The 852,916-nt window shown below is 43.5% G+C and overlaps 3 protein-coding genes across 17 annotated transcripts in view; 1 reads left to right on the top strand and 2 right to left on the bottom strand.

Moving 5' to 3' along the window:
• The window catches only part of DPF3 (double PHD fingers 3), a 245,264-nt gene extending 97,932 nt beyond the window's left edge, over positions 1-147,332 (top strand). The window contains exons 2-11 of one of the 4 annotated variants that reach the window (XR_004299571.1): positions 2,877-3,037; positions 21,302-21,409; positions 38,706-38,833; positions 46,252-46,347; positions 54,632-54,710; positions 74,329-74,466; positions 91,290-91,418; positions 94,362-95,775; positions 103,276-103,926; positions 136,234-136,275. Coding sequence is in view for 2 of the 4 variants with exons in the window: in XM_032405498.1 (XP_032261389.1) it covers positions 2,877-3,037; positions 21,302-21,409; positions 38,706-38,833; positions 46,252-46,347; positions 54,632-54,710; positions 74,329-74,466; positions 91,290-91,418; positions 136,234-136,346; positions 146,297-146,608 (1,264 nt within the window). In the remaining 2 variants the exon portion in view is untranslated. Of the gene's footprint in view, positions 1-2,876; positions 3,038-21,301; positions 21,410-38,705; positions 38,834-46,251; positions 46,348-54,631; positions 54,711-74,328; positions 74,467-91,289; positions 91,419-94,361; positions 95,776-103,275; positions 105,463-136,233; positions 136,347-146,296; positions 146,758-146,918 lie in introns of those variants that run through there. The other 3 variants (XM_032405499.1, XR_004299570.1, XM_032405498.1) reach the window with 3 other exon arrangements.
• Positions 147,333-197,415: 50,083 nt separating this feature from the next.
• Positions 197,416-743,509, bottom strand: RGS6 (regulator of G protein signaling 6). Of its 12 annotated transcripts, none has more exons than XM_032405486.1 (19): positions 743,305-743,509; positions 718,579-718,682; positions 371,286-371,385; positions 295,818-295,868; positions 292,794-292,900; positions 291,541-291,592; positions 285,923-285,987; positions 282,573-282,649; positions 280,112-280,193; positions 278,111-278,185; positions 276,362-276,460; positions 275,211-275,272; positions 258,789-258,899; positions 248,075-248,200; positions 240,234-240,420; positions 226,595-226,684; positions 222,782-222,835; positions 210,226-210,292; positions 197,416-201,572 (listed from the first exon to the last, which is right to left on the bottom strand). In XM_032405486.1, the coding sequence occupies exons 2-19, from the start codon at positions 718,660-718,662 to the stop codon at positions 201,406-201,408; spliced, it is 1,656 nt and encodes a 551-aa protein (XP_032261377.1). In that variant the 5' UTR covers positions 718,663-718,682; positions 743,305-743,509; the 3' UTR covers positions 197,416-201,405. The 12 variants fall into 12 exon arrangements, with proteins under 12 accessions (XP_032261377.1, XP_032261376.1, XP_032261379.1 ...); XM_032405485.1 differs by lacking the exon at positions 743,305-743,509 and adding an exon at positions 742,609-743,140; XM_032405488.1 differs by lacking the exon at positions 743,305-743,509 and adding an exon at positions 742,286-742,570.
• Positions 585,646-660,312, bottom strand: LOC116632564 (60S ribosomal protein L34-like). Its single transcript, XM_032404523.1, has 4 exons — positions 660,287-660,312; positions 660,009-660,109; positions 656,910-657,028; positions 585,646-586,817 (listed from the first exon to the last, which is right to left on the bottom strand). The coding sequence occupies exons 1-4, from the start codon at positions 660,310-660,312 to the stop codon at positions 586,455-586,457; spliced, it is 609 nt and encodes a 202-aa protein (XP_032260414.1). The 3' UTR covers positions 585,646-586,454.
• Positions 743,510-852,916: the final 109,407 nt, after the last annotated feature.

Here is an 852,916-nt window from a genome sequence, read left to right as displayed (position 1 = left end):
CCCCCCCCCCCCCCCCCCCCCCGCAACTTGAATGCAGATGTCACCCCTGGGATCCTATCATTGTGGGATCTTTTTTTTAAGAAATCCCATATTAAAAAGGACATTTGTCCTCTCTCCTGTTTAAATTGCTTTCCACGGGTTAGGGAGACCTGGCCATCGATTTTCTTCTCGAGAGCAGAACAAGCCCCGTGAAGATTTTGGCTAATTAACTTTCGGAGAGGTTCTGCTTGAATTTATCAAAAAGGCTGAAGTCTCTTTTCTCCTCCTGTATCGAAAAAGGCTTTAAATTTTGTTTCCGAGTCGCTGCCAACGCCTGGTCTGTTTAAAAGTGACTTCCCTGGAGACAGGGGCAGGGAGGGTGTTGGATGTCACATTTTTGCAGGTTCAATCTTTAATACAGTTGTTCCAGTCTGGAGAAGGGTTTCTCTGTTTACATAAGAGAGGTATCGTTCACACAAAGATTACATTTAAAAATACACATCCCCCCCCCCCCCCCCAGCATGCCTGTTACTAATAACATCGCATGTTACGGAAAGTGGAAAGTATTTAAGATGAAATTAATTTTCGCCCAGCGCACCACTTTGTTTGACTTTCTCGTTCCATTCGGTGTGGGGCATGGACTTGGCCAAACTCACTTTTCATTTTCAGCAACTTCCCTTTCTTGTCCCTCTCTTTGGGATGTTGGAAGCAAGTTAGGAGCGTATCAGGATAAGTCTAATTTGAGATCCTGCTGTCGTTTTCTTTTATCCTGGCTTCCCGAATTTGTTTTGAAGATGGAAACCTTCTCTCCAGTCTAGAGTTCTAGTGTGCCATTTGCTTGGTTTATGGATTCTCTTTCAGCAGAATTTCTGGGGTTGGAAGAGTTAACATCTACTTTGGCCATCTGCCAAAAGATCGTGGGAAACCAGATGACTGTTTCTCACATCGGACACTTCTCTGTTACCTGTTCTTGTCAGTTCTCATCAACGTGGTGCGGCTGGTCGCTGTTTCATGAAGGAGCTGGAGCATCCAGGATGCCCTGGATGGGGCTCTGTGTCATCTTGGCTGCACGGAGCTGTCTGGGAAAGTTCTGTCACCCTGAGCTTTAGCAGTGGAGGCATTGAATTCGGTGGGACACAGATGTGAACGCTTTGTAGGAAATGGTTCTTTATTTTTGATCAATCTCATGATCCTTGTTACCATCTTTGATTACATCAGCTCATGTTCTGTTTTATAGCATTTTAATAGGCTTCCATCCCCCCAATTCATTTCCAGCTGTGTGGCTATTATAATTTGATTACAGTTTGGTTTTGCAACTGCTAGGACACTTTCTGAGCACGTTATGCCTTCCTTGTGAGGCTGAAGATGTTTAGAGGGGGAAAAGGAGCAAAGGGGCTTTTTTTTTTTTTTTTAAGTGGTACGTCAATAAGTAATTTCCAAAAGATGCGTCAGAAGCTTCAATGGTTGTATCGTCCCAGAATAAGAAATTTGCTTTAAATTCTTTGGTAGACTCTGACCTGCTGATTTTTTTCTTTTTTAAAGAGTATAGAAAAATCCCTCTAAGATTTTGCTTTCTTTAGTTCTCTAAATATTTTGGTTAAGAAATATATTATTTTTAACTCCGAGACTTTCTCACCCTGATTTTGACTTCTTCAAATCTACATAGAACCAAAACAAAGGGACATTCATAATGTCGCTTCAAAATGAGCTACTTGATTCTCCCTTCTGGCCCAACAATCCCTGTGGCTCCTCCCTTCTGCCTTTCCCCACAGCTCCCCACAAAGAAGTACAATTCTACCTGGCAGAGGCTAGGTTATGACATTTGTATTTCCTTGAGACATTTATTAACCTCCAACATGTGCCTGTCTTTTATTTGTTAGGTATTTGATCTCACTGATTTTTTTTTCTTTACATTTGATCAGTTTTACCAATGTTATATTTTTGGTCTTTGAAAAGGATACTATCTTAAAATTAGTAGTATCACCACATGTCCAAGGATACCAAAGATTCAGGAACATAAAATTTACTGTGCTTAATCAGATCACCACTCCAACAAACCAGAAAGGTCTTTCTATTTGTGTTTTAGATCCCAGGGATTAAATTATCTTGAATTCAAAATTCAACTCTTATTACAAATGCTTCCTTTGTTTTCGGTTAGAATGTTATTTTTCTTTAAGTGTGTGGTTTTAAAAAATTGGTGCATCGTATTGAATGGAGCACTGGGTGTTATATGCAAATAATGACTAATGATGTAATGTATGGTGATTAACATAACATACTAAAATAAAATGAAAAAAAGAAAAAAAAAAGATTGGTGCATGCCTCTCTTCACCTCCTTTCACCACAATAGCTCTACTTTTAGGGGATATTTCCTCTGTTCTTCTAGTCTGTGTTTATATGGGTGTTTCTCTTCTGTTGTATTGGAAAGCCATGCATCGATGCTGGTGTTTTGGGTTCATTCTAGAGTGCCTTTGCTGGCAATTACTGAGAACAAAGTCTGGCTAACGGAGGATGTTAATGAGGGGACTCTAGAAGCCTGAGCTCCTGGTAGAACCCAGGTAGAAGACTGTTTCAGAGCCACCTCTATCCTGGAGCAGGGCCTCATGCTTCCTGAAACAGACACTTGTCACTTTTACTGGTGGTTTATCTAGGGGCCCTAGGCTCTTTGTTAAAGGGGATTCTGAATTCCCTGGTGGATTTGGTATGGGAAATATAACCTGATTGAGACCTGACACCAAGTTGGATTCCGCCCCTTGGCAAGGCTCTTGGTCCTCATCGCCTGGGTCTTCATAACTCCATCATTTCCCCAGGGAGGGAGGTGGGTAACATCAGTTTCCCTCTGTGTGCGCTTCCATTTTTCCCTGGCCTCACTCCTCCTCTCTTCCTCTCCCGGGCAGGCTTGGGGACCAGTTCTACAAGGAAGCCATTGAGCACTGCCGCAGCTATAACTCGCGGCTCTGCGCAGAGCGCAGTGTGCGGCTCCCCTTCCTGGACTCGCAGACCGGGGTGGCCCAGAACAACTGCTATATCTGGATGGAGAAGAGGCACCGCGGCCCAGGTGAGCCACGCCCCCTCGGCACGTGCGCACGTTCTGGCTTCTTGTCTGGATGGAGGAGGACTAGACAGCACTCGGGAATCTCCGCAGGGTGGCTGGGGAAGGGCAGGCTGTTCCGCAGGCCTGGGAGACTCTCAAGAACCTCAACCACTTTCCTAGCTCTTGGCGCATGTTCCAAGGGTGGTGTGGGGCAGAGAAGCCACACTGGGGAGGAGGCAGCGGCAGAGTGGAAGAACTCAGGCTTTAGCCCCAAAAAAGGGAAGACTGAGGACGTGACAGCCATCTTCATCTTTTGCCCTTTTGTAGCTTAGTGGTTGTAAGCTGGAAATCCGCAGTCAGATCTGGGTTTGAGGCTTGGCTCCTTCATCACACCTCTCTCCCTCAGGTTCCTCACCTGTAAAATGGGAATAATAATAGTATTTACTTTAGGATTTTGTCAGGATTAAATGGAAATATTCATAAAAGGCTTATGAGTTAGCTCATAGTAAGTATGTGCTCCAAAAATGCTGGCTATTATTGTTGGTATTACTATTATTATTACTATGACACTAGTCTTCTAGGCACCAGAGAACAGAATAAAGACCAGTGGGTAGAGATTAGAGAGGCAACCAAAGTAATGCAGTTTTCTGGCTCTATATGGGTATATTTAAAAAACTTTTTATTATGAAAAATTTCAAATCCATACAAAAGTGGAGAGAATAGTAAAATGAGTGTGCATGTATTAATTGCCCAGCGTCAACAATGATCAACTCATGGCTAATCTTGTTTCATTTATACTCACTGCCCACTTCCCTCATTGACCCTTGGTTATTTTGAGGTAAATCCAAGGCAACATATTATTTTGTCTGTAAATTTTTCAGTATGTATCTGTAAATGGTCATGACATAAACAAATCCACAATAGCTATCAAAGCTCCAACTTAACAATAAGACATTAATAGAATCAAATATTTGTTCAACATTTATTTCCCCCTGTAGTTGAAATCAGAATCCAAAGAGGATCCCTACATTGTAATTGGCTGATGTGTTTCTTCAATCATTTTAAATCTGTAGGTCTTGGGGTTTGTGTGTGTATGTGTGTGTGTGTGTGTGTGTGTGTGTATCTGTCTCTCTCCCCCTTGCATGTTATTTGTGGAAGAAACTGGGTTGTTTGCACTGTAGGGTTTCCCAGAGTCTGGATTTTCTGATTGCATCCCCATGGTGTTATTCCTGTGAATTGGTAGTTAGGACTAGAGACTTGAGCAGATTCAAGTTCAGTTTTTTTGGGCAAGAACAACTCCTAAGTGGCGGTGTGTACTTCCATCACGAGGCTCATGTTGCCTGGTTATCTCTCTTTTACTGATGTTAGCAGCCTTCCATGGTAGTTGCCTAGGTCCTTTATTCAATTAAGGGCTGCAAAAAGGTAACATTCAATTCAAGGGCTGTCACTATTTTTTCATTTCTGAGCTGTATAACTTCTATAAAGAGAGACATCTCCTCATTAAAATTTTGGTTATTGTGAGGTATAGTTCACCTATGAAAGGTGGGATAATTTTGCCCCTTTATTTACCAGTTTATTTTATTTTATTTTTCATCATGATAAGTGTACTCTTTAATCCCCATCCCCTATTTCATCCCCCCCCCCCACCTCCTTTCTGCTAACCAACAGTTTGTTCTCTGTAGTTAAGAGTCTGTTTCTTGGTTTATCTCTCTCTTTCTCTTTTTTTTTCTTTGCTTGTTTGTTTTGTTTCTTAAATCCCACATATGAGTGAGATCATCATTTGTCTTTCTCTGATGGACTTATTTTAACTTAGCATTGTACTCTCTAGCTCCATCCATGTTTTTACAAATGGCAAGATTTCATTCTTTTTATAAGTGCATAATATTCCATTGTGTATATATACCACTTCTTCTGTATCCATTCATCTATCGGTGGATATTTGGGCTGCTTCTGTAATTTGGCTATTGTAAATAATGTATTTACCAGTTTTCAAAACAATGAGTTGGTTCCCTATTATTTACCAAAGGTGATCAATAAAGTTATTATTTTGTTGACTACCATCATGGATTCACAGATTTAAATGCACTGGGTACATTTTAATCCATTGTAGCTATTATTCTTTTTGTTGCTTCTATTGTCCCATCTTTGGCCAGTAGGGGTTTGGGCCAGTGTTGGTGTTTTGAAAGAATCCCAGTAGTTTCAGATAACTACCTTGCTATCCTAGTATTAAGACAGATGTTTTAGGCTCATCTTCCTGCCCAGACCTGGAATCAGATATTTCTCTAAGAAATCCTGTTGCCTTTTTGTAGGAAATGTTATTTAAAGACCATAATCTGGTGGTGCTCATTGTTGCTGGGTTGGTTGCTGTTTCTAGGACTTTTTAGTGAGTAGATCTAAGAAATAGGATTTCTTCTCTGAAAAGAGAAAATACACCTATATTTCCCATTCAATTCAGTTTTATACAGTTTTTACTTAACTATCCTAATTGTGTGTCTCCTTTCTCCCACACCAAAAAAATCCTGGCTCTTAATGATGCTGACATAATTACTTATTTGCTTTATCCCACAACATACACACCAGAGTATCAGAATAAAATGAGACTTCCAACAATGAAATTACTGAAATGGTTTCTTCTTCTTCTTCTCCTCCTCCTCCTTCTTTTTGTAATTCTTTTTGTCCTTAAGGTATTGCCCATTAAGGATGTAGAGTCCAATTACTGTGTTTTAAGGTCCCTTGAAAGAGTTCCTGAGTGGTTGTGCCACGAACTGAATACACAGTTGGATTTGTTTCATTTTGCTTTCACTTATTAGGTATTCCTTTTTTTTTTGAATTTCATACAATTTCTTTGTCTTTTTAAAATTGGTTTTTATTTTGAAATAATTGTAGATCCACAGGAAGCTGCAAACATAGTACAGAGAGATCCCCCATATCCTCCACCCAATTTCCCCCAATGGATACATCTTATATAATCATAGCACAATGTAGAAACCAGAGACTTTGATATTGGTAAAATGTGTGTGCACAGTTCAATGCCATTTTATCACACATACAGATTTGTGGAACCACTCTATAATCAAGATACAAAACTATTCCATCACCACAAAGATCTCCCTCATCTCTACCCCTTTATAATCATACTCACCTGCCCCTCTCATCATTTCAATACCTTTACAGTGTCTTAAACATTTCCTCTACACACACTGAAAACCACAGCAGAACTGTTAACTTAGAAAACTTAAGAAAGTGTCTATTGTATTTACTCATATTTTTACTCTTTCATTGTTCTTTCTTCCTTCCTGATGTTCCAAGATGCCTTCTTTCATAATTCCTTTCTGATTAAGTACTTTCTTTAGCCATTCTTTTAAAGTAGATCTACTGGTAACAACTTATCTTAAGTTTTCTTTCTTCTAAGAATGTCTTGATTTTTTTCCCTTCATTCCTGAAGGATATTTTTGCTGGATATAAAATTCTGGGTTGCTAGTCCTTTTATTTTAGCATTTGAAAAATGTTTTGCATTTCCTTTTGGCGTGTGATGAGGTTTGTGATGAGACATTTGTTGTTATTCAAATTCTTATCCTTTATAAGTGAGGTGTCGGGGCACCTGGGTGGCTCAGTTGTTAAGTGTCTGCTTTTGGCTCAGGTCATGGGTCCTGGGATTGAGCCTGCATCGGGCTCCCTGCTCAGCGGGAGGCCTGCTTCTCCCTCTCCCACTCCCCCTGCTTGTGTTCCCTCTCTCGCTGTGTCTCTGTTGAATAAATAAATGAAATCTTTAAAACAAATAAGTGAGGTGTTCATTTCTCTGTCACTGATTTCAAGATTTTGTCTTTAGTTCTCACAAATTTGATTTTGATATGTTTTGGTGTGGATTTGTTTGGAATTCACTCAGCCTCTGGAATCTGTAGATTTGTATCTTTTGCCAAATTTAGGAAAATTTCAGGGTGCCTGGGTGGCTCAGTTGTTAAGCATCTGCCTTTGGCTCAGGTCATGATCCCAGGGTCCTGGGATCAAGCTCCACATTGGGCTCCCTGCTCGGTGGGAAGCCTGCTTCTCCCTCTCCCACTCCCCCTGCTGTGTTCCTGCTCTTGCTATCTCTCTGTCAAATAAATAAATAAAATCTTTAAAAAAATTTTAGGAAAATTTCAGCTATTATTTTTTTGAATATATGTTTAGCCCCACTCTCTTTCCCTTATCCTTCTGGGACTCTACTAACACAATTTTTAGATTTCTTGTTATACCCCACAAACCCCCCAGGCTCTGTTTTTTGTTTTTTTTGTTGTTGTTGCTGTTTTTGTTGTTTGTTTTGTTTTTAGTCTGTTTTTTCTCTGTTGCTCGGGGTTATTTTTATTTTTCTCTCTTCAATTTCACTGCTTCTTTCTTCTATTTTCTACATTTGTTATTGTTGTTTTATTGTGTTTTTCAGTTTTATAATTTCCACTTGGTTCTTCTTTATATCTCCATTTCTTTGCAGAGACTTTAAATGTTTTCATTTGTTTCAAGTGTTCACGATTATTTGTTGAAACGTGTTTATGATGCCTCCTTCGAAATCTTAATTCAGATAATTAGGATTCAGGATTGATATTTCTAATAATTCTATCAGAATATTGTCAGATTAGAATTATCTGGCAATTCTAATATTGGTGTTGATATGTTATCTTTTATCTCATTCAAGTTGAGAGTTTCCTGGTTCTTCACATGAGTGATTTTGATTGAATCCTGGACATTTTAACCATGATGTTATAAGACTCTATATGTTCTTTGGTAAAGTGTGCACATCTTTTATCCATTTAAAAATTGGAGTTTTAAAAAAATTGAAATTTATTTGACATACAACATTGTGTCTTATTAAGGTGTACAACATGTTAAATTTATACATTTATAAATTATAATATGATTGCCATTGTAGTGATAATTATCAGCTGTATCACATTACATAATAATTCTTTTTTTAGTGGTTGGAATAATTGAGTTCTAATATCTTAGCCAGTTTGGTGATTATAATATAATATTGTTATCTATATTCTCTATACTCTGTATTAGATATCTAGGGGGAATTGTTTGTTTTCTTATTATTAAATTTTGATAGTCCTTTATATATTCTAGATTCAAGACCTTTATCTGATATATGCTTTGCAAATATTTTTTCCCAGTCTATGGCTTATATTTTCATTATCTTAACAGTATCTTTCAAAGAGCAGATATTTTAAATTTTGATTAAGTACAAATTTATCAATTTGTTATTTTATGAATTGAGATTTTGTTGTTGTATGTAAGAAATTATTGCTTAATCCAAGGTCAAGCAATATTTGTTTGTTTTTTTCCTAGAAGTTTTATGATTGTGGGTTTTATACTTAAGTCTGTGATCCATTTTGAATTAATTTTAAAATATAATTTGAGATACAGATCCAAGTTTATCTTTTTGCAGATAGAAATTTAATTGTTCCATCATAATTTGTTGAAAAGACTAGCCTTTCTCAACTGAATTGCCTTTGTACCTTTGTCAAAAATTAAATGTTCATATGTATGTGGGTCTATTTCTGGACATTCAGTTTTGTTTCATTGGTCTATTTGTCTTTCCTCACACTAATATCATACTGTCTTGATTATTGTATTTTTGTAATGCTTTTTGAAATCAGGTAGTGTTAGCCCTCTAAATTTGTTTTTCTTTTTCTAAGTTATTTTGGCTATTCCAATGTCCTTTGCATTGCTACATGAATTTTACAGTCAGTTTGTCCATTTTTACAAAAACTCTGCTGGGATTTTGATTGGGATTATGTGGAATCTGTAGATCAGTTTTGGGTAAAATGAACAATTCTCAATACTGAGTTTTACAATCCCTGAATATAACATCTCTCTCCATTTGTTGTCTTCTTTAATTTAATTTTTCCCACTGATGATTTTTAGTTTCTCGTGTAGAGATATTTCACATTTTTGTCAGATTCATCTGACAGTAAGTCTTAGACAGTAAGTATTTAGACAGTAAGTCTAAGTACTTAATATTTTTGATACTATTGTAACTGGATTTTTAAAAAATTTCAATTTCTGATTATTCTTTGTTAGTTTACAGAAATACAGTGGATTTTGTATATTCATTCTGTATCCTGCAACCTGGCTATATTTATTTATTCTAACATCTTTCTGTAGATTCCACAGCATTTTCTACATAGTTGATTGTTGTTAGTGAAAGAGAAAACTTTCCTTTTCAATATGGATGACTTTTATTTATCTTACTTGTCAGTTGCACTGGCTAGAATGTCTAGTATAATATTAAAAAAAAGTGTTTAGAGTGGACATCCTTATGTTGTTCCTGATCTTAAGGGAAAAACATTCATTTTTTTCATTATTAAATATGTTGCTAGCTGTGGGCATTTTGTAGTTGCTTTTTATTAGACTGAGGATGTGCTTATTTCTAGTTTGAGAATTTTAAATCAGGAACTGATGTTGGATTTTATTAACTGATTTTTCTGAGTCTGTTGAGATGATCATGTGATTTTTCTTTTGTGGTTTGTTAACATGATGAGTGACATTGATTGATATTTGAATGTTAAACTAACATCGCCTTCCTAGATAAACCCCACTTTGTCATGATGTATTATCTGTTTTATATATCATCAGATTCACTTTGCTAAAGTTTTATTAGAGGTTTTGCATCTATGTTTATGAGAGGCACTTATCTATAGTTTTCTTTACTTGTTGTGTCTGTATCTGGTTTGGGTATCAGGATGATGTTAGCCTCATTTAATGAGTTGGGAAATATTTCTTCCTTTTCAGTTTTCTGGAAGAGTTTATGTAGAATTTGTATTTTTTCCTTAAAATGTTTTATAGCATTTACCAGTGAATTCATCTGGGCCTGGCAATTTCTTTGTAGGAATGTTTTTAAAACTACAAATTTAATGTCTTTAATAGATATTTAGGTTATTCATTTTATATTGAGTGAGTTTTGGCAGTTTGTGACTTTAAGGAATTTGTCCATTTCATCTAAGTTGTCAAAATTGGTTGTACAATGCTGTTCTTACCATTAGTATATTATTCTTTTAATATCTGTAAAACCTTGTGATATATTCTCTCTTATTCCTTATGTTGGTAATTTGAATTTTCTTTTTCATCTAATCAGTCTAGCTGGAGGTTTATCAATTTTATTAATCTCAAAGAAATAGCTTTTGATGTAATAGATTTTTTCCATTTTTTTTCTGTTTTCTGTTCTGATATTTGTTTTTTCCTTTCTTTTCCTTACTTGGATTTAATTTACTCTTCTATTTCTTCTATTATTTCTTCAGGTAGAAACTGAGGTCATTGGTTTGAGACTGTTCTTCTTTTCTACTATAGGTGGTTTCTAACATAGTTTACCCCAAATATAAATACTGCTTTAGCCTCATTTCACAAATGTTGATACTGTATTTTCATTGTCATTCAATTAAAAATGTTTTCTAATTTGTCTCTCGAGTTCTTATTTTACCTATGGATTATTTAGAAGTGTGTTATTTAGTTTCTAAACATTTGGGGGATTTTCCAAATATATGCCTGTTACTTATTCCTAATTTAATTCCATATGGTCAGAGGATACTTTGTATGACTTGACTCCTTTAAAATTTACTGAGACTTGTTTTATGGTTCAGAATATGGCCTATCTTGGATAAATTTTCTCTTTGGTCTGGAAAAGAATGTGTATTTTCTTGTTGGTGGTTGGAATGTTCTATAAATATCAATTAAATCAAGTTGGTTGATATTATTGTTCAACTCTACATCCTTACTGATTTTTCTGTTGATTTGTTCTATGAATTATCAAGAGAGAGTACTGAAATTTCTGACTATAGTTGTGAGTTTGTCTATTTATCCTTACAATTTTATCAGTTTTTGCTTCATATGTTTTGAAGCTCTGTTATTAAGGGAATACACATTTAGGGTTATTTCCTCTTGATAAATTGGTCCATTATCATTATGTAAGGACCTTCTTTATCTCTACTAATATTCTTTACTATGAAATCTGCTTCCTGTGATATTAATATAGCCACTCCAGCTTTCTTTTGGTTAATGTTACCATGGTGTATATTTTTTCATTCCTTCACTTTTAATATATTTGGATCTTTATATTAAACGTAGATTTTTTTTGTAGGCACATATAGTTGTGTCTTGCTTTTTTTTTTTATTAACATATAATGTATTATTTGTTTCAGGGGTACAGGTCTGTGATTCATCAGTCTTACATAATTCACAGCATTCACCATAGCACATACCCTCCCCAATGTCCATCACCCAGCCACCCCATCCCACCCACCCCCCTCCACTCCAGCAACCCTCAGTTTGTTTCCTGAGATTAAGAGTCTCTTATGGTTTATCTCCCTCTCTGGTTTTGTCTTGTTTCATTTTTTCCTCTCTTCCCCTATGATCCTCTGCCTTGTTTCTCAAATTCCACATATCAGTGAGATCATATGATAGTTGTCTTTCTCTGATTCACTTATTTCGCTTAACATAATACCTTCTAGTTCCATCCACGTTGTTGCAAATGGCAAGATTTCATTTTCTGATGGCTGCATAATATTCCATTGTATATGTCTTGCTTTTTACTTTTTTTTTTTTTAGATTTTATTTATTTATTTGACAGAGAGGCACACTGAGAGAGGGAACACAAACAGGGGGAGTGGGAGAGGGAGAAGCAGGCTTCCCGCTGAGCAGGGAGCCCGATGCGGGGCTCAATCCCAGGACCCCGGGATCATGACCTGAGCTGAAGGCAGACGCTTAACGACTGAGCCACCCAGGTGCCCCTATGTCTTGCTTTTTAAATGCAATCTGACAGGGGGCACCTTAAGTGTCTGACTCTTGATTTTGGCTCAGGTCATGATCTCAGGGTTGTGGGGTCGAGCCCCTCTTTGGGCCCCATGCTGGGCATGGAGCCTGCTGAAGATTCTCTCTCTCCCTCTCCCTCTTCCCCTCATCCCTCACTTGTGTACGCACACACATGCACTCTCTCTTTCTAGGAAAAAAATAAATAAATGCAAACTGACAATCTGTGTTTTTAAAATTGGGATATTTAGACTATTTACATCTAATGTGATTATTGCTATAGTTTGGTTTAAAGCCATCAGTTTGCTATTTGTTTCCTATTTATCTATCTGTTTGTTCCCTTTTCCCTCATTTTCTTCCTTTCTGGGGATTAATTAAGTTTTTTATGACTCCATTTTATTTCCTTTGTTGGCTTGTTAACTCTTTTTGTTATTTTAATGATTACTTAATGTTTGTAGTCTCCATCTTTAATTACAGTTTGCCTTCAGGTGATACTTTACTACTTCATGAATAGTATAAAAACTCTACAATAGTATTCCAGTAAACAGAATAATACTATCCACAAAGACGTCCACATCTGGAACTCACGGAAATGCTGCCTGACATGGCAAAAGAAACTTTGCTCTTTTGATTAAGTTAAGGACCTTAGATGGGGAGATTATTATTATTATCCAGATGGCCTCAATGTAATCATAAGGGTCTTTATAAGGGGGAGGCAGCGGGTCAGAGTCAGAGCAGGAGATGTGACAACAGATGCAGAGGTTGAATTGAGGCCACTGAAGAAGAGGCCACAAGCCAAAGGATGTGGGTGGCCTCTAGAAGCCAGAGAAAGCAAGGAAGCAGATTCTGATCCAGAGTTTCCAAAAAGAATGAAACCCTGCTGAAACCTTGGTTTTAGCTCATTGAGACTGATTTTAGACTTCTGACTGCCAGAATTGTGAGACAACAAATTCATGTGTTAAGCCTCTGAGTTTGTGGCACTCATTATGGCAGCAGCAGGAAACTAATACAAGTGTACTTTTAACTTTTCCCTACTGACCTTTGCAATTGTTGCCATATATTTTAGTTTTACATATGATATAAACCTTTTTACTACACTGTCATTATCTTTGTTTAATCATCTTTTAAAGAATTTTAAAAAAATAAGAGAAAAACACATAATTATTCATGTACTAAACCATTCCTGATGCTTTTCATTTCATTGTGTACATCCATATTTAGATCTGGTATCACCTTCTTTCTGCTTAAATGACTTCCTTTAATATTTCTTGTAGTGTGGGTCTGCTGATGATTAATTTTTTAAACTTCTGTATGTCTTGAAATATCTTTAGTTTGCTTTAGTTTTTTGAGAGATATTTTTTTGGAGCATAGAATTTAAGTTGACAAGTTTTTTTCCCCCTTTCAATACTGTAATGATGTTGAACCACTGTTTTCTTGCTTGCATCATTTCTAATGAGAAATCACCCTTATCTTTGAGCCTCTCTGTATAATATGGCTCCTTTCTCTGGCTGCTTTTAATATTTTCTCCTTATCACTTTTTTGGGTTGTTTGTTGTTTTTTTTTTTTTTGGCTGAGTGGCTGCAAAGACTTTATCAAATTATTTAGAGTGTTGGCATTTAAGTATTCACATATGTACATTAAATAGCTATATAGACTATCAATATTTTTGAGCAATTTTGATTATGATGTGCCTTGTTATAGTTTTCTTCATGTTTCTTGTGCTTAGTTTTATTGAGGTTCTTGGATCTGCATGCTTGTAGTTTTCATCAAATTTTGAAAATTTCTAGCCATTATTTCTACAAATATTTTTTCTTCCCTTTTTCCTCTTTGGGGACTCGAATTACACATATATTAGGCTTTTTGAAGTTGTCCCACAGCTCACTAGGCTGTTCTTCTAGAAAAATTCTCTTTTTCCCATAGTTTTCATTTTGGATAGTTTCTGTTGTTGCACTTTCAAGTGCACCAATTTTTTTCTTCTGCAATGTCGATTTAATCTGACATTAATCCCATTCAGTATTTTTTTTATTATTATTTTTTATTGTTATGTTAATCCCCATACATTACATCATTAGTTTTAGATGTAGTGTTCCATGATTCATTGTTTGTGCATAACACCCAGTGCTCCATGCAGAACGTGCCCTCCTCAATACCCATCACCAGGCTAACCCATCCTCCCACCCCCCTCCCCTCTAGAACCCTCAGTTTGTTTTTCAGAGTCCATCATCTCTCATGGTTCGTCTACCCCTCCGATTTCCCCCCCTTCGTTCTTTGATCTTTAGGTGATACTGGAGCAGTGCTTAGTCTAGGGCTAAATATTCCCTGTCAGAGAGGTAAGACTCTTCTCTGACTCTACCCAGTACTCCATGAATTATGAGGCCTTTCTAACATGCTGGTGGGAACAGACTGTTTCCAGCCCCTTTGCACACCAGGCACTCTTATTTCTATTCTTACTGGGTGGTTCTTTCTTCAACATTGAGTAGCTTCCTCACAAGCATGCACTGATTAGTACTGAATTGAATACTCAAAGGGGACTCTCTCTGATCTCCAAAGTTCTTTCTCTGTGCAGCTCTCTTCTGTTTCCTATTCTGTTTCTTGAATTCTAGTCACCTTGGTCTCCCCAGACTCTCAGCTGTTTCTTTTCACTCAGACTCAGAGAGTCTCTTGGTTTCCACCTGTGTTCCTCTTCCCTGTGCTGCAATCTGGAAGCTCTCTTGAGGTAGTAAACTGGGGCAATTATAGGGCTTATCTTGTTCATTTCCAGTGTTTCAGGCATCACTGTCCTTCATTTCCTGATGGTCTTTTCCATGGTCTTGAGAATTTTGTTTCGTATTTTCTTTCTCTTTTGGTTTCATGTAGGAGAGTAAATATGATCCTTGATACTCCCTTCTAGCCAGAAACAGATGTTTGCTTTTTTAATTTAACTGTATAAAATATTCACATGGTTCTAAAGTCATATCGATAAAGCATGGTATAATCAGAGAAAGTCTTGTTCTGTCTCTGTCGTTTTACTCTGTCCCTTTCTTGTTTCTATAGACAACTTCGTCTTCTCCTTGTTACTATTATTTTGTTTTTGTTCTTTCTCTAAGTAAATTTTTTCTAAGCTTTTGGTTTTTAAAAAACTATGTGAACGTATGACATATGTATTTATGTACATATATATGTGTGTGTATCCCCATTTGTTAGATAAATGATAGTATGTTATATACACTATTCTCCACCTTGCTTTTTTCACTTCATTGCAGGATATAGTTCCCTCCCTCTATGTCTCAATAGCTTCATAATAGTCCATTGTGTGTATATCCTATTGTTTATTCAGCCAGTTCCCTATAGATGGACATTGGATTATTTCCAGTCTTTTTCTAGTATTAAAAATGATACAATGAATACATATTTTTGTGTTTCTGCATTTTTGCATATGAATCTGTGATATAGATTCCTGGAAGTGGAAATGCAGGGTCAAAGGGCAAATACATATGCAGTTTTGCTAGATATGCTAAATTTCCCTTCATAGGGTTTTGCCACTTTGCATTCTTACCAGTGGTGGATCAGATTGGTACGCATATTTCTAACACAATATTTCAGTAGCACAGTGGACTGCTCCATGAAAGGGTGAGGACTAGAATTATTGAAATGAAGGCCAGGGTGGAGGCTCTTGTCAGGGATGTTGGAGAGGTGATTCTTGTATCGGGTAAGAGTCAGACCCAATAATGTTTAAGCTCCCTCCTCACATTATAATGCTATTATTCTTAAAATTTCTTTTTCTGATGAATTTAGAAGGTATGTAGTGGTTGTTCTACTGATTCCCCACACATTTTATGTGCCTCTCAACAATGCTTTTATATTATCAGGATGCATTTCTCCATGAGCAATTTTAGTTGGTGATGTGGAAGGAAAGGAAAAGTAAATTCCACAAGAAATGGCTTGATGGGGGTGAGTGGGAGGGCTGGGGGATATTTTCCTGATAGTTTTGGTGTAAGGAGCTGCTTTCCCAAGGGAAGGACTCAGAGGTTCAAGCATGCTGTGTGTGGACCAGTAATGGGATGGCTTGGTGGGGAGTTAGGTTAGTGGAGAGGTTTTGAGTGTGGGCTGTGGACTAGATTACCCTTTGAATTGTATGACCCTGTGCCAGGTACTTAATCATTGTTAGCCTTACTGTCCTTGTCCTTTAAATGTCTCATAGGATTGTTGTCGTGGTGAGATAACAGTGAGTGTGAGGTACTAGCCTAGGACAGAGTAAGAGCTCAGTAAATGTTAGCTATTGTTACTGTGTCAGTTTTTGAGCATGATGGGGCCAGTGAGGGGCTTGGGAAGCTCTGGGCCAGAAGGGGCAGGAGGCATACTGGATTTGAGGCCTACCTTACCAGGATAGTCTTGGTACATGGGACATTAGAATTGAATGTTAGAGAGAGAAGCTAGCTTATGGAGAAGAATGGGAAGGGTGGTTGGAGGGGATGGTTGGTGAGCCAGATAGAGAGCTGTGCTGAGGGCTGGGGTGTTGTGCCTAGTGCCCAGGACTTCAGGCTTTCAGGGAAAAGAAAACACACTGAGACCTGGGATGCTTGAAGGGGGCTTCACTGAATAGGTGGTCCACAAAGTCAGGACAACTTCTATTTTTTTATTTTATTTTATTTTTTTTAGGACAACTTTTAAATAAGCCAAGAGAAGAGGGGAGGGCAGAGAACCAGGAAATATCATGGGTGTAAGTGCTTGTGAAATACGTCTTGCCCACTCCTCAAGCCCTACCTCTGGACTTATCGCTCATCCCTCCAGCTCTGTAGAGTTGGTCCAAATTGGTGTTTTCAACCACAAACATTAATGGAGCACCTATTATGTCCTGGGCCCTGGGAATATAAATATGAGTAAGAGTTGATCTAGTAGCCTCCTTATGTAGGAGTTTTTCAAACAACAATTGCCTTGGTTATCTCTGATGTTCTGGTTTAGTAGGATTGGGCTGGAGTCCAGGCATCTCTGCCCTTTTCAATAACTACTTATGCAGTTCTGATGCCCAGTCTTGGGGAAGAACCCCTGGCTTTTGTCATTATCTGTTTATAAATATGGGGGCTGTTGGTGACCCATTGTGGAGGCACGTGGTAGGAACAACATGCAGAGGAGCTCTTTAATGGCAGTGATGGTCTGAAGAGCAGCCTGCTGTTCCATCCCTTTCCTGTCCAGTAGGGGGTGGGCAAGGGGGAGATGATGAAAGGGAAGCAGTGTTTGGATTCTTAATTTGGAAACTTGAATCCTGTTACCCTGTTCTGAGCAGGTGTGGTCACTGCCTCTTTCCTGTAACTCCCATCCCGTCCAGTTCCTCAGCCTCTCGTTGGCTGTCCTTCAAACCCAAGTGGGTGGATGGGACGGATGGTTGGGATACAGGTGACACCTGTCCACCCTGGGGACCGAGAGTGGACAGATTGGCATAAGTTACAGGAAGGTAGATTTTGATTCAAAATAAGGGTGAAGCGAAACTGTTTATCACAATAAGAGTTGACCAACCACAGGCAGTCTGTCCTGTGAAGTAGTGAGGTTTCTATCGCGGGGCGCGTTCGGCGGCAGCTGCCGGCCCACCTCTCTGAGAGGCGGCATGGTGGGCTTGAGCTGCCACCGCTCAACTCTGGCTGGGGGAAGAGGAAGTTACTTCAGTTCTTTTCTTCTTTTCAAACCCTGTTCCTATCCCCTATCATCCTTCCTTCTCTTTTCTATCCCACTTCTTCTGAATTCTTTTTTTTTTTTTTTAAGTTTTATTTATTTATTCCTGAGAGTCAGAGAGAGAGAGAGAGAGAGAGAGAGGCTCCCGCTGAGCAGGGAGCCCGATGCGGGACTCGATCCCAGGACCCTGGGATCCTGACCTGAGCCGAAGACAGGTGCTTAACCATCTGAGCCATCCGGGCGCCCCTTCTTCTGAATTCTTAATAGCTTATGCTGTGTCTGTCAGAAATAATCCTGACACTTAGGATCCACCTGGTGATTTGGTCAATGCTGGTAACAAGCAACTTGTCTGGAGTCTGCTGACCATCCAGGCATCAAAGCCCATCCTGCTGTTTTTTTCTGTGGAGACAGCTCTCCCTCCAGCCAGTGTGAGTCCGTGTGTGTGTGTGTGTGTGTGTGTGTGTGTGTGTGTGTGTGTGTGATGCTGTGCTGGCGCCTGAGTGCGGGTGGTACAGCCGGAGTTGCAGCTCAAAGGGACAGAAAAGCAGTTTGCTTAGTGGGGTATGTGCATGGAGGGGTAGCTGTGGCCTTGGTTACCAGGGAAGATTAGTTCCCCCGCACCCCCAGTCTTTGTCCTGCCTCCTTTCCCCCCTCCTCCACAGTCCCCCTAGCCCCAGGCTCACTCCTTCAGGTTAATTTCCCTGGCTGCAGCTGTGGGTCCCCCCCCTTCCCTCCCTCCTCCATCTACCACACACACAGGCTTTGAGTTATGTGCCTCCTGTTCTAATGAGATAAACAACATAACTCTCACGGGGCTCTGCTCGTCCCTCTATAAGTGGAACTCCAGGGCTGAATGCGTTGGCCCTATAAAGGCACCCTGGTGCTTGTCAGCCTAGGGAGGAGGGCAAGGAAGGGGGGCTGGAGCCCCGAGAGAGTTCTTGGGGCCATTTGCTTGTTGAGATGAGGTGGAGTCAAGGCAGACATCAAAGAGAGGCCTGTTTCTACCCTCATGGCCAAAGGAGCAAAGAGCAGCATGGGCATGCAGGGTGGCGGCCTTGTCACGCCACATGGCTGTCGAGTCCAGACTCATCTAAGTCAGCCAACTCACGATAATTAATAACTGACATTTGCACAAGGCTTCATGGTTATAAAGAGCTTCTTCTTGAATATAAGCTAATCCCCGCAACAGCCTCTGTAAGGTAGGTATTGTTAACATTCTTATCTTCTGGGTAAGGAGACAGGCTCAGAAATGTGTGGTGATATTTCCAAGGTTATAGGAGTGGTGGTATGAGGACTCATGTGCTCTTCCTCTGCACCGCGGGCCTTCTGTAATCCATCAGAGCAAGTTAAAGAATGATATAAAAACAGTCCCCTCTTCCGGCCATTCGAACTACCTACTACCAAGTGGGTGGGTGAGTGGGTCTGCAGCTATAAACTGAACAGCCCAAGGCTGCATTGAGGCTGCTGACCAGCAAGTGCTGGTCAGCAAGACCAGGTCTCAGGGAGGGCAGAGGCCCTGGGCGAGTGTTGACAGTTTTGACCTCTTGTCATTTAGATCTTTTGAGTGCTGTCTGGACCAGTCCTTTCTTACTCACCTGCTCTTGGTCAGGTTGGAAATACTATGAAGCAGTCTGTGGGGCAAGAAGGAGCCTAAGGCACAGAGACTGCCATCTTGGGGTGGATTCTGTACTCACCTCCTGGCCCCACCTCTGGGGTCCCTCTTGGCTGGTTTGGATGTGGGTGGATGAGTATCCTGGAACCAGGAATAGCAGGTCATTCGCTTCCTGCATTTCTGAATCTGATTCAGTTCTGGTTGAATTCATTTGGTAAGTACTTCTTGATATGCCTACCAGGCACTGTGCCAAGTATTAGGGATACTAGAGATGGACATAGTTCCTGTCATCCTGGGTCTTATAATGAGCAAGAAATTAATGACAACATGTTGGGGGAAACACTGGAACCTTGAGATGCTTTTGGGAAGGCCATGAAACTAATCTTGATACATTAGAGAGAATATCCAGGCAGTAACTAGATGATGCTTAGACATCCAGGGGTTCTTGGCCAGACATTGGAACAATCTATAAGGTTCTTTAAAAAATAGTTGGCCTAATTCCTCCACCCATTACATTCAGATTGGGTAGTTTGGGCATGAATTTTTGGCCTTGATGTTATTAAGAAGTTCTCCAGGTTCAGTCTGGATTTTTGGGTTCAGTCTGGATTAAGAATCACTAACCCAAGATGAGTGGGGATTTGTGGGGCCAGTTCTGGGTTGTAGAGTACTGGGTCTGCCCTTATACTTGGCCTCTGTTGGGATCCTGGGGCATACCAGCTTCAGAGGTGGCTCAAGGGACCAGAATCAATGCAGCCATTCAGGAATTCTAGGGTCAGAGATGACATGGTCCTGGAGTGAATCACACCAGAAACATCAAACTCTTCCCAGTGTTGCCTTCCCTCAAAGAGAGGTCAAAACTGGACCTTCCATGGAAGGGAGAGCAATATTACTTTGATTCATTTGGTCTTCTCCAAATCAACCACAAGGCTGGTCCTTAGAGCACAGGGAGCTCAGAACTTTGGGATCCTCCTACTGTGCAGAAGCTATGAAGCTATCAACAAAATTAAGTATTAGGATGACTCTTGGACATGAAAAGCCCTTAGCTCATGACATCAGAGATTTTTCTGGAGCCCCTAGGCTCCATGATCCTTAATGGTTTCTGAGAACCCGAATAGGGGAGGGGTGGGGACCTCCAACTTCTTCATAGCCTTGCGACCTATGGGAGCAGCTATGTGATTAAAAATGAAACTTAGCACTTAAAGAGAATTTGACAATTTTGCTTCCTTTAGTACTGGAATAGTTGCCTCTGCTTTGAACCCAAACCAATAAATGGGTAGAGATGACTAGTAAAAATAAAAAATGGAGAAATGGATATATAGCAGTGAAACTTTGGTAGATTGTCTCTGCAAAAGGTCCCCAAATGGCAGACAGCTGATGGAAATAGGGTCCTGATATTTTCTATCCCTGTGGTCCTAGGTCTAGGAAGTGACCTTCCCACATGGGTCTAATGGTTGTCACATGCCCCATTTATCTATCTGTGGTTGTTATGACAGATGGCGCTCGTGTAGAACTTTGGTGCCAAAGGCCAAATCTAAATGGAGACTCTTGAGAGACAGTGTGGTTGGCATATAAGCCCAGCCACTGGACTCTTGCCCATTCCTTTCTGTAAGGCCCAGGCAAGTGGGCAGGGATGTAGAAGTATGCTGGCTCTGCAGGCCGAGGAGCCTGGTCACCAGAGTAGGCTTATATTCTGTTGGAGGTTCGTGGGGCTTGCATTGGCTTCAGCGAGATGCCATAGCTAACGGTGGGTGGAGAAAGTCAGTGGGTAGGAGATCTGGATCCTTGATCCTGTTTCCTTGAAACGCTTCCCAGTCCAGACCATCTATAGGTAGGCAGACTGACTTCTGCTGCTTTGCCTGGAAGAGAACCTGCTTTACCTGGACCTGTATAGAGGGGCAGTTGATGGGTAGTAGCTGGAGGTCTACTGCCTTGGAAACACTGTAGTGAGGTTGAATCTGAAGAGGTCCCTCTGATCTCCCCAGAGCAGGAGAGCAGAACTGTCTTGGTCATGGTGATGATGGTCCTGGGCTTACGGAGACAGCATGGTGGAGCAGACAGGGCAAGGGTCCTGGGGTCACATGACCTAGATACTGTCTCTGCTCTACCATCAACCAGCTGTGTGACCTTGAAAAGTCACGCTACCTTTCTGGTCTTCAGTTTCCTCTCACTGTGAGTGAGAAGCTTGGACAGGGAGGTTTCCAAGGCCCCTTCTAGCCTGGAGCCTTTAACCTTTATGCTGTCTCTGTCCACAGGCCTCGCCCCGGGCCAGCTATATACATACCCAGCCCGCTGCTGGCGTAAGAAGAGACGATTGCACCCACCTGAGGATCCTAAGCTTCGGCTGCTGGAAATAAAACCTGGTCAGTGCCCTCTGGAGCTGGTGGGAGCGGTGGGGAGGGCTGGGCTGGCCCAGGACAAGGTTGCTTTGCTCCTTTGTCTATAGAGCTGAGTTTTGTGGGAGAGTGAACCTGGCCCATGGTGCCCAAAGGTGTGCCTCTGTGCCTATTCTCCTGTGTAAACATGTCCACGTATTCACCTGAGCATCCTTTCCTCTCGTCTCCCTCTTGCCACCCTGTGGAGTAAAGCAAGCAGGCAAGGGTGGGAGCAGGCCCAGGAGGAATGCCTTTTCCAACAGGGCCCCAGGAGGTGTAAAAAATAGAACCCATCTTGGGCATGGCAATGGGAGAGTCTGAGTTCAAAATTTGCCTCCAGGTGATGCTGAGTGCTTTGTGGCCATGCAGAAGGAACTGGTTAGTTTTCTCGACTACTGACCTGTTAGAACACTTCTGACTCGATGGCTACCTTCAGACCTGTGTCTGGGTTGCAGTGAGGCCAAGTGATTGTCCTGGGTCTTCAGCTTTCAGAGAGTCTCTGGTTTTAGGGGTGCTACTAGGGCTGGGAGGTGACTCAGGGTGGTGGGGACAGTGCTGACAAGTGGAACAAAGGCAGGGCTGACATGTCCGCTCCCACTGTCACCAAACAACGCAGACCTGACTAAGGAAGGCTGCCTGGCAAGGTTACCTCATGCCTTTCCATGTTGATTTCTTAGCCTGCATTTTCTCTGCAAAATCTCTATTCACAATTGTTTGGGATGCTTTCACTCATGGTTCTATGGTTAAGCCTGTTTCGATTGTTTATTTTAACCTAGATTTCACTCGTCGGAGAAGTTTTATTTGTTAGAGATGGGTGGAGGCTAGATTTTTTCAATGAGCTCTATCCACGTTCTTGATGGCCCTGCAGAATTTACAGACCCTTGCGAACACTTCCGGGTGGTGACTGAGATTGTTCCAAACTCTCAAGACGGAGGTTGTAGGAGAGCCAAGCCTCCCTGAGCAGTATAATCCAGTAGAAATATAATGCCAGCCACATGTGTCATTTTATACTTTCTGGTAGCCACATTAAACAAAGGAAAAAAAAACAGGCGAAATTAATTTTAATTATAGATTCTATTTAACCTAACACAGCAGTAATATTATCATCTTAGCATGTAACGAATATAGAAATGATGAGTGAGATATTGTACATTCTTTTTTTGTATTGTTTTTTAATTCCAGTGTATATTTTACACTTTTAACATATCTCATTGCAGACTGGCCACATTGCAGGTGCACACATGGCTAGGGGTGCCCATGTTGGTTGGAGTTGTTCTAGAACTACACTCAAAGTGTGGTCTTGACCGGTCTTGACCGGCAGCATAGGCAGCCCCAGGGAGCTTGGTAGAAATGCAGAATCTTGGGTCTCACCCCAGACCTGCTAAGTCAGAGTGTGCATTTTACCATATCCCGAGGACTGCATTCCCCACGATGCACACTCAAGTTTGGAAACACTGGTTTTAAAGACTTACAGGTGGTCAGATCAGAAGTCTGCATGGTGTGACTCCACATCACCTATGTTTCTTTATTAAACATGAGCAATTACCGATATGAACAGTTTATTTTGGAGGTGGGGACTTCCTCCTTCTTTGTTCCGGAATCATTGATCCTGTTCTTTTGGAAGTGCCATGGATGAGTGAGGAGGTAACCCCTGGCTCGATCCTTACCTGGACCAATTTCATTCTACCCCATCCAGGGCTTTGCAGGAGGGGCTGTAGCGGGAGGCTGACTACATGCTGTGTCGTCTGTGTGGACTTTGAAGGGAGGGTATTAGTGAGGTGTCTGCCACTAGCTGGATGTGTCTCCATGGTGGAGTATGTGAACCCTCTGGGTATATTTCCCCATCTATACATAGGCACAGTGGTACTTGGGGATTCCTAGTTGGGGTTCAGTTTTACCATGAGGATCACCTAAGTCATATGTAATAGTATTTGCCCTTTTTTACCGCTTTTCCCCCCTTTCTTACTCTTTTAATTAAAATTAAAAAAAAATTTGAGTAAGCAACACAGTCACGTGTTTTGACATTCCAAGGATAAAAAGCATATATAGTATGCATAGTGAAAAATAAGACCTAGTCTCCAAAGAGGCCATCAGGTCATCAGTGGCACCAGTTTCTTGAGATTCTTCAAGAGATTGTCTATGCACACACCAAGAATTACATCCATATGACCTTTTCCTCGTCTTTTGACATAGCACGGCCACCATGTGTTTTGCCCGTTCCATTGAAAAATGTGCCCCAGGCATCGGCCCTATCAATATATAAAGAATTTCCTCATTCCTTTTTTACAGTTACACAATATTCCATTGTATGAATGTACTGCAACTATTTTAACCAGGTTGTTCCCATTTTTTATCTCTAATCTTCCCAGTTTAACTGGAGATGCAACGAGTATTTTCACATGCATGTATGAATTCATATTAAATTTCAAATGGGAAGACATCTCATACGCAACTTATCAGTTTGAAAGATTTTTTTTGTAAGTGCTTGATGCTAATTTTAAATTGTTAGTCTTTATTCTTAACGTTTATATAGAAAGTCTTTTTTTTTTTAAGATTTATTTATTTATTTTAGAGAGAGAGAGCAGGAATAGGAGGGGCAGAGAGAGAGGGAGAGAGACTCTCAAGCAGACCCCATGCTGAGCTCAGAGTCTGACATGGGGCTTGCTCCCATGATCCCATGATCCTGAGATCATGACCTGAGCCGAAAGCAAGAGTCAGATGCTTAACCGACTGTGCCATCCAGGTGCCCCTAGAAAGTCTTTCTTAAGAACACTTCGTATTAGACTAATTGGATTGTCTTTTATGGAACTGAAGACATTTCATGCTGTAAAATACCTTAGACATCATTAGCTCCAATTCCTTATTGTATGAGGTTCAGGCAGGTTAGGAGACTTACTCAAAGTCACACAGCAATTCCTGTGGGAACAAGCAGAGAATCCACGTTGCTCAATTTCTCTATTCAGTGCTTTTTCTGCTTCTTTGCGCTGCTCATAGGTATGTTAACTTAAAAAAAAGAAAAAAAAACTTTAGCAAAGCGTTTCCCTTAAAAACTTTATTTTGCGATTAAAAAACTAATACATAAATGATTAATATGCACCCAAGAGATAGTTGGAATTCTTTTAGTTACAAATGTCAGACACACACTCCAACTAGCCTAAGGAAAAAAGAAGGGAAGTTGGTTCATGTAATGTTAGAGCTCAGCGTTGCCCTGGTTTCAGGCATAGCTGCATCCAGGGGTTCAAACATTGTAGTGAGGGCTCTGAGCCTCTTTCCACCTCTCTCTTCTCCATGTGGGGCAGGCAAGGTGGCCATCTGCAGTCCCAGACTCTGCACTCCTTAGACTCAGCAGAAAGCAGCAGTCCCCTTTGATAGCTGTGGCAGAGAAGTCCTGGGAAGGACTGATTAGCTGGCTTGAGTTTACGTCTGCCCTATCAATCACTGCCACCCAGGGGTTGGGGAGCTCTGATTGAATCATCATCGTCATCATCATAACCAGTGTCTGAACAGCACACTGTCATTTACAAAGCCCTTTACAAAGCATTTTCATTTATAGCATTTCCTTGGGTCCTTACCATAGCCCTGGGAGGTAGAGCAGGAAGGAGGGCATCAAAGTGGAATAAGCCCACTTTATATATTAGGGAAATCTGGCTGCGGACAGCGCCAAGCCACGCAAGGTTTACTGTGCTGCTCACATATCTGGGAACTGACAGTCTCGTTGTTGGTGAGACTGAGGAAGAATTTGTTTTATGAGTGTCTGGCCCTTTTGTCTACAGACATGTCATGACCTGTGGGCGGTGGGAAAGGGAAGAGCCCCGGGGCTGGGGGTTCGCTGACGCCAAGTGCCCACCAGCACATCATGTCTCTATCTGCAATCCTTTAAAAGTTTGCCTTGGCCTCTGCCCTCGTGCTTGGGGCAGAGGCTGAGATGGTCTCGGCCCAGCCCCCCGAGATGTGGCGGTCCTGTGGGAGGATGCTCTCTGGGAAAAGTGAGTGCCAGCTTGTTAAGAATGGGCCCTCAGAGGCGTAGCCATGTCCCAACGTGGCAAAAGATCCCAAGTTTGTTGGGCTCTCCCCTCCATGCCAGCATCCAGGCACTGAGAAACAATAAACAGCCAGTCCTGGAATAAATAACTGAGCTCTCTCTCAGGCGAACTTGTTCCCCCAATTTGGGGGATCAGATGTACAGCTACGCCTATTAAAAACAAAACCCCCCAAGCCGTAGGCCAAATGCGTGTCATTTCCATATACCGTTCTGAGTCTGCCCTACGGGGGCCGCACGCTCAGGCTGCCCCTTGCACCAGCGGGCCACTGCAGGCTGTGAATGAAACGGCCGGGGGAGTGCCTGAAAGTCGGTGATAAGGAACCTGAGCCTTGGACCTCGGAGCATCAGGGATCATCTAGAGAACGCGAAGCTGCACGGATCACTGTCTTCCTAGAGGCGCCACACGGTTGAAGTTGAATTTTTCACATAAGCCAAAATGTCAGAAAAGGGCCTTCATCCAGGGCCTCAGCTAGCCAGAATGGCAGCTTTGTGCAAGAGTAGAAGATGCCCTCTCTGGCTGCACGTTTGCAAAATGATGTCCCTTCTGCTGGTGAGTAGAGCCCAAGCTGGCTCTCAGCCCTCTCTGTCCCCTTGGCAGGTCCCCACCTTCCAGTGGCTCTGCCCACTTCTGAGTGTGACTCAGGCTAGAGTCATGGCGAGAGTCCCTGGAGCATTTGCTATAAATTCCTAGGAGGTGGGGACAGTCAGTTGGGTGAACGAAGGCTGCCTTCCCAGGGCTAGAGGAGCAGCAGAAGGAAACAGGGACGAGGGGAGAGGCGAGGGATCTCCTCTCTCTTTAACACACTGCCGTGGAATTGGGTATAACCTTTTGGAAGGTCGATGCTTAGTACCTATCAGTATTTAAAAGGCACATGACCTTTGACCTAGAAATTCTGCTGCTAGGAATTTATCCTACAGATAAATATATACTCCCAATGTGTAAGGTCATCCATTGTGACATTGTTCGTAACAACAATAACAACAAAGAATGGGAAGAACCAGGAGGTCCATTGGTAGGGGACTAGTTAAATATATAGTACATTCATAAAATAGAATACTATTTTGTCTTTTAAAGAAATGAGTGGGGAAAAAAATGGAAAGATGTCTAAGATATATTGTTAAGTGGAAAAAGAAAAGCAAATTGCACAACATTATGTATAATCCTTTTTGGGCAAACCTTGCTGAAAATCGATAATCAATTTGTCTAACCTGAGCTGAATCGCTTTAAATTTATGGAAACTAGAAGACTAAGTTTATGTTGAAAGAAAACCAATGAATGAACCAATCAATCCTTGGCACCCCTCCACCACCCAGCGCCTAGGATACCATCCTGTCTTCTCTCTTTCCTCCCAGCCTCCCGCTGCGAGTCTCCTGAGGTCCCCTTGACAAGCTCCAGGAGTGTAGTTATGTCTGTGATGCTCAGAGTCTCCCCTGGGCTCCACCGTCAGCACCCTCATTTCTTCAGGGGGAGAGGGAGAGGGGTTCCCCTGATTTGTGAGAGCCGGGGGCACTGGCCCGGAACAGAATTGTCTCAAGGCATGAGTTTTCTTCCATGTCAGGCCCCTCTGTGGACAATGAGGAGATGCCACAAGCAATTTATCATGCCAACACCCAGTTGTACCTCTTGTCTTCCTTTGTGTCCCTGCCTGAAGCCTGCCAGTGATGGGTAGCTTTCAGCAACAGAGGCCGTCAGGTAAGAGTTGTCCTTGACCTCAGGTCTGCAGAGCTCTGTCAGGAAACCAGGTCAAGGCAAGGGCAGGGAGTGTAGATTAAGGAATCTCGAGGGACCTTGGGGAAGGTCTGAGGACAGGGCTGCGGAACCGTCTACGTCTGGTTCAGCCCCTGAAAGGCAGAGAGCTCGTCTGGGCTAAGGACACATCTCAGGGCGGGGAGAGGGGAGGCGGATCATGGCTGCCATTCAGTCATCGTTCAGAGCTGGATCACACACCGGTGGATTACCCCCCGTCTTGCTATCCTCATCCCATCTTCCTCACTGTGACTATGACATCCTGCCTGTGTTTCTTTACTACTCGCTAAAAATAAAAATGTGTCTGTGTGTGGGTGGGATGGGGCTGAGAGCTGCGGAGAGCTCTTTGGGACCTGAAAACATTCTGTGTCCCTGGACCTATGTGTTTCTCACGCCTAACATCACCCCTCCAATCTGTCTTGAATAAATATCTTGCAACCTCCTACTTGCCTGGGCGTCTGAAGGACAACACATACAACATTATTTCTCTCCGCTGACTGACAATGGAGTTCAGTGTTCTCTGCTGCTTGCACTTGGCTGCAGAGGCGAATGCAAGGTGTTTCACGGCGCAGCTATCACAATTCATGCAACATGAAGACTGGGGCAGAGGCCTGGTGCCAGAGAGGGGCCTCCCCTGGACCATTTCCCCAAGAATGGAGCTCTGTCCTTGCGAAGGGGGAGCTGAGCTGGCAGGAGAGAAAGGTGGATAGTAAATATCCACCAGAAGGCCCTGAAGCAGGGCAGATGTTGGGCAAAAGCCAGCTGATTAAAAAAGAGGCCTTTAACTTCACTTTGTGTGTGTGTGTGCGTGTGCGTGTGCGTGTGCGCGCATGTGTGTTTGGATGAAGAGAAGAAAAAGGCTGGGAACAAACTTTTACTTGTGTCTCTTCGGATTAAATGCTTGGATGGTCTGCTTAGATCAATTTAGTAGCTTCCAACCCCAGACCCTTTGGTACCCCTGGTCTAAGGTAGATTTTATCTTCGTTTTAGAGGTTGGGGAACTGTGGCACTGAATTAGGAAGTTAATTTCCCAGGGGAGATCAGCGGTGAGGCCAAGGAGAGAACCCTCAGGGAGAGCCTGTTGGAACTGGCGCCATGTTGCTCCAGGACCCAACACACACGTTCATGGTGGTGCTCTCAGACCAATAGGGCCTTTACAACAGATGTTCTTTCTGCTCCTGGAATGTACCTGAGGCCTTGTAAATCCCTTCTGCTCCAGGATACTTGGGGAGCAACACGGCTCTTTGCCACCCTTGCCAAATTCCAAGGGTGATGGGAGGGAAGGCAGCCAGGAATAATAGGGTTCTGGTTCTTTCTCTAGGGTTTTTTTTTTTTTTTCCTTTGGCAGCCACTCAGTGACTGGGGATGAATGATCAGGATGGTCACCACCCACCACACGTCATTGGGGGAACATAAGCCGAAGGGCAGGACCCCTGAGGAGATGGTAGCCTAGGGTGCCTCAAAGCAGAGGGTGCCCCAGCAGACCGACAAGCAAGTCACGGGGACCCTCCGAAGGGCGCCCCCCACAAGGGGGCGGTCCAGGCAGAGAAGCTTGAGGCCTGCCTGCTTGGGCAGGGGTGGAGAGGCCTGTGTCGCCGGCCTAGGGTGCTGTCCCCACCACACTGCACCGGCAGAACCCCACAGATGGGAGCAGGCTGCGGCCAACTTCCCCAGCTTTTGCAAATCCTGCATCTTAATTAGTTCCCTACTGCTTTTGTACATGGCCCACATTTTAATAGTCTCCAGGCTTCTTCCACCATTTGCTCTCTGATGTTCGGCGTGATTTCTCTTCTCCTCCAGACAGTCCCCCTGACTCCTCCAGCACCCTCCCAGTCCGGGAACAACTTAAGGAACGCCGATGTGCCAAGCATGTAGCCCGAGATTGATGAGCCTGTCAGCTGGCTCCCTCTGCCCCTGGCCCTCCCCCTCTCCCGGGTGCTCCTCGCAGGGATGAGCCTGGCGGGGGGTGGGGGGAGCGGTGGGCGAGGTGGGAGGTGAAGGAAGGGACCCGTGGAGCCCCCAGCCAGGTGTGAGCCAGTGGACACCATGACCTTCTCCCGGCCTGCAGAGGAGTCTGGCTGTGTCCTTCTGAGGGGGAAGGACACTCCGGCTCCCACCTGCATCTGTCAGTGCTTATCTGGCTCTGTGCGGGGGGCTGCCTGAGCTTGGTACAGCTGGGAGAATGGATGCCTTCAAGTGCATCAGGGGGAAATGACCAGTCATTTATCTCCTTCCTGCAGTGTCAGAGCCCGCAGCCATCCATCCTGGAGGCTTGAAACAGCAGCTTCTTCGGCTCTTGTTGGCCTCCGGAGCAGGAGAGCTGGGGAGAGGTGGGCAGGCCCCTCCAGCCCCCCTGCTTCATGCTGTGACTCTTCGTGCTCCCTCTGCCTTCCTGGCAGGCTGGGGGACTGAGGCGGGGCTGTCTCAGCCCTGCTTGCAGCCCGCGGGGCTCCGGGAGCTGGGGCCGGCGGAGGACACGGGTGGCAGCCGGGAGTGGGCAGGGCAGTGTGCCCAGCGGGGGCCGAGTGTCCATGGTCACGTGTGCCTTCCCACCCGGCGGCACCACGGTTAGAGCATGGGTCATCCGCCGCGCTGCCTGTTCGCTCCTGTCTCTCCCCACTGGGAGGTACAGTACACACTTTGAGGGCAGGGACCCACCGGTTTCTTCATCTGGCTCCCCAGCACCCAGCAATAGGCTTGGCACATTGCAGGCAGACAGTAAAGATTTATGAAAGGGATGGAGGAGAGAAAGGTGCCCAGTGTTTGGTCTCAGCCTCGGAGAACATGGGTATCTCTCAGCATGCCCGTTTGCCCGTTTCACAGATGAGGGAGACTGAGCTGACCCTGGCAGCTGGCCTGGGCTTCCTGTCCGGTGCCCAGCCTGGCCTGTGGGGCCTGTCCCAGGTTTGCCACCTTGCCCCTCTTCGATTTTAGGTCATAGGGGCCTTTGCTGTGCCCTACAGCTGTGCTCTGCAGGAGAAAAGGCACCAAAGGATCCCAAGGCCTGGGTTCAAGTCCAGACCCTTCCACCCACTGGCTGTGTGATTTGGGGCAGCTACGTAACAACTCTGGCCTTGGCTCTTCGTCAGTGAAAGGCGGACCCTGGCAGCTGCTTTGCTCACATCATAGGGCTGTTCTGAGAGTCCCAACGGAGGGTGGATCTGGAGGGCTTCCACAGTGACGCCGTCTCTGCACTGTGCTGCTGGGTGGGCTGCGGGGGTCTCGGCTAATGCCACGTCTGTCCTCTGCCCAGTGACGTGCCCTTTGCTTGAGGAGCGTGTGCTGTCTGGCCTGGAATGGCACCACATTCTGCCTTTGAGTCTTTTAAAAGCCCCAAGTCTGGAACCTTTTATACCGAGGAGAGAAGACCTGGCACCTGGCTGTGGGATCCACCTCTACCAGACCCACAGCTTGCAAAAGTCACCCCTTGTGTCCCAGAACTCTAGCATCCGTTGTCCAGGGCACAGAAGTCAACTTGGAAGGGTTCCTCCCCACTTTTACTGACACCTATCATCCCATAGTGGGCTAGGCCAGGCCTGTCTGACTGGCTCTTTTCTCCTGCCCATGGCCTAGGCTGCTCCACCTTCTTCTGGAAAGCCCTTCCTCTGTGGACTTGCTCTGGTGTCCATACCTCTGCCCCTCAGCTCTGGGCACCCGACCTCCGTACCCGTCCTCTCTCCTGGTTCACTGTGTGTGGATGCCCCCTGCTCAGGGGCCAGGGGACTGCTCCCTGGATGTATCTGGAAACCAGAGTGCAAGTGCCATGAAGACAGGGCTCATGTGGGTCATGCACAGCCCTGTCCTAAGGCCTGGGCTCATTGGTGGGGCCCCACGCATGTTCCAGTAACTCCCGACTGCTCTGCGCACTCTGCCTTTCCTCCTTCAGTTATTTTCAGAGTGATCCTCTTAAAATACAGGCAGCATCATGACACTCTGCTCGAAACTTCCAGTGGCTTCTGATCACACAGTGGCAGCCGACCTCCTCTCAGTGGCCTGCATGGCCCTTCAAGGCCCCTGTAACTCTGGACTCGTCTCCTGCTCTCCCCCCAGGCTCACTGTGCTCTAGGCTCACTGTGCCCCGGCTTTGGGCCATTGTACTGATGGCTCCCTGGCCTGGAGCGTCCTTTCCTAGATATCAGCGTGCCCCCTTTCCCCTCCTCAGGTTTGTGTTTTCCTGGCCACATTTCAAAGTGTAACCACCCTCCCACTTCCCCCGATACCTCGCGTCCCCTCCTCTGCTCTGCTTCCCTGCCAAAGCACTGATTATCATCTGTTGTGCTCTAGGTCTCACTCATTTATATTAGGTATTGTCTCCCTGCCCCCCAACTAGAATACAGTTTCTGTGAGGGCAGAACTTCTCCTCTCTTGTTCACAGCTGTGTCCTCAGCACCTAGAAGAGAACCTGGTACATAATACGTGCTCAGTAATGATTTGTCCAATGAATGAATAGGGCAAGGAAGGCATTTTCCACGTGGTTCTGCCGTGACTTCCAAATCTGCAGGTGCCTACCCTGGACCTGAAGCAGGGCTGGACTCTGGCCTTCAAGCTAGGTCTCACCCTTGGTCCCCTCTGTCCTCAGCACAGCTCTGGACTCGGCCTCTTCGCTGCCACACTCCCTGGGCTGGTGCCCCGGCTGGGGGAAGCCGGGCCACACTGGTTCCGCTGGTTGAGAGGATCCGAGGGTGAGGAGCTTGCTGGCAAGTGCCACCACTTTGGAGGCGGAAGGGAGGGCGCTCACAACTGAGCATCACGCCTCTTGTGCAGGCACTCTGTGTCCCTTGTCTCGGCCCCACAGCAACCCTGGGAAGTGGGCTTTGATCCCTTACTTTTATACTTAGGGAGATCAAGGCCCCGTGTGTGGTGTCGGGAACTAGAGCGGAGCTTCCACTCCAGAGAGGCTCCTGCACTTTCTGGTTATCTGTATTCCCTTGAACACAAGGGAGATATCACCCCTCCATGCGCCACCATCCTTCCCTTCCCGCACTGTCCTGCTAAGCTGCATCCACCTGGTCTGCCAGCCAGCCCAGTGGTGAGCTTCCTTTGGCCGTGTAGGTGTTTTTCTGGGTCTCAGGGGTGGGGAGATGCTTATCTGAGGGGCTCACCCCTGGGTGCTGTGCACGAGGGCCAATCCTTGCATGTTGGCTTGGATGTGAGAGGATAGGCACACCAGGGAGTGGGGGGCAGGGGCCATATGGGGAAACAATCAGCCCTCCCGTTGTGTGGATATCATGGGATTCTAAAACAGGTGGTAACAAGGGCCTGCAGGGTGCAGCCTGGGTGATGGGTCCTCAACGTGAACCTCATCTATTTTGAGCTTTATGAATCACAAAACAGGGAGTCAAATGCAGCCAAGAAAATGGCACCCCTGAGGAATGAGCAGATGGATTTCTGGGCCTGCCACCATCTCAGGAAATCAGGGCTTTGGTCTGTCCCCCACCCCAATCTCTTCCCCCGTGGGGTGAGAGATAACAATATCCATCCCCCATTCTTTCTCCCCATGAGTCTGAGAGTCTGATGGGGATAAATGAATTAATGATTCTTAAGCTCCTTGCTTCTTGGTGTAAGTTGATGTATAAATCCAAGGAAAGAGGATGAGCTTAACTCCTTACAATAATAAGCACTCAGAAGCAAAAACTGCACATTTGTATTTTTAAAGAAAAACTAGAGGCAGGTAAAAAAAAAAAAATCTGAGCACTCCCGATGTAGCAGGAGGATTGTCTGCCATTGTCTGTGGGGTCTCTCCCTCCCTTTTGCACCATTGCTCTGTCTCCAGGCCCCTGCGTCACGGAGAGCCCGTGATGGATGGATGGATGGATGTGCCTTGTCGGGGTGTTTCACCACTATTTCCCTTGGGGCAGACTGTCTGTTCGCAGAGCACAGCCTCCCGAAAGATGGTATCTCTTGCAAACTCGACAGCTAACAGACAGCTCCTCTCTTTGTATATTTCCCCAAAGAAGAACTGTCTTAATCTGTTTTCTATATGGCATATTTTATTATAATCCATACATGACTTGCAGGTTCCCAGTCCTCCACCCTGAGCCAAAAAATGCATGAGGAGTCAGAGGCTCTGTGAGCCTGTGACATCCAGGCGTTTGCATTTTTAAATGGCCTGGGATTTAATTACTCACTGTGCTCCCATGTTGCACTTTCGGGCTCAGCTCGCCTGCATCCTGTTAATGAGCTCAGTGGCTCCAACAGCCCAGTGGAAGCTTTGCTTTCAGTGTGTTGGGTGGCAGGCTTGGGGCACCTGTGGCAAAAGCCTGTGGCTTTGATTTCCATCCAGGAGGATGCTGCCCTGTCCACAGCCCTAAGAGAAGCGACTGCTCTTCTCTGGCAATTTTTTTTTTTTTCGCTTTAATTCATGCATTTCTTTCTTTCCTTCTTCTTCTTCTTCTTCTTCTTTTTTTTAGAAGACTTTCTATGCTTCAATCCTTGTTTGTCTAAGAGGTTTTTTCTTATTTGGAAACCGATTTGCTTCGGTTTGCACAGAAGCTGTCTCTAGTGTGATGGATCGTGCTGGAAGTCACCCAAGGAGTATCTCTGTTCCCAATTAGAAGTGGAGGTAGAGCTCCTTACGGGGGCCCAGGGAGGCGGCTGGCTTGGGTGGCGGCTGCTGCCACTCTGGAGAGAGTAACGATCCGTGGGTTTATATCCTTGTGTATAAAATCAGGCTAATTTAAAGATGAATTATGTGTGGGTTTTGGACCATTTTTTTTTAATGTTAAATGTCTGATGGCTCTTGTCAGGTGATGTGGTCCCCAAATTTGTGCGACGGTCAGAATGAGAACACTTATAAAGAATGACTAAATCCTATGTCTAGATGGAATGTATTAGAATAAAACAATCAATGAAATCCCTGAGGGCTCAATAGGGAGCGTGCCTAGGATGTATGTTGTGCAAGAGCTTGGACCTGTTACCTTGTTTTTCCCTTCACTCTGGGACCTCCTGTGGTCAGGGGCCAGGGAATGTACCCTCAGCTGGTTTGTTGGGAGGGCACTGGTTAGCCTGTCATTCTGACCTTGCAAGCCTTACCCAGAGGGCTTTGAAACCAGGGTTTGCCAGTGGTCAGCTAGAACGCTGTGCTGGAAGGGTGCTCAGCCGGGTATGAAGAAGGCAACATTAAGAACCATATCCTTCCGGGCGCCTGGGTGGCTCAGTTGGTTAAACAACTGCCTTCGGCTCAGGTCATGATCCTGGAGTCCCAGGATCGAGTCCCGCATCGGGTTCTCTGCTCGGCAGGGAGTCTGCTTCTCCCTCTGACCCTCCTCCTCTCATGCTCTCTCTCTCTCTCATTCTCTCTCTCAAATAAATAAATAAAATCTTTAAAAAAAAAAAAAAAAGAACCATATCCTTCCATTTTTGGGAAACAAAATCATAGTACATGTTACTTTTTAAGGGTAGAAACCTGCACTAATATGGTAGCCACTAGCCCCATGTGGCTATGGAACACTTGAAATATGGCCTATCTGAACGGAGATGTGCTGTAAGTATAAAAATAAACACCAGATTTTGAAGACTCAATGCAAATCAAAGAATGCAAAATGTCGAATTAATTTTTTTATATTCGTTACATGTTGAAATGATAATGTTTTGGACAGAGTGGGTTAGAAAAAAATATATTAAAATTAATTGCACCTGTTGCTCTTTTTAAAATGTGGCTGCTGGAAAGCTTAAAATTGTGTAAGTGGCTTGCATGATATTTCTATTGGAGAGTGCTGCTGTACCATTAAAATTAGGATTATTCTAACTTGGACACTAATAAATTGTAGCATTTATAGGACACTTGGACCATCCCAGGCTCTTTACATATACGATCTAATTTTGAATTATAAGTTTTGAAGAGAAAAACCAAAACCCAAACAAAAATTGATATGCTTCATTTTCCACTCCATTTCCATGCTTCCGTGCTGTCTTTTTGTGGATCTTTCAGAGTATCTTTATGCAGCATATCACCTTGTTTCATTTTCGCATCAACACTGTGAAATATTCTGATCATTCTCACTTAACATGTAAGGGAACAGAGACTCAAAGGTCTAAGGAACTAGCCCATAGTCCTTTAACTAATACATGGCCGGGCTAGAGCTTGACTCCAGGGCCATCTGGAAGCAGCACTTCTATGAGCCCATCAGATATTCTGGTCATTAGACAAGGATAATGCCACGGAGTTTCTCCGTGACCCTGGGAAAGGCTCCTTATTGTGCTATGCTATACTTTCCTCCCTGAGGAATTGTACTCTAGATGCTACTGGAAGTCCCTTCTGGCTTTTTGCATGTAGAGAGACCATCTCACTGTTCCCAATTTGGTTCTTTTGTCTCTCTTGGGGCTTCTACTGTGCCCATCTGGTAAATGACCAGAGGACCAAGAGAGTAGACTGAATTATGGGAAAACAGGATGGAGGAATATTTACCAGGGGAGGAAGAAGGAGTAGTAGTAGGAGGAGGAAGTTCACAGTGGTTTGAAAGTTCCGTGTGGGGTCAATACTGTTGCAGAAGGGGTGAACACCACATGGGGATGTTCATATACAGCAGAGCCCAGAACCACGACACAGACCTGCCCTCAGCCTCAGCAGAGAGCTGTCTTTTATCTTGAAATATGACAATTATGAAGAGAGTTTAGGGATGCAACAGAAATGCACAAAGGTTTGGAAAAGGACTTTTTAAGGAAGAACCAAAGAGAGACAAAGCAATGTCTGTACAAACTAGAGAGTATGTGAATGGGTTGTGGGGACAGATTGGGGTCAAGGCTGGGCTTTGCCCCCAAACAGCTGTGTGATATTAAACAAGTTCTACACCTCCCTAAGCTGCAGCATCCTCATCTGTGAAATGGGACAGTAACTGTGCTCGCCTCTTGGGTGGTAGTGGGGATTAAGCAACACACAGCAATAACAGCCACCGCATTTTGAACGTTTCGTGTGTGCCGAGCACTCTGCATGTACACAAACATATCAGTGCCCATTGGGGCTGAGCCTGGGCCTGCAAACTGCTAGTAAGGATGCATCAAGTGGGGCCTCATCCTGATCTTAATGGCATCTAAGAAAGATCACTGGGCTGCGTTCTTGTTGTGTGTGGCTTTCTGTGAAGTTACTGAACTTCTCTGAGCCTCAGGTCCCTCATTTATAAAATGACATGATTAGAGCAGATGATCTGTAAGGCTTTTTTCAGCTCTAAAATGCTGTGCGATTCTGGAAATCGGATTTATTTAGTGTTGGGAGGCTAAGGGGAATACTAAGATATGAACTTCAAATATATATGTATATGATTATTGTAAGTTTAAAGGATGGTGACCAGCTGTTCTCTTTTGACTGAGGACAGGACATGAGGCAACATGCTTTAATTGTTTTATATTAGATGTTTGCAAGCTTTTTTTTGACTTGGGAGAAAGAGTAATATGTCATCAGAGCAGGCTCTGGAGTTGCACGCTCTGAATGCATTAAAGCAGACAGTGGACTATTTTCCTGACACTCAACTTCAATGCAACTTCATCAAATAGTCCTTCCCTGACCTCCGATCTAAAGCAAACCCCCCACTGTATTCTCCCTTCACATTGCACTCTGTTTTCCTCCGTCACCCTTATGACAATTTGTCATTACGTATTAATTTTTTATGCAGTTTTAATGTTTGTCTCTTTAGATTGTAAACCACCTTAAGGCCAGGACTGTCTTTATCTGGTACACCTCCTGGGTGCCTAGTTGCAGCACAGTGGTTCTTTGTAAACATTTGTTGAATGAATAGGTGTATGGATGAGTTTCAGGGGTGGTTGATTTGGTGGTAGTGTTTCTTGGTGGAGATGGATCCTCTGCTTGCCAAAGACCTTGTTGTCTCTCAAGGGACTTCAGATACAGTTTCTCCTTCCCACCATCTTCTTCTGGGGGCTGGTCACTTGTAGGTGTGGATTTCTTCAGTTTTAATGAGATACCCTAGTGCCTCTTTCTTGTGGACTGGCCAGCCTGCATCTGGTTCTGAGGAGACGGAAGGGGTTGGTAGAGTTCCACTTGAGTTAGAATGAAGCCCAGCAGAGCAAGGCTTGATTGTGCTGGTTTTTTCCATTTCTGCCCTGTCCCCCCGTCCCCCCCACCCCATCCACTCTTTATCCTGGGGTCCCTGATCTGGGCCCCAGGAAGCTGGCTTTGGTGTGCTCCGTCAGTAAGGCCCCCTTGCCCTTCTAGTTGAGGTTGGCCAATGGGAGGGCAGAGCAGGAAGACAAGGATGGAAAGAGAGAGGTTAGGCCATGCGTCTCTTTACCTTGGTTCTCTTTTTCATGAGCTCACTGAGGCTGCAAGCCACAGATCTCTCCAGGCTCTTGCAAACGCTCTCCCTCTGTCCCTCCAGGAACAGCAGTGGTAATGGCTCCCCACTGTTAACTCCCCAGGGGTGCTTCACCTTTCCCTGTAGTTCCCTTATTCCTGCCCACACCTCTGTAAATAGTCCCTACACTCAACTCTCAATTCCCTCATACACATGGGCCATTCCCCTCCCCTGGCTGTTTTCTAGGGCACTAATCCCTCATATTCTTGTATTCATCTTACCTGGTAACAGAATAGGGGCCATGCATCTGATTGCTGGGGGGTATGAGGTACAGGATCAGAGGAGAGATCGGAGGAATGTTTCATAGCAAATCAAAATAGGCTCACCTGTACCTGAGGTTTCTGTTTTTAATTTAAGAAAAACCAAAACAATCTTCCTTTGGGTTGAGAGTTTGGGGGGGCATCTTGAGAAAGGAGTTCAGCTTCTTTCTCTGATCTCTTTCAGACAGGGCTGACTCTGGCTGCCACTACTCAGCTGGCCCCATGACCTCAAGCCCCAGGTAGCCGAGCAAACTCTGACATTTCCAGAAAAAGTGCCCTGCTGTGCAGGCGCTGCAGCTCCCAGCCACTGAGCTGGGGTCTGTTAGGCAACTGTGCTCCCTCCTCTCTTCCCTTGGCTTTAGTGGTCTTTGTATCCCTTGATGAGAACAGCCTCTCTGGGGTCGAAATAGCTTCCCATGGAGCAACCCGGAGCTGGGCAGCCAGCATGGCGGAGGGCAGGTCATGGAGTTGCCAGATGAGACTTGGGGTAGAGGGAGAGAATAGTAAGATTTGAGGTGAACATTGGTGTATTGCTGTAGAGTTTTCAAAGTACTTTCATGTAAAGGGACATGTTTATACCCCACAAAACAGCCCTGTGGGGGTACTGAGCATTGTTATCCTCACTCTGTAGATGCAGAAGAGGGCTCTGGGATCGCTGAGCACCTCGCTCACAGTCACTGTCTGTCTGGTGCCCTCCTGCTCTGCCTCTGCTGTCTGTGAGGGTATGGGCAGGGCTGGGATCTGTCTCCGGGGCTGGGAACAGGAGACGGAAAAGCCGGACCCAGCTCCGGGGTTCCTGTTCCACCCAGAGGAGAGAGCGCAGGCCGCCTCTAGCCCTACCCAGAGCTCCAGTTCCTGAGTGTCTCTCTCGGTCCTCCTGTCCCCCCTGCTTCTAATGGCCTGACCCTGCTTCTCTGTCCTTACTTTGCAGAAGTGGAGCTGCCCCTGAAGAAGGATGGCTTCACCTCAGAAAGCACCACCCTGGAAGCCTTGCTCCGGGGTGAGGGTGTGGAGAAGAAGGTGGATGCCAGAGAGGAGGAAAGCATGCAGGAAATACAGGTATTTCTGCGCCCGCCGTGGGGGATGTGTCCCGAGCGTCCGCGCTGTGCTTCCGGGAGTCGGCGCTGGGCTTCCGGGAGTCGGCGCTGGGCTTCCGGGAGTCGGCGCTGGGCTTCCGGGAGTCGGCGCTGTGCTTCCGGGAGTCAGCGCTGTGCTTCCGGGAGGCCCGCACCGGCTCCTCCTCCCAGGCCATCGCGTGCAGGGCTGATGGGGGACTCGCACTTGCCTTCCTACTGTGACTTGTCCTCCAGAACAAGCCCTCACTGCTCTCTTGGTGTCCCCATGTAGCCATTCAAAAAATATTTTTTCCAGCCTGCTGTGTCCCAGGGGCCGGGCTAGGGCCTGGGGACACGATGGTGAGCAAAACGGAGTCCTCACCCCCGCGGAGCGGGCAGGCCGTAGTTCGGGCTTGAAACCTCGGGGTCGTCTACACCGGCTTGACCCCAGTGAGCCCCTGCCTTTCTCACACCCCATCCTCACACCCCGTCCTCAGCTCTAGTTCACAGCACCGCCCTCTCCTCTTCAAGGCCCCGTGGAGGAGTCACCCTCCAGGCGGGGCTGGTGGCTCCTGTCGCTGCTGGTTTCCCGCCCTCTGTTCCCAGCACTACCGAGGCTCTGGCTACCCAAGATCATAGTGGTGCGCTCTGACCGCTTCTGATATATTCGTCTTGAATCTCTGTTGTCGAATACAATGGTTGGCATGGAGTATTGTAGTAATAGTAATTAATATAAATATTAAACAATAGTATTAAAAATTAAATACAATTCAATTATTAAAATCAAATTACATTGATATTAAATGTATATTTTATTTTACTTTATATTTTATGTGATACCTATCATGTATTATATATTTATTAATTGCATATCTAACGTAATGTTTAGTATTTGCATATTCATTTATTGACGTGATAATTAAAGTAATAACAGGTACATTTCTGGTTTGCTTCATGAGTGCCACCAGTCAGTGAATTTCGTTGAGTCAGGGACCATGTGGTCGTGCTCACCTTTGTCCCCTTGGGGCCTTGCACGTGCACAGCAGAGCCGAGTCTCAATAAAGATGTAGGATGAAGCCGTGGATTGGCCTCCTCCTCTGCCATCCCTGTGTGCAGATGAGTGCTCAGGTCTCTCCATATCACAGCATGGCTTATATGGTTGCCTCCGCTCCTCAGAGCTACGGCCCTCGTGAAGGTCCTTAATCGCTGTAACCTCCATGTGCCTAATGCACCTTGGAGTCGTCGGCCACTCCCGCCTTAACATGGCACCCAGCATCTGGTTCATCAGAAATCCCGTGAGCTGTGCCTGCAATCCAGATCCAGAGCGCAGGCTCCTCTTAACCATGTCCCCCCGCCACTGCCCTGGTCCCGGCCACTGTCATCTGTCTGAACGGATGCACTGCAACTGCTTTCTAAACGGTGCCCCTGCTGATGGCTGAGAGGGAGCCCTTTAAACCTAAGTCAGATCCTGGGCCCCAAATCTGGCACAGGCTCCTGTTCCCCCAGAATAAAAGTCAAGGCCCTCTTACCTCTCTGACTCGGTTTCTGGGCCTTTCCCTTGCTCATTCTGCTGCTGGCACACTGACCTCATTTTGCTCCTTCTAGAACACACTCTGTTGCCTCGGGGTTTTGCTCGGCCTGTTTCCTCTGCCTGCAGGGTCCTCACTCCAGACATCAGCTGGGCCCTCACCCTCACCTTCTTCAATTTGTGTCTCTTCCTCTCTATGAAGTTGACCCTGACCCTGTGTGTACTACCGAATCCTGTGCCCTCCCCACCCTCCACATCTCCTGATTCCCTTACTCTGCTTTCCTTTGCTTTTTCTTTTTTCCCATAGCTTTGATCACTATCTACCATACTTTGTACTTTGCTGATTTATTATGTTATTGGGTATTTTCTGTTTTCTTCCAATGGAATGTAAACTCAAAGGTGGGATGCTTTGTTTTGTTCACTAATATATCTGAAGCATGCAAACAGTGCCTAGCACATAGTAGGTGCACAGTAAGCATCCGTTGAAGGGATGTACGAGTGAACAGATTCCTGGGGGTCGCCCTGTAGGGCAGTCTGTCCCTTCTTCGACATGTCCCGCTTTGCTAGCTGATCTTTCATCCTGAAAGAAAGTTCTGCTTGTGCCAGTCCCTTCTTTAAAAAACTTAGCTGAAACGCTTGTATCCTACCAGGTAAATCCAAAATGATGAGTGTGATCTTCTTGGGCCTCCTCACTCTTTCTCCTAACCTAGTTTTCGGGCTTATTTTCTCCTACATCTGTGCCCACCCCCCGCCCCATTCTTCAGTCTTCTCTCCTCTGTGCCTGTGGTCATGCCGTGTCCTTTACCTGGGGAATCTTTTCTTCTACTCTATGTGCACAAATTCCACCCATCAGTCAGGCTCAGCCCCAGTGCCACCTTCCCCAGAAAGCCTTTCTTGATGGTCCCACAGCCAGAGGGATTCTTCTTGTCACTGGCATTTAGGGTGCCTTGTCCTTTCTTCTTTGGTTTTTTCCTTATTCATGTTCCCCCCCAACTTTCCGCCAGTTTTTGGACTTTTCAGGTCTTTGAAGTTAAGGTGTGTCCCATCTGTATTGTGTAGTTAGTGTAATTTCACTGAATCAGTGGATGGGACAGAACCATTGCCCCGAAGCTCTGACTCTCTAGGGACAGCTTACTCTTTCAAGCTGGTGGTGGGTTCAAGTTCCTCTCAGGCAGTGTTGGGCCAGTATATAAGCCATCACTATGAAATCATCACCATCACCATCATCCCCGACATAAACAGAACGTCTACTACGTTCAGAGCATGGGTCTACCATCTTCCGTGCTAGAAGCTGAAAACAGGACCATAAGCCAAATGAGTTTACGTGTCCTTATCGGCTTTGGTTATTAGAATAAAGTATACGTGTAGTAAATGGATTATATTTGTTCATTTTTTCATTCATTCATTCAACCAAAGTTTACTGAGTGTCTCCTCTGAGCAGGCACTGTGCTAGGTTCTGGGGAGACAGAGAAACCAATAGCGAGCAGTCCCATCTGTTCATATTTATATTCTAGTATGACATACAGACAGAAAACAAGTACACAAAGGAAATAATTGCATTTCAGGATAAATGACCATGAAAAGAACAGAGTATGAAGATTAAGGAAAGAGGAGGGACAGATTCTAGGTAGTGTCCTAAGGGAGATAAAGGGATTTAACCTCAGTCCTAAGAGATGAGAAAGAGCAAGTGAAGTGAGGATGTGGGGAGGAACTTTCTGAGCGGAGGAACAGTGTGCCTGAAGGCCTTGAGATAGGTCTGAGCTTATAGTTTTGAAAGAACAGACAGAAGATGCAGAACTCCTACAACTCAAAAACAAAAATCCAAACAAGTCGATTACAAAATGGGCAGAGGACCCGAGCAGACATTTTTCCAAAGAAGACATGCAGATGGCTAACAGGCACATGAAAAGATGCTCAACATCACTCATCATCAAGGAGATGCAAATCAAACCACAGTGAGATCACCCCACACCTGTCAGGATGGCTATTATCAAAAGACAAAAAAAAAATAACAAGTGTTGGTGAGCATGTGGAGGAAAGGAAACCCTCATGCACTGGTGGTGGGAATGTAAATTGGTGCAGCAACTATGGAAAATATATGGAGGTTCCTCAAAATATTAAAAATAAAACCATCCTATGACCTACAAATCCACTTCCAGGTATCTCTCTGAAGAAAATGAAAACACTAGTTCAAAAAGACATATGCACCCTTATGTTCGCTGCAGCATTATTTATAATACCTAAGACATGGAAACAATCTAAATGTCCATTGATGGATGGATGGATAAAGAAAATGTGGTACATATATGCAATGGAATACTACTTAGCCATTCAGAAGAATGAAGTCTTCCCATTTGCGACAGCATGGATGGCCCTTGAGGACATTATGTTAAGTGAAATAAATCAAAGAAAGACAAAAACCGTATGATTTCCCTTATATATAGAATCTAAAAAACAAAACAAAACCCAGAATTATGGATATAGAGAACAGATTGGTGGTTGCCAAAGGGGAGGGGGGTTGGGAGGGTATGAAGTAGGTGAAGGGGATTAAGAAGTACAAACTTCCGGTTATAAAATAAGTCACAGGGATGTAATGCACAGCATGTGGAATGTAGTCAATAACATTATATTAATTTTGTAGGGTAACAGATGGTACCCAGACTCACTGTGGTGACCATTTTGCAGTGCCTACAAATGTCAAATCACTGTGTTATTCACCTGAAACTAATGTAATATTGCATGTCAATTATACCTCAATAAATAAAAAGAAAAAGAAAAAAAGGAAAAAAAAGAAAGAAGGCTGGTGTGGCTAGAGCAGAGTGCTAGGGAGAGATGGGCCTAGGATGGAGCGGGAGTGTTGGGCCACGTCCGACCACTCCAGCCTCTCAGCACACGGAAGAGGCACTTGATTTCATGGAAATGAAGAAGGAAGCCATTTTAACAAGGGCAGTGAATTCATGTTTCCTCAAGATCCCTCTGTCTGCTGCCTGCAAAAGAGACTGGACGCAGGGCCGACGGAAGAAGGAGGGAAATCAGTTAGGAGGTTTTTGCAGCGTTCCAGGCTAGAGATAATGGAGTCTTTTAAAGGCATTCCTTCTTCTTTTTTAAACACAACCACAAACAATTGTTATCGTCACTGTAAAGACTGTTTAGAGTAACGGGAGAAAAGTTATTTTAAAATGTGTTTATTTTCCAGATAATGTCCTTGGACAGGGAATGCAAGTATGTTAGTGGGGGATCAGCTGCATCTTAGTTGGACCCCCGCCCTTGACTCCTCTGCACAGGGCGCCCCCTCTGCTTCCTGAGCCCTGAAGGCGCGCTTTGTTTGTTAGGGACTCCTGGCTCCCTGGTTATGTAGAGAGGCTTCTGGGTATCAGGGCCACGTTGTCGCAGGAAATGCAAACACACTGGGGTGGCTGCTATCACATTGGAGGCCGGGGGCACAGACTAGGGGTTCTCAAGACGCAGGGAGACCAATGGGAAAGGGAGGGAGAAGTCCCTTTACTTCTGAACCTTGAGGCCATGCGGTGGGCACTGCTGGAGACTAGCTCAGTCACCTTCACCAGGTTTTCACTTCCCACCCGGGGTCCGTATTGCAGGTCACAAATACTTGCATGATAAAAAATGAGAGTGGAGTCAGGTTGTACGGCAGGCCAGAGGCCATGACCTTTAAATTCGAGGCCCTTGGAACTCACCATGATTAAATGACTTCAAGACCCAGAAGTGGGCGAGATAGCTGTTTGAACGGCACCAACAGTCATAACAACAACACCTCATATTTATACAGCATCTTTTCACTGAAGTCTGCAGAGTGTTCGACTTGTCATCATCTTGCCTGACTTTCACTTGTGTTCCCACCTATGGTTCAGGAAGCCAAGGTGCAGAGAGCCTAGGAGGCTCGATGGGGAGGTGGGCCAGCGTTTCCTGGCTATGGGCCAGAGGGCGTGTCTAGCAGATCGCACTACTCTGTTAGATGGCTGTGGTCCGCCCAGAAACCCCTGCGTGCTGTCAGCTGATGGCTTCCCAAGTAAGCCAAGTAGAGAAGCTGGAGGGGAATTTATAAGACCTGTTTTGAGTTCCGTGTGAGGATTTGTAATCAGCAATGTCCTGACTCCCGTGATTGGGAAAGAACTCTGACAAGAAAGCAGTGGGAGAAGGTCCCTGGAAACTCACTCCTGGGCTTCCTGCTTGGAGGACAGGCCAGGGGCATTGTCTGGGAGGCCACTTGAACAGTGATGATGATGCCACATGTCGGTACAGAGTGTGCTGCTTCTAAGCCTTTTCATAGCTTGTGTCATTGTCACGCCATCACAAGCATGGGTGGATGCTAATGCGCGCTGTTATCCAGTATAATATGGTGCCTGCCCTCCTTTCTAGCCTCTTCTTATTCCAATCTCTCCCTGAGTCACTGAGCTCTAGTCACCCTGGCCTCTTTCTGCAATGTGGACAAGCCATGTCCTTTCACTGCCTGTGGGAGCTTGCTCATGCTGTTCCCTCTGCCTAGAACACTTTTCCTCCCTCCTTGCCCTTGGTCCCCATTCCCAAGGCTAGACTTTGCTCATCCTTTACATCTCAACTCACTTGGGTTACTTCATCAGGTAAGCCTTTCCTGACCCTCAGATTAGGTAAAATTCCCTCTAATAGCCTCTCGTAGCAGCTTGCACTTGCCTGTCACTGTGTTTATGGCAGTTGTAACTATATGGTTGTGGATGTTACTTGAATCTGTCCTCCCTTCATTATACTGTAGAGTCCTTTTAGGGCAAGGACTGTAGTCATTCTGTGGCTTGTCTAGCACAGTGCCTGCCATATAGTCAGCACTAAACAAATGTTTGTTGATTGAATGAATAAATGAATTCCTATTTTATAATTGGGGAAACTGAGGCATGAAGAGATAATGACTCACCCAGGGTTGCACAGTGAGTCCATAAAGGGCTCCTGACATGGAGTCTGGTGAATTCCATGCCCCCCTTCTCCTTATCCCACTTTTAGTCTGGGGAGCTGGGTCCTCTGCCACAATCTTTTATTTCGCCCTTAAACCTAGAGGTACACACCTTACCTGCCCTCCCCTCCCTGCAAAGGGAGTGAAGTGTTCAGGTCCCTACAGGAAGGGTCTACTATCTTCTTCTACTTCTATCTTCAGACACATGGCTGAGAAATGACCAGGAAACTCTGAGCTGATGAACCTGACTTGGCTTTGGCCATGGATTCACTGTATGACCTTGGGCGATTACAATTGTTTTTAGCCTCAGTTTATTCACCTGTAAAATGGAAACTGGATTCTCTGCTGCTGTGTGAATCACAGATCTGTTGGAGAGAGATAATTAAATTCATGATCTTTAAGCTTCATTACAAGTAATGTGCTGTAATGAAAATCCATTTTTCTTAAAAAAAAAAAAACAACAATGGATGATTAAGAACCAACACATTAATGTCAAATTCTGGTCAGATGAACAGGAAGTTACTTGTTTTCATTAAACAGGGCAGGGTTCCAGAATGGCAGAGAAAAGAAGAACGCATTTTCATATTTAGGAACAGAAGGAAAATTACATTAAAAATGTAGGTTTTGAAAAACATCTTGGGTCCACGTAGAAAAGCACCCCTACCAGAGTAGTCTCTTCTTAGAAAATGTTTTTTTGGGTAAAAAGAGTTGAAAAAAGTCAGTGTTCTGGGAGGATCAGGCTGGACGGGACCCAGGGGTTTGAGAGGCTTGTTACCGCCAAGAGCTTGGACTCTGGGCAGACTTTTGGAGGCTCTGCTTCCCCAGCAATGGTCTTCACTTTGTTAAAACACAACAACAAAACAGACCTCCCGCCCCTCCCTCAAATTACCTTCTGACGGCTTCCTCCTTTGCATTTTATTTCTCAACCCCTCTGTTTATTTTCTTGTCATTTCAGAGGGTTTTGGAAAATGATGAAAATGTAGAAGAAGGAAATGAAGAAGAAGATTTAGAAGAAGATATCCCCAAGCGCAAGAATAGGACCAGAGGACGGGTAAGCCGGGGATGCCATGAGGGAGGGAAGAGTTAAAGGAGGCTGAGGCTGGGAGAACAATTGGGCCCCAGACCCCAAGTCCCACCACATGACCTCTCATATCCATGGTCTCCCTTGAAGAATACTCAGAAAGGAAGAACTCCAGAAGAGCTCTGGTCCCAGGTGATAGCCTGTAAGAGTTTAGAGCTGGCCAGAGGGAGAAGAAGAGGGAAAGGGTGCCCTGAGGGGACAGTGAGGGTCCTGGGAGGGTTGCGGTGGGGGTCCAGGGAGGGTGGGGGAGGAGGAGAATGTGACTGTTGTACCCATTACTTGGTCTTGAAAGAAGCCTGCATTTTCCTGTCCCTGGGGCTGCCCCAGAAAGACCTGCTTTGGGGTGTGCTTCACTAGGCAGAGAGTAGGATCACTCTGGGAGAGTGTGGGGGGCCACAGCTAGTGGTTTCCAAGTGGGTAGGGCATGGGCTTTTGGTGTGGGCTCCGGATGTGGCAAGAGGAGGCCAGAAGCCTGGGGTGTGGCAAGGGGAAATCCATGGTGGAAGTTATACAACTTATGGGAGCGGGCCTTGAGGGGAGGGACCCAAGCCTGAGCAGTGCTCTGAGGCATGCGGGTTGCTCCTCCAGAGTCCTCATGTCCAAGCCCAGGGGGCTTTTGGTGGTCACCCTCAGGGGTCTGCAAGGGCATCTGACAATAATAATGAGGTGGAGAGGGACCTCCAGGGGTACGCTTGCTTGGCGTCTAGAGAATTAGGTTTGGGCCTTCTGGCTCCTTCAGGCTCTAGGCAGGACCTTTACCCCTCTTCTCCATGGGTGCTTGCAGGTAGTTTGGGTCCAGGGCTAATTGTGACCCGCCTCTCTATTCCTGTGCTGCTTGTACTTAAGTATCCATCAGAATCACCAGGAGAGCTTGTCGAAATGCAGATTCCCAGGACCCACTCCCAGAAGTTCTGATTTAGGAGGTCTAGGGTAGGGTCTAGAAAGCTGTATTATAAGCAAATAACCAGGTGACTGGTGTAAGTGGTGCAGTGCTGCCCACATTGAGCTCGGATGCTCTGACTTGTTGGCAGGGGCTGGCATTTCTCAGGCTGGGCAGGGCAGTCCTCTGACGCTTCATGCCTCTTATAGTGGCCAGCCAGCTTCAGCGATGAGCTTGTCTTATTTGTTCTTTACTCCCACTTTTTGTTGGTTTGTATATTCAGTTCTTGGGAGAATATCTGAAGGGAAGTCCTAGACATTTTATCATTTAACCTGCACATACCTCAATCTCTAACAAATAGCATTATTACAACCAATAAAAACAACAGCTCTTTTAATATCTACTCTCCAGTCCCTGATGATTTCCCTGGATTTTCTCAAAAATGCCTTTTTACAGTTGGCTTGTTTGAAACTTAAGCCTCTTTTATTCTAGGGCATACCTCTTCCCTGCTCTACCCCACCATGCACACACATGTTTTTTTCCCCATGCTATTTATCTGTTGAAGAACTTGGGTGGTTTGTCTTGCAGAATTCCCCACATTCTAGATTTGGTGGATGGGTGGTATTTAATGTATCCTCTTTATTTTCTGGAAACTGGTGGTTTGATTAGAGACTTGATTAGACTCAGGCTATTTGTTCATGTGTGTAATATTTTTTAGGGGAGGCAAGGACCTTTTCTGTGCCTCTTACTGCATCACATCAGAAGGTACATGTTGTCCAGCTGTTCTGCTCTCGGGGTGGGGTGGGGGCAATGGGTCAGTGGATTCAGGTGTTGTTAGCCTGATCTCTCCTTAAAAGGTTCCCCATCAAGTTTTCATCTAGCTGTTTCAGCAGCCGTCGATAATGCCTAGACTCATGACTTCATTGGGGCCCACAAAATAATGAATATCTAATTCCATCATTGGAGGAGGTTTTAGAATTTCTGGGCCTTTTGTGAACTCAAGAGCAGTGTGCCTCCAGGCCTGCTTCCATCCCGTCCCTCAGCGCAAACCAAAGTTACTCAGGTAGATTTCGGAGAATGGTCCTCTACATCTTCTCCACTCCCAACCTAAATCTAGATGATTGAACTCGGCAGTGCATGGTTGTGAGCTAGGTGTCTCCTCTGTAAGAACACAGCAGTGGTACTCACTGTGTACTGACTGGACACCAGGCCACGTGCTGGGGCTCTTTACAACAAGAGCTACACGTCAAGGGTGACGACTATGTACTTTGTCCTGCACTCTCGATTTCTGCCTGTTCCTTTGGCAGCCACTAGCCACATGTGGTGACCAAGCACTAAAAATTTTGCCAGGTCAAATTACAATGTGCTGTAAAGGTAAAATACACACCAGATTTCCAAGACTTAGTATGAAAAGAATGCAAAGCATCTCATTAATATTTTTTATATTGATTATGTACTGAAATGATAATAGTTTGAATACACTGGGTTGAATAAACTATATTATTAACATTCATTGTACCTGTTTCTCTTTTTACTCTTTTTGAAAAATGTGGTTACTAGAAAATTTAAAATGATGTGTGTGGCTCGCATTATGTTTCTGTGGCCAGCACTTCTTGTTTCATTCCCATATGTTGGTATTATTACTCCCAGAGAGATTACATAACTTGCTCAAGGTCATCTAACCTAGTAAAGAAGTCAGGATTCGAACGCAGGTCTGTGCTTTTGTCATGGAGTCATGCCTGGCCCAGTGCCTATCATGGGCTAAAGACCAGCTTGTTGAATGAATGACTGTGTTGGGAAATAAAGAAAAGCTATATTTCAACTTTGTGGGAGTTGAGAGAAGGTCTGAACACAGTGAGGGAGCTGGATGGAGCTTAGACTAGCTCAGGGCCTACCTGATGCTGGCCAAGGGCCAGCTGAATGGCTCTATGTTGGGTAGTGACATTGTGGACATGTCACCCATGGTGGGAGCCATGGGATGCTCTAGAAGGGCGTGAGTGGGCCTGCCTGTGCTGGAATACAGGCGTGAAGCTGCTTTACCCACAGCCTCAATTAAGCCACCCTTATAAGTGGTGTGTTCAGGCTGCTTCTGGTTCCTGGAGAGCATTTCTGTTGTCAGGACTGACAGGCAGCACCTCAATGTGTGGTCCCTGGACCGCAGCCTCGGGATCACCCAGGAGCTTGTCAGACACACAGGGCCCTGGACTCCACCCTAGACGGACCAAATTACCAAATTAGAGTCTGCACTTTGACAAGACCCCCAGGTGCTTTGTGCACTCATTGAGGAAGCCAGGGGTAAGGCAGTAATTCTAAGAACAAACAGCCTCTGCCCTGTTTGAACCATGAGTTCAAATCCAAGCTCCACTATTTACTAGACTTTGGGGGAATTATGTAACTGCATCATCTTGATCAAATTAAAGCAATATTCTGGGCCTCAGTTTTTCATCATGAAAATGGGAGTAATAATACCCAGCCAATTCTGAGTGTTTAGTAAAGGCTAAACATCGTTGAGAGGTTGCAAAGGGAACAGCTCTTGGAGTTTTTTTTTTTTTTTTTTAAAGATTTTATTTATTTATTTGAAAGAGAGAGCACGAGAGGGAAGAGGGTCAGAGGGAGAAGCAGACTCCCTGCTGAGCAGGGAGCCCGATGTGGGACTTGATCCTGGGACTCCAGGATCATGACCTGAGCCGAAGGCAGTCGCTTAACCAACTGAGCCACCCAGGTGCCCACAGCTCTTGGAGTTTTGACAGTGGCCATATCCTGAGGGGTGAGGGCAATTCAGACCCAACAATTAATAATTGTGTGTATGCTAACTTTAGCCCAAGGAATCCAAGCTCTTTAAAATTCATGAAATTCCTGGAAGTCATCCATGTGAGCATTATCAATCAGTCAATCAATCAATCAGGAACTATTTATTGATGCACTCTGGTGCAGTCCAGTGCTTCTCAAAGTGTAATGTGCATGTGAAGCACATGGTGATTTTGTTAAAGTGCAAATTCTAATGCAGTGGGTCTGGGGGTTGGGGGGAGGACTGAGAGTTTGTCTGGTTAACAAGCTCCCAGGTGATTCCAGCACTGCTGGTCTGAGGGCCACATTCTAAATAGCAAGGATGGGGAGCTATGGCTCTCAGGGGTTTTCTTTTTGGTCTCAGGAATTCTTTACTTAAAAATTACTGAGAGAGGCCCCCCAAAAAAGCTATTGTTCTGGTGGATTATAACTAGTGACACTTACCATATTAGAAATTAAAGCAGAAAAAAATGTTAATCTTCAGAATACACCAGCACACAGAGTGATGACATCATCATGTCAGGTAGCCTCTGGAAAACTCCACCGTGTACTTGTGAGAGAATGAAAGTGTAAAGTTTCGAGTAACATTCTATTACTATTTAGTACTGTGATGCAGACCCCCTGAAAGGGTCTCAAGGATCCCTGGGGATCCCTGGGCCATTACTTGAGAACAACTCTTATACAGGAACTAGCTCTCTGAGCCTGTCCGAGTCAAGGGTCTTTTAATTGCAAGAAACTCAACACTTCAGCAAAAATGGGGAGTATTTGAAAAGCTGCTGGGTCATTGCCCCAATTCGGTACAATCTTTGAAGTTTCAACCCTCAGGAAGGGCAAGAAAACGGCAGGCAGGGACTTAGGACTGGGATAGAATAAGGAACCTCGGCGGCTTGTGGCCTCTACTTCTTCCTTCTTTACTTTTTATCAGAAGACTGTATGGCCTGCTTCTCTGTGCCCTTGGCTCCATAGTTCCTGTATTGATGGGTTCCCAGCTCAAGTGCCCGTACTCACTGGAGTCATTGCCCCAAGTCCAAGTGCTTTGGAGGTAGAATCTGATTGGCCCAGCCTAGGTCATGTGACCACTTTTGAGCCAGCCAATCAACTGTGGCCAGTGGGGCCAGGCTACGTGGTATATAATCAAGGGTGTCTTGGCTTACCAGTGTCTGAATAGGTGAGGTGGGGTGGGGTGGGAGGAGTGAGGTGGGGTGGGGTGGGAGGAGTGGGGTGGGGTGGACAATTCTCAGAGAGGGAGGACTGGTTTCTTTTGGACAGTCAGCTTCAAAGTTTTACAGAATAGAGTCTGGAAACTTAGGTCCTGCTCCTTCTACTGACTCTGTGACTGTGGATAAGTCAGAAACCTCCTTAGAGCCTGTCTCATCAAGGGCCAAATGGGAATACTATTACTTTCTGTAACTCACGGTGTATGGTAGGAATGAGCTGAACTAATACATGTGAGAGAGCTTGGGATGCTGTGTGCCCAACATAGATCTAAGTGTTGGGCGTTCATAATAAAGTATGAAATGCCATCTTTGCTCTTAAGGACCTTGGGATTAAATTGAGGAGAAAATGCGAATGGCCATGATACAATTAGAAAACAGCAGGCTTCTGCCTGTGCACTAACTGAATGCAATAAAAGTTCAGAGGAGAGAGAAGAGATCAGCTTGGGCAAGAAGGGGAAGTAATTTATCGAGCACTTCCTGTGGATGTGGCGCTGTCCCCTGTGGTTTCACACACTGAGCGCGAACCCTCTCAGCAACTCTGCACTAACGGTGTTGCTGTGCCCATTTTACAGTTGAGAAAATGAAAACTTAAGAGAAGTAACTTGTCTACAGACACGTGGCTGGTGTTTAAACCTGTCTGAATTTAAAGCTGTGCTCTTTTTACTCCTCAGTACGGCAAGGGGAAAGCTCTTAGAGGAGTGGGATTTTAGTGGGGGGTTAAAGCATGCACCAGCGTGGGTGGCAGAGGAGAGGCTGGTCCATGACAGGGATCATAGCATGAGCATGAGGGGAACCTGATGGGACAGGCACTAGGTTGCTGTTGGATGTGTCAGTGGGTTTTAGATGGCAATAAATGAATGAGTGACCGACCATGGGCTCTGTCCTTCACTCCCTTGGTCTAATTGATCTGGGAGTCATGCAGGGTGGATTGGGAAGGGCAGTGCAGAGGTAGAACCCCAGCTGGTGGGTTCTTCAAGCAACTCAGGGTCAATGGATTAAAATGTGGAACAGAAGGAAAATGCAAAGCCTCAGATGGGCTTTGAAGGAAGAAACAACAGCGCTTGGCTGTAAAGAATGAAGGAGAAGAACCAAAGATGATGGACTCGCCGGCCGACCGATGGACCAATTGATTCAGCCAAAGTTTACTAAGTGTGTCTTAAGTGGCAGGCCCCGTACCAGGTTCTGAATATAGTGTGGCTCAAGTAGACGTTTTCCACCCCTTGTTGGGGAGACAGAAGATCAACAAGTACACCAACAACATGTATGATATAATGTCAGACCATGCTAAGTGCTGGGACCAAACACAAAGCCGGGCAAGGGAAAGAGAACGATGGAGAGGGTATGAGTGGATCTAGGTTGGTCAGGGAGGGCTTCTCTGAGGAGGTGATGTCTGAGCAAACTAGCGGGATTCTGAGTTTCCAAGTTTGAGCGATTCCGGGAGACTAGAGGAGTGCCACTGCTGCAGGAAGAGTCCCTTGCGTGTGCCCATTTTGCAATTGAGGAAACCAAGGTGCAGGGAGAGTGTGGAAGTGACTGGGCTGGTCAGCCCTGCAGAGTGCAATCCAACCCTGGCTCTCAGCCGGGCCCTCCCCCTCCCGCTGGCGGCTCCCCCAGGAGTGCGTGCTTCCAGGGCTTCTCCTCTTATCCCAGGCGGTATTTTTAGTCTCTCAGAGCCCCTTCCCCGCGTCTGCTGTTGGCTCGTCATTCTGCTTGACTTGCTTTCACCTGCTGCAGGCGGCTGTGACACGGCTGCGGGCTGCACACGTCAAGCTGTCCCTGGCTTCACCACGGGGGCGTGGGGGGGGGAGGGCAGCTGAGGGTGACTACCCTCCCCGTCCGTCGTCGTAGTCGTCGTGGGCAGGCGGGGAGGCCTGTCAGTGCCCGCTGGGGGACCGCAGCGTCTCACGGCTCCCCCTTCGGGTCAACTCGGAGCAGCGGGGGCGGGGCCGGGGGCGGGGCTGCTGGCTGTGGCGGGCTCGGCTGGGGGTGGGGAGGCAGAGAGGCTAAGCGGTGGGAGGGAGGTGGAATTTTGTAAATTGTTTTGGAGAGAGACAAGCTGAGGAGGTGGTGGAGGTGGTAGCTTGGCAGGTGGTGTTGATTGTGAAGAGTGCGTGTTTGGTGAGAGCGTGTGAACATCGCGGGCCTGGTGTACAGGCCTTTCCGCTGTGAAATCCCCAGTGAGTGTGTGTGCGTGCTTGTGCGTGCGTGCGTGTGTGTGTGTGTGTGTGTCAGCATCACAGGCCTTTTGGCCCTGAAGTCTCCAGGGCCACTTGTCCAGGCCCAGCCCCTGGGACTGCCCCATTCCCCCTGCACCCCAGGCGGCCGCCATGTTTTAGTTCTCACCTCTGTGACTCCTTCTCTGTCCCCAAAGACCTCAGCAGGCCCTTTCCCTGGTTGGGAGTTTACTGCTACTCATTACCAGAGAATGACCTGGAGGAGGCCAGGGTGCTACACACGTGACCACGTGGGACTTACAAAGGTTTAAAAATAAACCTTGCCCAGTTCTTGTAGTCACTGTCCCGGGCCTGCAGAGCTGCCAGCACCCTCTCTGGCTGTCCTCCTCTATCCTGGGAGGTGGAACTCCTCCCACCCCCACCCCAGGTTATGCTGGCTCTTTCTGGAGATGCACGCAGGGTGGTGGGATCAGGAGTCAGGCCCCTCGAGACTGTGAGGTGTCAAGGCCTTTGTCACTGGCGGGAGGCCTCAGCTGAAGCTCACCTCCAGGAGGAGCAGGGGAGAGGGGTGGGGGGTGCTCCCTGCCGTGCCCGGGCTCGTGCCCTAGACCGGATGCCAGGCCTGGCTGGCCCTTGAGAGACTTGAAGGGGACAGTGTGAGCCTGGGGCGAGAGCCCGGGGTGATGGTTGCTCCAGTCTGCCATCATCCGGTCAGCTGAGGGGAGCAGGGTGAGCTTCTCCATGTGGGGTCAGTGAAGCTAGGTGGCTAAGCAGCTGGAGGAGGAGGTCCGTGTGATAACCATAGAGTACAGAGATTGGGTAGATGTAGGCTTTGCAGTCAGACTGTTGTGAGTTTACGTCCTGGCTCCGCACTTAGTAGCGGAGTGACCCTGGGCAAGACTGCTGTTGCCTCAGTCTCCTGATCTGTAAAATGGAAATAACAGTAATACCTCTCTTGGAGTTGTGAACATTTAATGAGATGATGTGGGTGAGTAGCTGAGTGCTCTGGAGCAAGTTACCTGACCTCTCTGGGCCTGTTTCCAGGCCTGTAAAATGGGGTTGGTTATTGGTTCAAAGGCTGTGAGGAAGGCCGGATGAAGAGATGTAGGTGAAGTGCTCGGGGCCTCACAGAGTACGTGCTCAGGAGCCGCAGTGGCCCTCACCATAACAAGCATCGTGCTTCCTTGTCTCCCCAGGCCCGTGGCTCGGCAGGTGGCAGGAGGAGGCACGACGCGGCCTCTCAGGAAGACCATGACAAACCTTACGTCTGTGACAGTAAGTACGGCAGGTGCCGCCTTCCTGCCCCTGCCTCTGCCCCCAGCACCCCCTTCCCTGTGCTTCCCTGGCTGTTGCGCCCCCAGCCTCAGGCTCACTGGCTCCTCCTCTTGGGCCTGCGCCCCAGCTCGCACGCCTGCCGCCTCAGCGAAGGAACCACCTCCTGTTGCTGCCTCCGCCGCCCCTCGCCCACCCAGGTGTTTGTGCATGGGGGGGGCAGCCAGGGAGGCCTTCTGCCTTTGGTGCCAGCCTCCTGTCTCCGGCAGCTCCTCCTCGGTGGCTTTCTCCTGGCTCTCTCTCTCTCTCTGTCTCTGTCTCCTGAAGATTCATCCTCTATTTCTTTCTCTGTTTCAGAGAGTTACAAACAAAAGCATAACTCAAAATCCTCCGACAAAGGTACTTGGCTCCTCTGGCTTTTCATGTTTCCCTTTCATTTCCCTCTCTCTCTCCTGTCCTAGGTAGGGCAAGTTAGGAATCTTTCTCTGACTTAGCTTAATAAATGGCCCTCGATCCATCTCCAGCCTTTCTTGCTTGCTTCAGAGGTATCTCTTGGACAAGGACTGCCTGGCTCCTGGGTCTAGGTGGTGTGGACAGAGCTGGGGAGGGAGGAGCTGGAGAGTGGGGCGGGTAGCAGGGCCAGTGGGTGTAGCTCCAGAACCTTCAGCTTTCGGAGGGATTGCTATCAGCTCAGATGCTGTTGTCTTTCTCACCTACCAGAGCGTTGGGTGGTGGGTTGAAAATCCTTGCCCTAATTATCTCTCACTGTATGGGGCGCCATCTGCTCATTCCACAGCAGGGACCGCCCTAGAAACCACCTCCCTGACCATCTTCCCCTCGTGTCTTCTCCCCTCCGAGGACGCAGAGCTGGGCCATGGGAGAAGGGCAGCGAGGGGGCTCAGGCAGGGCCCTGGCACCGAGGTTCCTTCTGCCGGCATCTGGCAATGTGTGCGGTCTCTGTGGAAGCAGAGGGCGAGTGGGGGAGATGGGGCTCAGGGAGCACATTGGGAGTGGTGCCCTTTTCCTCCCTCTTCACTGGCCTCTTTTGATTTCAAAAAGTTATTCTGTGCCCGGTGGGGTGACAGCTGGTTGGAGAACATTTTGCTAGAAGAACTCAAACTCCATGACCCCCATTTGGCTGCTTAATACACCGTGCAGATGGCATTCCTGAGACAACTCTTGCAGGTAACATCTCCATCCCACAGCGGTTCTGTTTCAGGATGAGGAGGGAGCAGGGCATGGGGTCTGGTGTCTCTTGGTGATGTCAGGAGGTGCCTGCTTTGGCCTGGGTCTTGCCCTCCCGGAAGGGCCTCTGTTTTGTTCGGATGCACAGAAGCCCTAGCTGTGTGAGCCCTCTGGGGACTGGTTCTGGGCTGGGAAGGGTCCTTCTGACCCCCTCGGAGCAGGCTTTCCACCTGTGTATGGCTGGAGAAGCCCAGCCCTCAAGAAAGCCAACAGCTGCTTTGGGACCGGGGCATTGCCATTCGATTCCTCTTTTAAAAAGCTTTATTTTTGTGATGTGATTTTCTGCTCCCATAGCTAGTGGGATTACTTTTTGCTCCATCTCTTCAATTTTCATGGGATTTGCAGCCAATAGTCCTATATATTCCCAGACATAACCCCACGTGCCCTTCTTCACCCACCTCTCAGTTCCTCTCTTCACTCCTTTGTCTGCCGTCTGCCTCCTCACCTGTCACCTCCACGGAGCACCCTCTGTGGGTGTCCCTCTCTTGCCTGGCTCCCCTCTTGCTGCGCCAAGTGCTTGCATCACGCCCTCCCCCGCAGTTCCTGTGGCTGTGATTAGGGGCTCTTAGGACCATTGGCTCTTTTCCTGTCCCTGTCCCCACGGTCTCTTCCTCCTTCTGTTTACCCTGTGATGCTCAGGAGGCCTACACGAAGGCCTGATGTTGGCTTTCTGGAAGTCTCAGCAGCTGATTCCTTGGCTCTGCCCACACAGCCGCTGCCTCTGTTCTCCTCCCTCAGGGGACCAGGGTCCACCGTAGATTGCCCTTGTCTCTTCTGGCTCTTGTAGGAAATTGTGTGGCAGCTTGGTGATTAATAGACTTTATTTTTATCTGGTGCCCTTCAGACATGTGATCCTTTGGGATAGGGATGACCTTTGGAGAGGTCATGAGGCCCACCCTCCACCCCTGAACTGAGCAAGGAATGCTTTTAATAATCTCTAATGCATCCTAAGTAGAGAGGTGTCTGGTCACCTCCTTGAGTGTCCCCAGGGATGGTGTTACCATAAGCTACCCTTTCTTCCATGATTCCAACTGTGCTCTGAAGGATTGTTTTTCCTTAATAGGAGCTACATTTTTTTTTTCTCCTACAGGCCTCCTTATCTTTTGCGCATCTTTTCCCAACAAATGGGCACACTGAGCATTTTGTCTATTTTGGAGACGCTTTTCACGTCCCCTTGTATTCTTGGTTTATCTAGGGCCACATCCCATAACCTCTGTGATGGCCTGCTCTAAATTCCCTTCCAGGTTTACATTTAAGCTCAGCACTCCCACTGGAAGTAACACCAAGGCCAAGTAGCTCCAAGAGTAACAGACACATTTCCTTGTTTATTTTATACATCGGCTCTTAATAACAGCCCGTATCTGTAGAGAACAGAAGTACTTGGCCCACCCCTTGCCCTGTGCACCATGCCCATGACTTCCCATGCAGGGCCTGTCCTGACCCCATGCCTCGCCAGGTGCGTGCTCCTTTCTACTTAATGCATTTGATTATTCCTTCTTCCATAAATCACTCCGCATTTAGCCCTATTGAGTCTCAATAAAGAGATACAATAATATGTGACTTCAATATACAAGATTCAATAAAGGCAAATTTAAAGACATTGCCCTGTAGTTGAATTTCATCCTCTGCAGATTTGCAATCCCTGCCATTGTTGTGTTGTCTATGGTTTGATTTGCATAATCCCCACTCCATCTTTCAAGTTATTTATGAAAATATTAGGCCACCTTGTACCCCACCACCTCTTCTGGGTTTATATGTGGAGTAGTAATAGCTATCTTTCAGATGTGATTATGTTTAACCCTTCCTGGTTTATATTCCTAAATGTAGTTGTCCTATTATGTTCTTGGTCCAAGCATCCCTTTCAAGATGGGTGGTTGAAATATTATCTTAGCTGCTAACTTCAGGTGATAGATAGTTTGCCTGTTGCCTTTCATGGAGCCATCGAATTTATTCCATCTCAGAGAAATACTAAATCATCTGAACATAATTTATTTTTTACCCAATCTGTGGTGTGTGTGTACATGAATACTTCATTTTCCAGCACGTAACCAATCCCTATTAATTATCCTGAATGTTTACCAAGCTTAAGGATAAAAGTTTTGTTTCTTCTGTTTCAATGTCTTGCCAAAGAAAAGTGTTCATTATCCACAGAGCAACTGAATATGACTTTATGGGGAAGGCCGTCAGTGTTTGTCAAAGTGTGGACCTGTGCCATTTGCACAGAGAGAACCGAGATGCTTATTAAAATGTGATTCCCGGGCCTCATACCAGACCTCCTGCATCAGAACCACGGGGAGCAGACCCAGGAACCTGCATTTTTTTTGAGAGCTCCTCAGGGGAATTACTTCTGAATACTGACTTTTGAGAGTGACTGGTCTACTTCATTCAAATTTGAAGGCTTCTGGCCTCTAACTGTTCAGCCTTTTTATTATTCCCTGCTTTTGGCATCTGGAAGTTCTAGAGTCTTCAGGAGTTCTCCACGCCAACTGCCATAGGCTTGCTTCACTGTTTCAGTTGGTCTCTTTAGCATCTTTCCTTTCTCGTTTTTTTTTTTTTCCCCAGCATTGATCTCAAACTCAGCAGTCCCATATAAAACTCAGCAATCCAGCACTTGGCCTTAATTTACTTAATAGCTTTAAATCCTAACAGTGTCATTAGCCCCCTTTTAGAGGTGGGATGATAACTGGAGACAGATGTATGAAAGCAGTCCTTGGGTCGGGCTACTGGGATGTTTTAAAAATCATTCTAAATGTTTATCTCTTCTCTCTCCAACTGCTCCCAACCCTGAATTTTCTATTAGCATCACTGGGACTGACTCTGGATGAGACCCACTTTGCCATTGTCTTTGTGCAGGAAGCATCACAGGGGAGAAGATGGGGGTGGTGGGGTGATATTCAGCGGGGGGAGAGAGGGAGAACATGGTGTCTCTAAGCAGCAGCCATTTAGGGGGAAGCCAAGCCCCCCTTTACCCCTTTGCTGGGCACAATGGAAGTGAAGTTTTTTTTTTTTTCCCCTTCCCATTTTTCTTTTTTCTTCTGTTTTTTTTTTTTTTTAAAGATTTTAAAAATTTAATTGAGAGAGTGAGAGAGGGGACACACAGGGGGGGGGGGGGGGGCAGAGGGAGAGGGAGAAGCAGGCTCCCTGCTGAGCGGGGCTCCATCCAGGGACCTGGGGATCATGACCTGAGCCAAAGGCAGACACTTACCCGTCCGAGCCACCCAGGCGCCCATTCCCAGTTTTTTCTTTAAAAATTTTTTTTAAAAATTAAGTTTATTTTACTGTGGAAAGAATACTTAACCATCTACCTTCTTAATACATTTTTTTAGTGTACAATATCTATTGCTAACATAGGCACAATGCCGTGCAGCCGATCTGTAGGGTTTATTCATCCTGCTCCACTGAAACGTTATGCCCATTGGTTAGTGATTTCGTAACTCCCCTTCTCCACCAGCCTCCAGCAACCACCATTCCCCTCTCTGATGCCCCGAGGCTGACTATTTGGGCTACCTCACGTAAGTGGAATCAGGCAGCATTTGTTTGGCTGGGACTGGCTTATTTCACTCAGCATAACATCCTCGAGATTCATTCATGTTGTTGCATATTGAAGGATTCCTTCTTTTTAAAAGCTGAAGGATATTCCATTGTATGTTTCTACCAAATTTTCGTTATCAGTTCATCTGTTAACAGACAGTTAGGTTGTTTGCACATCTTGGCTATTGCGAATAGTGCTGCAATGAACATGGGAGTGCTATTATTTCTTTGAGATCCCGATTTCAATTCTTTTGGACAAATACCCAGAAGTGGGATTGCTGGATCCTATGGCAATCCTATTTTTAGTTTTTTGAGGAAGCTTCATACTATTTTCCAGAGCAGCCGCACCATTTTGCATTCCCACCAGCAGTGTACAAGTGTTCCAGTTTCTCCACAGCCTTGCCAACCCTTGTCTTTTGTTCCCAGCTTTTTCTGATCACGGTGATAACGCCTGCTCATGGTGCTTACAGTGTGCAGAGCACAGTGCCGAGCACATTACGTACGTTGTCTCTGTAAATCCTCACAATAACCTTGAGAGGCGGGGACAATTGACCTCACTTTAGTATGAAGAAACCGAGGTGCAGAGAGGTGAGGGGACTTGTCCACACATCCTGCGGGTGAAATATGGCCTCCTACCCTGGAGTGTGGCTGTCCTGAGAGTTGAGGAAAAAACATGTTTTAAAAGTGAATTAGGGGCACCTGGGTGGCACAGTCAGTTAAGCGTCTGACTCTTGGTTTTGGCTCACGTCATGATCTCAGGATTGTGAGATGGAGCCCCGCGTTGGGCTCTGCACTCAGCCTGGAGTCTGCTTAAGAGTCTTTCTCTCGGGGCACCTGGGTGGCTCAGTCGTTAAGCGTCTGCCTTCGGCTCAGGTCATGATCCCAGGGTCCTGGGATCGAGCCCCGCATTGGGCTCCCTGCTCCGCGGGAAGCCTGCTTCTCTCTCCCACTCCCCCTGCTTGTGTTCCCTCTTTCGCTGTGTCTCTCTCTGTCAAAAAAAAAAAAAAAAAAAAAAAGAGTCTCTCTCTCTCCTTCTGCCCCTCCCCACCTCAAATAAATAAGTCTTTAAAGGTGAATTAATGGGGTGCCTGAGTGGCTCAGTCGGTTGAGTGTCTGACTCTTGATTTTGGCTCAGGTCATGATTTCAGGATTGTGAGATTGAGCCCCGAGTCGGCTCCTCACAGGGCATGGAGCCTGTTTAGGATTCTCTCCCTCCTCTCCCTCCACCCACCCTCTCTCCCTGTCTCTAAAAAAAACCAGAAGTGAATTAATGATCGCATACATCTCATTTATGAGGTGAAGCCATGTCCACTGTTAACAGATGGCTTCTAGGCGTCAGGCTGGCAAGCTGGAGTCAGTGGAATGGAATAGATTATATACTTTTAAACCTTTTACATTTAAATCTATTAAAATCACCCCCCCAAACTGGGGCATTAGGGTGGATTAGTGACAAAAGGCAAATAGACATGATCAAAGCCCTCCCGGGAGCATGACTCACCTCTGAGTCATGTCGGGTATTCACACATCAGGAGTGGGTGCTCTCAACTCAGCCTCCATATCAGTAAAAACTTTGTTCTCCACCACCCTCACCCCACAGGCATGTATTTTTGATTGTGTGGTCCGTGACTGAAAACACGGCCACTTCACAGTATTACCTCCCTTTTAGAAATTCAGTGGGGGTGTAACTATGTCCAAATGGGGCAGTGTCAGAATAGGGTTTGGGGTTCCTTCCTGCTCTTCTTGATGGTGGAATCCTGGAGGGAGAAGGGTATGGGATGAAAAGCAAAGAGTCTGGGGGTCTGGTCCTGGCTCTACCCTTCAGGAGCTATGACGTCACTTTCCTGATTTGTCAATGAGGGGGCTCCTTTCTTGAGTGTCTAGACCTCCCCCATCAGCACCCCTTCCCCACACCATGGGCTCCTTTCTTCTCAGGCAGTGGCTTAACAATGAGGCTCTTCTCCCTGGAGATAAGATGTCGGGCCCCCATGTTACAGGCTGAGAGGGCCTGTGGGCTGGACGGACTGGTGTATGGGGCAGACGCAGCTTGTACCCAAGGTAGTCTCACAAAATCTGCTTGATCTCAACTTCCTAAAATTACTCAGGATTCCCCCATACCTCAGTGTACAGGAGAATCAGATGACTATTGCAGTCTTATTAAAAAAAAAAATGGTTTTTTTGAGGGCATTAAGGCCCCACATTCTCTAAGACTCATGTGCTTTTAGCTTCGAGCTGCAGTGGAAAAGCCAATAATGCGGCCTTCAGGCTGGCTGCCCTTGTCACTGAAGGGAAGCCGGGCTCATCACTCAGTTGTCCGTGCTATTATCTTGCAGGTCCTTGCATGGGGTGCGGCGGGGGAGGGTGGGAATGGCTCTGTGCCCCAGAAACTTGATTTGTGGAGCAGGGCCTGTGGCATGGGATTGATCCCTGGAGATGGAGTGCATTTGTGACAGCGAAGCTGGGTCTGTTTAAATATTTAAATGCCATCCTGTTGTGGACACCGGAAGCACCCAGCAGGGCTGGCCGCAGGCAGGGCTGAAGAGAAGCTGCAGTCTGTCCCTGCTCCCCGCACACGTGCATCTCTCCCCTTTGCTCCTGCTGCCTGCCCTCCCCTCCCTGGCCTACACCTCTGGCTCTCAAGCACTTGGTTTGCCTTTTCTGAGCTGTAACCCACGGCCTCCTGAATTATTTTGTCCTCCAGTCAGAGCTGGTTCTCAGCTAGCTGTTCCTGAATGCAAACTTTGTGGCAAGTAATTCCTACCAAGATGTAGAGGACCGATAACAGGGTAGATATGAACATGTGTAGCAGTTTGCTTTTTTAAATAATTTTTTTCTATGGAAATGGTATATATTCATTGCAGAAAAATCAGAAATTACAGATATGCATAAAGGAAAAATAAAAATCACCCATAATCTTACTCCTGAGAGATAGCTTCCATTTTGGTTTTGTATACCATTTGAGGATTCTGTCCGTCTCTGTCTCTTTCTACACACACACACATACACACACACACACACGCACGTATGCACACCATGGTACAGACCATTTTAACCCATGCCCTCACTCAACAGTACATGGGAAGCATCACTCCAGGTCGGTAAAAACATGTTTATGACATTTGAGAGCCATACGGTGTTCTATCACGTGGGCACGCCCCAGTTTGCTCAAGCTGTGTTCCAGTTGTTGGACATTTAGACGGTTTAAAGTTTGTTCACTATTGCAAACAATATTGCGGCTGTATCTTCGCATAATGCTTTCGTGATTTCCTAGGGGTGGAATTGTGAGGTCAAAGGGCCTGGTACACAGCCTTTGATGTCTCTTACTTCAAGTCGCGGTGGGGGGTAAGGGAAGTAGGCAGCAAGGTCCGTGCTGCCCAGGTGAGAGAGAAAGCTCGGTGAAGAGGGACATGCACTGACTTCGGAGTGAGAAAAAGCTGAGGTCAAATTGTGGTTCTGTCACTTGTTAGCTGGTTATCTGGGGCATTTTTGAAAAAAATCATTTTGCTGCTGGGAGGCTCCATGTCCTCAGGTGTGGAGTGGGGATGGTGCATGGTTGGGAAAGGCACGTGTGATAATGTATATAAAAATGTTTGCACCTGGGTTGTGCTTAATGACTGTTTCTTCCTCCTTCACCTGTTCCTTATTTCCTCTATCTCCAATAGAGTTGGAAAGATAAGGCCGATATCACAGAGATAACACCCCGCCAAGCATATTTCATTGAGTAGATAGCACTGTCGGGATTCAGGGGAGGGAGTGGTTGGGGGGCAGGAGCCGGTGTGTCAGAGGTGCTTCCCTAGGAGGCCAAGCAGATCTCCAGTGAATTAGTATTGAATTGACTTTATTCTCCAGGGATGGAGGGGTATGTGTGGGAGTTGGTGGTGGTGGGCCGGTGAGGTAGTAATAGTAATAGCATAAGTTCGTTGTCTTATATTATGGACCTAGAATGTTCTATGGGTTTTATCTATATTAATTCTTTAACCCTCACAGAAGTGCCATGAGACCAATGGTACGATCATCTCCAACCTACAGATAAGGAGACTGGGGAGGAGAGGCGTTAATTAACTTTCTTGAGGTCACACAGCAAAAAATGGCAGAGACAGGATTTGATCCCAGTCAGCAATGCCTCCCTCCCTCCCCTGCAGTGTCTCCCACCTCTCCTGTCACTCACCTTTTCCTGGAATCTGCCTTACCTTGTATATACCTTTGTGTAGGCCACCTCCTGTCACATTGGATGATAGCAGTCTGTCTGTTCTTCAGGTTGGACTGTCAGCCTTTGGAAGGCAGGAAGTACACTACATTCATCCTGCATCCTAGCCCCAGCACTGTGGTTGCTCCCAAAATGTGGAGGAGTGTGGGATACACATAGCACGACAGGAGAGAGACCGCTTGGTCAGAGCAGAGCTTTGGGGTAGGAGGATTGGGGGGTACAGAGTTGGACAAGGGTACTGGGAATGCCAGGTTGATTTTCTTAGATGTTGGCCTGAATCGTCAGTGGTGAACATGATGATCCCAGACACATCTCTGGAAAGGTGTGTTCAGGGCAGAGAGCCTTAAGCCCAATGGCTGAGACGGAGATAGGAGAAGACATGAAGTCTGGATGGTGATGACAGCAGGGACAAAGTAGACAGGAACAACAGGAGAGACTTTATGAGTGAAAACCCTGCAGAACAGGATGTGGAGTCCAAGCGAGAGGGAGGAGCAACGATGGCTCTTGAAGTGTTGAGCTTGGGTCGTGGAGACACGAGGGAGGCTTAACTAGAATATTCTAGAGGAGGAGGTAATTTTGGAGAATGATGAAATTTTCACATAGGAGTGTGTGGAACTAGCAGGACATCCAGGCAGGAATATTTACCACATGCTACTGGACATTTGGTTCCCCAAAGGAAGTGAGGCACTTACAGGGATGCTGCAGGTGGATGGGGGTGTACCTCAGGGAAAGGCCAGCGAGACATACCAGATAGGTCGGGACTCACAAATAAAGCCCCATCTGCATCTGAGGCAGGGTTTATGGCAGATATTCACCCGGAGATCCTGAGGGAGAGCACACTAGCCACATTTCCAGATCTGGGGGCTGCCATACTTTATGGTCATAGGTCTAATTTTTTTAAATCTTTCTTTGTTTATTTTCTCCAGAAATGTTGACATTTATATTTATTATTTAAGTAATTTTAAATGTAGGATTAAAAAAAGGATTATATTTTGCCCTTTAAGTAAATTAAGGACACGCTAGTGTAGGACACACCAGAATAAGAAATGAAGATACCATCTCTGCAAAGGGGACGCCAGAAGATGGTTCTCAAGTCAGAAGTCCAGGATTTGCATCTTTGCTACGTCACTTCCTGGCTGTGACCTTGGACAAATCCCGAAACCTCTCTGAGCATTGCTTTCTTTTTGTGTCAAGTGAGGACAGTAAGATTAACCTTAGAGGGTTTCCAAGAGGGTTAAATGAGACCACGTGCAAAAACAATTAGCTCCCTGTCTGGTTCATAGTTGCGCTCAATAAATATTTATTTTCTTTATGCCAAGTCAGGAAAGTCCATATTTCGCACCTACCTTGGGTCCCCAGTTCTGTTCTGTGCACTGGCTGCCGGAGGTGTCAGGAGCCAGAGAAGCTGGCCAGCCCAGCTGATGGTGAGTGTTTGCTGTGTACCAGCCACTGTGCTGAGCACTTTACAAGGATGAGCTCATTCAGTTCTCATAACACCCATGTGAGATGGGAACTATTATCAGCTCCATTTTCCAGACCAGGAAACCCAGGTTTGGAGAGAGTAAGTAACTTGCCCAAGGTCACACAGCCAATTAGCGGACACAAGAAGGCAGATCCCAGAGTTTAACAGAGTTCTGCTACCCTGCTTCTCAGCAGGGCAGGAAAGAGTCCCACTAACACATTTAATGCTTTGGTTTTGGGAGTTTCTGCATTCTCTGCTGGGGATCCGAAATCAGGTTATATAGTATTTAGAAATGAAAAGCTTGTTGCTTATCTCCATTCTTCCTGTTTTTTAAAAACTGGAGTCACATTCATATACAGCAAATTCCTAAAATAAGCAGAATGCCCTCCCTCAATGAAGATACAGGATTTGTGGATCCCTGGCATTTGATAGATCCTGTCTCTGGACTCATTCCTCGTACATGGGTCAGTGCCAGGCCCCAAGGAATGTGGCTTTGAAAAATCAGGATGTTACATCCCACCCTTATTCCAGCCCCTGTGCTTCTATCCGGAAGAATTCAGTTTAAAATAAGCACCAAGTGTGGCCTGGAAGAAGAAACGAAGCCACAGGAAGGCAGCTGCTGACCTGGCTTGGTGAGGGGGAGGGGAGAGGGATGTAGGCAGCCCTGGGTGGATCCTAAGGCCGGGAGCTTACATTGGTTTTCTATCAGAGTCCAGGGACTAATTCATTCAGGAGGCATACAGGCCTCAGAGAGCCCAGAGAAAACAGAGAATGATGAAGTGCTAGAATCAAAGGACTTCAAGATTATTTGATTCAATTGTCCTATTTTACAGATGGGGAAACCAAGGCCCAGAGAAGTATGGGGTTTGTCCAAGGGTGCATAGCTGGTTAGTAGGAGAGCCACGGCCAGACACCAGGTCTCCCAAAGGCCACCCACGCGTCTGGCCTCTGGACTTCCAGGCCAGGAGGAGAAGCCCATGGGGCCTTGCCCAAGAGGAGCTTCTTGGTGCCTAGACACTGCAGGACCTGGGCTACTCTCATCATTTGAGCTCAGTGGAGCCATGGTTGGCTCTTTGGGTAAGGCCTAGGCATTTAAAATAGTCATAGGGATTAATACTCCACCATGAGTATGCAAGTCTGACCTGGGGGATTTTTGAAGTATCCCCTGAGTTTTATCCCAAACTGAGTCATGCAGGGCTTTTCTCACTTGGGGCTTCTCTGGGGGACTGGTTGTAGGCATTCCTCCATCCTCCACATGGTTCTGCAGAGAGAAGTCAGGAAGGTGTGGGGAGCCCCAAACGTCTATGACCCAGTCTGGTAGGGTATGATCCTTTTGTCAAAATGGCCTCCTTTTGTATCTGTCCTGGGCCCACTGGGACATAGGATTCTACTCAGAAGGGCTGAAGGGAAGAGAATTAGATGACAAAATGATTAAGGAGGTGTGGGCAGGATAGAAATGGCGAAAGGGAGAGGGGGAGCCCTTCCATCTTGAGTGCCAAGGGGCAGGGGGAGGACACATGGTGCCCAGGACGGGGGGGGGGGAGTACCTGTACCAGCATGCTGCCCAAGCAGGGAGGGCAGGGCACAAATCCCCATCTTCCCCTTCTCACCCCCCATTCTCCTGTCCCTGCCTCCCACTGGCCAAACGTCACCAGAGGCAGAGAGCAAGGGGCCATAGACACGTCAGCCCCGGGCACTGGGAGGAGTGTCCGGATGGAGAATAACGCATCTTTCAGTCACGTGCTTCAAAGTCAGACAGACCTGAGTTCAAATCCTGGCCCTGCCACTGAGGGAGTTGCTTCAGTGCCCTCAGACTCAGTTTCCTCATCTGTACAGTGGGGATGACCATCCTTATCTTGTGAGCTACTGTGAAATTCAGCGTAGGACCGTGTGCCTGCCTCACAGCCCGTAAGTGTGATGCTCTGGGGGCATCGGCAGCTGACAGGCACGGCTGGGTCGATTTTACAGATGAGGAAGTGGAGCTGCAGAGAGAGGGAAGTAGCCTCCTCGGGTTGGATGCAAGTGCCACGGGGCACAACTGGGAATGAGATGCAGCCCGGTGACTCCCGAGGCCCAGGCTTTGTCGTTGGACGCTCATCCCGTAATTGCTTTCAGTCTCTGGGAAACCACTGGCTCAGATACCCACTGTGTGCTCCAAGTTGGACTGATGAAAATGTGCCAGAGTCATTAAGTTATCAGTGGGGAAGGCGGCTGTCTCTCCCCTGCAGGAAGGATGCTGCTGTCTGCGGCAGCCGGCTTTGTTCATACAAACTGCCCCTGATTCTCCGCCCGCCACCCTGCCTCCTCCCCCTACCCTGCTCCCCCAGACAAGGAGTGAGTGGGGTAGGGTTGGAGCGGGGAGAGGGCTGCTGTAAATATTCTGGGGCAACACTGAAGGTATTCATAACTCCAGACAGGAGGTGCTACCTGGAGAATCCAGCTCTGGATGGGGAAGTGGGCGAGCACGATTTCTGCACCTTGACAGATGGATCCGCCCCAGGGGAAGGAGAGAGAGGAAGGCAAGCTGGACCTTCCTTACTGTCACAGCCGGTCCCCTCCGAGCGCCGTGCCAGGAACACAAATCCAGGTGCATACTTGCCAAGGGAAAAACAAGGGCCAAGGGCTGTGCCCAGGCCGGGCTGACCGGTCCCTGGGATGATGGCTTCAGAGGGCCAGGACACAAAAGAGCAGGCCCCGGGGATGGAGACCGGGGTGGGAGGATGGGGCGCAGCCCTCTCTGAATGCTTCAGCAGTCTTGGGGCTCGGTCTGATTCTGCACGACAGATCATTCCAGAGTGAGGTTGCTGACGTGATAAAGGGATAGCAGATGGTTCTAAGACTTTATTTTCAGAGTGTACTTTCCCCACCTTCTTTTTCTTGTGACTCCATCACCCCTGACCACAGAGGAGAAATGCTTAGCTACCCCCCTCCCCTTTTGGGTTTATTCCCTTTGCTTTGATGGCCATGGTGCTGATAAGAGCTGACAATGGCTGCCCCTCAGGACGAGCCAGGCACTGTTTTAAATGTGTTTCTTTCACAGACTCTCACGACGACGTGAGGCAGATGTGCTGTTGTGATCATCCCCATTTGCCACAGAGGATGCGGAGGCACAGAGAGGTTTAGCAATTCAGCCCAGATCACACAGGCAGTCAGTAGCAGACTAGGCAGGGCTTTGAGTCCAGGCGATTCCGATCCAGCCTACCCGCTTAGTCACCACCAAGAAACTGGTTCTCTGAAGGGTGGCGCTGAAATGCCCTGGCCAGACTTCCAAGGTTACTGCAGAGGGGCATTTTACTCCCAGCTCAGGGCTGCTTGGGTCCTGTGTTCCATGTGGCAGCTCCCATATATTGGGGCTGTGAGGTTGTTTGTTTCGAGTAACTTAGTCCCTGATCTCTGACCCCAGCCCTAACAGGTTTCCAGGACCAGATACACAATGTACGGGACCCGGTGCAAAATGAAAACGAGGGGCCCTTTGTTCAATATGTATTAAGAATTTCAAGATGGTGGTAGCAAAGCGTTAAGCCAAGTGTGGGGCCCTTCTGAGCATGGACGCTGTCTAAATGCATGGGTCCCACGCCCATGAAGCTGGTCTGTACGTATTTGGTGTGGCAGGGAGATATCATAAATAATGCTGGGTTTTTAAATAGTGCTGGGTTTTCCTTTTCTTCCAATCCAGTCAAAGTAGGATTTCCAAGGCATTTCTTTCCATCAAAATGTAGCAGTCTGATCCAGATACAGTTCCACCAAGATAAATCTTAGAAATCTTTTGTCCCTAGGATGAAGTCATTCAAAGGCCCAGTACTTGGCTTAGAAGCTTCATTTTGGGGTCAGGCATCATGCTGTATTATCTCCAATTTCTCCTAACCCTGCCTTTTAAACTCCCCTCCCTCTCACCTCCTTCCCTTTGCCTGTGAGCCTGCTCCGGGATGTGCCCTGTTAAAGAATGAGCCCCACTCAGCCTCCCTGACCCCCGCTCCCACCATCCTCCCCGCCTCCCCAGCCTCACTGGTGGAAGGAGTGGTCTGTTAGCCCCGTCACCACTTCCTCATTTCCAGGAGCATTCTAAGCCTCTCAAGTCTTGTCTCATCCTCCATGAGGTCGTGGATTCCCTTCTCACGAAGGTAGCCTCCTGGTTGTCAAATCCAGTGCTCTCTTTCTAGTCCCCATCTTTCTCAACCCTTCTTGGGCATCTGACATTCTCCTGGTTCTGCCAGCTTCTCATCTGTGAAATGGGGACTTGGGTTGCAGTGAGCAAACTGACCTGGATCATGAGAACAGGCCTGGCGCTCGGTACACACTCAGTAGCTGTTCTCAGTGACCGTGACTGGTGGTATCCTTGGTCCTGTCATCTGGAAACCCTACCTCTTTTTAAAAAAAAATTTATAAAAATTCCAGTATGATTTACATCCCAGTATAATTTACATACCTTTAATATTAGTTTCAGGTATACAATGTAGTGATTCAACAGTTCTATATATTATGCGGTGCTCATAATGTTAAGTGTACTCTTGATCTCCATTCCCCACCCCCCACCTCCCCTCTGGTAACCATCAGTTTGTTCTCTATATTTGAGTCGGGTTTTTTTTTTTTTTTGGTCTCTTTTTAAATTTGTTCTTTCTGTTTTGTTTCTTAAATTCCACATATCAGTGAAATTGTCTGATATTTGTCTTTCTCTGACTGGCTTATTTAATTTATTATACCCTCTAAATCCATCCATGTTGTTGCAAATGATAAGATTTCATTCTTTTTTTATGGTGGAGTGATATTCTGTTGTCTATATATGCCACATCTTCTTTATCCATTCATCTAGTGATGGACACTTGGAAACCCTACCTCTTTGGCTTATGTTGCTCATTCCTGGATGAGTCTTTCTTGATAAACTTAAAAAAACCAAACCAGTTTCTCTTTTTTCACCAGATTCTTGAGACTTGAGATACTGGTGTTTTCTGAGTTCTATCCTCTGTCCACCTTTTTTCTCTCTCTCCGTAATCTCTCCTTCTCTCCATATCCCTAACTCCCCCTGCCGCCCTGCCAACCTCCACATCCACATCTCTTTCCTAAGCTCAGGGTGTGCAGGGCAACCCTAGACTGAACATTCTCTTCTTTCTTTAAATCTGGTTTTCCTCCTCATCCTTTGACCTATTGCCCCATAGGAACGTGGGTGTTTTCGTTGCTTCCCATAACTGACATTGAGGGCCGGCCGTGATCTGCCCCGCGCTGGTGACTGGGGATGCAGCAGCGTGCAAACACACAGTGCCTGCCATGCTTGCTGCCGGTGGGGGCACACGTAGTGATCCATGATTTGTCCTAGGAAGGTAACAAACTGGGGTCCTAATTTTGACTGGAAAGACTCCCCTGGGGAAGGACATTTGAACTGACATCTGAAGAATGATGAAGCATTCATTAGGCAAACTGTTGCTGGGGACCATTGTAGGCCAAGGGAAGAGCTTGTGTAAAGGCTTTGTGGTAGAAAGAAAGATGTTTACAGAGTGAAAAGGCAATGGGCAGAAGGGCAGAGAAGGTGGTGGATGTGGTGTTGGGTGAGGCTAGGGGGCTAGACAGGGCCTGGATGGTGCATGGCCAGGAAGGCCAAGTTACTGTCATTCTAGGCTTCTCCTTGCTGCTTATACCCACCCTTTTCCACCAGATTCCTTCTCTTTAACCCCTCTCCCATCCTGAAATCCTCATTGTTCACACATGGAAAATTAAAATAGCCTCTTGCCACTTTCAAATCCCATCCTCTGCGCTGTAGTCTTAAATGGGATTTCTAAAATGTAAATCTGAGTAAGTTGGTCCTCAGGCTACAGTCCTCCCCTGGCTCCCCATTTCCAGGACAAAGTCCTGCCTGGCTTCCTTGCTTGTTAGCTCCATCACACCCCACCCCCGCCCGCAGGTCCCCAAAGTTGGGCAGAATGTGCTTTGCTGCCTGAAAGCCTTTGCCTCCTTTGTCTGTCTGGTAATGTTCTGCTACCTTGCAAGCCACAGCTCACCCACCTCCTCCAGGAAGCCCTCCCTCCACACTCAAGCAGGTGTGCCGGCCCCTCCTCTTTCCTGGGTGCATGTGCACACTGGTGCATTTGTCTCATCTCCCTCTTTGCTTGTTGACTTGTATGTCTTCTCTGCCAGAATGGGAGCTCCTGGAGGGAGGGCACTAGGGCTCTCCTTTATGTTTGTCCTTCTGATACCACAGGGTTGGGCACTTATGAGGTGCTTATTATGAAGACCTGGTGATGAAGAATAACATGGTATAAACAGGTGGTGAAAAGGGCAGCTCCATCAGGAAAGCTCTGTAGGTCTGTGTATAGGGATGATGGGTAAGAGGTCTGGTTTCCATGACCTCCATGTACTGTCTGGTTCTGGTTCCTCTAATGACAGAGCACAAGTCTCACTGCCCCCACCTGCCACTTCCATCCATCCCAAAGGGCAGGTGCACCAGGGTGGACAGAGTCAAGCCTAAATCTATTCATTCTTCTAGTAGAGTGGTTCTTAGACTGTAGTGTGCAGCAGAATCACCTGGAGGGCTTGTTAAAAGAGAGATTTCTGGCCCCACCCCCAGAGTTTCTGATTGAGTAGATCTGAGGGGAACCCAAGAATATGCATCTCTAACAACTTCCCAGGTGATGCTGATGGTGCTGGTCTGGGGACTACTCTTCCAGAATCTCTTTTTTAGCAAAAGGATTTACTCTAAAAATAATTACTCTCTATGGTGTTGGGGAAGGAGATACGGGAAGCTTTTTGCTTGGGTTTGGTTTTGTAGGTTTAAAGACCTATTAGTATGAGATTAATGTGGATAGATGGATCAGATTTTACACGCTTTCCTCATCCCCTATCTCCTGGCTTTCCCACAAAGTGTTTCTGTGTTCATTCATCAGCTATTCAATGAATATATTTTGAAGGTGTAGTATGTCACGGCAACAGAGGGGGTGGAGTTGTTATTATTAAGACGAAATTGGTATGAAACTGTCCTTGAGAGAAGTCCTCCAGTGCAGATGTAACTATGGTTCAAGGACATCAAAGAAGAAATGCTTGCTCGGATGGGTCGTGATTCCCTGATCTGTGGAATTGTCCTAGGCATCTAGCATTAGTGAGAATAAAACAATTTGATAAGTGAGACCACATGACTATTAAGATCCTTAAATTCTGTATTAAGGAAGACAGTGATAATTGACACAACAAAATGGCACCAATGGAATGCTGTGGAGTTTGCAGTAGGGAGGTCTCCAGAGTCAGCTGAGGCATCCTCATGGAAATACTATTATTGTCCTTATTCTTAATAAACATTTATTCCTCACCAACAGTACGCTTGGTTACTAAGTGGATTTATAGCCGATGACCCCACAATTTGCTGTTTATTGACCTCAGATCATTGCAAAGGTTAAATAGAAGAAGCCACAAGCAGGCCCAGAGTGCGCCTCAGGGGCCTCTTTAGGTCCCATTTCCCGAGTCAAATGGAATTGAGATGTCTAGTACCGTTTTATTTTTTTGAAATATTTACAACAGAGAGAGAGAGTGTAAGTAGCCAATTGTAGGACTTGAATTTATAGTCATTAGGTCACCAACTTGAATTTCAGACTCTCACCTATTGCTAAATTCCATTGTTTGAGGCCAGGTTCAAAGTCCTTTCAGGAGGGCCCAGCACTTAAGATGTGGCAGGCTAAGCTGAAGCCCCTCGCCCCTCGCCACCATTTACTGAGCATCTGTTATGTGCTGGGTACTGAGTGAGATACTTTACAAATATTATCTAGAACACTTCAAGGCAAGTAGTACTATCATCATTTCTAGATACGAGAAAAGGCACGGAGAGGCTATGTATCTTGTCCAGTTTCACACAGCAAATCACCTCAATTCATTTTTGGAAGTCAGCATAACCATAAAATTGAAACACGGTAAAAGGTAGGTCAAAAATTCTAGATCTATCTCAAGTCTGAGTATAGATCCAAAATGCAAGATTAGAAAATAGAAAGCAGCAGTTTATCAAGTGGATAATGCACTCTTGCCAAATGGCGAGCGTTCTAGGAATATAAGAATGGCTCAATAAGAAGAAACATTAGGAAATCAACATAATTCACCGTATCAACAAACTGACGGAGAGTCATATACCAGTAGATGCTGAAAGACTGATCAGATTTTCCTGTAATAAAACTCTAACACAAGGATAAGAGGAAATACTTAAATTTGATAAAGACTAAAAATTAGCCACATGTATCATTCTAAACAGTGAACCACTAAATCCAACTTCATTGAAAGTGAGGGTGGTCTAGTCTTAAGCCATTTAGCTGGGCTTCTGCTTCTGAGGTACTGGGCAGTCAACCAATGGAACTGCCCCTTTCTTCTGTGCCCAGTGAAGCCATATTTATGTTGCTGCGTGTCCTTATCTCACACTGTCCGTGTGAGAGGTCGAGCTTGTGAGGACACATTCCTAGATTTTGGGTATCGGAGGCTTCCTGGGGCATCAAGGGCACAAGCTCTTGGTTGCCACATCTACCAACGATGGCTTGGCTTCATGGCTTTCATGGCAGAAGTGGGATGTGTTTTTCTGGCACAAAATCACCGTGTACTTTATACAGAGTTAACCACTGTATGGTGGAAGGAGCACTGCATGGGAATCCAGGAGACCTGGGTGCTAGTGGCTCTGCCTCAACTGGCTGCGTGTTCCCAGGCAAATCACTTAGGCTTGCTGGCCTCACTTGCCTCATCAGTGCCATGGCGTGTTGGACTGGATGGACCACCAGTGCTCTTTGGCCTCAAAGTTATAATAATCGTCACCCTTCCCACGTGCCCAGCACTGTTATAAGTGTTTTGCATAGAGATCATCTTATCCCAACAACTCTATGAGTTAAGTCCTATCATTATTCCTATTTTCCCTCTGAAGAAACTGAGGCCCAGAGAGGGTAAGTGACTTGCCCAGGGTCTCACAGATAAGAAATGATGGAGCTCTTTTACAGTTCAACTTCCACCCTTTACTTTTCTGGTTTTTTTTTTTTTTTTTACCTGGGCCCATGTTGTTACAGTAGTGTCAGTTCTGTCTAGCGGGGCAAAGGTTGTTGAGGGTGGGAGACACTTCTTAAGGGAAACCCAGCTCTGGGGTAAATGGATGGGAGGCACTGCCTGGGAGAATGATGGCAGTGACTGCAGAGGTTGCTAATCTTTGCCTTTTCCCCTCTTCTCTTCCTGTCTAGTCTGCGGCAAGCGCTACAAGAACCGGCCAGGACTTAGCTACCACTACGCTCACACTCACCTGGCCAGCGAGGAGGGAGATGAGGCTCAAGACCAGGAGACCCGGTCCCCGCCTAACCACAGAAATGAGAACCACAGACGTGAGTTCCCAGTTGTTGGGTTGGGGCAGTGATGAAGTGGGTGGGCAGGGCGATAGAGTGTTCTTTTCACCTCTGGCATCTTTAGTGGCACCCATTGATTGGTTTCAACGTCCTGTGGTGACTTGGCTCTTTTAACGCAGCCCCAGCTGCCCTGTGGGTCACCTGAGCCCCAGGCTTAGAGTGAGTGGGCCAGGTGGCATCCCCAGTTCTGTTCCCAGAGGAAGGGATGTGAGTGTTAAGGCAGAAGGGAAACATCCTTACCTGGCTGTTGTCAAATGCCAGACCTGTTCCTCTTCTCCCTCAGCTCTAGAACTTCCATTCACAGGTACTAACCTGACGTGGGCATAGCCCTTGGGCATGTCAATTCAGATGGACATTTCAAATGTCGCCTTGACCACCAAGAGATGTAGAATATTCTTGATCTATTGCCTTGGCTATTATAGGGGTCACGATTTTGGTTCAGGGCTCTCCTGCCTTAGAAATACTGCCCTTGAGCTTCCATGCATTTCACTTGAGTACTCCATCAGCAAGCATGATCTGGGTGCACTTGTCAAAAACTCAAAATGGGGTGGCATGATGGAGTCTTTAGAGCCTGTTTCAAGATGTGGGTCATTCTAAGATCATTAGGTGAAGAATAATTGTGGACAGGCCATGTATTTTTTATTTTGTTCACGAGATTTTGTGGTAGGTGTTCTTAAGGTGAGCAATGCAATGTAATTAGAGGGATCAGACCTTTAAAAATATCCAGACTCTAGGATCTGAGGGTGACTCCTGTGCATTTTAGTCCATCAACTTAGTCAACAGATGTCCATCGGCTACTCATCAAATATTGGAAATAATTAACATACTTTGGCCAAGACCTTTCTTGGGATTAGGGTCAGTGTTGCCTAACCCCACCCTCCTTTCTCCTTGTAACATTGCCTTCTGTATTCATGTGCTCAGGCCGCCCTAACAAAATACCACAGACTGGGTGGCTTAAAGAACAGAAATTACTTTTCTCGCTCTTCTGGAGGCTGCAAGTCCCAGACCAGTGTGTCATCGGGGTCGGTTCCCTCAGAGGCCTCTGTCGTTGACCTGCAGGTGTCCGCCCTCTCACTGCCTCTTTGCATGGTGTTCCCTCTGTGATCACATACCCCCGCTGTCTCTCTGTGTGTGTAAGTTTCCTCTTAGAAGGATACCAGTCAGATCGAATTAGGACCCACTGTAACTTAATCACCTCTTTAAAGGCCCTATCTCAGAAGAGTCATGTTCTGAGGCTCGGGGTTGGGGCTTCAACATACACATTTTTGGGGGGACCCAGCTCAGCCCATATACCTTCTTTAATTCCTACTCACTTGCAGGGTTCAAGCCTTTCATGTGACAGACCCTTATTTCCTTACCTGCTCTTGTCATTGGGAGAGAACCTGGGAAGCAGGGCAGGAGGGTCTGACAGAGCTAGCCCACCTCCGCTTGCCAGCTACTGAGGCATGCCGAGCTCTCTCTCTCTCTCCTCCCTGGGGAGAGGTTCCCTTGGTCCAGTCTTTCAGAAAGGAAAATGTACGGGGCAGCCGGCATTTGCATCTCTCTGTTTCTCCTCTTATCCCTTCTCTGATCTCAGTGGCCTAGGCGTACCTATTGTCTCTTGCGGCAAAGGAGGCCGAGAATGATCTCTTTTGATTTGGATTGCGATCTGGAAAGTATTTATTAGCCACGGTTGCTCTCTCTGAAGTATTTGTTAACTTGGTATTATTTCCCACTCCCCCCAGCGCTGGCTTATCTTCTTTACATCTCTTCTCAAATGTCAAGCCACTTGGTCCCTGTGTTGCGGTGCTTTACTCACGCAATAGGGTTTGGAATGCTTCTCTTTTGTCTGTGTGTCTTTTGTGTGTGCACACAGTGATGGCCACGGCAGAGGAAGGTTCCTCGTGGTCCCCAAGGTACGCTGCAGGCCCGAAGCAGATCAAGGAAGTCTCTTCCTTAGGCATCCACCCCGGCTCCCCCATGCCTGCACCTGCTGGCTCTTGACTTTCGGGGTGCGCCCCGGCCTATTTCCCTCTGTCTACCAGGATCTCCTCATGTATTCTTGTGACTCAGCGTCTTCTGTCTCCTCATGTCTTCACCGTGAGGCCAGATGGCCTTGCTTAGTCAGGAAGCGGTGTCTCTCCACCTCCTGGATGGAGGTGTGTCCCCACTGTGGCTGCGAGTCCTCTCCCCTCCCCCCTTCCCTGCTGATGACAAACTGAGTTCTTCAAAAACCCAAGGGTTTTAAGCTGCATAGAAAAGAATAGCTGTCCCTGGGTTCATCAGGGGTCTCCTTACATGAGGAAAGTTCCAGAACCTTCACAAACACCTTTTTAAAAAACATCTGCTCACGATGCCTCTGAGAACTCTGTAGTTAACTCCAATTTTGCTAGCAAGGAGGGTGTGGCAAGAAGGCCCCAGAGGCCACAGAAGCCATTCCTTCCCTCTTCCCCAATTTCTCGGAACAGATCTAAGAGACAGCAGCTCTTCCCAGGTTCTCTGCGTCACGCATGCCACCAATCTGTCTGCTGCTCTGAATGTCTGCTCTGTTCCCTCCCACATTCCCCTGGTGAGCAGCCCCCCAACCATTTTCTTGTGAGCGCTAATTGCTGGCATCATTAATACCCAGTCATTAGCTGCTCCCACTGCTTGGGGTGGGGGTGGGCTCCCATCCATCCTGCCCCTAAATGCCACTGGGGCTGTGTGGTGAATTGAATGCGACAGCTCTGTGGCATCGAAGGTCCCAGCTTTGTGATCCTTCCTTGGCAAGGCTTTTGGACTGGGGGAGGGGGGGCAGGAGAGCTTCATCCAAGAGGCTAATCTGCAGATCCCGCAGGAAAAGTTCTGGACGCCAGCAAAGTGGGAACGCTGACTTTTCCCTCTTTAGCTGAGCTGCAGGGTGGCCCAGCTGCTTGTGAGCACACGCAGGCCTAGGGGAAAAACAGCCCTATAGGCTCCGGAGTTTTCCGTGGCATGGGCATCTGCGCTCGCGCCACCGGCAGCAGTAGAAACCTTTTGACTTTGGTGCACCTGCTGTCCCTCGCCGCACCCCCCGACTGTGTCTCCTGCCAAGCCGATGCTCATGCCTGCTTTCAGGCAGAGCGGAGTGCCAGAGCCAGCACTGACCTCCCCTCGCCCCCCAGTCCCAGGCTGCCCCGGGCCGCCAGCTCAGCAATCCACCGTTTTCTCTCGCCTTTGTTTCTCTTCTCGCCGCGCATTTTCTCCTGAGTATACACTTCTTGTCTCTTCTGTAGCTTCGTCCCCTTTCCTTCATGCCCTTGCCTCTCTGCATCAACTATAGGCAGTGCTGGGATGCTTGGAGCTCCGACATTCACCTTGGGGGATAGGACTTCTCTGATGGGGTCTTCCCTACCTAAGCTGTCACCCTTCCCGTCCCTCCCTGCATGAGGCTGGATTCTTCTTCCGTCTTGCATTTCTCTGACCACCTCTGTTTGCTTTCTACAAATGAAATCACCGTGTGTATGTATGTATGTGTGTGTGCAGGTGTGTACGTGTACATACAGGTACACACACACATAGACTACATGTATATGAATAAAAGGAGGGAGGACTGGGGGCAGGTTAGGACTCTGTGTGGTGCCGCTCAGAAGCATTCTCTCTCTCTCTTTTGGTAAAGATTTATTTATTTATTTTTAAAAGATTTTATTTATCTGAGAGAGAGAGCGAGCGAGCATGAGTGGGGGGAGGGGCAGAGGAAGAGGGAGAAGCAGACTCCCGGCTGAGCAGGGAGCCCTTGGGACTTGATCCCAGCACCCTGGGATCATGACCTGAGCCTAAGGCAGACGCTTAACCGACTGAGCCATGCAGGCGCCCCTATTTGTTTATTTTAGAGAGAGAGTGCCAGTGAGCGGGGGAGGGGCAGAGGGCGAGGGAGAGAATCTCAAGCAGACTCCCCACTGAGCACGGAGCCTGATGTGGGGCTCAATCGCATGACCCTGAGATCATGACTTGAGCCGAAATCAGGAGTCAGCTGCTTAACCGACTGAACCACCCAGGCACCCCACTCAGAAGCATTCTCTTGTGACTTCTGAAATGCCACCTTGGTAAACAGTCCCAGTGGGGCCAGGGTAGCAGAGAGAACTGGATTAGAATTCAGAACTCTTTGACCCATGCTCACCATGCCAAAACTCTTCTTAAATTTCCTTTTATCTTCTATGCACAGTGGGAATCTACTACAGATGATGTTTTCAAAGTACTTTTCTGGGAGGTGGAGTGGGTGTGAGCATTGCTGATGTCCTAGACCTGAATGGAAAAGCTGTGTAAATAAATTCAGTCTACTACATTCATCTGTCCACCCATCCTTCTATCCATCCGTCCATTGGTTTAGTACCCGTGTGCTAGATACTGTCTTACTCCCTGTCATGAGAAGGAGTGTGTAATGGAGTATGTATAAATTAGTGAAGGGCTCAAGGGCACAGTACACTTTCTACCCCTTAGGGCAGCCGTACCCTCGTGGGGCGTCAGAATCACCTGGGAACTTGTTTGAAATGCAGATTCTTAACTCCACCAGTCTCTGAAACAGAGACTCTGAGGGTGGGGATGGCAATCTGTATTTTACAGGGCATTCTGGTACATGCAAAAGCTTGAGAACCACTGCACCATTGCAAAGATTTCGCTGAGGACATTCAAGTTAGCTCTGGAAAAATGAAGAGGAATTTCCCAGGTAGAGGCAAAGGCAGGGAGGTGTGAAATAGCACAATGCCCCAGACAAGGGATTGTAGTTGGGTCCGACGGTAGCATTGGAAGAATGGTGGGAAAGTAAGCGGGAGCCACCATTGGAAGCATTTTCTATGCTAGGCTGTGTAGCTGGCATCCTGTATGAAAGCGAGAGCCACAGTAGCAATTACTAGAAGGCAAGGACATATGATTTATAGAGAAAGTTGTTTGACATATTATTAATTGTCACATGGTGTATCTCTTTTACCTGGTAGCATAAATGAGTGTAAAATGTTCTAACATACTTGGAGCTCCTAAGAGGGAAGTGCTTTTTAAAATATGGAGCTATAAAGTTTATTTCAAGCCTGTTTCTCAGGCCCATGGAATGGAAGTTGGGTTGTCCTGGGTCCTGGGAGGTCTCCGTCCTCTGCATAATGACAGGGTGCCTGGCACATAGCTAGGCTTTCGGTATCTGCCGAGAGAAGAGAAGGCCCCACCCTAGTGCGCTTTTGGAGGGCACGTTGTACTCTGCAGGACTGGAAGAGGAGAGCTGAGTTGATTAAGGGTAATGTCGGCTGATTAGATAATCTGAAAATTAGTCTGATAATGTGCAAATTACCTAAAAGAAGCATATGATGTCATTGCTACACTGATGGGAAAGATCTAACAGATATTAGTCTCCTGACATCCCTGTCCTCTAGCATATGGCCCGGGGGCAACGAGTAGAGCTTTAGGAGAGAGAGTGAAAATTGCCTTTGACACAAGCTTAAGGATTTTGGATCACTCTAAAGGTGCCTAAAAAACCATAAAGCGCACACAATCCACCACTTACCAACCTTGACGCAGGAAATTCAGGCTTTGTTCCAGGGGAGAGAGAGGAAAATTCAGATACAAGGCTCTGTCTGGAAAAGTGAGCTGCTTCTCTCTTCCTGAAGAGCAAATTTGGGAACTAACAACAGGTGTTCTTCAGGTGAATTATTATTTAACTAAACAGTTTACAGATTATGAAGCAAGCGAAGAGAAACCTGAGGGGTCCCTCTGGCCCTGAGGATAGATTTGGAGTTAATTTTTCAGACCTTTTGTCTGGGAGAATGGCAATGGAATTGGCCAGGCCAGAGTGTGAGTCATGACCTTGTCACTCTGCCATCTTGTGCCTGTGTGAACGTGGATCAGTCACTGACACTTCCTTGCTCCTTTGTTGCCTCATCTGTAAGATGGAGAGAGTAACCGTACTGACCTCATGGGGTTGCTTCCAGTCTTCAGCGAGATGGTGTGGGTGTTCGGCACCATGCCTGCCCGTTGCAAATGCTGATAGCCCATCTCTGTGCCCTTCGGACCAACAGAGCATGTCTATGACCACAGATGGCTAGTCTGAGTCAGGGCCTGTCTGTGGCTGTGTGATCCCGGGAAACTAACTGCCTGTGGGGGTCTCACTGGCATCAGGCGAAGCTATCAGAGCCTGGCCTGGCCCTGGCGCATCCTTTGCTAAAGCTTAGATGGTTTAGGTACAGAAGGACAGCAATCCTTCTGTACAGGCTAAACATGAGTACTTATTGAGCACTTACTGCGCATGTGCCCACTTGTGGGACTAGGTATAATTGGGCCTCTAAAAAAGCAGAACATGTGGTCTTAGCCCTAGGACAATTTCAGGTTTAATTGGGGAAATACGATGGATGCAGGAAACCTAGCAGGAGGAGGCTGTGGAGTAGAGTCCAACCCGTGTAGCATCCCTGTATTACCGTCCCATTTCCCCAGGATGGGGCATCCAGCCACCACTTGCCTTTCTGTGAGCCTCTTTCATTTCTCTTTCTCTCATGTTTTGGGCCTAATTACCTAGAAGATTCTGGATTGAAGAGTTCCACATCCTGAGTAATGACAATGACAGTAATACTTGCTGACATTCCTTGAATGTGTCAGACAGACACTGCGCTAGGCAGCCCACGTCTCTCTAATTCACTCCTCGCAGCAACCCTGTAAGTAAGGTAGATGCTGTGTCCCCTAGAGGACACCAAGGCACACAGACCCTGACCGATGTACTCATGGATATGGAGCGTGAATGTGAATTCTCCCATCATGTGTAACTTCTTGGGAAGCTTATTTAGGCCTTTGATTCCCCGCCCCCCCCGCCTTTATCAGAAATAAAATTATTTTACATAGGAGAAGAAAGAGGGGGAGAAATGACAGAAGGCCTCCTAGGTGCCAAGCACTTTGCACACACAGGTACACGCTGGGACTCTCATTTTGTAGAGGAGGAGACAGAGTCTCAGAAAGGTTGTGTCACTTGCCCCAAGTCACATGGTTATCAACATTGGGAAGCTGAGATGTGAATGTGCTTGAGTTGGACACCATTCAATTAAGTCAGGACATTGGAACCCCAAGTGATGGATCCTAATCTCAAAGATGGGATCTTTGTCCTAGTAGTGTCTCTTAATTTTTACATGTAGGACAATTGTGAAGTGCATCATAGTACACAGTGGCTTTTCAAAAGAAACGAATGTATTAACAGGCACTTATCTTGGACTGCCTAACAAAATACCATAGACTAGTGGCTTAAACAATAGCGATTTATTTCTCACAGTCTTGGAGACTGGAAGTCCAATATAAAAGTGCGGCTGTGTCCATGTTTGATGAGGACTCTCCTCTTGGGTTGGAGATGGCCATCTTCTTGCTCTGTCCTTGCATGGCTTTTCCTTGATACATGATGGTAGAGAGAAGCAAGCTCTTGGCGTCTTTTCATATAAGGGCACTATTCCTGCCATCCTCATGACCTCATCTAAACCTAATCACCTCCCAGAGACCCCACCTCCAAATACCATCACATTGAGGGGTAGGGTTTCAACATACACATTTTGTGGGATATGCAGTCTAATCCATAGTAGACACATTTAATCTTCAAAACTAACTTTAGCTGTTTGTGGTATTATGTGTTCCCCCCATTACAAATTCTGCCTGAGATTTTAATTCATAAATGAGTCTTACTTTAGAAAAAAAATTACACATCTCTTAGTTCAATAATTTTCCTGCATCTTTCTCTCATTTGTGTCTCGCTGTCTTTCCTATCCTAGCTCTTACATATATCTCTTTCTGACCTTGTCCTTTAAAAACAATAATGCTGTGCCAAAAGTGAAAATCCTAGGATTCATCCTTGACTTTGTTTTCCTTCATCACCTGTACCAGCTTCCTCTCCAAAATATACTCCAAATCTGTCTTCCTTTCTTCATCTCCTGGCCTCCACCAGCTCCTGCCTGGAATCACTGCAACTTCTTTATTGGTCTGTCAGCCTGTTTTTACTCCATGGAGTAGCCAAAGTTGTCTTTTTATTTATTTTTATTTAAACATACATTTTTTAAAGTAGGCTCCACACCCAGTGCAGAGCCCAATGTAGGGCTTGAACTCACAACCGTGAGATCGAGACCTGAGCCGAGATCAAGAGTTGGACATTCAACCGACTGAGCCACCCAGGTGCCCCAGTTCTTTTTAAAATATAAAATAGATTATGCCATATTCCACTCTCAGAACTTATATCACACTTGAATATGATCCAAACTTCTCACCTTGAGGGTCTGCATTTTTTCTTCTCAAAGTGTGATCAGCGGCTTCAACATCAGCTGGGACCCAGGAGACCAACTCATCCAGGTTTGCCCAGGACATTCCTGTTGTAGACTGAAAGTCCTGTGCCCTGGGAACCCCTCAGCGCCAGGCAAACCTAGACGGTTGGCTACCCAGTAGGGGAGCTTGTAAGAAATGTGGAATCTTAGGCTCTAAGCCAGACCTGTGAATCCTAATCTGAATTTTAGCGAGAGGCCTCCATGGTTTGTTTGCACAGCACTCACATTTGAGAAGCCCTGGGGCCTGCTGTCCACTCTGACTTGACTTCCCTCAGGTGTGTGGCTTCCGTGCCCAGGGTAGGGTGGTAGCTGGTGGGTGTGAGAGCCAGTGTAGCCGCTTACTGACATATGACCCGAGACAGCTACCTAGCCTCCTTGTGCTGCAAGTATCATCTGTATAAAATCAGAACATTAATGCATCTATCTCTTAGGGTTATGTGAAGATTCCATAAGTCAATTCATATAAAACGCAGCATTAACGGAAAATGTGCGTTACACACGTGTCGCTCTAGACCAGTGATTCTCAAGCTTGAGCACATCAGAATTGCCTGTTCCTTAAGACAGAACCTGCTGGATCCTCCCTCAGAAGTTTGGACCTACCAAATTCTAGGGGCCTAGAATTTGCATTTTTAACAAGTTCCCAGGTGAACCACTACCTTAGAGAAATCCACTTTTTGGAAACAGATGTTCAGTTTGTTTTCTTTTTTCTTTTGGGTTTACCGAATTAAGATGACTGGCCAGGAACCAAGTTGCACTGTTGAGTCCAGGGGATAGACTTAGGCTCTGTCCTACTATGGCAGACGTGTCTGTGTCCCCCTCTGGGCCCGCATCCCTGGGCTGGGCTGCCCTTCTGCTCTGTGTCTCTTGACTCTGTCCTAATCCTCAGGTCTGATGCTAGAGGCACATCCTTTTCCTTTTCTTGAGTACTGTTTTTCAGTCTGAAGGATCTAGAAAATGCTGGTGCATTGTGGGCTGCTGGGGTTGACATAGCCAAGTACCCCGGAGGTGGTGGTGAGGAGGAGTGGAGAGAGGCAAGGCTGAATAAGAGACGAAGGGAGCTTGCTGAATTCTAATATCACGATAATAATATCCTGACAATTTAAATGGACGAGGCTTATCCTGCTCTAAGGCGCAGAGATGTCCTGCAATTCTCTAAGGGGAATGACACCACTTCATTCAGAGTCCTGTTGACATAGTTACTCTCAGATTAACTGTTTTCCCCTTCCACTGACTCATTTGGTGGCAATAACAAGTTGCTACGCCAGGGCATGAACTGACCCACATGACCTTCCACTGGAAAATTGAAATACCTTCTTGTGCTTTCCCTAATCAGCACTGCGAGAAGTCCTCAGCTTTGCTTGGTCTTTTCCTCGCTTTTCCGAAGCATCGGTGACAGACCCGAAGTTGCCAGCCTGAGGCTGGAACACAAAGGACATTGCTAATGGGTCACGTGACCACCGAGCCCCAGAATTGGGGATGTGCTATCCAAACTCCTGGCAAATCGCAAGTCTAACCAAATACGTCCGTCAGGACGGAGACATCAATGTGAGCAGACGTGTCTTCTGTTTTTACGGCACAGTGTTTAGGAGTAAATATTCTCAAGCTGTGGTCTAACGGTGTGAGTTTTGTACTCCCCAAAGATGAGGGAAAGGAAGTAGAAGCAAGGATGGGTGGGGTGACTGACCCCACATTTAAAACTTTTATAAAAATTCTGCAGCCACTCAAATAGTAAGACAGGCTGTTTTCTCTCCAGCGGCTGTGGGGACCCTGGCGAGAGGCCCTCAAACATGGGGTTCAACGGGCTTTGGAGCCAACTGAGTCTGGGAGTTCTTAACTCCTTCCATCCTGGTTTTCCAAGAAATGCCTCGGGGAGAGGGTTCCTGAGGGAGGGAAGGCCCATTGGCTTTCTCCACCACAGCTTTATTCTCTCCGCTGGGTCCCCAGTTACTTCTTCTGCTCCCTCTGTCTGTCCTCGCTATGAACAGGCTGATGCTCAGTGCCTTAGAATGGTCACTCGGTACTCGGGTGACACTTGACAGCCGCTCAACTCCTAGTCTTTGACTTCCCTTTGCCTGAGTTTTTTCTTTGTCCAAAAAGCCTCTGTGAAGATTGTTCCTCCTTTCATGAAGTATTCATGGCCAGCACTGAGTCAGCCACAGTGCCGGGTGCTGGGGATTCCACCATTAAAGACACTGCTCCTGCCCTCAGGGAGCTCTCGGCGGCCAGGGGGAGAGATGCCGCCGTGCACACAACTCAGTGATGAGAGGCTGAGCTCCTCTGGGTTTGGGAGTCCTCCCTTTTCTGATTCTACCTTCACCCTATTATAATTATCAAATCATAGGCCGGAAAGGGACCTTCCGACCTATGGGACCTAGCATATTCTCTTGCCGCTAACTAGGCATGCACTCCACCCCGGGGCCCGAGGCCTCTTCAGAGAAGCCCACTCCTCCTACCGTGCCTTTGTTTGACTGACTCTGCTCCCCGCTTTCCTGCAAGCACGCTCTGCCATTTCAGCTCATTCTTTCTCGTGTTGTCCTGAACACCACGGACTGTGGTGAATTTAGGCCCATCCATAAACTTGAAGACTTATGAATCAGCCCTTGGCCTTCGTCTCTGCCGGCGGACTAATCTCAGGGCCTGGAATCACTCTGCATTAGCAGCCCCGCCTCCTTCATCCTCACCTACATTCACGTTGTCCCCGGTGCTAGGTGGCACGATGGCCGGTGAGGGAGAGTGAGTTCTCTGCCCATGAGCACTCGGGCGACCCAACGGGTGGGTGGGGAGTGGCCCCCGGTGTCCGTTTTCCTGCTGGGCTCTGCAGTCCCCTTGCCTTTTCACATGCGGGGGATAGGCCTCATTGGTCTTCCTTCTGGAGCCCTGGGATGGGGCCTGAACTGCTGTTAGTGGCCAAGAAGAACGGGCCTGAATGGAATCACAACGTTTTTATTCCTTGGATCTGTAGGATTTATTTTTTCATCAGTTCTAGGGAAGCAGTGAAAAAAGGTGTCAGGCCTTGGGGATAATTTATATGAGTAAACACGTAAGGAGTAGGGTGAGCAAGAGCATGAGAATTAAGGCCATTTATCCAGGCTTTGAGGCTCTGTTTGCCCTCTGGTCCAGCCTTCCCCACAGTCTTTATCTTGCTCCTTTAACCCTCTCCTTGCCCTGCTCCGTGTGGGCCCACGCAGAGCTCTGTGTTGCTGCCCCAGCACCCTCCCGCTCCCCGCGCCTCCCACAGCCCTCATTAAAGGCTGGGTACAAGGGAGCGGGATGTGGTGGTGGCCTCCAGCTGAGGCCTGCTCGCTGATTCTGAAGGGAAGGCACGTTGGCTTCCACCCTCCCTCCTTGCCTTCCCTTCCTTCTCTCGCCCAGCCCGTGTGTGTGTGTGTGTGTGTGTGTGTGTGTGTGTGTGTGTGTCCTGTGTGGCCAGCCTGGGGCTGCCTTTCTGTGTGTGTGTGTGTGTCCCGTGTGGCCAGCCTGGGGCTGCCTTTCTGCGTTCCCTCTTTCCTCTCCCCTTTTCTTTCCTCCATCCTCTGAAGATGCGCTCTGCACAGCCAAGTGGCACCGGCTAGGATGCTTTACACTTGAGAGATGAAGTAATAACAGGTGGCAAGACCAGAGGCTGCCAGAGCCCAGGATTCCGGTTGCCATGGAAACAGGTCAGCCCTGTGGAGGGATGGGAACTGTCAGCCGTGGAGGGTGGTGGGGGAGCCAGTGAGAGGGGGCGAGGAGAGGCACAGCTTCTCCTGGAGGGCTCTTCTCACTGCCCCCCTGCTCCCCAAGGGCCACACACCCCAACTTGCAGGCCCTGGAAGAAAGAGCTGCTGGGCGGCACGGCTGGGTGGTGGGCACGGAGCATGGTCGCGTGCTTGTGCGCACCAGGCCCTGGCAGGCGGTCTGAGCGTCTGCTCAGGATGTGAAGTCATGCTTTTGTGGATGTGCCATTGGGGGGCGGGTGGCTAAACTTCTGGCTTGCTTCCGATTTCCCTAGGACACTTGGGACGCAGCTTCGGTCTTGGCAGAACCAGATGAGGGGTTGTTGCTGGTGGCCAGACTGTCCTTGCCACTCCTTCTTTTCTTGAGTGGCAGGCGTATCGCCGCAGAGATCAGACTGAAAGGGGGAAAGACAGTCCTGTCTAGGTGGTAGTTTTATGGAAGATTTGGGGCCTTGTTTGCCAGAGACATGTGGCCTGATTAAATGGTACACTAATACCTTTCCAGAATGACTGCTCACCCTTTACTGAGTGTGGTGGTGGGACTGTTTGGGGCTTGGCTTTTCCTTTCTCTTGGTTTGATTTGAATGCTCCCTCCCATCTTCTGTTTATTTATTTGTGTGCGTGTGTGTGTGTGTGCGTGTGTGTGTGTGTGTGTTTCTTCATGAACTTTGTTCTTGATTTCCATTTCCCCCCACCTTTGAACTTTGTAGAGTTATCTCCCCCGGGTAAATTCCTAAACTCTTAAGGCTCACTTTATTTTCTTGGCAGCTTCCTTGTATCTCTTATATGATCTCAGCCCATGAACATTAATCAACAGAAAACCAAATCCATCATTATGGACGCTGCCATCGAGATACCACTCAGGTCTTTGCCCTCCTGTTGTCTTATTCTATAAAGTGGGGCTCCATTTCCCTCTCTATTTAAATCCCTCTTGCAAGGTCTGTGTGAGCTTCCTATTTATAGTAAAATCCTTTTTATAATGATCTCATACATGGTATCAGGAAATTGCTCATGGCTGGGTCAGGCATAGGCCAGTATAGCGGTGGTGTAAGCTTTACTTAAAAAATAGATTCCTTCCAGAGCCTCTGGAATTCTCTGGAGAAGTGTTTTCACAGAGTATGTGACAATAAACAGGATCACCTAGTATGGATTACTGTGGTAGGGACATGAAATTTAAGTTCAAAGGGAATTTCTGTTTTTATCAGGCCAATCTCAATCATCTTTATCCCTTTGGGCTTCCTAAATGACATATTGGGTGAATCAAGCTGACTCTAAAGAGATTTATGAAATATTTTATATGCAAGGTATGACCAGGAAGTGTTTGCCTCTGGACTTTCCAGGAGGCAGATAGTCTATGGGGACATAGAAAACCCAAAGGTGAAGCCAGCCCCATAATCTCTTTGGGTTTCAGTTACGTCATCTTCAAATAATCCCCACTTCACAATGTTTTTGTGAGAATCAGTGAAACAACATATGTAAAGCATCCAGTGGAAGGTCTGTCACAGTTTTGTAGTGTAATAAATGTCTGCTGCTTTTTCTTTTCAAGAAACTGTTGAATAAGAGGGAGGCTGTATGGGTAGGAGCAACCTGGACAATCAGTTGTAGTCTTATTCTTTCTTATATATTTGTGTACAAGATGATGTTTGCCCTACTGTAGTAGGGGTGCAGCGTTATTTTTCCAGCAGCCCAGTGCCCTCAGCCACCCACTCTTGTTTACTCTGGGAGCTAGACGTGACACCAGGCCGGATGACTGACCAATCCATTTGGACATGGACCAGCACTTCTCTCTGAGGACTTGGGAAATAAACCATGTAGTGAATGATATTCAGAGTGACTCTACCACAAGGAAAGCAAACACAGTGTTCTGTCCCCACTAGGAGGGATGTCCCACGGGTGTCACTGGGCTATCTACTCACATCTCTGCCATCCTTTCTAAGCCATTCATCCTCTGCATTGTGGTTAACCATTTCCTGCATGCAGGGCATTCAGGTATTCCAGTGATGAGTTAGACATGGTGCCCAACCTGAAGGAGGAGATCACTTAGTACAGGGAGCTGAGGCAGGCATACACGGGTATAAACAAGAGAAGGGTCATAAAAGTGATGTCAACAGAGTGCCCTCCCCAAGGCCTGACTGGTCTTTCTGGCTGGGGAATTGGGAGAGCTCTATGGGAAAACTCTCACCCTGAAACCAATCCTAAATGCCAAAAAGTATAAGAGAACCAGATGCAGAAACTTCTGATTAGTCTATCCCACACCATTTGACCAAGATGAAAGGAAGCTCTGAGTTCACTATTAGGAGAAGAGTGTAGGATTTTGCCAAAAATGAAGCATAACTCTTCACTGTCACTTTCTCTGCTGGGTCATTGCTAGACTAAAATGATACCCCTCCCCTCTCCCCAGCAATGACATGTCACAGCTCCCCACAGCAGGGCCTACAACTGGGGTCTTAGCACCTTCTTCACCCCCTTGGCCAGGCCCTTTGTATGGCTAGCAACCAATACAAATATATGTGGGGATCCTGCTCTGATTCCGTCTTCTCAGAAACTTCTCTTCGTTAGATGAATTAGGTTCTGTTCCTTTGGTCTTTTTACACAGGACCAATTTCTCTATCACTACCTGCTTTGCCCTACTAGATCATTTCTGAATTTTTAACTTCTTGCAGTATTGGAGTCTCTGATTCAATGAGGGCATTCTACCAATGATCTCTTGGTGGGAAAGACTGTAAAGAATTACCCGGGAGTTCTTATACTCTATTCTACTTCATCCTCATAAATCACAAGGCATACACTGTGTTGGAGAAAACCAGATTCTTTGGTTGCTTAAAGATTTTGTGAAAGGAGAGAAAATCTGACATAATAGGAAGTCTCTAAAAGAACAGGGGAGACAGATGGTGAGGCTGGGGCTCCTGAGACTTTTAGTGGGATGATACACGTGGACGTCTTTGATCGCTTTTCATGTGGGAAGCTACTTGAGTTGTGATTGGCATCTCCATATTTTCTTTCTAGTTCCTATCGCTTTGGTTTACACTCAGCCCCGAAATTTCACATACCCCACTTCTTCCTATTCACTTTTTGATTGATTTCTAGGATAGTCTCTAAATAAGAAAACCCTGAGTTTATTTGCTTCATAGACATGCTTTGATTTTCTTAAGAGAGTTCTAGAAATGTTGAAGATGGCAAGTGAGAGAGAAGGATGAAAGGAGCTTTCCACTGGATTTGGGCAACTAAAATTTTAGAGAATAATTTTTGCAGGCGTACTGATTTTGGAGATTATTTGCAAAACCGTTCTTTATGACCTTTAATGTCTTTGAGATGCAGTGAGTGATGAAGAAAAAACCCACACTCAAGAGGCCACAGGGTGTGGTCAGCTCCTCCATCTGCCCCCAACAGCCAACACCTTTTTTGCAGGGAATTGTCTGCCTCCCTGAAGATGAAAATCAATGACTTAGAAACTGATTAAACAATCCAAATAGCAACTGATAAATGGATTAACTCTCTATAATGTAATTCTGTGAGCTTTTGTCTTCTGCCTTCCCCAGGTAAGTTTTTCTATTCCTGGAGGCAAAGCAGAGGCATGGAGGAAGTGAAGGCCAGAGGGAATCATATTAAAGTGGGTGAATCCGTTTATCACTTACTGTCTGGATGGTATTTCTGCTCACATATCTGCTTCCTTTTACAGATTTGTACCCTACGGGACCCTGATTAATGCTAGCCAGTAAATAATGAAAGATAGCAGCAGACATTGGGTATAGCGAGGAGGAAGATACCCCCGTGGTTTGGGCTGATCCCATAAACAGACAGACTTTTCTTCTTAGTTGCAAACAGGGAGTATTCACGTGACAAAGAAATCTCCACAATAGGGATCGAAAAGCAAGAGAATGGAGGCATTTCTCCCCATGCAAAGAAACCTGTCCGAGCTTTTTCAGCCCGCCCCTAGGAACTGAGAATGATTTCAGTGCTTGAGAATATGTGCCGTTCTCACAAACTTTGTTTTTAAGATCATGTCCCAAGATTTTTCTTTGCCTTTGGGTAAGGACCTTTGGCAGGGGTGGCTTCCACAGGTCTTAAGCCTTAAGGCACACTCACAAACTCACCATTCAACTTATCTTTGGCATGAGGCTGAGCTGAGTGCTCAGGTCTGATTCTAGGCCCTTGAGGTCTGCTGATTAACTAGTCCTGGATTCTCTCCATACATGCGAGTCTGACTTTAGGGAGATGAAGCTGAACAAGAGTGGACACTTGTGTACCTACCAAGATGTTCATCAGAGTCCCCAGAAGCATCTTCAGTGTCCTTCCTGGGAATGACTATTATCAGTGCTTCTTTGTTTTCATTTTCAGGGACAGAAGGAATATCTCCCAAACAAGAGCATCTTTCCCAGGGGAAAGGCCTAGGCTTTGCCCATTCTCTCTCCCTCTCATCCCACCACTGGTTATGGTTACTACCTGCTGTTTGAAGCCTAAGCTCCAAGAGCTGGTTGTTCAGGGATGAGAGAAGTTTACTTGACTAGTAGGCCTTCTGGATGCTTTGCTCATCCATGGAATGCAATCCAAGGAGCAAGGTAGTTTCTGTAAAAACACCGAGATGGGTTTTGCCGAAATTAAACTAAACTCTGGATGGCTTGCAAGAGATTAGAACTATTGAGCTGAAGAGGATCAAAAAGAAAACTTAGCCCAATTTAACAACTTGGTTGTAATGAAACCTCACATTCTAGACTTGATATTCTTTCTAAAACAGATTCTGCCACTCTGTGGGAGATAAAGGGCCAGTAGAAACTCATGTCAGCCTAAAATCAGATTTTTTTTTTTTTTAATGTTTCTATAGCCCAGAAAGGACCGGATGGGACAGTCATTCCCAACAACTACTGTGACTTCTGCCTGGGGGGCTCTAATATGAACAAGAAGAGTGGGCGGCCTGAAGAGCTGGTATCCTGTGCAGACTGTGGACGATCTGGTGAGTGTGGCCCCTTCTTGCATCTGTGCCCATAGACCAGGAGCTGTTCCACTTGCATCCCTCCGCCATCTTGTGTGGGGGCTGGAGGATGGAGTGGAGAAAACATGGTGGTGATTTTGGGTGGAGAGGAGTTTTCAGGTCATTTTGATATTTTTCTTCTTTGAGTCTTAAGAACGAAAAGTTGTGCCCTGGGCTGTAGGAAGAGGGGAAAGGAGCTTCTGGCTTATGTCTGGCCTCTCCACGAGGTGGATATTTCTTTGTGTGTATTGTGGTGGACAACAGTGAGCTAGTATCTAAGAAACACCTGGAGACACAAGCAACATGCTTCCTTGTATCAGATGGTGCGCACCTAGCAAAGAGATGTGTGTGTTCTCTGCAAGTGCCCAGGGCATCCTGGAAGAGTATGGAAACATGAGTGTAGGCAGAACAGCCACATCTTGAGCTGTGGGAGTCTGAGGCCCCCGGGGCTCATGGGCACCTGCATAAAGACCACCTCCACTGGCCACTCATCCCATTTTCCCATATAAAACAGACAAAAAAGACCCTGATAGATCAAGGGGGCCAAAAGGCAGGTGTTCTCAGGGCTGATCTGGAGTCGACTTGGCGTGTTTTAAAATTTTCATCTTTGACCTCTCCAAAGACTAAAATGACAAAAACAGATTTGGGTCTTGTTCTTTCATTCTTAAACTGAGTTCAGGCCTTCAAGTTTTGTTCAAGATGTTTCATTTTGCAATTCTAACCAAGCCATTATCTTTGGCTAGTCGTGGTTGGTTGGTGAGACCTATTTTTCATATTGTTTGATGTGCTAGTGAAGCCAAAGCACAAGGCAGGGAGGAGAAATGATCTCAGCTTCATCTTCAGTCTGGCCCAGTGCTGACTAGTGGGTGAGATGCTGTTCAGCTGGGTGGTTGCTGTAGCAGTGAGAAGCCATTGCTCCTTCCCATATTTCTCCCCACGGTCTTTTCTGCTCTGAGGCCCAGGAGACAGGCTGAGGTGACCACACCTGAGTTTACTGTAACAACTCAGTTCTTCCCTTGCTTTGCTTGCAAACCTGAACTTCAGTCTTTTTATATTTGTTTTTGGGCTTGTTTAGGGTTCCAGACTGACTTGAGTAGCAAATCAGTAATTGGAAAAGGACTGTGGTCTCTAGTGCACATACCCTCAGCAGTGAGCTCTTAAGGACCTGACTGGGTGGCCCATCCATGTTCATTTGTTTTCCAAACAGGATACCTAATGTTGAACTCTTTACTCTGCTGGTGCTAGCTTAGAGGAGAGGGCTCACGTGACAGTGCACTCTGGGTTTTAAATACTTAAAAGAAAATGAATAGTTTTAGAAATAATTAAACAAAATGAAACAAGTGAAATTCAACTCAGTGTTTTTTAAAAGCAAACGATCAGACAAAATCTCTATCGCCAGAAGCAAAGTCACCTGGCGGAGTGATGTTCCAGGCAGAATGTGATGGACTGTTATGGGTTTGGGGTGCATTAGAGAGGGCAGCTTCAGAATGCTCACTGCAAGCTGCTTGACTCTTCTCCTTTTCTTCCCTACAAACGATGGGGTACTTGGATCTGATCCACGGGGGACCAGACATGGGCACTTTGTATTGTCTATCCAAAGCCTCTCTCCTCCCAGCCTTTATTCAGCATTCCTCCCCACCCCCCCACCCCAGGATCTGTCTGCTATGTGACTCAGGGGCTATTTGATACCAGCCTAGGTGTTCTCATTGCATTTGCCAATTTTGGTGGATGATTTAGTCAAGGTCTGACTCTGATGCTCCTGAAATAGTCACTACCTTGGGAATAAACAGGTGGCATTAGCCCATGAGACATGCTTGTGAAGGCAGGTGGGCGAATACTTCTCTAGGGCCTCCTTGGAGTCCTTCCAAGGAAGAGTGTGAAGCTCAGAAAAACTGTCTTTCCCTTCCCATCTTCCCCTCTACCTCTGTTTCCTGGGGGAGAAAATGAGATTCCTGAAATTGACACCATAAGTGAAACATTGTGACCTCATTTGGGGGCGGTCCTGGGGCCCATTTACAGTGTGAATAAGTTTAAACCTGAGTTTTCTGGATTTCAGGATACTGTATTTTATTAGGCTTTGAAACCCCTATTTCCTGCTTTTTTAGTGCTCTGAGTTAGTTTGACAACTCTGGACTTTCTGGAGTAACTAAGACCGGGGCGTGTTTAGCGGCTGGAGTGTGTGTGTGTGTGTGTGTGTGTGTGCACGTGTGCACACACACAGGTGCGTATGTGCACGCGCATGTATGCGGGTGCAGATCATCGAAATTTCCTCCAGTCGTTAAAGAAAACAAAAGACTCTTTTGTTGCCTACCGCTTATCAGACTTTCCAACTTCTCGCTTTCAGTGCAAATGAACTACGTGGTGTAAGGGCAGAATTGAAAGGGTGCCATAAGAATGGGATTAGAAATGGGTAAAAATAAAAATAAAATGGATGGAGGCTTAACCACCTTGAATGGGTTATCTGACAGTAATACCTTTGTAAAGCTGACTGTCAAAGTGAAGGACAAACAGTGTTCAAAGAAACACCAACCGAAAACACCAAAGAAATACCAACCAGGCTTAAAAACCACCAAGGCAACTCGTTGTCTGGGGCGGGGTTGAGCAGGTGTGCATGCGTATGCGTGCAGACGGAAGACGGGAAAGAAAGACCACGGTTGAATCTGTCGCTGTCAGAGCTGTGGACGTATGCATTATGGTAGAGATGATGCCTTTCTGGGGAGGGAGGAATCCTTTTCCCTGGAAATGTTGGCTTTGTCCCATTACCCTGAATCCCTGTCACCAGGTGATGCACCCAGCTAATCCCTTTTGGTGTGAAATGGTTTTTGGTCTTGCTATTAAGAGTAACATTGTAAGAATGTAATAAGAATATTAATAGTGCTGTCTGTTGCTTAACCCATGTGCTGATATATTCATCATACATGTCAGCTCATTTGGGAGGAGAAGGCAGGAAGGAGGAGGCAGCGGCCGCAGCACGCACCACGGAGGACTTATTCGGTTCCACGTCAGAAAGTGACACGTCAACTTTCCACGGCTTTGATGAGGACGATTTGGAAGAGCCTCGCTCCTGCCGAGGACGCCGCAGTGGCCGGGGTTCGCCCACAGCAGATAAAAAGGGCAGTTGCTAAACCCACGGAACAGACTCTCTGGGCGACTAACCGTCACCCTCTGACTTTGGTCATTATTCTGGGTCTGATATATATTTTTTTTAAATGAAAGTCAACTTTAGGTTTTCCCTTCATCCTTGCTTTTTCCTCTCTCCTTCCACACGCATCCTCCCCCCCGCCCCCCATTTTGGGTATGTACAACAGAAGCACAAACTACTGAAACAAAGCAGAACAAAAGAGCAGGATAACAGTCCTTCAGAGAGATGGCATTGTGACGTACTGTTTATTTTCCGTAGAAATGGGAAGTTAGGTGGATTGTCTCTCTTTGGGGGGGGGTGGTGGGGATCTTTTTGACATGAGCAGAGTCGATTTCCTCAGTTTTCCTATTTGTTGGCAAAATGAAGAGAGGAGGAACATTGGGTTTGGAAACAACGAATAACATTAAAAATGATTATTTATGTATTCTAGCTATTATTAGAAATGGACCTTTTTTTTTTTTTTTTTTTTTTGAGAGAGAGAGAGAGAGAAGGCAAATCAAAGCAATTGAAGTGATATCCTGCTTGGGAGAGAGCCGCTGGGGGAGGGATTGATTCAAGGACACCTAGTCGGGAGGATTTCCTCACTGGGAGATGATGGTGCTTTCTGTACCCCACGGAGTGTGTGGCTCCCTACGGCAGACCCCCTCCCCATTTCTGCTCCCTGACCTTTCCGTCTTCCTCCCTGCTTGCGAGAAAATGTCAGCAGCTCCTGGGAAGTCTGGGCCTCCGCGTGTGGCCTCTCTCCAGCACCTGGGCCCTGACTCCAGCACCTCCCGGGCTCCTCCCCTCCACCAGCATAGCTGCTGTGGTGTAGTCGCTGGGCTTCTCCTCACTTTCCTCCTGGCGAAGAGCAATTTCCGAATGCAGGAATGGAATATAAACAGAAAGTCATGGACTCAGCAGTGACAAAGCAAGCCGAGGCCGCGCTCATGGAAGGAAGAATGATACCTCACAGTATATGTCCCTCTCCCCTGGCCCCTGTTGACAAACATAAATTCCCGTTGGATGATCAAGTCTCCCGTGTTTCTTCTTCTATTTTTTTTTATAGTGCCCTCCAGGCACTTTGTTTTATGTTTCCAATAGCACCTCCTGAAATAAACCAAAGCAACACTTGCTCAAGGTCCCTGGGCGATGGAGAAGACCATCCACCTTGTTGGCAGTCCCAAGAATGAACAGCTGTGCAGTCCTAGTCAAAAGGTATGTGTTGGCTGGCCTGTCTTACAGGGAGGGCAAAACCATCATAGTTGTTTTTTTTTTTTGGTTGTTGTTTTTTGTTTGTTTGTTTGTTTTTTCTTTCTTTCTTTCTTTCCTGTTCCTCCCCTGGCTTGTCTTTTGTTTTCCTGGGTTCACACCACCTTATTAGTGTGGGCCTGGCTACCGGCGTGGAGTGTCTTCCCTCCAGCCCTCTGCTTTCTGCGTGTGCATGCTTACCCACGTGGGCCTGGGCCTAGTGTGGCAACCGAGGCTTGCTTGGACTATGGGAGGGACCCTGTGCGGAGAATGGTGGGCTTCTGGCTTCTGGCTTCAACCATAAGAGAAAATGGCTGGGGCAGTGCTTGGCTCACTCTGCCTCCCTTGGCTGCATCTGGTGGGTGGAGTCCAGGGGTCTGAGGTCGGAGCTGGCTACTGTACTTGGGTGGAAGGAGAGAGTTCAGCCACACGGGGTCTGCATGTCTAGGGTGGTATTCCTTGCTCCACGGACCAACTTAATAGCCAAGGGGATGAGTCCAAATTAAAGAGGATCTCTGATTAGGAAAACACTCAACTGCACTGATCTGAAGATTCTAAACTTCCACTAAGTGTGGTCAGGGTCTCCGGCCGCCATGAGAGCACAGGTCCAGAGACATGGGCGCTGCCATTTGGCTCGGGTTGGGAGAACCAAGTAGCCACCCAGGCAACAGGCCGCTTGTAAGTGTCTGGGAAGATCTACTTTGACAATCCTGGCTTTGCAAATCTCCATGAATGAGACCTCTCATTAAAATAACAAACCCACCGAACAAAAGCAAAGACTAAGCAAAGAAACCCACAAATGGACTCTTTGTGCTTCCCTGGTAGCCTGAGACAGAAAGAACTTCTACTTTTCTCCTGCTTGAAATGTATAAGTGCTGGCCTGGGCATTTGCTGTCAGTTGTGAGAGAATGAAAGGAACAACCTCACCCACTTTGGGGATGTTCTGCCTAATCTGTATGTGGCCCTGCTCCTAGCAAATATGGAATAAACCTCCCATGTTGTATATTCCTGCATGCTCACCTGTGTGAAAAAGCCCATATGGTCAGCTGCAGTTGATTTCTGCTAAGGGGGTATGACCTGCTCTTGCTGTCGTTCTCCTTATCATCTGTTCTGTTGCTTTGACTTAGATGTTGGATTCCTAGCATTGCGACTTGCTCTCACTGATGAAGTGTGAGCTTCTATGTTAATAAAAATATGTCTAACCAATCTATACGATCTTTCAAAATCTGTGTAGTTGTTTGTAGTCCTAACATTTTCAATGACAGCTTGCCTTTGAACTTGAAATTAAAAAAAAAAAATCTACTTAATTTGAATTATAAAAAGCCACCTAATTTCAGAGTCTAGCTTGGGATTCTGAAGGAGAACCAAAATGAAGACCTGTCTAAACAAGGCAATCTCCCATGGAAAGATTTATCCGAGGGTGGCTAAATGCTTCTCTATTTTAATTTTACGAGCAGAGCTGGATCTTCAGTTTCCCCTTTTGGGGGTAGTAGATGTCCTCATCTTTCTCAGTTGGTGTAGCCAGCCGAGCATAGTAATGTATCCTAGCATGGCCTGAGCACCTTGCCTCACCTTGCTTATAGCATCTGTCAGATGTTACATCCTTTAAAAAAACAAAAAGGAACTGGAGGGGACTTCGAAGATGATCAAGTTCAAATTTTCCACTTTTCTGTTGAGAAAGATCAATCCAGAGAGGTTGAGTGATGTTTGAGGGAGTGGAATGAACGTAGCTTTGAAGACAAATGTCTTAAGGTGAAGGAAGGAAACTCAGAGGAGGCGCAGGAGAGGAAGCTGGCTGTCTTGGGTTTCCAGATGCCTGCATGGTTGATGTTATACCTCTATCCCCCTTTCTCCATATAACAACTGCCAACATTTATGTGCCAGGCATTGTTCTGAGTGCTTCCCCTAGGACAGTTCATTTAATGTACCTAAGGCCTCACAGTTAATAAGGAGCCAGCTTTTGATCCCTGGCAACCTGACTCCAGGACTTGTATTCCTTTATTATTGTTCTGTGCTGCCACTTGCCTGGTCCTGTATATGGAATATAGGAATATATTAAATACATATATATTAAAAAATTTTTATTTATAATTTTTAAAAGTTTGGATATCATTAGTTTATTATAAAAGAGAGACATGGAAATTCTTTACATGATGTAAGCTTTCAGAACTTCAGTGGAATGGGCAGCTTCCTGTGATGCCATTTCAGTAGTGATTTTTTTCAATCTACGTACTTCCCGACAATGTCACCCATCGTCTCTAAATAAAAAGTAATCCTTGTCATCTAGAACTACTTTGGCGCCTCTGTATTCTGGGAGAAGAACTTTATTTCCAACTTTCATGCTAACTGGTTGAATCTCTCCACCCTTTCCTTTAGAGCCCAATCCAACAAGCTAATACAGTTGCTTGCAATACTTTTCCTTGAGATTTTCCTGGAATCATAATGCCTCTTTTGGTTATGGTTTCGGCTGCACTTCTTTCAACTAATACTCCTTTTCCAACTAATACTCCTTTTCCAACTAATACTTGGTCAAAGAGGGGAAGATATAGATAGGTAGGTAGGTAGATAGATATCCCTCGCTTTTTCTCAGGTCCAATCAAAGAAAGGGGTATTGTAATGAATATAGCTTTAAAAGATAACCTTATTAAAAGCAAATTTAAAACTGAAGAGTAAACAACTAGATCCCCAAAAAGACAATTCCGATTAAAATTCTGTGCAGAATATTGCAGAGAGCTCATCTTCTAAACCATCATTTCTAGACATTCCCTACTGACCGACACCTATTAGGAATGAAGTCTTTTTTGTGTGTGTGTGTGTGACCTCAGGAGTTGCAAGAGCTGCGCCTGCAGTCAACACATCTATCATTTTGTTGCTGCTCTTGTTAAATAAGTATCACTACTCAAATTCAATATAAAAGAAATTAGAGTCATCATCAATGATCTGACTAGTATCCTTTGTCCTCAGCTCAGGAAAGCACCACCCAAAATGCTTTAGACATGTCACCAAATTTTCTGAGTCTTAGCCCAAAGATAGGAGAACTGAAGATACAGAACTTTCTAAATTTGTTACAAACTTCCAATCCCCTGGGGAGAACTGTTGATGTAAAAGTGATGACTGTTGTTGTCTATCTGATGTTTTTTTTCCCACCTAGAACAATGTAATCCTTTATTTCTGTTATTGAGACTGTGTAGAGATCAGGTCCTGTAATCTGTAACACTGGGAGTGAGAAATACGCATTTAATTTTTTAAAGGTACTTTAAAGTCAGTAATGCAATTTGCTACTAGTATTTTAGAGAGAAAGATTTAATAAAAATATGATGTTCACATCAATTGTACCCCTTTAAACCTTCCTGCTTACTTTGTATCTCTTTATGCACCTAATGGGCTGCAGCCTGATATTGCCTTTAGATAGCACTTGAGGGAACACAAGATCATTACTCGGGGAGAGAACTAAAAGCTGTTTGGAGGTACTCACTTCATGGTGGAATAAAATTAATTAATATTATCCCAATATGCCTCCTGTTACATCTGATGAATATGATCTTCAACTTGTACTTACAGTTTGAGCAGCCTCACCAGGCTCAGTAAGTGGTATTTGGGTCTTCTAATAATCTTTCCCCAGTCTATACGGACTTCTCCATAGATCATATTTTGAGATTTACTGAGTAAAATGAGTAAAGCTTTTGAGGTCTTTCATTCAAGACCTCATTGGATTGAGAGGAGGTATTTGATGCTATAAAACAAAATAAAACAAAACAAATTCACATTAGATTCCTGCTGAGAAATAGCAATGTTGAAGTTCTTGTGAACTTTCCCAAGGAACTAAGGTTGAGCTTCTTACATGGGCAATGTTTTGGTGGTGATATTGGGGTGGGGGTGAGGGTGGGAGGGGTGAGGTGGCAGAGAGTGAACACTTCACATGCCCAAGTGCTTCTAACACTGAAGAATTGAATTATATGATACTGTTTTGCTCAATAAAAGTGATTTCTGACCATTTTCTCAAAATAACAGTACCGGAAAAACCATTCTGCTTGATTGATTTACAAAATAGCTGAGAATGATGGAAGAACACTGTCAGAACTGAATTATTAGCTAAAAAGCATTGGCAGTTAGGTTTTCAAAGTATCTCCACACTGGCCCTCAACCAATGACTAAGGCTTAAAAATTGTTAATTTTGAAATAATTTCAGATTTACAAGAAACTCACACAAATAATACAAAGAATTCCTATGTACTCTTTACTTAGATTCTTCAAATAATCTCAATAAAATGATCACGATCAGGAAATTAATATTGATGCAATACTTCCCAGTCTATAGACCTTATTCATATTGTGCCAGGAGTCTCACTAATTATGTCCTTTTTCTGGTCCAGGATTCATCTAGGATCACATGTTGTATTTAGTTGTCATGTCCTCTTAAAGCCTTTTAATCTGGAGTAGTTAGGTCCATAGTCTGTCTTTGTCTTTCATACCTTGATGCTAGTCAATTCCTAGGAAGCCCTTCTCTTTGGGTTTGTGTACTGTTTCCTAAGGGCTACAGTCAGGTTATGAATTTGGGTAAGAGTACCATAGAAATGATGTTGCACCCTTCCTCAGGGCCTCATATCTGGGGGCACATGATTGATTTATCCCATGATTGGTGACTCAGACATTTGTCCTTTTAGCTTAGGTTCAGGCTAGTATGTTTATACACATTGTCATTCATATATGCCTTTATTTATTTGGTGACTAGAGGCTGAATAACAGCGGTATGCTTATGACTGCTCAGCTCTGTGAAGAATAGGATGAAGTTAAAGATGGGACCAATGGATTTGGTGTCCACTGGATTTTTGGCAATCTAGTTGGGCAGACCAGATATTCACAAGTAGTTAAAAATGTGTGAGAGCATCATGGGGTAGTATGTGATTATTTTTGCTGGGCATCACAGTAGTCAGGGAGAGTTGCTTGGAGGAAGCCATCCAGATCAACTAAGAGCTCTAGATGGGCTATTGCTATTTAATCTGTAGGCAAGAATGTCTGTTGTCAGAGAGGATGGAGATGGGCTAACAAAAGGCAGAGCTGGAGATCACAACCTGAACCATGTAAAATGGCAAAATCACAAGTGAAAAACATGCTAAAGTATTGTGCTGTCGTGTTTTGTTCATGCCACTAGTTTGGTGCTTAACATAACATGACTGTAGTCTTTCTCATCCAGCAGATGGTGTGTTCCTTGAGGGCAAAGATGATGTCATTCATGTCCCTTGGACAGTGCCTGACACCATTGTGCCATAATTATTTGTTGAAAAAAACTGAGAACTGAGCAATGTTTCTGAGCTAATTAGTGGAAGGATTTAGTGTCTCATTCCATACATGGTGGATGCTCAATAAATACTGTGGACCGAGAGGTTTGAGAGGACATATCTGGACACAGCATCCATTGGTCAAATCAGAGGGGGGCTGGTTCTCCAGGAGCCAGTGAGGTAGTGATGGGGGGTCAGGAGGGAGAATGAGGGTGTGAGGAGAGGGGTAAGGGGAAAGTTGAAGATGTGTGGAGGGATGGAAAGGTAGCCTCCTTGAAGGGGACTGAAAGCAGAAGACTGAGAGGCAGTGGGACATTTTCAATAGCCTGCCTTTGGCCCAACCAGAGGAAATGAAGGAGGAAATGGATGTTAGGAGCACAAGTTTGGGAACCAATCAGCTATTTTCTAGGTGGCTTAAGTGGGGCAAAAGAAGAATGTGTATGTGTGTGTGTGTGTGTGTGTATTGGGGGGGGTCAAGGAGGGAAATTTGAAGAGATTGAAAGGGCATCAGGGTATGGTTATGAGAGATTCACTAAGAGTAGTAGATGATATCTGACTGGAGGGGTCGGGGGCACTGGGAGAGGCACAGAAAGACTCCCGGAAGGGAGTGAAAATTTGGGTGCCCGATAAGGGAACACTTGGCAAGCACCTGTGGGAGGTCTGAATGCCAACTAGTTTTATCAGTAGAGTGAAGGGGCTGGAAGCAGGAGGCACAGTGAAGAGATGAGCGCTAGGGAAAAGGACCAGAGTCTGGGAAGGGGCACCAGGAAAGCAGATCTGAGAGGTGAGACTGGGAGGGGGTAGGATGGGAGGGAGGGGAAGGAAATAGGAGCAGATGGAGGGGGAGGGCTTGGTGGTGGGTAGAGGTGAGGCTCTTCTCAGCCTCCCTTTGAAAACATTAAGTAGACAGAGTCTCAGTTTTGGAAGCATCTATACCAGTCTTGTACCCCTGAACAGTGAGTAATGCCTTGGGTATTAGAAAGAAAGATGGACGATGGGGGGGTTCAACTGAGCCACTCATTTGGTTTTGAACTTTGGTCCCTGCTGCCTTGGCCATTTTCAAGTTGGGCCCCTCCTTTCTTTCCTCCCTCCCTCACCACCCAGCCCAACATGACCTGGGCACTGTTTAGGGGTACCCAGCTCTGCGCTCTGCTTCTGGGGTGAAATGTGATAGTACTTGGTTGTATTGCTTTCTCCTTTGTGCGGAATACTCCATTCCTTCTTTTTTTTTTTTTTTTTAAAGATTTTATTTATTTATTCATGAGAGACAGAGAGAGAGAGATGCAGAGGGAGAAGCAGGCTCCCAAGGAGCAGAGAGCCCGATGCGGGACTCGATCCCAGGACCCTGGGATCATGACCTGAGCCGAAGGCAGACGCTTAACCATCTGAGCCACCCAGGCGCCCCGGAATACTCCATTCCAAAGACTGAAATAACTTAGCAGATTTCATTTCAGCTAGAAGTAAAATCCACTCCTGGTTGGTACTTATCCTGGCTAAAAGACCTGTGAGGATTGAACTGCCACCAGGTTCCAAGGCTGACAGTTGGGATCACTGGGCTAGTTCAGGACTCGAATGAATCTTTGGGCTTGGTTCTCTCCCTCAGTAATTCTGACAGCCTGAAATCACTTGGGGTTGGGGGGCGAGGGTGTGTGCATGAAGCCTCAGGCCGCAATGGGGCATCCGTTGGGGTTTTTGTAATTGCCACTGGTCCTACAACCTAGAACTACGCATTTCCACTTAGGTGACAGGCAGACAGATTGCATCGTAATGGTCCTTCTGGGGTATTTTAACAGCGGAAAGATGCAGCTTCCAAGTAGAGGAGAAAGAACAATAGATTTTGCCAGCACCCAGTGTTGCCTACTCCACCACCTAGGGACTGAAACTGCAGCCGTGTCCTCGCTGTTTCTTGTGTCACCTGGTTGCCCAGGCGCAGCTGACCTTCCCGATCGCTGGCTGATCTCGTGCTGCTGGTGCTCACGGCACAGGAGACACTGGCCTGGCTCTCCTTGCACATGGCCGTGGTCTCATTAGCATGGCCATAGGTAGTACGTTCTCTTCCTTCCTTCCTTTGTTTTTCTTTTCAATTCATTTCATTTCCACCACCCCCTTAATTTTAATCTTTCCTTTTTTAGGTAGTTGTCCTGTACTGTTGTTTTTGTTTTATCTTTCGTTGCCTTTCCCTCTGCAGTCAACTCTATGACCTGGGGACTCCGGCATCCTCCAAGCAAGCCATTTCCGAAGAAGGTGACAAGAAGCCACGTTGATTTGCGCCTCCTCCTCCTTCTCCTCTTCCTCTTCCCTTGCCTGGCCCCCTCCTGCACGTGTGTTTCAGCCAACACAGGAGCCTGGATTGTGGAAAAGCCTCTAGCACGACTCAGCTCAGCTCAGAGAAGTCTCGGGAATGGCCTAAGTTTGTGCAATAAGAAGATTTTTTTTTTTTCCTTTTTTAAAATTCTTCATTACATTTTCTTTAAGTGTCTGTGAGAAAGTACCCAGGTCAGACTGGAATTGCTCTACAATAGAAATAACTAAACACGAACAAACTGACGGAAAAAAAGAGTTAACTATTTTATTTATTTCAATATTTAAAAGAAAAAAGTGCTGACGTGGCACAGTATTTTTGTTTAAAGTACCTTCTACTTCGAAAGTTAAAAGCAATTTTGTGAAGACACGAAATCAAAAGAGTACTTAATGTAAAATAAAGACTGCATATTAACTCTAAGGAAAAATACCCCACATTTTTAATAAGAAAATAAAGATCAACTCTGCTCTCTCAGGCTTTTAAAAAAGCCATTCATGTATGTGCTTTAGGTATTTTTATTTCTGCGAGTTGGATGTGGTAAGTGAGGAGTGATTGGTTTTTTTTTTTTCTTCTTCAAAATTCTATTGAAAGTGTTGGTGATGTTATATGGTTATGTGTTAAGATGTGACCGAAATAAATGAGCCACAAAGGCTATCAGCAGTCTCTCCATCCCTGCCCCCCGCCAAAAAAACTCCTTTCCCCACCCCCTCCCTGTAGGCAATCCCCATTTATCTGGATGTCAAGAAGCAGCTCGCCTTCTGGTCGTCATGCTGATGAGGCCTAGTTCAGAAAGGAATTCCGTCTAGTGATTAACCATATCTCTGCGAGGGCAACATTTTCAAATACAGCTTTGTTTAAAATAATGCAGTGAAGAAAGAGCAAAAAAAAAAAAAAAAAGGATGACAAAATATGCATCAGCTGAGATGATGTTCATTTGGTCACCTAACAACTTCCAGAGGAGACTTGCAGAGGGATCCTTCTGCTGAGCTGGCTTTAGGGGGCCTAAAGTTCTAGAGTTATCTCCAAGGACAAGGAAGCCCAACCTGAGTGACAGAAGCCTCAAATTCAGTTGCTCATGGGGGTAAAGGAGAAAGGCTCGTTTTCTAACATGTTCCCTTGTGGCCATGTGGGTGGCAGTGAACATGATGGCCTAAGAAATGTTAATTCAGCTCTGTGTCTGTGGCCTAGGGATGGAGCTGGGCTGACTGGCCGGGCTACTCCGTTCTATTCCACATCTTCTGCATTTCCATGCTCTTGACCTTCCCTCACTTGCAAGCAGAGTCATCATCATGAACATGCAGCCTAACGCCAGATATTCCCGTCAGCGAGTCCTTGAGTGTCAGTGTTACTGAAATGGGTCTGAGCTTGAGAATCTCTCTTGCCTTTGAAAGGGGAGATTGGGTGGCACAGAATTCCTGCTAGCCCCTTCAGCTTTCTCATTCAAGGCCAGTCCCGGGAGGAGCTCACCGAGGGTGTCTTTGTATCCTGTAGCCCTTTTCGGTGACATTTTCTGATAGAAAAGGTCCCTTTTCAAAATGCTAATAATTATAATAATAACCCACTCTCCAACCAACTCCCGCAAGATATAATGTGTAGAATTGTGATAAAGCTTTGCATAATGTAGGGTTTGTATCAAATTTGTGTAAGTTTCTGTTAAATAAAAGCCTGTTTCCAATGCTCCTATAGCATCTCTGTAAATTTTGCTTTACCGACCTCATCCTACTTGAGTTTGACTTTCATACCATCTTGAAAGGATTCTGCCCACTTGCATGCCCAAGCTGTGTTGAACCTCATTGTTTCATTGAGAAGCGCGGTGCAGAACAGCGGTTGCCGCTGGCTCGGCTGGCGGGTGGTTGGCTTGGGAAGTGATTGGTGCCCAGAGTCGGTGCCAGTGCTTGCTCTCTGAGTCCAGAGTTGCTGCCATCCACCCATCATCACCACAGCCGTTGTCCCCCTCTCCGTGGAGAGCCTCTTTATGTGTCCAGACTTGATACACCTGTCGAATGTTGCCGTTATATCCGTGCCAAGAATAGTTTGGCATAAGAGCGCAAGATTTAGTGTGTGCTTGGAAAAACCTGGGAGGTTAATGTTTCCATTGCCTGAGAGGTGCTCTTGGTAGAGTGTCCCCAGGCTGCCAGTTGGTACAGCTGTCAACCCTATGATCGGTTTCTTCTTGTGCGTGGAAGTGAACACTCTTCTAGGATGGGCGCTGAGGGCAGGTGGAACCAGACCAGCCTTTCAGGCCACGTCTTGCCCTCTGAGCATTGTCACATTGTGACATTTATTATGGGCTTATAAGTTTACCTAGCAGTAAAAAGCTCCCCCCACCCGTATACCCTCCTTAGGCTTTTGTTTTCTTTTTATTGTCATAAAATACGCATTACATAAAATTTACCATATTAATGTTCAGTGGCATTAAGTACATTCACACTGTTGTACAACTATCACCTCCATCCACCTCCAGAACTTTTTCTTCTTCTCCAGTTGAAACTCTGTGCCTATTAAACAGAACCCCTCATTCTCTCCTCTCCTTAGCCCCTGGCTAGCACTATTCCACTTTCTGTCTCTGTGAATTAGGCTACTCTAGGTATCTCATATAAGTGGAATCCTACAGTATTTGTCCTTTTGTGACTGCCTTATTTCTCTTAGCATAATGTCTTCAAGGTTTGCCTCTCGTAGCAGGTGTCAGAATTTCCTTCCTTAAGGCTGAGTGATAGTCCATTGTATGCATGTACCACATTTTATTTATCCATTCATCTGTTGATAGATCCTTGGTGTAAATAGAAGGTTTTGCACATTTATTACATATCACCCACTTCCTATAGTGACTTAAATTTGAGACACTAGACCCCATTCAGAGGTCATCAATGGGATTAAATATCTTCTTAGGAGGGAAGTGATTGCACCTGAAGTCTTCCTTCTAATTTACGCCCTAGAAAAGGGTACTTTGATTCTAATGGGCAAACATTCTGTATGTAAAGTGTATCTTACCTCATGACTAAGGCTTTCTTTGTAGGTATTGTCTTTGGGCTGCTTTTAGGGATAAGAGGTCTAGCATGCAGCTGTAGTGTCAGTATAAATAACTAAGGATTAGAGGGGACCCAGCAGAATCAGTTGTCTTTAATGATGGCCCATGAGGGTAGGGAGGGCCTTTTTCAAATGATAGTGAGTTGCTGGCAAAGCGTGCATGTGCTCTATGTCTGTAGATGGTCACTAATCAAGAGGGAGGGGAAAAGTATACACGTGAGCCAAAGAATGACAAAGAGAAAAATCACTCCAAATATATTTGGAAATATATTAGCTCACGTCAAATGTTAGTTCTGGGGTAAAATTCAGATGCCTACAGAGCAGGTATCTTCAGTGAGTGAAGCAGGACAGGCATGAGAAAATTAACAGTGCCAGGGAGAGGGGGCAGCCCTTGATACTCAGCCTTAGGACATGGGTAGACCCTAGGCAGTGGTAGGGAGTGTATGGAGCCAGACAGCACCCATGCTTTGAATGGGATAGCTGCTACCAGCTCAAGGGATCCTACCTGCAGGCATGGGGACTTAGGGTTCTCAGGTCCCAGGTTTCTCAAGAGGGACCAAAAATTCAGAAATTTTGGTGAGATCTCCCCAAAATGTTGGTAGTAAATTGAAAACACTGAAAATCAGTTTTGTGTGGACTAAACCAAATGTGAGTGTGTACCAGACACCCTTTGATGACTTTGGGACAGCCTTCCCCAAGGGCTCCAGTCTAGGTAAGGTTGAAGTTGAGGGTGGAATGCCTTGACCAAACTCCTTCACTTTACCTACGGATGTGTCTAATGGTAACCTGACTTAGAATTGTTATGTGCTGGGAATGGGCCCCTGGGTTGGTCTCTGGATGGAGCTAGGTCATTATTAAGCACATTAGGGATTCAGAATGAAATTCTAGTAGAAGATATTACCCTATCCAGTCCCCCTCTCTCTGCATATAAATGAAAGAGTTTCTCTTTGAAACCCTGGGTATGGCTATACAGTTTAAAGATATATATATATATATATATATATATATATATATTTATTTATTTCAGAGAGAGAGAGCATGCAAGCATGGGGGGGGGCAGAGGGAGAAGTAGAACCCCACTGAGCAGGGAGCCCGATGTGGGGCTCGATCCCAGGGTCCTGGGATCATGACCTGAGCTGAAGGCAGATACTTAACTGACTGAGCCACCCAGGTGCCCCAAAGATATGCTTTTTATTCTTTATCTTTATTTCACTTTATTCTTATTGCTGACCAGTCATCTGTTATATTACATTCCTTTTACCCTTCTTTTCTAAGATTTCCAAATTACTCCATGTGACCAGAACTCAATTCAAGTTTTATGTATCCCCCAAAGAGCAAATTTAGAACTTGTTTTGATTAAGAAATATATATATATATATTTTAAAGTACATTTAAAAAGTATATATATAAAAGTATATATATTTTTACATATATATTAAAAAAGTATATGTGTGTGTGTATGTGTGTGTGTATATATATATATATATATATATATTTATTTATTTATTTTTTGGAGAGAGAGAGTGGGGAGGGACAGAGGGAGAGGGAGAGAGAGAATCTTAAGCAGGCTACATGCCCAGTGCATAGCTTGACACGGGACTTGATCTTATGACCCTGAGATCATGACCTTGAGGCAAAATCAAGAGTCGGACACTTAACGGACTGAGCCACTCAGGCGCCCCTAAAGAAATATATATTTTACAAAGTGTTCTCTGAAATGAGATGCATAGAAGATATAAAATACTGAAAAGAAATTTAAATAAAAATTCAGGAGGGATATACATATTTTTATGATATATTTTTATATAAATATATATATTTTAAAGATTTTATTTATTTATTTGAGAGAGAGAGAGAGCATGGGGAGGGGCAGAGGGGGAGGGAGAGGGACAAGCAGACTCTGCACAGGATGCAGAGCCCAACGTGGGGCTTGACCCCAGGGGTGACCCTGAGATCATGAGCTGAGCCGAAACCAAGAGTTGGATGCCCAACCAACTGAGCCGCCCAGGTGCCCCTATGTAAATTCATATTTTATATAAAAATATATATGTCACTCCAGAATTTTTGTTACTTAAATTTGTCTTAAGTATTTCACATCTTATATGCATCTTATTTCAGAAGACACTACAACGGAGAACAGATTTCATGCAAAGTAGTATATGCAAAAACTAGTCACTTGGGTCAGGGTTGTTTTCTTGCTTTATTTTCTTTGGTCCAGAAGAGAAGGAGAAGGCTATTCTGAATAAGCAGTTTGTTTTCCTCATGCTTTATAACAGGGGCTCTGTAGACTTTTCCGTAAAGGGCCAGATAGTAAATATTTCAGGCTTTGCAGGCCAGATGTCTGTTGCTACTCCTCAGCGCTGGGGCTGTAGCATGAAAGCCACCACAGACAATATATAAATGAATGGGCACAGCCGTGTTCCTATAAAACTTTATCTACAGAAATAGGCAGCTAGGGGCGCCTGGGTGGCTCAGTTGGTTAAGCGGCTGCCTTCGGCTCAGGTCATGATCCCAGGGTCCTGGGATCGAGCCCCGCATCAGGCTCCCTGCTCGGCGGGAAGCCTGCTTCTCCCTCTCCCACTCCCCCTACTTGTGTTCCCTCTCTCCTGTCTCTCTCTCTCTCTCTGTCAGATAAATAAATAAAATCCTAAAAAAAAAAAAAAAAGAAATAGGCAGCTAGCTGGTCAGATTTGGCCCATGGGCCATAGTTTGCTGATCCTGACTCAGAAATAGAGAGTATTATACTATTAAATTGGCAGGTGGTGGTGGTTGATATTTAAGGCCTTTTCAAAGCATCAGGACTAAGAGAAGAATTTCACATCACCGGGTCAAGGGCAAGAGGTGCATTTCATGATCAGTAATGTAAGCTGTGCGAGGCCTATACCCAAAAATGTTTTTGAGCCAAAAATTCCATCACAAGATGTTAGAAAGCCATTATTAGATTTTCTAGTTTTGGTGCCGAGTCCAAACTACAATAGTACAGGGCTTACCAAAAGTACCTATAAATAATCCAGCCAGTCGACATGCTAGCCATACATAATGGTGACTCTTGGAGGCATAATGACTAACATCATTCATCTCTACCAACTTAAGCATGAAAAAAGGCCAAATGTAAAAGAGCTGAATTCAGGCAAATGGCTCCTAGAAGCTAAGTGAACATAGACCGTGGTTTGTGTATGAGGTAAATGATAAAGCAAATTTAGTAGAGCCCAGCTTGGGAGGTGTGGGGTTGTTGCAGTTAAAGAAATGGCCTCTTTCTGGTTCTCCAATGGCTGTGGCTTCCTGAAATTGTTAGTGATGAGGTGCTGAGGATGTTGCCGAGGTGCATTTCTTCCTGAGCACTCTGATGCTTGTGGTCATATTCAGAAACAGAACACTTCTCCCACTCAGTACCTCACATTCCAAAAGAACCAACGAGTAATTGTCTTCCCTAGATGGTAAGGAAGATTCCTGATACCAGATCTACTACAGAATTCAAACCTTCTTCCAAGTTAGTGTGGGATGAGCCTGACGGGCGGCCTATGAGCTAGTCATGCCAGGTGGCAGCTGCCTTGCCAAATCTATCAAAGAGATGCTCTTTAGCCATTGTGAGAGGATACTTCATTGTTTGGAGAGAATGAGCAACTTTTCAGATTTCAGGGTGTGTGTTAGGGGTGCTTATTGCTAAGTCCCCTGAGTTACTTCCAAGTTTTCTTAATAGGGTTCAGGTTTGGGATCAGTATGTTGTATGTCTGCTCCATTTGCGCCAAGCTCCACCCCGTGATCATACCTGGGGTCATCCAGATGTTCGCTTTTAGGCACTGACTAGAAGGAGGAAGATTCTAGTTAGAAAACAGTATGTCTTGTATTTTACATAAATATGGTGTCAGTAGCACAGTCCCATGGTTACCTGATCTTTCCTTCCACCAGAATAGGAACTACTTCGGTGTGAGGTGATCACAGTGGGTATCAGTGGTTTAGTACCCACTTGACTGATGTGATCATGGGGACTGTGTGGTTAGGGATCACCTGGCAGGACACCGTCATCACTGAGATGGACCTGGAAGTTCTAGCGGAACTAGCTGAAGGGGCAGCGTGCTATTTATTGTTGAGTTAGCCTGATGCCAGGCTGTGTTATGTGGGGCATAATGTGCAAGGGCTGGCAAGTATTTCTCCACTTCTACTCAATATTTGACACCACTGTGTTTGAATTAGCTGAAAATAACTGGGAAAACAAAAAAGTACAGAGAAGAATATTAGAAATAATTAAAGGGATGAACAATAAAGCCCTTTAAGAAAAGGGGAAAGGATTTGGGGTTAACTTGGGGGAGAGGATTGTGGTCACTTAATAACTATTCTTATGTGCATCATTGAGAAAAAAGACGCTGATCTTTTTGGTCTCTAGAGAGGACAAGAGAAGTAGGGGCTTAGAACACACTGACAAACAGTTCCTTTGACATCAAGAATTTTTGACTATTGAGGCTGATATGACCTCACTGATAGCCAAACACTTCTGCATAGGAGTGAGGGGTGTGGGCTAGATGACCTCTCAGGTTCTTGTCAAGTTTGGCAATGCTTTGAATTGTAGCTGGGGAACCTGCAAGAGTTAGTGTCCGACTCACCACCCAGGAGTGGGGAGGCCCGGGGAGAATTGGTCTTATGAATGTGTATTGTGATCATTAACCAAAATTACATTTCTAGGCTGGTTCCTATTCATACCGAAGCAATGTCCCAAGGCTTATGGGGACTTCCATTGTTTGGGTAATGTGAGACACCAGCTGGAAAGTGAATACAGTGGCAAGAGACATTTTCCTCCAGAGAAATGTTAAATATGTAAAAAACAAAGAGCGAGAAGCAACTGGAAAGGACAGTAAGGCCAAAAGGCCACAAGGGAAAATAGTTCTTCTGACAACTCCTTCTGAGTTCTGAGTCCCAAACCAGTTCTCATCTCATTGGGCTCCACCGTGTCCAGCATCATCCTCGGGCCACGGAGTTCATCCTTGCTCATAGGACCCGGATATGATTCTCAGCTTGATTTTGGTTGAACAACTTCACTAATATTCATGGTTGTCTACTCCCCTCTCCCCAACTTAGTAGGTAGGGGAAGAAAGATCTTATTAAAAGATAAAGTTAATTTTATATTTATATGTATAAAACAAAAATTCTGCTTGGGAAATCTGTGGTCAGGGTTCTTTCTACATTAACTTAGAAAAGAACTCCTATCGTTTTGCTCTGTGTTTGATTTGAAGAAGTAGGAGGGATTGTACTGTATTTTTTGGTGTGTGAAGTCAACCTTCTGAGGACCCGAAATATAAAAGAGGTTGGGGTCGGGGAGAGCTTGTGTAAGAAGGGGTGAAGGAGGGGCGTGATGAGTTGCTGGCATGAACACTTATGCTGAAATTTCTCCCTGGCTGAGTTATGGGCTCAAAGAGACTGGCAGTTTCTAATCCTGAAAAGTTCTTTAGTTAAAATAGATTGTTTTTCCTCTGTAGACATCAACCTTTTGTCCGTAATTGAAAAATAGATCAATACGTTTTGACTGCATACTGTTACTTTGTATAATGACCCTCCAGTTATTGGTTTGCTTTATGCTCCTGATCAATTAATCAAACATTTATTGAATGTCTTCTATGTTGCAATACTGTGCTCAGTTTTACAGGGCATAAAAGAGTCGAAACAAATTTCCGGGGGTACTTTCTATGTGCTAGTCACCAATAGGCTTCTTATAGATGTTAGCTTGTTAAAGCTGTCTATCAGTCTTTTCAGGTTCAGATTACTATTCCTATTTCACAGATATGGAAGTTGAGACTCAGGGAGATTGAGTTGACAATGGTAGTAGTCACGGCTGTAAATGTCTGATTTTTCCAATCGAGGATTTTCTGGCTCTGACTCTCTCCACTGTGTGAGTCGTCTTTTCTGTTCACAAAGAGAGGAGACAGGTGGTTAGCATATTATTCAAGACAAGACCATTTATAATTAAGTGCCAAGTTGGTACAAAATGTGAGTGCCACGCGGGCTGAGCAAAGGGAGTTTCCAGCGCAAGCGGAAGTAGCGAGGGAGGTCTTCGCGGGACGATGAGTGCAGTTGGGGTGAGCAAAGAGAAGACAGGCCACTGAAAGTGGAAAGTACCTGAGCCAAAGCGCAGAGGTGTGAGCAGCATGGGGGTGTTGCAGCCAGCGTGAGATGAGCCTGAATGGAGTGGAGGAAGGTCCTGGGCTGTGGAGAGAAGTCAGAGGAATGTACATAGCATCCTGGCATGGTGGGGCCTGATCCATAATGCGGGAAACAGGAAGGGAGGAAGTCAGTGTGTCCTGGGTTCTTGAGCAGGATGAATGTGATGTTTGGGACGGCTGAATGAGGACAGCCAAACTACACGTCAAGAAGTTTGGGTTCATATACTCTTCCCTACCAGACTGCCTCTGACCCTGTCGTGACTGGGGGATCCTAGCCCTTGGGGGGGAAAGAAGTGGTTAGGACTCCTTCTAAATGACTCGTGACAGAACCCCAGTGTATCCTGTCTTCTGTATGATGCTTGGCCAATTGATGAAATGTTCATCTTGCTGGGTATCAAATAATTCTGTGGGCTTTTTCTACCAAGTGTTATCCTGAAACCATCTTCTAGTATCTCCTGGTTTGTAACACATTTGAAGAGGAGTATGGGATATCCTGAGAGGCTGGTTGGCCCCAGAGAGCTTTGTATCTAAGAGATTGAAATTTGGGATCAAATCGATCTTGTCCTTTTTGTCAAGCTGGAGAGAGTTTCTTTGAAAAAGTGACCTTCAGACCTACTGGTCACTGAATGTAGTTGAGGAAAATCAAGGAAAGGAGGCTCAGATTCTGGCCCTTGCCTTGGTTTGGGTGTGCAAGCTCCTGGGACCATTGCCTGTTTGCCCTTAGCCGCTTCCCATGTGGAGGAATCAAGAAGTCCCGAGATTACGGTTCCTGAGTCCTCACTTCCATTTCTACCTCCCGTGCTCATGTCTCCCCACTTCATCTCGTCGGTGGGTTCTTTGCTGGCCCCCAGGGCTGAAAGAGGTGTCGCCATGTGGGGGGAACATGCATCATGAGTCCAAAGAGTAGGGCCATCTTCTCTACTTGGCCAAGAACGGTTGGCACTTCCACCATGCTCTCAAGGTTAGTTCCCTGGCAGCCTGGTCGGGTTACTGTCCCACTTAGCAGATGCATGGGCCAAAACTCAGCAGGGTTATGTGACATGGTCAGAGCCAGGGGGAAGGGCGGGGCCCGGGCTAGACTCTAGATCTCTAGTGCATTTGCCTTTGCTTATTATTTGCCTGTAACGTTCAGTGGCACTTATGTTGGTGTGGGCATGCCCTGAAGTGGCAGAGCCGTGGACTGAAAAGGTCACCTCCCAGCACAGAATTGAAACCCGCAATGGAGGAATATCCATCTTCCCTCTGAGAAAAGCAAAAAAATCGGAAGCCAGCTTCTGGATCCCCTCCGCTTCCCCCCTGCCATCTCCGCAGTCCGCCCCCGCTGACGTTTATGCAGCACCTGGACCTCCTACGGCACCGTCTCACCAAACCCTGTCAAATTCTCTCTTTCCTTCATCTGCCTTTGACTGCATCGATGCTGCAGATCGGGTTCGGCCAGCGCGCTGGGGCCAAGTGTTAACTGCATCCAGTGCAGTGTTCTGTGTCTGTTTCATGCCTCCACCTACATCACCTACATACTGGCTTGAAATTTCACTGTGTGCCCTGCAGAAAACACCCCAGGCCTGTCTCTAATGGCGCATTAGATCTATCACAGGCAGCTCTCAGAGTTGATTTTGCCCTACAGAGGATGCGAAGGTTGGCTTTAAAAAAGAAGTCCCTGCCTGGTGATTGGCGCAGAGAGAGATCTTCCGAGACAGCAACTTGCCCTTCCTGCTCCCTCTCCATTAATTCCAGGAAACTCTGCAGCTTGCCCTCCCCTGCCCCCATCCTCTGGTCTCTGTGCTGTGCTAATCACAGCTCATTTCTGCTGCACGCCTCATTTGGGGGAAGAGCACTCCAGGGCTCCCAAAATGTGAAGAGGGAAATTAAGGACTGTTGGCCAAATGAGTCAGCCCGCCACCACTGGGACAGCCCTCCTCCTCCCCGGGAAGGCCCCTGTGCCTTGTTCCAGGGTTTACTGGGAGAGGGTTTCCCCTGGGGCTTTTCCTCTGGACCAGATGGGGTTTTGTATTGTGTCAGGCTCCCTGAGCAGCCACACGCCATCACACGTTCTCTAGTCTCGTCATCTCCTCTAACAACCCTGGGATGTTGGGCCTATTTTACAGCTGAGGGAAAGAGGAGAAATGGCAGGTACTGATCTGCTTTGACTTCAAAAGCTGGTGCTCTTTCCTTCCTTTCTAACCATCGGCCAGGGAGGGGGACCCTTCGGCATTCTCCCCGCTCAGTTCTTAAACCAAGAGCTCTGGGCTTCTGTTCATTCTTGTTTCCTCTCCCCCAACCTCCTCTGTGAAACTTTACTTTTTTTTTAGTAACAAGAGTCATGCTGGCTCCTGGGAGAATCCATCCTGGCTGGGAGTCCTGTTACCCACTGGCCGGTCAGCGTTGTGGGTTTAGCCAGTATGCTAATGAATCTATGTTTCCCAGCAAGGGCTGACTGGGTCATTGCAAAGAGCCAGCTGCCCTGGCCACGCTCCCCAGTGCCAGGCAGCTCTGTGGGACCACTTTAGGTGTCTATGCATCTGTCGGGAGGGGAGCAAAGAGCTTCCTCTCAATCCCAGATGCGGTACTTTTCCTCTCCTGGGACTTCTTTGCTTCTCATTACCTCACTTTAAGGCTCCAGGCATCATTTGGTTGATCTGCTTCAAAAGAAATTCATTCTCCATCTGTGTAAATAAGGAATCCAACCTGGTATATTAGTCAGATGAACTCCAAAGTTCCACGATACCTTTTTGGTGAGAATGTGACATTAACCAAACAAACAAACCTACCTTTTTCTTCCATCGCCCTGTTTGCTTGCCTTATTCCCATTGTCCAGAGGAATGTTTCTTAGAAGGGTCTTTTTTCTGTGAAAGCCTTTAGAGTTATCCCCTTCTGGACACTTCTCTTACCCAGGAGGCCATGGAAAAGGGAGCTGGGTGCAGAATGGACAGTACCCAGGAATAGTTTGGCCCCAGGGTTTTGATGTGCATTCATCCTTCCGGAAGGCAGGGTCAGGGAGGAGTTAGCTGGTGAGGCCCCAGGGGCTCTCTTTTGCTGTGGTGGCTGAACCGAAGCAGAGGCGGCCCCAGGAGCAGGATGCCACGATTCCAGACCACCTGAGTTACACTCCCAGGAGCCAGTCCACACTGTAGAAAGACCTAGGAGACCGGGGTTAACCTTCCAGCCTCGCCGCTACCTTGCCCTGTGGCTCTGGGCTGGTCACTTCACCTTTTGGGGGCTCAGTGTCCTCAGGTGTCGAGAGAAGGGGTTGGACTGGGTGGTCCCAGCCTCACTGTGGTGCCGACAGTCAGAGGCTCTGAGGAGACTGAGTGAGGAACCCATGAGGGAGCGAACTGGTCTGACAAACTGCTTTGCATTTTAACTGCGGCTTTTTGGAAGTCAAGTTTTTCAGCCACAGGGGTCAGTTCGCTGGTGGAAGTTCCAGGCACCGTTCCAGGGGTTTGGGAAAGAGAGATGGCAGTTTGTATCTTACCCTGCCCCCCATTCCTGGTTACGCTGTGGGAGCGGAGGCCTGCTCTGTCCTCTCTGTCCACCCATCCCTGTGAATCCCCGCCCGCCCAGATCCATCCATCTCTTCCCCTGGAGAGGTAGTTGGAGAACTGACTGGGTTGGGTTAGACCGGGCATCTTCCATGTGGCTCCCCGGGCCCCTGTGGGGTGCGCACCTGCGGAGAAACATTGATGTCGTCCAGCTCTGGCCTTCCAGAGGTCAGGCTCCATTGTCCCACAGACTGGGCCCATTTCACATGAAACCACATTAGCCCCGACTGCCACTCTGTCCGAGGCTGTTGGGAGCAGAGAGGAGGCCTCAGAGCAGACCCAACAGAGGAGGAAACAGAGTCAATGCCAAGATTTCAGAGCTCCCTCAGGGCCATGTAGGCCTGAGGCTCTGGACTCCCCCTTGAGTGCTCTCTTCCTTGGGCCTCCTCCTCCAGCTATCCCCTCTATCCAGTCTCTGTTCCTCCCCTTTTGGTTTTAGGGAACTAATTAGCTTCTTTGCCTCGAAGCTCTTCCAGTTCCTCACCTTTAACTCTGCGAGGGTCAGGTTTGGAGGTGGCCTTGACCTGATTTTGCCCTGGGGTAATTCAGGAGCACCTTTAATTCAGGATCCTGGATTAGCTGTGGGGGCTGGGATGACAAGTTCCCCCAAATCCTTACACCACCCTGCAGACTCCTCAGACTCGCCTCACACTCCCCAGCCTGGAGGGTGAACAGGGGAGAGGGGTTGTGGAGAGGAAAGCAGGACCTTAGCGCAGGAGGGCAGCCCTCTGACTGGGGAAGCCACCGGATACTCAGAAGGCCCAGTGCTCCCTGGAGGGTGGCCCATTGGCACCTCAGCCTCCTTGTGTCAGGAGAAGGGTCTCTCCATGGTCTGTCTCCTGTGGCTCAGTGGTATGGTAGTTGCCTGCATGGATGTTGGGATAAGATGTGGCTGTGCATCGTGCTGCTGCCAACCCTTTGCCAGGATGTCTTGAGTAGATTCTTCCCTACTCTGAGCTTCAGCTTCTATAAAATGGGGACAGTAACACCTGGTTCACAGGTTGTTTCAAGCGTTAAATGAGGACGTGTGTTCAAAGTGTCTAGCACTCAGGAAGCACCTCGATAAATGGGAACTGTTCGTAGTAATAGTGCTGAATACTCTTCTAGGGAGGACTCAGAGAATTGAGTTTCTACATCTTTTTAAGAATTCAGCCAGAATTCTGGTTGTGTCTCCTGAATACGTAAGAACCCAAATCTCTTTTCTGGGTTCTTACTTTCATTCTCTTACCCATTCCTTCCAGCTTCCTTCTTTGTCTCCCGTCTCCCTCCCCACCCCATGTCCTTCCCCCAGATTTACTAATTCTTCCTCTTCTCACTTCATCTCTCCTCTCTGTTCTCACGATTTCTGGAACCTGTGATCACCTCTTTACTTATTCATGATCCCAGATGCATCCTGGGAGTTCTGAAAGCTGGTGCTATCAGCTTTTCTGCTTGCTATGAGTTCTACCTCCCAGCTCCATGAAGATAATATAGCCCCCAGCTGCAGGCTCCCCTCCTGGCTTCAGGGTCCCCTGAGATGGGGATTTTCCCACAGTGATCCTTCGCCATCTTGGATCTTTCTTACTTTTAGTCCTTGGGTTCCCAACCACCATGGCAAGTGGTTATATGAGTCTGGAACTCAGGGCACAGGTCCGTGCTGGAGAGATCAATTTGGGAGTTAGAAGTATGTGGATGATACTGGGGGAAGTGAGTTTAACTAGATAAAAAGAAGGGTCTAGAGTTAGAGAGAAGAGGGGATTCCAGCAAAGGAGATTGATAGGGGGCAGCTGGGGAGGTGGAAGGAGGACAAGAGAGTGCGGACAAGAGAGTGCAGAAAGGGGATGGAGGGCGCTGGCCCTTTCGAGGAGTCGGGCTGAAAAGAGGAGCAGAAATTGGGTCCTTGATGGAGGGGATGCTCAGTCAGGAAGGTCTCTTTGAAAGATGGGAGCTCTTACAATGTGTTTGTATGCCAGCAGAAGAGAAATTGATGCCAAAGGAAAGAACAGCAGGAAGAGAATTCTCAGGGAGGTGTGAGAGGTTGGGATCCAGGCACAATTGGGGGATTAGCCTTGGGTTGGAGCTGGGAGAGTTTGTTTCTGGTAATAGGAGGGGCACAGGTGCAGGGGGCTGGGGGGATGTGCACGGAGAAGAAGAGATCGTTTTATTCTGATCACGAATATATTTTTTCAACAAAATAAGGAGAGTGTGAGGAAGTGATGCAAGCTATGGGAGACTGGAGAAAATGGAGAGGTGTGGGAGAGTGGTTTGCCCAGGGAGAAATGGGGGGTACCGCCAAGATTCGTGGTTGCCATTTCAACGGAGGCTGGTCAGCACCGTGGCTGGGGTACAGGCACAGAGCAGGCAAGGGTTGGGCTGAACTGGGGTTGGGGGAAGCAGGAAAGAGAGAGGGGGTCTGTAGATATATGCAGAGGTGTGACTTCGAGGATGGGCGTGGAGTCTCTGGATACGGGCGTGCGAGAAGCAGTGCAGGGAGGGTGGTGCGTGGTAAGGAGTAGCGGTCGGAGCTTCTGCTGAGGGGAAGGAGTACCAGCTCACTCAGTGAGTAAGGGCCACCCGGCTCTGACGAGTTGTCCCCTTCTGATGTGGGCTCCCGTGTTCTCCTCTTAAGATGGTTAAATCGACACTAAAATAGAAAATGGTGGAAAGCAATGCTTGTTCTGGGGCTAATTCATTCATCATTGCAAGAGTGCAATTTAATTAGGCTGCAAAGATATTCAGTGGTTCGTAACAACACAATGGAAATGCCGCCTTAACTCTTTCCTAACACTGGGGTGGGCACTTGGGTTTGTTCTTACACAAAGGAAATATTCTGAGTGCTTTGTTGTCTAAAGGGCCTTATCTTGGGGAGAGAGTGTATGTTGGCCTGAGGCCCCCGAGAGGAAGTGAGGGCCTCCTGTTTATGCATGGGACCCATGGGTCTCTGGCACACAGAACTGCTATCAGGAAGATGTAGATTATGTCTGGACACTGGCCAGTATGAATTGATGTCTTTTGCATCCAACAATCACAGGACTGTCTGAAGCACTTAGGAGTATGTCAACAGTAGGCTATGAGGTTGAGAGAAATACAGAATTTCTGGGAATGAGAATAGGGGCTGTTGGTTGGTGCCAAAACAAAGCAGAAGAGTGGTAAAACCTTGCTTTTTTTAAAGCGTGTTCCAGTTTAACAAAGCAGTAGCACACACTGTATTGCTGCGATCCTCACAATAGAAGGATGAGGTGGGCAGGAAAGATTCTGGAGCCTCATTTGACCAAGGCGGACTCAGGATCAGAGTAGTTGGTGGACTTGCCCGTGGTCCCATATACCAGCATCGTGGCACAGTTTGCTGATATGAGGAGAGTCTGGGAGGCGGTGGGGGGGAGGTCGCCGAGTGTGGCCCCAGGACTCCCGCCCCTGTCAGGATCTGCATCTCCCGTGGTGTTTCTTCTGGGCTCTAAGGTGGGAAACCTACAGGATCACCACAATGACATCGCTTTGGCGTGGGGAAATGGGGAGACCAGCGACTGATATTTCCTCTGAGGGCCTTGTGCTCCAGAGGAAAAGGAGAACTTCCCCCTCGAGGCAAGGAAGTGGGGCTGCTTGGGAAGGGGTTGGGGGATGGGGTAGCATACACGGCAGTGGATAGGAACCCGAATAAGGGAAGCTGATTTGCTCCGCCTGGGGCCTTGGCCACAAAGCAACGTTAGACTTGCCGTACCTGCTCCGGCCTTGGAGCTCGGCCTCTGACCATGGCTGCAAGGGCCTTCTGCGGGAGATCCTGGGCGTCCTTCCTGACGTCACTCAAAGGTGGCACGGTGTGGGTGCCGAGAATACGCACTGGCTGTGTTCCAGGAGTGCCCCCAGCCTCTTGGCACTTGGGTTTCCTCGTCTGCATTGGTCTTTATAGAAGTGGGGCTGGCCTTGAAGGATGAATAGAAGTTCCAAGGATAGGCAAAAGGTGGAAGTGGTTATTTCATTGATTCTTTTATTCATATATGAATTGACAGTTTCCCTCATTCAGTGAGAGTTGTTTTGGTGGAGAGGTGGGGAGGGAAGTCAGATTAGAGAGAATGAAGACTGAGTGGGGATCCCAGAAAGAGGAGTGGATTTAGGGCAATGCATCTCAAAATTCACTGTGCACACAAGTCATCTGGGGATCTCCTTAAAATGCAGATTTAGGTTCAGAGGTCAGGAGTGGGTGTTTCTAACAAGCTCCCAGGTGATGCTCAGGCTGCTGGTTCATGGACCCCACTTTATGTAGCTGGAGTGTAGACCATCTGCTTGACAGGTTTGGCTGTGAATGGGAGCTGAGGGATAGGACAGAGAGACCTCTGTGTGCAAAAGTGTGAAGTGCAAAAAGAGCAGGTTTTGGGGGGGTTGGGGTGGGGAGAGGGAGGAATTCGGCAAATGCTTTTCTGTGTGGCTGTTGCATGGGGTGTAGTGGTAGTTGGGTCAGGGTCATGAAAGAAGATGAATCTGAAAAAGGCAGTTGTGACCAGACAGCAAAGAAGCTTGTAATGCTAAGAGCTTACTTCTCGCCCCAGGCAATGAGAGACAGCGGAATTACTTAAGGAGGGGTGAGTTGATACCTCATAACTGCTGAAGTAGTTTTAAAAACTATTAACCACTATTTAAAAAAAAAATCTCTTTAGAAAGCGTCTTTCAGATCATTTTCTGTGAAAACAGGAGTATGTGACTGTGGGAATACCGCCTGTTCGTCCAGCCACAAAACAAGGCCACCATTGGGTTAGTGGTCCTAGTTGTTTAGATAGGGTCTCTGACTCACAGAAAGGGAAACAGGAGTTAAATATTTGACTGGTGAACTTCTTAAGGCTTGCATCCTTAATTCTCACAGGAGGCTTTTAACCTATTAAGCTTACCAGCTTCCAGCTCAGAGGTAGCAACTCTTTTCTTTTTATATGAAAACTCAGACTGGTCATGGTTGCTTGGAGTGCTGGGCTAAGAAGGATCCGAAGGTCTCAGCCATGAGCACTGGAAGAGAATGTTGAATTGATTAGTGATGTCTGCCATGAGTATGGGATGGAAAAGTGGTATATGTGCCACATACTTAGCTATGTCTGAAGGGAGGTTAGGTTTCTGGTGATGTATTCCTAATTCTCTCATTCCTATCCTTCAGGTGAACCAGGGCCATTTCAGAGATACTCATTTCATTTCCCTGTTGTGTGATGGAGTTGACCACCACTTACCCAGAAGGGCTTTGTGGGTCTTCCAACAGTTGTGAGGCTCTGGTCCACATTTACAAACTACCAGGAAAAGCCCTCCTTTAGCGGTACTCTAACATTGATGGGTATTATTGTACTGAATCAACTACTTGTCTTAGAGCATCGTTTCTATGAAATCTGAAGACAGATGCTGGTAACTGGAAATAGCCATTGATTTGCTTTCTCTTGTACTATCTCAACTCCCTAATTTATCTGGAGGAAAAAATAAAGCCCATGTAAAATCAACTCTTCCAGCTTTCTAAGTAAACAGCAAGATCAATCTTATACATGAATTTGTTGGATAAATGTTTGTTTGATTATAAGGAAAGGCAGATTAATCTTGAATGAGAATTTGTGGTGGAAAATGATCTACGAGCTGGACCGAGTGACCAAAGATGCAGGAAGAGTGCAGAGCTGGTGGTGCCTTTGTGCTGGAGGTTGGAAGCAAATGCGGAGTTAATACAAGGCCAGACTGTGCTGGGTTTTAATGTAATCCCATGGAGCCCAAGGATATTTCTCTTTTGAGCAGCGTTGGTTCAGTGCGATTTTTGTTTCCTTCTTGCCTAGAGTGTTGAAGGACATCAGGGATCTTGGGTGTTCAAGGGGCTTGGGTAGGAGGCTTCAGGGGAGGCTGGCTGTCACCATCACCATCTTCACTTTCCATTCTCCTGCCATCTCAATTTGGAAAGTGAACTAGTGACTCAGGAAATTGGGGGATGAAGAGGGAGGAGAATTGGGAGGAGTCAGCGAGTCTCTTTTGGGGTTTCAGGGTGGAGGATAAGTGTTATAGGCGTCGTGACTGCAATACAGTCTGGTGAATGCAAGAAGCGGGGCCCTTTCTGTCTGCTCTTTTGTTCCTCTCCTAAATAAAGTGAAAAAGGAACACTCCTGTCCTTTCTTGACTTGACAGTGTAATGGAGGTGTCTGGGCCTGTTGTGAAATTGGCTCTGGTTGCCAGATGTCTTTTTGTGCTTCTCTCAGAGGCTCCACCTGGAGAGCTGATGATGGGCAGTCCACTCAGGGTAGCTCTAGGGAGGACTTGGACAACCGGCTCCATGCAGGAATAAACGGCCAGCAGGACTGAGAGGGATGGTGAGGAGGGAAGAGGGGAATGATTCCTTCCCTCTCTAACCTCTGCCAGAGGAGCTGTAGCCAGTGAGGTCAGGGACCTCTGTTGAGATTCTTAGGAGCCAAAGCCCAGTAATCCCACCAGAGGCTGCTGGCCTACTTCTGGCGGCCTCCAGGGCCCCTTTGTATGGGCCGGACTGGCTTACTCCTGGGCCATTCTTCCCCAGGGATTTCCGGGATTTGTCACTGCGAGATGGTAAGGACTTGACACCTTGCCTAATGTGAGGAAGCCTGGCTTTCTGAGAGATTTTGCTCGAGGTATGGAACACTGAGGCCCAAAAAGGCCTTAGGGGAGAACTAGTCCACCTTTGGGTGGTACAAGCTGAGGAAACCAAGGTACAGAGAAATTCAGTGACCGACATTACTGTGCCTTAGCAAACTTCTTGTGAATAAGAGGGGAAAATGCTGTTATATTTAACAGCTCAAAGTAAGAAGCGGAAATGAAGTTGGGCAGCTGCATTTGGGTCAGCCATGTTGGAACGCCATGTAGTGAGAAACCGCAGGGTGAAGTAAAGGGTCCAGAGGACTAGTGTGTGGAGACATGGATGCTAGCCTAGCCCTGTGTCCACTGGTTGCTCCCTGCCTGAGCCATTCTGAGCTGCAGTTTCCTCACCTATAAATCAGAAATATTTATATCTGTCCTGTCTACCTCACAGGGTTGCTGTCCCCACAACAATGAAATCAATAATTTCATCAAATGAAACCATGACTTGAAAACATTAGGAGTCGTGATCATTTAGCTATGCAAACACTGCTTTCTTTAGGCCAAAATACTGGCTGTAGGCTGTTGCTCTGCTCATATCAGTTTGTTGAACTCCCAGGAAGTCCCTGACTTTCTAAAATGGAGGACTTTTTCCAGGGAACCTGAGCAGAAAGGTTGTTGGAGGTGAGAGGTAGACTCCGGAAAGTGGAAGGAGGGCGGAGCAGGGTGACACTGAGACAAGGGTGTGGAGAACAAGATGAGAGGCCAGAGGCAGCAGCTTGTACAGTGGAGAAGGGCTCTCTGGCCCGCACTGTGCCAACAGGTTGGGCCCAGGAAGCTGTGGATGTGCTCCCGTTGCGTTCTGAGTCTTCACATCTATTCACTTCTTTTTTTATTCATCCCTACATCATCCTTTAAATTATCTTCATTCCCGCTCTTAGCTCTTTTAAAGAAGATTTATTTAAAAAATAACAGCCCTCCATGCAAGAGAGGAAATGAGATAAAATCCCAAACCCCACTTCTGCCTTCATTATTCAGCGCTGGGCCTCACTGTGGCTGGGATCCTGCCTAGGCAGTAGTCCTATCAAATGTCTGGCTTTTCTAGAGCCTTCCCACCCGACCCGTTACTGTTCCTCATTTGCTAGTATATTAGTTATCTCTTGCTGTGTAACAAATTACTCCCAAACTCAGCAGCTTAGAGCAATAAACATTAGCTCATAGTTTCTCAGGGTCGGGAATCTGGGAATGGCTGAGCTGGGTGGTTTTGGCACATGTTCTTTCATGATGTGGTAGTCAAGATGTTGGATGGGGCTGCAGTCATTTCGAGGCTTGACTGGGGCTGAAGGGGTCACTTCTAGGCTTGCTCACATGTTGTTGATAGGCCTCCATTCACCTCCATTCATCTCAGGCTGTTAGATTGAGGGCCTCAGTTCTCTGCTGGTTGTTGGCCAGAGGCCAATCTCAGTTCCTTGCCATATGGACCTTCCCATTGGGCACCTTGTAATGCAGCCGCTGACTTTATCCAGAGTAAGATGGGGGGGAGAGGGAGGCAGGGAGGGTTGGGGAGAGGGGGGGAGAGACCAAAATGGAAACCTGAGTTGTCTTTTTATAACTCAGAATTTGCATAGTGTTACTTCCTCTTTTACTGTTATTTGTTAAAGCAAGTCAAGTCCAGCCCACATTCAATGGTTGGGGAAACCTCTTGAAAAGAGGAGGATCAAAGAATTTGTGGGCATTTTAGAAAAGCACCACAGTCACCAACATTGCTGCCTGGTGATCGTTTCCATCCTCCCCTGTCCTCACCATTCTGTCTGACTCAGTGCTGCTCTCCTGCCTGTGCCACCAATCTCCCTCCTGGATCTGGGCATTTCTAGAGAATATGAAGGTGCCCTTGACCAGACTCAGGGCTGTGAGAGAACCTGGACCTGCCCCAGCCTTACAGGCAGGGCTCTGAAACCAGGGACTGAAGAGCTTCAATCCAGGGTCAGAGAGAAAGAACTGGCTTCCAGAGACTTGATGCATCTCCTGGGACAAAGATGGAAACTGATCCTGGCAGGGCCTAGCTTTGGCCATGGAACCTCCATCAAAAAACGACCCCTGCTATCAGTGAATGGAATTAGACATCCCTGAGACGATTTCATATGGCGTTTCCAAGCTTGAGAGTGAAGGACAAAGCCTGTGGAAGGAGAAGCATGTTGTGAGAGAACCTTCTAGTGACTTCTTCCCTCTATAATGCTGAAACCATCCAGTCATCCAGAGAGGCCCAGGGCGCACTATTCCCAGAGACCACTTTATCCAGTTTCAACGACCAATGGCTTGCTTGGGGTAACATGTTCTCTTCAGTTCTTATATTACTTCATCTCTCACTCGATGCTGTGACCCTCCCTTCCCTTTTCTTGGATGACATGAAGGGCTCTCTCCAGGCTCTCCTGGCCCTTTTGTGACCACATTGTCTCTGTCTTTCTCACCGAGTTCTCTTCTTCATGCCCTGGGATGCCTTCAGTTCCAATGGTTACCCTCCCGCCTCCTCCCAAGGAGATCCTTTTTACTTTTTCTCTGTGGTCTCTCCCCAAGTATCTCATCAAGTACCAAGGTTCCATTTACCACCCACATCTGATGATTTCTAAATTGACATCTCCAAGCTGTCTTCTCTCCTGAACATTGACCCGTATTTTCTCACTGACACCTGGACATCTTCACCAAACAACAGATGCCATGTGTTGAAACTGACTCTGTGTTACTCTCTGCAAGCCCACCATCCCCATCTCAGCTAATGGTGTGGCCCACCCACTCTGTGGCCCAATCTGGGAATCTTGGTGTCATCTTTGACTCCTCCCTCTTGCTCACGCCTGTGTCTAGCTGGCATCATGTCCCGTTGACCAATTCTACCTCTCAAATGTTTCCCACATTTATCCCCACAGTTATAAGACTGGTTCTGGACTAGTGTCCCCACTCTGGAAGCTAAGCTCCACATTAGTAGGAGCTTTTGTCTGTGTAACTCTTTGCTTAGCACTTCCCACAGTGCCTGGTACATCATAAGTGCTCAATAGAAGTTTGTAGAATAAATGGATACTGTAACTGGTCATCTGCCCTAGCCATCTCTACTACATCTGTCCTCTGCCCTACCACCAGTCATTTCTCCAAAGCGTGTGTACAAGCAAATCGGGTCCTTGTTTAAAAATCTCTGAGGATTCGGGGTGCCTGGGTGGCTCAGTCATTGAGCGTCTGCCTTCAGCTCAGGTCATGATCCCAGGGTCCTGGGATCGAGCCCCACATCAGGCTCCCTGCTCAGCGGGGAGCCTGCTTCTCCCTCTCCCACTCCCCCTGCTTGTGTTCCTTCTCTCGCTGTCTCTCTCTCCATGTCAAATAAATAAATAAAATCTTAAAAAAAGAATCTCTGACGATTCCTCAGTGCCTGTAGAAGCAAATTCAGATCTTCATGCCTGCATAAGGGACCTTTGACAGTCTTTCTCCTTACCTTTTTAGCACCATGTTTTGCCACTTGCCTTTTCTCCTGCTCTCCTTGAGCCACTCTGTTTTGCTTAAGTGGACCATGCACCTTAAATTTCCTGGTATTTCTTCTCCCTATAATGCTCTTTTCTCTCTTTTTTTCCACTTAGAAAATTCCTCTTCATCCTCCAAGGCCCAGATCAAATGTTACCTCCTCTCCCTGGCCTCCCAAGTCCCCCATTATTTATTCCTTCTCCGTCTGTAAGCACTTTATTTGTTCCCCTATTATAGCACTTAGTATATTATATTATAGTCATTTTTTAAAAAAAATATGACCTATAATAGTTATTTGTTGCTGTATAACAAATTACCCCAAAACCTAACAGCTTAAAACAATAAACATTTATTATCTCATAGTTTCTGTGGACAGGAATCTATGTGGTTTAGCTGAGTGCCTCTGGATCAAGGTCTCCCATGAAGTGGCAGTCAGCTTGTCATTTAGGGCCATAGTCTCATTTAAAGGCTCGATGGGAGAGGATCCAATTTCAAGCTCACTCACATGGTTGTGGCAGGATTCATGTCCTCCCAGGCTATTGGACTGAGGCCTCCGTTTATTTGTCGCGATATGGACCTCTCCAGAGAGCATCTCACAACACAGCAGCTGGCTTCCCTTAGAGCACTTTGTGAGAAAACATAAGAGAGGGTGCCAATGATGCAAGTCACAGTCTTTTTATTACTCAGTGTTAGGAGGGAATACCATCACTTCTCATATTCTACTTGATTACAGGTGAGTCAGTAAGTCCAGCCCACGCTCAAGGGGAGAGAATTATACAAGCTTATAAATACCAGGAGAGGGGGGACTTTTGGTGGCCATCTTATAGGCTGCCTATCACACCTCCTAAACTTGAGCTCCTCAAGGCAGAATCTGTGTCTCAGCTGTCTTTGAAACTTCATCATTTATACAGTTCCTAGCACTTAGTAGGTGCTCAGTGAATTTGGTCAAATTAAATATGATTATTTTTCTGTAAGAACCTGATCACAATCAAGTAAACTGCAGCCAGAAGAACCCTCAAAAATAGACTAAAAATGATTTAAAAAATAAAATGTAAAACAAAAGTGTCTAAGTGTCACAGGCATACTGTCAGTCCTCTGCTTCTAGGCGCTTCTATGATTGCTTCCCAGTTTCGCATAGAGAAAGACAAAAAAGCAAGAAAGTATCTTTTTCCTTTTGGCTTGGTACAACTCTGAAATATTTTTGAAAGAAATAAATTAATACCATCTCAAAGGTCCTCAGAGAACTCAAGAACTTAGACTACTCATGAATCCATCTTCCAATTCATGGAAGATCGGCAGCTGGAGGATACAGGTAATCACGTGTTGATGAATCACCACTCTTTTCCACCAGCTATCCATCACTTACACCACAAAACCCTCAAGAAGGAAGCACAGGGATTACAGGGTCTCCAATCTGAGCAACAGTTTCTTCTTCAGGCTCACTTTTCCAAGGAAAACCCAAAGCCTTTAGCCAAGGCCAATGGCTGGATGCTCCTGATGTCCAAAGAGGCCTGAAATGCACAGCCTATGTCAGAGACTCATACCTAATACTGATATTGGGCTCTGGACAGTGATTCAGTCTGGCCTCCACACACGTGTGGAGCAAGCATCACCTGCAGATGGTTGCCTACAATCTATAATTCCAGCTAAAGATTTGAAAGGCGAGTCAACCTGAGTTGCTTCATTCCAATGGTTACCCTTCCCCCTCCTCCCAACGAGGTCCTTTTTATTTTTTACTCTGGGTTTTTCCCTGAGTATCTTGGCACCAAGTGCCAAGGCTTCATCTACCACCCGCACCTGATGATTTCTAAATCTACATCTCTAGCCTCTCCTGTCTCCTGAATATATGTTGGTGACCCTCTTCTTCCACTGGCTGCCAGGCAATACCAGCCCCCTGTCCCATGACCAGCTTAACCCAGATCTAATATTCTTCACAGATGAAAACTTTCCCAAGGCCTCTGCCTGCAGATTCATTGACAACACATCTGAATAGGCCCACCTTATTGCATGGGTGTAAGTAGTGAGGTTGATGAGAAGTGCTTTAGGTTTCTAGATTTCTTTTGCCTTCTTTCATGGTATTGGACTAGTACTGGGCTAGCCCAGTGGAAAAGTTGACATGAATTCTAGCAATACTAACTGCTTATTTTAATTTCCTTCTTAGTTTTTTTTTTTTTTCACTTTGAATTTTAGCTGGCAAACTTTAGAAGACTTATTTATCCCACCAACCAGATGGGCAATTTGGGATTAATCGTATCTCTAAAAATACTGTTTATGAATGCATAGGCAGGGCCACAGCTTTGTGGATAGTGGATTTTTATCCTTTCATTTAATATATTGAAAAACTAATGTTCAGAGAGGCAAAATGACTTGTCCAAGGGACTCAGATGCTGCAGTAGATCTCAAATTGTGGTACTTACCCCATGTGGATAGGGTTTGGTTTTTCTCACTATTGGATCCCCAATGCCCAGAAAAGTGCCTACCACATTTATCTATTCAACAAATACTATTAAGGGAATGAGTAAATCGATAAAATTATCGTTGGTCCTCAGCTGTGGTGATGAATTAGGGATGCTGGTATCATTACTGTGGTTCTTGACATCTTTATAGTGCTGTGCCTTGGCCCTAACCTGGGCCAGTCAGGTAAGTTATATAAATCCAGGTCAAGTCTGCCTCATTCCATTATTTCACTTTAAGAGGATCAACCACGTGCCTTCAGGTTTATAGATGAGACTCTATCTTGGACCATTCTTGACCATGAAAACTTTGGGGGATGGGGAGAGGAATTTCTAGGGCCGTTTGAGAATGGTTCCATGAGCCCTTAGCTATTTAGCCCATTAAATGTGTCCCTAATGCTTTTGCACAAATGTGCTTTCTATAGTTATTGATAATAATGACCAGTGCAACAGTCTCTGTGGTTTGCCTCCCACATAGTACTTGGGTGCCCTAGAGTTTGGCAGCTTTGAGGGAGGATAAGCAGACCTCTAAGACTAGTTGAATTTGCTGCACAGTGATGTGTTTGCTCAAGCAAAAGGCAGCTAGGGCTCACACCATCATTTATTTTTAATGCATTTTTGTTTGTTTGGTCTTTACCCTTTCTACTCTCTTTCTCTTCTTTGTCCTCTTTGAAGTACATTGAAAATGATAAGAAAAAAAAGGAGCCATGCAGGTGCCTCTGGAATGCTATTGTGATCATTGATTTGCGGATGTCTTAGCATTAGAAGTAATGCTGGGGCAGATGAGAGTTGAATCTGCAGACCATGGAAGAAGGTTTACAAAGCAGGGCTTGGGAAAGAATCTGTGTGAAGAAGCAGTGCCTGGTTAACATATGTCATAATATCTGTGTGCAGAGGTTGAATTCTTGATTGCTCAGAATTGGTTCACCCTTTTACAGATGAAGTATAATGACTCAGAGCCTCATTCCCTCCACCTGACAACCTGGGTCTCAAAGTGGAGGATGATGGAAAGAAGGAGCGAGGGAGAGAAATAGAGGGAGGGAGAGACAGAGACAGAGAGAGACAGAGAGGAGTGAGGGAGAGAGAGAATAAATGAGAATGAACGGATCTAATTGAATGAGAGGCTTCCCAAAGTGAGCTACTAATATTTTTTTCTCCTCAAATTACTCTTTAGCATGGATGATTCCAATTTGACTGCACTTTGCATAATTCTTCAGCTAAAGCTTCTTATATAGTTTTGCAATATGTAAATATTAGAAATTTTATGTGTGTATGAATATAGAGAACTGTTAGAAATTTGAACCAAATTATTTTTTAATGAATGCCCACGGAGACTTGTTTTTGGTGCTGTTTCAGACTGGAATTGATCCTACGTATTTTATATAATGTAATTTCTTTTTTTAAAAAGATTATTTATTTATTTATTTGACAGAGAGAGAGACCCAGCGAGAGATGGAACACAAGCAGGGGGAGTGGGAGAGGGAGAAGCAGGCTTCCCGCTGAGCAGGGAGCCCGATGCGGGGCTCGATCCCAGGACCCTGGGATCATGACCTGAGCAGAAGGCAGACGCTTAACGACTGAGCCACCCAGGTGCCCCTTATATAATGTAATTTCTATAAACTAAGCATCATAAGGAGCACAATTTGAGGTTTGCACTTATTTGCCTGGGAATCATGGGTATTTAGGCTTTTCTTTCCTGAGAAATTAGTTTTTAAGAGATCAACATTGATAAATAAGGTAATAAAACATAATTAGGTGTTTATAATTTCACAATGAATAAATAATAGACTATACTAGTCCGCAGTTATTTGTATCTGTTTTATTTATATTTTCAGCACATACCTAGCAAGATAATGTTGTGTCTGTGTGTGTGTGTGTTTTTTTTTTTTCCTGGAGCTGTAATTTAATCAGCAATGTGGCTTAGCCTAGTCCAAATTAAATATTGGTGATGATGAAATAACAAACTCTTTTAATAAGGACCATAATATAAGAGACGCATGTCACAGCCCCGTGTCCAGTTTTGCCCAGGGTTTGTTGACAATGAACTGCGTTTTTCTCACTGTGCTGAATATCTATAGAGTGACATTGACTGGTTAATGACTTCTGTTAACTTCTAAGTCACAATTGTAATGTGAGCTTAATCAACAAGGCCTGTTTAGATATTTTTGTCCTTGAAAGGTTGGAAATATCCAACTGTGTGTGGGCAGTTGTACATGAGCATGTGTAGGAATAGGCAGCTCTGAGTGTGAAACTGGTTTTGGCCTGGATATTTATCCATGTGCCTTCTAAGTCAAATACCACGAAATCCCGTTTGCTGTCCCTGGCACTTCTCCATCTCTGGTCCAGGGGTTCTGAAAAGACATGAGTTGTGTTCTTTGGGTGGTGAGGGAGCAGTCGCTGCTTTCAGATGCTGGCCTTCTCTCTTTCATTGAGCTCAGCAGACTCTAGTGTCAGTCACCCCAGCCTCATGGATGGGCTTCTTTCTCAGAAGCTTCTTACACCCTGCTGGTTTCCTCTTTCTTCCCGTCTTCTGAAATAGCACCCTGAAGCCAAATTCCTATTGTCGGTGAAAGCCTTGTTCAGAAGTTACATTTCCTGCACATGGTGGCCATGTGTTAAATTTTTTCCCAATGTTTACGGAGGATTGAGGTCAATTTTGCAAAAGGTTAACGTTGGATTAGGAATGCATCTTCACACCAAGTCACTATAGGACCAACTAAACAAGCAGGCAGAAGATTTACTGAACCCTCCTGATAGTACGAATTTGGCGGAACACTCAGGAAGGACTTGGTTTCTGATGATCTGGCTGGGATGAATCATGCACAGTGCACCGCTTTCTAAATTCATTTTGGGTAATTGGAATTTTATAAATGTCCTGTTGAATCATTTTGCCCCAGGGGACCTGGGAAGGGTTGTTTCCCCTTCACTCCACTGGGCTAGTTGAATAGCAATACAGGTATTCCTTGCTTTAAGAAAACTGGAGATAAGAAAAAAATCTATATTTCCAAGCAAATGTCTTAGACACTGACAGTTAACTTTACAAAAGAGTTAAGCTAGGAATCTTTAAATAGTGAGTGACTATAAGTAAATTGTTTTACAGCAGTCTGTCTCTTTTTTTCTACCCTTGCATTAGGAAGACTCTATCTACTGTCTTACTTCCAAGGATTTTAGGAAGTAGTTCTGGGCAAAAATAAGGAGTTCTAGCAGTCAAACTTAGAAATGGGCTACCAGCACTTTCCTTAGAAACTTTTCCCTTTGTCCTTTGTCCCAGTGTGCATTATTTCAGTCATTTCCATGGTAGATAAGAATTTGTGTTCTTACAGTTTTATTTGGCAAATGACTTTTGCAGTTATTGGAGATGGGCAGTAGACAGCCAACCTGTTATGGTAACACAGAGGATTTAGTTCTGGACATAATTTTTGCACCTGCTAATGGCTGCTTGGGTGACTACTTCTTGTGCCTCATCCTCCCCAGCTAAGAAGTTGCATCCCCAGCTTTCCTCTTGAACTTCAGTGATGTCTGAGTTCTGAGCTGATCTGAGCTGAGCTCTACAGCCAGCACTGAGGCTGGTCTTATTTCTACATTTTACTGGAGGTGCTGGGAGTTGGGAGGAGGCTGTGTGAACTTTGTTCCCTTCCTTTGGGTTGGAAGGTCTTTCCTGGAGGCTGATGACTTTCTCAAGACAGGAACACAGAAAAAGCCCATGGGATTTTTTTCAGAGACTTCCAACAGGAGTTTCCAAAACCCATTTGCTACTGTTCACTGGTCTGAAGCTATCCCAGAAAATGTCTCCAGAGCTTGGCCCAGTGGTCTAAGAGAACTTGAACATGGAATTAGCTCTTAATAAATATTTGTGGAATGTTGTTGGCACAAAACACACATACCACCCTCCATCCCTACCCACAGAGGCAGCTCCACATGCACATTTGACTACTGAATTCCATGTCATGCTCTGGAATGTGCTGACCTTCCTTCCTAGGGAAGATGACACTACTGGAGTGTTATTATTAGTAGGGCAGCTTTTGCTCTGATCTGTCAACACTCCCTCACTCCGGGTCTTTATTAAGCAATGACAAACTCAAGAACCTGTGGCAGTCAACACAACTGACCACCCTCTCCTTGAAATCTCTTCTTTTGGCTGCTCTCACCCCATGTTTTCAGTTTGTGTCTACCTCTTTGGCCATCCTTCCCAGTTTCCTCTCGGTTCTTTCTTTTCATTGTAGTTGAGTCTAGGACTCCTCTACATGCAGTCCTACACCTTTTTCTCTCTCTTCTCTTCTCTCCTCATCCTTTCTCTTCTTTTCCCTTTTCTTAGATAACTTCATTAGTTCTCATGGTTTTGATGACCACCTATTTAGCAATGGCTCCTAAATTTATATGTCCAACCCACATTTCTCTTTTGGGTTAGAAATCCATATATTTGACTCTCCACTTGGCATTTCCACCAGTGGTCTCCCAAACTTGGCAAGTAACCAATATGCCCCAAACAGAGTGGCCCCCCCCCCCCATCACATGTGATTCCTCTATGCTTTCTATACTCTTTCTCATCTGAGGAAGTTTCTCTGTAACCCACCCAGTTTCTTAGGTCAGAAACTTGAGACTATGTCTCATTATCCCCACACTCTCAACCTTCTAACAGTGGTCGAATCCTATCAATTATTTCTTTACCATCCTGAAATTTCCACCCTGGCTTAACGATCCTTGTCTCTCCCCTGGTAGATGCATCAGCCTTCTAACTGGCTTCCTGGCAGCAATTCCTGCATCTGTCCTTTCCCCAGCCCCCCACAATTTCTTTTCTTAGACAGAAGCTTCTTCCTTCCTACCTTCCTTTTTGATGATTTAAATCTTTATTTGTGCTTTCCTTATTTAAAAATATCTTTTCAACTTTCTATTTTGAAATGATGATAGCTTCATAGAAAGTTACAAAAATATATTATAGAGAGGTCCCATGTGCCCTTCACTCAGTTTCCCCCAATGGTAACAGCTTACGTAACTACAGTACACTCTCAAAACCAGGCAATTGACATTGATGCAATTATTCGTATTTTACCGGTTTTACATATAACACGCGTGCATGGTGCTTATGTGTGTATACGTATGGCTCTGTGCAATCTTACCACATATGTAACCACCACCACCACCACCAAGGTACAGACTGCTTCATCACCCCAAAGATCTCTCATGCTAAAGAATGCTCCTTTAAGGCACAACGTGATCCAGTCACTGCCTTGCTTAAAACCCTTTAATGAGGGGCGCCTGGGTGGCTCAGGTCATGGAGCCCCACATCGGGCTCCCTGCTCAGCGGGGAGCCTGCTTCTCCCTCTCCCTCTGCTGTTCCTCCTGCTTGTGCTCTCGCTCTTGCTCTCTCTCTCTCTCAAATAAATAAATAAAATCTTTTTTTTAAAAAAACCTCTTAATGATTTTAAAGCCCTAAATCCTTAAAAAAGTGCTATAGGTGCCTGTGTAATCTGGCTCCAGCTACCTCTCCAGCTGCCTCTCGCCTCCCCCCACCCACCCCCACCCGCCACCGCAGTGAAGTCCTCTTCATCTGTCAGGTATCAGCTTTAAACATCTTTCTCAGAAGTTTTCCTTGATATCTCTGACTAGGTGAGGTTCTCCTGTGGTTTGTTTTCATTATGATTTTCCTTCATGGAACCTATCACATGTTTGTAAGTAAATAGATACACATGTGGCTTATTAACTTGAGTTCTCTTTGGCTGGACTGGAAGGGCTTGTGTCTTTTCTGTCTACTGCAATGGCTGGGCTAGCAGGTGCTCAGTGAATGCCTGTTAAGTTCATGAACAATTATCACAAGTCAGCTGGCCATGGCTGGGATGTGGCCTGAGGCCATAGAACTGGATAAAGTCGACTTGCATATATGGGTATCAGTTCTGTGGACTCATCTTCAACCTTCCCAAGGGTGCTGTGTCTGAAACCTGGGCATCATGGCCCACAACACTCAGAACCTCAAGCTGGTGTTTATTACTCCCACCCCAGTATTGTCTCTGAGAGATTGGAATAGAGAACAACCCTGGCCAGTGTTCTTCTTAGACAGATCTTTGTGATGATTTCAAGAATATCAGCTGGATAGTCATCTAGGCTTGTTTCTCTTTGAGATCATTGCCATGGTGTCACTTTGAGAGGGTTATTAGTTCAGAGCTGTGGGAGCTCCTAAGTTGGATGGCACCTGGTGAGTACTTGAAAGGCTTTTAGATCTGCTTTCTCCTGATGCTTCCATGTGTTCCTTGCTAAGTGTCCCCCATGCTCCCCACTGATGAGTCATGTCCATCCCACTCTTACTCTCTCAGAGACAAGTCAGTGGGGTTTGCATTTGTGGAGCCTCATTGTTGAAGGATCCTTACTTTGACTGAATAGACAGTATGTTCCCAAATGACCACAATGTAACCAGCTGTCTGAATATTTGGAAGGGAGGAAATGGGGGCCTCTTGCTGGGATGTGGCTTTACCAAGCGGTGGTGGTACCATATGGGGTCCTGAACCTCTGTGGAGGGTACTAGGTGGGTGGGACTAACTAACTGGTGCCCCCTCTCTGTAGTATCCTTTAGAAGCACGTCTCCTTATGTGCAAGGAGCAATGCAATGCGCTATGTGGTTGGTTTGGCAGAGTTGGGAGCTCTGGAGATGCGTGGCCCCCAGCAGTAGGCAAAGCTTTCAGTTCTTTTGTGACAGACTCAGTTATGGGCTTTGCCCTGGGTGCTCTGGGCAGATTCCTGCAAAACCTGGGAACGTCATCCAAGTTTCTCTTCCCTGCCAAATAGAAAGTCAAGGGTCTTCACATTCTGTGCCTCATAGTTGTCCTCTGAGTGCTGACATCTCTCTTTTGGGTGGGCTGTGGCTGTGAACAGAGTCCAGCCCTTCAAGCCAACCCTCAGGTGATGGGCCACTGGCGTTGTGTGCTCTAAGGTCACAGCTTAATGTCCTCCCCCGATTTGCTGTTGGTTCGGCTACGATGATACTCGGGATGCAGAAGAGTAAGGACCAGTGGGTAGACCTGGTCCTTGCAGTGCTCTGGTGCTGCACTTCTTTGCTGTGCCTACCAGGCCACTCTCCCTGTGGTCTCTGTTGCCGGGCAAGGCGTGGACTTCTGCTGGTCTCCTGGGCACGGGCATGGATTCTTTAGATAGCAGCACAGTGCCTCCCAGTGCCCTTGAGCTCTGCCCTGGGAAACCTCACATGCTCCCTCTGACCTCCTCCCCTGTGCCCAGAGGCAGTGTGAACACCCGTGCAGGTGGGAAGGCCCAGCCAGGTCCAAACAGCTCTGATGGGTTGCTCCTGCCACGGTTGATGCTGGGGCTTGGGAAGAAATTTTGGTGCCATTCACAGTGCTCCCTTGTGCAGTGCACGCCACAGTTTCCTTCACCACTTCCTGTCCTCATCAACTGGCTACACCTTCAGGGGGGCACATTTCTAAGTGTTAATGCCATTTCTCTCTTGGGCCTCGATCTGATGTAACTGCAGGTGGTTGGGGGGTGTGGGTAGGGCCCCTGTTTTTTTCCCAGCTTGTGCTACCCTGCCCTCCCTCCAAGGGGGGGGCATCAGTGTGTTTTTGGGTAAAGCGATGTCAAGGGGTGACAGGTCAGATCCTCTGACCCTAATGCTGCCATTTCTGCTTTTTGCAGGTCACCCAACCTGCCTGCAGTTCACCCTGAACATGACCGAGGCCGTCAAGACCTACAAGTGGCAGTGCATAGAGTGCAAATCCTGCATCCTCTGTGGAACCTCGGAGAATGACGTGAGTTTGGGACTTCCCTTGCAGGATCTGGGAGTCCCTAGAGGGCTGGAGAAGAGGGTGGGACTCTTGTCACTGGGTTCCTAGGGAAATGTTAGCCCCCTGCCCCTTGCCTCCAGGACCTTTGGGATCCTTGCCCAACAAGGACCCTGGGTACTCTTTGTGCCTGTGAGGAGAGGTGCAGAGGTGATGGCCAGAGGCTGCATCACTGGCCATTTGCCCTCGAGGGTTCGGTGATAGACAGTGTCCTGCTGCTTCTGGTTGGGATGTGCTGGACCATTTACACCACGTTCCAGAGTACGTGATCTCATTGGGTCTAAATGTTAACTATAATCAATGCAGAATTAAAAAAAAAACAACACTTTCTGTTATAGACAATTTCAAACTTATGCCAAGGTACAGAAATAACGAAACTGATGTAGCCTATCACCAGCTTCAGCTCTGATCAATACATGTCCAATCTTGTTTTATAAATACTCCTACCTCCTCCCACATAATTCTAGTCATAATATCACTTTACCTGCCAATATTTCATAGGTTTATCAAAAAGAAAAGGACTTACTTTTTAACAAAAATGATAAAAATGTTAACGCAGCTAAAAAAAATCAATAATTTCTTAATATAGTCAAACATCCAGTTAACATCCTAATTGCTGCAATTGTTTTAAATGTTGCCTTGTCTTAAATATTTTTTATTATAGCTTATTTATTTTAATCGGGATCCACATAAGACCCATACATTGTGACTAGTTGATATTTCTTTTTGGGGGGGGGGAAGGAGGGGCAGAGAGACCATCTTAAGCTGGCTCCACGCCCAGCACGGAGCCTGACCCCGGGCTCCGTCTCACAACCCTGAGCTCATGACCTGAGCCAAAATCAAGAGTCAGATGCTTAACCGACTGAGCCACCCAGGCGCCTCTATTTTTATTTATTTATTTTTAGATTTTATTTGTTTATTTGAGAGAGAGTGAGAGAGAGAGAGTGTGTGAGGTGGGGGCAGGGTCAGAGGGAGAAGCAGACTCCTGGCTGAGCGGGGAACGTGATGTGGGGCTCAATCCTGGGACTCCAGGATCATGAGCTGAGCAGAAGGCAGATGCTTAACTGACTGAGCCATGCAGGTACCCCTATTTTTAAAGTTTCTTTTAATATGTAGGTTTTCCCTCCATTTTTCTCTCTTTTTTCCCTTTGAATTTTTGTTGAAGAAATCAGTTAGGGACGCCTGGGTGGCTCAGTCGTTAAGCGCCTGCCTTCAGCTCAGGTCATGATCCCAGGGTCCTGAGATCGAGCCCTGCATCGGGCTCCCTGCTCAAGTGGGGAGTCTGCTTCTCCCTCTCCCTCTGCTGCTCTCTCTCTCAAATAAAAAAGTAAAATCTTAAAAAAAATAAGTTAATTTGTTCAACAGAGTTTCCCAGGACTGTGTTTGTACTGACTGCATCCCTGTCGTGGTGTTTGACATTTCCCTCTGTCTCTTATGTTTTTTGTACATTGGTGTTTATAACTAGAATCCTGATCAAATTCAGCTTCTTTCTCTCTCTCTGTCTATAATATAAAAAATATATTATATTATATATGGGCCTTGATTTGATTTTATATATATATACTTACATATATCAAGACTACTTCATAAATAGTGGTGTATTTTTCTTCATCAGAAAGTATATAATGCCTGGTATATCTCTTTTTTGTGAAGGTAGCAGCTATTGATGACCTTCAGTGAGGTTGACTATTTCATTAGAGGTTGCAAAATAGTGATATTCTTATTTTATAAAATCTTCTTTGTTTACTAGCTGGAGTAATTCTGCAAACAGAAACTTTTCCAACCTCATATTTGGTTACTCTCAGGTTTAGATTATATAGAAAAGATAGGATAAATGCTTGCTTCTTTCCCTTTATCAGTTTTCAAAATCACAAGGTAGTTTCAACACCTATTCATGAAAAAAACAACAACAAACCACTCAGTAACATTGGAATTGTGGGATACTTTCTTAATATGATAAACTTTTTATACCTTAGAACTAAAGCCATTATTTTATTTAATGAGGAAACACTAGAGGCATTTCTACTAAGTTCAGGAACCAAGTAAGGATGCCCACTATTTTCATTATTATTTATCATTATTATAGAGATATTAGCTAATGTGATTAGAAAAGAGAAATCAACTGGAGGTATAAGAATAGTAACAAAGTAGCAAAACTCTATTTCACAAACGATAACAGTGTATCTGGGAAACCCTAGAGACTCAATGATAAAGCTAACTCAAACATTAAAGGTAGCAGGATATAAAATTATCATATAAAAATTAATAGCCTTCATATGCACAAATAACAACCAGTTAGAGGATATAATAGTAGAGAAATCCTACTCATAATAGCAACAAAAAAGAAATACTTAGAAATAAGCTTAACAATAATGTGTAAAACCTATATGAAGAAACAAAATTTTGACGAAAATTTTAAAGCACTTGAAAAAAAACACAGAGGTAGACCTGAGCAAATGGAAAGATATTGTGTGATCTTGGATAGAATGATTCAACACTATAAAGATGTCAGTTCTTCCTGAGTTAATTTACAAATTTAATTCAAACCCAATAAAAACACCAAACAATTAGACAAATTGATAGTAAAGTTCATATGGAAAAATAAACATGAAAGAATAGTCAAGAAAACACTGAAAACAACAAATTATGAGGAGAGACTAGGCCTACCAGATATTAAAACATACTATAAAGCCTCTAATTAAAACAGTATAGACAAATAGACCAATGGAATAGAAAAGAAACCCATAAATGGACCCAGCTACATATGGATCTTTAGCATTAGGATAAAGGTTGCCTCTAAAATTACATTTTCATGAATGGTGCTGAGATAATAGGGTAACCATTTGGGAAAAGATAAAATTAGGTCCATATCTCACATAATGCATAAGAATAGTCTCCAAATGAACTGGGGATTTAAATATAAAAAATAAAACCGTATTAGTGTTAGAAGAAAACATGGGTGAATTCTTCTTTAAATGTAAGGAAAGACTGGGGCGCCTGGGTGATGCAGTTAGTTAAATGTCCGACTCTTGGTTCCAGCTCAGATCGGGATCTCAGGGTCATGGGATTGAGCCCTGCGTCAGGCTCTGCACTCAGTGTGGAGTCTGCTTGAGATTCTCTCTCCCTCTCTCTCTGCCCCTCCTGTTCATGTGCGCGCTCTATCTCTCTCAAAATAAATAAATAAATAAATAAATCTTTAAAAAATATATATAAGGAAAGATTTTCTGTGACTCAGAATTCAGAAGCAATAAAAGAAAATACTGACAAATTTGGCCACATAAAAATTTGCATAGTAAAAAACAGATAAAGTAAAAAGACAACTAACAAACTGGGAGAAAGTGTTTACAGCATATACCACAGATAAAGAGCTAATATCCCTAATACTTAAAGAACTCTTAAAATTTGAGGGACAAGGGACCAGAAACCTGATAGAAAATGGGAAAAAGACGTGAAAGACAATTCACAAAAGATATAAAAATAGCCCTTAAACGTTTGAAAAAAAATAGTTTGAACACACTCATAATTAAAGATTTCAAATTGAAACAAAACTGGGATACTATTTTCTTACCCATAAAACTGGGGAAAAAAGTATGATAATACATTCTGTTGATGAAGCTGTGGGAAAATTGGCATCCTCATACATTGTCAGTGGGAATACAAAGTGGTACCACGCTTCTGTAGGGACATTTAGCAATACCCAACACAACTACTATGCATTTACCTTTTGACTTAGCAATCTCATCTATAAGAATCTACCATAAAGATATAACACTATGAAAATATATGTGCATAAGGTTATTCATGGATGCAACTGTTTATAATTATAAAGTATTGGAAATGACCTAAATGTTATGCAGAGGAATGGTTGAATAAATGATGGCACAGCCACACGATGGAATACTTGCCGCTATAAAAAAAATGAGGCAGATTCCATACATTGATATGGAATAATTTCCAGTGTATTTCTAAGTTTAATATTGGTAAATGAAGAAAGCTAAGTAAAGGCAATATCTATATAGTATGCTGCCATTCTTGTAAGCAAAGTGTAAGAAAATATACATGTATCTGTTCCTTGTGTTAAAGAAATACAGGAAGGATAAACAAGAAACTAAAGAGACTGATTACCTACAGTAGTGGGTGGGAATGGGGTAGAAAGAATGGGGAAACAGGTGTGGGAGAGTAGGGATAAGGGGAGATGGCACTTCTCTGAGAATACATTTTTGTACAGCTCTGACGCTTAGGACCAAGGTATTTTTGCACATATCCTTCATTACATATTACAGGTAACTACCCAAATCAACCATGATGTAGGTGGCGGGGACTGAAACTGGAATATGAACAGTAGCAAATGAACCTAACTATAATGTAAATAGATAGAGCAACCATACTGAGGGGTGGGGAAGGAAAGAACCAACTTTCACAACTTTGGAAAGCAGTATATGACTGTGTATTCTAAGGCTAAAGGCAGAAATGACTACATAAATATTATACTTTAGTTAGTAAATGCGTTTCTTACAGGCATGTAGTAAGTTAGTCATTCTGCAACTAGTTTATGTGTGTCCGGGTCTGAACTAATAACTATACATTGTGGTAATGAGAGCCAGGTTTCTCAATGTCAGAGAAAGAATAATCAAATAGAGGGAAGGCTAGACTGAATCCTATGGTGTTGGGTGGAATAGGGGGTATCGGGATTTTTTGACATAACATATTGTGTATATATATGCTTATATATATCTATAGCTATATACATATATGCACACATATGGGTAGACACAAAAATAAATATAGGTGTATGTATGTGTACTACACATACATTTACTTCCTAATTCTGTCGGCTGGGAGGGCCTAGAAACAATGACAACCCCGAGGCAATGAGGATCCATGGTACCCAGACACTGGTTTCTAAATACCATTCTCCAGTAAAAGGAACTAGGAACCCTTGGATAAATGGCTGATGCTAGGGCTGGAAAATACAAGAGGAGCCTGGAGCATCCTGTGGTACCAGAAAGTCAGGAAATGCTCAAAAATCGATAAGGCATGTCTAAAGGACACAGGAACCAACTTGAAGGAACTCCTAATGGCAAGTCTGGGACAAGTTGAACAACAAAGTAAATAATGATATTATTGAGTTATAACTCAAAGAACAAAATGCATACTGATATTTTAAAAATTTGAATAAATAAATAGGGACGAATTAAACTCTTCCTCAGAGCAGAATTATAATTAATAAATGTAGAGGGAAGAAGGAAATCACCAATAGGCAAGCATCACCATTCTGGTTGTTGTAAACAAGAACAATCAATTGATGCCCAAATTAGTGGGCAAAAAGTATGGTCAGAAACAGAATATTTGCATAATCTCAAAGTATCTCCCTCACCAGTTTACTTATTAATACATTACAAAGGGAAAAATTATAACATTACAGTGGAAAGACTGACAGACACTACCTTAACTATATGATCAGAGTAACATTACTAGTAACAAGACATATTGGTATTAATATGCCCCCATATCATGCACTGAGAAGGGCACATCTCTTTTGTAGTATTCTTGCCAAAAGTACATAGACTCAATCTTCTCATGATAAAAGATCAGACAAACTCAAATTGAGTGACATTCTACAAAATCACTGGCCTAGTTTCTTCAAAAGCATTAAGGTCGTGAAAGATAAAGAAACTGAGAAACTGTCATAGATTCAAGGACACTAAGAAAACATGATGACTAAATGCAAGGTGAGATCCTGGATTGGATGCTGGGAAAAGAGACAGAAGTGGGAAAATTGGTGAATTTCAAATGAGATCTGCAGATTAGTCAATAGTATAATGTTAATATAATATCCTGCTTTTCATGATTGTACTATTGTAATGTAAGATGGTAACATTAAGGGAAGCTGAGTAAAGTGTGTACAGAAACTCTCTGTACCATTTTGCAACTTTCTCTGAGATGAAAATTATATCAAGATAATAAATCAAAAAATAATGGGATGTTTTCCTAGCATCTTCCAAAGTGGACTTTTTTTTTTAAATAGTATCTTTATGAACTCAAGGATTTAAACATATTTGATTTGTTTCAATCCATTACAGTTAAAATTGTCCTATATTTGGCCAGTGAGAATGTAATCAGGTTGGATCTTGAGTCCTTTTGACATGACCCCAATAGTATTTGATGGTTTCCTTGTTTTCCAATATATGAAAATATTTATACATTTCATGCCCTGGACCTGGAACCAGCCATTTCTTCAAGGACTCCTGGTTCCTTTTAGTGGGCAATGATCTTTAGAGAACAGAATAGGAGTGCTAGGGGTGCTAAATTTTACTGCAGTAGTCATTATTTTGGGGCATTTTAAATGGACAGAACTAGAAAATATGTTTTGTTTGTTTTAAAGATAAAATGCTGAATTTGTATGGATACTTGAATTTATAGTGATACTTCTAATTCATACCCAGGACTAACTGTAGGGTTTTTACTTAAACTTCATCAATCTTACATCTGTATTTTCTATCAAGTATGTCAAAATTCTTTTCAGTAACAACATAATCACTCATTTGATACATAAAGTTCTCAGAATATTAATTCCATTATTACCACCAACAATATGGTTGCTGGAAAGACACACACACACACACACACACACACACACACACACACACACACTTATTTTTGTTCTTAAGGTATATTTGACTCAGGATGTATAGTCAAATACTTGTTTTAAAGTCACTTGGAATAGTTACTTTCTGTGTGGTTATGCCATCAACTAATACATAATTAGATTCACTTGTTTCATTTTTTTTTTTTAAGGACAAGAACAGTGTGAATTTTGTTTTATGACTATGCAAAGTATTTACTGGTTCCAGAATCAAGTCTATTAAAATAAACAGGAAATTCAAAGAAATCTAGCTTCTATCCCTACTCTTTCACACTATTCCCTCACTCTGCTCATAGGTGACCATTTAAAAAAAAATATGGCTTATTTTTTCATTCTATTTAAATATAACATATTACATGTATATGTGTATGAATCCAAAAGAATTCATGTGTATGAATTAAAAAAAAAAGAATGCGTTTTCTTATACAATAGTAACAGACACACCTGTTTTCCTCACCTTGCTTTTTCACTGGATATCCTTGAGATTACTCACTCTGCCACAATATATAGACATAATCTTAATTTCTTCCTACAGCTGCATAGTTCTTCATTAGTTTATTTAACTAGTCTCTTATTGATAGACATTTGGGTTGGTTCTGGTCTTTGGCTTTACAAGTAGTGTAATACAGAGGCTTCTCATTGAGTTGGCAGAGCTGTAGGGGAGGAATCAAGGGGTGAGGCTGCTTGGGCAGTAGGGTTCCTCTCACATAGTCAGAGATTTACCCTGCGCATCCCATAATGGGGCTCCCATTCTACTGGAACTTGTTCTTGGGTACTTGGGAGTAAGAGGTACTTAAATTATATTTTTCACTGGGGTTAGCATGAGCTGGCTGATCTGGGTGGTTTTGACGGGCAGCTATCCTGAAAAGCACATGAGAAAGAAGAGAATGTAGTGCTAGACAACAATCAGCCCATGAAAAATGTATTTAAATTCACAGGCGCCTGGTTTCCCTTTGGGAAAGTCTAACCCAGGGCATTCTGCCTTCTTGTGTTTCTTGGGTCAGCAGTATAGCAGGTGTTAGGTGTCTTTAAGGCTTTAGTAATACACTTTCTGAAAAGTCTCTCCCTACTTTCTGTTCCCTAACTTGTTCCTAACTTGTTCCTCCTTGTATTATTTCTAAATCATATTGTAATTCGCTTACTTCAGCTCCAAGACAATGGTGTGACTTTTTTTGGAGTTAACCACACTGTCCGGGTTTTCATCCTACCTCTCTGACTGTATGTCTTAGTCCCTTTTTTCTCTGCCTGTACCTTAAATTTGGTGTTCCCAAGGGTCTGTTTTTGGTCTTTATCTCAGTAACGTTTTTTGAGTCCTTGATTTTTCAGAAAATTCAATGAAAACTATGGACTTACTCTCTTCTCAGAAAAATGTACATTTGTACCTATACACAAAGTTGTGCATATATTTTCAAGAAGTTCATGGACATCCCTCTATGAGCTCAAGTTCAAGGACATCTGTGATATACTCTGGGCTTCCTCTCTTAGGCCCTCCACTATCATCTAAGCACCAATGACTCCTAAATCCATAACTCATGATCAGGCATCTCTCCTGATGTCCAGCTGCCTTCAGGGCATCTCCACTGCCTGATCTGTAGATGTGTAGGACATGTCTTTAGCTGAGGCTGCCTTCTGGCTCCCATGGATCTACTCTTCTGCCCATGTCTCAATGGGTAGCTGTATCATCTGGCTTGCTGACCAAGCCACAACCTAGGAGACATTCTTGATTTCTTCACTGTCATTTTCCACATCTAATCATTAACTTTTAAATGGAAACAAGACCATTGTCTTTCCCCCATGCCACAACCCTAGTTCAGGCCACTATCACCTCTCACCTGGATGGTGGCAGTAACATCCTAAGTGGTCTTCCAGCCTCTAGGACCAACCTTCCTCCACCCAGGTATCTATTCTTACACAGCAGCTAGGGAGATCTTTCTAATTTCCATGTGTGACCAGTCACTCCTGTCGCTAACTCTTCAAAAGCTTCCCATTGCCCTGTTGAAAGGTGTTAGTGTGATAAAAAAGTCTTTCATGATATCTCCTGCCTTTATTGCTCGCTTGCTGGGTTTTCCAACTTCAATATCTACTTTTCCCAGGATCTCTGTGCTGAGGGGAGCCAGGGTGAGATTTGATGCAAAACTTAGTTTTGCAAACGTCTTACAAGCCATCCAAGCAGGTCCAAAGAATAGAGCAGAGCTGAACCTGAATAATGGGGAGCAGATCACAAATGTGTAGCTCCTGGGTGCAAGTTCTGAAGGAGATGTGGAGATAAAGAGTTAAGACAAGGTTCTGCCCCAAGGGCCTTACAATCTGTAAAGGAGTAGACAAAGGAGGCATAATCCAAAGGAACTATTCAAGAAAACAATTGTGTGTAGATGTCTACCACATGCCAGGCTTTGCAGCATGAAGGAAAATGCAATTAACTGTCATAAGAAAGAGAGAGGACTATGGGGATGCAAGAGGTGAGAGAACTTCCCTTTGAGCTAGATTAGTGACATCTCTATAGGATGGAAGAGCTGGAAGACTTGAAGGGTGGGTAGGGAATGGTCTAGAAGAGCAGGGGTCAGGGACTGGGAGAGCATCCGGCCAGAGGGAGCTGCAGGAGCAAAGGTGCAGACTGCGTTCTTTGAAGTTAACGCCACGCCAGAGGGTTCTGTTCTCACCTGGGCTCCAGCCCCCATCCCTGAGGAGGCTTTGGGGATCTGAAAAGTGACATTGCATCGCATGCATTTCTCTATATTCGCGTAATGAAACCCTGGAAAGGTTCTGAGGTGTCATAGATGTTACCATCAGATATGGCCGTTGCCCTTTTCACAGATGGAAAGGGTGAGGTTGAGAGGAATTCAGTTAAAATTTGCAAACATTTAAAGTACTTTCTATGCACTAGGGAACACAGAAATGCGTAAAAGTGGTTCTCCTCCCTTATGGAAACAGAGTTACTGGCTACAAGAGTTCAGAAGAATAAGGAATCTCTTTAAACTTGAATGTGAGGTGGTAGTCAAGGAAGGCTTCTTGGAGGAGGTATGGTTTAAGCAGAGCCCTTAAGTGGGGGTAGGGTTGGCATAGTTGGGGAGGCAGAGGGGGACTTTCCAAGTGTGGGCAAAGCACCAAGCATATTCAGGGGATAGTGAAGACTTCAAATGGGGGCCTGGAAAGGGGCATTCAGGGAGGTGGGTCTGCACAGAATAGGCTGGAGGAGTAGGTGGGGCTGGACACTGGCCCTAAACAATTCACTGTCTCTCTCCTCCTCTCTACCTACTCTGTCTTCCACCAGGACCAGCTACTCTTCTGTGATGACTGTGACCGTGGCTATCACATGTACTGTTTAAATCCCCCAGTGGCTGAGCCCCCAGAAGGTAATGATGATGAGGTCGACAGTAGCAACAGCAGCTACTCCTACCACTTAGGGAGCCCTCACTATGGTGCAGGCCTTGTGCTAAGTCCTTTCCATGTCTTGTCTCATTCAATCATCACAATCCTACAAGGTAGGTACGACCGCTACCATTTTACAGATGAGGAAACAGAGGCACGGTTCCACCCCCTGAAACTTCAGCTTGGGGGCCGAGGAGATGTCTCCCAGACGTGAGGCTGAGGTGGTAGGGAGGTGTAAGCTTCCAGGGGAACCGGCCCAGGCCTGGTGCAGCCGCTGGTGGCACCGTCCAGGAATGAGGGTCTTTACAACAGTTCAGCTGATGGCCTCGGAGCGCTTAACTGTTTCCTGAGCAGCACCTACCCTCTGCCGAGTTACAGACTCCAGCCCGTGTTCGGCACCGGGCCTCGGTCTCTGAACTGGGAAAGTCAGAAGAGCAACGGGGCTTGCTGGAGTTAGGGCCGAGGGGCGGGGCCTGAGGGGGGGAGAGGGGCGGCTGGTCAGCAGGGCATCTTGTTTCTTGTAGGAAGCTGGAGCTGCCACCTGTGCTGGGAACTGCTCAAAGAAAAAGCCTCCGCCTTTGGCTGCCAAGCCTAGGGCCCCGGGTCACAGAACGTGACCTCCTGCTGGAGAGGCTGAGGCGGAGCCCACTTCAAACCAGATCACGCCCCCACTCCCAAATATCTAGACAGACCCACTGTAAGGAAAACCCGCGGTCACAGAGGGCTTGGACGTGTGGAACCGAGAGGGTGAGGTGTCTGCTCACCTCCTACGCACAGGTTCCAGTATTTCAGCCAGCCCCTCCTCATTTCCCCCAGAAGGATCTTGCACTTTTGAAGAACACCCCGAGCCCCGGCCCTGTGGAACCCCCTCACATTTACCCTGGCCCTGCGGCCCTCTCACTGGTTCCCATTTTAAGGGAAGCTCTTTTGTGACCACCGATCAGTCACTCACATTGTAGTTTGGTGTTTTCTATCTATTGTGTTCCAAGAAATCTTCACACAGCCTCTCGCCTCCTGCTTTGGCTCTTTATCCTGAACTCAGCAGAGGAACAAAAGGCTGTGGAGAAGTTGTTATTTATTACAAGCCTCCCTGGAAACTTCTAGACTCGGAGTCGGGAGGCCATCTTGATGATGAAAATCCCTTTGTTCCTTGGTCTCTGTGAAGAAGAAAAGTGGTTTTCGGCGCCCCCCCCCCCCCACAGATACCTAGTGCTGTCTGCAGCCAGGGTGGTCTCTTGATGGGGCTGGAGAGAGAAGGAGAAGTGCTGAGGGGTGGGCGGAAGTGTTGGGAAGAAAATTCGGAGGCCACAGCCAATCGGTATTTGTTATCCATCGGGAGTGGCTTTGCGAGGGATCAGGCGTTGCGGTTCCTTGTTGACCTTCAGAGCTGGGGTGTCCTTGAGGTGAGACGAGCCACAGCCTATGGCCGGGGAACGATGCTAAGGCTCTGCCTTCCCACCAGCCTGGGTCTGGAGCTTTCCCTGGTGGGACTCAAGAACCAGCAAAGCAGGTGAAGGCTGCCCAGTCCAGAATACAAGTACAAAGGACTGCAGCTTTGCGAAGCCCATCAGTATTGATGTGGTACCACAGGTTCCTTTCCCCAAGTAATTTCTTCCTTCTACACACCGTGTGTTTGCCACTCTCTGCCGACACCTGACTCTGGAGGTTTTAGGGTGGGGAAGAGATGACTGTCACCTAAACAAATAAGCGGGGTGAGTGGATTATTTATGATCATAGTGGCAACGATGCAGAATCCTCAGCTTGAGGGCTTCCCTTGCTCCCTAAGCTCCCCAATACATGCTGGACTCTTGTTTTCAAAAAAAAAAAAAAAAAGATGTTTTGAGAAGAAAAGGTGGGAGGCTGAGCTTCCGAGAAGTCTCTGTTGGAAGTCAGCCCCGAGGGCAGGAGCGGCTCGGGCTGTCTTTGAGTCTCGGTGGCGGTGGCCACAGCAGCAGCACACAATAACTGACACATTTCTGGAAAAATCGTTTGCCCAAAGGGCAGGACTCGGTGAGCGGGACCCCCGCGCATGCTCGGCTGCCCTGAAATCAGCTCCATCTCTGTGGTCCGGCTGCTCACAACAAAGGCCGAGGTTATTTTTAGTCCTTCAGCTCCTGAAGAAGCCCCTGGAGACTCGGGCTAGTTGGGCCACTTCTGCCGGGCTGCAGTGTTCCACGACTTGGCAAGAGCCTCCCTCCCGGGCTCACTGCTCTTGGCCAGGGGACCCAGGGCAGCCTGGCACGGAGCCGAGCGGTGCCGGTCTCTCCCCGGGCCTCGCAGAGTGACCTGTGGCAAGAGACGGGGGTCACTCTCCTGTAGGGGCCCGTGGCCTCCCAGTGAACTGTGTGCATACATAACGATTTGGTTTAAAGGGCCCTGTCCAGATGGGAGTTTCATCTTCCTCATACGATACGTCCTTCCCCCTGCTGGTTGGGGAACCTGTTTTGGATTCTGGAGGTCCAGGGAGGGTTTGGGGAGCTGCTGTGCCGTCTTGTCATCTGTTCCCCAGAAGTGTCACATCAGATGAGCAGACTTCCTCTCCCAACTGCTCTGGCTCTCTGTCCTCCCACAAAACCCAAAGTGGGGTGTCCTCAAAGGCTGATTGTTGGTTTTGAAAATCACTTTGACTTAATTTTATAGAAAAAGTTACCAAAATGTTCCCACATGCCACAGTGGCTTAAAGGTTAAAAAACGAAGTCTGAAACCCCAAACCGTGGCCCTCCTACAAATCCTCTTTGGAGTGTGTGCAAATTCATTCCCCACCTCAGCGCAGATGATGGGGTGGCCCTGATCTGCCTCCATCACACCTGCTGCCCGCGGAAGCTGTGAGGAGGGATTGAGTCTTGCAAGGGAGGGTGCTGTAGCCCCACAGTGGAAGTGGGGAGGGGTGCTCAAGGCCCTAAAATGGGTGTTAAGAGGGTCCAGAGTTCCCTTCCCAGTTTCATTTCCTGTAGGATGGGTCCAACCTCTTCCTCTTTGGAGATCTCAGTTTCCCCATCGGGAAAGTGGGATAGCAAAGCCAGCTTATGGGACGGCACTTTCAGGGTACTGCAAGCAGACGAAATCTCTAGAGCCACATTTATCACTTTCTGTATTGAAACAAAGAAAGTGATGATAAACTTCAAATTGGTCTTTCTCTGAGCCCCAGAGAACGAGCTAGCATCATGGGGTGCATATGGATGATCCGGGTTTTGATTTTGCCTTTGCTATTCAGTAGCTGTGTGACCTTCGGCAAGTCACTTAACGTCTCTGAACCTCAGTTTGCCCACCTATGAAACAGAGATAACAATACTTGCCCTGCCTGTTCCACAGTGACATTGGGAGACCGAAAAACCATAATGTTATATAGATAACCACTGGAAAGCAGGGCTTTCCAGGGAGGGATCCCCAGTGCTTTCTATGCCCCCTTCTTGTGTGAATTAGCCAAGGTTAGATGGCCTTCTCAGAATCTCCCTTTTGATCAAAATGGGTTTATGTTTTAGGGGCTGGGCTGCCTGTGATCAGAGCCAGTAGGCCAAAGCTGTGACAAGGACCCATGCATGGGTTTCCTGTTGGTGGGAGGTGAGGGATTTTCCCTGGGGTTGGGGATTTCAGAATGAAGATACTTGGGATACTCCCTTTTACAAGATCATCGCCGCCTGGACTGGGAGCCAACTTCTGGAGAGGGCTATAATTCAGTTCAGTGTAACATTCACTTAGAAACTTTGGTGTAAAACCCAGCTCTGCTACTTTCTAGCTGGTTGACCTTGGGCAAATGACTTAACCCCTCTGGGGCTCATTTTCCACATCTGTGAGGCAGGGAGAGGTGGCCTCTCCAGTTGGTGCAGGGCTGAGCACGAGTGCTGGTGAAGGTCCCGGCACGGGGCCTGGCCTGACGGAGGCCCCCACACTGGCGTATCTCTTGTCACTGGGTATAGAGGCCACCAAGTGGAGATAATGATGCCCTCGCCTGCCAGCTCGAATCCCTAGAGCAGCCAGAGTGACTTTGTTCCACTGCACCCCGATATTGTGGCTCCAACCTGGCCAGAGAGGGGGCGAGGCCGTGGGATCCACGCCGGGAGTGGAAACCCTCTGTTTTTGAAACACGGCTTTTTGCACCTGCTTGGAGATTGGCATTCTGATTTCCTTCTCAACCCCCCACTGACGCATAGCACCTAGAGCAGGACCCGTGGGTCCCGCGGCGTCCCTGCTCCTGTCATGGCCCCAGGGCCGGGTGGGAAGTCCAGGCAGGCCGCGAGGAGCAGCTGCTCCCCGGGGCCCCGCTCAGACATGAGACCGGAACTAGGGTGGTGAGCCGTGGGTGGGTGGGAGGGAGGCCAGATTCTTCCAGAGCTGGAGAAGATAACAGGTTTTAAGGTTGGGGGAGGGTTTGGATTTCACAGTGATGGTGTCATGATACCCCAGAGAGTTCCATTCGTGGCGCATTTTAGGCTTTGTACTTTGAACACAGCACGATGATTCCTTTCGGCCCTCCCCTTGAAGAGTTCAGATAGTTTAAGGAAGGAAAATGAGATGATTATTATTACTTTTCCCACTGGGGTAAGTTTAGGAGACAGACCTGTGCTCTTGAAGAAAGATTGCTGGCAACCTCAGGCTTTAGAGTTAGAGAAGAGGGGCCCCTGTTCTCCCCATTGAGTCTGTGGTTGGGGGGGGAGGGCCGGGAGCCCCAAGGACCACCTTCCCTGTCCCGAGGCTGGTTCTCAGCCTGCTACAAATGGGGAACAGCAGCCTCCCTTCCTCTCTCACTCCCTGACCCGCCCCAGTGCAGGCCCATCCTCAGGACGTGCCTCTGTCACACCCCAAGGAAATGCTGGCTCCCTGGGCCCGAGCCATGCTCTTGTTCCCAGCAGAGACACCCAGCAGGCCACAGCTGGTTCCTTTTTGGAGCTGTGCATGGTGTCACCTGTACTGGGCTCATTATTTTGCAGGAGGGAGGGAGGAAGGGGGGCCCAGAGGAAGGAGATGGGGAGGGTCAAAGATCTTTCACGTCAGGCAAAGCAAGATGAAGAGAAGGGAGGGGAGGGCACTTGAGGAGGGCCCAGAAACCTGATTTGCACTTGGAAGTCCTAGAGCTAAATAAGTAGAGGGTGTGGGGTGGGGAGGCAGAGCGCGGCCAACTGCTCGGGTGCCTTGAATGTGGGAGGATGAACAGAGCCTCCAGACAGACGGACTGGGGGCTTCCTTTGAGCATCTCAGCAGCTGCTCCTAGGAAGGCCTGGCTGTGTGGCCCCCTCTCCATGCTTCCAGCCCAGGCTGCTGGGAAGAGAGGCCCAAAGGAAGCATCTCCAGGAAATGGGGGTGGGGAGGGGTCTGGGCCTTGCCGGGTCCTCCTCCAGTTGGTTTCTTAGAATGAACAGGGGGCTCCCTGTGCGAGGGGAAAGATCTAGAAGTGGGTGGATTCCCAGGGAAGGCTCTGTCTGGGCTCTGAGTGAGGCTTGGCTGTGTCCCTGCAGATGGCTGAGACCTGAGGTGACTCCCCAGGATCCTATGCGGCTGTGGGGAGGGGGTGTGGATAACAGGAGTCAGAGGGTACAGGAATGCCCCTTGGTCAGTCTCTTTGTTCCCATCTCCCTTCCTTTCTTTGCTCCAGTGCCTTGAAAGAGGGTCACTCCAGGGTTTCCCCCTCTTTGGCCCCACCAAGAGAAGGAAGCATTTGTGCTGATGGTGACATTTCCCAGGGCAGGCCAGAGGAAGGCAGGAACCGGGACTGGCGGGCAGCCAGAGCCCTCTTCGACAGAGATATAAATACTAATCATGACCTCTAGCCCGGGCAGCGAGCAAAGTGGCCATTCAGGACGGCACCGACCCAGCCTGGCACATACATGTGCCGTGGTGGGAAAGGCAGGGAGGGGAAGCGGTCCCTGCAGGACTTGGGGAGGCCCCTGAGCCCCTGTTTTTCCCCTCAGCAACCTCTCCAGGTTATATTTACACCCAGTGCATCCTGTTTGCCTGCCTCTTTGCCTATTATTTCTATCAATGTTATCAATATTGATGATGAAACAGGGACACACACACACACCCCTCGCTTAACAAACTAAAGTGAACCTTCTGTGTTGCTCCAGGACGAGAGGGAGAACCTGCTTGTCACAGGGGGTCTTTCCCTGAGGTCCAGCCAGGCCCACCCCAGGTTCCAGCCCCTGCACACCTCGGGCACTTGTACGGGGAGCCTTATGCTTGGAGGACCACTGGCACACGGACTCCTTCCCCTCTTCCCTCACTTCTGCTTCTTTGGGGGAACGTGTTTGGCAATTGTTGTGGACTTGGAAGCAAAAGTCTCAATCCTGCTGTCAAAGGGACATGCAGATTTTATGGCTGGAACTGGGAATGTGGTTCTTATTGACTTTGCCCTTTTGTGTTTACTCCCCACCCGAGGCCTTGGTTCTCCTCTTGCTTGGCCCACCTCCTTTCTTGCACCCGCCCCTCCCTTCCCTCCTGCCACGCCAGATGCCGAAGGGTGGGGTGCTGGCAGGAACACGCAGTGGCACAAAAGGAAGAGAAAATATACCCCCTGCACATTTTCAACATGTAGTTAAAGAGGTCTAAATTAGGTACTAGAAAAAAAGGAAGGAAGCATTGCTAGATAATATGTGAGCGAGAGAACGAAACTATAGAATGGTTATCTCAGAGCAGAGGAGGTGGGAGCAGGTGGCTGGGAGGGGGCTAGGGAGGCAGAGAGCCCTAGCTTCCAGATGCATCTGGTCTCTGTGGCATTTGGGAAAGCAGAGGAGTCACGCTGTGGCAGGAAACGGTCAGATGCTTAGGGAGCATTTGTGCCTTTGGCTGGGAAAACGAGAGACGTCCATCTGAGTTGCTCACTGTTTATCTGCCGTGTTTGCCCACGGGGCATTTTTGCTCTGAAGGAAAATGAGCACATTTCTTGCCCGCCAGGAGGGGTTGCTGGGCAGGCTGGTACTGGCTAAAACACTTGGCAGGGCAACACACTAGGTCCTCTGGGGGCTGGAAAAAGAAACCACATCCTGGCCCAGCCTTCAACCTGCTTTTCAGTTCCAAAATCACACTGTCCCATGGCATTCTGACCACATGTCTGGTAACATACCATCAGGGAAGGTGTATGTGTAATCTAGGTCTCTCCTTTTGTGTTCATTCATGCATGCTCATGGATAGAAGAGGAGCAGGCTCAAGTATCTGGTCGTTTCCACCCTCTGGAGAGGCTGGGGGGAAGAACACCGTTGACCTCAGCCTAGTTGCTTGCATCCATCTGCCCAAGCACTGGCTGCCCTTGGAAGGTGACCGTCTTTACCATGAATTTCAGCGATGATGAAGGCACCTGGGTTGGGGTGCGCCGAGCGGCCGAAGGGAGCTGGGGCCGTGCCTCCAAAAGCTGGTTTGGACTCCTGGGGTGGTGGGCGGGGAGGGGCAATTGGCAGGGCCTGACCAGAGCTGGAAAGTGACTCATCTGACAGTCTTGTCCTGTCCCCACTCGAAAGAGCAGAGGGGAATGGTGGGACGGGGGCCTCATGCTCAGCCTGGGGGGTGGACTCCCTTGGAGACCCCCAGCAGCCTGTCTCGGCCTGCTGTGCAGTTCTGGCAATGGCAGCGGGAGGAGGGCACGGGGGAGAGCCGTAACGTTGGAGGCGTTTCCAGTAACCCTCCTATGCCCACCTTTGGCCAGGTGCTCATCGGATCCCGACTTCATGCTTCAGTAGACTCCCTATTGTCTGAATTGACGGCATCAGGAAGAAGCCATTTGTTCTCTCTTGTCTCTGCACATGTGACAGCCAGATTTCAGCTTCTCGCTGCTCCCTGAAGCAGCCACACTGAGCTTGCTTTCAGGCTGGATGCCGGGGCTCGGGGGAGGGCGCGGATCTGCTCGGGTGGGGGTGTTAGTGCCGAGTCGGCCGAAAGCCGCCTTGGTGTCTCTGCTGGGAAGGCCCCGGGAAGGCTCTTTGGGGTCCCTGGACAGCACGTGGCTCCGAGCGAGGCAGAATTTTGGTGATCTCGGTGAGAGAGTCAGGGACATAAGGCTTTCGTAATGCTTGGCTGTTTTTCAAGTGATTGAGAACCTGAAATGCATTCTGGGCTTTGACCACTGCCCATATGAAAGCCTTCGGTTCTTTTGAACTGAGCCTCCTTTGAATGACCCCGATTCACCTGGTCTGTTGTGCTGGTGGCAGGGCAGAGGGGAGAGTCATCTGACTTGGATCCCGTCCAGGCCAGACTGGCAGCTCCACTCCCAGGCAGCCGGCTTCAGACTCTGAGCCCACTGGCCCCCTCAGCTCCATGAGGGATGGACCTGGGAGCGGGACAGCTCAGAGCCCTGAGACGGTCTCCCCTCCTGCCTCCACCTGAGTAGACTCTCAGGCTGAGAACACAGCCTGCTCAGACCCCCTCCCAGCCTGATGCTGACCCACTGGACCAATTAGGAAATCGACACCGGAAGGAAAGGCTGGCCTGTTCACGTGACACAGTGGATTGGGGCAAAAGCCAGTCCTCAGGTAGGTCTGCTCCCCAGCCCCCATGCATTGAGGCTGAGGGCGATTTTAAAGCCTGGTTTTGAGAACATTCCCTTTTGAGAGCCAAGAAATGGAGCATCTCTGCCCAGAAGCCAAAAGAAATTGCTTTTCTTCTTCTAGTTGCCTGATGTCCCACTGTGTTTCTCCCCAGGAGAAAGGAGGCTGGTTCTGGGGGCTTTGGTGAGGGCTGCCACCACATATGAAGCCTGGAGTTGCGGGTGGGCTGGGGTAGAAAGGGTGAAGAGGTCCTTTAGAAGGAGCTTCCTACCCAGGTACCGCATGAGGAAGCCCATGCCTGTGTAGGTTCTGGGAAGGGCATGGAAGCCCTTGGTTGGGCTCAGACCTGGAGAAGTCTGGGAAGGGCTTAGTCTCCACTGCTCTGTCTCAACTGGTGAATAGACCCTGGGTGCCTTGCAGCCTCAGAAATTTACTGCCCCCAGATGGCTTTGGCCATATTTGGAAAGGGTAGCCCTGGAAATGTCCCAGTGATCTCCTATTGCTAGGTCTCCATTGTATCTCTAGACCTGCAGACACGATGCAAACTCGGGGTCGCTTTCTTCTGGGTGTGGGCACAAGAGAGGGAAGCCCTTTCAACAGGAACACCCCCATCTTTCCAAAGTGCTTTCTTGTCTCTTGTACTCTCTCGCCCCACCCCCACCCCACCCCAGCTCTTTCTGAAACTCTTAGTCATAAAAGAATGGCCGAGAGAGCTGGCCTTGGCGATAGACATGCCCGCGACTGAGGGTCTTACTTTTATGCTCCCTTGGACTCCCTCCCCATCGGACCTTGGGTTCCAACACCACAGTACCTCCTGCTGACTGGACAGCTTAGGGTTTTTGCCTTGAGCTGCTCGGGGACTTTGGGAGGCTGGCACAGGTTTCAGGAGACTAGAGAGAAGGGCTCCAGGCTTAGGAAGTTGTATGTAATGGTCTGAAGAAGAGATCCCCATTGGCTCCTCTAAAAAGCGACCACCGCAACAGGCAAACAGAGGCCCCCCAGCCCCGCCCCCTGACTCTTTCAGGTGTGATGTGATGTAGTCTCAGTGTGTAGGTGTGTGCACCGCTCTGCTCCCGTCTTCTGGGGTGCTCCTTTCTCTTGCGTCAAGTCTCCCCTCTCTTGTGGCTCCCGAAGTGGGCAGCACTGTGCTGTTTCCGCCCTCTCGAAGGGATGTACCACGAGCTCTCGTGTTTCAGTATTGGAGGTGAGGTGGTGCCGCATCTCCCGCTGTCCGAAGGGGCCACGTGGGTTCTGTGACTTCCCAGACAGCTGGTGTGCTCTGAAAGGCTCCAGGAGGATCTCCAGGTTGGAAACAGCTCACATCCTGATTTTTAGGCTCACCCAGAGGCCGAGGCAACTGCTTTGTTTGGGAAGGCTGCCTGGAGGGGCTGCCCAGGACCCAGGACCCCTCCCTCTCTCCCTGCCTTTGGTCCTGTCCTGACCGGGTTCCGGGAGGAGGGCCTTGGAGAGGTCAAGACCTGGAGCCAACATGACGTGGGCATCAAGCAGTCTTTATCTTAGGGACCCCTGGACATCCCAGCCCCTCTGCGGAGCCCTTGCACGCTCACAAAGACTGAGTCACAGGCCCCGTCCCTTCTTTGCTGTGGTTAGTATCTTGTTCTGTGGTTGGTTAGCAGTGTTGATGACCTATGTAGCAAATCTTTTTTGTCTGCAATTTAGAGAATGTGTAAACAAATAAAAGGCTTTAAAACACTTGGAGACTTTTGGTTATTTCCCCCGCCTTGCGCCACCTCCCCCCCGCCCCCGCCCCAGGACCGAAGTCTTCAAAAAACCAACTGGAAACATACAGATCCTGTGGGAGTAGGGCCCTTTCACGTTGGGGTATACAGTGGGACTCCATGTGTGCGTGTGGTGTGCTCATGCTTGTGTGCACAGCGTGCGTGATGTGTGTCAGGCTCCAGAGAAACCTGGTGCTTGCATGTTTGCAAGGAGACGCCCGGTCCGGGTGTCAGTTGTTGCTGGTGATGGACTTCCGACCCCCACAAGCTCCGGGGAAGCCCCAGTCCCCGCAGCTTTCGTGGGCATGGCAGGGAGCACCACCTAGAGCTTCACCGAGGAGGAGACCCCCGTGAGAGGCCAGGGCGTTCGAAGAGAGCCCCCTGGAACTTCTGGGGGAGGGGAGGTGGATGGTTCAGAGATGACTCACGGCTGAGGTGGGGGAGAGACAGACCTCAGGCTCAGGATCCATCTAGAAGCCAGCTGAGTCATTGCTTCTCCCCTGTCAGGTCAGAAACCGCCTTCCATAAAAGGCAGTGAGATGGCTGCCCCAAGCAAGGAGCAGGAGGCTTTGCAGAAGACACATGTGCCCTGAGAGTCTCCCGAGCCTGCTTAGCAACCGCCTTAAAGGAACAGGGGGACTCCGGGACCACGCAGCCAGGGGGGTCCTGAGGCCTCGAGCTAGGAGTCAGTCTTCCAAAAACACATTTAAGATAAATCAGCAAATAGAGCCTCTCCCATGTCCCCCCAGGCCCTGGGGGTCCAGCAGGGAAGGCAAGGCCCTACCCCTCACAGGGCTTACAAGCCAGGCAGGTAATAACACAACACATGACGACCGGGGTCCAGTGGGAAATGGGGGAGCTAGAACCCGGGCAGGAACTCCTGTCTCAGTCCATCAGTGGGCCTTTAGTTGGAGTTGGCTTGGACTGTCCAGGAAGACACGGGTGGACATGGCAGCGGGGAATAGCAGGTCTCTCTTAGTCCCTCTGCTGGGGGAGGGCTCTCCTGCTCTTCAAGACTGTGTGCCTTCAGCCTTTCCTTTCCAGGCTGAATCTGGGCTGGTTCTTTCTAGCCCAGGAGCCACTGCTCTTGCTGTAAACATGTGCCATCCAGCAGGTTGCTGAGCCATCTCTACAGAGGGAGTGACGGCCCCACGCAAGGGACGGAGCAGAAAGGCAGGGTCTCCACCCAGAGAGATCTCGGGAGCCACTGATGCCGGCCGTGGGGGCCAATGGGCTCAGGACAAAGTCCGGGCCAGCGAGAGATGGCCCAGACACCCAGGCACAGGCCTTCTGTCTGCACAGACGGTGGTGAGGTTTCCACTCGGACCCCAGGGAACCCAGCTTCGCATCCCAGGCTCATTCCACCTGTTGCTGAGAGATGCACGTGGTCAGCTGGGCTTGGGAAAGTTCTCTAGCACAGCCCAGACACCGATGTTGCTCTCGGGAGTCACAGGGATGGTGGAGGGAGGGGGGAACATGGAGGGACCTGCATTATTGTTCGAGCAAAGTCAGAGCAGAATGGATCTCCTTCGTTCTTTCCTTGGAGAGAGGGAAAAGCACGGGATAGGGGTGGGGCAGGGCAGAGGACTAAGAAGAAAGGGCCAAGGGGATAGCACCCCGTGTTAGAGAGAGCCCAAGGCTGTGGACTTGTGACAGAGATACAGGGGGGTTCCCTGTCTTGGAGCAGAAGGGACACTGGGAGAGGAGTCAGAAGCTCTAGGTCCTGTGTTATCTAGCTGGGTGATGTTTGACTTTTGCAGACACGGGCACAAACTTCTATCAACTCTATCAACTCAGCAGGTTTGGAGAAGGAGCTAGCAGACCAGGGGAATATGCACACGAGCACCCATATCCACCCTGCAGCCCCGAAGCCCAGGTTCCCCAACCTGTGTCACAGGCCCCCTGGGGTGGCTGATGTGGCCTGTCCCCCACGCAGCCCCTCGGAAGGGCAGGGTGAAGGCCAGACACAATGAAGCCAGAGGTTTAGCTTGTTCTACAACACTGGTCTTCCCAGTGAATTCTGCAGAGGCCTGCCTGGGTCAAGCCACTGACCAGCACCACTAGGATGTCATCTACTTCCTATGTGCCTGGTTCTGCTGCTTAACAAAACCCACAACTTGAAAGCATCTTTGGGACTACACGGTAGGGACCCAAGGGGTGTCCCCTGAGGCTGCAGAAGGCAATGTGATGACGGGAGGCCATCATGGGCCCGTGACCCTTTGCCAAGTACAAATAGATGTGGTCTCTCCTCCCAGCTTTCTCCAACGGGGGCCTGACTCCCACCGGGGGCTTCTCCCTTGGGTTCCTCTTAAGCAGAGCAGAGGAACGTGGGTGTCATGACTCGGAGGCTTCACTTCCTCCTCTCTCGGGGGTCCCTGCAGCCCGCAGCACTCACTACCCTCCCTCCCCCACTGCACTTCCCACCCTGCTCTGGTCTCACTGGTGCTCTGCAGTCTGCTGTCACCTCCTCGTCCGGAGCCCCAGCCCACCAGTGCTCTCGCAGGGCCAGAACAACAGTGTGCTCCCAAGGCGGGTGGGTTGAGAATGTTCGGGCTAAACTTGAGGTAATTAGCATTGTTCATGCTCGTTCTGTGATATCACAGCTGTGAGCCTCATTAAAGTGCTCTCCAGGGGGAGGCAAGCCGAGATTCAGGTGTCAGCTCTGCTCTTTGCGCAGTGCCCGCCTGCCATCTCCAAGCTCTGTTCAGAGGCCTGGTTCATTCCCGGCCCTCCTGGGCCCTGCTCCCTGTCTGCTGGCATCTGGGCCCCCGCCTCTCTCAGCTGGGCCTGGCTCCTCCCGGCCCTCTCCGGCAGGAAGCTCTCTCCCTTCCACCCGGGGAGAAACGCGAGGGAGCGGCAGGGTGGCTGCCGACCTTGCAGCCCCCACTCGGCTTTGAGAGAAAGGGTTCTCGCCCTGGTGGGGAACCCAGCCTGTCCTCCGAGCCCTGGGGCTTTTTATCCAGGGCTGTTCCCTCCTTCTCTTCCCGCCCCCTCCGCAGAGAAAAGCCAGGGCCTGGTGCCCCCCCCCCCCCACCTCCTGGCTGGATCTCCCCGCTCGACTCGCATCTGCTGCCGAGGCCTGTCCTCAGAAAGAAACCAGAGTCCCTCTGGTTTTAATTTCTGGGATTCCTGATGTCTGGGAAGGGAGGGAGGGGACAGACTATTTGCCAAACAGAGAAATATGAAACGCTCTTCAACCCCCTTGAAACCTTGAGGAAAATAATGCCGGGCCCACTAGGGACTACACACAGGCTCAACCCCAAACAGAGGCAAAACACAATCCAGAGAGCCTCCCTGGGGTCTGGGGTGCTGAGGAGGGCCCCGTGGTCTCCCCTTTCTGCTCCCCTTACAGCTCTGGGTCCTCCGTGTCCACAGAGATGCTCAGAAGGGTCATCTAAGACATTTGTCATGAGCATAACTTGACCATCTTCTATGAGCTATAGACTTGGAGGACACCGAGCTCAGTCTCAACATGAGAAACTCTCAGTGGGAACAAAGGGTCAACCGAGGGGACTAACAAGTACACAAGTGACTTGAATTCAGGATGAGATGACAGAGGTATGGTCCTGAATGGACACAGCGGGGGAGAACATACTCAGAAGGGCTAGGCAACTTGGAGCCAAATGCTGAGGGATGGTGTGGGACTTCCATAGCAGTGATTTGGAATTTGGGAGTGGGCTTTCTAAGTGAAGATGGAAATGAGAGCAAAGGCCTCCTTTTACCGATGGATAGTGGGCTAGTCTTAGGCCCTGGGACCCAGGCTGCCTCCCAGATCTGGGGGAAACTCTTCCATGGAAGAGCAGCTCCCTAGTTGCCAACAGGACTGCACAGAGGGCCTCTTCTGAAGCTGAAAGCTGGTTCTGGAGGCTCTCAGAGCCCTTAACCTATGGGAGATGAGCAACTCTCCTGCCATTTTGTTTGATGTGTGGGCTTGGATCCTTGCAACCCTTACTCCCTCTCCCTGCCCTCTGCACATCCTCTCCAAGGATAGCCCCTTAAGCTATTCTCAGTTCTTGAACCTTCATCTGGATCCTTTTTAGGTGGGTTTTCACAATCCTCATTTCCCACAACTACTCAGAACTTCTCCAACCTTCCATTCTGTCTTTCGTCAATGTGTCTGAGTTGTGTTCTGTCTAGAAGGCCACCATCCATGCTCCAGGCTCCCACCATCTTGTACTTCTACTTTCTCCACCTACAAATACCTTTAAGGCTCAACTCAGCCCTCTCTCCTCATGGAGCCTTTTCTGACTTGCTCAGGGAGGAGCAGCTCCTTCTATGGAGCTCCCATTATGTTGAGCACATACCTCTTTTATAGCACCTAGCACTCCCTGGTCCATTTGTCAGCTTTCTGGCTGGTGGTCCCCCATCAGACTGAGCTTTCTGGGGGCACAGACTATGTCTTGTTCACTGCTGAATCCCAGCTTCTCTGGTACATGTTCAATAAATGGAGGGAGGGATGGATGGATGGATAGATGGCTGGCTGGCTGGATTCATGAGTGAGTGAGTAAATGAGCGAGCAAATCAGAGGAAATGGGGTGGGGCCTGGAGCACAGTCTGCCTTACAGACACGGGTCTTTTCCCCTCTGGGGCAAGGCCCTGGCAAAGCCAGCAGAGGTCCTGCACCATGGGCCCCGGCCCCTGTGGGGGAGATGGCTCTGTTAGGTGGGAAGGACTGGGTGGCCAGGCCTTTGCCCAACGGTCTCTGCTGGGTTACTGTGGCCCACTTAAAACCTGAATCCTTCAAGTCCCACTGCATTATTAACAGGATCTATATTTAGTGGTCTACCCTGTGTTCTTCTTAAAGGAAATCCACTCGGCACTTAAAGAAATAATAAATTATGAAAATGATTTCTATGCCTCTCTGGGGGCAAAAAAGACCAGCGTTCTCCTTAAAGAGCTCAGAAAATACATTATTAGATTAGTCCCTAAACCGACAACCAGAGGCTAAAGCCATTTGTAAAGAGCACCTAAGAGTACAGGGTTTAAAACTGGTGGTTTATAACTATCTTTCGATTTTAAAGGACTAGGTAAGAATCATGGCCCATCTTCCTCCAGCCAGGATCTAACTATGGAGGGGGTGAAATGCAGCCTCTGGGACCATCTCTTAGTGGTGCTTTTGTTGTGCCATAAAATCATTAGCTTTCCTCTAGCTGCACCATTTACAGAATATACACTGTACTCCTGTAGGCTTTTAATTCTGTCTTGAGGCCAAAATAATTGCCCCTGGGAATACAGTTCCAATCATGGAAGGCAGCAAAAAAATACATTTCAATTACAAAAGTCAGTGGACTCTCACACTTGGGGACCTATTTGTTGACCGGAAGGAGGTGCCAGGAAAGCTCATCCCTGCCTCAATGCACACCGAGAAGCAGCCGGTTTGCAGGGGCTTGGGGGCCCGAGAAGGCTCGGAGGGAAGGTCAGGGCTGCTCCTTGTGGTGACTGCTGGTGAGCATTGCCACTTGCCCTCCAGGAGCCTTAGCAGCTTCATCTGTAACATGGGATAAGGACACCTATTTTGTAGAGGAACCGTAAAGATTAAAGACAGTCACACGTGCATAGTGCCTGGTGCATATTGTTCTCCCTTGCTCTTCTCCTTCCACCTCTCTCCCACCATTTAATGACAGATATGGCAACAGCTTTGATCTAGAAGAAAAGGTGAATAAGATCCTGCCCTCAAGACGGGAGGAGTTCCCTCAAGAAATTTAGGCACAAAAGGGCCAAGGAAAGTACATGAGTTGGGAATCAGAGAGAGGTGGCTTTGCCTCTTTGTCTCGTAATAGAGAGAGTTGCATCTACCTTATATCTTGCATTCGTAGGAAGATGAAATGGGCCAACTCCGGTAAAGCTCTTGGCCCTGTACCTGGCACATGAGAGGTGCCCACTAAATAGTTGTATGGTCTTAGATTGTGGAGTTTATCCTCAGAAATGAGGGGAACATGGCAAAGGTCACAACAGCTGTCAGATAATGAGAGTTCAGCCGGGAGAGGACTTCCAACTAGAGAGAAAGCTAGGAAGGCTTCAGAGAGGAGGTGGCATTTTAGGTAATTTGGACATTAGGTGATGGGAGGAGCAGAGAGAGCGAGCGAGTACTCCAGGCATGTGTGTGGAGGCAAGGAAATGTGGCTAGTAGTTCAGGCTGGTCAGTGTGGACAGAGTTTCAGGAGCCAAGGCAGGAATGCCTGAGGCTGGGGTCTGACCTGGAAAGTCTTCAGCAAGGGAATGGAGTTGGGAGCTTCCAATGGAGAGCTGCTAAATGTTCCTGAGTAGGGGAGGTGTGGTGTGCTGTGCTGAGCAGGCTGGATTTGAGGACCAGGGCCCTGTCATACAGAGCCTGCTGATGATTGCAGGCAGACAGACTGGCTGGGTCAAGGCCAGGTGCCAAATGGGGGCAGGTGCGCTGCAGACTATAATTCCCAGGCCAGGGTTTTGGAGGCTGAGAAGGAGGGACCAGAGGCTGCAGCCCCTTTGCTCTCTGCCCTCTCCACTGAGGGGCCCACTCCTCTCTCCACTTCTTTCCCAGGGGTGTGCTAAAGATGGGAGGGGGCCCCACCCTCCTGTGAGTCCTCTGGCATTTCCAGGCCAGCTAGCACGGTGTGGAGGAGCTGGGCCCAGGGTCCCAGACTCAGAACTCGAGCACAGACAAGACCCCTGGATAGCCTTTCTCTAGTTCGGGGATGGGCTTCCAACTCATTTGTAAAATTTTATGTGGGGTGTGTGTGTGTGTGTGTGTGTGTGTGCGTGCCTGGTTTTCCTCAGATTCTCAGAGGGATCTGTGACATCCCCAAAGTTGAAACACCCCTTGTCAATGTAATCCCTTCTTTTTCCAAATGAAGAGACTAAGGCCCAGAGAGGAAGAGTGACTCCCTGAGTCTCACAACTAGTTAACCGCCATCAAGGGCAAACTACCTTTTCTTCTGAAAAGGATGTCTGTCAGGAGAGCAGGGGTGCTGGGAGCTGGACTAGGAGTGGAAACAGAGAGGAGAGAGGGACTGGGGGAGGAGGAGAGAGGAACGCCCAGAATTGCCCAGGGATTAACCATCTGTGTGTTTTGTAGGGGCCGGTCCCCCCAGGATACCTGATCTCCTTCTCCGGGTATTGTTCAAATACTTTCCCAGGGATGGACTGGGCTGGGCTGGCAAGTGGGGGTGGGGCAGAAGGGGGAGGGGAGAGGGAGAGATTGAAGGTGGTAACAAGCTGGTGGGGGGCGGGGAGAGAGAGAGAGAGAGAGAGAGAGAGGAAGTGAGCGCATGCTTGAGGACTTAGAAAGTAGGCAAGCCCTCCTCAGCTGCCCTCAGAGGGGAGTTCACTGGACTCAGGCCGTCCTCCCCAAGGCCTTGGGGCCAGGATGGTTGTGGAGGGAGGCTGAGCCTCCACCAGGATTTTCCGGAGGGCAGTTCCACAAATACGAACGTAAGGGCTGAGTGTGTATCAACCCACAGGTTTGCTGGCTGCGCTTGAGTCTTGCCATTAGTTTAAAATCCTTTTTCATTCCCCCTCAGCCCCATCTTATGCACTTCTCAGGCCACCATTACTAGCTTTGAAATCACAGACTCCGGCAGCGGGAAGTGACCTCAGGGACCAGCAAGCCCAGTGCTTTTCACAATGTTCTCTGATGGGCCTCAGGGGCTCCATGAGCTGAACAGGTGGGGGAGAGGCTGACTGACCTCTTCCTCCCAGAGCTGTGGCAGCCACGCAGCACAGTTCTACTGATCAGCGGCCCCTCAAAGATTGTGTTGGGGGAAGGAGTTCCTTGGCTAAAAACATGATTCTAAGCTTCCTGCCCCGCCCTCAAATTTATAGAAGGGGAAACTGAGGCTAAGACTTGCTGGGGGCGATAGGGAATCTGGTGGCTGAGCTGGGTTTCAAGTCAAGTCTCCCCACGCTCAGGCCAATTGCCTGGTCTCTTCTTTCTCCCTGGGCTCAGCAAGGGAAGGGAAGGCCTTGCAGAGAGGGATGGGGCTGGGTGGGGTTGAGGCCAGGGAAAGGGGATGTGTGAACCCCAGAAAGGTGCCGCTCTCCTGCCACTGAGGCGTGGGGAAGTCCTCCCCACAGCGCCCTGGCTAGAATCCTGGATCTTGGGCCTGGCCTTCTGTTCCTGGCCAGCAGGGAAGCAGCTGCAGGGTGGAGGTGATGGGTGAGTCGTGGGAGGGGGAGGGAGACCCCAATTTCATACACCAGAGGTTTAAACTCTTTGCACCCCCAGTGCGGGGGTGTCGGGATGACTCTGTGTCTCTGTGAGCTTGATGGAAAGCTCTGGCAAGCCCGTCGTCTCTTTCTTCTAAGGCTGAGCAGACAGATGAAAGCAGGCCCCAGCCGCTGAGCGGGGAGGGGGGGGGGGGCTCCAAGCAGAGGTGGCTTCTGGACAGCTGTGGAATGCCTTGTTTGCATATATGCAAATGAGCGCCTGGCTCCTTTCTTTCCCAGCCTCTTCCAGGCAGACCCAGGTGCTGTTGGAAGAGTCCCAGATCCTACATCAAAATTAGCCTCTTAAATGGGTTTTTGGTCTCCCAATGTGAAATTTCCTTTGAACTCCTTCCCAAACTCTGGGAACCTTCCCAGTCCCCAACTCTGCCTCCCTTCCAGTCATGTTAGCTCCTCAAACCCTAGGAATTACAGCTGAAGAAAAAGATTTGGAGACAGCCAGGGACAAAGGGCAGAGCAGTCAGGAGGTTCTAGATGCTGGTCCTGGCTCTGCCACTTTTCAGCGTTACCTGGGGTAAACCACCTAACCTCTCTGTACCGCAATGTCCCCAATGGGTAAACAAAGAGAGGGGCTGAAGGTCCCTTCCAGCTCCAACAGTCTGCAAATATTTGCGAACACCTGTGCATTAAAGCTCTGTGGTGGGAAATAACAGATACCAATTCAAGGCTACTAAATTGAAACAGAGGGAGCAGGACACAGGGTATCTCAAGAGGGACAATGGGGTGGGTTCAGAAGGGGAGGGTGGAAAGCTGTCTGGCCCCTCCATCTCTTCTCTCAGCTCCTTTCTTGGCAACTACTTTAATCCCCCCCTTTCTTTCTAGAGAGAGAAAGAGAGAGAGAGAGAGTGAGCAGGGGAGGGGCAGAGGGAGAGGGAGAGAGAGAATCCTAAGCAGGCTCCACGCCAGCACGGAGCCCCACACAGGGCTCAATCTCACAACCCTGAGATCAGGACCTGAGCCGAAATCAAGAGTCCAAACCAATTCAACCAAGCCACCCAAGTGCCCCCAATCCCCTTCCTCTCTTAAGACTGACATTTCTCTGTTCTTCAGTGCACATGGTGAAAAATGAATGTCCTCCAAAACCAGGTCCAGGGAAAGTGACCCCCAGAGACTGAGTCAAATGTCTGGTGGGGGTCTGATTTCAGATTCCCTGTAGAGAACACCTATTGGCTCGGCTTGAGTCAGGTGATCACCACTGGACCAATCAGCTGTGGCCAGAGGGTCAGGGACACAGAGGAGAAACAGGACTGCCTGAGGCCCATAGCCAGATGTTGGGAGAAGGTTTCCAGGTGCTGGGCAGACACCCAGGGAGTGTCTACTACATCTTAAGTAGTGTAAGGTGCTGAATTACAGTATGAGGTACTGAGCCTTTACAATGAGACAGACACTGGGCTAACCATATTTCATACCAGATTCAACAAACCAATGAATGAGATGCTACTATTATCACATTTAATCCTTATCACTATCCCTTGAGGTGGGTTACTCTACCCACTTTATAGATGGAGAACCTGAGGACTAATGAGGTGAAGTTACTTGCTTAAGGTCAAGTATCTTACACCAGGCAGAGCTGGGATCCTTATCTGAGTCTCTCAAATTTATCTTCTCTAAAATAGTAACTTCTATTTAGTAGGACTTTTGTAAGGAATAAGTGATGTAAAGCATGATAAGGGTTTAGCAGAGTGCTTGGCATGTAGGAAGCACTTATTTAGGATGAAGTGGCTCCTTGGCCCATACTTCAAGCCCTGTAGGAACTGGGAATTCAGTGGAAAACAGTTCTACTTCTAGGCACTTCTGACTGTTGAAAAGGTCTTTGTTTCCTGAACTTTTAGACTGGACCGAAATTGGACTCTCAGTGACTTCTATCTACTGATCCTAACCCTACCAGTTAGGGGCTGCAGTAGGCAGAACCATGGCACCTCAAAGATGTCCATGTCTTTGTCCTCAGAATATGTTACATTGCACAACAAGGGGGCATTAAGGCTGTAGATGGAATCAGGGTTGCTCATCAGCTGACCTTAAAATAGGGAGATTCATCTGGATTATATAGATGGGTCCAACATAAAAGGGTCTTTTAAAGATAGAGGAAGGAGACAGAAGAATCATCTTCGGAGTCAGGCGGTATGAGAAGGACTAGACCCACCATTGCTGGCTTTCAGGATGGAGGAAGGGGCCTTGAGTCAAGGCATGTGGGAGGCCTCTAGAAACTGGAAAAGGTGAGACAGGGGATACTCCCCTAGAGCCTCCAGAAAGAATCCAGCCTTGCTGACACCTTGATTTTAGGACCTCTGAACCTCAGAACCAAAAGATAATAAATTTGTGTTATTTTAAGGCACTATGTTTCTGATAGCAATGATAAAACAAAAACAAAAACAAAAACAGAAAACAAAACTAATACAGGGGCATTCCAAGCAAACCAGAGCTTTCAAACCAGTATCCTCTTCATTTGAATGTCTTCTCCTCCAGACTGTAAACCCTGGTCCTTCGAGTGTTCCTCACATGCATGTTTCAAAGAGGGCCAACCATATCAGAACCAAGAAGAGCGCCTTACGTTTAGCAGTTATTGGCTCACTGGTGACTTTGCATAGAGGCGAGCCCAGGTGGCACAGAATGGGTGGAGTGTAGGCCGTCAGGGTTTGTGGTGATGGCCGTGGTGATGGAGAAGAGTAAATGCAGGCATAATTTATCATGTCTCGGCCCCTCTCAACACCCTGCTAAATATCAGAGTAACCTTTAAAGAAGGAGAGACCATCAATTAAATAAACAGATGCCTTGATGGAGAATAGAAGTGTAAACACAGTCACCATTTCATAATTTACTGATGGTAAATCAGCCTTGTTCGCTCGGTGGGCTGTCCTCCACCCACACGAAAGAAAAAGGAGGAAATCCATCAGAACAGGGCAAGGACCTTCATGAGACCCGCTAACCAACAAAACAGATTACAGAGAAAGCTTTGACATCTTCTTCCTGGGGTTAAGATTTTTTAAACAAGGGGTTGCATATGAGTTTTTCTGGAACGAGTCAGGCGATGCCTTTGGAGATGCAGGAGGGTGGTTGAGATGACTTTTGGATGGTTCATACCGCCTTTTAATTCCAGTATCCAAAGGTTGTGATTTGCGCCTGCACATTCACACTCATGATTAAACCATATACACAGGTTACTTAATATAGCTAGAAAAACACACCGAACCATAGTTCCGGTGACCTGAGGATGTGTATGACATATTCAGCAAAATTGGGCCAGGGATTAATATTGCTAAGGTCAGTGTGGTCATTTTGGGCACACAGCGGATAATCTTTCATGAGGGTTCACCACTCTTCAGTATCTTAGTTCATCTGTAATGGACTGGCAGAGAGAGATGGTTATTAGAAGATAAAATGCACTTAGAATCCCCCCATGAATCATTTATGGAAGATACCATGCTTCCATAGACCATGAAAATATGGCTGTTAAGGGCAACTCAGTCACTATTTCTGGATGGCTTTCAAGTGTGACTACAGACCAGACAAATGGGCCTGGATACACTGGAAAGATCTAAGCCTTCAGGTGGAAAGGAAGATGTATAGACAGAGGTGAGCTCAAGGGGGCAGCCTTCACAAGCCACCACATGGTGATACCCATCCTGTGAGGGGTCCCTCGCAGGAGAAAGTGCCCCTGGCCTTACTCTCCTTCCCGTTCCCACTGTAGGCCGGAGGAGGAGAGGTCAGCTGAAGAGGCAATTAATTCAACAGGACTGAGGTTTGGGCAATTAACTTTTAAATATGCAAGCAGTTCAGGAGAGGGAGGAAGTGGTTTCCTCCTAGCACGGCTGGTGAAAGATGGTGCGATGTTATCAAGGCTTTTGGGTAACCAGCAGAAGTGTTTTAATCCCCACTCTGCCCACACTCAGAATCTCAGAGCCCTGATAGCCTAACGATGGGGGCCTCAGGAGCCAAAGAAGGAAAGAATCAGCGTTCTGTGGGTCAACTATAAATAGAACTTAAGATCTTTCTAGAAGGCTGGGGGAAGCAATCAGCTAACTAAAGAACTGTGCAGGAGTTTGCCCAAGGGTGCAGTTTGACCTAGGCTTTTTGTTTCCTTTACAGTCGATAAGGTAGGGGAAATGTCTTTGCTTCTTGCAGGTGTGTCTGAATCACAGCGGACCTCCTGCTGGAAAGGAAGTGGAGGCCGCACGTGGGGGCAGGAGGACCTTGCTTTGAATCTTGGCTCTACCGTGTTTGAGTTGTTGGATCCTCAATAAGTCACTGTACCTGCTCTGGGCTCCTCTGTAAAGCAAGGGTCAAAACACTCACCTTACAAAATCCTACCCTGTTATGAGGATGAATAGATGGTTAATAAGCATGCACTGCTTTCTAGGGCTGCAGGGAGACAAACTACTGGCCCAGGCTGTTAGATTTTGATTCTTCTAACCTCCACCACCAGCCCATTCCCTTATCAGAGAATAAGAGGTCACACCAGGTGCCTCTGTAATCTCTGGGTGACTCAGCTTCCCTGGCCCCTCTCCTGGAAGTTCTGGTTCAGAAGTGGTAGGTTGGGCCTAGGAATTTGTTTCTTAGCACCAGAGATGTTTGAGAAACCTGGATTGGATTATTTTCTTCTGTGAACATCTCAGATCATAAGGGTTATAGGGTAGAGGTAAAAATGCAGACTTCCAGCACCTCTAGCAAGGAAGGCTAGAAAGTTGCATTTTCATTTTTTAAAATATTTTATTTATTTATTTATTTGAGAGATAGAGAGAGAGAGAGCGCAAGAGCGAGCATGAGGAGGAGAGGAGGAGCGGGGGCGAGGGGGAAAGAATCCCCTGTAGACTCCCCACTGAGCGTGGGGCCAGATGCGGGGCTTGATCTCATGACCCCAAGATCATGACCAGAGCCGAAACCGAGATGGACAGCCCACTGACTGAGCCACCCAGGCACCCTTGGAAAGCTGCATTTTTTAAAAAGATTTATTTATTTATTTTAGAGAGAGAGAGAGAGAGAGAGAGAGAAAGAGCACAGTGAGCTGGGGGAGGGGCAGAAGGAGAGAGAGAGAATGCTGAAGCAGACTTTGTGCTAAGCATGGAGCCCAAGCAGGGCTTGATCCCAGGACCCTGAGATCATGACCTGAGCAGAAACCAAGAGCCGGCCACTTAACTGACCGCACCACCAACGTGCCCCAGAAAGTTGCCATTTTTAACTAGCATATCAGGTGACTCATATGAACAAGAATATTTGGCAAAGCTAATCGAAATGATCTTTAGGGTCGAAGTCTATGACCGTTCGCTCTGAGCTGATGGTCCGCTAAGGTACATAGGTCTGGCCATATTGTGTGTCAAAGCAGGCAGCTCTTCCCTCCAGTTGGTAAATGGCTGCTGCCCCCACCTCTCTGTAGTGTCCTGACCCAGGACCCTTTTCTCTGAGGACCCTCTCCCACCTCTGCACAACCCAGCCACTAAAGGGTAAACACCCGACACAGCGTGGGTCTCATTGCTGTGGGCCAGCATCTCTTCTGACTGATGGGTACCTGGGCTACAACACCTGTAAAATATCTCAGTGTTACTCCTGCCTACCCTCCTTAAAGCCGTCATCAATCCCAGGCTGCCAAACGTTGTGGGAGGAGGCAGAACCAAGAGCAACTCATGGATTTCCTAACTTTTCCCAGCTTTGATTTGGCTTTCATAGCTAGCTCTTTTTTTGATGGTGGTGCATCTTCTCCCTCCTGGGAATGTCTGTGTTAGACTCTTGATTGCAAGGATCAGCCCACCTCAGTTCATCTCAATATGGCAGAAGATCATTTATTGGCGGTGAGATTCCTACCAGTGATCACAGCCTCTGAGAAAGTCCCCAGGACTACCGACTGCCCTCGGTTCAGCTCTGCCCACATCTTGGGGACTGGAGGGTCAGCAAGTCACCCACTGCAGTCACGGCCTGGAGATCCAGCACATCATGTGCACGCCACCCCACCGCAAAAGCTTCTTGGATGTTACTCTGGGTAAAAATGTTAACACAAATCCTTTTAGAACTATCTTAAAAAAAAAAAAAGTCTCAGGCATAAAAATGCTTGTATTGTAACCAGGTGTTGATTGTGAAGGTACACGGAGTACGTTGTGGCAGGATGGCCCCAGAGCTTCAGAAGTTAAAGAACAGACTCCAAAGTCAGATTGCTGGGTTTGAATTCTCCTTTAGCACTTACGACCTGGAGCAAATTGTCCCTTAGCCTTTCTAAGCGTCTGTTCCTCATCTGTAAAATTTGAGTAATGAGAGGACTGGATTAATCTCACAGGGGCTTTGTGAGAGCTAAGTGAGATTTTGCAAGCAAAGCATTGAGAGCAGTGTCCGGCATATAGAGAGAACTCAATAATAAACGTTATCTGAAGGCAATCTTGTCCTATAAAGAGCCAGACAATAAATATTCCAGGCTTTATGGGTTATGTGGTCTCTGTCACAACTATTCAACGTTGTCTCTGTGACGTGAAAGCAGCCCTAGATAATATTGTAAGGAATGGGAGTGGCTGTGTTGCAATAAAACTTTATTTACAATAACAAATGGCAGGCTAGATGGGCCCACGGGCCATACTTTGTTGATGCTTGTGTTAAAGGAAGATAGGTATCTTGTGGGAAGGCAAGAACAGCTAAATCACCAGGCCTCCTGGACATTAGAATAGAGTTCATGAATGGGGAGTCTCTCCAGTTCCTGTGAGTCCCTTCATAATTGTGTGAGCCAATTTCTTAAATAAATCTCTCTCTCTCTCTCCATACATATATATATAATCTCCTATGGGTTCTGTCTCTCTGGGGGAACTCTGACTGATACAAGATTCCTTCTTGAGTCTGTGGCCATATACAGGCTGGAGGCTTGGATCAGTCAGCACAGTGGTTGGGATGAGGCGCTGGGTGTCTAGGATCTGCTTCTCTTAGCAAAGGGCTATGGGAGGGAGTCCCTTGGAAGGGCCTGAATTCTGGGGCGTGGCCCACCTAGCACACTGTCTTCCTGTACTGGTTTTTTGGCGTCACTCATAGAGCTATCAGCCAAGCTTCCCAAAGCTCTTGGCACTACATCGGCCCGTAGAGTCCCAATCTAAATATGTACAGTATAGAGAGGCAGCCTGGTGCAGTGGAAGGTGGATGGGCTCTACAGACAATGACCAAGAGCAATTCACTTAACTTCTGTAAGTCCTAGTGTCTCCTCTGCAAAATGGGGATGATGCTGTTTCCTTGCATGACAGTGGCAAAAATTAAATGAGATGACATGTGTAAAAATTACTGGCACATGTGAAGTGCTCACCAAGACATTAATTTCTTTCTTTCCTTCTCCTCCCAACCCCTGCCCTGAATCATAATTCTATCCATGGTGTTTCCTTCTGGTGCTGCTGGTAGAGCTGGTAGAACTTTCTGGACCCCCTGTTTTGGTGCTGCAGAATATCCAGGTCCCGAGAACAGTAATGGTGGATTGAGCAGCTTTACCCCTTCCTTTGTAGGGTTTCCTGCATTCACGATGCTCCTCGCTTTCCTTAGGAACGCCTCTTCCATCCTTTTGAATATTTTCATTAGCCAACCTATAGCTTTATCTAAAGGACTGGGACTGAGTTCAGCTGTGGGGAGAGAGTGCTCTTTGGTTTTGGAGAGAAGTGGATTCCATGGCAGAGGGAACGATGTGGACTTTGAGCAATCAGAACCCTTGAGAGGTAAGTATAAAGCAATGCTATTTTCTTTTCTTTCTTTTTTTTTTTTAAGATTTATTTATTTATTTGAGAGAGAGAGAGAGAGAGAGTGCATACACACACACACACACACACACACACACACACACACACACACGTGAGTAGGCGGGAGGGGCAGAGGGAGAAAATCTTTAAGCAGACTCCCTGCTCAGCCTGGAGCCTACTGTGGGGCTCATCTCACCACCCAGGAGATCATGACCTGAGCCAAAACCAAGAGTTGGATGCTCAACTGACTGAGTCAGCCAGGTGCCCCAGCAATGCTATTTTCATTTCCATTGTCTTTTTCAAATATATTCATGGAGGAAAGTTCTTCCTTCTCATTGGATGGAAACTCATGCCATTTCATTCCTTTTCAGCTCCCTCTTAGATAATAAAAGTCCTGCCGTCATGCTAAGTTTCAAACACTGTCTCAACCCAGAAATCAGAATGCCCAGGCCCATGCAATACCAGCTCTACAACTCATCAGTATGGCTACTTGCAGGCAGGAAGCCTGTGGTTGGTGAAGGGGTGGGGACAGTAGGTTTCTTTTTTCCCTCTCAGTTCCTCCTCCTGGGCAGTCATTCTCCTCTAGTTCATTACAACCCTTCCCACACTCATAGGAACTGGAGATCATTTCAGCTTCTCCTTACAGGATGGTTAACCCCTCATGGAGGCCCTTCTTGGACAGTGCCCAACCTGACCACAACTCTCGTATCATTGGCTCAAATTCCATTCAGGGGAAACACCCAGGTGTCCCTGCCCAGGCATACACTGGGATTTATAGGTCAGTCTCCAGGCTGCAGAAATAGCTCCTCCCATTCATGATGGGAGAAGCCAGCCAGCCCACCTCTTCCTGCCTTTTAGATTTCCAGCCTGGAATCCATCATGGGTCCACTGTGTCCCTCCAGTTCCAGGGGACATGTACCAAGCTTTCTGAAGTCCCTTTCATGAGATTTGAGAAGAGAAATAGGCACCTCCCATCCTCCCTCTTGGAAGGGTTGAGGCTTACAGCACATCATTATGTTTTTTCCAAATAAATCTTCTCTACAGATCCTCTCCCTCAATCTCTAAAAGCCAGATCATTTCATGCCCTCAGTGTGAGTGTCAGTGCGAAGTTTGAGTTTGGTAACAAATTTTTGGATCTTACCTTGAAAATTTGCATCTTCTTCTGGCACCACATTAGAATGTTATGTCTATCATGATGCCTTGGGCAAAACTTTCAATTTAACATCTTGTTATATATACTTTGGCCTTGATGCAATTGCAGGTGAAGATGGGGCAGCCAAGGAACTTCTGATGATCGAAATAGAGATCACTGGGCACCCATGCCCATGTCATGCATTTCTTGTTGTCTTGTTGACAGTCTCTCGGGAACCAGCAGATTTGGCTGGGATCACCAGAGAGTCTTGTGGATGCACTTGGCCAGAGAACACACTGGATACTTCACAGTCTTCCTTTGGAGAGCATTTTCAGAGAGAGCTCAGTGTACTCTTCATTATTTTTTTCTTATTATTGGCTTTTTCGCTTCTCCATAGGAGGACTGATTAAGCCTAGCTCCCCTGGAGTCAAGTGTGGTTGGGTGGTAAAGAATCCCAGGTGTTTGTTGCTTTCCATTCTTGTCTCAGACATTTGGAGGACTCTTATCTCCTGGGGCTGGGGAGGAGGAGGGGAACTGGCTTCCCAGGGCCTCTGTTGGTTTTAGGTGGCAGAAGGGAAAGCAGGCATCGAGAAGAGAAGCAGGAAAGGAGAGGAGAGGTTGCCATTGAGGATTCCACCACCAACGATATCCAAGGTGGGGTGGGGCTGGCCTAGGAAAGATACCCACCCCTTCAGCCTAGATGTACCCATTCACTGTAGCTATGGGCAAATTTTCCATCTGTTTTCCATGTGGGTGTTTCTTCTCTTCTGCAGACTGGCCTGCCACATGGTAAGATCAGAGTCAGCCAGTGCCCTCCATGTCCTGAACCCACACAGCCTCTCCCGCAGGTCACTGGGCACAGTAGGCACCAGGTGAATGTTGAGTTGCTGAGGCCCTACTGGCTTAGTTTGAAGCAGAAACCAGAGAACTTCATTTACATTTAGTTCCGTTAATGCCACAAGTGCTCATCCAAGGCCTTCTACGTGTCAGCACCACACAGAGGCATTACATAATTATTTTGGTCTGAAGCCAATGGGAAGATGAAATTTAGTTCTCCAGCCAAACCTGGTTTAATATGCTTATTACAAAAAATATATATTGGGGGAAAAAAGGAAAGATACGATGAGAAAAATCACCCATAACGCTACCACCAAGATCATTACTGTCAATATTTTTTTTTTTTTAAAGATTTTTTATTTATTTATTTGAGAGAGAGAGAATGAGAGACAGAGAGCACGAGAGGGAAGAGGGTCAGAGGGAGAAGCAGACTCCCTGCTGAGCAGGGAGCCCGATGTGGGACTCGATCCCGGGACTCCAGGATCACGACCTGAGCTAAAGGCAGTCGCTTAACCAACTGAGCCACCCAGGCGCCCTACTGTCAATATTTTCTTAAGTCTCTCTACTTTCATGCATATTGTTTTAAATAATTGAATTCATTTTTATATTCAATTTTGTTTCCTTCATTTCCAGTATCATGTAAAACTGGTTCCTAAACATTGTTTTGATTTTTATATAACATTTTTTCCTGTTTCTAAAAATAATGGATACTCATTACAGGAAATTTGGGAAAATGAAGAATAGAAAGAAGAAGCTAAATAGCATAACACAACTTCCACTCAGACACAGCTACTATATTTCTTTCAAGTCTTTTTTCTATGATTTTATTTGTGCATGTTTTAGAATATTGGCAACTGCATGCTGCTTACAGTTCTTTTAAGTGTTTTTTTTTTAATTAGTGAAGTAATATGTACACATGATTAAATAAAAATGGCAAGTATAGGAGAATTTAGGATGAAGAGCAGTCCCAATGTTGACCTCCTCCTATCCCTAGTCCTGATCCTCAGAGACAGCTGCTTTGAGCCCTTCTGGTATTTTCTTCTGGTGATTTTGTCAGCCTGTGTCTCCAGTTGACGTGGGTCTACCACTATTTCCTGCTTATCAGTGTTAGACATTATCCCCTAGACTTCCTGCTCTCATGATGTGGCTTCTCTGCCCCTGTCTCGTCCCCGTCTCCTCCACGGTGATAATTCCCCTACTGGTTACTTTTCACTACAAGCAACAGACCCAAATCTTTTTAATCTTGTTCTATCAACTCTACAGTTATTTTGGCCCTTCATGTTCTATAGGGAGGATAGTAACACTCCCCAGCAGCCCGCCCTTTCTCAGGTCCCCTTCCCAGATTCCACGGATCAACTGCCTGATCTGCAGTACTTTAGCTTCTTCATAGTGTTCCACATGCAGCCATTAAGTTTTCCATCTTTCCTAGAGGTTGTTCTGGAAAGCTAAGAATCGGTAAACAGTGTTTATGTCATTGTGGCTGTCACTATGGCTCCCGCAGAGCCGAGCGGTACCCCAATGGCGCATTTGCTGTTTGAACGGCTCTGTTTTTGCCTAGGTTTTCCTTGTCCCTTTGCTTTATCTTTATTACATTTTCTATTTTACCCCAACTTTTTCATCCAACCAGGTAAACCAGTAAGTATGTTGCTTTCCAGAGGCTCGGCTCCCGGAGTCTCTGTCTTGCTCTTACCTACACTGCCTATAGATCAATATCTTCTAGGTTTCTGTTTGGTTGCAGTCCATGAAGTAACTTCCAGAAACTTGGTGTGAAGGAGGTAAATTTTTTGAGCCCTTAAATATTCCACTGTAACACTTGACTGGTGCTTTTGTCAGGTCTGGGATTCTAGATTCAGGGCAATTCACTCTCAGAACATTGAAATTATCACCCTCATTGCTTATGAGAAACCTAAGGCCAGCCTGATTCTGATTCCCTTGCAGATGACTTCTTTCTTACACCCTGAACTTTCAGGATTTTGTCTTCATCCCTAGGATTCTGAAATTTTCAATCATGTACCAAGTACAGGTGGTTTTCCAGTCATTGTGTTAGGCATTTGACGGTCCTTTTATTCTGGAGGCTCATGTCCTTCAGCTCTGGAAAGTTTTGTTGTATTATTTCTTTGATAATTTCTTCTCTGTTCTCCCTTGGAACCCTACTATTTGAATATGGAGTTTCTGGATTGAGTCTTGATTTCCTTATTTTTTCTGTCCTCTATAATTTTGATTTACTTTCTTGGAGGGTTCCTATAATCTGGGTCTCCTATATCGATACATCTGTGTGTATGTGTGTGTGCGTGTGTGTGTGTGTACGTGTTTAAGAGTGGAACACACTGGTGTCTTATCACAGGTGGCGTAGGGGGCACTTGACTGCTTTCTGTGTCATAGCACATCATGGTATGGGAACAGACTGTCCCATCTACAGATATTCAATGAATCCTTCTGCAGTCACTTCCTGGTCTCACTCCTGCCCTGATTCACACGGACATTCTGAGTGCCCAGGCTTCTTTCTTTGGCTGAATCATCCAGTGAATGTGCTCTAGGCTGAGGGACTCATCACTCCACTGGGTCACTTACCACCTGTCCATCCAATTTCCAACCTGGCCATGCCTTTTGAAGTTGAGACCCCTACTTGTCCTTTTTTTCCTTTACTATCATTTAGTGGGGTCTCAAAGAGAGATGCATGTAGTTAATGTGCTATTTTTTACTGGAAGTCTCTATAACATATTTTTAAAGAAAAAGAACTTTATTGAGATAAAATAAAGTGTACCCCTTTTAGGTGTATAGTTCACGGAGTTTGAACAAACACATTACAGTCAAGATGTAGTACATTTCTATCTTCAAAATGTTCCTTTGTTCCCCTCCTGTCAATCCTTACATCCCCTTTGTCACCCAGCCCCAAGGAACTGCTAGTTTTGCCTGTTCTAGGATTTTATATACGTGGAACACACAGTATATATACTTTGTGTCTGGCTTCTTTTTCCTGGAATAATGTTTTTTGAGATTCTTCCAGATTGTTGTAGAAATCACCAGTTTGTTCTTTTTATTGCTGAGTAATATTCAGTTATTTATAGGAGCCATGGTTTGCTTATTCATTCATCTGTCGGTGAGCATTTGGGTTGTTGCCCATTTTGATAAAGTAATGGTGAGTGTTCATATTCAAATATTTTTTGTGGACATACACTTTTATTTTTCTTGGTTAAATACCTAGGATTGGGGTTGCTGGTTTATGTGGTAAGAGTATGTTTAACTTTATGAGAACCTGCCAAACCATTCTCTAAAGTTGTTGAACTATTTTCAGCTCTCACCAGCAGTAAACAAGAGTTCCATTTGCTCCAAGTCTTTGCAATACTTGGTATTTATTCTCCCTTTTGATTGTAGACATTCTGGTGAGTGTGCAGTGCTAGCTCATTGGTTTCCTTTGGATTTCTCTGATGACTACTGATGTGGATCATCTTTTCATGTGCTTTGTTCATTTGCATGCTTTTTTTTTTTTTTTTTTTTTTTTTGGTGAAGTGTCTTTAAGTCTTTAGCTCACTCTTTAACTGGGTTATCATCTTATTTTGTTGGAAAGTTGTTTTATATTTTGGAGTCAGGTCTTCGGTCAGGTAGTCCCTATATGTCTTTAAACCCTGTGCTTCCCCCACTTATTATTGTATTATAAGTAGTTCTTCATGTAATTACTTTGTTTGAAAATATGATATTTAAGATTTCTTAATATTCTGCCATGCACATGTACCATTATTTATTTAATAGTTTTTGCTGTTGAACATTTTTGTTTCTACTTTTGTTTTGTGATTGCTCTAATAACAGTACAGTGCATGTCCTCTTGCAGAAATCTGGTTTGTTCCTTAAGATAGATTCCTAGAAGCAGAGTAACAAGGGCAAAGGGTCGAACGTATTAAGGGCTTTTGCTATGTACTGCCAGACGGCTTCCCAAAAAGTTTGTACCAATTTAAAATGTCACCAGTAGAAGATAAAACCCCCACTTCACACCACTGTTGCCAGCTCTGGGTATCCTTATTTGAAAAAAAAAAAAATCTGCTAATTTAATGGGTGGAAATGGGAGCTGGTTTTAAGCAGAATTTCTTAAATTATTAGTGTGGTTGGACACCTTTCCAAGTGTTCAGTAGTCATTTGTTTTTCCTCCTCTGTGAACTGTTTATTCATATCTTTTATTCTCAGATGAGTTTCTGAGGCACGTTTCCCAGCTCTGCAAAGAAGTTGCAGTGGGCGGAAGTGTTCAGCGTTGGAGGTAGGGGAGGAGAGAATCGGCTGGCAGCTGACTAGGAAGCAGGGTGCTGGCTCGGTGGGGCACCCCGCGACGCCCGGGGACCCTGCACCCTCTTTTCTTCACACAGGACAACTGGTTCCTGAAAGCTCCCGTTCCTTTCTGTGACTAGCAAGAGGGCAACACTGAGGGGGTCCCACAGAAGGAGGGACAAAAGCTTGCCTTCTGGGAGTTAAATTGCAACTTTGTTGTCTAATGGAGCACAGCAGTGATATGCAAGGTCACCAGACAGGGTCAAAATGGCTCCCAGGCCCGCAAGTTTTGATAGTGACCTCAACAAAAGAATTGCCAGACCTAAATAATAAGTTTGTCTCTCAGGAGGGGGGATGGGGTGTAATGCTCAGCAACCAAAATGAATGTGAAAATGCCCCCAGGCCTGCGGGGAAAAAGAACATCACATGCGTTGTAATCCTTAAATTTCACTGGATTTTGCCTCAATCTGGTCACGCAGAATGCCCCCCCAGAATATTTGGAGCCTAAGAGTGCCTCATTCATTCTCCCAATAAGTACTCCAGTATAGAGGTGGGTGTCCTCTGAGGTGTCTCTCATGCGTTCATCAACCATAGTCCTTGCCTTGTCCTTCTGGGAGTCTAAGGACATGTCCCCCACGTGTTCCTGATGACATTTATGGGGGTCTCTGAGAAGCCCCATACATAAGCCCAGGAACAAGTCTTCCCCACATATCTCTGGGAACTCCCAGGGGCTCACAGCTGAGGGTTCCCCCAGTATTGTCGGGGTCCCCAGATAGTGTCTCATACCTGCACCTCAACATGTTCCTCTGCCCAGATATTCTGGGAGAACTCAGGGAGAGTCGCACCAGAGTTCACAAAGAAGGCCTCCCCTTTCTATCATAACCATTGCTCCAGCTGGGGGCTCCCCTGGTTCTAGTGCCTCCCACTCATCCGACCAGGCACTGCTAGCTCTTGGTGGTGATGATGTCCCCCTCTCATTGAAGCCTTTGGGATGTGATAGCTGCAGAATAATTTGAAGCCAAGTGGGGCAGAATCCATCTTCTTGCTCTGTTAGAGAGGGAGTGGCCAAGCAGGGCTGGCTGTGACTCGGTGTTGTACATAGTGTCAGTCGACAGTTCTTTGTATTTTTACTGACAGTTCTCCTGTTCTTAATGGGATTCCAATAGGAGTCTTTGTGGGCTGGGCCAGGAGATGCATGTGAATGACAGAATTATCCTTCTGATGACAGAGGCTCTGCTGCTGGGTTAAGTTCCTCACATCTGGCTGCTTCTCCCTCCAGAATGAACATTTTCCAATCCACAGGCCTCCTTGTAAATGGGTGTACTATTCATATCCTAGTTTAAGGATAAATGGACTTATTATAAGGTATGGGGATGATGTTACCAAAGGTCAGGAGACCAGCCAGGAGAAACGCCTGACTGTTGGAGCAGAAGCCCACTGCTCGGCCCACCTGCGTACATTTCATTATTTCTGAGGCAGGGTCCCAGCAGTAGAATTTCTACCACAGCTTCTACCAAGAACCAAACAGCTCTGTTCTGATCTCGTGGCACATGACTACCACCTCACGTTACTCATTTCCACTTTCTGACTATCTGATGGGTGCGTCTGCTTGGTAGAAAGTAGGTCACATGAGGTCTGGAAATGGATGTGGTTTTCTGTTCTCAGTCTCTATAGTGCAGGAAGGCATGTGAGAAGGGGTTTGGCATGAGTATTTAGGTGAGTCATGGTGGGCTTCTTATGGACACGTCCACCAGCTTACCAGAAATATGTAGACATGGCTGACCCTCAGCTTATGTTAGAACCATGCTCAGGGATAAAGGGCTGTCATGGCTGCACACAGTCCTTACACTCTGTGGAGGCTGTTGCCTTGGTATGAGGATTCACTCTCTCCATTCCTGTGGCTATTACATCCCTGTTGGGTAGATGAACTCCTTAGAGTACCTCATTTTGGTATTAAATAGTTAGACAGGGGTGCCTGAGTGCCTCAGTCAGTTAAGCATCTGCCTTTGGCTCAGGTCATGATCCCAGGGTCCTGGGATCGAGCCCCGTGTTGGGCTCCCTGCTCAGCGGGGAGCCTGCTTCTCCCTCTCTTCCCTGCTCATGCTCTCTTTTGCTGTTTCTCTCTCTCTCAAATAAATAAAATCTTAAAAAAAAAAAACCCAGACAACATTACTAACTTCTCTTATTCTCATAGGTTGACTAATTGATTCATTCATCAAATATTTACTGAGTTCCTATTATGTGTCATGCACTGTGATAGTATTTGGGATATTATGAAGAATATGATATAGTCTCTTTTCTTAGGGATCTTGCTGAATCACAGGGAAGGGGGACAAGGTATCAGGTTCTTAGGAGAGAACTGTGAATGTTGGGATAGAGACAAGGCCAAGATGTCCTGGTGGGATTGGGGTAGTGGGATGGATGGTTATATTGTTTCAGGACTGAGCACTGCAATGAGTCCCAAAAGTCAGAGAGGATGGAGATTGGAAAGGCTTTCCTGGCCAAAGAGCCACATGTGCAAAGGAAAACTTAGGGAACACAGGACTCATGCAGAAAGGCCAAAGCATAGAGTCTGGGGTGGGGGTGGGAAGAGATAAGGACAGAGGCATCGACAGGGTCAGGTCATGAAGGATCTGAAATTCTGTGATCTGAAATTTAGATTTCATCCTGAAGAGAATTAAGATTTTATTCTGAAGATAGCTTCTGAAGAGTTTTAAACAGTAGAGTAGTGGGCTTAGATTTATGTCTTAGAAAAATAAGACAGCCACGTGGCAACCATGTGGAGTATAGACTGGAGGGGGCCAGGGAGACCTGGTTGAAGACTAGTCCAGATGAGAAATTTTGAGACTTGAACTAGTGCAAGATGGAAGGGGAGGACAGGATAGGTGGGAGAGATGTGTAAGAGTTAGACTGCCCACCCCCCAACACCCAGGACAGGTCTCATCTTTATAGGATGGTGGGAATGACACAAAGGGAGAAGTAGATGTTTTGAGGTGTTACCCTGAATCCCTCAGGACTGAAGGGCTTACACCCCCAACCCCTGGGAGAATTACCCTCAGCTGAAGACAGTTATCTTGTCCAAGGCCACACCATCTTCATGGACAGCCTACATTCAGTGTTGGATTGACATCAGGGTACAAAATCCACATCCCAGGCCCCTTGTCCGGCCTTGACACAACTCTGAGGGCCATCACAGATTCAGAGCCCCCTTGGGGTTGGCTGAAGCCTTAGCTGACACTTCACTGCAGCTCAACATCTTCTTTTTCCAATCCTGCTTTCCTCCCTTCCTTTCCACAGGTGGACATCCCAAGAACACTTTCTAACATATCTCCTTATGCTAATCTTCATCTAAGAGGCTGCTTCATGGGAAACCCAAACCTGCAGCGGATGATGTCCAGCCCCTTGGTTTGTGAGCAGCATGGATGGTGACATCATTCACTGATATGTAGAATACAGAAAGAGGAGGTGGTTTGGGAAGGAGACCATGAGTTCACATTGGAAAAGTTGAGCTTGAACTTCCTGAGACTTCAGGTAGTGAGACTAAATTTCAAAATCAATGTGTAGGCTGCAAGTGTAAATTTGGGAGTCATTAGTGTTCTGGGGTTAGCTGAGCATCAATCTATCTCACCTTGGGCTTTGGCTTTTGTTATTCCCTTGATGCCTGTGTGGTTAGCTGGTTCCTCCTTGTCATTCAGCCTGTAGCTTCAAATGTCAGCTTTTCCAAAAGGACCTCTTAGTCACCCAATCTAAAGTACCACCCACTTCTTTGTTATCACATCAGTCTATTTTACCTTCCTGCGTAGCACTTGGTGCTATCTGACATATTCTTATTTGTATCTCTGTCCTCCCCCAACTGGAATGTAAGTCTCTAAAATGGAGGGTCCTTATGGAAATTGCTCACCTTTCTGTCCCTAGCATCCAGAACAGTGTCTGGCACATGGTAGGTGTTCAATAAACATTGAACAATTGGCTGAATGAATCTGTTCTTTGTCTGCTGTGGACACTTATTAGATGGAATTTGTTAGACTGAGCACCCCCAGATATTGTATCAACTGGAATTAAATCTGAAGTCCCCAAACCCTTTGTCTCCAAGTTTCTGGCATTCTCTCAAGCAAAGCCTGCCTGAAATATGGCCATTTATGCTATGTGAATCCAAACCATCCCTTCCTTGGCCACCAGTCATTTCACCTCTTGGATGATGATTCTTTCTCATTTTGTTTTCCCCTACACCACTGGCTTGATTGGTGGTGATTAGCAGAGGGTAGTCCATTTATGTGAAACACCTGCTTCCCACCTGTGTCCCCCATGAGCAGTCAGCTTTGGACCTAGTGCAGGAAGTTGGTGGGTGTCCTTCATAGCTCAGTGGGCTTCCAGAATTTTCTCCAAGAGTCAGATCCAAACTGGCACCATATGGGTAACCATCTGTATGTCATTTTGCCAGCATTGCATCAAACACATCTGCCAGCTTGTGAAAGAGACCAGGGGAGGGCTGGGGCACCAAGGAGGATTGACAGAAAAACTGGCCCAAGAAGAAGGCTGAGGCAGACAGAGCAGTTTCCACTTCGTGAATCGGGTTGTAATTCAATTGGCCTCCCTTCACTTTTTCATGAAACCAGCAAACGTCAGCCCAGAAGGTCGTGTTCTTTCATTGCTCCCATCAACCCACTCTGAAGAGAGTAGATAAGTGTGTCAAAAGTTATTTTATCTAATCCAGGGTGAAAAAACACATCCCGGTGCATCAAAGTTCCCATGGTAGATGAACTAGATGATGGAGGCTGTGCTTATGCTCCTAGTCCTTGCATTATAGCCAAGTCATTCATCCAAAACCTAGTCAGGCTACGCTATGGGCCAATTACAAATGTTGTTCCTTGGGTCAGTGATAAGACTCACAGAACCACGAGTCAGCACATTTGATTGGATGGACTAGGGGGATTACACCTGTCCAAAGTGCAAGGAAATCTCTGAGGCGAAGCTGAAGGTACTCTATTTGAAAACATTCCCTAGTTCTGCATGTGTGATTTGCACCCAGGGTTCTGCTATCTCAACCCCCAGTTACTCAACAAGCTATTGTCCCATTGGGTCACTGGGGGCTTTGCAACCTCCTCCATTATGTTATTTGTTCTTTCATGAATTCAGCCATTTGATCCTTTTGAAATGCTTTTTAACTGTTATGTGCTGTAATAGGCCTAGGGGATCCAAAGTTGTCTGCAACAGCATCCTTGCCTGGAAGGAGCCCAGATGGGCAGGGGAGATAGATGTACAGGTAATATACTGCACTAAGCCCATAAAAAGGGGGCCCTTATCCCAAACGTGGGGGAAAGAGGGATCAGAGGAGGCTTCTGGAGAGCAGTGGAAACTGAGCCAAGCTCCGAAGGAGGAATGGGATTTAGTGAGGAGGGAGGAGAAGGGAGAGCATCCCAGGCAGAGGCAGTGGCCTGTGTGAAGCCTGCTGGTGAGAGAAAGCAGAGCTCCCAGCAAGCTGTGAGCGGGCTCCGTCTGGCCACCGCGCAGCGCAAGAAGCCGCGGGGCGGACGAGGCATTGGGACACCGCCCGGAAGCGCAACGAGAGCTCTGAAAGGCTTGATCGGAGGTGGCCGAGGGTCAGACCTGAAATCTGTGGCACGTGATTCCAGCTGAATTGCACACAGACGGCCCGGTTAGGCTGTGGGTTGGGCTGTGGCGGTGGGAAACAACTGGAATGGAGTGAAAGGAGGAGGGTGGCCAAAGAGATCCAAGGACAGACTTTGTCACTGAGTGGTTGTGGAGGGGCTGAAGGAAAGAACAAGACTCCTGCTTTCGGCTCGAGGGAATGGATGGCCGGGGGTGCCAGGAACAATGGCGAGGCACCTCAAGGAGGAGCAGGTGGGAACACCCTTTCCTCTTCTTCAGCCTCGGAAGGAGGCCTGGATCTGCTCAGTGGCTAAGAAGGAGCTGGGCAAGAGGCTTCATCCACAGGGACTCTGAGGACTCTTCTCTCATCAAGAAGCTGCTCTTAGAAATGAGCCTGCTGTTGAATGCCCTTGGGAAGCCTGAAGGGGATGGGATGGCCACACTGGGCACGGCCACTAGACACCACCTGCACTGGGGTGCAGAATGAGGCCACTGCCTGTGAAAGGAGGTATTTATGCTCCGGACGTGGACTGGGAGTGTGAGACGGGGACTCACGGCTCGCACTTGCTCACACAGGGCAGGTGGCATAGGTAGACGGCAGGGCTTTGGCTGGCACGCCCTGCATGCCCTGATCCCTTTCAAGGGCCGGGGGGGTGGCTAGTTCTGACTGTGGTTAGCTGGAGACCCGAGTCCTAGCCCCTTGGTCATGTAGGCAGCAGAAGAGCTACTTGAAAGAGATCACATGCATAGATTATACCAACACAGACCCTGCTTTCTCTAGAAAGCAATTTCAAAACCACTTCATTCTCCACCTGCATTTGGCTAATGGCCTGATTATAGCCACACTAATAACCTTCAAACACTCTCAGGAGCGGCCTTGGCTCTGCAAGTTACCACCTCCCTTCCTCCTTGCCCTATTTCATGCTTCTCTGGGACTGCAGTGACAACAGCTGTTTATTTCTCCCAGGGCCCGAGTTACTTGGAGGAGAGGCAGATGGCTGTGGGCTAATTCCTGAAGTGCACTTCTGGGGACCATCAGCCCCGGCTCCCAGGCTGACATCCCACACAGGGCTACAGGTCAGAACATGAACGATTGCCATGAATATGGATGCCGAGGATGGAGACTGATTGCTTCTGTCCTGCAGGACAAAACTGCCGCCCTGGGTGGGGATGACATTTTTGCTGAGATATAGGGTCAGGGGAAGGGTTGTCCCCTGAGTCCCAAGGCAAAATGTTTTAACATTTAGGATATTGGTCTCTCAGAAAGGTGTTACTGTTAGGAGAGGCAGCTCGGAGAGGGATTTGTGTCTGCCGGACAGTCTTTCTGTTCAATTCCTTTCTCCTGCCCTGACAGCACCCAGCTAGTGACGAGCCTGGATGGTTGGGGTTGCAGGAAGGTTTTTGTGATGGCTAAGAATCTGGACAGGTGAGCAGCAAGTTGTTGTTTTCCAGTTCTAAGGACCCAGGTGTCCGGGTTCGGGAGTTGCCTGACAGTGCTCCCCCAGCTTGTTCTTTGTCCCCTCTCTTAGAGTCCAGATCCCACCCAAGCTCCATGGGTCAGCTCATGCCCCACCCACCCGCTCCTTGCACCCATCTCTGATGAGCTCAGTCCACACGGAGCTTTTACTCTCTGAGGGCTGCATCCCTGTACCAGCTGCAGTTGGGCATGTCACTGCAGGGGGCTTGCTGGCTCCTTGCTCTGCATGGGTCTCATCTGGGCCCCGAGACTGTGAGCACTCTGTGGTCAGAGACAGCGCCCCTGACTGTACATTTTTGGTCTCTGGCGGCCCTCGGTTAGTGCTGAGCAACCAGCATTCTAAGGGATGAGTCTCTAGGACATTGGTGGGGCTGGTCATTGTCACTGGATATCATTATCCTGGGGCCATAGGAAAGCCTACCCAAGAGAGATGCCTCTGAAGACGGGTCCATATGCTTCCCCGTAGTGTCTCTGGGCATTGGGGCAGGACATTTCCTCCACCTCCTGCCCTTCCGTAGTCTCTTAGTAGGTCTGTAGGATGCATTCTGAATTGGGTTTGTTATTTGGATGACTGGCTTCCCACCTGGTGTAGCAGCCAGCCAGAGAGCTGCACTCTGGCCTAATTTTGATGGTCTGCTAGAGACAGACGGTACACGTGGCACACGGCAGTGATGACCAGGGGCAGTGATTACCTGTTCAGAGGCCCTGTCCACTCAGGGGCTTCTATAATCCTGTGCTTTTGCCCACATCATTTCCTTTCCTGAAAGATCCTCAGCATCCCTTTCATTAGTGTCCCCCTTGACAGATGCCTACTTACCCCTTAGCCTTAGTCCAAATATCACCAATCTTCTGTAGTTTCTCCCAACCTCTGGCCCCCAGAATTCCAAAATACTTTATAATTCCTTTCACTTTAGTGCTTTTCACATGAAGCCATATTCATTTATGCACCTATGCTCCAGGCAGACTCCTGGGAACTCTTCAAGGGCACAGACTTGGCCTCGGACACCTTTCCATCCTCCACACTAGCTTGACACATCATGAGCGTGTAATACACACCATGTGATGGGGCTGAGTGAATTCTGATGGCAACAGGGAGACACGGAGATGTTTTAAGCAGGAAATGGGTATATGTTGATAGCACTGCAGGCTTTTGACCAGAGACAGGGATGTTACTGCAAACAGTCAAGGTCAAGCTCTGCATCTCAGCTAAGGCAGAGGCAGTAAGGATGGAGCGGAGCAGAACTGACAGGATTCGATGTCCAGTGGGGCTGGAGGCTTAAGGAGCGGTAGTCAAGGTTGGCTGCAGGCTGTTGGGCAATGGGGCCGTGGAGTATCACCAAGGGAGGCAGTCATTTGGGAGGAGGGGAGGACGTGGCTGTGTCCTAGAAGCTCGTGAAGGTCTTCCCAAGCCAAAGAAAAACTTAGAGCATTTTTTTTCCCCAAATAAGTAAAATGAAGATCTCTCAAATGAGCAGAATGAAGTTGTAGTGGTTAGAGCAGGTAGATTGGCTATTTGTGTCCTGGGTTGAAGGGAGAATACACAAGCTCCAAATCAGCGTCCAGGTGTAAGGTGTAGCTAATTTCAACTGCTTGCCGTGAGGGCCAAGGCAGTGCGGAGCGCAAGGCTCCAACCCCTGGAGGGACGGGACAGGTGTTCATAAAGCCTCTGTGCCCGCCTTGAAGGTGACACACTCCAACTTCTTCCTCTATTTAAAGTGAGATGTGATTCGGGTTTTGAAAGCAATGTCTATCTGTTACCGGGGCTGATGGCCTGGGTTAGATAGCCACTAATCTGAGCTGTTCCCCTGTCCCTCAGATCTGGAGATAGCAGTTCAGTGACATGAGGAAGCGACTTTCTGCAGTGGGGGCTGTGCTGGGCTTCTTCCAAGGACACTGGGAGACGTAAGTCACCTTTCAGACTTGAGTGGGAAGTGGTGCTTCAGGTTGGCACATGTACCCAGGGCTCTAGTGTCATGGTTCAGACAGGTGTGTGGCATGGAAACACATCTCCTTGGGTGTGTTTTTATTACATTCGTGGCCAAACTAACCCAGCTTTCTTCAAATTATAATGATGTTTCCTGGTGACATTTCAATGATTACCTTGACATGATGAGAAACGGAGCTGCGCTAAATGTATGTGCTTTTCAGGGGCAGGGTCAGAAGGGGTCAATGATGGAGGTAGGAGAGGTGGGAGAGAGAGGTAAAAGGTAAGTGCTGAGAGCTGGTGAATGCTATAGGAATGTAGAACCCGGGCCATGTTTCCTCGTAGAGAACTCTGTTTCTTCTTTAAGAGATTGTGCTCAGATGTCCAGCATCTAGGCACCGTGGACCACCCTTAACAGATGACATTGCAAATTTTCAATGTATTTGTTCAGAAAAATTTCATAGAGGTATGAATTTCATATGGATATGAATATAGAATTCTGGGCAAGAGAAAATTACTCACAGCTTTGGTACCACCCCTGAGTTAGAGACAGTGTAGGGCTCTGTCGTTGGTATCAATAATGTCCTTGCCTGTTACAGCCCCCACTTTGGGACCATCAGTGCAGGTGTGCATGAAGATGACTTTAATAAACAAAATGGGGGGTTTAGCCTTGTGAGCTTGGGGGGACCCTCTGCCAGCAGCCTGACTCTTCAGATGGCACCAATAGTTCCAGAAAGAAGAGGGAAGAAGTCTCTGCAAAAGAGGGGGGTCAGTGCTGTCACAAAGCCCTTCTACTTATTTCACCTGAAAGACATACAGAAGGCAGCTCAGAGCCTTGGGCTCTCAAACCAGGCCTCAGATTTAGAATTTGTATAAATTAATATTACTAATGAAATTTGCATGATTTTAGAGCTCCTCTGAAGACCACTCATTCTTCCCAAGGGATAGTGGAGCAGGTTAGGAGCACTGAGGGCCTGGAAGAGGGCAGCCTTGGATCCATCATGCTGAGAACCCCAGATTGACAGATTCCTACTCTCCAAGGCTGCGTGCATCCTGGGACCACAGCATGGCTCTCGTGACCTCACCGTATCACAAAGCTGTGTCATTATGGATACTCATTTTGATGACATTTCTGCAAATAGTTTTGTTCCAAATGGTTAAAACCAACAAAAGGGTTTATGCTTCAAGGTGTAGAAAACATTCTATGAAATTACAGATTTGTCCCTAACCTGTCTGCTGCTTTAATGGTTCACTAAAGGAATGACCTAAATGTGTTGGAGACCTGGGTCCTTCTGCTATAAATCATCATCCTTTATTTTATTTCTGTTACAGATTCCAGGATGATGCCATTCAATGAAGACTCGGTATGCACTTTTTGGGGAAGAGAACAACAGGATCTCTCTTTGTTCTTGGGAACTCCATACGTGGCAGGCCTGCGTGTGTGGGTGCCCACCTTTATGTGGCCAAACAGAGACATATCTAAACTGGTTTTATAGGATTTGGAGGAAATGCCCTAAATAGAAAAGCTGGGAGAATAAAATCTGTGAAAAGGAAAGCAAAAAGGTGACAGGAGAGCCACAAACAAAGGAGAATCTTGCCTTAGCCGTGTTCAGTGGAGACTGGAATTTGGTAAGAACCAGTTCACCTCGAGCCCCACAGAAGGGTCTGATGACTAAAAAATTAAAGGAATACTGTCATCAGACTGCTTTCCAGAGAGGCGGTCCCACCAGATGGCCCTTGAAGACCAGGAAGGGGAGCTTCCAGCCATCCTAGACCCCTTCCTACAGAGGAACAGGGCCAATGAGAATGAGGTGTGGGAGCAGAAGTCATCCAGCCTGGGCTTCAGCTCTGTGGAGAGCACCACATGCAGCGTCGGCTTCCAAATGGGACTGGCTTTTATTTCTAGAGTGATGGAGGTGGTGAAAGAAGTTTCATCCCAGCTGTACTTCCGAGGGCAATCTGGATGAAGCTGGAGGCACGCATGCCCATCCCCCTCACTCCTGTCTTTAGGCCACTGACCAGTGAACTCTGCCCAGGAGCCCTTCTCCATCAGGAGGAACATTGGCTGGTAGTCTGTCCTATCCTTACCTTCAGTCCCCCATCTATGGACCTCCAGGTCCCCTCTCCATAGTCCCCTAGGATAAGGACTCTGTCCCCACCTCCTATGCTCTTCCTCCATTCTGCCTCCTGCTGTCATCCCAATGGCCTCCACATCTACTGGGATGACCCTCACCTCCTCCACTTTGGCCTGCCTCCTCCTCTCCAGTTCCACTACCCCCATGGCCACACCCCACATGGCTCCACCTCTGTCTGAAATGCCCTTTCAAACACCACCTCCTATCTTTTCCCCTCCCTCACTGCCTTTATTCTCAGGAAGTCTGCTCCTAGACTGCCAGCTCTGTCCTCATGCCCCTTGGACCAGGTCTTAGGTCTACTGACCCCACAGCCTTCTTCCATCCTGATTTGAGTCTTCTGAAACCTCCTTGACTCATCTCTCCCTGTCCAGCCCCCATATTCATCGAGTTACCGTTGAGCTTTATATTCTCCTCCAGCATCTCGTGAGTCTGCCCCCTCTCTCCCCCTCTTCACTGCCAGGCCCTGCCCTGGTTTGAGCCATCATGATGCCTCTCTTTGGTCTGTAGCTCTGACCTTTCTTCTTCCTTCACCCTCATTGCAGGTCTCCATATGCTGGCATGCTCCAGTTATGGGGTCCACTCACTGCTCCCTAAACAGGCCAGAAATTTCATGAAATTTCATTTTCATGCCACCCTCTTCCTATCTTCCTCCTATGTAGAATTAGTTGCATTTTATGTGAGCTGTGCCCCTCTGCCCTGTGTCCCAGTTGGTTGGTTACATGTCTGTATCTTCTACTAGAAGGTGTGGTCTTTGAGGACAAGGACCACTTTTACTCAACTGTATAAGTTTAGCAGCTAGCAGAACGCCTGTCATATGGCCAATGTCAATAAATATTTATAGACTTAAATGTCCCGGGATGTGCCTTCCATTAGAACTGGCCCCTGGGTTATTTGTCAGCTCGGTTACCAAATCCTGCCTCATTCCCATCTATCTTCTTTGGAGGGATGCACTCCTGCCTTCTGCCAGTTCCTCTTTCCTCTGTGAGGCCAACCGCTTGGTGGTCTTTCCTGTTCTGCCATAACATGAGGCTGGGTTGTAGGGGGGCTGGGAGGGGCAGCAGGGAACTGGGGAATGGCCCAGAACACTGCGTGAGTGAACTGGCATAAGTTCTGTGGGCTTGCCAGCTGGCACCATGTGGGAGAGCCAAAGGGAAAGTTGGTTTTCTCCAGCCCAAAGCTCCGACTCCAGAGTGCAGTCGCGAGCCTTAGTGCTAAAGGCTTAGGAGTGAGAAGTATCGAGGTCACCTCTGCTTTATGCCTGACCAGGGAGGAGCCTTGTGGATGTCATGTGCGTGTTCATGTGTGTGGATGTTGCCAGCCACTGAGCATGTCCAGAGAGCTAATAACATGCTTCCACAGTGGAACTAGAGGAAGAGCCGCTGATCCAATTTGTAATTTATTGTTTGGTTTGATCCCAAAGCTTTCTCTTTGTTTCTGACCTGATGGATTCATCTGCATGCTCAGTGGGTTCATGTTGGCAGAGTCTTGCATGCATAGAAGCATTTAACAATAGATTGGCTCATAGTCATGTGCGTGTGCATGCGTGTGTGTGCATGTGTGGGTGCGTGCATACATGAAGCATCCTTAAGCCCTAGGTGAGGGACCTTTCTTCCAGAAGGAGAACCCAGGATTGGTTGCTTTGTGAGGGTGACAAGCAGAGAACCAGTGGAGGGGGTTGGAATTGGTTTAAAGCAATTCTGGGTGTAGCCAGACTGCAACACATAGGCCTTTACCCTCCATCTTTGGTTGGAGAAGTAGATAGGAGTTGCATGTCTTTTCTGAACTTCAATCAAACCCTCTTCCCATACAGTTCTCAGGCTGAAAGACCCATAGGAAGCATCTAGTCCAGTGGATCACATCTGACTGTTATCAGAATTACCTAAGATTACATTTTCTTCAGTTTTATTGAGATTTTTAAAAAAAATTTTTGAGATTTAATTAACATATCACATTGTATTAGCTTTAGGTGTACAACATAATGATTTGGTACATCTATATATTGTGAAATGATCACAATAAATTTAGTTACTGTCTTAGCAAATTTCAAATATGCAGTACAGTATTATTAACTGTAGTCTCCATGCTGTACAGTAGATCCCCAGACTTTATTTTTCCTATAACTGGAAGTTTGTACTTTTTGACCACCTTCATCCATTTCCCCCATCTCGCATCCCTGCCTCTGGCAATCACCAATCTGTTCTCTGTTTCTGTGAGTTTTTTTTTTTTTTTCACATTCTACATATAAGTGAGATCATACAGTATTTGTCCTTTCTGTCGACTTATTCCACTTAGCATACTGTCCTCAAGGTCCATCCATGTTGTCTCAAATGGCAAGATTTTCTTCTTTTTTATGGCTGAATAATATTTTATATATATTTTCTTTATTATATTATTATTTATTTTACATATTCCCTTTCTTTCCACATTTTCTTCATCTGTTCATCCATTAACGGACACATAGGTTGTTTCCATGTCTTGGCTATTGTGAATAATTCTGCAATGAACATGGAGGTGCAGATGTCTCTTCAACACAATGATTTCATTTCCTTTGGATATATACCCAGAAGTGGAATTGCTGGATCATATAGGAGTTCTATTTTCAGTTTCTTGAGGTAGACCTATACTGTTTTTTGTGGTGGTTGCACCAATTTACATTCCCACCAACAGTGCACATGCGTTCCTTTTTTCTCCACCTCCTCATCAACATTTGTTATCTCTTATCTTTTTGATAATAGCCATTCTAACAGGTGTGAGCTGATATCTAATTGTGGTTTTGATTTGCATTTCCCTATGATTAGTGATGTTGAGCACCTTTTCATGTACTTCCTGGCCATTTGTATATCTTCTTTGGAAAAATGCCTGTTCAGTTCCTCTGTCCATTTTTAAATTGGATTTTTTTTTGTTATTGAGTTGTAGGAGTTCTTTATATATTTTGGATACTAACCTCTTATGGTTTGCAAATATCTTCTCCCATTCAGTAGGTTACCTTTTCATTTTGTTGATGGTTTCCTTTGCTGTGCAGATGGGATTACTTACTAAAAGTGGGGATTCCTGGGGTCCCGCTCAAACCTCCTGATTTGGAACCTCTGGAGGTGGGTCTTGGCATTCTTTATTTTCAACATTTGCCTCAGGTGGCCTGAGGTACCGTGAGCTGCCTAAGGACACACAGCTAATGGTGTCAGATCCAAGACTAGAACCAGAGTCTTGTGACTCCATCAAGGGCATTTTCTCTTACAGCTTGAATGTCCCTAGGGCTTAAAGCTTTCGGAAACAAGGCTCATATTGGATGCAGGAGAGTGTGTTGAGTGGATCTCTTATCCAACAGACCACTAACCCACCTAATTTAATTAGTTCCTTATAAGGCGGGGCTCAAGGGCTTGATTTCCTAGAGCAGGCAGAGACAGTTGAAACAGACCACTTGCTCTGGGATGTTATTTGGAACTTTTGGATTTTGAGGTCTCTAACCAAGAGAACCCCAGGTCATCTCTTCCTCGTGGCCTGGGTTTCATGGCTGTACCACTCTACCCTAGATCCCTATGTCCCTGGGGTCTGTTCTCACACTTTGCTTCTAGGTATAGCTTATCACTTCATTATTCTGTGTTAATCTATTTGGAAAAGGACTGGGAAAGTCCCAGAGTTATTGGTAGTGGTCTACAAAGCCCTATTTGCTAACTGAATAAATAAAGATTCACTCTGATATGCACCATTGCTTCCCTTTGCTTCCAAGGGAGTAGCTTCTGGTAGATGAATAATCATGCGTTCTCTTCAGTGTGCAGGTTTTGTCCTCATGTGCCGTCTCAGACAGGAGCTCATGGATTTGGGGGGCTTAAAAAGGACTGTTTCCTGAAGAAGTTGTGGCCAACGAAGCTGTGGGGTGACTGGGAATGGGGGGACCTGGACTCCAGGCCCTGCTCCTCTACCTCCTCTCTGCCTTGCCCCTCTGGGCCTGTTTCTTTATGCTTAAAAACAAAACATCAAGGAATGTTCCACTGATATATGCAACAATGGGCATTGTGCTAAGTGAGAGGAGCTAGACTCAAAAGGCCACATACTGTATGATTCCCATTATGTGGCTTTCTGAAAAAGGCAGAACTATGGGGTCAGAAAACAGATCCATGGTTGCCAGGAGCAGGTGAGTGAGGAGAGGGGATTAACTATAAAGAGCCACAAGGGAACTTTTGGGGGTGATAGAATTACTCTCTATCCTGACTTTTGATGGTGGTTAGTTACATCACTGTGTAAGTTGGTCAAAATTTATAATGCTGTATCTAAAAAGAGTGAATTTCACTGTAGGTAAATTATACTTCAATAAACACAAAAATGCAGGGCACCTGGGTGGCTCAGTCGGTTAAGCGTCTGCCTTTGGCTCAGGTGACCCTGGGATCAAGCCCCGCACTGGGCTTCCTGCTCAGTGGAGAGTCGGCTCCTTCTCCCTCTGTTCCTTCCCCGCTCCCCACTTGCACTCTCCCGTGCTGTCTCTCTCTCAAATAAATAAATAAAATCTTAAAAACAACCCCACAAAAATGTGAACCACACGCACATGTGTGCCCCCCCCAACCCCCCCACACACATTCACTATGTAACTTGAAATTCTCTAAGGTCCCTCTCAGTGCCAGGTCTCACAGGTTCTCCACCGAAGGTACACTCACGGGCAGGGCAGTCTGGGACAGGGCAGCAGGAAGAGATGCCCTGGGCCTCATCTCATTTTAAAATTTCCTTTCCCTGGGGCGCCTGGGTGGCTCAGTCATTAAGCGTCTGCTTTCGGCTCAGGTCATGATCCCAGGGTCCTGGGATCCAGCCCCACATCGGGCTCCCTGCTCTGTGGGAAGCCTGCTTCTCCCTCTCCCACTCCCCCTGCTTGTGTTCCCTCTCTCTCTGTCTCTCTCTCTCTGTCAAATGAATAAATAAAATCTTAAAAAAAAAAATTTCCTTTCTCTGATTCTTCCTATTCTTCCACAACTCAAAACAGCCTTTCTGTGATGTAATGGGCAAAGGAGGAAAAACAGGTTTCATTCGTTTGGCCATTTTGGGAACAAGGGCAGTCCCTCTACCGACATACATGTGTCCGTGTGCATGCCGAACATTCTCAGAGGACAGACCTTGCCCAGCCGCGTGTCCTAGGTCTGAGGTCTGAATCCTTGGCCTGAAATGGAATATTTCTGAACAAGATCAGAATCTAAATCCCAATGAACAGCCATGGAGGCCTGTCAGGCGGGTGGGAATCTAGACGGAGAAGGTGGGCTTCTGCTTCCATTTTCCATCCAGGGTCTGAGGGAGGAGCCCCCCAGCCCTCCACTCTGCTACTTACTGAGGCCTAACGTGGGATCGCTGAGACCATCCAAGTGACACACAGCGAGAGAAGCAGGTCCCAGCTAGGAAGCGGAGAGCAAGGGGCTGGACACGGGCAGGGCTGCACGGCTACCTGCACAGGCCGATAAGCCACAGCCTCCCCGCCGGCAGGAAGAGCCAACCGTCCGTCTGTCCATCTGTCTGGGTCCAGGCTGTGGGGAAAGCAAATGTGCTCCACCTTCACCACCTCTCAGCGCCTCTCTCAGGTGCAGCAATAGCTCATACCAGCTCCCGTTTCATGGGCATGTACTATGTGCCAGGCACATCTCATTCACGACAGCCATTAAATTGTAAAATTATTTTTTTAAAAAAGATTTTATTTGTGAGAGAGAGAGAGAGAGAGAGAGAGCACAAGCAGAGGGAGAGGGAGAAGCAGGCTCCCTGTTGTGCAAGGAGCCTGACGCGGGACTCGATCTCAGGACCCTAGGACCATGACCTGAGCTGAAGGCAGACGCTCAACCGACTGAGCCACTGAGCCATCCAGGCACCCTAAGATTTTAAAATTCTTATCCCTGTTTTACAAAAAGGGAACTAACACTTAAAGCGAGGATGTGTGGCTCAGCCTCTGCAATCAGGGGCTGTTTCTCTCTTTTGTCAGCTGAAATAAGCCCGACCTGACCAGGCTAGCTCCAGGGTCCCGGGGGGACAGAGTCCACAGTTTAAGGGAGAAGGAGCATAACAGAGAACTCTGTTCCCGATGGAGCTCGTGCCGAGCTACATGCCCCACCCTGAGCCCCTTTAGAACAAGCCAACCCCTGTGGCTTCTCCTTGGCCAGGGAGCCCTGCCCCTTGGTGGACGGGGTCAGGGACAGACCCTGTGATCCCACAGCGGGTGCTGAAGGGCTGGGTACAGGGAAGGGGGTCCAGCTGCATGCACTGGAAGTCCCAGTAAGGGAAGCCAGGAGATCAGATCACGTGGGCACTTCTGCTCAGGAAGGCAGACTGAGGGAAAGCATGCCATCAGAACTCTGTGGCCCAGTGGGGGACATGCCCCTCAGAGGGCCTCCTGGTTGCTTCTCCAAGCCACAGAGTTTGGAGGCTGCCACATCCCAGAAAAGGTCCTAGGAGATGGCTTGTTGATCCCCTGGAAGCTGGGACTAATGAGCAATTGGAAGCTGGCACCAAGGGAAGGGATAACCTCAATGCCCTTTGCATCAGAAGTCCCCAAAAGGGGGTGGGGAGGAGAGGATTGCAGGGTGGATCACAGACATTCCTAGGTGGGCACAGCTCTTTGTGTTATAACTGGCAGCCCCAATCCCCTCCTCCACCCTGGACCTGAGCAAATCAGGATACCTAGACGGTGATCACTTGTTAATGGAAGATTCTGGAAATAAGCCAGATGGCTCTGCTGGGTTTTGGGAGGAGTTCTGGGTTCCCTGGAGGTGGTGGCCTTGATCCGGGAGGACAGGGAAGCAAGGCTTTCTCGTGGTGGGCCAAGACCTGACAGCGGGATACACTACAGCCTTGACAATTCAGGCGCTGGGGCTGGTGTGGATTTGGTCTTGACTGTATGGAGCAGGAAGTCCCGCTCTGGGAGGTGGCCCAGGGGTTGGGAGACGAGTTGGTTTCCATGCAGGTGTGACTGAGGACCCATTCCCATGGCTCTAAGATCACTCCTGTTTTCAGAAGCATATTTTCTGCCACCGAAGCGAGCTGCTAGGTACCAGCCTTGTTGTTAATGGGGAGATTGCAGCAGTGTGTGGCCCCTTTTTCTCTCATTCTTGTCCTCCTCTTATCAACCTGACTTCCAGGCTCTCAGAACCCTGCTGCTTCAGTATTAGTGGGAGATGGGATTGTCGCTTAGGAAACCGAGGCTCCCTATAAGGAGCATCATCTGTATGCAGCAGCCTTCAATCTTGGGACTTTATTTAAGGGCATCAGAGTGGTGTCTGGCCACTGCTGGTGTTCATCAGGCCACTGGGTTTTGTGGCTGAGCACAAACAAGGGGGCATAGGGGCCATGCAGCCAAAGAGAACTTGGCAGAGTCTGGGGCTCTAGCCTTCCGGTGACACCATTGTCCCAACCTGCCAGGATGAGTCCCACATCCCAGAGATCTGGCTTTCCTGAGCTTTCTGCTAGGGAGAGAGGGGGAAACAGTGTGTGTGTGTGTGTGTGTGTGTGTGTGTGTGTGTGTGTGTGTGTGATTAATGGGGATGGTGGGGAGTGGGGAAGGAAGAGAGGTGGTACATTTTTTTTTCTAGCAGTAAATCCTGCCCAATAAACCCCCAAACCAAGGAGCCACACAGAGCTGGATTAGAGTGGGTTCAAGTCATTTATTTTTAGACTGTACCAGCATGTTTGGTTCTGGGGTCCCAATCCCCAAATTCCAGAAAAATAAACTAATGAGAACCACATGCACTATGAGAAGGCCATTCCGACGTGTCTGTGTTCATGCTGTGAGTGAGCATAGTATATAGACCAGGAGCCCTCCCTGGGCAGGTGACAGCAGCTGGCTCTGAGCCCTCCTTGGGACTGGGGAGAGGGCCAAGACTGGATCATTTGGACCCCGTCCCTTTAAGGCCCAAGCCCCTTATTGCTACATTTGCTACTTTGCTACTTGATGGCCCCTGGGTCGTGCCCAGGGGAGGCCTTATCACTGGGTGGTACTAACGAGGAGGCTGCTGGCATTTGTCCTTGCCATCATGACCATAGCACAGAACTCTTTTCAGAGGGTCCCGGGGTGAGTTATGCGGGATTCATTTGATCACTACTCAACTATGCCACATAGGGTCCTTGCTATATACTCAGCTTGACCAGCCCTGCTGGAGGCCGGTGGCCCATTATTTCCCCCCAACCCCAGGGCTTTCCAGCTCCTGGACCTTGCTGGAACACCTCCCTCCGACATATTCTGCAAGGTCCGAAGACCAACAGCCTGCTATCCTTTCCAGCGTGGGGCAAGGCTTCTTAGTGGTGGCTTTTGAAGCCCATGCATTTGGAGCACAATGGGAAGGGTGCGTTTTAGGAGGAACATCAACTTCCACCAATAGCCAAAAGGCCGGCTGGGTGGCAGCCTCCTGGTTCAGTGTCCTGTTGGTGAGGTAGTTTGAACACACCAGCAATCCTGCCAGGAGAAGCACGCCTGGAGCACGTCCCCACACGTCCACTGGTCTCAGCAACAACTCAGAGTGGTGAGCGGGACCCTGGGGGATTGGCCTGGACCTGACCCCTCGGCCTTGGTGGGCCAGGGGCACCGCTCACCTGACTGCCCTGGGGGACAGCCACACCTGACAGTAGAACAAAGCATCACTTTCTGGAAGGGAAGGAGCCCTCTCCCCAGCGGAATTGTTCCTGCTGCTTGGGCTGAGCCCTCTGGCTGTTGCCGAGCGCCTGCACTTGCCAGCCTCCAAGTTTTCTTCTTCCCATGAGGCAAAGGTGATCTCAGTCCGATGTCCGGTGCCTGGCGCCCGTGCATCTGACTTGCTGGCGGGGTGGTTGCTTCTGTGGCTGGCCTGAAGCTTTGGCTGTGGGGCTGCCAGCATGATCTGTGTCCTGGGAGCTCTCAACGGGAAGAGTCCCAGGTCCAGAGACTGTGCCCGGTCAGGGGAGCTAAGGAAGCTTCCGGAAGCAGGGGCACCTGCTTTGCTATGGAACTGCCTTCAAAAGTCTAATCCGGTTTGAAGTTTTGGCTGTGTAGACCAGGCCAATGGGGAACTGGCCAAGATCATATTTTCCAAGTGTGCTTGCATTCTAAGGTCTGCACAGTAGACTGACCTTGGACTGGCCAACTGGGCAGAGCAACCCCACCCCCCACCCCCTGCATTGCTTGGCTTAATCTACTGGGGAGCATGTGGTGGTCACAAGACCGAGCACGCCTGCTTGGGAGATGGGGTGACGGGGTTTATTGCTCTGGGTCTGAATGCATCCGGAGCACCCTTACCTCTACTGAGCCTGGTGGCCTGCCCTTCCCTCTGGATGTCCCCAGGGGTGTTTGGAAACCTTCAGCCTGCACCGTCTCAGGGGTACAGTCCACTTGGCTCTGGGTGGGCCTTCTGAGGACCTCCAGGGCTGGCCACGTGTCGGCCAGTATCGCTCGGGAGCAGAGGCCAGGAGGACTGGGTAAGCCAGCCCTGCCCGTCCACAGCCCATGGGGAAGGGCAGGAGGCAGCCAGGCCTTTGCCCTGGGTAGCTGAGGGCACCAAGGCACCCACTCTTCTAGAACTTCCTCTGTCCACATACCCTGCGCCTCAATGTCAACACAGCTTGTGGACCCTTGACAGAGAGGAGCTTCTTTGGGGCGATGTTGGTTGCAGAAAAGCTTGGGCTGCATTTTGGTTCTAAGAAAGGAGCCCTGTGTGAAAAGCAAGGAGATAAAAACAGGTGGGACAAGGAGAGGAGTCCAAAGACCCCATAACATGGAATAGGGCTTCCTCTCATTCACTTACTCATCAAGTAGTTACCGAGTATCTACAAGGGCCAGGACCCATGCTGAGGTTGTGTGGAACCAGGGTGTGGGAGTGCCTGACGGGAATCTGGGTCTATATTGCCACCACTGGAGACAACCTGAGGACCCAACACATGTCATCTACTAGCTACTGTACCTGGTAGAGAGAGCAACTACTGCCAGTGGGGGAAACTGAGGCATAGTGGTCAAGAACCCACAAGGGTGCCACCCTAGCCAAGTCTCCTAATGCCCACAGTGGCCCTGCTGTGAAGGATGGAAGGTTGGTGCCGTGGGGACAGGGCCCCGTGGAATCAGACATACAACGGCACCGACATGGGGCTGCAAGGATGGTCACGGAAACACCCAGGAGGCAGGGTCTGCAAACAAGCTTATGAGCCTTTGGTCACCAGCTGGTGAATTTGCCTACATGAGTAAAGAAATACCAGTGATCACTTTTTTTTTTTTTTTTTTTGCTTCTATGTTTGCTGTTTATACACTCCCCAGGGAAAATTTTCACCTATGGCCAAAAATAGATCGAAGGAGGCTAGTTCTAGCAGGTGGAGTGAGTGTCCGAATTCAAAAACATGTTGCTTAATACCACTCTGTCTGAGGGCTCACGGGCGTCACAATGGTGACAGTGACAATGAGGAGAGTAATAGCTACCATTTGCTGAGCACCTACTACGCGCCAGGCACCTGATTCAGTGCTTTACATATATTACCTTCCGGCCGATTGGCAGATAGTCATTTTGACATACACATGAAGGGAGCACAAGTGGGTTTTTTGCAGGTTTTTGCAGGTTTTGCTTTGTGTCTGCTTTTTCCCTTGGGGACCACCTCTGTTTCGCGGTGCCTTTGTTGGGCTGTCCGAGAAGCATCTGGCTCTGGCCTAGGCCCTCTGTTGCAGCTTCAGCCCCAACTCCAGACACAATTGAGACCTGGCCCAGCCAGGGGCCCGTCAGGATGCCACAGGGTGGGCCCCAGCTGCCAGCTGGATGACCCAGCCACCTCCCCCCACCCCGGGGCGGGAACTCTCCCAGCTTCCACCGGGGCTGCCGGAGGGGAGGATCCCAGGGGCCCCTGAGTTCATGGCCATGTTTATTTTGAGTAAAACACGAGGGAACAAGCCAAGGAGAAGGGGGCAAAAACAGAATGAGTTAGGAAGTAATAAATGTTTTAAAAGATGGTCAGAACCTCCACGGCTGTCAAGCTACAAGCTCTTTCAGGGGGCGCCGGTGCTTCCTCTGGTGTGGGACCCTTGAGGCATGTGACAGGACCAGAGGGCAGCCCCGCGCCCGTGGGGACCTCTTGGAAAGCCGGCCTCCGGGGGGCTGGCAGAACTGAGGCAATCCGCGCGGTTGCTCAGCACGGTTGCCACGATGGGGACGTGTGGTGCGGGGGGCCTTACACAGACTCGGGGCGAGGCAGGGGGCCGTCAGGACACAGTGGCCGTCACTACGGGGGGGGGTGGTGGGTGCCCCAGAGCCGGAGGGGGGAGGCGGGGTGTAACACTGGATGTGCTCGGGGCCAGCCGGTCCCTCTCGCGTGTGCCGGAAGGCGTGATCCCCCAGACAGAGGGAAGAGTGGCGGGAACAAGATTAGAATCTCAAGTGATAGTCACGACAGGAGCCCCACGAGGTGGTGTGCCCCGAACGAGTTAGGGCCCGGGACCTCCTCGAGGACGGGCTGTCGGCGCACAACTGTACAAGGAAGAGAGGGTTGTAAACAGGGCCGACCCCGGGCTCTGTGGACTTGTTCTCTCTGGTGTCCCCGGTCACCCACCGGGGCTCCCCTCTGCTGCCCGTCCTCGCCCTCACTCCTTCTCTTTCACAGTGACCAGGTCTCCCCGTAGGGAGACTCTGTCCGCGGAGGTGGAGCGCCGCCGCCTGCCCGTGGGATCGTCGGGCCCGGGCCCTGCGGTGGGAACCGTCAGGAGGACTGCATCAGGCCGGTGAGGCGCTTGCCCGCCAGCGACTTTCCCTGCAGAGACAGGCGACAGAGTTGGCACGCACAGGCGCGCACGCCCACGCACACCGCGCGCACGCACGCGCACGCACACCATGCACACGCACGCGCGCGCGCACACACACACAGGGACAGAGACCGAGACAGAGAGCCAGACAGGTGAATTAATTGCTGCACGAGCCCCGAAGGCCAAACGACTTAGCTAACGGACCCTGCTGATCTCTGGGTTCGGGGCCTTGACTGCAGACAGTTGGAACAACCAGGGCTCTGGGGCACGGGGTGGGGAGTGAACGTGTGTTGCTGGTCTTTTTTTGGGGTGTGGGAATTTTACTTACCCCAAAACGAGGCATTTTTCACTCTTAGGTAGAGTGTCTCTTAATGCTTGTGGGCTGCCCCTGAACTTGATTTCATTCAAGCCAGGAAGGAAAAGGTGGACTGAGGAGTAGTAAGATCAGGGAGGGTGGGTTGACCCACACAGGTGATGGTTAAGGATTTGGGTGACTAGAAGCTAATGAATGAACTAGTCTTAAGAATGCAGGAGATGTGGGAATGCAGAAGAATGCAGAAGACCTAGGATCCTGTCTGAAAGGCAGGATTGAGCCCTCCCCGGGAGAGATACACAGGCTTGGCGACCTCTTGATGACAGGTTCTGGGACTGTGGAAATATAGGGGCCTGTGCCAAGGCTGGGAGCCTGGGCTGGCGAACGGGTACCACCACAGGCTCCAGGGCAACACGCTCCTGCCGTGTCCTGTGTTCCTGGCTCCCTGTGTGTGGTACCCAGGGGCTGAGTTTGATGACTCCACATCGGGACATCTACAAGCCCTTCACTTGCCATGTAGCAGTTCTTGAAAATGAAAAAACTGAACTGGACCGTGAGGCCTGGTGCATGAGGCACTGAGATCTTGAGAGAGGCCAGCGACTCCTGTGCCTGGGAGGAGGTGGCCGAGGAGCCTCTGATGTGGGATTGGGCACCATGAGGATGGATGAGGAGGATGACTGAGTCTCCGTCGTTCTGCTTATTTCCCTTGACGCAGCCCGTGCCCATTCCCTGCTCACCCTCTAAAGAAATCCAGAACATCGGACAGGGGTCTAGAGGAGAGTGTGGCTGGACCCGAGCAGACTGATCACTGTGTCTGAGAAAATACTCAAAACCCATGCTATTATTGACAGCCGGTCAGCTAAACCATCGCCATCTGCAAAGGGGAGCACGTGGTCCTCATCAGCATGGGCTGTGGTGTTTGGTAGTGAGGGACTGCAAGGGCCAGCGGCCCCTCATGTTCATTTCCAAGTGGGGTGTGAGGGCTCATCTTGTTTACTGGGCTTGGCTGAGTGCAAGCTGGATGTAATTAAAAAAAATTGATCAGGTTTGTGAAGCCTGGTAGAGTACTCAATAAACCGGCTGATTGATGAATTGATGGATAATGGATATATCTAGTAAATGAACAAGGGCTGTGAGTTTGCTGGATGCAAGACAATGTGTCATCTGGCTTAACTCTCCATAGAGGGACGTGCCAGCTTGACTTTGAGAATTCCAGTGGCATGCACGGGAGCTTGTCCAGAAATGGAACTGCCCTTGGGAGCTGTTGGAAAGTCTGCATCGACATCCCCTTGCTCTTTTTCCCCTTTTATTTCACCCCTCATTTTCACTAGTGAGACAAAACTTCATTTTTTTCTCCCCTATTTTAAACACACATGCACGCACACACACACACACAATCTCCCCAATAGCAACCTTATCTGAATCTTCAAATACACTAAACTTAGCCTGCAGCAGGCTACATTTATACAAGGGTAAGGATTTTTTAATCAGATTTTTTTAATCCTAGAGGGTTCCAGTGCCAGTCTTTGCAAATCACTAAAAGCAGGGTGGCTATTCCCCTGTGTAGAGTGGGTTAGGTGGGACAAGAGCTCACAGCTGGCAGAGGCTGCCCTTCAAGGACTTGCTCCAGCCCTGGATTCTAAGGCACACACATGGCTGGTGCTCTCCTTGACTGCCCTTTCTTAGATGGAGCTCGAGGCATTTGTCATCCTGTTGGTTCACCTGGGACTGTGCCTTCTTGATGCAAGCCTGAAGGCAGCAAGTGTGGGGACGTGTGTGAGGTCCTCTCGGGGGAAATGTGGAGCTGATGAGTCTAGGGGCCTCCTGGTCTGAGAGTTCTAACAAACCTCCCCCAGCCCCTTCACCCATGTCCATCCCTGCTCATGTGAAAGGCACTGCGGGATTTTGCTTGCCTCCCGGTGCCCCTTATTGCTGCAGGAACCACACCCCAAATACTGGCTCCTCCCCTTCTCCTTCTGTCCCTTTTCCACCAGGGCAACAAATCACATTTGTGTCACCAAATATATATGTTTTGGCTTTGCCATACATGGTATTCGGGCTCGGATTGAGCTGGCGGATGTGGGAAAAAAAAAAAAAAATCAGTAAAGCTCCTGAATAACGGTCTATTGCTAGCGTGTATGTTAAGAGCCCAGAAACAAAGAAGGTGAGGTTTACCAGGCATCCAAACCCTCATTATGGCTTCTTCCTCATTAGTGAGGTCATTTTGGCTGGAGAGGGGGCTGTGGGTTGAGGGAGGTTGAAGATTCTATATCTGGATTATTATGGGACTATCTGTTTGAGGTGCCTTTGGCCCCGAGGTCCTCCACCCTCCACCCTTCCCTGTTCTGTAGAAGGGGCTGGGCTGGGCTTGGAGGCGCTAATTAATCTCTTCCTGCTTGAGTCCTGGAGCTCAGCCTCACAGCTCTGACTCCAAGGCCCTGTGGCCGGCTGTCAAAGCCTGCCCCTCCCCTTGCCCCCAGCTGCTTCCATTTCTCAAGACTTCAGAGGACAGCCTAGAGAACTTGCCCTGAGATTGTTCCCAGCCTCTCAGCAATCCAGGTGGTGTTCCTTGGCATTTTTGTCTCCCTCCCCCCACCCCTGCACACACACACATTTTTCAAATGCCAGTTCTGCTGCTAAAAGAGGTCGTGAGGTTTCAGGTCCGCTCAGGGGGCAGCTCAGTCCAACTGCAATCTGTCCGCTACTCAGTGACCTCCCGGGTGGGGCTGGAAGGTGGTTATTCATGCAGGACGCAGGCATGGCTAGATGCCTGGCCTCGGGCTTTGGGGAAGAAAGCCTGCAATCACACTGGCTCAGCAGCTGCCTCTCTTCTGAAGAGCTGAGGCTCCTGTAATTTTCAGGGATCAAAGTGAAATCTGACAGCAGAGGCTACCTGTGTTCAGAGATGAGCTGCCCCCAGGTCTATGCTGCTAGGGGCTTGCTGGGAGCCCCTGAGCTACCTGCTCTGTCCAGAGAGAAGAGAGCTCCTGCCCTGCACGCTCTCGGGCTCTTTTCCTCCCTCTTCTTCGCCCCCTTCCCTGCCTCAATCGGACGATCCTGTAGGAAACACTTAGGAAGGGGAGTGTGGTAATTCTATTTCCACCCGGCATCTTGCATAGTTATGGGGGAAGCCATTTTTTCGGGGTTTGAATGTGTGATGTTCCCCAGCGCAGGTCGGTTGGGAATGGATCATGGTGCCAGGAAGGGCAGCCAGCTCAGCCCGAGGCCTTGTAGCTGAGCGAAGCAGCTGAAGGTGGTTGAAAATGCTATTAGCAGGCAGCCTTTGTCCAAGTGAAAAAATACACAGTGATTAAGAACTGAACTGCAGAAGGTACATTCCAGAGACACCAAAGCTTTGCATACAGACAAAGTGCTTTTCACCTTTGAGACATTTGGCAAAGTTAACCCAAGAGGATCAGGATCCTTCAGTTTCATGGACTGGGTTCACAAACGTCCACCCTCCACCCTGACTAATCATTTCAGCTCTGTGGCCATCTTGATGGCTAGAAGCCTGGAAGAAGGTGGTCATGGAATCCTTCATTTCTAAAAGGAAATGCACAAAAGGAATGTCTCCCTTTTGTGCCGTGCTTTAAGAAAAATCAACATGCTGCTTGACATGCTGTGGCTCTGTGCATTGCACTTCCAGATATTAATCAACAAAGCATGCACGATCCAGGTTACCAAGAGCTTTTGCCTCTTACTTACCTGGGACACTGATGCTACACTCTTTGGCTGGGAGGAGGGCTGTGGCTCAGAGAGTAACCCTGGGGGTTAGGTGGCATATTGGGGACAGCAGAGCCAAGCACTAGGGACTCAGGCAGGACCCTTCTCAATGCTAAGGGAGTAAAGACATCTGAGCTGCTGATGAGACTCTCAAGCTGACTTGCCCAGATGACCAAAGACCAAAGTTACAGATCTCAGGTCCACCCAATCTAAATTCATGTTACTATGGGGCTAGGAATCAACTGTAGTTGCCTCTGGAGGAGAAAGATTGAATTGATTGGAAAGTGGCATGAGGGAACTTTCCAGGATCATGGGGCGTAGGTGACAGTGGTGCATAGATTTGTTAAATTCATTGAACCACACACTTCAGATCTGTTCATTTTGCTATCTGTAATCACCCTCAAAAGAAAAAAAATATTGGGAAACAAAATCCAGCTATCACATCTCTGCTTTGAAATTTCCCACTCCTTATTCTTTTTCAGTTGCAGGTCCCGTGACTTTGCCTTTTGGCTCAATCCGGGGCTTCCTACTCCAGTGTAGGAGAAACTCGGTTCCTCTGTGAGAAGAACTGGAACTTGCAATAGGGCCAATCTGGAACACTGTGTCTAGTGCCTTGATCCAAACTGATCACCTTGTTGTGATACAGGCATTTTTCATCCTTGCTAATGAAAATAAGGTTTTGCTGAATGGGCCTCACCAAATGACCTCAGTAGGCAGGAAATGGGAGGCTCCAGAGATGAGCTGTTCTCTCAAGGAGACTGAAGGTTACCCATGAGTAGATATGATGCTCAGGTTCATAAATGATGAGTGAGCATGTGATCGCAGGCCTGGGGGGGCCTTGCTGAGGGAAGCAGTCAGGAGCCTAAGAGCCAGGTAGGGAGGTAAGGGTTCTGGCTTGGGTTTGGCAGGAGGGGACAAGTCAAGAACTTGCCTGAGTTCATCGGGTGACTTCCCTGGAGCTTGGTGCCCCCTGGCGCCCCTTCTCCACTGAGCAAAACAAAAGGAATGATTTCAAAAGGGTGTATAAGGAATTCTGTGACATATCCTTTCTCGATGGTGTTTCAAGCTGGGGAGAGAGAGCCACTTGCTAGGGGTAGTGTAGGCGTTTTCGAAGTTGGCAGAGGACTGGGAGGAAAATCCATACTTAATACAGAAGAGTTTCAAAAAACTTCTCAACTCTCCATCTCTCATCAACTTGCCCTCTTTTGAACTTCATGGCAAGGTGGGGCAGATGAAAGGGGGAAACCTGGTCTTGGGACTAGCCAAAGATCACACAATGCTAATCCACAGCAGGGCTAGGCCAGAGCCACACAGGGGGACGAGGATGCTTCTGCCTTCCTCAGTCCTCAGTAGTAGGGGGCTGGAGCCTGTGACAAGATCCATTCCTGGGGTCTGTATTACTCCTGGCTCCTTGCAAAGCTTTCTGATCTCTCTCAGGAGCTGAAGGGCATTTTATTTGGCTTTAAAATATTCTATTTGACTTTTAAAAATAAGATACCACAAACATAAAACAACGCTCAAATAAAAAAAATCAAGAAATAGGTGAAACTTGAATTAATAATAAAAAAAAGTTCACTGGCTGAAGAATTAATATTCATTCTTGTATATTTAAACCTGTTAAAAAGTAAGGAATATGATCATAATAAAAATAACGGATTATTTTGAAACAGGTCACTATCTTAGTTAGGTACAGTGGTATAAACAACTGGATTTTGCCATGTAAATTGTGGGTCTATGGAATCTACCTGTAAGTCATATCTTCTGAAAGCAATTCCCATAAATGGTTACTGGGACTGTTAGCAGTTTCAGAAACCTTACTCTAGCCTATATTGGCAGCTACCAGTGCTTTTCTTTCCTTAAAATTTTTTTTTTTTTTTTTTTTAGATTTAGAAAAGGTAAGTCGCCAGCGCTCCTAACTGTCCTAAATGTGAAAGAACCAACCTATCCCATGATCTATCTCCTAGGGACTTTCTCTTTGAATTTCTCACCCCCGCTCAATGGGCTGGCATCAATATTCCAGGTACACTCCCTTCTCAAGGGCCTTCCTCTTCAATTAGCACAGACCGTGATGGTGAGTGGGTGGGGATGGGCCCGTTACCAGGGGTACGGGTTACTACCGAGGACTGTAACTCACAGCCACCTGTCGACTGAACATCGAACCACTCTTGTGTGTCAAACACACCAGGCATTGTACAGACACTCTTGTTAATGACCACACCCTCCTTGCCAGTTTAAAGCCTTAGGACATCTTAGGTTAAAGTCTTAGGATATATTGTGTCAGGATCGATGAAGAAACAGGCTCATCTAGAGCTCGAGCCCCTTGCCTGAGAGCATACAGCTAGTCAGTGGCAGAGCGAAGCGGGTCAGCCTTCATGAGCCACACTTTCTACTTTGTATGTGGCCATCCCTCTCAAGGAACGAGGCAGATGGAAACGCTCAGAGACTAATGACTCCTCCCTGCCCATCTCCACCAGGCAATCTCTTTGGGCAGCCCAGGGAGATTTTCTCAACCTCACTGAGAAAGAAGTTTCCACCCCTGGACATGCCTGAGACCATCTCAAGCATTTCTGCTCTGCCTGAGGTTCTTCCCCTCTTCACATTCGGTTCTCCTGAGAGAGAAGGCGCCACCTTCTGGCTGGTAAGCCTGGCCAAGTGAGACTGGCTACTGCACCGAGCCGGGGCACCCGTCACCGCTGCTTGGGGCACGCGGCTTTAAGGTGCACCCGCTGGATGGGCCAGGTGAAGCTACCACTTCTGTTTGTGCCCTCATGTTATTGGTGCTGCTGCCCCTGGGGTCGCCATAGCAACTGTCCCAGGGAGGAGAGGAGCAGGGGTACTGTTTACCTTTCTCAGGAGGGGCAGGCGGAGCTGCCTTACTCTAATTAGAAACCAATTCCAATTAGAACCAAGTGCCTAAATCAGGGTGTCCCAGCCAGGCTGGGCGGGGGGGAAGCCCTCTGTGGGTGGTGTTCCTGGCCCCCAGACTCCTGCCCTCCATCGGGCTCATCACTTTTGGGGCTCTTTGCAATGGCCAGCCTCTGCCAGCTAATTTCGGTGGGAGAGCTTCTTCCACGGTCCCCCAGCTAGGCAGGGACAAATCTGGAACCAGGCAGGCATGCAGGAGTGACAAGGGGGAGAGCAGCTGTGCCCTCTGCTGGGCGCACAATGCCCAGACACAGATTCCCCAGCTTCCTTCCTAAGCTGTGCATTTCCACCTGTGTTCTTCCTGTGCAGGGGCCATGCCCCCCCCTTTCATATCAGATCTCCATCTCTCCTTCCTCTGGTTCTGACTGCACAACCCTGGTGCTCTCTGTGTACTCAGCTTCCAGGGAAGCTCTTGGTGGATTCAGGAGTGGAGTGGAGAGGGGGGCATTTCGCCTGCGAGGCCCCTCAGAGGTGTGCCTTCCTCTGCCCCTGTTCCTCCATCTCCTCCCCAGAAGTACTCCAGGATCTTAGCTCTGGTTCACTCCAAATTAGGCAAAGGTCAAAAGACTCGAGGAAACAGGGACATGGCTGTGTTGCTACTAGCAACATCGTGATGCTTTTTTCCAAGTAGGACGTTCAAGTGACCCTTGTCCCTGGCTCCAGGGGAGAGTGTCACTGAAGTTTAGTGGAAGAGACAGCAGGAGGAATCATTTGCTTGGGAGTGTGTGACTCTCCTGCAGAACCACGGGGACTCTACCTCCGCCTCTCAAGGGCACCTCTCATCTCCTACACACGTGTTCACCCAAAACTCATCCATAGGTTGGGGTCCGTGGTTAAGCCAGCTGCCAGAGCAGAGCCTAGACGGCACAGGCAGTCAACATGAGGACTGTCCCCCACCGCCCCAAAGCATAATCTTTCCATGAATGTCCATGTCCGTTAGGACACAAATGCAAAGGAGGCCGGCTTATTTCTCTTTCTTCCCTACCACCAGGAATGCGCTGCAGCAGGCATTTATCACACATGTATTTCTAACCTAAAAAAGTGCGTCAGGGGATGGGTCAAGCAGCATTTTCAGAGATCTCTCGATAGAAACTTGGGTCAAGGGGTCTTCCCTACAGACCCTTTTTACATGTTGCTGCAATGCTTTTGGTGCCCGTGGGACAGAGGATAGGTGCTCGCCCAGCCTTCTTCTCCCCTGATGGTCTAGGACGTAGAAATGTAATATTTCCAAGTTTCCTGCAGGATTTGGCCCTGGGTCACAGGGGAAGGGTTATGGAAGCTGTAAGCCTAAGGATGCTGCTGTTGGATTTAAAAGCATCGTCAAAGGTAGTGAGCATTTCTGTCCTGTTCTGCTAGGGGCCCGGGAGAAGCGATCCGTACCTAAAGACCTTATTTGCACATTGCCTCTGGGACAAGGGACTTACATCTTAGCATCATTTCTGGACCCCTGGCTCCTTGCCTCTTAGGAAGAAAAAACTTACGGGTGCAAAAAAAAAAAAAAAAAAAAAAAATGGGCAGAAAAATGGGAACACCAAAAACTAGATGCTGCTGACTGTTCCTGGAACGAGGGTGCGGGAACGAGAGTGATAGGCAGAGACAAGGCCACGGACAAACAGATCATCTCTTCCGGATTTTGGAGCACCTTCTGTGCAGAAGGATCCCAAAAAGGGTTAGAGAGTGCGGACGCCGGGATCACTCACCCACTGCTGGAAGGAAGCCACCTCGGGGGTGAAAGGCAGCGGCCATTCTGACTCTGCGCCAGCAGCACTAGGCAATTGTGTTTTTAGGAAGGGAAGTGAAGAATAACTTATCCAGCTGAAACCAAGAATACCTGCAGCTTTCGGCGGGGCCCCTGCCCAGACATGCGCACAGCCGCAGCGGGCATGCAAAGCGTGCGCAGAGGCCCATGCAAGTCCGCAGCGTATGGGACTCATGTCCATACCCTGAACACAGAGGCCCAGGCCGGGCAGGCGGCGCATGCGCCCGTGCGGACCTCCGTGCGCACGTTCGTGTGCGTGTTTCCAGCACAGGCAGCCGCAGAAGCATCTCATGCAAGCCGCAGAGGCATCTCATGCAAGCCGCCGAAGCAGCCATGTGATTGGCTGCAGAGCTTTATATCAGGCTCCTAAAATGCCAATCTTTGACAAGCACTGGAAACTTAATGCATTTACTTTAAGATACATCTATAAACCCTGAGTTCTCCCCCCCCCCCAGAGGAAGCCATTCGTGTCAGTGGAAATGGCCTCCCCGCTTCGGTTTCTGTCAATACCACAAGCAGGAGAAGCATGTACCCCAGGGATCTGGTTTAGGAGGGATTTCAAAGCATCCCCAGCCACTTGCTTCTGACTCCTTGAACAACCCCACTGTGTAGTGTGTGGCTAAAAAAATACAAGCCTTTGTTGATCTGGCAGATGGAGAACCAGACTCAGGGAGGCTGTATTGCTCAGGGTGGCCACAGACAGCTGAGAGGTGAGGGTTTCTGGGAATGAGGCTTCTGTTGAGCAGAGCGCTACATCTGGAGGACTGCATTGCACACGCTTGTCATGGGGAGAACCACTCCTGATCTGCGTCTGGAAGCAGGAGGTGTCTCAGGGTTGTGCACCTCGGTGGGGGAGGGGGAGGCGGCAAATGCCAGATTCTGACAATGTATGCAACATTTTCTAGGTGGCTCTCCCCACTCCCAGCACCACACAGCTCTCACGGCCTCCTGGGAAGTGCTTAGGGGCCTCCAAGAAACTGACCACAGGGCAGAAGCTGGCCTGCCAGTCACCTTGGTCCCTCCACTCCCAGGGAAAGCAGAGAAACTGGCTCTGGACTTTAAAAATAAGCCAATAATAACAGCTACCATCTATCAAGCCGTTCTACGAGCTGGTCACTGTGATAATTGGATGTGCCTTGCACACATTGTCATATATGAGATACGCATGTAGCCACCCTCGACTGCAAAATAAATATAACGATACCTACCTCAGAGAATATTCTTGGAAATTAAGTAAGGTAATACGAGCTAAGCATGGGGGGCAAACAACGCAATAATGCAAATAGTAATACAAAGAGTTCCACTTGAGCACATATACTACAAACACTCTGCTAAGCATTTTTTTCCCTACTTAATCTTTTACTCTTATCTCCCCTTTACAGATGAGGAAACTGGGGCTTAGAGAAGCTGTTAAGTGGTAGAGCTGAAGTTGAACCGAAGTCCCTTGCTTGCCAAGCTCAGCAGGTGCAGACACCCGCAGTAAAGCACTGTGAGCCCCCAAGAAATGGCAGTAACTACTATTATGCCCTCATTCGGTGCCAGCATCCACCCTGTGCAGAAGGCTGGGGCTGTGTTATACCCGTCAGCCAAGCGAGCGGCTCCCCTGGGGTCTTATGCCAATCTCAGGTGGACAGACAGGAGTTAGCCCGGGCTGTCCATCTCTAACCCAGTCTGCTTCTGCGCATTCCGGGGGGGGGGGGCACCAAAGGGACATTGTTCTCAGGGCAAAGTGAGCAGGTGGTCTTTAGTAGGGGGTGAAAATGCAGTTGGAAATGTCACTGCCAAGTTTCAACAACATTTGGCTCTGGCTGGCTGGGGCTGCTCAGGCACAGCCCAGATGTGACTACCTGCTACGGCCGGGGTAAGGAGTGGTCTGGACAGCTCCGGGCAGTCAGCCAGGAGGAGCTTCTCAGAGCAGGCGGGGGCAAGGTGCACCTCCCTGTGGTTATTCATGCAGTCCTGGGGAGGGTGGAGAGGAAGAGGACCCTGACAGGAAACCTGAGCAAAGCTGCCAAAGGGCAGGTTGGGGGTTCCGGTGACCACCACCCCACCTGCACTCCTTCCTGGTGATCCTTCCCATAACATCCTATAGATCTAGAAACAATTTAGGAAAAGCTATCATTGAGAGCTAGCAAATGATGGGCTCTGGAACTGTGTCATTACCAAGGAGACCGCCATCAAGTATAGGATCGCAGCGTTGCGATCACTCACAAATGCTAATGCTTGACTCCTTTACATATTTAGAAAAATGGATGCCCTAGAACCTTCCAGTATCATCCAGGACAGAAAATCCATCAGAATTTCCTCTCTACTTTTGCTGCAGATTACAAGGTTGGATTGAGTTTTGTACTGGCTGTTCCTATCTCTATGTTCCAACTTAATCTGTTACGATGTAAAGGCCAGGCCCTCTATCCTTGCTTGATGGTCTGTCTTTTCCCATTCGGCATGGAGGTTCAGATGCACCCTGCTCTTGGGGAAAATGAGAAAGGCATGGCATGGGATGGTTCTCCAACCCTGTGAAAAAGTGTGGGTGCCTTCCAGATCCCCATACCTTTCCCTCCCCACCTCTTATATCCAGGCCCCAATGGCCTGACAGAGTTTTAAAGGACTGTCTTTAGGGACATAGTACCAATCAACTCTAACTGGGTTTTCTTTAGCTTTAAAAAATGTCTTATTAAAACTTTGCTGACTTTACGGGGATCGCCATGTTTAATGAGAGGCCTCAAAGAATCTGAAAGCAAGAGATGAGGAGAGGAAAAAAGCCATAAGCTGTAATCACCATAATTATACAATCCCATGATGAGTAGAAAGCAGCCCTGGTAAAGCCTGAGAGAAGAGGGAGTGTCATTTGCAATCGTGCTGGTCTTTAGGACAGCTGGAAAGAATGTGACACGAGAGCCCTTCCTTCCCCTGAGTTGGGCTGAAGATAAGTCCTCAAGGCAGACCCCAGGAGGAGGGGGTGCCAGAAGGGCAGTTTGTCCCCAGTCTAAGGCCTCTGGAGCGCGTTCTGCTCCCGGCCACGTGGAGACGGTGCTGGAACAGCCTGCTCCCTGAAATCGGCAACTGGCATTGGGCGAAAGGCAACTGGCTTTCTCATCTTTGCTGCTTTCAAAAAAGCGCCCTTTCTGGATGGGAAGGAGGACAGGCCAAACTTTCTCCAACTCAGAGCCAGGGTCCCCCATGCACAAGCCCACCCCGGCTGTGCTCAGCCCGACTGCACGACCGCCGCTCAGCTGCCCTGTGCCAGCAGGCGTCTGTGTCCTCTGCTCGCTGACCTCCTTTCAGGCCTTCAGGGGAGAGAGCCCTCTTGCCAGAGCTCAGCTGCAGCAGCAGCGATTGGCTTAAAACAAAACCAACACACAAAAAAAACACCCAACAAAACAAAAGGCAAGGATGACATGTGAAGGGCAGTAATTCCGCTCCTTGACAGTTTCCCTTGCTTGGCTTGTGTCATCATCTGGCTTTTTCTCCCTCAAGGCAGATGCTGATCTGACTCTTGGATCCTTCTCCTCCAATCTCAGCAAACTCCCTCCATATGATCCACTCTCCTTTTCTAAGACTTATTTATAAACCATAGACTAAAATGCAGTAGGATCCATTTAACAAATATTTAATGCATCAGAGGATTCCAGCTAAAAGAGAGGATAGAGGGGTGCCTGGGTGGCTCAGGTGGTTGAGCAGCCGACTCTTCATTTCGGCTCAGGTTGTGATGTCAGGGTCGTGAGATCGAGCCCCGCATTGGGCTCCACGCTGGGCGTGGAGGCTGCTTAAGATTCTCTCCCGGGGCGCCTGGGTGGCTCAGTCGGTTAAGCGGCTGCCTTCGGCTCAGGTCATGATCCCAGGGTCCTGGGATCGAGCCCCGCATCAGGCTCCCTGCTCAGTGGGAAGCCTGCTTCTCCCTCTCCCTCTGTCTGTTGTTCTGCCTACTTGTGCTCTCTCTCTATCTCTGTTAAATAAATAAATAAAAATCTTAAAAAAAAAAAAGATTCTCTCTCTCCCTCTCTTTCTGCTCTTCCCCCACATTTCTCCCTCTCTCTCTAAAAGAAAAAAAAAAAAGAGAGAGAGAAAATCCAATGCAGAAGGCTGCTCTATGATACCCTTGGCCATTCAGCTTCTGCACGTTTCCAGGGAGCTTGGTGATCCTCAAGGTGACATACCCCACTGTTGGGAAATTGCTACTGTTATTCTCCAGCAGGGTGGCCCTCCCTGTATCTTCTACCCAGTTCTTCTAGCTTTGTCTGAAACCACCCAGAAAGGTCCACTTACTGTGGGAGACAAACACAAATATATCTCATGACGGTTATCTCGTCTCCTGAGGGGCTAGACATCTCTATCCCACCTGACATGGCTTCCTCAGTTACTCTCTTCTGAATTTTCCCTAGATTGTTCAAGTTCCTGACAAATTGTGGGGGCTTAGAACGAAGACTCAACACAGTCTAGAACAACACGAAAGCAGTGAGACATTTTTCTCTTTTGGTCATTCCACTTTGGGTATTATAACCTAAAGTAGCTTTTCTCTTTTTTAAGGCAATTGCATCTTGCTTTTGCTTATATGAAGCTTGTAGCCGACTACAACCCCAGAATTTTTTTTTTTTTTACTTGAATTACAGCAAAGGCTATGAATGCCATCCTATAGTTATGAGGCTGAATTTTTTTTAACATAAAATTTATCTTGTTAAATTTTATATAGTTGTTTTTGACCCACCATCCCCACCTGAAGGAGATACTCTTCAAATAGAATTCCACTGTCTACCAAAGGAACAACACCTTGCAGGTGCTGATCTGTGAATATGACTGATGTGTTTTCTCTTCATCTGAGTCCTCAAAAAGGATGTCGATAGGACCGGGCCATGTGACCTACCACCAGAAACTGCCTTTCCGGTTGACACAGATCTATGAATTCACCCTCTTACCAGTCATTAAGGTGCCATGAATACACTGGCTTTACCCAGTTCTGGGAGGGGCAGGAATTGCCATTGGTTTCAACCTTACTGCGCTAACAGCAGCACATAAATAAATATTCTGTGGAGCAGGGGGATGTAGTGATGATAGTCACCCTTCTACCATCAGCCAGGCTGACAAGGGGGTTGTGGGAAGTTCCTGACAAATACTATGCCAATAAGAACCATTCCTGCTGGGGCCATGGTGCTCGGGTCAAAAGGATTCGGCCGTGATTGGGGAGAGTGGAACCGCCAGGAGGGCTGTTGCTGGGGAGGTTCTACGCTCCTAACCCTGCCTCGCCTTCCTATCTGTTGGGGAGCCACCAAAGGGTCCTTCCCTCATGGGCCTTCAGGTCACGTCGTAAAGCTGACAATACCCCCCCCCCCCCCCCGAGCCTTTCTCAGCCCCACGGCAGTGTTCCAGTTAACCTTCTGCTACATGGCAACATTTCACAGATGGTGCCTATGTAAGATTTTACATCCTGCCCTCCTTCCAGAATGCTGACATTCCCAAACTGACTCGAATCAAAGACACTCACTTGTTGCTGGACAACAGGGGAGACCCCCGAGTCATTTTCCCCGGGAGCTCATTTGGGGGGAACTCCATGGTGGTTTTACTTCTTAGCCTTCAAGGTCCTTAGAACTTGAGCTCTCTGACTTCTAACTTTCCAGTCTGGACACAGGCCGACTTGGGTCTCTTGTTCTTGCCCTTGACATTGGCAGCTTTGTCCCCTTCCTAGGTTCCTGCTATTCCAAAGCCTGGCTAACACCTGGGGGTTTCTCTCTCTGGCCCCTCTGTCCCCCTGGCAGGACAGAGGTGGATTCCATCCTTTGCAGAAGTGGGTGTTCTGTCCTGCTGAGTTCTGCACTTCCCACTGTGCATCCCACTGAGGGCCCTGCGGTCACCTTCACCCTCTGCCTTCTCACTGGACAGATGGGAACCCACGGCTGTTCCCATGTGGCTGCCTGGGGACAGGTGCCAAAAGTCTGACCAAATAAGTGACAAGGAACAGGCTGAAATCCCACAACCCCATCAGCCGCTGTTAAAATAAGAGCTCCTTCTAGAAGGACATCTTTCCTGAGTGGGGGGTGAGAGGAAGCCTCTGTTATGGCAAAGGGCTGAGGGTCACTTCCCGAAATAGATTCCCGCCTGGCACGTACAGACACAGTTTGCCCCCAGCCTGCCTTGCGGGAGACTGGCAGGGTATGCGATGTGGATCTGAATCAGTGGCTGTAAACACACAGCTGTGCCTTTCTGCCTCAGAGGAGTTAGATTTTCACTTGACTGCTTGTCACACTGGGGTCTGGGGAAGGCGAAAGAGGGCCTGGGTGGTGGGGAGGGAGGCTGGCGAGAGGAAGCGGGAGCGGCTTTGCAGAGCCTGGCTGTGTGCCCCACGTGCCCCTGTGTGGGGAGGCTGAGTCACTGCTGGGTTTTCTCCCGGGGGGGGGGGGGGCACTCCGTGGGGAGGGGATTTTGGCTGCTTTGGGTTGACAGGTTGAATCATCAGCTGCAACAGCTGGGGGTTCCTCCTTCTGAAAGCAGTGGTAGGATGTAGGGTTGAGTTTCTCCAAACTGACAATGTCTGACCCTTTGTGATACACAAAAATCTCACTCCTCCCCAGAGTTTTGGAAGACCCAAGCCCATCCCCTGCCATTGGGAATCCCTTGATCACTTTTCCTTTTCTGCATCCTGGCAGCCAAGCTGATTTGGTTGTCTTACATGTTGTGTGTGTATAAAAAATAGACTTTTACATTTGCGTTTTCCAGCTACGACACTATACTATTAAATATGCTTTGTGAAGCTTTACTTGGAGCCAAGACGGAGAGAGACAGACAGAGGAGGCTTCGCTGACCACTGCCTATAACCAGGATAGCACAGACTTTGGTAACCTCCTTTTGCCCATCTCTAAGAGAGGACAGTGGCAAGCTGGCCCAGAGTTCTCCAGAGAATCAGAAAGTGTGGTTCAGGTGAGCAGCAGAGTGATGCTGAGGTCCCCAGATGCTCATCTTGCATTCTTTCCCAAGCCCCACGAGTCACGGTGATGCCATGGCACCCACCCTGGAGCCCACCCTTCTGCCCAGCAGACCTCATCCCTACCTCCCACCACACACCCAGCTGGGCATCCACCCAGAAGGGCAGGGACTGCAGAACTGGCAGAGGTGATCAGCGTGTGTTGCTTACCCCGTTTCTGGTGCCCCCCCCCCCCCGCCCCAGTGATCACAGTGTGTGAGTGAGCCCTGGGGATCTGAGCGGGTCTATGGCTTAGGGAGCCTGTGGTACTCTTAGTTCTGCTGGGGCTTTATCCTCACAGCCTTGCCCAGGGCTTTTAAATACAGATCCAACTCAGTGCTAGCCATGGTTTCTGTCCCTGTCCCCAAGGCAGGCAGCCACTTTCCAATCAGGAAGGCAGCTCTTTGCTCATTCTGAGGGATGATTAGCACAATTCAGGAATCTTAGCCTAGAAAGCAGCACAGACCTATGGACACTCCCAGCTGGAAAAGTCTGTAGAGATTATTTAGTCCAAGCCATTGTATTTAGGAGGAAACCAGGGCTCAGAGAGGGCTAGCGATTTGCCTGAGGTTGCACAGCTAGCAAGCTGTGGCTAGAAGCAGGGGCCACTTCGCCTGGGGCTGATGACAAGTTCCACAGGGTCCCAGAAGTCCTCATTGCTCAAGAGAGGCAGGAGTCTATGCTTTCCTTCCCAAATACTACCATGGAAGTCCATCTCCATCTCTGGGCAGGCCACGGTTTCACTATTGCTGGGCCTCAGGGCTCTGAAGTGGGAGAGCCTAGAACGACAGTCCGACCCTGTGGTTCCAGAGGGGCCCCAGGTTTTGCAATCAAAACCAACCCTATGTAAAGATTTGTAGCCAAGAGTCCTCGGCTGGAAGCCCAAAAGGATTTTTTTTTTTTTGATTGAGGTCAAAGCCCTTTGGGGGCTCTGCTGAGTCTAGGTATTTGAGAACTCATTCCCTAGGGGTGGGTGGCTGTCTGCCATGACACGTTGAGGGGGAGGGGGACCAGCCTCCTGGGGGAAGGAGCCGCTCCTGCTGGGCCGCCCAATACCCCCTCTGCCCGGAGCCTCAGCCTTCCACTTCCTGTGCAGCATCTGGGCCTGGAGCTGGGGTTTCTTCCTGCAGCACTGCCTGGAAAGGCGGGGAGGTGAGCTGCTGACTTTTCCTCCCTCAGCTTTCCTTGTGGCCAGGGAGGGAGGAGAGGGAGAGGGAGGGAGGGGCGAGGGCGGGAGGGGCAAGGGCGGGTGGGTGACAGCTGGCTCCCAGAGCTTCCTGGTTCCCGCCTGACTTTCCTGCCGCATTCCTGGCCGCCTGTTGTGGAGATGCCACTGGGAATAGGCCAGGCACCCTGAGCTTCCGGCCCTGTGGTTTCAATTCCAAGGAGCACCTTGACGAAGCTCCACTGCCGAGTTCTCTTAGGTGGGTGAATATCTGGTCCTCATCTCCGTTCCCCTCTGGGGCCTCTGGTGCTTGCTCAGGCCCCAGCAACCCCATTTCCCATCTTTGGAGCCTGAGGCCCGGGCAGCTGGGGCTTCAGCCGAACCCCCAGGCCCAGGTGGAAGCCTCCAGGGAGGCTGCTGCCTGTTGCTGACCCCCCTCGAGTGCATCACCCCCTGGGGCCGCTTCCACAGAACTGTACACGAGAAGCAGACCCTCTCTAGCTTCTCCTCCCCAGGTAGCTTCGGCCACCACCCAGAAAGCGACAACCAAATGGCCGCTGCTGAGCCTTGGTGGAAGGAGCTTTGTTTCCTCTCGCCCTCCTCCTAGGCATCCCGGGGCCTCTGTGTCAGAGTCAGCCCGCGGCAGGGCCCTCCCGGCTCTCGGGAGGCCCCGAGGGAATGAGCATGCCTAAGAGAGAGCAAGGGGGCAGCAAGCCTTTCTGCTCTGGACACCCTCACATCTGCCTTGTCATCTGTCTGCAGCAGAACCAGGAGGATGGCAGAGAACGGCAGGCTGCTGGGCGCTGAGCCGTAGGGAGCAGTCTTGAGTTGGAGAAGTCCCCTGCTCCACCAGGTGGTCACACCAGGACCCCCCAGAAGGAATCAGAGGAGGAGGGGGACGGAGTTGCAAACATGAGCCACAGTGATGCACCTCATGTTTTCCCCTGGGGCTTTTGTGTTTTACAGCCATAGTGAAAGGAAGCCTCCCAGCGCACAGGACTCAGGGGAGACAGGCTGGGTTCATATAACCTGAAACCATGTGTGGGCCCCCCCGCCCTTGTGCGGCTGCTATAGGTTAGAGTTCTTGGACTGGGCCTCCTCGGACCAGGCCCCCACCATGTGCAGTGGTGTGGGTCATTCACTGCCCAAGGGCAGCTGAAGGTCAAGTAGGGGCTGAAATCTAGCCTGCACTGTGCTGGCCATCTGTGGGGCTTGGGCCCATCGGAGGAGTCCTGTCTTCTGTTTTGAATGAAGGTACAACATGGACGAGTTGCACTATGCCATAGACTTTCAGTCTTAGACCTGAGCCTTCCTGTCAAATCAGCGGGGCTTTGTGCAGCCCCGTGGCTCCAGCAGCCCCAACTACACGATGTTCGGCACAGCATATCCTCTGACAATTGCACTGTATACTCAAGTTCTGGGTGACTCAGAATCAAGTCTCCGTTGGAAGGAGAAGCTCACGCAGCATTGCCTCTACTGGGGATTGCAAGCCAAACTAGCATGGCCCCAGCAGCTTCCATGAACCACATGAAACTACTCCTTAGCATCTCCTGTAAAAGGGGCCATCTCTGGCCTTTAACAGATAATCCCTCCATATCATAACACGTCTTAAGACTTGGAAAGAATAATTTGCTTTCTCCAAAGTTTTCTCTTTTATCAAGAAAAGAAAGGACACTGGCATGGGAGAACAGCCGACTGAGCTATCCAACCACCTGGATCCAGGCCTCTTGCCACCGATTAGTCCTAAATGGCAGCTGGTTCACATCCTTGGTCTATGAACTGTGTAGCTTTACTCCTTAGTTTTTCCATTATTAGTCCCATGACATGGATGGTCTTTTGACACATCTTTCCCAGCGACAGGGGAAAGCAACTATTCAACTAGTTGAGTTTTATAGTTTGCAGGAGGTAGGAGATGACATATTCATATAGATCTCCCTTTAGAGAGGTCTAGCACTTTGATAGAAAATGGCTACCAGATTGAAAAGCATATTGGTTGGTTGGTTAATTCCATTTGATTAGAACACTGGGATGTTTTAGACCAAGTTCTTGGGTTCCAGCCTCAGGTACTCTGAAAGTTGCCACTATTCTACAGTCATAGACCATTTCCTCAGACACGGCCACATCTTGTGGGTAGGTGGTGTTGCCCCCAGAGCACAGGGAGCACGGCTGCATCGATGCAAATCCATTTCCACCACTGGAACCAAAAGATCGGAATGCACCGCCCATTAGAGTCTTCACAAAAGAACAGCAGGGAATTTATAAACTTTTTTTGAAGTTTGGACCTTTTATCATATAGATGCTAAAAATCTCAGGAGCTTGGAAGATTTTTCTCCTTCAGCTAGCCCTGAAAACATCTCTGTAATTTGTCCCACATGCACACTTGAGACACTTGGAAGGTGTCTGGTATTTTCTCGTTCTAAATGCTTTGTTAACAGACTTTGCAGAACCACTGACCCAACACTACTTCTGGGATGAAGAGACATCATTAAAAGCTCTTCACAGAGCTTCACTGAGATCATTCTTGCCTTTCCCGATACCCACTTCTTGTGAAAAGCAGCCTGGAGATGTTTGAACATCTTGTCTGGGTACCAGCCTTCCTCTCTCACACCCTCAGCCTACACGGTCTACCTGAAGGGCCTCCACAGGGCTGTGGGGGTTCTCCTCTCCTGCAGTTTGCACCCAGTGGTCCAACTGGCCTCCCAGTACACTCTGGGTTTGTCAACAAAGTCCTTAAACATCCTCTACCCACAGTGTGCACCTCAAAAGCAATAAGGAAGGGTGGGTTCCCACCACTCTCCATAGGGCCTCCAGGGTGGAGAAACTCCCGTAGGCCTTGCCTGAGAGCCTGTGGCACCTTCTTGGTGTGTGAAGCCACAGAGCCATGGCAAACCAGCCACGAAGACACACCAGGGACCAGCAGGTCTTCCATTCAGCAAGTTCTGATTTCTCATGAGGGAAGGCCAGAGAGAGAGAGGACCCAAGAAGAGAAGGGACGAGCACTCATATTTTAATCGCCCCCTACCACAGCTATTGTGATGTTTACATCTAGCAAATTCAAAATCATGTTTAAATTCCGTTAAAATGCATCTAGCTATGACAGGTTGCTTTCAACCCAGAATTCTTAGAATTTATGTTAAAAAGATGAAGTAAAGATATAGATCACAAGGGGGTAGTCAGGTTTACAAGGACCTTCAACAGAGGGGGAAGAAAAGGGCAAGTCAGCATCAGTGGGTTTCTGTCCTTTGGCAAGGGAAGTAGGGCCAGTTCCATGCATGGGAGTCCTGTTCCCTGGCTGCCATTTTGCTACTCACTGGTTTGATGTGAACAGTGCAGGCTAGGTCCCATGAACTCAGCAGCTTGTTTTTGATGAGCGAGTGAATGAGTGAGACCAAGGCCTTCCTGTACACTAAGCCCTGTGCTCGAATCTTGGAGAGAATGGCAGGAAGAGGAGAGATGGGTCTGTGCTGTTCTATAGACCACAGGACAGAGCCTCCACCAGGCGCCACGGGGAAGGCCCTACTCATTCAGTGCTCTCGCCTCTTACCACGGGGTCTCCTAGCTGCCACTGTGTTGCTCTCTACCCCCCTCGAAGCTGGATGTGCATGAGTAACAGGCCCCTCCCCTACAAGAAGAGTGAACCTATAGCCCACCTTTACTCCCTCGGTCACAGTCAAGGCCCGGGGAGCTTGATAAGGCCTTGTCCCGGGGAGCACAGGGACAGCTCGGGGACTTGCTTCTTCCTCCACCCCACGGCTACTGCCTCTCTCCCTGTCCCACTATGCGGATGAGGCTGACAGGGACTGTAAGGGACGTCGGATCTCATGCAGAGGCCACCAACACACACGCCAGCTAGACCGCATCGCCAGGACCCATGCAGCACGGCCACCTTCGGCACCCGCAAAAGCCGCTACAGAGAAGCATCAGCTCCCGACCTGCACCTGTGTGATTGCTAGAACTCACAGAGGGCAATTTGGAATTTTCTCTCTTTTTTTTTTTTTAGATGAGCTATGGTTCTGAGCCAATTTATTTCATGGTACAGTTCGATGGCCTTCTCCCTGGGCTGCCGCGGAAGATGCACACGCCGTGCAGCCCCAAGGGCAGCAGGGTCCTTCCTCCTCAAAGCCCCGAGCAGAAGATCAAATGCGAGGCCTGTGGCTGGGTGGCTGTGTGTGCACCTTCTGCAGAGGGAGCTGCTTGGGGTTTGCAAACCCGTCCCTAGAAGAGAAGCCGCAGACGCTCGCAAAAGAAAAAGGGTGTATCGAGTGGGGAAAGCACTGGACTCCCTCCCACCCCGAAGGAAACGACAACCAACAACAAAAAATTGAAGAAACAAAGAAAAACCAGAAGAAACGTTAAGGGAAGAAAACCAGCTGAACTTACCACACTGCGAGTGAACTTTTCTAAGGAAGTTCTACGACCTTGCTCACTTTCTGGCTTTAGGGGAAAAAAAAAAAAAAAAGGTAGGGAGAAAAATACAGAAAAAAAAAACTCTTCAGCTTACATGTGGTTTCCAAACAGCAGCAGCGGCAGCTAATGAACAAAAACAACAGCAAAACAGGGCGAAAAACGGGAAAAGAGAAGCAGCCAGCGCCGTAGGTGAGAGTCAGCGGGAGAGACAGCAAACGGAAGCCCGCCAGAGATGGTGCTGCGTCCGTGGCGCAGTTAGGAGACAGGGGTGTTTGCTTCTAAGGGGCCATTGGTGCTGTTGGGCTCGGAGTCGGAGCCTCTGTGCCTTTGCACGAGCCACTGTCGGCCCCTGGGAGCTGTCTGCTCCCTGCTTCCCACTGGCTATGCTCGTGGGCTGGAGCCCCCGGTTTGTGTCCCCGAGGCTGCAGGCACACACCTGGGGGTCCCAAGTGGGGACCCAGAACAGACTACTCCTGAAGGCTGGGTGTAGGCAGGGGATCCTGATGGGACACCAGGAAGTGGCCGTGGGCAAGGTGAGGTCATCAACGCCTCCGGGAGTCGGGCTTAGGACTCTCAGATTTTTCCCCACCCAGACGCAGCCAGAAAGTTCGCTCGCTGCAGTGACTTCTTACTGGGCCCCTGCTGACTTTCATTCTGTGTCCTTAGAGCAAGGAGGGTCTACCCACGTCCTCTCTGTTGACACAGGGTCTTGCGCCTCAGAAGGAGTGTTTCGGACAGAAAGTGCTCTCTCAGTCTGTAGGCAGGTGACCCCTTCCGAGGTTTACGCAGGGCCGGCTACAGGAGGCTCAGGGACCCCCGTGGAGAACTCCTAGCTAAGGAGCCCTTGCCAGGGGCAAGAAGAGGCAAAGCCCTTGAATCCTCTCTCCAGGCCTAGTCGCTCACTACCACACACTACCATAGGAGGAGAGGAGGGTGTCGTGTGCACCTGACCCTCTCCCTAAGTTTCCTGCTTTGCGAAAAGGTTTGGGAGAGAATTACATCCCAAATACTGGCTAGTTGATCCTAGAGCCCTGTTCCAGGGTCCTGAGTCTGAGACTGGGAAATTTGGAGAGTAGAGTCACTCACATGGACACACACACACACACACACACCCAGCAAAAATGGAAACCGGAGAGCTGAAGAAGCAGCCAGGTGCCTGTGGGTCTGCAGGGTGCCGAAAGCAGAGGGGTGGGCAAAGGGCAGCCATCTGTCTGTGCGGTCAAGGTCAGAGGGCTTCTTTGGTGGTGGTCCCGCCCCTATCCCTTCCCCTGGCTGCGGGGAGACAGGACGTCGCAGAAGGAAAACACAACACACACACACACACACACACACACACACACGACACACCACGGCAGAGCCAGGCTGGTCTTTCTCCTCACACAAGGAGCCGAAGGTTACCGTACCAAGTCTCAGCTCTGGGGACGGCGGGACTCAGCTTCAATCCTGTGCGCGGCCCAAGCAGCACACGCTCGGCTGGGGGCAGGCTGGTCCTGGGCCCTGCAGCTAGCACGGTGTGCTTGTCACTCTTGTCCTCTGGCTACTGGGTTGCTGCTCACAGAGGGCTGCCATCAGCCTGCCTCATTCGGGTTCCTGCCTTGCACGTCCCGGAGGAGCACTCGAAACCCAGCTCACCGGCCCCTTGAGAACCTGGTTTGCCGGAGCAGGTAACCTTATCTTTGACAATATTAGGACAGAGGATGAACTAGGGAGGAAGGTTCAGGAGGCTGTGGTTCCAGACTCCATCACGAGATGGAGAAGCAGAAAAGTGAGGTGAGATCCAGGTCCCCTCTTGTAGCTGGAGCGTGGGACCCTCACATACCTTTATGACCTGGACATTGATATCACACAGCAAGCCCATCTCTGACATCAGGGAAGGCCTACCTGAAAAATACCGAGTTACAACTCCAATCCACACCTGGAGACTCTCAGGGAGAAATGGAAGAAAAAGTAGGTTTTGTCACTGTTTTTTGGAAACAATTAACCCCTGGATATTGCAAGGGTGTTGGCATCTGCAAGAGCTTTTCTGCCAAAGGACATCCCTTCATTTGGGGGCTGGGAGGCTCGTTCTAATCAGTTTCACATGTAACATTTCACAGGCAAGCCGTGGGTCCCTTCCTCACACGAGGGATCTCCTTTGAGAAGTTCTCCCCTTATGGGAGGACCCGTGGGCACAGGTGTATCAGCTCCACTCCCCGAGCCGGAGTGTGTTTCCCCTTTGTGTTGAGACCCGTAAGAGGATGGAATGGCTTCTGGACTCTCCTGGGCATGTAGATGGCCCCAGATGAGCCAGACTGCTAGAACCTTAGAAGTTTTCCAAACTGGGATCAGTTCAGGGTCTTGAGCCACGAGAAATAGGAACATTCATTTTGACCTTCTCCCATGAGATCTGGGCTAGAGATACCAGAAGTGTCCATAGCTTTTCTTGAAAAAATGGGCATCTGATGTTCCCCTCCATCAGAGCCCCAATACCTACACCCTCCTGCAAGGGAGCTGGCAAGAGGCCAGGCTTCACATTTTCCATCAAGTAGTGACACTTGTTGGAAGGAGTGCAGGCAACCAATAAAGCTGGGTTTCTGACAGTCTGGGTGTTCCAGAAGTCCCTTTTCCTTCCTCAGACTCTCGGGGATATTCTCAGGGCTACCTAAGGGCAGGAGAACGGGATACAAATGCTTTTCTAGACTCTGGAGTTAGAGGGTACCAACCAGATGCGCAGACAGGGTCCTGGCACACGAGGGAGACAGACAGACAGTACACAAAGAGGAGGGCTGCGTGGCAGGAAGAGGCAGCCGACAGAGGGCGTGTGGGTGGACAACCGCAAGCTTCGGGACTGGGCTCCGCAGGCTGTGAGCGGGGGCGAGGGGATGCCCGTAGTCCTAAGCAGCGTGGCACGGACGTTGTGGATTTGGGTGCAAGGGGAGCCACACTTAACCACATGGGGGCCTTGGAGCCAAGCTGCAGAGCGCAGAAAGTTTGCAGGCATTCAGGAATCCCGGACCATCTCTCCTGCCTCCCCTTTCCCAGACCCCAGGCCCCTCCCGGCTCTTCCTTCCCTCCGCCCAGAAATCCAGCTGAGTTCTTCCTGCTTCAGCTGCCCCTCGTCACCTACATGCTGAGGGTCCCTGGGGCCCCCCAATCCAGACACCAAGGGCTGCAGGGAATCAAGGCTTGACTCTGAGGGGAGGAGGCATACGAAGCTAGAGTGCAGTTATTTGATGGCTGAAAGATAAGGCAAACACTGTGGGGCATCAGGGAGGGGACGATTCCACCAGTGACTTCTGGGGCTAGACTGGGGATTGGGGGGGAGGGCTTGAAACCTGTAAGGTTTTCTACCCAGTGAGGGGGTTGCCCTGATCCTTGCCTCATCCTCATCGCTGAGCTGGTGAAACTTTATCTAAAGTCTGTGGTGAAGGGGGCCGGACTTTGCAGTGAGGGGCTCTTTCTGGTTTCCTAAGGGATTCGTGGGCGTCACCGCCAGTCCTGAACTCTTGTGCTGAGCCACTGTGGCCTTAGTACTTGGTCACACCCCCTGCTGTGGGCCGAACGCGCAGGCCAAGGTAATGGGGACTTGGAAACAGGATGCCACACCCTGGACCTTGGGGGTGCGCTGGGATGGTGACGATTCTACTTGTGTGTCTTCCCTTGGAGGGGGAGCAGATAGAGAAGGGAAAGAAGAAAAGAGAAAATAAAAAACCCAAGGGATGATACTGTCATCTGACGCCAGGAGCAAGCAGCAGGGAAGGGTCAACAGTGCTAAGAAAGGCAGGCCTGCCCTTCCCAAAGATCTACCTTCTTCTTGGCCAGCAGCAGGTCCTGGTAGGCGTTTGACCGGAGGAAGCGGGCATAGCTGTCACTCTTCATCAACTTGTAGATGTGTTCCTGGGAAGGACGGAGGCGGGAAGACACAAGAGAGAACGGTCAGCTACTGCAAAGGACGGGGAGTCACAACCCAACTGGCCACTGTTTCAGGAAAGAGACAAACTGGGGTACGCTTGCATGGATCTAGAAACACTTGTGATATGTTTGCTTTGTTTTCTTTTCCCACCCAGAAACACCAAACAAAATATATTTTCTCCCTTAGAATAAAATCTCCTCGAGGATCATGTCCCAAAGGCTTTGTAATTGGGCCTTGGCGCCATGTTGAGATGCAATATTGTTTAATGATTAAAACCACAGGCACAGCAGTGAGAAGGAACAAAGTACTGGTACACCCAACCACTTGGATGGATCTCGAGGGAATTATGATGAGTGAAAGAGCCAATCCCCAGAAGGTTACACACTGGATGATTCCACTGGTATAACATTCTTAAAATGACAAAGTATAGAACTAGACAACAGATGAGTGGTTGCCAGGGGCTAAGGATGGGAGGGGGTAAGGAAGGGTGTGGTTATCAAAGACAATAGGAAGGATGCTTGGGGTGATGGTGCTGTACAGAACTAAACACACACACACATACACACGCAAGAGTACAAGTAAAATTGGGAAATCTGATACACTTGGTGGTTGTAGCAATGTCAACATCAGGGTTGTGATATCATCCTATGGTTCTGCAGATGTTACCATTATGGGAAACTGGGTAACTGGCACATTTCTGTACGTCTTACAGCTGCATGTAAATTAAAAAGCTTAATTAAAAAAAAAAGAACTCCATAGGCCACGGTGCAATTAGGTCAGTTGTGCATGTTAGGGCCACCCTCCTATCCTGGGAGTGTGCCCTTGGCAACCATTTACAGGGCACGTGAGCAAATACGCCTGGCCTAAGGCTTACATCCAGGAGGGGCAGATGCTATGGCGTGCTGCCCTCTCTTCTTCGCCCGGGCTTCTAGAGGCATTTGCATTCTGGCCTTGGTGATGAATTTCACCCTTGACTTCCAGCTAATTCCTATAGTCTGTGGGCCCTTCCTCACAGATCTGTCCTCACCAGGGGCAGGGTAAGCCTGGTACCTTAAAAAAGGGCATTTGTTGATGGGAAAAACATTATTTATCAGTTATGATGGGATAAATGTGGCTCAGTGGTCCAGAAGAGCCTGGCTGTCCCAAGAGAGGACCTGTTAAGAGGAATGGTGGGCTTTCACTAGGGAGGATGGGATTGCTGGCAGAGGCTGGCCTGGTAGAGGAAGCATCTTCTCTTATACACAAGCATTGTTCATCCCATGAAGCTGGACAAGGGCCTCAGGGCTCGGGGGAATGAAGAGCTGGTCAGTGAGGAAAGAGTGCTCAGTTGAGAGGTGAGACTGGTCATTAAGGACCTCTTCCTTGGGTACTTGCCTCTCAGGGGAGGATGGAGGAAGGGCAGCCTCCCCTCAGCTGGGGGGCACATTTTATAGATGCCTGGCCAGGCTGTTGTTGCAACCCAGAGGAACCCGGGACAATGGCGAGGGCTTGCTGGGAGCCTCTCCCTTCCCACCTCAAAAGAAAGTGAGAGCAGAAAGCAAGCAAGTCCTTGGCCACGTGTGGATCCTTCTCCAACTCATCTTCAGCTTGGGCACCAGCGTGATTCTTCCTGTGATGCCCCCATATTTACAAAAGCAGGGTGTGAGCTGGCTAACGGGATGGCCCACTGCAAGGAGCCAAGCAAAATTCAACAGTGGCTTGGATCTGAACCGACTTTGATAATCCAGACGTGGTGCATTTCATAAACTTAGTGAGAACATGCTTCACCTAGTGTTTTCCTGCAATTTTCAGACAAAAATCCAGCCCACTTTAGTGTAAGTTCCTTGAGGGTAGAAACAATATGTCTTTATCTCTTGTATGGGTACAGCGTCCAGTACAGGGTTCAATGTTAGTGACACTGTTTCCAGGTTCACTGACGTGCTTGTGTGAGTAACATCCGGCGAGTTTGCAGGCACCATACTTGTGCTTTCTGCTCACATCAGTTCCTGCCCTCTGCGTGGAAGGGGAGTGGGGCTGGCACTCAGCTTGAAGGAATCCCACATGGGAGCATCTCGGGTCATCTCTAATGGCCTCAGAGCTTAGGCTGAGGCACTGCATTGGTCTTTGTTTTCATGTGTGGGCTCTTTCAATTGTTCTACCATTTAAATCATAGGTACAAATATTAATGACTCACTGTCTCTTTCTTCTTGTCTCAGGCATCGCTTGTGTCTGGCTGACAGAGGCAGGTGGCTCCTGAGTCATCGGGAGAGACCTATAACTCATGCCTGGACCCTCTCCAAACCCCTCTCCAAGGTAACAGGTCCCTGCTTCTTATCCTGGCTTCTCAGATGAATCTAGATCCCGGTCTATCTCACAAAATACCCCCTTACTGCCTCAAGAGAAGTAAGGAGATCTCTCCTCGTCCAGCACTTCTGGCCGTGGCAACAAATTTCACCCCTGATCTAGCTAATTCCTCCAGCCTCACTATGGGATGGAAAAGCCTGGTCCATTAAAAGAAAGAACTTGTCAATTAAAAAAGAGCAGGATAAAGCACATGTCTAAATATTTAGTCACAGAGTCAGCAAATATTTAATGAGCATCTACTAGGTACGAACACTCTGTCAGGCATTGAGGTGACAGCCTGAACAAGACAGACTAAGTCCCTGCTGTCATAAAGCTTAGATGCCACGAGGCAAGATGGATGCACAAAGTGATAGACTACAACTCCCAAAGCAGTCTCAGGTCCCAGCCACTCGTGAATTTTGCATGGCTCCTTGCAGTGGGCTTACTCCCATCAGCAACTTTTGTAGACCTGGGGGTGTATTTGAGCTAAGGGCTCCAAAGACGAAGTGTGAACACAGGGTGCTGGGAATGGGTGTATATGGGATGACCCACTCTGCCAGAGTAGGGTATGTCCCCCCGCCCCCTCTGGGCCTCCCTTTCCCACAGTCTAGAGATCCATGACTCTCCCCTACCCTCCTCTGCTCTGCCAAGCCAAGAAATGGGGCCTTTGATAGACCCAGTTACGGAACTCTGTTCCTTCCTCCTTGCCAGCTTTGTCTAAGAAGCACAAAGACAGTAAACAGGGGGTGGGTGAACGGAGCGCTGAGGTTTTTCTGGGAATGAGAATTAAGATGGGACTCAGGGTCTTTGGCCAGTTCCCAAATGCAATGAGTTTATCACTGCCAGGGACAGCAAGTGTACAAAGCTCTGGGCAGTGACCTCTACTGATTTATGGGAGGTTCTGCTTTTTTTCGCCTACTCTGAAGACAACCAGTCTTAAGGGAAATGTACATCCAGAATCTGCACAGAGCCACTGGCAAAACCAGGAAGCCCTCACTGACAGAATTCCTCAGGGGCTAGAGAAAGAGAAGTTTCGTCTTCTCTTTTCTTCTTTGCCTTTTCTTGTCTTATCTTCTCTTCCCATCCTTCGCTCCTTCCCTTCCTCTTTCTTCTTTTTCTCTCCTTTCTTCCCTTCCCTCTTTTTTCATTCCTTTCCTCCCTCCCTCCTCCTTATTCCTTCTCCCCCTCAAAAAGAGATAGCTGAGTTAACTATGAATAAGCAGAACTAGCAGGGTCCACATATGCCTTCCTGACACATGGGAGGGTGGGAACGGTTCTCCATAGGCTGAGCAACTGACGCTCTAGGGCCCTAAATCCTACTGAACATCTTAGCCACAGTTCTCAGTGTGGGGAGGGAATCACGCCCCCGTAGCGGCTGACTGCTATAGCACAGGGTTGTTGCCCTGATGAGACATTCCACCTGCATCTCCCTTTTTGGGCCCAGGGTTGGGATGGGGAGTTCCACTTGCCTGGGATGTTAAGGCGGAAGCAACAACAACTGGAACCAGGAGGGTGAGAGACACATGTGGGCGCTGGAAGGAACAAGAAGTGCAAGCTGTCTCAAAACCACACCTGCTTCAAATCGATGTTTTGCTGTGATAGTCCTCATTTGGAAATCTCCTTTATTTTTAGGCAAAACACAGTGACCCTCACAAGCACTGGGGAAGGTAATCAGACAAATGCCTGGGGCCTTGGGCCCCAAACATGCTGGAGCAGCTGACTTACTTAAGAGCACCCTCATGTCTTCCTCTTTGCTGTGGGTCCCTAAAACTGCTACGATCTCATCTCCCAGCTTTTGAACATCCTCCTGGAGTAGGAAACCTTGTCAACTGGAGCATTGCACAGCTGCCAAGAGCCCTTCTTGTGATTTTTAAGTGTCCTATTTTTCTTTTTGCAGAGATATGGGCCTCATCTCTGCCCTCCACACCCAGACTTCCTGGAACAACATCCAGACTTTGGGGACTGCTGGGTCCATCACAATCCCTTGGAGGAAGATGAGGCTGTGGTGTAGAATGGGATGTTGCTGGGCAGACAGGTGGAAGCAAGACTGGTCTGGGAGCCAAAGGTCCTAGCCACTCATGAATTTTGCGTGGCTCCTTGCGGTGGGCTTACTCCCATCAGCAACTTCTGTAGACCTGGGGGTGTACAGGACCCGGCCCTGTCTATCACACAATTAAATGAGGAAATAGAAGTGAAGGCACCATAAAAACTCTATACATGTAAAGTAATAATAATAATTGGCCTTCATGTTGTGACTGTCCTTGCTAGGGATGACATGGGCGTGAGCCCAAAGACTGCAGGATCCTTGGGGTGGGAAGAAAGGTGAAGCAGAGCCATTATTTAGTTGCTGTTGTTTGCTCTAAAACATAATTTTTGTTGCTGTTGTTTGCTCTGAATCAGTGCTTAGATTTAAACAACCCCACTTTATAGATGTGGATTCTGAAACTCTAAAAAGTTAAGCGACTGGTCCAAGTACAGAGCTAGGATTTGAACCCAGAACTGTGTGACTCCAAAGCTCACACTCTTCCTGGGCAACGCGTTGCTTTTCATTGTCTTTGAGTTGGAGTGTTGAGGGGAGTCAGTGTTGCGTGACTGGGACAAAAGAGGTCCTCAATGTGTCGTTGGCAGAAACATTAGGGGGTCTCCTCTCGGGTCCTGATCTGAATCATCCTGGTAGTAGATAACCTGCCCTTTGAGAGCCATTTACTACCTCTGCCATCAGTGATGGTGATGGCTGGGTCACTCAGGGCAACGGGCTCAGGTTTCTTACCTCTCAGACTGTGTACAACTTGCCTTCCATACCAGAAGGAAGGTCCTGACCTGGCAAAGCTCTGGGGCTGACTGGGCTCTTGGGAAGCCATAAGCAGCAGGTCTATCAAAGCAAGTCACCCAGGAGATCCCTTTCAAGAGACCCTTGAATATCGTAAACCAGAGGTCTTTAGACCCTAGGCATGGTTAGCTGAGGCCTAGGGGAAATTAGCACTTGTTTCAACATGAAACTTGTGTCCTCCTGCAGGAGGACACAAGATGGGACTGCACAGTGGTGAGGACTTGATGTGAGTCCTAAATCAGTATCTGATGAATAGATGTAGGCGAGGCAACAGAAATCATGCCATGCAGTATGGACACCCACTTGCAGGAAAGGTGATAGCTTGTTGTCCTCATGGAGCAGCTTTGGATGACCCACCTAGGATCATGTGGATATTAAATGAGAAGCCCCCGTTTGGATTCTGCTAAGCAGAACACAGGACGCTTGTTTCCATGTAATGCAGCATTCAAATCACAAGAGAGTGTAAGAACGCTTTCTCATTTGCCTTTACCCTGGGAAGCATCTGTATCAACACGTTCAATTTAACTGACCAAAGGGTGCAGTCATTTGACGCTGTTCAATCCCTATTCTGTAGATAAGGGTAGCTGTGAAGACAGCTTTGCGTATTGCCTTTTGCCTACCCAAATACCATGGGCATTAACTCAGACTAGTGTTTTCCTTTTCCTCTTCAAGGTCATGGGGTTTGGTGCAGGCAAGCTATGCTCTGAAGCATCAACAAAGAAATTTTGGAATTTAGCTCTCTGGCGCCTTCTCTCTAGGAGCTACTAGTCCGTGTGGTAATAAACAGAACCATATCACAAACAACGGATCTGTTCTTTTGGAGAATGCAACCCTCCGTCTGCTGTTCATCTCCCTAAAATAAAACCACCCACAGAATAAAGTGAGTAACTCCTGGAGCAAGCGATGCAATGGCATTCTTTACTAAACTATGTCTGGCATGGGAAATCTACCAGGAAATGCCCTCCAATTGACGATTAATGTCAGGAAACTTGGTGCAGTCTTGTGATACGGGCACACGATACCACCACCTCCACCACCAGAGCAAAGGTGACCAGCCTCCAGCAGGGTGTGAAGACTTCTACTTGTGACTAATCTGGGACAAACACACATGTGTACTCCACATAAAAGCTTTTACCTCTTAAACAAAGCACATGTCAGAAATCTTGCGTTCCTTAATCAAGTTGCTTTTAAACATCTTAGATGAGATAATAATAGAGACTTTTGACTAGAGGCTTCCTGTCTGTTTAAAGGAGGTGTAGACTTGTTGGTGTATTTCTCATCTCTTTCATCACCCATCCTCATCTTGGTCTTGAGGTTGCCCTTTGATCATGCCATGCATGGATGATGGCCGAGTAGAGTTTCAGGAACTTAGATTGAGGTCTACTTAAGGGAAGGGTCCCTCCCATGTATCTGTATATTCCCAGAGCCTAGAGCACCTGACTCTTAGTGGGTATTCCAAGTTTTGCTGAATTGGCATGTTGTAGAAATTTAATTTAACTGGTATTTATTGATCACCTACTATATGTGTTCCCCAAGGTTGTTTGGCAAGATTTTTTGAAGTGGAAAGCCAAGGGACAGATTGTCCTTCTTTTTTCTAATGACAGGTGCAGCTGAGAGTATTAGGATTCTGGACTCAGTTGTCAAGGAAATCTTTTAAAAATTTGAGCTGTGGGCAGAGCATTACTTTAGTGTTGTGGGGACTTACGAAAGGTAAAGAAGACCAAATTCTCATCAAAGAACTTTGAAGTCCTGAGGTGCTGGAAGGCCCAGAGGGGCCTCAGTGGAATGTTTCAACAGCTCCTGCAGGGCAGGAAAGCAGTGGGGCTTGGACAGCTAGGAAGCCAACACAGGGTCCTGCAGGAAACGGAGCCAAAGGCTGAGTTGGTCTGCCCAGCTCAACTGTCAGTCCATTTGATGGACAGATTTCCAATCCAATCCAATCTCAATGAAGTATTTTTTCAGGCCCGTTTTGTTTTGTTTGTAAAGAATGGTGTGCTCTTAGACAAGCTCTGCCTGATGGCCAAGAGTCATCCAGGCCTCCTACTTCCTTTGCAATTTCCCTCACTATAGAACTTCACAGCTCACAGGTCAAGGTCTCCCAAATGGAATGGGAGAATGACTGGTCATGAAATGGATGGGGAGATCGATGAATGATTGAACAGGCCCAGTGACACATTCCTGGGAACATCCAAGACTTTTTAAATTGAAGCCAGGCAGCCACTGTGCCAGCCAGCTGACTTCCATCTCCCTCCTGCAGCCCACAGAGGCTCTGGAAAGAGGTGAACGCCCCAAGAGGAAGCCTGAGGTTCTCAATAATTCCTGTGGTTTCATTCTCTCCTCCAAAAACCACCAGCAAAGCTTTAGATTACATGCTCTAAGATTCAGACCTCTCTTGCTCCAGGTCACCCTGCCCACCACCCTCTGATACCCTCTCTTAGCTCAAAGCCATCCACGCTTTCCTACTATCTTCAGGGTGAGAAAGTTTGAATTCCTCAGGATGCTGCGTGAGGCCCCCAGCATTTGGCTCCTACATTCTTTTTCTGCATTTTTCTCCTAAGACCTCCTTAGATGAGCAGGCATCTTAGGAGAATTCTTATTTGGTCTAGCTTGGAATTAGAAGACCTTGGGAATACTAGAGCCATTCATTTTTGTGAATTCACACACATAAATATGTAGCACTTTTTACTTTTTTTCAGGGCCATTAGCTCATCTGGTTTCTCAAAAATTCTTAGAGGGCTATACGGAAGACATCATCCCCAGTTTCTAGATAAGAAATCTAAGGCATGAAAGGTCAAGATTCTTGCCTGGGACCACATAGCAAGTGAGTGGAAATGCAGGTCCTCTGATGCTCCATGGTTGAGAACAGAGAATTCAATCCCTAGCATAAAGAACGGAGTCCTTTAAAAAAAAAAAAAAACCAAACATGGCCCATTTTCTTTTTTTCTCCCCTTACAAAGCTAAATCTGTGAAATTGGAACAACACAGCAAACAGCTGAGGGCTATGGTCACAGCCCACAGACCTTTATGGAAGATTTGGTCTTGGCCCAAATCTTCAAAAAAGCCAAATGGATCAGTAAAACACAAGTTGCAAATGCGGGGCCCATGCTGATGGGGTGTCTTGTGAAATATTTCCACAGGAAGCAAACACAGGCAATTAACTTTGCTATAACAATGCACGTGGTCAGATAAAAAACAAAATCCTTGGAGAGAGCTGGCACCCCACCCCCAGTCCCCATTTCAAAGGAACCCATAAATCTGGCTGATTTTGGCTACTGACCCTAATAGTAGGGTACACACTCACAGCTCTATGGCATTCTGACCCCTGTCAGGGGCTTCTGAGAACCCTTGGGACCAGCTGAAGAAGCCACTCACAGCTCCTGATCCCATAGGGGAGGATTTCAAAGGGCTTGGGTATCCTTACTCCCACTTTGCAGATAGGCAAAATGAGGAAAGCAAGCTTAAGACTTAAATGTGCAATCCTAGACAAAGCAGGTGGCAGAAGCAGTATCAGAGCCTGCTTCCCGGCTGGACCCTTCTGTAGAGACAGGAGTTTCCCCAGCTCTCAACATGACAACCGAGCCCTCAACAACTAACAATCCGGGGACAGTATGATCTGAGCAGCAGATGCTTGGCCCACAAGTCAGGAGATCTGAGAGCAAGTCTAGGCTAGTCATGGGCTGCTAAGGATTTTAAGCTCTTTTCCTCACCTGGAAGCTTCTGAATCACACCTGTGTAGCTGGTGCAGGCAGCAGTGCTGACCAGGTGTGAGCATCATGGGGCTGGCTGACTTCTCCTCAGTCTGATCGGTGACATCCAACCCCCACTCGGACGCATTTGCAGATGGGGTTTGTCATGCTACTGCACCAAGACAGAGCCCCTCTGACCTCCTCTCCCAAAGAAATGGAAGATTAACCATTCCCAACCTGCTATCTTCTACCTTTTCCTGGGTTTCTTGAAGTGTTTCAGTGATTTTCATGATATACTGTTTAGCACAGGGGTCTCAAGTGACAGGCCTCCAACTCACATCTGGCCCCGAGCTAAGAATGGTTTTTACATTTTTAAATGGCTGGAAAAAATAAAAAGAATATTTCATGAAAAATTATATGAAATTGAGCCTTCAGTATCCATAAATAAAGATTTTTTGGAACATAGCCATATCCACTCCTTTATGCTGTTTACATTGTAATGTTGTTACACTGTAGCTGTTTTCGTATCACAGAACTGAGTAGTGGTGACAGACCATATGACCCAGAAAGCCTAAAATTTATACCGTCTGGCCCTTTACAGAAAAAGTTTAGTTTTTTTTTTTTTTTAATCGAACCCGGTTTAGTGTAAAAGGCAGGTTACAGAATCAACACTATTTGCATAATCACCTTGTACACATAAATTGAGGAGAAAAATACACTAAAATGGGGATTATCTCTGGATGCTAAAATTACATGCAATTATTTGAATTTTTTCACCAAACGTGTTAAACATAAAGGTATAAAAAATATTAATCACATTAGGAAAATAAAATAGTGTTTATTCTATCTTACTGTGGGCCAGACCATTTTAGTTGTTGATGTGCTTCATTTCACCTGGTCCCCTTTCTGCCCCCATGCGTAGGGACCCCTGTATCTCTGTTGTACGGATGAGGAAAGGAAGACTCAGGGAATTTAAGTAACTTGCCCAAGGTCACACTGCTAGTTAGAAGCATATTGTGTGTTCATGGTGGAAACACACTTAAGAAACAAAAGGGAACAGGTTGAAACAAGTTCGTTTAGGAAGAGTGTTTTATTTGAATTCATAGGAGACCAATCCTAACAGATAATGAGGAACTTAGAGAGGCTATGAGTATCTTCTCTAAGAGTCCACTCTGCTTCAACAATGAGGTATCCTATTTGTGGAAGTACCTGAAAAATGGCAGAGCACTGTACTAATGAAGGCTGTGTATTCAGAAACTTGTCAAGGCACAACCTGTTGACTTCCTAAGATTTCCTATCCAATCTTTCTCAAATTAGAAACAACATAAATGTCAAGAAGAGAGGACTGGTTGGCTAAACTATGGTGCTTCCATACAATGGAATACTATGCAGCAATTAAAGAACCAGGCAATAATCATCTTGTTGCTGCTAGTGTGGGCACTGGAGCTCTGAGGCTGCTCTGTGGTAAGGCAGGAGAAAGTGCATGAGTAATGACGTGAAGTACTAGGCCATCACCTCTGGCATCCTTGAGAACCAAGATTCTCAGCATAGACAAAGGAGGCACAAATATAAAAAGAAGAGGTTAAATAAAATCCCCTGTTCTTTTCAATTTGAATAGAAAGTATCAGTTTGAACTTATGATGTATTTTTAATCACCACCAACAACCACTAATTTCCTAGCTCTGTCCACTGAAAAGGTCTAGAAAGGATGACCAGCCCAGGAACAATGAGCACCTCCAAGGGCCTAGATTATGGTCTCTAAGAACCATGTCCCACTAAGAGAAACCAGGGGTCCTTGGAGAAATGGCTGATTCCAGGTCTGGGGCAAGGCCTGGAACATCTTAGCTTCCTTGCTATTTGGATGACATCAAAGACTACCAGGATCATGTAAAAAGGAGCCACTGACAGAGATGGCACAATCCAAGCCTTAATAAAAATAATAAACAAATGGACTAAAACACATCAAATATGTTTAAACCGATGAGTTTACAAAGATACTAAAAGCAAAACAGAAAACCCTAATTGGTCACCATTAGAAGATGATAGTAAACCACTCATTATTTTGAAAACTAAGAAATAAAGGGAAAGAAGCAAACACTTATCCTATCTTTCCTATATAAATTGTATTATTGGACGATCTAATAGGAAATATATTTGATTATTTGTATTTCAGCTAATAAATGAAGTAATTAACTAATGGATCTAAGCAATAAACATCAATAATTGCTAAAATCACAAAAAGAGAGAAAACTAGACCTTATGTGCCTTCTGACAAGAGAGCACAACATGATTTATGAAGCATTTTTGCCCACAGATCATCAAATGTAAATCCAATTAAATATCTAAATCAAACTACTAATTTGTAGGAAATACAGAGGGTAGAAGAACATGTTAAACAGCACCACAGGGCTGCAATAAAAAAAAAAAAAAGTCCAGGCTGTGGGAATCTCTACAGGACAAAGAATACAATTTCTTCATGAAATAAATTGCAAGGGGGCAGGGAGGGGAGTAAAGGGATATAAAAGAAACCTATAGATTAAAAGGCATGTGAAAGACATGTCAATATACAGTAATGTGTGGGCCTGATTTGGATTCTGATTTTATTTATTTTTTTAAGATTTTATTTATTTGTCAGAGAGAGAGAGAGAGAGAGCAAGAGCACAAGCAGGGGGAGCAGCAGGCTTCCCGCTGAGCAGGGAGCCTGATTTGTGACTTGATCCCAGGACCCTGGAATCATGACCTGAGCCAAAGGCAGATGCTTAACTGACTGAGCCACACAGGTGCCCCTGGATTCTGATTTTAAATTAAAGATTAAAAAATGGCATTTATACCACTGCCATAAATTTGAACTTACATGACATTTGATGATCTAAAGAGAATGTTGCTAATTTTTAAGGTGTGATAGTGGTGTTAGTAAAGCTACATACTAGGTATTCACAGATGAAATGATGTAATGTCTCAGATTTGCTTTAAAATAACCCAGTGGTAGCTGAAAAAGTAGGTGGGGACACAGACGAAATGAGATCAGTCCTGTATTGATGATTGCTCAGGCTGGATGAGGGCCTGTAAAGGTTTGTTGTTCTGCTCTTTCCACTTTGCCACATGTTTACATATTTCCATAATAAAAGATTAAAATAACTTCCTAACATCCTAACAACCTCCTTCCTAACATCAGGCTCAGAGTGATAATAGTAGATGGAGTGCATCATGGTTCTGACCAGTATCCCTGGTCTTGTAGTTTATGAATAATGGAGAGTTGACCTGTGTGTTTCAGATCATTCATCTGAGGGTCCTCTCTATCACCCAAGGAGATTCTCCATCACCCAAGGAGCTTCTTTATCACCCAAGAAGCTTCTCCATCACCCAAGGAGCTTCTCCATCACCCAAGAAACTTCTCCATCACCCATGGAATTTCTCCATCACTTTCCTCACCAGGATACATCAATATGTACTTGGCAGCATATACATAGACCCATACAAAAAAAGATTTCTCTTGACTTAAACATTTTGCTTTGAAGCTGCAAAGAGTGTGAGGATGTTGAGCTTTCATAAAGCAATAACACTGAACTCTATAGAACCAAATCTGCCTGACACCGGCATTCAGTGGTGCTCATGGCCAGAGGAAGGGAAAAACAGTTATGGTGTTGAGCTTGGGAGGTGTTTCCATTCTGAAGTTCTGAGCAAATAACCAGGCAAATCTGGATGACAAGGGACACTGGTTCTGTTCCCATGCTATTATTCGCATCAGTGCCACTGAATTTCCTAAATTGGATAATAATGTCTGTAGGGAAGCAATCTATGCAAATTCTCTATCTGGGGACCCCACAGGTAAGAGAAATGAAGACGGTTGAGGAGACAAGAGCAAACCCTTAAGCCCCATCACCAGGCGTAGGATGGGTGAGAGGGAATCATGGTTGGGGCCAGGAAGTGGACAGCTGACTGGATGCTTATCTTTAGAAATGGTACCTCCCAGCCTTCAAGGTAAAGCGTGCTGTTTAGAGTGGCTTACGTGGCTTCGGTTTCTGTTGCCAACCTCCCAAGCATCTGTGCCCAATTGTGCCATCCAGGCTTAGAAGTCCCTCCCATGGGCTTCCTTAAACCTTAAATCTGGGAGCTCACCCCAGTTCTCCCATTTTCTTGCCTTTCTCCCCAGCTAGCCCGTAACCTCTTTGAGGGCAGGGGCTCTGTCTTTCTTGGTGGTATCTCATCACATAGCACAGGGCCTGGGATATAGAGGTGCTCCCCAAATAGTAACTGCAGAGTTGGAGATCACTATGTAAGCAGTGTAGGGTGGTGGTTACGAGCGTGGGCTTCACGGTGAGATGTGACTCACAGCCCTGCCTGCTCACTATACCCACTTTGCCGATGTGGTGTTATGGTTTCCAGACCCTACTACTGACTTATTACAGGACCTCAGGTTTGGTAAGAACATTCTGAGATTCTCCTGGAAAAGATAACACATATAACTAAATGTCTATCTCTCTGTAACAATGTAACTGATCTAGGAAGCCGGGCCTAGGAAGAATTTCACTATGCACCTACCTGGAATGGTTTCTCCTGATGGACTTACAAATAATAAAACCTGAAATTCTAGCTACACACAATGCCTTGGACCTATGTGAAAGGGTGGAGTGGTGGAGTGGACAAATGAACACCTTTTGAGTAGATAAGAACCACTCGAGTAGATAAGCAAACCTGGGCATCTTCGAATGTGTATCTCCCTCCATCTTTGACGTTTTGACTGGTTATCTCGTAGCTGTGAGAGTCCAGATTGATTGCACTTGGGGCCCCTGGAGCCAGAAACTCTTGCCAGATTTCTTCTACCCTCTTGGCCACATCCTGGAGGGGTTGTTTCTTGAGGTCTTGGACAGCCAACCAGAACCTGATGTAGAAGCATAAAGAAAGTCAGTTCCAGGGGGCTCAGCCTCTGGACTCTGCTGGATGTGGTCCCAGAACTGAAATCCCACGAAACTCATTCTGCTGCATCCCCCAGCCTTCCCTGCTGCCCCTACCTAGGTAACAAAGACGGTAGGGACTGCTGGAAATCCATAGGGTGCTCCATCATTGTGGCGAACTGAAAGGAAGTGCCCATTAGAAAAATCATTGTGCTTCTGGTTACCAACCAGAGATTTCTTTCCCTTTACAACAAGGTTTCGCAACCTCAGCACTATTTCCATTTTGGGCTCAATAATTCTCTGTTGTGAGGGTTGCCCTGTGCATTGTAGGATGTTGAGCAGCAACCTTGGCCTCTACCCACCAGATGCCAGTGGCAACCCCTCCCCAAGTTGTGACAACCAAAAATGTTTCCAGATATTACCAAATGTCCCCTAGGAGGTGAAATCCCCCCTGGTTGAGAGCCAGTTCTCTCCACAGGTGCCCTGACGTGGACAATGTGAATTCCTTTGTCATATCTGGTTGGGATCAGTTTGCAGCATCAAAATTAAGGAAATCACAGAGGCAGATAGAATCTTGGGATCAGAGAGAATATCTGAGCTGGGAGGACCCAGCTATTCATGTTGCAGATGGAAAGGCAGCCAATTTGCAGGTCGGTGTCCAGCATGATGCTTAGCATATAGTAGGTGCTCAATAAATGGCTGTTGGCTTGAAGATGGGCTCATGAGGAACAAAGCTGAAGAGGCATACATGGGGAACATCTATGCCAAAAGATTCTCCAGGGAGCACTGGAGAGAAAAACCTCTTGCTCACTTCCATATGTGCCTTTCATGAATTCCTCAGCATCAGCATGGCAGCGGCTGTTGGAAGAGCTGGGTGTGAGCTCTTTTCTGCTGAGAGCCGAAGCAAATGGGGCTAAGCTTGGACAACAGCTCCCTGGTCGTGAGGATGGTTTCCGAGGCTGCCCCAGGAGGGCTTGCAGCAGGGCCCAGATCTGAGTAGCACACTTTGTGCCTTGTGAACAAGACAGGCCCATGTCCCCATCAATGAGACATGAGGACAGGCCCCAGGCTATGTAGTTCCCATAGCCTTAGTATTCACACATACTCAAGTCAATGAAAGGGCAGGGACAAGAGAAGCTGGACCACGACACGGTGGAAAGTGCATTCAATCTGTCATCGAATTGCACCCAAAGTAAGATGTACTTGTTTCCCCCCCGCCCCTTTTTTTTAAAGGTTAAGCATGTTTTTCTGTTGCTGTTCTTAGAATTGTCTTTGGAGCCAAGTGCATGGCCCAAAGGCGCCACTCAGTGGCCAATTGCGGTAATACAGCTCCATTTCTACAAGGAGAGATGTTTGCGTACAGGGGCTTCTGGACTCCCAACTCTTTCCCTGCTTTGCCATTTGGGATTCAAATACTCTCTTTAAAGGAAATCCTCATGGTTCCCTTGTTGGTCCTGAAGAGCGAGAGGCTGGGAAGGAGATTTCATGACCTCACTTGACCAGAAGACCAGGAAACACAGTTCTGTCCTCATCTTGCCTATGCCACTTCTTGGAATTATGCCTTTCTGGGCATCTCTTTCTTCATCTGTAAAATGGGTACAAAGTGGGTGGCAGGGTATGTGACATGGGTCTGAAGAAGTTCCCATCCAGGTGTAACAGAAATGCTTTCAGGTCCTGTGGGTGGGATTGGTGGAGGGGTCAAGGGGGCAGCCACAAGATTAGTACGGGCTTTCTCCCGGGGGGCTGGGCAGAAGCTGCCAGGGGCTCTTGCTCCTGCCATCTGTTGTCACCTGCCCCTCAACACCAGCTTGCTTTCTTGCTTCCGCAGGTCTGGTGCTCACGTCCTCTGGCTACCGGGGAGAGAACAGCAAGGGTTCTTTGAGCAAAGTGCAAAGGCAGGAGGTACTCTGAGCCTCAGCTGGGGAGTGGGGCTCTTCCACCTCCCAACCCCATGCCTCTGGGTCCTTAGGTCTCTCCGTCCTGCCCTCGAGGTCTGCCATGGAATGAAGGAGGTGGCTGGGACACAAAGATGAAAATGGTCATCTGGCGATGACAGCGCCTATAGGCTTTCTTTGTCAGGACAGCAGGGTTTGATGGGCAGGTGGGATTTAGGAAACCCAGCTCTAAAGAAGGAAGCCGGTGTGGGTTTTTCAAAGGACCGGAAAGAGTGCTAGTGGGCAACTCACAAAAGACTGAGTTGGTGAGTCTTTGGCAGCCATGTGCTGGGGCTGATGGGAGAAGGGCCCTCCCTCAGGGAGTCGCCTCTGGGCCGAGTCCCCCGGCTGGAAGCAGCTTCTCTGGGCCAGCATCCTTCCCAAGCCTACCAGACCCTGCAGTTTCTCACACACATGGATGGTTCCCGGGCAATTTCCTGCTCCCTCAATCAATGTCATGTGGGGGGGTCACCTTCTGTCACTTTCTGTCCCGTGTTCCAGGCTGCTCTGAGGAGGAGCTCTCAAGCTCCAGGAGGGCCCTGGAAGCTCCCAGCAGCTTCGGAGCTCTGCAGGCTCCTAGGGTTCCCGAGGCCTCAGAGTCCCTTTGGCAGAATGATTTGGGAGCCACAGTCATGCACATCACTCAGCTGGGTATAGAGAAGGTCTAAAGTGGATGTAAAGGGAGATTTCAGAATCAAATGTAACAAACTTTTACATAAAAATGAAAAAGGTTCCCTTTGTCACAAACCAAGACTTTTTAAAAATAAAAGTACGAGGAGAAACCACAGGCCGGTTAGAAGCAGAGGAGGAGATGACATTCCTTAGACAGCCGTCTGTCCTCCCTGCCCTCGCAGGGACCCTCTCAGCCTTCTGTCTGCCTCGGAGGTGATCTGCCTTATCCTTCTCAGGTAACAGCAAAAATGCTGTCACAACAGCATCCTGACATCCCATATGTGTTTACCATCACCGGCTTGAAGAACCTTTGTGTCAATTTGAAATTCAGAACAGGCTCTGGTTCGCGTTTGCCATCTGTGAGCCCACAGGCCTGAGGCGGGAGCGCTGAGCTCCGAGGCCCCCCCAGCCCGGGTGTCCCGGCCACACTCCCCTCGCCGGGGGCCCCGCGCACCTCCCTGCCACACACCCAGGGCGGGTGCTGGCCCAGGGAGGCTGGGGCAGCTTCTGCCTTATGGAAAGCCCTGAGGTACGGGCTCCTCCTGGAGGACGCCAGCGGGGAGGGCGAGGGGAGATGCCTGCTGCCAATCCGCCCATGCTGCACTAAGCCTCCGTGGCTTGCCGCAGAAGGGCTGTCGGGACTGGCAGGCCACAAGCACTTGCCGGTGTCAGGGAGACCATCTGTGCTGCTTCGCTGGAGTCCTCAGGGCGTGGGGAGGCAGCCCGTGCGCCAGCATGTGATGCGTGGGGATGGCTCGGGAACGCAGGCCGGCACTGGCCTGGGCGGGGAAGCGGCGGGGGGGCCTCTGACGCCCCAGGGCCCAGCAGCAGCCGTGTTGGGGGGACCCCGGGGGGGAGGGGGTAGTCCCGGTGGCCTCCTTTGTCCCCAGGACCGCGGTGCGGATGAGGAGTGGGATTTTCTCCTCGAGGCAGGCTGGACTCAGGAACACTGCGCAGCCCTGGGCCCTCTCCCCCTTGCCAGGGGTTCTGGGCAGCCCCGCAGTTCTTAGTTTCCCTACTTTTTTCATAAACTAAGATTTTCATGGCTGAGAAACATCTAGCTTTTAGTTCATTCCCAGAGAAAAAGCAAACTCGATCCTGAAGGAAGGCTTTCCGTGCCCTCTGCTGGTCAGCAGAGACTCAGGAAGGACAGAGGCAACTTGACTGGGTCCCCGGTCAGGTGGAAATAGTCCGGGGCCCACGGCGGCCACAAGCACCAGCCCCACGGCGGCCGCTGAGGTACGCTCCTTCCCGGGGCAGTGGCTGAAGTGCCACAGATTGTCACGGCGACGCGCGAGCCACCTCTGTTCCGATTAATCATGTGTTTGGTTAGTGGGGAGTCCCGCCGGGCCTCGTGAACCTTCCCAGGTCCTCCCAGGACCGGGGGCAACTCTCGGAGCCGGGAGCTCTCCAGGCAAACCTGGCAACTCCCCCGTGCGCTCTTTAATTGCTTCTCCCTTCAGCTGACACTGTGTGGAACTGGGATAATCAATCTGCAGGTTAGAAGAACAACCACGTTCTCTCAGGAGACGTTACAGCTCATAAAAAATGTACGGGCAAGGCTCTTTGCTGTGGGTTTTGAGTTTTAACTCGTGCCCTGCCGGGCAGCAGAGACCATCGTGCGGGGAGGGACCAAGATGGGCATAGGGGCGATGGGGAGGGGGCAAATGTGGACGAGGGACTCCTGTCACCATTCTGGGAAAACGCACAGAGAAGGGAGGACGAAGTCGGATAATGCACTTGACGCCCCTGCTTCTCGCCTTATGGATGACAGCCCGCGTGCCTTGTGCAGGCCCCCAGCAAACAGCTGTCTCAGGGGCCCCGTGCGTCTGAACGGGGTGCCCCAGCTCAGGGTGCCCCAGAGAGCGCAGGTTCTCACGTTGTGCGGGCTGCAGCAACGTGCACTCGCCACGCCCCCTCCAGGCCCTGAAGTTGACGCCCCTCCCTCCATGACCTCACCATGAAAGGGGACTTGAACTTACGTCGTATTATCATAGACATCTTTCCTTAAAGGATCCAGGGTGACGCTCTGCTGTTGTGAGAGTGATTTCTGTGTGTCTTGGGGGCTCCTCTGTGCTGCTCTCTGAAGCTCTGGTACAGGTTCAACCACTTGGCTACTTAACTGGGGCTGTGCTAAAAGGTTACGATCTAAGTACCCCTTTTGCTAGAGAGATGCGAGGGCGTATGGGAAGATGAAATGGAGATGCCCTTTGCAATGGATCCAGTTGAGTTCTGGTTGGTCTCTTTTTTCTCCCATCCCCTGATGCCAGTTGCCTGGGCTGTTGATCTGTCCTGGGGAGAAGAGATGATCCCTAGCGCGGCCAAGGCAACAGACGGGCAGGATCCCTGGGTTATGCCGCTTCTACAGCTCCAGCGGGCGCCATTCACGGGACGTGGTGGAGGCGCATCGGCAGGGCGCCCATGGCTGCCCTGCTCAGCTGAGTCCTTGGGCCCTGGGTCACGGGGGCTGCTAAGCCACTCTCTGTGGCTGGAGGAGTGAATGCAAAGGGGAGGGGAGGAACCACATGGTTATGGATGACTGATGAGTCCTAAGTAGTTGTGTGATGTCAAACCGAACTTTCCCCCTACATGTCCAATTATGCTGAATATCGTAAAAGTGGAACTTGGGCCTCCAGAGAGGATTTTATAAGCTCTTGGGCTGTACTTTTTATCTCTGGCTGTTCTAGTTTCTTTATCCTCTCTCCTGTCATGGATCAGAGGGGGTCCCTCTTCAAGTGTGGATTTATGCATTCCTGCTGGGGGTGTAGATGAGTCACTGGCCCACTCACAGGTGTTCCCCCACCCTTTCACCCAAGTGCAGCCCCCCGCCACAGGATGAAGGAGCTGGCCGAGGCACAGGAGGTAATGGCAGGATGAGGTGCTGAACCCCTGCCAGGGACATACTCCTCCCTGCCCCCCTGGCCTTAAAGGTAATGCGTGTTCGTTACGCTAGTCTGAACCGATGTGTGGCTCCGGCTGCGCCCAGACTGGGCACGGAGGTGCTGAGCCAGCGATGCTCCCGCTCAAAATGACCCTCAAAATGACCGGGGCCCTGTGGTGGTTTTTCAAAGTCACTGTAATGGTGCAGGTGGCAGAGGGTCATAAGGCCACGCATGGGCTGAGAAATAGTCAGGTAAAGGAGGCCTCTATGCCACTTTATTTTGGGGGGGCCCGCAGGGGACAGAATGAGAAGGAGAAATGGGAAAGACTCCCACGGGCGGCTCACGGGGACCGAGCTCCGTGTGGGTCCTGGGGTGAGCCCGCGCGCAGAGGGGCTGCCTGAGTGCATCCTGCCGGCCACAGAGGGCGTGGCTCACAGAGGGCGTGGCTTCCTGGTCAGGACCCGCCTCGTCCACGCACAGCCCCAGAGGCTGGTCTGAACCGCAAGCCTTCTGTTACAGATGCTTGACTCGGAATCAAAGCAAAGCTGGGAGGTGTGTTCAGAACAATGGCTCCGCCTCAGGAAAGAACTCTTGTGTCCTGACCTGGCATCAGATATGCAGCCTTATCTGTTGTACAGTAAGCTCCTGGTTGCCTGAAAAGGCATCGATACATATCGTTAACTGGCATCTACACGTCCCCCTGAGGCTGTGTGATGTGGGAGAGCCCCACTGCCACACCTTCGCTCATAGGGTCTTCTCGCTTAGAATACTCTCCCTCCTTCTCGTTTGCCTATCTGTATCCTGTGTATTCTTCAAAGACCAGCTTATGATTTGCCTGCTCTGGCTTACGTTCAAACCTCCCTTTTAAAAACATTTCCAAAACAGTTCTTAGAGTTTATACTCATTTATATTCATGTAACGATTTAATAGTTTCTTGTGTTTTTTTCCTCAAGGACCTACAAGATCATGGTAGGCAAAGATCATGCATCTTGACTTGTTTGCCTCCCTCAGCAGACTCTTGCAGGGCTTGATACAGCATAGGTGTGTGATAAATAGTGCTTGATTGATGTATGGGACTGATATGGTCTCTACTGTCAAATAAATTACATGGTCTTTGCACATTAACACCGGAGTGGACAGTCCTTTGCCCACAGTCTATGCTCTGACTTTTTAAAGTTAAAAAACACTTAGAAAATGAATAAAACCACCCTTTCTGAAAAAAATACCACTGGAAGATGGGAATTAACCCAGCATGCAAAAAAAGAACCTGGTGCCAAGAAAAAATCCTGAGCTTTACATCTGAGAAGTCACCGGTTTGCTCAGATCATTCAGGGGGCTCAGACCTATTAGGTCTCTGTGTCCGTTCTAATACAACGGAACCCTGAATAAACCACAAGTTTCCCAACTTTTCATGACAACGGACCCTCTCCCACTGAATGCTCTCCCTTTCCTCCCTCTCTCAATGGACCTCATGTTTTGAAAGTTTTGCTTTTTCCTCCTATCGAACAGTAATTATTAATACATCACTACATTTCCCCTCATCTTGATTAGCTGGAGACCAACAGCAACGGCCATGTGTTCTCATTGGCAGCAGGTGACCACAGCAACGCAGGGTTGATAGAATCCCCCCAAAAGGAAAAGCATGTTTTAATTAGCTTTTACAGATATGTCTCCAGGTATTGAAATGTATATCCTTTGGCTTTTTGAAATTCTAAAATGAGCTCAGGGATTCCTCTTTTTCTCTGGTTAGCTTGTCAAGTATTCGGGACCCCCGACTGAGAAGTTTTGAAGGAGACAGTCTCTGAGCTGCCTTTCCACTCTGCAGCTCCATGGTTCCTAGTTTCAGTTAATGCAAGGTGTCATCAGACCCATTTGATCATTTACTTATCATGGGAGACGTGTTTCCAACAACTTGAACAAATGTCATCTGGACTTACAGAACAGAAAATGCTGGTCTGGGGAAGTGCCCACATGGGGATGCCCGAGCTGCACATCAAGTTTGTCCTTCTCCACTTCTGCCTTAGCCAGATTAGTGGGGATGTGAATCTGCACCATCACGTTTTTATTGAGAAGGGGGGGGCGGAATGGGAGGTTGAATATGCACATCTCCTCATACACCCTCTGCACATGGCTGCAACCTTTGAGAGAGTTACCTGAGGTTTTCTGAGCTGAACTCGGACTCCAGGAATCTCCGGAACTGGTCCCGCCCCACCTGGTCCTTCAATACCTCGTCGAAAGAGAAGCCCCATCTCTTGACTCGCTGCTGGCTGGGTTCTTTGCTTTTGGGGGAGAAAAAGGTTTAAGAAAATGATCAATGCTAGGCAAAAACCGGTGTCCTATTCCCTCCAACAACTCAAATCTATTTTGCTGCCACACGCCGAAGGGCAATGTCTCAAATTTAAGTGATAGATTTGGTAAAACCTGCACAAACTCCACATGCAGACTCGGCACAACCTCAGCAACAGTAAAACGTCTCTTTAGAGAAGGCATTTCAAAGGGGCCACGTGTAGGTGAAGGTCACCAGGAGACCTGCCAAATGGCTGCCGTCTATAGGAAATGCAACGACCCCATTTATTTGGCTTCCCTGGACCCTGCCTGTCCGTTAATAGCCCAACTCTCAACTCTACCACTTCTCGTCTTATTTAGATCCAAGTGACATACGAGTGGTCAGAAATGCATCAGCTCATCCAGGATGAACCCTATCACTTGCTTAGAGGCAGAATGTCGTGTCCATTGAACAACCACCTAGTCAGCGTTTCCGATGCTCTGGCCATTGTTCTGAGCATCTTAACTCTGCTGACTCACTGGGTCTTCACAACTGTTCTGTAAAAAAAAAATGTACTAGTATTGGCCCCATTTTACACATAGGGAAACTGAGGCCTAGTGATCATTTGCCCAGAGACACACTAGGAAGTGATGGAGTCAAGACGAGTCCAGACAAATGCGGCTCCAGAGTGCAGCCCTTAGCCCGGCTGTGCTGTCCCACACCCACGTGACCCTCCTCAGACCAAAGCAGGGGTTGGTCTTATTCTTCCGCTGTGGGAAGATGAGACTAGTTCCTTCAGCTCTGTCTTTCCATTTGCAGTTCACTTGTGTATTTATTCACCTGACCCTTTAAGTAGCAACAGGGTCCTAGGTCATGAGCCACACTCCATAACCGTCATATGCAAGGAGTGGTCTGGGGACCAGCGGTGGACTCTTAGGCTCCACGTCAGACATGAGGAATCAGAATCCACAGCACAATGAGATCCCTGGGTGAGTTAAGTGCTCCTTAAACTTTGAGGAGCATGGGTCTGGTGATACTTACTTTCCCTCTTTTTAAAAAACTGACACATATTTCTTATCTCTAATAGGCATTAAGTGCATAAAATCATGGAGTTGATCTATTCTCAATATTTATCTTAGAAAATTACACTCAGTGAGAAGGGGGAAGAGGGTGTATGTGTTCAAAGGTTTGGAAAAACAAAGAGCTCCGGCTGAGTGTTGCCCAATAGAACTTTCTGCTATGATACGAGTATTCTGTATCTGTTCCCTCTATATGGAAGCCTCTAGACCCGTGTAGCTCTTGACCACTTGAAATATGGCTAGTGTGACTGAGGAACTGATTTTTAAATTTTATTTCATTTTAAATCATGAAAGTTGGGGCGCCTGGGTGGCTCAGTCGTAAAGCTTCTGCCTTCGGCTCCGGTCATGATCCCAGGGTCCTGGGATCGAGCCCCGCATCGGGCTCCCTGCTCAGCGGGGAGCCTGCTTCTCCCTCTCCCACTCCCCCTGCTTGTGTTCCCTCTCTCGCTGTGTCTCTCTCTGTCAAAAAACAAAAAATCTTAAAAAAAAAAAAATCACGAAAGTTGACGCTGAGGTGGCCCCATGGAGCTCTGGCTACTGTATTGGAAGGCACAGCTCTGGATTTAAGTGATTCAAACCCAACCCTTCTATTTTTGCACTGCAAGGCATAACCAGCAGCAGCAGGATCTTCTAATTCTGAGATTGTGTGCTTGGGGCTTGGGAGAATCTTGTGCACAACTCGGCACCTCTTAGCCCAGCAGGGTCACCGTGGAAGACCAAGCCCATCAGGTCAAACCTGGGGACTTCTGTGAAAGATCTCTCCCAAAGTTCCAGGCTGGGCCTTTTACAACAAGACAGAAAGACAGATCCTGGATTCTCTCAAACGCAAGCCACAGCACCCATCACACTTGATAGCTTTCCAGGGGACAGAAAGTGTTGTGTATGGAGAAGTCCTCCTGGGGTTGAGGATAGCAGCAAATGTAAGTCCCAGAGAATGGCAGGATCTTTCTGCCAGGGTCATGCTGTGGCCTGGACCTGCACCATCACCAGGTGACTGGTACAATAACTTCACTGTGGCCTAACTGAAACAAACAACTCATGGAACTCATAGCCCCTTTGTTTTCAACCATTGCATAGAAATGCTTCCATATGACTATGTTTGCTTATAGTTTGCACCATCGTTTAGCCTTCCAAGGGTATGTCACTGTCTCTCCAGCTATCTTGTCAGCTCTTTGAGGGCAGAGACCATGTCTCATGCATCTTTGTATTCACCTTAGCGTTTTCACACAGCAAGTGTTCAACACCAAGAGGAAATCAATAAGAAAATGTGTATAGTGATGGGGTGATATGTCCTTATCCTGACAGGACTTTCTAATTGCTAGCTGGATGCCTTTTCTCTACTCTAATTTGTCTTCTGTGTCCACTGATTCTTACCAAATTCCTACACCCCACTGGGCAGCCCAAACCAACAAGAGCATAGACAGGTGGCTCTCCAAGGGAGTCCATCTTTCATTCCAGCTGATCTCCCAACCTAAGAGCATGGTAGAAATCTCCCACATTGAGAATAAGAAAGAGAGATTCAGAGGAAGCAACCATCTATAAAACATTCATTTCTGCAGGGCCAGTAGAGTGGTAGGCATGGTGCCAGGGGCTTTCCTTACAGTGGTCCCTTTGAATCTCAATATAAGCCAGCAAGGTGGAAATTTGTATTCAGATGTCCAGAGCTCAAGACAGGTCAGATTGCCCAAAGCCACACAGTTGGCAAAAGGCAGTCTGGAATTGGTACCTGGGTGTGTCTGTCTCTAAAGCCTTTTCTTTTTTTCCCATGACCTTGTCTTCCACTACATTTCCCACATTTGATGCCCAAACTAAGATTTGGAGAAAGACATAATTCATCTTGAAAAGACTTTTGAGGGGCGCCTGGGTGGCTCAGTCAGTTAAGTGGCTGCCTTCGGCTCAGGTCATGATCCCGGGGTCCTGGGATCGAGCCCCGCATCGGGCTCCCTGCTCAGCAGAGAGCCTGCTTCTCCCCGCCCCCCCTGCCTGCTGCTCTGCCCACTTGTGTGTTCTCTCTATCTCTCTGTCAAAGAAATAAATAAAATCTAAAAAAAAAGAAAAGAAAAGACTTTTGAGTCATGAGAAAAATTATGAAACAAGGGACAATTCCTTAAACAGGAAATATCCAAAGATGCCATTTTAGGGTCAAGGCTATTAAAGGAACAATGGCAATTTTATTTGATGCCCCAAGAACAGCCTGAGGGTCCTGCCTACTCTGATGGGGAGAGGTCCAGGTATGTATTGCTGTGTAACAAATCATCCCCAAACTTTGGCTTAAAATGGTGATTTATTATTCTTTGTCACTGTCCCCTGGGTTGACTGGACTCAGCTGGGTGGTTCTCATGTGGGGTCTCAAGTAGTTGTAGCCAGAAGCTGGGGGTGGGATCACTGGAAAGCTCAACTGGGCTGCACACCCAAGATGGCTCCTCACATGGCAATTGATCCTGGTTGTTTGCCAGGAGCTCAGCTGGGACTGTTGATGACATGGCCTCATCAATGGCCTGGGATTTTCAAAGCATGGTCAGTGGGTTCCAAGATGGAATATTTCAGGAGCAAATGTTTTTAAATGACTGAGGTAGAAGACATAGAGCTGCTTTATGACCTGTTCTCAGAATGTTAGTTCTGCCACACTCTATTGGTCAAATTAGGTACCACAGCCAGCCCAGGTGAAAAGGTAGGGAAGTGTCCCCTCCTGATGTAAGAAGTAGCCCATGTGAACAAAGAGGGAAGGCACAGATGGGGCCATATTTGGAGACTGACCACCACAGGGAAGGAGCTTGACTAATATGCTGGACTAATAGTTCTATCAGACTTGCTGGGCATAGGCAGTCTGGGGATAGTTGCTGCCTCTCAGCAGGTCAGGCTGGCTGGTTGTGGATACCTACAGCCAAATAGGATAAACCAGGTTCCTTGCGGCTCTCGGCTCATGCACCTGATGTCCAGTGGAGAAAGAAAGCTAAACCCAAATCAGAGCAAATTATGGAGGGAGCAATTTATGAACCACAATTCTGGCAGTGCCACGTTTTTGTTAGACCCACTATCTGGTTAATGGCACGGCCAGGAATACTTCCCAGAGACCTCCCTGAGACACTCTCCTGGTGCTGTTTAGACTACACAGTTCTCTCCACCTGCAACCTGGCAACTTTTGGCTGATTTTTCCTCCACGGTAAGCCCTGGCTATCACTCTTTCCTTTAAGCTTTATTTCTCAGAATTTTCATCGGATAGACTTGAGATGTAGTTTGCCCATCCTTAAAAGGGTAGCCTTATATTGCTCTCTGAACAGATGATTTCTCATCCTTGGATTTCTAGATCTAATAGTTTATCTGAGAAGGAGAAAGGATGAAAACACAATTTTCTATTATTTATGCTATATCCCGTATCATCTTGCCAGTTATCCTGTTAAGTCCTGCTGCTGTCTTCCACTGGGCCCTCTGTAACCTCCACATGGCAGAGACAGTATGATGAACTCTGTAGAATTCAGACATTGTGTGTGAGGCCCCTGCTCTGGACATCGTCATGAGTCTGCCTGGAGCCATAGAAATCAAAGCCCATCTCAGACTAACATGAGTTCCCAAGGGGAGTCCTGCTTTCTTACCTGCTGCCTCCACTCTGCCACAAGCCTCCCACAAACCTCCACCCATCTTCACCCCAATTCTTCTTCCTATCAGGTGTTTGAGGGGTGGAAGGCTTTACTGAGATTCAAAGGTCTTGAGAAGGGGGTACATATTGCACGACCCAGCAGCAAACATTTAAAAAATCACATACTTGACATTCTTGCTTTTGCAAAGTCCTTGGACTCTGCAGTACTAGGGCTCTTCCTGGTCTCTGCTGTCACTCTGCTCTCCCTTGCCTCTCACTGCGCTTAGGTCTCCCCTCTCGGAAACAAAAAGTACGTTCTCATTTTCTCATGTCACAAGTCCTTCCCCTTGTTTGAGTCTCTGCCAGCACCCCTGCCCTCTGAGACTGATTTTTGTGCCTAAGTGACTTATCCATGTCCTTTGCCAAATGAGAAGGAATCCCGGGGCTGGGAGATAGGATAGCATGTTTTATACACCTTGCTACATTTGCATCTTGAGAGACCTTTTTTGTTTGGAATGCAGCACATAGTAAGTTCTCAATACATATTTGAAATAGTCACTCCTTCATCTAGCCTCCATCCAATCTATACTTTTTGAATGCCTACTATGTGGCAGGCATAGTCCTGTTTAAGTCCTATTTTAAGTCCTAACTAGAAAGAGAACCAGGGGGAGGATGTGATAAAGAATAGCTGGATGGATGGGGTGACCACTAGAGAGTGAGGGATCAAGCAGACCTTTCTGAGGAAGGGTCACCAATGCTGAGTGAGACTTGAAGGAGAAGGGAAACCAGCCAGGAGAGGTTCTGAGGAAGCAGGCCAGGAAGAGGCAACACGCAAGAGTCTGGAGTTCAGTAAAATAAAGTTACAAAGAAAACAAACAAATAGGTAGTATGTAGAGGCAAAGAAATTTGTTATCAGCAGATGATAAACTTTGAGGAATTTGGGGAAGGTATAAAGCAGATGGACTGAACTGGTATCAACTGATTGAGAACCACCTATGTCTCTGGGGCCATCTGAAAAGAAATTAGCTGGGTCCCCAACAGAAGCCTGGGAAAACCCCAAACTCTGAGCAGCAGGACTGGAAGTAGAGGCAGTTGGTGGGCATTGGATGGGGACATATGGAAGAAACTCAGAAATATGGACCAGATTTAAAAAAAACAAAAACAAATATGAACCAGAGGCTCCCTATGGCAGAGAGGGTCTCCTGAGCAAATGGGGGGTGTTTTCTGGCCAGCTGCTAATATGGGTAATAAAACCAGGGAGTAGTGCCTCTGTAATCTCGGGGTGAACAGCCAATAGAGAGGGGAAAAGCATCTCAGCAAAGCAGAGAAACTTCTAAAGACATTCTGGCCTTTTCCCTACTTTTCATTGGTTTCTGCAGTCTAATCAGGCTCCCTAAGACCCCTCAGCAGAAGGGAGAAGAGTGGACTTATTGGGAGCACCGTGGAGAGGAAACTGAAGAACTTCAGAAACCCCGTCAGGATCTGAGACAGAGCAGAGCACCCGGCTTAAGGGACTGTGGAGCTCTACCACCTGTCCTGCTCTGAGAGGGGACCCAGTCTTTCAGTCTGCTCTTGACTCACATGGCCAGGACCCAGAGGGACCCTGCTGACTGACCTATGGCCCCCCAAAACATTCTCAGGTGAAACCCTACAGCCATGTGGATGGCTCAGAGGAGAGCCTGCACTGGGGTGGACGGTGGGGACTCTGTGAACCACACAAGGACTTCTCAAACTGCTGTGCCGCAGAACCACCTAGAACACTTGCCAGAAATACAGACACCCAGAACCACCCTGGGGCATCTGTTTTCTTAATGAGCATCCCAGGTAATTCTGATGTACCCTGTATTTTGAAAACCACGGACCCCCCCCCCCCCCCCCCCCACCCCCCCCACCCCGCCCCGCCGACCAGTTACTGAGGGAATCCTCATCAGCTACAATCCAGTCCGTCTGGATCAGGGCTGCCCTTTAGAATCACTTGGACAGATGAAAAACAAACAAACAGACAAACAGACAAACCAATGCCCCACTGCCAAAAATTCTGATTTAATTGTCCTAGGGAGGGGACTGGGCATTGTTTTTGTTGTTGTTGTTTGTTTTTTAATAAACTCTCCAGGTGGGGGGCGCCTGGGTGGCTCAGTTGGTTAGGCGACTGCCTTCGGCTCAGGTCATGATCCTGGAGTCCCGGGATCGAGTCCCGCATCGGACTCCCTGCTCAGCAGGGAGTCTGCTTCTCCCTCTGACCCTCCCCCCTCGCATGTGCTCTCTCTCTCTCTCAAATAAATAAATAAATAAAATCTTTAAAAAAAAAAAACTCTCCAGGTGGTTCTAATGTATGGCTGGAGTTGACAGCCAAGAGCTTCACTTATGAAAACCAATAGTCCCTCAAATTGCTGGGTATATGAAAAGATGGACTGATCTGCTCTAAACGGTGATTAGTCACAGTGATTGATTCTGTGATAAATGACCCCCAATGAAACAGACTATGTCAGAAATAGAGGGAAAGTATGAAAACAAAACCAAACCAAACCTGTATCACACCCTCAGGGGGATTTAAGAGGATAAATATAAAAAAGACAGAGGAGGCTATTAAGAAAAAGGAGTCCAAGAAATGGTAAGAATTCTTGGAAATGAAAAGTACGATTGTCAACAGGTCCTCCCAAAACTCAGTAGGAAAAGAAAAACTCATGAAGTATAAAGTCACAGAATAGACATTACTGAACACCAAGCCGGAAGCTCTGAAGAGTAATTCAAGGAATTCTATCCTTGAATATAACATAAAAAGACTAAGAGATGGGAATTATAAAAGAGAAAAAGATAAAGAGGTACGGCTGCTCCATCCCAGAGGCTCAGAGTTTCTACGAGAGGATTTCCTGAGAAGAGAGGATAAAACAGAAAAAAGAGTATTATGATTAAAAAGAGAGAGAGAGAGAGAGAGAGAAATCCCTTGAGTTAAGGAAATATTGAAATTCTTGGATCAGATTAGAAGGGATGATGTAGGGCACGTCAGAACTATTAGAAAGAAGATACTCATCTACAAACTATTTTTCTTTTAATGTTGATGGAGAAATATTAAGTCCCAAAATGTTGGTTTAAAATATATCAGGTTAATATACTTATCAAGAAGAATGGGATTTGGAGGAGGCAAAGGGAAATTTCTATTTTTTATTTTACATAATTTATTATTATTTGCATGAATTGATGCCATTGATTAAAAATTAAAACAATAGTAAATATGATTAGAATAGAAACTAGAGTAAGGAAAGCTAATACAAAACTTGATTAATAAAGCAAAAATCAGGGAAGAGGAAAAGAAACAAGAAGAACGAGATCAGGAAAACAAGAAATATCAGGAAAAGATAAAATATATAATCCAAGTAAATGTAACTGTTTTCTATCCCAATGTCCAAAGCAAAATACACCACTAGAAAAGTGGGTGAAGAACACAAAACAGTCAAGTCACAAGAGAAAAATGAATATCAACCATGAGAAAAGATTTTCAAGTCTTTCAACAAAGAAGTGGAAAAAAAATGAGATTTTTACTTTAACTTATCACACATGCAAAGACGACAAAGATTGACAATGGTTGAGGATAATGCTTGAGTTGGTGAGGAATGTGGGGAAATGTACACTTTTAAGCTGTGGGCATGAAAAAAATGATATTATTTTGCTTAAGAGGAATCTGGCCATATGAACTAAAATCAAAATAAACATGCCCGTCCTAGCAATTCCACTCCTGGAAGTTTATCCTAAAATAATAATTGGACTTGTGTATAAGGATGTTCTTTGCATCATTGTTTATACTAGCAAAAAAAAAAAAAAGGATATAACCTTAATGTTTATGACCTGGGGACTGGTTAAATACATTATACTACACTCATGCAAGGGGACACTGTGTAGTTATTGAAAAAGATAAGGGGGATTTATATGTGTTCCCATGATATATTAATTAAAAAATTATGGGACAATGTATATATAATGAATCCATTTATGCAAAAGAATATGATACTGTATATCCATAAGAATCTAAACTCCTTGAGTTCATGGCACCCTTAGTGTCCCAGCAACTTTTTCATGGTGGCCCTGGGCCAAAAAAACCACGTAACAGCTTTGTTTTTTAAATAGTCAAGTCCAAAGGACTTAATAAATATCTATGTCCTAAAAACTTACTAGCTACAAAGTACCTATAAATTGAAAGAAAAAACAATGTTCACTTCATTCTTAAATAACTACAATGTGGGCCTGTTGAGCACTGTACATCTTCTCAAACTTTGGAATCAAACTGGACCCCAACACGCTCATTTTCTGTTCCATTTTGATTTTTGCACAGTACTTGTCTTTTATCATAGCAACTGCCCTGAAAACCCAGATTTGCAAAGAAAAGAATGTAATATGAAATGCTGAAAACGGTGAAGTATGTTAAGCTAGTACTTTATGCAGTATCGGACACATGTCAGACGTCATGGTGTTTCCCTCAAGGATACAGAATATCCCGGGGTGACCCTGTGAATTCCCTGCAGTGGTCCAGGGTGCCCTGGCTCAGTTTGGGAACCACGGCATTAGACTATAAACAAAGATTCTTTCTGGAAAGTGAGATTGGATGGCTGGGAGAGAGACTTTTCTTTGTTATGTACATCTGACTAGTTTGAACTTTTTATAATAAGCAAAATATAAAAGTCACAAAAGACTTTCATTACTTTTTTAAAAGATTTTTTATTTTATTTTTTTAAGATTCAATTTATTTATTTGAGAGAGAGAGCATGCAGGAGAATGAGTGGGGGAGAGGGGAGAGAGAGAATCAGGATCCCCGCAGAGCAGGGAGCCCGATGTGGGGCTCGATCCCAGGACTCTGGGACCATGACCTGAGCCGAAGGCAGACGCTTAACTGACTGAACCACCCAGGCGCCCCAGACTTTTATTACTTTTTATAAGATTTTTTTCATTTCCGGATAAGAAACCAGAAAAAGAGCAAGAGTGAAAGCGAATGAGGGAGAGATAAAGAAATGAAAAATGAAATAAAGTCTTCTAGCCGAGGGGCAGAGGGTGAAAGGCACACCACACCAGATGTGTCTGTGCGCTTCCCTCGGTGACTGTGACTCTGATCCAAGTCCCTCTGGGCTTTGGCTCCTGGGCTAGTCAATGAACGCACTACCTTCCCTCACAGGCAAAGAGCTACTTGCAGTCACTCCCCAAGAGCAGAGTGATGAAAACCATAGCTCTGGAGCCTGCTGTCTGGGTTCTGACCCTAATTCTGCTACCCACTTGCTGTGTGACCTCGAGCAAGTTCATTAACTCCTCTGTGCCTCAGTTTCCTCATCTGTTCGATGATGCCACTACTGTTTACCTGTTGTGGGGACTCCAGGCAAGACACCATGTGGCGGGTGCTGAGTCCATGCTCGCTCTTACTATTGTTCCTGCTGCTGTTATATACAAACAAATTGGCTGACAGATTTTTTTCCCTCCGGCAATCAGAACTAGGAAATTGGGGGGCACCTGGGTGGCTGTCGATTGAGCGCTCAACTCTTGGTTTCGGCTGGGGTCCTGATCTCAGGGTCGTGGGATCGAGCCCCGCATCTGTCAGGCTCTGCGCTCAGCAGGAAGTCTGATTCTCTCCCTCTGCCTCTGTACCCCCCTCACTCTTCTCTCTCAAAATAAATGAATAAAATCTTAAAAAAAAAGAACTAGGATATGTGAAGGACTGTCCCCATTATCATGATATCCAAGGGTCAGAGAGAGGTCAGAGGAAGCCACCGAGGATCCATGTACAAAGCGAAGCTATAGGGAGGTAGAACCATGTGTGGGCAGGACTTAGGAGGTAACTTGAGGGGTTTCTGTTCTAGTGATAAAAATAGTCAAATTAAAATAGGAAATAATGTAATCTCACTATCTCATGATTTTTTCCCTCACATTTCTTTCCTTCTCAAACATTAAAACTTTTTTTTTTTTACCTCATCTCTATGTCCCATAAAGTGATATCGTCGCTGATCCAGGGATTGGAGGGCTCAGCTGGCGTGACCAAAGGATCATATTCCACATACTGTTCCGTGTAAGCAATTAAGCTGCAGGAGGGAAGCAAAGAACGCCACTGATTTCCTGTAAAAACTTGTATTCTCTTTTACACAAACATTCTGTCTTTATATAATTCTAAGTTAAAGAGAAAAAACACCTTTACTCCCAATTCTGGGACAAATCCAACTGTTTCCTTCTCATGACGAATGTATCATTTTTGCATTATGCAGTCATAGTTATGTAGGCATTTTATATCTTCTCCCCACTTTACTCTTTACCTGAACCCTGGTGCATCCCTTCCTGGCTGCGCAGGCCTGACGGATACACAGGTCCAAACCTGCCTGTGTATCACCCTCTCACAGAGACTACGGATCTCAGGGCATCCAGGTCACACCAAGGACACTAGAAGCCCTCCAGGCTGCCAGCCAAGTGTTCCCACCTGGGAGACTTCCTTATTACAAAGACTAAAATCCTGATAGACCAAAAGGAGGTAATGCATTATAAGCATTATTCCACAGGGCGACTTAGTTTTTTCAGTTATAATTTAAATGGCCACATAATCTTTTTAAAACAATAAAATAGTACTAAATGATTTCACACACACAGAAACAGCAATTTTAGCAAAAAAAAAACAGAGACTTTTTTTTTCTCCTATCCCTTCTCACAGAGACTTATACTTTCTACTCTTCTGTTTCCTTTAGCACTTACCTGTATATTTCTAAATTTGGTTTTTATAGTTGTTCTTATCAATTTTAGATGAGGATTTAACTTTCCCTTCACCGGTCCCCAAATCTCCCACCCCCCCACCTCCTCCCATGATCCTCCTAAGAGACATATAATAATTTTTGTTAAATCAATATTTACTATTGTCCACATTATTAAACTAGATACAAATCGTCTCCTGCTGCACTAAGTAGCATACTACCCTCTTCAAGCGTTCTAACAAATCTGTAAAATGCCTAGCAATAATTTTTCCACATCTTAAACACATTACATAATCGTTGTTCAGTTCTTTCTCCCCGTCTCCCAGAGGTCCTCTCTTCAAAGTCTTGAGTCCTCTCGCTCCAGTCTGGATGGTTGGCTCTACACGCCTGATGTAAAATCACCCTCTTGGGACGTCCTTCACTTCTGTGTGGAGCCCTTGCTTTTCTGGACTTCACTCTGTTTACTGGTTTTACTCCCTGATTGTGTTGAAATACTCCTTGAGTCGTTTCCTAAGAAAGGATGCATAAAGGCTAACTATTTCAAGTCCTTGCAGGGCTAAACATATTTTTATTTTATCTTTATACTTGGCTGACACAGAACCCCAGGGAAAAAATTATCTTCCTTCAGGGTTCTGAGGGTGATGCTCTACTGTGCTTTTTGGCATCCAGTGTTACTGCTGATCCAGTTTGATTCTGGATCCAGTTTGATTCTTGTTCTTTTGCTTGGTGTCTTTCCTCTCTAGAGACAGAGCCTTCTCTTCATTGTTGCAGTGCTCTGAGATTTCACCCTGGCCCTTGATGGTTGTTTTTATTTACTGTGCTGGGTATAAGGTGCAAGAGATTTAAAAAATTTCCCAGAAGTAAGTATTATTTCTTTGCTAATTTCATACCCTTCATTTCCTTGGTCTTCTCTTGCTATAATTCTTTCTAGTTGAACATTGAACATTCTGGATTGGTAATCTAATTTTCTTAAATTTGCCCTGCCATTTTTCATCTTTTTGTCTTTTTGCTTGACAGTCCTTTCCATCTTGTTATTTATATATTTATTTTTTAAATTTGGGCTATCACTTTCTTAAGTTTCCAGAGTTCACTCTTGTTTATCAGAGGATCTAGTTCTTGATGTATGGATGAAATATCTTCTGATATCTGATATTAATATTTCTTCTTTTTTAAAAAAGATTTATTTATTTATTTTAGAGACAGAGAGAGAGTGAGAGTGGAGGGGGAGGAGCAGAGGGAGAGGGAGAGAGAGAATCTCAAGCAGATTTCTTGTTGAACATGAAGCTCGAGGCGGGGTTCAATCCCATGACCCTGAGATCATGACCGAGTCGAAATCAAGGGTCGGACACTGAACTGACTGAGCCACCCAGGTGATGCTGATACTAATATTTCTGAGGATATTAATTCCATATTTTTATTTTGTTTTGTTTTTTTTTTTAATAGTTTTTGGTTCCTCCAAGTCCCTTTTGCTCTTTGTTTGCATCATACTCCATCACATTGGGGTTTCCCTTGAATGTCTGGAAAATCTCTGGACATCCACTTGTGCGTAAGAGTAAAATACTAAAACCTGCTTGGAGAACTCAGTGTGTATGTGGACAGGGCTTCACCAGACTTTTCGCTAGAGCTCCAAATGAGGGATTTGGGGGCTTTCCTTGGGGGGCATTGATTTTTCTCTAGAGCAAGGTAAGTAAATGTTTTCTGCAAGACACAGTAAATATTTCAGGTTTTACAGGCCAGATGGTGTCCGTTCCAACTACTCAGCTCTTCTGTTGCAGCAAAAAGCAGTCATAAATAATTCATGAATGAATGTGTGTGACTGGGTTCCAATAAAACTTTATCTGCAAAAACAGTAGAGTGGAGTAGACTTGGCCCACAGGTTGTAGTTTCCTAGGCTCTAGCCTGTGGGCATATACATCTAGCTCCTGGAGGGCTGAGAGCTAGGCAGAGGTGGGATGGAAGATCCCACTGTTCAGTATGTTGATCTTCAATTAATTTGCTGTTTTCACCTGGCCATTTATGATGAGAGGTGCCTGAATTCTGAACTGATGTGACTCAGTTTCTCTGGAGAATAAACTGCTCATCTTCTATGGTGGTATAAACTGGGGAGAGATAGTTTTCTAGTGGGGCAGGTATCTAGGGATCCAAAGATCCAGAGACAGACTTTACCCATTCCTCTTGGTTAGCCCCATGCTTTATTCTTGCTCTCCATGGTCTCTGGTACCTTCAAGAGCCAAGACCAAATTTTTTGGGGGGCAATCTGGCTCACTTTGTTATAATACTGACACTCTTAACACGTAGGTTATAATGTTCTTCATTCTGTCCCCAGCCATCTTGGTTTTTTTTTTTTTTTAATTAAATTTTGAAATATTTCAGGAATACAGAAAGGCATAAGAATTGTAAGGACATCACCCTTGTCTTCACCACCCAATTTAAAAAAATACAACAGAGACAGGGGCCCATGGTTATACCTTAATTCCATAGACTCTCAATCTGGGAAAAATTTGTTGAAATGGTTAATCCATTAATTTGTTGCCCGTGTCATTCATATAATTTTTATTGCTTTACTTACATGTTGCTTTTGTCTTGAGTGAATTTATTATAATTAATGTAATCATTTCCTTTATAATAGACACAGATTTTAAATTTTTTTTAGTATACATAATGCTGTAGTAGAACACCGTTGTTCACATAGGTTTTTCCATCTTTTGGGGTTATTTATTTAGAATTAACACCCATAAGTGGAATTACTGGACCAAAAGGTATGAATATTTTTATGGTTATCGATCCACAATAAAACTTTTCTCTAAGCACTGCCAACTTGAGTGTCATCAATCTCTCCTGAAATGATAAATTCAGAACCACAGTTCTTACTACTGAATTAGAGGGCAAGCATGGTTAATTACTGCTGTAAGTGTGAAGAAATTAGCCAGCAGCTACATCTCATTGCCACTCAAAAATTGTGGTCCACAAATAGGCAGCTCAGTTATCACCTGAGAGCTTGTAAGAAATGCAGAATCTTAAGTCCCACCCCAGACCTAAAGAATCAGAAACTGCATTTTAACCAGATTCCCCAGGTGATTCATATGCACAGCGAAGTTTGAGAAGCACCACATCTAATTCTTTGATGTTCTGAGGAGCTCAGGGCACACGTTTTATTCATCCAATCAAAATGAAGGAGCCTAGGATACTTCCGGTTTGAAACATGACTGCAGACTTCCCATCACCTCACAGCCTCCTCGCTGTCCCAAGTGTGGGCTGTTGCCTAGTGGAGGTGTAGAAGGAGCATTGGTCCAAGTTGGAAAACCTTGGTTCTCATTCTTGGTTGAGCCATTTAAGTGATCTTTGTCAAGTTCTCCATGTTACATAATGGCCTCGTTGAGCACTCAGGACCATTTGAGAAAAAATGGAAAAGCATTTCAAAAGAATCTTCCAAATCTTCTATACACGTAAGATATGTGATTGCAGTCACCATGTGCAGTGGAGGCATGTTGTCCTTGCTGGGGTACCAGGCAGGCAGTGTGCCCAGACGAGCCTTCATCCCTGAGAGCTTTGTGGCATCTTAAGTCTCTGGGGCAGCACTGTGGCAAGAAGGGTGTTGTGACAGCTTCACAGGGAGCCCTCCCTTTGCCACTTGGGATAATTCTGTTCTTTTTGAAACAAACTGGTTGCACATTAAGGCACATAATAGTTTCCTAGGGCTGCTGTAACAAATGACCACTAACTTGGTGGCTTACAATGATAGAAGTCTACTCTCTCTTACTTCTGGAAACTAGAATTCTGAAATCAAGGTATCAGCAGGCCTATGCTCCCTCTGGGGACTTGAGGGGAAGAATCCTTCCTCGCCTCCTCCAGCTTCGGGTGGCTCCAGGCAGTCCTTGGCTTGTGGATGTGTAACTCCAATCTCTGCCTCCTCTGTCCTCACATGACTTCTCCTCTGGATCTGGGTCTTCTTCCCTTCTCTCTCTTACTTGTCACTGGATTTAGGGTCTGCCAGAATAATCCAGGATGATTTCATCTCAAGATCCTTAATTTACATTTGCAAAGACTCTTTTCCCAGATAAGGTCACATTCACAGTTCCCTCGGATTAGGACTTGCACATACCCTTTTGAGGGCCACTATTCAACCCACTGCAGGGAATGTGAAAGAATCCAGGCATGAGGCTGGAGAGGGCACACTTGACTACCTGACTCCTTTATTCAGACTGGCACAAAAACTAACCAGCAGCTGGTAACCTCAATCCTGTTTCAGGGACAATGAGCCATGTGAGATATGTCTGAGTCATGATGAGGTGTTGGGGCTTTCCTGATTATGATGTACTTGGGCATCCATGGAATTCTCAGAATTTAAGATGGTGGATGTAGTCCATGGGGCTCTCCTTAGCGGTGACACCTTTGTCTCCCAGAACATCTGCCCCTGGCCATTCCAATGACCTCAGCCTCTGGTGGCCCCAGTCGCCAATCAAAGACTTCTACTCGAGGAGCCCAAGGCAAAGGGTGTGTGTGTGTAGGGGGGGGAAAGAGTCTTCTAACTAGTTAATTTCAAGTTATGGGGGATTTTTTTTCAACCAGAAATGGATTTCCCACAAGTGATACATAGGGATGGAAAAACAAAATTTCCTCCCCTGCCTTCCTTACCCCTCCTCAGATTTCTGTGAGACAGGCTATGAGCTCTTCCACATGGCCACACCTCATCTGGCGAAGGCAGGTCTGACCAACCATGCCACCCCTAGGTTCCTGGATGGAGCCCAGCAGGAGTGCCTGGGATGGGAGGAGGCAGGGGAGGCTCATGAGAGGCTGGGTGAGAATTCTGAGTAGTTGAGCACTTGGGGGAGCCTGCCTGTTGGTGGCCTGTTATTCATTGCCAGTGAAGACAGCTGTTGTGCTGACCAGCCCAAGGCAGCAACCTTACAGGGCCAGGGAGCAGCTAGGAGGATGTAAGCTGTAGTGAAACATGGGCTCACAGCCAGGTCTCTTTTAGAGAAATTTGGGGATACCTTCAGAGGGTGGAGAGGGGTGGTGAGATTAATGGGTGATGTTGGTTCAAGAGAAGTGGTTGAGAGCCCAAGGAGCAATTTTGTAACCACTGAAGTTAAGAGGGCAAGATAGGACTGTGTAACCTGCATTCATTGTGACTAAAGTTGTTCCCATGGCTTCACCCCACGTCGTGCCTTCTCAGAACAGGGTTCAGATGGGACCCTAGATATGCGTGGAAGAACATGTGAAGAGAGGGGTAAGAACTTCCTACAGAAATGCCCGACAGTCTGTACCGAAGCAACAGAGCTCAAATCAGGATGATCACTCATCAGTTACCCAGCACCAGTGATGGGCAGCCTTGGTCAGCAGGGAAATTTGTTGTATTGGAAGAGGTACAGCTATTTTGTTAGAGTATAGCTACATAAATAAAGTTGGTAAGAGGCTTTGTAAAGAAAACAGTAAAAATTGTATGGGCATGTGCATTTTGCATGAAATATTTTATTGGTAGAAGTGGGATGTACTGACTGAATCATCAGAATTAGACAGGGTTATTCCAGGACCTTCTGATCAAGCAAGAGACTTGGAATTTTTTTTTTTAAGACAGGGAGGGAAGGGGGATGGGCAGAGGGAAAGGGAGAGAGAGAATCTCAAGCAGACTCCCCACTGAGCCAAGAGCCCAAAGTAGGGCTCGATCTCATGACACTGAGATCATGACCTGAGCCAAGATCAAGAGTTGGATATTTAGCCAACTGAGCCACCCAGATGCCCTGAGACTTGGAAAGTTTTAAAGATATTTTAGAAAGGAAGATCTTGAGATTCTAAGAGGAAGAGAGAGATTGGATGGTATATTAATTTCTAACAGCTGCTATGTAACAAACTGCTACCTACGTGGTGGCTTAAAAAGGGACAAATGTATTATCTTATAGTTCTAAGTGTCAGAAGTCTGAAATGGACATTGTGGGGCTAAAATCAAGGTGTCAGCAGGACCGTGTTCCTTCTGGAGGCTCAAGGGGAGAATCCATTTCCTTGCCTTTTCCCCCTGGTAGAGGTGTCCCATGTTCCTTGGCTCCTGGCCCCCTTCCCTCTTCAAACCCAGCAGTGCCTGGCCAAGGCTGGCTCACACTGCGTCAGTCTGACACGGACCCTTCTGCCTCCCTTGTCTACAACAAGGACTCTCCTGGTTACACTGGGCCTACCTGGATAATCCAGGGTAATCCCCCTGTGTTAGGTTAACTGATTAGTAACCTTAATTCCATCGGCAGATGTAATCTCCCTTTGTCATGTAACCTGACACTTTTACAGAGTCTGGGGATTAGGACCTGGGCACCTTTGAGGGACTATTATTCTGTCTTCCACGGGTGTAATTTGAGAGGCATTTGTGCAGAAGGTGGAGAATGAAGTCACTTAACGGAGGGTGTGGTGGTAGGTAAAAGGTTTGTACCTGGCCTGCGTGGACTTTTTGAGAATGGCAGCAACATGTTTTATTGCATTGTCATTGTTACAACCTATGCAAATAAACTCAGTTTTCATGAAGCTATGCTCACCCATGTCCTGTTTGCCATCACTTCATGGAAAAGACAGGAGATAGCCAAGTGCCTTCTCTTGGAGGTTCCTATGAGTGGCTTTGGCTCTTAGTAGTCTGTTGCCTTAACTCCTCTCCTAGCTTTTGTGGGGCTGATCCTTCTCAGAGAGAGGGGCAGAGAAGGTTAACTCCATAATCAGGGTGACAGAGGACTGAGAGAAGGTGAAAGAATACCCTACCCCAGGAAGAGATGGAAGAGGATCTCCTCTCCCCTAATCTCAACACCACGAGACTGGCCAGAAACAGCACAAGGGGTGGCGTGAAAGCAAGCACTGCCCACCTTGTCCCTGGGCTGGAGGTGTCTTACTTAGGAAGTAACACTTCCAAAGTGGGATACAGAGGAAAGGAACAAAGGGCTGGTTGCCTAGGATAAGACCTAAGCTTCACGCAGAGAGAGTACAAGGCATCTTGTGCAAGGGTCTGCATCTGGGCTGTGCAATGCCATTTTTCAGGTGTGAAAAGAGGTACAGATGGAGACAGAAATGTCATCTAGGAATATAGTGAGTGTACTGGGTTGGGTTGACCCTTGTGCTGTGTCTCTTGGGGTCTGAGTGAAGCAGCTAGGGATCCTGGGTGGTGAGAAGCCCTCCAGAATGGGTGAACTAGCCCAGAAGATGTCTCTGCGTTCTTGCTCAGTCTTACCCATCTCCTGAGAATTTCACCCCAACATGTACCCAGGGCTACTTTAGGGGCTGCCAAGTGCTTATAAGCCCTGCTCCCGGCCACAGTTGATCTGTCCAGGAACGGATACCTTACTGACCCAAGCTGGGTTGCTACGCTCTTTCTCTAGCTTCAAGTGTAGAAACTGCAGTTACAAAGTTCAGGGGCTGGAGGCAGTCCTGTTTCCTAACACCTGTCTGTGATGAAAGAGGATGAGGCCAACATGGAAAATGGAACAGGACAAGAGGTGAAGAAGGAGCCTTGGGAATGTTTGGGGCCCTGGCTCCTTTTTTTTTTTTTTTTTTTAAGTAGGCTCCACGCCCAGTGTGGAGCCCAACATGGGGCTCGAACTCGCGACTCTGAGATCAAGACCCGAGCCGAGATCAAGAGTCATTCATTCACTCAACCGACTGAGCCACCCAGGTGCGCCCCAGCTCCAGCTATTCTTGAGCCTAGGGGTATTGCTGGCCTTCCCCGAGCTCAACTCTGCAGCTCTTCCTTGTAGCCTGCGGGTGAGCACATGTTCCTCTCAGCGGAACTGGGTTCAAGCTGGGGTTCTATTGCCTGGCAACAGAGCAGTAGAATTGAAAGAAGAAGGTGATGGGAATGTGAAGGGGAGTTCATGGAGGCAGCCCTTTGTAGCATTAGCCAGAGAGCCTTCGTCTCCCCCAGAACATGCACTTCCTTGCAGGGCACAGACAAGATATCAGAGTCTCCTGGAGACACACATAGACAATGAAATGGGCCAGCAGGCAATGAGGGAGGTAGCAGTCCTGTTTGAGTCCAAAGTCAACATCAATGACTACAGGAAGACTTGAGAGAGGACAGGGAGAGCACAGAGAGAGAACAGAGAGGCATGGAAAGAGCTTTGCAGACAGTTGCTGCATAACAGCACACATGGAACGATGTCCACGGATCGTTGGGGGTGGGTGGCACCCAAGCAGAATTGCGAGGTGTTACAGACTGAATTGTGTCCCTCCCAAATTTCATGTTGAAGCTCTACAGGGTGACTGTTTTGAAGATAGGGTCTTTAAGGAGGTCATTAAGGTTAAGTGAGATCATGGGGTGGGGCCCAGATTTGATAGGACTTTGGTCGTAAAGAGAGGAAGAGACACCAGAGTGCTCTCTCCTCTGTGTGTGTGCACAGAGGAAAGGCCATGTGAGGACACAACATGCTAGCCAGGAGGAGAGGCCCCACCAGAAACCAGCCCTGCCGGCACCTCGATCGTAGACTTCCGACCTCCAGAACTGCGAGAAAATAAATGTCTGTTGTTTATGTCACCCAGTCTGTGGTATTTTGTTATGGCCACCTGAGCTGACTAATACAGAAGGAAATGGAAAAGATAAAATAAATACAGGAAATCCGGAGGAAGTCCATTAGGAGCATGGTTTCTCATTGAGCAGTTTTAACATCCTTGTCTCCTTATCTCTGCCTCCTTCTGATTAGTATATGGTGTTGTTATTATCAAAGGCCAAATTCTCACATCATTAGAAGATCCTGACACACCAACCATTGGCAAACGTGCTACCCACCATCATCAGGTGCTTTGAACTGGTTCTTGGGTGAGTATGGAGCTGGCCAATTTATCCCCATAGTCCTTTCCATTTCCTTGTAGAAAGGGGCAGAAATTCACCACCTCGCTGCCAAGGGTAGAGCCCATGGTCAGTCATTCAGTTAACATTATTCAGTACCTACTAGTGCCATGAAATAGTGAACAGCTCTCTGGATCACAGGATGATGCTCACACCGAGCTAATAGCAAAATCATGGCTTCTAACAACTGTGACCAGTAGTCATGGGTTATTTTATACACACACACACACACACACACACACACACACACACATATTTTATATATGGGGGCTCATATATATGACATATATATGTTATAGATATTATAGTTGACCCTTGAACAACATGAACAACATGCGGGTTGGGGCACTGAGCCCCCGTGAAGTTACAAATCCATCCAAATTTTGACTCCCCCAACACTTAACTGCAAATAGCCTACTGTTGACCAAAACCTTACTGATAATATAAACAATGCATATTTTGTATGTTATATGTATGATGTGTTGTATTCTTACAATAAAGTAAGCAGAGCAAAGAAAATGTTATTAAGAAAATCATAAGAGAAGATGCATTTATAGTACTGTACTATATTTATGAAACAATCTGTGTATAAGTGGAGTTCAAACTCAGGTTGTTCAAGGGTCAACTAACTGTATATATATAATAGGGGGTTATTAATATAGATTGTTAATTAGGTTCTACCTTTGATAAACCTAGAGAGGAGAGAAATAACAAAAGTGAATTTAGAAAACTTCTAGTCCAACCACTTAAAAAAATCTGAGAGAAAAGTTTTAGAATTCATCCTCTCTCCCTTAACAAAAAATAAAGACACAGTTTTGCTACAAATTGTATAGAATATGACAAAAAAAGTAAGACAGGCGAGTTGGAGGAAGAAGTGATGGGTTGAGGGGTGCCTGGAAGGGATGCCTAGAGCGATGCACACATATGGAGTGTGGTCCACAGGGCAGGTGTGGGAGAAGATGGAGACACAGAGTCTGGGGAGACGGACAGTGAGGGATGGCTCGCAGCTGTGGGACAACAAGGCATGGAGTGTAAAGCATTGTGGGACAGTGACCATCATTCCTACTTTAGAAATATAATACAAATGCGCTACAACACTTATTAGGAAATTGGGGCCTCTAAATGGGGAGGAAACCTGGAAACTGAATGTGGAAAAGGTGACTAAGAGAGTGTGTTTGCAGCCCCTTGCATTGCATGTGTGGTTTGCTAGACTCGATTCACTAAAGGGAACCAAGACAGAAAGAGGCTCTGGCTAGAGAGGGAAAGGAAAAGCAAGCAGTACTGCAGAGAAGGAAGAGGAACCTTTGGCTCCCATTCATTCATTCATTCACCCAATTTTTTTTTTCACATTGGAGAAGGTGAGGAAAAGAGAGACTATAAAAAACTCCTAAATTGTGGGTCACCAAGAGAAGATACATTCCATGGAGAAAAGTGGGACGGGTGAAGGGACATGAGGGTGAATTTAGCCCCTCAGAAAGAAGAGCATATGCCAGGCCAGGTATCTCAGCCCTTCTAGGTTTTGGTCTGGATACAATCGCCCTGGCTATCACATTGCCTCTGATCTTTCCTTCTCTGTCCCCTAAGGTGGGCTGGGAGAAAGGAGAAGCAAGGATCCCACAGTGTCTGGAATCACATAAAAGCAAAGTTGTAACGACCTCTTCGGCCCTTTTTTTCCTTCCCCGAAACTATCATTAAACATTAAGTTCATGGACTTCCATCACCCTAGCAGGTTTTTAATAACCCTTAAGGTATCCAGCTCCTTGCTGTCTTATCTCATTTCGTTAATTACATTTCATGATCGTGGAGGGTTGGGAGGCAGAGAAGGAACCAGCATCCAATTTCAGAGAGCAGCCGCGATCCCGAGATGGGCAAGCAAGATGATGTAAAAAATCAATTCAGCAGTCAGCTGTGATGCACAATGGCTCCCAGGGATAGGGTAAGGACAGCCAAGTACACAGGCAGATAGGGAATGAGACAACTCGATCCCTCTGTGTGGGGCAGTGTGATGTGGCTCTTGCAGTGAGTGGGCATAACTCAGGGCCACTGTGAGTAGGGAGAAATCTGTGCAGATACCCTGCAAAACGTAGAGACTTTTCAGACCACTTGGAACTAAAATGTGTACAGTTTTGCGTTCCCAAATTGATTTGTCAAGTGCTGTAAGGCTTGGGTGAATAAACAAGGGGCTCCATTGAGGACCCTGGCAAAGGACAGTAAGACCTCAATTATTTGGCAATCTCAACTATTGAGGGAATACAGGTGAGATAGATGACCGAAAGGGCCTCTGACTAGAGTCTACAATGACATAAACCCGATGCCTCGAGGCTCATCATCTGCATTCAGAAGAGCACACCCCTCGGAAAACACTCTTTACTCTTGCTTTAGGACCAAGGCTAAGGGACTTGGTCATTTGATTTCCTGGTATGGTAGATCAATTTAAAAACAAGTCGCCAGCCCATGAATCTGGTCTGGGCTTGTGACATGTGTTAGCCAATAAAATACAGCAGAAATGACAGAGTGTCAGTTCCAAGCCTCAGGAGGCTTTGCCTGCTTCTACTCTCTCTCCTGGAATTCTGCAATTCCCACGTGAGCAAGGTCAAACTCGCTGGAGGATGAGAGACTGTGTGAGGAAGAGCCCAGTATCCCAGCTGAGGTCATGCTAAACCAGCTGGAGCCAAGTGTGTGAGAGAGCCCAGCCAAGCTCACGGAGCTGCCTGCCCGGCCCATGGCTGCACACAGACACGAGCCCGAGCCCAGTGGAGCTGGCTGGGTGGCACGTAATCATGTGAGCAGTAGCAAATGCCCGCTGTTTGAAGCCACTAGGTTTTGAGGTCGGTTGTTACTCAGCGGGATCTAACTGAAACACCTGGTCTGCTGCAGATTGTTGACCGGGAACAAGAAAAAAAACCAACAACCAAACAACTAAAAAGCAGAAACAGAGACTCAAAGGTGGTAATGGTCTGGGGCTGTTTAGGGAAAGGGAAGCAGTTTGTGGCACTTCCTAAGACCCTGATCACTGGTGGTTTTAAAGCACAGTATAAAAGTCATCCAGGAAAATTAACTGAAATATAGTGTCCTTTCTTTAAGAAGGCAAGTTCATGGACCATACTTAAGAAAGATTCTCGTGTGGGGGCACTTGGGTGGTGCAGTCAGTTGGGCATGCAACTCTTGGTTTTGGCTCAGGTCATGATCTCAGGGTCGTGAGATCGAGCCCCGTGTCGGGCTCCGTGCTCAGTGCAGAGTCGGCTTGGAGTTTCTCTCTCCCTCTCTCTCTGCCCCTCCTCCCTTCTCTCTCTCTCTACTAAATAAATCAATCTTTAAAAAAAAAAGAAAGAAAAGAAAGAGAAAGATTCTCATTTAAAATAGTTAAGATAAAAGGCTTAAGGTGTTAAACGTTATTTATCTGGGAGATTCATTTGTGTGTGCAGGGACCATACTACCTGAAGCAAAAATCGGGTAACATCTTAGACAGGACTTTGTATTGCTTCCAGGAGCAAAAGGCAGCGTATGCTGGGAAATGGAGTTTGGTTGCCATGATATTGGCCGTTAGCCACTCATGGTGACAATGGGACGCCGTAGTCAAAACCAGGATGACCCAAGAAGATCTGGGCAGAAGAACCAAACTCTTCCCATATGGCCCTTCCTTCTTCAAAGGTGCCAGATTAGTGGTGCTGACACACAGACGTGGACTGCAGAGCCAGCCTTCATGGGCAGCCTGCAGGGCTCTCTGTGCAGCAGACTGAAGAGAGACAGGGTCGAAGAATTGCATTCACACAAAGCTGCCATCTGCAGGACCAGCTTCACTCCTGGGCTTGCCCTTTGTTGCTTCCTCTGAACACCACACACCCAGTTCATTCCATTCCATGTACCTGAAGCCTGCTCCTTTCCAAGACACCATTAAGCACCACAGGGGTAAATGATAAAATTAATGGCTCACATTCATTGCATGTGTAGTAAGTGCCAAGGACTGGATGAAGCTCATGTCATGGGCGAACTCATTAACCCCGTAAGTTAAGTGCTACTGCTCTCTCTCCTTTAAAGAAGTAGAACAGAGGCACAGAGAGATAAAACAACCTGCCCAAGGTCACACAGTTAGAAGATGGCAGAGGCAGGATCCCAGCCCTGATGGCTGGCTCCACACCCATCCCCTAAATCGTTCGTCTCTGCTGCTTCAGTAGGCAAGTGTCCTTATTACCTTCCCGGCTGGGTGTGGCCACAACCTTTGACCAAAACCCTGAGCCAACGCATCACTCATCACCGGCCCTCACGCCTCTCCCCAACATCAGCTCTCAGGGAACTGCGTGACATGCGCTTGTTCTCAGGGGGATGAGGTCCTTTGTCCGACGGCTAATTACCACCCATCACCTGCCGCAGGCCCAGGGAGAGCAGCCCTGGCACGGGGCTGTGTGCGCCCACCTGAGGCAGCTCAGCTTTCAGCTTTGGGGAGCGGAGTGGTGGCACCCCAGGCTAGCTGCCAACACCCCCTCCCTGTCCCCGCCCCCGCGGAGCCGCTAAAGGCCAAGGCTCCAGGCTGCTTTATCTCTTGCTCACACCCGTCTCCTCTCCCTCCTCCTCTCTATCTGGGAGTTTCCTTGTGGTTCTAATGAAAAACCCTCGTGTCACGTTGAAAAGTTGCCAGTTATTGCTGCCGGGAATAAAATCCAGTCTCTGCTGGGCGGAGACTCCCGAATTTTCGAGCTGGGAGTGAGGAGTGGCTGGTTGGAATCATCTTTCTGGTGCCAGCCGAGCAGTCTCTCAAGCATAAAGAGATGCCCCCAGGTGGGGCCCTCCCTGACAGCAGTAGGCAAACACACACCAGGCCTGGCCAGGCTCCCCACCCCACCTGGACGGTCTCTCGGGCCGGCCTTAGGCCCCAGCACACCTGCCAGGAGTCAGTGGGCTTCCCTCAGGCTGACTGGTTCAGGCTCTTTCCCCATCTCCCCCAGAGAGTGGACAAAGCTTGGTGCCCCTTCTCCTGTGAGCTCTCAGGTCAGTGAGGGCTACGCAGTGGCTTCCCCAAATCCTTGGAGACCTGCTCAGTCCACCTGCAGATTATTCAAAATGCGGGCTCCTCTGGATCTACCCAGAGTCCCTGAATCCAAATTCCCAGAGCTACGGTTTGGGAAACCCCATTCTGAACCCCTCCCTGCCTGGACTGTCCTGCTCAAAACCACGGGACCTAAGCCACTTGACCCAAGGAAAGATGCTTCCCGCACCGCGCTTCCCCCCACCCCCACAAACACACATACTCTCCTAGGACTGCAAAGTCTCATGTGCCCTGCGAAGGCCAGATGTGACTGGCACATGAGGACAGCCATCCCCGTCCCTCTCTGACAGAGACAGAAGCTCAGAGGCCCTCACAGGCTTGGCACCAATGCAGGCAAGGTCACCCTGCCACCTCACGCACGGGCACTCTCTGGGACAAAGGCAACCGCAGCGAGATCGGAAAAGCAATTTTAGAGCCTGGTACTTGGGAAGCCCCATGTCATGACAGTTGTGGGGAGGCGGCTCCAGGGCTCGAAGAGTCAGCTGCAGCCCCGACTCCACAGCAATCCGTGTGGAAGGGTGAGCTGAGCGCCAGCCTCCGGCCACCTTCCAGAGCACTTGCATTGGAGAAAATGGGAATCTCGGTGATTCTTACAAGGGGCAATTTTGCCTACCCCCTGGCCCTGCCCTGGGAACATTTGATGATGTCTGAAGACATTTTTGGTTGTCGTGACTGTGAGGTGGGTTTTGGCATCTAGTAGGTAGAAGTCAGGCATGCTGCTAACTATCCTGAAATGCACAGGACTGCCCAGGATGTCAATAGCGACATTACCAATGAGTTCCAGAATAGACAGAGATGCCAGCCCAAATCCACAGATGTCCTTGGCCCCCTGAACACAGGGTGTTCATTCAGGGTTTTGGGTTTGGGAGTGGGATTTTTCTTAGCCTTAATTTGTTGTTATTTATCTAGAAAGAGTATGCAGATCAACCTGGGGGCCAGCAGGGAAAGGCTCACAGGTTGAACACACAGCCAGCCCTCTGTGTGAGCGGGGCTTAAAGAACCCACTTTACGCCAATATCCAGTAAATGCTAAGACCCAGCTTAAGCCCTTGATCCCTCAGATACTGGTCATCGCTTAAGCAGTAGCATATGGACGAACAAATGTTCAGTGTGGGACTGTCTGATCAGATTTATTCCATCACAGATTCCCCAGGTGGTCTCTCCTCTTCACTGAGGATTCGAAAAACAGACCATTTAGTTGACAAAATGGAGTTTCCCTTGAGTTAACGGAGTGGGAGTGGAACCAGCTACGGGTTCAGATGGTAGCACAAATGCTCCCGAGGAAGCCAGGCTGGAGGGGCCAAATATTTTCTTTACAGTTGATTTGATGCAGTTCTGTGGTCAATGGTGTGTGGAGGTGGGACGCCTCCTGATGGCCCGGCCCCCTCCTATTTGCGCGGCCAGCACCTCAAAGGGCACACATCATTTTTTTCCCCCTATAAAGTGAATCTGGGCATTTTATAGCTGAAAAGGGAGCAATTCCATTTGAATGAATCAAGAGGCTGAAGGCAAAAGTGCATTACGTAGCTTTTACGGACATTCCTCCTGGATTGACAAGGATTGACAAGGTCCCGTGGCCACCCCCTGAAAAGCTTCAGCCACAAAACATTTCTTGACATCACTCAAGGGAGGTCTGCTGTCTTAGCTGTACTCGCATGGGGCCTGTGGTGTTTTTTCACTTATCAGTTTAAGAAATGACTATGGTCTGCCTCTTGGTGTGGTGCATCCTTGTTAGCCATGACCCTGTAACGTTTCTCCTTTGTTAAATGAGAAGAAAACAGTAATATTATGGAGGGGAAACATACCTTTCAGCCACTTTGGACATTTTTAAACAATGTCTGTCAATCTGTGCATTCAAAAATGTTATCTGGGGAAAGATAGAACAGAGGTGTTAAGACCAAACTTGATTTTTTCCCCCCTTCACCCCATGAACCCAAACCCTGTATTTCCATCAATAGCTAAACAGCTCCTCTGGCCAGCCTTTGCCAACCCTCCGGCTTTGCATTCCAACAATCATTTGCCCTTCTGGAAATTCCCACCACACTCAGCAATCACACTCTACAATTTAGCCTATGCTAATATTCTGTACTGTGTTGTAGCCTAGGTCTCGACTCCAAAAAGTGATTGCAAACTTAAAGACAGTGGTATACATCCTACAAAGCTTAGCAACACTTTACAGGCACCGTAAATATCTGGTTGGACTAATTTCCAGTGATTTCCCTCTGCACACCCTTCACACCTACATCACACCCACCATTATGCTTGGTGTACTTGACTAGATCATGAAATAGCTACTTCACATGCATCTGTTTCCTCTTCCCCACCCCAAATAAACTTGTCAAGGGCAGGCACCTTTGGGTTTCCCCCAAGAAGCCAGTAAAACATAATGCAAAGATCCTAAAGTTACTTTATTGCCAGTGAATCCTAGAAAGGAGTAATGTAATTAGCCATTGTCTGCTGACCTGGGTTGACCAGTTAGCTTCTCATCATGAAGGAAGACAACATTGAACCAAATAATGCTGAATTGGCACTGAGAGTGGGGCTTTCTTTATTTGTAAACTTGCCTTTTGAATCACAGCAATAAAGTTGGTGGTTCTGAGCTGGCTTACTCTGTAAGTGCATTACAATCTTAAGGACTCCATGATATCCGTCCCTCCCCCCTTCAGCCCCCACAGCATTCTGTGGGAACCCCACCTACAGCAGTCACCCCGAGGCATTGGGATAACTCCTCTATGTCCTTCTCTAATAACTGCTGGGGAAACTCGGTGGAGACTTTTTCCTCTCAAGCTTCCATGGGTTGTTCGCACACAGCAATCAGAGGTTCAAGTCATCCACAGCTGGGTTCCACTGTGGTTTCCCGGAACTCAAAGCTCACTCAGGCTTCAGAGGTGAACCTTCAAAGAGTTTTCAAACTGGCCACGTCTCCTCCTGGGAGTGCAGTAGTCAATTCATTCACCTGTTTCCGGATGTCCTCTTTTGTAGTTTTCCTGATTGGCTGACTGGGTATGTGCACGGGGCTTTGCGACTGGGACTCTTCAGTCACGCCATACACTGACTAGAGAAGAAGCAAGAAGATAGAATCATGCACCCTCAGAGTTGCAGGGCGCCTTAGGGGCAAGCACTGCAAGAGCTCTTTTGATGCTTCCAAACCCCTCGGTGACATCCTGACAATAAGTGATCAGCCTTTGTGCAAATTTCTACAGTGAGGAGACCTCTTCCTCTTGAGGCAGCTTGTCCCATCTTCGGGCTACCACTGTTAGAAGATCTTCCCTCTCACTAAGCTGCAACAGTCTCTTGAATATCAGCATGTCTCCAAATATGGTCCTAGACCATCTGCAAAGAATCATCTGGGGGTACTTGGTAAAGATGCACATTGCTGAGCCCCACCCCCGACCTACTGAATCAGTCTTTGTGGGTGGGGTTTGGGAACCTGCACTTTTATCAAATGGCCCAGGTGATTCTGAGGCACAAGAAAGTTCAAGAACAACTGTTGAAAGTTATGCACGAAAGATCCTCTCTAGATTTTCTCTTCCCCAGCAGATGACAATGCCCATCTGGTACAAATTTGAGATGGCAGGGTTTCAGATTCTTTCCTTTTCAGCCAAACAGCTTTCTGGCCTCAGTTTCTCCTCATGCTATGGCTGCTTATTAAGCAGTTCCCTTGTGCTGGAGACAGACAAAAGACAATCTTTGCTTTGGGAATGAAATGAAACCCCAAAGGCTATGCAATGTATAGCTGAAATCTATAAAATCAAGAGGGGCTCAGACAGAGAGGATGTGAGCACCATGAAATTCTGGAATATTAGAATTAGGGGGCCCTTAAAGATTAATTGAGGATGCTTTAAGACTAACGTCATAAAGTCTAATACCTACAAGGGCATAACTTTTTCAGTAAAGAATAAAATATGTAAGTAGATTCAAGAAGTTGATATATATATCATGTCGTGTGTGTGTGTGTGTGTGTTTGAGAAAATGAGAGCATTGGTCATTACAAGAAATAGGAATGTCTGGGGGCACATCTCTAACCTTTTGAAATTAATATTATGGGGGACAGACTTGTTCTCCCACAATATGGTCCTTGGTGTCGTGGTGAGGTTGGGATATACCAGCTGCGGGGCAGGCTGAGTGTGGCACCCTTGAGTATGTCATGGCCACCGCCCCTTCCAGGAGAGTGAAACACAAATAAATGACGGTTGGCACCTTCATAGTTGGGTACGATGGTGATGTGAATTTGGATGATCTAGCTACATAAAAGACTTTCAAAGTACTAAGCTCACCTTCGCCCGTGGGACTTGGATACTTTTTGTTCCTTTAGTTTCTTTTCCTCCCCGGAGCCAATTGCTACTTCCCCTGCACACCTCAGCACACTTGAGCCTGCTTTGGAAGCCCTCAGGAAGCCCCCCGTCTGGTGTCCCCTCCTGGCCCCCGGGTGCCATCCAGCACTTCCCTGACACAGCCCACCTGACTGCCTGGGGGTTCGCCTCCCCCCACCCCAGTTGTGGGCTTTGTGATGACTCGTCACTGTATTTCAACAGCAAGAACGGTGCCAAGTACACTCCACAAATATTTGTAGAATGAATGAATGAAATTGTTTCAAAGGACAAAACGGGGTAGAATTAACAAATAGCAAACAACGGTTTGAACAGTACCAGAAACAGAAAGGCTATTTGCGTCAAGAATTTTTAATTCAGCTAAACTAGCGAACCTTTTTAACCTTTTGTGGGTTCTTCAGACGCCGGCATTTTCTGATATCCATTTCTGTTGTGTTCACACACCCTGGCTGAGAAAAAAAAAAAAAAAATTATATAAATTACTAAGTTATACCTTCCAGTGTGACCCAAGCGACACTATCAGACCCAGTCTTTGTCTTTCCTATTACAGATATTACATGATTATCTCCACTTGGCCATTTACAATTCCTTTTACAAAGACGTTTTGTCTTCAGTATGTGTTCCTGCACAGAGTCCCCATATGAAATATCAAAGCCTACCTCCCACTATCTAGGGGTGACATGTAGAGGGTAGAGTGTATAGTTTATAAGAGTAAACTTCTTCTTTTTTTTTTTTAAAGATTTTTATTTATTTGACAGAGAGAGACACAGCGAGAGAGTGAGCACAAGTGGGAGGAGGAACCGAGGGAGGAGCAGGCTCCGCACCGAGCAAAGAGCCCTATGCGGGACTCGATCCCAGGACCCTGGGATCATGACCCGAGCCAAAGGCAGACGCTTAACCGACTGAGCCACCCAGGCGCCCCAAGAGTAAACTTCTTATTCAGAGTGGCCAGATAGTTTCAGCCACAGCCTTTGTTACTACACGTTATCTGACCATCTACCAACAATCCAATATCACAACGGGGAATTACTTTTTGGGTTTTGCTTTTAACCAGCTTTTAGGAAGGGCTGACATAGTTTCCTCATTCTAGTTCCAATTCATGAGGAGAATGCAAGATTTGTTTTAATCATAGGAAATTAAAAATACTCCTTACTTCTAACCTCATTATGCATGGATTTTGTATTTGTGAATTCACCTACGAACTAAACTTTATTCATAACCCCCAAGTCCCTATTTGTGGTGCATTTGTGATCATTTGTGGACACGGGCAAAGCAGCAAAAATCATGAGCGGCCCGATGTGGTATTCCCAGGGAGGCTGACTAAGCTGAGGCTCTGCCTTCTTGTTTCATCTCTTACTGTAAACGAATGTCCTTTTGACGGTCCGTTTAGGCCCACCTTTTCCACAGTTCTGTGCTTTTTGTTGATTTTGCTGTTTAACATGGCCCCCGAGCATAGTATGATGTGCCGTCTAGCGTTCCTATGTGCAAGAGGGCTGTGGGGTGTGTGACAGAGAACACAGGTGTGTCAGGCAGAGAACACTGGTGGCCCTGAATTCCGTATTCATAAACCAAGAACATACTTTAAATAAGATGTCTTTAAACAGAAACAGGCTTTAGACATGGTTACCTATTGATTAGTTGAAAAGATTGTGACCAGAGGCTCACAGAAACCTAACCCTATATGTCTCCCTGGATAATGGCTCAGCATTGGCTAATTCAGTGAGCATGGCTACTTTGAACGTAACTACCATGAATACTGACAGTGGGCCGCATTTGAGGAAGATTATTCTACAATTTAGAGTTGAGTGACAGTAGAAATGGAAACTGCTTATTGAAAGTGAGGGGATGGAGAAACATCCAGCATGCAAATGGATGTCAAAAGAAAGCCGGATTTAGCTATACTGATATCAGACAACTAGACTTAAAACCAAAGACAAACGAGAAGTGAAGAAGGGCTCTGTATCACAATAAAGGGGACAATCCAACAAGATGTTCTAACAACTGTAAATATTTATGCACCCAATTTGGGAACACCCAAATATATTAAAAAAAAAAACCCAGAAACTGCTTATTTTGGGGCTGTAAACTTCTGGGGCCCAGATGTCCCAGGGGGACTTCCCACAGTTCTCCTTTTCCAAGTCCATATTTTCATGGATGAATAATTCTTAAAAGCTGGAACTGACATACATTCCAGACAATCTACCGAGATTATATCGACTGAATGGCAAAACCAATATCACAAAGTTTAGCAATGCTCTTTAATTTTAAGAATGAGACACCTGGTGGCTAAAGACAGTCTTTTCTTTCAAGTGAAGGAAGAGGGAAACAAAACAAAACAAAACAAAAACATAGAGAAACAAGCAGGGTTTTCTCACCACTGGCCTGTGCACATCCCAAAAGGCCCGTTCTTGACTATCCAAAATTTTCCTTTCCGTCTTGTCCTTTTTCCGATCTATCCTGAAAAAGCAAAGAAAGGAGATCAGAGGTTCCTGTTTCTAGGAGCTTAGTGCACACAGGGCTATTGGCATCTCTGTGGTCCCTGCTCTTTGCAGAGCTGTAACATAGGGGCGGACCATTCCCTCAAGAGAACCTCAAGAAGTCCACACGTGGGAAGAGTACTTGTTTTAGGCTGGACTACAAATCATCATAGATGTGGACTGAACATTGTGGGCCTAAGGAGAGAACCAGAATCCAACTGTTCATGTGAATGATTAAGATTGATATTATTCAGAACTGAATTATCCATGGACATGCCCCCTATCAAAGTGAATACTATGTATTCAAATTATAGGAAAGAATATAACCATGGGCTTGCAGTGTTTCATCCTCAAATTTGAGAGTTTGCTTTAGATTCAGTTAATAGAAATGTCTTTAAAATACTGCAATTGCATGTTTTAAAAGTCACGTAAAGCATCTAGCTTTCTAAAAGCAGAGTAATAGCCCTAGCATGTGACAAGATCCAGAAGGCAAATATCACTGGTCTCAGCTAGGGGAGGTACAAATTGCAGGAGGTAAATTATAGGTGACTAAGACAGATTCTTTATGTTCTGATCAGTAAATAGATAAGAGTTTTTTTTTTGTTTTTTCTGTTTTTTTTTTTTTTTTAAGGCCTGTATTACTTCATATTACCTCTCTAAGTAAAAAGTAACAGATTAATTGTTGTGTAACTTCTGGTTCTTGGCTCTCTTGGGAGCACTTCAGTTTACTGGCCTGAAATAAACCATAATCACCCTCTGATTTTTGTGATAATTACTGTGTATTTCAACGGCCTACAATTATAATGTAATCACGAACTTAATCAAAAAAGTTAATCGAGAAATACCATATATGTAGAAAGTGACAATTTCCCCTCCTTTTTCAACATGCGATGCTGGGTGATCCTCAAAGTGCAAATTAGCTCTCCTCTTTGCTTCGCAGTGGCTTCTGAGTACACAGGCTCGGTTCTGCCGTCTCCTCCCCCCTCAACCCCCCTTCCACTTTCTCTTTCCTCCGGGGCCACGGCTCCTCCAGCTCAGCACAGCATCCTGTGCCCAGTGCCCACCTCCCTCCCGGCTGCCGGCAGCACCAGGTATGGTCTGCAGGCGTGTGGAATCGTGGCAGAGGGGAAAGGCAGAGACTGCAGAGGGAGGGGGAGAGCCATGGCACCATGCTGGCCACCAGACCCAAAGTCCTTGGGTCATTTCCAACTATGACTACACCTGTGATCGATGACCCAGCCCGGGGTGATGGGATACAATGCTGCCCCCAGAGTGCGGAGGGGCGCTGCTCAGGGACAAGCAGCGTTCAGAGAAAAGGTGCTCACCTTTGCCTAGCTCAGTGTCCCTTTCTCATCTCCTCCTCTGTCCCATTTCTTCTGTTAACACTCCCAGCTAAATCAGAGATCATTGTTGGAGAGGGCAAGAGAGAACCCAACCTGAGCAAGTTCAATTTCTAGAATTGAAAGGACCTGGTTGACAACTATGCTTATGGGCGGGAGGCCGTGTATTGGCCACTTCTGATGTTTCCTTAGAGAGGTAGGAATTTCCACTATAGTCCCTGGGAGGGGAAAGTATGGGGAAACACTCCAGCTAGTCTTTCATCCCCTGTACTCCGGGGGAGAAAGAGGGCCTTCACTTTGTTGGTGGATCTGAAAGAAGAAATTGAGAAAGCTCAGGTCGGTCCTTTCTGGGCCCTGTGTGGGTCAGCCTGTTCTCAGGATGCCTGTCCTCTGCATGCAGTGAACTTACAGGGGTCAACTCTGCCCTGGGGTGGGGGGTTCTGCAGATATCTAGCTCTGTTCAGCATGGGCAAGTTGAATTCCAGGGTAAAGATCTGTGGTCACAGATCCAAAGTCACGCCCTAGAACCTGGCTTTTATCAGTAATAATCTTAACACACTGGACTCCAACATCTGACTTCTGTGCCTTATTTTTGATGTGCTCAACCCCTCCCCTGGGGGGGAAGGGAGAGGAGCTGGCCTCCCTAAACTCCAACATGTTTTCCTATGAAGAGAGAATCTCCAGAAAAGTGGGTCTGATGTTTTTCAGCCCCTGAGCACAGAAGAATACTTGGAAATCTCTTTAGGAAATAGGAACATCTTCTAACCAGATCTCTACATTGGAAAGCAAGCCCATTGCCTGCTAGAACACATGCTTTTGAAGTTATTTCAGAGTGCCATTGATTTCAAAGATGAAACTTATCCATCTCGACCTTGATTTCTACTCTGCTGCTCTCATGCAAGACGACAGCATTTGACTGGCCATGGCTGGCCGGCCGTGGAAGGAAACCACTCTCACGCCACCTCCACATTCCAGAGAGTCTTTCTCTCTTTTCCAGGGTCTCTGTCAAGTTCACCTACTTCACTTGTGCTTCTGCTTGCATAAAGATGAATTCCCACTTCCTTGCAAAGGCCCTCTGGAGTCTTGCTAAGTTTTCCTAATGAGAAATGAAAATCAACAAGAAGGCATTAATCTTTGTAAGTTTGCACATCGACACCTATGCTTATTACAAGGCAGTCATCTATTTTGGTTACTCTCCATAGAATAGCAGCGCCCCACTTTAAATCCACTGGATGTGAACCCAATGTGATTTTGCACCAGACCCTGCTGTACAGAGTAGAACTATTAATATTCATTTACACACCCATTAAATCTGCAATCTCCGTGGTTCACCTGATTCCTCTTCTTTATGTGTTTTATATGAACTTGTCGTCACCGTCACTGAAGATAGGGAAAAGGGTTTGTGGCTATTCATGCAGGATTTGGGGAAGGGATGAGGGGGCTCTGTGCAGCCTATTGGACATCTCCAAGAGCAAAGGCAGGAAGGGATTTCTCAAGACTCATCTTCTAGCAAGCAGGGGCCGGGGAAGGCGGCAGGAAAGGAAAACACTGATGACCTGGCATTCATGCCTTTGAAAGTTTAGATTCAAAAGAGGGAGAAAAGGGAATGTCTATATTTGTGAGGTTCATGAAAGGAAAACCCAAAAACAGAAAGAAAGAAAAGGCATCCAGGGTTGCCTTTAGAGGAAGAGGGGAGCAGCTTTTTCTCTAAGCCTGTAGTCTTACCTGATGGCACAATAGGACAGTGGTTGGAGGGTGGGGGGCTGTTTGACAGGTCTCCTAATGATCCACCTAATTCTGATGGAATGCAAGGACAGAGCCCACATTATGCTATGTATTTTCATAGAGCTCATGCCAACACTAATTGATTACCCTCATTAGTGGGTTATTAATATAAAAGGAGCTTCAGTTGAAGATCAACACACGTAAACTAAACTCAGTTATTACCAAGGCTCAGTGTACAAATACCTAAAAAAAAAAGCTGTTCCTTTGATTCTTCCACTGTTCATAGGAAGCAAAGCTGGTGATACCTACACATCAGTCAATTCAGGAGCAGTTATATAAATTATGAAGAGTCATACCATGGAATACTAGGCAACAATCAAAATCAATAACGTAGATTATTGTTACTGACATGGAAAGATTCTCAATATACTTACAGCTAATGATTGGGGAAAGAAGCAGCTTATAGGATAATGTTCAGGGTATGATTCAAGTTTTTTTTTTTGTAAAGGAAAAAATGTATGTACAGAAGAAAGATTAGGGGAGAAGGATTATAGGTTCTTTCCCCTCCTTTCTTTGCTATTGAATTTTTGGTTTTGCAGAGAGAATATGTCATCAGAAAAAAATTAATAACATTACTGAATTTTGAAAACAAAATACTTTTTAAATTTTCTAACCCACTTTTAGGCAGAACTTCAGCCTGAAAGAACATCTTAATGCCATATTCTTTACAAATACCAAAACAGAATATTATACAGCAAGAGAGGAGAAAACTGAATAAAATATATCAGGAGTTGATGCTATCTTGTTTCTGTGTAGGACCTTTTCTATGACATGGAAAATCTGGGGAAGAGAGACACAGAGGGGCCGGACCACATGCTTCTGCAGGCTAGGTCTTTTTGATAGGTCATGTTAGGGAAGGGATGTAGCACCTCGTACTGGGTGCACAGAAGTAGGAGAGCAGATTCTGAATGAGGGGTGATGGCTGGCACAGGAGGGCTGATGGCGACAGGAACTGGGTGCCCAGGATGCTCAGATCCACAGAACAGCTATGCTAGGGTTTGCTTGGGAAGATCATAATGTTCCAACATATTTACTTGTAACGGCTCCCATTGATAAGCACACTTTGTCCAGGTCCTGAGGCCCTGGGTCAACTGAAACATGTCCTCCAGGACTGTTTCCCCACTGGCTTATGCACAGGTCCCCAAGAGCGACAAAGCCTGGTGCAGTGGCCTCACACTTATTGTGGGAAACTGAGGCAGCGTGTGAGGGACGTTTGGAAGGAAGGAGCTGGAAGTCCTGTTAGTGCTGGATTACGGGGGAAGGATTCCTCACTGCTCCAGGGCTGCCCCTCCCCCTCGCCACCAGCCCGTCAGTCATTTCATGGATCAGCAGCTGCCGTACCTTCTGGAGGGTATGTGAAAATCTGGTCCATTTCCCAGATTCTCTGTGACCCATATAAAGTTTGGTTTGGGGAAAAGGTGGTGCAGCAGGAGAACTGGGAATGTCTATACTTCATCTGACACGTATCTTATCTTCTGGATTAGATTTGGTCCTTAGATTCTACTGCCAAGAAAGGCAGAGTTGGGTTTAAAGATGCAATTAAAAATTATCATACAGTAAGTTTTAAAAATTCTCATATTACCCTCCCCGTTTTTTTCTTTTGGTGTACAGCTGTATGCATTTTAACACATGTATAGATTAGATCTGGAACGACCACCACAATCAGGATACAGAATAGTTCCATCATCCCCAAAAAGCTCCCTGTGCTATCTCCGTATAACCACATCATACCCCCACATGTAACTCCAAGCAACCAGTGATCTGTTCTCTCTCGTGATAGTTTTGTATTTACGAGAATGTCATAAAAATGGAGTCACACAGTTTGAAATCTTTTGAGACTGGCTTCTTTCATTCCACGTAATGTCTGGAATACTCATCCAAGTGGTCATGTGGATCAATAGTTTACTCCTTTTCACCACAGAGGAATATTCCCCTGAATGGACATACCAATGTTTATTTCACCATTTACCTCCTAAAGCACCTTCGGGTTGTTTTCAGCTTTTGCTTATCACAAACAGAGCTGCTATACCCAGGTTTGTGTGTGAACAGAAGTTCTGATTTCTCTGGGTATGTATGTAGGAGTGGGACTGCTTGGTTATATGGGAAGTGTATGCTTAACTTCGTAAGAAACTGCCAAACCATTTTCCAGAGTGGCTGTGCCATTCTGCATTCCCCCTTGGCATTTCCAGGACTTTTTATTTTGGCCAATCTAACAGATCTGTAGGGGCATCTCACCCTGGATTTAATCTTTATTTCCCTAATGGCTGCGGATGTTGAACATCTCTTAATGTGTTTATTTGTCCTCCCTAATGTCCTCTTTGGTGAAGTGTCTGTTCAAGTCCTTTGCCCATTTTTGAGCTGTTTGTTTTCTTATTGCTGAGTTTTAAGAGCTCCTTATATAAAGATGCAATTTTATTGGATGGTAAGAAGAGGTGAGAACAAAGGAGGGGAGATAAAAGGGACTTCCTTTCCACTGTCTGAAAGGGACTAGGGAGAGAAAAAAGGAACCATAGAAACGGAAATAGAGCTGCAGATATGGTTTTACTCTCCTCCCACACCTAAACTGAAAAATAACCATACTTACTGCTTCATAATCTGCCAATTCCAGCCTTGCTTTATTCTGCATTGTCCTCTTACAGAGATAGATGGCTGAGGGAAGAAGAGAAATTACATGTGCAAAACCTGCAGTGTGGTGGCGTTACAAATCCATCCATCCATCTGTCCGTCTGCTCATCCAGCCAGCCACCCAGCCAGCCCTCCCTGTGTGCCCGGTGCTGCGCTGTGCAGAATTTGCTTCTGTGTGGAAGCCATGACACCTAACCTCCAGGAATCTTCCTACAGCTCAGGATCAGATGAGGATTCCATCTTCCAAGTCTTGACCATTCCCTTTCATCCTCCTCACTCTGTTTCACCCCAAGCATCCCTCACCAGGGTCATCTTTTACAAATATGATCATGTTACCTCCTCCACTCCCTGTACTGCTTCCTCAGTGACCTCAGAAGAACCATCGGGCTCCTTAGGGTGGCAGGCTTGGTTCTTTAAGATCCAGTCTGCTTATCTTGTCAACCTCTTCCTTCCCTGCCTCACTTTCAGTTCCACTCTTCTGCCCATGTGTTCTCTGCTAGGAAAGGCCTTTCCACTTCCCTCTTTTTTTCCTCTCTCTGGCAACCTCCTACTAATCTTGGAAGACCCAGCTCTGTGTTCTGGATAGCATCTACCTACCCTCACCCATGAAACCTAATTCCAGTGCACGGTAATCATGGGTTTACTAGACTGTCCCGGCTCTAGGGCTCTTCAAGGGCAGAGGCTGTGTCCTACTCAGCTTGAATCCCTACACCTAGCACCAGTGCGGCCTCCCAGGTGGAGTGCATGAACAGTGAAAAAGGAGGACAATTTGGGTCTCTCTTTCCAAGCTAAGGAAGGGTTCTTGGCCCTCAGTTGCCAGAGGATTCTTTCTGAAACCTGCCTTCATCATTTCCTCTCCCTACTTCTGCTTCTTCACTATCTCCCTCCTTCTCCAGTGCCAAGTAGAATGACCCAGGGAAGACAGTAGATGAGCGGTATGAATGACATTTAGGATGACCAGAAGAGAGGGTCAGAGAGGACCTGTGGTTGACCTGTGGTTGACCTGTGGTTCGACAACTTAGTTATACTAGGAGATCTAGTCAACTAACTCCTTGCTGGATCAACCAATCTCCTCCATGCAGTTTGAAAAATGTGCTCATGGCAGCTTACAATATGCTAGAATCCTGTGGCTGGCAGCCTGCTCTGGTATGTTTATGCTTCTGCTCACGCCAGTGGAGTTGTATGTGAGATTCAGTCAGTTGTGTTTGTTCTCAAATCTGTTTATGTCAGGCATACCTGTTATTTTAATAATGTAAGTTCCCTAAATATTACATTTCACTGATGAAATTAATGTGAAAAGAGAGAGTTGTTGTTTCTATGAAGACCCAGGTGAATGGTTCAGAACAACTTGATAAAGAAGAGTTGGCTAAAACAATTGTTCATGAGTTTGGTAGAGGTGAAATAACTGAAAAAATGGGGAAAAAATAATAAAAATCTGAAAGGGGTCAACATACAGGTTGTTTCAAAAGTGTTTTTAAATTCTTGATGCACTTTAAAGATGCCCAACCTGGACAGTTTATCTTGAGTGTGTAGCTAAGAAAGACACTCATATCACTGGGGTCCATGATCGAAGAGAGTCTTTGATCCTATCTCAAAAAGCTGTCAAATGATTGTTCCTTTGTATAGCTTATGTTGATATGAAGTGATTCGGTATGAATGTATCTCCTCTTCATAATCCTCCACTTACCAGCTTTTCCAGAGAACCAGGCACCCATAGCTCTCCATAACGTCTGAAAGGGGCATATGCTCTATTACAAGGTACCTCCTTCATTCCCTTCGACCACCGTTTAGGCAGCCTGTGGAATTGGGGGCTACTAAAGAGGAAGCCTGTCCACCAGCCCCACCACGCTGGTCTCGTTGACCCAGGGGAAGAGCTGCTCAGTGGAGGTGAAAGCTGCTTTGACAATGCTGTCCCAAGCAGTGTTTTGTACTGGATAAATGTAAGACGCAGGGAAGTCCAACCCAGGTTGGGCTACGGGCTTAATTTAAGCAGAATCATCCTGAGAAATTTCTAACCCATCTGGGTCAGAATGGGCCAGCTGGGTTATAAAGTAAAATACCCTGCACGGAATGCAAAGCTGGCACCATTCCTGATGACCATGAGCTACTTGGTCACATGCTTTCCACTTGCTTTCTCTGTGGCTAATGTCACATGTTAGGCAGTCTGTTCACCACAACTAGGGAGGTAGGCTGGAGCTGTTGAGTCGACCTTTTCTTGGTATAGAACTCGGGGCTTGTCTGTGCTACCATAGTGCCTTCAACAGTGCTTTTGCTCCAACGCCTAACCCATCAGATGACCGTTGGCAATGACAGCCAGTCCTATCACAGGGCATCTGGGGGACTTGCTGTAAGCTCAGATGTGGGTTTTTCTTGGATAGTTAATCTCTCATTGTTAGATCTTTGTCTCCTCACCCTCACGCTTGGCAATCTGACCTCCTGGCATCTCACTTGGATGACCCACTGCCATCAGGGTCACCACATCTCACCGTGATACAAATAGAAACCATTCGAAATTTCATGAAGTGAATAGCTTCATATAATACACATGCAATTAAACAATAAGAAAATATTGACCTTGTCCTATTTCAATGTACTTAAGGGACTGACTCCCTTCTCAAACTTTGTCTTCATGAGTGACATCATTTACCTCAATCTCTTAAACCAGGGAACCTGTATAACATGTATTTCTCTGTGTTCCTCATACCCTCAAATTACTTTTTGGTACAATGGGATTTTAGCATCGGAAGTAACCTTGGTGACCAGCAAGCACAGGCCCCTCATTGCCAGATGGGAAAACCAAAGGCCCAGAGAGGTGAAGTGATTTACCCACAGGCCAGTGAGTGGTAGAGGTGGAATTAACTTTTCCCATAATGACATTCACTGGTCATTCATTTGTTCATTCATTCACCCACTTAAACATTTATTGAGTGCCTCTTAGGTGCATGTTGAGACATCATAACAGCCGCTACACCTGTATGAAGCTCACTGAATGTCAGGCGCCATTCTAGAGACTTCCCAAATGTTCACTTACTCAATCCCCATAATGACCCTATGAGGTGGGTTCTGTGATTATCCTCATTTTACAGATGAGGGAACCTTTTCAGGTCATTCCGCATTGCTGAGATTCCCTAAAGCTGCTGCATCCATTCTAAATGTCTCTCCTTGACCCCGATGGCTTTTGGATAAACCTGCCCCTCCCAAATGATTCAACCTTCCCCGTCATTCTTCATCAACATGAAACCTCTGAATACGCAGATCAGACTCCTCACCACCATCTTCCTCCCCATCACACTGCCTCCCCCCGGCCTGGAATACTTAGATGGTAAGACTGGGATTTATTCAAATCTGTGCCCTAGCAACTGACACAAAGTAGGTGATCAGTAAAGGTTTGTTGGATGAAAGTTTTTGGTTCTTCATCAATCCAAATCATACCTATTCTGAGTTCTTAGCTTTGCTTTCCCATCCTCTCTGCAAGAGGGCCACCACAGAACTAATACTGTCAAACTTAACAGTAATAATACTAACCACCACCATGGTTTCTACTGAATCCTTACTGTGGATCACACACCAAATCTTACAGACATTGCATTTCATTGTAACAAAACAACACTAGGAAACAAGTACTATTATTATTATTCTAATTTGCACATGAAGGTTTTGAGGCACAGAGAGGTTAAATAACTGGCCAAGATCACACAGCTAGTGGAGCCAGTTGATCTTGAGCCACTGTGCTAAATTCTCTCTTGGTAAATACTTTGATTTTCTGACTGAACTGCTTTGGAAATGCTGGTGAGTACTTTTGCATCCCGTACCTTGACTTCTCCATCTGATCTGCCGAAGTCGAGGCACAGGAATTCGAAATAATTTTGTTTTAATGAGAACCTGATATAAATTGTTATTTCTATCCTTGTTCACGTGCACATAAAATCACGATGCAGAGAAAGGGAAACCTAATGCCCCGGTGTATGCAGTGCCCGATAGCCGAAGCTTTATGGGTTCATATTCAAGTAGGTATTTTCATCTTACTAAGGTCTAGTTATCTGGTCCTGCCATCCTCCCCCCGCCCCCCGCCCCTTCACTGCCTGTAAGAATATTGGTTTTTACATTCACAAGGGCACATGGCTGCTACCTGGATCTGAGCTACAATTACTCAAATTTCCAGTTGGGCTTTCGTGAGCAGTATTTCAGCCCCAGAAGAATTTGTTTTGTGAATAGCCAAATGTAGCTCTGATTTTGAGTTGGAAGCCTTGCTTATCCACTTATCATATCACTTAGAGCACAGCCCAGTTCCAGAGGGACCCACCATGGTGCCTGCAGACAGCCACAGAGACCGTCAGAAGGCCCTTCCCCCTGCGTAAGGACCGTCCTTCAGACCTGAAAACAGAAGAACTGTAGCCTTAGCAGGCAATGACTTGTCTGCACCCCACCCTCGGCATTGCTCTCACCTGCCGGCATTGGGAGTGAGCCAGTCTACTTCATCGCCAGGTCTCCTGGACAGGCTTCCCTGAACACTACCCAGCTGCACATCTCCCTCCATTCTCTGTAGCTGCCTCTGCCTTCCTGAGCAAGCAATCCTGCAAAGAACCTAGGGAGAAGCTGTGGGTCTCACCAAGTGCCCCAGTCCCAAGGACAGCCACTGTGGACTTAGCAGCCAAGTCAGTGACAAGAACGCTGTGCAAAGGGACAGACCATGAAGGAAGCATGGGCCTGGAAGGCACTCAGATCTGAGTTCCAATCCTGATGCTTCTACTGAGAGTCTGTTAATCACATTTAATAAAGAACCAGAACTGTCAGCCACTATTTACTAACGCTTCAGCTGTGCACGGTGCACCGGGGAACACGAGAGTGAACAGGTAAGACCAGTCCCTGCCTTCCTGGAGCTAACGATTGGCTGGGCATCCAGATAAATAGAATGCAAGGGGGAAGTGTGACGATGTGGCCTCTCTGAGCCTCAGGTTCTTTATCCAGAGTAGGGGGACAATATAACTTCTTTAGAGGATTGGCACGTGGAAATATTAACCAGTCTCATGGAGAGTAATATGGCCAGAATCTAACAGATCCCTGCCTGGACAGAGCTAACTCCCTTCTTGCCAAGCTCCCAACTTCACCCACTCTTATTTTCCTCGTCCAGGGTACCTTATGTACATTCCTCCCTGGTCTGTCTCCCTTCCCCCCTAACTTCTAACTATCAAAAACACCCATGAATTATTAATAAGTCTTAACAAGGCTGTGAGAATAGAAAGAACTAGGGGGAGGTGGCCCCTAGATCCAGCCCTCCCTGAAACCCTGTCCCAGAAAGGACGGGTCAGCAGCCACTGTCTTGGCTCTTGGCTCCACAGAATGAGCACATTGGCCAGCTTGATAGAATTTTTCTTCCCTTCCCCCATTCCCTTCCAAAGGCTGCATCTTTCAGTGTGCTCTGCCTTTCTTCATTATGTGGAACAGGGAGCTTATTACATGTCAACGGTATGAAAAGGATTAAGCAGGACAACGACCCCTCCTCCCTGCGTGACCGTCACCCAGACACCAGGCATTTGTCTTCCACTCTCCCAGGAGTGACACTTCTTCACTGCTCACCGTAGTCAGTGTTTTCAGGCTCCCAGCAGTTCGAAGGCCAAAAGTACGGGGCCTGCAAAAGAGCACAGGTGTCAGGACTCAGAGGAATGCGGGCACCTGCCCTCCTCGGCCCGGAGCGAGTGTCCTCCCTCTCCAGCACCCAGTGAGGACCCCTCTCGGTGACAGGCTCTGCCCTGTCTCTTTCGTGCCGACACCACATCCCCAACTTTCTCCTGTTCTTAATGCAGCTGAGGCTGTCGACATTTTAACCTAGGTATTGAGAAATGAAATCCAAGGTGAGCAAAATAAATGCAAAAATGAGAAACTTAGTTTATAGGGCAAACATTTCTTATCCCAAGACCGGCACAGCTTACTGGGCACACAAGCTCCAAGTTCCTTTTATCCCTTTGAATTGTGTGCCCCTAAAACTGACATGCAGAAGCCTAGCCTGCAGTGTGGCTGTATTTGGAGTAAGGAAGTAATTAAGGTTAAAAGAGGTCACAAGGGTGGGGCCCTGATCCCATAGGATTAGTGTCCTTATAAGAGGAGCCGCCAGAGAGCTTGCTTTCTCTCTGTCTCTGCCATGTGAGGAGGATACAGCGAGAAGCGGCTGTCGGCAAGCCCAGGTGAGAGCCCTCACCACAAATCTAACCTGCTGGAACCTTGATCTTGGACTTCTAGCCCGTGGAACAGTGAGAAATAAATTCCTGTTGTTTAAGCCACTCAGTCTGCAGTATTTTGCTACAGTAGCCAGAGTGGACTGAGACACCCTTTGATGCTGTCTGAAAAACTCCACTCCAAACACCTTGGTGTTGACCTTGACACAGACTCTTATCCTCTGCCCCATTTCCCTCTATGACAGGATCTGTGAAAAGGAGAGGAAAATGGTGGGAGGGCTTAGGCAGAGGATAGAAACTTCACACCAGGAAGGCAGCATGACAGAGTAGAAAGATCAAGGACTTTGCCATCGGGCTGACCCACACTCAAATCAAGGCCACCTCTCAGATTTATTAATCCTCAGAGCACTTCCGTGTTCTCATCTGTCAAATGGGTGATATTTACCTCCCAAAAGTTTGTTCTTCAGAATGAATGAGGGAATATGTGGAAACCCCCCACCCCAACAACAGATGGCCCAAATAAAATCTTGTTTGGCTTCCCAGTGCTGGGGGGAGGTAAGGGTTGCTCCCTTAAATACCCTCAGTTTTGTAGGTAGTTCTAATCTGAGATCAGATGATAAGAGAAGGTTCTTCAGGGAGAGACGCTGGCAGGCCTACCTGGAAACGGTAAAAGGTGCCATCATCCTTCATGGTAAGAACGTGGTCCGAGATCGGAAAGATGTAGCCCTGGGCGGCTATAAGGCTTCCCAAGTGTATTGCTTCAACTGCACGGACAGGGCAGAAGAGAGAGAGGAGTATTTAGCAAGCTGTCAGAGTGCAGGTTTCCTTAGCTGGAATGTAAGTCAGGAGGGCAGAAAGGCAACCGGAAATCAACTGTTCTCACCCTCAGATAACTGCATGATCGATTGGCTGATTGATTGATAACCTTTGATATCAATCCACTGGGCTGGATGGGGTGGGTGTCAGTGGTTGGGAAGGGCCAACATGTGTCTGGGACTCATCTGGATCCCAGCTCTGAGAGTCTGGCTTTGGTTAACTTCCCCCCAAGACTTCCAGAGGAAAGTAGCTTCAAGGTTAAGAGCAGGGGCTCTGGCACGTGTAGACCTGTACTGAATCAAGTGGGCTGTTTCATGTAAGGGCTTAGCAGTGCCTGGTGTTCAGTAGGGGCGGGCAGCCCTGATTCACGTTGCTAGTTTCATCATTTTTATTCCCCAGCAATGAGCACATAGCCTCACTGCCCAGAGAGACTCTCGACTCCCATGGCATTCCCCGATATGACAGTCCCACCAGAGAAGAGGAGAGCATTTCCCTTCTCTTATGGACACAGAGTAAAACCTCACTTTCTTAGAAAATTGGAGGAAGGACACTGCAGTGGGGAGTGGCAAAGGGAAGCCGACCTGAAAGAAATATGTACATCTTTGCCACAATCAACCCATTGTTTTGTGACTTAGTATCAGCCATAAATAGATCCACGTAATCAATAATTTATATTTATTCTGAGCAGAGCTAAGAAAAAAAATAACAGATCTATATGGTTCTACCATGCATGATAATCTTTCACAAATATAAAAGTACTCTTCTTGGTAAAAACTAATTTTTGGATATAGAAATTATTGATATGCTTAAGGAGTCTCCAGGAATTATTAATTTCATAAGCTCTGAATTTTTTAAAGCAACTTGTTTTGTCTTTACTTGCAGACTTCTCAAGAGGTTGTATATAATCCAAGTGTTTTGCTTATTTAGAATCACCTATCCTTCGGAAATAACTGGTGGAATCAGAATGAAGCTGTATCTTATTTGCTTAGGGATGACCAGTGTGCGTTTTAAAGTCTACATGCTTCAAGAATCATGGGTCCAGCAAAAAAAAAAAAAAGAGTTTCATCACTGGCAGCTGCTCCTTCCCCAGGGAAGAGAACACAGCTTCCAGTAAGAAGGTGACTTTCATGTCACCAATGTAGGAGCTAGAACTCTCACTTCATCTTTCGTGGTTTTGCTTAGATATATGGCAGACGGGGAGGGAGGGATAGATGTTGGATGAGCCTGACTTCCAGGACTTTGATTTGCCTCATTTCCACCCTTCTATTCCCAGCTGGTGAACTGTTCTTAACTCCTCCTCATCCATTTCTCAGAAGCCCAAACAGTTCCCAATAACGTGATGTCCTCCCAAGGCCATCTGTGTATAAGAGAGCTTCATAGATATGATCCTTATTAGGTATTATTCACGACCTTTCAGGGAAGCCTCTCATATGAGGGCCGGAGGCCTCCTGAAGCCTATTCCCCTACCACCAGCTGGCTCAGGGCTCTCACAATACTGCTACTGGTACTAATGATCATAATAAAGCATGTGTCAGAAATACAAGGATTATTGTAGAAGGGCAAAGGACAGAGTGCTACCGGAAGAGAAAAGACCTCCATGGAGAAAGGTACTCCCTAGGCTTAGCATTATAACCAAAGAAACATTGATTTTAAATACATGGGACTAAACTGGTAGAAATGTATTTGGTCCAGGCTTTACAAGTGGACAATGGCAAGTCCAGGCTGCATGAGGAAAACACGTGGTGTAGTTAATTTGGGCTCTTTCCTTAAGAGGATTTGAATTCACAGTTTCCCCCTGTGGATTAAGAGCTTAACTAGATTTAAGAATTTTCACTAGTCATGGAAGTGGCCATTAATCATGATGGTGAACAAGGCTAGTGTCACTTCCATCAATGACCTGCTTTTGTGGTACTCAGATTTCTGGCAACTATATTTCCTTGAACGCCATGTAAATTATATTGGTTCTTAGTCAATAGTATATTAGGAGCATCAGATTAAAATAGAGCAATTTCTGAGCTGACATAGTGATCTCCAGCAAGGAATCACAGACACCTAGAAAGGGCATTAAAAAAAAATCTTTAGAAAGCATAGCCATTGGTAGCCATTTAATTTGGGTCAGATAGATCTAATCCCCAAGAACATAAGAATACATTAATGGATATTTATAAATATGACCTTCAGGCGTTGAGAATACTCAGTTAAAACAGGAAGTATATAATAAACTCCAAAAAGTATTAACTAACACATGGATAGTAAGCTTTACTTATCTGCAATTTTTATTTTTCTGAAACTCCTCATTTTCTAATTATGCTATGAAAATAAATTTTACTACTTATTTTCTGGTGGGAGGACAGATTTGGAAACTGTTTTATTGGCCAGAGTTTTGTTGTTGTTTTTCTGGTAAGGTTTTCCTAATTGAAATGCACAATTAAGGTCGGAAAAAAAAATCATTCTTTCACTTCTTGCAGAAGCAGAAAACAGAAGGAGTCTTAACAAATAATTAGACATCTTAATTGTGGATCAGGCAATCTAATTTTAAGAGCTGGCTCTAGAAGGCTGTTCCGTGATAGTTCTACAACTTATCTTTAATTGCTGTGGCTAACGAGAATTCATCTCATTTCACACGTTATTGTATTGGGCTCTTTGGCACTCTAAATAATTGCTCATTTCCTCAAAGGGTGATTTAGATTTAAAGATAGATATTCAGTCAAGAAAACAAATGAATTTTATTTGCAAATGGACTGATTCCACATCTTGGGATTCACATTTGTAAGTCCAGTTCTCAGGAGAACAGGAGAATCTGGTCTGGAACTTGTTTATGGGATGTTTCTCAATACCATGGAGGATAAAGTCAGGGTCAAGTACCTGGGTCCTCGATGCAAAGGTTCTTCATAAGCCACTGCACAATGTCAGTACCTGAAATGATAAAGCAAATTGAACTGAAGACGTCATGGATGAGTACCCTCTGGCAGAAGAAACATGTTTATCTAAGAAAGTCCTAATTCCAACTAGCACACGCCCAGAGAGCTGGGTAATATTGACAATTTTCCATCCTAACTAAGCACATCTAGCCATTGGGACACTTCCATAGTCACAGTCCTATTTGTTTCCAAATAAATCCACTTCCGATGACTCAGGATGATCTTGTGTCCACACTTCTAGGGAATATCTACAGGAGACTTCTTGCAAATACAGATTTTGATGACTTCCCAGAGAAAGGCTAGGTGAAGTTTTACCACACCTGGCCCCCAGGATATTTCCTGAGGTTGGAGGCCTCTTCAGCTCCCTACCCTAACTGACAAGGCCTGACCAACACAGGTGACCTTACAGGTCCCTAAAAAAAAAAACAAAAAAACAAAAAAACCCGACAAAAAAACAAAACAAAAAACCTTTAATTTTTTCTGGCATGGGCATATTTTAAATTAAAATGCCCCTGTTTCTGGGGAGAAACTTCTATGTGTTCACCAAAACTTCTTTCCTCTATTCCTTGGGTCACTAGATTATATCTCTAGACTCTTCTGCAATTGGGTATAGATTGAGTTCTTACAATGGAATATGGCTAGAAATGATGTATCCTGCTTCTAGGCCTGGACCATAAAACTCCCATGTGACTCTGCAAACCCTTCATTCCTTATCTGCTGGCTGAACGGAGAGAACCCCAAGAACCCAGGGGAGGACAGAGCCTCCCCTGTGGAAGGAGATTGGGATCCCGAACAACCATAAAAATTGATGCCCATTTTGGGCTCTGACTTGATTAAAAAATAAACTTTGTTGTGTTAAGCCCCAGAAGTTGGGATTTATCTGTTTTGATATTGAGTACTACCTTAATTAATATAAAATTGTAAGAGTCGGAAGGGACTTTTAAGTCTTATCTACTCCAACCCTAGCCAATACCGGAACTGCATCTATAATACCCCAGACAGGAAGTGCCATGATCTCCACTGGGAAAAACCCTAGTACGTGGGAATCACAGATTCCCCCCTAGACAGCCTGTCCTAGTCAAATCATCTTTGATTTCTCTGAACAGAAATTTGACCCTTTCTAAATTCCTCTCTTTGGACTTAATTTTGCCCTCTGATTATAGAGAAACAAATCCAGACCTTCTTGCTCTGGAGAGAGTCCATCCGATATACTATCAACATTCTTCTTAAGTTTTCTCCCCTCGAGGTGAAACATACCTGGGTCCCTCAGCTATTTCCTGCCATGACATGACCTAGAGCCCTTTCCCATTTTGGTCACAATTCTCTGAATATGTTTCCTTTTGTTTGCCTCCCTTTGAAGATGTTGCACCTAGAGCCAATGTGGGAGTAGAAGAGTCCAAATTTCTGGAAGGTTCTGAACTTCCGGTCTTCTCAGCCATCTCATTTGAAACCAGTGCAGATCTTCAAAGGTGGCTTTGTCACCTCGGGATGGAATGTTTGATGGAAAGCAGCCTGAAAAGGGCAACGTTTCTAGATGTCTGAATCCTGTCATGCGTGGGTCTGAGGCTTGGTGTGAGAGAGAGGGTCTGCCCATAGCTCTTCTGGAACAGATTCCCAGCTGAAAACCTGAGGAGCTAGCAGAAGTCTTTAGCGAGCATTGCCCTTTCCCCAGAAATAAAGTTTCCCAGACATGTTCCAGAGGTGAGAGCAGCTCAGGCCTGTTTCTCTCTGGCTCCCTGGAGGGGGAGTGAACCTTGCGCAGTAGACAACCAGAGCCCCATCCTACTATTTCTGTGCTTCCCCCAGGGCTAGCCTCCACTGACACAGCCCAGCAAGTTCCCCCCATTTCAACCTCCAAAGCAGAACTTCTAAGCTGTTCCCCACTCTCACTCCCGGATGGCATCTATGAGCTAAACTTTGGATCAAAAACTTTCCTATTCATTCACATTCTTTGAGCAAAAGGAGAGAATGTCTGTGTGTGGTTGTGTGTGTGTCCATATCCTCCAAATTATACAAGTTCAACATTTGTCCTAGGAAATGAAGAACAAAGCAGAAATCAAATAAGAACTGTAATCCCAAGTTGGGGGTGGGGGAGAGCCTCTAACCTGTTTTTTCCTCAAAAGAAAAATAGTTCTTTTTTGTGGGTTGCCTGGAAACAGATAGGTTTCCAGCATCAGCAACAGCTCTCCCCCGGGCAGGCGGATTATCTTTCTGCTGAGCTTGCTGAACCATTATTTATCACCTGCCAAGATTGATTACTCACCCTGGGACAATGACAGCCCTTCCTTTCCCCTGTTAATTACTGTCATCATTAATATCCATGTCACTAATTAGTATTCATTCACATTGAAACTCCTTCCTTGCTATCATATCCGTTCCCCCCGCCACCCCACCCGAGACTTCAGCACCATTGTCTAGATTTCTACCCCCTTTTGGTTTTCTGCACTCCGTGTCTGGCCTAATTGCTCTCCCCAGTCCACCAGGCCCTGGTTTGCATTCACAGAGCTGAAGGATCACATTTAAACATTTAAGCCCCCTCCCTCCCCACCTTTTTTTTTTGGTCAAGAAGAGAAAGTCACAAAAGCCTCTTTCCTTTTTACCTAGCAATGTGGGGACCACAGACCTGGATTTCTTGTCCCTGGTGCAGCCACCGTAACAGTCAGGGTCTTTATCTGGGGACTGGTGTGAGTGTCCTCGAGCCCCGGTGAGGGCCAAGCTGGACCCCCTGGCTGTCCTGGGTCCCTGCCCCCAGTCTGCAGCAGTAGCCACCTCCCCGCTGTCCCTCACCCACCGCGGGGCTGCAGGGTGGACTTCAGCGAGCACAACAATGCCTCGTTCTCTCGGGTGTGGGGTGTTTTAGCTTCCTCGGACTAACCCAGGAGGGGCCAGCCTCCAGCCTCATGGCAGGACGTAAATATTGCATGTTCAGCCCCGGGGAAAAGTAAGGGAGGGAAATCTGTCATAATATTATGTCCTTTAAAAGACCTACAATTATTCCACAGCAGAATCAGGTGAGCATAGTGCAAACAACCGTCAGGAGAAAGCATTTTTCTTCTTTTTTCTCTTTCCTTTCTTCCTTTTTTCCCTCCGGCCCCCAATCATTTTTTCCCCTCTTATTCGAAAAAGAATTTGAAGCGGATTATTTTTCTATTCTCTCTCAAATGAATTGTTGCCCTTTGTTACCACTGTTGGATGCGGTTCTTATCTTAGTCAAGCTGCCCTGCCAAGGACTTAAAACCAAAAAAGAAACGTTAGGGACAGATGCAGAATAGCCACCCTTTATCCCCAAAGGTTCTAAAACACTTGGCTGGAAGTTTTCTTTTTGAGGCTAATATATCCACATATATTCCAGGGATATCCATGAACTACATCAGAGGCACCCGAAACTCTTCTCCACAACATGCGTGGTGTGTTAGTACATTTAAGTAGACATTTCTGTGCAGATATGCTTTCAGTTTCTATATGTGTTGTACGTACGTATTTCAGTTCTGTCTTTTACATATAAGGATGTGTATTGGAAGGGTGTTTGGACACAACTCAAACGTTCTCAAGTAGGGGATTGAATAATTAATTATGGCTCATCCATACAATACATATTTATTGAACACCTACTGTATTGAATGAAAAAGTAGGACAGGAACAGTGTGTATTGTAAGATGACATTTAAAAAAATTTTTTTAAATGACATTTTTACAATAGAAAATATATATTTACATTCGTATCCTATTAATTACGTATGTATAGATATATACAGGTACTGAGAAGAAAAGTTCTGGAAGGATATTTAAACTGTTTAGGTGATCTTGGAGAGAGGGGAGGGTCAAATCACGGGAAATTTCTATTCTTTACATGTCCTTATTATTTGGAGCTCAAGAACTTTAATATATTGCTTACGCACTGAGAAAAAGACTTTTCACTGTCAAGAGCAGAGAGGGAAGTGCTGGCCTCTGAGACTGCTGTGGACAGGCTGTGGGGAATCAGGTTGCAGATGCAAAGTGGAGAGGGTGGGGGGGTACTCTGAGCTGCTGCCCCTGGGCCCTGGGCATGTCCTGCTCCCCTGGGAAAGGGCGAGGAGTAAAGAGTGGGAGGCTCACTCCTAAGCCTCAAGTTGTCACTCTCTGTGGCCATTGGGCCAGCTAAAGGGGCTGCTCACTGCAGTCCTGGACTAAGGGTGACCATCTGCACTCTGCACCCCTCAATATAAACTGGATTTGAGTAAGCTGGCAAGATCTTCCAATATCTTAGGGAGTTCTCTTTCTGGTTTGGGGGAGATCCTTACTATAAAAAGGTTCTATACTGAGCTTCGTGCTCAGGTGTTTTAAGCACCCCCAAAGATTAAGGGATACCTGGAACTTCCTCCCAAATAAGTCAGAACCTAAGGGGATCCTACTCTGAAACACTTGCCCCATTCTCCCCAAAGTATTGTAACAACTGGAGCCCAAATTGATTATGCAAACTTGAGAAAAGACTGGTTCCAGGCACTTGCAAATTTCAAGTCATGTGAAACTTGGTAGCTTATAAATCATAGTCCTGATAATTGAAGCAATTGATAATTTACTTATCAATCCTCACCATTGGGGAAAGACACCTTCACTTGAGTAAACTCTTTCTGGAGCCCAACAAAAGATAAGATTGTTCCTGCTGTGAGTGACCTCCTGGTACTCCTCAGTCAAGGTTATGATTCAGTCCACCCCGGGGTTCTCACATACCTGCCAAGGTCTCTGCTGCACCCGTGAGTGAAGAGGACAGCTTTGTGCCACCTGATCACGTAGGTGCCACGTGCAGGCCAACACTCACGAAGGAGGGAGACATTGCCCAGTGCCCCTTGTGTACCAGGCCAGAGCCAGGCACCTGACACTGTAGTCACATAGCATCTTGACAATAATTGTGCAAAATATGATATCTAGCATACCCATTTCACAGATGAGGCCCAGAGAGGCCCAAGGCCACATACCTATAAGAGCCAAGTCTGGAATCCAGGAAAAACCCATGCCAGATACCATGGCCACTATGCATTCTGCCTCTCTTATTTCTGAATAACTTTCCAAACAGTACTCAGAAGAATAATTGGAAAGGGATACTCTGTGCTCATAGACATTCATTTAGTGGTAATAATAATTACTACTAATATTAGCTACTGAGCACTTTCTATATTTCAGGCTTTGGAATGACCCTACTCTAATAATCCCATGATGTAAATAGATTATTACCATCTCCATTTTGCAGATGAATGGAAGGACACCCTAAGTAGGGCAGTCTTTATAGTTTTAGACCTTTCTTTTTATGCCTTAGTTAAAAAACAAACACACACAGGGGTGCTTGGGTGGCTCAGTCGGTTAAGTGTCTGACTCTTGGTTTCAGCTCAGGTCATGATCTCAGGGTCCTGGGGTCGAAGCCCGTGTTGGGCTCCATGGTCAGCGGGGAGTCTGCTTGAGATTCTCTGTTTCCCTCTCCCTCTGTCCCTCCCCACTCTCAACTAAGTAAATAAATAAATCTTTAAAACACACACACACACACACACACACACACACACACACACACACACAATGCAACAGTTAGCCAGCAGGGAAAGCTGAACTTACTTAAGAGATGTTAAACTTTAGGACTTTGGAGGGTGGGCACAGGGTATGGCCGGCAGGAAGACAAAAGGAGGGTCAGAAGGCAGAACTGGGTGCCCTGACAAGTCTAGTGGCATTTTGAAGAGTAGAGTTTGGTCAAGGCGCTTGAGTTTCTCCAAGGAAAAGCGTGACAAATTTCACAGATATATGCTTGTTTACCAAGCATATGAAGCAATAAAGTCAGGCTTGAGTTCAGTTCAAGCCGTGTCGCTTACAAACTGTGTGACCCTGGGCAGGTCCCTGAACCACCCTCCACCCCAACCTGCATTCCTTCATGGGTCGATGGGGTGAAGTATTGGCTACTTGGAGGGTAAAGTAAGATCACGTATCCACACATCCATGTACGTGTCATGCCAGCGCAGTGCCTGGGACAGAATAAGCATTAGCACACATTAGCTACAGACTTAGGGACCTTGTCTTGGAGCCAAGTATCTAATCGAATCATCTGCATGCAGCAACTAGAAAGTTTTGAGGGTGGAAGGCGGAGCACGTGCCCTCATCCCACTGCAATTCAGTCCAAAATAATGAACTGAGCATCATTCTTGGTCTGTGTGTGCTGGTCCCTGACATCCCCCCATCCACCTCCTCTCCCTTCTCTTCTCTTCTGCCTCATGGACGCCCCTTCCACTCCCAGAATGTGCCATGATCCATCCCGCTGCAGGGCCTTTGCATCAGCGATTCCCTGGGCCAGTAATGCTCTCCCATTTCTCCACCTCTGCCCCAAGCTGACTCCTGCATGTCCTTTGGCCCTGACTTCCTCAGGAAAGCCTTCACTGCTCTCCAAACCAGGTCAAGTCCTTTGGCTTTCACTTGCAGAGAATGGGGTTCCTTCTCCATTTGGAAGTAGACATCCGCCATGTGGTTCTTTGATCCATGTGTGCCTTCCCCTCTGTATTAGCTTCCTGGGGCTTCTGTAAGAAAGTACCACCAACAGAGTGGCTCAAACAGCAGAAATGGATTGGGTCCCCTTTCTGGAGGCCAGACCCTGAGATGAGGGTGTTGGCTGGGTCTGTTCATCCGAGGGCAGCGAGGGAGAGTCTATTCTGCTCCAGGCCTCTCTCCTTGCTTCTGCAGGTTTGTGGCAGTCTTGATGTTCGCTGGCTTGCACACGCATCACCCTGATCCCTGTCCTCCTCTTCACATGGCCCTCTCCCTGCGGTGTGCCTCGGCATCCAACTTTTCCTTTTTAGCAGGGCACCATCCTAAGGGATCAGGGCCCACCCTCACTAGTTCATATTAACTCATTACATCTGAAATAACCCTCTGTCCAAACAAGGTCACACTCTGAGATATTGGAGGTTAGGACTTCTACATATGAACTTTTGGGAAGACACAATTCAACTCCTAATACTTGCTAACCTATCACTCTGAGACTGTAGGACTCTGTCATTCTGTCCTCTCTCCGGCACCGTGCAAAGAGCTGGAATGGAGCTAGGGTTTAATAAATGCTCATTGAGATGTAATATATTCAGTTATATTCAAATAGACATCATATAACATGTACCCATCCAGATGCACATATTCATTACATTTAAAAAATTTCTCTCAATTTTTGTGACCCCTGAAAACCTCATCCCAAACCAGCACCAACTGTGGATGGGCATTTTGCAACCATTGCTTTCGAGGACATTTTTGGGTGTTTTCACCCACTGACATGGTTCTCTTTCAAAAATCACCTCTTTTCTTGTATAAAGAAAGCTTAACAAATGAATGCTTGAAAAAATATTAGGCAGCAATTCCAAGCCTCCTTCTTCTCTTTATGCAACCCTGGCTGTCACCTGAAGAGCACGGTGAGCACAGGAAAGGGAGTCTTCGACTCTCTCCTTTGGGGCTGACGGCCACCGTCCCCTTCCCGCCTCTCTGCCTGTCCCTCTGCTCACTCCACCGGCTTCTAGACTGCAGAGTTCAAACTGCCTTTGACTGGCTTTGATCCACTGTGTGATTCTCCCTTCCTCACAGGCATCTGCAGAGCCTGACTTGGTTTTGAACAGGTTGCAGGAATGAAATCCAGACACGCCAAATACAATTTTGAACCCAGTGGGACCCACACATCACCACCACATCCACTCCTAAACCAGGGCCTGGCAGGACCATCTGCCTGGGGTCTTCTTCCAGGCCACGCACATCGGCTTGCTGACCTCCATGAGCGTGTGGCCACTGCGCCCCTCAGCGACCCAGGGCCCACACAGCAGGAAGGAGGACCAGCTGCTGGGAAGCCCCTGGTGGGCCTCCCCCCTCAAGCCCAGCCTCCCTGCTCAGATTCTGCGTTTTCCCATTCTCTGAAATTTAAAGCTTCCCGGTGCATTATGAAAAATAATAGGGGGCAGGAGACCAGGCGAGGTTATTACCAACTCATAAATCAACCAGGAGGCTCTGAGGGTTGCGGCGAGGTGTCTGAGACGGGCCCCCCGGTTTGTTATCTCACCCAACCCCCCACGATTGATTCATAACCTCATAACCCTCCTGCGTCCCAATCCCAGGCCTTATATCTAATTGTCAGCAGCCGAGTACATGATTTGCAAGAGGATGCAGTGGCGGCAGGCGTGGGGGCGGAGGAGAGATTAGTTTTGTCAATCAAAAGCGTCCAGGGGAGGTTGGGGAGCACTCAGGATTCAGCTTCACAATCAGCTTATTAAAGAGAAGGAGGAACATGGTTACCCTGATTGGGCCTCGGTGTAGGGAGATGGAGGTCATGGCCACTGGGGGTGTAGCCTCTGTTCCCGGAGGGTGGTGGCCACAGAGGCCCGCCTTCCGCTCAGTCCAAAGGCAGGAATGATGAGCAAGCAGACTGGGGGCTCCTGGGAAGAAGGGAGCTGATGCCAGGCCTCCAGCAGCTCCCATCAGAGAGCATTACGCATGTTCTGAGGGTGGCCGAGTGTTCCGGGGAGGTTCCGGGGAGGGCTGGAGGGGACTCTGTAGCTGGCAGGTGTCAGGGCTACATTGCCTCTCAGCATTGTCTAATGGTCATCTCCTTTGTGCAAATTCTGGATCTGAACCGTGGTTCATGAACACGTGCATTTATATTGAAGTTAATCTGTGGGGCTAAGGCTTTCTTGAGGGTAGCAGGAGGAAGAGACTTTCTGATGCCCAGGTCTGCAGGCTGGGGTCCCTTCTCCGGAATGTGATCCATCCGTCTGCACTATTACACAATTATACTCACCCAGTTCCACAGCACGCTTTAATGCTTCAAGTCTGCAAAGTGCACTGGACATCTGCCATTACCGTGGGATGGGCAAGGTGTGCACAGCAGGGGTGTGTGAGCAAGCCGGGGCTGAAGCAGCACCTGGCACACACAGGTTCATGAGCAAAGATTTTACCAGTTTTGCGCTAATTCCAGCTCCAGTCCCCGGGAGCCTGCCTCTGGGCTTTGTCAGAGAACAGCTCCAGTGTGGTGGAGCGAGTTTTTGCAATCAGACGGACCTGGGTTCAAGGCCTGGCTCCGCCCCTTGCTAGAGCATCCCCTTGGATGAGTTATTTCACAACACAGAGCCCCAGTTTACCCACCTGCAAAATGGGGTCAATCACAGAATCTCCTTCACATTCTGTTATGATTATTAAAATGAGGTAGTAGAAAAGACACCACCCAAGTCTATTTTTCACCTACAACCCGTGTGGACCCCTCCATCTGCCCCAACTGGAATCTAGAGCTGATCTCCCAGGGAAAAATGCCCCACCTGGAACCAAGCCTCTTTCCTTGCTCCTCCCCAGCCTATGCTACAGGCCCTCCGGGGAGCTCACCACTCGTTCTAGTGCGGCTCTTCCCAGCTTCTCTGTTTCCTTTCATTCAGATGGATGAGCCCACATTTTTTTTTTTTTTTTAAATATTTTGGAGAGAGAGCATGAGGGAGAGAGAGAGCATCGGTGGCGGGGGGGGGGGGAGGGAGGAGAGGCAGAGTGAGAATGACAAGCAGACTCCCCACTGAGTAGGGAGCCCAACTTGGGGCTGGATCCCAGGAACCCCGGCTCATGGCCTGAGCCAAAGGCAACGCTTAACCGACTGAGCCACCCAGGTGCCCCGAGCCCATCCTTTCAAACTTGGTCTGGGCTCTTCTCTATCAGCGAGAGATTTACTCCCAGATCCACTTCCAGTTCTTGAGGCAAAACACCAGGAAGACCCCTCCAAAACCCCTACCCCAGCTATAGCCCAGCCCTAGACTGGCTTCTCCCCCAGGAGCAGCGAGGAGGCCAGTGGCCTGGGTGTGAATCCAAGTGCCCCCTTCCACCAGCTCTGTGACCTTGGGGATGTGTCTTGCCCTTTGAAAGCTTCAGTTTCTATAAGATATGAAAAAAGCACAGTCTGAGAGGGTAGACATGTGCTGATGTGTCCTTCAACACATAGCGAATGATGAGTACATGTTGACTTTATGATTATTATTATTGCTGTTACTCTGACTGGAACATTTCATTCATCCACCCGTGGTGATGAATAAAACAGCTCTGTCCTTAAACAGAAAGGCACACCAGTGGGCTGCAGGGACTGTGACTGGAGTATCTGCGGGGTGCTCTGGGGCCACAGGCAGGGAGTGTGTCAATCCAGCTGACCCAGTGTCAGGAAGCAGGTGTTTGGGATCAGTGGGAAACGCTGAGACTGGCTGGGGTGTGGGGCGGGGGCGGAGTAGAGGATGCAGAGCCAAGGGCTCTCCCCGAGCAGCCTGAAGGAACCACACGAATGCCATCTGGGACACCTACCATTTATATCAAGGTCAAGGTGGATTCACAGCAAGTCTCTGCGAAAGGGAAGTGTCCTAGGAGGGCAAGAAGTGAGCAGTACGCACTCGCATCTCTTATGTGCAAAGCACTGTAGCTCGGCACCAAGGGCTGAGATTCAAGCGTGAATGAGAAAAAGAAGCAGGCTTAAGAGCTAAAGGGAAATGATCTCAGAGTTGCTGAGGAATGAGCTCATGTTCTCCCAGCATAAGGATGCTGGCCTTTCCCTCTGTTCTGTTCCCAACCTGAGCCCCATGGCCTCTGTCAGCATTGCCGTGAATCCTGCTGGGCCAGTCTGCAGCCCCCATACGTCCGCAGCCAGTGGGGCCCCCTGAACCCAGGAGACTGCCACACCCCCATGGTTTCCCCGCCTCCCCACCTTTCAGGGGAGGGCCAGAGGCTCTGGGTTCTCTGGGGTCTGCTGCCATCTTGCCTCCCCAGGACCCCACTCCCTCGACTCCACCAGGATTGACAGCCTTGAGTGCCGAAGGCAGAGAGCTGGGCTGTCTGAGAGTGGGGAGGTGTTGGCACCAAGCACAAGCAGTGGCCGGAGTGACAGGAGCTGGTCAGAGGACTGTGTGTCCTGCCCTTGCTGACGACAGGCCGGGGCCTTGGATAACCAGGAGGCAGAATGGTCCTCATTGCTCAGTTGTCAGTACAACACCAGGGCTGGGCCCAGACCAAGCCACACCACCCGCCCTCCCGCCCCACTCTGTCCTCCTGAAATCCCTCACTCCTTTTCTTCTTTAGGCAGAGAAGTAAGGGGCCAGGGCCTGGCTTGGGAAGATTTGAGGGAAAAGGGAAGTGGCCACTGAATGGAGGGGAGTTTTGAAAGTCTACAAGTCAGACCTCTCTTCCCTGCCTTTTCTGGTTTCAGCAGGCCCAGGTTCTTAAATCAGTCACATACCCATGTGTGGGGACAGGGAAGGACACCGAGGGAGGGGACCTGAGGCTTGCAGGGCCTGGCTCCCTCCTCTTTGTTCCCTCAGTCTCTCATTCCAGCTTTCCTTCCCCCATCCCTTCCCAGTGATTGTGCATGCCCTACGCAGGCTCACACCCTCACAGCCTCACACACTCACACCCTCACACGCTCACATGCTCACACACACCCTCTCATATTTCATAGTCCTCTCATTGCTCCTGTAATACGTCCCCATCCCTAAAATCCTGACAAATGACAAAAACAAGTTTAGATTCAGAACAAATTTTGAAGAAAGAACAGTTTTTTATCTGTTAGAAACCCAAGTAATACGGAGTATAGGCCAAAGGTCAGTACTCCTCATATGGTCAGCTGCCATGAGTCCCCTTGCTGGGCCTAATCCTGACTGTCCCCAAGCAGTGGCTGTGGAGGGAAACAGAGGGGCCGAACCCAACCCGCAGAAGGGAGAAGTCACCGCATTCATCTCCAAGATGTTGAACACATTTTCTCTGGTAAGCTTCTAGATGATTTTGGTCCTCCCTGGTTAAGGGGTGGTCTTGGTGCTGAGGGCAGAGGGTTGGGATATCAGCTGGGCAAAGGAAGGCCAGAAAGAAAAGCGTAAGAGCCACCACCGCAAGTGGGCGGGATTCTAGTAGAAAGTCTGGTCATGCGGACACTGTGTCAGTGAGGTCCTGGAGGGGAGCAGGGCGCCCCCGTAAACACCACAGTTGGGGAGCATGCAAGGAGGGTGCTGTAGACAAAGGGACGGTGAAGCAGTCTAGAGCCAGAGCATCGGCTAGAGAAGTTTCTAGCACTAGGTCCAATAGGACGGGAAGACAGAGCAGTTATGGAAGCCCAGAGGTGGGGTTGCTGTAAGAGGGGGTGGCTGCACAGGGACCATGGCTTTTAGGACAATACAGCCACTATCAGACTGAGGTCTATGAGGGATCAAATGCTGTGGCCTCTCCTTCTCTACACTGAGGTCCTGCTGGTGCCACAGGGCAGGGGTTGAACCTGTTGCAGCCAGGGGGCAAGGGAGCCTGTTAATGCAGCCCTCCGTGAGGGCCTCTGAGGCTGCAGAGCTGGGCGGGAACGGGGGAGGGTGGCTCTGGAGGGACACAGGGAGAGGATCCGGCACTGAAGTGGAGGAGAGAGAGCATTTACCATAAGGCCTATCCATAAAGTGTTGTTCAGGCGCGTTTATTCTTCAGCACACTTTACTTCAGCGGAAGGCAGGGTGGAGGATTTTGCTCTGATGTCCTGGTCCCCCGATACTGATACTTTTCAGCTCTAAGGAGATGTAGTGCTCAAAGGGGCTGCACACATAGCAGCCCTAAGTCACCAGCACAATACACCTGAGCCTTCGCTCAGATGCTCCCACTTTACAGCTGGGGAAAGGGAGGCTCAGAGCCTAATGGCTTCTTCACTTACTCGTTCCGTTGAGCTCCTGCTGTGCCCCCTGCTGTTCTTCACCTGGAAGGGGGGCCTCCAAGCTCACACCTTCACGGAGAAGTCAGACTATTAAGGAGCGAGGCACGCAAAGACAGCAACAACAACCAACCAGTGCAATAGTGAAGACGAAACGGGGTGGCGGGAGAGAGGGAGATGGCGGGCTGCGGAGGCTGGGAGGTGAGTGGGTGGTGGTTACCTGCGGGCCTGAGCAGCAGGAAGGATGGGTTGTGTGAGTATTTGGAGGAAGAGCAGGGATGCCAAGACCCCGGGTGGGCCTGGAGACGCAGGCCAGGCTGGAGATGAGCCCGAAGAGGGAGGGGCCACAGCGGGGAAGCCTCTGGAGGGCTCTGAGAAGGGGAGCGCCTGGCGTGGGCTTTCATTTCCTTTAGGTCAGTGATTCCACAAGTCCGTACGTGACACTGTGCTCATCACAAGTGTAGCTCTGTTGCCACCAAACAGCTCTGTGACAATACCATCGACTATCTTCCCTATGCTGTGACCTCTTCATTCCGTAACTGTAAGCCTGTACCTCCCACAAACAGGATGGAGGTTCCTCAAAAAATTAAAAATAGAAATACCATATGATCTGATAATTCTACTACTGGGTATTTACCCAAAGGAAATGAAAACACTGATTTGAGAAGATATACGCATCCCTATGTTTATTACAGTGTTATTTACAACAGCCAAGATATGGAAGTGTCTGTCCGTAAGCAAATGGATAAGGAAGATGTGGTATGTATACACAATGGACTGTTACATAGCCATAAAAAGGGATGAGCTCTTGCCATGGGGCATGTTTTTCAAAGATGGCTTTGGCTGCTGGGAGGAGGGGTTGTAAAAGGACAGGAGCAGAAGCCGGGAGACCAGCTAGCAATCATTTTCAGTGGGTTGGGGGAATCTGATGCTGGCTGGGCTCCATGGTGGCAGTGGGTTGAGAGAGGCAAGTAGAGTCCAGGCTACCTTGGAGGCAGGGCTCCCGGTCCTCTTTAATGGATGGGACATGGAGACTCAGAACAAGAGGAGTCAGGATTGACTCCCAGGTTTCTAGCTTAACTAATTGCATGCATAGTGGAACTTCGACCAACTGAGATACGGAAGCACGTTGGGGAGGAAGCCTGGGCCTCCTTTGTTGGCCATGTCTTGTCTGAGATTTATATATAGTAGCCATCTGGGTGGAGATGTCAAGTTGGCTATTGGACAAAGGAGTCTGGATTTTTGGGGGGAGAGCAGGCTGGGGATGCTACTTGGGAGTGACTGGTGTATAGGAAAGCACCTCAAGCAGGGGCACTGGATGAGGTCACCCATGGAGAAAATGTAGATGAGAAGAAATGGCATTGGAATGAAGTCCTTGGCTTGTAAATGGTGCAATGGCAGGGGACACAAGGCTGTCCTTCCTTAATCTGAAATGCCTTCCGTTGCTCTGAATGCCCGGGCTTCTCTCTTCTTGATTTCTCCTGTGACCATGGCACTCCATTCCCTTCCTCGGGAGACAGCAGGAAAAATGAGCTCCCACACTGGATCTTCTCTGCCACGCTCCACCAGAACCTGCCGTTAGAGCTGTTAGAGCTCTTGCTCAGGTCTTTACTGGGGGGGACATCCGTACTACCACCATTTACAGCCCCTGACTGCTCTGTCCAGTGACCAAGCCAAAGAGACAGTTAGGATTTTGGTATTCTCTTCTGATTTACGACAAGTTGAAACATGTTTTCTGGCTTTTCTAACACTAAATGATAGCTGACTCCTTGAAAGCATCTTGTGCGACTCTGGAGCCGGCCTGTGGCCAAGCACTCTATCTGAACGCTGGACACGGTCACTCAGCCTGGGAGGTGACCTCAAGCTCCAGATCCCACCTGTGTTAGAAGACTTTGGGGTGGAAAGGTGTCAGGAGCCAGGTGTCTTTCTTACGAGCGAGACTCATTTCCTACCAATCAACTCCAGACAGAGAGAAGCTGGCTTTTGTCTAGGGAAGATGCTGAGAATATTCCCAAATGAAGAAACCCTGCGATAACTAGGAAAGAATAAGTATAAAACCCAACATGAGTTTATTCTTTCTGGCCCCATGGTCTCATCACCACCCCTGCCCAAGTGCTGGATACTTCCAAAATAGAATAGGGTTGTGGTGGTAAATAATTAAGGATATTGCTAGAATTCATAAAGAGAATACAACAGGATCCAAATGATGAATGGGGAGAGCTATACGAGGAACCCCGAGCCAAGGAGAGGTGCTGTAAGTGATCACAGAATTTAGCTTATGATTCCTGGAAATAATAAAACGATTAAGTTAATTACACTCATTTCTTGGTTTGTCTTCTCCATTGGGGCCTATGAGGGTCCCTAAGGAGAGAGATCCCCGTCTCCCCAGCTCTGCCTCCCTAACGCCTTGCACACCACAGATTTTCAGTAAACATCTGATGAATATATTACAGAGTGTTGGCCAAAATCGATGATTTGCATTTTGGTGTAACTAATAACTATGCCTTTTTTTCTTCCAGATGTTGGTTTTGATAGGGTTGGTTTCTTCTTAGGGCCACTACTGAATCTTGATAGTAAGGCAGGCCAGATAGATCTTTGGTATGGAAAGTTACCTTGCTGTTTCCTATTGTAGATTGTTTGTGTGTGTGTTAAAGATGAGGGGGCCAGTCCAGGGTCTTATTTTAAGTTACCCAGGACTAGCCCATTCTTGCCCACCCTGGTTCTCCTGGTGCTATTGCAGTAAAATACGGTCAAAGCTCTGAAAGAATTATTAAAGCCGAGATTAATATTGAGGTTGTACAGCTTAGCTTACAGGCAGAACTAAAGGCTGGTGTCTGATCAATACGTGATAAAAGTGGTCACACCCATGCTGATGGGAGGGTAGTGCATTGAGAGAGTCAGACTTGGAGTTTATTAAGTAGAGACTTGTGTATCCTTTTGAGGGATTGAGATTAAGTTTAGCTGCACATTCCAGAAAAACAAAACAAAACAAACAAACAAAACCAAACAAAATGACAGTGACTTAACCAAGACAGAACTATATTTGGTAAAAGAAGTCTAGAGGTGGTGGTTCCATAGGTTCTTAGGAATCCATGCCTTGATGTTTCTCTTCCACCCTCCTGGTGCTTGGCTTCCATCACCAAGGTCACTTGATGGTTCAAAAAGTCTGCCAAAGCATCAGGCATCACCTCCCAGCTTCAGGAAGGAGGAAGAAGGAAAGGCACAAGAACTAAAAAGTGCCTTTCCCTGTTGACACACCTCCCTTCAAGCACATTTTTTGGGAGTCCCTTACTCTATTTACACATTGTGAAACACAGAATAATGGCTCCCCAAAGATGCCCATGTCCTAATCCCTAGAACTGTGACTATCTACCTTACATGGCAAAAAGGACTTTGCAGATACAATTAAGGCACTCAAGATGGAGAGATTCCTGGACTATCCACGTGAGACCAATGTAATCACAAGGATCTTTACAAGAGAAGGAGGGGGTGTCCGAGAGAGGAGATATGATGACAGAGCAGAGGGGTGTGTGTGTGCATGTGAGAGAGAAAAAGAGAGAGTGGGAGAGAGAGGGAGGGCATGAAAGCAAGTGAGGGGAGGGGGGGGGGGGGGAGGAGAGAGAGAGGGAGAAAAGGCGGCTAGCTGCCGGCTGTGAAGATAGAGGAAGCCTACGGAGGGAGGAACGCAGGCAGCCCCTGGAAGCTGGGAAAGGCAAGGAAACACACTTTCCCTCAGAACTTCCAGAAGGAACATAATTCTGCCAATAGCTGGGTTTTAGCCCTCTAAGACCCATGTCAGACGCCTTACCTCCGGACAGTAAGATAATACATCCATATTGTGGTAAGTCACTGGGTTGGCAGTAATTTGTTGCAGAACTCAGTCACTGACCACATCTCCTCGCAAGGGAAGCCGGGAAATAGACTTTTACTCTGGGCAACACTGTGCTCAGCCAAAAATGGGGCTTTCTTACTAAAGAGGGAAGGAGAAATAGGTGCCGGGGTCAGTCACAGCAGACTTCCAGGTGGGGCTGTGATGCAAACGGAAGCGTCTCTATATTTAGGAGGGGAGAAAAGCATTCTTCTCAAAACAGAACTGGCAACACTTGGAATCTATATTGAGGAAATATACCTAAGAAGGTGGCATAAAAACTTGAGAAGTATTGTGGCAACTGATTAAAAAAAAGGGGTTTAAGTAATTCTTTTGGCAGAACATTTTCTAGTATGCCTATTTTAGCCTGTAGGATTGTCTGAGCCCGGCTGGGAAGGCTGTAGCCTACAACAGGACTTTGATTTTGAGAGAAATAGCTCACTCGGTTATCAGTAAGACTTTTGGTCTCCCAAATTTCTCTTGTTAAAGTCAGGCCATGAGTAACTATAGCTCCTTTTTACCAATACAATTACTATCCTATTTCTAAAGGGTTGAAAGTGGTACACATCGTGTCCACTGGGTTTTCCACTTTCGAGTCAGAGATGAGATCTTGCTGCAGCAAGAGGGCACTTCAACTGTCACATGGCGTTTAATAAGTGGCTCCAGGAGTCATCACAGGTGGGCAATGGGAGGTACCTGGCCAGTGACAGAGGGAATTCTGCAGTGAAGGCAGAGATTGATCCCAAGAGAGCCAAGAATGCTCAGGGGGCCTCCCCTTTGCCAACCATTGCTTCCAACATGAGGTGAAGGCTGGGAGATAACAAATCCTGCTAGGGTTCTCTCAGAAACAGCACCATTCTGAGTGAGGCTGAATCTTCCAGAGAGAAATCCTCCCATCTGTCTGTCCATCCATCCATCCATCCATCCATCCATCCATCCATCCATCTATCCTTTTATCCAAATAACCCACAAATATGTATTAGATGATCTGTAACCTGAGCTAGAAGAAATGTTGGGACCAGTTAATTCTCCTGCATCCTTAGTCAGTGAGTAAAACCCAAGTGCCTCTAGTGCCCCATTATTTCTGTCTCATTTCTTGTTGCTTTGAGCTTCTTCCCTTAATCAGCCTCTCCCCCCTTCCCCCATGCACATATCTGGAACCTCTGTTCTCCAGCTCCATTGGTGAAAAAGCCTTCACCTAAGCACAGAAGGACCCCCGACCTCCTGGTCTTCGCTCACTCCCCTGAAGTTGTTTCAAGGGCCTTTTTTTTTTTTTTTAGAGGGAGGGAAAGAGAGAGAGAACAGTGGGGGAGGGGCAGGGGAAGGAGAGAGTCTCAAGCAGATTCCCCGCTGAGCTCCGAGCCTGACACAGGGCTTGATCTCACAAACCTGAGATCATGACCTGAGCTGGAACCAGGAGTCAGAGGCTTAACTCTTCACTGACCGAGGCCCCCAGGCGCCCCTCCAGTGCCTTCATTCTTGGACCACCCTCCCCCACCCCACCACCTCATTTGGGGTGAGGAGGGAAAGTAGGCATCTTCCTTGCTCTCTGATGCCCTTTAGGACATTTCTTCTTTTTCTTGCGTAAAAATTCCTGACGATTTGAGGCTTGCATATATGCCACCAGGTCCCACTCATCCTCTGGCCTGTCATCTCTAGTTTTGTTCATTCCTCCTCATTCATGCAAGACTTTGACACGATTTTATTCTCCCCCCCAGATCCTGCTGTTATCCTTGGTGATCACGTTATCCACGTGGAGGACCCATTTAATGGTTGGCCTCACAATTCCCTGCTCTTCACTCCAATGACCTTCAAATTCAAACCATATCCCTCTTCCTGTCTATAAATGGGGTAGAGATTCTGGAGTCAGAGCTCCGTAAGAGTGACCGGGGTTCTGTGCCAGGGCCCCAGAATTTAGAAAGCACCACAGAATGATTTTCAAAGGTTATGCAAATACTTAAACGTTTCAGTTCTCCAAACACATTGCAGCTCTCCAGCCGTGCCCTGTTTTGAATGGTAAAGTTCAGGCCTCTCAGCAGGACATAGAAAAGGCCAAGCCCATCCGTCAGCTTCTCCCTGCTGACTCCCTGGCTCTTTTGTATGTGCTGTTCCTTCGCTCCCCACACTGGGCCTATTCCCAAGTCCCCTTCAGGGCCCCGCTCGGATGCTACGGCCTCCCCCTGCCCATACTCCATGTGCTCCTGCAGCCCACACCCATACACCTCCAGCAAACTGCCTGCCACACTGCGTGGCTGTTGCCCGCCCAGGGATCTGTTCCTCTCACCACACGGACGCCACCTGCAGAAACGCACGGCATCGCGTCCGTCTCTAAATGCCCGTTGCCAGGCTGCGTGCCCACCGTTCAGCAGCCACTTGGTTGTTCCTGTGGAACAATGGACCTTTACAACCCACAGAGTCCAACTGCCCGATGGCAGAGTGGGGTGGTCTCCCGACCTTCAGCTCCCACCCTGCTCCCGTCCCACTCACCGTCCTCCTCATCACGGCCGATGGCAGCCCCGTCCTTACAGCTGCTCAGCCCCATGCCGCACGGCGACCCCGGAGTCCTCTCTTTCTCTCACACTTCATAGCCAGCGTCTCAGGGAATGCGGTCGGCCTCCCCTGCCGAACGTGGGATGTGTCCCAGAACGCAGTGCTTCTTACCAGTCCACTGCCTCTGTCCAGGACTGGCCACCCTCTCCTGCCTGCGTCCCTCACTGGGCTCCCTGCTGCCGCCCTTCCTTCCTGGGGCTGCTTCCCCACGTGGCAGAAAGAGCCGCTACCCATGCCGGTCAGCTCAGATCTGCTGAGAACGCTGAAGGGCCCGGAGTCCTTACAAGTCCCCACAAGACTCTCCATCCTCTGAGCACACTCCCCACTCAGCTCCTTCCCCAGAACCCACAGGCCAAATCCCCAGTCACCCTCTCATGGAGGCTTCTCAGACCACACCGGGAGCACAGCAAACTGCCCCCATGCCGTGCTCCCGACTCCTTTCCTGGTTCTACTTGTTAACCTTCCACATACTAGATGCTTTTTTTTTTAGATTATTTATTTATTTGTCAGAGACAGAGAGAGAGAGAGAGAGAGAGAGCCCAAGCAGGGGGAGTGGCAGGCAGAGGGAGAAGCAGACTCCCTGCTGAGCAGGGAGTCCAATGCGGGGCTCGATCCCAGGACCCTGGGATCACGACCTGAGCTGAAGCCAGATGCTTAACCGACTGAGCCACCCAGGCGCCCCAACTAGATGCTTCACTTACTACATAGTCTCTGTACCCTGGGCTGAACTACAAGCTTCACTGGGGCAAGGACCATATCCATTTGGTTTGCAGATACATCCCAAGCCTGGGAAAATGTCTGGCACCTAGTAGGTACTTCACAAAATGAACGTTTTTCACGCAGAATTACTTTTAAAAGAATGATGCGATTCCCAGATATGTCGGCTATGGTTGTTGCAAAAAAAACAAACCCCAAACACCTCAAAAACCCCCAAAACCTGCCCCCAAACCACATCGCTTTTTTTGCTCAGGAATCTGCCATCTGGGCAGAGCTGGATGGGTTCAGTTCACTTCACCCCACGCAGCATCAGCGGAGGTGGCTCCCCTGGGGGCAGGAAGATCTCCTTTCAAGATGCCTCCCCTGGCTGGTAAGTTAGCTCTGCTGGGAGCCAACCGGGGTGTGCGCTGGGGCCTCTCCTTTCCATGTGGGCCTCTCCGTGGGCTGCTCAGGCTTCAGCGCAGCTCGGGGGTTGGATGCCAAGAGCAAGCATCCCAAGAAAGCAAGGCAGAGGGGCATGGAATTTTTCAGACTTCGCCTTGGCTAACACAAAGTAACATACATTACAGAGCATTACCTCGGCTACACTGCATTGGCTCCACCTTTGGGGACGGAAGAGTGACAAAGTTCTGGAAGAGCATGTGGGATGGGAAATAGTATTCCACACGTCCCGGAAATACACTCTGCCATGCAGGGGTAGCGCCCAAGTCTTGTTAACACGCGTCAACCATGCTGAAAGGGCACTTAGGAAGGACTTATGCAAATGATAAACCTCTGGGAATGTGACAGTGCAAGTTAAGAGATATTGATAAAGTGACAGTTTATTATGTCATACTGAAGCGGACCAAGCAGGGGATTTGGACTAAAAGTGTGTTTAAACAACCCCCAACTTCACTTACTGTGTACAACCTTGAAAAAGTCACTTAACGTCTCTGAGCCTCAGCCTCCCTGCCTGTAAAATGGGGATAATAAACTTATCTTGCCTGCTTGACACTAATAATCTAATAGGATCATGCTAGGGAAGTGTTCCCCAAACCATGGAACAGTGTGCTCTCTACTTCTGCAGGCCAATCATGGTCTAACAGTCATTCAGATTTTTATTCTGAAGAAGGAGCACCTACTGAGCTGTGGGGGTGGCACCCCCGACTTTATGACCAGGCTTGCTACTGATTAACTGTGAGATACTGAACAAGTCATTAGTTTTTCTCAGCTTCAGTTTTGTCATGACGCGGAGGGATAATGCCACCTCCCTGCTTAACTCAGAATTACGGTAAGGACTTGATATAGATGAACTCAGAGGCTTACAGTAAAGACTTAATAATATGGGATAGTTCACTTGGTAATAATTACATTATTACCTAAGCCCCCATGATTTTCTATTCCGAAGAATTAATTTTTTGTCAATACCAAAGTAAAAGATTTTATTCACTTTAAAAGATTTTATTTTTTACTTATTTGACAGAGAGAGAGAACGCGAGAGAGGGAACACAACAGGGGGAGTGGGAGAGAAGCAGGCCTCCTGCCGAGCAGGGAGCCCGATGCGGGGCTCGATCCCAGGACCCTGGGGTCATGACCCGAGCCGAAGACAGACGCTTAATGACTGAGCCACCCAGATGCCCCTAAAAGATTTTATTTTAATAATTAAAAATCACATCTGGTGTAGCCACTCTGAAAAACAGTATGGAGGTTCCTCAAAAAGTTAAAAATAGAACTACCCTATGACACAGCAATTGCACTACTAGTTATTTATCCAAAGGTTACAAAAATAGTGATCTGAAGGAGCACATGCACCCCAATGTCCACAATAGCCAAAATATGGAAAGAGCCCAAATGTCCATCGACAGATGAATGGATAAAGAAGATGTGTATAATGGAATATTATTCAGCCATCAAAAAGAATGAAATCTTGCCATTTGCAACATGGATGGAACTAGAAGGTATTAAGCTAAGCAAAATAAGTCAGTCAGAGAAAGACAAATATCATATGATTTCACTCATACGTGGAATTTAAGAAATAAAACTGATGAACAGAGGGGAAGGGAAGGAAAAATAAAATAACAGAGAGAGAGAGACAAACCATAAGAGACTCTTAACACTAGGGAACAAACTGAGAGTTGCTGGAGGGGGAAGGGGTAACTGGGGGATGGGCATTAAGGAGGGCACGTGATGTAATGAGCCCTGGGTGTTATATGCACCTGATGAATCACTAAACTCTACCCCTGAAACTAATAATACACTATATGTTAACTAACTTGAATTTAAACTTGAAAAAAATCACACAATTTCCCCAAGATTCCCCCTCTCTCTTTCTCCTCTTTTTATAAAAACAAATGTTTACGTTTATATGTAGCTCCTTGTAGTTAAAAAGCTGTTTTCCATTTTGTTTGTTTTTTGCAATAATACTATAGCAATCAACAGTTCTAGGTTTTTTTTTTTTTTAATATATCTTCTATGATTTCCTTAAGATAAATCTCTGTAAGTGAAATCTCTGGCTTACTCTCAAGGCTTCCGAACCTGCTACACCAAATTCTCCTTCTTCTGGAAGTGCATGCTCCTGTTTATCTCCCTGTGTCCCACACAGCACTAGATATCTGCATTCTTGTTTATCACTGCCAATCCGACTGGGAGAAAATGGTAGCCCATTTCAGAAAAGAACTCTGTTTTTATCAGTGAGATGTAAATGTTTCTGATACATTTATTGGCTATTTGTGTTTCTTCTCCTGGGGTACCCATCTTTGTAGATTGATTAATAGGGACTTATGAAGTATTAAAGTTATAACACCTTATCTGAAATTTGTGCTATCCAGTGTTCCCCCTTCAATTTGTTATTTATACTGAAGATATCTTCGGAGGTAGAGTTTTTAAATATTTTATCCCAATCCATCAATTCTTTCTTATATGGTTTCTGCCTTTGTTGCTGTGCCTGCAATATTGTCAAGGTTTTTTAAGGGATGAGCTCTTATGAGTTTTTGTGGAATTCATGTATTCATTCATTCATTCATTCATTCAACAAATACTTACTGCCCGCTTCCTGCATGACTGGTCCTATTCTTAGCACCGGAGTATTATCTAAAGCATAGAGCTGAGCTCAGAATGAGAACATTTATCCCTGAAGGACTTGGAAACTGAAATGAGCACAAACCCCAAACACATTCCAGTCTATTGAAGGACCAGCTGCACAGAAGGGTTCGGCCCCTCGCGGCCATTATAGCGATGCCACCCAGAACTCAGATTCTGGGATTTCGGGGCATTTTACAATGACTAAAATCTATGTGGGCATGACGATGCTTAGGAAAGGGTAACAGGAATACCATGGACGGGAAGGCCTGAAAAGACGCTGGGGAAAGTAGTTAATAGGCTTTGGTCCACATCAGCCCAAAAGGAATTGTCATCAATGACATAATGTTTCATTTCATTAGTCAGTTAAATGCAGATATTATCTATCCCCCAAGACTCCTTTTAGAATCTTTCTGAATCACATAATTCCAGCAAGAGAAGAACTACCTCTCCTATGAGGGTTTTGACTGAGAAAGACCCATGAGCAAGGAAAGAGCATCTTGGGTTTACTGCCCCTTGGCTGGACCTCGTCCACTCAAGGGAAGTCTCAATGTCCTCAGGTTGCCAACCCCAACCTGAACAAACTTCTGCTTATTTATTTGTTATACTTTTTATCTCACATTTTTCTTTTGAGGTGAAACAATAAATCCCCAGAAAACTCACCCCCAAAAGAAGTGTTCCGCAAGAGGCACAAAGGCTCAGCCCATAACACATGGGACATTCTAGCAAAGACTGGAACAGGACAGGATACGTGGCCTGCTCTCCTTACCCCGAGAGAGGAGATGTGGGTTTGTCTAGGTCCAGGCAGAGCACCTGGCCTTACCAAGAATACTCCCAAGCAGGTGGCCGCCCTAGGAGACCGAACCCCCTCCATTTACTGGAACCAACTCATGCCCGAAATGCCACCTGTATGGCTTCACCACCTGAGTAAATGTCCCCAGGAGACTGGAAGCCACATGAGGAGAGGAATACATCTGCTTTTGTTGATCATAACTCTAGCCTAGCACTGAAGGAATGAATGGGAGGGTGGGCAGGTGCCCTGACTTACGACTTGTGATAAATGATTTTGTAATGAGTAAATTGCTAATAGTTATTTTTATCTCATCTTATATCTTAGAATTAGGCACCAGCTGTTTGGTTTTGAGAGGAGAAACCAGCCTGAGGTCGTCCAGCATGTGTAGGAGGGACAGATAGAGATTACATGGAGGAAATACAGGTGGAAAAAGAAAAGGCCCTATCAGTGGGACCCATTTCTGGCTATTTCATGATCTTGTCTATAGCCAGCTCTGACACGGATGGTTCGTAAAAGAATCTATCCAAAATTGTGTTCCTCATTCAAAACATTGCTGAAGGACCATCTTCCGAAAGTCAGAAGTTCAAAATCAAAGCATCAGCAGAGTTGGTTCTTCCTGGAGGCTGTGAGAGAGAAACAGTTTGTACCTCTCTCCTGGCTTCTGGTGGTTCCCAGCTTTCCTTGGGATTCCTTGGCTGGTAGACGCATCATTCCTATATCCATCTATTGAATGGTAATTTCCTCCATGTGTGACACCAGTTTATTTGTCCCTTTGATACTCCTCAAATTTGACCCTGCCCCACCCTATATGGGCACCCACTCCCGGTCTCTTGGGTTGGCTCACTGAAACTGGACATGAGTTCTCCTGAAAAAAGACTCCTTTCTCCTCCCATTCAATTCCAGCCAGGGCCACTTCTCCATCTCATTTCTCTAGATTTGGTTTCCCCAAGGGTGTAGACACTAACAAGAATTACTAGGTTATCTCACCCCTTTATTATAATAAATAATAAAGATGCTATGTATATTTATTTGTTATTATGTATTGATTTATGTTATATTGCAGATACAAAGCTGCACATTATAGTTATGATGATTCAAGAATTCCATCCTCATATCCAGTTTAACCCCTGAGACAAGTCTGTGAGGTCGGCAGGCGGCATTATTCCCACTTTTCAGATGAGGACACTGGAGCCCCTGCCCCACACCACAGGTCAAGTGGGCAGTGGCCTCCTAGAGAGGAGGAGGTAGGAGCTGCAGGCAGGGTGTGGGCATCAGGGGTGTGCAGAAGTTAAGAATAATCAAAGGGTCAGTGATGAATCCGTCTCCCACTTGGCACCCCAGTGGCAGAGGTCAGGGCACAGTGGTTTCGGAGGCTCCTGGAGGGGGAGCATCCCAGACACTCTGCTCACAGTTAGGAGAAACTAGATCCTTCTTTCTCAAGAGAGCATGGAGGGTCAGCTTGAGGAGGGAGGCAGCCACTGAAGGCATGATGTCATAGCTAGAAATTCTGAGTTTTGGTGACACCAATTTACTTCTCTGTTCTGTGTGCAAGACACTTCTATGCAGCCTTTGGTTTCGTTGGAAATACAAGCTATTACATTTCCCATCATTTTTTAAAAAGATTTTTATTTATTTATTTGAGAGAGAGAGAGAGAGCACAAGCAGAGGGAGCAGAAGGCAGAGAAAGAGGGAGAAGCGCTAAAGGCAGACGCTTAACCAACTGAGCCACCCAGGCGACCTCCCTTCATTTTTATTACCAGACAAATCTTAGCCTACCTCCCTCTACTCCCTGGCTCCCAGCCGTTCCGGCCACTCTTCCTCTCTCCTGATCTTCACTCCATCTCTCCAATCCCATGCCTTCCACTCACCCCACACTTTCAAACCCTGGAAATGATTCAACCAACCCATGCTGCTTGCTGTCCTTTTCCTCATTTTACAGGGAAAAAGAGATCCTCGCTCAGTTTTAAGACAGAAATCAGTACAATAAAACTTAACTGTGCTCATCATTTTGGCAGAAACAGCCTGTTGGTTTAAGGCGGAAATTACTTGGGGCTGAATAGATGTCCTTGCCCAAGGCCGGGATTCCTTCCAGCCTGGAGTTTTCAAGCACTGCTGGGGGTGCAATGCACAAGATCACCACACAGGGGCGCTGTTGTTCTTGAAAGCCGCAACACTTCACAGGCAGCGTCTTCAGTTAGGGAAAAAATGCCAGGATCCAGGGTTGCGATATTGATTTCTTATTTCTTCTAAATGTATAATCATGGGTACTCTGAATGATTGCTTAATTTCTTAGTTCTAGAGGTGGTATCTGAAGTCTGTCTGATGCCACAGCATCCTCCAGAAGCAAATAATGAAGGTCAAGGGAAATGAGCTTCCAGCCGAAAGTTAACTTGCTAAAGTTGTTCAGGAGTTTGAAAAGGTTCCAGACCCCCAGGTTATACGGATTAGATAAACATGTGAATTTCTGCGGTCCGAGAGATACAAGGGGAGCAAATGAGTAGGCGGGCAACAAGAGTTTTAGGTTTATCTGAGGACGGTAGAGGGGAAGAAGAGGGGGGTGGGGTTAGCCTTGTAAATTACGCAGCGGCGATGGCTGCTTATGACAGAAGCGTCATTAAGCCCGCGCGTCCAGAATTTAGGAGACTGTGGGTTGAAGGCCTCGCTTCTCCCAAGTGTCTGCAGCCACCTCGATTCCTCAGATCCTCAGTTTCTCCTGGCATATAGAGGGTGCTTAGACTTGCCTGCAGACAGGGGCAGTCTGGAGCTGATACTAACGCCAAATGCAGACTATGTATTTGGAGAACATCACAGAGAACAGGTTATTAAAACGTGAAGCTTTTCTGGCATTGTGAGCCCTTGACACTCACCTGTTTGCATCTGGGGAGGAGTACAAAGGAAACTGGGGCAAGCCCGAGGTCTGAGACATGGTTCTGCCATGAACTAATGATTGTATTGTGCCCTCCACTTAATCCTAAATCTTGGGTCTGTCTTCTGTAAAGTGAGGGGCTTGGCCAAGCTGCCTTCTGAGTCTGTTCTGAGTGTAAGACATACTCCTCCTCCCCCCCGCCCCACCAGTGACAGCCTTCCTGGTCCTTCAGGCCACCTCTCTCTCTCGTACCCTCAGGTGGCCAAACTGGACCATTGACCGCACCCTGAAACAAACCCCCTTTCCTATTTGTCCTTCCTACCCTCTGCTCCATTCTCAAGTTTTACTCCTATTTCAAGTCCTAGCACAAAGGCAGCCTCCTCTGAGAAGCCTTCCCTGACTCCACAGGTACAGAGTATCCCTGTCCTTTATGAATCTGCTGTACTTTGTCTGTACTTCCCTTTTAGCATCTACCATTTTCCTCTTGTGGTATAACGATTTCTGGAACCTTTTTGTACCCACTGGGTCTTGAGGGCCGTAGTTTGCATCGGATTCGTCTACCCCACAGGATCCAGCCCAGGGGCCGGCACACATAGGGACCCAGGAGATGGCTGAAGGAATTAACAATCACGTGCGCACACACACTGTATTTTGTGTGATGGATCTGGGTTTGACTCAAACACTCTGATGTTCAGCTGATGGGACGTGGTCCCTGGTGCCCTCACACTCTCTCCTGCGGGGTAGGCAGGCTTGCAGGTGGTCAGTGCTGGGACTCTGGAGCCAGACTGCCCAAGTTCCTAGCCTGGCTCTGCCACTTGCAAGCTGGGTGAACGTGGCCAAGCTATGGAATTTCTCTGTGCATACATTGCCTCACCTGTACGGTGAAGGTCATGAGAGCAGCCACTTCCCATGGGTGCTGGGAGGATAAAAATGCCTTGTGACTTAAACTCAGGTCAGAGAAAATCCATGGCACCACTTCTGTGTTCTAATGTGAGAAGGTATTTACCTGTGGGAGCCTCATTTCCAGCTTCCCAAACCCACCAGATAACAGAGCCCCTAGTAACCTCTCATGGGCCGCCCTTTGTAAGATTACACTTTAGTGACCCCCAGCCCTGGCCTCCTGCCTTATCCCTCACCCAGTAACCAAAACTGGCTGATCCCCTTGCCGCCACCTGGGTTACCTGCCTGGGTAGCAAGGGGAAAAGCACCCAATCAAAGCAAGCTCTCCATAAATGCTAGCTTTGAATAGTATTTTTTTATTATTACTAATTACAATACTAACACCTAGGACTTCTTGCCAGTTACCAGTATCTTTCTTTCATGGTTAAACCCCCCCCCCCCCACACACACACACAACTTCTTGTGTTTATTCCTACCTCTGGTTAATTTTACTGGCTTCTTCTGCAGGGAGCTGGGAAAAGCCATCTAAGCCAGCCTGCTCCCTGGGTGGGCTCCAACTTTGCATCTTCAGAGTGCATGCAAAACAGATTAACTGGCTATCATCCCAGCCTGCCACCGGCCACTTGCTAAATTGCACAATTTGATAATGGTGAGTGTCCCGCGTCCCCCTCCCAGGCCCTCCCAGGCGCCAGTCTTGCTTCTTATCTCTGCGGTGTTACGGCTGTAATTCACCTGACCGCTTGTGACTTACATCCTCTCAGCAGATTTGAGCTTTTAGCTGCTGGGATTCGAGGGTAGAGGAAGACAGGAAAGGGGATGAAGGGAGGTGAGAAAGGACAACCCAGCAGAATAAGTGTGCTTTGAGTCACCTTCCCGAAGGAAGTTCTGGAACATTCTCTCGGGCTTAGAGCTCAGCCATGGGTGTGCCTCCCTATCCGTGGGCCTGCTCGGTCTGTATCCCGGCTGCACCATGATTTCAGAAAAAAGACAAAAGCAAAAACCAAAACCAAAACCAAAAAAACCCCCAAAACCCCAAAACAAACAAACAAACCCCAAACACATTTTCCTATCTTCATGATCCTGTTCTAATTTTTTTTCTACCTACTTCCAATTCCATGTCCTGGCAAAGAAGCTTATTTTGAATGTAGACCCTGGCAGCAAAAGAGGAGGTTATAGCTGCCCCCTTGACTTCTCGCACACTGCCTGGATTCAGTGAACTGGGGCCGTGGTTCCCGCATGGATGTGCAGGCTGGGGCGGGGCGTGGAGGGAGGGAGTGGAATGAGTGGAAACCGGCATAACCTAACCCGTCTTCCTGCCTCCAAGATCCCGTACGTCCCCCGAGCTACACTATAAACCACTGCCACAGGAAGCCAAAAGCACAGCCTTCGACCTGCCCATCAAAACCCTGAGCACAGAAGGATGTGATGTTATGCAGTCCAATTGCTTCTCGTCTCAGATGCAGAAACTACGGCCCAAGAGGCAGGAAGCAATGATGAACACCCACATAGATCTGAGGATGCGCCAGGTGTTGTTCCAAGTGCTTTACCTTTGTGCGGTTTTGTTTATGTGTCTTCCATGTCTATTTTGTGGGTGAGCCAACTGAGGCACAGATTTGCTAAGGAATTTATCCAAGATCATTCAGCCAGGGAATGGCAGCACCATGACCGCACCCAGAACCAGCCCCAGCGTCCGTGTTCTCCGCGTATCCAATGACCCCGCCTCCCCGGCAGGATCATTGTTATTTACAGCTGCACCGTTAATCTCAAGTTGTCACGGGGTCTAGAAGCGATTCTTGTCTCCAAATCCAGGTTCCCTGTTGTCTGGGGAAAAAAAACAACACACCCAAGATCTTCAGCCTGGCTTTCTGCCCCTTGCCGGCTTACTCACAAAGCACCTTTTCCACTTAGCTGCCACCTTTCCCCCGATGAACTAGCTCTTGTCAACTGCTGGCCAAGGGAAGGCACAGACGTGAGAGAATAAATGAAGCACCAAGCCCTCCCAGGCTGACCAGCCGGCAGGTTTCGGGAGACTGCGAATGTTTGACAATGACATTATCAGTATCTCGGTAGATCTTTCCAGTTCTTTCCGGGCCTGGTGCTGATCACGCAGCTCAGCTGGTGGGGAGCACTCCTGAGACCCACCATCCAAGTCTTGTCTTTATGCGGATGTCATGATCAGGGTGCCACACTGCATCCCTGAAGGGTCAGGTCCCTGGGCCCTCCCAGGCGGCAGCAGTAGGAACAACAGTAACTGTAGAAGAAATGATGCTGCGGCTAACATTTCCTGCACGCTTACCATGGGCCAGGCACTGTTCTAGGCATTCCCTATGTACCCTTTAAGCTGTCTGACCCTCACACTGCCACCATGGGGGTCCTTGCACTAGTATCAGACCCATTTGGTGGTGGAAGCGCTGAGAAATTAAACGTCCACATATCTGGAGTCAGAGGTGGGATTTGAACCCAAGCAGTCTGTTGTCAAAGCCCCTACTTATAACCATACTCTCCAGCTGGCTCAGAAAGCTCAAAGAGAGAAATGCGTGCTTCCTCCAGAGCCTGAATCTGGAGGATCGGCTCCCTGTTAGCGGTGGGCAGCTACTGACGCGGGTTATGTAGGTGCAGAGCCTAAGATCAAGTGTCAAATGCTATTTCCTTACAGCACTCATGGAGTTCCACAAAAGGCCTAAACAGAATGAATGACTTCACTTGACCTTTTTTTTTTGGGGGGGGGGGTGTCCCTTTATATATTGGGGCTAACTTGAACTGGAAACACATTGGGGAATTTAAGTTAAGAGAATCAACCTCAGTTACAAATCTGATACTTTATGAGTTTTAGGCTTAATAGGCAGTTCTGGAATATTTACAAAATATTCCCATTCAGAGCTGAGGGCAGGTAATAAAAAGAAAAGAAAACCAGCCTGAATGTTTGTGGCCAGGGCTTGGGTCTGCCAAGGGTAGGAATATTCAGGTCAGCGTTTCTCAAAAGTGAGTAATGGTACAGAGCTCTGTTAAAGAACTTGTTTTCGTGGTGCTCCAGTATTTACATTCTTTTTATTTCAATGTTATAAACATAAAACGAGGAATAAACATTTTATGCTTTTAGTTCTTACATAAGTCATACAGCCAATGAGTACACAAATAAATACAGAGATACAGAAGAGTGAGACTCAAATTCAGAAGCATTAATCCTTGTGATGGTTGTCGCTTTGCTGACCCTAAATTGCCACTCTTGTGCTTCTTAGGTCAGACAATATGGACTTGCCATTTTTGTAGGTCTGGAATACCAGTGGCAAAAAGAGTAATTTACATGTTGCGCTTTTTGTTAACTTCAGTCTTTGGATGATGAACAAGGTGGATCCCCTCACTGGAGTCTCTATTATTATTCTTATTATCATTACTATTTTTAAAATAATGTACTTGCTTTTACAGAATCAATCCAAGTGTACCCTGAGACACATGACTTAAAAACTTAAAAAAAAAACAAAACACTTTGTTTCATCAAAACAAGAGTCATTTTGTATTTTCCGCTGAGTTGCTTGTACCAAGATGGAACCCAAAGAAGAATCTGCTACCACAGTAAACCAGGTACGATGCGACAGGGCAGACCCCCTGTGATGACTTTATTCCCCCATCATTTTTTATCTTTCCCAATTACTGTGAAACTTCTGTTTGTACAGACTGCCACAACTTCATTTAGCCGAAATGTATCAATTACCTAATACGCCCTTTTCTGTCCTTTATCATTAGACTGTGGGTGACTCTGATGTACTATGCCATTTCTGTGATGCCAAATCGATTTATTAACTACTCCAAGAAACTAAATTCCCGGTTTAGAAAAAGGTCATTCCACGGAGAACTCTCGTGGCAAAAGAGAATTTTTGCTTTTGCACCTGGTGATAGATTTCAACACAGTACAAAATGAGTACAAGTCAGATGTTGTCAACCAAATGACAGCCAGCTAGGCCTTGCAAACATTTAAAGTTAAATGATGTTATTTTCGATGATGTCTAGGTTATAGGCACTGATATCTCATGGCAGTGCTTAGTCATAAGGTGATCGTTCACATGATATATACGTATAACTATCATCAGCATTGAAAAGATTACCATAAACATTGAAAGCAGTGATCATTTAAAAAATCAAATGACAAAATCATAAACAGTGGCAGAATCTGCAAATCTTCAAGTCATCTGAGAACCATTAGGAGTCTACAGATGTTGGTGTAAGGTCAGTCTTGTGCTGGGACAACGAAAAGGACCCTCAACATTTCCTTTAAAGAGGAAGAGTTATCTGTGCAGGAATGAGCATGAGTCAGCTTTATTACAGCTTGACTGAAATACAACTTTTTGGGGAGCATGTTTGAGGCAGAAAGCAGGAGCCAAGCATACAAATGACTCCACTCCAGCGAGAGCAGAAAGCAAAGCAAACCCTGAGGTTTAATCTCTGGCTGTGCTGTTTTGAGGTGTAGGGCTCCTTCTCCTACTACACTGGTCACCTTCTTCATGATACGCAGATCACAGGAAATGTGGTAAAAGTAGAGCACAAGGGGCGCCTGGGTGGCTCAGTCGGGTAAGCACCTGACTCTTGGTTTCGGCTCAGGTCATGATCTCAGGGTCTTGGGATTGAGTCCCCTGTCTTGCTCTGCGCTCACCGGGGAGTCTGCCTAAGATTCTCCCTCTCCCTCTGCCCCTCCCCCTGCTTGCTCACACACTGACTAAATAAATAAATAAATAAATGAAATCTTAAAAAAAAAAAGAATAAAGCATGAGTTAAGAAAACAAGATGGTGATGGTGGTTCTTGATCTGTTGGGAGGCCAAGGGATGGTCCCTCCATCACAGCGATGAGCCATTTCCCCAAAGCTTCACCGACAGGAGGAGGGCGGGATTTTAATGTCATTACATCGGAAAGGTCATGGCATCTGGCTTTCACCCAAAGTCAGATTCTAGAAGGAAGAAATGTTTCCTGACCAAGGGGGCTTTAAAAGGGGGCTATTCCAGCTCATTGCCTCAACTAACACTGACCTTGCTGGGGTGAAAGTGGCAGCAAAAGAAGACAGCACGTATCTGAGGGACAGGCAACAGCAGTACCAGAGAGTCATGGAGGGAAGCAAAGATTTCCGTAGAATTAACCAATACAGACTCATTACTGCAAGATGGTCCTCTGAACAAGCACACAAGTGAAGACTAAGGGTTTTGGAGGAAAATAAAAAGTAGGCACCCTAACACAGGCATCTTGGGGTGACACTCCATGGGATATACAGGAGACAACCCAGAGCCTTCCAGAAGGACCTGTGCTCTGCCACAGGGGTTATAGATGGCTACCAGTTTTATTATTTTTTTTAAGATTTTATTTTTAAGTACTCTCTACACCCAACGTGGGGCTTGAACTCACAATTCAGAGATCGAGAGTCACATGCTCTACCAACTGAGCCAGCCAGGTGCCCCATGATGGTTACCAGTTTTTAAGAGAGGAGGACCTTGGGACTTGGTATTAGGATGTACAATACGATATGACATGATACAATACAAATCAATATAATTAATTATGAACAGTATGTAACAATGTCAATGTAACTGAAGAAAATTGTACAGTTGGACCTTGAACAACACAGGTTTGTACCACACTGGTCCACTTATATGCAAATTTTTTTCAATAAATATAATTCAGTACTGTAAGTGTATTTTCTTTTTTTTTTATTATGTTATGTCAATCACCATACATTATATCATTAGTTTTTGATGTAGTGTTCCATGATTCATTGTTTGTGTATAACACCCAGTGCTCCATGCAGAACGTGCACTCCTTAATACCCATCACCAGGCTAACCCATCCCCCCACCCCCCAGTAAGTGTATTTTCTTAACATTATCTTTTCTCCAGCATACTTTGTTGTAAGACTAGAGTATGTAATACATATAATGTCCAAAATAGGTGTTGACTCCTTTTTTAAAGATTTTATTTATTTATTTGACAGAGAGAGAGAGGGAGAGAGAGAACAAGCAGGGGAAGTGGCAGGCAGAGGGAGAAGCAGACTCTCCCCTGAGCAAAGAGCCCGATGTGGGACTCGATCCCAGGACCCTGGGATCATGACCTGAGCCGAAGGCAGATGCTTAATTGACTGAGCCACCCAGGCGCCCCAAGGTGTTGACTCTTTATGTTATCAATAAGGCTTCCAGTCAACGGTAGGCTATTAGTTACGTTTTGGGGGAGTCAAAGTTATACACAGATTTTCAAGTGTGCAGGGGTGGAGGGTAGGGGTTTGGTGCCCCAACCCCTGCATTATTCAAGGGTCAAGTATACGTCATTTTCATTACCAAATGTGGCGTTAGGCATTCTCATGAGTTATTTTCATAAAGTCTGAGTTAATGTCACATGCAGTACCTCAACAGCGTGTACCAACTCAACCATAAAATCAAGACTGGATGCCCACAGTGGGCAACACCAAAAGCCCACAGCAGGTTGCTGCCCTCCCTTCACCCTTCTTACCAAATACAGCCTTCAGGAGGCTGGTTTCCCTGAGTCTATTACCCGTAACCAACCTCAATGGGATGGTTGCCTTGTGAGTCTGGGCTCTGAAATCCCCGGGTGGACACAGCTGTCTAGGTGCACATCAACTATGGGAAAGAACACACATCTCCAAGCACAAAGACAACACAAACCTGGAGCCTGTCACTACAGATGGGCTTCTCTCGTCTCTGGGATAAGCCTGAGAGCCAGTGAAAGAAATGAGCGCTCACTCCCGCCCCCCAGCCTAGACTCGTGTCCTACACACCCCCCGCGGCCAGTCACCTGCACCCACACTCACAACTGCCTCTACCTTCCTTTCTCAGCATTCCACATGCAGACGGCACAAGTGCTCAGCGGATGTTTGGCTAGGTGGCATTTTCCTTTACAGTTGAGAACCGCCCACCCAGGCTCTTGGGTGACATTTAAACACCCCCTTACACTCCCTCCCATTTATTGTCTACAGTAACGCGAACATCTGGATTCAGACGTCCCCAGCAGCCCGAGGACACCTTGCAAAGGAGAGGGTCACGTTCTATACAGAAAACAGCAACCCTGAGAAGCTGAAGCGATGTTCGGATTTTCAAAAGAAGGTACAAGGCAGGGACCGCAGTGGCAAGTGAGAGCTGATTACGGCTCAGGAAGTGGAAGATGAAATCCCAGTCACCATACGAGGTCCCCGGCAGGGACTCCTTCAGCTAAGAGGGGCAAGCACGGAGGCCCAGGGTCAGGGGTGAGGTCTGTGCCTCCCCCAAACTCCGACGGCCGGGCGCCTCAGGAGCTTGTGTGTGGTGACGTGAAGCTGCGGGGCTGACGGGTGGCAGATGCACCCACACATACACACGTCTGCGTGTGTGCACATACAAGCACCGTCCACGCCATCACACAACCAGCCTGGGTGGGCAGCATAGCTTTACCGGGAATTCCCGGCCGTTGAGGCTCAGGTGACCGCCCAGGGTGACACGGTCAGTCATCAGTGGGGCCAGACTCTGAACCTGGGTCTTCTAAAAGTGAGTTCTTTGCTCCTTGCTTTGTTAGAAACGTCCTTTTGAGAGTTTAAACGGCTAAACAAATGTAAGGGGTTATTCCCCTTGTATTATGGTCATTTGGGGTCGGTTTGCTATGCTGCTCAGGGTAGACCAACTAGTCACTTTTTTGGGGTAAAAGGAAGGGTAAAAAATATTGTGAAAAGGTCCTCTTCCCCCTCTTTTCCACGCTGCCTTCCACCGTCTTGCGTGAGGTTCAGGCTCATGAATGAGAGATTGGGAAGGCAGGAAAGGACTTGCAGGGGTAAAGTCCGGCCTCTCTGTTAGGTGTCACCCAGCCCTCTCCTCGCATTCTTGCTCCAGTGACTTCGTCTCAAAATGTGGCTGATTCTGTTTGAAACACCTCTGATTGTCAAGGAATTTTCCCTCCCTTTACACTGATTTTTAAATCAGTTTCCCTGCAACCTCATCTCACTCAGTTCTGCCTTCTTCAACTTCTTATGAATCCCTTTGAGTTTTTCTCTTTTCTGGGGTCCCCACTTGCTTGCATGGTCCTTCCTGCTGATGAATTTTCCAGCCTCATCACCCTGCAGGTTACTCTCCCAGTGAGAAACTGAGATTTGTCATTGTTCTCTTAAAATGGGTGCCTTACCATGTAGATAGCACTTCCGATGTGCTCTTGCTATGTCACTTCTCCTAATTTAGACACTATACTTCTACCTGTGGCAGTGACCGCAGTGGTGGTCCTTTCACTCAGCCTTCATTTTGTCCCACTTCAGCATATGACAGACAAATGAGCTCTATAAACCATAAAATTTCATTCCATAACATTGCATTTCATGTGGTCCAAAAGTTGAGATCTTGTAAAACACTGTCCTTTAGCCTATTTGTCATGCTTGCTCTCTGGGGCCACCCAGAGCGTCCCGAGGCATGTGGTGTCTCTGCATTTCTGGGGACAGCTCACACAGCATGCTGGTTGGCAGCAGAGGGGTAGGTGACAGGGGTTTCCCTGAGGGGTGAGGGAGAAGAGAAAGATAGTGGGGTCAGCTCACCCCTCCGTGATTCCTTGGGTTGGCTGGGGTCCACCACTGAAAGCCACTGCTTCTGTCTTGTGAACCTTCCCAAATAATTACTCTCCTCAGGTTCAGACTTGCTTCATCTCTTGCTACTTTCTGTACTCTTCCCATATCTTTCAAAGTCTTTTTATTAAAATATCCTCAAATATCATCAGTGAGCCATCTGTTTCCTTTGAGACCTTTACTCATCCTTCTTGTGACTCCAAATCTTTTTGTTGTTGTTGTTGACCTCTGGATGTTTCATAAGACTCCAACCTTTCTCACTGTTAGCCTATCTGAATATTATTCGTTCAGCTTTGGTTACTTTATGTTTTTCTCCTTAGCTTCCTTGCTTTGTTGCATGCATCCTTGTATAATCTAAGCCCTACAGAAAGCTTCCTATGTAGCTTTTTAAAATTTATTTAGATACTTCCTTTTTCTTTCTCATCAGAATCACTTGGAAATCCCAAACTGCCACAGAATTGCAAGGTTGGAAGGGACCTGGAAGGTCACGTCGTCTAAGCCTCCCCATTGAGCATCCCCTCATTTGAGCAACATCTCACAGATATGAAATCATTTGTGGATTCTGCTCTTTATTTCTAGTAACAAAGTAGTTGTGATACCCTCACAAGTGATGGAATGTGTTGCAACAATTAGTCTTGTGAACCCAGCCAATTATCAAAGATTCTCCCATCTGCTTTGAAGCCCTTCAGGAGAACAAGCCAGGGCTGGGAAGGCTTAAAAGAGACAGAGCAGAAATTATTCTTTAGGAATTGATCCAACATGAGGAGGCAGACAAGGAAAATCTAGTTAACATACCTCTCTACCCCTACTCCGGGAAGCTCACGATGGCTTGATTTTATATCAGGGATTCGTGTTCATAATGGTATTTTCAAGTAAAGAAGATAAGATAGCAAATTCTGATCATAACATTTTTCTAACTTAGCGATTCGTAATAAAATGAACAATGACAACATCAAAATAGTGAAAAACCAAATAAAAATGTTATCAGCAGCAACCAAAAAGGGAAAGAGACCTAATAGCCTACCGCCACTCACGTGCACAACTGCAGGCAAGGAAATTCTGCAGAGAAGCAGGGGAGGAAGGCTCAACCTGTAACTGCCACCCTGACCAAGGTCGTTGCTCCTCAAAAGCAAACCCAGGAGGAAGCAGAATGGGGAAACTGCCTGTGAATCTGGCAAGGAGAGAGCTTTTCCCTCTTTTAAAGAGGCAGAATGCGAGGGATGTGGGGACAAATGAAGGTAAGAAGGTAAGTCAATGATGGGCTGACTTTCAATGATGGAGGGGCATTTCAACCATCCTCCCATTTTCATAAAGTGTGTCTGGCTCTCCCTCTAGTCTGCCAGACCTCTACTTCGATATATGCACAGAACGAATTCAATTACAGAAACAACCCTGAGCAGTTGTGAGGCTTAGTGAACAGAATCAGCACGATGGCAAAATTGTCATTTATTTTTCCTCTCTGTTAAAATGCAAGAATCATGACAGGTGAGAATTCTGTATGCTCTGCCTACTGCCTATAAGCTGTGGGCACAGCGTCTTGAAAGTGCCTTGCACAAAGCTGACCTTCAGTTAACATCTGTTGAGTGAAAGAATCAGAATGAACTGCTAAAATGGGGAGGTGGAGGAAAGAGAAATGGGAAGAAGTTTTAATACATATTTTTCATAGCAGGGAGTGGATTGATATGCTATAAAACTGAACCATGTGGTCAATACAAATATTATGACTCCAATCACTTTTATAGTCTCTTTTGTTTAGGCATCTTCAAGGAAACAATGTAGTTGCACAGTCAACATTTACATGAGGTTCAGAATTCTTCCAGTGTTACTCCAGTCTCTTTTACTTCTATATATAAGTAAAATTGACCTAACTGTATGTTTTTTAATCAAAGAAAGGCGTTAGAGTATGATCCCCATTTTACAGTTTGTCTGTCTAGCCACCCAGCTTCTCTCTCAGACACATATTCTTTGAAAGAATCTGAACTCATGTCTACCTGATACTCAACATTGTTATTTTGGGATGGTGCAATCTGGAAGATTATTTTACTTTTTTCTCTTTGTACTTGTCGGCAACTCTTGAATTCTTTGAAATGAGAATGTATGATTTTAATAGAAACAATACTGCAATTTTTTCTTTAAAATTTTATAAAAATAGTCACCATCTGTCACCATACAACATATCGTGGTGAGCACTGAAAAATGTATAGACTTGTCAAATCACTATGTTGTACACCTGAAACTGATATAACAATGGCGTGTCAATTATACTTGAATTAAAAAAAAACTGCAGATATTTACATCATAAATGTGAACACCATAAAGATTCCCTACCACTAGATATTTTGCTATAACATTAAAATATAATAGATAAAGTAAGAAGATAGTAAAAGTAGATATTGGTATATTATGTGATCGCCACAGATTGAAAATGTCTGATCATTTGATTTTGTTTCTATTAAAAATAATTAATGATAATTAGGAGGACCCAGACTGTAAGTTGAATGTTGCTTTGCTTATTTACAAAAGTTTTCTTAATCTAATTCACCATTTCCCTCTTTCTATTGTTTTCCTTTTTAAAACAGACTGTCACAGAGGCTTCTGGCTCTATTCTAGACTGAGCATGTGACCATATGCTAGCTAAGGTGGTTCCATTTTTAGGAGACCTAATTATTGGCTATTAAGCTCTCTTGTCATTTCTAGAATCATTCTAAAATGCATTCCATGGAACAATACATTCCTAGACTCACCTACTTTCCTTTCTCTTTCTCATGCTATGGACAAGGTAACCTAAGGCAGACTGCTGGGAAGCATGAAAACTGTAGGGTCACATGTGTTTGTCTACATGCTTCAGGAGTTTGAGTGAATGACCGAATTGTCAGCCTCATCGTCTTCTATAAATAATAATATTTTCCACTCAGGACACAGTAGACATTGCTGCTATGAACATTGGGGTGCAGGTGCCCCTTCTTTTCACTACGTCTATATTTTTGGGGTAAATACCTAGTAGTGCAATTGCTGGGTCGTAAGGTAGCTCTATTTTTAACGTCTTGAGAAACCTCCATACTGTTTTCCAGAGTAGCTGTACCAGTTTGCATTCCCCCCAGCAGTGTAAGAGGGTTCCCCTTTCTCTACATCCTCGCCAACATTTGTTGTTTCCTGTTTTGTTAATTTTTGCCATTTTAACTGGTGTAAGGTGGTATCTCATTGTGGTTTTGATTTGTATTCCCTGATGGCTAGTGATGTTGAGCATTTTTTCATGTTTGTCTGTCTGTTAGCCATTTGTATGTCTTTGGAAAAGTATCTGTTCATGTCTTCTGCCCATTTTTTGACTGGGTTATTAGTTTTTTGAGTGTTGAGTTTGAGAAGTTCTTTATAGATCTTGGATATCAGCTGAGATGCCCTTCAACAGATGAATGGATAAAGAAGATGTAGTACATATACACAATGGAATATTACTCAGCCATCAGAAACGATGAATGCCCACATTTGCATCGACATGGATGGAACTGGAGGGGATTATGTTAGGTGAAGTAAGTCAAGCAGAGGAAGACAATTATCATATGGCTTCACTCATATGTGGAAAATAAGCAATAGCACGGAGGACCATAGGGGAAGGGAGGGAAATCCAAAGGGGGAGAAATCAGAGAGGGAGATGAACCATGAAAGACTATGGACCCCGAGAAACAATCTGGGGGTTTCAGAGGGGAGGTGTAGGGAGGGGGTAACAGGGTGATGGGTATTGAGGAGGGCATGTGCTGTGATGAACACTGGGTGTTATACTTAACTAATGAATCACTGAACACTACATCAAAAACTAATTATGTACTATATAGTGGCTAATTGAACATAAAAAAAAAAAGATATATATCTCAGGGTGCCTGGATGGCATAGTTGGGTGAGCACCCAACTTTTGGTTTCTGCTCAGGTCATGATATCAGTGTCGTAAGATTGAGCCCTGAGTTAGGCTCTGCATTCAGCTTGAGATTCTCTTACTCTGCCTCTGCCTCTCCTTCCTGCTCTCTCTCAAATAAATAAATCTTTTTTTTTTTTTAAGATTTTATTTATTTATTTGACAGAGAGAGACACAGTGAGAGAGGGAACACAAGCAGGGAGAGTGGGAGAGGGAGAAGCAGGCTTCCCACTGAGCAGGGAGCCCAATGTAGGGCTTGATCCCAGGACCCTGGGATCATGACCCGAGCCGAAGGCAGACACTTAACGACTGAGCCACCCAGGCGCCCCTCAAATAAATAAATCTTAAGAAAAAGAGAAATGTATATGACACAAATACATTTTACAAAAATGGTATTTCAAAAATAACAGGAAAGATGAAAAAAAAAAAACACCCCACAGTAGAGAATGCAGTTTTAATTTATGTTTCTTTGTTTCAGCAGGGGATATTGTAGGATACACAGTGGAAAGTGCCCCAGTTTAAGAGTGAGGACACTGGGATCCCATTCCTTGTAGGCACTGCTGGGCAACACACCTAACTTCTCTATGGCTTAGCGTCATTACCTAGAAACAAGAGGGTTAGACTGGATCCCTGGTTCTCAACCCTGGCTCCACATCAGAGTCACCTCGGGACCTTTATGAACTAGTGATGCCTCATCCTCACCCCAAGCTGTGGGGGACTTGGATTTGGACAGACTATAAAGCTCTGCAGGTGATTCTAAGGTACAGCCAATCTGAAGGACCACTGAGCTACCTGATCACCCAGCTACCCTTTTTCTCAAATCCTATCTTACATCACAGAATGTCTTATTACAGGCATGGTTCTGGTTCCCCAACACTGAGAAAAGTGGTGGCCAAACTGTATCAGACCCTCTTGTGTATGGCTTAGAGATCCTCAGGTAGGAGGAGACAGAAAACACCCTATCTATCTAAGCAGATATACCAAAGATGTAATGACATCAGACTCTTTGTTCCACTGACATGTCATGCAGGGTTCAGCATTATCTTCAGAAGCTTGCCACTCTTTATTTGATTTGGCCATTAAGAGAGCCTCTTTTCCCTCCACTCGTCATACTTGTGATGGTGGAGGTTTGCATCACTGCCAAATGGACTTATAATGTTATTAGCTGCTGCTTCCCTACTTTCGTCTGTTGGTAGCTCATCTGGGAATTCCAAATCTTTCCCCAGTACAACTTCTTGCAGAGTGGAGTGGCTAGGTTCCTGAAAGTGCACATTGACCCAGGAGACTAGTGTGGAAATGGCCACAGAGGAATGTGGAAGGCTTTGCACACCCATTGCATCCAGGCTGCCTGGTAGCTTTGTAAAGCATCAACTTGGCTAGGCTGAATCACCTTCCCAGGGTTCCCTTTCCCCAGTGTTTCAGGGACATTCCTTGTGGGAATGGAGAGCGGAAGTGAACACGACTCACACCTTGTCCCTTATCAGTGGGCTCACGTCCTTGGGGCGGGGCAGCAGCCAGCCCTGCCACTGCCCCACCTTCCCCTTCATTTTCCTTGAGCTTCTCTGACTCCTGGGCCAGGTGCCTGTTTACCTCTGTCACGCTGGGAGCCAGCATGGGCTGCAGGACAACGACATCATCAAGGGAGGCAATGAGAACCGACATGGGTCTCAGTCAGTCTTTGTGGGTTCCAGTGTGGGTCCCAGCTTGTCCTTGTGCTCCCTGCTTTACATCCGTCTTCCCTTGCTGACTGCCTGTCCTCTGGACTCTGAGCTCCAACATCAGAGGACCCGAGGTGAACACTGTATTGTGATTGCTTCAATAGTTAAGAATATCAGCTGTCATGACTTTGAAAAATCAAATCAAATCAAATCTTCACCCGAGGTGAAGACAGCAGCCTTACAGAGACTGCACAACAACCACAACTGCCTAACGTCCAATCCCTGTAACAAATATTCATATCTCTACTTGTAATGACATTCAATGCTACCTCTTAGTGGTTCTGCTTCTCTGATTGAACTGAGTGACCTTTTCAATCTTCATATCCAATGCTACCTCTATTTGAAATCTTTAGTGCCTCCCACTGCTCTGGAGACCAGAGTCCCCGTCTGCCCTTCCAGCCTCACACCATGCCATGCCCCTCTGCCTTCTCTCTGCTCCTGCCACCATGATCATCTTTTTCTGTACTTGATGTGCTCTCACCCATGATAGAGATTTTGCACATGCTGTTCCCTCTGCCCACTTCTCTCTTTTTAGCCATCTCTACCTGGCTCACACCAACCTGTCTGTCATACTTCAGCTTGATGTCAACCTACTCAAATTGTGTGCTCATCTCTTACATCATTGTGTACCTCACCTTTGAGTGTCCTCACTCATGCTTGTCCATTTATTTGTGGGATGTCTTGCCTAACGTTTCTGTCCTCCCTTGGATTCTAAGCTCTGGGAGGGCAGAGAGGGCTGTCTATTTTTGCTTTCCATTGTATTTTCCCTGCATACCCAGTACCTTGCATACCCAGTACCAATTAACTTTTCTTCTTGGCACAAGAAATATCAATGGAATAAATGAATAAATAAAAGATGCTAGACAGATGAAGGAGATGGAGGGGGAGCAGCAGGAAAGCATCAAGGGGATGAGGTATGAAGGCAGCCAAGGCTTGGAGCCCAGCCAGGCTTGGGGGTCCGTCGGGGCCAGCCACTGGGGGGGGTGAGGGGAGCTGATCCTGACAGCACACAGTTAGGTGCTGCGTTTCTCTCCAAGAGATTAGGAATTACTCGCTCCTATAAGATGAATGCTTGTTGTGAACTAGACAGATTTCCCTTTTCCACGGCCAATTTTTGCTAATGATATTTCAAAGTCATGACAGCTGATATTCTTAACTATTGAAGCAATCACAATACAGTGTTCAACTTTTTTTTTCTTGAAGTTTGAATTTCTTTAAAGTGAAAGTAGAATTTGGAAATGTATCATTCCCTTCAGAATAAATTAGTGAGTGTCTGCAGAAGAAAGAAAACAATTAACACATTCATGGATTATGGGTAAGTTTTTACCATTTTTTCTAACAGTACTTTATATAAGAAAAGCTTTCTGCCCCGATTTTAGTTGATTTATCCATGTGCTTGCATTTGCCACATGTTTGAATTTCACAATTTCTGCTTCCAGCCTAGCACAACTGTGGACACAATGCTGGAGCATGAAGTCTGAATGGAAGGTTCTAGAAGATTGGTGCTTATCTGTGGCCCCAAAAGGAAGTAGCCAGCAACCTGGGAGGGTCATGTCTCTAGATCTCAGACCTGGAATAAGAGCCAGGAAACCTGGTTTTTGTTTTTGATTCCACCACTAACTAGCCATGAAAGATCTCACTTAATCGGCATCTCTGACTCTCTACTTCCTGGCCTGTAAAATGAGTCAGTTGGACCAGAGGATCACAAAGGACCTTTAAACTCTGGCATATTATGATTCTAAGGTTTACCCTTTCTGGCAGCAATTATGGTAAATGGCTCTTATTAGACAGATACAATGACTTTTGGGGAGATTGTGTAATAGCTAAATTTATGAATTACTTAATCATGAGCTTTGCCCTGTTTTTCCCTTAAAACATTTTACCTCTGAACGTTTCTCATATAAATATTTTAAATCTAAGTATAACATTTTTTGCATGAAAAGTATCCCATAATTTTATTTCACGTGAAAAATTATGGTTTATAATTAAAATTTTTCATAAGTGTCCCAATGTTTTCCTTCCCCCCACATTAGACCTTCTCTAGCACCCATATTAGGAATTTTCCAGGCCACCACAATAGCTGATGTGAAAGGCGTCACTTTCAACTAAAACTATGGCTCTTTACACTCTTCTGTTTTATTTGGCATTCATCTATTTTAAGGAGCCATTTATTTTTTTGAAGTTTTTTTTTTTTTTTTGCGGTTTTCCTACACTTTGCTGTTCCTACCATCTGTTGTTGAGTCTTTACACAAGTCTGTTTATTTAGCATGTGCTCTCCCTGGACTTTAACTTTAAATTCTAGTTTAACTTTTATTGTTAATTTGAGGATGTGCAATGGAATCAGAAAAATCTATGAAAATTAATTTGATAGACTCATGTAATTAATGTGATTCCAAGAATTTATTCACATGGGATAGACTTCAACTTTATGAATTTACACAAAGTATTCAAACTTGAATATAAACTATCCGAACAGTTTTATTGTGGGATTTTTTTCTTCCTCTGAGTCTTCAAAAATAGCTTGTGTCTAAATGATGAAAAAACAAACTAACCAGCCATAATTATTGGTGGATCTTGGGAAGTAAACAATTATACCACTGAAGATGTTCCTGCTCATGACAATTAGTTTCCAAATATTTCCTAGACCATGCATCAGGCCCTGGGGACCAGTGATGAGATGGGTGACACAGTCTGACTCTCGGATGTTGGAGGGGCCTTTCTAAAGTTTCTCTGCCATTGTTGGGGAATAAGTTAATTCCAGTGATTTTCCTCCACCACACTTCCATCACCTACTTGTGCCCTGCCTTTTGCCATAGGCAGTATCCAGGGAGATCTCCCTGCCTTGGGAGGGAGTGACCAGGCAGACCAGGAGTCAGTCCTCTGCATGTGAGTCCAGAAAGCTCATTTAAGCTTTAGAGCCTTCCAGGAAAAGCAGTCTATAGGATGAATGGTGGTAAAGGAGAGAAGGAAAGGAAGCTGAGGAGTCAGGCACCCCTGAGGGGCCTGGGTACTCAGATGCACAGTTAATAGAACAAAGATTTGGGCATCTGGGATAGCGATGATCTGCACCCCTCCACGTCCCAAGGGAAACAGAGGGAGTCTGCAAGGTCCTACATTTCTGCACCTCAGCCCCACAATTGGTATCTGATATTCCCGGCATGATGTAGGAGCAGAAATAATGTGTATAGCAGATGGGTCTGAGATGCCCAGCAGAATTTCCCACCCCTAAGAGGGGTAAATTGAGTATTTTATGTGCTTCCGAAAAAAGCACTGATGATGCACATGAAAGAGAAGAACACTACAACTAATACTAATAATAAGAAATATACCAGCCCTTTACTTGTAATGTCATTTGCAAATATCTCCTCCCATTCCGTGGGTTGCCTCTTAGTTTTGTGGACTGTTTCTTTTGCTGTGCAGAAGCTTTTTATCTTGATGAAGTCCCAAAAGTTCAATTTTGCTTTTGTTTCCCTTGCCTTTGGAGATGTATCTTGAAAGAAGTTGCTGTGGCCGATGTCAAAGAGGTTACTGCCTATGTTCTCCTCTAGGATTTTGATGGGTTCCTGTCTCACTTTTAGGTCTTTCATCTATTTTGAGTTTATCTTTGTGTATGGTGTAAGAGAGTGGTCCAGTTTCATTCTTCTGCATGTAGCTGTCCAATTTTCCCAGCACCATTTATTGGAGAGACTGTCTTTTTTCCATTGGACATTCTTTCCTGCTTTGTCGAAGATTAGTTGACCATAGAGTTGAGGGTCCATTTCTGGGCTCTCTATTCTGTTCCATTGATCTGTGTGCCTGTTTTTGTGCCAATACCATGCTGTCTTGATGATCACAGCTTTGTAACATAGCTTGAAGTCAGGCATCGTGATGCCCCCAGCTTTGGTTTTCTTTTTCAACATTCCCCTGGTGATTCGGGGTCTTTTCTGGTTCCATACAAATTTTAGGATTGTTTGTTACAGCTCTGTGAAAAATGCCAATGGTATTTTGATAGGGATGGCATTCAAAGTGTAGATTGCTCTGGGCAGCATAGGCATTTTAACAATGTTTATTCTTCCAATCCATGAGCATGGAATGTTTTTCCATTTCTTTGTCTTCCTAAATTTCTTTCATAAGTGTTCTGTAGTTTTTAGAGTATAGATCCTTTACCTATTTGGTTAGGTTTATTCCTAAGTATCTTATGATTTTTGGTGCTATTGTAAATGGAATCTATTCCTTAATTTCTCTTTCTTCAGTTACATTGTTAGTGTATAGAAATGCAACTGATTTCTGTGCATTGATTTTTGTATCCTGCCATGTTGGTGAATTGCTGTATGAGTTCTAGTAATTTGGAGGTGGAGTTTTTTGGGTTTTCCACATAAAGTATCATGTCATCTGCGAAGAGAGGGAGTTTTACTTCTCCTTTGCCAATTTGAATGCCTGTTATTTCTTTCTGTTGTCTGATTGCTGAGGCTAGAACTTCTAGTACTATGTTGAACAATAATGGTGAGAGTGGGCATCCCTGTCATGTTCCTGACCTTAAGGGAAAAGTTCTCAGTTTTTCCCCATTGAGAATGATATTTGCTGTGGGCTTTTCATAGATGGCTTTTATGATATTGAGAAACAGATATGGAATATAGATAGCTCTTGCTATAGGGCAGACACTATTTTAAATATTTCTATATATGAACTCATTTAATCCTTCCAACACTCCTGTGAAGTAGGGACTACTTGATGCACATCCACAGTTGGCCCAGTAAATGGTAGGTCTGTTCTCTTTATATTCATGATGTCCCAAGGACTTAAACCAGTCCTCGTCCTCTGAGTTTGTTGGATGTCACAAATGGCACCTGGTATTTACTGTTCACAAAGACATAGCCTCTCCAGAGGCCAGGACATATTGGGATTCAAAAATGATCTCACAAATAAAGAGTCACTCTACAGTTTAGGATTTTAAAGTAGGCCAATTATGAGACAAAAATGAAGGTTTTTTTTTTTTTTTTTATAATTATACATGTTACGGGGAGAGGGGGGCAGAAGGGGAAGAGCTCAGGGTTGGAAAAATGTCTTAGTTTGGGTCAGGAGTGACCCAGATGTTGGGTCTCTGGGCTGTGAGGGTGGCTTCTCATGACTCTGTCCTACAGGTAGACCCTGGTGGGGGTCATTCCATTTCCTGTAAAGAGAAATAGGTGGCTCCAGCTCCTTTCATAATGATGGTGATCTTGATGTCAATGACCGAGGAAGCAGCCCTCAGTGAACACCTGTGGACATTTTCTCATTCACTCTTTATAACAACACTATGCAGTAGGTTCCCCTGTCCCCCTTTTGCAGGAGAGGAAACAGGGCCACACAGTCAGATAGTCAATGAGAGGCAGAGCCACATCAGTGCAGCTGGGATCTGGGCTCCTGCTCTGATTTATATGGCGTTGGCTCTTTGCTCACTGATTTCACTCATGTACAAATGCTTCCCAACACTCTGAGAAGTTCCCCCAAATATTACTTACTATAAAGGAAGGCTACCATCAGATATGATTCTGCAAGCATTTTCAGATGGGAGGAAGTGGGACAAAAAGATGAGGGATGCCATAAGTGCCAGGACTAGGAAGAGAAGGCAGGAAGCCTGCTGCCCAAGATGCCAGTCTTCTCCCTTTGGTCCACTTCCTGCACTTGCCAGTGACCCTGAGTAAGAAAGCCCCAGGGACCACTCTCTGAGGAGGAGAAACACTTACCCAACAGCATGAAGTTTCTCAGCTTTGCCAAGCCCTCCAGCAAGAGTGAATTCTCTCTCACAACATTCAAGGGGAGCTCCTCAGAGGCAAAACGAAAGGTCACCTTGGGAGAGTTTTCTCTACCCTCATTTATGATTACAAGTATTCCAGGCTGAAAATAGATTTTGGCCATGTTTACAAATTAAAGCACAGTTCAGGGAATATGCCACCTTCCTCACTTGTCCCTTTGGAATTCTTAGTTCAGCATTACATTGAAGATCAAAGCCAGCCCTAAACACAAGACAGGGGAGGTGGGGGGATGCCCATAGTGGGCTGAGTGAAAATCCCAGCCCCATTACTAACCAATCCCGGGGTCCCCCAGCAGGGCAAGTTAGGTTCATCTTTATCAAAAGAGCCCTATGTGGTGGTGTTTCACTTCATTGTTTGGAATAGTAAATAAGAAAACACACATTAAGTCCCGGTTAACCAGCAGCAAACAAACTTCCAATTGCATAGCTCCTTACTACATGACTTAAGGAATACATCCCATTTGCCTGAACCTTCTGTCTTAAGAATTCTCTGGAAGCAATACTGAGGACCCTTGGCTGCTGACTGTTGAAATCCCCCCACATGTGCACCCTGCCTAACACTATTGTACAATAGCAGTCCTCAGACTCTTTTCTTCCTCATGTTATCCCCAAAAGAATACTGAAAAACTAGGAACCCTCTTACATATTTCAACATAACATCTAAACATTTAAAAGGATGTTAAAATGGCTGCAAGGATGTAATTTCAGGTGCCATGTCCATGACAACCAAGCTTTAAATATATTTTTGATAAAACCTCAGAGAATTGAATCATTCAGCTTATGAAAAAGGACTGCCATATAACCCAAATGGCAAGCAAGGCTCATTCTCGGGCAGACCAAGTTTAGGGAAATATGTGGAAGTTGAAGATTCCCTTAAAATATCTAGTTAAAAGAGTCGTTTTCCACTTGCCCTTAGCTCTAGATTTCCCACTGACACCCTGGGGAACTAAAAGGAAAAGAGGATTCCAGGGTGCACCTATGTATCTGACACCTGGAATACCCTCTCCTTACTGACAACAACCAGAAGTGAACTTTAATAAAACAGAAATATCTACAAAAAGCACAATTTAGATAGCTACTAAATCATACCACTCAGAATATATCACTTTCTTGATTTTTTTCTTACTTTTAATTCCCCAAAATGACCAAAAAGAATAAATTTCACTTTTAAAGCTATTTCTAAAATTCAGTAAATATTTCGTGCACAGACTGAAACTTATGCTTACCAAACAAAAATATTACCCTTTGCGTTTTTCACTGTTTTCACTTTCAAATACAAAATTTAGATGCAGGTATAAACTCGAAGTGGTCACACAGAATGACAGAATTGAAATAGCTTATGTCTGTTTCATTGTGCTATCAGTGTTTATTTTAATCTATTAAGACTATTTAAATAGTGCCATAGAGGTTTGAGACATGAACCGTGCCTAATTCCAAACTGTTATGCACTTGGTCTCAAAATGAGTGCATGCCCTGCTAATTGTGTTGGGAGTCCCCTATAACTATTGGTTCTCTGAGTTAGCTTCCATGTAGAATAGGAGGTTATTAAGGATAGGTAATTACAATGTGCTAATTTGAAGCATACATATATAACATTATATCTCAATAGGAACTGTAGCAGTTAAGAACTCTTAGACCAACAAAATAATTTTAGGGGGAGGAGTTTTTTTAAAAAGATTTCATTCATTCATTCATTTTAGAGAGAGAATGCAAGTCGGGGGAGAAGCAGAGGGAGAGGGAAAGAGAATCTGAAGCAGACTCTACACTCAGTGGGGAGCCCAACATGAGGCTTAATCTCACGACCCTGAGATCACCACCCAAGCGAAAACCAAGAGTTAGATGCTCAACCAACTGAGCCACCCAGGTGCTCCAGGGAGAGGAATAATTTAATACCAACATTATTTAGACTTGTATGGTGATAACATAAAGAATGATTTTCATTCCCTTTTATTATTATTTTAAAATTCTCTACAGATAATGTCTCCCCTACTCCTAGTCCTTAATGTTTGCATTTGGAGTGGAGGCTCCCACAGCCCTGCTCTGGGTTCTCCCCTGGAGGACAGGTGACCATCCTCAGGAAAGAGTAAACCAGAAGGAATTAGGAGCGAGAACTCTGTATGGAAGATGAAATTCTCTGCTTTTTCCCTTCACAATTTTGAATAGAGCTGAGCATATGACCCATCAAGGGAGGGTGTCAGCTCCATGTAGGAATATCGCCTGCTTAGGGCTGTTAATAAGCAGAATAGATGATAATTGGATAATAACCAGGGAGCAGTCAGATGGATCATGTTGCAGATCTGTTTACAGAAACTTGACAGTGTGGGTTAAACACACAACACCCAAAGTAAAACAGCCTGTTTGAAAATACGCAAGCTTGAATGGTTTTCAATGGTTTCCTGTCTGCTAAAAAGCCTGAAGTTAGATTATGAGGCTGGGTATAATCCAAAAGCACAGCAGGGTCAAGTTCATCTTCTAAAAGTAAATGTGTTTGTTTATTTCCATCTTATGATATGCTTTTATTTTATGTTTCTTTAAAATCTCAATCTCAATCTCTCCTTCTCACCCATCTACACACACCGGTGCATATGTCTACATGATTTTTGCATGGTTGTAATTGTAGTGTATACATATATACAGTTGTAAACTCCTGAAAAATACATCACCAGTATATACATAAAAGGGATATCAATTGATGGATAAATGGATAAAGATATGGTAGATATACACAATGGAATATTATTTGGCCATAAAAAAGAAGGAAATCTTGTCATTTGCAACTACATGGGTGGACCTAGAGGGCATTATATTAAGTCAAATAAGTAAAACAGAGAATGACAAATACCATATGATCTCTCTTACAGGTGGATTCTGAAAAGCAAGAAAGCAAACAAACAAAACTGAACTCATAGATACAGACAACAGATTGGTAGTTGCCAGAGGTGGTGGGTAGGGGCTTGGCAAAATGGATGAAGGGGGTCAAAAGGTACAAACTTCCAGTTATAAATAAGTAAGTCATGGGATGTCATGTACAGCATGGTGACTATAGTTAATAATACTGTATTATATATTTGAAAAGTTGTTCAGAAAGTAGATCTTTAAATGTCTCATCACAAGAAAAAAAGTGTAATTATGTGTGGCGATAGACATTAACTAGACTTATTGTGGTGATCATGATTTCACAATATGTGCAAAAATCGAATCATTATGTTGTCCACATGAAACTAATCTAATGTTATGTGTCAATTACATCTCAAAAAATATATATATACACACACACACATAAAACGTATAAAGCATAGATATAATAGATTTGTAGATTTTACCATTCTATTCTGAACAATGCTGGTGTTAAATACATAATGATAATCAAACAACCACTTAGGTACCCACAACCCAGTAAAAGCAAGCAAGTAATACTAGTCCCTTTGTGATCCCATGTGCCTCCATCTCCAGTATTTCATGCTTTCTATAAGAGCTACTCCCTTTCTTTGAGTTCTATTTTCTTTATCCCATGAAAGCTAAGATCACTTTTTCCTTTTTCAGTTTTCTAGATTTAGTTTCTATTATTTTATTTATGATTTTTTCCCCTCTATGTTCACAAAAGAAATTGGACTGTAATTTACCTTTGCCATACTGGCCCTGTCTAGTTTGGATATCAAGGTTGAATAATGTTATATAATGAGGTGAGGAATGATCTTTTTTCTATTGTTTCTATGAGTTGTGTAAGATTAAACTTATTTGATTCTTGAATGTCTGCAGAACCTATATGTAAGAACCTGGAACTAGTATTATATCTGTAGGGATATTTTAAAACATTCATTAAAAATTATAGGAATAATCATAAAAAATTTTGAGTCATTTTTGGTAATTTATATTTTTCTAAAAATTTGCCTATTTCACATAAATTCTCAGGTGGGGGCATAAAGTTGTTTAATATATACTCTGAACATCTTTTGATCTCTCCTACATCTGTGGTTATATGTTCTTTTCATTTGATATTTATTTGTTCTGATATTCATCTTTCTGTCTTTCTCAATTTGATCTTGCCTAAGGTTTGTCAACTTGGTCAATCTTTTCAAAGATGATTTGGGCCTTTTAGATAGATTTTTCTGTTCTACCAATTTATCGTCTTTAATTTCTGTGTCTATTTTCTATGGTTTATTCTCTTGTTTTTATACTTCTCAAATTAGAATCATAGTTCCTTTGTTTTCAGCTATTAATTTCCCTCTAAGTACCACTTTATCCAGATTCTACAAGTTTTCAAATGAAGTGTTTCATTTTGTTCAGTTTTAAGTCTTTATTAATTTCTATCATAATTTTTCTTTGATCTGAGGCATCGAGAAGTATGCTCTAAATTTCTAATCTTAGTTGTTACCTATATTATTACTACTACTACTACTACTACTATTATTATTACCAGGTTAATTGCATTGCTGTAAGAGAATATGGTCTATATGATACCAAATCTTTAAAATTTGTTGAGACTTGTTTTATGGTCCCTAGAAATTTTAGTACACATTGTGCTAGGTAGAATAATGGCCCCCAAAGATATCCACATACTTCTTCTGGAAACTGACTATATTACCTTACATGACAAAAGTGACTTGGCAGATGTAATTAAGGAGCTTGAGAAGGGTGAGATTATCTTGGATTATCTGGGTGGCCCCAACATCGTTACAAGGGTTCTTTAATGTATAGAGGAGAGAGGCAAAAGACTCAATGCTAGAGCCATGCAGCCTAAAAAGGCTCAGCTAGGTGTTGTTTGTCATGAGGCAAAGAATGTGGGCAGCCTCTAGAAGCTGGAAAAGACAAGAAACACATTCTCCCCTAGAGCCTCTAGAAGGAACACAGTCCTGCCAACACTTTGCTTTTAGCCCATAAGACCCATTTCATACTTCTGACACTTGGAACTGCAAGGTAATAAATTTGTATTGATTAGCCACTCTTTGTGGTAGGTAATCTGTTATAGCAGCAATGGGAAACTAATACACACATATATAAATCTTAAAGTCTAGAGTAGGGCTATCCAATAGACATTTCTGCAATTATGCGAATGTTCTATTTCTGTCCTGACCAATATGTTAGCCACTAGGCACAGGTGGCTACTGAGTACTTAGAATGAAACTAGTACAACTAAGGAACTGAATTTTTATATTTTGTTTAACTTTAAATTTGATTTCAAAAGCCCTATTTGGCTAGTGGCTACCACATAGGACAGTGCCAGTCTATGCTAAGTATCTTTATCCTGTTTCCAAGTAATATAGGACCTTTATACATGTTAACTGATCAACTCCCTCCCAATTTGCATGCCTTTATTTTCCAGTATTTAGAAGTATTTTTTTATTCACTCTTCACACTAGAGATTATTGGTTTTGCTTTATGTAGTCCATGTTTGCTTAGATCAATCCCTACTTATCATGTTTCTTACCATTCTCAGACTTTCCCTGGGATAATTTTCCTTCTTCCTGGAATATGTTCTATAGAAATTCCTTTGGTAAATGTATGTTAATAATACATTCCCTTTAGTTTTATATGTTAGTTCTGCTCTTATTGAAAAATAGTTTCACTGCATGCAGAACTTTAAGTTGACTATTACTTTCCCTAAGTATTTTGAAGATTTTCTTTCACTGCCCTGAAGTTTCTATTTTGACATATGAGAAGTCACTGCATGAGAAGTCATCTTTTAGATAAACAATCTGTCCTTTCTCTCTAGTTGTTTTGAAGATCTTTTTTTTGGTGTTTCTGCAACTTGATGTCAATGTAGCTAGATACAGATTTGTTTTGTTTATCTTACTTGGAATTTGACTTTTGGAATCTGAGGGCTGATGTTTTTAATTAACTCTGGAAAACTGTCAACTATTATACCTTTAAATCAAAAAGGAAATAATAAAGAAAATGGGGATGAATTACTCTTCCCAGTTGCTCTATTATTTCCTTCTCAAAATTTGATAATATGTTAGAATTTCTCACTTTTCAATAAGTCTTTAAACTTCTCTTTTGTATTTATGTTTTTGCCTTCCTATACTGCATTCTGAACACCTACATCCGCTCTACCTTCTAGCTTGCCATTTTTCTTTTTAGCCATGTGAAATCTGCTGTTTAACATTTCTATTAAGTTTCTAATTTCAACTATTAAATTTTTTGCTTCTAGAGATTCTATTTGGCTCTTTATCAAAGCTTCTAGTGTTTTTTGAGAGTACATGATCCTTGGTCCTTCAAAATACTTCCAATACCATCTCATTTCTTTAAAAATATTAGGTTAAACATATGAGATTGCAGATATTGACCAGTTTTGAGCTACAAAAATGGCAATTTCATATGGTCTGACCTAATAATTATTCTATATTTGTATATGATAATTCCAGCAACCATGGTATTTATTCTGCTGTTTGTGCTTTCTGCCGACCTTCACTCACGATGGTTTGTTTTCTTATATTTCTAGCGATTTTTGTGGGTTACCCCCACCCTGGGAATTTTTGAGGTCCATATTTTAAGTGTGTTCCTCCAGAGAGGAGATTTGTTTGCCTGGTGACTGGAGGAAGTACTGAAATGGAGAAACTTTATATTTTTTGCTTGGCTCTTGTTGGTCACATGGAGTTTGGTGAAACACACCAGCAAGAGGAGACTTAGAATCTGGAATTAGGAATTATCTAGGAAGATATTTTTTTCCCCCTTTCTTTCACTCTAATAATAACCCAGGCTAAAATGATTATTCTTATCATTTCCCTTTCTGAGGCTCTTTTCCTCCTGGTTCACCTAATGATGGCATTGCCCCTCAGGAATCTATAAAGAGCCTGTCTCCCTAGTCAATTTTGCCACTTGACACCCACATGCATGGCTCTTAAAATCCAGGCTCTGGACTACCTAGTATTAACAGATGTCTTCTAAAAAAAAGGGCTAATCTAATACTCATTAACTTGTCTGGATTCCCACTTTCCAGTTTATGGTCTCTAAAGATTTCCTTTATGTTCTTACCAGTTCTGTGTTCTGCACCAAAGAATATTCTTCTGACATCAGGTTGGCTGTATGACCAGAGATAGAAGTCCTAGATTCCTTTTGTCACTCAGTATTATATACAGTTTACTGAACACTATGAACTAAATGACATACAAACATGAAATGATTTTGCTTTTCCCTGATCACTGCCCTGAAACATGAAAAGTCAAATCTCCACTGCTCTTGTTTAATAACTTCTTGGTCAGAGTCTTTAGCTTTCTGGCTACTTGCAGTCAGTTCTATTTAAAATTTAAATCCCAATTGACTCTCACTTCTTTCTTTTCTACGAGCCCCATCCAGAGGGTCTTGTAGTGGAACAGGGTAAATTCTGCTTCTCTCTTTCTCCTCTCTTTATCTCTTCTTCAGTCTCCATAGAGATCCTTCCTTGAGCCTCTAAGGGTCACAGGGATCCTGGGGGTCAGAGTTCCATAGTTTTCTCCTTGGGAATCATGCCACACTATAGTCCCTGTTTGCCTATTGGTGTGATGGGCTGCCCCATCCAGCCTCTTAACTTGAAGATGCAGACATTCTTGGTTCACATACAGCCACAAACTCAATGAGGTTAACAGCCAAGCTTCCCATGAACTTTTCCATATTTTTCTTCCTGGTGGCAGAAGCAGGAAAGAACTAGGGGTTCAACAGCTCAGTAAGAATCTACTTAGGGAGAGAATTCAATGTGTCCCTTCTTGTGGCACCCTTTATCATCACCAGTGATTTTTTTGGAGCCCTCATCCCTTGGTTTAGAGAAAGGAAATACTTGGATTTAGGAAGTGTTGTTTAGGAAAATCTATAAACAGTGACTCTGGAGATCCCCTCTTGGGACTTCCCAGCTCACCCTCCACCCCAGCAGTTTGCTCATATCATCAGGATAAAGATGGGAGTGTTTTAGACAATACTGATAGTCAACAATGTTAGTTAGCTATGGTGAGCTCTATAAATGTTGCTGTCATGATTAGTGCTCAGGAAAATAATGCTCTAGTGGCATATTACCTGAAGAATATATAAGGTAGAACTCTGTAGGAGATCCTGAGCCAATGATATTGTTCTTAGATCTATAAAATGATGTCGGGTGCCTGGGTGGCTCAGTTGGTTGGGTGACTGCCTTCGGCTCAGGTCACGATCCTGGAATCCCAGGATCGAGTCCTGCTTTGGGCTCCCTGCTCAGAGGGGAGTCTGCTTCTCCCTCTGATCCTCACCCTCTTATGCTCTCTCTCTCTCTCATTGTCTCTCTCTCAAATAAATAAATAAATAAAATTTTTAAAAAGAAAATGATGCCTTTGAACCATAAACTAGGTAAAGTATTATAATCCAATTTTATATAAAAATAACTTCACATTTCCTTTGGCTGCATCTGGGGGAAGAATTAGGCTTTATTTGTGCAGAACATATTAAAGTCAATATGTTTATGGGGAAAAATAGCCTTCATAGATGACACATGACAACTTCTAACTTTGGCTTTAAAATTTTTTATATATAACACATGCCATAATTATTTTAATATGCCTTTAAAAATGTTTTGTGTTTCCATAAATTAAAGCTTTATCTGGGACCATTGTCCTCCATAGAACAGAATGACAAGATCAACGACCTAAGTTGGCTAAGCTGAAAACTAAGTCTCCATATTCACCATCTTTGCATAGACTTCTTACCAGTAACGTGATTTTGCTACTCTTCCTACCAGCAACACATCTAGCCATCTAAATATCTAGAATTCTGTGCTACGATAGTTGATTCAATGAAATCAATAGTCATCATTGTTGCTAACCCAACACCCTTTGTTACAGGGCACAGGCTCCACGATTCCTTCTTTAAAAAAGAAACCAGTGACCCTGGATCAGTTACAATAAATCTGAACCTATTCTCTTCTTAAGTTTTATCTTACTCTGATATAGACTTCTTAATAGAAGTATTTAAAAAATTTTTTTAGTGAACAAATTAGAGGGTTGTGTGGTATAGTTTCACTTTTAATAAATGAGCTGTCTTTTTCTGCTTTCATGCCACTTAGCATTTCTTCTCAAAGGAAAAAAAATCAAACAAGGAAAAATGTGAAAAAGATGAATTAATGTGACATTTAGAGTAAGATTTTAATGGCACAAAAGCCAAGAATACCAGAGTTATGCCTTTTGCTTTCACAATTATAACTTGACAGGATTTCAGGATGTTGTTACTAAAATGAACTTCATCAGAAGAAAGTTAAAATGCATACATTTAAAGAAAATGTGTTGGTAGAGTTATATTTGTTAAGGCAAACACAGCAGAGTCAATATTTAATTAAGCATTGTCCTTTTCAGAGTTGGCCCCTCAGAGGCTACACCCTTATTTCAATTAGTATTGGTTATGCTACACATGTTTTTTGAAATCCTCTTTGGAAATAAACTCATAAACAAGTTTATAAGGACAGCAAGAAAACCAGCTTCATTTATTCAGAGTCATACCTTATTTAAACCAAAATTGCATTGGCAATTAGCATTTCCCAGACCTTCCTCACCAAACTGACTTCAAATTACTTTTTATAATGAAAAAAGAAACTATTTTTTTTGTGAAGCACTACACGCACAAAACAGTTTACATTTAAAGAAAACATTCATGTTACCATAACTGAGGTTTAAAACATTTTTCTAACATTCCAGATGTATTGTCTCAATCACAATACATTCCTTGCCCCTTTGAGGTAAATGGTGGTCACTTCCATACTTTTCTTGTCACTTTTACTACCTATTCTATATCCCTCAATGCTATCATTCCATAGCTTGTTTCTTAAATTTTATGTAAGTGAAATTGTACAGCATATATCCTTTTGCATCTGACTTCTTTTGCTCAATATCTTGTTTATGAGATATACCTAAGGCAAGCATAGGCAAACTATAGCCTGCCATCTATTTTTGTAAATACAGTTCCATAGGAATACAGCCATGCCTACTCATTTGCATATTATCTATGGCTGCTTTTGCATTACAATGGCAGAATGGAATAATTTCAACAAAGACTGTATGGCTCACAAAGCCTAAAGTATTTGCCACCTGGTGTTTACAGGAAAAGTTTGCCAACCCCTGACTTAGATATTTCGCTTGATTCAAATTTGCTAATATTTTATTTTAAGATCTTGCATTTATTTTCATGAGAGACATTGGACTGTAGTTTTCTTGCAATGTCTTGGTCTATTTTTGGTACCAGGATAATCTTGGCTTCAGAAAATGAGCTGGGAAGTGTTCTTACCTTCTCAATGTAGAACTTGCATTTCTTCCTTTAAATCTTTAATTCGATTTCCCTAGGAAGTCAATTGGCCCAATAGTTTTGTTTGTGGGGACATTTTCAACGATGAATTCAATTCCTTTAAACAGTTAATGTTCTATACAATTTTAAGATTTTCCATTTGTTAGTTTTGGTAATTTGTGTGTCAAGGAATTTTTACCTTTTATCTAAGCTGTTAAATTTGTTGGTATAAGGGTAATTTTGCTATATACAGCATTTTAGATTGACAATTATTTGCTTTCAGTTTATTGTCTTTCAGCATCTACTGTTTCTCAAGAAAAACTAGCTGTGGTTCTAATTGTTTTTTTGAAGTTAGATATGTCTTTTTTTTCTCTTGCTGTCTTTAAAATTTGTATCTTTGTTTTTGGTTTTCTGTAATTTTCCTATAATTTATCTAGGTGTAGATTTTAATTTTTTTTGAGGATTATTTGGCTTTCTGAATTTGTAGGCTGAATTTTTATTTTATTTTATTTTTTTAGTTTTGGAAAGATTCTCAGCTAATTTCTCTTCAAATATTGCTTTTGCCTCATTTTCTCTTCTATATATAAGACTCCATTAAACATTTGTTTCACTTTCTCACATATTCTATACCTTTTACCTTTTCTTTTCATTTTTTTTAAAGATTATTTATTTATTTGACAGGGAGAGAGACAGTGAGAGAAGGAACACAAGCAGGGGGAGTGGGAGAGGGAGAAGCAGGCTTCCCGCTGAGCAGAGAGCCTGTTGCGGGGCTCGATCCCAGGACCCTGGGATCATGACCTGAACTGAAGGCAGATGTTTAATGACTGAGCCACTCAGGCGCCCCTCTTCTCAATTTTTAATCCTGTTCACTTTCTGTTGTCATCTTCTTTTTCTTTCTGAATGACTTTCTAGTCCAGTGGTTCTCTTTTCAGCCACATTTAATAGGCTATTAAACCCACACACTCCATTCTTAATCCTGGTTATGAAGTTTATCTAGTTCCAGAATTTCCATTAAAAATGTTCTATGAATTTTTTTGTTTGTTTTTCATGGTTTACAGTTCTTTGCTGAAATTTTCCTTTTTGCTCTCCATCTCCTTGAACACAGTCATGACAATTATTTTAAAGTTAGTGTCTGATAATTTCAGTCTGGAGCTCCTTCGAGTTTGTTTCCATCATCTGTTGTTTCTACTAGCTCTCATTCATGTTAACTTGTCTCCTTATGTGCCTGGTTATCTTTGATTGCATACGAACTTTATATTTGGAAAGTCACTGGTAGAAATAATTGGAGGACTAGAATAAAGTTATCTGCTTTTTCCAAGTGCCAAGGGGCACAAATAACCTGGAACCACTTTTCATCAAGAAGTTAGATTTTTGTGGTCTGTGTCAGTTACTAGGGGAGCTGGCCTTTGGTCTGTGCAGAGATTGAATATTTTCACTTCACTTTTAGCCTTTCAGAATCTCGATCCAAAGAGCGGTGAATTTACCAGGATGCCCATCTTCAGTGTTCTTTCGGCTCCAATTTTAGTTATCTTCATCCCATTACATTCTTAAAAGCACTGCTCAGCTTTGCCATTGCCTTTTTGGATTGTCAAATTTCCCCATGACAAAAATAGTCTCCCAAGCCAGGATTACATCTATGGATTTTCATATTATCATGAATCTTGGCCCAGTAATTCTTCATTCTCTCATTAACTCTCCAATAACATGAAGTTTATTTTTTTCCCTCAGATTTTAGAGTTGCTCTCAGCCAGTTGGTCTGAGTAGACTAGTTCCCTATTCCCCAAAGCAGAAAACTGAAAAACTATTTTGAAAATATATATGTACGTGCATGCATATGTATATGGATATGGATTTATGACTTTGCTTCTGTTGAGGATATTTCAACAAATTCTAGAAGCTTTAAAACCTCTTATCAGAAAGAAATTCTGGAAATAAAGCAATGGCAGCATTCTTAAAATAAATACGTCACTTCTCAAGGTGACTATTTGAAGGGAATAATACATGCATATGTATAAGTTCTGGCATGCTAATTAAAAATAAATTATATGTATATACTACTAATTGATTTAATATAATTAATCACAAATGCAGGAATAATAGGAATACTTAGGATATATAAAAGGTATCTACATTGAGACTTGGACAAACAAAATTTGTATTTTAGCATTATGAAGTAATTTAAGCTAACTACTCATTGAGTTATTATATAATATAGGTACATGTCAGTGCAATTTGCTTTCAGGATTAATATTATAATTTATATTTTCCACTACACTTTGAAAGAAAATTATTTATAAACTTGTGACTTTTTTCCAATTAATAACATCTCAGCCTTCGAAGACATCACTTACTCTGTCATTTTCTTCATGCTACAATGTGTTTAGTGCAATTTTGGCACTGTGTTAGTTCTTTAGGGCTGCTATAACAAACCACCACAAACTTTGCAGCTTAAAACAACAGAGATTTTTTTTTTTTTTTGTATCACATCTGGAGGTCAAAAGTGTGAAACCAGTTTCACTGGGCCAAAACCAAGGGGTTGGTAGAGTCACACCACCTCTGGCGGCTCTAGGGGAGCTTCTGGGGCTGGCCCATTCCCTGACTTGCAGTCACATCACTCCAACCTCTGACTCTGTGGCCATGTGACCTCCTCTTTTGTCTGTGTCAAATCTTTCTCTGATTCTCTTCTACAAGGATACCTGTGAATGCATTCAGGGCTCACCCACATCATCTGAGACAATCTCCCTATCTCAAGATCCTTAACTTAATCACAAATGTAAAGACCCTTTATCATCATAAGATAACATTTACAGGTTTCAAAAATTAGTGTCTGATATCTTTGGAAGCTACTATTCAGCCTGCTACAGTACCCAACAAATTATCTCTATTTTGAGTTTTTTTTTTTTTTAGTTCCTCTTCCTCTCAATGATATAGGAGCAGAGGAGAGTAACAAAAATCAGGAATGTTTATTAATTTGGGGGTAACTCTCAGTTTTCCTAACCAGATTCTCTTACTTTGGAAGTATCACAGTTTAAGAGAAAACTGATGGCCTAGATTAACCCAGGGGTAGATTCAGTCAGAACATCAAAAGCACTAAGTGGAAAGTGGTAACTTCAGACAGACCTTCATACAGATCCAGTGAAGAATCACAGAAGGATAGAGCCAACATGGACCACAGCTGTTGTTTAATCCAAACTTATCAATTAACAGATGAGGAAACTGAGGCCCAAAGAGGGTCAAAGGTCGCACATTTACCAGCTCAAGTCACTGAAGCAGTTTACAGCCCCAGACTCTTTCATCTTTCACGCAAACTGTACTGCCAAGAAGCCATAAGGAAAACACTTTAAAATGTTTATGTCAACATAAAACCACTAACAATAAATTCATGGACTACAAAAAGAGACAGAAATGTACACATGAAGAAATGTGTTGAGATAAGCAAAATAAAACTACATGTATATACCTAGCATATAATCTGAAAATTATTTGTATAATAAAAATTCATAAGGAAGAGCTAGGTGGATGTACTTTTAATCAAATTCATCCCTCTATTCTTTGATTGTGATAAAGAGGTAAAAATTGGTACTAATGAATTAAAGCTATAGGGAGGTGGGCAAGTTTCCATCCATTATAAGGAAGAAGTTTCTAAAGGTCAAAGTTGTCCAAAGATGGAATGAGAGATGATGACATTCATCATTGGCAGTTATTAAAGCAGAGGCTGGAGAGCACTTGGCAGGAATGTGGTGGTTGTACTGATTCCCAAATTCAGACAGGTTGTATTAGATAATCTGGGCAGATGGTAAAAATAGACCTCAGGCCTCTGGGGAGCCCTGGGATCTGCATTTTTAATAAGTAACCCAAGTGATTCTCATATTCAGGGGGAATGTATCAGTCATCTAAACTATTCCAATTCAAGAGTTTGCAATTTTTTTTTAAAGATTTATTTATTTATTTATTTGACAGAGAGAGACAGCGAGAGAGGGAACACAAGCAGGGGGAGTGGGAGAGGGAGAAGCAGGGTTCCCGCGGAGCAGGGAGCCCGATGCGGGGCTTGATCCCAGGACCCTGAGATCATGACCTGAGCTGAAGGCAGATGCTTAACGACTGAGCCACCCAAGCGCCCCAAGAGTTTTCAATTTTTTGCAGGAAGTAATGGAAACAGCATTGCAAAAGTAGCATGAAATCCAGGTCCTATCTTGATTCAGTCCCTAACAAGCTGTGTGATTTCTGGGTACATTACATCATGTCTCTGGGATTCAATTTTCCTGTCTGCAAGAATAAGTGAGACTAGATGAATCTTATGGCTCTTACATGCTAGGAAATTGTGTTTCTGAGGGTGGACTAGGAGAAACTAATCTTCAAAGTCCCTGGAAAATTCCTCATGACATTTAGGTGACAGAGAATTATCCTGGAATGACTGTCATGACAGCTGGGCAAGGCCGTGCAATCTGGCTGGTTTCCTGGAGTTGGCAGGCGTCCGGCCCAGGATGTGTCTGTCACATGCAGGGTAAGTAGATAGGACTGGCAGGCTGGAAGTTGGAAACTCAGAAACCTCACCATGCTAGCTCCAACCATCTTTATTGCCCACTTATTATTCAAAAAGGAGGACCCAAGGAGGCTGATCTGTTGTCCTGAAGAGGGAGTGGTTAAGCTGCCCATGAGGTGCCCCTTCTGTGTGCATCTTGCTTAGAAATACCAAGTCTCTGGAAGGTGAGATAGGTTGGCATTGATTTTCATTTCTTATGAATGAACTTAGCCCCCAAAAGCCAATGAGTCTTGGCTTTTGATTTTGGATTCTCTTTTCTCCTTTCTTCACTACTTCTCTCTCCTATTCTCTGTGTTCCCTGAGAGTCATTTATTTCTAAGCCTCATCTCTTATAGCTCTTAATTTTTCAGTTCTGGGGGGGGCGTTGTATTCTAATGGCTATATCTTATGTTTACTCTTTTTCTCCTAAACATATTCATTCCCTTTCTCAGGACATTTACTCTCTGGGCTGACCTTCCCAAACTCAAGATGTCTAACCCACAGAGGTGCCTGGGTGACTCAGCTGGTTAAGCGTCTGACTCTTGATTTCAGCTCAGGTCATGATCTTGGGGTCATGAGATCAAGCCCCACATTGGACTCTGTGCACTGGACATGGAGCCTGCTTAAGATTCTCTCTCTTCCTCTGTCCTTTCCTGCTCATGCTCTCTTTCTCTTAAAAAAAAAAAAAAAAAGATGTCTAACCCATAGGTGAACCAATGGTCATCCCTTCATCTCTTCATCCTAGCAACATCTATGAATTTGCCCATGAGTTTTTATCTGAGAGGTGAAGATAATTTTCTCACATCAGCAGGAAAATTTCAAACTCAAAATCATAGAATATGATGGTGCGTTATCTCAGGCTAGATAGGGGATAGACTGGTATATAGCTTATACATGAAGATATACAAATTTTAGGCCCCATCATTTCCCTGAAATCCCCTGCCACTTAGGATCTGATGATTCCTAAACCCATATCTCTTATAGAAAATGTTTCCCAGAACTTCATTTCCTCATTTCCAACTGTCTCCTGGAAAACACCACCTAAATATCCCTTCAAAACTTCTAACTCAACATGACTAAGACTGATCCTGTGTCTTCTCTTCCAAACCTGAAACTTCCTCAAGTCTTTATACTGGGTAAAGTCTAATAGGGTTAGAGCAATAAAAGTCTTTTATTTTTATTAAATTCATTTATTTTAGAGGGAGTACATCTCAACATAATAAAGGCCATAAATGGAAAACTCACAGCTAACATCATACTCAATGGTGAAAAACAGAGCTTTTCCCCTAAGAGCAGGAATAAAACAAGAATGTCTACTCTCAACATTTTTATTCAACATAGTACTGGAAGTCCTAGCTATAGCAATTGGACAAAAAAAAAAAAAAAAAAAAGGAATAAAAGGCATCCAAATTGATAAGGAAGAAGTAAAACTTTCACTATTTGCAGATGACATGATACTACATATAGAGAACTTTAAAGACTCTACTGAAAAACTATTAGAACTGATAAATGCATTCCGTCAGTGCTCAGGATACAAAATCAATATACAGAAATCCTTTGCATTTCTATACACTAATAATGAAGCAGCAGAAAGAGAAATTAAGAAAACAATCCCACTTACAATTGCACCAAACATAATAAAATACCTAGGAATAAAGTTAATCAAGGAGGTGAAAGACCTTTACTCTGAAAACTATAAAACATTGATGAAAGAAGTGAAGATGACACAAATGGAAAGGTATTCCATGCTCATGGATTGGAAGAACAAATACTGTTAAAATGTCCATACTACTCAAAGCAATCTTCAGATTTAATGCAATCCCTATCAAAATACCAATAGCATTTTTCACAGAGCTAGGACAAACAATCCTAAAATGGGTATGGAAGCATAAGACACCCTGAATAGTCAAAGCAATCTTGAAGAAAAAGCTGGAGGTAGAACAATTCCAGATTTCAAGTTATACTACAAAGCTGTAGTATCAAAACAGTATGGTATTGGCACAACAACAGACACATAGATAAATAGAACAGAATAGAGAGCCCAGAAATAAACCCACAATTATATATGGTCAATTAATCTTCAACAAAAGAGGCAAGAATATGCAATGGGAAAAAGACAGTCCCTTCAACAAATGGTGTTGGAAAAACTGTGGAGAGCTACATGCAAAAGAATGAAACTGGACCACTTTCTTACACCATACATAAAAATAAACTCAAAATGGATTAAGGACCTAAATGTGAACCCGAAACCACAAGAATCCTAGAAGAGAGCACAGGCAGTAATGTCTCTGACATCAGCCATAGCAACATTTTTCTAGGTAGGCCTCCTGAGGTGAGGGAAACAAAAGCAAAAATAAACTATTGGGACTACATCAAAATAAAAAGCTTCTTCACAGAAAAAAATCAACAAAACTAAAAGACAACCTACTGAATGGGAGAAGATATTTGCAAATGACATATCCAATAAAGGGTTAGTATCCAAAATATATAAAGAACTGATACAACTCAACACCAAAACAACAAATAATCCAATTAAAAGTAGGCAGAAGACATGAACAGACATTTCTCCAAAGAAGACATGACACATGAAAAGATGCTCAACATCACTAATCATCAGGGAGATGCAAATTAAAACCACAATGAGAGAGCACCTCACTCTTGTCAGAATGGTTAAAATAAAAAACACAAGAAATAAGTGTTGGCAAGGATGTGGAGAAAAAAGAACCCTCTTGCACTCTTGTTGGGAAGGAAAACTAGTGCAGCCACTGTGGAAAACAGCCTGGAGGTTCCTCAAAAATTAAAAATAGAATTAAAATATGATCCAATAATCACACTATTGGGTATTTACCCCAAGAGTATAAAAACACTAATTTTTTTAAATTATGTTCAGTTAACCAGCATATAGTACATCATAGTTTTTGTTGTAGTGTTCAATGATTCATTAGTTGTGTATAACACCAAATGCTCATCCCGACACGGGCCCTCCTTAATACCCATCACCTGGTCACCTGATCCCCCCAACCCTCTCCCTTCTGTAACCCTCAGTTTTTTTCCCAGAGTCCAGAGTCTCTCATGGTTTGTCTCCCTCTCTCATTTCTTCCCATTCAGTTTTCCCTCCCTTCCCCTATGGTCCTCCACTCTATTCCTTATGTTCCACATATGAGTGAAACCATATGATAATTGTCTTTCTCTGCTTGACTTATTTCACTTAGCATAATCCCCTCCAGTTCCATCCATGTCGATGCAAATGGTGGGTACTCATCCTTTCTGATGGCTGAGTAATATTCCATCGTATATATGTACCACATCTTCTTTATCCATACAACTGTTGAGGGGCATTTTGGTTCCTTCCACAGCAAAAACACTTATTTAAAATGACACATGCCCTCCCATGTTTATTGAAGCATTATTTACAATAGCTAAATTAAGGAAGTAACTCACTGATAGATAAATGGACAAAGAAAATGTGATACACACACACACACACCCACACACACACACACACACATACAATGGAATACTGCTCAGCCATAAAAGAAAATGATATCTTGCTATTTGCAGTGACATGGATGGAGATCTAGAGAGTATAATGCTAAGCAAAATAAATCAAAGTAAGACAAATACCATATGATTTCACTCATATGTGGAACTTAAGAAACAAAAGAAATGAACAAAGAAAAAAAGAGACAAACTCCAAAATAGACTCTTAACTATAGAGAACAAACAGATGATTACCAGGGGGAGGAGGGGAGGGATGGGTGAAATAGGTGAAGGGAATTAAGAGTACACTTATCTTAATGCATACAGTTGTTGAATCACTATATTGTACACCTGAAATTAATATAATACTGTATGTTAGCTATATTGGAATTAAAATTTAAAAATTATTATATTTATTTTTATTAAATAATAATTATTAATAAAGATCTGACCAATAAGGTTAGATCAGATACTTAAAGGCCAGAAGAAAAAGGACAGAGTAACATGATAGGAAAGGTTTTATTTTCAACATAAATGATCAAATAGGTACTTTCTGTCCAGGCTCTCTATGGATCCTGCATGAATTAACAAAATAAATTTAATTTGTAGGATGGGAGGTCAAGAAATGTCTACCACCTCTTGTGTCATTAATTCCAACTGATAGGCACCAAAACATTAGTAAAGTTGTAAACAAATGCACCATAAAGCCTGCTTCAAAGGGACTCATCTGAAAGAAATAACATCCACTCAACTCTGATCTTTTTGTGTCACTGGGTGTCATGGATCCTTTTAATGTCACCTGTGAATTCTAGAAAGCTTTCTTTATTTCAGTGTTCAGCTCTTATATCTTCCCATCACCTATACCCTTATTCCTCACAAATTCCATTTTCCAGTCTATTTACTAAGTCTGTGTATTTTCCTTTATTTCAATGTTGATTTTTTTTTTTTTTTTTTGCAAATGCATTCTGTATAAGGAAACTTTTCCTTATACTCTAGAAACTTCAGTTTGGAGTCTCTCACTCAGACTCATTCATTTCATCTATTACAAACAAATACATCTGCATATTCACATGTATTAGTTTATTTATTTGGTGTAGATCACTAACAGTTGTTTATTCTTTATCTTTGGGATGATTTGGATAAGTTAGTAAGATTCTCAACTCAGGGTAGTTGCTGGACAGCACAAAGATGGTCCTTCCAGCAGGGATACATTCAGATTAATGTTACTCTCATCTTTGGTTTTTACCATGCTTCTGAGAAAGTGGTGATCAGTAGCTTTCTAGAGCTTTTCTTACATGCCCCTCATCAATACGATCTTTGGGAGGAATCTCATACTTCTCAGCTTTCACCACAGGACACTCATTGCACTATTTGTCTCCATCTTCTTGCCCTCTCCCATGGAATTCACTTTCTGTTTTATTCAGGTGGTCGGTCACATGTAGGTATGGACAATTTGTTGTCCACCAACACAAGTGATAGAAACATTGTGTTGGTTACACCAGCCTCATTTCATCCATCATTTTTAATCTTTACCTTTTAATCTTTACTGAGGAAATGGGGTCCTGATACAGAAGAGAGAACGCTACTCCTAGCTGTTGCCCATGGCGGGGAAACTCCAATGTTGGAGCAAAACTCCCAAAACGTGTGAGAGGGTGTCTGCTGGTTGTGATGGGTGATGGGCTATTTCACTAAAGGTTAGAAAGATGGATGCAGGTGCTGAGTGGGAGTAAAGGCTGCAATGTGGGCTGATTACGGGTCTGTACACACAATCTCCATTGGCACAGTAACAGAGTGGCCACATATTCATGGATCTCCACCTTGGGTTTGGTACTAGAAGGTCTCAGCGACCTAGATTTTTTCTGGATGTAGCTCTCTACTCTAGTACCAGCAACTTAAGGAGATTGAAGAGGTATAATGTTTTCCTGAAATATCATCCCAGATTTTCTCTAGAGAAGGTTGGTGGAGGTGAAGAGCTTGGGGCTGCTGTGTTGGTGCTCGCACGCTGTGTTGGTGCTCGCACTCTGGCTATGGGTTTAAACATAATGCTCATGGGATTGGCTACAACCGTGGCTCCATCCGACAACATTACAGCTAAATTCTGTTTCAGTCTGTGGCTGCTGAGTACCCACTGGTGCAGACTTAAGTTCTTCTGTGCTTGTTGGCATTGCCAAATGAGGTTCCTGTGTTCCAGTTGCTAACTCTTCCCTGGGTCACAGCAGGTGCTGGCTGAATGTCATGTTTGCTGCCTACCTTGAATAGGTTGAGCATGAGATTTATCTTTTGTCCCGGAGTTGGATTGGTGTTAGGGGCAATCTCAACTCCAGCCCGAGCTGTGCTGGCCGCGTGGGAACTGACAGCACTCAACAGTAGACACTGAGCTGGTGATTGGCCCATGGAGTGGTGGTTAAGCAGAAGGTGAGTATGTTGGACAAATGCATTCTAACTAGATAGAACTACAAGTATCTGAGCCTTTTGAGGACTCTATCACATAAATAGAGCTGTTTTTTAGCCTTCTCCACTGACTAGTGATGGTTAGGTTGCCTCAGAGCTGTGCCCATTAGCATGCATCCATTTGCTTTTCAGATCCCTAAATTTTGCTGTTACTGTCTCCTGTGTTGGGAACTATTTCTCCACGAGTATCTCACATACCTGCACATCTTGAGAGTGAGGCATTAATTGTCTTTTGTATTGGACTATCTTTTCAAGGATATTTAATCCAAGGATATTTACTTTTCACACTGTATTGTTATAGTAATGGCCTCCAACTTTGGGATTACATCTTTAAAAAATCCTTTATTATCATTTTTGTGGGGTTTCAAAGGAGAAAAAGATGAATGTATTTAATCCACCATGTTAACTGGGATCCTATTTTGAATGAATCCCCCTTTGCCCCACATCTAGTCACCAAGTCCCATCCATCTTTTATTCTATCTTTCCCTCAGAATCTTACAGTCACTATTCTTTCATGGGGGTCACTGGAGGCAGAGGTCCTGGGACTGACTAGCTGGGTGACCTCAGAAAAGCAATGTATGCTCTTGAATTAGTGGGTTCCTCACCTGTTCAATGGAGATAAGAACACTTCTTACCTTCCAGAATCTTTGTGAAGCTTAAATGAGGAGCAGCTCTAAAGCTGTGGTTCCAGCTGATACTGTGGCTCCTTATTTCCTGCTTAGACTCCCTCATCTAAAGATTCTCTAACCAGTTTTCATGCTCCCTGTCCCTTCCTGCTTCTTTTCTTTTTTTAATTTAAATTCAATTAGCCAACATATGGTACATCATTAGTTTCAGATGTAGTGTTCAATAATTCATCAGTTGCGTATAACACCCAGTGCTCATCACATCATGTGTCCTCCTTAATGCCCATCCCCCAGTGGCCCCATCCCCCACCTACCTCCCCTTCCACAACCCTCAGCTTGTTTTCCAGAATTAAGAGTCTCTCATGGTTTGTCTCCCTCTCTGATTTCTTCCCATTCAGTTTTCCCTCCCTTCCTCTATGATCCTCTGCACTGTTTCTTATATTCCACATATGAGTGAAACCATATGATAATTGTCTTTCTCTGACTTATTTCACTTAGCATAATACCCTACAGTTCCATCCATGTCAATGTAAATGGTATGTATTCATCCCTTCTGATGGCTGAGTAATATAAACCACATCTTCTTTATTTATTCATCTGCTGAAGGATATCTCGGCTCCTTCCACAGTTTGGCTATTGTGGACATTGCTGCTATGAACATTGGGGTGCCTCTAACACATGGATGTGATGTCACTCCTATTTAAAACCATTACCTTTGGGATAAATTCTATAAGTCAAGTTCCTTTATAATCTGTTGTTTTTTTTAAAGATTTTATTTATTTTACTTATTTGACAGAGAGACCAAGGGAGAGAGCATGAGCAGAGGGAGCGGCAGAAGGTGAGGGAGAAGCAGGCTCCCCACTAAGCAGGGAGCCTGATCTGGGGCTCGACCCCAGGACCCTAAGATCACGACCTGAGCTGAAGGCAGACGCTTAACCCACTGAGCCACCCATGTGCCCCTATAATCTGTTATTAAGGTTAAGTCTCATATCCTTTTAATTTCTCTGGGTATTCTGCCAATGTGCTCCTCTCTTCAAATACATACACACATACATGCATTTTAAATTATAGCCACATAAACGAGCTCATCTCTGCTGCAAACTGTCATACTTTTCATGCATTTTGGCCCATGAAAATTCTATTTTCTCTGCCTGGAATGACCTTCCCCAGTTTTCAACTTATGTTTAAGATCCAGTTCTAAAATTATTTCATGTGGTAGATCATTATAATAATGGCCCCTAAAGAATCATGTCCCCTTATGTCAATGTGACATTCTATTCCTACACCAGAAATTGGTTTCTCTATCCTCTTCAATCTAGGCTGGTCTTGTGATTTGCTTTGAAGAATAGACTACATGTACTTAACATTGCATGAATTCCAGAGTTTTGGCCTTAAGAAGCCTTGTAGTTTTCTCCCTTTCCCCCTTAGAACTCTGAGATCATCAGTCTCAGTCCCAGTCTAAATTGCTGGGTGATACAAGGTGACACAGAGCAGAACTGAAGCCCCATCTAAGAGTAAGCACCACTGCCAAACAAATGAGTAAGGCCATCATAGACCTCTAGTCTCCACTGAACCATCAGAGGACTAGGGCCTCATGGGTAAGACCAGCAGAAGAACTACCTGGATTACCAATTCATGGAATCATGATCACAAGAAATAAAAAATCATTATGATTTGTGGTGGCTGGTTATGCAGCAATAGAAAACTGATATACAACCTCAGAGAAATGTTCTAGACCTACTCAAGAAAAACTCATGATTCTTTCTTCTGGGCTTTGTTCATTTTTTCTATCATAACACATAGCTCATATAATTATTGGTGTACCTGTGTCTGTTTCTCTTATTAGATTAACAGTTTTTGAAAAGCAGAGACTAGGTTTTTATTTATCTTTACATTTCCTGTGACTACTCTAGTGCCTGGTACCTAGCAACTGTGGACATTTATTACCCAGGTTATATATATACTATTTCCTGAAAGGCTTTCACTTGCCTTCTGGAACTCATGGTCAATCATACGTAAAATTGTTCATACCCTCATCCTTTTCAGTTAATATTCCCTTCATCTTCTTGTTCTTTCTCAACGGCCCTGGTTTCCTACAGCTCTCTGAGGCAGTGGCTATTTTCCCTCCCATGCTTTACACACCATAGGTTTGAAGGCAGATAAGTGACACCTAGCTTCTCATGTCTTCTTTTAGACTGTCTTCATTCCCTGCCTCTTCTACCAAAAACAATTAGCTTTGACTCTCATAACATCAGATTAAACCACCTATACCTCTTGTTGTGAAAGTCACCTACTGATGCCTAGGGCTCTCTCTCTCATTCCATGAAGATTTTAACCACAGACTCAATCACGCTAACTATCCCCCCGTAGTGATTTCAATATCCACATAGTTCAGTCTTCCCAAATCATGGCCCCTTAGTTCCTTGACCTCCTCTCTTCTACCTCCATCCTATCTCAGTCATTTATTCCCATGGTCATACCTCATATCTTGTGACCACCAATACATTGCAATCCATCCAAAATCCTAATTTCAAACATTCCACTATCCAATCACCACTCCCTACATTTCTAGCTCTTACTTTGGCCTCCAAAACTCCTTTTCCACCAGACTGTAAAGTTTATGGTCATCACTACTCTTCACTATTCCTCACACATCTCATGTTTCACTTCCATCCTTACTCAGTTAAAATTTAATGGTCAATCATTTCAGTTACTCTCTTGCCTCTCTCTTGATTTATTATACTCTCATACTTGCTATAGCCTTAATTAAGTCCAGCTTTCTACCTGACACATGTCCAAATCCAGAGAGCTAAATGTGGCTGGAGAAAGAATTGCCTCTTTTTACATTCATAAATATTAATAATCTCAAGAGGGTCCTTAATGCTACCTCACAGTCAAACTCTATTTCCTTAGTCCAGACAACCTCTTTACACCCCTAGATGACTATTTCACAGCTTCTAATCTCTTCTCAAATCTAACATTTCCACCTTCTTTCCTTTCCATATTACTAAGAAAATAGAAACAATTAGAAGGAGACTCCTACAAGCTACCACCACCCCACCATGCTTATTTGCAACTCTGTCCATCTACTGTGCCTCTACTCGTCTTCCTATGAATAAATTGTACATGTTTCTAGCTAGAACAACCCAACTAACGTGCATTAGATTCAATCTCTTACCTACTCAATGATATCGCTTCTTAAATTTTTCCTCTATCTCCTGCAGCATTTTCCCCTCCCTAGTGAGTCATTGCCATCATCATATAAGCATACTGTCACTTTCCTATTACTTAAAAACCTACATGTCCTGACTCCATTTACCTCTCTATATTCTACTGCATTTCTTCCTTTTAAGGAAAACTCCTTCAAAGATTAATTATACTCACTACCTCAAATCACTCTCCTCCCATTTTGACTTGAACCCCCTCCAGTAAGGCTTTTTGCTATCCCCTTTCCCAAATGCTTCATGGAATGTGCACTTATCAAGGTCAGCAGTTGAATTCAATTGTTGCTAAGCTCAAAGGTTGATTCTCAGTGCTTATCTTACTTGACTATCAGCAGCTTTTGACACAGTAGATCACTCCATTCTTCCTTGAAACACTTTCTAGAGAATCTGGCTTCTAAGAAACCACGTCCTCCTGATTTTCCTCTTCCTCTCCAGCTGCTCCTTCTGTTTCTTTCACTGACTTGTGTACGCCAGAACATGCCTGCCTTGGAGACTTAGCGCTTGCTTTCTGGAATGCTCTTTTCCTCAATATCCACATGACTCAATCTTTCATCTTCCTTCCATACTTACTCAAATGTTACTTCTCAGAGAATTTTTTGGCCACCCGTTCCAAGGTTGCAACACTACTATCGCCCTTTCACACTTTGTCTCTTTGGCTTTTATCACTACCTCAAATTCTGCAAATTTTCCTTATTTATTTTGTTGTTTCCTCCATTAGAATCTAAAATTCCACGAGCAGAAATTTTGATTTGTTTCATTTATTTCTGAATCCCCACTGCCCAGCAATGTTTAGAACATAGTAAGCACCTAATAAATATGTGTTGAATGAATGACCAAGTATACTGCAAAAAGAACCAGATGGAACTTCTAGAAATAAAAAAATAAAATAACTGAAATGAAACACCTAAAATCTAGATTAAAGAGAAAAACATTTTTCAGAGAACAATACAATATCAACAAAAGAAATATTCCATGGTTCATCTTAGGAGTCTAGCATAAATTTGATACCCAAACCAGCAAGGAGGGTAAGTAAGAAAAACAACGAACTAATCTTGCCATGAAAATAGATTTAAAAATGCTAAACAACATTTTATCAAGCAAAATCCAGAAATGTATGAAAAGTATATCATAGCCAATATTATAATTCCATTTATATAAATTTCAAAATTAGAGCATACTAACAATACAATCGTCCTTCATTATCCAGATCTATTTGGTACCTGAGTTCAAACAGTGACAGTCTGAATAATGAGTTAGGAAACTTATGGGTACCTCAGTTGAATATTTATTTTTTAAGGTGACATACTAATATTGACTCTTTTTTTTTTTTTTGGTGTGCTGTTCTATGGATTTTGACCTACATATAAATTAATGTTACCACCACCACCACAATCAGGATACAGAATAGTTCCACTGTAACCTTATAAAATTCCTTCGTGTGAAATAAGTCAATCAGAGAAAGACATGTATCATATGACCTCACTGATATGAGGAATTCTTAATCTCAGGAAACAAACTGAGGGTTGCTGGATTGGGGGCGGTGGGAGAGATGGGGTGGCTGGGTGATAAACATTGGGGAGGGTATGTGCTATGGTGAGCGCTGTGAATTGTGCAAGACTGTTGAATCACAGATCTGTACCTCTGAAACAAATAATGCAATATATGTTAAGGAAAAAAAAAAAGAAGAAGATAGCAGGAGGGGAAGAATGAAGGGGGGGAAATCGGAGGGGGAGACAAACCATGAGAGATGACGGACTCTGAAAAACAAACAGGGTTCTAGAGGGGAAGTGGGTGAGAGGATGGGTTAGCCTGGTGATGGGTATTAAAGAGGGCACGTTCTGCATGGAGCACTGAGTGTTATGCACAAACAATGAATCATGGAACATGACATCAAAAACTAATGATGTAATGTATGGTGATTAACGTAACAATAAATAATTTAAAAAAATTCCTTCGTGCGATCCCTTTATAGTCATATGCTCCCTCAGCTCTCAATCTTTGGCAACCACTGATCTGTCTCCATCACTATAGTTTTGGGCTTGTTTAGAATATCATATAAATGGAATCATATAGCATGCAATCTTTTTTTTTTTTTTTTAAAGATTTTATTTATTTATTTGAGAGAGAGAGAGCGCATGAGAGGGGGGAGGGTCAGAGGGAGAAGCAGACTCCCTGCCGAGCAGGGAGCCCGATGCGGGACTTGATCCCGGGACTCCAGGATCATGACCTGAGCCGAAGGCAGTCGCTTAACCAACTGAGCCACCCAGGTGCCTGCATGCAATCTTTTGAGACTGGCTTCTTTCACTCAGAAAAATAACTCTGAGGTTCATCTAAGTTGGTGCCTGTACCAATAGTTCACGCCTTTTTATTGATGAATATGGGTCTACCACAGTTTGTTTATTCATTCACACATTAAAGGGCATTTGGGTTGTGTCCAGGCTTTGGAGATTAAAAATAAAGTTGTTATAAATACTCACGAGTTTTCATCTGAATGCACATTTTCATTTCTCTTGGATAAATGCCAAGGAGTGGGATTTCTGGGTCATATGGTAAGCATTTGTCTAACATTATAAGAAATTTCCAGAGTAGTTGCGTTTTTACCTTCCCACCAGCAGTGTGTGAGAGTTCCAGTTGCTCAATAGCCTCACCAACACTTGGTATTGTCAGTATTTTTTATTTTAATCATTCTATAATTTGAAAAGCAAGTAAATAGCTATATTTTGATAATGAGAGAACTACCTAAAATTTTATCTTAATTTATTTGGTTATCTGTTTAGATATAAGGGATGCATGCCCATGTGGTAAAATTATGAAGAAAAGCAACAAACTGATAAGGATAAAAGTATATAGTGGATACTTGTGGTGGAAAGGGAGGCAGATGTCATCCATTAGGCTCACAAGGGGCTCTAAGATACTGATGACACATTATTTAGGAAGCAGGATGTTGGGCACAGGTGGTCTGTTTTAGTATTATATCTGAAACTATAACCATGTGTTTGATACACTTCATAATTAATTTTTAAAAATGTCTGAGCATATAAAACACATAAAATCCTCAAAGTAATGCAGAAAAATATTCTAAAACCACTTCTTTCAAGAGTTCAAGTACCGTGAGTTAAAAACTTAAAATAAAAGCATTTTGTAGAATTTGAACATAAGACTTTCTTAAAGCTTGTTTAAAACTAAAATACTTTCTTTAATATATCTGTGCTTGTGTACATCTCATAGGCCAAAATTGCTGATGGGCTATCCAATTCATTAATGAGTTTGTTTCTTTCCAGAAGCATCAACCTGTACACAGAAGGGCTGGTCATGGTAAGACATTTCTGAATCACTGGCAAAGAGTAGCTTCTGGAAACCATGACCAGAACTCGACTTTGTTTAAGAAGCACATTGAATGTATCATCTTTACTAGTCACAAATTCTTAGACACACCCCAGGGCACAATCAAGACTATACAACTCTTCAGCAGCCTTTCCTATTGCCACCAACACTTGTAAGGAGAATGTTTACCTGTGACAACACTGGGAATTTTGGAGAGAAAGCTCTTGACTGTTCTGATGGGCACACCACCTGTCTTGTCATCTTGCATCTTTGTAATGATGTCTTCAATCTGAAAGAGGATAAAGAAGTGTCATTTCTTCCCATAAAGTAATAGTTTATTAATAGCCTAAATGAACATGCATGAACATGTATGAACAACAGATATAAAAAAAAGCCTCCACCTAGACAGCCAATAAACGTAGTAGCAGGATCTGCAATAAACCAAGCACTGGGAGTGGGTGGGGAGGCCATGAGGTTATATATAAGAGCATAAAGCATAGTCTACAAGAACAGACTCCTAGATCAAGAAGGTAAGGAAGGAGAAATATTAGGATTCCTAATGAAATCCAACTTGTAATTCAATATGCAATGAAATTCCTCCTTTTCCCCAAATTTGGTTTATATATGGGCTGAACAATATGAACCATCTGGCCTTTGGGACCAGTGCAAGATCCAGGCAGAATCACACAGGGGAAAAATACATACTGTAAATTAAGACACGGAAAGTTCTAATCCAGAGAAATTAGAGGACAGGTTTCAGTGGTTGGTTGTGGTGGTGTGAGGGTGGTCACCTTATGCCAGGATTAAAGTGGAACAAGGACAGAATCTTCTCCTTTTGGACTAAAGAAGACCACACTGCCAAAAGAAAGTCTATGGTGGGCTGTGGCTTGAAGCCAGTGAGATTTTATTAATAAAACAAGATATTATGTATATATGTTGAACACAGAACTGAGAGAGAAGATGGATTACTAAGGATGTAGGTGCATATATTGGGAAACCAATTTGTAGCTAAGAATTTACAAGCCAGATGTAATTTCCTGGGCAGAAAGCTTCAGAATAGGATACAGAACAATCTGTGACAAGAACATAGATCTTATTGTTCGGGGAGTTGGGGGTAAGGAGCAACTGGAAAAGGGGAGAAGATGATGTTTAGTTTTATCACACATCTTGTTCCCCTAAGCAACAGAATATCTGTGAAACACCAGGATGATCCTCTGAGTACATCCATAAAAGATGCACATAACTTTAAGTCTAGAGATTTAAAACTCGAGCCCATCTAGTCTAACATAGTTGTATTGCAATTTGAGGTTGAATTTCTCAAAGTCACATGGCAACTTGTTTGATAGATATGAATAAGTCATTAGAGACTAGGTTAGGATACAGAATAACTTAATAATAATATACAATAGCTAAAATATACTAAGAATTTACTATGTGCTAGGTATTAGTCTAAGTATATATACACATTATCCTATTTAATCTTCATGATTACTTCACAAGGTAGATTCCACTGTTATCCTCATTTTTCAGATATCAAACCAGGGTAAATCAGGTTAAGTTTTTCTAACAAATAACCCTCAAAATCACAATGGCTGAGTACAACCAAGTTTATTTCTCTCTCAGGCTTCAAGTCTATCACAGGTCACCAGGGGGACTCTGCTCATTGTAGTTACTCTGAGACCCAGGCTGATGGAACAGCCACCATCTTGAATGTTGCTCATCATTGTGCTAGAGGGACAAGAGAGAATTCTGGAGAATCTTGCATTGATTATTAAATGTTATAGCCAAGAAGTTATATATAACACCTTTGCTCACAATTCCTTAGCCAGAACTAGTTATATGGCACCACCCTACCACAAAGGAGCCAGGGGGTCCAGTTTTCTGGGTGCCAGCAGGAAAGGGGAACTGACCATCTGTGAGCAGCACCAATGACCACCACAGAAGTTAAACAACCTTCTCAAAGTCACACAGCTACCCAGTTGCGTTTAAACACAGCCACAGACTTCAGGGCTCAGGTTTCTAACTCCTGGGCTGTGCTACCACTCAGTAAGATTCCCAGAAAAGCAGCCAAGCAGGAAGACCACTTTCCTTTGGCTATTTCTGGATTTTCCTGAGAAGTAGTGATAATGAGAAAGAATCTTAAGCTCCTGGCCCTTTAGGGAGTGGAGGGATATATCATGCTAAGAATAAAGGTTATTCTCTGAAGACCTGCATTCTGTTAAAAGACAGGATAAGAAGACTTTTCATCCACATTCATATTAATCATCTCAGCTAGTGCCCTGCCTCACTGCCCCTAAACTTAACCCAATGATTTAGAGTAGTCTGAGTATTCCTTACTGATAGTCAAGGAGAGTTATTACTAGAAAAAAATGGTCATATTTTCAAAGTAATCTATGCTTTTGATCCGGTGTGCTATCTGAAACCACATATATCAGTTACATTGATGCTTTTTATAGAATGGACTCAAAATCATTGGGAATTGGAGGGAAGCCAATATTTCAATTCAGTTAGACTCCTGACTTGCCATTAGATGACAGTAATTTCCAGTCTCTGCTGATGTGGGCTGGATTTAAGGACTGGCTGTGCTGAGGAATGCTCCACAATTCTTTTCTTCTATGCTCTGTGTAGTCACTTCATCACACCACCGAATTTTAAAAGGATGTATTTATTAAAGAAGACCTATCTTCTCATGTGGGCTCACAATGTGCCAAGAGGTATATTATTTATCAGAGGTTACAGCCAGATCCAAAGGACAACCCCCTTAAGTGACCAGAAAGGGAATTACATTGCAGCAATAGTTTACAACGCCAGAGGTGTTGAAGAATGTTCATTGGTCCCCAATTCTCGACTCCTCCATAGTATTAATATTTACCCAATTCTATGCCCTGGCCTCACAGTGGGCAGAGAGTCTGCCCCTTGACTTTTGGGCTTGGCCATGTGACTTGCCTGGCTAATGGGAGGATACTGAACATCATGTGAGCAGAGGCTTTCAATGTACCTGCATGGTCATGCTCACCCTCTTCTCTTGCCCTCCTGTATCAGATAGTTTTTGTTCCAAGGAGGGTGAGAGACATCTGGAGCAGAAGGGACCCAACCTACAGCTAGATAGGTCAAACCTCAGTTGATGTGCACACTCAGGAGCTTATTGTTGTAATCCCCTGAGTTTGGGTGGTTTGCTATGCAGAAAAATTGTGGCTATAGCTTCCTGATACAATGGGGCTCTAAAATAAATGCACGGATCAGAAATTGCTGAAGCCACACAAATACTTAGTAATAAGAATCAATGAGTCCTTGAGGTGGGGCATCCTAAAATCCAGTGCTTTTTAAGGATGCAGAAATTCCAATTATACCATCCACCATTTACTTAAAAATTCTTAGGGCCTATACTCTTCTGTAGCCCATTCTGTTGTTGTGTTAGGAAAATTTGTAATAGCTGAGTTTGATTCTGGAGGTTGGTGCTCTGCAACATCAGCTAATAATACTACTTCTGAATTTTTTTTGGTCATGGTTTCTGGTGAAATGCTAAGAGTATCGACCTACCAAAAAATCCAAAGTGGGCTCCCAGGGGTTTATATACATTATAATGGCAAACATTTTCAGAACACCTACATATGATCAATGCTGTCCTTGGTATTGTTTTAAATAAATTATATAATTTATTTCTCAGTCTTAAAAGTTACTTAGTAAAGATGTTGAAATTTAGGCTGAGAAAGGTTAGATTTACCCAAGGACAAATGGCTAATAAGTGGCAAAGCCCAAATTCTTGTCCAACTCTTCTTGACTCTAATGATGCCCAAGCTCCACCAAATCCAAGATTCACCTTATTTTCAACCAGTGTCTGCTGACATGCTCTTCAGATACAAGGCACTTAATACCGTTTGCATTGAAGGGGAAGTTTAGCTCAGTCCTAAGGGGGTGGAAAAGGAAAGAGAGAAATCGATCCAGATAATCAGATTATCAACCATCTCAGGATTTATTTCCGTCCAATGACTGCTGATGCCTAGCTGCTCTGTGTTTTTTCTCTCTTTGTCCCGGAGACTTGGTGAGATTTATCTTCTACTCGTAGATCACAGCTCCTGGGACTGGGGAGATGGGAAAGTATCTACTTATAGTTTCTTGGCTATTCAGTCCCATCTAAATTTTAATACTTTTGTTCCTGGAGAAGAGCAACATCAATTCCCTGACACCCTTTAATATGAAGCTCCGTGTCATGAGGGAGAATGTTGGACCTCAGTTTCCCTGTGCCAATCAATACGGCCCTTATTTGACAGCGAGTGATGCAAAAAACCTCTTTGGCCCGCTCAGCAGGTTCTGCCTGGATAGTCCCAACAACCAGGACACCCTCCTTCAAAGGAGCTCAAAACTCAGCACTGACATGCAGGTAGAACATTCTTCCAAACAGCAGGACAAATGGAAACCATTACACCATAGGGTGGGTTTCCTTTGAACTGAGGAATGTCATGAGACAGTAGACAGAATTCACTGATAGAGCTGTCGGGGGTAAGAGAGGGGTGAGGAGAAGCAACCGTCTCTCCACGAAGTGAGGCCACAGCAGGACCGCAGGAAGAACCCTGGTCTGAGGCCCAGGAGAAATGTTAGCCTCAGCTTCACTGATTTGCTGTGTCAACCCTGGACAAGTTCCTTAACCTCTCTGGACATTACTGCCCTCATCTCTACGGTGAGAGGCCCGGTCGCTAAACGGAGATTTCTAGTTCTAAGACACAAGAGGCTTCTCCAACTTGACAAATGCAAAGCTGTGTCTGCAAGGAAAGATCAGGACAGGCAGTCAGGCCTCTGGGTCCCCATTCTCCATGCTGCCATCTGCCTGGTGGCTCCACGCAGAACCCTTCCCTGGGCTGAGGTGCAAGGTGGCATGCTGAGCAGGACCGGGGAGTTTTGATGTTTTCAGAAATCATTTTGGACAAATGGCATTAGAAGCCAGAGAGAGACATGATCCAAAGAGGCCCTGACACTGTTCCTTCCTGACCAGTCCATGCCTGCTCCTACAGATGGCGCTCCTAACAGGAAGGACAAAGGGCCAATGTTAGTTTTGTTTGTGTAAATTAATTATCCAGTGAACCAATTTATTTAGCCTGTCCAATTTTTCCTCAGTGGAAGATTTAAAAAACTTCAAGAATAGGCAAACTATATTACTATTATTTAAAAAATATATATATATCCACCACAACTTTAGCAAAAAATGTATGCCTCAGGCATGAAGTTCTTTTTTATTGAAGCATTTCATCTTTACTTTGCCATCAATTGCCTATTTCTCACTACTAATGCCTGTCACTCCAGCTCCTGCATTTCATTAAAGACCCCTTTTGTTTTGGTGTCTGTGAAGGAGCGAAAATGACTCTTTGGACACATCTTATCAACCCAGAGGCAGCAATCAGAGCTGGCAAATGATAATCATATTTCTTAATCCAAAATGTGTATGCTTCACTGAGCATGCTCCGTCCCATATGTGTTCCATAAGATCAGGCTATTTTTCATTTCTATTTTTAAAAACATAGCACACTGCTACTCTCAACTTATAAATGTACTCAGCTTCACTTACTGGGTTACTGGACATTTATTGAGCGCCTACAAAGTGCCAGGCATAGTTTTAGTTTCTACTGTGACAGAAGTGGGTAAAAGACAGTCTGTTCCCTTTCATCATGGACTAATACATTTCAGAAAAATTCAGGCATTGAGGCTCAAAGTTAAGGACGTGGCAGCAGAGCCGAGAATGGGCTCCAAAGGGGCTTGCCAGTGAGACACAAAGCAGTAAGGAATACTACTTTCAGAGGTCATCACAAGGGGAACCCCCCTCCCTTTTTCACCATCCCGTTCAAAAGACGATGATTTCAAAGACAGGAGGGGAATTCTGAGAGTCCTGGCTATGACAATGATTGAAATGCTTGTTCATTTGTTTTCAGTTAAACTTACTTTTGAATCATTGTTATCAGTCTGAAATGCTTTTGATAGAAAGCAAAAAAAAAAAAAAAAAAAAAAAAAATTCAACCTCTAAACATGGGGGATTATTTTTCCCACATAACAGGCAATGCGTACGTGGGTGACTGATAGCATTAGTGCAGTTATACAATTCTATGTGAACCACCATCATGGACTTTCCCTCGTGCTTGCCAGACAGCTGCCCCAGCTCTAGGCAACACATCTACATTAAATAATAAGGAGAAAGGCAGGAAGAAGGGCAGAGTGTTGGTACAGCTGTTCTTACTCCTTTTATCCAGAAAGCATATACCTTCCCAGAAGATGCCAACAGATCTCTGCTCTAGTCTCATTGGCCAGAGCAGGGTCACATGGCAAAAGGAGCTGGGCAAAGGGTATTCAGCTTATCCAGCCTCCATACCCCATGGAAGCATGGGAAGAGGGGAATGGAAATGGCGTTGGGTTAACCAAATAACATTGTCTGGCACAAAGATCCTGTATCAAAGAACATTCAAAAAGGATGGTTGGGCAGGCCTGATTCCTCTCTGATCTGTTCTCCATACTGCAACCCATGTGATACCCTTGAAGGAAAAAATTCATCATTTAACTCCCCTGCTTAAAATCTGTCTGTGGTTCTCAGTGCTTATTCTGTTATAAGCTCTAACAGGACCCTCTATCTTTTCTCTATGTCAATTATCACTTTAACTTGTACTTGCATTTCCCCATTAGACCATTTTTCTCATCATTTAATCCTAATAGTAGGTGACCAGTAAATATTTATTGATGAATAACTGAATGAATGACATGAGTGCTATATTATTCTTTTAATTGAAGAATAATCGACATACAATATTATACTAGTTTCAGGTGTACAACATAGTGATTCAATATTTATATACATTACAAAATGGTCACCACAGTAAGCCTAGTTACTATCTGTCACCAGACCAAGTTGTTACAATATTATTGACTATATTCCCTAGGCTGTACATTACATCCCCTTGTATTATTTATTTTATAACTGGAAGATTGTACCTCTTAATCCCCTCACCTATTTTGCCTATCCCTCTACCTCCCTCCCCTCTGGCAACCACCAGTTTGTTCTCTGTATCAATGAGTTGGTTTCCATTTGTCTTGTTCGGCCATTTGCTTTGTTTTCCACATATAAGTGAAGTTGTATGTCTTTCTCTGTCTTATTTCACTTAGCATAATAGCCTCAGGGTCCATCCATGTTGTTGCAGATGGCAAGATTTCATTCTGTTTTTATGGCTGAGTAATATTCCATTGTGGAGATATATGTATCTATAGATATATATCTCATCTTTATCCATTCACCTATTGATGGACATTGAAATTACTTACATATCATGAGTACTTTTTTTTTTTTTTTTTTTTTTTAGAGAGATAGAGGGGTTGGGGAGGGGCACAGGGAGAGAAAGAAAGACAATCTTAAGCAGGCTTCACGCCCAGGACAGAGCCTATGTGGGACTTGATCTCAGGACCCTGAGATCATAACTTGAGCTGAAATCAAGAGTCGGACACTTATCGACTGAGCCACCCAGGCACCCTCATGAGTATTATATCCTTAAAGAACTTTATCTTGGATTCCAGCATTAAATGGGATGCTTAATATATTAGGGTCTGCATTTTATTTTATTTTATTTATTTTTTTTTTTTAAAGATTTTTTATTTATTTATTTGAGAGAGAATGAGAGACAGAGAGCACGAGAGGGAAGAGGGTCAGAGGGAGAAGCAGACCCCCTGCTGAGCAGGGAGCCCGATGTGGGACTCGATCCTGGGACTCCAGGATCACGACCTGAGCTGAAGGCAGTCGCTTAACCAACTGAGCCACCCAGGCGCCCTAGGGTCTGCATTTTAAAGTGAACTTGGTATTTACGTTTTTAAAGATCATTCTGCTTTGGAAATGGATTAAATAAACAGAAATCTCAAGATTCCATGAACCTTAGCAACAATGTTCAAAGAATTGCTCCATAGGCACCCAAGTACCAGCTGAGCTTAGAGCAGCTCCCCAGTGTACTGTGCTTGACATCACCCGGGGCAACGCCAGGGGAGAAGGATAAAGTAGTGTTACTCGTTCTGTCTCCTGGAGGCTTATTTTTATGGTTTTAATATTACTGTATGTAGTGCTTCATAAATTACTTTTATGGAAAACATTTTCCCCCATTTAATTGAAGAGGAAAACAGACAAGAATGATGTTCTAGGTCAGTGAACAAATGGCTTGTTGATGATATTTTAGGGCAATGACTTTCCCCTCAGCTTGGCTGGAATAGCAAAGCTTTAGACGGCATAGTGTCTCTTGTATAAGAATCTATTGTTTGCTTGGAAATATGAGTGGAGCAGGTCCTTTGGGTGAGCCATGGAATAAGGAATCTTGGACTGCAAAAGGCCAGCTACAATGCAAATGAGGAAAATGGACACTGATCAATAAAACATTCTAGCAATGTGAGAGGACCTAAAATCTCTATTATAATCTTCTCAAATTGCCCTAATTTGTGTGCCATCTGCTTCTTATTCTACTCCCTTTATAGAAAAACACACTGATACTTAGGGCAAGCAAATTGTCCAGGCCAAATGAGGCTGTTGAATAATGAGAACACGGGTTATCAAACCTAGGCGGTCTTGCCCCAGAACTGGCTCTCTGGATCCCTATACCAGCTGCCAGAGCAGTTCCCAAGCAGACCCCGGTTCACCTAAGGCTTTAGCAGAGTGGAAGAAAAGGCAGAAGATGGGGCCACATCCTATGCTTAAAAGTTTAGTACACAGTGTGGAAGGCAGAAGAAATGATCCCCTCAAAAGTGGTCCACATCCTACTTGCTGGAACCTGTGAATCTGTTACCTTATGGCAAAAGAGAATTTGCAGGTGTGATTCAAGTAAAGGCCCTTGAGATGGGTGCATGATTATCCTGGGTTATGCAGGTGGGGTCAACCTAATCCTATGTGTCCTTGAAAGATGAGGACTCTTCCCAGCTATAGTCACTTAGAGAGAGATGTGACCATAGAAAAAATGTCAGAGAAATGAGACTCTGTTGGCTTTAAAGATGAAGGGAGGGACTACAAGGTAAGGAATATGGTGACCCCTAGAAGCTGGAAAAAGCAAGAAAACAAATTGTCCCCTAGAGCCTTCAAAAGGTATGCCCTCCACCCCAAATCTTGATTTTAGCCCAGAGACACCCATTTCAGACTTCTGACAACTAGAACTGTGCAATAGTAAATTTATCTTGTGTTAAACCATGAAACTTGAGGTAATCTGTTAGAGCAGCAATAGAAAACTAATACATACAGTGACCCCTACTCATGAATAAATGTTTGGAATATCAGTATTTTACATTGTTTCCAAACCAGATTAGAATTTTGTCCTCCTGGAGAGAAAGTGGGCGGATTTCCTCACATTCCACTGCTCTCTGTTACCTTCTGAATAGCTTAACAGCCAAACCAAGGAATTGTGGTTGTCTGCTTGGGGGAAGATGTCAGGGTTGAGGACAGCAAAAACATCTGTCTATAACCTGAAGTAATTGTTTCCATGACATTTTAAACACTTCAGTTTCTGGTGTACCTGGGACCAATTAGAAGATGGGTGGCTCAGAGGTTACTTCCAAGGACTTCTTAAGTGAGTCACAGTAGCCCATTAATTAATGCCAACACCACATTCTATACGTGGAAAAACAAATATCCTTTTTTATTTCCATCTCAAATTTTATCTTGCCACATTCTTCAACCTGGCCTACCAAGGGCGAACTAGCCCACAAGGAATACCACATGAAGACGCAGCCCAAATAATTAGGTAAGCAGGATAAAATGCTCCAAATTTGAATATGCATCTTTTCATATTAAGTTTCTATAGAAAGAGTCTAGTTTTAACATGTATAACACCTTCCACTTACTGCTGGAGGGAGCCTAACGATATCTTTGTTCCAAGGAAAAACTGGTCTATCCAGTGTCCTGGAATATGACTACAATTTTTTCCTCCTGGAGAGGAGCAAGGAACATAACACCTGTCCGTCTGACCCCAAGGACACCCTGGACTCTGAAATCACTCGTTCTTTCTGGCTCACTTCCTTTCTGACTCTACCTCAACACCTTGCCCTACTCCAAACTGAACAACTAAAATGGGAACTGGAGTGAATTTTAGGGCTTGAAATAATTTATGTAAGTTATCCCCTCCTCAAAAACCTGCTGTGTCTCCCTCTTGCTACAAAATAAACGCCAGGTTTCCTACTAGGGAATTCAGGGTCCTCTATTATTTGGTGTCGAATGACCTTTCCAGCATCGGCTCCCAGAATGCTTTTTGTTTCTGGACACTCCATCTGCAAACAACTCCCAGCACGCTTTCCTGGCTCACTCTGTACTTCATCTACCCACTGCAAACCCTGCCGGGTCCTAGTCATGCTTCCAGGCCCTGTTCAAAAGCCCCTCCCCTAGGAAATGGCCCTTGATATTACCAGTCCATGTGCACACATATGTATTATAAATTGTCTATAAGGGCATTTTCTTTGATTATACCATTCTTCATGTCGGATGCCCCGAACTGATCCAGTGAGCGCACGAGTCACCCCTGAGGGAGGAGACTGAGACAAATCACAGTGTGGGGGACCCTCCCTTCCAGAGGGGCAAAATCAGGCAAAGCGGTCCTAAAGGAGAAACAGAAGGTGAATCATTCCTTTTTCCAAATATATTTGAACACTCACGATGCACCAGGTGCTGGGAAACCAGACAGGCAGGTCCTTCCTTTGGTGCTCACCTTTTAGGGGAGAGGCCCCTCTGGGATGTTTCATGAGCCTGAGGAAGAAGGGGTACAGTCCCCCAGGGGGCTGTGCCGAAGACGGTGCTGTAACACCACCGACCTCAGACAATTCCTGCCTCTTCTCCTGAGGAAGCCCCTGAGCCCCTGCGTGTTGCATCCTGGAGTCTTGCTGGATCCTGTGGGACAGGGCCCTGGTCAACCCTGACTGGTGCTGCCGGTGGTCAGCAGCAAGGCTTCCATTGGGGTTTCATGTCTCAAGCCTCTCCTGCAGCTAATGAATGCTATTTCTGAACATGCAGCCCGGGGGCTGATGTTTTCTGGAACACATACCCAAGTGATGCCAGACTCCCCTTCCCAGGCTGTAACTGACTGCCCAGAGGCTGTGGTCCCCCCTGCAGAGTTTGGGTCCTTCCCCTCACTACATTCCTGTGCCAGAGAATGCTCCAGGCCTCTTCTTGCCCCTCACACGAAGGCAGAACTGGCCGGTCTCCCCCTTTCATTCCAGCCACCAAGGGATTAAACAGAATAGATCAAGGAATGATGGGTCATTTATCCTCTTCTTAGGCTTGTTATTTCCCCAAATTTCTTTAAAATCCAGGAATTACTTTATTTCAAGGAACAACAATTTATTTCTAAAATGTAAATGAGTACGTAGGCAAAAGCTCTTAGCACACAGTGCCTGGCACATAGATAGTCGCTCCTGAGAAATGTTCATCTCTCCTCTCTCATCATAGATTTAAATTTCTTCTTCCATCTGAGGCAAGGGAGTAACCACAGAAGGTTCTGCTGCTCCCTTCAGAGGCCAAGGGATGGGCCCTTCTTTTGTGTTGTTGCCTCCGGGGCCAGCAGCTGCGAACAGGGAGCCGTGCTTTCCCAACAGCGCTCCAAACAGCGAGTCACTTTTCGCTGAATGGGACCCACTGTGCCTAGGTTTCCAACTACAGAGAAATGATGATTTCATTACCCAACTCCGCATTAGCCCAAGCTCCCCAGAGCAGCCTTATTTTGGCCTTAGATCCCAAGTCCCACCACAAGGCAGGGTAAGCAGCAGAGCTTGCCGAAGGGAGGTCCACACCTGCCCAAAGGAAGGACAAGTTTTGCAAACCCAGGAAAAGGTGTGCTTCTTAATTTCCAAGTCCTTTGCTTATTGCTCCTGAAAGCACAGACTGAAAGAAAAACTTTCTTCATCTCCAAGAAAATGAGATTTAAGACAGTATGTACCTCTCTGATTTAATTCTGATTTTACTCTCAGGAGCCTGAGCAACTCTGGGAAGCAGCTGATGGACCGTCAGCTGCACACTGAAAACCTGGGGATAAATACCAGTATCTGAAAATAAACCAGGCAAGCCCCCTTGGGAGAAAGGCAGGGTCATTTGCCAATGACTTCTGTTCATCACCCAGATGAAGTGGCTTTCGCAGTCGCTTTTTGTTTTGTTTTGTTTTGCAGTCTCCCTGCATCTCTTCCACAACAGGAGGGCGAGTAAAGTGTCAGGTGGAGGCTGCCTGCAGACCAGTGAGGCAGGCCCTGGGAGCCGGGGGTGTCCAGCCCCCACCTATGGGGGAGACAGGTGGGCTGGGGTGAACGTGGTCCTGTTGCTTTGTCAGTCATTAGGCCACCCCGCCTACTCCTCACAGTCATCAGGAGGGACGGTGGAGAAAAAGATCATACGTAGAACACCTGCTGCCTCTTCTCCCAGGAAAAGGAACTTCTTCCTCTCCTTATGGGTTAAGGAGTTGTGGGGATCCAGGAGGTAGAGAGGAGGGACACCAATCAAGAAACTACTGGATTTGACACACTGACCACAATTTGGGAGGGGGTGGGTTTTGTAACCCACCCGAGGAGGAGGGCTTCCACAGGGCCTAAAACACCTGCGGAGGGGTGTCGACTAGGTAAATGGCTGGTGGGGGAGGGCTCAGCGTCAGCGCTGATTTCCACACGCTCTTACTTCCCAGGGGCTCCCTGCTGCGTCGGTGATATTCTCAGTCCGCCTCGTTGTGAATCCCCTGGTTATGGCTGAATGGTGTCTGCCCCAAGTTCAGAGTCCCCCAGTGCCTCGGAATGGGACCTTGTTTGGAGATAGGGTCTATGTAGAGCTAATCATGTTAAAATGAGGTCATTCAGCTGGGTCCTAATCCAATACGACTTATAAAAAGGGGATATTTGGACCCAGACATGTGTAAAGACAAGATGTGAAGACTCAGGGAGAAGACAGCATCCACAAGCCGAGGAGAGAGGCCTGGGACACATCCGTCCCTCACAGCTCTTGGAAGGAACTGGCCCTGTCAGATACCTTATTCCCCAACTGGGAGACTCCAGAACTTTGAGACAAAACCTTTATGTAGTTTAGGCCACTAAGCCTGCAATGCTTTGTTACAGCGACCCTAGCAAACTGGCTACGAACCACAGACCTTAGCTTTTTCCAGCTATTTCTGTTCAGCATGCAATGAAAACGATTTCCTCTCCTGCTCTCTTCCTCTCCCCTCCTTTCCCTTCCCAGGCTCCCCCTCCCCAAACACATACACACACACACACACACATTCTCCCAGGAGATGGTGACTAATTATTTTCAGATTAGACAGTGTTCCATGTGCGAAATTAACTAATTTGACATCTCGTGTATTGTCTGGTCCTCAGGAAGCCACACGGCATACTACTTCGAAGTTCTGGCTTTCTGAAAGCCAAGACTACATCTAACGTTAGGGCTGGGAATGAATGCCAGATTCACAGACCAGATTCACAACCAGGAGGGTCAGGAAGTCACTACTTTCCAGAACCAGGAGTGAGGAGTATCATGATTAGAGTTGGTCTTTTGTTTGTTCTAAAACTATCCGTGATAAGGAATATATAGAAACCTCTACACTTGGGGCACAGACACATAGATAAAACACCACACAAACAGTTTGAGGGATAAATGACTTTGCAGCCCAAATGTAAGGTATTCTGCCAGTGAATCAACTGAAAACTTAAAATATAATGTGGCAGCAAACAAACAAAAGCTAAAGGTTAATTGGATCTTAGGATGGGTGCATTAATAGAAACACACCTTAATGAGGGAGGTGATAGGGCCCTCATCTGTATGATGAGTCTGCATTTAAAAATTCCAAGTTCTCTTCTGGCACCAGACTTAAGAAGACAGCCATGAACTCTAGTGAACATAAAAGCAAGTGACCTAGATCTTAATGAAAGTATTAAATGGCAGGGGTAGAAGTTGGCAGGGCAGTGATTACTCCCTTATCCCAAATATCTATCAACTTAAACAAAACCAGAGTCCAAGTAAAAAAGTATGCTTGCTCTGCAAATGCAGCTTCCAAGCAAGGACCGCAGTCCTTTCTATGGCCCTTTCTATGTAGAGATCCTGGAGCTGCCACTGCCCAGCTCTTGAAGCACGTCTTGAGCCAAGGCATGGCCCCTAGGAGTCACTTTTGCAACTTAAAATGCACCTAGTCAGCTTGGAAGAGAAACTTGTTAGCCCATTAGCTTAGTCCTCCCTGGGGTGAGTTAGTCCATCCAATGAGCTAACTGTCACCAGGCAACTCAGAGAAGAGGACCATGTAGAGGACAGGGGACAGTGGGAAGTGGGGAGGTGGGAGGAGGGGGAGTCTGAGACTTGAATTCTAAGGTGGGGAAGACCCAGGTGAGAGGCTGTAGGCAGAAGGGGTGTGGGTGGGGGTGGGACAGAAGGGCCTTCTAGAGCCCTGATGGGTGGGGGAGGGGGGGAAGTGTCCTGGAGGGAGGGGAGATGCTGAATGGGGTGAAGTCTCATCTCCATAAGCCCTCAGAGTGGCTTTTTTTTGCATGTGGGTCTCACCCTTGCTTTGTCACGAGGGAATCACTTCCCCTCTGAGGGTCTCAGTCCCCTCGTGAATGAATTGGATTGGCGGCATCATGGAACACATTTTTGTTGAAAATGTTTTAAGACAGACAAGTTCCTTCATTTCCTTGAAATCCCAGTGCCGGTGTGGGTGCTATTTGGGTTTCCGTGTTTCCAGGCCCATCCAGACCAGCTTGCCTCATCCCTCCTGCCTTCAAGGTAATGATGGTTCCATGGGGAGGGGTGGAGACGTGAGAAAGAAGGGCTCCCTGACTTGCCTACTCTGTGGCCTTAACCTGTGAGCCACCGGCCCTGCCTCTTCCCCAGGTCAGTGTAGTGTTCGAATGAGATACACAGGGAAGCTCTTTCAAGAGCTGAGAGGGGCCACACTTGCCCTGCCCCCAGGCCCAACTGCTCCTGGAGAAAGGTGGGGCTTGGCAGGAGCCTCAGGGGGCTGGGTTCTGGCATGGTTGGGAGCTTTCCAGCACTGAGCTTTAGGGAGAAGGACAGCACCATCCAAAATGTATAAGTGGGTTCCCTCCAAATGTCCTTTTTGTCCCCAAGGGGCCTCCTTTCAGACCAATTACTTGCTGGCTCAGACATTCTCCTTGGTGTTCAGGAGCCTGGGTGGTTGGGAGGCAGAGGGTTCAGGACGGGGGTCCGGGGAGGGGTGGGGGTAACGGCACAACCTGCATTTGCGATAATGCGTGTGTCATAGAGGGAGGAAACTTCCATTGGATAATAACTTCTGACAGATAAGAAGCCTTTGCCAACCTGTAGGTCATTTTGGGATGCAGAGATTTGATGGGAATAGAAATTTGATGTGTGTGTGTGTGTGTGTGTGTCCATGTGTGCATGCACATGAGTGTGTGCGTGAACTTGTGACATTGCAGTGCTGGAAATAAAACTCAACCAGTGGGCTTTTAGGTTTCAGTGGCTCCACAGGCAGCGAGGGAAGGAGAGCCCATGGGGAATGCCATGGCAAAGGTGCATGCCTCCTGGACATCACTGGGTGCATCGGGAATGGGCCTTTTCCCCGGGTTGGTGTTCCACTGGGGCTCGGACCAAAGCACTTGGGGTTTGAGCCCCAAACACCAGCTGAGGGAAATAATGCACAAATCTAGCACCACAGTGAGTTGCTGGGAGAAGCAGGATTTTGACAGTGTAAATTGTTGATGGGGTAAAATACAGCAGTGGGGACTGTGTCCAAAGGTCAGAAAGAAGCCAAGGAGCTGCCTAGAGTTCTGAGCATTTGCAGAAGCAGGCATGACAGTGATCGCCATCTGACTGGGAGGCAACAGCCTTCTCCCAGTGACATACCAATTAGGTCCCCTCCCCTCCCTGTCTCTCCCCAAGCTGGCTGTCCTGCCCTCCGGCTCAGGCAGGAGCTGACTGCATTCCCAAGTGCGTGTTCAGAGTTGAAAAAGCTCAAAGTGTCAACAAAGACCTTGACTTGACTTGATTTCATAATAGTAATTTTTTTCTAAATTACCATTTGCTGCAAAAGCAGTCAGATTACTGTGCATCCTCTAAGCTTGTCCCGATCCCAGGGGGGACAGAGGAGGAGGTGGGGGTGGGACTGGGGCCTGAGAACAACAATGGGGTGGTGCCCCCCCTTGGACAAAGAGGTACACAGAACTCGGCCTTGCCTCTAACAAGCCACATTACTATGGGCGATTCCCCAACCTCTGTGCCTCAGTTTCCTTTTGCAAACGAAAGGGTTTCAATGGCCTCTAAGATCTGCACCAGCTCTTCCGATCTCTATGATTCTGTCTGCCAGAGATACAGCTCCTCATGGCTGCTCAGGACAGATAGGAAATGCTGCTTTCCCTGAGGAAGGCCCCTGACCTCCCTGCCCCTCAGCCTCTCCCCTTCCTCCACAGGTGAGGCTGGTTTCCAGCACTGGGCGAGGAAGCGTGCCTCCATTCTGGGGTTCCGAATCAGGACATCCCCCCACAATCTCTGGTAGGTCAATTGGTAATAAAGGTGATATTTTGATCTTCCTCTGCCTCATTCTTCCCTCGCTCTCAGTGCATCCAAACTCCGATGGGGACAGGAGTGAGGGGGGCGGCGGGTGTTATTAAATGGACTCTCCAAACCCCAGCAATAACCCCCAGGTTCACAGTGTGGGGAGGGCAAACCTACCGCCTGGGTGGGAACACTGCCAACTCTCTCTTTTTTGGCAAAGCTTTTAAGGGTTCTGCAAGACTCCACTCTAGTTTGCAAGCCATCTGGAGCCTGTAGGAGCTAAGTTCAGGTTGTTCTCAAGGAGACCAGGTGTTGGCAACGGCCCATGGTGTCTGGCAGGCTGTTTCCACAGCCAAGGGGAAGCTCGGGGGCTGCAAACAGCACCTCCAAAGTAACTCGGGGCTGAACCGTGTCTAGCTAGACACCGAGCCAAGAGTCCTCTTAGTTAAATAATTCACAAGCCACCCTTGGGTCTGTAAACACAGCCCTGTCTAATGTGGGCCGACAGGTGATTTCATGCATCATTTAACTCTTTGCATTGCAGAGGAATGCAACAGATTAGATCATCGGAATAAGTTCACCTTTGTTAACAGCTTTTTTTTCTCCAAGGGACAGAATATTGCAAACACGAACTGCAAAAGAAGAGGCCATGGAGAAAAACAAAATTGGGCATTGGTTACAAAAATAAATTGGACAAACCCCTTTCTCTCCTCTATCGGGAGTAGTCTTAAAGAGAGGTTCTCAAGGGCAGAGGGAGACCCTGCTTGCGCTTGGCTCCAAAGAAAGTGCAATGAAAGAAAAGAAAGAGTGGAAAAGAGAGAAGGAGAGAGCGAGGGAGGGAAGGGAAGTGGGGGAGGGAGGAAGAGCTAGACAGAGAGACAGAGACAGAGAAAGAATGGGAACAAAAGAAAAAGGCAGTACACCCTTGACCTTGGAGGTCTGGTCTGAAAGAACACTGAAGCCCCAGGCCAGGCAGCCCTTGCCTGACACCAAGTGGAAATGCAGCTCTGTAGGCTGCCCTCCCTGGACAATCATCTCCAACAATAGTTCGTCCTAGTCAACCCTCTACAATGCCAAGTTAGCTGGGCAGTCCCATCTTGCAGAGCAGAGAGCACGTGAACAAACCCGGCAAGAACACACAGCCTCATAGCGATTCCCAGATTGCAAGTGAAATCTGAATGCCTGGCCACTTCTCTGACAAACTGCTACCCTTGGGAAGGAAAGTTTTCAAACTCTGGGGGCAAACAGCTCCATCCTCCTGAACAACAGGGCGATTTTAGGTGTGGGAATGCTTGACTGCAGCAAGCCAGTGCAGATGCAACGGGAAAAGCTTCCCGAGTCTTCCGGACCACGGCTTTCAGCCAGGGAGCCTTCTGTGCCCAGCACAATCCCAGGCCTGTCGCTTGCCTTGATCACGTCCCTCTGTGACTGACCCCTCCAGATGGGCTCTGTTGAAAGCCCTTGCTTGCCTGGGCTGGCAGCCCTGTCCGCATCATCTCCGATAAACGGATTAATTGGGGGAGGGGAAGCTCCGCTCCAAGGCACCCTGCAGACCACTGGGCTTTGGAAAGAGGGCAGACTGACAGAAACTCACATCTTGTCTGGGAAGATGGGACACACCGAAAACTTTTCAAATGTCACTCCATCTGGCCAGGAGTCTCTAGGTCCCTGGCAAGGCTGCTGTGAGAGCAGTTGGAATTCGTTCTGGAGAGCATGCGATATTAACCTTAGATGTGGGCCCAGTGGATCTGAAATGAAATAAACATTCACCAGCACAGATTTTAAAATCATGCTTAGGGGCACCTGGGTGGCTCAGTTTGTTAAGCGTCTGCCTTTACCTCAGGTCACGATCTCGGGTTCCTGGGATTGAGTCCCACGTGGGACTCCCTGCTCAGCGGGGAGCCTGCTTCTCCCTCTGCCTGCTGCTCCCCCTGCTTGTGCTCTTTCTCTCTCTGATAAATAAATAAAATCTTTAAAAAAAATCCTGCTTAGCGGAGGTGTAGGAGAAGTTAATGCCCTTGCAGATGAATCAAACTGAGGGAGAAACATGGCCAAAGCCTTGATTTTTCAACCTGCCAACACGCTCCCGGGCATGGGTGGGGGAGAACGTGCTAAGAGGGTGTTCGTCCCCCTTGAGTGCCCCATTGCCCCCATTCATGAGGGTTCAGGGTGTTGCTGCCCTAAGGCACTCACGCAAGTTCTCAAGCACTTCTCCCTTATTTACAGTCTACCGTTCATAGTGCAGGGGTACAGCGGGGTACACCCAAATCCCAGACATGCCAATGAAAGGCAGCAAGAGCTGGGAAAACCTCCCTTGCAGAAGTGCTGCTCCTTCCCTGGGGCCTCCCTAACACCCACTGGCTGGTGTCACACACACACGGTGGGCACTTAATACATATGCATTTAATGTATTCATTGTCACGGGCAAAGCCGTCTTAGTAGGTGGAGAAGTGGACTGGAAAGTTGAAAACCATCACCCTGGGCTGGAGTCCCAATGGCAGATCTTAGCAAGGCTCCCGATGTTGAAGAAACATTTGAGCCTACAATGTCAGTCGTCACTGACGCTGTGCACCTGCTGTGCCTGGCACCGTGGGGAACACAACATGTGCGTGTGCCACCAAGGAGTTAATAGTTCACCATGTGGGAGGCTTCTTTTTTTTTTTTTAAGATTTTATTTATTTATTTGAGAGAGAGAGAGCGAGCACGAGCAGGGGGAGGGGCAGAGGGAGAGGCAGACTCTCCGCTGAGCCCACGGGAGCCCGGTGGACACGGGGCTGGTGCCGGGACCCTGAGCTGAAGGTGGCTGCTTAACGACAGAGCCACTCAGGCGCCCCCACGTGGGAGTCTCTACTCCACTTAGAAGTTTGACGTGGTGGCATCTGACCTCAACATTGATTACGTAGACATGGGCAGTTAAGTTGTGGTCAGAAGTGGTGAGGAGAAAGGCTGCCCAGTGACGTCCTCCCAGAACAGATCTTAAGACCGCATTTCGGGGACAGTCCTATGCCCCTTCCTCCTCAGTTTGGCAAGTTCCCCTCCTCCTTTGTACTACAGGTGCCCCTCGCCCTCATGCTGAGCCCTACCTGCCCCATAAGATTCTTCCCTTCGATGCCCCACCTGGCCTCCGCTTCCCAAAAAAGCGCTTGCACACCATAGATTTTGCCAACGTGCTAGTGACATTGAAATGAACCTATCCTGGCTCCTTAATTCCAGGACCGTCTTCTTTGCCCTAAAATGGGAAAAACTGTGTGTTGCTAATTAGTTGATACTTGCCTTCCTTATAAAAGCGTTCTCACAAGGGCTTTCTGGACACCTAACAGCCGTTTCAGCCTCCTCAGGAGAGCATCTGCTTGGCGGTTGCTCCCGTGCGTCCACAAACACTTCCTTGGATCAGGCAGTGCTGTGTCCCCAGGCATGTGGCCTTGAGTCTCTGCAGTCCCACGGCCTCGAGACCCAGGGCGTGGGGGAGGGGCTGGAGGTCTCACCCGGCTTAGTAGTCCTCACCAAATTCCCGCGAGTGGTAGGAAGCACCCTGGGGTGTGCGCGCCGGCGTGTGCATATAAGACAGTGGGTGAGTGAGCAAGAGAATTTTCACTAAAGCCTTCCAACACCTAAAATAACAAAGGAACGTTTGTGTGTCAGTGGACTGGATAGCTCACATCTTCCTCAGGTCAGGAAAGTCAGATTTTCACGTGTTGTGTGCAAGTAGAAAAGTTCGAAGTGTCTCTGCTTTTTGTGACTTCTCACATCGCACCCACTCTCCTGTTCCCTACAGCCTTTCGACCTTCCCGAGCACTCCGCTGCTTTGAAGTGTGGAGGACTGGCCCTCACAAGGATGCTTTTTCTCCTCCTTGGTATTCCGTCTACTGGTAGCGAACGTGGCTACCCTTTCACTGGCGATTAGTCTGTATTAGTCATGCTTACCCTCTTCACTTCACTTTCTACCACGACGTGGCTTTTGCTTGAGTTATCAGAGTCATTGTTTCATCTACCAATTTGTAAGGACTTTGAAGGTAGGGGCCATCTCTTGCTTCTCGCACAAGTAAATGTTTAATACTCTTCCAAAAATATTTGTTGAGTGCCTAGCATGGATTGCATGCTTGTCTAGACTGACTTTATTTAATCCAGATAGCACCTCTGCAGGGTATTCTATTTTAAAGTGATGCTATGGAAGGGCAGAGAAGTACAACACAGGACTGCTCTGTGGCAGTCAGGAGTGACGGAGGCCGGGTTTGAACCCAGGCATCTGAGATCCAAGGCCGGTGCCTAGTAGTGCTTTGGCAGCTTTCGTCCTTTTCACCTTATTCTAGTTGTGCCAAGGACTAGTTAACACCTAGACTTGGCTCTTGAAATAAAAAAATGTTATTTTCCACCGGGGAAAGAGGTATGCCTGATTGGTGATGTATACTGGTCCCCCTCTTGCTTAATTATGCCTAAGGCAGCCAGATGTTTAAGTCACTCGTGTATTACAAAGAAAATTAAAAACACAGCAAAGCACAATTATGCACCTTACTAAATTGTGAGAGTTAGATGAAACTTACTTTAATTCTTGGGTAAAAGAGGTGGATGGCATTTACTAAGCAATTACATGTTACTGCGGGCACTGGGCAGGGTGCTTTTTCATGATTGCCTAGGTAGCCCTGATCACAGCCTGCGAGGGGCCATTATGATCGTCCCCGCTTCCCAGGGAGGGAGACCGGGGTGCACTTTGCTCAAGGTCACAAAGCTGGGAAGAGCAGATGTAGGATTTGAACTGAGATCTAAATGAATTTAAGATTGATTAATTTTTTTTCTTAGGTAACACATATACAGGATAAAAAATTTAACAGATGGTAAAGGGGTTCATTGAAAAGTAGGTCTACCTCTCAATGCCCACCCCAGACTCTCAAGTCCTGTCTCAAGAGGCATCTGCTGTTATCAGTTCCTGAGTATACTGTCAGTGATATTCTATTCATATAAGCATGCATATATGAATATAAGCATATACTAGTCATGATTACTATCACCATTATTCTATAGTAACGGTAGCATACCCTCTAGAACTCTCAGCATTTTGTTTTCTGAGAGGTCATATCCTTGAAGGACACAGTATTCCTTCAAATAAATTGACCAGATCTTTGCAGTTATGAGTCTATATGGACCACCATTCAGTTTATAACATTTTGTTCTTACAAATGATGTGGCAATGAATATGACTATACATACATTATTTCATACAATTGCACATACACACAATTGTACACAAATACAACGTAGGATAAATTTCTACAGTATTTCTGAGTCAGAAGACTCAGCAAATTGTATCTTGATAAATATTGGCAATTTGTTCTGAATAAATATTGTAATAATTCATGGTCTCACCAAAAATCTATGAGAATATTTGATTTCCTTATAATATTGCCAACAATAAGTAACTAAACTTTTTGATCCTTGTCAATGTGAAATCTGGTAAGTTTTTGAAAATCAGTAACTCTCAGTAGTCTTAATGCACAATTCTCTCATTTTGAGTGAGAAATAGGCATTTTTTCCATTGTTTGCATCATGAGTATTTCTTTTAGGAACTACCTACTTGCATTCGCTGTCCTTTTAAATTTCCATTATTTTTAAAAAGCAGTTTTATTGAGGTATAATTGACATACAAAAAAACTAGACATATTTAATGTATACAATTTGGTGAATTTGGAGATATGCATACATCTGTGAAATCATCATCATTATCATAATCAAGGGAAAACACACCCAAAACTTTCCTCTTGCTCCATTTTGTCGTGTGTGTGTGTGTGTGTGTGTGTGTGTGTGTGGTAAGAACACTTTAATGTAAGATCTCGTTTTTAAAAAATATTTATTTATTTAAGTAATCTCTGTGCCCAATTGGGGCTCAAACTCATAAGCCAGAGATCCAGAGTTAAATGCTCTACCAACTGAGCCAGCCAGGAGCCCCTAATGTGAAATCTCTTCACAAGTGTTTAAGTGTATAATACTGAATAGTTAACTATTAGTTTTAATATGTTAAGAAGTCCTTTGTCTGCAAATTATTTTAATTAGCATGTTATTTTTCTTTTTATTTTGTTTATGGTGCTTTTTGCAATGCAGATGTGTTATTTATAGCAAATAGAATTTATTAATATTTTAATTTATAGTTTTTGCATTTTGAATCAAAAATTGAAAGGTCTTCCTCACATCAGGCTCATAAAAAATTTCCATTTTTTTCCCCAGTGCCTTTGTGGTTTTATTTTTTGTATTTAAATCTTTGAGTCACCTGGCATTTATTTTGGTGTAAGTTTTGAGGATGAAATCCAGGGTTCTTTTGAGAATGGAATTCTTTTTCTTCCCAAAGAAGTATCCAATTATTTCAATAGCATTTTGAATAGGCCTGTTTTTCATTGATATGTAACACTATATTTATCATATGTAGTCTAGTCTACTTCTAAACACTCTTCCATTGAGCTCCCTGGTTATTCAGGTATGGTACTGTGTATCTCTACCTATATATCTATTATCTACATATCTATGTCTGTATATCTATTTTTTTCCATTTGATTTTTTTGGTATTTTACAATGTATAATAATATAACCTGCATCTCACAATAATTTAAACTAATTATTGGTTCTAATATCTGTGCTTAATTCTTTTGTCTTTTCTACTTGGGCTGGCTAGGATCTCTGGAGTAATGTTAACATACACTGTTGATTAGGGTACACTTTCTTTTAGCTGACATTAATGGAACTGTTTCTACTCTTTCTCCAGTAAGTATATTAGTAGATCTGGGGAACATATGTTATTAAGTATGTGTGTGAGTGTGTGTGTGTGTGTGTGTGTGTGTGTGTGTAATGAAGTATTTTATTATGAGTTTTTCATCAAGAATGAAGCATAAATTTTATCAAATGCCTCTTCAGTTATCTATAGAGATAATAAAAATGATTCCTAACATTGACACATTATATGAATTAAATTAACATGGTTCTGGAGTTTGAAACATTCTTACACTTTAAAAGAATAAATCCACTTGGTTGTAGTGAATTCTGTCTTTGTGAGTGCTTGGATTTATTTGGTAATATTTTAATTAGGATTTCTTGCATTCATATTCATAAGTAATATTGGTTTTTATTTTGTTTTTTTGAACTCTCTTTATCAGTATGTGGTTGATGTATGCTAATTTTAGAAGAAAGAATTTGGAAGTCTTCTTTTTCTATGTGCTCTGAAAGAGTTTAATTTTGGTCCTAACTTTTCCTTAGAGGTTTGGTAGAACTAATCTGTGAAACATTCTGGGCCTAGTGCTTTCTTTGGAGAGGTTTGTTTTTTGTCCATGTTTTGTGTTTTTTCTATGTTAATTAGTTTGGTTCTATTTTTTTTTTTTTTTTCTATTTCGGTCATGGTTGGTATTTATATTTTCCCAGTAAATGATTTACTTGCATCCATCTTGGTTAGTTTACTAATGATTGTTTTTTTCCCTAAAGAACCCACTTACTTGTTGGTTAATAAACCAGTTTATTTGTTCTTTCTTTACTAAGTTACTGTTTTCTGACTTTATTAACATTACTATCCTTCTTACATTTTTCTTAGTTTAATTTTTTCTTATTTTTATCTTCATGAATGAAAGACAATGCATTCATTTCCCTTCCTTTTTGTCCATTAATTTAAGTACTTCCGTCTGTGAATTTTTCTTTGAGCAATTGCTTTAGCTAATCCCATAGGATATGCAATGTGGTTATAACCACTATCCAGATCCAGTCCTTTTTGTTTAATTGGAGTAGAGTTGACACACAATGTTTACATTAGTTTCAGGTATACAGCACTGTGATTTTTTTAAAAAAGATTTTATTTATTCATCAGAGAGAGAGAGAGAGAGAGCCAGCACAAGCAGGGGGAGTGGCAGGCAGAGGGAGAAGCAGGCTCCCCGCGGAGCAAGGAGCCCAATGCGGGACTCGATCCCAGGACCCTGGAATCATGACCTGAGCCGAAGGCAGATGCTTAACGGCTGAGCCACCCAGGCATCCCCAGCATTGTGATTTGACAAGCCTATCCACTATTCTATGCTAACTAGAATTGTAGCTACCATAACCATACAACACTATTACAATACCACTGACTACATTTCCTATGTTGTACCTTTCATCCATGTGAATTATGCATTCCATAACTGGAAGCCTGTACCTCCCACTCCCCAGCACCTATTTTATGCATCCCCCCTGCCCCCTCATCAGTTTGTTCTCTGTATTCAATGGTCTGTTTCAGCTTAAAAAAAAAAAAAGTTTTTGTTCACTTGTTTTGTTTTTTAGATTTCACATATAAGTGCAATCATACGGTATTTGTCTTTCTCTCGACTTATTTCACTTAGCATAATACCCTCTAGGTCCATCCATGCTGTTGCAAATAGCAAAAATCTCATTCTTTTTTCTGGCTGAGTAATGTTCCACTGTAGCTACGTACCACATCTTTACACATTCATCTATCAACAGACACTTAGGCTGCTTTCATACCTTGGTTATGGAAATAATGCCGCAATTAACATAGGGGTGCATATATCTTTTCAAATTAGTGTTTTCATTGTCTTTGGGTAAATACCCAGTTTACTGTTAGTCATTTTAAATATTAGTCCTAATATTTATATACATTCAGAGCTTATACTTTTTTCTGTAAATGAAATTTCCATATTTATTTTAGACTGAGTCTAAATGCTAAATGGGTTCAGTGTTCAGTTCTTTTGCCAGGAATTCTCCATTCATCTCTTAGTTAAAATCTTTCCTTTAATAGTTTCCTTTTCACAGTTTTTTAAAGCATGACTCAATGGGAGCTATCAACTCTGGGTTCTTAAATGTTGGACAAGTTTTATCTATTGCCTTTGTTTTTAATGACAGTTTGGCTGTGCATAAAATTCTTATTAGGCCACACACTATTTCTTTCCCCTTTCATTGAGGGCTTCATAGGCATTATCTCTGTTATCTTTTGATGTTTCTATAAGGAACCCTTGGGCTAAACTGACTTTTAAAAATCTATGGTTTTATATTGGTTACTTGATATTTCTGCCGGGTTGACTAAATGATTATTTCTTATCTCTAAAGTTTATTAATACTCTTAAATCTAAAATATAGCACACTGTTGATAGCCCTTTAGCAAATTTTTCTGGAACATGTTACATCTTTCAATCTATAAATTCAAATCATCTTTTATTTTTTGAAAGTTGTGTTGGATTATATCTTTGGTTGTTTGTGTTTTATTTGTTTAGTTCTCTTGCTCAGAGATATCTCACTATGCATCTGTGGGGTCTTCCATGTCACCCAAATCTACCATTTTATCTCTAATCTCCTTTTATCCTGTTATTTCCATTTTATTTTATTTGCTTTGAAAATCCCATCCTTCAGATTCCCCTATTCTATTTTCAGCAGTGTCTATTTTACTTTCTGCTGCTTTAAAATCATCTTCACTTCTTTGGTGAGTTATATCATATATGCTTCTTTTCCTCTCATTTCATTGTATCATCCCTGACCACTTCATCTCTGTTTTGAGCTCTCTGGTGGTTTCTTTAAATTTTTAAGTTCATGGTCACCTTATGTTTTCATTTGGCTGTTAGAATCACTACAGAGCATTCTGTATCTACTGTTTGTTTTCCCCTTCTTTCTCTCCTTTTCTATTGCAGTTATCTTTGTATTAGCATGTAGGATGCTACAGCATCCTATGTTGGTTTGTTTTTTTTATTGTCACTCTTCATTGAATGTAGAGAATTATTTTTGATCCAGATATTTGGAAAAAGTTTATGAGGGGTAGGAGGCAGGATGTTGTGAGTTGGTAAAAATTTGCCTTGATTCATTATTAAATCTTATTACAAATGTTTGTGTGTTTTTTTTTGCCATTGCTTCTTCTCAGCCAACAGGGTGAAGCAATGCCCTACTAACAGGCTCTTTCCTCTATACACAGCATAACTGTGCATTTCCCTTTTCAGCTTCATCGGCTACCACATGGTGTCAGGTAAAGTCCAGAAATGCGTGTGCTTCCTGGTTTGTAATACTCTTGCCATTTGTCAAAGCATTGCTGGTTTTATTATTTAGAGTATGTCTATTCTGGAGTGCCGATTTTGGGATGTATTTTCTGCCTGGTTTGTCAAAAGCTACAGCCGGTCACAGTCATCTCAGCTCTTCCTGAATTTCTGTTCCACTGCATTTGGCCAGCCCTATGTCATATATTGTGTTTCATGGATACAGAATCTCCCAGCTTTTTTGAAAATGTAATTTATGCTTTTCCCTCTTGCTTTTTTTTTTTTTTTTAAGGTTTTATTTATTTGAGAGGGAGAGAGAGAGAGAGAGAGAAAACACAAGTCGGGGGGAGGGGCAGAGGGAGAGGGAGAAGCAGACTCCCTGCTGAGTTGGGAGCCCAATGCGGGACTTGATCCCAGGACCCTGAGATCATGACCCAAGCTGAAGGCAGATGCTTAACTGACTGAGCCACCCAGGCACCCCATCTTGTTTTTCTGTTTTATGACTTTCAAGAGGAAAATGGGAAGAGCTTTCTTTCTAATGACATCTTAAAATTTAAAGTGTTATCATGCTGTTTTCACTACTCCAAAGTTTATAGCAGACTCATATAGGTCTTCTTTCCAGGTTAGCATTTAGAATAGCCGTTTTACAAATCAACACAACACAGGTCACTGGAGTCAAAAGAAACCAAATCAAGTATTGAACCTTGAAGCCCTAGATGTCTTGGGAAGCAGTTGGCTAGGATAATTAGGTAAAATAGCTATGGCCTTTGACAACGGAAATAGAGAGAAGGGGCAAGCATACACATTATCACCATTCAAAAGGCCCCAAAGAAACTTCTCTAGGATGAGAAATCATTGACCTTTAAGAAATAATTGATTTAATTCTGGAAGGATAGTAATGTTAGATTAATTTAAAAAGGAACCATAACAGATGAATCCAGAGAGAGAGAGAATTAGAACAGTTTTACTTTGGTTGTATTTTTTATAAATGTTCCCTCAATCTGCAAGTCTTGAATAATTATAGTAGTAGTAGTAGTAACAATAATACCACCTATTGAGTGCTTATTATGTGCCCAATCCAGTGTCAAATGCCCCCCAAATCCCTATGAGGTAGAACTATTATTAGCCCCAGTCATACATGAGGCAACAGAGACAGAAGTCATCAGTCATCTAATTAATACTATCATTTTAATGGAATTGCATTCTAACTCTTAGAGCAACACTGTGTGTGTGCGTGTGTGTGCGTGTGTGTATTCACATTTCTCAAATACCAACACCTAGGGAACAACTTGTATACCAGGAGCTACCAGATGGCCACTTTGAGGAAGCAAGTCTACTGATCTGGCTATGGGGAATGAAGAGGCAAGCAGGGAGACAGAACACCAATAAATGGCCTCTTGAATACAATAAGAGATTATTATTTTTCTCGTTTAACAAGGAATCTTCCATCAGGCAGCTTAGGGCTAGTGCAACTGGTCAATATCATCAAGGAACTGGGCTTCTGCTACATCAGCCTTAACTGTACAACTTTCCTTCTCATGCTCAGGAGTGGCTGAAAGAAACTTTACCTATTTGGGAGAAGGAATGTTTTCCCCCAGGGCATTCTGCTTACACATCATTGGACAGAATTATGTCTACTGGCTACCCCAAGCCAAGCTATAGGAAGGCTGAGAGCTTGAGGCTTCTGGGCCTCGGTGGTGGAAGTAGACAAGATAGGAGCTGTAACAAGGGTTCAATGGGCCAATCTGTTGGGTCCGCCACACTGCCTGGGAAAAACTTACTTTTATGAATAACTGGTAGAAGAACTTGACTCCTTCGTAGCTGCGGTCTTAGACTCTGAGAGTCTTCATTGTTCATCTAGAAAAACACGGCTAAGAACTGTACAGGGCTGGGTGAGACTTTAATGACTTAATGCTTATAAAACTGCCTGACCTGGTACCTAGCACATAAGTAGTAGTTCTTAAACATTTCCACTCGGTTTAAAACATTCCAATCTGTTAAAACTCTTAATTAACTTAGGAGTATCAAACTCTCTTGCTAAAAGAAAAAAGATTCTCTGGAAAATGCAAGGTGATTTATTTTGTCAACATTGAATTACAGTTCTCTCCAGGGCAGCTATTATTCAGTTCACCCTACACAGATTTCATGACTTATTCAATGCTTCAACTACAGCTAAACATTTAGCAGGTGCTATACTTCCAATTTACTGCCGGGAGCATTTAAAGAAAACACAACAAACATCCCTCAAATAACATTCCCCAGCTAAAAAGGAAGAAGCTGATGATAATGCCATTTCAAATATCTCCAAAAGAAACATATTTACATCTCCAGATTCTGTTATTTCTCTACCTTGGACTGAATCACTCAGCTCAGCTTTTCTGCTGTGGTAACTGCATGTGGTGATGACAGTGGAGAAATTCCATTTTGGCTCTTGTTTCTAATCTCTCAAGCTGATATTTATGTATGTTTATGACTCTGGTCTTGTTTAGGAAAGTGAGTTTGACAATTTAGTAAGGGCATCTAAGTATCATCTTCATATGTAAATAGTTCCTACCAAAAAACAAGTTAGTTGTGATTTGAAGCACGGTGGGAGGAGGGGCAGCTTAAGCCTGGAAATTCCAGGGCAGAGAGCCTAAAGTAATGTTTCACACAATTTCTGTTATGTGTTCCAAATATACTACAACTGGTTTCATGAAACTTCGAATGCACAGAACTTCTCACGTAAGGAAAAAATTCTCTATAAACCATCTATCTCTCGCTTTTACATAATTTGGAAGAGGTTCTCTGAGGAGCCTTAAGGCAGGGCATAGTAAATGTATTCCCTGTTTTCAAATTTCCATAATGTGGAGGGAGTGACTTCTGTCTGCTTATCTCAGCAGGAAGTGGCCAAGCTGAATGGTGCTGAATAACATTTTCAAAAGAGCGATGTGGCAGTGGTAAAATCATGAAACTCAGAGAATGGAGGATTTGGGTTCAGTCCCTCTGTTCCTGACACTTGTTATCTGTGTCACTATGGCCTACGCTGTTGTGTGCTTCACCCAAGAGGTGTCTCAACACCCTTCTCTCTCCCCATCAGTATAAAGACTGGAAAAGCTAAACACTCTCTCAGCCTTTTTATGCAACCAAGACTTCCATGGGACATGGTCTGGCCAATGAGACATGAGCAAAGTCTGCAAGCCAGGGGATGCCCAAGAAAGTTTAATGTTCATGAGAAAAGACATCAGTATGGCTGATATTGCTCCTTCTCACATTTCTCCTCTTGACCATGTTTGTGACGTGATACCAGGAGCCAAAGCAGTCATCTTGTGACCTTGAAGGAAAGGTCAAGAGAACAGCAGAAAGGAACCATGATGTCTGTGTCCTGCCCAACCCCTGAGGCAGCGGTTTGCGTCCAAGCCTCTTTTTAGGAGGACCTCTCCTCCCCAAATACAGACACGGTAATTCAGGTTTTCTGCTGCTTGGAGCCAAACATTCCCAACGGACACAGTAACTATGGAAAGTTACTTTATCTCCTCCTCTATAACATGAAGATGTAAGTAGCATATCCAAACTCACAGTACTGTGAATTCTGTAAAGTAATACATAACAAAATATTTTGTTAATTATAAAGTTCAGAGACAAGTGAACCAAGACCTCAGAAAATGTTCGGTTGTTTTGACTTCATGGAAATGGCTGAGAGTTGGGGAAGAAAGTATAGAAGGCAATTGTATCATCAGCCTCAGGTGTGCTTGGACATATGGTAGCAAAATGATATCCTTTGGGAAGTGCAGGCTTTTACCTTCTTCTAATACCTTCATTTTTCTGTGTTCTTTTTTCCTTGCCTTAGTTTGCCTTCTCCATCCTTCCTCCCTTCCCCCTGTCCCATATACATATAGTCTAGCCCCTTCTTTGTTTTTTTTGTTGTTGTCTGTTTTGTTTTTATTTGAATTTTAGTTAGTTAACATACAGTGTAATGCATGTTACAGGGTTTATCAAAACAAGTGCCTCCTTAGACCCATCTAGCCCCTCCCCCACCCACTGCCCCTCCAGCAACCCACAGTGTGTTCTCTAGAGTTAAGAGCTCCATGTTCTGCATCATGATGCTGTTAGTTCCTCGTTTTCTTGGACTATCTTTGAAGGAGCTTGGGAAATATAGACATAGGGATGGGAAGGTTCTGGAGATAAACTGTCCTTTCTTGATCTTACCACCTGACTCCCTGATTTCAGGGCAAAAGGGAAGAAGCAGTTTAATCGTCAGAGGGAACCTCATGCTAGGAGACTTGTAAGAAAAACTGCAGTATGATATGAACTAGGGATATAGGTATATAAACTAAACTATAAAGGAAAGAAGAGAAAAAAAGAGAGAGTTAAAGAAAGAAAAGCAACCCGTCTTTACTGAGTGCCTACCAGGTGGCAGGCTGCCCCCATGCCAGGAACTGTGGCCATGGCTGGCTTCATGGTGTGCTCTGCACATTTGCCCAGAACCTTGACTTTAGGAGGGCCCCATGCTGGTTTTAATGCTCTGCTGTTGCCATCTTGACATTCTTAATAATGTTTGAACAAGGAACCCTGCATTTTCATTTTGTACTTCACCCTGCAAGAAAAGTGGTGTCTCCTGACTGTGGCATTGTGCCATCTTAACCCATAACTTCCCTCAGAGGGAGACAGTATAACACCGTCCCCAGATAAAGAAAGAAGCACAAATCACACCCAGCAAGCAAGAAGCAGGGCTAGAATTCTAACTCAAGTTGCTGCAGCTACAAGGTCATTCTGGCTCCAAGGTCATTCCTTGTTGATTCCTCATTCCCTTCCAAAGAGCAGCTAAACTCTGCAAATGTCTGGGAAGCAGGAATGTGAGCCTCCAGAAGAGCAGTCTCCAAAGCCAAAAAATACTAGCATTGAAGTGACCTTTGAAGCTAGTTAGATTCTTTTGCTTCATATGGGAGAAGGGTTATAGAAGAGATCGGGGGTAACACCCCCGCCTTGATCCTCCAGCTGCCATCTATAGGGTGCTATTTATGTGCCAGGGTCTCTGCTAAGCTCTTTGACCTTCAATCCTAACTGCCTTTTTGCAGCAGAGGTGTTAATTCATTACTCCCTTGACACACAAGGAAACACTATCTAAACATTTTAGAATTTTGCAACCACTTTCCCATCTGTGATTTCACTTTACCTTTACCACCATGGTATAGGATGGCTGAGGCAAGTATTATTAGCATCATTTGACAAAAAAAGAAATCAGTTCCTGGGAAGATTCAGACCTTTGCATGAAGAAACACATTGTTGGTGGGCAGAGTGAGAACTGGACGCTGCCCCTCTCATCTCCGATGGATTCTTCTCCCACTAAAACATAATAAGATGAAAAGGCAGGAACAAAAGAAAACAAACAAAAACCACAAAAACTGCATTGGCCGCTTCATCCCTTTCTTCCCTAATGTTTCTTGGCAAAATGATGAGTGATAGTAGAACCACATAGAAATTTATTCCCGAGTTTTCAATGGGTGCCTTGATCTCAAAGCTCTGGAACAATTTGCCAGGGAAAATTGAGGCTGGGTACAAAACAAAAAACAAAAACCAAAAACCCACCAGGCAACTAAGCAACTCTATAAGTTTGTGTAGAAGCTTAGTAATGAACGCTAGTGTGCACCCCCCCTGCAGAAACTCTGCAGGGGCCATCCTGGCATAGCACGAGCCAACTGGACCCAAAACTCCAGGCTGCCCCCAGGAGCTGGTGCCCTTTTATGGGATCACTTGGTATCCAAGAACATTTGCTTCTTTTTTCAATTACCAGAAATCCTAGCACTGGAGTTTTCTGCTGGGGCCTCTTCAGAATACTGCCTAAAGAAAATGAAGAAACTGATCTTGACCCTTGTAATCTTTTGATTTAGCAAGGGAACTGGGAGCACAACTCTTTGCAATTTCCTACTGCATTGCTGAAGGTCATTCTTCCTTTTCCCATCAGAAGTGATAACTTCTATTACCACAGCTCTAAAGCCAAACTACAATTCAGTATGCAAATTGGCTGTGTATATCAACGATTGTTATAAAACCCAACAGCTGTCTTTTGGAGGGACAATGACAGAGCACTTGGAAGATGTGGTTTATCCCAGAAATGCTTTTCATCATCATCATCATTAGAAACAAAGAGGAAGAGGAAAGAGACAGACCTCATGAATGATACAGGGGAATTGCTAGATCACCAGCACTGTCTATGCCGGTTTGGCGGTCATAAGTTTATGCTCGATTCATTTGGGTGGGGGAAAAAGAAAAAAAAAGGAACACCTACAATGTTTCCTCTCCTATTTATTTTTCTAAAAAAGATTTTCTTGACCTTCAGTAGCAGGATTATCCCACTTTGATGTGAATGCATTAAACATTAATGATCTTACCATGCTAGTCTTCCAGACCAAATCTTATTAGCATTTAGTTCTGACATTGGTTCTTGGTAGTGAATTATTTAAAAATTGTAAGAGTCTGAGGTTGTGTGATAAAAATCACATAACCACATAATGGAGATTATTAAAAGGCCTTTGAAGATGTGAACTAGGCAGAACCAATAGTACATGAGGCTCTTAATCTCTGTTTGGCTTTCATTAAAATATTTTGTGGAGCAAAGGACTGTTTGTTTTGTGACACAATTCTGAGCAAACTCGAAAAGCTTTAGGTGCATCGTCCCTTGTAGAAGTTTAGGACTCAAAAGATGGTCTCCCCTTCTCTTCTCACTCCTTAGCTAGAATGATCACACAAATCACTCCCTTACTCTCTAGAATAATTCTAAGACAAGGTTGCCCAGTGCCTGGGACACAGCAGAGTCCTTTTTTTTTTTTTTTTTTTTATTCTCTCTAGAAGAATACTTGGTTTAACTTTTTGGAACTGGGAAGTAGACATCTGATTGTCTTTGGCCAACATTCCCCTGGTCCCTGTGAATTCTGAATGCTCAAATATGAAATCTGATCACTGTGGAAGAAGCCGAAGTGAGATGAGTTCCTGGAAGGGTCAGGCTTGCTAATATTCCCTGAAGCAACAGCCTGTGTCATGTGAAGCCCCAGGAGAGTCTGGCTGTGGACGTGTGGACGGAGCTCAATGTGTGTAAATTATGCATACAAATGTGAAGGCAGACAGGTCCCAGAGGTGTGGCTCCAGGCTCCTCTGCAGAATCCTTAAGCAGAGAATCTTCAGAAAGGGCACTCTGTGGAAATTATTCACCCAGGTGTATCTTGTCAAAACTTGGTTGAATAAGAAGGGGGGAACAAAGAGAATGTTCCTTTCCTGCAGTGCTTGTCCCCAATAACTAAGCTAACGACACACACTAGCCTCCTTCATCCTGACCAAATAGGAAGTAAAGGAAAGCGCTGTAAGGAAAGGGCAGCTGATGTGTTGGAGTAAAGGTCAAGATCCTAGGAATCAGACCATTCCAGAAAGACAAAGGCCAGTACTTTATACCCAGGGGGTCTCTTAAAATGAACAGTTTAACCTTTTACTGCCTAGAGAACAAACCCTCCCTAGTACTGGCTGGGCCTCGGCCGCTGCCCTATCTCCCGTGCCAGGGGTCCGCTCCGGCGGCCAGGAAGAGAAAGGAGCCCCAGCAGCCTTGGAGTGGCAGTCCTGGCCCCCCATAGGCCTTGCACCTGTCTCCACTCAGCGGTGCACAAGGGCTTCGGAAACACTGGGGTGGAGCAGGGGCCGAAGGTCATCAATAATGCATGACCGACGTGCCAGGAAGAGCTGGTGGAGAGGGAAGGATGGGGAGGCAGAAGCAGGAGGGCAGCTGTCTTCTGAAGGAGCTCACACAGGCAGTGTGCTCCCACAAAACTCAGATTCTACCAATGGTGGGAGGGGGAGAAGGAAATGATGATAGCCCTTAGAAGAAAGGTTGGCACCAACTACCGGTCACAGGACCCGGAATATGTCCCCAGTCCCAAAGCCATTCTTTGAATTAAATCCTGAGAATACAATCTGGCCAGTTGCAGAAATGATGATGTCGGGGGCCCGCAGCCGTGGGCGCTCTCCCCCATAGGCTATGGCCAGAGACTTGGCCGACCAGGTGTGTCGCCACTCTGACCAGTGCTTTTCCCGGAGCTTGAAAGAAATCACCTCTTCAACAGAGCACGGAGCTTAAGAGGGTTTGCTGTTGCTTCCAAGGCATGTGTTCTTTCAAATGCATGAATTAATAATAAAACCACATTTATCAAGTAAGCAACCTAAACTTCACAATATCGCATGAGGACCGGTACACAGGAACTTTTGCAAACCAAGTGCGAACATACCAGCTGCCGGCTTCAACCATACTGAAGAATCAGAAAAGCGTCTAGTGAAAGTCAGTCCATGGTCTAGCTCCTGTAGAGACTCCAGCGTGCTCGCTCATTCACCTACGCCTTCGGTCAGTCATTCATGGAACAGACGCTGATGAAGAGCTACACGTGTGCCAGCAAAAATTAGGGCCTACTCACAGGTTCTTAGACGAGATACACTCTCTTCCTATTATAGGTTATAACCCGAGGAGTCAGGAAATTCGGGCTCCCACAGCCACTTCCCTGGGCTCACCCTCACTCAGGCCTCTGAGGACGTTGGTAGGGAGGTGCCAGTGGGCTGGTAACAGGTCCCCCCAAAATAGCTTCAGCTCTGCATTAAAGGTTTTTACGTAGACTTGCAAAGGGTGTGTGGATAAATCACTGGTGTGAGGGAAACAGTGAAGTGAACACAACACAATGTATGGAGAAGCTAAAAATAGGAATTTAAAATCCAGAGGACATTCCATGCCAGATAAAACCAACTGCACATTACAGACCAACCAATCACTGATACCAAGGTCACTCACTCTATTATCCCTATCGAGAGACGCCTTTTAGAGGAAAAGATTCTGAGGATAAACCTAAAAGGCATGAAGTGACTTGATGATTTGCATCATTTTATCTAGATTTAGAAAACTGACCAACGTCCAAAGGTTCCACGCACTCTGGCTGCAGGTGGCTAGTTCCCTTCTGTTCTGTTCCCTCTCTAACAATTGAAAGGAAAATGTTGTACCCCTGTTTAGCTAGTGCTGAATATGAATGTGTGTGTGTGTGTATTTTGTCAGCTGGATTTATATTTCTTACTCATGGCTAAGTGCTCTGTATGAGAGTCCTGCATTTTATTTGAGCAGATGCTTACCTAAGCTTTATTGGAGCAGATCTTCATACTAATGAGTTAAGAATTAACTGAGCCGCACAGTGTTGAGCATTTGCTGTGTGCAAGGTGGAATTCTGAGCACGACTGGATGATCGTCAAAGACCCTGCCCTCCCTGAGCGTGTGGAATTTTAAGGGACTAAAATAACAAAGGCACAAGTAACTCTAAAACAGGATAAAAAAGTAGGAAGGGACACAAGGGAGGAAAATAGGAAGTTTAGAGGAGACAAAGACAATTTCTGCTTGAGTTGATCAAAAGGGGCTTTGGAAGAAGGTGGATTTGAGTTGAGTCTTGAATGACAGCTGGATTTGCTACATCCTGGTGTCTGGAATATAGAGGATACTTGGTTAATATTTGGTGTGGGAAAACCACAGAAGTTAAAGACAAAAATAAGATAAAGACACCCTTTATCTTTTACTCAGCATTGTTCTGAAGGCCAACCCAAAACAGACAAGAGAAAGAAATAAGAACTATAAAAACAGCATGAAGAACTAAAATCATTATATTTAGAGATATGACTCTATATCTGGAAAACTATTATAAATACTAAAAAATTCAATTAGATGGCTGGGGGAGGTTCATATCTAGAAGTCAGTGGCCTTAATATTTATAAATTATAACTAGTTAGAAAACCTCAAAGGAAATAAAGACTACTATATAAATACCTAGAAATAAATGTATGAGAAATGTGCAAGATCTGTATAAACTAAATTTTTAAAACACTGTTCAAGGACATAAAGACCATTCAAGAAATAAAAGGCATATCACATCTTTTGGCTGGAAACCTCAACAGCTTAAAGATTCAATTCTCTTTAATTTAGTATATAAATTTCAAATAATCCCAACAAAAATAGCAACAGAATTTTTTTTTTTTTTTTTTTTAAAGATTTTATTTATTTATTTGAGAGAGAATGAGATAGAGAGAGAGCATGAGAGGGGGGAGGATCAGAGGGAGAAGCAGACTCCCTGCCGAGCAGGGAGCCCGATGCGGGACTCGATCCCGGGACTCCAGGATCATGACCTGAGCCGAAGGCAGTCGCTTAACCAACTGAGCCACCCAGGCGTCCCAGCAACAGAATTTTTTTATGGAGTTGTAAACAAGACGATTCTAAAGTTCATATGGAAAACAAAATTAAGAATAAGAAAAAGAAGGAAAATGCAAATTATAACAGATATTAAAGCATATTTTAGATATATAATAATTAAAACATTCCTGTATTATTACAGGAAGAAACAGATCCACAGAATAGATCACATACCAAAAGCAATCTCTTATTATTTGATAAAGGTGCTTTGTATGTTAGTAGAGAAAAGACAAATTATTCTCAGACAGGCAGTCAACTGAAAAAAGAAAAGTTTTGGATCTTTATCTTATACCTTACATCGCTATAGATTCTAGATGAACCAAAGATTTAAATGCAATCACTAAACCATTACAATCCAGGCAAAAATATCTAGAGAATTTCTTTATACAATTAGAGTCAGAAGACTTCTATGTGTATGACCCCAAAATCAGAATCCACAAAAGAAGATAATTTTGACAATGTAAAATGAAATAAAAATCTGGACAGCAAAACCTACTATAAATTAAGTCAAATGACAAATGACAAGTTTTCAACTCCTAATTACTTAAATAGTAAAACTTCCTCAAGTCAATAAGAAAAAGACCAGAAATACAAACGACTCTTTAATACGTGAAAAGACACCCTCACTAATAAGGAGAAGGTAACTAAAGCACAGAGACTTGACATTTTTCACCTATCATCTTGGCCAGGATCAACAAGTTTAACCTCCTGGGTTGACGAGGTTGTGGGGACTAGGTTCTCAGACATGGCCTATGGGAGACTAAATCAGTATATATTCTATGGACAGCAATTTGGCAATGTTCATCAAAAATTTAAATATGCATAGTCTTTGATCCATAATTCAACTTCTTTGAATTTACTCCTTTAGGTGTGAGATGACCTTTGTTCAAGAAAATTCACTATAGTACTGCTGTGAGACCAGAGAGTGGAAACTAAATGTCCACCAGTAGAGAACAGCATCAGTAAATTAGTTTGTATTTGTACTGTGAGATTCTTTGCAGCTATCTAAAAGAATAAGTTATTGCTATGCATGCTAATGTGGATCTGTTCTAATTGTCTCTTATTCACCCAGTCAGTGAGGGAGGGATCCCCTGCCCTACATAGTAGGAGATGGCTGAGAGTCACAATGCCTGACACCAGACAAATGAGATAGGTGGCAATTTATTAGTCATATATACTCACAGCCTGGGGGAGGAGGACACGGCATGTCATCATGCTGGACCACGTAGGGGTTACGCTCCAGAGTGGAATGAACCAGTAGGGGCTATAGGAGACACACTTTGTAGTAACAAAGTTTCCCCTTGTTTCTAGGGGAAGGATGTGATTGGCTTGATAAGCTTATTTTAAAATTTATATAGAAAAGGACCCAGAATAGACAAAACATTCTAGAAATGGAGGACTTACTCTACCAGATTCCAAAATTTACTATGAAAGCTACAGAAATCAAGAGTATGAAACTGGTGTAAGGAGGGACACCTGGGTGGCTCAGTCAGTTAAGTGCCTGCCTTCCGCTCAGGTCATGATCCCAGGGTCCTGAGATCGAGTCCTGCATTGGGCTCCCTGCTCAGTGGGGAGTCTGCTTCTCCCTCTCCTTCTGCCCCTCCCCCCACTTGTGTGCATGCACACACATGTCATCTCTATCTCTAGTAAAGAATCTTAAAAAAAAAGAAACTAGTATAAGGAAAGCAAAATAGAACAAGAGAATAAAATTGAACAGCCCAAACATATACCCACACATATTGGTCAAATCAATTTTAACAAAGGCCACCAAAACTTTTTCAATGGAAAAAGTAAAGTCTTTTTAACAAATGGTGCTGGAATGACTGGATATCCATTTGGAAAAAGACTTTTACCTCATATCATACATAAATATTAACTCATGATGGATTATAGACATAAATGTATAAGTTAAAACTATAAATATTCTAGGAGAAAATATAAGAGAATATCTTCGTAGCTTTGGGAAAGGCAAGATTTCTTAAAACACAGAAAGCAATTACCACAAAAGAAAAAAATATTTGTAAACTGAACTGCAAAAAATATTTGCAAACTGCTCATCAAAAGACACCCTCAATAAAATAGCAACCCACAGATTGGGAGAAAATATTTGCCAGATACATACCTGACAAAGAACTTATATCTAGAATCCCTACAGTTTAATGATAAAAAAAGACACAATTTTTTCAAAGACCGAGAAATTGGACAGGAATTTCACAAAAGATAGAGACATGGCCAATCAATAAACTTGAAAAGGCAATCAACATCATTAGTTACAGGAAAATACAAATGAAAACTATAATGAGCTACTACTATAAACCCATTAAAATGGCTCAAATTGAAAAGGCTGGGAGTGTCAAGCACTGACAAGGGTGTACGGCAATCAGAGCACCCATATATGGCCACTGAGTGTGTAAAACAGACAACCATTTTGGAAAACTTTTAGGTTTTTATTTTTATTTTTTTAACTAATTTTTTTTTCTATTTGCGTATAGTTGACACACAGTGTTACATTAGTTTTAGGTGTACCACGTGGCAATTCAACTTTATATGTGATGCTATGCTCACCGCAAGTGTAGCTACCATCTTCTTGGACAGATTTTTAAAAAAGAGAACATACGTCTCTTTTGTGACTCAGCAATTCTACTCCTAGGTATTATCCAACAGAAATGAAAACATATGCCTGCAAAAGGCCCTGAACAAGAATTTTTACAGTAGCTTTTTCATACTAACCAAATACCAGAAACATTCCAGGCGTCCAACAACAGAACGGATAAACTATGGTATATTCAGTCACATGCTGGAACACTACTCAGACATAAAAAGAATGAATATTGACATATTCTGCAACATGGATGAATCTCAAAAAAAATTTTTTTTAAAGATTTTATTTTTAAGTAATCTCTACACCCAGCATGGGCTTGAACTCATGACCCTGAGATCAAGAATCGCACGCTCTACTGACTGAGCCAGCCAGGTGCCCCGAGTCTCAAAAATGTTATGCTAAGAGAAAGAAGCCAGACTCAAAGAGAACATACAGTGTGATTTCATTTATATGAAGTTCTAAAATGAAAAACGGATTATGGTGATAGAAATCACATTTGTGGTTGCTTCTAAGTGCGGAGGGATTGGGGGGGGAAGTGAATGAGAAAACCTTATTGGGTGACAGAAATTTTGTAGATTTCAGTGCTGTGGGTTACCCAAGTATATGCATTTGCCAGCCCAGCCCAAACTGTGCACTTAAGAGCTATGCATTTCACTGTATGTAAATATACTTCAATACAAATAAGTGAAAAAAAATTCTCTCCAGATGTTTATATGCACAGCTGACGCACAGTTCCATTCACGTGTGAACTAACATTAATAGCAGTTTCTTTCATGCAGTTATTTTTATTAACTGCCTCCTCAGTGGCTGCTTAGATCCAACAGAATGTCAAATGCCAATATTAAGCCTTACAATTATATATTAATCTCTATAAGATATTCTAAATATATATGCAACAAAGAAGTTTACAGAGGGGGAGTTTGAAAGGAAAAGGTGTTTTCTACAAATAGAAGCTGGGAGAACATATTATGAACCCAAATTATTTCATTTCTTTATGCAGAGTGACATCAGCAACTTCCACACTGGTTCCCTGGAAGAGGTCCAGCAGCCGCCCTGGGGCAGACAGGAGGCCGAGGAGGGAAATCAACAGTGAGGGGCTGTTAGTCTTCCTTTACCAATTGTGCCAGAGTTCTTGCTCTCTCCATTCTCAGTTGTGTGTACTGGAGTTCCATACAAGATACCTTATTTGAGAAAAGAATTCTGGTGTTAAAATTCAAAAAATCCTGCCTTGTTTTCTCCTACTTTAAAAATTCTATGATTCTGGGCACCTGGGTGGCTCAGTCAGTTAAGCGTCTGCCTTCAGCTCAGGTCATGATCCCGGAGTCCTGGGATCGAGCCCCGCATTGGGCTTCCTGCTCAGCGGGGACTCTGCTTCTCCCTCTGACCCTCCCCCTTCTTGTGCTCTCTCTCTCTCTCATTCCCTCTCTCTCAAATAAATAAAAATCTTTAAAAAAATTCTACAATTCTAAGATAGAGATTGGTGGCCTGGAACATAATTTTTGAATGAGAACAAACTTTTTAAAGGGACTATGGTTTTGGCAATACCCCCGAACGAGATCCCTGTCTTAGTCTGGGCAGGCTGCTATAACAAAATACCATAAACTGGGTGGCTTATAAATGACGGACATTTATTTTGCACCATTCTAGAGGCTGGGAAGTCCAGGATCAAGGTGCTGGCAGATCTGGTGTCAGGTAAGAGCTTGCTTCCTGGTTCCCTGGTGGTCATCTTTTCACTATGACCTCACGTAGCAGAAGGGGTAAGGGAGCTAGTCCCATTGATGAGGGATTCACTCTCCTGACCTAATTATCTCCCAAAGGCCCCACCTCCTAATACCATCACCTTGGGGGTTAGGTTTCAACATAGGAATCTGAGGACGGGGAGAGACAAATATTCAGATCATAGCACTCCCTAACCAAATGAATCACCTTCTTCAGAGTTCCTCTCGCCTGGGGTACCTGCCCAGTTTACAGCTCCTTTGGAATTGCTTACATCACCTCCTCCCAGGCCTGAGGTGTGGGCCAAAGAAGCCATGTTTGAACCATGTGACTCTGTTCATTTCAGTAAGTCAACTAGATCAAAGGTTGACCCTAAGCCTAATCCAGGAGAATGAGGTCCCTCTCCCTCCAATCTGGGGTTGGGACAACAGGAAATAGATCAGTTGGATGGTTGGGGGTGAGATGCAAATGCCTAAAATGAAAGGAACCATGGATCCAGGGCTGCGGCAGACCATGTGTACATAGAAATGGGTGAGAAGAGGGCACCTGGGTGGCTCAGTTGGTTAAGTGTTGGCCTTTGGTTCAGGTCATGATCCCAGGATCCTGGGCTCGAGTCCCGCATCGGGCTCCCTGCTCAGTGGGGAGCTTACTTCTCCCTCTGCCTGCCGCTCCCCGTGCTTGTGTGCTCTCTTTGACAAATAAATAAAATCTTAAAAAAAAAAAAAAGAAAAAGAAATGGTGAGAAAATGAAGAAATAGAGAGAGGCAAGGATAAGGGGGACCATGTACGATTTTATGAGAGGGAACAGTTCCTGCTTCCTATGTCCAGAGCCTGCTATGCTTAATCTTTTGTCCCTCCATTCTCTTTAGACTCTCCATCAAGGTGAGGGAATGAATGGGTTTCTACTCTTTGCAGTCAAATGGTCCTAACAATGGCACTCACTCATTTACTATTTGGGCAGTGTTTGTGTTCAAAAACAGTGATATGGATACTAAAACAGATGTAGTAAGATCCTACTTTTGAAAATAAAGCCCACCAAAGAATGCAAAGGACTTAGCACCACTATTAGTGACTCTGGCATCTTTTTTGCTAATTAGGTACTATGGTTAATTTTATGGGTCAACCTGACTAGGCCATGAAGTGTCTAGAAATCTGGAGAAACATTATTCCGGGAGGGTCTGGGAGGGTGTTTCTGGATGAGATTAAGATTTGACTCAGGAGCAAAGCAGATTGCCCTCCCCAAGGTAGGTGGGCCTCATTCAATCAGCCGAAGGCCTGATAGAACAGAAAGACTGACACCCCTGTGAGTAAGAGGGAATTTTTCCTCCTTTCAAACTCAAAATAAAACATTGGCTCCTCCTGGGTCTCAAGCCTGCCAGCCTTTGGACTGGAATGGAAACATCAGCTCTCCTGGCTTTTGGACTTGGATGGGAACTACGTATCAGCCACCCTGGGTCCCTAGCTTGCTGCCTCACATTGCAGATCCTGGGACTTGCCCACCTCTATAATCGTGTGAGCCGATTCCTTATAATACATCGCTTTCTGCTTATATACATTTATCGGTTCTGTTTCTCTAGAGAGTCCTAACTAATACATTAGGGAAGGTGCTCCTGGTTGGACACCGCCGAGAAGCAGACGGTACTGTTGTGTGAATTACAAGTGCTCCTTGTGGTAGGAGGGAGGGAGAAGCAGAGCCTGGGTTGGATTTCAGGTCCCACCGGCTCCCTTGGCTGGGCACCTTCATGCAGGGGCCCAGCCTGCATATCTACCAGTGGTGGCCCTGCTGAGCAGGTGGCTGGCAAACGAGGGCTCCTGGGTCAAATCCAGGCTGTCACCTGTTTTCATCAGTAAGTTTATTGGCACGCAGCCAGGCCCAAGTGTTTCCTATGGTCTGTGGTTGCTTCTGCAATACAACAGCGGAGCTGAGTAGCTGCGGCAGAGACCGCGTATGGCTCACAAGTTGGAAAGAGTTACTGACCTGGCCCGTTACAGAAAAAGTTCACAGACCCTTGGCTAATTAGCCCATGTCTGACCTTCATTTTCTTTAGGTCTGTACTCCTAAATAATGAAATGAACCCACCCCTGGGTACAGAATATACACCTCACCTGTTGGAATTGGGTGGGGGCTTGGGCCACTTGGTTGACATTGGCTTATACATGCAGTGCAATGCTGGGATCCCAGAGGAGTTCACTGACACCCCAAAAGGTTGAGCAGTGTGTTCTCTGGCAGGGTAAATCAGGTCTGTTGATTATAAGAATCTGTGTGATTCCGTTTCTATGTAAGGGGCGGGGAGAGAGAATAAAAGCCAAACTCTAGCCCATCAGAAGAAATGTTCAAAGCCTTCCCCCAATCACAGTGTGAGGAATGCGTGCACCAGCTCCAGAGTTTCTGTAAATAGGCCTCGTCTGTTGCTTAACTGCTTTTCTGTGCTGCCTCAGTAATCTTCAACATGCAGAGGGATCAGGAATAATAATAGGGGGTAAAAACACAATTTTCTCGAACTTTACGTTACATGATCGTGGCTTAAAATGAGCCACAATAGATGCATGGGAGGATGGAGGTTCTGATGGAAATATATAGTAAGAAAACACCTGTTTAGTGTAACTATATGTTTAGGGTCTCTTTTTGCGGAGTAAAAGAAACTCACAAGCCCAGAATGATTTTTTTTTTTTTTTTTGCAAAAGAGGAATTTAAAAGGGATGAAATTCTGACAGATGCAGAATAACCACAATAAAAATATCACCAGAGAAAAACCAGGATACTCTAAGGATATGAGAGAGCATTTCAAAGAAGACTGAAAGTTGTCAGCAAAGTAATGTGTTCAGAAAATGCTACACTGTTCCCAAGTCAACAGCCCATGTCAAGGTTCCTGAATCACGTCTTCCAAGACAGGTCTGGGCCTCTCTTCCCAGGTCAGGATTTGAAATGAGATCTTTACAAAGATATCTCCTATGACGGGGACAGTCCCTCTGTCCAGTGGTATGGGAGGGCCCACTTCTAAGCTTTTAAGAAGCTACCAATCCATAATATATTGCTTACGTCCGGAAAGCTTTGTGTTCTGCCCATCCTGCGGGGGAAATCCTAAACAGGGGGAGGATGGAAGGAAGAAAGACCAGCAGGGCACTGTAGTTTTAGAAATAGCCTGTAGAGGGCACTGTTACAACAGTCTGATGGGAAATGTAAGTAAACCCAACATAGTCAGGAAAAGAAAGGTTTGTTTTATGACCAGGACCAGCTCCTTCTCATCTGGTCCATAGATATGGATAATTTTAAGTATATGGGATTCCTCAGTCATTTTTAATTCCACTGTCCTATTTGCCCTGTGTCAGCCTTCATTCTGTTGGCCCAGAGTCTCAACCTCCCCCCTTTCCCTGGCGGTGGGAGATGTGGCCGTCACTCTTCCTCTGTGCCCGTGGGCAGGGAAAGCGACAGGAAAAGTGTGACATCTGAGATGCAGGTAGCAGCCACTGGGCCAGAAGAGGGACGAGCAGAACCGATGACGAGCAGAACCGATGACAGTCGGAGGCGGGTATCCAGAGGTCAAATCTGCGCTTGTGCCTCGAATACAAATTTACTAACTAGCCTGAGGCCCTGGTTGGGATTAATCTTATTCCACACCATCAGGGAAAAACCAATAAACTGGGGCGAGCAGGCTCCACATTCGGTGGGAGGATCTCCACCCATTGCTTCTTTTGCCCAAGACAGTCTGAATCCTGCTCCTCAGAAGCAGTGGGTCCAATGAAGTTCCTGTGCTCCTGTCTCTTAGACCCTGCTTCCTCTGGAATGCGCTACTTAACACTGGATTTCAAAAAACACATTGGCGCGTATATATGTATGTCTCTATACATATACACACATACACGCATACATATATGCACACATACCAACATGCATGTATGTGTGTTACATGACTGGACATTCATGTACAACTAGTTCAGAGTTAACAACAGAAGGCCCTTTGGGGCCTTAGATGAAAACCGTTGAAAAATGACCAGCTCCTGGATTTAAAAAAAATGAAAAGCATCTACTCTTCCTTTGGCAGCTTTCTATTGCCCGCATGTCCAGCCCCGTACACATGGGTACTCAGTACTGCTGATGAACTCAGCAACGACTCCCCTCAGCCCCAAACCTGCCACAGTGAGGGGACGAGTCCTAAAGGGGAGTCTTGCTTACAGCAAGGTTTCAGTCTGCCTTGCCCTTCTCATCTGTAGGACAGCTCATCTGCTCCACCTTTCTAGCTCACTCTTTCTAGCTCATCAGGGAGGTTGTTCTGCCATTCTCAACTCAACAAACACTTTTCTTGGTGTATACCGAGAACTCTATCGGGTACTGTGAGGTTCCAGAGATGAAATAAGACACAAAGCAGATCTTAAGAACTTTAAATCGGGCGGGAAGAGAAGCCATACAGACCACTGTCATACAAAGGTGACCAAATACATGTGTGCTGGCGGTAGGGAGCATTTCAGGAGCATTAGAAGGGGAACAGTGAACTCTTAGCAAGGAGTGTGGGAGGTGGATTTGAGCCATGAAGAATTAAAAGTGTCCTTAGGGGAGGAAGGGAGAAGGGGGAGACTGGATGAGATGACGGGAGGTGTCAACAGGGTACGTGAGAGACAAGCATCTGTCCGCTGGGGCTTGCCTACCAGGCTCATGGAAGGACACAGGGTGGAGAGTGACATGGTGTTCATGAGAACACCATGCAAAAGGCTTGGATTTAGGGATGCAGGGGATGAGGAGTTGAACATTGGCACCTGGGAGATCAGTGAGAAGGCTCTGGCTGCAGCCTGGCCAGGGCAGACCAGGACGGGGAGAATGAGAGCTGGAGCACGTGCAGGAGAGCAGAGGGGTAGAGCCGACAGGCAGGGGGGTGGTCATCTGGGGAGAGGCAAAAATAGGGAGCAAAATTCACCCCAGCTGCTTTTCCGTATCTTCTGCCTTGAGGATGCCTGCTCCCCAGAGTCTGCAGAATGAAAGAACCTTCTGAATTTGCAAGAACCCAGATTTAAACCTTCCTCCCCTCTGCCGGCTGCCAACGGTTCAACCCAGCTCTGAAGGTTTCACTGGTGGGAGTAGTTGCTTTCATTAACTAGTGGGAGGATCTGCTGAGATCGGGGCAAAGTGAGCGAGTTTCCCGTGAGACCCCTGTGAGGACCGTTCCTAACTAGGGTATTTTCTCCCACTACCCGCCTGGCGTCCCCCTCGCCTCTGCAGTTACAGAAGCGACGCTGATGTAGCAATCAGCAAATCAACCCCCACCCAGCTGCCAGCTAGAAGAGGGGGTCCTGTCAGTCCAACAAGTTTTTGAAGGCTGAGACTCGATAAAGGATCAGTTTAAAGGGGCTTCTGAAACACCTTACACGGAAGCTGCAGAAAGGCACGGAGCTGGGGAGCAAGCCGGTCCGAGGCAGGTCCGGAGGAAACCTGACCACCAGCAGCCCTGGCAGCAAAGGCAGGGAAGGCAGAGGGCGGCCCCAGAGTGGCCTGAACAGCTTGTGGGTGCACCGGGGAGGGCGTGTGGGGATGATGCTGTCTTCGTGAGAACGAACCCAAACGGGGACCAGGGTCCCTGTGGCCTCCTGGGTGTATCTCTCCAACTCCGAGGTCGGTCCAAGCAGCCTTTACACAGTGGCCAAATTCTTTTTTTTTTTTTAATTCTTTTATTTTTTTTACTATGTTATGTTAGTCACCATACATTACATTACATCACTAGTTTTTGATGTAGTGTTCCATGATTCATCGTTTGCATATAACACCCAGTGTTCCATAAGCGAAAATGAACTTTTGGGACAGTGGCCGAGTTCTTAGCAAGGAGTCCCTTCTCCTTTGTCCTTTTGTTTTATGAGAGATTGACCTTCCTCCTTCCTCGAATTTCTCTATGCCTTCTTTCTTATTTGTGGTTCCTCCCACCAAAATGAAAAGTTCATTCTTTTTTGAATGAGAAGTTCCATTGGGCTGAATGGTGAAGAATGAACACATTTTAAACGCCAATTTTCTTCACGCTTATTTTTCTCTTTTTGTCTCCAATCTGAGGAGTGACAGGCAAAACAACAGTTCTGACAAGGAGTAACCAAAAACTTTCAGCAGAATCATTAATTAGGGTCATGTTTACACTTCTTGTCATCAACTAAACATCTGCCTAAATAGGTTTGCTTAGTATATAAAGTCATAACCATCTGTCCACACGAGGTAATGCACTCTCCTTCCATTTTGTAAGGATGTGACAACTGCAGGCTTATGTTTTGTGTCGGAAGGGGGCTCTGGCTGCATAAAGGATGCTGGGTGTGGAGTCAGACCACCCGGGCTGAGTCTCACCTTTGACCCTTGGTAGCAGAGAGGTCTCGGGCAAGTGACCTCTGCTTTAGCATTTTACAAGGGAAGTAGTAACTACTTCCAAAGATGCAAGTAAGTGTATAACTTCTATGATAGTGGGCACTAAGTGATTAAACCATAATGTCCTGAGGAGTCTCTGCTGAGAGGGGGAGGGCAGGGATGGGGAATACTACTTAGCTGGCTTGCCCAGGAAGCAGCACAGCATTTGTGCTTCTGTGAAATGGGCAGGTCATCGACAGATTGGGTCCTAAGCAGTAAAGCACTCCTCCTGACAACAAGCTTTCAACACCACAGCGATAAAAGAGAAAATACTAAGCCCACAAGGAGAACATGGGAGCCAAAGAAAATACAGAGGGGGAGCATACAGGTTAAGAGATCTGGAATCAGCCATCACCAGACAGTGAAGGAGATACAAACCTGGAGATCCACACTTGACTAAAAATGATTCCCAGAGCTGCTGATTGAGGGTTAACGCCAATTTCCTGGTAGGGAGAGTTTAAAGACTTTTATCAGAAAACACTGTATAATCCTTTCTAATTTATTGTGTGTACATTGGTTATAATCCTCGTGTCAAAATGTGGGTTTAGTGGCTCATCCGAGCCCTTTGCCATCTTCATAGTAATTGCCAAGTGGACCTTAGCTTAGTCTTAGAATCAAGATTCAGGTGCCCAGAGTAAGAAAACCCAGGGAAACTGTCTCTCTTTAAAATGCTGTTTTCACCAGACATTGTTGGCAGGGAGAGACATCTATGATGGAAGCCCACTGATGCAGCCTCTTCAAGGAGCTGTCCTCCTGCCAAGCTCTCTTGCCCACACTTCTTCAACCCTCAGCCTTCCAGAGTGCCTGGTCTTCTCTCCCTCAAGCCTCACTCCATTCTCGAAATCCCCCTGGCTAGCAACCCTACCGCCATCCACCATTACATACTAGACTTGTGCCTTCAGCTCAGCATACGAGCTAGTCTCCCCAGATTATGACTCTGACTTCCCGCAGCCTGCAATTTCATCTTTGTGCTTTGATTTGCAGATTCTGGCAGCCCCCTGAGCTGATTCCCACTTCCACGCCAACCAGACCTCTACGACCTTCTTCCCTGCTTATCACCCCCGGGGGAGCTGCCCCCTCACCAACCTCTCGTAGGACTGGAGGCTGCACCTGGGTGAATATAAAGTCTGTTTTTAGCAGGGGATTCCTTTCATTCCATAGCATTATAGAATGACTCTCAGTATTATGGCATTACTTAAGCCAAGACACAGGAATTACAGAAGAGTCTTACAAGAATTCTAGAGGTTTCTAGTGCCTTTTGAAGGACAGTTTTTGACTTACAAAATTATACATATATATCTGTTATCCTACAAGCTAAAAGGGAATTTTGGCTCATGTCTTAAACCGAGGGCACCAGAGGCACATGCAGAGCAGGTGGCCATCATGGCCCATGTTTATCGTCCTGTCTTCTAGCCCTTCTCCTAGAAACATGCTACAGACTTAGAAATCCTACATATCAAGGGCTTTTTGAAAAGTTGGGCATTTTCAATGGTTTACCCTGTTACCTGAAAAGGGTAACACATTGACTATCTGTCACAGTGACCTGAAAAGTAATCAATGCTAATCTACTGGTACCCTGTCATCAAGCAGTAGAAGGGGTCATATGAAGGTCAAGTATGCTTGACAGAGAGAAGTGACAATCAGGGGACTGTGCTGTCATCATAGACTCCTCTGTAGATGCCACAACTCAAAGGTCTACAGCATAGCCAGGATCCTAGAAGTTTTTTACTCTTACTGATGTTCCCTTCCTTTCCATCTCAAGTCTGGAATACATGAATGAACAAGCACACAATAATCTTTGAAAAGAGTTCAAGGTCTAGAAGTGCCCTATAAGTCATGATACTTTTATAGCAGCCACAGTGATTTAAAAACAAAACAAAACAAAACAAAACAAACAACCCAAACCACACAAACGAGATCATTTCAGTCCTGCTTAAATTTTCCAATGGCCTCCCCCACACTTTGTATAAAATTCAAATCCTTCAGTGTGGGCTACAAGGCCCTGCAGGATCTGGCTCTTCTCTACCTTTCTAGATGCATGGGTTACCATGTTCCCCTTGCTCATCAGCCTCCAGGCATTCTTTATCCTGTCCTCAAGCACACCAAGCCCAGTCTCCTGCCTCAGGGCCTTTGCCCCTTGCCCCTTGCATTCTCTCTCCTACAGTGGGCTTCCTCCAGATTTTTGCATATCTGCCTCTTCACAGAAGCTCTGCCTGACCAACCTGTATAAAGAGGCCTCCTCCCCCAGTCATTTGATCCTACCTCTCCCTCTTACTTTCTTTATTGCATTGACCACTCTAGTAGTGGAAACTTGGTATCATTGGAACTCATAAAATAAGTGTGACTAGTTCCCACTGGTTTCTCTTGTCCTAAAAATCCTGTTTAACTTCTCACTTTTAGCTTGCTATGTATGACTTACTCTCTGCATTAATACACCAATAAACTATCTCTGTGTTAACAGTAACCAATAACTTTCAGCAAATCCAGTAGGGTCATGTTCATACTTATTGTCATCAACTAAACATCTGCCTAAATAGATATTCTTAGTATATAAAGCCATAACCATTTGTCCACATGAGATAATGGACTCTACTTCAGTTTTGTAAGTATGTGAGAACTGCAGGCTTATGTGTTCTGTCAGAGGAGGGATTTGACTATACGAAGAGCACAGGACGTGGAGTTAGAAGACCTGGGCTGAGTCTCTCACCTTTGATACCTGCTCCTAGAGACTTCTGTGTCAGCATCTATAAAAGGAAAGTAAGAACTACTTCCCAGGATGCAAGTGAATGTATAATCTGATAATGGGCATTGAGTGATTAAATCAATTACTATTGATTTGCTTTTATCTATCTCTTCTCACTACACTGTGAGCTCCATGAGCACAAGGCCATGGTCCCTCTCTTCATTACTATGTCTGCAGTGTGGGGAACGGTACCTGGCCTAAAGCTGGTGCTCACCCCATCTGTTGAGTAACTACCTTAACAGTTGGCTTTCACAATTGTCCTGGGAGATAAATACATCATCCCCACTTCACATGTTGGAAGCCTGAGGTTATAAATGGCTAGCCTATATGGCAAAGCTGAGACTTGACTCCTACGTGCACATTCTTTGTACCATGACATGACAGTTAATTTTATGGCCCAAGTTGACTGGGCCAGGGTGTACCCAGATGTTGGGTCATACATTATATGGGTATTTCTGTGAGGGTATTTTTGGATGAGATTAATATTTAAATTGACAGATCTAGTTGAGCCCTCATCCTCTCTAATGTGGATGGGCCTTGTGTAACCAGCTGAAGGCTTGAGTAGAAGAAAAATGCCGATGGTCTCCTAAATAAGAAGTAATTCCTACTGCCTGACTGCCTTTGAGATAGCACATTGTTTTTCTTTTCTTTTCTTTTTTTTCCTGCCTTCAGACTTGAACTGAAACATTGGCTCTTCCTGGGTCCTGAGCCAGCCAGTCATTGGCCTGGAACCGTTTCATTGGATTTCCTGAGTCTCCTGCTTGCTGACTCATACTGCAGATCATACTGCAGATCAATTCCTTATAACATCTCTCTCTCTGTCTCTCATTCTCACTCTACACACACACACACACACACACATACACACACACAAGAGAGATCTTCATGTGTGGGATTTAGAGGGAAGAAGTGAAGCAGCACTTCACAAATATATTCTATATATCCATCAACGGTAGGAAAATTCCTCCTCATGCTTCAAGGCTGATTTCCTCTTTTGCTATTAGCCAGAGAAAACTCTCTGCCTTTAAAGGCTCCATGTGATTAGATCAGGCCCACCCAAGTAATCTCCCCATCATAAAGTCTGTGCCACATGACATACTTAGTCATAGAAGTAAAATCCATCATATTCATAGACCCAGAGATTATGCAGGGCAGGTGCACCCTTGGGGGCCTCTTAGAATTTTCTGCCCTTATTAAACTCATAAGAATCTGGATATCTACAGTCTACACTCACTCTTGTGCATTGTTCCTCGCCTATGAGGTAATTAACTGCTTTCACTTACAGGATTAATCTTCCAGCCTTCTTCTACCTTCTATTTGGGCAAATGACACATTCTCATTCGGGATGAGGTAACACAGATGAAGCCACTATAGAAAGGACGGATTTCTCTTTTCCTTTAGCATTTTTAATTATTATATCATTTAATCACAAAATTAATGTACGCTCACTAAAGACACGCTTAGAAAATTAGAATAGTAGAAGTAGTAATCTGACCCTCCAAATTTAACCATCACACAAGAGAAACAAACATTTTGTTAATTGTAATATGAAAGCAAAATCCTATAGCAGACAAGCTGCCCTGCCCAGGACGGACGCTTCAGTGCTCTGTGGCATTTGCTGGAACCACGTCGGTGGGTGAGGGTAAGTCTTCCGTTGAAGGAAATGAATGTGCTCTCTTTTTTTTTTTTTTTAAAGATTTTGTTTATTTATTTGAGAGAGAGAATGAGATAGAGAGAGAGCATGAGAGGGGGGAGGGTCAGAGGGAGAAGCAGACTCCCTGCTGAGCAGGGAGCCCGATGCAGGACTCGATCCCGGGACTCCAGGATCATGACCTGAGCCGAAGGCAGTGGCTTAACCAACTGAGCCACCCAGGTGCCCTGAATGTGCTCTCTTAATTAGCCCATTAGGTGGTTAATTCTGAGGCAGAGAACAAGGCAAACTGCACTTTCCTCTTGCTGCTGTAACAAATCATCTCAAACTCAGTGGCTTCAAGTTACCCAAGTTTATTCTCTTACGGGTCTGGAGGTCAGAAATCTAACACGGGGGGCAAGGCTGTGTCCGTTCTGGAGGTTCTGGACAAACATTCATGTCCTTCCTTCTCTCAGCTTTTAGAGGCTGTCTGCAGTCCTTGGCTTGCAACTCCTTCCTTCCTTCTTCAAAGCCAGCAGTAACATCACTCCGACCTCTGGCCCCCTGTCATCCCCTTATTGATGACATGAGACCCAGGCAGATAATCTGGGGTAATTTTCCTAAGTAAAGAGCTTCACTTACATATGCAAGGGCCTTTTTGCCATGTAGGTAATATACACAGAGGTTCCTCGCATTCGGACATGGACATGGTTGAGGACCATTATTTTGCCTACCAGGTAAGCCTTGGGCCTGAAGAGACCAGATGCTTGTGGCCTTTGGGTTCAGTCCTGGAGGCAGTGGCAGGTCTGGAGTGGTGCCATGGTGGGGGTTGAGCTCTCCTAATCACACGGTCACCAATGCAGGGAGCAGAACCCCCAAGCCTTGGATGCAGCACTGAGGAGGCCTTGGTTTGAAGGTTCACGGACACGCACCTGAGTTTCAATCACACTGGTGGGTGGTGAGACGAGTCAGACTAATAGACTCAAGCAGAGCATGATCCTACTTCCTAGGTCAATGGGTAAAAATGTTTCTGGACCCAGCGTGGACTGGTGCTAGAACCGCTCCTACCCCATCGTCTTGGCTATTGCAGGTTTGCCTGAGGGAAATGACTCTGGTACACTCCTAACTGGGTGTGGCAGGGGAAGCCATGACCCCTCCCCCAGATCTCCAGGAACAATCCAGACATTGCCAGCAACTATGTGGACAGTCCGAGTCCAGTATTAGCACTGTTTCATGGTGAGAAAACACCACTGTTCGGCAGCAGTAAATGTTTCCAGATCGCCTCCATACTTGAGCAGAGAATGCCTACACTTTTGCAGCTAGGCACATTTCCATACATCCTCCTGATGAAATCCCACATCTATCTGCATGTACCAGGGCCAAGGCAGCTTTCCTATGATCCTGTTCTAAAATCCTTTTAAGGTTCTCCTTAAGCTGGATCAACGATCGCTTTCACAAATGGATGCAACTCCATGCACTTGTCACACGTAATGTTGTCAGGTCTGCCTGCAGCCACCCAAAGCTACTCTTTGAGCAACTACAAAGGTGACATCCTAGGTGTTCTTTAGGGCAGCTCTGGGGGCTAAAGGTCACCAAGAGGGATTTCACTTGAGGCACTAGGAACAGAGGCACTAGAAGCCAGTAAGTGAAACAAACGCCTTTATAAGGCAGGAATGTGGCTCAGTTGCTGGTAATCATATTTCCTCTCATCTTTTATTACTTTAAATCCTAATAGGGCCCTTGCACTCTTCAACAGCTTATCGAGGCTGGCTGTGCAGGGTCGTTCACTTCCTGTCTATACCCCTTGCTGTCCCTGCTGTCTCTCCTCATGCTGTCTTAGCTGTTGACCTAATTTAATGCTAGGCTGGAAACTTTCCTCTCTGTTGTGATTAAAGGGAAAAAAGGAGAGAAGAAGAGGTGATCCAGTTACTTGCATATGTATGGTTCTTTGATTAAAGGAAATAAGGTAGTGAGGGAGGAGGTTGTCTGAGGGAGGAGGCTGTCTAATGACCCACATACATATTATTTCTTAGGCTCAGGTTTCTTGCCCATAATACAAGCTTTGAAAGGCTGACTCAACCTTCTCAAGTCACTCTAGAATGCTCACTTTCAATTATATGTGACCTCATACATCTCCAAGTCGATTTTCTTAATGCCGTGTCTCAACTGTAGAGCCATGATTTTATCTCTAATTCACCTAATTCGCTGGCATTACTCTTTTGTCATAATTTCCAACTTAGGAAAAAAAGACTGTGGGTGGCTACCGTGCATTACAGTCATCGGGGGCGGGATGATGGGGCTGGGCCCAGGAGGGGTACAGACACTGAGTCCTATATAGACAAGTCCTATATATAGTGTATATTTCATACACTACTCTAGCATTTTGATGCTGTCACGATGGCAGCGTATTTCCAACAGGCCAGGCTTTCTTGTTTTCAGCACATTTCCTAGTGAAGAGCCACGGAGAGCGAGAAACTGAAAGAGGACTTGAGAACATCTGATCCACTATCTTCATTTTATAGAGGACAACATGGAAGCCCAGAGAAGTCCAATGACTTGCCTACAGTAACTAGGCAGTTTGTTTTCAGAAGAGAAACCAAAATCCAAGTCTTTTGATGATAAGGCAAGTGCTGCTCCCTTATAACATGCCATTCATCCTTTTCCCCTTGAAGGAATAAGCTCAAATGTATTGGGTGTGGCGGGATGAGGCCACTCTTGGCAAAGGCCAGGTAACCCTCCTCTCTCTTGAGCCCAGAATGCATATGCCTAGCTGTTATCCAATTGATCACAATTATTGGTTTTGGAAGCTGAATGAGTTTTTTGGGGGTTTTTTTGTTTTTTTTTTTTGTGGTAGACAGAATAATGCCCCACCCCTGCCAAATATGTCCACATCCTAATCTCTAGAACCTGTGAATATGTTAGGTCACATGGCAAAAGGGAATTAAGGTTGCACATGGAATTAAGATTGTTAATCAGCTGTCTTTAAATTAGGAAGACTATCCTGGATTATCCAGGTGAGCCCAGTGCAATTACAAAAGTCCTTAAAAGTGGAAGGAGGCAAAAAAAAGGTCAGAGTGATGAGAACTCAACTCACTGCTCCCGGCTTTGAAGAGGGAAGGGGACCATGAACTAAGGAATGTGGGCGGCCTCTAGAATCTGGAAAAGGCAAGAAAACAGATTCCCCTTAGAGCCAGAAGGAACACACCTTGTCAACAACACCTGGATCTTAACCCAATGAGACCCATGCCAGACTTCTGACCTCCAGAACTGTGAGATAATAAATCTGTGTTCTGTTAAGCCACAGTTTGTGGTTATCAGTTATAGCCGCCCTAAAAACCCAGCACAAAGGTGGAATGACACCACACAAGTCCGTCACCTGTTAAAATGCTGTGCTCTCCTGTGGAAGGAGTGGTATATGTCTCCAACCAGCTCCATGACTGTTGACCAGGTGTGACCCTGGTGGTGCCTACAATGGAAACAAGGGGGATGGGCACACTAGTTTCTCACTCTCTCAAAAGCACCACGCCTCCTTTCCCTGACCTTCTGAACACATCGCTGATGCTCCTTCTCCTGCACTATTAACAACCCAAATGAAAGTCACAGGTTTCCTGGCCACAACTTTTTCATCCATCAACTGGCATAATGCATGGCATACAGGAGGTGGTCGGTAAACACTTGTAGGACTGAAATGCATGCCTAAAGGGGATGCCCTGTGTCTTTTTGCCGTTCTCAAAAAAAAAAAAAAAAAAATATGTACACAGCACAGGAATAAAAGGATTCTACCTCATCTTAGGTATCCTAATAGCTTCTTGTGGCTGATGAGGGCCGGGGGTCAGGTGTGCCTGCGTGAAAGGTGAAAGTCATGGCCTCGGATGATCATAAAGTTCTTGAATGACTCATCTTCCCCAAGTGCCTGGCAACAAATGAAGATGTATTTCGAGGCCTGGTTGACAGGCAGTGTTGGAAGTCCAAACCCTTGTCACTGCTGTGGAACAGCTTGTCACAGCAGCCTAATTTATTCTCTTTCTCTGAAAGCCTGGCACAAGATCTGCAACTGAAACTGCTTTTGTTTAAGATTCGATGATTTTGCCACCAACCCAGCCAAAATGTGTAGTCCCTGTGCGCGTCTGGTTGCATGCTAATTGCGGCGGCGTCCTCTGGTGACATCTGAAAGGCTGGCCAGTTGACAATGAACACCGCGTCATCGTCTTTGCCAGTTGTCCTCTCCCACCCTTTCCCATTGGCAGTTCCTGGGATGATGCCATTTCATTTCCTCTCTCTGTTTTGCTTCCTGCCCGAGAGGATTCCATTTGTTCTGGCTGTCACCCAGTCTCATTCTTTTCCACGGACCAACACTGTGGGCACGAACCTGGTTACAGATGATGGCTGAGTGCTGAAAAGTTGCACACGACCTGACATCTTGCACGTAAGTGCATTTTGAATGCAAGGAGGAGCATGAGGTATAAGGGGACCTGATTGATCTAAATCCTCTGCGTTCCTCTGTGTCTCCTCTTCTAGCCCCTCCTCCAGGAGATCTCTCCTGAATGTTCCCCTTGCACAACACCTCCCTTGCAACGTTTTTGGCATGTGTGTCATGCTTGCTATAAATTCTAGCTGTTTGTTTTCTCCTTCCTCCAAAATGTAAACTTCCTGAGGGGAGGACATACATATGTTTCATTTTTTTACCCTCTAATAGCCCTACAGAATAGTTTACTCAGTAGAGACTAAGCCCATATTGATGCATAAAATGAAAGGTATGTAGCACTTCATTGAGATAAAATGTTGGGGGGGTGTGGAGAGAGAAAGAAAGAGTTGGTGCTCGAGCATGAGCTCTTCTCAATATTCTGTCTATCATATAATACCATCTATAAAATCATATTAAAATAACATACATTAATTTTAAATCTCATACGTAAAGGGCAATCAACCAGTTCTTACTAAAACATCATTGACTGTGACATTAAAACACACCCGAGTTTCTTATCATTAAAAATCTTAAGCAGCAGAATCACAGTCATTAGAGGTCCATCAAGATTTAAAACATTTTTCAGTATTTCAAATACTTTAATCTCTTTGAGGCTGCAGACTTGGGACACCGAGAGCTGTTTCTTTTCCCACAGACACTTTCCTCTGATCTTCTATAATAAGCAATAGCCCACCAATGTTGCTCAAGCCATGCTGGTATCTTAATAGTCATCCCTTCATTTCAGGTGGCTTTCGAACTTAGAACCTCATACAACACACAGATCCTAAGATTTCCGGCATGAAGATTTTCAGTAGATTTCTGATATTTCTTGATAGCCTGTAATGTTGATCTCTGTGTGAAATTAACTTGGCCAAACAGAAGTGTCTATTGGTTATGGTGACTGTGGATGCAGCCATATGTACACAGAAGTGTAGTGACCTCTGATGTTGGCAACAGGGGCTATTCTCTTAGAACTAATTTATCGAACAACAGAATTTAAACTGAGGGGGAGCCTAGCACTCAATGCAATTTTGTCTTCAGTTGTGTCAACAAAGGATATTGAATGCAACTGAGTACAGGACATGACATCTAGGAATGTGAGGGAATAAAAAAATCAAGAGAAAGAAAACTTAGTTCTGGTTGTCAGAGAGCTTGAGCCTTTGGTACACATTCAGAAACAGGTAACACAAACTAAGCATCAGGTTGTTTTATTTATCTCAACAGATCAAAGGATATCATTTTTGACGTGAAAGAAGAGTAATGATTATTTACCCAGCTTGCATATTTTATAGACAGGAAAGCTGAGGACGAAAAAGAGATGACATCCAGAGCCCAAGGACACCCCATGTCTGGGAAACCCATCCTCTAGAACTCAGATAAAATTTGGTATCACAAAATCAGCCTTTGTAATCAAAGAATATCCAAATCCAAATGGATTTCAGAAATCAGGGCCAATTTCCTCTCCTGTACATGCATTCTTCAGCTATTTCCTGAAATGAGGGGTTTTCTAGCAACATAATCATATACAAATTAACCAGCAGCATGGTGGGCCTCTGGAAAGAGCAGACATGCTTGGATTTCAAGTCCTAAGATTGAATAATCCCTTCATTCACTCACTGAGACTTATTGAGCATCTACTATGTGGCAGGCAGTGGGAGAGGTACTAGGGAACCGGTACTGAATGACACAGACAGAAGTCATACCCTTATGCAGCTTACCTTCTAGTAGGACACAGAAAATAAACAAATACATGAGTAAAATATGCAGTATGTCAGATTATGAATAGTGCTATGAAGAAAACTCAAGTAGGTACCAGAAACCAGGAATCCTGTGCAGGGAGGGAGTGAGAAAGGTTTTTACATGGGATAGGCTTTGAAATGGTATCATTTCAGCAAGGACATAAAGAAGATTAGAGAGTAAATCATGCAGTTCCCTGGGATAAGAGTGTTCTAGGCAGAGGGCATAGCAAGTGCAAAGGCCCTGACTATTCAAGAGACAGCAAGGAAAACCAGTGTAACTGAAATGGAGTGAGCAAGTGTGGGCAATAATGGCAGAGAAGGCCAGAGGGATAATGGGGGTTAGGGGCCAGCTTGTAGCCTCTGTACGCACTTCTGCTTTTATTAGGAATGAAATGGGATTTCCAGGCAAGAGTTTGGTCTGATTTATCTGCCTGTGTGTTGGGAACTGACTCTAGGAGAGCACAGGCAGAAGCAGGGAGACCAGAGAGAAAGGTAGTGCATTGGTCTTGGTGGCTTGGAAGAGGGCAGGACTGGCAGAGGTGATAGACTCTGGGTCCACAGGGATTCAGTACTATACTAAAAGAAGGATGCAAGAGAAATACAGGAGAAACAGAATCACAGCAAGGTGTTTAACTTGAGCATCTGGAAAAATGGCACTGCCATTTACTGAAATGGAGAAGGCTCTGAAGAAGTCTGTTTTGGCAGGAAGATTGGATCTACTTACCATCTGAATATCACTGGACAAGTCACTTCACCTCTCTGAACCTCAATTTCCCCCTCTGTATTCGGTAATGTCCATTTACTTTATAGAATTTCAGGAGTCCACCAGGAAACATGCAAGGTGCCATCTTTCTTGGCATAAAGCGTGTAACACCAAAGGCTGTTACAGCCCGTGGGGAGGGATTTTACCACAGCTGTTCTGCCTTTGCGTCTCCCCTCCCCCTACCATCCTTCCTCACCCCAAATCTTTCTCTTTCTGAGCCAAAGGTACACGAATAACTGCTGCAAAGTCTACTAGAAGTCACAAGTAACTTATAGGAACTGGTGAATGAAATCCTATTCCCAGTGAGGGTGACTGAAAAATCAGAGGCTACAGAGTCTGTGCTAAGCACACAGATGCAGCCTCGTTCTCCTTGATTTGTAACCGGGAGTGGGAGGAAGTAAGAACAATATCATGGGGGATGCTATCCCATTTCCCTCAGGTGGAAACCACCCATGAGAGAAAGTTCATTGCCTATCAAACTGGCGGGGAGGTTGTTAAAAATTGCTATGGAATTTAAAAGAAAAAAAATAGCATATAAAAGGGAAGAGGAGCACAGAAAACTCCCGATATCGTACCTTTGGGGAAAAAAACCCCTCACTTTCGGCTACCAGCTTGTCATTCTTATGTTAACAAGAGAGGGCCTGCCTCCGTAGGGACTGGTAGAGTTCCAGAGGTGAGCTCACCAGGAACTGGGGTGGGCAATTTCGAATGAGTGTCTCCTATGATGTCTTGGATCCAAGAATAACAGTCTACAAGGCAAGCCTAAATGCCAGCAAATTTCAGTATATAAAACATAAATGCTTTTAATAATCATTTGTAAAATAATTAGGGGGAAATTATCACTCCTGAAAGTTAAGTCAGATCCTTCTGATAAATAGTTGCATGTGTGTATGTGAGTGTGTGGATATGTATGTCACTGAATCATCAGTGGCTCTGGAAATTAAGATAATGACAGAAATAATCATATTCTATGCTTCAGGGTAGAGATTAATTGGCTATGGGGAGAAAAACACCTTTTTTTTGGCTTATATTAAGAATCACTAATCTAAGTGGGCTAGAAGAAGAGATTTAAGTGTTAGGAATACTCTAACAACAGAAGGCTTTCATTCTTCTCCCAGTCCAGGTAATTAGTTTCTCCTCTGACTTTTAGTTCGTCATTTGCACCAGGGAGTTGGAATGACAAAAAATATATTTGTCACCATGGTTTGCATCTTTCTCCCTTGTCACACCATCACCCAGTCAGCTCATGGGTGAGCTGACTATTCCTATCCTAAAAATAGGAAGCACACTGGCTCTGGCCTGTGGGCCACAGTTTGCTGGTCCCTGACCTAAAGTACTATGACATGGGAAGGTGGAGGTGATGATGCAGGTGGTGGTAAATGAGCCTCCATGCAGCCAGACAGCGAGAACTGCTCTTTGGCTCAGCCTGGACATGGTTAAGTCTTGGGTAGAAAGAGCAACGCCTCATATCCCCAACCCGCTATACCTGGGAAGAAATCTAGAAATGGCTGTCAGCTTAGTTCTGAGCCCTAAGCTATGAGATTAAAAGAGGTATCCCCAAATTGCTCCAAAAAGCCCTGACATCTCTTTGAGAAAGTGGTTAGAGGCAGAAATGTTCTCTCCTCTAACTCTTTTCATTTCAATTAATATTTCTTGAATCCTGCCCTACATACCAAAAACTTATGAGGCAATCTGATTTGGAGAAAGCAGCACAATACTGAAGAAGTTTGGATAATATGGAAGGCAAGTGTAGTAGATTAAAGATGGAGGTCAACTCTGCTATCCCACCCAGTGAGAGGTGGGGTCTAGGTTCTCTTCCCTTAAAACTGGGAGGACATTGTAACTGCGTGACCATTAGAATATGTCAGTAGCGACTCTGGGCCTAGGCTTAGGAGACCAGTAGCGTCCACTTCCTTTCTCTTGAAATGGTCACTCTTGGGAAAGTCAGTTGCCATGCAGATAGTCTGAGACCATCAAGTGTAGGTGTAGTTGTTCGAATGGATATTCTTCCTGAGCACACCTTCTAGCCATCCCCACCAAGGCACCAGGCATGTGTGTGAAGTTGTTTAGAATCCTTCAGATCACCCATCTGCCAACGGAAACCACTGACTGACCTCAATTGCTGCCACAAGGTACAAAACAAGCTCCTAGATGGGCTCTGCAAGAATTCCTGGTCCACAGAACCGTAAGATATGATATGATAAAACGTTAACTGTTTTAAGCCATGAAATTTGGGGCTAGTTTGTTGCATAGCATAGATAAGCAGAAGGGTAAGTATGAAGAGATGTACTCCTCCCACCCCCCACTGAGAAAAGCAGTATGACTAAAATTCAGATAAGCAAAAGGTCAATGTGGGCTTGACTCATTAAGGAAAGCTATAGGAAGGAAAGAAACTGGAGGCTGGATCAAACAGAAAAGGGAGGCTTTATATAGGCAGGTAATTCCCAAGAGGTCTTCTCTGCCCACTAGTACCTGACCAGCACCCAGCTGGCAATGCTCCATTTGATCCAGCAGGCCTGTGGCTGAACCAGGGGGCAGGTTCCCCATGAAGTGGGGACAGAGACACAGGGTCAGTGCGCTCAGACCAGAAATGCTGCTCTGCTGAGATTTCCTCGGCTTGCCAGGTTTCTGATGATGCCCTCATTTATGCAAGGATGCCAATTCCTATGCCACCATCCTAACCAAGCATGTTTTTAAAACACCACCAATTTTACCAGCCCCAAAGTGTTTTCCAGATGAGGACATTTCACATGCACTTGGCCAACCCCAAAGTCCTCGCATAGAGTATTTGAAAAGTAAATTCCCCAAATTCTAGTAAAACAGCTACCCCTAATTCCATTCTCCCTCATTGATGGCAGTATGTACGTGATCATTGTGAGGATTTATGAGGAGATTCTCTAAGCCCTTCCTCCAGCTCCCTCCTGGCAGGCATCAGGGAGAGGTGCATCAAATCCATCCATGACAGTTGCCAAGAACCAGAATGTAGTGTTGGGAAGTTCTTAAAAACATGATAACAGTTGAAATACAGCAAAGGCTCTTTGAGCTGACAGATGGGACAACTGAGATATCGGGATGGTAAATGGTTGACACAAGCTGGCTGGAACACTAGCAAAAGTAGAATTGATTCTGCCCTTTGCATCTCCCTGGTAGAGACCAAATGTTGTAAACTTGAAAATTCTCTTGAACTTCATGGTTCCAAGTGGTAAACTAATTTATTTTTGGATGCTTGAATTGCTTTCACTCCTGGTAAGAGTGCTCTCTAATTTCTCTGCTCAAAGACAAAAGATTTGGAAAATCTTTTTGTGAAAACCCCAGAAGGGTTGAAAAAGAGTTAGGAACTCATTTCATGTTGACCTCATTTCACTTGGTAATAACATTTTTGGTGAGAGTGCTTTCCTCTCCCCTGGATAGTAGGTTGAACTTTAAAGAAATGAGTAAGTAAAAACTTTTAAAAATAAGGTTTGGTGGCTTTCTAACTCTTTGCCCACCAGGAACCCCTCAAAGTGAAGACCCTGGCATAAAGTCTGTTCTTCTTTATAGTTATCTACCCACACAGATACACTTCCATACTTTAAACATTGGAAAATGCTGCTTTGAGTGCTTTAAGTTAAATGTTTAACTTCAAGTTAAAATGTTTCTTAAGTTTTAAATTCCATAGATACCAGTCAGAGTGAGTGAGACTACAACAAAGCATTCATGGGCACCTACCATACACAAGCAAATATAGGTCTGGGATCCCTTGTTTACAAATCTGAAATATAAAGAGCCCTCAAAACAAATCTCTCATAACTTACGGTGGCCACACCTGACCTGAACTAACTGATGTAAGGCCACGATAGCCTTCCTTTATTCCCACCCAGTGTAAACATTCCCATGTCGCCCTGCAGAAGTGTTAATGAGCTGGGTTTCTGGCCACTGCCCTAGACCCTGCCAGGAGTGTCAGTACTCACTATATGTACAGTGTGACTGTTCTAAAATTAGAAATCTATCTCAGCTCAAGAATTTCGGGCAAGGCCTCAGACACCTGAACCCATATGAGAGGGGTTAACTGGATGTGCAGAAGGGAGCAGAGACAGGAAGGGTTAAGGAGCAGGTCAGAGATGAAGGCCCTCTGTAGACAGCCCACAGGCAGCAAAGAAGCCACAGCCAAATCTGCCAACACTGACAAGGCTATAGGCAGTCTGAAGGGTTTGCAGAGAGAGACCCCTGCAAAGGTCAACATGATACCAACCGGCTTTCCAAAAGAGTCTGATGACCTTAAAATGGAATCTCTTAGAGTATGATCAAGATGAACTTGAACATTTCTGAACTGTTAATTATAAAATTATAGAAGTTACAAAGTACAAATAAATGGTCTTATCTCAGGAACTTAGAAGGGTCAGATTGTGGCATATTTTACAGATTAATCTGCCCAGAATCTTCTCTATGTGAGAGTGAGAGCTGGTCCTCTCCCACCTGCTGGGTCTACCAGCTCATAACTGCAGGGGTCCAGGCTGCCAGCAAGTATCCCCACCCCTTGCAGGGGCAATCAGAGTTGACCCTTGGGAGAAAGTGTCTCTCCTGTTAGAGTTGTAAACACGAAGGACCAGGCCAGCCTAGAGCCCCAAGTCACCAATGCCACCAAGGGAGAGGGCCCACCTGAAGAGGAAGCCAACACTGTGGAAAATAGGGTTGGGGGAGGGGACCGAGACCTGATGATGTGAATCCCTAGATCCACCTGTGGCTAACATATTTGACCCTCTGCCATCTGCTATGTGAGCCAAAAAATGTCCAGTTTTGCTTCTGCTAATTTGAGCTGGGTTTCAGTCACTTGTGAAGGAAATTCTGCAAGCAATTGGCTCTAAAAAGTCTTCCAAATTTGGAGATTAAATTTGTTTTTTTTTTTTTTTTTTCAGAAATGTCAACTTTAAGAAAACTTTAAAAGAATTTCTTCCTTCCTCCCTGTTAGGGACTGAATTATGTCTTCCCCCATTCATATGTTGAAGTCCCAATCCTCAGTGTGACTCTATTTGGTGACAGGTCCTTTAGGGAGGTAGTATGAAGGCTAATTGAGGTCACGGGGTGGAGCCCTGATCCAGTAGTACTGGTGTCCTTATAAGAAGAGAAAGGGAGACCAGAGCTCTCGTGCACTCTCTCTCTCTCCTTGCACAGACAAGAGGCCATGTGAGGACACAGCGAGAAGGTGGCCATATATAAGCCAAGAAGGGATACCTCACCAGACACCAACCCTGACGGCACCTTGATCTCGGATTTGCAGCCTGCAGAACTGTAAGGAAACAATGTCTGTTGTTTAAGCCATATGGTCTGTGGTATTTTGTTACGGCCGCCCAAGCAGGCTCCTGACTACACACTCCCCGTGAAGTTTCTGAGGGAAGCAACTGACAGCTTGTCCCATTGTGGGGTCACCCTCAGTCCTGCGTTCTCCAACCCCCAACCCCCCTCACAAAGGAAAAGCCATGATGAGGATAAGCAGGAAACTAGAGCCTGCCTTCCAAAATTTGGAAATGCTAGAAGGCTCTAACTCTAACATAATAACTAACACTCTAACATAATAAAGAAGGAAGAAATCCAAGAGGCTCTAGGTTAATTTTTTCATATTTTCTTCAAAAGTTACAGTAATTTAATAACCTCACTTGAAATCACCATGACTGAAGATCAAAATCAAAATATTGTTTTACATTTATTATGTATCTTGACTCAAAAAAATCTCTAGAATAAATTCACCTTTGACACTAATTAACGAAGACAATTTGCTCTAATTCCACTGTAAGAGAAAATATTTTCAAGTAAAGCTTAGAAGAGGATGGTTTTGATTTTTTGGCTAGAAGACTTTAGTTTTAGACAAGAAAACCCCCCAAAAACTTGTTATAAGATACATAAGATGGTAAGAGAAGAGGCCTCCTTATTTGGAAAGATTCATATTAGAATCTCATCAAGTTTTCTATGGGGTATTCTTGTCAGGGTTCTAGGGGGTTGGTAACTGGTTTATTGAAGGGTAAGGATTTAAGGATATGGTTTCATTTTTCTCTCATCACTATCTGTGGCCTATTTTGTTGGCTCTCCTTCCCTGTGGCCGGACAGCATCTCAGAAAGACCTCACAGATTTTCTATCACTTTCACTTGTAGGAAGAGTCTTATTTGTGGAAACTAAGATTCATTCATTTGTTAAAGGTCTAGTGGTCTATATCAAAATTTCAATCTCAGCCAATTCAAAGCTTCTCTCCTCCCACCCCATCTTCTGTGACCCTGCAGTGACCTTTCCTTTTGCTCACTGCTCTCCACCATCAGCCGGCTGCTTGTAGCTCCTCTAGGGTCAACCTAAGGAGACATCAGTGGAGTGGAGGCTGACTGTCTTTGAACATCATCAGTTTGTGCTGTTGGCCATTCCCTCTTGGCTATCAAAGTCAGCTGTGTGAAGCAAGCGGTCACATGTTGGAACTTTCCCGGGAAACTTTCATTTGTAGGTTCTTCAGGGCCCCACATGGAACTGCCCATGCCTAGTTCCCTATTGTGGTTGAACAACCACTTGACTGGTCTTTTATGATCCACCTCCCCACCCCTGTTTGTGCACAAGCTCACATGCACTCAAGTGCATGCGTGCGTGCGCACACACACACACACAATCTCCTACCTCAGCATGCACATCACGGTCTGGGTCCACTGCCTGGGTTAACTCACCCCAAAAGTTCTACCTCTCAGGAAGGGAACTAGCAATAACTGTACCTTTCCAGTGATGCTGATCTCAAGGAGAACATATACATTTTTCTGCACCAAATGGCAGAAGCTGAGCTTGCCAATATGGACACCTGCCTCTATGTTTACAACTCCCCCATGTCTTCACTGTGCTCCACTTTGACCGGCTGGAAGCAGCTCAGCAGGCAGCCACCTGGGGAGTGGAGTTGTTGTCCTAGTCTTCAGATTAGAGAACCTCCCCTTAGCACTCCACTCCTCTCTCCACGGCACTGGGAGGGAATGCCCAGCCGTCTTTACGAAGCCCACAGCTCCTTACAGAGATGACTGTCTCCAATCTCCTTATGAGTCACTAGTCATCTCTAATGTAGGCTAGAGCTGTGATGGGGTTGGTAGTCACTAGACTGGTTTTGACATCTTTTATTAAACACTCCATAGCCATGTCTAGCACCCCATTTTAGAACATTAGATAATTATCACTCATTTTCAACTTTGGAGTATTAATTCCTTCTGATAATTAAATATGTCCCATTCAACATCCTCACTTCAAATTATGTTGCTGGAAAGTTAGCAACTCAGTGCTGAAAACATCTTACCAAACTCAGTGAGCCAGAAGTGCACCTTGACTGAAACACCAACCTTACAGGGATTCTGCTCTAACAGTGATGACCATTATAACCATATAATACTTTATACATGTAGAGGCCTACATAAAACATGCCTTTGCTATAATACTGTTTTCTGATTAAAATATACAGATATGTAAATATTTAAATGAAATATTCTTTTTTTTTGAGTTTAAATGCATTTTATTTTTAGACAACCTACATGATATGTTTTTTCTTAAAAACAATGCCTCCGCTCCAAATATATCAGGGCCAAAACAAATGAAGAGCTCAAGATGCCCTCAGTCCCATCTAAGTCCTGGTGTCGTGTGGATGAAGAGGAGCAGCCCATTACGGCAACAGGTGACACATCCAAAGTCATGGTCGAATTCGTTAAATTTTTATTTGATTAAAAACAAATGGAGATGTCCTGGGTAAGCTACTTGCTAGAAGCAAAGTACTTTGGGGGATTTATGGCTTTGTTGAAGTTGTTTTAATTAAGGTATTTCAAATTCTTGTTCATTAAGTGTTTTTCTTTAACCCTCAGTGACCTGATTTTAGAGGACTAACAATGACAATAATGAACACTTCTGTTGTAGTACAGCGTTGTATGGTATGCCGGCATCTCCCCATATCTTTTCTTAATCAGTCCTCTCAGGGATAAAACATATTGCTGGGCCTATAATAAGGATGTTATAAAAGAAGAGTCACTAAATCAGATGCCTAAGTTACCAAGCAGGTATTATAAAGTAGAAAGCAAGAGTAGGGAAGAGTGGGGACTGTGGAAAACTTGAAATCATATGCTACATAAAAAGAAATAACTTCTAGGAGTGCCTGGGTGGCTCAGTCGGTTGAACATCCAACTCCTGATTTTGGCTCAGGTCATGGGCTCAGGGTTCTGAGATTGAGCCCCGCATAGAGCTCCGTGTTCAGCCTGGAGTCTTCTTGAGATTCTCTCTCTCCCTCTGTCTCAGCACCTCCCCCTGCTCTCTCTCTCAAAATAAGTAAGTAAGTAAGTAAATAAATAAATAAATAAATAAAATCTTTATAAAAAGAAGTAGCTGCTATTGAGGGCCAACTAACTTGGATGTGCAGTTCAGATGTTATCTGATTGTTTGATTTTTTTAAAATAAAATTTAAAATTTCAGTTGTCAAATCTATTGATATTTTATTGAATCAAATTGATACTGAATCAAAAATTTTAAACATCAAGCCAAAACAAAACAAAACAAAAACCCCCAAGTGCTGACATCTGCAGGCTGCTAGTTTGTGACCTTTCTTTGTAGCGGATATTGTTGGTTCCATTATGGAGTATCTTCTCAATGCAGACCCTTGAGAGCAGTCTCCTTCAGTTAAGGTATTTGGAGGAGGACTATTTTTCCTAAGTTCCTACTTTGTTGTTGATCTTGTGGACACTGTGATGAAAGAAAATAACCGAGCTTCCACATCTTCCTTGACTGCCAGAGAGCACAGAAGCAAATCTGTGGCCCAATCCTAGCAAGCATATAGATCTGGACAGAAGGTACAACCCCTTGGCCCCATTTTACACATTTTCCTCCCCTTTCCTTTCTCATCTACTTTTAATTTGTCATCTTGCTGTATTTCATATAAAATGTACAGGTCTGTTTTAAATCCTCTTTGGAACAAAGCAGGGTGTAAATGATCTTTACAACATTGAAAGAGACATTCAATGAAACAGATATTATTTCTGTGAAATAGACATTACTGGTCCCATCTGACAAGTGAATAAACTGAGTCTGACCCAGGTTAACTGACTTGATCATCGACGCTTGAATCAGGAAGTGTGAAGTGTGAAAAGTGTGAAGACCCAACCCATCTGTTCTAGCTCCATGTCAAACGACTATTCAAAACAATGCAGTCACATAGCAGGAGTCTCGAACTCAGATGTAACCCACACCTGGATACTCTGGGAGCTGGAGAAGGCCTCGCCCAGAGCCACTACATTGTGAAGGGGAAGAGCTCCCTAGAACACAGTGTGATCATGATACAGATGGTGCCCCCCAAAGTTGTACAGTGTACGCAGCACACCCCTTTGGAAGGCATGAAAATCCACCGTGCTGACAACTACACCAAATTAATGAGCTGATCTGGAACCCCAGTTTGAGAACCAGGCTATAGCATCTGGCCAAATACAATATGTGGATACATCATCAAATGAGCCTTAATTAAGGTATTTAATGGAAATAAGGTGGCCTGTCCACTGAGTGCCCTCGGGGCAAGGGTGCCTCTAAAATCGGGGCTATAGGGCAGCTTTATGGGTGAAAGCACACAAAGAAGTCCTTTGCACTTCTCTGTAACCAAATCCCCAGAGTGTGTTCCAAAATAAATCAGCTGTGTACAAAACTCTGTTCTTTGCCTGGAATTGAATTGTAGTGTGGTTCCAATGTATTTCAATTAAATTATAACTGTGTAAGAGCACAGGATGTTCCTAGATCTTAAGATATTAGTTGTTCAAATTCAGTATGGTTCTTACTCTTATTTCTTTCCTCATAAACAATGCCGGAGCAGTGGTTTTTAAACCTTTTAAGCAGCGAACCTCTTTTTTCCAAATAGTGCATGCACCTCCAGTACTTTGTGGCTGTGGGAGTACTGGGAGCGAGGCTTGTGGGCTGGCCCTGGGTGGGCTGCCCTTTTTGGACCAGAGCTGTTGTAAAGACAGCCTGACCCCTCCACCCTCTCCTCTAGGGTGGCCCACCCTCAGGGCCCCTCAGCTCTTGTCTTATTAATGAGACTGCTTTAATGTGATCCAGGTGCTTAGCGGAACCTTTCAAGTAATTTCGAAGAATCCCAGGGCTTCACAGAACATACTTCAAAAACGACACCTTTTCAGGACATATTGTCAATCTAACAATTGCCTGGGTGATAATCCATGAGGGGCATGACAACATCACTAGAACAAATCAAAAATATAGCACCAGCTAATTCTGGTTTCCACAGCAACTTCTAACAACACTGGCAAAACTCCCACTGAAGTAGAAAGAATCATCATATGAACATTTTTAAAAGGTCCTCCTCTTTGCTGGTGTCAGCTCATCTCTATGACACGTTTTTGGGGGTACACGTTTATATTACAGAGTATTATTACTGACCGTGCCTCAATCCCAAGACCAGTAAGTTGGCAGCTGCCTGGAGTTATTAGTGATGTTCAAATGAAATTCTAAAACAGAACAAAGCATAGTGTAACATTGTTTATAAGGAACAAGTGGTTTACTATTTAAATTTGAGAACATTTAATATGGGTCAAAAGATGTATGTTTCCAAAATCACAAAAGAAATCTCAAAGAAAAGCTACCAAAAAGGGGGAAATATTTTACTGACATAAAAACCAGGAAAAAGAATTGTCGAGTTTCAGTCTTCTGCATGTGGCTGTCCAATTTCCCCAGCACCATTTATTGAAGAGACTGTCTTTTTTCCATTGCATATTTTTTCCTGCTTTGTCGAAGATTATTTGACCATAGAGTTGAGGGTCCATATCTGGGCTCTCTATTCTGTTCCATTGGTCTGTATGTCTGTTTTTGTGCCAGTACCATGCTGTCTTGGTGATCACTGCTTTGTAATAGAGCTTGAAATCGGGCAACGTGATGCCCCCAGCTTTGTTTTTCTTTTTCAACATTTCCTTGGCGATTCGGGGTCTTTTCTGATTCCATACAAATTTTAGGACTGATTGTTCCAGCACTTTGAAAAATGTCATCGGAATTTTGGTCGGGATGGCATTGAAGGTATAGATTGCTCTGGGTAGCATAGACATTTTAACAATGTTTATTTTTCTGGTCCATGAGCATGGAATATTTTTCCATCTTTTTGTGTCTTCTTCAATTTCTTTCATGAGTGTTCTGTAGTTCCTAGAGTATAGATCCTTTACCTCTTTGGTTAGGTTTATTCCGAGGTATCTTATGGTTTTTGGTGCTATTGTAAATGGGATTGTTTTTCTCTATTTTCTCTTTCTACAGATGCATTGTTAGTGTATAAGAAAGCAACTGATTTCTGTGCATTGATTTTGTATCCTGCCACATTACTGAATTGCTGTATGAGTTCTAGTAATTTGGGGGTGGAGTATTTTGGGTTTTCCACATAAAATATCATGTCATCTGCGAAAAGAGAGAGTTTGACTTCTTCTTTGCCAATTTGAATACCTTTTATTTCTTTTTGTTGTCTGATTGCTGTTGCTAGGACTTCTAGTACTATGTTGAACAATAGTGGCGAGAGTGGGCATCCTTGATGTGTTCCTGATCTTAAGGAAAAGGCTCTCAGCTTTTCCCCATTGAGGATGACATTCTTGTGGGTTTTTCATAGATGGATTTTATGAACTTGAGGAATGTTCCCTCTATCCATATACTCTGAAGTTTTAATCAGGAAAGGATGCTGTATTTTATCAAATGCTTTTTCTGCATCAATTGAGAGGGCCATATGATTATTCTCTCTCCTCTTATTAATGTGTTCTATCACACTGATTGATTTGCGAATGTTGAACCACCCTTGCATCCCGGGGATAAATCCCACTTGGTCGTGGAGGATGATCCTTTTAATGTATTGTTGAATCCTATTAGCTAGGATTTTGTTGAGGATTTTGGAATCCACCATACACAAAGATAAACTCAAAATGGATGAAAGACCTCAATGTGAGACAGGAATCCATCAAAATCCTAGAGGAGAACATAGGTAGTAACCTCTTTGACATCTGCCACAGCAACTTCTTTCAAGATACATCTCCAAAGGCTAGTGAAACAAAAGCAAAAATGAATGTTTGGGACTTCATCAAGATAAAAAGCTTCTGCACAGCAAAGGAAACAGTCAACAAAACAAAGAGGCAACCCACAGAATGGGAGAAGATATTTGCAAATGACACTACAGATAAAGGGCTGGTATCCAAGATCTATAAAGAACTTCTCAAACTCAACACCCAAAAAACAAATAATCAAGTAAAAAAAATGGGCAGAAGACATGAACAGACACTTCTCCAAAGAAGACATACAAATGGCTAACAGACACATGAAAAAATGTTCATCATCATTAGCCATCAGGGAAATTCAAATCAAAACCACATTGAGATACCACCTTACACCAGTTAGAATGGCAAAAATTGACAAGGCAAGAAACAACAAATGTTGGAGAGGTTGTGGAGAAAGGAGAACCCTCTTACGCTGTTGGTGGGAATGCAAGTTGGTACAGCCACTTTGGAAAACAGTGTGAAGGTGCCTCAAAAAATTAAAAATAGAGCTATCCTATGACCCAGCAATTGCACTCCTGGGTATTTACCCCAAAGACACAGATGTAGTGAAAAGAGGAGCCATATGCACCCCAATGTTCAGAGCAGCAACGTCCGCAATAGCCAAACTGTGGAAAGAGCCGAGATGCCCTTCAACAGATGAATGGATAAAGAAGATGTGGTCCATATATACAATGGAATATTACTCAGCCATCAGAAAGAATGAATACCCAACTTTTACATCAACACGGATGGGACTGGAGGAGATTATGCTAAGTGAAATAAGTCAAGCAGAGAGAGTCAATTATCATATGGTTTCACTTATTTGTGGAACATAAGGAATAGCATGGAGGACATTAGGAGAAGGAAGGGAACAATGAAGGGGGTGGAAATCAGAGGGAGAGACGAACCATGAGAGACTATGGACTCTGAGAAACAAACTGAGGGTTTTGGGGGGGGATGGGTTAGCCCAGTGATGGTTATTAAGGAGGGCACGTACTGCATACGAAAACAATGAATCGTGGATCACTACATCAAAAACTAATGATGTATTGTATGGTGACTAACACAGCATAATAAAATAAAATTTAAAAAAAAACAGGAAAAATATACATGTTCGAGACAGATGTTTCTTATAAATGATTACTTATTTCTATCCTTAGTAAATGTGAGCAACTAATTCTATTTAAAAAGGAATGGCAGAAAATGTGCAATGGGAAAAAAAGTTTTACAAATAAGCAAAAAATCTTTTTTGTATATAGTGGATATGGTAAATAGTTGTTTTGAACATAAGGAAAGAAGTACAGAATTTTTAGTGATAGAAAATCAGCTTCTTCGAGGCTTCCCAAAAAAATATCAGTTGGATAAAGAATGTGAGTGCCCCCTTCTCCGCCTGCCTAAGGTATCCACATGTCTTGGTCCATCTCTGGGAACCAATGAGGAAATAAATTCAGAACCTCTATCTAAACACAGACTTCAGTCAAATAGCCACTAATGGCACTCTTAATAGACACATAGACACAACAAAACACAGTTTATGGAATAACTGTGGCAGGGACCAGGACCCCAGCATTATGGTGTCTCTCCTATTTGTATTACCGATTTTGTGTGCTGACTTGACCCAGTTTTGAGGTCCCAGCTAATGACCAGTCAGTTCCCCTTCTTGAGTGGCCAATTAAGTCCACACCCCCAGTCACCTCTTGTATGGGGCTCTCACACCGTGGGCCACTGTGCACCCACCCTAATCACCCTGCGCCAGGTACCAGACAACCAGGATTAGCCCCTTTGCCCTAGAGTCTGCTGAAATTATTTAAATTGGCATATCCTAAACCTGTTTGCTCTGCTTCATCCTTTGCTTCCTGTGGAAACCACAATAAGCACGCTTGCCCACTCTCCCCACCCCCTCTGCTTGGCGATGGACCCTGGAACGTTCCCTGAGTGGCCCTGTGTGGCATGCTGTGTTCTCCCCAGAGAGCTATAACAAAACTGTAAATCTCCAGTTTCTCTCTTGATCTACATCTGGCCTCATCATACGTCACCCAAGGTAATAGGATTAAAACACTATTACCTTTCACTAAAAACAAAAACTCTAAGACTAATTGTAGGTGACACTATAGGGAATGTCTGAAAAGCATGAGCCACTGTCATGGTGCCCACAAGCCCACACCACTGTGAGTGATTGCTGCACAGGGACTGAGTGTTCTCTGGGCAACAAAGGGATTCTACCTTTCATTCTGTTCCTCCATCCAGGGCTTGTAGTTTGAGACACAGAGAGATTGGCTGCTTCTCTCTGATTTGTTCTCCCTGGGGCATAACGAAGGGAAGCAAAGAGCCCCTTGTGAATCGGGAGTTTTCCAGAAATAACAGTGGAGATCACAGAGTAGGTGCAAAGGGGTTTCTGGCAAGCTCAAACTGGATAACAATTTAAGGCTGCTGGTTGACATGTTGCACAGAGAAGCAATGAACCAGACCTGGGAGAGGGACAGGGACTGTGGAAAGGACAGCTCTCCTCTATTCACTGCCAAGAAGCAGACACAGCTCTACACGGGAAGGCATAGCACAAAGGAAGCCGCAGGTCCGAGCAGACCATCGCACAACTGGCCTAGACTTGACAGTGGGTTGAAGGAAGATGCTTCTGGTTATATAATGCGATGACTTCTGTGAACTCATGTTTTTGTCACCAAGCACCAAGTTTGATAATTAGCCTTTACACACCAGAGAAAATATGGCTAATAAGACAGTCTCTGATGTGTGCTTTTCCAAAGACCAGCCTTGTGAATCAAACTGCTAGCAGATTTTATCTACCACAAATTTGACTTAAAAATTATTTCAGATGAATTCATACTTTAAAAAAATTCAAGAGCTCATTAAGACCAATACAAATATTTACCAAATACTTGTGGTTATATTGGTTCAATAGAACAATCCTCCCCACACAGTGCTACCACAATCAAAACATCATCTAAGTAAATTCTGTCATTATGATCAACAAACCAAATACTATAAATGTCAGTAATGTAGAAATGCCACATAGGATCCACTGGGATGGTAGTGAGCAGAGGTTCTCTAAAACATAATGTCAGATAGACCTATATCTGTAAATATAGGCTAGGTTATGGTGTGGTAACAAGCAGCCCACAAATCTTAGTGGTTTAAAACAATGAGGTTTGTTTCTTAGTCATGCTACATACCTATCATGGGTTGGCTGGCACTCAGCTTTCTAATATTCTTTCTCAAGATTCAGGCTGACAGAGAAGCTACCACTTGCACTAGTTCGTAAAATGGCTTACATTCTACTAGCCAGAGCACGTGTCACATCCAACTTCACTGGCCATATCCAACTTTAAGGAGGTAGGGAAACTATAGCCACCCATGTTTGTGAATAAAGTTTTATTAGAACACAGCCACACCCACTTGTTTACATATGTCTATGGCTACTTTTGCCACAGTTAAGTAGCTATGACAGAAACTGTATGTGGTCCATAGCCTAAAATAGTTACTATCTGGTCCTTTAAGAACAAAGTTGTGGATCTTTGGCCTACTGTAGTAGTTAGCTTTCGCTAGGTTATGTTATAGTAACAAACAACCTCCCAGTCACCGGGGTTCACCAAAACGAAGATTTATCTGTTATTCACATTACATGTCAGTTATGGGCAGGCTGTGGCTCTGATTTGGGTCTTCCTCACAGGCTGGTAGAGTACCCCCTATTACAATATGCCATTTTCATGACAGAGATAAAACAGCATGGCTTAATGCCAAGATGGCTCTTAAAACTTCGGCACGGATGTGCATAGTTTTATCAGTTTGGCGCACATTTTATTGGCCAAAGAAAGTCACATGGCGCAGCCTGATATCACTGGATGGAGAAGTGTACTCCTCACCACAAGGAGGCACCATCAGTTACCCGACTACTTACAGGGGTATGTGATACTCCTACAAAGAAGGAACAATAGTTAGGAGTAATCACACAATTGACCATCCCTACATGTGAGAGTCTGGGGAGAAAGCAGCAATGGCTGCCACAAGACAGTAAGAAGTCACCCCGGTGCTCTGTAGTCAGCTCAGTACTGTGAAAAAAACCCAGGACCAAGAGTTAATGAGCTGTTCATCTAGAACTAGTCATTGTCTTTCTCTGAACCTTAGAGTTCTCCTCTGTAAAAGGAGGTGATCAGAGGACATCGGTGTTTTTAAACCTTTCTGTGTCAATGCATTTTGAGGATCAACCCCACATGTGCCCCCTCCCCCCACCCCGCATGACTATTGCTCTACTTTATAGACTGAGAAATGATTTTAGCTAAAACCATCATAGTCATCAATCGCAAACCATTGCTTACTATACCTAAAGGTAACGTTGAGACAACTGTGAATGACAGTACTTCTTCCCTGGGGATGGCCAATTACCACTTGAGCAGATATGTACAGGCTAACAGGGAGATGAGAGCAAACATGCTGGCTTTAAAGGCAATTATTCTAGAATTACAGACACCTAAATTTATACCACAGATAGATACAATGGGATAGGTACTCAATTCACTAGATGACAATCTGTGGGTCTCTGTGGCTTGGGGCTATCTTATTCAATTCCCAGGATTTAGTACATAGTTGTACTCATTAAATAATTTTGAACTAATTGATGAAGAGAATCATGTGTTCCATATGCTTTTCTAATAATTTTTATCCTTTCTGTCACTCAAGCCCATGCATACATTTGAAAAAGAATGTCTGACATATGTGTGAGTGAATCATATTACATGTTTATTTTACAGATAATGCTTGATGTTTATACAGATTTGCATTTCTTGCAACACTTCCTCAGCCCTCCAAGGATCTCTGTCCCATGAGTTGGTATCACTGGAAGAAACACAGGTAATTCATCCTGTAGTGTAAAAACTAGCCTAACACATTCCTTCTAGTTTTTTTTGTTTGTTTTTTTAAAAGATTTTATTTATTTATTTATTAGAGAGCGAGCAAGAGAGAAACAGCGTGAAAGGGGAGAGGGTCAGAGGGAGAAGCAGGCTCCCTGCTGAGCCGGGAGCCCGATGTGGGGCTCAATCCCAGGACTCCAGGATCATGATCTGAGCCAAATGCAGTCGCTTAACCAACTGAGCCACCCAGGCGCCCCCCTTCTAGTTTAATTCAGAGTCTTCATCCCAATGACATTGCTTATCCAGGGACTAAACTACAATTGAGTAACTGAGCAAGAAGTTGCAAGGATGATGAAACAGAAGGAAACACAGGTATTTTTTGGCAGTTGCTTACCCCCTGCCCTTGACCTAACATGTTAACCCCACCCTTCTGTGCTCCATAAATCCAAAAGGCCATCAAAAACACAAACTGCAAACGGATCCTTCATTCCATTCATGTTGCAGCGTGAATATAAATGTGACAGGTCAGCCCCTCAGCAGGTTTCATTAGGAGCTAAGTTTTATCAGGATAAAATTTCCAAGTTAGAGCTGAAAACCTGGCTTAGGAGGGAAAGAAAGAGAGTTGATCAGCATGATGGGTAGAAGGTGAAAGAAGGGCCTTGAAAGTTCAGGAAGACACAGTTGAGCACAGCTGGCCTAAGACAGCAATTCTCAAAAGTTCTGGTCTTCATATTCTTACTGAGGACCCCAAAGAGCTTTTGTTTATGTGGGTTACATTTAGTGCTACATGCTAGATTTAATTCAAAGAATTAAAAGTATACCTACTTAAAAGTATACTAAAAAGTTAACAACAAACCATTATATGTTAACAAATAGAATATTTTCATGAATAATATTTCCCCAAAAAATTTAGTGAGAAGACTGGCACTCTTTTATATTCTTTGCAAATCTCTTTACTATCTGCCTTAATGGACCACACTAGATTTTCATATCTGCTTCCACGCTGAATCTATTAAGCTATTGCATGTCATATGGCATCTGGAAAACTCCAGCATGTACTTATGAGCAGGGAATGAAAGAGGCAAATGATGTCCAGGTGATGTTCTGAAAAGCATTTGACCTCATGGATCCTCTGAAAAGGTCACTGGGACTCCTGGGGATCCCTGGATCATACTTTGAGAACTGCTGGCCCAAGACAGGGGATGCAAATAAGATGGTTTTCATTGACCTCGCTGAGAGTCTGCTAGCATCTCTTCAATCAGTTCCTCTTCAGTGCTGTAAAAGTATCTACTTGGGGGGTAGAGCCCAAAATTAACTCCTGCTATTGATTCTCCTTTCTCGCTGCATGTGCCTTTAGAATGAATGTCTGAAGCAAGCTCTGTTTCTTTGAAGATAAGCAGTTGCATTTGGTCACCCAGATCAAAGTTTCAGAAAAAGATGACAGACAATGATCATATAAAGTTGTAAGAGCTCTTACAATGACATTCTCAAGGGTGGAAAAGTTATTCTGGAAGGATCTATTGGGGCGATAGAGCACATATCTCCATCAATCAGATACTTGTGGTAAGTGTGCTTGGGGGACGCAAAAGAGTAGACCCGAGGCATAACCCAGACTGTCAGGCAGCTCACATTCTATTTCCGAAAAGAATATATTAGAAAGAAATCTAAGCTAGCCTACAGCTACATACGACATCTTGTGGGATACTATAACATGTTAAAGGAATTCAGAGAAGAAAGAAAGGAGGTGGACTAATCAGGACAAGTCTATACAGTAGTAAAGTACTTCTAGGTGTTTACAGAGCACGGGAATGGGGAAGCAAAGAGTGGGGAGAGCATGGGGTAGGGCTGTACCCAGAGCTGGTCATTAAAGACCTCCCTCATCTGTACAACAAAATTGTCTTCAGAAATGATCTTAAAGTTAAACAAATAATAATAAAGGTCAGAAAAGAAAATATAAAAAATTGTCTTCTATTAAATTTTGTGTATATGTAATTAGGCCAGTAATTAATGACTGTTAATACAAAAAAGAGGGGGAAAGTAATGGATTAATAATTTTTAATTACAATAAAGTATTTTTAAAAGTCACATAAAAGAAGCACTTCTAAAGGAGTCAACTCCATCAGGTTCAGAGAAAGGTTTATATATAACATTGAAGTCAGGCAAGCCTTGCTTTTTTATCCTTAGAATTCTTGTGCTGTCATTGGTTATTTTGAGTCTACTTTTAAATTCAGGAATATGTAGTATCCCAGGGCTTAGAGACACAAACTGTGCTGGAAGCAACCTCAAATAATTCCAGTCCTTATGAATTTATACTTTGTATTAGGGTTCTCCAGAGAAATTGGAGATATGATAGATGGATGGATGGATGGATGGATGATAGATAGATAGATAGGTAGATAGATAATGAGGAATTACAGAGGCTAAGAATCCCATGATCTGCCATCTATAAGCTGGAGACCCAGAAAAACAAGAGGTGTAATTCAGTCCAAGTCTGAAGGCCTGAGAAATAGGAGAGCCAGTGATGTTAAATGCCAGTTTGAGGGCAGGGGATGAGATGAGATGTCCCAGCTAGGACATCAAGGCAGGAAAAAAGAGTGAATTCCTTCTTCTTCTGCCTCTTTTTCTATTCAGGCCCTGAAAGGACTGGATGATGCCTACCCACATTTTTGGAAGGGCAAACTCCTTTATTGAGTCTACTGATTCAAATGCTAATCTCATCTGGAAACACACACAGGCATACCCAGAAATAATATTTATTTTATTTTTTTCAGAAATCATGTTTAAACTGGGCACCCCATGGCCAGTCAAGGTGATAATAAAATTAACCATCATACATTTGATTGTGTGTAACTGAGTCCATGTGTGTAGGAAGTCACAATGTATATCTGAGAGTTCTCCAAATTAACTTCCAAGTAGAATACAATATTTCTTTTTTTTTTTTTTTTTTTTTTAAAGATTTTATTTATTTATTTGAGAGAGCGAGAATGAGAGAGAGAGAGAGCATATGAGAGGGAGGAGGGTCAGAGGGAGAAGCAGACTCCCTGCTGAGCAGGAAGCCCGATGCGGGACTCGATCCCGGGACTCCAGGATCATGACCTGAGCCGAAGGCAGTCGCTTAACCAACTGAGCCACCCAGGCGCCCTAGAATACAATATTTCTTAAAGAATAAGTCATAAAGATGCTACTTGATTATTTTTTTTTTCTTTTAACTTTTTATTTAAATTCCAGTTCGTTAGCATACAGTGATACATTACTATTATTAAGACCAAAAAATCATTGTACCAATTGTTTAGAACTTAGACCAACAAAAGAATTTTCTGGGGAGGACTACTCTATCACTGACATAATTTAGAATTGCTAGAACCTAGTAACAATAAAAAGCAGATCTACTTTTAGTCCACTTTATTATTGTTTTAGCATTTTCCACAGACAACGCATCCCTTATTGCCTGCACCTGGGGCTGATGGCACTCATGGCCTCACCTTGGTTCACCCTGGACACAGGAGGGCGGTGTATCAGTGTGGGATGCAGGGATGAGGGGAGCTTGCTTTAGGCCCCACACTAACTCTCTCTCCATCTGAAAGAGGACCTCATCTACCTCCATTTTGACCTCAGTCTGTACTTTCATACTGATTAAGTTCTTCCCAGCTTACGTTTTTAACTCAGGCAAAAGATCTGGGGGGCAAAGCATCCTATGATGGGAATCAAAACCACTCCCTCAAGCAATAAGGACTGTCCTGATACCAGCAGGATCCTGTATAACTGACCCCAAGACAATGACTGACCTGACCTTTCCTGCCCATCTGCATGTACCCATCACCCTTTGTCCCATATTTTCCTTATATAAATCCAGAAGTATTTTCAGCACTTTAGGGACATTAGTCCACTGTCTTCCCGGTGTTGACCTCACTGAAAAAAATCCCTGTCTTATTTCACCACCACTCATCTCTCTGCCTTTGGACTCTGTCAAGGGCGAGTGGCCAAGCCTGGTGTATTTGGGACCTCAGAGCCAGGTGCTCATTTTTTTTCCCTTCAGAAGGAGCCAGTGGCTGATGGAAGGAGTTTGACTGTTCTTGGAGCAAGTGGAGGTCCAAGGGATAACACTATGAGATCATGTAGAGCCAGTCCGCTTCTCCTTGAGAGAAAGGGAAAAGTATAAGCACAAGCTAAGGAATAGATAGGATCACAAAGCGGTGGGAGCTATTATCCCCCTGGTAGCAGTTTTCTCGGTGAAGTAGTAAGTGTGGGTTGTTTGCTTAGAGAGAGGGAGGTAGGATTGACACTTGAGGAAAGTAATGAAAGTCTGAAAAAGAAAATCTCCAAAATTAAAAAAAAAATAGACAAATAGTAAAAAAAGCATGGAGTGGGGACTGAGAATTCTCCTGGAGGTCTTACTGATAACCTTCCCTGCCCCATGTTCTAGCTCTGCTATGCTCCCTGGGCTGTGGCTCTTAAGTCATCAATATCTCTTAGGGAATACACAGGGTCTTCAGAGTCTCAGGTTGGCTCCGTATGTTTAGCTGCTCCTAGGGTATACTGCAGGGATTTTTCCAACTTGCTAAATATATCTGCTATTTCTATCTTCTATATATAATTAGAGTCACTGATTCAGGCCAAAAGAAATATTGAGGAATAAAATTCAAAGTAAAGCTCTAACAAACCTTTGGAGAGCAACATTTCTAGTCCCTGAGTTCCCAGGCTGTTATTTCTCTAACAGAGTGAATTGCATTCCCTTTATAGCTTCCTCATAGCTCTAGAAACTTAAAAGTCTCTTTGTCCCAGACTGAAGAGCTGAATCAGTCACACCAGATGCCAGAGTTATGAAGGTAGAGGAAAAAAATGTACATTTCCTAGAGGAAATGTTTAAATGCCCCCTTCCCAGATAAAATCAAAGGAAGCAAGGTGGTTCATTGCAAACAACCCATTTAACTTTCACATTAAATCTAAAAGAAGGGGAAGGGGCCTATCTGGTTGGAATGGAAACATTCTCTTACTCATGTGATTTATGCCTTGTAGGATGTGCCAAAGGATCTGGGAAGAATTGGAAGGCAATGAACATATATGACAAGTATGCAATGGAGAGCCCAAAATGAATCGCATTGTCGTGTATAATGAGCCTTTGTTTTGAGGTATATAACCTATTTTGTTACTTGTCGTGCCTTTCAATTGTGTCTATCACACTGCATTATCCACAAAGCTGCTAGGGGATATTCAAATCAAGGGTGGCAGCAAAAGTCAAGATTCAAGGAACTGAGATTTGCTTGAATAATATCTGTAGAACAAACTATTTCCTAGGGGAACAGCAACACAAGGAGAAATTAATCTAATTTTCCAACTCTGATATTTGTGACTATCCCAGAGAGTATAGCTCAGAAGTTTTAAACATATCTATATGACATGACTATAACCTAAAATAATGAATTCCAGGTAATACTATATCAAAGGGTATGTTAAAAATTCTTTGAAAGCCACAACTACTATCTCTTCCCCTCTCCCAACACACTAGAGTCAATTTCTGCCAATTTTCTTCTAAAAGAAATTGTCAGTTCCAAGCAAATATCTTCATATCTGTGATAAAAATTATCCTTGGAACTTCTTTCTTTTCTTCTTTTATTCTCCTGTATCATCCCTCACTGGCAATTTTTACCAGTTAAAAATGGCAGAAAACACCATTACTACTAATCCTCAGCATAATTCACGATAGAAAATGTATTTATCATTCAGCACTTTTATTTATGATATTAAAAAAAATGGAATGTAAGGATTCACTCAGACCCCCAGTGTTGGTATAAAGATTATTTTGAAGTGAAAACTTTTGAGCTACAGAAGATACAGAAAGAAATCTTATCTGAATTTACCTCTATCTGACTAAAGCAGAGCCTCCCAAACATATAACTGCCATTGACCGTCCTCCAAGGTTGGCTGCAAATTCAACTCTCATGGAAACTGACTATCCACTGCCATTAGCATCAAAACACCAATAGAATCTTCCATATTTTCTCATTGAAGCCCTACACCCATCACCCCCACTCCCCTGCCCTTTGTTAAATTGATATATACAACTTTACCTCTGACTGTAATAACTAATTACTGAGCAGTTCTCACATGCTTGTGGAAATAACCTTTGTATTTTCTCGTCAATCTATGTATTGCTAATTTGCAGGATGCCAACCATTGGCTCCAGTTTGAAAACGAAAAGATTTTCTTTTTTCCCAATAAAAACAACATGAGCCTTTGAAAAGAAATAGGTCATTATTTGATATTCCAGCATTATTTCCTTCATCAAGTTTCTACAATCAAAAATTATTAAATGAGCAAGTGAATATTATTATTAGCTTTTTAGATATAGTAAGTGGTATGGCCACAGTGGGCCAGGCACTCTGAGATGCTTCTAGTGGACTTGAAATTGGTGTAGTTCCTTGGAAAGCAATTTTTAAATATGTATCATTAGGAGCACCTGTGTGGCTCAGCTGGTTAGGCATCTACCTTTTGCTCAGGTCATGATGGTGGAGTCGCTGGACTGAGCCCTGCATCGGGCTCCCTGCTCAGTGGGGGGTCTGCTTCCTCATGCTCTCTCTCTCACTCACTCTCTGTCTCTCAAATAAATAAATAAAATCTTTAAAATAAATAAATAAATATGTATCATTAATTCTCATACCTTTAGGAAAAAATTTCATTTCTAGGCATCTAAGGAGATAATTGGAGATTCTCTCAAATATCTATTTAAAGGGCTGCTCAATATAATATATATTTATTGTCATAAGAACAAAAATTACAAACAACTTAAATGCCTAGTAACAAAGAACAGTTAAATAAAAGGGGGGTAAGATAAAGTCATAAAACTGTGTGATCTAAATTATGCTTTATGTATATGCTTAGAAAGGTATCTTAGAAGGAAATACATCAAAATGCCAATAGTTATTTTCTATAATCTGGAGAACTATGGGTGATTTTTTTCTTGATATAAGAGCAAAAAAACAAAAACCCAAACCAAGCTGTAGGTAAAAGAACCAATGTGTACCATGATTACCTAGGAGCCTGGTTAGCAAACATCATCTGGAGAGCTGGGTCAAGGGATAGGGAAGGATTTAAAACTTTCAAAAATAAAAACAAGAAAGCACACAGTACTGTTAACTAAAGTTAACTAAAGATGTTTCCATCTGCATTTGTCCAACCTGATTTGAGTTCCTACAGTACACAAAATCCCATGCCAGACCTTTTCTTTTCCTTCCCTTATAAAAGCATGATTTTAATTGTTGGAATTAGCTATGAGTTATCATCGAATGGGTGAACACTGAAATACTAAACCACACGGTTAAATGTTGTAGAAATTTCTGTTACAAACCACAAAGATAACATTCATAACACAACTCTCAAGCCATCCCACAATCTCTCAAATGTAGAAAGTTCTGGAAATAAAATCCCCAAACTCTTAGTATCTTGATAAGGAAACTGTCATATTTATTTTTAATTTTAACATACACCTTAAAAAATATCCCCTGAGGAGATGCCTTCCACTATAAATTGATAGTGACATAAATAATAGCAATAGTAGAGCCAGGAACTAATAATGAGGCTGTAAACTTAATTAACAGCAATAATTACCAAACATGGGTACTGTAACAGCCTGAAGAGTGACTTGAAAGCATTACATTGTTGCTTGGTTTCTGTGCCATTTGCCTTGAGCAAAACAGTAAATCTAATTTCAGTAAATCCTTAACTCACACGGGTTTGCCATCAATGAGGGTAGGAGGGGATGAGGAGAGAGCATTGGGGCTGGAGCTCTAAAATCACAATAAGTCTAGAGGCAGAAACTCATGCTAATATAAAGGATTCCCTCTGTTTAAAAAGAGACAACAGGCTCAAAATGGAGTCACCTGTGCTAAGCCCATGTCACCAAACCTGAGACTTACTACCTAACCTAATGGCAGTTTCAGCCTCTTCCAGGGATGTAATCAGTTAGTCTGAAATTACCTGGTCAGCACTAGTGAGGTTATTTGCCTGGTAGACCCCTGCCTTCCCCTTGCCTGAGCAAACCACTTTTTGCTAATAACTTCCTTGTCCTGCTGCCTTCTGTCTATAAAAGTCTTCCATTTTGTACAGCTCCTTTCTAACTGCTAGACAGGATGCTGCCCAATTCATGAATCGTTGAAAAAACCAAGAAGATTTTTTTTAAATTTATACAACTGAATATTATTTTTCAACACCTCAAATGGAAAAAAATCAAGATCCTATAGAAATGCCAGTATTACAGGGACACTGCAGTGGGGTTGGAGGAGAGGGAGGTTGAGGGCTGGGGGGTATGCATGGACTCTCGTATCTCCCAGCATGATCTGTATTTTGCATAGAAATGCATTAACATCAATGTTGAGTTTTGTGTATGTGGATTCATGTTTAAGCCACCCCTGAGAGTTATTAGTTAACATGTGGAGCATCCTAAGGAGAAATATAGAGACAGTGGTGTTAGCAAGGGTTGGAAAGATCCCAGCTGGAGTTCATGCTCCTTGAGGTAGCTTTCACAAGAGCTTCAAACACCCCTCTGAATCTGCACCAGAAAGCTCATTGATTGGCATAAAGGGATATTAGAAATCATTTTCCAGTGAGGAAAGGAGGGATGTGAGTGATGTGTAAACTGGCTAGAAACTTCAAGTTTACATGAAGGGGGGGTCAAGCCTGGCTACCCTCACAACCTCCCACTTTCAGAGGAGGGCAGACTAGAACTACATCTGGTCCTCTGTCCTGAATAGGCAGCCACCTGACCCTGTAGTCAGATCACTGCCCGATGAGAGAGGTGCTCACAGGGGCGCCTAAAAGGACAGATGGAAGAATCCTTGAGGTTACAGAACAGGTTGTATGAGTGCTTTTGAATCTGCTTGCTAATAAATATTTGTGTGTTTTGTCGAATCAGGTCTGAGGCTGGTTTTCATTGTCACAGACCGGCCGGTAGAGAGATGGTAGAGAGTTTGTGGCTGAATTCTCTCATTGGAGGTAACTGACAGCCCCTGACACGAGCTATCAGATTGGCTTAGGCCACTTCCCCACACACCCCCTCCACAGCATTCCCCCCTGACCCCCTACACAGTGAAGGCCTAGCAGTGGGTAAACAAGATGATGGAGAAGAGAAGAAGAGTCCATAAATTCTGGTGAGCTGGAGCATAAGTGACAATAGCCATTAGTTTTCTGTTTTGCCAAAGTATAAACCAGAAACTATTAAAGGCCACAGCCATGGTGCAGCAAATACTTTGGAAAAGGAAGGGTAGGATGTGAGGCGGGACACCTCCAGTTTGGTACCATGATAGTCGTCAAAAGGGCACTGGATTAGGAGTCAGGAAATCTTGGTTCTAGGTTTCTATGACAGTTAGCAAGTATCTTAACTTCTCAGCTGCCTCTCTGTGGACCTCCTTTGCCTCTTTACCAGGTAGTTGTGAAGCTTATACGAGAACAGATGAGGAAGAAAGTTTCGGCTACACTGTAAAACCCAATACGTCACGTAAGTTTTGTGCCAGGTCAATAGTGTTCATTAACTATCAACTGTGTATAGACCCTGTGTCAGGTTAACACAGTCCAGGGTTTCAAAAGTAAACAAAAAGCCTATACCTACAAAAACACTTGGACAAGAATGTTCACAGCAACCTTATTCATAATAGCCCCCAAACTAGAAACAGCCTAGGGGAACTTCAACCGGGAAATGGATAAACACATTGTGGCATATCCATGCAAAGGAATACCAGTCAGTACTCAAAAAGGCACTGATGACTGACACATTGAAAAAAAAAAGATGAATGTCAAACATACGCCGAATGAAAAGCTCATGCAAAGGAGTATATATTGTATCTATTTACTGCAAACAGTATATATACTATAGGATTCTAGAACTGTATGAAGTGCTAGAAGAAGCTAACCTAATCTAGACGAGAAAAATCAAAACAGTGGTTACCTCTGTGCAATTGGCATTACATAGGTATATGTACTTGTCCAAACTCATTGAATAGAAAATTTAAACTTTGTGTATGTCGCCAAATGAGTTTTATAAATTTATGAAATAAAATTAAAAAAAAATTTATCTTGAAAAACCCAAATGCAGTATTGTATTTAGTATTTAGTGGTATTTATTATTTAGTGGTAAAGTGTACTGATTTCGGCAACTTACTTTTAAAAGCATCAAAAATAGGGGCACCTGGGTGGCTTAGTTGGTGAAGCATCCGACTCTTGGCTTCAGCTCAGGTCATGATCTCAGGGTCGTGAGATTGAGCCCCGGGTCGGGCTCTGTGCTCAGTGCGGAGTCTGCTTGAGATTCTTTCCCCCTCCCTCACCTACTCCCTCTGCTCTTCCCCCTGCTTGCACTCTCTCTAAAAATAAATAAATAACTTCTTTTTTTAAAAAAGCATCAAAAATAAGATGGAGAGAGGGATAGATATATAGACAGTCATAAAGTAAATATAGAAAAATGTTCATTGTAAGATACAGGTGGCAGGTACGTGGGTACTCCCTGTATAATTCCTTCAGATTTTCTATTTGTTTGAAAATTCTACTAATAAAATGTTGGAAAGACCCCTGACCACTCCCCCCTCCCTTTCATTTTGCCATGTAATTTTAAGATATTAAGAAAATGAAAGTGTGTGATAAACACAGTTGCTGTGAGAACATTTTTCAATGCATCATGTAAATTGCATTGTCTCTAAATCTTGCTTTCTTTCTTTAATTATTGAAGAAGGTACAGAACTCTCTCGCAGTAAGTAGCTCCATTTGATTTGGAACAAGATATTTTTTTTAATGGCCTTTCAGAAGACTCAGAGAAAATAACTCCACTTTCTAATATAATAAATATAGGACAATTTCTAGAATTTACGTATCTCCACACCAAAGGTGCATCTGATATGCAATACTGGACACATAAATTAAAATTTGTTGGTTATTCACAGATTAAAATATGCAGAATAATATGTATGTCAATCAACCATCTATTAACAACGAGCAAATTAGCAGACTATAATGGGGCCATATAATCGTATTTTGGGTTTGGGGTTGCAAAAAGGCAACTCTGAGCCAATTCATTTTGTCTTAGATATTAATGTCTGACATGCAGGGGGCTGCTACCAGGTAAATGGTGTCTCCTTTGGATTTGAAACTATAGGTAAAAATATGTGAAATAAAATTGATAAAGGAAAAATTATAAATGATTCATCTGGATCCAGATACCATTTATAAAAATATTAAAAGCAGGACAAATTGCTTCCTTCTTTTTTTAAATTATTATTATGTTCAGTTAGCCAACATAACATCATTAGTTTTTGATGTAGTGTTCAATGATTCATTAGTTGCATATGTAGTGCTCATCAAAACACATGCCCTCCTTAATACCCATCAAGGTTATTTCAATTATGCGGAGAAAGGCCTTCAACATTCTTATGTCACTATGTCACCAGCTCTGGTTCCCACTAGGCCAGGCTGGTTCTTTAAGAAGAGGGAGGGACACAAGTCCCCCCAGAACATGCCCTGAATCTTCACTGATTTTCATTTGGGCTCAGATACTGTCAGATTTCTCTTCCTTCATTTGCCTCACCAAACTGAGTCTGGGGTGTGGTACAGCGTCTTTTAGAGCCAGACAGACCTAGTGTCTGATCATCCATCCATCCGACGTGTATATATTCTGCCTGCCTGCACCCGCAATATGCCACGTACTGAGTCAGGGACTGCGGATATGGTAGTGAATAAAATAAAGACCCTGCTCTCCCAACACTGACATCCTAATGAGAGAAGTCAACAATAAACAAACACCTAAGTGAATACTATGTTGGGTGGCAATGAGAGCTAGGAAAAAAAACAAAACAAAAAACAGCAGTGTAACCTTATCTACTTAACTGTAAAATGGGGACAGTAATATCCTCTCTCAGTGGGAGATGGGGCTGACAATACAGTGCCTCCCCACTTTTCCCACCTCTTCTTACCTCTCCCCAAATTTGGAAATGAAATGATAAGATTTCCCTGAAGAACTTACAGCCATAAGACAGCAATAATGGATTGAAACAGTGATATGCAAAAACACTAGAAAGAGGAAACTTATCTCAAAGGAAGACTACAACTTCACTGAAGGCCTAGCATTAAAACGTTTAAAGAAAGAACATATCAGACCAGCTTCTGGTCTGTCTCATGCAAGCCTTCTACCCTGTCCCTTTAGCTAACTGTGAAACCACAGAGGTAAGCATCATGCTGGTCCTCCACTCCCGCTGAAGGTTTACATATAACTAGCTCTGCCAAACACGCACTGGAAAAAAGACAACTTGCTGAAAATGGTATTATAAGCATTGTGCTAATTGCAAGTGCACAAGAATCAACCTGGATCCTTTGATATGGATTTAGATTTAAGTGATGTGTCACATGGAGAAGTTGTGAAAGTTGCTGATCTCAATTCAGTTTTAATAGTTTCCACATTTACAAACAGGTTTTAAAGGCCTACAAGCCCTGCACTCCATAAACAATGTACCCACCTGTGGAATGGCTGTACTCTATCCCACTGGAAGAAAATAGCAAGGTGGCATTTGAGAGCCCGAGAATCTCATATGCTCAAGGTCAAATGGAAAATACAAGTTATCCAGTTAAGCCCCCAAGAAAAGCTGGAGTCCCCATTCCCTACATTTCTTCCAAGTAGCTGTCCTTGGGATTGCTTAGACATCGTCAATGAGGGAAACTCACCCCTCTACAAAACCAGGGCAAAGACGCCCACATTGAAAACGGGGAGGTCTGGCCCCTGAAGTGTGACAGTCTGAAGAATTTGACTTCTGTGGATGGAGATCTCTTCAAGACGATCTCTCTCTGCCAGTTCTACCCGGTTTGGAGTCAAACCTTCACACCCTTCCAGGCTACAGCCCATTCGAGAGTTAAGCATCCTGGAGGTACCCAGTTCTTCCTCACACCAGCCACTCGCACCTCGTGGACATCCTATGCTCTGTTCAGTGCCCCAGGAAGTGTTTGGTTTTGGGCCTGCCAGGACCTCTAAGTTCACTTACCACTGTCTGGTCTCCTCAGCTCGAGTTCCAGCACTTGTGCCCTCCAGGCCTCTCAGTACTTCCTCCCCATTTGGTTCTTTCCTCCTCTTCTGACCTCCCTTGGACACGATTAATCCCACTGTGCCCGCTCAGACTCTTGGTTCATGGTCAGTCAAGTCCCTGGCATTCTTGCCCCTTTCACAGGATAGTCCCTCCACCTTTGGGCCTCAGCCCAGACTTGCCTCTTCCCTGTGGACACGACTTCCATGTCAGACCTGCCAGGTGGAAGCTGCCCATTTTCTCGCATTCCAGGTGATGTAGGGGCAGAGGCAAGAGAGTTATCTTAGTTCTTACTCTACTACTTCCTGACCAACAGTCTTCTAGTCTATTTAGATAGAAACCTGAATGGAGAAAGGAAGAGAATGTTCCTTTCCCAGGAAAAGATAGCAGTGAGTGCAAAGGACCTGAGGCAGGAGACTGACATCAATCTAAAACCTTTTTATGCCCTTTTACAGCTGTCCCCTACCACCTTCTTTGTCATATCCCCTCACTCACGAAGGACTTCAAAGCCTAGATCACTGTCCATCTTTCTATCCCCAGCCCTACCTATCCTGCCCCATCTTGAACAAGTTCTATGTCAATGTAGAAGATGCCTTCAGAAATGCTGCTCTAAGGTCCTGGAACACCTTGATTTTTGCCAACAGGCCACTCTGGTAATGCATTCCTATGGACATATCCTGGCCTTGTTAATGCCTAGTAAAGCTTTAAAATCACAAATTCTTGCCTAGATTATGGGAAGATCTTCCTAACTGATCTTCTTTTTCTACACTTGTCTTCCTTTGTGCATTCCTCACACAGCCTCCAAAATGACCCTTATGAGAGGTAACTCAGATCCTGTCACTACTCTGCTCAAAACTCTCCATTGGATTGCTGAGAATAAACTCCAGAGAATTTACTATGACTGACCAGACCCAACCTCATCTGGCCTCTTGCCACCAACCTGAGTTCACCTCCCACCTCTCTCCTCCTCACAGGGAGGAACAGGCTCCTGCCTCAGGTCCTTTGCACATACCACTTTCTTTCCCTGGAACACTCTCTCCCTTCATTCTTTCAGGTTCCTATGTAAATGTCACTTTATCAGGAAGGTTTTTCTTGCGACTCTATCATCTTGCCCCAGCCCACCTGGCCCCATCATCTCTATTGCTTAACTCAACTTTACTTTTCTTCCCAGCACTTCTACCGTGGGATCAATTGCTTCTTGGTTTGTTGAAGTTACTTGTTTGTTAGCTGATGCCTCCTGCCACCAATAGAACATAAGCCACATGAGGGCAGAGACTTCTGTTCTGTCCACTGCTCTATCGACAGCACCTCAAACAGTGCCTGGCTCACAAGTGGTACTCATTCAATAATTGTTGGTGGAGTAAATAAATAAACTCCAATATACCACACCTACCTCATACTCTTACTTCCACTAAACCTACTCTTTGACTTTATGGGTAGTGTCCATTCCTTGGCAGTTAAATGAAACCACAATGATAACAAGTGAAAATCAGTGTGGTGCTTAGTTCAGTGCCCAACACAAGTCTTCTTCATGCATTATTTATTTTAACCTATGTGGTTGATATTCTCATTACTTCCACTGTACAGTTTGGGAACTAGCTTCTCAGTCCAGCCTCCACATGAGGGACAACACTTACCCATTCTTTTTTTTTAAAGATTTATTTATTTATTTATTTGAGAGAGAGTGCACACGCAAGAGAGTGAGGGGGGCGGAGGGAGAGGAAGAGAGAGTCTTTAAGCAGATTCCGCTCTGAGCACAGAGCCTGATGTGGGGCTCGATCCCACTACCCTGAGATCAGGATCTGAACCACAACCAAGAGTCCAATACTCAACCAACTACACCACCCAGGCGCCCCTACACTTACCCATTCTTTAGCAACAACTTCCTACCGTCTCCCCTCAGCCTCCAGTGTCCCCACCCTGAAAATCACCTCAATCTTTTACCAGTTTAACAGCTCATTTCTCTACTCCTACCTGTTCCATACTTAGCTCTGATGAACTGAAGAGGGGAGAAAAATGCAGATTGGTCCCTAGAGTTTATGGTCTCTGTGTGACACATAATTTTACATGTCAGCTTGGTTAGGCCACAGGTACCTAGGTGTGTAATTGAACACTAATCTAGCTGTGGCTGTAAAGGTATTGGGCAGATGTGATTAACATCTGTAATCAGTTGACTTTAAGTAAAGGAGGTTTTTATCAGTAATGTTCGTGAGCCTCATCCAATCAGCGGGAAGGCTTTAAAAGCAAAACTGAGGTTTCCCTGAGGAAGAAGAAATTCTGCCTCAAGATAGCATCTACTCCTGTCTGAGAGTTTTTCTTCTACAGGCCTGCCCTACAGATTTCAGAAGTGCCAATTTCCACAGCTGCATAAGCCAACTTGTTGAAATAAATCCGTATGTGTACACACACACACACACACACACACACACAGACACACACACACACACACACACACACACACACACACACACACACACACACCCTATTGGTTCTGTTTCTCTGGAGAACCCTGACTGATAGAGTTTCCAATCTTAGTTGGGCCTCCAATATCTCTTAGCAGTTCTTTTTATCATCCCTGGTCACCTACGCCTTTCATTCCTCAAACCCTCAACTAGTTCTTCAAGCTCCCCACTCTGCCCTACTCTCTTTTAGCAGGCCACTTTATTTTTTACTTCATGAAGACAGTGAAGGTCGGTAGGTCTGAACTTCAAATTCCAACCTCACACGTATAAAAGTCTCTCTCCTTGCAGTCACCCTTGCCTTTTTCTCTCAACACTGACCATAATTCCCAGAAGGGACATCCACAGGTACTGTGTGACATTACTTCTCTCCTCACCACAGGAGGGGATGGCCAATCCTTGTGAAACTAAACTAGACATTAGTAGTTTTTTCCCAGCACAGCATTTTCCCTCCATTGGAAGAATCATCTCTCCCTTTCCATTTGGATCTGTCAAGGTTGGTACCTCAATCCCAGGACCATCAGATGAAAAGTAGCTCAGGTTGAGTCCTTCATAATATACTACATGCCCCTGAACAAGTGATCGGTCTATGAGATTGGCATAGGATATAAATTGGGCCAAACAGAGCCCTTCTCAGTAGGGTTTTATATTGAATGATGGAGGGGCAAGTCTTATTCCTCAGGCATCACTCTGAGCTATAAGGACATGAGTTTAGATCTACCAGTGGTCCTATAAACCATACCATGATGAGCATAAAGTCAACAGATGGGCAAAGGGGAGGAAGGAAAGAGAGTCTTGACCATTTTGTTTGAGTCTCAGAAATCTCTGAGGGGAGCTCTATCCCTAGACTTCCCAGTTCAGTGAGCCAATACACTTATGATTCTTAATTTAATCTGTGCATCTGTCACTTGCATACCAAAGCCTTGAATACTATAGGAACATATTTTCCAGAAATTTGGAACAAGAACCCTAAAAGACTCCACCAGTCATCCGGGGAGACCTGAGGCCAGAATCAATGACATGCCACATGTTTTAACAATACGGTAAAGAGCAATGCTGAGTCTGCAATCTCTACAAGCAGACACCAGAGGCTAGCTCTGTGGGACCACCAGCCTGAAGTAAACAACTCCAGCCCTGAGGGAGTCAGATGGACACCAGGCATCTACTAACCACCAGGGACGTGATTTTCCATATCAAAGTCAAGATCTGTTCTACCAGGGGAGAAAGGGAACAGGGGCTGGTACTTAGAGCCATTGGATTGGGATGGGGGCAATAGATCAGGGAATTAATTATTTAAAAATCAGCCTTTTGGGGTGCCTGGGTGGCTCAGTCATTTAAGCGTCTCACTCTTGATTTCAGCTCAGGTCATGATCTCAGGGTCATGGGATAGAGCCCCGAGTCATGCTCTGTGTTCAGTGTGGAGTCTGCTCAAGATTCTCTCTCTCCCTCTCCCTCTGCCCCTTCCCCCACTCACATGGGCATGTGTGTGTGCATACTCTCAAAATTAATAAAATCTTTAAAAAATTTTTAAAAATCAGCATTAAAGTATATGGATATTTTAACTCAAAATTGTTCATAGATCATAAAATTTTTATTTTTATTTATTTTTTTAAAGATTTACTTATTTTTTTTTAAAGATTTTTTATTTATTTATTTGAGAGAGAGAGAATGAGAGGGAGAGAGCACATGAGAGGGGGGAGGGTCAGAGGGTGAAGCAGACTCCCTGCCGAGCAGGGAGCCCGATGTGGGACTCGATCCAGGGACTCCAGGATCATGACCTGAGCCGAAGGCAGTCGCTCAACCAACTGAGCCACCCAGGCGCCCTAAAGATTTACTTATTTGAGAGAGAGAGAGAGCAACCGATGAGATCAAGACCTGAGCTGAAATCAAAAGTCAGATGCCTAATGGACTGAGCCACCCAGGCGCCCCCAGATCATACAACTCTTAGAAGAGCTTGTCTTACTATAGTTATGCAAGATGTTACCACTGGGGAAAATCGGGTTAGGGGTATATGGATCTCTGTATTATTTCCTACCAATGTATCTACAATGATCTCACATAGAAGGGGACATTCAAACAAGAACTTATTGTAATAGAACAAAAGTGGAAAATGCAAGAAAACATCTTATATTTCTATCTTCATTTAATGGCACCAACAGCTATCATGTTAGCCTAGTTAGAATCTTCAGTCTATCTTGTCCTTTTACCCTCCCTATCCTCTGCTCTGTCCCTAATCTTGTCAATTCCACTTCTAACATCTCTCTGAACTCAGTCCTCCCTCTACTATTGCCATATTCACTGCCTTCCTTCAAGCTCATCTTCTACCACTCACGTTGTTGCAACAATGCATTTGTTGATCTCCCCCGCTCTGACCTCACCTCTATTTCCTCTAAATACCAGAATTATCTTTCCCAAATACAATCTTATCAGGTCAGACCTCTGATTAAAATCCCCCAGCAGCTCCCTACTACCAAGATGACAAACACATTTACTAACATGCCAGCCTATCTTTGTATATTTATATTCATTCTTACCGGTATTTGATGTGTTCTTTCCTCCTGGGAAAGATTATCCAGCAAGATTCAGTTCAAACGCCCCTCCACTGTTAAGCCTTCCTGGCACCCTCGTGCAAAATTAGGTGTCCTCTTTAATTTCTGGACACTTATGTTTTTATGATTATTGGTACATGAATTGCTTTTCCCCCATCCCCAGTGAAGTACCTGGAACCACAGCAGGTGCTCATGAATACTCTGTTGAATGGTTGGTGTTGGGAAGAAGCTCTCAAACCTTTAAGATCACCAACAACCAAAATACCAAGGGTTTGCTGAGCACCTTCACTTGCTCTTTTTTTTTTTTTCCATTCTAGTATTACACACTGGGGTAGTTTTCTAATCTGCAAGCATCTAATTTTATTTTAAAAAATTAGAAATAAGATTCACTATTTGTAAATTTTCATTTATGTCAGCTTGGTTGAACACATGCATTCTAACATTAAGGCACATGCAACATCTTCATATTTTAAGTCCCTTTACAAACACTACTGCAAGAATCAATTCCTTTTAAAAGAAATGCTGTTTATCTAGTGGGGAGCTGTAGATGGAGGGTGTGTATATATTTAGTTGGTCTGATTTATTGGGTGTCCTGTCCAGCAGTGCTTCTCAAACTTTTAAAGTGTATGAAAATTAACTGGGGAATCTTGCTAATAGGACGATTTTGATTCAGGAGGTGGGGTGAACTCATGGTTCTACTCATCTAACAAGCTCCCAGGGGATGCTGATACCATGGGCCCATGGACCGTGCTGTGAGCAGTGAGGCTCTACAGGGGCTTAAATGATAAAAGTGGCAGCTCCAGGGCCCCCAAACATGGTATCAAGCCATAGCTAGTAGAAAAGTTCTCTTTTCGCCCAGAGACCCACACGGATATATCCAGTTATATGCCACCATTTAGCTAGTTAGAAGACAGAAGAAATCATATTCTTAGTCTGGTACACTTTTATATGATCTGAATTCTAAAACTTTACCATCTGATGTAAAATGCTAAACAAAATATACCAATTAAAATGGCCCTTTCTTTAAAAAAAGACTGGTTCTGAAGGCCAACTTATAACTTGCTTTAGGAACTGCTAAACGCCTAATTAACAATGATGTAAGTGGCATTTTCAGCTGTTTCCCTTTGAAATTTCAGAGATTGAGGCTGACAACTTTCTCAAGGTGCGTGGGCATCAGTTATAGATTTGGATTTTATTGATTCTTAGTTTTCCAGAATGAAGTGAAAATTACATCTAAACACCCTTGACACTGAGGAATTTGCTTTTAAGCAAGAAAACTGAACTCTACAAAGCACTTGTTTTTTTTCAGAGATTTCAAGATTAGTCCTAACAGAAGCAAGAATCGCAAATGTTAACAGCTGTAAGCACAGAAAGATATTAGAAAATCAAACTTAATGGAATGAGCCTAAGCATTCATTCATGGGCACTTAGTTCAATAAAGTATACACATACCATCCATCAGTAAATATGATGTACTTACTGATACAGATATTTAAGATATATTAAGTGAAGAAATCAGATTTCTGATTTCTATGATCCTATTTCTGGGAAAAAGTATAAAATGTATGCTAAAGTAACACTCTAAATTATGAATATTAGGTATTTTTGGTAATGGTATTATAGAATTTGTTTCTTTTTTCCAAAGTCAACAGTTTAAAAAAAAACAAAACACCTAGTTTATAATGGGCCTATTTCCACATATCCCTAGACTAAACAAGAATGCAAAGTTCAAATGCTAGAAAACAGCATCTTTGTTTATTGTGGAAAAATATAAATATAGACCCTAAACCTGACCAGGGGTTTAATGTTATTAGTGGAGAGTAGTAAAGGCTCAACATCACTCAGCATCGGGAAATACAAATCAAAACCACAATGAGATACCACCTCATACCAGTCAGGATGGCTAAAATTAACAAGACAGGAAAACAACAGATGTTGGCGAGGATGTGGAGAAAGGGGAGACCTCTTACACTGTTGGTGGGAATGCAGCCACTCTGGAAAATAGTATGGAGGTTCCTCAAAAAATTAAAAATAAAGCTACCCTACAGCCTAGCAATTGCACTATTAATTATTTACCCAAAGGATACAAACATAGTGATTCAAAGGGGCACCTGCACCCCAATGTTTATAGCAGCAAGGTCCACAAATAGCCCAAATATGGAAAGAGCCCAGATGTCCACTGACACATGAATGAATGGATAAAGAGGATTTAGTATATATATATACATATATAAGATATAATAATATATTATATATATATAATGGAATATTACTCAGCCATCAGAAAATGAAATCTTACCATTTGCAACAACATGGATGGAACTAGAGGGTATTATGCTAAATGAAATAAGTCAATCAGAGAAAGACAATTATCATATGATTTCACTCATATGTGGAATTTAAGAAACAAAACTGATGAACATAGGGGAAGGGAGGGAAAAATAAAATAAGACAAAATCAGAGAGGGAGACAAACCATAAGAGACTCTTAACTATAGGAAACAAACTGAGGGTTGCTGGAGGGGAGGGGAATGGGGGGATGTGGTAACTGGGTGATGGGCATTAAGGAGGGCACGTGATGTAATGAGCACTGGGTGTTATATGCAACTGATGACGCACTGAAGTCTACCTCTGAAATTAATAATACCCTATATGTTAATTAATTGAATTTAAATAAAAATTTTAAAATATTTTATTTATTTATTTGGGGGGGCAGGGCAGAGGGAGAGGGAGAGAGAGAATCCTCAAGCAGACTCCCTGATGAGCAGGGAGCCATATGTGGGGCTCAATCCCAGGACCCTGAGATCATGACCTAAGCCGAAATCAAGAGTTGGTTGCTTAACCGACAGAGCCACCCAGGCAGCCCAACATTGAACCTATCTTTAATTATGATTCCTGCCAGGCCCTAATGAGCAAATAGGGGGAAATCTGAGACTTGCCACCCAAGCTAGGTAAACCTCTAATGTTATGGGGAAGCAAATACTTTGGTGGCAATTCTGACAGATTTGAAGGTCTGGGTCAAGGCCTTGAGGGATGCTTTCCTCAGGCTTGCTATCATCCATTTGTTCCACACAAACTATGCTCTTTTCCTCCTTACTTTAGTTGTGTGTTGGGTGTGGCTACCGGAGTTTACAGAGCAACTGGTGCATGATTTATAGGTCAGAGGTTCTTAATCTGGGCTCCATGGATCAGGTCTGGGGGAGGTCTATACATTGTATTAGAAATTAAATATAAAACTTTATACATCTATGTACACTTATGATTTGTAGAAATCAGAATCCAAGTTCTTCATCACATTCATGAAGTATAAAGTACCTTAAAAAGAGTATCATGGATTATGATGTTCAACTTTTCACAAGCAGGAAAAAAAAAGTTTGAGCACATTCATATCTTATATGTATAATAAGACACACAAAAATTATTGTGTGTAGCCAAGTCAAACACACATAACTAAACAAGACTGCATAGAACAGGAAAAGAAAAACCAAAACCTCTAAAGGACAAAAAATCCATTCTCTTGTTACCTGTTGCAAATTAGAGCCCTGTACTCTCAGTAACTTACCTCCGTTGTTTAGGGCAAAAACCTCAATAATAAAAAGGAGTCAAATGGCTCCCCAAAACTTCGTTACAAAGTGCTCTGATATCTTTGCCACATCTAATTTGCTTTTCTATCTCTTCTTACAGGCATCTTCTGGGGTGTTTCTCAAACTTTAGTTTGCCCAGAATAACCCACAAGGCTTATTAACCACACAGATTCCTGGGCCCTATCCCCAGAGGTCTGGAGTGTGGCCCAAGGAGTGACTTTTTTTTTTTTTTTTTTTTTTTTACAAGCTTCCTAAATGATTCTGATGCAGGAGGTCTTCCCACCATATGTGGCATAGAACAGGCCTAATGAAAACCTTCCTTCCATTGCAAAAATTCCCTTCTGGATGGGCTGAAGCAATTACCCTTTCCTTCAGGTGTAAACCACCTTCCATCCTGACTCTGGAAGGTCTGTTTTTCTAAACTGTCCTTTTCCATTATGAGACTGGGTGGTGTCACCCGTCCCAGCCGTTCCAAACTTCCCAGGCTGTATCTGCACGAATGGCTTCTAAATGGGCTACACCACCCTGAACCGAATATGTATTCTCATCAGAGACATTATTTAACACACTCATTAGAAGTAGCACACAGATTTCTTCTTATCAGGGACAGGGACTAATGACTCAAATGAATGAACACTTTAATTCAATCTAATAGAGGTGACAGTCAGAGGTGTGATCAAGATCCAACTAATAAATCTGCTAATTGAGCTTCACCGCTACATTTTGGTTTGGTTTTAAATCATTACAAGAATCTCCTTAAGAGAGTGAGTTATGTGTAACATGTTAAAACCAGAAGGTTAGGTTTATCTGTTGTTCTATTACTGCTTTCCCTAGTAAAAACTGGGAAGAATAGCTCAGAATTTTTCTTTTTATGGTTGATAGTCTGATCATTTGTTTCCCAAGCTCACAGTGAAGACTAATGAGAAAATTTCATCAACAAATTTGAACTCTTGAAGGGAAGTCTGTATAGAATTCTAAGGAGGTTTAATTAGCATGTAGTTAAACCTCATTAATTTGGATTCCACAAACACAAAATTTGTTATAATTTGTTCAAGAAACCCACAATAAAGTTGGTCTTTGTGATATGAAGAGAGGCCTTTTTAAGTAAGTTAATGAGATAAATATCATATTAATGAGATAAATATCATCATGATTACTGTTTTGGAACTGAAAGGAAACTTGAAGATCATTCAGCTGAGGTGATTGATTCTCAGTTGCACCCAGAGTAAGCAAAATCAGCCCTTAGGGCTCCTCTCTTCCAGTCCAGAACTCTCATCATCCTAGTGATTATTATTGATAACATTTCTATTAGATGTATATCTTATTATACTCAGTAAATATGAGCCAGTTACCTAGAACCCAGATTTTCTCCTGGAGTACTTGGTGGCATAAGGGTTACAGAATCAATCTGACTTTTCTTTTTGCAAATTCACCCTCCCTTTCTATAATACAGATAATAATCCTGGTTACACTGGTCACATAACCCTTAAACTTAACTGCAGCTCATCAAAGTGGTTCCATTTTATAGTAGTGAAGGTTCTTGAATCATGTTGACTCTATGAAGATATGAAGTGGATGTGTCCCGCCCTGCACTGCATCTTAGGCTCTTCTGGAGATGTGGCAAATGTTACTGCTGAAATCTTTCATAAGGAAAATGTAACACTCATGGCACTCATGACAGTTTCAAGGGTTCAAGTGGATGCTAAGAAGTGTAGCAGAGGGCATTCCCCAGAAGGCAAGGGGACTGGATGCCAGGATGGCTCGTAAGGTGCCATTTATCTGGAGTATTCCCTGGTCTGGGATGTGGTCCTTAGCCTCCCAGACTCAAAACCTGGTTTATTACAGGCAGACCAGATCCATATCTTGAAGGTGGGGATAAAGGACTTACATTAACTAAGTTCAGAGCTGCTGAGTCATGAAATCTTGTGTGTAAATATATTAACTGGCAATCAGACTACAAGGCTTGTATCAGTAGTGCCTATCACTCTATTATAAATTCTATGGGAGTCAAATCTAACCAGCAGATTGCTCAGTGATCATGAAAGCAGAGTAAGAGTAATTAGTAATACATTTTAATGGCATGTCCACAACAGAGATGGAGTGGACATGTTACCTGACTACTTCACATCCAACCTCCCCTTCTTCTTCTTGTCAGCACCTCTACCCTGTGGGGCTGCAAACAAATATGTTTAATGGGATTGACCCCAGCTCCAAGGCAGGGTTCTTACTGGCTTAAACCAATTAGCACACAGCATTCCTCTTGCTAATATAATTGGACATGATGTTGGTATGGAATCAAAACTGGCCCAGTTAGCGAAACTGAGGAATTTTTACTTTTTTATGGGGGAAACAGATGCTTTCCATCTGCCACATCACCTATTCATGATGGTGTGTGGCTGAATATAAAATTAAATTCAACTAAACAATGATTTAAATAAATTAGGTTTCTTCCTCCTTTCTTTGCCCCTCCATTACATAATAAAAAGAAAAGTAGTAGTAGGTAACCACTGTCATTTGTTCAGAGTCTTAAAAAGGTCACCAGAACTAAGGTCTTATCAAGTGTCCTGGCCTTTCCCTCATGAGCACAAGATGACTTCTACAGTTTCAGAAATGATGACCATTCTCAGACAGTAGGATGGAAGATGGTACAAGAAGGAAGAACAGCACTTTGGAAAGCAGCAAAACTTTTAAAGAAATAATCAGTAGATTTACACTTTTGTCTCATTGGCTATGTCACATGGCCATCCATAGATGCTAGGAAGTTTGGAAAATGTATTTTAGCTGAGTCATTGCAAAAACAGATGTTCATGTTAGTTAGGAAGTAAATTAATGTGTGTAATGGATAACATCATGCAGATCTTTGTGAATAAAGATTGAAAAATCTTGTAAATTCTTTTGACATGCAAAAAATTACAATAGAAATAACAATAGAAGAAATATTTTTGTTCCAAGATATGACATTATGATTAGCTCTCTGTGATACACTGGGATCTGATTTGGATAGGGAATGGAAGCAATGTGGGGGGTCATAGGAGTGGGTAATGAAGAATCAGCATCCTCTTATAAGGTTTTCGGGTAGGAGTGATCTATGAGGCATCTGAATCCTCCCAAATGTCTCCATTTCAATTCTCAGGGTTTCATCTTCCCTTCTCAATGCCCTAACTTTCACTAAAGGGACCTAGCAAGTCTGTGAATTCAGCCTATATTGTTATTCAACAAGGCATAGGATCAGAACACATGTTCGATGCTCAGCTTCATCAACTCTGTGTGTATAAGAGATGATATTCTTTTAGGCCAGGCATAGAAAATTCCCTTGTCGGATGCCTGCGTGGCTCAGTCGGTTAAGTGTCTGCCTTCAGCTCAGGTCATGAGCCCAGGGTCCTGGGATGGAGTCCCGCATGAGGCTCCCTGCTCAGCGGGGAGTCTGCTTCTCCCTCTCCCTCTGCCCCTCCCCCCTGCTCATGTGCACTCTCTCTCTCAAATAAAGAAATAAAATCTTTAAAAAAAGGAAAAAAAAAAAAAAAGAAAATTCCCTTGTCTTCTGAACCTACATTGAAGCAAGAATTGAAAACGTTGAGCCTGTTTTCTTTTTATTTCTTTAAGTTCTCTAGCATAATTACACATAACCAGTGCAACCACGTTTCTTTGAAATATTATATAGAAGGAGCCACGTGAGCCCACCAGTCTTACCTTCAAAAGGCACTTCACTCCAGTTAACCATAGCCAATGTTTAAGAAAATATTTCACTGTATATGCCTTCAAGCCCAACTAAATTAAATAACTAATCCCAGGTTCCTATTTCCTTGACAGTCTGTTATATGAAAACATTTTAGGCACCAATTACTACACTTAGTTGCAAAAACAGAATCTACTTTAACCAGGCTAAGTAGACAGAAATTAACAAAAGATATTAGGTAGCTCACAGAATTGCTTGAGGGCCTGGAAACAGGCTTGGAGGCTGCAGATCCAGAAACAACTCAGCTAGGAAAAAACACTCAACCACATCACACACTGACAATGATCTTCATTATGGGACACTTAACACTACTTGGTTCTAGATCCTAGAAACTCTGTCAACCACCACGGAAGAACCATACCTATGTAGAAGTATGTCCACCCTAGCCACCACGCATGAGAAAGAATATATAGCCCTCATTACTGCTGTTGGTAAATACCTTATGAACATGAAAAAAGCCAACTTTAGGTTAAAGCTGATATTGAAGAAGGCTGAGCACAAAGAGAAAGAAACTGGGTCTTTGAGATATCACTGAGCTATTAGATCAAAGCAACCTAAAAACCATTCTCCCTTGGATTTTCTAGAGAGGTGAGTGAATGGATTTGAGATTAGTTATGCCATTTTAATTTGGCTGTCTAACATGAGGCCCTGATTGATTTAAGAGATACACTTACCATGCAGACACAAAGATCATGTCTTTGAGCTAGGGTGTTCTTCTTCCTGCATAGTGCTTGAATGGACACTTCTAACTTGTAGCTTACCAGGTTTCTATTTTCTATTCCATGGGCTGGCTGATCTCAGTGATGCAATGTTAATTCCAGATTTAAATATAAATTATATCCTAAAAATATGGAATGAAAATTTGAAGTCTAGATAATCTTGGAAATATAAGAAGATAAAAGACCTTAAATCACAAAAGGGAGAGACATACTCGGTTATTAAAGAATATGACAAAGATACTCAAACCATCATTAGCCATCAGGGAAATTCAAATCAGAACCACACTGAGATACCACCTTACACCAGTCAGAATGGCAAAAATTGAGAAGGCAAGAAACAACAAATGTTGGAGAGGTTGTGGAGAAAGGGGAACCCTCTTACACTGTTGGTGAGAATGCAAGTTGGTACAGCCACTTTGGAAGACAGTGTGAAGGTGCCTCAAAAAATTAAAAATAGAGCTACCCTATGACCCAGCAATTGCACTAGTGGGTATTTACCCCAAAGACACAGATGTAGTGAAAAGAAGGGCCATATGCACCCCAATGTTCATAGCAGCAATGTCCGCAATAGCCAAACTGTGGAAAGAGCCGAGATGCCCTTCAACAGATGAATGGATAAAGAAGATGTGGTCCATATGTACAATGGAATATTACTCAGCCATCAGAGAGAATGAATACCCAACTTTTACATCAACATGGATGGGACTGGAGGAGATTATGCTAAGTGAAATAAGTCAAGCAGAGAAAGTCAATTATCATATGGTTTCACTTATTTGTGGAACATAAGGAATAGCATGGAGGACATTAGGAGAAGGAAGGGAAAAATGAAGAGGGGGGAATCGGAGGGAGAGATGAACCATGAGAGACTATGGACTCTGAGAAACAAACTGAGGGTGTTAGAGGGGAGAGGGGTGGGGGGATGGGTTAGCGCAGTGATGGGTATTAATGAGGGCACGTACTGCATGGAGCACTAGGTGTTATATGCAAACAATGAATCGTGGGTCACTACATCAAAAACTAACGATGTATTGTATGGTGACTAAATAATAAAATAAAATTAAAATTAAAAGAATATGACAAAGATACTCAAACCAAAAATAAGACAAACAATAGAGTGAAAAAATATCTGCATAACATATAACAAAGGGTTGACATCCCTGAGATGCAATGTTTCTATAAATTGATTAAAATAAAATAAATAAGCTACTTAATAGTAAAAAAGGCAAAGTACATGAACAGGTAAGTGGTCAAAGACTGCACTCAAATGTACAATAAATGCAAGAGAACACTCTCAACCTCACTAGTAGTTAGCAACAAGAAATTATTTTTCACAAAAATTTCACAAATATTTTAAAAATGAGAACACTCAGTGAAGATGAAAGATAATGAGCATGACAAACACATTTCTGGTGGGAATATAGTCAATTCTTATTATTTGTGGATTTTGTATTTACAAATTCACCTCCTCTCTGAAATTTATTTGTAACCTCAAAATCAATACTTGCAGTGATTTTTCAGTCATTTGTAGTCATCCATGGATATGTGTAGAATGGTGAAAAATTTGAGTCATTCACTGTGCACATTTCCAGCTGAGGTCAAACAAGGTAATCTTCTACTTTCTCGTTTCAGCTCTCATACTGTAAACAAGTATCCTTTTCGACATCTATTTAGTGCATGTTTTCTGCACTAGTGATTTTGTTGTTTTAAATGGCCCATAAGCATAGTGCTGAAGTGCTGTCCAATGTTCCTAAGCACAAGAAGGATGTGGTGTGCTTTCAGAGAAAAAATGTTTGTTAGATAAACTTTGTCCAGGCTTGAATTACAGTGCTGTTGGTTGTGAGTTCAATGTTAATGAATCAATAACATAGAAAAAATAGGCTGTCTTTAAACAGAAACACACATAAAACAAGGTTATGTGTTGATTGGTTGATGAAAATGTTGGAACCAGAAGCTCACAGGAACCTAACCTTGTATTTCCTCTAATGATTTAGCATTCACTACTGTAGTGTTCATGATGACTTTATAGGATATAATTAAGTGGAATCCTAATCAACTAAATTTGCCTCAAGCTTTCAAAAAATTATTATAATACTCAAAATATTAACAATGAATATAGCTTTTGACCAAGAAATACCAATTCTGCAAATCTATTTCCCCAAAATAAAAACAATGTTTAAAATGGCAATAAAACAAATAGCAACATTAAGAAGTTACCTGAATATTCATTGATGGAGAAATGCTTGAATATCTGAACATATCCATACCATGGGAAATTATACAATAAGCTTAAGGAATGAATGAATAAATAAAAAAAATCTATAAATCTGTATCTATATCTGTATCTATATCTATCTTCAGAAGGTTTTTTTTTTCAACTTTCCCTTATGGTACTGATTAACTATTGTGTCAGTATTTGGCCTTAGATGGAATTTATCATCCATTGAGCTGCATTTCCAAGCAAACTGATACATACATATTTGTGTCTACGTGTGTGTATATATATAAACATATATATATGCATATATATATGCACATTTTTTTAAACCTGGAGAGTTTTCTATTATGACTTGAGAAATATAAATTTCAAAACAATATGTGTAATATGACCCAGTTTATAAAAAGAAACAACAGAAGCAAAAATAAAAACCCTCCAATGACTGTATATATGTTTGAATGGGTAATGCAGAGAATGGGGTGGAAGGGTGCTCGCCCGGCTACTAACATTGTTACCTCAGGGTAGAAGAAACAGAGGAGTCAGGTAAGATTTACCTTTTTCAATCATATTTGCATTCTCAGTTACAATTAACACATTTTTTTTAAAGATTTATTTATTTACTTTAGAGAGAGAGAGAGCACACACATGCACGAGCAGGGGGAAGGGCAGAGGGCGAGAGAGAGAATCCCCAAGCAGGCTCCCCACTGAGTGCACAGCCTGGCCTGGGGCTCGATCCCATGACACAGAGATTATGACCTGAGCTGAAACCAAGAGTTGGACACTCACCCAACTAACTGAGCCACCCAGGTGCCCCACACATTTTTGTTTTTAAAAAATTTAAAGAGAAAATATCAAAAAGAATATTCAGTTGGATATGAATAAACAAAGTGCAGATTCTTTGACCCCACCCCAAATCTCCAGTGCTTGTGCAATGAAGCTGCAGAATCTGTGTTTTCACAGGCACCTCAGGAGATTCCTAGGGGGGCTGGTGGTCTTCTCACCAGAAACTCAGCTCTGGGCTAACTTTGCCCTTTCCATCCAGTCTTCCCAAGGGATGACCACTGATGAGGTTGTTACAACTAAATGCAACCACCACCCAGTTCTGTGAGGTAGCTGCCCTATCACCTTGATGGGAGCTTTGGGTATTCTCAAACTCTTCAAACATGCATTGCTGGAAACTCTGTTTCTTTCCCATCACACATGGCTAATGGCATCTGTTGTGTGTGCGCTTACCTCATTTAACCCTCAGGGAGCAACTTGATTTTTCTTATCTTCAAGATGTTAGGGGAGGGGTCTCTTACCAGCCCCTGAACCAATAACTTTGTCATTTTTCTCACAAGATCTATATTAGGAGAAGCCATCGTTATACAGTGAAACCCAAATCCCCTGTGTGTCTGTTTTCCTTTGCTGAAGGAAGGACTTGGCTATCTTTACAACAAAGTCAAAGTTCGTTCTTTCTTTTCTATATTTGCAAAGTGAATGTTTCTTCCCTCCAAAAACAAATATATTCTCAATCTATGTAATTACTAAAGGGAATTGTGACCTTGTTGCCCAATGTAAAAATTATGTGTTTCATGAAAGGCACAGAAAGAGGGAAGTAAAGAGGAAAAGCTAGAGATGAGCAATAACCAGAGAGGGAGAGAGAGGTGGGGGCAGTGGAGGGGGGTTTAAGCCTGATTAGCTCTTCAATATTATTTTTACAAGTTCACTATTTCAATTCATCTGTTCCCAGTCAGCAAGTATCATTTTGAACTTACCTTAATTACTGTTTCCTTAGTACAAAATTGTGAGACCTGCAATTTAATGTGCATGTGTTAGTATTTTCCTTTATGTGTTAGTGAAATGATCTTTAAATATCTTATTACATTTCACATTTAAAGAGCCTGGAAAGAAATTTACCCTATATGGAAGAATTCTGCTCTCCCCTCAATGACAAGATTGATAACTCCTTGTGTTGGGCTATGTCTTACACTTGTTTTGTTGTCCCAGCTGTAGCTATTAGGAAGAGTTAGGATAGATGGCAAAGCCTCCATGCTTTGAATACATCTGTGGTCTCTTCATAATATACATGACATCTTTGCATTTATAGAGAGCATGATCTGACAACTAAAATATTGGACAGCACCCAGCGAGGTTAGCTAAACTAAAGGCTGGCTGTACTTTGCTCTGAGTCAGGCATGCACCTTACCAAGTGAGGTTCTGAGGTTATCACTCAATCTCTCTGAAATGAAAATGCCACCTCCATGGAACAAACTAGGTCTGTAGTCCATGTAATTCTCAAAAGAGAATATGGCTACACTGCATAAGGTAAAATGTATGCTTATCCGCACTGTTTATCATGAGATCTTTTGATGACAGAATGGATATTGAGGGGAATACAATACTATTTCAATATCGAAGATGCTCTCTGTCCTTCAGAAGCTAAGGAAGAACTCCAGAAGAGCGGGGAAGTTGAGAGAGGAACACAGCATTCCCTCTCTTTCTATCCCCATTTCTGTCAGGAAAGCGGTAGCCCCTCAGGTACTCAGAAATACCCCAAAGAGACAATGGACAGAACGGAGATGAGGCCTCTGATTGGCTGGATGTCAAGAATGCACTCACACATGCTTGAATAAGAAGGCTGGCTAGAGAAGGAAGAAGAGAAGATTCATGGCCCTGGTGCTGAAAGCAGCAATGGTGGCGATAAGTTGCGGAGAGTCTGACAGTGAAATGAGTAGCAAAGAGTAAAACTGGAACTCTCCTCTGGTCATTGTAACGTGAAACTCATTAGAGGGAGGGCATGGTGTACTGGTGAAAGCCCTAGACTAGACGATAGAATAACTTTGTTCGGTTGTGGCTCCACCTCTTAGAAGTCAGGTGACACCATGCAAATCATCATTTCTCAAATCTCATTTTTTCTATCTGTAAAATGGAAATAATTTTGATATCATATGCTCTTCATGCCTCATGGCAGGATGGTTTTCTTCTACCCTTACCTGTTTCTTTCCCTACCTGCTTTCTGAAAAAGGATTGTACCTACATGTTCTTCTGGATTCTATAGGTATAATGAAATGATTATGCTATCAGTTGCTACTTAATTTTTTTTTCTGCTAACATTCGCAAGTGTCAGGGGTAATAATAAAATGGCAGCCAGATGCCTGTGTTATATCTCAGTAGCCTTTCAGAAAGTTAGCTCACATCCGATTCTTGTGGCTACTTTCTAAATATAATAGCTTGATACATACATATATAATATATAATATAATATATATAAACACATACACATATTTATTTATATATGTGTGTATATATAAAATGCAAACTCATATTTAGAAAGTAGCCACAAGATATATAGATATAAATGTGTGTATGTATATGTGAACCTGATTGTTTTTTAAACAGTGTTTTGTTTTGCTTCCAGCTAAGTGAAAGGTCTCCATTATATCCTACCCAAAGGAACTCAATGTTAACTCAAAAATACATGAAAGAAAAGTAGCTGCTCCATCCCCCAAAATAAACCGGCTCCAGTATTAGTGCCAGATGAGCCAATATCCCACCCAGAATTAGCTTTACCATCAAAAAACACATCTTGAGCACAACACCATGACTTACAGTCTCCAGGAGGAAGCCAGGTCGCCAGGAAAAAGTCATGTTCAATATACTCAGTGTTAAAGAATAAAATAGTGTCAAATTAAAACAAATCCAGGGCGCCTGGGTGGCTCAGTTGGTTAAGCGACTGCCTTCAGCTCAGGTCATGATCCTGGAGTCCCAGGATCGAGCCCCGCATCGGGCTCCCTGCTCAGCAGGGAGTCTGCTTCTCCTTCTGACCCTCCCCCCTCTCATGCTCTCTCTCTCTATCTCATTCTCTCTCTCAAATAAATAAATAAAATCTTTAAAAAAAAAATTAAAACAAATCCAAACTTAGATAAGGAGAGACCTTTTTTATTTGTTTTTTATAGTTTGTTTCCTTTTTTATTTTGATCTGTCTCATTCCTCTTAAGACCCTTGATGCAACAAAAGAATTAAATTAAAAGATGACAGCGCTTTGATCTTCTCCCTTTGAAAGCTTAACTGTCCTTGGTAGTTTAATATGCAGCTATTTTAGGGTAGGGTTTTATAGATGCGTTGCTGAAGTTGAGTACTTTCCACCTCCCACAATTGCATTTCTGTGTGAGCCTAGCCATGGTTTGGGTGCGTGACTTTTGAATAGTGAAGAAAGTCATGGAGGTAGGTGCCTGCAGCGAACTGTGCAAAAACCATCCCAGCTCCTGCGCAGGAGCCCGCTGCAGAGCCCGGAGCCCGAGTGGTCAGGAAGGTGCCTTCCCCCCAGGCGGTGCCGCTCCAGGGGCCGGTGACCAGGATCCCCAGCCGGGTGGCCCTTGCCCAGCGTTCCGCCCGAGATGGGCCTAGCGGCTGTGTGGGCAAACCTGTGCCGTTGTGACAAGTGTTCAGCATGCTGTTCCCTCACTGCTGGAGGCGAGTCCAGGGGGAGCCCCTTGCTGGCCAAGCTCAATCTTGCTTCTTCAGGGTCTCCCCACCACTCAGCAAGCCTCTGGACCAGAGGGAGCATCTATGATGCAATATTGCTCACATGCCCGCTAAGTAAATCATTCCAGTCTGAGACTTTATTTTAAAAGATTATTTCAGAAGGGGAGGGGTGTTAGTGCAATAGGGACACTGCTCTGACCATAAGATGTCTACGCCTCTGCCTCATCAAAGGTCAGGCAGAAAAGGCTTCCCTTTTAACAGGGAGGAATAAACAAGACTAGGAGGAGTGAGTGTAGGGGGGTAAGCAGGTGACATGATCTAACAGTTGAGCAGGAAAGGTTTTCTTTGCAGCCAGCAGATTCTCAGGAAGCACCATTAAGGAGGGATTATTCCTTATTCCAATGCTTCCTAGACCTCAGGGGTGAGCAGAGGCCTCTGGGCTTAACTAAAGTTTGGTCAAGTCAAATCAGCAGGCATTTTGTCCAGGCTGATCAGTGGGGCACATTCACTAATCATTTATGGGACAAAGAACGGGATTTTGGAGTGTCTGCATCTGGCCTTGTCATAGGTAAACACATAGGTCATTCATGAGTCTTACATGAGTCACATGGGGGAAGTGACTCTGTAGTAAGCTGTTTCCTAGTACACAAATGGATGTAGGACATTTCTTACTCATCAGGATGGGGACAATTCTTAATCATCACTGTTCTCCAGAAGCATAGGGCTCAGGTAAAATTTAACACTGTCAATAGTTAAAGAAAAATTTCCATTTGACCCACAAATTGCTGATGTTTGTGAATAAACCCTCACCTTGCTGATGTTTGTGAATAAACCCTCACCTACCTGGAACCATTTACCCTCTCCACTCAAGACAATGGCTGCTGCCGACGTATTACGGTTTTGATACTATTCTCAAAGTCTGCCCTCACACAAGGTTCCTCAAGGTGTTGTTAGTGAGAATTCGATGATGATGCAAATGTCTTTGGGAAGAAGAGCCTCCTTTCCCATTAGATAGTGCTGTTTCCTGGGGTGTCTCATAGGACCCTCTGGCCAGCTTGGGTGGACAACATAACAGAGAGCAATCTGAGATGGGAACGAGAAGAGTATGTGACTTAACCTCATGTATTGTGTGGCTTTTTAAGACATCTCTCTTGACACATTCCAGAAGCTCCTGGGAGTAACATCAAAGAGGCACTCATAGAAACTCTTGAGTAGCCATCCTTGCCTATCTCATAGCTTCCAAAGGAAGATATACAGGAGTAGTGGTAAGAATTGGGAAAGCAGCCCAAAGATGCTGGTGAGACCATTTCTCCCCCAGGAAGAAACCTACTTAACTACAGAGCTAACAAATAAGCCCTTAGTGTTAACACAAGAAATTATAAAATAATCCAGGGGAATGCTGGTCTCTCTAGCTCTGGTTCCTGTCCACGCCCACCCACTTTACTCCTTTACCAGGTAATGGAATACAATGAGGCTATACACCTGATAGGAGGGGCTTTCAAAAGGAATAAATGGTCAAGTACCTAGGCATGAGTACCTTTGCACAAGCCTACAAAAGGGGTTATATTGTGGGTTTGTGTCAAGAAAAGGACTAGAGAATCACTCCTAGATGTCATATACTAATTTGGAGGTTTTCTTGTATTTTCCAAAATTAAGAACAGTGACAAACACATACTGAGAAACAAACACTGATAAAGCATAAAGAGGAGAGATGTCACAGAAAGCAAGAACACAAAACTGTAATAATTCATTAAATCTCTGATGTTTCCCTGGAGAATTTCCAAATGTAACATGCCTGCCAATTTTTGAAAAATCTCTACCATATCCAGCTACCCACAGTATCTATTCACAGCTCCCACTGACAAAAACACTACCTTCGTGGCTCCATATAAATCACAACACAATCTGCCTCCAGTTTCCCCATTTCCCTCCTCTCTGATGAAACTGTTGGCAGCTAACACAGGCAATCAGTGAGGTCAGCTTGGCTGGACTGAGTCTTTGATTAAGTTATTGATATGAGTATAAGACCAGACAGCTAATCATGGGTACTAAGCATAATTAGCATTGTCATATCTCCAAAGCATTGCCCAGTGATTCATGTCTTAAAAGTCTTGGTGGAGAGCCCTCAAAATGGACATAAAAGGAGTGGTGTGCAATTGAGATGTCAGGGGAGTGCTGTTCATTGGTCACAGCCATTTTTATTTTATTTTTTAAATTCTGGACTTTTCCAGGCACACCAAGATCTATGGCTCTAGGTATTCTTCCCCAGCTAATGTGTTGGTTCTACATTAATTTCTTTGGTGACATCTTTCAATATTTGCAAGTCCAGCTTGAGGAAAACCAAGCTGCCTGACCACTCATCTCTCTCAACTTATGGCAAAGCTAGCTAGATTCATCTATAACAAATTTAGTGGCCATGTCTAGTTTTTCATTTTAATCTTAGACATCCTCACCACCTTCCTCTTTCCTTATTTCTCAAGGCTTGATGAAATGTCTAATATGACGTTGAATTCCTTAGAGTCAAAGAAGGAACAAATGGAAACTCACCCCTCTCTTCCTTTCAAACTTCAGGCTAATTTGGTGAAACTTGGGTTTACTAAATCCAGAGGCCATCTTAAAAAGGGTCTTTTCCAGGTGAACCTGGCATATCTGGTCTATTCTAAGATGATTCTTGGGTTTGGGGTCATTGTGGATCTCAGGAACTTAACATCATCTATTATTGTATCATCTCTCTTGGCTATTCAGCTTCTCCCTTAGAGCTGAATTCTTCCCATCAGCTTTTTTTTTTTTTTTAGGCTGAATTTTTTTTTGTTAATTGCACTATCTATCTATCTATCTATTTATTTATTTATGTTAGTCACCATACATTACATCATTAGTTTTTTTTTTAATGGAACAATCTTTTTATTTTATTTATTTATTTTTTTGATATAGTGTTCCATGATTCATTGTTTGCATATAACACCCAGTGCTCCATTCAATACGTGCCCTCCTTAATACCCATCACCGGGCTAACCCATCCCCCCACACCCCTCCCTTCTAAAACCCTCAGTTTGTTTCTCAGAGTCCATAGTCTCTCATGGTTCATCTCCCCCTCCGATTCCCCCCCTTCATTTTTCCCTTCTACTACCTTCTTTTTTTTTTTTTAAACATATAATGTATTATTTGTTTCAGAGGTACAGGTCTGTGATTCCCGTCAGCTTTTAACCTGTTCAAATATCTCCCATCTAAAATAAATACTTTCTAGTTCTCATAACCCCATATTCCTCTAGCTACTGTTTTATTACTCCCTTCACAGCTTGTTTGAAGGATGTGTCTATATCTACATCTCAATTTCCTTCTCTTCCACTCACCTCTCCACCTTCCAATTTGACTTTAAGACCCAGAACTCCTCTAAAATAATGCTTAAAAAGGTCACTAATAACTTTCAAGTCTCTAAATCCAAACTATACTATTCAGTCCTTTTTATTCTTGATATTTTAGTAGCACTTGACACTTTTGACCACTTCTTCCCCCTTGAAGCAATACCCTTAGCTTCTGTGACACCTCAATCCAGGGTTTCCTCTTATCTTTCTGGCCCCTGAAAACCTGCAAGATTTGTCTCTTGATATTCTCTCCGAATAACTCCAGGCTGTGGCCAAGATAAGTGTCAGTGGCCTCCTTTGCTCACATATATCTGTTTCAATTTCTTGGCTACGTTAGGCCTTTTCTTAGGAATTTAGGCTCTCCCATATTCAAAAGCAAAAAATAAAAGAGAGAGCTCTGATTTTGACCAAGGATGAAAAATGTGACATTGGTCATTTTTCAATTGGTATTTTTTTATTAAGTATATTGACTGGTAATATGAATACATACATATAAATGTTTATTATTCTTTATCCTTATCACTCACTTAAAGACTTGTTCGGAAGCTATCCCTTTATAAGATCATGAAAAATTATAAAACAAACTGGCAAGGAAAGAAAAGTAGGGAAGGAGAGTCAATAGCTTTAAGAGAGTTCTAAGATGGGGTACTTGGGGATTCAAAACAGGATGGAGAAAGGAAAAAGAAGAAGACCAAGTAGATCAATCCTAAAGGGGTATTCTACTGCTAATGTCAGTTGTGTTTTCTAGACTATAGGATGCAAAGACTTGAAAGTGCTTTTTCCCCCAAGATCAATCTCACTGAGGCAGAGTTTAAATAACAATGAATCTGTTCTAAGATAAAGACCTGAATTGGCAAGGACCCAAAACTCAAATTCTTCTTTCCTTCTAATGACATAAAAATTATTTTTCTCAAAGATTTTCCACCTCAAAGTACACATAATACGGTATCATGTTCTTCCCTGATTAGGCAAAAATAGGTATTAAACTTAGGACAAATTTGAGGATAAAATGAAAATTTGTGGGACCCAAAACTATGTGAGAAAGGTACAGCAACCTGATCTAGAAGACTCTAGAAACTCACCTTTCTGACAATGAGCAAAAAGGCACTAGGTGCAGTTTGCCTTTTCCCATTCTTTTCTGAATAACTTGCTTCTTCTGGCCCAAGAACAGTGTGCTTGGTCTGCCTATGGTTCTCACTAGCATATAAATCTTTCAACCTACTGCGGGCCAACCACATTCTTCAACACTTTTTTAGATGAATTTCTCCATCCACAAAATTCCCATCACAAGGGAAATAAAGGGATTCAAGGACAACTCAGGCTGATTATCAGCTCCTTGTAGACCCACTGTATCCTGGGTATCTCTGTATTCCACAGAACTTGGTCCACAGAGGGATGCTCTGTAAGTCATTTACTGAATAAATACAGCAATAATCAGTTTCAATAATTCTTAAGTAGCATTTAACAGGTAACTGGATGATTAATAACTGTTATTACAGATTGCTTTATAAAGAGTAATTACACAAGAAAGAGCTGGACCATACTACAATCTTCATTTTATACTCTGAAAAACTAATCCAAAACAATATGTAATGTACAGCCTAAGGAATATAGTCAATAATACTGTAATAACTTTGTATAAAGACAGATGGTAACTAGATTTATCATGGGGATCATTTCATAATGCATAAAAATATTGAATCACTATGATGTACACCCCAAACCAACAGGATATTGTATGCCAATACACACACGTGGCCTATAGATGGAGGACAAGCATTATAATTTAGGTGTTCTTAATACTGCATGCTCCTTGAGCAGAAGTTGTCAGGGACAAAGTCAACACAAAAACCTTCTGGAGTGAATACTGTTCAGTATTTCTCTCCTGGTCACCTGTCCCCAAACTGAATGTCAGCAAGTAGGGGACAACAAACTGGAAGCCTGGAGAGGGGAGAGGGTTTCCTGTGACTTGCAAATTAGTCACCTGTAGGCAACCATATCATGTCCTTCAGCTAATTAAGGAGTTGAGTACAAGCCCCTCATTTTCTGTATCTTCAGGGAGTTCTGAATTGAAATGTTTCGTAATTGAAATGGCATGCTTTAATGAAATTACTCCTTTCAAAAACAATGGTAATAATTTATAAAACCTAGCATCTTGAACTCAAAAGACTCAAATGATTGCTTCCTTTTAAAGTACCGAACTTGGGTGCTTTTTATCTGCTTTTCATTTTTCTTATTAGATGCCTGAAGATAGCTCATATCTTGTTCTTATATCATCACTCACTTGCACAGTGATTATTTCATTATTTCATATTATTTCATTGATAGATAAAATCACTCTCCTATCATGGGAGAGCAGGTAGGGAAGAAGAGCAATTAGGTTTCTTGATTAAATGATATGATGTAATATAAAGTATTATACAGTATTCTCCCCTTATCCCCAGTTCCACTTCCTGTGGTTTCATTTATCCATGGTCAACTGCAATCCAGAAGCTGATGATCCTCCCTTTGATGTACTGTCAGAAGGGAAGAGTAGCCCAATGCTGCATCAGTGCCTACGTCATTCCCCGCACTTCACTGCAGCACGTAGTCATTGTATCATCTCACATCATCACAAGAAGAGGAAGGGTAAGTAGAGTACAGTAAGATATTTTGAGAGAGAGAGACTACATCATGTAATTTCATTACAGTATATTGTTATAATTCTTCTATTTTATTATTGTTGCTAATCTCTTACTGTGCCTAATTTATAAACTAAACTTTATCACAAGTATGTATGCATAAGAAAAATCATAGTCTGTATAGGGTTCAGTGCTGTCTGTGGTTTCAGGCATCCGCTAAGGGTCTTAGAATATAGCCCCCATGGATAAGAGGGGACCACTGTATACATTACCTAGCTCCTAACAGGCATTCAAGAATGTTAATTCCTTCCCCCTATCCTATTATGTCTTCCTAAAGAACCAGTGGAATTTTAGGCCTGGATAAGTCAGCAGCCCTGAACAGGCTATGCTGAAACACTCAACCGATATGTTGAAACACCCTCTGGTGTATTTTATTCACTCAAGAAATAACATCTAATATGCTCTAGTACTGTCTTGGGAACCAGAGGTACAAAGGTAAATATGACCCAGGTCCTTTCCTCACAGAGCTTAAACCCAATGAGGAGGAAAGACCAACAGACCAAGTATTGTACTAAGGGACAGTGTTGGTTAGATATAGGATACATGTCTTAAAACTCTGGGTCACGATGATAGAAAACCCAACCCTAAGTGATTCAGCAAAAAAAACCCAAAAAACAAAAAAAAGGAATATTCTAGCCCAAATGAATGAAGAGTGGAGGGAAGAGCTGGTCAAGCACGGGTTCATGAAAATGCCCCACACAGAGTCACCAGAGTCACCAGACATTCTTTCCTTCTCTTTGGTCTGTTCCATTTGCTTCTGTGTTGGCTCCATACTCAGAGGGGCTCCTGCTTGTAATCTCTTGGCTGAAGCAGCAATGAGCCTGGCATACATCCTGCTCAAGCCTAGAGAAAGAAGAGAGTTTCTCTCCCTCAAAATTTAAAGTTTTCATAGTGACTCTCATGGGCTCAAATTGGGTTGCATGTCCCTTCCTGGACCAATCACACAATGTAAAAGGAGATTAACCAATCACTTTAGCTAATCCATAATCTACCACTAGAGAAGAAGGCAAAAATCAATCTCAACCAAACCAAATGAGTAAAATAGCAACCACAACCACAAACACACAGAACACTTACTCTGCACCAGGCACTTCAAAGCCCTGAGATGCATTCATTCATTTGGTCCAATTAGCAATCTGAGGAGGTAGATACTATTTTTATCCTATTCATAGATGAGCTTGAAGCAGAGACTGCTTAATAACCTTGCTCTGGGTCTCTACACACGATGAACGACTTTGTCAGGAAAAGGCAGAGTGCCTGTTGAGTGTGAAAAACAAGAGCTGCCCAGGACTCAGGGTAAGCTCAGAACACATGGGAATCAGAGAAGTGGTTGAATCTGAAATGGAGGAATGGAAGCAGAAGCATGAAGGAGGAGTGAGAGGAAGCCAGGGTGAGGTGGGAGCTGGACAGGAATTGGAAGTAAAGGTGTTGACCAAAGATATGCTGGAGGATAAACGTGAGCAAGAAAATGATAGACCTTGTAATCCATATGAGGAAGGTAGAATTTTGATCTTGAGGGCGATTGGTGGCCATGGAGGACTTTAGTTAAGACACTGACAGAGCTTAGGTTGGATAGTGTGGACGTAGGGATGGACAAGACTGAATGCAAGGAACCAGGTAACAGTTTTTGCATTAAAAGTTTACCTTGCCCCATTTCTAATTCCCAGTTTCCAGCAATCTCATGTACCTAAAAACCACAATATTATAACCATTAGACATAACTGAATACCTACTGACATATAAATGTATTTATTATGTAACTCTTTAGGGAATAATTGCATTTATCATATTTTATATCATATATTTTTAACTAAAAATAAGTAGCTTTAAAATAGTCTATATGAAATAATTACATTTTTAAAACAACAAATTCAGGTGTAGAAAAAGGTATGGACGATTAATTAATGGTAATTGCATCTGAGTGAAGGATTGTAGGGTTTTTTTTGCTTTCCTTGCTTAAAAATAAACATATGTTACTTCCATAGTAATTTTAAGAAGCAATGTATATAATCATAAAAAATTCAAACAATATGCAAGTATAATACAGTAGAGTGGAAAGCAACACTCCCATCCCTTAGAAAATTCTATTCTTTTCCCAAGAAGAAGAGTAACCACTATCAACAGTATGGTGTGTATCCTTCCGAATAAATCTATGTGAGCATACATGTAATATTATACATACATATAATATATATATAAGATATAAAATTTAAATTGTATACATTTCATATATATATATATATGTATAAAGTTTCTTACAGAAGGGGTCATTCAATAACTTGCCTTCATCCAGGTAACAAAATACTATGTCCATCTTTCCATGTGCAGGCATATCAATCTGCCTCGCTATCTTAACTGATGCATGGTGCTCCTAAACAGAGGCACATTGTGACTGATTTACCTAGTATATTACTGATGAACACTTGAGTTGTTTCTAATGTTTTCTTATCACAAACAATACTGCAGTGAAACTCCTTGTGTATGTCCCTTTTAGTAGGTGTGCAAGGATGATTTAAGTTAATTTCTAAAAGTAGAATTTCTGGGTCTAAGAGTACATATATTTTTTTTCCTTTTTTAAAAATTTTATTATGTTATGTTAGTCACCATACATCATTAGTTTTTGATGTAGTGTTCCATGATTCATTGTTTGCATATAACACCCAGTGCTCCATGCAATACGTGCCCGCCTTAATACCCATCACCAGGCTAACCCAACCCCCCAACCCCCTCCGCTCTAAAACCCTCAGTTTGTTTCTCAGAGTCCATAGTTAAGAGTACATATATTTTATATCCTGATAGAAACTACAAATTGCCTCCCCAGAGAACAGTCCAGTTCATAACCCCAGCAGCAAACAACCTATGACTGTTTCACCATATTCTCATCAACCCTAGAGATTATCAATTTAATTTTGGTCAGTGAGCAAACAAATAGCATTTCATTCCATAGAAACACTTTGGAAAACACTGTTCAGTAATTATTTTTGGTTTTTGAGCATTAGCCAGGAAACTATTTTTATTTCAAAAGTCTTCAATAATCTTTCTAAAATACTCATCACTGGAAACCTTTCTACAGAATATTAATTCACTTCTTTGACTTAAAATCTGAATTAGTTTTCAGCTGATTAGTTATGGATTCAAATTGATAGTCTCCTATAGGACTATGGAAGGAGAAGTATAAAGATGTGGCTGGAATGTATGGTGACCTTGGAACACATCTATATGCTTGGGTTTGGAAAGAAACCCTGACCTGGGTAGGGCTGACCTGTGAGATGGGATAAGAACAGATACATATATTGCCATTTTGGAAATTTTTAAAGAATAGTTTTAAAAGCAGCCTGCTTGTTCATTATATAATCCCATGTACAGAGCTCCAGGGGAACTGTTTCTTACTCACTGCATAGGACAGCTCATCAGGGAAGAGAGGAGATGCATTAAAGAGATGTTTGGAAATTTGCATGGAAGAAAGAGAGTAAACCATAATGGAACAAGGATGGCATCTTGGTGGTGAATATGAGCAACTGAGGGAGGGGTGGACCAATCCCTAGAGGTGGTTATGATGAGACCATAGGAGCTAAGCATCGTCCAATATGGGCTTCTTCGTTAGAGGAAACTCTGCTTCATATACATGTTATACTGTGAATATTTAGGGAATGTATTCTGGATCTGCATGATTCTGCCTCTTCTTCTGTCCTCTCTGTTCATGCTCTCAGGGGGTCCAAAGATGTGATGGTTTCTGAACCATCATGGAGAATCCAAGAGGCTGTGCAGGAAGATAGGGTCTAGGGTCCAAGGTGCTTAAACCTCACGGCTCAGGGCCATGCATTCTATCTCGTGTTGGTGAGCAGAAAGTCAGGTGGTGCCGCCCTTGGATATGAGCACAGCCCTACGGGTAATACCATCCCTGCTTTACAAAGGCTGTAACCGAGGCTCAGCGAGATAAGTAACCCACCGGAGATCGCCTGGCTTCTACGGTAGTCGGCCTCTAGGACTGCCCTGAGGGTGCCCACCCTCCTGGTATTCTCACCCTGTGCAATCCTCTTCCTGTGAGAGTGGGCTGGGTTTACTGCCTCGCCTCCAAGAAACGGAACAGACATGCCCGTGTGTCACTTTAGAGATTAGGTTGTAAAAACACTGCAGCTTTAAATTCTGCTTGGGGTGACGAAAATTTTGGAACTAGTGGTGGTGACATCACAGCATTGTGAATGTACTAAATGCCACTGAACTGGATGCTTAAAAATGGCTAAAATAGGAAATTTTATGTCATATATGTGTGTGCGTGTGTGTGTAGCCACAATAAACAATTTTTCAAAAAACAAAACAAAACAGAAACACGTAGCTTCTGTCTCGGGACTCCCTCTGAGATTCCTCTCTCTGGGGGGATCCGGCTGCTATGTTGTGAGCAGCCCTTTGGAAAGGCCCAGGTGGCAAGGGAGGGATGACTCTGGCCAATAGCCATTAAGAATCGGAGGCCTGCCGACAGTTACATAAGTCAAGTTGGAAACGGGTCCTCCTTCAGTCAAGCCTTGAGATGACTGTGGCCTTGGGAAAGACTCTGAAGCAGAGGGACCCAGCAAAGCCATAACCAGCTTGCTTGCCCACAGAGAGAAGAACTGAAGCTGCTCCATTTGAGGGTAATTTATTACGTGGCCATAGACAACTAACAGCTATGAACTGGCAAAGCTGCATTTCAACCCAATTCTGCCTGCCTCCACAGCCTGAGGTCTTAATTAATTCATTAATGTATGCATTCACTCAATATGTTTTTGCCTATGTACCTGGTATCGGCCATGCTAGAGACAACACCTGGAGTGATGTACTAAGGGTCTACTTTTTCTAACCAAACAGGATCCATTCTACATAAGCTCTGACTTCACATTATGGGACCAACTTGCCAGTTAAGTAGAGGTGGGCAATTGCAGCCATGCATGTTTCCATCTAGCACCCCTGTTACCCCAGGCTGGCTCCCCTTCCCCGCTCCCTTCCTTTCTTCTTTCTTTCCTTCCTTCCATCCTTCCTTCCTTCCTTCCTTCCAGGAGTCTGCTTTTCCAGTTCCTATGGAGAAAGGGCATCTCTAGCCCGCAGCAAAGCTGGGGGCAAAGATACTGCACAGAGACCTGGGCACTGGTCTTGCTTCTGCTTCCAGGGGAGGAGCCTTGCTTGTCCTGAGTTTGGCTACAGAATCAGGAGAGTCAGTTGTTTTAAAATGTTCTGTGAAACACAGGGCACAGACTTCTTCCCAAAGCCTCTGAAATAAAGGCCTGTAGAATGGGTAAGAATTGAACTTCTCAGATCCAGACAGAGGCCCTCTTGCAGGATAGACTCTATGCAGGCCTGCTGGAGAGTTAGGAGGGTGAGGGAAACTTTACTGAAATACACCACATGGGCTCTTACTCTGTTTAGACACCTCTTTCCCAAAGAGATTTTGTACCCGCAGCTGAGTGATTTGGCTTTTCCTCTAATCATGTCATGGGGGCGCTTGCCTGGTCCCTCCCCTTCCCACCTTATCACCAGATTTGGGTATTATTCTTCTCCCGCTGGTGAAGATGACTTGTTTCATAAAGTATAGAGTAGTCCCTAATTTGTACAAAGAGACATGCACATGAAAACAATAGAGACTTGAAGTAAGTATGCACTAAACAGTCCTCGGAGCTATCCATGTTAATGCTTGCCATAGAAGAAGTGGATATTTGATTCTGATTTAAACCCAAGTCTGCCTAGATTTGCAACCAATGTTAAATATACCAATGTATATTGGGAGGCTCACTCTCGCTGACCTAATCCTCAGAGGGCGAGCAATGCTGGTGTGATGGGGAATGACCGATCTGGCTAAGATACCTCTGTGTCTTACATTATTTTGGTTACTCCCACAAAAATTTATTTTTTTAAGCAATGTAAACTTAGCAATAAATATCTCCTTTTAGGAACCATCCCTACATCATACCATACTCCCTTCGTCCTCCGATGATTTCCCCTAGTCATGTCCAAGTAGGAAGTCATCTCCAGTGAAGTGTCCCAAATAGCATTTGAGTCTTCTGCTTTTTGTGTTAGCCTTATGTGGTTCTATACAAAACTTGACTCTCTCAACTTCATTGAGAGAATTCTTTTTAAGTCTGGTATCCTCTTGAAGATTTGGGGCCTTTGAGCTAAGAGAGGCACAGACTGTGATCTTCACAGCAAACTCAGGATTAGGTACACTGAGCCATACAGCCATGGGAGGGGGACTCGTGCCATTTCCAGGACATCCCTGTCCCCACCCTTTCTCCTTGGGCCACTCCCATCCTACCAATCTCCCCCAACACCTCTAAGTTGGTCAAATCATTAGGAGAGGACAACGCTGCTTCCTCCCCAGAGGCGTAAAAGCTTCAAGTGCAAATACCCTCAGAGGAAATGAGAAGGGGAGAACATGAATTTGAATGGAGATGCAAATGAGGCAGCAGAGCCTTCAGTGAGGTGGCTGAAAGACAAGGAGGAGTCAGACCACTGTGTCCCAGAGGTGGTGAGGGAGAGTCAGGGTATAGGTGGGAGGTGGAGGGCTGACAGCTGAAAACACAAGCATCTAACTCACAGCTCAGCTCAGGCCAGCTCTACCAGGTAGGGCTCAAAGACTACAGCAGCATCGCACCAGCCTCCAATTTCCTAACTGTTTTAAGACAGTAACAATTGATGTTGAGAACAGACTAAATTCCCTCATAGAGAAATCAAAGAATCTTACACAAAGCAACAATCATCTAGAATTTCCTAATTGTAAAAAACAGAACAGATTAGAACACTTTAGAGAATCAAATAACTGAAATGTACATAAGCTGAAAGCACAGGGCAGAAATGAGTGTAGTTAGAATGCGTATGTCAGGGGTCTGCCAGATAGTGAAGATTTTAAGCTTTGGGGGGCCATAAGTCTCCATCACAACTACGGGACCATGTTATTACTTATAGTGTGAAAGCAGCCACAGGCAATCTGTAAACAATGGGCGTGACTAAGTTTCAATAAAACTTTATTGACAAAAACAGTCTGTGAGCCAAATTTGGTCCACAGGCTATAAAGTCTGCTGACCTCATGTTAAACATATTACATCATGTTAAATGGAAGATACACCTTTTCACCATTCAGACCTTGTACATCATAACATCTTACAATGGATTAGGTTCTAAAGCTAGCAAAACAAGAGTCAGAATTACCTCTTAGATTTTAGAATCGCCTGTGGGAACAGCCACCTACTGAGGGAAGAGCGTATCACGTCTCCCACACCAAGTTCCTTCTCAGTAATTCACTCGGACAGCAGAAGAGCTCATGCCACTGGAATGATCTCTCATGCCAACGGTTTCTCATACCTTAAATGCTAATGTGACAGGAAGTCAGTGTATGCAACAACCTTGAATATTGTATAGGCTCCTTTTAAAGGAAAGATAAAATCTCCTGTACCTTCAGCATTTAGATTACTTTTATTGCAACCTCGCTTAAACATGTATAAAACTAACACACCCCGATGCAAAAGTGCTTTTGCTTATCGTTCTCATGTAATTCTGAAACCAAAATAAACACATAAATTAAATACAAAGCTAGTAATGGTCAATTATGTTAAAATAATGCAATGGATGAGGGTGTCCTGTGGCAATGAAATCGTTGCTTGCAGAATGAAGTGTCACTAACCCCCACCGCCCCAAACCATGGTGAAACAGCACCATGCCATTGCTGGGCCTCCGCTTAGTGTTTGACAGCATTTACATCCATTCCCCCTCCTTCTCCCCCTCCGTGGCCATACCCTCTTGGAGAAACAAAGACCTGAAATTCAGCAACAGGTGATCCAAAGGTACACATACTCACTGTTTTCAAAGGGAACCCCAAGTCCCCTGAGAATGCACCTGTACACCCCACCTTGAAGCCGATTGCCACGGACACTGGATTACCGAAGCCTAGTTATGTGTCTGAAGGGATTTCTGTCCTCCTATAAACCCCTCTAGTGTTTACTATTTTCACCATTCAGGAGACACTGGGCATTTACTTTGTTCTTTCCTTCTACAATGATCACTGGCTGCTTCAGATGAGAGCCCTAGGCAGGTGGACTATTTTCTGGAGGCTCAGGTTCTAACCTGAGTTATGACTGCAAGAAAGTCACTTATCTTCCCCAAGCCTCGGTTTCCCATCTGTGGTGTAGGAGGCTACATCCCACGGTCCTCTCCCTCCCTCACATCCTCTACTGCTATGAGCTTAAAGGGAGGGAACTAAATCAAAGAAGAACATCTTACTCAGGTATACATAGAGACAAACAGAATATTTTCCTCGTAGAAGGAATCCATGAATGCCTGTTCATATGAAGAAAAACATCACAACTATGGAATATTACAATTAAGATAGACCATAGAATGGAAATTGGGGCCCCGATGTGCCGTATCTTCTGATTTTTTTAAGAGAAGCAGGGTTATTTGGGTTTGTTAAATAAAAATTACCGATTTTAAAAATTTGGCACTTAATGTTAATTTTAAAAAATACTGTTAAAGAAAGCCCTCACCAAGCCCTTCCGTTTCCCCCTTACACTTTCTGCTCTTTGCCCACCGTTCTGCTGGGCTCTTTTGCATTTGCAATGTTCTGCCCATGTATCCATTGCAGGACTGGGAAACTTGCAGACGCAGGACTCTTGCCTGGGTTCGGTATCTTTAATGAGGTCTGAGGTAGGCACTCTGGCATGGGTATTGGGACTCAGAAATCAGAGAATGTTTGGAATTTCGTGGATGGGGGGCGAGGGGGGGGATCCTGAACACCCTTTCTTTAGTTCTCACGGCTCCAACAGGAGGTCAGGATGTACTTAACTTCATGATTTAAAGCAACTTACATCTCTGGGGGAATTTATGAATTTCAAAAGCATTTACTGAATTCAGCTTCGGGTTTCTCCCCAACACTCAGTGTTGAGCCAGCTGTATCAGCCTTGGCGGATTTTCATTTTGTATTAGAATAGGCAGTTTTCAGGAGGGCAGAGCCCAGGGCAGGGGAAGAGGGACCCGGGTCGTAGTTCCAAAGTGGAAAAATAAACTTTGATGTGCACTTGACAAATGCATGAAAGTTGCCGTGGTGTTTTTGTTAAACATCGCTACTGAGAACAATAATTCTGTGGTGCACATATCGTCCCCTTGCTCTGTCTTTTTTTGCCATTAGGCAAAGAACATCTGCAGAATTATGGGGAGACAGAATCTGATGTCCAGGATGCCCCTTCAGAGCTGGGTTTATGGGAGGAGAGGAGGAACTGTCATATAAAGACGGAGACTCTGGGTGCCCCTCCCTCCTGCACCACAGCAACTCTGGGGGTGGCTCAGAGCCTCTCCTCCCACACCACAGGGGGCAGGCGATAGCATTAATCAGCCACTGCCTAATTACCAGCTAACTAATTCATGAGGAGGGGAGCTCCCAGGTCCCTGCTGTGTCTTAATAATTAATCCATAAACTGGTTAATCTGGCAGCCCCTTCCCTTGATCTCCTGACAGAAATCCACAATGGGCCCTATCCCCGAGCCACACAAGAGAGAAACCCAAGAGTTGTCTTCAGTCTTCCCTCTCTCAATATCCACCCCCATCGCCTACCAAATACTGTCAAATCTGCCTTCTCGATGTCTCTCGCCTCTCCACCCCTTTGCATTCTCCCTGTGTCTCCTCTGGCACAGGACCTCCCATCTCTTGCCTCCACCACTGAAAACAAGTCTCCCTGCCTATCCCCCACCTCTCCCCACTCCACCCCATCCTCCCTTCCATTCTCGAAAAGATCCACATGACACAGGCTAAGACATGTCACTTCCCCTGCTCAAAAACCTTAACCTAAACCCCACTACCTATAAAATTAAGTCCACGATCTTGTTTTTTAATTTTATTTTATTATGTTATGTTACTCACCATACTCATCATTAGTTTTTGATGTAGTGTTCCATGATTCATTGTTTGCGCATAACACCCTGTGCTCCATGCAGTATGTGCCCTCCTTAATACCCATCACCGGGCTAACTCATTCCCCCACCCCCCTCCCCTCTAAAACCCTCAGTTTGTTTCTCAGAGTCCATCTCATGGTTCGTCTCCCCCTCCGATTTACCCCCCTTCATTTTTCCCTTCCTACTATCTTTTTTTTTTTTTTTTTTTAACATATAATGTATTATTTGTTTCAGAGGTACAGGTCTGTGATTCAACAGTCTTACACAATTCACAGCGCTCACCATAGCACATACCCTCCCCAATGTCTATCACCCAGCCACCCCATCCCTCCCACCCCCACCACTCCAGCAACCCTCAGTTTGTTTCCTAAGATTAAGACTTCCTCATATCAGTGAGATGATATGATACTTGTCTTTCTCTGATTGACTTATTTTGCTTAGCATAATACCCTCTAGTTCCATCCACGTCGTTGCAAATGGCAAGATTTCGGTTTTTTGATGGCTGCATAATATTCCATTGTGTGTGTGTGTGTGTGTGTGTGTGTGTGTGTGTGTATACACCACATCTTCTTTATCCATTCATCTGTTGATGGACATCTTGGCTCTTTCCATAGTTTGGCTATTGTGGACATTGCTGCTATAAATATTGGGGTGCACGTACCCCTTCAGATCACTACATTCGTATCTTTGGGGTAAATACCCAGTAGTGCAATTGCTGGATCGTATGGTAGCTCTATTTTCAACTTTTTGAGGAACCTCCATACTGTTTTCCAGAGTGGCTGCACCAGCTTGCATTCCCACCAACAGTGTAGGAGGGTTCCCCTTTCTCCACATCCTCGCCCACATCTGTCATTTCCTGACTTGTTAATTTTAGTCATTCTGACTGGTGTGAGGTCCTATCTCATTGAGGTTTTGATTTGGATTTCCCTGATGCCACGTGATGTTGAGCACTTTTTCATGTGTCTGCTGGCCATTTGGATGTCTTCTTTGCAGAAATGTCTGTTCATGTCTTCTGCCCATTTCTTGATTGGATTATTTGTTCTTTGGGTGTTGAGTTTGATAAGTTCTTTATAGATTTTGGATACTAGCCCTTTATCTGGTATGTCATTTGCAAATATCTTCTCCCATTCTGTCGGTTGTCTTTTGGTTTTGTTGACTATTTCCTTTGCTGTGCAAAGCTTTTTATCTTGATGAAGTCCCAATAGTTCGTTTTTGCCCCTGCTTCCCTTGCCTTTGGTGATATGTTGCGGCTGAGGTCGAAGAGGCTGCTGCCTGTGTTCTTCTCTAGGATTTGGATGGATTCCTGTCTCACATTTAGGTCTTTCATCCATTTTGAGTTTATTTTTGTGTGTGGTGTAAGGAAATGGTCCAGTTTCATTCTTCTGCATGTGGCTGCCCAATTTTCCCAACACCATTTGTTGAAGAGACTGTCTTTTCCATTGGACATTCTTTCCTGCTTTGTCAAAGATTAGTTGACCGTAGAGTTGAGGGTCCATTTCTGGGCTCTCTGTTCTGTTCCATTGATCTGTGTGTCTGTTTTTGTGCCAGTACCATACTGTCTTGATGACGACAGCTTTGTAGTAGAGCTTGAAGTTCGGAATTGTGATGCCACCAGCTTTGCTTTTCTTTTTCAACATTCCCCTGGTGATTCGGGGTCTTTTCTGGTTCCATATAAATTTTAGGATTATTTGTTCCATTTCTTTGAAAAAAGTTGATGGTATTTTGATAGGGATTGCTTTAAATGTGTAGATTGCTCTAGGTAGCATTGACATTTTCACAATATTTGTTCTTCCAATCCATGAGCATAGAACATTTTTCCATTTCTTTGTGTCTTCCTCAATTTCTTTCATGAGCATTCCATAGTTTTCTGAGTACAGATTCTTTGCCTCTTTGGTTAGATTTATTCCTAGGTATCTTATGGTTTTGGGTGCAATTATAAATGGGATCGACTCCTTAATTTCTCTTTTTTCTGTCTTGTTGTTGGAGTATAGAAATGCAACTGATTTCTGTGCATTGATTTTTATATCCTGCCACCTTACTAAATTCCTGTATGAGTTCTAGCAGTTTTGGGGTGGAGCCTTTTGGGTTTTCCACATGAAGTATCATATCGTCTGCAAAGAGTGAGAGTTTGACTTCTTCTTTGCTGATTCGGATGCTTTTTATTTCTTTTTGTTGTCTGATTGCTGTGGCTAGGTAAGTCCACGATCTTGTGTGTGGCATTCAGAGTCTCCCATGATTTTGAACCAGGGGCACTTCCTTGGAGAACAAGCACTTATTCTTAAGTGAACCATATCAACACTGGCCAACACAAAGGGCTCAGCCCTGGTGGGTGCACAGTGAGAGCACACCCTTCTGTGACTCTACACCCCACAGTGAAATGGTGACCACAGGGTAATGTGATTACTCGCCACCCAAGAAGGAGCCTGTAAGAAAGACCTTGTTCATTTCCCTGACCCATCAGCATCTTATTGGATGCTTTGGACACAGTCGATTGCTCTCTCCCTTTTCAGCCCAGCTTCCACTTTTCTTCTTGCATGCTCCTTGTCTTTCCTCTGCCTTTCCGATGGCTCCTTCTGGGTTTCCTTTGCTAATTCCTCTTTTCTTTCCTCCCCTTGGAGGACCCAGGAGCCCTTGGACCTCTTTTCATTCTACACCCATGCCCTTGGAGATCTTATCTGGTGCTGTAGCTTTTTTTTCTTTTTAAAGATTTATTTATTTCAGAGAGAGAGGGAGAGAGCACAAGCGGGAGGGGTAGAGGGAGAGAGCTTTAAGCAGACTCCGCACTGAGTGTGGAGCCCAATGAGGGGCTCGACCTCATGATCCTGAGATCAAGACCTGAGCTGAAACCAAGAGTCAGATGCTCAACCAACAGCACCACCCAGGCACCCCTGCTGCTGTAGGTGTTGAAAAGACCTTATAATCTCTGATGCCTGAAATCTGTAGCCCTGACCTTTCCCTAAGGCCCAGACTTGAATATCCAGTTACCTACTTGATATCTTCACTAAGAGGCAGCTCAAGCTTACTACTTAAACAGCTTGTTTACCACCCTTTCAATCTGTTCCTTCCTCCAATTTTATCTTACTCTTTTTAGACATCTCATTAGATAGTGGCATTATCCATTTAACTACTCAGACCAAAAATTTGGGTGACCTCTTAAGCAGATCTGCTCGGACCACCCTAACTAAAATTGTAACTATCCTTCTCCTAAGGGTCCCTCCTCTGCTCTATTTTTTCTTTTTGCCACAACATATATCATCTTCTGAATATGCAATACAATTTATTGTTTTTTACTTTGTTTTCTGTTTCTGGCTTTCCCCTGCTAGAACATAAGCTCTACAAGGGCAGGAATCTTTGACTATTTTGCTCACAGGTATATCCAAACACATAGAACAATGGCTGGTCCATAATAGGTGTTCAATAAATATTCATAAATGAACTCCTGAGGGATGCTTGACTCATCTCTTTCCTTCATAGCTCACCTCTGGTCCAGCATCAATGGTGAATGAGCACCACCTTCAAAATACACAAGCACCTGACCTCTTCTCGCCACCTCCACTTACACTCCATTCCAAGTCCCCTTCTTCTTTTACTTGGAATGTCCCAGTAGGCTCTCCGTGGATCTCCCTGGCCAACTAGAATCCATTCCTCAGTGCACAGAGCATCCAGAATGGTCTCTTTAAAGCATCAGTTTGATCATGTGCCTCCCATTACAGACAGTGGTCTGCATAAAGTTCCTCCTGCTTTGGCCCTGCCCACATCTCTGGTCGCACTTTCCGCCACTCTGCCCCTCACTCCACGCTTTCTAGCCACCATAGCCTCTTGCTCATTGTTGGACAATCAACCTTACTCTGGATTCAGCTTTACATGTGCTTGGTACCTCACCTGGTAAACTTTTCCCAGACCTTCATGTGGCTCCCTCTTCCCAAGACTCAGGCTTCTGTTCAAATGTCCCTCTCTGGGGAGGCCTTCCTGGACCACCCCACCCGCCAACTTCCACCATCATCAAACATTATCCCTATTATCCTTAATTTTCTCCATGGCACTTGTACTGGAAATAAAACTTATCTGATTACTTGTTCATTGACTGTTTCCTTCACGAGAATGTAAACTTCAAGGGGACACGGTCTTTAAGTTGTTCACCACATATGCCCAGAGCCTAGAAATGCCTAGCACACAGTGGATGCTCAGTAAATATTTGCTGAATGAATGAATAGAAGACCATGGAGGTAGCACCCAATCCTCTCCGAGGCATGCACTGTTTATGGGGGAAAGGATGTGGACTCACGTCAGAGGAAGCAATTGCTACTGATAGAATATTTCCCAGGCTTGACCCTGCACCACAGTGGGGTTCAGGCTGAAGTGCAAACAGCAGCCAATGACTTCCGCCATGACCACAAGGAACCATTCAGAGCTAGTGTTCCGTTCCTACACTGATGAATACCTCAGTCTGTGCTTAGCTTCCGTGAAGGTTTGTCAAGTGAACAAGTCTAATAGGAGACAGTCTCTCTCTGGAAGCCAATTTAACCTGAGGGCTAATAAGAGAGACAGATCCAATTAAGTCCCTCAAGGTGAAGAGGATAAAGTCAACCTGAGAGAGTGGACAAGAGAAAGAAAATTATCTTCTACCAGGAGACACCTTTCATTGCTTTTTATTTCCTTGTTTTATTGCCTTTTATTCACTGTGGAGCTTATACCAAACAGCCTCTAAGCGCAGAGATGTGCAAATGAGATGTTTTAAGGGATTAACAGGAAAAGGAGGTCTAGAAATTGGTAAGGCATTAATGCTAAGAAAAGTTTCCTCATCTCCTTTGTCCTTTTGCTGGAAAGTGAAAGCAGAATGTCCTTCAGTACCTTCTCTTGACAGAGCGAGCAGAGGAGAGTAGAACGAAGAGGCACACCCAGAGTCGTAACACCCAGGTGAGAATTCTTGGCCATGCTACAGACTCCCGGGCAAGTCAGTCAACCTCCCCGAGATTCACTTTCCTCAACTGTAGTGATGGCTTCATTTTTCCTTTGACTTGTACTCCCTCCTCTTGAGGATTAGCTTGAGACAGAGATAATCAGAGATAACGGTGCATCCTAACTGAGCTGCCACCTGCTGTGAAGATGAGAAAGAACTCCACAAATGGCGGACAAGGTGTCCTCTTACTCCCACCACCAGGAAAACAACCCTTTGAAATCTCCAGATCCCATATCATGGGGATCACCAGAAGCAAAGTAGACAAACACCCATTCATTGTTTATTAATCATCGAGGTGGGAGCCGCTGTGCAGAGAGAGGTAGAAAGGAATCGTCCTACTCTCAGGGAACTTCTGGTCAGACGGAGGAGTTAGATGTCAACAAGCAAAATGCCCCAGTGCATGTCTACCTGCCCAACGCTCTCCAGGAAGGGCACTCACCTCCATGAGGACATACAGTGGAGGCAGCTGACCCTGAGAAGGGACACTGAGTGAGTCCTAAAGGGTCAGCAGGGACAATCCCAGGTAGGGATGAAGAAAGGGAACAACGCATGCAAGGGCTTACAGGGGAGGAAGCATTGTGGGTTCCAGAAAGGTAAGTGGCCACAGAGGTCAGTGTGGACGGAGTTTAAAACGAGAGGTAGAGAGGTGTGATGAGGCCTATGGTGGCCTCCCGAAGACATGATGAGTGTGGGTCAAGGCCTCATTTATAAATACAGATGTGAGCTGTAGTTTGCCTATTAGATTTTTAGAAAATAGTGCATTAAATATTTTTTATCTTGATTACTGACTTTTGGCACTCCCTTTCCTTTGCATCCTGTCTTTGTCCCTTAACCTTAACATTCTTGGAGAGCCATGAGGGGTTTTAAGAAAAGGAGTCACATGATTAGTTTCCCCCCTTTAAAAGATACTGCAGGGGCACCTGGGTGGCTCAGTCGTTAAGTGTCTGCCTTCGGCTCAGGTCATGATCCCAGGGTCCTGGGATTGGGCCCCTGCATCGGGCTCCCTGCTCTGTGGGAGGCCTGCTTCTCCCACTTCTTCTGCTTGTGTTCCCTCTCTCGCTGTGTCTCTCTCTGTCAAATAAATAAATAAAATCTTTAAAAAAAAATAAAAGATACTGCAGAATTCACTTAGAATAATAATGATGAGATAATTTCTTAAATAGAGTAGCAGGAGCACCTGGGTGGCTCAGTCAGTAAAGATTTGGACTCATGGTTTTGGCTCAGGTCATGATCTCAGGGTCATGGGACTGAGCCCGTGTCGGGCTCCATGCTCAGGGGGAGTCTGCTTGAGGAGTCTCTCCCTCTCTCTCTCTGCCCCTCCCCCCACTCTTATGGACACATGTACACATTCTCTAATAAATAAATCTTTAAAAAAATAAAAATATAATATAATAAAATAGAGTAGCAAGGGGGCACCTCGGTGGCTCAGTTAGTTAGGTGTCCGACTCAATCTCAGCGCAGGTCTTGATCTCAGGGTCATGAGTTCAAACCCTGTTTGGGCTCCAGGCTGGGCATGGAGCCTATTAAAAAAAAAAAAAGTAGAGTAGCAAGGAAACCTTCCCATGGAAAATGAGCAAAGGATAACAAACCCATTATGAAAATAAACATATTGCTAAGGAAGAGAGAGAAATCTCTTTCTCCGTGATATCCAGTAGTGGTTTAACAAGTTCACTATATGGGACAACCTACACTTCTCATCTCAAGAACTTACAGAGATTTCAAAAGGACTAACGTAACGATTGAACAGCAAAAAAAGAGGCAGCATCAGGAATTTCTGCTCGTTAACAGTGTAATCCATGCTCTGATGGGCTGCACAGCCTGCTGGAGAGCTGGGATCACATTAACAGGAATAAACTATAACAAAAACCTAAAAGAGTAAAACTATATAACTCAAATTCTCAGCTGACCACGCTTCATCCCCTAGAATCTGCTCCACATACTTCTAGAAGTCTCTGGGCTTTTCCCATGTACGTGCACCAACACATCTCATCCCAAGAAGTCCCTTATTGGTGTCCGGACCCTGCCCCAGTGCAACCAGTGGAGAGCTGGGGTCTGGAGCATGAGCCCTGTCACTCTCCACTGCCCCCGAAGCATCAGTTGCTGGGCAGCAGTCAGGCAGTTGCTCTGGGGGCCACTTCCCCTGCCACTGTCACCCGGGCTCATCCTGTGAGCGGCTGTCCCGCCCAAGCAACAGCTGTCTCCCGCTCTCTGCCGCGCATGCGAGTTCCAAGATGTCTCCTTAGTCCCCACTTGATTCACAGAATCAAATCGTGGAAAGATAGCCCTTTCCCATACAGAAATAAGACTGATGAAACACTGAAATTGTCAGTAGGGGGTAATGAAGTTGAGCATTTTACTTACCAGAGTGAGAGAACAACTGCTCTCCCCTGGGAAAGACGATCAATGAGGAGGCACAAGGCTGCTAGGCTCAGGCAGCCTCAATAGAGCCCAGGTGACGGGAGGGCAGGGGCAGGTGCAGGTACCCGTGGGTGCCCCTCCACCAGGGAAAGGGGACACAGTGGTTGGGTAAGGGGGACAGAGGTTTGACTTAACAGAAAATTGCCCAAGGCTAAAGATAACCCTGAATCTTGTGCATGTCCCAAGCATACGCTACTCATTTCTTCCTAGAAAAAACCATAACACATATATACATACATAAAATACTACTAAGGGGGTGGTCGACACTAATAAATCCAGCCCCAGGTCAGAAAATGAGGAGCTGGCAAGTAAAACTGTAAGAAAAAAAAAAAAAAAGATGTTATATAAAAAGGATAAAAAAAAAATCTGAGTTTTATAATAAGAATCCAGATGGCATGGTTGTTATAACCACGGGTAAACACTGAGGGGTCATCTGAGGGATTATTAGTTCAAGGTAGAAAGCTCCTATTTTGCCCTGGTTCAATGACCAACTGAGCATTGCAAATCTACGAAGAGCTAGCAACTCCTTACTGCTGGGCCTGCACATCAAGTGCTTGGTAATGAAAATTACTTATTCTACAATGATCAAGGCCCTACCTTTTCAGTGAGCTTCTAGTGGGATCCTCAAAGTGCAGCTCCTTCTCTTAATGCCTGGATCTCTTATAGATTGTCTTCCTGCCACTAGTCTTTCCTTCACAGCATTTATCAGCATAGGTAATTAAATGTTAATTGGTATGATTATTCATTAAGATCTCTCTCTTCCCCTCTAGACTGTAAACTTCACAAGACAGGGAAATTGGAAAATCATGTTTTGCTGCTCTTGCCAGTGTTCCTGGCAGCCAGTGTAAGACCTGACACATACTAGAAGTGCATGTAACAGAGTAACAAAAGCACGGCCCACTTGAGCTTCAGAGATTCTGCTGTACCTTAATTGTAAACCAAGTTTTATTGGAATATAGCCACATGCTTTTGTTTAGGCATCATCCACAGCTATTCTCTAGCCACAACGCAGAGTTGAATAGTTGTGACAGAGACCATATGGCCCACAACATCTAATGCGGTTACTCTCTGGCTATGTACAGAAAAAGTCTACCAACCCCTATATTAGACCATGGCTTTCACTCAGGTTAGAATGACTCTTCCTTTGTACTCCCAGCACCTTTTTTCTACTGAATAATGCCCCAGACCCTCGGGCTTAAAAAAACAGTTTTTCACTAGAGATAAAAAGATTGCATGGTTGGGGCACCTGAGTGGCTCAGTCTGTTGAGCGTCTAACTCTTGGTTTTGGCTCAGGTCACGATCTTGGGGTTCTGGGATCCAGCCCTACATCGGGCTCCACACTCAGGGAGGAGTCTGCTGGAGAGTCTCTCCCTCTGCCCCTCCCCCCACTTGTGTGTGCTCTCTCTCTCTCTCTCTCTCAAATAAATAAATAAATCTTTTTAAAAAAAGATTGCATAGTAAATTTCTCTGCTCAGTAAGAGTCTTCTCTCTATTGCTGAGCTCTTTTTTTTTTTTTTTTAATGCTTAATTACAGAATTTTAAGGCTTGTTGGGATCGTGAGGGATTAATCAGCCTCAAACCAGAAAAAGACTGCTCTGGAGTCATCCCAGGAACCACGTTTTCAACAAGACCAGGGAAATGAAGGCTGTGTCATAACACGGAAAGAAGCACATGACAGGACAATAAGTTAACAGAATTATTTGAAGTTGTATGCATTGTGGAACTGTGTAAAAATGTGAATACAGAGAAACAAAGACTGAAAGGAAGACTGAAAATGTAGCCAAGTGTTGGGATAAAATAGTGGAGTTATCAGTAATTCTTTTCTCTCTTCCCATGTGTTAACCTCCACGGACAACGACACCAATGGCAGCCGTGCCAGGCCCCCTGCAGTCGACAGGCATTACCTCACGTGGTCCTCACGGCAACCCCAGAGCAAGGTACAGTCTACTCTTGTTACTTGGAATGATCATGTTCTACAAAGTATTTGTGAATACTGAACCACTGCTCCCAGGAGGAACACGGAGTTAGGTTCCTGGGAGCCTCTGGTTACATTTTCATCAGTGGATCAACACAGAACGTTGTCTTGCATGTTTCTATTTCAGGACACCTTATTTAATATATTTTGTGGATTTGCTAACACTGAACTCACAGGCAGCAGCACCGTAACTCGTGCCTTGACAAAGTTTACCTAACACATGTCTTCTCTCCGAGTCATGTCAGAACCTTCCTGCACTTAGGAACACAAGAGAGAGCACATCGGCTCTGTGATTGGGGGCCATCCTGCACAGTGAAATCACCGACAAAAAGCACAAAGAATGCAAAAAATGTGGCACCAAATAGAGGGAGAAGAGAACACTTGTATACAGCATAAGGAGTGAAGCAAGGAGTCTGAGGATTTGGTTCAAATATATTATTATTTTCCCCATTTTATAGATGGGAAATCTCTGGAGAAAGAAAGAAAGAAAAGGTAGCAGGAGTAGATGGTGGGGGAAGGGAGCAAAGGAGAAGGCTTATAAGATCCCCATTTTTTTAAGGGAACATTAATGGGTGTTCAACATCAGGAAGGCCTTCCTGATGTTGAACTTGTCTTTGAAATTTCAAACCCGTTCCTTGTTTTGTCTACCGCCAAGACCGAAAAAGGCTGCTCATCTCTCTGCGTATACAGCTACACAAGTGTGTTGCCAATTTGGAAGGAATCTGACCTAAGGAACCAAGCTAGATTTTTATGGCAGAATTAATAACCAACTGGTACTAATAGACCACCCATGTGCCCTAAGCTTTTTAGGGTGGCAGATTCAGCACAACACACTTGTAGCCACAATGACAGAGACATCTCTGAAAAATGTCATTGAGTCCACCAAGTTTTGTGTTCTTTTTTTTTAAAGATTTTATTTATTTATTTGAGAGAGAGAGAATGAGAGACAGAGAGCATGAGAGGGAGGAGGGTCAGAGGGAGAAGCAGACTCCCTGCCGAGCAGGGAGCCCGATGCGGGACTCGATCCCGGGACTCCAGGATCATGACCTGAGCCGAAGGCAGTCGCTTAACCAACTGAGCCACCCAGGCGCCCCAAGTTTTGTGTTCTTAATGGTGTGCAGCGGTGGGGTTTCCCGAAGTATTCAAGACATGTTCAGCAGTATTCTGCCGGGCAAAGTTCATTTATTGAGGACCAAGTTTCTTAATGTCAATCGCATATTTTAAAAAAATCAGTACATACATTTGAATAAGCCAGGAGATTTGCTTAGACACATAAAGACCGTCAACCAATCATGATGGCTTTACATTTTCCAGGCCCGTGTAGAACTTTTTGAGGGCTTTTCTATTATTTCTCTTTTTATTTGAGGCATTTGTTATGGTTACAAAGCAGAAAATCCAAATGGCCATTTCCTGACATTTTCCATTCAGGGAGAAACTGACCCTTCCACCTGAACATGTATGATCATTACATCAGCCTTTCTGCATCTGAACACAGTCCTCTCAAGGGCTTAAAAGGAGTTCTGTTGCCCTAGAGACAAACATTATTCCCATGCATTTATGCAATCAGATCCCACAACTGCTTCCACTGACTCACTGAAGCTGGGACACATGTATTCAGCGTCTATTTAAATATCACTTATTGCCATAGTAGCTAGGCACTTGGACAAGTCTGCTATTTTTGCAAGAAAATAGAAAAACAGTGTAGAGAAATAAAAAGAGGTCGGCGTTAAGGCCTAGCAGTGATCATCTGCCTTGGCAAGTAAAGCAGGAGGGTGAGAATCAGGTCAAACTGTCCCCAATAAAAGGCATCAGTCATCTGGAATGTTTTTGTTATCCCGGACAGAAATAGGTCACCTTAGCACATGCAAAGTTGCCCAATTCAAGTTCTTGGGAAGTAAGAAATAAAGGTAGTAGACGTTTAGCAGAAGACCTCTCCCCCTCCCAAAGGAAGCCAAAGTCCTGGAGAAGATAAACAAATCAACACCTGTTCCAGGAAATCTACCTCCTTCAACCCAGGTGACTTGCAGGCTCACATTAGGGCACTGGTGACGTGCCACACGGTTCTCATGCAAACTCTGGTTGTGTTTCATCTGCACTAATACCCAGCAAAATGCACTCTGGAAGAACGCAGGGCAGGACAGAGGACAGATTTTGTCTACGCTGGGGATTCTTGGGCTTCATCTGGCTCAGCGAGAGAGAAATGGGATCAGACAGTGTGCATGAAAGGGCAAGGGCGGCGGGCTTGGCCCACATCATCTGCAAAAGCACCAGACTCAGATCACCAGAGGAGGCCCCACCTAACGAGCTGCCCAAAGGCCAATCCACTCTTAGAGACTCCTTTTTGCCACTGACAGAAGAGATAATAACGACGCTGACAGGATCGTTTTGAAGATCAACCCCATAATGTTTGGAACATAGTCAATACATCAGAACATTGGGTACAGATGCTAATTTTCACGATTTTCAATGACTGCAATCTCTTTCACATAGAGCATTTATATCTACCCTATAATCCCATCCAAATAATTCACACTGTACGCCAGTTAGCGACACCCTGTCCCTCATGTGTAGTATTGTCATTTTGTGGTGTCAAATACTGACTGAAATAAATGTGTTCCTGAGAGGACTCGGGTGTAATCATGATGGTTATCAAGAGTTTTCTATGAGGGGATTTTAATAAGATTGGACCTGGCACAAAATGGAGTATGTCATTTACAGAAACACTCAGAAAGGAATATACAAATACATACGTTTAACAAAATTTATATTTGTGCAAACAATATTTTGTGCCAGTAGCAGAGAAGTATGTATCTTCTTGTGCTTAGGCAAATGATAAGTTTTGCCAAATGACAGAAAATCAAATTTGACATTTTTGCTTCAACTCCAAGACTAACCATGTAAAGGAATGTATGCAAGTTCTCCTTTCCTGCCTGTTGTTTCAAATTAAGCATTTCTGGGCCTGGACTATGTGTGATAGCCATGGAAATGGTCGTAGTTTATTTGTAGCTATTACATAATGTGTACAAAATATATTCAGGGAAAGCATAAATGAACTATAGACTCAGTAGCAACTAGCAACAATGATATCATTTTAACATTTTAATGGTTTCCCTTAAGTGGTTTGTTGGATTGGGTTGTTTTTTTGTATGTATATAAAATACTTTTGTTGTATGAAGAGGTCATTGCTAAACGCCAATACTTTTTGTTGCTTTACTAAGTATCCTAAAGGAGGTGTTTATAAGCCTCACAGACTCTTTCTGTAAATTATATTATTTATTTAGTCAGTAAATATTTGTGGAGAGTACTGCAAAAAATAAAAAGATCAATGAGGTCCAATTCCTGCCCATAAGAAGCTTCTTGAGAGAGAAATAACATCTGACCAGTGACTCAAAGAATGGGTGAATTGGGGATACACAGAGACAAGATGTCGGGACAGTAAATTTGCTTTTAATTAGAAAATTCCTACCAAAAGCAAACCTCTGACTTTAATGTTACAGAAACTACAGAGGCTCTCAACTGGCAGGAAATTCTTTAACTGTGTAGACTGCTAATGAACAATCCCCTAAATGGCACATCATTGGGTTTGGTACATTGATCATCTAGAATATTTACCCAGAGTTGAGCCAACACAAGTAAATAGACCTTCCAAGATGAAGAGCTTTGACTCCCAGCACTTACCAGACCCCTCGATCCCCAAGGCGGACCCAGTCACACAGAGACAGCTCAGATTGACAGGGGAAGGAACAAGCATTCTCTACATCTAATTTGAGATGTGCGCACATGTGCTTTGGTATTTCTTTTCTTCTTTGTTTTCAAACTTCTCTGCAATCTCTTTCCCCACCTGCTGCAGGCCCCCCTCCCTGTTCCCAGGTTTAGTGTGTTTTTTACGTCCTTTATACTACACTGTTTCCCCACCCCTCACCCTATTGTAAATTGACATACTATTTATGTATCAGATTGGAACTGTGCCTCTTGCCTTGGGGTTGAAGGTCAATAATCGTTCTTAGTGAATGAATGATAAAACCACCGTAGAACCAGGCAGATATAAAAATGTACCTGAAATTATGCCTATATTATTATGGTAATTTATAGACCTACAATATAAGGAATTCTCTGGACCCAGAGTCCATTAATCACACAAATTATACCAGAGGCTACACCGGGTTTTGGGTGCACATGCAGCAGAGATGTATCATTGTGAATGTGAAAGGTACAAGAGAGGTTTGGGGGGACAGAAGCGATTCAGCCGGGTTTGAACATTACAGCACAATTACCTAAGCCAGGCTTGCTTTGTCCCAGCAGAAATGGAGCACTGCCATTGAATACTTGATATCTTATAGTACTTAGATTCTCATTTTAAAGTGACATAAAGTAAGGCTATCCTATCAGATCAAATAGAAGAGGATTTTTAAACTTGTAATTAATAGCATATCTGAAGGCTAGGAAGAATGCATTTTCCAAACCACAGCCACAGAAGCATCCACCTTTGCCCTCCATGGTCTCCATCAAATGTTGTAGGGACTACACTATATGGTCCAAGAAAGTACTAGCTTAGGGTAGGTCACGGGAAGTGGACCGACCCTACGTTACTCTTTCTTTCTCTCACATATATCATGTACAAGAGACAGTATGATAAAGAAGTCATCAATGACAACAACACTAGATGTCTTTCTAAGAGCTTCAGAATGCATTTTGTAAAGTGCTGCTAAATCTTGTCCATTCCAACATTTAACTAAAAACAGTCATTGGCAGATTTCCCCAGGATGGATTTTCCTTCTTACACACTACAAAATTGCTGCTGACCTTATCTAAAATAGTGTGTGCACTTCTGCGATTTATTCTCCGCTTCTTTGAAAACATCATCCATATTTTAATTTGCTCTCATCTGGACCAGGTTTCCACTCAACTTGCAATGTGGATGGATGTTCCTGTCAGCATTTTCCCAGAATAGCCCACCCACCATCTCTTGCTCACTGAATTAAAAAGCCCACAGTGTTGCTGGGTTGCACCCCTAGGACCAACCTTGCATTTTAAAACTTGGGAGGGGGGGTTTGGAGTTAATAAGCTGTACATTTTCAAAAGAAAAAAAATTAGGAAAAAACTCAACCCTGATATCATTATGGAAAGAACAATTTTCATTTCTGAATTGTTGCAAAAATCCAAACTGAACCATAATGCAAAACAAGGAGCAGAAAGCAACAAATCTCAGTAATTTTCCTTTCCCTTTTTTGTAGTAAATTGGTCACTTAGTAATCTGCGAGTATACACACATTCATCACTAACAATCATTCCTATTGCTGCCACTGTATATTTGCATAATAAAGACAAATTTTGGTAACTCAAATTAATTGTAATGTGAGCTACTCTTACACCTTGTATTAGGCACATAAAAGGCACTCAAATGCCAGTTAGAAAAAAAGAGCCTCATACTGTTGGTAGGACTGCCAAAGAATCAGCTTGCTTGTATTCAAGGTTAGCAAGAACCTGATGATTTTATCACATTGTTGAGATATTTCCAAGAAAATACCCATCTTCCTAATCTGGTTGAAGAGGTCTCTCGTCCACGCAGTGCAGACTGTACATAGTGTATTATGTTGGAGAAATCTGCTTGGTCTTCCTGCTAAGCCACGTTCTATGACATACATAGGTTTCCTGAATCCCTACACCTGAAGGCTCAAATCCCAGTGGTGTCAATTCAGCTTTTTATTCTTCAAAGGCAGACACATTTAAGTAACAAGCAATTTGCTCTCTTGCAAAGCTCTGAACGATGGCAGAAATGAATGTTCTGTCGGCACCTTATGGTCAGAAAAGACCTGGCTTTGAACACTGTACAGCAATTACAAGGGCCTGGATCAAAACGTCTGTTAACAGCCTTACCTCTCCCGATGGCATAATAACTACCCGGCAAAGCAAGTTATTTCATCTGCTACTCACCTAGTCACGAAGATCAAGGACGGGAAATCCCATTCCCCATTCTGTGAACTAACCAAAATTTCCAACAATGGTTTTCTAATATGTGAATTATTATTAAATGGAGACAAATAAACAGATTATTTTTAATATCAACACTGTAGAGACACCGAAGACATGCTTTACAATGTCAAGTTTCCAACCCCCAGCCAGACCTTCCAGGATTAAGAGAGCACCTGAATACAAATATAGGTAGAGAATTATAAGACAGGAGGTGCTTACACTCTGGCTATCAAGACGCATGGGGTGAATTTTAAGTTCTTAAAATTGATGATGAACCTAAATATGCCTTAGAAGAATAGACTTTGGGGCATTTCTGAGATGGTCTCCCATGATAGCCAACTGAATCCATAATGTCTTAAGAGAAGAAAGGTTAGGGGCGCCTGGGTGGCTCAGTCGTTAAGCGTCTGCCTTCGGCTCAGGTCATGATCCCAGGGTCCTGGGATCAAGCCCCGCATCGGGCTCCCTGCTCAGCTGGGAGCCTGCTTCTCCCTCTCCCACTCCCCCTGCTTGTGTTCCCTCTCTCGCTGTGTCTCTCTCTGCCAAATAAATAAATAAAATCTTTTTTAAAAAAAGAGAGAAGAAAGGTTATGTATTATAAAGGCTAAGATCAAGTTGCTGCTGCCTTTTATAAAGGTTGGAGAGAGCCATTCAACAACTGCATCCACTCTATGCAATTAAACATTGAGCATCTCTCACATTCAGTCATAAGAACAGCTGCTATACGGGAAGTCCCTTTGTCTAGTCCAACTCAGGAGTTTTGGTGCTAAGATTCTGGGGGACACATGTGTTACTTAAGTGCTACCACCAACATGGCGGCTCAAATGTAAGCACAGGTGTAATGCACTGAGGTTTCAACAGACCCCAGCGTTCTTGCCACGTTAAGTCATCACATAAATAATGGAGACGAAATGAACTTGTCTTATAATTCTCCCACCAGTAAAAGCTTAAACTTCCTTCTTAACCTCCCATTCATTTCCCACCTCTGAAAATCCAAGTAATTATCAAGAGATGATCTGCCGTACCAACATAGAGAACACCTGACCCATCAGAACAAAGAGGTAAAAAGCTGTGTTCTTCTGACCATGATGCTGGATTGGTATCAATCCTTAGATAGCGGTGGTTCATGAACTTTAATGATGGTGGGCCTCTGGAAACACTGATTGCTGCCTCCCTCCAATTTTGATTCAGTAGGTTTGGGGTGAAGCCTGAGAATTCTCACTCCTAACAAATTCCCAGGTGATGTCATCCTGCGGGCTCAGGGACCAAACTTTGAGAATCACTGTTACACTAGAGGATTCCATTCACAAATAACCTAAAAGAACAGCCTCTTCAAGTATGCACTTAACAGAACAGTGGAGGAACGGGACATCTAGGTCATGCAGAATTGGTGGCGGCAGGGGCCAGCGCAAATAACTTGGCTGAATAATCCCTGCTTCTTTTATGACCAGAGACATGCTTTGTGTGCAGCAGGGGCTCAGAGAAGGCTTGCCTTTCCTGTCCCTGCCAGGGGGCTATGTCACACCTAATTACCAGTGCCACTGCCTATACCTGTCGGGAATACCTACTAGTTTAGTCAACACTGGACCCACCATGTGCCAGGCACTATTATAAACCGAGCAGGGCTTGCCAGCTCCGGGTGGCTGGGCAGAAGTTATTGAAACATGAAATAGCCTGATAGCCCTCCTTAACCAAGTCAGATGGATTTGAGGGATCCCCGCAGACCCTCCACAACTGGAGCCAACACTCAGATGCAGGTTAAGCATACATTTTAGCCCTTGGAAAACTGCAAAGCAGATAACTTGCATAACAGGAGAAAAAGATCCTTGCTTGCAATTTTTGGAAAAATCTGTTCCAATGCTAGGGCTCATTTGTCTTCTCTTCATTTCTCAAAGCAGTATCTTATTTTTCCAACAAACGGTCTTGGGCCAGATTTTATAATTTTCTGATTATTTTTATGACTGAGTTTCTCTTAGCTTTCATCAGATCAGAACTATGTGCTGGATTCCACATGAAAAAATGTGGTATATGAATGTTTAGAGGCTATGCTTACTGATATTTACACATGAGAGACTTTCACCTGGATCAGATATCAATTCTTTCCTGATCTATCACAGCATTGCCACAAGTGCAGGAATAGTCTAAGTCTTAAATGTTGAACTATTTATACTAATTATGAAGACCTTTCCCCTTCAAAATATTCTGTGGTATACTTGAGATGTTCACATCAGTACCCTGTCTTGTTGCATATTCCTGCAATTCATGTACTATATCACCAGGTGGCAGTAATACATCAGCACCTCTCAGCCTTGAGTGGGGCTCTTGGCAAAACTACTTCCCATTTTCACTTTATTCAGTATGAAGGGTTTGTGTATACTGGATATCAAACTAGGAACCAATAATAGGAAAGATGGACTTATATGGCCCTTCCTTTAGCACAGATATAATTATTTAAAAAAAAAAAGCTAAACTTCAACAAACAATAAACAGAAGTTGTAAAGGTATTTTAATGCAGCTCTTAAAAGAAGAAACTAGAACTTGGTGAGGTCTAGAATTTCTCAGGTAGGACGGGAATAAATTGTCTCTGGTGATATGTCTATTCCAAGGACCAGGGTAGTTTTAGGAGAAAAGGGGTTCCCCTCCTGCAGGAGGTTGGGCTCTTTAGGTGGAAGCATCCTGAGATATCACAAGTGTGGGCTCCATCCAGTAGGCTGTGAATTAGCAGCCCCCAAGAGTCCCATCTTATTTCTCCAGGGCCCCCACCCATCTTGGTGGGTGGGTCATTTCATAGCCCCTGATGAACATCAGAAAGGCTAGGGCTGAACTGTTTTTTCCAGTCCCTGAGCTGAAAGGCTGGGGGAGAAGCAATAGGAATCAGGAATGTCCTCTGGGGACTGCTGATTTTGCAGCGGGGCGGGGGGGGGGGGGGGGATTTGGCCCAAGTCACAAAAGGAGAGTGACGTCTAGGCCATGTCTGGGGATGGGCCAGGGTTGGCAGCCATGGCCATAGACAAATGTCAAGAAAGGTATCCTAGCTCAGTGTGGCTCAGAAATGGCTGCAGTGGCCCTAACTGGAGTTACTTCGTGAACGGATAAATGAGTGAAAAGAAAATGGTCCCCCTACCTGTGTCCACCCTCACAGGTGGTTTTTAGTAAGTGCATCAGAACAGCCAGCAGACTAGCCAGGAACAGTGGCTGAATCAGTGAGAGATGGGGAAGAAATGGACTGGCACCTGTGGGGTACAGGGCTCCCTGGTGAGATACAAGGCATAGAGTCAGGGAGGGGGACAAGAAGAGGCTCGGGGGCTGCCCATGAAGGACCAAGGGCACACAGCTGGACTGATCTAACCCTAGGAAGGACAGATTCTCCTATTCCTTTAACATCCAGTGGTGGATGTTAAGAAACAGAAGGAAGCAACTTCAGGCTTTTCTTAGTAATCTCCACGTGATTTTTCTCTTATACTTGAACTGATAATTCATAACAAAGCTACTATTCATATAACGAGATGATGAGGGGCGCCTGGGTGGCTCAGTCAGTTAAGCGTCTGCCTTCAACTCAGGTCATGATCCTGGGGTCCTGGGGATCGAGCTTAGCGTCAGGCTCCTTGCTCAGCAGAATTAAAAATCTTCCAGTTTCTTAAATCTACCCCCTTGGCCCTTTACTCAACTTCCCCTGAACCCAGACATAGTAAAAAGTGATTCCTAATGAATCTTCCTGAGTCTTTGGCTGGACCGGGCTCAGTCTTCCTCTGGGGTCTTCCCAGTTCCTGCTCCCCTGCCTGCACAAGCCATCCATGCACTCTGCTCCCAAGAGCCTTTTCAACCTCTCTTTCAGACACCATGTTTGCTACCTTTGTCCTGGGCAGAAGAATTGAACAAACCAGGTGTAAAGCTAAACCTAGACCTACCTGGCAACAGATAATTCCAATCTTATACATGTATCTAAGAGAAATGAGTGCCTTTGTCCACCAAAAGGCATGCACACAGGGAGGTTCACGGCAGTTTCGTTCAAAAGTACCCCAAATCAGAAACAATTCAAATTTCCATCAACAAGTGAATGAATAAACGAATTGTGGTTTATTTATACTACGGAATGATAACACAGTATTTAAAAATGAGGAAAAAAAATTACCGATAGGTACAACATGGAAAAACCAGGGCACCTGGCTCCGGACTAGGCTGCTCAACAGTCCCGCATGGTGCCACCTCCGTCAGTGGCTGAAGCGTGTCCCCGGGGAGAAGCCACTGTGCGGACCTCTCTCCTGCATACCCAGGGCGGGAAAGGAAGGTCCTCTCTCATCTTCTTTTGGAACCACAGCTACAACAAAGTGGACGTTTCTGTGTAACTTTTCTACTGAGGGGAAGGGGCAGGAGGGTGCCATTTGGTTATTTTAATCCCAAGAATCTGGGGTCATGGAGTATTTTTAAATAAAATCCACGAGGCCCAAAGCCCAGATGGCCAGCTCCTGTTGGAACCTCCAGCACCCGGTCAAGGTGGGAGGTTCCTGGAGAAGAACAGAGAAAGGCATCATGTCACGATGGCTCTCTTCCTGAACACGCATTGTATCGGTGAGTATTCTTGGCAAGTGTAAGCATGAAGGGAGCATCCTGGTACCAGTCACTCTGGGGCTCAACAGAAGACAATTCTGTCCCCGAGACAGGCTACAGCATAGGCTCTCCTGGGCCAGGAAAAGGGATCCCAGACGAGGAGTTTAGATGTCCATGCCTACTTCAGGAAGACTACTGGACCCCTGAGCATGGCTCTCGTGCAAGCTTTCTCTGCTTTGGCGCTATTGACATTCTGAGGTCAATAATTCTTTTTGGGGGGAGGGGCTGTCCCACCCATTGTAGGATGTCAGCAGCACTGCCTCCCCCAGATGTGACAACAAATTGCCAAATGCCCCTCGGAGGCCCACATTGCCCCTGGTTGGGAGCCAGGGCTTGAGAGTAAGAAAAGCCTCAGATGAGGTGAGATCTGGGAAAAGCTGGGGAAGTAGCCCTCTGCCCAAATGTCACAGTGGCTTAGCTGACTTCATGGTTCTTCAGAAGCACTGCCTGCCCCCTGACAGAGGACACATTTATTTTCTCTCCGGCTCCCCCTACGAGATGGCCAGGTCCTCAGGTGGACTGGGTCTGTGTGATCACTGCTGTCATACCTGACCTGCAGCTGGTCCTCATAAATATCCACCGAGCCCACAGAAAGGATTCTGGGACATGGTGCTAACTGGAATGCCAAACTGCTACCTTGTCATGTACTTAAAAAACTCATGTTTTAAAGTCACAATTGGTGGTCGTTGCAAAATACCAGAGGGGGGTCAGCAGGACACTGCCTGAGTTATGTCCATAAATGCTGCAGAGTCCATGTTTTTCAGACTGTGGGTTAGACCCCATTTGTAGGTAATACAGTCAGCTTTGTGGGTCACAAGCAGCATTCTTAGTGGAGAAGAAAGGAACAGAATGCAACACATCAAGACATATCACATACACTAAGAGAGTTTCATGAAACTTTTATATATATGTGTGTATAGATATATGTGATACATGATATACAATATTATATAGACAGCATATACATAGAAGTGTATGAATTCTCAGTTGTATAAAAATAAACTTTAAAAACCACAACCTAATTTTTATAGTCCCCTAAACAGTAACTAAACACCACTCACTGAGCCTCAAGGGTGCTATAAGGATAAGATAACATTTGTGAAATACATTGGCTTCCTCCCCTGGAATACTAGCTTACACAGAAGAACTATGACATCATCTCAAAAGGACTGCTGAGTGAGGTTCTATGGAAATCTGAAAGAGTTCAAATGCATCTTAAATCATCACAGTTCTTGATTTTTGCAAACTAGCAGAGCCCATTAAGAAGGGAATGAAATGGATTTCCTTGGAAGCCCCGCCCTGCCCATGAGCCATTTTCATATGCCTGAGCAATCTGAATCTTTGTGAAACTCCCAAATTTAAGTGAGTTAGCCAGAATCATAGGATGCAAAGCCTCAGGGAATGACCATGAGGTGTGGGCAAGCTTGTCAACTCCACTGCAGAGGAAGTCTGATTAAAAAGCCAGTTCCTGGAGCCAGGTCACTTGGGTTGGGATCCTAGGAGACGGTGGGCAGGAAACTTAACTCCCCTGTGTCTATTTCCTCCTCTGCCGCATGGTACAATAATAGTACCTATCTCATAGGCTTGTCATAAGGATTAAATGAAAAAAGGCTCACACAGCACTTGTTAATAATTCAGATTTCAGTATGAAAGGTCAGGCTAATTGAGCTCACATTTTGTGATTGTTACTGTTTCCCTCCCCTTTGCCAATCAGGATAGTAACAATCAGGCTATGAAGAATAGTAACAATCAGGCTGTGAAGTCTTACAATATAAACCAGAGGACGTGTGTGTTTCCTCCTCCTGCTTCAGAAAAAAAATAGCTTCCTCATTTAAAAAAGGGTGAGGGGGCACCTGGGTGGCTTGGTCGGTTGGGCAGCGGACTCTTGATTTTGGCTCAGCTCATGATCTCAGGGTCCTGGGATCAGCCCTGCATCTGGCTCTGTGCTCAGTGGGGGGCTCTGCTTGAGAATCTCTCTCTTCCTCTCCCTTGCCCCTCCCCCTGCTCTCATTCTCTTTCTCTCTCTCTCTTAAATAAATAAATAAATCTGTAAGGGAAAAAAACAAAAACACCTCAGCACATATAACCCCCATGGTATTTCAGGTAAGAAGTGACAGAAAGCTAAAATTTGGTAAAACCTCCATCACAGTTGCACCTCATCTCTTCAACACCTTGATGGATCGCCGTGTTGGGAAACATTTGTCTATTGTCAGTATAGCCCAGGTGCAAAAATCTTCAAGGAATCTTCTTTTCTCTACCACTAGGCTGGTGGTTCTTGTATATTACACTTTTCTGCTTGAATTTTTGCAATAAATGGAAGTTGTCATTCCTCCCTACAATGACTGGCTGGGAAAAAAAAAAAGGAGACGCTGAAGGGATTTGTGCACGCATGTGTGCACATGCATGCTTGTGCCTGTGTGCATGCATGTGTGCACACATCCTTTCAGCTTCTCTTTTTTCTTTCCTTTTTAGCATGTGTGTGTGTGTGCATGGGAGTGTGTATACATGCATACATGCATCTAAGTGCAAGCATGCATATATGTGTCTAAGGAAAATGAGGAGATTTAGACATGCTGGTGCTTTAATAATTTAGTTATATGTATAATGTAAGCCAATAAGGAAAAATTACCTGGATTTCTTAATTTAAAATGTATAAATATAGGGAATTCTTTTTTTTAAATCTTTTTTAATTGTTATATTAATCACCATACATTACATCATTAGTTTTTGATGTAGTGTTCCATGATTCACTGTTTGTGCATAACACCCAGTGCTCCATGCAGAACGTGCTCTCTTTAATACCCATCACCAGGCTAACCCATCCTCCCACCCCCCTCCCCTCTAGAACCCTCAGTTTGTTTCTCAGAGTCCATAGTCTCTCATGGTTCATCTCCCCCTCCAATTTCCCCCCCTTCATTCTTCCCCTCCTACTATCTTCTTTTTTTTTCTTAACATATATTGCATTATTTGTTTCAGAGTTACAGATCTGTGATTCAACAGTCTTGCACAATTCACAGCGCTCACCATAGCACATACCCTCCCCAATGTCTATCACCAAGCCACCCCATCCCTCCCACCTCACCCGCCACTCCAGCAACCCTCAGTTTGTTTCCTGAGATTAAGAATTCCTCATATCAGTGAGGTCTAAATATAGGGAATTCTGATGAAGGTTTTAACATACTGTTTCTGCCTAATCCAACACAGACAGCTCCTCGGATACACTCAGATACACACATACACATCCGATAAATTCATCCATCTTGCGAATACCTTGCATTTCCACATCTATAGGGGGAAAAAATCAGTAAATCTCTTATTAACACCTTTGAGGCTGATTTTTGAGGGCTGTCCTATACCTGTCATAGGTATAACAGATTATTTTTGATTGGATTATTCTCTATACCTAGAATGAACAGATGAATATACAAATAATTGTATCCCTTGTGATAATAAAGATTGACCTTATTTCAACTTGTATAATTAACTTACAGAAATCAATGTGGCCTAAGGAAATTAAAGATAGTCAAATGAAAATAAGAGAAATGAAAATCTGTATGTTTGCCTTTGCATCTTCCTATACTTCAGCTTCCATGGGGATTTTGTAAATGAGTGATCTCCTCACCCATCATGGAAGCAAAGACAATTTTCACCCCTTTGGTGCTACTGGGAAGTGAAGGAGGCAGCTGAAAAAATAAAAGGAAGGAAAGACGGGGGATAGAGGGAAATTTATAAAATATATATATAGGGCAAATACAAATTTGCCAATGTTTTGTAATTTGGGTGATTCCTAAAAATTATCTACCAGGTTTCACAAATATCACTTATAAAATCTACTTTAGTCTTTATTAAATAATTTGGATAATGGAGGTATATAATAAGATCATTTTGGTGTGCAAAACATTAGTAAGAAGGGAATACATTACAGGTGCACAGTTCTTCAGATACTTTGTGAATATATTAACTGGGGAAGGCTAACTGGTGTAAAAAACTAACCTCCAATCTCAGTGACTGACTACAAATAAGCTTTTATTTTTAACATGTGGAGGGGTGGCTCTCCTGGGTGGCTCTCCTCTATGCCACAAGGAAGGGACCCGTGCTCCCTCCATGTAGGTGGTTCTGTTATCTCCTAGGGCAGTGTTTTTCAAATGTTCCTGTGCATAGGTATTGGCCTGAAGATCTTGTTAAAATGCAGATTCTGAATCTCTCCCTTGGATACTCTGTATCCACAGGCAGAGGAAGAAAAGGATAAAGAGTAAATGACAATGTGGGCAGGAATACATCTCGTGGGCCAACATCTCAGAGCTGGTCTCAGTCCTATGGCCACCCCTAATTGCAAGGGAGGCTGGGTAATATACTCCAGCTATGTGTTCAGGAGGAAAAAACAGTTTTATTAAGAGTTAGTCACCCTCTGCCACAATAAGAAAAGAAGCAATGAACTAAAGAGATTTCAAACATCTAAATTATTAATCCTTCCTACTTGTAAACTTGAATCAGATATATTCAGGAACAGAAGGCACAACCCTCCTAACTAAGCCGTTGTTTCTGTTGAAACGCTAAAGCCGTAGTCTAAAGCATTCATTGTAAATTCTTAAAGCTGTCAGAAAGCAATATACCATAAACATGAATTTCTTAAGCAAGTCATAAGGGACTAGCTACAACTTTCTTTCTCTAGAGATTAGACAAGTAAGTTTTCTTCTTAGTGTCTGTACTGTAACTTAACAGTTTATGTTAACCCCTAAAATACAGTAAAATGTTTGCCTCTTGAATCCAAAAAGGTATTCCTTACCCTTATGTCATCATTCTACTAGAAGAACCAATTCAGAAAGATAGATGTATTCTCCAGACTAAAAAGACAGGGAGGGAGGAGGCTCTGTGCCTGCCGGAAAATTGTTCAGTGACTGGATTCTGTCTTATCCAAAGAATGACAGCTTCTCAAAAGATCATTGTCAAAATACAACATTTTTACTTCCAGTGCCTGGTACATGTTGATTCAGAAGTAGTTGTGATGGGGTAGAGGGCATGTGAAGGTGATCTTTTTGCCTCAGATGAGACCACCTGTGAGCAAAGGGGAGCCAGATTCGGAGGTCGTTGAGCCAGGAGAGGGTGGAAAAGCGAATTAATTTTGATTAATTAATTAATTAATTAATTGATCACCTTCAAGCAAAACCACAAGGGGCCTCTGCCCAGGACCCCATACTTTAGAGGGCTCTGCTGTGGCTCTTCCTCCTCACAAGGCAAAAAGCCCAGGGTACCAAGGGGATGTGCCCTAGCAGACCCCTATTTCCTCCTCCTAGACCAGCAAAGCCCAGTAGAAATGTTAGGGGGGCCACAAATGAGATCTCCATACATAATTTTAAAGTTGTTAGAAGTCCCATTAGAAAGTAAAAAGGATACCAGTGAAATTAATTTTAATACTATATTTAACCCAATATATCCGAAATACTAGTATTTCAATATGTAATCATTAATATAAAATATTCACTTCCCTTTTCATATTAAGGCTTCAAAATCCAGTGCGTGCTTTACACCTACAGCTCATCTCAACCAGGGTTCGGTGGCCACCAAGTCACTGCTGTGTCTCAGAGCAGAGTTCCAGACCACGCTCTGGGTTCCTGATCCTGGAATTCCCGCCAGCAGGATCCTATGTCCACTCCCAGGGCCTGCGAAAGCCTCAGCTGAGCCCCATGCTCCAAGGTATGAGGGGAACCAAAGAGCAGCTGTTTGAGGGATGTGTGGGCGGAGCCTCGCCGACATGCTGGGTCCCCTGAATGTGTGCCGGGCGCTGCACAATGAAGGATGCGGCAGGGATGCAAAATGGAAGGAAGCAGGACACAGGCCAGAAGCTGGCTCTCCCCCGACCCTACCATGTGGGGGCACAGGCCCTGAAAGTGTCCAAGAATCCTAAATTCAAGCCTGGCCTGCAGATCTGTGTAAAGGCACATTTGTCAAGGTTGGAAGATAGAAAACATTTGTTTTGTTGGCTTGATTTATGTCTTTTAATTATTTAGCCATTTGGTATTTGCTCATCTGTTTGTATTTTGATCCAGCCCCATAATATTAAGGGAGCAGCAGTTGCTTTAAAAATCTGATTAAACTCAAGGCGCCCGGGTGGCTCAGTCTATTAAGCATCTGCCTTCGGCTCAGGTCATGATCCCGGGGTCCTGGGATCGAGCTTGGCATCAGGCTCCCTGCTCAGGAGGGAGTCTTCTTCTCCCTTCTCCTTCCCGCTCATGCTCTCTATCTCTATCTCTATCTCTGTCTCTGTCTCTCTCTCTCTCAAATAAATAAATAAAATCTTTAAAAAAAAATCTGATAAAACAGTAACAGAGCAGCTTGGACTACTAACAAAATCTGCAATCACCCAGGGCAGAGGAAAAGAACCTCCTACTCTAATTTCAGAAGAAGGCAGTACATAAGCTGAGACGATTCGTGAAGCCCCAGAGAGCTAGCTCTGTGTATGATGATGGACAACCTCCTACTGCCCTGGACTCCCCCCCGGGTCAAAACTGGGCCTCTGTGCTTTATTGTTTGTAATAGGCCCAACAGGGTAAATGCCATGAGGTTTCAGATGAGTCCGTGTCCTCAAAAGTTTAGGGCTAAAGATACTGCTAGACATGTTTATATTACGGAAATAAAGCACTAGCAGTTCAAACTATGCCTTCGTTCCCTTGTTTTGTTTGCTCCTATATCCCCAGAAACTAGAACCGGACCTGACACATAGCAGGTGTTGAGTAAACTTTTTTTGAATAAATTGTCCTTTCTACTTTGGCCCTTTCTACGAAAAGCTAGAAATCAAATCACATGGACTGCTAGTCCCTCTGATAAGAGTTTAAACTGGTACAGGTAATATTGGCTCCATTCTTTTTCTGTATATTACAAATACTAGATATTAGCTATTAATAAGAGCTGATATTCAGACAGTATCGCTGGCGGGTGTACCAATCATTGTTATTAAAATATGTCTCTAATGGTCAGTAAATATAATTACCCTCAGCTCCCCCGGAGTCCTCAGTCTCCACCACTCAGACTCCTTCCCCAGAATTCCCACCAGAAATCTCCCCACTATTCAGTAACTGATGGCTGAATACCAGGCACAATCAGAATCTTCCAGGCACGGTACCAATAGGGCCAGAGTCATTGATCAACACCCTCCCCGTACAATGCCCTGCCATCCCTAGCTGGTTAATATTAGCTTCTGTGTTTTATATGTTCCGACCCATTTCTCCTGGCGATAATACGTTAGTTTACCTACAATACACAAATGGTCCTATCTCATGTTGGCTATTAATGAAATTTCTAGAAAAAGGGTTCTGTTTTACCACTGATATGCCCTTAAGTTTTGTTAGTTATAATCATGGATGGGGTAAAGAATTAAAGCAAGAAGATCAAAGTTATCATCTGGCATACAGCGAATTTTCCTCTGGAGAGCACTGTGATGCAGAAGTACAAACGATATTAATATTCAGCGTTCAAACCGTGTAGAGGACAGAGTCTAGGATGGCCCTCAATGATCCCCACATCTTAATATTCATGTGCTTGTGTGATCCCCTCCCCTTGAGGGTAGGCAGGACTTGTGATTTGCTTCTAACCAATGGAATATGACAAAGGTGATGGGAACGCCACTCTGTGATTACATTATGCAGAACTATAACTACCATTTGCCGGCAGACTCTCTTCCTTGCTGGCTTTGATGAAGCAAGCTGCCAGGATGGGGAGGCCCATTTGGCAAGGAACTGAGGGGGTCTCTGGCCCACAGCCAGCTGGAACCTGAGGGATCTCAGTCCTACAGCCCTATGGGAACTGAATCCTGCTATCAACTACATAAATGAGCTTCGATATGGACCCTTCCTTAGCTGAACCTGCAGATAGGACCCAGTCCTGAAACTTCCTCATGAGAGCCCCTATAGCAGAAGATTCAGTAAAGCGCCCAGATTCCTGACCTACAGATACTATCAGATAACAAATATGTGTTGTGTTAAGCATCTACGTTTGTGGTAATTTATTACACAGAAATAGATAGCTAACACAGTTGGCAAATGTGTTTTGGTTGAAATGTATAAATAGGCATGTATACACATACATACACGTGTAAATTTGTGTACATATACAAAATTCTTCGACTAATAAACTCTTAAGAGGTGTTACCTGCTCAGTTACACTCAGATTCAGGGGAGAGAAGGAAGATTTTACTTTGCTTGTATAACCTTTTGTATTATTTTAGTTTTGTCGTTGTGTTCACATTTTTATAAATTAAAAAAAAATCTAGCTTAAATGTACAATAGATTTGAAACCCTTCTGTTCCAAATAATATAATCTAGCCAAGAAAATATTTTTATTTTTAGAACTTCAATCTTGTACTTCTACCTAGAACAAGATTATTAAGCCAATAAAACATGAGTCTACTAGTTCTGATGCACTAGCTTTGCAAGAAAGGGACCATCAAAGGGCTTGTCTTGCTGACCTCACAGGTAGGACCTTAGGCGTGCAGGGCAGGGGTGTGCCTCATTGAAGATCTCAAACTGTGTTGGGTAGGGGGTGCAGTGGTTCACCTTGCTTTTTCAGATGATGCTTTTAATCCCACTTGGCCCCTCCCTCTGAACTTCCCCTTTAGGAACAAGGGGCAGATTTGCAACAAGGTGGATGGAACTGGAGGGTATTATGCTAAGCGAAATAAGTCATTCAGAGAAAGACATGTATCATATCACCTCACTGATATGAGGAATTCTTAATCTCAGGAAACAAACTGAGGGTTGCTGGAGTGGTGGGGGTGGGGTGGGAGGGATGGGGTGGCTGCGTGATAGACATTGGGGAGGGTATCTGCTATGATGAGCGCTGTGAATTGTGTAAGACTGATGAATCACAGACCTGTACCTCTGAAACAAATAATACATTATATGTAAAAAAAAAAAAAAAAAGATAGCAGGAAGGGAAAAATGAAGGGGGGGAATCGGAGGGGGTGATGAACCATGAGAGACTATGGACTCTGAGAAACAAACTGAGGGTTCTAGAGGGGAGGGGGGTGGAGGGAGGGGTTAGCCTGGTGATGGGTATTAAAGAGGGCATGTACTGAATAGAGCACTGGGTGTTATATGCAAACAATGAATCATGGAACACTACATCAAAAACTAATGACGTAATGTATGGTGATTAACATAACATAATAAAAAAAAATAAAGTGACAGAGGCAGAAAAGGTTAAAAAAAAAAAAGAACAAGGGGCAGAAACTGGGTTCCGACAGATTAAGTGTTAGACCCAGAGGTGGCCCAGATAGAACATCCAGTACCAGCCCACCTGGTTGGATGCAGAGAGCTGAGGACTGGGAACTCAAGGTGGGGCAGGTGGGTCCATTGCTATCTTCTCCTTTAGGCACTATACCCAATAAACAAACCTTGTCCCCTGGGCTGGCTCAGTCTGTAGAGCATGTGACTCTTGATCTCGAGTTCAAGCCCCACATTGGGTATAGAGCTCACTAAAAACAAAACAAACAAACAAAAAACAACAAACCTCCCTTAAAAATACTCTCCCTTTAAAAATGACTTATTCATTTGAAATGTGCTAGTGAATTGGTAAGGAATTGAAATAAATTCCTGAATCTAAAGCAGTGCCCAACAGTTAAAACAGTACCTAGCAAAAAACACACGCAAAATGATCTGGTGATCAAATGAATGAATAAGAATTAAATGAGTCCAGCTACCAGCCCTCAAAAATCACCACCAAACATTAGGTAGAGAAAACATTCAGAATAAATTTAGAATGTCTGAGAAGGAAGAAAATAGAAGAGTGGAGCCTGGAGTGTGAGCACTGCCCTCCCCGCGCTGTGTCCTGTCTGCCGAAATCAATGCGTCTGTAGAGAACTGCACTCTCTCCTTATAACTTTTCCAGTCATGAGATGGAACCCTTCTCACTGATCATTTTTTACCTCGAGTCTTAGGAATAGCTCCCGTGCTTCCTTAGTTAGGCTTTTCAAACCTCCCTCCATCTGCGGTCTGCTTCTGAGACCTATCACAGACAGGCTCCAAGGAGACACCTGCCTAGCTAGTGTCACCATGTCAGAGGTCTTCCTCACCCTGAAAATTCCTCCCGTGGGAAGCTCCTGAGTGTGTGAAGTAGCGTAACCCCCTGTTCTCTCTTGCAGTAAAAATCTGCTGGTCTGTATTCAGGATTAGCAGTGGGAAAATGAGTACATAGAGAAAGAAGTTTGCAAATATAACAAATGCCCTTTAATTTCCACTTTCCTGCATGTCTTTTTTTTTTTTTTTTTTTTTTTAAGATTTTATTTATTTATTTGACAGAGAGAGACACAGCGAGAGAGGGAACACAAGCAGGGGGAGTGGGAGAGGGAGAAGCAGGCTTCCCGCGGAGCAGGGAGCCCGATGTGGGGCTCGATCCCAGGACCTGGAATCATGACCTGAGCCGAAGGCAGACGCTTAACCGACTGAGCCACTCAGGCGCCCCACCTGCATGTCTTTGAAAGTAAGAAACATAGTAAAAGAAACACAGAAGGTCTGATTTTGACGGCAGGAAGATAAGGAAGTGGCAGAGAAGAGGGACTTACCTAACCAGTCAGTTAAAAACCAGTAAGGTATGGTGAGGTCTGTCCCTGTCTGTCTATCTCTGTCTGTCCCTCTCTCTCCCAAAAATGAGGCTAAAAGGAGGGGTGGTTTAAAGGGACTTGCAGAGGGAAGTCAAATTTTCAAACACTCAGACTAGTTATTGCAAAGTAACTCTAACATCTCTTAGCATACGTTCCCTATGGAGTTTTGATACATTTAGCAATACCGGGAGTTTATAAAAAGGGGTTTTCTAGAACGTGTGACAAATTTATTTCAGTGCATTATTACACAAAGCCTAGCAGGGATTCCCTGAAAGGGTTTTGACTTCCAAAATAACAGCATGTCCACAGAAAACAGGCCCTTTTTGGACTGGTGCTGGGGAACCACACAATGGACAGGCACCATGAAGCATGAGTCTGAGCAAAAATCTCACCAGGAGGAGCCCGGACTGGCGGCTGGCTGCCTAGTCTCCTCACACTCATGGCGCATCCCAACACAGTTGCTCTTTTCAGCGGTATTTTCAGAAAACGAAGGGCTGGCATTTGTAAACATGTTGCTTGGGTGGAAAGATGCCCATGCACAAAGCAAGCTGTAAAAATCCGTGCAGCACATTTTGCCAGACCACAACAAATAAAAGCAGGGCCCCAAAGGAAGCCCAGCAACACTCTTGAATTGTGAGCTAAGCGAAAGCTATCCGATGTACAGCGTAACTACCTGCAGCTGGGGTGGTGGAGACCACACTGCTCGTGCCAGGTAAGGCTGGATGAAACCCACTGCTGCCGCCCGCCACATTTCCCCCTGTGATGCAACTACTGGACTGCTTTATTCCTCCTTCACCCTCTGTTTCCTACAAGTGAATCCACCTGCTGGATCCATGTCCCCCAGAAAGTCTTCCTTGCATCTCCAGGCTGATGCACATACATGCTGTGTTTCCTTGCCTCGGTGTGACTCATGTTCTAGGCTTGGTGAACAACCCAAATGGAGCCTGGCTTCTTGGATTTTCTATCCCTGGCACCGTGTTCTTGGCTCCTTGTTGGAACTCACAAAGCGGTAGCCGAGCGACCGCCGAAGCAGCGCCCCTTAGACAGAGGACATGGACCTATAATGTACCCCCGCTTCCTGGTCCCACCCCAGCCCTAGTTGGTTGCTGGGGCCATGTCATCTTTAGAGGTTTGCAAATTGACCCTGAATTTCAGAGCAGAAGATAAATGATGACAGTCACAGTCAAACACCACCTTGTCAAGCCTATTGAAAAATAACCTGAAACATGTTACCTCTGTTAAAATTGTAGAATAAAGTATGATTACAAATTCAAGTGTCATGGGATGCCTGGGTGGCTCAGTCGGTTAAATGTCTGCCTTCAGCTCGGGTTATGATCCCAGGGTCCTGGGACAAAGATGGGCATTGGGCTCCCTGCTCACTGGGGAGTCCACTTCTCCCTCTCCCTTTGCCTGACGCTCCCCCTGCTTGTGCTCTCATGTGCACGCTCTCTCTCTGTCTCTCAAATGAATAAATAAAATCTTTTAAAAAAATTTAAGTGTCATGATTTATTCAAAATGTACCTGTACTGGGGCGCCTGGGTGGCTCAGATGGTTAAGAGTCTGCCTTCGGCTCGGGTCATGATCCCAGGGTTCTGGGATCGAGTTCCGCATCGGGTTCCCCGCTAGGCGGGAAGCCTGCTTCTCCCTCTGCCTCTCTCTCTCTCTCTCTGACTCTCATGAATAAATAAATAAAACATTTAAAAAAAAATGTACCTGTACTACTCAAGAGTTATCACCTTTCATCTCAAGATAGACCAAAAGGAAGGAAGGGAAGGGAGGGGAGGGAAGGAGGGAAGGAAGGAAGAAGGAAGGGGGGGAAGGCTAAGTCATGAAATTTCCCACCTCTGACAAAAGAACACTTAGCACATGACTGCACTACGCCACTGCGTAACTAGGAGCTGCTTGCTCAGGCTTTCTGTGGTTCGGTCTCCTCATCTCTAAAATGGAAAATCATCCCCGTATCAAAGGCTTGTGCTGAGGATTGGATAAGACGATCCACGTGAGGTAGCTGACACAGAGATGGTCTCCAACCCTGCATTCTGGGTTCCCTCCCACCCCCCACAGCAGGTCAGGCAGGGGCTCAGTGCCCTCCCTGAGCAGCCAGATGAAATAATCCCTCTGAGGTGTACTGGATACAGAAAGCAAAACAAATGACCTGCAGATTAAACATAGGTTTCTTTTTACTTCCACAGAGCAGCACAGCTCTGAAACCCGGTGTCCAGAAGACGGAGCACTGGATACCGCCTTCCCCCCTCCCCACTCCTGGGCTCTCAGTTACTCTCCTCAGAAAATCTCTTTGCATAAGAAAGTACAAAACATTACAAACTAAAAGGCAGGCTGTAGACAGGGAGGGCAGGTGGACCCTGGGAGAGCAGGAGTTGAACAATCAGCTTGCTGCCTAGAATAGGTCATTATTTTTCTTTCCTAAAATCCTCTTAGGTGATGAACCACCACCACATTGGATGTTTCCATCTTATTTACCTCTCCTGTTACCCACCTTCCTCCTGCCACCACCCTTGGGAAAAGGTGAAGAGTCCCTCTTTCCAACAGCATTTGAACAGAAACATTCTCTCCTTATCCTCAGGTAGAGATCTCAAAACTTCTACAACTGCAGAACCCAAGCTTTTGGAGCCTGGCTTTCTCCCAAGATCTCCAGCTTTCTAGGTGTTACTATGAAGGTATTCATTTATAATGGTTCAAAGCAAACCCTCACTAATTGCACATTCTTGTGGGAGTCCAGTGTCCTCCTCAAAATTTCTGTATACTCCTGGAGGGTTTACAGTCTCTGTCACCTGTTGACTTTGATCTGCTGGTCCCACTGAGTGTCATTTGCATTTTACCTCCTGTCGTGATGCTCTTTTGCCCCCTCATACTAACTCTAATGAGGAAACCATGAGAGTTTTCATCTCCCAGAGACGAGTCTCTAGTCACAAGGCAGTATTTTATGAAGGTTCTGGGGAATGCAATGGGCAGAGGTCACACCCTAGCCAAGTCCCACAGTCCCTGCTGCCCTGGCCCCCACCTTGGCAACCATCTCCCGGCTGGGCTGAACTCCTCAGTTACCCCCGCTCCACACCCTCAACCCATCACACCTCACCTCTCTTCTCTCCACTCCCCACAACTCATAAAATTCCTCCGATTTCACCTTGCAGAGTAATTCTGCCTCATCTCTACTCAGAAGGATTCCCTCTAGACAATTCGGTGGGAAACAGAGGCAGGGTGGGCTCTACTGCTCTCCCACTCTGAAAAGACCATCAAAGGTGTTTTCCTCCATAAAGAGAATAAATCCAACCCTTCCCTCGAATGGGAAACAGAAGAGCAATCATTTCTTTTTTCCCATATAGCGGTTGTCCCCCCTTTCTAGTACACTCATTAGGCATTTTATGCTAGTTAATGTAAATTAACAATGTCAAGTACGTGCAAGTGCCAATTATGGACTATATCACAAAGTTTTGATTCTTGAAATCTTGATAAAGAATTCACGTCACTCAAATTTTCATAGCAGCATTCTGCTCTGCTATTAATCTAGCCCTTGAGTATATTATAAAAACACAGCAGAATAGATGAGAGAAAGAACAAAGGAGATGAAGAGATTTGAAGCCAAACACCCTGGCTAGTGTCTCTCCCTTCCCATGGGTTTCCCACAGAACTTAAAGAACAGGAGGAGGGGCACCTGGGTGGCTCAGTCTTTAGGCGCCTGCCTTCAGCTCAGGTCATGATCCCGGGATCCTGGGATCTAGCCCCGCATCGGGTTCCCTGCTCGGCGGGAAGCCTGCTTCTCCTTCTCCCACTCCCCCTGCTTGTGTTCCCTCTCTCCCTGTGTCTCTCTCTGTGAAATAAACAAAATCTTAAAAAAAAAAAAAAAAAAGGAACAGGAAGAAAACAAAGAAAACAGAAGCGCCATTATACGGTATAAGGAAGGACTCACATTTTGTTTTTCTCATTTATTATCCAACACTCTAGTTGGTAGCTATGGTCAAATAGTTTAATTCAAGCAAGGCTGGCCCTAAACAAAATTCTACGTCAAAGGCATCATTCCTTGGCATTCCTGTAGTTTTGCTAATTGCTGAGGTTGGAGGAGAAGGACCTAGAATGATGTTCAGAAATTTCATGGACCTAGACTATTTCACTAATGACTTCACCACAGTGTCTGTGTTGAGCCCCCGAAGTCGTGGCACCCGTGTGGAAGATCCCACTTGGCCTCTTCCAAGACTGGCTCTGGCATCAGAATTGAGAGATAGAAGCAAGTCTGGGCACGCAGAACGACACCAAGGATGCGTATGCACAAAGGTAAGGCCACATGAAGACACAGGGAGAAGGGAGTCATGTGGAAGCCAAGGAGAGAGGCTGCAAGACTCATGGATTCTTTCACAGTCCACGGTGATAAAATAATTCCATGAAATAAGAAAAGGTCTGTGTCCATTCGCATCACCTCCCCTTTTATTTTTGACATTCTCTACTCCTTGGATCCTTCAGATGCTGAAAAGTAGGTGGTCGTATTAGTTTGCTAGAGCTGCTATGACAAAATACCACAGACTGGCTGACCTAGACAATAAACATGTATTTCTCACAGTCCTGGAAGCTGGAAATCCAAGATCAAAGCATTGGCAGGTTTGGTTTCTTTTGAAGCCAAGGCTTCTCCTTGGCTTACAGATGGCTCCCTTCTCCCTGTGTCTTCACACGGCCTCACCTTCATGGGCACGCATCTCTGGTGTCATTCCGTGTGCCCAAATTTCTTCTTCTTAGAGGGATACCAGTCAGATTGGATTAGGGCCCAACCTAATTTAATCACCTCTTTAAAGGCCCTATCTCCAAATACAGTCACATTCTAAGGTGCTGGCGGGGTGGGGGGGGTGGGTTAGGGCTTGAACGTATGAATTTGGAGAGGAACACAAATCAGCCCATAATAGTAGTCCAGGTAAATCATTTATCAACAGAACTGAGTCTCTCTCTACTTGACACCACCACTGTCCATTTCCTCCCACGTGTAATCCAACAAGAGGGATCATTTGTAAACCAAATAGTAGTTCACTCTTTTGTATATTTATTAGCTTCCAGTTTTATATGTTGCTTTGATGGTGAGGGGAAAAAAAAATAGCTATAATTCTGCCTTTATCAAAGCACACTGGATTTGTTAAAATAACTTATATTTTTGCACCTGAATTCAATGTGCTTCAGTGCACAATATAGGCATTGCCAGTTGCCCAGGGAGGTGGTTTAGATTATATCTAAGCTTTGGACAACATTTACCATTTACTAAATACCTACTATTTCCCAGGCATTACTGAGCTCTCTGGTACAAGTTAATCAGGTCCTAGTGCTCACCCATGAGTTGGCTCATCACCTAAAGGGTAAAAGACACATGCTACAATGTGATAAAAAATAATTTCATAGAACACTTTATATTAATTTAAAATTTTTTAAATTAGCCAGATTGGTCAACTTCACAAATGTCTGCAAAGTTCCAAGTTGGCGATACATAGACACGTTAATGGTGCCCTCCTCCAACGCGGCCTCATCACTAAGAGAATATTGACTTCTCCTCATTAATTTCTGGTGCCCATGCTTAAGGATGCAATGTACCCTGGTGAGGACCACACTTCAGAGAACAGGGAGGAACTTGTTTCATCTCAGTGCACCGAGTATACAACTGGGAGTCTTGGGGAAAAACAAAATCACAGGCTGTACGCTGAGCACTGGAAGCATCATAAGACTCACACAGGGTGGTCACTTCGCAGAGCCAGCACAGGACTGGGAAATCTGAGGCAACTGAATTCCACAAATCTGATAAAGGAAACCATCACATCCAAAGATTGCCTTTAGCATCAAACAGCCAAGAAGGGTTCAAAGTACAACCCACCTGGACAGTGTCACAGCTGGTGATGCACTGACCAAGAGGCAAGGTTCTTGGGGAGTGAGCTCTTTCTCACCTGCCGTTTGCTCCTTCCATCACTTTTCTCCTCAGGATGACTCTCTCTGAGGAGCTTACACCCTTGCTCTGCCCCAAGGTTGTTCTGCAGGAGCCCACACTCTGGCCTCACCTTCCTGGAAAAAAGCTTATCATTTTGGAGTTCTACTTCTTTTCCAAAAGGCATCATGAATAGTGAGACAGAATTTGGGAACACTGCCATATGCTGTGGGATGGCTCATTTGATGGCTTACAGCCTCAGTCTCTTCATCTGTAAAGTGGGACTAATTACTTTTACTCCACAGAGTTGTTTCAAGAGCAAAGAAGAAAACAGAGAGGGCTGTGCTTCATAATTCATAAAACATCATAACAACAACAATCATACTAGCAGCTAACTTTAACTGAGAGCTGACTAGAGACAAGGCGCTTTATATATATTAGTTCGTTTATCTTCTAAACAACCATATAAGGCAGGTGCTACTATTATGCCCATTGCTCAGATGAAGACAAAAATCACAGAGAGAATAATAATTAGCCTAAAGTCGCACAGAGAATGGGGCAGAGCTGGGATTCAAACCCAGGCAGACTGGTCCAGAGCCCGTGCTATGTCCCACAATACTATAGGGATAGATTATATATTCTGTATTGTAGGCTCTTAGGCTCCCTAACTAGTGCTCATACATTAGCATTTGCTCATAATTTGGTAAACAAATTCATCTAGTAAATTCGCTGCTATTATTACTCTTACATAAAAGGAGTGTATGTGTACAGAAATTATCTTAGCAAACTTCTTTATTCAACCAAGTAATTCTAGTGATTGGATACAAAGCACCAAGAGATGATGAACATAATTTTGGGCAGATGGTGGGTCGAGGTGGGGGGTTGTTGGGTCTTAAATACACCTTAAAATAGCCTGTAGTTATCTAAGTGTAAGGCCCTAAAAGAGAAAACCTCCAAGAAGACTGGGTGTTATAGGCTGAATTGTGTGCCTCCAAAATTAATATGTTGAGGTCCTAATCCCCAGAGCCTCGAGATGTGACCATATTTGGAGATAAGGGCTTTATAGAGGTAATTAAATTAAAATAAGGTCATTAGGGTGGACCTTAATCCAATAGGACTGATGCCCGTATAGGAAGAGGAAATTTGGACACAGAAACACACAGAGGGAAGACAATGAAAACATGGCCATCCACATGCCAAGGAGAAAGATCCAGAACAGATCCTCCCCTCAAGGACCTTAGAAGAAACCAACACCGCCAACGCCTTGATCTTGGACTTCTACCCTCCAGAACCGTGAGAAGATAAATTTCTGTTGTTTAAGACACCCAGTCTGTGGTACTTTGCTCTGGCAGCTCTAGCAAACTAATGCAGCGGTCAAGGAAAAATTGTGTTCTTGGGGGCACGAGGCATCAGAGGAAGCACAAGAATGGATGACGGCATGGTGGTCCAGCATCTTCACATTCACTTATCCATTTCATTTACCCTTCACGACAAGCCAGCAGTTAAGTATTATTGTCCCCCACCTACACTTGACAGCCAAGTGTACATTCCTAAAGTTTTTGTCAGTATGTTGCCCACCTGTCCACACACGTCCAGTAGCTCCTCACTGTCTCAAGGGGAAAGTTCCAATTCTTCCCCAGCAGTCCTGGAAATATCTGTCATGTGTAAGCCGCAGGACAGAAAACATACTCTTGCAGAAGCACGTAACCACAGCACTGTGGTAAAAGAAAGCTGGGATTCCCCTCCCAGCACGATGAGGACACTCTGCACCTACACATACCACCTGGGCTGTGAAGGGACAAGAAGCCAGATTTCCTATAGGAGAGACTTCCCCCAGTTTCAAGTGAGTAACAGACATATGTACCTGGGAATCCAAACATTCTCAAACCTCTAGCGCTGCCAATCCCGAGCTGCATCCCTGTTTCCAATGGGCAGATATTCCGTTTTCCCACATCAACTCCTTTGCCTCCAGCTGCTTGGGGCACACTTAGAGGTGAATCCTGAATGCCCCAGTGCAATGCTTTGTCCACCTGCTCTTTCTGCCCTATCTGCACACAGTGTGCAAATGATCTTCCTTCCTAAGGAACCCAGAGAAATCTTTAGAGACAGGTGTTATCAGCGTGGTTTGGGAGATGAAGTTACTTTCACAAGAAGACACAGCAGAGTATCTCTACCTTTCCAGTCAGTCCTAATGACTGCCCTGGTAATTACAACAGACTCAGAGCCAGCCTTTCTATCCAGACCTCCATGTTCCGGAGTTGGTCAGCCTCCGACGGCCTCTGTCTTGGTTGACATAAGAACCTCCAGCCTTTGTTTTCCTGCAGGCTCAGCCTTGAGCCTGGACATAAATGAGGAGCCCCATCACCCAGCCAGCAGGCAGGCTCTGTAGTCAGCCTTGCTGTCCCACTGTCCCTGCGAGTGGCAAGCCCAGTGTGAGCATGACAATCAGGCTGCCGCCTTTTCTTTGAACCACAGCTTGTGGACACAGCCCAGATGGCTGGCCCTTTGTCCGATTCCTTATTTGACTCCCTCCTGCTGGAACTGTAGATCCCATCTTATTTGCTAGGGAATTGTCGATCTGCTCAGTCCTTGCCACCCATCTAGGTTGTGCTCCCATGTCCTGCCCCTGCACACTCATCGACCTAATGAATAAACATTCCCGCTGAAATTCCTGCTTCCATCAAGTTTGATCTTGAGGGTTAAAACGCCATCACACATCACAACTCTGTTTCCAATCCCTCGTGGCCACCACCATTTGGATGGCCCTTCTTGATGCTCAGTCCCCCCAGTCACTGGGTCACAGCCCTGCCTGCACACTGGGATTAGTCATGGGGATTATAAAACTCCTGACGCCCAGGCTGCATCCCAGATAAATTACATCAAACTTCCAGGAGTGATGGGGCGCCTGGGTGGCTCAGTTGGTTAAGCGACTGCCTTCGGCTCAGGTCATGATCCTGGAGTCCTGGGATCGAGCCCTGCATCGGGCTCCCTGCTCAGCGGGGAGTCTGCTTCTCCCTCTGGCCCTCCCCCCTCTCATGCTCTCTCTATTTCATTCTCTCTCTCAAATAAACAAATAAAATCTTAAAAAAAAAAAAAAAAGAACTTCCAGGAGTGGGATCCAAGCATCAGAATTTTTTTAAAGGTCTCAGGTGATTCTGATGTGCAGTCAAGTGTAAGAACAACTACCCTCAGCCTCTTCCCTGGTTGAACCTCACTCCCTCACTGGTGCAGAGCTGAGGTCCCAGCTCAGCACGGGCTGTACCTACATAGGTAAGGACAGCCCCACAATGTAATGCCAAACTGAGAGAATGAAGATTAAGAGGTCCCCAGCCAGCTCAGTAGATGGGATGATTCCAACAGCCAGTATTAGAAGGGGATATGGCCAATTGTTAGGCATTTGCTACTGTGCTGTAGAAAATGGGCCAGGGCTTCATGTTACAATCAAAAAATGGCATGTAGTGAATCATAATTGGTAACCAAAAAGCCCATCATAAATTTAAGGCATCCAGGGGCGCCTGGGTGGCTCAGTCGGTTAAGCATCTGCCTTCAGCTCAGGTCACGATCCCAGGGTCCTGGGATCGAGCCCCACATCGGGCTCTGCTCAGTGAGAAGTCTGCTTCTCCCTCTCCCTCTGCCCCATCCCTCCCCCACCCCCGTGCTCTCTCTGTCTCTCATTCTCTCTCAAATAAATAAAATCTTTTAAAAAATAAATTTAAGGACTCCAAAGCACTAATAGTTCAGGTTGGTAACCAGAGCCCAGCTCACTGCCATGGGTTTCCTGACACCCTGTGGACGGGCCCCTTCTCCTGCAATGACACGGCTGCATTGAGTAACCACATAGAATATTATTAATCAGCACCGTGGGTGGTTTGCTCTGGAAGGCATATCCCGGGTGGGAGGTTGAATTAGCTGACCTTTAAGATCCTCTTTAGTGTTGGCAAGTCTTTGATTCCAGGTGACAAGCCCTGAGGGTTCTAGAGGAGGGTAAGGAGGAAGAGACCTGTTGCTTGCCTGGGCCACTGATCTGCTCAGCAGAGTTAAACCAAGCCAGGAGGAAAAGAATGTCCTGCTGCTCAGACAATGTCAGAGGTTGGATTTGTCATTGCTGCAAGACCTGAGCTAACGAGAGACAATCATTCCAGTTCCAGAAAGCCGGGGGTGTGACTCAACGTGACAGGCAGGAGGACTGTGTGGGTGAGAGGGGGCCCCTGCGCTCTGGAGGGAATAATTCGTTTCTCTGCCTTGTTTACTGGCTTCCCAGAAAGCCAACAATGAAACCTGCAGAGTAAACCATGAAGCACTAGAAATATTTACTTAGCTCCGGATCACCTTCATAGAGAGGGCCAAATTCTCAGAGCTTTTGTTACTTCCCGCTCCCTGGCAGTTCATTGCCTCTCTTAGGCATGCAGAGCCCAGAGAAGTGTTTTTCTTCGCATGCTGCTTGGTATCATGGTTGTGCCCTTGTAACTCATCAAGGTGTCCTGTGACAGCCAGCTTCCCTGGGGAACAGCCACAGAGAAGGGATGTGGGATCTTCCCACTCACTAGGAAAGCAGAGCAAACAACGTAACAGTTGGAGAGAGGCACTTACAAATAAATGGATGGATAAATAAATAAATAAATAAATAAAATAGAAGGAACGCTTAGCATCATTTATCTATTCAGAAAGGGAAAGTCTGGAAACTTGAATTAGCTGGGACTGACAGTAAATTAATTAAAAATCACTTTTGTGTCAGTTGGCTGGAGCCTGATGCCAAGGCCAAAGTGAGACATCTCATCCCCATACATCCTGGTCAGCACCACGCAGGGAGATCAAACTCTATGAACACAAAGTCTTCCCCTTACCCCCATCAAGAGGTCCTCCAAAGTCCCATTGATAACAAGAGGGTTAGACCAGGAAAATGGTTAACTGCACTTCTTAAAAGCGAGTCAGCATTCATCCAAATGTGATCCCCCCCCCCCTCCCCGCGAAAACAAGAGAAACCCCCTTCCCTCCCACCATTGTCTTTACACTCTGCTTTCCGCAACTGGCTCAGTCCACCTTCCTCCTGAGGCTTTGCTTTGAACGCATGGTCACCAGAGAATTCCAGGCGGGAAGGCTGAGCAGCCCTGTAACCCAGCCCACACCTGAGGTTTCCAAACCAGGCTGCAGAAAGAACCCTCAGGGGCTGATTCAGGGGGACCATCTGACCTTCAACAAGATGCAAGGTTTCTCAACAGAGCACTACTGGCAGTGGGGTGGGACAATTTCTGTCTGGGACTGTCCTGATCATGTCGGCACATTTTATAGCTCTAGCCCCCTCCCCTAAAATGCCAGTAGAGCTCCCCAGTTAGAGTAGAGAAACCTAACTATGCCCCATTCTTTTCTGAAAGGCCTGGAGAAAGGGTGACAACAAGTCCCTCAGAGAGAACCCCTGAAAGGACATCCCTGTTTTTTTTTTTTTTTTTAAAGATTTTATTTATTTATCTGACAGATAGAGAGACAGCGAGAGAGGGAACACAAGCAGGAGGAGTGGGAGAGGGAGAAGCAGGCTTCCCGCTGAGCAGGGAGCCCGATGCGGGGCTCGATCCCAGGACCCTGGGATCATGACCTGAGCCGAAGGCAGACGCTTAACGACTGAGCCACCCAGGCGCCCCAAGACATCCCTGCTCTTATAGGTCTTATCCGTATATGCTTTCTGCTAAAACTTCCTTCAAACAAGTGTTGATGGTTTACAAAATGATTGTATGCTGGCCGCCACACCACAGGAAGCCAGAAACCCCACCAGAGAGCTGATTCCAGGTGGTCTCCATCAGCTGCTCCAATATGGCAGCTGCCATAATTGTTCCAGTGATTTGGAATGTACTGTCCTCAGAAATGAGCTGATGTCATCCCCGGATCATTCATAAGAAAGTTCCACTTAATATTGCATTGAAATTCATCTCCCTGTGACTTCTGCCTGATGGGAGTCTGACCTCGAAAGGCCACAAAATGTGAATTTGTTACCTCTTCCTCACAGCTGCCCTTTAAATATTTGAAGAAAGCTGCCTTATCTCTCCCGATTTAGCAAGCAGCCTGATTGACTCTTCTTATACCGTTTTATCATTTTTAGATCGCTTACTGTGTCTCAGGCACTTTCCTGATGTGATCTTTGATCATCACAAAACCCCATCAGGTAAGCTTATTATCCCAATGTGATGGAAGAAGCTAAGCAATCAACTCGAATCTACACAAGAGTAAAGGCGAGAGCCTGTATTGACTTGTTTTCAAGGCCACACACCTTTTACTAGAAGCCTGTGCTTCCCACACCCTGACCCCCAGAGCACCCTGGGAAGGCTTTTTAAAAAAAAAAATAGTAACACACAGATTCTAAAAGATGTAATGGACCAGAACTAGACGATTCTGATAGAACAAATTCAGAGATCAGCATTTAAATACTGCTGTGTCGTGTAATATTTAATCTCCTCAACTTCTGGTTTCCTTTTTTGGGGAAGAAACTTGAATTTTTACAAATTAACATGTGATTACAACATGTTATCCAAGTGTGTCCAAAATAGATCAACTACTTTTCTTACTCTGGGCTGCTGTGCCCAACAATGAAAACGGAGTTCACATCCCACAACCCATGAGAGTGGGAAAAACCCCACCCAAGGACACAGTCTCCACCTATCCTGCCAATGTTGGAGATTCAACATGGCCACTCACCTCTGATTTTGTCCCTGTGGCTTCTTTTCCCCATGCTAGTCTTCGTGGAGCGCATCTCTTAAAGGCAATTAAAATTACACAGTGCCCTGATTTCAATCCTCCTGTAACCATGCTGAATATTTTCCACTTAGAAAAATTAAATTTTAATTAAGTTTTTTTCATCAAAACACCAGTCCTGCTGATAATGTCAGGAAGGTCTGAGAAAGTAATTATGTGCACAATCTGTTTTTGACACACTTCATTCTCCATTGGGAGAATTTCTTCTGTCTCCTTTACTTCATTAAAAATCCCCTGTTGCCATAGGAAGGCTTGCTTTCTTCCCTATTTACCATAATAGAGATAAAGAACCGGGCTCCCTCCTTCGGGACATAGTAGCAACACGTCCAGCATTGAATGAGCCCTGTCAGCCATCAGGTTACACAAGGGAGTGTTCATTCTCCACTCGCCTTTGTTGTGACCATCCACCAGTGCAGATCACACGCCTGCCCAGAGTTACGTGAGCACACTTTGGTGGAGCCCATTATTTATTCCTCTTACCCCTTTCCCAGTCTGATATACTTACCCATTACATTAAGAAAAGAAATATGTTAGACTCTCTGATTTCCTGAGGGTAGACATGATAAAAGTAATACCCAATTATCAACAGACTCAAAACTGTTTCTGTTGGGCATCTGGCAAACCAACACCCGTATTTTCTATGCCTGGCTCAAACTCCTCATATTGGTTTCCTAGTGCTGCCATTACAAATTGCCACAAACTGGGTGGCTGAAGAAAAAGAGAAAGAAAAAATGAAAATGCAAAAAAAAAAAAAAAAAAAAAATACCCACACCCACAAATAAAAACAAAAAACAAAAAAGAACAAAAAAAGGAAAAAACAAACCAAAAACTACAACACACACACACACACACAAACCCCACAAAACAAACAAACAAACAAATAAAACAAAACAAAACAAAAACCCAGAAATTGATTCTCTCAGTTCTGGAGGTCAGAAGTCTGAAATCAAGGTGTTCATAGGCCTGAGAGGAGAATCCTTCCTTGTCTCCTCGAGTTTCTGGTGGCTCCTGACAACCCTTGGTTTATAGAAGCGTAACTCCCACCTCTGCCTCTCCATCTTCACACGGCCTTCTTCCCTCTGTCTCTGTGTGCTCTCTTTTTCATATAGGGACAGCAGTCATTGGATTGAGGGCCCACTTTAAACCCATGATAATTTCACCTTGAGATCCTTAACTAATTACATCCACAAAGATCCTATTTCCAAATAAGGTGACATCCTCACATTCTGTGTGGAAATGAATTTGGGGAGATATTATTTAACCCATTATACTCCTCCTGATCCAGGCCTTTTGGGGTAGTCCAACAGTGACATGGAGAAATTTGAAGCCACAGCCAGGAACAGAAAGACCAAGATTCCTGCAGTGAATCCACTAAAGAATAAAGGAGAAACACCTCCAAATGGAACCCCGAGGCATGCTTTTGTTTGACTCACATTTCCAACTGGCATAAGGCAAACCACAAAGCCCAAATAAAAAGATTTGAAGATGTAAGCAGTTTAAATTTGGAGACACAGGATCCAAAATTTGTAGACCAGAACTAACTGGCATGAATCATTTTATCATCAAGTATAATTATTCCTAACCTCTGCCAGTCAGCCACTGAACTGTTACCTCTACTTCTGATCTTTATTTAATAAACATGAACTTGTATTCTTCTCTGACAATGTGTTTCAGGGTTTAACACAATGGATTTCCAGAAATTTAGTCTCTACTATAATTTGGTCCCCAACTTTTTTTAACCTGTATTTCCCACTATTTGTGACTCTCCATGAACTCTCTAATTCAGTCAGCAGCACTTTTATTGAATACAACTACTTTTTGCTTCAACCTGTTCCCTCCTTCTGGAATGCTCCTGGCTTTCTTCTCTCAACTTCTTACCCCATGGGGTGGTTTTAAAACATATTTGCAAATTCTTCAATCCTCCTCCCATTAAAAGGTAGACTAATTCCTCTCCTCTGGAATATGGTCTGGTCTAGGGAGGCACGTCTAATGAACAGAATCAGTGGAAAGAAGAAGTGATACTGCACGACTTCTGAGCGTAGGTCATGGAAGATGATGGAACCTCTGCCTGGCTCTCACTCTACTCATGTGACAGTCATCTTGGAACCCAGACAACCAACCTCAGCCAAGAAGCCCAACAGCCACACGGAAAGGTCATGTGTAAGTGTTCTGGCCACAGCCCCAGCTAAGGTTCCAGCCAACAGCCAGCATCAATTGCCATACATAGAAGTGAGCCAGCTGTCTGATGATTCCAGTCTCCTGCATTCAGCCTACCCCGGTTGACACCAAGTGAAGCAGAGACCAGCTATTTACACCAATGCCTACTAAAACTGCAGATTCATGAGCAAAGTAAATGTTGTTTTAAGCCGTAACTGTTGGGTGTCTGTTATGCAATATTAGATAACTGGAAAACTTTACCTCTAGCCATCTTGAATTTTTAAAAATCCATTCATGGGGTGCCTGGGTGGCTCAGTCAGTTAAGTGTCCGACTCTTGGTTTTGACTCAGGTCATGTTCTCAGGGTTGTGAGATCGAGCCCCGTGTCGGGCTCTGTGCTGGGCGTGCTTAAGATTCTCTCTCTCCCTCTCCCTCTGCCCCTCCCCCACTTCTAAAAAAAATCCATTTTTTTAGACTATGTAACAAGAACTTACTTTACAACACTGTATAACAGTTCAAACTCCACATGTCCAAAGTAAAACTCAGCTTGCCCCTCAAATCTTACTTTATCCCAGGTTTCTACCTAAGTTAATGGTACCACTGTTTACCCTACTAAGCAAGCTAGAAACATAGAGATCATGCCAACACCTCTCTCCCAGACCATATTCAATAACTACCAAGTTCTATTGCTTCTGCCTCTTCCACATCTCTAGAATCCATTCATGGCTTCCTTCTCCACGATGTCCACCTGAGTTACTGTCACTTTTCACCTGGACCCAATAGTGCTCTAACAGATCTTGCTACCACTCCACTCTAATGGTACTAGAGTAATCTTTGCAAACGACAGAGGCGTTCCCTCCATTTTTCATGCTTAAAACCCTTCAATAATTTCCCACTGTTCTTAAGATAAAACCCCCAATTCTTGAGATGGCTATCAGGTCCTGCATGGTCTGGCCCCACCTCCCACTCCAGACTCATCTCACTCTGAGTTCCCCCTGTTCTTTGGGCTCCACTGTCATGACACTTACACGCTTTTGCAACTGTGCTGTGCTCTCCCTCACCACTGACCCTCAGCAGCAGCTGCTGCCTTTACTTGCAATATGGTTCTGCACCCCACTCCTTACTAAGTTAATCTTTCTTTGTCCTTCAGTCTTCCCTTAAAAATTACTTCTTCATAGAAGCCCTTTGCTCCCAGACGATGTGATTCCTCCCTTTTAGATCTCATATCACACACTGTAGTTGTATGTGTACATACATGTGTGATTTTTGATTTAGAGGTGTCTCCTCTACTAAACTCAACTCCAAGAGGGCAGGAACAATGTCTTCTTTTGCTCTCCACCACTCCTAGTTCTTACCTACATAGTGCGTGCACAACGAATATTTGCTGGGTGAATGAACCATTTCTCCTCTATCTTTAAATCTAGCACAATACCTTGCTCCAAATAGATTTTCAATAAGTTATGAATGAATGAAGAGTGCTATTTCAAGTCATTCCAAAGGGTTCTTGCTTCATAAAAAGCTTAGAAGAGCTTCAAGGCTCAAAAACACAGCCATCTTCCAACTGTTAATCTGTGAGTTAAAGAAAGAGAATGTTCTGTGGGGTGGCAAGGTCCATTGGAAGAAAAGGGCTTAAAAAGAGAAGTTGTAACTCTGTAAACTTTTCCTAAAGGGCCTAATAGCTTTAGTTTTTTGTCAGTTATGACTCCCAAGCCTTGTTGAGTGGGCAGGAATTGAAAATAACACTAAAGAGAAAGAAATGGAAAGAAAGTAGTCTCATGATCCATGCATTTGAGACTAATTTATTATGGTTGTAACTTTTCTCTAATTTGTTTTTATTCAAGTGTAGTTGACACACAAAGTTACATTAGTTTCAGGTTTACAATATAGTGATTAGACAAGTTAATATACTATGCTTTGTTCCCTGCAAGTGTAGCTGCCATCTGTCACCGTACATCACTATTACAATGTCATTGACTATATTCCTCATGCTGTGCCTTTTATTCTCATGACTTCTTCATTCCATAACTGAAAGCCTGGATCTCCCTCTCTTCTTCACCCATTTTGCCCAACTACCCCCTCTCCAACCAGCAACCATCAGTAATTTTTCTCTAATTTTTGTGGATAAAGGTTTTCTAGACTAAATACACCAAGAAGCATGACGGCTTTCTAAAGGCATAATGGCCAAATGATCTGGTAATGGGCGTTGTTGGGTCAAGAATCAGAAATAATTTCTCAGTTTTACCCGTCTATCACTGATGATTTTGAGATTCTCCAAAGATGAATCCAGTTCGTTTCTTACATTTCTTTTGTCTTCTTTACCTCACATCCCTAAAAGTCCTATGATTGAGGGGCACCCTGGGTGCTCAGTCAGTTAAGTGTCCAACTCTTGATTTTAGCTTAGGTCTTGATTTTAGGGTCATGAGTTCAAGCCCCACATTGGGCTCCATGCTGGGCATGGAGCCTACTTAAAAAAAAAAAAAATCCTGTGACTGAGATGCCACTTACTAATCTGATATTAACTTGGTTCTAATCTGATGGCAATAAATATTACTGACATTAAACTAAGATATTATTAAGCATTATTGTTCCTGTGTTACTTTTTGTTATATATATTTCTGAGAGAAAAGTGTGACTTAATAATCTAAACAAACCATCAAAATAACTCTAAATAAGTTAGATATTTGAGATACCAAGTAAAAAATATCAGATATTGGACCTTTAAAGACATGTTTTGACAGGAGAAAAGTCTATGAAAGGCTGAATTTTCTCTTAGCTCAGAAACCACTGTCCATTTTGCTTAAGGGTTCATTGCTTTCACCTTGACATTAATTGCTCCCCAAAAGTCATTAATTGTTGGCAAATGGGCCATTTCAGAACTGATGACCTGCAATGTTCATAACCTTTCATTTCCAACTTGAACAGCAAAAGGCCAGTAGTCTCTTATGGCACAATTCTGCAACAGACATTAATGTTATTTAATCAACAACTGATCAAATAAAAGGCAAATGGAGGGCAGGGAGAAATAAACAAAGCTAGAAGAAAGTTTTCTTCTTTATCCAGGCGTCTCCCTCTTTTTCTTCCTGTACCTCATCATAGTCTTTAAGAGCTCTTTCCCTACTACACGCTTCTTACCCAATGGCCACCGATGACAGCAGAAGCTTTGCACTGAGAGGTGGGAAAGAAGGAGTCCTCCAAATTCTATTAATTTATATTGATTAGTATCCACCTGAGATTGTGTTTGGCTCTTATTTTGGAGTGACAGTCTTCAAGGTTCCTCAATTTATGAGCCTCTCTTGCTCATAAGTTAAAGGACCCCTTAAATCATCTGCCCCAGCACCTGCTCTCAACTGTCACTACTAAACAGAGCCTTACCTGTGTGAAAAAAGGAAATGGAATCATCCTTGAACATTAAATGGAAATTGATTCTTGAGGGAATGAAATGTGGACCAGGTTATATTATGAGACCATAGCTACAAAGACTAGTCTATGAAGAGGTGGACCACAGGGCCCTACCTGGCCATCAGCAATTGGCTACTAACTCCCCTGGAAGAAAGAGCCCCTTTCTTCAAACCAGCCAAAATGCCATTGTCCTTAATTCCTTCTGATTTACATCAGAGAAATGCATGAAACAGATGGAGGTGATCTCAGAGGCCCTCGGGACTTCTTCTGAGTGATTTTCATACCGGCCTAGTGAAGCAGTGACGCAGAAAAGGGGACTGCATCAGTATATTTATTTTAATCACTGAAAAGTTTTCATTTATAATTCATAAGTACTCAGCCTGCTTGGGATGCCTTATTAAAAAGGATGTCATTTTTTTTTTTTACCTCTTTGTGACCACAGGAAAGAGAAACCTCTCAAACGTGGTATAAGAATAAATTGTTACCAAAATAGAAGCTGGTGCCCACTAATTACAGTGCTATCCAACCAGCATTTATAAAATCATCATCATCACCATATGAAGAGAGGAACATGCAATTTAGGTTTAAGCTAGTACAATTAACAGGTTCTTAAAAACTCAGCACCATAACAGTAACTCTCTGATGACTGCTAAATATACCAATTCTTCTCTCTCAGAAAGTCCTGGCTGAGTGGCTCCTCAGAGTAGGGAAGTTAATAGTAGGGATCACGAGAGGAACGCTAGAGGAGACAAAGTTACTTCAATATATACTTAATGGATGCCACACTGTTAATGGGCATTTATTTAAGATCCAGTGTGGTCCTAGATACTTGGGGGGATTTTTTTAGTGTAAAATACATAATCTCGGAATGTAATTTGATAAGGAATCATATGGAACATGGTACTGGTACTAAAGTTTGCCCTGAGTCCCAAGGTCCTATGTAGGGCATACGAAGATGTGTTCAGGGTTGATGCCACATGCTGGAGGAACCCAAGTGAGGACACAGCCAAGAAGAAATGATGGGCTCCTAGAAGTACACCTTTAAGACATCTTTGGAGAGTATGAGAAATCACCTGGAGCCGAGAACTTTGGCCTTGTGCCCTCCTCACTGTCCAGTGGAGGACAAGCTCCAGGAGAATCACGAGGACGACAACTCAGACTCAGCAGAGATGTATGTCTCTCTGCAGCTTCTGAAAGCCTAAGAACATTGCCCAGAGAATGAACTCATGCAAAGAGGGGTGGGGACTTAGGGTTGTCCCTACAGACCCACTAGGGCACTGTGACTGGCCACTCAGGGAGAGGGTTGAGAACCATCAGAGGCTGCCAGACGCACCAGCTCCAGTGCTGCCTGCCGAGGACAGAGATAACCTTGGGGCAACTGAGGAGCCATATTCCTAAAACCAGTCCTCAGGGTGATGGCATCCTCATGAAGACTGGAGTTCTTGAGTCACAGATAAGTCATCAAAATGGGGATCGGAGCACTAACGACCTGTGTTAACACTCTTTAGCTGGGTGTTGTTCCCTTCCTGTGCCATGTCATGGTCTACTGAGTGAGGGAATGGCTACAGAAACTTCAGGTGAGGGCTGTGATCAATCATACAGACTCAGAATACATCGGATTAGATGCTTGCTTCTGACGTGAACAGAGAAGGACAGGCCTTTACCTCACAGTACTTACCATCTGCACATAACAGTAAATGGTAAAGCAATGTTCAAATAGTTTATGTCTTGACAAGGACACCTGCACATTTTACACAGTAAGAGCTAGAATGCTCAAAGAACCTCTCTCAAGTCAAAGGAAAGGCAGCTGGGGTGTAGTCCATGCCTATTAATGAAAGATTAAGGCAGGTCGGCCAACAGCCCACTGCAAAGAGCCTCAAAAATCCTGTGCCTGGCTCACCCCTCTCCCCAGGCTCAAGGTCCAGCCTGCTCAGAAGCCCAGCTGAAAACTCTCAGGTGAAGACAAGAAACCAGCACAAACAGCCATTCTGGAAAGGTTCAAATCCAAATGTGATGTCAGATGCTGGTTACATGCTAACATAGCAAGGATGCTTTACTGCAGGTGTGAGTCTTGAGAAACCCTGCTTGAATTTTGAAACAGACTTCTGTTAACATTTCTAATGATGCTTTTGGAAATCATGTCTGCCCTCTTTACTATAATAATCCCAAAGTCATCAGCTCCTCCCTCCCCCCCTCCTTAAGCCTCTAAAAATGGGGGGGAAATAGCCTGGCTCACCAGGCTATGGAAGAAACCTTCTGCCATCACTCTGATGCTACCACCAGCTCACCACCAATTAGCATCTTGTGTCAATTCCATGTCATTAACTACAGTTTTCCTAGAAAAGGGTGCCAATCATGTTACACCCAGAGCATTGGTGAGAAAGCACTAATTAAAATGATTATAAAGCCTTTTTCAGCTATAAAGATTTGCCATATAAAAGCTGAAATGGTAATAGGGGTATAGTTCCTTTTCTGCCTGTGAAGGATCTTGCCCAGCGCTCAAGCCAAATGTGAATCTGATTTGCTTTTCAAGAAGCTGTTATGGCTGTTGGTACCCATGATGTTTCGCTCTGCCTTGTGCAAAGGCCATGCCCATTCCAGGGGGAGCAGTTAGCATGGAGGTCAGATGGTCACTGGTAAGTGATCACATGAGCCAAGTCCATGGAGAAATGTCAGGACCTTTTTAACTAGCAATCGACGAGAGAATTTCTAATCTTTCCTTTGGAATGACTTGGTGGCATTTAGAACTCTAAATGGTTTCCTTAACAAGTCTCATCCAAGTGAAATAACTGAGAATCAAATGGGGAAAAAAAAAAGTCTGACCATTTTTTGGTGTGATTTTTTAATTTATTATTTAAATATGCAAGTGTAGGCACAGAATACCAAGTGGTGGGGAGAAAAATACCTGCCCGAGAAATGTGAAATACTCTCATAATGAATGTTAAAGATTTAAGTGTTTGGGCTTACAATACTTTATTCAATATTTTTATCCTCTTTGATGCTTTATTTTTCTCCTTGCCATGAATTTTCCTAGCTTTTGTTGGACGAATGGGCAGAAAACATAAACAAACAAATAAACCTTTGGAGCTTTGCTAAAACTCTACCTATCAAGAGCTTTATTTCCTTATATTTTAATGCTCAGGGCCAACACAGTGTTTCTTTTTCTTTGTTTTCTGCTTATTAAACTCAAACCAAAATAATCATGCTTTCACACATGGAACCGGTTTTCACCGTAAAAGTTAAATTAACAGTGATTCATATGGACTACAGATGTCTCTCAACTGCCTGTGCAGAAGGTGGTTTAGGCCAGGTGACAAAGTGAAGTCACACTGTATTATGTGACTGCATTATACAGGGTCATTCACTGTGAGCAACAGCAGTTCTGTCTGGCTACCTTAAGCAGAAAAGGAATGTGTTGGAAGGACACTGAAGAAGAGAATCAATGGACGTGTGAGAAAGCCAGCCGGGAACTGAGGGTGGCTGTCCCAGGAGCTGGCCCAGGCGCTGCCCACAGAAGGTCTGGTGGACATCGGCAGCACACTGGACGCTTCTCTCAATGCCTGGCAACACCACTGCCTTCAAGTCTTTCTCAAGTGTCCTTTGATCTCTACTACGTGTCCCCCAGCTCCAAAGTTCAGAAGAAGAGTACCAATGGGCCAAGCCCAAGTCACGACGTACCCCTGCTCTAGCTGCCAGGAAGCAGGGAGACGGAGTATCTGGCCATTCCAGGGCATGAAATAGGAGGACTCTCCCTCCAAAACAGAGAAACACAAGTGAAGACCCACTACAGTGAAGTAGGTTTCCATCAGGGAGGATGCAAATATAATTCTGTCACAGGAAGAGCAATGAGGACATTATCCCTTCCCCTCAGTGTACTCATGATGTCCATTTTTGTGATGCTGCTGGAAAGGCATCGAAGTTCTCCACCCCCACAGAGGTCTTCACCCATTTTGCACTTGCATTCTGGTCCTCCATAACAGGTGACAGAACTCACCTTCTCATTCAAGGGCATCTAGCAGGCCCCTGCATCTGAGGATTCCATATATGTGCCTTTTTTTTTTAAGATTTAATTAAGTATTTATTTGGGGTGGGGAGTGGGCAAACAGGGGGAGGGGCAGAGGCAGAGGGAGAGAATCTCAAGCAGACTCCACACTGAGCATGGAGCCTAACGCAGAGCTCCATCTCACAACCTGGAGATCATGACCTGAGCCAAACACTTACATGGACTGAGTCAGCCAGGTGCCCCCCATATCTGGGTCTTCTATTCTTGGAGTATAAACTTTATAATAGGGTTAATACCTACCATATAGTTTTCACTCATATGTGGAACATAAGGAATAGCATAGAGGACCACAGGGGAAGGGAGGAAAAACTGAATGGGAAGAAATCAGAGAGGGAGACAAACCATGAGAGACTCTGGACTCTGGGAACCAAACTGAGGGTTTCAGAAAGGGGGGGGTGAGGGGATGGGTATTAAGGAGGGCATGTGTGGTGATGAGCACGGGGTGTTATACACAACTAATGAATCGTTGAACACTACATCAAAAACTAATGATGTACTATATGTTGGCTAATTGAACATAATAATAAAAAACAAAACAAAACAACAACAGCATAAAACGTACCATATAGGGCTGTAGAAAGGATTATATAAAACAAATACGTAAGGGCCCTGGCACAAATGGTAATAAAACCACTGAGGAAATCCAGGCTGACGCCCAGTGGTTGCAACCCAGTTTGTAGTACTTGAGAATCTGGGGATCCTCTCAAGTTTCAGGATGCCCCTCACTAATGTCCACGAGCTATGGCAATCCAAATGGCTTTTATTTCATTGAAAAACATGCAGGGTCGGGGGTGGACAAAGCAAGGGTACTAAAGCAAGGTTGGAATGTAAAAATGAGAAAAGTAACAGTCTAAGGAGTGCTCTTTCTATTTCACTTAGAAATTACATGGGATAATATCTTTCAAGGAACTCGGTTCTCAAGTCAGCATGTAAGGAAAGCAGTTACATTAATGTAACTGAATGTTTGTATGACAATCCACTAAAATGACAATTTCATGGGCAGCCTCTTCCAACAAACAGAGCAAAAAAACTGTTCAAAGACTGCTATCCTAAAGAAGCTTGGCAAGTCTCTTTACTTCCTCATATCGCAGTTCTCCTAGAGTTAAAAAATATTTTATTGAACACCTAACATAAACCATATACTTGCTCTACATTGGGAATACAAGGTCAGTTCCTTCTTTGTAGTTCTCAATACAGAGACTGCCTCTCCTGTTGGGGATAGTGGGTGCATGAATTATATCCACCCAGAGTGCAATGTAATTCCTCGGGAGAAAGGCTATGTCAACCCATTGCAGCTGTGATGTGGGCAGACAGGCTCACTTGGGCAGGGAAGGAGGCAGCACTAGCAAACCAGGGTTTAGAGAAGGGGAATACATGCCAGAAAGATGGTGCAATAAATTTCCTTGCATTCAATCTCAAACACACACCACTGTCCAAATTAAGACACTCAGGAACAATAAGAAAGTTGAGATCATGCAAAAATGTTCTAGCTAGGTGTTTCCTAGATTCTTCCTCCTGCTCTTTCTATTTCAACAGTAGGGTGAAGCCTAAACACTTAAGACATCCTACTATTTGGGAAAATAAATGTGTTATTTTAATAACCCTCCTAAAATGGTACCATATAACCATCTGTTATGAACCCTGGCAGTCCTGCATTCTCCACTCTTCTCTGAATATCAATATCGCAAAAGCTACCCACCCGTCCACCCACCCCCCCAAAAAATATCGGAGGAAGAGGAAGAAAGAGAAGTTTGGCAGGAAAAAAAAAAAAGGATTAGGCTGCTCAGAATGCATTTATATTAACTATTTCCCACCTCTTTCTCATGTCATAAACAGCTCTGAAAGTGGGGACAAATTTATTATATTAAATACAAAGACACTTCAAAAAGTGGTGGATACGGAACAGGGGAAAAGGAGGACTCAGATAAGTTTAGAGCTGGAAGGGAGCTTGCTGATAATCCCATCCTCACACTTCACAGCTGAGAAAACTGAGGCCCATGTCCTCAGATGAACCCCACAGTAGCATCAAATGAGTCTGTGCCCGGTCTAGAACCAAGTGAGTCTCCTGCCCCACAGGCCAGGAAGTTCTGCAAGATACCAACATCCCACGAAGTTTATCATAAGAAGAAATACTGAAGGCCAAAGTTTTTGTGACATTGTGTTAAATGCCATAAAGAGAATTACAAGACATTGATCCCACCCTAGTGGTTGGCGAAGTCAAGGGATAAGATAGTAACTCAACTACTGCACATGTACGAGAAACACAGGCAAAAAATTTAAACTATTTTAGAAACATGTGGGAAGCATATTAAATGGCACATTCCTGCTTCAATTTCTGGTCCCAGAGATCTAATTAATGATTAAGTTTATGCACACAGAACCAGGGAAAATTGAAACGTCTCTGTTGGGTTAACTCTGAGGTTCCAACACTGAAATATTAGCATATCATTCCAGGCAATCCTAGAACAACTATGTGCGGTCTTTATGGAAAGGAGTTAATACCATTCCTAATGGATGGGGCTTTGGCTACCCATCCATTTGGCTACTCATATGAAGAGAGACTTATGGACCAAGTAGAGACAAAAACCTGAGTGGATGTGGGAGGGAGGGTGTAGAAACAGGTGATACCTATCCTTCTAGAGATGGCCAACACATTCAGAGGTAACTGGGTGCAGCAGGAAATCACCAGAGAGCTTCAATAAATAAGTAATCCAGGGCACCTGGGTGGCTCAGTCGGTTAAGCATCTGCCTTCGGCTCAGGTCATGATCTCAGGGTCCTGGGATTGAGCCCCACATTGGGCTCTCTGCTCAGTGAGGAGTCTGCTTCTCCCTCTCATTCTCCCTCTGTGCTTTCTCTTTCTCTCTCTCTCTCTCTCAAATAAATAAAATCTTAAAAAAAAAAAAAGTAATCCAGTCAAAGCTGACAATGGAAGAAAAATTTTGGCAGCAGTATACTTAAGGGGGCTGATGCAAGTTGTTAGGAAACCAGTGTAGAAGAATATCTAGGTAAGAGAAGACTAGCTGCTAGGGATACCAAATGGGCTTCATTTTGAATAACAACTCCAATCAATTGAAAGTGATTGCTTAGAGTTCTGTGTTGAGAAATTGCTAAGTCTATGCCATGAAAGAGCATTATGATCTGCCATGGAGAAACCCACTTCCATGAAGTCTATACCATAACATTACTGGTAAGTGTAGAAAGACAGACTGAATATAAATGATGTTCTCTATAAAGTAGAAAATGATGTGTCCACCAATCATGTAAGAGTATGTCCTTTGCTTTAAGAGATGAGCAGACTGCTTACCATAATAGGCAAGCTTGGGTCATGGCAGAAGGTCGTCAGAGAAAGTAGAGGAGCCACACAAATTTAGGGATTTACCTGATGGTGGAAGAATAAGCAATATCTGTTATGTCTATCAATTCACACACCGGGGAACCCTAGTATATAGTATTTTCCCATCCTCTGGAGGGAGGAAACACTAAAAAGGTATATGTATAAGGTGTGGGCTTTTAAAGAGAAGGGGGTTATTGCAAGCCTGGGAGAGGGGAAGCCTAGTAAATTCTCTGAAGGAGAGAAGCAGGAAATATTAACAGACTTCACTGTTCAGCATGGTCAGCATTTACTGATCTTCCTGCTGAAGCCTTAGGGTCCCCTTTCCCCATACAGCAAAGAGTACCTAGTGGGAAATTCTGGACTCCTTCAGCAACTCAGTTCTAGGATTGGAGCTGAGTAGAGTACATCTCTAAATCCATAAAACATAAAACAGCAGATGAGAGAGGACAAAAATTGCAAGTATTGGAAATACTGAAAATCTAAGTAAGGTAAGTAAAGGGTATGGAGGTGAAACACCATGAGAGATCTTGAAATTCAGATGAAAGAAATGCAGCCAGTGTTGGAGTCAAAAAGGGATCTTCAGGGTGATGTAGGAACAGATAAACGGGTAGAGTCATGACTCAATAAGAAAAGAACACGTCGTTTCTCCTTCTGCCATATCTCCTTGGTCTTTCAGGTTCCTTCTAAGAGGAAGCCATCCCAGTGCATTTAAAGTCAGTCTCATTTTAAATAAAACATAGCTTTAAAAATAAACCACAGGTATATAAATGCTGAGTAGAGCACCTTTCATTTAGTTCGATGCCAAACACCTTTCGACCAAGTATGAGCAAAATACTGCCGAAGATACCAAGATCAATGAAGCCAAGTCACTGGCCTAAAAGAGTCCATCAGAAGCTGATGGTACATATTGTGTCTGGCAGAGAAAAGACTACAAATAAAATATGTCCAGCTTTTACACCTCTGACTGCTGATGTGTTAACAAAGCTTAGAGAACACTTAACCACAGTCATAGTCAAATAATTCTTCAAAATGGCTGAATTTCTTAATTGTCCATAGGAAAAAGAGAGTGTGAAGCAGAAATGCAGCTGCAGAATGATGCACACAACAAATATAGAGAATATACACAAAATGAGGACTGCCTTCATTCTTTGAAACACTAGGACCAAATAGTGACTAATAGATATCCAATGCCTAATTAAAATAACTGAATAAAAAGGGATGGCCTGGGTGGCTCAGTTGGTTAAGCATCTGCCTTCAGCTCAGGTCATGATCCCAGGGTCCTAGGATCGAGTCCCGCATAGGGCTCCCTGCTCAGCGGGGAGCCTGCTTCTCCCTCTCCTGCTCCCCCTGCTTGTGCTCCCTCCCTTTCTCGCTCTGACAAATAAATAAATAATAATCTTAAAAAAAATAACTGAATAAACAAATGACGCCAACAGTTCCCACCATCCAGTTGCTCATGTCCAATAGGTAAGATGGGTGAACAAATGGTTACAAGACGACATTTGAAGAGCTGTAATATACCTGTGTAGCAAGTTATATGAGGTATGGATGAGGGAGTGACCAATCCCAAAGAAGAGTTTGGTCAGACTTCCAGGAGATGGTGGCCTCTGGGATGGATCTTGCAGACCACCTAGGATTTTATTGTGCAATTTAAAAACTTGCTTTATAATCACACCTCAAATTTCCACAGAGTCCTGCCCAATGGTGAGCCCATAGTAAGCACCAAAATTAATTAATGGTATCACATCTATAAAACAGGTTTACTTTTCTTTAATGCTCATTAGGAAAGTAGAGGTAAGAGCTGAAATAATGAAAAGGGGGATGCATCAACCCTTGACACCCAAAATGCTCTTCTCTATTTCACTCACCAATTATTCAGTCTGTCCTAATTAACTCCCCAGAGAATTATCGTCAAGGCACTGTTAGTTGGTTGTTGCCTGAGGCCAAACTCCAAGCTAGCTCTGGGATGTGGGAGGGATACAAAAGTTTCTTTGCACTTGAGGATTTCAGTTACACAGCAAGAGAGAAGGAGATAAAATTATCTCATAAAGATTACAGTTGAACCCAAAGGGGCATAAGGAACTTCATATTATAGGTTGTCATTGGCAGCTTCCCAGAAAATGTCCCTCACAAAATAAAACTCTAGATGTGGAGCATTAAGATTTTTAAATATCTGAATGGAGAAAATAAAGTTCTCCCCAGGACAAAGTGATGATTTTCTTTATGTTTCTGATGTAGACTAGGAAATCCTAAAAAGACTCCAGCAAGAGATCCCATTGGAACCTTCAAACTAGACCCAGTGAGATAATGATGCCAAAAAGCCACAGTCAAACCCTAAAATAGATTTTTAGCAAGATTGCATTGAAAAAAAAAAAAACATTTGAGGAGGCAGAATAACTGCCCCCAATTGATTGGGGGATGGGGGTAGGAATCTGGCCCAAGACAATAGTCTGTGAGCAAAAGAAAACAAACAGGCAAAAACTAGGTCTGAGCCAGGCTTGGAGAGAGGAACACAAGGGTGAGGAGGAAAATAAATGATGGAGACAGTCAAGTTTAGGGGAACCAGCATAGTCCTAACTCTCCTCAAGTCAGAGCCTAGCAGGCATGAGCGCTGAGGGGGTTAGGGAGTAGTCGCCAAAGAAGCCATGACTGAGGACCAGAGGCCTGTTGGCGGGGCTTTCCCATCACCATCCTCTTCCTCCCCCCCCCCCCACATCAATTCAATAGCTTTTCTGATAAATCCATGGATGTGTCTGGCATGTGCCATAAGGCATAGCATCAGCTCCGGGAGCCTGCTCTAGTGGCAATGGGGAAAAAACACAGGTCATTTTCCCCGTATTTCCCTACAGTTCAACCTCCCCCAGAAATGCAGTCTTAACTGGCCAGTCAGGAATTTTCTGATCAGCATCAATGAGGTTATCGGTCACATGGGTCCTCTCCACCCCCCAAAAGAAGATAAGGTAATCCACTTAATAAGACTTCTGCCCTTCTCAGGGAAGGTAAAACAATCCTTTCTTTTCTTTTGCTAACAACTTATTGTCCCACCCTCCTTCCTATAAAAACCTTCCTTGGAGCTCCCCTTTACTTGCTGGATGGGATGCTGCCTGCTTCATGAATTGATTAATAAATCCGATTAGATCTCTAAAATGTACTTAACTGAATTTTTATTATTTAACTGATTTGGTGGCAGTGCTGGGATCTGAAGCGAACGTCCAGTGGCATCCAGGGACAAGAAACACGAGTGTGATACCCCATGAGCCCTCTGCATTTCCTCTCTCCTGCCCTTTCTGAGGGCTGAGTGAGCTCCTCTCAGCTCTGAGCTCCACCGTTTTTGTGTTCAAGGTCTCCATCGAATTGGCTTTCCTTTACGGGGCAGGTCAGCTTGAACCAGCAGACAGTTATGCTTGGAGCCCAACTGAGCTGGCAGATTTGCCCAGAGCCCAGCTGAGCAGGCAATTCTGCTCAGGAACCCAGTTGAGCCGGTAGTTTTGCCTGGAGCCCAACTGAGCTGGCAGAAGGGTCTTCCCAGAGCTCAAGCCTCTAGCCTTTCAGATCACAGTTCCCCAGAGTGAAAACCCCAGCCCTTGGTTCTATCCCTGGAGTCCATACTGGAAACTGTTGGTGGCCGCTGGAGTTCTCCATTTTGTTTGGAATCAGTCCACAGTCCCCATTCCTTGGGGTTTGCTGCTTTAATCCCTTCCCCAGCCCAAGGTTCCACAGGAATTGGTGGCGGTATGCACAGGCCTTCTTGTGGCCAGGACTCAGTAACATCTCTTGACTACTGCTGGTACATTAAGGTGCACATGTTTGTCTGTCTTGTTTTGTGCAGATAAAAGTTATCACTGGGGCGCCTGAGTGGCTCAGTTGGTTAAGCGATGGGACTCTTGGTTTCTGCTCAGGTCATGATCTCAGAGTCGTGAGATGGAGCTCCACGTTGGGCTCTATTCTCAGCGGGGAGTCCGCTTGAGATCCTCTTGTTCTCCCTCTGTCCCTCCCCCGTTCCCTCTCTCCTCTCTCTCTCTCAAATAAATAACTAAATCTTTTTTTTTTTAGTTAAAAAAAAAAAAAAAGTTATTGCTAAGGGAATCTCAGAAGCCAGGAAAGCTGCAAAAATTGCTGGGCATAAGCCAAGCATTTAAAAGCTGTTAGAGCACTCACCACCTCAAAAAGATTCTCATGATAGGATAAATTGGTCATGAAACAGGTTAGATTGATCCTAGGTCACTCACCAACCTCAAGAAAGCTTCCATGCGATGAGGTACACTGTGAAACATGAACAATCCCCAACCCAGCAGCACATCCCTTCCAGGTATTAGTTTGGCTCAGAGAAACCCAAAGGCTTAGCTACTGGGATCCTTGAATTCTAAAGAGTCAAGCACACTACCTTCAGGCACACATGCTTATTTTATGTCTAAGAAGTATAATCCTGGAAATTGCAGGTATCTCAAAAAAAAAAAAAAAAGAAAAAAGAAAAAAGGCAAAATCTTACTAAGCTGCTTTTGTGTCCTGAAGAATTTGGCTTGGCAACTGTCAGGTTGGGGGCCCCAAAATAAGGCCAGAAAGTAATATGAGTTGCACGCCCTCTGTGGCTAGCTATGGCTGGAAAGAAATATGGGTTAATTCCATTTGCAGGTAGGGTCCTACCAAACTGATGCCAGCCCTCAGGGGAATTTCAACTCAGAAGGACAATGGCCAGTATGGGGAATGTTCCAATTAGACAAGATTGTTCATTTAAGAAGTGCACTTAAAAGCCGGGGTCCCCAAATTAAACAGGATGGGATATCTGTTTGAATGGGCAAGTAGCAGCCTCCAAGAGGTTTCAAAATTCCAAAGTAGTTTCATTGAAAAGAATCACTGCACAAGGCCAATGAAACGTGAAAGATGTAATGATACCTAAAACAGCAGACTGTAAGAGGGACGTAACTCCCACCGTTCCCCTCTATCCTCCTCTGAGACCTCACTCTAGTCTGGATTGAAAAGGCAACATAACGTAAACCAAGGTCTGCTGAGTTAATGGCCTTATGGACACCCCTACCCCCCCTCCCTTGAGAGGAGGACCCCTTCTGGACCCCGCCCAGAGTTGATGAAACTGAGGGAAGTTCTGGTAAATTGCTATGCTTGTCCTTTAAAAAGCCCCGGGGAAACTCGGATGGATACCAGAGGCTGCAGAGGGGGTCCTAGGAAAACTGGCAGAAGCCAGTGAAGGGGCAGGATTCAGTTCTCCTATATCTCTGTCTGTCGTGCCCAGTTAAGAAAGGAAAATGAAATTTCACGTTGTTCCTTCCTTTCCAAATCTAGGCCCATAGGTCACTGATCCTCTCCCTCCCAGGGATACTTGTGGCCTTCTTTGCTTGTCTCAATGTACATCACTAGGCTTGGCTTTCTGCCTGCCTGGGACAAGTGGGTTGTTGGTTCTTTCTTTTGGCTGTCTTCAGGAATGACTCTGGATCTTGGGAAGGGAGTATCATATGCATCCTCTTTGGGGACCCCTGTTATACTCAAGTCAGGTTATTCAATACTGTCAGAAATATTTAAAATTAGAACTATGTACCCAGAGGGAAAGAAATAAATTGAGGATAACAATGTGGTTGGATGGGTGGACCAACATATGATATCATTTAAGTTACAACTCAATTCTTTGAGGAATTAAAATAACTGTCCTTATTTTACAGATCTTTACAAAACTAGAAATGCAGCTCTAGAGGCAATGCAAAATTCACCTACTCCTTTACCAATCCCCAAACTTCTCGTTTATCTCAAACAGCTTATAAACTATTGGCTCTGGGAAACCAAAGTCCTCTTTGGGCAGAACTTGCATTCTTTCTTTGCCCTTAAAGGTATAAACCTATGTCTTTGAAATACTGTAGGCATAGCCCGTAATCACCTGAGACTGAAGGAGAAAGAAGAAAAAAAAAAAAAAAAAAAAAGGAGGTCTTTTTAAAATACAAACTGCTAGGGGCACCTGGCTGGCTCAGTCAGTGGAGCGTACTGCTCTTGATCTCGGGGTTGTGAGTCTGAGCCCCACGTTGGTGATGGAGATTACTTAAAAATAAAAAATCTTAAAAACAAAATAAAATACAAACTGCTAGAAGAGTTCTATAGCAGAGCCTCTTTAAGATTAATTCCAGGGACAAATACAAATCTTAAAAATCTTCTCTGCAAACATTGTTAACTACAGGGTCTTTGCATCTGTCTCTGTGTATGTGCCTATATATGGTACGAGTGAGATATTTTTCTACCTCTGGATGATACTGCTAAAATTAATTTGTAAAAGAGCTCTATCTAATTAGTTTGAAGGCAAGCACTTATAAGGACTGGGCATTCTAGAACTCTTAGAAAGATGGAAACTAACATAATGTTTTTTCAAGTTCATGTGATCTGGAAAAATACTCGGTTGTTGGTTTAATTAAAATAGACATGTCTTTAGAGTTATCAGCATTAAAATTAAAACTTTTATTCTGCCTGGGTTTATTTAAAGTCAAATACGTCGATGTTATCTGTTACAAAATGTTTTTTAAAAATAGCTTGGGAGAATGATTGACTTTGATATCTCATTAAGTTTTTATGGGCAATTCAAGCATAATTGTTAAGAACAAGTAAACTGAATAGATGTAAATAAAATTATAAAAATTTGAGGCACCAAATCTTTTTGGTAACCTAAAGCCTTAAAGTTTTGCCAAGTTAGGTGAATTGATAAACTAAATTCATTTAATACCCAGATCATTTCCAAATAAGATAAAATACTAAAACATTAATTACTGAACACAGGCTTATCTACTTTTGGCTTCTTATTAGAGAGAAAGTAAAAGATATTTGGATGTGTTTGTGCTACACTGGAAAATGAAAGAGGAATATGCCTCTAAAAATTATGAAATGTATTCATAAATTTGCAAATCTACAGAATGCTGTTTTAACAGTTCACAATTGCTTACTACTTGGTTTTCACCAGAAAGTAAGGTTTCTAAGGGTTTAAAAAAATTCTAATACATGTAATTAAAGCCACTAAGGATTGTAGAAAAGGAATCTCCAGAAAAAAATGTATTATGTAATTAGCTGACTGATGCAAAGGCTATCCCGACGTCCTTCCAACATGGCAACAGTCAGCTCCCAGATTAGGAGAATCAAGATGGGCAAATAATGGTGGTAAATTCAATGAACAGTCGTAGTTATGGGAAACCCAAGATGGCCACTTGGTTCTTCCCGGCTCCCTGGCAAACAAACCCCATGTTTCGATTTTTACATTCCTTCACCCACTACAGGGCATTTAAGATGACTCAAATTATGAACAGACATTGGTGGAGAGATTTGTATAAAACTGCAAAAATAGTCTACTAGCAATGTCTGACTGGTCAAGTTCATAATCCTGGAAAAATTACTTTTGTCCCCAGATGCCTCAGACCTTCTCCCCGTGGAACCTTGGCACACCTGCAATTGGACTTCATTCAACTGCCAGTTAGTATGTATTATCACTGTGTTCTTGTTATCGTTAGTGTGTTCTCTGGATGGTCTGAGGCCTTCCACTGCCACAAAGCTGATCCCTCCTAGTGGCAAAGAAACCATTAGAGAATGTGTTTCCCACTGGGAACCTTCCACAATTTCCAATCACTGAGGAAACCACCTCACTGAACAAATCATACAAGCCTTAATGGAAACCTTGCAAACTTCTCGGGATTATCACGGTCCTTATCACTTCAATCATCAGACAAGGTTGAGAGAATAAATAGGATACTCCAACTTGAAACTTCTAAACGTGCTGTGACTATTGGACTTCCCTGGGCTAAGGTAATGCCTTTGGTCTTGCTGACGGTTTGCAGCCCCCCCTTTGAGAAACAAACTCACTCTACATGAGACAGTCACCAGCAGACCAATGTCTACTAGTTATACAACCTTCTGCTTGTCCTTTGTCATCTCATGCTACTATGACCAGCTACTCTAAGTCTCTAAGGTCTTATGCTCAAGCCTGTCATCAACAGGTTGAAGAAGCCTTTCTAGATTCCAATTCAGAGGTTCCTGTTGGTCATAATCTAGAGCCCGATGACTGGGCATACTGGAAACGTTACCAGAGGAAGCCAGTGTTCGAAGCCCATTGGAAGGACCTTAGCAAGTGCTCCTAACCACTGACACTGCTGCGAAACTAGAAGATGCTGATGACCTTTGAACCAAATTGATGAGGAAGGGAAGGAGCTGACAGCAAGGTTGATTGCTTCTGTCCAAGAGGACAGGTAAAGACTTCACACTAACTGAACATGAAACCCTTTCTCCTTCTTTTCCTTTCCTTTATTCTGGCATTAGCCTGGAAAGAGAAGACCCTCCTCTGCATCTCCCAGGCCACTGCCAAAAGGGGGTAACCTCTGGAATTTAGAACAATCTTTTATTTCAGGCTAGAAGAAAACCCTAACTTTTCATAAGGAAAACAAGACATCTCACTGGTCGACTCCCCTGATTTTATATTGTTGAATTAGAAAGCACCTACCAGGAGGCTTTCATGATTCAGGATTCACCCCTTTTGGTACATCTCTATCTCTTCGTTTAGGAATAAATGTAAATGAGGCATGATCAGGAACTTCTCCTTAATTCTTGAAATTGTTGCAGAAACCACTGCTAAAGCAAAAGCAGTCCAACAAAGATTCTTAAACTCTCTGGCAAAAATTGTTCTTGATAAGAGGAGAGCCCTTTAAGTATCTTTTAGCTGAGCAAGGAGGTATCCGTACTGTGGTTACCACCACCTGCTGTACCTGGATCAACCCATCTGGGGAAGCTGAAACTCAGTTACATAAAATCATGGAGCAAGCCACTTAGCGTAAAAGGGTGACTCCTTCAACAGGGTCTTTCTTTGGTTTGGGTCTTGGGGACCATGGCTCCGAAGTGTACTCCAAACACTGGGAATCATCCTGTTTATAGTAATCTTAATCATCTCCCTGGGGCACTTTATTCTCTCAAAAGCTTTAAATACATCTTTGTAGCCACTAACCACCAAGCAAATGATCTCCCTAAGACTGGAATGTCAAGAAAGGAACAAGGAAAACGACCAACTTAAAGAATGTGAACCCAAAGCTATGACCTATGAAGATCCCAGAGGTTAAGTAAAAACATCATGACCTCTGAATACCAAACAAAGAAAGAACAAAAACTATGAGAACTTCAGAGCAGTAGCTGAGAGTTGTGCTAATGCCTTAAATTTTGATCACATCTCTCAGCTAAGCTGAGACTCTGATCAAAAGGAAGGAATTGTAAAAAGAAAACCACAGGTCCAAAATGGCACCATTTAGGCCAGGTCACTAAACCAGGACTCAAAATCTAACCTAACTGCAGTTCAACCTCCCGCAGAAATGTAGTCTTAACTGGTCAGTCAGGAATTTTCTGATCAGCATCAGTGAGGAATCTGTCACATGGGCCCTCTCCATCCCCCCACCTAATAAGACCCCTGCCCTGCCCCCTAAAGGAAGGTTACCCTGCCTGAAACAATCATTTTTCTTTTGTTAATAACTTCTTTCCCACCCTCCTTCCTAGAACTTTTGTACTACTCTTTGGAGCTCTCCTCTACTTGATAGATGGGATGCTGCCCAATGTGTGAATCATGCTTAATAAAGTCACTTGGATCTTTAAAATGCATGGGTTGAATTTTTGTTATTTAACAAAGTAAATGATAGGAAGACAGTCACTTTTAAAATGCCATCTATTTTGTGTAAGGTATCGGGCCAGCCTGAGTCTGTGGAGGACTAGCATGATGGACTAAAGGTAGCCACAAATTCTTTGTCATTACCCCTGTCCTATAACAAAAAATACATTTTACCTTTGTCCACATTTCCAGTTCCTGCCACAGAGCTTCCAAAACCCTTGAAATAGGAGTGCCTTTTGTTATTCATAATGAACCCCTTTGGACTATACCTGGGTTTATGCTATCATGGTCACTCAAGGTGGGCCGTTAGATAGTTTCAAAAGAGGGGCTGGCCACACATGCGATTATAGGGTTAGAACTTTCAACCTCATCCTCCTACTGCTGGGGAGGGGAGAGGGAATGGAGATTGAGTTCAACCATTTAATCAATCATTCCTAGTGAACAAAACCTCCATAAACACTCTTGAATAATGAGGTTTGGGGAGCTTCCTGATTAGTGAACATATTGATGTTCCAGGAAGGGGGTACACCCCGGCTCCAAGGGGACAGAGGCTCCTGCACTCAGGATCCTTCTGGCCCTCCCCATACCCTTCTTCATCTGGTTGTTCATTTGTATCCCTTTTTTTTTTTTTTTTTAAAGATTTTATTTATTTATTTGAGAGAGAGAATGAGATAGAGACAGAGAGAGCATGAGAGGGGGGAGCGTCAGAGGGAGAAGCAGACTTCCTGCTGAGCAGGGAGCCCGATGTGGGACTCGATCCCGGGACTCCAGGATCATGACCTGAGCTGAAGGCAGTCGCTTAACCAACTGAGCCACCCAGGCGCCCCTCATTTGTATCCTTTATAATAAACTGTAATCCTAAATATAGCATTTTCTCGAGTTCTTTGAGTCATTCTAGTGAATTACTAAACCTGAGGTGGGGTTGGGGGAACCCCCTAAATCTGCAGTTGACTGAGCAGAAATGTGGATAACTTGGGAATACCCTCCCTTGTGGCTGGTGTCTGAAGTGGGGGGCACTTTTGTGGGACTGAACCCTTAACCTATGGGGTCTGTGCTAACTCTGGGTAGTTAGTGTCAGAATTGAGTGGAACTGGGTATTTACCCCAAAGATACAAATGTAGGGATCCGAAGGGGTACGTGCACCCTGATGTTTATAGCAGCAATGTCCACAATAGCCAAACTGTGGAAAGAGCCAAGATGTCCATCGACAGTTGAATGGATAAAGAAGATGTGATATATATATACACACACACACACACACACACACACGCACACACACACACACAATGGAATATTATGCAGCCATCAAAAGGAATGAGATCTTGCCATTTGCAATGATGTGGATGGAACTGGAGGGTGTGATGCTGAGCGAAATAAGTCAATCAGAGAAAGACATGTATCATATGACCTCACTGATATGAGGAATTCTTAATCTCAGGAAACAAACTGAGGGTTGCTGGAGCTGGGGGTGGGGTGGGAGGGATGGGGTGGCTGGGTGATAGACACTGGGGAGGGTATGTGCTATGGTGAGCGCTGTGAATTGTGCAAGACTGTTGAATCACCCATCTGTACCTCTGAAACAAATAATGCAATATATGTTAAGAAAAAAAAAAAAGAAGAAGATAGCAGGAGGGGAAGAATGAAGGGGGGGAATCGGAGGGGGAGACGAACCATAAGAGACGATGGACTCTGAGAAACAAACTGAGGGTTCTAGAGGGGAGGGGGGTGGAGGATGGGTTAGCATGGTGATGGGTATTAAAGAGGGCACGTTCTACAGGGAGCACTGGGTGTTATGCACAAACAAGGAATCATGGAACACTACATCAAAAACTAATGATGTAATGTATGGTGATTAACATAACAATAAAAAATTTTAAAAAAAAAGAATTGAGTGGAATTGTCAAACACCCAGTTGGTGCAGAGAATTGTTGGAAAACCACAGTGGAGCCCCATCAAAAGGGGGGATTTATTACCCCTCCCTTTAAATCTGAGCTGCTCCCATGACTGCTTAACTAAAAGAAGGTAGAGGAAGTAGCTTATTGACAGTTGCAGGCCTGAGCCTTTGAAAAACCTGAGAGCTTCCACCTTGTACTTTCTGAGAGCCCTGAGCCATCAAATAAGAAGTTCAGCTACTTTGCTGGAAAGGCCATATAAAGAGGAAAGGCCCTGAGACCACCTGGAAAGAGAGGCGGCCTGAGATCCCCTTAGCCAAGTGGAGCTTCCAGAAACTCCATCCCAGCTGCTATCCAACTGCAAGAGGTGTGTCAAGGACAATCAGAAGAACTGTCCAGAAGCATCCAGTGAACCTCCAGAAATGCTGTCCTAAGCCACTACGTTTGGATTAGTTTGTTATGTAGCCATAGATACCAGATACAAACACCACCACCAGGATAAGGTGGGTGCCTGAGAAAGGCATTTTGAATCACAACATCAGGAATCATTGTAGTTTTTTCATCCATATGTTTATTTATGCATTAAACAAACATTTATTGAACGCATCCATTGGGTGAGACTCGAACTAGGTACTGGGAGCACATATGAAAGAGGATCCTTGCCTTCAGGGAGTGTCCAGCATAATCATCTCATTCCCTTTTGTCTTTCTTTAACAAAGCTGTCAACTTTTATCCTCTGGAACTATTTCTCTCTTTAGAGTCCCCATTTTCTAGGGGAATCTAGGGTTAGAGTCAACTCATTTCCTTATCTCCATGAAGTTTTCCCAGACCAACCCGGTCTCTATATTTCAGTTTCTTAATTATAAAATAAGGCACCAAAGAAGGCTAACAGTATTTCCAAAAGATTGTTATGAGATCAAAGCAGAACATTTTTTTAAAACCTTAAGCCTTTTAGGAAAAATTTACTAAGCAGATGACATTTTATTGTCAGTGCTAACATGTTTTGCCTAGAGAAATTCTGTGAATTCGATTAAAAGCAACATCAACAAATGACCATAGCTAGAAGCACCTGCTGGGCAGATAAGATGTCAGTTACTTTGTTTCCCCACTTTGCCAGGGCTAACATGGAGCATGAACAGATGCATGCATATACTTTGTGGGATCCAAGGGGAAGCAGGCTCTTTCTACTTCCTACCCACATAACCGTGTATTTCTGAGTGTCCCTCAACTGATAGCCTACCATCCATCAATAAGCTGGACACTTTGCAGACTATGCCTGTGCTGGCCCTTCTGTTCATAATGGAATGCTTATTTAATTAAGCCTCTTCATCAGACACTTCCAAGTGCATAAGGGTATTTAATGTGTTTTAAACATCCAACAATTGGGGTTGGCAGCAAAAAAATAAACACAATCATGTGCTATCACAGTGCCAGAAACACAATGAGATATGTGAGCAACACTTAATAAAAGCAAATTGTTTATAGCATATGTTGAGAAATCCTTTAGGTTGAAAACATGGGCACAACACAACTATTCGTAAATCCTATTGATGGACATTGGCCAATAATAAACTTAAGTTTGACTGAATCAAAAATAAACTACATTAATGAAATCAAGCTACTCTGAACTAGACTGTCATAGTTCATAACATTTGTTTTAGTCCTACATGATTCTAAGCCTTTAATCTTACTCTCCTCAGTCCAATAAATACTCTGTAATAAGACAGTCATAAACATCTCTATAACTATGTCTTTAAAAAGTTGTCCTTGCTTTTTTATAATAGGCAAAAGCTGGAAACAGCCCAGATGTCCTTCAGTGGATGAACAGTCCATCCACACCATGGAATACTGCTCGGCAATAAATAAGGAATGAATTACCAATCCATACAACTTGGATGAATCGTGAGGCAATTGTGCTCAGGGAAAAAAGACCATCTTACAAGGTTATATACTGTATGATTTCATTCTTGAAATGACAACTTCTAGAAACAGAAAACAGATTAGTAGTTTCCAGAGGTCAGGAGAAAGGAGTGTAGCTATGTGATATAATGATTTATAAGAAATATATATTTAGTCATTCAGATGAATAAAATATATTTCTCAGATATACGTGGTCTTTGCCCACAGTTCCTGAAAATGCTTCAGAGCCCTAAAGGTGGAATGGATGTCCTGTTATTTATGAGGTGACTTTTGGACCCCACCCAAGGGCAGGGGCTGCTTGCCAGGAATGCCAACAAGGAATGTGATTAAAGGGCTGAACTTTCAGTCCCACCCACCCCCCCAACCTCCAGGGAGGGGAAACGGGCTACAGGTTGAATCAACCAATGATCAGTGATAGTCAATCAAGACTATGTAATGGAGCCTCCATAAAAACCCAAGAGGAAAACTTTTCGGCCTTTTTCAGGGAGATTCCACACTTGGGGAACCAGAATACTTCCCAGTGCCGCAGAGCCTAGCTTCAAGCTCCATGAGGACAGAGCTCCTTTGTTCGGGACTTCACCCTATGTATCTCTTCATCTGGCCATTCACTCATATCCTTTATTGTATCCTTTAATAAACTGATGAAGATAAGTGTTTCCCTGAGTTCTGTGAGCCACTCTAGCAAATTAATCAAAACTGAGGACGTCACTGGAACCTCCAGTGTGTGGCTGGTTGGCTGGTCAGAAGCACGAGTAACAGCCTGGGGCTTGCAACTGGCTTCTGATGTGGAGGGTGGGGAACAGTCTTGTAGAATTAAACTCTTAACCTGTGGAATCTGATGCCAGAATTGAGTTTTAGGACACGGAGCTGGTGTCACAGAGAATTGCCTGGTGTGGGGAAAACTTCCACATTTGGTGACCAGAAGTGTCAGAAGTGAAGTGTTCTGTGTGAGTAGTAACGAAGACTCACAGGGAACAAACAGATAGTAGGGAAGAACTAAAGTCTTTCCTATTTAGGCTACAAAAGAGCAGCTCACAGGAGCCTTGTGTTAATGGAACTGTTCTGTATCTTGACTGAATCAATGTCAATAACCTAGTTGTGATATTGTGCTATAGTTTTGTAAGATGTTACCGGGGGGTGAGGAAAAAGAACAGGGAATAGGGAAATGCAGAATTTTTTTGTATTATTTCTTACAATTGCATGCGAATCTACAATGACCTCAAAATTCAGAAGTTGTTCTAAAGTTCTGGCTAATTATGTCCTGTGCTAGAACTCTGCTAAAACTTTCAGGTGGACACTATTTTCTCATTACCTTACATTTTTAAACCATTAATGTGTTCTACTAGAAAAAACTGTTGTTTCCTTAAGTAATGAAACCCAGCCTAAAAATTATGACTTGTTGGGGCACCTGCGTGGCTCAGTCGGTTAAGCATCTGCCTTTGGCTCAGGTCATGATCCTGAGATCAAGCCCTGCCTGGGCTCCCTGCTCAGTGGGGAGCCTGCTTCTCCCTCTCCATCTGCCCCTCCCCGCTGCTTGTGCTCTCTCTTGCTCACTCACTCTCTCAAATAAATAAATAAAACCTTTAAAAAAATTATGACTTGTTTTTAAATCACAGTTTAAGAAAAAATTTAACAATTAAATATTAAAATGTACTCAGACTATACTTAGATGTTATAAATCTCATAATTTTAAAAATTAAAGATGAAGTGTTAGGGTAATAAAATGTTCCTTTACATGCTGATTTCAAAGTAAAGGTAACAGTTCCAACCTTTTTTTAGTAATACTGTTATTTTCACCCACCATTCTAAAGGTGGCTTAATAGGTTGGTGACTTTATATCCAAATATTTTTTTTCTGTTTTTATCACTTTCCCTATCACTTTAATCTTTAATCACATTCTCAAGACCCTCACCTAGGCAGGCCCCAGAGTTCATGCATGGCCTTAAATAGGAAAATGCAAAAGCACAGGACATTCTGATAAGACAATTTTAACACTGTTCTTTTGACTTGGGAACTTTTTAATAAAACCTAAAAAAAAAAAAATCAAGCATCAGCTTTTTCTCTCCTGAGTAATGCATAATCCACATATGCATCCCCACCTCATGACTTCCCTCTACCCATTGGGGGGTGGGCTGAAGCTGAGAGACAGGATGAGAAAAAATGGGGTATGAGTCAGGGGCGGGGGGCTTAAATGGAGTAATATGGGGAATCACCATGTGCATTACTTAGTTATTCAAAGGACAAGCAAGTAGAAACTGCGTTTTCCTTACAGATTCAGCCCCATGGATCCAGCCAAGTCAAACATCCTCCTAATCAAAACAGCCTCACGGAATTGGCTACAGGGGATCAGCCACTTTCAACGCCCTGATAAAAAGATTGCCACATGCAAAACAGAGAATTCAGGTGTTTCTGTTTTCTCAGGAAGACTCTCCTAAATAACCCACCCCCCCAAAAGGCCTGAAGGAATTCAAAGGTATCAGCTGACCAAATACCCAATGAGACAAAAACGCTCCCGATGCCCAAGGACCGACCAGCAGGACACACGGCCGTCCTCATGCCTCCTTTGTGGAAAACGAGCAGCACCCCTTCATCAAAGACACTATGTGAGCAGGGGCACCCCAAGAAGGCATGAGACGGCCATGACTAGACACAGCACCTCTGGGTGCAAGCCTTCCGAGCGCTGGAGACAGGAACACTCTGGTGCGGCTACCACCCACACAACCCCCCAGGGGCCTTCTCCCTCACCTGACAGGCTGCCAGGAGGGGACCCCTTCACCGCACGGTGGTCCCTGCGAGGAGGTCAGCCAGCTCCACCAGGCAGCCCTTCTGTGGCACCCCGGCCACGAATCTCTGCTAAGTGCAGACGAATGAACACGTTAGGAAAATGAGGCCTTCCTCCCTGAAAGGGCAACTGAAAGAAAGATTCCCACCCTACACTTCCCAGGAAAGTCTCGAAGAAGTAGCTGGATCGTATTTGTTCACTGTACTTTACTGGGCGAAAGATTACCTCGAAAGGAGGGGGGGAGGGGACCTGAGGAGCTGAGCTGGGAAAGGGAAGGACACAGGTTCGGCACATTTCCTCGCCGTTCGGCAAACCCCAACCTCATTCATAATACTGGTGAGTTAGCATTTTTACAGCACAACAGGGGAGACCTAAGGTGCACAATTATTGCCCTGCCAGGTTACTGCGGGCTGGAAGAGCTCCGTTCAGCACCTGATGGGCGATACCATCCCCTTTGGAGCCAGGCAACACTGGCCTTCCCCGGGGGTTATGAATGATTCGGCATCAGGCCACCAGCAAGGATTGTCCTCTCCGGCTATCTGGAAGGAAAAGCTGGAACACTTTCTAACTCTGTTACAAGCTTTTGGAAGTCTGGCGGAAGTTGACATATTTTGTACTTGTTGACTAGGAAAAGAGAACCTTTGAAAATGATTATCATTAAAAGTCTTTGCAAAATGTCAACTGGTGTCTCTCTGTTATACAAAACAGTCTCAGTCTCATCCCCAGGGCTGTCACCTTCCCTTTTCACATCATTTTGTCTGACTTTTCGCCTTTACATTAATTAGTACTGGATAAAAGCATGGGGGTGGGGGAAGGGCTGGGGATAAAAAGCTTCAGTCTGAATTCAGTCAACTTCCAACATCTGTGTCACTGAACTGTTCCAGACGCTTTTATGTAAACTGAACAAAAAAAGAGCTCTTTCTATAGTGAAAGTTATTAAGGAAAGATAAACAATTTATAATTCCAAAAATTATACAAAAGAAAAATCTTTGGATTTCTGTAGCTATAATAATGCCCAGTTACTGCAAATGCTTTTCTATTTCTATTCTGAAGAATCCAGATTTGTTTTTTCACCAGCAATGAATTGCTTAAAACCTAGGGTAAACTGTTTATAGATTAAATTCTATTCAAATGCCTAGGACAACACTTGCTATTTGGAGGCATTCTATGGTGATTTTTCTTGTACACGGAAGAATCCTATCACAGAGCTCTTAATTTAAATATAGATTTTCGTCTAATAAGTCTTTACCTACAATCACAGGCTCATTCTTTGCTGTGCTTTTTCTGTGTGCCATGTTCATTATGAAGAAGAAACTCTGATTAAGCCTACCCTTGCCTGTCGTGGTTTGCTGCGAACCTTACAAATCAGGTTGAATTGATGAGATCCCTGGGAGTTTATAAGATGAAAAATGCAGCTGCAGACACAGAGACATTTTTATAACTCATATTGAGAGCTTACATGGAATAAACAACGTAATAAAGCAAAGGAGACTGTATCAGCAGAGACATTAAATGTTTGTTTTATTATGAGACAGTAGTAGGTGAAAGAACCCAGTTCCGCGCTCACGCTATAGGATACCACAAAGCATGTGTCACTTAGCTTCCATGTCCGATCTTAATTAGTGCTTCTTCAGCCAGCAGTTTAAGGGAAGTTTTAAGTGCGGCTATATACTGTGACTCTGTAGATTGTTACTTATTGATATTTTGGGGTCATTTCAGTCATTACCCAGAGTAGTCAAGCTCTGGCCAGTTGAAGATAGTCTGTTCTTGAGTAGACAAGGGACAGGGGGCATCTGTTAGAGAGTCAAGAAGAGGGCATTTCTGTATTTTTCATCTGAAACATTTTCTGCATATTTTTCAAAGTTTCGAGGACTATTTATTTCTTGGTAAAGATATACCATCCTTGCTTTACAAAGGATTTTGTGTGAAAGGTTTTGGGCAAGTCAGATTTTTGAAAATCACATTGCTAAAAATTCAAAATTGGGTTTGTTATTTTAAGGAACCCTCTTATTAATTTTCCAGCATTATGAATACTTTTTCATCACAGGAACAAAAGGTGGCTCCTAATTTGCCTGATTCTAAGTTTGATTTTGGCCACAGGTTTCCAAAGTACTGGTCATAACTTGCATTATGATCATGTCATGTAGGACTATGCTCTGTGTTTAGTCCACTCAAAACCTGTGGAAACTGAGGCAGAGACTATCTGAGAAACTGAGTCTTCTTAGAGAAATAAGAGCTTCCCAATACACACCCAGAGTTTAAAACTATATTCACAATTTCTACCAATTACATCAAATCTTGCCTCTTCTATGTTAGAACAGCTCTTTCTTAATTCCTACATGTTAAGCTGTTGAATACTACAGATTTAAACTAAGAAAAATGGGTGTGTTATAATAAAAAAGAACCCTAGCCCTATGATCATAAATTTTGAGATTTAGAATGAAGTCTTGTTTATTGTTTTAAAGATGAGAGATTTATAAGTGGCTTGCCCTCAGTCACATTGTTAATTAGTAACCTAACTAGAAAATGTTTGGTCTTTCATTCCATTTCATTTTTTTTTTCTACATGTCAATTTCTACCATAAACAAAAGAAAGATTCTTATGAAATATACAAGTTGAACAGAAGGATAAACTAGAACCCACAGTACCGGCCTGATTCAACTTCAGGTCAGAGAAGATGAAACTATGGTTCATAACAAACACAGTGATGTCTCTGTACTGATTGAAGAGCCTCAGCCCTGGACCAAGTTTCCTAGAGAATTGGTAACAAGAGCATATCAATTTCACCAGGTAAAGGTAGGAACACTTAATGAAATCCAAGAAAGCTAGAAAGTAAGCATCCTGGATTTGAATGTGGCTCAACATTCTTGCCATGTGGCCTTGGACAAGTAAATTTAATCTGAGCTCATTTCCCAGCCCCACAGACCTCTTTTAAGCAGAGCAGGCAGATCTCCACAATTTGTGCCAAGGGCCCCTGTTGTTTTGGCTACAGACTAAGGGATGAGACATCCAAAGCTAAGGTAAGGCAACACTGGCTTAAAAGATGGACTGGTTCGCACTCTGCCAAAGGTTATTCCAATTTGGCTAGTGACTACCTGACTCACTCAAACACCTCCACCACCTACTCAAGCAGCTCGACTTTAATGCCTAGAGAATCAAGAGGCTAACAGAAGCCGAGAGACCCATCATAATATTGGAAAGTATTGGTCCCAGCTCTGAGCAAGCAATGATTTCATGATGTTGTTGACCACTTATCTTCCGTACAATAAAGTATATTCTAGATTAGGGTTTCTCGATCTTGGCACTACTGATATTTTGGGCTGGGTAATTTTTTATTGTGGAGAGTTACCCTGTGTATTACAGGATGATTAGCAGCATCCTTGGCTTTTACCCACTAAATGTCAGTAACACCCTGCCCCCAGGTTTTGACACTGAAAAACAGGTCCAGACGTTGCAAAATGTCCCCTGGGGTATTGGGGGGCAAAAATAGCTCCCAGTTAAGATCCATCTTTCCAGATTAAGGCACTGTTGTGGGTACTGAGAACACAAAGACAAAGATACAGTCCGAGTCCTTGAAAAGGTCCAGTAGCGTGAGAAAGCCCGACATGAATACATGTGACACTATGGATGGGCAATGTCCCCAGCACACTCCAGGCAGAGAGACCATGAGCAAAGCCTCAGAAGGATAAAAGAGCTCGATTCTCCTAAAGATCAGTCAGTGACTCAAGGGGGCTGCCCTGCTGCCCAGTGCGTCCATGAGCAAGAAGAGAGTAATAAACTCCCACTACCTCCCACCTTCTCCTGGAATGATATTCTTAAGGGAGCAGTGTGTGGCACTCCTCTGGCGACCACTGTGGAGTTGAACTGTACATCTGTGTAGGTGAGCCTCTAGGCTATTCAACAGTAGGTGTGCCTTGAGAGCTGACCTTCTACCAGGGTAGACAGGCTTATAATGGAAGCCACCGGAGCCTTCTCCTCTGCCCAACTTCCATCTAGCATTAAAGTGGCTAAGTGAGACAAGCCCCCCATGGCTATGGATTGGAGCACCGTTTATCAATCGTTTGGCAATACAAACAGAGGAAGCATGGTATGTGAAATGTGTTTGCCAGGTCTGGTCTCACTGTAGGAAAATTTAAAAAGCTGAGTCAGAAGCTCTACAGTGCTGTCAGGTTAATGCTTCTCAGCAACAGTGAAGTTTTTGAGCTAGTAGGGGGGGTTGGGGGTGGTGGTGAGTCAGCACTGATGCTGTGTTGGTCAAGAGCACACATGGGTCTGAGGGAGGGGGATATGGTGAAAAGTAGTGGACCAGGGATTCAGGAAACCCAAGCTCCAGACCCTGGTCTCCCTCACAACTGGCGACGGGGACTGGGCAACTTGCCCTCTAAGGACTTTGGTAACTCAGCTTCTGTTAGCTAAGCTATAATACATGCAGCAAAATGCATACTTCTTTGGGGTTTTGTTTGATGAGTTTTGACAATTGAATACACAAATGTAACCATCACACAAAACAAGCTGCAGAACATTTCCAAACCCCAGAAAGTTCCCTTGTGCCCCTTTTGAATCCATCCTCTTCCCTGCCACCCAGGCAACCACTTTCTAATTTCTTTCCCCATAGGGTACTTTTACAACATCTTGGATGTCACATAAATGGAATTAGAGGATGTGTATTCTTTGACGTCACAGTTCTTTCACTTAATGCTTCTGAGATTCATCTGTGCTGTTATGTGTATCCAGAGGGCGCTCCTTTTACCGTTGCGTAGTATTCCCCATTGTGTGAGTACACCACCGTTTGCCTATCTATTATTCTCCTGTTGATTGACATTTGGGTTGGGTCCAGTTTTTAGCTATTATAAATAAGGCTGCTAGTAACATTGTCATACACGTCTTTTCGTAAACATGTTTTAATTTCTTTTGATTAACTTCGTCTTTAAAACAGCAGGTTTTCTCTGCAGGTACCTTGGGGATTGCTACAAGGGTAAAGGGAAGAGAATGGAGCAAATGCAAGACTCTTCCCATCATTTTTCCACCAGAACCGCTCTTCCATCATAGATGATAAGGCATTTGTCAAGATGTCATGTGAAGGGAGGGTTTCACACAATATCTGAAAGCCACCTCAATAGGTACTTGCTAATGTCCCTTCTAGCTCTAAGAGTCTATGATTCTTTAATGGTTTCAAGGAAAATATTTCACAGTTCATACTTAAATTATGTCCTCTAAATTTTCCACGACAATCTCCTATTCAAATTCCTGCAACAGATCTTGCATTGCATGGAAAATACAATCCAAATTCATCAGTGAGGGCTTTATAAACATTCTCCCAGTCAGTTTGGATATTTTTCAAGGATTATCTCCAATGCTTCACTCTCCTCACTGGTCTAGTCACAGGACTCTGTTGTCCTCACAAAACAGAGTTTGTCCTCACAAAATAATAACCAGCTCTGTACCTTTACCCTAGCTATTTCTGGTACCAGAATATTCTTGTTGACCTCACTTGCCAAGGTCCCATCCTTTGCTTTTAAACCAGATTGAAATCTACACCCTTCTACAAACCTGGGATATTTTTCTGAGTCTGTGAGAACACATATCCGTGCATACAGTATCATAGCGACGTGTGCATGTACCTAGATGTTCACTTCTAAATCGCAAGAGCCAGAGACCGTCTCCTTCCCTCCCTCTCTCTTTTGATTCATGTATAACACCAAGAATAGTCCTTTTTCATACAAGGCTAAAATCAATACTGGCTGAATGTGATTTGTGAGTATGTATGACTGTTATTTTCCTAAATCTTTAAGCCAAGTGAAAATGCAGGCTCTTCACAGAAAGAGCAAAACCTAAAGGAACCTTCACTTGCAAGCTTACCTTGCTCAATGACCTTTCAAATGCATGGTCAATTTTGTAAATCTTACCTCCCACAAAACTACCACTGGCACAAATGGCCCATAGAAAACTACTGCTGATTTTCTTTCAGGACAACTGGGGTGTGATTTCCTGTCAAAGCCCAGTAATATCTTAAAAAAAAAAAAAAAAAAAAAAAAGCTTCCCAAGTGCTTACAGTGCTCATTTTTGCCCCATGGTCTAAGGCAACTGCTATCTGGCACTGTGTTAAAAAGCTCAGTCTGACTCCTATTTACTGATTCTTCACCTCAAGCGTTTCCTTCCTTAGCTTCAGATGCTGTTCCTTCCCTTCCTTTTTACATCTACTCAGGAAAACTGAAAGAAAGCCATTTGTATTCCTTAAACTACCCCTCAAAATCAATCTCATTACTCTTTAGAATTAGTTTGCATCGACCATAAATCCTCCAACTTTTATGTGTCCTGGAAACCTTACAACATAACAGAAAAATAGATAATATCCATCAAGAAAACATGCATAGAAGCAAGAGAATGGATTAATGTCTTTTGGAAGATTCCACTGAAACCTATGCCAAATAATAAAATTTGGAAAAGGACTAAGCTGTAGAGAAGCATTCTGGAGGATCGATTTTTTCCCCCAAGTAACTCTTTAAGCACCAAAACCACTCCATTTTACCCCCTATCATTTCAAGTTAAAGAGTAACTAAAAAGTATAACAATTTCCTGCATTGCTAAGTAGGCTGTGTTAAAAGAAGTTAATTTTATCTTGAGGTCTCATGATCTTCATTAGGCAATCCATTGATATGCTGGCTGGTCACACAAAGAATGCCTGAGGAGGACTTGGGTATGGCAGTGTCTGGAGCTATTAACCCTGTGCTGACCATAGGAAGATATTTGTGAATCCTGGCTCTGCTGCCCTGATCGCTGGCTGTCAGATGCCACCTCTCACCACTGCCTATAGCCGGGCTCTTCTTCTTCTTCTTTTTTTTTTTAATTTTTTTATTGTTATGTTAATCCCCATACATTACATCATTAGTTTTAGATATAGTGTTCCATGATTCATTGTTTGTGCATAACACCCAGTGCTCCATGCAGAACGTGCCCTCCTCAATACCCATCACCAGGCTAACCCATCCTCCCACCCCCCTCCCCTCTAGAACCCTCAGTTTGTTTTTCAGAGTCCATCGTCTCTCATGGTTCTTCTCCCCCTCCGATTTCCCCCCCTTCATTCTTCCCCTCCTGCTACATTCTTCTTCTTTTTTTCTTTCTTAACATATATTGCATTATTTGTTTCAGAGGTACAGATGGGTGATTCAACAGTCTTGCACAATTCACAGTGCTTACCAGAACACATACCCTCCCCAGTGTCCATCACCCAGTCACCCCATCCCTCCCACCCCACCCCCCACTCCAGCAACCCTCAGTTTGTTCCCTGAGATTAAGAATTCCTCATATCAGTGAGGTCATATGATACATGTCTTTCTCTGTTTGACTTATTTCGCTCAGCATAATACCCTCCAGTTCCATCCACGTCGTTGCAAATTAGCCGGGCTCTTCTTGATCTCTACTTTACAACCAGGTGTATTCAAATGGTGTCCAAAATGAAAGTAAATCATTTTTCCAGGAAAAACAGAATGTCTCTTCGATGAGTAAGGAGCATGAATATTCATGCTTGTGTAATTCAAATATAAATGGGAGCATAAAACCAGTAAAGAGTAAAACCTCATGAGGGTACGGGGTGTGTGTGGGAGCGGAAGGGAGTAGAGGGAGAGAAATGACCCAGAGAGTAAAGGTGTTCTGATAAAAATGAAAATAATATTATGGGCAGTCATCAGGCAGGAGACTTGCATATTTCACCCAAACTTTAAATCTACGGAGGTCCGTCCACTACAGCCTTAGTCAGAAGCTAATGTTCACCAAAGGCTGCAGAAGGCATGTTTTTATTATTTTTTAAAAAAATTTTTATTATATTAGTCACCATACAGTACTTCATTAGTGTTTGATGTAGGCTGTTTTTTCTTTGTTGTTGTTGTTGTTTTTAAAGATTTTATTTATTTATCTGACAGAGAGAGACACAGCGAGAGAGGGAACACAAGTAGGGGGAGTGGGGGAGGGAGAAGCTGGCTTCCCACCGAGCAGGGAGCCGGATGCAGGGCTCGATCCCAGGACCCTGGGATCATGACTTGAGCCGAAGGCAGACGCTTAACGACTGAGCCACTCAGGTACCCCATGATGTAGGCTGTTTTTAAAAGGGGGGTGAGGATGGGGCCTGGCACTTGTAGCAAGGACCAGAAACAGAAGTAACCAGCATTTAAGAAATGCTCATGATCAAAGTGGCCATATTTTCAAGTCTAATTTCCATCACTGGCAGGCACAGAGACTCAAAACTCTCTATCATTAGCTGACCAGTCTGTTAGATGGAAACAGCCAGCTGTGGGGGTTATCATGGGTCCCTACAGGTCACTGGGCAGAGAAAGCAGGGTGCCCAGCACTGCAGGACAACAAGGCATCTGTCCACCTACCATACAGCAGTCAGCATGGTCCTTCTACGGAATAATTCTTTTCACTGCCCTGATCAAAGCTCTCCCACGACTTCCCAGAGTAACCAGGGTTAAATGCAGACTCTGCATCATGACCCTTGTAGCAGAGCCCCCCAGGTCAAGGCCCCATGTGCTCCAAGTCCCGTGGCATTTCTGCTCTCCAGCATCCCAGGCTTGCCCTCACCCAGGGCCTGGGTGCTGGCTCTTCCTCCTGCTACAAGTATTTTGACCCCAGATCTCTGAAGAGTTACCTGCATCTCAAATGCCAATCCTCCATAAGGCCTTTCTTAACTACCCTGAACATGGCCATGTAATAGTCTTAGTGGTACCTATTAGCTTCTGAAAGGATCCCAGTGGGACTTATTATCTGTCTTTTGCTCTAAAACAGTAGTTCTCAACTGGGGCTATTTTGCCCTCTAGGGGACATTTGGCAATGTCTAAAGAGGTTTTTGGTTGTCTCTACTGGGAGAGGAGGGAGGAAGGCCTCCTGGCATCTAGTGGGTAGAGGCCAGCAATACTGTCAGATGTTCTACAACGCACAGAACCATCCCACAGCCAAGAAGGGTCCAGCCAGGATGTCAACAGTGCCTTGGCTGAGTGACCTGGAATGGAATGGAAGCTCCTCGGGGCCGCTACCAGTCCCTAAACTGCTGTATCCCTGTGGCTTCAGCACGACCTGAAACACACAGTAGGTGCGCAATCAACATCGTAAGCCCACTGAGCTACTCTCGCTCCCGGGATTCGCTGACGAGGACTGTGTGTGTCACTGCTAGGCCACATTATATCGAGAGCCGTATGCTGTCTGTAGCACATATGTATGTATAATATTCATATCCATTTATGTCTACATATCTCCACAGCAGGTATAAGCACAGTGTGCTACGCTCTGTTACTGGTGATTCTCATATAATCCTTTTGATGTCATTACAAATTTGAGAGTGAAAAGATTCCTATCAGGCAAACAGCTCCTTAACAGGAAGTCCACAACTGATGTTTGCATCTGAGCACCTAGCGCCGGAATGAGGCAAACTAGGTAAATAGTGGCCCTTATAAAATGGTGAGCCACCAAGGATGATTCCAGTCTGTGTGGGCCATGTGTGAAAAATGGGCTTAGTGCGATCAAGGGTGGTGGGTCTCCACGGTGCTGCCGCAGCTAAGCGGGAACCTTTTCCCGCACTTGCCTCCCCTGCGATGCTCTGGGTTAGCGGGGATGCCACGAGACAGGAAGAAGGAAGCGGAGCAGCCCCTGTTGTCCTTCTGTGCTGGACAGGTCCGTGCAGGGCGCCAGCACTTGTGTGTCGTCGTTTACGGCTGGCCACCTCGTTGTCAAGAGTCAGCAAATGGGCCTGTCCAGCCCTTTCTGGAATGCCTCCTTCACCTCCTCTGACTCCCGGCCGGGTGCACGCTCAGGTCCGTGATAAAGGTCAGGGAACTGCTCCTGGAGGTCGACCCTATCATGGACCATGTTTGACGGCACAAGAGACCAACACGGCTTCCAGTCCATGCACATGGACGCCAGCTTATCCTCATGGGTTCCACTTCAGCTTTGCCTCCTCGACTTCACATACATCTTTCCTCCCCGCTGCCTGCCCCACCGACCCCGGGCCCCAGGATCAGTCACAGATGCAACAATCTTCCACTGACTGTTTAACTGGATCCCACAACCACATAAGGGAAATCCAGACAATAAATCCTAGCGGCTCTGCTTTTCTGATCAAACCCTGACTGAGACACTTAGGATGATGCTTTGGTGGCCTTCCCACATCCTTCTGTATTCTGAGACATGCTCCATGTCGCCAAGATTGCCACACAGTTGAGGTCCAGGTAGATGGGATCTTATTAGAAGGAAATGGATTTTAGCGTGTTGATACAGTCCGCTTTGACCCCAGATAATTAGAAAATGACTCACTAAATCAGATGAAGTAGTCATACGTACATAGTGCCTATGGTTATGATTCTTTCCACCTCTTTAAATGTCATTGGAATCGATTTTGATGAAACTAACCAGATGCATGGCTTTTTATGTCATCTGATGATTTCATTTCCCTTTATCGAAATCACTTGTGCCACAACATAATCGTCCTCCCACTCAGACGTTTGGTGAGGAGCCCTCGGATCAACTGACACACATGGCTTGCAATGTTTAATGACTGTCACCCAAGTAATTAAACTCACTGGGAACAAGAGCAGGAGGTAAGATGGAGGCTCTGTGTGCCCCGATCCTCCAGAAATAATCTTTATTCTGTGCCTGTAACTCTGTGCATTTACATCTTTTGCCTTTGTCTTGATAACCTCCTCATGGAGTCCATTTTAATAAACATTCTGCTCGGTGACTCCTGCACCATTTTTCTGATGTTGAAATAGAACACTGCTGGTGTTGTGTTCCAAGGCAGATTGTTCATCGTTTGGCCTCTTATCCATTTTTCTTGAACTGCATTACAAAGATTACAGAATTAAATGACCTTAGCCGAATCTGATAGTTTATGAAGGCAAATTAGCCAGCCTCGGGTCAGAAGGTACAAACCACCTAGGAATGGCTTTCAGCAGGTAAAGGCTTAGAGCTCAGATGCGCGGCTGACACTGACAGCCCAGGAGCTGGTGGCAGACGAGAGCTGGATCTATAGACCGATCTAATACGAATGCTGGGGACAGCGGGGATCGGAGGGCGAGGTGAAGCACAGAAGAAAGCTTCCAGCTACAAGGAGGATGGAAGCTGATGAGGTTGGTAGGCAGAAGCACGTCTGTATCTTGTAACTCTCTTATACACACACACACACACACACGCATGTGCACACACTTAAACATCAACCTACCTGAGTAAGCACTGAAAAGATGAGGACACCGGCCACACCCCAAACTGGCCACCACTCACGACAACATTCCTTGGGCCTGATTCTCTCTGCGTACAAAGCTCCTGTCTTTTATTGCACCGCCACCGTCCATGGAGCTTACGGGTACATGTGGCTTGAAGCACTTCAACAGCCTTCCAATTCAAACAGTGCAGGGATACTACGACTTTTAAAAGTAGCTGTGATAGGCTGTATTATTGGCCCCAACTTTTCACGCCTCCCTGCATCCGCGTCTTGCCACAGCCCCATAAATGAGCAGTGACCCGCCCCGCCCCCTGACTTCGGGCTTGGCTCCAGGACTGGCTTTGGAAGTGACAGCATGCCGGTTCCAAGCCAGAGCCTAGGAGATGTGAAGAGCATGCCCTGGCTAGTCCATGGGTCCAAGGAGGAGGAGAGGCCAATGGAAGAAAGCCACCCCAGCCGAACCACACACCTGCAATAAGCTGCAGAGTGCTCGGCTGCTGTCCCCGGAAGTACAGCAGCCTGGCAGCGCCGGCCCAGACTCCCGCCAACCTGCCCCCGCACGGTAACAACCAAGTTTGGGAGTGGTCACACAGGAATACCAAACTGTTAGAATGCCGGAACACTTTTACAAACAAAACCTATAAATCAATCAGAAAAAGTGGATCTGTTCTATTTGAGGCAGGACGTAGGTCCTTGAGCCCCTCACCCCCCTCATCATGACAGCATCTGAGGCCCCTCCACATACCACAGGAGGAAAGCAATTTCTCTAACAGAAAGAGCACTGGATCAGGAAACAGAAGTCTTGAGTTTGAAGCTACTCGATGTCACTCAACCACCTTCGAGATTCAGTTCCTACCCATGTGAGGAAAAAGGGAATAATAATGCATGATGCTTGGTCAACCATCTCTGAAGTTGATTAGATAAGGATATGTGTAAAATACAGGGTACACTGATAGAAAGATCACTGTCATCATCACCACCCTCTCCCACTGTAATCATCCACATGGTAGGGTAGACTTGCCAGAGCCATGCCCTTCACCAGGACTGGCAGCAAGAAGTGGGTGTGTTTGGGGGGTTGACAGAGGGTATGGCTAGTAGCTTCCAACAGTCCCTCCCAAGACCCCCACGAACTTCAAATGAAAAGTAGGACAACACATAATTATTTCCTACAGTTTGTTAAGAGTGTATGACAAATTATGGATATAAAGTGTTCTTATCCTTTTGTGTGTTTTCTTATGCTCAAGGCAACAAGAAATGATCTACAGAGTTTAGGCTTTGGTGAAGCAAGAGAGACACACACAGATGAAGGACTCTCTGTCTGGAGTTGTTCTCGGATGTCAAGAGCCCATATGTGCCAACAGGCACTAAAGCAAAGCAGATAAGACCACGGCTCTGGAAACAGACCAGTCTGGGGGAGGCCTGGAGCTACTTACTAGTTGAGCAACCTGGCTGGCAAGGCTTTTATTTTCTGTCAACCTCAGTTTCTTTATCTGAAAACGGTGGCTATATTATCTATGCATCGGATTATTGGAAGGATTAACTGAAATAATGTCTATAAAATGATTAGTGCAGTTTCTAAGAACCCAATAAACAATTACCGTTGTAATTATCAATGGATGAGGGACGATTTTATGCCTCAGAGGACCTCCTCAGAGAACCATCATGATTGCTATGACATGACAGGCCTTCTAATTAAGAGCCTGGGCTTTGGAGATTGATGAATGAAGCTTAGCATCCTGCACTACTGCCACTCAGCTGCTTGGTGACCTTGCACATAGTGCAGAACGTCTTAGCCCCTGAAGTAGAAGCCAGGTCCTTGCCCTGGAAGACTTGACAGCCAGCCTTGTAGGGGCGTACATATCAAGACAGATGATCAAAACCACCGCCAATGGGCAACATGAAAGAAACGCAAGCACAAGTGCTATAGGAACAAAAAGAGGGAGCAGCTAGTGAGCAGCCATGGTGTGTGTTGGAGAGGGTGTATGTGAGACTACCAGGATGGCCTCTCAGCCCATCTGTGGCTGGGAGCACAAACACTCCTCGCCAATCAACATGGTAAATGCCACCATCTGCCCAGCATGACAAGTACCATCAGAATAAACCTCATGCATTTTACAGCCACATTTCTCTAAGACCCAGAGCCCTGCCAGTGGATTCTGGCCTCCCAGAGTGATTATACCAAAGAGACAAACAGCATCATAGCCAAGGAGGAGGGCACAACTGAGAGACTACCCATAGACAGGGACCCATCCAGCTCCTTTGATGTTTGTAGTTAAGAAACATCCTGGACATGGATTAAAATTTACCAGATCGCCAGCTGAAGTCTGCCAATTTTTATGGGCATACAGTGATTTAGGCAAATAGTCTGTCTGCTCCTTTGAGGCTCCCTTTTTGAGTCCACGCTGAATGGCTCTTTGAAGCTCCCTTGAGCTCCATGCCCCCCATGGATGCTGCTGGCCACACACATACAAACAGGTCCTCCTCAGGCCTCTTGATCTGCAGAGGTGGTACCCTCTGGCAGGAAAAGGCATTTTATCAAAACCCTGTTGGGAGTGTCATGCATAATACATAACAGCAATGCCCTAGAAATTTTAACATGCTTATGTGGCTCTGTTACTCAAGTTATATTTTAAAGAGATAAATGTGGACAGAGTAGATGACCCATCCTGCCTTCCCAATTGAGATATGTACACACTAATGTGTAAGTGGCAAATTATACAGAAACACTGTGAATTCTACAGGGAGGTTTACTAATTAAGCGTTAATTACCACTTCCCTTCCACATGGCATGGCCATTCACCAGTTAAATTTGTTTCTGGTCATCCTGGAAGGATAACAGCAAGAACATCCCTCCACTTCTGAGATAGTGTCTGTCAGCACTTCCGTGCCTTTTTTCCACATAAGGAGAGCTGGATATAATTTACTTTAGCTAAAAAGAATCGATTTCTTTTTACAGTAACTGTGGAAAAGAAAATGTTGTTCAGTAAAAGCAAAGGGGGCAGAGAGAGGTAGGATGGAAGGAAGACAAGGGTCATAGACCATTACCAACTGAGGCCCTTCTCTCAAACAGCTTTAGTGAGGCAAGATTAGAGTGTCTTCAAAGTCAGGCTGGAGTTTGGGTTTGATCTGGGGAACTATGAGGAGGCGTCAATGGTGCTAGGTAGTAGGAAGGTGACCTAGTGAAAGTAGAGTCTTCGGGCCTGGGTTGGTTAGTGTGTTCAACGGATTTGAGAAAGATAAAGGTCAAGACAGGGAGACAAGTGAAGAAGCTAGTGGACTTGATAAGCCCCTGCAAAGATGAAGGCCTGGCAAAGTGTGGGCCATGCCTCCTGGCCCCCAGCCTCACAGTCCTTGTGGCAATGATCTGGGTCAATGGAGATAAAGAATCAGCAAAAAGCTCTTTTGCCTTCAGCATTTCTGGTTTTAGTTACTCCTTATTCTACAGCCCTAGATATCCAAAGCAACAGGTTATAAAGAGTTCAGGTAGAAATTTTACATAGAAAACGGCACAAGGATGTACAGGTTGGCATGAGTAGGGAAGATATGCTGGATCCACACTCTGGTTGCCAATGAACTGACTGCTAAAGAGGGTGGGAGATGGAAAGGTGAGAGACAGGAGAACAAACAGTGGCTCCTACGAGGTTGTTAGACAGGACAGACTTACTACCAAGATAGTCGATCAGGATACCCTCTCACCTCCTCTCGGCGTGCATCTGCTCACAGTGGGGCAGAGAGGGGAGGGTATGGGGCACACAGACCATGGTGGCCGCAGTGACAGAAGAGAAACACCAAGAATAAGAGAGGGTCTATTTCCACAGATCCACAGTTTACTAGCAGGGTAATTTGGGGCAACATACTCTAAGTTGTTTTAAGATTCCTCACGAGTGAACTTGGGATGATGATAACACTTGGCCAGGGGGTGAGCATTACGTAAGAACATGCTGCCGAGCAGCCAGCAAGGTCTGCAGTACAGCAAGCCACTCCCTGAACGGCCACAGCCAGGTGAGTGTGTGAGCCTGAACAGAAGAATGTCACAGGGATAGCTGTAACACTCATCGTCAAGGAAGGAGAACTCACAATCTTCTTCAAAAAATAGCATACCGGGGCGCCTGGGTGGCTCAGTTGGTTAAGCGACTGCCTTCGGCTCAGGTCATGATCCTGGAGTCCCTGGATCGAGTCCCGCATCCGGCTCCCTGCTCGGCAGGGAGCCTGCTTCTCCCTATGACCCTCACCCCTCTCATGTGCTCTCTCTCTCTCATTCTCTCTGTCTCAAATAAATAAATAAAATTAAAAAAAAAAAAAAAAAAATAGCATACATTCCACATCAGCAAGTTTTATTTTTGGCTAATAAATCCATCTTCTTACTATTTGGTGATGAGGTAAAACGTGGTAGCAGGAGGAATCTTGGATTGGAGTCAAGCAAACACAGGCTTGAGGTCTAATTCTCAAAGCACCTGTGTGGTATTGGGCTAGTCACTTCCCTTCACCGCGTCAGCTCAGGTCCTCTCGAGCGAAGCTGGTAGCTGACGGCACGGTGAGGTGGGCCAGATGGGCAAGGAGCAGCACAGTCTTAAAGCGCTTAACAAAGTATCTGTCCATTGCAAGGTGGTGGTAGCTTCATAGTTTTGGGGGGTCTCCTGGAATCCCCACATATAAACATATGTAATTAAATAGAAAAATTAAAAAATACATAAATAATATTTACAACAAAACTAGGTGATAAGATACCCTCCCCTCCCCTCAAACAGCAAAATTCAAGCAGGTAAGGATAAACCACCAACAGCTACATGACTAGCCAACTCCTGCTCCCAGGACAGAGCCTCACGCTGGAGAGAATCTCCTGAGAGAAAAATCAAAATTGAGCAAAACAAGAATAACAAAGATGAAAAAGCAGAAGATCCAGGTAACAGTGGGGAAGGAAAAGAATAGTAGGAAATTTCAGACAGTAAGTTTTGTTTGTTTTTTAACACTACATGAATAGAAGAGGGAGTTCTGTGAAGTTAGAAAAAACTATCTGAACCAAGTCTCTTGGTAAAACGTCAGGAAAATGAGCAACAGAAAAGCACTGAGATCAAATTCTACCCAATATTACTATAAGAACAAGAGAAAAGGGAATAAAATAACGTCTCCACAGATAATAAAAGCACACCGAGGAAAACAGCCTCAAAAATCAGATCACAACTATAATATACAATTTCTAAATGTGCCAAAAGACGCAGAAAAAATATACTAAAGAAACAAGAATAAATAAGAACTAAAAGAAAGTCAGAAATGAGGTGACAGAACTTGAGGGAATTTGAAATTTTAGAAATAAAGTCTTAACTAGAAGGAACTTAAGAGTGAATTAAAATGATAATAATACCTGATGATAATAATAATGAAGAAAATGTTACAAGGAAAAATGGTAAATTTTTGAAGACAAGCAAATAAGATGCAACATAATAAAATAACAGGAGACTCTGAAAGGGGAAAGAAAACCTAGAACAAGGGAACATAATGCATACAAAGAAAAAATACTTTGATAAAGGAAACTTTCCTAAAATACAAAAATTTAGAAACTGCATGTTAACATGTAGTTAAAAAAGAAACTACACATGTGAGAATAATGACCCAGAACTACCAACACCAGACATACACTACCAAAATTTCAAGACTTTAAAGAAAGGAAAAAACACACCAAAAACTCCCCCCAAAAACCAACCTCTGGGGTTCTAGGCAAAAAGAGAACGTGACTTACAAGAGAAAGAATACTGGATTATCAGAATGTACGGCAATGTTTTATACCAGAAGACAACTGAGGAACACATCTAGGTACTCAAGGAAAGAAAATAAAAGCCAAGCATGTTATATCCATTAAAAGTGGATATATCTCCTTTCTTCCACCTTAAGAATCTTGGTTCTCAACGGCACAGAGAACGCTAGATTCGAATATTTCATAATTACTCATTTGCTCTATTCCACATTATACCCACACTATTCTTACTACCAGCAATTATGATCACTAAAAAGACTTTAAAATTTTTTGTGCACATGTTAGTTCAATTTTCCCTATACTTTATGGTTCCACCAAATCTGTGTTATCAGATAATAGTTATTTACATGCTATACTTTCTCTCATTTACCCCTCATTTAATGTGAACTCTTAGTTTTATATATTTAATGCTTACCACCATCTCTATATCAGTGGTTCTCTAGTCTCTTGGTTGTCTGAAACTCATTCTCTAGTAGATTCCTTAGGAAGAAAGGAGATATAGATGCCATAGAAAAGAAGAAAAACTCTGTAGTCCTAAATTGTAAACATTAGGATAAATTTGTGGTATTTTAACTTTATTTATATTTAAATACATATTTAATTATAATATATATAAAGTCGGGGTGCCTGGGTGGCTCAGTCGTTAAGTGTCTGCCTTTGGCTCAGGTCGTGATCCCAGGGTCCTGGGATCGAGCCCCGCATCGGGCTCCCTGCTCCACAAGAAGCCTGTTTCTCCCTCTCCCACTCCCCCTGCTTGTGTTCCCTCTCTCGCTGTGTCTCTCTCTGTCAAATAAATAAATAAAATCTTAAAAATATATATATATATAAAGTCACTATATCTATATGTAGGTAGAAAAAGACATGTAGATAAAAATATTTCCTAGCTCCATCAACTGAAAAGATGCAGGAAAAAAAACAAAGCCAGTAGCCATAAGTGCCTAGTTTATGGTTTTATTTATCATTTTCCCATTAAAAGAGAGGTTTCTTGGAGAAATGGCTGATTACTGGTCGAGGGTAAGCAATGTACCAGATGAGCATGGAACAAAGAAGGAAAAAGTCAGAGAACTGGAGTCAGACCAAGAGGAATCAAGAGGCAAGCCAAAGAAGCTCCCATTGGCCAAAGGATAGGACAGTTTGAGCTTTAAGAAGGGTAAGGTTTGCCAATATTCGATAGCCTTCCAGTATGTTTAAGTCTAGTAGCTCATAAGGGCATTAAAAAAAAAAAAAAATTGGTCATTTTCTGAACATGATAGGGAAATAATTCACCATCTTGAAAACTAGGTAAATAAAAGGAAAGCTGAGCATTTGATCTGCTTTTCATGTATGACTCTATCACTGGGGAGCCATATACTGATAAACTTTTATTCTACAAAAACTATTCCAGCTAATAAGTAAAAGTGAAAACGAAATGACAGAATATTGCCAATATACGCCTCCCAACAGATCCAGGTATCGAACAGCTATGCTTGATAACATCAAAAAACTATAAAACTAGATATCCTATGCCTCCTGATGAAAGAACCCAATACCACCTATAGTCTTGGCAAAAGGATCTAGCTTGGGTTTGATAAAGCCCCCATATCCAGCTGCCAATATGCAGGAACTGTAGAGGATCACGTGGAACGGCACCATGAGGTTGCAACTGCAAAATCTGCACTCTGGGGAATTCAACAAGTCAAACATCTAGGTTTTTTTATTTTTGTTTTTGTTTTATTACTCAAAAAAGCTTCATTTTTTTATTTAGCTTTCTGACTCTGTGCTTGGGCCTTCAACACTTTCACAACAATTTTCTGCTCCTCAGTAAGGAAAGCACGCTTGATCCTGTCACGAACACACTTAGCATACATGGAACCACCACAGGCCCTGCTGGCGTGTTTTTTCGTTTTGGACAACCTCATAAGGACTTTAGGTCTCACAGCACGAACTCCTCGAAGTCGGCCTGGGCACACGCCACATGCAGATTTTGGTGCTTTCCCAACCTTCTTGGTATAAAGGTAAATGATTCTATTACCAGGGATTCGGGACAGTCTAGTTTTGTTAGAGGCTGTATTATAGGACAGCCTACGACGGTAGGTCAAACGCTGGACAATTCTGAACGTCTATGGATGCTGTCCCCGGAAGAGAAACATCTAGGTTCTTTAACAGATACATTGCATGAAAAAGAAAGCAACAGTGGGGAGGGGGCAATAGATGGAGAGACAAAAAGTTACCACAAACAGGAAAGACTAAACTATAGTATCTGGGGATGTATGATTCAGTAATAAAACTATAAAGAGACAAGGAAGCAATTACTGTGAAACTCAAGATAGTGGATTCTTCAGAAGGAGGAAGGAGCTGTGGTTGGTAAGAGGGACATAGGTCGGGTTTCTGACTTGACTGGCAAAGTTCTAGTTCTTGACCTGGGTGGTAGTTACAAAAATGTCCACCTTACCATAGTTCACTAAGCTAGAGGTTCTTAAACTCCAGCATGCCTGGGAATCCTTTGAAGGGTCTGTTAAAACAGAGGCCCCACCTCCACAGTTTATGATTTAAAATCTACACAGAAGCTCAAACATGTGTATTTCTAGCAAGTTCTAAGACAATGCTGGTGCTGCTAATCTGGAGACCACACCTCAAGAATCTTTGCAGTAAGCTATCCTTAATTTGTCTGTTTTTTGTTTTGTTTTGTTTTGTTTTGAGTCTGTGTCTTATTTTTCAATAAAAAGGTTAAATGGATGGATGGATGGATGGATGGATGGATGGATAGATGGGTGGACGGACAGATGGAGGGGCAGGTGGGCTCAGTGGGTGGGTGGAAAGATAGGCAGACTGACAAACAGAACTAGGAAAAAAAATCATATCAAACCACGGGAAGATTGCCTTACCACTTATATGTTATATACCTGGTCCCTCTTTACTCAATGATGTGCTATCCAACGTATTCATACGTTTGCTAGGTATCCCTCTGTAACCTCTGGAGCTTTCTCTCCCAGTCATTATCTGAGAGTTTCCCAATCCAAAAGAGACACTGGAATGTACTTGGAACCCAGGTCAAAGACAACTTATAATGGTTTATTTTATTTTATTTATTTATTTTTTATTATGTTATGTTAATCACCATACGTTACATCATTAGTTTTTGATGTAGTGTTCCACGATTCATTGTTTGCGTATAACACCCAATGTTCCATGCAGAACGTGCCCTCCTTAATACCCATCACCAGGCTAACCCATCCCCCCAGCCCCCTTCCCTCTAGAACCCTCAGTTTGTTTTTCAGAGTCCATAGTCTCTCATGGTTCGTCTCCCCCTCTGATTTCCGCCCTTCATTCTTCCCCTCCTGCTATCTTCTTCCTTTTTTTTTTTTTTAACATATAATGTATTATTTGTTTCAGAGGTTTATTGATAAGGTTGGGCACTGTTTTGTTTTTTCAATGTAGGAAAGATATTTTATGCACAAAGCCAACACCTCAGTATCCCTCTACAATCTTGAGCTTTCTTATTAAAGGCAAATTCACTCCACTGCATCTTACAGAATTCTCTCCAGAAGACTGCTGTGGGACTATTTAAAAAAGATTAATCCTGATCACACAAATTATCAATTAAATATCTACAAGCTATTTCTTATCTTCTCAACATTTACCCTCAGACCAAAATAAAAAGCAAAGTGCACTTCAGAGCCATGAATAAAAAAAATAATTGGTCATGAGTTCAAATATCAGAGACTGAGCTTCAGCCATTTAAGTTTGGGGAATATTTCCTAGAAAGAAAAAAGAAAAGCAGAAGTAGTAAATAAAGTAATAAGTGATCTGAAATATAAAAGAGAGCAAAATTCCTAGAATTTTAACAAAATCAAACCATAGTTATACAAACAGGAAAGGGCACTCACAAGATTTATCTAGCTAATAAATTCAATTCTACAACTGCTTATATGCCTGCTGCGTGAAAGTACAAAAATGAACAGAACATAATCCTTGCCCTCAGGACATTAAAACTGAAAAAGGAAGCTCTACAACATTTTTAACTCTAAGATCAGGAAAAATGTGAGTGGTGATATAAGGTACAAAAAGCTTTTGCTTGGGTAAAAAGAGAGAGATTTGATTTATTGGAGGCAAAACCACAGCCGGCCTGTCTCACTGATAGAAGAGTCATCTCTGAGTTATATCTGGAATGTCCAGAAAGGGCTTCATACAATCCTCATTCCTTGTATATTACTGGCTGAGGCCTGACATTCAGTGCATTCAGCTTCATACCTAGTGTCAGGATCTGATTCCTGCAGGGCACTCTAGTAACCTAGCTGCCTTTTATGGGGTCGTACAGTTATTCTTCGACTGGGGACCACGAACATATCCATGGACATGTGAATTTTCTACTGACAAATGTTTATGTATTTCGTTTAAATAATAATCTAAAAAATATTCCTAGAGGCACAATCAGATCCTTGTACTCACAATGGTCCCTGGGCCAACAGCATGAGCATAAACCCGAAAATTTGTTGGAAATGCAAAATCTTGGGCCCCACCCCAGTCTGCATTTTACCAAGATCCTCAGGTGATTCATCTGCACATTAAAATTTAAAAGGCACTGAGTTATATAACCATCTTATAATCGAGCAATGCCAGGGGCTTCAGTGTTCATATTTGTGTTTATAATCAAGTCGACACCACATAGTGCCACGCTAATTACTGTAGGCCACAGAGAAGTGGACAGAGGTGGAAATGATATCTAAACGGTGCTTTCATAGCAAACAAAGGATGACTAATGTCACAGTGCACTGTGAAATGGAAGGGTTTATAGTCATCGTTAACAGAGAAAACTGTGGGAAAATGAAGGCGTCAAAGGCCATGGTAGTTTTGAGTCAGGATGTCATTTCAGTAAAAATAACATCATCTGTCATGTTAGGTTAATGCTGTTAGTTTGAAATTCTGAAGTTTTTCTTGTCTTTAATTTTTAAGTCTGTTCCGTTAAAATTTGATTTTCAATTTTTTGCTTTATAGATGCATAAAGGCTATAAGCAAGCATATTAGTAGTTTATACATGGCTTTATGTTTGCACATAGTTAAGTAACATTAAAGTAAAAATGGAATACCACACCTATATTCACAAGATTGCTTTCCTTTAAAGGGAAATATCTCTCATATTTAGTAAACACTGCAACGGTAAAAATAAAGGATGGGCATTAGTTTTGACAGAAGGAAAAAGCATGAAAACAGAGGATACCTGGGAATCCCCAATAGCACCATCTAGAGCAGCCTCTGAGAGGCCAAAGAAACATCTCTCCCACCTCACATACCTTTGTTTTGGATGGCAGAGGACATCAGCCCATAAATAGCATTTTCAGGGCCCGAAAAGTCAATGCTGTTCCTCCCACATCATTTTAAAAAACTAAACAAAAGTAAGATTCAATAAGCTCCTGGAGAAACATCCAGAAATAATAATAACAACAACAACAAAATAGCAATTACTACAAAACAGCACTCTTCTGAGCACTTTACTTACATTAACTCATTTATCTCTATTAATAATCTATGGCAAAGTCATTTCTTTGGTAGATTATGAAAAAGGCCATACTCTTTCATTCATAGATAGAATCTGTTTCTACACTTTTTGAACTGACTGGTCTTAATGACTTGCTTTGACCAATGGAAGGTGGTAGAAGTGATGATGTACCATTTCTGAGTCTAGGCTTCAAGTGGTCTTGCAAGCTTCTAGCACATTCTTAAGAACCCCATGTCTGCTATGCAAATACACCCAGGCCTATTCATTCAATCTAAGAAAAAAATGCACAATTTGATTTTCTTTCCTTGAAGGGCATAGTGTAATTATGATCTTCTGTAACTTTTTACTTAAGGGAAAAGTTGTTTTCTACTATTATGACTTTCCCTAAATTGTTGTATATACAGAAATATATAAATTCAAGAAAGCAAAAAGGAGCTGGAAGTTAGCTTGATGATGGCTGCTGCTGGAGAAAAGGGAGATACGATGAAAAGGTATTGCTTTCCTCCTGTGTTTTTAAGAACTTGACTAAAATTGCACAGAACGTATTTAGTTGCATAAATAAGACAGGAAAACCATTAGTTTAAAAATCATGTCAAAGTGTTAAGGTTTTTGCTTTTCTTCCTAAGTCCTACTTAAATACAGCGCATGCCACCATTTGACACTCACATAACCTCACACTGCAGTTTGGAGATGTGTTTAAAGATGATTCCTAGAGGTCAAGGACAGCGCTGGGACAGCTGGGATGCAGCTGTGAGGGGGCCTCATTTACAGAGACACAAGTAAGACTGCACAGGTGCTAAGAATGGTTCTCTTCTAGGTCTTAAATAACAGCACTATCAAATTCTAAAGATATTTTGTACAGAGCGTGCAACTCTGAGCAGCAAGCCAAATCTTTGGTTCTTCTTCTGAAACTTATGGCAATCTTGTAGTCTGGATTTTCTAGAACATTTCCAATTTTAACTATTCTGTTCCATTGTCAAATCCCCACTGAGATTTTGGCTGAGGGTTTCCTCGACGTCGTGACTTCATGAACAAGTAAACTTTTGAGGGGAGAAAACAGTGATTGAGGGACTGACACTAGATTGCCAGCTTCCAGCCAATGAAGTTATTTTTTAAATAATAAACAAGTTTTTAAAAGTTAATGGTGTTTCTGCCACCGACTTGGTTGTATAATCTTGAGTAAATTATTTAACCTTTCTAAGCCTCCGTGCATTCATCTATAAAATGGGGAGAGTAATAAACGTTTCCTCCTCAAGCTTGGGAGTGCTTACGCTAACATCTGACACTCTAACTGCTCAACAGAGGTATCCGGGACTGCTACAATGATAATCGCTGCCATCACTTCCAGAAAAAGTAATGAGTCCAATGACAATTAATCCTAGCCAGAGCCAAAGGGAAGAGGGGAGGGTCCTCACAAGAGCAATGGCAGAGCTGTCTTAATACATCTGGCCCAGCCTTTCACTAGGGATCAACAGCTCCCAAGGAGAGCAACCCCAAACCTACTAAACCTTAATCAACTGAAAGAAAGGGCCTCCAAAGGAAGAAAAAAAAATCAGTATTTCCCTTGGCACACCAGCTGTGACAGGATGGGGTTCGGATGTGCAGGATACAAATAACCACGTCAAAGCCCACACTCCCAACTCAGCGGGGCTGTCACTGTCTGTCCTTTGCCCACTTCTGCAGCCCTTTTGTGTTCATCTCCTGGGCCCTTGGTTCAAGCCACACACCTCACTGACTCAACTATGACGTTATCTTCCAGATAAAACGTCCATTAACTCTGCTCACATAACACACTGAGGCTCCCATGTCTGCATCTATCATGCACTTAACCACAGCGCTATTGTTAAATGTTTAAATTTATGTCATTTTCATAGTTAAGGAGATTACAAATCCATCATATAAACAGGCTGAGTATAATAATCATCATTTTGCCGCCACACTCTCACATCCAACACACCATAAACATTCAGCTGTATTTCCTGCCCATCTTTTTCCCCCCTAGGCATTGTTTACATGGTTTTGGTTCACATAAACACATAGTTTCAAGTGTGCAATGGTTGCTGTATTTTTCAATTATCTGAGCATTTTTCAAATTACTTCACAGTCTTCAAAGATCATCATTGAATTGCTGTGTAACATTCTACCAAGGAAATGTTTTTAATTTACTTAAGCATGCCTCTCCTGAGGGACATGCAGAGCATCCCCATTTTTGGCTATTATAAATAGAACTAAAACGAATAATTTCCATGCATATGGATTTTTCCATATTCTGAAATATTTCCTAAAATGAGATGCCCGGAAATTGCATTACTGGCTCAAAAGAAATGGGCACTGGGATGGCTTTAGAGATATACGGTCAGATTGTTCTTGACAAAAATATAGATGTTTCTTATACATAAGTACCTATTTGCATCTCAGCCATTTTCCAAGCAACTCATTCTGTCCATGCTGTCTCTGCTCCTCACTCACTCTCCCAGTGTTTCTCTCCCTGCCGTCTGCAGCACCGCCCGTGGACAATCTATCCTGTTGGAACACCGATTGTCCACGGACACCCTGAACGTCTTGCCTTGGTCCAGGACTCCCTGAAAAAGTCATCCCCCATGTGTTCCTCGGGGGTCCCCTTTTCTCTTCAGGGAACTTTCTCATGGATGGGATATTAAAATATGCCTATAACTCAATGGACTAATGTGCTTTAAGTGCAAATATATTTGAAGATCACAACAGTTTGATTTATACATTAGATAATGTAAAACTCATATTACTTCCTTAATGCTAAAATATTTTTTAATCCTAATAATGTACAAGAGGACCCATTTCATTACAGTTCTGCTCTCATTAGGAATCATTTGTTCTGTGTGTCTATTTGAGCAAATGTTTGATGAACACTGATGTGCACTGTAATGTGAAGTTTTTAAAAAGTGATTTTTTTTTTTACATGTCTACCTACCTCCACTAAACTTCGTCTTCTGAGAGAAGAAACTACCATATTTTTCTCTGTAGCGTTCACACTCAAAGATCTTGATAGAGATACAAAAGGGAGGGGAAGAGAAAAGAAGAGGGGGGAGAAAAAGGACAAGAGAAAGGAGCAAGGGAAGAACAATCAAGAATTAGGGTTGTGAGCATCTGGGGACTCTGCACTACAAGTAGGTGGGTGCAGAGACAAAATTCAAGGACATGATCAGGACTAAAGACATAACTAAATCTGCTAATCTACACGTATTTCACCACAAAATCCTCCTTTATATTCATGCAAAAAAAAAAAAAAGATAGTGGCTTCTGAGAGCCAATTATACTGAATCTTTTATCAGGACCCCCCCTCACCCCCACTACCAGTGGAACTTTCTTCAGAGCAGACTGTTGTTTAACAAGACAGCAGAGTCATCTATATGTTCTTCTTTTGGGGTCATGAACTAGCCCGGCGGATAAGCAACAGGAACATCCCTCCCCAAAACTAGGTATCTATATCTGAGAGCTCATTTAAATGTCCACAAAGCAGTCACGTAAAGAAGATGATATTACTGTCCCAGAAATAAACCTTAAAGGTGTATAACTCCCTTCGCCCAGGCCTGAGTTCAAAGCCTGGCGAGACCACCTCCTCGCTGTGTGAACCTGGTCCTTAAGCTCTCAGCTTCTCATCTGAAAAACATGAGGATAGAAAGAGGATCTGTAAGATGGGGATAATAACAGCTGGGATCTCACAGGCAGGGTTGTTGTGGGATTAATGAGTTAATACATGCTCAGAGCAGTTACTAGTATATATTAAGTGCTAAATAAACAGGGAGTGGTTATGAACATTGGTAAATAAGCCAAGAGATGAAAAAACACATGATTCTGAGGGATGCACAGAGGTCCTATATCTTTTCAAGTGTGTACAATGAGAAAGAAGTCCACATATGAATTGCTTGTATATAAGGTTTTCTTTGGCAACCCTGTGTGTACTAGGGCTCTATGCATTTAGAAGTCCAACAGCACAGAAAATAGGCATTTTCTAGAATAATTTACCTAAGAAGCAAGAAGATAACACAAATGAGAGTGTGGGGGTGCGATTTTATAGGGGACAAGAGAAGGGAAGCTCATCTTCTGTCTGAACGGAACAGTCACCAGTTAGTACAAAGCAATTAGTGCTAATGGGGAATTGAGGCCCAATTTTACCAAATCTTCCAAATTTTTAAGATAAACTAAAACTCTGTATTCTTATGTAGTTTCTGGATCATTAAATGTTGCAAACTATCTCAATGGTTTCTAAAAACTCTGTGCAGGTCAATCAAAATATATCTGTGAGACAAATTTGGCCTGAACTCTGACAGCGTGTCCTCTTTAAGCTTGGAGAAAAACCATGTCCCTCAACCAGTGTCCCCCCAGCCCCATACCTTCCCAAGAACCAATTCCCACTACGTTCCCACCACACGGAGGTGTGAAGAGCGTTAGTGCTCCGCGAATACCCGCACACTGCACCGCTGCTAGTTAGTGAACAGCAACTCCACCGAGGGCCTGCTGCATATACAAACTACTTAACCATCTTCAGGGGGCAGAGAAGAAGTAAGAACAGGAAGATTCCGGCCAGACACATGCAGGTAAAGTGACAGCCAGCATTACGTTGTACATAACTGTCCAATTGTGTGGTGCCCATTCGAGGCACCAGAGGGATTTGGGCCAGGGGTCCTGAACCAGACCACCCGACCACGAGGATAGGGGAGCCTCTGGAGAAGACAGAGGGGTACGTTCCAGGTAAGAGAGGTGAAATGAGCAGCAGCACAGCTGTCTCAGGTTATTAACGTTGGAAAAGTCTATGTGGTCCAGTTCGTTTTTAGTGTTTGTTTTGTTTTGTTTTGGTCAGGGAAAGGTATAAGCCACCCTTAACACGGTTGCTGCCAATTACCATAAAAAACCCGTATGTTGGTGTAGTTGACTATAAACTCAAACATTTCTGAGCCTCTGAACACGATGCGTTGCTTGGCTGGTGGCACCGGGCCACGAGGTGGCCCCTGCCCATAAGAAGGCACAGTCCAGGGAGGGAGCGGACTGTACAGAGAGACAGCGTGGCAGGCCCGGGGATCGTGGCTACGGAGTGCTGTGTCCAGGGAGTGGAGGGGCCTTCACGCAGAAGCCACCAGCCGGGCTGCATCTGGGGGTGAGGAGGAGTCTGCCAGGCAGACAAGGGGGAGGAGGGGTGTTGCAGGCAGCAACACAGGCCGAGGCGGAGAATGGTGAAAGCCAGTAGTTTATAGCAGCAAAGATACCCTCCCTCTTTTCCACCTCTTCAGTCTTGGTCTGTTTGCTAATTACGGCCTTCCTGTGTCTCAGCAAGACAGGAATCTCTGAAGATCCTTACAGATTCTCAAAACTTGCTCTAGGGTGCTGTTCATTCACATGAAAAGGCAGCAAAGATGAAAAAGCACCAAAGACGTGAAGAGAACGTCTTGCGGCGCCAGATGCGATTAACTGTGTCTGCGCAGTCTGGGCACAGAGTGCAGTCAGTAAAATCGACTCTGATCTTACTGATCTGGGGACAGAGTATTCTCTGCTTGGCCTCCAATACATGAGGAGGGGGTCACATACCAAGAACAGAAATTGCACAACAAAGCTCAGGGTTGGTTTTGATTTGAGCTTAGGGTTGTTGCATGTTTTGTGTTTTGTTTACAACTCTGTTAAAAAGAATTTTTTTTAAGTTCGTACTTATTTTTGCTCAGAAACTTAGGACCACCATTGTCATGTTTCAAAATGCCATGAAAAGGATACTCTAAGGGTACTAGAGGAGTAAGTTTTAGGATCCTGGCTCCATTACCTGCTACATGGAGCAGAATTTTCACCCTTTTCTTCTCTGACTGGCTTCCGATGGCCCTTGAATCCCCAAGGGGAGGAAAGGAAGGAGACTGTGGTAGCTTGTTCCAAAGATGGGTCCCCCGTGGACCGTGCCTCCTGCCTCACCTTGTCTGGGCTATCCTGCATAACCAATGGAAGGTTAATGCTGCAGTACTTCTAAGGCTGAGTCAGAAGAAGCTTGCAGTATCTGCCTTGATCTCCTGGGACTTTCAGCTTCAGAACCCAACCACCAGACTAGGAGAAGCCCATGCCACATGGAGAGACCATGCCGGAAGCCAAGCTGAGATCAACGGCCAGCCACGTGATGAGCCATCTTGGACATGTTCAGCTCAGTGAGTGTTCAGATGACTCCAGCCCCAGTTGCCATTTGAGAGCAAGGGCATGAGACCTCCGCCCTCCCCCAGCAAGGACAACCGAGCTGAGTGCAGCCAACACCTACAACAGCAAGATAGAACCAGAAGACAGATATCAACAGAAGTGAAAGGAAAACCTGAAATTAAACCAGACTTTTCTACCTATGGCAACATGGTAAATGAGATTGAAATTTGTGGCCCAATTGAGCTTTTTAAATTTAAATGTAGTTATTTATTGTCCCTCACCCCCTTTCCCTAGTGATCACCTGAGGATAATCAAGACATAAGAGTATACATTGTCTGGGAAGAGATGCAGAATTAACAAGCCTCATTTCATACGTCTATGTGTTTTTCTTAATTATCTTCAAAGTTTACTTTTTAGCCTAGAAAAACAAAAGCAAAATCTTCAGAAACAGAGCAAGATTAGTCTCCACCAACATCCTTCATGTATTAAAGTCAACAATCAAATACATTGATATGGGCAGTGTACCAGCACTTCCTATCTTTCCATTTTAACTATGAAATGGGCATGACATTAGAAATGTAACAGTTTTCCATTTTCATGGTGATGGCCTTTGTTTTTACATTTGATGCTTAGTAGCGAAACTCTTGTGTGCCCTATATGATAGGCTGGTGGTTGGCAATTAGTTGCCCCCTCAGCACCCATCCCCTGTGTGTTCCTTGTTAGTGCCCTCCACTTTGTTTGAAACCTTATGGGTCAGCTAAATACAGAGCTATCCTTGAAACCAGACACTATTATAGCCATTTAGAATTAAGAGCAAGACTGCGGGGGAGCTCTGATGAAACTTTTGCTATCCCGATAAAAGGAGAGAGCTATGGCCAGCACCACCACTTCACATCTCCCTTCTGAAGTATGGACATGATGCAGGGCACCTGGGTGGCTCAGTCGGTTAAGATCTGACCCTTGATTTCGGCTCAGGTCATGATCTCAGGGTCATGTGATCAAGCCCTGCATCGTGCTCCATGCTCAATGGAGAGTCTGCTGGAGATTCTCGCTCTCCCTCTCCCTCTGCCGCTTCCCCTGCTCATGCCCTCTCTCTCCCCCTTTCTAATAAACAAATCAATCTTTAAAAAGTGAACATGATGCCAGGAGTCGCAGCAGCAGCCGTTTTGCAACCATGAGGCAATAAGCGTAAGGATGAAGGCTAACATATTAGGAAGAGCAGGGAAGAAAACACAAAATAATCGGGATTTCTGATAGAATGTCCAAACAGCTGAACGAAGCCTAAACACTGCCTATCTCTAGATTTGTCAGGTGAGAAAAATGCCCCGGTTATTAAAACCACCACTGATTGTTTTTATTACCTGCAGCCAAATGCATTTCTGCTTGATAGTGCTAGATTATTCATTGAAACCTAACAAGTAAGATTGAGTTCAATTATACCTGCTCAAATATAATTTTTCTTCAGACTCTACTATGGTCCCCATGGTTGATGAGGTACATTTTGCCCACTTCAACCACTCATTTAGATAAATGACATTTCAGCACTGAGAACTTGTCCTTTATGAAGAGCCTGCCATGAAGAGCCAACTACTCAGACTGACAATCAAAAAAACATCAGATAAAAGAGCATTAGACTTTCAAAGGCACAGTGGAATGAGTGGAGTGATTTGTCGGAGGCCTTTTTTTTTTTTTTTTTTTTGCTTGATTGTTGTGTAATAGCGATAATATTCCTGCCTTTGGAATATACTTGCAGAAACAACTGTTGTGGTTATCAAACATCTCAGCTTTGCTTTAGCATTTAATCACCCACAAAACCCTATTTATTGTCTCTCTACTCCTCCATGGTTATCAGAATCCCATAATTAAGGCATAATGAAAGTAAACAGTGTCACAGAAAACTAGATGTCTTTAAAAGGAGAGTAGTTAAGGCAAGACAAATGTTCCTAAAGATAGCAGCAGAGCCAAGTAGAATTGCTAAGGAGCTCTGTTTGTGTGTGTGTTGGTGGTGATTAAAAAGAATCATCATCCAAGTGAAGTATTTAGGGAAAAATTGCCTCTTGATGGATAATAAATTAATCTGAAGAAGTCATATTGAAATCAAATAAGCATGTCAGTACAGTAAGACCCCTACACCAACCCCCAAACCCCAAGAAAAGGAAGGCTGCTCATCTCTGAAAAGCTAAAGTGAGGATGACTAACCCCTTATCAAGAGCTTGTCTTGTCTCCATGATTTATACCTTAGTTACTTCTAACTAAGGTATAAATGCACACCTTTTGGTGTGCAAAACACGGCATGTAAAAATAGAAGAAAACCTTTTATTCATAAAGCCAAAATGTAAATACAGTACAAGTAACTGGGATGAGCTGGGCACCACATTTAGATGTGAGATTCCCGGTAGCTAAGGCAAAAAGAGAAAGCTTTTGCTTTACATTGCTTCCATTATTAGATAAAAGGAAGCATATCTATTCAATAGGAGAGTAGCTTTGTCCTGGTAGGGAATTCTTTTGGTAATTTAGGATACAAGAAATATTAAGGTTCATCATCTCTCTAATCACCTTTATCTTTTTTCATGGCATACAACACAATTTACTGTTCCATATTTTTAGAATACATCTGTGTAGTCCATACATACCTTTAGTGACTTTTTTAATGTCTGTAATCCCAAATAGACTGTAAACCCTGTGAGGAGGGAGGGATTCTTTGTTTTCTTCCAGAGCCTGGCTCCGTTTCTAACCCATTTTAGATTTTCAATCAATATTTATTGAATAAATGAATAAACTGTTTTGTCAAAGATAAAATTTGAAACCCAGAAATCCCCTTTCCCAAACCGCAAGGTACAACACTTGTATGTGTGCATAAGGTGATAGGTAAGGCCTGTCTGCTCAGCGCTATCTACAATAACCATGGCAACAACCAAAAGGAGAAAACCTAAATGTCCACCAACAAGAGAGTGGTTTCATATAATAGAATCTGATTTAGAAATTAAAATAAATAAATTGGAGCAATGTAGATAAAAAAAAGTGTTATGAAAATAGGCTTACAGAGAATAAGGCTTACAGAGTAACATTCATATGGTTTTAAAATATGCTACAGAACATTATATATAGTTGTTTTGAAGTATACATGGGACAAATACACCAAATCTAAGACGGTGGTTTGTTTTTAGAATGGGATCGAGAAGGATACACATGGGGCTTCAATCATATCTGTGCTGTTCTGCTTCTGAGGCTGAATGGTGGTTATATGGCTATTCTCTCCCTCTCTCTCCCCAACCATACGTGTGTATACACATGCGCCGTGCGTGCGCACACCCAGACACTTTTTTGAATGCCTGGAGTATTTCAAAATAAAAAAACAAGAGAAGTCTGAGAAGCTGTCACAGACAAGAGAACTCTAAGGAGACTCGGAGGCATGCCAGCTAAGTGTAACATGGTAATCGGGTGGGGTCCTGGGATAGAAACAGGATGTTAGGTAAAAACTGAGGAACTATGAAAAAAGTATAGACTTTAGTTGATAATAATATATCAATATGTGTTCATTAACTGTAACAAATTCATTATCCAAATGTAAGATATTAATTAAGAGGAAAAACTGGATACACCGGTATTATGAGAACTCTCTGAACTACCTGCACAATTTTTCTGTAAATCTAAAACTGTTTCAAAGTAAGTTCATTTTTTAAAAAGTAAACACCACAAAAATATTCTTTAAGTGGACCTTTCTTATAGCAATCCTTAAAAAAAAAAAAAGCATAAGCTGTAACAAACCATTCTGCTTAGTAAGGGCCTTCCCATAGTCCCAGTGTGTTGGGTTTTGATCATCTGACTTGCAGAAGAGAATGCAGAGAAGAGTAAGGTAATACATTCCCTAGACGGCTGTTATTTTCCTCAAACATCAGACAGCTCAAGCTTGCCTTTTGTAAGACCTGGCTAACAGCCAAACACCGGCTTGCTCCCAGGAAGTGAGTCCATCTGAGAACAGTGGCCCAGGGCAAACAGCTTCCTACCCCGTGTGGCCACTTCCCACTCTCAACGTCTTTCCCAGCCGTGTCTCTTGTCCTGCTTGTATAGGCCATTTTCATAGTCAAGTGAAGCCAAATTACTTACATCCTCTTTAAAGGAAAAGAGAATAAAAAGACTGCATGGCAGATGTGGGCATAACACCTGGATTCCAATACATTTAAAAGGAATTGCATTCTCAAAGCCAAGCTCAGATGAGATGAAAGCCACAGAAGTGTAGACCCACAAAGAAGCTTGAAGCTTAACTCCTGTGGCCTCTTTGTTTAAGGATGAGTTAAGCAGGGTCTGGGGAGCTGATGTGACTTGGTCAAGGGCCCCTCACTCTGCCGGGCCCCTTCAGAAGCTAGGTACACTGAATGCCCTCCTCCTGTGAGCAAGGGAAAATGGGATCTCAGCGGTGACCAGGGCTTCTCTGAGGGAGGCAATGGGCTAAGCCCCTCTGCTTGCAGGGGAGGGTGCAGGCTAGGGGAAGGCCAATACAACAGGGGAAAGGCCCATGGGCTTTGAGTGAGAACAGGCCAGGGAGAGAAGGCTGGGAGCCCGAGGGCCAGTCTCTGGGAAGCAGCCAGTGGAAAGTCCCCTTCTTGTGCAGAGTGGCTGGAGAGACTGCTCATACCGCTATTGATGCTTCTGCCCTATTGCACTGGGATGCTTATGTCACCGCCCTCCCCCCCCCCCGCCCCGTCCTCAGTGAAGCCCACCGCACTCACAAATGCTCATTTGGAGGGGTCTGCTTTGTAGAAATCACTGAAGCAGGACATCTGTGCCCAGATGACAGAGAGGAAGAAAGGCCCCTGGAAATGAGGAATACTGGGGAGGATGGGGGACTCTCATGGAATGTGGTGCCAGAGGCATGAGTCAATCCTACACAGATTTCAAGGGCATGGACATCAGCAAGGCCAAGTTGGATCTGGCTAATACCCCATTCCTAGTACACTAGCCTGGAAGTCTCCAAAAAGAGAACTTCATAGAAACTGCCCTACCTTCCCGTTAACCTTCTCCAGGAAGGTTTTTGCTGGTCCATGTGTAGATGTGATCATTGAAAGGAGAGCTGCCTATAAAAATCATTTAACTTTGCTAACAAGGGAACTATGATGACACTATAAATCTAAAGGGATTCAGGTTTTATGTCTAGCCACTACTGAAGGTATTTTTTAAAGATTTTATTTATTTATTTGAGAGAGAGAGCATGAGCAGGGGAGATGGGGAGATGGGCAGATGGAGAGGGAGAAGCAGGCTCCCCGCTGAGCAGGGAACCCGAAGCGAGGCTGGATCCTAGGATCCCAGGATCATGACCTTAACCGACTGAGCCACCCAGGTGCCCCACTACTGAAGGTTTTTAAAGAATTCTTGTTTGTGGTGGTAATGTAGGAAAAGGAGGACTCAAGACAGAACCTAGAGCAGTTAGAGAAAGAAAAGCCTGTGAAGGAGACCAAGAGAAACTGCCAGGTCTTTAGGAGGAGAATCATGAGACACTAGTATCAGCCTCACTGAGGAAAGGAGGTTGGTTCTAGAAGGGAATTCTTAAACATGTCGAATGTCAAAAAAACTTAAGATGAAGTATGAGAAGTGTCTATTGATTTTCCCAGTAGGAAGGCATTGATGACCTTGCCAAAGCAGTGTTCCCCGGCCAAATATGGTTGCACAAGTTGTTGAATGAACAAGAACATCAGCCTGCCTTGTGCTCATCCCCTCATGGAAATGGATGCATTTTCCCTAATTGGGGGCACAGATAACACATGTGCTTGTAAAATAATCAGTGTTTCAGCAGAGTGGAGGGGGCAAAGCCCTAGCATAGTGAGTTGAAGACTGAACAGGAAAAGGGAAAGAGGGTACATTTTAGGGTCAAAGCTCAGTCTTCCTCTTGGGCAACTTCAACCTGGCAGAAAGAAGGATTGTCACTATGCAGGAAAGAGATGAATTCCAGGAGAGGAGTTAGAAGAACAAAGGGAAAGAGCAGAAGGGGAGAAGGGACTGTGGTAGAATATGGGTTCTAGCTTCAATTGCTAATAAAACTCAGCTGTTTATTCTGTTAATTCTTATAGAGCTCCACAGAGTTTCCACAGAGCTGTTTTCGCATAGCTTTGGACTCTTAAATCACCTTGGGAGATAGGTAATGCAGGCTTCTCATCTCCCTTCCACACATGAGAAAACTAATATGCCAAACGTTCCATTTTAAGTGATGGAGCCACGAAGTGTACGCTGTAATGGACCAAGGATGGATCTCGCCTGCAAATTCGAGTCCCGGCCCCAGCATGGTCACTTAGGAGCAAGTTGCATCAAATCACGGAGCCTCTGTTTGCACAACTGTTAAATGGCACACATGAGATCTGCTTTACACAGACATGAGGATGGACTGAGATGTACAAACACCTACAACAGAGCCTAATACAGGTGGAGCCTAGTTCTCCACCTAGAACTCATATTCAGATTATCTGATTCCAGGTCGATAGCTAGAAATGAGAGGACTGCTATGGGCATTTACTCATTCACTTATTTTCAAATCTATGTCAGCTCTGGTTTAATGAGAATCTAAGAATTATGGTGTAGAAATTAAATTCCTTTAAGCATTTTTGTTGTTAATAAAATTTGATGTGTTCCATTTACCTAACATCTTACAGCATGCTTCCCAAAAGTACCAGTTAACTCTAAGGCTATTTCCAATCTCCCTTTCCATCAGCCCCTCCGGGGATTTGGAGCTCAGTTGTGGGAGGGGAGAAGGAAGGACTGTCCCATGCATCCCCGAGGAGCTCCCACCCACGCTAAACTGTGAGTTGGTTTAAAAAAAAAAGGAGGTTCCTGACCTGACCAGGGAGGAAGCTGGGAGAAAAGATGAAAATCATCCTCTTCATTGCTGCCTTATGCCATGGAGTTATCCCTCAAAGGAATGAAGAAGCATTAGCATAAAAAAATACATGAAACGGTTTAATTATCTGGCTCTAGTAAACGTTTTTTTTCCCACTAAAACATTTCCATCAAAAGATCAGGAAACAGGGCCAGGCAAGTCACTTTTTAAATTCAATAGTGATTCCTCTCTTAAGAAAAAACAAATCGGATAGAGCAGATAATCTTCATATCTCTAACAGAAAAGACATAGCATAGACTAATTAACCCAGTTCTGATCATCAGGAAACTAATGCACAATGTGTAGCGATATAAACTCAGGTCATCTGATGCTGACCTAATTCTTTTGGCAATATTTAAATGTATATCAGCGGGTCACAGCATTATTTAGTGTCATTCCAGCTGTGTGCACTTATTTTCCATCATTTGTAATATTATTCCTGAAAAATGGGAAGGCTTCCCCCATGCTCACACTGGGAGCTATTTGATTTGGTTACGTATGTGGTAGACACACAGAGCAGTGGGTAAGTGTCCATCTTCAGTCCTGCTTTCACTTCCTGAATGCTTTCGATGCGCCAGGCAGTGCTTGAGGCACCAGGAACCCAATGGTGAACCTGTCAAAATTCCAATTCTCCTCGTGGAAATTAATTCTCACTGGGGCACACGTGACCAGAATGGTATCAGAGAGCAATGAATGCAGTGCAGAGAACATAAAGGTACAAAGAGATAGTATCCTTCGAGGTGGGGCTGGGGCTGCTTTAGGCAGGGTGGCTGTGGAAGTCCCACCTGGAGATGATGAGAATCCAACAGTTGTACAAAGATCTGGAGCAGGAACACTTTAGCAGAGGGAACAGCATATGCAAAGGCCCCAAGGAAAGAATAAGTTCAGGGCAACTGCAGAATGAAAAGAAGGCCAGGGTGCCGAGAACACAGAACAAGGGGAAAGCGGCAGCAGACAAGATGAGGGACACAGACAGGGGCCAGACTGTAGTGAGCCCAAGGGCACGTGATGAAAATGCAGATGGTATTCTAAGGGCAATGCAAAACCACTGGAGAGTTTTTTAAGCAAGGGAATGATCTGGTCTACTCTAAGCCTTCAACAGAGCACTGAGGCGGAGAACAGAATGGGCTAGGAAGGCACAGGAAGGTGCGGGGAGGGGGGCCTGAAGGGAGCAGAGAGACCGCACGGTTGTCCAGACAAAAGATAATGGTGACAGGGTGAGTAACTGTAAGTGAAATTATTTTAATGAATCATTTCAAATGAAATCCTAGTTCCGTTTCACCAAAGAGAGCAGAGGCCTTAATGGGAACATGGGGATAGGTGGTGAATGCTGAGCGGACATCTGCCAGCCCCTGGAGCAGGCCAAGGAGCCCAGCACTCAGTAACACGTTTCTGTGATAACGGGCGGCAGGAATGTGGCTTTGTCCTCGATTCAGGTGATGGCACCCACATTCTGAACACACTGTGTCCCAGAGATCACTGATGAGCAGAGGATGCCAGTGAATCAAAACCTGGCAACACAGAGGCATGGGGCAACTTCTTCTATTTTTAAAAACAAAGTTTTATCTTCAATGCAGAGAAAGAGATGTTTCAAAAGGACTCTGGTCTTCTCTTTGCTTAGCCCCCAGCACAAACTCTTGCTCCCTGATCTTTATCTCGGGGATTGCCTGTTCCCACCTGGCCCCCTGGTTCTGAGATTTCACCAACCTCTATTTCTACCATTAGGAACTAGAGGCCTGTTGGCTCTGAAGAAGACTGTCTCCTTACCAAACCTCAGTCAGACTCCTCGAGTCCTCTTTCAGACCAGGCCTTGCCCTCGGTCTCTGTCCTTGGCCTGCTGATTCCAGTTTTAGCAAGAAGCCTGCTGAGGCCATTTAGGGAAAGTCCCCCAGCCTGGTATCTGATCACCCTTGATATCTGACCCAATTCTTTATCTCCCACCTTCAAGATCGTGCCAGCCTGCCTTCAGCAGGAACCCTCCTTACCCCCTGATGTTTCCCCTTACTGATTCTGGGTCCACTGTACTCTTTGGCTATAAATCACCACGTGGCCTTGCTGTCTTCAGAGTTGGGCCGATCTCTCTCCCCTATAGCAGAATGATGCTGTAGTAGCCCCCCTGAATAAAGTTCTCCTTACTATGTTTAATAAGTGACTCCACAATCTTTTCTTTAACAGCTCCCTGAGAACTAGAGTCATAAATATAAATAGGGAATAGCAGAAACTTCAAAAATCCCAAATCTCAAAGGGATGAGCTCATCCATGTGACTTACTTGGAAAGATCTTGCATGATCAGACCTGGTTGTTTATAATCAGAAGAAATGATCCTCCTTGGTCCACATGGGGCCTTCAAAAAAATTAGTTTTAATAACATAATGAAGAGCCATGAACCTATGATTCAATCCAAAAGTTAGAACAAACCAAGAATTACTCATGTGTTCACCGAACCCCTGCTGTAACAACCACTCTCCTGACTTGGGGCGGCGGTGGGGGGGCGGTTATTGTTGAAGTTTTCATATTTCTGAATTTTATGGAAAAGATGTCACACGCATTGTGTTCTTCTGGAACTTCCTTTTTCACTCAGTCATTACTAAGATTTATCTGTGTTGAGTGTACCTATACTTGATTTGAATTTTACTACTACATAATACTCTGTTGAGTTCCATTTTTTAAAAAAATGTATTTCATCTGACCTGATGAAGGAGACAAAAATACTCACAGTAAAATATTCCAAGTCTCCCTAATTCAGTATTTTATAAGTATGGTCCTAAGAGCACATGGTAATAAATACTTCAGGGGAAATGGGGTTTAGGTATTTCCTGGTCAGGACCATTAACCATTTGGAGGGCCTTGCTCATTAGCTACAAATATCCAGGTGCTATTCAGCTGACTGATTAGAAACTGAATCAAAACTTTTATTTTTTAACTTCCAGTTAGAAAACTTATATTTATTATTGCATGCTTTTAAGAAGCAGTTTACAAGAGTTTAATCTGTCATTTAATCGCAGAGGAACGGGTCAACTTCAGATATGTCACAGCATGCCTGAAACGAACCCCATAAATCTCCTGGTCAGCGTTCAGGTATGGATTTTTTTTTTTTTTTTTTTTTTTGAGGGGAAGAAGAATTATATGTGCTAATCCTGATAAAGTGTGGTAGGGTGAAGAGAGATATTGTAGGAGCACAGAAGAAAGGGAGAAGCCCTTAAGCAAGCAAAATATTGCTGGGAACATTGTCAGAGTTCCTAAGTGGAAGCATCCAGCCTCAAGGCTTCCTTTGGAGGCCAGGAGTTAGGCATGAATGCAAAGAGAAGAACCCCAACAACCAGGTTGTCATCAATTAAAAATAAGAAAGCCAAACATTGGGGGAGAAAAACTTTGATGCCTTTAGGCCAAAGGAGGTCACAGGCGTCCACCTGCAAACATCTCTGAGATCTGGAACACTCTGGGAAAACTGCTTTATCCTCCATAATATCTTAGCAGTAGAGAGCAGGAGGCAGAATCTGGGTAGCCCTGTTGCTCTTCTGGATGAACACACAGCTTAACTTGAGTCTTTTCTAAGATAGTAGTCATTCATTGTATTTTATTTGAGATTTTTTTTTAAATGACTTTAGTATGTCTCTAAGAGGAAAGAACAGAAATAAACACCACAGTCTTGGCATTCTATGCAAGAAAAGGAGGGACAAAAGGCAGCTATAAGAGAGCCCAAGGAAGACAAACTTTTCTCATTTATTGTGCATGAAGCAAAGATAATATGCTTTGAGTCCGGAAAGTTCCTTCTCACGAGGATCATTTTAATTCTTCTGATGCTTGTTCTCTTCCTATTAAGCATAGCCTCAGTGTCTGCACTCTTGGAAATGATCGGTTTGCTCAAGTAAGGATGGACCAGGAGAGCCCCTGGACAGGAACCCTGTCTCACATGTGGGCCAGGTGCTCAGTGCTTCCAGACGGAGGCCAAGTTGTGCGGAGCCGGACAGCCCTGGGTTGGAATCACTGCTCTACCAATTAATACTGGAGACGTTGGGACAGTTACTCCATCTCTCTGGGCAATAGTTTCCTCACACACAAATAATGCTAATGACCTCATGGGATTAAAATAAAATAGCATTAACTCCTTTCCCTTTTGCATTCTTGATGCCCTCCCCTCATGCCCTATTGTTGCAACAGTAATTACTCTAAGTCCTTCTACATATCTGGAGTCTCTACCAGGTTACTCCCAATAAAGCACATTATAGGTAATCAGCACACATCCATGCTGACAGTGAGGATAATGCTGCCCAAGGTGGGTGGCTCCTTACGTATCAAATTTCCCCTGGAAACAAATCAGGGGTGTGGCCAGGGGATTTGAAGTTAAACGTCATATGCACACATCCTTCCAGAAGGGCCATCCACCTGATCAAATATTTAAATATTTTAACACTTTGCTTATTATTTGAGAACAATTTAGGCTTCAGGGAGTCAAGCAGCCACAATATTATACACTGAGCTGGTGAAAATTAACTTAGGTCTCTGTTTTATATATGTGCAAGTTTCAGCAGAGAAATCAATAAATGAGCTTTGACCAGATATATGCAGGCTTGAGAGATTTCAACTGATACATTTCTCATTGATTGTTATGAACAATAAAAGCCCAAGCAGATGCTCACTGTAGCTACCATCACAGTTGAGCATTCTCTCGAATTGAGAAAACGATCTTTTTTTTTTTTTTTTTAATCTGAGGCAAGGGGAATTACAGGACCTGTGTGATCTTATAATTCAATTTTTTAACTTTATAGATAAGGGCCCAAAGCTGAAAGCAGTCACACAACTTCTCAAAGGGGTCGAGCTAGGACTTGTGGAAGACCCTTCACTGCTTAATCCGGAAAGTTCTGATATATTACTAATTCCAAAACCACTATCTGGGGGAGGAAAAAAAACCCACAAAGGCCCGTGCAGTGTGGGATTTCATCACATGACTATGGCTACTTTTTTGGTAATGAGAATTTCCGCCAATTCTCAACCCTGATGCTTGGAGGTAGAAGTACTAGCGAACATCTCTGCGCACGAGGGTGACGACTTCCCCTCTGTCTTCTAGACTACTTCAATCCCTAAGGAGACTTCCTCACTCTGAAATAAGAAACACAAAAGGCAGATGGCATTTCTCGTTCCTGAGGGCACTGTTGCATCTGGAGCTGAAGACCCAGGTGTGAGCACACCTGGAATTGTAGCCGCATGAGGGCCTGGTCTGGGGGCAAGCGGAGTGGGTCTGGAATACACTTACTGAGCTGAGCACTGAGTAGTGTAGAGAGTTGTCAAATCACTACAGTGTACACCTGAAACTAATACAACACTGTAGGGGTACCTGGGTGGCTCAGTCGGTTAAGCACGCTTGACTCGATTTCAGCTCAGATCATGATCTCAGGGTCTAGAATACATATATATATATATATATATATGCAGTATGTTAACTATACAGGAACTAAAAAAAAAAAAAGCTGAGGAGCCTTGTTGGAGAGGGACTGTTTCAATTCCCTTCATGCCAACTGGAGTTGGGGTTCTCTGTAACCTGCAGCCCAAGAATCCTGATGCCATGTCCCTATTGTGTTGTGCACTAGAAGTACTGACAAAACAATACTGAGATCCAGGATTCATTTCATTGAAACTGTAAAATACCCTTCCCTGCCCCCCCGCAAGACTTCTTTCTGCTGTTTCTGGTATTCCTTCTAGTTCATCTCCTCTCATTCACAAGCAAAAGTCTAAGTACAGTGAAGAAATAATTGAATGGCTCCAACTCTAGTCTTCTAGATAGTATTTTAATATATACTATACTCTAAAAAAATACTTTAAAAATATTTGAAACAACAGAAGAACTATGAGAGACGATGGACTCTGAAAAACAAACTGAGGGTTCTAGAGGGGAGGGGGGTGGGAGGATGGGTTAGCCTGGTGATGGGTATTGAGGAGGGCACGTTCTGCATGGAGCACTGGGTGTTATGCACAAACAATGAATCATGGAACACTATATCTAAAACTAATGATGTAATGTATGGGGATTAACATAACAATAAAAAAAATAAAAAAAAATATTTGAAACAAATAAGACAAAGGTTAACAGTTAACTCTTGCCTGGGCTAAATTAAAACTTACCACATTATTTTCTGTACTGTTATAGGTTGATCTGGGGCGGGGATTGTTTTTTGTTGTTGTTGTTGTTTTGAAAAAACATGTAAACAAATATAAGGAGAAAAAGCAGGTGTGAGGGGCGCCTGGGTAGCTCAGTCATTAAGCGTCTGCCTTTGGCTCAGGTCATGATCCCAGGATCCTGGGATCGAGCCCCACATCGGGCTCCCTGCTCGACGGGGAGCCTGCTTCTCCCTCTCCCTCTGCCCCTGCTTGTGTTCCTGCTCTCGCTCTCTGTGTCAAATAAATAAAATCTTAAAAAAAAAGCAGGTGTGGTAGTAATTTTTTAAATTAGAAGAAGGCTTCCCTGATTTTATTTTTTAAAAGCTATTTGTTTTTTAAACTTTATTTATTTGAGAGAAAGAGACCACGAGCAGTGGAGGAGGGGCGAAGGGAGAAGCAAACTCCCCGCTGAGCAGGAGCCCTACATGGGGCAGGATCCCAGGACCCTGGGATCATGACCTGAGCCGAAGGCAGATGCTTAACTGACTGAGCCACCCAGGCACCCCTAAAAGCTTCCCTGATTTTAAAACTTTAACTTTCAGCTTGAAAAGTTTTACTGAGTCGAAGACAGACTTGCATTTTCAGAATAATAATAAAAAAAAAGCTTAGAAATCCTAGTAAGGCTAATAAAAAGATATCTGGACATATTCTGGAGAAACTTCTTCAAAGATAAAGGAGAAAATTCTGCAATCTTCCTGAAGACAGAGCAAGTAACTTGAAAGGGAAAAGTAATTCCTCGAACTTCAGACTTCCCGTCTGCAACACTGACTGGCAGACAACAATGAAGCAGTGTTTTTACACACCTGTGGAGGAAAAGAAGGGCCATCCAAGACCACACAGCTGAGGGAAAAAGATACTTTTAGAAACAAACTCATAAAGTATACCAACAGCGGGCTCTAAGAAAGCATCCCAATCAAATAAAAATTACACAAAAGCAAAGATCTCAAGATTTAGATAGAGAAGAAGAATGAGTGCAAAAACAGGTTAAATATATGATAATTTAGGTAAGTAGAGAATATAAATGTGACTAGTGGTGTGTTTTAAAAGCTTTGATTCTTTAAACAACAGAGGCATGCTGTAAAAAAATTAAAAAGTTATCAGTATCTTTTAAGTAGGCTCCACACCCAATGTGAGGCTGAAACTCACAACCTCAAGATCAAGAGTCACACACTCCACTGACTGAACCAGCCAGGTGCCCCAAAGTTAACATTATCTTAAAACTAAAATTCTAAATTAATTCAACTAGCCTCAGACTTTTCAAGGAAGGAAAAAGGAGGAAAAATAAGGACACAGAACCGTCTAAATGCTCTACTTTAACTGCGGGAGAATGCGTGGGTTTGGAGCATGGTAATAAACACTTGAGTTGAGGGAGGGCATCTAAGGGGCTCTTTAATTTTGGTATATTGGTAGAGAAATACAGTTGGAGATCTGGCTGTTAAAAACAGAAAGAGGAGCATTGGCAAAACAGATATATTGAATAAACAAATTATTAGGGGTAAAGGAGGTTTACAAATTCTGATAAATATAGTAAAAGTATAAAAGGGGAACAGAGAAAATGAAATTTAAAATATTTCTCAGCCATCAGAAAGGATGAATACCCAACTTTTGCATCAACATGGATGGGACTGGAGGAGATGCTAAGTGAAATAAGTCAAGCAGAGAAAGTCAATTATCATATGGTTTCACTTATTTGTGGAACATAAGGAATAGCTTGGAGGACATTAGGAGAAGGAAGCGAAAAATGAAGTGGAGCGGGGGGATCGGAGGGGGAGATGAACCATGAGAGACTATGGACTCTGAGAAACTGAGGGTTTTAGAGGTGAGAGGGGTGGGGTGATGGGTTAGCCTGGTGATGGGTATTAAGGAGGGCACGTACTGCGTGGAGCACTGGTGTTCTACGCAAACAGTGAATCATGGAACACTACATCAAAAACTAATGATGTATTGTATGGTGACTAACATAACATAATAAAATTAAATTAAATTAAAAAAAAGAAAAAAAATAAGAAGTAGAAAATGGAAGAATTAAAATCAAAGACATAAGCTACAACCACAATGGGCAGATGAAGTTGGGGGTGTGGATCCAGAAGGGTAACAAAGGGAAGTCTCAGGGTAGCATCAGCCTGGGCACTGGGGGCCTGAGAGCCATCGGGGGGTGCCAGGAGAAAGGAATCCCAGTGCAGAGGGATTTGAGAATTTTGATACCATTATTGAAAATTTGAAAAAGGTTAAGGAGATAAAGATAGACAATGCCTACATGCCATCTTAGACATGCTGGAAGACAATACCACAAAGATGCAATCCTCTCATGAATTAGCTAAAAATTTGATATAACCTAAACACAAGCGCCAATGGACTCTTTCTTGGAACATTACAAAATGTTTAACATTCATTTAAGAGAATGTGTGTTTAAGAATAGACTAGAAAAAAACTGTAAAGAAGAGTAGCAGGTGTGTTTGCTCTATATGTAGTTATAAGGCTTTCTATGTAGATATAAATACGGATCCTGCTGTAGCCACAATAGTTAGCAACAGACAGAGGAACAGATGAGCAGATAAAGCAAGAATTAGAGGGCTTCCAGGTAGACCAGATTATGCAGGAGCACTTAGTAAATATTAAATGTGGCATTTCAACATCACTTCCCAATGGTTTTACAACTTCGGGGTGGGAAGGGGCTTTCTATGCATGCCATCAAAGCCAGAAACAATAAAGAAAAAGACTGAAAGAATAATTACATAGAATTTAACATTTCAGAAGGAAGAAAAACATTAAACTAAGGTTAAACAACTAATAGGAAACTGGGGAGAGTATTTGTACTACACAAAATAGGCAAAGACTGAGGTTCTTTCTATATACAGAGCCATTACATATCAATAAGAAAAACAATTCAATGGAAAAGCAAGCAAAAATATGAAGAGGAAATTCATATACAAAAATCCAAGAATGATATGGAAAGATCCTCAATTTTACCAGTAAATAATTATAAATCAATATATTTTTATCTTAATTACAAAGCTTAAAAGGATTGTGAATAACCAGTGTTGGCAAGCCTCTGGGAAATTGTAATGCCTTGTTTGCAGGAATGTAAATTGGTACAATTCTTCTGTAGGATAATTTGGATACACATATGTACACACACACACACACACACACAGGTATCTGTTACATTAGACATCTTTTAATCCAGCAATCCTGCACCTAGAAACAAGTCCCAAGTAAAAGGATATTCATTATAGTGTTAATCAGAATATTAAAAAATTGAAAATAACTCCAATGCCACACAGTTGATTATATAAGTAATGGGATGTCCATACAATGGAATGTTACATAACTATTAAAAACTATTTTGATGTAATTACGGTCATGACGTAGGGGAAAAAAAGATATCCATAAAGGGAGAAGAGGTAAACAGACCAGAGCATCAAGTATAACTTGACTTACTGTTGTTGAATGGTCAGTACCCATCAGTGGAGAAATTCAGACTAAAACTATACTGAAGAGGAGAAATGAAAAGAACTTAGATTAATAAATGGAAAAAAAAAAAAAACTAGTAAGATCAGCAGTAAGACTAGAGTGAGGACAATAAAACAAGAACAGAAGAAAGTTATGGCTACAGAATATTTCATCCTTTTTACCTTGTGAAGTGAAGAACAGAACAGGAACATAGCCGTGCAGGGTTAAGGTGCCCATGGTTGGTTGCACAGCGAACTGTCACCCCAGCTTGCTCCTGCACTGGCCTATTCTCCTTCTAGTAAGGGCATTATAAAAGGAAGGAGCAAAATGCAAATGCTGTGAAGACAGATGTAAATTCACACATGCTCTGACTAGGACCTCTTGGAGAGAAGGTCTAGGTAGGAGTCTGGGAGCGTGTTTTCCTTCAAAAAGGAGAAAGACTTAGAATTTGAAGAAAGAAATTTGAAGAATGCTCCAAAATCAATGTGAGCCCTGTGTCTGGAAGAACTCCTGTGTATTCCTGACATCTATCCCTTCCATTGACTTTGGTTGGACGAATAAAGTGAATCGATTAGGTTTCAGCCCCGTTGCACTGCTGTCTGATGACCTACATAAACTGGTGTGGGACTGCAATAGTTGTAGCAGCCTAGGAATGCACAGAGTAAATGCCTGCAAGAAAAAAGGTCAGCCTGGGAGTACACAGAAAAATTTGTAAGAGTAAATAACAAAATATTAACAATAGTTATTACTTTTAAGGGGGGAGGGATCACAGGTAATTTTCTCTTTTAGATACCTTTCTTTATCTCTTTTACAGTGAACATGTATTATGTTTATAATAAAAAGCAATCTATTCTACTTTGTGGGACAGAAAAGACCAGCTAGATCATGGCAAAAACAAAATGTAAAAGAGCTTTATTTGGATTCCCCCTTTATCTTATGTCTGTTCATATCTTCAGACATAGTGTGTGTATATATTTTTTTCCTAGACTATAAAACCCTTAAGTGCAAGATTGTATCATATTATTCTGTTGGGCACACAAATAATGAACAAATATGTGAATTTATGAATTAGTGAAAATGACTCTTTACAATGAGAACAAAGAAATTAAATAATATTTCATAAATGCTCTGACTAGTATGATGTCACAAGTCCTGGTCTACTTTTAAATTCGGTAGGAAAAGTAGCTGATCTTCTTAATGATAATGATACCTAATTGGAGAAGTCAGACTGAGATAAATAATCAGAAATTATACTTGCACACGCCTTTACCCAAAAAAATAAATGAAAGCACATCCAGTCTAGCGGTAAAGGCTTAAAGAAACATGGCAAGTTTTTCCAGAAAATCCTGAACAAAACATGATTTACATTACAAAAGATCCTTTACTAAAATATTTCTTTAAAAAGGTAGTTCATGGGGTGCCTGGGTGGCTCAGTCGTTAAGCGTCTGCCTTCGGCTCAGGTCATGATCCCAGGGTCCTGGGATCGAGCCCCGCATCGGGCTCCCTGCTCGGCGGAAAGCCTGCTTCTCCCTCTCCTACTCCTCCTGCTTGTGTTCCCTCTCTCGCTGTGTCTCTCTCTGTCAAATAAATAAAATCTTTAAAAATAAATAAATAAATAAATAAAATTTAAAAAAAAAAAATAAAAAGGTAGTTCATTTAAAAGTTTGCTTCCAGGGGCACCTGGGTGATGTAGTCAGTTAAGCGTCCAACTCTTGGTTTTGGCTCAGGTCTGATCACGGGGTCCTGAGATCGAGTGCCAGGCTCTGTGTTCAGTGTGGAGTCTGCTTGATATTCTCCCTCTCCCTCTGCCCCTCCCCCCCCACGTGCCCTCTCTCTCTCTCTAATAAGTAAATCTTTAAAAAAATAAAAGTTTGTTTCCACATCAGTTAAGAAGAGAAGCTAAATATAGGGCCTGAAATTAGGGGCATTGCCAGTTGAAAATGAATAAAAAATAGGAATAAAGTTGTTTCTCTGAAATTATCCAGTAATTTAATGGGGAAATAATATGACTTACAGATGCAGTATCTGCTGATGACTGTCTTACTATTCACTTGAGGGAGAGTAAAAATATAAAACCAAGAACACAAAACATCTAAACCACCTTCTATAGGACACAGAAACCACTGAGGTGACACTGGAAAATGAGAATAAAGCATAGGGTATGTAGATCCTCAGAAAAACAGGCTCTACACCGGTACAACTTCAGAAAAATTAGATATTTATGTTAAGCTTGCCTCTAAAATTCTGAATATTTTCACCAATAATGGCATATGTTAAATCATTATGAAGGCACTAATTTTCAGTTTAAGGAAAACTCCCTGGTGCACATTCTTCTCTGTTAGGGAGGAGGGCATTTTCTCTAGGCTACCGACAAGCTGTCCATCTTTTCTCTGCAAATACTTTGATTTAATTTTTGCAGTCTTTTGGAAACAAACATCTTAAATGATTCCAGCAGATACTGCCTAAATTTAGAGGGTGATTAGGACTAACTTTTAAATAAAACTATGGAACAAAAATTAAGCAAAACCAATCTAGCACCAAAGTTAGGTTGGTACTATTCAAAACAAGATTTAAATTTTTAACCCTCCAAAATGCTTTTGAGACAGAAAATATCCAATTACAGTAATAATTTTGTATCAATATCTATAAAATAGCAAGAATAACTGTTTACTTTGTGGCAGCCACCGGTCTATACATTTTGCATTTACGTACTAGTTTTATCCTCACAACAACACTTTGAGATGTAGGTCCTACTATCATCATCCCCATTTTACAGATGAAGAAACTGAGCCACATTATGAAATTTGGCTAAGGTTACACATCTATTGAGTGGCAGGGCCATGATTTGAACCCAGTTAGTCTGAATGTGGGACCGGTATAAATTAACTACTATCAAGTAATCCTCAACCTCATCTGCACAGTAGAAGCACTTGGGGAGGTTTTAAAACTCCTGATGCCCCAGGCTGCATCCAGACCAGAGGCATCAGTTTCTGGGGATGACTTCCAGGCTGCATTATTTTTAAATTTCCCCAGGTAGGGCTGAAGTACAGCCTGATGTGAGCTCTGCAGCAGGATGCCACGTGGCTCTCATGGTTACAAGGCTAACTTTACGTCTAAGGGGAGGCTGCTCATCTCTTTGACATGAAAATTAACATCCATTAACTTCATCTGTAAAACACAGATTAAGTTGCTAATTGAGTGGAGGACTGGTTACTACCTAAACGGACTACAAACCACTGCTTTCTCATGAACAGGAAGCTTTCTGCCTCCTCATTTAAAACACATCAAGCTTCCCAGAACTGGGGGCAGGAAGGACCACAGCAAAGGGAAACTGCCCAAGTCCAGCCTATGCTCTCTTTACCAAGCAGCGTGACTACACATAGAGGAGATCCTCCCCAGCATAACCACCACAAACAACCCATTAAACTGTGTTCCTTGATGAGTACAAGAAAACTTGCTTATCCCTAATCTTGGATGGAAGAAGGGGGGAAAAAATCAACCCTAAGGATTCACTGCAACCAACCAAAACTCATGCAAGTTTGCAGCACAAATCCATACAACAAGCAGAGTCCCAAAAAACCCTGAAACAGAACATTTAATGTTAAGGGTCACAGCTGGTAATCCCTCAGGCACATAGCAGAATTCATCTGTAACCCAGGTCTGGAAAAATTCTCACCAAGTTATGAGAAAAATGAGTGGCTCACACTTTAAAATTAATCAACCCCAATTGGTTAATTAATTCACACACACCACACACATACACACACACACACACACACATACAGAGCTAGGAAACAAGACACAATGAGTCACAGCCAACAGAATCAGACTCACAAAGATTTCAGATACTGGAACTATGAAATTCAGAACAAAATATTCTTTCATATGTTTAAGCAGTAAGAAAGGAAATTTGAAAATATGGTCAGAAAAAATACTATTATTAAAAAACTGAACAGATATTAAGAAGTAAAAATGAAATTCTAGAAATAAAAATATTAAAATTGAAATAAGAAACAAAATAGATACATTTAACTACAGATTAGAATAAGGGCAAAATAAAGACATTTTCAAACAAAAATAGAGAGCTTGTCACCAAGAGATCCTCACTGGAAGAAAATCTACAGAATTTAGGTGGAAAAAAAGTGATCCCAGTTAGAAGATCTAAAATGCCAAAATAAGTTGGCAAAGAATGTGGCAAATATGTGGATAAATGTAAATAAACATCCTCCTTAAAACAATAACAAATTCTTATGTGATTAATAATGTTTTAAACAGACTAAATACACAATAACAACAGCATGCAGCACAAGAGTAATAGGAACGAAATATTCTAAGGTATTGTTTGGGAGGAGGAAAGAGACTGGCTAAATTTAGACTTTTATACATGTATATATACACGGTCAAATTCCTAGGGTTACTGTTATAATATAGAAATGTAATATGTAACAAACTAGCAGAGGAAGGAACAGAGATGAGAAAAAAAAAATATCAATCCAGAAAACACAAGAGAAAACAAGGCAGAATAAAGAGAAAGTACAAAATGAGAGAAATAAATTCCAAAGCATCAAGAATTACGATAAATGTAAATAGATTAACTAGATGATCCAGTTAAAAGTCAGATGTTGTCAGACTGATTAAAAAATAGGAATAAAAGACAGGAAATACTGAGCACAGAAGCCGGTCATGTTAGAGTCATCTGGATGGGTCTAGCAGAGAGAGGGGATGCCATGAGACACAGAAAACTTTATTGTCCAAGGGTTTGAAAAGCTAAAATATTCCCACATGAGCCTTTGTCCTGCCAAACTGAACTCTAAATTAAACACAATACAATACTATATCAGTGCTTCTTGATCTTTAATGTACACATGAGTCACATGAGGGCTTATTAAAATGCAGCTTCTGATTCAGCCATTCTGGGGAGGGGTCTGAGACTCGACATTTCCAGCAAGTTCCCAGGTAATGTGGAAGCTGTTGGCTCTGGACCACACTTTGAGTAGCAAAATATTAGAGTATATGGTAAACACAGGCTTCATTTCTTTACAAATAAACTAATAATACATAAGGTAGATATCCAGAGAAAAGCAAGGATAGGCCCACAATCGAACTGCAAGACCAAATTTCAAAAGTTTGAAAACAAGTTTTGTTTGTTTGGCTGGTTGGTTTTTAAAGTTTGGTTGCCAAGATTCGATAGGAGGCAAAACCTTACCTGAACTGATGGGAGGTTAGTCTTTATTTCACATCATGTGAATATCCACATTTTGCCAGGGAAGTCCCCAGCATGTTTGATCAGCAAGTGCCACATGGGACCCTGCTAAAATCCAAAAAATCTTGAATTCCAAAATACAACTGTCCTGGAGGTTTTGGGTAAGCCACTGTGAGTCCACAGTGCATTTCTTTCATTCTTAAGCTAATTGGAGATTTTACGGTCTTTTTAAAAACATTTGGCTCTAAAGTCTAAGTTAGAACACCAGGAGATAAAAAGATACAATTATTCAGCAATATAGTATTATTCAGTCTCAAAAACTGTTTTTTTCAGGAAGTGAAGTACTTAAGTAAAATCCCAAGTCAATATTCACATGGAGTTTTATTTTTGTTACCTGAAGACAAAATAACACTGACCTAATTCCAGCTCTCAGTGGATAGCCACTGAGTACTTCAGAGGAGAGCTATCTCCTTGGATATGCCACTCTTGAGATAGATACCAAATTAGCTTAAAACCAGAAGAAAAAAAAAAAAACCTATTGATGAGACTGAATAAAAAATATCTATATAAAATGTGATTCCTATGAAAGTGTTCTTATCTTGGGAAAACACAAACTCAATGAAATCCAAACGGCCAAGGGCAGAGCTTGAAGTAGTAACATATGGGTCTATATATAGACCTAAAAACCTTTAGAAAAATCTTTGGCCCCATACAGGATTTTGCCCAACTGTTACCGACCTTTGATTCTCAAAGCATGAAACGTGGAAAGGCAGCAAAGGTAAAATCTCCAGTGACTTGTCCCCGCCCACAGTCAAGCCACACACCTTCGGAGATTAAAAGTACTTCGAAGGCAGCAGTAAAGGGGTCACGTCAGGCACTGCTGAATTTGTTCCCTTTGAGATCCCTATGCATTTTATGGAGGATTTTTAAACTTCACCGGCACAGACAGACAACATACTCCCAATCATTTACAGTAGATGCTGACCTTAGTCCATAAAGTAACCAGGTACCATATCCATCAACAGGCAGGGGCATGATTTAACGATGGGGCCGTTTCCAAAAGCCATGCGAGGCACAAATGCCTTGCCCTCTCTGCTCTTTTTCAAATAGTCATTTGAAAACCCTCAGTGTAGTGGAGAGCTCTGTCAGAGGTTTGAAAATAAACATCCTGATGATCCCAGTGACCTTTGATGGTTTGTTGTCTCAGGGACAAGAAGAATATGGCAATAGAAAGATCGCTTTAAAAGGGAAAAATTGCATTGGGAAGTCAAGGATGGGAAAATTAAACAATGAGTGAACCTCACCCTAACTCTACCAAATTAACCAACACTCATATTAAGACTTAAGACCTTGTGCACCATCAGTTCACCCCAAACATATATTGCTGTAAGCATCAATCTAAAATTACTTCAAAAAATAGTTATTGCCCACGTACCTGGATGGCTCAGGTCATGATCTCAGGGTCCTGGGATTGAGCCCCGCAGGGAAAAAATAAAATCTGTGACTCTAATCCCCCTCCAAAAAAAAAAAAAGTAGAATAAAATAAATAGGAAGTTGGAAGCCAAAATAAAACCAATGCTAGATGCTGAGATAACATTTTCAAAGTGTGCCAGCTGGATATTTAATAAAAGTGGCAATTATCCTATTTCAGTTTCAATTCAGAAGGCTCTCCTTCTAGACAACATATGTTAAGCACTGGTAAAACTTTCCCTTAAAACACAATGTATGTGAGAATGCTTACAGTAGATTTTTGGTAAATATAAAATAATCCTGACTACTGCAATATTATTAGCCAATAATACCCAAGGTACTGTAAAAAGACATGAGAAGATTCACCTGTGATATTAAGTATATTTACATATATTATACACTTTACAGTTGCCATATTGTTGATGGGGACATTATTATATTTCCAAAGTAAGTTTTTTATTCACTGATGCTTCACAAGATACATACACAGGACAAATCTATAGGAGGGAGAGCTCTTTGTGTGCTATTCTTTAACAACCAAATAGATGACATCTATCCAATGATCTCTCATTTGTGACACACCGAAGCTTCTTTTGTTGTGCCAACCAAGACCTTATCTTCCAATTTTATCTCCTTATGTGAGGCTCAGTAGCCCAACTGAACTGACATTTCTGCAATTCTAGCCTGTCAGTTAAACTGCAACAAAGCAGTGAAATCCTGTGGAATCGAACAATCACGAAGTATTCAGTTCTGCTTTCTCGCTCATCTCCTTTTATGGGTGAAGACACAGAAATAGTTGCCTAATTTTAATGACTTGCCCAAGAATATCAGGGTGAACATCCTGGTACAAAACGAGTTGAAGTCATATTTGAAAAGTACCTTTTTTTTCCCAGCCATGCAGCAAAGTAAGTAATTTTTTAACTGTCTCTTTTTGAGATTAACCTTGAGGAAAGCTGCCAACTTGTATTTTCAGAGGTATTTCCAGCTCATTCCCTCCAGTGCCCCAACTTCAACAGTTTGACATCTGTGGCCCCTGAATCCACTGACTGGACCACCTCCTCATGGTCAATCACCTGCCCCGTGGTGCCACCATCCTGGTCATCCAGCCTGATGCATTGAGCTTCACAGTAATCACTCCCTTGCATTTGTCCCCAGTCCATCTCTGTCTCTCTCTGTTCCATATTATTCAGTTGGCAAAGTTATAACCCTGGCTAAATAGAATTATCCTTGGATTCCCTCCCTACGCCAGAGAAACTGACCCAATCTAGAGAATATAAACAACTGTCCTGGCTGGCTTCGCTTTAAAGATAGAACTCTGATCTCAAAGGCTTTCAGCTCTGCTCAACAATCTTACCACACACTTCCCTGGCCAACTTATACTCCAACTGCTAGAAAACTATTTTATACCTCCTCATACTCATCTGGTGATCTCGATTCTTATTTTTTCTTAGCAAATAGGAGCAGGCAAAAGACAACAGAGCCACTTCCAATAATATGTATAGTCACCTGCACGTGTCTGTAAAAATCTAGAACATGTGCTGCTTTAGCTCCGGGTAAAGTGGCCAAGCCACCCTTGATATACTAGCTCTCATCCCCTCTTACCGACTTACAGAGACCCTCTGTCAGTTCCTTTCTCTCTCATAAGTCCCACCAGTTTTCAAACATATTATAATCATTCCCACTTAAAAAAATAAGGTAGGGCGCCTGGGTGGCTCAGCTGGTTGAGCGACTGCCTTCGGCTCGGGTCATGATCCTGGAGGCCCAGGATCGAGACTCGCGTCGGGCTCCCTGCTCGGCAGGGAGTCTGCTTCTCCCTCTGACCCTCCCCCCGTCATGTGCTCTCTCTCTCTCTCTCTCTCATTCTCTCTCTCAAATAAATGGGTAAAATCTTTGAAAAAAAAAATAAGGTAAATATTTCTGGCCTCACATCCTATATAGCGCTTCTCCCTCACACCCCCCCCATAGCAAAAATCTCTCAAGAACTACGTATCTGTCTCCATTCCCTCATTATTCAATCTCACCTGAACCAACACCAATCCAGCACTGTCTCCACCCGACTAGTGACACTCATATCGGCAACAGCAACAAGATCTCACGCTGCTACATCCACCACTCACATCCATGGGTAAGGTCTTCAATCTCTCAGCAGCATTCCCATGGTTCTTTATTCCTCCTTCATTCTTGGCACTCCCTTCTTGAAGCTTTGAGACACTTCACTTAACCTGAGTGTCCTTCTACCCTCAATGGCTGTTCCTTCTCGGTCCCCTTTACTGGTTCCTCTTCGGCTCCTCAACCTCTAAATGTTGGGAGCTCCCCAAGATTCAATCCCCGGGCAACCTCTCTTGGCCCACTATACTAACTCCCTTAGGGATCTTATCCAATTTTATAGATCTAAACCCACCTGCCAATTGAACACCCAATCTTACTCCTCCAGGCATAACCTTTCCCCTGAACTCCAGGCGCACACATGCAATGGCCCACCTGCTCTTGAACAGGTAACAGCCTCTCAAATGTTCTTCTCATCTAAGAAAATGGTATCATCATTCAGCCAGATGGCCAAAGTCCACATCCAGTTAGCAAATTCTAACAGCAATACTTTCAAAATATATTCTGAATCCAACCACTTCTCAAAACCATCACTTACCAACTGCGTACAAACCCCATCATCTCCCACCTGGACTCATGTATAAACCTCCTAACCCATCTTTCTGCCTATTCTCATGCCCTCTACAGATGATTATGGGATCATTATCCATTTAAAACAAAGCAGATCATGGCTCTCCCACATTCAAAACCCCGATGGCTTCCCATCAGATGTGGTAAAGATCCAGATCCTGTTATCTGGCTGCTGACCACCTCTTTGGCTTTTTCTCCTCCTAGTTTTCTCTTGTGCTCACTCCTCTCTAGCACACTGGCCTCCTAATTGTTCTCTAAACTCCCTATGATGTTCCTGCCTCGGGGCCTTCACAATTGCTATTCCTGTTGCCTGAAGTATTCTTCTCCAGGGTATTCACATGGGTTTGTTTTCCCTCACTTCCTCACGCCCTTCTCAGAAAGACCATTCTCAACCACCCTATCTAAATGCACCTTGCCATTCTCTAACCCGTCTCCCTGCTTTGTCCTCATAGCACTCATTCACTAATGTCATGTTGCATCTTTCTTTACTTGCTTATTACCCAACTCCCTCATGAAGTTAGAGACTCTATCTTGTTCTTCATTGTACCCACAGCATCTAGAGCTGAACCTGGTTCATACCAGATGCCCAATAAATGTTTGCTGAGTGAATTACCAATTTAAGCAATGAATAAATTACCAATTTAACCAATATTAGCTATGAGTATGTGTAGTCAGGCAGGCTGTCCCCATATACCAAAAAGATAAAGTAAAATTTTGATTAATAGATGCCATCAAAGCAAATCTGTATTGTTTTAAGGAATTTCGTTCCATTTCCTAAGCAGATAATAAGGTAGAAGGAACAACGGAGAGTTAACTCATAATTGCTCTTCTTACCCCCAGTTTCAGATTAAAGATATCATGGGTCCACTGGGTAATTAACAGCAAATTTTAATCCCCTGCATAGGTGTTTTGATCAATTGTGATCTGAAAGTCTCATGAAAAAAAAGTTATTTTCCCAGCTGAAATTAGGGTCTCAGAAATATGCTCAAAGTCTCAATCTCATACTCTCACCAGCTTCTCTACTGTTCAGTCATAAACATAGCTACATAAGGGATACAGTCAAGTGCCCAGTTCTTCCTTCGTTATGCAAATGCGTGTTCTCTGCCCAACTAGATCTCAAGCTCCCTGAGTATAAGGAACTCCCTGTAATAACCAGAATAGGTTAGGTTACATTGGGTAATCCAAATCATATTTCATTATCCTCCCCAAAAATGGCAATAAAAGAATATTGCTTAAGGTACATATCTAATACAGGTTGGCCATAATTCAGTTTATCATAGTCGATTAACGACCCAGAAAGATAGAGTCTCTATCTCAATGCTTGCTTTCATAATCACAAGGACAATGGGATAGAATGTGGTGGATCATGTACCAGTTCTTAAAGCCTCCAACACTTTACTCATATTTCAGTGGCCAAAGCACATCACATGACTCCTCCCTACCTTCAAAGGAAGAGGGGAGGTGAGATCCCACAATTCTGCCAGAATATTTGCTGCCTTCATGACTGCCACGTTGCCCTTACAAAGCCTTGAATAACAACGTATATAATAGCAGGTAAAGACATTCCTGCTGACCTCATACATTCTCCCCAGTCACACGTGTGAGCACACAAATGGCCCTCAGTGGATAGCCCCAACCCCTTGTGGCAAAACCCCTGGAAAGAAGAAAGGAAGGAAGGAAAGAATAATTGTTTCCAAAGTAAAAAGCAAAATTAAACAATACTGAACACTGGATAATTAAGTTAAATTGCTTAACTTTAAACAAAAGCAAAATTAAATACTTCCTAGGCATTTCACAATAGCAACCAAAAGCTTCCATCACCAATGCATAAACTTTATTCGAGAATAAGACACCAGTAAACAAAACTCTGCTGATGCTTCCCTGGTGATGTTTCTAATTTTGTAGGTACTTGATGTAAGATCTTTCTTGGCTATAATCCAGGTCTGCACCCTATCTATCTGGATAAAAATGAGCTCTGACCTCAAATGATTTCAAATTCAGCTAAAGATGATCCAGAAGCCAAAGAAACAAGATAAGATTAACGAATAGCTAAAAAGTGTTGGTGTCTATGCTGAGATTTGTATATGACAGACTATATACGCTTTGTAAGACAATGACAGATATGACAGATGGATGAAAGTGGAGACACAGCTGCAATATTCCAGTCTGCTATAGTTCACATTACATAAAAGCATATACCATAGTAAAAAGGTTGGGTGGGGAGAGGCAGAAATGCTAAATATAAAGATGATAAGCAATTAAAGAAATAAAGAGCAAATGAACAAATGCTTGCAAGGAAATTATTTATATACCAAATAACTATTATAAAGCTTTCACGTTCTACACAGCTCTAATGATATAAATACCTGCCCAACTTTTTGATTCATTGAAGAGGACATTTTAAATCATCAAAAACCTAGTGAAAAGGGGTTTGCTGACTGATGCCCCTTTGTGTGTCTGGCCCAGTACTGTCTCACAACATAGGACGCTGGTGGACAGAGAAGAGAAAATTTTCAATGCATCTGAACACTGTGCCTCTTCCATCACAGAGACCTGCTCAAAGTGTGTAATTTAGGCAAACAAGGAAGTAGGCAGCTGAACAACACACACTCCAGCAGAGGTATCTTAGTCTGCTCTGGCTGTCATTACCAAATCCCACAGACTGGGCAGCTTAACAACAGAAATTTATTTTCTCACAGTTCTAGAGGTTGGAAAGGTCAAGGTCTGACAGGGTTCAGTTTCTGGTGAGAGCCCTCTTCCTGGCTTGCAGATGGCTACCTTCTTGCTGAGTCCTCACTTGGCTTTTCCTCTGGACTCAAACAGAAATCGATCCCTCTCTCTCTCCCTCTCTCTCACCTCTTATTGGAGCCACTAATTCCACCAGTAGGGTGCTACCCTCGTGACCCGATCTAAACCTAATCACCTCCCAAAGACCCTATTTCCAAATATCATCACATTGAGGATTAGAGTTTCAACATATCAACTGGGGTGGGGGTGGGGGCACATATTCAGGCCATAACAAGAGGTAACACAGGCCGTGACTGGATGATAATGAAACACGGGCTCTTTTTGGAAGCATGGGTTCAAAACACAGTTCCAGCTACCAAACGATATGGCACCTTGTCTTAAGTGCCAAGGTACTTCAAGGTAAATGAGAATGCACAAGTAAGAAAAAAAAGACCTTATTCAGTTTTTGAGTGAACATATGACATGTTCTATCAGACTCTCCCAAAAACATCCCTGCTCTTCTTCCAGGGTAAGCCCTTCTAATTGCATTAGAAGAATTTTAAATGATGGAACAGATGCATACATATAAAGCTTCCAAACAAAGGCATTATAAAAGCTGAAAAATTGCCATCCTGCTCTGGTTCTCAAGGTCCCTGAGAAAAGAATATGGAAAATAAATGCAGTTGTGAACTGCTAACATAATTAACTACTTACTTGATGCAAGGCACTGGGTTAATTGCTTTTTTTAAATGCAGCCTAATGTAATAGGGACAATAATGCATTTTACAGATAAAGAAACTAAGGCCCAGAAATGTTAGATAACTGGTAAAACATCACCCAGTCAAAAATATGAAAATCAAGTCTCAAATAATGTGCTTTTATCCATGAAACCATCTTTGGACTGGGAAATAATTTGTTGGACCACTAACTAGCTATGGGACCACAAGCAAGTGACTTTACCTCTTCGGAATTCAGTTTCTTCACCTGTCAAGTCAAAGGATGAGACTGTGTGATGACTAATTAGGTTTTCCTTTCTCAAATGTTATGTTTACTTTTCAATAACACTTGACTAAAAACAAAAACAAAACACTTTTTACAAAAACCTACCTCACAGAGGCTGTTAAAACAAATGAGTTGCTGGATTAAAAAACAAAACAAAACAGAAAAAATGCTTTTGATGAATAACCATGTGATTTTAGAGTTTCCTCATCATTGTTTCATGACCAAATAAGCACTCCCCAATTCTAACCAGCTCTCTTAAAATATTTAACACCAAGACCACCAGAAAGAGAATGAGGATGAGCATATACTCCCATGGAAAGAAAACTGCCCCAAAATGTATGCTTGGCTGGCAGCTGTGTCAATGCACCAACTTCAGAATAAATTTTCTGATGACGGCTATTCTAACATGAGTGTTTGAGACCCTTGTTGAAGCCTCAGCATATCTCAGAAAACTGGATTGATTACAGCCACACCTTCTGCAAGTCAATGTCTGTGCTCTGGAAATACTCACATGGAAGATCACAAGCAAAAATAAAAGTCATGAACTGACAATATGATGACCAGCATCATATCCCAGGATGAACAAACACTTTCATCATGGCAGATTTAATGGCAGTCACTCATTGATGACATTCTTGCCTCATGGCACCCAGAGATCTGATCCTGAAGGAGAATTCAATGAAGAGGTCAGCATACCCTTCAAGAGACTTGGTGAGAGCGTGTGGAGCTGGGTCAGCCTTCACTGCCAATCCAGATGGAAATTCTATAAGGAATAAAATTCAAACTCTGAACATACTGAGAACCTGGGGAGATTATGGGTGACAGGGCTGATTCTTGGACAGTTGACCTTGTACCATCTATGAGCATTAAGGAGAAGCACCAGATGACCCTCAAAAGGTCCTTGGAAGGAAGCATTTTGGAAGTCATTCAAAAAGTCACTGCAATGCAAGTTTGCTAGTTTGATAATGAGTTAAAATGAGAACACATAAGGGAGGAGGAGATGATAGTGAAGCAAAACTTCCTAAAGTAGCTCAGCAGTAACTATTGTGACAGGCAATGGCTTCGACAGACCAACTCTCTTGGCATGTTGCCAAGAGACCCAGGGCTCTTCTAGAGCAAATGTGTTGGGAAATACCCATGTGAGAAACTGGCAAGAACATAACCACAGACCCTACAGACACACCCTTCTTGAAGCAGCTGTAGACACAAACTGCAATACATGCTTGACCTGTCGCACAGTGTAGACAGAAATGGGCCTACGGCAGCAAACATTCTTAAGAGGGTTGTCTTCCTCTATGAAGATCTATCACAAACCAACACACATTTTGGCATTGCATTTACTGCAGGTAACATGAGAAGGATATGTAACTCTTGAGAGTGACTATGAGGTTTTCCTGCCAAAATATGGACACCAGCATCCTCATGATGTTTTCTTGACAAGCTACCATCTGCTCACAAATGGAATAGAAACTTAAAACCATACTGTGTTTCATGCAGACATACACAGCTGTATTACAGATGGTTGCAGATGTAGTACAATATGAACCTAATTTAAAATACACAGGCCGGAGGCCCAGATTTCATGGTAAAAGTCCTAATTTGGGGTTGGGGTGGGGAGAACATGCACTGAATATAAGTCTTAAAACATGTCAGAAATACTTCCATCCATTTGTACATGAGTTTAGAAATAATTCTTAAAGTTGTATAGAAGTCATCGTCAACTAAAGCCATTGTTTTAGGGCCAATTAAGAACAAAAATACAGCATATTTATTTGTAAGGTCAGTTTTTAGTAAAAAAAAAAAATTCTCTATGTGAAGTTTTCTCAGAAAAATTAATCACCTCAAAATCAAAATCAAGAGTTCTGAGCCAATGGCAGGCAAGTAAACATTTTTAGTCTTATCTTTGGTTATCTATGGGGATTGCTGTACTAGAGACAGTTATTTATATATCAATAAAGCTCAACACTTTTACTGTACAAAGAGCCAAATACATAAAGTCATTTACACCCCTCCAAAATTAGACACAGAAACACCAAATTAGATATGGATTGCTTTGACTGCCCAGCAACCGCCTTGCCCTTTATCTGGAATACATTCCCTCCTTCTCCAGGAAAACTTCTCTCTTCTCCATTCCCACCATGAGATTGAAAATCATTTCTACCACCTTCTATGTACAGATAACTGATCTTGATCTGGTGTGTAACCAAAACCAAGCCAGAGCCTTCCCAGGGTGTACATTCTGGAGCACTCCCTTTCCAGGGAAGCTGTGAAGGACAAAGCAGTACTCTTACCAAAAACCACAACAGCCACTAAGTGGGAGAAGCCAGGCACAGAAAGACACCATCGCAGGGAGGGTTAGGGGCTGGGGATCCTGAGTGCCGAGAGGTCCCTGGGCCCCAATTATGCCCCTGCCCTGCTCTTTGCTACATAAACCACTAAATTCCCTTCTGCTTGCTCGGCTTAGTATTCTCTCCCTTGCAACTCAAATTGTCCCAAGTTATCAAAACCCAGGAGTCAACAGAAAGTATACATTCAAGTCTAAAGGAAAACATTTGCTCTTGGTTATAAAGCTCTGGAATGAGTCACACAGGGCAGCCCAGGACGATGTCCAGAATGCAGCCCGCCTGATGGTCCACAGGAATGAGGTGGCTTTGGGTGGGACATTAAAGGTTTTTGTGTTGTTTTTGTTGTTTTGGTGGAGAGAGTCGTCCCCAGATGAGGAAAGAACATAAATAGAGAGAAGACAGCATGTGTTCCAAACTCTGGCAGACTTCCCCCACATTCTGAGGGCTTTGCTGAAAGTTCACCATGAAAAAGGCTAAGAAGACAGAGCAAAGGCTTGACCACTAGGTAGCTGTGTGACCTTAAGTCCTGAGTTTTCTTAACTTCTCTGAGCTTCACATTCCCGCATCTGTTAAATGAGAATACCCATCTATGCTGCAGGACTATGAGGAGGCAGTTTTTCTCCAAGTAAGCCCCTGGAATCACCTGCTTCATAATCACCTGACATGCTTTGTTAGAATATCAATTCCTAGGCTTTTGAATCAAAATCTGCTCTGTAAAAAAACAAATAAAACACTTCCCAGGTGACTATTATGTACACTAAACTTTGAGATCCATAGTTGTAAGCATAAAATAAGTGCCAAGCACAGTGTGAACCCATAATAACGTTCACTGGATGCCTCCTATTTATTTCTATCAACCACCCACACACACACACACACACTCCCTCAAAGGTTAATTAGAGGCAGGAGAATTCTGCAAAACAACACAAAATCGATACTTCAGAAAAGAGAAAGAAATAATTAACAGTATCACGCTACCCCAAGCTAATACTTGCTTATCAAGATCTCTCTAATTTAAAGCAGTGAGTCTCAACCTTGATTGCACAGTAGAATCACCTGGGAAGCTTTCAAAAACTCCCCACGTTCAAAGCTGCACCCCAGACGAATAAATCAGTCTCTGGAGGTGGGGGTCAAGGCATTAGCATTTTTAAAAATTTCCCAAGTGATTTCATTGTACAAGCAAGGTTTTAATATTTTTAGCAAGTATGGAAAAGAATGTCCATGGCATCCAGTGAGATAATGGGGAGAAAAACCTGGGTGCTGTTAAATGAAGCAGGCATCATCATTTAATTGTTTTCTAGTGGATATACATGAAGCGAGCCAAATCTTACTCCCTACCTTTTTTTTATTTTTTTATTTTTTATTTATTTATTTAAGAGAGAGAATGAGAGAGAGCATGAGGGGGGGAGGGTCAGAGGGAGAAGCAGACTCCCTGCCGAGCAGGGAGCCCGACGCGGGACCCGATCCCGGGACTCCAGGATCATGACCTGAGCCGAAGGCAGTTGCTTAACCAACTGAGCCACCCAGGCGCCCCGCCCACCTTTTTTTTTAAAGTGATAGACAAAATACTTCAAAGTGTATCAGTAGATTTATACCCACAAATTGGCAGAAACAGGTAAGTCTGAAAATACAAAGGGTTCATGAAGATGTAGATTAATAGAGTATTTCCTGCACAGCTGGTGGGAGTGTATGCTGATACAACCACTTTGGAAAGCGCTTTGACATTATCTTGTAAAGCTGAACAATCTCACAGCCTACAACACAGCAGGGGATGCTGTCCTACCTTTAGATACACACATAAGAGAAACCTCGGCACACATTTTACCAGATAGCAGCGCTGGGCATAAAAACCAGAACTGGAAACATCTTAAATGACCAATGACAGGAGCATAGGTAAATCACATATAAATAAATATAAATTAAATATAAATATAAATTATACTATAACTTACGGAGGAATTGCATTATAATCACAAAACAAAATATTACACAGCAGTTATGGCGTGGATGAATCTCAGTGACACAAAGTTGAGTGAAAAGCAAAGTTTAGGAGATTGTATAAACCAGGGATGCCTCTTCATAAAGTTCAAAGACAGGCAAAATAAAACAATGTATCACTTAAACATACATGCAGATAAATATGGCTAAAGCAAGAGAAGGGCCAATAATGTTCAGAATAGTGCTTTCCTATGGTGGCAGAGACATGGAGAGGCTAAGGGATAAAAGAATTAAAACAATTGATGTAACAAAGAAATAATGTTCTGATTCTTGGGTTAGACAATGTGTTCAACGGTCTTCACTTTAAAAACAAGTAAAATAGGGGTGCCTGGGTGGCTCGGTCGGTTAAACGTCTGCCTTGGGCTCAGGTCATGATCCCAGGGTCCTGGGATGAAGCCCCGCATCAGACTCCCTGCCTGGTGGGTAGCCTGCTTCTCCTTCTCCCGCTCCCCCTGCTTGTGCTCTGTCTGTCTCTCTCTCTGTCAAATAAATAAGTAAAATCTTTTTAAAAAATAAATAAGTAAAAATAAAAGAAGGCCATGCATGGAAAGTTGGTGGTATATCATGAGCCAAGATTTATTATTCTAATTCTGTGCACTAGAGTTCCAAAGAATGGAAGGAAAAGAAAAATTCTCTAAGTAAAGACAATAGAACCCAATACCAGTGAGTGGGAAATTTAAGGGATTTAGGATGATTCTAATTAAAGTAAAATACTAATAAGCTAGGATCATTCCATCTCCTAGGGTCTATCTCCTTTTAGAAGCAAGAATCTCAAAGTTGTCCAGACGAAGTACAGAATTGTCATCTCAGATTTTATCTCTTGCACCTTGCAAGCCAGAGGCGGCTCTGGTGAAGCTAAGGATGAAGAAAAAAAAAAAAAGTCCCAAATAGCAAGAAAATTTAAAAAACCCACAAAAATCCAATTTCTAATGTAACAATTCCCAGGTTCTTAAGGGTTATAGTCCCCATAATTCAATATGAAGTTAATTGTAATTTAATCTCTGACACGGAAGGAATCATTAGGTATGATGTCTACTATCTAATATTTATCATTATTTGGGGATGGAGGAGTTATTTATTTCACGATACCCTCACCCAAAAGATAATTGACAACAGTTATGGAAATTTTTGTTCTCCCCTCTACTCCCGTGATGTAAAATCTATCTGAACCATTTTGTCTTCTCTCAATTTCTCCTTTTTAAAACCAAATGACAGGCCCGGTTCTTTTCCATTAGAAACTACAGAAAATATGTTTTGACTTTCAGGACACACTTGAATACATAAGCGTAAGGTCAGCAATTCTGACAGGCAGCAGTCGGAGAGAGGAGAGAGTTGCTTAGCATGTGAGTCAGCAGGTCTTCTTAAGCTCAATTTCATAGACGAATTTTGCAGAGGATATTTCCCCTACACAACAAGGGTCTTATTAATTTGAAGACAGTGTTCCAGGTTTACCAAAAATAAATTCTTTAACTCCTACTTTGTATGACATAAAATGAAAACAGAAAACTAAGTCTGTTTGCAGAATCGTTAATGGCCCTTAGCAGTGGTTCGCAAATTTGGGAAGGTCTACAAACTTCCTGGAGACGGTGGTAAAAAGCAGATTCCTAAGCATCCCCCCAGAGCGACTGAATCAGAAACTGAGGAATAAGACTAGGAAGCTGCATTCTTTTTTTTATTTTTTTAAGATTTCATTTATTTATTTGACAGAGAGAGACACAGCGAGAGAGGGAACACAAGCAGGGGGAATGGGAGAGGGAGAAGCAGGACTCCCGCTGAGCAGGGAGCCCCATGTGGGGCTTGATCCCAGGACCCTGAGACCAGGACCTGAGCCGAAGGCAGATGCTTAACGACTGAGCCACCCAGGCGTCCCTAGGAAGCTGCATTCTTAACAAGCCCTCTGGGCCATTCTGATGTAAGAGACCCCTGAACCACACTTAGTAGAAAATGCTATTTTATAATGACAATAAAAATCTGAGCAAACATGCTCTGTCCTGGACATCAGGCACACTGAAAGAACCTCTGGGGTCTGAAATTGTATCCATTCAACTTTAATAGTAAGTTTTAAAAGATACTCTTGTGGCCTTTGAGAATTTTTTTTAAAGATTTTATTTATTTATTTGAGAGACAGAGAGGGGGGCAGAGCGAGAGGGAGAAGCAGGCTCCCTGTTCGGACCCTGGGATGATGACCTGAGCCAAAGGCAGATGCTTAACTGACTGAGCCATGCAGGCGCCCTGTGGGCTCTGAGAACTAATGTACTTTCAAAGAAACATCTCTGCTCTTACCGATAAAGCCTGATAACAATTTTTAAAGGACTAAACAAAAGCAACAATGTTCAAGTGGCTTTAATCACTTGAAAATGTTACTTTCCTTAGCTCTCCTGAGGTGTTCATTCAAATAAATAATTGCCAAATAATGGCATGTAAAAGTCCAGTAAGAAAAATTCCTCATGTGAGGGAATCTAGCTCCTTGAGATCATAGTAGATGGAGACACCTAAACGGGTATGGCTCAGAACAGCAAGAAGCTGTGTATACCGCCCATACCAAGTCCATCCAGAATGAGCCTCCTCCTCATTACAGCCAGACATTGGGGAGTAGTCATTCACTAAATTAATTTCTCTGTATTGATTTCATGAGTGTTTCAATTCAGTACATTACGAAAGGGGTGGGGATTGAGGGTAAGGAAATGCTACCATGTATGTTCATTCTGGTTTTCTGTTAATAAATCCCTTCAAAGATTTTTGATAAAACAGCACATGAACATGTTCTATGTTAAGTACCAAATGTACTAAAAATATCTGTTGTCTGAAGATTGTAATAAGATCATAATGCTGTTTGATTAAAAGGTATATATACACCAGGAAGCTTTTTTTTTTTTTTTTTTTTTACACAATGTGCTCTTCTGGCCTAGAGGTAGATTTCTCTTCCAAGTCTCTGAGGCTAGAAAAGCTTTTCCTGATGCTCAAAGCACATCTTTCTCAGTCCCCTGGCTGTCCCCTCCTCCTTCCCCTCTGCCTGACATTTGCACCGATACCTAGCACACCTCCTTTTGCTTCCAACCTTAGCTGCCATTAGAGGAAACAAGCCATGCCACTAAAATTTCTGTATCGACTAGAATCCATATAAGCAGGAAGGGCATTAGGGCTGGATGCAGAAGAATGAGGGTCAATAGAATCGTTTTTGGTTGGGTCACTGTTTTACCGAGTTGGGAAAATCAGCAGTCTTCTCAGTGACTTAGTGATAAGGACAGAATTTACAGCTCACATACTAAAAATCATGACCGTATCTCCTGATAATACCTTTATCTCTAAGTTTTCAATTTTATGGAATTTTACCATGAGGAAATGTCACAAAAATAAAACTTTTCATTCCTTCTACTAGAAAGTGCCTGAAACCTATGATCAGAAGAAACTGTGCCTTTCCACTTACCCCCAAGCCCAAGAGGCCTGCCTTTCAAGACTTCTCTGGAGATGCAGACTTTTTCTTAAGTATATTCTGGTTTTGTACATTAAATTAAGCCATTTAATTGTTATTCTAATTTTCTATGTGCTAACATTCTCTTACCCTTTCTTTTAAAGATTTTATTTATTTATTTGAGAGAGAGAGTGAGCGAGAGTGGCAGAGGGAGAGGGAGAAGCAGGTTCCCCGCCGAGCAGGGAGCCCGATGTGGGGCTCGAGCCCAGGACCCTAGGACCATGACCTGAGCCGAAGGCAGACTCTTAATTGGCTGAGCCACCCGGGTGCCCCTTACCTTATTTTTTAATTCTTTTCTCTTTAATAGTTTCCCCTTTACCAATTGTAGTGCTGGTTTTCCATGTGTAAAGATCCATGATAGTAATTTAATGGTGGGCTGTAACTTTCACCATTACAAAATATCCCCTCTTGTCCACTTACTGCTTTTTTCCTTGAACTTGTCCCAGGTTAACATCGCCAGCTCTGCTTTCTTTTTGCTTGTCCTTGCCTAGAATCTGTGCCTGTCTATTCATTGTCAGCCTTGGTGTCATTCTGTTCAGGTACTTCTCTTGTAAACAACGTGGCGGCAGGTTGTGCTTTTTTGGTTGCATTTGAGACTCTGTCTTCTAATAGAGAAATATAAGGAAGTTTTGCAGTGTAACTGTTTATCACAGTTTCTTATAGATCATGTGTTCACCTTTTTTAATTTCAAAAGATACACATGAGTATTTAAAAAAAACAACAGAAATTAAACAAAGAAACAAAGTGAAAAACTTGCCTTGCTCCCACATGCCTCTAAAACTTTAAGCAATTTATATTGATTCCCTATTTTGAGAGAAAGAGATTTTAGGATACATTGTCTCCTTTCCCTTTTGTCTCCATATATAAAACCTTTTATTGGTTAATCACGTAATTATATACCTAAATCTGTTTCTCTTTTGATGAGGACTAAAGAGTACCATTCTACTCTATGAAGTAGAGAAAACGTATGCCCTTCTGCTCCACTCCACCTTCCAGCCCCTTCTAATTTCTTACACTTTTTCACCCATATCATTATTTCATGATGTCAAGCTTTACAGCATTTCCATTTTGTTCAGTAAATGTAACTTATCTTTCATGCATTCCCTACAGGTTAATTCTGAAAACTGAAAACTAACAGAATAGTTCTAATATTACGGTTAGGGAAATATTTTTATTCCACGCAGATCCAGATACTGAGACCAGACCAGTTAAAGGAGATGTAATCCTTTGTCACAACACCGGTTCCAAGTATCAAGTTCAAATGTATTCTTTATTTTTACATATCAATTACTCAGAATTCTGCCACATTCTAGTTTACTTCGTAGTTGAATTAGGATGTCCTTTGTAAATTTTTGTTTTTCTAAGAATTTCTAGTTCTTTCTTTCATCTTGTTGGCAGAATAAATGTGCCTTTACTCCAAAGTCAGATGATGGTCAGTTTTACACAGGCATACTGTTCGGATTCTCTCTCTCTCAATCTTTCTTGTGTGTATGTGTGTGTCACTCTTTTGTGTGCTTATTTTTGATTATTCCATTTTCTTAAATTGCTTTTTTTTTAATTGCTTTTTTGATACAGAAAATATTCAAAAAACAATTGGAGAGACTACATGGCAGATAAAATCGGTAACCCTTTCCTGTCTGAAAAGTAGGGATGGGTCAACAGTGAAGGCTTCCCTCTCAGGGTTTCAAGAGCAGGAACCCATCAACAAATGGGGCAAGAGGACAAAGCTCAGAGGCAAAGCTCCAATTACGTTTCTTCGTGATCACCCAGGGGATCCTAGGGGCCAGGATCGTAGCCAGCCACTCTGTGTGGGCTGCGGGGGTGCAGGGTCAAATCCTATCTGTTTGCTTCTGGCTCACTGCTCCTGACTCATCCATTCCTTTGCTTCCTACCGGTGGGATCTTGGGCATGTTTTAAAAGATGCCCTTCAACAGATGAATGGATAAAGAAGATGTGGTCCATATAGACAATGGAATATTACTCAGCCATCAGAAAGGATGAACACCCAACTTCTACATCAACGTGGATGGGACTGGAGGAGATTATGCTAAGTGAAATAAGTCAAGCAGAGAAAGTCAATTATCATATGGTTTCACTTATTTGTGGAACATAAGGAACAGCATGGAGGATATTAGGAGAAAGAAGGGAAGAATGAAGGGGGGAAATCGGAGGGAGAGATGAACCATGAGAGACTATGGACTCTGAGAAACAAACAGGGTTTTAGAGGGGAGTGGGGAGGGGGGATTGGTTAGCCCGGTGATGGGTATTAAGGAGGGCATGTACTGCATGGAGCACTGGGTATTATAAGAAAACAGTGGATCGTGGATCACCACATCAAAAACTAATGATGTATTGTATGGTGACATAACATAATAAAATTTAAAAAATTAAAAAAAAAAAGACACTGGAAAAGAAAAGCAAACTAAATCCAAAGCAAGCAGAAAGAAGGAAATAATTAAAAAAAAAAAAAAGATTAGCTCTGTTTTTTACTGTTACAGAGACGCTGTAAGCATAAAGGTAGACATCATAAGAGACTTAACGTTTTGCTGAGCTTTCCCAATATCCTGACCTGTGGTTGGAAGCCCCTCCTTCATTTTGAACCTAATGCCCTTATTAAAGAAGAGGAAAGCCAATGCCACAGGCAACCCTTCTGTGTTCCAAAAAGTGGCAGTTTCCAAATTAAATTCTGCATGGAGCACTGGGTGTTATATGCAAACAATGAATCATGGAACACTACATCAAAAACTAATGATGTAATGTATGGTGATTAACATAACATAATAAGAAATAAATAAATAAATAAGGTCCAAGAAATTAAAAAAAAAAAATCCTTCACCTTGCCATGTCCCATTTCCATAATCCTCCTGCTATTCCAGAGTCTCTTCCCTTGGTTTTCCAAGGTTTTGCTGGGATTCTACTTATTTCTAAGAATGAATCAGGAAGGCAGGAGTTAAAACCTTTTCTCTGTCTTGAAATTAGAACCACCACCAACACTTAGAAATACACACTTAGAAAAACATTTTTCACTCTTGAATCTTTTTTTTTTTTTTTTACTCTCTACTTTCCAATTGAGAAAATAAAATCCTGGCTTTCTATTATGGCCATAATTTCAAATCTCTGTGAATTCACTCTGGGGCAATTATTTACAAATCACCATCATAATAAAAGTAATATTACTCTCTCAATATTCAATAAATCAGCAACATAGAACACAGTCATTGCACAGAATTTGTGAGGCTGATGGAGTTGGACCTTACCTCTGGCTGGGTGGGATTATAGGTTTTTAGTTAATTGGGGCTTTTTTTTTGCTCTTCTGTTTTTCTTTAAAAACATTCTACAATTGCCATGTATTGGTGAAATTGAACAGTTTAACAAGATAGGAATGTTGATGGTTTCATCTGTTATTTTAGAGATGGCATAAACAATTTTATATCTCGATTTTTCTCTTCAGAGGAAAAAAAAAGTCTGCTAAAAGGCAAAGTGTAACAAAGGACAGTCTATATCGAGAGCTGGCTAACCTAGTACTACCTGTGAGAGCTGCTCAGAAGAGAACTGACTGCAAAACTTGCAAATACTTGCTGGAAAGTGGTATGACCATAAATCTCCATTCTGATTCAAAAGGAAAATCAGGCCAGAAAAGGCCCCCGTTTCTTACTGCTGCATGATTTCTCTGTCTGTTGCACCACAAGGGGAGACAGGCAGCCTGTGCCCAGGAAGATAGGTGCTTTCCACTACAAGGGAACAAAGTCCTGTGCGATCATCTTTGGCAAAATTGTGACACCTGATGCACTGGGTTAAGGGCCTCACTGATTCAGATAATCCTAGGATGGACTAAAAAAAGTTCTGTAGTTCTGAAGCTTGATGGAAAATCAGGGATAAAGTGCCATTTGGTAACTCTGTTAAAGTAAAAACATGTAAAGATGGGTAATGATAATTTAGCCATCATTAACCCTAGGACACAGTTATGATCTATTCCCCAAAACCCGAGTCAACATTCTCTTCAGTTCAGTTTGCTTTGCCTGGAGGAGATCCTCCTGCAGGCGCCATGTGTCAGCATAACTCACAGTGGGCTTCCTCCACAGGAGCTAATATCCCTATCTGAAGTTTGCAAACTCAGACTGTGATGGAAAGGCAAAGGTCAAATGTCACATTTGGAATAAGACTATTAACCATTGTTGCTGCCACATCCCTTTGGCATTATCTCCAGAACCCCAGACTCACACTCCTATAGCAAGTGAATCTTTCTCCACTCTGCCTCAGTCAGGACCTACCTCTCCTCTACCTGGCTCCCACAGTGGTCACTTGACTGGCTAACTAACCTGATAACATATGTCTGTGCGGTGGAGTTAATAGATGCTCATGGCTAGAATAGGGCTTATTACCAGCTCCACTTATTAGTTGCTTGACCTTCGGTGTCTTCATGCGCAAAAGGGGGATAATAGCTCCCAAGTTTGTTGGATTAAACAAAATAAGGCACATAAAGACCCTGGCACAGGACCTGGCACACTGTAAGTACTCACTAAATAATAACCATTTCTGTTGCTTCCATTACTCTTTCCAGGAACAACATAGTTTAATCGGGGACCTCTACAGCTTAACCGTCTAAAGCGGCCAGGAAGGAATTCTAGATACCACATTTTGCCGGAGTAGCATGTTATCTGCAGCAGCCACAGCTCCTGGTGTGCATCATCTGATGCACGTGTGAACAGCTGCCTACTCAGATTACTACAGACAGGACATTTTGTGTAGAAAGCAGCCACTGTAAAGAAAATGGGGGTTGACTATTTGAGCATTCATTCTAAGTGCATATTTCAGCCTCTGGATCCTCTAACAAAATCAGAGGACCATAAGACCAGGCAAATATAGGTGTTATTATGTAAAGTTTTTAAAAATTATTTGTTAATATTAGAAGACCAGGAGTTGCTCAGTGTGGCTGAAAATGAGTATGACTTCAACTGAGGGAGATAAATTTCTTGCCATGTCCGAATTCAAAGAGCCCTTTCTTATGTGATATTTGTCCCAAATGTCCCTGTAATCAGCCAGCAAATTCTGAAACGATGATAATATCTGAAAAATATAGTCATTAAGGGATATTTCCAATGCCGTCATAACTCCTTTGAGTGGGGGATGAGATGAGAAAAAGAGGTTGGGAGAAGAGAAGGATGAAGGAGAAGGAGTAACTATTCACACACACACACACACACACACTACACCACACGTTGGAACCTTTCAGTCTCTTCTACATTGATAAAAATAAGTTACTTACTCTTTAAAATAAAACACAAAGCATTGGAACCTAGACTACCTAATTGATATCTTCATCCCAAGTCACATAAATGTTATATAATTAGATAATTAATTTTAGAAATAAATGTTTCAGATTGCCAAATATAAGGTTAAAAACAGGTATTGGACATGGGAATTTTAAAAGCAATTAAAATAAAATAAAATGAGAGATGTGTATTATGTGTCATGCCTAAAAGTCCGAAACTGAAATTTCAACATCACAGCCATGGTGAGATATGAAAAACAAAATTCGAAGAGTGAATCTGTTCCTAACACTAGCCTGGCAATTTGAAAAGAAAAAAATATAAAAGATACATCCAAGGAAAAATACTGACTGTAACTTTTTGACCTCCATAACCAAGAATGGCTCATTTCAATGAGACTCCAGAGCACAAAAGGAGAGACCTCCAAGAGCCTCATGACTACTAAACACTTTGAGGAAGAGTTTGAATTCCCCAATACCCCTCCAACACACAAACACACACACACACATCACACATTCTAGGATATGCCCTAGAACCACAGTCACCATACATTAAGACTGCAGCATTTGCTTTAGTTCTTAGAGCAGCAAGACCTCTGAGAACACATCAAGGTACTGCTCAACTCTGGCGTGAGCCTCCTCTGCCAACTTGGTTTCTTTCATCTAGTCTCTCTCAACTCAAGCTATTAAAATATAAATGTGAGTGATGCCAAGAAACTATGGCTATATAATAGCCCTCAGCCCTGTGATAGTGCAAAGTTATCAAAAGTCAACCAGAGATAGTAGAACAGGAACCAAAGAAACCATGAAATAGTGGAAGGGGAAGGCAAAGATTCCACAAATAAGCACAACATAAAACATAAAATAAGAGAAAAATAAGATCTAAAGCAGGGAGGGGCTCTTTTTTTTTTAATTTTTTATTGTTATGTTAATCACCATACATTACATCATTAGTTTTTGATGTAGTGTTCCATGATTCATTGTTTGTGCATAACACCCAGTGCTCCATGCAGAACGTGCCCTCTTTAATACCCATCACCAGGCTAACCCATCCCCCCACCCCCCTCCCCTCTAGAACCCTCAGTTTGTTTTTCAGAGTCCATAGTCTCTCATGGTTCATCTCCCCAGGAGGGGTTCTTTATTTGAGAGAAGAAGTGACAGAAGTGAATCAGAACTACCATGAGTAGTGCCCCTTAGAGTTAGGCAAGATGGCAGCCTTGAATGGAATCTATAAGAGTGAAAGAAGAGGGGCGCCTGGGTGGCTCAGATGGTTAAGCGTCTGCCTTCGGCTCAGGTCATGATCCCAGGATCCTGGGATCGAGTCCCGCATCGGGCTCCCTGCTCAGCGGGGAGCCTGCTTCTCCCTCTGCCTCTCTCTCTCTCTCTCTCTCTGTCTCTTACGAATAAATAAATAGATAAAAAATCTTTAAAAAACAAAACAAAAAACAAAACAAAACAAAAAAGAGTGAAAGAAGAACAGAATCTCAGTGTGTTTTAAGAAAAAATCGAGAGGTTAAAATATACACATTCAGGCAGATAAGATCTGATGAGACCAAATTTCCTAGAGTCAGAGGGTAGATCATACCAGCATGGCCGTGTGTACCAAGTTCCATCCTCAGAGGTTTTATCTCTGGTCTTCCTACACATTCCCTTGTTCCCCCCACTTGCAGTTTCCCCAGCATGCAGGTGGTGCCACACTTCCATATCTTTGTGCAGGTAGCACTCCCCATCTAGACTGAATTTTCTCCACTGAGATCTTAGATTTCTTTCAATTTAGTCCCTAAGTTTTCTCCTATAGTAAGACCATCCTTATCTCTTTCACCCATACCAAACTAATATGCCATTCTTTGGGTGCCTGTGGTACACACTTTGACTACAGCATCTACTGCACATGTCTGTCTGTCACAAAATCATGAACTATCTGATCATCTAATTCATCTCTATGCGCCATGGGCCCAGTACAATGGACTATCAAATGACAGGCATTTGACAATTTATTGAAACCTACAGGGTTCTGGCACTATTCTAGACTCTGGAGAGGCAGTGTGAATAAGACACAGTTCTTGCCTTATGGGGCAATAAACTCATCCATAAAATAGTATCAAGTAGTGATAAACAGCAAAATAAAGCCAGGTAAGGAGACTGACAGTGATGGGGGAGGGGTGGTTAATGGGAAGGAAGAAAGCTTTTGGATAGGATGATCAGAAAAGGTCTCTCTTAGAAGATGATATTTGAGCAGTCACACAAGAAATAGGAGAGACAAATTTAAAAAAATATGGAGAAAAGTGTTAATCACAGGATTTCTTTTTAGGGAGATTTGATCTATTTGTTGAGAAGAAATGTCTTGGTAGGCCAGTTTGAAGTAGCAGATGGGGCCTCCAAAGGACTGACTCAGATAGAAAGGAACTGATTTGCTTCTGAAGCATAGGGGGAAGAAGGGAGACAAGGGGAAAGGAGGGAAGCCCAGCAGCAGGGACTATGACCTTCTGAGTGCCCTCCACTGCCAGCTTCCACTGAAGTCTTGGAACCCATGAAATACTTGGTAGGCACATGGAGACTCTCAAACAGCCCGTGTGGTTTAAGAGCCCCAGAGTCAGGCAGGCCCTGCCTGAGACTCAATGGTAGCTGGTGGGCAGCAGGTTAGAGAAGGTGGGCAGGTATAACACTGACAACCCAGAAGCAGGTCTACAGACTAAATGGAAGACCAGAAAAGAGCAGTGGAAGCTAGGAGGAGGGTCCGTGGAAAGTCACTACTGCCTAGCAGCTTCTACAAGGATAATTCCTAAAGCTGAACCAAATCACTTTGTCTGCTTAACAGTTTGTGAGAGTATGTACCTTTGAGTTAGTCATAATTAGTTATAATTCAACTGTTCAGTTTGTGCCAGGGGCTTCTTCTCATGCTGTACAATTAAACTTTGATGACAAATGATAAGCCACATCCACTGTGCACCTCCAAGGCACTTTACATATATCACCTCTAATCCACATAAGATTCCTGCAAGGTTCTAACAAAAATGGGGTCCTGAGAAGTTAAGCAAATTCCTCAAGATAACACAAAATTAAAATTCAGAACTTTCTGATTCCAAAACCATAATCTTTCTTCAACACTGAGCCACTTTCCAAAGCAAGCCTTCTGCTTCAGAACTAAAGTAAGAGACAAGGGCCAAAATTCCCCCAATGAACCTGAAAGTCACTACAATCAGGGTTTGGGGGAGAGAGGCAATGTCTGGAGAGAAATTAAGGTGGACAGAATCCCAGGCATGGTTTCCCATGATATATTGCTCTACCCATTTTCTACTCTAAGGATGACAATGACTACCACCACCACCCTGGTCCTATTTATATCTCTGACTTCCTCTCCTTCCATCCTCCTGTTCAATCACTATCTTCCAAATGATCCTCCACTCGTCTTTTTTCTGTCCTCCCAACATGTCAAATTATTTCCTTTGCTTTTGGTTCCTGCTGGGAACAATCTTCCCTCTGATCTTGACTTGCCTCTTCGCATTACCCAAGTGACTCAGAGCAGCTCCTCTGGGTGATCTTCCCCAGTGACCACTGCTTAAGTAGCACCAATCCCAAGTCACTCCCTACCACATCACCCTTTTATTTCCTGCTTATCTTTCATCAAAATCATCTATTTGTTTATTTCTTCCACCCACCCATGTCTCCTCCCCCACCTCACCAAACACAAACTAGAACATGTGCTTCAGAAATCTACTAAAATGTATCACTTCCCAATCTTTCCCAAGCAGCTGGCATAAGGACTGGACTAGGATAAATACCGAACCACTACTGGACTCTTACACCTCCTGAGAAGTTGGATAAATATGTCAAATTTGCAATAAACTCATCTGGTAAAGAAAATTTCTCCAAAAATTCAAGTTTCTGTTAAATTTAGATTTTAAAAGATAATAGAATACCCAGTGCCCAGACATTAGTTTCTAATACTATTCTCCAATTAAAAAAGCCAAAATTCCTTGGAGAAATGGTAGACTCTATAGCTGGGCAGAAAATATACAAGATGAGCATGAACATCTTCTGACGCAGGAAAGTAAGAAAGTGCTCAACACACACACACACAAGAGGGGCTTATCAAAGGGACACAAGAGCCAACTGCAAAAATGACCAAAGCTGGAATAATTGGAGCAAAATAAGGAAGTGTTGGATTAAAACTCGAGATATAAAATAAATATTCATGATTCCATACTGACATAAATAAGTGATTAAGTAAATAAATAAATAAACAGGGAGAAGAGACAAATATTCCACGCAGACGAATTCCAAATTAATTTATGTAGCTACTTTGCCCTCAAGGAGAGGAAATATAACTTGCCACTTAAGTGTGGGCTACACATAGTGACTTCTGTCCAAACAAGATCATATGGAAAAGGGGGATAAAGAGTAACTTCATAGTGGAGAACCCAACAAATACTATCTCAGCCTGGTGATCAAGTTTAACATCAACAGTGATAACTCATGTTAATAGAATGTACACTTGATGTAATGTGATGAAAAGGACATTCAACCTTAGTGGTCTTCTTTCCGAAAACCCACAGCCCTAGTCCACTCATGAGAAAATCATCAGACATCATCATCCCCAAGTTTGGGACATTCCACAAAATATCTGAGTAGTACTCCTCAGAAACAAACTCTGAGAAGCTGTTATAGCCAAGAGGAGCCTAAGGAGACATAACTTACTAAATATAATGTGGTATCCTGGATGGGATCCTAGAACTTAAAAAGGCATTAGGTAAAAACTAAGAAAATCTGAATAAAGTGTGGGCTTTAGTTAATAGCAGTATTTATCAATATTGGTTCATTAGTTGGGACAAATGTATCATACTAAGATATTAATAATAAAGAAAATTTGGTGTCGGGTATGTAAAAATTCTTTGTCCTATCTTTAAAATCTTTCTGTATATCTAAAAATGTTCTAAAATAAAGTTTGTTTTTTAAAAATGCATTAGGAATTTTTATAACTTGACTTATTAATGCCAGGATAATTATTCCTGTACTAATTTATAGGCTTAGTTAGTATAGCTCTGACCAAAATCCCACTGGGATTGTTCTGGGGAGGGATGGGTTTAGGGAGATGACAAAAATAACCACATTCATCTGGACTAATATTTAGTGGAGAATGGAAGATTTAAAAGAAAGTTAACCAGGGAATATTTGCCCTGTGTCATAATAAAATGTATCATAAAGAATAAAAAATTAAAATAGTATGGCTCAAATACAAAAAAAAAGACTAAACTACACAAGTTGGATAGTACTGAAAAACATACTGAAGCAAGTGAAAGAAAACGTTTGTGTATTTAACATGATTAAGAAAGCATCATAAATCACTGAGAAAGAGATGAATTAGTTAATTGGTAATTTGTGGGAAAATTCAAAATATTCTTTACCTCACATACTAAATATTTATGAAATTAAAGGAAAAAAGTAAAACTCTAAAATAAAAAGACTTCCAGTTTCAGCTCTGAAATATAAGGAACCCAGAAGTCATCACTCCCAACCTTACAATAAGAAGTGTTGGACGACGTTTCTTGGGCCTGGTAAAGAACTGAGGTTGCAGGGCAAGCTGCCAACCCCAAATCTGGAAAGACAGGTGAATTCAGTGCATCACATCCAAGATACGCTTATCTGAAGCAGAAGCTGTGAGAGTCATAAACTGGTAAGAATGCTTATGTGGTAGTTCTCCAAAGCTGCTGGAAGCTGAATGTGGACTAATGTGGCGATGAGAAATTCCTAAAGACTGCAGTATTGAGGGGACCTCACAATTTCACGGTTTTTACCTACCTCCAAGAACTACAAAGATATCCTCATGGCTCTAGCAGAGAGAGAAGAGGAACTGTATTATAGACTGGGTGGCTTAAACAACAGAAATTTATTTTCTCACAGTTCTGGAGGCTGGAATTCCAAGATCAGATGTTAGCATGGTCAGGTTCTAATAAGGCCCTCTTCCTGGCTTGTAGATGACTGCCATCTTGCTGTGTTTTTACATGGCCTTTCCTTGGTATGTACACATAGAAAGAGAGACAGACAGAGAAACAGAGCAGGAACAAGCTCTTTGGTGTCTCTTCCTGGAAGGGCACTAATCCTATCCAAGCAGAGCCCCAGCCTCATAACTTTATCTAAACTTAATCATGTTCCCAAGGCCCCATCTCCAAATAACACGACATTGGGGTATAGGGCTTCAACCGATGAATTTTTTATTTTAATTCCATTGTAGTTTGTTTTGGTTTTTATTTTTTTATTTGCACTTATTCTGTGCAGAATTTACCCCCAGGCCATAAGTTTTTGTTTCTTCAGATTCTTCTGGGATATCTTTTTCTTCTGTGCAACCTCCTCTACTGGTTTAGGGACAATCTGCTCTTTTTCGGTAAGGATCATTTCGATGTAGCAGGGAGAGCTCATGTACGGGTTAATCCACCCATGAGCCCTGTAAGTTCTATGCCACATAGGGGGCTTTGTTCACCTGGCTGTGCTCCATGACCAGAGAATTGACATCTAAGTACAGCATTACTTTCTGCATTGTTAAGCATGTGCAGTAAAAATTCAGCACTTTTCTTGGGCCACCAGCCCTGTATACAGCCCCACTGTTTGGCCCGGGCACACCTACCAACTCCACCATGGTGGCGACGGACTGGCACACCCTGCTTCTACAAAGTGATGTCTCTCAAATACTTGGTGGCGCTTCAGATCTGCAGACCCTTGATGGCCTGGGCAGTTTCACATGTGTTCTTAAAGTGAACATGAAGATTTGAACCTCTTGATTTGCATGATTTCATAGGGTTTTCTGGGTCAAGTGAATAGTGAACCATTTTCAGGGGTCACCTCAGGCCGCTGAGGGGAAGAATAATTCCACTGTAGTTAACATACAGTGTTAACAATGCTAAGCAAAGTAAGTCAGTCAGAGAAAGACAAATACCGTGTGATTTCACTCATATTTGGAATTTAAGAAACAAATGAACAAAGGAAAAAAAAAGAGACAAACCAAAAAGTATTAATTTTGAGAGACACAAACACTCAGACCATATCAGTAACCATTGAGAAATAAGCCCAAAGCATTCTCAATAACAAAGGTGTATTCTCCAAGGGAAAAGACTTTATCAGAGCCTTACTCCACCTGAGGAAAGGACATTTCTCCCTCTCCAACATCGTTTAGCCTTCTTGTCTCAGCTAATAAAGTTTTTAAGAAAAAAAAAAAAGAAAGTAAAGAAAGCTAAGACACACGTGTGAAGGTCACAGAATGCTTCCCTTTCCCCATAAACTTCAAGTTAGTACCAAACTTTATCATCATAGTAACAGCAGATTATGGCTGAAAAAGCTGCCAAATACAGACTGTATCTGAGGCCTTTTTAGAGAATCCTAAAGACAAAAGGAGAGACAACAAGGATCATTGAGGAATTTTAAGCCACTGGCTCCTACAACTATAGCAAACACTAAACACAGTCCAACTCCTAGCCAGATTAACATGACTAAAGGCTTACCACCCAATGCACTATGTTCAGTTTTCAATAAAAATTACAAGGCTGCTAAAAGGCAAGGAAAAAAGAGTCTGAAAAAATGAAGTAATCATCAGAACCAAACTGAGATATAACATAGATGTTGCAATATTCAGAAAGGGAATTTAAAAATAACTATGATTAATATGCTAAGGGCACTAATGGGAAAAGTAGACAATATACAAGGACAAATAGGTAATATCAGTGGAGAGATGAAGACTAAGAAAGAATCAAAAGGAAATGAGAAAAATCAAACACACTAACAGAAATGAAGAATGCCATTGATGGGCTCATAAGGAGACTAGCCACAGCTGAGGAAGAAATCAGAGAGCTTCAAAATAGGTCAATAGCCATTTCCCAAATAGAAATGCAGAGATGGAAAGAGAATGGGATGAAGAAGATGAGAAGAACAGAGGAGAAGAAAGAAGAGGAAACCATACAAGAGCTGTGGAAACATTTCAAAGGTATAATACATGTTTAACCGGAAAATCAGAAAGGGAAGAAAGAGAGGATAAAGAAATATTTGAAATATTAATGACTGAGAATTTTCCAAAATTAATCACAGACACCAAAACATTTATCTAGGAAGCTTAGAAAACACTGACCAGGATAAATACCATAAAGTCTATATCGAGGCTATCATGTTCAAACTACCAAAAACCAAAGTTAAACAGAAAATCTTGAAAGAAACCAAGGGGGAAAAGGAATCATCTTACCTATAGAAAAACAAGAGTAAGAGTTACAGCGGACTTCTTATCAGAAACCATGCAAGAAGAGAGTGGAGTAAAATGTTTAAAGTGTTAGGGGAGAAAAAAAAAAAACCCTACCAACTTAGAATTCTATACCCATTGTGACTGTGAAGGAAAAGAAAAATTGGAAACAAAAGGAAGGAAAAGAAGATACCTACCATGGAAGGAAGAGAGAAAGAAATAAAGAAGAATGTTTTGTTGGGGCTCTTGGGTGGCTCAGTCAGTTAAGTGTCTGCCTTTGGCTCCGGTCATGATCTCAGGTTCCCGGGATCAAGTCCCATGTTGGGCTCTCTGCTCAGCCGGGAGTCTGCTTTTCACTCTCCCTCTGTGCTCTCCCCCTCTCTCAAATAAATAAAATCTTGGGGAAAAAAAGAATTCTATATCCAACAAAATTTTCCTTCAAAGTGAAGAAAAAATAAAGACTTTCTCAAAAAGAAATTGAGGGAACTCATTCTCAGCAGACCTGTCCTGCAAAAAAATGTCAAAAGAAGTTCTTCAAAAAGAAGTTCTTCAAGAAGAAGGTCAGAAACATGTATACATATTTAAAAATTAAAAGAAAATCTACATGGAGATTTATCTAATATCTGGTTGAGACGTACTGCTGGCACAATCACAAAGGAAGAAAATCACTAAAGAAAAGTTGTATAAATTTGACTAAACAAAAGGTTCAACATGCCAGAACATGAGATAAAATTAAAAGCTATATATGCCATAAATCAAGGAAAAATATTTACCACAAAGCTAAGAAAATATTAATGCCCTAATATATAAAGAGCAAAAACTAATTGAAAGAAAAATTTCTAATATTTCAATAGAAAAACAGGGGCAAAAGGATAAGAATAAATCAGCCACAAAAGCATAACAACTAAGAAATAATCAAAGCTTGGTAATAATCAAGGAATATAAATAAAATGCAATATACTTTCATTATTAAATTAGCCTAAAAATGTTTAAATACGCATGAGGAAAAAGAGCAATGTAATAGATACTGTCCACTTTGTTCAACAACAGTTGGCAAATGGTGTAAAATCACTCATGTCTACACCCTTCCTTGACCTAGGAATCTCATTTCTAACAATCTACTTGAAGGAAATAGCATATTTTAAAATGCATACACTCAGATGTCCATCAATAGGTGAATGGATAAAGAAGATGTGGTATATATATATAATGGAATATTACTCAGCCATCAAAAAAATGAAATCTTAACATTTGCAGTGATGTGGATGGAACTAGAGGGTATTATGCTAAGTGGAAATAAGTCAATCAGAGAAAGACAATTATCCTATGATTTGACTCATATGTGGAATTTATGAAACAAAACAGAGGAGGGGGAAGGGAGGGAAAAATAAAATAAGATGAAATCAGAGAGGGAGACAAACCATAAGAGACTCTTAACTATAGGAAACAAACAGGGTTGCTGGAGGGGAGGTGGGTGGGAGGATGGGATAACTGGGTGATGAGCATTAAGGAGCGTGTGTGATGTAATGAGCACTGGGTGTTATATGCAACTGAGGAATCATTGAACTCTATCTCTGAAACTAATAATACACTACATGTTAATTGAATGTAAATAAAATTAAATTTAAAAAAAAGCATATAAAATATTTCTATAAAGATGTTCATATTTATAAGCTCCCCAAACAGACATGAGATATGGTTATATGGTTAAATAAGGTACAATACAGCCATATTTTAGAATATGTGGCTATTGAAAAATCACCAAATGCTTAACATGGAAAAAAAAGTTCATTAAATAAAGTCTGGTGATCAGAGAGTGAACAGAACTGTGTACAGAAAACATTTAAATTTATGTAATTTTGAACACATTATGCAGGTACATACAAAATGTAAAAGAAATATTCCAAAATGTTAACAGCCATTACTCAAGTTGAATCGGTTACAGATGATTTTAACAGAGTAGTTTTTAAATTACGAACTGAACGAATGCTTATACTAATATAATATATATTACATTAATTAATGCACATATATGCAAGCATTCATTAGACTCATAATTTTTAAAATACCAAAATTACCAAAGGAAATTTCTTCACTATTGAAACTCTGAGAGTAGGCAGGAAATAAGTAATAAAGTCCTTCAGATTTCATAGTTTCAACAATATGCTGTTATAATCTCTATTCTAGCACCATTTAATTTTTCATAAGATAGCAGTAGGTTCTACTATTAGTTACAGGAACAGACATGGAACCTTATCTCCTGACTCCCAATACAAGAGTCGTTTCACTCCCCTACACTGACAGGTATAAAATTTGATCTTCCTGAGAGGTGATATCAGCAAGACAGCAGAATAAGAAGCCCCAGATATTGTTCCCCCTCAGAGACACTGATTTATCAATGGTCCAAAAAGCCTTTATGAGAACCTCAGAAACCAGTTAAGAAGTCACTGTATCCCAGGCAAGCACAAAGCCAAGAACAATCTCACTGAAACTGGTAAGACAGAGCCATTGCATTTCACCCGTGATAGGCGTTCCCTGGCATAGCTTAGTGTCATCAGGAAAAAACACCCAACTTGCAGCTTCTCCCTTAGGAAGGAAAGAGAAGAGTGAAATGTATCTCCAACATTCTGACTTTTCAGGGGGCTTCCTGACAGAGGGCCTGATTCAAAGCACTGGTGGGGGACTGGCATAATTAAGATGCCTGCGGGCCACTGAGAAAGATGGAGAGGTTGGTAGCTTGCTGCTGCACCAAAGAACCTATAGTACTGCAGAGATACCAGACAGAGCAAGTGATAATGAGCTCTGGAAAAAGAAATCAGCAAACCTCTCTGATTGGGAAATTATACACACAAGCCCAGAGAAGATGATTCCCAGAAAAGGCTGGAGAAGTCTCCAGATTCTCTCACCAGGCTGACCAGTGGTCTTCCTGTATATGAAGCCAGTCCATAAAGACTAAGAGGGGTGGCTGTTTTTTTAAGTGGCCAAATTCCAGCAAAAATAACAAGGCATAAAAAGAAAAAGGGAAATATGGCCCTATCAAAGAACAAAATAAATCTCCAGAACTGAACTTAAAAAAATGGAAATCTATTAATTACCTGAAAAAGAATTCAAAATTATCTTACTGAAGAAGTTCAATAAGCTAAAGGAACAGAGATAGCCAAAGAAAATCAGAAAATTGATGAGTGAACATAACGAGGGTATCAACAAAGAGACAAAAACTATAAAAAAAGAACCAAATTCTGGAGCTGAAGAATAAAACTGAATTGAAAAATTCACTAGAAAACTTCAACAACAGACTTGATAAAGCATTAAAAAATCAGTGAAGTTGAAGACAGATCATTTGTAATTACCCAATCAGGCCAGTGAAAAGAACAAAATGAAGAAAAGTGAGATAGCTTAAGAGACTTATGGGACACTATCAGATGAACCAAGATACAACATTATGGGAGTCACATGGTTTTTACTTAAGGATTTCACTTAAGGATTCTACCAAAAGTTTAAAGAATTTATGCCAATCCTTCCCAGATTCCTCCAAAAACTTGAAGAGGGAACACTTCCAAACTCATTTTATGAGGCCCACTACCCTGATACCAAAACCAGACAAGGACACTTCAAGAAAAAAATAACTATAGACCAATATCTCTGATGAATATTGATGAAAAATCCTCAACAAAATACTAGCAAATAGAATTCAACAGTATGTTAAAAGGATTATACACCATGACAGTGGGAATATTCCTGGAATGCAAGGATGGTTCAACATTTGAAAATCAGTCAATGTGTTACACCACATTAACAGAATAAAGGATAAAAACCACATGATCATCTCAGTTAATGCAGAGAATGCTTTTGACAAAATTCAACACATTTTCATGGTAAACACACATAACAAACTAATCATAGAAAGAAATCACCTAAACATAATAAAGGTCATATATTAAAAGCTCACAGCAAACATTATATTCAGTGGTGAAAAAGTAAAATCTTTTCCTCTAAGTACAAGTCAAGGATGCCCACTCTCACAACTTCTATTTAACACATTACTGGAAGTCTTAGCCAGAGCAATTAGGCAAGAAAAAGAAATGACACCAAATTGTAAGGAAAAAGTAAAATGATCTCTCTTTACAGATGTCACGATACAGAAAACTATAAATTCCATGGGAAAAAAACCTGTTCCAATTAACAAATTAAGCAAAGTTGCAGAATACAAAAATCAACATGCAAAAATTAGTCGTGTTTCTATATACTAACAATCTGAAAATGAAATTAAGAAAACAATCCCATTTACAATAGCATAGAAAACAATAAAATACTTAAGAATAAACTTAACAAAGAAGGCAGAAAACTTATACATTGAAATCTATAAAACATTGCTGAAACAAATTAAAGACAATGCAAATAAGAAGACATCTCATGTTCATGGATTGGAAGACTTAATATTACTGAAATGTCTATACTACCCAAATCTGTAGATTCACAGGGATCCCTATCCCAATGGCAATTTTTGCAGATGTAAAAAAAATCTTAAAATTCAGATGGAATTACAAAGGACCTGAAATAGCCAAAAAATCTTAAGAAACACAAAGCTGGAGGCCTCATACATACTGATTTCAAAGCATATTACAAAGCTACAACAATCAAAACAATATGATACTGCATAAAGACAGACCTATAGACCAATATAACAGAATTGAGAGGCCAGAAACAAGCCCTCAGGTACATAGTCAAATGATTTTAAACAAGGGTTCCATGACTACACAAAGGGGAAAGAATAGTCTCTTCAACACATGGTACTGGGAAAAACTGTATATCCATATACAAAAGAATGAAGTTGGACCCTTATCTTATACCATATACAATAATTAACTCATAGTGGATTAAAGATCTAAATGTAAAGCCTGAAACGATAAAAATCCAAGAAGAAAATATAGGGGAAAGCCTCATGACATTGGATTTGGCAATGCTTTCTTGGATATAACACCAAACTTATATCAAACTGAAAAACTGTGCAGCAAAGAAAACAATCAACAGAGTCAAAAGGCAACCTACCAAATGGGAGAAAATATTAGCAAACTATGTATCTGATAAGAGGTTAATATCCACAATACATAAAGAATTCCTAAAACTCAACAATAAAGAAACAAATAAACTTAATTAAAAATGGGCAAGGAACTTGAACAGACATTTCTCCAAAGAAAATATACAAAATGGCCAACAAACATGAAAAGATCCTCAGCATCACTAATATCAGGGAAATGCAAATCAAATCACAATAGTACCTTATGCCCAGTAGGATGGCAGCTATCAGAGAGTGAGAGAGAGAGAGGAAGGAAGAGAGAGAGAAAAAAAGAGAGGGAGACAGAGGAAGGGAAGAAGAAGCATTGGCAAAGATGTGGAGAAAAGTGAACTCTTGCCCACTGTTAGTGGGAATGTAAAATGGTACAGCTGCTTTGGAAAACAGTATGGAGGTTCCTCAAAAACTTAGAAATAGAATTACCATATGATCTAGCAATCATACTTCCATATATTTTGGAAATATATCCAAAAGATCTTGAAGATAATCTACACACCCATGTTCATTACAAATCATTCACAATAGATGAGAGGTAAAAGAAAAAAAAAAGTATATCAGTGGATAAATGGATAAATAAAATGTGATCTACATAAACAATGGAATAGTATTCAGCCTTAAGAATAAAAAACTGTCATATGCTACAATATGGATGAGTCTTGAGGACATTATGCTACGTGAAATATGCCAATCACAATAAGACGAATAATTCTGCTTATATTAGGTATGAAAAATAGTCAAACTCTTAAAAACAAAATAGAATGGGAGTTGTCAGGGGCTTGGGGGAGGAGAATAGGGTTCAATGAGTATAGAGTTTTAATTTTTTGAAATGAAAAAGTTCTAGAGAACTTTAGCATAATAATGTGTGTATAGTTAACACTATTGTACAGTATACTTTAAAATCATTAAGATGGTAAATTTTATGTTTTTTACCATAATTTTTTAAATGTATGAAAAATACCTAATCTTAATATTAATCAAAGACATGCCAATTAAAATGCTGAAAAATGCTATTTATTCTGCCTTTCCATTTAACAAAGAAGAAAAATAACCAGTGATAGCAACAGGTAGTGAATTGATCTTTGGGAAAGTAATTTGGCAATACATAGAAAAAGCCTTAATAATAGCTTTACCATCCTCTTATAATTTGTCATTCCTTCATCAATGTATACTTAGCATTTATGATGTTCCATTTAGATGACACAGCTCTGAAAAAGAGAGGTGTGGTCTCTATATGAAACTTAGAGTGTGGTGGCAGAAATTAAATGCTACAAAGTATATAGAGGGGAACTTAATCTAGTCTATAATTTATAAGAATTACTGAGGTGTCCAAAAGAAGGGGCAGGGTGGGGGCATGGTGACCATAACCAAAATGTTCATTTCAGCATTACTAATAAAGTATTAATTGGAAACATAAACAGAAGAGCTAACTCTGTAAACTATGGCATAGACATTCATTGGGAAATTATCCCAATTGTTTAAAAAAATATTTTCAGTGGTCATCTGGGATAATCATCAGAACTCTTCCCAAATATTCCAATTTTCTTCCTTCTGGGCACATAGTAGGACTGCACTTGCCCACCTTCTTTGAAGTTAGCTTGGCCATGTGACTTGCTTTGATCAAAGATATGTAAGCAAATGATGTTTCCCTTCTAGGAAGACTTTAAAAGCCAGTGCCGTGTGGCCATATTTTTTTCTGCTTTGGTGACTGTGAATGTTTGTGTCTAAATGAAGCCTCCATCAGTGTCAGCATGGATCCCTGAATTAGAGTGAGCAGTTTCTCTGTCAATCTACATTAGACATGTAACATGAGCAAAAAAACAACCTTTATTGTGTGAAGTCACTAAAATTTGAGGAATTATATTACCACAGTATTTAGACTGATATAGTGTCCACTCCATGGAAAAAAATTCTAATTACATTAAATAATATAAAAGAATACAATAAAAATTGTATACTCTATAAGTGTACCTCTACTTTTATAGACATCCTATTCCTAGAAAAAGAATAAAAGTACACACACCCAAATATTGATAATGATTGTCTTTTGAGGACTATGTGGGGAATTTTTCCTACCTCTTTATCGCATGCATTCATAGATTACCTTTAATGGGTAGAATAACAATTCTTATCAAGCATAGAGGTCACAATAAAAAAGTTCAGAAGGGAACTCTATCATTTAATATTTGCAAATGAAAAGTTTTCCAGAAAGAATGGATTATCCTTTCATATAAACATGCTCCCCTCAAAAATGGGAGCTACTTGGCCAATGTTTTAATCTATTTATATATTTATGATTATCCACAAGCTTGCAACCTAACATAGGTTGTATATATCTTATATCTTGTATTAACTAAGCTCAAACACTAGAAAGTTTTTGTTGCTAAAGTTCTAATTTCTTCTCCTTTCCAGATTCCCAGTTCAATATCTAGTTCTATTCAGGCCTCTGAATCTGTATCAGGTACAAATCAATCCAATTAAATATTGCTTTACTTAAAGAACATCATTGACCTGTTTTACTGAGAAATAAGCTAAGTCACTGGGCAGGAAAAAATTACTTTACTTTTAGCTGTAGAGCATATTCCCCAGGGAACTTGATTTCTACTGCAATCTCCCTACCCCTTTTACCATGCTGATAATGATATTGCTAACACAAGATATTTCCAATTAACTTAGAATGACTTAAAGTATTTATGGTCCACTTATCTTACATAATGATACATAGTAGTTAGCACCATGGTTGAAAGGCCCCTTCAGAGGCAGCAAAAAGCCTACATTTTTGGATGGATGGATGGATGGATGGAAGGAAGGAAGGAAGGAAGGAAAGGAAGGAAGGAAGGAAGGAAGGAAAGAAAGAAAGAAAGAAATCAGCTACAATTATGAAATATTTTCTAGTAGTCAAAAATTTGATAATTTTTTCCTAACTATAAGAAACACTGATTATGAAAACATATGACATAAAGTATAAACCCAGACCATAGTCAACCACATCCATGATATGATCAACAATGCTATCAAGTGATATCTGCTTTCCTTTGGTATTTGCATGACATATCTTGTCACCTTTTTATTTTTTAAACTTTTATTCCCTTATCTTCTGAATATGTCCCCTGAAAATTTTTAAAATCGATCTGATAGTCTTTGTTTTTTTCATTTCAACATTTAGTCCATTTATATATAATGTAATGACTGAAATATTTGGGTGCTGGATGCAGACGCCAATGAAGAGCCTCTCTGTAAGGATACAACTTTAGAACCCAGAATAAGCCTTGGGAACTTTCACAGTAGTCCATATCACTGAGTATCAGGTGGTCTCAATACCTCTATGACCAAGAAGCCCAGGGCTTGAATCACATTCAGAGGATGCACAGCTTGATGCATTAAAATACAGCGATGGTTCTAATTTCCTTACATGGCCAAGTGACAAGATAAATGTATGTCAACAATCATCAAGGCCACTGTTAGACAACTTCCAGCAAGACTTGCAGTCTTTGGCTGACAGGGATTATGCAGTTGCTGCTGCATTTGAAACCAGAGGCCTCCATAACAGAGACCCAGCTAGCGGTCACTGCAAGGGGGATCATGAGACACTGGATCCTGCTACAGCTGGCACTGTGACTTACAATCAGTGTCCACATCCAGTACGTTATCCATCCACTGTCGACTATTCCTAATGATAGGAGATTCTTAATAAAATATAATCCTGCCTAACTTATCAATGGAACCCAAATAATAAGAGCCCATATTATGCCAGAAACCAGCTAATGGGTCACAGGGATTCTGTGTTTCATGATGACAACCATTTAGGTCATATTTCAATTACAACTGGACCTACAGATGAGGAACTGTCAGAAAGACTTCAAGAAGACTCCACAGTTTTTTGATTCACTAGACAACCAAAAGTAACAAAGAAAAGAGTCAACCCATGCTTATTTTTCAACTCTATCTTCTGAGAATTTCACCAGAGCCACAAAACCAAACAAGCACTAAGCCTTCTCTAGATACTTCAGCTACCTGCATTGAATCCCCTAAGACATCTGGACCCATAACAGACACATTACAATGGAGCACAGACACAACCTCAGAATGGGATCTCTCTGTGCTAATTAAAACAATAACAACAATACTACATTAGTAACATGTAACAGAAGGATGCATGTCCTTTGGAACTATATTATGAAGATATTTCTTAAGAGATTTACTCATTGCATTTTGAAGGGAAGCAATAGCAGTGATCTTTTTATGACAAACATAAAAGTCACTATCCACAGCATTTAATATGTTTAAATAAATTCTCCTTTCAGAAATAACAATAAGCGGTATTAGCTAAGAAGGGAGAATGATACAGGCCTACCCTCTGAACATCTACTAGTTCCTTGCTTGTCTTTTTATTTCCTGCCATTCAATGTAATTGGTACTCAGGAATTCAGCAAACAACTGCCCATCTGGGGAGGGAGTGTCCACGGACAAGGCTGCAATGCAAATATGAAAAAGCAAAACACATACCCAAGTGTCCAAGGTAGTTTGGAGGTGTGGCTGAAGGGATAGGTTCAGCAGTGGTGACTGATGAAAAGGAGAACAATTTCCAGCCAAATTTGAGTTAATGCTTTTGTAAGAGCAAAACCGCCAGGAATCAGAGAATAACCTACCAACCCACACAAAGCTGCAAGACCGGCCTTGTCATTGCACAGTGTAAATCCAATGTCAACGTCAGCAAGAGCCAGCAGCACAAACATGCAGTCACCCAGAGCAGCATCAATCCCCGGAACTAGAACGAGCACATATGGGATTCATATCCTAGAGCAGTTTCAATCATGTTTCATGAATTAACTAACAAAGACATTCCCAGCAGAAGATGGTCAAGTAAACCTGCCGAAGAAACAACTAACTGTGTATAAAAAATAAAAATGGACCATATTTCAGTCTTTGATTGGCCTCTATCTCCTTCTGTCAGAATAGTGAGCAGGATAAATCATGAAGGCAAAATACAGACATTGAGCTTCATGTGATGACTAAGGAAAACAATGGGCTAATATATTTAGGAGTAGACCAACCCCAATTCTTGGGCAGGTTTCATAGTATCTTGGAACCCTATGTAACCCCAGTACCTGAGACAATACAGCAGCTTTCTAATGAAGTAAACAACCTCTCAGACCCACAATTTTTAACACCACTGATTGCCTGTCACTGGGCGACATTTGTGGTAGTAAAAGCACCTTGTTTATGGGACTCCCAGTTGGGGAGGGTAGGCAGGTTCAGCAGCATGCTGTGGAGGGCACACAGACTCACATGATCAGTGGCATAATAAACACTGTTAGAGACCAAAAGGATCCTTGAACCTGACTTCAGAATGTATTTGCATGTACGCTTGTGTACACACGTATACATACACAAGCATGTGCACATCATTTTTAAAGCAGAGAACATGGTCCATTCCTGGGTAGTTTTCTGCCTTCCCAGTACACCTAATCCAAACCCCACCCCCCACCCCCACCCCAGCCCTGAAGAATCAGCTACCACCCATTTCCTCTCCAGCCTCGTCTTCTACTCCTTCCCCACATGCACAGGCATCCTCTCCGACCTCGATGCCTCTTCCCACTTTCTGGAAGCTCTGGGTCTAGACCTGCACATGTCTGGACACTTCTCTGGTCATTCCAGTCTCTCTACAAATATTCTGCCACAAAAGAGGCTCTTCTGAGCTCCCATCTAAAACAGCTCCCTCCCGGTCATGCTCCAACCTCTTGCCTGTGCTGTTTTCTCTGTAGCCAGATGCTACCTGATGTGGTACACTCGTTTGTTTTATCAAAGGACAACGAGAACACCTCTCAGGATCTGAAATCGAACCACAAGACCGAATTTATTGTTCACTATAATACAGATAAGCAATGTCGGCCAAAAGGTACCTCCAAGCAAAACAGGTGGCTGATCTCATAGAAGGCTTTGGAAATCGTGGAATTCTGTGATTGGCAGATGTTCAGAGGCAAATGTGGGCTAACATCAGGTGGGTGCTCAGGTGAGGCTACTGTGGATCAGCTGGCACTCAGAGGCAGGTTTTCTGGAGAGTATCCATCCCAGGTTGGCTGACTTTCGGAAGTGAGGAGCTGATACTGGTTGGTTTTAAAACCAGCTTTTCCCAAGACAATTTGGTATTGACCTCATGAACAGATTTAAAATTGGTTCTGATGGCCACCTGTCACCATAGCTACAGAACAATCAGGCTTCTCCTCAGTCTGTGGGAAATCTTATTTTATTATTCTGTAAAGGTAAATACGCTCCATGTGATCAGGTTTGTCTGTTTTATTCATCTGATATCCCCAGTACCTACTACAGCACCTGGCACATTCACTGTTGAATGAATAAATTAATGTTTTTTTGGCAGGATTACTGATAATAAGCACTTTTAAGGTTTGCCTCTTTATTTTCAGAGCATACTATAGAAGTGAAGAGCATGGCTTTGTAATCATGCAGTCCTGGCTTTGAACTTGGACTGCCATTGGCCTAGCTTATTGCCTTCCTGAATCTCCATTTCATTATTTGAAAGAAGAGTGGGAGGAAAGAACACCAGTATCTACCTCCCAAAGTCTCTGAGGATTATGGAAATAACACCCAGTTTCTAGCATGTCAAGTGTTCAAAAATATGAATCATGTACATTACTACTTGGAAGGTCTCTGAAAGGTTCAAAGAAAACATTTCAGATCATAAAATCTAGGATGCTCGGGCCTGGCCCTATGGAAAGGGACAAAGCGAGGTCTGAAATAAAGACTCCAAGAGGTCTTCTTGACCCCAAATCCTCTCATACCCCCTCCAACCCCCGCAACCACAGCCCTCATTACCCCCTGGAGTTTCACCTCCCTTCATCCCCCCCTCACACAGGCCAACTCCTCCTGATGTTCCCAGCATTAGCATCTCCCAAGCCTGCAGATATGTTAACTGAGTTAAATCATTTTTTCCCAAAAGAAACACTATTTAGCAAGTGCGCTATGCTGATCTACTTATTTGACTAACCCTGTCTAACTAACTCATATAGCAGAAACCCGACAACAGCAAGACAAAGGATAAGTTTTAAAGGGACACTCAGACACTGAACTGGACCTGCTGGGGCAGAGGACTCTACAGGCCTTGAGTTTCAAGGTAAAGTCCATCTACGCTGTTGCTTTGCCCAAGTCCAGTCCCAGCAAAAATGATAGTTTTCTAGGTCTTCATAAGATTTAACATTCTCTCTCTCTCTCTCTCTCTCACACACACACATACACATACACACAGCATTTCACTCAACAGTATTGCCCCCAGCTCTTACCAATCAAAATCTCTAGTACCTTTAATTAGGTTTATGGTCACAAAGGAGCCTCAGGCTGAGTATTTATCCCTTTGTAACTGTCTGAAAACTGACAAGAGCGGAGTGTATCTGCTCACACTGATAGTGAACTATACTTCCTCTACAAGACATTGTTTCACATTATCTGAATTTTATTATATCATTATTGTCCCTGGATCTCATTAATACAGATATATTAAACCGTGCTCTGTGTGAAATGTAATAAAGACCACAGTAAGGCCTGTGGGGAGATGGCCCTGGGTTTGAATCTTCTCTCTCCCACTTACTAGTTGTGTCACTCTGGGAAAGCTGCCTAAGCCTACTGAGCTGATTTATGCCCATCTTATGAAACTGCTCTGAGAATTTCAACATATAAGTCATAGGCACAGAGCAGGTACTCATCAGGGAGCAGCTTAAAATATGCAGGGTTACCCAACACTTCAATCCACAGGCTGCCAAAGTTGAGTATAAGGCTATCAGTGACTTCGGAAAAGAGTTTCGGAGAAAGTACAGGATCAATAGGAGTATGAGTTCTTTTGGAGAACAGGGGATAATCAGGAACAATGGGAACCCACTTGACTCAGTGCAGGCCTGGGGTAGAACTGGTTCCACATCCCAAAGTTGAGCCATAAATTAAAACCTTCTAAAGGATTCTTATGGGTCTCCTGTGAAACTGACCCGAGTAAAGAAAGCCAGGGCTAGCCACATACCTGAATTCTATATGCACATTCAACATCAGGAATAAGAAAGTATGGTGAATTGCTGGAGGGCATGCGTTCCAGTGAGGGTTCTGGGAAAGACCTAAGGGTTCTCTCAGGTTATCCACTGAAAGTCAAGACTTCATTCGCTCCTGCTCTCAGGAAGGCACCACCTAGTGGCTGCTACCAGAAACGACAGGGCAAAATTAGCCTCTGGATTTCTTCTAGCAATTCATTCATTATTTGTTATTTATTCATTCAGAAAATATTTACTAAGTCCTTATTACACACCAGACAAGTGCTAAGTGCTGGATGTACAAAGAAGAATAAGATTCAGTGGCAGCTTTCCGGACTTCAAGCTCTATTACAAAGCTGTAATCATCAAGACAGTATGGTACTGACATAAAAACAGACACATAGATAATGGAACAGAATAGAGAGCCCAGAAATGGACCCTCAACTCTATGGTCAACTAATCTTCGACAAAGCAGGAAAGAATGTCCAATGGAAAAAAAAAACGGTTTCTTCAACAAATGGTGTTGGGAAAATTGGACAGCCACATGCAGAAGAATGAAACTGGACCATTTCCTTACACCACACACAAAAATAAACTCAAAATGGATGAAAGACCTAAATGTGAGACAGGAATCCATCAAAATCCTAGAGGAGAACACAGTCAACAACTCTGTGACCTCGGCCGCAGCAACTTCTTGTGAGACACTTCTCCAAAGGCAAGGGAAACAAAGGCAAAAATGAACTCTTGGGACTTCATCAAGATAAAAAGCTTCTGCACAGCAAAGGAAATAGTCAACAAAATAAAAAGGCAACACATGGAATGGGAGAAGATTTTTGCAAATGACACTACACACAAAGGGCTAGTATTCAAGATCTATAAAGAACTTATCAAACTCAACACCCAAAAAGAAATAATCCAGTCAAGAAATGGACAGAGACATGAACAGACATTTCTCCAAAGAAGACATACAAATGGCCAACAGACACATGAAAAAATGCTCAACATCACTAGGCATCAGGGAACTACAAATCAAAACCACAATTAGATACCCCCTCACACCAGTCAGAATTAACAAGTCAGGAAACAACAAATGTTGGCGGGGATGCAGAGAAAGGGGAACACTCTTATACTGTTGGTGAGAATGCAAGCTGGTACAGCCACTCTGGAAAACAGTATGGAGGTTCCTCAAGAAGTTAAAAATAGAGCTACCCTATGACCCAGCAATTGCACTACTGGGTATTTACCCCAAAGATACAAATGTAGTGATCTGAAGGGGCACCTGCACCCCAATGTTTATAAAAGCAATGTCCACAATAGCCAAACTGTGGAAAGGGCTGAGATGTCCATCGAGAGGTGAATGGATAAAGATGTGGGGTGTGTGTGTGTGTGTGTGTGTGTGTGTGTGTGTATGTACATATATAATGGAATATTACTCAGCCATCAGAAAGAATGAATACTTACCACTTACTTCAACGTGGATGGAATTGAAGGGTATTATGCTGAGCAAAGTAAGTCAATCAGAGACAATTATATGGTTTCACTCATATGTGGAATATAAGAAACAACACAAAGGATCATAGGGGAAGGGAGAAAAACTGAATGGGAAGTCATCAGAGAGGGAGAAAAACCATGAGAGACTCTTAACTATAGGAAACAAACTGAGGGTTGCTGGAGGGGAGGTGGGTGGTGGGATGGGTAACTGGGTGATGGGCATTAAGGAGGGCACATGATGTGAAGAGCACTGGGTGTTACATGCAACTGATGAATCGCTGAACTCTACATCTGAAACTATTGATGTATTATATATGGCTAATTGAATTCAAATTAAAAAAAAAAAAGATTCAGTGGCAGCTTTCAATGAGCACATGATCAAGACAGCACCTGAGTAATGCAGGTGCATGTAGCCAGAACAGCAGAGATCAAGATCCTGCTCTAACTTGGACCAAGCTCTGACCTCCCAACCTCCCTCACCTCAGGAGAATTGCCTGCAAATAAATGGCACTCCTTTGCTTGAGTGCACCAAGGCCTTTCCACCTCATTCCTCCTGCCTCTATTATCCATCCTTACAGCTGTACCAGGAACGGGTCTCATTCCATGTTCAAAATGAAATTTCTTGCCCAATCCTCCCGTGAGGAAGGCTTGGATTTGGAGGGGAATGTTGTTCATTTTCTTTTTTGTATGGTTTAACTGCTTCCCATGACTCAACCTGCCTGGGAATGTTTCCCTTTTCATCTCCACGATTCCCTTTCTCCCTCTCCTTCTGCTAAGAAACAGACAAGTGAAAGACAATGGATTAAGAAATAAAAGGAACATTCTGGTCCTGCCTTTCTCCCAGTTTCATCCCCTGACATTTTAAGCAGACATTTTCAGAACTCTTATTTCAGAATTTCCCGTAGCACATTCTAGTGAATATCTAGTTTTAATCCCTTGAGGATAAATTTGATTTAGGGAAATAGTCAAATTTCAAATGGAGTCCCTACTGATGACTCAGATAGGTGACTGAACGGGGTTCATGTCATCATGAGTCCAAAAATGAGTCGTAGCTATTAAAGAAGGAAATTGACTTTCTTGGGTAGCTGGGAGGCAATTTAGAAAGGGAGCTCCTCCAAATGTATTTTGAGCTCTGAGAAGCTTCAGTGAAATAAGTATATATCTCCGGAGGCCCTTACTTAGAAAAGTTACACTCATTTTGTATGCATAAGTTTTCTCGGTATTTTAGGATCACATGTGAAAAAGTACTAAGGAAATTAGTGGAGATGGCAGGTTGGTGATCAGGACTGGGAGGGCTATAGGTGCTCGGGGGATGGCCTGGCATCTGAAGTTGGGACTGGCCTGGAACAGGCAGGACACCCCTTCTAACTGAGTGGAGGCTCGAGGTAGAGATGGATCCAGGTTGAGAGGAGGTAAGTCTGAGCTGGGGCATGAAGAGAGAGTGAGTTTACACAGAGGGAATGAAAACGTACTCACCTTGTGAGCCCAGGTATATTTACCTATGTAACACATTTGTGTATGCCCAGCAAAGGTTGTCACTGGAGGGAAGTCAGATGTAAAACTGGAAGACGGGTGGAGTATGGCCCAGTTATGAAAGCCTTTGAATACTATTCCAAAACATTTGGACATTTCCCTGCAGATGCTGGGAAACATGAAAGAATTCTGAGCAAAGGAGGTAAGAGATCAAAGTGGGGTCTTGATCACACATAATGGCAAGGTAGAGGCAGCCCAGGCTTGAGATTGGGAAAGGCCTGTGGATTTAGTCAGATGGGAGTTCAAATCCTGGTTTTACCACTTACTGGATCAGTGAGCGACTGACTATGAGAAAGTCTGTTTCCTCCTCAGCAGAATGGGAATAATGCCAGCATCACCAAGTCCTTGTGAAGATCCCATGGCTGGCACCGAGTCAGTACTCAAACGATGGCTTATGTGTTCCAGCACATTGGTGGTAGTAGAGCGGAGGAAGACAGAGCCTATCCGCTGGGAGGGATCACTTGGGAGGCTGTTACCATAATTCTGAAATGGAATGGCAACATGTTCAACCAAGCAATAGTGTCCTTCCCACAAAGGCAGTGGAAATGAAGGGTTTGCGGCCACACATATTTCAAAAAAAGTCAAAGAGACTTGGTGATTTAGATAAGGAAAGAGGAGGGAAGGGTCAGTTTCAGGCCTAGAGCCTGGGCTCTGGGAGAAAGCAGTGCCACCAGCAGAGACAGGGAGGGGAGAGTGGGGTTCCACATGGGACAGGTTCTAAGTCGGCAAGACTTGGGGAGGAAGAGGTCTGAAGCAAACTGGGTTTGCTCCTTCCATCCCTTGGAGACTCTGCCCTTCCCAAATATCCCTCCATCACAGAAACTTTCCCCAACCAGCCCCTACACACATCGTCACTCTCCACCCCTTCTGCAGAGCACATGAAACTACCTGACACAGTACATGTTTGTTTCCTGGTGGGTTTTACTGTCTGGCTGCCTGCTCAATAAAACATATGCTCCAAGGGGGACAGCCTCTGTTTTCTTTTGCTCCATATTCCTTGTGGCTAAAGCAGTGCCTAGCACACAGTAGATGCTCAGTATAGATTAGCTGTTGTTATTAACATGTTTTCAAGAGTGCATGGCATATAAAACACATTCAAATTCAATAAGATTAGCATTTATTGGTGAATATCTCAAAAAAATTATAAAAAGGGAAAGACAGATGGGCAGTACTATACCTGGGAGAAGTCACACTTACCCACCAGGAAGAGGAAGAAGAATTAATAGAGCCACTGGGGTTATATAGATTAGAAAGGCTGGGCCTTTTTTAGGGTAGGGAAGAGAGGTGAGATGTGTCCCAGGGAGGCCACATCGCAGACCAGGTAGCTGGAGGCTTTTCCACATGCTACTGCTGAAAACAGAAAAAAGAGGCAAAACTAGTTTTCCTTGGGACAGGTTAACAGCTACGAAAGGGGAAGAAAGGGTATTTTCTGGCAACAGAAAAGCAAGGAGCTTGGGCTGAGCAAATTTCTAACTATACAAAATTGACCTGTGATGGCTTCTTTGGCCCAATCTTTCCTTTTTCTCTTGTCAAATCATTTGGAAATCCAGATTCTGGCAAAGTTCACAAGAGCTCACTTAGCTGGGAGACCAAACTTCAAGCAAATTAGCAGATTCATAATTGACTGCTCCAGATATATGGGATTGCAAGATCAGCTCCTCCAGGAAATATGCCTATCATGCACTGAGAAAATTTTTGGCAAAGTCATTAACACAACTTCACAGTGAAACAGGTCAATGCTGCTGGTGGAAGGGAAGTTCCACCACTTCTCAACCTCTCCTACATAACAGATCAGGGCTCAGAGAGGCCATGACGGCTCAAGCACCTCCTCTCAGGAAGCATCAGGTAACGTGCAATATTCCAGAATGCTCTTACAAGCACTGAGCAAAAATTTCCAGGGCTGTCTTTCGATTTAAGTTAGATGTTGCTAAATTAGATGGTGAACAAGGGTGAGTGGTGGTGGAGCGCTCTGGAGTCCATCCTCAAACCATTAAGTGAGATTATAGCGTTAGCCATCTGCAATCTCCTAATCACAAAATATAATGACCACAGACTCCATCTTTATAGAGGCCTTGATTTCAGAATGTGAATAAACAAACCAAGAGGGGATATAGAAATCCAACTCTCTGTGGCCTTCCAGAAACCACAGGCATGACGACATATCCTTAAAACATGTCTTAGTAGATCTGGGAGTAAGATACATTCCTCCAAAATCTTACCAACACGGGAAATGACAGGTCCCCATTAATTCCCTGAGGCTCTGTTATGCTGAAAAGGAAGTGTACCCATGTTCCTTCTTCAACTGTTGAAAACCCCTAAAAAAACCTGCTTTTCAGATTAATTTGAATCTACCTGAAATTGCAAATTCTCACAAATGCAATCACGATTCTACTCTAGAATTACCAGGTGAGACAATTGTGTCAATATATTAGGAACATTAGATAGAAAATAGTGTTGACCTTCACAGCAGTCACTTTGAGAAGGGGCACACTTAATACCCAGTGCTACCACTGTTCGGGCCATTTAAGAGGAAGGAATGTCTGACAAAGCTGAGTTCCTTGCTTGGCTCAGCCTCTGGCTGACTGCTGGGCTGGTTACTTAACTTTTCCATTTAAAAAGAGTTATGAAGACTTTGTAAGAATTATATGAGCTGATAGAAAAGCACCTTGCATGCTGCCTGGCTCACAGTTAGTTCCTTTAGGGATCCAGTTTTTGAGATTTGTTTTTTGTTTTTTGTTTTCTTGGATTTTGCTTCGCTTTTGTTTTTTGATTGCTGAAATTGCATTTAGAGAGCAGACTCTCATTTCAGCAACATGGTAAGCTAAGATGACACATTCACATATTCCTACTACAAGCACCTGGAAATACCAGCTTTTTAAATGCATAATTAAACCTGCAATAATGAAGGAGAAATTAACAGGTGCCAGAAATGAAGCAGCAACAGAAAAGCAGAAGTAAGCAGAGGAATCAACTGGGCAGCTTCCCCCAGGGGTAAGGGAAGTCATGGGGAAGAAGATGGCGTAGAACAAGTATCGATCCAGGAAAAGCAAGGGTTTAGATGTCAACTAGCACATAGGGACCAGAAGCAAAGCCCAAAGGGCCTGCCCAAGGTAGAATTCTTGCTGCTGCCCTAAGGAAGGCCCCACAAAGGGGAAAATGGGCTGAAAAGCATTCTCCCCCCAACTCAGACCGCTCATAAGTCTCTGTTTAACATCAGGAAAGGAGGACAAAAAGCTCCCTGCAAAATCTAAACCCCAGATCTCTGTTTCTGGGGTACAATTTTAGGCTACCTGCATGGTCCAAAAATGCCCAACCTGAGAAATTAACATAACAATTGGTCTAGGCCAAAAGAGGCAAGGAAAATCTAGAGCAAAAACTCCCATGACCCATGACCCAGACAATTCCCACAGAAAAATCAGGCCCACTAAGCTTACAAGTTACAGAAGCACATTAAACAAGAGAATTCTAGCTCCAAGAACTGGAAATAGAATAATCTAAAAGAGAATATAATTAAGTATGTTTAAGAGGAGAGAAAAACAAATCTTCTTAGATGCTAAAAGCACATTTGATAAAATTCAATATTCATTCATGATTTTTTAAAATAACAAAACAAAACAAACAAGAAAACACTTCTTACAAATCTAAGACCAGAAGGACATTTTCTTAATCCAATAAAGAACACACATCAACCAATCTATAGGCACATCATTCCTAATGGTACAGCATTACAAGCTCTCCTTTTAAAATGAGGAATAAGACAAGAAGGTTCTGTCACTCCTCAGGAAATGTTATGTAAAGGGTCTGATAGCAAATACTTTAGGCTTTGCAAACTAGAAATTTGCCATCCAAACTAGTCAATTTCTGCCACTGTAATGCAAAATGAGCCATAGACCAAATGAGTGTGGCTGTGTTTCAATAAAACTTTATTTATAAAGGCGGTGTATTAAAAATACAGGCCAGCACCTTAATACAAGAAAAATAAGTGAAAGTCACTGTGATATTGTGATGTAATAAAAAATTTATACTTGTCTTTGTTTTTGGTTCCTGGCACAGAGCTCCTAAAACCCTTGGAATTTTTAAGAGTAGTATCTTTTGTTATTCATAATCAGCCCTTTGAACCATACCTAAGTTTATGCTAATGAAATGACTCCTGAGGAATGATCCTGGTTACCAGTGGGGAGGGGAGAGGGGCTGGAGTTGAGTTCAATCAGCAGTTCAATCAGCAATTGCCAATTATTTAACCAATCATGCCTATGTAGTGGAACCTCCAAAAAAAAAAAAAACCAAAATTATGGAGTTTGAAGAGCTTCTGGGTTGGCAAGTACATGGAGATGCCAAGAGAGTGGTGCACCTAGACAAGGCGTGGAAGCTCCATTCACCCTCACCCCCATACCTTGCCCTATGCATCACTTCCATTTGGCTGTTCCTGAGTTGTATCCTTTACAATAAGCCAGTAATAGTAAGTAAAGCACTTTCCTGAGTTCTGCGAGCCATTCTAGCAAATTATCACACCTGAGGAAGGGATCATAGGTGATGTGGGAAACAAAGGCAAAAGATAAAAATTAAATTTCCTTACTACTTACAGCCCACTGACAAGTCCTTGGAACAGGCAGAGTGACATTCCTCTAGGAACTCAGCTGCCTCGATGTTAATACTTTGTTAAGGGCAAAAGGCAATCTTAGCCTGACCCTCAGGATCCTGTGAATCTACTTTAACATATAAAAATTCCTTTGGAAACTTCATCTCTACCTCCCCCCAAGATATATGTTGGCAATCATCCCCCAAGCATATGGCCCACTGATATACATCTGAGGGGTCTCATGACTAAGGGTTTACTAGACAGTAATAAATGACTTCTTCCTAACAATAGCTAGCCCCCTCAAGCTCCTGGAAACCTTGCTTCTAAAATTCTTTAGAGACTTACACTCTCCCTAACCCCCTAGTCCCCCAACTTGAAAGTATATAACCAGTGCAGCTTTTTCTGGCCACAGGTCCTGTCCCCGTGCTTTAAGAAAACCACTTTTTGCACCAAAGATGTCTCAGGAATTCTTTCTTGGCCATTGGCTCCAAACCCTAACATCTTTCCTACATCAATAGGTGCTCCAATTTATAGCCAGTCAGTTAGAAGTACGGGAGACCCAGAGTTGTGATTGGTGTCTGAAGTGGGGGGTGGTCTTGCGGGACTGAATCCTTTAACACGTGGTAATGTCAGAATTGAACTAAATTGTAGGACATCCAGTTTGTGTCTGCAAAAAAATTAGAGAATGTAATGTGGGGAAAATCTGTACATTTGGTGTCAGAAATGTTCCAAGTAGAGAGACAGTTTTCCTTTAGTCATGCAACTTAGGGGGGGGAAAAGGCCTGTCATTATCAAAAGATTACATATCTGTCTACATAGGAAATGTAAGAGTGTCTACAGTAAAACATGAAAATTCATGAGAATTCAGCAAGGTATATAAAAACAAATATTGTTCCTATATACCAGCAACAATAGGAAGGGATAATAAAACAATGCCATTAACAAGAGCAATATAAACTATGGGATACTTAGGAATACATTAACAAAGATATGTAAGAAGTATGGCAAAAATAATGAAATTCTATTGAAAGAACTAAACAAACACAACTAGTCTATATTTGTGGATGAGAAGACTCAGTATCATAAGAGGATAAATTCTCACCATGTATCTGTAAAACGTCTGAGTAATTCCAACAAAAGCAAAACGAGGCCTCTACAGTCTGAAAATACATTTGAAGGTGTAAAGAGTCTGGTGTAGTCAAAGCAATTCTGAAGGTGGAACTTAAGCCCAAAGTAAGTAAAAGAGCAGCTGGGGCAGAGTAGACAAACACACCCTTCACAAAGAACACAGAGCCACAGAACACATTCACATACATATGGGAATGTGGTATCTGACAGCACTAAAAAGATTCAATGTGTAGAACTGAGACAACTGGCACCCATATGGAAAAAGAGTAAAGTCCAATGTCATACTAATACACAAAAATTAATTCTAAGTCACTGTAAAACACTACATTTCAAAACTTTTTAAAAGAAGGTATAAGAAATATTTTTATAAGATTAGGGTAGAGGAGGACTTCATAAACAAGACACACACACACACAAAAGAAATTAATATACTCTATTAAAATTTAGCATTGCTGTTGAATAAAGGACATCAATAAAAAGTAAAAACATAAACCACAGACTAGGCGAAGTTATTTGTAGCCCATCAAACTGACAAAGAATTAATATCTAGAATATAAATGATTCTTATAAATCATTAATAAAAAGGCCAATGGCAGTATGAATGGACAATTCACAAATGAAGAAACTCGGGTGGCCACCAAACAGATGACAAGATGCTCTACCACACTAGTGAGCAGAGAAATGCGAGCTAAAATGAGGAGATACAATTGCGTGACAATCAAATAGGCAAATATTTAAAATGTGATAAATCAAGAGAATGCAGGGAAACAGTAACTGCAAATGGGAACATAATTACAATTGCTGTGGAGAGCAGCTTGGAAACATCCACTGAATTGAAGATGTGCATATTCTAGAACTAGGGATTTCTCCTACAGGTACTTGCCAGACGATCCCTAGCAAGTATTCCTAGGCAGATATGCACACAGATGTTCACTGCAGCACGATCTGCAACAGCAAAAGGGTGGAATCATCTTAACCTTCTCTTAGGTGAGTGGACGAATAAACTAATTTATTCGTATAAAGCAATTAAAACAAATCAACATGGATACATCTCAAAAACGATGTCAGAGGGATACATACAGTAAAATACAAGTTGTGTACATTTTAAAGCACTCCCTCCAAAAGGCATAAACATGTGGGAATGAAGCACAGCGACTCCGGCGGAGGGGTGACTGTAGAGGGAAGGAGGGTGGGCAGTGGGCGTGGGGAAGGACAGCGTTTCAGGAGTACCTGCAAGATCTTCTGCCAAAGAAAGAACAGGGGAGGAGAGAAAGACGAAAGAACACAGGCCAACAAATACAGCAGAACATTAGCCTCCGTTTAACGTCAGTGCTGGGAGCATGCCTGTCAAACAGTGTCCCGTAGTGTTCTCTAGGCTTGACGTATTTTATAATTTGAAACATTATTTTACAAAAGAAGTCATGTTCGGAACACACCTGTAAGTCCCATGACATAATTACAAGATGTCTAAAACCCTGCTTTGCCTTGGACAGAACCAGTATTCCCAGCCCTCAGCACGCACTTCAGAAGCCGGACTCAACGCCTCTGGCGCTTTCCTCCTTCCAAAAATCAAAGCTTCCTACAGAGAATGAATATTTGTCCAACTCAAAAATATTCACAAGAATGTGAATATTTCATATTCATAGCTCTGAAGGCAACTTAAAAAGGATTCCAGGAACGTTCGGGGCAATAGCAACATCAATGGAAGCATCAAAGGATTACATCTATCCTAAGGTCACTACTTTGAAAAGAGTAAAATCCATTTATACTGTAAGTCTGACTTTTTTTTTTTAATTCAGCAGCAACTAAGTCATTCCTCTCATGACTGTCAATGTTCTCCAATGTGGGAGTCGACACAGTGCAGAGAGAATGCCCTCGGACTGGAAGCTGGTGCCAGGGTTACAAATGATACCACATCCTCACAAAGAACCTGTGGTTCGACACCAGGCCCACCCAGTGCTTGTAAAATGATGGCAGATCCTCACCTCATCCAAGGGGGATTGACCTATGTATTTCACTCAGAAAATGGGAAACATGTTAATCAAACACCGAACCTCATGGGTGGGCAGAAAGGAAACACTATTTTCCTAGTGAGATCAGCCCCAGCAGCTGCGGTAAGGACAGAGCGAGCTCCCACGCGGGAACAGCGGAGGACTCAGAGAACCTGACCAGCATAGAGTGGGGCGTTCAACAGAAGCGACAGCCGCCTGCAGCATTTCTGAATCTGCTCACTCTCCAATCCTGTAAGAATCAGGAGAAAATCCTGAAAGCCTCCAGCCCACTCTGCAGACAAGAGTTCCATTGTCAACTGTCAGTGCATTATACGAAGCCTTCATTATGTTTACAACATACGTGGCAATACGTTCAATGACGCGTAGACATGGTTATTTATAAATATTTATTTATTTCACAAATATTTATTGAGTGCCTGCTATGGCCAAATGCTAGACTGGTATACAAATGGTGAACTGAAAGAAGCCACATCCCTGCCCTCATCAAGTGTCTGGAAATTAACCACACTGTTCCCCCCACAAATGACTAATATCCTCTAACAAGACTAATTTCCCCTTCATTTGTCTCCATATAAATCTACCTACGAAAGGGCTCCTATTAAGCTTTCAAATCTACAAGATTACACTCTGTCCCTACAAACGACGACACATTGAGATTGCTATGTTCACGGTCCCTACTTAGGAGAACTGATAAAATGAAGTCATTAATATGTAATTCATCTTCCTGAGGAATATAACCATGCTTTATTTTACAGGAGCTACTTGATGATTAACTTGGCTTACTTGACAGGGGACATACACTAGAAAAAAATGCCAAAATTTATTGTTTGCTTACTCTATGCCAAGCACTGTTAAGTATTTTCCACTTAACTCATTTAATCCTCACTGCAACCTGGGAACACAAAATTGCCTCAGACCCAGACAGAAAAAATGGCAGTAAAACCACAACTCTTCAAGAAACATGCAAATCGCAGGGATTTTGCCTAAAGAAATATCACAGGTATATAAGACATGGTTAATAGCATCGGTTTTACAGAACTGTTTAAATAGCAAAAAGAGGAATTAAAAAAACAGAGGAGCCTAAAAATCCAACAGCACAGGAATTAGGGTATTTAAATCAATTATTTTTATACTTTCATAAGATAAAGCCATTAAAATATAGGGAAAAAGAATGTTTAGTATCAAAAGAAACAGTCATGACAATCTTCAAAGTGCAAAGAACAGTGTACACAATTTACAAAAATAATAGAACATGACCCTTCCTTTTTAAAAGAAAATCATATCTGTATGCATAGAAAACTAGCTGAAAGGAATATACAATAGAATTTTATATAGGAGTTGTCTTATGATAGGTGATTTTAATTTATTAATTTTTGTTTGTCTATTTAAAATTTTTTCTCTACAAAGCAGAAACCCATCTAATAATTAAATGACAGGTGTCAGGGGCACCTGGGTGGCTCAGTCGTTAAGCGTCCAGGTCATGATCCCAGGGTCCTGGGATCGAGCCCCGCATCGGGCTCCCTGCTCAGCAGGAAGCCTGCTTCTCCCTCTCCCACTCCCCCTGCCTGTGTTCCCTTTCTCGCTGTCTCTCTGTCAAATAAATAAAAATCTTTAAAAAAATAAATAAATAAAAATAAATAAATGACAGGTGTCAGTCAGTAGCTTACAGCCAAAATTAATATCAAAGAATATTTATAAAATGCCTAGTGACACATAACCATTATTAACCTCTAAATCTTTTGATTGTGTTCCTCAGTCACTTAAAAATTTGAGCATGTACTTCCAATACATCAAAATTTCATTATTCTGAAAATACATAGACTCTCTAACTTTATATACATTTTAAATGTCCATCAAAACAGAAATTATTTTTTTTTAAAAGATTTTATTTATTTATTTGACAGAGACACAGTGAGAGAGGGAACACAAGCAGGGGGAGAGGGAGAGGGAGAAGCAGGCTTCCCGCAGAGCAGGGAGCCCGATGCGGGGCTCGATCCCAGGACCCCGGGATCATGACCTGAGCCGAAGGCAGATGCTTAACGACTGAGCCACCCAGGTGCCCCCATCAAAACAAAAATCTTAAAAGGTAGTGTCTAATGGGTAAGAGTTCCAGTCAGAGAAGATGCAAAAGTTCTGGAGATGGATGGTGGTGACGGCAGCACAGCAATGTAGGACAGGCACGTAATGCTACAGAACTGTACACTTAAAAACAGGTAAAATGATAAATTTTATGTTATGTATATTCTACCACAGTAAAAAAATCAGTAGTAAAAAAATTTAAAAATGAAGAGTAATTCTACTATCTTTTTTTTCATATCCTATTGGATTATCATGCATAAACCCTGAGTGCCAACAGAGCATAAACACTCTGTAGCATTGGAGCCCTGGAAATAAAGCACAATGTAATGCAGAAGAAGGTGGGGGCCATCACTGGGAAAGCAGGAAAGCCTTCATGGAAAAAGCTGCAAACTCGAGATGAAGCTTAAAGGTGAGGATGACTTCAATGGGCAAAAATGACATGCATGTACATGTTTCTTAACAAATAGGCATTTCCTCCAAACTCCCGGTTTTTTGTTTGATCTCCAGAATTGCCTGCCAAGCTGGATTCTACTCACATAACCTAATTCAAGGGAAAATCATGAGCAAAATATAGGAGGAGAGCCAGGGCAGCTACGAGGGTGCAGTGGGCATAGGGGAGGAAGAGAAGAGAGGCATTTACCCTTTATTTGTCAGAAATGGATGAGTTCCAGATGGTGCCATGATGGGGTGAGGATTTCACTTTCAAAAGAGCCATTGGTCCCATGTATATGGGACTGAAAGTAGGACAGGAGACAAAGGCAGGAGCTAGGAGACAGCTGTAGTGGGACTGGGAATAGAAAGATACCAAACAGAGGAAATATCATACAGGACTTGAGGATTACTTGGACACAAGGGTCGAAGAGAAGAAAAAAACACGATTCCTATCCTAGAATCAAATAAAAATAGAGAGGTCGTAAGAAGCTATCTGGAGAGGAAGGAAAATGAAAATTTTGGTTTTAGTTAGAATTTGATGAGATCAAGGTACAGTTAGGTTGATATGTTCACCTTCTGGTTGAAATATGAGTCTTGAAATGTAGAACTTTGGAGTCATATCCAAATGGAATAAACAAGACTGCCAAAAACAGTACCTAGATGGCACATTCAGATGCAATGATCTCATACTCTAGGTGAGCAACTGAACCCCTGGGAGTTAAAAATTCTGGGAAGAGAACAGGACTTTTGGAAATGGACCATTCGTTCCAGAAACCAATTTCTTCCAGCTTGGATAAGTCTTGATTGATTGGTCCATTAGTCAATAATCAGAAATATAGCTATAAAAGATAGGATGAGAACCAAGGCAAAAATCCCATACGTCAAATAAAGAAAAAGTAGTTTCAAAGAAGGTAACAACAACAGTAATAAATGCTTCAGTAAGGTAAACAACCTGTTTGCAGGGTGTGGGGGGCAGAGGGTTAATAGACACAGTCATAAAAATACCTTGGAGGGGAATTTCAGAGAGGAAAGGGTAACACAGTGGGTTTTAAGTGTTAAGCAGTGAGTGAATGATAAGGAAGTGAGGCAGCCAGCAGAAATGACTAATCTTGAGAAGCTTGGCAACAAAGAAAAGGAAGTACACAGAATTACAGTTCCAAAAGAAAGCAAGGCAAAGAAAAGGGTGGTTGTTCTATTTAGAGTTAGAGAAACCTGAGCATCCTTATTGAAACTGGTAAAAGAGGAAAAAAGAAAATGCAAAACTATAAAGCAGAATCAGAGATAAAATAATGCTCAAGTAGAAGGAGGAAAGACTGTAGAAAGGACCCTTTGAAAGAAGGATAGATTTTTTGTTAAAAGAGGGAGAATATTTTTTTTAATTAAGGAAGAGGAGATCTAATCAGAGAACTCCTATTAGATCACCTTGAGATTATCAGGAAAATAGGAATCAAGGTCATCTGCTATGACTGGAATAAACTTGAAGGGAGGGAAAATATTCTGTTAACTACCAAATGGTAGGTCACAGAAATCAACTTGGGATGAGTATGTGTGTGTGTGAGTTTGTGTGCACATGCACACATCTATACACAAGCATAGACACAACCTTTTGATTAAAACACTTCTTTCAGAAACTGTAGATAAATCCAGGAAGTCTACTTCTAGTATATATTCTGGGTTTTTCTCCCACATTAAGGTTATCTTAGCCTGAATGGTTGCTATCTTTGTATATAAGTCTATTTCAAGACAGTGTGCCAAGGAGGGGACAATGTAAAACAAAAACGGTCATTTGTCAAGGCAATCATTTGACAGAATAAGAGGCAAGACTCAAGAGAGAAATATTAATATCTTATAAGGCCCTGAAACATTTGGTAATTAATTTTTCAGCAGGAAGAAGGTTTTCTTCCAATGGTAAGAATAGCTGTCATCACCAAGGCATAGAAGAGAAAAAACAAACAAACAAAAAAAAAAAACAAGGAAACTAAGAAGTAACAGAGAAGCATGGTCATACACTAATTCCTATACACATGAACCTCATCCAAAAAGGAAGACGGCAGAATCTGATAATGGTAAGACAGGCTGCTGCCCCTGGGACTGGTTCTTCCAGACAAAAGAAAGGGAAGATAAGCCAGCTTCATAGTAATAGGCAAGGATTTAGATTTCTCCTGCAAAGGCACCAGATGGACTGTAAAATTCTTCAAAGGCAGAAGTATTAATTCACTCAACAAATACTTAACACCTATGTTCTAGACACTAAGCTAAACGCTGGGGGGAGAGAGAAATAATTGGCTTCATGTATTATCTGTTGCTCTAAAACTCAGTGTCTTAAAATAAACAATTGTTATCTCAGTTTCTGAGTAGGTGGTTCTTGCTCTGGGTCTTTGTGTTGAGCATCCCCAAGAACACCTCCAGGTTCAGTGATCACTAGGAGGATTCACATACATATGGTATCACTTGTGGCTTTGATGACAGCAAAGGGATATAAAGCAAAAATCAACTAAGGGAAAAGGTGCGTGGAATGAAGTCCATAGGAAACCCGGCACAAGTTTCCAAGAGTCCTCTCCCCATGGAATCACACAGGACAAGCTTAATTCCTCTAGCATCATATTGTGACAACAATTTGTGAAATGTTGTCTACCAGGGAAGCTCATTAGAGACTCAATGTCCAAGGGTTTTGTTGGGGACTGCTCATGCATGCACCCTCTGCCTAGCACATACCAAAATTCCAGACTCACAGATAAAAGCAGGTGTTCACCATAAATAATATTGTTTGCACACTTTAGGCAATGTCAACCACTCATCATTAGAGAATGGTGGGAACCTTCCCTAAATCCAAGTTCCCAGATGCCAGCCAAGAGCCAATCTTGCAAGCAGGCCTTTCTAAGGATAGCAGTCTTGGGTCTGCTATGTTAATTCCTTTCTACATGGTGTCTCATGAAGTTGCAGTCAAGCAGTTGGCTGGGGCTCCATCATTTGAAGCCTTGACTGGAGCTGGAAGGTACACTTATAAGAAAGTTCACTTATGTGGCTATAGGCTGGAAGTTCTTCACCAGGTGGTTCTCTCCACAAGGATGCCTGAATGTCCTCAACATACAGTGTATCCCACAGTGAGCAATCCAAGACAGCAAGAGAATGAGAGCACCCCCCAATGGAAGCTCTAATAAACTTATCTCAAAGTGACATACCACCGCTTCTGTTATTGGTCACAAAGACCAACCCTAGCACAATGTGGGTTTGGGAGGGAATTAACAACTCTGAATGCCAAGAACCAGGGATTAATGGGGGCTATCTTAGAGGTTGGCTACCACAGTCACCTTCAGGCTTCCAATGATTTCCATCTGTCCTACGTACAATATACGCTAACCTCTCCCACAGTCCCTAAAAGTCTCATCGAACCCCAGAATCAGCTCCCAGTCCAGACTCTTATTGCCTAAATCAGGTCTAGGCACGGATGAGGTTCATTGGGTGTAGTCCCTAACATACACCTCACTGACTACAGTTCCTCTCAATGTCTAAGACGTGTGCAACCAAAGCAACCAGTTATCTGTCCCCACACACTCAGCACACAACAGTGGGACAGCAGAGGATAACCACTATAAACACTCCTGCCCACAAAGGGGGGAATAGGAAGCATGGGCTAGCAATTCTGGAATCCTGCCAAGCACATGTGAGTTCCTTGCTGAGGCCATAACTCTCTATGGCTCTTGACTCCACTCTCTGGACTCTAGGTTTGGGCCTCCTGGTGGTCCTTCCATTTTCATGAAAGGTAACAAGTGTTTGCACCTGAGTAGTTTTCTCTGCCTGCTTCCTACTCGTGATACTTGGGGGTCCAAAGTCCTCTTTTCATTTTGTGCTATGTCCCTTTTATTTCAACCTGATGGTGTCTCTTCAAGTGTAACTCTCTCAAAAACTTTGAAGGTTTTCTGTGATTCCTTTTAGGCTTCATTCCATTAGACAGAAGCCATACCACAAATCTCTTTGCAATGGGTCCTTCCTCACCTTGAGCTTTTGCTGAGGTACAATGTCCTTGAGCTTCTAAGGAGCCCTACCATTGACCAAGAGGGTCTAGAAGGCAAACCCTTATCTCTTGAGAGGGCCTCTTGGCTGACTGCACAGTTCTCTGAGACACCATCTTTGATTTTTGAGATTTTGAAAAGATTTTACAGTCACACCCTTGGCTTCATGTTTGGAACTTGTTTTCCTAAAAGTGCCCCCAAATTTGATCTTTGCTCAAAACCCATTTCTTAATTTTAGTATCATGTGCCATCTGGAGAGTCTGGAATCTTCAAAAACAGCAAGTCCTGGCTCTTTTTGTTCACTAGTTCTGCCTTCAGTTTCTCTGTCTTTGCAATTTTACTATACGCAACAGGGAAAAAACTGAAGGCACAACACTGTTTTGAAATCTCCTTAACTGCATCACCCAGTTCATTAGGTACGTTTTCTACTTTGCACATTACTGCAGATGACAGTATTGCTAAATTTTTTGCCACTACATAATAAAGACTCTGCCTTTTCCAGTCTCCAATATGATTCTCATTTTCCTTTAAGCCTTCAATGATAGCCTCCTCAGAGTCCAAATTTCTGTGAACAGTGTACTCATGGCACTTAAAGCTTTTTGCTAACATGTTCTTCAAAATCCTTCCAGCTTTTTCTACTGTGCATTGCCTAGTTTCAAAGCCCCTACCATATTTTCATTTCTTGCTATATCAGTACCCCACTTCTAGTACCAAATTCTTATTAGTTATCTACTGCTGCATAAGTTACCTCAAAGTTAGCACTTAACACAACATGTATTGTCTCACATAGTTTCTGAGGGTTAGAAATTGGGAGGCATTTAGATGGGTTTTGGCTCAGGGTCTCTCATGAGGTTGCAATCCAGCTGACAGCAGAGCCCGTAGTATCTGAAGGCTCAACAAGGGGAGGACCTGCTTCTAAGCTCACTCACATGGTTGTCAGCCAGCCTGTTTCCTATTAGCTGTGCCACTTAAGCTTCTCCCCACACACTGCCTGTCTTTACAACATGGCGGCCGGTTTTCCATAGAGTGACTGATTTAAAAGAAATAACCCAAGACAGAAATCTCAGTCTTTTTTTTTTTAAAGATTTATTTTATTTATTTGAGAGATAGAAAGACAGAGAGAGTGCTGGTAGGGGGAGGGGCAGGGGACAGGGAGAGAAGCAGACTCCCGGCTGAGCAGGGAGTCCACGGAGGGGCTTGATTTCCCGACCCTGAGATCATGACTTGAGCCAAAATCAAGAGTCAGGCGCTCAACAACTGAGCCACCCACGTGCCCCAAAACCTCAGTCCTTTATAACTTAATCTGGGAAATGACATATCATCACTTCCATTATAATTTATTTGTCAAGGACATGAATACCAAGAGGTAAGGATCACTGGGGACCATCTTGGTGGGTGGCTACCACATTTTCTATCTGGAGGTCTTAATGGAATGACAGCCATCAACGACTACTTACAATAAAATTTAATGAGGGCCATAATAAACATATGGAGAAGTCAGCACCAGTTTACCCTGGGGGAGCCAAGAAAATAGGACAGGGGAGGTGATGTTTAATTTAGGGCCTAGAGGGATGAATGAGATTTGTCAGACACATGGCAGAGCCCTGGCCTGCTGGACACTTTCCATGCATTTCTCTTTTTGCATATCCTACCTGCCTGGTAAATTTGATAACCTCAAAGCTCTTCCTAAGAGCAAATATAGAACGACTTAATTTAATATCAATATTTTAGAGGACACATTACCATTTAACAGATGAAGCAGAAGTATAATGGTAGATGATGGATGCTATGCTTGGAAATGCCTCATCTAAAGGTCAAATTTACTTTAGGAAAAAAAAAACGATGAATAAAGTGAAAACGTACCACTTGATAACCAATGTGCAAGTCAGAATAAATGCCCCTAATTTTGTAACGCACACAACTATGCAACACATAATAGTCATTATTTAAATAAGAAGGCAGGGAGAAAGAAATTCGAACCAAAGGACCCTTCACAAGTAATAGATGTAAGCACTATTTAAAGGGCAGATAGAAAACTAGGCCAGGCAAGCACGCTGAAATATTAAAACCTCCCTCTTTTTATTTCTCATTAAAAGAGTGTTACAATGATATAAAAATTTGTGAAGAATAAATAAGTATAAGGAAGAAAACAAAAATCACACATGACCCTCAATTCTAGGGATAGCGCTAATTAGATTATAGACTGTTCCCTTTCAGACTGCTGGGGAGAAGTGGGGATGGACACACATACACAAGCATGTAAGGATGGAGATGTGTGTGTATAATTTTGGAACCATGTCATTTTTGGAAATGGCTCTGTTTTTCCTGAATATAAAATTAACACAAAAATTAATATACGGGTAATGATTTCTTTAAGTCTTAAGCATTATGGAGAGATACGTGAAAAACACTGTTTACTCTTAACATCTGGTATTTTTCTTACAGGCATTTTCAATGCAAATACGATTTTAGTGCAAAAATAGGCTTGTGCTGTTTTGTTTACCGCTTCTCTCATTTAAAAATACATGGTGGTTATCTTTCTCTGTTAATACATGCACGCTACATTATTTTTTTCATGCACGCTACATTATTTTTTTCAATGACCACATAGTTCCAGAATAGGTATGTACCGTAAGTTATTTAACCAATACCCTGTTAGGGGCACCTGAGTGGCTCAGTCGGTTTAGCGGCTGCCTTCGGCTCAGGTCATGATCCCAGGGTCCTGGGATCGAGCCCTGCATCGGGTTCCCTGCTCAGCAGGGAGCCTGCTTCTCCCTCTCCCATTCCCCCCTACTTGTGCACACTCTCTCTGTTAAATAAATAAATAAAATCTTAAAAAAAAAACCCAACACCCTATTAATGAGCATTTGTCCTGCTCCCAATTTCCCACCATTGCCAACAAGGCTCAGTGATGACACCTTTATGCACACATCTTGACACATTGATCCATTATTTCCACAAAATAAACCTCTGGAATTAGACTTGATTCACCTTTTAAGAATTTGTATGCATATTCCACCATAAACGCTCTACCAATGCACACATCCCAAGAGTGTAAAAATGTCCCCAGCCACCACCGTCACCATTACTGAGCGCTATATGCAAATAGTTTTAACTTCCATTTCTTCCAACATGAAAGGCAATTAATACATTAAGACAATATATCTTCAAATGTTTAAGTTATTTGAACTTCATTGTAAATTATGCATTCTTGGTTTTTGCCAAATTTTCTTGGAAGTGTTCGCTGTTTTTGTATTGATTTGTTGAAAGTCCCCTCCCACCCACCCAAATGCAGCTCCATTCATATTTTTTTAAAGCCCAGCAGCACAGTCTTATCAGCAGGACATAAATGAGAACTCGAAGAGCTAGGAAATGGCTGAGCCACATGCAAATCTTTCTGACTCCAAAATGCAGGCTCTTCCCACCAACCTGCCACCTCCTCAGGATGGAAAGCAGGTGCTCCCAAACTGTTGCCCTTTAGAGTCACCTGGGAAGCTCTTAAAACTCCTGCCGCCCACTTCTCACCCCATATCAATTAAGCCAGGCAGAGTATTTTTGAGGATGCCCAGGTGATTCCAAATGGCAGCAACGTTTGGAGAGCACTAGCTGAAGATTTCATCCCCGAGCTGCCAAGCATGCTTGTAGCCCTCAGCTGTCAACTCTCTCCCCAGCTGTCCCTGGTTGAAGGAGTGACTTATTTAGCCTGGGCTCATGTACCTCCCAGGGCCTTCTGGCCTCTGATGCCTGGAGGAAGAAAGGAATGAAGACCCATCCTTGTTGCCCAGCTCCAGAGTCCCCAGTTCCAGAGCCCCAGTGGGTAGGCTGGGGCCTCCTGACTGCAGTGCAGTGCACCTTCTCCTTCCACTAAGCCTGCCCCCTTTTCTCCCCCAGCCCCCAGTTGTGGACCCTGAGATGCTCCCATAATGTCCTGCATACTCCTCTCTCAGGCTGCTTCCTGAGCACCCAACCTGTGTCATGTACCATATGGAACTTCCCCTAAAAGAATAAAGAAGATCTTCCTCAAAGGCCTTACCTACACCTGAAGGTAGCAATAAAAAATCCTTTCAGGTGGGGGTATTGTTAAATGAGTACAGGGTTTCTGTTTGAGGTGATAAAGAAAAACTTTGGAAATAGTCGTGATGGTTGCACAAAACTGAGTATAGCTAATGCCACTGAATTGTACATTAAATATGGTTAAAACGGCAAATTTTATGTTTTATGTCTTTGACCATGACTGTAAAAAATTAATAATGTAACATACCAAAAACCATTGAATAGTATACCTTAAATGTGTGAATCGTTGGTGTGTGAATTATATTTCAAAAAGCTACTAAAAAAATCCGTTTAGTGCAGTGTAATGACATGGAGATCAACGAATGAGTAAATTAATAGTCTTAGCTCTGTTAATCCATAGAACAATGCCAATAATTTCAAGCCTTCATCAAAGGGTTTTCTCTCACTCATCATCTCATTCCCTAAAACACAGAAACAAAATGCTTATTGATTTGTACTTTACGTACCTCTGGTCAGCAGTAATTCAGGACTTATATGCTGAGTGGTATGGGGAAAAGAATAAGCAATTTCTTGGGCCAGCTCCCGGGGCTAAGAATATTTAAAGACTACTCGAGGGCTAAGATATTGGCAACGTCACTAAATTCAGTTTTGCAGCAGTACAAATGTTCCATTTTACTGGAGCCACCAGCTCACGCGTACAGAAAGCCACCATGAAGCTAGATAACAGACCCGTTTCTAAAGAGAAGCAAAACAGGCTTGTTTATAAAAACAAGAATGTGCCAAAGGCAGCAGTGTCCAGAAGATAACAAATGCAAATATCCATCTCCCCAGAAATGCAGTCTACTGCCACTCCTCCAGGATTTATAAAGTTCTTCACATCTGCAAACTCCTCCATAATCACTATCATTAGCCATCCCCAAGGAGTCCAGAAATTTCTATTTTTTGAGAGATTGGCAAGCCTCTCATCTCAATGCATACCTTTCTTTAACAAGAGAACTCCATTCAATAAAGGCCAAACCTCCAATAAGGGTAACTGTCATTTATAGACTGTGGTTTCTGCTCCTGGCCCTCCACAATCAATGTACTCCCAGAAACCAACCTGGTGGTTACAAAGCTTGTTCACTGACGTGCTTAAGAATGAAAGAAAACACTCATGTCAAAAATGCCACTCAGAGCACAGTGGGGAAAAAATGGGATAAATCTGGAACTGGGGGATCTGGGGCTAGGATCCTACGTGACCCTGATCTAATTAATTAACCACTCTGAATCTCAGTGCCTTTATCTGTCAGATGGGCTTAATGATCATACTGCCTACCTCAAGAATTATTGTGCGGTCCAATGAACTTAATGTATGTCTAAATATTTCAAAAACTGAAGTTCTATACAAACGTGAAAGAGTCGTAGAACACTTCCACTCTCTAAATAGCTCCAGAGCAACACACCTGAGGGCCTTGAAGAATAATAGTGGTTTAAATATGAGAGTAAGGAAGTGAATTCGACAGAGGGAAAAATATGAATCCAAGTTACCTCTTCATGCATCCATTTCATAACCCACTTGAGACCCAGCTGATGCTACTGGCCAAGGTGTGAAAGAAAATAAGGGTTAGAATAAAGAAAGAGCCTTAATTTAGACTGATAAATCATTTCCATCTGAGACTCTAGAATTTGTTTGCTTTATTGTTGTTATTGTATATGTTCTGTTTTTGTTTATTATCGTAGAAGCACTTGTAAGATACTCCATTCCTTCTGGAGCTTGGGCATACCTACTTTCTTTCTAGAAAAGACTCTGGAGAGAACAAAATTTTCACAGCAATTTTCACTGCACAGCAATTCTCTAGTGGATTTTAAAGGAATCCTGTGAGGTAAGACAAAAATCATCAGTGCACTGATTTTATATTCTGCAAATGTATAACCTCTGAAATTTCAAAGTCAGGGACTTATTTTTTCGCCGCTGAATGAAGACTTAGATTGGGACTCATGCGTGTTCCAAATTTAGCAGAGCCTCCATGGCTGGAAGCAGTTGCTTAACAACTGCACACATTTGTGTATCACCTCACAGGTTGCCAGGAGAGGCCACGGGCAGAGCCAAAAAGCAAAGTCAAGTCAGACACAAACAATGGATCAAAAAAAAAAAAAAATGGATCCTGAAATTAAGAGAGAATCAACGATGCTCTTCCTCCAACCGCCTTTTCTTTAGGAAGACCTGGCAGGGGAGACAACGGGATACATTCTGACGAGTGAAGTCACTGATGGTGTTCAGGCACTGAAGAAGTAATCAACTTTAAAACAAACAAATTTCACATCCAAAAAACAAATAAGTCAAAAAGTGGGCAGAAGAGATGAACAGACACTTCTCTGAAGAAGACATACAAATGGCTAACAGACACATGAAAAAATGTTCATCATCATTAGCCATCAGGGAAATCGAAATCAAAACCACACTGAGATACCACCTTACACCAGTTAGAATGGCAAAAATGGACAGGGAAAGAAACAACAAATGTTGGAGAGGTTGTGGAGAAAGGTGAACCGTCTTAACACTGTTGGTGGGAATGCAAGTTGGTACAGCCACTTTGGAAAACAGTGTGGAGGTTCCTCAAAAATTTAAAAATAGAGCTACCCTATGACCCAGCAATTGCACTACTGGGTGTTTACCCCAAAGACACAGATGTAGTGAAAAGAAGGGTCACATGCACCCCAATGTTCATAGCAGCAATGTCCGCAATTGCCAAACTGTGGAAAGAGCCGAGATGCCCTTCAACAGATGAACGGATAAAGAAGATGTGGTCCATATATACAATGGAATATTATTCAGCCATCAGAAAAGATGAATACCCAACTTTTACATCAACATGGATGGGACTGGAGGAGATTATGCTAAGTGAAATAAGTCAAGCAGAGAAAGTCAATTATCATATGGTTTCACTTATTTGTGGAACATAAGGAATAACATGGAGGACATTAGGAGAAGGAAGGGAAAAATGGGCGGGGGGAATTGGAGGGAGAGATGAACCATGAGAGACTATGGACCTGAGAAACAAACAGGGTTTTAGAGGGGAGGGGGGAGGGGGGATTGGTTAGCCCGGTGATGGGTATTAAGGAGGGCACGTACTGCATGGAGCACTGGGTGTTATACGAAAACAATGGATCGTGGATCACTACATCAAAAACTAATGATGTATTGTATGGTGACTAACATAACATAATAAAATTAAAAACTACCAAAAAAATAAAATAAAATAAAATAAAGCAAAAATGGATAATAAAACCATATTCAAGAACTATAAAAAAATAAAAAATAAAGGCTATAGGGGAAAAAATAAAAAAATAAAAAAATAAAAAATAAAACAAACAAATTTCAATCTCCCATCTTCTCTCCTCTTTCCTTTCCATATCAAATTCTTCAAGTGAACAGGCCACAACTTCCACCTCCACTTATTCTCCATACACTAAAAGGCTCTCTCAGGGTTCACCTGCCACAACGGTCTCATAACCTTTCATGAAAACTTACTGTCCTCTCAGTGGCATGCAACACTACCGGCCATTCCTTTTTCTGGAAACAGCTCCTCTCCTGAGTCCTCTGATAACACTCACCCTAGCGCTCTACCTACCCTCCCTACTCCATTTCCCCATCCCTGTGCCTCTCCGGGTTCTTGATGACCTAAGGCCCCTGGCTTCTGCTTTGGGAATCCTCCATGACCCACAACCATCAGAGACTCAAGCTCTTCTGTGGCTCTCTGTCCACCTGTACATAACAACTCCCAACCATCTCTCTCTTGAAAATCAAGCCCATATTTCCAGTTGCCTGAGGCATATGTCCATTTCTCCCACCCACAATCTTTCCTACAAAAACAACCTCCTGCTCATGGCTTTCCAAGTTTTGTTATTCTCATTTCTCACTATCGAAGGCATCCTTCTATCCCACCTACATTTACGAGTTTCCAAGTGCCATGAATGGCTCAAAACATCCCTCACATCCACTGCTTCCTTTGCATGAAAAGATATGGCAATCACTTCCTATGTGAATTCCTGTTGACTGTAGCTTCTGAGTCAAAAAATTCCATACCACAATATCAGATAATTCTCCCTGTAGTTCAAAAATTGCCAGGGCTTCTGCTTTTTAAGTCCAGGTTTTTCATCATAACATGCAAGGTTCTCCATAATCCAGCCCTCCTCTCTTAAAACCCTAGAAGTTCACAATGTTCAGATGAGTTTGGATTCCTAGCTGTTTCTGTAAACTTGCCTTGAAGTTTCCCACTCCACTTTAAATGCTCTTTTGCGCCCCACCTGCTCCCCTACCATCTCCACCTATTAGGGTTATACCTTTCTCTAATACCTAGCTCAAACAACTTCCACAGTGAAAGTTATTCTTTCTTCTGTCAAACATGCCTTGTATGCAAAAGCACTTTGCACCATTCTTGGGGCTTTTAGCATGGTCTGTAACAGTGAGGTGCACGTTTTCTCTCCTCTTCAGATCACAGGTCTCTCAAAGGGATGGGCTCAACATCAAGGTTTGCTGAAAAGAGCATGAACTTTGAAACCAAAATAATGAGGGTATGTTTTCACTTACACTGGCTAAATGGTCCTAAATCTCTCTGGTTTAATTCCCTCATCCATAAAATGAACCCATTGTAATTATTGTGAATTGACCTGCTTACCAAACTATGGCCCACAGGCCAAATCCAGCCCACTGCCCATTTTTATAAATAAAGTTTTATTAGAACACAACCATGCTCATTCTTTTACGTACTTTCTGTGGCTGCTTTTGTACTGCAATAGTAAAGCTGGGTAGGTATGATAGAGACTACATGGCCCACTAAGACTGAAATATTTACTCTCTGGTCCCTTGGGGGGGGGGAACCCCTCCTCTTTACCTACATTTCACTCTCTTTTTTAGGTGGAGAGGTAGAATAAAGATATTTTCCAGAGTTCCCTGAATCTAGGGGAGTAGGGGTTAATTGGGTTCCACTAATTAGATGCATTCACGCAAGGAGTTGTAGAAGGTAGATAAGATGGTGGCCATCTTCTGGCTCCCTGACTGTTCACTCCGGTCAAGTAATGTCATGGAAACATGAGACTTTTGAATGCCAGCTGTACCCCAGTGCCCTTCTCCAGCTTTCCGAGGGTTGAGAAGCAGTTGCAGCAATGGCAGCGGCCACAGGGACTTTTGGATTCCGGCTTCCCAATGCCAGGATGGCAACTGCATGGGTGTAATTTGACCTTGGCACCACATTGTTCTGGAAATCTTTTCCCACAGGCTCACTCTTCCAGTGATTTTGTAAGCACCCAATTCTCTGTATTAAATCCCTTCTTGTTTAAAATTTATAGCCAAGTTTCCGTGTCTTGTACCAAACTCTGACACAGAGCCAAATGATAAATATCTAGTTGAGTTACTGAGACATGAAATGACAGTGTCTGTGAAAGCACTTTATAAACAATAAAGCTAATGTTTTCTTTAAATCTTCATCTCACCCTCATACACTGAGCCCCACTGCTAACTCAGCACAGTGCCCTCATCCCCAAAATGTTGATGCTCCCACAGCTCTCTTCCTCCTCGCTCTACTTGAGCAATCCCATCTCTCCTCCTAGCTCCAACAGCTCAAAGGATCAAGGGTTAACTTATTTTAAAAGGCTGACACAAAGTTAACTCTCCAGAACAATGCACATGCATTAAAATGTCAACATAATTTCTGAGGTTCATGGGCCTTCTGAATTTTGTCAATGGATCTCTAGGTTATAAAACCTTGATCTTCTATGCTAATGAGCATCTAAACCTGTATATTGAGAACCAGATTGTTCTCCTGAGGTTAAGTCTGATGTATGCACCTGCCCCCTGAACCTCCCGTAGGCAACTCAAGCTCAGTGTGTCTACATGTGGTTTTATCTCCCCATTGCACCTCTTCCTCTGTTGTTTATCAGGTAAGTGAATGGTGCTAGCATCCCTTAAAGATGCAGTGCCATTCCTTCCTTTCTTCTCTGGAGACAGTTGCCAGGTCTTGGTGATTCTACATCCCTAGCTTCTTCTGAATCTATCCACATCCCCATCTCCATTATCAGTAATTTGTCCAGCTACCCCCACCCCTAATCAAGATTGCTACAGAAGCCCTCAAATTGGCCTCTCTGCTTCCACTCTGCCCTCTCCAATCTAATCCCTTTCCTGTACCTTAAAACATGCATGTCAAATCCAACCAGTCTTTCTTGTTTAAAATCTTTAACAATTCCATGTTATTCTCACCATCAGCTTTCACCATGCCTCCTGAATTGCCTCCATACCTCCCTACCGTATGAGCAAATAGTTTCCAGAACCAGTCTTTGTCCTTCCCAAGGAGTACATGCCACTCCCTCCCCATGATGTCCTTCTCACCATTTTATTTCCTACTGCCACTCTTCTACTCCCCCAAATACACACTTTCCTCCTCGTTAACACCCCATCCTTCAGTTCTCAGCTTAGATGCCATTTAATTACCTTATTTACCAAATGTTTATTGAGCCTCCACCATATGCCAACCACTGAGATAGCACGGGAGATAGAGCAATAAAAAGACAGCCACAATCCTTGTCCTGTCCAAAGTCAGTATTATAGGGGCATTAAATCAAAAATGACAAGTATGATGGTCCCCTAGTTGCCCCCAGGCTGAGTCAGAATCGCCCACTCTGGGACACCATAACCCACATCTGTGATGCCCTAACCCCAACGCCACTATTGGCTCATCGGTCTGTCCCAATGACCAGACTATAAACTTGTTACAGGCAGGACTGTGTCTAACTGATCATTTCATTTATCGTCAACACCTAGTACTTTATCTGGCACTCAGGAATTGCTTAATAAATCCCTATTGATTATGGAAATTCAGTCGTAAATATCACTGAATGAATCAACTCAGTTTAGGAGTGGCCCTATAAGGGGAATATGATGCAAACAACTGGGTTTGGGGTCCTCACTGTTTGCTTGTCTGGGCTTTGCCAATGCTTCAAACCATAGGGAACATGCTTCTCACTAACACTGGACTTGCTGCCTGCATTCCATGTTAAGCAGCTACTCCCAGCAGCCCTTCTTGCCTCCAGGATAAATACCTGCGTGCTCAACAGTGTACCTAATTAGAGGCAGCCCCTGGCGACTCCAGAGGCCTCGGGAGGCCAGTCACCAAGCTGTGCCCTTGGTCACTGGAACCTAAACACCATCAAAGACAGGTAAGCACAGGGGACTTGGAAGCCAGGAGAGGCCCAGGAGCTCGGCCAAGTTAGATCTCAGAAGCTTTGCTCCAAGTTCCCTGCTAAGCCAGCCCTGAGTCTATGTGTATAAACTACCACCGCATTTCTTAATGTGTGTGAAATGGGTGGGGGAGGAGGGAAGGCAAAAAAACCTGAGGATTAACTATGCCCTTCTTTATGAAAAATAATAAGGTGGTTTTAATAAATGCCAATGAGATTTTCTTACATATATAACAATACAAGTGAACATTTATGAAGCATGTGCCAGGTTCTCACCTCTTGATGTGCATTAAATCATTTAATTCTCTCAATGCCCCTATGAAGTAAGCTCCATTATTATCTCATTTACAGATTAGTAAACAGAGCCCCAGTGGGATTAAGGAGCCTCTCCACAGCGGCCCCCACAGCCAGTAAGTGACACAGCAGGATGCAAACCTTCAGTCTGACTCAGCCCGGGATCAGAAAGTCTACACTTACATCCCTGTGAGGGACGGGCAGCGTTCTCACCTCACCCTGTCAGAGTCCCAGTCCCCAGTGCCAACAAGCCTGGGTATGTGCATCAGGCAGGACTGAGAACACATTCTCTAGGTTAAGGGCCTGCCCTCAGTCTGGCCAATTATTGCCATCAGTAATGAGGATCTGATTTTTTTTTTTTTTTTTTTTTTTTGAGAGAGAACATAGGTTTAGGTGGGGTGGCGGGGAGGGCAGACGGAAAGGGAGAGAGAAAATCCTAAGCAGGCTCCATGCCCAGCATAGAGCCTGACGTAGGGCTCAATCTCATGACCCTAAGATCATAACCAGAGCCAAAACCAAGAATCAGATGTTTAAATGACTGAGCCACCCAGATGCCCTGAAATCTAGATTTTTTAAATTGGGGATAAGAAAAGGGAAGGACTGCAGAAGATTTTAGCCAGAGGAACTGACAAGAATATGGTAATAACTGAGAGAGGCTTATGAGGGAGGGGGAGGGTTAAAGATAAAAGATTGTCCATTTCTGACATGCTGAGCTTCCAGTGCTAAAGATGCTCTGAGGGCCATATGAACTCAGACTGGAGCAGAGTACCAGGGGTACAAATAATAGAGAAGGTTCTAGCTACTTTGTTATCAGGCTACCCCACCTCAGCTCTCAGTTCTACCAAGAAAGGGATCATTTTATTTTATTTTATTTTATTTTTTAAGATTTTATTTATTTATTTGACAGAGAGAGAGACAGCAAGAGAGGGAACACAAGCAGGGGGAGGGGGAGAGGGAGAAGCAGGCTTCCCACCAAGCAGGGAGCCTGATGCGGGGCTCGATCCCAGGACCCTAGGATCATGACCTGAGCCGAAGGCAGACGCTTAACGACTGAGCCACCCAGGCGCCCCGAAAAGGATCATTTTAAATACCACATTTTTGTTTGTTCTGGGGATGGTGAAAATACAGGCTGGTATTAGTTTCCTGGGGCTGCTGTAACAAAGTACCACAAACTGAGTGCCTTAAACAACAGAAATGTACTGTCTCATAGTTCTGGAAGCTAGAAGTGTAAGATGAAGGTACCAGCAGGGTCTTGCTCTCTCTTAATGCTCCAGGAAAAAATCTATTCCAGTCTATCCTCCCAGTTTCTGGTAGATACTTAGCTTGTGTTAGCAGAACTCCAATCTTCACATGGTGTTCTGTGTGTGTGTGTGTGTGTGTGTGTCTGTGTCTGTGTGTGTCCAAATTTCCCTTTTTATAAGGACATCAGTCATATTGGATTAAGGGCCCACCTTACTCCAGTATGACCTCATCTTAACTAATTATATCTGCAATGACTTTATTTCCAAACTAGGTCACAATCTGAGGTAAAGACAGTTAGGACTTCAATATAGTTGGGGGGAACAGAATTCAATCTATATCAAAGCTCTAAATGGAGGTTTCCTTTCTTACAGAATCAGGATCCATAAGAACAGTTCTCTTGGAAAATCACTGTGTTCAAGGAACCATGCAAGCCCTACAGGGAATACAAAAATGAATTAGATCCTAATTCTCAAGGGCCTTCCAATGAAGCTAGAGGGAGAAGACATACACAAAAGCTATCTTACAAATAAGTAGGTTATAGTTGACTTGAAAGTAATATAACTACCATTAGAATCAAATGGGATGGGGTAGTCACTTTTGTCTATAAAAATCAGGAATTGATCTTTAGGTAGAATTTTATCTCAGTATTGAGAAAGGTGCAGAATTCTGACAGATGAAGACTTGGGTTTGAGGCAGAGAAACTGAAGACATTTCAAGTAAATAAAACAGGTTAAAGAAAGGAGAGAGAAAGCACAAGCTGTTTGGATCAGGTCTGTTTGCCCAGAGAATTGGGTATGTATTATGGAGTCATGTCATAGAAGACTAAAATTATACTCTGGGATCAGTTGATAGAAAACACTTTATTGGCAGGAAAGGGAGTTTTGTATGTAAATTAGTAGGCACTTGGGAATAGTTTGGGTGGCCAATAGAAGTAGTTCCTCTGATAATGGCTGAACACTTCCCAAATCTTGGGAGAGATACAGGCATCCAGGTACATGAAGTTCATGGGTCCTCAATCAGATTCAACCCAATGACGACTTCACTGAAACACACTATAATAAAACTGTCAAAAATCATAGGCAAGGAAAGAATCTTGAAAGCAGCAAGAAAAAGAAATTTATTACATACAAGAGAACCCTCATAAAGCTATCAGCTGATTTCTTGGCAGAAACCTTGCAGGCTCAGTGAGAAAAGGATAATATATTCAAAGTATTAGAAGAAAAAACTGCCAACCAAGAATACTTTACCCATCAAAGATGCCCTCTGAAAATAAAGGATAGATAAAGACTTTCCCAGACAAACAAAAACTGAGGGAGTTTATCACCACTAAACATACCTTACAAGAAACACTAAAGAAAGTTCTCAAGCAGAAATGAAAGGATATTAATTAATAGCATAAAAACATATGGAAGTATATAATTCACTGGTAAAAGTAGGTATATAGTCAAATTCAGAATACTCTAATACTGTAAAGGTAGTGTGTAAATCACTTAAATCTGGTATAAAGAAAAAAGAATTTAAAAGAAACAAAGACTTAAAATAACCATAGGTATAGGACACCTGGCTATCTTAACCAGTAGAGCATGTGACTCTTGATCTCAGGGTTGGGAGTTTAAGCTTCATGTTGGGTGTAGAAATAACTTAAAAAAAATAAAAAATCTTAAAAAAAATAACTATACAATGGAATATTATGCAGCCATCAAAAAAACCCCGAAATCTTGCCATTTGCAACAATGTGGATGAAACTAGAGGGTATTATGCTAAGCAAAATAAGTCAATCGGAAAAAGACATGTATCATATGATCTCATTGATATGAGGGGTTCTTAATCTCAGGAAACAAACTGAGGGTTGCTGGAGTGGTTGGGGGTGGGAGGGATGGGGTGGCTGGGTGATAGACATTGGGGAGGGTATGTGCTATGGTGAGCGCTGTGAATTGTGTAAGACTGTTGAATCACAGACCTGTACCTCTGAAACAAATAACACATTATATGTTAAAAAAAAAAAAAAAAAAGAAGAAGAAGAATATAGTAGGAAGGGAAAAATGAAGGGGAGAAATCGGAGGGGAAGACGAACCATGAGAGACTATGGACTCTGAGAAACAAACTGAGGGCTCTAGAGGGGAGAGGGGTGGGGGGATGGGTTAGCCTGGTGATGGGTATTAAAGAGGGCACATATTGAATGGAGCACTGGGTGTTGTATGCAAACAATGAATCATGGAACACTACATCAAAAACTAATGATGTAATGTATAGTGATTAACATAACATAATAAAAAAATAACTATAAGTACAATAATTTGTTAATGGATACATGATATAGAAAGATATAAATTGTACCATCAAAAACATAAAAGGGGGCAGTAAAAAGGTAGAGTTTTTGTGTGCAATCAAAGTTATCCTCTTAAAATAGACTGTTATAACTATATTTTAGTTAACCTCAAGGCAAAAAACTATATTACATACACAACAGAGAAAGAGAAACCTAAGCATACACTATAGAAAATCATCAAATCACCAAGGAAGATAGCAAGAGAGGAAAAATGGAACAAAGGAACTACAAAATAACAAGAACACAATTACAAGATGGCAAAAGTAAATCTTTATCTATCAATAATTATGTTGGGTGTAAATGGATTAAACTATCTAATCAAAAGTCATAGAGTAGCTGAATGGATTAAATTTTTTTTTTTAAAAAAAGACCTAACTATATACTGCCTACCAGAGACTCACTTCAATTTTAAGGACACCTATTGCTGGAACGCCTAGGTGGCTCAGTCGTTAAGCATCTGCCTTCGGCTCAGGTCATGATCCCGGGGTCCTGGGATCGAGCCCTGCATCGGGCTCCCTGCTCAGTGGGAAGCCTGCTTCTCCCTCTCCCACTCCCCTTGCTTGTGTTCCCTCTCTCGCTGTGTGTCTCTCTCTGTCAAATAAATAAATAAAATCTTAAAAAAAAAAAAAAAGGACACCTATTGCTGAAAGTGAAGGATGGGAAAAGATATTCCACATCAGTGGAAACCAAAGGGGAGCAGGGATAGCTGCATTTATATCAGACAAAACAGATTTAAAGTCAAAAACTATAATAAGAGAAAGTTATTATATAATGATAAAGGGGCCAATTCATCAAGAGGATATAACAATTGTAAATACATATGCACCCAACATTGAGCACATGAATATATTAAGCAAATACTAACACATTTGAAGGGAGTAATAGACGACAATACCAAAATAGCAAGGGACTTCATACTCTACTTTCAACAACAGATAGATCACCCAGACAGAAAATCAATAAGGAAACAGTGAACTTAAACTACACTTTAGGGGTTCCTGGGTGGCTCAGTCGTTAAGCATCTGCCTTCGGCTCAGGACATGATCCCAGGGTCCTGGGATCGAGCCCCGCATCGGGCTCCCTGCTCAGCGGGAAGCCTGATTCTCCCTCTCCCACTCCCCCTGCTTGTGTTCCCTCTCTCATTGTGTCTCTCTCTGTCAAATAAATAAATAAAATCTTTAAAAAAACAAAAAACAAACAAACAAAAAAAACTACACTTTAGACCAAACAGACCTAACAGATACACAGAACATTCCATCGAAGAGCAGCGGAAGACACATTCTTCTCAAGTGTACACAGGACTTTCTCCAGGACAGATCATTTGCTAGGCTACAAACAAGTCTTTTAAAAATTTAATAAGATTAAAATCATATCAAGAATCTATTCCAACCACAATGGTATGAAACTAAAAATCAATAACAGGAGGAAAGCTGGAAAATCCATAAATGTAAAAATTGACAACACACTCCTGAATGGCCAATGGATCACTAAAGAAATAATAGGAAAATCAAAAAATATCTTGAGACACACAAAAATGGAAACACAGCATATAAAAACCTAAGGGATACAGCAAAAGCAGTTCTAAGAGGAAAGTTTATAGCAATAAACACCTACATTAAAAGAAATAAGAAAGATTTCAAACAACCTAACTTTACCAAAGGACAAGGAAATAGATAAAGAAGAACTAAGCCCAAAATGGGGAGAAGGAAGGAAATAAAGATTAGGGTGGAGATAAATGAAACAGAGACTAGAAAAAAAAAAAGAAAACATAAACAAAATTAAAAGCTGATTTATTGAAAAGACAAAATCGACAAAGCTTTAGCTAGACTAAGAAAAAAGAGAGAACTCAAGCAAGTAATATGGGAAATGAAAGAGGACACACAGCAAATGATACCACAGAAATAAAAAGATCATAAAAGACTACCATGAACAATTGTACATCATCAAGCTGGATAACCTAGAAGTAATGGATAAATTCATATACACATACAACTTACCAAGACTAAATCATAAAGAAATAGAAAATCTGAACAGACGAGCAATGAGTCAAGAGATTAAATCAGTAATCAAAAATCTCACAACAAAGAAAATCACAGGGCCACATGGCTTCACTGGTGAATTCAACCAAACATTTAAAGAATTAATACCAATTCTTCTCAAACTCTTACAAAAGATTGAAAAACAGTGGACACTTCCAAACTCACTTTAGAGGCCAGCATTATCCTGATATCAAAGGCAGACAAAGATACTGTAAGAAAAGAAAAATTGCAAGCCAATAACCCTGTTGAATATAGATGCAAAAATCCTTAACAAAATACTAGCAAACCAAATTTAACAGCACATTATAAGTATCATATGCCATGATAAAGAGGGATTTATCCCTGGGATGCAAGGAGGTTCAACATTTGCAAATCAGTAAATATGTCACAACACATTAACAAAATGAAGGATAAAAATCATATGATCATTTCTTTGGCTGCAGGAAAAAACACTTGACAAAAGTCAACATCCATTAATGATAAAAACTTGCAACAAATTAGATATAAAAGGAATGCACCTCAATATAAGAAAAGCTATATATGAAAAGCCCACAGCTAACATCATAATCAACAGTGAAAAACTGAAAGCATTCCTTCTAAGATCAGGAACAAGACAAGAATGCCCAATCTTACCACTTTTATTCAACACAATACTGGTAGTCCTTGCCAGAACAATTAGGCAAGAAAAAGAAATAAAGGCATTCATGAAAGAAAGAAAGAAAGAAAGAAAGAAAGAAAGAAAGAAAGAAAGAAAGAGAGAGAGAGAGAAAGAAAGAGAGAAAGAAAGAGAAAGAAAGAAAGAAAGAAAGAAAGAAAGAAAGAAAGAAAGAAAGAAAGAAAGAGAGAGAGAAAGAGAGAAAGAAAGAGAAAGAAAGAAAGAAAGAAAAACTGTCTTTGTTTGCAAATGGCATGATCCTAACATATAGAAAACTCTAGACTCCACCAAAAAAAAAAAACAGTTAAAATAAATGAATTCAGTAAAGTTGCAGAATACAACTGCAAGATTGGGGCGAGATTTGGGTGAGATCTCACGAGATTTCGACTCTGAGTCTCGGAGGCATGGTTGCAACCTGGCGGGATTTGGGGTGAAATCTGCCCAGAGCTCCGAGAGATCTCTTGGTGTTTTGCCCAAATCTGGGTGTGATTAGGGGGCGATCTCATGAGATTTGGAGATGTGGACTGAAATCACACCCGAGCTCCATGCTTTCTCATGAGATTACCACAAGATGGAGCGAGATTTGGATGTGAGCTCACAAGATTTGGAGTGAAATCTCGCACGAGGTCTGTGAAGTCCGTGAACATATAGAAAACTCTAGACTCCACAAAAAAAAAAAAAACAGTTAAAATAAATGACTTCAGTAAAGTTGCAGAATACAAAATCAACATACAAAAATCAGTTGCGTTTCTATACACTATAAATGAACTATTTGAAAGAGAAATTTAGAAAAAAATTCCCCTTACAATAGAAGGAAAAACATAAAATACTCAGGAATAAATTTAACCAAGGACATGAAAAACCTATACACTGAATATTATAAGACACTGATGAAAGAAACTGAAGACGACACAAGTAAATGAAAAGCTACCCCATGTTCATAGATTGGGAGAATTAATATTATTAAAATATCCATACTACACAAAACAATATACAGATTCAATTCAATCCCTATCAAAAGTCCAACGGCATTTTCCACAGAAATAGGAAAAACAATCCTAAAATTCAGATGGAACCACAAAAGATCCAGAATATTCAAAGTAATTTAAAGAAAGAAGAATAAAGCTGGGGCATCACAACTCCTGATTTCAAATCATATTACAAATCTATAGTAGTCAAAACAATATGGTACTGTCCTAAAAACAGATACAGAGACCAATAGAACAGAATAGAGAGCCCAGAAATAATCCCACACATATATGGTTAAGTAATCTTTGATAAGGGAAACAAGAACACACAATGGAGAAAGGATAATCTCTTCAATAAACAGTGTTAGAAGAACTCTAATCTGGGGCACCTGGGTGGCTCTGTCATTATGCATCCGCCTTTGACTCAGGTCATGGTCCCAGGGTCCTGGGATCGAGCCCCGCATTGGGCTCCCTGCTCAGCAGAGAGCCTGCTTCTCCCTATCCCACTCCCCCTGCTTGTGTTTCCTCTCTCGCTGTGTCTCTCTGTCAAATAAATAAAATCTTAAAAAAAAAAGAAAGAAAGAAAAACTGTAATCTATATCCAAAGAATGAGACTGGACCCCTATCTTACACTTCTCACAGAAATTAACAGGAAATGGATTAGACTCAAATGTAAAACGTGAAACTGTAAAACTCCTAAAAGAAAACATAGGGAAAAACTCTTTCTAGAGTTTTTTAAACATTGGTTTAGACAATAATTTTTTTGACTTGACACCAAAAGCACAATCAACAAAATCGAAAATAAACAGGTGGGACCACAACAAACCAAAAACCTGCACAGCAAGGAAAACAGTCAACAAAATGAAAAGGCAACCTACAAAATAGGAGAACTCATTCATAAACTATATCTCATAAGGGATTATATCTAAAATATGTAAGGAACTTATACAACTCAATAGCAAAAATAATAATAATCCAATCTAAAAATAGGCAACTGACCTAAGTAAACATTTTTCCAAAGAAGACATCCAAATGGCCAACAGGTACATGAAAAGATTCTCAACATCACTAATCATCAGGGAAATGCAAATCAAAACCACAATGAGAGTCACCTCACACCTGTTAGAATGGCTATTAACAAAAGACAAGAAATAACAAGAGTTGGTGAGGATGTGAAAAAAGAGAACCCTTGTATTCTGTTAGTGAGAATGTAAATTGGTACAGCCATTATGGAAAACAGTATGGAGGTTCCTCAAAAAAAATTAAAATAGAACTACCACATGATCCAGCAATCCCACTTCTGGGAATATATCTGAAGGAAATGAAATCAGTACCTTGAAAAGATATTTGCACTTCCATGTTCACTGCAACACTATTCACAATAGCCAAGAATGGAAACAACCTAAGTGTCCATCAATGGAAGAATGGATAAAGAAAATGTGGTACACACACACACACACACACACACACACACACACACACACCAGAATATTATTCAGCCATAAAAAGAAGAAAATCCTGCCATTATTGACAACATGGATGAACCTGGAGGACATCCTGTTAAGTGAAATAAGCCAGACAGAGAAAGACAAATAATATCACTTACATGTGAATTTTTTTTTTTTTTTAATGTTGAACTCAGAACCAGAGTGGTTGCCAGGGCTTGGGAAGTGGGGAAAATGGGGAGATATTGGTTAAAAGGTACAAACTTTCAGTTATAAGATGAGTAAGTTCTGGGGATCTGCTGTATAGCATGGTGACTATAGTTAATAATACTGTGTTGTGTATATAAAATTTGCTAAAAGAGTAGATCTTTTTTTTTTTATTTACTTGACAGAGAGAGACACAGAGAGAGAGGGAACACAAGCAGGGGGAGTGGGAGAGGGAGAAGCAGGCCCCCCACTGAGCAGGGAGCCCGATGCGGGGCTTGATCCCAGGGCCCTGGGACCATGACCTGAGCCGAAGGCAGACGCCCAACTGAGCCACCCAGGCGCCCCTAGAAGAGTAGATCTTAAGCATTCTTATCACACACAAAAAAGTAACTATGTGAGGTGACAGATGTGTTTATTAACTTTACCATGGCTGATATTTCATAATATACGCATTCTCAAATGATCATGTCCCTACATGTGTGTGTACACAAACATACATACACACATAGATAATTTTGTCAATAGAGCTGTAAGGAAAAAAAAAGGTTCTTCTGTCTTATTGCCTAGGATTTCTTACAACTCTACCTTTCCCCATCAGATATCCTCTTTCAATTTGATGGTCCTCAAGAGAAACCCAAGATAGAATATATTGGGTCAGCTACCCTTTGGGTTCTTTGAATCTCATAAAGCATCCTAATTCTGATCTTTGTAAGAGCATGGGTTCTGAATCCCGGGTCAGATTCATGGCCCATTGATCCCAGTGTTATTAAATTCTAGTAGTCCTGACTCCACATTTGACAATCAAGATATCTGCCACACATGTACATACAAGTAAGCATATACCCCAACAGCTTTCTGTAATAAGCCTGTAAGTCTCACACAGTAGAGCATCAGGGTCAAAGTCAAGCTCCACTCCTACTTAGCAGCTGTAGAGTCCAGGCAAGCCACCTAGGTTTTTGGTCTGTTTCTTCATGTATAAAACAGGGATAATAACAATATCTATGACCTAGAATTATAGTGAAGATCAAATTAAATAATATAAAGCATTTAGCATTGTGCCTGGAATAAGGTAAGTAATCAGTAGATAGTAACTATTAATTTCACTATTTTTATTACTGTTATTATTATACAATTATTGGTCTACCACCCATTAATTCATCTAGACTTTCCATGAATACACTGGATAATGAATTCTATCTAAAACCCACTCTCTAAAAAATATTTTGTCAAGGTGTATGTTCTTCATGGCAGCTAAGATATGTTGCCATGGCCACAGCAAAGCAGTAATTCCAATTAAAGAACCCAAATCCTAGTGACTTAAGAGATGTGAACTAAAGGGACAAGTTCCTCAGCAGCAGTAAGTTCTCTCTTACCTTACAGGGTTTTGTTTTGGTTTTTGTTTATTTGTTTAATTCCAGAAGTCTAATTAGTGCTATTATGCTAAAACCAAACACTTTTCTGTCTAATTCTCTTTAACTGTAAAGACAATAGCTTTTTAAAGTAAATGGACCCTTTTCATAACAAGCCATGTAACATCAACTAAAACACCAAAGGAGTTCTGTATACAAGGCTTCAATAAATCAATAGAAAAGACAACTGCTCTTATAGAATAATGAGAACCTTTCCTTCACGAGTGAGATATTCACCTAAGAAGAAACACAGATGAGAAATATGCATAAAATAAATGTTCATTTGCATTTATAATTTTTAATGTGATTTAAAACAATGAAGTATTATTGCTAAGGTTTATACCACCCAAGAAATAGGACTTGGCCATAGATATCAACCTGGAAACACAGATCAAAAGCCTTAAGATGCATTGTTATTCTAATTCTAGGGATTTATCCCAAGGAAATAACCACCAATGTGCATAAAAATATAATGAGTAGTTAAAAACGTGGTTTCTAAATATCAAATTAAATTTTGTCTTTTCTACTTAATAGCCATCTAACCTTAGGCAAATTACCTACTTGTTCTTTATCTAAGTTTGCTTATCTGTTAAATAGAAAGAAGGATACCTTTATTTCACAGAGTTATGGGTGGGAAGAGTGAAAAAGGAAATAGGAAAAAACCCTTCAGTGTGCAAAGCACAGTGTAAGGCCTCAAAGAACATTAGCTATTATTCAGGTTGGTTAAGTAAATCATGATCTATTGATAAAGTAGAATACTGTTCAGCCATTAAAAATGGTATTCTGGAGCAAACATAAGCAAACCACGGCCCAGCCATGAGCCAAACTTGGCCAACTGCCTGTTTTTGAAAATAAAGTTTTATTGGAACACAGCCACACTCATTCATTTACATATCACACTGCGACAGCAGAGTTAAGTAGTTGAAACAGAAACTGTATGTCCCACATAGCCTCAAATATTTACTAAGTGGCCCTTTACAGAGAAAGTTTGTTGACATCTGATCTAGAGGAGTATTTCTTATCATGGGAACATGTTCTCAACCTATTAAGTGAAAAGAAGTTTTCCAACAGCAAGTACGGTAAGTCTACATTTTTGTTGAAATATGCGTATAGGAAAAAAATGTATGGAAGTAGGTATTATATTAAAAGTTGACTATAGCTCTCTGAGTGAGGGGGGTTATACATTTTATTTCCTTCTTTGTGTTTACCTATAATTTCTAATTTTGTATAGTAAACATGAATCATTTGTGCAATAAAAATATGTTAAAGACACTAAGAAGGAAAGAAGCTGTTTTAATTGTGACATAGAAAGAAAACAAGGAACTCATTTAATAGTAAAACAAGATGGAAAGATATTTTTAATTGGTGAGAGAAATATGGGTTTGTAGTCTTCATTTCTTCTCCTTCTCTCTCACAGATAGGAATGTGAAAAGTAGGGGAGAGCAAAGAAAGAAAGCAAGGAGGGAAATGTGACAGCAGAGTTGTTACATGATGTGGACAGCTGCCAAGCTCAATAATTCCAAAGATAAATAAGCTTGCAGAGCTCAGAGACATGCTACCGATCTTTGCACCAAAGATTGAGTTACACAATCCAGCCAGTGTAAGAAGAAGTCATGCGGTAGCAAATCTCATCCGGGAAAGATAACAGGATATGTTTCAGGAATGCTTATCTACAGGTCTGCCCACCAAACATTTCTTTATTGCCTACCTGGTGGCAAGCATTTACAATATCATAGGGAAGCAAACATAAAAGATGACACATACAAAAATAAACACATTTATATGGCAAAGAGAGGTGAGTGGCGAGTCCTGTCAAGGAGAATCATGTTTGGGTTTTTACTCAGATGCTAACTGAATGAATGATGTGACACCAACCACTGAATTCCAGAGGGAGAACACTTTGTTATGTTCTACCTGTTGAATCTGCAATAAGTAAGGAGGATTCAAACAGAGACGTCCTTTAGCAGCTGGATATAGGCATTGGAGTTTGGAGAGGAAATAGCATTTTGAGGAATCCCCAAATCAGTGTACACAGAGCACAATGTTGCCCCTGGACAGCATGCAGAAGAGAAGGGGGCTAAGGAATCATAGGGTGGGCAGAGGGGGCTACTCCAGTGATGAAGACTGGGGAGGAATGTATAGGGATTGGGGCAAAACCAGGACAGAGTGCTTATTAAATGTGCTCAAGAACCATCTCCACTATTTAAAATTTGCTGAAAATGAGCTCTTTTAATAACTTGTGCAGCTGTAAGCAGAAGTTGTGATTAATGCTATCTTCCTATGTCCCAAAGAACACAAACCTTCTTTGAAAGTGCGTTTCCCACAATTTTTCAGCCTTTTTCCGAGCAGAATACATGCAATATACCTTTCCTCATGTGGAGCCATGTGGTAAGAGGAACATGAATGGGAATCCACTATTGGTTTGGTTTGGGGCTGAAACACAAGCAACAGATGTGGTGACGAGGAAGAGAAAGAGATTGAGCAGTACACTGTACTCAACAGAGTCCCAATTTTGGGTAATGCCAAAAAATATCTAGGATGTAAAATTAGTCTCTGGAAATCAGTTTGTGATCACCATGAGGATGAACCCAAGTACCATATGCCTAGACTGTAGCCCAGTCTTCTGCTAAGATTGGTTTAAGTGTCACGGCTCTATGGCTGAAGTCATGGGAAGTAGTGTGCAGGACACCAGACCCCAAGGTCAGAAGGTCTGGCTCTGCCACTAAAGGCTGGTTGACCCCACACAAGCCTCAGTTTCCTCATTTACAAAGTTTAGATAAATAGTATCTCAGGACTTTCATGAACATAATATGAAGGATATGGAGCGCTGGAAGGAACTATAGAATGTAAGGTAACACTTTTTTTCCAAATTTATTGAGGTATAGCTGACTAATAAAATTGTACATATATAAAGTGCACAAAGTCATTATTTGATATACATATACATTATGAAATATTTGCCACAACAAAGTTAATTAACACATCCATCACCCCACATAGTTACCTTTGTGTATGTGTGGTGAGAACACTTAAGATGCGCTCTTTTAGCAAATTTCAAGTACACAATACAGTTTATTGACTATAGTCACCATGCTGTACACTAGATCCTCAGAACTTACCCAACTTATAACAGAAAGTTTGTATCCCTTGACCAACATCTCCCCAACATTTCCCCCACCCCCAGCCCCTGGCAACCACCATCTCCTCTCTGGTTCTATGAGTTCATTTTTACTTGTTTTTTAGGTTCCATATATAAGTGAAATCATACAGGACTTGTCTTTCTCTGTCAGGTTTACTCCACTCAGCGTAATGTCCTCCAGGTTCATCTGTGTCATCCCTAAAATGACAGGGGGTTTTCTTCTTTTTTATGTCTGAGTCATATCCCACTATATATACATACCACATTTTCTTTATCCATTCATCCGCTGACAAACATTTAGGTTGTTTCCCTATCTTGGTTACTGTGAACGTAAAATCAAGACCACATGAGATGCTACCTGTTAGAATGGCCTTTATCAAAAAGACAAGAAATAACAAGTGTTGGTGAGGATGAGAAGACAAGGGAATCCTTATTCACTGTTGGTGACAATGTAGGTTGGGGCAGCCACTGTGGAAAATAGTATGAAGGTCCATGAAATTAAAACAGAATTACCATATGATCCAGCAATCCCACTTCTGGGTGTACAGCCGAAGGAAACAAAGGCAGTACCTCAAAAGGATCTCTGCACCATGTTTGTTGCAGCGCTATTCCCAGTGGTCAAGATACCACAACAAGCAAAGTGATGGAAGTTAATGTGATCACTGAGTACTGTAACTCAGTGATGAGAGCACTTTGCTGATGAGGTTGTGATAGCGGCTAGATAGAGAATGAAGCGGCTCCCCGAGTGGCTGGCCTGCTTCTTCCAGGTCACACTTAGAGCAGCACGGCAGGCACAGGGTTTCCCACCGTGAGCCCTTCCCGCCCAGGCAGAGCGGGAATAGCACCAGTGATCTTGGAGAGGTGCTGTCAGTGTGAGCCATCATGTGCCAAAGCCCTGGCCCGATGCCTGGACAAAGTGGGTCCTGGAGAAATGAGAGCCATTTGGGCATTGCATCTGAAACGTAGGTAGCTGGCGCCTATCCTACTGGGATATTTCAGAACACACAGCCCAACACTTCCAGCAGCTCAATATGCTCTTCTTCATTTAAAAAAAAAAAAAACAAACAACCAACCAAATAAAATCTCTTTAATAAAGTACTGGAATAAACTCTGTGACCCCCTCAGTAAAGGAGACACACTATTCAAGGAGTGAATGGCAGGATTCGTGTATTATTTATAGCATCATATGAGTATACCTGGTTTCCAGGTTAACTTGTATACCCATTCTCCTGCTAGACTCCCTGTGGGTTCCTAGAAATGAGTTCCCACTGGGCAGAATCACTGGGTCTTGGTTCCTATCGAAATACTGTTCCAACAAGGACATTTGCAGAGGCTTTTTCAGTCTCCCCCAAGTCCCTATAACCTGAGGCTACAAAATTCTCTGTACAGGGTCAGTTAGTAAATATTTTAGGCTTTGTCAGTCACATGCTCAATGTCTGCCACAACCACTCAACTCCTCCGTGGTCGTCACGGACAACTAATAAATGAATAGCATGGCTGTGTTTCTGCAAATCGTGATTTATGAACACTGAAATCTGAATTTTACATAATTTTCACACATCATGGAATATTGCTTTTTTAATTTTTTCCAACCATTTCAAAATGTAAAAACCATCCTTAGCTCAAGTGCTATACAAGAACTGATATGGGGATGAGTTAGGTCCAAGGGCAAGTAGTCTGCTGAACTCTGCCCTAAAATTGTAACATGTCATCGGCTACAGTAGATTTTGTTTTCAACTACTGACTTCTCCTTCCCCAGAAGGCAGTGAAGTTAATCATTCCTTTTAGAAAGAAAAAGCTCACTCCAAACCCTTGCTGACAATTAGGCTTTATCATCTGTTTCCTGGACTAGCTCCTTGGAGGGGCTCATCTGCCTTGAGTCATTTTAACATCCAGGATCCTGCTATTGCTTGGTGGCTTTCCAGACAACACTATCACCTGTGTACCTTTTGTCTGCCATTATGTGTTGTGACTCACCAGAACATGAAAAATGGTGAAAAGAGAGGCCTCAGGAGAGTCAACAAGCAGACTGGCACATTCCTAAGCTAAGAAGACTAAGTTCTTCTTACTGCTTGAAAAAAGAACATAAGGTCATGATTTCTACTGTTACTCTCCAGCCAGTCATGAGGAAAGTGTTTATTAACTGTATTGTTCAGTACCACAGTTTTTAAATATTCTAAAATATAAAATAACTAGAGATGAACAGTCCCATAGGAAAGCCACACTAGAGGAGACTATAGTAAAGGAGGTTTTCCTTCATTTATTTAGAATGCATCTACATGGGGGACACCTGGATGACTCAGTCAGTTAAGCGTCTGACTTGTGATCTCGGCTCCATTCTTGATCTCACAGTCGTGAGTTCAAGCCCCACGTTGGGCTCCATGCTGGATGTGAAGCCTACTGAAAAAAAAAAGAAAAAAGCATCTGCTTGGTCATTTGCCCTCAATGCCCTACAAGAGCCTAAGATAAGGACCCAGTAAGGAGGGAAGGAAGGTCTTTAACTAAGATACCCACCCCCATCCTTGCTGTCAGTCACTGAAAGGCTCTTCTTTCCTGTCTTCAAAGGGACATTAGCAAATACAAATGGATATCCTAGACTTAATTTAGGTTGCCATATATCTACCATCCCAAACACTGAAAGGAAAACCAAGCCTTCAGCACATCCTCTCTGTAGCTATGAAAAACAGATAAAATTCTAAAATTATTTTTCCATCCCTAAGATAGTGTAATAGCCAGAATAATACCCTCCTCCCCCTCAAGATGTCTGCATCCTAACTCCCAAAACCTGTGAATACGCTGCCTCACACAACAAAAAGGACTTTGCAAGTGTGAGTAAGTTAAGGATTTTGAGATGGGGAGGTTACCCTGGATTATCTGGGTGGGCTCCATGTGATCACGGGTTCCTATAAGAGGGATGCAAGAGGGGCAGAGTTAGAGAGGGAGACACGATGGCCGAAGGAGGTCAGACGGATGCAGGGTCATGAGTTGAGAAATGTGGGCAGCTTCTAGGAAAAGGAAGGAAATGGGTTTTCCCCTAGAGCCTCCAGAAGGAATACAGCCCTGCCAAATCATTTTAGACTTCTGACCTCCGGGACCGTGGAGAATAAATCTGTTTTGTTTTAAGCCCCTAATTTTATGGTAATTTGTTACAACAGCCATAGGGAACTAATACAGCAGCTGCTAAAAATGTCCCAGATAAAATGTAGTTTCTTACAAGTCAGCCACTTTATCTCAGTACACTTAACCCTGAAGAATGAAAGGAAACTTCTACTCCTCTCTCAAGCAGGGTCCCTGAACTCCAGAACTACTGAACACTGAAATAAAATGCGATGTAAAAGGGAAGGTTGAAAGGGTGAGTGGGCACCAAGAGAACACTGCAGTCATATACAAAAAGCATTATCCACGAGGGCTGCAAAGGACGAGATAGAAATGGAATGTGCCTTATTTATAGCAAAGCCTGCCTCCCCTCCCAAGTGTGTGACAGAAGAGCTGTTTTAAAGTTTTATTCTTCAAACTTGGCTGCAGAACTTGGCTGTATCTCAGAACTGTGCTTTTGTATTTAGCTTTAAAATATAAGAAGAAACCCCATGGTTAAACTGGAGGCAGAGGTGGTGCGGGCAGGAAAAATGCAGGGGGCGGGGAGTGGAAAGAGGTTGAAATGTTATTCTTATTTAGTTAGTTGCTTAAGAAAAACAAATAGAGGATAAAATAGCAAAAGGCTTGGAAAAGTTCCAAGTTGAAAATTTCTCAAGACCCAGGCGGTGAGGCTCTCCAGATAAGGGTGGTGCTGCAAAGCCAGTCAGACATTATGATGGGGATCTGGTTTCGAGGTAGAGAGGAAAGAATACTCTAGTCCTAATTATTAGAGATCCCCTCACCCTCTTCCTTTTTTTAAAATTTATTCATTAGAAAGAGAGTGCACTCAAGCATGAGTTGGGGGGGAAGGGCAGAGGGAGAGGAAGAAGCAGACTCCCCACTGAGCAGGGAGCCCAACACGGGGCTCGATCCCAGGACCCTGGGATCCTGACCTGAGCTGAAGGCAGACGCTTAGCTGACTGAGCCACCCAGGCGCCCCTCTCACCCTCTTTCTTAAGTTCAATGAACATTGACAGCAACCCAGGGAAGGCCAGCCTGTACATGCAGAAACTAATACTGACCTTCTGGAAAACAATATGTATCAGGAGTCATGACATAGGTCATGCTCTCTGACCTAGAAATTCTAAATTTTGCTAGTAATAAAAGGAACTGAATAACTAAATTACAGCATATTATCTACTCAGAATATAATACAATCTTCAAAACTTATGATTATGATGATTGTGGCACAGATTAATGCTTAGGATATGGCAGGAAAACATAAAACAGTATATACACTATTATTACCCACTAGGCTAATATATATTTAATTTTTAATTTTTAAATTGAAGTATAATTAACATGTATCATATTAGTTTCAGGCATACAGTATAGTTATTCAACAATTCTATACACTTCTCAGTGCTCAATAAGTGTAGTCTTAACCCCCTTTATCTATTTTACCCATCCCCTTGCCTCCCCTCTGATAACCACCAGTTTGTTCTCTATATTTGAGTCTGTTTTGTCTGTCTCTTTTTTGTTTGTTTTGTTTCTTAAATTCTACATATGAGTGAAATCACATGGTATTTGACCTTTTTCCTTAGCGTTATACCCTCTAGGTCCATCCATGTTATTGCAAATAGCAAGATTTTATTCTTTTTTATGGCTGAAAAATATTCTATCATATGTATACACTGCACCTTCTTTATCCATTCATCCATGGATGGACACTTGGATTGCTTCCCTATCTTGGCTGTTGTAAATAATGCTACAATAAACACAGTGGTGCATATATCTTTTCAAACTAGTGTCTTCATTTTCTTTGGGTAAATACCCAGTAGAGGAATTACTGGATCATATGGTAATTCTATTTTTAATTTTTTTGAGGAACCTCCATACTGTTTTCCACAGTGGCTGCATGAATTTGCACTCCTACCAATATCACACAAGGGTTCCTTTTTCTCCACATCCTTGTCAACACTTGTTATTTCTTGGTTATGAGTCTAGCCATTCTGTCAGGTGTAAAGTGATACCTCATTGTGGTTTTAGTTTGCATTCTCCTGATTATTAGTGATGTTAATCATCTTTTCATGTGTCTGTTGGCCATCTGCACATCTTTGGAAAATGTCTATTCAGGCCCTCTGCCCATTTTTTAATCAGACTATTTGGGTGGGGGTTGTTGTGTTGTATGACTTCTACATATATTTTGGATAACAACCCCTTATCGAATATGTCCTTTGCAAATATCTTCTTCGATTCAGTCGGTTGCCTTTTGTTTTGTTGATGGTTTCCTTCATTGTGCAAAAACTTTTTATTTGGGTATAGTCCCAATAATTTAATTTTACCTTTGTTTCCCTTGCCTGAGGAGACATATCTAGAAAAATGTTTCTACAACTGTCAAAGAAATTACTGCCTATGTTTTCTTCTGGGAGTTTTATGGTTCCTGGTCTCATATTTAGGTCTGTAATCTACTTTGAGTTTATTTTTGTGTATGGTGGAAGAAAGTGGTCCAGTTTCATCTTTTGCATGTAGCTGTCCATTTTCCCAGCACCATTAACTGAACAGGCCGTCTTTCCCATTGTATATTCTTGCCTCCTTTGTCATAGATTAATTGGCCACATAATTGTGGGTTTATTTCTGGGTTCTACATTCTGTTCTATTGATCTATGTGTCTGTTTTGGTGCCATTACCATACTGTTTTGATTACTACAGCTTTATAGTTTCTTGAAATCTGGGACTTTGATACCTCCAGTTTTGTTCTTCTTTTTCAAGATCACTTTGGCTATTCAGGGTAGCCCTGAATATGATATATTATATATGTGCTAATACTATATATATATATATGTATGTATATATACACTACTTATATAAAATAAAAGCTGGAAGGAAATAAACCAAAATGTTAACTGTGGTCATATTCGCATGGTAGGAATATGTGAGATATTTTTTTCTATAGTTCAGATATTCTTTTGAAAATGAATTATTACTTTTAAAATGGAAAACAATGAATTTTTAAAAGGAAAGAAAGAAAATCAGTCAGGAGAAAGCTCAGCATTACCAACATTTTACGAGGTGAGTTTCAGAACTAAAAATGTTTAGTGTTTTCTTGCTTCGGGTTCTCCATATGAAGAATAAGGCTATTATTACACCAGGCACACCTCCTAGATTTAGTGTAATAAAATACACTGCCTCCTAAGTACGTCTATGTTTTCTTATCACCACACCTTTACTTCCACAACTCCCACCACCTAGAATCATTTCTTGGCCTTTCCTACAGAACAAAATCCTCCCCTTTCTTAAAGATGCAATTCAAGTCATTTCTCTTGAAATTCCTTCCTCCTCTGTAAGCACACCTTGTTAACACCAACCTTCCTATAATTAACTACAAACAACTTTGAAATCTCTTTTGTTTTTTTCTATGTAATTTAATTTCTTTAAAAAAAATTACAAACTTTAGAATAATGCAAACTCAGATTCAAGTCTCATACCAGTCATTTACTCCTTCTGATCCTGTTCCCTTGCGTATAATATAGAATGACCACCAATTGCTAACAAGCCATTCTGGTGATTACATGATTCAGTGTATATGCAGTACCCAGCACAGTATCCAGTACAGAGTGGGTGGCCAATAAATCCCTATTATCTTCCTTAATCTTGCATCAGCAGGTCTGCACTGAAGAGAATACTAATGGTAGTTCTCCAGACAAAAGAAAAATGATCCTAGAATTAAGCACAGAGATGTAGAAAATAATAAAGAAATGAAAACAATAATTTTTTAGTAAATCTACACAACCATTATATTTAGCAAAGAAAACAAAAATTTTACAAAAATGGCCAAGTCCAGTAGGGTTTTTAAAGTAAAGAATATTCAATTGGACCATATGCCAGGATGTCAAGAACCATCTTCTTTTCAAGGCAATTAGTAGGTCTACCAGAACAGGGACCCAGTAACCTAACTGAGGGGTCATTCCAAATATAAATCCTATCCCCCATGATTATTTAATTCCTTTTCAACAAATATTTGATTGATTTATATCTTTTGGTGTTATTTACCAGAGGTATGAATATTCTTTTGGCGTGAATGTGTGTCTATATCTATATGTCTATCTTTGTATATTTTTTTCCATTCCCTTATTGTAATACATTTTTAGAAGTGAGAATGTGGATCAAAAGACTTGTCCATTTTCAGTTTTGATTTCCATTGGTAATCATGTTTTTTAAAAAAATAATGCTCCTATCCCACAACGACTGAAACCCTTATTTATTTTCCCTTCACAGATATCTGTAGGCTTTTAGTTTTTCTTGTTCAAAATCCTGAGAATGAGAACTTCACTCTATGGCCATTCAAGTTCTCCATAGTGCGGGAATACTGCAAAGGAGTGTCAATAGTGAGAGTAATAAATTGCCAAAATGTAAAATCTGAGACTCTTTGAAACGAAATGAGGGGGGGAGAGATGGGAAAAAATGAAATGAAGCCTTGAACACACTAAAGGCTTTCCAAATTAGAAAGCTATACTGGTGGTAACACATCATATTAAACCACACTGAGCTATTCTCGACACTAAAAATACCATCCCTTTCATCTGCGGACACTGATACCACTAGTTGGGGACTTGCCCACACTCCTGTCTCCTGCCAACCAAGATAATGTGATGGGGAGCTTTTCCTCTGGCAATTCCAATCCTAGGGGGAAAGGAAAACGGAACAATTTTTTCCTAAGGCAATAAGAAACTTTCAAAATACTTAATGAAAGGAACCTTAAAATGCAGATTGAACAATTAAATTAGTTACCCAGAATACTCTCTGAAGTTAGTCCTTGAAAAAAGAAAAGAGGGGCGCCTGGGTGGCTCAGTTGTTAAGCCTCTGCCTTCGGCTCAGGTCATGATCCCAGGGTCCTGGGATCGAGCCCCGCATCTGGCTCCCTGCTCCGCGGGAAGCCTGCTTCTCCCTCTCCCACTCCCCCTGCTTGTGTTCCCTCTCTCACTGTGTCTCTCCCTGTCAAATAAATAAATAAAATCTTTAAAAAAAAAAAAGAAAAGAAAAGAAAAGAAAAGAAACCCTAACTGTTCAAGACCAAAAAGCATTTGTTTGAAACATACTGACTTACCTGACTTTTTAAAGTTTCGCTTGGGTTAACTTTTTAAAAAAATTTTTAAAGAAAACAAAGAAGGCTATAAAAAGAATAAATAGGTAAGGAAATGTGGGTGTCTTTATTTTAGATTATGAAAGCCCTGGCATGTTAGAGCTGAAAGTACTTTCGCGATCACCCAGCCTAGCTAACCCCTCACTTCACAAATAGCGGAACTAGCCTTGAAGCAGAAACAACGTGTGCACAGCCTGAAGTCATCTAGTGGTGCAGCCACAATCAATCAGAGCCACCCTGGCCCAGTTACACACTCCTTCCATGACACTTGACTTCTCTGCACACAAGGAGGAGAAGGGCAGGCAACGCAGCTCTACAGTTATTTGGTTCAAAATTTTGTTGGTTCCAGGAGATCTGACATTTCCCAGGTGTAACCTGGTGAAAAGATAACTCCTTTGCCCTCAGATTTGCCCTCCACTTTATTGGTCACCAAACCCGGTTGGTTGTACCTCCTAAACATCTCTCGAGCACATCCTTTCATCTATGTTACCACTGCCATTGACATGGACGTCATTTTGTCCTCACCCGAATTCCTATAAAATCACCAAACCATTCTGCCCACTAATCTTACCATTTCTCTCACACCCTCTCTGCACAAGTGTTTTCTCCATACTGACCATATGACTTCCCGGCTTCAAGTTCTTTCGTGGTGACTTTCCTTATGAAGAAAAACAAGGTTTCAGTGTCTTTCCTTTGCTTTGGGGTTAATACCTGCATGAGTCACAGACTCATCAGGAAACAGATGGCACATACAAGACAATTCAAGAAAGGTTTATTTCAAAAAGGACCAAGTATAAAGAAGTGGCAGAGGATAGGAGAACCACAAGGAACACTCAGGAACCTCTGACTTGTGCGTAAACCCCTCACCTAGCAGTAGACCTAGTCACCTGCTCCTAACAGAAAGGATACAGAATGTTATGTCCAAGATTAGATTATAAACGAGTGAAACTCCCACTACCACCCCCCTTTCTGCCTCTTCTGCCTTGCTCACTCTGATAAAACAAGCTGCCTTGTTGTGAGCTATCCTGTGGAGAAACACATGTGGCAAGAAACTGAGAGTGGCTCCAGTCAACAGTTAGTGAGGAACCGAGGCCATCGCTCCCACAGCACTCGAGGAACTGAATCCAGCCACATGAGTAAGCTTGGAGTGGGCCTTTCCTCAGGTGAGCCTTCAGATGAAACTGCAATCCCAGCCAACATCTTGATTGTGGTCTTTGTGAGAGGCACTGACCCAGAGGACCCACCTAAGATTACTGACCCATGGAACCTATGACATAATCAATGTTATGCTTAAGCCAATTAACCCCATCACATTTTGGGGTAATTGGTTATACAGCAATAGAGGACTATACAAACTGGAGCCACCCTGATGTCCAAAAAAGATGAAGAGAAGAAAAGGGTATCAGGACCAGAGAACAATGATCTTCAGTCGAGGGGCATGGGCAGTGCAAGACTCTACAGAGAGGGAGCCACAGCAAGGGACGCCCTGGCTTTGCTCTTCTTCCTCCCTCCCATCTCTCCCCAGGCTTCTACTGACCAAACTTGATTCAAAGCCAGAGATCCCAAGAGCCCTGCAGATGAGTCTACTTCCTGGGGCAGAGAGCAGCATATTCCAGTAGAACGTGGATGTGCAGGTATAAAGGGAAGATATATGATGTCCTAAATCTTTGGCAGAATATGTAAGGTCTTTCGTGATCCAGCCCTAATCTCCCCAGCCAACTTTATTTCTCAACCTCCATCACATATACGTAGCTCCAAGAAAACAGCCACTTGAAGTTCCCAGAACTCAGTTTATAACATCGCAACTCTGTCCCTTTCCATGTGGTAGTCCTTCTGCCTCCTACACTTCTTTTTCCCCTTCTCTGCCATGTTAATTCCTATTCATCTTTCACGAATTAAGGCAGGTGCCAAATCCTCTGGATGTCTTCTATGACATCATCATCCTCTCTCTTGATATTCGTGACCTTTCTACCTCCTTCCACATTCCTCAGCTCACCTCTACCAACTGCCTCTTGCAATTGTCTAGTTACCCATCTCTGCCCCATTAGCCTACAGGTTTTGTCAGGGCACAGACTTCATCTTGCATTCCTAGCACCTGGCATGCAAATGACACTAATGCATATTTGCTGATTAAATCATTGCTAATCTTCACTGTGCCTTGGTCACCAGGATCTATAGATTCCCTCTCGGTTGTGCTGGCCACTCCCACTGCCTTCCATGAATTCCAAAACAATGTCCTGTTCCCAGCTTGTTCATCAGGCTTGCCTCTTCCAGGCTAGATTTTTTCCCCTTCTTGCTGCCTACCACTGCCTGTGTAACTAAAATAGTGCTACATTTACTTTTTGGAAATATGCCTAAAGCAACTTCTATGCAGGACTGCAAGGGTCCTAGAACATTAGGGAAAGTGACCTTGGAGTATCAGGGCAACACAAAGGTAAGACCTGAATTCCAGCAGAGAAGGAATAAATAACTGGAAACTAACAAGTGAAGGAAGCCAGCAATGACATACAAGAACATTGGCTTTTTCTTCTTTCTCTAAGACTTCTAATTCATCCCTAACACTATGTACTACTGACAGTATCCAGTGCTACTATTTAAACACTGTTCCTGCTATCTGTCTAAGGTACAACCAGTACCACCAAAAAATACCTGGACAAACGTCTTAAATGTTACCAGTGAGCCAAAGAAACAGGTCGCCACCAAGAAAATACTTTAACTGTTGAATGTTAAATCATTACAAGTACAATTTTTCTCTTGATGCCTAACTACATCAGGTTTTATCTCAATCCAGTTTAGGTTATGTAAGACTGTTTAAAATATTTCTGGAAAAGTTTGAAAGACCCTTAATTATGTCTACAGTCTCACAACATTGTTTTGACATCAGGGAAGTTTATTAACTTCTAAATGAACTTACAGAATGAAACTGGTAAATCATTGCAGAAAAGTATGTTTACAATATTTAGTCCAATCCCCTCATTTTACAGAAGAGGAAATGAAGCCAAAGTAATATTTTATTTATTACATTGATGGGTTACTAGGTACACAGGGTTCATTTTATCATGCTTCTTTCTACTTTATGTGGACACTGAATATATTCTTTCGGTGTAAGAAATATTTTGCAGTTGGGAAGGAAGGAGGAAAAGAAAGGAGAGAGGAGGAAATCAAAATAAGAAACAGAGCTAGGAAAATGAAGTTGTTGATCCAGAGAACCAAAGCAGTAAGCGTGGGAGCTGGGGCCAGATATCCAGAGCAATCTGCTCCCTTCCTGGCATCTTCCATCACACTGTACTGCCTCATGACCCAAGTCTGGGTCAAGTTAAGTTAAGCTACAATTTTCTCTGTCCAACTACCATCTAATTGCCCAGAGTTCTACCAAATCAAATTACCAGTCAAGTTGGAAATTTCTCAAGAGACATTATTAACACCACTCAGAGAACTAAACAAAATCAGAAAGCAACCTACTTATACTCAAAAGAATTCTGAGTTTATAAAAGAAAGTAAACATTTTAGAAAATCTTTACCCAAGAAACAAGAGCACCAGCAAGCAGAAGGAAGTTTTAGCATTTACAAATGTTCAAAGTTAACCCAAGTCAAATCTCTGAAAATAACCATGAAAAGCAAAGATTTGCTGCACAGTATTTTCATTTATTTAATTCATCCAAAGTCTGTTGAGCCCCAACAATGTGGCAGTGGTAGTCTGTGGTTGATAACATGGTGGTGGAAGGGACACCAACAGGGAGTCAGGCTACCTGGACACAATCATGGCTTCACTGGGAAACTGCTGAGTAACCTGATATAAATTACACACTCTCTCCATCCTTCAGTTTGCTCATCTAAATGAGGGTGTTACTAAAATCCCTTACTTGTAAGTCTATGACAGGAGATTGGTTCTTCTACATCTGAGAGATTTATAAATAATTATAAAATCAAAAACCCACTTCAAAACATCGACTTTCCCATTACTTTGCCATGTGTACTCTACCTGGATATTGTAAAAGATAAGTAAGTGTGTTTCAAACTCAGATTCTTCTGAGAAGAGTTTAAAACTCAGATTCCTAGGGAGCACCTGGGTGGCTCAGTCGGCTAAGTGTCTGCCTTCAGCTCAGGTCCCGATCTCAGGGTCCTGGGATTGGCCAGTGTCAGGCTCCCTGCTCAGTGGGGACTCTGCTTCTCCCTCTCCCTCTGCCCCGCCCCCCTCCCTGTTCATGCCCCCTCCCTCTCTCTCAAATAAATAAAATCTTTTTTAAAATTTTTTAAAATAAAAAATAAAATAAGACTCAGATTCCCAGGACCCAGTTCAGACCTATGAAACAAAAATATCTTGGTGAGGGGGATCCTTTGAGGATCAATATTTTTCTAAAACACCCCTAAGTGATCTGATGTTCAGCCAGGTTCAAATATCATCCCTACATTGGGCAATTCAATGACCCAGGATTTTTCAGATCCAAGAATATAAAAAAGGTTAACAGGGTCTGGGTGACTTAATGAATAATTAAGGTTTTCTCTTAAATAGATTTTTAATGTGACCAATACATTTTTCACATACACCTCCAATCCAAAATGTGAATGTGAAGGATGAAAAACTAAATTAGAAAGTCTGTTCCACTCAATAAATAAATCATGCCTTGGGAAAGTACAACTTCTCACAGTTAATGACACAGAAAACATGAAAAGAAAATGAAGAGGATTCTGAGAATGTAGGCTTAAGAAACCCACCCATCATTACTCCTATGTCAGAAGGTGACCATCCTAAATGGCATTTAAAAGTCGCAACAACATCATGGACATAATCATCCCACTTATTACTCGGAAGTTTACCCGAAAGCTCCATTTCTCTAGATTTGGCTTTTTAAATGTCAGCATCTGAATCAACACAACACAGTCCAAGCAAAAACTTCACACTAAAAACATCTGACATGAGTAAGAAACAACAAACAAGAGAAAGAAAACAAAAAGGAAAGCACTATTTGCATAATTTTTAATGTAAGTTTCTGTTGTAGACCTCTAAAAAAAGGTTTGGTTTTAGAGTTTACAACCTTGAAGAAACCATTACAGAAGAGGACTTCCATAGCAAATGTTTTGAATTGACCTTGGTTTCAAGGTTTAATCTTTACTGACACCTTGAGGATAGTGTCCTGCAATATTGGTTGTATTGGTTGTAGCCAATGGCTGGTCCACAGCACTGCGAATAGAGAACTAAGTAAATAACCCATGGTTGAAACGCAACCAGGATTTAGTCAAATGAACTAGGTTTAAATGATTCCAGGTCCTAGACCCATACTAAGCAATGCCTTGTTTCTAATAGATCGAACAGATGCAATATCCCTTTTATAGCAATTAACTAATATAGCAAATAACATGAACACATGCATACCCCACACACAAATTTGTCATAAGTAAGCAAGATATATTTCCAATATAGAAACCAAATGGCTAGTAGTCATATCTCTGAAGAACTACCACAATCGACAACTTTGCATCTAAATTAAACCAAAAAAGAGTCCCCTCCTACCACCTAAAAAGTAAAAATCAAGTTCCCACAAACCTGAAGGAAGTTTTCCTTTCAACATAATACCAAACATTCTAGTAGAAATGTGTTTGGGTTGCATGACCTTTACATTTCCTACCAACCTTTAATAACCCATTGGTTTATAATCTCCTGAACAACATAAAAATAACTGAATTTAAATTTTAAAAAATTGTATTGTTTTCCTGTGTCTTAAAAAAGCAACTCACTGTATAAACATACTTTAGTCAACTTATTAATAGCACCAACATTTATACATTTTGTAATTTATTTCCCCTCCAAATGACACTGTCTTTATAAGACCTAAAGATAAAAGAAAAGGAGCATTCACTATGGACCACAACCATGCAAAGTAAGATATCAAATGCCTCATTTACTTTATCTAAATGCATCTTCATAATGACCCCACAAGGTACTATCCTTCCTCCCACCTTTTTTTCTTCTTTTTAAAATGAAGAAACTGAAGCTCACAGAACTCAAGGTCACACCACTAGGAAGTAGTAGAGTTGCAATAATTTTAACCTAGGTGTGATTCCAAAGCTCACATTTCTATGAGCTTGGCATTAGGGTTTCCCAGCATGGGGTGGGTTAAGAAGGTAATGATGAATAAACATCTTTCTATTCTGTATGCTTCACTAATTGGTTAGCCCTGTTAATCTCTTTTTTCTTTACTACAACTTAATAGGCATCTCTGTTAGAGAAGGGTTATCTAAGCATTCTCTTACAAAGCAAAGGATTAAGAAATTTGATACTCAAAGCAAGATTAGTTTGAGTTCTCTATAAGGAAAGAGACAAATTTACCATATTGATCATCCAGAAATATCTAGTTCAACCTTGCCCATGTGATTAGCAGAGATCAAACACAGTCTTGCAGAATACACAGAACCCAGCAGACAACTCAAATATTTAGTGAAACGAATGAACATTAACTCATTTTCCTTATTAATATGTAATATAGTTAGGTTAAATTTTCACACATGTGCAAGACTTAAAAAGGTGTATTAATAAGAAGCAGTTATTCCCTCAAATTCAACATGTGCACAAATAAAACTTACGTGCCATAGTTCCCTCCTATCCCTATTTGAATTAATGGCATTAATGTCTTTCTATACCCAAGGTCAAAACGCAGTCATCTTTGATTCTCTATTCCCCTTCTAATTCTATATTCATTCAGTTTCCAAGTCATTTTTACTCTTTAATCCCTTTGCTCAGTCTCACTCAATTCTGAGGGTTATTTTCCCCGCTAGATTAGTGTCCTCCTTACCTTTCTCACAGAGACAGAAATACCAATCCCCCCTCCCCCACCAGAACCTTGAATCTGCCTTCATAATAATGCATCTGGCACACTGGGGCAAGACTCATAATCCCAAAGAGATATTAATTTTACAACTCCTAGCACAAATTTTTTCATGATTAAATTGCCTATGATTCAACGTTCTAAAATCTGGCTACATCCAGACTCTTCCCAAAATCTTACCTCAATTACTCCATGTAAGTCACCTATGTCCCCAAGCTCACTGGTTCTGGTTGCTGTTCACCTTCTTCAGCTCCTTCCCTTTGCTGAACGTAATTCACCACCTGGAATGTTGTTCTTCCTTTCTGCTTTCCACATAAAACAGTCCTACTCATCCTTTAAAACGGAGTTCAAAGACCACCCCTCCGCCAGTCCACACCTGGCCTCGAGCCTGGAAGTAATCACCTACTCCTCTGATTTCATATAACACTCTATTTGCACTTCTCTTTTGGAAATTGACACTTAGATTATTACAGTTATTTGTGTACATCTTATGTCTCCTACCAACTGCAAACATCTAATACATGCATACCTCTGTATCTCCCACAGCATCTAGACCAGATCTTGTACCTACTGTGGGTTCAAAAACAATCAATTGATAAATGTCACACAAAGGCTTTTACCTCAAATGAGAATATATCTCCCTCTGCATTGCTTAGGCAAACTTTGCATTTAAAGAAAACCAAATCGGGGGCACCTGGCTGGCTCAGTCTGTAGAGCATGCAACTCTTGATCTCAGGGCTGTAAGTTCAAGCCCCACACTAGGTGAAGAGATTACTTAAAAATAAAATCTTTAAAGTAAACCAAATCGTATTTTTCAAGTATGACAAACCTAAGTTCCTTGAATTTTAGAATTAGAAAATCAGAGGATATGAGAAGAAAACGATATTCATTTATCAGTCAAGGCAGTTTAGGCAGAAAACATTTGTCAAGCTGTCAACCATCAGTCAACCCTACACAAAACACACACACACACACACACACACACACACACAGGCAGCACCCCTAGCATTTAACGAGAGGCCTTACTTTTCGGTAGACTATCATATTTGGAGAACTCTCCTCTGGGTCAGCGATCCCCACTGCTCTTTGATCCCCAGATCCCTGAGCCATCCCGGATATCTTCACTCACACTGCAAAAATAAATGAATAGATCGTTAAGACATGAAGATATTATATAAAGAAAGCTCTACAGTGCAAAGAAGTATCTTTTGGCAGGTGATACAAAAATAAAACATGATGAATTTATTTCTCCTCATTAGTTTAAGCAGTATTTTAAAAAATGTTTAGGGGACAACTGGGTTCTTGTTATCCACATACATTAGTCTAATCCCAAGCAACTTATTCTTTATTTTCAGCCCAGAATCATGCACCCTAGGGGTGAGCTTATGCCAGTCCTACATAATCTTCTGAAGACAGATGAAGCCAACCATCTTGATGTTGATTTCATCTTACCAAAGCTCACTTTCTGATTAACTCTATGCATTAAAATCTGAACAGTTTAGTCACCATACATTACATCATTAGTTTTTGATGCAGTGTTCCATGATTCATTGTTTTCATATAACACCCAGTTCTCCATGCAATACGTGCCCTGCTTAATACTGTATGGTGACTAACATAACATAAAAAAATATCTGAATATTTTATCAGGGAAATGCAAATCAAAACCACAAGGAAATACCACTTCATACCCACTAGAATGGTCATAGTAAAAAAGAAAAACCTGAAATAACAAGTGTTGGCAAGGATGTGGGGAAATCTGAACACCTGTACCTTGTTGGTAGGAATGTAAAATGGTTCAGTCGCTATGAAAAAACAGTTTGGTGGCTCCTCAAAAGTTAAACGTAGAATTACCATATTACCTGAAAATTCAACTATACCCCAAAGAACTGAAAACAAACATTCAAACAAATACTTGAACACAAACATTCACAGCAGCACTATTCACAATTGCCAAAACATGGAAACAATTCAATGTCCATCAACTGATGAATGGACAAGCTAAATATGGTCTATCCCCACAATGGAATAAAATTCACCCAGGAAAAGTCATGAAGTATTGATACATGCTACAGTATAGATTTATCTTGAAAACATTACGCTTAATGAAAGAAGCCAGACACAAAGATCACTGCGATGGACTGAATGTTTATGTCCCCACCAAAATTCACATGTTGAAATTCTAACCCCCAGTGTGATGGTATTAGGAGGTACAGCCTTTGGGAGGTGATTAGTGCCCTTATAAAAGAGACCCCAGAGAGCTCCCGTCCACCATGTGGAGACACAGTGAGAATAAAGCCATCCATGAACCAGACACCAAATCTGCTCAAGCCTTGATCTTGGATTTCCTAGCCTCCAGAAATATGAGAAATAATAGGTCATTCCCAACCTTGCTGTTATTAACACAGTTTTCTAGGTGGGAGATAAGCCAGCCAATCTGTGATATTCTATTATAGCAGCCTGAACAGACTAACACAGTCACATACTTGTGATTCCATTTACGTGAAATATCTAGAATAGGTAAATCTATAGAGACAGGAAGCAAATTGGTAGCTACCAATAGCTGGGCGGAGGATGGAATGGGGTTACCGCTTAATGGATATGGGGTCTCCTCTGGGATAATGAAAACATTTTTGAACTAGATAGGGGTGATGGATGCAGAATGTTGTGTGAATGTGTTAAATGCCACTGAAATGTATGCTTTAAAGTAGTTAATTTTATATTATGTGAATTTAACCTCAATTAAGTAAAATGAATATTTTTAATTTGACCTTTTTAAAAAGCATGAAAAGATATCAGTGTAACAGTGACAGCATATGGAATTTTTGAGAAAAGAAGTTCAGTGCTTGGTATCACCCTATATTTGCTGTGCTACTTCGTACAAGTTAAATAACCTATTGGGTTCTCTTTGTTAACTTCCTTTTAAAACAAAATGTTGAATGCCTGCTGTGTACCCAGAACCATGCCAAGGCACCTCCCTCTACATTGCTCTCATCAGCAAAATGTGAATTCCACGGAGTACTCACAGGGACGGGTCCGATAAACTGAGTATAAACGTATCATATAAAGCCAAAGAAGTCCTATACAAATGTTACCACTAAGCTAAGAGCCTGCCTGGGTTATTTGCACAAAATTCATAGGCTTTTCAACAAGGAAACTTTTATAAATACCATACTTGACAGAAAAGGCCATTTCAATTCAAAATAAAAACTCAGGAAAGATTTTATTGTAAAATAAGTTGGTACCAAAGGTCATTCCATAAAAGCCAATTTGGGTGGGAGATGGGCAAGAGACAGGAATTTGTCATTTGTGCTAAGAATTTAAATGCCCACAGTATACCATTTGAATGTTGCTTGCTTTCTTCATCATTTGTGAATTAAGATGCGTTTTAAAAGTCAGATTACATGAAGAGATAAAGAACATCATTCTCTTATCTCCACTCACTGTAATGTCAGGGTTTACATTAACATAGTGCTACATGGAAACGCTGATTATTAATTCCCATCAGTGGCTTTTAAAGTTAAATGAACAATACACTGTTTTATTTTTAAACAGCTACTTATTTGCCTACTCCTTTGCCTGAATACAGAATATGACAGAGCATGAAAAACAAAAATTGAGTCCATTTATGTCTGCTCATTTATCTATGTAATAGAGCCATTTGGGGTTTCTGGCTTTATTTGTAAATGAACACTCGGACTTTAATGAGCATATTATCTCCCACCTAGAAAACTGTGTTAATAACAGCAAGGTTGGGAATGACCTAGGAACAATCCTGCCGGCCCTGCCTTCGCCTTTCCCTGGCTGCCCCCCGCCCCCTACAGAAACATTTCTGGTGTTACAACAGGCTGAGAGTCCAGGACCGGGACTTCAAACTACCAAGTGCTGGCAGACAGTCTCTGTGGTAGGAATTTCAGTGAGTCTCGTATGTAGTAGAAAAGCTTCTATTTTTGGTTCCTCTAGCAGCTCATTTTGAAACTCAATGTCATTTAACTTTTCTGTGTCTAGAAAGAATCATTTCTAAAATAGTGACCTAACCACTTTCCAGCCCATGTGTCAACAGTTGTTACAGAAACAGGGTGCAAAACCTACACAGGTAAGGAGGCTATAGTTACATTCATTGACTATGAAGCTACGGTTTGTGACATTAAAGGGCTAGATTCTCATTCATTACAATACAGGATGAAATATTTATTTTTACATGGAATACGATAGAAATGAAATAGGAATATCTTAAATTTCATGGTAGCGAAAACCCAAAAACTTCTTCATGTTATTTATATGTAGTGCGTGTATATGCACACAGGAAATAATTCAGGGCCTTTTATCTTAATATCTGAAGAATGTGAATGTTTTCCTGAAAGCACACAACTAGACTTCAACAGAAAGAAAACACATCATGTCTTACAGCTAACAAAGGGGAGAACTGAAAACGTGTTAAGAGCTTGAGTTTTTAAGTCCCCAAGAAGAGACAGGTAGCTCAGGGGTTACCAGCTGGCATCTGTCATCAGACAGATCCACATCTGAATTTACGCTCCCCCACTTACAAGCAGTGTGATCTGGGGCAAGTTACTTCACCTCTCTGTGCCTTTGCTTCTTTAGCTGTCACCAGAGTCCCCGCATAGTGGAAAGCCTTCTGAACTGAGTGGCCTGGTTCCCCCACCTGATTTGCAATTAAGTGTCAGAACCAGGTCAAGCCACAGCCTCTCTGGACCGCAGGTGGACAACAGCTGTAAAAGCCTGCATCTTCACTATTCCTTCCCGCTCGGTCCTAGAACCTCAGAACTTCACATTTCTAACTTTCCCTCAAACGCTCATCAGAATGTTCCATACCACCTCTCTTCACTCAACACTGCCCATATCCTAGCCCGTGTTCTCTGGTCATGGCAGGGCTCATGCTGAACTTGTCAGAGAATCACAGAACTGTTGGAACAAAGCATCCCCTCCCAGACTCAGCATCCCTCCCCTTGAAGTGATTTCTGTAATACCATCACCTACCACCAGGTGCGGTGGGACTCAACATTTCCTCGAGCAAACGCACTGAGCATCTGCGCAAAAGGCTGCATGCTAGGCCCTGGAGACATAAAGATAAATCAGACACAGATGCTCTCATTAAAGTGTTCCGAGTCCAGGAGGGGGTTCAGGCATGTCCACAGAAGCAGGACATCGCAACGTGTGGGTGTTTAGTTATGCTGGCACAGGGCAGAACCTGGCAATGGAGATCAGAGGAGAAGGATGAATAGGAGTCTGGGGGAGGCAGCAGAGGCCATTCCAGCCTAGGGGACAACACAGGCATGGCCCTTTGAAACCCCAGCAGCAGTAGGCACCCAAGAGAAAAAAACCATGAAGACAATCTGATCTCAAGAAGATTAAGTGGAACAGTCAAATGTGGGGTTAGAAATAACAGGGCTTCGCACCTCTCTGTTTACTCATTTATCAGGGATCTCTACTAAAGGCAGTTCTGCTTGGGTGGAGTCTCTGTTGGTGGGGTTCACCCCTCTATACCCAGCACCTAGAACAGGGCATGACACATAGTAGATAGTCAAATATTTTTGAATGAATGAAGAAACTGATAAGATTCTACCAAGATGCAGTGTACTCCTTCTGGAACATTCATCGGGATAACAAGCCATGAAAACTGCCCCACCAAGGCGGCTCTTTATTGACAAAGACCTATGTACGAAATCACACTTTTCCACAGGGTTTATTGGTATGGGTCAGCCCTGAACTCAGGAATCCACGAGCTATTTATTTACTTATTTGAGAGAGAGAGAGAGAGCGCACTGGCCCAAGTGGGGGGTAGGGGCAGAGGGAGAGGGAGAGAGAGAATCTTAAGCAGGCTGCACGCCCAGCACGGAGCTGACATGGGGCTCGATCTCACAACCCTGAGATCATAACCTGAGCCGGAATCAAGAGTTGGACACTTAACTGACTGAGCCACCCAGGCACTCCATCCATGAGCCATGTAGATAAGAAGGAATATGTGGGAGGATGGAAAGTATAGTGAGGAGAGACCCTGTGAATAACAGAACAATTGAGCGTCTCTGACTCAAACTCTGATTAGTAAATCTTCTGCAAATCAGGACTGCAATTTACTCCATGTTGTGTGTGTAGCTTGCAGTTACAACAAATACCAGCTGTTTCCTTTGTAATGCCGGCCCCTCCGGAGCAAGCCAAGCCTAGGGTCCAGCAGATAACAGTGCTGGGCCCAGCAGGTAGAAGGACCTCAGTGTGCAAAAGAAAGGGGCTTTGAAGTCAGGTCGGAAATAGCACCTCGGCTCTGGCTACACCAAGCCTGCTGGGTAGCCTCTGACAACTGACTACCTCCCCCATACTCCCCCCAACTTCCAGCTCTTCACCTGGAAGATGAGAACCCTCATCTTTGCAGAGCTGTTTTTGAAGAGGAAATAAAACAAGGCATGCAAATTCCCTAGTGCAGAATGAATGCAGCAACTGACCAGCGGTCTGGTTTCATGAAATCCCAGGCCACCAGCATCAAGATCGTTGGAGAAACGCTTCCCCCACCTCAGGGATTCAGAGATGAAGCCATCAGCTGTTTAACAAGCTTCTCCGGTGATCGTGACTCACAGCTAAGAGTCAGACCACTGCAGTGACACTCCAATACCACTAAGATCACCATCACATGCAGCTAAAAGCCTTCAACATCATGCCTGCCCCTCTTGGTGTCTAGCTCTCAAAACCCTATTCAGGGAGATATCTTGCCGGAGAGGTAATCAAAGCCTGACTGTAACATAGTCTGAATATTTGTGCTGCCAAATAAGAATCTCTGTTATTTCCTCTCCTCCATATTGTATCAACTTCACATTGTTTGCCTCAGCCCATTAAAACCCAGTGGAGGGGCGCCTGGGTGGCTCAGTTGTTAAGCGTCTGCCTTCGGCTTAGGTCATGATCCCAGGGTCCTAGGATCGAGCCCCACATCGGGCTCTCCGCTCCGCAGGAAGCCTGCTTCTCTTTCTCCCACTCCCCCTGCTTGTGTTCCCTTTCTCGCCGTGTCTCTCTCTGTCAAATAAATAAATAAAACCTTAAAACAAACAACAACAACAACAAAAAAGTGGATTTTTTTTTTCTGACATCAGCAATGTTAAGCACTTCAGGAAAAAAGATTTACAAGATGTGTGCTAGCTCAGTAGTACAAGCTTGTTTATATAGCTCTAATCTGACTGAGTGGGCAGGAACCTCCAGGGGGAAGAAGAAAGAACAACATCTCTGAAGAACAAATATCTCTTTCTGTTTAACAGGTCTGCCAACGTGACATATATAGACCAACTCAAAGTCCAGATGCTCAGTGACACAGCGAGAGTCAGCTTCATGTCCCACACCAACGATCTTAAAGCAAGGTGCTAGAGCTCAAGTCCTAGGGGCCAATTTTGTTGGCCATGCCAAGGCACCCAGGATTCTACTGGGATATAGTCACTTGATCATTTCAGGACATCAGTTAGCATTCGGTGGTTCCCAAAAGCTGGTCCAAGGACCTGAAACGGGCTAGCAGCCGCAGAATCACCTGGGCTTGACTCTAAAGATACACGTCCCCGGGTCCCATGCTCCAGAAATTCCGATCTGGTAGGCCTACGGTGGCCCTATACTTACTTAGCCTCTCTGAGCCTTGGTTTCCTCATCTATAAAATGGAACAAATACCAATCACCGGTATCAGGAGTTCTCAGCCTTGTCTACTTCTCAGAATTGCCCAGGGAAGGTGTCATAGCAACTCCAACAGGTGACTATTACTATTCCCACTCTACAGATGAGAAAACTGAGGCCCAAGAACATAGGCAACTTGCCAAAAGTAAAGTAGCTTGTCAACCAGGAAACTAAAATCCAAACCCAGGACTGACTCCAATGCCCACATACTTTCCAACTTGTCAGTCTTGGTCTCCAGTGACCTCACGTATATAAAGTATTCAAAACAAAATTTTGTATATTTACAAAATTTAAGTATATGCTTAAATATAAAGTAGTTAGCACCTCTATATTACATATAAAGTTCTTAGCAGTAGGTACCTCTGGTACGTAGTACAACTGGCACATAGTAGGTCCTCAACAGATGTGTGGTTCCTGACTTCCACTTCCTAGTGTATTGGTGAAGCTAACTTCCCCATACCAACCTGTCCTTAAGACATAGACATAAATACAATCCTCTTTAAGTTGCCACAGCTGCCTTACAGACTAACCAAACTAATTTTTGTTAAAAGCTGCTTAGAAAGATATTTTTGCATTCTTCATATTAAACAAAAGTCCTAAAAAAATTAAACTGGGAGAAGCAGAAACTTTTTCACATAACGGGATGTGCTTGACCATGTGATGTGGTTCACAGTCTTATTACCGCAATTACCACTCAGAGTTCAGGTCCACCCAGGCATCCTCTCTCTTGACCCCACACAGCTCTGGATACTCCCAGACCCTGCCACCTCCCCATCCACTCTTCCTGGCTTTCGAACTCTTCTTCTATAAACAGTATGGCCGCTATGGTCTTCCACCTTCCCTCTGAACTTTGACCTTCAGGGACCTTCATGGAAACCTGGCTTCCCCAAAAAACACTCCCCTCACCCTAGAGCCCAGCTATTCTCACCCCACATATCTCAAACCAGAAAGTAAGATAAGCATCCTCTTGCTTCCCCATTGGTGCTTCAAACAATTTCTCTCCCGTCTTCCTACACAAATCCCTGCTCTTGTGACACTCAGACCATCTAGCTATGCCACTTTCTACCCATGCTCACTACTGTTTCCTGCCTCCCTCCCATGAAGGCTTTTCATTTCCTGAGTACTCCCACTTCCAGTTCTGAGGTTTTCTTCTCTATCCCTCACTCCTTCATCAATCTCAATGACTTGAACATCAGAGTCAAAGACCTAGCTCGAGGCTGGTTCCTCCATCCTTTTATTTCCCCACCTGAACCCTTTTCCTTCACCCCCCTTCCTCAGTCACTGTCTCACATGGCCACATGCTGAACCCCATCATCAGTGGTGACCGTACCACCTCAAACCCCAGTTCACTTACCAGTTCTTTCCAGTCCACTTACTCTACATTCACTGCACACATTTTTCAAACTTCTTTAGACATTTCAATCCATGGAACTCACAAGTTGTTTACCCTCCATTACTACTCCTCCTCACTCTGCCTTCATGTCCTTCTCTTACTGGGCCCATCGTCTTAACCACTCAGTCATACCCTTGCAAATATCCTCAATGGCCTCGATATGCCCTTTCTGTGGCAGATTTCCAGACAAAACTCTGACACCAATGGAACCAGAACATCCACCACACAATATCCATATAATATCTCAATATCCAAGCGCACACCCAAGCAGGTGCACTCTTTGTGGTGGGCGTGAGGAAGAAATCACACAACCAGACTGACCCGGCTGCATTTTACATGCATGAGCACAAACTTTAAGTTAGTCAACACTGCCTAACTGCAAATCTAAGATGTTTTCCCACCAAGTTTGCTGTCTCCCTGTCTGAGTCGGCTTTCTCATATCTTCTTTTTGTTCAAGCTTCACACACAGTCTCAGTTGAGAGGCTCACTTCAAAATTCACTGAAGAAATGGAAATCAGCAGAAGGCAAGTCTCTCATCTTGAGGCACCCTCACCTACACCATGTTCTTTGACTTCCCTCCTCTTGCAATAGAAGAAGTGTTGCTGTATTTACTAAAGGGAAGTCACTCCACTCTTGCTCTTAACTGGAAGACGACAGAACATTCCTTCTCACTTATCTCCTACCACCACACTAACGGGGCTCCAGTATGATAACAGTGGATTACAGCTCAAACATCCGCAAGACGCAAACTCTCTGAGGACTTCTTAGGGAAACCTAAAGTCAGGAGAAGAGACGCAAACAAGAACACGAGGAGAATTTGAAGTTTCTAGCACCCACAGCTATAGCAAACATTAAACACAGTTCAACTCTTGGCCAAGGTAAATAAAGCCTCACGCTAAGGGCCTAGTTACCTTAAATCCCATTACTGGATATACCGTGTTTGGCTTTTGACAAAAAATTACAAGGCATATATAAGGCAAGAAAAAACACAGTCAGAAAGGACAAGCAATCCTCAGAACCAGATTCAAGACAGAGATGTTGAAATTATCAGACAAGAAATTTTAAATAACTATGATTAAATATGTTACAGGCTCTAAAAGAAAAAGTAGATAGTAATGAAAGCAGAGGGATAGAAACTTTAAAAAAAAAAAAAACCCTCAAAAACATAAATGCTAAAAGTCAAAAACACTGTAACAAACGAAGAATGCCTTCCAAGGGCTCATGGTAGACTCAAAATGGTCAAGGAAAGAATCAGTGAGCCTGAATAGAAACTTCTCAAACTGAAAAAAAGAGAAAAAGAAATTTTTAAGAATGGAGACAGAATATCCAAGAACTATGGCACAATATCCAAAGGTATAACATAGGTGTAATTGGAATACCAGGTGAAGAAAGAGAAAGGAGAAATATCAGAAGGAATAATAACTGAGAACATTCCAAAGTTAATGATATACACCAAACCACAAATCTAGAAAGATCAAATAACACCAATCACTATAACTTTTTAAAAATACAACACCTAGGCATAACATATTTAAACTGTAGAAATTCAAAGACAGAGAGATCTTGAAAGACACCACAGGGCAAAACCCTTACCTTACAAGAAACAAGCATAACAATGACATATGCCTTCTGATCAGAGACCACACAAGAGCAAGGGAGTGAAGTGAAATAGCTAAAATATTGAAAGAAAAAACACCAAATTAGAATTCTGCATCTAATGAGATTCTTCTTCAAAATGAAGGATAAGATAAACTTTCTCAGACAAATAAATAATGAGTAAGTTTATCACTAGCAGATTTGCCCTTCAGGAAATGCTAGCAGTTCTTCAGGCAGAGGAAATGATACAGGTCAGAAACTTGGGTCTACAAAAATAAAGAGAAAGCGTCAGGGAAGAGATAAAAGGAAAATAAAATCTTTTATTTTTTTATTCTTAATTGACTTAGGAGAAAGGAATAGACTCTCTTGAACAATGTTCATGGGATAGAAAAAAAAAATTTTTTTCTTAAGATCAGCATATCAGGGGCGCCTGGGTGGTGCAGTCGGTTGAATGTCTGGCTCTTGATTTCGGCTCAGGTCATGATCTCAGGGTGGTGAGATCAAGCCCCGCATTGGGCTCTGCGCTCAGCAAGGAATCTGCTTAAGTTTCTCTCTCCCTCTGCCCCTCCTCCCACCTCTCTCTCTCAAAATAAATAAAAAATCTTAAAAAAAAAAAAGATCAGCATATCAAGGCCTAACACAGAGCTCTGGAATAGCCCTTTGCAACCAACTAGTTCAAAGGTTGGCAAACTGAGGCCGAGGGGACAAATCTAGTCTGCTGCCTGTTTTTATATGGTCTGTGGGCTAAGACTGGCTTTTACATTTTTAGAAGGCTGCAAAAAGTTAAAAGAAGAATACTTTATGACCCATGAAAATTGTACAAAAAGCAAATTCCTGTGTCCATAAATAAAGTTTTATAAATAAACACTTGTGTTTACTTATCGTCTCTGCTGCTTTTGCACTACAACAGCAGAGTTGAGGAGCTGCAAGAAAGACCATATGGCCCACAGAGCTCAAAGTATTTACTATTTGATCCTTTTCATAAAAAATCTCCTGTTCCCTGAAACAAGCCCAACGATTTAATTTTTCAGAGGATGAACCCAAAGTCTGAGAGCTCAAATTATATTCTAACGTCATCTTGCTGGTTAGTATTGGGGCCAGCATGAAAATGTAGGTCTTCGGGTTCCAAATGTCTTTCCTCCCACGTGGGAGGACTTACATTTTATTAGTATGAGATCTAAGATCGTAGCGTCTAATACTCCTGACTGTAGGGACTGCAGAAGCAACTCTTGTTATTCTCTGATTTCACATGACAAAGATTGTATCACTGCCAGGGAAGAAGTAGGAGTGACAGAGAAGCTTTGCCAATTTTTATACACAAGAAGGGGATGACTAAGAAATAAAGAGGAGGGCGTGTTCCCAGGGGACCCAAGAAGAAAGGCACTCCTATTGGCTTTTTTTTTTTAAAGAATGTCAGTTATATTCCTTGAGATTTTGTTGTTTTCTTTCTTCTTCTTCTTCTTTTTTTTTTTTTTTTTTTTTTTTAGAACAGGTAAAGTCAGTATCTTTTTACCCTAAAACTAGGCATTTAAATATCAGGTGTTTCTCTTCTATGACTCCATACTATGGCTACATTTGGAGCAGCAGTAATACACTTTTCCTGTTCTGGAGATAGCAAGATTTAACAAACAAACAAACAAACAAACAGATCTATTCAGGAAGCTCATCAAGCAGAGAAGCAATAGAGGTCAAAGAAATAACAAATGAATAGGTTTCTGAGGGTTTCTTACACTTTTATTTGTATTTGATGGACGACAAAAACAGTACGATTAGCGTGTACCCCTCCTACAAGGAGGATCTACCTTATTACAGAACAACCTTCAAGAACTAGAAAAGCCAGATAACATTTGAAAAAGGAGAGCTCCCAAGGCAATGAGGAATGTAAGACCAAGACCCCTCTGCCCCCCCCACAAAAAAAGGGAAGTGCAGAGGTGGACCAGGCATTCCATGCAACTATTCGGTACACATCTAGTCAAATTCAGCATCTATTCAGGAAAATACTCTTAGCCAATTTTGAACATAAAGGAACTGGCTTAACCAGATAAAGGGTATTTATGAAACATTGCAATCATAATATTTAATAGTCACACTTTGAAAACTTTCCCACTGAGATTAGGAATGAGACAAGGCTACCTGCTATGACCACTTCGATTCTCTGCTATAGTAGAGGTCTAAGCCAGCACAACAGGCAAGAAAAAGAAATAAAAGGAAAGGAAGCAAAGGAAGATTGCAAAGTAAGAAGGCAATTTGATTGTGTACGTGGAAATTCCATAATAAACTACACAGAACTATTTGAAATAAGTGAATTCAGGAAAGTCACTGGATTCAATGTCAATAAATAAAAATCAACTGTATTTCTGTATACCCACAGAATAACAACCAGAAAATACATTCAAAAATGCTATCATTGATAATAGCATCGACTGACTTCAAATACTAGGAATATATCTGAAGAAAGATGTGCCAAACCTTTACCACATAGAGAGATACAAAACACTAACAGAGAATAAAGATTTAAATAAATGAAGGGACACACCATATTAATGAATTGAAAGAGTCAACATTTTAAAGACATTAGTTTACTCCTAAATTGGGCTAGAGATTTAATGCTGTCCTAATCAAAATCCCATCAAAAGAGGACTTTAAAATTTATACAGTAATGCAAATGTCTAAAAATAACCAAGCTATTCTTAAATAAGAACAAAACTGGACACACACTACCAGATATGGACTTATTATTAAGCTATATTAAGACAGTGTGGTATCAGAATAAGAATGCCAAATAGAACAATAGAAGGAGCTAGAAAGCAGAGAGCTACATATAAATGATCACCTGACTTATAATGAAAGTGACATTACAGAGCTGTGGAAGAGACTTTTCAGTAAGTAGTGTAGGAGGTTAACTGGATATACATACGGAAAACAAAATAAATACGGATCTCTTTTTTATGTCTAGGTAAAAAATCAACCTCAGGTGGATCTTTTACCTACCTACAGATAAAAGGCAAAACAATAGGGCTTCTACAAATCAAAATGGGAAAATGACTTTATGATCTTAGGGTAGGCAAACATTTCTTCAGCAGTCACAGGAAACAATAACCATAAAGGAAGAGGTTAACCAGCTGGATTACACTTAAAACAAGATCTCTTATTCATCAAAGAAAGTCAAATGGCAAGCCACAGAATAGTAAAAGATATTTTAAATACGTATAACTGGGGAAAATATTTGTATTCAGATTTGTTTAAAAAAAAAAACTCCTACAAATCAGTAAGAAAAAAAAAACCTCAATTTTAAAATAGGCAATAAACTTGAACAGAGACTACAAAAGATTAAATAAAAGTGACCCAAAAAATATTAGAAAGACACAACACCATTAGTCACCAGAGCAAATTGAAACCACGATGAGACACCACTACACACCCACTGTAATGTCCAAAATTAAAAAGTCTGACAATCCCAAGTGTTGACAAGTATGTAGAGATACTGAAACACTCATAAACTGCTGGCAGGAATATAAACTGGTACAACCACTTAGGAAAACTCTTTGTAAGAACTTACTAAAGTTGGACATATGTACCCTATGTCCCAGCAATCCAGTCTTAGGTGTATCCCAGACAGAAATGCATTCACATGTGCACCAAAAAATACATATGGAACAGTTTAGAGCCGCATTATTCATAGCAGCCCTAAACCGGAAATGTCCCAAATGCCCATCAACAGCAGATGAATAAACAATCTGCAAATTGTTTAAAAAGTGGATTGCTATATAGCAACAAAAACAAACTAGTGCTCCATGTCACAACGTGGAGGACTCTCAAACAACGTTGTGCGTGAAGAAGCCACAAAAGGGGTGTATATACATATACTATAATTCCATATATATTTGGAATATTTCCAATAAAGTTGAACACCATGGTATTAGAAATCAGGTTAGTAGTTACCACTGGGGAAGGAGAGGGTGTAGTTACTGGGAGGGTGCATGAGGTGGTTTCCAAGGGAATCGTAATATTCTATCTCTTGATCTGGGAGTGATGATATGGATGTGTTTACTGTTTGAAAATTTATTGAGCAATGATTTATGTACCTTTCTGTGAATGTCTTGTCCTCTAAAATTGTATGTTTAAAAAAGAATAGTGCAGGGCGCCTGGGTGGCTCAGTTGGTTAAGCGACTGCCTTCAGTTCAGGTCATGATCCTGGAGTCCCTGGATCGAGTCCCGCATCGGGCTCCCTGCTCGGCAGGGAGTCTGCTTCTCCCTCTGACCCTCCCCACTCTCATGCTCTCTCTCTCTCATTCTCTCTCTCTCAAATAAATAAATAAAATCTTTAAAAAAAAAAAAAAGAATAGTGCAAATATTCTGGGAGAAGGCTACCGCATCTCTTGTTCTCAAGGGGGCACCTGAACCATCTCAGGCATAGCAATGCAAAACGTGAGAGACCTGCAGGGTTGGAGGGCTGGAGGAGGGGCCAGAGGTCCTGTCTGTCACCACCATATACACATATCGTATAGCATCTGTGCAGTAGCTATAGATCCGAAGCAGTAATCATTGAATGAGAAAACTGGTATAGAAGTGAAGCGAGATTAGAAACACACAATTGAGGGAATGTTTCACATTATCCAAAAGCTTTATTTTGGATAATGACATTTTCTAACTCATATAACGTATCTCAGGATTCTCAAACAGTGGCTGAAATACTCTGCATTCATTCTACTGTCCAGCAAATGAAACCCAAAGTCCTTCAGCCAGGTTAGAAGATTGAGGCAGTTACTGTTTCTCATTGCCCCATATATTTTTTTGCTCTCAAATTTGCTGCTTCTGATAGGGAAGGATGGGCCCAGGAACTATCTTGGCCAGAGTAGGCTGTATCACTGGACATGCTGATTGGATCAAGTTAGACAATCAGGACAAATCAGGGTCCTTCCCCGAGACTGAAATAAGGACACTGGAAGAAAGAAGACCCCTTCCGTGTGAGAGACAGTGTGAAAACGATATGAGGAGAGGGATATTAGTGATCATCTTCTTTTTCTCTAGTATCACCGTAGGAGGAAGTAAAGACAATGAGGTATCAAGTTAAGAACGCTGGATCCAGCCATGCCTGAATTCCCAAATGTATGAGTCACATAAATTCTTTTTCTTGAGCTGGTTTAAATTTTGCTTTAATTCAGTTCTTTCAGGTTTGTTTTTTTTTTTTCTCTATGCCAGAAAACCCTGAATATCCATTATCACCCCCACCACTATGTATTTATGTGGCATTCAAGTCCCTAATAGACTGGACCCAATTTGAATTTCTAGTCTTGTCAATCACTGTCCACCTTCCTATGACCAACAACATATCTAATCTCAGCCCCAGGAAACTTAACCCCCACCAAGAATTCCCAATAAGCAAAGTTCAGCTTAAGCCAATCTACTTCCAAATACACATTTGAGAGCCAACAGGTCATTCCTGTTACAGATAATTAGAAAATACAAGAAACTGGGGCTTAGACACAGATTTTGGAAAGTGGGGGAGGGAGGTTGTAAGGCAGATGGCAGGCAGGGGAAGCGGTTTTTGCAGAGAAGCTTTTGAAAGCTACAGGAAGCCAAAGAAATGAAAACCTGGAATCGACAACATATGCTTTGGCACGAAGCTAAATACCCTACGCATTGGGGTAAGACATCTGAGAACTTCCTAATCAGTTCTGCCAAGGAAGTTAAGTAAGGTTTATCCCAGATTCATCCACTTTACCCTTGAGCCACAGGAAGATCCGGGAGTCAGCAGTCAAGCTCTCAGTCAGAAAGTCTAAACGGCACTGAGTGGACAGACAGCCTGACACCGTGCAGGGAAATACCCATTTATTTGCATGGGAATCGTGCACTGAGTCTAATAAAGCAAAAGCACTCAGGAGCATTTCACCAGAGGAGTGATCTCCCGGGATACAGCAAGAACTAGAAATTCACGGTGGCACATACCCTCTGTTACCAACAGAAGGTGAGGAAAACGTCACCCACAATCTCCTTTGTTTTCTCTTTTCACTTTTGATAAACATAAATATTTATTAGACAGTTTTTCTTACTACCTAGATTTCCCCTGTTCCTGTTTCCCCTTAAATTTTCAGCTCACCAACATGGACTTCTCCTGCCTGAAAGGTTTTTAAGGACCTGATTCTCAAGAGGGGGCTATTCTTTGAACACTTTGTCACCTCTGTCCTTTTACTTATACTGAAATGCCTCAAGCGTACCCTTGCCAACTCGGTCCCCTGCCCCCATCTCTGCAGGCCCCAAAACCATTGGTTATCAAATGTCCAATTCATCCACCCAGGGTCTTCAATGAAATCTCCCAGTAATCCCTCCCCCATCCCATTTATATGTGCCTGTCTTACCACATTCTGTTTCTCTTTTCTCTCCCCCACAGAATTTTAAACTTCTCGAAAACAGAAGCTATACCTGATTAATCATCATCTAGAAAAGTGTGTTCAGTAATGGGACCTACTGCTGATGAGGACAAGCCAGGCAAAAAGTAGGGAAGAACAGCAGAGACCTTAGACAAACTGTGCCCTGGGGTAAGAACCCCATCCGCCACCCCAACTAAGAGCTGCCTAAACCAGAGATTTCCAGGAACAATCTCTCTTTCAGTAATGCCCTCGGGGGAGTTACAATTTCTCAGACCTATTCTGCATTTGGGGAGAATGCGGATCAATAGTGTCGAGCTACTTTGCCCAATGTCACAGACCCCGGGGTTTCGGCAGAAGCCAGCAGCCAAGCCCCTAAACTACCTGCCATTCTAAAAGGTAAAGTGCCTTCCCCTAAAAAAAAAATCTAAAATACAATCAATAAATTTATTCTTTGTGAATGCATCCTTTCTATTTTGACCAGCTGCTGAATCAGTCTTTGTTTTAGGATGTATGGTCAGCAAAATGATATAATGGCATCTTCCTGCTTGGTTTGGAATCTGAACACAGTAGCACTTACAGAGCAGCTTAAGGGAAAAATACACTGGACATTTTTTCAAGTTGTTGTCTTTCTTTTAGAGAGGTCACAAACATGAAAAACAAAGCCAGCTCAAACAAGTGTTCAGCTTGGATTGGGCAATGTACATCTATATATTTTTCTTTATTTTTTTTGTTCTTTTAAACAAGATGTTGTTGATTTTTTTTTTTTTTTTTTAAAGATTTTATTTATTTATTTGAGAGAGAGAGAATGACAGAGAGCACATGAGAGGGGGGAGGGTCAGAGGGAGAAGCAGACTCCCTGCTGAGCAGGGAGCCCGATGCGGGACTCGATCCCGGGACTCCAGGATCACGACCTGAGCCGAAGGCAGTCGCTCAACCAACTGAGCCACCCAGGCGCCCCATCTATATATTTTTCTAATTGAAATTAGTCGCTAATGATTAAAAATGAATGGCAGCAACAGGGCTTTCTGAGCTGCACATACCCTTTGCTTTTAACACAGTCCTCACCTGTCCCTAATTACTTCCCAGCCCTGGGGTTCAGTGCCACACACCATTCCTCATCACACATGGTGGCTTCTTTTGCTTTTAGAAAAAAAAGGCAAGTGTTGTCTGGTACCCATGTTTCTATCAAAAATGGGTCAGAGGGCCCCAGGTTTTCAGAAAAATGGGTTCTTAACTCTGAAAGCAAACAGTAATTGCTTTACTCACCAATTATCAACACCTCCACCTGCAAAGCTTGCTGTTATCCTTCTCTTCACCTATGAAATTTCCACCTATTTCTCAAAGCCTGTCTCTACCAGGTCTGATTATATAACGTTGTTTCTCTGCACTGAACAGCATACTGTCTATGTTATCTATTTGCTACCTAATCTGACTTATGAAATCCCATGCATTTTTTCCTAAACTGCCATTTAACATCCTTCATTGTTAGTTTTCTATCTATTTCTAATATCTCTCCAAGATAACTGATGTGATCTCAAGGGTAGGGTGTCTATCTCCTGCTTTGAGTTATCTCAGAGAGACTCAGGACTTTGTGGTCAGATGAGATATGAGTTTAAATCTCTCAGTTTCTCAGGGTGCCTCGGTGGCTCAGTCGGTTGAGTGTCTGCCTTCAGCTCAGGTCATGATCTCAGGGTCCTGGGATGGAGCCCCACCTCCTTGCTCAGCAGGGAGCCTGCTTCTCTTTCTGCCTCTCCACTCCCCGTGCTTGTGCTCTGTCTCTCTCTCTCTCTCTCTGTGAAATAAATAAAATATTTAAAAATAAATAAATAAATCTCTCAGTTTCTCTCTACTCAATAACTATCTGACATAGGGCACGTGGCTGAACCTCTTCTTCAGCCTCAGTCTTCTCATCCGTAAAATGGGAGTAATAACACCTAATTCTTGTTGAGAGGCTGTGATCTACAAAAAGCTTTACAAGTGCTGAGTATTATCAGTCCACTGCTTTAATACAGATCTATAGCTTTGTAGGCCTGGCAACTTTTTATTTAGGAAAGCAACAAGTGCTTCCTCAAGCATTGACTATGTGTGTGGCCTTGTACTGGGTGCAGGATAAAATCATGGTTAAAAAAAAAACCAGACCACAGCCAGTGGGAGAGACAAATATTAGTGTATAATTACAAACCAGGATGAGGGCCTCAGTATATCATCAATCCAAGGTGATCTAGCCAGGCAAAATCAAGTAAACAATAAGAATGGGGGTAATAAGGGCGCCTGGGTGGCTCAGTTGGTTAAGCGGGGGCCTTCGGCTCAGGTCATGATCCCGGGGTCCTGGGATCAAGCCCTGCGTCAGGCTCCCTGCTCAGCAGAGAGCCTGCTTCTCCCTCTCCCTCTGCCTGCCGCTCTGCCTACTTGTGCTCTCTCTGTCAAAAAAATAAAGACCTTAAAAAAAAAAAAAAAAGAATGGGGGTAATAACCTTTTGCACCTTGCATCCACACCTGCCCAGCCCATGCACCTGCACCCAGACCCGTCCATGCATCTCTACCCATCTCATACTCATTCATCCTCCTTCCCACATTCACCCACCCAGAGCTGCCATGCTACAAGTCGATAACTCTGCAAGCGTTCACCAAACTCCTACCGTGCCATACACTGTAAGAGTCACCAAGGGCAGAGAGGAAAAATACCACACAGCCCTGCTTCGAGTGTGCTCACAATCTGACATAAGACACAGCCAGGCAGCGGCAGTCCCTCATTTTCACATCTCTTCCTGCTGGGGATTAATGGCCTTTAGGCTCAAGGAAACAGACACATCCTTGGCTGCTGCAAAGGCAGATCTTTCCCATTCCACCCTCTCCACCTAATGTCTGGCCCACTTGTTTTCCACGAGCCTTCTCAAATCCACTCTTAGAATGATGGAGCAGGATTCTCCAAGGGATTTGGGAGTGCCTCAAATGCTAGGCTGATATAAGCAAGTCCTGAGGAACAGAAGGGGGAACCATTACCCCAAAATACTTACTTCCCAACAGACTCACTTTGGAAGAGGTCATCGAGAGGACATGACCACTGGGTGACCCAGGAGCTCGTCCTGGGCACTCAGAGGCTCCTCACCCCCTCTCCTGTCTTTGGAATGTCCGCTCTGCCCACCGTTCCCACAGTGGGAGCCATCTGGAAGGACACAGCCCTGGGAGAATAAAGGGTTGTTGAGCTCCCTCTGGACTGAATATATACCTGAACCCCATTAAGGCCGCTATGAAAACCTAAAGATTCTGGCAGGCAATACAGTATGGAGAGCTATTTAGCTTGCAGCGGCTCAGACAAAACTCATATGTAAATTTCCTTGCCAATTAAACCTGCACCTACCAATCTGGAGTGACCTGTTTCCTGGGTCTCCTTGCCCTCCCGTACCCAGCTGGGCTTCAGATTACACCCGGAAACTCCCAGGGCTGCAGATCAACAACTCATAATCAAAATTATTACAAAATAGGCAATTGGTGGGACAGGGTCCACCTCCTGGCGTCACCGTGCCTCCTCCATGCAGCACGCTACGCTTTTCCTTTTTTCTCTTTTCCTCCCAGCCACTCATACTCCAGGGGCATTTTGTTGTTCCTATTTTACAGATGAGGAAATTGAGGTTCAGGAACACAACCAAAGGGTTTTTGATTGCCCGTTGTGTTACTTTAAGAGCCACCCATGTCTTGTCTCTGTCTGGGCTCAAGGCTGTCCAGGTGTCAGGGAGCGCAGTACAGGTGCCTTGGGTCCTTCCGAGGGCGGCCACCGCTGGCTCCTGTTCATGCAGGTAAATGCAGCGCTCATTGGAGAGGGCTTTGCTTGAGGTGTGCATCCCTCCAGGCCAGAAAATAGCTTCCTGGGTAGAGCAGACACTAGGGAATAAGAGAACTGTACCATGCAAAAACTTAAAGGTGGCTTTTTCCTTTTATGATTTTACTAAGTATTGACAAAAGCCAAGACAGCGGGTCTCCACAATTCATTTGGATAGCCTGGTTATGTGAACATCGACTTTGTTTCTACTCAAATATTTACATGTTTTTTAAGTCTCAACCATAAAAATGGGGGTTGTCTGCACCCTATGTTTCTAACACCTAGGTAGAAGGATTAATTTTCTAGTCACAAAGTAGCCATGCAAGGATGATCAAAGGCTGTAACTGGGGTATTTCAGCCAGCTGGAATCTCCTGGCCACCAAATGCATTCACTCAGTGTCCACAGAGGGAAGTAATGAAGAACACCCTTGGGCGTCAGGCAGAAATCAGGCCTGGGTCTGATTTCTGGTGCAGCCACTGATCAGTTTGTGAACTTATGCAGGTTAATGTTTTCTACAAGTCTTAGGTCCCCATTTTATGATGTTCTAATGAGCATTGTTCTACCTTTTGGATGGGGTTGTGGGGAGGAGTCTAGGCCATTGCTTCCCTGACTTCTACTTTGGTAGTTGGGATAATTAATAGTGAATTTACACACACACACACACACACACACACCCTTTTGGAAATGTACATGTGATAGAAAATGAATTGCCTCTTATAGGTCTCAGGAAGGCAACAGTGAAGCATTCATAAGTTTTGCAGTTTGTAACATTTCAAGCAGGTACTCTGAGCTGTTATTTAAGACAACTCATTAGGTTTAGCGTTCATCTTAACTGCCTACTTGTAAGCACTTTTGTTTTCCTTGCAGTTTGAAGAACTGGGTTTCATGACTGAATATTACTCTTACTATAGACTTAATGGTTCCAAATTCTGAATGATTATCTTTTTTATCTTGACTACTTAAGAAAGTTTTTCCCCATGGATAAAACTAATATTGATTCAATCGATGCTTACTGAGGTCCTACTGGCAGGTGCGCTGCTGGGCACTAGGCAGATGGATGCCAAGAAAAGTGAAAAAGGGATTCTTCCCCCAAGGAGCTCATCATCTAGTTCTGGGTGTTGGCCCCAGACCGTCAGAGTCAGCATCATCTAGGGACTTGTTAGAAATGTAAATTCTCAGGCCCCACTCCAGACCCAATTACCTCAGAAACTCTGGGGTTGACCCCCAGCCATCTGTGTTTGAAAAAGTCTACTTCAAACAACTAGCATCGTCATCAAATGTCAAAACAACAAATATGTTAGTTTATTAACTAAATCTCAAAGTTTCATTTATCTTTTGAGGAAACAGAGGCCCAGAGGCCAAAGTCCACATAAGGTGGAGAAATTAAAACCATAACTCAGGTATCCCCCCACCCCAGAGACACACACCCAACCCTACACACAGCCAATAACCTTTTTCTTTTCTAATGCTTTAATCCCTAAATCTTATGGGGAGCCCTAAGTATTTCCAACCCAAAAAGTGAAAACCTTCCTTTTTCAAAGAAAACAGAAAAACAGAGAAACTACTCTCTTTGAAAATAAGGACCACTAACAAAAATTTAAATCTGATCTATCAAAACCATTCACTAAACTAGCAGTAATTTCCCAAACCTTTAACACGTCCAAGTTCCATTTACAAGATATGAAAATTTGGAAGGCTGGGGGAGAGAAGTATAAAAATGCAATGAATAACATGATCAGAATAAAATCTGGAAAAATATACGGTATGTAGAAATGTCAACTGTGGTTCACCTTCCATGGGAGAATTACAAATGATCTTTTTTTTTTTTTTTTTTTCTGAGTTTTTCCCAATAGTTATATATTACTTTGGTAATCAAGAAAAAAAGTAAAACTGTTTTTTGAAATGTTACCTCCAAATCACTCAACATGAAGGTTTATTTTATAATTCCATTTCTCTCCATACAGCAGGATACTGTATGTGTAGTAATTATTTATATCATGCCATATGTTACAATGAAGATGAAACTCAGTAAATATATTCCTTCCAGCTGGCACTAAAAATGAAGAGGTTAAATGTTTCCTAGGTTCAAAGCACTATGAATTAAGATAAGCTAACTGTGAAGCTAAAGGAAACATTTATTGAAATCTCTGAGAGCATCCCTTTTGAAAAACGTTGATATGACACATAGCTCCTTACTCATACCGCCCTGATGTTTAACCCCTGGCACAAAACAGAATGTTCAGCAGTTCCTGGCAAAGTCTTAGGAGTTCAGGGGATAAAATGCATGGGAGAATATTAGAGAAATAAGAAACAGAATGATCCTACTTTCACATAAAATTCTGGCCCTGTGGACAAAAAGACATCCAAAATTACTGGCAAATTTCATTGTCCTCAATACCCTTTAAAAAATGTTTTTCTTTCTCAAGAAATGTTTGCCCATTTAAGAAATATCTATATTGGCTACTTTATTCAACGAGTCATAAGTAAATAGATAAATAAATAAGGACCATCTCATTTAAAGAGATTTTTCTGCCACAAAAGCACTGCTGTAATGTTTCACTTTATAAGACAAATTCATCGCTTGAAGAAAAACTAGCATTGTTTTACTGAAACTCTGAGCAAAATAAATGCAGTGAGTATTGATTCAAGTCTCTTAAATGAGGCAGGGAAGTAAAGTTAACCAAGGTGATGACTATGGAAAAGGAAATTCTAGTGGCTACCTGTTTTACCAAAATACCTCACAACAGCTGATGTTTCTAGAATTTACAGACGCTTTCAGGAAAGAATGAGTTATGGGGGGGGTATATATTATACCCCAACATTCGTAGTATCTAAGATCACCAGACTTATGCAACAATTTGCCTTGACAGTACTATTAGAGAACTCAGAAAGAACTTACTGTCTTGGGTTTGGCTGTTTTGCATGCAAACTTTCACTTACAGAGGTACATCTCCAAAGAGCCTCAAATTTCCCTCAGTCCTCTGCTTACTTTCTTTCACAGAGCAGTCTCACCCATTGCAAAATTAATAAATTAATAATAATAAATAATACAAAGAATGTACAACTCACAGAAAGTTTCTCCAACCCCCAGTTCCCATTCCATGTAATTACCCATCTGCCTATGAAAATTGATCTATAGAAGCCTTGCTGTGAACATAATGAAGCTAAACCTACAAAACGGTCCCCTTTCAAACACTTTTTGACAGAACACACAAACTTGTGGCTCAGTCTGTAACTCCTACAAGACATGTAGAAGCCTGGTCCTTATTCTTCCATCTCTCATCCCCTCTGGTGAGAAAAGGGTCCAATGTTGGGTTTTGCCTAATACTGCCTATTTTTGCGGTTTTACTTTGGGGCTGGTGAAAGGTATTGATTAGAAACTACCTGCAGATCCAGCTTCTAACCATTGATAAATGCTGAGGGAACAATCCCAAGCCAACGAGCCCCAAAATATCTTCAATTTGTAACACAGAAATACCACTCCTCTCATCAACAAATAACGTTCCTACTCCACCAAATTTAAGAAAAAATAAAATAAAACAGCAGCTTTCATTCTGAACAAAATTAAATTTTCTGGGTCACTTTTTTCTGTCTCACCCGGCCACGTTTACAGCCTGACGGTGACGGTAAACACGGTCTCTTCTCGCAGCCAGTTTAGTTGTCGCCCTCTGAGAGTGAATATCTTAACCGTTCGCTTTCCTGCAGCAGTTCCCAAAGAAGAGATCTCCCACCCACCCTGCCCTCCACACCTCACCACTCGCTTTCCTTGCCTCCAAACTGCAAAAGGGCGAGCTTCTTCAGAGAAAAAGTTAATGAGCGTCTGCTTCTGGGGTAAAGGTGCCCCACCTGCGATCACAAAATCGGAAGACTGGAAGTACCTAAGAGCACGTACCCTCTGCTCGCCGGACCCAGTCAGTGAGCGCTTCACACCCAGAAACCCAGAAACATGATTTATATGCAGACCTGCACCCATCCCACACAAGTCCGCACGCCAGCTTGCCTAACCACTTATGTAAGCTCGTGCCTCTACAGTCCCAAACTGCACACACACACACACATACACCCCGACACCTGTCACGCATCTGAAATGGACAGCATCCACACCCAGGAGATGAAATGAAATCAACACATATGAATTGGGGAGCGGGGCTACCGTTTTAAAAACATCTTTTCCCCCATTTGTTTCTTGCCCGTTTTTGTCACAACTACAATTACCTTAGCAACCAAAGAATTGCACTGACTCCCCCTCCGGCTTCTGAATTTCTCCTAAAGCCAAGCTTGCGCCAGGTTCATGGTAAAGCTAGAGAAGCCCAGGGAACGAGGGACCCGCAGCCTCTGTGGGGCGGAGGGCACGTCCAAGGCGGTCTCCCCGCTGCTCTCCAGCGACCCGCCTCGTCTTTGCGACTTGCTGCGGTGGCGAGCGCGGGGCTCAGCGAACGGAGAGCGAAGCCCGGGGCCGGCGAGGAGGCGCGGCGGGTCGCATGGTGCCTGGGCGCGGGGCGCTCGGGGTCTCCGACGCTCGCCCCTCGCCCGCCTCGCCCGCCCCAGGCCTCCGGGCTCCGCGGAGGTCGGTCCGCCCCCTCGGCGCCCGCCGGTTCCCGCAGCTGGGGGAAGCCGAAGCCGGAGCCGGAGCCGGGCGGAGCTCTCGCCGCGAGCAGGGCCGGGCTCAGGAGCTGCCCCAACTCGCGAAGCCGCTCAGCTCCGCCGCTCGCGAACCGCCACAGCGGCGCCCACTGTCGGGTGTCGAGCAGAGCTGCAACCCCGCGCCGCGCGCACCTGGGCGCCGGCACCTGGGCCCCGAGCCTCACGGCGCGGGGCGGGGCCGGGGCGGGGCCGGGGCGGGGCCGGGGCGGAGGCCGGGAGGGGCCGAGGCACCTGAGCGCGTCTCCCGGGTGCCGCCGCCCCGCTCACCTGCTCCCAGCGCCGCGAATGGTGCCGACTGTGATTGTGATTTGCTCCGGGAAGGGAAAGCCTAGAAATTCCTGGCACTTTAGCTGCCGCGGAGAAAACGGGCAGACTGGCTCAGCGATGCCGAGTCTCCTTTTGTCAGTCCCGAGAGCTGGCCGCGTCTGGAAACTTCAGTGGCGTCAGGGTTGTCTAAGGGATTCCAGGTCCGGAGTGGTTTGCCCGGTAGCTTTGAATCGCTGACGTGTGGTGGCGCCCTCTAAATTAAAACAGACCTCCGCGATCGTCAGGGATATTGTTACTAAACTCGTCATTTTTATCGATCGATTCAACATTTACACAACATGCTGTATTTGGAATGTTTTATGATCATTCGCATCTGGAACACCACAAAAGAATTTTTAAGAAAAATTAACTCTGCAAATATTCTTGGGGAAAAAAGAAAAAAGTTGAAGACAGAAAATGAGAAAGGGTAATTTGTTTTTTTTTAATTTTTTTATTGTTATGTTAATCCCCATACATTACATCATTAGTTTTAGATATAGTGTTCCATGATTCATTGTTTGTGCATAACACCCAGTGCTCCATGCAGAACGTGCCCTCCTCAATACCCATCACCAGGCTAACCCATCCTCCCACCCCCCTCCCCTCTAGAACCCTCAGTTTGTTTTTCAGAGTCCATCGTCTCTCATGGTTCTTCTCCCCCTCCGATTTCCCCCCCTTCATTCTTCCCCTCCTGCTACATTCTTCTTCTTTTTTTCTTTCTTAACATATATTGCATTATTTGTTTCAGAGGTACAGATCTGAGATTCAACAGTCTTGCACAATTCACAGCGCTTACCAGAGCACATACCCTCCCCAGTGTCCATCACCCAGTCACCCCATCCCTCCCACCCCACCCCCCACTCCAGCAACCCTCAGTTTGTTTCCTGAGATTAAGAATTCCTCATATCAGTGAGGTCATATGATACATGTCGAGAAAGGGTAATTTGAACTGAAGACATCCTTTAACGTGGGATCTTTGAAATTGGATGTTTAGTTAAAAACTCAGGAAGGTGCAGGTGAAAACAGAACAAGATTGTTGGTGCTGGATGGTAACCATGGGATTGGTGTGCAATATCAATGTAACCAATATCAAGAAAAAATTCAAGATTTATTCTTGAATTGTATTGTGTTACCAGGAAAACAAAAACTTGAAAGGTTTCTAAGGATGGATGACCTGGGCTATCTTCATCCACGTGGGTCCAGAGGTTGAAATTTAAAGTCTCCTTCCCAACATACAGCTCCTTTCCCACCATCTATACTGATTAATGGATACATTATTCTTTAATCCAATAAACAATTAGCACCTGCCATGTGTTAGACCCTCCGCTAAGCACTAGAAATCGATGAAATAAGTTCCTGCCCTCAGACCCTTCTGCCTAATGGGGACAGTAACACAAGCAGAGCAGATATATATATTACCTTGGGCTAAGTCACGAAAGTGGTGCCACCAAAACCTGGAAGAAAACCTGCAACCTAAGGAAACCACACTTAACCTAGTGAATAAAATATAATTTCAATTGATGTCCCAGTTATTTCATTTATTAAAATTGAAATATAAAATTTTTCCTTCCCCAGGTTTAGCATTTGGCTTAAGCATCTTTGTGGAGCTGGCTGCAGCTGTTTGTAACACTTGGAGAATAGGCTGCTTACTGAGAGATGGGTGGTGATTGGGGCTCTTCCTCCTTGGGGAGCTCTGCATTTTTGAGACCAGCAGCTTCTTGAGGGTCAGGCATGAGGGAACAACCATGTGGAAGTATGAGCAGTGAGCTCCAGGTGCATCTGAAGAAAGGCCTTACTGTGTATTTCCCTTGATACAGTAGTATCAAAAATAATAAAATGCGGGGCACCTGGGTGGCTCAGTCGTTAAGCGTCTGCCTTCGGCTCAGGTCATGATCCCAGTGGGCTGGGATCAAGCCCCGCATCGGGCTCCCTGCTCTGCGGGAAGCCTGCTTCTCCCTCTCCCCTCCCCCTGCTTGTGTTCCCTCTCTTGCTGTCTCTCTCTCTCTCTCTGTCAAATAAATAAATAAAATCTTTAAAAAATAATAATAATAATAAAATGCTTTGGGATAAACCAAGGAGGTGAAAGATTCACACACTGACAGTTGCAACGCATTGATGAAAGAAGTTGAAGAAGACACAAATAAATGGAAAGCTATCCCAGGAATTAATATTGTAAAAATATTTATACTATCCAAAGCCATTTACAGATTCAACATAATTTCTGTCAAAATTCCAATGGCATTTTTCACAGAAGAAAAGAATCCTAAAATGTATATGGTATCATAAAAGACCCCAAATAGTCAAAACAGTAAAGAGCAAGAAGAGTAAAGCTAAAGGCATCATGCAACCTGATTTCACAAAGCTATAATAATCAAAACAGCAAGGTATTAGCATAAAAAACAGACAAGTAGGCCAATGCAGAGCCCAGAAATAAGCCCACTCATATACAGTCAATGAATATTTGACAAGGGAGCCAAGAATATTTGGTGGGGAAAGGATAATCTCTTCAATAATGTATATTAGGAAAGCTGGATAGTCACGTGCAAAAGAATGAAAATGGACCCCTATCTTATACAACTCACAAAAATTAACTCCAAATGGATTAAAGACTTAAATGTAAGACCCAAAATGGTAAAACTACTAGCAAAAAACAGAGGAAAATCTCTTTCCCATTGGTCTTGGCAATAATTTTTTGGATATGACTCCAAAAACACAAGTAACAAAAGTAAAAATAAACAAGTGGGACTACATCAAACTAAATAGCTTCTGCATGGCAAAGGAAACAGCAAAATGAAAAGGCAATTTATGGAATGGGGAGGAAATATTTTCAAACCATCTCGCTGATGACGAGTTAATATCCAAAATGTATAAGAACTCATATAACTCAATAGAAAACAGTTGAAAAGGGGGCAAAGGACTCGAATAGACATTTTTCCAAAGAAGACATACAGATGGCCAACAGGTACATGAAAATATGTTCAACATCACTAATCACTAATTTTAAGGAAATGCAAATTAAAACCACAATGAGATATCACTTCACACCTGTTAGAATGGTATTTTCAAAAAGACAAATGACAAGTATTTGCGAGGAAGTAGAGAAAAGGGAACCCTTGAGCACCGTTGATGGGAATGTAAATTGGTATAGCCACTATGGAAAACAGTATGGAGTTTCCTCAAAAAATTAAAAATAGAACTACCACATGATCCAGCAATTCCACTTCTGGATATATATCCAAAAAAAGTGAAAATACTAACTCAAAGATATATGCATCCCCATGTTCATTGCAGCATTATCTACAATAACCAAGACATGGAAACAACCTGAGTGTCCATGGACACGTGAATGGATCACATGTGCATGCATACACACACACACACATACATTTATTATTATCAAAATTCCAATGGCATTTTTCACAGAAATAGCCATTATTAGCCATACAAAAAAGAAGGAAATCCTACTACTTGCAACAATATGGATGGACCTTGAGGGCACTATGCTAAGTGAGATAAATCAGAGAAAGACACATACTGTATGAACTCAGTGTGGAATCTAAAAAAGTTGAACTCACAAAAATACAGAGTAGAATGGTAGTTACCAGGGGATGGGAGAAATGAGAAGATGTTGATCAAAGGGCATAAACCTAGTTATTAGATCTAATTAGTTGATCAAAGAGTATAAACCTAGTTATTAGATCTAGGGATCTAATGTACAGCATGGTGACCATAATTAACAATACTGTATTATACTTGAAAGTTGTTAACAGAATAAGTTTTAATTGTTATGCACACAGAAAGTGGTAATTATGTGAGGGGATGGAAGTGTTAACTAACCTTATTGTGGTAATCACTTTGCAATATATACATGTATCAAATAATCACATACTACACCTTGAACTTCATGTTATATATCAGTAATATCTCAGTAAATCTAGGGGGAAAACATATACACAAAATCAGATATCTTATATATATTTATTTATATTGATATATTTTATGTATTATATGGGCTTTCTAATATGTGATATATAATTTCTTATATACATATGGAAAATATTTTATTTCATTATATTCAATTTCATATGAAATATTTAATTACATATATACATATATATATAACATATGCAGACATATATACTATATATTTTATAATGTATATAATTTATATATAATTTTAATAAAAACACACATTTATATTATAAATATAATTTTTATATATATATATAAAATGATAAAAATAGCTAACTTCATAGAGACAGGCCATACTTTTTGCCACCATGTCTAGCAGATGGGTTACATACCAGGAATTGAGCAAACAAATAAATATATTAAGGATATAGGTAGGCAGTTTTCTCACTGTTGGAGAAGGGAATTACAGGTATAAAAAGAAGGAAGATTAGAGTAAACCCAGTGATGTGGCTTGAAATTAGAGGAGATGGTATGAAATGATTTTTAATTTACACAGATAAAAATATAGAAAAATATAAGTGTAGGTATACATGTGTATATATGTTGATATGTTTCCTAGTTCTGTCCACCGAGAGGGTCTAAATCCAACAGTACCCCAGTAGCTATGAACACACCTAACACTCTGACTTTGATTTTTAAATACCATTCTCTACCAAAAGGACCTATGGCTCCATGATGGAGTGGGTGAAACTGGAATAATTTGTGCAAGAAAATAAGAAGGTACTTAAAGAATTATGGAGATATGTCAAAAGAATATAGGAGCCTGAAGGGGTCTCCACTGGCCAAATCTAGGACAATTTAAGCATCAAAATAAATAATGACAGCAATAGGTCAATAAGTTGTAACCTTTGAGTAAAATAGAAATCAATGAGTCCATGCTGGTAGAAAGAAAAAAAAGGAGAAAGGAAAGCTCTACTAGTAGAATACAACTAATAGATGAAGAAAGAAAGAATTAGAAAATCACCATTTTACAACCATCATTATAATTGATTCAAGCCAGAATCATCAATGGATGCTAAAATTTGTGAGTAAAAGTTTGATGAGGAACAAGATATTTACAGAGTCTCAATATATGTCCCTAAAAATGCTCACTAATTCTCATGAATATATCATTAATTATTAATTAATAAGCACAGCATATTTATCAATTAACATGACAGCTGTAATACTTGGGAAATACCATCTTAATCAACCAGCAACAGTTCACATAAATAAAAACTGGTAATGGAAAAAACCAACCTCATGTTGCCTCCTGACATAATACAGTGAGAAGAACACAGCAGTACTTCTACATAAATATGTAAGTCATGAGGAAGCATCAGACAAATGCAAATTGAGAGAAATTCAAGTAACTGGCATGTACTCTTCAAAAATGCCAAGGCTATGAAAATAAAGATTGTTCCAGGTTAAAAGTCACTATAGAGACAAGACAACTAAATGCAACAGGTGATCTTTAATGGGATCCAAGACCTATAAATGATAATAATGGCATAATTGGTGAAATTTTAGTGGACTTTATTAAATTGGATCAATGTTATTTTCCTGATGTAAGATTGTACTGTGGTTATTTAGGAGTTTCCTTGTTTTTAGAGAATATACACTGATGTACGACAGGGTAAAGAGGCTGCACATCTGTAACTTACTCTCAGATGATTCAGAAATGTTAACAACTTGAAGAATATGAGGGAGCTCTTTGAACTATTTTTTGCAACTTTTTTATAATTTAAAATGATTTCAAAATGAAAGTTTAAAAAAACATATCAAGGTATAATTGTTCTCCTTGCCAAAAAACAAAAACAAATAAAGAAACAAAACAACAACAAAAACTGCCTTCGCTTTCAAAAGTGTTCACCATGGGTTTTCTTTAAGAATCAGCTCACTGTTAGCTGTACTGCAAATACGATTTGATCTACTATTTTGTGAATATACACGATAATGTGATTCAGCTTGACATGTCATTCATTCACTCAGAAATTATTAAGGGCATGCTGTGTACAGGATCTTTCCCAAAACTCCTCTAAAGTATAAAATGAAATACATTTATAGGTAAACTCCTATCATTTGATTACTTCATTACCAAGGGAGTTGCAGGGAAGTATGTAATAGAATTGATCGTGGTGTAGCTCTCAAACCAGGTGACAAATTGAACAGAATGAAAACAAGTTGGCAATTTAGTTGCAATGACTGCATCGGCAGGTGAAGCTGGGAAAACATGGTTAGTGTCAGTGCATTTGTGCAAGTGTGCATGGCAATGAATTTGGGGAGGATAAGGGCTTTGGCACTATGTGGCCAATTTCCCAGGACAGTGAATTTGTGACAGTTGACTGCTGATGCTGCTTTTCTTAAGACCCCCACATTTTCTTTTCCTCACTCTGTAGTCTTTTTCTTTTCCTGAGAGTTAAGGGCTATTTTCTTTGCACTTTGACAATAAAAGGAAACAAGATTTGGGGCGCCTGGGTGGCTCAGTCATTAAGCGTCTGCTTTCTGCTCAGGTCATGATCCCAGGGTCCTGGGATCGAGCCCCGCATCGGGTTCCTGCTCCATGGGAGGCCTGCTTCTCCCTCTCCCCCGCTTGTGTTCCCTCTCTCACTGTGTCTCTCTCTGTCAAATAAAGAAATAAAATCTTTTAAAAAATAAAAAAATAAAAGGAAAGAAGATTCTAGGTAAATGTTGCCTCCTGTTCAGTCCTAAGAGAAAACGAATTTCCTGGTTAGGTGTTTTAGAAAAGGGTCTTTTCTCAAGGGATGACTTAAAGGCCATAGCATCTGTAACACCGGGTTATTTATGAAAACTTAGCAATAAAGATTCTAGAACCCCACTTCAGACCTCAGGTGAAATTTCTAGTGATGGGACCAGAGAATCTCCTTTTGAACAGAAATTTGCATTGGTTTGCAAACTAGCCTCTGTAAATGGAGGGCCAGAAGACTGAGAAAAGAGGCAGGCCACTCCAGATGGGTAGGTAACAATTTTAATAAGCAAGGGAACTTACATATGAGGCTTGTCTTGAGCAGCCACAAGATGAGTAGATCTCTGCACCCGCCTGCCAGAATCTTAAAGTTTCTGTAGAGGCCTCAGCAGGGTCCAGCCCACATAACCAGTCCAGATGGTCTCAACAACACATTATTCTCACAAGGCTGCATCCTGGAAATGGCTCCAAGTGCAGTAACAGTGGACAAAACATGCATTCTGAGGACAGGGGAGGGGGTGAGAAGCCTCTAGTTGCCTATGTCTAGCTTGAGGGTCAACCAGTGGTCATGTCTTCTCAGTTACCTCCCTCCGACAGCTTGTGACTGACCCACAACCGGGATGCTTCCTTCCTAGAATGCCCAGCATTTCTGTTACTACTAATTGCATAATCTCTTTCTCAGGAGAGGGCCGTGGCAAGCAAGCTGATTACAACATGAAGTGGATTTCGTAATGATAGTTTAGCACTTAATCTGCAGTTTTGAAAATCATGTGTCTGGGGTTGGATGTGTTTATGTCATGGTGCTGGAACGGTAATGTCTGAAACTTAGAAGGAGTGTTAGGTCAGAAAGGAATGTATATTTACAAAGCCCCAAGTGCTTAATAATCAGGAAGCAAGGATATGTATATATATAACACCAATACACATGGGAGAAAGTTTACATCAACAACAAGTTTTAAAAAAACCTACACCAGCCCCAAAATAACCATGACACCAATTGTTTGGGCCAAGCTTCTTCATCAGATCACCTCAGAGACACTATTTCGTATACCACCATCCAGATGTTGTGGTCAGAACTGTCACAGAATAGGCAGCTGCTTGTGTGATGTGACTTGAAATGTTTGACACGTCCCCTCAACCAAAAATATCTTTTCTTCACCCTCCCCCCAACACCCTCCTGCTAGGTGCTGGGATTCCCACAGTTCATCAAATTCAGTTATAGACATGTTTGTTTAGGACCATGGTAAAGGGTCAGAGAGGTACTTCAACAAGAAGGATCCTTCGTTGAGGCAAAATCTGTCAGTTACAAACTCTATCAAAAGCCACCTAAGGCCACAGGTAGCCCCCCAAAATAAGAACATTGAAGTTGAACACATAACAGCCTCTGTAAAACACAGCAAAGCTTTCTTCTTAAGGAGAACCATATTTTAATCCATTGAGGCCATTCACAGGTGTTTAAGAACCGGAGCTCAGCTCACAGGGTATTCTCAGCCCTCTTCGGAATCTTGTTTGCCAACTCCTCATTGATATTCTGAAGAACACAGAAATGAAATTTGTTCCATTTGCCCAAACTAAAGCCTGGGCAGATAACCCTGTTCTCAAGACAGCAGACCTGTATCCTCTGCTCAAAACGAACTTTCCTGCAGTGTCTTTTGTCCCTTTTCACACATCACCCAAGACCCAGTAGCAGTTTTCTCTTTAATCTGTAGAATATTTTATGACCCCAAAAAGTTCCTTCTTTCTCCTTTGTATCTAGCCACCTCCCTCCACCCCTGCTAGGCAGCCACGGATCTGTTTTCTGTCCCTATAGTTTTGCCTTTCCCATAATGTCATATAAACAAAATCATACAGTACACAGTCATTTGTGTCAGGCTTCTTGGCATAATGCCTTTGAGATCCATCCACGACGGTACATGTAGCCTCAGTCCGTTCACTTTTACTGCTGACTAGTGTTTTCATTGTATGGATATACCACATTTTGTTTATCCATACCGGCTGCATTTTGGTAAGTATCACGCCTCTAATATGCTCTTCTTCCAGGAGGCCATGACCCATTTCAAATTTACTGATCTATAGAACATACAAACAGACTCTGTAACAGACACTGTTTTATTGTCTACCAAACCCATTCCCTATGCCATCTCCATCCCTGACCCTTCTCTACTCTCTCCTTCTTTGCTGGCTTCCTCCACTTCTGGCAGCCATAACTAAGAGGACCTAGTCCCACTTCCACCAGAGTGGATCTTCATTAGACTAAACTATTCATGGTAGTTCTGCTTCTGTGGCCATGTTGGTAGAGTTATGACCAATGAGGTTTGATGGAAAATCTGCTTGGGGCTCTGCAGTGCTCTGGGGGATCAGGGCTAGAGATGTGAAATAGGTGGAAGTTAAAGCCATGGAACTTAGAGAATTTTCCGTAGCAGTGACGGTGTCTGCAGAAAGCAAAACAGGTTCAAAATCGGGAGACTCCTTCAAGCATATAATTTGTGTTAATTGCACGTACTCATACACACACACACACACACACACATATCCTGATACAAGCCCATGGACCTTCCCCTCCCACTGAAAATCACTATTCTAGTCCTTCTTATGAGGCTTCCAGCTGGAGCATCAGGAACTAATGGATTTTAACCTGCATCTCAGTAAGATATGTGTGTCCATTAGATTTAACATACACACAAGCAAGTAGTTAGCATCTAAAATACCCTGACCAGAAATGCTATTCTAAGGGGGGGGGTGCCCCAAGTTGATCTTCTCTCCATTTGCAAGAAAGAATTATAAGAAAGGTCTTTGAGTTCTTTTCCATTAACTCAAAATGCCTTCTTATTCGTATTTCTCTCCATTCTGACCTCCTTACCCGAGGAAGTCTTTATTTCCTCCCTCATTCCTGTAGTAGACATCTGCTCCATCATGCACACTCAACCATCAGCCCTCCTCACCAGCACCCCCACCCCCAACCCCCGGTGCTTCAGTGTGGGGCTTTTCCTTCCATCCTCACCTTCCCCACCCTGTTGACATCACAACTCTCCTCATTTATAAGGAACACGATTATTCTACAGCAAACTGGGAACATAACAGCAACCAAAGGTAATTCCTAAATTTTGTGATCTAGATGATAATACGCTCAGCTGTCCTGTATATGTTGACCAGTAGCACGGATCAATCACTACCCCAGTCTCCCCTTCTCCTCAGCGCTCGGGGCAACAGATTGCAAAGACCTGGGTCTGAATTAACAGGTGTTATGGGTTTTCCTAAACCTAGCACAATTAGTTTACCCTGTTCATGCGAGAGTGGGTTGCCTGTGTAATGTCTAGCTTTTCTATGTATTTTGAGTCCCGCTAATTTCACCAATGAAAAATATTTCTAATGTGCATTGTGCTAATTAACAAATCCTCTGGTGTTGATGGGATATAAAGATAACTGAAGCTGTGTTTAGTAAGCCCACCCCCTCACACATGTGGGCTTCAGATGAGAGTCTCTAGGAACTCCCTAACTATTCCTGGAATAGGCACTCTTGACTAGGATATTTCAAATATTAAGTACTGCCTGTTTATCTGTTCATTAAACTTCACTAACACATGGACATCTTGTTGACATGCAGGTTAAAAACGCAGGTGCCTTATCCCCAAAGTTCTGTTGAATCAGAAACTCACAATAGAGCTAAAAATCACTGAGGTACCATGCTCTCAGGGTAGTTCAGGTAATTCAGATACAGCTTAGGGTTTGAAAACTCCCACTGTAGAGAGGAAGAAGGGGAGGCCCTGTCCTGGCCCTTGCATGCACTCACTCTGTAAAAATCTGAACAGGTCAAGGGAAGAACCAGCTCTCATTCTTCTGCCCTTCCAAGGCTCAGACTATAGTGGAAGCCATGCAGAAGTTGGGAGCAACTCTGGAGGATTTATGAGCCACAGATGACAGAATCCACTCCTTTCCTTATCTGGAGTTCCCCAAGCTTCCCAGGCGCATGACCACAAAGGAAATGGGCCCTTGTCTCTTTCCTATTTACCCCAGCACTGGGGCGGGTCATAGTTTGGTTACGAACATCCTTTTTTGGGGAAAAGAAAAATTATTCTCTAACCAAGAAGAGGAGAAGAATTTGAATAAATGTAACTGCTTAGAATCCACAGCTGTCCTGTACCTCCGGTGGGTTTCAAACAAACCTTTATCACAGTAACTCAACCCCCTTCCCACTTACCATATATTTGCCTTTCACTTAAATATATCTTAAAATGCAGTAAAATCGTATTATCCCTAAAAAATAGAACAATTGACTAAAATGAAGACTAAAAACTAATCCCCAGAGGAAATTATTAGAGTGCTTAGTTTTGAGATGATAGGTTGTTTAATAGAATTACATACCAGGGGGCGCCTGGGTGGCTCAGTTGGTTAAGCAACTGCCTTCGGCTCAGGTCATGATCCTGGAGTCCCTGGATCGAGTCCCGCATCGGGCTCCCTGCTCGGCAGGGAGTCTGCTTCTCCCTCTGACCCTCCCCCCTCTCATGTGCTCTCTCTCATTCTCTCTCTCTCAAATAAATAAATAAAATCTTAAAAAAAAAAAAGAATTACATACCAGGAATGAGAACTATTTCATGTAATGGAAAAAGATCGAGGTTTAAGAAAATATACACACATAAATATTTATACCGAGAGAGTATTTTTAAGTAGGAGATTTTTTTAACTACTATATCTACTCAAATGGGAACACAAAATTATTTCAGGGTAAACCAGATCTCTGTATCTTTCCTCGCAATTAAAAAGTAAAATATTTCAGCAGTAAAATCCCATCCCAATAAACTGTGCATTCTCTTTCTCTTGGGAGGACTCTAAAATTGGGCAAAATTAAGAGAAGGAATCTATAAGCTCATCCTTTCATGGGATCAGGGTTCAGCATGTGATCTAGTGTAGCAAGGGGGAAACAAGCCTGTCGATGGTGAGTAGAGCCTCATCCTTTAATTGCCGTGCTGGTAAACATAAGTGTTCTCCAAATGGGATAAACCCAATCTGAAAAATCTTAAGAACCACAGTATAAAACGTTCAATTAAAGCATTTTTCAAGTTGGCCTAAGAGGAGAGAGGCTGGAATTGACAAGAAAGCACCTGACATTGGAAGTCCTATATGATAGCATTTGCAGTGAGCCTGCAGCATATTTTGCAGATGAGGAAACAGGCCCAGAGAGAACCATGAAGAATTACAGCTGGAACAGACTTGGTTCTCCTTGTCCCTGCCCTGCTTTCTTTCTGATGGCGCCGTTCAAAGTTTTTGCTGTTGTTTGTGTTGCTTTTTTAGCTGAAAAACACTGAGGACTCACATAATAATAGAAGGAGCAGCTGGGCCACATGGGGGGCTGCTGCCCAGGCCATGACTTCTACTGACATTGACAGCTCCCAGGGTCACAGGTAGAAGCCACTGTGCTTCCCATCGCCCCCAATTCCCTGTTGCTTGACCTTGGAGAAGTCTAATAATTCAGTACTTCTGTCCCCATTTGTAAACAGTGGTGGTGAAAATCTTTTCCCGGCCAAGCTGCTATACTGTATACTTTTAAAAGCAGCAGCAGAAGAGGGTGTGTGGCAACAGCCTGGCACCCTGTGATGAGGTCTGTCACTGGGACTACATGACCCCAACAGGCCAGGGGTGCTCTGACAGCATGAGGGCCCATGTGCCCACCACCCCACATTTCCACACAACAAAGCTGGTAGGACAATCCTGTAAGTTAAGTGTCTAAGGCCATTGGCTACACCCAAGATAGTTTCAATACCAGAAGCATTGGTAATTAGCTCTGAACTACTTGAAGATTCACCCTGGCTCAGGATGTTAAGCCTGACCCAGGGGTGTGTCACCCAACATAATGACCTATGGCATCCTATTTCTGGATCTGCTGGAACCTGACGCTGGGCTTTCTTGCCACCTGTTTTCACCATTCTCCCGCCTGGAGGGGACGACTAAATGCGAGTTTCCACAGCGTAATCCTCTGCACGCTCTGAAGGCATGAGTTCTCAAATGGTACCCCCCCAAAAAAATAAGCTGGGATGCTTCTTGAAATGCCTGTTCCCAGGTTGTGCACTGAGAGGTTCTGATTCAGTGACTTTTGTGGGTGTCCTAGGAATGTGCATTTTAACAAACAGCGTGACCATGGGTCACTGGTCCTCCACTCTTCACCCTGCAAGCTGACCCAAGACACAGACCTGCTAGCCTCCTGACCCGGCCAGCAGGTACCTCCATGGCCATTCTGCCAGGTCTGCCTTAATTGTCCAGTTCCTTCAGGTGCCTGCTCTGCCACATCCCTCAGAGACCCCTCACCACAGCGGGCTGCATCTGAACGCGTGTGGGCTTGTTACCAGAGAACCGGTTTCAAACTCAGGTTCGGCTGCTCCCCGCTCCAAAATCAATACTCAAGAGACAGGTGATGGTGGGAAAGGAAAGTTTGCTTTCTTCAGGAAGCTGGCAACCTGGGAAGATGGCGGACTACCGTCTCGAAGACCTTCTTCCCTGTCCCAGGAAAGGCAGAGGGTTTTAAAGAGAAAGGCATGGGCGCAGGAAGGGGGGCTGCGTGCAGGAGCAGCAGGTGCCCAGGTGGTTAGTCCTCTGTCGGCATGACCCTGAACAGACGTGCTGGCATCAAGGCAGCTGTTTTTTAATGGAGTCAGGCCTTATCTTCTGGGAAAGCTGCATCCTTCATGCCTCAAGGCCAGTGGTCTGCAAATCTCAAAGAAAATAAGTTAGTTCTGCTACATATTAGGGACTTAGGTCAGCAACCAAGGAGTGCATAAGCTGGAAGCAAGTTAACCCTTAAGACCGGCCGGAGCGCTATTAGAGGCTCAGCCCTGGGAGAATTCCGAAAACATCATTGTCTCCCAGGCTAATTTTCTTCCCAGGGCTCAAAACACAGAGAATTCATGTCCCCCTCCTTTCTTGAGCAATACAACTTATTCGCCTTGAGGAGCCTAGACTTATAAAACACATAGGCCCGTTTACCCACATTCCTTGAGGGCAGCTTCTTCCCCGGCCACTCCGTCGGCAGTGCCCTTTAGGTTGCTGCTAATGGAAAACGCAGCCAACAAGAAAGGGAGTTCTTGGCCCATGTCACCGGAAGGTCCAGAGCCAGGTCAGGCCTCAGGCCTGGCCTGATTCCCTTTCTTTCCATCTGCTTTTGTTTTGTTTTCGGTGCCTCTACTTGACCTTGCACGGCGTGAGCAGCACTCAACTCACGCCCACGCACCAGGGAAGGCGACGGCACGTGTCCGCTGTGGCATTCCAAGCAACAAAATCTTAGGACTCATCCTGATTGGACTATGTCCATCACGTGCCTGCCCCTCAGCCAATGATGGCAGACGTGCTGACTGACCGATCCCACCCTGACGCCGGGGGTGGCATCAGATTCCCGCAATAGCACAAGCTCTCCGGGGTGGGTGGACCCCGGCTCCTATGAGGGCGGAGGAGGGGAGGAGTCGGGGGCGGGGTAGTCTCCTAACAATGGCCGAAACCAGTGCTGCTGGCTCATGGGGCACCCAGGGGGTTCCCTGGTATCTCTCTGACTAAAAGCCGCCGAAACCAGGTACAAAACAAGCCTCGGAGGCGAATCCGCTACACGTGAATACAGGTGAAGGCCCCGTGAGGGGTAATAGAAGGGCAGGGCTTCCATCAAATGAGGAAAGGGTTTACCTGACACACACATTTCTCTCCTCTACTATCTCCTCCGAGTTGAATCTCCAAGTTTTCCCCAGATAAAAGTCGCTTCACATTTAATTGCTCCTTTTCCTTAAGTAAGTTTGTATCGATTTAAAAATCTGACAGGTATCTACTCTTAAAGGCGTGGTGCCTGTTTTCTTTGTGAGCATAAAAATATGCTCAAGCACAAGAACAAATGGAAGTGAAACATTTTTAACCATGAAAACAGTAGTGCGGATGTCTAGATTCTTTTTTTCTGTGAAGACATTGGTATCACACTGTTTTTTAAAACAAAGAACACCTGTTTTATGATTGAGGCATTTAGGACCCAGGGACAAAAAGAATTGATTCTTTTAAGAGAAACCAACTGGCAAAATGAAAGAAACACTTGTGAGCTAGGAGGAACCTGAGGGAGTGAAGGCTCAAAGGCAAGATAAAAGAAAAAAATATGATCAGTTAGGGTTCCCAGTGCGGAAAGCTCACCAGCGTCCATGAAAGATCTCCAAGAAGAGACAAGAAATGTGACACCTGGAGTTGGTCCTTGGTGTAGGTTTCCTTAAATCCGTCCCACCCCAGCCCAGGTAGGAGGTAGCCCGTAAGGATTGCCACAACCCTACTCCCATTACCAGCGACTGACTTAGGAAAGGATGAATATGGACTGTGGCTTACAAAGAACCTCTCCTCGCTTCTCTGAAGAGACACAGGAATGGACAATCCCTCTTCTCCCACTGAGCATTGTCTCTTTGGGATGTGGTGCCTAGAACTTGGCAGTCAGCTGGCCTGAGGACCAAACCCACCCACCGGAGAAAGCAGGATGGGAGAGCCTCAGAGAAGCAAAGCCAGGGCATGGGTGCCACCTGAAGCCTGCCCTATTTCTGTTCTTCCTCTTACACAAGGTAATAAACTTCCCTATATTGAGCCAGCAGGAGTCAGGACTTTGAATTACTTGCAGCAGAAAGCTTTCTTACACAGTGGGGTTTGGGTGACCATGAGTTCTAACAGTTAAATTCAAGCAGGTAAACTTGACAATACATTTTAATTATTGGCCGAGGATGTTTGGGGCTGCAAATGACAGAATGCATGACGAACAGGCTTTAACCAATAAGGATACTTCTTGATCTCACCTAACAAGAAATAAGTAGGTAGGTACTACCAGGCTATCCATCTAGTTAGACTCCAAATCTGTCATCCTCCCATAGCAATGTCAAAAAGCAGGTAGGGAGACATGGAATTATTTTTTTCATGTCTCTGCTTTGTTCAACAAAGAAAATTGCTGAAGCCCCTTAGCACGCTTCCTCTTAAGTCTCATTGGCCAGAACTGGGCAGATTACATGGCCACCCTCCCTTTACAAAAGTACGTGGTGGTAGCTTCCAGAATCTCATGGAGATGGCTCTGCCAGGCAGGAGGATATGGGAGGAGAATGACTTCTGGGTAGGGGGCTCTGTCTCTTAGCTGAATCCCCCAGCCCAGCTCCTTCAACCCAAGTTCTCCTAAGGAAAAATTTCATACTCTCCCAGCAGAAAATGTATAATAATGTATCAGGTTAGTTCCAAATATTATATATTTAATGAATAGCTGATTATCAAATTCTTAGAAACACCTGTGAGCTGTTCATTGTGTGATATGCCAACAGCAGAGAGAGCAGGCAAGGAAGAAGCTCTCACTGTGCTGGTAAATCATTACAAAACTGTCTTTCTGTGCAGAAAGTTAGTGGAGGTAGCATGTGTCCTATAGGAGAATCACACTTGTTCAAAGTCCTTGGCTTGTTAAAAGGGTCATTAGACAACAATTTGATCCTTGAAGTATTTAAAACTATGCCTGGATTTTATTGTATCTTCACAGTTTCTTACACTGTTCTTTTTTTCCTGCCCCAATACTAAGACCTTTCCAGGGATGTCTGGGATCTGGTCCAAGACATTTTCTACCAATATATATTTTATAGAAACGGTAAAGAGGAAAAGGAAAGTAATAAGAATTCAATATCTATTATATGCCAGACACTGTATGTGGTACTTGCCCTGTTTTGATTCCATTCAAGGAACAGACGAGGCAGTCTAGTAGAAAGGATACAGGCTAGCTGTGTGTCCACACACAAATCTCTTCACCTTGCCAACATCCTGTTTTCTTATCCCTAAAATAGGGATATTAATAGTCACTACCTCATAGCATTGCTAGAAGAACTAAATGAGATTATCCAAGCACAGTGCTCAGCGGGTAGTGAGTGCTCTAAGTGTAGCCGACACCCCTGTGAGGTGGGGATCACTACCTCCGGTGGTGAGCTGTATCCAGGGGTTTATGAGAATTGATTTTTAGATTTGCAAGCTAGCTGTGAAACGGTCGTTAGCTTGAATGTGAATATTTACACCACAGAAATCAGCAAGTGCTACAAAGCCGAGCTTTTCTTCTTCCTGGAGAGCCAGTTGTAAAACATGTATACCACTGATTTGTGCCATTTGATAAATGAGATTCAGAGAGTTTAAGTAATTTACCCAAGATTACACAGCAAGTAAAGGGCAGAAATGGGATGTGACCTTAGTTCTCTATCACTTCAAACCTGACCTCTTTCTCCTCTTTTGTAAGTACAAATGTAAAATATTGTGCAATTTTCACAGCCCATCATTCTTTCATTTTGGAGCTATTTACTAAGCACACATGTATGTGAGGACTCTGTTCTAGGAACTGCAGGGTCCACAGACATTCACTACCCTCAGAGGGCACTCATCATCACATTACAACCAAACCTTCAAATCATTTTCATTCAGTCCACTTGTCCACCACTGCACTAGATTAAGTGTTACTACCCAAGGACTCTCTCCACTGGAGAGTTGGATGGGAAATGGTGAACCTGGTGAAGTGTCTTGGGGCAGGCTCCACTTCCCCCCAACTGCAGCCCTACTGCAGGGGGAATCTCCTTCCCCCTTCCAACATGTCCAGGTTGGAGTGTAGGCAGATCATTTAAAAAACCTGCTTGCCATATGGTAAGATATGACCCTCTCCTTGGATTTTTTCTGTTTTCAGAGAATAATCTTCACGCGAAAAAAGCCTGTGTGATGAGGTAAGCTGGTCGTGAATCACCTGTGGGCCATCACCTATGGGCCATCACCTGTGGGCCATCACAAACCAGGTGCTTATTTCCCTTCCTTCCTGCTTCTCCCCCCAAACGGAGCACAGCTTTTGATGTTTCCCAAGCTTTGGTCATTCTAATACTGCCTTTCTATTTTTTCCATACTCTCTCACCTGTTTCTTTTAATAAGTACTTTTTCTTTAAATTGGCTTACTTTTTCCCCCTCAAATTTACTTTAAAAGAAAATGTTGTGCCAAATGCCTTAAATAGAAAAGTGTAATGACTTGCCAAAGATAATGAGAGGCATCAAATAAACATGCAACTATTAAAATAGAAGAATATTCATATGTTTAAGTCCAACCATCTTCTTACAGGGCACAATTAGGACATTTATTCCACCCTAAAAACATTGCTCTAAGAGGTGGGCTTTTCTCTCCTCCCAGGAGCTGAGTTAGCATTTAAAATACCTGACCAGAAGTGCTATTCTAAGAGTGGTTGCCCCAACTTGATCTTCTCTCCATTCGCAAGAAAGAATTATAAGAAAGGTCTTTGAGTTCTTTTCCATTAACTCAAAATGCCTTCTTATTCCTATTTCTCTCCATTCTGACCTCCTTTCCCGAGGAAGTCTTTATTTCCTCCCTTGTTCTCTGCATAGACCTCTGCTCCATCATGCACACTCAACCATCAGCCCTCCTCACCAGCGTCCCCCTTCAGTGCTTCAGTGTGGGGCTTTTCCTTCCATCCTCACCTTCCCCACCCTGTTGACATCACAACTCTCCTCATTTATAAGGAACACGATTATTCCACAGCAAACTGGGAACATAACAGCAACCAAAGGTAATTCCTAAAGGTCTGGATAACAATGCTGCTGAGTTATCTTGGGTATGTCTTGATGTGTCTTGGGTATGGGTACCTCAGTCTCCCTTTCTCCTCAGCACTAGGGGCATCAGATTGCAAAGACCTGGGTCTTAATTAACAGGTGTTATGGGTTTTCCTAAACCTAGGACAACTAGTTTACCCTGTTCATGCCAGGGTGGGCTACCTGTGTGTTGGGAACGTCATTAAAAAAAAAAAAAAAACAAGACCGGGGCACCTGGGTGGCTCAGTCGGTTGGGCGTTTGCCTTCAGCTTGGTTGTGATCCCAGGGTCCTGGGATTGAGCCCCACATTGGGCTCCCTGCTCGGCAGGGATCCTGCTTCTCCTTCTGCCTCTGCCTGCAGCTCCCCCTGCTTATGCTCTCTCTCTGTGTGTCAAATAAATAAAATCTTAAAAAAAAAAAAACAAGACCACCAACGGCTCCATGAGCTAGACCCAGGCACTTGGAGGTCTCTCCCTCCTTCCCCTGTCCTGGGAATATGCATTCTGCTTGCCTTTCCCACTCGCAGAGGCTACTTCAAGGACATAGCCTTGAGGTAGTGATATGGTATATGTGACTGAACCCAGTGAACTGAACCCTCTTTATAAAGTTTTAAGCTTTGGCAGGCAGGTGCAGGGATCCATTCGTCTTGCTGCCGCCCAAGACATAAATTCCCTTTGTTATTATTAAAATTGCCACCCCCAACCTGGAGTGGCCCCCCTCTTTCTTCCATCTCTCCCTGCCTTTTGAGTACAGAGGCCAGTTTCAGATTATACCAGAAAAATTCCTGAGAGGGTTGCAAACCAACACCGTGTAATAGTTCTAGCCTACATATATGTCTTAGACTTCACTCATTTCACCAGTGAAAAACAGGATTTTTATGTGATCCAAAGGGAATCTTAATTTTAACTGAAGATGGATGTTTTGCCCACCCTAGCAAGTGGGAATAGAAAAGTGATTTTACAAGATTTAGAAAAAAACAAAGAGACATAAGGTCTGGTGAATCGGTGTGTTGCAGAGCAAAGTAATACCTTTTGTCTCCTAGAAATGAAGCCATCTTGGCCAAAGGACAAGCAGTGATATTGGCAATTCTGCAGAGAAATGTCTCCTGCACGTTCTGCCTCATTGCAAAGGAGCCGCATTCTCTGCCTATTTACAAGCTAAATGTGCTGATGACTCTGCTTTTTTACACCTTGAACTTCCCTGAAGACATAAATATTTACGTTTGTGAAGACATTTACAAAGTGCTTTCACATATTTCTTTTCCTCAAGACTTCAAATCAAGCCAGAGCAGGCAATACATCTTAGGGACTAAGAGACAGCTCAGAAATGATGGGAAGTCAAACAAGGTCATAGCAACAGAGCTAGTAAAAGAACTCAGGTGTCATTGCTCCATACCCTGTCACTTTGTCATGCAGGCCCCACGGGATACAGTTCCAAAGGAAATCCATGTTTCCCCAGATTGCATCTTTCCCTCTGGGTTCCCTCTCTGAGAAGGGCACCACTACCCAGTCACCAAGCTGGCAACCTTGACATCTTCCTAGACACCTCCCACCCTCATCCACATCCTTCATACTACCTCTCAAAGCTGTTCCTCTCTTTCTCCCCACCGCTGCCCTCATCATCTCTCTCCTGGACCCTTGGAATAGTGTTTTAATAGGTCTCTGCCTATGGTTTGGGAACTCTTCCCTACCCAGTTATCCACCACCCAGCTGCCTGAGTGAGCTTTCAGTATGCAGCTCTGGACATATCACCCACTTGCATAAAAGTCTTTAATAGTTCCTCCTTGAATAGAGAAGTCCAACCTCTGGAGTCCAACCTCTCTGTCTTTCTCTTTCTCTTTCTCTCTCTCTTACACACAGAGAGGCAACTGTATGTTCCACCCCTACTAAATTGTATTCAGCTTTCTGAATATGCCAGAAAATATTATAACTGTTTATTGTCCCTGGGAAGGCATTCCATCCTCCCCTGCCCATTCACCTAACCAACACTGGCTTATGAGTTAAGACCTAGCTTATATATCAAGTTACATCCCCTAGGAACTTTTACCCGATCCAGTAGAACTGACACTACCCATCATGTGGCACATTGTACCTGGACATACTTTGGGGGTCTGCAGTGCCTTATCATGCTCACCTATTTACTTTCTGTCTTCTGCAAAACTTGAGCTCCTAAAGGGTAGAGAAATATCTTAATGATCTTTGTGTGTCCAGTGCCTAGCATGGAAGAAACACATCATGCATTATAAATAAATGAATTAATAAATTTCTATATCAAATAATGATTACTCCCCAAGTATTCAAACCAGATCTTCTTTTCTCTGTTAGAAAAGGTTGAAGAAGTCCAGGGGATATTCAAAACTTTGTCCAGTAAATTTGTCCTATGAATGGATAACCTTTTATTCAAGGAAAAGAAATAGCCCATAAATGACCAGTCCCTTAACTCTTTACACATGACCTTCACCCAGCAACTGCCAACCCTAAGGATTTTCTTGGCCTACCGGTCAAGGGTAGCTTGTTGACCCAGTCACGTACTTTCCCAATTTGTTCTTTCTTACTTAGGTCATGGTTTCTCTTTCCTTAGTAGATTATTGATTCTAGATGAAGGGAATAGCTTGCACATACTGTCTATAAGGAGTAACAGGGACACTGATTTGGCCAAACCTGAGGTTTTATTTTAAGAAGCTATGGGAAATCAGTCTGGGTAGATAGGGGCAGATGTGAATGATAGTACGTTAGTACTGCAAGAGAGCTAGGAGTCGGCTTGTCCAGAGTTTATCCTAGAGTGGGGTCTACGTATCATGGTGGAGTGTAGTTTGATTTTACATAGATAATACGCAAAAAAAAAAAAAAAAAATTTTATTTTAATTATGTGCTTATTGATATGTACTAGAAGAAAGGTCATTATCACTTTAGTCCCACAATTTCACATATGTTATTGCCAAGACTTTTTTTTAAAAAGGACTTAAGTAAATAAATAAATAAATTTAGAGAATAAAATGTTAAAAAATAAGTGAAAAGTCAACATGGTGAGTATTACAAAGGTGATACCCAAATGACTGAAGCTGGAGAAATGCGGAGCTAGTTTAACACCTCTTCATGTATCAGGCGGGGAAATCTAGACCCCAAGAAGCTAAATAACATGTCCCAGTCAAGCAGGTGGAAGGCCTGAAATGCTAACATAAAGACCAGCTCAGCAATAATTCAGACACTGACTCTACAATTTGAACTTATTGAATAAAAAATGTTTTTTGTTGTTATTAAATGAAAATATTAAAAAAATAATCTTACCTCTGGGAACCACTTGAGGGCAGGGAGGAAAAGTAGAAAAGAAAGAGGAGTAAACCCTAGCTACATCATCATGGCATGTCCCCAGAGTAGCCCTTCCCTACCGCTCCTACCGCAAAGACCATGGAAAACTCTGACATTGGAAACTTGCTAGAAGATATCCTGAAATGATCAGTCACTCCATGCTGTCCTCTCTGTTCCACTTCATCACACTTGAAGTTTTGCCGGCTGGGATTTTTGCTGTCTTGGCAAATATGATGATGGTGTCAAACATAATGTTTGCTAAATTTTTGCAGAAATGCTTAGAAGACTTCTGTGGGGGCCTATTGTCAATTATCTGGAAAAAGAGAAGTTTGCAGACATTAGAAACAAGAACAGTGTGGGGTTAGGCTCTGGGTTTTAATGAGAAGAATTAAAATTAGAATGTTGGCTATTTCCTATAGCTTTTGCTAAAAATAACCTGGGTGCCTGCTTCCTTCCCTCGCACTTCATTTTCAGTGCCTGCTCATGCTGAAGATGCAGGAGGGCTGGAAAATGCTCCTTGAGATCTTGCACCAATGCTATTTGTTCAGATAAACGTAATTTAGCTTTGACCTGCCCTCTCATGCACCAATGGGCATGCTACTTTCAGGCTCCTGTCAGATTTACACTTGAGGAAGCTTAAAGGTGATAAGGGGAGCACACACACCACGCACTGTTGATTTTACCTCTTGGATGTCTCTTTGCATCACTGCCACCAACTTCGCCCAAGCTACCATCATTCTTTGCTTGGGCTGCTACAAGACCGCCCTGCATGCTCTTTCTATTTGAATCTACCCTGTCCTCACCCAGTCACACTGTAACCAGAACAATCTTTTCCAACACAAAGCTGAACATATCCCCCACCGCTACCATGACTACCACCACCAGTTAAAACCATTCAGTGGCTTCCCATTGCTTGTATGATAACGACTGGAATCCTTGACATGGTCTACAAGCAAGGTCCTCCCTGATCTGTGCCAGCCTCACCCCCTCTCCCCTTTGCTCTTCCTGCTCCAATGCACAGTCCTCACTCCAGTGCCTTCTGCCCACCAGGCCCCCACAGGGCCCCAGCTCATGCCCTGTCCTTTCTTCTTTATCTACCTAATCCTTACTCATTATTCAGACCCCAACCCAGTCATCACTTTTTTTAGGAAAGCTTTTCCTGACCCTTTGGACAAGGTTACATCCTTTCTCATATTGCCTCTCTGAGCCCAAGAGAAACCTCTCCTTCACAGCACTCATCACTGCTCCTTTTTATTTAGGAGCACATTTATTTAATAATTAATTGATTACTAGAGTTACCCCTCTGGATGGTGGTTCCATGAAGGCAGGGACCACATCTGTTTGCTCATCCTTGTATCCTCCATATCTAATACTGTGCCTAGCACACAAGAGACACTCAATGTTTCTTGAAGGATATAAACATTAATCCCCAGGAGGACCCAAGCCTCTCTTTCTTGCAGAGATTCTTCCCAAGAGAAAGGAAAGTATTACCGCATTCAACTACAGCGCTTTCTGTACCTCAGTCCAGCCTCATAAACTCTCTGATTTCCCATCCTTACCTTAGTCCTCCTGATGGGATACACTCTGTAGACAATAGGTTGGTTGAGGTGGGGGTGGGGTATTCCTGAATTTTCCTGAAGTGTTAGGAATATATTAGTTTTTTGCTTTTCATCATAAACCTGTCTGACTTCAGCCCGAATCTTCTGAAGGAATAGTCCCCAAATAAACCACAGTGTTTCTCTCAATGTCTTGATTCAAATGGAAGATCTCATATATCATTTCCCCCATTAAGTTAAAAATACATATTTTCTAACATCTCAATGCAGAGGAGTCTTGGGTGCTCACTTGTATTGTGGAGGAGGTTTAAGGAAAGAGGGCAGAGAAGAAAAATTAATGGTGTCAAGGGAGGTGACTCAAAGCTTTCTACATGAAGCTTTAAGGAATCTGTCTCCATGGGGAACAGGGGGAGACAGGGATGGCAAGACAAGCAGCAGGACCTTCAAGGCAAAGAAGGTTAAGAAAGACTAATGTAAAAGGTGAGATTTCCTTTCTTGTCCACTCTGCCCCACCCACATCTCTCTGCCCTGCAGTGGACCAGTCCTGTGCTTTGCAGTAAGGTGGGCCTGGGGGCCTGGTGAGAACAATGCCCCCAGTAGGGTCCCCACTGTCACCCTACTCACACCTTTCCTGGAGGATCAGCATTCAGCTTCTGGTGCTTTGGAAATCCAGCCCAGCCTATGATGAGGGAGTTATTATTGGCACATTCTTGAATTTTATCAGTGTTTTTAAACAGTGATTACTGTGAGGACATGCAGAAGCCCAAAAGAAGGCTGTAAGCACTGGGAAATTAATCTGCTTGCTCTGTGACAACTCGGCCAGCTTCCACATGCCAGATGTTTGGGGCAGGGTCAGATCAAGGCTGCAAATGGTCATGGCAGAGAGCTACTATTTGGGGGCACAGGTCATGGGAAAAGCTTACAGTTCAAAGTTGGCCTCTATGTCTGTCCCATGACTTTTCCTTCAACCTCATGTATCACAATCATCAACAATCCATCAAATTTGAGGAAATATTTGGATATTTTGCTTAAAGACCCTGATATTGTACTGCTATGGAAGCCCAGAGGATAAACGGACTCACCTTACAGAAGAGAGGGCAGGTGACCTTAGACTTCTCCTGCCTCTCATAAAAGGGGAAAGAAAAAGGAAAACACTTAAATATTGTGTTATGTTCTAAGTGTATATTTTTCAATCTCTGATTTGAGCTGAGTTTTGGGAATTCTGTGTTCCTTTCAAAAACTATAACTATGGGGGTGCCTGGGTGGCTCAGTCAGCTAAGCATCCAAATCTTGGTTTCAGCTCAGTTCGTGATCTCAAGGTCGTGAGATCAAGCCCCATGTCAGGCTCCATGCTGAGCATGGAGTCTGCTTGAGACTCTCTCCCTCTCCCTCTGCACTTCCCCCTACTCTCTCTCTCTAAAATAAATAAATAAAATCTTATAAAACAAAAACAAAAACTACAGCTGCAAAGAATACAGAAGACCATATCAATGTATCTTATTAGAAGATATAAGTTCATATTTCCAAAGGGCAAAGAGCTGAGTTTTGAGATAGTTCATCCAGGAAAATTTTCCTTGCTAAGTGAATGACAGAAAGTTCAGAGTCACACTAGCCAGTGGGAAGTTCATGTAGCTCTACTGTTTCTCATTTACAGTCTATCCATGATTGGAAGAGAAACTGATCAAGGGCAGAGAGTGACCTATGGGTTTGGGAGGAAGAGCAGAAAGCAATCATAGACAAGAGTCTAGTGTTAAGACTCTGTTTTTCAAACTTTACAACAGAAACACCTGGGAGCATTTTTAAAGTGCAGATTTTCAGGGGCACCTGGGTGGCTTAGTCAGTTAAGCATCTATCTTTGGCTCAGGTCGTGATCCCAGGATCCTGGGATTGAGCCCTGTGTAGGGCTCCCTGCTCAGCAGGGAAGTCTGCTTCTCCCTCTCCCTCTGCCCCTCCCTGCTCACACTCTCTCTCTGTTGCTCACTGTCTCAAATAAATAAATAAAATCCTTTTTTTTTTTTTAAAGTGCAGATTTTCAGATCTTCATGGCATGTGGCCCAACATTTGCACTTTCATTGGGCATCACATGTGATTCCAAAGCAACCTGAGGAAAAGCCCTGCTAGAATAGCTAAAATCACAATAGGGGGTGGGGGAGAAAGGACAATGGTAACTAGAATTCACTGTCATTATTAAAAACCCAGGAAGAAAGACAAATATTGAGTATAAATCCAAGAAAAATTCAGGATCTTGGAAGGGTGATTTCCATTCAGACATCAGACAAGACTAAAGTTAGCTTACCAGTAAGTGAAAGCAGCAGCAAATTAGTAAGTTAAGTACCAAATTTCAGTTGTTAAGTGAGAGAAAACCCAACTCAAACTGGCTTAAGCAAAAAAATCAAGAATCTATTGGTTCGTGTAAATGGAAATAGTAGAACTGGTCTCCAAGGGATTCAGGAGGTCAAACATCATTGAAACTCAGTCGCTCTGCCTTTGGCTCTCAAATGTTACATTCCTTCTATCTTGGTTTCTCTTTTCTCCTCTTGTGGAGGAGATATCTGCCTGAAGTTCTGACCATTCATACTTGATTCCAAGTCTGTAGAAAAGAGAACTCCTTTTTCTAGGTTATTCCATTAAAAAAAAAAAAAAAATCCCAGGATTACTTCTGATGGGAAAAGCTTGGTCACATGACTACTTCTGAAACAGTCTCCCTGGTCAGGAATTAAAATACAGTATTTTATTTATTTTTTCTTTTTTTAAGATTTATTATTTATTTATTTGAGAGAGAGAATGAGAGAGAGAGAGAGCACAAGGGGGGGAGGGTCAGAGGGAGAAACAGACTCCAGACTCCCCACTGAGCAGGGAACCCAACGCAGGACTTGATCCCAGGACTCCAGGACCATGACCTGAGCCGAAGGCAGTCGCTTAACCAACTGAGCCACCCAGGTGCCCCTAAAATACAATATTTCTGAGAGCTGGATCATTTTCCCACCCCTAGATCTGGGGAGAGGAGTGGTGAAGGGATGACCAAACCCCATGCATTGAAAGTACAGCGGAAAGGGGAGATAGTTGCCTAAGAAAAAACCCAAGATCTTCCCAGGAAAAAAAGGAAATAGATTCTTGGTAGCAGAAGCCATGATTATCTGCTACAATGGCTGAAAAATATTTTTGTCTGTTTAATTACACAAAAATGTTGTGTTAACTTTAAAAATAAATCTGCCAGTTATTTTACCAGCAAAAAAAAAAAAAAAAAAAAAAAAGAGGGGTGGTTATTTGGGGAATAGTAGAGAATTGTGATCCAGGACAAGTAAGCTACTGCAAAACCATAGACAAGTCCTGCTAGCAAAGGAGAACGAACGCTCTTTTATAGAGAAAAACAGGGAAGTTGGATTGGCTGTCATAAACAAAAAGTCCATTAAAGTAAATTAAGAGTTGGAAGTATAGTGACTTCTCATTGGCTAAGTTATGACAGTCTTTCATTGGCTGGGCTATTACCAGGGAAGGAGGTAAGTCTTTCTTCTTCCTGCTGGGATAGTAAGGTAGAATCCACATGCACCATCCCTCTCTTCCTATTGGGTCTAGGATTGACCAGGAGTACGAGGGTAGTAAGAGCTCCCCCTGCCGGCCCCCAACTCCATTCTAAACGCATTTTCTTTTACTAATTTCCACAATATCTATCAGTTAATATTCACTTATTTTAATATTAAGTATAGAGTCCTATATTTTAATATAGATATTACATTATTGTAATGGCCTGTTTGTCACTAATCTTCCCTAGCGGATTATAACCCCATGAGGGCAGAGACTGTTTATCTTATTTATCCATGTGTAGACAAGCAGTCTTTACAGTGGGATGTGCAAAAAATTGTGGTGCATGAAGACGATAGTAAAATTTCTATTTTTCTTACCTAATTCTTGAGATAAAAGGAAGCTTTGTTAACATTTAGTATACAGATACATGGATTGACAGTGACACACTCATTATGTTCAGAAGTGGTAATGTTAATAATGGGTCCAAAGAGAAGAACGTGAACTCTACTTATTCATTTATCCCTCCAGTTCCTGGCCTCCCACCCTCCACTCTCTCTTCGTCCCACCCAGCATCATTCAGACTCACTGCCTGATGCTATGATTTGTCTGACTAACCCCAGGACTTCTCTCTTAGGAGCTGTCCTCCTTGAAGTGGGACACCCACCTTCTTTCTGACCCCAGCAAACTCAATGTCAGACACTAATGGGCCAACCTGGTGATCTTTATCTAGAGCCTCACTATTAACGAACCCAACTTTTCAAAACGTAGGTCAGAGAACGGGCTGACCTCAACCGTCAACCAACTAGGATTTATCAAACACCTACTATGCCAGGAAGAGGTAGATAAAGGGAAAGACCTTTCCCTCAAGGAGCTCAACTAGTTAGGAAAAGAAGTCATGTAATTATAAAGGTGGCTGACATGTAGAGAGGGGAGGATCGCTATAGCATGTGCTTTCTTTCAAAAGGCATCATTTCCCTAATGCGGTTTTAAAGGGAGCACTGCTTTTAACAAGACCAAGTCTTCCTGCATCCCAGATTCCTAGAGTTCTTTTAAATATAATGTTGGAACCCTGCCATGCCTAGACCAATGTCAGTATATCTTTTGTAGGTAGAAACAAAGGAGACTGGATACATACCTGGTTGATCCAGTGAGTCAGGAAATCAGCCTGTCAACAAAATCTAAGGAGTAAAGATTAGACTCCCAGACTAGGAATCAGGCACATCACCTCCCAGGGCTCATTCCAATAAGGTAAACAGACTGGCTGCATTATCTGTCTATCTACAATGGTTGCAGGCAACATCGCCGATGCCCAATTTTATGTTTCATTAAGATTTCAATTAATCTCTTCCTCATTTAGCCGGGGAGAGGGATTGATCTGCCTTTATATAAATACCACACAATCTTTTACTTTCCAAAGGCAAATAAGCTTATATATTTGATTTATGTCCTTTGTCACGTCCAGAAACAGCATCTATTCTATTTCCCTAACTATATCGACTTGGCCAAAAGTTGCAGTTCCAAGAATTATCCTCTCTGTCCCTAAGAAGAGAATTTTTCTCTATCTGAATCTTTTATTTCCCAACAGTTCCACACCTCCCTGTGAGCATACAGACTTTTAATAAAAACTGTACTAAGTAAAATGTGCCAAAGATACCCAAAGTTCCCTTGGAGGTACCCAAGTCACCATATCTAACAGGAACAAAAGGTTTTGTTTTTTCTTTAAGCCAATAAGCTATGATGTCACTCAAGTGGCTATGAAAAGAGTGAGTTACCAAAAGAACCTTTGGTAATTTTTTTGTCTACAAATTGAGTGGGGCAATTCATGTTTTTCCACAGCCTGCTTCTCTCTGAATAAAAAGAACAATATCTAAGAGGAGAAAATAGGTTATTCATGTCCCATAATTGAACCATTTAGATGTTTTTTTCTGATGCAAGTAACAGAAAACTCAGCTTTCAATGGCTTAAACAATAAAAGGCTTTAATCTCCCATACAACAAGAAGTCCCGAAGCACTTTGGTTTTCCATTGTTCAACAATGTCTTCAAGAACCAGAATCTTTTCTCCTCAGAATGTAGATTCTGGTCTCAAGCTTCACCCATTATGATAGAAAGATGGCTGCAGCGACCTCAAGCATCACTTCCTCGCATATCAATACCCAAAGACAGAATGTTCCATCTCCATTTGCCTTTTACAAGAAAGTTTTCTTTTCCAGAAGCCCTGTGAAAAGGCTCTCCTCACATTTCATTGACTAAAATTGTATTACACATTCATTTCTAAACCAATCACTGGCCTAGAAATTCATATTATCAAGATTTAATCCCCTAAAGCATCCATATGACCAATAAATGTACAATTAGATTTCTGTTAGCAAGGAGGAATGGCTGTTATGTATGCAATCAACAGCCTCTGTAAACAAGATCAACCAAAAAAAAAAAAAAAAATCAAGGAGATAGAGATGGGATGGGGATTAACCCAAGCAGGTTTGAGGAAGTCATACAACTCTCACTTTAGGATTGGCCTGAGCTTTCAACCACTGGAGCCATTCCATTAGCATCTGAACTGAGTATATTTTCTCTAAGATGTCTTTGTTAAAATGCACATATATTAATTGGCAAGAAGAAAGACCAATAGGTAATCCTTATCTACTGGCATGTAGACAAGAATTTATCAATCAGATTAACTATAAATCAGATTGGAAACAACAGTAATAATTGGGTTAGACATTATCACATGCTTACCATGTGCTTGCAATGTATGAAATGCTTTACATGGTTTATAGGTTGTACAGATAAAAACTGAAGCCTAGAGAAACCAAGTAATTGCCAAAATTCACACAAATGGTTTGGGGTAGTCAGGACTTGAAATCAAGGCAGTTTGATTCCAAAGTCCATATTCTTGATATAGGTAGTTAATCCTTGAATTGATTGGGGGAAGCCATGAATTTAGAAATGTATGGACTGCAGGGTCTAGGTTGTTGAACCAATCACATCAGCAAAGGAAAATGAGATTACCTGGATTGGCTCAAACCACATAGTGCCCACCCTTAAAACTGAGGGTTTGGGCCAATTCCACCTAAACAACATAGTTGTTACTTACTGTGGAGGAGTTAAAGTCAATGTTGGAGAGACAATCACAAGTTCTTAACAGTGTTTTCTTGCAGTGGGAAAATGGGGGAAATTTGCGAAAGGGATCCAGTTTACAAAAATACTTACTCAAACTGGTGAAAGCCTACTGATATTCCAGGGAGGAAAAAAGTAGCTCTGATGAAGAATTTTCTTAGTAAAGCCTATAAAGAAAGTACGAATTCACACTTGAAAAGTTTGATTCTGGGTGGGTTTTACATTGTTTAATTGTTTTTGCTCATCTGTATTTCTTATTTTTTTTCTATAGTCAACTTGTATGATTAAAAAAAATTTAAAGACCACTTTAAAAAAAGGGAGCGGGGGAAGGGTGCTTTACTGTTAAGTACTTGGAAAACCAGCCCAGAGGACATCACCAGCATATGGGTTTTCCCCACATCAACACCACTTAAAGGAAATTGGATTTAAAATAATAATATTGGGGTCATTCTTAGCTTTAGAGGAAAATTCATCATAGGATGAATGCTCCTAATGCATTTAAAATATGTTATAATCAATAAAAGTGTTCCTACATATTTTAGGAACATTTCTATAGCATATACCATGCCAATTTTGTAGAATACCCTATTTCACATATGCTAAAGGCTTCAGACTCAGCTGAATATATTTCTACTAGATTGTACCAAACACTAGTGACTGATGATCATTTAAAAGAGAAATTTCAATAAGCTTCAAAAAGATGAAGCCTTTATTTTATATGCTAAGCCCTTGGTTGTTCCTTTAAGAAAATTATTTTCTTAATGATCATTACTCTTTTGAAAGGAGTCCTCCCTTATTGTAAACATGCTTTTACAAAAACTAACAACGGTGGATGGGAACAGCAGCAGGTGTCCCTCTAATCCCCACCTGCCTTTTTTCATGTTCCCAGCCCTACTAGGCACTTAACAGTGTGTCTCATTCAAACTTAAGTGAGTAAATTTAGGTGGGTAAATTTTATAATCACCATATTATAGAGGAGGAAATTGCAGCTTTGAGAGATTAAGCCATTTGCTAAGGCTTCTCAACTTCTAAGTACAGCCGAGATTCAAAACCTAGTTCTTCCTTATTCCAGAGCCCATACTCTCCCCACTTCACTAAGCTGCCTTGCTGACAGATAATCATTCCTTCATTCAGTAAATAATAATGATTGAGCACCTACAATGTGCCTAGCACCAATGTACCTAGGCAGTGTAGAGAGACATAGCTCTTGGTCTTCATGGATTATGGTCACTGAATGGAATGACAGGCAAACAAATCAACAAACTAATAAATATATAATTATGAATGGCAACAAGTATGATGAGGGGAAAAAAAAAAAAAACCAGAATGTTTTCTGTATAAAGATGTACAAAGTTTACCTAATCCAATCTAAGTATGAGGTATTAAGAAGAAAATCTCTTCCTCATAGCCACCACTCCTTACAGGCAGATGAAGCAGTAAGCGTCCTACCAGGTGGTGATTTATAATAAAAGCCAGGTCCGACCAATTTCTGCTACACACACTGAGAAAGAAAATTGTCCCTAACTGAAGCAGAACTTTGTGGTCTGAAGTGATTAGTTGCTCCTTTGGAGAGATAATTACTGTTCCTGATAAATCACATAAGCTATTTTCTGATAGACTTCAATGAGCTCAACAGTCCTTTCTAGATGGAAAATTTACTGTGCTGGATCTTCTGTTTGCCCCTCCATCTCCACTCTACACCTTTCCCCACCCTCCTGGGCCCTGGAAGCTAGCCTGTGTGGATTGCATTCCTGGGCTTCCTGGCCTTCCAGTTTGGGTTAAGTCTGGCTCAGTGAGGAGCACCAGCCGGAGATTGGAAGGTAAAGGGCAGCAGAATGGGGTTGGGGTATATATGCCCTGGTTCTCTCCTTGCAGAGATGCCATGGATGGGCTATACCCCTCTACTGAAGGCCTCTGCTCCTGGCAGATAGCACCTTCTATGTAGATCCCATCTTCGGGTCTACCCTTCTGTTGCCCCTTCAGGCCCAGGAGTAGAAATGGCTCCCACTGTTACTAGTTCTGAGGACCACACCATCCCTTGTTAGTATCCGCAAACCCTGCACACCCCATAATAGTCCCTCTTCCAGTGTCTTCATGTTACCCATTTTGAGTGAGCCATTTGCTTTCCACCAAGACTTCAACTAACACGTCCACTGTCAACCTCAGGAACTGTTTAGCTACCTATGACCAATCTCCCAGGGGTCTCATGACCTTTATTTAAACATTCTTTAAAAAAAAATAATACAAATAGTGATTATCCAAACAACTTTTTTTTCCCTACAAAATATGTATCAAGCAAGAAATACTTACGTTAGTGTGCTCATAAGATTCCTCCCTGGCAGCAAGTTTAAAAAATATCTTTGATATATGCTTGCAATTAATTTGTCTGAGACGTTACTTTAATATTAAGCACAAAAAGAGGCATACATCCTATTCTGTACACTCGATAAAGTTCCAAATTTCTGCCCTTTTGGGTACTGAGATAGCATCTCTCATGAAAAGTTTACTGAAAGTAAATGTGAATATTCTAGCAGCAGAATAGCTGCCAAAGCAGGGCCACAAAAATTCTCCACTCAGCATCTGAGCACAAAACAAGTTTGGAGTCAGAATCCTAAAGAGAGGTATTGGCCCTGCTACCTATACTCTATACTCTATTTAAAGGTAGAACTACCCACACAATACTTCTAGCAAGTCCACACATTTGAAGACCACTCATTTCATTGATGACAAAATTCTAACATCCACCCTATTAGTCAAAAGCCCTTAGTGCAGATCAGAGATAAGGAATGTTTAAGTCCCTCTCCTACCAGCTGTCTCTGGAGTATAGACTTTATTTAGAACTTTTAAATGCTAATTAACCATCCCCTTCGTGTATAATTTCTGATTAGAGTACTTCAAATATTAACTGCTTCTGAAGTGTAGATAAAAACCAACTAATACAGATTTTTCAGTGTCTACGTAGAAATGTTTTAAAGGAAAATACAAACAATATAGCAAATAAATACCGTGGGGCAGCCCACTGCCTCCTATGGTATGCCTCAGGTCACTTCTCCATCTGCACGCAGAGCACATTATAGTGTCCTGTTACGTTATTTCTGTAAGACCAAACTGCATACAAAACAGAACATTAACGCAAAATCATCATGAAAAGCCATAAAATGCCATTGTAGTATAGGAACCATGTTCTATTTGTAGATCCCCAATTACCCGTTGTCTTATAAAACCTCCATTTAATTTCTAAGAAAGCATTCACAGTTTATTGAATAACCCTATTGGCATCTCAGTGACATGCTATTCTTTCTAAATTTACCATTTCCTTTTGCTTCAGAGAGCAATTTAAACAGTTTGCAAATCGAAGTCCATGCCCTTGGAAGCACTCAGTGTGAGCGCTCAGGTTCTACTGTGACATTTGCTCTTCCCTGACACCATCCATCTTCAGAACTTCTTCCTACAGGAAGAGAAACCACTCTTGCATCCTTACTCAAGAAGGGGTCCAGCCTGTCAATCTCAATCCATTCATTATGAGGCAGCTAATGTGAGCATAACTTTCAGGCTGCCCTGGGAAGAACGAGAAGGAAAATCTAGGGTGATTATAGGAAGGCTGTACCCATCTGGCTGAAGATTATTGGCAATTATCCAGTTTTTAAAGCGGGGAAGAATCTATTTTTATGAAGCTTATTGGTGGCTAATTGCTTGAAATGTTTGACAGAACACAATTTCTCAGGCATTCAGCCAGCTCTCAATGTCTTTCCTTTTCTAATGTGGGCCCAACCCATTACAATTGTTTCCAAAGGACTGTCCATAATATTTTATTGGGAAGGGATTTCATTGTATTGTTTGAAATAGAAGGGCAATTAGATGCCGCTAAGATAAAAAACATAGACTCTTCACTGAAATGATTATTTCAGTGTATTATAATAAGATTCATGTGTAATGCAGTCATTTGAAAGATCATTCAAAAAGTAAGCTATTCTATTAAAATCTCTGTAATAAATACAAAAATAAAATTTTATGACTGACATTTTACACGTAAGTTAAGAATCCATTAACTGATTAAATCAGCTGGAAAGTGCTTTAAAAAAAAAGGATGAGATATTTCTTTCAGGTGATTTATCCAAGTAGATAGAAAGAAATGGAGAAATGTGACAAGGAGGTTCTGGGAAGAAGCTGGAGAAGACAACCTAAGTGGATATCAGAATACTAACCGAGTTAGATGGGAACTTGATAGGAATTCCTAGAATGGTGCTCAGAGAGACATGAAAGCTGTCTGTATAGGACTATAGCAGTTTTCTGGGGTTTGTTTTTGTTTTAAGGCCTGCAAATTATCTGATACCCCTCTCGTCAAGAGGGGGGTCTCTGCCTCCTCTCCTTGGGTGTGGGTGGCCCGGACTGCTTCAACCAATACCGGCACCACGTGACTTCTGAGGTGGGCTGGAAATGGCCGGATAGCTTCCACCTGGTTTTGTTGGGATGTTTGCTCTGAGGGAAGCCAGCTGCCATGAAAGAAGTCTGACTACTCTGAGACTGCCCCACTGGAGAGGCCATGTGTAAACGCTCGTGTCAGCCAACAGGGAGCCTGAGTGGCCAGCCATGTGACAAGCCATCTTGGACATCCAGTCCAGTTGATTGCGACCCCAGTAGACATTTGACCAATTACCTGAGAAACGCCAAGTGAGAACTATCCAGCCAAGCCCTTTAGAATTTCTGTCCCTGGGATAATTTGTCTTACAGTGATGGTAACAAGAATAAGGACTGATTCATGGACCTACAGGAGATCTGGGTGCAAACGTTACAAACTAGAATATTCTGTGAACTGCATTAGGCAAACTTAAAAAAGTGGACTTGTTGTCTGGTTCTGGCAAACTGTCCTAACAACCATGGAGCCTTCTCTTCTTTCCAGATCCAGAAAAGTGCTCCTGTCCTCCAGACATCAGATAAAACTGAAGTAAATTACCCCTTAATTCTGGAATCATTTTTTTCACATTTTATTTTACCAGAAGTCTGAGTAGTAACATATTTTCTCAAAACATACAGATTTGAAATGGAAAGAATTTTTATTGGAAAGGAATTTACTGTTTTTAAGCCCAAATTGAATCGAATCCTCCTTAGTTGCTCCTGAACTAAACCTTTTTCACTAATAACAGTTTTATTCTTAAAGGTTTCACTAGCTCTGAATCAAGTTCTATTGTGACTCATGTGGTGTGTGGGCAGCAACTAAAGACTTTCTAGAAGGGTAAGTTACTACAGGGAAAACATCCCAAATGCTTTTGAAAAGTAAGTTGTAACAGTTATAAAACATCATGGCACAATCTGCAGGCAGGCCTGGAATTAACTGCACTAAAGATTAGCAGCAGGTACATGATTAGAAAAGGAATAAACTGGAAAATAACCTTTTATAAAGTGGGTTCGAACAAAGGTCTTATGCTCACCAAAAAACATCTGACAGTTGTCCTAACAGGAAAACAGGTGCCATAGAATCGTGAGGGGTTGAAAAGAAAGCTGAAGTACAGAGCCATAAAATCAGACTAATACCGATTCCCACAGTTCTTTATGGCAGACCTCTCCTGCGTGATTATGCTGCCCACAGAGCGTTAGAAGGACTCCACATGAATCAGGCTGACCAGATCTTTGGTCTGTTCAGGGCAGAAACTTGGCAAAACGACAACATGGAAAAATTATTTTTGTTGCCCTCCCGCTTTTCCTTTCTGCAATTTATACCCCCTGAAATACACGTCATGGTGTGCCCATCCCATTTAACTATCCCCTCTGGCCAAATGGGTATGACCTATTCGGTTAAGGGTTCTTTTTAAGGGATGGTTTCCATAATGGGATTTTTTTCCAACTCCCCCCGCCCCCACTCATCACAAGCTGTTCTCCAGTGTCCCCTTCTCAGAGTGCTAAAATCCCTCTGCTACTGTTAGGGAAATGATCCAAATTCTATATCTAAGTGTTTAAGAATATCCCCAACTTAAGACCCAACCCATCTTACAGCTGTTTCTCAATCTTTCCTTCAAAGGCAGATATTCATTGTTTCTTCTGCTGTTGTTCACCATGTCTTTGTCTGTGCCTTGCCCCCAACACAGAATGCCCCCCTCCCACTCCAAACACACCTAAGTCCGCCTTTTTTTCAAGGCCCACATCAAATCTGACCAGATCCATGAAGCATTCTCCTCTCCTGGCAAACTCTAGTGATCATGTCCTCCTCTGAATTCTAGATTGCTCACCTGGCACTTAGCATGTGCTATGTTTTAATGTTATTCATGTATTTATATTTTCCTTTCTCCACGTGGGCCAGTGACAATAGCATTTGTCTCTGGTATCTCTGATGCACCATGCTTCGCACTCAACCTGTATCAGACGACAATAATGCCTCAGTCAAGAGATCATCTATATCAAAAGTTCATAGGTACTCTTCCTAGGGAGTTAATACATTTAAGTCCTATTGTTCTTATTGCTTTCAACAATACAGTAACTCTTAGGGATATGTCTAAGGAGATTTTTTTTTTTTAGCCCCTTAACAGCCAAATGGAGAAGATATATTGGTGCAACTCAGCTGACCCTTTAGACCAGAGTAGGTCTTCTTGAACCTTTAAAGTCCCATCACAGCCTGTATGTCCTTATAATTAGGATAGAAATCTGTGCATTTTCGCAAATTCCCTTGACCGCCTCCTTCTTTTTCTCTCTTGATTGGCATCCTGTCTATATCAAGTCACCCTTCCTACTTATGGACTTAAGAACATTGTATTGCTGAGCACGGAATCTGGCCAATTTGAGTGGCTGTTGAGGGGCCAGCCGATGCTTCCTGTAGAGTGAACCTTGATCAATGAGAAATAGGATATGAATGGGATGAAGACAGATAAATTCTCCCTCCTCTTTTTTGCCTGTTACCTACTCAGGGTGTGATTTCTCTTTACAGCTCTCCCAGGAGAAGTCCTAGATGCTGAATGGGCACATCTGCTGAACAGCCAGCTCTGTCCCTTGTCTCTTTGTAGTTCAGTGAAGTGGTGGCTAGTGTGGTGATACATTGCATCACTTCCCATCATCCTTGCTTCATTTCTTTTTCCTTTACTCTTCCTGCTTTGGGTTTGCATCTCCCTTAAAAAAGGGTTAGCGCTTTAATCCTTGCCTCAGGCTCTGTTTTCTGGAGTACTCAGGCTAAGATAGTTCCTTTTATTAATCATCACATTTTACTATTGAGACTTGGAGTTCCACTTCACAGAATGGGGTACAAATAAAAGCCTTCCTGTAGTATCCAGTAGTTCAATATTTATCCAGCAGTTCATTACTTATCTGCTAGTTCAATACTTGAGCTCCCATCTGCCCATTTAATTAAAAGTCTGCCTTTTTTTCTGGAATCTTCATCCTCTTATGGACTCCAGATCTTACTAATGCACAGAGAGCCAGACCTGGGCATTCCTGAGTCACTAATGGAATCAAGATAACCTCTTTAAGCTAGGAGACCTCATAAGTGTGAGCGGTTGTTGTCTGCTAAGATCCATTCTCCTCTTCTTACTTAGTTATGTAGTTTTAGTGGGGTACGTAACTGTCTTAAGACTACATTTCCCAGGGGCGCCTGGGTGGCTAAGAAGTTAAGCGTCTGCCTTCGGCTCAGATCATGATCCCAGAGTCCTGAGATCAGCCCATATTGGGCTCCCTGCTCAGCGGGGAGTCTGCTTCTCCCTCTCCCTCTGCTCCTCCCCCTGCTCATGTTCTCTCGCTTGCTCACTTATTCTATCTCTCAAATAAATGAATAAATGTAGTCTTTAAAAAAAAAAAAAAGAGTACATTTCCCAGTATCTCGTGCATCTGGGATCTGGATAATCACATGACTATGTTCTGACCAATGGGATATGAGCAGAAGTGATGTGTGTGCCATTTCCAGCCCTTGTTTTTAAAAGAATTGGCACATACATCTCTGGCTATTTTCTCCTCCCTTCTGACCAAGACATAAAGAAAATTGGAGTAGCTTTCTTGTCCTGAGATGGAAGCCACAAGTTGAGAATGACAGCTGTTCAAATAGCCCTGGACAGCTTACCTGTGAAATGTTACATATGAGGGAAATAAATTTCCATCTTGCTCAAGACACTGTATTTTGGGGTCTTTCTTATTCTATCACTCTAACCTGTTCCCTCTTTAATATAACACATACCAGATCCTGGTTGCTGCTGTCACCAAACTGAGAGGTGCATTGTTGCTCCATGTCCTTGCACCTGCTGCTGGTGTTTGAGCCTGTTGTCACCACCTGCTGAAACCCCAGCATCCTGAAGATGTGTTCTCCTATGCAACTCACTATGTTCTTGTTTCCAGTCACTAACCCACAGTCAGGCCAGCTCAGTACTTCTGAACAAGTTTGGGAAGAAATGAGTCCTCTGTGGAAGACTCTGCTAGTGGCTAGTTGTTTATCCATTATGTATTCTCCCCCTTTCCCTTAGAAATAGAAACCATTTTGTAATGGAGGGGCATGCACCATTCTCCCTCAACCCAATACAGCTTTTGCCCAAAGTAAAGAAGCTCCTTGCATCTGAGGATGAGCATCTGACACAGTTTTGGAAGAAGTCTCTGGTGACTTTAAAGAAGATTTTAATTTCCCAATATAGGTACCTCCCTTTCCACCTTGTCACTTCCTTTTCCTTCTCGGAATGGAAAGTGGATAGGAGGCCTAAAGTAGAACAGCCATTTTGCCATCTTGAGGAGTAAAGTCTGATGCTTGGGATGGCAGAGCAAGAGGATAGAAAGATCCTGAAACACTGACGGCATCAGGGAGCCACTTTACAAGTCTTAGACTGCCTGGCCAGCCTGTTTCTATATGAGGAAAAGTAAATCCCAATTTGGTTACACTTCCAGAGTCAGGATTCCATTATATGCAAGCAAAAGCAACCTCTAATGGGTAATCGCCTGCCAGAAGCCCTGGGTTTCTTTCAAGAATTTGTCAAGCTGTACCCAGCAGGCTTCAACTTACACCGTAATTATTTTCCCCCAAAACAAAACAAGCAAAATTAAAGTTCTACCTTATGAAAAATGCAGTACACTGAAATTACTTGTTTACTGCTTATATTTCCTACAAGACTCTAAGCCCCATGAGGCAGGAGCCATGTTGGTCTTCTTCCTTGCCTTATCCTCAATGCCTAGCACTCTGCCTGGCATATGTCCCCAGAGATATTTTAGATAGAACAATGACTAAATAAAAGAATTTCAACACACTATTATCGACTTATTTAAATTACTCCTTATTGAAAGGCAACTCATTCATACACTGATTCATTCCTTCATTTATCCAGCATTAATTGATGTGATATGCACAGTGGTGTAGGCACTATACCGTTGAGGGCAACGTTATTGCCCTCAACGAGCTTAACTTCTAGTGGGAGTTAACAGACCGTTAACTCTTACACAGAAAAAGAAGAGTTTCAGACAGTGATAAGTAGGGTAGGCAGTAGAACTACACCTAGGATATTCCAGGAAGGCCATATTTAAGGACAATTCACTGTCATCAACATGGCCCACCCCTCAATCACGTCTACCTCAGCAGTTCAAGTCCTGAGAGCAAATTGTTTTCTAAGGGATGAGGTGGTCAATTTTCCTTCTTGGAATTTAGGATCACATACATTTCTAAAGAAAATAAATCACCGAGAAAGAGAAATAGAGGAGAGAGAAAGAAAGAGAGGGGGAGGGAGGAAGGAAGGAGAGGGGAGGGGGAGGGAAGGAAGGAGTTTTATCCTGCTGTTAAGCACACTTCCCCCTCTGTGGCCACAGAGAGACATTCTACGGGTGAAAAATAAGGCCAAGGGGGCAGGTCTTCTCTGAAAGGAGCTGGCACTGGAAACAATAGCTAATGTCCCACAAAAACAGCTTTTGAACTCTCCTATGTTCAAAAGAATGTACTACATTATTAATGCTGCAGCCCCTGTTTATGTTTCAAACCCTTCAAAAACCTCAATCATTGTTCCTCCTCAAATCCCCTCTGAGTCCTGCTACACCCAAGGGAGCCCTCATGAGACATGAGGAGAACCATCAAGACTTGCCCCACCAACACTTGAGCTCCCCAAACGGTAAACTGCCTCCCTTAGAATTTGCTCTTGGAAGAACCGTAGTGAAGAATACTTTTAATTTCTAACATCCAGAGATGGCTGTCCTATTGCCTTGCTCAGGCTTTCTAGAAATCAGTGTCACATGTTTTTAGTATATACTGAGTTAGTTCGGCAACTTTATGAAGGAAAGAAAAAACACACAGACTTGGTCATGTTAGTGAAGTAGAAATGTTTGTTCTCTTTAGTGTTGGCTAAACCACGTTTGTTTACAATGTCAGTAGAATTGTTTCTTCCCGTTGGTGAGTTAGAAGAATGGCCAGGGTTAAGGGGAGTAAAGGGGGATGGATGAAACTGTCTGAGCCCAGCTGAGGGTCATACTGAGGGAGGGAGATGGCATTGGAGAGAAAGTTTCGATTAGCCATGGGTCAGCTTCCACTGGACGGGAATAGAAGGGCCAGGGCCAGGGTAAGGCAAGTGAGACAGCGAGGACTCACCAAGTAAGGAGGCATCATCACTCTTGGGTGCTACCCCTGCTCTTGTACACCCCGGCATGGTGTGTCCAGGCCCCCCTGCCTCTAGCTCCTAGTTCAGGCTCCAGGGAATTGAGTTCCGTCAGGGCTACAAGAGTGAGGAGAGCCAGACACAGATTCTCTTCGTCATGACAAATGGACATGAAAAGGTGGAAAACTGGATTGGTGAACAGCTGGTAAACAGCTTTACTACTAAAACAGAATAGACCTCATTCTCTGGCTGAGAAGAACAAAGTACGTCTTGGCTTCAGAGAGACAGGGCCACTTTCCCGAGGGAAGACGAGGGCTGGTTATAAAAACTCAACTTTTCAGGTCGGCCCCCTCCTGCTCACTCATGATCTTCTCTCTTTTCCACACCCTGCCTATCACCAGAATAAAGTAATACACAAACGTAAGTCATAAAATGAAGAAGGGGAGGGAACTATGTCTGAACTGTTGAAAGAGGAAGCAGGATTCTCCATAAGAAATGAAGACTCCAATCTTAACCAAAAAACCTCCAATCCCCAAACAACCACCCCCAGGTGGAGTGCTCAGGCCCTACTGAGAGCCCCATCCTCCTGCTCTTGACCTTGAAGACACTGTGCTTTCTTCCTTACCTCTTCATATAAGGATTTGTGTCTCTCCCACTGGGTTGCAAACTCCTGGAGGAGAGAGACCATCTCACCTTCGCCCACATTGCCTTGAGATACAGCAGAGTCCCTGACACAGCATGTGCTGTGGGACTTACTTTCAGTGGTGGACACTAGGGACAATAGAAGGCAGAATTCATACAGAGGGTTGTACCCAGGGACAGGGGACAGGGTAACAGGGAGCTGGAGCTGTAGGGGGCGGCTTATGTATGACAAGTGGGATAGGCTTAGCTGAGTTTCTCAGGCTCCCTGTGGATTGGTCAACTTGAGTAATTCTGTGGGCTCCCGGGCATAGGGGCTGTCCCTAGCTGCCTGGGACTTGTCCTTAAGGCAATGAGGCCAGTACACAGCACCATGGAGTCTGAGAGCCCCTAAGGGAAATGGTTGGCAGGGTGGATTTAATCAGCTGCTCGAAAGGGGGAACTGCCCAGGATCCAGCTACAGCCTCAACACTGGCTGAAAACAGCATTTAGAATAAAATAAAATAAAAATTATATTACAGGTGCTTGATATTATCTTAATATCTGCTGAAATCTTGCATTGATTTATAAAGCCTGAAATTCCTTTCTCTGAGCTTTTTCTGAGCTTACTTACTTAGGTCACAGGTCACAGTTAGGTCACAGTTAAAACGTAAATGCCCCTGAAAGAGACAAACTGCTTCAAACTCAGCTGATCAGAAAAGTAGGAGCTCAGATAAGAGCCTGCACAGGAAGAAGCTTCGAATGTATCATTAACACACAAACATGGGCTTCTCGCTGTTTTGCCCAAAACCAAGCCTGGCCTAAAGAAGGGCAATTTAGGGGCAGTGTCTGGTAGTTGAAGGGACAAGCAAGTCCACCAGACACCATTGTGGACTCTTCGGGAAGCAGAGCGAGATAGACCAAGGAGCAAAAACCGTCCTTATTCAAATTATACAGATTTTCTATTTCCTTCACTACCTCCATTAAAGCTGCTAAAAGATCCTACAAGGCATTAACTATAACCTTTGAGTTAACTTTCTTTTCTCCTGGGCAAAAATCATTTGCACTGCAACTGGACGAGAATCATTTGTAATGCTCCTGGTTTGGGACACTTCAACCTCTACCTTTACAGAGCTGTAAGATCACTGAATCCATCAAAAATAGGAAATCAAACAAAGGCAAACATCCTTAGCAAATCCGATCGTCCTGACACAGGACAGACTTGTTAAACAGCACCCAGCACAGCATGGAAAGTGCATCCGGTAATCCCATTTGCCTATTTCCAAATTTTGGATAATTTTTCATGACAAACTACATCTTTTAAAAGTGCTGTTCAGAAAGCAGGAACTCAAATAGGTATTTGAACACCAATGTTCGTAGCAGCTTTATTCATAATGGCCAAAAGGAGGAAACAACTCAATGCCCATCAATAGATGAATGGATAAACAAAAGGTGATATATTCACACAACGGAACATTATTCAGCCATAAAACGGAAGGACACAAGCTACCACATGGGTGAACCTTGAGGACATTATGCTCAGTGAAATAAACCAGACACAAAAGGACAAATACTGCATGATCCCACTTATATGAGGCACCTAGAATAGTCAAGTTCATAGAGACAGAAAGTGGAATCATGGTTACCAAATGCTAGGCAGAGGAAGGAATGTGGAATTAATGTTTAATGATACAGCGTTTGTTTGAGATGCTGAAAACGTTCTGGAGATGGATAGTAGTGATGGTTGCATGACCACGTGAATGTATTTAATGCCATTGAATTATACACTTAAAAATAGTTAAAATGGTAAATTTTATGTTGTGGCTATTTTACCACAATAAAAAAGAAGGAGGAATGAAAGAAGGAAGGAAGAACGGAAAGAAGGAAGGGAGGGAATGAGGGAAGAAAGGAAGGAAGGAGGGAGGGATGGGAGGGAAGGAGAGAAAAAAAAAGTGCTGTCCAATTGCTGGGCTCGCTTTTAGTTTTGGGGGATTGTGATTTTGTCTGCTACTATGTGTCAGGCTGTGTGCAAAGCACCCGTCATTTTATCTTCACAACTTACCCCGCTTGTTTTCTAGATAAGAATACGGAGGTTCAGAGAGGTTAAGTGAGTTCCCTGTAGTCACACAGCCGAGCTAGCTCTGTCTCCATTCAAAGCCCATGCTCTTCACCAGTCCTCTTTACTGCCTCCTCCTCTTTCCAGTCAAATCTTTCACTTCTGAATAAAGCCAATTTCCAAGTTAGCTATTACATTTCCAAGCTCTTTCATTTTGTGCTTTCCAAGAGGGGGAATGAAAATAACTTTCTCCCATAAATCCACAGTGAGTTTTTCCCCATGCGGTCTTACAGCTTAGGAGCTCTAGTCTCGGTTTTTTTCTCCCCTTTCATAAGCCTCAGGCTCAGCATCCTGCCGGATCACAAATCCAGACAAGGAGTGTGTGGAGGGCAGGAAAGAGAATGGACCAGGAAGTGGACGACATCCGGAAAAACAGATATGCCAAATATGTCCGGGAAAACAACACAACACCAGACACAGAAGCAGAGTCTTGGTGGGACTCTAAGAAATAAAGCTTTAAATCAACAGCCCTAAAGAAAGGAAGCTATGGCAAGGATAAAACTGCTGAATTTAAATACAAACAAACAAACAAAAACCCACCTCATTTCTATGAGGTTTGGGATAGATTTTTTACATTTATGCATAATATTACTTCAATTTTGCTAGCTTCTGCCCAGTTGTGCCATTTGATTAAAAACTCCCTTTAAGACCTAGAATGCCCTGGGGCTTCCAGACAAAGGAAATGAATGGTTTGAGACCCCTCACACTGGGCGAGGCCCCCAAGGGAGATAAAGCATTTGATTGAACTGGAGGGGACAGGAATGACTCCCCAGTTGGTCCTGATGAGAAAATCGTGCCACCACTGGGATTAGGCCAGTGCAATCCTGGGAAACCGGGTGCCCCTCAGGCGAGAGGGTGGGATTGTCAGTGGGAGAAGGAAGCCCTGAGTCACTGAATCGATTCTTCTTTTATCCGATCCCGTGGGAGGAAGTGTGGAAAACTGCTCATTTTTCAGCTCCTCTTAGTGAGAGTAACAGGAGTTAGTGGCTAAGGAGAGGGGGTGGCATTGTGTTCACTTGTAATTAGAACCGAAGAAACCTCAGTCTAAACCAGAGCCAGAGCCCTGCTGGGCGGCTGCCCACGGCTGCTCCCGGCAAAGCTGTCAAGGAGGGACACCTGCCCTGTCGCTCCGCGCGCCTCCCCTCTCTCCTGCACCACCCCCAACATCCCCACGCAGGTCGGGCACAAATTTGGTGCATCCGGAAAGAGTTGTTAGAGGTTCAGCTGTAAGTGGGTGGCAGGACATGGTGAAAGATGCCTGAGGACGATTCATCCAACGATGAGATGTGGAATGAGCGGGAGAGGCTAGGATGCTGCCAGCCAGATCCCTTGGCACCGTAACTCAGGGGTGAGAGAAGGTCAGGGTGACAGGCATGGGAACATCAAAAAAAAAAAAAAAAAAAAAAGGAAGGGGACGAAGGAAATCACCCAACTTGATGGCCATCGAACGTGGTGGGGGGGAGGAGACACATCCCGGTTCGGAGTTTGTTGGTTGACACCTGGGTCACAGGAGCGTTCACAAGGACAGGCTCACAGGTAGGCAGGAGTAGAGATGGATTTGAGAGGAGTCCAAAGAGGTAATATCTGGGGAGTGGGCTTCTTGAAAATTAGCTCTCAAAAAAGAAAAGAGAACAAAGAGCTATAAAGAGCAAACTTTGGGATACCCAGTGCATGGTCTGAACGAAGAAGAGTCACCAAATACAGAGACAAAAGGAAGGAACACAAAAGCTGTTCAGGGACTAGCAAAAAAGGGATTTTGGTGTCTTTGGGAGGCAATTTGGCTTCTATCAACTACACATCTACACTCCATTTTTGTGAGTGGAAGATTCCGGGGGAAATGCTGTGCTTTGGGATTTTCCCTTCCAGTCAGTGTTTTGAGAGCGTGGGTCTGGTTCGACCATCCTAACTACCCTGAACTCACCAAATGGCTCCTTACCCGTCAAGAGCACAGTCGCTGAGAACAGGGTCTTGGTGGAGGAAGCTTTACCTAGGCTGTTCCATTGTGACCCAGAAGTCAGCTGGAAGCCCTGGGCATCGGGGAAAGCCTCAGCAGAGCTGGGAAGCAGGTGATCCCACTTCTTGGGCACCCCTACCTCATTGCTGCCATTTTCGCCTCCTCCCGGGGGACTGGTGAACAATCTCCGCCATTCCTGGAGGCTCGAGCAGAAAACTACGTCTGCCTTATGGAGTGATCCAGCGCGGGAGGCAGTGCGGCCCTTAGCTGGGCAATCTCAGTGGACAGTCCTGGCAGCCTGGGCACACACCCTCCAGATGTTCTGTGCCAGGGCTCCAGGGGGCCTGCAGGCCCTGCACGGCGACAGCCGCCAAGCCCGCAGCCTCAGAATCCTTCCCTCTGGGGACCCTCGGCAGCTTTGATGTGCTTCCTGGACACCGAGCCGGTATCACACAGGAGGGCGCAAACCCCCCACATTGACTCTGGGTGAGTTCTCAGACTCTCCAGACTTGTTAAGCAGCAACTCCTCAAGCTATTGCTTTGGTTACCCCAATAGTGCTCAGGGGCCATCTGCAAACATCACCCCTACCGTTGCCTCTGAAGAGCCTAGGGCACCTCCCAGGGAGGCAATGATGTCAGCTCACTTTACTAACACTGAAGACTTTTCCGTTCTGTTTTCCTCCCACACTGGAGGTGAATCAGACGCATGTCATTGTTACCCTGACTCGACTCAGCTCTCTTCAGCCTCCTTGCAAAGGGACTAATGGTTGAATGGGAAGAAGAAGAAGAAAGCTGAAGATTAGTAGAGATGGTTTTGCTTCTGTTGTACAGGGTCGGACACTGTGTCCTTGCGAAAGCAATCAGCTGAGTGGGGCCCAAAGACCTTGGTGTGGAGGTCATTCTTTTGGTAAACTATACTGTGTTAAGTTTTGAGATGCTAAAGTGGTTTGAGGGGCTTTATCTCAAGGTTTTGCCTCATCTTATTAGCAGGCATTCTATAGCTGGAACAGGTTTTCTTTCTTTCAAAATGGATATTTTACTTTTAACTTAGCACATTGTGTCATTTTCCTTTGTTGGGAAAGCTTGTCAGGTTGGGTTTTAGCAGCAGCAGTGACTACAGCAACAATGTCTAGAGAGAGCTTTTGTTTCTCCGGTGACTGTCATTTCAACCTGATTCCATTTGCGGAGCGAAGGACAGCCTCCGTTCCTTCACTTGGGAGAGGGCTTCTGGAATGGTCATCCAGTCCCGGCACCTCCCCTTCTTCTTTCCTGTGCTCCTCCCCACCCCCCTCCAGTGCCAGGGTGGGAGGAGGAAAGAGCAGAGAAATGGCATTGTCTCCATGAAGGCCTAGTACACATATGACCCTTTCCAGGGTTTGTTATAATTCATATTCTAGCTGTTTTCTGTGGTCTGGATGTGGATGGTTGATGGTCTCAACGGGCTTCACTGATGTAAGACACAGTTTCCCAAGGTGTGTGGGGTCCCTCAAGAGGAGTGATCCCATCTTCAGGATGACCCCCTGGGAGCAGTCCAAGCTGTACTTCTGAGAGGCCTAGGTTCTTTGCTTCTTGCTATGATGGACCCCAGTGAGCCCTTTGCCCACTTCTCAATTTGAGAAGGCCCATAATCCTGGAATCTGCCAGTATAAGTGGAACCTATTTCCTGTACCTCCAGGAATGGAAAATTTAAAAAATGGTCCTTGTTCCTGCCTTGCTTAGTCATGTCTTCCTCATCTCTTCCACGGTGCTTTCTCCAGTCCCAGCCAGAAGAGGAGATGTCGGCCTGCCCTCCTTGAAGACACTCCCAAGTTGTACAGATGAGCTCCAGGTCCAGTTTCTTCTCCTTGTCTTGGAAATTACTCCCCATCCCCATGAGGGGTGAAAGAAAGGTGAGACATAGCTGTTCTTCATCATGTCCTCCTACTAGGAAAACCATTTCTCTCCCTCAAAGTCCTCTACTGGGAGATGGTATGGGAGTTCAGGATGGCGTTGGAGGGACACTGGGAGGTTGGAGTTGGTGGTGGCATGGGATCTGCTGTAAGTGTTGCCTCTCAGCAAATCATTTTGGAACACTGCCATCCCCAACAGCTGGCCGTTCTCTGCACTTACAATGTGGGGAAACTTGAGGTTTTGTTTCCAGCAGTAAAGCTAGTTATCAGTTCCAACCAATATGAGAAAGAACTCTCACTTGGTACCTATCTTCATCCTGTTACATAAATATCCCCAGTAGCTGAATTTTTTTTTAATATTAGCAATTCTAGTGCCTTTGGGGGTGATTTTACAACCTCTATGAATTCCTGTCTGTTTTTCTAAATATCTTCACGTTCTGGCCAGGGAGGTTTGCTGCTTTTTCCTCTATTGTTTAGTTCATTTTCAGTCAATTATCCCTGGTCTTAAGTTTGGAATGTCAGCCATCACATCCCAGTTCCAGCAGCAGGACAGAAGAAGGGAAGAGCAAGGGCCCTGTCCACCCGCTTTAAGATATTCTGGAAGGATCATGGAGCCCCTCGGCTAAGTTCAAAACCCAGTCCCAAGACCCATACAGTCACAGAAGAAAGGCAGCCCTCTGGCCAAGTGCACCTACTGCCTCAGATGCCATGAGGGTGACGTAAGGCAACGGTCTCCACCATATCCCCAAAGCAAGAAAATTCCGGATCATTCTTTCATAGTTTATTTTATTAAGAAAATTCCAGATCATTCCTTCATAGCTTATTTTATTAAGAACATTTCTCGGGGTACCTGGGTGGCTTGTCAGTTAAGCATCCGACTCTTGATTTCGGCTCAAGTCATGATCTCAGGGTCAGGGTATCAAGCCCCGCATCAGGCTCTGCACTCAGCACAGAGTCTGCTTGAGATTCTCTCTGTCCCTCTCCCTCCCCAATGAATGAATGAATAAATAAATAAATAAATAAATTTTTTAAAAAAGAACACTTCTCAAATTATTTTTACTAAAAAAGCAATGGGTGTTTGTTAAAAAGAAAAAAAAGGGGGGCGCCTGGGTGGCTCAGTCGTTAAGTGTCTGCCTTAAATTTAAAAAAAAAAAAAAGACAAACCAAAGGTAACTATAAAGAACCATCATATAAGTCCACCCATCAGAAATAATCACCAAGGTATACATCTTCCAGATTTTTTCTGTGTGTGTCTATATGTCTTTACTATAAGAATGGGTTACACGTCTATAGCTCTTTTTTTTTAAGAGTTTATTTATTTATTAGACAGAGAGAGACACAGCCAGAGAGGGAACACAGTGGGGGAGTGGGAGAGGGAGAAGCAGGCTTCCTGCTGAGCAGGGAGCCCGATGTGGGGCTCGATCTCAGGACCTAGGATCATGACCTGAGCCAAAGGCAGACACTTAACAACTGAGTCACCCAGGCGCCCCATGTCTATAGTTCTTGATAAATAGCTAATGTGGCAGAAATAGCTGAGGATTTTCATATTTCTTTGAAACACACCATAATTTATTTGAGCAGTCCATCTGTTGTTGGACATGGAGGTTATTTCAACTAATATTCTTTTGCTACACATTTAGGAGGTTTCCAATTTTTCATTATCATACACAGTGCAAAGCTGGAATAATGGTCGAAAATTAATTCCAAATTTTAAATATCCAAAGAATAAGGGGGGGGGATCTCCCTGTACTTAAAAAAAGAAAGGGAGGAGAGACCAAAAAATGCTAAAAAAAAATGTATTATGGGTTTCAAAACCTCCTTCATGATCTGCCAAAATGACTAATACATGAAAAACCAATGACCGAGAAGCATTCATTTTTAACCAAAATTATCTTATTGGCCAGCTTATGTTTGACCAAATCGCTAAACTGCTTTCAGCTAAATCACCTGGAGCTGAGTTAAATAATTAAACTCTCTTGGAAGGGATTAAGGGTGACCCACTTAACCTTCATGCACTTCTTTAGGAAAGTGCAGGTGAATTTGCTAGAATGCACCAGTGCCCTTTTAAGCAGAAAAGAGAAATAGACTTTTAAGACCCAACTTTTTATTTCCCCATCCCTGGAGTTTTGCTCAAACAAAATTCCAAAAAGTTTAGAGCACCTCTTCAGAATATTTAATTAGAGATGTTCTGACATTCATCAGACATAAAAGAGGATGCCCAGCAGCCCCACCCAGCCCTGATTTATTAGAAACGAGGAGGCTTTTAGCATTCACTTCTTTTGATTCCTGTGCCAGAAAGAGAAAAGGAATCATTGCTTTCCTTCAGCTTTTCTTAGGATTTCTCCGAAGCGAATTTAAATGTATGTCACATGCTCATGTACATGGATTCTTCTCTCCAAGGGGCTCTTTCCTCCCCAGGCACTAAAATAATGTCTTATGTTAATGATAGCCCAGCTCCTTTGTCCTTTTCTGACTTTACCCCATTAACTCCAGCAACAGGACCCTCTGCAAAGATAACCAGAAGTCAGTGTCGGGAAGCAAATGGGCAACTCTGAGCCTGGCACAGTCCACCCACCCAGCATCCCTTAAGGGATGGACTCTGCAGGAAGCCCATTGCCATGAACACCCGAGAGGGTACCCTTTTGAGCATCAACATCTTTGTTTCTGTTTTAGTCATTTGCGATGGCAGTCTTCTCCAAAATACATTTTATGGTTTCTGGCTTTTGAAGCAGAATATGTAGAATACAATTAAGCCTTTTCTTGATGGGGTCACTTTATGGTACATCATTTGAAACTTTTATTGGAAGCCAATTTTTGTTCCAGGCGCTATGCCAAAAGGATACAAACATAAATAACACGCAAGCCCCACGGCAAAGACTCCACAGCCTCGTGGGAGAGACAGAGGACTAATCAACTCCTTACAAAACTTCCTGATAATTAAATGGATTGTGAAAAGGGTGGTTTGAGAACACAGAACATAACATCTAGCTCTCTGTGAATTTCAGAAAGGGAAATGTTTAGAGAGAAATTGATGCCAAAGATTAAGTAAGAAATGCTTCCGTTCCCAAATGGTTACAATGATATAACAACATTCCAGGCAAAAAGAAGCACGTGCAAAAACCCAGGGTTTGAGGACATGTCTAGGGAAACTTCTTATAGTTTGGGAAGGCAGTGTGCACTGCGGAAGGGCAGGAATGTGGGCCAAGCCTCAGAGAGCCTAGCGTGTCACACTGACAGGTCGACACAGGACTCAAGGATGCCCTTTACAGAGTTATGATAGGCTTGTGACATTCTTGGAGGATTTTTAAAATCTAAGGTCATTTATATGTGGTATATGCTAAAGAAATATGTTTGAGTTAAACATTTTCAGATTAGCATATTACAGATTACAAGTTTCACTTTTTTAATAAATCTTTATAACATTTATTTTAAAAGAGATACTTCTTTGTTCCATTAATAAGCAACACATGTTCCTTAATTTACCTTACTAATTATGCAAGGAAAGGCATGGTCTCTCGACCAGTATACATTTAATATGAACATCTTGCCTTGTGTGTTTTGAGATTGAACACACCTAATATAGAATGATTTTGAGGACATTTTACAGTAGCAAAAATAGATGAAAACTCCTTTCATGACCTAATGTTGGAATGCTTGTCTTTGCTAGGAAAAAAAAAAATGCAACGGGTTTATTTTTGAAACATTCATGTTTGTTTCTAAATGATAAAATTAGAAAAGGCCTTCAGGCTGCTCTTTTCCACCCCTTCTTAGCAACGAACATTTTACAGGTATTAGTGGTCTCCGTACCCAATAAACTGGACACCCAACTGGATAGAAGAGTCACAAGCATCAGCAATACCTTGATATACTATATAAGACATTGTATTATATAACTGCAACTTCTAGATCTGATGACATCATCTTGAAGAGATTTAGAAAATTTCTTTCTTATGTCTTCCATTCGTTTGTTGCATTTCACAGAAGTTCCTACATGTATCCCTTCTTTCGCCTTTAATCCGTTATGGGCATACATTTTAAAATATAGGACCTAAAATACAAATAACTTAAAATAGTATAACAGCTAAAAACCCCACTGTGCACATCAGTGGTCCCTGGATATCCCAGCTGAGTAATTGTTTCGAGAGAGCTTTCCTTCTTCCCACCTCTTAACCACCGTGCACACCCACTCGGAAGGGAGCAAATGCTTCAGCTTTAACAGGTGGGAATAATTACATAATTCTAAAATCCATATTTCATATTCAGAAAAATAGAAACTGAAGCAGGAAATTAAGAAAGAAAAAAAACTTTGAGGGCATAAACCCCCTAGGACATCTGAGACATTCCCTGGCTGGGAAGTACTGAAGGATTTGAAGCATAACTTGGTTTGCATTTTTTAAATGATCTCTCTGGCAACTCCAGTGGGGATGACTTAAGGAGAGGTGAGGCTGAGCCAGAGACCAGCTAAATGACTGTTGCAATAGTCCAAGCAAGAAATAGGAAGAGTCTCCACCTGGGCAACAGCAGTGGACAACGGATTACTATTTCAGGTCAAGAACAAGGAGTTAGGAATTAAAACCATTTCATCTAAAAATCTGTAAACACGATCCATTGGGACCACACCTGAATTGTGTAGAGCTGCTTGTCCTAAACTAAATGGGTGGCCCCATGCACTGAAGCTACTAATAATTATGACTGCCTATTTTCAATATGTTTTTGCCCTTCCCTTGTATTCATTTTTGGTTCTTTCTATGCCTTCTTGTAGCATAAAACTACTCCCTTCTAATTTTTTTTTTTTTACTTCTAATCTGTTCTGGGTTTAGAAAATAGATATATCTAAGATTGCTAGAATTGATATGAAGTAATGATAGCTAAGTCATTAGTGTGAGACGCAGCAGTGCTCCTCAAAAAAGAAAAATGCACAAAATTAGTGATCTCTCTTTTGTCTGCTTATATGTGCTGTTTCTCACAGTACTCTCACTTGGGACCTGTCTTAGGGTTCCCTCAGAAGCAGACCCTAAGACAAGGACTCTAGCAGAAGCCATTTTGGGGGGAAGTGAAGGAAACACCAGTGGGAGCCAAGAGTATGTTATTAAGGTAACGACCACGTGGATGCTTGTTGCTTATCCCCGCTGGGGAGACTCTGGCAGCCTGCATAAAGTGTGTGTCTCAGAGTAAGCCCACACAAGAGGGCATTTATACACCAATTCACGTAAGCAATTGGTTGAGGGCTGCTTCTGGGGAGCATTAACTCCCCAGTATTTCTGGCCTGCTATGTAAGCAGCAGAGCAGTGGGCTCCAGGAGCAAGAGAAGGTCCTCAGGCAAAGAAATGCCCGTGCTACCAATGAGAAATCTGGGGGGTAGAGGGGGCACAAGGGCCAGAAATTGACAATGACTGCTACAGGGTCTAGGCGGTTACATTTAGAGAGTGCTGAGCATCTGTAGGTTTCCTTATTGTCATTATCATTGCCACCACATCTGACCACTTTAGAGCTCCCCAAATTCACTCAGAGCTCTGTGGCTTCTCAGTGCCTCCCGTGGCTGTGCTCAAACACCCAATAAATGAAGGTCGTGATGGTTAATTTTATATGTCAACTTGACTGGCTAAGAGATGCCTAGATAGCTGGTAAAAACCTTTCTGTGTGTGTTTGTGAGGGTGTTTCTGGAAGATATTAGCATTTGGATTGGTAGGCTGAATAAAGAAGAGGCCTCACTAATGCAGGTGGGCATCATTCAGTCAATTGAGGGCCTGAATAGAAGAAAACAGTGGAGGAGGGGTGAATCTGCTCCCTGACCGAGCCAGGATGCCCATCTTCTCCTGCCCTTGGACATCAGCACTCCTGGTCTTCAGGCCTGCAGACCTGGACTGAACCATACCACTGGCTTTCCTTGTCCTCTAGCTTCCAGATGGCAGGACATAGGACTTTTGGCCTCCATAATCACGTGAGTCAATTATATAATATATATATATATATATATATATATTTCCCCTGCTTCCTTAGGTAACAAAACTCTGATTTTATCCTGGGCTGCAATGGGCCCTGCTAAAAGACATTTCCCAACCTCCCTTGCAGGTTTGTATAGCCATATGACTAAGGCCTGGCCAGTGAGAGCAAGTATATAAGGAACACCAAAGAAAACTCCTTAAAAGGACTTGACTCCGTTGGAAGGTGTACCCTTTTGCAAATCCTTCTCTCCATCTTTCCTGTTCCCTTGGAGAGTAAACACAACCGTTGGAGATAATCAGCTCTGGTCCATGAGGTGTCCTTGAGGATGCAAGCTATATGCTAAGGATGGAGGAGCAGACAAATAGGAGGTCAGGGGTTCCTATTATATTTAAGCCACTGTGGTCAAAACAGTTCCTGACTGAAATGCAAATGTGTTCTAATTAGGTTAGAATGACTCTTACTCTATTCCCACCTGTCTTCTTGCCTCACACATTAACAAAAACAACTGTTTCTGTGATAAATAAAATACCTACTTTTAAAAGTCTCTATTATTCTGTAATTAAAGATTGAGTATTCAATCTTTAGTATTCAAGATTGAGTTTTGACCCAAAATTACGCTATTGGAAGCAATTAAATTAAATATAGATGAATCTCTCCCTTAGTCTTGTCCAAAAAAACTGCTCCATAAAAATCAGAGCTAGAAGAATCTTGAGGGGTCATTTAGTCCAACTCCCGATTCTTAGAGTTTGCAGAAATTATTTCAGAAAACTAAATGTCTCTTATTAAAACTCAAACGTTATTTTTTTAAGTTAACATATGATGTAAAGTTCAGTGAATTTTAGCACATGTATTGATTTCTGTAACTACCACCACAGTCAGAATACAGAGCAGTTCCTATGCCCAAAACGGTGCCCCAGGGTAATCACACCTTCACACCACCCCTAATCTATTGTCTTTTATTATACTTTAGTCTTTTCAAGAATGTCATATAAATGGAATAATACTGCGTATCACCTTTTAGCATAATGCCTTGAGGAATTCCAAATTGTTGTGTGTATCAGTGGTTCAGTCTTTCCTATTGCCGCATAAAATTTCATTGTATAGATGTGTCACAGTTTGTTACTTATTCCCTTTTTTAAAATTTTATTTATTATTTATTTATTTATTTATTAGAGGGGGAGAGAGAGGGGAGGGGCAGAGGAAGAAGGAGAGAGAGAGAGACTCTTAAGCAGGCTCCACACCCAGTGCAGAGCCCAACACGGGGCTCGATCTCATGACCCTGAGATCATGACCTGAGCTGAAATCAGGAGTCGGGCACTTAACCAACTGAGCCACCCAGGCACCCCTACTTACTTGCTTTTGATGGACATTTGGGTTGTTTTCAGTTTGGGTAGATTTCGATAGAGCTGCATGAACCAAAGTTTTCATTTTCCTAGGGTAAATACAGAGGACTAAGATGGTTGGATCAATCCTGCTCTTCCTGTCACATTTTGAGAGCTTACCTTTTTATATACTCTGCATATAAGACCTTTGATGTGTGATTTATAAACATTTTCCCCCGGTTTGCAGTATGTATTTTTTTAATTGCTATTTTTTTCTTTTTTTATTATGTTATGTTTTTTTTGTTTTTTTTTTGTTTTTAAAGATTTTATTTATTTATTTGACAGAGAGAGACACAGCGAGAGAGGGAACACAAGCAGGGGGAGTGGGAGAGGGAGAAGCAGGCTCCCCGCGGAGCAGGGAGCCCGATGCGGGGCTCGATCCCAGGACCCGGGATCATGACCTGAGCCGAAGGCAGACGCTTAACGACTGAGCCACCCAGGCGCCACCTATTATGTTATGTTAATCACCATACATTACATCATTAGTTTTTGATGTAGTGTTCCATGATTCATTGTTTGCATATAACACCCAGTGCTTCATGCAGAACGTGCCCTCTTTAATACCCATCACCAGGCTAACCCATCCCCCCACCCCCCTCCCCTCTAGAACCTTCAGTTTGTTTCTCAGAGTCCATAGTCTCTCATGGTTCGCCTCCCCCTCCAATTACCCCCCTTCATTCTTCCCTTTCTGCTATCTTCTTCCTTTTTTTTTTTTTTTTTAACATATAATGTATTATTTGTTTCAGAGGTACAGGTCTGTGATTCAACAGTCTTACACAGTTCACAGCGCTCACATAGCACATACCCTCCCCAATGTCTATCACCCAGCCACCCCATCCCTCCCACCCCCCACCACTCCAGCAATCCTCAGTTTGTTTCCTGAGATTAAGAATTCCTCATATCAGTGAGGTCATATGATACATGTCTTTCTCTGATTGACTTATTTCGCTCAGCATAATACCCTCCAGTTCCATCCACGTCATTGCAAATGGCAAGATTTCATTCCTTTTGATGGCTGCATAATATTCCATTGTATATTCCATAATATTTCATTCCTTTTGATGGCTGCATAATATTCCATTGTATATTCCACCTCTTCTCTATCCATTCATCTGTCGATGGACATCTTGGCTCTTTCCACAGTTTGGCTACTGTGGACATTGCTGCTATAAACATGGGGTGCACATGCCCCTTCAGATCACTACATTTGTATCTTTGGGGTAAATACCCAGTAGTGCAATTGCTGGATCGTATGGTAGCTCTATTTTCAACTTTTTGAGGAACCTCCATACTGTTTTCCAGAGTGGCTGCACCAACTTGCATTCCCACCAACAGTGTAGGGGGGTTCTCCTTTCTCCGCATCCCCTCCAACATCTGTCATTTCCTGATTTGTTAATTTTAGCCATTCTGACTGGTGTGAGGTGGTATCTCATTGAGGTTTTGATTTGGATTTCCCTGATGCCGAGCGATTTTGAGCACTTTTTCATGTGTCTGTTGACCATTTGGATGTCTTCTTTGGGAAAATGTCTGTTCAAGTCTTCTGCCCATTTCTTGATTGGATTCTTTGTACTTTGGGTGTTGAGTTTAATAAGTTCTTTATAGATTTTGGATACTAGCCCTTTATCTGATATGTCATTTGCCAATATCTTCTCTCATTCTGTCGGTTGTCTTTTGGTTTTGTTGACTGTTTCTTTTGCTGTGCAAAAGCTTTTTATCTTGATGAAGTCCCAATAGTTCATTTTTGCCCTTGCTTCCCTTGCCTTTGGCGATGTTTCTAGGAAGAAGTTGCTGTGGCTGAGGTAGAGGAGGTTGATGCCTGTGTTCTCCTTTAGGATTTTGATAGACTCCTGTCTCACATTGAGGTCTTTCAACCATTTTGAGTCTATTTTTGTGTGTGGTGTAAGGAAATGGTCCAGTTTCATTCTTCTGCATGTGGCTGTCCAATTTTCCCAACATCATTTGATGAAGAGACTGTCTTTTTCCCATTGGAATTCTTTCCTGCTTTGTCAAAGATTAGTTGACCATAGAGTTGAGGGTCCATTTCTGGGTTCTGTATTCTGTTCCATTGATCTATGTGTCTGTTTTTGTGCCAGTACCATACTGTCTTGATGATGACAGCTTTGTAATAGAGCTGGAAGTCCGGAATTGTGATGCCGCCAGCTTTGCTTTTCTTTTTCAACATTCCTCTGGCTATTCGGGGTCTTTTCTGGTTCCATACAAATTTTAGGATTATTTGTTCCATTTCTTTGAAAAAAGTTGTCAACTTTTTTATTTTTATTCTCTTAACAGTACTTTTATCAGCAAAATTTTTTTATTTTGTTGGAGTCTAATTTACCAATATTTTCTATTGTAGGTCATGCTTTCGGTGTCCTAAGAATTCTTTGCCTAATCCTGATCATGAAGATTTTCTCCTCTGTTTTCCTGTAAAAGTTTTATAGTTTTGTGTCTTACATTTAGATCTATGATCTATTTGAGTTCATGTTTGTATCTGTGTGAAGTTTAGGTTTTCTTTTTTTTTTTTTTTTTTACATGGATGGGATGTCTACTTGTTCCAACATTATTTGTTGAAAAGATAACCTTTTTCCATTGAATGGCCTTTGAACCCCTGTCAAAAATCAATTGGCCATATTTGTGTAGGTCGATTTCTGGTGTCTCTATTCTGCTCATTGTTCTATTTTTTGTCCCATCATCAATACCATGCTGTCTTGATTTCTGTAGCTTTTTATAGTAAGTCTTAAAATTGTATACTGTGATTCCTCAAACTTTTTTTTTTTTTGCAAAATTGTTTTGGTTATTCTATTTCCCTTGCCATTCCAAATAAGTTTTATTTATTTTTTTTTTAAAGATTTTATTTATTTTTTTGACAGAGACATAGCGAGAGCAGGAACACAAGCAGGGGGAGTGGGAGAGGGAGAAGCAGGCTTCCGCAGAGCAGGGAGCCCGATGCGGGACTCGATCCCAGGACCCTGGGATCATGACCTGAGCCGAAGGCAGACGCTTAACGACTGAGCCACCCAGGCGCCCTCCAAATAAGTTTTAGAGTAAGCTTATCCACGTCTGCAAAAAGTTCTTCTGGAATTTGTGTTAGAATTATGTTAAATTTGTAGATCAATTTAGGAAGAACTGGATTTTTACTATGTTGAGACTTCCAACTCATGAACAAGATGCATACCTTTTTTTCCTTGCCCTATTTCACTAGCTAGGACTCAGTACCATGTTGAATAGGAGCAAGGAGAGTGGACATCCCAGTTTTATTCCTGATCTTAGAAGAAAAACATCATACCATTAGGTATGATGTTAGCTGTAGATTTTTTTATAGGTGCTTTTATCAGGTTGAAAATGTTACCTTCTATTTCTAGTTCACCACAAGTTTTTATCATGATTGAATGTTGTATTTTTCAAAAGTTTTTTTTCTACAACAATTAGTATGATTAAGTGGTTTTTCTTCTTTAGATTGTTAATATGGTGTGTTACATTTGTTGTTGTTTAAAAATTGAGCCAGTCTCTTGCATTCCCAGGATAAAACCCACTTGGTCATGGTGAGATAGATATATATGTAGGTAGGTAGATGGATGGATGGATGGACGGACAGATAGATAGGATGTGCTGGATTTAATCTGCTAATGTATCATTGGGAATTTTGGTACCTATGTTCATGAGGGATATTGGTCTGTGGTTTTCTTTCCTTGTAATCTCTTTCCTGGTTTTGCTATCAGAGTAATTAAGTAATCATATGAGTTGGGAAGTGTTCCTTCCTATTCGATTTGCTGAAAGAGATTGTATAGATGATTGGTAGAATTTATCAGTGAAATCATCTAGGGCTGGAGATTTCTGTTACAGAAGATTGTTAACTATGAGTTTAATTTCTTTAGTATTTATAAGGCTATTCAGGTTGTCTGTTTTATATGGGCAAGTTTCATATTGGGTAAATTTTGGTGATTTGTGGCTTTCAAGGAACTAGTCCATTGCATCTGGTTTGGTTGAGTTTATATGTGTAAAGTTGTTTTTAGTATTTCCTTCTTATCCTTTGCAGGGTATATAGTGAAATTTCCTTTCTCATACCTGGGTAATTTGTTGTAGGGTGACAAACCCTCCCAGGTTGCTCAGGACTGGGGCATTTCCTGGGATGCAGGACTTAAAGTGCTAAAACTGGCAAATCCCAGGCAAATCAGGATGAGGTGGTTACTCTTATTTCCTTTTTTCCCCCTTTGGCAGTCCTGCTAGAAGTTTATCAATATTATTGGTCTTTTCTAAGAACCAGCTTTTGGTTTTATTGATTTTTCTCTATTATTTGTTTTCCTGTTTTCAGTTCCATGAATTTCTCCTTTTATCTTTATTTCCTTCTTTATGCTTGCTTTGGGTTTATTTTCTTCTTCTCTTTTGGTTCCTTGAAGTGGAAGTTGCGATTATTAATTTGAAACATTTATCTTCCAATACAAGTATTTAATGCTATAAATTTTCCTCTAAACACTGCTTTAGTGGCATGCTAAAATCTTAATATATTATATTTTCATTTAAATTCAGTTCACAATATTTATACTTTTCTTTGAGACTTACTCTTTGATGCATGATTATTTAGGCATGTGTTGGTTTTTCAAGTGTTTGGGGATTTTCTTATTATCTTTTTATTGATGGATTGTAGTTTAACTCCATAATAATTAGAAAACATTCTTGTATGATTTCAATTCTGTTAAATATCTTAAGGTTTCTTTTATCATCCAAGATATGATCTATCCTAGCAAATAGTCCAAGGGCACTTGAAAATATGTCTAAGCTCTAGCACCTGCCTACTACTGGCTTAGCAATGGGACATCTGGTAAATCACCCCATCTCACATGGCCCTCTATTCCCATGTCTATAAAATTAGAATGAATTAGATAATCTCTAGCAGTTCCCCTCTGTCTTTAATATGCACCCCCCCCTTCCATGAGTAAACAGAAATGCGACAGCTTCCTTCCTGCCCATCTGTCAACAATAACAAACCAATTTTATCTACTCCTGAATGAATAGACATGGGAGATACAACCTGTTCGCAAAGCCTTGTCTTTAGTTGCCGAGAAGCCACGAGGAATTTGAAAACCTACATACAAAAATTTCATTCTTACAAGGCAGTTTCTGCAGCCTTAATAATATTAAGAAAGGAGGATGTGAATCTGTTCATTTTTTCTGAACTTGAAAAGATATTGCAACTTCTTCAGTCTCTTGCCAGTCAGCCTAGTGATAAAATTTCTATTTAGATCTGGGATCACAGAAGTGACTCCATAAACTCTTTGGTGAAGTGAGCTGCACACCCAGTCCCTTCTCTTTCCTTGGCCCATCTCAAACATTTCACCAACATCACACCCATGAAATCTAAGATCAAATAAAAACAGAAAGGATGGGTTTTCAGAAACATATCCCAGAACATGTCCACAAGTAAAGAACCGAAGAAATCAGAGGAATAAGAATAAAAAGGAGGGCATCAACTCCAGGGGGATCTTTCTGAATCCTCATCCTTGGGTTTTATGTCTCTTATATTTCCACACATGCCATTTTTGAGGGGCCATGGTACTTTGTAAGAAGCAGACATTAAGAATTTTGGAATAGGGCGCCTGGGTGGCTCAGTTGGTTAAGCGACTGCCTTCGGCTCAGGTCATGATCCTGGAGTCCCTGGATCGAGTCCCGCATCGGGCTCCCTGCTCGGCGGGGAGTCTGCTTCTCCCTCTGACCCTCCCCCCTCTCATGTGCTCTCTCATTCTCTCTCAAATAAATAAATCTTTAAAAAAAAAAAAAAAAAAGAATTTTGGAATAGAAGGTACATTCACTTATTAAATATCATCTGATATCAAGAGACAGATCTCTCCCTGAACACCTTCAGTAGAGAGAGCTTCCAACCAGGACTCTGACATGGTTGGAAGGCTTAAACTCAGGCACACAACATGGCAGGTGCCAGCAGGGGGCAGCAGCTTGGCAGGAACATGGAGGCAGGCCTGGGTATATGGTGAGGCCAATGAAACTCTGCCAACAGGAAACCAATGTGCTCTGCTCTTGGAAGAACTTGATTATGAGCTGAAGTGTCATATGATAATCAAGATGCAAAATATTTTGGTGTCCAAAAAATTTTGAACTTTTTATTATGAAAATTTTCTTTTTTAAAAAAGATTTTATTTATTTATTAGAGAGAGAGAGAGCACAAGCAGGGGGAGGGGCAGAGAGAGAGGGACAAGCAGACTCCCTGCTAAGCAGGGAACCCAAAGCAGGGCTTGATCCCAGGACCTGGAGATCATGACCTGAGCTGAAGGCAGATGCTTAACCAACTGAGCCACCAAGGCACATGCACACGTGTGCACACATACACACTCAGAAGCAAAAAAATATAGTAAACCCATATATCTAGTCTTCAGATCATCATTTATCAGTATTCTGCAATATTTTCTTAACTATACCTATTTTCTTTCTTATTTTAAAGACACTTGGAGTTTTAAATTCTAGAATGTGTGTTCTTCAAAGGTGAGGTTCAATGGGTAGTCCAACCCTGGTACAGTCCAACATAGCCATTAAGGACCTAAGGTTCCTTCTATCTTTCTGCCCTGATACCCTTAGGTTATAGGATAATCCTCATGATGGCAAGATGGCTACTGTACCTCCAGGATCACATCAACATTGCAGGCAGAAAGAAGATCCAGGTTAAGAGGCACATGCTAAAGGTCACATTTTGCATTAGAAATGAAGACAGGGTCTCAAGGAGAGCAGTCAAAAATAAGCTTTCCAAGCCTCTTAAGAAAGAGGGGAGAATACTAAGAAGTCCAACTGAGAAAAAACACAACATTATTGATCACTTTTTACAGCTTCCAATGAGACCAGGTTTTTAGACAAATTATCTCATTAAATCTTCACGGCTACCCAACTGAGCAGGTGAAATTATTTTACAGGTGATGAAATGAAGCCTCAAGAAACCTAGTAGCTTTCTCAAGGCTACAGAGTTGATAAATGGTAGCTCCAAAGCCATCCCCTTTACTCTGTCCTCATTTCCTTTTTATTGATCCTCCCAGAGATGTGGTAAATGTCCCTATAGATTGAAAAATCCATAATCCTCACCATCAAAAGCCACTATTGTGTATACATGATTTCTAACTCACTAGCACAAAAGTGCACATTCTTCTCACGTCCAGTGCGCAATGCTGCCCACCCAGCTGCAGGCCTGGCTGTGCCTGCACCACAGGGGCCTTCTGGGTGTGGGTCTGTGCTGCCTCTGGGCAGAGGCCCCCCCAGCCCTAGGCCCAGATGCATCTGCTTAAAGAAATGGAGTAAAACCTCCACAAAGCCATGTTCTTCTGCTTTTTCCAATAAAAGAAAATGCACATAGATCCACTGGGCTCAAAGTGACCTTCTGTCAAGGGCTTCTGAATCATCTTCAAAGAAAGAAAATACTGCTTTGTGCCTCCTCTTGGGATAGATTAATCATGAACCGAACTTCACATAAAAGCAAAGGTAAGAGATTTGATGAAGTCCAAAAATTTTTTTAACTTTTTATTATGAAAGTTGTCAAGTACACAAGAGAGGGGAGAATAATATAATGAACCTCATGTGCCCATCCCTCTGATTCAACAGTTACTCAATTTTGGCTCTACTTTCTTCATTCCTTTTTATCTGCTTTCCTTTTTTTTTTTTTTTGTGGGTATTTTTTTAAGCCAGTTCCTGTCATCAGGTCATGTTGCCCCTAAATATTTCCATACATATCTCTAATAAATACAGATTTTTTCCTATATAAACACAGAGCCATCATCACAGCCAATGGTATTAACATCTACTCTATATTCAAATTTCAATTGTCTCAAAAATGTCTTTTTATAATCGGTTTCTTCAAAACAGGATTTAAACAAAATCAAGTCACTGTATGTGACCATTACCTTCATTAACTCTCTTCTACCCTGAGTTAACATGTTAACAATGCTGGGGAGGCCCTCAACTCCTTCAGTTCTTCAAGCATGCTCTCTCCTACCTCCAGGCCTTTGTACTTGCTGTTCTTTCTGCCTGAGAGATGTCCCCATGCCCATGAAACAATCTACTTGTCCTTCAGCTTTCAGATTGGATGTTCTTCCTTCTCTGAAGTGCCTCCTACCAGACCTTCTGTTACTAAATGCAGACTGTGATTCAACAGTTCTGGGGTAGGATATGAGATTCTGCATTTCTAACAAGCTCCGTGGTGATGTCTGTGCTGCTGGTCTGAGGATCATACTTTGAGTAGTGAGGGACTAGATTATTCCCCACTTTATCATAGCACTTATCATACTGTATTGTCATGGCCTCCTTGAATTTCTGTCTGCCCTCTAGACTGGGGGTCGCAAACTACTTACTAGAGCTTTTGGAATACAGCCAGACCCTTTCATTTGTCTCGTACGTGGCTGCTTTTGAGCTATAACAGCAAAGTCGAATAGAATAGTTGTGAGACTGTATATCCACAAAGCCTAAAATATTTGCCCTCTGGCCCTTCATGAAAAAAGTTTGCTGAGCTTGCTCTAGGTTGTAGTGCAAAGATGATAGCTTTTTCACTAGCATATCTCAGAACCCAGTGCGGGGCTTTGTACATAGTAGTTACCCAATAAGTACCTATTAGATGTTGAATAATGACAGTAGTTGGCAATAACTGAGAGCTTACTATATGCCAGGCACTGTAATAAATGCTTTACATTTACTCAACATCTCTGATTCCCCCGCTAACCCTCTGTGAAAGGTAGGGTGTCCTCATGTTTCAGATGAAGAAACAGAGGCTTAGAGGTCCTGCCCAAGTTTAAAGTACCACAAGCCCATGTAATCTAACTCCACGACGCTTTCAAGAAAGGACTGAAAAAGGTAGCTATGGAAAGCCAGGCAGAAGCTGTGTTTCCTGGGCCCATTTAAGGCAGCCTGAGCCACTGTCTCTGTAAAAATGGCTACCAGTGGGACCGGGCCAAAAATTCAAAATATTCTTAGTGTTTTTATCCAGATATGCTAGGTCAGTTGAACATACACACAAACACACAAAAGCACCTTTTTTGTAGTAATTCTATCCAATTATAATGGGTCCCAGCATCTCTTCTGAGTCCAAAGCAGGATCTGCATCAAAGAGAACAGCACTTCAAGATTATATACTACCTGGGAGCTCCTTTCCCTACAATTGCCCTCACTTACTGTCCTGAAAGAGTTTCCAAGCTGTGGTGCGGGAAAGGAAGACCTATGCAGAGCCCAGCAGACTCCTGATTTGAAGAGATAGAACAGAGTCTGGTGGAGACCAAAGCAGAGCTGGCAGGACAGAGTACCAAAGGAAGAGCACTGCACAGAGTGAGAATCCTGGAGATGTGTAGAGGGTCTGCTTTGAGTACTCAGCAATGTACCGATCATCATACTCATGTGAGAAAATTACCCAAGGCCAGGGAAAGAACCCCTCTAAAAGATAAGATAGAAGAGTGGAAAACCTTAGAATTGGCAAGAAAATGAATTGACTACTCAGAAGAGTCTCTAGGTCTTACCACCTAAAGAATCTTAAAAACCAAACTTGGAAGGAGCAAACTATTCCCAAGTAGTTTAATTGTATCTCAAAACTAAATTTAGGAATGTTTTTAGGAAGATAATATATCCACACTCAATGTAAAATTCACAATTTGTAGCATCCAATCAAAAACTACCAGCTATCTAGGGGTGGCTAGGTGGCTCAGTCAATTAAGTGTCCGACTCTTGATCTCAGCTCAGGTCTTGGTCTCACAGTCATGAGTTTGAGCCCCGCACTGGGCTCCACACTAGGTATGGAGCCTACTTAAAAAAAAAAAAAAAAAAAAATTACCAGCTATCTAAAGAAGCAGAAAAATACGACCCATAATAAGGATAATCAATTAATAAAAACTGATACAGATGTAAGACTTAGCCAACAAAAGCATTAAAAGCATTATAACTACATTCTCTATGTTAAAACAGGTAGACATGGAGGAAATAAAATGACCCAAATTGACCTTCTATACATAAAAACTATAATATCTGAGATTAAAAAAAAAAAGAAAAGAAAATTGGATGGAATTAATGGCAGATTAGTCATTTCAGAAGAAAAGATTAGTGAACTTGAAGGTGTAACAATAGAAACTACCAAATGAAACAGAGAAAAAATAAATTTTTTTAAATGAGCTGAGACAACTTTAAGTGTCCTAATAAAAATTCAAAGTCAAGGGGCGCCTGGGTGGCTCAGTTGGTTAAGTGTCTGCCTTCAGCTCAGGTCATGATCTGGGGTCCTGGGATCGAGTCCCACATCAGGCTCCCTGCTCAGCAGGGAGTCTGGTTCTCCCTCTCCCTTTGTCCCTCCCCCCACTAGTGCTCTGTCTCTCTCTCTCTCTCAAAAATAAATAAAAATCTTAAAAAAAAATTTAAAGTCAAAAGGTAAAGATTGTCAGATTGATGGGGAAAAATAAGACGCACCTAACTATATGCTCTATATAATGAATGCTCATTCACTATAAAGACATAAGTTAATAGTAAAAGAATGGAAAAATATATATTACGTGCAAAAGAAAGCTGGAGTGACTAAATTAATATCAGTAGTATTCAGAGCAAAGCATAGTACCAGTGGTAAAAGGTCATTTCATAATAACAAGGGATCAATTCATCAAGAGGACATAACAATAATAAGGATTTATGCATCTAATGATAGAGCTTCAAAGTCCATAAAATAAAAGTTGTTAGAACTTCAAGGAGAAACAGACAAATCTGTAACTATAGCTGGAGATTTCATTGCCACTTTCTCAATAATTAATAAAATAGAGATAAAAATCAGTAAAAATAGAAAAGGCTTGAACAACACCCAATCAACCAATGTGACCTACTTGACACTCCACCCAACAGTAGCAGAATTCATATCCTTTTTAAGTGCACAGGAAAAATTTACCCTGATAGACCAAATTCTGGGTCATAAAATATGTCTCAGTAAAGTTAAAAGGATTCAGTTCATCTGAAGAATGTTCTCTGACAGCAGAATTAAATTGCCAAGACCTCTAGAGAATTTCCAATTATTTGAAAATTAAATAACACACTTCTAAATAAACCGTGAATCAGAGAAGAAATCAAAAGGAAAATTAGAAAGTATTTTCACCTGAACAAAAATGAAAATACAGCAATCCACATTTAAGGAATGCTATGAAACCATTACTTGTGAGACAATTATAGCTGTTTTCTATTTTAGGAGAGTTGACACACAAATGTTACAATAATTTCAGGTGTATTACATAGTGATTCAACTTCTCTATAGCTTATGCTATGCTCACCACAAGTGTAGCTGCTGTCACCATAAAATGCTATTATCATTATCATTATACCATATTCCCTATGCCCTGCCTTTTATTTCCACGATTTATTTATTCCATAACTGGAAGTTTATATCTCCTATTCCCCTTCACCCATTTTGCCCATCCCCCAACCCTTATCTTTAAATTCTTGTATTAGGAAAAAAATAGAGGTATCCTATCAATGACTTAAGTTTTCACCTTAAGAAACTAGAAAAAAAAAGAGCAGAAGAAATGAAACAATAAATATTAAAACAAAAATCAGTGACTAGATAACAGAAACACAGTAGAGAAACTCAGTAAAATTAAAAGCTAAGTCTATGAGTGATCAATAAAATTGATAAATCCCTAGGCAGACTGATCATGAAAAAAAAAAAACACACAGATTTCCACAATCAAGAATGAGAATGGCTATTTCACTATACATTCTACAAATATTAAACAAATAATAAGGAAATATGGTGAACAACTTTATAATAACTTGATAATTTAGATGAAATGGACCAAATCACCTCAAAATGAAAGAAACAAATTGAATAACTTTATATCAAAAAGAACTTGACCTTGTAATTAAAAACATTCACACAAAGAAAACCTGAGGCCCAGATGGCTTCACTGATGATTTCTACTAAATATTTAAGGAAGAAATAATATCAATTCTACACAAATTCTTCCATAAAATTGAAGGGGAAGGAAGACATCCCAACTCACTCTATAAGGTCAGCTTTACTCTGATACCAAAACCTAGGCACATTACAATAAAAGAAAACTACAGATCAAAATCCCTCAGGAGCATATATGCAGTGCAGAACCTAATGTGGGACTCAATCTCATAACCCCAAGATCATGACCTGAGTCAAAATCAAGAGTCAGCTGCTTAACTGACTGAGCCACCCAAGCACCCATATATGCAAACTTTACAAACAAAATTTTATCAAACTGAATCCAATAATATATAAAAAGTATAATATATCATGACCAAATATAATTCATCCCATGAATGCAATACTGTTTTAACACTGGAAAATCAATGTGATTCATCTGTTAACACACTTTTAAAAAGTTATTTAAAAAGAAAAGTCATATGATCATTTCAGTAGTTGCAGAAAAAGCATTGACAAAGTCCAACATCCATTCCTGTTAAAGGAAAAATAAACTCTCAGCAAACTGAGAACAGAGGGAACTTTCTCAACTAGATATTAGTAATTTAGAAAAACTTATTGCTTACATAATACTTAGGGGAAAACATTCAGTCTTTCACCATTAATATCCAGACCAAGACAAGGATGTGCACTCTCCCCAATTCTATTCAACATTGTACTGGAGGTTCTAGTCAGTACAGCAAGAGAAGACTAAGAAATAAAAGCATCCAGATGGGAAAGAAATAAAGTTGTCTTTATTTGTAGCCAATATTTGGTATGGTTTTTAAGAAAATTTGTTGGAATCTATTTTTTAAAGCTACTAGAATTAAATGAATTTAGCAATGTTACAGTATATAAGATCAATATTAAAAATCAGTAATATTTCTATTTCCTAGCAATGAATCAAAAATTGAAATTTTAAAAAATTATCATTTATAATAGTGTTAAATGTGAAATACATAGGGATAAATCTGACAGAATGTTTAAAACATGGGCTTTGAAAGCTACAAAAGTAGCCAAGGGAAAATAAAGAAGTCCTAAATGAATAGAGATATATGCCTTGTTCATGGGTTGAAAGACTCAAAATGGTTAAGATGTCAGGTTTCCCCTAAATTGTTCTATAGAGTCAATGCAATCTCCATCCAAATTTCAGCAGGTTTTTTTTTTTTTTTTTTGATAGAAATTCACAAGCTGATTTTAAACTTGGTGGATAAATATAAAGGATCTAGGCTAACCAAAAATAACCTTGAGAAAGTCAAATTTGGAAGGCTAACACTATCTGATTTAGAGACATGTTATAAAACTACAATAATCAAGACAATATGGCATTGACATAAAGATTAAATAAACGAATGGCACAGAATAGAGTCCAGAAATAGGCCCACACATATATGGACAACTGTGTTTTGACAAAGTTGCAAAGACAATTTGGTGGAGAACGGACAGTCTTTTCAACAAATGGTGTAGGAGCAATTGGATATCCATAAGCCAAAATTTAGAACTTCTATCCAGTCCTCCAGCATGTGCAAAAATTAACTCAGAATGGATCACAGACCCAAATACAAAAACTAAAATTATAAAATTTCTAGAAGAAAATGTAGAAGCAAAATCTTTGTGACCTTGGGTTACACGAAGATTTCTTAGATGTGATACCAAAAGCATAGTCCAAAAAGCAAAAATTGGTAAATTTCACTTAACCAAAGTTAAAAACTTCTCTCTGAAGGACATTGTTAAGAACAAAACAAAACAAAAAACAACTGGAAGAGTGAGGAAAGGATTTGCAAAGCATGTATGTGGTAAAGGGCTTATATCCAGGAAATATAAAGAACTCTCAAAACTCAAAAATTTGAAAACAACCCAATTTTTTTAATGGGCAAAGGATTTGAATAGACATATCACCAAAGAAGGCATGCAGATGGCAAATAAACACATGAAAAGATGCTCAGCATCATCGGCCATGAGGGAAATACAAATTAAAGCCACAAGGAAATACCACTAAACACTTATTAGAATGGCTAAAATTAAAAAGTGTGACCATGCCAAATGCTGGCAAGGATGCCAAAAAAACGAGAACTCTCACACACTGCTGGTGGGAATGCAAAATGGTGCAATCATTTCAGAAAACAGTTTGGCAGTTTCTTAAAAAGTTAAAATACTCCTACCATATGACCCAGCCGTTCCAGTCCTTGGTATTTAATCAAAAGAACTAAAGGCATATGTCCACACAGAGACTTACACAGACTTATACCTGAATGTTCATAGCAGCTTTATTTGTAATAGCCCAAAACTGGAAACAATCCAAATGGGCAACAGGCAAATGAATAAACAAATTGTGGCATATCCATGCAATGGAGTGAAAAAGTAATGAACTATCAATACATTCAATAAGGAATTAATCTCAAAATAATTATGCCAAATGAAAGAAATGCATACAACATGATTCCATTTGTATAAAAAGTCAAGAAAATGCAAAGTAATCTATAGTAAGAGAAAGATCAGTAGTTGCCTAGCAGAGGGTGGGAAGGGGGAGGAGAAAGAATTTACAAAGAGGGACAAAGAGACTTCTGGGGTTGGTGGATGTGTTCATTATCTTGACTGTGGTAAAAGCTCACAGGTGTGTTTGTATAGCAAAATGTGTAATTGTATGCATTAAATATGTGCAATGTATGCCAATTATGCTTCAATAAAACTGTCTTTTTAAAAAGATCTCTTATTTCAAATTAATAGGGGTAGGATAGCTGTCATTAAGCAAAGCTAAATGAAAAAGAAAAAATTGTCCCTTGAAACATTGTGAACAAGATGCAGTTTCTTTGTGAAGCTGTCCTTCTTGCCTACAGGGGACCCCTCCTGCTTCCCTGGCATTCTGTGGAATTCTTGCTGAGCTGGCATCCAGGGTTTGCCATCCCACTCCCAAGAAGGATCACCCTGGCAGCAACTCCTTCCCTTGTCTTCTCTTTCCCCCTTTTCCTCCTCTTGGAACCTATTTTCAACTTACCTGTCAGTCTGGGAAGGAGATGATTTACTAATTCACACAAAATTGCAGGGGGAAGAATCAAACAAGCAAACGTGAAAAGCATGACATTCTACCTCCTTTAGTTCTGCCCCCTCAAACCTTGGTGATATTTGCATTTTTTAAAAGATTTTATTTATTTATTTTTATTTATTTATTTATTTATTTATTTATTTATTTATTTAAGAGAGAACACAAGCAGTGGAGAGGGAGAGGGAGAAGCAGACTCCGCAATGAGGGGGAGGTGGGGGAGTGGGAGGGATGGCCTCCATCCCAGGACCCTGAGATCCTGTCCTGAGCCAAAGGCAGCTGCTTAACTGACTGAGTCACCCAGGCGCTCCGATATTTGCATCTTAAAAGAGGCAATCATGGGGCACCTGGGTGGCCCAGTTAAGTGGCCAACTCTTGATTTGGGCTCAGGTCTTGATCTCATAAGATCAAGCCCCAAGTGGAGTCTGCTCCAGATTCTTTCACCCTCTGCCTCCCTCCCCCTCTGCTCCTCCCCCTACTCACACTCTTGTGGGCGTTCTCTCTCTCTCTCTCACTCTCAAATAATAAATAAATCTTTTTTTAAAAAAGGAGGCAATTGCTTTTATCCAAAATAAACAAATGTTGCAAGAGGAACTAAAGGAGGCATCAAGGAAATACTTTGGGGTGTGGGGGATTTGCTGACATCTATTTCATACTTCACTTCAATCCCTCTATACACAATATCCCCTATGCCCTCTATTTATTGGTTACAACAAATGTATCTGGAATCTGAAAAACAAGAATTATTTCACAGCTGTAGCCATGTGCTTCCTCATAAGTATACATAACTTTGCTTTTGTAGTTTCCAGACAGGACTGGAATGTATGAGGTCAAAATACCAGAAGAAAGACTTCTCTAAAGGAAGCATTTCATAAAGCAAACTTCTCAAACATCTCATCTCCTGAGGGTTGGTCCCAGGAGAATGCTAAACTAATTTTCAGATAGTGAATTATGTCCTGGATATAAGCCCTATAAAGTGCCTGAAGTGTTTATAAGATATCCAAATTCTCAGAGACCGTGGGCCCAGAGAGAGGACTATTTTTTAGAGATGCCAGTTTTACTTTGGGACTTAAAAAATCTTTATTGTAGAGCTGTTATATGTCAAGCCCTTTGTTAGGCAATAGGGACCCAGTTGTGAATAAGATAGTTACCCTCCCTGGCCTTATTGAGTTTAAAGTCTAGAAGGGAAGACATATATCCAACAAGTAGTTCCAAGCATGATAAGTGTTAGAGATTGCTGTGAGCATGTAATGCTGAGGAATGTAACCAAGGAGCATCAGGGAAGGCTTCCTGGAGGAGGCAATATCTGAGACTTAGAGGATTATGAGACAAAGATAGAGGGAAAGAGGGTTTCAAGCCAAGGGTCCAGTATATATCATGCTCTTGGAGAAGGAGAAAGCATATTATACTGGAAAATCTTAGAGATGATTTCTCTAAGCTGTATGAATGAAGTAGACCAAGGGAGAAAGTAACTCAAAATGAAGCTGGGGAGGTGGACAGGAGATAAATCTTCCTTGAACAGGTAAAGAATTTTGGTCTTCAGCCTAAGAACCATGACAAGCCATTAAAAGGATTTGACCATCAAGTGTCATGATCAGATGAGCATATCAGATTCAGAACCTAACAGTTGACCTGAGATCATTCTATCACTGTATGTTCATAGTGGTTGAGTTGGGTCTCTGAGCATCATTGCCTGGGCTCACATTCTGCCTCGGCCCTCTACTAGCTCTACAAGTAATCTAGCTTCTCTGAGCTTCCCATTTATTAAAAAAAAAAAAGAAAAATTTAAAAAGTGGGGCGGGCACCTGGCTGGTTCAGTTGGTAGAGCAACCAACTCTTAATCTCAGGATCATGAGTTCAAGCCCTACATTGGGTAGAGAGATTACTTTAAAAAAAAGAAAAAAAGAGAATAATAATGTTATCCTCATAGAGTGGTTACAGGTATTAAATCTGTTAGTATGTGTAAAGTATTTAGAATTGTGCTTGTCATATAGAAAAGGCTCAAAAAATTATTTCCACTTCTATTTGTATAGCTCTTAGGATTCTCAAATATAACATGTCTGTAAGTCTTGGTTTATCTCCCTAGCTGCTACATCTCTTTTAGCTTTCTCCATCTCAAAAAAAAAAAAAAAAAAAAAAAGTGACACCTACTATCTATAGAACCCCAAATAACTACATCATTAGTATAAGGGTAGTCATGTCTGCCCCCACACAATCATGAGACTATAAGGAAAATTAATTGTCTTGAACCTTGGTACCAAGTAGAGAGAGAAAAAAATCATAAGGATTATAACCAGAGATAAAGAGGAATATTTTATAAAGATAAAAGGATAAGTTCATCAGAAAGACATAATGATCCTAAATCATTATGTATCTCAGATTAGAGTTTCAAAATGCAGGAAATAAACTTGGTAGAAATAACAGGAGAAATAGACTAATTTGGAAATTTTAACACTTCTCTTTCAATGATAGATAGACCAAGTAGATGTTTTTTTAAATCAGTAAGAATACAGAAAAAATGAACACTATCAAGTGACTCAACCTAACTGACATTTCTAGAACACAATGACCAAAAATGGTGGAATATACTTCTTAAGTGAACATAAAACATCCTCCACAATAGACCACCTGCTGGGCCATAACACAATCTCAAAAATATTCAAAATATTGAAATCATGCAGGGTGCATGTTCTGACCATGATAAAGTTAAATTAGAAATCAATAACTAAGAAATAAAAAGAAATAAAAGCTCCACATTTTAAAAATTATACAACATACTTCTTAATGACCCATATGTCAAAGAAGAAATCATAAAAGAAACTAGAAAATATTTTAAATTGAAAAATTCTGAAAATACAACAAATGTGTAGGACTCAGCACTGCTTAGAGGAAAACTTATAAATACTGATCTTAATAAAAAGGAAGGCTTAAAACAATGATCTAGATTAACAGCTAGACAAAGAACAACAAATTAAACCCAAAACAAGTAACAGGAAAGAAATGATAAAGGTAAGAACAGTAATTTTAAAAAGGAAAATAGAAAAACAGCAATAAAATGTTTAAAAGTCAAAATTGCTTCTTTGAAAGATTAATAAAATTGGTAAACATTGACAAGACTGAATTTTTAAAAAGAGAGAGATAACTCTAAATGCCAGTATCAGAAGGTAACCACAATATTACATACAGTAGAAGGATAAGTGAATACTACAAACATCTTTATGTCAATAATACAAGTTACCAAAGACACAAGAAGAGATAGAATATCTGTTGAATTGAATTTGTAATTAACCTTTCTGCAAAGAAAACTTCAGACCTAAATGGATATAGTGATGAACATTTAAGAAAAGAAATGGCAAGCATTTAAGGAAGAAATAATTATAATCTCACAAAATTTCCTTAAATAGTAGAAGAAACATTTCCCAATTTGTTTTTATGAGACCAGCTTAGCTATAGCAAAACTGTAAAGATATTAAAAGAAAGAGAAATTACAGAACCATCCCACTCATGAACATAAGCTTTAAAAGCTTTAACAAAATGTAAAATGAATCCATCAATATATTAAAATAGTAATCCACCATGAACAAGTGGGTTTTAATCCAAAATATTTTGATAGAATATTCTAAAAACAAAGTTTAATATGATTTATTAAATTAACAAAGAAAAAATATATAATTATTTCACACAGAGGAAAAAACATTTTACAAAATTTAACACACATTTATGATAACTTTCTGCAAGCCAGGAGAAATGGAAACTGCCTCAGTCTTAGGGCATCTACAAAAAAAATCTATAGCAATAATGGTTACACAACAATATGAATGTGCTTAATGCCAATGAACTGTACACTTAAAAATGGGTAAAATGGTAAAGTTTGCATCAGAATCCCTGTCTCTGTTCTGCTCTTAGTGAACCCAACCTAGAACAAACTATCATATCATAAATGGACTTTAAGACAAAAATGCTTACTAGAGATAAAGAGGGTCACTTCGTAATTGGTAAAAAAAAAAAAAAGATTCAATTTACCAGGAAGCTCTAAAAACATTAAGTTTGTATGCATCCAAGTAATTAAAGAAAAAATAGAACTCTAAGAAATATACAAATCCACTATCTCCATAATTGATAAGACAAGCAGAACAAAGAAATCAGCAAAGATATAGAAGATTTGAACAACACATTTAAGTTGGTCAGTCATTGACCTTCCGAGCATTGCTTTGTCTCAAAACAGGCTTGAATCCGACGGAGTGTTTCCAGATTCCTTTGTCAGTTGGCTTCAGTCTATAGTCTATCGATGGGAGGCACTGGTAAGAGATCAGAAGGCAGAAGGGAAAGGGAAGCCCTTTTTCTTTTCTTTTGCTTTTGGTGGCAACCGCACAGCAGCAGCAGCAAAGCACCTGACTGCTGGTTGCTGGGCTCCTACATCATCTGTCCCTGTGCAGGCTCCTATTTGTTCAAAGCAACAGCAATGGTTCTAATGGCAGTTGTGGGTGCTCTAGCATCCTCAAATGTGTGGGGATATTAGGCTCTTGGATGAAGCCATGTTAACTTTTTCTCCTAGGAGAGGAGGAATGCTAATGGCTTTCTACGGTTACTAAGCATCCCCCCCCACTTTTTTTTTTCTTTTCTAGCTCTATAACAAATTTGTAACCAATTTCCTGTGTTAAATTCTCTCTGAAATACCTAGAATGGTTTCCACTTTGTTCAGAGGGTACTGACTGATACACTAATACAGTGTAACACTGCACTCAACACTGCAGATTACATTGTGTTTTCAAACACATGTGAAATATTTCCAGCTTTTTTTTTCTTTTTTTTTTTTTTTTTTTGAGAGCAAGAGAGAAGAGTGGGCAAGTGAGCAGGGGGAAGGGCAGAGGGAGAGGGAGAGAGAGAGAGTCTTAACGCGGGTTCCACGCCAGCACAGAGCCTGACACTGGGCGCGATCTCAGAAGATCGAGACCTGAGCTGAAATCGAGAGTCCGATGCTTAACCGACTGAACCACCCAGGTGCCCAGAATATTTCCAGCTTTGATGATTCACTGGACCATCAGTAACTGAAATCATACAGAAAATGTTCTCTGGTTACAATGTATTAAAACTAGAAATAAATTGTAAAATATAACTAGAAAAAAACATGTTTGGAAATTAAGGAATGACAATAAATGAATCAAAAAGAAATAACAGCTACTGCCTAAGAGCTAACATGTACATTGCTCTTACTGGGTGCCAGGCTCCATTTAATCTGTACAAAAATCCACCCAAGGTACACATCATTATTATTTTCTCCCATTTCCACAAACAAAGGAATCAATGGCCCCAAGGAGTGATTTACCCGAGCTCACACAACTGGCAGTGCTACATTCAATCAGTAAAGCCCTAGATTCACACTTGTAATCAAAACACTGGACTGTCTCTCATCATAAAGGAAATTAGAACTATTTCAAGATGAATGATCATAAAAATAACACTATAGATCACAACTTAAGAGATAAGATAAAACAGAACTTACAAGGATATTTATAACCTTACATGCTTATGTATATATATGAAAAGATAAAAGGCTGGAAATTATTGAGCTATAGTTAGAAAATGAGATAAAGATTTAGTAAAAGGCTAGCAAGAAAATCTCAAAGGCAATGGGAGGAGGAAAATAATAAAGATAAATACAGAAATTGATGAAATAGCAAATAGAGAAAATCAAAACCCAAAGCTGATTTCCTGAAAACCCATAAAATTGAAAAAAAAAAAAAATCTCTGGAAAGACTCCTAATAAAAGGCAAAATAAACAATATTAGGAATAAAATGGGAAACATACTCTAGATGATGCAGTCATTAAAAAAATAATGAGATCTACAACTTTGTGCTTATACATTTGGAAATTTAGATGAGATGAATAAATACTTGGAAAAATATAACTTACCAGAACTGACTCAAGAAAAAATAGAAAATCTGAATGTCCTGAAATCATTAAGGAAATTCAATCGACTTTTTAAAATCCCACAAAGAAAACTTGAGCCCCAGATGGTTTCCTAACTAGTACTACCAAACAAATTTAAATACAAATAAAATAGTCTTATGCAAGCTGTTACCAAGTATAGAAAAAGAGAGACCACTCCCTTATTTGTATTATAAGGCACATAATCTTGAACCCAAAATCTGACAAGTAAAACACAAGAAAAGAAAATTATAAGTCAATCTTTCTCATGAGCAAAGATGGGGGGAAAATTAAGCAAATCCAGCAAAGTTATAAAAATAAGCCTGTCATGAGCAAGTTTCATTTATCCCAGGAATGCAGTTTTGGGTTGACTTTCTTTCAGCACCTTAAAATGCTATTCCAATTCTTCCTGGCATCTGTGAGTTCTGATAAAAAATCCATAGTCCCTCGAATTGTTTTCCACTATAAGCAATGTGTTGTTTTTCTCTCGCTGCTTTTAAGACTTTTTTTCACTTGTCTTTAGTGTTCAGCAGTTTGATTATGATGTGGCTAGACATAGATTTCTTTGGTTTATCTTGTTTGAGGTTTGCTGACCTTCTTGAATCTGTAGATTTATGTCTTCAGAGAAATTTAGGAAGCTTTCAGCACTATTTCTTCAAATTTTTTTTTTCTGTAACATATTCTTCCTCCTCATGTAGGATTCTGTTAGGCCTTTTGGTGTTGTCCCATAAGTTCCTGAGGCTCTTAATTTTTTTCCCCAACTTTTTTTTCTCTCTGTAGTTTACATTGGATAATTTCTATTGCTTTATCTGCAAGTTCACTAACTTTTACCTTTGTCATGTTCATTTTGCTGTTGAGTCCAACCAGTGAAATTTTTATTTCACTTCTTGTATTCTTAGTTCTAAATTTGCCATTTGTTTTTTTCCGTTATATCTTCTGTTTCTTTGCTGAGCCTTTCTATCTTTCCATTCATCAAAAAAAATTCACTCTTACTTTTTACAGCAATTTGTAACTGCTACTTTAAAGTCCTTGCCCAATAATCTCAACATCTATGTCCTTTCAGGAGTAGTGCCTGTTGATGGTCTTTTTCCATACAAATTGAGATTTTTCTGGTTGTTAATATGCCAAATAATTTCATATTGTATCCTGGACATGTTGAATATTATGAGACTCCAAGTCTTGTTTAAATACCACAGAGAATGTTGATATTTTTGTGTTGCCAGGATATAGCTCTGCTTGGGTTCAGGCATCAAGTTCTGACCAGTCTTCTGTGGAATGGAATGCCAGTGTCAAATCTGTTTTGAAAGTCATTGCTGTGCTATTCATGTCTGTCAGTCATGTGTGCCCCTCCACGGCCAGTCTGGGACTTAGGCAGTGGCCTAACCAGGAGCTAATTCCCCATGTCTAGGGTGTGCTATTAGGGTCAGGTCCAAGTATGCAGAATTTGAGGATGAACCCAGGAGCTTTATGGGATTTTTTTTTCCCCAAGCTCTCCCATTTCTGTCATATTTCTCGTACTTTCTGATTTCCTGGGGCTCCTCTTTGTGGTTCACTGGCCAGAAAACTGGGGGTTTATTTTATTTTATTTTGCAGCATATTTCCCACAACTGCACCTGTTAACAGAGGCCAACTGGCAGAAAGTCAGAGGGACAAAACAAAATATAAGTTTACCTTATACTTTTGGGACCACAGCCCCTTTGATCAGAGAGGAAAATCTCCCTGTTTCAGCTTTAGGTACCTGCAGGGTCCACTGCTGTCACTGTCTCTCCACTTGACTGCCATTGTCACAGGATTGCCTCGGGGCTAAGGTGCAAGAGAATGAAGAAAACAAGGAGGATTTCTCAATATGCTAAGAATCCCCTTTCCCACTCTTCAAGCCAGAACTAAAGGCTTCTTCTCACATCCGTGTCTTGGTGCCTACTTTCTGGTTTCAGGGTGCTTTGAGTCCTGGCTGGGGGATAACAGAAGAAAAAAGGGGGGAAATGAATTACTGATTTGGTGATTCTTTGAATTCTGGTCTTCTTCCCCAATCTTCCTACTATCATTTATTTTTTAGAGTCCTCAAATATCAGTTCCAAGTATTCCGTCCAGGTTCTATAACTGTGTTCAATGGAAGCGACAAGGTGCAATGTCTATCCCATCTTACCAGCAGCTGGAACTCTGGCTTCTTCCATCTTGCTCTTTATCATCCCCAATGGTCCAAGACAGTTGGCAACATTCCAGTTTTTATGTCTTCATTCCAGTCAATAAGAAGGAGGAAGAGACAAAGAATACATCCCTCACTGTAAGGACATTTTCTAGTATCTCATATAACCGTGTCTTATTTTCAGAACTTTGCCACAAAGCCTCAATACACTGCCAAGTGGGTTTTATTCTAGATAATCATTTGACTAGTTAAGAAATGGTAGCTGTATTAATAAGAAAGAAGAGAATTAAGATATGGGGGATAAGCAGCAGCCTGCCACAAGGGCCTCATTTTAGCTCTTTCCAATGTCTTTTTCTAATCCTTATCTCTTAAAAATACCTAAAGTGTGTACAGCACTGAAGTCAGTCCTAATATATTATAGAAGATGAAATTATTATAGAACAATCTGCTCTGCATTTTCCACTAGTCTGCTCTGCATTTCCCACTAGTCTCCCTGCGGTACCCTGGGAGGGATGTCAGGGCAGCTGAGATTTGTGAGTCAGAGCAGAGGACGATGTTTGCCCCCCCTCCCGCCTTACCCCCTATAGACTTCACTCTAGCTGAAGGTCTTTCTGAATTTCACCTGAGTGTGATCGGGGAAAGAAGTAGGCATAGGCTGACCTTTTTACAGCTCTTTCCCTTTTATTTCCTTGCAAGTGCTAGCCCTGGTTTCCCACCCTCCAGAGAGCCTCATCCTGGGCTAATTAGCCAGCCTCTTGGCAGTCTGCTGGCTCTCAGGAGGCTTGGGAAGAACATGGAGTTACTCTGATTCTTTTCAATAAGAATGAGTAAGATGTATTTATTATAAGATCAAAGAAAGGAATTGATAGGAAGAAATAGTATAAAGAATAATATAAAACCAAAGGGGAAAAAAATAAGAAACTACTGATTTAGGCAGATATTCTCCCTAAAAGATCTGTATTTCAGCCTCTGGCCCTCACTTGTAGAGAGAGAGAGAGAGAGTGTGTGTGTGTGTGTGTGTGTGTGTAACATGTTTTATTAATTACAGGTGTAACCTCTTTAAGTTTGGCCCTGGGCTTCTACCAAACATTTCAAGAAGAATTAATACCTATCCTTCTGAAACTGTTCCAAAAAATAGAAATGGAAGGAAAACTTCCAAACTCATTTTATGAGGCCAGCATTACCTTGATCCCCAAACCAGACAAAGACCCCATCAAAAAGGAGAATTACAGACCAATATCCCTGATGAACATGGATGCAAAAATTCTCACCAAAATACTAGCCAATAGGATCCAACAGTACATTAAAAGGATTATTCACCACGACCAAGTCGGATTTATCCCTGGGCTGCAAGGTTGGTTCAACATCCGCAAATCAATCAACGTGATACAATACATTAACAAAAGAAAGAACAAGAATCATATGATCCTCTCAATAGATGCAGAAAAAGCATTTGACAAAGTACAGCATCCTTTCTTGATCAAAACTCTTCAGAGTATAGGGATAGAGGGTACATACCTCAATATCATAAAAGCCATCTGTGAAAAACCTACAGCGAATATCATTCTCAATGGGGAAAAACTGAGAGCTTTCCCCCTAAGGTCAGGAACGCGGCAGGGATGTCCACTATCACCACTGCTATTCAACATAGTATTAGAAGTCCTAGCCACAGCAATCAGACAACAAAAAGAAATCAAAGGCATCCAAATTGGCAAAGAAGAAGTCAAACTCTCACTCTTTGCAGATGATATGATACTTTATGTGGAAAATCCCAAAGACTCCACCCCAAAACTGCTAGAACTCATACAGGAATTCAGTCAAGTGGCAGGATATAAAATCAATGCACAGAAGTCAGTGGCATTCCTATACACCAACAACAAGTCAGAAGAAAGAGAAATTAAGGAGTCGATCCCATTTACAATTGCACCCAAAACCATAAGATACCTAGGAATAAATCTAACCAAAGAGGTAAAGGATCTGTACTCAGAAAACTATAAAATACTCATGAAAGAAATTGAGGAAGACACAAAGAAATGGAAAAACGTTCCATGCTCATGGATTGGAAGAACAAATATTGTGAAGATGTCAATCCTCCCTAGAGCAATCTACACATTCAATGCAATCCCCATCAAAATACCATCCACTTTCTTCAAAGAAATGGAACAAATAATCCTAAAATTTGTATGGAACCAGAAAAGACCCCGCATAGCCAGAGGAATGTTGAAAAAGAAAAGCAAAACTGGCGGCATCACAATTCCAGACTTCCAGCTCTACTACAAAGCTGTCATCATCAAGACAGTATGGTACTGGCACAAAAACAGACACATAGATCAATGGAACAGAATAGAGAGCCCAGAAATGGACCCTCAACTCTATGGTCAACTAATCTTTGACAAAGCAGGAAAGAATGTCCAATGGAAAAAAGACAGTCTCTTCAACAAATGGTGTTGGGAAAATTGGACAGCCACATGCAGAAGAATGAAACTGGACCATTTCCTTACACCACACACAAAAATAGACTCCAAATGGTTGAAAGACCTCAATGTGAGACAGGAGTCCATCAAAATACTAAAGGAGTACACAGGCAGCAACCTCTTCGACCTCAGCCGCAGCAACTTCTTCCTAGAAACATCGTCAAAGGCAAGGGAAGCAAGGGCAAAAATGAACTATTGGGACTTCATCAAGATAAAAAGCTTTTGCAAAGCAAAGGAAACAGTCAACAAAACCAAAAGACAACCGACAGAATGGGAGAAGATATTTGCAAATGACATATCAGATAAAGGGCTAGTATCCAAAATCTATAAAGAACTCATCAAACTCAACACCAAAAGAACAAAGAATCCAATCAAGAAATGGGCAGAAGACATGAACAGACATTTTTCCAAAGAAGACATCCAAATGGCCAACAGACACATGAAAAAGTGTTCAATATCGCTCGGCATCAGAGAAATCCAAATCAAAACCTCAATGAGATACCACCTCACACCAGTCAGAATGGCTAAAATTAACAAGTCAGGAAATGACAGATGTTGGCGGGGATGCGGAGAAAGGGGAACCCTCCTACACTGTTGGTGGGAATGTAAGCTGGTGCAGCCACTCTGGAAAACAGTATGGAGGTTCCTCAAAAAGTTGAAAATAGAGCTACCATATGATCCAGCAATTGCACTACTGGGTATTTACCCCAAAGATACAAAAGTAGGGACCCGAAAGGCTACGTGTACCCCGATGTTTATAGCAGCAATGTCCACAATAGCCAAACTGTGGAAAGAGCCAAGATGTCCATCAACAGATGAATGGATAAAGAAGATGTGGTATATATATACAATGGAATATTATGCAGCCATCAAAAGGAATAAGATCTTGCCATTTGCAACGACGTGGATGGAACTGGAGGGTATTATGCTGAGCGAAATAAGTCAAACAGAGAAAGACATGTATCATATGACCTCACTGATATGAGGAATTCTTAATCTCAGGAAACAAACTGAGGGTTGCTGGAGTGGGGGGTGGGGTGGGAGGGATGGGGTGACTGGATGATGGACACTGGGGAGGGTATGTGTTTTGGTAAGCACTGTGAATTGTGCAAGACTGTTGAATCTCAGATCTGTACCTCTGAAACAAATAATGCAATATATGTTAAGAAAGAAAAAAAGAAGAAGAAGAATGTAGCAGGAGGGGAAGAATGAAGGGGGGGAAATCAGAGGGGGAGAAGAACCATGAGAGACGATGGACTCTGAAAAACAAACTGAGGGTTCTAGAGGGGAGGGGGTTGGGAGGATGGGTTAGCCTGGTGATGGGTATTGAGGAGGGCACGTTCCGCATGGAGCACTGGGTGTTATGCACAAACAATGAATCATGGAACACTATATCCAAAACTAATGATGTAATGTATGGGGATTAACATAACAATAAAAAAAATTAAAAAAAAAAAAAAAGTTTGGCCCTGGGGTACTTCTGGCCTCCTTCAAGATCTCTGATAGTATACTATTGCCAACATGTACCTACCTAGTTGCCTGTGACAAATCAATCTTCATACTTCCTTCCTCTTCCCATAATCTGGAGCTTAGTTTTGTAAGCTCTGCATTATTCATCATATTTCATTTATACCAAGCTGCCCTCCCTGCCTTAGCGGGAATCTTTTTGAGAGCTGGGAGCTTAAGATAGGCTGGCTGCATCTCAGAGGGTAAAGCTGCCCTGTAGTCATCTGGGCCTGGGAGGGAGATCCACATCTTCTATGAAGCCAGTCCTGGTCCAATGGCCCAACCTAAACTTTCTAGAATTCAATTTTGAAAATTACTGTGGTACTAATTCCCAGCCTGAGGCTGATATAATTAAGTCAGAAACTGTTACATTGAAACTTGGGGAACAGAATTCAAGTATTAGCCATTTTTCTCCAGCTTTAGTGAAGTCTGATTGACAAATAAAAACGATATAGTTAAGGTATCTGAGATGTTTTGATATATGTATCCATTGTGACATGGTTATCACAGAAGTTAAGTAACATTTGCATCCCCTCACATAGATACCTTTTGTTTTCCTTTCAGTGAGAACACTTGAGAGCTACTCTCAATCAAGTATATAACACATTAACTATAGTCATTATGCTGTACATTAGGTATCCAGAACTTAATCCACCTTATAACTGAAAGTTTGTACCCTTTGCCAAATATCTCCCTTTTCCCCCATCCCTCAGCCCCTGGTAATAGCATTCTACTCTCTGTTACTATGAGTTTGACTAACTTTTTAGATTCAGCATATAAGTGGAATAATGCAGTATTTGTCTTTCTCTGTTTGGCTTATTTCACTTAGCAAAATGTGCTCCTGGTTCATCCATTTTGTTGTACATGGCTGAATTTCCTCTTTTTTAGGACTAAATAATATTCTACTATAGGTAGATAGATACATATCACATTTTCTTTATCCATGCATCTGTTAACAAACACTTAGCTTGTTTCCATATTATCTTGGCTACTGTGAATTTAATGCTGTAACCAACATGAGAGTTTAGAGATGTCTCTGAGGCAGTGATTTTATTTCCTCTGGATATAGACCCAGAAGTGGGATTTCTGGATCCTATGGTTGTTCTATTTTTAATTTTTTTGAGGACTCTTCATACTGTTTTCCCTAGTGGCTGTACCAATTTATATTTCCACCAACAGTGCACAAGGGCTCCCTTTTCTCTACAACCTCACTAACACTTGTCTTTTGACTTTTCATAATAGCCATCCTACCAGGTGTGAGGTGATATCTCATTGTGGTTTTGATTTGCATTCTCCCTGGTGATTAGTGATGTTGAGTATGTTCCCATATACCTGTCCTATGTCTTTTTTGGAAAAATGTTTATTCAGCTCCTTCATTCATTTTTTAATTGGGTTATTTGGAGTTTTTCTGCTACCAAGTTATATGAGTCCTTATATATTTTGGATATTATTTCCTTATCAGATATATGGTTTGTGAGTATTTTCTCCAATTCTGTAAGTTCCCTTTTCATTTTGTTGGTTGTTTCCTTTACCAGCAGGCTGTCTTCATTCTTCTTCATTCTTTGGTCTTTTTGTTCCTCTAACTGGGTAATTTCAAATGATTTATCTCTTGGTTTTCAGATTCTTTTTTTGGTTCCATCAAGTCTGCTATTGATGCCTTCTGTTGTACTTTTTATTTCATTCACTGTACCCTTCAGATCTAGAATTTGTTTGGTTCTTTTTTATGATTTCTCATTTCTTTGTTGAACTTACCATTTGTTTATATATCATTTTCTTGATTTCACTGGGTTGCCTATCTCTATTATAGCTCACTGAGTTTTCTTAAAATAATTATTTTGAATTATTTGTCCAGCAATTTATAGATCTCCACTTCTTGGGGGTCAGTTACTAGAAAATTATTGTGTTCCTTTGGCAGTCCCATGTTTCCTTGATTTTTCGTGTTTCTGTAGCCTTGTGGCAACATCTATGCATTTGACGTAGCAGTCATGTCTTCCAGATTTTATGGACTGGTTTCAGTGGGGCAAGACCTTTACGTGTGGGTGTGGGCAAGGGCATTGGCTGGGTGGAGCGTGGCAGTTCCTGCGCCAGTGAGGGCACGGTGGTGTAGTCTAGGGAGAGGCCAGGGTTTGCAAGGATTGCAGGGTCCTCAGCAGCCAGCACTGCAGGTGACCATAGAAACAGTGAGAGCTATTGGGGTCTTTAGTGGCAAAGCGTTCTGGGCTCTTCCTGATCTCCTTTTCTCCCATAGGGGAAGCTGTGGCCAAGGGACTCCTTCTGGTTCTAGTTCTGGCTTTTGAGTGTGTTCCCAGTGGTGGTGGCACCAGTGTGTGATGTGCAGGCACCCAGAGGGTGGCCAAGGAGCCAGTGATCCAGAGCACAGACACGTGCAGAGTTATAGTTCGTCCAGGTCCCACTGCAGATGGATTCAGTGCCCTTGGGTGGGCACTTCCAGAGTAGCTGCAGAGTCCTGAACACTGGTGTGTGCAGAGTGACCACGGCTCTGGGGCTCGGGATGTAGATGTGCCCACTGTGGTGGTAGCCCAGTGTCCTAGGCACGGGTACTCCCAGAATGGCTGTGGAGCCAGGGTCCTAAGTGGGGGTATGAGCAGAGGGACTATGGCTCCAGGGTTCAGGGTGTAGGCACACCTGCTACAGTGGTGGCTCTAGTTTGCCCAGTGTGGGCACTCACAGAGGAGCCGCAGAGCTGGGGTCCAGAACGAACTCAAGGCCCAGGCTAGCCCACAGTGACAGTGGGACTGGTAACTAAGGAGAGGTGCACACAGAGAAGCCATGGCCCCTGGGTCCAGTGCGAATGCAGGGCTGGGTGGAGAGGTGTCAGCCCCAAGCCCGGGAGGATGGAACAACAGCAGCTCATTCTTGGGGCAAGGGCACAGTAGCATCTCCTTCTCCAAGGGGTCCACAGCAGTGATAACTGTTGGTTACCTAGGAAGGTGTAGGTGTCCTCTTTGGAGGAGGCCACTGGGATCCATGCCAACAAACACTATGGGGTCCTCTGCTGTGACAGTTGCAGGGAGTCTGTGGCTGTCTCAGAGGCTGTTGAGGTCCTCAGTGTTTATTAAAGACAGCCAGGGTCCATCACGAGCAGGCCACTAGGAAATGCAGTAGCACCCGGTGATACTGATGGCCCTATTCTATTTTTCTATGTTCCTAGCCATCTCTAGACATTTCAGCTGTGCACACCTCCCCGGCAATGCTTTCTATGTAGTTATTTCCATTTTTTGTTATTGTTGATGTTCTACTGTGTTGCTGCAAGTTCCTCATCGGACTCACGCCCTCCAAGGGTTACTTTTGTTCATGGGTAGGTGTCTAATTGTTTTATATTGGAGACAAAGGGTGGTGTTGCCTATTCCACCATCTTGCTGGTAACTTTCTTCCAGATATTCGTGGTTTTTAAAGCTCCCAGGCAGTAGTGGTCTGGTGGTAATGTTTAACAACCAGCTCTCCAAAAGAAAAAAATCTGTATGCATATACCTACATAAGCGTATTACAAATGTTAGTAACATAAAGGATATGTAGTACACAATTTAGATATAAAAATAAAACATAATACCCCTTGTTGCAAGTTCCATTTAGCCAATTAAATCTCACAGAATGCTTTCACTAATTTTTGGTGAACTCTTACATTTCTGGTTGACACATGGTTGCAGCTGACAAAGGAATGTAGTTCAGACATGAATATTGGTTAGTATTTTTATTTATGTTAATAAGGAAAATGAAAATGAACCATGTAAAAAATATGCCAGAATTTTACTTGTCAATTACATGAGTAACTTCTTCATTTAATCAGATAACTTTGAATGCCGGAAGAATACTTCCTCAACTTCTCGTGTTATTGACAGTGTGATGGTTACAAACAGGACACACTTTTAACTTGAGATTTTTCTTGCTTCTTGAAGTGGGCCTGTAATGCTATAAACTTCCCTGTTAGGACTGCTTTTGCTGTATCCCAAAAGTTTTGGGCCGTTGTGTAATCATTTTCATTTGTTTCCATGTATTTTTTATTTCTTTTTTGACACCCTGGTTGACCCATTCATTGCTTAGTAGCATATGGTTTAACCTCCATGTATTTGTGGTCTTTCCAAATTTTTTCTTGTGGTTGAGTTCTAGTTTCATAGCTTTGTGGTCAGAAAAGATGCAAGGTATGATCTCAATCTTTTGATATTTGTTGAGGCCTGTTTTGTGACCTACTATGTGATCTGTTCTGGAGAATGTTCCATGTGTACTTGAAAAGAATGTGTATTCTGCTGTTTTACATTGGAATGTTCTGAATGTATCTGTTAAGTCCATCTGGTCCAGTGTGTCTTTCAAAGCCTTTGTTTCCTTGTTGACTTTCTGTTTAGATGATCTGTCCATTGATGTAAGTGGGGTGTTAAAGTCCCCTACTATTATCAATTAGCTCCTCTGTGTTTTATGTATTTAGGTACTCCCATGTTGGGTGCATAAATATTTACAATTGTTATGTCTTCTTGCTGGATCGTCCCCTTTATGATTATATAATGCCCTTCTTTGTCTTTTTTTTACAGTCTTTGTTTTAAAGTCTTGTCCCATATAAGTATTGCTACTCTAGCTTTCTTTCGACATCCATTTGTGTGATAAATGTTTCTCCACCCCCTCACTTTCAATCTGCAGGTGTCTTTAGGTTTAAAATGAGTCTCTTGTAGGCAGTACATAGATGGGTCTTGTTTTTTTATCCATTCTGATACCCTATGTCTTTTTTAAAAATATTTTATTTATTTATTTGACAGAGAGAGAGACAGGGAGAGAGGGAATACAAGCAGGGAGACTAGGAGAGGGAGAAGCAGGCTTCCCATTGAGCAGGGAGCCCAATGCAGGCCTCCATCCCAGGACCCTGGGATCATGACCTGAGCTGAAGGCAGATGCTTAACAACTGAGCCACCCAGGCGCCCCCACCCTATGTCTTTTGATTGGAGCCTTTAGTTCACTTATATTCAAAGTAATTATTGATAGGTATGTATTTATTGTTTTTTATTACTTGTTTTAGGACATACTTTTAAGTTTAATCTGCATTATTGACATTTCTTTTACCATTTTCTTAAGTCTAGATAATCAACAAGACAATAGATCAAGCCCTAATTATAGTATTTGTCAGTTTCAATGGTGTAAATACTCCCATCATGGTCAATTTTTAGCTAGCAATGTGCCATTACAGAGCACAGGAATTGGGAAGAGATGAACAGGTGCATACCATTATATAGTATTTCCACCACGCAAATACAACACATGCAAATAACCTCTAGAGTACAGAGAAGAATAAAATAATTAGGAAGTGATAAGTGTTGTTTTTAATATAATTTAGCTAACTATACCTTTATGTAATTAATTTTTAACCATAGGTTTATTCAACCACTGCTTCACAAAAATTCTGAAAATTTCAGAACTGGTTTTTATGAGCTAGTATGCACCATCTCCAAAATATACTTTTTCCAGATAGGTCCAGTGAGCAGCCAGGATTAGAAACCCTACCATAGAGGAAAGCAGACATGATTCTGTTGCTCAGAAGTCTGAAGCCATAGAGTGATCCCATGGCTTCCTCAGCTGTGGGCTTGGTTCCCATTAGAGGGTATATATCAAAAAGAATTGCCTTTATTTTTGGACACTCAGTACCAGCAGTGAAAGTGTCTGGAGCTGTCTGCTTCCCTGCATAGGAGAGGAAGCCAGGCCTTACCAGGAGCCGGAGAAACCATGCCACCAGCAGAGCAAGCCGTGACTCCATCCCAAAGGGGCCCTCTCCATATCAACTTAAAAGTAACTCCTTGGTCTTGTCCCTTCTCCCAGAGGAAGGGGTCACCCCCTCTGCAGGTGTCTATTTTTCTAAATACCAGGCAACATAAAGCATACGGGGCACAGGTCCACGAAGCTGTGTTCCAGCCATGGTCCTTTCTCACCATTAGATTGGACAACTCAACCTCACAGTGTCCCTGCTTCCTTGTCTACAGGGTAGAACAACACCTGCTCTGTCTGCCTCTCTGTGCTGTTAAAAGACTCAAAATAAGGCCGATTTGCAAGTGATCTTTAAATAGTACAAAACTCGGGCGCCTGGGTGGCTCAGTTGTTAAGCGTCTGCCTTCGGCTCAGGTCATGATCTCGGGGTCCTGGGATCGAGCTCTGCATCGGGCTCCCTGCTCAGCGGGAAGCCTGCTTCTCCCTCTCCCACTCCCCCTGCTTGTGTTCCCTCTCTCACTGTTTCTCTCTCTCTCTGTCAAATAAATAAAATCTTTAAAAAAAAATAAATAAATAGTACAAAACTCAACATCTCTCTCTACAATTTGCCATGACTGAGGTCTTCTCATCATAATTGAGGAACAGAATCCCCTAGTAGTTAACTGTGGGCTTTGTAAATTTTTTTTTTTCATTTTGTGTTTTACCGTGATTTCTTTACTAAGTCTCCAATTGAAGGTCATTTGGGTTGCTTCTCTGGTCTTTTGTTTGAACAAAAAACACCAAAGTGTCTTCAGGTATATCCTTGCTTATATGTGTGTGTGTATGTATGTATATACTTATATATTTGACATATTTTATATACATATATATATACATATTTACAAAATCCTAGAGTGGAATTTCTGGGCCAAAGGAATGTGAATTTATTTTAAGATTTCTTTATTTATTTTGGGGGGGGAGGGGCAGAAAGAGAGGAAGAGAATCCTCAAGCAGACTCCTTGTTGAGCATGGAGCCTGACGCGGGGCTTGATCTCAGGACCCTGAGATCATGACCTGAGCCAAAATCAAGAGTCAGACACCTAACTGACTGAGCCACCCAGGCGCCCCAAAGGGAATGTGCACTTGAAATCTTCACAGGTACCGTCTGCCAACTTGCCCTCCAAAGCAGTTGCACTAATTTCCATATTCTCCAACAAATATGCCATGCCAAGGCTTGAATCTGCCTTCCTTTTATTGTGATGTCCTTAAATTTTTATACCCCATGCATATGTCCTCTAAATTTACTTGTATTAAGTTTTTGGAAGACTGTTTATTCATGCCCTTTGTCAATTTTTCTTTTGGATTCTTGGAATTTCTCTTACAGGTTTGTGATAGCATTTTCTTTATTATTTAAAACTGACCCTTTGTTAAAATGGATGAAAAAGGAGCGCCTGGGTGGCTCAGTCATTAAGCATCTGCCTTCGACTCAGGTCATGGTCCCAGGGTCCTGGGATCAAGCCCCACATCGGCTCCCTGCTTGGCAGGAAGCCTGCTTCTCCCTCTCTCACTCCCCCTGTTTGTGTTCCCTCTCTTGCTGTCTCTCTCTGTCAAATAAATAAATAAAATCTTTAAAAAAATGGATAAAAAAGTGTGGGCTTTGGAGTTAGATACAAGTTCAAATCTGGCCTCTCTTTCCCTTACTAGTCCCTAGAAAATACTCAGTAGGCTTTTGTTCAGGGAATAGCGATGTTCCTTTGGGCAACATACATAACCTCTCAGAACCTTGGTGTCCCTGTTGGTAAATGGGGACGATGTGATCCATCATTCATGATTTTTATGAGGATGGAATCATAGGTAATATTTGTGACTTAATAAATGTTAACATTTATTGATGATGATGTTGAGTCCTGCCCTTCTGAACCTCCCTCACGCCAGTCTAGGATGAGTTTCTAGAACCAGCCTTTGGATCCAGAAACAAACCAGACCTTTTGCTTTTGACTTGTGGCCCCTGGAAGTCAGAATGGCAACAGGCTTCCCTCCCCCCTGGGACTGCCTGGGGAATTACCCACCACAGAGAAACAATTTCTGGAAAGTTCCTCCTCCCACTGCTTCTTTGTAGTCAGTTTTCTCATGTTTCCTCATAATTTTCTATTTGCGAATGCAAAATGGTTGGGCAAGTTCATTGCTGAGACCCTTGCTCTTTAAGATAACCTAGTTACTAACTGAGATGGCAGTTTACTTCATCGCACTTGTCGTTTGTCTTGTGGCTCTACCTGTACCGAAAATGTCAGGTTTCCTCTGCTCTTCCAGGCCTCCGAGGGCTTCTTTACATCCCCTGTAGGCCTTCCAGCCCCGCTCGGTTTTGTGGATGTAATTTTCTTTTTGGTTCTTGTTTGTTACTATTCTTATTTCCTGCCTTTCCCCACTAGCACCATAACGGCGAGCCCCAATCATTTAAAACCTTGAACCCAAGATTTTAGCCACATTAGCACGGCTCTCAGTCACCCCTGCAAGATCCACAGCAAAACTGGCCCCTGGAGGGTTGACAGGCTCTAATGGGCATCCCGCCAGGGAGGCAGCCTCAGCTCTCTGGTGCCTTTCTAGGTTGAAACAGCTTCCCTTTGTCCAAAGTCACCTTTCTATGGCTTCAACCCATGCGTTCCAGTTTTTCCCACAATAACAACACTGCCTCTTATAAGATAGCATTTCCCAACACTTTCTGATATAAAGAACTAGCTGGGGTTAAAAAGCCAAACAAAGAAACAAAAAATTCCAGATTCTCTAGTCCTATTCCATACCCAGTGAATCAAAGATCAGCAAACAGCCTGGATTCCATATTTTTCAACAGCCCTTCAGGTGATTCTGAGGATGAAAACCACTTTTCTACAAGATTAAACTTCTGTGTTTGAAGTTTCTACCTCCAAACTTCTCTTTTTTCCAAAATGAAATCTCCCTTATTCCTATAACCAACTCTTCTAAGAAATGGTCTCCAGACTTCCTTCCAACTTGTTTGTTCTCTAATGCAAACAACAGACCCTATCAATTTCCCTACTGAAATAAGACACTCATATGTGAAAACAATCTTCATGTGTTAATGTATTCTCTTAACAAATGCCTACTGAACACATGTTGATGGACAGGCACTGTGTTAGGAGCTGAAGATAAACAGAGAACAAGATAATCATAGTTCTTTCACTGTCCTCCTAAAGCTTAGAGAGAGAAAGGAAGAGAAGGAAGGAAGCAGGGAAATAAGGAAAAGAAAAGAGGAAAGAGGGAAGAAAGGAAGGAGAGAGAGAAGGGAAAGAGACAAATAAATAATCACAAAATGTATGAAATACCGTGAAAGAAGCAAGTGTAGAGAGGAAATAATTTCCCTCTGCTCTCTGAGTTCCTAGCTGAGACCCCTATGATAAAAGACAAATCAACAAGAGAAAAACAAACAGAAGCTTATTATCATGTATACCACATATATACATGGGAGAATCCGGGAAAACTGAGTAACTCCCCAAGACCCTTAGAATTCAGGATTACATATGATCTTAATAGGGAAAGGGGAGTGGGATGTAGGCCTCTAGGGGAGAGTAAATGGTTTTTAGGAAAGATGAATGGGCCCTTAGAAGAACTGATGGGAGGTACGATGGTTTGTGACAAAGTTTGTCTGGGTGTAGGGGTCAGCTTCTAGGCTCCTCTCCTGTGATAAGAGTCCATCTTTCCTAGTTAATGAAACTCCAGGGAAGGAGATTTATTGCAAGTGCGTTCCTTTTGGAGGATCTATCTTTAGGCATATAGGGGAGTTCAGAGAAAGCCTCTCCTTTCATTTGCTGGTTCTCAAGTTCCTACAGCTCAGAATAATCAATATGCCAAGCACACATATTTTGGGGTGGTGTTTTCTACTGCCATCACAAGCAAGGGGCTGGAATAGGATGGTCAGAGAAGGCATCGTTCTAAATGTGTTATTTAAGCCCAGACCTATAAAATGAGAAGGAGCTAATGTAAAGAATGCTGAGACCAGAGGGAGAGGAGAAAGAGGTGTTTAACGGACAAAGACCCTTAGGTGAGCAAGAACCTGGAATGTTCGAAGAGCCCCAAGATAATCCATGTGGCTGGAGCATGATGTATGTGAGGGAGATTTAAGGTGAAATTGGACAGATGAACAGAGGCTAGGCCACCACACAAGATGTATTAGTACAAAGGAATTTGGATTTTATTCTAGATGAAGTGTGAAGCCACAAAGAATTTCAAGCTGGGAATGACAGGATTTGGTTTTTCTCTTAAGAAGGTCATTTCTCAGAACTTCTGATATAAACAAAGTATCCAAATCAGTATCATTTCCATTCTCCGGGAAATTATACAGAAGAAATAAAGAAATGAAAAAGAAAAACCACAAATTCAATTTCAGCAATACTAGGAGATAAATATAATTCATAGCCTTCAAAATATGCTAAAAGATGCCCCAAAGCAGCTAAAATAGGGTAGAATGTAAAGGCGAGAAACAGAGAATTGCAAGAAGGTTCAGTGGTATGATATCTACAAACGTGCCATAAAATACTCTTGCTGAAATTGACGAGGTTCACCCAAAGTGCAAATGTCTCTTATTTACAAAGCAAGTATGGGAACTGAAATGATCGGGGCTGGTGACAGGTGACCTCCTAGATCTGGCTGGCATCAGAGAAACAGTGGGAACTAACTACACGAAGAATCACCAGATGAGCCATATTTGTAGAAGGCAGTCTCTTCAGCAGCAGATAGTATAGAGCCTTTGAATTATGAAGCCTTAAAAGTTACTTGCCCTACCCCGAGGAAAATTCCTGCAAATAGCTTCCACAAAAACATAGCTCACTCAAAGGTGAGTAATCGTAAGGAGACTGACACAATATCGATACAAAGATACCATAAGGGAAAAAAAGGTGGAGAAGAACAATAAAATTTACCAACAGATAAAATTGCTATCAGAAAAATGTTACAATGAAATGGATGGAAATGGTTGGCAGATATTTTGCTAAGAATTAAAATTAACCTAATGAAGTAATTGCTTCTGCAAAGGAAAATCCACAAAGCACAGATGTAAGATATCAAGGAGGAGATATCAGGCTTCAAGAGGAGATAAAATCTGAGCTAGAATAACTCAGAAAAATGTCAAAGGAAAAAAAAGCAAAATTTGGAAGGAGCACAGGGAGCACAGACATTATAGGAAAAGGTAATAAGGGACACAGAGGATAGAAATAAAAGCAAAGACTAAAATGAAATGTCAGCAAAGGAATAACAAAAAAGGGCTAGAGAAAACAGACGGAGAACAGATGAATTAAACTGGATATGCCTTTATTTTTTTTTAAAGATTTTATTTATTTATTTGAGAGAGAGAGTGAGTGAGAGAGAGAGTACAAGCTGGGGTGGGGAGAGAGGCAGAGGGAGAAGCAGACTCTCCACTGAGCAGGGAGCCCAACATGGGACTCGATCCCAGGACCCTGAGATCATGACCTGAGCCAAAGGGCAGATGCTTAACCAACTGAGCTACCCAGGCACCCCTAGATATGCCTTCAATTGAAAGAAAGAAGAAAGTCAAGACAATCAATGAGAAGAACATGTAAAGGTAAAATTCAAGAGCTCTTGCCTCAATCTTAAATTTGCACATTGAAATGGCACTTCCCATGTCAGGGAAAGTGTTATTCTTGACAATGTAAAAATTATACAATAAAAAATGGGAAAGAGGGAGAGGAATCTTGTTAGGGACAGTAGAGTGAGTTCACAGATGATCTCATCCGTAAAAATGGGAGCCAAAGATATCATTTAAAATTTAACAAGTAATTAGGGGCACTTGGGTGGCTCAGTCGTTCAGCACCCAACTCTTGGTTTCTGCTCAGATCATGATCTCAGGGTTGAGAGATCAAGCATCGAGCTCCATGCTCAGCGGGTCTGCTTGAGATTCTCTTCTCTACCCCTCTACCCCTCCCACCTCTCCCTGCTTGCGTGCTCTCTCTCTTAAAAGAAAAACAATTAAAACTTAACAAGTAATCAAAGTCAAAGTCTATGTAACAGTTCGAAAGAAATGCTAAGAAAGAGAACATTGAGAAAAATCAGGTGAAGGAAAAAAGGAGGAAAAAAGGGGAATGGAAGTGAAAAGACATATTAACTTTTTAACTTCTCTTAGTAAGGAATTAATAGATATTTTCTAAAGAAACAGAGGACTAGGGGCGCCTGGGTGGCTCAGTTAAGTGCCTGCCTTTGGCTCAGGTCATGATCCCAGGGTCCTGGGATCGAGCCCCACATCAGGCTCCCTGCTCAGCGGGAAAGTCTGCTTCTCCCTTTCCCACTCCCCCTGCTTGTGTTTCCTCTCTCGCTGTCTCTCTCTCTCTCTCTGTAAAATAAATAAATAAATAAATAAATAAATAAATAAATAAATAAATAAAATCTTTAAAGAAAAAAGAAAGAAACAGAGGACTAAGGGCATTAAACACAATTACATTACAAATTATTGTTAACAAACAAAAATAGATACCTTTTTAAATAGCAGAAGGACTGCCCAGAGACCCATTGCAAAGAAAAAAGACCATATGGTTAAAAAAACAAAACAAAACATGGGGTGCCTGGGTGGCTCAGTCGGTTGAGTATCTGACTCTTGATTTTGGCTCAGGTCATGATCTCAGGGTTGTGAGATCGAGCCGTGTGGGGTTCTGCACTCAGCAGAGTCTGCTTGAGGTTCTCTCTCTCCCTTGACCCCTCCCCCCCGTCCTCTCTCTCCCTCAGATAGATAAATAAAATCTTAAAAAAAAATAAGAACTTCTCTAAATTCAGAAAACATAATATAAGTCAAAATGATAGAACTGAAACCAAATATATCTGTCACATCAATTAATATAAATGGCTTACCTTACCTATTAAAATAAAAAGATTTTCAGGGGGTACCTATCTGGCTCAGTCAATAGAGCATATGACTCTTGCTCTCAGGGTCATGAGTTTGAGCCCCACGCTGGGTGTAGAGATTACTATAAAAAATTGTAAAAAAAAGTAAAATAAAAAGATTATCAGATTGGATCACAAAGCAAAAACTACCTCTATGCAACATATAAAATATATACACAAAAAAAAATGTATACAGCAAGGTTGGAAACAGAAATCTGTGCTAAGACATACTAGGTCAAAGCAAGCAAACAAACAAAAAAGCAGAGGTCACAGTCTTAAATATAAGCTAAGATAGAATTTAGGCCAAAAAGCACTTATTTGGAACAAAGAACAAATAAGATATAGAATACCTAAATAATTAATAAGGTCTGTCCAAATTGATACACATCAAACCGTGTATCCTAAAAATTAAAACCATTCCTTGTCTTCAAGTGCCTATGGAACGTTCGTAAAAACTGACCATATATTAAATCTGCAAAGAAAGCCTCAGTAAATTTCAAGTAGTAGAAATAGCACAGACAACATATTCAAGTGAAAGGCAATAAAATTAGAAATTAATAACCCTCAGAAAACAAAGTTCCTTCCATCTGCAAATTTTAAACACTCTTAAACAACTTTAGGGGCCAAAAGGAAATACAAACAGAAATTTTTAACTTCCTAGAAAGGAAAAGAAAGAATAACAAAGATGTATCAGAACCTACAGAATACAGCTAGTCACACTCAGAGGAAATTGTGGAACCTTAAAAATATTTATAAAAATAAACATGAAAGAAAACCAAACATATGTTCTTACACCACAGATTTAGGAAGGAGGAGTGGAGGTAGAGAAGTAATCCAGCACGTTGTCAGTTGATTGAAACCTCTTCCAGCTGGCCATTGGGCCCCCCTTCCAGAACCCTGGGAGCCACGTCCTTGGTCTGGAAATTTTTTTCTGTGGAAATGTGAGGAGCACTGGGGGGTCAGGTGCTCCTCAGGAGGACACACCCCGGAAACCACATATGCCTCCTCCAGATCCGCGCTGGGTGAGGCCAGTCACTGCCACGTGGAAGAGGCAGGAAACCTTAGACCCAGTTTATCTACTTCTGAATGACCGGTGTTGGGTGGGGCCGTTCAGATGCAGGGAGCACCTGACTTTTCCCCTGGGCTCGGAACCACACAACCTCGACCACCCTGACATGGTGCCTGCAAGTGCAAGTCGTCAACACAGAAGTCCTTCCCCAGCCTGCTCCCCAACGGGGCTTGCCTACACGGGAGGCGGCATTTCCCTTCGGCCAGCTGCCCAGCCCCGACCTGGGAGCCATCTTCCACTTTCTCTCTCCTTCACCCCCCACGGCTCATCTGTAGGCAGTCACATTGGTTGTGGCTTCAGAATGCATCCTGACCTCAGCCTTCCACCCCTAGCACCTCATTCATGCTTCTTGCACAGACCACAGCAAAATCCTTCCACCTAGCCTACCTTCCTCTGCTCTTGACCTCCGGCAGTCTGAGTGATCCTTTTATTTTATTTCGTTTTGTTTTTTAAAGATTTTATTTACTTATTTCTTTATCTGAGAGAGAGAGACAGAGACAGAGAGAACATGTGAGCAGGGGAGGGGCAGAGGGCAAGGGACAAGTAGACTCCCCACTGAGCTTGGAGCCCAACTTGGGGCTCGATCTCACAACCCCGAGATCGTGACCTGAGCCAAAATCAAGAGTCGGATGCTTAACCAACTGAGCCACCCAGGCGCTCCAAAGTGATCTTTTAAAAACATACACAAGAATAGTCCACAAATCCCTGCTTAAACCTTCCAGTGACTCCTGTCGACTTAGACTACAATCCAAGGGGACAGGGGCCTTATCAGTCTTGTTCAGTTTATAACCACATTACCTACAACAGGGCCTGGCACACTGGTGGAACTTAATAAATATATTTGTTGAATGAACGAATGAGGGAAAGAATGAATAAGTGAATGAATTGGAGTCATTTACAAGCTCAGTTCCTCTGTTTCACAAACGTGGCTAATAGGAGCAATGGGAACGTGGTCAAGTTCTTTTGCATCCTAGACAGAAAGCACCTCTATCCATATCATTTAACCTATTGCAAATTATTCAAAATTCGGTATAAATTTTCAGATCATTTATGCCCACAGTTGTTCAGCCATATTATGGCTTTACATCTTTAGAGGCAACGTAGGGATATTACCTTTTCACCATGGGCCAGTAACCACAAGACAATTAAATTGCACACGCTGCAGTTGAGTTTAACAGCACATGGCAGCGAGGGAGGCAGGGGCGCTATCATGGAAGAGCATGGCCATGGCCGCCAGGCCTTCCTCTTGTGAACCCTGCCTGTAGCAGCTGTTAGCAGGATGTCCAAGCGCATAGCTGCTGAATCTCTGGATGGAGTGGGAAGCCTACTTTTGCCAGTTCCTAGACAGGAGACCTTGGGCAGGTCATTTGGCCTCTCTGAACCTCAGCTTCCTTAACATTTAAAATGGTGGGAATCCTATATTCTACCCCACTTGAGCATCAAATGAGATAGTACACGTCACTTAGCAAAAGCTGGGTCTTTAGTGAGGTGGTAAATGCTCAGTAAATATTGCCTCTTTATCGTAATAATCTCGGGCATAAGCATTTGTGAGGATTAAATAAAATTACATGTAAAGTCTATACTGTGTTTAGAATGAATGCTCTTTCCTTTCAACACCAACCACACCTCTCCCCCGCTGCCCACAGGGAGAGAGAAAACCAAGGCTAGCCATTCAATGTTAGAAAAGGGAAATTTGACACCATGTGGACACTTGTGAGGGGGGAAAATGTAAAGGAAGAGTTACAAGACAAGATATAAAAAAAAAACCAGGCAAACAAACCCACAGGAAGGCTAGACACTATTTAAAGGGCCTCTTATTGGAAACCCAGGAAGAGTGTGCCAAAGACCAAAAATACCAGGCACTCAAAACCAGCAAAGTCAAAGAGAATGCCACAATGAAAAGAACACTTTTCAAAAACTGCATTGAGAGCCCAAGTACCCTGAATGGGAAAGCCCGCAAAACACAGCAGCCGAACACCACTCAAGACTGCACACATTTATGAAGTACCTACCAGATAACCTGGGAACTGGGCCAGAAGAGCACTTTGCAAAAAACTCCCGCGTCAATAAGAACTCTTTTCACTACATCACAGGGACGAAATGATCATGGTGTGACCGGCTTCCCCAAGTTTGACAAAGAGAAAGCCGCAGGGGAAATGAAGCTAAGTCCTGACAACCAGAGCTGCCTCAGTGGATCAGAGGACTGGGGAGTGTAAGGGGACGTACCGAGCATCCACCATTGAGGTGATGTCTCTTCTGTCTTGGTCGTAATATTTATAAACACGGGTTTACATAAACATAATGGCTACAACTTTTTTTTTTTTTTTTACAGCTTAGAAAACGTCACAGTAACGACTGAGCAAAAATGTTAGAAGTATACCTAAGAGGTCTGTAGCCCCAGATTTTCAGGCTACTGAACCTCAGTTCATGCAAAGTCAACAAATGTGTATTTGGTTTTGTATTTTTTTTAATATTTATATATTTATTTTAGAGAGAGTGTGCGCGGTGGAGGGTGGGAGGGCAGAGTGAGAGGAGAGAGAATCTCAAGCAGATTCCCTGATGAGTGCAGAGCCCAACGTGGAGCTCCATCTCACGACCCATGAGATCACAACCCTGAGATCATGACCCTGAGTTCATGACCTGAGTGGAAATCAAGAATCAGATGCTCAACCGACTGAGCCACCCAGGCGCCCCAACAAATGTGTATTTGTTAAGAGGTCAAGTTGCTCATGCCGCATGATGTCCTGAAGGAGCCCCTGTCTGGCTCTTTAACTCTCTCAGGAAAAATCCATTAAGTGGCTTTTTCTATGATAAAAGATCACTACCAATGTTGTTCTTTATTTTACCAATTTTGGATGCAGGTAAATAGCGTCTGGAATGACTCATTGTCCTCACAATAGACCGCCTTCACCAAGCTCTCAAACTTCAGTTTTATTTGTGATCAAGTGCAATTAAAAATGTTATGTTTGCCTTTGTGTTGAATGAGAATGTTCAATCTTGAAAAGAATATCTGCCGCCAAAAGGCAACTTTGTAAGTCACTTTTTATCATCAAGGTCAACAATAAAATCATTTTCCCCTTCATGCTTTTACCTTTGCCACGAGGTCTAACATTTTCTCCACAAAGACAAACAACAGTTTAATTCTTTGCCTGAAAATTTTAATGAGAACTTTGTCCCAGCTGAGAGAGCATATAGATATGTGCTGGCACAAGGTTTCAACTTTCTCGAAAAAAGCCAGCGTTCAAATCACTGGTCTTTATGTAGTTTATATACTATTTTTACCAGTGAGCAAAGGGAGGACACTCATACCCACTGAGAAGGTCAAGACTCAGACCCTAAGATGGTGAATTGAATGTGTCAACTTGACTGGGCTGAGGGATGCCGAGATAGGTGACAAACCATGATTTTCAGGTGTGTCTGTGAGGGTGTTTCCAGAAGATATTAGCATTTCCATCAGTAGGCCCCTACCCTCCATGCAGGTGGATGCCATTCAATCCATGGAGGGCCTGAATAGCACAAAAAGGCAAAGGAAAGATGAATTTGCTCGCTGCCTAAGCCAGGACTTTAGCACTGTTGGCTCTCAGGCCTTTGGACTCAGGCTAGACTTATATGTGCTCCCCATGTTCTCAGGCCTTTAGGTTGGGACTGGACCTATACTGCTGGCTTTTCTAGACCTTCATCTGGCAGACAGGAGGTTGTGGGACTTCTCAGCCTCCATAATTACCTGAAGCAGTTCCAAATAATAAATCTCTTTCCATATATTTATGTATAACCTATTGGTTCTACCCTGACTAATACAGACCCTTTGAGGTAAGGTGATCTGAGTAAGTGTGGTGTGACTGTTGGTACCTGGCCATGGCTTTGGTGTGGGCTGCTTCTCCTGAGCATTGCCCATGTGTGTACATGAGCCATCTCCTTATGCTGCTTGAATGCATGCTCATTACCTTTTAGGTGCCATCTTATACAAAAGAAGATGGTATTTCCAAAACCATAACAAGTAATCTGTGGGCAATTTTAAGTGTAGGATGTACATAGATGCTGATTTTAAACCTGGGCTTTATAATTGTGGGGATGCAAATAAGCATAAACTCTGATATGACAAAACTCTGTGTGATAAAACTGATCAATAGAGAACCATTATAGCAGTGACCTTTAAAAATTAATCATGCAATTTTGAATGAGTTTCAGAAGTTCGGTGGCTTAACAAGAAAGATGTCAGGGCTAGAAATAATACAACTGAAAGCAAATAAAAATCGCTTAAAGCTTATTTCAAAATTTCAGAATTACTTCATATGAGACAACTTGGTCAAGATCTATGTTATAGATCTGAGTGAATGTGTTTCCGCTCTAGAAGAGACAGCCAAGTGTGGCGCCTGGGTGGCTCAGTTGGGTAAGCGTCCAACTCTTGATTTCAGCTCAGGTCATGATCTCAGGGTGGTGAGATCGAGCCCCACATTGGGCTCTATGCAGGGTGTGCAGCCTGCTTGGGATTCTCTCTCTGTCCCTCCCCTACTCGTTTGCACGTGCTCTCACTCTCTCTCCCTCTCTAGGAGAAAAAAAAGAGACAGCCAAGCTGAGATGATGCATTTTTACACATTCCAAAGACATATCTGAACTCTGAGAGACTAAATTCAACCCCATTTTTATTTCTGATTAGACTAAAACCATTAATAAATTTGACATTTCATTGTGCTTGGTTTGCTCCATTTTAAATGATGTGTGGGTGAAAATGTGTTGTTTTGGTCAAGTTAAAGAAATTTTCAATGAGATAGGTGATGGATTTTGGTAGTGCTGTCTCTGCTATTCATTATGGAGATTTATTATGAAGCCTCAAGACCACACCGAATCTGCTGAATTATCATTTACTTCAGTTTGTTCTGAATGTCCCTCATTGTCATGTGGACATTAAAGCTTATACTTAAATGATGTTTAACCATCTATCCATGCTCCCAGTTGAAAATTTTTAAATTAAATTTTAAAATTATCCCATTTAAAAATAGAATGATATTAAGATCCCACTTAAAAATAGAATGATATTAAGATCCCTCTTCCTCCAACCCCACCAGACACACACACATACACAGAGAGAAAGAGAGAGAATTTTCCATACTTTTGTCTAGAAACACAAGATGTATTTTCATGTAGGTTAATTTAGGAGAAAACTCAACCCATCTTTGGCTGATGGATCACCTAACCTCACCTGGATTAGAAAACCACATGGTATCCCACAATGACATCTCTTCCTTAACCAGGCTATCCCTCTGCACGTCCCACCTACCACACACTACTTAAAGTTAGCAAAGGAAACCCTCCATTACTGTCCTATTGAAACACAAGTGGCTAGAGTTTGCAAGACACAGAATAAGGAGTCAGGGCTTCTTTATCACATAGGAAGGAATGAATACCTCTAGCAGGGTTGGAAGACGACCAGAGAGGGAAGATTGGGACATAGCAGTGGTGTGTGTGTGTGTGTGTGTGTGTGTGTGTGTGTGTGTGAAAAGCCAAGAGAAGGACCCAGAGGGGATAAAGGGCAATGAAGTTGGTAGGATAAAGCACTCTGGAAGCCTAAAGGACAAGACCATCAGAGAGTAGAAGACAATGAGTTACTAAAAAGGAAAACAGCTCCTAGTCTGTGACCCTGTAGCTCTTGGGCATGCTCATTTGAACTCTTCGGAGAGAGAAAGCTTAACCACCCAGCTAAGCTCAGCACCACTGTAGCTAGGAGGGAGAGGTGCGCTGGCCCTTCGTAGGTGACTGTGGCCCTTCTCAGAGCCTCTAGCAAGCTAGCTCTTCCCTGGAGCGTCACCAGGTCCTCAAGCAACTCCCCTGCCTGAGTCCCCAAGGCTGGTTCAGGTTCCCCTGACCTCCCTTTGGCCATTGCCTGTGGGGCCCCTGCCTCACGGGTTACAAGTCTGTCTCTGCAGGAAGAGACACATGTGGAAAGGATGGGGTACACATCCCCACAGCCCTCACCATCCTGAGATACAGCCCCTCCCAGTAATCCCTGCTCTGTGTAGAATGCATCTCTGTTCCCAAGGAGCATGGCCACTTCCCGACAACGGCCGACAGGAGCTGCTGTGGTTTCCAGAGCACTTTAACACATCTTTTGTTGGTTGTCACAATAATCACATGCACAGGTACTAGCTGTGGTTCTGAGGAGGCTCAGACTCGGAGGCTGGCGTCAGGCTGTGAACCAGCCTTTGACTCCAACTCCGGTGCCCCGCTCATCTACCCTGTCCTGTCATCTTTGAGCAGCGTGGGACTCCAGGCCTTCTCTGGCCTAAGCTGGATTGCTGGACCTATCCCTGACATTACTTCTCTTTCCCCCCTTCCCCCTGCTCCGAAGGGCTCTCAGCAGAAAAGATATTTCAGTGGGATTTTTTAAAAAATATTTTATTTATTTATTTATTTGACAGAGAGAGAGACACAGCAAGAGAGGGAACACAAGCAGGGAGACTAGGAGAGGGAGAAGCAGGCTCCCCGCTGAGCAGGGAGCCCGATGCGGGGCTCAATCCCAGGACCCTGGGATCATGACCTGAGCCGAAGGCAGACGCTTAACGACTGAGCCACCCAGGCGCCCCGTGTTTCAGTGGGTTTTGACGTCGTTTTTTTTTGGAGTAGTGCTGTTGGGGTCTGGAGACAATGGCCAAGAAAGAATTCTTGAGACAATGGCCAAGAAAGAATTCTTGAGACATCTTCAGTGCAAGAAAGGTGGTTTTATTAAAGCCCAGGGACAGGACCCCTGGGCAGGAGGAGCTGCTGCCGCCCCGGGGGGGGGGGGGGGATTGTGAGGGGCAACTGATTATATACTTTGGTGTTGGGGGGAGTGCACTTCCAAGATAAGGGAAGTTCCAGAAGGATTTTCATATGCTAATGAAGACTCACAGGATACCGAGGTCTTGCTATCCTCAGACCAAGGTTTTTCTTCCCTCTAGCAAGGCATTAACTTTGACCAGTTAAGGAGCTTCCTAGAGGAACATTCCACTCTGCCTGCCTCAAGCATTCATCAATGGGCTGCAGGTTATAAGGACATTTAATTTTATCTACATTTCCTTCTGTCTTGGTTTCCCACATCAGGTCTCAGGAGGTCCGACACAAATGGAAAGTTCCCTGAGTTTTTGCCAAACAAGGCTCTTGCAACCTAGTTGTATTCGAGCCCTTCCCTGACCTTGTGCGTATTAAAAGGGCCTGGCGTGTGCTGTTGACCAGCTGCGGCACAACAGAGCCCTTTGTGGTCACTTTTTTTTACCATTGCTTCCAGAATTAGGCATCACCCTGTGAAGAGAACGGGCTTACTTTGCTTCTATTTTATTGGAAACTATCTTTTGGTAACTGAAAATGCCCCGATGAAAACATAGTTGGGGCATGCCCTAAAGAACTAGCTTCTCTTGCTGGGCTTTCAGAGGTCTTCCCTCCCTAATTAAAACAGCCATTCCACCTTACTAAACATAGATGTATGGGAAGTCGCATGTCTTTTCCAATTCCATCCCAGTTTAAAGGTTAAGGGAGATTTTGGTATTTGGATAAATATAAGGTAGAATAGCATAGGCAAGGGTGAGGGGAGGGAAAAAATAGAAAGGAGAAGACCAAACGAATACTCTCTGTTTTTCGTGGGGTCATTTTATAATGGAAGATGGGCTAAAAACAGGCAGGAAATCTAACAGAAGGTTAGAGCTGGAAGACAATCTAGAAATCATTTACTCAGTACCTTTCAGTCTCATTTTCTAGATAAGGACAGTGAGCGTCAGAGAGGTTAAGGGGCTTGCAAGAGGTCACACAGCAAGTTATGGAGCAGCTGGGGCTGATGTGATAGGCCAGCCCTGGGAAGCCTCAAGGTAATATCTGTCCCCAGTAGATACCAGCTTCCCCAGGAGTCGGTCCTGGGAAGTCAGCCTTCCCAGAGCCAAAGGCCAACTTCAGTTTGTTTCAGAGCCAAGAAACGAAGAAGTGGGCCTGAATAATCCTATTTCAAATAAGCTACTTTGTGGTTTTGTGCCAACAAGAATTTTCAAACTATCGTGCTCCTGAAGTCACTGTGACTGAGAGTTTTGCCTTCTGGCTCCTTTCTGGAGGTTGAGCCAGACTCAACTATTGCAAATATTTACTATTTCCGTTCTCCCTCTCTCCACTTCTACATATAAACACACGTACTTGTCTAAGTTAACCAGATAATTTAGAAGAGATAGGTCTGTTTACTCTGCTTAACTTACAAATGCAGCTGTGAAAGTGACCCCAGGGTAGACCTAAACTAAACTAAAAGTAACCATGGCGAACATTAGAAACTTTACTTCCTGTTCTGGTAATCCCCAATTGCGTGATGCCTCCTGCCCTGGAACTTTGCTTTCTATCACAGAACTGTGAAATCAATGCAAATCTATTGTGATTTCATAATAAAGGAGTTTGTTGGGGAAGTGCCAGAGAACCTTGTTGTGAGTGTCCTGAAATGTTAAAATGGCACGCCTTCCAAGTTTTGGCTCAGCGCCAAGATGTAACTAGCAAATAGTCACTCTAAAGGACTTGCTCAGGAATTGGTTAAAAACCTGTTTTGTACTTACGGAATTCAGCTAAGTAGTGCTTAAGGAATTTCATAGCTATAAACAGCTACATTTAAAAAGAAGAAAGAATAAATGTACATGAGTCCTACTGATACAAATAAGTTATTGAATACATTAATCAGTGATAAATCTCCTATATAGAAAAATTACAAATAACTTATATGGACACTCCACTCTAAAAGAGGGGGCATGGAAGGGTGCCTGTGTGGCTCAGTGGGTTAAGCCTCCGTCTCTTGGTTTCCACTCATGTCATGATCTCGGGGTTGTGAGATTGAGCCCTGTGTGGGGCTCTGTGCTCAGCGGGGAGTCTGCTCAGGATTCTCTCTCCCTCTCTCTCTTTCCCTCTCTGCCCCTCCCCCCACTTGTGCATGCTCACTTGCTCTATTTCTCTCTCAAATAAATCTTTAAAAAAATAAAAGAAGGGAGCATGGATATCAGTATGGAAACAGTATGCAAGTTCCTCAGAAAATTAAAAATAGAACTACACTACGATCCAGCAATTGCACTACTAGGTATTTACCCAAAGGATACAAAAATACTAATTTGAGGGGATACGTGTTTATAGCAGCATTATATACAATAGCCAAATTATGGAAAGAGCCCAAATATCCATCGACTGATGAACGGATAAAGAAGAAGTGGTGTGTGTGTGCATATATATAAACATTACTCAGCCATAAAAAAGAATGAAATCTTGCCATTTGCAACAACATGGATAGAGCTAGAGAGTATTATGCTAAGTGAAATAAGTCAGTCAGAGAAAGACAAATACCATATGATTGCACTCATATGTGGAATTTAAGAAACAAAATAAATGAACCTAAGGGGGGGAAAGAGAGGCAAACATAGAAACAGACTCTTAACTATAGAGAACTGATGGTTATTGGAGGGGAGGGGAGTGGGGGATGGGTGAAATAGGTGATGGGGATTAAGGAGGACACTTGTCCTGATGAACACTGGGTGTTGTATGTAAGTGATGAATCATTAAACTCTACACCTGAAACTAATATTACACTGTATGTTAACTAACTGGAATTTAAATAAAAACTTGGAGAAAATAAATAAATAAAAGAGGGGGAGCATAATTCCCATTCCTGAAACGTGAGCTGCATATGGTGACTGCCTTCCAAAGAGTACAGTATGGAAGGGAGATAAACAAGTGTAACTTCACAGTGGGGAAATCTGAAAAACACTGCCTCATCCAGGTGACCAATATCAACATCAATAGTTATAAATCATGTGGATGGTACATACTCTTAATATGATAGAAATGACACTGTACCTCTACGATTTTCCCCCTAAAAACCCATAGCCCAGTGTCATCATGAGAAAAACATCAGACAAGTTCCAATAGAGGGACATCCTATGATATGCCTGAACAGGACTCCTCAAAACTGTCAAGTACATCAAAAACAAGGAAAGTCAGAGAAACTGTCAGTGCCAAGAGAGCCTAAGGAGACATGACAGATATAACGTAGCATCCCAGATGGTATCCTAGAACTTAAAAAGGACAGTAGGTCAAGAGAATGAGAAGACAAGCCACAGATGGAGAAATATTTGCAAAAGACATGTCTGATAAAAGACTATTATCCAAAATATACAAAGAACTCTTAAAACTCACCAATAAGAAAACAAACTACCCAATTAAAAAGTGGGCCAGGGCGCCTGGCTGGCTCAGTCGGAAGAGCGTGTGACTCTTGATCTCGGGGTTATGAATTCAAGCCCCATGTTGGGTATAGAGATTCCTTAAATAAATAAGGAAATAGACTTTTAAAATAAGTTAATTAAATAAAATAAAAAGTGGACCAAAGACCTTAACAGACACCTCACCAAAGAAGATATACAGATGGCAAATAAGCATATGCAAGATATTCCACATCACGTGTCCCCAGGGAAATGCAAATTAAATCTGCAACAAGATACCGCTGTACACCTATTAGAATGGCTAAAGTTGAGAACACTGACGATATCAAATGCTAGTGAGGCTGTGGAGGAGTAGGAACTCTCATTCATTGCTGGTTGGAATGGAAAATGATATACCCACTTTGGAAGACAGTTTGTTTCTTATAAAACTAAGCATACTCTTACCATATGACCCAGCAATTGCACTCCTTGGTATTTACCCAAAGGAATTAAAAACTATGTCTATGCAAAAAACTCAACAAACGCTTACAGTAATTTTATTCATAATTGCCAAAACTTGGAAACAACCAAGATATTCTTTAGGTAAGATAAGTAAACTTCAGGTAAAATAAGTAAACTGTGGGACATTTAGGCAGTGGAGTATCATCATTCAGGATTAAAAAGAAATAAGCTATCAAGCCATGAAAAGACATGGAGGAAATATAAGTGCATATTACTAAGTGAAAGAAACCAATCTGAAGGGCTATATACTATATGTTTCCAACTACATACCATTCTGGAAAAAGCAAAACTATGGAGACAGTAAAAATTTCAGTGGTTGCTGGGGTTAGGAGTGGGGCAGGAAGGATGAATAGGCAGAACACAGAGGATTTTTAGAGTAGTGCAATTATTCTGTATGATACTATAATGATGGATACATGTCATTATACATTTGTCTAAATCCACGTAATGTACAACACAAGACTGAACCCTAATGTAAACAACAGACTTTAGGTGATTATGATGTGTCAGGGCAGGTTCATCAGTTCTAACAAATGTACCACTCTAATGGAGGATGCTGATAATTCAGGAGTCTATCCACGTGTGTGGGGAGAAGGTATATAGGAAATTTCTATAGTTTCCTCTTAATTTTGCTGTGAACCTAAAAATGCTCCAAAAAAATGAAGACTTCTTTACGAAATTGTAAATAAAAATAAAATTTAAATTTAAAAAGGACATTAAGTTAAAATTAAGAAAATATAAATAAACTAAGGACATCAGTTATTAATAATGTATCAATATTGGGTCATTAATTGTAACAAATGTACTTTATTCATGTAAGGTGTTAATAATAGGGAAAACTGGGGTGGGGATATTTGAGAAACTTCTGTGCTATCTGTTCAGTTTTTCTGTAAATATAAAACAGTTCTACAAATAAACGTTATTTTATAACAAAGAAAGGCCTCAAAATCAATGACCTAGCTTTCTTCCATAAGACAATGGAAAAAGAAGGGCAGCTAAATGCAAAGTAAGCAGAAGGAAGACTATAATAAAGATTAGAGCAGAAATAAAAGAGAGAATGGGAAAACAATAGAGAAAACTTGGTTCTTTGAAAATATCAACACAGTTGCAAACCTTTCACTAGACTGCCATAGAAAAAAAGAGAGAAGACTCAAAATATTAAAATCAGGAATGAAGACGGAACGTTATTACCAACCTTACAGAATTAAAAAGGTTTATGAAAGAATATTATTAGCAACTGTATGCCAACAAATATCAATAGCCTAGATGGGAAAATTTCTAGAAAGTCACAAATTACCAAAACTGACTCAAGAAGAAACAAAATATGAATAGACTTGTAATGAGAGATTGAATTAGGGGGAAAACAACAACAACAACAACAAAACCACTCACAAAGAAAATCCCAGACCGAAATGGCTTCAGTGGTGAATTTTAGCAAACATTTAAGGAAGAATTAATACCAATCCTTCTCAAACTCTTCCAAAATATAAAGAGGAGAAACTCCCAAATTCATGCTTTGAGGCCAGTATTACCCAATATCAAAAGCAGATAAACACATCACAAGAAATGACAGACCAATATCTGTTATAAATATGGACACAAAAACCCTCAAGAAAATATTACCAAACCAATCCAGCAACATATAAGAGATTATACACCATGATCATGTGGTTTCTCCCAGAAATGCAAGGTTGGTTTAACATCCAAAAATCAGTTCACATACTACAACATATCAATAGAATAAGGATAAATACCACATGATCATCTCAATAGATGCAGAATAAAAATTTGAATAAATTTAAAAACCTTTCATGATAAATAAACTTAACAAAGTAGTACGAGAAGGGAACTTCCTTCATCTGAAATATGGTATATATGAAAAACCAATTGCTCTTACTAAAGCATGAAAAACTGAATGCTTTTCTCCTAAAATAAGGAACAAAACAAAGATGATATCCTGTTTTGTCACTTCTATTCAACATTGTACCAGAGGTTCTAGCCAGAGCAATTATGCTAAGAAAATAAATAAAAGGCATCCGTGTTTGAAAGAAAGAGGTAAAACTATCTCTATATGCAGATAGCATGGTCTTGTAAATAAAAAGAATCCACTAAAAAACTATTAGAATTAATAGATGAGTTCAGCAAATTTGCAGGATATAAGACCAATATATAAAAATCAATTATATGTCTATATATTTGTCTTCAACAATCCAAAAATAAAATTAAGAATACAGTTCCATTTACAATAGCATCAAAAAGAATTAAAATACCTAGGAATAAATTTCACAAAAAGGCTGCAAAATTTATACTCTTAAAACTATAAAATATTGGAGGGGGCGGAGCAAGATGGCAGAGGAGTAGGAGACCTGGATTTCGTCTGGTCTCAGGAATTCAGCTGGATAGGGATCAAACCATTCTGAACACCTACAAACTCAACAGGAAATCGAAGAAAAGAATAGCAACAAGTCTCTGAACAGAAAACCGACTACTTTCTGGAAGGTAGGACGTGCAGAGAAGTGAATCCGAGGTGATATTCGGGAGGATAGACGGCGGGGGAGGGAGCCTCCGTCAGCCGCTTCTGGCAAGTGATAGAGCCGCGGAGCACAAAATCGGAACTTTTAGAAGTCGGCTCCGCTGAGGGACGTCGCTCCAGTGGCTAAGCGGGGGGTGGAACCCTCAGGGGACAGTGTGGTCTGAGGACCCTCGGGGTCACAGAAAGACCGGGGGTGCCTGAGTGCGGCAGAGCTCCCAGGTATCGGAGCAGGGAAGCCGGCTGCAGAGACGGAGCCCAGGGGCGGGCTCTCAGCTCAGGGTTGTCATAAACCGTGATCCGCGGCACAGTCGGGCCACTGCTCCTCCAGCAGGGACCCAACAAGCGGCAGATCCAGGGAGACTCACCTTCCTTCCCCGGGAGGAGAGGTGCGGGAGCGCACCGCAGGGATCTGCTGGGTTTGGAGACTCCACACGGGGTCGGGTGCCAGAGATAGAAACGCTTGGTCACAGGCCGGGTGAGTACAGAGTGCAGCCGGAGACCGGGGAGACGGGAGTGACTGACTGCTTCTCTCTGGGGGCTCACTGAGGAGTGGGGCCCCGAGTTCTCGGCTCCTCCGGGGCGGAGATTGGGAGGCCGCCATTTTCACTCTCCACCTCCAAAGCTGTACGGAAAGCTTTCAGGGAAAAAAAGCTCCCGAGAGCGAACCCGAGCAGATTACTCACCCCGGACCAGGCAAGGGCGGGGCAATTCCACTTCCAGCAAAGACATTTGGGAACCACGGCAACAGGCCCCTCCCCCAGAAGATCAGCGAACCAACACCAAGTTTACCGATCAATGAGAACGGCAGAACTCCAGCGCTAGGGGAATACTGCACATAGAATCCATGGCTTTTTTACCATGATTCTTTAGTCTTGCAAAGTTAATTTTTTTTTAACTTTTTTTTTTTTGAATTTTTCTTTTTCCTTTTTTCAACCAACATCTTATCAATCCCTTTTTTAAAAAAACATTTTTATTTTTCATTTTTAGAGTCATATTCTATCCCTTCATATTAGTTACCCTCATTTTTGGCATATATATATATATATATATATGTTGTTCTCTCTTTAAAATTTTGAGATAGTTTCTTCCAACAGATCAAAATATACTCTAAATCTCTAGTGTATGGTTTTGTTCTACTCACCTGCCTGATCACATTCTCTCCCTTTTTTTTCTTCCTTTTTTTTCAATCCTCTTTTCTTTTTTCAAACAACTTCTTATCAATTCCTTTTATAAAATTTTTTATAATTTTCATCTTTACAGTCATATTCCATCCCTTCATCATATCAACCTTTATTTTTATACATATATAAGTTTTCTTTCTTTAAAATTTTGGGAGGCACTATCTTCTAACAGACCAAAATGCACCCAAAATCTAGTGTGTGGCACTGATTTATGCACTAGCCTGATCATATTTGATCATATTCTGTTTTTTTGTTTTGTTTTGTTCTGTTTTTTGTTTTGTTTTGTTTTTATCTTTTTC

The sequence above is a fragment of the Phoca vitulina genome, unplaced genomic scaffold (assembly GCF_004348235.1).
Source record: "Phoca vitulina isolate PV1807 unplaced genomic scaffold, GSC_HSeal_1.0 scaffold7, whole genome shotgun sequence".
Lineage (NCBI taxonomy): Eukaryota > Metazoa > Chordata > Mammalia > Carnivora > Phocidae > Phoca > Phoca vitulina.
Note: the sequence above shows the minus strand (reverse complement) of the source record. Positions and strands in the feature narration are given on the sequence as shown.

What these genes read in the sequence shown, in the direction of transcription:
- LOC116632564 (XM_032404523.1), bottom strand. Translation starts at nt 660,312, where the DNA reads ATGTTGAATGTGCATATAGAATTCAG. An exon ending in CCTGTGGATTGAAGTGTTGG is followed by an intron (nt 657,029 to 660,008) that starts GTAACCCTGCAT and finishes TGCTCGTTCTAG; the next exon opens with TTCCGGGGATTGATGCTGCT. An exon ending in TTGCAGCTTTGTGTGGGTTG is followed by an intron (nt 586,818 to 656,909) that starts GTAGGTTATTCT and finishes CAGCATCCATAG; the next exon opens with ACGTTCAGAATTGTCCAGCG.
- RGS6 (XM_032405486.1), bottom strand. Translation starts at nt 718,662, where the DNA reads ATGGCTCAGGGATCTGGGGATCAAAGAGCAGTGGGGATCGCTGACCCA. An exon ending in CCTTTGCATCGAGGACCCAG is followed by an intron (nt 292,901 to 295,817) that starts GTACTTGACCCT and finishes CTGTCCGTGCAG; the next exon opens with TTGAAGCAATACACTTGGGA. An exon ending in ATGTCCAAAGTGGCTGAAAG is followed by an intron (nt 258,900 to 275,210) that starts GTATGTTTCCCC and finishes TCCCTCCTGCAG; the next exon opens with CTTAATTGCTTACACGGAAC.